General features: G+C 44.4%; 4 protein-coding genes and 2 non-coding genes across 11 annotated transcripts; 2 read left to right on the top strand and 4 right to left on the bottom strand.

The window, feature by feature from the left end:
- The first annotated feature begins 22231 nt into the window (after nt 1-22231).
- Nucleotides 22232-149452, top strand: RAB3C (RAB3C, member RAS oncogene family). Its single transcript, XM_056848643.1, has 4 exons — nt 22232-22459; nt 74954-75072; nt 141011-141135; nt 148878-149452. Exons 1-4 carry the CDS (start codon nt 22232-22234, stop codon nt 149063-149065), a joined length of 660 nt encoding a protein of 219 aa, XP_056704621.1. The 3' UTR covers nt 149066-149452.
- On the bottom strand, nt 79901-79972 carry TRNAP-GGG (transfer RNA proline (anticodon GGG)). The gene has a single exon. It is a non-coding gene; the product is annotated as a tRNA-Pro (tRNA).
- A 75575-nt stretch (nt 149453-225027) lies between the features above and the next one.
- Nucleotides 225028-912818, bottom strand: PDE4D (phosphodiesterase 4D). Of its 6 annotated transcripts, XM_056847943.1 has the most exons (16): nt 912737-912818; nt 822661-822896; nt 368485-368676; nt 362689-362725; nt 361370-361443; nt 360123-360172; nt 284917-285029; nt 243259-243352; nt 237804-237976; nt 237047-237145; nt 236793-236957; nt 236338-236437; nt 228011-228165; nt 227119-227241; nt 226404-226586; nt 225028-225706 (listed from the first exon to the last, which is right to left on the bottom strand). In XM_056847943.1, the coding sequence occupies exons 1-16, from the start codon at nt 912776-912778 to the stop codon at nt 225278-225280; spliced, it is 2265 nt and encodes a 754-aa protein (XP_056703921.1). In that variant the 5' UTR covers nt 912779-912818; the 3' UTR covers nt 225028-225277. The 6 variants fall into 6 exon arrangements, with proteins under 6 accessions (XP_056703921.1, XP_056703923.1, XP_056703926.1 ...); XM_056847945.1 differs by lacking the exons at nt 822661-822896; nt 912737-912818 and adding an exon at nt 684348-684633; XM_056847948.1 differs by lacking the exons at nt 822661-822896; nt 912737-912818 and adding an exon at nt 600482-600598.
- On the top strand, nt 759014-759085 carry TRNAP-GGG (transfer RNA proline (anticodon GGG)). Its single transcript has one exon. It is a non-coding gene; the product is annotated as a tRNA-Pro (tRNA).
- Nucleotides 912819-1056786: 143968 nt separating the features above from the next.
- On the bottom strand, nt 1056787-1095201 carry DEPDC1B (DEP domain containing 1B). Its single transcript, XM_056848484.1, has 12 exons — nt 1095154-1095201; nt 1085424-1085689; nt 1076336-1076471; nt 1075296-1075423; nt 1073205-1073335; nt 1072421-1072468; nt 1070287-1070427; nt 1063593-1063759; nt 1061880-1062056; nt 1060735-1060737; nt 1059332-1059517; nt 1056787-1056965 (listed from the first exon to the last, which is right to left on the bottom strand). The coding sequence occupies exons 1-12, from the start codon at nt 1095199-1095201 to the stop codon at nt 1056804-1056806; spliced, it is 1593 nt and encodes a 530-aa protein (XP_056704462.1). The 3' UTR covers nt 1056787-1056803.
- Nucleotides 1095202-1098063: 2862 nt separating this feature from the next.
- ELOVL7 (ELOVL fatty acid elongase 7) lies at nt 1098064-1152857 on the bottom strand. The gene is made up of 8 exons (XM_056848432.1): nt 1152834-1152857; nt 1119583-1119679; nt 1108328-1108518; nt 1106458-1106538; nt 1105920-1105976; nt 1103573-1103678; nt 1102019-1102155; nt 1098064-1098414 (listed from the first exon to the last, which is right to left on the bottom strand). The coding sequence occupies exons 2-8, from the start codon at nt 1119644-1119646 to the stop codon at nt 1098205-1098207; spliced, it is 846 nt and encodes a 281-aa protein (XP_056704410.1). The 5' UTR covers nt 1119647-1119679; nt 1152834-1152857; the 3' UTR covers nt 1098064-1098204.
- Between the last annotated feature and the right edge of the window lie 576 nt (nt 1152858-1153433).

The following is a 1153433-nucleotide window of genomic DNA, read 5'->3' as shown; positions in this document are numbered from 1 at the left end:
CTACCCTCCCATGACACACACCGAGAGAAACATATCCACAAAAATGCAATATGCACACTGTGGGAACTGCTGAGAGGAAGGGAAGAAGACCTGACACTGGATGTTTTTGGCCACTGCAGCTTTATTTTCCACCATCACACCACATTGATGGCATGTGCAGGATAACTGCTGCCTCAGACTTTACACAGCAGTTGTTTTTGTCAAGGCTGTATGGGTGCTAGGCAGTGTTTTCCAGAATACGCAGCCGGATCCAATGATGACTCGCAGACTAAGATGGATCCAGTGCATCCCTGTGGTTTAATACTGGCAGAAGGGAGAAAGATTTAGCAGAAGGCCCTTGGATCCAAACTATCAAATGTGAACTGATTTTTGTGCAAAGATCTTACCCACTTCTTCCGTCTCTGAAGTGGCTTACAGAATAAAACCGTGATAAAACAGCACCATTCAGGAAAAAGACAATCAAAGGCAAATACAATTTGTCTAGCAACACAAGAGAAAAACTATGTACCCAACTATCAGGTCTCTAGAGAAGTGACATACATAAATGTTCTAAATAAGTAAATAACAGAGAAACCAGACCTATCATTGAACAATGCACCAAATTTGCAGGTGGGCTCTAACAATAAAGTTCTGCAGCACACGCGATCAGCAAGGCTGCGGCTCAGTTTCCAAAGCCCTTCTGGAATAGGGTGGTCTTGCAGAGTTTTCTAAAATGCTTGCCAGAGAAGGTGCCCTAAGCAATCTCTCTTAGCAAGTTGTTCCAAAGGATGGGTGCCATTACTGGATCTTATGAAAACCAAAAGGAGCTCTATGCCCTATGAGGAGAGACTTAAGGAGCTGGGTTTGTTTAGTTTGGAGAAGAGAAGGTTAAGGGGTGACATGATAGCTGTGTTTAAATATTTGAAGGGATGCCACATTAATGAGGGAACTAGCTTGTTCTCGGTTGCTTCAGAGACTAGGACACAGAGTAATGGATTTAAACTAAGAGAAAAGCGATTCCACCTAAACATCACGGACGGTGAGGGCGGTTTGACGGTGGAATGCGCTGCCTCGTGTGGGGGGCGTCTTTGAAGGTCTTTAAGCAGAGTATTTAAAAAGTAAGTGACTATGGTAGCTTTTTATGTTGGGCTACAAGGAAGAAGATCCCCAGGTTAAAACCTAGTTCAAGAGCACAGAGCATGGACACTGTGTGTGTGTTAAGTACAGTCAAGTCACTTCCGACTCATGACAACCATATAAATCAATATCCTCCAAAATGTCCTATCTTTAACAGCCTTGCTCAGGTCTTCCAAATTGAGGGCTTTGGCTTCCTTTATTGAGTCAATCCATCTCTTGTTGGGTCTTCCTCTTTTCCTGCTGCCCTCAGCTTTCCCTAGCATGATTGTCTTTTCCATTGACTCTTGTCTTCTTGTAATGTGACCAAAGTACAATAACCTCAGTTTAGTCATTTTAGCTTCTATGGTCAGTTCAGGCTTGATTTGATCTATAACTCACTGATTTGTTTGTTTGCTTGTTTGTTTGTTTTTTTGGCAATCCATGGTATCCATAACACTCTCCTTCAGCACCACATTTCAAAGAAATCTACTTTCTTCCTATCAGTTTTCTTCATTGTCTAGCTTTCACACCCATACATAGAAACAGGGAATACGATGGCATGAATTAACTTGATCTTGGTTGCCAGTGACACATTTAAACATCTTTTCTAGCTCCTTCATGGATGCCCTTCCCAGTCTCAATCTTCTTCTGATTTCTTGGCTGCAGTCTCCCTTTTGGTTGGTGATGGAGCCAAGGAATAGAAAGTCTTAAACTATTTCAATTTCCTCATTGTCAACCTTAAAGTTGAGTAATTCTCCTGCAGTTGTTACTTTTGTCTTCTTGGAAAACTCAAGTGTTATTGGACTCTCATACTGCCTACCTATGAATATAGGTACAAATACTGGGTGGTATTCTACCTTTAGAAAAAGATTAGAACTGCAGTAGAATGGGCAGTACAGAAGGGCACCTTTATAATGGAATAAGATTGTAGTTCACTGCAATTATTATTGTAGGTATCACCTGCTTTTACCAAAGCGTTCTATACCTCATAACCACTTTCTGTGTTATTTAGAAGAAGAGTGGGTTTTTATACCCTGCTTTTCTCTACCAAAAAGAATCTCAAAGTAGCTTACAATCACTTTCCCTTCCTCTCCCCACAACAGGCACCTTGTGAGGGAGGTGGGGCTGAGAGAGTTCCAAGAGAACTATGCCTAGTCCAAGGTCACCCAACAGGCTTCACGTGTAGGAGTGGGGAAACCAACCCAGTTCACCAGATTTGAGTCTGCTGCTCTTAGCTACTATACCATGCTGGCTCTCTTATAGTATACCTGCCTTAGATAGTTTGTTGTTTACATTTTTCTCTAATTCTGCAGGCTTGGTCCAATTGCATCATTCATCTGTTGTCTCGTGCTCTCTGATTGCAGTCCTGTATCCTGTAATGTCTCATGAGCAAGAAAGACTATGAGTAAAATAAAAATTAAACATATAAATTCAACAATCCTCTTGCTTGCACAGTGCCACAGAAAAAAAGGCCAGACCCACAAGCCAAAGAACTTATTTTCTGCCTAATTTAAAATAAATTAGTTCAGTCGCACAAGAGTAGTTCAATTACTACTGATTAGAGATTCTATGTAGCTCTAAAATCTCAGAATCTTTGATGATTTTGAAAAGCCAAGGAGAGTTTACCTCTGAGTGACATGTGTGAGGAAATCAGCTTAAAAGATGTTGGCATCTGGTTGCTTTAAAAAGTGTGTTTTTACACTGGAATGCTGTGGTTTCAAAGTAGAAATGCATCCATCGATAGAATAAATTTGCCATTTCCCCCTTGGATTGCGAATATGAAAAAATGTCAGGAACATGCAAATCGATTGCTCGATTTGGGGGAGGGTGGATCTCACAATCTTTGCATTTGCTATAGGTGGTTGAAAGGGTTTCCGGTGCGGGCTGCCCACAAATTTCAAACTGCTCTGCTACAAAAGAGAAGAGTTGGTTTGTATACACTGACTCAAACCGGTTACAATCACTTTCCCTTCCCCACAACAGACCCCCACCCTGTGAGGTAGGTGGGGCTGAGAGAGTGTGACTAGCCCAAGGTCTTTCGGAGGAGCGGGGAAACCAATCCAGTTCCCCAGATCGGCCTCCGCCGCTCATGTGGAGGAGGGGGGAATCAAACCCGGTTCTCCGGATCAGGCTCTACCGCTCCACACCTCCGCTTTTAACCACTACAGCACGCAGGCTCTCACGATGAAAGGAACACGAAGCTAGTTCTTCCGTCCATTCGCGCTTGGTTTCGGCGATTGGACGGTGGCGTTTTATGTAACTTGTTTTGTATAAATAACCCTCCTGCGCCCCCCCCTCCTCCTCCACCTGCTGTTCCGAGGATGCCGAGTTAATTAATGCGAAAGGTGCCTAAAGGGAGGCTCGGGGGGGGGGGTGTTGCGCCAACGCTGGTGCCGCTGCTAGGAAACTCAGCCCTGGGCTGGGATTGCTAATGCTACTTTCTTCCACCTGCCAGGCTGGGTGAAGGGGGGGGGGGAGGAAGCCCGCCCGCCTGCCTGACTCAGCCCGATCGGGGTGTTGGTTCAGCCGGCACTTATTTGCAGAACTGTCTCGTTCTCGGGGCAAGTGGCGCGTCCTGCCTTTCGCCGGATCTAAATGGATACGCACGGGAAGGTAAGGCTTGCTTTCGCGGGTTTTCGGCGACTCTTTCCAAGCAGGCGATCGTGCCCTTTCCCGCTCAAGCCAACGCCTCCCGATCCGCGTTGGGCAACCCAGACTGGACGCTGAACCGAAGGCCATCTGCGAGGCCGCGAGAAACGGCCGCTCAAAAAAACCCCGAGCACATCCCGAGCGAAGATCCGTGCGGACCTCTCCGAAAATCCGATTCCGGACACTTGGGGCGAAAGCGCACGGGAGGTTTTGCCTTGGATTTGCCACTCTCCGCATGCACATTTTCCCCCAGCCGAATTCTCCAAACTCAACCATAAGCCCCCCTGCAGAGTTTTGAGAATTCAGATGGGGGGAATGGGCATCTAGAGAGTGGCAAGTCCTCCGGACGGTGTTTCCTGCACCTTTCCCTCTCCGAGCTGTGTGATCCCCACGACTAAGGAAAAAAACACGGAAACTTTAGCCCGCTTTCCGGGCGGGGAGGACTCCCCCGCCGCTGGAAAGCTAGCAGCCACCCTGCTTTCAGTTTCCATGGAGCAATTGCAGAGAGGGGGAGCGGAGGGGCGGGGTTTGGGGCGGCGCGGGCGCGGGCTTCTGGGAGTTGTAGTTTTGGCTGGGGCGGGCTTTTCTTCGATCCGGGCCGGAGAGCGGCGGCAGTCCGCACTACAAGTCCCACAGGTCGCTTGGTGGCTGGGGAAGAGGAGGCGGAGGGAGGGAGGCAGGGAGGCAGGGAGCGAGGGGAGGTGGACAGCTCCCGGTGCTGATCTCTCGCCAGCAGCTGCGCCGGGCGTGCAGCCTTGGGTTCGCCGCTGGTGTGATCCGAGGGGCCGGCGGAGCGGGCGAGGGAAGGACCCGCGGCTGACCATGAGGCACGAAGCCCCGGCGCAGGTGGGTTCAAGGCTGGGGCGGGAGGCGGAGGGGACCCTCTCGGAAAGTCTCCCGGGCGTTGCGCGGTGGTTGCGACTGCCCGTCTCGAGCCCGCGCCGGCCTCTCCGCTCAGGCTTTGCCCGAGCGGGGGCTGCTTGGTGCAAACACGGGGCGAAAACGCACCGGGGGGGGGGTTTTGCCTTGGGTTTGCCGCTCTCTGCAGGCACATTTTCCCCATCCGGATTCTCAAAACTGTGCAGGGGGGGGGGGGCTTATTGTTGAGTTTTGAGAATCCGGATGGGGAAAATGTGCCTGCAGAGAGCGGCAAACCCAAGGCAAAACCTCCCGTGCGTTTTCTCCGATCACCGTGTATTATCGGCCACTTGTGCCTGGGAGGTTTTGCCTTGGCTCTCTACATGCATATTTTCCCCATCCGGATTCTCAAAACTCTGCATGGGGGGGGGGGGGGTTGAGAATTCAGTTGGGGGGGGGATGTGCATCTAGAGAGCGGCACATCCAAGGCAAAACCTCCCGTGCGTAAATGGATCCTCTCCTTCCCCTCCCTCTCCGCATCTCCTTGTTTGTGTTCCTTTTCGCGTGCGAAAGGCGAGGCGTGAACTCCCCCCCCCCCCGACGAGCCCCGTTTCCTCTTTCTGCGGCGGACCGTTCGAGATCCAGGGCGACAGCAGGGCAGCTTTAATTAGGATTCGCCCCCGGGGGAGAGGAGGGGGGCGAGCTTCTGTTTTCGAGGCTGACGCCTGCCTCGGAAGCCCCTTTCCCGAGCGCCGAGGCGACTTGGTGCCGGATCTTGAGAATTTGCCAGAGGAATCGCGGGAGCCTGCGCTTCCTGAACGCTTTCGCGTGGGAATGAACGACCCTTTTAAGTTTTAAAAAAGTTTTCCTTAGGAAACGAGCCATTGATGCCAATCGCGTCGGTAGCGGTGTGTTTGTTAAAGGGAACGCTCGCATAGGGGAGGGGCCGTGGCCCAGTGGCAGAGCATCTGCTTGGCACGCAGAAGGTCCCAGGTTCAATCCCCGGCATCTCCAGTTAAAGGGACTAGGCGAGTAGGTGATGTGAAAGACCTCTGCCTGAGACCCTGGAGAGCTGCTGCAGGTCTGAGAAGATAATACTGACTTTGATGGGCCAAGGGTCTGATTCAGTAGAAGGCAGCTTCATGTGTTCAATCCCCAGCATCTATAGTTAAAGGGACTAGGTGAGTGGGTGATGTGAAAGACCCCTGCCTGAGACCCTGGAGAGCTGCTGCCGGTCTGAGTAGACAGTACTGACTTTGATGGACCAAGGGTCTGATTCAGCATGAGGCAGCTTCATGTGTTCATTTGGGAACCAAAAAAAAAAAAAAATGAAAAGTGAGTCATAACAAAATTAGAGGAGCTCTTAAAAATGTTTCTGCGGGGATGGAACTTCTGGTCGCCATGCAAGAGAATTCGGTAGAGGAATAGGAATCAGCCCAGATGTTTGTGATTTACAGGGCTTTGCTGTGTTTGTAGTCTAACAGTAAATGTTAACTGGTACACAGTTAATGGCCTGTTATGTGGTCTATGGCCTTTCTTATGGTTGGCATTTAAATAGAAGCTCTTCCATAATCACCTCTCCGTTATAAATTTGGCCAATAGATTTTTACCGCTGTATGGTGAACTGTAGACATTTTGCCACGCATCCGTTGGCAGGCGCATTTCCCTTTCTGCACTGCATTCAGTGATGTTGTTCTGAACAACTTCAAAGACAAATGAAATTCCAACTACAGGAGCATTAATTGTTATGTGCTGGTGCCTTATAATGTCAGAATAGTAAATGTTGGGATTTTTTAAACCTTGAAATGTTCCCCTAAGCCCAATCACTTCCCATATGCTAAAATATTTTACCATTGAAGGGATAACAAAGACATAAATCTGTTATAAATATTTCATCCCGCATCCCAATACATGAGCATGCCGATTGAATTGAAATGCATATGTGGTGAATTTTCATGTTGTCACTGAAGAATCTCATAACACACTTGAAATGCAGCACAAGAATTAAAATGAGAACCTGTATTTATCTGCATTACATTTGCTTCTTGGGGGAAAAAATTAATAGGACTTTGTCAGAATTAGTGGTGTAGGTTAGTTTGTTATTGGAATAGCTATGGTGGTTGAACTGTTGACATTAATAGTGCATTCCTAAGGAGAGTTACTCCAGTCTAAGCCCATTCATTTCAATGGGCTTAAACCGGAGTAACTCTCCTTAGGAATGCACTGTAACAGTCTGATCCTAAACAGAGTTACACCCTACTAAGCACACTGACTTCAGTGAACTTAGAAGGGTTTGACCTTGCTTAGGATTGCAGTGTAAGGCTGTGTTCCTATGAACCTTTACTTGAGAAAAAAGTGTCCCGGAACTCCAGTGGACTTACGTCTGAGTAAATATGTACAGGATTTGGGAGGCATAAGCTTGCAGAAGCAAACTAAATGGACTTTAAACAATACGAGAAAATGGTCAAAGGGTGCTTTATTTGGCAATGCCTTGACATATATGCTATTTGGCTATTCTACCTGGAGACTCCAGACTGCCCGTGCACTGAAGACTGCCTTAACCCCTTCTCCTTCTCAAGCAACGGAGGCAAAAGAGTTTGTTTCTACATAAAGTGGTAGCAGCAAAGCTGTCAAAAACAAAGTGATGGGAGAGGCACTGAGATAGACTAACAATGTATTTTTTTCCCCATGTTCCATCCATAATTATAATTACAGAGCATCCAGGATTCTCTGAAATATGAAAATGCAATCAGGCAGAGTACTTCAGATTAGCATTTAAACACCACCGTTTTTTTAAAAAAAAGCTTCCTCTCTTCTTCTCACTCGCCCTTCTCATTCTTGCTGAATATGTCTAGAATGATTCTTATTAAACCTCCAAGCAATTCCAGATTCCATTATGAGATTGTCTCGTGATTAATGCTGTTAGTTTGTTTTCGTTCTTGAGTTTCACATTTTTGGCAAAAGAGGTTCTGGACTGAGTGAGCCGGTTGCTTGACTGGACTCATTTCTATTTGTTAGCCAAGGAAAAATGCAAGTTTTCCCATTTTCTGTCCAAAAGCTTCCTGCTGGCTTTATAGAATGTTTTATTACTGAGCAGATACTTATTCTCCTTTCCTTAAATGCCTCTTGTCCAATTAAAAAAATTAATTGAGGAGCTGCTATTGAGTCTAAGACTGAAATTCATGTGTGCAGTTTTCCATCTTTCCCCCATTATTAGTATGCACATTTGCAAAAGAAATGGCAAAGCAGTTTTAAATGGACTTTTATCAGAATCAATTTATATTCATACAGGAAGGCTAATTTACAGTTGCATTTCACCTTCCCTGTGCTGTACAATGCATGTGCCATTTCAGTCTAGGTGAGGTTCCAGGCATCTGCATCCTCAGTGATAGTAATCAGCACAATTCACATCACTTTTTGTTGCCCAGAAAAGCATCACAATAGCTGCAATTTCTAGATGGGTAGCTGGGTTAGTCTGTAGAAGCAGAATAAAGCAGGAGTCCAGGGGCACCTTAAGAGCCCCGTGGCACAGAGTGGTAAGCTGCAGTACTGCAGTCCAAGCTCTGCTCACGACCTGAGTTTGATCCCGACCGAAGTTGGTTTCAGGTAGCCAGCTCAAGGTAGACTCAGCCTTCCATCCTTCCAAGGTTGGTCAAATGAGTACCCAGCTTGCTGGGGGTAAAGGGCAAATGACTGGGGAAAGCACTGGCAAACCACCCCGTAAACAAAGCCTGCCTAGTAAACATCGGGCTGTGACATCACCCATGGGTCAGGAATGACCCGGTGTTTGCACAGGGGACCTTTACCTTTACCTTTTACCAGGGGCACCTTAAGGAGTAACAACATCTATTCCAGCACGAGTCTATATGGATCAGAGCTCACTTTGTCAGATGCACACAGTAACTGGAGAAAGCCAATGGGATGGATTCAACCATCCTCCAAGGAGTCTTCCTCCAATGTAAGGAGACTTTGTCCAACTTAAGAGGCTCTCTTGGGAGCCAGCGTGGTGTAGTGGTTAAGAGCGGTGGACTCTAATCTGGAGAACCGGGTTTGGTTCCCCACTCCTCCATATGAGCGGCAGACTCTAATCTAGTGAACCAGGTTGGTTTCCCCACTCCTACACATGAAGCCTGCTTGGTGACCTTGGGCTAGTCACAGTTCTCTCCGAACTCTCTCAACCCCACCTATCTCATAAGGTGTCTGTTATGGGGAAGGTGATTGTAAGCCTCTTTGAGGCTCCTTAAAGGTAGAGAAAAAGCAGAGTATAAAAACCAATTCTTCCTCTTCTTACTCTTCCTCCCTTCCTCCTCCCCCTCTTCCTCCTTCTTCTTCAATGGAAAGTCCACTTAAGTTGGAGGAAGTCTGAAGTAAGGCATCAGACTTTTCTCAGTGTATTAGTAGGGTAGGGAGAGGATCCACAACATCTAGAAACACCTAATTCTAGGAACTCAGTGTGTTTCCTCTTGCAGTTTATGATTAGGGTTGCCAGGTCACTCTTCGCCACCGGTGGGAGGTTTTGGGGGCAGAGCCTGAGGAGGGGAGGGTTTGGGGAGGGGAGGGACTTCAATGCCATAGAGTCCAATTGCCAAAGTGGCCCTTTTCTCCAGGTGAACTGATCTCTATCGGCTGGAGGTCAGTTGTAATGGCAGGAGATCTCCAGCCGCCACCTGGAGGTAGGCAATCCTATTTATGATCTAGCCAGTGCAGATGAAGGCACTGCTCCTTGCCTGTCCATATATTTGTGGGCTGTGTAGAGGGATGTCACAGATATCTGCCAAGATATTCCAAGACAGTTAAAGAAGAAGAGCTGGTTTTTTATATCCCACTTTTCTCTACTGAAAGGAGTCTCAAAGTGGCTTACCATCACCTTCCCTTCCCCTCCCCACAAGAGACACCTTGTGAGGTAAATGGAGCTGAGAGAGTTCCACGATAACTGTGACTAGCCCAAAGTCACCCAGCAGGCTGCATGTGGAGGAGTGGGGAAACCAACCCGGTTCTCCAGATTAGAGTCTGCCTCTCACGTGGAAGAGCGGGAATCAAACCTGGTTCGCCAGATTAGAGGCCACCACTCCTAACCACTACATGGGCAAGCCATCACCAGTTTCGCTCATCCTCTGATCCTCCTTATCTCATTGTGATCCTCTAATATGTGGGAAAGGAGGAGGGTAAGCCGTCATTCAAAAATTAACCTGATCTGCTGAGAGTTGAAATGGGACTTCTGAAATCCTGGCAGCCTGTTCTTAAACAGGGTGAAGAAGACAGGCAGGGATTGGCAGATTTGTCCATGATGTCATAAAATTCTTCCCATTCAGTATGAAGCTCTCCCCACTAATTGCTCCCCAACAAAAAGCTCGATATGGGGAGAGGGTGTGGTTCAGTGGCAGAGAATCTGTGGCTTGGGAGGTCGGAGGCTGTGGCATCTCTAGTTCAAAGGACCAGATTGCAAGTCCTATGAGAGCTCTAAAAACCTAGAGAGCTCCTGCCAGTCTGAGTAGGCGATACTGACCTTGATGGACCAATGGACTGATTCAGTATATGGGAGCTTCAGGTGGTTCATCTTCTTTGCATGAAGAAGGTTCCAGGTTCAACCCCTGTCATCTCCTGTTAAAAGGATTGCGTAGACAGTGATGTGAAAGACCTTGATCTGAGACCCTGGAGAACCGCTGGCAGTCTGCATAGACAATACTGACTTTGGCTGCATCCACACATTGTTGAATGTTGTGGTATTGCTGCACTATCCATAATAATCCACAACTGGGTTTTCTTGGGCCGATAAGGCGATCCGTTGGCTTACAATTGCTGCACTGCCACAATAGCACAGTATCCAATGATGTGTGGGTGCAGCAGATAGGCCAGTGGTCTGATTCAGTATAAAAAGCAGTTTCATGTGTTCATACAGTGAACAGTTTGGGGGCTTTGTGGACATCCAGCATCAGATACGGACCCTATGCACATTACAGGTCAGTTTTGATCCATGTGAGTCATCATTAATGCTGTCATAACTACTATGCTCATCTAACAATATTTGGCCTCTTTGAAAACAATGCTACTAGAATACCTGCCTGACCTTTCCTGGTAGAAACCTTTTAGGATAGTCCTGTAGTTGACACAGCAACTCTGGGATGACAGGTTTACTGGATGTTGCTAGATATAGAATGGCTCTTCAGCACAAACTGTTCTGTGTACCATGGGAGGTAATGCACACCTGTAGTCTAGTAGGATGTTGTACGGAACAGCGTACAGAAAAGAGATCATCCCAGATCACTTGGTCTGTGGCCAAGTCAGAGCGCTGTACTGGTTAACCAAGTTGCACCAAAGCTTGTAGTGATGTCCGGATGACCTTGAGCTGCTCACTTTCTCTCAGCCAAACACCTCTGGGAATTATGGGGGGGAGGGAAGAATACTTAGTGTAATTTATTAATTAGTACATTTATATCCTTTCAAGGTATCTGCTTGCACTAAGCACTCCCAAGTGTTCAGTGCTGTCTTTCTGTAATCTGCACAACAACCCTGTAAAGTAGATCAGGGTAAACAATAGTAACTTGACTGAGGTGAAGTGGTGCGAGGCAAGGTTGGGGCTGCAAATGTCCTGTTTTGTAGGTCAGTCTCTTTGCTATCCCAGTCCACATGGATGTCTCTTTGCTATACCAGCCCAATAGCACTGCAGCAATTGCATGCCAACGGATTGCCTTAGCGACCCAAGAAAACCCAGTTGTGAATTATTATGGATAGTGCAACAATAGCACAACATTCAACAATGTGTGGATGCAGCCAAAGCCAGTTCTGTCTATACAGACTGCCAGCAGTTCTCCAGGGTCTGAGATCCTAACCTGAGTTCCTTGAGGAAGGGTGGAACACAAGTGGAATTAGTTAAATAGTAATATATTGTAATAGAAACCTCCGTCAAGTCTATGCATTCTTAACTATATATTCTCAAGATTTAAGTCTGGTTAAGGTTAATTTCTTCAGATGACTGTATGGATCTGCCCTAGAAAGGCAGAACTTACATTTTCTGCTGATTTAGGACATTCTTGTGAAATTCTCCAGAGATCCTCCTCGAGGCACTTTACAAGGTAAAAGATATAACACCATAAACATTAACAATGGATAAACTATTGAAAAGCTAGTATTAAAAATTCAGCATTAAAAATGCAATAAAAACATAAAAAGAGAATAAAAGGTCTTGCAACTTAATACAAGTCTCATAAAATAGAAGCAGAATATTAAGACTATTTTAAAAGATGAAACCCTTAATTAAAAGGCTTGGTGAAATGGAACATTTTGGCTGGCATGTAAAAGAGAGTAAGGTAAGCACCAGGTGAGCTTTGTGGGGAAGTGCATTCTACAGGCAAGTTTGTCACCTGCCCCACCTTTGAAGGCAGAGGTACAGAAAGCAGGGCTTGTGAGGAAGATATTAGTTGGCAGGCTGGAGTGTATTGGAGGAGACTGGATCAGTCCTTCAAGTACCCTGGCCACAAGCCATTTAGGGTCTTAAAGGGGAGTACCAACACTTTGTATTGTGTCTGTCCAGAAACAAAATGGGGATCCAGCAAAGATCTTTCAGCACTCTATTGCCTTCCACAATGTGAACATGGCAAGACTCTTCATTCACTGAGTAAGACAAACTGCCCTGGATTGGGGTCAGATGTCAGCTTCACCAGTGATTTATGGTCTGAGTTTGATCCCAACGGAAGTCGGTTTCAGGTAGCCGGCTCAAGGCTGACTCAGCCTTCCATCCTTCTGAGGTCGGTAAAATGAGTACCCAGCTTGCTGGGGGTAAAGGGAAGATGACTTGGGAAGGCACTGGCAAACTACCCCATAAAACAAAGTCTGCCTAGGAAACATTGGGATGTGACGTCACCCCATGGGTCAGGAATGACCCGGTGCTTGCACAGGGGACCTTTACCTTTTAAACTATAGATAGCCCTTTTCTACATAGGGACCACTTCTTCTCACGTCACTGTGAGTGCCTACAAGGATGTGAGCCATCAGTTGTGTGGTGCATCCTGACATGTGGTAAGATGAATCCCACCATATCCGCACCATTTCTGTCCAATTTCCTTTCCTTTATCCCTTAGAAGCTCCTTGATCCATTGATCTTGAGCAGCGTAAATCTAATGTTTGAGGGATAGAAGGACTGAAATAAATCTTGCCACTGACAATGTAGCCTTGGGATCCCTGTCACTTAATAAAAAAAGGCATTATGTCAGACACAGAGGCATTAGATTTATATGTTAAAAGGGGATCAGAGTTCCTCATAAAAGCGGCATTCCAAGAGGACATGAGTCTGTCCAATTTCAGGAACATGGTGAAATTTTCTTCATGACTTGGCTGGACTCTACAGAAAACTGCGGTTGCCTTGTGGTTTCTGTCACCTTGTGGGAATTTGCAAGCAACCACCAAATGGGCAATGGCTATCTACAGTCAGTGCAAGACATTGCATAAGAAGGAAGAGAAATCATTGCATAAGAAGGAAGAGAAATCAAGGGCGTACAATCACAACTCTTATTGCTAATTGCCAAAACCTGACTGCCATTAAAAGGTCTCTAAGCACACCTGGCTATTAATAATTGAGAAAAAGTAAAAAGGCGGCACAGCAAGCATTCAGATGTGAGTAGTTATAGTACATCAAAGAGATGAGTGGGAGTCTGTTGCTTTGTAGCAATAGTAGAAGAAATTCATGAATCAGACCCTGTAGTGAATCATATATATATTATATATGTATATATGAACACACACACACACACACACACACACATATATATATATATATATACACACACACATATATATATATATACACACACACACACACATACATATATATCCCATATATATATGGGAGGGGTTTGGGGAGGGGAGGGACTTCAATGCCATTGAGTCCAATTGCCAAAGTGGCCATTTTCTCCAAGGGAACTGATTTCTATTGTCTGGAGATCAGTTGTATTAGCAGGAGATCTCCAGCTAGTACCTGAGGGTTGGCAACGTTACATAGCCTAGAAAAGACAGAAAGAGAAGGTGCATTCAAGCAGGGATGCCTGATCTGGGTTGGGTAATACCTGGAGATTTGGGGGGTGGAGTCTGAGGAGGGTGGGATTTGGGGAGGGACGGGACTTCAATGGAGTACAATGTCATAGATTCTACCTTCCAATGTAGCCATTTTCTCCAGGGGAACTGATTTCTGTTGCCTGGAAATCAGTTGTAATGGGAGTAGTGGGAGATCTCTAGCCACCACCTGGAGGTTATCAAAACACAAAACCAGCACTGATAGCTAATTGGTGATATATTAAATATTCTCACAACAGGCAATGTCAAACAATATAAGACAAAATGTGTACAAATTCTAGAAAAGTCCCTAATGATTATTCACTGTAGTTTCCAGAGTTCTGAACCGTAGCAGAAAATGAAACTTTGAAGTATATTCAGATGCTCCGGGTGAGTGGCATCTACCTGAGCTGAAGGTTCTGGAAAAAACGCCTGGTCTCTCACAACTGGAGATTTGGATTAGACCACGGTGTCCTCGTGATCTGAGCTGTGATTTGGGACTTTTCTAGAATTTGTACACATTTTGTCTTATATTGTTTGACATTGCCTGTTGTGTGAATATTTAATATGTCACCAATTAGCTATCAGTGCTGGTTTTGTGTTTTGATCATTATATTTCAGCACGAGGTTTTCTAGTTTTTGATTCCTACCACCTGGAGGTTGGCAACCATATTGGGAAGCAGAATGGTGGCAGAATATGAGCCAAAGGTGGGGTAAATCCAGACGACAGCCACATCCAGAGATCGGCTCAGAATTTTCCTCCCCATCAGTTTAAGAGAGAGAATGTTTGTTTCTCCCTGGCCAATGTGTGTATGAGTTTCTGCAGCTCTCTGTTTCACAGTAGCTGATCAGGAGGAAGGTCAAATTAATGGTTTAAAAATAAGATCAAAAGTGAAGCTTGGGGGCATGATCCGTCGTCGGCATTGTTCCCTTTGAATGTCAGGGAACAATTTTCCCAACATGGCTTTCTTTCTTCATTAAATTTTTATGAGCATATTTCACAACAGTGAATCTCAAACAGTATAATAACGCTTGTAATTGTTAGCTATTTGAATCATCACTGTATTATTTATAAAGGATCAAACCACACTTCATGTATGATGTGAGTTGTTTGCAAAGACAGAACATCTCACTGAGTTCAGGGGGACTTACTTTCTGGTAGGTGTGCTTAGGATTGCAGCCTAATATTTTTTTTTTCCTGGGGTACGGACAGCTCAGTGAATTTTGTGTGAGTTACTGTAGGAGCATGTAGAAGTGGCTTTTAAACTGTGCTTCGGCAAACCTGGGGTTCCTTAAAGCACTACTGGTGGATAAACGCCAGAGGGGTAAGTGCAGCTAAAATGCCAAAGGGTTTTTAAAGACTTGCAAATGTATTGTGACATAAGCTTTCATGAGCTAGAGCCTACTTTATCCAGTGCATGAAATGTTACATTTAGTTGGCATATATAGACATACTCTCTCGCTCTCACACACACACACTCATAATAAGATTTCCTGGAGCTGGAGCTCCCTGCTATTACAACAGATCTCAAGCCCCTAGAGATTGGTTCACCTGGAGAAAATGGCCGCTTTGGTAATTGGACTTTATGGCATTGAAGTCCCTCCCCTCCTCAGGCTCCACCCCAAAAACCTCCTACCAGTGGCAAAGAGAGACCTGGCAACCCTAACTCAGAATCTCATTGTTCGCCTTGGCAGCCAGGAAAATACGTGCCAAAGCTTTATATGAAAGGCAAAATGTCTTAACAGGATAAGTACTTTTACATCTGGCTATTTTAATGATGGTTTGTATGATTTATGGTTTATCTTCTTGTGATTGATTGTAATGGCCTTTGGCTACATGTAATAAATGATATCACATACATATACACACGACACCATGCATCTGATGGACTCTAGGTCAAAAAAGCTTATGCTACAATAAATGTGGTTTCAGGATGACACAAGACACTTGCCTGTTGAGGTGTACAACACTCTCCCAGCAATGAGCCGCCTTTGGGAAATGTTGTGTGTATTCTGCTCACACAAGATGTTGGCAAAGCCCAACAAGTCTTCCATGAATGTGCACTCTAGAGCATTTCTCCACCCAGAATCCCCTGCAACGTGCAGGGGTTCTCAGTGTGTGCATGAAGCTTCCATTTACAGAAGAAGAAGAAGAAGAAGAAGAGTTGGTTTTTATATGCCGACTTTCTCTACCACATAAGGCAGAATCAAACCGGCTTACAGTCACCTTCCCCTCCCCTCCCCACAACAGACACCCTGTGAGGTAGGTGAGGCTGAGAGAGAATGACTTGCCCAAGGTCACCCAGCTGGCTCCATGTGTAAAAGTGGGGAAACAAATCCAGTTCACCAGATTAGCCTCTGCTGCTCATGTGGAGGAGTGGGGAATCAAATCCAGTTCTCCAGATCAGACTCCACCGCTCCAAACCACTGCTCTTACACCATGCTGGCTCTCCAGTCCAGCTGCTCTCCGGGTCTCAGGCAGGGATCTTTCACATCATAGGGCCTGATCCCTGTACTGTAGATGCCAAGGGTTGAGCCTGGGGCCTTCTGCATGCACATCAGACACCCTACCACCAAGACATGGTCCTTCTGCTAATATTTGTTTCGTGGCAAATATTCAGGGGCTCCTTAACAAAGAAGTCAATGAAGAAAGAAATTCCCTGAAAGCAGAAAATTTGAAATGTGTTGGTATATGTGATGTTCTACCCCTTTCCATGAAATGTTTGGACTCCTGGTCAGTATTTATGTAGCCTAGGCCTGCCCTTTGGAATGTTCTAGCACCAGAGAAAACAGTTACCAGATTTTCTCACTCCAACCAATGCAGACCCGGCAGTCTCCTTTGTTCTGTGCTCTCTCTGTTATTCACGAAGGATTAAGAGATGTTGTTTCCACCCCCACCTGGCTATAAATCCAATTCGCTTCAAAGCTATTAGGGAATTTTCCCTTCAAGGCACAATCCTTTTGTTTAAGGGTCTGTAGTATCATGATTCTGTGGTGTTATCTAGAAAAAGATCAGGATCTGTATGTTTCTATGGTTAGTGCTTTCTTTTCCCCCCTCCTCTTTCTGCATGTTCTTGATACAGCAGGTCATAGGGCTTTGTTCAAACCCCCCCCACCACCACCTTTCCTGCACTGACTGAGGACCGATTTAACAAGTCTTGGGTTCCTAACAACAGGTCAGGCCAGTGTTCCATCTAGTCCAGCATCCTGACTCACACACTGGCCAACCAGTTACTCTGGAGGGCCAACAATAAGGCACAGAGGCCAAGGCCTTCCCCTGATGTTGCCTCCTGGCGCTGGTATTCAGAGGTTCACTGCCTCTGATTGTGGAGGTTCCCTTTAGGCACCCTGGCTAGTAGCCACTGATGGACATGTCCTCCATGCATTTTTCTAATTCACCTGTAAAGCCATCTATGGTTCATAAGGTTGCCAGGTCCTTCTTCACCTCCGGTGGGAGGTTTTTGGGGCAGAGCCTGAGGAGGGCAGGGTTTTGGGAGGGAGGGACTTCAATGCTGTAGAGTCCAATTGCCAAAGCGGCCATTTTCTTCAGGCGAACTGATCTCTATCGGCTGGAGATCAGTTGTAATAGGAGATCTCCTGCTACTACCTGGAGGTTGAAGAACAAAAACCAGAACACAATTTCAATGCAATACAAAACAAATATATTAAACGTGTAAGGTGCACTGTGAATACTTATCTAAACATACAACAACAAAATATACAATATGTACAGTACAAATCCAAGATGTCATATGATGAATGCAAAGGGTTCTTCTATAAAGGTAAGTATTCTTAAATGTTCTTATAAATGTCTTAATTTACCTGGAGGTTGGCAACCCTTATGGTTCAAACAGGACCAGAATGTCTTGGGTAACTTCAGGCATGCCGCTGTTTTTCAGGCACATTCCCCACACTCCTTCCACTTGTACTAATAGTTTTAATAGTACATGGTTGCTATAAAGATTACTGAAGTAATGTATGCAATAGCAAAAGTACTATATGCTAATTATTATCTTCTGGTGAACTGCTTCATTTTGCTGCCTGCTTGCATGATGAATATGCATTCTTTTCTTTTTTTAAAAGATATGAAATAGGAAAACCTGGTTGAATAAATAGTTTTTTAAAAAAATAATATCAGATTTCCTTTTACTTCATCTCATGGACATCTTCACTGAACTATCCTTGCAACATTAATTCAGTAATGTATTAATATAGCATCGAGTCCTTTCTTTGGAGAAAGAAAATGGGATGCTAAAAGCAGGAGACCATGTCAGAAACTCAATTAGCATACTGCTCTCTGCACACAAGCCCCGTGGAGTTCAATGAGACGCGTTCTCAAGTAAGCGTGCATAAGACTACAACTGTGGGCAGCTTGGTTCTCCTGTTCACAGAAAACTCTGCATAGAACTGCAGTCTAAGACAGAAAGGCACAACTTAGTAATGGAAAGGATGCTGGCATAAAACATATGAGAAAGCACTGCGGCATATTGTATAATCTATCAGATCGAAAACTAGTGTGGTTTGGTAGACTGCACTCAAGTTGGGATGTGGAGACCCGAGTTCAGATTTCTGCCTTCCTTAGAGGCTTGTTGTTAGGATGAAACAGAAACCCATCCATTAGGGTTGCCAACCGCCAGGTACTAGCTGGAGATCTCCTGCTATTACAACAGATCTCCAGCCGATAGTGATCAGTTCACCTGGAGAAAATGGCCGCTTTGGCAATTGGACTCTCTGGCATTGAAGTCCCTCCCTGCCCCAACCCTGCCCTCCTCAGGCTCCACCCCAAAACCTTCCGCTGGTGGTGAAGAGGGATCTGGCAACCCTACCATCCATGCTGCTCTTTGCTCTATAATAAGGACTCACCATTACAAACAAACAAACCCACAGCCTTTTTGGCAATTGGACTTTGGCAATTGGACTCTATGGCACTGAAGTCCCTCCCTTCTCCAAACCCCGCACTCCTCAGGCTCCTCCCCAAAAACCTTCCACTGGTGGTGAAGAGGGGCCTGGCAACCCTACCATCCATGTTGCTCTTTGCTCCATAACAAGGACTCACCATTACAAACAAACAAACCCACAGCCTTTTTCCTTGACAGGGGGTCTTAGTTCACATAAATCCAAATAGCTTAAAAGTGAGGCCTTGACATAACCTATACAAAATTGCCACCTGCCTCTGCTCACCCGGTCCTTCCTTGTTATGGAGAGCAATTATCACCATGCAATCCTAACCAGTTACACCCTTCCAGGTCTACTGAAGCCAATGTGCTTAGATGGTTATGACACTAGCGTTGCCAACCTCCAGGTAGTGGCTGGAGATCTCCTGCTATTACAACTGATCTCCAGCCGATAGAGATCGGTTCACCTGGAGAAAATGGCCGCTTTGGCATTGGACTCTATGGCACTGAAGTTCCCTCCCTCCCCAAACCACGCCCTCCTAAGGCGCCACCTAGCTCAATGAAGATGTCAACCCAGTGTGTGGCTGCTGTAAAAAAGGCAAATTCTATGCTGGCCATAATTAGACGAGGAACAGAGACTAAAACTGCTGATATCATACTACCCTTGTACAAATCTATGGTGAGACCACACTTGGAATACTGTGTACAGTTCTGGTCACCACACCTAAAAAAGGATATTACAGAGCTTGAGAAGGTGCAGAAAAGAGCAACTAAAATGATTAGGGGACTAGAGCAACTGTCCTATGGGGAGCGGTTAGGACGCTTAGGGCTTTTTAGCTTGGAAAGAAGGCGGCTAAGGGGAGACATGATAGAGGTCTATAAAATTATGCATGGTTTGGAGAGAGTGGACAGGGAGATGTTTTTCTCCCTCTCCCATAATACTAGAACACGGGGTCATCTGCTAAAGCTGGAGGGTGAGAGATTCAAAACAGATAAAAGGAAGTATTTTTTTCACACAACGCATAGTTAAATTGTGGAACTCCCTGCCCCAGGATGTGGTGATGGCTGCCAGCTTGGAGGGCTTTAAGAGGGGAGTGGACATATTCATGGAAGAGAGGGGTATTCATGGCTATTAGTTAGAATGGATACTAGTCATGCTGCATACCTATTCTCTCTAGTATCAGAGGAGCATGCCTATTATTTTGGGTGTGGTGGAACACAGGCAGGATGGTGCTGCTGCAGTCATCTTGTTTGTGACTTCCTAGAGGCACCTGGCTGGCCACTGTGTGAACAGACTGCTGGACTTGATGGGCCTTGGTCTGATCCAGCAGGGCCTTTCTTATGTTCTTATGTTCCACCCCAAAAACCTCCCACCGGTGGCGAAGAGGGACCTGGCAACCCTATATGATACTGTAGGATTGCACGAGTCAGATATACCAATGAAGAGGTAATGAGAACATATCACTTTTTGCTCTCCATTCCTTGCTATGCCTCAGAATGACACCCAAATTACCCTCTTTGTTCATCCTCTCCTGCAGCAGTACAGAAAGGCCTGCGCTGCTTTTGACAGCAATTAATTTTGATTGCAGCAAGACCACTCGAGGAACTCTTGCTTAACACTTCTCTGGATGTAGTGATAGCTCACACTGTGCTGAGTAACCAGCCTTCACGTCCCTCTGGATTGGCTTGCAGCACTTCAGAAGGACTGACATTTCCTTATACCATATGCTTTAAAGCTGATATTCTAACGGAAATCGGAGTACAGGATAAGGGACCCATTTCGGACCTTGGTCAATTTATTCTCCAGGCTCAGGACCCTTGCATCTGTATTCATTTTATTTATTTATTTTAAAAAATCTGACTGTTCCAATAATAATACAATAATACAACCGCCACCATATGAAAAGACAAATACAACAGACAAGAAATACATTGGACATCAGAATGTAAACAAATTACTTCAAGGATGAATAGCTAGTTTGCCTCAGAAACACTCTGCCAAAGGCTCGCTGAGATAAAATGACCTTACAGCCCTTTTAAAGAACCAGAAGAGAGGATGCCCTGTACACTGCTTCTAGCAGCCCACTGCACAAACTTTGGGAAGGAGCTGTGGCTCACTCCATGTTTCACATACGGAAAGTCTCAAGCTCAATCCCAGGATCTCCAGGTGAAGGACTTCAGATGGCAAGGGTTTGAAAGAGCCTCTCCTCCAGCGATGGGGTTGCCAGGTTCCCCCTGACCACCGACAGGGGGTGGGGTTAGGGTTGCCAGCTCCAGGCTGGGGAACTCCTGGAGATTTGGGGGTAGAGTCAGAGGAGGGCAGGGACCTCAGTGGGGCACACTGCTATAGAGTCCACCCTCCAAAGCATCCATTTTCTCCAGAGGAACTGATCTTCATAGTCTGGAGATGAGCTGTAATTCTGGGGGATCCCCAGGTCCCACCTGGAGGCTGGCATCCCTACAACCACAGACAGCCAGTGCCAGTCATAGGAGGGCCAATAGTTTGACAGTATGCGGTATTTTCATTTGCTCAGCAGGGGAGGGGCTGTGGCTCAGTTTATAGCGCATCTGCTGGGCATGCAGGAGGTCCCAGGTTCAATCCCCGGCATCTCCAGTTAAAGGGACTAGGCAAGTAGGTGATGTGAAAGACCTCTGCCAGAGACCCTAGAGAGCCACTGCTGGTCTGAGTAGACAATACTGATTTTGATGGACCAAGGATCGGATTCAGTATAAAGCAGCTTCATGTGTTCAATGTACTCCATCCTGGCAGATCCTCCAATGGAAAAGCATTTCATTGGTAGAAAGTGGCAGTGGTTTCTGCTGATTTCACCGCCCACCACAGACCCCCAGTTTGCTCTCTCTGCTGCTCTCAAGGATCCACTGATTTCCAGGAACAAAATTTTAGGGGGCACAGTGAGCTGAAGCAGGAAGGAGGAAGGGGAAGAAGTCCTGCACTGCAAAGTCTGTGGATCCTTGCATGTGTGCCAGCGTTGGTTGTAGAGGGGCTGTGGCTCCGTGATAGAAAATCTACTTGGCATGCAGAAGGTCCCAGGTTCAGTCCCCTGGCATCTCCAGTTAAAGAATCTTGCAGTAGGTGATATAAAAGACCTCTGCCCGAGACCCTGGAGAGCTGCTGCCAATCTGAGTACACAATACTGACTTTAATAGAAGAAGAGCTGGTTTTTATATGCCAACTTTCTCTACCACTTAAGGGATAATCAAACCGGCTTACAATCGCCTTTCCTTCCCCTCCCCATAACAGACACCTTGTGAGGTAGGTGGGGCTGAGAGAGCTCTAAGTGAGAACTGTGACTAGCCCAAGTCACCCAGCAGGCTTCATGTGGAGGAGTGGGGAAACCAACCTGGTTCACCAGATTAGCGTCTGCTGCTCATGTGGAGGAGTGGGGAATCAAACCAAGTTCTCCAGATCAGAGTCCACCGCTCCAAACCACCGCTCTTAACCACTACACCACGCTCGCTCTCCAATGGTCTGATTCAGTGTGAGGCAGACTCATGTGACCAAGTAATAAGGGTATTCTGGGTCAAAACGTAAAGTAAAAGTGCTACTTATTTTTTGCCTTACAAGTTTTGGAAAGCTTAGTTGAATATATATTGGACACAGATATTACTAAAATAAAGGCTCCCTCCCTCCCCAAGAACAATTTTTTTTTTCTGTTCAAAATTTACAGATGGCATCTGCTCAAGACTCCAAGTTTGGTCAGAAGGACACATCAGATCAGAACTTTGATTACATGTTCAAACTGCTCATCATTGGCAACAGCAGTGTTGGGAAGACCTCCTTCTTGTTCCGTTACGCCGACGATTCTTTTACATCAGCTTTCGTAAGCACTGTCGGAATTGATTTCAAAGTAAAAACAGTTTTCAAAAATGAAAAAAGAATTAAGCTACAGATCTGGGTAAGCTGCATGTATAATTTTTTTTTTTTAAGTTTCTCATGTGGTGATTATTTGATGATGAATCCTCATATTTAGAATTGCCAACTAAACAGGATGATTAACTAGATTGTTTTTCTTTTTTTCTTTTACTTTCACTGCTTACAGGGCTCAGTATAGGAAGTGTATTCTAGACTAGAGAACTTCAGTTTGGATGGGGAAGGAAGTTGGTTGGTTTCTCTGCTGAAATTTTGGTGTTAGAATTATTGTTACTGCATTGTACAGTTCGCACTATGCACTTTCGCAAGGAAATGAAAATGGCTTTTATAAGAAGCATTGGCCTTATTTTCCTGTCATTCAGAAGCAGCAAGTATTTCATAGCTTTTTTGAACTGTTCAACAGCAGCGTTCTGGACTCCCTGTTCTTTCTGGAATAGCTAGTCTGTACCTGTCAGTCAAGGAGACCAGTTTAACGCTGTTCTTTTATTATGCTGGCTGGGTCAGATGATGCATTCACCAGTCACTCTCATATGAGGAACAAGGGCATTCATGCCCATCTTGTCTACCTGGCACACTTTCCCGGCTTCCACACGGTAATATTTGAATTGAGCTGGAATATACAATCCAAAGCACGTATACCCAGACTGCATGATTAATTTCCTAGCTAAAACCCAGAGACTGAACAACTAACCTGGGCCTACACACTAACAGCCCATCCCTGAGCTGACAGCATGGGGGAATGGCACCTCTTCCTAAGCCATTTCACCTACGCCGTTGAAGGGAAAAAAGCTGTTTCACTGCTTTTTTTCTTTTCAGTGGGGCTTTTTGCCCCATAGGGAACAGCGAGGCTGCGCCTGCTAAAAAGCAGGCGCAGCACTGCTGTTCCCGGCACCGGCGTACTGGTCCGAAACGGGTTAGGGAGCCACCTAGCTGGTGGCTCCTCCCCCCGTCCTGCCCCCAGAACACCCCCTGTGTTGGCGCGGCCTCTCTACGCCATGGCAAGGCGCAGCCCCGTGCCACCCGTCCGCGGGTGGCCCTGGCCTCCCCGCCGGCGTAAGTACGTGTAATCACGCAATTACAAGTACTTACGCCAGCAGCCAGGTCACATAATATTTCACACAAAAAGTAACATATGAGACTGACTTTACAACATAGTGCTTTCTCTTCTACTTAAAGCCCGGCTACTCCCTTAGAAATTGTAAAGGATAACATGCTGGTTCTTGTTGGTACTCCCTTGTATTACCACCTTGTAAAAAATGGTTCTTTCTAGCGAACAGCATCTAGAATGTACGTAATTGAGCAAGTCTCATCTTGCAAAGGGGAGCAAAAATAGATTTAGGGCATAATGCTATTTTATATTAACATTTTACAAGTTCATAGAATCATAGAATTGGAAAGGACCATACAGGCCATCTAGTCCAGCCCCCTGCTTATTGCAGGATCAGCCTAGAGCATCCCTGACAAGTGCTTGTCCATCCTCTGCTTAAAGACTGCCAGTTGAATTCTGGCATAGTTCCTTCTCCCCATCCACCCCCCCCCCTGTGGTCCAATGCCATAGAGTCCACCCTCCACTGCAGCCATTTTCTCCAGGGGGACTGATCTCTATTGTTGGGAGATCAGTTGTAAGAGCGGGAGATCTCCAGGCCCCACCTGGAGGCTGGCAACCCAACTAGACAACTAGACAATGACCTAGATTTCTTCAAGATTCTTCCACTCAGTACACACGCTTCTGCCATGTTTTCTCCTGGTTTGAAAAATGTTCTTTATGCAAATATCTATAATCCAGAAGCCCTGACCTGGATGGCCCAGGCTAGCTTGATCTTGTCAGATCTCAGAAGCTAAGCAGGGTCAGCCCTGGTTAGTATTTGGATGGGGGACCACCAAGGAATACCAGGGTTGCTATGCAGAGAAAGGCACTGGCAAACCACCTCTGTTAGTCTCTTGCCATGAAAACCCCAAAAAGGGGTCGCCATAAGTCGGCTGCGACTTGACGGCACTTCACACACACACATGAGCCAGAGCTCACACATTACTGTGGGATTTCATAATGTCTTCTCAGAATGAAGTTCATGGTGTTCAGTGATGGTTACTGCCAGATAATTGCACACAAGATTATAGAATTGCTCCCTAACATTGCAACCCTTTGAAGTCCACTGAATTAAGCAGGCTTAGAAAAGTCTGTGTTTATGCATAGTTACTCCAGTCTCTGCCCACCTATTACAATGGGCTTAGGGTGGCACAACCTCTATACAGGTCTGCCCTATTGCCTTTCAGTCTTTTCCCAATATCTCCTATTCTGGTTAAATCCTCTAGTATACGAGCCAGTTAGAGAGGGAAAGTGGAGTACACCGAAGATATACAGTAGTGGAAAGTGCCTGTCAAGTAGGGATGCCAGGTTCCCCCTCGCCACCAGTGGGAGGTTTTTGGGGTGAAGCCTGAGGAGTAGACCAGGTTTGAGGGGCAGAACTTGGGAATATACTGGGATCTGAATGAAGTATACTGCCATAGAGTGTACCCTTCAAAGCAGCCATTTTCTCTAGGAGAATTGATCTCTGTCTTCTTGAAATCAGCTGTAAGTACAGGAAATTTCTGGGCCCACTTGGAGGTTGACAACTGCAAGTGGGTTATAGCTTTTGACATTATTCTAAGGTGGTGTGGTTGTTAGACAGAGAACAGGGAGCCCTTAGTTCAAAACCCCATTCTTTGATGAAATCCCCTGTGTAAGCCATTTATTCTCTTTTACCCTAATCTATAGGGTTGCTAACCTCCAGGTGATGGCTGGAGATCTCCTGTTATTAAAACTGATCTCCAGCCTGGAGAAAATGGCCACTTTAGCAACTGGACTCTAGATTCTATGGCACTGAAATCCCTCCCTTCCCCAAACCCTGTCCTCCTCAGGCTCCGCCCCAAAAACCTCCCACCAGTGGTGAAGAGGGACCTGGCAACCCTACTAATCTACCTTGCAGGGTTGTTATAAAGATAAAATGGAGGAGGAGGAGGAACCATGTGTGCTACCCTGAGCTCCTTGGAGTAAGGGTTGGTTAAAAGCCTAGTAGATAACAGTAGCTCATTGTTTTAAGGCAATTAGTGGTAACCATAAGGAACAGGAAGGCAGAAAAAGTAGAATATCAACAATGCAATGTGTCAGTGGGTGGTGGGAAGAAATAACAGAGAGAGGGGGATGAGGTGGTTCATAGAGCAGCTCCATGCAGAGTTACCAACTTCAAGGTAGAGCTTGGAATTCACCTAGAATTACAACTGATGTCCAGACTACAGAGATCAGTACCCTTGGAGGAAGAGACTGCTTCAGAGGGTGGACTTTATGTAGGGTTGTCAACTGTGGTTTGAGGAATTCCTGGACATTTGGGGTGGAATCTGGGGAGGGTGTGGTTTAGAGTGGTCAGGGACCTCAGTAAGGTATAATGTTATAGAGTCTACCCTCCAAAGCTGTGATTTTCTTCAGGGGATCTGATCTCTATAATATGAACATCAGTTGTAATTCTGGGAAATCTCCAGGCTACACCTAGAGATTGGCAACCCTATCTCAGGACATCCCCACAGAGAGATCTACTTTCTCAGGCACTACCCCCAAATCTCTAGGCATTTCTCAAGCTGGAGGTGGTAACTAGGGTGGGAAGGAAGCAGGAAAAGGGGGGAGACGATGGGGGCTTTCAGGGAAGGAACAGAGGAAATAGTAGGGGAGGGATAAGCTGTCCCCTGCAAGTCCTTGTGGGTCCCCTACTTGCATATCCTAAAAAGCCTTGTCATTGCAAAATGAATTACAGGTCCGCCTGCTTAGTATTGTTGTCCTCTCATTTAGAGATGTAATGCTTTGCATTAAGCCATCTCTGTTGCACTTAAGCCACATAGAGTAAAATGGTATGACTGCCAGACCCCTGAGGCGATTAATGAAATAAGAGATGAATTTTGTGAAAGCTGTTCTGGTGAGCAGATTTTGGATAAACAGAACACGCTTCTCTCATCTCATAACCTGCAATGACAGCTGTATTATCCTAAGTGCACAGAAGCTATACCTGTAGGACCACACGGCACTCTGTTTTATTGCTTTCGTCTAGCTGCCTTTTGAAAGCAATGGTATTTCTATACCATTCATTTAATTTCTGCAATTATCTTTCAAGAACACACACAGCTCACAGTTGTAGGCATCAAGCTCTGAATACGTTTGTAACAAATTTAGCAGTCGTAAGCAGATCGACTCATAATCCTACTCAAGTCTACTCAAAGGGGCTAATTTCCAAGAAAATGTCCTCAGGGTTGCACTGATAGCATACTGTCCAAATGTAGTTATTTAAAGAAACATATCTGGTTTTTCCACTGATTGTAATGGTTACTGGTGTGTAGGTAACACTGTATTCTTTGGGTTGCCAGCTTTGAGGTGGGGGCTGGAATTCTCCCAGGATTACAACTGATCTCCAGGCCACAGAGATCAGTCCACTAGTCGAGGAAATGGCAGCTTTGGAGTGTGGACTCCATGGGGGTCACACCTCTGCTGCGGTCCCTCCCCAAGTTCCACCTTCTCCAGACCCTACTCCTAAATCTCCCGAGATTGCCGGCAACCCTCTTACTCTGCCTGCTTAAAACATCCGCTGTTACATTTATTGAAAGAGATCTAACTGGTCGGTTTACTTATATTGGATTGGATCTGATGAGTTCCTTCCTATTAGACAGTAAAAGGCTCTCAGTGGGAAGGAAAGGGGTCAGTGACTCTGCCTTGGTAGAAGGGAGTCTTTACCAGCCCAGTGACATTTGAAACTCTGAAGAGTGTATTGTTTGGAAGGTAGATGTGTAAGACTCTGAAATGCATGTGATATTTTTTAGTCTTCAACCATGTGTGCGTCTACCTGTTAATAAAAATAAATAATAAAAATGAATATTCTTGAATTAAAAGTCATTGCTGTAGAGTGTTGGACCAGAATCTGGGTCTAGACATTAAGGTGAATTTTCTAACCGTTAGATGGTTCCTCAGTGGAACAGGCTTCCTTAGGAGGTGGAAAAGCCGAATATAAGGATTCGGCTTTTTTGAATAATAATAAAAAAATGGGTTTATTAAACCCGAACCAAAAAAAACCCCACAAACACAATGGGGGTTACCGCACTTTGTATTCCCAGCGATGTATTAAGAGTTTGAAAATGTTGTAAAAAACATCGCTTTAAAGGGTTTTTTGGATACCACGGCTAATAAATGGTTGGAAGACGTCTTCACAGCTAAGGGGGCCAAACAAAGTGTGAACAGTATTTTTTATAACGTTTTCAAACTCTTAATACATCGGTGGGAATACATAGAAAGTGCAAACCGTATTTTTTATAACATTTTCAAACTCTTAATACATCGCTGGGAATACAAAGTGAGGTAACAGCCAATGCAGAGCTGAATGCTGGGTGTGGCGAAGCCCAGCCTTCAGTTCTGCGCCACCTGCCGCCTCGGAAGTCCATGTGGACTTCAGAGGTGGCGGCGGCAAGGACTTAGCTAGCAGGTAAGTAAGGGGGGAAGGAGGGGGGACAGAGAGATGGAGAAATGGTGGCGGGGCCGAAGCAGCTGTGAATAATGCCAAAAAAAATCGGCATTATTCTGGAACTGCTTTATCTGCTCCCTTTAGTTGGCACCCCGTAACCTTACAGGTATCTCTTAGAACCCCCAGAAGCTACTCTTCAGAGTTCTCCAAATTCAGGCCACAGGGTTGGTACAAAGCAGCAGCAACCTTGCTGGAGCTAATTAGGACTGGTCATGGCCATGGAGATGAGACATCCTGAAAACCCCACACCATGTGTGTGCTGCCCTGAAGAAAGAAAGACAGGACAGAAATGTGCTAAATGATTAGGCATGCAAGATTTTAAAAGGAAACATGCTGGGCACATAGATGGTAGTTTCCACAAACTGTTCCTTTGAACAGCTTTGATATCTATCTACTTCTTGTAGGGGATTTTTAAAAAGCACTTTGATGGTTTGGGAGGCACTTTCTGAAAGGCTAACTCTTGGGAGAGATGAACATGAGTCAGCAGTGTGATGCGGTAGCTGAAAAGGCAAATGTGATCTTGGACTGTATCATGTCCAGATCATGCAAAGTGATGGTATCGCTTTACTCTGCTCTGGTTAGACCTCACCTAGAGTGTTCAGTTTTGGGCACCACAATTTAAGAAGGATGTATAAAGGAAGCCACGGCCCTTTTTTTCAAGATCTGAGCAAGGCTGTAAAGAATAGGACACTTTGGAGGACATTGATTCATAGGGTCACCATGAGTCGGAGACGACTTGACTGCACTTAACACACACAGAGAGAGACAAGCTAGAACGTGTCCAGAGGAGGGCAACAAAGATGGTGAGGGGTCTGGAGACCAAGTCCTGTGAGGAAAGGTTGAAGGAGCTGGCTATGTTTAGCCTTAAGAGGAGAAGACTGAGAGGCGATATGATAAGCATCTTCAAGTACTTGAAGGGCTGCCATATAAAGGAGGGTGCCGAGTTGTTTTCTGTTGCCAAAATCCTCCCGTCGATGGCAAAGAGGGACCTGGCAACCATATCCACACTAGATAGTTTCTACACCACTTAACATATTGTGTTTAAACTCATGCTTTTTTCAGGTCTGTTCGAGATTTCTGCTTGTTTTCAGATGTCTGTGGTCCAAACCCCACTGTATTGTTCGTTGGATGTCCCATCCTGCTGATTGTACTTGCCTTATACCGTGTAATCTGCCTTGATTCTCAGTGAGGAAGGTAGTCTATAAATAACTAAATAATAACAACAACAACTTACAGTATTAAACCTCTGTACGTTGGGTGGAAAGCAAGAACTGGCTTACTTGGTAACAGTGCAGTCCTAAAATAAAAGTCCCTCATTTTAGGACTGTGCTGTAAGACTGAATTTGTGCTTAGTGCTTTCATAATTCCCTGGGCTCTTTGTAACTGCAATGTAAAAGGTTGGTTCAATTATTTTTGTCCCTTGATTTACATTTTTTTTCTGTAATCCCAGCATAAAACCCACCCACTGCTCAGGAGGGAGTTAACAGACATGATCAAAGGCTTCGCGGTGGGCCCTCTTTGATCCCGTCACTGAGTCATTATGGGATGGGTTAACCCAGGGCTGGAGCTGACATGAAGTTGCTGATTTGCGGGCATTGATTTGGAGATGTAGAACACACATTTGGGAGAACTCTTATGACTGCTGCCGAGGAACACATTATGGATGGAGACTCTCGGCTGTGATGCTCAATGGTAAATGTGTATTGCTATTTAACACAGCAGCGGCACTGCTGCATCGCTAGGGCCACTTGCCTGAAGAGGTCTCTTCAAATGCAATTGAAAATGAAGACAAAATGCGTTTGTCTCTTTGTCTAGGGCAGCCTTTCATTGTACCTTCAGACAAAGCAGGCCACTTTACTAGAAGCCCTTTTTTGACAAGAACTCCTATTTTCTGTGGTGGCAGGGGAGGGGGGAGAATTCCTTCAGATTACCTGACATAGAGGCCTTACCTGGATGGCCCAGGCTAGCCTGATCTCATCAGATCTCAGAAGCTAAGCAGGGTCAGCCCTGGTTAGTATTTGGATGGGAGACCACCAAGGATTGCTGTGCAGAGGAAGGCACTGGCAAACCCACCTCTGTTAGTCTCTTGCCATGAAAACCCCAAAAAGGGGTTGCCATATGTCAGCTGCTGCGACTTGACGGCACTTTACACACACACGCACACACACCTGACAGACTACTGGACATAGATGGATAGCCAGTCTGGTGTAGTAGGTAGGAGTCGGTCTTGGGCCAGGGAAACCAGTGTAATGGGTAGGTATAATGGTTTGTTGGGTAGGCCGCCTTGGGCTTAGTGGAAAGATGGGTGTGACGGGACAAAGGGAGACTTGGATTTTTTCAGGGAAATTAGATCTGTCAGAAATGTGATGGCACACAGAGGCTTGTGGGGAAAGTTCAAAACAACAGGAATTTATAACAGAAAGGCAGGGTGAGGGTTTAGACAGGTAAACTTGGATTTCAGAAAGATATTAGGATATTCCAAAAACAAACAGAGAGCAGGCACTTCACAATAATATATATTTACAAAAGAGCCCTGTGGCGCAGAGTGGTAAGCTGCAGTACTGCAGTCCAAGCTCTGCTCACGACCTGAGTTCGATCCCGACGGAAGTTGGTTTCAGGTAGCCGGCTCAAGGTTGACTCAGCCTTCCATCCTTCCGAGGTAGGTAAAATGAGTACCCAGCTTGCTGGGGGTAAAGGGAAGATGACTGGGGAAGGCACTGGCAAACCACCCCGTAAACAAAGTCTGCCTGGTAAACTTCGGGATGTGACATCACCCCATGAGTCAGGAATGACCCGGTGTTTGCACAGGGGACCTTTACCTTTACCTTTTACCAGGGGCACCTTAAGGAGTAACAACATCTATTCCAGCATGAGTCTATATGGATCAGAGCTCACTTTGTCAGATGCATACAGTAACTGGAGAAAGCCAATGGGATGGATTCAACCATCCTCCAAGGAGTCGTCCTCCAATGTAAGGAGACTTTGTCCAACTTAAGAGGCTCTCTTGGGAGCCAGAGTGGTGTAGTGGTTAAGAGTGGTGGACTCTAGTCTGGAGAACCGGGTTTGGTTCCCCACTCCTCCATATGAGCGGCAGACTCTAATCTAGTGAACCAGGTTGGTTTCCCCACTCCTACACATGAAGCCTGCTTGGTGACCTTGGGCTAGTCACAGCTCTCTCTGAACTCTCTCAGCCCCACCTATCTCACAAGGTGTCTGTTGTGGGGAAGAGAAGGTGATTGTAAGCCACTTGGAAGGATCACTCAGTACACCTGAGATGACTTGCCTCTCCCTGGTTTTTGAGAACTCTTTTTTTCCTCAAAGCTAACTCCCATTGTCAAAACCCAGACACACTCTATTCACTCAGGCCATTTTTGCATGGTAATTAGCAGCGTGTTCCAGGCTGAATTGCCCTGCATATTTCTTTGAGTTTTGCACGCTGAACCATCATTCCGGAAGTGACTGCGAAGCCGGCGCATACCTGCTTCGCATTACTAAAGAGCCCATTTAACGCAACCTTTGGTGTTTGCTGCGAAAAATCTCCCTCAAGGAACCATGCAAAACAACAGAGGCGCGTTAGCTATGCATCTGCTAATGGCTATGCAAGCAGGAACAAAGGAGCAGGCGTGTGGGGGGAGTGGAACTTCTCCTTTTGTGTCGGGGCCACAAAAAGGCATTTTAAAGTCGCATTTTAAAAAAAGAGCTTTGAGCGAGCATCAAAATTGACCATGCAAAAATGGCCTCAGAGTTACCATCCTTATGACCCAGTTGCTGACTCTGTCTGAATCAGCCAACTTAAAATCATGTTCCTTTATATTTCACTCCTGAGAACTAACCCTCACAGTTGCCACTAGCTTCTCAAAGCTCTGTCTGTCCTGAACTCTGGAGCTGATCTGCCCCTCTCACTGACTGAGAGCTGAATGTGACCCTTTCACTAGCCACTCCCAGGACTCCCTTTAGGTGTCAATCAACTTCCTCTAAGGCAAGAACAGCTTCCTGGTTTCTATTGCCTTCTTCACAACTAGATATTAATATTTTAAAGAAAGAAAGTAGCTTCCTTTGAAATGTGGTATTGAAGGAGAGTTTTACGGATACCGTGGACCACCAAATAGACAAATAAGTAGGTTCTAGATCAAATCAAGCCTCCTTAGATGTTAAAATGATCAAACTGAGGCTATCGTACTCTGGTCACATTATGAGAAGAGTCACTTGAAAAGCCAATATTGCTAGGAAAGGTTGAAGGCAGCAGGAGAAGAGGAAGACCCAACCTGAAATGGATTGACTCAACAAAGGAAGCCATTGCCCTCAGTTTGCAAGACATGAGCAAAGCTGTTAAGGATAGGACATTTTGGAGATTGTTAATCCATAGGGTCGCCATAAAGTTTGAAGTGACTTGACGGCATTTAACACACACACACAAATGATAGCCTGTCTGTTTCCAATGACAGAAGGGAAGTTCTATCATCAGAAGAGGAAAGAAGATTTCTGCTGATTTTCCCCTCCCACTGAAGACCCTCTCTTTCCCCCCTAAGATTACAAGAGTCACCTGACTCCCAGAACAGAATTGTAAGGGGTGGAGAAGAAGGCAGAAAGGTCTTCATTCTATTGGTATTGGTATCATTTACATCTAGGGTTGCCAGGTCCCTCTTCGCCACCAGTGGGAGGCTTTTGGGGCGGAGCCTGAGGAGGGTGGGGTTTTGGGGAGAGGAGGGACTTCAATGCCATAGAGTCCAATTGCCAAAGCGGCCATTTTCTCCAGGTGAACTGATCTCTATTGGCTGGAGATCAGTTGTAATAGCATCTTACATGTTAATTTACATTTTACATGTTAGTGGCATCCTGAGTTGATTCCTGGGTAGTGTAAACTGAGAAAAAAATTAACTGACAGCTGTTTCCTGCCTTTTGTTTTTCTCAACAAGGAGAACACGAACCTGATATAACTGCACCTAGAGAAAAGGGAATACAGCTAATTTCCCCCCAGTGGTACATTCTCCAGTTTGTTTTTCTGTCCAATTTGTTTTAATGTTTAAAGAACACTCTGCAATTCCTCCTGTCGATGGTTTTCTCTCTTAACTACCAGAAGCATCATTCAGTTGCCTGTTCCCTCTTCCGTAACTTTTACAAGGTTGTTTTTTTTTTTATAGTGGATAAAATGGCTGACCACAAATTTAGTATCTACATTTGCAGCTTAGAAATCTGCATGGACTCTTAGCTTCTCATGCTCAAAAGGGAAGTGATTGCTCCTTTGAGGGGCAGACGGAAGATGCAAAAGCAGAAACGGCACATTAGGTAGCTAGATACTTTGTGTATTTAATGTTGTGATGTTTCTACAGTAAGGAGTATAGCAAGTAAACTGTTTTATAAAGGACGATTAAGTCAGGGAGTGAACTGGTCTGTTAAAAAAATTAGCTATGTTATAATAACAGGCGTGACTCTGCTGCCTTATCCATCCAATTTTGCTTACTTATCTAACAGTTGTAAAGAGATTCAGTCAGTCAGTAAAAAAAAGGTAAAGGTCCCCTTTGCAAGCACCGGGTCATTCCTGACCCATGGGGTGACGTCACATCCTGTCGTTTCCTAGGCAGACTTTGTTTACGGGGTGGTTTGCCAGCACCTTCCCAAGTCATCTTCCCTTTACCCCCAGCTAGCTGGGTACTCATTTTACCGACCTCGGAAGGATGGGAGGCTGTCAACCTTGAGCCGGCTACCTGAAACCAACTTCTGTTGGGATCGAACTCAGGTCGTGAGCAGAGCTTGGACTGCAGTACTGCAGCTTACCACTCTGCACCACGGGGCTCCTTTCAGTCAGTGGTGATATACATATTTAAATTACTATATGACAGAAAGCAGCAATAATAGAAAGCAATAATATCAGACGCTCAAGGTGAAAATGTCTACCATGATTAATCAAAATTAGAACTTCGAATGAATCAATTCAAATGCTGGAGATCTCCAAGTCAAGTTTTAAAGGGACCTGTAGGGATCCCATGATTAATCAAAATTAGAACTTCAGATGAATCAATTCAAATGCTGGAGCTCTCCAAGTCAAGTTTTCACAGGGACCTGTAGGGATCCCTCACTGTAGGAACATAACCCAGTCTTAGGCAGGGTACTTGGAATTTACATGGTTAATTAGGAATAGGAGATTCTTCAAAAGGATAGAAAAGGACTGTGGATTCTGCTAGCATCTCCCATGCAACATGCCAGTTGCCAGCTGTCTTCTCCTCCCCAACCTGCCTTGGCTCCCTGCTCCGAGCCTGCCCTGGAAGCTTATATTGTTTTAAGTCGAATGGCAGCAGCTCTAAGCATAAGCCACCAGGGAGCCCGGTTTGTGCAGGCTTATTCAAGAAGGTTTTCCAATGTGTGTTTTGTCCCTGGCTGTCTGCAAGGGGAAATAAAGGGAAGACCGTCCCACTCCCAAGGGTTCTTTGTTGTGCTGGAAGCATTCCCCAATCACCTGGCTGAGCACCAATTACCTTCCCTACCAGCGGTAGCTTTGAGCTGGCTAATGAATGGCAGAGTTACAGAAGCTCCACTGCCATCTGCAAGGGATGAGATGAATCAATCAAGCCCTCTCCTGAGGGGGGTCTGCCCTCAAACCAGCTGCCCTCAAACCAGCTGTCTGTGAGTAGATCTGGGAAGCAGGAGCTGCTCTGGACAATCTCATCCCCAGTCTGCATTCTGTCATCGGCTTTGCTTTCAGATTGGTCTGAAGAGTGGGCATTGCTAGGGAGGGCTTTCTGCTTGCTCCACGGCTGATGCTGCACTGGTGGTACGATGCCCTCTGGACATCAGCTGTAGGGAAAGGGAATCTGTTTTGTTGTAGCATGAGAGGTCTATATGCAGATGTCTACCCTTGTTGACCTGGATGGCCCAGGCTAGCCTGATCTCGTCAGATCTCAGAAGCTAAGCAGGGTCAGCCCTGGTTAGTATTGGGATGGGAGACCACCTAGGAATACCAGGGTTGTTGTGCAGAGGAAGGCACTGGCAAACCACCTCTGTTAGTCTCTTGCCATGAAAACCCCAAAAGGGGTCGCCATAAGTCGGCTGCAACTTGAAGGCACTTTATACACCCACCCTTGTTGATAGGGTGGCCAAGTCCCTCTTCGCCACCGGTGGGAGGTTTTTGGGGCAGAGCCTGAGGAGGGCAGTGTTTGGGGAGGGGAGGGACTTCAATGCTATAGAGTACAATTGCCAACTTGGCCATTTTTCTCCAGGTGAACTGATCTCTATCAGCTGCAGATCAGTTGTAATAGCAGGAGATCTCCAGCTAGTTCTTGGAGGTTTAAATAACAACAGCACGAAGGCTCAGTTTGAAAATCAGTCATATAATTGTTTACTAACAACAATTTCTGCAGTGCTTAACACAAAATACAAATTGCAAAATACATCATAAAAAGAATCACATCAATATCTCAAAGGAGCAAGTCCATTGCAACCCATAGAAGAAGCTATGAGCCAAATCAAAGATAAGTAGAAACCATAACGAAGAAGTGGTGAGCTTCCTTTCAGTTCCACTATTCCAAAAACGCGGGGGTTGCCCCACCGGAGCGCTCCGCTTTTTCCAATGAGAAAAATATGCAAGCATGCAGAGTCCAATCAACGGTCAACAAGACGACACCTCTAGATCGGTGTACGTTTCGCAAAGAATTGCTTCCTCAGTTGGTCTCCAATATATTATTGCGAACTGCAACAAAATAACAAGCTTCTAAGGGTAAATATACCTCCGAAAGAAATAAGACATGCTTACTCATTTTGTACATACAGAAATTATTTTATTTATTTCATTAATTTATTTGGCAACCCAAACTGTAACTGAGAAGCGGAGCAGAGATCTCAAACACGCCAAGCCACAGGGATGCTTTGTGAGAAAGAAGGAGATAGGTAGAGATGTAATCTCATGCTTGCTGCTGGATTGATCCCTCCCCAAACTATGGGATTTGGCAAATCTATAGAGTAAGTAAAGGGGATATTTTCCAGTCAGAAGACTGACACACAGATCTTGCCACCAGAGAGGATTGTTAATAAGTCTGTCTTTCCGAAGTTCTGTTTACACCAGTCACATTGCTGGTACTTGGAGGCAGCTTTGATTTTATGGTTCTGTGTAAGCAGTTCTGTTTGCTTGCTGTTGGTACTTTCTGGAGCTGTGCCTGCTAGGCCTGGGGGCAAAAGTCTTGTTTGCATACACAGGCATACAAGCATACAGCATACAGACTGGTGATGGAGGCAAATGCTACCCTTGAGCCATCACTTGTGATGGGCAGTGGTGTTTCTGGAGTGGACAGACAAAGGCAAAGATTTGCTTGCATTCCTCTGTCCACAATAGGACTGCAAACTTATCTGTTAGGTCTAGGGTTGCCAACTTCCAGGTACTAGCTGGAGACCTCCTGCTATTACAACTGATCTCCAGCTGATAGAGAAAATGGCTGCTTTGGCAATTGGACTCTATGGCACTGAAGTCCCTCCCTTCCCCAAACCCCTCCCTCCTCAGGCTCCGCCCCCAAAACCTCCTGTTGGTGGCAAAGAGGGACCTGGCTACCCTAGTTATGTCAGGTGATCTCCTGCTGCCACCCCCCAGCCCTTGCCACTGATCAAATGAGGGGTGGGGAGAAAGACTTGGTTGACATGTTGATGTCACTTCTGGCTAAAATCCACGCTAGGATTTCACCAACCTAGATATCAGTCAAATCCTAGAATGTCAGTGACATCACTTCCTGGTTTTTCTCCCATGCTTCACTCCCCTCAAGTCTTGTGGAGGTTCCATGCATTCCCCTGGATACCCTAGACCACAAGCATTGCTGAAGCTGGTGGGGAGGAGACAGGAATAGAGGCAAATGTTCCCCTTGTTCCCCTCCCCAGCATGCCAGGAAGCATCTGCTGGGCCATATTCTGTCAACGTGCATGTATTGTTATTGGTGACAGTAATACAGGACAGAGACTTGGAGCCAAACCAGACAAGATGTACAAGGTCAGCAGTGAGGATATGAGAACTTTGGATATTTTCCCCGTCCTTTAAAAGCACTGTGAAATTGGGAAGTCGAGCCTTCCCCCACCATGTTATCCCTCAGTAAAATTTGCCCCCAAGGTGCCAGCAGTGTGTGTTAAACTGGGGCAAATAATAAAAGACTGGGAGATCTTGATAGGTTCCCATGGGTCCACCCATTTGCATGTGAAGAAAATAGGCAGTGAACTTAAAAAATAAAGGAAAAATGGGATAGGTGGGCAAGGAGAGCTGTACTCTGTGTCTTCCTATGGCTCACCTTTGCTGTACTGAGGTTAGGGTTGCCCGGTCCCTCTTCACTACCAGCAGGAGGTTTTGGGGGTGGAGCCTGAGGAAGGCAGGGTTTAGACAGGGGGGGACTTCAATGCCATAGAGTCCAATTTCCAAAGCGGCCATTTTCTCCAGGTGAACTGTTTTCTATTACAATTGGAGATCAGTTGTAATAGCAGGAGATCTCCAACTAGTACCTGGCAGTTGGCAACCCTACCCTGTGGTGCTTAAAGCATTTTTCTCCTATCCTCATTTTGAAACAGAAAGTGAGCTTGGCTGGGATAAAAATGCTGGATTTTTTTTTAGAAATGGCAACAATATAAGGTATGGGAGAGGGCAGAATTGAGCTCCACCCCATCAGCATTTTTGTTTTTAAAACAGATTTTCTCTGTTCTCTGATTTAAATGTGAATGGATAGGCAGGTGTAAACAAGGATCCCCTTATTTATTATTTGCATACAAGCTTTCTTGGGTTGCCAAAAATTCTCTCTGAGCCTGTTCTGCAAATGAGCTTCTTAATTACCTATTAAATGGAGATGTTTTGTCTGATAAAAAGGTTGACTTGCCTAAGGGGTCCTGTCTCTAAAATGTCATGACAATTGGATGAGGGGGTCAGAGTTATAGGCAAAAGGAGGGGGGGTCATGGAAACAAGGGGTAATGAAACAAGATTGGAAAACCTGACTAGATAAATGAGTCAAATGGAACAAAAATGAAAAGGGCATGAAATTGTGCACGCTCCTACTGTCCGCCACAAAGGAGGTCTTTGAGAGCACATTGACTTTTACCAGATTCTGCATTCAGAGTGAAATCTTTGGGGGTCTTTAAAAAAAAAGGTCACTATAATTTAATTGTTTCAAGTTAGGATTTGTATGTTAAAATTAGCAGATTAACAGCTGTTTAGATTAAGCCCGATAGTCTCCAGCCCTCATGTATTATGCTTAATTTTCCATGCTCTGATGTGCTTGCATCTATGGTGCCAAAGGGCATTTTGGAAGATCAACATTAACTGGATGGTTCTGGCAGATTTGTTGCTCTGGGGTGACACGTTTCATGAGCCATGGCTAATATTGGAAGTGCTGACTGCCACTGACTGTACCCTGACTGTCAGGACAGAAGCAATTTGACTCATTAAGATCTGAATCTATTAGGAAACTGCAAATGAGTCTCAAAGAGCTTTGCTTGTCTTTCACTAGAGCCTGTGACTCACAGGGGAACGGTGGAGTTTAGTTTCCATGAAAAAAGTGCCGTTTAGGCAAGAAAACATTCAGAGCCGAATTTCTGCCCGCTGATCACACGTAGATGACACTCCCGTTGACGTCAGTGGGGCAATGCCCATGTTTCCCAGGGAAGGAACAGACCAACACATTAGATCGTGTCAATTTTGTTCATACACGAGTTAGAAAGAGACAGTAGCAGATTTAGACTGCGTCCTTGCTGTTTTAAAATCAGGAGGAGCTTTGTCAGTGGTTTCTGTCAGAGCAGGATGACACCCTTAGACAGCAGACAGGCAAATCTTGGTTGAATCCAGTGATGCTACAAATCTACAGAACTATTCTCTGATTCTCTGTGTCTGTAAAGTGCCATCAAGTTTCAGCCGACTTATGGCGGCCCCAGCAAGGGGCTTTCAAGGCAAGTGAGAAGCAGAGGTGGTTGGCCATTGCCTACCTCTGTAGAGTCTTCCTTGCTGGTCTCCCTTCCAAGAACCAATCCTGCTTAGCTTCCAAGAACTGACAAGATCAGGCTATACTGTGCTGCCTGAGGTTGACAGAGAGTGACTGACCCAAGGTCACTCAGCAAGCTTCCATAGCAGAGTAGCGATTTGAACCTGGATCTTCCAGATCTTAGTCCAGCACTTTTAATTACTGCCTCAATTCTCCCACATAACATTTGCATTGTGGTGCCATCTTTGATTAAATTAAACTGTGGAACTCCCTGTTAAATTAAACTCCCTGTCCCAGGATGTGGTAGTGGCTGCCAACGTGGAAGGCTTTAAGAGGGGAGTGGACATGTTCATGGAGGAGAGGGCTATCCTTGACTACTAGTAAAAATGGATACTAGTCATGATGCATACCTATTCTCTCCAGGATCAGAGGAGCATGCTGAATACATTAGGTGCTGTGGAACTCAGGCAGGATGGAGCTGCCGCAGTCGTCTTGTTTGTGGGCTTCCTAGAGGCACCTGGTTGGCCATTGTGTTAACAGACTGCTGGACTTTATGGGCCTTGGTCTGATCCAGCATGGCTTTTCTTATGTTCTTATGTTCTCTTTGCCTTATCACTGGAGGAACTGGGATTAATGGAAAGGAGTTGTATGATCTATCAAAACATGGAGGAGTAGGAAAATAGGAAGTGATATCTGACTACTTTTTTTTTTTACACAGGAGAAGTGAACTGGATGGTTGTGTGTACAGTATCTCCCTTTCTTTCCTGACTTTGTACTAGATGCTGGTTCATTCTTCTCTCAAACTGCCCATTATAGCAAAGGTAAAGAATAAGGCAACACTTCTTAGGAGAAGCAGCTTGGATTGCGGTAGTAATTCAGCAACTGAGAGGCTAGTGAGATTTGGCTCTGAAACATAACTCTTAAGATTCTAGCTAAGTTCCATTATTATTATTATTATTATTTTATTTTATTTTTTAATTATTTTTTAATTATTATTGTTTTCCACCATTTAAAGATTTCATAGCTAGTTATACATCTAATGTTTTAGTGGATGAACCAATTAAAAATAATGTATTTATTTACTTCATTTAGGCCTTGCCTTTTTTCCCCAGTGGCAAAAAGCAAAGCAGCTTACATCATACTCCTCTTCTCCATTGTAACTTCACAGCAACCCTGTGAGGTAGGTTAGTTGAGCATGTGTGGCTAGGGTTGCCAGATCCCTCCTGGCAACTGGTGGGAGATGTTTGGAGGCAGGTACAAGGGGCGGCGATTGATGTCCATGCATGATGAGGTCACTTCTGGCGTGATGCAGAAGCGCGGTCATCACGTTGGGGGTGCTCTAGCACTTTCCCTAAAACTCTGTTTTCCCTGGAGTTTTGGTGAAAGTGATAGCGCATTCCCCCGTGCGATGCTGGCACTTCTGCATCATGCCAGAAGTGACATCATCACATATTGGCGCCGATCGTACGTCCCCCCCTTTTGGCCAGCCTGCTTCCACCTGCCAAACAGGTGAGTAGTAGCAGGCAGAAGCAGCAATCGCTGGGAGATTGCCCACCATTAACAAGCACCTGGGAACCCTATGTGTGACTAGCCCAAGGTCACCCAGCAAGCTTCCATAGTAGTGTGAGGATTCCTAGGCTGACACTATAACCATACCACTCTGGCTCTCAAAACTGGATATTACCCACACATCTATATAGGTATGTATAGATTAGAATTGCCGACAAGCTGGAGACAAAATGTATTACATCCACAGAAAATAGACCATATTATCATAATAAGTTTGAATTCTGGGCCTTGCTAACTTTGATCTCCAGACCCCCATAAAGTCTACCCATCTCAGGTTCTTGTTCCACTCGGCTCCGTGGGTCTTACTCCCTGAGTTTGTATACAGAAAAGTGCATCCTTAAAAAGAAAAATAAACGTACCTTCAATTTTAGCCCCACTGATTAACGCTTGTTCCCACTGATGAATCAATTAAAGCTTGAGTTGATTGATCTACCAATTAAACTGATTAAAGCTTGCAGTTCTAATTATTACGTGTGAGTCCTCCGATGTGGAAGTCTGCCTTTCTAGCACAGACTATGGAAGAAATCTCATCTTTCTCAAAATTAATTAGTGGATGGTAGATTCCCCCCCCCCTCCTGAGTCAACATCAGCTGGCAATAGCAATGACCTGGTTCTGAGGCAATTCTCTAAATTCACTTTTGATGTAAGGATATATGGCAATGAATCAATGCTCTTTTCCAGCAGTCATAAATCTTTCCCACAGCAAATGCATTTATCTTGGCCTGACAGCATGTAAAGGTTTCAGATTATCCACTTGCTAGTTACGTATGAAATATTTTGGAAGAAAAAGTAAAATCTACAGCTAAGTCACCATTGGCAGCATGGAAAGGTAGTTAAGACCTATTGCTGGTGCCTTGGCTTTTCAGGCGCTCAAAAGGATGGTTTAAAACAAGAGAAGTGGTGTCTTCGTGGTTTTGACTGCTTTTAATGAAAGAGAGTTAACCTTCTCACCCCATTATAAAGCTTTAGCACAACAAGTTATTCCTTTCAATAATTTCATAAATCTCTCCATATGTGACCCCCTCCCCAGCTTCTGTTTTCTAACCTAAAAGCCTTCCCATGGTTTTGATTTGTTTTCAAGGGTCAAGTACTCCAACCCCATGAGTAGTTTGAGTGACCTTTTTCTGTCTGCACCTTTTTTTAGCTCTTCCGATGTGGCAACCAGAAGTAGATGGTTTACACCATACATTAAAAAAAATAATTACCCCAAATATATATATATATGGTGGCAAGTGGCCAAATACAAAAGGTTGCCAAATATCTAAAATATGTCCATGAACAATTGTCTATATACCATACATTCAAATGTTGATAAGGTTGTAAGGTTGTTAATCCGTTGAGTTATTGGAAGTGGGCATTTATCTTTCCAGTGTTGTAATATAAGTCTTTTAGCAACAGTAAGGGCACGGACGGTCCATTTCTATTGACCATCAGTGAGTCTTCAAAAGTTAAACAAATAGTTTAAAAGTACATAAGCATCCTCAAAGATCAATGAATATTCAAATACAAAACTGATATGAGTAATTACTTCTTCCCAAAAAGACCAAATAACTGGACAGGCCCAAAGAATATGTTTAAGAGACACGTCTTGTAAGTTACACCACCAATTAGACATTTAGTCCTTTACTAAAAAGTCACCATGGTATCCAGTATACCCTAAACAACTGGTACCCAGTATACCTGAGGTGGGGCAGCTGCCGGGGCCAAGAGCTTCTGGGTGGGGCCCACAGCCACCGACCCACCACCTGTGTGCCTCTCTTGCTGTCCACCCTTTCGTTTCTGTTCTCAAACACTCTGCCGCCCATGCTGCCCAGCTAGGGTTCCCTGGTGCCTGCTAGTGGCAGGGGATTGCCTGCCGATTGCTACCCCTGCCCGCCAACACTAACCTGTTTGGTGGGTGGAAGCAGGCCGGCGAAAAAGGGGGGAGCAATCTGCATCCCCGTGCAATGACATCACTTCCGGTGTGACACAGAAGCTTTGCCATTGCACTGGGGGGGGGATTCTCCCCCAAATTCTGTGGAAACCACTGATGTCCCTGTCCTCGCCGGGCTCCACCCCTAAATATCTAGGAGTTTTCCCAACCTGGATCTGGCAACACCAGGGACCAGGAGGGACCTGGCTGTGTGGTGGATGGCGGCCTGAGAATCTTGGGGTGTGTTCCCATCCACATAAGTCCCACTGAACTCAGTTGGACTTGCTTCTGAGTAAACATGCTTAGGGTCAGGCTGCCAGGGGCTCTGCACATGTCTTTGAAAAGCAATCCTACCAAAGGCCAACCTGACACAGGCTGCCTCCCCACACAGTAGACGGGGGAGGCAGTTTTTATATTCCTGCACGTCATGTTTACTCTAACTATAGTTGACCTTTCTAGATGGCCCAGAAACCATCCAGTTCATTTTGAATGGAGCTGTCTAAACACTCAGTGTGTGTGACTGTCAAAGGTCAGCGTTGATGCAGCGTTGATGGCATAGCAACCGCAAAATGTAAACTACATCCAGAGGAGAACTGCAAGTTGTATCTACGGTGGCCTAGCACGGGATGTCGGCACCACAAACAGGACTGTGTTCTTTCACTCAGAGACCTCTCTGCCAGCAAATATTCCTACATTGATACCACATTTCAGCATCTTGAGAATCTCACATTTCACCTTGAAATTGTAAAGACAGGCTTGGAAATATAGATAGTTTTCTGCCCAGAATTGAAGTATGTGGGCACACTCATTTTTTCTATCCTTTTTTTTTTTCTTTTCTTTTTTTGCTGTATGATTGAACGGGTTTTGCAGTTCTTGAAAAACCCGGAAAGCCTGTTTGTCCAGAGCCAATAGTGGAACAAAAGAAACGAGTAAATAAGGAATAAGCTGTGATGTTTCTATTATTCCCTTTTCAACTCTTAAAAATATTGTCTGTTCCCAGATTATGTTGGGGAACAACTAGAAGGCTAAATGGGGGCGGGGGGAGGTTAAGAAGAAGAGTTGGTTTTTATATGCCGACTTCCTCTACCAATTAAGGAAGAATCAAGCCGGCTTACAAGTACCTTCCCTTCTCCTCCCCACAACAGACACCCTGTGAGGTAGGTGGGGCTGAGAGAGCTCTAAGAGAGCTGTGACTAGCCCAAGGTCACCAAGCTGGCTTCATGCATAGGGCTGGGGAAACAAATCCAGTTCACCAGATTACCCTCCGCCGCTCATGTGGAGGAGTGGGGAATCAAACCTGGTTCTTCAGATCAGAGTCCACCTCTCCAAACCACTGCTCTAAACCACTACACCGTGCTGGTCTCTCTTTCAGGGGCTGTATAATCCTGCCTAGCTCTAAGCTGCCCATACGGAATTATGCAAAACAAACAAATGTGTGTACATTTTCATAATAGGTGAATGTTGCAGTTTACATGGGTACAAATGTATCCGCAGTATTGTTGACCAGAACATATAAATTCCCAAACACAGGAATCGTAATGGAATATTGTGGAATATTCCCTCTCTGTTGTGGTGCATGGGGAACAATTTTTCCATCCTTGAATGGGGTCACCTGCCATTAATGGTAAGAGAATAGCACCCCTTCATACCACCAATTACCACTAATGTTTTTTTTTTACCATTAGTGATGTTTCCAGACTACATAATTACCTGGTTCAGTGTCTGAATTCATGCAGCTGCTATGCTCGGCTGTATTTCAAATGGAGCCTCATACCCACAAAACACTTTTTTTTTTCCAGCCCAGAGGGTGAAGAGGTTCTTTGCATTTGGGGGTCCCTGTTTAGCGGACTAGCACCCCCATGTCAGATGCTGTGGCGCATGCTCTGGTTCTTTACTCTCAATGACAATTTTGTTAATTGTCGTGAACTACGTGTGACCAAGTTACCGAAATAAGCAGATTAACTTTTAGATCATCAGAGACTGTTCACATAAACAGTAGGCGTTAATGCAAGCCCACACCTTGCCAGACTGAGCCACATTATACTGGTGTTCCCCTGATGTTAGGAAAGATCTGCACATTATGGCCCTAACAGTTATGTTGCCAAAACAGTATCCCTATGTCACATTCACTCCCTCCTCATAATGTATAGCAATACTTAACAACAACGACATGTCTTCCCCATCCTGTAAGAACATAAGAAATACCATGCTGGATCAGACCAAGGCCCATCAAGGCCAGCAGTCTGTTCACACAGTGGCCTACCAGGTGCCTCTACGAAGCCCACAAACAAGACTGCAGCAGCACCATCCTGCCTGTGTTCCACCGCACCTAATATAATAGGCATGCTCCTCTGATACTGGAGAGAATAGGTCTGCATCATGACTAGTATCCATTTTTACTAGTAGCCATGGATAGCCCTCTCCTCCATGAACATGTCCACTCCCCTCTTAAAGCCTTCCACGTTGGCAGCCACCACCACATTCTGGGACAGGGAGTTCCACAGTTTAATTTAATCCCCACCAATGGCAGTCAAAGATGGCACCACAGTGCAAATGTTATGTGGGAGAATTGAGGCAGTAGTTAAAAGTGCTGGACTAAGATCTGGAAGATCCAGGTTCAAATCGCCACTCTGCCATGGAAGCTTGCTGAGTGACCTTGGGTCAGTCACTCTCTGTCAAACTCTCCTACCTCACAAGGTTGCTGTGAGGCTAAACTGGAACACAGGAATGAATGCTGCCCTGAGCTGTTTGAAGGAAGGGTGGGATAAAAAATTACCAAGTAAATAGAATTGGTCATGAAGATGCCTTTTTTCAGTGGTACCTCCATTTCACCAAAAAGGTGTCATTTCACCCTAAGATTATGGAAAAGGTTTGTCTGACTGGCAAGATACAAATTTGCATTAAAACCTACAACGGAAGTTAAGGAGCAGTGTAAAATCATTCTGTAATTCCAAAGTGTCCTTCATTTTGAGTGGCCTTGGTAAAATCAGAAGCAAGATGCTTTGGTATGCAGATTGTTCTGCTGAGACGAAGGTATTCTCAGCGCTGCTTTCTTGTGAGAACAGAAATAAGTGTGTATTTCTCACTGGTAAATGTGACCATGTTGTGTGTGTAAAGTCGCAGCTGACTTACAGGGGCCCCAGCAAGGGGCTTTTAAGGCAAGTGAGAAGCAGAGGTAGTTTGCCATTGCCTGCCTCTGCAGAGTCTTCCTTGGCGGTCTCCCTTCCAAGTACTGACCCTGCTTAGCTTTTGAGATCTGAGAAGATCGGGTTATACCATGCTGCCTTCCCTCCCTAGGGTTGCCAGGTCCTTTTTCACCACTGGTGCCAGGTTTTTGGGGCAGAGCCTGAGGAGGGCGGGGTTTGGGGAGGGGAGGGACTTCAATGCCATAGAGTCCAATTGCCAAAGCTGCCATTTTCTCCAGGGGGACTGATCTCTATTGGTTGGAGATCAGTTGTAATAGCAGGAGATCTCCAACTAGAACCTGGAGGTTGGTAACCCTACCCATCCTGTGACCATGTTACAAGACAGTATTTTGTTGTATGAGGGGAAAAGGAAAGCAGAAGGGAAAAGGGGCCAGGAAGAAGGCCAAATTCACATAGTGTTGCCAGCTCTGGGTTGGGAAATACCTGGAGATTTTTGGGGCAGAGCTGAGGAGGGCTGGGTTTGGGGAGGAGAGGGACTTCAATGCCATAATGTCCAATGGCCAAAGCAGCCATTTTCTCCAGGTGAACTGATCACTATTGGCTGGAAATCAGTTGTAACAGCAGGATATCTCCAGCTAGTACCTGGAGGTTGGCAACTCTAGATTCACAGTTTCTCCCTCAGTTGGGAAACTAAGTTTTACAAAACAAGTTTGGGACTGCAGAAGCACCATTTGAAAGAGCTAGAAGAGGCAGTTTCCAAATTACACCATTTGAAAGGCAACACAACAAGGGAATGGGGCACTGTCCCCCAAGCAAAGACCAAAATAAGTATTAAAGAGGTGTGGAGTCTACTGAGTAGGCTCAAATGGACAAACCCCATCCTACTTTTTTGTTTGTTTGTTTTTTAAAGATAAGGGATAGTCAATATACACCCAGGTAACGACTATGCCAAGTCCAATCATTAGTCAGTCTGCTCTGAAATGGGAGCAGCTCTGCAGACTTTCAATCAGAAAAAGATCTTTCCTAGCACCTGAAATCCTTCAGGTGGAGATGTCGGGCATTGAACCTGGGACCTTCTGTATACACAGAAGCTGCTGTACCACTGAGCTGAAGACCCTCCCTGATGTTATAGGAAAAAACAGAAAGAAGCCCTTCTTCAGGCCTCTCCCAGCCTTTGCATGGACAACAAAAAGCTATTCCCGGCTATGTAGGAAGAAGTAAGGATGTGGTCAGTTGTTCTGCTTTTTAGAGTGTGGCAGACAGAGAACTACCTGCTGGCTTTGATTTGGTCCTGGGTTCTGCAGGACCTGCCAATGTGCTGCTGTGCAGCCCCAGTAGGGTTGCCAACCTCCAAGTGGCACTTGGAGATCTCCCACTATTACAATTGCTCTCCAGACAACCAAGATCGCTTACCCTGGAGAAAATGGCTGCTTTGGAAGATGGAGTCTATGGCATTATACCCTGCTGAGGTCCCTCCCCTCCGCTCCCACCCTGCCCTTCCCAGGCTCCACCCCCAAAATCTCTAGGTTTTTCCCAACTGAGAGCTGGCAACCCTAGCCCCCAGTGATGTTAACCTGGAATCTCATAGTCCCCTTTGATTCTGGTCTTTATTATGTTAATTGTGCCTATTTTTGTTCAACATGCTTTGCCTAGGAATAAAATAACACAAGAGTGCACCAGTTATTTCTATGTTTAAAAGGAAAATGCAACATTCACAGGAACAACCACATATTATATGAATAATCCATTTTATCTTTGGGTAATGCGTCAAGAGATCTTTTAACCCTCTTAAGTACAGCTTTATTGTGGTTTTGTAAAAGGGTAGATTTAGACTCTTAGTTAATATTTCTTCATGAATTGGTTTCCTACCTACTTGTTTAATATTTGCATAGATGATATACAGAGTCTCCTTTTTAATTTGGTAATGCTACATTTCGTACTTGTTTTTGATAAGTGCCGCGTGGGACTGTATTTTTTTTAAAAAAAGACCTTTAGAAGCATCCAGTCCATGGACTTTTCCACTTTTTTGGGAGGTCAATTCTGGCCCCATACTACTTCGGTTTATCTCTGGATTTCCATATACATTTTTGGGCCTCTGGTTTATAGTTCAGGTTTCCCTCCACCTCCTTTTTTCCCAGTTCTTTTGAGACCACTTTTACTCTGATGTTTTTCTGGAAGGCAATTCTGAATCACCTTTTTCCTTGTGCTTAATGTTTCTGTTGGTTTTCTTTGTCATGTCCACTCCCACCCACCTCAAACTCCTTTTTCAATTATTGGACTGTTATTACCAAGGGCCGGATTAGAGGGGGGGTCTGGCAGGGGCACTTACCCCAGCCTCAATGCGAGGGAGGGAGTCAGCATGGGCATGGGGAGCACAGGCATGGTGAGAAGGAACATCGCCACAGCATGGGTGCACGTGCGTGCCCTCATTTCCTGCCGAGAAAGTCAGGAGTAAGTTGAGCATGTGGGAAAGCCCCATGACTCTTATTTGCTAATTACTCTCACCTTTTCCCAGTGTAACAGAAAATGAAATCGCTGTGCTGACAGCTTAGAGAAAATAATATGCAAAGCTACTGATTTGCATGGGTATGCCTGGAAGCAAGTATTGTTGATTTCTTAAACTTAACAACATTGTGCCTTCCATTCATGGTATCAGAAGGGTTTGCAGACTGTTAATCTATGGATATTTATTTGGAAATAAGAGCCAAAACCTGACAAAGAGGGATCTGTGAAAAGATCTGACAAGAATATCTTAAAGTGCAATAGCATTCATGTAAAGCCCTGTTTACAATTGGTGCTGCAATATGGAAGGAGAGTGGGTAACATCTCCCCATTGTTAGATTTGAAGGTAGGAAAGGCTGTATTTTCTTTGCCTGTCTTTTTCCAATTCCAGGACTAATAGCAATCTGGGAGTTAGGGTTGCTGCCACTCCAGCTTGGAAAATTCCTTGAGATCTGGGGGTGGTGCCTAGGAGAGTGGAGTTTGGATAGGGGAGGGAGCTCAGTACACATGTGATGCTGTAGAGTCTCCTTCTGAAGTTGCCGGTTCCTTCACAGGAACTCTGTATGGAGATCAGTTGTAATTCTGGGAGAACTTTAGACCCCACCTGGAGGTTGTTATCCGTGCTAGGAGGATAGGGTTGCCAGGTTGCTGGAACTGGCGGGCAATTGCCCACCAATCCAGCAGGTTGCTCGGAGCGGCAGCCACATGCAACATGCTTACATCACTGCTGGGTTTACTCTCAGAAGCACTGCATCGCTACGGGATGCTTTACCACTCAAACCCAGCGGTGACATAAAACCTTTATGTATATATAAAGGTAAAGGTCCCCTGTGAAGCACCAGGTCATTCCTGACCCATGGGGTGACATCACATCCCGACATTTCCAAGGCAGACTTTGTTTACGGGGTGGTTTGCCAGCTGGGTGCTCATTTTACCGACCTTGGAAGGATGGAAGGCTGAGGCAACCTTGAGCCGGCTACCTGAAACCGACTTCCGTCGGGACTGAACTCAGGTCGGGAGCAGAGCTTGGATTGCAGTACTGCAGTTTACCACTCTGCACCATGGGACTCATGCACACACACACACACACACGGATTTTAAAAATACTTTTTGAAGATGAATTCTCACAGCCTTTTCCAAGTGAGCAAGAAATTAGTTAAATGGAAATTCAAGGGTTCAGTGCAAGTTTAAATTCTACTTAGTGCAAGTCAATCTATTTTATGGGTCTTGCTGGCATAAACAAGATCTGTGGTGGGGGGGGTTTATTCTTTGCTTTGTGGTATTGAACAGATAGATCATAAATGCTCTAGTACATAGTTCTAATGATTCCCGACCTCGGCTTCTGAATTTGTGGATGTGTAGTTACAGATAAATATTAATATCTGAAATGCTGTAGCCACTCTAATATGCTGTACAAACACTTTGGAACAATTTGGGGTCCATTAACAGTTGCTTTGGGAGATGAATAGGATCCTTTTTTTTTTTTTGGTATGATTTTTTTTTAAATAATCGTTAGTAGCTTTCATTCTTGACTTGACCAGGTCTTCCAATCCAAGATTCCCTTATCCCATAATTTTTGTTTAGATAAGTATCACCCCTGTGCATCAACATTATTTGAGAAACCCTCCTGTGACAGTGAGGAGAGTAATTAAAGGTGTAACTCAATGAACACTTTCCTTTAATAAGTAATAACTTCATCATAACTGGATAAAAGCTTATGAATTTGAAAACATTTCTTTTATTATATTATATTCCACTCTTCTTTCTTCATGAGGGTAATGGCCAAATAGATGGGGGACCTGCTGGGAATTCTGTCCAAGCACTGACCAGAGACACAGCTGCATAGTTCACTAGGCTCCTGCATTATGTAGGTATTTCTTTAGGAAACTTTATGCCACCTCTCCAGAGGCAGCTCACAACAATAAAACAAAACCAATCATTACAGTGCAATAAATCACATAAGAAATCATGTATCTTCCAAACATATCAAAAGGCAAGGTTATTTGGGTGTTTTGTTTTGTTTTTGCATTTTTGGTACTAACAATTCATGGATACTTATTACTTGGCCACGGGGTGGATAGAGGGATATAGATGCTTCCATCATTCATGACAAAGTCACTGAATGTTTCTCTGTTCATTTATTTGAAGTCCCATGTCCCCTGAAATGTGGCAGCCCTACCTAGCCAAGAAGGCTAGTTAGGGTTGCTAACTCCGGGCTAGAAAATTCCTGGAGATTTGAAGGAGGATCCTAGGGGCAGCAGGGTTTAGGGAGGTGGCATAGCTCAGCAGCGTATAACCCCATAGAGTCCACCCTCTAAAACATCAATTTTCTCCAAGGGTACTGATCTCTACATTCTGGAGATCAGGTGTAATTCTGGGAGACAGCCAGCACTGACCTGCAGATTGGCAACTCTACTAGCTCGCTACATCCCTACAATCAGAACTGAACTGCAGGACAAATATTTACATATAATTCTGAGATTCCCACATGCCAGACTCACCAGAACAGCTCAGTGCTAACCTAGTAACCTTCCTGTGGGCACATTTCCGATAGAAGACAATGACAGGATATGACTCAGCCTTTAGCTGGAAACCATCTTCTTGGGTATCAAAGGCATTTTCCAATATCCGTTTTTTTTCTGTTTGCTTTCCCCACTCGCTTAAATGGAATAATTAGTTTTATGCTCTTGACAGAGCAAAGCTGCTATTTTCTGCCAGCTCCTCATCCCCAAAAAGAGATTTATTCTGCTGAAGTGGCTAATGTCTCTCCATTTCAGGGAAGTAATAAAATCAGGGCCCTCTAATAATGATTGCTCCTTAAGACATAAGACACTGATTGTGGATACTTGATAACTACATACACAAATCACATTCTTTGATTCTGGAAGAGGAGAGAAAATTATACAGGGAGATATTTATTTAGAATATTTCTATGCCACTCTTTATACTGGTCGTGGACTGTAATAATAAAGAACAACTATGCCACTCTTCTACAAGAAAACGTGCTCAAGGCAGTTTCCAGAGAAAAATACAACACTTACTTATTAAAAATTATTTAGATTTGTTTTTCTGTCAGAAACAAGGCTCAAAGAGTTAAGGTTTCTCTAGGCTAAAGCTGCAGATTATATTGGTAATAGCAGCAATCATGACAGTAATCCAAGGTAGGTTAATCCAAGGTGAATACAGTGGTTCTGTAACTGTATCCTAAATTTCACAACAGTGCTGGGGCTACATACCAAAAAGCTTGCTTCTTTCTGTCAGTACAAAACACACATGGAAAGTGGATTTTTAGAATCAAGAGAATGCTGATAGAGCAAGAATTAGAAGCCTTTAAGAGGGGAGTGGACATGTTCATGGAGGAAAGGGGTATTCATGGCTACTTGTTAAAATGGACTCCAGTCATGATGCATACCTATTCTCTCCAGGATCAGAGGAGCATGCCGAATATATCAGGTGCGGTGGAGCACAGGCAGGATAATGCTGCTGCAGTTGTCTTGTTTGGGGGCTTCCTAGAGGCACCTGGTTGGTCACTGTGTGAACAGTCTGCTGGACTTGATGGACCTTGGTCTGATCCAGCATGGCCTTTCTTATGTTCTCCCTCAATAATTGTAATTATTAGTCTGTTGTGGCAAAATAAACGTTCAGGGGCACCTCAAAGACTAGCTGTATTTTCCGCAGTCTCTCAAATGGTATCAGCTGCATGCCCACTCACCATGTGGTGGTATAACCTCCTATAATTGAGACTGCAGTCTTTCTGGGTGATTGTGTGTGGGACAGCAGATGTCTAAACTGGCCTTTGATGGATTACGTGGAACTGGGATTCAGATGGATAAGCAGAATTAGACTCTTGTTTCCCTGCCCTAAACGGAAGAAAGGAAAAACAGCTGCAAACAGTGTTGCTTAGCCTCCAGCTTTCCAATCTGCAATGTTATTTACTCTGTTTAAATCAGCCCCTAGCTATAATAGCTTTTATCAGTAATACAGCTTGCAATTAGTTAGTGATAAGAAATCCCTGCTGTCATGATGGGGAGGATTTCACAAATCAAAGGAAGACAATACAAGTAAAACCAGAACAAGGTAAAACAGGAGTTACAAGAGAAAATGGTTTTTCAGTTTAGAAAATTGCTAAATTATTCAGTTCTCTTGTAGATCTCTCCAGGTGTGTGTGTTGTCTATTTGGGTAGCTCACTCTGGAGATGTCAACCTGTTACAGTCAGCCATGATTGACTTTGGTTGCTTTCAGGTTTGAATGTTTTCTGGCCAGATCCTTTGAAGCCTCTACTACTGAAATAATGGCTTACACTTGGGCAGCACAAAGCATCCTTAGTCTGGCTAAATACAAGGCAGCTGCTTATCAGTACAATTTAATTGACCTTCCTTATGCTAATGTCATTGGTAAGATACATTCTGGAAGTGTGTTGCAAAGGGTGGAAACCAGAAGTGTCTTCAGTTAGATTTGTCATCACTGCGTTATTAATTCATGGCTTGTGATCATTGTGAACAATTCGAAATGGAATGTCTCTGCCATTTTTAATTTTTTCAAGGGTCACAAAGATCTCAAGGGAGGGGGCCATGCCTCAGTGATAGGGCGCATACTTTGTAAGTGGAGGGTCCTCCCAGGTTGAGTTCTCTGTCTCTCTTTCTAAAGGGTGAGGTAGTAAACTGATATGAAGGCTCCTTCCCTGAGACATCTGAGAACTGCCTGAGCAGGCAGTATCAAAAATCGCAGCACCTACAGCCAAAATTAAAGAAGTATACTTTGAATAAGTTATATTGGTGTGTAATACTGAGCAGACAGTATGGCGTTGTATAGACCAAGTGTAAACCAGTATAAGACAACTTTGTATGTGTGTTCAAGCAGGCACAGTGCCAATCAGTACGTTGGCCTGGATTAAGTCTGCCCTTACACAGATGATGGGTGCATCATCTAAAGATTGTTTTAATTATATTGGCTGCTCTTGATGTTTTGTCTTGTTTGATGGGAATAGTGGGGTGCGCATGAAGTGGAATATGTTACCTGGAACACCATGTAACCAGAATGCGTAATTGGCCTAATCTCTGTTCTTACTCAAGAAAAAGTCTTTTTGATAGCAACAAAAGCTTTTCCTTGATGAAGAAATTAGGAACCAGGGTACTATGTGTATGTGTGTTAAGTGCCGTCAAGTTGCTTCCAATTTAGGGCAACCTTATTAATTAATGACCTCCAAAACATCCTATCATTAACAGCTTTGCTCAGGTCTGGCAAACTGAAGGCTGTGGCTTCCTTGATTGCGTCAATCCATCTCATGTTGGGTCTGCCTCTTTTCTTGCTGCCTTCAACTAATAATATTCAGTTTCATTAGAAGTAAAGCTGTAGCCTGATTATGCTTGAAAGCCCAGAAAGGGAAAGAGTTGCATTCATTTGCATTCATTTGCAATTTAAATATCAATTATTAACTCTTCCATATTTACCTAGGTTATTTCCTCCACATGTGATCCTGCATTATAAACTGTACGCATGGAAGAAACTCTACTCTTGATGAGTCAAGCTGCCTATGGATTTACCTTACACTTGTTCCTTCTCTACATTTGTTTTAGCTCTCCTTCCTCCCCACCCCCGACACCAACACACACACACACACACACTTCAAGAGGAGTTCAGTCTGACAAACTGCATCCATCCACAAATTGTCACCAACTCCTTATCATAAGCTGTTCATTTTAAATGTGAGGAAGCTTTAAAAGTGGGTTGCAATACGGGCAAAAAATGCAAGAATGAAGCACCGAGGTTTCTTGGAGGGATGTTTTTGCTGCACCATAAACAAAGAAGTCAAGAAAATAATTATAGGGGGGGTGGGCTTGGGAAAGAATGAAGTTTTTGGCTTTTGAGGCTGGGAAACTGCTCCTGGCTGCTTTCTCCATGGTTTCAGACTGTCTCCGGGCTTGTTCACTATCAAGTGCAGCCTTACCCTTTCAGGTATGTGTTTCTTAACTTTTTTGCAGTGATGCTTTGTGTCCAAGTAAAACATGCCCTACCCTGTAATCACATCAGGAGCAAAGTGATACTTTTCGTTCATGGGTTTTTTAAAATCTAACATCCAAAAGGATGTTAATTACATTTCTAGTTCAGGTGTTTCTAGTTAATATGCTGAATTGAAAGAAGCAACGTCTCAAGAAAACCCTTTTCGGGGGAGGCAGAATTAAGTGATGATAAAACCCACATTCTTATGTGTAAGTTCAGCATTATATTAGCCAACACATTGCCTTTAGCCAATTGGTGAGCATGGTAATTGTACCATAATTACAGACCTGATGTCTTGCGAAACCTATTGTGGGATTAGTAATAACTCTGAATTCCATCTCCAGTCCTAATTTTATGTACTCAAAGGACCATTTCACGGTGCAATTTCAATAGATAACCATCAGTACTTTGTTCAAAATCCACCCCCAACAATTTTCTGTTCCAATCTGAGTTGTGTTTCTTTCCCCCCTCATGCTAAATGGGGCCGAACCAATCATTTTGCAGGGTCCTAGATCTGGGAGTTCTTTAAATTAATATTGCCCTGACCTGGATGGCCTAGGCTAGCCTGATCTCATCAGATCTCAGAAGCTAAGCAGGGTCAGCTGTGGTTAGTATTTGTATGATAGACCACCAAGGAAGTCCAGGGTTGCTATGCAGAGGCAGGCAATGGCAAGCCAGTTCTGTCTATCCCTTGCCTTAAAACCCCTATGGGGTCACCATAAGTCGGCTGTGACTTGACAGCTAGGGTTGCCATCCTCCAGGTACTAGCTGGAGCCCTCCCTTCTATTACAACTGATCTTCAGCCGATAGAGATCAGTTCACCTGGAGAAAATGGCTGCTTTGGTAATTGGACTCTATGGCATTGAAGTCCCTCCCCTCCCCAAACTCCGCCCTCCTCAGACTCCACCCCAAAAAACCTCCTGCTGGTGACAAAGAGGGACCTGGCAACCCTAGGCATTTTATTTGCTTGACAATATGCAGTTGCAGAGGCCTGACAAGTATGTAAAGGAACACCATGCACAATAGTTTTAGTGTGCGGGCATAGATCTGTGCATGGTTCACGGCTGGATTACTGACAACTGTTCAACTCTATCAATTCCCTTCCTATAAAGTACCTCTAAGAAGTTCTCAGGTCCCATAAAACTCTATTGCCTGCTGTTCCCTTCACATGCTGGTTATTCTAACATCCCACCTCTCCCTCCACGGTTTTCAAAAAGAGCCATACTTGTTTCTGTACTGAGCCATGTTTGGCTCTGCAGCCATATGATGCACACCCCTGATTAGAGTTGCCAACCTCCAGGTGGTGGTTGGAGATCTCCTGCTATTACAGCCGATGGAGGTCAGTTCACCTGGAGAAAATGGCCGCTTTGGTAATTGGACTCTATGGCATTGAAGTCCCTCCCCAAACCCTGCCCTCCTCAGGCTCTGCCCCAAAAATCTCCAGGTATTTTCTAACCCGGGGCTGGCAACCCTACCCCTGATCCTCCTTGATGTAGAGTTCTGGAGAACCTGAAAGTGTGGACCCACTTTTCATATTATTTTGGTTGGTCTCAATAATAAGCGTTGCATGACTTTTGTTTTTAGTTTGGTGGGTGGTCTCTCACAAAGAAAGGGCTAATGATCATATGATCCTCGCTGTTAGTCTCATTCGATGTTGCAACATCTTTGTCTATTTTACAGTTCTACCCAGGGCATTTCAAAATTGGCTAGTACCCTGTGGCATAACTAATAATGTATACAAGAAGGAAAAGATCCTGAGACTCTATTTTTGGGGGTGAGGGGAGAGCTGAGGAAGCAGGTCCAGTTATAATGCTTCTGCTTCCTTTTTCTCTTCCTTCCTTTTTTTTTTTTAAAAAAAACCCTTAATTCTTATCCCATAATCCTCTGGTGCACCTGCTGGTTTAGACTGATAAGAAGAACCTTGGGTACTGCAAATGCAATGCTTTTGATAACAGTCTTAAGAAATGTTCCTACTTGCTGTCATCAAGGGCACGTTTGTAGTTAAGTGAGGAGGAAATATTATCAGCATATTTTAATAAACACATCCGTTTAGCGCCGTGTCGGTTTTGTGGGACTGCTTGCTGTCGGATTCATCACACCTGAATCCCTGAGAGAAATCTTGTCACCCTGCCAGTTACAGCTCCTTCTGACAGGATATATTTGGGAGTTCAGGCTGGTCTGCTCTGTTAATGAAATGGCCGTCCTTAGTTGCCAGCTCATTCATACAGAAGCACTGATGTCGAGAACTAAAGTAGCTAACCTCAAGGGGATGGATGTTATTGTGGCAAAAACAGATGAAGTTGCCTTCGGCAGAGTCTGATGACTATTCCATACAGCTCAGCACCATCTAGCCTTGACTGTCAGTAGCTCTTAAAGGAATGGGGTTTTCTCCCAACATTTCCTACTTGAGACTGGAGATGACAGGAGTGAAGATGGCAGGGACTGGAGCTGGGATCGCGTGCATACAAAGCCTGTGCTCTACCACTGAGACATATTCTAGATGCTCCTGTTTGAGAGAAAAGAGTCTGTTACGCTAGAGAAGAGAATCTATTATGCTGGACAGCCAGCGTGGTGTAGTGGTTAAGAGTGGTGGTTTGGAGTGGTGGAGTCTGATCTGGAGAACCGGGTTCGATTCCCCACTCCTCCACATGAGTGGCAGACGCTAACCTGGTGAACTGGATTTGTTTCCCCACTCCTACACAAGAAGCCAGCTGGGTGACCTTGGGCAAGTCATAGCTCTGTTAGAGCTCTCTCAGCTCCGCCTACCTCACAGGGTGTCTGTTGTGGGGAGGGGAAGGGAAGGTGATTGTAAGCCGGTTTGAGTCTCCCTTAAGCGGTTGAGAAAGTCGGGATATAAAAACCAACTCTCCTTCTTCTTCTTCTTTTTCTTCCTACGTGTACCAGAACTAGGGTTGCCAACCTCCGGGTAGTAGCTGGAGATCTTCTGCTATTATTACTGAGCTCCAGCTGATAGAGATCAGTTCACTGGGAGAAAATGGCAGCTTTGGCAATTGGACTCTATGGCATTGAAGTCCCTCCCCTCCCCAAACCCCACCCTCCTCAGGCTCCACCCCAGTCCAGAAACCTCCCGCCAATGACAAAGAGGGACCTGGCAACCCTAGCCAGAACCCACAGAGAGGGGTACCATTCAGGAAGGGCCTTCCTCTGCATAGCGACCCTGGGATTCCTTGGTGGTCTCCCAAGCAAATATTTACCAGGGACAACCCTGCTTCGCTTCCGATATCTGACAAGATCGGACTAGCCTGGGCCATCCAGGTCAGGGCATGCTGCGAATCTTACCTGCCAACTAAAAGAAACGAGTCTTGTGGAGCCTTACAGTCTAACAGATTTATTGAAGCATCACTGTTTATGGGCTAGAGTCTCCTCATCGGATGGACTCTTGTCCCATAAAAGGTTACGCAACAATTAATCTGTGGGTCCTTAAGGAGCCATGAAACTTCTTTTTGTGTTTGCTGCAACAGCCTAATAAGGCTGCTCCACTGAAATGGGTACTTGCCTGCCGAAACCTGAAACACAGAAGACCACAGACAGCAGTAGGGCAGAGATAGGATATTGGAGTTGCGTATAGTCTGGTAATATACACACATTTCTGGAGCTTTTCATTCAATCTTTATAGTCAAGGGCAACTAGAGCTATGTCAACTTGTACTCTATTCTATCCTCAATATCCCTAGCTAGTCACAGAGTGTGTGTTGGCATATTTTGGGTGTGCATGTGTGTTGCAAAGTCACAGGTAAAACAGTGCCATGTTTTAAGGATAAGAACATAAGAACCTAAGAGAAGCCATGCTGGATCAGACCAAGGCCCATCAAGTCCAGCAGTCTGTTCACACAGTGGCCAACCAGGTGCCTCTAGGAAGCCCACAGACAAGACGACTGCAACAGCACCATCCTGCCTGTGTTCCACAGCACCTCATAGATTCGGCATGCTCCTCTGATCATGGAGATAATAGGTATGCATCATGACTAGAGCCCTGTGGCGCAGAGTGGTAAGCTGCAGTACTGCAATCCAAGCTCCGCTCACGATCTGAGTTCGATCCCAACGGAAGTTGGTTTCAGGTAGCCAGCTCAAGGTTGACTCAGCCTTTCATCCTTCCAAGGTCGGTCAAATGAGTACCCAGCTTGCTGGGGGTAAAGGGAAGATGACTGGGGAAGGCACTGGCAAACTACCCCGTAAACAAAGTCTGCCTAGTAAACATTGGGATGTGACGTAACCCCATGGGTCAGGAATGACCCGGTGCTTGTACAGGGGACCTTTACCTTTTATCATGACTAGTATCCATTTTTACTAGCAGCCATCACCACTTCCTGGGGCAGGGAGTGCCACAATTTAACTATGCGTAACACATGTCTTGCTTTATCTTGATGGCCTCGTGGTAGTTTGCTTGAAGCTGGTAGATTACTGAAAGTTAAACATGTATGTAAACATGGATTTAACATGTATGTTCTGGGTGAATCTGAAGGAATGGTTTATCTCATTGTAATCTTCTGATCCTGTACTGTCGTTTCATCAGTAGTGAGGAGTTTGATGCTGCCTGAGCTTGATATTTGTAGCCAGCATACAAGCTGGTTTTCAAACCTTGCTCTCCCATTACAACATCCATACTGAATGACTCAGAGCTATGAATGAATGGTCTGCAGTTTATGATGGTCTATATTTATTGGCTTTTATTAATGTTATGTCTTTATAATTATGACGGACTATCAGAAAGTAGACAAAATAAAATTATAGGAAGCCACATGAGCAGCATGAATGTTACCAATAGAAAAAATTACAGCTACAGTTCAGTAACACAAACCAGGAGCGCCAGTAAACAAAAACTGTTGAGATAAATCTATGTCATAAATATTTTGGTCACCATTCTGAATATGAATTGGGAAAAGTAGTTCTATTATAAGGCTGCATTTTCTTGCCATGACTGATCAAAGGAAATATCTACTTCTTTTCAAAAGAAAACAATGCAGAATCTTTCCTAAGGAATTTCTCAGTATGAGTTTTATGCTTTTGTTGCAGGTAACGAAGCAATTAATAGGAACATTAGAACTGAGACAGCCATGTGATAAAAATATGAGCACATCCTTTCCTTACACTTTATCAAAGTTAAATGTCTTACAATAAGCGGGCAAAATGTAATTAAATCCTCTTTTTATTACTAAAGGATTATCTTTCATCTCCTGAAGATTTGAGTCTGTCCTTCAGCATTGCAAAAGAATCCCTTTAGTGCTCGCAAGTTGCCCAGATGGTAGGGGAGCGTTTGTTCCTTGGGGTGAGAAACTGGTCACATTAGAAACTTCCTCATTCTTTAACCAGAATACCAGGGTACGTATAAAAAGATACCCTTTGTTTCCACTGTGTAAAATGCTAAGCCTGTGAAAGTTCTGACATTGACTTCAAAGGCACGTTAATACTTACTTGTAAAGACTCGTTCTTTAACACCCTTTGCAGTGTACAGTGTTGACCTTATTAGGTATTTAAGGCTGCAATATCAAGAACTCTTTCCTGGGGGTAAATCCCATTGGATAAAATGGGACTTACTTCCAAGTAGACCTGCTAGGGATTACTCCTTAACCCTGTCTAGAAATCCATGATTAAAGCATCAGTGGATGATTTCAAAAAATTCTGCTGTTCTAAATAGAACAGCAGAATTTAACAGAAAAATAGAAACATATAGCTGGAAGGTACACCAAGGGTCATCTAGTCCACCCCCCTGCACAATGCAGGAAATTCACAGCTACTGCCCCCCACTCCCCCAGTGATCCCTGCTCTATACCCAGAGGAAAGCAAAAAACCTCCAGGATCCTTGGGCCAATCTGGCCTGGAGGAAAATTCCTTCCTGTCCCCCAAATCTGCTTAAATTCATAGTGAGTCATAGAATCAGCACTGCTGTCAGATGACCATCTATCCTCTGCTTAAAAACCTCCAAAGAAGGAGAATCCACTACCTCCCAAGAAAGCCTGTTCCATTTAGGAACTGCTCTAACTATCACAAAGTTGTTCCTGATGTTTAGCCGAAAACTCTTTGGATTTAATTTCAGCTCTTTGGTTCTGGTCCGACCTTCTGGGGAAACAGAAAACAACTCAGCACCATCCTCTATATGACAGCCCTTCAAACACTTGAAGATGGCTATCATATCACCTCTCAGTTGTCTCCTTTCCAGGCTAAACATACCCAGCTCCTTCAACCTTTCCTCATCAGATTTAGTCTCCAGACCTCCTCACCCTCTTTGTTGCCCTCCTCTGGACACGTTCCAGTTTGAGGGCAGTTTTGTGGCTCCAAAAGTTGACTGCAGCTTCCCAACAGTTGATTGCCTGAGGATGGAAATATATATGATGCCCAACAAGGATCTGGAACTGCAAAATGACAAAGCTGCATTGAGTTTCCCCTCCTCTGTTCATAATATTGTGTTTTAATTGGGATTTTAATGTTTTATTCTTATTGTTGGTGTAGTGATGTTTTTATATGATGTTACCCACTCTGAGCCAGCTTCAGCCGGGGAGGGCGGGTATATCACAAAATATATAAATAAATAAATACATAAATAAATGTGAAGTTATATAGATATGTGACATCATCATACTGTGTATTTTCCCACCTTTCCCAAAAACATCAGCCAGAAAACTGGAGCCAGAACAGGGAAGTGTATGATAGAGGGGCATCATATAAATAGAGAAAAGGACTTATTTGGGCTAATTGGTAAGACCTCAAGAACCAATAGCCTATCATGCATTCCATTCCATTCTGAAAATGGAATATATTCATGGTTGTACTAAAAACATAAAAAGGAGTTTATATTACTTGAGGAGGGCAATCGCCTGTCTTACATTTTGGCTCACAATATTGTTACAGGGTGATTCTGAAATGATATCATTGAATGATACCTGTCCTTTTTTCCGTATGTGGTATCTGAAGCAACTGCTAAAATTGCCTAGCAGAAGGAAAGGTGAGCCCATACACATTTACTTTGAAGGGAAGGTGAGAGATCAGGCGAGAAAACCAAAGGCATTCAATGCATCTGGGGAAGGAAAATAAAACCCCAGGCTTCCTATATAGCAAGATCACATCTATTTTGGGGTTATAAAGTGTTCTGCGGCGGAAGAGCCAATATTAGAAACACCATCAAATTGCAAGAACCTTTTGAGGTCACTGAGGCCAAACGTGGTTTCTTTCGCTGCTGGCCCATTTATACATAATAACCACGTATTTTCATGATAAAAGGAGAGCACAGATTCTGCTTAGGCTAAAACTAAAGGGAGGCTAGTGGGTGGTGAAGTGATAGAGCATGTGTTTTGCATAGAGAAGACTCCAGGTTCAAACCCTGCCATCTCTAAAGAGTTTCAGTAAATGAGGTTGGAAACATCTTTCTCTGCTTGAAGTTCCAGAGAACAACTGCCAGTAAGAGTAGAAAATAATAAATTAGATGGCTCAATGGTGTGACTGTGGGGCAGCTTTAGGTTTGCCAACCTCCAGGTGGGGCCTGGAAATCTCCCAGAGTTACAGCTAAAGTTGCCAGGTCCCTCTTAGCCACTGGTGGGAGGTTTTTGGGGCGGAGCCTGAGAAGGGTGGGGTTTGGAGAGGGGAGGGACGTCAGTGCCATAGAGTCAAATGGCCAAAGCGGCCATTTTCTCCAGGGGAACTGATCTCTTTAGGCGGGCGATCAGTTGTAATAGCAGGACATCTCCAGCTAGTACCTGGAGGTTGGCAACCCTACTTAAATAGCACCATTCAAATACTGACCAGGGCCAACCTGAATAGGATTTGAGTAGACATAGGCTTGCTGTTGGATGTTTAACTTTTACATTAGGGAGGGGCTGTGGCTCAGGGGTAGAGCATCTGCATGGCATGCAGATGGTCCCAGGTTCAATCCCTGGCATCTCCGGTTAAAGGGACTAGGCAAGTAGGTGATGTGAAAGACCTCTGCCTGAGACCCTGGAGAGCTGCTGCCAGTCTGAGTAGACAATACTGACTTTGATGGACCAAGGGTCTGATTCAGTATAAGGCAGCTTCATGAATTCATGTGTTCATTTGCCGGATCCTGACTCTTTATTCTAAAACTAAGAAATATTTTTCGAATGGAGTTCAGATATATTTATCAAGACTATTTGAGTTACAGCAGAATTAATATTTTAATGGTATTATATACTTGAAGCTGTTACTGGATCAGTTTTTTCTATTTTAATTTTGCATAATCAGTGAATTTACTGTTCTACTTAATAATTATTAAACGCCTATTTTATATTTTATTCTTTCATAAATGACAGAGCTCTTCATTTTCAAACATTAGCAAGTTACATTTTTATGTATATATGCTGAGATTTATTCCCTGCTTTTTTATTTCAAGAATACCCAAGGTGGCATTGCAGCAACCAAATAAACAATCATGCAGGCCAATAAAAAAGAATAATGTCTAAGATAATCAATTTAAAAACTGGCTTTAAAACAAAATGAGGTAAAACAGTAGTAGAAATAGAAGCTACAGGGTATGTGAGTTTTATGTTGATGGGGTGGGATAAAGGTACATTGAGGGGGATGCCATAACTCAGTTGGAAAATATAAATATGTGCCTAACATGCTTAAAGCTGTAGGCAGCTTAAAGCTGCAGTCCTAACCCCTAGGACCAATGCTATTATTATTATTATTATTTATTAGATTTATTAGATGTATTGCTGTGGGCTTCACAGTGCCAGCATAGCTACTTCTGCTCTCAACAGAAAAAAGGAGTGGAAAAGAAAAGCCAACTCCAAGGCCATGAGAGCATAGCAACTGCACTGGAGTTAGTTAGCAACTGACAACTGCGATCATTGTCTATGGCTCCCAACCTCAAGGTGGGGTCTGGAGATCTCCCAGAAATACAACTGATCTCCAGATGACAGAGGTCAGTTACCCTAATGAAAATGGCTGCGTTGGAGGATGGACTCTATGGCATTACACCCATCCTCTCCAGGCTCCATTTCCGAATCTCCAGGAATTTCCTAACTGAGAGTTGGCAACCCTATCATGGTTGGATGCTCTGGTTCGAGTGCCCCTACCATCTGAGGTTAGCCAGGTGACAACCTGCAAATGGGCCTTCTCAGTGGTGGCACCAAAATTATGTTATTTCCTCCCCAGGGAGATGTGTTTGTCCCTCCCTATCACTGTATTCTGCCAGTGGGTGAAGACTTTTCTGTTTTGTTTGATGGACCCTCATTGACCCTCCTTCCTGCTTATGTGTCTGTATCTATGCAGCACTAATAGCCCTGATTAGCCTAATTTGTCAGAGCTCAGAAGCTATCTAGGGTCCTACATTGATGGGAGACCATCAAGGAAGACTGGGACTGCTATGCAGAGGAAGGGGATGGCAAGCCACCTCTGCTCATCTTGTGCCTTGAAAACCCCATGAGTAGGGTTGCTAACCTCCAGGTGGTTGGAGCAACCCAAAACAGCACTATAACACTATAAAGCAAATAAGTGAATTTTATAAAGTGCAAAGTGAATAAATATATACAGCATATACAAAGGGAGTACAAACAGATACAAAATTTACAATAACAATCCAATAAGTATGACTTATCAAGAGGATGCCAAGGATCCTGATTCAACAGGTAAGTTCAAGTAATCAACCAATTAAGGTATCATTTGATATTAGAATTTTTTGAATCATTCAAATTCTTTTTAGGTTGCAGTTATTGGAACAAAGCCACAGGAAAAAGATGTCAGACGTGTTGTCTAGATCGGGACCACGTTTCGCATATGGCTTCTTCGGTGAAATCCAAAGCTAATTCATGGTTTTGTTAGTCCAGACTAACAAAGGCTACAGTCAACAATAGCCATGCAGATTAGCTTTGGATTTCACACATTAACAGATCACTTCAGGATACAATGGTTCCATATTAACATACCACACCCTCATTAGTACATTATCTTGATACTTACAGGACAATGATTAGCACATTACTTCTGCAGGACAGTACTCAGCTCAAACCCAACCCCTCTCTGACTCTTCCTACACACTTGACACTGAGAGACACTGCCCTTCAGTGTTACTCCTCTGAAGATGCCTGCCACAGCTGCTGGCGAAACGTCAGGAAAGAAAATTCCAAGCCCACGGTTACATAGCCCGGATAACCTACAAGAACCAATGAACTCTGACCGTGAAAGCCTTCGACAATATTTTAGCAGAGTGACTGATTATTGGTTTGTACTCTTAAAGTTGCAATCTTCTGCACTTTTACTTGGGAGGAATTGAATCAATTGAATTTGCTTCCAAGTAATTTTGGATAGGATTGTAAAGCCTGTAAAGTTGCATATACTGGGTGTTTCCTAAGTAGGGTTGCCAGCTCTGAGTTAGGAAATACCTGGAGAATTTGGAGGTGGAGCCTGAGGAGGGCAGGGTTTGAGGAGGGGTGGGACTTCAATGGTGCCTGGTGGTGGCGGGCAAACCCCTGGCAATTTGCCCCTTTGCCCGCCAACCAGCTGACGGTTGGCGAGCAAACATGCCCGCGCGTACATGCCGCTGCAGGTCACTTCCGGTTTAAGTCCCACCTCACGCGAGGCGGGACTTACGGTTGTAAACAGGAAGTGACATGCATGCGCGTTGGCGTGTCCACACATTGCCGTGCGATCCCGAGATGTGCCTTAAAAGTCTCCCGCCGGAGGAGAGGTAGGACCTGACAACCCTAGGTATAATGCTTCAGAACTGACAATCCAAAGCGGCCATTTTCTCCGCCTGAACTGATCTCTGCACCTGGAGTTCAGTTGTATTAGCGGGAGATCTCCAGCCACCACCTGAAGGTTGGGGGGGAGAAAAATGGCACCTCTGTACTCGTACCAAAAGGTTTAGAAAAACAGTACAGGAAACTGTATATACACAAAGTGCAAATATTTATAAGCTACTGAGGTGAAACATAGACCATATACGTGACATATACACAACACAATTATATACAATATGTACAGTTCACACAAAAAATGTAGAGAAATTTCCAAAGGTCTCAACTGAGTACCAAACATATATAGAGGAAGTTCCAAAGGTCTCAACTGAGTACCAAATGAATGCTAATATTGTAATCCTTGTGTAAAGTTCATATGCTGCACTATGTGATGTATTTTACTGACATCTGATTGTAATTGCTTATACTTACCCTGTGTGGGAAGGAATGATGAATATGTAACAGCACTTTTGTATTAAGGGCTGAAGAAAGATTTCCACTGCTGTGGATCTGAAACGGCCGTATCCATCGATGATTGTGGCTCTATATGAACTTTACACAAGGATTACAATATTAGCATTCATTTGGTACTCAGTTGAGACCTTTGGAACTTCCTCTATATATGTTTGGTACTCAGTTGAGACCTTTGGAAATTTCTCTACATTTTTTGTGTGAACTGTACATATTGTATATAATTGTGTTGTGTATATGTCACGTATATGGTCTATGTTTCACCTCAGTAGCTTATAAATATTTGCACTTTGTGTATATACAGTTTCCTGTACCACCTGAAGTTTGGCAACCCTACTCCTAAAACTAGTCCCATGTCTTCACTGGAGGGTATGTGTAAAATGTCCACCATAGCAAAATTATATTTGAATCCATTCCCCACATCTATAGCTATGACTATCCTACCTGAGTAATTACCTGGTATTAGAGCACCATCGAAAATTGTTGTATATTTTTCTCTGTTCATCCTGGAAGAAGATGAATTGCCATGGTAACACCATCACAGAAGAATAGGTCAATTTTTTATCAATATTCCTCAGGCTTATGCCGTTAGATTTTGCTTAGAAAGCACCATTGGACTAAAAAGGCAAACCTTTGCGTTTTCGAGTTAAAAGATATACTGATCAGTGGGTAAATTAGTACCAGTGAATAAGCAAGATTGAATCGATAAAAGTGCTGGTTTTACATAGATGCTCAAGTCAAGATTTAATGGGGGAAATCAGGATTGATGTACAGTAAAATGTAAATGAAATATGGAAATTAATTCTCCAGTGCTTTCTATTTGCATAAAAGCCAGGCATAATAAAAGCGACGAAGAGGCCTCGACATTCATTGTACAAAGAAATGGATCAGAGGAAATATTAACATATTTTTATAAGTAAATTTAGTTATTTTGTAATAAGTGTTAACACTTCAGTATTAATTCCAGTGTAGGGTAGGCCCAGGCCAAACAGAAGGAAGAGGCGTTCAGGTTGCATGGCAGTTACTGATGCATAAGCATGTCGATACTTTTCCCTAAATTACTTTAGGGCACGAGTCTCCATGCAGTTCTCCTGGGTAAGCATCATTTAAATGGATGTAACAGCACACCAATACTCTCGTTTATTTCCTATTCATTACTGTGTGAGTTTTAGGGTCATAACCATTTTCTTCATCCGCTAATACTAGGGTTGCCAACCTCCAGGTACTAGATGGTGATTTTCTGCTGTTACAACTGATCTGCAGCCGACAGAGATCAGTTCACCTGGAGAAAATGACCACTTTGGCAATTGGACTCAATGACATTGAAGCCCCTCCCTTCCCCAAACTATGCCCCCCTCAGGCTCCGCCCCTAAAACCTCCTGCTAGTGGCAAAGAGGGTCCTGGCAACCCTAGCTAATACTCATGTTGAATATGAAAGTATAAGTACAAAAGAGGGAGGGGTTATAGAAGATCTATTAGGACCATGCCTGCAAATGGATGTTCAGATATGATCCTCAGCACATAGCACTTTTTATTAAAGTGTGGCTTGTACGCCAGCTCTGACCATTCTTCAAAAAGTAAGATCTGGCCACAGTTATCCTTGTCCTGATCACGTCCAGCATAGAATATTGCAATGTGCTGTATGGCGGGGGGGGGGGGGGGGCTGCCTTTGAAGGCTTTTTGTAAATTTTAAGATTTACAAAATCTTAAAAATCTGAGACTGCTGGCCAGTACAGGCTAGAGCAGGGGTGTCAAACATAAGGCCCAGGGCCAGATGCAGCCCCTTGAGAGCTTTTATCCAGCCCACAAGCCAGCTGAAGCAGCCACCCCCGTCCAGATCTGGGGCTCTCCAGCTGGGGCAGCCACCCCCATGCTCCCAAGGTGTCAATTATCAATAGGGTTGCCAGTTCTGGGTTGGGAAATACCTGGAAATTTTGGGGGCTAGAGTCTGAGGTGGGGGGGCATCTGAGGAGTTGTACAGATATGCGGTGACAGCAGCCAGAACAGTATTAGCCATGAAATGGAAATCGGATGAAGGTCCCAATATAGAAGAATGGAAAAACAAATTGGCTGAATATGCCATTTAGTAAACAAAAGATCCAGAGAAAAATTTTCTCTAAAGGCTTTATTATGTTTATGTTAAAACATTATAAGTTACAAGGAGATGAATATGGATAATATTAAACTGTAATTTTAAAGGTATTCTTGTTTAGTTTAACAGAAATATAGTAATAGAAAATAAATATATCTCACTTTAGAATGTTAGAGATTAAAATAGGATAAAAGGCATATTCCCACCCAGTGCGTGTGTGTGTATTCTGTCCCTCTTTTGCTAAATAATTGAACAGTAGATACAATATTTTGAAGCACTATTGTAATACCCATCCCTTTATATTGTGTCTTTATTTTTTAAAAATAAAATAGTAGAACAGAAAACAGAAAACAGAACCTTTATTGGCATTTACAGTAACAAAACAAACAAGGTAAAGCAGCTAGATATGGATCTAAAAAATGAATGAATACACAGTTCATTAGTAAATTTTATAACAAACAATTAAATGAGGGTTCCCTCCCTCTTTCTCCCTCCTTTAGGACCTTGGCCAGGAACTCGGCTACCTGAGTGGTAACTTTGAAGCTTTTGTCATCCAATAAATGGGCTATGTTTCCAGTAGTCATTGCAATAGTAAATTGTGGAAGAGAACTAATTAAGCTGCATCGAAGCTGTGTGAAAAGTGGACAGTACAAGAGAATATGATGTATTGTGTCAGGTTTTTTGCATTGACGCCTACAACATCTTGCTTCACGTGGTATTCCCTTGATCTACCACTAACAACAGCTGAAGGGAATATATTAAATCTGGCCAACAAAAATGCTCTACGGTGAAAGGATATAGTTAAGTTAGAAAAATACTGGGCCAGAGAGTTTATTTGATAAGAAAGGCCTAAAAAACGAGGGGAGCAGATACCTTCAGCACTGGCTTTTATTATTTGGGAGTCACTGTCCCATATCCTTTTTTGGATTGTCCTAAAAATATATAATTCACTGGAATTGGACAAGGAATCAAGATCAATCCTGAGTGATCTGATCCTATTTAAGATAAGCCTAGACCATCTAGAAACAGCTGAGTCAGTATGTAAAGCTGCCAATAAACTACTTGGGGGGCATCGAAAATGAGAGCGTAACCAGTATTTGATAGTAGTGATCCAAGCACCAGATTATATCGTGTGCAGTCCCAGCTCAGCGCACAGAGAAAAATAGCAAACAGAGTTTGTGATGCCAAGGATGCGCCTCAAAAAAACTGCCCTGAGACGCTCCACTTCTTTATTAAAACCCTGGATCCAAATTGGGATTCTGTACAAAAGTTGCGGGATCACAGTGGCTTGGAAAATCTGTAAGGCGGCCGGAACAAAATGGTTACCCTTCTTATAGTAAAAACGAGTTATTGCAGCCATCTTATTTTTTGCCAAGGTAAGGGACTGATTACGGTGTGCAATCAATTTTAAATTATAATGAAAAGAGGCCCCCAAATATTTAAAAGTTTTCACTTGTTCGATTTCTCTTCCCTCAATTTTCCAAACGGATTGCTTCCAAGTCTTAGAAAAGATCAGAATCTTGGTCTTATCAAAATTAATAGATAGGGAATTCCGTTTACAGGATAGGATAAAAGAAGCTAACGAACGTTTAAGACCCATCTTTGAAAGGGATAGGACTGCTGCGTCATCCCCATATAACAGAATAGGGACTTTCTCAGAGCTTAGCTTGGGTGCATGACCATCAGTATTAGCAAAAAATGCAGGGAGATCTGAAATAAATAAATTAAATAAGGATGGTGCCAATACACAGCCTTGCTTTACGCCCTTTGTCACTGGGATTTTTTTGGTTAAGAGGCTCCCCTCATCAAATCTAACTTGACAGGTATTGGATGTATGGAGGTTACGTAATAAAAACAAAAGGCATTGGTCGAGGCCCATATGGCGTAGTTTCTCCCATAAAATCTGCCTGTCGACTGTGTCAAACGCTCTTTGAAGGTCTATAAAAGCAACATAACTTTCCTCTAGGGAACTTAAGATATTTTTCTGCCAAAAATGCAAGAACTGTACAATGATCAGTTGTAGAATGGTTAGGTAAAAATCCAATTTGCTCTTTCCTGGGAGATTATGAAGGGCCATCCATTCAGATAATTTCTTGAGGAGATGCTTGGCATAGAGCTCTCCTATAATAGACAAAAGGCTAATTGGTCTGTAATTTTCCGGTTTACTAGGATCACCTTTCTTAAACAATGGTATTATTATAGAATTCAGCCACGAATCTGGGAGGATACCAAATTTGTCTATCAGCGTGAAGAGATGTACGAGTGGCGGGGCCCACCAATCGGAATTACTCCTTAGGAGCTCTGCAAGAATACCATTGGGTCCCGGGGCTTTGCCCAATTTTAAGCTAATAATATGTTCTCTCATCTCATCACAGGTGACAGGAGGCCATTCTGGTACATCAGGGGCTATAAAATATTCTCTGATAGAAACCCCTGGGGACTTCACATTAAAAACATTAGAATAGTACAAAAACCATGCCTGAGCATGAATTAAACTTGCCAAGTTGCCGCCAACTGAATAATTAAGTCCTGAAATTAGTGACCAGAAAGCTTTGCTATTTTTACTATTAAATGCTTGGAATAACTGCAACCATTTCTCCATAGCAAAAGCATGTTGTTGTTTTTTTGACTAGCAAAATTTGGTACCCTTTTCTCTTTTCACAGTACGCTGAGGGGACCCAAGGTAACAGGCCTGAGTGCATCAGCTTAAACAGATGGCATAGCTCTTTCTTTGCCGCAAGGCATTCAACATCAAACCAGGTGCTATTTAGGCATTTAGAGGACCTACGACTAATTGGTTGAGCAAAGTCACCAAGTCTGTCAACAATATTGTTATATGTTGACAATGCCTACATTGGGGTTTCAGCATTTAATAGTTCATTAAATAACTGCTGCCCAGTATCACTATGTGTCCATTGCTGAATTTGGGACACAGTAGATGGAGACCATTTAATCCTTTTATACTCGCTGACAGTGTGATCCTGATCCTGGTTCAGCAAAAAAGGCTTGGCAGGTTCACAACTAGTCTTAAAAGTCAGGAGCAAGGGTAGATGGTCACTTTCTGATCGATTGCCAACTACATAATTGACAATGTGGTCGCTTAGGTCAGCTGAATGGATTGCAAAATCAACAACACTACAACCACGCGGGGAGATATAAGTGTACTGGCCGAAGGGATCATATTGTAAAGAACCATTCAGTAGACATAGATTAAAATTCACACACAGTTCCACCAAATGATGACCAGCCTGATTTATAACGGGGTCTTTTGACAACCTAGGGGCTAAAAATGTGAATGGTATAAAATCTTCAGCATCCCATTTCATAAAATTAATTAACTGCATATTATTATGGCCAAACCTGGCGTTAAAATCCCCAGCAAGTAAAAGGGCAGCTTCGGGTCGTGAATCTAAAAGTTTGTTCAGATAGGTATTTATTGTGTTCCAAACTGATGAGGATGCAGTACTGTCTATAAAAGGGGGAATATAAATATTAACTAATATAATTGACAGCTCCTTGGTGGGTAAGAGAAATGCCTGAGAGAAAGGGGGACAAGGGTCTAGTTGCCTAACTTTAAATTTACAGGAGTTATTAACCAAACAACACAGGCCCGCTTTAGGGCGGCCCTTGATATTAGTTTTATGAGCCAGGAGGGTATATGAAGTAAAGCCATAATATGAAATATTAGTAAGAGACCAGGTCTCCTGTAAAAATAATAATATCAAAACCCTTCAAAAAGTTTAGCAAGTCAGGATCCCTGCTTTTACTTCCCCAGCCAGCAATGTTCCGAGATATAAAGTGACAAATTTGACCCTGAATTCTACACCTTTTTTTTAATATTAAAATTTAGTCAGTCTAGTTCAGATATTGTATTTAGGGCCCTGTCATGTTCTGAGCAAACACAACCATTATTGGGGCATTGCAGATTATTTATCTCAACATCACTATTCAGTGATAGGGCTGGGTACATCTCTATCGTCCCCACATTATGGCCTCTTGAGGACTGCACTAATCCCGCTCTTGAAAGGGAGTCCCGTTCGTGTCCATTGTTTCTTGTGGCCGGGAGGTAAATGACCATTTTTCAGATCTTTGTTTTGCTAATTCCTCCTTCAGGCAGTCCAGTCTATCCATAATCCATTGTTGATCTTGATTAGATAGGTCAACAAAAGTCTCCTGAATACACTCTTCCATGTTATCAACTTCCAACAATAATTCAGGGGGGGGGGTAGATACTAATTGAAAGTTTTGTGAGGTTGTGCTGTCCTCGGCCTCCTTCTGAATTCCAGCATTGGGCATAGCCTTCAGTTTGGTAGTATTTTCAGCCATGTAATGCTGATTATGCATGGTCAGCCCGCTTTCCAAAATTTGCTGCGTATCCCAAGATATTAAATCATTTTGTGGGGTGTCGGTTCCCATCCTTTGAGGGGTGTCAGTTCCCATCCATTCCTCCCCCATGGAATCAAGAATGGTATTGGTCGGAGCCGGAAGCTTAAAAATCAGAGGGTTAGTAATTGTATTCAAAAAGACCCTCACTGGAAAAACTCCTCTGATCCTAAATCTTTTTTTCCATCTATGAATCAGGGAAGGTATTCTAGTTGAAGCAAAGGTGAGAATGTGAATGAGCTGTGGATCACAAAGTGCTGCTTAATTCTACTTTTCTCAGGGCTCAAGCATTTAAAATGATGACCGCTCATCTCTGTCCATGAAATGGAAGCATCTTTTTTTCACTTTAAAAGACTTAACAGCAGACCAAGAAGAGCCCATTTAGAAAAGCAAAAGTGAGGAGAAGAAGAAGAAGAAAAGTTGGTTTTTATATACTGACTTTCTCTACCACTTAAAAAAGAGTGAAGCCAGCTTATAATCTGCTTCTCTTCCCCTCCCCACAACAGACAGCCTGTGATGTAGGCGGGGCTGAGAAAGAGCTCTAAGAAAGCTGTGACTAGCTCAAGATCACCCAGCTGGCTTCATGTGTAGGACTGGAGAAACCAACCCGGTTCACCAGGTTAGCATCCTCCGCTCATGTGGAGGAGTGGGGAATCAAACCCAGTTCTCCAGATTATTCACTGCTCCAGACCACCACTCTTAACCACTACACCACGCTAGTGTAAAGGTGGAAAGGTCTACTCTTCTCCCCTGTTTTGTCCCATGGCTAACTGGAGCTAACTGAGGCTGGCAAGTCTGCAACTTGCATTTTATGAATGGGCTGAAATGTTCTTTGAGCCTTCAGTCATTAGTGATCCATGTTTCAAATTAGGCTATGGATCAGACAAACATACAGACCTTTGAGTTGTTAGACTGAACCCCCAGAAATAAAACCCGCACTAAAAACTGTTTTAGGCGCACCTCTCTGGTAGAAGCCGCACACCCCATGATTTGCAGAATAGAGTGATTTATTTATTTCAAAACTTCATATGAAAATAAATCTCCTGAAACTTGCTTGAGGTGGCTTACAATAAATAAAAACATATCCGTTAAAAATAAAGTCATTGCAATGGAAACATTTATAAAAACAAAAACAAAACAGGTCAATGCCATAAGAGCATAATTAATAAAAACCAGGCTACTCTAACTGGCAGATCTTGAAAAATCTGTATTTGCTTGCCTTTATAGGACAGTGGATTTTCCATTTGATGCTGGAGAACCACAATGGTGGATCAGATAAAGGAACTTGTGCAGCGGTGTTTCCAACAGTGGCCCAGGCAGATGTTTCTAGATAGCTTACAGAGAGGGTTCGAAGGCAAACATCCCTTCCTGGTTATTAATACTGGAGGCTGGATGCAAGGAAAAGCTTTGTTTAACTTTCATGACTCATTGCCAATGAGAGGCCTATGCATCTGCGAAACTGTTTGTCAAGTCCTCTAAATTAGCGAGTATTGTCGATGACTTGAACCTGTCTCAAAGATGAGTGATCCATGCCATTAATTCATTTCAACCCAGACATCATTTGTCTCCTGTCAGAAGTCGTGTAGCAGAAAGGGTTGAATGTTATAAACGTGATGTAGTCCTTAGCTCTTTCAGGAATTAACTTACCTTCTAGCGATATGGAGATGGATTTAGGTGACCCAGATTTTCCCAATGCGTGTTGACATTTGGAATCCGCATGAAACTGTGTCATCATCCTATGATGAACTTCTAGGCTGCTGTGGTTTTAATCAACAAGGATTCCTTGTAGGCTCTCCCTATATTTTGTTTAATTCATATTGCCCACAACATGACTGTGGGAATATAGATTTCCAATAAGGCACCACAGTTGCTCGAGGATAGGGAATACTGATTTACGAAGCATCCCTAGCATGCTGGCTCCTTAAACTGCAGCTTCATGAAGCCAAGCTCAGGTGGCCAGTTCTCCATTTCAAAGCACCCATGAGAAGGAGCTGTGCAGTTTCAAACAAGGAGGGAGAGTCATTAAGGTTGCCAACCTCCAGGTAGTAGCTGAAGATCTCCTGCTATTACAACTGAGATTACAATCTCTATTACAATAGAGATTAGTTCACCTGGAGAAAATGGCCGCTTTGGCAATTGGACTTTATGGCATTGAAGTCCCTCCCCTCCCCAAACCCCACCCTCCTCAGGCTCAGCCCCCAAAACCTCCCTCCAGTGGCGAAGAGGGACCTGGCAACCTTAGTCACGTATGGGGTGCCTCCCATCATGAGAACCTCTCCCATGTTTATAATCTACCAATCAGGCCCAGCTTCATACTCCATTGTACGCACTGGTAAAGTTGACTTCATGAGAAGCAGGGATTTTTCAGTAATCGTTTTGTCGCTAAGAGTTTATTGTTTTTCTGGGAAGAGAGGAAGTGGTACGCCGGAGGGAGGTGCTTGACCCTTTCCCTGCAGTCTGTTTTTCTCTCTCTTATCCTTTCCCTGCTGCTTCCTCCTCCCAAGAGTTCTGTATGCCAGTCTAATGGGCTAACAGGTGGAATGAGTGTTGGTAGAAGGAAAAGGGCAGGCAGGGAAATACTTAAGCATGGCCACTGCTTTCCTTCAGCACCTACCACCTCACTACCGAGGCGTATGACAGTGGTAAATACGAGATTGGGTGTCCCATATTTTCCACTTAATAGAGAGCCAGCGAGTTATAGTGGTTAAGAGCGGTGGTTAAGAGCGGTGGACTCTGATCTGGAGAACCGGGTTTGATTCCCCACTCCTCCACATGAGCGACGGACACTAATCTGGTGAACTGGACTTGTTTCCCCACTTCTGCACATAAAGCCAGCTGGGTGACTCTGGGCTAGTCACAGCTCTCTTAGAGCTTTTTCTGCCCCACCTACCTCACAGGGTGTCTGTTGTGAGGAGGGGAAGGGAAAGTGATTGTAAGCCGGTTTGATTATGCCTTAAGTGGTAGAGGAAGTCAGCATATAAAAACCAGCTCTTCTTCTACTTCTTCTACTTCTTCTTCTTCAGTATTTGACTCTTCCCTCTGTGTATCACATACAAAAAAACACCGTTATTTAAAGGAAAGCAGTGCTTTGAAATTCCACTCAGTTATAGCCTTGACCATATTAAAAGGAATTACTGGTTTTTAAACTAGAATTTGCCAGCTTGTGAATAGAACAGACGAACAACTGAGCACTTTTGACTCTGCTATTTTGTAAGCACAGAGAAGCTAACAACATAGAATTCTAGCCTCATTTGTTAATGCTTTATTGATCTTAGGACACAGCTGGTCAGGAGAGATATAGGACAATTACAACAGCCTACTATCGGGGCGCGATGGGCTTCATTTTAATGTATGACATCACCAACGAAGAATCCTTCAATGCTGTGCAAGACTGGTGAGTAAAACTTGGGAATAAAAAATACTGGGTGATCCGCAGACATATTACTGTTGTGGTTATGGAATCTCTCAGAGAGTAGCTTTCTAAGAATGGCTATTGTTTCATTTTTGGTAAAAAAAAAAATCTATCTTGAGAGCATGAGTTTGTTTTTGAGAATGTTTCGCTTTGGATCCCTTTTTCCTTCCTCATCAGTTCCACCTTGACAGCTGATGTTCCCCCTTGACAGCTCACTACACCTCACTGCAGACCTATTCAGAAAACCAACTCAAAGTTGTGGTTACGTGACGAAGCTGCCATTTTTTCATCTGAGCTTTTGAATGTTGACTCACGGTGTCAGCCTTATCACATAGCGGCTTTGAGCAGGTCATTTGTATCGGAGAGAAAATCATGCAGAAGGCCAGGGTTAAATGTCACCTTCCCTTTGGTGACAGTAGGTGGGATTTCACACCACTGCTCTTATGTGAAAACCGATATCCAGTTGCAGAGAGGGTTGCCAACTGTGGCTTGAGAAATTCCTGGACATTTGGGAATGGTGCCAAGGGCAGGCAGAGTTTAGGGAGGAAGCTCGGCAGGGATGTGATGCCATAGAGTCTGCCCTCCAAAGCTGGTACGTCCTCCATGGCAACTGATTTGTGTAGTATAACAATCAGTTGTAATTCCAGGAGAACTTCAGCATCCACCTTGAGGTTGATAACCCTAATTGCACATGTCCAGTGTAATGTGAAGTTTGTTCCCAATACTGGTTGTAAACCTTCTTCAGGCAAGCCATGATTGCTGGATAACCCAATAATTTAATAGAAGCTTCCTTTCCCACATTCCTGTATTCTGTTTGTCCCAAGAGGCATAATGCCTATTCTGGGAAAAGATCATGCTTTCAGCTCCACTACGTATCATTCATGGGGTACTCTGCATCTTGTTAATATTTTAAAGTTTGCACTTTTCCTTTCCATGGATAATTTATACGAGTAAATCAAATGCCCTACTAGCAGGGACAAGCTGCGAAGACCAGCAACACCAGGGCATGTTACTGTGTGAGTGTTCTGGAGAACACCACAACAGTAACTCTGGGAGGTGGTCTTCAAGCTTATTGTTCTGTTTTGTTTTTTTTTCTTGCACACACTTTCACTATTTCGTGTCCCGTCGCTGTTGATAATTGTGTGTTCTGGTCGCTTTTCAGGGTTTGGGAATTGGGCGGGCGAATAAATATTTTTACAGCAGTGCAATCTACTACAAGCAGAAATGGTAGTAAGGATTAAACAGAGGGGATTTATAAAGCAAGCTGAGCAAAGTGGGACAGCTGAAGTGAACAATAAGACTAGACTACCAGAGAGAGCCCTGACCTGGATGGCTCAAGCTAGCCTGATCTCATCAGATCTCAGAAGCTAAGCAGGGTCAGCCCTAGTTAGTACTTGGATGGGAGACCACCAAGGAATACCAGGGTCACTATGCAGATGAAGGCGATGGCAAACCACCTCTGTTAGTCTCTTGCCTTGAAAACCCTACAGGGTTGCCTTAAGTCAGCTGTGACTTGATGGCACTTTACACACACACCAGGGAGAGCAGGTTGTGCAAGTCAATAAAACTGTTCCTTAAATGAAGGTCCTGAAGACCACTGCATGATAGGTGGAAAGTGCCCTCGAGTCACAGACAACTTATGGTGACGTTGTAGGGTTATCAAGACAAGAGACAAACAGAGATGATTCGCTGTTGCTTGCCTCTGCATAGCAACCCTGGACTGCCTTGGTGGAAGTACTAACCAGGGCTGACCCTGATTCACTTCCAAGATCTGATGAGATTGGGATAGCCTGGACCATTCAGGTAAGGGCACTACTTTATATACTGCCATTTTAGGTACTCACATACATAAGGCATCTTAAATGCCCCCCTTAAAATATAAGAACATAAAGAACATAAGAAAGACAATGCTGGATCAGACCAAGGCCCATCAAGTCCAGCAGTCTGTTCACACAGTAGCCAACTAGGTGCTTCTAGGAAGCCCACAAACAAGACAACTTCAGCAGCATTGTCCTGCCTGTGTCCCAAAGCACCTAATATAATAGGCATGCTCATCTGATCCTGGAGAGAATAGGTAAGCATCATGACTAGTAGCCATTTTTACTAGTAGCCATGAATAGCCCTCTCCTCCATGAACATGTCCACTCCCCTCTTAAAGCCTTCCCAGTTGGCAGCCATCACCACATCCTGGGGCAGTTCTTTTAGGTCTTTTGTTAATTGTCGGTGTATCATACCAGAGGTTTATTGTTGGCTCTTTTTAAAGATTGTTTTACTAACTTACCTGTTTTATCATTGATTTTATTGTAAACTGTCCTGGGCCTGCATTGTAGGGGAAAAGCTGGACTATAAATAGTCAAATAAAATATCAAACTCCCCCCTTGCATGAAGTAAATAATCACAACAAGCATAGCTATTCTAAACCTGCCTTCCTTATGTGCTAAGATGCCACCATCCCCTCACCTCCTGCAGTGAGACGGTTAATAATGCTTTCCTCTTCATTTAACACTTCATTAATTTGCAGAGTGGCTCTAACAGGAATAAGGTCATTATTGAGAAGGCCCAAATGCTCGAACCTCAAGAAGCTTGTGAAACCTAGTTTGACGCACGTTTATAGAAGAGGAGCTTTCAAAAATAGGGCCCCCTAGGGTAGAGTTGCCAACTGCCAGGTACTAGCTGGAGATCTCCTGTTATTACAACTGATCTCCAGCCGATAGAGATCCAATGCAAAACAAGCCCAGATATCTTAGCTGTATCTACTAACCTGCCCACATGAAGGAGAAGCATTTAGATGTGAACACTTGTTCCAACATAAGGTATGTTTTTAAAATTATTTACAAAAATGTGGTCATGTGTACAGCTTTGAGCATAAACTTGAATCTTTCCCTCTCCTGCCCAGATCTGTGGTTTCCCTTTAACCAAGTCTCATCTTCACTCATGCAGAATCTTCATTTCGGAAAACGTATGTCTATTTTCTGGAGGCATTCCATAACAAGCAGTCACTTCTAGCCTTACTGTCCAGCTGAAAAAATGGTCAAAACAGAAAAGGTTTCTTAATAACAACAAAAAGATAGTGGAAAATAACTCTGAAGTCATGATCTTCTTCATAAGGGAACCACCAAATCCAAAGGTTATTGGGCATCGGTCAAAATTCAGCAGACATCCATCACAACCTTAAGCTGGGGGTTGCATCAGAACAGGACATTAGCCCATGTCTGGGGCAGCTGAGTTTTAGCCGCATGGAGCGAGCGCAATTAAGCAGTAATCAGTAGTCTTCACGAAAGTCTGGCTGGCACAGTGCCACATGTCAGGAGGAGGTAATTTCCACCACCACCATTGCCTGCTCCTGATCTCTGCTTTATTGCTTCCCTTTCGTAACCGGTAATTGTTTTCAAGAACAGAGACTGCGATATTAGTGGGAGCTATAAAACTGCTGCCGAGGCCTGTGAGAATCAGAAGAGTTTAAGAACCCGCAACGCTGCATTACAGAAGTGTGGAAAGAGCAAATAAATCTCAGAGACCTTTGTTGGAGTTCATTTAGACAAGGCACAAGAAGACTATTTTGACAATTCATCTCTGTATGTACGTAATGAGTCAAATCCTCCAGGTCCACCATATCTGTTCATTGGGCCTGTTCAGCTTGGTTCTGGAGGACAATCTGTGCCCAGTACGGATAAACTGGAACACTTTTATATCCCAGTGAAATATATGAGGAAGTTTAAACATAGGATTAGGGCCAAGCTATGAGTGATGGCATGCACAGATCCATCTTGTGGCCACCGATGCCATTTTAAAAGCATTTGTAGTTCTTTAAAAATTGCCACAAGGGTCCTTGTGTGGGGATAGGGAGCACGGTGGGCCCAGGAGCTCTTTCCCCCACCCCATGCCTTTTCAGGTACAGAAATGCCCCCCATGGCTGTTTCTACATTTGAAAGGGCATGGGGGGGGGGACGGACAAGAGCTCCTGGGGCCACTGGGCTGTTACACCAAATAGAAGGGTCTCCTTTTATTGAGGGAAATTAGATAGGAGAGTTGCTATTTATCCCACTAGGGGAAAGATGCAGGTCTCCAGTGGAAATGGTTGCCAACCTCCAGGAGGTGGCAGGAGATCTCCTGGTATTACAACTGATCTCCAGCCGATAGAGATCAGTTCACCTGAAGAAAATGGCCGCTTTGGCAATTGGACTCTATGGCTTTGAAATCTCTCCCCTCCCCAAACCCTGCCTTCCTCAGGCTCCGCAAAAAGGCACCTGGCAACCCTACCAATAGAGCATGTATCGGCTCTCTATGTCCATTTCAAGTCAGAAAAATGGTAACAGTGTGGGGGGGAGAGAGAGGCTTAATCCTTCTCTCATATATAACAGTCCCAATCTGAATTGGGGTCCTACATGGCCACTTTTTAAGAGAGAAAAAATGCTTGATAGTTCATTTAGGACACTGCCTGCTTCACATGTAGTTTGGCCCTCAGGTGGTTGGGATATTCTTGGAGATTTGGGGGTGGAACCTGGGAAAAGCAGAGTTTGAGGCGGGGAGCTCGGAAGGGATGTGATCCCATAGAGTCGACCCTCCAAAGCTATTTCCTCCAGGGGAATTGATCTCTGTGGCCTGCAGATCAGTGGTAATTCCAAGAGAGCTCCAGGCCCCACCTGGAGGTTGGCAACCCTTCACACATGAAACTCACACATGAAACTGCCTTATACTGAATCAGACCCTTGGTCCATCAAAGTCAGTATTGTCTACTCAGACCGGCAGCGGCTCTCCAGGGTCTCAGGCAGAGGTCTTCCACATCACCTACTTGCCTAGACCCTTTAAATGGAGATGCCAGGGATTGAACCTAGGACCTTCTGCATCCCAAGCAGAGGCTCTACCACTGAGCCACAGCCCCTCCCTCAGGGCAGTTGTGCAGAAGGTAGAACAGACCTCTGAATATATAATTAAGGGAATATAAATCCAAAGCTGCTCTCCTACAGAGGGTAGTTCAGCTCCAGGCTTGTCTTCCCCCTTTTAAAATGAAACCGGCCTCAAACGCCCTGTCTAAACAACAGTTCTGCAAAACACACACAAAAAAACAATTCCAAGAACCAATTTCAAGCCTTTTTTCACAGCTGATGTGACTTTCAAAACCTTGGTTATAAAAAAGATATGCCAGTAACACTCTCCAGTGCTGAAGCAATGTTTAGTGGTGCTTGCCTTGTCTACCCACAAAACCTCCTACGGTTTACAGAATTCAGACAGAATAGAAACTTGGCAATAAAATATTTATTCCCTCTGCTCTTTCCCCCCCAAATGGAATTAAGCAGAGCCAATCGAAGAACAGTCACAATAAAGTTTCTGTGGCATAAATCACTTTGGAGCTGCACAGCTTTGGGAGAGATTTCAGAGTATGATTAATGTAGGCAACCCAAAGGAAACAGGAGCCCAAGAACATCCATTAATCCATTCTTCACATTTATAATCCCACTCATCTTCCAAGCAGCCCACGCATAAGGGGATCCTGCTTTTTATTCCTCACAGCAACCCTTTGAGGTAGAGCGGACTAAGAGAGAACGACTAGCCCAGTGCCATCCGACGAGCTCTATGACTAGGGTTATTCCAGTAGTCCTTCAAATAAGCATAAAGGCTTGAACTACAGTAGTCCTTCAAATGAGCATAAAGAATTGAATATTAGTATTATGGGGTTGCCAGATCCCTCTTCACCACCGGTGGGAGGTTTTTGGGGTGCAGCCTGAGGAGGGCAGGGTTTGGGGAGGGGAGGGACTTCAATGCCATAGAGTCCAATGACCTAAGCGGCCATTTTCTCCAGGTGATCTGATCTCTGTCAGCTGGAGATCTGTTGTAATGGCAGGAATTCTCCTGCTAGTACCTGAAGGTTTCTTAAACGTAATTAAGAGTCCAAAACAACTTCATACGTGGACATTCATGGAGAAGACAGTAGAATTGATCAAAAACGGATTGAAACGCAGTCCGGATTAACTTAACGTTTTCACCGCCGTGTTGGCGGCTTCATCAGCACACCGTTCAATTATCGGGAGACCAAGCTCCTACATAAATATAATAAATACTATAAATACTCTTAAAGCATAGTTGCTGTTGTTAATTAACGACATACATAATACAATTAAAAACCATTACTGTTATGTCTGCCTGACATACCTTAATACAAAATTCTCAAGATCTCAACAATATTCAAGACAGTTCCAGGCGCTTGAAAAGCTGCTCTCAATGTCGGATACTGAGGTTACAGGTGATGTTAATTTATACAAGCTCTACTGTAGAAAATTTCTTAAAGGAAACACATTTCTGTTAAGGGAACGCTGCTTATAAAACGGATTACAAAAATAGAAATGCTTTAAAAATTACTTGTAAGAAATTGCTTATAAAAATTACTTATAAAAAACAGGATAAGTTCATTTCATTGTTGAGCCCAAACGGAATGATCTGAATAAATATATAAAGCGTATTTCTTGCTGTAATAAAATTTTTTGCACATTTTCCAAATCAAATGAGTTGCCTCTGTAAGTCCAAATTACAAAAAAACGAATGTCATCTTCGCTATGTTTGTTATTAATAAAGTGCATAGTGAGGGGGGCGTCCAAAATCTTTTGCCTAATTCTAGATTTATGCTCACCTATCCTGAGCTTCACCTGACGAACTGTGCTCCCAACGTACAATTTTCCACATTTGCACGAGATGCAGTAAACACATTTACTCGTGGAGCAGTTCGAGAATTGATTTAATTTAAAAGTGAAATTGGATGTTGCTGAAGTAAATGTTTTTAAGGGTAAGCTTAGGGGACAGAACAAGCAGGAGCCGCACGGAAAATGTCCATTGACTGAAGGACATAGCCTCTTGGGGCTAGATACATTTGCAACCCTTGCTCCTGTAGGTCGTCTTTTGCATAATGTTGTTAACCTACAAAGATTTTTTCAATTTCTTCTTGTTTGTTATAAGTTATTCCATTACTTTTTGCTCTTATAATCTTTTTCTTCATTTTTTGTTGTCAAAGTTGATTGGCTAGAAGTCTACCAGGTTTGTTAGCTTTCTCAAAAACTCTTTGCTTGACATACTTGATCTTCTCATGGACTTCTTCTGTCTCTATGGCATCTATCTTGTGTTTAATCAGTTTTATTTTCCGTAAAGTAATTTTGTTTGGTTTATTCTGGTAGTCTTTCTCTGGTTCTCTTAGTTGGTTTAGAAGGTCATTGTAAATCCTTTTTTTCTCTCCTAATTTTTGGCATTAAAGGCGATCATTCTGCCACGGATATAAGCTTTACTGGCATCCCAGATGGTGAAATTTGATACATCTGGAGTTTTGTTATACGTGAAGAATTCTGTGATATCACGTTTACATTGTTCATAGGTTTGTTTCTTATGTAATATTTGATTATTTAGTTTCCATCTTCTTAAGCCTGACCTTCCTTGTGTCAAAGCCAGGTCAAGCGGACTGTGATCAGATAGTGTTCTAGCGGCAATGTTCACAGATTCTATTTTCATCAACATTGACCTGGAAGTCCAGCACATGTCAATTCGGGAATGCAATCCGTGCCGATCTGAGTAAAATGTGTAGTCTCTTGTTTTAGGATTTTTTGTTCTCCAAGCATCAGTGAAATGAAGCTCCTTTATGTAATTAAAGACATTTCTCAGTAACTTTCCCCACGGACTGTTATGCAATTTGTCTATGGCTGGATTGATTACTGCATTAAAGTCTCCCAGCAGTATAATTTCTCCTTGATGATGGGCTATTAAATTTTTAAAGAGGGTTTCAAAGAAGTTTTCTTTTGCTACATTAGGTGCGTAAATGTTTGCCAGAGTAAAACAAACTCCATCCATGCCATGTACGATGAGAATTTGATATCGGCCGTCTGGGTCGGCGTGATGATTTTTAACAGTTAGTTTCTTTTCATTGATGTAAGTAACCAACCCTCTCTTTTTTTCTTTAGCTAATGCAAAATAAGGAGTCCCAAGATGTTTTGTTTGAAGAACCCTTTCATGTTCTTTTTTAATGTGGGTTTCCTGTAGACAAATGATATCTGAATTTATTCTGTAGCAATACCCCAATTCAGTGTCGTCTTCGCCAAAGTCGTAATGTTCATGGAGGAATGCTCTGATGTCAGATTCTAGGCCAGTCTTACCGAATTGTTTCAGAATACCACGAAATTTAATATTTTTGTCTCTGAGTTTTACTTCATGGGTATCTAATTTAACAGACAAATCTTGAATAGATTTAGAGTGATCCTGAAGTTCTAAAGTATGTTGATTCACTGTTGTGTCTGTAGTTTCTTGTTAAATTCTAGTTTTTCTTCAACTTTAGCAATAGTCTGAAGAACTCTCTGCTCAGACTGTTGTATTGAGTCTTGTATTTTTTTTTGTAAAGAAATTTTCATATCATTGATCAACTCTTGAGTGTGTGAGAAGAAGTCTTGATTCTCTTTTGCCATGACTGGATTCTCAGGTTGTGGCACTAGGATTTTAGGTTTAAATTTCCAAACATCTATCTCCTGTTGTTCTTCTTCAAAATCATCAAAATCTTCCAAAGTTGGTTTTTTACATTGCTTTTCTTTGATTCTTTGAGATTGTCGGTGTGCAAAGCTGGAAAATCTTTTCCTCATGCTAAATTGGGCACTTAAGGGTGATAACTAAATTGTTAGAGGTTTGTGAATCTTCTTTCCACCCCCACTCACAACACACTGTAGGGTAATCAACGGCTAGTAGATAAATGTCGAGCACAGATAATAACAATAGTCAAACAGTCTAATTATTAATCCAATAGATACCATAATATCAGTTAATTCAAATGTTCAATTAATATAGTTTGTTAGTCTCTCTGGAGTGCCTTAAGGTAGAAATTAATTGTATTCAGCAAAATTCATCAATTATAAAATCATTGGTCAGTACTATTCACCGTTTAAAAATTATTTAAATTCGAACAATGGCTATTACTTAGTATATAAAACACCTTAATGAAGTTAAAATTTAATTATAATCACTCAAATTCATCAATTATTAATTCCTTAAGTGGTAATAGTCAGCGTTTAAAAATTATTATTTTTGTTCAGGTTACTAGAGGGGGGGGGAAGAAAAAAGAAAAAGGGGAATTTTTTTTAAAAAAGAAAAAAGAACAAATATATTGTTGCTTCAGTTAATTTCTCGTTACTATGTGCTTGCACGACGCTTCGGTCTCAATGTGACAATGGGAGGGAAAAAGAAAAGTTTAAAAAAGGATCCAAAAGGCCACTAGATGGCAGCAAAGCGTCTTATTGCTTTTTTCAGACGGAAAGTGAAAGTGTTTTACCAGCAATCGGGCAGTTTCGATGTCACAGTTCTAATACGTTGAGCTTCTTATTCCGCTTAACTCCAAATATTAATAAAACAGACACGAAAGAGAAGGTACTATCGTTACAGTCACAGCCAGGTCAGAAAGCCCACAAGTTCAAACTGGATTCTTCTGGGAGTTGAAAGCCATTAGGGAAGGGAGGGGCGCGGAGCCAAAATCCAGTACGAATGCCAGGAGCCATCAAATGGGGGGGATGAAGCACGAAGCTCCTTTGAAGTTGGCCCTCCGTAGGGTTGCTCAGATCGAGCGCCCTTTTTCTCACTTGCTTCCCCGGTGCCACACACCGCCGCCGCCTCACCGTCGTCTCCTGCAAGCCACACCAAGCCTGGCGGTCCGTCCGCTCCCGGACATGCCACCTGGACGGGGGGGTCACTCGACGATCCCGGGGATAGGATTCTGTGTGGGATGCCACGGCACCTCAGTCTGACACCCGCCGCTGAAGCCGCAAGGGATCTCAGGGCCACCCTCCTTTTCTCTTTCCGTGGTTATTTTTCTTCCTTGCTCTTCGCTCACACGCTGCCCCTTATCTCTTCGGTTTAGTTTGATCAATCTATTCTTTAAAGGTAGGTTTTACTGATATGATCTGCTGTGGGATTAGTTGGACTGGGAGTTTTGTAAAGTTTTATAAAGTATTCAGCAGACGTAAGTGGGAGGGAGGAGAAGTTTGGACAGAGGGCCGCCATGATCTCAGCCGACTCACCCCCAGCTGCTTCCTTCATCACCAATTGCCCCGTGGCGTTTTTGCTGGCAGTCGGACCCCCGTATATGTGCGGGGGGGCTTTACGGAGCAAATCGTCCTCTTTAGCCTGCTTCCCCCAAGCCTGGGGGGGCTTCCACGGGAATAGTTGGGTTTCCGCAACAGAAGTCACGTCAGGCGGGCGAAATCCTTTGCCAGAAGTCGTTCTGTACTCCTGAGTCCTGTCTAGACCCCTTCTCTCTCACTCACACAAACACACACACACGTATGTTTTGTTTCCCAATTCTCTGTACATTATGACCTGAGTCTTAAAATTGCATGCATTTATATGATTTTTAACCCATTGACTGCCAGCACAATTGCAAGTATTTGTCGGTTTACATTCCCTTCATCTGATGGGTGTCAATATTTGTGAAGAGCATGAATGAAAAGCAGCTTGACGCAAGTTTTCTGACTGTGCCTCAGTATACATTGTAAGCTGCAAACGGCCGAATTCTGTAAACAGCATCTAAAAGATCCGTGTAATTGGGCTGCTGGATTTAATTCATTTTAACTAATTCCCTTTACCAAATTTGAACAAAGAATAAATGAATGCTAAGAGCCGTCTCATGCTGCTTTTGTTTACGTTATTAGATTAGTTTTGAAATAGATTTCAGTGACTGCTCATACCCTCCTATACGGCACGGCATGGCGCGTGCATTTGCATGCTGTTTGGACGGGCTCAAAAGAGATCGTAAACAATTGCTTTTACCAAAGAACGTGGCAATTTAGCATATGTGAACTACTGTTTCAGTGCGTGGGCCTGCTCACATAAACACTGAATATGTGTTAGCAAGGCAAAGGAAATGCTTGGGGGAGGGGGAGAATCTCCACCGCCTGTCAGAAGCAGTTGAATATTTTCACTGCCGTATACAGGGTCCCATTTTTGAGGCACCTCTGCATATTTTCCAAAAGATAATTTTATAGTGGCACAGCATAAGCAGAATCACGCAAACGAGAGGGGCTGAACTCTACCAATTTGTTGCTCAGTAGAAGCAGCAGAGACTAGCTACAGTTTCCAAGTGCCTTGATAGTCATGCAAGCCTATGACTTTTTTACTGAATTTGCTTATTAGACTTCATCCTGCCTTTTCTCCCAAGGAGCTAGTGTTGCCAGGCCCCTCTTGACCACCAGCAGGAGGTTTTTGGGGCAGAGCCTGAGGAGGGTGGGGTTTAAGGAGGGGAGGGACGTCAATGCCATAGAGTCCAATTGCCAAAGTGGCCATTTTCTCAGTTGTAATAGCAGGAGATCTCCAGCTAGTACCTGAAGTCTGGCAACCCTACAAGGAGCTCATGACACCCTTGCCCCCATTTTATCCTCAGAACAACCCTGTGAGGTGGGTTAGGCTGAGGGAGAGAGACTGGTTCAAGTGGGGACCTCATGGTTTAGTGGGGATCTGAACTTGAGTCTTCCTGGTCATAATCAGATACTCTTAATTGCTATGCCACACTCCTGGAGTAGCCTCAATAGATGACTATACTGCTTTCAGGAACTAAAGAGAAAGGAGCAGCAAGCAATATAAATTTAACCCCACAACGCATTGATGCTACCTGGAAGAGGAGACATCTTTATAACAACAGAATGTAGTACCAAATTTATACATAACCTCAAGACTGTCAGGTTATTCATATGCCTGGATATGCTGTAATCATTTACTTGCTTGCTTCTTCAACCTAACCCTTATCAGTATCCATAAATTGCTCAATTTATGGAAATCTTGGGGTCCAGTTGCTTCCATCATGCAACACAGATGCTCAGGTGATTCTGCGGTAGACGTTTCAAACAACCACGCTACATGAGAAGTGCAGTTATCAGTTTATAAATGTGGCTGTGCATTTTGACTCTGAGCCAAAGTAATCTGTATCTGTTAAAAAATTAAATGTTATGTACAAGAATAACAATACATGCTATGTTTTTATGGAATAGCATGTATTGTTATTCTTGGTACAGTGCTTGGAAGGTCTTGATATTTATGATCTCATATTAGGAAACATGTCACACCAATTGCATAGGGTAGCAGTGGCAATACTGAAGGTCATGCCTAGAAGAAAAATAGTCCTTGTACAATTGCACAGGCAGATAAACAAAATTTTAGACAAACCCATACATGGCAGAGATGGTCAACTTCTGCATTCTTAGTAGAGACACTAAGCTCCAGATGTTCAAATTCAGGGTCTGATCACCTTTGCTGACAAATGATGTTCTATATTAAAGTTGGTAGCACCTGGCAAACAGGTATGTACAAGAACAGCCACACAGATGGAGTACATGTGGGGTAAGGAACAAATGTTATTCTAGGAAGGTCCTCTCAAGAAGCAGAGTAGCGATTATCCATTGTACTTCTGGAATGTTTATGGGATTGCAACACAGAACTACAGATTTGTTGCTTTTTATTATTAGTGTGACCGCCATCCAGTTGCTGCTGTTGAATCTGACATCTGTCCAGGATAAACCATCCTTCATCTGTGTTGTGCAGTCAAAACTTAACTAATCAAGCTCTGACCTCAACCATGACCATTCTTTAATACTGTTAATGCATAATTATTTTCAGCCTTTGAGTAGCTGGAAATCTTCCACTCTGACAGTTGTTCGGGCACCTTGCTGTCACTTGACACAGTTGAAATACAGAAATAGAACTAAATGTCATTTGCTTATTGATGACAGCTCAGGACAACCTCCCAAAGTGATTTTATGTAAGTGTTGAATAGCATGGGAGACAGAACACAGCATTTGTCCCCCAACACCAACTGTAGAGATTGTCCACTGGGTATAATCAGAGCCATAAGAGCATGGTGCCCCCAATATACACCTCAGCTAACCAATCTAGAAGGATATTGCAATAGATAATATTGAAAGAGAATGAGAAATTCAGGGTTATACTCACTCCCATGTCTCTTCCAGCAAAGGGCATCAGCCAGGCTGACCAAGACATTTCTGCCACCAAGCCAGGCCTAAAACATGATTGAAACATGTTTAATCCAAGAAAGCCTGGAATTGGATAGAAGAAGAGTTGGTTTTTATATCCCAATTTTCTCTATCTTTTAAGGAGAATCAAACCATTTTACAATCTCCTTCCCTTCGTCTTCCCCACAACAGATACCTTGTGAGGTAGGTGAGGCTGAGAGAGCTCTAAGAACTGTGACGAGCCCAAGGTCACCCATCTGGCTTCATGTGTAGGAGTGGGGAAACCAACCTGGTTCTCCAGATTAGAGTCCACCACTCATGTGAAGGAGCGGGGAATCAAATCTGGTTCTCCAGATTAGAGTCCGCCACTCTTAATCACTGCCCCACTCTGGCTCTCACCACCACTCACTCAAGTACCTTGCCCAAAAAAGGAATATTTGCTACTGGCCAGTAATTATTCAAATTATTCAAGCAACTTTCTTGGCATTCTCTCATCCAAGTGCTAACCAGGGGCAACCCTGCTTAGCTTCTGAGATCTGACCAGACTGGGCTAGCCTGGGCCATCCAGGGCAGGGAGCAATTAAGTAAAGGTAAAGGTCCCCTGTGCAAGCACCAGGTTATTCCTGACCCATGGGGTGACGTCACAGCCCGACGTTTACTAGGCAGACTTTGTTTTACAGGGTGGTTTGCCAGTGCCTTCCCCAGTCATCTTCCCTTTACCCCCAGAACGCTGCGTACTCATTTGACCGACCTCGGAAGGATGGAAGGCTGAGTCGACCTTGAGCCGGCTACCTGAAACCACCATCCGTTGGGATCGAACTCAGGTTGTGAGCAGAGCTTGGACTGCAGCACTGCAGCTTACCACTCTGCGCCACGGGGCTCTTCATTTTCAAATGAAATTTGTGCCTCCAGGAAATTGAATGTGATTCTCCCATTGACTTGATTTATATTAATAACAGACAGTGACAATGGTAGAATTAGCCCCCATTAAAAAAAAAACATTTGAAATATGGATTATAGTCTCTGGATACCCCCTAATTTCTCACAGCTCAAGGCTTTGCTTGTGTAAAGAAAATAGCTGTCTGATAAACCAGGAAAGGTAACAGTAGAAGGTAATATGATAATCACCTGTTCAGCAAGGGTTCAAAATAAATGGATCCATTACGTTTTCTGGTCTGCTTTTTTCCTTCTGACATAGGTTGCAGATGATAGCCATCACATTCAAAAAGTGTTATTTTATCATCCAGTCAGAAAATTTGCTCTCAGTAGCAATAAGGCTACTGTGGCAGATATGACAGATTTTTATTGGCTGAGACAGTGGCTACTGGCCAAGGTAGTTTCTTCATCTTCTGCTGCCTTTCCGTGTGTTGGCCAAGTTACATTATCATTCAGTATTTCCAAATGAAATTTGTGCCTCCAGGAAATTGAATGTGACTCTCCCATTGACTTGATTTATATTAATAAACAGACAGAAACACATTTCAGTGGTGACAATGGTAGAATAAAGCCTTTTAGGTCATTTTAAGAGAAGAATCACCTTTAATCCTAGAACAGAATACTAAAAGAGAGGCATGCCCAAGCATCATTTCCCTGTGTGTAGCACACACTAGCAATGTGGGCCCCACCAATGTGCTCCCATCCCACAGAGACAGTAGGTTGCAGTGAATGCACATACAATCTGTGTACATTGTACACTTGAGTGTTCATTGTATATGCAATAATTATCATCTTACAGTAAATAAATGTACAGCTGAACATGTGATATAAACCCTATCCAGGTACTGGTCCCCAGTTTCAATTGTAAAGTAAACATACATTGGCTCTTTCTTACAAACAGATGTATGCATGTACAGGCAGGATGTACATGTGTTCAATGTAACCAGGGCTTTTATTTTGTGGTGGTACTCACTGTTACCAAGTACTGGCACTTTTCTGGGGAGCACTAGAACCTTTTTTTTTTTTTTACAAAAAAAACCCCCCAAAACCAAAAAAACCCAACAGCCACAGAATGTAATGTGATCAGGGCTAGAGACATGAGCCATGAAAGGGAAACAAATCTATTGTATCTCTGAAATATTATAAATGATCACATCATAGATTCCTTGGCCCTTGTACCGGGGCCCTAAAGAAAGGGCATAAGCACAAGGAACTTTGTACATATCACATCTACATAAGCAAAGTGTTTGAGAACATAAGCTGTACTCAATAGATATAATTTCATGGCTGTGAATGACTCAAGAACCTTTCTTGTCTAGAACAGGAATGCACGATTAATGTATTTCTTTTATCAGAGTTATCCTGGTATGTAGTATCAAATAACATAATATAGACTTATATATTTTGAAAAATGTTCCCTTCAAGCCAGCTAACAAATGGCTTAAAATTAAATTAAAAACAAAACACCAGAACAAATCACTGACAAATAGGAGCAGGCAATATTACAAGAAGCCAGTCAATGTTACGAATATAAAATAACTGTTTTCAAACTATCATTTTTTTATACTGCCCTTATGTTAGGGTTGTCAGGCATGGCCTGGCAACCAGTGGGAGATGGAAGGAGGTGAGTATTTACTGCAGGGTAGATAGGGTTGCAAACCTCCAGGTACTAGCTGGAGATCTCCTGCTGTTACAGCTGATCTCCAGCTGACAGAGATCAGTTCACCTGGAGAAAATGGCTGCTTTGGCAATTGGACTCTATGGCATTAAAGTCCCTAAACCCCGCCCTCCTCAGACTATGCCCAAAAAACCTCCTGCCGGGGGCGAAGAGGGACCTGGCAACCCTAAGGGTAGAAGGCTGCAATCTTCATTGTGGTGTGATGACGTCCCTTCCAGCACAACCCGGAAGTGCCAGCATTAAGAACATAAGAACATAAGAAAGGCCCTGCTGGATCAGACCCAGGCCCATCAAGTCCAGCAGTCTGTTCTCACAGTTGCCAACCAGGTTTCTCTAGGAAGCCACAAACAAAGACGACTGCAGCAGCACCATCCTGCCTGTGTTCCACCGCACCCAATATAATAGTCATGCTCCTCTGATACTAGAGAGAATAGGTATGCAGCATGACTAGTATCCATTCTAACTAATAGCCATGAATAAAACATACTAAACATTGTCATTAAAACTGAACGGTAGGGCTGTTGATTCGGTTCGGCCCGAATTGAAAATCAGCCGAATTTCCCCTGATTCGGTGGTTTTTAGTTCGGGAAGAACCGAACTCAAAACTGGCGGGCAACCGGGGGGGGGGCCGAATTCAGCGAGTTCGGGAGTTCGTGAATAAATTCGGCAAATTCGGCCGTCAGTAAGCAGCATAACCGTCAGTAAGCCGCATTCTCCTCCCCCGGCCAATCGGTGGCCAAGCTGGGTCTTCTTCTGGCCAATCAGTCAGGATTGAGTACTGGAGGAATCAGCTGATGTGCGGCCCAGCCAGGGAGAGAGAGAGAGAGAGCGAAATCCTCGTGTGTGTGTGGGGAGTGCTTGTGCACATTTGCTCCTTTCTGTGGCTGCAGGGGGCGTATTTTTTGGGGTACAGACACAAAACTTTCAGTGGAGCTTCAGATGAAGCTTCTTAAGATACCCCCCAAGTTTTGTAAACATTGGGTCAGGGGGTCCCGAGATATGGGCTCCCCCCCTTTTTCTTTCCATGGCTGCAGGGGGCGCATTTTTGGGGGTACAGACCCCAAACTTTTAGTGGAGCTTCAGATGAAGCTTCTTAAGATACCCCCCAAGTTTTGTAAACATTGGGTCAGGGGGTCTCGAGATATGGGCTCTCCCCCTTTTCTCTCCCCCCTTTTTCCATTTATGTGGCTGCAGGGGGCGCTTTTTTGGGGATATAGCCCCCAAACTTTCAGCATAGCTTTACACAATTATTCTTAAGATACCACCCAAGTTTTGTAAAGATGGGTTCAGTGGGGGCAGAAATATCTCCTCCCCCCTTTTCTCTTTCCGTGGCTGCAGGGGGCGCATTTTTGGGGGTGCAGATCCCAAACTTTGAGCGGAGTTTCAGACCAGTGTTCTTAAGAGACCACCCAAGTTTTGTGAACATTGGGTCAGGGGGTCCCGAGATATGGGCTTTCCCCTTTCCCCTTTTCCCTATTGGGATGAATGGATCAGCCGATCCTGTGTGCATCTCCATAGCAAAACGTCCCGTGCCTAATTGGAATCATCTTGGATTACAAGTCCTCCCCAGCCCCTCCTGATGGAACAGAAGACAGCCACAGTAAGACCCCTTTGGGGGCTTTAATCTAATTTTTCTCCTGTGTATGTGTGTGTATGGGGGGGGAAGCAGAGTCTGTGTGTGTGTGGGGAGGGAGCAGTTTCTGTGGGTGGGGGGGAAGCCAAAGGGGGCTTTCGTCGGTTCTGCCTGGGGTGTGTGTTCCCCCTCGAGTCTCTCGCTCCCTGGTTTGAGGGGGGAGGTTTCAGTTGTGTGTCTTCTGGTTTTTCCTGTTGCAAAGGTGTTGTTTTACAAGGTTGTGTTGCTTTGCAGTTGTTTTGCAAACTGTTGTCGGGGCTGGGAGCTTTGTGCATGGGCAGCAAGCTCTGCTGAGAGATGCACATTAAGGGTGGGGGGACCCCTTTCAGGGCCCATATCTCAGCCCCCCCTGACCCAATCTTTACAAAACTTGGGGAGTCTTTCAATAAACGTCCTTTGAAGCTCTGCTGAAAGTTTGGGACCTCTAACCCCAAAAATGCCCCCCCAGAGCCACGGAAAGGCACGGTTGTGTTTTTAATGGCTTTATTCGGCCGAATTTTTTCCCCGAACTTTGAATTCCCGCCGAATTGAACGGATCCGAAGTGGGGGAGTTCGGACTTCGGCATATCCCAAATCTAAACGGGCCGAATTCGGCCGAATCCGAACTATACCGAATTTTTTTAAATTCAACAGCCCTACTGAACGGTATAGATTCCACTGAGGTGATGCTCTAGCGTGGTTCCATAGAGTTTCTGGGCTAGTGTTAGTGCATCACCCCAGTGCAATGCCATGCTTCCTGGTTGCACCAGAAGTGATGTCATTGTGCCTGATGAAGATCGCCACCCCATCGTTTTGCCATCTTGCTTCTGCCTGCCACCCAGATGAGTGTTGGCAGGCATCAGAAAGAATTACCAGGAGTTTGCCTGCCATTAACTGGCACTGCACCTGAGAAGCCTACGTGAAGCAGCAAGTAACATACATCGTTCTCCCCTCCCTCATTTTCTTTTTACGACAACTCTGTGAGGTAGGTTAAACTGAGAGAGAGAGAGAGAGAGAGAGAGAGAGAGAGCCCAACTAGATGTCATAGTGGCCACAGGTCCAATCCTTGGTTGCCAATGCCCATTTTAGAGAAGAATTTGGCCATTTAAAAATGCTGCAAGGAACCCTGTCTTGATTGCTCCTGTGATGCAGAGAGACCAGGCATTCTCTCTTCCCCACCACCCACCCACCCCCCGGCTATGGTTGCCAGCTCTTGGCTGGGAAATACCTGGAGATTTTTGGGGTGGAGCCTGAGGAGGACAAGGTTTGGAGAGGGGAGGGGCTTCAATGCCATAGAGTCCAGTTGCTGAAGCGGCCATTTTCTCCAGGTGAACATACTGTGGACTGCCAAAAAAAAGGCAAATAAGTGGGTTCTAGATCAAATCAAGCCTTAACTGTCCCTAGAAGCTAAAACAACTAGAAGCTGTTGCACTTTGGTCATATTATGAGAAGACAAGACTCACTGAAAAAGACAACAATGCTAGGAACAGTTGAAGACAGCTGGAAAAGAGGAAGATCCAACATGAGATGGATTGACTCAATTAAAAAAAAAACACGGCCCTCAGTTTGCAAGAGTTAAGCAGAGCTGTTAATGATGGGGCATTTTGGAGGTCATTAATTCATAGGGTCACCATAAATTGGAAGTGACTTGACAGTACTTAGACACACAGAGATGTACACTCTCTGTATCTCATGAATGAAGCCTACCTCATGAAAGTCTTTAAGGTGCCACCGGACTAATGTGAAATTTGGCTGCAAAATAGAGCTACCTCTCTGGATTCCAAACATGAAACCTTGCTTGGGAAGGTGGCTTTGTTATTGCAATTCACAGCAGCCAAGGAGAGTTTCAGCAGAAAGAAGGGCTTAACATTAAAGACCTTTTAGGAATCATTTACATAAGCAGATGGTTTTGTAGCAGTTTCACAGCCATTAATGAGATTTGCACTGAGAGTAAAGGGATTTAATGGTAAAGACTTTTTGCTCATGTGCCTACAGAAACAGAGTCAGAAACAGATCTGCAGAGCTCAGATTATGCACAACATCTTATTTTACATTCCAAAGCAAAACGCAAACGGGGATTATGATGGACAAATTGGTATTCTGCACCAGGTAAATATGCATCAGGTAGGGACAAAGTAGTCTACTGAAGCCAAAATGACAAGAGCCTCCCCTTAAAAAATTAACAAATGTATTTTGCTGCAAGTTTTAACAAACCAAAGGTACGAAGTGTTAATATTCAATAGGCAGAAGGATATTATACTTAATGCTATGAACAGCAGAAGAACCGGGAGGGGAAGAGTTAAAAGAAACCAGGCAGTCCAATTTCTCCCATGTTGCAGTCCTAAAGGCACTTCTCTGGGATTAATCCCCATTGAATAACATGATACTTACTTCCAAGCAGACATGTTTAGGATTGCTACCACAGTGTGTTACGTTGAAAAACATAGATGGAAAAGGATCCATTGGAAAGAACAGGAATATACTCAGAGTGAGTGTGGACCGCACCAAACTGTTGATGAAATAGTAAAGTAGCATGAATCTAAATTACTTTTTGCACAGAGCCAACCACTCCAAGTCCCTATTGAGTCAAAATCTGGCTGTACAAGATCTGCATATGGATTCCATGTGAAGGCCCCCTGATCAATTCATGGACTATTTTGAAACATATTTCCTAGCTTCTGTTTTTAAATGTCACACTACAGTAATCCAAAGACTTTCTAAATTTCACTCCACACTATAGTGCAAAGAAATGCCCCTCTCCCTAAAATTTCAGCTAGCAAAATGGTAAAGTGCGGTAATAAAGTCTTGAAAAAAATTATCCTACATGGAAAGAAAATAATATTACCACAGATTAAATTTATTGGAATTATTTGGTGTTTCTATAATCAAACATATGAAAAATAGCTTAACTCAGTAGTAATCTGGGGAGATCTCATATTATAATAAATATTAACAAATAATAACTACAACATACACCTTCTTCTTTCTGAAAGAAGTGTACATTCGAAGACTGTCATTCATAGGAATTTCAAATGGCTCTCAGTCGCCATGGAGACCCTTTATGTAGGGCTGCTACTGCATTCAGTCTAAATATAAACAGACAAGATTGCGGACTCGGAGTATATTTAGGTTAAGCAGTATATTTAGAGGGGTTTTCCATATTTCCTCTCTCCTCCCTTCCGCTCCTGTTTAAAATGACAAATTAAAGTATGACTCCACGTGACCTTATAAAAATTACCGATTAAAATTTGTGGGTGTCCATCTAAAAATGCACGAGGGCTGGCTGATGGTCCAAAAATGCTTTTTTTTTTTCATTTGTCCTTTACACTTCGGGCTATGGGATATCAGAGTAGGGACTAAGTACATGGAAGGATAATTCTTCTTTCATTACATTTCTTCTCTAAAAGCCCAGGGTGGTATACTAACCCTTAAAGGCAGGATATAGCATGCCTATATGAATTCTGAAAAAGAAATCCTGCATAAGTCAAGCTGAGTGACTGGCCCAAGGACACCCAGCTTCTTGGCAGGCATTTGAACTCAGGTATCCCCAGTACTAGTTAGACACTAGTTAGACACTCTCTTAACTACTACACCACACTGGCTCTAGAGCCTATGGCTCTAGAGCCAGTGTGGTGTAGTAGTTAAGAGAGGTGGACTCTAACCTGGAGAACCAGGTTTGATTCCCCACTCCTCCACATGAAGCCTGCTGGGTGACCATGGGCTTGTCACAGTTTTCTCTGAATTCTCTCAGCCCCACCTACCTCACAGGGTGTCTGTTGTGGGGAGAGGAAGAGAAGGCAATTTTAAGCCGGTTTGAGACTCCTTAAAGGTAGAGAAAATTGGGGTATAAAAACCAACTCTTCTTCTAATAGCTTCCTCTGTCCCTTCCTCACCCATCACTCTTCCTCTGAGGAGCTCATGTGGTTCTCCCCTTCTTCATTTGATTCTCATAACAGTCTTGTGAGATAAGTCAAGCGCTAAGAGTGTCTGACTTAAGCAGATCATCGTAAACAGATGATGAGAGGGAGGGCATCTTGGCCATCTTCTGGGCATGGAGTAGGGATCACTGGGGGTGTGGAGGAGGAGGTAGTTGTGAATTTCCTGCATTGTGCAGGGGTTGGACTAGATGACCCCGGTGGTCCCTTCCAACTCTATGATTCTATGACTACTACTGGGGATACCTGAGTTCAAATGCCTACTCTGCCATGAAGCTGGGTGTCCTTGGGCCAGTCACTAGGGTTGCCAAACTCCAGGTACTAGCTGGAGATCTCCTGCTATTACAACTGATCTCCAGCTGATAGAGATGAGTTCCCCTGGAGAAAATGGCCGCTTTGGCAATTGGACTATAGCATTGAAGTCCCTCCCCTCCCCAAACCCTCCCCTCCTCAGGCTCCGCCCACAAAACCTCTCACCGGTAGCAAATAGGGACCTGGTAACCCTATTTATTTTCCAAAGCTGTACATTTTACACCAGTTAACTGCAGTTTTCCATTCCTAGAGGAACTAAAGAAATGAGTGGCATAACACATTAACATCATACAAACGCTCCTCCCATTAAAGAATGCTTTGAAAGATTTCAAGTGGTGAACGCGGTGAAACTCTTAGGGTCAGTTTTCGGACAGCAATGGTTGTTCTGGGAACAGAGTAAGAGAAATCTAAATGGGGCTTTTAAAGACTGATCATAAGTAGTCAGAGCGCACAGCTGAAATGGAGCAAATCATTATCTGTTAGCTAAACCTGATTGTAAAAAGAGCCCTGTGGAGCAGAGGGGTACGCTGCAGTACTGCAGTCAAAAGCTCTGTTCACAACCTGAGTTCGATCCCGACTGATGTTGGTTTCAAGGTTGACTCAGCCTTCCATCTTTCCGAGGTAGGTAAAATGAGTACCCAGCTTGCTGGGGGTAAAGGGAAGATGACTGGGGAAGGCACTGGCAAACCTGGGGAAGGCACTGGTAAACAAAGTCTGCCTAGTAAACGTCGGGATGTGGCATCACCCCATGGGTCAGGAATGACCCGGTGCTTGCACAGGGGACCTTTACCTTTTTAAACCTGATTGCATCTTGAAAGTAAAGCATGAAGGCCCTTTCAGAAGTTACCTTTCAGGAATGGAGACTAGTAACGAATACTTGGAGGATAGAGCTTCCAGCTGGCCAGAAAAACTGGGCTAGTTTCCCCTTGAGTCTTTAGCAGCAGTTTGAGCTGTCAGTACCAGCCAGTGAAGTTTTTCATGCTACTATCAGCCAGTAACATCTACAGATCAAGCTGCTCTTAAAAGTACAGGATTACAGAGATCTGTTTCCCTGCAGAAAATGGCTTTGGAGTGTTCACTCATCCCTGGTGAGCTCTATCCCCATCCCAAACTCCGCCCTTCCCAGGCTTTCCCCACACTCCAGGAATTTTCCTGCCCAGGGTTGGCAACCCAGCCTGAGAAGCTATGCTTACGGGGTCTTCCACTAAGTATACCTGAAACAAATATTAAATAAAGACACTGAACTGTCTTTACATAAGAACATAAGAAAGGCCCTGCTGGATCAGACCAAGGCCCATCAAGTCCAGCAGTCTGTTCACACAGTGGCCAACCAGGTGCTTCTAGGAAGCCACAAACAAGACGACTGCACACACTTTCACACTTGCCATGTATTTTCCCCTAGCACAGAATCAGAGGTTTGCTTGTTTGATTTTTAACACGCAAGCCTTAAAGCAGTTCTTGCATCATTAATTTTGTAATCTGCATGTTACATTTGCATTGCTCAGAATCCTGTTTTGTTGTGTTATTTTAATTTAAGAGTACAGGTTCTGATTTTGTGTCTGTTGCCACCACAATGCACAAATCAAGCATATATGAATGCTAATACGCACTGTGGACCTTGAGCGAGCCTGTGCTAAAGAATCGCTTTGGATGATTCTTATTTCCTCTTTGCTAAATATGGCGTGAGCACATGATATCCAGCAAGGACAAGTTTAGTAAATGGCTTCTAATTAAGCCACTGAAAGCTACTCTTGCTTGGAAGGAAGCCTCTTGAGCATTTAGCATTTTGCAATTAGTAGCATCCTTGATGAACGTTGCCTGTTTTACAGCAGCTTTCCAGTCCCATTTTTGAAAAGCAAAGAAAGGGTGGTGAAAGGCTTGGAAATAAAGCTCTATTGCAGTGTAATTCACAGTGGGTAGCCATGTTAGTCTGTCTGCAGTAGTAGAAAAGAGCAAGAGTCCAGTAGCACCTTAAAGACTAACAAAAATATTTTTGTTAGTCTTTAAGGTGCTACTGGACTCTTGCTATTTTCTACTATTGCAATGTAGAAAGACCATTTCTAAGATAGCTGAGGATGGCACAAAATATTTAACATTACCAAAAAGCAGCTGTGTGTCAGCATGGTGTACACGTGTTCCCACATGCGGAGGGTTGCCAGGTCTCTCTTCACCACCAGTGGGAGGTTTTTGGGGCGGAGCCTAAGGAGGGCAGGGTTTGGGGAGGGAAGGGACTTCAATGCCATAGAGTCCAATTGCCAAAGCAGCCATTTTCTCCAGGGGAACTATCTCTATTGGCTGGATATCAGTTGAAATAACAGGAGATCTCCAGCTAGTACCTGGAGGTTGGCAACCCTACACATGCGCAAATCCCAGACCCTTAACCCCAGGGATCTTAGGCATCTGAATACATAGACACAGCTTGGACGTAATGTTCTTCCAGAAGAAGAGTAGAGGGGGAGAAAGAAAAGCGCTTAAGCCATTTTATCTTTATTTATCTAACCAAAAGTACAGGACAGGAGTAGAAAATGAAGTGGCCTTCTCAGCTCCTGTGAGAGGGAGGACCAAAGGTGAAAAACAGTTGAAAAAGCCCTTTCCCTGGTTCCCAACTGAACCTCAGCTTAAGGCTTGTTCTCAGAGAAAAGCTCCCTGAACTGACCAAGTCTCGAGTTGCTTCATATGGTTGGAGGGGTTCCTTGCTTTAAAGCATAACGACCAAAAGAGAAATAACTGAGAGCAATAAAATCACCAGCCTATAAAATCACTTTACAATTCCAGAATTTTAATTTCATTAAAAGAATCCTCTTTAATGGTCTCTTGAAGGATCACAATAGTTTTGTAAGATGAAGCCAGGAGTTCCAAGTGCCAATGCCAACATTTTTTTTTACTTGTTTTATTTATACCTTGCCTTTCTCCCCAATAGAGACTCAAATTGTGGCTTACAATATTCTCCTCTCCTCTGTTTTATCCTCCCAACATTCCTTTGAGATAGGCTGATAGTATGTGACTGGCCCAAGATCCCCCAGTAAGCTTCCATGGCGGAGTGGGGATTCATACTCAGATCCTAGTCCAAAACTAACCACACTCCCAGCACAAAGAAGGCAATGGCCCTCTCTGACATCAGCAGCACCCACACTGGAGATTGAATTACTTTAAATCATGGGAGAATAGTGACCTACCTCACAGGGCTGTTGTGAGGATATCCACAATAACAGTATGATGTGCAAGATGGCTTTGTAAGCTGAAGCACTGGCATAATGCAATGGATGAAGGGTTGAGGAAGAAGGTCTTTTGCTGTGCTCTTGATTTATGCCATTTTTAATATCTGGACCATGAATTCGAGAATAATATTGGATTAAAGAAATGAGAACAATGAAATAAAGAACCGTACCCATCTTCATTTGTGGTGCCCGCTGCATTCATTTTGGGATTTAATTTGCATGATAGCATTGTAACTGAAAATTGTTTTATGACATTTAATAATCTCAGTGTGTCTCACAGAGAGGCCTGAGGAAATTCTCAGGAGCAGTATTTCAGGGAAATAACATTGGCAGTGGGAAAGAACCGTGTGTCACACCCTGATGGAGACCATTTTTGGCCTAATGAGTGGCATTTGTACACAGGGTTGCCATCCTCTAGGAAGGATATTTTCATATGAAATGGGCCATATAGGTGAGGGAATGTTTCCTCTATCCCTTTGCCTGTCACTCAAAGTGCTTCCCCTTACCCAACTTGACTTGCTTCTGGTATCAGTACTGGAAGAAAATGCTTCAAGCGATAGGGCTCAGTAGCCCTGCTCACATATTACAGTGAAAGCACATACATCCTACACCTACATGTGTGGGGCAGGAGATATTGAAAACACTAGCCATGTCCTTCTCAGGTGTGGTTATTATGAGGGTATTCTGCAGAAGTTGATCTCTTATTAATTTAATAGAGTTTAACTCGGAGGAAGAGGAAATGAAATTTCTTCTATGGGAGGTGGATTCTTTTGTCTTTCTCAGCCAAATTTTGCTCTGTGGCAATTAAGATCCATTTGGAAAAGATTAATAACATTAATAAAGATATTGGTTAATTTTAACGGGTAAATATTTATTTTAATTTTTTAAATCTTTTGATACTTCCTTTTACAAAGAGATTATTTTACTTCCTTACATGTTTGTAACTTGGATGATGTGTTCTGGCTGATGCTGTAAATATAAATTCATTCATTCATTCATTCATTCACCTACATGTATGTGAGTAAGGAAAAGCCAATGTGCATTTAATCTGCAAAAGAAACCAGGGGTGTGAGGGTCTCTGTGTATGTGTCTCTGCTTCCCATCACCTGCTATCAGTGAACTCGTAAAAGCAGTTCACACCTTCTGGTCTCTGGCGCCAGGCCTGATTGCCCCAAGTATCTTCCCCCCCGCTGTTCTTCCTGTCAGCACTCCCTCAGGCCGATGCGGCCTTGGAAGTGTGATAGCTTCACCAGACTTCCTGGGACTCGTCTGATGTTTTGTATTATGCCAAGCTTGTAACTTCCCATAACAATAAGTGTGAACCCCAGTGCCCCAGTGCCCTGGAGTCAATATATTCTGTAAACCTGATTAGCCCCTCACTTGCAACTTGCTACCTGTGCCTGTCTCATCTCCTGATGTCTTCAATAAATCCTTTGTTTCTTTATCAACGTCTGAACATTTGATTTGGAGAAGTAACTCAGAGAGAGGGGATCTCTCACATTAAGTTGCAAGTCTTTGCCTCTCGAACTGCTGCTGTACCTTCTGGGACAGAATGTCAGGCGATGAGGAAAACACCCCTACTACCCCTGACGCACCGGACGGACCGGTGGTACCGGAGAAACCGGATCCCAAGGAGGAGGGTACCAAGCCAAAGAAGCCTAGGGATCCCATCCCCGACCAAGGCCGGGACGGACGCCCCCGAGGACTTTTTAACAATTGGCTGGACTCCCCCAAGGGTTGGTCTCTCTCCCGAACCGCGGCGAAGGATCGCCGTTTGGCCTTCCCCAGCACGGGACTTGAGGGGGACCCGGCGCGCAAGGAGGCCCTGATGGAAGAGGAACGCAGGCAGTGGCTGGAGGATCGCCAAGCCATGCAGGAGCAGATGGAGTCCATGCGGCAGGTGATGGGTGAGATGGCCGCGGCCCTGGACGCGTTGAAAGTGCAACCGCCTGCCGGCAACCCCCCGGACGGAACACCGGCAGCCCCTCCCGCGCCTCCTAGCCTCCCGTCCCGTCGGGACCTGAAAGTCACCTATGACGGTTCAGGAGACCAGTTGACCTTTTTCATGGTCCAAGTGGACATTTTTATGCGAGAACAAGGCCAAACCTTCACTTCTGAGGAGTCCCGGGTGCAGTATGTGGCTTCCCTGCTGCAAGGGGAGGCGGCCGCCTGGATGGTGTTGCAGTATGAACTCCGCTCGCCGGTGCTGCGAACCCTGGATGAGTTTATGGTAGCACTCCGAAACCGCTTCGAGGACCCGACTCTGGGTGAGCGGGCTAAAGCCTCCCTGATGCAACTGCGCCAAGGTACCAAGTCGGTGGCGCAGTATGCAAGTGAGTTCCAATCACTGGCCAGCCGAATCCTGGACTGGAGTGAGGCCACCTTGGTACAGTGTTTCAGGGAGGGCCTCAACCCGGACCTCCAACATTGGGCTTTTATGCAAGGGAACCCCCCGGATGTGGAAGGTTGGGTTCGCCACGCTGCCGACATCGAGAATCGCAAACAACTCCTGACCTTGTCCAAACAACGCGTTGGACGAGACCCGAGACCCCGGAGTGACCGGGGCCGAGACTTCCGACCGGGAGGGAGCGGGGGTCCCTCGGCCGCTGAACGCCGCAAGCGTTTTGAGACCGGCGTCTGCCTGACCTGTGGAGGAAAGGGACACTTTGCGTCGCAATGCCCCTCTCGTGCGGGTCGCCCAAACCCCCCTCGCCAAGCCCCGACCGAACCGCAGAAGGCGGCCGCTGAGGACCAGCCCCGCCGCAGGAGCGGTCCACCGGGCCGGCGTTCCGGCGCACCCTCCGCTCTCCATGCGCGCCCCCAGGATGTGATCTCCACCTCTACAGGCCCAACGGGGTCCCGGATTACAAATACTACTTTTGATTCGGATGGATCCCCGAATGCCACCACTCCGTCCCCCTCTTCCAGCGAGGAGGAAGAGTGGGAACAGCCGGCAAAAAACGCCGTCGGTCTGCTGTAGAGGGGGCTCCGCAGCAGACCGCCCCTGTCGTTGTGCAAGGAGCTCCACCGATGGTAAGCGCCCAAGAGGACAATGTGTATGTGCGTGTTTACCTGTCACTACCCAAAGGGGGTCCCAGTTTAGAATTCCCCGCTTTGGTTGACTCGGGGTGTGCCCGCACTATGATTAGTGAGGAAGCTGCCAAGAAACTGGGAGTCCGGCGCAAGCGGCTTCCGGGACCCCTCCGCTTTTCCCAAATGGACGGGAGCGATTTTAAACGGGGCCCAGTGACCCACCGAACTGCAGCCGTGATTATGTCTGTAGGAGAACATTGGGAACGCTTGTATTTTACCATCGCCCCTATTGTAACCCCAGTGGTGTTAGGGATGAACTGGCTACGGGGACATAACCCCTCCATCGACTGGGTTAAACGGGTGCTCTCGTTTCCCGAAAGCCCCTGTGGGTTGCATGACAAGGAACGGGTACTCAGGACTCCGGCCGCCGCATTGGTAGGGTCCCCCAACCCGATCTCCATTCCTCCTCAACTTCCCACAGAATACTCGCAGTTTGCGGATGTCTTTGATGTTAAAGAATGTGACGAACTGCCTCCCCACAGAGAGACGGACTGTGCCATCGAAATCGTGGGGGAAGGCAAACTGTCAAAAGGGAAGGTCTACCCCATGAGCCCTAGTGAGAAGGCGGTGTTACGGGACTATTTGGACGCCAACTTGGCGAGGGGTTTCATACGCCCTTCCAAAGCTCCTTATTCGGCCCCGGCCTTCTTTGTGAAGAAAAAGACGGGAGATCTAAGACTGTGTATTGACTTTCGTAGGCTAAACGCGGTCACCCAGTCTAACGCTTACCCTCTCCCTCTTATTCCCGACCTTTTAGCACAATTGAAGGAGGGCCAAATCTTCACCAAACTGGACTTAGTGGAAGCATACCACCGCATTCGCATTAAAGAAGGAGACGAACCCAAAACGGCCTTTTCCAGCTGTTTTGGAATGTTTGAATACCTAGTCATGCCGTTCGGACTTTCGGGGGCCCCCAGTGTGTTTATGCAATTGATTAATGAGGTTTTACATGATTTGCTGTTTCGGGGGGTGGTGGTATTTCTCGATGACATACTTATTTACTCTGAAACCATGGCAGAACATGTGCGCCTAGTGCGAGAAGTGCTCCAGCGGCTGCGGGAGCACAAACTGTATGCTAAGGTATCCAAATGTGAGTTCCACCAACCTTCCATTACATTTCTTGGGTACGTGATTTCCCACCAAGGTTTAGAAATGGACCCCGCAAAGGTCCAGGCGGTGCGAGATTGGGAACCCCCCACTACCCGCCGCCAGCTTCAGCAATTTTTGGGTTTCGCTAACTTTTACCGAAACTTCATCCCCAACTTTGCCCAAGTTGCGCTTCCTCTCACCAATCTGTTGCGTACCAAGGACAAGGGGGCTAGCGCCGCGCTTCCCTCAGCCCGTTTGCAATGGTCCCCCCAGTGCCAGCAGGCTTTTGAGTGTTTAAAACTACTTTTTTCATCCGAACCCGTTTTGGCTCACCCGGATTGCACCAAGCCTTTCGTGGTACAGGTGGATGCCTCGGATGTGGCCATGGGTGGGGCCCTATTGCAGAGGGATGAAGGGGGGCGGTTGAGACCATGCGCCTACTTCTCCAAAAAGTTTTCCCAGTCCGAAATCAACTGGGCTATTTGGGAGCTAAAGGTGGGGGAGAAGGAGGCGGCAGCGGTCAAACATGGAACAAGCAGACAAACACCGGTCTCCGGGATGGGAGCTAAAGGTGGGGGAGCAAACGTCTGAACATTTGATTTGGAGAAGTAACTCAGAGAGAGGGGATCTCTCACATTGGGCCAGTATTTGTATAAATCTGATTGAGTACCAATGGCTGCCCCTTTCTGTTCTATCGAGATAGATTATGATGGGTAGCCACGTCTGTCTGTAGCAGTAGAAAAGAGCAAGAGTCCAGTAACACCTCAAAGACTAACAAAATTTCTGACAGGGTATGAGCTCCGCACACACACCCCGCACCCGCCCCCCCAGTCATTTAGTGTCTTTAGATAGCACTGACTGTTCTTTTAGGGTCAAACTATGGCTGTTACCGCACTAGGTATTCCCAGCAATGTATTAAGAGTTTGAAAATGTTATAAAAAATACTGTTCACACTTTCTATGTATTCCCACCGATGTATTAAGAGTTTGAAACTGTTATAAAAAATACTGTTCGCACTTTGTTTGGCCCCCTTTAGCTGTGAAGACGTCTTCCAACCATTTTTTAGCTGTGGCATCCAAAAACCCTTTTAAAGCGATGTTTTTTATAACATTTTCAAACCCTTAATACATCGCTGGGAATACCTGGTACGGTAACAGCCTATGTGTGATGTTAGAGTTCTGTAACTGGGTCTCTTGTCTTGTTTTTGACCCTAAAAAGCAGGTGCAGGACATGGGAAGAATGGGCAATGTGGACAGGAGCCAGAGCACCCAAAAAGGAGTTGTTTATTTTTTTGCCCTTGTGCCTGATTCAAAACCTCTCTGACTGCTTTTAGTCCCAGTTGGAAAAAACCAAGTGCCTGCATTGTGCATGTCTTTTTTCCTACTGGAGCTGCAAGCTGCTCAGAAGGCCATTTTCAACCAGGGAAATGGCACCTGGACAGGAATGGGTTACCCATCACTTTTCTAGCACACAGTCCCAGTCAGTATTGGTGGTGGGGGCTTGCCTTTTGGGGCCAAAGCATGTCAGGAAATCCACAGTGCCATAGGGTTGCCAGGTCCCCCCTCTCCTTCGGTGGGAGGTTTTTGGGGCAGAGGTAGAGAAAGATCGCATTGCAAAGGGGCCTTTACCACTCAAACTGAGAGTCTGAGTGGTAAAAGGCCCATTGTTATGCGGCACTTCCGGGTGTAAATGCATCGCAAGGGGCAGTTTACCACTCAAACTCCCAGTTGCAATGCAGAGCTTGCAATGCAGAGCATGCAATGCAGAGCTTCCGGTTGTAAACCAGAAGTGGCATGGGGGGTGGGCAGGCGTGCGTGCACACATTGCCCGCCGACCCTCGGCTGGTCGGTGAGCAGCCAGGTGGATTGGCGGGGGTTTGCCCGCCACTACCTGGCACTTGGCAACCCTACGGTGCCATCCTAAGCAGACTTATACCTTTCTAAGCCTCAATGGACTTAGAAGGGTATAACTCAGTTTAGGATTGCACTGTTAATCACGGGAAGTCCAGCATCATGTATATTTGATCCTAACATTTCCCTATTTTAAGTAATATATTGAGTACAGATACCTACAGAGAATCAGATGGTAATGGATTCTACAGTTTCTTCCTACAAATGTCTCATTTCAAAGCAATTTGAGTCATTAATTGATGCCATAGGGGAGCAAAATAAGTGGGGATGCCTTTCACACCAAGGTTTTCCCCCCTAAAGTGCCAACTTAAATCTTTGTAAAGCTGCAGTGGGGGGAGAAGGACAACAATCAGCATCTTGTTTGATAAAGAATCCCAGCCTGTTTCCAAGGTAACGAATTTCATCCTTTAGAAACCCCTGCCTTGGCTCCACTAAACTTAAATGCCTCTTTTTTCCCCTGGCCTCTCGGAAACATTTCACTTTTAACAGACACGTCCACACTTCTGACGTCGCTCGCCCTGTTCCAAGGTAAAGGTAAATAGGAAGTTGTTAATATTTAAACGGTTAGATGCAGTTGCCACAGAGCTGTGCTCTTGGAGGGGTCTTGTTGGTGCTGATGACTAGCACTTAAACAAATTGCTCTTGTAGGCAAGGTAGATTAATGTTGGGCCTGCTCCTGGGTGTCTGCTCTCTCGCTCGCAGGGGTTTTCTTTGTTCTGCTCTGATGCCGCTAGAGGAGAAAACAAGAGTGTGTTGGGAGGAACAATGAGGCCCTATCAATAAAGGATGAATAAAACACAATCAGTCAGGTTAAGGGTGTATTTTTAGAGCCCACTCCCATCTTCTTTGGCCACTATTTGCAGTTGAACACTAACAGTAAAACTTACAATCCCCACCCCCCAAATATGCCTTTACAGCCTGGTGAGCAACATAATGCCACAAGCCATATCCTGCCCATCAAAGATTTTCACTTACTCTCTCTTTGGAATAGTTGCTACACATAGGGTTGTCAACCTCCAGGTAGTAGCAGGAGATCTCCTGCTATTACAACTGATCTCCAGCCGATAGAGATCAGTTCACCTGGAGAAAATGGCTACTTTGGCAAGGGGACTCTATGGCATTGAAATCCCTCCCCTTCCCAAACCCCGCCCTCGTCAGGCTCCACCCCAAAAACCTCCTGCATGTAGTGTAGAGGGACCTGGCAACCCTAGTCATATAGAATTACAGAGGTGGGGGAAATGTGGTGACAAACAGATATGGGACTTTGGCTGTTATGCTGCTTGCCCCCTAGCTTTGAATTATTTCCAGAGACCTTTACCTAGAAATAATTTCTAGCTAAATAATTTCTAGACCTGGCAACCCTGCTGATGACTCAGAATGAATGGCAGATATGTCCTCAGTGAATGTAAGGAGATCATCCCCAGATCAGAGAAAGTTAAGGTTTGAGTCATGTTGGAATATAGGCTTCATGAGAGGAAGGGATTTGAAAGTTTGGAAATGTGTGACTAAGAAAAACACTTTGTAATCAGCTTGGAATTTCTGTCCTCCCAAATAATGTGTTACCAACTGCAAAATTTGCTTGCTTGCTTTTTGACCTGACTCCAGATCAGTTCTGTAAAAAATGAATCACTAAATGTGTTTTTAAAAAGTGTAATAAAGGCATTTAAAAGCTGCAAAAAGACAGCCAAATTCAGATTTTGAGGGAGGTAAAAAGTTTAGGCAGGAAGAATATGGACTCCGAAACATAAGGAACCTCTAAAAGAATGAACAATATACAGCTTCATGCAGTTCCAGTTTTAATCACCACAACCCTGGCAATGTTTTGTTTGTTAGATGTGCCGAAGAACTCTGCCTGAAGCGCAATACAGGACAGATTTTGCATTGCTCGACATACTGCTGGTTCTGTCCAGTTCTGTGTCTCTGAGAGGCCCTATTAGATCTCAGGAGAAGCAAGAAAACCCAGGGCTTTGGAGCATGCTGAGCAGGTCATTAGTACATGCACATGATGTCACATCTATCAACCCTCCACCTAGAAGTGATGCCGCATCCTCCATGCTGCTCTAGGAATTCCCCCAATGTTTATGGTAAAGACCATTGAGATTGGGCACATTCCTAAAACATCATCAAGAAGTGACATCATGTCACCCCTGAAACTCTATCCTTCCTAGGCACCGCCCCCAAAATCTCCTGGCATTTGCTGGTGCTGGGCTGGTAGGCTAGTTGCAATTCTTTGGGCAGAAAGTATGATTTTTCTGTAGTTTCTTACATACTTTATCAGGTACTAGTAGGACTGTGAGCTGCAAGCTAGGGAAATCAGCTGGCATAATGTTTTTGCAACAGCTCTTTAGAGAGTTGGTTTAGGGATTATTCACTAATTAAGATTACACATGAGGAAATCAGGGGTACAGATCTGATGTTAGTGTGAGAAGAAACCATCATTCACACAATGAAGTGTCTGAATAGATTCCTGTTCTGCCCGTGAGCATTCCATTCGCCCATTCAAATATAGTTGAGACTGGCTGCTCTTAAGTCTCTGGTAGAATGAACAGTGAGGTTGAAATGTTCACTCACAAAACTTTTTTAGAATTTTCATTCTTTATGTCAAATTTATGTCCACAGTCTTTCCCCCCAAACAGAGCTCTACCTGTCCAATATGAGCTGCTGGTGGATATTTTTTGCAAGATATTGCTTGCTTACACAACATTAGTAGAATGGCACCTGTAACCATCCCAGATGTGGTGGCTGGTGGCACTAGGTCTTCTGCCCGTGATGCACAGTTGGTACCAGAATTCAGTTACATGATCTGGTGCCTTGATGTGATTCCACCCCCAATGTTCTTCTTGCCTGTTAGCTGCCACTTTTAAATTATGGCGCTGTCCCTACGATACCCTTGGTTGACCTCCCACTGCCTCCTTGAGAGGATCGTCATTCTCCAGAATGTGATTTAGCTCCCTTTTGATGTGCTGCAGTATTTTCAACTGAGATGCCTAGCGGATTATAAGAGGTCTCCTGTTGTTCGTTGGATGCTGTCATAGTTCTTAGGTATGAGTCTTGCTTTTGTAGTCTGATTACTTACAGTCTTAGGATGGTACCTTACATTTAGGAATAATTGTCTCAGGTGCTATATATGCAGCATCTCTGCCACTTTTGATCTCCAGCCGCTGGCTTTCATGGGCAGTCCTCCACCACAACATTATTTCAACATGTCCATGCAACAGCAAGAATGCAGTAAAGTTAGCTTCCCTGCACAGTCAGATTAGCAGATGGGGGAGGGGACTGCTGTTCAATGACATTCCAAGAAATCACCATATACTATTTGGTCACCTGCAAGCACCGTCAGTCAATGACAGCCAGTATGGTGTAGTGGTTGAACTAGCGTCTGGTACAGAACCAGGTTCAAATCCCCACTCTGCCATGGAGGTTTGCTGGGTGACCTTGAGCTAGTTATTCTCTTTCAGCTGATCTTACTCCACAGGGCTGTTATAAAAATACAATGGAGGAAGAGATAATAACATACCGTACACTGCCCTAAGGTGCTTGGAAGAATTATGAGATAGAAATGTAACTAAATAAAAGGTTAAAATAATTGTTTTTAAATAGTTTTTGTAGTATTCACTGCTGGCATCAGAAACTGCAGCACCTGAGGCTAGCCTGGTAAACTACCTGGGGGAGGGGAGCTGTCTGTACTTAGGCTCTGTTTGAGTACAGAAGTGAGAGAAGGATACCCCGATCTTGTCAGATCTCAGAAGCGAATCAGGGTCAGCACTGGTTAGTACTTGGATGGGAGACCACCAAGGAAGTATGGGATTGCTAGGCAGAGGAAAGCAATGACGAACCACCTCTGAATGCCTCTTGTCTTGAAACCCGTATGTGGTCTCCATATGTCAGCTGCAACTTGATGGCGCTTTCTACCACCACCACAAAGACTCTGGATTAGATAGCACAGTATAAATAGCTATTTCCTGCCTTCTGCTTTTGCCTGAAGTAGCAGTTTCTGTCTGATGCCTGACCTTCAAGCACTAGTCCCCACCAGAGTCCTCCAGGATCCTAAGCTAGAGAGCATGCTCTCAGGGTCTGGATTTGAATTTTCCTGGCCCTGATAAATACGTCAGTCAATGAGAAGACAGCCAGCCAACTCTAAATACTGTGGGTGACTTGCATCAATGTGTTGTGCCCAGTGACTGTAAATATTGAATGTTTTCCCCTCTACATTTTGCCATATGTCTTTTATCTACTTTGTGATCCATGACAGTATTGCCTCTCAGCTCACGGCTACTTAGCTTTTTCAATCCCTTTCCTGCAAGGACCTTGTCAAAAACTTGTTAAAAGTCTAAATGAATTATGTCACCCATGTGATTTATCAGTAATGGAAACTAGTCCGCCTTTACAGAAAGAAAGCTCCCTTTCAGAGAAGAATCCAAGAATCCTCCTGCCCTCCATGGGTTATTGCTGGTGGTAGAAGGAGGGGAGGCAACAGTCACACTGCAGTGAGGCTCTGAGCCAAACTCACCCAAAGATCTTGCAGGATCTGTTGTTTGGTTCCAGATCTTGTGAGAATTTGTGCAAGAGGCAGAAATGAGCTCTTATGGAGGGCCCTTCTCTGCCACAACAAGGCAATCATATATGGCAAAGAGATAATGCAACCAATCCATCTGGGCAGAAGATCTACCTGGGCTTTGGTTGTTCGTTCTTTGGAGCGCCCAGAAAGGAATTTTTTTATTAATTCTGATTGATTGTTTGGAAGGCTGTTTGTTTATTTTTTGCCTTCCAAGAGAAACAGCCTGACATTGTGTGATAATCATTCTGTTTCTAAATTTTCCCATTCTCAAAAATTGGGGAGGGGCTGTGGCTCAGTGGTAGAGCATCTGCTTGCCATGCAGAAGGTCCCAGGTCTCCAGCTAAAGGGACAAGGTGAGTCGGTGATGTGAAAGACCTCTGCCTGAGACCCTGGAGAGCCGCTGCCGGTCTGAGTAGACAATACTGACTTTGATGGACCAAGGGTCTGATTCAGTATAAGGCAGCTTCATGTATGCGTTCAATACGCTCTTTCCAAACCCTGTCTACTCAAGTCTTTTTGGAAAGATCACAGTCCAGGCACCTTAGCACACCGTCTGGAAGGAAGGGGTGTGTATTTGCTTGCCCTGCAAAGATCCCACCCACATCAGCGCCATTTTCTCCATCAACCCCTCAAGGACGCTCACACAAACTACAACCAACTCACTTTCCCCTCAGTGACACAGCAGCTGCGGAGGAAACCAATTCACTTTCCCCCAGTGAAACCAACTCACTTTTCCCTCAGTCACACAGCAGCTATAGGGGAAGGTATTTTAAGGAGCCCATGAGCCCAGCTGGGCTTGTGACAATGGGTAGGGGGAAGAGGGGCTCCTGCATTCTTTTCCCCACTGTTTTCCTGAGCCGAAACAGTTGGAGAGTAGGAGTAATTTGGCTGTCTTTGGAGCTCACATGCACAGAATACTTCACATTTTCACCTTGAGAAAATGGCAGGGAACTTGGACCCAACACATCAAAAAGTATAATGTTTGGCCCGTAGCTGAAGCAGCTCAAGAGTCGATGGCAGACAAGAGTTCCTGGTGATTCATATGGCAACCTTAAACCTGTATCTCCCTACAAGATAAAAGGGTTCAACGCATTAGATGTGCCCCAGGATGTGCTGATGGCTGCCAACCTGGAAGGGTTTAAGAGTGGACTGAGCATGTTCATGGAGGAGAGGGCTATACATGGCTACTAGTAAAAATGGATACTAGTCATGATGCATACCTATTCTCTCCAGGATCAGAGGAGCATGGCTATTATCTTAGGTGCTGTGGAACACAGGCAGGATGGTGCTGCTGCAGTCGTCTTGTTTGTGGGCTTCCTAGAGGCACCTGGTTGGCCACTGTGTGAACAGACTGCTGGGCTTGATGGGCCTTGGTCTGATCCAGCAGGGCCTTTCTTATGTTCTTATGTTAGCTGCAAGGCACCAGGGAGGCATGGTGGGTGACTTATCAATGCCAGGCTCCCTGGACAGCTCAGGAATAAGTGTCTAGGTCTTCCAAAGTGGTATAAGCAAGCGTGTTTATAACATGTTCCCTTAATAATGTTGTACCAGGTTTAACTCTATTTTTTCATATCTGCCTTTTTCTTCTTTCTCCACTACAACCCTGTGATTTGAGATCTGGGTGTAGCCCTGTTCTTGTAATTGTATGCAAAGGACACAATTTTTGTGTTTTGTGTCCCCAGGCCCAGCAGTGTTTTTAGCCTTTCTGTTTTGCTTCTTTAATTTCCTAACAAAAGGATGTTTATTACCTCAGGGTATGGGGGAAGGGGTTGTGTTTCAAGTGTGTCCTCTGTTCCTAAAGCAATCCTGGTCATTATTTCAAGAAAGGACATATAAATATTTATCTGTTGTAGAAGCCATCCATATCTAGATCTCTTTTGGGGTCATTAACACCCTAGGATCGGGGGAGAGAGGACAGCACAGAGGAGCTTGATCCTGTTGCCACCCAGAGAAAGAGGACAGAAGGCGGTGTGTGTGAGGGGGGTTAGGATTTGGTGGGGGGTTCTCCAAGCTCAGCTGCTGCACAACTGTGCCCAGGTCTTGGTGCTGCCCTTGGCTTTGGGGCTCAAGGTGGGATCGTAGGATCCTAAAAGCAGGTGTTTAACCCCCCCCCCCCCCGCTTTTTGAATGGAACTTTTCACCCAGTGTTCTTCAAAAAAACCTGTAACTTTTGAAGGAAGCATGTGGTTTGAGGTGTAAAAGTATGGGATTCTGTCACACTGAACAATGCCAGTGATCAATTACTTTTACCACTATTTGGCTCAGCTTGATTTTAGCGCTCAGGTAGTGGATGAAAGAGTAGGGGGCCTTTTATGAAATCCCACCAGTTTGACCCTCTACAGCTTTCTAAACACAACTGTAAAAGGGCTGTCACCAACGGTAAGGGGTGCCTAGGGTTGCCAACTTCCAGGTACTAGCTGGAGATCTCCTGTTATTACAACTGATCTCCAGCCAATCGAGATCAGGTCCCCTGGAGAAAATGGCTGCTTTGGCAACTGGACTCTATGGCATTAAAGTCCCTCCCCTCCCTGAACCCTGCCCTCCTCAGGCTCCACCCAAAAATCTCCTGCCAGTAGCAAAGAGGGACCTGGCAACCCTAGGGGTGCCCCATGCAATTTGAGCATATTTTAAGTATCCCTTGTTCAAAGATGCCATTAGCTATATATTCTCTTCTAGGTTCTTTCTGCCTCAGCCAGCGAGCTTGTAGCCGGCTCGCTAGCCCAGATCGGGACTGGGGGGGTGGCTGCCTCGGCTGGCTCGCGGGCCAGATAAGAGCTCTCAAGGGGCTGGATCCGGCCCACAGGCCATATGCTTGACACTGCTGATGTAAAGCCTTGTATCGGTGGTTTAAACGGTTTAGCATAACATAGGAACCCCCCTCACCCAGGTCTGGTGTTTTCACAAGGCTCCACTTCTATATTGGTAATTAGCTCTACTCAATGCCACATCTAATTATGGTGGCAGCTACTTGCACCCAAATATTGCAACCACCTTATCTCTCTGCTGTTGCCACTCAAGCCAGTTTGCAAACCAGAACACCACATAGCTTTCATATGTTTGTTTGCATAGCTAAGCCGCGTTTGTGATTTTTCATGGTTCCTTCACTAAATGCTTCAGTGCGGGGGCAGAGCAAATACAAAAGGTCGTGTTAAAGGGGCTCTTAAGAAATGTGAAGCAGGTATGCGCCGGCTTCGCAGTCACTTCCTGAATGACAGTTCAGCATGAAAAACTCAAAAAAAAATATGCGGGGCACTTCAGCCTGGAACTCTCTGCTAATTACCAAGCATAAATGGCCGTTGATGCTTGAAAGAGCGAGATTCGAGTCCAGCAGCACCTTGAAGACCAATAAAATTTCCAGGTTATCATCTTTCCAGAGTCAAATCTCTGGACTTTTGACTCTTGAAAGCTTATACCCTGGAAATCTTGTTGGTCTCTAAGGTGCTACTGGACTGGAATCTAGTTCTACTGCAGACCAATACAGCTATCCACCTAAAACCATATAGGGCTCAGATTCTGATTCATTAATCAACCCCCGCCTTGCTGACCTATCCTCCCCCTTTCCAGAGCTCATAGTGGAGCTGGGAGAGTCATATTCACTTAATGAAACTGTACAGGGTAGAAGGGTTATGCTTCTTCTCTCCCTCATCGTGACCCCAACGTAAACTGAACCCTCAATTAGCATCTCTTACCCTTTAGAAAATGCTGGGAAGATCACGGCTCTCCCAGCCCCTTGCCTGTTTTGGCCTTAAAATAATTGGAGTGCTTTAAGCAGGGCATGTTCAGTGCCTGAGCGATCCATTGGGAGTCCGCCACTGGCAGAGGGAGGCTCCTGGAAGGAGGGGGGCAGGCGTGACCGGTACCTGGTATCATCTCCCAGACTCATACTGCTGTTGCCCACTAAAAGCTGGACTGCAGAGCTCTTCTGCGGCTCCCCTGGAAGCAGGAAGGGTGCCACGGCTGGGGGAGAGGAGCCCCCTCTCTAGGGTTGCCAGGTCCCTCTTCACCACCGGCGGGAGGTTTTGGGGGCGGAGCCTGAGGAGGGCAGGGTTTGGAGAGGGGAGGGGAGGGGCCATAGAGTCCAATTGCCAAAGCGGCCATATTCTCCAGGTGATCTGATCTCTGTCAGCTGGAGATCAGTGGTAATAGCACAAACTCCCTTTCATCAACGATTATGCCCATGCAAAACAGAGAAAAGTGGAAACAATAGAACATGTTCTGCTGCAATGTCCCTTCTACAACGACAGAAGATCGCAGTACATTCTCCCCGTATTGTCATCCTTTCCTGGGAGATCGGAAGAAGCGAAAGTTTCTCTTCTCTTAGCAGACTCCTCTCTGGAGATAACCACTCAAGTAGCCAAATGTTGCTTCCGGTCTAGTGGGATTCGTAACCGGTTGATTGAAAACCTTTCCCCATAGATCTTTCCTCCTCTTCTTCAAATCATCCCTCCCAGAACCATCAACTTTTATTATTTTAACCTAATTTTGATTTTTATTCAGAGCTGATATTGTATCGAAATAAAATTTGATTGATTGAATAGCAGGAGATCTCCAGCTAGTACCTGGAGGGTGGCAACCCTACCCCTCTCTCATGCCACTGCTGCCATTATCTGTGGATCTGACCCTGCTATGGCAGTCCAGCTTTAAAACATAAGGATCACATCATGACGGAATACCCTGAGGTGCTTTTCAAAGGGAGCGGAGACTCATGTTAGGCTTCATTGGAGTTGCGGTGGTTTCGTTTTTATACTCAGTTATCGTTGCCCTTCCTAGTTGTTTATACACTGCTTTACTTTGAATGCTGGAATGTTTGCTGTTCATTGTTCTGACATGGTGTATCGTTTGGTAGTATTTTTTGTCTAAAATGGTGCTTCCATAAACTGCTTTTGGAAACCATACAGGGAGAAAGGCAGCAGATACATTTAAAAAAAATAAGGAGGAGGAGCCAGCAGAAGATTGGGGGAGTTGATGAACAGCTACATGTTGCTTTTCTCTCCTGACATTTTTTTTTTTTTACTGTTAAACCTCCTCTTGCGGAATCTTTCTGCATTATGCACAACCCTGTAACAAATTACCCTTCTTGTCAAGACCAGGGGAAGCCCTGCGCCCCTGAACTTTTGAAAGGCGATCCCACATCGATAGCATCATCTGCTTAACAAAATATTTGTTGGGATGCTTTCCCCCCCCCCTCCACCTCTCTCTGAGTCCATAACAAAGAAAAGCCGTATAAATAAAAAGATTAATGTTACATGGGAATTCCGTCCCCGTAGCAAAGGCATTGTTTATTCTCAGCGCCCGATCTGTCTAGGGTGGCCGGCTGGGAAGCTTTGAACTTCTCCAGTGTGCAAAAAGCAAGCTGTTCGTTTTTAATCTGCACACTTAATTCGCCCTGCTTTGCATGCAGCTCCACGCTGTCTTCTTCTTGCCATATAAGGATGCTATGGTATCTTCCTGCAGCACCCCTGCCTCTCCTGGAACAGCCAAAGCAGGCTTTTGTTGCATGTTTTCTGTCTGTGCGGTAGGCCCCACTCTCTTCTGGCTTGCAGCATGGAACAGCTGTTTCCTCCTGGTACATATCCTACAGGTAAGTTTTATTCAGGTCATTTTCACAAAGCTCTGGAGGATTCTCTCTATTTACTGTCCCTATTCTTGTTGGTGGGCTTTATTCTAACCCCCCTCCCCTGCTTGGACGAAGGAAAGGAAGTGAATCAGGGTCCAGAATTCTGCTTTGGTGAGAGATTTTGATAAAGGATAGATGCTTTTATTTCAAGAGCTCTCTTTTTTGGGTGAAAACATTGGCTGGATTTCTGTATCAATATCCGCTTTACATAATCCTTAGGTAAATTCTTAATGTGGTCTTGAGAATGATAATGGCAAGATTGTTTGTACATGTTAGCATGATGTGGTTTTTGTGGGATTGGCATATTTGGACTAAATGAGATCTGTACATTTTTTTATAGTTTTCTTTTTGCTGTATATGGGCTTGACAACATATTTGTGAATTTCCACACATGTTCACATATTGTATACAAATATGCAGCTTAATATGGAATTGTTTGGGAGTCTCAGTCTGCCTTAGTCAGTGTGTGGTTTTGGGTGTGTGTTTTTTCCCTCCTCCTTGGTTAAGGACTGAGCAGTTACTTAGGCTTCATTCCCTCCTCCTTGGTTAAGGACTGAGCAGTTACTTAGGCTTCATTCCCATGAACACACAGCACTAGGTATTGCAGTAGGGAATATTCAGGAAGGTGTGCAGTGCTCTGTACACAGATTTTAAGAACAGGGGTACATAATTTTGCTTTTTCCTCCCAGAGGGCTCATTCGCATATCACAAAGTCCTCATGGCCATCATAAGGACTTTGGATCACACTTGTGCTGGGAGTTCCATGTTTCTCAGGCATGCATGAGTCTGATTCAGTGCAGGAATAATTCTGCCCTACTCCATTTCCATGACCTGAAATTACCCAGGGATCTGCTGTTTGCTCCTCTGGGAAACTTTTAAATGTACCCATCATTACATGTAAGTTCCCCAAAGGAGCAAATACTGGCTCCCAGGCTGTTTTAGGTTAGGAAAAAGACACCGGGGTGGGGGGGCTGATGCTGTGCTCCTGATCCAAATTGAGCCAGTGCACACCTGGTAAGCATGGATCTCTTGGCTCATATGTGATCCAAAGTCCTTGTGGCAACTATAAGTCCTTTGTAACATGTGCATCAGCCTTTAGGGTACCTGAAGGACATTATCTACTTGACAGTATCAACTTGGAAGGCTTTAAGAGGAGAGTGGATATGTTCATGGAGGAGAGGGATATTCATGGCTACTAGTCAAAATGGATACTAGTCATGATGCATACCTATTCTCTCCAGGACCAGAGGAGCATGCCTATTATATTAGGTGCTTTGGAACACAGGCAGGATAATGCTGCTGCTGTTGTCTTGTTTGTGGGCTTTCTAGAGGCACCTGGTTGGCCACTGTGTGAACAGACTGCTGGACTTGATGGACCTTGGCCTGATCCAGCATGGCCTTTCTTATGTTCTTATTAGTGCCTGCACTTTATTTAAGATCATCTTCTAGTGTCCAGCTCTGCCTGTTCATAATGAAAGATCTGAAGTTAGCAAGTTAGTGTAGCAGGGCCTTTTCAGTGGTAGCACCTCAATGGTGGCATTCCCTTCCTCACAAACTTGCCCTGCTGCTTTACTTTTTACTTTCCAGCAGCTGGTCAAGACTACTTTTGTTTTAGAGGGCATATGATAGGTTTAGTTCCTAATATGTTGATGGTGTGGTTTTTATTGTCATTTGTTGTTGTCTGTTCATTGACTGCCACTGTGTTTATGGGTTGTTGTATTTTGCTATTGCTCACTTGCTGTCTTTTTTATTTCTTATTTTACACTCTTATTTGCTTTAATATTCTATTGTTGGAAGCTGGCTTTTCATATTTTCATAACAGATAAAATTATGCTTGACTTGGTTTCTATTTCTCAAGCATACCCTCTCAAACACAAATGTACATACAGAGAGATAATTGAGAATAGGTGAGCATGCTGGAAAATATGGGACTTGTAAACTTTTGGCTTAAACCGAAGGACTCAACCCACAATGGAAGAAGATTTGTTCAGTAGAGGCGATACAATGGATTCTTGACCTGGGTCATTCTACCCCCTGGTCCTTTACTCAAGCGATAAAGGAGTTGTCATCAACATTCTGCCCACACGGAACAAAAACACCACTCACAATCCATGTTGCTGATCTCTGCCAGCATTCTTCTGTCGGGCATGGCTTTGAAAGAAGCATTCGGGCAAACAAACCGAACAAATAATTAATAAGGGCTATTGCTCGTTTCAAAACTATGGCTTTCGCCTGTCTGAACACTGCAGGATGGCGTCTCGTCATTTGCTTGCTGTCATTTGTCATTCTCCAAGCTGTCCACCCCAAATGAAGGCTTTAGGGACTTAACGTGCTAACAACAATGAAAGCAAGGAATCCCCTGAACAAGCTCAACTTTGTGCATTTTTCTTAGAAGTTCCCTTCTACTAAAGTTGCCAGAAAATTCTGTGGAAACCCAGAATTTGATGGCACCTTTGGGGACCAGATTGAGCAGAGCCTGCCATGGAATTCATGAGAGGGACACTTACTCAGTTCCTGCATAGTTGGTTCTGCATCTGGAACGGGCCCCTCTTAGTTCTGGACTAGCCCAGGAGCCTATAGACCCTGGCACACCAGGGAAATTGCTTGCACACTCAAGCAGCCTCTGTGCTTACTGCAGCCTGCATGATATTGATTGATACTGATTGAGCCCAAGTCAGTGGTGTTGGCCCAGTTCACTGCAGTGGGAAACCACACCTGCCAGATAGGTTGCATCAGACTCAGGTTGCATCTGCCCAGAGTCACAGAGATCATGGAAACTACAAACTCCTATAAGGTATACAGAGCCTCCATGCATGCTGTGGTCGGCATAGTATGCAAGTAATCCTTCTCCCTCTGAAATAAGGAGGGGGATGGATCAGTTTGTAGAGCCTCTGCTTGGCACGCAGAAGGTCCCAGATTCAATCCCGGGCATCTCCAGTTAAAGGGACTAGGCAAGGAGGTGATGTGAAAGACCCCTGCCTGAGACCCTGGAGAGCCCTGCTGGTCTGAGTAGACAATACTGACTTCAGTGGGCCAAGGGTCTGATTCAGTATAAGGCAGCTTCATGCGTTCATGGGTTCGACTCTTTGAGTTGGCGATGGCAGTGGGGAGGGATTGCTCTTCTGGTTCCCTGCCTGCTCTTCAGACTGCTTCAGACGTCACATGGGCTGCTACCTAGGTGCAAGGCACGCTCCAGGGGGCAGTCAGTGCCACTGGATCACCTCCCAGCCAACAGAGGGGCAGATCTGGGAAGTGTGTCTTCTCCCAGATCTTCCCCTGATCACCACTCACGTGGCACTGCTGGCAGTTCTGCTGTGGCTTGTCCTCACTCTGGTTGGCAGGGGCAGGTCTGGAAGGTGTGTTGTCGCCCAGACCACACCCACTGCTGCCCTATTCAGGGCAGCAAAGTACACTGAATCAGCCCTGGCTCCTAACCCTCTCTAAACCATAGGAGTATCAGGGTCAAAGTGCAGGCTCTCATGCTCCCTCCTCCATGAGAGCCAGCGTGGTGTAGTGGTTAAGAGCGGTGGTTTGGAGCGGTGGACTCTGATCTGGAGAACCGGGTTTGATCCCCCACTCCTCCACATGAGCGGCAAAGGCTAATCTGGTGAACTGGATTTGTTTCCCCACTCCTACGCTTGAAGCCAGCTGGGTGACCTTGGGCGAGTCACAGCTGTCTCGGAACTCTCTCAGCCCCACCTACCTCACAGGGTGCCAGTTGTGGGGAGGGAAAGGCAAGGTGATTGTATGCCGGTTTGATTCTGGCTTAAGTGGTAGAGAAAGTCGGCATATAAAAACCAACTCTTCTTCTTCTTCTTCTTCCCACGCCCTTACATGCAAACTAGAAAACCATTGTTTGCCTGCAATCAGAATTGTAAAAGAGAATCAGATGGTAATTTTTCAGCTCTGGTGTCCAAAACTCACTCAGTTTGCAAGCTGTGGTTTGCCAGGAAGAGGCAAAGAATCTGAATGCGTCAGAGGGAAGCATGTGAGGGTCAGCCGCAACTACCCAGATGGCATTTCACATTATCCAGGCCATTGTGTATCTCTGGCTGCAGGCTCTGAGCCCTGCTTATCCCTTTTGTGAATTGCCCCAGACTGACTTGGCTTCTTGGCTCCTGTCTTTGGTTTGTTCGGATTAGCAGTGTGCAACCACCACATACTGCCATTTTATTACCGTGAATAGTTAATACAGGCTGCAGTTAAATCATCCCGAGGCTTGCATTTGGCCCGCATGAACAATTGATAGCAACAAAATACAGTGTAAGGTAGAATGCAACTCTCCACTCAGGTTCTGCTCCAGTATTGCAAGGATTATTAGGGTCCCCTCCCTGTCAACTTGCTTAAGAGACTTTTCAGTAAATTGCTTTCCTACGCAGCTGCATAACTTCAGGACCCAAGCTGTAGAATTATTTATTTATTTAACTTCATTTATACCCTGCTTTTCTCCCCAGTAGGAACTCAAAACAGCTTACACTGTTCCTACCTCTTCCATTTTATCCTCATAACAACAATTGGCCGAGGGTCACCTAATGAGCTTCCATGGCAGAGTACAGATTTGATCTTGGGTCTCCCAGATCCTAGTCCAGAACTCTAACCACTACATAGGGTTGCCAGGTCCCTCTTCGCTACTAGCGGGAGATTTTTGAGGTGGAGCCTGAGGAGGGCGGGGTTTCGAGAGGGGAGGGACTTCAATGCCATAGAATCCAATTGCCACAGCAGCCATTTTCTCCAGGTGAACTGGAGATAACTGTTATCGTCTGGAGATAACTTGTTATAGCAGGAGATCTCCAGCTAGTACCTGGAGGTTGGCAACCTTGCCACCACACCACACTGGCCGTAGGTTTTCTCCCTTGCAGGATTTGAATGGCTGATATGTTTGTTCATTCATTTACAGGATTTACATCCCTTCCATTTATTTATTTACTTATTTACTTCATTTATCGTCCACCTTTCTTTCTGAGACTTAGGTCTGATTACAACTCACTGTTCATGTGCAGTAAGAACAGTATAATACATAGAACCCAGAAAAGCAGCGAACATTTCATTAAAAACACAGTATAATGCAGACAGTAAAGCAAGAGTTACAAGATGGTAGCACAATGCAGTGAAGCATTATATTACATATGATCAACAATCAAATAAAGCTGAATTGCAGAATTGGAAAACAATGCAATGAAGACTGTTTTAAATTGTTCAGTGTGGCATTCCGGCTAAAACCATCTCAGTCCCAGCAAGGTGGAAAGCTGTAAGACACATGCACCCCCAGGAAGGAATACTGCTGGGGTGGGTGGGGGGCAATTTGGATCAGGAAAATGTGGAACAGGGAAAAACACAGAAGCTTTTCCTGCTCCTGTTCACTCTTTTTCCCAATTAAAGGGCTGTTGGGGCAATGGTGTAGTGGTTAAGACCAGTGGTTTGGAGCAGTGGAGTCTGATCTGGAGAACCGGGTTTGATTCCCCACTCCTCCACGTGAGCGGTGGAGGCTAATCTAGAGAACTGGATTGGTTTCCCCACTCCTACACATGAAGCCAGCTGGGTGACCTTGGACTAGTCACAGCTCTCTCAGTCCTACCTACCTCACAGGGTGTCTGTTGTGGGGAGGGGAAGGGAAGGTGATTGTAAGGTGGTTTGATCCTTCCTTAAGTGGTAGAGAAATTCTTCTACCTGTGTTCAATATCTAAGGTAAAGGTAAAGGGAGTCCCCTGTGCAAGCACCAGGTCATTCCTGACCCATGGGGTGACATCACATCCCAACGTTTACTAGACAGACTTTGTTTATGGGGTTGATTGCCATTGCCTTCCCCAGTCATCTTCCCTTTACCCCCAGCCAGCTGGGTCCTCATTTTACCGACCTCGGAAGGATGGAAGGCTGAGTGAACCTTGAGCCGGCTACCTGAAACCGACTTCTGTCGTAATCGAACTCAGGTCATGAGCAGAGCTTTCACTGCAGTATTGCAGCTTACCACTCTGTGCCATGGGGCCCCTAAATATCTAAACCTGCCCTAAAAGAAAAAGAACGATATACTTAGGGAAAACAGAAAGATTACAGTGAAGATCAATTAATTATTTGCATTATTGTTTCCTGAAGAAGATGTTGGAGAGATGACCCACACCTGAGTCACTGGGGTATGCATGTGGCAATCCTGGATTAATAGAGTATTTGTATGCATATAGAATATAACTCACAATCTGAGTACGATCCCGACAGACTTTGGTTTCAGGTAGCTGGCTCAAGGTTTACTCAGCCTTCCATTCTTCCAAGGTCGGTAAAATGAGGACCCAGCTGGCTGGGGATAAAGTGTAGATGACTGGGGAAGGCACTGGCAAACCACGCCGTAAACAAAGGCTGCCTAGTAAACGTCGGGATGGGACGTCACCCCATGGGTCAGGAATGACCCGGTGGTTGCACAGGGGACCTTTACCTTGTTAAACCTGATTGCATCTTGAAAGTAAAGCATGAAGGCCCTTTCAGAAGTTACCTTTCAGGAATGGAGACTAGTAACGAATACTTGGAGGATAGAGCTTCCAGCTGGCCAGAAAAACTGGGCTGGTTTCCCCTTTAGTCTTTAGGAACTACCTTTACCTTTAGACTATAATACTGAACTGAAAACTTCAGAAATAGACTAATCAAGTAACACAGCCACAAACTGTAGTATAGTTGCAAATGTTCCTTTATGAATGTTAATTCCCCCCAAAACACTTTCTTCTCCTTTTAAGTCCTAATCATTGATGGTGGGGTATTCTGTGCATTTGTAGCAGAAGCCTTGATGGCTTGAGTTTTAATGGCAGGTATCCCAACAGGGAGAACAGGGAAATGTACAGACTTTCCTTCTTACCACGCACCACTAAATCGCTTTTCACAGTCGGGACACTGCATTGTGCGTGACATAAAAACTCTCAATTTGCAGGCGTTGTTGTCATACCCCCACAGTGGGAAAATGTGCTCAATGCGTCACGTTGTTCATATGCAGCTTTCCTCTGGCCTTTATGTTTAGCAGGTTGCGTAACTTAAGAGGTGTAAACTAGCAATTAGTTCCGTGCCAGTGAGTTCCATTGACTTCAGCGGGATGGGCGTGTGTATGCTTTGCACAGCAAGGAAGATAATGTATAATGAATTAAAATGTTTCCCAAGTATTGCTTCAGAGAGAGACACAGAGCCTGCAGGGAGGACAGAAACTCTGGCAAGGACCTTTTAATAAGGATGCCAGCAGCCTCCAGGTGGGACCCGGAGATCCCCCGGAATTACAGCTCATGACCAGACTACAGAGATCAGTTTCTCTGAAGCAAATAGATGCTTTGGAGGGTGGACTCTATGGCATTGTACCCCTCTGAGGGGTCCTTGGCCATCCCAAGCTCCATCCCCAAATCTCCAGAAGATTCCCAAGCTGGATCTGACACCCCTGCCCCCCATAGGGCTTCCAGGTCCCTCTTTTCCACCAGCGGGCGGAGCCTGAGGAGTTAAGGGTTTGGGGAGGGAAGGGACTTCAATGCCATAGAGTCCAATTGCCAAAGCGGCCATTTTCTCCAGGCGAACTGATCTCTATCGGCTGGAGATCAGTTGTAATAGCAGCAGATCTCCAGCTACTACCTGGAGGTTACAAAGCAAAATAAGACTCACCCTGTGCTGTAATGAGAGAGACTCAATCCAAACAACAGCACACTGAGATTCAATCCAAACAACAGCACACTATTCTTGTCATTTCTACTTAATTACACTTTATATTTGTTTAAAACATTGAGTGTGCTGTTGTTTGGATTGACTACCTGGAGGTTGACAACCCTATCTTGCAACAGTATCCTTCAATACCAAAGCAAAAAATCAGGAGCCAATATTCAGGACAGCCCTGTGTGTTCACTGAATGTGTGAGGAGGGGGAGTGGGCATGAGTGCGCTGGCCCCATTCGCTCCTCTACACAATTGCCTAGTTGTCTGCAGGGTGCAACCACGTGGAGGAGGTGGCCATGTATATACACACACCCACACCCTATGATCAACGTTGTTGTTTTCCAAATGTTACTGATCGTGGAGAGGGAGAGTTGGCATTGCCACTTCTTCTACGCGATCGCCCCTGCAGACAACCAGCCAGTCCCATAGGGGACGCAGCCAGCTGTAGCATAAGAGGCATGCTCCTGTTTGCACTAGATAGGATCCACCCTGTAGCCTATTTATTAAATGTTTTAATAGCCAATTTATTAAGCATATAGGCCATATGGTGGAATGCGCTGCCTCGGAGGGTGGTGGAGTCCCCATCTTTGGAGGTCTTTAAGCAGAGGCTAGATGGCCATCTGTCAGGAGTGCTTTGATTGTGGGATCCTGCATGGTGGGGGGAGGGTTGGGGTCACTGGGGATGTGGGGGGGAGGTAGTTGTTAATTTCCTGCATTGGGCAGGGGGTTGGACTAGATGACCCTGGTGGTCCCTTCCAACTCTATGATTCTATGATATAGGTACTAGCTGGAGATCAGTTGTAATAGCAGGAGATCTCCAGCTCATACCTGGATGTTGGCAACCGTAGGAATAGCCCAGGCAAGACTAGGGATTTGTCATCACAGAGTGGCCATTTTTAGCCACTTCTAACAGCAGTGACATGATCACATCTACGCCACCCCGGGTCAGGATTGGCCTTAAGGAATTAGGAAGAGAAATGTGATGAGGACCATGTAGTTGGCCCTTTGCTCTTGGATTGTGCTGTACATTGGCAGGATAGCCAATCTAGTTGCCAACCGCTGGTTCCAGGAATAGGACAAAGCAGTAAGCGGTAAGATGCAGGGCAATGCACATTTTTCTCTGGACTTATCTACTGGCTGCTGACAAACAAGCACTTCATTAGCGTCACACCATTTCTGCCACCTCCATTTATCTTTCTCCGAAGGAAGCCAACTTTTGTGATGCCTCTAGTGGAAAGAGGTTGCGGGGAACAAGTGTGAGTCTATCAAAGAGCAGCATTAAAAGGCTGTTATTTAAAGCGAGCGAGACAACACCTTTTAATTGACCGACTCGATTCTTTAGGACACTAGGAACACATTTTTCATGATGCTGAGAGGTTCGGAGCAAAAATAAATCCAGGCATTGCATTTCCAAGCTGATTGAGTCTGGCACACCTTGGAACAAAGGACAAGGAAGGTTGGAATATGATCAACATGTTCAGGAAAAGCAAGTGGTGCAGATTTCTGAGAATTTCAGAATGCACATGGAAAATCACAACTTTGATTCATATATATTAAAAAAAAAACCACATACCCTCGGAAATCCAGCACCTTAAGCATAGCGTTCTTCCTGATGTGCTGTTTTCTATGCATAGGAGATTTGACTATTCAATATTCGGATATTAGAAACTTCCTCCCACCTGCTTTGTGAATTGGTACAATCTTAAGAGGACTTCACAACGTGCTCTAATAGGGCAGATCAGCCTTTTGCATGATTCATTCAAGGCGATTTAAATCATTGGTTAATCACCAAGGAAAAAACAGAGGCCTGGAAACCTGGAAGCTTGAGCTAAGTTTAGTTCATATATTTCTTTAACAAGTGTGTATATTAGCTGGCTACTATAAGAAGCCACTCCCTCCAGGTAGATAAGTATGTCTGATTACTGTTTCATGATGGAAACTCCATGAGTAGGGTTGCCAGCCTCCAGGTGGTAGCAGGAGATCGCCTGCTATTACAACTGATCTCCAGTCGATAGAGATCAGTTCACCTGGAGAAAATGGCCGGTTTGGCAATTGGCCTCTATGGCATTGAAGTCCCACCCCTCCCCAAACCCCGCCCTCCTCAGGCACCGCCCCAAAAACCTCCCGCCGGTGTCAAAGAGGGACCTGGCAACCCTATCCATGAGTGTTCTCTCTTCACCTGTTCACACTCTTGGCTAGGGTTGCCTGCTCTGGGCTGAGCATACCTAGAGATTTTGGGGGTAGAGCCCCTGAGGAGGTCAGGGTTTGGAGAGAGGAGGGACTTCAATGCCATAGAGTCCAATTGCCAAAGCGGCCATTTTCTCCAGGTGAACTGATCTCTGCCACCTAGAGATCATTTGTAATAGCAGAAGATCTCCAGCTACCACCTTTTACCACCTGGAGGCTGGCAACCCTATTCTTGGCTCAAATTTGTTTATATCTTCTAGCATCAGAGCTGAGGTGGCAAAAAAATGTGGAAAGTTCTGGAATACCCAAAGGCACAGGATGTAATGGGGTTTAGCTCCCCTTGCCTGCATAACTTCATTTTTGTTTTCATTTAAAATCCCTCTCTTTTCACATGATCAGACAGAGTTGCATAATTACATGAAGATCCCATAATTACTTATTGTTATATTTCATTTGTGCCCATGATCTGCTTTTTTTGTTTGCCAGCTATCTCACTTCACCAGCTCTACTATTTTAATTGCCTACAAAATGTGGACAATTTCACCCATGGGCCTGAAATTTAGCAGGAAGGATCCATTGGGTAAGCAGTACAGTCCCCGAGTATCTCATTCCGGTTGGACAGAGAAAATAATGTTCCAGTCAGGAATGAGTTTCTCACTGAAACCGGTGGAACAAAAACTTCAACTGAGTAACAAAAATGAATAGTTTTAATAATTAAATGGAAGTGTTTTTAAAAACCACTAACTGGAAACAAAGCAATTATTTCATACTCATCCCTATCATTTTTTTTTGGGGGGGGGAATGAGATTTGATCCATTTTATATGCTGCTTTTTCAAAACAAACCTGCTCAGAGAGGTTATAATTCCATTAAAATGTACCATCATAAAAATAAACATTTTAAAAAGGTGCAAATATAAAATGGTCTGTGAGGATTGTTTTTTTTTTTTTACAGCCAAACAGTATTTTCTTTCAAAACTGTGGCTCCTATTCTTTTTCAAAAATTAAAATCACCGAAGTTCTCCAGTTTTCCAGAAAAATGGGGTACATCAAACCTGCCAGTGGCTTTCACTGCCTTCATTGCCCATTATTTCATTCCTTCTGAACCATACCTGCCTTGCCCCTTTGAGCTAGGGTTGCCAGGTCCCTCTTTGCCACTGGCGGTAGTTTTTTTGGGCGGAGCCTGAGGAGGTTTGGGGAGGGGAGGGACTTCAATGCCATAGAGTCCAATTGCCAAAGCCACCATTTTCTCCAGGGGAACTGATCTCTATCGGCTGGAGATTAGTTGTGATAGCAGGAGATCTCCAGCTAGTATCTGGAGGTTGGCAATCCTACTTGGAGCAGAAATAAGCACATATTTCTTCCTTATAAACAGTACTTGGGTTTCTCCCCAGCACAAGGCTGCTTGATGATGGTGATGAATTTATCTACATAAAAAGGAATTGAAAGTCCCACACCTGTAGCTATGTAGTTCCTCCTACCACCCCTATCCTCACTTCATAGTTGACATGAAAAACAAATTGGTACCTCCCATGATTCAAGTAAGTGAAAAATATCAAGAAACCCTACCAAAGGCCTGACATTTTAGGGATGGAGAGGGTTGAATCTATTAGCAAGGAGCAGTGGTATAAAGGTAAATGTTTCTCTGGCTGGTTATAGTGTCCCAGTTAATTACATGCTCCTACCAAATCAGGATCAGTGTGTTCCCCGAAATTCTTGAAATAAAGAGTATGCGCAAAGCCCTGCAGGAATATAGTCTGTAGGGTACAGTCACCAGAGATATACAAAATCCAGGTGCCAAATGCATTAGGACATACTGACATTCTTGTCTCAGTCTAGATACGCACATGCACACATACACACACCCCAATGAATCTGTCCTCCATAATATGTACTTATTGGTCTTGTCAGGTCTGCTAAATGAGAAAGTATCATCTGGCAAGAGTTCTGTATGTGATCTAGTATAAACACAACTAATCTGAAACAGCAACGGCCCTGATTTAATTTCCCTGGAACATTGTTCTGAAAATGAGCACAGCAAGACAGAAATTAGCTGTTTCCAAAATATATATATATATTTGTAAGGGCCATGCCATGGACTGAAGTTCACTACAGCCTGAATGGTGATTATTCCTGATTTTAATTTGGATGTTCTCCTTCAATGAAATACAAGCATTAACCTGTTTGTGAATGACCTTGCTTCTTTTCTGTGCTCCTCGGATTGCCATAGCCCAAAACTGGGTTCGATACATATGCCATTACTTCTGTATGTGGTTGATGCGGTGGTGCTTTCACTCACACAAATAGGTCTGAGACATTACTGTCCCATGTTTTGGATTATTGTGATCTTAATAGACTTACACTGAATTTTGAAAAATCAAAAATTATAGCCTTTGCAAAATCTTGGAGCCTTTCTAAATGGAGTATAAGAGGCAATTCAATCGAACAGGTAAAATGGTTCAAATACTTAGGAATATATTTTCACTACAGAGCCAGCAGGGTGACACATAAAAAATTCGCGATAGACTGCTCAAAATAGTGCAGTGGTGATCACACATTTCTACTATACCAAAGGACATGAGTATGTTCCAGCAACTCTTAAGGTTTTTAATGCAAAGCTTAGTTCTCAACTTCTCTATGGAATCCCAATATGGATTTATGCCGTAAAGCAGGATGTTGAAAGAATACAATCTAAATTCTTACGTAAAATTCTTGGAACCCCAGAATGTGTACCTTACACAGCCTTGTGTCTAGAAACAAATCAAAGACTTTGAACACCAGAGCTTGGTTGGTAACGATTAAATTTTGGCTTCAGTGGCATTTCAAGGCTGAACTAAATAGTTTTATTTCTCATACGTTAACTGATTCTCAATCATCCATGTGGAATACACATATTGAGAAAAAAATCAGATCAATAGGGATTTTTTTAGATTCCTTGTAATTTCTTTAGATTTCCCATGGGTCCACACAGAACACATTTATGCAGGGCTGTCTCCTTCGCGGTCACCCCACCAGCTGCTTTTGGGCTTCCTTTTGATTGTGCATGCCTTTCCCGACCGTCAGAGGTCGCCTCGCACTCCCCGTGCGTTTCAGTGTCAACATTTTCCAGATTCTGACTAAAACAGCATCCAGGAAACACGGGCAAACGCACAAGGAGAGCAAGATGACCTCTGATGGTCGGGAAAGGCATGCATAATCAAAAGGAAGCCCCGAAGCAATCAGCAGGGTGACCGCAAGGAAAACAGCCCTGCATAAATGGCCAAAGTAAAGGGAGAAGTCAGAAAAAAGATGGAGCAAAGAGCTCAGAAAAACCCCAGGTGTGGAAGCCCCATGTCTGACACACATGCCTCTGAATTCACAACCAGGATGAAAGCAACACAGAGAATCCTTTCCATACAGAAGCAGCCTGTATGGGAAATATGCTATCCCTCTGCAAGCTTTGCTTTTTTATTTGAAATGGATGGGAGCCTACAGTTGTTCAGCTACAAGGAGAAAGCAACTCAAATAATAATAATAAATAATTTATTAATAATAATAATTTTGAAAATAATTTAACTATTAATTCTGCTTAGTACTTCTCATACAATTGATGTAGTGACTGATTTGGGGCTACATGTTTATTTCTAAGATGGACAGCCCATTCCTAAGAGGGGGGGAGAAACACAGCAGCCGGGAGCGGCACGGCTGCGCATCCTCCAAAGAAGCTTCTTGGCCGGAATAACGGCAAATAACTCCATTTAAAAATAACAAACTGAAAAATAGCCCCATTGCCTTTAGCAAGGCTATGCCAGCAAAATAGCTGGTGTAGGAACGCTGCAGTGTGACGGGGCATTCCCGGGGCGAAAGGGGTTAGGAAGCTGCCTAAAGGCAGATCCACCCCTAAGAACGCCCCGGGAATGCCTCCCAGGTTGCCAGCGTGGGGAAACTACCAACTGGACTTCTGAGGCTTCTGCACAAGTCTGTCAGTTTCCTGTGTTCTTCTACATTTTGTTGTAAAGGTAAAGGTAAAGGTCACCGGGTCACATCCCGATGTTTTCTAGGCAGACTTTGTTTACGGGGTAGTTTGCCAGTGCCTTCCCCAGTCATCTTCCCTTTACCCCCAGCAAGCCAGGTACTCATTTTACCGACCTCGGAAGGATGGAAGGCTGAGTCAACCTTGAGCCAGCTACCTGAAACCAACTTCCGTCGGGATCGAACTCAGGTCATGAGCAGAGCTTGGACTGCAGTACTGCAGCTTACCACTCTGCACCATTTTGTTAGCAAGGGAATAAATACTGAGAGATACCACAAAAGATTTGGGTGTCTGCTAGATGTAGGAAGGCTGACCCAATGCTTGCTAACAGGCCAAAGGTTTACTTTGAATCAGCTGCGATGCACAGCACTTGTTTATTGACAGTAGCCTTTAAATAAGAAGCTGGTGATGAGGGTGAATGGACCCAAAGGTTTCTGCTGGGAGACCGCTCACCAGTCACCAGCCAGGCCCCAAAATACTGTGCAGTAGCAATGAAGCTACGTCGCCTTAATGTACTGCCTTAATCTGCGGAAATGTAACATTGGATGAGTTCTAATTTTGTTGGCCTTGGTTGTAAGCATCTTCTCTGTATGGTCAGTTTCTGTTTTAACTGTTTTATCTGGCGTATTAACCGCAAATAAAATTTATTTATTTAGGAAGCTTGCCTTGAGTTATAAAGCGGCTTTTTTGGAACTCGTTCGTTCGAGCGCTATCTAAGCTAAACTGCCCACACCTAGTCAAAATTCAACACATTCTGATTGAAGTCTGTTTGAACGTGTTTTTCAAAGCCAGGGTCAAGCCAGCAGGAGGCCACACCAAGAGCCATACTGCCACCGCAGTTAGGGTTGCCAAGTGCCAGGTGGTGGCGGGCAAACCCCCACCAATCCACCTGTCTGCTCGCCCACCAACTGAGGGTCAGCGGGCAACGCATGCACGTGTGCCTGCCCGAGGCGACACAACACTTCCGGTTTACACTCTGAAGTGCCCCATCGCAAGGGGCTGTTTACCACTCAAGCTCCCAGTTTGAGTGGTAAAGGCCCCATTGCAATTCAGCACTTCCAGGTGTAAACCGGAAGTGCTGCGATCTTGGCCACACGCGTGCACGCAATGACTCACCTCCACCCAAAAAACCTCCCTCCAGACCAGAGGAGGGACCTGGTAAGCCTAGCCGCAGTCCATGGGGGCCAGCATAAGTTGCCCTACACCTAGGGTTGCCAGGTCCCTCTTCACTACCGGTGGGAGGTACCTGAGGAAGGCAGGGTTTGGGGAGAGGAGGGACTTCAATGCCATAGAGTCCAATTGCCAAAGCGGCCACTTTCTCCAGGTGAATTGATCTCTATCGGCTGGAAATAGCAGGAGATCTCCTGCTACTACCTAGAGGTAGTAAAAGCACTCTTCTTTTATTACATATATTTGAATAAATTACCTTAAGTTCACCTGTTGGTATATTCCTTCATTTTTACATAGGTTCTTTCCTTTATTCAAAAGCTCCCCATGGATAGTTCAAAAACCTATAACCAAAATAAATCCTTTTACATTATACAACCTACAGTATAATTAGGATAGTATATATTATTATTTAGTATTTTACTCACAAATTCTCTGCTCCTTCAGGCTAGTCAGGTTCCAGAGATTCCTCTATGGGATATCAGATAAGATGCTATCCTATTTGTTTGTTTTTTTAATCCTCAACATTAAATTGCCTACAGTTGTGATGTTATTCTTCCCAGTTTCTTAAAGCTACATATTCAATTTCCTATATAATAAGATAGATCGTTTTCCATATTCAAGCCCTAGGGGTAATAGCTTGAAACAGGTGGATATAATAAGCTTCTTTTTGTTTAAGAATTCTTTCCACGTCTACTCTATCATAGATTTTACTTTTTAAATGCCATACAACAAAATATCTGAGATCATTCTCTGAATGTTTGTAGTTCACAAAATGCTGCACTAGGGGGGCATCAAATATATGTAATAAAAGAAGAGTGCTTTTAATAGTCAGGTGGAAGTAAATGTTATTTATTGGCAAATAGGGTCTGAAGAGGAACTGAAGAAGAAAGAAACGGCTGTCTTCCTCTTCTACCTGGCATCTGAAACAAGAATTCATATATGATTAGTCCTTTATAGACAATATTGTTAACTAGAGTAAAAACAAAATATTTATTATACTTATCTGATGTCAGAAAGATCTTGTACCTTTTTGATACTTTGTATGTGTACACTAGTTGGTGGATTGTATAGTTCATAGGGGTGTGTTGACAATTTTTGTAACAAAGAATTTGCATCTATATTAAGTTGTGACTATTTTTTGGGTTGTAACTAACAATTGTACAGCAGTGTCTATTTTTTGCTAACTACCTGGAGGTTGGCAACCCTACCTACACCAGTGTCCATGCCAGTTTGCATGGCACAAGTGGCATGGATGCCGGCATAGAGGTCAGGCCGGCTCCTATGGGCATTCGCCCCCCCCCCTTTCAGGATTGCACGTTTATGATTCTTCTATCACAGAACTACGAATTAGGGATGCCAAAGAAATCCTCAGGGTTGTCATTTGGATTTCTCCAGCCTGCGGTATGGCTGGCTAGTCTGAGAAGGATAAGGAGCTTTGCATTGTTCTGTGCTCCGAGCTGTGGAAAGAATTACAGAGCAAATTTCTATTGACTCAGGGCAGGTCAGCCAGAGTTCTCTCTCATCAATTCAGTACAAACATCAGCTCTGCCTCTTCATACCTTTCATCTTCCTGAGGCTGACACTCCCTTAGCAAGGAAAAGGAACTCTGCTGCGTCTGGCTTGGGAAATTTCCATTATTCAACAACAAAGAAAATCATATACACAAAAAGATTTTTAAAGAAACCCTGGAGTGTTGACCTTCGATGCCTGGCGTAAAAAGCAATACAATCATAATATAACCAGCGTGTGATAGGAACATATGACCCAAAGGAAGTCCTATTCAGTTTCATTGGTGTAGTCTTAGGGGATCAGAGCAGAGGGCAAGATGTTTCTAGAAGGATTCACATCTCTTGCTGCATGATACTCGGAAATGGAATGAAGTTATGTACTAGCTTTGGCCTTTTATGCAGGGATGTTTCCCCGCACTGCTTCAGGGCTTCCTTTTTGATTATGCATGCCTTTTCCGCCCGTCAGAGGTTGCCTTGTTCTCCCCGAGCCTTTAGCCCGTGTTTTCCAGATGCTGTTTTAGCCAGAATCCCTGAAGCAGTTGGCGGGGGTGACTGCGGGGAAATGTCCCTGCATAAAAGGCCACTGTTCCAAAGCGGCCTTTTTAGACACAGAATTTAAGGAGCTCAGGATGGTATGTACGGATGAATCTCCCCTCCTCCATTTTATTCTCACACCAACTCTGTGGGATGCGGGAGGCTGAGAGAGCGTGACTGTGAGCGTGACGCCCAGCGAGTTTCATGGTGAATGAGCATCTGAGCCTGGGTCTCTCTGGTCCTCTCTCTTCACTCTAAGCAGGACGCCACACCGCTGTCAACCAGAATCAAAACTGAGCATGCAAAGGGCAGGATTGTGGCAACGAGTCCCACCCCCTCTTTGCACACATTCAGGGTACTATAAGAACAGGTGCTATGCACATATGTCCATATAGGGACTATTCTCAGAGCATACTGAATTTACATAGGTTGGAACTTGTCGTCATGATCCCATCCCCATAGGTACACACATCTTCCCAGTTCAACGTTGGAAAAGAGCTAAGTTGCACCAATCTAAAATGAGCACATTGGACTGTCTCCCCCCCCAAAAAAATAAAAATAAAGAGACTCACATACACATCACTTAAAAAGCAGCAACAACAGGGATGTGAGAATAAGTATAAGGGGAACAAAGGAGGTTGTGAGAACAGGAAAGGGATCTAACCACAAGCAACATGCCTCCTGGGACAGATGCAAAATTTGCGTCTTGCTACAAGCTCTATATTGTAGTGGTGAAATTTAATCCTCATGCAGAAGGAAATGATTTGTTTAAGCACGTGAACTAAATGACAGCATCAGTTTGTAGCTTTGGAATAGGCAGATGCTATAGTGAAGAAGCCCATAATGTATTGTGTGGGCATTATTGTACAGCAGGATATCAGCGCAGGCAAGCTCTGATGGATTAATTGTAAGAGGGTATTTGAATTGTGCAGCACAAACACCTTTTGCTACGCAAGGCAAGCAAGACTGAGCAGTGCAGTGCCAGATAACTCACCTAAAAGTCTCTTACAAATGAAGAGAAGAAAGAAGGAGCTGTTGTAAGGTATATGGGGCCAGCTGGAATAGCTCAGAGGATGCAACAGAAAATCCACCTTCAACACCACTGGAGCCAAAGAAGCCTATTGCGTAGCACAAGAGATGGGTAAGAAGCACCAGGCTTACACAAGGGGCTAATCCTCCACTGCGGAGGATCTGAAATCGGTTCCTACAAATTGCTGTGCTTGTACAGCGATTCAGAAGAACGGGTCCACTCAGCAGCAGTTTTATCAGAGTCTCTCGCAGTGCTTCACTGGTGCATTCTCAGGATGCTCTGAAAGATACAGGCTTCCTAATTCTGTTCATGCAGCAGAGCGCCATCTGTAAAGCAGATTTCCACTGGAGGTATCATGACTACTGATCTTAATAATTTTAAAAGTGCTTACTTTTCATTGTCTGTAATGGCTGCTTCCTAGGCTTGCCAACCTCCAGGTAATAGCTGGAGATCTCATAGAATCATAGAATTATAGAGTTGGAAGGGGCCACCAGGGTCATCTAGTCCAACCCCCTGCACAATGCAGGTCATTCAAAACTACCTCCCCCTCACACACCCAGTGACCAGAAGATGGCCAAGATGCCTTCCCTCTCATCATCTGCCTAAGGTCACAGAATCAGCCTTGCTGACAAATGGCTAACTAACCTCTTCTTAAAAACCTCCAGAGAAGGAGAGCTTACCACCTCCCGAGTGTTACCCAAACTGCTCTCAACTTGGGGAATTATAGAAGCAGTTGGAAATCACATAATGTTTATTTATATAGCGGAATCACACCCAATGTATACCAAAGTTGTTTTCAGTAACCCCTGAATAAAGACAGAGGCAAATGGCTTCCGGATTAAGAGAGTTTATATAAGCAAACGTTCAATGATGCATACACACGTACAGAAATTCCTAAGAAAGAAAAAGGTGGTATATACAGAGACGGTTCTAAGGTCGTTGGTGGGGTAATAAATTACCAAATCCAGAAGATGTCCGAGTTCCATGGCAGAGAGGAATAAAAAGGGGGCAGGGGGAGTCCCCTGTACGTTCCAGCATGGCTGCTCACTCTGGCAGAGTGACAGTCAGTATCAGAGAGAGAGGAAGAGAGAGAGCTAAGGACTTTTGGGGGATTCAATTATACCTTACTCTGGGGGCGGGGTGGTGAGGGGCTTCCCGGGGGGGGGGGGTAGGGGAAGAGATTACCCCAGATGGCTCCTTCTCAAAACAATGGGGATCAAAGACTTCTTGTGATGTGGCAATATTATATGCTATCCTGACACCAGTGATTTGTACATCCGTGGGACTGGCTGGAATCTGATTCTTATCTCTTGGAGATTTATGGCGATGTCTCATGAAGGTGCAAATCTTGGCTTTCCAGGATGTGGCAGCTGTGGGAATGGTCTCCAGCTGCTAATGTAGGTTGCAACAGATGTTTTGCTAATTGAACTGTTGGGAAAGGGGAATGCAGGAGAAGGCTACGTGGTACTCTCGCCTCGGCTCCATGGCTTCTCTTTGGATCAGGAGACAATCAGGATCATGGCTTCCCTCTGGCTTGTTTAGGGGCGACCCGGTCTCTTGTCCTGGACAGTCTGGCTTGCACGAAGCAAAGGAACGCTTGCCAAAGCGACGAGCATTGCCGCTTAGGCAGTATACTGAGTCTCTGGTGTGGTTGCCATGACCAGGGCGGGAGGTCAGGCTGCCCACCTAGTAACACGAGGAAGCCTGTTCCACTGAGGAACTGCTCTAACTGTTAGAAAATTCTTCCTAATGTCAAGACGGAAACTCTTTTGATTTAATTTCAACCCGTTGGTTTGGGTCCGACCTTCTTGGGCAACAGAAAACAACTTGGCACCATCCTCTCTATGACAGCCTTTCAAGTACTTGAAGATGGTTATCATATCCCCTATCAGTCTTCTCCTCTTCAGGCTAAACATACCCAGCTCCTTCAACCTTTCCTCATAGGACTTGGTCTCCAGACCCCTCACCATCCTTGTAGCCCTCCTCTGGACACGTTCCAGCCTTGTCTACATCTTAAATTGCGGTTTCCAAAACTGAACACAGTACTCTAGGTGAGATCTAACCAGAACAGAGTAAAGCGATACCATCACTTAACGTAATCTGGACACTATACTTCTGTTGATGCAGCCCAAGACCGCATTTGCCTTTTTAGCTACCGCATCACACTGCTGACTCATGTTCAGTGTTTGGTCTACTAAGACCCCAAGATCCTTTTCACACACACTACTGCTCAGACAAGTATCCCCCATCCTATAATTATGCATTTGATTTTTTTCCCTTCCTATCTCCTGCTATTACAATTGATCTCCAGCCGATAGAGATCAGTTCACCTGGAGAAAATGCCCACTTTGGCAATTGGACTCTATGGCATTGAAGTCCCTCCCCTCCCCAAACCCTGCTGTCCTCAGGCTCCACCCCGAATACCTCCTGCCAGTGGCAAAGAGGGACCTGGCAATCCTATGTTAGCCACCTTGGGCAGAAAGGTGGAGTATCAATTTTGTAAATACATAAATATGTGAGGAAATATAATCTATTCTATACAGTATCCCAGAGCCATTTCACACAGCTGTTTATACAAGAAACAAAGTGTTGTTTTATCTATTTAAATTAGGGTTGCCAGGTCCCTGCTTGCAACCAGCGGGAGGTTTAGGGAGGCGGGGCTGGGGGCGGAGATCAACGTCATCTACGTGATGACATAATGTCAGGTTTGTGGGGGGCAATAACTGGGGCAGCAGGGGAAAAACGCAGTCCCAGAGGACCACCTGAAGGAGGGAAGCAACTAAATCAAAACAGGCTGGGAAAACAACTCGGCACCATCCTCTCTGTGACAGCCTTTCAAGTACTTGAAGATGGTCATCATATCCCCTATCAGTCTTACTGCCTCACGCAAAACAGCTGATTGGGGAAAACAGCTGATCAGCCACCCCGAGGCTCTGGGAGAAGCAGGGAGGGGAGAAAATAAGGCCTTGTTTCCTCCCCTCCAGCTACCCTTCCCGCTTCTCCCAGAGCCGCACCACTGATCAGCTGTTTTCCCAATCAGCTGTTTCGCAGGAGGCAGGAAGAGGGGGCGCAGCTTTCCAGCCTGTTTTGCATTAGTTGCTTCCCTCCTTCAGGTGGTCCTATGGGGCTGTGTTTTTTTCCCAGTTGGGCTCCCGATAGCTCCCCCTTCCTTCCCCCACCTGCTTCCGCCCGCCCATAGCTGAGAGTGGGCAGGCAACAGGAGCCATGGGCAGCAGATTGCCCACCATCAGCGGGCAATTGGGAACCCTAATTCCAATATTTATTCCCCTGCCTTCCCTTGTGGGTTGAGGTAGCTTATAATTTTTAACTTAAATAAAACATAAAAAATACAAGAAAACCCCAATTAACCCCCTCCTTGGTTAGAGTCCTGGAGTGGTGGACTCTGATCTGGAGAACTGGGTTTGATTCCCCACTCCTCCACATGAGCGGCGGAGACTAATCCAGTGGTGAACTGGATTTGTTTCCCCACTCCTACACATGAAGCCAGCTGGGCGACCTTGGGCTAGTCAGAGTTCTCTTAGAGCTTTCTCAGCCCTACCTACCTCACAGGGTGTCTGTTGTGGGGAGGGAAAGGGAAGGTGATTGTAAGCCGGGTTGAGTCTCCCTTAAGTGGTAGAGAAAGTCAGCCTATAAAAAACCAACTCTTCTTCTACTACTACTACTCCTTTAGAAAATCTCTCCAGTTTGTACCCCATTAAAAACACTAGTGAATAAAATGGCTTTGCAGCACCTTCTAAAGATGGCACCCTCCCCCCACCTCTTCATGTAGCCTATTCCATAGTGTAGAAGAAACTATAGGAAAAGAACGGGCTCCGGTTTATACCAGGCAGGTTACCATGGGATGAGATTCTCGACATGTACTGAAATGATGTCATGAATGTGCCCTGTGTGCTCATGAAAAGCAGAGTGAAATAATAAGATTGATTAGGACACCTGATGCAATGAAAGCAAGGCGTGTACTTCTGGGTCTCCAAAATCCATGTACAGCTTTTGAAAGTAGTTCTTTTGCAATCTTACCCTTGCAGGTAAGTGGGTGAATGTACAGAAGAAGGATAATCATTCTTTATCCCTCCTAGGCTGAAACATCTTCCACTTGTTAGTGAAATATTGCTATGCCAGTAGGCCCTGAATCACAGCTGTTTTTGGTTTTTTTTTAATGAAATCTTCTGGAGACACTAATAAGGGGGTGCCGTTAGCAGTCCGGGTTACTGCAGTTTTCAGGGTTACCATGGTGACCAGTGCATCTTTGGTAAAAGCCACTTATTGTATCCTGATTAATCACAAATTCTTCACACACACAAAACTCAGCATGCTTTCCAAAAAATGTATTTCTATCAAAGCAGGCTTATGACCTCTGTCACATCAAAGCAATGGTGGAGTCTTAAAGAAAATATCCATGTGAGTGGAACTCTGACCGTTGGTGGCTTAGCTCTGAGGCCACACTTCGGGGGGTCCCTGCATGACATCCTCATTTGAGAACTTGCTTCTTTTAAAAACAGGTGCAGTGGTCCTCATGAAAGAAGACCAGGGGATGTGCTTTGGGTTGGTTTAAATTGTTCCTTATGCACTGGAATCAAAGGGTTGCTCTCAGAGACCAGACACCAGTTGTCCACCCCACAACTTATCCTGTGGGGTTCCTCAGAGCATAATCCTGTCTCCCATGCTATTATTTATTTTATTTATTTACAAAGTTTATACCCCTCTTTTCTGTCCTCATCAGGGCCATCAATTTGGCTAACAGATTAAAAACATCCATAATTAGCGGCTTATAAAACATCAAAGCCAAAAGCATATAATTAAAACAATGAAAACCCAGACCTAAAATGCACATACAAAAACATTGAAAACGTCATTCAAAATTTACATACAAAACATTTAGAAGCAGCATTTAAAACATAGGGAAGGAAGAATGAATCACTGAGGGAATGTTGGACAAAATAAAAATGTTGTGACCGGCTGGCTAAAGATGGTAATAGACAGGGACGGACAAGAGGGTTCCAGAGTTGCCATGAATGGGAATGCCCAGTCCCAGGTTGCCACCACCAAAGCAGGACCTCAGAAGATGACCATAGTGGTTGGATAGCTTTGTATGCCCATTACTGGCTGTCCATCAGTTATCGGGTTCAATTCAAGGTACTGGCTATCCAGGTACAATGCCCTTCAGGACCTTGGACCCTCATATCTACGGGACCACCTCTCATGCCAGGCTCCTCCAGGACAGCTTCACTCATAGGCGGGGCCTTCTGTAGGTTCCACCCTACAAACGAGCCTGATCAACAACCGCCTGTACATGTGTGTTTTCTGTTACGGCCCCCATAGGGTTGCCAACCTCCAGGTGATGTTAATAAATGCAAAGACTCGTGCTAGACCTGTTGAAGAATATACAATGACGTAGCACTAATGACTAAATGGAAACTGTTCAATCAATGCTTATAACAATAAATACAATAAATACACACAATTGTGGCTTTGTTATATATTTATTGCTATAAGCATTGATTGAACAGTTTCCATTTAGTCATTAGTGCTACTTCTTTTTATAACCTCCAGGTGATGGCTGGAGATCTCCCACTATTACAACTGATATCTGGGCAACAGTGCTCAGTTCTCCTGGAGAAAACGGCCACTTTGGCAATTGGACTCTATGGCCTGGAAGTCCTTCCCCTCTCCAAATCCCAATCTCCTCAGGCTCCACCCCCTAAATTTCCAGGTATTTCCCAACCTGGACCTGGCAACCCTAGGCCCCCACCTTGTGGAATAGCTTGCTTGACAAGGCCAGAAAGGCTCCCACACTTCTATCATTCTGCAAACTATGTAAAACAGTATTGTTCAGGGGGCATGTATATAAAGGTAGTTCTGTTATGTTGTAACAAAATGGTTCATGAAGGTGCATTTATAAAAGAAACATGACTATGAACTATAACATTGGGTGTAGTATGTATTATCTAATTGCTGCATGCATTATCCTACACTCAATGCTTTGTTTTTATACTTACGTGATACCATTTTTTGCATTGTTTATCATACCATGTCTAATATTTATGCTTTGTTTCAGACTGCTGTATTCCTAGTCCTACTGCATTGCTTATTAAATGTCTCATCCTATTGATTTAATTGACTTACACTCTGCAATCTGCCTTGAGTCTCAGTAAGAATGGCAGACTATAAATAAAGTATACAGACAGATAAATAAATGTCAGAGCCACTTGCTGTAGAGTCTGGACAGGGCATGGTTTGGAAAAGGGGAATAAGGTTTGCCAACCTCCAGGTGGTGGCAGGAGATCTCCCACTATTACAACAGCTCTCCAGCAGATAGAGATCAGTTCACTTGGAGAAAATGGCTGCTTTGGCAATTGGACTCTATGGCATTGAAGTCCCTCCCTCCCCAAATCCCACCCTCCTCAGGCTCCACCCCAAAAACCTCACACCGGTGGCGAAGGGAGACCTGGCAGCCCTAAATATAATGCCTCAGTGGGATATAATGCCATATAATCCACCCTTCAAAGCAGCCATTTGCTCCAAGAAAACTTATCCCTGTATTCTGGAGATCAGTTGTAATTTTTGGAAATCTCCAGCCCACACCTGGAGGTTGGGAAGCCAACCTATGACACACAACCAAACCTGGTCTCAGCAACAGGCTACCTAGGAGAGATGGCCAAAGACATTCTGGTTCCTGAGAGAAACTCCCAATGGTAAAATATAATTTAAAAAAAACCCTAAATCATCAAAATGTTGCTGCTCTTTAATGATATACCCAATTCTGCTTCCAGAGGTTGGCCACATCACCCTTGCCTAATGGTAGAGCCAGCCCTGTTTTCATGCTGTGCATCTGACTGGCTTTTCTCTCTCTTTGTCTTTCTCAAGGTCAACCCAAATAAAAACGTACTCTTGGGATAATGCCCAGGTTATTTTGGTCGGTAATAAAAGCGACATGGAAGAAGAACGGGTAATCTCCACTGACAGAGGGAAACATTTAGCGGAACAACTTGGTAAGTAGAGAGTTTGGGTTTTTTTAAGCAAAGATTGTTTACCATGTTCCAGCACTTTACTGTCATAGTATGAGAGTTCTGATAATTTAACTTGCCAGCTATTGTAAATAAATGTATGGCAACTAGGGTTGGCAGGTCCCTCTTTGCCACCGGCGGGAGATTTTTGGGGCGGAGCCTGAGGAGGGCGGGGTTTGGGGAGGGGAGGGACTTCAATGCCACAGAGTCCAATTGCCAAAGCAGCTATTTTCTCCAGGCGAATTGATCTCTATCGGCTGGAGATCAGTTGAATTAACAGGAGATCTCCTGCTACTACCTGGCAGTTGGCAGCCCTAATGGCAACAGCAGGTGATACTAATGGATTGCCTAGGTTTGGATAAGAGTTAGGGCAGAGAGCTAGTGTGGTGTAGTGGTTAAGAGCGGTGGTTTGGAGCGGTGGAAATGGTCAAAAGCACAGTGCAGGAAAAGACGCCTCTTGGCTGCACTGTGTTTTTCACTTTGCCTTTGGTGAACGTTGGTTTGTTTCATACAAAACTGTTTCTGTTCACTTTTACTTTGCAGAGATTAAGAGCATCTTATTGTTTAAATCAGTCTTCATACCATTCAGATTTTGGTGTAGGAATAGGGTGAACAGGCCAGTAGAGGGAGCCAGTAATATAAAATATGAATCCAGGCAGGGAACGCATATACACAACAGCAGCAGCAGCTGAGTTCAAGAAACACTAAAACAAACCTTACAAATATACTGACTCAGACTATTGCTCCATACAGCTAAGTGTTGCTTAACCTGAGCTGATGGTCTCAGGGACAGAAAGCTCTTTCCTAATTCCTTCTGTCTTTCTCAGTGGAAACACCAGGATTCAACCAGGGGCTTGCAGTCACAAATCATGTACTTGGGGCTGTGGCTCAGTGGTAGAGCATCTGCTTGGCATGAAGTAGGTCCCAGGTTCAGTCCCTGGCATCTCCAGTTAAAGGGACTAGGCGAGCAGGTGATGGGAAAGACCTCTGCCTGAGACCCTGGAGAGCCGCTGCCAGTCTGAGTAGACAATACTGACTTTGATGGACTGAGGGTCTGATTCAGTATAAGGCAGCTTTGTGTGTTCATGTGCTGCCCTTTCTCAGCTCACAAAGATTTTTTGCTGGTCTTTCAGCCAGCGTATACAGGGCCACACACACACATGGTGATAATTTGCAGCATAATGGCTCCCAAAACAGAAAAAAACCCATCCACAACCCACACTAGTTATCCAAACTGCAATATATTATACCATGAGCTTTCTAAGCCAAGAGCCCTCTTCATCAGACGCACAGTGAAGTGTGTCCTTGTATAGAAATGCTGCAACAAATTATTTCATTGGACTCCTGTGCATGTTGACTAAGAAGAAAGTCTCACTGGCTATTTGCCTGGTTGCTCAGAACACAGTAAAGTGTAGGGGCTGAGCCACATTGGGCGAAAACGCACGGTCGCTTTAGCCTCCTTTCTTCCCTGTTTCAGCCAGGATTCAGCCAGGATTCGATCCTGCTTGAATCCTAGCTGGAACAGGGAAGAAAGGAGGCTAAAGCGACCGTGCGTTTTCGCCCATTGAGTCTAAGGAGGTAAAGTAAACTCTCCCCCTCAACAAAAGTGGTCACTGACCTATGGCGTTTCGAAATAACTTTTATTTTTGAACCATGGTGCAATGGTAGCTTCAAGAAAAACAGAGCATGTGATAAAGACACAACCAATAAAATATGAATAAGGAAGAAGGCAAATTGCTGAGAGGGACCAGTGGCAGAGCATCGGCTTTGTGTACAGAAGGTCCAAGGTTCAACCCCTGGCATCTCCAGCTACAATGATCAGTAGGGTTGCCAACGTCCAGGTGGTGACTGGAGATCTCCCGCTATTACAGCTTATCTCCAGCTGATATAAATTAGTTCACCTGGAGAAAATGGCCGCTTTGGCAATGGAACTCTAGGGCACTGATATCTCTCGCCTCCCCAAACCCTTTTAAGGCAATCATGTTACTAGGTAACAGCAAAATTAAACAGGAGTCCAGCGCTGAATAATAGAATCATAGAGTTGGAAGGGACCACCAGGGGCATCAAGTCTGACCCCCTGCACAATGCAGGAAATTCACAACTACCTTCCCCCCACACACACACACCCTAGTGACCAGAAGATGGCCAAGATGCCCTCCCTCTCATCATCTGCCTAAGGATTGAGTTAGGATTCAACGAAACTCGAGTTTTATCCCCCCCAGGCCCAGTCTGAACAAGGATTTCGTATTTCTCGCTCATTGTAGGGACCTTCGCATGTGCTACCTCTTGCAGATATTAATTAGTTCTGCTAAATCTCTATACTGGATCTAATACTGTGCTTACTGGATCTAATACCGTGCCCGTCTATGAACAGTTAGGAGTAGTCTTTGCCCACTTTGAGTGTATGATTACTTTTTTCAGTGGATTTTTTTTTTCAACTGGCCTCACTTTGAAACATCTTCTGCCTCTAGCCTTTCTGTCATCTGCAGCTTTTATTATAAACATATCTGCCTAGTGGATTTACACTCCAATACATCTGAGGAAGGGAGCTCTGACTCATGAAAACGTACGATGGAATACATTTTATTAGCCTTTATGATGCCACTGGATTCTTCTTTAATTTTGTGTGGAAATCAGCTATGGAGGAGTTGAACTGGAAAAGAGGCCGGTAAGGGAGGGAATTGTTAAGTTCCCTTCCCCTCCATTGCTTCTCCCCTGCCCTTAACCCCCCCCCCCGCCCAAAGCTGTCTTTCCTTAGTAAAAGCAGCAGTTGGGATTTAACATACGTGCATAACATCTTGGCAAACCCTAAAAGAACACCACGTGCCTCTCTTTCTGAGTTATTTTTGGAAGCACAGGGAGGCAGACATGGCTAGTGAACACCCTTTTCTTCTCTGCTCTGACAGAAAGCCAGGGAAGCAAACAAGAGCCAAGGATTAAAGATGAGACAGCAGAATCTTTTTGTGCCCCCCAGTGAAATATTTGAATGCTGAGTAGCCAGGGAAAGGCTATGTGAAAATAACTTGTTAAGCTCGGGTAGGAAGCCATTTAATAAATTTGCACTTGTTTTGTCTTCTGGAAGTACTAGCAAAAGGAGTAGCAAGGAAGGTGTGGTTTAAAACTCCTTGTAATGTGTAGATGGACCCGGCCTGAGGTCTCTGTTGGTTCAATGAACTACCAGGTAGCATTTTTGTACTTATCCTAGCCCTAAGATGGAGCCTGTTTTCACACATGACACTTAGAATCACAGAGTTGGAGGGGACCACCAGGGTCATCTAGTCCAACTCCCTGCCCAATGCAGGAAATTCCCAACTACCCCCCCAACACCCCCCAGTGGCCTCTACTCCATGCCTAGAAGATGGTAAAAAAAAATCTTCCAAGATCCTTGGCCAATCTGGCCTGGAGGACAATTGCTTCCTGACTCCGAAAAGGCAATCAGCATTTCCCCGGGCATGTAAGAAAGGACCATGAGAGCCAAACACTGACACAACTCTTCCTGCCCTCCTTCTCATGATCTGCCTAAGTTCACAGAATCAGCATTGCTTAACTTACCGTAACACATCTTTGAGCCACCCGCATACATTTTGTGCCCCATGCACACATTGGACAACAGAAGGATAGTCAACAGAAGAGAGGAGGACAGAGGATTCATTCTGGCTAATCTACATTTTTCACTTGCACTATTTAAGCATCTGGTGTTAAAATGTCCTGAGTCTCCATAGGAGTCTGCAAACATCACAGCCCTGGCATCTTCTCCTCTATCTATACCTAGACAGCTTCAATTTTGCCATGTTTTCAGTGATGCAACTTGACAGACAGCTGCTGTTTACTCTGTTTCAGACAGAACCTTATGTAAGACCCTTGTGTGATTGGAAAATCCACGTTGGCAGTTTGTCATTTGCACCCAATTCCTGAGCGCCTCCCCCCCCCCCCCAGCGGAATATGCATTTGCAAAGCCCCTGTTATGAACTGAGAGTTTTAATTTTTGAATGGGTTTAAACTAATTCCCATTTCAGTGGCTATTTGGGAAAAACAGATGTACGCTGGCTTATCCAAGCCTCCTGTCTGAATTTTAAAGAGACCTGGTAACATGACTACAAAGAGAATCGGCTTAAAGGGCCAGAACTGTGGAGATTTTGTTCTTTTAAAAAAATCATTGTTCGTGCTGCAGTGTTAAAACTGGTGTTCCCGAGGCTGAAGAGAAATCACTGTCATTTGTTAAAGAATGTGTAACTTTGGTAAGCACATCCTCCTCATGAGGCGTTTCTCCATATCAAGGTATAGCTGTGCATATGTACCACATGACACCACATGGTACCATTATGGCAGTGCTGGGGGAAAATAGCCACCGTGCAGGTCTGTCTCCGTATGTTCAGTGTTCTTGCGTGTAGTTTGGCTGTGAGTGACAGGTAAACAACAACCTCTTTGCACATTATAGAGGATAGAGGTTGCGTCCAGGATCCCCGCTCTATATCTTATGTAACAAGCAGATGTGAGTTGTGGGTTCTCCTTGCACGTGTAGAGAGCCAGCATGGTGTAGTGGTTAAGAGCAGTGGAGAAACGGGTTTGATTCCCCATTCCTCCACATGAGCGGCGGACTCTAATCTGGTGAACTGGGTTGGTTTCCCTACTCCTGGGTGACCTTGGGCCAGTCTCAGTTCTCTTAGAGCTCTCTCAGCCCCACCTACCTCACAAGGTGTCTGCTTTGGGGAGAGGAAGAAGATTGTAAGCCGGTTTGATTCTCCTTAAAAGGTAGAGAAAATTGACCTAGGACTCAGGGAACAAACAAAGAACTAAAGGTGGATATCTGATCACAAGACAAAATAACTTTATAATATGTGAATGGGTCCTTCGCTCCTAGAGTCAGACAGGCTTTTTTCCACAGCAAAGAGGAGGGACAGACATATAGGATTCTTGATTATCTAGAGAGGAGCTCGATAATCTTTCTTGAAGTTGAAAGGGCATTTTGAATCAAGGCAGCAGGGAAATAGCTATTGATAAAGCAATACAGATGTTTACCCCATCTGGATTTTAAGACAGCTGTGCTGCTGAAAAATGCTGTCTGGGTCTCAGACAAGCTTCTACAAAGAAAGCAGCTAAAGAAATTTGCATATCTGTTATAAGAACAATTATGCCATGAAATATTCTTCTCTGAGACAAGCGTTTCGAAGTCTGCGAACCAAAGCATCTCTCAAAACGTTAGGGGTGCTTTTTTGGTAGCTGAGGCTTTTCTTTCAGCCTCAGTAAAACACAAGCAGGCAAGGTAGGCCATTAAAGTGACTCCTACTAGGTGGAGATAAAAGGGGATTAAACAGATATGTGGGCGATAGGTCTACCAGTGGCCATGGGGGCTAAAGGGAATCTTCACATTCAGAGACAGTAAACCTCTGAATAGCAGTGCCAGGAAGGCCTCCAGAGTAACTGGCTGGCCATTGGGTAAGACTGGATGTTGGATTAGATGGACCACTGGTCTGATCCAGTAGGGCTCTTCTTATCTTGAAAGAACAATGGAGAATTTAGTTTCCTCTTAACTAGTAGGCTATCTTTCTGTGTCTGTACTGTGTCTGTGTTTTTGTTTTCAGATCTTGACTTCTTCTATGTGTTTCATAATCACCTATGGACTGTGCTTCAGAGGACCTTAACAAGAGATGTTATTGCCGTTTCTGCGTCTTTTTTAAATTAAAAAACCAGAATTTATGGTCATGTAATGGAATGGGTTGGTAGAGATGCGAAAGCAACTACTTCTCAGACAATGCAGAATTAACAGGATAGAATTCAATATCAGAAACATATGGATGGCTTTTTAAGAACATCCCAGGTGCTGTCTTCACTTTTGAAGAAAGCAGAGTAGATTGATGAACCTTTGGTCTGATCCATCAAGACCCTTCTTAAAAGAAAACTCCTGTGGGGTGAATCTTCCTCTTGGCCCTGCAGACATGAATACAATGCAGTGCTTCTTATATCCTTGTGTATAAAGAGGAAAAGACTGAGGATTGAATTTACTGGGAATGTTCCTGATGGGACGCTGCCTTGGAGAGCTGCTGTCAGCCAGGAACAAGCAGAACCAAGCCCATGGAGATCCACTGGCGCTGCAGGAGGCATTTGGCTAAGGTCATGAAAACATAGAAACATAGAGCTGGAAGAGACCTCAAGGGTCATCTAGTCCAATCCCTGGCCTGCACAATGCAGGAGATTCACAACTACCCCCCCTACTCCCCCAGTGACCCCTGCTCTATGCCCAGAGGAAGGCAAAAAAAACCCTCCAAGTTCACAGTGTCAATCTGGCCTGGAGAAAAGTTCCTTTGTGACCCCAAAGTGGTGATCAGCATTACCCTAGGCATATAAATCACAATGGGTAGCCGTGTTAGTCTGTCACTAGCAGTAGAAAAGAGCAGGAGTCCAGTTGCACCTTAAAAACTCACAAAATTTCTGGCAGGGAATAAGCATTCGTGAGCCACAGCTCACTTCTTCAGATACCTAGGCATATAAGGGAGAGCCACGAGAGCCAAGCACTAGCTTATGCCTTTCTGCCCTCCCTCTCACAGTCTGCCTAAATTCACAGAATTAGCATTGCTGTCAAGTGGCCTCTGCTTAAAAACCTCCAAAGAAGGAGAGCCCAACACCTCTTGAGGTAGCCTGTTCCACTGAGGAACCGCTCTGTCAGGACGTTTTTCCTAATATTTAGCCAAAAACTCTTTTTATTTAATTTCAACCCATTGGTTCCGGTCTGACCTTCTGGGGCAACAGAAAACAACTCTGCTGCATCCTCTCTGAGACAGACCTTCAAATACTTGCCACTGTGGTACAAACCCTGGTGACATCTAAATTCGATTACTGCAATGCGTTCTACGTGGGGCTGCCCTTGAAGACTGTCCAGAAACTACAGTTGATACAGAATGCTACAGCCAGAGTGTTGACTGGGCTGGGTGGTACACTGGCTTCCGATTTGCTTCTGGGCTCAATTCAAGGCACTGGTATTGCCCTTTAGAGCTCTGTATGGCCTGGGACCAACAGACCCTAAGGACTACCTTCTCCCATATGAGCCTACTCACTCACTCTGGCCATCCTCAGAGGCCTTGCTTCGGTTGCCCCCAGGCCCCCCACCATCTGAGGCTAGACGGGTGGTGACCCAAGAAAGGGCCTTCTCCCTAGTGGCACCAAAATTTGGAACTCCCTCCCCGGGGAGATTCCTCAGTCTCCCTCTATTGGTGTCTTTCACCAGTAGGTGAAGAGGTTTTTAGTTTCATCTGGCAAAGCCCCGATAAAGGTTTTTGGCCTTCCTTCTAGTGTTGCTTGTTTATGTGTTTTATTGGAATTTTCTATTTTTTACTGAATTTTAATTGTTTAAAGGTTGAAATGTTTTATGTTCATCACTTTGTAAACCCTGATTGGGCACAAAGGCAGAATAACATGTTTTATTATTATTAATAACAAGAAAGAAGCATTATTAACAACAACATTATTAATAACAACAAATAATAACAATAAACAATGGTGTTATTATTATCATCATCATCAACAACAACAACAACAACAACAATTCTGCTTAGGATTGTTCTTTAAGCTCCAGCCCTAAATGTATTTGCCGAATGAAGCCTGTCGGTCTTTCGCTCAGTCCTCTCCTCTGCTCACACCCTGCCTGATTTCCAAAATGGAACGTCAAATTGCCGCTCAAAGAAGCTGAAATATCATTTACTGACCCCAGTGCATTCTGTCTCTCTTACTAGGTTTTGAATTCTTCGAAACAAGTGCCAAGGATAACGTCAACGTCAAGCAGACATTCGAGCGGCTTGTGGATATCATCTGCGACAAAATGTCAGAAAGTCTGGATACGGATCCTGCCATCGCTGCTGGTAAACAGAACACGAGACTAAAGGACACCCCTCCTCCACAGCAACCCAACTGCGGCTGTTAATAGAGTGGTCGTCGACAGAGGCAGCTCCAGTGTGTTCTTTTGCCAATAGAGTATTTACATATAGGGTCTATATGCCTTTATTTATGTCTTACTGGTTCGTTGGGAGGGATCTGTCTTATTTAGCGTCCACTGCTGGTACAGTATGTGCATAGAGCTGTTCTGTGGAAACTGATCGCAAATGTATCAGGAAAGGACTCTCCTCCGGGTTCTCCGCATTTGGCCTCTGCACGTAGATGGCTGTTAGTCTTTTCTCTCCACGTTTGCCTTTCCTCGATGTATATCTATTACTGTTATTCAGCTGGTTCTGTGACCTCGGGCCCCAGTTTTGTCAAGACGCTACTCTTCCTTCACCTGTTTCTGGTTACGGTGTTTTGCTCTTCTAGGGTGATGATCCAGCAGTTCAGGGGTAGAATTCACATTGTACCAGATCAATGTTAACGTATTGCAGGAAGCCAGGGATCTAATCACACAAGCACAGCTGTACCTTCCAAGTACGTTGCAAGAATCTACCTTCTCCAGAGGAGCTTCATGATGCAAGGTGACTTTAGAACAGTGGTCCCCACCATGGTGCTTGGGGGCACCACAGTGTCTGCCAAAGTGTATTCTGGTGCCCACTTGCTTCTTTCTTGAAGCACTTCTCCCCCAAAGCAACGAGCCAGTCTTGACTTTTCTCCACTTAACTGGAGTAGGAGGTGCTTCAGCCCAGGAGGCCTTGTGTCGGCAGGAAGCATCCGTTTTGGAAACAGCTGCCTTCATCACAAGAGGATGCTTGGCTTGGAACCACCCAACATTTTCTGATTGGGTCCAGCCCCCCGGCAGTCATTTTGTTGTGCTGCCCACTCTCTCTTCTCCAGATCCCAAAAGTGCCCACAGCTTGAATGAGGCTGAGGGGGCTCCTGCTTTGGAGAAACCACACGGTGTCTCTCTAAGCAAATGGAAGGAGGGAACTTCAGATTTTCTAGTTCCCACATCATGGTGAACAGCCACTCAAACAACCTTCATAGTGAGTGGCGACCTGGGTTCTGAGCCAAGATCTACATTTCTCTCATCTACAGTCTGATGGTTTAACCCACATGTTCCCCAGCCTTTGGATCTCTTTCTTCCCTGGAATACAGCTTGTTTTGAAGCATAATGTATCCACACGTTTGGCTATATTCACCAAAACCTTTGGTTATAAATATTCTCATAATGCTCTTAAGCATTTGTAATGTTCAGACTGTGAGATCTTTTAGAATGAGGAAAAAACAGGACTATGGGTGTCTTTTAAAGAAGAGTAAAACCTAATTCTTCACTTGTGTTTCTGATGAATATGCAGAAGTAGGATTCAATCTTCCCCTTCCCGGACTGCCCTGTCCACCACAGAGTTTTAAATACATACATAAGCAGCAGAAAGCAGAGCCAAAATGAAATTGTCTACAATAATAATCATTTTTCATGTAGCCACAGCTGTCACTTCTAAGGATACAGAGATAGGTATATATACTAATTAGGCCATTAGAAGACTTTAATCCTCACATGGCAATAAATGGGGAAAAGGTTTATAGAAGGACAGACAGACAGAACATGGAACAATAGGAAATAAACTAAGGGGCTTCGTTTAGGCACACTCCATTTTTTATCTGTGGAATCTCTGGTCCTAATAGTGCATTGCTCATGCTATCCTCATGTGATACCTGTGTGTGTGTAAAGTGCCGTCAAGTCGCAGCCGACTTATGGTGACCCCTTTTTGGGGTTTTCATGGCAAGAGACTAACAGAGGTGGTTTGCCAGTGCCTTCCTCTGCACAGCAACCCTGGTCTTCCTTGGTGGTCTCCCATCCAAACACTAACCAGGGCTGACCCTGCTTAGCTTCTGTCGATAACAAAATGAGTGAAAAAGATTTGGTTTGTTACATTGTTCGTGGCCAACCATTATTTGCACCATGCTCTGAATCACGTTTGCTGTGATCCTCTGTTGCACACACAGAGTTCCATTCCATCTCCACAGGAGTCACCCCAGTCCTCACATGGATTAGGATTCTCTAGATGCAAAGGGGAGGTTTCTCATGTGTGCCAGGTGTGCTTCAGGTAGAAGCAAATGGGACACTTCCTTTGTGCCTGGTGCTCCATCTAAGCTGTAGAAATTGGCAAAGGTTTGGCAGGTGAACTTGGGTTGGAAGTGTATCCCTGAAAGCCAGTTTACATGTGCACATCCACGTGTTACTCCCAATGTCCAATGGATGGTTTGCACATGTGAATGTGGCATCATGGATTAATCCCTACAGAGATTTCATATAACACAAAGTGAACTTAATACACAATACTTCCCATGGGGGAAGCAGTCCCCAAGTGACATCCGCGCATGCATGAATCAGTCGTATAGTTTCATGTAATGTATCGACCATATAGGTAGTAGATTACTCTTGTAGTCTCTGTTACGTAAGAATGTCACTTCTGATCATTAAAAAGACGGTCCAGTATTCATATTATATTATAGAATAACACCTCCCCTTCCCCCCCCCTTTATTTCCTGTAACAATTCATTTCTTCCCTCTGCTGCAGCTCTCATTAATATCGTCGGGAGTTGCCTGTGAAGACAGATCTGGGTTATTACTTCTGATTCTGAAAGGCAGCGTCCCCAGACTTTCCGCTCGATGGCTTTCTTATACCTTTTAATGAGAAAGTCAGGATTTGGAAGGGTTTCTGGGAGACTCGTGGGAAAATAAAGCCCAATCTTCCAACAATATCCAAAAATAGACTGTGTAAGTTAAAACACGGGATAGCGTTCAGGGTAATTTAAGTGTTATCCCCTGCCCCAGTTATTTTTTCTTATCATATTAATAAGTTCCCTTCTCTGTCCACTATTGGCAGTGTTTCCATCTCCACGGTTCTATCTGGGTCACAGGGAACTGCTTCATATCAGTGGCTCTATCAAAGAAGTGTTCCATGAGTCAAGTTCTTTTTAAATTATCTTTAATACCTGGCTGCCGTTGTTCAACAGGCACACCACGGAAAGAAAGAGAAGACTGAAGGAAGAAATTGATTTTCTCAGGTACTACTTAGAGTGCCTGACGGTAAGGAATTCATTTGGGTGCATTTCACTGTAGCCACCCCAGAATGAAGCTGAGGATGTAACCATGAACCATCACCAGGGGCTCGATTTCAGATTTTGTGGATAAAGAGGTGTTAGGTAAAGTCTGAACATCTGCTGTTAGATACATGCTGGCCATTTTTGAAGGGCTGTTTCCCTGCGGTCACCCCCTGACCATCAGAGGTTGCCTCACTCTCCCCGCACATTTCTGTGCGTTTTGCCCGGGTTTTCTAGATTCTTGCTAAAACAGCACCCAGAAAACACGGTCAAAATGTGTGGAAAGATGCAGAGAGAGCAAGGCAACCTCTGATGGTCGGAATAATCAAAATGAAGCGCCGGAGCAGTCAGCAGGGTGACCGTGAGAGAAACAGCCCTGCATAAACGGCCTCTGAGTTGAAGATAGCTCTCAAGCTACACATTTTGAGAACATTGGTTACTATTTTATTTTTATGCCTCGCAATAATTATCCTTGTATTGTCAATTTGCAGCTGACTTACGGCGACCCCGTAGGCTTTTCAGAGCAAAAGATGAGCAGAGGTGGTTGGCCATTGCCTGCCTCTCCGTAGCATGTCCATGGTGCTTTCCCATCCAAATACTTACCATGGCTGACCCTGCTTAGCTTCTGACGAGATCAGGTTAGCCTGGGCTATCTGGGTCAGGGCATGCTTGTGTTACCAACAAAATAAAGAGAGGACAATTCCTCGTGTGGAGATTAAAAAAAGATTTGTGCTTCTGGCATTCATATTTCTTCATACACAGGCCAATTTAGTTGTATATAGAACCAGTGAACTGGCCTGAGGAAATAATAATCCTGATGAACAATACAGTGGATGGGGCAGAAGTCCCACCTCCCTCCCCTGGTCACATCTATCCTAAGGCACTCTGAGAAACAGAGGAGGAATTTTTTTTCCCTTTTTGTGGATGGCATTAAGAGTTTGTCAACATGTTATGCACAAATGCGTATATTAAAACCTGAATGATTTTTTTTTAAGGGACAGGAAACCAGCCTATAAGGAGGTGATAAAGAACAGATAAGCAGCCAGAAGGGAAGGTGGTCTTGACCTGTTTCCTGCCCATTCTTTTCCTATTCAAAATCCCTTTTAGTGGTTTTTCTCCCCTACAGGGTTTAAAAAACTGTGTTTATTTGAGAGGTCAAGTAATATATAAGGGAGAAGGGTCTCAACCTTCCCTTCAGCCTAGAATGCTACATTTTCCTACATGCAGAGAGAGGGTTTTTTTCCCTTTACTTGAAACATTCAGTCCTTTCCCACTTTTGCTACGTGAAGTGGTTCTGGTTCAGCTCAAGACAAGCTTTACCATTTGATCTTTCTAGTTATATAAACTAGTCCAGAGTTCCTAGATCTTCCCTTCCTTTTTCATCATAATCTAGTCCTCAGTGAGGTGGTCAACCTTCGTCTGGGTCGCACCACTTCAGAACATTGGTGGTGGTGGGAGGGAGCTCAGATCATTGACTTCTCCAGAGCTTCTTAAACGGTGGGTCGTGACCCCATATGGGGTCGTGTAACTGAATGTGGGGGTCGTGAAAAATTTGGCTACAGTAAAAGGTTTCTTTATGATTCATTATCAGTAAATGTTTAATTTGTATACCTGTTTTATATACCTGGGGTCATGTAAAAATTTCTTGGGTGAAAAGGGGTCGTGAGTGGAAAACGTTTAAGAAGCCCTGGACTACTCCAATGCAAGGAAATTATTTGCGCATAGAAAATTAGATGTCTGGAAAATTTATTCTAGTTTAGCCTTTTCCACAGCATTCTAGTTTTCTGTGTGTGGGGAACATTTTCTGTGGAGGTGATTCATTATTATGGTTGTTGTTGTTAAAACATTTTATGCTGCTTTTCCACCCGATCAGGGTCCCCAAGGTGGCACACATAAAAACATTGTTTTTGTCGTCAAGTCACATCCACCTTATGGCAACCCTGTAGGGTTTTCAAGGCAAGAAACGTTCAGAGGTGGTTTGCCTTTGCCGGCCTCTGCGTAGCGACCCTGGCATTCCTTTGTGGTCTCTAAGGCTGCCAACCTCCAGGTGGTGGCTGGAGATCGCCTGCTATTACAACTGATCTCCAGGCAACCGAGATCACTTCACCTGGAGAAAATGGCCAATTTGGAAGATGGACTCTATGGCATTATATCCCACTGAAGTCCCTCCCCTTCCCCAACCCCACCTTCCTCAGGCTTCACCCCCCAAATCTCCAGGTGTTTCCAAAGCCAGAGTTGGCAACCGTAGGGTTCTCCCATTCAAATGCTGACCAGGGCTGACCCTACTTAGTTTCTGAGATCTGATAAGATCAGACTAGCTTAGGCTATCCAGGTCAAGGCATATATATTACAACAGTATTGCCAGCCTTCAAGCATTAGTTTCTGTCAGGAAAAGGCAGGGGAGGGGGAAAGACCCTTCCCAGGGCTTTTTTGGCCTTTGAGGGAAGACTCGCCAGGGCCAGGCCACCAGCAACCACCAAGCAACTTGCTCTCATGCCACTTGCATGACTCACCCAGGCCTGGCTGCTTGCTCCTCTTCAACAGGAGCTGCCCTGTGAAAGCCGGTGTGGTGTAGGATTGCTATGTCCCTCTTTGCTACCAGCGGGAGATTTTGGAGGGCAGAGTTTGGGGAGGGGAGGGACTTCAATGCCATAGAGTCCAATGGCCAAAGCAGCCTTTTTCTCCAGGTGAACTGATCTCTCTTGGCTGGAGATCAGTTGTAATAGCAGGAGCTCTCTAGCCAGTACCAGGAGGTTGGCAACCCTAGTAAGGTGCAGCAGTTGGAATTTCAGACTGGAACCTGGCAGACCCAGATTTGAATCACCACTGTGCTGTGGAAGGCCACTGGATTTCAGGCCCATCACGCACTCTCATCTTAACCTACCTCACAGGGTTGTTATGAGGATAAAATGGAGGAGAGGAGAATGATGTAACCTGTTTTGGGTCCCCATTGTGGAGAAATGCAGGATATAAATGAAGTAAATAAATAATAAATATAGCTGAAGATAATGTCTAGGTTGGTGGGAGGGAAGGAGAAAAGGAAGCATGGAAAGGTGAGGATATAGGGTCTGCCAGGAGGAAAGAAAGAGGAAATAGTGTGGGGAGGGGGTACAGGGGAAAGTGAGGCTCCTGCAAGTCCTTGCAGGTTCCCCATTGTGCAACTTGGCCAGAGTTTTTCCAGGGAAAGGCTGCCAGGGACAGGAATGGATGTAAATCTGAAGATCGGGGAGGGGGAATACATGAGTGGGAAGGAGAGTCAGAAGCAGGAAAGGGGGGGCTGCGGGGCTACCAGGGAAAGGGAAAAAAAGAAATAGGGGGGATGAGATGCCCCCCTCTTGTGATCTCTGTTTTTAAACTTCACTTTTTTATCCACTGACCCTTTTTGAGGTGTTTTTTTAAGGGAGAAGGGGGCATGTTTTATTTATTTGAAGTGGCAATGGGTACAACAAAATGCATCCAAAAATCTAATTTGCCTTTACTCAATTATAACAGGCTTCCTCAAGCAGGCTTCACAGTTCACCTCCACAGGAAAAATACTGGGAAAGTGAGGTTTGCTGAAACTAATTGAATGCTTTGATTTGTTTTTCTATTGCCACTGAATTAGTGTACCCTAGATCACATCCTCAATCTTTAATAAAGCTAAGAAAGTACAAACATTTCACAGGATGGGAAATATATATATGACAGAAGAGTAGTTATCAATTTTTCTAGTATAATTGACTACCCCCACCCCAGCAAGCAAGAAACAAGGGAGGGGGGACAAAAATAATATTTCATATTAACAGCAAATGAGATTTTTTTGAGGACACCTACCGAGTGTTCCCCAAAATCTTTTGATACAAAAAATACTAAATGACAAATATCGAAGAAATTCAGTTCTTCCTGAAATGTGTACATTCAATTGATTAAAATGTTCAGATTAAAGACCGTTATTGCATATATATTTTTCTGAGTAAATCTTGCTATTAGCATACTTTTCTTATTTACCATCCTTTAACGGACAAAGGTGGGCATGACCTAGACAAACCTCAAGACTAATTCTCACATTATAAGGTCTACATGGTGGCCAGATCAAGGACTTTGGATCAGACACGTAACTGAAGTTCCATATTGAAAAATCAATTCCCAGGTGGGTGGGGGCCTGATTCAGATCAGGACTGTGATGTGTGGGGAGAAGGCGCTTCAGTCTTCCCTTCCCTCATGCTATTTTCTCAACCCGAATTGCAGGGACTCACTATTTACCCATTGGGGAAGATTTCATGTACCGTAGGTTTCCACAATGGGGGGAATAGCAGCTCCCAGGGCCATTTGAGATTGGGACAGTTGTGCTGGGGAGAGAAGTTTAAACACCCTCTCCCTCCATACCTCTGTGCACCTGAGAACTGAGTTTCCAGCATGGAACTCCAGGTACACAACTATTGACAGTCCACATGTCCACCAGGTGAGCTTTGTAATATATGAATCAGCCCATGATAGTGCCAGCTGAATTATCGCCACATAGTGATACAGCAACAGCCATGCTACAGGTAGAATAATTCCTTGCACTGGTCAAACGCCTTGCTCAAGCTGTACCTTGCTTGATGCTTAAGCAAAACATTGTTCACGAGTTTCCACATATTACCAACCGGACCACAGAGGCATGATGAGAAAGTTACAATGTCCAGAAGCACATATGCCAATGGACCAGATCACAATGATCTCGTACATTTTACTGGTGAAAGTGGCAATTTTTTGTTTTGATTTATAGGCAATGGCTCACTCTCCAATTGTAACAAATGTGCCTGTCTCTCTCAGTGCCATTCATTCAGAATGGTGTTGCTGTTTTTAAATTTTTGCCTATTTTCTGATCTGGTTGTTTGGTATCTGAAATACAGATGAACTGGCCTAGCTTTCTGTTGAAACTGCTTTTTGTCTTTCTCTCTCTCTCTCAGCTGCAATGTATGTGACTGTTACAGGAACCATTTGTTCCTTTGTGCTTATACTCAGGGCCTTCCCAAGCTATCAGTTCATAATGAGCCAGAGGCACAATGGCACTTCGTATGTTGTGCATAGGGTTGCCAACTTTGGGCTGGGAAATTCCTGGAGATTTTGGAGGCCGAGCTTAGGAGGGTGGGGTTTGGGGAGGGGAATGACCTCAGTAAGGTCCTAGTGCCATACAGTCCACCCTCCAAAGCAGCCATTTTCTCCAGGGGAACTGATCTCTGTTGGCTTGAGGTAAGTTGTAATTCCTGGAGATCTCCAGGCCCCAACTGGAGATTGGCAACTCTAGGAGGATACAAACTTTGAATATGACATAGTCCCAACCCTCAAGTAGCAATAGAGGCATGGCTCACACAAAAGAACCAACCGTAGTTTATCAAGATGGCAGTAAGCCTTCAGGTCGTGCATTTCCCCCTTGACTTGGAAAGTAACCATTTCTGCTTCAGAGGCAAACTGTGGTCCAAACCATGACTTGGAGCCAATGGTTCCCTTCCTCTAAGCAAGGAATTTTAGCAGAAGGGAACCAGGATTGAATCTAGTTGGGGATTCAACTGGGGAATCAGTGTGGTGTAGTGGTTAAGAGCGGTGGTATGGAGCAGTGGACTCTGACCTGGAGAACCGGGTTTGATTCCCCACTCCTCCACATGAGTGGCGGACACTAATCTGGTGAACTGGGTTAGTTTCCCCGCTCCTCCACACGAAGCCAGCTGGGTGACCTTGGGCCAGTCACACTTTCTGAGCCTCACCTACCACACAGGGTGTCTGTTCTGGGGAGGGGAAGGTAAGGTGATTGTAAGCGCGTTTGAGTCTTCCTTTAGTGGGAGAGAAAGTCAGCATATAAAAACCAACTCTTCTTCTTCTCCTTCATTGTTTTCTTTCTTCCAAACCAGGATTCCAAATCTCAATTTAATCCCCATTCAGAGGGAAGAGGGGAGAATAATCATAATTGATTTTTCAGACAAGTTACTGTTTGCTGCAAAAACAAAAGAGATTAATTTATAAGATGTGTGCAAGGTAAGGAAGGTGGGTCAGGGAGAGATCCCCCAGGGCATGTTCCCATCATGACAAACCCTCATGTTTACCATTACACATATACCATGTAGGGTTGCCAGCTGTAGAGATTTTGGGAGGGGAGCCTGAGGTGGGTGGGGGATTTGGAGAGGGGAGGGCCTTCAATGCCATAGAGTCCAATTGCCAAAGCAGCCATTTTCTCCAGGTGAACTGATCTCTATCAGCCAGAGATTAGTTGTAATAGCAGAAGATCTACAGCCACCGCCTGGAGAAAATGGCCACTTTGGCAGTTGGCCTCTATGTCATTTAAGTCCCTCCCCAAACCCTGCCCTCCTCAGGTTCTGCCCCCCAAACCTCCCACCGATGGCCACGAGGGGCCTGGCAACGCTATCCGCATGCCAGAGAACACATCTTTCAGCTTTCTTTTTAAAACATAGAAAGGGAGGATAGAGTCACACAGACCCTGGTGTATCAATTGGGCTCCCTGTGAATTAGAAAAAGCCCTCTGTATCCTGCATGGAGAAACTACCAGAACAGCTAGATCTTCATGGCCTTTCCGAAGTATGAGACTGAAAGATTAGATTTCTTTCCCAATTGAGCTCAGTTCTGTTATACCCAGCTGTACACCTTGTTTGTTTTTAAGAATGAAGTGATATTTAATGGTGCACTACGTTTGCTGACTTGATCCTAACTTGCAGAATTGTCAGAATGCTTTGTTCCCTTGGAGACAAACAGTTCAAGATTTATGTCCGCTAATAACAGGTTCTGTCAGTTGCAGAAAATTATTAGTTTTTTAGGAGCATTATTTTGTGGTGGCGCTGTGTAAATGAGTGTCTTGTTGAACAGAGGTCCTCTTTCCATAGGCACCAATAAAACACCCCTCTTGTAAATGAATCAAACATTGCAACTGTTCCTACCATGGCGGGATTTGCATATCCCATTAAAGCCATCCTAGACAAACATAAAAATCTACAATAATTCTGGACTGCCCTAGAGTGATCTATGTTTATTGGGCAGTGGAAGTAATAAAAAGTACCGTTGACTTGATGGCCAGAAGCCAGTAGCATCTGTGCGCATCTCTTCAAACCTGTGCAATTATGGGATTTGAAGAATTTATGGAATGTGTTTCCCTCTGATGTGGGTTTATCTGTTTTTATGTTAAGACTTCTAAAAAGAGTTGGCTGTCAGGTAACTTTGAGGCAATTAAAATACAGGCTCTCCTTTTTAAGAGCTACCAGATAGCAGATGGTCTTCAACATAAAGTGTCCGGAAAGTGGGTCTATTTCCTTTGGCCTAACACCTTTGGGAATCAGTAGAGCTAAGGTACAGATGGGTTCACAGTATAGGCGCTCCATCATGCCTAGTTCCAACACCCCCAGCAGACCAATGCTGGTTTATTTCTTTCTCTCAGGCAACACAGAACATGGTTTTGCCAAAGTTTTTCACTTGACTTCAGTACAAAATACAATGTAAATGTTAACATTAAACATTTTTTTGCTGACAAGTCAGGTAAATGGATTTTTGCTCTGTCACTGTTATAACTGGTTTATTTTTATCAGCTTAATATTCCCTAGATCAAAAATCTATTCCACTTCCCATGTTGACACATTCCTTATACTTGATTAGCTGTGATAAAATTTGCCATTCTTCTCCCTCACCCTCGCCTTCTACTTTGTGAAACTTGCCAATATATTCACCTTGTCACTAACAAAGTGCCTGTAGTAATTTTTTTAAAATGTCAAGTTCATACTTAAAGTGGCAGCGGGAAAGATGGTGATCTGCTTGAATTTGGCCCACCTGGCATCATAGTGGAGAGAACACATCCTATCCATCCAGCAATTTTACATGCCTGCCTAAAACATGTGAAACAGAAGCTAGGACTTGCTCACACTTACTGTGATAAAGCAACATAAATGGGTAATCCTGACATGTACCTGCATACTAGTGTTAAATGGAAACTGTGCTGTAATGCCCGTTCAATATATTGTTGGTAACGTCAGCTGTGTCGTGATTCCAGTTGGACTGTCAGAATGTGTAAACTATTCAATAGTGTTTGTGAAACTGAAGTGTCTTAAATGTTGCATGAAAATGTTATAAAAATAGATTTGTTTTCTATTTTTGAACACCTCTAACCTGAGGGATCATGGGCCAATAAGTGCAATATTTAACGACTTACTCAGTGTATATAATCTTGTGTGAAAGGGAGAATTGTCGTGAATGCGTGAGATGTTGCTGTTGCTAGCTCAAGACTGCGTGGCTTATTTTAAAGGTTTCTAATTGCTGTTAAATGTCTGATAGTCACATTTATACCGTATAAACGCTTTTATCAGTGTAGTGCAAGAATAACCTCTTCCTGGTTCTGTTAAATTATTTCTCCTCTTATAAGATAATGATAAAATATGTCCATATGTTTGTTTGCAAGTGCATGTCAATTTTACTTCTGGAACCATATCTTTAGAAAACAAAACAAAAAAAGAAAACCAAAAGATTGCGCTATAAATAAAAAAAAGGTGAAGAAACTTATTTTCAGTCAAAATATCTTAGATGTTTCTTAGTCAATTTGTGCACATTTGAGAGGCGTGGTCTGTAAAAATATATTATCGAGACGGCCAGGAAATCTCATGTCCTCAGATGGCTTGTTAGTCATGTACCCTGCCAGTTTATAGAACAATAAAAAAAATCTCTGCTACTTGTTTCTGTGTTCTAGGATATAGCCAAGATGGCTCAGACTATAAGACTAAACCGAATTCACACAGTGAGGGATTTACTTGGCAACGTTCATTCGGTTTGAGATTGGGTTGCAGAAGAAACGGGGACCTTCAACTTACGATAGCTTAATGACACTGTTGTGGGCAAAATAACTCATTCTAGCAAAAGGAGCCCTATTCAGAGGTGTGTCTGTTTAACACTATATGGGGATGTGCACTGGAGAACCGTGATTGTTCTTGGCTTTCTGAAGCTTGTGCATGATACTAGATACACATCGCCACTGGAAGGATATCTGTCAAAGGTAACGCGAAGTAGTGCAGTAAAAGGCTTATGAACTTAAATGGCCTCATTGTTTATTTTAAGCAAATACAGGGATGCCTCTGAAGGCAACTGTCATTTGCCAGTAATTTGAAGGCTGGTTTAGATGTCACAGTTCAGAAAACATGGCTTGATTTGTATTATTATTGTTCATCATTTCTATGTGCGTCTAGTACACAAAGTACTCACCCTAATCATTCCCAGAAAGCATTAACATACCTATATTACAAAAGGGTAAACAGGGTGAGAGAGAACATTGTGACCAAGAGCACCCTGTGTATCTGTGGCACATGTGGAATTTGAAGGACAGCCCAAGTCTCATTAGCCATGCTAGCTACAGAGAAAAGCTTTATAGTGAAGCTAAAATCCTGTGGCCTATTTTTCTAGGGTAGCCAGGTCCCTCTTTGCCACCGGAATGAGGTTTTTAGGGTGGAGCCTGAGGAGGGCGGGGTTTGGGGAGGGGAGAGACTTCAATGCCATAGAGTCCAATTGCCAAAGCGGCTATTTTCTCCAGGTGAACTGATCACTATTGGCTGGAGATCAGTTGTAATAGCAGGAGATCTCCAGCTAGTAGCTGGAGGTTGGCAACCCTATATTATTCCATTACCTCAAAGAGTACTTTACAGAGGAAGTGCTAAATAGTTTGGTAGGGAAGGAGCAAAGACTTTTGAATTGATCAAATCAATTGAACTAGCCACATGTTTTACAATACACATTGCCGTCTGAAGCAATTTAACGTTTTCACACAGGCTGAATAATGCACTTTCAACGCACTTTGCAACTGGATTTTACTGTCTAAGCCAGCAAAATCCACTTGGAAACAATAGCTAAAGTGCATCGAAAGTGCATTATTCAGAGTGTGTGAAAGCAATTACGTCTTTCCTTTGCTGTAGCTGTAAAACCTTGATTAGGGCCTACCCAGAGTGACTTCAGCATCTAAAGCCTAGCACGGTTGCCAGATCCCTCTTTGTCACCAGCAGGAGGTTTTTGGGGTGGAGCCTGAGGAGGGGGGGTTGGGGAGGGGAGGGACTTCAATGCCATAGAGTCCAATTGCCAAAGTGGCCGTTTTCTCCAGGTGAACAGATGTCAGTCGGCTGGAGATCAGTTGTAATAGCAGGAGATCTCCAGCTTGTACCTGGAGGTTGGCAACCCTAAGCCTAGCACTGCAATCCTAAATTGACTTACACTCTTCTAAGTTACGCCAATGGGTGGTGAAGGGTATAATCTGGCCATGCTGAATACCTGTTCTCTCTAGTATCAGAGGAGCATGCATATTATTTTGGGTGCGGTAGAACACGGGCAGGATGGTGCTGCTGCAGTCCTCTTGTTAGTGGCTTCCTAGAGGCACCTGGTTGGCCACTGTGTGAACAGACTGCTGGACTTGATGGGCCTTGGTCTGATCCAGCAGGGCCTTTCTTATGTTCTTATGTTCTTAACTCTGCTTGGGGCTGCACTGTAGTTCTCCCAAACTCCAAAGGAGAATGTAAACAAGTTTCAGGACTGTTTCACTTCAGGCGGCATGACTGAATTCTCCTCAACACAAAAGGATAGTCTACATATAGAAAACTGGTTTTCCAGGAAGAAGACTATGCTAGAACATCTCTCTGTGGCTTCTGATGTTTTGTGTACAGCAGGGGTGTCAAACTCAATTGTTACAAGGTCCGGATATGACATAAATGTCACTTGGCCAGCCCATGCCTCGGCAGCCCAGACTGAGTGTGAGGGGATGGCTGCCTTGGGTGGCTGGCGGGCCAGATAAGAGCTCTCAAGGGGCCGGATCCAGCCCTTGGGCCTTATGTTTGACACCCCTGGTGTACAGGGATACACACACACTGTCAAGAATGTCCAATTCAGGGGGTTCTTGTTATGGGTCAGGCAGTATTCAAAATTTTCAAAACACCTGGGGTACAAATCCTTACACTTCAAGAGGGTAGCTGCCACCAGTCTCTTTCTCTAACCCAACCAGCCAGAAGCCAAGGGAAAGACTTCTTCCTGGGCTTAACAAAAGAAAGTCACCCCTGCAGGGTTGGCCACCTACAGTGTGAGTTTCACCAGTTAATTATCTGGTAGGTGTAGCTTTGACCTTTGGTCAAAGTACTGGAATTAGACTGAAGCCACCTGAAGACATAAAAACTCCACACAAATATAAGCAAGGAATTTATTAATATTGTGCAAGAATATTTATACAAGAACAAATCGAGGCATTTAAAATAACAAAACCTAGATCAAGTAGGCACTAGCTGAACAGTCAAACACTAATTCAAGAAGCAAGATACAAAGTTCAAGATTCAAGATGCTACCCATCAAAAGGTCCACTCTGTCCAGAGTCAGGGGCTGACATCATGTCCAGGTCCCATAGCAAGAATCACGAAGCCCAAAAGTGGATCATGGAACCATGTCATAGGATCTAAGAACAAAACTGAATTGGAAATGCAATTGTTTTATGCCAAAAAGATGCTGAGTTGGCCTGAGCTTGGCCAGAGCTCTTGACCAATAAGATCTTTGGTTGATGATTAGGGTTGCCAACCTCCAGGTGGTTGCTGGAGATCTCCCGCTATTACAACTGATCTCTAGCCAATAGAGATCAGTTCACCTGAAGAAAATGGCCGCTTTGGCAATTGGACTCTATGGCATTGAAGTCCCTCCCCTCACCAAACCCTGCCCTCCTCAGGCTCCGCCCCCAAATTCTCCAGGTATTTCCCAACAGAGAGCTGGCAGCCCTATTGATGATCTCAATTAATTGCATCAGCTTGTTGCTGACCAGGTGATTGAAAGAGTCATCATGAGTTAGAAGTGGGTTGTCTTCTCTGCAGCTAAACGCCTCCTATTCTCTTCCATGTGACAGACCTTAATTTCTCTGCTAATTGAATGGGATGTCAATCTCCCTCACCTGGATCTCTGTTGCTAATCGTTACAGCTCACTAAAGTCCACGCAAATTTTTCCCTCTTCATGAACCTTTTACCATGTAGACCCAGAAAAGCTTAATTCAGAGAACTAATGTTTGGGGGGGGGGGGGGTGGAATCAAAACAAGAAACTTAGGGGGCTCAGTTTCTTCACACACACACATGCATTCAATCATGTGCACCCCCAAATTCAGCCTGAAGGGTTATGGTTTAGAAGCAGGTCTACTGTCTCGTCTTGTCTGGAAGAGCAAGCTGCAGTTCATGATGAATGGAAGGAAAGTCAGTTTCTCTCACCGCCAGGGTGGGGGGACAAGCCTAAACGACAGAGGTCCCTTTTTGCCACTGGCAGGAGATTTTTGGGGTGGAGCCTGAGGAGGGTGGGGTTTGTGGAGGGGAGGGACTGCAGTGCCATAGAGTCCAATTGCCAAAGCAGCCATTTTTCTCTAGGTGAACTGATCTCTATCAGCTGGAGGTCAGTTGTAATAGCAGAAGATCTCCAGCTAGTACCTGGAGGTTGGCAATCCTAGGAATAGCCCTGTGACATCATATTGGGACCACCAGACTGAAAGAGAGAATAAGCCAAAAAATTTTAATAACAAAAGGATCCTAGGAAAACAACATGAGCAATGTGTGTGCACGTCGCTTTTACATTAATTGCACTAATACCTTTGACTAGCTGGCTAAACACAGATGCCCCCAATCAAACTAAAGTCTTGACAGCGGTTGCAATCCTATGCATGTTTACCTGGGGGCGGGGGGTAAGGCCTGTGGAACACACTAGTACTTCTCAGATGTAAACAGAGGAGGGCAACAAAGATGGTGTAGGGTCTGGAGACCAAGTCCTATGAGGAAAGGTTGAAGGAACTGGGTATGTATAGCCTGGAGAGGAGAAGACTGAGAGGGGATACGATAACCATCTTCAAGTATTTGAAGGGCTGTCATATAGAGGATGGTGCCGAGTTGTTTTCCGTTGCCCCAGAAGGTCGTACCAGAACCAACGGGTTGAAATTAGATCAAAAGAGTTTCTGTCTAGACTTTAGGAAGAATTTTCTCACAGAGCGGTTCCTCGGTGGAACAGGCTTCCTTGGGAGGTGGTAAGCTCTCCTTCCCTGGAGGTTTCTAAGCAGAGACTAGATGGCCATCTGTCAACAATGCTGATTCTATCAGGGAGGGCATCTTGGCCATCTTCTGGGCATGGAGTAGGGGTCACTGGGTGTATGTGTGGGGGAGGTAATTGTGAAATTCCTGCATTGTGCAGGGGGTTGGACTAGATGACCCTGGTGGTCCCTTCCAACTCTATGATTCTATGGTTCTATGAGTTAACATGGATAGGACTGCACTGTATGTCATAGTCTAACCAAATGAGCAAATCAGTCATAACAAACAAGGCTGTAGTCCTGTGCACATCTAATAACATCAGTAGAGTAGCACATAATGTTTAGGTCCACTGAACACATGTAACTTTTCCAGTTACCACTCACCAACTTACAAGCGGAACTATTTTCTAGAGACATGTCTGAAACCCAACTTCTCACCCTGTTGCAACTTACCACCTAGTGACTGTGCTTCTATAAATATTCATTTAAAATCCTGCTGGATGATCAATGTTGTGACTCCCCTTCATTAGTAGCCTTTGCTTGGGCATCAAGTACCAGTATTATTCATGCTCAGGTTTTTAATTCACTGCGGAAGTAAACACTACATGTAAACCGTCGGACATTCTAGCTTACGCAAGTTCTGTGTAACGAGTGAAACTCCTCCACTTTGTCTTATTTCATCGGATCTGTAAGAAACAAAAAAAACCCAATAAATATTTAAGAGGCTATATTCATGGATTCTTGATGTGTCGAGGTGATTTTTCTACTACCTCTTAAAGTGAATGGAAACTACATAACCAGCACACTTCAACAAAACCATCCATGAGGGCAAGAACAGCTAGACTCAATATACCTGACAAAGGGAGTTTTTACTCTCAAAAATTCATACACCCGAAACCTTGTTGGTCCCTAAGGCGCTACTGGACTCTTATCTAACTTTTCTAATGCAGACCAGCATGGCTACCCTCTGAAACTATCTATGAGGAAAAGAGTAAACATTCACCTTATGTATAGGGTTGCCAGGTTCCTCTTCATCAATGGCGGGAGATTTTGGGGGCGGAGCCTGAGGAGGGCAGGGTTTGGGGAGGGGAGAGACTTCAATGCCATAGAGTCCAATTGTCAAATCGGTCATTTTTTCCAGGTGAACGGATCTCTATCAGCTGGAGATCAGTTGTAATTATAGGAGATCGCCAGCTAGTACCTGGAGGATGGCAACCCTACTTATGTAGGAGAATGTGGGGCTGTTTCCAAGTACTGGAAGCTTCTGCCACATGCCCACCACTTAACATTGTCCAGTTCAGGATCACCTAACCCCATGACTCCATTACAATATCTGTTTTCCTCACTCTCCACCTAACAAATGCAGTAGGGATGCCTCCGTAGCATAGTCAAGATACATTTAAGCCATTGGAACAGTGTGGAATAATGGTTAAGAGTGGTGGTTTGGAGCAGTGGACTCTGATCTGGAGAACCGGGTTTGATTCCCCACTCCACACGAGTGGCGGAGGCTAATCTGATGAACTGGATTTGTTTCCCCACTCCCACACATGAAGCCAGCTGGATGAACTTGAGCGAGTCACACTCTCTCAGCCCCACCTACCTCACAGGGTATCAGTTGTGGGGAGGGGAAGGGAAGGTGATTGTAAGCTGGTTTGATTCTGCCTTAAGTGGTAGAGAAAGTTGACATATAAAAACCAACTCTGCTTCTTCTTCTCCTCCTATATATCTCCATGTGTCATGTTTTTCACATATTATTATTTTAAAAACATATTTCTGCAACAATATAAAAATAAAAAGTATAACACAGTCCTAAAAGTCTAGGCTCTTAATAACCAAGGGTGTCCACAGAAATAATTTTAGAGGGAGGCAAGGTCATTCAGAGATCACTCTTGCTCAGGGCTGCCAGATCCAGGTTGGGAAACTCTTGGAGATTTGGGAATGAAGCCTGGGGAGGTCAGGGAATTCAGTGGGGCACATTGCCATAGAGTCCACCTTCCAAAGCATCCATTTTCCCCAGGGAAACTGATCTCTACAGTCTGGAGATGAGCTTTAATTCTGGGGTCCCACCTGGAGGCTGACATCCCTACTCTTGCTGACTAGTTGGGAAGCATGTACGTGTGTCAATGTGTAAATTTACGAGGGGGAAGCTTTCTTTGAAAACACTGAACAACCTTCTCTAAACAGTGTGCTTGTTGTGTGCTGTCAAGTTGCTTTCAACTTACTGTGACCCTCTGAATTATTAACCTCCAACATGACCTATCATTTACACCCTTTCAAACTGACCATTACACCCTTGCAAACTGAAGGCCGTGGCTTCCTTTATTGAGCCAATCCATCCCATGCTTCTGACTTATGGCAACCCTATGAATCAATGACCTCCAAAACATCCTATCATTGACAGCCTAGCTCAGGTCTTGTAAACTGAAGGCTGTGGCTTCCTTTTTTTAGTCTAGGTATGAGGATATCATGAACACATGAACACACGAAGTTGCCTTATACTGAATCAGACCCTCAGTCCATCAAAATCAGTATTGTCTACTCAGACCAGCAGTGGCTCTCCAGGGTCTCAGGCAGGGGTCTTTCATATCACCTACCTGCCTAGTCTCTTTAACTGGAGATGCCAGGGATTGAACTTGGGACCTTCTCCATGCCAAGCAGATGCTCTACCACTGAGCCTCAACCTTTCCCACTTACTCAGCTTGTCTCCCTATGGTCCATCTTCCAAGGTGTTATTTCACTGATCTCAACGGGCAGCTCAAGCTTGCAAGGAACAACCATTGCAGGTCTTCCCCTCAAGAAACATCCCCTACCCACTTCAACATCCCACAAAAATATGGAAAGGAACTGTAAGGCACCGCAGGTAAAAGAGGCAAAGAAGGGGACAGAGAAGAAGAGGGAATAACATTTTAATTGGGGGGAAAAGGCCAAGAACAAGACTTTTATACAGGGATGTTTCCACGTACTCACCAGCGCTGACTGCTTCAGGGTTTCATTTTGATTATGGGTTATCTGCCCATCAGAGGTCACCTTGCTCTCCCCGCGCGCTTTGCCCATGCGCTTTGCCCACATTTTCTAGATTCTGGCTAAAGCAGCATCTGGAAAACACAGGCAGAATGCGCAGGGAGAGCGAGGCGACTTCTGACGGGCGGATAAGCTATGCATAATCAACAGGAAGCCTGAAGCAGCCAGCGGGGGTGACCGGGGGGAAACATCCCTGCATAAAAGGCCTATATGTCCTCAGAAGGCTCCATGGAAGATGTTAAGAGCAGCACCAGTCTCTTAGAGCTGCAAACCGTTTTCTGACGTTAGGTGCAAATGGTGCTAGTTTCTTAAGGACAGGTGTCTCTCATCAAACCAGTGTCAAGTCCTAGCTCAGATCAGCTCGGAATATGAAAGCATCTGTATGCTGAGCACAGAACAAAAAAAATTACAGATGTTATGCTTTGACATCCGTATCTAATCTGATCAAATATAAATAGACTGACTACAGTGACTGAGAATGGGAAGCTTCATCGTCATATTAAAATGGATTGAATCAGGTTTTGTGTGTATTTAGAAAGCATACTAAAAACATGTGTCTGTAACCAGGATTTATGGGTTATTATTTTAATTGTTGCCATATGCAGTGGCATCTGGCTAATGGAGAATTAGATACAGTACGGTGCTACAGAATTAAGCAATGATCTAATGCAGGGGTGTCAAACTCATTTGTTACGCGGGCCGGATATGACATAAATGTCACTTGATCGGGCTGGGCTATGCCTCGCCAGCCCAGATCGAGAGTGGGGGGGATGGCTGCCTCGGCTGGCTCATGGGCCGCATAAGAGCTCTCAAGGGGCCAGATCCAGCCTGCGGCCCATATGTTTGACATCCTTGATCTAATGTGTGTCTCATAGTGCAATCCTAAACAAAGTTGCAACATTCTAATTCTGTTAAAGTAAATGGACTGAAAAGGGTGCTACTCTGTCTAGGATTGCATCGTCAGCTGCAAAAACGAGATGTAGAGCATCCACATGATGGGTGTGTGTGTAAAGTGCCGTCAAGTCGCAGCCGACTTATGGCGACTTCTTTTGGGGTTTTCATGGCAAGAGACTATCAGAGGTGGTTTGCCAGTGACTTCCTCTGCACAGCAACCCTGATATTCCTTGATGGTCTCCCACCCAAAGACTAACCAGGGTTGACCCTGCTTAGCTTCTCTGATGAGATCAGGCTAGCCACCTCCACTTTATCCTCACAACAACCTTCAGCTAACATTTTCCCATCCACTAGAAGGCTTTTTAAAACAAAACATTGAGCATTGCTAGATCATTATAGTGTTATAATGGTCTATTATTCCAGATATGGGGTTTTGTTAAGGGATTACTGCCACAAAACTGGGGTAGATCTATAGAGAGAACTGGAAGAGAGATTTGAGGAACAATTTCTATGCTGCTTTGTTCTCTGGGGGGAGAGAGATTGTATCATCTCCATACCTCCCTGTTGGCTAGGCAGCAGAGTCTGAACAGGAACATCTATAGGAAGTTCTGTGAACTGATTTTGGGAACTTAATTTAATAATTGCAAATCTGTACTAACTAAGCTATCTAAGATCTATGCTTTCTCTGTAGAAAAACTTATAAACTAGCTCTGGCTCTATGACTTCCCTACATGCCGTTTTCCCTCCAAGTCCATTCCCTCCAAGTCCATCCCATCTCCGTTACTTGATTGTCAACTTGAAAGCGCCTCTGGTTTCTCATTTCTACTTAGGTAAAATAAGTAAAGGGGCTAAGGAGAAAAATTAAAACTCCAATTGAACATTTTGGAAAGCAGTCTTTTTCTCGCTCGTTACGCATAGATCGTGATAGTGGGCAATCTGCCGGGGCTTCCTTCGATTGCCTGCTAACACTCAGCTGGTTGGTGGGCAGAAACAGGCGGGCGACCCGTGTCCCGTTGTGATGATATCACTTCTGGTGCATTGTGGAAGTGCCAGCATCACACTGGGGAAGACGCTGTATCACTCTCCCCAAAATTCCTGTGCAATGACGGCGCTTCCACATCACGCTAGACGCGAATCGCCGCCCCCGTGTATTCACATTCCAAAAGCCCCCACCAGTTGCCAGGAGGGACCTGAGAACCCTAGTGATGAGGATTTGAACCTTAGTTTCCCAGATCCTACTCCAACTCTCAAATAGGGTTATCTTGGTCTGTTGGCAACCATACATTCTAACCACTATACCACACTGTCTTTCTACTAAATAGTCCCAGATTCAGCCCCTAGGCATTTCCAGTTAAAAGCTGTGTTGGGAGAAAACCTCTCTCTACAAAGGTTCTGGAGAAGATCCTACAGCCAGAGCAGTTAGATGAGCCCGTGGCCTGAATCACCAAAAGGCCGCTTCATATGGTGTTTTTTTCCTGGCACCTGGATGTACTGATTGGGATTCTGAATTTCTGCTTTCTGTGCAGCTGTTACCGGCACAAGAATCCTGCCAAATGAAGCTGGCAAGCCTCCAGAATATTCTGGCCAAAGAAAGCTTTTGTATTTTCTTGATTTTGATAGAATTGTTCTTTAGAGCTTGTTACTGTTATTGCTTTCTTTCCACATTACTTGGGAAGTTGGTATGTATGAGTTATGGTCATTGCTTTTATATTGCTGTACGCTTCCAGGAATGGCATCTTTTCAATGTCTGCTTACTCCTATAGCAAAAACCGGGTTCTCCAAGCCCTGTCCCACCGGCGACCATCCATGTTTTCCCATGAGCTAAGCAGAGGGAATCTTCAGTGGATTTCCTTTTTACCCAGGGAGTAGGAGGGACATTTCATGTTACTTTTATTATGGACAAGGCTCTGTGCATCATAAAAAAGATGAAGAGCCCTCTATTTCATCTCATTTCAACTGTCTCTTGTATCAGCATTGCACAGTCCTGCCCTCCCCCACCCCTGGCCCCGGTGCTGGGCCTTCAACTGCTTGGTGGCAGGCAAAGGTTTTGCAGTTTCTATTCGTACCACCTTGATGATACAGGAAGAGCTTTGGCTACTATATTTCTACCCGTCATGCACCTCTTGAAGGCAAACATGAATCCCTGTGTGTGCGTTTGTGTTGGAGGGGGGGCTTCCCTTTGCCTTCCCTCAACAATGCCCAGGAAAGGAGCCATAAGCCTCACATCCTTCCTGCCTCCTTCTCTTTTGCTTCGTGGCCCCAAGTAAAATGCCCCAAACACAGGTCAGAACAGGCCAGAGCATTATACATTGGTACTATTGGGATACTGTCTTCTTCCTGATGCTAAGCATGGTTGGGATTGCACTGCAGTTCTGAGTCTCAGTAATAAGGCAGTGATTAGTGACTAAAATAGCAAAATACAAATACGAACCTTGTTAACCAGTATTCAGTTAACCAGGAAACTCTGGCCTTTTGTGCATGGCTGTTTCCCTCGCGGTCACCCCACTGTCGACTTCAGGTCTCTGTTTTGATTGTGCATGCCGTTTCCAACCGTCAGAGGTCGCCTCGCTCTCCCCCTGTGTTTCCCCACGTTTTCCCCACGTTTTCAAATTTGAGATAAAACAGATCTCTGAAAACCCGGGCAAAACACGGGGAAACGCAGGGGGAGAGCGAGGTGACCTCTGACAGTCGGAAACGGCGCGCATAATCCAAACAAAGACCTGAAGTTGTCGGAGGGGTGGCTAGTGAAACAGCCATGCATAAAAGACCTCTGTTATAACAGGGGTGCCTGGGACCTATAGCCCACCTTGCCCAGCCCAGCAGCAGTGAGAATAGACAGAACTGCCAAGCAGGTGGCAGCCAGGAGCCACTGGCCAGCTGAATCAGTGGTGAGCAGGTCGTGGAGGAGTAAGTTGCTGATCCTGGGTGGCAGCACCAGGCAGGCAGTGGTGAGGTCCTGGAACCATAGCCTACTCTGCCACTCCCAAGTAAAAGTTTTATTAACCAGCACACTCAGTCCTTAAAAGTTTATTAACCAGCACATTCATGCCCATGGATTCTGGTTAGCAAAGTTTTCACTATAATGATTGAATTCCCCCTTCGTCATCAGCAGGAGGTTTTTAGGGCGAAGCCTGAGGAGGGCAGGGTTTGTGGAGAGAAGGGACTTCAATGCCATAGAGTCCAATTGCCAAAGCAGCCGTTTTCTCCAGGTGAACAGATCTCTATCTGATGGAGATCAGTTGTAATAGCCGGAGATCTCCACCTAGTACCTGGAGGATGGAAACCCTAGATTCTAAGTGGGGACAGTAATACTTCCATGCAATACCAATTTCTGCCACCTATGGCAATATGAGAGGATATATATTTGTGCCCTTACTAGAGCTGCCAGGTCTTCCCTGGCTGGTGAGGAATAGGGGGCAGGGTTGCCAGATCCAGGTTGGGAAAACTCCTGGAGATTTGGAGATGGAGCCTGGGGAAAACCGGGACCTCAGTGGGGTGCAATGCCACAGAATCCACCCTCCAAAGCATCCATTTTCTCCAGAGGAACGGATCTCTGTAGTCTGGAGACGAGCTGTAATTCCAGGGGGGATCCCCAGGTCCCACCTGGAGGCTGGCATCCACAGCCCATACACAACAGCTCTAAAACGGCATGAAGGCACAAAGAACTTGTTCCAGTTCTCCAGGGGATAACAGGCGGCTCCAAAATGCAGTCTGGACCCTACTAATAGATGGCTACACAAACATTGCATTTATTTATTTATTTTGTGCACACCTTAGTATGAGTCAGGTATCCTTCTGAATAAAGTTCTGTGTCCAGACTGAAGCTGCCAAATCAATGGATTTTTTTCATGCAATAGAAAAGAGCAAACGTCCAGTAGCACCTTAAACAAAAATTTCTGGCAGGGTATGAGCATTTTTCATACAAGACCTATTTTAATATTATTGCTTCGTTGACTGTGCTGCTGCATAGTGTTTAGTTCCCCAAATCTGTTCTAATCATCCTTTGCAAATACAGTAACTTTTTCTGATTTTCCTGAAAAACCTAATTTGCTGGTTTAGTTGAGGGAACAGCAATCCCCCCCTCCCAGTAGCAGAATAAGCAGGTTGTTTCCAGGCAGAGTGTTCTGCATTTGCATTAGATAGCCCCCTAATGTATGCGTGTGGTAAATGCAATTTCTTTCAACGTGGTGTAATATTTTGCAGCCGTACAAATGCCAGACCTTGCGCCTGTGTGTCCATATAATCCTGCGGGATTAAAAAAAAAAAGGAAAGCAAGGTGCAAAATTGAAAGTTTATTTAGCTCTTCTAGATCCCTACGCATTTCACAATTTGCTCCGTCAGGGGATCTCATGCAGAATTTTACAATCAATAAATACAATTTAAATATATAACGTATTAATAATTACATAGTATCCTTACACGGTGTGATATCCGCGTATGAAACAGAAACATCTTAGATATTGAAAAAGGACTCAAAAATTATTCTTGTGCATGGTTCCTAACATAACAGTATGGTTTCGGCTATTCGCCTTCTGCGGAGTCTCCATTTTGTGGCCCCTGGCTGGTTTCCAGGGCAGCAGGAGGGAGGGAGCAGGCATGTTGGCCAATAGGAAGGCTCACTGGAGCTTCCCATGTGGCCAGCTGGTGCAGTCTACCTGGATTGCAACAGAGAACAACCTAGAGAAGAGGAAGGAGGAGGGCCAGGAATTCTCAGTGGCCATAGGAACTCAGGTACAGAAAACAGTGTTCGTTCACAAATCACCGAAGGTGTCATTCGGCTGGAATTATTTTCAGACTTTTCTGTGCTTGGCTAAAGACTATAAAAGGAGGTCTGGTTCCCAGACCAGGCTGTTCGGGAGAGTTTGGTGGCATAGCTTGGCTTTAGCTCCTGCTGCCTGATTCTTCCTCTGCCATCCTGGTGCCTCATCCTGACCCTCTGAATTACAACCTGCTGCTTGGGTTGGATTCCTTCCTGCCTGCTGCCTGGAGGAGAAGACATTGAAGGGTTTGAGATATCATCGTTTTCCTTTTAAACAAGTTGTTGTATTTGGGGCTTGTTTTCTAAAGGTTCGTTGGTTGGTTGGGGGGGGTTGCTAGTTTCAGGGGGTGATTTGATTATTTTGGGTGGGAGGCCCTGCTTCCATTTCTCCACTGCTTGCTGTTTCAAAGTTGCATTGCTTGAATTTTGGGGTTTTCTCCACTTCAGATCTTGCTGGCTTTGACCTGAAAGGAGGGGTGATTGTTTTGGGGGGCACTGCTTTGTTGTTGTCATCACCGTTCTCATTGTTGAGAAGGTTTTTTTGGGCAGTTTGGTGTCTTCTTGTGTGAACTTTGCAAAATTTTCCTATGGGGAATGGGTCAACCCCTTCGGGTCCCCATAAAATTGGACCCCCTGACCCACTCTTCACCAAACTTTGGGGTTCATGCAAGGAGAGTTCCTTCAAGCTACCCTGAAAATTTGGAAACTCTACCTCCAAAAACGCTCCCACAGGAGCTTTGAATTTTTCCCCATAGACTATAATGGGCCTGGTTTTTTTTCGGTAAACCCAGAAATAAAATGAATACCAGTATTTTACGGCATGAGTGTTCGGCTTATTTCAGGCTTACCAGAAAAAATCGAGCCCAATAAACTCAAAGCCAAAATTTACTGATTTTTTTTTTTTTTTTTGCACAACCCTATTCCCATCTTTTCCTGGTAGGTAGGTTTCAGAAGATGATACTAGTGGGAGTCAGCATGGTGTAGTGGTTAAGAGTGGTGGTTTGGAGCAGTGGACTCTGATCTGGAGAACAGAGTTTGATTCCCCACTCCTCCACATGAGCAATGGACGCTAATCTTGGTGAACCGGGTTGGTTTCCTTACTCCTACACATGAAGCCAGCTGGGTGACCTTGGGCTAGTCACACTCTCTCAACTCCACCTACCAAACAGGGTGTCTGTTGTGGGGAAGGAAAGGGAAGGTGATTGTAAGCCGGTTTGATTCTTCCTTAAGTGGTAGAGAAGGTCGGCATATAAAAACCAACTCTTCTTCTTCTGTCTCCCAAGTCTATCGACTTGTAGAGTTCTATGGGTTCTATCTTGCTCTTCTTGCCCTTTTACTCTTCTAACAACTTTTTTAATCTAGAGATTTGGGCTTTGCAGATAACATCCAGCTCTCGGTTTAAGTTAATTCTCAGAAAGCAGAGGAAGTTCTGAACCAATATTATTTGGTGGAGTAGATAGAAACAAAGGAGGTGCAATTTAATCCTGAAAAAATATTGCGTTGGTTAGGAAAAGTATCCTTGATCTTGGGCACTGATCCAAAGGTACTGGTTAATGTTTCTTGGTTGCGCTCCTCTGTAAATTGGTGAGACATATTTTAATTAATACAGCGGTCTTGCGAAAGGTGCCTTTAATGAGCTCATTCCACTCGCTTCAATCCCTTCCTAGATTGGTGGGATCTGGCCACAACTGCTCGAGTCGTAGTGACAGTCAGAGTAGAATACTGTGGTTGCCTTTGAAAATAGGGTTGCCTAGTCCCTCTTTGCCACCAGCAGAAGGTTTTTGGGGCAGAGCCTGAGGAGGGCAGGGTTTGGGGAGGGGTGGGACTTCAATGCCATAGAGTCCAATGGCCAAAGTGGCCATTTTCTCCAGGTGAACTGATCTCTATCTGCTGGTGTTCAGTTGTAATAGCAGGAGATCTCCAGCTAGTACCTGGAGGTTGGCAACCCTGTTTGAAAAATATCTGAAAACTGCATGTGGTGCAGACTGTGACTGCTGAAATACCAATGATATATTCCTCCTATTTTATCTACACTGGTTGCCAATTCGAAATATAGTATTGGCCGTTAGTTCTAAATTTTCTGGAGCCACAGTATCTTAAAGGTCACATTCCCTGCTACCTGACATTCAGGTCACCCACTGTACAATAGGTGGACACTGGGAAGCGTGCCACGGAGGCCACTCTGAACTCCTTGGGGGAAAGGTAGGATATAGAAAAGTAGGGGCCTTCTTGGTAACAAGCCACTGTTATAGAACGAATTGGGGATTTGTGACTTGCAAGATCCCCTATTTGTTTATAGTTTTGGTGGCTGTTGAAAACTATCTTTTTGAACACAGCCTTTCAAATCTAGGAAATTGGATTGGGTTTTCTGATTTAGAGCTGCCGATTCTTCCTTTTTATTTTATTTTTATGGCACAGTTAATTTTATCTTGCTAGTGCTGCGATTGATAGTATATCTGCTCTTTGCGCAGGCTGTTGCTGTTTTCTACTTGATTGTATTATACTAGTTGTACTTTATTGTTCAGCGGTTTTTCGTAAGCTGTCCTAGGGGATCATACACAGGATGGATGGAGAGATAAATAAATGGTGATAACATTGTTTTTATTTGGCATTTTACAGAAGTGAAGATCATTACTGGGGTTACAAATACAGCAGTCACTCAAAGAGAATGAACAAGCCCCATTTACTGGGCCATCCCAAGGGACCTTTCATTTGGCATCTCTCTAGTCAGACCCATTATCCTGTGCCTAGAGGAAATGAAGGGTCTTCAATCCATTGCCCCTCCCTCTTCCATAGCAGTTAGGGGTGGGGTGGAGAGAGATGCTCAATTGTGGCACTAATTAGCCACGACTGAAATATGGAAAGAAAATATTTTCTGTTCTGCTACATACACTCTCTCTCTCTCTCTCTCTCTCTCTCTCTCTCTCTCTCTCTCTCTCTCTCTCTCTCTCTCTCTCTCTCTCTCTCTCTCTCTCGTGCTTGACCCAAAGGCACTTGGAGAGCATGACACAGAGTTGCCTAGCAACCATAACTTCTTTATTCCCTGGATCTGGTAAAATAGATGGTCTGGCCGTGGGCAAATCTTCTTCCCAGGAGTATGTGGTCAAGCTGGAGGCTGCTACTAAGAGGGGTGGTGAAAATGGCATTATTGCCTCTCTCTCTCTCTCTCTTTCCCCTCCCCAACCGTGCTGTACAGAAACTGACAGGTAATACTGACATCCCATTTCAGAGACAGAGAATATTTGAAACATCTCCCATCTTCCTTCTCAACGGAGTTAGACTAGAGAGCTGGAGCTGACGAGAGCTCTTGGGATACTCATCTCAAACTGATGTCAGAATTGGCATTCCTATCCCTTTCTGGTTTTCAATGTTAACATGTCAGAAAAGAGGACACCTTATCCTTTAGTAGCATGAAATTTTTAATCGTTCGGATGTCCAACATCCCTTTTCCATTGAATAATAATTTCATGATCATAATGACCTGTTAGGTAGTTGTGTGTTTTTTTCAAGTGACCACCAGAGGGAGCTTTTGAGTAATATTTCAGGGTCTGTCCTTAGAGGAGAGGAAAAGCCAAACTGGTACCATCATAATAATGATCATAATAAAGGCCTCTCATGCATTAGGTGTTGACTTACTTTCTTTCCTGTGCGTTGTTCTAAATCCCTGCTGCTGCCAAAATATTGAGGGGAGCAGTCAGCTGGAAGGGTGGGTGCCGTTTTATCTCTGGAAAGGTAAGCTTTCTCACAGATGAGCTAATTAATATATGGACAAGACAGATTGCATGTCTGAAGATTTAATCTTTATATTGAGGGAAATTGCTCTTGTAGAAAAAGGGACGATTTTTTTTTTTTAACGAATATGTGGGAAATAAAATATGACCTGTTAGGTAGTTGTGGTGTTTCTTTTTCAAGTGACCACCAGAGGGAGCTTTTGAGTAATATTTCAGGGTCTGTCCTTAATCAGAGGAGAGGAAAAGCCAAGCTGGATCAAATCAATATCTGTTAAACCAGACTTCTGTTTTCCCCAGGGACAAAGTAGATACCTGTGGGAAACTCCCAAGCAAGACCTGGAGGTCTTCCTCCCACCCACCCCCCAGCCCTTGAGTATCTGGCATTCAATCACGTTTTAACAGGGATATAAGATTTCTGGGGATTTTGATCTCCCCTGCCCAGCTATGCTTTTCTGGAAAAACTTTGGTAAACATTGACCTATGTGTAATGCTTACTTTCTTATCAGCCCTAAACTTATTTTATTGCTTTAGAACACAGTGCAATTTCATATGTGAAGCTACAAATGATGTATTCTGTTTGGGATATTTATGAAATTATAAATGCTTTAAATTTCTGCAAGCCAAATTTAAAATACACGAAATACTAGAGAGAGGGAACACACTGCAAACTGCTGCCTCCTATGCTGCCTTATCACATGTATCAATTCTTGTCTTTTGAGAAGTAGGGGGAGAGCTGAAAATAGAAAACACAAATTTTATCCTAAGCAAAAAAAAAATGTAGTATTTGGACAGAAACAATCTCAGAAACAAAAAAGGACCAACAGGTTATTTATGTACAAAGTTAAACCTTAATGAGATTTAACATCAGTGAATTCTTCTATATTGTATTACCATACCATAAATTATAGTTTAATTCTGCGTTAAACATTATTCAACTTTAAACAGTAAGCTTTAAACTTTAAACAGGCACCTTGTGAGGTAGGTCATCTTCTGGGCATGGAGCAGGGGTCACTGGGGGTGTGTGGGGGAGGTAGTTGTGAATTTCCTGCATTGTGACTAGATGACCCTGGTGGTCCCTTCCAACTCTATGATTCTGTGATTCTAGGTGGGTCTGAGAGAGTTCAGAGAGAACTGTGACTAGCCCAAGGGCACCCAGCAGGCTTCATGTGGAAGAGTGGTGAATCAAACCCTGTTCTCCAGATTAGAGTCCACCGCTCTTAGCCACTACATGATGGCTCTCTGCAGGACCCCCATTTGGATTGGGACAATAGTACAATAGGAAGGGATTTTAAACTTCTCCTTCTCCCCCACCCCATTTTCCCAACCTGAAATGTCCCCACAGACCTATTATTGCTTAGTTGAGTCAAACTCACAGGGCCTAATGATTTAAACAGTTTCCTGAGTTATCCATTATGACCTCGAGATTTCTTTTTTGGCCCCCCAGTTCAGATCCCATGAACACACATGAAGCTGCCTTATACTGAATCAGACCCCTGGTCCATCAAAGTCAGTATTGTCTTCTCAGACTGGCAGCAGCTCTCCAGGGTATCAGAGCAGAGGTCTTTCACATCACCTACTCGCCTAGTCCCTTTAATTTGAGATGCCGAGGATTTAATCTGGCACCTTCTGCATGCCAAACAGATGCTCTACCACTGAGCTACAGCCCCTCCCCTAAGTGTTTATGTGCTTAAGATTTTTTACTCCACTGCACATTGCTTTAAGCTCATCTACACTGAACTTTATTTGCCATGCTGTTGCTCTTACACACAGCTCAGAGAGATCCTTTTAGAACCCTTTACAGTGTGCTTTAGTATTCACATTCCCAAAGAATGGGTGTCATATGAAAACTTGGCATCCTCACTGCCCTTCCTCAATTCAGGTCATTTATGAACATCTCTAGCAGCACTGATCCCAATGTATATCTTGTGGGAACACAATACTCTGTTGTGTCAACAACAGTTGAATTCAAAGTGCTGGATTTGACCTTTAAAGCCCTATATAGGATGGGATTAGCATAATTGAAGGATCGCCTACTCCCATATGAACCTACCTGACCATTCCAGTCATTTTCAGAGGCCCTGCTTCAGATATCCCCACCATCTGAGACTAGATGGGAGAGAATCTGAGAAAGGGTCTTCTCGGTCGTAGCAGCAAAACCATGGAATTTCCTCCCCAGAGATTTTTTGACTGCCCCTTCAATCATTGTCTTCCACTGCAGTACTGCAGTCCAAGCTCTGCTCACGACCTGAGTTCAATCCCGACAGAAGTTGGTTTCAGGTAGCCGGCTCAAGGTTGACTCAGCCTTCCGTCCTTCTGAGGTCGGTCAAATGAGTACCCAGCTTGCTGGGGGTAAAGGGAAGATCACTAGGGAAGGCCCTGGCAAACCACCCCGTAAAACAAAGTCTGCCTAGGAAACATCGGGATGTGACGTCACCCCATGGGTCAGGAATGACCCAGTGCTTGCACAGGGGACCTTTACCTTTTAAAAATAAATGTTCCAAAATGTCCATGTATTTACCCTGTTGATGTGAGATTAGTTGAATCGCTAATTACTATTACACTGGCTTCCAGTTTTCCATCTCAAGTTCACCCTCCGAGTTATGGTCATGTCAATACGGGGTGGCAATAGTTTGCCTCCACTACTGTTATTTTTGGGTGCCTGAGATTTCACCCATAACAATTCTGGGCCTTAATACACCTAGTACAATTCCTCTTAAATGTTCTCGTTTATTGGATTGTGTGCCTTTGACGTACAGAGTAACACTGCCCCCAATATCTACTTCAGGCACGCAGACAAAGGTAAAAGGCTATTCAATCCAACAGTGAACTGATGAGTCCATCCATCATCTCTTGTCTTATATCTAGGAGAAGTCTGACACAAGCAAGACTTCTGCATGAAGTTGGTTTTCAGACAGTCCTAAGGAACAGCTGCATTTCCCTAGCTCTGCCAACAACCAGTGAAAGAGGTCAGCCACGGGACATGTTGGAAGCCTGATTGAGCTACATGCATTCCCTTAACTGTCCAGATAGTTTAGGTCTGAAAGCTCTAAACCAGAAAGGAAGACGCACATACTGGTTGAGTGCTTCCTATTCCAACTTTCTCAGCAGTGTTAGGAAAATAAAACCAACAAGTGAATTTGATAGCATTGCTACTCCTCTCCTCTGAAACACACAACAGAATATGTTTTGTGCTTCAGTGGGTTTGAGTCCACATGTTCATTATGTTGAGTGCAACAACAAAAGGTAACTTGTATGTGAGAATAAGACATACCGGTAGTCGATTAATTGCCCCAATAGGATTTTTCTTTCTGGTCCACTGGAGGTGGATGGAGCATAATTTGCTTGTTTTGCAACTTCTCTGCCCTTGGAGCAAACTCCAACTTCCTCTGCCCTGCTCAGTCAGTCAGTTGGCCTGTTGTCCAGTCTTCCCACAAAATGTTCCTCCCCATTTGTACTTGCTCAACCACTGAATATTTACTTTCAGACAGATGTTGAGTGGAGTGAGTGACTGATTGACATGGATAAGAGGAAGGAGGAAGAGGAGAAGGAGCAGAAGAAGAAGTGTTGGTTTTTATATGCCGACTTTCTCTACCTCTTAAGGAAGAATCAAACTGGCTTACAATCACCTTCCCTTCCCCTCTCCACAACAGACACCCTGTGAGGTAGGTGGGGCTGAGAGAGCTGTGACTGGCCCAAGGTCTCCCAGCTGGCTTCATGTGTAGGAGTGGGGGAAACAAACCCGGTTCACCAGATTAGCCTCCGCCACTCATGTGGAGGCGTGAGGAATCAACCCTGATTCTTCAGAATCCGCTCCAAACCACTGCTTTTAACCACTACACCATGCTAGCTCTCCAGCATGGGTTACAGCATTCAGTGGGTTTGTGATTCATTCAAGGCGGAGATTGCAATGTTGTGGGAGTATCCAATAAGGTGCCTGAACCTCATCATAATCTAAGGAATGGCTAGTTAAGGGTGTGGAATTGTAGATAGTATAGGCTCTACTGAGTATTCCAAGCCAAAAGGTATGGGCAGGCAGCTAAAGGTGGTGGGGCACTAATGATTCTTCCTTGAACTGAAGCAGTCACGGGAGTCTTTGGGTGGAATGTAGGTTGCCAGCTCTGGACTGGAAAATACCTGGAAATATTGGGGTTGGAGCCTGAGGAGGACAGGGTTGGGGGGGGGGACTTCAGTGGGGTATATTGCCATAGGGTCCATAATCCAAAGTGGCCATTTTCTCCACTGAACTGATCTCTATCGCCTGGAGATCAGTTGTAATCCCAGGAAATCTCCAGCCACCCCCTGGAGGCTGGCAACCCTAGTGGAATGGGGCAGTGGAAGCAGAGGTTTGAAAGCAATTAATTAACAAAAAAACCATATGAACGCAAGTTATGTGGCCTTTTGTATTGCACTTTTGTAAGCGTTATTGGAAGAATGTGTCTGGAGAATGTTGACATGATGTTCCATCTGTGATAATTCTCCCCTTTTGAAAAAGGTTTGTGGTTTGTTTTTGTTCCTCAGGAACTGACGGATGGATTGATAGATGGTTTTGATGCAGGTCAAGTGTTTTATCTCTAATTGTGTGGCCAGTTCTTCAGGTTTACTGCAGGATGCCAGATGGCGCCTGAGTGTTTTTTTGGCAGGTTGATGACGCAGGATGCAAATATTTTTTTGGCTTCTTTGGGTTTATTTTAACATCTTTGTTAATGAACATCTGTAGTGTAAAAATGTGGCTGGTGGCTTGTTTTCTGGGGAAGGCGCAAATTTAGCCTTCATGAATTAAACTGAGATTTGTCAAGAATAGATTTACCCTTTCTCTGAAGATGAGACATAATAGTTGGCTGATGCTGATGCTAATTAGGGAGGTTTCTGAAATTATTTTCCAGGTTTGTCCCTGGAATTTAAAGTTCTCATTTGCCTGGACTTGATGCTGTAATGGGACCATTGTGCTAGGAAGCCCCCCACTCTCATTTCTGTATTTTGTGCACAGTAGTGAACCTGCCGAGAGGGAAGGCAGCATGGTATAGCCCGATCTTGTTAGATCTTGGAAGCTAAGCAGGGTCAGCCCTGGTTAGTATTTGAATGGGAGACCACCAAGGAAGTCCAAGGTTGCTATGCAGACAATGGCAAATCACCTCTGAATGTCTCTTGCCTGGAAAACCCTATGGGGTCGCCATAAGTCGGCTGTGGCTTGATGACACTTTCCACCACATCGTTATGTGCTTTGGGTCCCCGTTGTGGAGGAGGAGGAGGAGGAGGAGGAAGAAGAAAAAGTTGTTTTTATATGCTGACTTTCTTAACCACTTAAGGAAGAATCAAACCGGCTTACAATCACCTTCCCTTCCCCTCCCCACAACGGACACCCTGGGAGGTAGATGGGGCTGAGAGAGCTCTAAGAGAGCTGTGACTAGCTCAAGGTCACCCAGCTGGCTTCACGTGGAAGAGTGGGGAAACCAACCCAGTTCACCAGATTAGTGTCCGCCGCTCATGTGGAGGAGCGGGGAATCAAACCCGGTTCTCCAGATTACAGTCCACTGCTCCAAACCACCGCTCTTAACCACTACGCTATCTTGGAAAGCAGGGTATAAATAAAAAATATGTCAGTGGCACCAAAGTACTGTTCCTTAATAAACCCTAAAAAAAATAGTTTTTAGTTTTATTCCCCAAAGCAGAACTCCTGTGAAAAGCAAGTTAGTGCTCCCGAGTTTCTCTTCATCACAGGAATCCTATTTTTGTAGATGACCTTGTACTATATCCGCAAGAGTACACAATGTGTCCATTAGAGCAAACCGTAGAGAGGCCCTGGGTCTGATCACAGCGGGACATGAATAACTGAGCCAGCAGCAGCAGCTAGAATAAATCTTTTCCTTGCTTCAGTATCGGAAGAATGTTTTCTGCAAGCCACAGCTCACGCCAATCATGCATCAGCGCAGGATGGGCTTATTTTATATCTTGCGGAGGACATTATCCTTTATAAACTGCACAGCTTATAAGTATATAAATATATCTGTTACAAATAACATTGTATCTGTAGATATAGAAATGCCGTGCTTTTGAAGTTTGGGGAAGAGAGTTACCACCAGATGTCTCTCTGAAAAACTAATCTGGAACATATCGTAGTTTTCCCTCTTGACGCAGGAGGGTGTGTGTTTTTTGGTCCCTTTTTGATCCCCCCACTCCCCTTCTGAAAGCCTAGAGGTATTTCTTGGATATGATACATATAGCTGAATGTTCACTGTGGCTTAAATTTGAGAATCTTATTTTGAAAGACACATACATTGCAAAATACTTGTGTTTATGCCGTTCCCTTTTTTCTAAGGTCAGTAGGAACAAAGTGTTACTTCCTCCCCTCTCCACCCACCCCCAAAAGGATTCTTAAAATTGCAATGAATTTATCTTCCGCGGCAGGTACTTATACTGTTCAGATTAGTCTCCTGAATTTCAAGATATACAAGTAACCAGCAATATTCTCCACGGAACCGGAGGGAGAGGCATGCTCACAAGCAGTACACTGTGTAGTTTCATACAATTATCACTCCATTGTTCTGTATCGTTTCTTTACACGTATTGTAGTAACTGGAGTCTTAAGTGTCGAATTGGGGAGACTTGAATTTAAATTCTCATGTGGCCATGAAGCTAAGATGAACAATATGCAGCCACTTTATCTCAGCCTAGGGACTTCAATGCCGTAGAGTCCAATTGCCAAAGAGGCCCTTTTCTCCAAGTGAACTGATCTCTATCAGCTGAAGATCAGTTGTAATAGCAGATCTCCAGCTAGTACCTGGAAGTTGGTAACCCTAAAAACCCCTCAGGCTCCACCCCCCCAAATCTCCAGGTATTTCCCAATGCAGAGCTAGCAGCCCTAAACATCTCCCAGCTCCTAGCCTAACACTCCAACCGCTGCATCACACTGGCTGTCAAATATTTTAGGCGGGGTTGCCATCCTCCATTTGGGACCTGGAGTTCACCTGGAATTACCACTGATGTCCAGGCTATAGAGATGAGTTCCCCTGGAGGAAATAGCAGCTTCAAAGGGTAGACACCTTGCAAACATATCCCCGCTGAGATTTCTCCCCTCCCCAAACACTGCCTTCCCCAGGCTCTATCTCTAAGTATTTTCCTGATTCCTACTCTAACTTAGCAGTTTTTTGTTTACATCAGGGTTTTTTTGGTCAAATCTCACTGTGTTTGTATATGTTTTGATTGATGGCTATTTGTAATATATTTCAAAAGTGCTTTTTGCAAACATAGCAGAGTTGAAAACTTAGGGAGAAATTGGAGGAGCTAAGAGTTCCGCTGGAGTTGGGATGTAACTGTGATCCAGGGGGATAGATCTAGGAGGATGAGGGAGCATCATTTTGAGATATTGTAGGGAAAATAAAATGACCGTGGTCCTAAAACTAGCACTTTTTATTCTGGATACAGACAATGTATCTGTAGGTCATAACAAATAGAAGATGAAGTATAATAATAGAAATCTATTTTTGAACGTTTTGTTGATAATCTAACAGGTACAAATTTAGAAAAAAACAGATATGAAAGTGAAAATACACACAGTGTGATCTATATTAGCTATCCTTAGCAAACATGTTAAAACTGTAATAACACATTTAAATGCATTAAGAGAAGACAAAAAAATAAACAAACTGATGTTCATAATTAAAACATCAGTTAGCGAAAAGTATGAATAAGAACATTAGGCATAATCAACGGTGATTAGAAAAGCCTTTAAAAACTTGATTACAGTAAAAAAGAAGAGGGAAACAGCTACTAAATTATTGGTACTCCCACTTAGAACAGCGTGGTGTATTATAAATGAATGAACACAGTGACAAGTGCTCAGGAAAGAAAAGTTTATGGTCTCCAAGAAAAAGGGAATAGAGGGGGGGAAACCTGCAGAGAGATCTAGAAAGAGTTAGTTTCTCTTTTCTCGGAATATCACTCCCCAGCAACAGGGGGAGACTCTGAAACAGAGTTGGATGCAGCCCAGGAGATTGCAGAAAGAAAGACTATCACCCCCACCACTAGGGTTGCCAACCTCCAGGTGGTGGCTGGAAATCTACTACAACTGGTCTCCAGGTGATTGAAATCTGTTCCCCTGGAGAAAATGGCCGGTTTGGCAATTAGTCTCTATGGCATTGAATTCCCTTCCCTCTCCAAACCCCACCTCCTCAGACTCCACCCCCAAAATCTCCTGGTATTTCCCAACTCGGAGCTGACAACCCTACCCACCACACACAAACCCCTCTTGTGCCATCTCTTCTGAGAACAGGGGGTGATTTCTGTCATTGTCCTTTTCCCCGTGGGGGAGGGTTGCCAGGTCCCTCTTCACCATCGGCGGGAGGTTTTTGGGGCAGAGCATGAGGAGGGTGGGGTTTGGGGAGGGGAGGGACTTCAATGCCATAGAGTCCAGTTGCCAAAGCGGCCATTTTCTCCAGGTGAACTGATCTCTATTGGCTGGAGGTCAGTTGTAATAGCAGGAGATCTCCAGCTAGTACCTGGGGGTTGGCAACCCTACCATGGGGGTGCTTCCCCACACAGATTGCATTCTTTCCTCAAGGGTTGCCTGACATTCACCATCAGCTCAAGGGGGTGCGGGAAGCTACAGGTGGGAAAGGCAGATCCATTCTATGAAGTTTTTCTGTTCACAGTTCATTGGATTCAGCACACTATTGGATTTTAATTATTAAATACCACATTGGAAATCTGGACACTGTGGCCTAATGGTTATAGCCCTTTATTATCCTTTCCTGGCAGGGCTCCATTCCGTTCCCCATTTTGCTCAGCTATGCGTCCCTTGGACAAAATGGCCAGAAGAAAAGCATTTTATGGCAGAACAAGAAAAATGCTTCAGCTATTCTGGGTTCTCACCCTTCATTCACTCACAGGAGGGGAGCAAGAGTTAATTCTTACTTGGAGCTTAATGCATTTTCTGCAGTGGAGGTTACGTTTTTGCACAGCTAAATACGTGGGCTGAGTTTCCTTAACAATAAACAGATGAGGGGAAAAGATTTTAAAAATAGAAAATATAAATAAATAATTAGTTTTCTAAGTCATTGTCCTTTCTTTCTTTCCTTCCTCCCCCCCCCCAAATTTGGCTAACAAAGACGTGACCTCATAAGGAGGTTGCTATACTTGCACCAAAGAATACCAGGGTTGCTATGCACAGGAAGGCAATGGCAAATCACCTCTGTAAGTCTCCTGCCTTGAAAACCCTACAGGGTCGCCATAAGTCGGCTGCGACATGACAGCACTTTATACACACACACGCTACTTATGCAGCAATCCTAAACAGGTTTTCTTGGAAATACCGGTAAGTTCCATTTTACTCAATGAGGGCTTACTCTAGGGTTGCCAGGTCCCTCTTCGCCACTGGCGGGAGATTTGGGGGCAGAGCCTGAGGAGGGAGGGGTTTGGGGAAGGGAGGGACGTCAATGCCATAGAGTCCAATTGCCAAAGCAGTCATTTTGTCCAGGAAAACTGATCTCTATCGGCTGGAGATCAGTTGTAATGGCAGGAGATCTCCAGCTACTACCTGGAGGTTGGCAACCCTATCAGTCCACCTGGAGAAAACGGCTGCTTTGGAGGGTGCATTGTATGGCACAAATCCTCAGGCATTATACCCTGCTGAGGTCCCTTCCCTCTCCAAATCCCACCCTTCCCAAGGTTCTGCCCAAAACCTCCAGGAATTTCCCATAATGGAGTTGACAATCCTACGGCACTGCCCATCTGTGAGTTGACCTAGCAGCTGGAAGGGAGCTGTGGGGAAGGGGAAACGGTTCCTTTAGCAACAGCCAGCTGCTTTCTCACCATAAAGGCAAATGGCCAGAGAGGAACAGGGAGGGGGAAGAGCAGACATATCTCCCTGAAAGTCGTTGGCGAAAGAAGGGTAAAGCAGTACAGGAAAAGCACGAGGGAGAAGGCAAGCTTCAAGCAAACATTGTGCAGAATGATTTATTCCTGTAAGCAAGGACGGTGAAATCATTTTAACCAATTGAACAGAGCCTTGTCCTCAGAAGGCCTGCGACTCAAGTCACCGAGAAGCCCTGCCGTAAGGGGCGGGAGGGGCACTTCTTTGAAAGGAAAAGGGCATATCCATAGATCTCCTTGCCAAGAGCCAGAAAGGATGACTGGGCAGGATAAAGCCACATTAACTCTTCTCATCTGTGCCAGAAGCAGATAAATCAACAGAGGCATGGAGCTTTCTTTTATCCCCCTTGTTGCATTCAAGCTGCTTACCTGGTTGATTACTCTTTTGAGAGGCCCTGTGGTACTGAATGGTCATGCTTTCCAGTGAGGCATCCATGCTTTAGCTGCCTGGACTGAATGCATGGAGTATTGAGCTCCTTTTAATGACGCTTCTTTTGGGAGGAAGGTAGGGTTGCCAGCTCGAGACTGGGAAATCTTGGGGGTGGAGCCTGAGGAGGGCAGGGTTTGGAGAGTGGAGGGACTTCAATGCCATAGAGTCCAATGGCCAACGCGGCCATTTTCTCCAGGGGACTGATCTTTTTCGTGTGGAGGTCAGTTGTAATAGCGGGAGATCTCCAGCCACTACCTGGAGGTTATGGAAATTGACACCTCTGGGTACACAGTAGCTAATGCAATACAATCACACACAGACCAGCAAAATGCAACAGTTCAAATGTATATTGAACACAAAATTACAAAAACTGGTCTGAGTATACAAAACAAAGAATCAATGCTCTAATAACTCATCAAAGAGTCAAAAAGTCCATGCAAATCCTCTATGGGTATAATGTTTCTTTCTTCCTTACAGGAGAGTATGCAGGTCGCCTTGGAAGACAATGTCTTTTCTTGAGAAATCCTTGTTTTGAATGTCCAATATTCTTCCTCAGTTCCTCATATGGAAACTCTCCAGTGTAATCTTTCACAAATCATGCAGTACTAGCAGTTTAGCAGTTTACAGACCTCTTGCCAAGTTCCACCGCGGGATACAAAATTGCAAAGGTGATTTTGTGTTCAATATACATTTGAACTGTTGCATTTTGCCAGTCTGTGTATGATTGTATTGCATTAACTACCTGGAGATTGGCAACCCTAGAGGAGGGGCACACTCCATGGGAGGCCTTGCCAGAAAAGCTCGGCCCAAATGCTCATACCAAACTCAGACTTTGGGAGAAGTACCCGAAGGACAAGTCAGCAGACAGTATTGGGAAAGGAGACGCATGTGAGAAGCAGAAACTGTCAGGTACAGAGGAGGATGTGAAAGTTTGCAGACACCAAGGTTGAAGTGTTAAAAAACAGAAAGAGATGGAACAGATAGTGTAAACTTTTTTCAGGGCCATTCACATTTATACTTCTTGGATCCTGGCCACGCTAGATACTATTTGACAAGATTATTGTACATACAGGCAGGCAGTAAAGCACCGATTGAGAAACTATGACTGAGAGGCTGGAGAACATTGTTCTCTTGGGACCATCAAGAGAGAGTCCTTGTTTCTTGTGTAGAGATATTGTTTCCGAAGTTGTGAGATGGTTTTTGGAAAATCAGCTTGTTACAATTTCAGATAGGGAGCCATGTTGGTCTGCATTAGGAGAGCTAGATTCAAGTTCAGTAGCATCTTAAAGACCAATAAGATTTCCAGCATATAAGCATTTGACAGTCAAAGCCCCCTTTATCCGACTTGTTATTTGATGAAACAGTTCTCGAAAGCTTATATCTAGCTACAGTATATCTTGTGAAACTCACCTCAGTAAAAGTGATGCTTCCTACACAGGTCATTTTGACAAGAACTGGCTATGCCTGAGGGTGATTTAACTAAGACCAAGTTTAGGGATTTGTTGCATCTAACTCTGAACTACTGCAGAGAATCTCTGCTGGGTCTTTAAAAAAAAAAACAGGCCAAGGAGAATAATGTCAACTAGGAGATTGTAGTGGCAGAATCAAAAGCCAACTCACGACTGGAGTGAACACTGCCTAAAATGAAGCTAGAGTTGGAAATATCATTTTGAGAGGAAGTGAAAGAATTCAGATAAGATTTGTGAAACGTCTTAGAAGATTTTGCATCTTTTTTGGCAAGAAGGCAATCTGGGATTTGGGAGAGACTGTTATTAGGTTGATAAGGCTAAAAGGAGCTAGAATGTGATAAAAAGGCTGGAATAAGATATGTCAAGAGCCAGAGAAACCTAAAGCTTAGGTTTTGAGTATCAGGGAATATTGTTCCAGATAGTAATACATGACTGGGCTCATTCAGAGGTCTCTTAATGTCACCCTGTCAAAGGAGCTGATATTAAGAATGCCTCGCTAGGCCTAAAGGAGACTTTGGCTGCAATCCTGGGAGTAAGCTAGGGTTGCCAACCTCCAGGTACTAGCTGGAGATCTCCTGCTATTACAACTGATCTCCAGGTGACAGAGATCTGTTCGCCTGGAGAAAATAGCCACTTTGGCAATTGGACTCTATGGCATTGACGTCCCTCCCTTCCCCAAACCCCTCCCTCCTCAGGCTCCACCCCCAAAATCTCCCGCCGGTGGCGAAGAGGGACCTGGCAACCCTAGCGTAAGCCCTCATTGAGTAAAATGGAACTTATTTCCAAGTAGACCTGTTTAGGATTGCTCTCTTGAAGTGCTCAGCCCATTTATTGCCCAGGTACTCATTTATTTATTTATTATTTACATTTCTAGCCCGCCCTCATTCCTGGTCAAGCCGGACTCAGGGCGGGTAACAAGAGAGGAGTAACAATAAAATAGTAAAACCACAATAGATATATGATTAAAGCCAATTGAAACTGCACAATAATTATTAACTAATATAACCGGATGGCATCTATTCAACTGTGATCGCCGCTGAGAGGCCTGATAGAGCAGTTGGTGCATCGACATATTTCATAAAAATAGAAGACGGGGCGGGGGTAGGGAGGATGATACAGCCCAGCCACAGCAGCTGAGGTCCCAGTTTGATTACTGGATCTGGGACCTGGAAAGCCTGATTCCAGTCCCTTACTATGTACCATCAGGACAGCTGCTCATGTGGAGGAGTGGGGAATCAAACCCGGTTCTCCAGATTAGAGTCTACCGCTCCAAACCACCGCTCTTAACCACTACGCCTCGCCAGCTCTCCAAAGTCTGCCTAGTAAACGTTGTGATGTGATGTCACCCCATGGGTCAATAATGAGCCGGTGCTTGTACTACCTTTTACTTTACCTAGGAGTCATATCTGAAATGGCCAGAGTGTGTAATCCATTCCTTGCCTCACCCACTGCAAAGAGCTTTCACCCTCTGCCTGCCTTCTGATGCCACTTCCAATATGCCACCCGACCCCCATGATCTCTCAGCTGCCTGACCTGATACTCTGCTATGTTGACCTCTCTAGGAAACGTATGGCTTGTGTGTGTGTGTCATTTTATCAAGAACATATAAGCTTTCCCAACTTTTTCAGTCTTGGAGGCATCACAGAGTCTAAAGGTCTTAAGAGTTAAATGTTCTGTTTAATCCTGCTCTCGAAACCATCTGTGAAAAAAACGCTCATGGAATGCCAACATGATAAGTACTGCTTTTATTTTTAATGATGCTGTTTTTGTCTTTGTTTTTTCAGTTCAATTTTTTTTTTAAAAGCAACGTAAAATATAATTATCTCCTAGAAAATCTTGGCCGGATAAGCAAAGAGCATTTAGAATTCAAAGGGAAGCTTTAAAAAGAGAGAAATGATAATATATATAAATAGAGGTGTGGAACAGAAGCTGCTGGGAGTTATTTAGTGCTATATGAGGAGCTGTTGAGCTCATTCAGGAAATAAGGGGCTCGATCCCAGTCTCATGAATCACTCAGTGCCCTAGCCATTATTCCAATGGTTTATTTTAATAGAAGACGAAGAGTTGGTTTTTATACCCCGATTTTCTCTACCAAAGGATACTAGTCATGATGCAACCTATTCTCTCCAGGATCAGAGCAGCATGCCTATTATCTTAGGTGCTGTGGAGCACAGGCAGGATGGTGCTGCTGCAGCCGTCGTGTTTGGGGGCTTCCTAGGGGCACCTGGTTGGCCACTGTGTGAACAGACTGCTGGACTTGATGGGCCTTGGTCTGATGCAGCAGGGCTTTTCTTATCTTCTTATGGGCTGAAAACAGTTTGTAACCAAAGGTTCCCAGTTGCAGGAATACAACTACAGTCCAAAAGTGCAATGGAAGCAAAACATTGTAACTTCTACCTTAATACCATAATAAAAGTTAACTTCTTTTATGTTTAACCCTTTGGGCTATGTGTCTCAGGGAAAGAAACACACACATACACACAAGTTAATATCTCAGTAATATGAATAAATGGTGGTACTATGTGCTTTTCGGCTGAGTTGGTTCACACACAAGTAGCTGTAAGTCATTGGAGTAATTAAGCGCCCTATAGTGCAAACATGTGGGAACCATCCCTATTATTCTGTAGTGTTTGGTCACATTACTCAAGCAGGGACTGTGTATGCATTTCTCAAGATCATTTTTAAAGAGTGACATCCTGAATCATTCATCCATCTTCTCATTGTGCAAACAAGATAATCACCCATGGGGCTGCTTCATTCTCCACACTTCCCCAAGCAATCGCAAGGTCTGAAGGCAGCGTTGCTGGGTTTGGTTTCCTTTGCATGAGAGCACTGGGGACTTAAGGCTGGTAGAGGCAAATGTGCCCCTGTACGTCCTCTGCATGGCAGAATATGGCGTGGCAACAGGAGTTGCTGTTACAATTTGATTAATTTCAGTTTTGCGAAATGCTGCAACAAACACAGAGAATGACATTGTTCTGACATGCAATACATGAACACATGAAGCTGCCTTATACTGAATCAGACCTTTGGTCCATCAAAGTCAGTATTGTCTACTCAGACCGGCAGTGGCTCTCCAGGGTCTCAGGCAGAGGTCTTTCACATCACTTACTTGCCTAGTCCCTTTAACTGGAGATGCCGGGGATTAAACCTGGGGCCTTCTGCATGCCAAGCAGATGCTCTGCCACTGAGCCACAGCCCCTCCCTCACAATTTTTAATGAATCTGTGGGATCCTTGAGCTTGCACATTCCATGATTTAATCCTGCTTTGGAACTCTCATTTGTAGAATGAATGCAAAGCATAGTTTCTGGTTCAGACCTATGGCTTGCTGTGAAAGCAGAAGTCTTTCACTAACTGGCCACATGCAAGAAGAACTGGCCACACAAACGTGGAGGAGAGACATTGAGGAAAAGGAGGGTGTGTGCGAGGTTCATGTGATTGGACGATAGCTGGATGTAACATCTGCAATATTCCCATGTGTGGACTCCTGAAAAATGGGTTGGATAGATCAAAAGTGTGAAAAATTAACCCAAGAGTGCGGCAGGGGTTAGCAGATTGACAGAGTGGTTTTAAACCTAAGACTGCAAACCTAGATTCTTTTACTTGGAAGCTAGTACTGTTGACGTCAATGAGAGTTATTTCCAAGTAAATATTCCTAAGTGCAGGGTGCCAGGGTGGAGTGAAACAGGATTGCACCTTATCATTTTTTAGTGTTCTGTTTTATGCTAGAACAAGTTGTGATGCAGGCCTTGGAACCGGGAGAGATACCAATTGTGCTGTGTGGCAGATTGATGCAAATTTGACAAATGATAACTGGGGGGGCGAAGAGTATTCTTGTGTTCCTAAGAGGCTGATTTGCCAAAGCAGAAAAAATATTGGCCCATAAAAGAGTGTTGATTCCAAAGAATGACAGAGGGGGAAAGAAGACAGAAACAACTGTTGTTGGAACAGGTTTTCAGTAGACGGGAGTGGTCAGGGCCCTCTCGTGAAAGAGAATAGTAAAACGGCGTAAATTGGATGTGGGGGACTGAGCAGGGAAAGAGGCTGCAGGTATGAAGAACGCTGGCATCAGCAGATTGTAGAGATGAAATCAGGAACTGTGGGGTTTACTTTGCTATATAGCAAACAAACAGTGGGAAAGAGAGCCCTGTAGAAGATGTCAAGTTTATGATTCCTTGCTAATACCTGTGGATGGAAAAGAAAGAAGCCACGAATGTTGCCAGCCCCCCTTTCATCTGCACACCCTCCCTCCCAGCCTGAGTGGATGCACTGCCAGAGTAACACTGTGAGCAAGTCCCACAAGGCACACAGCAGAACATGGGGAGCACTGCCATGTTTTGTGTCTCACAGGGAGCTGAGCAGTGGTGAACATACCAGAGCATCCTGGGATGACAGCCACAGCAGCTGCTTCCAAGGAAGCCTTGTTGGGAGAAATCAGGGCATGCCAGCAGCAATTCAGCCACACCAGGCAAGAGGACAAAGATGCCTCTTCCTGTATTGTCTTTTGCATGATATGCAATCACTGACCATAAACACAATTTGGCCATTAAGTGCCCTGTGACAGTCTGGAACCCTCCGATTCAAAGCTTCTCTGTCCCCAAAGCTCCTGCCCTATACATGACTCACCTGAATATCTCCAGCTTTTGTAATCCTGAATTAAAATTAAATCAAAAACTGCCCTTCCTGGTGCCGTTTAGTCAGTTCTATCATTTTCTCTTGATTGCTCTCAAGTATTTCTTTGTCCTCTGTCATAATCTTTTGTTCCCTGAAAAGAACCCATTTTATGCTATGGGCCAAAAACTGTATAACTAACCTGGCTTTTGAACCAGGAAAGAGAGTGGCCGTTTATGCTTGGTAATTAGCAGCACATTCCAGGCTGAAGTGCCTTGCATATTTTTTTGATTTCTTCACGCTGAACCGTCATTCCAGATGTCACTGTGAAGCTGGCGCATACCTGCTTCACATGTCTTAAGAGCCCCTTTAACACAACCTTTTGTATTTGCTCCGCCCCCACATCGAAGCATTCACTGAAGGAAGCATGCAGAATCCCAGCTGAAGCTTAGCTATGCAAACGACTATTGCTAATGGCTATGCAAACGAAGGAATGAAGGAGCCGGCCAGTGGGGGGTGGAATTTGTTTGACTTTTTCCTCTTGCATCGGGACTGTGAATAGTCATTTTAAAGGTTGGATTTAAAAAAGGAGCTCTGAGCGAGCATCAAAATCGACCCTGCATAAATGGCCATTCTCCGGTCCTAGATACCAGCTAACTGCAACAGACTCCCAACACACACTGGATCCTTCTCTTATCCATCTCATTTCTTGGCAGAATAGGACAGGTAATCTTTTCTTAAAACTTAAAGAAACAACAAAACGATACCATAAAATGTCTTGAAAATTTCCACAGAAATTACAACCCCAACAATATTCCTGTCGCAAAGATGTCCCCCTAAATAGACCCCGCTTGCACATTCTGCAGAATAACGGTAACGGGAAAGCCTTCCTGATCTCAAAAGGCAGGCCGTTTCCACCAGGAGAGGGCAGCAACAGAGAGTGCTCAGGAACAGGCAGCTGTTGGCCGGAGGCAGTGGCTCCTTCGAAAGGCCTTGCTTAGATGAATGAAAGAACTGTCCCAGGTTGACGTCTCTCTCTCTCTCCTCCCTCCCTCACTTCATAATATGTGGATAGTAATCCTGAGCCATGCAAGTAGTAGAAGAGTTGGTTTTTATATGTCGACTTTCTCTACCACTTAAGGGAGACTCAAACCGGCTTACAATCACCTTCCCTTCCCCTCCCCACAACAAGACACCCTGTCGGGCAGGTGGGGCTGAGAGAGCTCTAAGAGAGTTGCGACTTGCCCAAGGTCACTCAGCTGGCTTCGTGTGTAGGAGTGGGGAAAACAAACCTAGTTTACCAGATTAGCCCTCCGCCTCTCGTGTGGAGGAGTGGGGAATCAAACCCGGTTCTCCACTTTTGCAGGGTTTCTGGAGATAATGTATGTGAAATACTCTTTATGCTTTTTGTACCTTTGCCCTCTTTTATTTTCCCTGCAATGGACACCATGCAGCTAGGGTTGCCAACCTCCAGGTACTAGCTGGAGATCTCCTGCTATTACAACTGATCTCCAGCCGACAGAGATCAGTTCACTTGGAGAAAATGGCCTCTTTGGCAATTGGACTCTAAGTTCCTCCTCTCCCCAAACCCCACCCTCCTCAGGCTCTGCCCCAAAAATCTCCAGGTATTTCCCAACCCGGAGCTGGCAACCATACATGCAGCCCATGAAGGTGCTGAACCAGATTAGTGGACAGGGCTAGTCCATGTAGGTCTGAATTGAATTCATGGACAGCATCAGCTATGTGTTCAAACACACTATAAAAAGTCCAGTCCAGGCTGGTTCTACTTGGAGGCTGAGCAAAAGGCCCGCAGTGTGTGTCTGTCATTACCCAGCGGTGTCAAAATGCTTGGGTGTAACTTTTGCATTCAGCTTGGCTTTGGAGAGATATTGAAACTGATTACAACCGACTTTCTTTCTCACCTGTACTCTCAAAAAGTTCTATTTAAATACAGAGCTTTAGTAACAGTAGATGGTCACAGTCTAGCACCAAAGTTTAATGCATTTAGACCCTTTTAAAGTCATTGGTTTTAAACACTTTTTCCTAGCTCTGTGCTTGATTGTAGCCATTCTACATTTACCCAGCCCTGTTTTCAGCTGGAGATGCTAAAAAGAACATCAGAGAATGGCCACTCAGGATGCATTTATTCTTTCCAAATTCAGCTATTTTCAGCTACTACTTCTGGTGGAATTATTTGTAATGTGGGGGATGATGGACAGGTTAGGTCCCGCTTCTCCCTCAGAGTGAGCAAGGAGAGCTGGCTGAATGTTGGGGAGACAGCTGGGAAACAGCAGTTGAGAATAGCAGTTGGGAGAGGGCAGCTGGAAAATTGAGAAGGAAAGGGAAGATGTCTGACTGGCTGAAACTGTGGAGAAGAGCTCTTTATTGTGGGATCTAGGGGTGGTAGTGGATAGCTCGATGAAGATGTCAACCCAGTGTGCGGCTGCTGTAAAAAAAGGCAAATTCCATGCTGGCCATAATTAGACGAGGAATAGAGAATAAAACTGCTGATATCATACTGCCCTTGTACAAATCTATGGTGAGACCACACTTGGAATACTGTGTACAGTTCTGGTCACCACACCTAAAAAAGGATATTACAGAGCTTGAGAAGGTGCAGAAAAGAGCAACCAAAATGATAAGGGGACTAGAGCAACTGCCCTATGGGGAGCGGTTAAAACGCTTAGGGCTGTTTAGCTTGGAAAGAAGGCGGATGAGGGGAGACATGATAGAGGTCTATAAAATTATGCATGGTTTGGAGAGAGTGGACAGTGAGATGTTTTTCTCCCTCTCCCATAATACTAGAATGCGGGGTCATCTGCTGAAGCTGGAGGGTGAGGGATTCAAAACAGATAAAAGGAAGTATTTTTTCACACAACCCATAGTTAAATTGTGGAACTCCCTGCCCCAAAATGTGGTGATGGCTGCCAACTTGGAAGGCTTTAAGAGGGGAGTGGACATGTTCATGGAGGAAAGGGGTATTCATGGCCACTGGTTAAAATGGATACTAGTCATGATGCATACCTATTCTCTCCAGGATCAGAGCAGCATGCCTATTATCTTAGGTGCTGTGGAAAACAGGCAGGATGGTGCTGCTGCAGCTGTCTTGTTTGGGGGCTTCCTAGAGGCACCTGGTTGGCTACTGTGTGAACAGACTGCTGGACTTGATGGGCCTTGGTCTGATGCAGCAGGGCTTTTCTTATCTTCTTATGGGCTGAAAACAGTCAGTTTGTAACCAAAGGATCCCAGTTGCAGGAATACAACTACAGTCCAAAAGTGCAATGGAAGCAAAACATTGTAACTTCTACCTTAATACCATAAATAAAAGTTAACTTCTTGTTATGTTTAACCCTTTGGGCTGTGTGTCTCAGGGAAAGAAACACACACATACACACAAGTTATCTCAGTAATATGAATAAACGGTGGTACTATATGAACGGAACAGTGTTTGAGCCCCCGACCCCAATAACTCTGTGTGAGTGAAGGCTTGTTAGTAAAGGGGACTGGGTTACCCTGTCTGCTGATGTCTCTGTGAGTAAGAGAGAGGAGGACCTGAGAGATAAAATGGTCATGGCTCCCTATATATTTTAAAAGCGTCAAGATGGGTGGTGAGTGTGACATCCTGACCTACTTGTTACCAGGGACCTGAGAGAAAGAGGTTGTAGAGGGTGGTAGGCACTCTGTGTGAGTGGAAAGGGGTGTCACATATGTGTGTGGGTGTTAAGTGCTGTCAAGTCGCTTCCAACTCATGGTGACCCTATGAATCAATGTCCTCCAAAATGTCCTATCCTTAATAGCCTTGCTCAGATCTTGCAAATTGAGGGCCATGGCTTCCTTTATAGAGTCAGTCCATCTCTTGTTGGGTCTTCCTCTTTTCCTGCTACCCTCCACTTTTCCTAGCATGACTGTCTTTTCCAGTGACTCTTGTCTTCTCATAATGTGACCAAAGTACGACAGCCTCAGTTTAGTCATTTTAACTTCTAGGGTCAGTTCAGGCTTGAATTGATCTATAACCCACTGTTGTTGTGGGTTTTTTTTGTTTTTTTGTTTTTTGCAGTCCATGGTATTTGTAACACTCTCCTCCAATACCACATTTCAAAGGCATCTACTTTCCTCCTATCAGCTTTTTTCATTGTTCAGCTTTTACGGCCATACATAGTAAAAGGGAATACGATGGCATGAATTAACTTGATCTTGGTTGCCAGTGATAACATCCTTACACTTACGCATAGATACTGGTAATTCTCAGCACTTGATGGAGACTTTCAGCAGAAAACCAATATGAAGAGAAAGTATTAAGATGTGTTCCCCCATCACCCCCATATCAGTCTTCTGTTTCAAACTGCAGCCTTTATAGAATCACAGAGCAGCATTTAGTAGCAGTAGTAGTTAACTAACACTTAGTAAAAGGCAAAGACTGCACTAAGACTTGTGCCATGCTGAGATATGCTGACTTCCTCTGAAAGTCTGATTCAGAAAGTCTAAACTTATTGGAAACCTCCTTTCTCTTTGTGGTGTCAGACATAGATACATGAAGCTACCTTATACTGAGTCAGACCCTTGGTCTAGAAAAGTTGGTGTTGCCTGCTCTGATTGGCAGAGGCTCTCCAGGGTCGCAGGTAGAGATCTTTCACATCGCCGCCTACTTGAGCTTTTTAACTGTTATTGCTGGGCTGGGGAATGAATCAGGGATCTTCTGCGTGCAAAGCAGATGCTCTACCACGGAGACATGGCCCTGCCCACACTTTCCCTTCCCTGACAGATCAGGCTATTGCCTGTTCCAAGAAGGACACATTTTTGGGATTTTTGGGACATTTCTCGAAAAGCATTCATTCCGCCTGTCTGCTTCAAGTCTCTTGTTTTCATAAGTTCCGATCTTTCCATTCCTTCCCCCTTCCCTTTCTCTCACCTCCAGATTCACACTATCTCATTTGATGTGACACACTTGTTAAAACCTACATTTAAAACAGGCACTTATGATTCACCTGGTGCTCAGCAAAGCATTTTCTTCTGCATGTAAAACAAGGCCCCAGTAAAACCCCTTTGAATCATTTCCCCGCATTCTACCCTTTTTCAAGAACATTGGATTTGCTATGGAGTCTTAGAATCCCAATCTGAGTTGCCATCCTCCAGGTAAGCCCTGGAGATCTCCCAAAATTACAACTGACCTCCAGACTACAAAGATCTGTTTCCCTGGAGGAAATGGCAGCTTTAGAGGGTAGACGTTATGGCATCGTATTCCCACTGAGCTCACTCTCCTCACCTCACCCCTAAATCTCTGAAAATTTCCCAAGTCAGAACTGGCAAGCCTGTGTGTGTGTGTGTAAAGTGCCGTCAAGTCGCAGCCAACGTATGGCAACCCAGTAGGATTTTCAAGGCCAGAGACTAACAGAGGTGGTTTGCCATTGCCTGCCCTCTGCATAGTGACCCTGGTATTCCTTAGTGGTCTCCCATCCAAGAACTAACCAGGGCCAACCCTGCTTAGCTTCTGAGATCTGACGAGAGCAGTCTAGCCTGGACCATCCTGATCAGGGCGCTGGCAACCCTACTGAGACATAATCAAAATATTTTCACTCATGTGGTTCTGAGAGTGAAAATTCACACCAGCCCTTCACAAATGAGCAATGGTTGATATGAACGTGGCTTCTTTCTGCTTACAGGTTTTTCTTTGAACCTGAGTTTCTCTTATTGCTGGAGTTAAGGAAAAAGTCAGCTGGACAAAGGTCTAGGGTCCCCCCACCCCCCGAAGAGTGTTTTTCAGCTCTCCTTAAGATTTTTTGTATAATGCAGAGAGGTATTTAAATGCAGATGTTTTTATTTTAGCAGGTTAGGACCACAACAGTGATTAAGCAAACTGACTCGTATTTAAAAACAAAAGCCAGTCCCAATTAATCAAACATATACATAGAAACTGAAGAATGTTATTAAAGAGCCCTAGAAAGTCAAGATATGGTGGAGGGCATATAGCTTACAGTTCACAGTTCTTTGGAAGCATTGCATGGGCCAACAGTAGAAAAAAATCAGCTCAGTATGGTGAAGTGTTGAGTGTGTTGGATTAGTACCTCGGAGACCCAGGTTGAAATCCCCCCTGTGCCATGAAACTCACAAGGTGACCTTGCACCCCTCATTCTCAGCCTAACCTACCTCACAGGATTGTTGTTGGAGAGGAGAGAACCATTCAAGCCTTCCTCAGGTCCTTGGAGAAAGGGCAGGATGAAAATGTACTAAAGAAATAGATAATGTAGTGCAGCCATCACAGATGCTCTCTGATGCACATTGGGAGAGACGGTCTTTCCCTCTTCCAGTTCTTCCAGTTGGAGAAGAGGGAAGCCCAAGTGGAAAACTAGTAAGGCTTTGAAAGGTTTTGAGGCAGGATTGCCAGGCTGAGCCTGGCAACATGCGGGAGATTTGGGGGCAGGGACATGGGGGTGGGGGAGCATCGCCAGCATGCTGCTGTCACTTCTGGAAAAACCCCATAAGTGATGGCGGGTAGCTCTAGGGAACTCTGGATACTCTATGGTAAACCAGTGGCCACCACAGTGCCCATGGGTGCTGCATTGGGGATCACTGCTCTAACCAATATGTCACATGGTTTTCAGGTCAGACTACAAACATCAAGTGGTCGCCTTGGTACAGGGCAAAGAAGAGAGGAATGCCAATAATCTAATCTCACCGAAGCGGCAGTTTGGAAAAGAAAGTCAGTGTTATCCTTCTATATGCTTTAAAAAAGCATTTGTGCCTGCTGCATATATCATGTAATTTAAGAAGTACAAGCATGCCTATTTTTCATACCTGTGTAATGAAAGCCATTCCGGTATACTTTTTCCCAATGCCAAAGTGCTGGCTACTGATCTGCTTGCCCTTCCAAAAACCTGTTTCTGTTTGCCCTGCTGTGGATTGTGTGTATGGGCACACGCATATGCATCTGTGGGCAGTGTGTTGGGTGAAACTAAAGGGACCCAGCACCCAGCTGGCTCGGATCAATCTGGCCTTGCTCCAGCCGTGATTAATACGCCACTTAAGCGTTCCCAAGCCTTAGGCACCTGCCAATAGTACAGCCAGGAAAAGCAAAGCAGTTTGATGGAAATCACTTGCAGAATGGAGGAATTGTTTTGACTGGGCTGCTGGGGACAGCGATGAGGAAGTGGCATCTTTAGAACATAAGAACATAAGAAAGGCTATGCTGGGTCAGACCAAGGCCCATCAAGTCCAGCAGTCTGTTCACACAGTGGCCAACCAGGTGCCTCTAGGAAGCCCCCAAACAAGACGACTGCATTGTGTTCCACAGCACCTAATATAATAGGCATGCTCCTCTGATACTAGAGAGAATAGGTATGCAGCATGACTAGTATCCATTCTAACTAATAGCCATGAATACCCCTTTCCTCCATGAATCTTTGAAAGGAACTAACCTAGGAAATGCTTCTCCCAATACTGAGAGCCACATTGTCTTTTACCATTGGTAGAAGAGAGATTGTTTCAGGTGTCCTCGCTGAGGAAATGATCATTTTCAGGAGTGAGAGCAGGGGTTTTCCGAGTGTGTCCCTACACAGCTTCTTGCCCAAAGAAGCCTCTTACTAGAGTCATTTCAAAATCTAGTGAAAATCTTATTTTTTTTCAGGAAGTCATCTGATGAGTAGCTGCCTTTGCTTATTTAGTTCTGGGTATTAGGGATGTGTTCCAAGAAAATATTTGTTTTAATTTCGAATTCAGGCTTGTGTGGGGTACAACAATTGCTTATTTTCAGGTAGGGCATTACCAGTTTGTAGAGTTGCCAGATACCCTCTGGCAACCAGCAGGGGAGGGGGAGCATGCGGGGGTCTTACCAGGCTTAAAATGAGGCTTAGGCCTTGACATGGCTGGTGAGATGATGTCACTTCCTGAAGAGATGTCATCACATCAGCAATGTCGAGGGAGATACTCTGGTATTTGGGCAAAAATGTAGTTGAAGCTGTTTTTACCTAAATGCCAGAGCGTCTCCCTTGACATCTCTGAGTGTGATGACTTCACTTCCAGAAGTGACATCATCACACTGGCAACCTCAAGGCTTAAACCTTATTTTAAGCCCAGTAAGACTGGCCAGCTGGATGGCGTCAGGGGGAGGGGGTCCAATGCGGGGGACCCCCCGCCCCCAGCAGAGTCTGGCATCTATTGACCTATTGTAAGAAGTATTACATTGGCCATACTCCTATATTTATATGCAAAACTACTTGTGAGTTTAATACAAATGAAATAGTTTATTGTCAGAGTTTTATTTACAATATTATAATTTAATATATTTTGCACCAATATATCTAATCTGCAATATTATGCATACAAAGTGATATCATTTCTTATTTTGAGCCATAGTAGTTGCAATTTCTAAATAAGCTTTTCCCTTAAGCAACTCTGTTAATATTTTTGGCAACCCTATTAGGAGGGGGCTACACAGTAGATCTTGATGGTTTGTCAAGGATACCATCTGGAGGTCACGTGATGACATCATTCACAAATCGAGTTGGAATGTTAACAGTGTTGCTAACATTGAGCTGAAATAGTATTTACGAGGAAGTGTGTACAGGATGCCCAAAACCTGTTTAGTTTATCTTGCAGTAGTTATGCCTTATGTTCTGATGAACAGTTTTCTGACACCCTCACTTTACCTTTTGCAAAAGTTACTTCCTGAATGCATCTAGTATTCATTTCTTGATACATGTACATAATGTTCCAGGCATTGATTGGTCAGTCATTAGGAAACGGGATGGATTTCCAATTTGTTGCCAATCTTATTTTGGCAGTGAATTAATGCAATTACCACTAATTCAAAATTCCTGGTAATATATTATTGCATCTCTGAGTGTTGGTGGATGTGTGCTAGCGAGGGGGTGGGGGGGAATCAGATGTTGCCATGAAACCTCAGGCTTCTTTTTGGAGGTATGCAAGCTGCTAACAGTTTGGCTGGAAAAGCAGTGTGTAAATTTACCAAGCCATGATGGCTAAAGGAAACATCCATGTGCAGAGGCAATATACCTCCAAATAGGTGGACACCAAGAGCAAGGGAGGATTACTCCATCTGTGCCTTGCTTCTAGGTTTCCTTGGGCATACCTGGTTGGCCACTGTGAAGCTGGGATGCTAGCGGAATAAACCTTTGCTCTGATCCAGTGGGGCTATTCTTGTGCAAGTCTGTAGATGTGCTTGTGCGTGTGTGTGTGTGAGAGAGAGAGAGAGAGGTAGCAATTCCCAGATCCTCTCCCCAAAGGAGAAGCCAGATGGTTCTTTGCCACACTCAACCCCTGGCAGTGTAACCCTCTGTTTCTTTGCCAGGAGGTAATTGCTTCTGAGCTCAGAAACACTTCTCCTAAGCTTGGTGTATGTAATAGTTCGTGCTGTGAGCTTAAATGAAGGAAGGCTGGGTCCAACTCCTTCCTCACACTGGGAGACCTTTAGCCTCACAAGATGGATATATATGCATCAGTCTGGGTAGCCCTGGTGTCCATCTGGGCTGGGCTTCTTAGGTGTGACATAACCTGGAGCAGAGCAACCCACAGTTTATGCTTTGGGCAGTTTTCCCATTTCACACTTAATTGGTAATAAGTTATCTTATTTTCCAAGGCTTTGAGGGACACACAAAATGCTAGAGGCTAGGAGTGTTAGGAAAGAGAGCAGAAAGAGGTTGGCTGCAGCTGGAAGGAGGGGTGCTTCTGGCCTGCCAAAATTAGTGTTGCCAACCTCCAGGTAGGACCTGGAGATCTTTCAGAATTACAACTGATCCCCAGACTAGAGATCAGTTTTCCTGGAGAAGATGGCTGCTCTGGACTATATGGTATTATACCCCAATGAGGTCCCTCCCATCCCTAAACCCCACCCTCCCCAGGCTCCACCCCCAAATTGCCAAGAATTTTCCAGCTCAGACTTGGCAACCCTACCAAAAGCACATGATAGGTGTATGGCATGGCCCAGCCAACAGGGCAGCTCAGGCATCTTAGAATCCCCCACCCCACCCCCAGTCCTCACTATAAAATAAAACAATATCTTTTAAGCCCCAAATTTTAATGCATGTTTGGAAACCTGCCTTTCACCTTTACTACTGGATGCTGTTAGAGTTGTCAACCTCCAGGCACTAGCTGGAGATCTCCTGCTATTACAACAGATTTACAGCCAATAAAGAGCAGTTCACCTGGAGAAAATGGCCACTTTGGCAATTGGACTCTATGGCATTGAAGTCCCTCCCCTCCCCAAACCTCGCCCTCCTCAGGCTCTGCCCCAAAACCCTCCTGCCGGTTGCGAAGAGAAACCTGGCAACCCTAGATGCTCTATGCTTTTAGCTGTTCCAATTATCATCTGAGAGAACGCAGGGAGGGGGAGAAGTTTTTATTTCTTTGGTCTCCCCAAAGACCTAATCTCCCTTTTTAAAAAAACATTCTTTGCCTTCTTTTGTCACCAAGGACAATGCTAAAAGATCCTGCAATTTCCCCTGGTGGATTAATTATTAATGAAGCACAAAGTCCTATTCAGCTGGAAGGGAACGCAAAGGGTGGGCAAATGATTCACCGCCAGGCTTGGGCACCCAAGTCCAGCAGAGGCTGTTCATGCTTTCAAATTGATCGTCTGTATTTACAATGGCCCGCAATTTAAACCAAGGTATTTGTTTTTAGCAGGCACAAGGCAGTAGCCTCTGCTTAAAGGGATTTAAATATAACGATTGCATGTGGGAAGCCTAGCGAGAACTTGAAGGGCAATCATAAGAGGCCCATCTGGGCAGGGAACACACGGCAACGCGGTTTACCATATGGGCTCCCCTTCAGATTTGGATCAATTTCAGTTTTCCTTTTCTTCCTCCAGTCAGCTCAGTTGCTAACTTGCCTCCTACCAGAAGGCCAGCAACGGGTAACATACTAAAAGCAACCTATATTTTGAACAAAACACACAAGCAAAAGCAAAACACTCGAGATTGCTTTATTCTGCCACACTACAGGCTGTTGTGGCATCTTTTAATGGCGAAATTCAACTTTGAAATGGTCTCAGTTTCCACAGGTCAGATTGGTGCATTCCAAAATGTCTCGTTTGGCCCTAAGAGTGCTAGTAGATGAAACATGGGAGGTATGTGATGGGATCTCCCAATGTAATTTAAGGTGTAAAAGCAGCCATGGAGGTAAAGACATAACCTTGATGGTGGAATTCTCCCCCCCCCCCACCACCACCGGCAATCAGCACCTGGGAGATGTGTCAGCTTCTAGACCTGATTTTTTTGGGGGGGGGGCATGTATCTGTAATCCATCTGTGGGAAATTATTATTGGGCATCCTACCAGAAGTTGTCCCTCGGGGAAAGTGTGCAGTGACTCTGCTGCATGTGTGAAGCTGGCAGAGATCCCGTAGCAGAAGCGGAAAAATTGACTGAGTAGCACTATCTGGGTTTAAGGCCACTTGAGACAAGATACCAAAAGCCAGCAATTTAATAAAACCTGCTGCAAGCAGCAAAAAAGGCTGCTTTCTAATATCTGGGGAAATGTCGTAATCACTCCTGGCATTTGTGTACTGGCATGAGTGCCTGCTGTTGCTATCTTTTATCAAAATGACCCTTTTGAAATCAGGTTTGTAATACAGACTTTAATGTGGAGTGGCGGGAAGGAGGGATTTAAGCTTGGCCAAGTACTTATTCAAAGAATATAGTCAAATAAAGTGTATTGGCCAGTCATCTAGAAAAGGGGAAAGAAACAAGCCCTCTGAGTTCACATTGCCTATAACATGTTCTTGGCTCTGCCTTAACATGGCCACTAAGTATACAATATAAAAAGGGGAGTGGTACCTGGAACACACACATATATGCACAAAATGTACCACTGATGCGCTGGATATGAACATTTTATGTGGTTTCAAAAACGTGGTTTCCAACAAAAGATTCCAGTTATGCAACAAAACAATTTATACAAGTTGCATCGATCTATGCAAGTTTACAAGGTTTCGCGAATGTTATCCTTGTTTTGCTAATAGTATTAGCTTCATCAGAAGTCTGTTGCTGCTGTACAGGAAAATCTTGACTTTTTGATTTTGCTCCTGTTGCCAAGCAGATTAGTTATATTTATGAAGGCAGACCATGATGTTTTGTGCACAAGCCTCTTTTTCGCTGGCCACAGCACGTGCCATTTCTATGCTGAATGTCTTTCCATGCAACATCTACAGCACTGAAAATGCCCCCGTGCAGGATCATCTCAGTTGACGGCAGTGTTTGACTTGCCTGTGGGGCAAAGAGCTTATGGCTGTTCTGTGATCATGAAGCTCTTTAGGCACTGTTGGATACAAGAGGCTATTGGTTAACTCAAAATAACATGTGAACAGCCATGCTGGATCAGATCAAGTCCATTAGTCCAGCATCCTTTTCCAGCAGGAGCCAGCCTGAAGCGTCTAGGGAGGTATGAAACAGGCTATAAAGGTGGTAAACCTTCCTGATGTTTCTTCTAGGGAATAACTGCCTCTGACCATGGGGTTTCCATTCTTAACTAGTATGGCTAGTTGCATTTGATAGACTTATTCTGGAAATTGTCGATTTTTTGAATTTTCAAATGAGATTCTACATTTAGGACTTTTACATTCAAGTTCAGAATGGCTGGGTGAAAATATTTTATTCACAATGGATTTCAGTCATCTGTCTTATAGATGTCAGTGGTGACAAGAAATGTGTATTGTCATATTCCTCTGTTTGTCCGAGTGACCAGATTTCTGTGTGTTTTATAGCTACCTTCCATATGAATGCCATGCATTAGAATCTTCCTATACATTTATCTAGTACTTAAGAAGAGCGAATGCAATCATATGCAAAAAGGACTGTGATAACTATTGTTGCCTGCAGCCCAATTCCCACAAAGCAGTGAAAAGTTCCAAGGATCCCGGTACTGTTCAAACAGTGCCTTTCTCAGCTTGTATGAATAGGAAGCAAGACGGAGAGAAAATACTGCAAAGCATGAGTCATGCCAGAATGGTTCAGATCTGACAAGTGTTTCCAATCATGGGCTGCGTGTGTCCCAGATACAGACCGGAGGAATCGAAAACGATAGAATCTCTTCTCCCCCCCCCCTTCAGAACAATGCACTGCAAGTTACAGGGCTGGATCTCCCACAGTATGTTTTAACATTAAAAAGAAGCTGCAGTGGAGCTGAATTTGAATCAGATTGATGCATCAACCCTATTCAAGTACCTATTATTTTCCTTAATTTGTACTGGGGACTAATTTGTACAAGGAAAGTAACAGTGGAAGGAAAGAGCCAAAGTGTAATAGCCCTGATCCAAGACATTTCTCCCCAACAGCTGCTTTTTAATGTCAAAGACAGAGTTGTGAATGAGGATGTCCCACCGTAATGCACAGTCTGGCTCTGAGAGGTGTGTCCCTCAGAAAGCTGCAGAGATCATGATTCTCCGCTGTGCACAGATGGGCAGACCATCCAAGAGATGTGCTCCCCCACCACATCTGCCATATTGCATGCTGATGTGAGTGGGCCGGTCCTTCTTTGCCATTTCTCTCTGCGTATTATAAATACTCAAACAGGAAAATGTAACACCCTAGCTGTCTCTAAATCTGTAGCCTTTTCTGATTTTGCCAAAAGCCCAGGAAGGCTGGCACCTTCCTAAAAAGAGAGCATTGTCTGACATGCCTGTGAAATTTATCACATATCTGTAACCCTCCCCCCATAACTGGTGTCTATGAGGCTGTGCTTAGCCATTAAAAATCTAACAGGACATGTGCTGATAACAACAACTTTAGAATTCAATCTATACTATGCAAGGTATGGAAAAACTGGTTTCTCATTGGTGCAATATATACACATGCACTAAAATTGTTAACAGTGGGACTTAATGAAGCATATCACATCGAGGAGCATCAAAGCAGATGTCATCATTTTCAAATGCTTCATTAAATCCCACTGTTAACAATTTTAGTGCATGTGTATATATTGCACCAATGAGAAACCAGTTCTTCCATACCTTGCATATTGAATTCTAAAGACGTTGTTATCACCACATGTCCTGTTAGATTTTTAATGGCCAAGCACAGTTCTGGGTGCCGGCAGTTCTGTTCAGCTTTTATGGAGCAGGAATAGTTACCTTTAACTCTGCCAGTGGAGTAATTGCTCTGTGCAAATTCCTGCTGTTTGCGTAGCTTTTCTGCTATTATTAGATCTCTTTCAGTTTCATGTTTATGTATGAATCAAAAGACATTCACAAAAGCCCCGGCCCTTTCATTATCGGAATGTTTGGAAATAGGGGTTTAGCAGTAATTCACTGGTTCCTGTGCCGTTTCTGTCTGATCAGCACAGCCCCAGGGTCCAGTTCCTTCTTTTACTGTGCAGCGCTTCACAAAAAAAAAGAATGGCTTCGTCCACACCTCCCTCTTTTTAGGATGGTTCAAGCTGACAGCTCTAATCTGGCTTCCCGGACAAAGTGGTGTATGCCAATCAGGCAATGAGCATCCTACTCAATTCCCTAGAGATATGGAACCCAAGCACAGTTTCCTTTCATTCCTTTTTTCAGAGATGGGGACATTGGTGAATTTCTCTGAAATATGAGTGGGGAAGAAAGAAGCTGTTTCTCAGCTCCAGCTGCCTTTAAATGGAATGTGCATGCTTTACCAGGAAAATCAGAATTTTGGCTTATGCCAATAAAGGTACACTAAGTCGGTGAAATATATTTTTCTGAAGAAGGCTGGGCAAGCTGGGACCAGGCCATCTCAAAGTACATATGGGAGCTTGGTTGATAATGGCGGCGGTGGGGTGTGTTTGTGTGATGCACACAGATAGAGAGAGAGAGACTGACAGACAGAATGACTGACTCTTTTTTCCAGGTCAATCTAGCTCTGAGAGTGCCCCAGGCATTTTAATCACAATGTAGGGGGGGACCTCTCCCCCCACTTGTAGAAGTAGCTTGTAGAATATCTCCAAAAAGAAGAGTTTGTTTTTATATGCCTACTTTCTCTACCACTTAAGGGAAACTCAAACTGGCTTACAATCACCATCCCACCCCCTCCTCACAACAGACACCCTGTGAGGTCGGTGGGGCTGAGAGAGCTCTAAGAGGGCTGTGACTAGCCCAAGGTCACTCAGCTGGCTTCGTGTGTAGGAGTGGGGAAAACAAACCTAGTTCACCAGATTAGCCACCGCCGCTCACGTGGAGGAGTGGGGAATCAAACCCGCTTCTCCAGATCAGACTCCACTGCTCCAAACCACCGCTCTTAACCACTACACCATGCTGGCTCCCCCAAACCAGTGACAGTATCTGGCAGCCTGGAAAGGGAGGCTCAGTAGAAAGGATTCTTTTGGTGTCAGATGACCTCCTGGAAGCTGGATAGCGCTGTGGGAAGAGCCCTTTATGGGGCCGCGTCAGATGTATTGAAGCAGTAGGAAGGATCTGGGAGACCCAGGCTCGAATCCCTGCTCCCCATGGAAGTTTGCTGGGTAAACTTGGGGAAGGCATTTTCGCAGCCTAACCTGCTTCACAGGGTTCCCGTGGGGGTAAAATAAAGGAGGGGAGAACAATGTTGTAAACCTCTTTGGGTCTCCATTGGGAAAAGAAGGGGAGTGTAAGTATTTAAATTAATAATGCAAAAGTATTATTATATTATATTATATTATATTATATTATATTATATTATATTATATTATATTATATTATATTATATTATATTATATTATATTATATTGTGTGTGTGTTAAGTGCCGTCAAGTCGCTTCCGACTCATGGCGACCCTATGAATGAAAGTCCTCCAAAATGTCCTATCTTTGACAGCCTTGCTCAGATCTTGCAAATTGAAGGCTGTGGCTTCCCTTATTGAGTCAATCCATCTCCTGTTGGGTCTTCCTCTTTTCCTGCTGCCCTCAACTTTTCCTATCATGACGGTCTTTTCCACTGACTCTTGTCGTCTCATGACGTGACCAAAATATGACAGCCTCAGTTTAGTCATTTTAGCTTCTAGGGTCAGTTCAGGCTTGATTTGATCTATAACCCACTGATTTGTTTTTTGGGCAGTCCACGGAATCCGTAACACTCTCCTCCAACCCCACATTTCAAAGGAATCTATTTTCTTCCTATCAACTTTCTTCACTGTCCAGCTTTCACACCCATACATAGTAATAGGGAATATGATGGCATGAATTAATCTAGTCTTGGTGGCCAGAGTCACATCCTTACACTTCAAAATCTTTTCTAGCTCCTTCATGGCTGCCCTTCCCAGTCCCAATCTCCTTCTAATTTCTTGGCTGCAGTCTCCCTTTTGGTTGATGGTGGAGCCAAGGAATAGAAAGTCTTGAACAATTTCAATTTCCTCATTGTCAACCTTAAAGTTGTGTAATTCTCCTGTAGTCATTACTTTTGTTTTCTTGATGTTCAGCTGTAGTCCTGCTTTGGCACTTTCTCTTTTAACTTTCAGCAATAGTTGTTTCAAATCTTCACTATTTTCTGCCAATAATGTAGTGTCATCAGCATATCTCAAATTATTAATGTTCCTCCCTCCAATTTTCACTCCACCTTCATCTAAATCTAATCCAGCTTTCCTAATTATATGTTCTGCATATAGATTGAAGAGATAGGGAGATAAAATACATCCTTGTCTGACACCTTTGCCAATTGGAAACCATTCCGTTTCTCCATATTCTGTTCTAACTGTGGCCTCTTGTCCAGAGTATAGGTTGCGCATCAAAACGATCAGATGTAGTGGCACACTCTCCCATTTCCTTTAAAACCAGCCATAGCTTTTCATGATCCACACAGTCAAAAGCTTTGCTGTAATCTATGAAACACAAGCTGATTTTCTTCTGAAATTCTCTCGTACGCTCCAGTAACCAGCGTATATTTGCAATATGATCTCTAGTGCCTCTTCCTTTTCTGAAACCAGCTTGAACATCAGGCATTTCTCGTTCCATATATGGTAACAGCCTTTGCTGTAAGATTTTGAGCATCACTTTACTTGCATGAGAAATTAATGCAATGGTCCGATAGTTGTTGCAATCTTTGATGTCTCCTTTCTTGGGAATTGGAATGTAAATGGATTGTTTCCAGTCTGTGGGCCATTGTTTTGTTTTCCATATCTGTTGGCATATTCTTGTCAAGATTTTGATGGACTCCGTTTCTGTGGCTTGGAATAGCTCTATTGATATCCCATCTGCTCCTGGTGATTTGTTTCTCCCGATTGCTCTCAATGCAGCTTTCACTTCACTTTCTAAAACTAGGTTCTTCTTCAAAAGATTCTTCTTGGAAAGAATCTTTTATCCTTTCATCTCTTCTGTATAGTTCTTCAGTGTATTGTTCCCACTTTTTCTGTATTTTGTCCTGTTCAGTTAATGTATTTCCATGCTGATCTTTCAGCATGCCTAACCGTGCTTTAAATTTCCCTTTGATTTCTTGGATCTTGTGGAACAGATCTCTTGTTCTTCCTTTTTTGTTGTTCTCTTCTATTTCTTTACACTGGTTATTATAATAGGTCTCTTTGTCTCTACGTGCTAGTCGCTGGAACGTTGCACTTAGACTTTTGATTCTATTTCTGTCACCTTCTACTTTTGCTTCTCGTCTATCTCTGGCAATTTTAAGAGTTTCCTCAGACATCCATCGAGGTTTTTCTTTTCTTTTGGCTACAGGAATAGTCTTTGCACATTCTTCCTTAATAATATCTCTAGTTTCCACCCATAGTTCTTCAGGTTTACATTCACTTGAACTTAGTAATGCAAATCTGTTCCTTACATGGTCTTTAAACTCTTCCGGAATATTGCTTAAATTGTATTTTGGAGCTATGAATGTTTTGGTGTTTTTCTTAAGCTTTATCTTTATTTTCGATATTACCAATTCATGATCTGTACCGCAGTCAGCTCCTGGTCTTGTTTTGGCCGAGAGAATAGAGCTTCTCCATCTTCTGCTTCCAATTATATAATCTATTTGATTTCTATACTGGCCGTCTGGTGATGTTCATGTATACAATCGTCTATTTGGTTGCCTGAAACATGTGTTTGCAATGAACAGATTGTTGTCTTCACAGAATTCTACGAGGCGTTCTCCTGCTTCATTCCGTGCTCCTAGCCCAAATCTGCCAACAACATTTGATTCTGCTTTGTTTCCTACTTTTGCGTTCCAATCACCTATGATTATCAGCATATCTTGTTTAGGTGTGTGATCAATTTCTTCCTGAACACTGGCATAAAAACTTTCAATTTCTTCCTCATCAGCATCTGTAGTTGGGGCATAAACTTGAAGGATGCTTATGTTGATAGGCTTTCCCTGAAGTCTGATTGATATTATTCGGTCAGACTTTGCATTATAGCTCCTGACTGCCTTTGCTACATCTTGCCTCACTATTAAAGCAACTCCATTTCTTCTCTTTTTGTCATTCCCTGAATAAAACACTTTGTAATTTTCTGATTGAAAATGTCCTAATCCAGTCCACTTTAATTCACTTATTCCCAGGACTGAAATGTCCATACATTCCATTTCTTGTTTAGCAATTTCAAACTTACCCTGATTCATGCTTCTCACATTCCATGTTCCTATTTTATGCGTCGAACAGCTTCAGACTTTCCTTTTGCATCTATTCATGTCAACCACTGAACGTCCTTTCGGCTTTAGTCCAATCACATCATTAAGAACAGCGCTACTCGTACTTGTCCTCTGCTCTACCCCAGTAGCAGATTGAGTGCCATCCGACCTGGGGGTCCCATCTTCCAGCACTATATCTTTTTTCATTTTGGTTTGTCTCATCATAGGGTTTTCAAGGTAAAGGTTGGTCAGAAGTGGTTTACCAGTGCCTTCTTCTGCGCAGTACTAACCAGAGTTAGCCGTAGTGGCACTGCCGTTCCTGCACGCTGCGGCTTCAGGGAGGGCCGTGCTGCGCTGTGTTTCTCTGGCAGGGCCCTGGAGTTCCCGGGGGCCACCAAAAATGGCCTCGGGGGCCGTAAACAGCCCAGGGGGCGGATGTTCCCCATTCCTGCTTTAACTGGAGATGCCGGGAATTGAACCTGGGACCTTCTGCATGCCAAGCAGATGCTCTGCCACTGAGCCATGGGGTTAAACAGTGACGCAGCCAAGTTTGCATCGTTTGCAAACTCCGAAAGTTCTGTATTCTATTCATTCCAATGGGTGGAGGGGGCGGGCGGATCTGGTTTTCAAATTGCTACTTAAAGAATGTACTTGCCCGGTCCCGACTCCCGACTCTGCCACAGAGGGGCTGGTTTATGCAAATAGCCGGCTCCCAAGCATGCTGGGAGAAGTACCTTTCAGCGTTCTGGGCGGTGCTGCCCAGAGTGTGGCTTTGCAAACTTGACAGGTGAGAAAGTTTAAAGAGATAGTTCTTTCCTCAACCTACTGTGGAGCAGGATGTTTGGGGGAGATGAGACTGGGCAACCATATCATGCAAAGGGGTCCGCAAGCTCCTCACGACATCCTGATCCAGCCAACTGGTATGGGTCCGACGGGGCGGGACGACCATCTGAAACCTCGACAAACCAAGGGCGTTCGCGTCCAACCATTGGCGTCCCCTGGCAGATTCAACAAGGGCAAGAATGTCTGACTAGTTCAACCCATTGAGGTTTTCATGTTCCAAGACCGGTTATCTCAATTTTACCATGTTTGGTGTTCACTGTTTATTGACAAATGAGTGTTGAAGATAATAAAAGTTGGTTATTTCTTAGAATTCACATCATTGCCTCCGCATGTACCCCCTCCAACGACCTCCAACGTCGTTCCTCAAGTGTTGTGTGATGAGGTTTCCACCCTCATCCAGAAGGGTGCCATATCTCTGGTACCTGAGGCTGAGAGGGAGTGTGGTTACTACTCACGTTACTTCCTAGTAAGCAAAAAACGTGGTGGTAAAAGGCCGATTTTAGACCTAAGAGGCCTTAATAAGTTCCTTCGGGTGAAGAAGTTCAGAATGGTTTCCCTGGTTGACACCTTACGTCTCCTATGTGTTAACAACTGGTTTTGTATTGTCAATTAAAAGACACCTACTTTCACAAATCTATTCATGCAGATTGTAGGAAATACCTGCGTTTTGTATGTGGCCACCAATGTTACCAGTTCAATGTGCTCCCGTTCGGGCTTTCTACTGCCCCCCGGGTTTTCTCAAAGTGCCTGGTGGTGGTGGTGGAATACTTGGCTGTTCACAGCTGCATCGTCTACCCATAGCTAGATGACTGGTTGTTTGTGGGGGACTCCCCTGGTGTGCTGTCTGCACATGTCTCCTTTGCCCTTCACACCTTTAATGATTTAGGTCTGGTGGACAATTATACCAAATCCACCCTTCAGCCTGCCCAAAGGTTGGAATTTATTGGTGGGATACTGGATTCTGTTGCCAGGAGAGGATTCCTTCCCTAAAAGGATCTGGTCTATACGGCGCCTTGTGCACCTTTTTCAGTCTAACCGGTTTCAGTCTGCCCTACACATACAACAACTGTTGGGATTCATGTCATCTACGACTGCTGTAGTTTCTACAGCTAGGCTGCATATGAGGCCTCTCCAAAATTGGTTTTTAAGGAAGTTTAGGCCCCTTCTTGATCATCAATCCAAGAAATTCTCAGTCCCTAGACAGATGGTGAGGTCCCTGCTGTGGTGAAACTCTCCTTCTAACTTATTTGAAGGTGTTCCCTTTGGTATCTCCTCCCCTCAGGTGTACATCACTACTGATGCATCATTGTCCGGTTGGGGGGCTTCATGTGGTGACCGTACCGCAAGAGGCCTTTGGTCATTGCCTCAATCTCGCCTCCATATTAACCTGTTGGAGCTAAAAGCAATTCGCCATGCTCTGCTTTCTTTTCCAGATCTTGTCACCGGCAGGGTGGTGCAGATAGCCACCGACAACATGGTTGCAAAATTTTATATTGCAAAGCAGGGCCCTCTCTGCAGAAGCTTCCAGGATCTGGCATTGGGCCGTTCATTGTGGCACATACCTCACTGCAATACACATCGCAGGCACTGCGAACACCATTGCCGATGCCCTAAGCAGGCAGTCCCCCGACCCGCACGAATGGTCCCTGAACCCTGTCTACCGGTGGGACATATTTGCCCAGTGGGGCATGCCCACAATAGATCTTTTCGCCACAGCCAAAAATGCTGTGTGCCCTCAGTTTTGCTCCAGGGGAGCCGCAGGCCAGAAGTCCCTAGGGGACGCCTTTCAACTAACCTGGCAAGGGACACTGTTTTACCTCTTCCCGCCATTCCCCCTGTTGAGCAGGGTGGTCACCAAGTTGAGGGACGAGGGAACCGACTGCATATTGATCACCCCGTTTTGGGCACATCGACCTGGTTTCCCTTGGTGGCTTCACTGGCCACGGGGAATGTGTCTCTTCTACGACCCGCCCACGATCTCCTCCTTCAGGGCCCATGGGTTCACCCAGAGGTACAATCGATGCACCTGGCAGTGTGGAGAATCTGGCCTTAACGTTATGGCCGCAAAGGGTTTTAGATGTTTTCTTGTCTTCGAGGAAACCCTCTACTAGAAAATCATATGCTGCCAAATGGCAGAGGTTTTCTGTGTGGGCTACTGCTAGGGGTATTATGCCTACATTATGCCCTCTTCCTGATGTTTTTCAATTTTTACTGTCCCTAAAAGATTTGGGTTTATCTAACTCATCTATTAAAGTTTATTTGGTTGCCATCTCCCAAGTAAGAAAGAACCTTTAACCCCTTCCTGCCCATGACCCCCGGCAGCCACACCACAGAACCTGAGTACCGTGGTAGGGCACCACTGACTAACCCACCAGCTAAGGACAGCCATCCACAGTAACCTGAAGCATTGCAGGTTTACCATTTTGCTGCCATCTCGTGACACTTGCTTTGTTTGTCACATGCTACAGGGGTGGTAGCTGCCCTCCTTGCCCACCCCCCCCCAGTTACAGCCCTGCCTCCATCAGTGGGTCCTTAAAGGACTCTTCATGGGGCGTGTCCCATCATTCAGATGAGCTTGAAGGCCGTGTGGTGATGTTCTCTGGGAGTTTTCTTTTTCCCCCCCCCCGAGGATTTTTCAAAGCTTCTGTGGGGGCATTTTTGGAAGTAGAGTCACCAAATTTGCAGCGTGACTGCAAGGGACTGTCCTTAGACAGTCACTGAACTTTGGTGAATTTTGGGACAGGGGGTCCAATTTTATGGGCCAGTGAAGGGATTGCCCCCACCCTCCAGGCATTTGCGAGCCGAGCTGTCCATCGGTTTTCAGGTTCAGAAGTTCAGCGTTGCCGAGGACTGCCGGAAAGAGGCAACTGGCAGGCTGGCACCTCAAAGTCTGGAGCTCCCTTCATATCTGGGGCGCATAGCATGATATCCATGCTAATTAACTCCCAAACTGAGGGGAAAAGGCTTAAATGCAAGAAAAGGCACGGAAAAAAATTCTTTTAGTGGCAAATGACATTGTGTGAACAGTCCTTCATTATAGTCATCAAAAATCTGGTTTCAAGAGATGGTCACGGTGTGGAGAAATGAAGCCACTACTCGAGATGACCTTCTTTATGAAAGCAGGTTTTCAGGGGGTGGGTTGTGATATTTGAGTCAGCCGAAGTCTCGACCATGGGGACTGTTCTGAAGGAGACTGCTCATCTGCGTGGGTGAGGGAGTCTCCTTCGGAAGCCTGGTGTTGAAGCCGGCTTTTTTTAGTTGGGGGGTATATCCCTCCGGATGGGACTGGGTGAGCCCCGTCTTTTAAAAAAACCCTTATGCTTGATCCAGATTAACCCACTGAATGGATGGTCAGACCAAGCTGGCACTGATTACATGACCCCTACCTCAAAAAGGCCCCTGGGGCCCCTAGCAAAACCAGTAAAAAAAGAAGATAGAAAATAGGAGAAAGCACAGAGCTATGCATCTGAGCAAAGGCAAATAGCCGAACCCGAAATGTTTTTCGGGAATTGCCTATTCGGCTTCAGGCAGATTCCCAGGTTTTGGTATTCTGTCTACCCAAAACCCGAATATTGCCAAAATGGCTAATTTCAGGTTTATTTTCAGTTTGGGTATATCAATATGCAAAACCGTAGCGTTGCTGGTGATGGGAATCCTTCTGATTATTCATAACATTCACACTGCTCAGACAAAGAAATGCAGCCCGTGGCTGCATCTGAGGCCATCCTGCAGTTTCATTCAGAAAAATAACCATGAATGCAGAACCATTCTTTCATTAACCCGAGTGCTTGTTTTAATCCTTCATGAAACACAACTGAAGTCTTCCTTGCACACTGAGATGTACATCATTCACTTTTAATGTGCAGGCATGGGGGCTGGAAAGGAGGTAGGAAACAGGATTCCTGGACCCATTCAGTTTGAGCATCAGGTCATTCTGCTTTCAGAAACAGCTGAATGATGCTTCATTCATACAAAGCAAAGGCATGTGGATAAGGTACGCGCTCATCGGCTCTTATTTGAACAGAGGATGAAAATGGCTAATGTGATGCTGATGCAGAATGACACGGAGTTAGTGGCGCAGCACATCACAATGGAATGCTCAAATCTGCACTGATTTTTTGTGTTAAATGGCTTCTAAGTCCCTTGCGGGGGGAATAAACATGATCACATTACAAAAGACAGGCTGGCAGTAGCACGTGCCTGAAAAGGTGTAGTGCTAACCTGGCAAATGTCCTTTGCTTGATGCTAGCACGTGTGGAAGTAATAGGAAATGTGCTGCGTTTGAGCTGTGCCTTAAAATGATTCAGTTCATGAAAAATAAAGTCCTTTGAGCCCTCTCTTTAGAAAATGCATTGCTATTTCTCAAGTCAACCTCCTTTCCCTTGACTTTTTGAATGAGGATGAATGAAAATTAACCCTTAAACTGCATGGACCTCAGTGAACTATCAAAAGCATTAAATGTTTCTCTCAGCAATATAATCAGAATGAAACAGGGACAAATTATGGTGAGTTTCATCCACATGCAAAATGCCTTGGGGCTTAGCCACCCATTCAAAGCAAAGTAGGCACATCTTCTGCAAGGAAGTAGGAATTACCTCCAGGTGACCTGACAAATGATTTCCCCCAGTTCCCCCCCTTCTTTTCAGCTTTATCGTTCAGTACCTAACACAGGGCACACTGGCCATTTCCACACATGTTGTTTGCCTCAGGTTCTGTGCTATTGGGTTTCGCTATTGAAGTGGGTTTTCCCCCCTGCTTCCCCACAGCAATGTAGTGATGGGGGTTCCCTGGCTTTACTCCATTGTCCGTGGATGCAGAATAAGGACAGCTGACACCATAAGCTGGGATAATCAAAGAGCTAATTTTATTTTCATTGCTCCAGAGGGATCTGCAATGCACACAGGCTGAAACCCCAGAGCTAATTGTAATGCTAGCAATTGACGGAATGCAGAAGAGTCAAGCCTTCTGTTTTGTGCACCCCAATCTTACAGGTGAGGCCACCCTGGCTCCAAGCCCTGAGCCGTCATGTAGGTACGGCTCATGCCCCTCCTTGCCAAGTCTTCTTTAGTGATTGAGGTAGGTGCACCATGTCCGATCCCCCTAGCCATGAGGTCTGTGGGTCAAGGATAGTGGCACCCTTCAAGGGGTTCTTATCCCAGATCCATGAAGGCACTGAGGCCCCAGGCTTCTGGTCTGAGGGCTACTCCTTCATCTTCCAAACTGATGCCTCAGGGTGCTCACCTGCGTTGTTCCATGTACCATTGAAGCAACATTTTCCCACACTGCTCCTGCATGCCACCTGTAGCACTTTCAGAGTAGGCTAGGTGGGGGAAAAACACAGCTTACTGTCAATTGTGCCAGAGGGCCAAAAAATTCCTACCTGGTCACCAAATGGGCGACCAACTTCCGCCTGCTCTGAAACAGAGGGAGGGGGGCTTCTTCAGTTGCTGTGTGCAGAGGGAGGGCCAGCATGAAGCAGGTCCTGATATGCTTCTTCCTTGGGCTACCCCGATGTCCTGCGCCAGGCCCCTGGCATGAGTGTAGACTGGTTCCCCCTTCCCGCTAGCCAGCGGCCAAACCCACCCCCTCCTCCCCACTTCGTTTGATGAGAGGAATGGTGCAGCCATCTTTCTCAAACCTGCTTCACTGTGAAGTTGTGGAAACGATTGTAATAAAAGCTGGATAGTTCCAGTGTGGGTGGAAAAGTCCAGATTTTCCTATCCGCTGTTTTCCTGACTGTCCCTGTGGTCACCTCCCATCCACCGACACCATTTTTTTTAAATCAGCACTTGAATATTGTTATATCAATATGTGTATCAGGTTCTCTGATTTCTCAGAGATCATTTTTTAAAAGTCTATAACCCCTTTTGTTGTGAGATATAATTGGTTTCCTAGATCTCTGCAACTGAAAAGGCCAGAGACTTGAAAACCCCAAGACCTGCTGGGGGGGGGGCTAGATGCTGCCATGGATCAAAACAGGGAATCCTGCCATCTGAAAGCCCCATTACTGCTATGCTGTATCGGCAGCTGCAGCAGCAACAAGGAACCCACACAAGCCTGTTCCTTTGTGGAAAACACCCTGGTCTAGTGCAGAGGTTCCCAAACTGCACCGTGGAGCACTCGGTGCACCGTGAAACATCTCCTAGTGCTCCGTGAAGAGATTGGAAAGAAAAATGCTACTGTCATTCCGTTTAGTATATAGGTGCTAGATGAAAATTAGTGCTCTGTGACGAATTTCACTCCTGAAAAATGCTCCATGACTCAAAAAGTTTGGGAACCTCTGGTCTAGTGTACATATTTGTGGGTCAGTACTCACTTTAAGCTGGTTAACATGTAAGGTTTCTTCACAGTATATTCTTGACTGTTTGGTCTCAAGCTGTATGTGTGTGTGTGTGTTTTATATATATATATAAAATAGCTTTTATAAAATAGCACATAATAGCTTTTTACACATAACCACTGAACTCAATGTTTGTTTTCTTGCACAAACCTTAAAAACAAACCAAAAACCCTCATTACAGAGAAGCGACTGTAGTGTAAGATAAATTTATATATATATATATATAAAAAACATAATATTGTGAAACATGCACATTCAGCAATTTGTACCATGGGAAGGCAGTGGGGATGTGTCATAAAATGGATAATATAAACTATAATTCTACACCATCACCTGTGAGCCTGTAATATGTCATCCTATTAACAAATGTCTTATGTGACTAGCTTCTGTTCTTGGCTTTAGTGCAGCATTAAAGTCTACTATTTTGCCCATTCTGGGTAGCAAATGTTCAATTGTCCCTATCCTTGCTATAACAAGTTTTTTTTAATTGGACAAATTTTCTCCTTTAAGTACGCTCTGAAGGCATATGACATTAGGGAAATCACCCTTGAGTGGAAGCAACCCTAGTATGTGCCTAGGTCAGGGACTTCCTAGGAAACCTATGTACACCATCTTAAGCCCCATAAAAGAAGAAATATAGATGGAAATCATAAAATAAGGAAGAAGGCAGGCTACAACTTCCTGCTTCAATTGAGTTATCACATAATAGCTTTTTACACATAACCACTGAACTCAATGTTTGTTTTCTTGCACAAACCTTAAAAACAAACCAAAAACCCTCATTACAGAGAAGCGACTGTAGTGTAAGATAAATTTATTTGCAAAAAGATGGTCAAGTACAGTATCTAGGCAGAATCAACCCATGCTTTTCCATTGCATATAAAAATTTCATATGAAGGTATTGACGTACAGTACTATCCCATAGGCTGAAAGAGAGGCTAAGAAACTGTTGAATTATTTGCAATGTTCACACAATTTGCCACTCTGAAGACATACCCAAAGGAAACAAAACCAAACTGAAAACAACAACATAAAATATTGTTCAGTTGTTATAGTGTCCCTTTTATACTGTTTAAAACAAAAGCAATAATATTCCTTTGGGCCAGGGCTGCTATAATCTACAGTTTGTGTCAAACAAAGGAGGTTCTGGTTTTCCTTGAAAAAGAATCTCTCCTTTCACTGAATAGTCACATGGCTACAAGGGCTGGGCGGGAATGGAATGGTAGCGAGGTATCTGTCACTACAAAATTACGTGATCGAGAACAGCTGCAAGACACCATTTAGGACACTGCAAGAAGGAAATAAACAGTAGTGTTCCAAGATCTAAAGGATTACGGTCGTTCTCTACACCTATGCTACACACACACACACCCATAGTCACAATTGTACAGAAGCAAGCTTTTAGCTGCTTGAACCACTAATTAGTGTTGGAGAGGGAAAAGATCTGACGTCGATATCTCCCATAGAGAATAAGGGAACTATAACAGGGGCAATTGCGGTATTAAGGATAACGGACACCAAACATTTCCAGCATTGAAACGAATGTGAATGCTGGAGCACAAGACACACACCCCCTGAATTAATTATACTCACTTTTATGGGATTAAATGGTGATTGCGTTTAAGAAAGGATAGATAATGATCCCTCAAAAGACATTTTGAGATAGGAAAGTAAACCCCCCCCCCCCACAATCAAGCAGCGGGGTGCTGATGCCCAAGAATGTACACATTTGAACTTCCAAAGGGAAGCCCACGGGAACAGGGAGGAGGGGTGTCCTGGTTTGGGGCCAAACCCAACCAAGTCTCTCAAAAGAACCAAAAAAGGATGGTGGAGATATGCCCAGCCCGTGTTCCATAATGACCTCTCTTTCCAATGCAGCAAAACGGAAGAAAGTTATCATTTAAAGTTAAGGCACAGCCCTGGGACCAAAGACCTGCAGCTTTTAATTTATATATCTGTTTTTAATAGTTTTTTTTCTCAACTCTTCCATAAACAAGCTCTAAGGTGATACAGGATATATTACAGGGTGTGTGTGGGGTGGGGGGAGAATGTACAAGGGGATTAATATATACACAATATTAATTCTCTCACCAAGAGTTTCCAAATATAGCAACACCACCCCAGCGAGGATGATGTAATAATAAGAACTTATAATTTACAATTAACATTACAGTATATACATTACAATAAATACATGGTTGTAAACAGAGACAAACAAGACTTATTACAAGTAAGGTCATTTGGTGAGAAAAATATGCATGGCACAAATAAAATAAATAAATAAATGCATTTTAAAAGAAATGTCAAAAAAGCTTTCCGTAAAGTTCATTTCATTCAAGTTTTTTTTAAAAAAAACTTTTGAATGTGATTTGTTCTATCTATATTGTCTGATCACAATTTTTTTAAAATGACAAAACCAGAAATTAAAAGGAAACAAACACAGCATAACTGAGTACAGTAACTTGCAAGCTAAAGTGTACTGTTAGACGCAAACTCAGGTTCCACTCACTCCTCTTCCCCCACCCCAATACAGTACCCCACCCGTTGCATTTTTTTTCCTTATGGCAAAAACAAACAAACATAGAAAACATGTAAAGTCACTTTTCGACAGTTTTGTTGTTTTAAAGCAGTGTGCAATGCTAAAGCACACTTTGGCAAAATAAAAAACTAAAAGATTGTACAGTGCATTCGATCCCTGGCTCTAAAACTTATTGTGTTTTCTACCACTTGATTGTCCGTGTGTATGGGTGTATTTTACACAATATGGTTGTATTTTCTTTACATGTCCGTTTTTTTTTTGTTATGAATGTTTAACCTTATGAGGTGGTAAGCACACTGAATCAGATCCACCAGTCTTTAAAATTTAACCATACGCAAAATCCCATTACAGCAAGGAGATCCCCATGCTTAAAGTTAGCACATGGGGCCAGAGGTCTATATGCTCTTGTTGGCTCAAGCGAAAGTGCTCCCCACTTTATAGGATTAAGACTTTAGTGCAGATTAAATACCCTTGCAGATCCATATTGATTTTTTGGAATTGATATTGCTTTTTTTCATTAAGATTCCAGGCACTCTTGGGGACTGAACAATGTTAAAATAGCGAAGGGAGGACATGAGTCCATGTGGATAGCGACACAGTGAATTTCTCTCATTCACCTCCAGCTAGTCCCCCCACCCATAAAAGTCATTAAATGGTACAGCAGACACATTAAAATGCATGTTAAAAAAACCAAAACAAAATCCCAAATGATCAGTTGGTGCTTTCCTTAAAAAGCCGATAACTTAGCAAGACCATAACATTCCCTGAATCAGTAAAACTGAATTCCTGTTTCATTGTGTCCCCACAACGGTTCACACTATCAGCACTTGTATATGCAGAAGAGCTGTTCTGTATGTATGTAGGTCACTGATCTATGTCTGTGTACGTGGGGCAAGCAAATGCTCCACACTGATAGAGCTGCAGATCCAATGGGATGCATGTCGCATGGTCATGCGTATGGCGTTGCAAGCTGTACACTGCAGCCACGGTAAAGTTGGGGAAGGATACCCCATGTCTCTCAACACAGATATGGAGCTGCGTCGGAGTCCTGTACCAGTATGCAGCCCCACCTATAATAGTAGTTGCACAATAAAAGTGACAACCCAAAGCAGAGTTAAGTGCTGTCAAACTTAATGACATCAACGGCTTTACCTGCAGCTAACTCTGTGCTGGACTGGAGCTTATGCCTTATTTGGCATATATTTCTCTGGATTTGTCAATTGTGTTGGTCAATGCACTTCTCACGCTCAGCATATCGGCTTCTAGACACACAACAATGATTAATCCTATTTTTCCCCTTTCCAAAAATCACAGATTGGGTCCTTCCCACAACACTATGGTTGATATTAGTAAAATTTAAAAAACCTTGGGAAAATCATGGTCAAATGCTATGAAGCTGGACTTTAAAAAATCTCAACTGAATATCTTTCATATGATGTCGGCTGGCCAAAACACATTTAAGGGGCAAAATTGGGGTCAGGGACTGCTGGGAAATAGCCTGAGACAGACACATCAGTAACCCCACATATACCTGTCCTAACTGTTTGTATAAGTATAGCCTGCAATGAAGTGTTGTCACAGCACTCAGAACACCCCCCCATATAAGAATTTATTTGCTAGCACAGCAAGTCTTTGAAACAGACCGTTGATGATGTCTTATGCACAACTAGAAATGGCCTCGTGGGAACGGGAACAATTTAATTAGCAACAGATTTGCATTTATAGCAAGACACGCTCACATTCATACTGGCCACAGTCTTGCAAATCCTGACCCTAATTCATAGAGCTCCCCAACTTTTCATTATGAAGAGTTGCGAACCAAGTTTAGTCTTTGGAAGCTGCTTCAAGATCCCATCTACTGCCACTACTGTCATCATCACCTTCCAGAATGTGGGCTCTATTGCATTTACTGTTAAGGAACCGAGTGCTAAATCCCCAGAAAGCTCCAGCCACCCACCAAGAGGATGCAACCCAAATTTGGGGAAGCTGCCTTTGCAGTGGTCAGCTAGTTTTCAGAAAGCTTATTTTTGGTTGAGCAGAGAAAGCCCATAGCGTAAAGGCAGGGCCCTGCAGGTCTAAGCCACCTCTGGTGGAGAAAGAACTCGTTGCAGATTTTGTATTGCTGCTCTTGGAAAATTACAATTTTTAAAAAAGCCAGAAAAAAATGCCAACAAAGTGAAAGGAAGCGTCCACAATTTAGACGGGGGGGGGGGGGGGGAGAAAATGAAAATGAATGGTTTATGAATGTTGTCATTGGTCTAGACAGCAATGGGTTATTCTAGAAGAGGTGAAAGAACTGCTATGAAAGATCTAAGTGCAAACAAATATAAAACTTGATTAATCCAGTGTTGCACATATTTGTACTGAAAACTTGCAAGTTACTCTTTGGGAAGGGGGGAGAAAAAGAATCAGTGGCAGATGAAGTTCTGAGGGTGCTGCATTCTTTTTTTAAATATAATACCTCAATACATTTAATAATAAAAGTAAACTCTACAAAAAAGATTTCCGTTTTACATATTATACAAAATGCAGGCATCAGTGCAACCCACTGAGCTACACCTTTTTTTTTCAGTCATGTGTCAGGAAGACTTGAATTTAGAAAAGTATGCCATTTCCACAGCTTTATCTTCCTACTGGTAATAACAGATTTCATGTTGTGTCCCATTATTTGAGTGCATTTATTTTCCACTGAAAACCTTGATTCACTCGCTGGCTACTTTCTTTAAATTCTGGTGATGATTGCTACTAATTGCCTCTCTCATTAAATTAAAAGCAAACACAAAAAGAAAACCCAAAACGCTAGCTTTGGGCCAGCCTTTACTCTTCTTGAAAACAGCATGGAGTAGACACTCTAATTGTATCTGCCAAGTGGAACTCTTATTAAAAACTGTTCATTGCCGGTGTTCTCCTTTGCTTTCTGATGCCATGGAGATGAACAATTCTGGTTACAATATTCCTGAGTGCCAAACTGAGTAATCAAGGTCAGTTTTTGATCAACAAACATCTCTGGCAGATGACAGTGAGGCGTGACCAATGGTTGTGCCGTGTGACATGCACTTTGGAAACCATTTTCTATTTTTTTTAAAAAGAGAAGAGAGGAGGACAGGCAAGAGAGCTACAAAGCTGCCGCACTGTTACGTATCAGGAGAACGTTCTTCTTCTAGCGCACAAGGTTCTGTCTGACTCTCCTCCTCCTCCTCCTCCTCCTCTACCACTTCCTCTCCAACTTGTTCGTCCAGGGGAATTTCTGTGGATTCTGAGTCTTGGGTGCAAAGCGTTTTGGAGTCACTACAGCTGGTATCTTCTTCCACTTGACTGCCACTGTCTTTCTCTGTGTCTGATTCACCATCTTCCTCCAGTGTTAGTTCAAACTGGAATTTGTCTGTTTGGCCCTGCCTACCCTCCTCTTGGTCATCTGGGGCAGGAGAAGGACTCTGAGGGATTGTGCTCTGGTACCATTCACGATTGTCCTCCAAGGTGTCTAAGATGTCCTGGGCATCTGGATGTACAAGGTCCGCCCAGGTCTCCCAGAGAGGATGAACAATGTAGTCTATAAATCCCACCTGTTGAGATGCAAAACAAAGAGAAACTATTATCCCAAAGACTGAAAGAATTAATATTATCAGTTTGTCTAATGAAATTAACTGATGGGAAACAAACTTAACGGAGTCATCATATAACCATCCTCTCTACTAAACTCTATGCAACCGTATGTGCTTGCAATGGAAGAAGAAGAGTTGGTTTTTATATGCCGACTTTCTCTACCACAAGGGAGAATCAAACCGGCTTACAATCACCTTCCCCTCCCCTCCCCACAACAGACACCCTGTGAGGTAGGTGGGGCTGAGAGAGTGTAACTTGCCCAAAGTCACCCAGCTGGCTTTATGTGTAGGAGTGAGGAAACAAGTCCAGTTCACCAGATTAGCCTCCACTGCTCATGTGGAGGAGTGGGGAATCGAACCTGGTTCTCCAGATCACAGTCCACCACTCCAAACCACCTCTCTCGACCACTACCATCTTGGCTGGAAACAACCAATACCCACAAAAATTCTTATTTATTTACAGTTTAACAACAATATTTCTCAAATTCTTTTAAGTACCTTTCTTTCACACATTAGTTAAAAAACAACAACAACAGGAACATAACATGGAGCTACAATTTAATCTATGAGCCATGTTCCATGCCATTATTCTATACCTATGAACAAAGTAAATAAATAAATAAAATGATCTAATTCCTCTATATATTAAATAAATTACCTGTGATTTTTCTACTGATGCATTGTGCTTATCACACATGGGACTTATCTCCATGCCCCTTTCTCTTTCTCTATCTCCCTGACGAAAGAACTCCTCCATTATTCTATCTGTCCATTGGCGATATATCTGGAGTGGTTTCGTTGGATTGCTTAGATCTGCACAGTGTACCATATTTTGTAGCACCTAAAATAGACAATATATATATATATATATGTGTGTATATATTTCCTCTCTAGAGACCCCATTGGTGTTATTCCAGTGGAGACAAAGCCCCTTTTTTCCATTTGCACATTTGGCAGTTGTGAAAACAAAATCTCTAAAATACATGTAGCGCAAGGTTTATTCCGGACAGCAAAGGGGTGATGCGCGGTGTTGTTTTTCACACTGACATTAATAGCCTCCCCATTATCTCACATCTGTAGCTTCTGCCTTTATTAAAAGGCCAAAAATGTTGTAAGTGCAAGACTGATCAGCTTCAAAGAAATGTGGAAGTTAGGACACAGCAAAATTAATCAAGGTAGCACCAACTCAAGCTTAGGGAAATAATCTAGTGACTGGCAGAATGTTCTGCTTATGTAAGACACAGTGATTGTACATAAATGCTGTTCAGAAGAGATAGTTATCAATCGTCGGAAATGTGTATAGCCTAGACACACATGCTACTGGAAGATAGATGACAAGAAGTACAGAGGGATTCAGGTTTGTGGCGTCTTACCTGGATCCTGTCTGAATAGTTATCAAGAAGCAGAACTCCAGAGCTAGTTACTTTCTTCGTTTCAACCATCGTTTTCAGGTCAGCTAACAGGTTCATATGTTTAGACATATCTGTTGCCAGCACCTTAGAGGCAGAGAGAAAGCATTTGGGAGGGGATCACTCACTCTGTCAACATTCCCAGTTTGCCACAGTGTGGAGTTAGAATTTGGGGCAGACAGAAGCAGTAGACATGCTAAAATCTCTAGAACCTACAGAGATGCCCATTGTACAAAGTTTTGTGAGGTCACAACAGATTATCTCTAAGTGTGCCACACAACCTAAGAATGGAAACTTTAGTGTGTGTGTGTGTGTGTGTGTGTGTGTGTGTGTGTGTAAAGTGCCGTCAAGTTGCAGCCAACTTATGGCGACCCCTTTTGGGGTTTTCATGGCAAGAGACTAACAGAGGTGATTTGCCAGTGCCTTCCCTCTGCACAGCAACCCTGGTATTCCTTGGTGGTCTCCAATCCAAATACTAACCAGGGCTGACCCTGCTTAGCTTCTGAGATCTGATGAGATCAGGCTAGCCTGGGCCATCCAGGTCAGGGCATATACTTTATAACGGACAGTCCAAATTGTGCAGACTCCACCCCACTGCCAGCTCAGCGTGCAAAGGAAGCGCATGTCCTCCCAAATCACTCCGAGATTAACCTGCCAGGAATTTGCAGCTGCCTCATTAAAAGAGAGTAAAAGCACAATGCTTCTGAACTAGCCCCCTCTGTTTGTATTCTATTTTGGGGTTTTAAACACTATGCACCAAGCACTCTAAAAAGAAGGAATTACCTACAGTTCGCATTTGAAAAGTTGGACTGCATGGAGCTCAGAAATAAGAAAACAGGTTTAAATGGTAACTTACAATGTCGATAACCATTTTCCTCAAAGACTGCCTCTGCTTTTTCGTCAGATTCTGGAAAATGTCACAGTTCTCCTCTTGCAGTAACTTGAATCCCACGGCTAAATGATGGTTTTCCAAGACCGACGAATCATTGTACATCAAGGCGAGTTCAGAGTCTGCAAGATGGTTACAAGGCAGAACATTAAAGTAACCTGTGGTCCTTCCCCTGCAAATTATTTCCAAATCATCACATTTGTCAGATATCCAAAAAGCAAAATTTATAGTTCCAGTTTTTACGACAGCAGAGTGCAATAAGGGATAGAGTCTCCTGAAGCATGACAGCTGGCATGTGTCAAATGCCAAAAAACAAAACAGGATTGGGTTATGCTGCATGGAACAATTTACCAATAAACCTTCCTTCAACTGCCTGCTCCTCTCTCCAGAAAAAAAAAGGATCCCAAGAGCAAGAGGGAAAAATTAGCAAATTAAAGCTAATCAATGTCAAATGATTTGCAGTCAAGGCCGTCTCTGCATACCGCAAGTGAATCTGCAAACGTATTACAAAACCTTTCCCAAGCATAATAATGTATTCTTGTGACTACATCTTGTCAGATGGGAGCAAAGGTTCTTCTCCCTCCACTTCTGGTGTTGCCATAGTTAAGTGGCACAGCCAGGAACAGGCATGTTTTAGGGTCTAGCAACAGCACTATCATTCTTTGTTGAGTGCGGTTCTGGAGGCCTCACTTCAAAAAGGATGTGGACAGAATCGAGCGGGTGCAGAGGAGAGCGACGAGGATGATCAGGGGCCTGGAGACCAAGCCCTATGAGGAAAGGCTGAGGGAGTTGGGAATGTTTAGTCTGGAAAAGAGGAGGTTGAGGGGGGACATGATTGCTCTCCTTAAGTAATTGAAGGGCTGTCACTTAGAGGAGGGCAAGGGAGCTGTTCCTGTTGGCAGCAGTGGATAGGACTTGTAATAATGGGTTTAAACTGTGGGTGGAAAGGTACCGACTGACTATTAGGAAAAAATGTTTTACAGTAATAGTTGTTCGACAGTGGAATCAGCTACCTAGGGAGGTAGTGAGCTCCCCCTCACTGGCAATCTTTAAGCAGAGGCTGGACAAGCACTTGTTAGGGATGCTTTAGGCTGATGCTGCATTAAGTAGGGAGTTGGACTAGATGGCCTGTATGGCCTCTTCTAACTCTATGATTCTAATCTATGCTGGTAGTTCATTCCCTAGAGTTTCTCCCTTCCACTGGTTTGTGATCTGTTTTTTCATACAGTTCCTCCAACAGACTGTCCATTACAGACTGGGCATTTAAGACAACAGGGTGCTTGTGTACCCTCTTAAGCAGGTCTTTTCTTAGAGAGCTTGTCCCAACGTATGTACCTAGCTTACTACTGCTCATTAAGTGCTACAGAGAGAAGTTCTTTGCTACACACATGAAATCTCTACAAAGGGAAGCGCATGTTCCAATAAGCCTATGCATGACCATGAAGTCTGTACATCATCTTGGAATAACATTGGTAGGAAACATGACAGCTGCCTAATGGGGCCATCAGTTGCATGTAGGCAAAGACACTGCTAGATTTAATCTCTCCAAAACTTCCTGGATGCCTTTGGTTGTAAATGTCTTTTTAGAGAGAAACGAAACAGTTTACATGTAATGGCACTTGTCACTCGCTGACATTAATTTCTGTTTATTACAGTTCCCATATACGAGAGCTAGCTATTCTTCACTCTGTTCTACTGATTGCTCTTGTGCTGGATCTTTCTTTCTTTCTTTTTTTTTAGTTCACTCATAAAAATCCCTGTGGCTCAAAAAGGTCTGCATGCAGAAGACTTATTTTGTATTCTCCTGCAAGCTCACTCTCCTGTAACAAACAAGTGTGCCAAAAATTCCTCTCTCTCGCTCTTTCCCTCCCAAGGTGTATGGAAAACACAGCATAGGGAGGAGAAAGGCCATGTTTGCCAAATAACATCATAGTTGCATTGGATAGGTTTTGGGCATCCAACAAACGAACAGAATGTTATCTTTTTCTTTAGAAAAGAAGCCTTCCACAATGAATGACTGATTCACAAAAAGCTTTTTAGGCTTTTGTATTTTTAAGAATGATTGTAGATGACGGGAACATGATGAGAGATATTTATACTTCTAATCATTATCCAGTTGTTGTGATGTGGCAAACTGTCTATCACTTTTATGGAAGAATACGTAAGGTAATTTTTATACCAATTAAGTGAGCGGTACACTCTGCGTCACAAAAAGAGGCTTCCCAAGGCTGGTAATAACTTTTTTGCAAACACACACGCACAGTCCAGGTAGATTACTGGAAAACTGACTGTCTTCAAGGTGCTACTGTACTCCTGCGCTTTTCTACTGCTATTGGCAGACTAACAGGGCTACCCATCGTGATCTATCTCCATGGAAAAGTGAGTTAGCTAAAACTTCTCTGCTGGTTGTGAAACATTTTGAAATCACACACCCCCAGCATCCTCTGAAACACACTGTGCTTTCTATACCCCCACCCAACTGAGCCTCAGCCATCTGTTCTATGAGTGGATCCAAAGGAGATCACTGGCAGAAGCTGCATGCAAAGACCAACAGATTTGAATAAAGGAGGGTTTTTTTGGGGGGGGGGCTGCTTTTAGAATCATAGAGTTGGAAGGGACCACCAGGGTCATCTAGTCCAACCCCCTGCACAACGCAGGAAATTCACCACTACCTCCCCCCACACCCCCACTGACCCCTACTCCATGCCCAGAAGATGGCCAAGGTGCCCTCCCTTTCATGATCCGCCTAAGGTCATACAATCAGCATTGCTGACAGATGGCCATCTAGCCTCTTCTTAAAAACCTCCAGGGAAGGAGAGCTCACCACCTCCTGAGGAAGCCTGTTCCACTGAGGGACTGCTCTGTTAGAAAATTCTTCCTAATGTCTAGATAGAAACTCTTTTGATTTAGTTTTAACCCGTTGGTTCTGGTCCGACCTTCTGGGGCAACAGAAAACAACTCGGCACCATCCTCTATATGACAACCCTTCAAGTACTTGAAGATGGTTATCATATCCCCTCTGTCTTCTCCTTTTCAGGCTAAACACACCCAGCTCCTTCAACCTTTCCTCATAGGACTTTGTCTCCAAGAACTGCTTCCAATTCTCTGGCTGTATTCCCCACTTATCACCACTTGCAGCATGAAAGGGAGTCAAAGAAAAAAGCTGAACATTGAGGTCAAATGAAAAGTGAACTCTGCTCACAGTCACATAAAGTATTTCCTATCCCCCACCCCACCCCAGAAGGTGCCTTGGGACACACATTTTGAGAGTCTATTCTTTAGGACAACCAACTTCAAGATCTAGCTGTATACTGTAAAACAAGCTCCTGTTTTACAATGGAACACTGCAGGGAACTGCCTTGTACTGTCCAAATCTGAGGCTAACGTTTGTTCAAGTAAATGTTTCTAAAAACTAACCTGAGCAAGGCCCTCACCGCCACTAGTCCCTGCTCATTTGCATCTAGCTGTCACTGAACGCAAAGCTCAGCGCAACCCTTGCTGATATACCCATCATCCTAAGTAGAAGTTCCTGCAAGAATAATACCTCGTAACATTGCCATGGAAAGGCAGTTGTTCGAGTTCCTTATCCTAAGCATCTATCTGACATATCAGCAAGACTTAGGAGCTGTGCTGCAGGATGCACAACGCCCACTTTTACCACCACGACAACAGAGATGCAATTCTCACCCTTGTTTGTTCTCATTTCCGAGAGCCCAACTCTACCCAGTGTGCTTCAGCCGCAGCTGTACAAAGAGTGACCCTGAAGGCTGCCTTCGCTGACCCACGGTCAGCTTCTAGTGCAGCATGACCTGTTTGGTGCACGCCACCCTGACAAAATCCCCTTCAGGGGAAAGCACATGCTCACATTCCATTACCATGCAACCCTCAGCCTTCTAACAGCTGCTTAGGTTCAGATCTACCATTACGTTGGCAATCATGGGTTCCCAAACATGTCTGGGCCAAGGCAGCATGGGTATGGGGCTGAGTGGCATTTGCTGGGGATATTCACTGGAAGGGATTCTGTCTGCGCGTGTGTGAATTTATACCTCCCCTGGCACGGTTAGAACATAAGAACATGTTTGACTTTTGAAGTCCAGCAGTCTGTTCACACAGTGGCCAACCAGGTGCCTCCAGGAAGCCACAAATAAGACGAGTGCAGCAGCACCATCCTGCCTGTGTTCCACCGCACCCAAAATAATAGGCATGCTCCTCTGATACTAGAGAGAATAGGTATGCAGCATGACTAGTATCCATTCTAACTAATAGCCATGAATACCCCTCTCCTCCATGAATATGTCCACTCCCCTCTTAAAGCCCTCCAAGCTGGCAGCCATCACCACATCCTGGGGCAGGGAGTTCCACAATTTAACTATGTGTTGTGGGGGAAAATACTTCCTTTTTTCTGTTTTGAATCTCTCACCCTCCAGCTTTAGCAGATGACCCCGTGTTCTAGTATTATGGGAGAGGGGGGAAAACTTCTCCCTGTCCACTCTCTCCAAACCATGCATAATTTTATAGACCTCTATCATGTCTCCCCTCATCCGCCTTCTTTCCAAGCTAAACAGCCCTCACTGGGCTTATTTCATACTGAAGCATTAGGGGAGAGGGGTAGAAACAGGTAAAAACAACCTGCTGGGCAGAACCAGCAGATAGAGAAAGGCTTAAGTAACCCTCCACCTGCCAGGTCTCCTCTGCAAATCACTGTTGCCCTTAAATTATCATTACAAGGCAAACATACATTTAAGAGCTATATGTTTGCTTGTGTGGCTACAGAATGCTTTACAACTCCAGCAAGATGTGTTTTTGCATGGCAGCAAAACCACCAACATCTGCATTCAGGTTTACAACAAAATTTGAAGAACAGCTGCAGCCATCTGCTTTTCTCAGCCAGACAAGATTTAAACTAGTAACTGAAAATATCAAGGCTTTTTATATACCAGTTACTTTGAATTCATCAACACACAAGATGATTAAAAACAAACAATACCCCCGACGAGAACAAAAAAGGGGTTTCCAAGATTCATAAGTCCTAAGTTAACTAAATTGTCCTCGCATTTTGTACATTCTGTGCTATCACGCTTCTATCATAAAAGCAATGATACTGTGAAGTGTTACAAGGAAGAGGTTGGTTACATCACCCTCATTTTCAACAATTTACCATATTTCGTGACATTCTGTGTTCAGCTTTTGTCCCTATGGGGGTTGCAGAGGTGTACGTGGTATCACAACAGAGCTTGGAAAACTCTGACATTCCCACCCCTCCTCCTTCCCGATGAATCATCAAATTACATTTCACTAGAATAAGGTAGCCCAAGGGCTATTAAAGTACACAAAAATAGACTTCAGATAAGGTTCGGGCTGAGATGAATCAAACAGCTTGTGGGGGGGAAACAGCCTCAAATCTGGAATTTCCTCTTTAAACCAGGCTGTTGTGCTGAGCCCTGGCACTGTACGGCAGGAGCAAGGAGCGTTCACAGTCACCAGAAGTGGTGAATATACACAGCCTAGTCCTTACTGTGGTGGTAAGCTTGAAAACAGGGTTATATTATTCAGGTTGCAAGATGGTTATACTATTCAGGTTATACTACAGGGTTACACTATTCAGGTTGCTCCCATGACAGTGCTTGGCAGACATTAAAATACACATTGGGGGTTGAGTAGACTGTATTGCAGGTAAGCACTGTTCCCTTCCTATCACCCTTCTTCCCCTTCATCTCCTGTTCAGTTTTTCGCCAAATCAATTTCATTTCAAGAAAGCTGCCAACCTCCACAAACAGTGGAGTTATCTGACTCAAAATCTTACAGAGCTCTATACAAAATCCAGCCCATTTCTTTGAAATGGAAGCTGAGCTCATTTTATCACAGTATGCTACCCAGAGCAGCGTTTCTCCAACTGATGTCTGGGGACCTCTGGAGATCCATGCATCCTTTATAAGGACTATGGGTGAGTCCCACTCACATCTGTCTAGCTAATGCAAAAAAAAAAGAAAAAAAAAGAGTGCTTTGAGTTTTCTAGGAATGGGGGGCATGGATTCTCCATCTTGAATTCAGGGGCAAAAGAATTGGCTTCCCCGTCTTTTAAAGGTCATGAGCTTGTAGACCCAACATCACTAAGCTTCTGGGTCACCTCAGAGCACTAGCCAAAAAACATATTGATTAGATCAGTGGTTCCCAACCTTTTTTTGACCAGGGACCACTAGGATCTTTTTGTTCGGTTCAGGGACCCCAAGGTTCAAAATAAAAATTTGAAAATAAACTTTAATCATAACTGTTAGTTAAACATTAAACTTAGAATAATATTTGAATATATATATTTTATAATAGAGAACTTTTAATTGAAAATATTAATTTATTATGGGTTTATAACTTTGTTTCGCGGGCCTTAATTTAGTTCTCGCGGACCCCTGGGGGTCCAAGGACCCCTGGTTGGGAACCAGTGGATTAGATGCAAGGATCCAACAGCTCAGACTCAGAAATGCTAATTGGTTGGGTGGAACCAAGAAGGGATTGTTTTACCAGGTTGATACTAGCATGCACACTCTGTATGAGAGACTAATACAATCCAGAGTATAACAACTTACAGGTATTTCACCTAGAGGGCTTTCTAATTTGGAACCAAGAAGGGACAAGTCCTAAGACAGATCATGGTTACTTCAGGCATGAAGCTGAACTAGTTTTCACTATGTTTTCCAGTGAGAAGGATTTCACACAGAGACAGAGAAAGAAAATGGACAAGAGCTAATGGAGGTTTTCAGTTGAACACTGGAAGCTCAGGATGTGTGTAATGCTGGACAGCTTTTATTTCCACAAGCAGTTCTGGAGTAGATGTGGGCTAGTAAACTGAAGCTTACTCTTGTATAGACAAAAGGGCTACTGGTGGGCGGAAGGTCTGACCTGGGATTTAAGGTGTCTCCCATTCTGGATGGGGCTGCACTCCCGACGAAGGAACAGGTCCGTAGTCTGGGGGTGCTGCTGTATCCAGGCCGACTGCTGGATAAGTAGATGGCAGCTTTGACCAAGATTGACTTTTACCAGCTTTGACTGGTTAGCCAGCTGCGGCTTTTTCTGGACAGAAAAGATCTGACCACTGTGGTGCATGCCCTGGTTACATCGAGATTAGATTACTACAATGCACTCTATGTGGGGCCGCCATTGAAAAGTGTTCAGAAATTTCAATTAGTATAGAAGCTAGGATGTTGACTGGAATGGCTGTCAGAGACCATACCACTCCAGTCTTGGCTCACCTACACTGGCTTCCCATTTGTTTCTGGGCACATGAACACACAAGAACACATGAAGCTGCCTTATACTGAATCAGACCCTTGGTCCATCAAAGTCAGTATTGTCTACTCAGACCGGCAACAGCTCTCCAGGGTCTCAGGCAGAGGTCTTTCACATCACCTACTTGCCTAGTCCCTTTAACTGGAGATGCCGGGGACTGAACCTGGGACCTTCTGCATGCCAAGCAGATGCTCTGCTACTGGAGCCACGGACCCTCCCCAAATTCAAGGAGCTGGTCTTGACCTTCAAAGCCTGTATGGTTTAGAACCAACATACTTGAAGAACTGCCTAATCCCTTATGAACTTGCCCAACCATTACAGCCATCTTTGGAGGCCCTGCTTTGGGTGCCCCTGCCTTCTGAGGTGAGGCAGGTGGCAAACTGGGAGAGGGCCTTCTCGGTCATGGCACCAAAGCTCTGGAACTCTCTCCCCAGGGAGATTCATCTGTTCCCTTCTGTTGCCGTCTTCCACCAGTGGTGAAGACCTTTTTGTTTCATTTGGCATTCTCTCAATGATCCCTCCTTCCTAACCAATGTTTGATACATATTTTTATTTTATAAGTACTTTAACTCTGTTTTTCACTTTTTTAAAAGTTGGTATAATTAGGTATGTTTGGGAGGGGGTTATTTTACTGGTTTTATAATGTAATTTTATCATCTATATTTTAACTTGTTGGTTACCTTGGCAGTCCTTTTAAGGGCAGAGAGGCGGGATATAAATTTTATAAATAAATAATGAGATTATGAGTAAAGAGGAAGACAGGTTAATGAAACACAGCAAAGACTTCCCTGCAAGTTTGCTGTAACCACAGTGGCCTATAGCTCATGACGAGTTTAAAGAACTGGAGCAACTGGAGCTAAACAGGACACCCATTCCTTCCACTTTTTTGAGCCCCATTTTTCCAAGGGCATAGGGATGCAGAAATAAATATATGTTGGTTTTCTGCATGTATGGCTTCCAAAATGGCAAATTAGAAGGCTGTCAAGTGTTACCACAAAATAAATCACACTTACTTGTGTTGATAAGAAATTGGTTTGAAACCCCAGGATGATCGACATCGTGTATTGCACTGGCAAAAATGGCAGCCAGAATCTCTAGGTCTGTGAAAACCGCCTGGGGGAGGAAGGAAGAATGAATGACATTACTAAACAGAGAAAACATTTTCCAGTTAGAAGTGCACTTATCTTCCCCCTTTTGAGTTCCGATCTGAGGAAGCCCAAAATCACAATACAGAGTTGTCTATAGTTACCCATGTTTACAAGAACCAATCTGCATCCAACCCAGCCAGTATACTATAAAGAAAGATGCTAAGGGTAACAGGCCTACTATAACACATGCACAATATCACAGGAACATTTCAGAACAGTATAAAACAAGCATGAATATTTAAGTCTCTGGAAGTGCAAAATTTCATGCTTGACTGTTATAAGTCTGTGCCTCTGTTTCCCTTGCTGCACTGTGGATTTACCTCCAAAGCTGGTGTTGACAAGAGCACGTGTGTGGACTGTACAACATCTGCAGCATGTATGTTATTGTGATACGCCACATCTGCATGGTAATGATCCTCCAATGTCATCAAATATGTTATTAACATGTCTGGTTGAATTTTGAATGTTTTTAACAATTCCCGTTCCTGCAGTTAAGGAAAGAAAGCTGCTGTTACAATACATGGAAGGGCTGCAGGGACAAGCAAAATGGAAAGCTGCCTGTTGTTGAACTTACCTGAAAAATGGTGTACATGATGACTGTCAAAGGTCGGTTCCCACATAATTCGGCTACTTTGAACACCTGAAGGCCCCATTTGTTTACATCTTCTAGTTCCTAATAGGAATCAAAATCAGAAAATGGAATCTAGCACCCGATCTTCCATTGGCGATTGTGTGGAGACAGTAACACTGGATTGCTGCTACAAACCAAATGTTTAACTTCTCAGCAAACAATGTTCTACCAGTGGTTCCCAAACTTTTCGGGCCACCGCCTCCTTGGTTCCACAAACTCAACCCCAGTGCCCCCCACCCTATCCAACAACACAGTTGAAGGAGCCCACCTCTATTGCCCCCCTAGGTAATCCCCCCCAGGGGGTGGTACTGCCCACTTTGGGAACCACTGTTCTAGACTTTAAAACGGGAGGCAGTATCTTGCATCAGAGAATTGCTTAGTGTATTTTGTATGAATTGGATGAAGTGCTTTGCTATCATTACCATCAATAGTAATAGAGATAAACAAGAACCTTCAGAGATTATGCAGTCTTTTCACTATTTATGTATGCTCCCAGCAATGAGGGAAAATCAAAGAGGAAAAAACTAACCAAGCTTTCCTTTTGGTAAATGAGCATATATAATAATCACCTGTTGAAATCCAGCTGGTGTAGAAGGTCACCACATACAACCTGAGTGCATACCCTTTTTATTTTACTTCTCCACTAATGTGGCTCCATAATTTTAAGGGGCAGTCAGTTAGACATTAGCATTGCTCTTACCTTGGCTAGAATATCTTCTTGGTCAGTTTTAACTCCAAATTTGGGGATGCTGGAATTGGTTAAACTGGAGCTGTGCATGAGTTTTTTCACTCCACTGATCTGAGACATAGGCCGTTTTTTCTTTTCTTTCTCTTTCTGTGTCGGGGATGGCATTTCCACTTCATGCTGTTTGTCTTTAAAAGGAGAAAAAGACAAGCTGTTTGTATACCAGAGCTGTCTTGCAAAACAAAACAGTCCAGTACCAAATCCAACCACAGCCTTATCAGTTTCATAAAATGTCCCAATTTACTAAGTATAGATTTAAAGGGAGAAAAAAACAATAGCCTACCGAAAACCAGCATACTGGACAAAGTATGAAAATGTGAAGCTGGCTGGTATTAAAATCAGACCATTGGTTCAGCTAGGCTGATACTGCTCTATTTTGACTGGCAGCAGCTCACCAGTGTCTCAGGTATGGGTCTTTCCCAATATCTACTACCAGAGATCCTTTTAAATGGAGATGTTAGGGACCGACACCTGGCTCCATCTTTATGCAAAGTCCTATTGGGAAAACAGTGTTCCGATCCAAGCACAGCCAGGATTCACTATGGCCTTAAACAAATCCTTCTCATTCGCATGTAAAACAAGAAGAGAGCTCCCACCCAGGCTAGCAAGATGCGTTTTTCATGCTTCGAAGAGACAACTTGGATTAACCAGGGGTTTGCTTGGCTATGTCTCCTCTCACACGCTAAGAGATCAGACTAGCTTTTTCTGTACTCTTCCTCTCATCATCTGGGCAATCCTATGTTTATTTGAATAAAGGACCACTAGGATGCCATGATACAGAACTTGCATTTAGACGGAGTGAAAGAAACCAAAGGGCAGCTGAGAGGAAATACATGAAACTAAGGCCCACTCCTGGTGTTACCATACATAGAAGAGACAGGGCAAAGTAATGACTGAACAGGATCCTGGCAGATGAAGCTGCCTTAAGGATTTTTATACCATTGATTTGTGGCTGAAAATCTGGCACATTATATGAATTTTACTTGAACAAATGATGGGAAAAACAATTCACCTCACCCTTTAAAGTTTGTCACTGTGGATGCAGTGATGCATGTTCCTGTGTCCTTCAAAGATGCAAAAGCAAGTGATTTTAGGGGATTAAAAAAATATTCCCTGTGTTTCTCCTCACACAAAAAACCCAGGAATTATGGTGTGAGTCTAGAACATTTGAGAAGACTACGCATTTATTTGTTCCAGTTAATGGCCCTCTTTAGTGAAAAATAATGGAGACGTAACTATACCACAGCTATATTTTGCTTCTTCTATCTTCTGGCTTGTTTTAAGGGGGAGAAAGCATTTTAGAAGGAGCTAGTGCTTACTGGAAACTGCAGTGAATTCTGATCAGATCACTGCAAACAAGAGAAAATGTCACCAAGTTTTAGCCTTAGGCATCAGTGCCCCCTTTCCTAGCCCCTTCACTCTGTTCACCAATTAAATACAACTAGGAGAAATGGAAAGCAGTTGGGTGGCAGCAAACCAGTAGAAGCAGAAGGATGCAGACTCGTGTGCACGCCTTGATGTTTATGGCTTCAGTCATATGCACAAAGTTTAGAACCATCAAAGTGGAAGATGATAAACCAAGTTGTCAGATGAACTCAAGTGAAAGGATCTGTTCAGAAGCTTTCAGATAAGCCAGGGAATTCCATGGGATTCCCTAAGGTTTTGTTCCAAGTGAACAGCTAACATTACCAATGTTGAATGCATTAGTGCAAGCTGAACATTAACCCCCTCCCCTTAAACAAATATTATTGCTTTGGAGAAGCTCATACATCCATTTCCTAGAGCCTATCCTATGGTATCCCTTTCCTAGAGCAAACAGGCTATTCTACTGAAAATTGGGAAATGAACGAAATATGACATAGAACTGCTGGGCTTCCTTTGTGAGGAAATAACCAGCAACTCTTTAGAGATGTAGCACCCTAATTTTGAAATGTCCTTCCTATGACTATCCACTACTTCTGAGTCTGTTAGGTTTTTGCAGTCAGGGAAATACATATTTTTTTGTCACAGCCTTTTTGAATTTTATATATTGACACAATTTTGCTTGCTGACTCTGCAGTTGTTATTTGTTTCTCATCTCACATGCCTTTTTTACTGCAGTGCTAATAGGTTTTTAATATGTTGTTTCCCCTGTTGAATTATTAACCAGTCTATTTATTGTAGTACTGGTGTTTCAATTGCTTTTTCAAAAGATATTTGTTTTATGGATATATTGTTTATGGTGCTGTTGTTAGCTGCCTCAGTATTCAGTTAACTCAGTGCAGGAAACAAATATCTTTAAATAACGAAAGACATTTTTTATATATTACAATAAATTGTTCTTTTGCGGCATGGAAGCTGGTGGTAAGCTGCAGTACTGCAGTCGAAGCTTTGCACACGAACTGAGTTCGATCCCGACGGAAGTTGGTTTCAGGTAGCCGACTCAAGGTTGACTCAGCCTTCCATCCTTCTGAAATCAGTAAAATTAGTACCCAGCTTGCTGGGGGCAAAGTGTAGACAACTGGGGAAGGCAATGGCAAACCACTTCGTCAACACAGTCTGCCTAGTAAATGTCGTGAAGTGACATCACCCCATGGATCAGTAACGACCCGGTGCTTGCACAGGGGACTATCTTTACCTTTTACCTTACGAGGGGCTAGAATCTTGCATGATGATTTGGTTTAGATTTTCCCCCATTTATGAGCTTCTAAGCCCTATTAAAACCAATTGTTTCTACAACAGTGTTACTTTACACCTGCATGCAGCCTTTGTCATTCTGCTTGCAGAGGAAGACATATTATAGGAGAATGCAGATGTGTTTTCTTCTCTCCCCCCCACTCCAAATATGGAAACACTGATAGAGAAGTCTCAATTTTTTCAGTGAGTGGGAGCGACAAGATTCTTCTAAATATGTCATCTCCCCAGGCAATTCTATTCTAAATTTTTTCAAAGTTTCTGAAACTAGGGTGATAACTTTCCTGCCAGGGTTCAAAAAATTCAGCTTTCCAATGGATGAACAAGTAAACAGAGGGTTGGGATTTTGAGGGATTAATTTCAGGTGGGTATATAACTAAAAAAAAGAGATTTTGTTTTGCGACTTTAGCATCAATAGAGAAAGCTATGTTCTAGCAAGTTTTTATACAGAAAATTATGGTAGCCTGGCATCTCTCTGCTTTACAGTTAATAGCAAATTAATACTCTAAATTAGCTGACCAATCGCTAACAGTCTGATTCTGGGAGCAGCAGGTCATAACACTTGAACACTGTGTCCACACTGGCTCTAAAGTACAACTTGTACAACTGCTAAGGACTTTGCCCAGCACAAAATGGCCATGAAACCTGTTTGTTCTTGCCTAGTATAGTGATGTCACGATAGTGTCTGAGGCAGCTCCATTGGAAGCGAAGCACCCCATTCAATATTCAGGGTCCAAGCTATCAAGCCAGTCCTTGAGCAAATACTACGTGTGTGTGTGCGCGTGCGTGCATGAATGCATGCAAGTGTACATTTGTGTAATGCAAGCTGTGCTGAGTATGCTGGATGGCTGTTTTGCATTTGCCAAGTGCATAATGCTGAATTAACTACAGCAGCATCAATCATATTATTGCTTGAATGCAATATCTCTGCATAATGTACACTAGTCTACGCTCCTTTATCAAGCCACCTCCTCACACAATACTTCACAGGACGGTTCCAAGATTACATTTAGATTTGTTAACACCATGTCAGGTTTTTCTAAGTTAACAGCGGTGGTCAGGAGCGGTGGACTCTAATCTGGAGGACGAGGTTTAATTCCCCACTCTGCCACATGAGTGGCAGACTCTCATCTGGTGAACCGGGTTGGTTTCTCCACTCCTACACATGAAGTGAACTTGGGTGAACTTGGGCCAGTCACAGTTCTCTTAGAGCTCTCTCAGCCCCACCTACCTCACGGGGTGTCTGTTGTGGGGAGGGGAAGGGAAGGTGATTGTAAGCCGGTTTGATTCTTCCTTAAGTGGTAGAGAAAGTCGGCATATAAAAACCAACTGTTCTTCTTATTTTTTATCATATGTTCTTGGGCTGAAAGTATTTTCTAAATAGCAACCAATTCAATCTTTGGTTAGCACCAATGACAATGGGCCACCAATGGTGTGCCAGAAGACTTAGGCTGCAGTCCAAAGAATCTACATGTTGGCTCGGGGCAGAATTATGAACTCAGCCAAAGATCTGATTGAGGCTGTCACACTCCTCCATTGCAAGGGATGAGTCACTTTAAAAACTGAATAGCAGCTTGCCTGTTTGACAGAAGGAACTGCAGCAAAGTGTACATCACACAAAGCTACCAAGTTCCAGATACAGGTGTGCTTCTGCTGTTTGGATCTCACTTTGATATTCTTAGCAGCATACCTATATTAACCTAGGAACTATTAAGTGAGCAGCTCTATACTTCTTTCATTTTTTCAGAAAGCCTTCAACTTGCCTTTCTCCTGCTAAACACTCAAGGCAGGTTACACTGAACAGACTGGGCACCGAGAGCAATGATAAGCTATGGAAACAGGTTACAAATCACAAATGGTCAATTTCTTTAGAGCTACTGAGAAGTAAAATAACTTATATTCTTCTTGGGAATATTAAATATTTAGTTGCGTTACTTCAGGAAGCTCAGGGTGGCACACATGGTTGCCCCACACGTACTTCCAATATGGTACTCACTACAGTGACTAAAGGCAACCTCCACATTCAGAGGCAATAAACCTCTGAATACCAGTGCTAGGAGACAATGTCTGGGGAAAAACCTTGACTTCTATGCACTGTCTGTTGGCCCTCTGAGGCAATTCGGAGGCTGCTGTATGAAACAGGATGCTAGATGGACCACTGGTCTGATCCAGCAGGGCTCTTCATATGTTCTTCTATTATTCTCTATGGTTCCCCTCATGTCTCGGTGAAGTAGGTTAGGCTGCGTGTATAGCAGGCCCAAGGTTATTTGGGAAACTTCATGGCTGAGAAGGGTATCACTTCTAGTCCAACACTCTAACCACTACACCATGCTGACATGTATTGAAGGCTCATACACATTTGGCCCTCCAGTTCACAAGAAACAAATATCTACGTGAACCAGGATGGTGTGTTGATTGTGGAATTGCCCTTATACTTGTGTGTACCCACACAACATGCTCATGTTGCAAAATGCAGAGATAATTGGGGGTGGTCTGTCCAACAGAATATAAATCGGCCACATTAAATGTAAAGGAAAAATCGATGTTGTAAAACAAAAGGCAAGCAATGCATTTTAACCAATCATGATTTATATGAATATGCACAAGACATTATTATACAGCACAGAAAGATATGCACTGCTAGAACCTTTCCATCTGAGTGTTGATGGTGGGTGGTGGAAGAGAAAACACAGGGAAAAAGCACAAGCAGTACCAGTTTCCAAAGCCATCTGCTTACCCAAAAATGTGTTGGATATATATTCAGAGACCTGATTGCCCGATCGGCTCATTTCAGATAAGTGGGTTAGCTCCCGATTGAGCATTCTTTTAAACTGCAAAGGAAAAAAAGCAAAAATAGGGCGTGTCAATGACCAAGAAACATGTACCATGGGCATGAGAAAGTTCGAGATTCCTTTTATAGAGACTTCATTCTGAAAACTGTTTTGACTCAATAGAACAGTAAAAGATAGAATCCCATTTCCAAGGAAAATAATATCAAAAATAGGCATTGTCAAATATATTATTCTACACGACATGATATAAATAGATGTGGGAAACCAATTGCAGCCCTGAGTACAGATCAGTTTAACTACTTTGGTTCTTAAGATGCATATTTAAGGGGGAAATTGACTTCTATTCAATTTTCAGTACATATCCCACATCCCACTTTTGTTTTGTTTTCTCCCCCAAACGATGTATAATAAATACATTGCGGAACACTGTCATCAAGTCTGAAAATGTTCGGTTCTCTTGAACAATTTTCAACATCCTTGTAGGCAGGATTAAAGAAAGGTCAAAAGCACTTCCCTGCTCTTTGAAAGTACATTTGTCTCTCTAATTGGGGAGTACCCAATTTACAAAAAAATTGATCCAAATGTCATGGGAGCCTGAGTGCTATCATTTTGCTTATGGATATACCTTTCTTAACGCATCTCAAGAACAGCAACAACACATTATGAATAGGGCTGTGAAATCAGAGATGGAGTAGGCCTTTCAAATTATCAAGTGGGTTGGATCCAGGCCAAATTGGCCATTTTTGTCTATTCCCCCTTCCTACGGCAAATCCCCTAATGTCATTCCTCTCTGTCTTCTACCCTCCCCCCACCCCACCCCAGGAGCAGCATTTCTTCGAGATGAGTAGGCTCCATTGGAAGGAGGAAAGCAGGAAAGTTCCATTCTGCTACTGGATCCAACTCTGTGTTTCCAGTTAATACAGGTATGCTGTTGTGCCTACTTAACTTGTACTGAATATTTATCACCCTATGTGCTCCTTTTGTGGCAGAACACCAGATTTTTTGCACAGGCAAGAATTTTCATGAGAGCACGCATTTATTCGAAAATAATCATCTTTTGGGACCGAGATTTATACAGTGGCATATGTTGCAACCATGGCCCTTATTGTGGGTGACCTCTTCGCTACCACTCCTAGCTAATGCAAAAACAGCAATACAGCACTCGAGTTTAAAGCCACAGGCCACAAGAATCTCAATGTGGGATGTTGCAAGGGTCCAGTAGCCATCCCACCCAAGGACATCCCTTCTGTCGTCTCTTCTGGTCTGAAGCAGCAGAACCAATGGCTACTTCTGATTCTACATGGGGTGGGGGTGAGGACAATCCCCAGCGACTCAGCAAAGGAACAAGGGACTAGAGTCCAATGCTGCAGAACTGCAATGGGGCTGGGGAGAGGCTGTGGCTCAGTGGTAGAGCATCTGCGTGGCATGCAGAAGGTCCCAGGTTCAATCCCTGGCATCTCCAGTTAAAGGGACCAGGCAAGGAGGTGATGTGAAAGACCTCTGCCTGAGACCCTGGAGAGCCGCTGCCGGTAGACAATACTGATTTTGATGGACCAAGGGGGGGGGGTCCTGATTCAGTATAAAGCAGCTAAATGAGTTCATGTGTATCTGACATATAAAGGAGCCGCAGACCTCTGCCCTTGTGTGCAGCTTCAGGGGTAAAGAGATGCTTTGCTTCCCTACAAAGTGGTAATCATAGGAAAATATATTTATCTACTTGGCACATTTTTATCCTGCCCTTTCTGCCAGGAACTCATGGTGGCACAGATCATTCTCCTTGCTTCCACTTTTATCTTCACCACAACCCTGTGAGATAGGCTAGGCTAACCAAGAATGCCTGGCCCAAGGCCACCCAGTGAGCTTCATAGCAGAGTGAGGATTTGAATCTGGGTCTTCAAGATCCAAGACCAATAGTCTACCTGCTATACCACACTGGCTCATACTGCAAATTTCACAGGTTTCCCACATTTGCTTAACATATTGCTTAACACCCCCCCACATGCAACATATAATTTAAACTAATAAATTCTCTTTAACTTTACCCCCAAACCACAGAGGTAACTGTCTTATGGTGTCCTTATTTGGGGAAGCATTAATCCCTACACTGGGTCTTGACTTAGAAGACACTGGCTACACCATTGTTTGCTAATACGAGGGCCTAGGAGACAACTGCTGCTGCTGAGATTCTATTAGGTCAAATGCAAAGGAGAGACAGCTCTATGACCTCACGCCTGCTAACACGTTACCAAGACCTGCTGGTCTCAAGTCTATGAGATTACTCTTGGTGGCCTACTCAAAAGGCAGGGAAGAGACACAGAAGGGCGAGAATTAGGGTTGCCATCCTCTAGGTAGGGCCTGGAGAACTCCAGGAATTACAACTGATCTCTGGAGATCAGTTCCCCTGGAGAAAATGTCTGCTTTGGAAGGTGGTCTCTCTGGCATTATACCCTGCTGAGGTCCGTCCCCACCCCACCACAGGCTCCACCCCAAATCTCCAGGAATTTTCTAAGCCAGAACTGGCAATGCTAACCAGGATACCAACACTGCGGACAGGCACATCACTGCATTGAACGCATGCCCCTTTATTGGCAAGATCCGACTTGCTATCAATCTCTCAGTCTTCCTCTGTTACTACCACCCTAATTTAATCAGTACTTCCACAATCTGGAGAAAGAAAAACCAGGAGAAGGAGTATGTTGTCATAAGCTTGGCTTCAACTAACTACAATACGCAAAAGATGAGGAAACCTTCTGCCTCATCTAGAAAAAGGGTAGAAGCTGTAGCCTGGATTGACTTACTTATTGATCCAATACCTCCCACCTCTAGGCCTCAGTGAGGAAGGTCTATAAATACACAGGATATCAAGGAAGACACAAATGTTTATAGCTCCCGTTTACTTCAAGAAGGTTGGAACCTTCCTCTATATCAGGGGTGTTGAACTCATTTGTTAGGAGGGCTGGATATGACATAAATGTCACTTGGTCGGGCTGGGCCATGTGTACCAATTAAATAAATACCATAAAATGTAATGCCAGATTCTAGAGATACAAACTTTATAAAAGGCACAGGCAAAGCCAACTAATGATATTGTTTTTTACCTAAAACACAAGCTTACAACAATCACATTCTTACAGTATTTTCTTTTATTTAAGTCTTATGTTTGTATTTTAAGTAAATATAAATAAATATCATTAATTGACTTTGCATGTGTCTTCTATAGTTTGTTATCTCTAGTCCCTGACAATTAAAAAAAAAAATAAATGGGGGTGTGTGGCTGCCTTAGCTGGCGAGCCTACAGCCGACTCGCCAGCCCAGATCTGGACTAGAGGGGTGGCTGCCTTGGCTGGCGAGCCCACAGCAGACTCGCCAGCCCAGATCTGGACTGGGGGTGGTGGAGGTTGACTTGGCTGGCAAGCTCGCAGTGAGCTCACCAGCCCATATCTGGACTGGGGGGCTTGCCAGACCACATCTGGACTGGAGGGGCTCCCTTGGCTGGCAAGCTCGCAGAGGGCTCGCTAGCCCTGATCTGGACTGGGAGGGGTGGGTGCCTCGGCTGGCAAGCCCGGAGTGGCCCTGGGAAGTGCAGAAAGGGGTGGAAGGCTGCTGGCTGGGCTCCTGAGGCCACAGCAGCCCCAGGAAGCCCAGGGAGGGAGGGAGGAAGGTGGCTGGCTGGGCCCACGGGTCTGCTCTAGCCCTGGGAAGTCCAGAAAGGGGCGGGGGAGGGGGGTTGGCTGCTGGCTCCTTGGGCCAGAGAAAAGCCCTCCATGGGCCACATTCAGCCTGCGGGCCTCATGTTTGAAACCTCTGCTCTATATTGTTCTTACACTCATTACTTTTGGCATGCAGATTCTCCACAGCTGTGCTGTCTCTAGGACATTAGTTTACATATATATGTAGAGAAGGCACATGATGCCAGTAACAACAGGATACCGTAGAAGATGATCTGAGTTGATTTCCCTTGGAAAATGTACATTTGTTTTTAAAGAGGGGTATTTCTAGAACGGAGAATATTTATAGCTCTCTTAGACTGAGTCAGCCCGTCAGCTCATCTACCTCAGTACTGTCTACTCTGATTGGCAGAGGCTCTCCAAGGTCCCAGGCAAAGCAAGGTCTTTCCCATCAACTTGCTCCCTCGGATTCTTTAAACTGTAAATTCCCAGGGATTGAACCTGGAGCCTTCTGCATGCCAGGTATGGGCTTCTCCACAGCCACAGCTGCTCTTCAAAGGCTTCTAAAGCACTTTAAAAATAGTTTACACCCCCAGAAAACTAAACCAATCTGATCCGCAAACAGAATTTCAGCCTCGACGATATAAATGTCTGAGCTGCAAGTCTGGTGGAAAGGGCTTCATTCATTGCAAATTCAGACCGGAATTTTATCCCTTGAAGTGGGAATTTCTGGTGTGTGTGTGTGTGTGTGTATGTATGTATGTATTAAATATGCATTAACTAATCTATAAGGACAGCTGTAGTTGAGTCCAGTGCTACCTTAAGAGATCAACAAGATTTTCAGGGTATCAGTATTTTAGAGTCAAAGCTCCCTTAGTCAGATAGCTTTGACTCTCGAAAGTTTATACCCTGATGGTCTTGTTGGTCTCTAAGGTACTACAGGACTCAAATCCAATATTCCAAGGGAATATTGGTTGTTTTCTTCTAACAATGATTCAGAGAAGCATTTATGCAAATTCTTCAGTAGCCACACACTGTGCACAAAGGGTAATAAAGCAGAAATAATAACAGCTTCTAGAAATGATTCTGTAGTTCTTGGGAACACCCTTCCACTCCTGCACATTACTGAAGACCTCTGGTATTTCGTTGCCCTGATATGGATGGCCCAGTATAGCTCAGTCTCTTCAGATCTTGGAAGATGAGTAGGGTCAGCCCTGGTTAATACTTGGATTAGAGAGCACCAAGGAAATCCAGGGTTGCTACACAGAGGCAGGCAATGGCAAACTACCTCTGTTCATCTCTTGCCTTGAAAACCCTACGGGGTTGTCATAAGTTGGCTGCATCCTGACAGCACTTTCCACCACCACCACCAGTATCACATCTCTTCAGACCAGTCTTGATAACATTCAGTTAGCAACAACATAATCGCTCTTTAAGATCCTCATGTTCAGCAGCAAGTCTGCATGGTGGCTGCTCCATTAAAAAGACAGTTGGTAGTTGCCATCTTCTGGGCATGGAGTAGGGGTCACTGGGGGTGTGGGGGGGTAGTTGTGAATTTCTTGCATTGTGCAAGGGATCGGACTAGATGACCCTGGAGGTCCCTTCCAACTCTATGTTTCTATGATTCTACTCCAGTAATGTTGGATCACCTGTGGGATGAGGAGGGGGAAAGGGACGGCCTTTCCATTCAGTAACCATTCACCCACCAGCTTCTGCAAGATTTCATTTTTTTCATGAGTGGGTAGGGTGGTCAAGATAACATACAAGGGCAATCTTTTTTCAGTTGCTTGCTCAAGGCTACCCACTGAATACTGTTACTACCATTTGGCCAAGTACAGATGTAATATTCTGATTCAGAAGGAGTCATGACATTGGCATGTAAAAAAAAAGGGAGGGGGACTTCCACACATTAATTGCCCTTCCCTTTGTGGTTTCTGCATGTAACCACAGCAAACCAGGGATTCGAACCCAGGCTTTCCTAGTCCACTTCCAGCCACTATACTGCATAGTCTCCTCATTCATGTTTTTGATACTGTCCAAACACTCAGTGGTAGCCATCTTTTGGTATATCCAGAATACAAAAGGAGTGCATATTCCCCCATGCTAGTTAGAAGGAGTTCTCTCTATAGAGAATCCCTCTGCAGGCAAAAATCATATGCAGAAGGGCAATTAATGCATGGAAAACCATTTTTGCATGCAAATCTCCTGTGCTCAATCAGGATATTAGACTGTACTTGATCAAGTGATGACAGGTATCTGGAGGAAGCAGTTTGAATGAATGTGTGTCCCTCAAAACGTTAACCAAAAAAGCAGGCCCCATGATAAAAGAATATAAGCACCCCCCAGGCTCAGTTATTTATTTGTCAAATGATAAATGAAATCAAGCTAGCTGGCATATAAAAAATGTATAATGGAGGGAAATTCTTATGAAAATGCTGAAAGAGTCTGCTGTAGTAAAGAAGATTCTGATGACCTAAATAACATATGATTTCCAACCTTACCATCTAAAATAAACCCTGTTATCTATGTCGTGCCAATGTTCACAGAACAGTGACAATTTTAAATTTAAATCCATATACCAGAAGATAAAATAGGACTGTTCCGTTGGGAAGGAACAATAATGAACCAAGTACGTGATTTTGAATTGGCAAGGCAAGGCAACAGAGATGATTCAAATGAATTCTATGTAACTAAGAGACAAACAAGGAAAGGTTGCATGATTCTGCATCACTGATATATGCTAAGAGGCACCTGTATGCGATTAATTGGTGCACAGTTTTATATAGAAAAGATAAGCCAATCTGAGTTCCTATAATAGCAGCTCTATTATGAGGTTGATTCTTGGAAGCTTACACTGTAGGGCACACTTTGAGGGGAGAAGACCATTTTCAGCCAAAGTAGGCATTAATCAATACAAGCTGGGTGTTACACACAGAAAACCAGAAAATGTTATTAAAGCACATTCTTGGTAACTGAGGAGATTTTCATATGATCAGAAAGTAATACAAATTACCATGTTCAGCCATTATCCTTCTGCCTAGTTAGCCAAGCACACCGCAGAATGTGGTAAAAATATCCTAGCCTAGATTCGCCCCCAAAATCTGCTTCTCCCTGAAGGATACACTGGTGAACTTTGTGTAGAAATCTCCTTCATTAAAGACACATAGGACTGACTGAGCCCCAATCCAGAAGACTTCTTTTTCCTCTTAGCAGTTACGTATTACAAGCTATGTTAAAATAGCCTCTGTTCACAAAACAGCAGTTCAAACTAATATCCCTTGTCTCCATAATTATATTTGTCCAAAATGTATTCTTTCATACAAATAAACCACATTGGTTAAAAATATTTTAAAAAATCCTACCTTTATGTAGCCCCAAGACACTGAGAGTAGATAATTTGCTTCGGGCATTTTTGATTCTTTAAGTGTTTCCAATTTAAACAGAAATAAATGCTCAGTCCTCTGCAAGCTCTTGAGAAACAGAGGGGGGAAAATGCTGGATTTTCTTAATCAGTTTCTTCCCCCGCTCAGTTTAGTTCTGTTGATCTACAGATTCGCTGCAGCTGGCACACAACAGAACACTAAACTAGCATTCCAGTTGTGGGATCTTCTGGTTATATAAGAGCCATTTGCAAAATTCCAAAGTGCTATAAAATTCAAGGACCAGTTTGGAAAGACATATTGCAGAAGCTGAAGAGAAATCTGAAGAGCGGCAAGAGATCTGCATATTTCCTGAACACCAGGACTTAATGAATTATGTATGCCAAGATGCTCAGCTGCTGGAAAAGACTTGTTCTATCAACAGCCTACCAAATAAGGATCTGCGGGGAAGCTACGACCAGGGTAAAGTAATCCCTCCCATAAACCTCAGATAAAAGCCAATCACGTTCTAGCCAAAAATATATAAAAGCAGAAGATAAAGCCCTGACACTTGTGTGCTATTTTCTGATTGGTCGCTGTGGACGAATCTCCTGGGAATGGGGGGCAGTTCTTTCCTTTTGAGCTAAATGCCATTTAATAATGGCTTCCCTGCAGCACCACTGCTATGCAGACATGATTAATTAGCTTAACTTTTTGTGTCTGTCAATAGCATTTACTTGCTAAAATGCAGGGCAATAGTTGAACCCATTCAACGAGGCAGAAGTGGCTGTTTTACTCAGGCTAAATGTCATTGTCTATTTTTAAGGCGTATTTTCTAAAGCATATAATAAAAAAAAAAACACCCCATAATATTTTCAGCAAACCTTCAAATGCCGTTTCAACAACATCCAGGCAGCATCAGTACTAAAGTCATGTATAGATAATCTTTGGTCAACCTGATAGCTCAAAAAAAAAAAAAAAAAAAAAAAAAAACCAACCCCAGAATATAATCTGTCACAGCAACTTTGTAAGACTGGAGAGCACCTGTGGGTCAACTTATACTATGTCAGAACAGATGTATACATTTCAGGTAGTAATATGAACAAAGGAAATGAAAAGGTGCCTGTGCAGCTTTTCATCTTTAAATCAAAATGAACAGTAACAATCTACAAGGGGTAGTTGTTTTTCAAGTGCAATCCTAAACAGTCTCATGCCCTTTTAAGCCCAGTCTTTCAATGGAGATAAAAGGTCAAAACTTTGGTTAGGATTTTATTGCTAGTCTCTGACAACAAAATCAAAGAGCCCTGCAGACAAACAGCTTTATTGTGGCACAGGTTTTATGGAAATCAGAGCCCGCTTTTGACAGACACATGCGGCATTATCATCAACATCTTCAACTTGTGATATATTTGTTACAAACTTTCAGAAATAAAAAAGAAAAAGATAAAGGTGCAAGCACTGGGTCATTCCTGATCCATGGGGTGATGTCACATCCTGATGTTTACTAGGCAGACTTTGTTTACGGGATGGGTTGTCATTGCCTTCCCCAGTCGTCTATACCCCCAGCAAGCTGGGTACTCGTTTTACCGACCTCGGAAGGATGGAAGGCTGAGTCAACCTTGGCTACCGGGAACTGGAAAGCCAACTCACGAGGCATGAGTGGCCAAGCCAAGGAAAGAGACAGAAGGCACAGAAGAGTTTTTTGAGGAGGAGGAAGAAGAGTTGGTTTTTATACCCAGTTTTCTCTACCTTTAAGGAGTCTCAAAGCGGCTTACAATCGCCTTCCCTTTCCCTCCCCACAACAGACACCTTGTGAGGTAGGTAAGGCTGAGAGAGTTCTTAGAGAACTGTGACTAGCCCAATGTCACCCAACAGGCTGTATGTGGAGGAGTGGGGAAACCAATCCAGTTCACCAGATTAGAGTCCGCCGCTCATGTGGAGGAGTGGGGAATCAAACATGGTTCTCCAGATTAGAGTCCACCGCTCCTAACCACCACACCACGCTGGCTCTCTGAACCTTCCTGCACTAAAGAGGAATGCTGCCAACTGATCTTACCATAACATTCTGCTGTTCCTCTCAGCACAGAAAGGCAGGAGATATGGTGTCCTTGCTGGCTACACATGCGCACTAAGAGCAAGTCCTTCCAAAAATAAATATATGGCAACTGTGCTAAAGACCACTGCCATAGTGATGACAGTATTAGACTATGACCATGAAGCTAACCTGGGCCAGTTTCTCAGTCTTACCCATCTCATGGAGATGCTGTGAGGATAAAATTGAGGGAGGGGAAGGAATGCCAGGACCCTGTACATTGCGCCAAACTCCTTAGCTAAGAGGAAAGATATAAACTGAACAGATAATACATATCTCACTAGATAGTATTAAAAACAGCAAGGTCATCTGAAGGGTGGAAGAAATCATTGAATTACAGACCGCAATGACAAATATCACTTTCAACGTTGACCCGTAAAACAGGAAAGCTTTCTGTTAATATAATGGGGAAATGCCTCCAAGCCAAATGACTGGGCCATGCCACTCAACCTACTGCTTGCTGATTTGTTCTGAAATAATGGGAACAATTTGGGGGGAATGCTGTTTTTATCCCTCTGTTCTCCATTCATTTCTATGGGGCTTAAACAGTACGTAACACGAAGTGAGCCAAGTGCATGATGCATACCGGCAGTACCTAGGGATCTATACTGTACAAAATCCATGGTCCAGATGTCAGATCCCGATGTATGCATGGATGAACGAATGTTGCGAAATTAACTCAATGTGCTTATATTTACATCCTGTGTAAGCACAGTGACGACAAACTGAATGCATGTACACTGAACATGTGAAAAGGAATATTCCAGCTGTAATCCTAAACACAAGAGCCCCGTGGCGCAGAGTGGTAAGCTGCAGTACTGCAGTCTAAGCTCTGCTCACGACCTGAGTTCAATCCCAACGGAAGTCGGTTTCAGGTAGCTGGCTCAAGGTTGACTCAGCCTTCCATCCTTCCGAGGTCGGTAAAATGAGTACCCAGCTTGCTGGGGGTAAAGGGAAGATGACCGGGACAGGCACTGGCAAACTACCCCATAAACAAAGTCTTGCCTAGTAAACGTCGGGAAGTGATGTCACCCCATGGGTCAGGAATGACCCGGTGCTTGCACAGGGGACCTTTACCTTTTTAATCCTAAACACACCTACTAGGGAGTAAGCCATATAGAACTTAGTGGGATTTACTTCAGAGTATATACTCTTAGGATTCTGCTGCTGGTCATACAGATATCAGTGGGATTCCATCTATCCATCCATCTTTGTGTGTGTGTGAGTGAATGTAAAGTGCTGATAAGTCGCAGCAAACCTATGGCAACCTTGTAGGGGTTTCATGGCAAGACTCTAACAGAGGTGGGTTTGCCATTGCCTTCCTCTGCAGAGCAACCCTGGCATTCCTTGGTGGTCTCCCATCCAAATACTAGCCAGGGCTGACCCTGCTTAGCTTCCGAGATCTGATGAGATCAGGCTAGCCTGGGCCATCCAGGTCAGGCCCCACAGCTTTCTAATCATCCCCGTAAGCAAATAAAATTGGCCTCAACCCTCTTCTTTCAACCATATTGCAGGAACAAAAAAAGGTCAAGCAGCTGCAACTTTGTCCACCCTTCCCTCAACGTGCTGCATTGTCTCTCACCCAGTTGCGTGTACCAGAAAGCATCTCCATTCCTCCACAAAGGTCACATGCTTGAAATATACCAGTGACTTAGCCCTTTACTGGGATGGATCCAGCAGAGGACTTCTGTGTGTGGAAGGGAGGACAATTTTCTCCAATTCCCCCCCATTCCCTTTGCAGACCGCTGGCTCCCCTCTCAGGCTGGTTCCTGGGGTCTTTGTCTGGGAGCAGTTTGGGCCACAATAAGCGGATGGCAGGAAGAAAGTCACCCTCTGCTGATGGAAAGCCCTTCTATCAACAGAAACTGCTGCTGGATCGAAGCTACTGTTTCTCCCAAGGCGTACTAGCATAAACACATTGTTTTAAGATATATTGTACTCATCACTAGAACATTCCAGGACATATCATATACAAATCATGGACAACCGCCACTCTTGTGAAATGTGATTTCTGGAACAGCTCTCTTGGTTTGCAGCAAGTTCTAAAGCAAGCATGAACATGGCGAAAATGGAGGGTTCAGCACTAACTGAGCTTTCTATGTTACTGTCAGTACATTCCGTGCCAGAAGCCTCCTACAAAGTCTTTTTTTGCAAGGCACTCTGACATTTGTATCTTTTTCTTGCCTACTCACAACCCAGCGCATTAAAGGTCAAAGTAGACGAGATACTGAGAAATCTATGAATGGGCCTCCTGAACATTTTCATTGTTAAATATCACCATGCACACATACTCCAGATTCAGACTGAAGCTTAAGCCTTTACCCCAGAAATGTTTTTGACCTTAAACTGGTTCCTGGAGGTAGCATTTGCCCAGTGGAGAAATATGCTGTACTAAGGCTGACAGTATTGGGGGGGGGGGGAGAGAAGGAAGAGGAGAGTTGGTTTTTATATGCCGATTTTCTCTACCTTTTAAGGAGAACCAAACTGGCTTACAGTCACCTTCCCTTTCCCTTCCCACAACAGATACCTTATGAGTGGGGGCTGAGAGAGTTTTGAGAGAACTGTGACTAGCCCAGAGTCACCAAGCAGGCTTCTTGTGGAGTGGGGAATCAAACCCAGTTCTCCAGATCAGTCCACTGCTCCAAACCACCGCTCTTAACCACCACACCACGCTGGCTCTCTGAGACCCTGAGTGAGACCAGGGCTCAGGTTTTGGTGGCATTTGGGAAGAAATAAAGCGTTACAAGAAATATTCCCTTTTTAAAAAGAGTGAACATGCTTTTCAGAGTGTGGTATGGATTATTGGGGGAGGGTACAAAATGGGGGTTTGGACCATACCTAAGGTGAGAGATTCTAAAAGAGAAGCAAAACTGAGCAACCACTACAGTCAGCAACCACATGAGTCACCAAACTAGCAAAGCCACTACTGAGTACCCAGCTTGCTGGGGGTAAAGGGAAGATGACTGGGGAAGGCACTGGCAAACCACCCCGCAAACACAGTCTGCCTGGTAAACGTCGGGCTGTGACCTCACCCCATGGGTCAGGAATGACTCGGTGCTTGCACAGGGGACCTTTACCTTTTTTTATACCTGAGGCTGCGGACAATTCTTTCGGGTGAAAAGGGGTCGCAAGTCGAAAAAGTTTAAGAAGCCCTGAACTAAACTACAGAACTGTAGAAATATGACAGGAAAAAGTGGAATTGAGGGAAAAAAATGTTTAATTAAAATAAATGTTTTCATTTAACTATCAGTGACTAATCAAGGAGTACATTAACAGGCTGTCTGTAGGAACAACCGGTCTTTTTACTACCTCATAACTAAGGCTATCCTAAAGACTAAAGTAAAACGGTAGAGGTCCCCTGTGCAAGCACCGGGTCATTCCTGACCCATGGAGTGATGTCACATCCCGACATTTACTAGGCAGACTTTGTTTACGGGGTTTGCCAGTGCCTTCCCCAGTCATCTTCCCTTTACCCCCAGCAAGCTGGGTACTCATTTGACCGACCTCGGAAGGATAGAAGGCTGAGTCAACCTTGAGCCGGCTACCTGAAACCAACCTGACAACGTATCCCCAAGGGTAGAAAATTTCAGACCCACTGCTTGAGGCCACCTTGCACTTGTGTTCAAAAACACTGAATTATTGGGGTCTTTCAGTTAAGGGACTGAGACAAACATGATTCATCATCACAGTGATTAAAATGGTGCTAATTATTTTTACAGACAGAAATATGGAAAAAGTGTTGGTGTACACTCTATGTTCCCTTCCAAATCCATTTGCATTTACTGCCCTCTTGTGGGGATAATCGCAGTCGCTCAGAACCACCATTTAACAGAGCATGCCTTTCGCTACATCACTTACTGAAAACTTTTGACTGTCCTTTGAAGCCATCACATGCCCGTGTGTTACAGAGCTCACACAAGTAACTATCTGAAAGGCTCAGTAATTAAACTAATTCTTGGATGCAGCAGGTTTTATGTATATAGATTCAGATTTAGTTTAATATGGTCCAAGACCAACAATGGTTTTATGTATATATTTATTTTACATTCTTGGTAATCTGTACATACCCAAACTTTTCTTTGTAGTTCATTACGTTGGACTCCCTTCCCTACAGGGATTTAGTATATTTGCTCAAAGGTACTCCCAATACACTGGACAAAAGAACATTGTGAAGTGTGGCGAACAGTTTTCAAAATGACACTAGGATAAACAAATCCAAATGTCACCACAAGAGGGCCACACCTCACAACATTAGTTCCGCCTGCCTTCTGCTATTAGAATGAATTTGTACAGCATGTGGATGATTACTACGCCAGTTCTATACACCAAGGCTCTCAAATAATGAGGCATCTTTCAAATGGTAATGGTAGAAACGTTTAATGGTAGAACCTTTATTCTGTTACCTAGGGTACCCTATTCCCAAGGTACGTTTGCTGTCTATAAATTCTCCACTAACAAACTTTAGCTTAAATATGATCAGCTTCCAGCACAGAATTTGCTGGCTGTTCAGTTCATTCAGTCCAGAAGGAGCCCCGTGGTGCAGAGTGGTAAGCTGCAGTACTGCAGTCCAAGCTCTGCTCACGACCTGAGTTCGATCCCGACGGAAGTTGGTTTCAGGTAGCCGGCTCAAGGTTAACTCAGCCTTCCATCCTTCCGAGGTCGGTAAAATGAGTACCCAGCTTGCTGGGGGTAAAGGGAAGATGACTGACGAAGGCACTGGCAAACCACCCCATACACAGTCTGCCTAGACAACGTCGGGATGTGACATCACCCCATGGGTCAGGAATGACCCGGTGCTTGCACGGGGGACCTTTACCTTTTACCAGTTCATTCGGGTGCTATCAGTTGCAATAAAAAAACATCGTGTCTCTAGTGAGCTCAATATTCTTCTAAGAGCGTGGAAGAAATGCAAAGGCTTGGAAGGTTGACTGAATAAAAGTTTGTAACCTTAATAACACACATTTTCTACCTCTCTTATAAATTGTGTGGGTAGCACTAGCCCTCTGCAGTTTCAAAATGGTGTCGACATAATGTTGACTATAGCTCAATGGTTTGTTACTCAAAATGCATGGAGAATCTGAAACTTAAAATACTCTGCAAGAAATCTGAAGGTCCTCACATCACAGCCAGATCCAGAATCTAACAGATTACTCCATCCTGAGAAAGACAGAGACTCAAGACCTTGCTTACAATGTGTGAAGAAGCCAGATTATTTGGATAAACATCAATACAGTTTGAGGACCAAAAGGCCTATTCAAAACATTGAGGCTTTTTTTTTAAAAAGTATTATTTATTTACTTATCTGCAAACAACTTGGCTCTTTTCAGGTAGAAGATGTGTGGAGGGACAGCTTATATCTTGCAAATACACAAAGAATTTCACTGCATCACCTGTGGCAACTCTGCCAACGGGGACTAGGACATCTAACGCATAGTTAAATTATGGAACTCCCTGCCCAAGGATGTGGTGATGGCTGCCAACTTGGAAGGCTTTAAGAGAGGAGTGGACATGTTCATGGAGGAGAGAGCTATTCATAGCTACTAGTCAAAATGGATACAAGTCATGATGCATACCTATTCTCTCTTGTACCAGAGAAGTATGCCTCTTATATTAGGTGCCATGGAACACAGGCAGGATAATGCTGCTGCAGTTGCCTTGTTTGTGGGCTTCGTAGAGGCACCTGGTTGGCCATTGTATGAACAGACTGCTGGACTTGATGGGCCTTGGTCTGATCTAGCATGGCCTTTCTTATGTTATCGCACATTGGCGCTTCCCCCCTAATTGCAACAGCAGAGATAGGAAGCCACTCACTTATATCAGATAAAGTCATGATGGGTAGCCATGTTGGTCTGTCAACAGCAGTAGAAAAGAACAAGAGTCTAGTAGCATCTTAAAGACTTAACATTTCTGTCAGGGTAGGAGCTTTCATGAGCCACAGCTCTGAATAAATGGACTGTGGCTCACGAAAACTCATACCCTATCAGATAAAATAAATTCTTTAAATGGAACTGTTCTCTGGACTTCAAGCGTAAATGACAAGCTAGCCTGATCTTGTCAGATCTCAGAAGCTAAGCAGGGTCAGCCCTGGTTACCTAGTATTTGGATGGGAGACCACCAAGGAATACCAGGGTTGCTGTGCAGAGGAAGGCACTGGCAAACCACCTCTGTTACTCTTGCCATGGAAACCCCAAAAAGGGGTTGCCATAAGTCGGCTGCGACTTGACAGCACTTTACACACACATATGACAAATACGCTTCAACAACGCATTTTGCCAACTGTATTTAATATTAATCTGGTGTTGACATAGTTCTTGTTCTTAATAGAGGTAACTGTAATATTATCAGGGGGGAAATTGGTATAAAATGTTTTAGCACGTGTTCATGATAGGTTTATAAAAGAGAAAAAAAGATGCCGTATTTTTTAATGATGAGAAACCAAAGAGTGTATTCTAAACAGAACTAATTTATGAGATATGTCCATAGTGTATTGGAAAAGTTTGGACCCAGAAAATTAAATGCCTTTCCCCTTTCCCTTCCCTTTTTTATTTCTGTACCCCAAAAAACCTTTAATAAAATACTTTTAATAATAAATGGAACTGTTCTTCCTGCCTCTGATTGGAGTGCAGTTTTTGCTGAAAGACTCTGCTATGAGCTTGGGAGTCTTGCTGGATCCTGCTCTCCTGTTGGAGAAACAGGTTCCAAGACAGCAAAAAAAAAATAAAAAAAATAAAAAAAATTTGCTGGAGCTACACCTAGTTAGGAAGCTGACTCCCTATTTAGCGGCGCCAGGCCACGCTGATTCATGCTTCAGTAACCTTAAGGCTACATTATTGTAAAATGCTGTACCAGTGGCTGTCCTTAAAAGATGATCTGGAAGCCACAGCTGCTACAAAATGCAGCAGCTGGTCCGTTATCTGACCAGCCAGTGAGGAGTAGTGGTTAGAGTCAGACTAGGATGTGGGCGACTCAGGTTCGAACCCCTACTCTGCCTTAGAAGCTCTTGGATGACGTTGGGCCAGTCACACGATCTCAGCCTAACCTACCTCACAGGATGCTTTGAGGATAAAATGGAGGATATAGGAACAATGTAAGCTGCTTTAAGTCACCATTAGGGAAAAAGGCAGGGTAAATGATAAATAAAATTATCTGGGAACAGCTGATGGGACCACGTCATTCCTACTCTGAGGACCCTTCACTGGCTGCCAATTAGTTTCCAGGTCCAACTCAAGGTGTTGGTGCTCACGTTTAAAGCCCTATATGACCTGGGATACACACACTTGAAAGATAACCTGCATGAACACACATAAACCTGCCTTATACTTTGAAAGACCCCTTGGTCCATCAAAGTCAGTATTGTCTATTCAGACCGGCAGCGGCTCTCCAGGGTCTCAGGCAGGAGTCTTTTCAAATCACCTCCTTGCCTAGTCCCTTTAACCGGGGATGCTGGGGATTGAACCTGGGACCTTCTGCATGCCAAGCAGATGCTCTACCGCTGAGCCACAGCCCCTCCCCAGCCCCATGGCAGTTCTGATCTTCCCAGAAAGGTCCATTACCAATACGCCCATTGTCTAAGGCACCGTCTGGCCTCAGGCTTTTTCAGAGTTTGCCCCATGCCTCTGGAACAGCCTCTTGGTTTGGGGGTGGGGTGGAGGTGTCCTACCCTCCCAGCTTTCCAGCAAGAATGCAAAAAGGAGTTATTTGAGAGAACATTTGGAGCAGCTTCGGCAAAGGGGGAATTCCCTGCTAGCTGGGGCATCAGTTGCTTTTAGTCTTGCTTTTAATGTGTTGTTTTAATGTGTGCTGTTTTGTCAAATTGTTTTTGAATTGTTGTTACCAGCCTTGGGTCTTTGGGTGCCTGGGGGAATGGCAGGTATATAAACATTTTATATAAAATAAATAATAAATAAATGGATGCACTTGAGGGATAGAGGTTAAACTGGCTTTCTGCCCCAATTATCTCAGACATTGTCAATCTCTTCCATCCACAGAACTCTCCAGTGGATTCAAGCCATTATATATATAAAATAGAAAGAGATCTGCTATTTTCTCCCAAAAAGGAAAAACATTCAAATCCACTCTCTTTTAGAGCTGCTTGCTGTTGTTTTATATATGTTACTTTTATCAATGAATTGATGCGTCACTTCTTTTAGGGAAGGATACTGCTGGGCAAAACAAAGTCAAGATAGCAAGATAAACCCATGAAATCATACTTTTATCGGAGGAAGTTAAATGAACATAAGCAAAGTTGAAAGATAGGATAAGGTCAGCAAGTTGAAAACGCAGGAAACCAGAAATGCAAGGAGCAACTTCCTCCTGGTGAGTGCATCTAGGGTCAAGAGACTGACTAGCTGATGGCATCTGTCCTGAAGCTGTATGGAGAAACATGTGAACAGAAACAGATGACGAAGAAGCATAGGTGGAATTAGTGATACTAGACCTTGAAGGGAGAATACCAACAGCCTCAAAGGCAATTTATAAAATATGCAGACTGACAAACAATAACATTACTCCAAAGGTAAAGGCAGGGAGGAGTTGCAAAGTAAATACCAAAGTGCAGATCTTCAGCCAACATTTAAAAGGGGTAAAACACACTCTTCTAGACAGAAGAAACATGAACACCCCCATCTTCTAGACAGCAGTAGCAACTGGAAGTATTCTTTCTCCCCCCCCACCCCCCCACACCTTTTAGCAGCAAAAAAGTTACCCGATCCACAGAGAGAGCCAGCGTGGTATAGTGGTTAAGAGTGGACTCTGATCTGGAGAACCGGGTTTGATTCCCCACGCCTCCACATGAGCAGCTGAGGCTAATCTGGTGAACTGGATTTGTTTCCCAACTCTTACACATGGAAGCCAGCTGGGTGACCTTGGGCTAGTCACGCTCTCTCAGCCCCACCTACATCACAGGGTGTCTGTTGTGGGGAGGGGGGGAAGGTGATTGTAAACAGGTTTGATTCTTCCTTAAGTGGTAGAGAAAGCTGGCATATAAAAACCAACTCTTCTTCTTCTATTAATATTTCCAAGCATAATTCAAGTAACTGGTTCTTATCTGACTTGGGACAAAGATACTTGAAGGACCACCTCTACCTATATTGTCCAGTAAACCAGTTAAGATCCTCTTCGGAAACCCTGCTCAATATGCCCCCATCTTCAAAGCTGAGTAGAGACCAGATGTAGGGATTTTTCTATAGTAATGCCTTGCCTTTGCAATGCCCCCCCCATGAGGCTCCCCTGGTGCCCACCTTAGTTTCTTTTATGAGCAAAGCTAAACCATTACTTTTGACCCGGGCTTTTTAATAAGGGGTTTTTATCGTTTGAACATTTTATGGTCTGCTTCTGGCCCAAGGATTATTTCATTTACATCATTTCAGGCCACTCAGTCTGTATTTTAAGGCACTAGCCTGCTGTTTTTTTTTTTACGGCTGTCTTTTAATAGCTTTGTTTTTAATGGGTGTGTTTTAATGGTTCTGCATTATCTTAGCTCTAGGCCACCTTGAGCAGGTCTCTGGAGAGGCAGCATACGCATTTTAAAAATAAACAAACATTTAAAGCTCTATGGTATGGAACGCCCAGACCTGGATAGCCCAGGCTAGCCTGACCATGCTCGATCTTGGAAGCTAAGCAGGGTTGGCCCTGGCTAGTATTTGGATGGGAGATCACCAACAAAGTCCAGGCTTGCTACAGAGGCAGGCAATGGGAAACCATTCATGTCTTGACTTGAAAACCCAGAGAGTTGTCATAAGTTGGCTGTGATTACGTAGATTAATCTAGATGAAAGTTTTTTTCATAATATTAGAATGTGGGGTCCTCTGCTGAAGCTGGAGGGTGAGAGATTCAAACCAGATAAACTGTGGAACTCCCTGCATCAGGATGTGGTGATGGCTGCCAGTTTGGAAAGCTTTAAGAGGGGAGGGGATATGTTCATGGCGGATAGGGCTATCTATGGCTATTAATCAAAATGAATACGTCATGATGCATACGTATTTTCTCTGCAGTATCAGAGGAGCATGCCTATTATATTAGGTGTTGTGGAACACAGGCAGGATGCTGCTGCTGCAGTTGTCTTATTTGTGGGCTTCCTAGAGGCATCTGGTTGGCCACTATGTGAACAGACTGTTAGACTTGATGGGCCTTGGTCTGATCCAGCATGGCTTTTCTTATGTTCTTATGATAAGAAGATGCACAGGGTGTCTGTTGTTGGGAGGGGAAAGGAAGGTGATTGTAAGTCAGTTTGATTCTTCCTTAAGTGGTAGAGAAAGTCACCATATAAAAACCAACTCCTCTTCTTCTTCTACATCCTATGAAGCTCTTTCCAGAATAACCCACGTGCTGTCCCAACTCTGTGAACAATGACCATTGTGTCTAGGACTTGAAAATAATAATGCAAGAACAGAATATTTATTTATATTCCACCTTCTTCCCCAATTAGAATCCAAAGAGGCATACATCATTCTCCTCTCCTCCATTTAATTCTCACATCAACCCTGTGAGGTAGATTAGAGCAAAAGACCAGTCCAGGATCAACCAGCAAGCTTCCATAGCAGAGTGGGGATTTGAACCTGGGTCTCCCAGATTCTAGCCCAACACTCTACCCACTACACCATGCTGGCTGTTATCGTTTCAACTCAGCCATATTAAATACAGCTCTGCACAAAGATCAACTTGCTGTTCAGAATACTATTCGAGATGCAAGAGCAGAGGAAATACGCAAGTCTTCAGTTCAGGAGCCCCATAGAGCAGGGTGGTAAGCTGCAGTACTGCAGTCCAAGCTCTGCTCACGACCTGAGTTCGATCCCGACGGAAGTTGGTTTCAGGTAGCAGGCTCAAGGTTCACTCAGCCTTCCATCCTTCCGAAGTCGGTAAAATGAGTACCCAGCTTGCTGGAGGTAAAGGGAAGATGACTGGGGAAGGCACTGGCAAACCACCCCGTAAACAAAGTCTGCCTAGTAAACATCAGCATGTGACGTCACCCCATGGGTCAGGAATGACCTGGTGCTTGCACAGGGGACCTTTACTTTTCAGTTCTTTAGGAATCAACCTAGCCTGTGTTTGTTCCTTTGAGCTGTCGCAAACAGAAACTGTCCGGTGTAGCTGTCCAATGGCAACAATAGGAAGAAGCCTAATAACAAGTGCAAAATGACTGGATTTTGTGCGGACTAGGTTCTTATTTCCAGCCCATGTCCAAGAGTGTATATAGACGGTCCTCGTAAAAAACAACTCTACCCTTGATAAAATGAAATCTAGCCAAGAATTCTCTGAATGCCGGTTTTTTGTCGAATGATACTATTCCTGAAGTCACTTTAAAGATGGCGGAATTTTTAATGAAGCTGCCGATATTAGGACTAAAGTCTAAACCATATTTAAATCGAAAATGTATTGGATAGTGAATTCTGGGTACTGCTTATGTCATGTGTCTGAGTATATGCCAATAAAGGTCGATTGATTGGTGTATATGGAGTGTTGGAAATTGATAATTTCTAAATCATATGCCCTACTATCCCACCCTGCCTACCCCCATTGGGAAGATGGACAGGTATGCATTTCTTCTTCTCCCACCTGTTTTTAATATTTGACCATTTAAGAAAGAAGCAAGGTTTCAGGGGTGGGAAGAACAGAATCGACAAAAAGTCACGAAGCCTAAATTTCACCCCCTTGGGATCGGCATAGCAGCATCGTTGTACAAGCCTCATTGCAACAAATCATAGTGGTGTAAGAGATCCGGTGTAGCCTCCATTCATTTCAACAAGACCAGAGGACGCCTTACTGGGTTAGGTCCTTTATAACCAATTGGACACTAAAAAGACTACTTCGACACACACCGTAACTGTGCCATTTGCTGCGGTCGCCACCCCATCCCCTTCCGCTGATACTACAACAATTGAGCTGAGCCCCACTGTGGCCTGGCAATCCCACCCCCTTTCGCCTATCCAGTTTAACCATGGCGTAAAGCTACACCATGGCTCAGCTAGGAAAGTTGTTTTTAAATCCCTTTAAAGGTTGAAAGGTGGGGGAGGATGCCGAGCTGAACTCTGCCATTTGGAAGGCAGAACTTAGCTCTGCCCCCTCCCCATACTGTCTGTGGGCAGAGCATCTGCAGTTCCTTGTTTGGGCCGGCTCAAAGGATGCTTTCCTTTGATACAGCTCAAAGGGGAAGACCCCGAAGACCCACAAATCCTATGGAGCTCCCTTTAAAGGGCGATGTGCGTGCGACTCGCCATTGGTGGTGGTGGGGAAACTACATGAAGAAGCAGCCAAAATCAACAGCCTTTTGGCAGTAATTGTTAAAACGATACAAGAATGAATGCTAAAAAAAACAACTGGGGGTCATCTGAGTAGGAATGCGAACATGAGATCTGAAGAGGGCCGATGATTATAATGTGCCACAAATGAAACAGTGAAATACAAAACTGTAATTTTTTCTCTCCCACTCCCCAACACCAAACGTTTCTTTACGGAGGGGAATTTAAAACCAAGCTTGCAATTTGTCTGCAGGATTCCCATTCACCCACCCTGCTCACTCCTCTACTGTTAAAGGAGTATTCCAGCCGAATTCTTTGTATGTCACTTTTTTTTTTTAGCCACCACTTCACGGAGTGCTAGGTAACGCAGCTAACACCAAAACAAACAAACTGTGTAGGGCCCCAACACATACATGCCACAGCAAGAGCCTATAAATCACCCTGACTAGATATCAGGATTTCAAAGGCACATTGCAAGCTGTTTCACATAGACTTGTTGATTCAAGCTCCAGTTGCTATTAAAGCGTGACTATCATCTCTCTTTCTGAAAAGGGTAACTGGATGATATTACTGTTCCCTCAAAGAACAAATTCAATGTTCAGTTAGCCAGAAAAGATTCATTCTGTTTGCATGTTGAATATATACTTCATTTGCTCTTTTAAGCGCATCTGCTAATATATTTACTTAACATAAACTTTTCTAAGTCTTGCAGTATAGCTTTTTTAGTTTGGTGTGCCATCTATGAACGTACACAGAGTGACCCCGACGCAACCCATTTCTTTTTATATATATATATGGAACAGGAAAATAAAATAAAAGTTCCATTTCTACTTGCCCCCCGCAATAAATTTTCTCAGTTTATTAGTAAAACAAGGTTTTAAAAACTGAAGGCTCAAAAGAAAACTAAATTACAAGATTCTGGATACATTTCTTTTTTTTGTCACTAATACGTGGTTTGCGCAAGTCACCCCTCTGTACTAAATAATCCAGTCTTTGTGCCAGGAAGCTGGTGATGTTGGAAGGAATGGAACTCATAACCCTCAGTGCTTATATCCATACTGGGCACACCTGGACATATTGCCACAGCCCTCCCATGGGGACAAATACTTGGATGCTTACCTTGGATGCAGGGCTACTTTGAGAACTCACGTCCATGACTGATACAAGCAGCCAAAAGAATATATAACCGGTGACTGGAATGGCCCCTTTCAGGGACTGGGGGCAGGATTTGAAAGACATTTTAATAGTCACCCAAAGATTATATTTAACCTGTGGATCTCTACTTACACTGGCTAGAACTAGCATAGTGTAGTGGTTAGATTGCTGGAGTGGGATCTGGGAGGCCCAGGTTCAAGCCCCCACTCCGCCATGGAAGCTTACTGGGTGACCTTGGTCCAGTCACATACTCTCAGCCTCCCTGCCTCACAGGGTTGTTTTCTGAGGATAAAATGGTGAAAAAGAGCATGTTGAAAGCCACTTTGCGTCCTCACGAGGGACAAAAGTTGGGTATAAATGCATTAAATAAGTAAATACTTGTTAACCTCTTGCAAGGAATTATGACATTTTAATGTGTGTGATGCTGTACTCCATAAAGTACTCTTGGGATTTTAGGTGAAGACTAGCACCACTCATGAAAAATGGGGCGGGGGCGGGACTATATGGTAAATCAGAAAAAAAAACACCTAAAGCTTCACCAATTGAGAACCACCAGCACGTTTAGTGCTAATAACTAACAAATATGGTAAAAATTGTTATTTAGTCATTACACTTCACATTTGCAACTTTGTTCAAAATGTTTCACACATGAGGGGAGGGGCTAAAAGACATGCAAGCACTAAGGCCATCTATCAAGCATGGTATAATGCCTGAAGAGATAGTGACAGAATATTACCACAGTTCCTAGCTAAAAACACTCCGAATAATCATCACTGACCTATAGCACTGTGAAGCCGCTATTTGCCCCGCTGAGGGCTCTACATATACTGTTGGGTTACAAGCAGGTTTCCCTAATGGGGGAAATAGCACCCCAGGGCAGTTTCAGGACCTGATAACATCAGCCACACATCTGGGGTTCATCCTTCAAAGATCACTCTATACAAAAGGTTATAAATCCAATCTCTAAAATGGCAACATTAAAAATAAGCATGGAAACAGTTCAATTTCCCAGGGGGCAATGCTGCAGGCTTGCAAGGAGCCATTCTTCAATAACTACATAAACTTCAAAGGAAGACTCCAGGATGAAACTTCTGAACTAGAATTGATCAACAAAATTTATTGTATTCATTTAGGTCTTAACTAGGATCACTACAGATGGGAACTTAACATAGCAAAGCTTGAAAGTCTGTATCATCACTGCTGCGAACTGTCAGTGTACTTTTCTTATATATTTTACAGCTTTGTATAGAAGTATCACAGACGCACTATACCTTTCGTATTTCAAAACTGAGAATAATGCTTCATGAATCTGCCCAGTTTGAATCTAGTCCATAAAAGCATTGTTGCAGCTAATAATTTTTGAAGTGTCATAATAGTCTTTGTTGTTCTTAATTCTAAATGTGCTGTGCTCCAAGTAACTGAATCCAACACGAGTATGATTAAAACTGAGCTAGAAAAATGAACTTCAGCATCTTAAAAAATGTAGCTGTCCTATGTTCCTGTGTTGAAGAATGATTTAAGCAGAATATAAAACAGAAATTAATCTAAAGACACTGGAAGGACAGGCAGGACAACTAATTTATATATTCTTTTTTAAACTGTTGAAATTAGCAGCACTGAAATACCAAACATTATAAAGGGGCACAGCACCGAGGAAATACAATCCTGAACAGGCTTACTTAGGGCAAAAACACATGGTCGCTTTAGCCTCCTTTATTCCCTGTTTCAGCCAGGATCGAACACATGCGTTTCGCCGAACGTGCGTTCGATCCTGGCTGAATCCTGGCTGAAACAGGGAATAAAGGAGGCTAAAGCGACCATGCGTTTTCGCCCTTAGAAATCCCACCATTCAGTGAGTTCCATGCCTCCTAGTAAATGTGCAAAAAATCCAAAAGTTTTAATGAAAAAGATACTGCTTGTAAATGGTTCCGCATTTTCTAACGAAAAGTCTAGGAGCCTAGCTAATGTTAAACGTGGCTAACAGTGACAGCCAGGGGGTTTTGTGTTTTTTTTTATGCTGTTTTTGCTGCCTGTTTCTGCCACTTCCTTACTCCAAACATACTCTCCTCCCCCACCCCCCCAATGGCTTTCCCCACAATCTTGAATTTAGAACCTCATGATAAGAGGCAACTGCGGCTCTTTTCTCTTCTAAACTGCCCTCTTCTTCCCAAGCTGTTTATTTTTTAAAAAAAGGACTGTGGTTTAGTTACATGCACCTGGGTGTAAGCCAGTTAAGCCCTAAGACCATGAGCCAGAGGAAAATAAAACGGCCTCATTCTGTGAGGTAACCTCCTGGCTCAAAAACCTTGTCCCTGTTTTCTGCCAAATGTATGGAGGAATCATGAAGGACCTGTACTACTTCCACTTCCTCCTTTGGATCCTTCCTATGAAAAACCTCATAGTCTCCAACTGCTGTGACTCACAGCATTTGGTGTGTGTGTGTGGGGAGGGGTGAAATCGCCTCACATTTTTTGTCGAGCTCGCCATCGCTCACAGGGATACAGAAACCAGCTTGACAAAAACGTAAAGAGAGCAGACAAACACTCAATCCAAACCCATTTTAATGACTAAGAAAAGGGTCCTCATTGGCAAGAACCAAGACATAATTGAATCCAAACAATGAGTCATATTAAAATGAGTCAGAAGGGGGAATCAAACATAAGCAGAGGTTCAACTGGTTTCCTTCACTGGAAGGACTTTACATAATTCAAGATAAATGCATGGAACCGAAGATATATTTGATGAAGCAAATACAATACTGTTTAACAAACAGTAGACCTTTTTGTCTACAGCAAATTCCTGTAATACGTCGAAAGAAGAGCTCATACTGGATAATATCGACAACAGACTTACACATACATCATGGGCAAAAGATAAGAGCAGCCCTCTTTAATCCTACAGGTGTTAGCATCCTATGGATTCAACCTAAAATAAAATAGGCACCGGGCAATAAAATCTCAAACTTGAACTGGCTATAAACCACAAAAATGGGCAGGCATTTCACTCACAAAGTTTTCTTAGATTTATTGTTGACTGTTTGGGCCATTTCTTTGAAGGCCAGAGGGTTTCTTCCTTTTCCATCCCCTCTGCTGGAGCACTGTGGTAATAATGAGAAAGACAAACCTGATGCAGTTGTCTCCTCTGCATCTCCAATCCCAGGGATATAGTTTGGCCCTTTACTCCAAGCCAGCTTCCTTCTTCAACATGCATCTTTGGATGGGCAACCAAAGAAGGGACCCCCAGAAATCTCAGGGAAAGGAGGATTGCTTAAGATTTTTCCAAGGGCTATATGCAGCGGTATCTCAGTTTGGTCATCAGAGATGACATAAATTCAGAAGACTCAAACTGCTAACCCCCAATTACTTGTAAACTGCAAATCACATTATCACACATGCAACTATCATGGGTGTTTTCCTGTGTAGATGGCCCTTGTGATCACGGGAAGCTACTGGATGACAAAACGTCCACACACGTCCCTTCCTCATCACCTATCTGTGACATTTTGAATTCTCCACCAATTAACTATGTGCTTAAGCTGCCTAAGGGCTCGATCACACACCTCCTACATTTGATGAAATCTGCTCTGCTGTCTTGCAGCAAGGTTACCTCTGGCTGCAAGGTGAGATCTCATTTCCCGAGGATCTCACTGGATTAAGACAACATTAGCACTGTGTGCTAACAAATAGTAGCATCATTCCCACAAGAAAAGGATTTTCATCCAGAAAGGCCCTACAAGGGGCCAGAGCAATCCTGCCCTATTTCTTCTGGACTCAGGATTCCCTTTCCTCACGCATCTCTCCTCTGCAGCAATGGCTAAGCCCCAAAGTCAGTATAGGGCAGGAGTCCCAGTCTTAGAAACATCTCTCCCAATTTCTCTTCCAGATGGGAATTTCCATTCTTACTCAGTGTGCCGCCATCTAAAGCCACCTGCCTTGCTGTGGGCCATTCTGCTTTTGCAATACTTTTCTGAGCCCTTCGGGTTTGGTTCCAATTTAAATAAAAATGTCGGAGGCACAAAGTTGTTCTTGAAACTATCAGTGAAGTGGTACGATTCCTGGATCTACAAGAGAACATTCCATCAACTCCACACTAGCAAGGTGCAGCAAAGCCCCTGCCATTCAGAAGTGCTTAAACAGCAATGGCACAGTGAGGAATACAGCCAACTCTTAATCATAAATGTTACAACAAGCACATGACACACCCACAAATGCAAATGGTGGATTTATTCAGCCAACATTTTTTTTAAAATGGGGGAACTGCTGAAAAGCACTGTTCTGTTGAAATAGTGAAGAAACAAAAATACTTTCCCTCGAAAAGTTGACCAAAAAAAGAAAAGAAAAAGAAAAGAAATAAACAGAAACCTATGGGTAGGCAAAAGTAGGGGGAAAGGGTGCATATTTTATAAAATCCTTACTATTCTTTTTGAAAAGAAGCAACCCTTGTGGCAGAAATGAGAGTTAGTGACAAGGGTGAGCAGAAAGCAAAAGTCATTCATTGCGATTCTGGGGAGTGACAGTAGAGAACGGACTCTTGCCTATCCCACTGACGTATACTTCTCCGTGCATCCATTAAATGGTTCAGGACTTGACAATTCAATAAAATATTTCCCTCTCACTCACGGGTGTATACACACATACATTGCTTTACTCAATATTAGTATTGTAGCCACGTTTCTTTCCCCTTCTGTTAAAAAAAAAATCCTCTAGAAGTTCAAACAAAAAAGGGCTAGATACAGCTTTCTTGTACAGGTCTACCTAGCAGCCAACATACACATAGCAGTTTTATTATTATGCCATCTCTCTTATTAACTCTTTTTTTTTTTTGTAAGACTGGTAAATCGGAATAACTGGAAACAGCTGCAATTACGCAGACAAGGAAGGAGGAGGGAAAGAGGAAAATATTACGTAGTTTTCTTCATCATCTTGTCTCAAAATTACTCAGTTCTGGGGAACGTTCCCTGAACGTTCCCAATTCTCTGGACCTGGACCACTTTTCAATGCAGTAATTTCAGTGAAAAAATGAGATATTGTCAGCAAGGATTTGCTAAAGCCAGTCACACAAATTTTCAGCACTTGCAACTGACAGGATCATTTTACGGGCTGCAACAGCATCTTCATACCACCGAGCTTTCAAAGTACTCCGATAAGCAGCCATTTAAATCCTAGCCTCTGACACCACACCAAAAACTGCTGCAGGTATCCTCTTTCCCCAAGCTGTATTCACTCATTTAGCTGGCTGAAGGGTGGGGAAGAGACGAAAGAAAACAACAGGTCATTTATCAAAGATTAAATGAAATCTTACCTGGATCCAAAATTCAGGAGCACAAAACTTTGGCCATACTTCATAATGTAAGAAGCTCACAGTCATCTTACTCATAAAAATTTATATCCTCTCAGATTTAATGACTAAGCATCCAAAGAAATACACTCTGAGTAGTCAGGTGAATATTTCTTAGGAGTAAGCGCACTATCATTCTCCGACAAAACTTTCTCTTTGCACTTGCAAGGGTAAAGAAAATCAATTGCAATAAACCACTTCAATATCCCAAAAGTTCGTATTTAAAAAATGCTGTCCCTTGCAAACAGCGTCTCTCTCTCTCACACACACACAAAGCATCTGACGTGCAAACAGAAGAGAGCTTTTGAATCCTGACAGATACTTTCTGGCTTCTTGTAGAGAGCTATACTAGCCTGCATACGCTCCAAAATGGCAACCTCATCTCTCCTTGTTGCTATGGACACGCCATACGTCAGACTTGCACTTTTTTTCCCTCAGACCTGTTTGTTTATGACAGGCCTAGGTGCTTCCTATTATGGTGCCTGCATCAGCGCAGCATGCCATTTGCCAGTAATGAGAGCCCACGGCAGCCACTGAGGTGATCAGCATGCGGCAGAGGACAGAGATGCTGAGGAATCTGAGCATGCTCTCTGCCACGCTGCATAGAAGGGCAATTTCAAGAACGGTTAAGCAGCATACAAATCACCGAGCTGGATCTGGCCTGCCGTTTCCGATGGAGGAAAGTTTTACATGCAGGCAAATTGCAAAGAAAAATCAAATCCTGGAAGAGGCCTTTAAAAAAAACTGCAGCCACAAAAGCCAACCACTAGACACTGATGAAGAATTCGCTGCCGCCCAGCTCCTGGAAAGCTGTTGTAGAAGACTGCGCTGACGACAGAAAGGTCCCCAGGCCCTCAGGACGACTGTACGCTTCACAGTATCGTTGCTCATTCTCTAGTGGCTCTGCTTTTGAACTTTAGAAATATATTGCCTTTCCTCTGGCCACAGAAGCTAGCCTGTTTTGCTTGTCCTGTGGGGAGGGAGGCTGCCCTTAGGGACAAGGGAGGCAGAAGGAAGACATGACAGCTCTCGGACTCCCTTATCTGCCAACTCTGACAGTCCAACACACACAACATCCACTTAGTCAAGTCACCCTGCCAAATGACCTCACTTGCTCAGAGGAGACAAGGCTTCGCTCATGCTTGTACATCTGGGCCCATTCACTATAAATTTAGAGATAACACAAATAATGGCCTTTTCCAGTTTCCAGACAGCTCCAGCTATGTAAATCCTTAGCAGAGGCTATTGCATAACTGGCCATGTTGAAATCCATGAGAATGCCCAATGCTTGCAATTCTTGAACAACTACAGAATCAGCGGACATCTACACATCCGTCAGCGCCCTGATAAAAGAACCATTAGAGAAGCACAGTTCAAAATAAGAGGCCTTCTTTCTCACTTCGATTTTTTTTAAATTGTAAGAGTTTGATTTGTGATTCTAACTGAACACAAACCAATCTTCTAACTAAATAACAGAAAATTCATTATTATTTTAGTGTAAAGGTCCCCTGTGCAAGCACCGGGTCATTCCTGACCCGTGGGGTGACGTCACATCCCGACATATTCTAGGCAGACTTTGTTTACGGGGTGGTTTGCCAGTGCCTTCCCCAGTCATCTTCCCTTTACCCCCAGCAAGCTGGGTACTCATCTGACCAAACTCGGAAGGACAGAAGGCTGAGTCAACCTTGAGCCGGCTTTTAGAGTACTCTGCATTATTTTTTGAGGCTGATGCCGAGGATATTTTTTTGTGGCAAAGGACACATATTAAAGCAAATTAGAAGAAGGAGAAGAGTTGGTTTTTATATGCCGACTTTCTCTACCATTTAGGGCAGAATCAAACTGGCTTACAACCACCTTCCCTTCCCCTCCCCGCAACAGACACCCTGTGAGGTAGGCAGGACTGAGAGAGCGTGACTGACCCAAGGTCACCCAGCTGGCTTCATGCGTAGGCGTGGGGACACAAATCCAGTTCACCAGATTAGCCTCCGCTGCTCATGTGGAGGAGAGGGGAATCAAGCCCGGTTCTCCAGATCAGAGTCCACCACTCCAAACCACCGCTCTTAACCACTACACCACACTGGCTGTCTCAGGATTTCTATGTGCAATCCCTTAGTATACAGAAACAGAATCTCTTTATTTTTCTCGTATTACACAGGGAGAAAATATTTTAGCTCAGTAACCAGAATATCTGAACTTTCAGAATCTTGCTTTTAAAAAGTGATATGTGTGCACGTGCACACACACACACATGCACACACACACACACTCACTGCCCCACCCAGTATACTAAGTGCTTAAACTGACTGAAATCTATGACCTAGATACTGGTCTAGGTTAGGCTGTGGCTTCACTTCCTAGCATCTGTACATGAACACATGATTAAAGCAGAATGGTGTGTAACTGGTATATTCCGGAGATGCATACCTCTTAAACCATAACTGCTAGCTAACTAGAGAGATATACTTCCAGAAAAGAGTACACTGACTCTTTCCCATCCAAAAAAAACAGACTGTCTAAATGGGCAACCAAGAGGTCTCTTTCCTTTCACCAACTTACTTCTGCTTTGTAGAAGGGGTCTTCTTCTCTTCCTCCCTTCTATCCTCCCAAAAGCGAGTTGTCAGTAGGGATACCAGCCTCCAGGTGTGGTTTGGGGATCACCTGGAATTACAGCTCATCTCCAAACTACAGAGATTATTCCCCCTGGACAAAATGGATGCTTTGGAGAGTGGACTCTATGACATTGCACCCCACTGAGGTCTCTGCCCACCCCCCCAGGCTCCATCCCCAAATCCCCAGGAGTTTCCCAACCTGGATCTGGCAGCCCTACCCTCCCGGCCAATGGCCAGGGGGGACCTAGAAACCCTAGTTGTCAGCTCACTTTGTCCTTGATGTTTGCAGAAGAGGTTCCTGCTTCCAACATCAATGAAGACAACTGCTCCAAGGAAAGTTTTTCCTCATATAGCTCCACTGGGCAACAGCACATGATCCCTGGGGTGCTCTTGGGGCAACCATACAATATTCTGCAAAACCATCTAACCTAACCTAACTCCAACTGGCCTTTCTTGGTAATACCTCTCCCACCTTCAGACCAATGGATCTTCATGCTTACTAGTGCCTGATGAACTGATCTTTGACTCACGAAAGCTTCTACCCTGATAATGTTTGTTCGTCTCTAAGGTGCTATGGTGAAAAGCGCCACCAAGTTTCAGCTCACTTATGGCTCCCCCATAGGGTTTTTTAAGGCAGGAGACAACCAGGTGGCTTGCCATGGCCTGCCTCTGTGTAGCAACCCTGGACCTCCTTGGTGGTCTCCCATCCAAGTAGTAACAGAAGCCGAACCTGCTTAGCTTCCAAATGAGCCATTTAATAGCCACCCAAAGGTTATATTTAACCCATGGATTTCTACTTACATTGGCTAGAGCCAGCATGGTACAGTGGTTAACAGTATTGGACTAGGATCTGGGAAACCCAGGTTCAAATCCCCACTCTACCATGGAAGCTCACTAGGTGACCTTGGGCCAGTCACATACTCTCAATCTAACCCACCCACAGGGTTGTTATGAGAATAAAATGGAGGGCAGGAAAATGATGTAATCTGCCTTGGGTCCCCGTTGGGGAGAAAGGTAACGTATAAATTAAGTAAATAATATTATCAATAATAATAAAAAGGAAGACTTCCAGCCAGACTTGAGATTGCACATTTTGGAAAATAAACATGATTCTGGGGTGGGGTGAGGGGATGACCAGAGCAGAAACACTAGCAGTCAACTGCAGAGAGGTGATATGGCAAGAAGGAAAATCACCAAGGGAAGATTATCTCTAGTCAACATGAGAAGAATGACCAAACCGTGCAAATGTAGAGACTGAGTACGAAAGAGTGGATCCTGGTGGTGGGAAATATGAAGACAAACTGAACATGTTGTACTGAAATGAAGATGTTTGCCATTGATGGCCATTTCACACATTATACCAGGAAGCACACAACCTATTGGTAGCTCCATAGGGCTCATACGCTTACAACATATGTATTAAACTTAGCATACGTTTTGAAACGTTAAGCTATTTACAGGTACATGCTGAAAATGGAATGAGTCTGAGACATGGGAGATTAGAGTATTTCCAGCTACTGCAGAAGAGGAGGGTTTGTGTGGGAAGATTAGAAGGTCTGCCTTCCCAAGGGAAAATAATATTCTCCCCAGAAGGCCTGCATATAATTTGAAGCCTCACCAGCACGTCCCATTTGTCATTTAATTAGATGTCTGCTCCAACTCATTTCTTCCATCTTGCAGACATGGGACAACCAGCTAACCATAATAGTCTGGCTTAGCAATAAGATTACCAAGACTGGAGGTCCGAGAAGTCTTTTATACCTTTTAAAGTTGCAACAGAAGTGAAAACTTCTTCAGCTGCAGCTTCCCATTACTGGACGACAATGCTGGCAAAAGTCACATCTAGTGGAGTTTCTAACAAAAGCAAAGCTCATGCTTTAAAAAAAATTAAAATAGCAAACTACGGGTTGATATGGAAAATATATACAGAATTTCTGCATCCTGGTAGAACAGCTCTTTGTTCATATAACCAGACTTTTAAAATAAATCTCCAAAACCAGACAGTTTTACACTCAGAACTGGTCCACTGAGAATAGTAGCGTAGGTAACCTTGGAAACTCCATTATGACAATTAAAAAGTTAATTTGAATTGTCAGATTGTTAATCAAGTTCACACTAAACTGAGAGAAGAAAAACATTTCCATGGTTATCCAATGGGAACGTTATTATTACACAGAATAAGACTGTACAAATGAGTACTTGCTACTATGTCAGCTAAAGAACTCAAAAAGAATTCAGAGGTTTGGGACACAAATGGGATAAGGGAACGATGAGAGCAATTGAGTTCCGGCAGGAATAGGATAATGCCCCTCACCTTAAATGTAAGTCTTTAATTGTTTTACAGTATTTTTGAGATTGAAAGGGAATACCATCCTATTAAGCTCATGAGAGCACGGGGGTGGGGGTGGGGAATGAGGTGTAAACAATAAAGTGAGATAAACCTTCCGGTGGAAGACTACCAGTATTCTGTGTATGATCAGCTCCCAAATGCAGAAAGACTGAATTACAATATGCTAGGCCTACTTACAGCCAAGGAGCTGCGTGTGTGCTACTTGCCGAACTTCAGGTTTCAGGATGAAGAACAGAAAGACAACTGCTGGGAAATGTTGCCATTTTAGATTAGGTTAAATTGTGCTTAAATGTGCACAAGAAAATTCCTAATCCCTGTGAGTTTCTATGTGCTGTGTCACACATTATGGGTTTTTACTCATGGGACTACCTTCTTCAAGCAGCCCCCAAAGACAACACCATGGAACCATAAGGATGTACACATGTGTCTGTCAGTATACCAGGCATCCAGGGGTGGCTTAGGATGCATGTAACAGATCAACAGACACATGTGTAATACCTTCCCAGGTAACTATTTTACTTACAAGAGTGACTTGTTAGCGTAAGCTAACCTGCAATACGAAGACTTCCACTAACTTGCTGAGTCTCAATCCAAAGGGCACCAAGGCCTGCGGTGGTTCAGGGAGGCTCCTCCATCTGAACAGCTACAAACAAGTTTGCTTCTCCCAACCCCACTCGGTAAACCACTTCCTTGAAAACAGTCTGTCAGAAGTAGCCATTTTGCCTCCATTCGTCAGACTCTCTCGAGAAAGTGAAGCTCCGCTCTCAGCACCTCTGCTTCTGCTGTAAAATGTACGAATACAACTTAAATAGCAAGCAGGGATTTGCGCAAGTGACTTGCCTCGTGCCCTCTGCCCTTGCTTCTACAAGTCCTTTCTACAGAGGAGAACAATGTCTACCCATCCCACCCACATTCATTTCTATGGTTACCTGAGTGGAAGTCTGTTGTGCTCCAACACTACCTAGAGCAAGTATAGTTAAAACATGAGGCACTCCTCCTTCTCCGGTGTAGAACAAAGACTCAGGATTCTTGTATCTCATGCCAGCAGCATAAAAAGTAGGTGATGTGTAGGAGGAGAAAGGCATTACTTAATTAATATGTTAAGTATAATCCCCTGAACACATGTGAAGAAATATTTAGCTCCACTGCATTGTTTTATCCCTCCCCGCAAGCCATGGATATTTTGTTGTCCTAAAGGCTATATCCAGGTAATCACAGAACGAACCAAAACCTGACCATGTTCTGTTGTAATCATCCACATATCAGGTCCTGTGCACAACAGATTAACCCACACTGCCCAGTTCATATACCTTACCAAAAAAAGAGAACAAGCACAATGATATCTGAATCAGAACAATTAAAAAAAGAACTGGCTAGCCTGATCTCGTCAGATCTCAGAAGCTAAGCAGGGTCAGTCCTGGTTAGTATTTGGATGGGAGACCACCAAGGAATACCAAGGTTGCTGTGCAGAGGAAGACCCTGGCAAACCACCTCTGTTAGTCTCTTGCCATGAAAACCCCAAAAGGGGTTGCCATAAGTCGGCTGCGACTTGAAGGCACTTTACACACACACACAACTGTCTAACTGGCCAAGTGAAGGAGCTAAATCATACGCTACAGAAGGGGCCACAAATTTCTCCCAGATCATAGCAACCCAATCTTTTTGTTAAAAATTACCCTCCCTGCCCCAAACCTTGTAATCCAGATAGATTCAAATTATTAAACAGGAGCTATTCACCAAGACCCTTCCAGAGAACCGCTGGCCTTAAGATATTCATGCACCCGAATTTAAAAGTCAAATGAATCCTCTTACACCTTTACTCACTGGTTTTAAAGGCATCCCAAGGGGGAGATGCAGGAAATTGACACCTTCTCTGAGATCTACTGCCAGATTTACTGACTGAAGTCCAGCATAAGCCTCGAATACAATTACTACCTCAGACATCTCAGAAAAACAGGGAAGAAAACACTCCAAGATATTACACAGGGAAGAAGACCTTTCTAAAGTCTACTGGATACCCCTTTTGTTTCAGCTGAAAATCATTTACAAACCTATGCACTGTTTTCTGCTTTGTACTTGCACTCGGAATACCTTGTGTATGAATCTAGCAAGAACCATCCAACTAGTTCTTGGCAGATTCAAGGGGTAGAGCTACTTAACAAACTGTGGCTTGCAAATTCAGATGTCACAACCAAAAAAAATTATAAATTGTGGTTAACAAAACAACAACAAACTGTAGTTAAAATCCAAGTTTGGTGCCAACCAAGAAACTCCATGGAAATATCTGGGATCAGATCAAACTACAATTTGTAAATAACAGTTTATTGCCAATATCTGAACATAGCCCTTAGTTCTTATGTTATTTGGGTTCTCGGAGAGATTCCAGAACACACAACACAGGAGAGGAAGGAAAGGAGAAGAAGAGTTGGTTTCTATATGCCAACTTTCTCTACCACTTAAGGAAGAATCAAACTGGTTTACAATCACCTTCCCTTTCCCTGCCCACAACAGACACCCTGTGAGGTAGGTGAGGCTGAGAGAGCTCTAAGAGAGCTGTGACTAGCCCAAGGTCACCCAGCTGGCTTCATGAGCAAGAGTGGGGAAACCAACCCGGTTCACCAGATTAGCATCTGCCGCTCATGTGTAGGAGTGAGGAATCAAACCAGGTTCTCCAGATTAGAGTCCACCACTCCAAATCACCACTTTTAACCACTACACCAAGCTGGCTCTACTAAAAGTATTAGTTCAATGATTCATCAGGGAAACATTTTAATTGGCATATACTTCTGAAGGCAAAGCGCTTATTGTAAATTTGGCTTTTCCTAGAAAAACCAAGATCTAACTAAACCATATAATCAGTTAGCCAGAGTAATGCAATTGCCAAGCTTTTTTATAAAGTACTGTCACATAATGAGCTACAGAAGTTTTGGGACGCTTTATCCACTTCCTTGATGTTAAAATGATAAACAAAGCACCTGCCTGCTTTGTAACTGAATTGGCATTTACTGCATCACTAAATTCTTTTTTGCACTATTTTATTCTATGCCATTGTCAAAATGCAAAAGATTGGCGGATAAGTAAATCCTACTTAAATGTGATATGACAGCATTATCCTTCCTCTGTAATTGGAATTAGGTTGCTCTGATCTACAACTGTGACGGAAGTTTACAATAACGGTAAAAATGTCCCACAGTGCTGAAGCTTATACACATATCTCGTATGCACGTGACAGTTGCTAGAGCAGGGCTCGTGTTGCGCACAAGTAGCACTTCCAATACACCAAGTGGTTCATCAGATGGACAGTGGAGGGCATCTGCACCACATTCCTCCTAACAGCAGTTGATGGCAGCATGGAAGCACTTCTTGCCATGAGAGAGAAAACTGTCCTCAGATGTATCCATAAACTTATGACACAAGCAACTTTTACAGTACTGGGAAGAGGGACTCCTTCTGCCTCACCCAATACTCCAATAACTCCAGAGCTTGCGTCTCAGCACTGTAAATGTCCCTGGGTCAAAGCAGTTGGTTGGTATGGCTTATACGGCACTCATATTGGTAATTTCTTCCTGGCATCCTCCAATTTGCATACTTTTTTCTGATAGGAAGGGTGTGACTGGAGAAGACGGCATCTGGCCCTCCCTGATATGATTTGCATGCCTCAATTAAAACTCTGGCTGTGGTGCAGAAAGAGTGCCCGTAACTTGAAACCATACCCCTGTTCAGTATGTCTTTTGGGGAAGGGTTATGTTAGGTATCCCTTCTTTTCTCCCCCTTTTTAGCTAGGAGGTATGTTTGCCCTTTAGTCATTATAGCTTTTACATGCAAACAGCAACAACAAGAGCTAAAATCTGAAAGGGAACATCACAGATCAAGTCTCAGAGAACAGCCATATCCTCATATCTAGTCTTCCCTCTGGTTCCAGCCCTGGCTGTTGCTGGTGATAGCTGAGGAGAGAGATGCTGGGCTTCCCTTTTCCTTTCTTTATTTGCTTAGCAAACGTCACTTTGGGTCAAGCATCAACACCAGTTGCTGCATGCACCCCTCACCATCCCCTGCACCTGACCCTTGTCTCTTCTAGCACATATGCCAAGTTTCATCCCCTGAAGCCAATGGTGTGACTTAAATGTATGGTTAAACTCCTTGGTAATTATCCTAGGACTACAACCACATGGGGGCTGGGAACAGGAATGGATGTCACCATTAATATGGTACTACAAAACCCAGTATTTGAAAAGTGTCTTTGATAAAGACCACTAAAACTAAGGAGGAAAATAAACCAAGTCTAATGTGTATTTTATGCTGGACTGTACTTTTTTGTGAAAAGTTTAATTTGGAAGTAAGCCTATAAAAAGACTAATTTGCAAGAAATGTCCTTTCACTTCTGCATTAATTTCTTCTTCAGACTGTTTATCATATCTATCACTGTGTATGCTGTCAAAAATAGTATGTTCTTGTTGGATCTTGCTATTGTTCAAGTATATCAAATCAAGCATATCCAGGGTGGCTTGTTCAGGTTTACCAATTACTTGTGCCAAGGCACGAGAAACTTTCTACTCAGTCTTTCCAGCAATAAATACCATATCTTCATTCCAAACCACAGTGCCGTTTTCTAAATGTGCACGTACTGGTGTGCAATATGCGTGCATTCAGCTCACAAGCTCTGTGTTCGTTACTCTTTTGCCAATACCATTCCCTGTGATTATGAAATATGCCTGGGTATAACACATGCAAACTGTTAAAGAGGTGAGACTTCTCCCCGAGGACATTATTATGCAAACCATATGGAACAACTGAGCAGGGCAGCGGAAGGAAGGAAATTGGAGGAAGACCCTGAACCGGGCTGAATCCTACACACACTTTGAGATCGGCATAAACGGCTTGGCAAGTGGGGAGGAAACTAATATTTTTTATGAATTGGATATAAATGTGGATCATTGACCCCCCTCCAAACTGTGCAAACTTTCCTTTGCTAACCTTGGCAGTGGGGTTGGGGTAGCTTACGTCCCAGAAGCCACCAAGTACTCACACTTCGCTAACTGGTGCAACAGTGGCTAGCATCAAGAATTAGCCTGAAGTGTAGTTATGAACATGCTCCCTGAAAAGGTGGTGGTCTCAAAATACTCATTGATTCCAAAATCTAAACAAGTGGTTCCCAAAGTGGGCAGTCTTGGGGGCGGTGAGATTACCTAGGGGGGCACTAAGAGGCAAGAGGGCAGCAGGGGGTTGCTAGAGGTGGCCCCCTTCAACTGTGTTGTTCACTAATTTACAACAGATCAAGCTATGGCACCATGCTGGCAAATTTGGTGGAAACTATCAGAATTTTTTTCCAGAATTTGAAGAGCTGGAACCACTGGTTGAATAAATTTCAACTAAAAAGTTTTAATTTTATTTTGAATAGATGTGTAATTAATTGCTACTGCTTTGAAATTTTATTGTTATTATCTTCTTTAGTGAGTAATGCAAACCCCTATTTTGAAGAATGCTTTTTATAGGATAGAATAAGGGGCGCTGGGGTTGAGTTTGTGGAACCAAAGGGACGGTGGCCCGAAAAGTTTGGGAAGCGCTGGTCTAAACCATATTGACGTGGGTTCATTTACAAATCACATACACCCATGCATATTTGAAGCATGGAGATTAGGCTCGCACACATATCTGTCCATGAACTGAAGCCCACAGGGTAAATAAGCTTTGCACAGCCATTATCTCCTATCAAGACCGAAAACCCACTTCAGATTATTCTGAACAACAGGCTCCTTCACTCATTTGGAACACAGGCAGAATAATGCTGCTGCGGTCGTCTTGTTTGTGGGCCTGCTAGAGGCACCTGGTTGGGCCACTGTGTGAACAGACTGCTGGATTTGAGGGGCCTTGATCTGATCAGCATGGCCTTTCTTATGTTCTCCAAAGATACTGTACAAAGAGACCCTGTGCCAACACTTTTCTCCAACAGGGAAACCAAGTTTCCAATAGGTTACCTAGCTGGATGATCTATTAAAAGATTCCTTTCAATAAGCACCCAAGTCTTTTGTACAGAGTTGAAAAACTCCAGGTATCTGGTTGTCCAGGTGCTCAGAAATTAAACTGGTACAAGACTGAAATCTCCAAAATTTGAATCTTTGCAATGCCAAGCCCCAGAAGAGCGAGCCCTGACATTAGGGGCGTCTTGAACTAAAACTTAGTGTGGATCAGGAATTTGGTACATTGCATTTAATTATCAGCAAAGATGTTTAAACAATTATATTCCCATGTTATGGAAGAAATAAAGCCAATTGTGAGGCTGCAGTATAAATTTTCAGCGCTGATGTAAGGAATGGCAGCGTTCAGAATGACCTTCAGAGTGGCTATGGCAACTCGGCTCATTGTACATCTCATAACAGGAAACCTTGGCGGCATGATCCTGTTTCTGAAGCAATGTGAAGAGCAGCACGCAGGGTGAAAACACAGCTTTCCCTCTAGTATCACCAAAGACTCTTTAAACACGGAACATATCCATACTATTAAAAAAATGCAAATGTTTTATATAAAGTACTTCTCCAACTTATTCATTAGCAACAGAGTGTCCTGTCTAGGCAATGAGTACAAATCATTCTTTAAATTCAAGTAAATGAACAGTTAAAACAACATTTAAAATATTTAAAACATGCATTGAAGTATTTAACATGTAACAAAGTATCTTACTAAAAACCATGAAGATATTTTTAGGTGGGTAGCCATGTTGGTCTGCATTAGAAGAGCAAGATTAATCAAATCTGATGAAGGGAGCTTTGCCTCTCGAAAGCTTATACCTTGAAAATCCTATTGGTTTTTAAGGTGCTACTGGGCTCGGATCTTGCTCTTTCACTAAAAACCACAACAATCCTAAAAATGCCATGTTTGTAATATTATTACTACTTGCAACTAATTGTAGTTAATGGGGAAGTCAGAATACGAAAAAAAAGCTCATACGTTGATATTTAATCTAATAAGTAATTAATTAAATAAATGCATTAGGAAAAACTGGTCCACAACTTTGCAAATGAGGCTGCCTACAGCTGCAAATTAGAATGCACAGTCATCTTCTTGACTAAACTAAACTAACAGACTCTTTGCTCATTTTGTATTTTATTATTTGCATGTTAGATGTATTAAACTTAAAAAGGCAAAATGGTGTATACAAGAAATATCTGGTGTGAACACACACATCATACAGTACATGGGTCATGGAATCCTGACTGGACATAACTTCCTACCAAGCATACACTCAGTGGCAAAACAAAATTTACTACTGCATAGTGTGTGAAAGAGTCCTTTTGCGTGTACATAGTTTAACATACAGAGCAACAGAAACAGGTATGAGGAACAGTATAGTTTCTTACATTCACTTCCTCACACTAGAACCACCCGCACAAACAAATAATCCTAAACTTTCCAATCCTATGTCTCTTTACTCGGAAGCAAGTCTCCTTGAGTTCAACAGATTTACTCCTAGGTTCTCAGGGCAGCCTCAAGGAAGCACAGGGGGGAAACTCAGCAGTGCCTATGACTTGATTCTTGTGTGGGTTCACAGAAGGCTTGTAGCAGTCAGAGGTACTATCTCTCCCTTCTGCAGCTAACTAAAGGCGACCAAAAGGATAACAAAGGTAGGAAGAAGTTAATCCTATGCAGAAAAACACACTCAGATATATGAAATTTGACTAGAGTTTTTTTTTTTAAGTCTCAAAAGGATTGCTGTGTGAGGGTTTGTGCCAGTTTACTTAGCGGAAATATGATGAAACTTGTTGCTGAAACCTAGTCACATTTTCTCCAAAGTAAGCTTCAGTGACATCAATGAGATTTACTTCTAGGTCAATATGCTCCTTGTTGGTTCTGTTAAGTATGAAGTCTGCCCTGTCAGACCTTTGCCTATGAAGCACTTGTATGTAAGTGAGTTCCTCGATCTGCTTCTACAATACACAAGGCCTTTCTTGCTTTTCTCCAGTGCATACAACAGGCTGTAACCCCTACCGATAACTACCTTGAGCTGCTGACGCTTTCAGCAAAAACAAAACCCCATGTGGATACACTGCCTTATCTAAATGATGAAGGAAATGAGTTTTGCCCGTCCTGCAGCATTCTGATAAGCAATTACTCATAATGTTTAACACGGCCTCAGGATCCCCTACTCTGGCGACTCCTGGGATCTCCCTCCGAACAGATGCAGCTTCCTTTACCCTTTGGATTTATAATGGCAACCCCGCAATGGGCAAAAGTGATTGACCCGTCTTTCTCTTGAATCCAAATCTGATTCAACCACGGCAGGGACGTCCAAAAGATCTTTTATCGTTTAGACTACTGCGAAGTTTTGCGGCCCTCGTGTTCAATTCTCTGGGAGCAAAGTCTTAGTGATTTAAGCGGAACACTGTGGGGCGAACAAGCATGAGGTTCAGGCAGACACGGTTTACAGAGCCCAAGAACCTGATCCTATGCCTCCTTACTGGGAAGGCATACTCAACCTGATCTTATGCCTCCTTACTGGGAAGCAAGACCCAGGGAGTTCAGTCTCCCTGGAATCACAGGGCAGCGTTAAGGAGCTCAGCCATTCGTTGGGAAGCATCCAAACCAGAACAGCGGGAAGATGCACCCGACACCAGCCCCATCCATGCACACACACACACACGCGCGCGCATTTTAATCTGCCAATCAGCACAACTGCGAGCAAAACTTCAAGCTCCGCTCTGCCTGCATCGCAGCCTCGCACAGGAGCTAAGAAGCAGCCCGGCTGGGGAGGAGCAAACCAAGTCCGAGCAAGGCACGGCAGGGGGGCGTCGTGGGCGCCTACCTTGTTCGAGGCCATCTCGCTGACGGAGTGCCGGGTCTGCAAGGTCTCCAGCTGGTCCAGGCACCAGTCCAGCTCCTCCAGGGTCTCGCTGGCCAGCTTCTGGTAGGCCTCCTCTGCGAAGAGATAGGGAAAGGCGTACTCAGTCCGCGGGCGTTTCACGGGGCTAGCGGCGAGCGCCCGCGGGGCCATCCTGCCGTAGGCCGCCGTGGGGGGATGATGCCCGGTGCCCGCACATGAGTGCTGCTCCTTCATATTGCTACAGCCGGGCCGGGGGGGGAAGAAAGGCGGGCGCGGGTCTCCGGCGGGAAGAGCCGCCCCCGGCCTCGCCGCCTCCGGGCCGGGCAGGCGCGACTGGCGGAGGGGAGCAGGCGAGGGAGGCAGCCGGGCTCGGGAGCGCGTGCTTCGGCTCGGAGCGCGCCCAGGGCCGGCAGGAGGAGGAGGAGGGCGCGAGCCACCGCTCTCCGGCGCGCGAGAGGCTTTGAGCGACACGCGGCCAGGAGGAGGAGGAGGAGGAGGCAGCTCCTCCTCCTCCCCCCCCCGGCCTCTGGAGGAGCTCCGAGCCCAACGAATCAGCGCAGCGGCGGGCGCGTTTCCTGTTTGCTCCAGCTGTGCAGCAGAAGGCGCGCGAGCAAGCCGGGGAGGAGCAGCAGCAGCAGCAGTCCCTGGAGCGGCTGCTGCTGCTGCGAGGGGAAGCCTTCCTTGTCCCCCCGCCTTCCTTCCTCCCGTCCCCGCGGAGGAACCCGCGCTTTCCAGCCTGGCGCTCCTCTGTCGCCATTTGCGCCTGGGAGGTTTTGGCCTTGGGTTTGCCGCTCTCTGTATGTGCGTGTGTGCTCAGTGCCGTCAAGTCGCTTCCGACTCCTGGCGACCCTATGGATGAAAGTCCTCCAAAATGTCCTATCGTTGGGCGGAAGCGCACGGTCGCTTTTGGCCTCCTTTCTTCCTTGTTCCAGCCAGGATCGAACGCACGAATTTGCAAGACCTGAGCAAGGCTGTCAAAGGGCGAAAACGCACGGTCGCTTGAGCCTCCTTTCTTCCCTGTTCCAGCCAGGATCCAGCCAGGATCGAACGCACGGACGTTCGATCCTGGCTGGAACAGGGAAGAAAGGAGGCTCAAGCGACCGTGCGTTTTCGCCCTTTGACAGCCTTGCTCAGGTCTTGCAAGTTGAGGGCTGTGGCTTCTTTTATTGAGTGGAAGAAAAAAAAAGGAGGGGGATACCCAGCTTCTTTTATTGAGTCCATCCATCTCTTGTTGGGTCTTCCTCTTTTCCTGCTGCCCTCCACTTTTCCTAGCACGACTGTCTTTTCCAGTTACTCTTGTCTTCTCGTGACGTGGCTAAAATACGACAGCCTCAGTTTAGTCATTTTAGCTTCTAGGGTCAGTTCAGGCTTGATTTGATCTAGAACCCACAGATTTGGGTTTTTGGCCGTCCACGGAATCCGCAACGCTGAGTTTTGAGACTTCAGATGGGGGAAACGTGCATCTAGAGAGCGGCGAACCCAAGGCCCAAACCTCCCGTGCGTAAAAGGCCTCAGTGTTTTGTTTTCATTTGTTGTGTCGGCGTCAGAGTGTGTGTTTGTGGGTTGTTGTTTTTTAATAGATTTTTAGGGTACAGAATTTTTAAAGGGGGGGATGGGGGAAACACATTAGGTTCTTGTGTCCAAGTTTAGTCAATACAATCTTTGCCTTATAATAACATATTAACTCGTAGTGCAGCACCCACTCAGCCGTCTAGTCATTAAACTATATTAGTCTATCCATTAACCATTTCATAGGTCAATATAAACGTTGGTTCTATCAATATCAAATATTTCAGATTTTTTCCAGTTTAAAGGCTATTATTGCTATTCTGTTATTCAGCTAACAGTCTTAACTATCTGGTTAAAGACAATTAATTATATATCATCGTTGCGCATATTTGTCATAGAAGACTTGCAGTTGACGCCAAAAGTCATCTAGCGGCTGTTTCTTTATCAAACAGGTTAGTTTTGACATCAACCCCCTTCTGACTATATATTACTCTTCCTACATACTTGACACTGAGAGACACTGTCCTTCAGTTTTACTCCTCTGAAGATGCCTGCCACAGCTGCTGGCAAAGCGTCAGGAAAGAAAATACCAAGACCACGGTCACACAGCCCCGATAACCTACAAGAACCAATTTGACATCTGTTTTTTTTTACTTGGCGGGGGGGGGGAGGAGGGGGGTGCCTTGGATTTGCCACTCTCTAGATGCGCGTTTTCCCCAGCCGAATTCTCCAAACTCAACAATAAGCCCCCCGTGCAGGGTTTGGAGAATTCAGATGGGGGAAATGTGCATCTGGAGAGCGGCAAATCCAAGGCGACCCCTCCCGTGCGTTAAGCGGCCAGTGGGAGGGTCTTGTGTTTGGGAGCGGGGGGGGGGGAGAAAGCACGGAGCGGACAGCCCTTGCTTCTCCCTCCTCCCCCAAGAGGGCCGCGGCTTCTTCGCCTCGGACGTGGAGCCGCGCAGCGCCCTTCGCCCAAGCTGCGGCCACCTGCGCGCGTGACGTCGCCGAGAAATCCCCTTTCTCCGGGCCTTATATAACCGCCCGGCCTGCCCGAGCGGCGCTGCGGAGTGCCCGGGGGAGGAGAAAGGGCCGCAGGGTTAAGGCCTCTTCCCCTTGGCGGGTCTGAGCTCAACTCTCCAGCAAGAGGGGTGGGTTTTGCGCAACCGCTGCGCGCCAGACGGCCGCTGCTCTGCCTCAGCCAGGGCATATAGATGGCCACGCGGCCGGGGACGCATCAGCTTAGAAATCATAGTGGCGATTTGCACCAACGCCTGGGTGGGGTGACATCAGCTAGGGCTGCCAGGTCGCTCTTCGCCGCCGGCGGGAGGTTTTGGGGGCGGAGCCTAAGAAGGGCGGGGTTTGGGGAGGGGAGGGGCTTCAATGCCACAGAGTCCAATGGCCAAAGTGACCCTTTTCTCCTGGTGAACTGATCTCTATCGGCTGGAAAGCAGTTGTAATACCAGGAGATCTTCAGATAGTACCTGGACGTTGGCAGCCCTAGTTGACGACGGCTGACCCTCAGCCTGCAAAACAGCCAGTTGTGGGCATCTGCCACCATGCACAGATTTCATGTTTTGGCATGCTGCAGCAGTAGGGTTGCCAACCTCCAGTTAGTAGCAGGAGATCTGCTGTTGCAACTGATCTCCAGCCAATAGAGATCAGTTCACCTGGAGAAAATGGCCGCTTTGGCAATTGGACTCTATGGCATTGAAGTCCCTTCCCTACCCAAACCCCGCCCTCCTTAGTCTCCGCCCCCAAAACCTCCTGCCGATAGTGAAGAGGGACCTGGCAACCCTATGTGGCAAACTCATTGTCTAGCACTTGCAGTGGTAGAAGAAGAGTTGGTTTTTATATGCCAACTTTCTCTACCACTTAAGGGAGAATCAAACCGGCTTACAATCACCTTCCCTTCCCCTCCCCACAACAGACACCCTATGAGGTAGGTGGGGCTGAGAGAGCTGTGACTAGCCCAAGGTCACCCAGCTGGCTTCATGTGTAGGAGTGGGAAAACCAACCCGGTTCACCAGATTAGAGTCCGTTGCTCATGTGCAGGAGTGGGGAATCAAACCCAGTTCTCCAGATTAAAGTCCACCACTCCAAACCACCACTCTTAACCACTACACCATGCTTGTGTGCTAGATCCTGCACACAGTAGCAGATGCACATGCCTGTGTTGTCACCCACTGGGAATCCACTTTTTCTAGGACTTTTTCCCATGGCTACCACACACCAAGAGGCCATTTGAGTAGGCTCAAATAATTAGCCAGGGCATGCACCAAGGGCCATGTCATTTGCACTGAGGGAACTTCTTATTTCGCATTTTTAAAGGCTGAGAGGTATACTGTCCAGTTTATAAAATTTCAGAAACATCTGCTCAGCATGGCTCTGTCATGAGATATTTAAGGGTGTGTGTGGGGGTGTCCATAACAGCTAAGAATGTCTCAAAGCAACTGACCCCTTATTTGCTTATCCCTTTCACGAACCACAAACCGTGAAGCTTTTCTTCAATTATCAGATCTCAGTATATTGATTTCTTAAGCATCCTGTGCTCCAGTTACTAATAATGTAAATCACACCTTTAATATGCAAAATATTTTACAATCTTTGGGCACAATCCAGCTAATGTTAAGCGCTTTTAAAGCCTGTACTGACTTTAAAGCATGCCATTAAATCTCACCCTGAAATCAATACGACTGTCTTGTGCTTAACTTTGACTGGACCGTGCCTATAATCTCTTTTGGCCTCTGTGCAATCCTGGGAGGGAGGCTGTATTCTCACATTTCAGAGTTCCAGCTAAGGTCACCCAACAGTTGAGGTGAGGTTTAGGCCTAGGTTTCTCAGGACTGTATCACACTGTCCACCAGACCACACTCAATCTGTTTACAGCTCATTCCCTGTTTTCTTTAGGAAACTCTCATACATCCTAAGAATTACAGTTAATATTTGCACAAGTCAGTTTTAATGTGATGAATATATGTTAGTCTAGCAAAGATTCAGTAGGAAAGACATTTTCAAAATTTTCAGTATATTTACAAATCCCTGGTTGGAAGGTGTGTGCATTATATATGCATCCCACACAGATTGTTTTGGAAGAAGGAAAAGTTATCTTTCAGAGATTCACCTCAGTATCCCCACCCCACCCAGCTTCCAAAAAGAGTTTGTCCATTGGCAATTAAAGGAGAGAAACCTGGAGGATGGGAGTAAATCTCAGCTACGGTTCACAAAGGCTGAGCTTCTAAACGCATTTTGAATGTCAAGGCTCCGCCCTGGAAAATGATAATTAAAAATACCTCTGTATTTTCCCTCTCACCCTGACCTGGATGGCCCAGGCTAGCCTGATCTGGTCAGGTCTCGGAAGCTAAGAAGGGTCAGCATTTGGATGGGAGACCATCAAGGAAGTCCAGGGTTGCTGTGCAGAGGCAGGCAATGGAAACCACCTCTGTTCTCTCCTGCCTTGAAAGTCCTGTGGGGTCATCATAAGCCAGCTGAGACTGACGGCACTTTCTACCACTTTCCCTCTCACTATTAAATAACCAAAGTTTAAGCTGAGACATTGAGGGGTAGGAGCAGGGCTCCTCAGTCAGAGGGCAATGTAATCATCGCCTTAGGTCACTTTCATTTTTAGAACTCAACCATCGCTAGGGGAGAAATATGATAGCAAACAACACTCAAAACTTCACAGCAGTCTAAACTCCCTCCTCTTACAAAGGTCAAACCAGACAAAATGAAAGCCAATTAGAAAAAAAAATGATGAAAATTGATAACATTAACGTTTTTTCAAGGTGTTGACTACAGATTGCACACCTAAAGATATACTTTTACCTTTGGGACCCCAAAACAGTAAACGTTGACAGCAGTATAGTCCATAGATAAATAGTAGCAGTGGACGTTTTAGAACTGCACGCTTGAAATATTTGGAAATACGTGTATGTTTTGGTCTTTCCCACTTGGCACAGGGGAATGGTGGGCAGTTAAAGTAATGTAAGAAAATGAGAAGTCCTCAATACTTTAAACACCCTTTCTAAAAAATTTCTAGATTACATTTAATACAATTACCAAAACATTACGCCACTTTTAAGGAATGTTCTACACTGGCTAACCACTGCTGCATATTAATATACATTTTACTGGGTTTTATACATGCTTCAGCAACGCAATCCATACATAAATAACCAAGGGAATGCCTCAGTACATATGAACAATAAATGCTTGTCCACATTACAAAGGGACTGCCAAATGTTGCAGAATTTTTCGCCTCTTGAACAACTCCAAGCTTGGACAGAAATGCATTATCAGAATAACACAGTGTGAATTACCAGGCTCTGCCCGTTTCACTGTGTCTCCAGCATCATTTCATTGCAGCGTTAACAAAGCTCCAAGAAACTCAACTTTCCAGGATTAGAAAAGTACCCCTCAAATATACAGATGCTAGTTGAGGAACAGGCAAATTTTTCGTCTTGAGGGCCACATCTGGGTCTCTGCATGCGTTTCGGGGCTCTGGACATAAGGCCTTGTTTACAACACTTGATACCCATGGGCCGGATGTGCCCTCAAGCTGTTCGCCCACCTGTGCTCTAGCCAGTACCAAAAAAAAAGGCCCCTTGGCTTTTATGAAGGGGACTTTCCTAAGTTTTTTAATGAATCGAAAAGGAACCTGTGGTATTTGCAACTGAATGCATGTCACAGATCAGTAGTTGTCAATTTCACTCTGAATAATAAGTAAGAAGACTGTAGATGAAAAAGAGAACTGACTTATTTAGAAGCAAGTTCCACCAAACTGAAGGCCAATTCACAATGTATGGCATCTAGGGTTGCCAGCTGTGGGTAGAGAAATACCTGGAGGTTTTGTGGGTGGAGCTGGGGGTGGAGCTGGGGAAGGGACCTCAGCAGGGTATAATGCCATAGAGTCCACCCTCTGGAGATCAACTGTAATAGCGGGAGATCTCCAAGTGCCACTTGGAGGTTGGCAAGTCAAATGACATCCCTTGCTGCAGCAGCAAGGGGTGTCTTGCATGTGTGAATGAGCCATCCACAGATTAGACACTGAGTTTCATTATCATTCCACCTCATCTCAAACAAAACTGCACTGGAGTTGTAAAAGTGAAGGAAAGTATACTCTAGCCTCTGGCACCGGCCTGTGGACTAAGGGGTGCAGGATAGTAGCACCACCTTCATCTCATCAAGAACACCAGGGAGGGAAGGTCTGTCTGGCTCCAACTGAAATGCTGATTTTGTTCTGATGTTGTCAGACCCATGTCCTTCCTCTGTCTTTTCCCTCATTCCTCTTCCCTGGTGGATCTTCTTAGTTTATAAGCCTGAGGGGAAGGGGCTGTGGCTGCAATCCTAAGGACACTTTCCTGGGAGTAAGAAGAATAAGAATGGGCCATCGAGTTGCAATCAACTCATTGTGACTCCAACCATGGGGTGTTCTAGACGAGATGAGCAGAGGTGGTTTGCCATTGCCTTTCTCTGTGTAGCAACCCTGGTCTTCCTTGGTGGTCTCCCATCCTAGTACTGACCATGGCCAGCCCTGCTTAGCTCCCAAGCCCTGACAACCTCAGACCAAACTGGGCTATTCAGCCTGGGAGTAAGCCCCAGTGAATATATGAGACACTTCCTTGAAGACCTTTTTAGGATAGTTCCCTGCCTCTCTTGACTGATGAGAGCCACTTTGAGAGACAATTGTGTGAAAACCAGAAGATAAATATAATTATGTTATATGTTTAGCCCTTAAGCCTAATAATGTTTAGCCCTAAAGCTCTCAAGAAAATCGTTTTGAGATTGAAGTGTCCATGATATATATCCTTGGAGCAGAAAGTTTTCAAGATCCTACCAGCATGGTGTAGTGGTTAAGAGTGGTGGTTTGGAGTGGTGGACTTTAATCTGGAGAACTGGGTTTGATTCCCCACTCCTGCACATGAACGATGGACACTAATCTGGTGAACTGGACTTGTTCCCCCACTCCTACACATGAAGCCATCTGGGTGACTCTGGGCTAGTCACAGCTCTCTTAGAGCTCTCTCTGCCCCACCAACTTCACAGGGTGTCTGTTGTGGGGAGGGGAAGGGAAGGTGATTTTAAGCCGGTTTGATACTTCCTTAAGTGGTAGAAAAAGTCAGCATACAAAAAACAACTCTACTTCTTCCAGGAACAGGTATAGATTAAAGAATTGACCCTCATATTGGTATACATTTTTTAATAAATACAAACAAAAAGAAAAGACACAGTTGAAGCTGATATAGGCTGTTACCGCACTAGGTATTCCCAGCAATGTATTAAGAGTTTGAAAATGTTATAAAAAACATCGCTTTAAAGGGGTTTTTGGATGCCACGGCTAAAAAATGGTTGGAAGACGACTTCACAGCTAAAGGGGCCAAACAAAGTGCGAACAGTATTTTTTATAACAGTTTCAAACTCTTAATACATCGTTGGGAATACATAGAAACTGCGAACAGTATTTTTTATAACATTTTCAAACTCTTAATACATCTATAGGAATACCTAGTGCGGTAACAGCCAAAGTTACTCTGAATGTGGTGGTTTCAATACGGATAAAGCATATACTGAAGAAGTTCAGGGAAATCTGTACTAGATAGAGATCTATTGGGTTTCTTGATGGACTTAAGCCTGCCTTTCAACATTCCTCAAAGTTTAGATGTTGGGAAATTCAGACTTCTCTGTCACAAACGTCCATCCATTTTGGCCAGGTGAAATTTTTTGAGTTAGTACAATAAAATGAAAAGGTTAAATGTTCAGGACAGTCTGTGATAGTGTAGTGTATCTATTGAAAATCCACGTGAACACAGTAAGCTCCTTTCCACTACTTCTCAAGCAGACAGTGGTCCCACCCCCAGCACTTGAGATTCTTTTAACTAGAAATGTTGGGAACTCAACATGGGACTTTTCTGCATGCAAAGCAGGTGCCCCCATATCCCACTTCTTTAATGATATTAAAATACATTACTGAAACATGGGCAGCCCAATCCTAACGGGGGGGGGGAGAACCAGCTTAGGAGTCGGCATGACCCCAGCGCCAGCGTTAATGCTACTTGCACTGGCTAAACTAGCACTAGCACCAGCACGGGGCAGCTGACGCCCACTCCAGGGAGCAGCATGGCAGCGCAAGCCGCAGGCGCCGACAGTGTTTTCCCACATAACCCTCAAACAACCTCAAACAGGCTTGGCGGGGGTTATAGTTAAGGCAGAATTCTATCATGGAACATTATTCTTAATGGGATACTTGATGCAGTGGGTGAAGTGAAGTTTATCAAAGGGACTTACTTGCCCCAGGAAACATTATGTGCATGTGGCAGGCAAATGCAAATAGGGAATAGGTGAGGGAGAACAGAAGACATAACAACAAATCCATGGGCAAGAGAAGGCCTTAGCCTGCCCTTCTTGCCTGATGATTCTCACTTGCAAACGTTCAACCCCTCCTCTGCCACCAAACATGTATTTTTTTTCTGCCCTTTGACAGCAACCGGAAATCATTAAAATACCAGAACTTCAGTTACATGTTATCTGCTTTGGCATGACTTTTCATCTCATTGTAAAATAAAATCAAGGCCTTGCTGTACCTATTTTGTACCTATAAAACTAACTGCAGTTTGATTGTCCTGATGCGAATGCCTTGAGCAGCTGCTCATATTGAGCAGAACTGTTCCAGCGAGCCTCTGCATAAAATGAATAATTAGATGTCTCTGGAATTTAAGACAGTCTTCATTGTGTATGTTATGCTGTTTGTTAAAAAAATATTTTCTTTTAATTTTGTAATCCAATTTCATTTCTCTGTAGCATGCAATATACCGTTCAATCCTAAGGGGGGGAATTGGCACAGGGAGTGGACTGACCCTTATGCCGGCATATCTCGAAGATATGCCGGCGTAAGTGCAGGGCCCCAGCACCACTGCACAGCTCAAGTGCACTGGCGCAGGCTCCACGGCAGCTGCGCACTGGTGCAACGCAGGCACAGAATTTTGCGCCGGAGTGGTAGTGGGTGTTCTCAAGGCATGGACAGAAGGAGTCAGCTCTCTGAGCTCTTTCAGCCTGGGAACGCCCCCTGAGAGAAGCAAAGTTACACCTAGAAAAAATACACTGTAGCTCATAGGCGCCCATTAAAGCAAAAAATCATTTGTCCTCCACTGCTGCAGCCATGCCCAAAAGGCCCCAAGCAGCTCAGGATGCCGACTAAGGGTGCAACCAATCACCCCTCCCCTGCAGCACCCAGCTCCTACGCCAGCACCCAATTGCACACCCTAGCCCTATAAAATCCCCAGCCAGGACCCACTTTGCATTTCAGTGAGAAAGGTGGACTATAAATGGAGTTAAGTAAATTAATTAATAAAATGTGCAATACTTGCTTAACTCTCAAACAACCTAAAAAAATTGCACAAGTTGCCACTGGTGTTATATGTCTACCTCAAGACAAAAATCTATTGTATCGTGCTAGAAAAGATTCCACAGAAACACAAGTATTTGTGGTGGCAGAACTCACAGATTTTGACAATACCAAAACGTGCTGAGTCCAAAAACACACTTTCACATGAGACAGAATTTGTCTTTTGAGTATATATCTCTCTCCCCTTTGGCATATAAAATAACTCACTAGTTCTGCCATTTTATAAAGTTATAGATTTTATTTTAATTTTAAACAAACAAAAGATATGATTTGAACCTGAGATTTTAGAAAACTAGCACAAACTGTCCTAAATTCTAACAAAAGGATATAATATTAGTTATTAGTAATAACTGACGTTTGCATATGAGGTTATTTTTCTACCTTCAAAACACATCCATATTTTTCTGTGGTGAGTGCCAACCTACTGACAATCATGACTGTTCACTTCACTGCAAACATATTATGGTATGTTTTTCTTTTTTTAGACTAATACATTACATGGCTGGGGTTAAATTAATGCAACATCAAAATTATTAGATTTCTGGGGTTGTGTTTATACCAGTTGCTTTTTTGTTTACACAAATAAAAATTTGAGTGGTAAGTATTTGGATGAGAGACCACCAAGGAATACAAGGGTTGCTGTGCAGAGGAAGGCACTGGGCAAACCACCTCTGTTAGTCTCTAGCCATGAAAACCCCAAAAAGGGGTCGCCATAAGTCGGCTGCGACTTGACGGCACTTTACATACCCACAAGTTATAAGAACACGCTCTATACTACTTTACTGCAGATAATGTCCTAAGAGGAAAAGGTTCTAAAGCCACTTTTCTCTGCATTCGAGTTTCCGGGAATTGCAGCTGATCTCCAGACTACAGATAGCAGTTCCCCTGGAGAAAATGGCTGCTTTGGAGGGTAAACGTTATGGCATTATGCCCCACTAGGGTTGCCAACCTCCAGCTGGTGGCTGGAGATCTCCCATTATTACAACTGATCTCCAGCCAATAGAGATCAGTTCACCTGGAGAAAATGGCCGCTTTGGCAATTCTACTCTATGGCACTGAAGTCCCTCCCCTCTCCAAACCCGTCTCAGACTCCACCCCCAAATCTCCAGCTGGCACCCCTACTCTGCACCAAAACAAAACAAAAATTGGAGCACCATATCTACCCCTTAAGTTATTGGCATGTTAGTCAAATGGCTATTATCTGGCTAGGACGAGTCAAGTGGCAATTGTTTTCAAACGATTGAAACTGGTCGAAAGGAAGTGTGGGGTTTATCATGAGATAAACAGGTGAAAAGCCACCAAGTCTGTGTACTGAAAATATCTCCCAGTATGAACTACTTTATGTGGGATAGAGCTGGTATTGCAACTATAATGTTTAGATAGGCGGGCAAGCTGGAGATGTTTTGGAGTCTGCAAGAACACAACAGGAGAACAGCATTTGCACTTTGATCTGCAAAGACTCTGGAGAGGCAGCCAGTCATGCTGTTATTTGCGCTGACAAGTCACGTGGGTCAAGGATTCCATTCTGTAGGCAAGAGAAGTATACGCCAAGCGTTGCTCTCTTCCTTTCTAGCCATCTTAGGCCTGGCTCTCATTTCTATTGGCTGCAAAAGGTTTCTATATCATTTCACCAAGATGTAGGGAAGCAACAACAGTTATAGTCCTGAAAAGAAGAGGAAGAGCTTAAACTCTGTTCCTCGCTCCCTGTTTTTTGAGTGTACACTTTTTATACTGCACATAAAGACATGGTAATTCTTGAACTATCATGGCTTCCAACAAAGAACTATGGGAACTGTAGCTCCGTGAGTATACAGAAAAGTCTCTGTTAGAGATCCTAATCATATCCCCCCCCAAAAAAAAGAACAACAGAGGGAATGACTCTTAAGGTACTTTTACACATGCTTAATAATGCACTTTCAATCCACTTTCAATGCACCTGGCAGATGGATTTTACTGTGTGAAATGGCAAAATCCACTTATAAATGATCATTAAAGTGCATTCAAAGTGGGTTGAAAATGGATTATTCAGGATGTGTGAAAATGCCCCAATGCCAGGTTTATCTAATATAAATGAATCAGGGTTGCCAACCTCCAGGTACTAGCTGGAGATCTCCTGCTATTACAACTGATCTCCAGCCGATAGAGATCAGTTCACCTGGAGCAAATGACCGCTTTGGCAATTGGACTGTATGGCATTGAAGTCCCTCCCCTCTCCAACCCCCACCCTCCTCACCCTCCTCAAAAACTTCCCGCCGATTGCAAAAAGGGACCTGGCAACCCTTAGATGAATCCATGAGAATAAACATGACAGGGAGAAACTTCTCTATAGGGACACATCAGCAGTACTTAAGCTGTGTACCCTGGGTCCCAGAATGCCAAGGGACAAAAAAAGAAAAACTCCATGCTTTCCAGATAAGGAGGAGAGAGAGGGGATTTATAGGCAGGTGAGATAAACAAAAGCAACAGGTGTGGAAAAGAGGGGACTGTGTCTTTGCTGGGTCTTGATTTCAGATAACATGAAAGCCCAGCTTGGAATTCACACCTCTGACAACAGGGCACAGATTTCTGATGCCCGCCCTTTTCTGGACTTCTTTCAAACATCCTTTCTTTCATTCCATGCAAGCCCTTCTGAACCCAGACAGTGCTATCTTCTGTGGACCACAAACAGGCTGATTTGGGCATGGGATGACTGACTCGCTTGACACATCACCTTAAGTTCTGGCCTCAGCAGAGCATGTCAAAACAGCTTTCTCTTGTTCAGAAGAAAATGTAATCGCCTCGAGGGCAACAGGAGCGGCAGACAGCTCCATTATGCAACACTCACCACACTCCCTGGGCCTATTATTTTATACAGCCAAAGGCCATATTTTTACAAATGGATATGGGACAAAACATGGGTTTTGTGAGAAGCTATGGAGACAGACATATGAACTGCAAGGGCAAAGGAATTCCCCCTGTCTTCTTCCACCCCTCTGCCCCCTCTGACTACAATTATCTAGCGACGGTACTGGGAGAGCTTTGCCCTACATTTGGAGCAGGACTTCAATATCAGCGCTAATACTTCATGAAGTAGTCATGAGATATGCAGCAACTTTCATAGTGTGTGTGGGGAGGGGCAATGAAAACAAGGGTATGCTACCTTCAAAAGGACGGTTTGGAGCATCACATCGACCTGTCTGTTGCTCTATAATGTTGCATAGCACTTTGTCAGGAAGGGAAAGAGGAAATCAGGTATCTGCTCATCAGGGTTTCCTCTACAGAGCCTGATGGTTGAATGCTGTCATTGGTAGGGGAAATGCAGCATCAGCTATCAATAGGGTTGCCAGGTACTAGCTGGAGATCTCCTGCTATTACAATGGATCTCCAGCTGATAGAGATCTGTTCATCTGGAGAAAATGGCCGCTTTGGCAAGTGGACTCTATGGCATTGAAGTCCCTTCCCTCCTTTTCCCTCCTTAGGCTCTGCCCCAAAAACCTCCCGCTGGTGGCGAAGAGGCACATGGCAACCCTAGCTGTCAAGCTATTAACTGTATAGGCCTAATGTCACTTACAGGGCCATCCTAAGCGGAATTAAACCCTTTACAGTCAGTCCATTGAAGTCAATCAGCTTAAAAGGGTGCAACTGCTTAGGACAGCACTGTTACTTATTTACAAAATTTGCACCCCAACTTTCTACTATAAAATGTAGAAAGCTAACAAAATTTTAAAAGGTTTACAAAACTAAAACACATACACACAATAAATAAAAAACAACAATAATATAAAACATATTTAAAAGGCTACAGGATAACATAAATAAGAATAGCAATAAACACTCGCAGATAGGATATTAGTTATATGGATTTATGGTTCCTTCCTTTCCTAAGAGATAAATGGGCCACATAGTGGTAACATAGGTAAAGACAATTGTTTGTAATGTGACTGTTCTTGTGGTAATGCTGCCCCCCCCAAGACCAAAAGACTGCCATTTTATGCATTTTTAATTTTATTTAAGTTATACCCCGCCCTCTCCCAACACAAGTCAGGTTCAGGATGGCTTCCAACAATGAACACACACAATAATTCTATATCAGACATTATACATTCACAGTAAAAATATCAGAAGTGAATAAAACAGATTCCCATTAAAACCTACAGATCCATTTCGCTATCTTCTGGTGCCCCTAACAATTTTATTCTGATATGGTCAAAGAAGATGTAAAAATGGGGGACCCGGGGGGAGGAGAAGAAGAAAGGGGGAAACAAGGCCAGCTTAGGGTTGCCAGGTCCCACTTTGCTACTGGCAGGAGGTTTTTGGGGTGGAGCCTGAGGAGGGCGCAGTTTAGGGAGGGGAGGGTCTTCAATGCCATAGAGTAGAATTGCCAAAGTGGCCATTTTCTCCAGGTGAACTGATCTCTATCAGCGGGAGATCAGTTGTAGTAGCAGGAGATCTCCAGCTACTACCTGGAGGTTGGCAACCCTAGGCCAGCTAGATGTATAGAACATCGCTGCCCTCAACTGTCAGCCTGGTGGAACATTTCCAACTTGCAGGCCCTGCGGAAGTGAGCCAAGCTCGCAAGACCCGGGTGTCACTAGACAGAGAGTTCCACCAGACTGGGGCCAGAGCCAAAAAAGCCCTGGCTCTGGTCAAATCAACAGGATAACTCTGGGACCAGGGACCACCAGGAGATTGCTTCCCTGTGAAAGATGACAGGAGGAATCTGGTGCTTTAGGGCTCCACCAATTTATTAGTCAGGCATTTCATCTGTACTGACAGATTGCATCTTTCCGAGTCAACCTGTTGGTTTTAGTACATTCCCTTGTTGCTTTGCTTCAGGAAGCCATCCTTGATGCTAGGGAGTCTGAGAGATGGCACCACAAATTTCAGCTCACAACTACCCAGTAAACTGCTGAGGAAGGGCCGGTTGGGAACGGTTTGTTTAGCGTGACAGGTAGGCCTCTGACATGCATCGTAAAACAAAACCACAACAGAAATTAACCTGCTCTTTCATGAGTCAGGAATAAAACTTGAGCAATCCTGTCGTGGCCTCCCTGGAAGTCAAATTTTGATTCTTTCACAACAGCAGCCTGTAGCGGTAGTACAATACTTCTCTAAATAAGCATCCCCCCTTGCCAGAGTCCTTTTGTGTTTCTAAGAAAGAGACAGATAAGCATGTGTAAGATACGAAGCATTCTGAAGAAAGCCTTCTGCCGTCTTTTCACAGGCCCACGGGAGTCATAAATCAGTTATCCTCACTCAACCTTTGAATGTGCCTTGGATCAACCAGTGCTTTCAGCTAAATGTCACACAAGGGCATTGCTTTAGTCAAGAGTTCTAGTTTACTCACAACTACAATTGCCCACCATTCCCAGAAAAATCAAACTACAGGGTGGGGGGGGGGGGAAGCAAAAAATAAATAAAACTGACTACATTAAGGCTCCGCATGGGGATGTTATGGGAACTGAAGAAAACAAAATATAAAGGGAGCAACAATCGTGAGTTGCAGACATCTAAAAAGGGAGACAACCAGTACTCAATTTCCTAGATTTTTGAGAGTCAGGTGGTGTAGTGGTTGGAATGACTACAATCAGAGATATCTGGGTTCAAATCCCCACTATGACATGAAGCTTACTGTCAGCCCTTGGCCCACAGAACCAGAAATCACCACAAAGTCATATAGAGTCCAAACAGATGGCTTTTACTGGTCAAATAGGCATACAGTGCAAACGAATAAAATGACAGCTATGAGAGACTCACTAGCTGGGAGATAATATAAGGCTGGAAAGGCGGGAGATTACAAGCATAGGCTGAATACAGTTTCCCAGGAGCTGAGTTCCCAGGCCTAGGTATGTGACCTTGAGGGCCAGACAGTACAGCGCAGAGACAGAGGCAATAACGAAACCGAGATAGCAGCCTGACATTCTGCTCCCCTCAAGGCCCCCTCCCAGTTCGCAAGGGGGCTGGCTTATCCGGGTAAGCAATGTGAAAGGCGTTGACGAGGTCGGGGGCGGAGACGTCCCGTGCGCGCACCCATTCGTCATAGGCAGGGGGGAAATGTTTCCAACGGACTAGATACTGCAGGTTGCCATGGTGAACACGGGAGTCAAGGATCTTGGAGACTTCGAAGTGTTCCTCCCCCCCCACCATGATGGGTTGCGCAGGAGGTGGATCCGGATGCCACTGTGGAGAAGCAACATGGGGTTTGAGGAGGCTAATGTGGAAAACAGGATGCACACGCCTCAAGGATTTGGGGAGAGCCAGTTCCACCGTGACAGGGTTTATGACCCGGGTGATGGGGAAAGGGCCAATGAATTTAGCACTGAGCTTATGGCACGGACGGGTGGAACGGAGGTTTTTGGTGGAAAGGTAAACCAAAGCACCCACTTGCAGATCACCCCCGGGGGAGCGAAGTTTGTCAGCTTGCGCTTTGTATTTACGCTTGGCCCGGTCGAGGTTGCTAACGAGCCAGGGCCAAGTGGTACGGAGGGCGTGTGCCCAGGAGGCAATGTCGGGGTTCCCCTCCCCCTCTACATCATCTGCAGGAGCAACAGGACTGAAATCTTGTCCATACACAGCAAAAAATGGGCTAAAACCTGTGGATTGATGCATGGCATTATTGTAGGCATATTCTGCCAAAGGTAACAGTTCCACCCAGTCATCCTGGTGGTAGTTAACATAACAGCGTAAATAACATTCAAGTACAGCATTGACACGTTCGGTTTGACCATCAGTTTGAGGATGGTATGCACTAGACAACCCTTGTTCCACTCCCACCAACTTGAGGAAAGCTTTCCAAAACTTAGAAACGAAACCACTTCCGCGGTCACAAATTATCTTACGCGGAAACGAATGTAAACGAAAGATATGCGTCACGAAGAGGCGGGCCAGTTTCTGAGCAGAGGGGATCCCTGCGCATGGAATTAAATGTATTTGTTTAGAAAACAAATCAGTCACAACCCACAACACAGTTTTACCCCCACTGAGAGGGAGATCAGTCATAAAGTCCATAGCAATCACTTCCCAAGGTTTGCTGGGCGTTTCAAGAGGTTGTAGCAGTCCCGGGGGTTTGCCCTGCGATTGTTTCGCAGCGGCACAAACGGGACAGCTGCGGATGAAGGAGTCAATGTCGGAACGCATTCCCCCCCACCAGAACTGTCTGCGCAATAAGTGAAGGGTTTTCAGAAACCCAAAGTGCCCAGCTGTTTTGGCTCCATGAGCTAAATGTAAAACGTCCTTCCGGAGAGCTTTGGGTACATACAATTTCGAGTCCTTGTACCAGGACCCTCCCTGTTCCAAAACACCAGGGGGTAGGGTATGAGCGGAGCGTTCTAAAAGGCACTGGTCCCGAAGGACATTTAAAAAGGACTCGGAGATGGGGATTTTGGAGGGGGCCCCCCCGTCGGCCATGGAGATCTTAGAAACAGTTATGGGGCTAGTGCTTACGTGCGGCGGCGCGCAGACTGCAGGCGGCTGGGCGGCCGGAGGGGTAGGAAGGGCGGGAACGCTGGTCTGTTGCGGTGGCGGCTGGGTAGCCGGTTGGGCTGGCGGAGCTTGTACGTTGGGTAAGGCGTGCTGATGCTGGGATCGAGTTTGCACAGCCAGCATAGGTAGGGCCCCACGTTGCATAGGGGTGAACAGAGAGTTGGTGGGTCTCTCGAGTTTTACCGGATATTGTGGTAAACGGGAGAGGGCATCCGCGAGAACGTTTTGCTTCCCAGGGACGTGCTTCAGGGTGAAACGGAACTGAGCAAAGAACTCCGCCCACCGTTGTTGTTTCGCCGATAGCTTATGGGACCCCGTGAGGGCAGCTAGATTTTTGTGATCGGTCCAAACCTCAAAGGGGACTTTAGACCCTTCCAAGAATTGCCGCCATAGAGTCAGTGCATGATGAACTGCTGAGGCCTCTTTCTCCCAGATGGGCCAGTTTAATTGAGCGTGCGCAAATTTTTTTGAAAAGTAAGCGCAAGGGTGAAGAAGACCATCCGGTCCTTGCTGGAGGAGAGCCCCTCCCATGGCTACATCGGAGGCATCGACTTGCACAATGAACATTTGATTTGGGTCTGGGTGCCGTAGCACCGGCTCCGAAGTGAAGAGGCGTTTGAGGGCCAGAAAAGCGGCTTGGCATTGCTCAGTCCATAGGATTTTTGCGGAGGGCAAGGCAGCCGAGCTTACTTTTCCCTTAGTTTTCAGTAGGTCCGTAATGGGTAGAGCCACCTGGGCGAAGTTAGGGATGAATCCCCGATAGAAGTTTGCAAATCCTAGAAATTGTTGTACTTGCTTACGGTTGGTGGGGGGAGTCCAATCGAGGATGGCTTGGACTTTGGCGGGGTCCATGCGAAGACCTTGGTGGGAGATGATGTATCCCAAAAACGTGAGTTTGCTTTGATGAAATTCGCACTTAGCTAGTTTTGCGAAAAGTTGATGGTCACGCAGGCGTTGCAGAACTTCCCGGACCAGAGCCACATGCTCGTTCATAGTTTTCGAATAAATGAGAATGTCATCTAAATAGACCACCACCCCACGATATAGAAGGTCATGTAGGATTTCATTGATGAGTTGCATGAAGACCCCCGGGGCCCCTTTTAATCCGAACGGCATCACAAGGAATTCATACATTCCGAAACAGCTAGAGAAGGCAGTGAGGTGCTCATCCCCTTCGCGGATACGGACTCGGTAGTAAGCTTCCACCAAGTCTAATTTAGAGAACACACGGCCTTCCTGTAATTGTCCCAAAATATCCGATATTAATGGGATAGGATAGGCGTTGGTCTGGGTAACCGCATTGAGCTTTCTGAAGTCAATGCACAGGCGAAGGTCGCCTTCTTTTTTCCGGACGAAAAACGCGGGGGCCGAGTTTGGGGCATTCGAAGGGCGAATGAACCCTCTGGCGAGGTTTTTGTCCAAAAAGTCCCGGAGGACAGTGCGCTCGGAAGCGCTCATAGGGTAAATCTTACTCTTGGTTAATGTGCAGTCCTTTACCACTTCAATCGCACAGTCCGAGGCCCGGTGGGGGGGGTAAGGCATCACATTCCCTAAGGTCGAAGACATCTTCAAAGTCCCGGTATACAGCAGGTAGAACCGGTGGTGCTGGGGCAGTAGAGGTTAACGCTGGAACGGGCGGATATAGCAGAGCAAAGTTCTGCCGATGCTGGTCGCAGGTGGGACTAGCGAAGGAGATAGTGTTTGTTTCCCAATTAATACTGGGACTATGTCCTTTAATCCAGTTAATTCCCAAGACCACTTCAAATCGGATAGGGGCTATAGTGAAGTCTATTTGTTCCCAGTGGGAACCAATTCCCATTGCCACCCCTATGGTGCGGTGATCAACTGGACCCCCCTGGAAATGGCTTCCGTCCATTTGGGCAAATTGGACGGGGGCGGGTAAAGCCTCAGAGTCGGCTCTGAGTGCAGCAAAAGTGGCTTCGCTTATGAGAGTGCGACAGCAACCGGAGTCAATTAGTGCTTTGACGGGGAGTTGTGGGCCACCGTTAAGGTGTTGTAAGACTGCATCCACGTAGACGGTGGAGTCCACTTCTTTGATTTTGGTAGGAGCATTCGGTTTGATAGGAAGATCCTGAGAGGTCTGTGGAGACGCTCCATTCACCACAGACCGGAGCCGTTTTTTGACAAGTCGAGGGGAGATTCCAGGTTTAAGGCTGGAGAAATCCAAGGATTTTCCTCATCCGAAGAGGGAAAGTTGTCCCCCAGTGGGGCACTTGTAATCCGAGACCCGGCGGGGTCGTTGGTAGTAGGCAGGGAGGCTGGGTCCCCGGCATGGAGTGCAGAGGGTGTGGGTCTTCCCGGAGCTGCGCTGCGGGTGGCCGCGGTGCCTCTGCGTGGTGGACGACCTCGGGCGCGGGTTGTCGTGCTGGGACGAAATAATTCCTGGCGGCGCGGGCAAACGGCTGCAAAGTGGCCCATTTCTCCGCAAGTAAGACAGGCACCCCTCTGAAATCGGGCTTCACGTTCCTGGGGCGGACGTGGGGGATTTCGTGGGACGAGCAGTGGTGCCTTGGGTTGAGGCTTTTGGGTGCCTTTTTCCTTGTGCTTTTGACGGACGAGAGAAATAAAGCGTCGGCGGCTTTCCACTTCCTCGGCTAATAGGATCCAGTCTTCGAGGGTATCGGGATCGCCCCGCATGTAAGACCAGTTCAGAATGTCAGGATGCAAGGCTTCCCTGAAATGATGGATCAGGGTGGTCTCGGGCCAACCTACAATTTTACTTGCCAGTCGTTGAAATTCATCGGCGAATTCTCGAACTGTAGCAGAGCCTTGTTTTAATTGTAAGAGTTCCGTTTTGGCTCTTTCCCCCAGGAAGGGGTCCTCAAACCTCCTCCTCAGGGCAGTCATGAAGTTGTTGAGGGAACGAATAGCACGAGAGCGGGTGTCAAACTGGAGGACCATCCAGTCAGCCGCTTTACCTGTCAGAAGGGAAGCTACGTAACGCACCCGGCTATCTTCCGTGGGGAAAAGTTGTCCTTGTTCTCGCATATAACTGTCCACTTGATGCAAGAAACAAGGCAAAGTCTCGAGAGATCCGTCGTACGTAGTCCTCAATTTGAGTTGCTTCCAAGGGCCGGGCGCAGGTTGGCCCGGTTGCACGGGTGGTCCGGGCGGAGGAACAACAGGAGCTCCGGGAGGCAAGGGTGGAGCAGGCACATTAGCGGGTGGTTGGGGTGGCTGTACGGGTACCCCCTGACCCGGTATCGGAACGGGCTGTCTCTGAGCTATCAGGGTTTGTTGTAATTGCCTGTTCTCCTGAAGCATACGGTCCATTAGTTCCTGGAGTTGATCAACACGGTCGGAGAGCTCCCGATTCTGGGCTCGTAAGAGATGAACCTCCTCGCTTGGGCCACCAGTAATATGAGGTTTACTGGTCCGGAAGCTTGTGGCCCATTGAGAGCTATCTCCATATAGATCCTCGTCTTCAGACTCTCCTGAGTCTCGACGTCGGTCAGCCAAACGGCGTGCGCGTTGGGTCGCGCGCGACGGGACAAACGCCGGGGAAAAAGACAGACCTGATAGCCCTTGTACATTGTCCTTGGGGCGCGTGTCCACGTTCGCCCGATCCCTAATCCTTGCTGCAGCCGCCCTGGCTGCTTCCGCAGCTTCTCTGTCTCTTGCGACCTTAGCCGCTTCGGCGGCTTGCTGATCCGCAAGAACTTTGGCGTTCTCAAGTCTTAGGGCAGCCTCTGCCGTAATGCACGGCAAAAGTTCCGTTTCCAGGAGTGAGAGTATGGGGTCGGGTTCCCCGCCCAGCAGAGGTTGTACTCGAACCGCCAGTGCGGGTGCTTCGGCTCCAAAAGTCGAGGTCAAAACTTGAGCCAAGGTGGCTACCGGGGTGTCCTTTGTACATTCCACAAGGAGAAGAGCGGTGCTAATAGCGACTCGCTTGGCCTCAGCCTGACAGCTGGCTGCATCCAGGATCAGGGAAAAACCCTCCGGCGGGGCTCCCGCCATGGTAGAAAGAGTTTCTCGAGAAATAAGATTATCCAAAAGTCCAGTTAATATTTGTAAATCCTCAGTTGCCAACCGGGCATCGTCCAGTAATCGATCCAAGTCTTGAAGATCTAAACGAGTATCAGTATCCTCCAACGTCAACATCCAGAGAGTTCCTTGAAGAGATTGCCACTGTTTCTGTACCAGTCCCCTCAAGCGGCAAACCTCTCGGGTAGTCCGGAAAAGTTCAGCGATTAAGTCTTGTAATAGAGTAGGATCCTCAGAGAAGGGCTCCAGGGTAGTAGATCACCTGGAGAGCTGCACAGCTCCCATCCAAGTGGCAGGCGAACCCCCCTGGGCTCCAGCCTGGCTAGTAGAATGGTGAAGAGATAGCTGTCATAATGTCAGCCCTTGGCCCACAGAACCAGAAATCACCACAAAGTCATATAGAGTCCAAACAGATGGCTTTTACTGGTCAAATAGGCATACAGTGCAAACGAATAAAATGACAGCTATGAGAGACTCACTAGCTGGGAGATAATATAAGGCTGGAAAGGCGGGAGATTACAAGCATAGGCTGAATACAGTTTCCCAGGAGCTGAGTTCCCAGGCCTAGGTATGTGACCTTGAGGGCCAGACAGTACAGCGCAGAGACAGAGGCAATAACGAAACCGAGATAGCAGCCTGACACTTACTGGGACTAGTCATGGTCTCTCAAGCAGACCCAATCACACATTAAAAAGTTCTCATGTCCCCCGTGTGTCTGCCCCTGTCAACCAGATGTGTTCTGAGAGTTCTCAGGTGTGTACAAGCCCAATTCAGATTGGGATGATGGTGCACAGGGAAAACGGGCTAAAGTCTCCCTCCGTACCTTTTCTTAACCTGACATGGCCCTGAGGAGACACTCTTTGCTTCATTGGGCAGGGCATATTCAGGAAAGCAGCATGGGGGGAAATGCTTAAAGGCTGTTTCTCTAGGAGCCATGGTCCCAATCCAAATAAGGCCCTTTCCTGGGAATTATATGCCACTTCACATGTTGCAAAGCCCATGTATTCCCCCATGTGGACTTGCAACAGATATGGTCTGGGAGTTCCCCACCGGAAATTTAATTCTTGGATGTGCACAGGCCTGATTCAGAGCAGGACCACAGCACATGAGGAGAAGGGGCATAGAATACATAGAATCATAGAGTTGGAAGGAGACATGCAGGCCACTTAGTCGGCTTATGCATTCCTCTCTGCTCTATTTTTCTGACCTGAAAAGATCCTGGGCAGCTACTATTCACCCATTGGCAGTGGCTATACATAAATTTTCCTAACAGGGCAAATAGCGGCTCCCTGACATCATATCAGGAATATGGCACTATGGAGAGGGAGGCTTAAAAGCCCTTCTCTCTGTGTGCCACAGCCCCCCATGACACCTGGGAAGGACAGGAGAAAGAACAGCACAGGGGGGTAAGGGAGTTGCCCAATCTGTGGGACCCAAACCTGAGGGACAAGTGAGGCGGGCATGCTGATGGCCGGACGGGGATAGTTGACTTTTGTGGCTGTGGTCCGTGGCAAGGACATACTATTAGGACTAAGGAGAGGGTGGGGCAGAAGGCCAGGAGGACCAGACCCTAATCAACAGGGATGGCTCCAGTTGTTGGGCTACTTCCTTAAGGTGGTGGTATGGCCAAGCTGGAGGTGGCCAGAAGGAGAGGAGGAGCAACAAAGGCAGAGCAAACCTGGGGAGTGAAGTTCACTGCCCTGGGGGGAAGAATGGACCAGTCAAGTGTTACTGGCAGAGGAAGCAATAAAAAGTGGGTTCGCAACTACTGATGGAGAGTCATCTTTTGGGGGCTCATGAAACCCCATCCACTGCCTAGCCTCCTCCGGACATCAGCCTTGCAGGAACCACACCTGACCACACCTACCCAGCCCCAGTCAGATCCCATCTGAAGGTGTATGTCTGATCCAGAGTCCTTGAGGTACCTACGTGTCCGCCACATGAACTTTGTGTCATGTGAATTGGCTCAACGTTCTGAGCATGGAACACCCAGAGCATATCTGCCAGACAGGGCCAGGGCAGACACTTGGGTGGCATGAGGACTTTGCAAGGGGTGATGAAGCCCATGTGTCACCTAGAGAATTGCTGTGAGGATACAGAGAGGAAGAGAGAACTATGTATGCTGCCCTGAGCTCCTTGGAAGGAGAATAAAAACGAGGTAGAGAAATAAATATGATTGGGAGCTAGCGGAGGTTACACAGTAGTTAGAAAAAGTATTTTGGTAATGCTCAAAGACTTTTCTTAATGTTTCAGGAGGGTAGCCATTTTCACCTGCAGTAGAAAAGCTAGATTCATCAGATCTGACGAAGGGAGCTTTGACTCTCAAAAGCTTATACCCCCAATATCTTTTTGGTCTCTAAGGTGCTACTGGACTTGAATCTAGCTCTTAATATTATTACTCCTTTGTTCCATTGTGGAGACCAAAGATAGAAAACAGTTCGGGGGAGACAAGTACTGGTTCAAATTAAACCCTGGGGGAAATGGTCTTCTCTGAAAAAATGATTTACAAACAGGAAAAACTGATCCTCTCAATACTGAAAAGAAACAAATGGTAGGAGGTTAAAATGTAATCTGATTCCATATCTGCTTGGGAGTAATCTCCATTGCATTCTTTGTTTCCAAGTAAGCATACATCACTTGGCTGTGCAATTTTAAGGTTCAGAGAGGGAAATAGCAGAACAGAAGGTAACAACACAAGTTACGAATTATTATTAGAAGCGTAAGCCCGCAGAAACTCATGAACAGGATTTTTCTTACAGCTCACATCAGGTATAAAGTCTGGTCGGTGAGGACCAAAACTCTTGCTGGGCAACATTCTTTTGGATTCTGAAAAGCAGCATGAGAGGTAAGAAAGAACCGGATCAAGACTAACACTCATGTAGGACATGACCAATCTGTAACCCAACCAGATCTAGCCCTTGTAATGACCTTCTAAAGGAAACCAGGCAGACAAAACCAGATCACAAGCTATCCACAGCCTTTTATGCATGGGTTGTTCCCGTCATGGTCACCCCCTGAATACTTCATTTTAATTATGCTTCGTTTTAATTATGCATATATTTTCCAAACTTCAGAAGTCACCTCACTCTCTCCTTGTGTTTGTGTTTGTGTTTCAGGATGCTGTTTTACCCCGAGTTTAAAGTCTGCCTTGATCCCAAATTGAAAGCCAGTCCTGTGCATACTTGTCACTTTGGGTTTTTCTCCCCACACCTATTCTCGCTTGCCCCTCCCATGTATCTGTCCCCCTTATCCAACCCCTCCCCTCTAAGCCATTTTTTTTTTTTGAGATTTGTAATACTTCACGACTGCTGAGATTATTTAAACTTGGCACCTTCTGCATGCAAACCATGTGCTCTACCACTTAATGATGGTTTGGCCTCCCTAAATGAGCGATGTCTGTACAGCTTCCAGTAACCTTGGAAGACACCTCAACTAGTGAATTCTATTTTGACTGTATCAAGTGGCTTTTGGATCTTCTGGCAAAGAGCTCCACCAGGGTTGCTGTGCAGAGGAAGGCCCTGGCAAACCACCTCTGTTAGTCTCTTGCCATGAAAACCCCAAAAAGTGGTCGCCATAAGTCGGCTGCGACTTGACGGCACTTTACACACACACACACACACACACAATGTCAACACTGGCCAACAAGCCTGTCTTGTACTACAGCCAGTGTGGTGTAGTGGTTAAAAATGGTGGTTTGGAGTGGTGGATTCTGATCTGGAAAACCTGGTTTGATTCCCCTCTCCTCCACATGGGCGGCGGAGGCTAATCTGGTGAACTGGATTGGTTTCCCCACTCCTCCACATGAAGCCAGCTGGGTGACCTTGGGCTAGTCACACTCTCTCAGCTCCACCTACCTCACAGGGTGTCTGTTGTGGGGAGGGGGAGGGGAGGCGATTGTAAGCCGGTTTGATTCTTCCTTAAGTGGTAGAGAAAGTCGGCATATAAAAACCAAAAACCAAACCATTTGTTGTGACTGCCTGACCAGGGTTTGACCAGATAGTCAAAGGATATTGCCATTATGAAGTCAGGCTTCCTGGAGCAAGTGCGTCTAATAGTTCAATGGCTACACTTATTTAGAACAGCCACAAGAAACAAAGCAAGGTCACTGAAAGTTGATTTAAATGGACTCCTGTTTGACAGCAGTTAAATATATTGCTCTCTTTGATCAATTGTTAAATATAGGATCACACCCTCTTTCCAGTTTGAGATCATTTTCCCCCTATATAACACAGAATGAAAACTTAGTATATGATATCCTTTACCCTAATATATTGAGATATCATGAATTCATGGAAATGTTCTGTGCAACCCATATAAAAAATAATCCTAGACAATTTATTTCCTGTGTAATATTTTAACTATTGCGAAAGGTAAATACAATTGTTTGAGAGTCTGCTTAAGAGATTTTCTCTCTCTTTTTTGTGTGCCAAAATTAACCTACAGTAGTTTTATACATTATATGTAAGATCAGGAAATAATACATATTATGTAGGAATCTGTGATTATGTGATCTCAGTCACAGTGCTCTGAAGATATGGACTATTTGCAAGACTAAGAAAATAAAATTGAAATTAACTACTGCCTCCCATCTCCCGTGGCGCAGAGTGGTAAGTTGCAGTACTGCGGTCCAAGCACTGCTCACGATTTGAGTTCAATCCCAACGGAAGTTGGTTTCAGGTAGCCGGCTCAAGGTTGACTCAGCCTTCCATCCTTCCAAGGTCGGTAAAATGAATACCCAACTTGCTGGGGGTAAAGGGACTGGAAAACCACCCTGTAAACAAAGTCTGCCAAGTAAACGTCGGGATATGACGTCACCCCATGGGTCAGGAATGACCCGGTGCTTGCACAGGGGACTGCCTTTACCTTTTACCCCTCTCCAAATTTCTTGTGCAGTAGTTATAACAAGCGTGCATGTATAGCAGTCTTAGCAGAAGCCGTTGAGTGTATGGGCTAGATGTTCCCCCGGAGATTTCAGCCTGTTACCCTAAGAGTATATAAGAGTGTAAAGCTATGAAGCCACAAAGAGTATAAATATGTTAAATGGCACACCATCCGCTATTGGGGGGGAAAGCGATTTGCTTATGCTCACACCATGAGTCCTTTGTTGATCTGATTGGTATACCTATATTTGATAGATATCTTGAGCTGCATCTGTCTGTAAATCACTGCCTTCAAGCCAGAAATTCATTCCCTAATACCAGGAAATGTGTCGTTACTGTATAGTAAGAGAAAAGCATTCTGCACATGCCCAGAGTGTTTACAGTCTTGGCATTTATGAGGGATTATTTTTTGCTCAAATCTTCTCAAGGACCTTATTTTCCAGGAATGTGAGTTGGTAGAGCTTAAGACTGCCTAATTATGATTAGATATCACATAACTGCCGGGGAGGGGAGGTTAGGAGCTTGCCAGTGGTTATTCACTGGTAAGTAAAAGGATGTTCTGCACATGCTCAGAGCCAGATAGCTTCTCATTAATGCTTTAAAACAGGCTGGATGAAACAGAACATTAATTTTTCTGCATCTGTCCCTGCCTACACCATGTTTCCTCCACATCACATGTTTTCCCCACACTTGAACATTTCCTCTTATATCTCCATGATGGAATTCAGAGAGGGTGTGTGTGTTAAGTGCCATCAAGTCGCTACATATTTCTTTTTTATATAATTTTTAAATTATTTTTCTATACTGATTAGACAAAGTATTCAACAATCAATATAAGTGAACATAAGAGTATAAATTATAATTAATAATTGTTGAAAATACATACATATATAGATAGAAAATAAAATATAAAGACTTCCCCTACACCTCCCTCAATCTCGTCATTTATTTGTAATCTCCTTTGTTTAAGATTCTAATCCTAATATTGTTTATAACGTTTGCTATTTCATTTACCTATATTGAAATAAAGAAAAAGAAAAGAAAAATAAAAAATAAAAAAGAAAGAAGAACAGATATAAAAGCATTATTTTTATAATATAAAATGGATTAGATAATAAGTATCATTTTTAACTTCCTTTAAAAATGAATATTCTAATTCCTCCATTTCTCCCACATATCTAATAAGTACCAGTTATGTTAATTCCATTAATTATTCTATTTTTATCAAAGCCAAGCCATTTGATCAGTCCTTTTTGATTAAATCCCAAGAAAAACTAAACCCTTTGACCCAGTCTCTTTATCTTAAATTTCCAGCATCTTCCTCTTTTTCCCAGTAGCTTTAAACGTTGAAGGGCATCCATGGAAGTGCAATTCCCTCTGTTAAACTGATGGGAGATAGAGAATCTGCAACGTGTTTTCTTCCATCCCTAAGGTGGGAAGAAAAATCCCGGTATTTCCAGCTTTTTGCCCTTTTAAATTCTCCCAGTTGACTTTGAAAAGTTCATCAGGTAAATCATACAGCCAAAAATCAAAGTCTCTTACATTCATATCCATGGTTGTCAATTGGGTTGGTTCAATTTTTTCATGCAGATGTATATCCTTCGGTAGTCCTTCATAGCTCTCCATCTCCTTTGCAGAGTTTAATTCTTCTTTTAATGGTTTGTCATTTGGGGAGCTTCCTTCTCTCATCTCAAATCTCATTGTCATAATTTGGTCTTTTAAATCCTTGAGATCTCCCAAAATTACATCCAATTTCCGATTAGCAAGTTCGTAGATATTGTTTGTCAGAGAGACTAGTCGATCCATGAATTTAGTCTCACTTTCCATGGTTGCTACTTCTGGTAGTTTGTTGAAGTTTAATTTGTAAAATCCGGACAGGTATACGTTGTGAGTTGTAAAATGGTATTACGGGGGGCAGGATAAGACGTCGCACGTCTGCTATTCCTTCCTTTTGCCTAGGAACTTGGGAAGTATTTGCCAGTTACACAATGGTGCCACACATCCGGTCTCAAATCCCGTAGTATTCTTGTGTTGGCAAACGATAGCTGATACTTCTGAATAAGACATGGCTTAGGAATTTGTTTACTCAGAAAAGCCTCCTGCCGGAAGTGGGGGGGAATCTGCTCGTCCCTCCCCTATTACACTTCTGGATTTCTGATTGGTGGCTATAACGTCATTCAAAAAGTCCCAATTGTTATGTCTTTCCACCAATCAATTTGATTAAGTTCCTGCCAGTTTATCCAATGTTTTTAATGTCAAAGAGTCATCCAAACCTCAGATGGGGAGATACGGATTCTACAGATATTTTTTCCACTCCTTCGGAACTTCCAATTCCGGGTAAAATGAAAGAGTTCTTGTTACTTACTCAGATTTTAGAAGAGTAGGTATTCTTGCTTATGTATCGTTGCTTAGATGGTAATAGGTAGGGGAGAGCTGAGCCTAATTCCAAAGAGACGTTCACGGCAATGGTTTCCCCTCAGGCCAGACAGGACCTCATCCAGGATTCCAAGAGTCGCCAGATGGCTCTCTCGGCAAAACTGGGGGTCAAACCGCACTTCGTGGGCAGCAGGAGAGATCCTGTTTCCCAATCCACTATTTAGGATCGGGTAGGGGTGCAAGATTACACCCCAGATTCGAGACGAATCTTGGTTCCCTTGGGAGCCCCCAAGAGACGTGGTGATCAGCTCAGCGTCCCTAGCGGAAATCTTGTCGCTACATATTTCTATGGGGGCATTGCCCCATACACATGTTATAGCTATAGGCCTGACTACAGGATAAAAACACAGGGATGCTACAGGAAATGGTATCCCCAAAGCAGTTCCCCTTGCTTTAACATGTACTAAAATCTACTCACCCACAGTAGCCCAAAGGTGGAGCAAGGAGTGAGGAAACGCACTGTATGATGATGTCAGGACATGGGGTAAATCTACTACACTTTACAGAGAGTAGGGGTACCAGTTCTCCTGCTTTGGGCCTTTGGGCTCCTGATGCTGTTCTATGGAGCAACAGGAACAAAATGGGGGGATTGGCATCTTGTCAATGCCACGTCAACTTTGCCACAAACTCAGAAAAGATGCCACCACATCGGGCAGCACTCTAGCATTCACCAGAAACTGTATGCTAAAACTATTGTTTTGGGTGAATCCTAGAGCATCACCCTGACACAATGACCTCACTTCCAAGTTCGTGCTGGAAGTGATCTTGCAGCATTGGTGTGACGCCAAACGTCGCTCTGAAGCTTACAACAGGGGTATAAATGTTCTTGTTTCACCATCCACTTTTTTTTTTATTTTTGCCAGATATGTTTGCTCAATGCTAAACAGCTGATGCTCAAAGAAAAATGTGTCAGCGCCTTTTTACAAATGAGGGCCTAGTGTGTCACTGTGGTTCCCTTCAACAACCATCTGCTTTCTTGTTACCACTGGCAGCAGCTGATTAGCAATGATTCAACTTTGGTGAAATATCTTGTCTGATATCATTTCAAACCATTCTCTATCTAGTATTCCCATGTGGCGGTAGCCTTGGCTACGAACAGAAAAACATTTATTTTATCTCACTTTCCACCTTCCAGTAATATGGAAAAAAACCCTGTGTGTAGGATATTACCTAATACGACTCAAATGCTTATGTTTTCTTGTCTCGCCTTTTCTAAATATATATATAAAAAGTGGGCATGCCAAAAGAGAAAAGGTGGACAGGGTTTATATTATCAGCCTTCCATGGACTGATTTCTACAAGGACTGTTTACTCGAATGTTATGCAAAGCAGGGGCCCACCGCCTACTATTTTGGAAGCAACCAAGTAATATCTCTTGTGCTGATTTTGGATGGGGTCAGCATTTCTTTAACTGGGGTCCACGCCCTCTTGGGGTATATGTGAAGACTAGGGTTGCCAGGTCCCTCTTCTCCTCCGGCGGGAGGCTTTTTCATGTAAGCGTGTGTGTGTGTGCATGCGCTGACGCACACGTGTCACTTCAGATTTAGAACCCCTGGCAATTGACCTCTCTGCCAGCCGACCACCTAAGGGTCGGCGGGCAAAAGTGCACACGCACACGCATACCGCGCCCATCACTTCCGGTTTAGAATTGGAAGTTCCACCTCACGAGGGGCCTTATACCTCTTCGTTTGAGTGGTAAAGCAGCCCTTTACCACTCAAACTAAGAGGTAGAAGGCCCCTCGCAAGGTGGAACTTCCGGTTCTAAACCGGAAGTGACGGGCGCGGTATGCACACGCGCGTGCACGTTTGCCCGCCGACCCTCAGGTGGTCGGCGGGAAGAGGGGTCAATTGAGGGGGTTTGCCCGCCACCAGCGGGCACCTGGCAACCCTAGTGAAGACACTCCCGGAGGTCTGCAAGCCCTTTCTGAGGACAGAGGATTGACCTCTTCTCATTCCATCCAGCTAATCTTGTCAGAGCTCAGAAGGATGGGAGACCTGGTTGGATGGGAGACCTAGGATTGCACTGCTAATTCTGAGACACGTGCACATCCCTAATGAACAGGGTTGTTTACATCAAGAGTGAACTTCCTTTTGCGTAATATAAATAGTGGTTTCCTAGTAATATTCATTACTTAATCCCTAAACCCTTTCATTAATCCCAGTGTGTTGGTGGTAGTTTCTTTTGTTTCTTTCTCTCTCCCCCCCTCCCCCTGTTTAACAACAAAAAAGTAACAGAATTACTAGGCCATATCAATTAGGGGATCTGCACACGGTGGTGAATTGAGTTGTTTTAACTTCCTCCTCGTCTGAATAACTGCAAGTCGTGACTACTGGCCTCTCTAGCACAGTGTTCAGCATGCTTGATAAACATACACAAAGCAAACCAACAGGAAACTCAGTGTGCCACTGCGGGCTAGTAAAATGCTTTGAACTACAGGCAATGCGCACACCCAAATTACATACTGTGATGCTCACAATATTTGAGCTGTTCCACAATGCAGAAGCCAATTATTCTTGGCAAGAACGCCAGGCATGCTTTCCAGCTCGCCATCACTCACATGTGGAACTGTGCCACATCAAACGAACCAAGTCATAAATTCCATAAATCCCTTGCAGATGAAAGTCAAGTATGTGGGGGAGAAAGGGCTTGTGGTACACATAACATTTAGAACAAATAGACCGTCATTCATCTGCTCAGAGGTGTTATCGCTACAACAGGAAAGAGTGATGGCTAAACAACCAGACCCGGACTGGCTGCTGACCCTGACCAACAAAAACATGTTTAATATGGGTTCGAATAAGCAACAGGCCAGGACCATTGCAAAGAAATAATATGGCAATAGGTAGGAAATAAGAACATAAGAAAGGCCATGCTAGATCAGACCAAGGTCCATTAACTCCAGCAGTCTGTTCACACAGTGGCCAACCAGATGGCTCTAGGACAAACAAGACGGCTGCAGCAGCACCATCCTGCCTGTGTTCCACAGCACCTAATATAATAGGCATGCGCCTCTGATCTTGAAGAGAATAGGTATGCATCATGACTAGTATCCATTCTACTAGTAGCCTTGAATACCCCTCTCCTCCATGAACATGTCCACTCTCCTCTTAAAGCCTTCCAAGTTGGCAGCCATCACCACATCCTGGGGCAGGGAGTTCCACAATTTAACTATGCTGTTTATTTTAACAATTTAACTATACATCTTAATACAGAAAAAGAGACTATACGTCTAACTTTTTCACAGATTTCCAGGGCGTTTCAAGCATTGTTTTCGCCTGGGATTTTATTGTTTGAGGTTTACCACCAGAAATGCTGGCATCCAAAGAGGTAGTTGGGTCCCTGAAAAGAAACGTCCATCCTACAACCCATCCTAAGGAGCTAAGGAAGTGCAGGCATCAAAGTAAGGCTAAATGTCATGCAGAGGGCTGCCAACAAGCCTGGAGGACTATGTTCTGTCCCTTTAATAGAGACTGAATGTGTAGAAATGGGGAGCTAAAGCTTTTCAGGGCATGGAGGTAAATAGCATCACCTGGCAAATAACCAGGGCTGGATCTTGGGGGAGTCTGAGGGGGGCAAACGCCCCAGGTGCAAGGAGGGGAGGGCACAAGCATGGCGAAGAGGAGTGCCACCACCTTCACAAGGCAGGCGCAGCTGCCCACTTGCAGCCTGGCTGGCGTGCGCACCGCCACCCAGTATGTAGCCACCCACTCTTTCTCGTCACCCACACCATGCCTACTGCTTTCGTCCAGAAGGGAACCAAGTCCAGGGGGCAGGCTAGCATGTGGCATCATTGTGGCAACCACCCCTGGGACCACCAGCGCCTGGCTCCAGCGCACATGTGCGCACATGCATGTGGCACACCCCTCCCTTCCTCCCTGCCCCGGCCGCTCCTTCCCCAGCTCCGGCCCTGTAAATAACATCCCATTAAACCTCTGTTAAAGGGATGGGACATATTTTTTTTATCCAGGGAATTGGCAGGCCTAGTAATGACCTATATACAGTTGCTCTTGATGATTTTGGACAGCCATCAAGAGCTAGCGTGTATATGGGATATTACATTATCCCCATGAAGTGCTGCCAATAGAGGATAAAACTAGTTCTCCTGAAAGGGTTAGGCTTGGAGAGGGGGGGCACATTTTACTAGTACGCCTGCTTCTGCATTGGGATAGCTTCTGCACATGAGTCAGGGTGCCAGTTATAATCTAGTAGAGCGCTTTCCAGCTCAGAGGTTTACCCAGGAGCCTAGCTCCTCTTTCATATAACAATGCAATTACTTAGAGATTAATGATAATACTAAGCCTTAAAATGGGGGTATTTAGAGTGTTGAAAGCAGTTCGTATACTTTGCGTCAGTGATCTTTATAATGCAACATAATTTCCTTTGATTCACTTCCTGCCTTAGCCCTTCAATTGCCCATACAAACTTCCTGGTTCAGGGCAGACTCGGGCTCACAACGTGAATTCCATTGCACCAGAACACCCTGGACTTAATCTTGCTTGGCTCTGCTGCTGTTGCTTCCACTTTGTATCTGCCTGTGAATACTGCTCCGTTCCCTCACTCATTGCTTGCTCTTTTGATCTAAGGAATGCCCTGCCCCAGGCCCAATCCTCATTCAGAGCTATGAATGGGCCTAGAATCTAGAACAGGGCTTCCCATTTTTCATCTCCAAGGGCATACTATTGCTGTTCATCAAAAGGTTACTGTGCTTCTACAAAAGAACTCCAAGGGGAGAATCCAAGGCAGGAGTGCTGATCTAGGATTCATCAAAAGATTCAACATTTCCTCTCCCCTAGCCCTGAACAAGGACTTGGATTTTCTCACTCGCTATAAGTGCTGATAGCTCAGCATGACCACCCTTTACAGATGTTAATTAGTTCTGCTTATCATGTTTCATACTGTACCTTCCTTGATTATATTTATGTTAATCCTGCTCGAAACCAAGGAGAGGAAAGCTGGCATGGTATAGCCGGATCTTGTCAGATTTCAGAAGCTAAGCAGGGTCGGTACTCAAACGGGAGACCACCAAAGAAGGCTCTGCAGAGGGAGGCACTGGCAAACCACTTCTGCTTCTCACCCACCTTTGCTTCTCATGACTTTAAAACCTCTTGCTGGTGTCGCCATAAATTGGTTGTGACTTGACAGTGCTTCCATATGTACTCTGACCAACAACTGGGAGTGGTCCTCACCCACTCCGGATGACGTGATATCTCTTTGATTAGTTATTGTTTCAGAGTAGAGGCTAGATGGCCATCTGTCAGCAATGCTGGTTCTATGACCTTAGGAAGATCATGAGAGGGAGGGCAGCTCGGCCATCTTCTGGGCATGGAGTAGGGGTCACTGGGGGTGTGGGGGGGAGGTAGTTGTGAATTTCCTGCATTGTGCCGGGGATTGGACCCTTCCAACTCTATGATTCTATGAGTAGCCCCTCTTCGCAACATCTCCCCACTCCTGCTTTCTGTTGCTTGTCACTTTAACCTTTCCTTTCCCACATTTCTCAGACAATTGACCGATCTATTTGACAGCAGATAACGCAGTATTCACTTCTCAGAAAGCGTCTTCAGCTGTTTTATCCAGTGAGTGATATATTTATTCCATGCAACATTGTTTTGTGGATATTATTAAACAATGCGAGCTAGGAAATCTACTTGATCCGCACAAAATGGGCACTTGTAACTTTAAGCAACTGCTATGGATGCATAAGAACCCCTTGGCACAGAGGGGTAAGCTGCAGTACTGCAGTCAAAAGCTCTGCTCGCGACCTGAATTCGATCCTGACGGAAGTCGGTTTCAGGTAGCCTGCTCAAGGCTGATTCAGCCTTCCATCCTTCTGAGGTCGGTAAAATGAGTACCCAGCTTGGTGGGGGTAAAGTGTAGATGATTGGGGAAGGCAATGGCAAGCAAACCACCCCGTAAACATAGTCTGCCTAGTAAACGTCGGGATATGACATCACCCCATGGGTCAGTAATGACCTGTGCTTGCACAGGGGACTACCTTTACCTTCAGAAGCTGTGTAAATGGACATTATTTCTTTACACAGCCGGCTCAAGGTTGACTCAGCCTTCCATCTTTCCGAGGTTGGTAAAATGAGTACCCAGCTTGCTGGGGGTAAAGGGAAGATGCCTGGGGAAGGCAATGGCAAACCACCCTGTAAACGAAGTCTGCCTAGTATATGTTGGGATATGATGTCACCCCATGGGTCAGGAATGACCCGGTGCTTGCACAGGGGACTACCTTTACCTTTATGGATGCATACTTCATGCATCTGATGAAGTGAGCTCTGACTGACAAAAGCTTATATTGGAGTAATTTCTGTTAGTCTTTAAGGTGCCACTGCACTTCTGTTTAATTTTTCTGCAATAGACTAACCTAGCTTCTCCTCTGGAAGTGCTCCCTTTTTGCAAATGAGTCAGGCAGTAGGTGATCTGAAAGACCTCAGTCTGAGGCCCTGGAGAGCTGCTGTCAGCCTCGGTACAGAATGCTGACCTTGACAGGCCAATGGCTTGAGCCCGTATAAGGCAGCTTCATGTATTCAAAAGTACAAACAGAGATAAATAATTGCTGGATGCTTACAATTTAAATAGGAGGTGATGGAAGAAAAGACATGGAATCACTTGCTCTTAGGCCGAGTCCTAATGCCCTTGTTTACTAGCTACAGGGTCTTTGAATCAGCCACACTTTAAAAAAATTATAACACGGCAGTTGAAATCATTTTACTTCCGTTACTTTTAAAAATGATGACTGGCTAAACTGGCCTTTGCCAAAGTTGTAGAACTAGCCAGTTTGATCTTTCTCTGCAAAGTTAAATACCTAAAGATAATTTTTTTATCTAACATTCTACCCCACAAGTGATTAATAGGCTCCAAAGTAGCTAAAAGTATTTATATTTTGCCAGTAAAATGTGACTCGTGTTACTGAGAAAAGCAACACTAGAAAACTTTCTTGGGACTAATGTTCATTTCCTGTAATTCTGTGGGAGAATTCCACATAATATGTCTAACAAATACAGTGAAGCTTCACCGTTTCCTGATAATGATGTCTTCTGCATCAGCCCTCCTTAAGAAGCAAGTTAAAATGAATTCTACACAATGACTAATCTGCAGCATTTGTAGACAAGAGACATTAGACATGCAAGGCAAAAACTACTGGGATTTCTCTTGGCACAAGCACCAGAGAAATTAATGAGAGCTATTCAGAAGCATATCTATGCTCATCCATCTTGTTATGGAACTACTTTTAGACAATTCTCTCAATTTGCATTTTGGCCAGATAAGAGCACATCATGGTCATATAAATGGCATTACACTGCCCTACTTAAGCTCAAGAATCAAAAATTCAGATCTGAAAGTTTGTGCAGTAGAGTTAAGAGGTTGATGGTATACATTAGGGTCCCCACACTTTTTGAGCCTTTGAGCACTCTTGGAACAGGGTAGTGGGTGCAGCCACAAAAATGGCTGCCGCAGGAGGCAGAGCCAGCCACACACCCTGAACAAGTCTAAGCTCAGGGGAGAAGAGAGATCATTTAAAAAATACACTGGAAAAGATGAGCGAGAGAATAAAACCAACGCTGTGGTAGGAGCTGCTGCCAAAGAACATTATTTTAATCTGCACAGTGAAACAGATCTCCAATGGCCAATCAGAAGCCATCCTGGGCAAGAAGCCATGCTGGCCCCACACACATTCTGCAAACATCTGGTGGGCATCAGGTAAGGTGTCGGCGGGCCCATGGGCATCACACTGGAGACCCCTGGTATATATCTTTCCATGTAAGAAAGTGATTCTAGGTTAGGTATGGTCCACCCTGCCAAAGCAAATGTACTATATGCTCATGTTCTACAGTAATGTCCAACGTATCTGCAAGGGATTGAAATTTAAAATGGCAATGGAAGTCCTTGGAGGGGCATTATGGAATACTGCATAAAACTCTGGTTACTAAATCTCAAAGAGGATATTGAGAAGCTGGGAAATGTGCAGAAAAGGAAAGAAAAAGACAATCATAATTATCATAGGGTTACAGTGCTTTCCCTATGAGGCAACACTAAAGCATCTGAGGCTTTTTAGTTTATGAAAAGTTGACTTGTCAAAGGTGAAGTGTCAAAGGTCTACAAATTATGCACGGTGTAGAGAAAGTGAACAGAGAGAAACTTCTTCTCCATCTTCTACACAATACTAGAATATCTAGTCATCCTATGAAACTGATTGATAGTAGATTCAAGACAAACAGAAGAAGTACTACTTCCCACCTCGTGGTTAACTTGTGACATGTGGTGATGGCCACTGGCTTAAGAGAGCCATCACGGTGTATGGTTAAGAGCAGTAGTTTGGAGCGGTGGACTCTAATCTGGAGAACTGGGTTTGATTCCCCACTCCTTCACATGAGCGGAGGACTCTAATCTGGTGAACCGGGTTGGTTTCCCCACTCCTACACATGAAGCCTGCTGGGTGACCTTGGGCTAGTCACACTCTCTCAGCCCACCTACCTCACAGGGTATCTGTTGTAGGGAAGGGAAGGTGATTGTAAGCCGTTTTGATTCTTCCTTAAGTGGTAGAGAAAGTCAGCATATAAAAACCAACTCTTCTTCTTCTTCTTAGATGGATTAAAAGGGGGTTGACAAACGTGTGGAGCCATGATAGTTGAACAGGCCCTTTGAGTTCAGAGGTGGGTTGTCAGAGGCTGGGGAGTGGTCAGAGGGTGACTTGTAGTTAGTAGGTCCTGCTTGTGGCATCTAATTAGCCACCACTGGAAGAAGGACTGTGCATTAGATGGACTAGCCTGGCTGTTCTTATGTTCTCCCATATGTCTCATCTGCACCTATCTACCTTTTCTTTCTCAACAGCTCTGCAGATATAAGTGGCAGAAATAACATCAGCAAGCTGAAAGGGAAGGAAAGACAATGACCTGTGTTTGGGCAACTTAGACTCTTTCACCTTGAAGACATCCATTCCCCATATGCCCTTTTGGTCCACTTATATAAGGAAATACCATTGATTTAGAACAGCATCATCATCAATACCTTTGTGACATAAGCAGCCACTACACCAATCCCAGCCCTCACCACAGACCTATTTGCAAGCCAGCAACCAAGGAGCAAAGGCTGCTGTACTAAACAGGCTTAGAAGCAAAAAAAGTGAAAGAATATGGGCATACAGAGGTGAGTAACAACCAGTCCTACTCAGGTACAGCCCATCGTTATGGCTAAATGTCAATATAAATTTCCCTAAATCACCAGGTATTTCCCAAGTGAGAGTGGACAATCCTATTGGTGGGACCCTTCCCGTTCCTTCCAAGCCACAGAATGGTCCTACGTATAAGGCAGAGGAGATGGGCAGCTTCCCAAGAACCCAGCCAGCAGAGCCTGACAACTCAAGGCAGACTGAGGAGGAAGAGGGTCCCAAAGGTGATGAGGATGAGGTTCAGCTGGTACAGCGGTGGACAAAAGCCTAGCAATGGCAGGAAGGATCAAGCTGGTTGGCTGGAGAGTGGGGGGGAAACAGGGAGTGCGCGCACCCGAAGACACAGGGTTATGGTGGGTGGGGAGCAGGAGCTTGCCCTCTGTGTAATATTAGTTCACCAAACGTTCCAGATATTCAGCTGCTGGGTACCAAACCTTTTTCTGTACTTAAAAGATCCTGGTAGGGTTCCTCCCATGGATCTGGGGGCTTCGTTAACATTGTAAGTCTCGCTCATGCAAAGGCCTGCTGCGCCAACATGGCATGAAGATACGATTGCGTCTTGTCACCACAGGGCGCCCAGGCACACTTCTTGAAAACCAGAACACTGGGCTTTAGGGTAAATGCAATTTTTATGTATCATCAAGCAACCAATTTTATATGTCTCTTTTATAAAGGAAGCGCACTTTCTCATTGTAAAAGTGTAAGGAGAAACGAAACAAAAATTAATCCAGTTGAAACACAAAACCCATATTATGAACACTATCCAGGGTGCTAACGAATCTGACAAACAACTGTTTCCTCATCATATAATAATTGCTGTCGTATCTTTCCTTACTGAATCCCATAACAATTCCAGGCATATCCCATTTACTGTTACTGGAATGATGTTCTGAATGTACAAATTCTTCTGGGGTTTGTTTAAAACACATTATATGCTAGCTGGCGCCTTTTTTCATCGTTTAAAAGCTACACATTCCGGGTTTCGCTGAGATTTACAATGGGAATTCTTCCATGAAATGGTGCAATATCTCAATACTGCCTACCATTTTTTAAAGTGCATTAAAGATATAACTAGTTTTAGTCCCAGGACAGCTCAGTATATGTGGCGCCAAAGTATTCCTTGCACGTCAACTATAGAACAACAATGCCTAGGCAAACAGAGCAGGGATGGAGTGGAAGCTATTTTTCTTTCATATTTCTCTACATGTCAGAGCTGGCAGTTCTAAAATTTTGCTTTAACTATATATCTAATTACAAAGTCCTGGGGAAAACTCTGGTAGGCAGTAATATCTGACTTGGCTCCTGAGGTTTTGAAAGAGTTTGGGCGCCATTTTGGTTGCCACCGCAATCACTTCTCAGGTTCCAGTGTATCAAGAGACACCACAGGATCAGAGGAAATCTGAGGGAGGGGAAACTAGGATAGTTGTTGGGGGAGTAGTAAGCAGAAGGGGATGATAGGAAGGGATTGTGAAGTGTGAAGTATTTAACGGGAGTATGTATGGGGAGAGGAAAACGCTGGAAGGGAATGAAAGTTAAAGGAAAAGGGAGGAGAGGGAATGCGGTGGGGACATGAGGGGGAACAAGTAGGGTTGCCAACCTCCAGGTGGTGGCTGGAGATTTCCTGCTATTACAACTCATCTCCAGGCGACAGAGATCAGCTCCCCTGGAGAAAACAGTCGCTTTGGCAATTGGACTCTATGGCAACCCTAGGAACAAGACAGGTGGGGATTGGGAGAGGGAGTGAATCAGAAAACATGTGTGGAGGGATTGTCATAGGTGTTTGGGGAATCGGGGAATGGGTGGGATGCGGGGAGCACAGGGAGATGCATTGAGAATGATGAAGGGGACATATGGAAGGTGATGGCAAATTAAAGGAGGCGAAGACAAAGCAGCAGAGGCAGAAAGGTAAGGAAAGGAAACATTTAGGGAGGGTTCTGTGGGGGAGTGGAGATCTAAAGCATGTGGGAAAGGGCTTGTTAGTTCCATAATTCACACCCCCTACTGCAGTTTGCATAGGAGACTGATTTTTAAGGGGTAAATGAGGAGCAAGAAGAAAATAATCCACACTATTTTTCTGCAAGCCCACACCTATATTAACTGTGACATGCACGGAGATGTCTTAAAAACCATTATGGCCTCTAAAACGCCTAGCACTAGTTTTTCAGGACCTCTGCCATTCACAGCGGAACTGACAACTCTGTGAAATAAGAACTGCCTCCTCCACTGAACATGTGCAAACCTGTGTACACACAGAGAACCTCTGTAAAGAAAACATTCGACTTTCCCCTCCTCCTTTGCAGTAAGAGGGCACGCAATAAAAGAGCCAACAACTGTCCCATTGTTAAGATACAAAAGGAGCGTGTTTATGAGATGTCACTCGAAAATGAGTTAGGGCAGTGATGGCGAACCTTTTAGAGACCGAGTGCCCAAACTGCAACCAAAAACCCACTTATTTATCGCCGAGTGCCAATGCGGCAATTTAACCTGAATACCACCCCCAGAGGGGGCCCAGAGGGAGAGGCTAGGGTTGCCAAGTTCCTCTTCGCCATGAGTGGGAGGTTTTTGGGGTGGCGCCTGAGGAGGGCGGGGTTTGGGGAAGGACTTCAGTGCCATAGAGTCCAATTGCCAAAGTGGCAATTTTTTCCAGGGGAACTGATCTCTGTTGGTTGGAGATCACCTGTAATAGCAGATCTCCAGCTAGTACCTGGAGATAGGGCTGTCAAAAAAAAAAATTCGGTACAGTTCGGATTCGGCCGAATTTGACCCTTGTGGGTTCGGTACGTGCCGAAGTCCGAACTCCCCTGCTTCGGATCCCCGGTAATTCGGGGGGATCCGGAGTTCGGGGGAGAATTCGGCCCCAGCGCGCCTTCAGAGGGATTCCCTGAAGGAGCGCGGGGGCCCTTTAAACTGATCTGAGCCTCCCAGCTGGGAGGCGCAGATCAGTTTAAAGGGCAGCCCGCCCCCCTTCAGCGGGCTCCGCTGGAGAGGCTCGGGCTGCCCTTTAAACTGATGGGAGGCGCAGGTCAGTTTAAAGGGCAGCCCGCGCCTCTCCAGCGGAGCCCGCTGAAGGGGGGCGGGCTGCCCTTTAAACTGACCTGCGCCTCCCAGCTGGGAGGCTCAGATCAGTTTAAAGGGCAGCCCGCGCCTTTCAGCGGGCTCCCCTGAAGGGGGGCCAAATTTGCCGAATTTATTCGCGAACTCCCGAACTCGCTGAATTCGGCCCCCCCGGTTGCCCGCCAGTTTTGAGTTCGGATCCGTCCGAACAGAAAATCACCGAATCAGGGGAAATTTGGTTGATTTTCAGTTCGGACCGAACCGAATTGACAGCCCTACCTGGAGATTGGCAACTAGTTCCTTAGTGTTTTCTCTCTACATATCAAGACAAATGGAAAGGTGTTTGGAGGATGGCTTGTGGGCACTTCAAAGGTGGAATAGGACTGCACGCCCCTCCGCCCGCACAGACCCAGAGGGTGCCGGAGAAGCCGCTGGAGGGAAAGAAGGAAGGAAGGAAGGAAAGAAGGGAAGGGAGGGGGAAAGGGAAGGAAGGGAGGGAGAAAAAGAAAGAAAAAGAGAGAGAAAGGGAGAAAGAAATGGAGCAAGGGAGAGAAAGAAAAGGACAGAGGGAGACAGAAAAAGAAAGAGGCCATTTATGCATGGGAGGTTTTGCCTTGGATTTGCCACTCGGTGGAGCGCGGCGGCAGGCTTGTGAGAGGCGAGCAGGGTGGGGCAGAGGGCGCCTCCTTTGCACCCCCCGACCAGCCATGCCCCTCCACCCGCACAGGCCCAGAGGGCGCCGGAGAAGCCGCCGGCCATGCCGAGTGTGAGCGCTCGGCTTCTGTTCCCCGCTCTCCCACCCGCCTGGCTGGCCGCGCACGCTCCAGCGGCGGCAATGGCGGCAGCTTCTGTGGGAGAGTCCGGGGGCCACCGCCAATCATGTCGGAGGTTCCCCACCCCTGGGCTACAGCCTCCCCTATCCGGGGTGGGGCAGAGCCGGAAAGGCCAGCGGCTTGGAGGAACCGTGCGTGCCGGCAGAAAGGGCTACGCGTGCCGGAAGTGGCACCCGTGCCATAGGTTCGCCAACACGGAGTTAGGGTTTAGGAAGGATGACATCCAGCACGTACGACATGTTAGAAGGATTCTGGTTAATGGAGATACCAGGCGGTAAGGAAAAGGAAGCAATGCTGAGAAAAAGAAAAGTGGGTAGATGGGGCAGAGATGAGGGTATGAGATCAGGATGACAACGTCAGAAGAAACTAAACAGGAAGTGACACAGACAGAAGAGGAATGAGGTCATATGGCAACAACTTCGGGGAATCTGGACTTGAAACAACACAAATGGACTTGTAGACCTCATCTCAGTAAGGGAACCAGTGATGCCTTTGTCTACATTTTGGCAACGTGCTTTCATTCTGTCTCATCTATATATCACTCTTGTCTCACGGAGGTTTGGGTGCTAATACATTGAGTTATCCCATTTTAGCCTCATAATAAATATTTGTGAGAAAGGTTAGGCAGGGAAAGAAAGGAAGAAATATACTGGCTGAAAGCTTTCATGTCCAAGCCACTTCATGTCCAATAGGGTTGCCAACCTCGCGAGGGAGGGGTGGAGTTCTTCCAAAATTACAACGGATCTCCTGATGACAGAGATCAGTTCCCCTGGAGAAAATGGCTGCTCTGGAGAAAATAGCTTCTTGGGTGGGTGGACTCTATGGCATTATACCCCACTAAGGTCCCTCATTTCCCCACACCTCGCCTTCCCTAGGCTTAACCTCCAAATCTCCAAGAATTTCCCAGCTCATAGTTGGCATCCCTGGTGTCCAAGCAGCGATACTTCCCTTTGGGCTCCATCTTTTTCTTTTCTTTCTTACATTTATTTTCGTTTATACCCTCGCTTTCTCTCAAATCAGCTTACATAGTTCTCGTTTCCTTCATTTTCTCCTCACAATAACCCTTTGAGGTAGGTTTGGTTGATAGTGCAGCCCAAGGTCACCCAGCATGCCTCCATGGCAGAGTGGGGATTCAAACCTGGGTCTCCTGGATCCTAGTCCAACATTCTAATAACAATTACACCATACTGGCTTGCCCACTTTTCCTCCAAGCAGCTCAGGTGGCATACAGGTTCTCCTCCCTTTTATTCTCACATCAACCCTGTGAGGTAGATGAGAGGGAATGATTGGCTCAAGGCGAACCAGTGGGCTTCACAGCAGAGTGGGGAATTGACCTTGAGTTTCTGCAGTCCTAGGCCTGGTCTTAGGGTTGCCAACCTCCAAGTAATAGCTGGAGATCTCCTGCTATTACAACTGATCTCCAGCCGATAGAGATCAGTTCCCCTGGAGAAAATAGCCGCTTTGGCAACTGGCATTGAAGTCCCTCCCCTCCCCAGACCACGCCCTCCTCAGGCTCTGCCCCAAAAACCTCCCACTGGTGGCAAAGAGGGACCGGGCAACCCTACCTGGTCTAGATATGCAGCAGAATGAGGTGGTAATGAGGTATAAGACTGCTGAGGTGGTAGAATGGACTATTCCACTTCAAACAGCAGGTGAGCCATTTTACATATATGCAAGCGGAAAACTAGCACATGCAAAAGAATAGACTAGAGCCTTTCTCATATTTCTTTTATTATTATTTTTAATTTGCAGGGAATTTATACATTGGAGGGCATTGAAAATGTTACTCTCCGCATTTGCAGTACCCATTCTGCCACCTCAGATTTCTACCACCTCATTTTGAAGTATGTACACACCAGGCCCTAGTATGATGTTCTATCCACTGCACTTTACTGGCTCTCCAAACAAAGTGGATAAAATAAAGAGCTCTGAGAACACAAAACTTTGCACATTGTATTGTGTTTATTTTGGTTGGTCTTAAGAAAATGCATTGTGTGTGTGTGTGTAAGCTCTAACTTTGTGCATATTCATGCCAAGAAATTTGAGTCTAGAATTTGGAGTTGGGGGGGGGGATCCTCCACAGATCAGTGCTTGTAAAGATGTTAATCTGTTGTGTTTATAATCAAGGTAGCTAGAGAGCATAAAACAGACTTCCCTTCTGCTTTTCCAATTAACACTCCCATGAGGTGTGATTCTAGCACACATGTGCAATTGTGGTGCGGGAGTAGCATTATGTGCTATGCTAGCCTTGAAGTATCTTTGCCAGCCTTGGAAACTGCGGAGCGCCACCGCTTCTTCTGACATCATTTGCTTTACCCCCATTGACACAGAATGCTAACGACAATTATGAAGTACATCAGTACTCTGTGTTTGTATGTTAAGGGTGTTACATGATATCTGCATGGAGACTAGCCTGTTTGTGAATCTCATCTTCCACCATTCAGCTATGGAAAGGCCTTCAGTTATGTTAGTGATATCCCTACAGCCTGGTTATGCGTCACGTAACCGTGTATTCTGGTGGTCTGGGTGGCAGTGACCTGTGACTGTCCCTCAGCACATCCTTCAGGAAGCTGTGGAAAGTCACCACAATTGCTGTTTGTCATGGACTGCTGCTGCAGTTGTCTTGTTTGTGGGCTTCCTAGAGGCACCTGGTTGGGCCACTATGTGAACAGACTGCTGGACTTGATGGGCCTCGGTCTGATCTAGCATGGCCTTTCTTATGTTCTTATGACTGAGGCTACTAGAACTTGTAATCTCTTTTCTAACAGGGCATCGTGTGTCTTTCCACGCATTTGTGTTTGCCTATCTTGGTGTGTCTAATGGATAGGGTGGGTTGCCAGTGCCTTCCCCAGTCATCTTCCCTTTACCCCCAGCAAGCTGGGTACGCATTTTATGACCTCGGAAGGATGGAAGGCTGAGTCTACCTTGAGCTGGCTACCTTGAAACCAATTTGAACACATGAAGCTGCCTTATACTGAATCAGACCCTTGGCCCATCAAAGTCAGTATTGTCTACTCAGACCGGCATCACCTACTTGCCTAGTCCCTTTAACTGGAGATGCCGGGGATTGAACCTGGGACTTTCTGCATGCTAAGCAGATGCTCTACCGCTGAGCCACAGGCCCCTCCCCTCCGTCGGGATCGAACTCAGCCCTGAGCAGAGCTTTTGACTGCAGTACTGCAGCTTGCCCCTCTGCGCCACTGGGCCTGGGACCTGTCAGAAATCAGTCTGCCAGATAGGGACCAGACCAAATCTGTTTTTTAAAAAAACAATTTGTAACTTTTCGGGTAAACAGATAGCAATCTTAAAATGCTCAGATACAAAGCAACTCTCTGGGGTGGCAACTTGCCCACACCTTGGTTGTTTCCATGCCCTTTTATCCTGCTTAATTCGGCTAACAGCTAGCAGCAATTGGATGGTCACTAGCTAGTCCAGCTGCAGTCTCCTTATCCCCCTTCAGCCCCCCTGCAAATCTTTTCACTGTCAGACGGAGTAGAAAAGAGCAAGACTAACAAAATTTCTGGCAAGGGGTGAGCGTTCGTGAGCCACAGCTCACTTCTTCAGATACCTGGAGCAGATTTGCCTCAGCAAAGGAGGAGCCCTCACTCTGTGGCTCCCTTCCTCTCTGGGATCCCACAGGAGTATTTCAAGGGCACAGTAACCCATCAGCCTACAGCTGCTGCTACAGCACCCTGGGAGCTGATAGGCCGCTGGATGCCAATAGGTCCCAAATCCCAGACATTTTTTTTTATTTTATTTCACAGCAACCACAAACCAAAAAAAAAAAAAAAAAAAAAAAGCTGCTTGAAAAACACCCTCCAAATCTTCTGCAATTCTGCTTGGAGCCCTCGAAACACACGCAGTGGCCGTTTTTGGAAAGCTCTCAGTAAGAACAGGCTTGCTTTTAAGCTCTTCCTGATTCAAGCCAGGAAATTTTACAGGGTGGGGGGTACCCAAAACGAGTTTTGCGCAACAGCCAAAGGGCTCCGACCAACAAACAGCCCGCATGGGTGGCGGAGCTCGCTTCCCTAGAAAACAATACAGGCCATTTATGCATGGGGTGTTTTGCCTTGGATTTGCCGCTCTCTGGATGCACATTCCACACACACCCCAGCCCAAATTCTCAAAACTCGACAAGAAGCCCCCCCATGCAGAGTTTTGAGAATCTGGATGGGGAAATTGCGCATCTAGACTGAGTGGAAAATCCAGGGCGAAAACCTCCCAGGCATAAATGGCCACAGTCTCAGAAAAATGTGGGGATTTCCCCCCCTCCTCCTGGCTTGGGCGAATTTGAAGTCCCTTCATCGCTGAGGCTGCAGCTCTCAAACCCCCCCCCCCCGTTTACAGGAAATGCAGAAGCAGCCGGAGGGTTCAGCTGGAGCCGCCGCCGCCTCCTCCCCCTCCCGCCAGCAGCGGCTTTTAATTTTCGAGCGCGCTGCAGCGGCTCGCTGCGGTCTCGCGCGCGGGGTTGCCACCCCCCCCGCTGATGACTCTGCTGACGTCAATGGGCATTCTTATCATGCCTCGTGCGACATCAGAAACCAACCCTCAGAGGCTACTCTTGTTCACGGCGCGGCCGGCTTCTCGGAATCTCTGGCCTGGAGCGGCTGGCCGGCGGGACGGGATGGCCCCGCCGGAGCTCTCCTGCGCTAAGGAAGCGTGCGACTGGAAACGAAAAAGAACGCTTTTTGTAAAAAAAGGGTTACCGATTGCAGCTTTTTTTTCCTTTGTTTTTCTACGAAGTGTCGAAACGACTATAATTAGATGCTGTTTGTGCCCTGGCAAAAAACAAACAAACCACCGTGTGTGTGTGTGTGTGTGTGTGTGTGTGTGTGTGTGTGTGTGTGTGTGTATACATATACACACACACACACACACACACACACACACATACATATATATATACATACATATATACATATATATATATATATATAGTGTGAGTGTGTGTGTGTATACACACACACACACACACACATATATATATATATATATATATGAATGAAAATAATTTGGCGATTTACAATACGTGTTTTTCTTCTCTTTCCCCTTCTAACTCGCTATGTACGGATCCCACCCCAACACAGATTTGCATCGAAATCGGGACCTCGCTTGCCAAGTGTAGCTATGCCATATTTCCCCTTGGCTTTCTGGAAAACAGGATCTGGCCACTATGCTTAGGGTTGCCAGCCTCCAGGTACTAGCTGGAGATCTGCTATTACAACTGATCTCCAGTCGATAGAGATCAGTTCACCTGGAGAAAATGACCACCTTGGCGACTGGCCTCTATGGCATTGAAGTCGCCTCCCCTCCCCAAACCTCGCCCTCCTCAGGCTCCGCCCCAAAAACCTCCCGCCATTGGCGAAGAGCGACCTGGCAACCCTAACTATGCTGACGTGTCTTTTGAAGTTCTGAAATCTGTATGTTTCGGGGCTCTAACGCATCACATACTACCAGGAACACACTTGACAAAGGGACTGCATAATACGAGGTGCACTGAAATATGAATACACGCCCCCCAAATAAATTACTTGACCAATTCTTCCAGCAGACCCCATCAAAGTGGAGTGACCATAACAATGTCTGTCCATTTAACCCAGAGCACAACTAACAAAGCAATCCTATGCAGAGTTTAGGGTTGCTGGGTTCCTCTTCGCTACCATTGGGAAGTTTTTTGAGGAGGAGCCTGAGGAGGGCGGGGTTTGGGAAGGGACTTCAATGCCATAGAGTCCAATTGCCAAAGTGGCCATTTTCTCCAGGGGAGCCGATCTCTATCAGCTGGAGATCAGTTGTAATAGTAGGAGATCTCCAGCCACCACCTGGAGATTGGCAACCCTAGCAGAGTTACTCCATTCAAATCAGTGGGCTTAGACTGGGAAAGGACTGCCTTGCTAGTTCATCAAGTGTCGGCAGATATGGCCAGTGGTGGACTGGGTCTAAAAATATTGGTTGCCAGGAGACAAAGGGGGCCCACCCACAACTATAAGGCTATAATTTAATTTTTATTAGAAATAAATAAATTTTTCAAAAAATACATACGTGGAAAAAAGGTACGATTAATGTTTTAATTGCATACAGTAATAGTATTGGAACTTCTACTATATTTTCAAGCTACTAAAAGGTCGTTAACGTTTTAAACATATTGTCTAATGTTTAAGGGCCCCCACTTCATCAGAGACCCACTTGCCATCGGGCAAGCTGACACCATGGCCAGTCCGCCACTGGATACAGCATTTCTACCTTAAGGTCGGATGAAGCTTCCAGGGTGTTCCTGTTAGGGAGCTGGACATGTGCAAGAACATGCCTAAATGAAGATGTGATGTCGTCAGGGAATTACCTTCCCTCCGTTATGCAACAGCCTCTCCTTTGCATATGTGATTCCCCACCCCCACCCCCACACACAAATGCCCATCTCTCCCCTTGCCAGGGCTGGCTCCAGCTGCTTTTACAGCTTAGTCAAGGCAGTTTCCTTTCACGTGTCCCAAACGAATGAAACGGGGTTAATTCTCACATGGGGTATTATGGCCAGATTTTAAGACCCAGTCCCAGCGGTCAAGCTCTGATCTCTTCTCCCTCGTGTATGTTATATTATCTCTTCCTTGCTGCTTTTGTTTTTGAATATTAACAATCAATCACTGGGCAAACAGGAGATTTCCACTGGTTTGGGGTTTTACATGCGTATGTTCTGTTGGTCTTTTAAAGTATGAAGCATATTTTTAATAATACAGTTATCAAAAGAGGTAAGTTTAAAATCTTCGTTCATGGAGAATTTAGTCCTCTCTTGTATCCAATTTCCACCTAAGTCATATAATATCTTGAGCGATGGGATTACTTAATGACGTATACAAATGCATACTGTTTATACTACTATGTAGGAATCTTAATCAAGGATATTACACTGACAAGTACGGGGTCAGCTGTCAGGCTTGGCGGAGGTGGAAAAATGCTGTCTTAGCCATATTTGTGACCTGGGCCTCCAATGAAAGGGAGGCATCCAGTGTCACCACCAAAGCTGATATCAGCTGTACCCAGTCAAGAAGAAGAAGAAGAGTTGGTTTTTATATGCCGACTTTCTCTACCACTTAAGGGAGAATCAGACCGGCTTACAATCCCCTACCCTTCCCCTCTCCACAACAGACACCCTGTGAGGTGGGGCTGAGAGAGTGTGACTAGCCCAAGATCACCCAGCTGGCTTCGTGTAGAGTAGTAGGGAAACAAATCCAGTTCACCAGATTAGCCTCCGCCGCTCGTGTAGAGGAGTGGGGAATCAAACCCGGTTCCCCAGATCAGACGGCACCACTCCAAACCACTGCTTTTAACCACTACACCATGCTGGCTCAAGAGTGGGGAGCTCCCTTTTTATTTCCTTTTTTCATTCTCCACGCATCAAACATTTCCCATTGTTCTGGTTTCAATTTCAGGCGGCTCTTTCAACCATCCCACCACAGCCTCCAGACACCTGGCCAGATGTTCTGGGATGGTATCTGTCCACCAACAGACCTAGCTGGGTGTCATCTGCATATTGATGGCAACCCAGCCCAAAATCTCTGACTAGCTGAGCGAGGGGACACGTATAGATATTAAAGAGCATTGGGGAGAGGATTGCTCCCTGTGGGACTCCACACATCAAAAGGTGCCGTGTTGAGACCCTCTCCATAAACATCACCCTCTGTCCCCAACCCTGGAGAAATGAGGTCAGCCATTGGACTGTCCCACGTCGGCAAGGCGGTGAGTCAACAGATCATGGTCGACCATGTCAAACACGGCTGAAAGATCTAATAACAGCAGTGCAGTCCCGCCCCGCTCGAGCTATCTACAGAGATCGTCTGTGAGGGTGACCAGCACTGTCTCCATTCCATGGCCAGGTCAGAAGTCAGACTGGAAAGGGTGTAGGAAGGCCTGAAGCTGCTCCAGCACCGCCCGTTCAACGACCTTACCCAGGAACAACAGATTCTAAAATGGGGGGTAGTTGGCTCGATTCAAAGGATCTAGAGATGGTTTCTTTAACAGTGGCTTCACCATTAGCACGTGTGGCAAACTGTACCAATAATCCTCGGTCTCAGATAAAATAATTTTGCTCAGGTTGCACATTTTAAAACAGGGCAGATTGCCTTCACACAGATATGCACTGCTTTAGATTCAGCCCAGAGATTAGGACATGGTTCTAAAAGCCCGCCTTCTCATTGATTTTCAGCGGTGAGGAGGGAGACTGCTTTTTTGGAACTTCCTTGCGTAGCACTCAGGTTTTGTAAATACTACCTTAGCGCAGCTAATTGTTGTGGAAGGGAAAAACAGCAGTGCAAAAAGAAAGCACAGACATAAAGCAGCAGTGAGCGCGGTCAGGGCCATTTATATACAGTGCTGGAGATATGAAGTCAAACTGAAGCATCTGCCAGCACAGAAGACGAAGAATGAAAAACCTCTGAAGCGTCAGCTAGGAAGGGAACGTAACCAACAACGCGATCCCAACGCGATCCTAAACAGATTTATGCCCTTCTAAGCCTACTGACTGCAATGGCTTAGAAGGATATAACTCTAGGATTGCAAAGTGACAAGAATTCAGAAAAGCAGCCTGAAGGCTGAACAGATCTGGAAGGGTCAGTTTATCATTATATTTATGTGCAAAATGCATTCATTTTCGTTCGTCTTTCATTTCTCACAGACTCTTCGCTTCAAAAATATTATTGATTTTCCCTGCATGAATTTTAAAGCTTTCCTTTCCTGATGATTGTTTTAATTTTGTTATTTTTAGAATTATGTTTTTGTACTATAGTCATTTTGGCAAAGCAATAGACAGATACAAAGACAGAGACATACAGGGTACGATCCAACACAATGGCAGAAAGCGCCAGTCATTTCAATGGCATTTAAATGACCAAATTGTACTAATGTAGATTGTGTCCACTGTGTAAATGCATGCATACCCACATGCGAGTGCTATTTACCGGGCAACAACTGCAAAAGTGATCTGGAATTGTGAAAGAACCAACCAAAACAGAAAATATTTCTCTTGCTACCCATAGTATTTCTTTGAGTTGGACACACACGGGAACCTGCAGGTACACTAAGGGCACTTTCACACATGCCAAATAATGCACTTTCAATCCACTTTCAGTACACTTTAACGATCGTTTGCAAGTGGATTTTGCCAGTTCACACAGTAAAATCCAGCTTCAAAGTGCATTGAAAGTGGACTGCAAGGGCATTTTTCGGCTTGTGTGAAAGCGCCCTAAGGTTTCTGTTATTTGTGGTTGTCTTCAGATATTTGGACACCCAAACACAAGCAATTGATATTCTCTCCTCTTGTTTTCCACTAATATCTGTTTCCAATACAAGCCACTGTTTTTCCTCCTTGAGACTAACATAGCAAACGTGTCATTTATGAAGTTGCCATGTTGAGTCAGGGCTCAAAGAGAAAAGACCGTGCTGCTTTTCCTGGGCGCTCCAGGCTCCTACGGCTTCAGCTTGCCTCAGCCTTGCGGGGAAGATAGAGGAGGCTTATTATTCGTTCGACATCCACTTCATTTAATTATTTGAAGCCAGCTTTCCCACTCTGTCACACTTAAAAGGAAAAAAATGTCTGCCCTCAAAAGGAATCGTCACCTTTAAAAACCCTAATAACAAAGCAGTTTTCCAACAGCAAGGCAGAGCAGAGGCTGAAGGGTTAAACTGCTTCTTAGCTCCCACAGGCCCCGAGTCAAATTGAGGCTACACCCGCCTGCAATTTACAGATGAAACCTGTGATCTTTATCTCATCTGTTCAAGCCCATGGGTCCATGGACCGTCTACGTGGACAGCTAGCAAAGCAAGGGGTTGACCACTGAGCCACAGCCCCTCACTTCACTTACTTCAAATATATTTCCTTTCCCCATATGGTTTGTTTATAAAAAAATTACATAATAAGCCAGATAAGTCAGTAGTACTGTTTTGCTTTTTGTTGGAAATGGCTGGGGGAGCTGATTGAATACAGCTGCTGTGCTTTGATCCCATGTGTAACTTCTGATGGTTTAGTCCTATTGTGCTTTGAGGGTAACAAGAGAGTCAAAGAAAATAAAAGTGAGGGCCAGCTCACAAATTTTGGTCTGATGCGGAGAGGACATGGAAACTCACCATATGGAACTCTTCCTTTATTTTTTAATTTTTTTCCCCATGGTTGACTGGAATTGGCAATACTCTGGCGACTCTTTATAGCTGTTGCTCAACACATCAAACCGGTTGCGTGAACTGGCTGTTAGATTCAGGATCAAGCAACTTTCTGCTGTCACTCAGAGCACATTGCAAAGTTTTATAGCATTCCAGTACAGCAGAAAGTCAAAGTTGAATACTATTAGAAAAATGCACTATGAATTGAACACAATTAAATGCCCTTCCAGTGGCTGATATCGCATTTACGGTATCCACTAATACCTTGAGCATAATTAAGTTAATTTCCCTTCTTAAAAGTGAAGCTGCCCTAGTGCTAGGGTTGCCAACCTCCAGGTACTGGAGGAGAAAATAGACACCACTGTACTAGTATCAAAGGATAAGAAATTCAGTACAGGAGCGAAGACTGTTGAGCATATCTTGAGAGAAACTGCACCTTTTTATTGAACTTTTTCCATTCACCACCATCCTAGAGATGATTTTGTGTATGTGTGTTACAACTGTATGAATGGTTCTTTTTGTATATTTATGAAGTGCGTATTGTATTAGACACGGTAGCATATAAATATTTGTTTGCACTTATAAGTATTCTTCGCTCCTGTACTGAACCTCCAGGTACTAGCTGGAGATCTGCTATTACAACTGACCTCCAGCCGATAGAGATCAGTTCACCTGGAGAAAAATGGCCGCTCTGACAATTGGACTCTATGGCATTGAAGTCCCTCCCCAAACCCTGCCCTCCTCAGGCTCCACCCAAAAAGCCTCCCGCCAGTGGTGAAGAGGGACCTGGCAACCCTACTTAGTGCCATGTTATACTTCCCTCTCTGCTGTGGTGATACACAGTCCCTCCTCTGCTCAGAATACAGTTTGATCCTAAATGCAAGCAGCATACTCAAATAATAAATTTTGTTCATTTTTTAAACTAAGTTCCTGAAACTGTTCTAATTTGTGTTGCCCATGTGCACCCTCACACTGCTTTCTTACGGTTTTCCACCCAAACCACTTGTGACGGGAGAGGGGAGATGTACACAAGCTGTATTTTTGTTGGTTGCATCACTCCTGCTCCAGCGGTGGAGGGGACAGCTGTTTGCCTTGCCTCACTAATGTTCCAGACTAGACCGTTTTGCTTCCCTGACAACTAATGCTGAGCTATTAACTGAGTGCTCTAAACTAGACTGCAAACACTTATGGGGTTCTCGCAAGGCTGCCTGTAAACTGTGGTTCAATCCAGTCAATTCAGAGCACTCAGCAATAGGATGGACATGGCCGACTGCACGCGTACAAAAGCATCATATGTGCTTAAGCTATAGCTGGTTTTAAATGGTGCAAAATTGCTCGTGATGACCTGGGCGCACATTACCAAAGCCAGCCAGGAAATTGTGAGCGTGGGCCAATCGTGGCTTCTCAACCAGCCACCATGCTGGATGCTGCCAAGTGAGCAGATGCAAAACCACTCAAAATGCTGCTCATTTTCAGTCGAAGCCTTGCAAGCAGACAGATTTTTAAGCACAGGATCTGCAGAGATCCCAGCATCACTATGCCAGCGGGGAATGGAAATGATTTTCCACGATGGTTTTCCAAAGCATTGTGAACATGGGACTGAGAAAGGTGTTTTAGGAATGGCTGTTTTACTCACCGTCATCCCTCCAACAACTTCGGGTCATTGTTTTGATTATGCATACCCTTTCTGACGGTCAGAGGTCGCCTTGCTCTCCCCCTGCGCTTCCCGGCGTTTTGCCCATTTTTTCAAATTTGAGATAAAACAGGTCCCTGAAAATGCAGGGAAACGCAGGGGGAGAGCAAGGTGACCTCTGATGGTCGGAAACGGTATGCATAATCAGCACAAAGACCCGAAGTCGTCGGAGGGGTGATGGCAAGTGAAACAGCCGTGAATAAAGGCCAAAGTTTTTCCCCAAAAAAACCAAAATGGAAAACCTTGAGTTAAAAACAGATTGGTCAGTTCTTTCTATCATGTCTGCAGCAAATGGAACCAATGCGGTTCAATGTAGTAGAATGTTGGGCTTGAGGATTGGAAGTTTCAGATTCTTGTTTAGCCATAAAAAGTCCCTGAGTGACCTATCTCTCTGCCTAACTTTGTAAGGATAAAGTGGGATATGCCCTCGCATGCCACCCTGGGTTCCTTGGAAGAAGGACAGGAAATAAATGTAACAAATAGCATTCTGAACATCATGAAGTTAATGAGAACTTTATGATAACAAAGAGTCCGTTACAACTGAAATGGGATCCAGGTCACATTTGGTTCTTTTGCTCGGTACAGTTCATGTTGGACAGTTTTGATCAGAAAGCTGCATGATTCTTGGAGCAACATTCTGCTATTGCCCAATATCTGCAATTAGTCGGCGCCTTAATTCTAAAAGTTCATAAAACAGGGAAAAGAAGAAGAGCTAAACAAATTATAGCAGGCTGTCAGTATTTGCCTGAAAACACCACATGTTCGCAAAATGATGCTCCATCTGGAAAATCTTGGTTTTGCTGACTCACTATTGCAGACGGCTTATTATTCTATGAGACTGGACCAAAGGGGACCAAAGATGTTCAATGACAAGAACACCAGAAGCAGCTAGTTAAGCACAGGTCCACTACCTGAACTGAATTTTCATCTCTTTATTGTCCCTACCTTGCTCACTGCAGGGGGAAAAGCAAGGACAATATCCTTTTCATCAATTCCAGACAAGTAGTTACCTACTTCCTGGCCGTGAATCACTTCTCTCTGACTATGCAAGCATGACTGGGAGATATTGATATCAATCCAGGATGAGGGAGGTGTGGTTCAAAGCGTCACCATGTTTCAAAGAACAGAGATATGAATGATGCTACAAGAATGCTCGATAGATTACAGGCCCAGGCGCACACACAATAAACACTTGGAGATATTAGCATCACCAAGCTCCAGAAGCATGTATCCTGGAAAATGGATTCTAGGTCAGCTAAGGAGCCCTAAAGAGAAGCCATATTAGCCATTAAGGAGAATGACAGCGCAAGCCTTGGCAGAGTTGAATTTTGAACACATGAAGCTGCCTTATACTGAATCAGACCCTTGGTCCATCAAAGTCAGTATTGTCTGCTCAGACAGCAGCGGCTCTCCAGGGTCTCCAAGCAGATGCTCTACCATGGAGCCTTCTACGTTCCTTGAAGAAACGCGTACCCAGGCTTAGGATTGTACTGTGACTGTAGCAGTGTGGTGGAAAACATGCCCTTAGAAGAGGGGGACTGATTGAGACACTAACTCTGTACCTTTAAGATCCTCCAGAAGAAGGAATGCAGTAGAAGAAATGCCAGAGGAGGTATGCAGCTTTGCACAACCTTAGCCGCTAAGACAAGACGAGAACATAAGAAAAGCCCTGCTGGATCAGACCAAGGTCCATCAAGTCCAGCAGTCTGTTCACACAGTGGCCAACCAGGTGCCTCTAGGAAGCCCACAAACAAGATGACTACAGCAGCATTGTCCTGCCTGTGTTCCACGGCACCTGATATAATACGCATGCTCCTCTGATCCTTGGAGAGAATAGGTACGCATCCTAACTAGTATTCATTTTTACTAGTAGCCATGAATAGCCCTTTTTTTCATGAACGTCCATGAGCCCCTGTAACTCTGATGTTGAGACAATTACCCATATTTTACTGTATTGTGAATTTTATCAGGATGTCAGAAATAGGCTGGTTTTGCCCTTGCTGACCAGAGTTTTAAGACATTCAGATGATTTTATTATTAAATATTTATTTGAGGATAAAGATGCCAACATTTCCTACACAGTGGCAAAGTTTTGTTACGTTGCCGCGAGAGTGCAAAGAGCTCGGGTTAGCGTATCAGAATTGTAATCCTGGCTCTATATTGATCAATTTTAACAATGTTTATCTGCTGGTCAAATGACCGTAAATAAATAAACTGAACTGAACATGTCCACGAGCTCCATCAGTGCCACTGGGCTCAGCTTGCTTCCAGCCCCAGCCGCTAGCAGCACAGAAGGAGATGGCTTGTGAGCCGACCTATGTCTGTCATCATCACTAGCCTAGCCTGAACTGAACAGCCCCTGCAAACTACCACTGGCTTAGTTTGCTTCCTGTAGGCAGTGGGGCAGGAAGAGATGCTGCAATCACTGCCATCCCACCTCTGCCCTTAAGCCTAACCAGGGCCTCGCACTGAACACATGAAGCAGCCTTCTACTGAATCAGACCCTCGGTCCATCAAAGTCAGTATTGTCTGCTCAGACTGGCAGCGGCTCTCCAGGGTCTCAGGCAGAGGTTTTTCACATCACCTACTTGCTTAGTCCCTTTAACTGGAGATGCTGGGGATTGAACCTGGGACCTTCTGCATGCCAAGCAGATGCTGTACAAACTGAGCCACGCCACCTCCACAAATGGACTGCTCAGTGCTCTTGGTTTCCCATTCACCCCTGGACAGGTCATTACTCTCTGGGGAGTACCACTCGGAGACTGGGACCCAGGAACAAAATCGCTGCCCCCAGTTCTGAAAATGTAAATGCCCTGGAGTCTTTGGAATTCAGCAGGTGGATACGAGCCAACACTGGGACATTGCATCCATTTTTATGCATGCCAATAGGCTGGTGGGGTTGCTTCTGATTTAACAATTATACATACTGGAATCTGACACTGGCATCTGCTTTCATGTCTTCTGAAACATTCCATCGCAACCAATATTTAGCACTTAGTTGCAGAGTTGCTGATGGAAGCTAAACCCCAGAAAGACCCAGCTTGTGCTTAGAAGCAGAAAGAAGTTTAAAATGTTCACAGATGAAGTAAAATTATAAAAGCATTTTGGGGGGGGGGAAGACAAACAAAACAGATCCTGTATACATTATTTCTGGCTGGGATGGAGAATCTGCATGTGACAGACGGCAAGTGACTGTGTGCATTATCTTCTTTCCATTCAAGGACAATCCCGATATACAATGAGTTAGAAAGCAAAACAGTAGATTTCAATATAACACTACAGCTAAAGCAGCCAGCGTGGTGTAGTGGTTAAGAGCAGTGGTTTGGAGTGGTGGATTCTGATCTGGAGAACCGGGTTTGATTCCCCACTCCTCCACATGAGCGGTGGAGGTTAATCTGGTGAACTGGATTTGTTTCCCCACTCCTACACACAAAAACCAACTCTTCTTCTTCTATGCAACCCCCACTCTGAAGTCATATACAGTGGCCTACCATTTCTCGACAGTCAACTCCCTCTATTTTTTGTAGTCTTAAACAGGCTGTAAAAACAGGAAGTTTACCAAGCAGGCTGACATGGCTGGAGGCTGCATTCGGTCTACTGACTCACAGGTTGTCACACCTGAACCCAAACTCCTGATGCTGCTCTAATGACATGGCATCAATGCGTATGGGACAGCTCAGGTGACGGGTTAACCAGAGAGGCTCGTACTAGCTCAGTCCTGGTTGGCCACTGTGTGAACAGACTGCTGGACTTGACGGGCCTTGATCTGATCCAGCATGGCTTTTCTTATGTTCTTATGAGTCTACCCTTGCTCTGAGGTCCAGATGACCAGAAACCATAATCTGCACCCACTGAATGTTCATAACATGAAGCACAACAGCAGTATAGTTTCTCCAGGATCAGAGGAGCATGCCCATTATATTAGGTGCCGTGAAGCATAGGCAGGATGCTTCTGCAGTCATCTTGTTTGTGGGCTTCCTGGAGGCATCTGGTTGGCCACTGTGTGAACAGACTGCTGGACTTGATGGACCTTGGTCTGATCCAGCATGGCTTTTCTTATATTCTTATGTTCACTACAATTTGTAACCCTCCATGTCAGATGCATCTCGCCAGCTATGTACAGGGTGTTCCAGTAGGGACTCAATAAATCTCTTGTTTTGTTGCCTGCCCAGGACTGTCAAAAATTAGTCGTGGGAAGAGAGCTGTCAAACCACCAGGCAGGCCATACTATGTGACTGGTAGGCTGCGTTCGCCATGTTGGATCACAAGTCTGCAGAGCTGGGCTAACACAGCTGAATTCTCTCGTCACAAAGACTGGAGGATCCCCAGTGTACTCGACAAAAAGTCCTGAATAGGCAAATTCAGGGGTGGCAATAGATTCCAAGTGGTAAGGTCAAAAATAACAAGAAGTTCCTGTCAGATGTTCACCACCTCTAACATCTGGAGATTGGCAACCCTATTCCCTTGGGAGACAAAACCAACTGTTGACTCCTCCTATAACAAGGGTTGCCAACCTCCAGGTGAAGCCTGGAAATTTCCCAGAATTACAACTGATCTCCAGACAACAGAGATCAGTTTCCCTGAAGAAAATGGCTACTTTGGAGGGTGGCATTATACCCTGATAAGATCCTTCCCTTCCCCATACCCCACCCTCCTTAGGCTCCACCCCCAAAATCTCCAGGAATTTCCCAACCCGGAGTTGGCAACCTTACCTAGAACTGCACACTACCTGTGGTCAATTACCACTTGACCATCTTGGAACAGGGGCACATGGTTTCTACTGAACTACTGAAAAAAACAGTTTTGAACAGAAATGTTCTCAGCTCTGTGTTGAATTTGAACAGCTCAGGGTGCATTCAAGAGGTCACGTGACATATGTGTATCAGCAAAATAAAAGTATTGTGGCTGAACAGCCTTGAAGTGCTCCTTCTAGAGTGCGGCAGCCAGTCAGCTCTAGGCTGCAATCTCATTACATGTTCCAGTCTCCCCAAGGGTCGGGTCAGGTCAGGTCAGGACGTGGATAGCAGAGCTATGGCAAAGGCTGGAGATAATGCAAGAAAGCAGTCTCAAAGTTCTGGGAAAGGCCTGGTGGCGCACTACTGTAGCTAATCCGTCGAAGAGGGTTAATCGCTAGCCAGTGTTCTTTTCACTTTGATAAATATCTAGTTTGGATAAAGGAATCACTTTTCCCATGTGCCATGGGATAGTTTTGCGCTCCCAAACCCAAATGGATAGCAGAGCTATGGCAAAGGCTGGAGATAATGCAAGAAAGCAGTCTCAAAGTTCTGGGAAAGGCCTGGTGGCGCACTACTGTAGCTAATCCGTCGAAGAGGGTTAATCGCTAGCCAGTGTTCTTTTCACTTTGATAAATATCTAGTTTGGATAAAGGAATCACTTTTCCCATGTGCCATGGGATAGTTTTGCGCTCCCAAACCCCTGCAGAAAAAAAATCTCAGTGCTGTCTATTTTTTTAACACAGCCATTTAAGACACGTTTGAAGTAGCTTTCAGTTCAAAACTGCTCCAACAATAAAGCTCAGTTGATTACAACTGAGCCACTTGTGTTTTTCTGTAGCATCCATATTTCTTAAATCCAACAGGAAAAATCCTATATATTCTTTTAAAAAGCATTTGTTTTGCACATTTTGGTATACGGTTGCCAGCTCTAGGTTGGGAAATACCTGGAGGTTTTTGGGGCGGAGCCTGAAGAGGGCGGAGCTTAGGGAGGGGAGGGAGCGGCCATTTTCTCCAGGGGAACTGATTTCTGTCGCTTGAAGAGCTATCGTCTGTAATAGAGCCAGATCCCCAGCCACATCCTGGAGGTTGGCAACCCTGTTTTGGCATGCACACATATGGTAGACAAGAAAAGTGGCATACAGTCATTCCCACTCTTGGACCCTGGATGAGGCTGTTTCTCCACCGTAGCTCTCTGGAAGTTTTTATGTGGCCCTGAAGGCGTTCGCTCCATCTATTTGTTTCAGATAGGATGGTGACGAGACTGAAACTGTGATCAGCATGTATACTTGGTGAGCTTACCTGCAGCCACCGCTAAATGCCCGTTTAAGGTGAGAACTGCTATTGTATGACATATCAACATCTCACAGTCGGAACACATATTTCAGGTGCCAGGTAGGTTTGCATACATAAATTAGGAAGTGTGCCGTTTGCCGTGTTTGACCCCCCTGCTTCCCCCCAGGTTCCTGGGCAAAAAAGAAAAATCCTCACTACATGGGAAGCCCATTCCTGAGGAGAAGGGCTGAGCCAGTGGCTGGAGGCAGTGTGGCCACGCCGTCTCCAAAGGAGGATTCGCCCCACCCCCCACTGAAGACGGAAAGCTGCTCTTACCTTCAAGCCCTGTGGAATCGCTCCATAGCGTTCCACAGGGCTACGCCACCTAAAAAGGTGGTGTAACTCAAGGTAAGGGCAAAGGGAGCATTACCGTTAGGAAGGGGTGTTAGGAAGCTGCCTAAAGGCTGCTCCTCCCCCGGAACACCCCCTGGGATGCTGTTGCACAGAGGTGCACTGTCAGGATACCGGCTGGAGGCCGAGTCGGCATCCCAGGGCTGCGCTGCCATAGCAGCACAGGGAGGCCGACGGGAGCACCCCAACGCCAGCGTCCATGCCACTCTTGGCAGCGCAAGGGGCCTGGGCACGGGCCCTTGCGCGCCTCCTGAAGACTTTCGCCTCCTGAGGACGTTCGCCCTCCTAGCTCAGGAATGGGAAGTAAGAGACTAACTGTTTCCCAAATGGCAGTATACCCTCTTGGATAAGTAGGGTTGCCAGGTCCCTCTTTGCCACCGGTGGGAGATTTTGGGGGCGGAGCCTGAGGAGGGAGGGGTTTGGGGAGGGAAGAGACGTCAATGCCACAGAGTCCAATTGCCAAAGCGGCTATTTTCTCCAGGCGAACTGATCTCTGTCATCTGGAGATCAGTTGTAATAGCAGGAGATCTCCAGCTAGTACCTGGAGGCTGGCAACCCTATGGATAAGTCACCATTTATTAAATACCAATATTCTCTCTATAAGCATGCCTCAATCTTCTGCAGGATCCACACATAGTTAGATATTGAGACACTATTATAATTCACTTCTGGTATTTTCCTGTCCTGTGCTGAGCCTTCCTTGCTGAAACAAAGAACTGGATTGTCTATCAGGTCCATTCCTGGCTGTCGTGGCAAATCCCTTCTCCCCAAATGTTAATGTAAAACAAGAAATTAAACAGAGACAATTTCCCTTTCACACGCTTTAACAATCCTCAGATTGGGAAAGCAAGCAAACAGTGGCAACCAGGACCATCTTTGTACTCAACTCCTGTGTTTACAACTCCTATTTAGCAACAGGAGTGAGAAGTGAGGGAACTATTAACAAAGTTATTGATGATTATTTCTCGTATGCAAGCACAAATCTGAATCAATTGGGGCAGAGGAAAGAGCGCTCTGAAACACAGAAACATAAATGCTATTGCAGCCACTGAACATCATCATCTGGAATCTTTTACCCATCAAAGTGAAAGGCCGGAATATTACGCACAGTTCTACCATCAAAAGCCCTGCTTGGTAATTTGAGAGATAAATTCAGAGTCTGGCCAATGGGGGACAACCCACTCCGTTGTGTCCTCATACAACCTTCTCTCTGAATCTCCACCGTACACCAGCAGAAATGTCATGACATATTTCTTTCTCTCTGAGTCTCTCTGTCTCTCTCTCTCACACACACAAATTGTCCAGATTTCTCTTTTTTTTTCATTCCTCTTCACTGGGTGCAGCAATGTTTCTCTAAAAGTATTTCAACGGCTTCCCAGCTCTGCCACTGGATTCCTTCCCAGTTGGATCACTCTTCTCATGTGTCAGACCTTTCCACACCCCGTGAATAATGTTTGGTCAGGCTGGGCAACTTGGTTATGTCAAACTGTTCTCAAGAGATTTTCTCCCATCATTTATTTTGGCACACGTTACTTGCAGGGCTTCCCCCTCCCCTCTGCCTCTCATCTGTGTGGTCCTTCAGGTTGGGGGAAAAAATGTTCAGTAGCTCTTACTGTGAAGTTATCAGGTCACCAGTAAAGGATTTTCTAGGAAGGGAATTTTAACAGGCTTTCCTAATCCAGGAGTCACTAGCAAGACTAAATATGCTAAGTATGCTAATAAGTTCGTTCTTCACTCAGCAATAAAAACCACACTGATGTTATCTTGTAGTATTCATTCCTAATGTTAACGGGAACAGCCCTCCTTCTCATCCTCCTAGTTTTGAGCCGGAAAAGAAAACTTATTTCATATCTTTCAAAGCTTTCACATGCCTTTTATTTCTTAACAGACAAAACATCAAGGAAATGCCAATAGTTTGAAATATTAGGAATGTACCTATAGACTCTTTTAAATTTTCATGTCCTGAACCTTTTTGTTTCGGCCGTTTGTATGGGCATTCCAAATTTGCTGTTTCTTTTAAGCCATGTTTATGGCATTTTAACACCATTTACATGTTATATGCCATTTATATGTGGGGAAGAAGAACAGTTGGTTTTTATATGCTGACTTTCTCTGCCACTTAAGGGAGAATCAAACCGGCTTACAATCACCTTCCCTTCCCCTCCCCACAACAGACACCCTGTGAGGTAGGTGGGGCTGAGAGAGCTGTGATTAGCCCAAGGTCACCCAGCTGGCTTCATGTGGAGGAGCAGGGACACAGTTCACCAGATTAGCCTCCACTGCTCATGTGGAGGAGTGGGGAATCAAACCCGGTTCTCCAGATCAGGCTCTACCGTTCCAAACAACCGCTCTTAACCACTACACCACGCTGGCTCTCTTAAAAAATATCCTAAATTATATGGAAAGGGGCATTAATTTTTAGGGGGGATCTTGGACATAAGGAAACAGAGTCTGAGATGAAATAAAGATTCACAGGTTCAATTTGTATAAGGGAGAAACAAAACCAAAATGGGATTTTTTTCCCTAATCAAAATGGTAAGACCGTGAAATCCAGTAGCATTGCTGTGAAATACTACACTGAAAAGAATTGTGTATTCCTATTTATGCGTAGAGAAAGAGAGCTCGCTGGACAGACCACTCTGGTTTACTAAAAAAAGCACTCCGGAACATGATTCTGTAACGATGTGCAACCTGGTCACTAAGAATTTTAACTGCTGTAGCTATGATGGTATGGAAAAAGCTCACTAGTGCATGTGGTGTTGTCAGCATTCACTTGACTGGCTCGGGGCATGGTTAGACGGCATCATGCGCTAACTAAAAATTGTGACTGCTACACACAGAAAAGGCCATCTGCCCTCATTCCCTTCCCATACTTTCAAAGAATTTCAGCTGCTCCTCTGTGGAAACAAATTTTATAATGGCAGGCTCTCCCTCCAGGCCTGAGGATTTGCAGATGGCAGCCAGCCTTAGCCCACGTGAATACAGAGCGGGGAATGCTAGCTGTCGTATGAGTTGAAATCTGCATATGAGATCAAAATACTTTCAAAGGAGCGAAAACTTCCCTTTAAAAAAGTGATGCAAAAATGTCTCACAACAGTTATCATCTCAGAAGAGGTGTTTCCATTTCTTTCCCACGCAAGAAGGGAGGTGCTTGACATCTGCAGTTTTAATAAACGTTTATATTAGGGCTGTTGATTCGGTTCGGCCCGAACTGAAAAACAGCCGAATTTCCCCTGATTCGGTGGTTTTTAGTTCGGAACGAACCGAACTCAAAAATGGAGGGCAACCGGGGAGCTGAATTCAGCGAGTTCGGGAGTTCACAAATAAATCCGGCCAATTCAGGAAATTCCTTGAGTGTTGCACAAATGCTAGCTTCCCCCCTAATTTTGCTCCCACTGCCCCATCAAGCAGTAGCAGGAGCTGGAAGTGCAGTGTAGGGTTACCAGCTCTGGGTTGGGGAATTTCTGGAGATTTGGAGGCAAAGCCTGGGGAAGAGGTTTAGAAGGGATATGATGCTATAAAGTGCAGCCTCCAAAGCTGCTGTGTTCTCCAGGAGAACAGATCTTGGTCATCTGGCGATCAGTCATAATTTTGGGAGAGCTCCAAGGTCCACCTGTAAGTTGGAAACCCTACCATACCCTTTTCAGTATACTTCATGCATCTGATACAGAAGGCTAGGATCTACAGCCACTCATTGCAAGATAAACTGGGTTATTGCTCTTTAGCTATTTCAGCTAACGAGCAATAGTGGCCCATTTTTCCACCATCGGAGAACAGTCGCTTTTTCTGAAATGCTGGAAGGACATTACTGTCCCTCCTCCTATACAGCCTGCACACAACCTCCTCTTCTGTAGGGTTGCCATCCTCCAGGTGCTAGGTGGAGATCTCCTGCTATTACAACTGATCTCCTGCCGGTAGAGATCAGCTCACCTGGAGAAAATGGCCACTTTGGCAATTGGACTCTATAGCATTGAAGTCCTTCCCCTCCCCAAACCCCGCCCTCCTCAGTCTCCACTCCAAAAACCTCCCACCGGTGGCAAAGAGTACCCTGGCAACCCTACTCTTCCGTGATTTTTTTTGTAGTGTGCTATGAAAAGGGCTAAATGTTTGCCTAGTTAACTGCTAACAGTAATTATACTTTCTAGCTCTGCAAGGCACAATTTTCCCTCTCTATTCTTGAATTAAAACTGATTTAGTGGATGCAGGAAGTACTGCCCTCATGGCTCCTGTTTTGGCTTTGGCTGGTTGTCAAATGTATTGTTGTAAGGCTAAAACAGATTGAGGGGCCAACACTTCCTGCCTTTATTCTGTTTTAGCTTCATACGGCACCAGGTAATGAAAGAGATTTAGCCTGCCAAGCAATGATGTCTGAAGCCAGGTCAGGACAAGATCTGCCCTCATTCTGCCATTTTTGGTTAAAAGAATAAAGGGGTGGGGGGAATGGCACCTTGCAGTAGCAAGACAGCACAGTGGCTTCCACCAGCAAAAGGGATAAAAGGTTGTAGTAGAGAAGCAGGGAGGGCCCTGTGGAACAGAGTGGTAAGCTGCAGTACTGCAGTCCAAGCTCTGCTCACGACCTGAGTTCAATCCTGACAGAAGTTGGTTTCAGGTAGCCGGCTCAAGGTTGCCTCAGCCTTCCATCCTTCCGAGGTCGGTAAAATGACTAACTAGCTTGCTGGGGGTAAAGGGAAGATGACTAGGGAAGGCACTGGCAAACCACCCAGTAAAACAAAGTCTGCCTAGTAAATGTCGGGGTGTGACATCACCCCATGGGTCACGAATGACCCAGTGCTTGCACAGGGGACCTTTACCTTTAGAGAAGCAGGGAGAATTTTTGTGAAACCTTTTCATCCAGTCCCTATTTTGAGTCAAACGTGTCTGGCTCTAAACTTTCCATTCACCAGTAATAAAATGTCTCTAATGAATCAGAGACGCTTTCTTCATCTGAGAGTATTTTCCTGCCCTACCCGAGGAAGTAGAAAAGAGCAAGAGTCCAGTAGCACCTTAAAGACTAACAAAATTTTCTGGCAGGGTATGAGCTTTCATGAGCCACAGCTCACTTCTTCAGAAAGCTCATACCCTGCCAGAAATTTTGTTAGTCTTTAAGGTGCTACTGGACTCTTGCTCTTTTCTACTGCTAGTGACAGACTAACATGGCTACCCATCGTAATCTACCTGAGGCAGGATGAGATGAATGTAGAAATGAGGATCTATGACATCACGTGCGCTCAAAGGGTGTTCTGGGATCCCGGAATTCAACACCACTTCCCAAATGTGTCCAAGACTCCCCCTTCCTCCCATCACTGTCTCTAAAACTTAAAAACTGATTCTCAAAATCACAGGATTAGTTAAGACACAATGTCAAAGCGTACTTTGCTGCTATGTGAATGAGTCTCATAATTTCAGGCACACTCCTACCCTCTTTCCTTCCCATTCATGTGGATTTGCAGCAAAGTGTAGCTTGCCATTACATCTGAGCTGACAAACTATGGCTTGCATTGGCCTCTGCAAATCAGGACTGCAAACTGAAAGGGAAAACCACAGTTCACAATCCTGGTTTACAGGCTAAATGCAAATAATATTCTGGCGGTTTAAAATGAAATAGTAAACTAGTCCTTCCTGCGAATGTGGAAATCACTAATTAGCTAGTGAAATGTAAGGGGACAAGCAACTACATAAGCTAACCCGAGACTCCTTCAAGGCTTGCTCCAAATTACAGTTTGGCATTACATCTGAACCAAGTCACAGTTTTTACTGTTGGGGGGAATGGAGTGGAGACCATGGTTTTGTGAAACTGCCTTCCATTTTATCCAATTTATTTTGTTGCTCTCATTCAAAGTTGGATATTCTGCTTGCTCACAGCAAAGATATCTTGATTTTAAGTCAGAATAATGCAATAAAATGGAAAAACCAACAGATGGATACCATTTCAGAAGGTAGATCCAGGTATTTCCCAACCCGGAGCTGGCAGCAGAACTAGGGTTGCCAGCTCCAAGTGGGGAAATACATGGAGATTTTTGGGGCGGAGCATGAGGGCAGGTTTTGGGGAGGAGAGGGACTTCAATGCTGTAGAGTCCAATTGCCAAAGTGGCAATTTTCTCCTGGTGAACTGATCTCTACCAGCTGGAGATCAATTATAATAGCAGGTGATCGCCAGCTAGTACCTGGAGGTTGGCAACCCAAAGCAGAACAGCTATATTAGAGTCTATTAGAGACCGACAAATACAGGTATCTGATGAAGGGAGCTTTGACTCTCAAAAGCTTATACCCCAAAAGTCTTGATGGCCTCTAAGGCATTACTGGTCTCAAAAACAGGTGGAGATGTGTGAGATCATCTGTGTGAAGAGAAAAGGATGCTGAAGCTGCCCTTCTGTTCCTCCTTCCCTCCTTCCGAACACATGATCGATGTAGCTGCACCTCCTGGATCAGGTGTTTCCTGGAGAAGTGCATCAACACCCCCAGCTATTAGGGATTGCAAAATCTCCAGGCGAATAAATGTTTTCTTGTCTCCAATGAGAAAAAGAAAGCGTAGCAGCCAATATGTGCCTGAAAGCCACACGAACTCTCTTAAATCTCTGTTATTATTTGGTAACGCTTTTTGTTGCAGTTTATTTCCAAAATGAGGGAAGCTTGCAGGCATTTTCCAAAAGCTGTTTTCATCTTCTGTATTTGAGCACCAACACCAGTGACAGATATTACTTTGTTTCAGATTATCTGGGGCCGCTAAACCTCTATCAGCTTTAGGACTGAACTGAAAGAGATATAATGCCTACCAGAAAAGCATCATCTGTGCTTTACTGCCCCCTCATGTGTCTGAACGTGTACTTTAGGTGTTGTCTTTTTCAACCACCTATTCTATTATTACCCTGGTCTGGGTAGCCCCGGCTAGCCCGACCTCGTCAGAGCCCTGGTTAGTATTTGGATGGGGGACCACCAAGGAAGTCCAGGGTTGCGACGCAGAGGCAGGCAATGTCGAACTACCTCCGAACGTCTCTTGCCTTGAAAAATCCCACGGGGTTGCCATAAGTCAAGTGTGACTTGATGGGGGGGAGGGGGGAGTCCATTAGAGGTGCCAGCTGAACCTTCTGTGACTGGAGATATCTTTAGCTATTCATAATGTTCACCTTCAATACAAAAGACAACCATTATTGTCCCTCATAGCTCAGCACATTGTTTCCTACAGTCAAGATTAGTGGATTTCACTTTATATCTCTAACCAGCAGAGAGGTCAAAAACTCTTAACTAACTGTTACCTAAGTAGCAGAAAAATGCAAGAGTCCAGTAGAGCCTTCAAGACTAACAAAATTTCTGGCAGGGTAGGAGCTTTCGTAAGCCATAGCTCAGCTGTGGCTCAGGAAAGCTCCTACCCTGCCAGAAATGTTGTTATTCTTTAAAGCTTTACTGGACTCTTACACTTTTCTACTGCTATTGACAGACTAAGACGGCTACCCATCATGATCTGTTACCTAAGTATTAACTGTTATTATTTATGTAGCACCATCACTGTACATGGTACTTTATAAAGGAGGGGTGTATATAGTTTTAATTAATTTTAATTGTAGTCTATAGTCAGGAAGACCATTTTCATCCATACTATTTTCTTTTGCAAATTTCCCATGTTGTTTTGTTTTGTTTAATTTGTACAATATATGCCGATTATGCAAGTGATTCAAAACTAGGTTTGCCAGCTCTGGGATGGGAAATACCTGGAGATTTGGGGGGTGGAGCCTGGGGAAGGCAGGGTTTGGGGATGGAAGGGGCCTCAGCAGGGTATAATGCCATAGAATTAGGGCTGCCAGCTCCGGGTTGGGAATTACCTGGAGATTTTGCTGGTGCAGCCTGAGGAGGGTGGGATTTGGAGAGGGGAGGGACTTCAATGCCATAGAGTCCAAAGGCCAAAGCAGCCATTTTCTCCAGGGGAACGGATCTCTATCACCTGGAGATCACTTGTAACAGCAGAAGATCTCCAGCCACCACCTAGAGGTAGGCAACCCTATATACTCACCCTCCAAAGCAGTCATTTTCTCCAGGGGGACTGATCCTGGTCATCTGGAGAGCAACTGTAATAGTGGGAGATCTCCAGGTCCCACCTGGAGGTTGGCAACCCTATTCAAAACGGATGCCCATATACCTTTCAAGATGGCTTGGAGGCTTCAGCTAATACAAGCTGCAGGAGTATTACCCCTACTCTGCATCACCTTCCTATTGGCTTCCAGGCCCAGTTCAAAGTGCTCTCAATGACATCAAAAAGCCCTACCAGATCTTGGACCGACATACGGTAAAGAGCATTTCCTCTCCATTCCCTCGGACCTGTGGGTGAGGCCCTGCTTCATGATCCTGTATTTACAGAACAGAGTCCTATAAAGGAACAGAACGACTCCTTCTCTCTAATGGTGTCAACTCTGTGGAATACTTGATCAAAAGAAACGCATCTAACTACTTCTGTGGTGACCTTTCAGCACTTAAGTGAAAATATGCCTTTTTCAGAAAGTGCATTGTGCTGGCTAATGGCTGCTGGAGATGTTTTTTCTTCAGCTGTGACTAAAACTGTCATCTTGGGGCTGTGTTTTTAGTTAAGCTCCACATTGCTTTGACACTGGTTTAAAACTGTGGCTTGAGAACAATATATTTTTATTTTTTTATATTATGTTGCAGATTTATTTATGTTAATTATGTTGTCCTACCCAAATAGAATAGAATTTGACACAAATAAAAATAAAGAAGTTATTAGAAAGATTGTAGGATGAAGTAGATAGAATGACATACATTTGTCCCAATATGATAGGGTTGCCAACCTCAAGGTAATAGCAGAAGATCTTCTGCTATTACAACTGATCTCCAGCTGATAGGGATCAGTTCACCTGGAGAAAATGGCTGCTTTGGCAATTGGACTCTATGGCATTGAAGTCCCTCCCCACCCCTAACCCCACCCTCCTCAGGCTCCGCCCAAAAAACCTCCTGTCAATGGAGAAGAGGGACCTGGCAACCCTACAGTATGAAAACTGTTGAAGCCATTCTGTTGAATGATTATTGTGTTTTCAGATGGTATTAAGAAAAATACAAATGAAGCTTCACTTAAACTGTGCAAAGTCTTTGCCTTTTTGCTACAATGGTGCAATACCTGGCATGACCCAGACATTTTTAAGAACTCTGGAATCCCATTTGATTGATGGAAGTATTAAATCACTGCTTAAATCTCTCCCATGAAATCAATGAGACTTACAAGTGTTTAATATTAGCTGGATTGTGCCCAATGTTTATTATTTACCAAAGGCTTTATTTAATAAGCATGCTTCAGTGCACCCAGCTATGACTCACTGTAAGGGGAAATACCTTTCTGGCTGCAGAACAAAGAGAAAGTGGTAAGATTTCAAAGATACACAGTAAGCACGGTAAGCACAAGAGGTTTGTGGCTGCAGAGAAACATGCCATTCCTGCTCCCAACTAGTTTGATACTGTGCAGCAAGGGAAGAGAGGAGTGCAGGACAATGAATTTGCCGGATGTGGGTTCATACCATCAGACACTTTAAGTATATATTTGGGGGGCACTTGGAAGAACAGGGGAAGTAGATGTGAGAATTCCTTCCTACACTGGATTATGATTTTTGCTAGAGAAGTAGTTTTCAGTCTCAGTTCCCAGAAGACTTTAGATTATTTCAATAAGATCTACAGTGGCATCCCAAAAGGGCAGGTTACTAGGGTTGCCAAACCACGCCAGGATGGGGGATTCCCCACATTGGGCCCCTTCACCCAGCACCATCCAGCTGGCCGGTGGGGGTCTTACCAGGTTTAAAATGAGGCCTAGGCCTTAGGGTTGCCAGGCCCCTCTTCGCCACTGGCGGGAGGTTTTTGGGGCAGAGTCTGAGGAGGGTGGGGTTTGGGGAGGGGAGGGACTTCAATGTCAGATTCCAATTGCCAAAGCAGCCATTTTCTCCAGGGGAACAGATCTCTATCGACTGGAGATCAGTTGTAATAGTAGGAGATCCCCAGCTAGTACCTGGAGGTTGGCAACCCTACTAGGCATTGATGTCACCATCGTGATGTTGTCAGTTCCAGAAGTGATGTCACCACACAGGCAATGACAGGGAAGACATTCTGATATTTGGGCAAAACTCTATGGTAAAAACAGCTTCTACCATAGATTTTTTGCCCAAATGCCAGAGTGTCTCTCTTATTGACATTGATATGATGACATCACATCTGGAAGCAATGTCATCATGAAGGAGACGTCGAGGCCTAGGTAGGCCTCATTTTAAGCCTGGTAAGACCACCCCCCTTCCCCGCCGATGATCAAGGGGACCTGGAAACCCTACATGTTACTGATCATCCTACCTCATGTAAACTAAAAGTACACCCTAGGACTCACCCTGGCGCAGTGTTTTTGGTGGATTCAATCACAGGTCCCATCCAGTTTATCAGAAGACCCAGAATGCCTCCTGGCCTACCCGAGGGCCTGTCATCAGATTAGAAGGCCTGAGGTGGTACCTGGATAGGGTTGCCAACCTGCAGGTGACACCTGGGGTTCTCCCGGAATTACAACCTATCTTCAGACTAGAGAGATCATTTCCTCTGGAGAAAAAGACAGCTTCACAGGGTGGACTCTGTGGCATCATATCTGTGCTAAGCTCCCTCTCCTCAAAGTTTTGACTGGCCAGTCAGTCTTTCTGCATAATACATAAACTTGGGCCTGAACGACTGGCAACAGCAATTATGCCCAATGGTGGCATATACTATGAATAAATGAAGATACCTTATACTGAGTCAGACCATTGGTTTATCAAATTCAACATTGTCTTGCAGTAAAGAGGTCCTTTCATATCACCTACTACCTAAGCCTTTTTATACTGAGATATACTGTGGTGTTTGGGATTGTACCCAGGGATTGTACCCACAACCTTCTGCATGCAGAATTGATGATCTGCCACTGACCCTCCCAGTGGGGCTACAGGTAGTCAGCTTCTTGAATAGTGAGGGGAGAGGACTCCCACATCCTTATTGGCTGGCATCACTGAGCATTCGCAGAGTTTGGAGCAGTACTGTGCAGGCACACAGCTTCATCCGAATGTGCAGACGAAGACTCATAATGTCATCAGCTCATGCTCACCAGGTTCATGGCACTACAGAACCGTGTATGGTGCTGCTATAGCCACTCCTGCTGTCCCTATTGCTGAGTGATGCCCACCAGAAAAGGCATGGGTCCTTTTCTCCTTGGTCACTCTCCAACAGAGGCAGCCATATACTCTGCCCCAAAAGGTCCAGAAGACCTTAAACTCAAAATGTATGCAGGGGTTGCAAAAGACACAATGCCCAGAATCACTTGAAATGCACCTCCTCATCAGACAAATCACCATGGAAAGGATTCCATGAGGTCCGGATGCTTGAAAAATAATGGCCCAAGAGGACTAACGCCTCTACTTATGACAGTTAATAAGATGATTAAAAGCCTTACAGACTTACATTATCAAAGGACCTCAGTTTTTAAGAGTAATGAAGGAGAAGGGCTGCAGGTAAGGAAAGGTACATTTAGAGGCAGCTAATTTAGAAAGTAACTGAAGAACCAGGTTCATAAGAATACAAGAAAGGCCTTGCTGGATCAGACCAAGGTCCATCAAGTCCAGTAGTCTGTTCACACAGTGGCCAACCAGGTGCCTCTAAGAAGCCCACAAACAAGACAACTGCAGCAGCACCATCCTCCCTGTGTTCCACAGCACCAAATATAATAGGCATGTTCCTCTGATACTGGAGAGAATAGGTATGTATCATGACTAGTATTTATTTTTACTAGTAACCATGGATAGCCCTATCCTCCATGAACATGTCCACTCCCCTCTTAAAGCCTTCCAAGTTGGCAGCCATCACCACATCCTGGGGCAGGGAGTTCCACAATTTAACTATGCATTGTGTGAAGGAAAGGTTCCTTGGAATGCTTCACTAATCTCCACTGAGGGAGGGAACTGAAGCTTCTCCACCCACGGGTTTCTTCTGCGCTTGGCAGATGGTTCTCCTAATTCTCATTTGGATTCACATGAATGGAAATCCCACCCATATAGCGGTCTCAAAAGTGTGTACTGCAATAAACAAGGGACTTTCTAGAAGACATGAAGATAGCGCTTCAAACACTTCTGGCAAGAATCTCTGAGGTGGAAAACTGGAGCCAAATTTCTTAATTGGTGTAAAAAGGAATGGTGAAGAAGAAGCTTCTATTATTTTTTCTCCCCTGGCCTTATGCCCTTGTATAACGTGCATCACCACAATTACTAGGGTTTTACATGCCCTGGGGGAGAGATTTGTGCCACAAAGTCTGTTGCTCCGGTAACTGCTATAACATCAAATACAGCCTTATGACTAGGGATGGGCAGACCAGTTCAGGCAAAGTACCATCTAGTCAAACCTCTGGTGCTTCTAAAATCTTTCAGTTGGTTCAGTATTCTTCAGCTAATGGAGCCAAACCATTCAGGTGTCAAGCACAACCTTTCGTTTGAAGTCGAGGCCTCACAAAGTTGGCTGGGATTTCTAATGGAAGATAAGCAAAAAGTCCTGTAGGCTTCTTTTCCTACTTCTAGAGGAAGATTTCTGTTCTGCACAAACATTTGGGTACCAGGTACTGAAAATCTAATTCTGTTTCAATTAATAAATGCCATGACTTAAGCTAATGACAAATTTCTAAACTGGCTTAAGAAAGAGGGGTGAGGAAGAGGCCTGTTTTCCCTCTTGGCTTATTTCTATAATATGCATTGCCAAAATTAAAAGGGTTTGATATGCCTTTTATTTGATATGCCTTACAATGTCCCATTCCCCCAGAGTAGGGTTGCCAGGTCCCTCTTCACCACGGCAGGAGGTTTTTGGGGTGGAGCCTGAGGAGGGCAGGGTTTGGGGAGGGGAGGGACTTCAATGCCATAGAGTTCAATTGCCAAAATGGGGTGGGCTTTTCTGGTGGAGTGACCTTGAAGTGACATCATCATATGTTATCACTTAACCTTTTAGCTGGAATTTACATCACAGGACATCACAATATGACATCCTTGCTGAGCTCCATGTTCCCCAAACTCCACCCTCCCTAGGCACTTCCCCCAGAATCTCCAGGTATCCTGGAACCCTATTCTGTATATTCACTTATTTATACCAGCATTTATCTCACATTGACTAAAACAGTAACCAAAGAAAGGAATAAGGTATCCTTAAAGTCAATTGCATGATACACCTGAGCATTCCTGTCCTGAGGGCCCAAGACATTTGCAGCACCAATTTAGCTGCTGTAACACATTTGCGTTTTCAAGCCACTGAAGTTGTGTGTGTAAAGTGCTGTCAAGTCATAGCTGACTTATGGCAACCCAGTAGGGTTTTCAAGGCAAGAGACTAACAGAGGTGGTTTGCCATTGCCTTCCTCTGCGTAGCAGCCCTGGTATCCCTTGGGGGTCTCCCATAAAAATACTGACCATGGCTGACCCTACTTAGCTTCTGAGATCTGACAAGATCAGGCTAGCCTGGGCCCATCAAAGTTGCCAGCTACTTGTTTTGTTCCCAAATGGGAAAAGCCTGCCTCACTACATTGCCTCCATATTGCATTCAATCTGAAATGAAGCAAGGTTTATCTATGAAAATATGTGCATAAACTCAAAAAGCAAACATGAGAGTGAGAGGATGGTATAACCACACAAGTGGTCTAATCTAGCCATTCCTCCCAGTATACTAAAGAACTGCTACACACATGGGACTCCCTACAACACATAGGATTTTCTGTTTGGGGGAAGCTCTATCCATGCAAATCCTTGTTTTGATGGAACTGCCCCTTGTGCTGAATTGAATAAGGAAGCAGGCTTGTGCAGCAGTATGTTGGAGAAGCATGCATGGACCTCTTATTAAAGGTAATGCCTCTGAAAAATAGGTGCTGGAAAGGAGCAGAATCATTAAAATCATTTGCATATTATTATTTACAGATCTTGAGAACTCCCCCATACCATGCAGCTAAGCAAGCTGCTGTGCAGATGCCTCCCAGTCTGTGGTGCCCTGTTCAAAGTACAGCAGTTGTTTGGACCAGTTGCACGTTGCCAGTTAGGGAATGCAGTGCTGAGGAAAGTGCCCTCACAATCCTAGCATGCATTGCTGGAAAGAGAAAGGCAGCTGGGGCATGCATGGTTGTAACTGATGTTCATCACTGTAATCAGTGGTGCATGATGACAAGCTGGAACGTGTCCAGAAGAGGGCAACAAAGATGGTGAGGGGTCTGGAGACCAAGTCCTATGAGGAAAGGTTGAAGGAGCTGGGTATGTTTAGCCTGAAGAGGAGAAGACTGAGAGGGGATATGATAACCCTCTTCAAGTACTTGAAAGGCTGTCACATAGAGGAGGGTGCCGAGTTGTTTTCTGTTGCCCCAGAAGGTCGGACCAGAACCAACGGGTTGAAATTAAATCAAAAGAGTTTCCATCTAAACATTAGGAACGGAAGAACTTTCTAACGGTTAGAGCGGTTTCTCAGTGGAACAGGCTTCCTCGGGAGGTGGTAAACGCTCCTTCCCTGGAGGTTTTTTAGCAGAGGTTAGATGGCCATCTGTCAGCAATGCTGATTCTATGACCTTAGTCAGATCATGAGAGGGAGGGCATCTTTGCCATTTTCTGGGTCACTGGGGTGGGTGGTGGGGAGGTAGTTGTGTATTTCCTGAATTGTGCAGGGGGTTGGACTAGATGACCCTGGTGGTCCCTTCCAACTCTATGATTCTATGACACAGAGAAATTGTACATGAAGCCCAGTATCTATAAGGTATCCCACCAGTGGTTATGACCTAAAGATGAGGGATAAACCTGTGTAATGCACAACTGGAGCTTTTGCTGTAGTTTTCACTGACAAAGGTCCCACATCATGTAAGGTGCAATAATTTGAAGACCCAACCATGACTAATCAACTGAAAACAATTACGCTGCTTGTGTAAAACTCACTTGCGCCACAGCCACTGGTGGTCAAGGCATGATGTAGCACAGCTTGGGCATTATGGGAGTGGAAATGTAAGGCGCTGATAGAAAAATGTATGCAGCTTTTGAAGTGTGGAAATGTGCATAAAATAATTGGATAAATCAATAATATGTTGTTTAGAATTTGGTGGATTTTACTGCTTTGACCATGAACAAGAAAAATACTTAACAAAAATAATATCTCATCCAAGAGATATGGTTGGATTAATCTGTCTTACCTGTTATGGTTGCTTTGTTGATGGATGGTTGGTTACACATGGGTGACCGTCTGATAGAGAGAAAATGTAAGTCATTAGAATGAATCTATTTATAGTACTGCATTCCTAGAAACCATCTAATTGGGGAAAATATTAATTATCTGATGGGTAAACTGGAGAATTACTGTGCAATCCAAAGCAAAGTTGTACCCATCTAAGTCCATTGAAGTCAGTGGGCTGAGAAGGGTGTAACTCTGCTTAGGATGGTACTGTTAAGGAGAATGCCTTGGTACAAACAGAAAGAACATCTACATACAATAGCACTACAAGTAATATGTACCCAAATAAGTAGGTGTACTGACTAGGCCAGCGATGGCTCTAGAAGTTGGAAACCCAGGTTCACATCCTCACATAGCCACGAAGCTACTTAAGCAGACTTGGACAAGTCACAGTCTCTAAACTGTGCAGTAAAGCTATCAGTCATATGTTCAGTCATCTCTGTGAATGTTAGGGTTGCCAACCTCCAGGTACTTAGCACGGGTAAAAGGTACACAAATGCACAGAGCCAGTTAGCAAATTGCAAATATTAATAGGTGCTAGAAAAGAGAGACAAACAGTGTGAAGCAAATATTCCTAACAACTGTGACTAAACAATATACAATATATACAGAGAATATATTCTATGTATATATTGTATATATTGTATATTGTTTAGTCACAGTTGTTAGGAATATTTGCTTCACACTGTTTGTCTCTCTTTTCTAGCACCTATTAATATTTGCATTTTGCTAACTGGCTCTGTGCATTTGTGTACCTTTTACCCGTGCTAATTCCCAAACCGCCAAGGTATAGGCACGGAGGTGCCTTTGTTTTGTTTTTGCTAAACCTCCAGGTACTAGCTGGAGATCTCCTGCTATTACAATTGATCTCCAGCCGATAGAGATCCGTTCACCTGGAGAAAATGGCGGCTTTGGCAATTGGACTCTAGGGCATTGAAGTCCCTCCCCAAACCCTGCCCTTCTCAGGCTCCACCCCAAAAACCTCCCGCCAGTAGTGAAGAGGGACCTGGCAACCCTAGTAAATGTGGAAGCCTTTCTCAGAGGCTTCAAGTGTAGAAATGGCTACCTGCTGACCATTTGTAGAACCTGGTTCATGGTAATCTATCCCTGTTATGCTCTTTATCTGCATACACAATCACACGGAAGGATTATGGAGTGCGAAGGGGCATCGATTCAAAAGGTTCGAAAGGAGAAAAGCACCATACTCACTTGCTGGGTGCTCGATCCTGTAGGTTGGTTAATGCAGCAAAATTATTCCGTACAGTACGTAAGCTGGCCAGCACCTGTAGGGGACGAACATGAAGCTTCATTCTCGGTTTCTTCAGGTGTGCTCACAATTTCTCTCCATTGGACAGAAAGCAAAAGGCTTTCTAAACAAGCTAATAAACTTCCCAAGATTGTTTTGTTGTGTGATGCCTTTGAAGGTTGTTCCACAATGAAGCTTTTGTAACACAAGGCAATAGTTTTGTCGCTTTCTCTCTTACTAAAGAAACCATTATTTGTTTAAAAGCTGCCTTGCTCAAAGAGGAGGAAGATTTCCCACAGAACCCCCTTTGTCTGCCCAAAACCAGCGAGTTTGGAAAAGAATGGGCCATTGCCATCCAGGGCCATTTGCATTAGAATCGTTACAGCAGTGAAACTTCTGCACAATAAGAACCTTTCATGTTTGACGTCCGATCAACACAAAACCATCTGTGAACAAATTCATGTGGTCCTATTTTCTATGTATTTATTTAGATCATTTGTGCTCCATCTTTCCGTTCAAAGAGAGCCTAGACGGCTTACAACAAACTAGTTAAAATGTAATGAGCTTTTTTAAAAGCACGTTAAAAAACAAAGGAATATATTTAAAAAAGAAAAAAGAAAATATATAATACAAATAGTAAAAGCTTAAAAGCAGTGGATTAAAATATTTTATTATAATCACATTTAAAAGCAGAACAAAGTAAAGTAAATAGAACCACTGTTGTGTTTAGTAGCCATGTATCCTTAGCATAACATGAATGAACCTATGCATAAACCCTGGCAGCACACATTGAAGTAAATATGCTGAAATAGTCCTGTGGTTCAAATTCGAAGCAGCTACTCTCTTCTTAGGTCACTGAATTACATCCAACAGGGTCCTGCACAGACACCCCAACCAGACTAAATTGGCAAGGAAAACTTTGATTCACACGGGGATGGTCCTAGTCTCAGATCTCCACTAGAGAGATAATAAGCCATTCAAGCTGATAATGCTTCAAAAGCAGTTTGTGATACAGCATGACAGTAAAGGGGGGGGGGATTAAAAAGTTAAAAACGTATGTGTGATGGAGCGCTTTGGACCCCAGCCAATGATGCTGGGTGCTATATTTCACAGCATCTCTAAGCAATGGAGGTAGCAGTGGAGACTGTTCTGTTTTAGATTGTCTATTTTACTTGGAATATACACAAAATAATGGAAAGAACAGCAGTGTCCCTCTGAAACATGTAGTTTGGCACCCACTGAAACGCAGACTGAAACTTTCACATGGCTCCACTGCGCCTACCTGAGCAAATGGTGTCACAATCAAGTCATCTCCATGTCTGAAAAATAAAACGAACAAAAATATTTATTAGACGTGATGGGGGGCTTTTCCCACCGCTGACGCAATGATAACAGCAACCACAAATCCTAAAGCACAAAATTCATTCTCAAACGTGTAGCTCTCGAAATTATTTTAATGAACGGTGCCAATTGATTTCTTTCTTGCCCCGTATTCATTCCAGTTCTGCTAGATGAAGGCCAAGATATGCAACAGCATTGGCCTAGTCACCTGTAGATGGGCTAGGGAGCAAAAGATTTAGTTCCTCTTAGAGGACTCTGACCCTCAGGGTACTTATTTTGTTGCTTGTTTTTTGGAGGCTGAAGAAGAGGCAAAGGGAGGTGTTTTTAGAGATGGGTCTTATTTAAGTTTTATAGTTCAAGACCTCGGTCTAAGAACAGGGGGAAAGATGATCGAATAGCACAAGCAGAAATGGCAATCTTTTTATGATAAATATAGTAGTTAATAAACAAGTATTTCAGTTAGAATTTTTTATGAAATCTGTTTCTTTAATAGATTAAAGGGGAACATTAGAAATATTAATATTGATTTTAGAGAACTGATGTATGAATGAAACAGCAGTAATTATAGAAAAAAGAAAGATTAAGATAGAGATGATGAAGAAAGTCCGTATGCCGGTGAAATGGAAATGAAAATGAATGTAGTTCGATTACCTCTCTCCCTTTCCCCATTTTCCTGCACCTTGTAATAAAGTAATAAAAACTTTGTAAAAAAAAAAAAAGAAGAAGAACAGGGGGAAAGAAAAGAGAGATGGGCTAGGGCACAGTGGCTCTAGAGGGGCACACAGCTGTTCATAAGACAAATGAGCAAAAGATTCAGTCCTCGGGGTCATGCTTCCTCATCTTTTAAATTCAGGGGAATCCTGTAGTATTAGAATTAGCCAGGTATGCCCCAGAAATAGGCAGAACCTTGTTTTATTAGACAGGCCAGCCCACTTAAACACTGAAAGTCGGGTTCATTCAACATTGTTAACAGATAATCATTTATAAGAACGGGACAAGCTAGTAACTGTAGATGATGAGGAAGCATTTTAGAAGTTAATAAAAAAAACTCTGTAAAACTTTTCAACTGACTCAGATGTCCACGGTGTTACCAAGTGTGTGCTGTTGCTGGAGCGACCAAACCCACAACATCGCTCTTCGACATCAGAGTGAAAAGCCAGGGTGATGTGTCTTAATGACTGAGGGGAAAGAGCGAGGAGATCACCATTGCTACCACAAAGGGGGGGGGGACATCGTTGGCTGAGCCCAAAGTATTTCTCACTCCCACAGAAATAAAATTTCAAAGTCATGCAAAAGTTAACACATGTCGACCCAGGTGATATGTGATATTTTGCACAAAGTTACCAGGAACTACTGACTAATTTGAGGAAGGAAAGGACCGAAGAGGTGATGTCAGTCAGTCATCATGTTTAATTGAAATTTTCACAAGGAGTGAAAGCAAACAGCCAGCACAACCTTTCTAACATATTCCCACAAAATCTGTCCATCCATAATTGAAAACAAGATTGTGGTCCTGTGCTAAGTTGATCCCTTTGAAGTAACCGGGGTTAAGTGCACTAAAGTGGCTACAGGATTGCAGCCAGTATCTCCACCTTCGAGGGAGGAAACCTTGAGAGATAGACACAGTTTAAATTACTGGTTGTGTTAATGTGGAATAAAAGGCATGATTCTGCAGTACTTACTGAGATAATTCTGAGGTGAACATTAGGTTTGCAACTACAGCCATTCCAAGATAATGGGCTACCAAATGAAATTTTAAAAGAAAGAACTGGTGTCATCTACCACAAGGCCTGAGGTTGCCTTTATGTTCAGTTAAATGACTGTTGCCTTCATCTGCAGACACCCAGCGAAAGAAGCACCGACATGGGAGTGGCTAAGGGCAAGAACAAGGCAGACATTTATGTAGCTTGTTCCGTTTTAATGAGTTCCTGTCCATTTTGTTTTGTTCCTTCTCACAGCAAGCCCATTAAATGTGTTGACTTTCTCTCCATTTTACATACTGGGAACCTGACAGCCACATAATGGGTTTATGGTCAAGGGAAGTCAAATTGTGAGCACATGTCGTACAAATAAAATTCTCTTGTTGTCCACACTGGCTGATTTCTAAGTATGTGCTGAGGTAAGAAAGTGGATTTCTCAAGATTCAGCTACAAGCTGAGCTACAGGTAATGTTGGAATTCCCAAAAAAACCTGCAGGTCTAGGTAACAGTGTTTTGCCCGGCTCCTTTGTTTCCATTTATCATTGTGTGAGAGAAGTTTTGACAAAGTCGCTTCCAAAGTGATTGACCAGAATTCACAAGAAATGAGTCATCACCAAACACTGGGATGGTGTTGGGTACGACAGGACTCTCCATCACAGTAGTTTCCAACCTTTTTTTGGGCCACTGCCTCCTTGGTTTGATAAACTCATCCCCAGTGCCCCTATTGTACCCTATAAAAAGCATTACTCAGAATAGCGGTTTGCACAACCCACTAAGGAGCCCATAAAATTCAAAACAGTAACAATTAATTGCACATTTAGTCAAAATACAGTGAAAGCTTTTAAAATTTATTCAACAAAACCTCAAGCGCCCCTCCCGCCACCCCACTGACTCTTAGCTCCCCCTCCAGTAATCCCCCCCAGCGGTGGTACCATCCACTTTGGGAACCACTAGGGTTGCCAACCTCCAGGTACTAGCTGGAGATCTCCTGCTATTACAACTGATCTCCAGTCGATAGAGATCAGTTCACCTAGAGAAAGTGGCTGCTTTGGCAATTGGACTTTATGGCATTGAAGCCCCTTCCCTCCCCAAACCCCGCCATCCTCAGGCTCGACCCCAAAAACCTCTCACCAGTGGCGAAGAGAGACCTGGCAACCCTAGGAACCACTGCTCTAACAGAATGCGATCTAAGCAAACTAGGGTTGCCAACAGCCTGGAAAAATGTTCTATCCCTCCAATACAGGAAATAGGCAGCTGAAACATTTCCTGGCATAGAGGCAAATAACATGCCATTAAACCGCTGTTATACAGGAAAGGCATTTTTCCCTTCGGGCAGCTGGCAACCCTACAGCTATCACTACGTAATCCGATGAAACAATAAGGAGCAGGAATAGGTGAAATGGGCTTTTCTACCCAGTTAGACCCATCAAAATAAAATCAAAACCTTTGAATCAAGAACATAAATTGATGGGTGGACCTTCGCCCTCGTGCATTAAGCAAATACACATATGGAGATGAAGGGAGGTGTTTTTAGAGATGGGTCTTATTTAAATTTTACGGTTTTATTGTTCAAGACCTCAGTCTAAGAACAGGGGAGAAAGAAAGAAAGAAAGAAAGAAAGAAAGAAAGAAAGAAAGAAAGAAAGAAAGAAAGAAAGAAAGAAAGAAAGAAAGAAAGAAAGAAAGAAAGAAAGAAAGAAAGAAAGAAAGAAAGAAAGAAAGAAAGAAAGAAAGAAAGAAAGAAAGAGACAGACAAGATCTGGCCTAACATATAAATCCATTATAAATCTTGCTGAAGGAAGAAGTGCAACATTTAAAAATTGGTTACTAGGACCTGACAGATCAGCTCAGAGCACTTAGCACAGATCTGAATTGATTCTTGGATTTAAGAGCACCCCAGGAAGTGCTCAGGACTGCTTCAACACAGTGTGGGATTACCCCTTACAATGTGGGATTGCCTCTAACAAATGGTTCAAAATGCTGTGGCAAGTTTCCTAATGGGGACCCATGAAAGGAACGTACAACCCTATTACCAAGTGAGACCTTCTATCTGCCAATCATTTTCCAAAGAGACTATTGAAGCCCTAAATGGCTTAGGCTCTGGATAGATGAAGGGCTATCTCCTTTCACACATTCCTTCTTGTGCCTGTAGATCTTCTGCTGGCATTGTGCTTTGCACACTTGGGAGGGTGAGTATTTGGATCAAGAGAAAGGCTTTCTCAGAGACTGCACTCAGATGGCTCTCCTATGACGTCAGAACCTTTTGTTTCCATCTCTCTTCACCCTCAAGATGCTTCCATAAGAGCTTTGAGCTCTGCAGGGCCTGTAAGACTGAGATGTTCCGCCAGGCCTATGGAGGAGGGCAGCAACGGCTTTTCCATCAGAGTTGGCCTCCCTAGTTCTCTCCCCCTTCCCTCTTTTTTTTTCTATTGTTTTACCATCCAAATGGGAGACCCTGGCTGTTTTCCCCCAAGTTGGCCGAGCCCGTGTGCCAAATTTTAAGTGCTGTCTGTAGGGTTGCCAGCTCCAGGTTGAGAAATACCTGGAGATTTTGGGGGTGGAGCCTGAGGAGGGTGGGGTTTGGGGAGGGGAGGGGCTTCAATGCCATAGAGTTCAATTGCCAAAGCAGCCATTTTTCTCCAGGTGAACTGATCTCTATCGGCTGGCGATCAGTTGTAATAGCAGGAGATCTCCAGCTAGTACCTGGAGGTTGGCAATCCTAGCCATCAGTCCTGATTTTAAATTGTTTTTTAATTGAGAACTGTTGTTTAGTCAATATGGTACAGATTTAATGTATGTTACGATATGCTGTTGTTGTTACCCACCCTGAGCCCAGCGTTGGTGAGGAAAAAGGGCGGGATATAAATCTAAGAAATAAAATTTACAAAAATAACAATACTTTGAATGGAACACTAGATTAGAAATTCGCTAAAATAAAAACAAAATAATTTCATCTAGCTATTGTTGGTGTATCAGAAAACTTTCTGCTGCACTGTAGCTCAAAATCAAACAAACCCCCAAAAGGGAGACGTGTAACTCCTTAGGAGGTGCCTGTGCCCGCATCATCTGACTTGGTCATAGGGCTGCCAACCTCCAGGTACTAGCTGGAGATCTTCTGCTATTACAACTGATCTCCAGCCAATAGAGATCAGTTCACCTGGAGAAAATGACCGCTTTGACAACAAATAAGTATCCTATGTATATCTTTTTCAAGCAGTCACAGATGAAGCTTTTGGAATGCTGAACAAGAGAGCCAGCGTGGTTTAGTGCTTAAGAGCAGTGGTTTGGAGTGGTGGACTCTAATCTGAAGAACTGGGTTTGATTCCCCACTCCTACACATTAGCAGCGGACGCTAATCTGGTTAACCAGATTGGTTTCCCCACTCCTACACATTAGGCCAGTTGGGTGACCCTGGGCTAGTCACAGCTCTCTTAGAGGAGGAGGAGGAGGAGGAGGAGGAGGCGGCGGCGGAGAAGAGTTAGTTTTTATATGACGACTTTCTCTGCCACTTAAGGGAGAATCAAACCAGCTTACAATCACCTTTCCCTTTCCCTCCCCACAACAGGCAGAGTAATGGGATGAAAGGGATCAGAACAGGGGGGAATGGCAAGGGGGCAGGAAAGAGGGCAGGGAGAGATGATACTAATGCAAGCAGGCAGGTGGGAAGAGCGGGAAGAGTGGGAAGAGCAGGATGCCCTACTGTTGTCAGTCGCTCTGGCAGAGGAAGCAAGTAGCTGGCTAGCCAGCAAGCAGTTGGGCAAGACAGAGGGATGGCCTGGAGGGTGAGTGTTTTAAGATCACCATTTTAACCTTTTTAGAGTTTCCCTTAATTGAACCTTCCGCTCCTGATTTTAATAAATCTCCAGTTAAAGGGACTAGGCAAGTAGGTAATGTGAACAGACCTCTGACTGAGACCCTGGAGAGCCGCTGCTGGTCTGAGTAGACAATACTGACTTTGATGGACTGGGGGACAGCTTTACGTGTTAGTGGCCTGTGTTATCACATGAGACAACTTTGGATTCTGAATCAAATACTTACATATCACTGGCGATGGAGGAGTTCCTGGACATGGACTTTGGAGAGAGGTCATAATCGCTGTCTGACCGGTAGAGAAAGGATTCTCTACGTTGACTGTGAACAAAGTTAGCCTGGAGGATCAGCCCGGAGCCTGGGCTTGTCATGGGATCCAAGGGACTCCGTCCCGATGAGGTGCCATTGTCGACGTCAAAACTGTAAGAAAGAAGACAAGTTTAATGCTTCATGCCCAACAGATTTTGGAGCAGCGAATGGAGGTATTATAATCTTTTACCAGTAGTAAAGGGCAAGAGTCCAGTAGCACCTTAAAGACTAACAAAAATATTTTCTGGTAGGGTATGAGCTTTCGTGAGCCACAGCTCACTTCTTCAGATACAGCTAGAATGTGAATCCATCTGTCTGAATAAAAACCTTGCATTCATGGCTCATTACCAATGCTGGTTTCTCCACACCCATCTCTCCCCTGGACATCACAGACTCTTCTGCATACCACACCTAATCCCATCACGCCTGCTATTCACATTTACATACTGTTAACATTTACATACTAATGCTTGTCTGAATTCACTCTCCTCTACTTAAAGACAGATGGATTCACATTCTAGCTGTATCTGAAGAAGTGAGCTGCGGCTCACGAAAGCTCATCCCCTACCAGAAAATATTTTTGTTAGTCTTTAAGGTGCTACTGGACTCTTGCCCTTTTCTACTACTGCAGACAGACTAACATGGCTACCCACTGTGAATAATCTTTTACCAGTTCAGATTCATTTATTAATAAGGCAAATGCCATTAAAAACATTCATATCAGTTACAGAATTAAAATTGGAGAAGACACAGTAACTAAAACTATAGGATATATGATTCATAGACAGTTTATACAATTTAAACTGATGTCGAATTAATAAAACATTCTCCATTTTAAATTAAATTACCAAGCCCCAGCTTTGTCTGACGGATCTTATATATTGTGGCACAGAATTTCGCTACTTGCTTCACCCTCTGGTCTGATCCTTCCCATAAGAGACTCCTCAGTCTCCCTTCCTCGGAGCTATCCTTTTTTAGATTATGGAGAGGGGAAATTAACTTGTATCGGACTTCCTGATAGAAAGAGCACCTGAAAAAGACACGCGCAGTAGATTCAACTTCACCCGACTTGCAGGGACATCCCCATTCTGACCTTGGTAATCTCCTAAATCTGCCTTCTAGATCTTTTACCAGTTAAGATATGTTTATACTGGGGAAATCTACAGCTGGTGACCAAATTAATGGTGGGTGCCATTTAATATATATTAGAAAAGCTGACATTGATGCAAGAACAAGACAATGGAGGAGATGGGAGAAGCTGCGTTATGGGAACCATTTCCTTCTATTCCCATTCTTAAATGGAAAAGATGGTTTACATAAGATTGTTTACATGCCACAGGAAATTATCTGTAATCTGCTTGCAATGTTTATCTGCAATCACACTTCCTACAGACAAAGGTGCTCACAACAGCTTGGAAACTAAGGCCCATTTCTCGCAATCCGTTGGTGATGGGGTAAAGCCAATGTTTGGGTTATAGATCTTTAGAACTCAATTCCCCATGTGCATGTATATTTCTACACTCAGGAAATCAGGACACCAGGAAAAAAGCTAAGTTGAATCCTTCTATTTTCCTGTGCTCGGAATTATTTTATAAGTATTAAGAACCCCCTCATCAGCAATATGAAGAGATACTGTTCAGGCACAGGTTTACACCGCCCTCTGCTGTTTGTGAGGTCTAGAGCAAAACTAGATAAGATGCCGGAGATTTGTAATAAGATCACCCACCCACTTAGACAAATCTGGACTGTGGTGCTGGATAAAGGTAGGTTAACCGTTTTCCTTGTGCCCATTTCCTGATTTAAATCATGCATGCACAAATACTGAGAAATATTACTTGACTTCATAAGGAAATATAAACTTCCCCGTATATTGTCTATTTTGACCTGTAGAGAGTAGTTCAGATATAGAAAATTGTGCCCTTTAATAAATGCACGGAACTCCTGTATATATATGTTTCCCCAGATGTTTATTTGTTCATTAACTACTACTACTACTACTACTACTACTACTACTACTACTAATAATAATAATAATAATAATAATAATAAATGTTATTTATATCCCACCCTCCCCCGGCAAGAGCCGGGCTCAGGTCAGCAAACACCATAAGATATATAGATAGGCATATACAACAATACACAACACTGTTAAAATCACTAAATTAAAATAACGCTGAGTATAACAGTTAATCTAATCTATCTATTGGTTCCCTGTTAATTCCCATAAGGAGTAATGCTATTCCGGCAGCTGTCACACAGCCATCCTGTTAGGTGGAGGAAGGAGAAGGACTGGAAAATGGATAGGGGAAGATAGGAAGTGGAGGTGGAGGGGCAGGGGGAAGAGGGGGAATGGGGATGGAGGGTAAAGGCCAGCTTCTGATGGTAACCATTGCTGTCATCAACCATAAGCCTGGCAGAACATCTCTGCCTTACACATCTTGCGGAATTGACCCACACCCCGCAGTGCGTGGGTCTTGTTAGACAGGGAGTTTCACCAGGCTGGGGCCAAAGCTGAGAAGGCCCTGGCCCTGGTCAAGGGCAGCTGGATGTTCTTGGGGCCAGGGATCACCAGCAGATTATTCCCGGCAGATGGTAAAGCTCTCTGGGAAGTATATATGGAGAGGCGGTCCCGCAGATACAATGGTCCCAGACCGTTAAGGGCTTTGAAGGTTAGTACCAAAAACATAACAGCATGAAATAAAAACACTCTATTCATTGTCATTATAACAAAAACAAATAAGGAAAGTTCAATTACAATATTTAATTAATATTTGTTATTTTGGTGCCTGGCTGTTTGGTTTACAGAGTTCAAAACTCAGAGGGAGGGGAAATGAATCAGGAGAGAAACTTGACAGGAAACACTTCTAATCAGCGGAGTAAAATGCTTCTTGTGCCAGAGGAGATTTTACCCGATTTCCTTCCCCAGTGTTTCTAACCACTCATTGCTGGATTGGCAGCATCCCACCCAATCCCAATCCCTGGAAGTATCTCTTTGCCTGAGCTAGTGCTATTCTCTTTGTGACTGAGCATTCATATTCTTTCTGCCAGTCCCCATCCAAATACTAACCAGGGCTGACCCTGTTTAGCTTCCTGTGCTTTACAAATTGCATAGCTATGGCATGGATCACCTGTGTACAAAAAAGTGTGACTGCCTTACTATTTTTCCCGGTATGTGTGTGTGTTGCTGTTGAGCAGTTGTGAAGGTTTCCCCTCTTTCCTTTAATGCTAATTTTAGTCTGTTAATTCTGTATTCTCCCTATAAGCACATTAATACTTTGCATGCTACTGTGATGATTTGCAATGGACACAAACGCTTGATTCTTGCATGCTGCTTCTATTGAGAGAACCCATGTCAATAATCGGTTTTTGCTGACTCAGTGTAACTCAGCCATTGCAATGCACATACGTAAAGTGATTTCCACTACTATTATTACAATATCTGTTTTCTACCAAGCATTCACACCGACTGGGTCCAATCCACACTAATTATTCCATCAGCAGAATGGAAAATTTCACTTAACACACACACACATAACAGTAAACTGTCTAGCCACCATGTGGGTGAGGTAGGCTCTATAGTTATTCACTCAGATGTCCTGAGGTACACAGACATGAATGACTTTATCAACACCGCCCAGCCTAGATTGACAAGCACTACGTTACATGCACTGTGAATGGTGAGTGCAGTAGCATGGGGGAGGGGCAGTGTATAAGAGGTAGAGCATCTGCTTGGCATGCCGAAGGTCCCAGTGTCAATCCCCAGCATTTCCTATAAGGATCAGGTTGTAGGTGAGGTGAAAGACCTCAGCCTGAGATGTCAGAGAGCCACTGCCAGTGTGAGTAGGCAATACCGGCCTTGATAGATCGATGTTCTCATTCAGTATAAGGCAGCTTCATGTATATGCATGTTCGTGAGTGTCAGTTTAAGAGGAGAAAAGGGGGGTGGGAAGAGAACGTTTTACAGGTTGAGGTAGGGATTCCCAAACGATTTATTTCTGCCCTCCCCAAATTCTCAAGAGCCTATTATTATATCGAGAACTAGACAGGCAGGATCCTATGTTGATAAAGGCCACAACACTCGGCCACCCACTGTGCGTAGGGGTCACCAGCTGCTTGGTGTATTCAGGGAAAAAAATGACTTTGTTAAAACCAAAAGACAAAGAAATAAAACCTTAAAAACTTGGCCTGATTGGGGATCAATATCCTCCAGAAGAGATGAACTGTTAAGAGCAGATGTATGTCAGGTAAAAGGAAAGACAGGGAGGGGGGACAAGGAAAAGAGACCAGCCTGCTCAAGTTGGTGAGAGCTTTGTGCAGAGGTGGGGAACGTCAGGCCCGGGGGCTGTTTAAGGCACACAAAATCATTTGGTCTGGCCCTTCGTGGGTCCTGGCAGATCTCTAGCTCAGAAGGATCTAAGACTGGCAATCCGTCCCCTCCCATGGACAGGAATATCCTCTATTCAAGGCAGATGTGAGTTTGTTTTGCTGAGAAAAGGAACCTTTTCTCCCCCTTGCAGAAGAGTCCTTAGTTATGGAGCTGCTAGGACCGCCCAAGAAACTGTGTTAACCCTTTCCCACCCGGGCTGTGGAGAAACATATTCCCTCTGTACTACAAGAGGGCTGGGGGTGGAAGTGGTGGCAATGGAGGGGTTAAAGGGGGCGGTGCCAGAATGCACGGGTGGGGGTTCATAGCCCGTGTGTCCTCATTTCATCCCTGCAGGCGGAGGTAGCAGGAGCCGACTGTAAAATCTGGCCCCGACCATGCGGAGCAGGAGCAACCCGGCGTGTGGCTGGATGGCTATGCCCAGCTGGTGCAACAGACCATCCTGTGCCACCGGGTGGGCGAGTGCACCGCCGGTTGGATGCCTGCCTGCTTGCCCATGCTGGGGGGGGTCATCTGGGGCAACTGCCTGCTTGGGGCTTGGTTGGCTAATCTTTAAGTTGATAATTTTGTATGGCCCACGAATGATGTTATAAATATCCAAATGGCCCTTGGTGGAAAAAAGGTTCCCCATCCCTGGCTTAGAGGTTCAGGAAGAAGAGATTTAGGGAGGGGAGGTATGATTTCCCAGTTGTTCACCTGCTGTTGTTCTTCATGTGCCCCCAGCTTGTTATCATTATTTTTGTGAAGTGCAATTATGATGGATTATAACATAGCCATGTGATATATCATATGATCATGATATATGGCAAAAGTATAATTAGATAATAAAGTAGTTATTTGATTGATTTGCGGAGCAACGTTTTGAAGAACACTTCTTCAGCGTTTGAGAGTCAGATTTTTTTTAAAAAAAGAGACTGATATATTTTGAAAATCCCAAGAGACAAAATAAGGACTGAAAGATTCCTCACCCTTCATCAAAGTCCAAACTACTTTTGTTTTCTTTTAAATTAAGTATACAGTACTGAAAAGGGCTGGGCTGGGATTTTTTTTAGCAACACAGTCTTGAGAAAATCTGTAAATTTGTCACAAGTGTTTATATGTGTTTATTTCAATACAACAGTTTAACCACTAGAGGGGGGTCCAAAACTGAAAACAGGGAACTGGCAATTCACCAATTGAATTTAATATTGATGCAGAACCTAGATTCATATTTACATCATACAGCTATTTCATAAGGAAAATGATGGCTTGTATGGCATGCATACAAAACAGTGAAAAAGCTGAGTTTCCAGGAAGAAAGACGTTGAGAGCTGACCAGAGATTAATGATCATTTCTCTAGAAGTTTTCAGTCTCTTTGAATATGTTGTAAAAATTCTGATCTCATTTTCACAGATCAAGGATTAAAGGTGTTAAAATATTCATAATACATGAGACAGCTGTCGTTTACATGTGATAGCACAAACAACTGAGTATAAACTAAAAATAGGTATATCTTCAAAAGGCACCACTGCCATATAACTGACTTGGCTTGCAAAACTGCGCAAGTTTATAATTTTTTAAAAGAGCTGGAAGGAAGATGAAAGCTGAGCTCAGCTCCTCTTGCTAAACCACCCCTAATCAATCAGGGCTTTACAAATAGGTTTGCATTGTCACGACAGCTACCAGCAAGTAAGTAAGTAAGTAAGTAAGTAAGTAAGTAAGTAAGTGTGTGTGTGTGTGTGTGTGTGTGTGTGTGTGTGTGTGTGTGTGTGAGAGAGAGAGAGAGAGAGAGAGAGAGAGAGAGAGAGAGAGAGAGAGAGAGAGAGAGAGAGAGAGAGACCCCGACCCTGATTACTCATGTTATTGATAGGGTTCCCTACAATGGAAAAGCTGGGAGTCACTGCTACAGAATTTACCGACTGAAAAAAGGGAAACTATATGAAAGCAACTAACACAACCCTATAGTTTCTTTATAGCTACAGGAACAACATAAAACACAGCACCTGCCAACTTGTGATTGTGACAAGCCTGTTCTTGATTAAAATATGACGGCTTGGATCCAACCAACACATAAATGGAACAAGTTCGTGGAATGGATCCCTCCCCCAACAATCCATCTGCTCCCACCCAAAATCTGATCCTGAGGCAGGGTTGCCAACTTCGTGTTGGGAATTACCTGGATATTTTTGGGGCAGAGCCTGAGGAGGGCGGGGTTTGGGGAGGGGAGTGACTTCAATGCCATAGAATTGCCAAAGTGGCCATTTTCTCCAGGGGAACTGATCTCTATCGGCTGGAAGTCAGTTGTAATAGCAGGTCTCCAACTAGTACCTGGAGGTTGGCAACCCTATCTATAGGTAAGGTTGCCAGGTCCCTCTTTGCCACCGGTGGGAGGTTTTGGGGGTGGAGCCCGAGGAGGGTGGGATTTGGGGAGGGGAGGGACTTCAATGTCATAGAGTCCAATTCCCAAAGCGGCCATTTTCTCCAGGTGAACTGATCTATATCGGCTAGAGATCAGTTATAATAGCAGAAAAACTCCAGTTACTACTTGGAGGTTGGCAACCCTATCCTGAGGGTTGGGGTACTCCCACAAGCAGAGGGGGGGTACAGGGCCTGGGGCTGCCAGTTGCGGGGAAATTAACTTGTCCCTTCAATGTCCTGACCAAGCTCTTCCAGGAATGGAGCAAACTCTCAGGCGAGGGAAGAACGTCCATTGTGATTCCTCCTTCTAGCTCCAGCCCCCCTCCCCCCATGGTTCAAACCTCTCTATACATCAGGGGTGGGGAACGACAGGCCCGGGGGCCGTATAAGGCCTGTGAAATCATTTGGTCTGGCCCTTCATGGGTCCTGGCAGATCTCTAGCTCAGAAGGATGCTGCCCTGCCTGAATCTCTTGGGCCCAGCTGGGGACAGCAGAGCTCAAAAGTGAGTCACTCTATGTGGCAGACACTCGGAGCCGTCTCTGGTCGTGCCTTTTAGCTAAATGTTTGACCAAATATAGCAGGCTAATTTTTAAGTTGATAATTCTGTATGGCCCGCGAATTACGTTATAAATATCCAAATGGCCCTTGGCGGAAAAAAGATTCCCTACCCCTGCTATACATGAAGGTCTCCCAACCAACCGGAGCAGCTTTTCAAAGAATGCAGGAAGCTGCACCGGGAAAGGTAAGAGAACAGTGGCATGAACCTGTTCTGTTCACAGTTCATTGGATTCAACTCAATATGATTTTTAATTCTCAAAAACCACCAAGCAAGCTGGCGCATCTTCTCCTTGGCCCCCAATGGCAAGAGTTACACCTGTATTCTCTCACTGTTTAATTGGGGAAAGGAGGATTGTTAATCACTTCACAGTTATTTCTGATTAGCTGCAACAATTGATTTATTAGCGCCTGCATCTCCTTTAACAACCTAGATCACGGGACGATGATACACACCCTCTTGTGCTTATCTCCTGGCGTCTTCTAGAATGCACCGACGTTTTCTACCTAAATATAAATTAGACATCCTATTTATTGGAGCCTAGGAGGAAGGCTTCAAAAGTGCTTCATCCTAGATAGTGGAAATCCTGATTACAGCCTTATGAGTGAACAAAGAGTTGATAGGAGAGCTTGGAAGAATGCCATTGATGAAGGGCTTGCCCTTATACTCTGTGTGGGAGCTGCTAAAATTAGCAGATCAAGGCTTTGACATCAAACTAGTAAACATTTGGATTCAATTCTAGTTTAGGTTCACCAGTGTTCTTTAATTGTCCACATCAATTTCAGTTTTGTCACTTTTTAAAAAATAGTTCAGATGTTCTGAATCCATTTAAATACATTTTACATAGCTTAACATCACAAACTCTTGTAACAATCATTGCAGCTATCTATAACTTGAGAAATATTGTATATTTTAATATGCGACTTGCATGCACTAGTACAGGGGACTCCAACTAGGACTGTCAAGCCCCCAGTGGGGAGAGGAGATCTCCTGTCCCCACCCCCTGCTGCCTGTCACTGCTGTGAGCAGCAGTGGGAGAGAAAAAAACCTGGCAGTTCTGAAGGTGGCATTGTGCACCCCCCACCCATAACCCTACCCTCAACTAGGGTTGCTAGCTCCAGGTTGGGAATTACCTGGAGATTTTGGGGGTGGAGCCTGAGGAGGGCGGGGTTTGGAGAGAGGAGGGACTTCAAAGCCACAGAGTCCTATGGCCAAAGCAGCCATTTTCTCCCAGGGAACTGATCTCTATCACCTGGAGATCACCATTTTGTGTAAAAAGGACAATGCACATTAAAAGGACAATGCACATTTTGTAGCTCCAGTACATATAAAGGTGTACACTTGTGGCTGGAATATACACATATATACATCACTGCCCGTATCACACAACATGGTGATCACACATGCGAGAGGACTGCATGTAGCTCACTCACCCAGGACTCGGCATAGGAGGACCAGAGACATAGCGCCTGAAAATGGCTCATGGAATAAAAGACAGGGTCATCTAGTCCAATCCCCTGCCCAATGCAGAAAATTCACAACTACCTCCCACCCACCCCCCCAGTGACCCTTACTCCATGTCCAGATGATGGCCAAAAAAACTCCCTCCAGGATCCCTGACCATTCTGTCCTGGAGGAAAATTTCTTCCTAACCCCAAAGTGAAGCTTCAGACAGCCTTTAATTAGCAGGCATTTTATTTGTAACAGTTTTATGGATTTATTTTCTTCATAAACATGCTTGCAGTAAAATTGTATTGAGTTAGGGGTTCAAGAATGTCACAAACTTAAGAACAACTGGAAACACATTTTTAATGGTTTAAAACTAACATTAAACAATTACATTGTATGATGTTTTCCAAATAAACTCAATTTGCTATCCGGGCTATCCAGGCAGAAGATCTTTAGTATACTCCTACATAAAGCTCGGTGGCAACCATTCAGTTAAAAAATTTTAATTTGAAACTTGTTTCCATAACATTTATTTTTAAAAACCTTTTAATTAAAGGGCTACAGTTTGCCTGTGCAACTTATGTCATATTGCTAATAATGCTGTCAGCTACAAAGCATAAAATGCCAGAAACGTTAATAAATCACGAACAAAAGAAGACTCCTCGCCAAAGCAAATTAACTACAAGCATCCAATAACTTAATTTGCTGAACTACACTTTAGTAGCAAAGGCTGCAGTATTTCAAGAGCTAGTCCCCAATGAATTGAAGAAGATCAGATAAAACAGAGTTTAGTGCTGCAGTTCACTTGTCTTTGGTCTGTATCTTGCCAAAATAAATGGCAAATAAATGGCCATTGAGCACTTTAGATGTAGAATTATGATTTCATATTCCATTAAAAAAAACCTCCTGAGGGGATGTTGGCACAGTGCTTCCAAAAGCTATCTTTTAATGTAACCTGTAGTTTTGTAAGATGAAGAAGATAGTGCAGTTAATAGAACTCCATTTGGCCAAGATTTAAAAATATATCTGCAAAAGCAAAAAGTCCTGTTAAAAATGAGATTTTGAGCAGGATTCATTATGAAGCAGCTCATTTTATTAATGAATGTTTAGTAACGAAGACCAAGTGATCTGTATTTGCTGTTCACTTTCTGGGCCAGCAAAACAGACAGCAGTAAAAAATAATGGCACCCGGAAAACGAAATTCTAGTACAGTTGCTAGAATAATTTGATGTAACAAAAAGTCTTGAACTGCCATAAAAACATAATGAATTTAAAGTAGCAAAATCCTAGACCCACCTTTCCAGATGCAAGTGGACATTATTTCCTTACACACCTTCTGAAGGTAAAGGTAGTCCCCTGTGCAAGAACCTGGTCATTACTGACCCATGGGGTGATGTCACATCCCAATATTTACTAGGCAGACTATGTTTACGGGGTGGTTTGTCAGTCATCTTCCCTTTACCCCCAGCAAGCTGGGTACTCATTTGACCGACCTCGGAAGGATGGAAGGCTGAGTCAACCTTGAGCCGGCTACATGAAACAGACTTCCATCAGGATCGAACTCAGGTCGTGAGCAGAGCTTTTGACTGCAGTACTGTAGCTTACCACTCTATGCCATGGGACTCCTTACACACCTTCTACTGAATTTAATTTTACCTTGTTTGGTTGCTTTGCCTTTTATTCTATAATTTGCCTAGCCTGATTATTCCCTTCTGAATTTCATTTGAGAAGGTCCAGCTCTTTAAAGTTATTTTTTATGAGACAGACCATTCGGATGCCCTTTCCCCACATCCTTGGTTGAGTACACCACTGTTCAATGTGGAACCTCAAACCTTGGATACTGAGCTGAGGCCTTCCTCAATTATTTCCACAACACCTCAGTCCTTTACCACCACAATGGGAGATGCTATAAACTGAATTTACCATTTTGTGGCCACATCTGATTGGTGACTCAGATGTATGTTTGAACAAAGACCGCCAGGCCCCTTTCTACCTCTGCTTCTTCCTGCTGGCTTGTTCCAGATGAAGAGCACGGTGCTTTTCAATCTTCCCTCACAATTGGTACTACTGAAGTTAATTCTCTCACAGTAATGCATGAAATCATATAGGGTATGTAAGCTGTTTATTCTTGACAGAGCTTGTTGTCTGCCCCAGCCACTTAGACAGCTACTTGAGGAGAATTCTGACACAGGACAAGGGCTTGGCTCACTCCTGGCTGGCAGAAGACAGCGATGCGTGCCACCCACACCTGTTGTTAACCTCTCAGACCCAAGCTTCTGCTAGCTGGGTCTGAGCTAGTCCCTACAGTGTATCAGCACACTGCTTGGTGGTTTGGGATGGTTTATGGATCCTTCCTTAATGGCGGACACTGAGAATCTCTGTTACAATTAGTTGTTGAACAATTGCCCATTTCATAAATGTTATTAAAAACATTTACATTACAAACAAGATCGTTAATGAAGGCTCGATCAAAATGCCAACATTTTGAGAAAAGAATAGTTCATTGTATGGTATAGCTAAAATAACCAATCATGCAAATACGAGATTGTGGAACTCCCTGCCCCAGGATGTGGTGATGCCAGCCAACTTGGAAGGCTTTAAGAGGAAAGTGGACATGGAGGACAGGGCTATTCATGGCTACTAGTAAAAATGGATACTAGTCATGATGCATACCTGTTCTCTCCAGGATCAGAAGAGCATGCCTATTATATTAGGTGCTGTGGAACACAGGCAGGATTCTGCTGCAGTCACCTTGTTTGTGGGCTTCCTAGAGGCACCTGGTTGGCCATTGTGTCAACAGACTGCTGGACTCGATGGGCCTTGGTCTGATCCAGCATGGCTTGTCTTATGTTCTTATGTGATTTTTTTTTCCAGCCTCATTTTACATTGCTGGTCTTCATGCAAAAAGGAATGAATGGGACATTTCAAAGTAGTTTTAATGGCAAAAGGTGAGGAGGTGAAAAGGCTGTGGTGGCACAACACATTTCTATTATGTAATCAGAAGGAATGAATGTAGAGATTGCTCCGTTTTCATGCCGTTGCACAACTGGCAAAAAAGGTTGGAACGACTGCAGACGTGTACATTTTTTTTCCTGGGAAAGTTAATTAACATTCCTCCAGGCAGCACTTCAAACTGAAAAGGAGTATTCATTTATACTCCATTTTCCTAAATCTGTACATTCACTGAATGTAGATCAACAAATTAGATTAGGACTTTTTTTTTAAAACTTAAAATGCAATGCTCCAATATGACGTTTGTACATGTAAGGGGGGAAAACAGCACTGAATGTTCCTGTGCAGGATTCATTTTGGTTTGATCAAGAGGAAAGATAAAGAACATTGTGTTTAAAACATAATTAGGCTTTCTTCTGATCGAGAACTGCCCTCAAACAGATACAAACAACCCAACAGTTAAGCTAGCCAAGCGAAGTCCAGCAACACTGACAACTTCTAGCTTTGATCACCAAAGGTTTTTTTATGAGACCTGCCTTGACAAAAGATAACTTTAAGTGCACACTGAATATAAGTGAATTAAGAGTTGCTTGTGATAACTGGAGACAAATGAGAAAATCAGCTTTGAAGATTTTGAGGAAACAGAAGGACCTCAAAGCATCTCTATGACAAAGAGTCTTCCTGGACTCACTGCAGAACTCTGTGTGCCCTTTGAGTCGGTGAATGACTTAAGGGGAAGGCAAAGATGAAAAACCCTTCCTGCAACAAGGGATGCTGTGAATTTTCCAGTGGACGTCTTTCATAATCAAACATTACACTCAACTGTGACAATCAGTCATGAGCCGATTACCCGGTCCGATCTGTTTGGAACCAAGCTACCTGAACGTCTGCCAAACGGGTTTGAATTGGTTTTTTTCAGAACTGTACGTGAGAAAATGCTGCCAACCAAAAAAGATCGTTATTAAACAAGGACAGCACTAATGGCTAAACAATATAAATGAATACATTTATGAAACTCTATTGTACAATAAGGAGCCCAGTGGCGCAGAGTGGTAAGCTGCAGTACTGCAGTCCAAGCTCTGCTCACGACCTGAGTTCGATCCATACGGAAGTCGGTTTCAGGTAGCCAGCTCAAGGTTCCATCCTTCCGAGATTGGTGAAATGAGTACCCAACTTGCTGGGGGTAAACGGAAGATGACCGGGGAAGGCACTGGCAAACCACCCCGTAAACACAATCTGCCTAGTAAATGTCGGGATGTGATGTCACCCCATGGGTCAGGAATGACCTGGTGCTTACATAGGGGACCTTTACCTTTTTTACCTTTATTGTACAATAAGTAGTTATAGTTCACATATGAATAATTGTTCTACAATAAATAAATAAATATTCTACAACAAACCAACGTCTCCAAGAGTGGTTGACTGCCACCAAATTACATGAATCAGATTAATTAGTACGGCATATGCCAGTAAAACATGAACAATTCTCAAATTGACTTAGTTGAACCTTTAAGCAACATACATATTGCAAAGAACTGATATGTAATCATTCAATGTCCATATTCATATTAAAGAGACAAAACCGCAACATTGTGCAGCAACAGATGCAGAGAGACGGGTTTCCGGTAATAGACCCATTTCACCACTAGGGTTTCTTCAGTCATGAGAATCCAAAAAGATCAGCAGCCATTAATGCTGCTAAGGACTACTTTGATGAATACTGACTAGCATGGTTTAAAAAAACACACAGTATTTAGTTTATTACTAATTGTGTATTGTTTGCAACTCATTTAACTGTCCTTTTAAATAATTTCCTGCTAAGAGGAGCAGTGGTATAGCAAGGAAAGGACAAGTAAAACTCACCTGGGTTATGTGAGAACACACACGCACAAAAAGCCAATTGAGCAAAACTGCACTATTAGGAAGGAATACAGTGAAGCAAACTGCAAAATAGCCATGAAGTTTAAGGGAACTTTGTAGCAATTTATTTCTTCATAGTCTACATATCTTGTAACACTTCCAAGGCAGCCTACATGCAATAAATAGAAAGACTACATAATCTCTACAGAAAACTTAATATGCAACGGTAAATCGAAACACATTTTAATAAATACATGAGGCCATCACAAAAAACAAAACAAAACTAAAAACACAAGAATAATATAGCTTTTACCTGCCACCTAACGGATAATATAATAGGAGCTATTCGAGTATATTTGGAGAGGGTATTCCATAATCAGATTATATTGAGGATGCTAGAGAACAAAGATAACTTTTATGTTTGCCTCAATCACTATATGTTGCCAGTCATCCATGGTTAGAGGAGGGACTGTGGCTCAGTGGAAGAGCCTCTACTTTGCATGCAGAGGGTCCCAGGTTCAATCTCCAGCATCTCCAGTTAAAAAGACCAGGCAGTGTGTGATGTGAAAGACCTCTGCCTGAGACCCTGAAGAGCTGCTGCCAGTCTGAGTAGACAATACTGACACTGAAGGATTGATGGTCTGATTCAGTGTAAGGCAGTTTCATGTGTATTCATGTGTCTAACATTCTGAGAAAAACCACTGCAAGCCACATTCTCATGTTTTCAGCCCCCAGCGTTGCTAGATGAAGCCCTATCCACAGACACAACTCTAGTGCCAGCAGAGAGCTTTGACAATGAACTTAAGCAGCCAGATGATTGGGAGCCTTGAGCCAGCAAATAAGCTGATTATTTTGTATTCCCAGTCAATGTGAAGGCAGAGCAATGTCACACCCTGTGGGATTCTGAGTTGACGTAGGTTGACATTAATGATGCAGCACAATCAAAAAGGTACTACAAGGCAGAGCAACAGCTGAAAACGGCTAAGAGGAAACAGAAAAGGGCATGACAGGCAACCAATGAACCAATCCGCATCGTAATTAGGGTTCCCAGGTGCCTGCTAATGTTGGGCAATCCCACGCCAATTCCAGCCACTGCCTGCTGAGACTCAGCTGGTTGGCGGGTAGAAGCAGGCTGGTGGAAAGGGGGGGAGTGAGCTGCGCCGCCGCAAAATGTCATCACTTCCGGCACGATGCATAAGTGCTGGCATCGCACTGGGGGGAACGCTCTGTCTCTCTCCCATAGAGTTTTGGGACAAGTGCTAGAGGGTCTCCCCATGCAATGCTGGCACTTCCGCATCACATCGGAAGTGATGTCATTGCGCTGGGACGCAGATTGCTGCCCCCTGCACCCACCTCCTGAAAGCTCCTGCCAGTTGCCAGGAGGGATCTGGCAACCCTAATCTTCATGCCAGCATCCAACCTGGACAGTTGCTGAAGCCCACCAATGATAACTGCAGCCTACTGTTGAACCATAGAATCATAGAGTTGGAAGGGACCACCAGGGTCATCTAATCCAACCCCCTGCACAATGCAGGAAATTCACAACTACCTCCCCCACACACACCGCCAGTAACCCCTACTCCATGCCCAGAAGATGGCCAAGATGCCCTCCCTCTCATCATCTGCTTAAGGTCATAGAATCAGCATTGCTGACAGATGGCCATCTAACCTCTTCTTAAAAACCTCCAGGGAAGGGATGCTTACCACCTTCTGAGGAAGCCTGTTCCACTGACAAACCATTCCAACTGTTAGAAAATGCTTCCTAATGTCTAGACAGAAACTCTTTTGATCTAATTTCAACCCACTGGTTCATGTCCAGCCTTCTGGGGCAACAGAAAACAACTCGGCACCATCCTCTATATGAGAGCCCTTCAAGTACTTGAAGATAGTTCACCATTCTCTTCTGAGGATGGCAGCAGCTGTAGAGAAAGCAACTTGCTGAACCATCTATCAGACACTACATATACCCAGCACCCCATTATGGATGTAAGATTCATTTGGGGCCACAAAAAGCTGCAGCTGGGTCTGCAGACCACTCTCTACTACAAACCCAGCTTACAGACAACAGTGATTATCAAGCTCATATCTGACTGTGCTTCCACGGATCGCAAAATGCCATCCATATGTTTACCAGATCATCTCTCATCCAGACATTGATCAAAACCTTGCTTGGCTGCATGACATGCCTTCAGACTGTGATAATGGGATTTTAGCTGCCCCCTCCCTGTACACATATCCCATCAGATTTGCCCCATACGGGGTGCCAGTGTAGCTGTGTCACCTTGAGCCGCTGTGTGCGTTGGTGCAGCTACACAGTTAATCTTTAAGATTAAATATATTTAGGATTAAGGTGCCTGCCAGTCTAATCTGGGACTGTTATCTACTATGCCCAGATGCATGTTGTCTCTTGCAAACTGAGCCCGTGCTGTCCAGAGCAGCAAGACTTTTTGTCAGCTGTTGTATGTTGTCATGGTGATGTTTTTACAAGTAACTTCTTTGGGACGTTGTCTGTCGGGTAATAAATTTTAAGATAATCATTTTCTTCTTGTACTGAAGTCTGTGTATGCTTCGAGGATGACTGTATTTTCTTTTTTACCGCGTCTGCAAAAAAAACAATAACACTGACTGATTTAATGACTGCCGGGCTAGGCTAGCAGTCAAATCCCGGCTGAACAGTGACTTAATCGGGTGGTTTTGAAAAGTCACACTATCACAGCTTCAATCTTTGTAGCAAAAATTAAAAAAAGGGCTGTGAACAGGGCCGGTGCTACCATTAGGCGAACTAGGCGGTCACCTAGGGCGTAGACCTCAGAGGGGTGCAGAAATAGCAAGAGGGGCACAGTTTTAAAAAGATTAGTTTCCTGAAAAAAATGCAACTGACAATTTATATTTTTTATTTTAAGTACCACAACAGTGAAGAGCCCCGTGGCGCAGAGTAGTAAAGCTGCAGTACTGCAGTCCAAGCTCTGCTCACGACCTGAGTTCGATCCCGACGGGAGTCGGTTTCAGGTAGCCGGCTCAAGGTTGACTCAGCCTTCCATCCTTCTGAGGTCGGTAAAATTAGTACCCAGCTCGGTGGGGGTAATGGGAAGACGACTGGGGAAGGCACTGGAAAACCACCCCATAAACAAAGTCTGCCTAGAAAACGTCGGGATATGACGTGACCCCATGGGTCAGGAATGACCCAGTGCTTGCACAGGGGACCTTTACCTTTTTACCACAAAAGTGTTATGGAATATAATTAATTACAATGTCTTATAAAAAGTTTTGTGCTCCCCCCCCCCACAAGACATCTGTTTTTGAAAACTGATTAGCAATGGGGGCAGCCGAAGTAGCTGGCCTTGCCTGGGGCGCAAAAATGACTGGCACCAGCCCTGGCTGTGAAACACCTTACCATAGTGGTGGGAATACGAATGAGGAAACAAATTAACGTCACAATATGGTTAACATATTCAAAGTGCTACATAAACATTAGCGATGATTTACAAATTTACATTACTGATGATTTTACAAGAGTCGGTTTCCTTGACGGCAACAACGAAAGTGATGTGTGTTGCAGCTGCCATTGCAATGGAGTGGTAGCATCGCTCAGTGGTTGAGCACCTGCGCAGCAGATTGGGGTCATAGGGGGAGGGGAGGATAATCCCTCCCATCTCTGCCCAGTTTTCTCTATCGAAACTGAACTCCCCATGCTGTTATACACCTTCAAAATAAAATAAAATAAAATAAAATGGTGGGTTCCATCCTTCTTTTCACTTACAGGGTAAAAACAGTGGGTGGGGAAGGGGCTCAGTTTCGAAAAACTCTGCATGGTTTCAATTTACTTTTTAAAAGGCTGAGAAGATCTGGCCAATGTCTTATCTAATCAGACAGTGAAGGCACAGATGGGGTGGGAATGCCAGGTCACTGGAGTTCAGATCCTCTCCCGCAAACTTGAACTAGCATCGTAACGAGGGAGAGGGGGATTTGTAGAGGCTGCCAGAAATGAATCCATATTTGCAGAATACAAGCAGTGATTTCTCAAAATATAATCATAAACATAAGGCGGTGGCATGTTTCCATTGGTCACAGTGAACTTTCAATTTGTACTGCCGGTCCAGGATTGATCATCACTTGCATATAGAGGATGGTGCCGAATTGTTTTCTGTTGCCCCAGAAGGTCAGACCAGAACCAACGGGTTGAAATTAAATCAAAAGAGTTTCTTTCTTTTTTTAAAAGATATTTTATTAACATTTTCAAAAGCAAAAATAACAAACATATACAAACACTTCCATTCATACATTTTGTGCTTACTTCAGGTTATGAGTTTACATGAACATTGTACAGTTATTATATTTACTTAAACACTGATGAACTTAACTGTGTTTATACTAAAAAAAATTATCTTTATTTACAACTTATTCAAGATATATGACTATTAAATTTTTGTTCTACAGTTTCCAGTTAGCATATTCAAAATAACATTCCCATTTCTTCAATGAGTCTTCAATCATTCTTTCTTTCAAGATATTAGTTAGTCTGGCCATCACCGCATATTCTTCCATTTTTTGTTGCCACTTTTCTAAATCCGGAACAGACTCTTGTTTCCATGATGCTGCCAGTACTATCCTTGCTGCAGTCGTCAGATATCCAAAAGGTTCTCTATGATTGTTTTCCAGATTCTCTGGTGCCATCCCCAGTAACATAATTTCCAGATTAATTGGAAATTAGATTTTTCAGAATCTTTTGCATTTCTTGATGAATCTGTATCCAAAATTTCCTAACCTTTTTACAAGTCCACCACAGATGAAAATAATTTCCGTCTTTATCTTTGCATTTCCAGCAGCAGCAAACATGTTTTATCTATCTTTTAAATATCCATTGGTGTGATATACCATCTGAAAAATTGTTTGTACCAGTTTTCTCGCAGATTATTACTGGCAGTGAATTTAATTGACCTAGTCCATAGTCTTTCCCATTGCTGCATTGTTATCTCCTTCTTAAAATTCTCCATCCATTTGACCATGCATACTTTAACTTGCTTGTCGCGCCCCAGGCTAGGAAGCGCGGAGCCGAGGGCAGGGTCTTGCTTGTCTATTCGGAGTTGAGGAGTTTCCTCGGCCTCAGACCACTCAGCCGGGGAGTCTGAGCTCGCTTCCCTGTCTGAGTCTGCCAGGGTTGTGGGCTACAGACAACTAGCCCGTCCTGGCCAGCCATCCTCCTCGGCCTCCACCCCACAACTCCCTCTTAAGCCTTTCCCCCCTCTCTGGCTCCGCCCTCCTGAGCCTATATGGGCCGGGGGTTTTCTCTTCCTTCCGGGGCCCACCTGTGGGAGGAGCCCCCTGGAAATCCCGCCCTCGCCCGACTCTCGCCCTGCTGCGGTTCAGTGGGCCGCCAGGCGCGGCTCCCGACGCCCAACCCTCTGGCGATCCGTCGCGAGTCGGGGTCCTGCCCGCCTCCGGAGGGTGCGACTCCCCTGGACTCCCCCAGGGGCCTCCTGGTGTTTGGTGGCCTGCAGGGGAAAGAGGAGGGACTTGTGAGGAGCCGCCATGCCCAACCTGCTCCCGGGGCTTGGGGCCTCCAGCATTCTCCTGCCTGGCCTCTTTCCCGGGCATCTTCCCCTCCTGTCTCTCCCTCCGCCCGTCCCCGCTGGCCTTTCCCGGCTCCGGTGCGCTGTGGGAACCTCCTGGGCCCCAGGTGAGCGGCGGAGGGGGAGCCGAGCTTGCGCCGCCCGGGGACGGGCCGCCTCCCAGCCCTCCCGGCTCCGGGTGAGTAGTGGGGTGGGGGCCAAGCTTACGCCGCCCAGGGACAGGCCGCCTCCCGGCCCTTCCGGGCTCCGGGTGAGTAGTGGGGTGGGGGCCGAGCTTGCGCCGCCCGGGGACGGGCCGCCTCCCGGCCCTCCCGAGCTCCAGGTGAGCGGCGGGGTGGGGCCCGAGTCTGCGACGCCCGGGAACGGGCCGTTCGCAGGACATTGCTCTTGTTCCGTTTCAAATTTAAGCAATAATTTGTAAATTTCCCCCAAGATATGTTCTGTCTCTTTACTAATTAGATTTTCAAATTCTGTATTCTTTTTTAGTTTGGTCTGTTAATAACGTCGTATTTTCATGATCATTTGATTGTAGATTAGCCAGTCTATTTTTTTTGGTCCGCTTCATTTCATCCCAAGATTTTATTCCCTCTTGTTCATTTAACATGTCCTGATATCTTATCAAATCTGTGCGTTTTTTCTCTCCCTTACTTAAATATGTAACCGTAGGAGACATGATTAGAGATGGCAAGGGATTCAGTCTGTTTTTGTTCCTAATCCAGGTCTTCATCAAGCCATCTTTAATAATGTGTTTCTGTGCAAAGATCTCTGATTTCTTTGCTTTCCATAGATAATAGTGGAAACCACAATCCCATGTTCCCTTTTCTATCTTCAACATTTTTTTATTTGGGTCTTTCATCCAATCGACAATCCAAGATAATGCTGCCGGTTGATGATGTAACTTAATGTTCGGTAGTGCCAGTCCTCCTCTTTTCTTCTCATCTTGCATGACTTTAAAGTTGATCCTTGGTTTTTTACCAGCCCACACAAATTTGTTAATTTGTCTTTGCCATTCAGCCAGTACTTTTTCTTCTATTTGTATTGGGAGCATTTGAAAGAGAAAGGTCAATCCCGGTAACACATTCATCTTTATTACTGCTATTCTTCCCATGAATGAGAGATTCAATTTAGTCCATCTTTCTAGGTCATTCTGTATTGACAGCCAAGTTTTTTGATAGTTGTCCTTTAACAATGTTTGATTTTTTCCAGTCAGGTAGATTCCCAGATATCTTACCGGTTCTTTTGTTGTTTTGCATCCTGTTATTTGCTGAATATTTTGCTTCTCCAAGTTTTCTATGTTTTCTAAGATGATCTTCGTTTTATTTTTATTTATTTTGTATCCGGATAGCTGACCATATTTTTCAATTTCTTTCATAAGATGTACTATTGATTCTGCCGGATTTTCCAAATTTAAGACCACATCAGCAGCATAGCACTTTAATTTGTACTCCTCGCCAGAGGCTTTCAGGCCAGCAATTTTTTCATCTTGCCTTAATCTGGTTGTTAATACTTCCAGGACAATGTTGAACAAAAGTGGAGATAGTGGACAACCTTGTCTAGTGCCTTTATTAATTTCAAATTTTTCAGATAATTTCCCATTAATCACTAGTCTTGCTGATTGTCTTTGATATATACCCTGAATCCATTGTATATATTTATTGCCACAGTTCAAGTTTTGGATAGTCTTTAATAGAAAGTCCCATTGAATATTGTCAAATGCTTTTTCTGCATCTAGAAAAATGAAAGCCACTTTGCATTTCTTCTGTTTTACATGTTCTATGGCATTAATAATGAAACACACATTGTCCCGCATAAGTCTTTTCGGAATAAAGCCAGTTTGATGAAAGTGTATGATTTGGCCTATCTTCTTCTTTAGTCTTTCAGCCAGTATAGAAGCAAATATTTTATAATCCATGTTTAGTAAAGATATCAGTCTATATGAAGCAGGCAATAGTGGATCATTTCCTTCATTATGAATTAATGTGATATACGCTTCTTGCCATGTTTCTGGAATCTTTCCACTTTCTGGTATGTAATTCAATAGCTTTTGCAGATGTTAAGCTACTTCTTCTTCAAAGCATTTGTAATATCTGGCGGTCAAACCATCTGGGCCCGGTGCTTAAATCAAAAGAGTTTCCATCTAGACATTAGGAAGAATTTTCTAACAGAGCGGTTCCTCGGTGGAACAGGCTTCCTTGGGAGGTGGTAAGCTCTCCTTTTCTCAAGGTTTCTAAGCAGAGACTAGATGGCCATCTGTCAACAATGCTGATTCTATCAGGGAGGGCATCTTGGCCATCTTCTGGGCATGGAGTAATCCCTTATTACTCTATGATTCTATGGCTTCTGGCAGCAATTACTGAAGAGAAATGGAAGGTTGAGGTAGGTAGCCAGAATCCGCCTGCTCAGAGCTGTTGCCCACTCAACCTTGGCTGGTCAAACCTGTTAGTCATGTTATGTATAAGTACCATTTTATTGGTGTCTCTTTGTAACACTGGGCCGATGGAGCAAAGGGACCTGGTAAGCCTATGCATTGTGTAGGGGGTTGGACTAAATGACCCTCGTAATCCCTTACAACTCTATGATTCTATGGCTTCTGGCAGCAATGGCTGAAGAGAAATGGAAGGTTGAGGTAGGTAGCCAGAATCCACCTGCTCAGAGCTGTTGCCCACTCATCCCTGGCTGGTCAAACCTGTTAGTCATGTTATGTATAAGTACCATTTCATTGGTGTCTCTTTGTAACGCTGGACTTCTGGTGCAGTGCACTCTTCTTCACACACACAATAGAAGCCTATCAGCACAAGGATTTGGTAAAGAGTCTTGGTATACAGAGTGCATGGAGACAGGCCCATTTTCTCTCCCCCCTCTTGCTGGACACCCCTCCCCCAGGTTCTGAAGTGCCAGAGGGAAAAAAGGGTTGCTGCCTGAGGTTCTTAGCCCACCTTCTGGTGCAGATTCCATTCTCCCATCAAAGCAGATTTCCCACCAAATTTCCCCCAAAGCGTAATTCAAGCAAAATCTGGATGTTCATGCTCAGGTGATCATCCTCCAAAAATTCAATGGGAGTATGATGAGAAATTTTGAGGCACGTTAAGAGTTCAGGCTAATGAAATTTCTCAAAGGAGTTCACTCATATCCTTGAATTGAGAGCTTCCATAGTAGGGTTGCCAAATCAGGATTAGGAAATTCCTGGAGATTTGGGGTGGAGCCTGGGGAGGGCTGGGACCTCAGCACGGTATAATGGCCCAGAGTCCACCCTCTGAAGCTGCCATTTTCTCAGTATCCTGGACATCAGTTGCCATTCTGGAAGATCTCCAGGCCCCACCTGGAGGTTGGCAACCCTATCTCACATATTTCTGTGAGAGATGCAGTGGAGAAGCAATGAGAACAAGAAGGCAAAGCCTTCTGCAGGTTTTCCTGCGACACTGGAGCTGATCAGCATCAAATTTCTAAGTTTTATTGCCACCATCATGTAACCACCCTTGGCAGTGATGAGTGTAGAAAGAAAACAGAAGTCGTTTTATAAGAAGGCAAGAGTTCTTCTGGCTCAGCTCTACTTCACTCAGAACCCTTACAAATAATCCATCTCAAGACCCAAAAACCAGCCTGAATTTCATACTCCTCTGCACAGTACAGGAACAAGATATAGTGAGAGAACATCACTGTGATGCAGGCACTAGGTCATACCAGTATAAGCTTATATGCAATTGGAGGCACAGGGAAACAACCACATTTCTGGGCAACCACCAAGTCAGGCTCTGCTGCCCTAGGGACTGTCTCATCCTCCAGATTCAGGGTTGCCTTTGGTAGGGAACGTGCCTCAGGATAGAGCCCCAGGATAGAACAGGAGGAGGAGAAGAAGGAGGAGGAGAAAGAGAAGAAGGAGGAGGAGAAGCAGGAGGATGAGAAGAGTTGGTTTTTATATGCCGACTTTCTCTCCCACTTAAGGGAGACTCAAATCAGCTTACAACCACATTCTCTTCCCTTCCCTACAACAGATACCCTGTGAGGTAGGTGGGGCTGAGAGAGCTCTAAGAGAGCTGTGTCTAGCCCAAGGTCACCCAGCTGGCTTCATGTGTAGGAGTGGGGAAACAAATCCAGTTTACCAGATTAGTGTCCACCTCTCATGTGGAGGAGTGGGGAATCAAACCCAGTTCTCCAGATCAGAATCCATTGCTCCAAAGCACCGCTCTTAACCACTACACCATGCTGGCTCTCTCTGGGAAGAGGAGGGGGTTCCTCTTCCCCCAATTTCCCCACTTCGCTCAGCCATTTACCCATTCCCTGCTGCATTGGAATGGACCTGGTTCATCCTCCCTGGCTGCTTCTGAGCACACCCTTTAAATGCTTCCCCAAGAGGGGGCCAACCCTGGGCTCAGCCAGCCCTCCCTCCCCAATCCATCCCTGGGGAGTGACAAGCCCCTGGGCCAATGGGTACTTGGAGTGATGAGCTCACTGGCCGTTCCCTCTGGGCTGTTTGCCCCACCCAACCTCCTCTCAGAAGGTCAGTGCTGCTGAGAGCTGGCCGGGCTCCTTCAAGCTGGCAGACTCTTGAGTAGACTCTGCCAAGGCCAGGCCCTGCTGCAACCTGACAGGCGCCTTCCTCAGCTGTGGGTCTTGCTGGCACAGTGTGCCTTTGGTGGGGCCTGCAGCCTACTGGAGTAAGTGCAGGGGCAGAGGCGTCGCCCCCAGACATACCAGGAACCTTAAATCAATACTGCTGGCCATTTTAGGACATCTTTTGTCTTATAGGATCAGAACCCATAAAGCCCTAGTAGAAAGTATAGACAAAGTTCCGGTGTAACTACTCCCCACAAGCGATGGGTTAGCCCTGGCCTCATGATTATGCTATCTCCCCCCACCAGGTGAATCTTGGTATGGGAACTCCAAGGGCGAGGGGGAAATATAGAAAGTGGAAGAGCACCTGGGAGGTACCATTCTCTCTAATCTGTAGCTCAAACTATGTGCACGATGCCTGAACTCACATACTGATTGTTGCTACTGAAGAACATTTCTCATTCATGTCCTTGTTTCTCTTTTTAGTCTTTCTATGAAGTCCTCTGTAGAGAAATACTTTTTTCATTGGGGATACATCCCAATATTTCAAGGTTGGGGCTTGCAAAAACTCCACAACTAGTTTTAAAAGTTTTTCTTCCTGTCAGCAGAAGACAGGCAGGAAGAGGCAAGTCGACTGGTCCCAAATATCACCCATTCCTGTCAACTCAGCCCCATCTAAGCTTTATAAATGCAAATGGCTCTCCAAGAGAAATGAAATGGCCAGCTCACACCTAGATGGAATCTGACACTTAGAAGGTGACAAAGGTTTAGGATACCGGAGGCTAGATTGTATCTTGCCCTGACTTGGATAGCCCAGCTTAGCCTGATCTTCTCAGCTCTCAGAAGCTAAGGTTAGTATTTGGATGGGAGACCACCAAGGAAGTACAGGGTTGCAACACAAAAGCAGGCGGTTAACCGACTCTAAATGTCTCTTGCCTTGAAAACTCTATGAGGTCGCCATAGGTTAGCTGTGCCTTGATGGCACTTTGTGGTTGCCAACCTCCAGGTGGTACCTGGAGATTTCTTGCTATTATAATTGATCTATAGATGACCAAGATCCTCCCAGCCTTCAACATGACTAGGAGGACTCACGTATAGTTGGTTTTCCTGAATCGTGGATCTTTTGGCTCCTGCCTGGCCCTGTCTTTTTTTCTTTCATTCTGAAGAGTGGAAACCTTAGCTTCCACTTGCTGCCTCCCCCTCCAGTGGCATGGAAGCCCATCTATTTTAGAGATGATGCAAGCAAAGACTTTACTTCCTTCCCAAGGGAAGATGCTTGGCGTAAAGGAAACTGAACGAGGCTGAAACCTTTGCCTCCATTTTACTTTGCCTTGTTCTAGCAGGTACAAGAAAAGCATTTGCCAACCCTTATAATCAGGCGAACACCCGATATATGGAATGGCTGTATCAAAGAGCAGCACTGCTAGCATAGAATGGAAGTAGTCCCCAAGCCAGTGAGCCAGCAACACAACCGGGGAAACACTATGCAAAGAAATGCCCATCAAGGATGAAGCCGTGGAGCGCAAACATGAGCTAAGTGTTCTGGTTGGGTGGGTAGCCTGTCAGACACACAGATGGGATAAGCAAGTCTTAAATGCATAAATAAATCTGCTGAGTCACTTTTCCTCTTTGATGCCTCTCCACTACCCCTTACCACCCCCTAGGGTTGCCAACCTCCAGGTACTAGCTGGACATCTCCTGCTATTACAACTGATCGCCAGCCGATAGAGATCAGTTCATCTGGAGAAAATGCCTGCTTTGGCAATTGGACTCTATGGCATTGAAGTCCCTCCCCTCCCCAAACCCCGCCCTCCTCAGGCTCCGCCCCAAAAACCTCCACCAGTGGCGAAGAGGGACCTGGCAACCCTACCACCCCAGGCAATTGACACTTAAAAAGACAGAATGAGCAAATTGAAACTGAAAGAGGAGTACAGGTATCATCGTGAATGCCTGAAAAATGACCAGATCTGCCTTAGTCAGTTCAGATCCAAGACAGATGAAAGTTCATTCAGATTACTTATCCTTGCAAAGTTTTTTAAAAGGTTGCATTTTAACTGGGTTTTGCTTAGTTGTGTTCCGAATACATATCCTTGCTATTAAAAAAAAAAAAAAAAAGATCATTGTAGTACAAACTCCCTGCCAATAACCCTAAGCATAGTTATGGATCAACATGTCTTAGTACCACATCATCAGATACTAAGATGGATCCAGGAACATGACAGCACATAGCTATGATTAGAGCGGCTATGTAACAACCCAGTCGACACGATCTTGCCCTAAAATGGAAGGATCTACAATGCTGAAACTATGTCTTCACCAATGTTCTGGCAAGTCCTTTCCCCCATAAACATTTGTACAATATCACTGGAGAGAAATAAAGATGCCAAGAAGTGTCTGACCATATTCGAGACCTCAAAACATCAAAACCTTCATCAATAAGTAAGATACCGTAAATAAAAACATTATAAAAATAAACCAGCAACTTTCTTGGACAAAGATGTCCCAAACGTTCTGACTGTTCATGCTTGGCTTTAATTAGTGGATGGAGATATGAGACTGTAAAAAGTTAAGAGACTCCTGGCAAACTACAACAATCTGGCAACATAAGTCTCAAAAGTTCCGCTGACTTTAGGGAGGAGAAGAAGAAAGGGGAGAGCCACTATCACCATTTAACTGCTCAGCCTGGTTGAGGCCCAATACCAGCATTAGCTATCAGCATCCTGGAAGGGGTAGATATCATAGAATCATAGAGTTGGAAGGGTCATCTAGTCCAACCCCCTGCACAACGCAGGAATTTCACAACTACCTCCCCCCCACACCCCCAGTGACCCAATGAGGAATGAAAGCAGTTTGCAACATCATTCTCCCCTCTTCCAGATTCCTATGCAACAGACATACCTGGCCATTTCCTGCTCCCTCAAAGCCATGGGGTTCAGCATGATAAATCCAAGATCCCCAACCAAGCTTGTGGGACATTCTCTCTCACAGACACCTGGAATGGGAGATGGGAGCAGCCAGCGTAGTGTAGTGGTTAAGAGCAGCAGACTCTAATCTGGTGATCCAGGTTTGTTTCCCCGCTCCTCCACATGAAGCCTGCTAGGTGACCTTGGGCCAGTCACAGTTCTCTCAGAACTCTCAACCCCACCTACTTCACAAGTAGGGTTGCCAACCTCCAGGTAGTAGCTGGAGATCTCCCGCTATTACAACTGATCTCCAGCTGATAGAGATCAGTTCACCTGGAGAAAATGGCCACTTTGGGAATCAGACTCTATGGCATTGAAGTCCCTCCCCTCCCCAAATCCCACCCTCCTCAGGCTCCATCCCAGAAACCTCCCACTGGTGGCAAAGAGTGACCTGGCAACCATACTCACAAGGTGTCTGTTGTGGAAAGAGGAAGGTAAGGCAATTGTAAGCCTCTTTAAGACTCCTTACAGGAAAGAAAAGCAGTGTATAAAAACCAACTCTTCTTCTTCCCCCATAGCCCAGGGCCCTGTAGCTTTGCAGGCAATGTACCTAGAGGCTGGATCCTCCACCTTGTTATTGCAATGTATACATATGGGAAAGAAATAGATCATCTCTGAATGAAATTGTTTTAGATTAATAATTCAGCAGTCACATCGATTTTGTCTTTGGAGTAAGTATTCACGAGTGACTATAAATTTAGAAACCGCCAGCACGAACTTATTAAATGCTGTTCTGAATGGCTTTTCTCATTTCTAGGTTTCTCACACTGCCAGTTCAGTGAGCAGCGCTCTTTCGCATTCCCTGCAATGTATTTTTTTCAAAAATCTCACCGAATATGTCAGTAAAAGTGTGCCTGAGAATAATGTAGACAGGCAGGGAGGAGCCACTCAAGCACATGAGGCATTGATCCCTTAAGGGCCATATTTCCATTTATTGTTGGGAAAGAATGCATTTTCCCTCCTTGCCTCCACAAGAGTGGCCTTCTTGGGTCATATTTTATCCCGCTTCACTTTTGGAATTTCAAAAATGAACACAGGCCTCCCCTTCTCCAAAATGTACAGGGCAAGCTTTCCTTATTTTTTTTCTGAGCTAGAACAGAAATGTAAAACACATTTAGCACATTATTGGCTGCAAACAGAATGAATCAAGACTACGTAAAACTAACGTCTGAGAGGATTTTGACTTGATTTTGTTTGTCTCTGTTTCTGTACTCTGTCATTTTAGAGGACTGGGAAGTGTCAATCCTGCTATCCTGGTATAACATGCTTTAATTAAATAGTATCAATTAAAATACCTTCCCAACTATTAAAGTATGGAAACTATTTTTATCTTCTATATACATCATAATACTGAGGATTTATGACTGACGGCTGTAACAATTTAGATCATTAACTGTGCATTCCTGAAAGGGGGGGCGAGGCGACTTGGGAGACGATGTGACCCCGTGGCGGCGTAAGTGCCCGGTCATCCCAGGATAATGGCCATTTACGCCACCATGGAGTGCATCCCCCCTGACCCTGGGATGCCACGCTGCAGCGCGGGGCTCAAGCACTGGCAGGGCCTTCTGCCAGGGTTCTCCCATCGCAAATCGCTGCGCTGGCATCCCGGGAGGTGTTTCCAGGATGTTCCGGGGGGGGGGGGGCGAGGTGCCTTTAGGCAGTTTCCAAACCACTTTCACCCTGGGAATGGTTCCCAGGATGCCGGCGGTCCTGCGCCACCTTTTTAGGTGGCACAGTCCTGCTTTCCCCATGGGGGGGGGGAAAGGCCGTTTTTCCTCAGTGGCTTTCCCCCCCTCCGTGACGGCCAGGAATCCTCTGAGGAGGCTTCTCAGCTGCACTGTCCCAACTGCTGCGGCTTCCCCCCTCCCCCAGGAATGGGCTCTAAGTTGTGCCACCCCATCAAGTGTAAATGATATAGAGACAGACAGCCAGTTATTGAACTTTACTCGGCCTGATCCAGAACCAAAGTCAAACAGTTTCAGTTACAGCTAAACCAGCCCCTGACCTCCCAGCACCACTCGAATCAACAAACAAACAAAAAAATTGAATGCTCAGAGTCTCTGAATAAATAGATATTGGATTTCAGAACTACCCCATCTTTGAGCACCGGAGTAAATAGCTATTTTACACAGTTACTGCAGTTTTGACACTTTTGACTTTTTAATGTTCATATTTAATTCAGAAGGTCATTGTCTGTAAAATACCACTGCTCCTTCTCACAAATAATTCAGAAAGTGACAGACGTAGCAGTGTCGAGTTCAATAAAATCTATGGACACATGAGAGACAAGCGGCACACAGCTGAGAGTGAGAAGTGCTTTTCAAAACTACACAGGTACCTTTCCGGCCTTTATGGCCATCCATAGTTCATGGTCTGAGTCTATAAAAAACGGACTGTCCAACAAAAGGAGATAATAAAATTCTAATATTACTTAATTTTTTAAAAAATACAAAAGAAAAAGACAACTGACATCATGGGACCAAAGACGACAGCTACTTAGGGTGAGCACATTGACATAACTTCCGGGAGTGATGTCATCACGTTGCCGTCAGTGAGGGAAACACTCTGGTATCTGGGCAAAAACCCTATGGTTGAAGCTGTTTTTACCATAGAGTTTTTCTAGGGTTACCAGGTGCCCGCCAATCCTACCGGGCTGCCCGCCAACCAATCCCACCAATCCACCGGACTGCCCGCCAACCAGCTGGGGGCTGGCGGGCAATACATGCACACACGCCTGCGCGACGCGGAAGCTCTGGCAACCTCTGCCGAAACTCTATGGAAACCATAGAGTTTCAGCAGAGATTGATAGAGCATCTGTGTCGCTTCCAAGTAAACCCAGAAGTGATGTTGTGCGGCAGTCGCACGCGTCGCGCACTGCTGAGGAGCTCCCGCTGATGGAGCAAAGGGACCTGGTAAGCCTAAGTTTTTCCCAAGTACCAGAGTGTCTCCCACATCATTGGCAACATGATGATGTCACTTCCGGAAGTGATGTCAATGTGCCGATGACGTCAAGGCCTAGGCCTTAGTTTGGGCCTGGTAAGACTCTCGCCAGCTGGATGGATGGCACCAGGGAGAGAGGGCCCAAGTGGGAGATTCCCCACCCCCGGCAGGGGTCTGGCAACCCTACATCCACTTCAGATGACCAGTTCTTATTGGCAGAAAGGGTTCTGATCTATGGGGCACAATCTCCTGGCAAATTCTCTTGCAAGAGCCTTGCTGAAGTGTACAAGAGCACCATATTCCATTGAAGTGAGGGTTGTGCCCTCTACCAATCAGTCACAGGACTGAATGCTAGAAAATATAACACAGCCATGAAATTATTTTAATTTAATTTAGATATTTATACCCTGCTTCCCACCCCCCTCCAACGGGACCCCAAGGTGGCTTACAAGATCATTCTCCCATCCTCCATGTTATCTTCACATCAACCACTCTGTGATGTTGGTTAGGATGAGATCATGTGGCTGGCCCAAGTTCATCCAACAAGCTTCTGTGGCAGAGTAGGAATTTGAACCTGGCTCTTCCAGACCATACTCTGAAAATCTACTACACTACACCAGGGTTCCCAACAGGCCTGTCCCTTTAATACAGGTATAATGTATAGAAGTAGGCAGTTGAACCATTTCCTGGCATGTGTATGTTAAGTGACATCTAGTCGCTTCCAACTTATGGTGACCCAATGAATTAATGACCTCCAAAACATCCTGTCATAAACAGCCTTACTCAGGTCTTGCAAACTAAGGGCCGTGGCTTCCTTGTTTGAGTCAATCCATCTCATGTTGGGTCTTCCTCCTTTCCTGATGACTTCCACTTTTCCTAGCATTATTGTCTTTTCCAGTGACTCTTGTCTTCTCATAATGTGACCCAAGTATGACAGCCTCAGTTTAGTAATTTTAGCTCCTAGGAAGAGTTCAGGTTTATTTGATCTAGAACCCACTTATTTGTCTTTTTGGCAGTCCACGGTACCTGTAAAACTCTTCTCCGACACTACATTTCAAATTATCTGGCATAGAGGTTAATAACATAACCTGGTCCAGAACTTCCCATTAAGCCTCTGTTAAAGGGGCAATTTTTGTTCTCCAGACAGTTGGCAACCCTCACAAATTTTAAGAGCCTAAAATCACCTATGGAACATTCTGTAAATAGATGAATAGGGTAAATACTTATTTTCTCTGAAACCTTTCTGTAGTTAACACAGACACAGCTATAATCTTAACCACCTTTGCCAGGCAACACATTCGTACTTCCACTGTATGCACAGTATTTCTACAAGTTATACATTCTCAATAAAGTCTCAACCATATAATGAAACAGATGGTGAACTAGACATTTTTCAGACAAAAACAAATGACAGAGAGAAATGAAGTGAAATTATTATTAAGGAATAAACAAAAAAAATCTCATCATGAAGGACACACAACACAACCTTTGAACCCACAAAGTCTAAGAATAAAATTAAGGACCAAACTAGATGAGGCAGTAATTTTTAATGGTAAATAGTGTGTCTAGGGAACAACTTAGATCAGGACCATAGTACGGAAAAGGAAGTGATATTTTTCTGATCTATACAACTTCCTGAAACAGCTATTTGCCCTATTCATGGGTTGGGGTATGGTTGCCAGCTCCGGGTTGGGAAATACCTGGAGGTTTTGGGGGTGAAGCCTGAAGAAACCAGGGTTTGGAGAGGGGAGGGACTTCAATGGGATATAATGTCATAGAGTCCGCCTTCCAAGGCACCCATTTTCTCCAGAGGAACTGATCTCTGTCGCCTGGAGATCAGTTGTAATAGCGGTAGATCTCCAGCCACCACCTGGAGGTTGGCAACCCTAGGGTGGGGAAACTTCCACACTGCCAGTATGTCACTTGTATGATATAACCAATGGAGCAAGTTGTGTGTGTGTGTGTGTGGGGGAGGAAACATTTGAAACTGAGGAAATGGCACAGGGCAAAAGCGCTAAACCCTAACCTATACAATAGACCGAATCTGAATGTGGGAACTGTTTTTGTTTCTATTAAAATATTTGAGAGATCCAGTCACAGACCTGTCAGCGTCTTGTTAAGTTTGGTCCTTTGTTTCAGATTGTGAAGTGTGTGCGCCTGTGTGTGCTGAGGGGGTGTACACTGTCTACTTAGAATAGGGTTGCCAACCTCCAGGTGGTGGCTGGAGATCTCCCGCTATGACAACTGATCTCCAGCTGATAGAGATCAGTTCCCCTGGAGAAAAATGGCCACTTTGGCCATTGGACTCTATGGCATTGAAGTCCCTCCCCTCCCCAAACCCCGCCCTCCTCAGGCTCTGCCCCAAAAATCTCCAGGTATTTCCCAACCCAGAGCTGGCAACCCTAACTTAGAACCATTCATGCATAAACATTTGACACTATATTCTTTAAGAGTTCCAGCTTAATCTTCAATAAAATCACAGAATGCTAGGCTTGTGCGATCAGATTTCCATTTTGCAAACTGATCATAAAAACGCTCGATCTACTAAAGTATGGTAAGATCAAGCAAAGCAGGTTTTTTTAGCTGATTGCCTGGTGTTGGTGAATTTTATCACTCGCTTTTATCTATTTTTTAAAAAATGGCTTAAGGCATAGGGAATAAAGAAAGGGAATGCACAAGAAAATATTTTTAAATGGTTTTTTTTCCCTTCTGCAGATGCTTTTGTTTATATCCCCACCCCTCTAACATACTAATGTAAATTGAGATTTGGTAATATGTAAATTTGGATTTCCCTCAAATTCTCATGTGAGAGACATTCCAATATAATCTGCAAGAAGAGAAAGGGTTTTTGCCTATCAGTAATTTGAACACCGGGGGGGTGGTGGTAAGGACTAAAGCCCTGGTTCAGCAACTTGTTTTGCTAGACAACCATTTTAATAAGGTGGTATGAGGCTAATGCGTCAAAGCTCCACAGCCTACAGCCATACATAAAATGCCGTCAAGTTGCCACTGACTTATGGTGACCCTATGTGATGCAATGTCACCCTCATTCCACCTAGGGGTTAACTTGAATATTGGAAGGCCCAGGCAGGCTAAGCAGGCACACCTGGTTGGGAATCAAAGGTCCTTATCGCTTCCAAGGTTGGGCAGTGGATAGGGTTGCCAACCTCCAGGTGGTCTATCTAAAATAAACAGCAACTCTGGCCATATGTGTACGAAACTGACAATTACAGATTTAATACGCACCACTACAACGTGACGTGAGACTATCAAAATACAAAAATCTATCTATACCTAATTCTATCTATATCCATATATACAAAATATCAACACAACGTGACATGCAAAAGTAACAAATTGCTTGTACAATTGTTCAACAGTAGCAAGAGACTCATACAATTTCAATTGCCTGTATAGAGTTACAAAGTGTAGTATTCTGCAGCGATATTCCAAGTCTATTTAAAGCAACAGTCTGTGTTGCGTCCTCAAGGCTATAGGGGCATGCATTTCAAATCAATTACAATCATGAATAGCGAGATAGGTCATCCAGTAATTCCTATTTCAATATTATTTTTCTTCAGTCGCATAAACATTGCTGCTGCACTGTTACACATAACATTACAGATTACTCTCCTTATTGCTCCCAAGGTTGGGCAGTGGATAGAGTTGCCAACCTCCAGGTGGTGGCTGGAGATCTCCCGCTATTACAACTGATCTCCAGGTGACAGAGATCATTTCCCCTGGAGAAAATGGCTACTTTGGAAGGTGGACTCTATGACATTATACCCCACTGAAGTCCCTCCCCTCCCCAAACCTTGCCCTCCTCAGGCTCCATCCTCCCCACCAAAATATCCAGGTATTTCCCAACCTGCAGCTGGCAACTCTAGCAGTGGAACGTGTTAATTAAGAGTCCTTTAGGAAAGCAGGTCCAGCTGTGGTAAAAGGATGTGACGGGTAGTTGAGAGTGTTTTCTGGAATATTCCTAAGGGGGAAGGCTCTCATTGGTTGCAGTGTATCATCTCATGGTGAAGAGGAAAGCCTATAATTGGGTATAGGGGGGTTAAGGTTAGCATGTTGTATTGTGCCATAATCTGGATTATTCTTCTGCTCTGTATAATCAGATTTTTCACAGTAGAATTACCACCTTCACTGCAGGTATTTTATGCATTATACTTTTTCACCTACTAGAGAATCTACTGAAATTCTAACAATACATATTTGTATTATACCTGGTTTGGTTACTGTGTGAGCAGGAATCACCGTGGAACTCATGGGGCAAGTGACTTGGTGGCTTTGCCAGGTTTTGAGATGGTTACTCAGAGTTCCAGGTGTTCCCTGCTGGGTGGTTTCAGTCCTGACACCCCAGCAAGGGTTTTTCAAGGCAAGTGAGAAGCAGAAGAGGTTTGCCATTGCTTTCCTCTGCACAGCCTTCTTTAGTGGTCTCCCTTCCAAGTACCAACCCTGCTTAGCTTCTGAGATCTGACAAGATCGAGCTACACCATGCCGCCTTCCCTCCGACCCATAGCCATATGTGTTGCTAATCCACACCCTTTTCAGGAAGACCAGATGATATCACCAAGGAAGTCAGATTTGGCCCTGGAGTCACCAGCAAGAAAGACTGACCCCTAGCAAGAAAGATTGCTAGTACCATCTGAATCTGAGGAAGTGAGCTGTGGCTCACAAAAGCTCATAGCTTGGCTTAGGAGGAGAGGAGACAATGGGCAAATGTATGCCCATCATTGTCATTGCTGTGGTGGCTTGGGTTCCAAGTCTAGCGGTCCTAGGGTGTTGCCAACACCGCTTGGCCCACTTCGGTCGGCTTCGGCCAGCTTGCCCCCATAAATATTGTTCATTCTAATGAGACTCTAGACCCCATGGGATCTGTGGAAGTTCAGTACAAGCAGTGCTTGATGGGCTGTCATCCACATGAGGGTGAAATATGCATATCACATGTCTTCTCACGTGAGACTCAATGGTTTCTTAGTTAATGTACAGTTATAACATAGTGGTTTCGGGACAATTTACGGAGGGGGAAAACAACAAATTTACATTAGGGCTGTCTGCTGCCCTGCTCGGACTAGGCAGGAGGAAATCTGTGAGGAGATCTGGCCACACCACAGTGATGGAAACGTCACAGAGCAAGATGAGGAAAAAGGTTTTTCACAGAATAAGGGATGATCTGGGCAAAGTCCAATCAGCAAGCCCAGTGAAGAAGAAGAGTTGGTTTTTATAAGCTGACTTTCCCTACCACTTAAGGAAGAATCAAATCATCTTACAATCATCTTCCCTTCCCCTCCCCACAACAGACACCCTGTGAGGTAGGTGGGGCTGAGAGAACTCTAAGAGAGCTGTGACTAGCCCAAAGTCACCCAGCTGGCTTCATGTGGATGAGTGGGGAAACCAACCTGGTTCACCAGATTAGCATCCGCCACTCATGTGGAGGAGTGGGGAATCAAACCGGTTTCTCCAGATTAGCATCCACTGCTCCAAACCACCACTCTTAACTACTACACCGCACTGGGGAGTCAGCTAGAGATACCTGAGGAACGCTAGCTGTTACAATTGGATATGTGTGTGTATAGTGCTGTTAAGTCGCAGCCTAATTTTGGCAATGCAGTAGGGTTTTCAAGGCAAGAGTCTAAAAGAGGTGGTTTGCCATTGCCTTCCTCTGAATAGCGACCCTGGTTTTCCTTTCTTTTCTCCCATCCAAGTACTAGCCAGGACCGACCTTGCTTAGCTTCTGAGATCTGACGAGATCAGGCTAGCCTGGGCCATCCAGGTCAGTACTCAAGTAAATCTGATGTTACCAATGATTGGAGAAGAGCAAACATTTTGCCAACAATAAGAAAAAGAAAAAGAACACACAGCAAGCCAAACCAGGGCATTGCAAATCATTCCAAATCTTGAGCAAAGCATGAATAATATAAACTGGGAAGGACAGCAAATATTTCAGATATAGGCTAAAAGTTCAACAATGATCTCAAACTAAAAAAACTGCAGATAACCACATGAACTAAAATGAGAACTGTATGTCCAATGAAGAACTTCAAACGGTAACGCAAAGCATCACTAGCTGTGATGACGGAGAAGTGGCTGTTTCGACCCGTGGTGTTGTGGTATGAATGCTATTGTCGGCTCCACTAATAAGGCCATTTATTTCCAGGAGTCTGGAGGCAGAAGTTTCACCTAGGATTGTATATGTCACTTTGGATGTCATCCAAATCATTCAAAACCCTGCAGATTCGGTCTTGGATCTAAAGCTGCTCATGAAGCAGGTACCTGATGTGCACTTCAAAGCCAAAACGAGAGTTCAGCACAATTTTTGCTTTCAAGTAGAATGTGAAATGATGCCTCTTTTAAGCAGTTTTTTTTTTTAAAGTAAACTGGCTATGCTATGTACTACAAAGCAGAGAACGATGCGTGCAAATGAGTAAATTAATCCCATATTTACCGAAAGTCAACTGGCAAATTACATCTGTGTTTGTTGGATAGAGGAGATGGATCCCAGCAGCATCCTCTGGCATGAGTCTCTGGCAGCAATCCTGTTATGGTACAATTGAAGGTAGAAGGGAAGACCCATCCTTAACAGAAATGGTTTAGAGGCTACAGAAGGAGTGGAAGGAAGAGATATCTCAGTCTTTACGGTGAAAGCATGGGGTTGCTGCCTGAGCACTCTGCGAACATCAGCACACTATGCCCACATCTGGGGTGCTAACCAATTAGCAACCTCATTTCACAATGCTGACTGAGATGCTCTTTGGCTCTAATGTTGCCCTCCCAGCTGTTAATGCTAAGGGCTTTCTTCCCCATTGATTATCCAATGGTGATCACCAGCTGTTCCTGACAGTGAACCATCTACCTGGCTATCTCTTATGCGTCCTATGAGAATCAATAAGCCATTGAAGAGCATGGTGGTGAGGGGGCAGTGTGGATGAATAATTGAGGGAGAAGTTGCTGATAGAGGAAACAAGCCATGGAAAGGGAGAAAGAAAAAACTAGGAAGCAGAAATTTACCAGGAGCAATATGGACAGTTAACTAGTGTTCATCTAATTCTTGACTTCTTTTGGTTGAACTGCTGATGATTGTGTCTTGAACTCTGTCATGTAAAGGATTGACCAACTCACCAGTTTTTCTTTTGAGAAGCCCCCCCCCCCCGAGTTATTCCCTATCCCTGGGTGGCCTCCCCAAATCCTATACCTACATGCAAATCCTATACCTACAATAACAACAACTTTTATTTATATCTCGCCCTCCCCTGTGAAGCCGGGCATAGGGAGGCTAACATCATAATACACCCTTTACTTCCCCTCTTCATTAATTCCTGCATCTCCATCTGCTTGTCCAACAGCCTCAATGTATCCAAGATTGAACTCCTTGTCTTTCCTATCATGCCCTCCTCTCCTTGTACATATGTATGTGCTGTCAAATTGTAACTGACTTATGGTGACCCCAGCAAGGGGTTTCCAAGGCAAGTGAGAAGTAGAAGTGGTTTGCCATTGCCTTCCTTGGTGGTCTCCCATCCAAGTACCAACCCTGCTTAGCTTCCAAGATCTGACAAGATCGAACTCCACTGTGCCACCTTCCTTCCTCTTCTCCTTATACACTCTCCATATCCACCAATAATGATCCACCCTCTAAAACAGGAACAAAGTCTTCTCTTTGTCTTTGATTATTCTAATTGTTTTGCCCCCATATCAATCTGCTTCCATGTTCCATATCAATCTGCTTCCAGCAATAAATCCTGTTTCTTCTCCCATTACAGTATTGCGAAAATAGTGCTCTTTCTCTTCACTCCCTATGTAAAATCATCTGATTTACATTCTGATCACCTCTTTGCTTGTCTACACCTTATCTCTCACTTCCTTTTAAATCCTTCTTTAAACCCTTTCCCATGAAACCTTTGGGACAACTCCTTAGCTCCCCCTCCCTACTGAAATTAAACCTATGCACGTGGAACTGAAATTAACACACATTTCTTCCCCTCTTCAGAGTGTCGCTCCAGTCAAGGTGGAGTGTCGCTCCAGTCAAGGTGCTATCTGCTGTCAGATTGTAAACTCATAAGGATAAGGACCTGTCTTCTTGTATTCTCCAAAGGGCTGTGCACATTGATGGTGCCATATGATGATGATGATCAATCAAGCCAAGTAAGTTTGCAGTTCAAATAAAAAAGGTAAAGGTCCCCTGTGCAAGCACCGGGTCATTACTGACCCATGGGGTGACGTCACATCCCAACGTTTTCTAGGCAGTTTGCGGGGTGGCTTGCCAGTGCCTTCCCCAGTCATCTTCCCTTTACCCCCAGCAAGCTGGTTACTAATTTGACCGATCTCGGAAGGATGGAAGGCTGAGTCAACCTTGAGCCGGCTACCTGATAACCAACTTCCGTTGGGATCGAATTCAGGTCGTGAGCAGAGCTTGGACTGCAATGCTGCAGCTTACCACTCTGCGCCACGGGGCTCTTGAAGTTCAAATACCAGTTATTTATTTAGCTATTTATAGTCCGTCTTTCTCACAGGGACTCAAGGCAGATAACACAAAGTGAGTCAGTACAATCAACCAAATGGGATATTCAATAACTAATGCACTAGGACATTAGAAGTCTGGGACCACCAGAAAGAAACAGAAGCATAGGATAAGTTTTAACATGACACATTAAGTGGTATAGAAACTACATAATAGGAACCTACTTACAATGCCCTATATACAGCAGTAAAGACCACAAGTCCCAATCATCAATCCAAGTATGTTTGTGAAACCATTTTGTACTATCCAACCTAACTATTTGTGCAAAAAAGTCCTCTTGAATCGTTCAGTTTTGCATAGTTTGTGGAAGGCCAGGGGAGTGGGTGCTTTCCTGACCTCCTCAGACAGGCCATTCCACAAGGTGGGAGCCACAACGGAGAAAGCACGTGAACGGGCAGTTGCTGATTATAAATTTGACATTTATAATATGGTTCTCCAGTGTTTGCATATATTTTAATACATCTCATTTAGACTGTAATTTGGTTTCCATTCTTTATTGTACTTTATACCATTCTGTGCCTTGATCTGGAGGGCACAGGTTAGCCTGATCTTGTCACATCTCAGAAGCTAAGCCGGGTAGGCTCTGGTTAGTACCTGAATGGGAGGAATCCGGGGTTACTATGCAGAGACAGGCAATGGCAAGCCACATGTTTCACCTTTTGCCTTGAAACCCCTACAGGGCTGCAAAAGGTTGGCTGCAACTTGACAGCACTTTCTACCACATACCGTTCTGAAGGACACTATTGTTTTATTTATTTATTTAGATTTTATATCCCGCTTTTCTTTCCAGTGGGGAACCAAAGCAGCTTATAGCATCTTTCTCCCTTTCTACGCAATTGGCCCAAGGTCCCCAAGTGAACTTCCATGGCAGAGTGGGGACTCAAACCTGGGTCTCCCAGATCCTAGTCCAACGCTATAACCACTATACAACACTGGCTATTACTCCTCTTTGCAAGATGGAGAACAGAGACTGACAGACCTGCCCAAAGCCACACAAGGGTCCTTTGCACAGACAGGGCATGGACAGAAGTCTATCTGTTCCAAGTTCAACTGTTCATCACCCCTAACAAGTTGGGGGGGAGGAGAGAGAGAGAGAAGAGAGAGAGAGAGAGAGAGAGAGAGAGAGAGAGAGAGAGAGAGAGAGAGAGAGAGAGAGAGAGAGAGAGAGAGAGAGCGCAAGCGAGTGAACGAGAGAGAGAGAGTTATTTCCTTCTGCTCCTTTCCCAGGCACCTAGATATGGCGCGTATTATAAAATGTTAATAATAATGCGGGGGGGGGGGGGATCAGATGTCATTACAACCTATCTCCCAAAGGAACAACTGCACATTGACACCATGAAGTTATAACACAAAACACTGTTTTATTGTTCAAGACCTTGGTCTAAGAACAGGGGGAAAGAAAGAAAGAAAGAAAACACTGTTCCTCTGCTGGCAAGAAGCGAAGAAGCAGCGTCAATTTTATCATTGTAAGAGCCATCTTGGCAGATATATCAGTCATAGGTAATGCAAATTCCTTTTGAGTCAGCAAGGGCTTATTAAAACAATAATCCCCAAACATTTAGGACACGGTCCAGCTAATTCCACTGATTTCAATGGGAGACTTAAGTACGTACTTAAAATCTCTTCCATTAAAATCAATTGGATTTAAAGGTGTTGACTCTAGCTGTATCTTATCTGTCCGTTGGGACTTACTAGAATTACCCCCGGATGAAGACAAAGGCATCACAAATTATCTCTCAAACTATATCATCAGCTGATGGGATACCCTGATCACTGTAAGCACTGTGGTTTTTTAAATCACTCTACCGTTAGTCTACTGCCTCATGTACTTTCAAAGTGGCCACTTCTTTCAAGAACTGGGCGCTTTCAGATACAACAGGTCAGTGGGATGTAAAATCTGCTATACCAAGCCATCAGCGCTGCATGATGTATCTGAGCTAAACGTGGGTAATCCAATGCTTCAATTCTCTCTCTCCTTACCCCCAACAAGAAAACCCTGCATGCACAAAATTGGGTTGATTCAGAGAAGATTCTCATCTAACTTTCTTTCAGACTAGCATTTAATATGGAGGGAGCAATTTTCTTGTTAACATATGACAGTGTCCAAGCATGTGACTCCCATCTGCAATCTAAAGCATTGCGGTCCAGCAGACACATCATACTGTGTGGCTGATCATGTATTTTGCATCTCAGCACGTATTACCCAGGCATTACCCAAATGACTTTATTAATTACATTGATATCCAGCATTTCTTCCACCACATAAATCAAGGAGCCATAAACTAGGTTCCCAGGAGGTCTACCATCCAAGTTCTGACTAGACTCATACCTACTTAGCTTCAGCAAGGTGGCTGGTCACAAGTATTCTCACCACAGCCATAGATAGTCATATGCGGTTGGATTCAGCGAGCTTTTTTGCTTACTCTTCCAATTCCCCTCCTTATTACAGCCGTCCCATGTGGCTTTTGTCCATGCATGTCCCATGATCCCTGATATAGCCAGTTTGGGTGGCCAAAGGTAGAAAAGAGCCAACAGTATAGATTCCAAATTCTGCAGCAATAGATCACCAGGATGTACAACCCCAATTACGTGAACTGATAAATGGATGGAGAAAGGAAAGAAGGACAGGGCAGAAACTGGGCTGCCATTTTGGGAATTCCACACTGGCTATGTAAGAGAAGTGAGAGAAGTAAGAGAAGTGATTGTGGCATAGGGACATGTTGGACTTGGACTGAGGATACCCAAATTTGAATCCCCACCTCAGCCATGAAGGGGAGGGGCTGTGGCTCAATGGCAGAGCATCTGCATGGCATGCAGAAGGTCCCAGGTTCAATCCCGGGCTTCTCCAGTTAAAGAGACTAGGCAAGTAGGTGTTGTGAAAGACCTCGGCTGAGACCCTGGAGAGCTGTTGCTCCCTCCAAGCTCCTTGAAGAGTGAGACAAAAATATAACAAGTCTCAAAGACAACGTCAGTGATCACTCAATGAGCAATTTGCTGGAATATTATGAAAAAGATAACCTTGCCTACTTACTCACTACATTAAAATGTTATTACGGTCCACAACCAGCACAAAAACAGGTACAGGGAATAAACAAAAGTAATAAGATCAGTATACAACCAAACTCATGTAGCAACTGCCAACAAACACGTTATATACAAAACACAAACTTGCCTACTTATTGTCAGACAAAGAAAGAATGGAAATGCCTGCAGTGCATAACTTGCACCTTAAAAGAAAGAATGAGACTACAGGTCAGATAACAATTGCTTACCACAAATGACAACAGTTACGCTTACTACTATCTACTACTCAATGCCGGGGGGGGGGGGACAATGAACTAGACCCTCCTGAACCTGCACTTAAAATTGTCCCTAATACAAGCTGCAATTTTATCAGTTATTATTAAATTGTGTGAACTAGTGAAACAATGAACAGTGTAAGGCTGCTTATGAAAGAAGAGGCAGCTCGCAATCGTTGCCTTTTACAGAAGGCTAAATGAAAAAGAGGAAGGGAATGCAGGGTTTTTTCTCCCCCTTTTGTTTTTTGGAACAGGCAATAACTTGAAGATACAGAGCCTGGTCTGGTCTCCACAACTGAGGGAAAGTATCTTTGACGTCAGTCTGGGTTTTGCCTGAATAAGGTCTGACGACTGCAGCGTGCGGTCTGTGGTTCTCTGAGGGTAGCCCCTTTGTGTGCTTACACTGAAGAGCTGGCGACAGTTTACTACGAGATTACCAGCCGTGCCGAAGGGTGTGCCTGACGTAATTTGACTCCAAATCCAAACGCTTCTTTGCGATGTCATGCCAGAAGCATGACACTTGTATACAGAAAGGATCAGTGACTTACCTTGATCTCCTTAAAAAAAAACTTTTAGTGACGTTAGCCACTGTGACTACTTTATTGTCCCTCTGTGAGTTTAATAGGGAGACCCACGCTTAAAAAACTGACATTCTAAGATACAGATAGAGATTTTTTTTTTGCTTCCCCCCCCAATGACTACGCAAGTGGAGTGCATGCACGCACACGCAAAAGACCAGAAACATTTTGTGAATGAAATCATCTCACAATTATAGCAAAAAATAGAACAAATCATATAGCTTCATAAAATGCCACTGAAAGGTTTCTGTTGTGCCTCTGGAGCATGCATCTTACGAAGGATGCCATAACTAAATGTGACTGAAGGGCAGAGCATCTAGGAATAAATTAAGATGCACATAAGTAGCAGAGAAGTTGCCCTTCCTGACCAGAAGTCCTGAAAAGTCTCATTTTAAAAACAGAACCATAACATTAAAACTGAAAACTGTTCAGGAAAATTAAATAAGAATAACTTTCTTGGTGGTTCTAGTCCAGGCCTCTTTCATGAAAAAAGAATGAAAATACACTGATTTCCCCCCCACCCCACCCCCATTTAGAGTTTTAAAAGGAAAATTCATGAAACAGAATTTCTCTTTCTATCTACCGTGGCCTGATTTCTCTCCCATTTCATAATATCTGTCAACATTTGGTCTATTAAACGCAAGAAAAATAAGAGCAAGATTTTTAAAAAGCCATTGGACTACTACCACCTTACAAAATGCCAAACCTGAAAGTTTTTCATGTGGTATCATGTGTTAGCTCAAGAATGCTAAACAATAATCTGCCGCTCCCCCCACCCACCCACCCCCGGCAATAATAGGTACAGAAGGAGGAAAGGTGACCCTTCGGCTAACCCTTACAACTTAAAATCTTTGTGATCAGCATGCAAAATTTATTAACATGCAGTAAAAATCAAAGCATTTGGGGAACAGGCAGTTCTGGGCGGGAAGAAACACATTACCAAGTCGTGTCTGCAGTTCTTAAGGAGCTGGTAGATCGAGATCTTGGCTTCATAATAATACTCATCTTGCAAGTACAATCCCAAGTCTTTTTAGCAGGGAAACTTCAGCTGCCTTTACACAGCTCCCACACCACATACTCCATCTGGGGAAGAGGCTTCTTTTAAAAATCCAAGCTTTCTCTGCAGCATACTCAGTGCCCAACCCCGGCTCTGCCGGACAAATCCTAAGACCACTGGAGCTCTTTTGCTCACTCCTCGCTGCATTTACGCCAGTGCCGTTTGGGAGTGACAGTGTTGTTCTCTTCTGCCTCGCATTGCCCGAGGGGGGGGGGGGAGGAACCGTATTTTGAATCTATTCTTCATCTAGGTCACATGGGAACCAAGGCAGCTGAAAGAGCCTCTTGATCGTTTCTCTCTCTCTCTCTCTCTTGCAATCCTATAATAACAGGTTTAAAGGTCAGCTACCTTCTAAAACGGTTGATAGGGCAGTAAAAGGAAAATGTGAAGGTGAGTCAATGGAACACTAGTAAGTATCCAGGGAAGCTTCACGTTCAGACGCATGAAGGAATCGAGAGAGAAGAGAGCTTAGTTTGTGCCCCTCTGATTGAAGCAAACCTGAAAATGTAGCTCTGCATCCCCTTTCTAAATGCCACCCCCCGCCGCCTCATCACTGCCAAAGAAAGAACAAGAACAAAATTCGTGCAATACCTTTTATTAGGAACAACCAAATCGACAATAAAATTGTGCAAACTTTTGAGCTCACTAGAACTCTTCATCAGGCTGAACGTTACAAAAATTTTAAAGATAGAGGGGTGGGAAGCACTTTTTTCAGGCTACAATGCAGTTTTTTGGATTTTGCGTGGATCACTATGGTGTTTACAACTTTTTTTTTTACTTAAAGGAAGAACAGTCAGTCAATCGCATAAAGCCCAAAACACTGCTACAAGGCTAAGTGACCTCTGTCTTAAACCCTCTGACACCACAGGGAAGTTTCAGTATGGGAACATATGCAATTATTTCATTTTTTTAGTGCATTTTTATCCCACCTTTACTCCAAGGAACTCAGGGCAGAGTACTTTGTTCTCTGCTCCTCCAATTTTTATCCTCACAACTCTGTGAGGTAGGTTAAGCTGAGAGTGACTGACCCAAAGTTACACAATGAGCTTCATGGCAGAACAAGGACTTGAACATGGCTCTCAGATCATAGTCCAGCACTAACCACTACACCACATCGCTCTCTCATATATACACACACATGTTTACAACTTAGTGTCTCACATACAGAGACAGAGTTAACAGATCATGAAGTATGAATAAGTTTTGTATAGATCATATAGTGTGGATAAGTGTTGTATTGCCCGCTGCACAACTTGATTGCCAGGCAGCAGCTGCCCACCCCCGGGAGAAATTGGCTGTTGAGATCTGGTGTGTAGGGTTGCCAGGTCCCTCTTTGCCACCAGCAAAGGAGTGGAGGAGGAGGGGTGGAGGAGGGTGGGGTTTGGGGAGGGGAGAGATTTCAATGCCATAGAGTCCTATTGCCAAAGTGGCCGTTTTCTCCAGGGGAACTGATTATCGACTGGAGATCAGTTGTAACAGCAGGAGATCTCCAGATAGTACCTGGAGGTTGGCAACCCTACTGGGGCACCAGCATCCCTTCCACTAAAAACCAGAAGTGACGCATCAGATGTTCTAGAACTTACCAAAATTCCATGGTTTTACATAGAGTTTTTGTAAATTCTAGACAGCCTCCATGTCATTGCTGGTGATTTACCAGAAGTGACATCAGCGAGCCAGTGTGTACTCCATTCCCCCCATTTCTTCCATCACAGGGATGCCGGAAGGTCTCCCACTATAGCAGGAGGCCTGGTATCCCTATGTACAACTCTGTGTACATTTATTTGGACAGGGGACCTATTGAGTTCAGTTTAACTTACTCCCTATTAAGTGTGCTTAGGGCTGTAGTGAAATACTTGGGAGGAGCTGTACATACACTGCTGTATTCAAGAAGGCCAGAACCGGCATCCCTTTTGAACAGCCTGTCCAGCCAACCAATGATTTATCATTTTAAAAGAACTCCATACCTAATTTTAACCCTTTTGAAATTCAGCTGACATGTCCAGTCTGTAAAAAAAGTAAAATATAAATGTTTGTGGCTATATAAAGAGGAGAGGACACATCTATATAAGTGCAAGGGGCAGATTTTAAAATGCATTTATGTGAATCTGTTTTGGAGTTCCCTTGGAAAATTAAGACGACATTAACCAGTGATGCCATGCAGAAGATCCGTTCCTTAACACAAGGGCTCGAAACCAGCAGACTACGTAGGGCAAAGGATTGAGTAGCCATTTGGGAAACAACAGATTTGAGAATCAAATCCAATGGTATACCTTTTCCACAATATGTTAACATCTGAAACAAAATTTCAACAATGAGGCTTTCATCCCTACCTGGTTGTTAATCTCTGTGGGCTTCAACCAGAAGTTGCTTATTGTTACTTTAAGATCTTGAAAACACGCACTGTGGTCTGTACAAACTATTCTTTGACAGGAATGATCCTGTCTGCCCTGCGGGCTTATGACAATCATCTGTATGCAAATTGTTCCATAACAGCAGAAAGAATTTTAACAAGGCATCATGTAACTCATTCCCTTATTTGTGCTTTCAAGCCTCCAGTACCATTTAGTGGCAGACGCTTCAGGATTTTAAAAGGGATCCTACCTTCACAGTTAAAAGGGTCACCAATAAGGCAAGACCAATATTGGTCTATTAAACATGGCGTAGCCAACAGCCCCTGCTAATAGCAGGATCTAAGGCAGTGGTTCCCAAAGTGGGCAGTACCACCCCCTGGGGGGCGGTAGTATTACCTGGGGGGCACAAAGAGGCAAGTGGGCAGTAGGGGGCACTAGAGGTGGGCCTCTTCAACTGCGTTGTTCGCTAATTTACAATAGATCAAGGTATGGCACCATGTTGGCAAATTTGGTGGAGACTATCAGAATTTTTTTCCAGACTTTGAAGAGCTGGTACCACTGGATCAAGTTCATCAGCTTTGTTGAATACATTTCAACTAAGAAGTTTTAATTTGATTTTGAATAGATGTGCAATTAATTGTAACTGTTTTGCAATTTTATTGTTATTATCTTCTTTAGTGAGTCATGCAAACCCCTATTTTGAATAATGCTTTTTATAGGATACGGTAGGGGGCGCTGGAGTTGAGTTTGTGGGACTAAGGGGGCGGTGGCCTGAAAAGTTTGGGAAACACTGATCTAAGGAGATGACCCTTAAGAAATAGGTGGGCATCTGTTTTGACTGAAATGCAGCTTTGGGAGGATGCAAATTTGACTGGAGTAGCTTAATCATTTTTTAAAATGTTTACTTCATTCATGCCCCACTTTTTCCCCCAATGGGGCCCCAAAGCGGCATACATTATTTCCCCCTTCTCCATGTTATCCTCACATCAAACCTGTGAGGCCAAGAGTGTGTGACTGTCCAAAAGTCATCCAGCAAGCTTCTGTGGCACAATAGGGATTTGAACCTAGGTCTCCAACAGCCTAGTCCAGCACTCTAACCCCACAGGATGGGCTGCTAAAAAGGTTATTGAGTTGATTATGGTCTATTAGAAACCGGCTGGCCATACCAAGCTTGACAAAAACCTTACCAAAGCTGAATCCAACCTGAAAGGTTCATTTGTAGCTTTAATTGTCTTCTTTTTGGTGTGCGAGAAGTTTAATTTTTTTCTCCATAACCCAATTATTGTCTCCATAACCCAATTATTAGAGAGCCAGCATGGTGTAGTGGTTAACAGCAGTAGTTTGGAGCGGTGGAGTCTGATCTGGAGAACCGGGTTTGATTCCCCACTCTTTCACATGAGCGGCGGAGGCTAATCTGGTGAACTGGATTTGTTTCCCCACTCCTCCACACGAAGCCAGCTGGGGGACCTTGGGCGAGTCACGCTCTCTCAGCCTCACCTCCCTCACAGGGTGTCTGTTGTGGGGAGGGGAAGGGAAGGTGAATGTAAGCCGGTTTGAGTCTCCCTTAAGTGGTAGAGAAAGTCGGCATATAAAAACCAACTCTTCTTCTTCTTCTTCTTTTATTTTTTATTATATTTACAAGCATTTTACCCCAATTTGATGACAAAATTATAAATGGTCTGACCCAATTTTGAATGGAATTTGGATTAGAGGCAACCATGGAGGCCCCTCCCCTCCCCTCAAGAGGAATTACTCCTTGCTGTTTAAGGATGGTGGAGAGGGGTGAATGGATTCAAAGAAAATACTTCCCCTCCGCCCAGTTTTTTCTTCCTCAGCCCCACCACCTCTTAACATTTTATCTTCCAAACTTTCTTTAAATCGGATCTATGCTTATGGTACAAACACATGGTTCAAAATGGCCTCCATTCAATGAGCGCATAAAGATGACTAATGTACAGGCACCCGAGTGACTCTACAGTTGTAGGATCTCTGTGATAGTGATTGAAGAAACAAATATTTTGGTTTGTCATTTCTAAAAAAGTTGCATTCTATAAAGCACATTGAATATACTGTAACGTTGATTTATGATTTCCAATATTTATATTTGTATCCCACCCTTCCTCAGTACAATACACATAATTCCCCCCTCCATTTTTTCCCTCACAACAGTTGTGAGGCAGAGAGGGAGGGGTGATCTGAACCAGGGTTACCCAGACCCTAGTCACTCAAACTACTACACCACACTGTTTCTCACTAGTGAGGAGCACCTTGACTGCTGTGACACTTTGTGAGGACCATCCTAGAAGCATCTTTGTGCAATTCCTGTTAGTCCCAATTAATAACCATATGTATAAAAACAATGCTTAACATTTGTGTAGTGTTTTGGGGTGTTCCCAACCCTTCATGTTAATTATACCAAAAATCGTTATAACACCCCTACAAGTTGGGGTAATACTGTCTCCATGTAGAGCGGTTAAGGTTGAGAAACGAAAACAGAGAAAGTTTTTATTGGCCCCCTCTACTCTACCTCCATTCTCCACCCCCCAAAAAAAATCTCATCCACCCCCCTCATCATAGCTTTCTTCCTCTTTCCCAACTGCAGAGATGCCAGAGGGGCTTGGTCCTCCTGCACTCCTTTTAACCCAATCAGTGTTGGAGGGTCCAGACCTTCTAATAAAGTATCACTGCAACCACACAGAGGTCATTTGGAAGGCGGGCAGCAGAGCACAATTTTCTCACAGTTTGCTTCCTCCACTGCCTCCAGGCCCTCCTCCCATTTGGAAATTAGAGACTGACAATGTCTCAAGTTGGTGTGAGACCTCTACCAGGCTATGGGCATTGGCACGTGCCCAAACATGCTGCCCACTGGCTCTGGCCCCAGTGGCTTGCATAAGGCCACCACAGCAAAGACGAGACTTGAACCAGAGATTTTCTTAGTTCATAGGTCATGCCCTTGGGCACCCTGCTCCAATTGCTCTAGGTTTGCATTTCCAAAGATCCGTGTGGTTAGCACAGGATCAGGACCTCAATGACTAGGGTTGCCCGGTCCGCCACTGGCGGGAGGTTTTTGGGGCGGAGCCTAAGGAACGCAGGGTTTGGGAAGGGGAGGCACTAGGGTTGCCAGATCCCCCTTCACCAGTGGCGGGAGGTTTTTTGGGCAGAGTCTGAGGAGGGCGGGGTTTGGGGGAGGGGAGGGACTTCAATGCCACAGAGTCCAATTGCCAAAGCAGCCATTTCCTCCAGGTGAACTGATCTCTATCGGCTGGAGATCAGTTGAAATAGCAGGAGATCTCCAGCTACTCCCTGGAGGTTGGCAACCCTATCAACAACACCAGTGACAACTGCACATAAAGATGTGTGAGGTCTCAAAGAACGAAACATCTGAGTTCTTTCAAGGAGGGAGAATGGAGCGAGAAAAACCCTATCTGATCTAAAGTGCAATTTTGGAACACTTGTGTTTGTGTTGAAAAAAAAATTAAACAATTTATCCAAAGAATTTAGAAAGCTGCCATGTTCATTATGGATCATGAACGGCTCTCTGTTATTTACAGTGATGCCAGGGCTGACCTTTCACAGCACAGCCACAATTTTTCAAGGCCTGTTTTTTTCCACCCCTCCTCTTCTTCAGTGCTTTGCAGCATCTTCCACTGGAGCCCGTGAAAGCTATTTTTAAACATTTTTTTTTTAAAAAAAAAACAGTCTCAAAGATTAAGACAGTTCCTTGGACACTTACTTGAAAAACCTGGTTTGTTTCAGAAAACTTTCCAAAATCCTTAGTGTCTAAAATAAACACGGAACATGACAGAATAGTGGGCATTAAAAATAGGGCTTGCCGTAGAAGAAACAGATGAGTTTTCTTGCTGGTCTTATATCCCTGTGTTGACACTGTGCAATTGCTATAAGGAGGCCTGGAGACTTGAGAGGCACATCACTATTTCCAGCAAAGCCTCTGATTTTTTTCCCCCTACTCAAGGTCATGGAATGTGTTAGTAACGTTTTCTTCCATATGGTAAACGAGCATACACAATTTCATTTCAGCAGCTATTTGGAGAAGGGAAAAAACTCAGGTGGCTTTTTTTTTTTATTTTAGTTAAAGAGCGAGACTAGGGAAAAAAGCAAATTCTTAATTTTCAGACGATTTGCCAGAAGTCTAATGGCTCCTCCTTTAATAAATCATTGCTTAGAAAAACCCAGGGCACTGAACTTAGGATTTTGAATGCACGGACACCAGTTGAATCATATGGCTTTTCAGTGAATTGGTCTGACTAATCAATTAAAATATTGGATGGATTAAACAGTGTAACTAATGTTTGGTATGCAAGTGCTTGCAAAAATCTTAAATGGCAGGCACTATCTTAGCAGAAGAAGCATTTCCCTTTCTCATGCATAAGGGAATGCCTCTGCTGACCTTACTCCCTGCTGTGGAATGCGTTCATATCATCTAAAAAACAAAGAAAATCAGCTATTTTTTTCAGTGTTACTGTTTTAATTATATACAAATGTAATAATTAAAATACTTATGATAAATCAACCCTTTAAGAAAAACTGAATGAAAGCCACACATTTCCACATTTATCTAGTAAATAAAAGTTGAACGAACTGATTTTCATAGTCCTGAAATGCAGGGCTCCCCTGCCTTGACCCCATCCAAACATACATAGTCCTTTCCATAGAAGGAGTGATACAAAAATTGGTACATCACTACCCCTGCTACTGTTAGACCCATTAGCGGAGAGCCAGCATGATGTAGTGGTTAAGAGCGGTGGTTTGGAGCGGTGGACTTTGATCTGGAGAACTGGGTTTGATTCCCCATTCCTCCTCATGAGCGGCAGAGGCTAATCTGGTGAACTGGATGTGTTTCCCCACTCCTACACATGAAGCCATCTGGGTGACCTTGGGCTAGTCACAGCTCTGTTAGAGCTCTCTCAGCCCCACCTACCTCACAGGGTGTCTGTTGTGGGGAGGGGAAGGGAAGGTGAATGTAAGCCGGTTTGATTCTGCCTTAAATGGTAGAGAAAGTCGGCATATAAAAACCAACTCTTCTTCTAGTGTAGCCATGGCTATGATCCAGGATGTTCTGTTCTGCTACTAAACTTCAGTTCACACCTGGATGGGCTGACGATAAGATGCTTGTTGTCACTGAGGGCAGTGAAGCCTCAATACACCCAAGATCACACAAGGGTAGTTAATTCCCTTTGCAGGAACTAGCAAAAGCAATTTCAAATGTGCAGAAATACAGTGAGGGAAAAAAGTATTTGATCCCCTGCTGAATTTGCCCGTTTGCCCTCTGACGAAGAAATGACCAGTCCATAATTTTAATGGTAGGTTTATTGTAGCTGTGAGAGACAGAATAACAACAGGAAAAACCCCAGAAACCCAGAAGACAAAAGTCAGAGATTGATGTGCATTATAATGAGTGAAATAAGTATTTGATCCCTTTGCAAAAGAGGACTTAGTACTTGGTGGCAAAACCCTTGTTGGCAATTACAGAGGTCAGACGTTTCTTGTAGGTGGCCACCAAGTTTGCACACATCTCAGGAGGTATTTTGTCCCACTCCTCTTTACAGATCCTCTCCAAGTCAGTAAGATTTCGAGGCTGATGTGTAGCTACTTGAACCTTCAGCTCCCTCCACAGATTTTCGATGGGATTAAGGTCTGGAGACTGGCTAGGCCACTCCAGGACCTTAATGTGCTTCTTCTTGAGCCACTCCTTTGTTGCCTTGGCCGTGTGTTTTGGGTCATTGTCATGCTGGAATACCCATCCTCGACCCATTTTCAATGCCCTGGCTGAGGGAAGGAGGTGCTCACCCAAGATTTGACGATACATGATCATCACAACTCCACGAGATGAGATCTTGCATGGAGCCCCAGACCGAGGGAGGTTGACAGTTAGGGTTAGGGTTAGGGTTGTCACCTTCTCACCAAGCTGCTTGGCAATAGTCCTGTAGCCCAGTCCAGCCTTGGCAGGTCTACAATCTTGTCCCTGACATCCTTGGACAGCTCTTTGGTCTTGGTCAGGGTGGTTAGTTTGGAATCTGATGGATTGATTGCTTCTGTCGACAGCAGAACCCTAACCCTAATCTGGTTGGTTGATAGGGGATCAAATACTTATTTCACTCATTATAATGCACATCATTCAGCAGGGGATCAAATACTTTCCCCCCTCACTGTAGCTTCCTAAACATACAGCTTTGTATTGAAGCTGTGGAACTGTGTGTTCAAATGCTTCCCCATGTCTGGCTTTGAAAAAAAAAAATCTGTACAAAGACCATACTTTTCTTTCTGGCTCTGAATCACTTTTGACCTTGTTGTTTGGGAGCCACAACAACCAGCAAAGCAGATTAACTGTTTCGTACTATTATTCTGTCAACCATGAAGGACTTTTTAAAAATGAGTTCCTCTAATTAGACGAGTAATGTGAGTAAAGACACAGTTCTTTTGGATTTTTTTTTTAAATCCTCATTTTTAAAAGTTCCCATGCACAGAAAAGTGTACATACAACAATCCACTGGGAAGAGATTACACCATTTCATTTCCCGTGGAATGAACAAAGGTTGCATACTGTCCAATATGAGTATTGGCAGCGATGCACTCTGGGGGTTCTATTCTCAGGGCACAAGGCATTGGGGGACTGTAGCCCAGCCCCTTGACTTTGGTGCTGAGGTGTCCCATGGGTAGGTGGTGGCTGGAGATCTCCCACTATTACAATTGACCTCCAGGCGACAGAGATGAGTTCCCCTGGAGAAAATGGCTGCTTTGGAAGGTGGACTCTATGGCATTATACCTCACTGAACTCCCTCCCCTTCCTAAACCCCACCCTCCTCAGGCTCCACCCCCAAAATCTCCAGGTATTTCCTAACTCAGAACTGGCAACTCTACTCATGGGGTACCATCTCAGCTCCTAGTCTGATTAACATCTTCATGAAACTGCTGGGAAATGCTGTGTAAGAGCCAGCGTGGTGCAGTGGTTAACAGCGGTGGTTTGGAGCGGTGGATTCTGATCTGGAGAACCAGGTTTGATTCTCCACTCCTCCACATGAGTGGCGGAGGCTAATCTGATGAACTGGGTTAGTTTCCCCACTCCTACACACGAAGTCAGCTGGATGACCTTGGGCTAGTCATGCTCTCTCAGCCCCACCCACATCACAGGGTGTCTGTTGTCGGGAGGGGGAGGGAAGGTGATTGTAAGCCGGTTTGAGTGTTCCTTAAGTGTAGGGTTGCCAACCTCCAGATAGCAGCTGGAGATTTGCTATTACAGCTGATATCCAGCTGAAAGAGATCAGTTCACCTGGAGAAAATGGCTGCTTTGGACATTGAACTCTATGGCATTGAAGTCCCTCCCTTCACCAAACCCCTCCCTCCTCAGGCTCTGCATCCAAAAAACCTCTTGCCGGTAGTGAAGAGGGACCTGGCAACCCTACTTAAGTGGTAGAGGAAGTCGGCATATAAAAACCAACTCTTCTTCTGTAAAAATTTCAAGTATTCTCATTGTGCAGATGATACCCAACTCTATTTTCTACTGATTCAGTTGAGGTGATTGATATTGTGCCCGGAGTAGGACCAGCTCATGGGGTGGGGGAACAGAGAGAAGGACGACACAGACACACTATGCTGGGAGGAATCAGGCCACAGCTTTATTGACTGAAGGTTCCTCAGGTTCTGGCGCAGCATAGGCCGGGAATAATGGGTGGGGTTGACAGCCCATCTGCTGTCAGCAGCTTCCCCAACCCACCTGTTGACGTAACCAAGGGCAGAGGCCTGGTGTGAGGACTGGAAGTGGCAGAAACCACTATTCCTAGCCATCACCATCCTCCTGGGGACATGGTCAGCCCTGAGGTTGGCTTTCCCACCCCACACCCCCAGAGCCCCTTAAAGGGACTTCTCTTTGGTCATGCAGGGATCCCAGCCTGAACAACCTGCACCATTTTCTCTAGCCAGTGCCTCAATGCCAGCAGCCAGTTGTGACAGTTATGCTCTTGATGGTACAGTCAAGGACACGCAGAATGGCACACCAGCCTGAGTCAGCCCCTTTTCAACCGAAGCTGCGGCCCAGAGGAAACCTGGAGCTCCAGGTCCCCTTCCTCCCTAGGGTTGCCAACCTCCAGGTGGTGGCGGGAGATCTCCTGCTATAACAACTGATCTCCAGGCAACAGAGATAAGTTCACCTGGAGAAAATGTAAGGTGGATTGTATGGCATTATACCCCATTGAAGTTCCTCTCCTCCCCAAACCCTACCATCCTCAGGCTCTACCCCCTAAATCTCCAGGTATTTTCCAACCCAGAGCAGGCAACTCTACTCCCCCCCCCCCCATCAATGCTCTGGGCCGGCTCCTTGGAGGCAGGCTACAGGAAGCAGTTTGATAGCTACCTGGGTTACAGCAAAACCAGGCCCATCCCCCAGAGTTGTCCTTGCTTCCCCCCTTCCCCCCAGGCACAAATGGTCCCCCTAGCCAAATGGCTGGGAGCCTGGCTTTTAAACAGATTCTTGGTAGAAGAGGAGGGCTGAGTAACTGAAACAAAACCCAGACAAGACTGAACTGCCTTTATGTGACCAGACAGGGATTTTAGTGTTGTCTTTTCCTAGATGGGGTTATTCTCCCCATAAAAAGCAGGTTTGTTGTTGGGAAGGGGAGTTGTCAGACTGATGTCTGTAGATGAATGTTCAGGTTTCTTCTTTCCAAGGCTATCATGCCATTTCCCAGAAGGTAATGATAAGACAAAATACACTAAAGAATGAAAGGCCTTTTTCATCCATGGCTCATAGCATAGGGTTGCCAACCGCCAGGTACTAGCTGGAGATCTCCTGCTATTACAGCTGATCTCCAGCCAATAGAGATCAGTTCACCTGGAGAAAATGGCCGCTTTGGCAATTGGACTCTATGGCATTGAAGTCCCCTCCCCAAACCCCACCCTCCTCAGACTCTGCCCTAAAAACCTCCCACTGGTGGCGAAAAGGGACCTGGCAACCCTACACAAGAGGTATTTAAAAAAGGAGCACCAGTTGAAAGCTGAGAGGTCTTAACTGAAATATGTGTAAACCTCCACACACTTGCACAAGGGTGATTTCACTGACAGTCAATGTGATTAAGTGATTATAAAGCTGGAACTGCATCTGGGACACTGAGATACTAGTCACCACCAGCAGGCTGTTTATCAGTTCTCCATCTTTACAACACTAATAATACAGTGTCATTCTCAGAAGGTGATGATAAGAACAAACAGAATAAAGGCTGCGAACGGCTGTCAGTTAGAAGTGCTCTGTCATGGATAAGCAGTTGACATTTAGTAGGATCGTCACTTGATTATAGAAATTTTGGGCAATTAACTGTACTTGTTTGATTTAATTAACTGATTAAATCTGTGTACATTTGTATATGACCAAAATAACAGTTCTGGAAAAAAATATTCCTCTGTTCTTAGATCATGCTTGCATATGTCACATCAAAGGCTTCTTGCTGCATTCACAGCAAAATGCTAAACAACATTTAAAATTTGAAACACGAGATGTTCCCTCAACCTACACAAATAAAGGATAAGTATCTACTGGCTACTTAAATCTGCCAGGGTGGGGGGCTGGCTGAGTGGGTATGAGAGGTAGTCAACACCTCCTTGACAGAGGGGGTGGTCGCCCCAGGCTTGAAACAGGTTGTGATGCATCCACTTCTAAAGAAGCCTACCCTGGACCCAGGAGATCTCAATAACTATTGACCAATCTCAAATGTGCTATTCTTGAGCCAGGTGACTGAATGGCTGGACAACTTCAAGCTTTCCTGGATTAAGTGGATTGTCTGGATCCTTTCTATCTAATCTGGTTTTCAGGTCTGGTTATGGAACTGTGATTTTACTGTGGTTTGTTTGCCTTGGTGGCCCTTATGAGGGCAGAAATGTGGGTTATAAATTCTGTAAACAAACAAATAAATAAAATCATTTTATGAAGTAAAGAGGTAATCACAAGGCAGTGATTAGACATTTTTGTTTCACACGTGAGAACCAGTATGGTATTGTGATTTGGGTGCTGACTACAGCAGTCAAGATCTGTGTTCAAATCCCCACTTTGTAATGAAGTTCACTGGGTGACCCTCGGCCAGTTACTGGTGCTCAGCTTAAGCTACCTCAGAGGATGGTTTTGAGGATAAAATAAGGAAGGGAAAAAAAACTTTCAGGCCAGCCTCAGCTCCAGTGAGTACCAGTCAGCCTAATGTATTGTCTATTATGAATAAAAGCCAATACATTTTCTGCTAGGAAACAAATCCTGGTACCCTGATAATCTGCTTTCATTGTCTAGCATTCTTTTCATTCTTCCAAGCAAACTAGGAACTTTCATCCCTTGAATTGCCTGAGAGGCATCCAAAAATGACCAGACAATGCAAAGTGTAAAGTAAAAAAGAAAAAGAAAAAAGGGATTTATAGTTGATTACAAAAACAGAGGAGCAAATGAGAAACATATGATCTATTGCACAGACAGAAAATCAAGATATAATAATGAGGACCGTTATGCTTTATTTTCCATCTTCCCCATACAGCTGGAGGACACGCTGCATGTTATATGAAACCTGGGGCTACTGCCTAAAATGGCAGACTTGAGTTCTCTTCTTCTGTTCCATGTAATAGAACTTAACTCATATCCTTATGTTATGACATTGTGTACAGTGTACACTGTGACAGCCAAAGAGGTGGGGAGAGGCAAATAAACTCACAGTATAACAATATCAGGACATAAGACAAATTGTACACTCATCAGCACTAATAGGGGGCAGCCACTTTCAGCAGCTACCTCTTGTTTTATGTACAGTGTAGTTACAAAACCTCCTTTTATTTAAAGCTCAGGCTCTTCACCCAGTAAATCTTCACCACCCACAGCCAGTGTGGTGTAGTGGTTAAGAGCTGTGGTTTGGAGCGGTGGACTCTAATCTGAAGAACCGGGTTTAATTCCCCACTCCTCCACATGAGCGGTGGAAGCTAATCTAGTGAACCAGCATGGTTTCCCCACTCCCACACATGAAGCCAGCTGGGTGACCTTGGGCTAGTCCAGGGGTCTCAAAACTGCGGCTCCAGAGCCGCATGCGGCTCTTTGGCCTGTTGAGTGCGGCTCTCCGAACTTGGTTCAGAGCCCCTGCTCTTGTGCCCGCTCGCGCCGGCCGCCGGGTTGCGGAGCCGGCGCACCTGAGAGAGAGCGGGTGCACTGTCTTCCCCCCACCACCACCATGGAGAATGGCCGGGTCCCCCTTTCCCTTGCCCTCAATGGTTGGGAGGCTAAAGTCTCCCCTCTAGCCACGTGATTGCTGGGCAGGCAGCTCGGCGGTTCCTGCCCCCCCCCCACCTATCAGCTGTTGGGCTAGGTGGGCTTCCTTTGGTAGACCTGGCCTCCGGCTGAGTCCCATTGGGAGGCCATGTCTACCCACTGGCTTTCTTGGCAGTAGACCTGGACTCCGAGGAGGGGGAAAAGTCCCCCTTCAGAGGCCAGGTCTACCAATTGGCTTCTATAGGCCTCCGGAGGCCAGGTCTACTGCCAAGAAAGCCAATGGGTAGACCTGGCCTCCCAATGGGACTCAGCCGGAGGCCAGGTCTACCAATAGGCTTTTATGGCAGTAGGCCAGGCCTCCAGACGAGGACTCCAGACGGGGAGGGGGAAATGGCAGGGACTTACAATTTAATTTTTATCAATAAATAAGATCACTATTAAGTATGATATCAAGTTTTATTCAGTGTACCTATAGTTTAATTAAGACTTAAAACTTTAATTAAAGTTTATTAAGTTAATAAACAGTGTACCTATCTATATAGTTTAAGTTTAAGAAATTTGGCTCTCAAAAGAAATCTCAATCATTGTACTGTTGATATTTGGCTCTTTTGACTAATGAGTTTGCCGACCCCTGGGCTAGTCACAGCTCTCTTAGAGCTAAGGTTGCCAGGTCCCCCCGCTCCACTGGCAGGAGGTTTTTGGGGCGGAGCCTGAAAAGGGCGGGGTTTGGGGAGGGGAAGGACTTCCATGCCATACAGTCCAATTGCCAAAGTGGCCATTTTCTCCAGGTGAACTGATTTTCTATCGGCTGGAGATCAGTTGTAATAGCAGGAGATCTCCAGCTAGTACCTGGAGGTTGGCAACCCTACTTAGAGCTCTCTTAACCCCACCTACCTCACAGGCTGTCTGTTGCGGAGAGGGGAAGGGAAGGTGATTGTAAGCCGGTTTGATTCTTTCTTAAGTGGTTGAGAAAGTCAGCATATAAAAACCAACTCTTCTTCATCGGTCTTTGGCCGGTGGGTCAGGACCCATAAATAGGTTATCAGCTGACCTAAGGGGATTGAACCAGGGGTGTCACCACCATTTTTAAGGGGAAAGGATAATCTCTTTTTAAGGGAAAGAGATAATATAAAAAAGAGCGAGGGAGAAAGATGTTTCAGTACAAACTACGTCTAGGTTCCATGCTGCAAACCAGGATTAAAAATGGGTCTGGAACAGGTGAAGACAGCTGCCCTTTATAAACTTCTCCCCCCCCCTTTTTAAGTGAGTTCTTCCAGATTTCCTGGCACTCTTTTCAGCTTTCCTTCATGCTTTACTCTTTTTTTCTTTTTCTTTTTTTGGCAAAAGGAAGGCCAATTTTCATATCCTCTACACGATTTTAGCTTAAACAAAAATAAACCTCACTTTAAGAATTCTACAAATCAACCACACAAACTAACAGGAAAGCCAGCTATGCCCTTCACCAATTGCACTGGAAAGTTTCTTTCCTCGGTTATTTCTTTCCTCTGATAAAGATCTCCACCAATGTACAACCATTATTGTACTTTTTCTAGAATATGACCTAGATCCTAATGAGGATTCCAGGCCGCCTTGCAGCCAAAAGAGCACGTACACACATGTCCGTCACTAACTGAGAACTCATTACCCTTTTAGCTATTTTCCACTTACTTTTTTTATCTACTGCAATGAGAAACTGTTGCTAAAGGATTCATGAGAATTAAATTCACTTTCTAGTTTTAACAGGAAGGGCAAAAAATGACTTATTTAAAAGTTTAGTAATGTTATTTTAAAAAATCAAAGACAATGTGAATTCACTTTTAAGACGAGTACGATTTCCCTTATTGATTACTGCTCACACATAACTACATCAATACCAGGGTTGCCAACCTCCAGGTACTAGCTGGAGATCTCATGCTATTACAACTGATCTCCAGCCGAGACCTGGAGAAAATGGCCACTTTGGCAATTGGACTCTATGGAATTGAAGTCCCTCCCCTCTTCAAACCCCTCCCTCCTCAGGCTCTGCCCCAAAAACCTCCCGCTGATTGCAAAAAGGGACCTGGCAACCCTAATGAATACACATGAAGCTGTCTTATACTGAATCAGACCATCAGTCCATCACGGTCAGTATCGTCTACTCAGACTGGCAGCTGCTATCCAGGATCTCAGACAGAGGGTCTTTCATATCATCTACTGCCTGGTTTTTTTTTCAACTGGAGATGCCAGGGATTGAACCTGGGACCTTCTGCATGCCAAGCAGATGCTCTTCCACTGAGTCAAAGCCACCCTGAGCTCTGAAGAATATAGGAAGGATAAAAAATCAAATAAATAAATGTGGCAGACACTTTGAACTTAGGTGATTCATGGCTCTGTGGTGCCTGAATCATGAACTGAACGTGTCGCCTGCCAATAGGGTTGTCAGGTCTCTCTTCGCCACCGGCAGGAGGTTTTTGGGGTGCAGCCTGAGGAGGGCGGGGTTTGGGGAGGGGAGGGACTTCAATGCCATAGAGTCCAATTGCCAAAGCGGCCATTTTTCTCCAGGCGATCTGATCTCTATCGGCTGGAGATCAGTTATCATAGCAGGAGATCTCCAGCTAGTACCTGGAGGTTAATAACCAAAAAAATAAACACCTCTGTACTGTTACCATAGGTTAGGAAATTAATACAAGAATATGCTACAAATAAATGCAAAAACAGTTTGTATTGGAAAGACCAAACAAACAACAGCAAAGTGATATATACAAGGGCGAATGATCACTTCAGTGAAGTGCTATGTACATGAATTGCTGTCAGCATATACAACAATATAGGTTCATATTTTGTGTCCTAAATACAGGTAGATGTCCGATGGATATTCATCTTACTGAAGAACAAGGTGGAATGCTGGGATACGATCGTTTCGGAGTCTTCTTCAGTCCCACATATTTCACCATAAGTGTATGCATTCAATTCAATAAAAATTGACAAGCTCCTCATGTGGATACATGGTGTTGCCGCATTCAATTTTTATAAAAATCAGTAGTACAATAGTCTCAAGAGATTTAAAAGCAGATTAAATGCACAGCTTCTTACAATGGCTGTAACAAGTTCCTCGAGGGATTCAAAGTATTGCAGCCGTATGATGGATGTTATGGGATTTTGTGACAACTCAAGTTCATTTCCTTAAAGTTTCCCAAGACTTGTGATCATAGTAAAAAAACACAAACATTACCATTAAAATGTGTATCAACTGTGGGGGGAAACTGTGCAAAAATGGTGCATAATTTAAAATAAACAGGTGAAATTTTTGCAGGACAGTCATCCTTACCTTGCACAAAAATAGAAAGAAACAGGAAAAATACATATTGTACATTCTTATGTGCAACCTAGTAAAGGATAGTCTATATTCTGCTAGTCTGTATTTGGAAGGTAGGAGAAGAAAAGACAGGAGACAACTAATGCATGTGATTTCACTTCGTGCTGGTGGGGTTACCAACCTGAGTTATCCACCAAGAGAGCCCTGTGGATTCATAGATAGGATTTTATGCCTTTGTTTAAAATGCTGATATTTCACTGCCCAAACCACCGCTCTTAACCACTACACCACGCTGGCTCTCATGCCTTCCTGAATGCAGTGAGTGAAAGTTCCCTCCACACCCACTCTGGTAGCCATCCCAAGGGGCTGGATCCACTTCAACAGGTGTTCCCAACCTTTCTGGGCACCTTTGGAATTCTGGCACAGTGTGGTGGGTTCAGCCACAAAACGGGTGCCATAAATTGGCTGCCGCAGGAGGCAGAGCCAGCCACAAAAGGGCTACCACCGCTTACCTTCATTTACACAGTGAGGATCTTTGTGTTGCAGTGCCAGCTACTGCTGCCCAAAGCAACATTTTTAAAAAATCTCACAGCCAATCAAATCTCCACAGGTCACTCGGAGACCTTGCTGGGCAAAAGCCTCACCCATTTTCTGAAAATACTTGGGTTGGTGCCACCTGCGACCTAGCTTTTGCTGTAAGCCCCAAGATAGGGCACCGTTAGGAAAAGGCTGTTGGAAGAATGTAGCTGGCGCATGGGATAGAGTTGCCATGTCCTTCTTCGCCAGTGGCGGGAGATTTTTTGGGGCGGAGCCTGAGGAGGGCGGGGTTTGGGGAGAGGAGGGACTTCAATGCCATAGAGTCCAATTGCCAAAGCGGCCATTTTCTCCAGGTGAACTGATCTCTGTCGGCTGGAGATCAGTTGTAATAACAGGAGATCTCCAGCTGGTACCTGGCAGTTGGCAACCCTAGCATGGGAGTATACTGGGAGAGGTGGTTTGTAACTAGTGTGGAGTTTACGGTAGCATGGATCAGCATAGCTAGCTAATGAGAACCTAGATAAGGAGCCAGATGTACTTGAAAGAAGGCACCCCTACCCACAGCACTAACCTGTTTTGTCCACCAACCTGTTTTGTCCACCAATAAGGTCAGGCCCAGGAGAACCCCCAAGCTCTTAGCTTGATCCACTAGAGGGAGCTTAACCCCATCTAAGTCCGGTAGATCAACACCAGCCAAACGCACTGCCTTCCCACCACCATCACCCCCATCTTTTCTAGATTAAGCTTCAAGTTTCTTTACCCTCAGCCACTTAACCATAGCCTCAAGACACAGGCCCAAGACCTTTATAGCTGCTTCCTGATGCTTACATAATGATATATAAAGCTTAGTGCCTGCTTCGGCAAGCAGTCTCTTGCCCCCCCCGCCCCCGCCTCAGGGCAAACAGATACAGGAAGACCAGGGTCGCTTGACACCATAACATTGTTTTTGGCTGAAAAAAACAGAAGTGACACCACTGCATCATGCAACACTCTAGGAATCCTCTGATCACTATGGAAAAAAATCTATGGTTTGGGGGATTCCTGGAGTGCTGCACGATGTGATGACCTCACGTTTGGGTTTTTTGTTCAGAAATGACATCACAGCATTGCACAACACCATTCCCACCTATCTCTGCCCGTCTAAGCCTCCCTAATAAAGCTGGGTATCATACATTGATAACAACCTACTCTCAACCAATCATAGAGTTTGAAGAGCACTGAAGTCAGAACTGACCCATGGGGCACCCTCACGTAGGCATCAACCTAGCTGACCCTGCGTCTCCTGTAGTATTTATTGATTTGGGAGAATGAAAATGTTTTAAATAGACATCTCAAGATCTGAAGCCTTTCACCACAATTTCCATCTCTGGCTTCCAAGCAGGGGGCTTCCTACCTAAAAGACCTAAAGAAGAAGAAGAGTTGGTTTTTATACCCCACTTTTCTCTACCTTAAGGACTCTCAGGGCAAAAATGCATGGTCGCTTTAGCCTCCTTTATTCCGTTTCAGCCAGGATCGAACGCATGCGTGTCGCTGAATGTGCGTCTGATCCTGGCTGAATCCTGGCTGAAACAGGGAATAAAGGAGGCTAAAGCGACCATGCGTTTTCGCCCTCAAAGTGGCTTATAAACACCTTCCCTTTCCCTCCCCACAACAGATGCCTTGTGAGGTAGGTAGGGCGGAAAGTGTTCTGAGAGAGCTGTGACTAGCCCAAAGTCACCCAGCAGGCTTCATGTGGAGGAGTTGGGAATCAAACCCAGTTCTCCAGATTAGAGTCTGCTACGCTCTTAGCCACTGCACCACACCGGCTGGGTGAGGCCTCATGTCTGACGGCCACTCTGCAAAGCAGAGGCTTGACACACGCAAATGCTTTCTCTGCAGATAATGGGACTTTAAGGAGGAAAAATATATTCCAGACTTCTGTATCCATACCTCTTTCCTATTAACATAGGAATTCATTTAATGGGGAACATTCCCCCTTTTGAATGATATAAGTTTGCTAAATGATATGAATATGTAGCTAAAGATCATTCCCTGAAGGCCCTTGAAAAATCCATGTCAAAGATGGTAAATATATCAATGGTTAATAAATCACTGCACACTTATTAGCTGGAACAAGACTGTATTTTCTGGGTCTCTCATATACCTAGGAAAAAGAGTAAGTATAAATAATTCAAATGCAGATACAGCTCATCTGAAACTTCAAAGTCATACAGTCAAAGAAACACCAAGGTTTTGAAGGCCAAGAGGTACAATTCTGCAAAAATGAGTCATGATTAAATCTCATGAAAATCAATAGGAACAACACTTCTTTCTAATGAGCTGCAGTGAGTCCTAAATAGCCTTTAAAGTGCCACCAGTTTGCAAACAAGAGCTCCAGATTCTGGTTTCCTATTAAAAATGCATTTTATTAAAATCTAAGGGGTCATTTTAGCCCATGGGGGAATGGGGAAGCTAAGAATCAGGGTGCAAGTGATAAAATAAATAAATTGTAACGTGCAACTTCCATGTTGCTGAATCCTGTTCCCATCTACTCAGAATCTGGTCCCACTGACTGTGATCTAGCAAAATAACACGGTGGTACAGCAGTTAGAATATCCAAGTACCAGTAACCCATCTAAGTACTAACCAAGGTTGACCTGCTTAGCTTCCGAGATCTGATAAATAGGTGGTGGCTGGAGATCTCCTGTCATTACAACTGATCTCCAGCTGACAGAGATCAGTTCCCCTGGAGAAAATGGCCACTTTGGAAGGTGGACTCTATGGCATTGAAGTCCCTCCCCTCCCCAAACCCCACCCTCCTCAGGTTCCACCCCCAACATCTTCAGGTATTTCCCAACCCAGAGCTAGCAACCTTACTGATGAGATCAGGTGAGCCTGGGCCATCCAGACAAAGCAAAAGTACAATATTTTGATGTTATTCTATTGAAGCGTTTTTGTACAGTCAGTGAATGTAGAAACAATAATATTTGGGGTGACAGCTGTCTCCTATGCTTGTCCTTATTTAAACTTTTGTTTTGCTGTTTTCAAGTCGGATATCCTGGGTGAAATGCACAAAGCATTTTTGAGACACATTAATCTCACCTTAAGGCCTCTGTGTTTATAGAGAGGACTAAGACAGATGACCCAAAACAGGGCCTGGCCTGAGGTACCCCCTGACATGCTTGAGGAAACTGACAGTGTCGTTTCACTGTGAGATCAGAATTTATCATAGGGCTTTTCATGATGTGTAGGTCTTTTTTGTGACTGGCAGCTCTGTCTCCTCTCCTGGAACAACCATCCATCTTTTTCATTTTTGTATTTGCTTATCAATTGAAGGACCGCTGCAAAACATAGAACCATAAAGCTGGAAGGGACCACCAGAATCATCTAGTCCAACCTCCTGCCCAATGCAGGAAATTCACAACTACCTCCCCCACACACTCCCAGTGACCCCTACTCCATGCCCAGAAGATGGCCAAGATGCTCTCCCTCTCATGATCTGCCTAAGGTCATAGAATCAGCATTGCTGACAGATCGCCATCTAGCCTCTGCTTAAAAACCTCCAGGGAAGGAGAGCTTACCACCTCCTGAGGAAGTATTTTTTCACACAACACATAGTTAAATTGTGGAACTCCCTGCCCCAGGATGTGGTGATGGCTGCTAGTTTGGAGGGCTTTAGGAGGGGACATATTCATGGAGGAGAGGCGTATTCATGGCTGTTAGTTAGAATGGATACTAGTCATGCTGCATACCTATTCTCTCTAGTATCAGAAGAGCATGCCTATTATTTTGGGTGCGGTGGATCACAGGCAGGATGGTGCTGCTGCAGTTGTCTTGTTAGTGGCTTCCTAGAGGCACCTGGTTGGCCACTGTGTGAACAGACTGCTGGACTTGATGGGCCTTGGTCTGATCCAGCAGGGCCTTTCTTATGTTCTTAAGCCTGTTCCACTGAGGAACCGCTCTAACTGCTAGAAAATTCTTCCTAATGTCTTGACGGAAACTCTTTTGATTTAATTTCAACCCATTGGTTCTGGTCCGACATGTGGAGTCGTTCATTCTTAGATGATCCGAATAAAGGTACAATGTTTTTGTTCTAAAAGGAATAACGGGCCGACCTGTTTTGTTTTTGGCTAGAAGTGTCAAGATTTATTTTGAAAAGGCATTCTTTTTTTTCCCCCTTTGGTGAATTAAAAATAGACACAACAAAGGAAGAAAGGTATTTAACCGTGTATTAATGTGTAGCCCTAGGAAAAGAAAAGTCAGTGGAGGCTGCAGAGCAACATGGGTTGGGGGAAACGCATTCCATCTCTTCCATTTGGAGATGCCTTCTAAAGGATTATTGTGCCGTTAAAAAGTCATTTGCATAATTTACTGGAATCTGTGGGTTTTCAGTCCTCCCGCCTCTCAGGATGTTCACAGTTCAAAAGTAATGCAATTAATGTGATTTGACATACACCTTTTTCTGCAGCAGCCCGTCAGGTATGCCAGCCTTTGAGATGCCAGCACGCAGCCGAACTGCCAGTCTTAATTACGCCATAGCATTTAGTTCTAACTTCACTGAATTAGAACAGTCTATTTTTGCACGTTTGTATATACGTAAGACAGGCAAATTATAATGCCAAACCACTGACAATAACCCCCTGAGGGAGAGAGAGAAACATAAATGGTTGTAAATGATCCCTTGCTTTTGCAGGAATCTAGCAGAGCAATGAAAGCAATCTGCAAAAGACTGACAGATATTAATATGATCATAGATATGCAAATGGTGCTTCACACTAGAATGATGCAAGAGATCCTTGATCAGGCTTTCCAACTTTTAAAAAACAGTCAGGGAACTCCAGATCTGATCAGAGCATTTCACGAATCTAACACACACACCAATGCTATTAACCCCATGGGAAGAAAACAAAAATATCCCCACTCCCCTTGGGGATAGTGTGTAGTGAAATGGTTAAATCACCCTTCTTCTGTGAAAATTTGAATCCAGAGGACCAAATCCTTTGTAATGGGGAGATCTATAAGTGGATAGGTCCACAATCCTTCAAGTTGGAGTTGGGGTCTTTAAGGAGTCACTAGACTTGAAGATTGCTCTGTACACATGATCACTGCTCTGTACACATGATCACATCTTTCTTGTGAACAAAATTAGTCATATTTATATAATAAGCATATATGTGAAAGTACGTTGTATATGTCGACAGTATATACAAGAATTATCATTCTCTGATGTTGTAGACTGACTTACATCTTCATACTAATGTTGCCAGCTCTGGGTTGAAAAATACCTGGAGATTCTGGGAATGGAAATTGGGGAAGGCAGGGTTTGGGGAGGGGAGAGACCTCATCAGGGTACAATACCATCAAGTCCAACCTCCAAAGCAGCCATTTTCTCCAGGGGAACTGAGTTTTGCCATCTGGAGATCAGGGGTAATAAGAACATAAGAGGAGCCCTGCTGGATGTGACCAGTGGTCCATCTAGTCCAGCATCCTGTCTCACGTAGTGGCCAACCAGTTACTCTGCAGGTCCAACAACAGCGCACAGAGGCTGAGGCCTTCCCTTGATGTTGCTTCCTGGCACTGGGATTCAGAGATTGATTGCCTCTGATTGTGGAAGTTCCCTTTAGTCATCATGGCTAGAAATCACTGATAGACCTATCCTTGGCCTAGCAACTCTATTGAGATAGACAAAAGCTTGGACTCAGTATAAGTAGGTTTGCAGGGTGGATGCTTTTGGCGGGCAATTGCTCGCCAATCCACCCAGCCACTCCAGAGCAACAATTGTGCGCATGCGCAGCTGTGTGCACGCAATGCCATCACCGGTTTTATTTCCGGAAGTGCCACATCGCCACAGCTGCTTTAGCACTCAAATCCCCAAGGGTTAAATTGGCTGGGGCGATGGGGCACTTCCGGAAGTAAAACCAAAAGAGACGTCATCATGTGCACGCAGCTGCCCATGCATGTGGCTGCCCATGCCCTGCTCCTTAAAACCTCCCACCGATCAAGAGGGGGGACCTGGCAACCCTAAGTATAAGGCAACTCCACATGAAAACAAATATTGCCACTGCATTTCTTTTCCACTCTTGGGTGACGTCTTCACCTGTTCTGGAGTATCCCGGATGCAGAATTAACAGCTCCATGACAGAACAAATCTATCCTGGATGACATATACAACTTGGGGCAATCCTAGAACTGAGAATACCACTCCAAGTGCCATTTTAACATGGCCGATACGGCCCAGACAGCAATATACAATTGCTCCTGGGGTCATATACTTAGCAGTTCAGAACAAAGTGACTGTTAGGATCTGCCATTTAATAGGTTCTTGCAAAGTTGTGTCTCAAGCAACCAGAGTTCTATGAAAGGCAAGTGGCAGACTGGCCAGGGTGTCAACTTGTCCAATGGGAAGTGGGCCCTGTGCGGCCTTCATGAAGTGGGCACCCTTAAATATTAGACAACATGTTAAAAATGTTAATGACCTGTTGGTAGCTTGAAAATATAATAGAAGTTCCAATATTATCACCGTATGCAACTAAAATGTACGTTGTATTACTATTTTAATTTAAAAAGTTAATAAAGTCATTTTTCGAGGATACTTTCTATCAAACTATTTAAAAATATCCACCATTTATTTAAATTTTTTAAAAATTAAAAATTCAATTGTAACAATTTGTATTTACATTTAGTATCTACTGTATACTGCCAGTAATATGTACAATATATGTACACTGTAATTACTAAAATATATATATATTTATTTCGCAAAAATTTTAATTGTACCTTTTTTCCACATTTATTTTTAAAAATTTTTATTTATTTCTTATAAAAATTAAATGATAGCCTTATAGTTGTGGGTGGCCCCCCTTTGTCTCCTGGCGACCAATATTTTTAGTCCGCCACTGATGAAAGAAGAGTTGCCGCCATCATGGCTGACTGCCTAGAAGTAAGCAGATGGGCAAGAAAGGAAGCGAAGATGAGCAGACCAAGAGCAGATCAATCTGTGCCTGCAAGAGAAACTATTCAGAATGAAGAGGCAGGCCAAAGTCAGCAAGTTTGTAGGTCAGATTCTCCTGGCTTTGTGTATCAGGTGAATCCTGCTGAGCTGGTAGCTGCAATACCAACCTTTGACTACGTTAGCAGCGGCACTGCAGCCCAGCAGAGAACAGAACACTAGTGCTGTCTTCCAGCAACTTGATCACAATAATGCAGAAAGCAAAATTCCACTAGCTCCTGGTTAGACACTGTCTGACAGGTTGTGAACTAGGGAAGTTGCACGTGCCTTTAGAAGTGAGGAGGAACACTCATCACCCCATTTTCCCCATGACAGGGCAGACACGTAGATCTATCTCCTCACCTCGTCTAGTTTAGCACTCAATCCTCTACACTTGTTTCCAGTGCTAAGCCTTCAACAGGTGGTGCTGGTGTCTCTCATTCTGCCTAGATTGCCCGCTTCATCAGCAACCAACCTTTTCCAGTGAAACTTGAACCTTGTCTCTCTGGCGGTTCACACAGCACTAGGTGCCTGGCAGCCTTTATGGACGGATGTGTTTTGAAACCAAACTCCAATAATAGCATGCTCCATTTGGCTAATACAGCAGAGTAAGTAAATGCACCATCTGTGGCGTATTAAATAATGCACCAGCACACCAACAATTAGCAATATTTTTGCCTTAGTTTGTTTTGACATATGTATGTAACAAGCCCACTGAGCCCCGTTGCCCCCCCACAAATGTTTCGAATGATGCTGAATATGCTTTTTTCAAGAAAGGTCTGGTTCTCCCAGGCTATTAAGCTTTTGCTGTGATCTGCGATTGGAAGATGTTGGAGCCAAACTGGTCCTTTTACCCCCTCCTGTTGGTGAAGTCATGAATGAATGCACGAGCTAGGAACTTTCCTAGCAGTGAAGCACCCACAAGTCCACAAACTCATTAGGAGAGGGAAAAGCTGAAGTCCAGAGCCCAGACCTGATGGAAAAAATGTGAAGGGAAGAGAGAAAATCTAGCCCAGAGCAGCATAAGCTAAGCCAGACTCCAGGAGGAGAGCCTGTACAGCTAGCCTCACATTGAAATTCAACTATATTCAGCTCACATGTTCTTACTGCATCATATTTTACGATCTCTTAATCTAGTATATGGAAGAAGCAATTCCCTGAAATAAGCAATTAAATTCTTCTTCCAGTATAAGGTTATTTTGCTGCACATTTTAGTAAGCTAAAAGAGACTTGTACTGGAAGAAGAATCAGAAGTCAATCTTTCTTTACCTTGATCCAGTATTCAATTTCAGATGTGAGAACTCATGTTTACGTAGAGCTCCTGAATGAGTGGAGCTTCCCCACATGGAACAGCTTTGCTATGTGCATTTCTTTATGAGGATGGATTGTCTTCCTCCGTGGAACTTAACAAGGACTAAAACACATGCATGAGTTCTGGGTAGGCAATTCTGCATTCACATCCAATTTGTATGCCTCTCAGAAGATCTAAAAGCCAACCTTACAAAAACTTCTTTCCCTGGAAGTTTTTAAGCAGAGGCTAGATGGCCATCTGTCAGCAATGCTGAGTCTATGACCTTAGGCAGATGATGAGAGGAAGGGCAACTTGGCCATCTTCTGGGCATGAAGTAGGGGTCACTGGGGATGTAAGGGGGGGAGGTAGTTGTGAATTTCCTGCACTGTGCAAGGGGTTGGACTAGATGACCCTGGTGATCCCTTCCAACTTTATGATTCTATTATTCCTTCTTTGTGATGCCCATATTTCATATGGAGCATGGAAAGCATGACGTTTGTGCCTTATCAAAGGCCATCCTGGCTGAATTCACACATCATGTGATTCTATGATCAAGGGAATAGGTGCAGGGGCTTTGCTTATTGCAGCCCTCCCATTCATGCCTCCCTTCTCTGCCCTTCCTTTCATGCTGAGAATTGCGGCTAATCACTAACTCCAATCTCTCATGACATATGAATGCAGATGTTCAGGTTAATCATACTTCCCTCCACTAAGCAACATTCTAAGCCTGGTTTAATGTTCAACCATGATTCTTGGCATGAAGAAGGGGTAGAGAAGAGAGTTTGCAAGCCTGGCAGTAAGACAGTATCGTACACATTTCCCGTTAACTACAGCTACATTTCACAGCTGCATCCCACCAAGTTCCCAGATGATTTGACATTGACAACTGGAACTGCCTGCTCTTAATGACTACTCTACACCACTTCTGAGTCTTATAACTGTATAACAACGGGCAGCTCATTCCTAAGGGTGTGTGTGTTACGACAGCAGCTGGGAGCAGCGCTGCCATGGCGCCTCCTCAGAGGCTTCCCAGCCGCCAAAAAGAAATTTAACTTCTGCACTTTTTCCTTCCGGTTCATCGGGAGGAATTAAGTCTAGGTAGCACATTCATTTTTATTGTCGACATTCTACCCAGCCATGAAATATTAAATCTGGACCATCTGTTTAGATCCTTGTCTATTTCTTTCCATACTCTAAGATAGTTGGTTTGAAAAAGGGTATTATACTGAGACGTTATATAGATACCCAGGTATTTCATCGGATCTTTTGTAATTTGACATTTGGTAATCTCTGTCAGAGACATTTGTTTTTCTTCCGCCAAATTGAAAGTTAAAATTTTAGTTTTTGCCTTGTTGAGCTTGTATCCTGAATATTTCGAGAACCTCTCAATATGCGCTTTGATTGTGGGCGCCGATGCATGCAGTTCTTGATATATTAACACCACATCGTCTGCATAACTTTTGATCTTAAGTTCTTCTACTCTATGCTTCAAACCTTTAATGTCGGAATCTGCTCTGACATAATTTGCAAGAACTTCCATCGCAAGATGGAACAGAAGTGGAGAAAGTGGACATCCTTGTCTGGTGCCTTTCTTGATGTCGAAGTTTTCTGTAACTTCTGTAAAAAAATAAAAAATAAGAAAATGCTCCTATAGACTTCAATGGGGCTACGACACAAAAAAAAGGTGTGTAGCTACACCATTGCAGGAAGGGGCGTTCCTGGGGCAAAGGGGGTTAGGAAGCTGCCTAAAGGCAGCTCCGCCCCGGGAATGCCTCCCAGGATGCCAGCGCAGTGACTTGTGCTACTGGAACACTGCCAGGAGGCAGCGCCTCCCCCTGAGCTGCAGCATGGTGTCCTGCGCCAGCGTGGATGCCACCCATGATGGCATAAGTGCCCCTTATCATGGATTAAATGGGCACTTACGCCGGTGCGGGGTCATACCGGCTCCTAAGGAGCTTTGCCCCCTACTTCAGGATTACAGCCTAAGAGTCCTAATTTCACTTTTCATTTTGCGTATGGACATTAAGTTTATATGTTCATGCTCCACTTATCAACTGAGAATGGTGAATGCCTATTTAAGTAGAAAATTTCCTGGCTGAAATGCACAGGAACCTGGTCCTTTCTTTACAACCTATACCGAGAAAGGCAGCAAATTAAACATACATGCACCAGTCTTGTATTTTTTGAGTATGCATTCTCAAGTACAAACTGTAAAAGAAGAAATGTCCATTGAGATGTCTAACTAGGATTGCTCCAGCATATCTACTTTACATTACCTAATAAGTGACTGAAGAAATTCACAAGAAAAATTAAAGAAATGTACACGCTTTTGAGATAGATTTCTACTACAGTTGCAAATTACTAGCATTAAGTAAATGATTACTAGCATTAAGTAAATTACTAGGATTAAGTAAATAAAAACTAGGCATTAACCAAGCAAAAGAGCAACCGCCTTAGTATAAAAGTTGTACTGTACTGTAGAAATTGTTGCTTTTTTCTGGCGCAGTACATGCTGAACTCATGTCATCATGTTTACCTGATACACTGAGTGTCAGAAATGATGTTCATTCTATTTATAGAACTCTTAGGATTTCTTAAACGTCATTGCAATGCAGGTCGTATGTCTAAAAATAAAATCCTTGATGGTAGAAGGGGGGGATTAAAACTACAATCACATTCCTCTAAAGCAGAAAAAGGCTATCAGAAGGAAGGGAATCAGCAGCCAGGCACCCTAGAAACAGGATACTAGCCGGCAAACCCGTCACCGTTGTGATTCTGTGTTATATTATCAACACTTTTGTTTTTTGCTCATTATATGTATACTGTAAAACATGTCTTGCAATTTCCGAGTACCTTTGTTACTATTGTTTTGTATAATTTTGGAGTAGCTACAAGTACTGAAAGTTAAAAGAGAAAGTGCCAAAGCAGGACTACAACTGAACATCAAGAAAACAAAAATAATGACTACAGGAGAATTACACAACTTTAAGGTTGACAATGAGGAAATTGAAATTGTTCAAGACTTTCTATTCCTTGGCTCCACCATCAACCAAAAGGGAGACTGCAGCCGAGAAATCAGAAGAAGATGGAGACTGGGAAGGGCAGCCACGAAGGAGCTCGAAAATATTTTGAAGTGTAAGGATGTGTCACTGGCCACCAAGACTAGATTAATTCATGCCATCGTATTCCCTATTACTATGTATGGGTGTGAAAACTGGACAGTGAAGAAAGCTGATAGGAAGAAAATAGATTCCTTTGAAATGTGGTGTTGGAGGAGAGTGTTACGGATTCTGTGGACTGCCCAAAAAACAAATCAGTGGGTTCTAGATCAAATCAAGCCTGAACTGACCCTAGAAGCTAAAATGACTAAACTGAGGCTGTTGTATTTTGGTCACGTCATGAGACGACAAGAGTCACTGGAAAAGACAGTCATGATAGGAAAAGTTGAGGGCAGCAGGAAAAGAGGAAGACCCAACAAGAGATGGATTGACTCAATAAAGGAAGCCACAGCCTTCAATTTGCAAGATCTGAGCAAGGCTGTCATAGATAGGACATTTTGGAGGACTTTCATTCATAGGGTCGCCATGAGTAGGAAGCGACTTGACAGCACTTAACACACGCACACAAGTTGCTAGATAAACGCCTTGTAGCCTCTGTTGATTTGCACTTTTTTTTCTGTCACCCTATTCATTCTGTCTGTGTCCAGCTTCAGCTCAGAGCCCCCTTTATCCAAGATTCAACCATCAACCACGATGACAGCAGGGAAAGCAGCAGCCAGGAACTCTATAGTATCTATCAGTTCTGAAAGATACTACATGTCCTACAAGTAGGGTTGCCAGGTGCTCAGTGGTGGCGGGCAAACCCCTGGCAATTCACCCCTCTGCCCGCCGACAAGCTAAGGGTCAGCGGGCAAACGTGCACACGTGCGTGCACACCGTGGCACGTCACTTCCGGTTTACATGTGGAATTGCTGCCTCACGAGGGGCCTTATACCACTCAAACTCTTAATTTGAGTGGTAAAGGTCCGCTTGCAATGCTGTACTTCCAGGTGTAAACACATTGCAAGGGGCCTTCTACCACTCAAGTGGAGTGCCACACCGCAAGGCTTCTCGCAAGGCTTCTTGCAAGGCTTCTCATGAGGCAGCACTTCCAGTTGTAAACAGGAAGTGACGCGCACGAGAGCAATCACCCGAGCTCTGCCCCAAAAGTCTCCCACCAGAGGAGAGGGGGGACCTGGCAGCCCTACCTACAAGAGACTACTCTCATCATTATTTATTCATATTGCATATATGCTCCACCTTCCTTTATGGCTTTATGGCTATCAAGGTAGCTTATGTAGGACCCCCAGCAGATGTCCCATACAGGCACTCATCAGACCCAGATAGGGTTGCCAACCTCCAGGTGGTGGCTCCGGTGGTGGCTGGAGATCAGCTATTGCAACTGATCTTCAGCCAATAGAGATCAGTTCACCTGGAGAAAATGGCCGCTTTGGCAATTGGACTCCCTCCCCTCCCCAAACCCTGCTCTCCTCAGGCTCTGCCCCCAAAATCTCCAGGTATTTCCCAACCTGGAGCTGGCAACCCTAGACCCAGAGCTTCAACATGGGTGACATGTAGGCTTGCCAGGTCCCTCTTCGCCACCGGTGGGAGATTTTTGGGGTGGAGCCTGAGGAGGGCGGGGTTTGGGGAGGGGAGGGACTTCAATGCCATAGAGTTCAATTGCCAAAGCGGCCATTTTTCTCCAGGTGATCTGATCTCTATCGGCTGGAGATCAGTTGAATTAGCAGGAGATCTCCTGCTACTACCTGGCAGTTGGCAACCCTAGTGACATGTCATGTGCCCCCTAACCATAATCCTTCAAGGAGTAGACTCCAGTGAGAGATGTTTCATGGTTCCTGCCTGACATTCTTGATCCTCCAGCAATTAAAACCCAAAGTTGCAACTGCTGTTCCCCCCTTGAAGCAGCTTAACATTTCTGCTGCATTTTTCACCTTTTACCCACTGATAAGAACAGGAGGTACTGTCCATGAATTATCTCAGCCTTCTTAAGTGCCTGCTGAACTTTGCCCCCCTCCAATCTGATAACATGTATGACAATCAAGGCTTCCGAACCAATTAGCGGTTCTGAATGATTGGACACTGAATGATTGGACTCCATTTATTCCATTTTGACAAACCGACCAAGCATTTGCCTGAGGATGTCAGCTGTTGGCAGCTGTTTACAAGCACATGACGCACGGCCCCTTGGCCTGAAGAAAAACATTGCAGATGGAAACCAAAGAAGAGAAATAACACCAAGGAAGATACCAAGAAAGAAAGAAAGAAAGAAAGAAAGAAAGAAAGAAAGAAAGAAAGAAAGAAAGAAAGAAAGAAAGAAAGAAAGAAAGAAAGAAAGAAAGAAAGAAAGAAAGAAAGAAAGAAAGAAGAAGGAAGGAAGGAAGGAAGGAAGGAAGGAAGGAAGGAAGGAAGGAAGGAAGGAAGGAAGGAAGGAAGGAAGGAAAGAAAGAAAGAAAGAAAGAAAGAAAGAAAGAAAGAAAGAAAGAAAGAAAGAACTTAAATGGCTGCTTTCAGCTTAGGACAAAAGGAAAAGGAAGAGGAGAGGGCTCACTTTGTTCAATTTTTGTAAATAAACTGAAACATACCCCACCTGCCACTTGAGGCTCCCAGGAAAGGAGGGGAAAGCTCACTCACCCACAATGTACACCTTTACTGTACCTACACAGTCTGCAAGTGATACGTGTGGTTGTTTATTGAACAGGAATGCCTGAAATTTGCCTGTCTCCTGACATTTGGGAGAGAGGCGACCCCTTCGAAGAGGGGTGTAATCCCCAAGAATTTTATCCCTGTTGGGGATGGGGATCAGGATGTTACAGCCAGAAATGTACTTACCATTGAAATGACTTTCAGTTTTAATTCTGACGTTAAATCTGGCTGATATTTAAAAAAACAGCAAATGATCCAAATCCAACTCTGACTTATTTTTCCACACCCAAGAGAACAACTGCATGGGTCAAAAGCAGTTCCAAAGACAATCTCCTTAACTGATTATGGTTTTTTAAAGAAACGTGAAATCATATCTTTTGTAGAGGAAATAATGATAAAATAAGGTATTGCATCATGAAAGATGTCATAAATCTGCTCTATTCATCTAGAGATGAATACATGCCCACCAATTGTCTCGAAAAGCCAGCATGGTATAGTGGTTGGGAGTGGTGGACTCCAATATGGAGAACCGGAATTGATTCCCCACTCCTCCACATGAACAGCAGACTCTAATCTGGTGAACTGGGTTGGTTTCCCCACTCCTACTCATGAAGCCAGCAGGGTGATCTTGGGCTAGTCACAGTTCTCTCTGAACCTACCTCACAAGGTGTCTGTTGTGGGGAGAGGGAAGGAGATTGTAAGCCAATGTGATTCTCCTTAAAAGGTAGAGAACATTGGCATATAAAAACCAACTCCAACTCCTCTTCCTTCTTCTAAAACTGACCATTTTGTCAGTTTTCACACATCCCAATAAAGCTAGATAGCAATGCCATTATTTCACAATCTCAAATTTATTGACCTATTTGCATACAGTCAGCAAAGATGGGCAGTATCAGTGCTCCATTGTGGCATTTTTGCTGCTTTCAATAAACTGGCAGTCACGTCCCCACATTTCATAAAAATACAGCCTTTTATACAACCCAATAAAACAACGAATGGACTTTCCAGTATTGCAAGGCCTACAGTCTGTCTGGGCATCTGAATCACCCCATGAATTTCCCCAACCCATTTGTTGTTGTTTTTAAAAGCCATTGAAACTGACACCCCCACCATCCTAACTGGCCATTTGTTTTCACAATGAAAGGAAATAAACAGTGGGATCCCACAAGGATTTATACTGGAACCCATGGTATCCTATAAGTGTTAAGTGACAGTATTTCCTTTCAGATGCAGGACGGAGGAGATCACTGTAAGCACTGTGTCAAGCCCAGTCCACGGACAGGATATGTATTAAGCCGTTTGCAAGAAGCTGTTGTTTCTTTTCTAAGACAAATATTGTTGGACTTACACAGTAGCTTTTTTGGTGGAGACCTACCTTTGTATCTTTGTATATATTGCCTGTTTTTGTTCAGCACCGATTTTTGTGTTTGCACGCATTAGATAGTTAGGTTGTATTGCATTTTGGATGTTGTTTCCACACAATATACGTTGTGTTTGATTACTATATTGAGCCACGTGCTGTTATTTTGTTTGAGCTATTCTCATTATAGCATTTGGATGCTCTTTCTTATTTGGTTGCTTAAACTCCAGGTACAAGCTGGAGGTCTCCTGCTATTACAAATGATCTCCCGCCGATAGAGATCAGTTCACTTGGAGAAAATGGCCACTTTGGCAATTGGAGTCTATGGCATTGAAGTCCCTCCCCCAAACCCCGCCCTTCTCAGGCTCCGTCCCAAAAACCTCCTGCCGGTAGCGAAGAGGGAACTGGCAGCCCTAAACATCACACAAAACAAACAATGCCATGACTAAAAAAGTGACAATGTTCAGAAGGCCAAATCCTCCAGAAAACTAAATGAAGAAATAATATGCTACAGAGGTCCACCAAACCTAGTATCACTTGCCAGCAAGTTTCCATGTTTATGCTCTCCCAGTTACTTTTGCATCTACTTTCAGGTAACAGAATATCCTGGACCAAGCACCGGAAAGTAGAGCGGGTCCCAAAACCTGGAAGCTACTATTGTGCCGCAATCATTTTTAGAAGATTATGGACATGGACACTGCCATCAGATAGTTCAGTGACGTAGGGAAGGCAGTTTATTGACGAAGGCAATATTCTTAAGTTACAGTGAAACAAAGTCCAGCAACGTCTCATAGTAGCCTTCTCATGATAACCGAAAAGTGTGAATGAAATCAAAGTGCTGGATGCAGTACGCAACTTTAGACCCACGGTTCCTATTTCAACATCTCATTTGCGAATCTGAATGATGATTAAAGGTTAATAATAAGGTGATTTACCCCCAAGAAGCTACACTTCTAGTTTTTAAAAACGTATAACATAAAAGATGTAATACACTTGACAGAATTATCTAACGTTCAGGGATAAAATTGTTCTTACAATCTGAATGCAGAATATCCAGAAAGGAGAATGAATTGGATTAATGGCTCATAGGATACCTCCCCTCTCTTTCTATAATTTCTTAACATCAGACCTGTTAAAGATTGCATTAATATATATATACTCTGACCCTGATCCAGACAGCCTAGCATGCAGCAACAGGCATAGTCTTGCATATTATGGTCTCTCAGCATTACTGTAAGCAAAGCTTGCTTTGTGGAAAGTGAGGAAACAAGACTCTTTCCCCCATCCCTAGTACTGTCCCAAAATTTTTCAAGGGTACCAGAGTTGAAAACATCAATAATGTATTTATTGGCATGCAGGTACCTCCAATCTAGCAAGGGGCAATGCCTGATTTGGTTGTGTGTGTGTTTTAAATCACACACCGTTTTTGCAGGTATAGGCCCAGCCTGGAAGGGTATTTCTGTATAAAAGTAATTTCATGCTGCAGGTTGTTCTTGCTAGACTGGGGTACTTTTCTGCTTCAAAACACACCTCAAACTGGCATACAATCTGGACACAAATCATTTTCATGAAAGTGAAACACACACCCAACAATGACAAATACTGACCATCCTCAGTTTCAGGTACTGATTTGCATTACCTAGTGGTCTCTTGGGTATATTATCTATCATGCCCAAATGGAAGAAACGGATAGTTACATACACAGGTTTTAAATGGCACAAGGGTATAAAAGAACAGCAAAAGCTCAAAAAATGAATGAGATTTAGGAATAGCTCAGGGCATTATCATTGTCAGCAAGTTTCTCATTCATTACCATTCATTAAACATTTCATCTAAAATTCCCCAATGGGAGAAATGTCTGGAATGCAGTCTATTTTGTTTCCCTTGTAGGACACTGTTGTTGTTGTTTTAAGAGCTATTTTCTCATAACTTTTACCCTACTCCTAAGGATGTTTACAAAGTATAAACATTTATGCAGAGTTACTCCAGTCTAAACCCACTGATTTCAATGGATTCAGATTGTCTATACCATATTCTTCTTGCACTAAATTTCTAGATTCAGCCATTTGCTAAAGTTCTCTTTAAATGGGGGTAATTTCAGTTTCAAAACTTTAATTCGTTTTTGCTATTTTAAAATGCTGATTCACATTTGATGTTCTTAAACCAAACTAATCTGTTGAAGTTCATGTTAAGCTGCTTATTTAGAAGGCTACTATAAGAAAATAACGCTTAAGAAACCCCTGTATTCTTACTAGAGTAACTGTAGAATGAATGAGAAATCCCCTCCCCACACACACACACATAGTACAAGCCTCAGAAAGCAACTACAGACCAAATGGACTGTCAACGTCCACTCGCGGTAGGAACAGCTCAGGTACCTGTACGACTTCAAAAAGCGGAAACTCTTCTTGTTCCTTGGGGACAAACGAGAGGCGTCCCAAACAAAGGCCATTTACCAGGGCAGTGTCAAACCAGACTGGAAACAACTCTAGCTTCCGTGGAGAGGCACTGCGACGACGCAGCTGGAGGTGCCCCGCTCTACTCATAAAAAGCACTTGTAGCTCCCTTGAGGAATGTCCCTCAGACAACGCTCTTCATCTGCAAGTGCCGAGCCCGGCCAAAAGCACAAGATAGGAAGGATAACTAGGATTTCCTGCGGCATGACGCTTGCCCTAAGTAAGCGCAACTGGAAGCACTCAGGGTCTTATCTCATTATTCGAGGGAAACTGTTTATAAATATAGCACTGATTAAAAGCGAGCAACGCCATGGGCTGCTGGAAACTGCCCAGAGCGGAGGAGCCAGGTTCCAAAGTAGTTAACAGCCTGCTTAATCTTTGCTTTTCAAACACCTGCCTTAGGTAGGCATGTAGATGTATTTTCTTTTAATGACACAGATATAGGCTGAAATCAAACAAAAGGGAAGGAGACACCCCCCCCCATTAGTGTCCAGTTAGCACAGAGTGGTCACAGGAAAACATTAATACTTCAAAGATATATCTAAGAGCAGAGTGGACCAACGAACTATCAGACTTTGCTTTGATGGTCAAACTAACCTAATTGGTCAATATGAAACCAAAGGAAGAATTTGAGTTGAAATGGCAGCCTTTTAATGATTATTATTCAGATGATAAACAACTTAATCTATTAGAGAGTTATTTTGTAGAGAATTTACAGCAATTTATAAAAGGAAGCCAAGTTTAGGACATTTGATAGCGAGGATGAAGTGACTTCTAAGGTGTTTTTGGGTGTAGGATTAAGGATTGAATATTTGGCAACATTTTCTATTTCCTTTTAAGTATTAACTATGTCAAGGCTCGGAGGACAAAATATGCTTAACTTTATTTTCCCCTTTTCCCTTCTTTTTCTTTTCTGTACCCCTAATAGATATAGATATATCTAAGAGTTGGTTCGCATGCAGTCACCAGCCAGAAATCCTGTATATACAGGTGGCACCAATTGGCCACTAGAAACTTCCTTTCCCTGTGCATGATGTGATGCAGGAGGTCTGTGTGGTTCATGGTATTTCTCCACCAAAAAGGGATACAAAGGAATACAAATAGGACTCTCACAATCGGCGTCCTTGTTTTTTTCCAGGGAAGTGTAGAGAGAGACATATGCACATACAAGTGTGCTCACACCAGCTTCATGCACACTGTCTAATCAGTTCTTTATCCAACACTCACACGCGTATGTTCATTATGCTGTTATAACATGCATATAGTATATATGCTTATCGTTATAGCATAAGGCTCATAGTGTATGTATGATGGAGTCTGATATAGGCCTGATCCCCTAGTGTATGTAAAAGATTTCCTGCTGATGTTTTGTGTGAACTGGCTCCACATAGTTCATGCTTCTATCCACCTTAGTTCTGCTTCTCTCCTCCAGTGCTCGAGAGGCATGCATTTATATAACTAAGCAGCTCCCCCTCCCCCAACAAGGGCATAATCATTCAGGAGGCATCAGCCACTCCAAGAGAGACAGTATCAGACGGGTAGATTATTTTCAGACCTTTTGGCAGCTTTTCCTTCCAGAAGGCTTTGTGCCTTTCTCCTGTTACAGTGAATGACTTTGACAACTCAACTCGGCTTACTGCAAAACTAGACACAAGGAAGACTCTCAGTTTGCAGGTGGCTGGTCTCTGGTATGCTGAAACACTCCTTTTTAGAAGATCTACAGTATACTTTCAAAAGTTATCAAGAAGGGAAGTAGATGTGGAGCTGTATATAAAGCACTACTGTTTGAAGTATGGCACAATAGTGAGTAGGAAGACCACAAAGACAAGGAGTAAAATAAAGATCTGATATTATGGTTATCACTTTTTTATTTTAAAAGCATCCCTAAAGTACAAACGAGTAAAAAAAAATTAGAACCTTAAGTTTTGTTTCTGTTTTTTTGTTTAACTTATCGAAAATTAGCAAACACACTTGGCACTGTAATCTTGGCACTAATAAGCTTCCCATCTCCATATTGGATTATGATCTCAATTACCACTTGAAACATGCAAGGACACAGCAGTAATCCAGGCTAAGAACGATAGAGCCCTGCCTATAGCACAGTATGCCACAACTCTTCCAACTCCATCTTTGTGCAAGCCAGAAACCCTAGCATATTTTATACGCACAACTGCATGTAGAATGTTCTGGCAGGATATGGAGTCCATTCATACGAAGATTAACCTTTTAACATATCAGCCTGAATCCTGCCACGAGGGTTGCCAACCTCCAGGTACTAGTTGGAGATCTCCTGCTATTACAGCTGAGCCCCTGGCAAGCCCATTGCTATACACAGACATTACCTTTGTCTGGATAGTGAAAGACTTGCCTGAATCAGAAAAGCCCAGTCTATTTTCAAGAGATAACACAATAAGAAGTATACACTGACAACTGAGGTGCCATATAGCACAAGGGCTAACAGTCTAATCTTATATGGAGTAACTCCAGTCTACACCCATTGTTTTCAGTTGGCATAGACTGGATAGGGTTTCCAGCATCCAAGTAATAAAAGATCTCCTTCTATTTCAACAGATCTTCAGCCAATAGAGATCAGTTCACTTGGAAAAAATGGTCACTTTGGCCATTGGACTCAATGGCATTGAAGTCCCTCCCCTCGCTAAACCCCGCCCTCCTCAGGCTCCGCCCCAAAAGCCTCCCACCGGTTGCGAAGAGGGACCTGGCAACCCTAAGACTGGAGCGATTCTGCACAGGACTGTATTGCAAACAGACTGGACAATAAATCAAAATGTTTCTCCCCACTTAGGCAAGCTGTCATGGGATGGGAGCTTCCAATGAAAAGCCTTAGTGTATTCCCAGGGAACCAAGCAGCAGTGCCAAGAATAAATAGAACAATTGCACATGAGGAGTGCTGTAAGTGAGAGGGGAAATCCTCCGCAAGGTTTAAAGGCCTGTCGGAATTACATTTCAGACACACAAAAGAGCATTGAGAGCATTTTGGTCACTTTTCTAATATCCCTTGATAACTTCAGCAGTATAAAATCAACACAGCAAAGCAAAGGAATTCCCTTTTATTAAGCGAAAGGATTTGCACTTTCACGAAGCATGCGAAGTGCACAATCCCGTTTAATTATTCCTAACAATGGTCCCTCAATTAGTGAGTTGTCAAGCGATAACAGACATCCCTGAAGATGAATTGCATGCAGTCACAAAACATGGACATCCCTAAATACTTTTCTTGCCTCTCACTATGCGGTCCACTGCAAACTTCTGACATGTCAGGCCTGGATCTTGAAGACCCAGGATAAAATAGAAGCAGGGAGAATAAAGTATTCTACTTGAGCTTCTCACAGAAAGGGGTGGTGGTGGTAAAAATGCTCTAAACAAACAAATGTGGCTCGCAGAGGACTGGATGTGCCAGTCAATTGTGGTGCAGTGGTTAGTGTGTTGGACTACAAACATGGAGACCTGTGTTAAAATTTCTACCCTGCAGTGAAGTTCTCTGGGTGAGCCTGGGCCAGTCTTTCTCTCTCTCTCTCTGCCTAACCAACCTCCCAAGGATGTTGTGGGGAAGTAGTAGGCAAGGAGCACCCTCCAGAAAACATGAGAAATAGCATGCAACTGTTATCTCTGTATTCTTCGTTTCCCCAAGCCCTTCTCTTTCTTTCTGTTGCAGCTGAGGAGCATTAATGTATGCAGCTGCCTTATACTGGGCCAGCCCGGCAGCCCGCTTACTTTACTGCCATCTGCTCTGATTGGCAGTGGCTCTCCAGTGTCTTAGGCAGAGAAACGCCTTTCCCAACGATGCCTTTCCCATAGTTAAATTGTGGAACTCCCTGCTCCAGGATGTGGTGATGGCTGCCAGCTTGGAAGGCTTTAAGAGGGGAGTGGACATGTTCATGGAGGAGAGGGGGATTCATGGCTACTAGTCAAAATGGATACTAGTTATGATGTATACCTATTCTCTCCAGGATCAGAGGATCATGCCTAATATATTAGGTGCTGTGGAACACAGCCAGGATACTGCTGCAGTCGTCTTGTTTGGGGACTTCCTAGAGGCACCTGGTTGGCCACTGTTTGAACAGACTGCTGGACTTGATGGGCCTAGGTCTGATCCAGGATGGCTTTTTTAATGTTCTTATGTTCTTATTCACTTCATAAGACAATTTTAACTGGGGATATCAAGGATTGAAACGAGGACCTTTCCTGTACAAAGCGCTTGTTCTACCACTGAGCTACAGCCCCCACAATCATAAGCGTTGGAAGGGACATCCAGGGTCATCTTGTCCAATCCCCTGAACAATGCAGGAAGTTCACAACTATCTCCCCCCTCAATGACCCCTGTTCAATGCCCAGAAGATGGTAAAAGAAAACAAAAACTTAGAATTCAAATGCACTTTCATGTATTTCAGGCACATACACACTATCTTGCTGTAAACCTTTCAACTTCCTACGTAAAACAGGTGAATTAATTACTAGCCCAATATGGCACATGAGGGAAAGACTGACAGGGTGTGTATGAGAGAGAGAAAGACAGACAGAGAGAAGGGCTTGAGATGAGATTCAAACTGAGGTTTGATTCAAACGGAGATGAGATTCAAACCTGATTTGCAGAACTGTCTCTTAGGCATTATGCCGCACCAGCCCTTGATCTTGTTCCAAGGACAAGCAGCATCTCAGAAATCACAGAGAAAGCCTAATTTTAGATGAAACGAAAGAGTTTGTGCAGAGGATTAACAGACACCTTGGCAGGGGACAGGATCAGATTTTCAAAGCAGAATTTGATCCCAGAAGGAAAGTTATAGGGCAGCAAACATATTTTTCAGTTGCTTTTGGGGAGATTTGAAACACAAATTCTGCATTCTCCAGAAGAAGAAAAACCGCATACAAAGACTCAGAGACCAACAAGATTTTCGGAGTGTAAGCTTTCGAGAGTGAAAACTCCCTTTGTCAGATATCTGATAAAGGAAGCTTTGACTCTCAAAAGCTAATGCGTCAAAAATCTTGTTGGCCTCTAAGACGCTACTGAACTTGGACCTAGAGGTACCACTGCAGATCAAAAAGCTATCCTCTGAAACTGTATTCAAAGTATTACTTCTATTCTTTCTCAGGTGACAGAGTTCGCAAAAGCTTGGCCTGTAAGAAGTGCCCTTAAGTTTTCATTCCACAACATATACCAAGTATAAACTATGGGATACATACCCATAATTCTCAACCCAAGGGCTCTATACACACAGGAAACAAACCCCCCAACTTTGATCACTCTCAGGATTCTCGCCAGGCGCAAATGGGGCACAAGCGTTAGGGAAGGGCTGTGGCTCAGTGACAGAGCATCTGCTTGGCATGCAGAAGGTCCCAGGTTCGATCCCCGGCATCTCCAGTTAAAGGGACTAGGCAAGTAGGTGATGTGAAACACCTCTGCCTGAGACCCTGGAGAGCCACTGCCAGTCTGAGTAGACAATACTGACTTTGATAAACCAAGGGTCTGATTCAGTAGAAGGCAGTTTCATGTGTTCAAGCATTCACGCCTCCTGGGATCTCTGAGCTGCTATATCACAATCTTCCACTGAAATACTCTTCCGCTCTCTCCCACCACAGGACGTGGTAATGCAATCTATACTAGTACGAGGATACCTGGGTACCTTTGATGTGTTTCAGTCTGAAGCAATAAGGAAGGCTTTACAAATGAATGTTTCATCCTTGTACATCTCTTTCTGTCTCTCTGACTTTGTTTAGTCAGTATGCAAACAAAACAAAACAGAAAGAGAGAAAGAACAAAGATTATCTGTTGGAAGTTATCTCAAGCACTTCCACAACCTCATTTGGAAAGTTATGAAGTAAATTATAGCTAGATACAGTACCAAACAGATTATACCTACACTATTAATATAATATCAATATAACTATTCATTAAATCAAGATCCTTTGTTAGTGTTCAAGAAACCATACACATGATTTTTTTATTTTTATTTTTTGCTTTAACAGACTAATACAGCCTTAAGCTTCTTTCCTAGAATTCATTCAGAGAGAGAGACTGGCTCTCTCTTGACTGGAGTTTGTGCTACCCCGCCCTCTAGTGTTCAAAATGGAAAATCTCATTCCAGCGGGCGCTTGCTTCTGAACAAACAGTACAAGTCAATACATGCATTCTCTGAGAGCAGATCAGTTTCTAAGCTGCATTTATAAAAGATCCCCAGCGAGCAGTAAAGAGACACAGAGGCTAAGGCTGCAAACATATCCATGCTTGCTAGGGACTGAGTTGTTGTACTCAGTGGGGTCAAGTCTGAGAAAAGGTACACAGGATCGGAACAGGAAAACCTGAGCTACCTCTTGCCACAAAGCAAACAATCATCCTTATACTGTGTGTGTGTGTAAAGTGCCGTCAAGTTGCAGCCGACTTATGGCGACCCCTTTTGGGGTTTTCATGGCAAGAGACTAACAGAGGTGGTTTGCCAGTGCCTTCTTCTGCACAGCAACCCTGGTATTCCTTGGTGGTCTCCCATCCAAAAACTAACCAGGGTTGACCCTGCTTAACTTCTGAGATCTGACGAGATCAGGCTAGCCTGGGCCATCCAGGTCAGGGCCATCCTTAGGCTAGCCACTCTCTATTAGCTTCAGCCATCCTTCTTGCAATGTGCATATAATACCAGTGGCATACAATACAAGTTTCCTGTAAGGCTTACTGAGATCACGTGTATGAAGTTCTTTGAACCATTCTAAAGACCTAGTGAAACAATGAATATTATTTTTCCAACATAAAGCACCTTTCTGTTTAATGTCACGATATCATACCTGACATCATGACAAAATCCAACCCAGCTCATTTCTTTTTCCCCACCACCCTCATGAATAATAAAGGGTAGACAAGAACATGGAAACATAGAGTTGGAAGGGACCTCCAAGGTCATCTTTTCCAACTCCCTGCACAATGCAGGAAATTCACAACTACCTCCCCCCAAACTCCCAGTAACCCCTGCTCTGTGCCTAGAGGAAAGCAAAACACCTCCAGGATCACTGGCCAATGTAGCCTGAAGGAAAATTCCTTCCTGACCCCAAAGTGGTGACCGGCATTACCCTGGGCATGTAAGAAAGGGCCACGAAAGCTGAGTACTGATTCATCTTTTCCTGCCATCCCTCTCATGATCTTTGTAAGTTAACAGAATCAGCAGTGCTGTGAGATGGCCATCTAGCCTCTGCTTAAAAACCTCCAAAGAAGGAGAGCCCACCACCTCCAACGGAAGCCTGTTCCACTGAGGAACTGCTCTAATTGTCATGAAGTTCTTCCTAATGTCTAGCCAAAAACTCTTGATTTACCGTAATTTCAACTCATTGGTTCTGGTCTGACCTTCTGAGGCAACAGAAAACAACTCGGCACCATTCTCTGCCCTTCAAATACTTGAATATAGCTATCCTATCACCTCTCAGTCATTTCCTCTCCAGGGTAGACATACCCAGCTCCTTCAACCTTTTCTCATAGGACTTGGTCTCCAAACCCTTCACCATCTTTGTTACCCTCCTCTGGACATGTTCCAGCTTGTCAACATACTTCTTAAATTATGGTGCCCAAAACTGAGCACAATACTCCAAATGAGGTCTAACCAGAGCAGAGTTATACCATAATTTCGCGTGATCTGGACATTATACTTCTGTTGATGCCTCTCAAAATTGCATTTGATTTTTTAGCTACTGCATCATGCTGCTGACTCATGTTCAGTGCATGGTACTACAACTCCTAGGTCCTTTTTGCACATGCTACTGTCACGACAAGTCTCCCCCACCCCACTCCCACCATTTGATTTTTCCTGCCTAAATGCAGAGCTTTGCATTTATCTCTGTTGAATTTCATTTTATTACGGTAGTTTAATATCTGCATTCACTCAGATCATATTTTAAAAGACATACCACTAAATGTTAAAACATTAAAAGGTATCAAACTTTGAAACATCCTACTCTTCTCTGTAAATCCTATGTTAGGGCTCACTTTTTTAGCTTGTTAATAAAGTAGCTAATTAGAATATGTGTGTGTAAAGTGCCGTCAAGTCGCAGCCGACTTATGGCGACCCCTTATGGGGTTTTCAAGGCAAGATACTAACAGAGGTGGTTTTGCCAGTGCCTTCCTCTGTATAGCAATCCTGGACTTCCTTGGTGGTCTCCCATCCAAATACTAACCAGGGCTGACCCTGCTTAGCTTCTGAGATCGGACGAAATCAGGCTAGCCTGGCCCATCCAGGTCAGGGCAATAAGAATATACATTAGTAAAATAGGTTATCCGGGCTGTGTAACCGTGGTCTTGGAATTTTCTTTCCTGACGTTTCGCCAGCAACTGTGGCAGGCATCTTCAGAGGATTAACACTGAAGGACAGTGTCTCTCTCTTCAGTGTTAATCCTCTGAAGATGCCTGCCACAGTTGCTGGCGAAACGTCAGGAAAGAAAATTCCAAGACCACGGTTACACAGCCCGGATAACCTACAAGAACCAATGAACTCTGACTGTGAAAGCCTTCGACAATATATTAGTAAAATAGTTTGTTAAACCGCTTGAGCACTCAGTAGCTTAAATATAAAACCTTCCAAGTTCAGCGTGATGATCCTAGATTTAAAGAATGCAGCAGCTGAGAAATGTATCTCTACTAGCAAATGAGAGGCAAACTTCACAACTATCACCACACCTAGGAAAATGGTCTAACCTTCTCTTTATACCTTTAAAAAATAATGTATTGATTGTTCAAATATGTCAAATACATAACTCAGTTTTCCATATCCTGACAATCACATGCTAGGAATATTTCACTAGTAAGTGATGTGTTATATGCAGATAGACAAAATATCTTGCAAAACTTCTTTGATGTTATAGCTAATACTATATATCTAATGAGGGTTACTAACAGCCCTGAGTTCCATGATCATGTACAGGGGGGACTCGATCAATTATCCTCTTTCAATTCAAGTCTCTCTAAGCTATCTACAACCTGAGCTGAGCCCATGAGGGTGCCCCAACTTGTTTGCAAGCCAGAAGGGGGTCACCGTGACATGGCTGTGCCATCCACACATTCTATGGTAGGAACAACATACTAAACTATGTTGCACCTGCTTTTTCAAGGGAATTCTGGTGCACCTGTCAAATGCCAAGGTGAAATTGTACGATATTCCCAATCAAAGCATGCCCTTACCATTTATCTAATGAACTCAAAAGCAACCCTATCTTGGCTTCAGGTTACCTTTATCCACGCAGTAACAACGTGATGACAATCCACTTCCCCACTTGTCTCGCCCACTAGCTCATCATAAGCACACATGAAGAGCCCAGAACATAAAGATGGACATGAGAAGAGTCCTGCTGGGTGAGACCATTCATCAAGTCTGTAAACCTGTTTGTTTCCTACAGAATGCCTCAGAGGACTGCAACTGGAATTCAGAGGTATACTGCCTCTGAACATGAAAGTCCCACTTAGTCACTGACGAACCTATCCTTGAATTAGTCAAATCCCCTCTTAAAGCCATCATCATGTGAATGATGGCATGGATTCCACACTGGGAATGTTCTCCAAAGAAGATCTAGCGTACGTGATAAAATTATCAACATGACTAAGTTAACAGGATGGTACAGAGGGAAAGTGGAACATTGATGGAGGAAAAAACTGGGATCCCGTACCAAAGTTAATGCCAAAGTTAAGTGAACCGACTCAGTAACTGCTCCTTAATACTTGTTCAGTAACACACATTTATCATTGCATAATATATGAATAAATGCCAATATCTATTATATACTCAAGCGTTGCGGATTTAAAAAGCCAAGCAACAAATTGGGGGAAATACCATCCTACCTGTCGTGTTCAGAATGAAGTAAATGTTTTTCAACTTACCTAGAAAGAAAAAAGAAGAAGTGTGTTAAAATTTTTGGATGAATTCATTTATCAGCCAAAAAAAAAAAAAAGAGGTTCTTCCACAATGTAAAAATTAATCTAAATAAATAATAAATGTACAACAGTAAACTTTGATGATATGGTTTAGTCATCATATTATGAAACTAGAGCTGATTGGATAGAAGTGCAACGGTGTTTCAACCGGCAACCTCTCGCCCAGGTCTGAAATGCTGACAACAGCCCTTTCAGACTCCCAATGGGAAAGGTATGGTTCATTTAACAATAAGGCTGAGGGCTTTTCTTTGCCAAAGCTTTATCCCTCCGGCCTTCGGTTCTTCCCCGGGAAAGCTGCGCTCACAGCACACACAGCTCCTCCTCTCATTAGTTTTGTAAGGCAAAATTTATTTTTAAGAAAATAAAGAAAATGCTCTCAATTCAGAACAAGCAAATAAAACCATCCTACTCACTAGTGAAGGCAACAGAAGAGAAAAAAAATGCTGACTCCAGGACGAGGCTAATGCCTTAAAAAACCTCCCCCACCAATCAAGGTCGAACACTTAATCACTCTCCGCCAAGCAACATTCAGTCTTAAAGCCAGATACCTGTTACTTCCATACAAATGGGCAGCACAATCGTAAGGGGGGGCGGGGTTGCACTAAACTTAAGACATATGTTGACAGACCTGGGACAGCACAGCCATGGCACTGCTGCACCGCTTCCTGAATGGCTTGCTGCGCTATCATTTTTGCTGGCATAGGTTCTTGATGGCAAAAGGGGGCATTCCCAGGGCAAAAGGGCTCAGGGAGCTGACTAACGTCAGCCCCGCCTCCAGGAACGCCCCCTTTGGTGCTGTCACGAGCCCCTGCACTGGAGGTGCGCCGCCGCCACAGCTGCACCAGCGCCCATACATAGCGCTGCTGCGCCGCTCCTCAGCCCTGGAATAAGTGGCCTGGTGCCAGTGTGTGCCCATTTCAATGGCGCAAGTGGCATTGACGCTGATTTACGCCTCCTAAGCCCTTTCGCACCCCCCAGGTTTGCACTGTTAATCACTGTGCGCATCAAAATTAAATTTTCTCCAACTCATCAAATCAGCTGCAGCTAAAACCATGAAGAATTAATTCTTGTATGTCTTGCATGCCGAGACGAATGTATAACTACAGCCCAGTGCAACCTATTTAGCTATCTAGAAAAATTCATATACTTCTTTTCCATTAAAATTGCCAAGTTAGAAATGTTATGTTTCTTCCTGCACTATGTAATGGTACAACATATTAAGCAGAGTTATACTCTTCTAAGCTCATTCACTTCAACGGAATTAGAGAATGGGGTAACTGTTTTGGACTGCACTGCTCGATTCAAATCAACCTTCATTACCATGGAGAATAGAAACCTTATCCTACATTGGTAAAAAGCCCTATATCTTACAGTCCCCATTAGGGTTGTCAGGTCTGGGTTGGGAAATACCTGACAATTCTGGGGGTGGAGCCTGGGGAGGACAAGGTTCAGGGAGGGACCTCAGCAGGGTATAATGTCATAGTCCATTCTTAGGGTTGGCAACCTCCAGGTACTAAAATACAACAAATAATATACAAAGTGACACTTCCATGTGTATCAGTAAGTAGTACAAAATCATACACAGAAACCAATATGCGCAAGGAGTATAACAAAATGCAAAAATTTATTACATGCCAAAAAAGCAAGTATAAATCAACTATATACAAACACTGAGATGCAAAAAATATGATTATGAAAGTCTCATGTCTGACACTCTCTCAAATCTTCTTGTTTTACAGGTGCAGGTCAGAGACTTTTCTCAATCGTATATATTCTGGTGTGCTTCCCTTGTCAGGGAGGAAGAGGAAGACAGCTGTTTCACGTTCTAATTCTTCATCCGTCCCTCTTCATATCCATTTTGTATCTCATGTTACAAATTCCAATCCCTTCTTGGGCTAACTTGCAAAGGTTCCCAGCTGGAAACAATCAAGTTAGTAAAGGTTCCAAGATGGACACCTGTGAATCGTTTAGAAAATGGCTGAATAGAGATGTTGTGTCAGTATTGAGACAGGGCATCCATCTTGGAACCGGTGGGGAAGAAGGACCTGGCAACCCTATCCATCCCCCAAAGTAGCCATTTTCTCCAGGGGAACTGATCTTGGTTGTCTGGAGATCAACTGTAATAGCGGAAGATCTCCAGGTGGCTCCTGGAGGTTGGCAACACTAGTCCCCATGACTGCAACATATTGTCAGTTTATTTTATTGCATGTTAATCTCACCCTTCTTCTGAGGCATCAAAATGACAAGACTAGTCATTCCTCCTCACATTTTATGTTCTCAGAATCCCTGGGAGGGAGGGTTAGGTTGACAGAGAGAGCCTGGTGCAAAGTCACCCAGTAAGCTTCCTGGCAGATGAGGATTTGAACCCAGGTCTACCAGATCCTAGTCTGACACTCTAACCACTTTACTTCAGCAGCTGTCAGTCTCACCAGCTAAGCCTGCTTATTAGGCCCTAGATATGGTTTGTAAATAAACTGTCTCCTAGAACCTTGTAACTAATGCAAGTACAGGCCTTTCCTCATGAGCTAGAACGAATTTTAGAATATCTTCATTTTCTTCCACGTGTTACATTTTTAGATGCTTGACTTAGGGCAAGATCTGCTGGGCAAAACCCAACATGGCTTCTGTAAGGGTAGGTCCTGTCTCACTAACCTATTAGAGTTTTTTGAAAGCGTCAATAAGCATGTGGACAGGAATGAGCCTGTGGATATTGTGTATTTGGATTTCCAAAAAGCTTTTGACAAAGTCCCCCACCAAAGACTGATAAGCAAACTTCATAGTCACGGGATAAGAGGACAAGTCCTCTTATGGATTGAGAGCTGGCTGAAAAATAGGAAGCAGAGAGTAGGAATCAGTGGTCAGTTCTCACAATGGCGGGATGTGAGCAGTGGGGTGCCTCAGGGATCTGTGTTGGGACCGGTGCTTTTCAACCTGTTCATCAATGACCTGGAGTTGGGGTTAAACAGTAAAGTAGCCAAGTTTGCAGATGACACCAAATTATTTAGGGTGGTTAAAACAAAATCAGACTGTGAAGAGCGCCAGAAGGATCTCTGCATACTGGAAGAATGGGCATTAAATGGCAAATGAGATTCAATGTGAGTAAGTGTAAAGTGATGCATATTGGGACAAAAAATCCCAACTTCACATATATACTGATGGGATCTGTGCTGGCAGCGCCAGACCAAGAAAGGGATCTGGGGGTGGTAGTGGATAGCTCAATGAAGATGTCAACCCAGTGTGTGGCTGCTGTAAAAAAGGCAAATTCCATGCTGGCCATAATTAGACGAGGAATAGAGAATAAAACTGCTGATATCATACTGCCCTTGTACAAATCTATGGTGAGACCACACTTGGAATACTGTGTACAGTTCTGGTCACCACACCTAAAAAAGGATATTACAGAGATTGAGAGGCCAGAGACAGAAAAGCCTTCCCCCTTTTCCAAACACACACACGGCCCCCCGTCTCCTCCCCCCTCAGCAGAGAAGTGGGGGGCGCTCATGCAGAACCGCCCGCAGTGCACGGGGCGCCAGGAGACAGTTCCCTTCCCACGGAGGCTTGGCGTCCTGCCCCGCTGACAGCTGCCCCCTCCCAGCCTCTTTCTGTCTCCCTCCGTCCTTTTCTTTCCCTATTTTTCTTTCTTTTTCTCCCTCGCTCCATTTCTTTTTCTCTCTCGCTCTCTCCCTTCCTCCCCTCCTTCTTTCCCTCCCTCCGTCGGCTTCTCCGGCACCCTCAGGTGGAGGGGCGTGCAGTCCTATTCTACCTTTGAACTGCCCACAAGCCACCCTCCAAACACCTTTCCATTTGTCTTGATATGTAGAGAGAAAACAGTAAGGAACTAGGGTTGCCAATCTCCAGGTACTAGCTGGAGATCTCCTGCTATTATAAGTGATCTCCAGCCAACAGAGATCAGTTCCCCTGGAGAAAATGGCCACTTTGGCAATTGGACTCTATGGCACTGAAGTCCCTCCCCAAACCCCGCCCTCCTCAGGCGCCACCCAAAAAACCTCCCACTCATGGCGAAGAGGAACTTGGCAACCCTAGCCTCTCCCCCCCCACCCCGCAGGGAGATCTATGCCGGGTATGGCCCCCGAATGATGTTATAAATATGCAAATGGCCCTTGGCAGGAAAAAGGTTCCCCTTGCCCTAGAGGCACCTGGTTGGCCGCTGTGTGAACAGACTGCTGGACTTGATGGGCCTTGGTCTGGTCCAGCAGGGCCTTTCTTATGTTCTCATGTTCTTATGACTCAGGACTAAGTTATCCGAAAAGGGACTTGGATTCTCACTGGTTAAAAGAGAAATTAGGGACATGGGGGGGAATTGTTGGTATGGAGTTTAAAGGATTTGTTACCTCATGCTTGTATGGGCCATAGCCTGCAGCAACTTGAAACCTGGGTATCTGCCAGAAGATCCACCATACACTGGCATGACAAAGTTTTAAACTTATGACCTGAAAAATCTGCTTTTTTCCTCTTTTTCATTTTTGAACATCTGGCCAGATGAAGAGTTCTGGTGAGCCCGAAATTTTGTGCAGTGTTATGTGTCCTAATTTAAGGTATTTCATAGACTGTGTGGTTCTTGGCTTTCTGGCTTTTACTTTTGGACTGATATGGCTGAAATCAAGTTATCCACTAGATGTCTCAGTCTCTCTCTTGTGTATGTCTCAGTCCAAACCACGAATGAAGGCTCATTGTAACAAAGCAGGTCTCTATTTCTTCATTCTTTTAACAGACCTGTATAACTTGGGATCCACCTAGCAAAACCTAATCTGCCATCAGTAGGCCTTATACTACATTTCAAGGATATAAATGATTATGATTGCTTACTGGATTCTAAAATTTAACACTGTGCTAGAGCAAAGGATTCCACGAGCTATAAGCAGGTTTTAGTAACTATACAATAAAATATTCCAAATGAGATTAACAATTAAAACACAAAACACTTGGAGAAATTCAAGCAATGGGACAAATGTCGATACATAACAACCCTAATTTAGAAATTCAGCAGCAAAAAAACCCCAACATTTTTCAAAGCAGAAAGATCATTATAGGTATTCCGAAGACAAAAGGCAGCTGCTTAGAAATGCTTCCATAGGAAGGGTGTCCAAGGCATCACCCCTGAGAAAGCATCTTGCCTAACTAGATAGTTAGGCTTGCCAGGTCCCTCTTCGCCACCAGTGGGAGGCTTTTGGGGTGGAACCTGAGGAGGGCGGGGTTTGGGAAAGGGAGGGACTTCAATGCCATAGACTCCAATTGCCATAGCGGCCATTTTCTCCAGGTGAACTGATCTCTATTGGCTGGAGATCAGTTGTAATAGCAGGAGATCTCCTGCTACCACCTGGAGGATGGCACCCTACTAGATAGTGAGGGCACTAAATGCTGCACCAGATGTTCTCCTGCACACATTTTATGGAGGAATATTGTGCTTTCTACACTGGAATTGCCACCTGAAAACCCCTTTTCTGTTTTTCAGCTCTGTTCGTAGCTACAGCCACACTGGTGCTCCTGGGTGACAGCGGCAGCCTGCTATTGCTTTGTGCCATTTCCCCCCTCTGATGTCTCCTTCTTTGTACGATCCCAGCCAATAAAGGATCATGTAGCAGGTGTGATGACCTCACTCAGGGCAAACAAAGCGGAGTTACAGTGAAGTCAATACTTCCCAGACTGGCTGCATGAGTGATTCTTGCCCATCTGAAGCGCGCAGTTTTTCTTCCAAATGAGCAACAAAAGGCCTGCTTGCAGTTAAAAAAAAAAGATAGAAGAAATCTGCTATAGGAGCAGCCTCCTCACTCTCTCTTTACTTTTTAGCATTTGTCCTTGAATGTTATTCAACAGACATAGAGATGCAAAAGCACTATAGGAATAGCCCCCTCCCTGCTCACTAGCTATTCTCCCTCTTGGCTGCTTCTGTCTCAGCATTTTTTCCATTGTATATCAATAGAGTTGCCAGGTCCCCCCTCTCCTCCGGCAGGAGGCTTTGGGGGCAGAGCTCGGGGATCACCTGGGGGGGGCGATTTGGTGGCCCAGGCGGGGAGCAGGGCTGGGCTGGCCAGCTGAGCATCGGGCGGCCGGGAGCAGCAACGGGAGCATCTTGGGGCCCAAGGGCAGTGGGGAGGCCGCTGTGGCTCCTGTCCTTCCCCACGGCACCGCGTAATGGCACCCAACACGTGTGGGGGCTGGGGCAGGGCTCTGCTGCACCTGTGCCATCCTCCGCACTTCCTTGGCCCCGCCCACAATTCGGCTTCTGGTTGTGAAGCCGGCTGCTTGCAATGCAGTCCTGCAAGGCTCCTCACGGAAGTTCCATGCCACGGCACGTACGCATGTGTGCACCTTTGCCAGCCGACTCTCAGCTGGTCGGCGGGCAGAGGGGTGAATTGCCGGGGGTTTGCCCGCCACCACCGGGCACCTGGCAACCCTATATATCAACACCCCTCCTTCACAGTGAACACTGTGAGAAGGGGAAAGGGAGCACTTTTCACATATTTGAGAAATTTGTACACACATCCCGCTTCAGATCAGGCCTAGAAGGCATCCCTAACAGGGCTTTCCATAGGGTTGCCTGCCCCAGAATAGGAAATACCAGGAGATTTTGGGGATGGAGCCTGAGAAGGGGGAGGAGTATAATGCACAGAGTCTACCTTCCAAATCGGCCATTTTCACCAGGTAGGGTTGCCAGGTCCCTCTTCACCACCGGCAGGAGGTCTTTGGGGCAGAGCCTGAGGAGGGAGGAGTTTGGGAAGGGGAGCGACTTCAATGCCATAGAGTCCAATTGCCAAAGCGACCACTTTTCTCCAGGTGAACTGATCTCTAACGGCTGGAGATCAGTTGTAATAGCAGGAGATCTCCAGCCACCACTGGAGGTTGGCAATCCTACATATGAATACTGCCTGGGGTCCCTTCAGATACTTTGGATCTAGAGTATTAAGGGCTATGAAGGTCACGGCCAGCACTTCGATCTACTCCACTGCAGTTTTTCAAAGGATCCATTTATTTCATTGTCTTGGATGTTCAAATTAGAGGCTTAGCTGCTGAATTTTTCAAAAGCAGCCTCATATTGCTGTGATCTAACCAAATACAGCACTGCCATATTTACTGCTTTTATATTTATCCCACCCTCCCAGGAGGCTCATATGGTTCCCTTGTCCATTTTATCCTCACGACAACCCTGTTAGGTGAGGCTGAAAGAGGGTGGTGACTAGCTCGAGGATACCTAGTGAGTCCTGGCAGAGTAGGCATTTGAACCCAGGTAATGCCACTTGTAGACCAATACTCTAACCCAGTGGTGTTGAACTCATTTGTTACGAGGGCCGGATATGACATAAATAAATGTCACTTGGCTGGGCCTAGGGTTGCCAGCTCTGGGAAATTTTAGGGTTGGAGCCTGAGGGCGGGTGGGGTTTGGAGAAGGGGAGGGACTTCAATGCCATACAGTCCAATTGTCAAAGCGGCCGTTTTTTCAAGGGGAGCTGATCTCTGTCGCTTAGAGATGAGAAGAGAAGAAGAGTTGGTTTTGTATATGCCGACTTTCTCTACCTCTTAAGACAGAATCAGACCAGCTTACTATCACCTTCCCTTCCCCTCCCCACAACAGACACCCTGTGAGGTAAGTGGGGCCGACAGAGCTCTAAGGGAGCTGTGACTAGCCCAAGGTCACCCATCTGGCTTCATGTGTAGGAGTGGGGAAACAAATCCAGTTCACCAGATTGGCCTCCGCTGCTCATCTGGAGGAGTGGGGAATCAAACCCGGTTCTCCAGATCAGACTTCACCACTCCAAACCACTGCTCTTAACCACTTCACCATGCTGGCTCGCTGATCAGCTGTAATAGCAGGAGATCCCCAGCCACCACCTGGAGGCTGGCAACCCTAGTCGGGCCGAGCCATGCCTCGCCAGCCCAGATCAGGACTGGAAGGGATGGCTGCCTTGGCTGGCTCGCAGGCTGGATAAGAGCTCTCAAGGGGCTGCATCTGGCCCAAGGGCCTTATGTTTGACACCCCTGCTCTAACCGCTGTTCCACAGTGCTCGTGCAGTGCTGCCTTGCAGCATAACTGCAGCAATGGAGAATTTGAGGGGTTGGACCAGTCTGAAACACAAAGCTACTCCTAAATATTTTTTAAAGCCAGTCTTCTCTCTTGATATACATAAAACAAAATCAGTATAAAAAGAACATTATAATTTTGAAACGCAATGTGAGTTTTCCCCACGTTGGCTTGCATCTGAAATTGTTACATCACGCCTAACCACCATCACGCACTTACATATAACAGTCACATAGTTTGCATTACTGTGTTCTCAGCCCACAAATACATTAATGATTAACTCTTGAGAAAGCCACATCATGGAAAGGCATTGAGTGATATGCTGCGGTAGATGACTTTTATATTAAAAAGGTTTACACATCCATACAAATTGTGGTTGGCACATATTATTTAGGGAAAACAAGTTAAATCTCATCCATCAGGGCCATAGATAATGGCATGACAGATTCTTGCAACACTCGTGAGTTGTTTTAGCCATCTCAGTGGGTTCTTTTAACGATCAGCACTAGTCCATCTTTATTTACTTATATTACTTATTTAATTATACCCTGCTTTTCTCCCCAACGGGGACCTAATTTGCCTATATTGTTCCCCTCTCCTTTGTTTTATCCACACAATAGCAACTCTGTGAGGTAGGTTAGACTGAGGGAGAAACTGCCCAAAGTCACCCAGAAAGCTTCCGAGACAGAGTGGAGATTTGAACCTCCTAGTCCAGGGGTGGGGAACCTTTTTTCCGCCAAGGGCCATTTGGATATTTATAACATCATTCGCGGGCCATACAAAATTATCAGCTTAAAAATTAGCCGACCAAGCCCCAAGCAGGCACCTGCCCCAGATGACCCCCCCCAGGGCGGGCAAGCAGGCAGGCATCCAACCGGTGGCGCACTCGCCCACCTGGTGGCACAGGATGGTCTGTTGCACCAGCTGGGCGTAGCCGTCCAGCCACACGCCGGTGTTGCTCCTGCTCCGCATGGTAGGGGCTGGATTCTACAGCCGGCTCCTGCTACCTCTGCCTGCAGGGATGAAATGAGGACACACTGGCTAAGAATTGCCCCCCCCCTGGTGCATTCTGGCCCTGCCCCCTTTAACCCCGCCATTGTTGCCACTTCCACCCCCAGCCCTCTTGTATTACAGAGGGAATACATCTCTCCACAGCCCAGGTAGGAAAGGGTTAATACAGTTTCTTGGGCAGTCATAGCAGCTCCATAGCTAACAACTCTTCTACAAAGGGGGAAAAAGGTTCCTTTTCTCGGCAAAACAAACTCACATCCGCCTTGAATAGAGGCTATTCCTGTCCGCGGGAGGGAGCGGATCACCAGTCTTAGATCCTTCTGAGCTAGAGATCTGCCAGGGCCCACAAAGAGCCAAACCAAATGATTTTGTGGGCCTTAAACAGCCCCCGGGCCTGACATTCCCCACCCCTGTCCTAGTCTAATTACTATACCACATTGAACTGCATAATCTGATTGGCAGCAGCTTTCCAGGTTATCAAGCAAAGATCTTGATACCTCAGAACCTTTAAATGGTCGAGAACATTTAAATGTAATACCTGAAATTGGAACCTTATCCACAATGAATCCATATTACTGTACCATTGAGCCTCCTAACAAAGTATAGCCTTCTGTGGCCTGGTTCCTGGCCTTTAGGGTTGCCAACTTCCAGGTGGTGGCTGGAGATCTCCCACTATTACAATGGATCTCCAGATGACAGAGATCAGTTCACCTGGAAAAAATGGCCGCTTTGGAAGGTGGACTCTATGGCATTATACACCATTGAAGTCCATACCTGGAGATTTTTGGGGCTGAGCCTGGGGAGGATGGGGCTTGAGAAGGGGAGGGACTTCAATGCCTTAGCAGCCATTTTTCTCCAGGTACCTGGAGGCTGGAAATCCTAGTTGTGGCCAAGAGGGACAGCTGAATATGGTGGCCCTCACCCCAACCCATGGCAGGCCACTTGAAAGCATCTGATTTCACAAACACAGAATCAAAAATAGTCCAATGTAACAGACAAAAGCCAGACACTGAAAATCATGAACACCAGTGTTATGTGACACTTTTAAAGGATCGGGAAACTTTTTGCATACTAGCCTTATTTCCAGATTCTTCTGTGTTCCAAAGATTGGCTCATGGGGCAATTTTTACCCACTACTTTAGTATTTAACCAGGTTGAGGACACCTTTGGCCGTGCCGCCTTCTAGAAAGGCAGACCTATAATGCCCCATCCTGTGGAACAGGCTGATGGTGAGGCTCTCCTAAGTAGGCTTGCAATTTGTCTGCTGTGGGCGGGAGATTTCCTGCTCCCTCACGGGGGAGGGGCTTTCTTCTTTGTCAGCAACTTGTACACTCAAAAATGGCACTTTGTTTGCATAAGTGAATTACCATGACCCTCCCAGGACACACCGACGCCATTTTGCGTGACCAGGGAAACACATGCATTTCTTTTCATGGGCATTCAGCTTCAGCACGTGCAAACTGAAGTACCCTCAAAAACCCACTGTTTTGTTCATGCATATTGGGGCTGGAAAATACACCCGTTGCTCTATTCATACAAAATGGAAAGAATGCATATCAGAAGGATCGTGAGTCGCTTTAGACGTGGTTGGCGTGCCAAACTCAAAGGGCTTATTTAACCAGAACTCATTAAATAGAAACCGTACTTATTTGATCTTGTCTTTTAATGTTCGCTTATTAGTGTGATATTGTAATTATGTCTTCAATGCTTCTGAGAGCTTTTTACAAATTGTCTAATGAAGAATTACTGCCAAGCATTTTTTTAAAATGCCCTGTTGAAACATGGCTGCAAGCTCATGCATTGGCTTTCTGCACGGTCAATGAGCCTCCTGCTGTGCAGGGGATGGGACGTGGGAGCTCAGACAGAAGGGCGTGGGGGCTGGACGTACTTGGTGATATTAAAAACGGAGATCTCACACGTCTTCTTTTTGCTGATCTCCAGTGTAAAATTACTGTTTTCAAAATAGATTTATCGTGGCCGGTTAGTCTCTCTTCACTTTTGATCCCCTGCTTTGGGACTGAGTAATACTTACCTGGAATCAACACCTGAAAGAAGAAAAAAACCTTGAATTGGTATTTGTTGGACTTTTTGTCTGTCTTTAGGATAGTGATTTTGGAAACCTTGGAATATTGTGACTTTCAGCCCATTCCTGAGGTTTCAGGTTGAAACCTCTTAGGAAGCGGCCTGACCCCGCCGCCAGTGTAAGTGCGTGTAATCACGAGATTACACGCACTTACGCTGGTGGGGAGGGTGGGAAGGGTGGCTCCACTGGCACCCAAGTGCTGCGGAGCCACGCCCCTCTGCAGGCGTGGCCTCTCCGTGGCGTAGGCCACGGTGTACAGTGGCTGCGCAGGAGCAGTGGGGCGTTCCGGGGGCGTTCCGGGAGGAGGAGCCACCAGTTAGGCGGCTCCCTATCCCGGTTCGGCCCGGTACGCTGGCGCCGGGAACGGCGGTGCTGCGCCTGGTTTTTAGCAGGTGCAGCCTCGCTGTTCCCTATGGGGTGAAAGGCCCCAGTGAAACAAAACAAAAAAAAAAGCCGCGAAACGGTTTTTTGTTTAACAGTGTACGGGAATCGGCTTAGGAAGAGGCGTCGCCACGCCTCTTCCCTGCCGTCCCTGTACGCCGCCAGCTCAGGAATGGGCTGTTTGTGTCTTTATACTTAAGAAATAGGACTTTTTTAATGTGTTTGTCAATGTTCTTGTATAATACAGTCTGTTGTTTAGCTATACTTTGTATGGTTGAGCTGTGTTAGATTTGGAGTAACTACATTTATACACAGAAGTGTCTATTTTGGCTTACACCCTTCAGGTAACAGCTGGAGATCTCCTGCTATTACAACCGATCTCCAGCTGACAGAGATAAATTCACCTGGAGTAAATGGCTGCTTTGGCCATTGGACTCTATGGCATTGAAGTCCCTCCCCAAACCCCGCCCTCCTCAGGTTCCGCCCCAAAAATTTCCCACCGGTGGCAAAGCAGGACCTGGCAACCCTACTAGCAACTCTAGTTTGCCATGACAGAAAAATGAAAAAGGCAAGAATGTGTGGAAGAAATTTTGTCTTAGCCTGACTTTAGGCATGTTAAGCCTGCTGAAGTCTCCATGAGGGCTGAATGAAGAGGTCACGTAGACGAAAAAGGAATGTGCTGTGTAGAAGAGATAATACAGTGGTGAATACTCTAGAAAGAACTGGTTTGAAGCAGCCTGTAAGCCAGCTACTGAGAATTCAACAGCTTTGGAAATTATTTGCCTTTCCCCCCGACAAACTGATACAGCAGAAAACTCCTGCAAGGACTCCGATGCGTGAGGACATGTGGGTGTGAGGCCGGGGCATAAGGTACCGAATTTCTTGGGTCTATGTGGGACCAGTTCCAGAAGCTTGGAATGTCTGACCAGTTCCAAGGAAGAGGGATGTACCCAGTGATTTGCTATCAGGAGTCTAGCTATTTATCCTGCCCTGGTCAACAAAGCAGGGCATGCTGTACCTTGCTGTCCAGTTCAAGTCCTCAGATCCTTCCTCTAGCTCTAGCAAATGACTGCAGTCTATCAGGTTCTCTGTGTTCCCAGCTTGCTTTTTTCTTTTTTCTTTTTTAAAGAGCTCATTCCTGAGCCTGGGGGCCTAATGGGTTTAGGAGGTGACCAGCCCCTTACACCGGCATCGGTGCCATTTGCGCTGTACAAAGTGGCACGGACGCCGGCATAATGCCACTTGTAGTGGTGCCTTAGGACTGGCACAGCAGTGCGGCCCATGGATGCCGGTTCAGCCTCCCGCCAGCTCAGCCTTTCCTGGCACAGCCTTTCTGTTCTGTATGGTGGGAAATGCCCCATTTTTGAATTTGACCATTTAAAAAGGCTTTTTTTAGCCTTTCGGCGGCTGAGGAACTTTTTTGGAGGTGCCACGGCGGCACCTTGGTGACACCATCCCCGGCCGCCGCAAAGATCAGTTACGCGCTGCCCATCTCCAGCTCCTTTCATTGAGGAGATATAATGGAAAGGCATATCTCTGCAACAAACGCTTTTTAAAAAGACTTTTTTAAAAAATGAATGTTGTAAAGGAGCCCCGTGGCACAGAGTGTTAAGCTGCAGTACTGCAGTCAAAAGCTCTGCTCACGACCTGAGTTCGATCCCAACGGAAGTCGGTTTCAGGTAGCCGGCTCAAGGTTGACTCAGCCCTCCATCCTTCCGAGATCAGTAAAATGAGTACCCAGCTTGCTGGGGGTAAAGGGAAGATGACTGGGGAAGGCATTGGCAAACCACCCCGTAGTCTGCCTAGGAAACGTCAGGATGTGACATCACCCCATGGGTCAGGAATGACCGGGTGCTTGCACAGGGGACCTTTACCTTTTTAAATTCAGAGAACCTTACAGATAATATTATAATGCTATAATGATATTTCAGTTGGCAATAAAGAAATCCCTTCAGTGGCAGTATGGGGAAATGGCCATTGTGGGGAACTCCAGCACAAAAAATGGCAGCAATGTGGGTGGGACTGAGAAGATCTGGACTTTCCCAATCACACTGGTGCCACTCTGGCTTTGCTCTGATCTTTCCAAAAAGAATAACAGCAAAGAAGGTTTGGGAAAGATCTCAGGGAAGATGGGAAAAACCTAGGGAGTTCGCACAAGTACTATGATTCACTGGGGGGAGTGGGGAAAAACACACTTCCCCACAGCATCCAAGCTGGGGCAAACAAAATGTTTGCTTTCAAATAGAAGAAGAAGAGTTGGTTTTCATATGGCAATTTTTTCTACCTCTTAAGGGAGACTCAAACAGGCTTACAATCACCTTCCCTTCCCCTCCCCACAACAGACACCCTGTGAGGTAGGGTGGGGCTGAGAGAGCTCTAAGAGAGCTGTGACTTGCCCAAGGTCACCCAGCTGGCTTCGTGTGCAGGAGTGGGGAAACAAATCCAGTTCACCAGATTAGCCTCTGTCACTCATGAGGAGGAGTGGGGAATCAAACCCAGTTCTCCAGATCAGAGCCCACCACTCCAAACCACCGCTCTTAACCACTATACCACGCCGGCCACTTCTGACCACAGCATCAGCCAGAACACCAGATGGCTGGGGAGAGGCTTTACCAGTACCCCCCACCCCGGCATCTTTGCCAGCCAATTAGAAATGTGGTAGAACCACTTTGCATCTGCCCCCACCCCTAGAGACAGTTACATGAAGTGCTCCTTGGCAGTGTACTGGAGGTGTACTTCATCTGGGCTCCTACCTTTGCATTTTATAATTATTTGGATTTAAATGGTTGTAAACTACCTTGGAGATTATATGACGGGAAAGTAAATAAGTCACTGAAATGAATTAATAAAATAAATCCTAGCCTAGCTTTGACAGCCTCCCCCTCATTCATATCTAACAAAAATCCACCAAGCGGCTAGAATCTACCTGCAGTGAAGCATGATTCGAAGATTGATTTAAAGCCTTGCTGCATCTGCTCACAAGCACTTAAAAATACTAAATTAGCATGAATACGATAATCCCAGAATCTGGCATTCCACCAATATGGCAAAGACAATTGCCTATTGTTGCAGAAAGCTATTTCAGTGCAAATATTTAGACTGGGCTTGCTAGCGGTGAATATTAGGGTCCATGCAGAATGGCACTTCAAGTAAACGATACATATACATGCACACGGTTTTAAATAAGGAGCTAGATGTTGAACAGTTATTGTAGGTAAAGGTAGTCACCTGTGCAAGCACCGGGTCATTACTGACCCATGGTGGGGGGGACATCACATCATAACGTTTATTAGGCAGTCTGTTTTTTACAGGGTGGTTTGCCATTCCCTTTCCCAGTCATGCACACTTTACCCCCAGCCAGCTGGGTACTCATTTTACCGACCTCAGAAGGATGGAAGGCTGAGTCAACCTTGAGCAGGCTACCCGAAACCGTCTTCGGTCGGGATCGAACTCAGGTCATAAAATCATAGAGTTGGAAGGGACCACCAGGGTCATCTAGTCCAACCCCCTGCACAGTGCAGGAAATTCACAACTACTTTCCCCACACACACACACACAGTGACCCCTACTCCATGACCAGAAGCTGGTCAAGATGCCCTCCCTCTCATCATCTGCCTAAGGTCATAGAATCAGCATTGCTGACTGATGGCCATCTAATCTCTGCTTAAAAACCTCCAGGGAAGGAGACCTTACCACCTCTCGAGGAAGCCTGTTCCACCGAGGAACTGCTCTGTTAGAAAACTCTTCCTAATTCTTCTTAATGAGCAGAGCTTTGACTGCAATACTCTGAGCCACGGGGCTCTTACAATTATTGTAGCACACTCCTTAATAAATTTTATACTGATGACAGTGATAATAGTATCTATATAGCATTAGCCTGGTGCTTAACAAAATACAAGAAGATGGGTCCCTGCATAAAAATCTATAATTTGACACAAGGGAGGCAGCAAAGGAAAGAGAGGGGACTGGAAGTGGGGATAAACAGGAGAAGACAATGTCTTTACTTCAGTTATACAAACTTAGGTCTAGTTTCAGTAGGGATTGGTGCGTGGGGGGGTAGTGCCATCTTCACTTTATGGAGTTACTTGCCCAGGTACATGGTAAAGTTTTGTTGTCAGGACTATCACCAGATGCAGAGGCTAAAAGTTAGAAATGTTTTACATAAAAGGTTAGATGTGCCTAGGAGCCAAACTATACATGACGGCGGTCACAGGTCCACCCAGTGGCCGCCAACACCATTCTAGAAGCAGTTGTAGGGTTGTTGTTTTTTAAATGTCACGAGGCCCAATCTGGATTAGGCTCCCAGTGTGGCGGTCCCAGGAGCTCCTGTTCCCCTCCCCCACACCTTTTCAGGTGCAGAAACTTCATCAATTGAAAAGGAATGGGAGGGAAGGAGAGCTCCTGGGGTTGCCACGCCATGCACCAATTCAGATCGGGCCTTGCAGCAATTTTTTTAAAAACGACAGCTGCTTCTAAAATGGTGTCGACGGCCACGGGATGGACCCATTGCCAGTGTTGAGTTTAGTTTGGCTCTGGCAGAATAGGAGGAACCTGAAACTCAGTGCCTGGTCAAAATCTGGAAGAGAAGTTGTATGGAAACTGCAGGTTGGATCCTATCAATGGCAAGCTTTCTTGCCTTCCTCCAACAGCCCCTTCTCTGATCCCTGAGGCGCCTCTGGAAGGCAGTGTGGGAGATTTCGTCCTTTTTCCCATCCTCATGGCAGCTCTAGTTCCCAATGGCATTTTGTCTACTAATAAAGTTGCCAGGTTCCTCTTCGCCACCGGTGGGAGGTTTTTGGGGTGTACCTGAGGAAGGTGGGGTTTGGGGAGGGGAGGGACTCCAATGCCATAGAGTCCAATTGCCAAAGCGGCCATTTTCTCCAGGTGAACTGATCTTTATCGGCTGGAGATCAGTTGTAATAGCAGGATATCTCCAGCTATTACCTGGAGGTTGGCAACCCTCTCCACTAAGCTCCCCATGCTCTAACACAACTTTTTTTGTGAGGGGCCATGGTGTATAATCTACCTTAAGTCACCGGGAGAAAAGTAGATGATAAATGACATGAATGAATGAATGAATGAATAATAAATAAGAGCTGCTAGAGGGAATGGTGGGGGAAATTGTCATCTATGAGTGCCTTCTGCTCATAGGATCCAATCCCCTCCCACATATTACTTAGCATCTTTAATATATGGACACTAAGATGTTACATCCAGAGCAGCATTCCAGGTTTTTATTCAAATACAAATGATTATCCTTCATACGACAAATTAATTTTTTCCAGATTTCCATGCACAGTTCACTTTTATATTTAATCTGAGGACATGTCTGTTTCTTCCACAGCCTCCTGCAGGTGCACAAACAGAGTTACATTCATAATTCACCATTGCCAAGCAAAGAATATGCCCCAACAACATCATTCTCAGGCTTGAATTTCCTGGCTTATTGATTTGTCTCATAATTGTAATGTAGTTTAAATACTGGAGGTTTTGTATTTAATGGTGGCAATGTAAAAAGCACACAACTGCAATGCTTATCTCATGCCTATATCTGTTGCTCTGTGGCTGGTTCTTAATATTTACTTTTTGCAAGACATTTGTTGGTTAAGACTTAAGATCCAATAACCTTTGCTAATGGTTATTTGTCTTAGATTCGATTGAGAATTAATGAGATGTTAAGGAAATATACAATCCCATTCTGTGTTTATGATTCATGTATCTTATACTTAATCACTGCCCTGGTCGATTGCAGATAGTCAGGGGGTGAGGCTGGAGAAAAACTGTAGGTTTCTTTCTAGTAATACATTAACACTGTCTGCAATTCATACCTGAAGGCTAGGTGAATTTAGAGCGTTGTGAATATCTGGAGGCCAGGTTTGGGATTAGAAAACAAGTTAAAAACCTGCTACAAATAAGGAAAAATAGCCTTTTCCCCTTTCTTTGAATACCTAATTCACAGTGGGTAGCCATGTTAGTCTGCCTGCAGTAGTAGAAAAGGGCAAGAGTCCAGTAGCACCTTAAAGACTAACAAAAATATTTTCTGGTAGGGTATGAGCTTTCGTGAGCCACAGCTCACTTCTTCAGATACAGCTAGAATGTGAATCCATCTGTCTTTAAGTAGAGGAGAGTGAATTCAGACAAGCATTAGTATGTAAATGTTAACAGTATGTAAATGTGAATAGCAGGCGTGATGGGATTAGGTGTGGTATGCAGAAGAGTCTGTGATGTCCAGGGGAGAGATGGGTGTGGAGAAATCAGCATTGGTAATGAGCCATGAATGCAAGGTCTTTATTCAGACAGATGGATTCACATTCTAGCTGTATCTGAAGAAGTGAGCTCACGAAAGCTCATACCCTACCAGAAAATATTTTTGTTAGTCTTTAAGGTGCTACTGGACTCTTGCCCTTTTGAATACCTAACTCCAGGATTCTTAGATCCAACAATGCAACCCTTTTCATACTGAAGATGAGTTCTATATCTTTTCTAAAACATCTCTTTCATACAAACCACTGTGGTTTGGTTTCACACACAGAGAGCCCCACAAAAGCAACACAGTGAGCACAAACATTTCGGCTTAGACAAAGCTGCTATGATCAGTGCTTGCGAAATCAACAAAAAAATAGAAAACAGTAAAAAAAAGTGGAATCTGTTAAGAAACAAAGAAACTCAGTGTGTTTTGAGCAAAAATGAAGGGCCAGTAAAGGACTTCTTCAGGAAAGCAGCTAAAAGGACATCCTTAGATTCTTTTTTTAAAACAAACATCCCTTGATGGAGCTTAAGACCCTCCTATGGTTTATTTTGTTAGCAAATTCTGGTTTATTAATAATTTCTTTTCACCTTGAGCTGAATTAAGTTGTCGGTACAATTCATTCTCTTTTGAATGATAGAGAACATTCAGAAGGATAACAGTATGAAGCTTCAATTTACTAGTATAATTTACTTAGGAAGCTTTTGCACAATTGCCAGAAGCCTGCTTCCTACAGGCATCTTTTAGGATTTGTTCTTTTCCAATGACAACAGCATGGTAAGTCCATCTTTATACAATTAAGGAAGGAGGTAGCTTTGCTGTGAAGTAACAGGCATGCCACTGTTTGCCACCCAATACTGATGAGATGCACATTCCTCAAAACTGACATGAAATCGTCATAAAACTGAATGACTGGGTGTCTGTTATTTCTAGCACACAAACAATAGTCAATAGATGTCTGAGACAATGAAACATATCAAAATATCAATAATCATTGCAAACAATGCACTGAGGAAAGCATCACAATTAATTGTATTATAGTTCTTGAAATATATGATATTCCTACAACCAAGAGCTACTTTGAGGGAGGTATGGAAGCTATGCCCTGCAATCACAAGGTGCAAAAAACATATAAGGTCGAAAAGCACATCTCATATAAAAAAACCATGTCAATGCACTCAGGGGACAAATGTTCCTAGTGTGATTATGATGCTTGCATATGGAGGGATCCTCACAAGACTCAGCAGAGACCAGCTTCTCCTTCCTGTCCACCGCATTCAGTACATGTGCATAACCATAAGTAACTGGCATCACGCAGACATGGATGGCCACAGAGGGAAATACTCAGATGCTAACTTTTACCAAAATGTTGTGTTGTGAAGTTAATTATTGATTTAAATGAAGGTGGAGTGAAAATTGGTGGAAGGAACATTAACACTTTCAGATATGCAGATGACACGACATTACTGGCAGAAAATGATGAAGACTTGAAACAACTATTGATGAAGGTTAAAGCAGAAAGTGCCAAAGGAGGATTCCAGCTGAACATCAAGAAGACAAAAGTAATGACTACTGGGGAATTACACAACTCGATGATAAAGAAACTGAAATTGTTTTTTTTAAAAAATCTATTCCTTGGCTCCATCATCAACCAAATGGGAGATTGAAACCAAGAAATCAGAAGAAGACTGAGACTGGGAAGGACAGCCAGGAAGGAGCTAGAAAAGATCCTTAGGTGTAGGGATATGCCACTGGCAACCAAGATCAGGATAATTCATATCACAGTGTTCCCCATTACTAAGTACGGGTGTAGAAGTTGGACAGTGAAGAAAGCCGACAGGAAGAAAGTCGATACAGTTGAAATATGGTGTTGGGGGAGAGTGGACTGCCAAAAAGACAAGTAAGTGAGTTCTAGATAAAATCAAGCCTGAATTCTCCCCAGAAGCTAAAATGACTAAACCAAGCCTATCATACTTCGTTCATATTATGAGAAGTCAAGAGTCACTGGGAAAGACAAAAATTATAAATACACAAAACTGTACACAAAATTGTGTGAGAGAAGACTGCAATAACATCATTTAACTCCTTCCTCCAGGATTTCTTTTATGAGGTACTATATGCAGGTGTTCAAATATCTCTGTCTTTGATTCTAGGCCATTGGTCTCAGGGATGGAAAGCCTGAACCTTTGTGAGAAAGGTGGACTAGAAATGAAGTGATCGATACATAAATAAAACAATACAGCCAGTAACATTTGTGTGCTGATTTGAAGGGAATTTATTTGTGTCATCTTTAATGTCTGAATAGGTTAGGCTCTTGTTTGCTTAGAACTGCAAACAACGTCCTCATATAAATTTCCTTATATTGTGTAAAGAATAATTAAATACACAATCAGCAGCTAGATGAATTATCTGATAAGTAAACAAACTTTGCCTGAGTTTATTTTGATATTATTTATAACGGATGCACATGCTTCTACTCTGGTGTACTTTTTGTAGCGAAACCACAGGCAACTCCCCCCACACACACACATTCTGGAGACATAGGCTGTATTCAGATATCACAAGCAACTTTCTGGTCCCTTTATCTCAAAAAAGATATTGCAGCGCTGGAATAGTACCGAAGAAGGCAACCAATATGATCGAGGGTATTATGTATGCGTAGGTTACACATGAGGCCAGAGACAGAATTCCAATAGCAACCACTTGACTCAGCTAACAGGGAAGAGAGAACAAACTTAACTGAAAAACACCCCAACTTATATACAGTTCCCAACCACCCGGAGCCACCACCCCCAGTATGTTGTTGGACGGCCAAAGTCCACCCTCCAATAGGATAAACAGACAACGGAGCCTGGAGCAGAGCCTCAAGCTCAACATAGTTCAGTACAGCTGAGTTCAACATTTCAGCAGTTCAAGAGTTCAGCATAGTCCTTGCACCAACTAAATACATTACGAAGGGGTTGCAGCACCATTCCTATGAGGAAAGGCTGAAGAGTCTGAAACGTTTTAGTTTACAAAAAGATGGCTGAGGGGGGCGTTATAGAAGCTTATACAAATTTTCATGGGGCAGAGAAAGTAAATATAGGGAACCTTTTCTCCCTCTCCCATAATACTAGAACTCGGGGGCACCCAACAAAGTCGATGGGCAATAGATTTAGAACAGACAAAAGGAAATCCTTCTTTACTCGATGAATAATTATATGATGGCATTCATACCAGTGCCAGTAGTGGCAGCCACAAGACAGATGTCTTGAAAAGGAGGTTAGGCAGAGTCATGGAGAAGACCATCAATGGCTACTGCCCATAGTGAATAAAGGGAACCTCCATATTCAGAGGCAGTAAACCTCTGAAACCCAGTGCTAGGAGGTAGCATCAGGGAAGGCTTTGACCTCTATGCCCCATTTGTTGCTGCAGGGAAACTATTTGGTCGCTGTGTGAAACAGGATGCTGAAATAGATGGACCACTGGCCTGATCCAGTGGGGGTCTTCTTAACCTCTGTTGGTAGGTTTGCCAACCTCCAGGTACTGGAGAAGAAAAAGGCACCTCTATACTAATACCAATTAGGTTAGGAAAACAGTACAGGGGCAACAGTCATGTACAAAAAAGTGCAATTTATATAAGCTACTAAAGTGAAAACATGTACAATATTGTACTTAACAAGGTAATCACACAACAAACTAACAATCAATATGTACAATATATATAGCAAGGAGCCACAATTATTTTCCAAAAGTCTCAGCAGAGTAACAGTAGCAATCCAGTTTCTGTGTACAAAATTTCATAAGGAGCCACAATCTTCCATAGGATACGGCCGTAGTGATGTACTTTGCTGACATCTTTTTGTAACCTGATTTATGCTTACCCTACGTGGGATGGTATTAAGTTTGTGTATGACAGCACACTTTTTGGAAGCAATATTTGAAGGACTGAAGAAGGATTCCATATCATTGTGAATCTGAAACGGCCGTATCCTATGGAAGATTGTGGCTCCTTATGAAATTTTGTACACAGAAACTGGATTGCTACAATCTTCCATAGGATACGGCCGTAGTGATGTACTTTGCTGACATCTTTTTGTAACCTGATTTATGCTTACCCTACGTGGGATGGTATTAAGTTTGTGTATGACAGCACACTTTTTGGAAGCAATATTTGAAGGACTGAAGAAGGATTCCATATCATTGTGAATCTGAAACGGCCGTATCCTATGGAAGATTGTGGCTCCTTATGAAACATTCTACTGTACAGTAAATATATACCAGAAAAGCCCCAAAGTCCAGTTTTTCCAGAACAGTATATTTAAAGGGGCATTCTAAGGTGAATTCCACATCCTGGTCAAGTCAGAGGCAAAATGGGATTCTAAATATTATTATATAAGCTTTTATAAACCTTCATTCCCTTTGGACTGAACTAGTTAGAGCACTCTGCTTGTACGACTCAGGTCAAGGGCCAAACTACATGTTACACTGGAAATCTATGAAAGGATCCTCCAAGCATATAGTCTGGCCTTAAGAAGGAGCTGCAAAGGAGAGAATTGGGTCAGGACAGTGATTCTGAGGGAGTTACCTCTTCTTCCTTCCTGCACGAATTGTCAAACTGAAATTGCCTCTTAAGACTGCTATTAGCTCCAGTGGGGCACAAAATAAAAAGTACCCAGAAGGACGAGTGAGTTTTGACTGGGGAAAGTGAGAGGGGGAGAAGCTCCTCCTCCCTGAGCACCAAATAACATCCCCATATGGTTTTCAAAGCTAAAGTATATTGGGAATCCAATTAAAGATCTCTGATTGTCATGTAGTTTTGCCCCCTCCCCAGATCATCTTAACATTTTAAATGGTATCATCTCTTTAAAAAAAAAACACCAATGTTTTGATACTGTAGAAATGGGAACTGAAGGGTGATGTATTGATGTTCTTCTTACAAGGGATCTCAGAAAACTAAAGAGCTACATGCAGTAATAACTACACTTTTCTTGACAACACCATCATTTATACCTGAAGAGTTCCCAGGCCACATATTAAGTTGTTGAATGTGCAATAGAAACAACCCTCAATGCTATTTGCTCTTTAAACTAAAGGAAATAACCCCATTGTTCTTCTAAATGCTGGCAACTGAAGGAAAATGATTACTTTAAACACAAGGGTACAGTAAGGAATTATAGTATAAGAAATGCTAAACTGGCAGTAGATTTTTTCTGTCTAGGGAAACATAGGAACAGAGTACATAATTTCTGATAAGACTAGTTTCTATTGACAAAATGCATGCAAGAGGATTTTGTTCTGGCTGAAGCAACTGCCAATATCACAGATACCCTAATCTTAGGCTCACGGAGTATGCTGATGGCATTTAAGGCTGGAGCAAATAAGAACTCTCAAGAAGATGTGACTAGGGCAGGGTGCCCCAACATGGTGCCCATGGACTTCATGGCCCCCAAAGACACTTCCCCAGGCATCCACTAAATATTTGAGCACACACAAGAACATACATGAAGCTGCCTTATACGGAATCAGACCCTGGGTCCGTCAAAGTCAGTATTGTCTTCTCAGACCACCAGCAGCTCTCCAGGGTCTCAGGCAGGGGTCTTTCATATCACCTACTTGCCTAGTCCCTTTAACTGTAGGTGCTGGGGATTGAACCTGGGACTTTCTGCATGCCAAGCAGAAGCTCTACCACTGAGCCACGGCCCCTCCCCTAAAGAGAAAATAGGAGCTGTACCATTGGTACATCAAGGTCAGTATTGTCTACTCAGAATGGCAGCGGTTCTCCAGGGTCTTAGGGTGAGGTCTCTCCTATCACCTCTACGTAATCCTTAACTGGAGATGCCAGGAATTGAACCTGGGACCTTCTGCAAGCCAAACATATGCTCTACTATTGAGTAAGTGGAGCCATTTGGAAGGCAGAACCAGTGACTGGCTGCCTTCCTACAAATAAAGGGTCTTTTCACTTGGATCCTCCCTACCACTCACTGGAGAAAGATCCAAGATCCTGTAAACAGGGCCCATGGATCAGCTGTGAGGTGGAGACTGCTAGGGAGCACCAGAGCACTGGAGCACCCCTTTCCCCCATGATGGTCTTCTCTTTGTGTGTGTTTTATCTACCCTTTCCCCTGTTTGCCTTCTTCTGTGTGCATGCTCTCCCTCTTAAGCTTCTGGGTATGTGTGTTTGGGGCCCTGACCTGGATGGCCCATCCAGCCTGATCTTGTCAGATCTTGAAAGCTAAGCAGGGTTGGCCCTGGTTAGTATTTGGATGGGAGACCACTGAGGAAGTCCAGGGTTGTTATGCAGAGGCAGGCAATAGCAAACCACTTCTGAACGTCTCTTGCCTCGAAAATCCTACGGGGTAACTATAAGTCAGGTGTGACTTTACAGCACTTTCCACCACCATATGTATTTATGTTCTCCACCCTCCTTTCTCTTATGTGTGCTTGGCTCTGCCTCCTGTAGTAGCAAGCGCCACCTTGGCTCAAAATTCCAAAGGTGTCTGCAGGCTCAAAAAGGTTGGGACTCCCTGGACTATGGTATTTCATCTTAATGTTCCACACAAACAACAGCTACAAGAGAAGACATGGTCTGGGTTGCAAAGTTTGATTCATGCATTACCTGCAGCTGCTTATCTGCTGTCATTTCCACATTAGACAGGTTTCACCCACATGGTACCTAACCACATAACTTGCCCTAGCTGTGAAAGTTACCCTAGTCACACAAGAGCCATCCTTCTGTGAAACAGGTATCATTCACATGTTCCAGCCACATAGATAAAGCTGTATTGTGTTGGTTAGTCCAATGGAACTGGCCACTCAAAGTCCCAAGTGCGAAGGAAAGCAGAGGCATCTTAGCCAATGAGTGACAGGGGCAACTGCCCAAGGCCACACACTTTTTTTGGGAGGGGGGAGAATTGCCTACAGCCCTCCCCTCTGAAGGAGTGGGGGGAAAAGGAGACAAGCAGGCTCCTGCTACTGCTTACCCCTGCTTTGCCTGGGGCTCGGGCAGCTGAATTCCAGTGGCAGCGGTGGCTCCTGCCCACCTCGCATGGTGGGGGTGTGTGACAGTGGGATGGCAATGATTCTGGGGCCCCATGGACTTCTGCTCAGGACCACAGAATCACCAAGACTGCTCCTGTTGGAAGGGCTCACATGATTACCCCACCACCACCCATGTGGCTGGATCGCTCAGACATTACTTCCATTGCGTGGCATCTATTCATGGATATGTTTTTCCCATGTGGCCACGGGACATCCATGTGAGTGGAAGAGGTGCCTGTTGCTTGGGGCAGAGGTAGTGCTAATAGGGATTCCAGGTCCCTCTTCACCACCAGCGGGAGGTTTTTGGGGCGGAGCTGAGGAGGGTGGGGTTTGGGGAGGGGAGGGACTTCAATGCCATAGAGTCCAATTGCCAAAGCAGCCGTTTTCTCCAGGTAAACTCGGCTGGAGATCAGTTGTAATTGCAGCAGATCTCCAGCTACTATCTGAAGGTTGGCCACACTAAGTGCTAACCACACCAGGGCACAGCTCTCAGTGGCATGATAGAAAGATGGTGATAAAGACTCTTGCTTCTGTTACTTCTGAAATACAATGAATTACGCAGTGCAAGAAAAATAAAGGCATTATTATAAGGGGACATTTTCCATCAGAGTAACTAAAGCCATTTGGTTCCAGACGCAAGCCTTAAAACCGTCTTGAAATGCGTCAAGGGCAGGTGTGTCATCCAGGAACTCCTGAAGCTACTCCGCCACTACAAATGCTATCACTTTCTCCAGAAAAAGTAAACTGGAGGCTGTCCTATAATTGACCACTTCATCCTACCCAATGAAGGTTTTTAGCAAAGGTCTAACAGCCACCTTCTTCACAGGTCCAATAAGAGAGCCCCTTGGTCAACAAGGCATTAATGATTTTCACCAGTGGCTCCAATGCATTTCTCCTGGCATGATTTTAAAAGCCAGGACAGGCAAAGATGGTTCTCACATTCCCAAAGATCCTACCTCTATCCATAACAATAGAAGTTACTGGATTTACTGTCATCCTGGCGTCTAAGTTACTGGATTTACTGTAATCCTAGCGTCCTTAGTGATGTAACAAGAAGCAGAAAAAATTTCCTCAGTTTTTTAGTGAAACAGAAAGGGGCTGGGTAGCCAAAACTGGTTGTTTGTGCCCAAACAAGAGAGAACCACACGCCCTTCCACAATCAGTTTCCAATCAACTGTATGACGCCATTTAGAGTTTACATTTTTTTAAAAAAAAAAAAATTTCTCAGAACATGATGTACTCTTGCACCAAGCTCATCCTAGTGCAGGCCTGAAGGATACTGGTGCCCATTGATTATCTCCTATTTTTAGAAGCACTAAGGCACAGCTAATAACCACACCATGGTTTGTGTCCCAGCTCCCTCCGCTCGATTATTACTGTTAATTCATTTCCATAGATACCATCCTAAGAAGACAATGAGCAGACTGATGGTATAAAATAACTCTAACTGTAGCCAGGGCCTTTTCTCTGAAGGCCTGATGTCACATAGCAAATGCTTCCTAATTACAAACATTAAATGCTACAATTTTAAGGATTGCCTTGCTGCCTCTGGACACAAACATCATCCCAAGGACTCCACAGACCTGCCCACCCTTTGCATGGATGCACACATAACATCTCAACCGCACACCAGCTGTCTTTCAAGACTGATGCTTCTTGGTGTTTCAGCGATAATTAGGGTTGCCAGGTCCCTCTTTGCCACTGGCGGGAGGTTTTTGGGGCGGAGCCTTAGGAGGGTGGGGTTTGGGGAGTTTGGGGGGGGGTTGACTTCAATACCATAGAGTTCAGTTGCCAAAGCGGCCATTTTCTCCAGGGGAACTGATCTCTATCGGCTGGAGATCAGTTGTAGTAGCCGGAGATCTCCAGCTGGTACCTGGAGGTTGGCAACCCTAGTGATAATGGGAGGGAAATGGGGGTGCAGATGATGCTGGGAGTGTTTGTCATGTAGGTACTAGACTTTGGGAGTGCAATCTCATTTTCCCGGCATTAATTGTGTTGTCATTTGAAAGAACCATGCTGCTTTCAAGACTGAAAGTCTAGGATCACTCTACGTCCTAAAAACTCGAAATGATAGGATCTGGACACACTTTAAGCCACAACAGAAGTAAATTTTGGAATGAATTTGTTTCTTTTATTTACTTTGTTTATACCTTCCCTTTCACCCCAATGGAGACCCAAAGTAGCTTACTATCACTATTTTCTCTCCATTTTATCCTCAACAGTTTATGAGCTAGATTAGGCTGAGTATGACTGGCCCAAGGTCATCCAGGAAGGTCATCAAACCTAGGCTCTCCCAGATCCTAGTCCAATACTCTAACCACTGTACCACCCGGGGTCTCTAAAGATCTCCCTATGCAAAAAGCTGAAGCTTAATTCAATCCAGAGAGTTGCTTACTACTTTTCTCCCTAGAACCCCTAGAACTGCTTCCCTATCGGAAAGAAGTTCTGTATTATGACAATTCACAATGTGAACCAAAAAAAAAAAACCTATGAAAGCAAAAAGGAGTTCTTAGCAATGTGGTGAACTTAGTACCTAACAGAGTCCTTAACACCAAAGTGTTTTCACCTACACTTATCAGCACACTGTATTCTCAGATGTTAAGTATGTGAGGCAGGGGGTTGGTTGATGTTTCTTGATAGCCAGAAAGGTTGGTGCCCAGAAGAACACCAGAGGTGAACCAAGCCACAAGACAGCCACCAGATAAGCATGCTATCCTCCAAAGCTTCCAAGGATTGTTACATTGCCTCTGATTCAGCTCTCTCACTCTTGTCATTTCCCATACACTGTTGCTACCATTCTTTCCTGCTGCCTTCTTACAACCCAGCTGCCATTTTCTTAATGCCAACAAGAATGCATTTGGGCCCTTCCTATCTCCCATTGCCACGCCCTCCCTGCTATCTTAAGGGATTTTATTATTATTTTTTGTAAACATCTTTTCAAAACCTCTGATTATGCACACATCTGTTTTTCCCAAGCTACAGAAAAGGGACCTATTCATATTCTACTGCTGAGTGGTTCTGACCTAGCTGTGATTACCCAGGAAAGCGATCTTGAGGTCACAGCAGATTGTTCACTGAAAATGTCAACTCCCTGTGCCACAGGAATGAAAAGGTGCTTTCTGAAATTATTAGGAAACAGACTGAAAAAATGAAGTGGCCAGAATTACAAAAAGCCATTTATACAAACGGATGGTGCGGCTACATTTGCAATACTGTGTACTGTTCTGATTGCCTTATCTCAAGGCGGATCTCAGCAGTAGAACAGTGACAGAAAAGAAAAGAAAAGAAAAGAACAACCATTATGATCAAAGAGTTGCCTCATCTTCCCTATGAGCAAAGACGAAAGCATTCGGGGCTATTTAGTTTAGAAAAGGGCTGTCACATCTAAGGTTAGTGCATGAAAGTAATGTATTAAATTACTAATGGCATGAAGAAAATGAAGAGAGAGAGAGAGGTTCTTCTCCCTTTCATATAAATTCTAGAACTCGGGGTCTTGTACCCTACCACTCCCCTTAGTGAAGTATGAAGCTTTCATCCAGCCTAAGGAGACTTCCTCCATTCATAAGTGACTCACCCTCTGGTGGAAAGAGCCACTTTCGAAGTAAGAAGGCTAGAGGGAGGATTCACTCTTCATTGAGTGGCTGGCTACAGACACTGCAATAATGCATGGTTTAACTTTTACAAAATCGTATGAACAGAGCCACACTTCTTTGATGCCCACATTTTGGAATATTTTTTTCCAAGTGAAGTACAACTGGCTATATTTCTGCTGGTCTTTTATTTAATTAAGTTCTTCTGCAAGATTTATACCTGCCTTTATTTTACAAAATCTATACCCTCATAAGGGCTACCGAGCCGGCTAACAAACATACATAATAAAATCACATCTTAAAAACCACTAAAACCAACAAAAACACGTTATTAAAACAAATATAACCGGAGCTAAAATGCACATACAAAAACATAAAAACAACAAATGTAAAGAGGTTGCAACAACCCTTCAATGAAGAAGGGTTTGGTTTCCCTGATCTTAGTTTATATCATCAGGCATACATGTTAACTTGTACTAATTATTGGGATTGCTCCTTGCAGTTGGACGACCAGACTTGGGCTCTTTTGGAGGCCTCTTGTCTGGTGCCCCCTCGAAGTGGAATGCATTAGGGTCTACGTATGCTAGAATGGATCACGGTCCTCCTGCATAGGGTTACCAGGTCCCTCTTCTCCACTGGCGGGAGGTTTTTGGGGTGGACCTTAGGAGGGTGGGGTTTGGGGAGGGGAGGGACTTCAATGCCAAAGCGGCCATTTTCTCCAGGTGAACTGATCTCTATGGGCTGGAGATCAATTGTAACAGCAGGAGATCTCCAGCTAGTACCTGGAGGTTGGCAAGGCTACTTCTAGACAACTTCCAGCATACAATTCACTTAATTAGGAAATGAAACATGATGGATTGCAATGGAGGCGTGGTGACCCACGTACGGTTTTAGAAACTGTCTTTACCACACAAAGAAACCTGGTTTCACAAGCACTTGGGTCTTTTACCCAGTTAGGATATATCGTATTGTGCAATCTGAAACACAGGCTGTTTATTTTGAAAAGGAAAATGTAAAAGTTCATAAAGCTTTGGTGTCGCACTTTCAAAAGCACATTTTAAAGCTAATTCTACTTTTAAAAGCAATTGTCTCTTTTGCCAAAGATTAATTTTAGGATTGTATTACTACAAGTAAAGAGAAAGTAAACTTGAGATTTCAAACTCCTGAGAAGAATTGAAGAACATATCTTGAGCTACTGGGTCTCAGACCTTCAGATTTTATGAGGACATCTGTGTTATCTTGAGCTACTGGGTCTCAGACCTTCAGATTTTATGAGGACATCTGTGTTGGGGGGTGGGGAGAGGGGAAAAAATTATACAAGTGTAAAATGCATCTTTAGCACTGCAGAGCTCACAAAGCAAGCCCCTAAATGGGACATCACACCAACAGCACAAATGCCAAAGAGATGTTGTTATAAGAATCTCTGGCAGTTCTGTTACGGGGAAGGCAGCAAAACACCTAACATTCAGAACATTCTAAATAATGTTGACCACTGGACTTTCACCCTAGAACATAATGAGGTGTGGTCTGTAAACCTGTTCCTCATTATTATGTTTGGCAACATGACATATTACTAAATCAAGCTAATATAATTATATGCTAAAGTCCAAAGAACTGCTTGAGGGGTGTCCGATTGTTGGGCGTGCTCAGAAGGATATCTGCCTTTTCCCCTTTTTGAACACCAGACAAAAATCACCATTTGCTTTGGGAAAGTCAGTTTCAAAAAAACGGGTTAGACGAGAAGTACAAATCAGAAACTCCTTAGACAGGCTGAACTAATTGCAGAGTTCTTTGCATTCTAGCCATGGCGCTTTTACTTTTAAAACAACGGGTTAGTTTTGCTTCTCATCACCCCCAGGTACAGTTGGAGAGAACATTGTCCAGGCATTATTCTTGGCTTCACTCCTTCCCCTAGTTATAGATTCCTTAGCTATTGATGCATAAAGGCAGGGCTGCACCCCCTTACTCAAAAACAAAAACAAACAGAAAGGTGGGACGTAAATCTATTATACTGACAATGCCTTTTGTGCCCCTAGTTTGAACGGAATTACAATTATCATTTGCCGAAAGCGGAACATTCTGCAATTATATCACACATTTTATCCTCTTCAAAAAAAAAAAAAAAGGTGACGTTTCCAATCCAGCACAAAGCAGAAGTCGGATCCATAAACAAGGCAGGTGCAACCCCCCTTCCTTCCCATGGCATTAAAAGCCATAAAGCAGTCGACTGAGATGAGAGGAATGGGGAGGGAGGAAAAATCGCTTGCAGACCCCTTCCCAAAACAAAACGAAGAAAAAAAACACCCGAATTACCGTCTCCTCTGCGGCTTAATATCAATGGGCTTGTTAATAGCATAGGGCGATCCATGAATGAAGGCACTTCGAAATCTAGCCACCTTCTCCAGAGTCAGGCGCTCACAGCTGGATGGCAAGCTCATTTTATCCAGGTACAAGCTGTTTTTAAAAAAACTAACAGCAGAAGGGACACATTCCTAGGAAAGCTGGTAAAGAGCAGCTGGGGAAATTCTGCTCAAATGTTCAGTTCAGGTACAGGTTTTTGCTCCTCTGCCAAGAAGGTGAAAGGCTCTAGTCTCTTCAGCTGGTGGTACCTTCACCCTAACGGACTGGCAGCTGCTTACATCCATTCGAAGTCAGGCTTGCAATCAGAGAGAGATGGAGCCGGTAAAATGGAAAGTTGCCAGCCTCGCAGAAGCCGTTTCCCACTCCCTGACTCCGAGAGACATAAAGCACAGCTTGATCGGCTGCAAATTCACTCTCTAAAAACTAACTCCCTGCAATTACTGTGCAGCAATAGGTGGCCGAGAAGGACTATTTATACTCAGATGACGCTCTCCCCTGGTGAAAGAGGAATTACTTATTCAAACTCAATGGTGCCTTTCCTTGCAAACCCACCCCCCCAAATGTGTTTTGCAAACTCAGCATGGGCAACACATGTGAGAACATTTTGAGAAAAGATCCTTCCTATTAAATGCAAGGTCTGCTTTAAATATTTCTACAAAAGCAGTATGTATTTTTTAAAAATTGCATGCATCATCTTCTCATGTGTAATATGTGAGGGGCTAGATAACTTTTATTCATCACATCCTTGGATTAAAAAAAAATAGGTTAGGGAGGTAGGATCAATTATGTCACCAAAAACAGGTTTCTACATTGGCGAAAATAAAGTATGTAACTACCTCACAAGATACAGGGTAGAAGTGGTATAAAGGGTAGCCATGTTAGTTTGTAATAGAACAGCTAGATTCAAATCCAGTAGCACCTTAGCAGCAGCACAAGACTTTTGGGGTATAATCATTCAAGAGTCAAAGCTCCCTTCATCAGAGAGCTTATACCCCCAAAACCTTGTTGGTCTGTAAGGTGCTACTGGACTCAAATCAGGCAAGAAATGGGATGGATGGATAGGCAGACTTTCTCCTTATGTGCCTGCATGTGTATCTGTTTCTATTATAAGATGTGAAGCAGGCCTAAGAACCTTAGCATAAATGTTCTCATTCATAGTTACAAAAATGGCAAAACTTTGCAAGGTAATAGATCATTTGCCATCTATGCTAGAAAGTATGCTAAAGGTTTTTTTTTTTTTTTTTAGTTCTTGCAAGAACTTGTAAAGGAAGCAACCCGATTATCACACGAGGCCTTTGTTTACAGGCTCCTTGTGAGCCAGGGCAAAGCCAGATCTATAACCATTCTCAAAGCAAAGCAGTTTAAGGATTTTGCTTATATTCGGCAATGAGATCTAGATGACTGCACACATTCATAAAACCTGATGTTTCTAGATTTACTTTCAGTACGAGCAGGGAAAGGCTGGGGCAACTCGAAAGTCAGGAAGAGCAACTTAAAGTTCTCTCTTCTGAACTTTCAAAAGTTAGCCCCATGTTCAATAAAGTAGGTATGCGGATCCACTGCATTCCACCAGCTCATATTTACCATGAGGACCTTTGCGCTGATAAACTGAACCTTCTTCCTCCCAGATATAGTTCTGAAAATATTATCCGTGGATCTCTGTTTTTGAGAACAGGCCAACTGAAACAGTTAATATTCATATTTATAGGTAACAAATAAATGGAGAGATACGCTATGCTATATTTCTTCTGCTAATGAAAACATAGCCCCCAGCTCAGCTTCCTTCCCAGGTGGAACACCAGCTTAGCTTGCAGTTCATATCAACAATACAGTCAGCTTGCAAAGATGATTCAGTCCATGGCTATGGTTGGGGGCGGGATCACTGTTGAACCTTAAAGAGTAAGACCATCCCACCTTGGGAAGTCACCCCTGTGTTGTCGAGCGTCATGCGGAGATCTGGCCCCAAGCAATCAAGTTGCAGGGCCCTGTGGGAACTGTCCATCATTTTAAGGACCAAGTTACGCAGGGCAGTCTAGGTAGGCTAGGTTCAAGCTCCAGAAGCATCCAGGAGTGGTCTTAGGTCAATTGTGCATGGGAGTTTTACCTGAGGTTTGTTGCTCGCTGGACCCACACTTTCCTATTGGGAATCTATGCATAGGGTTGCCAGGTGCCCGGTGGTGGCGGGTAATATTTCCCGCCAATCCACTGGGTTGCCCGCTGGCCAGCTGAGGACAGGTGGGCACAGCGGGCACGCTCCGCGCGCATCACTTCCAGGTCTACCCGGAAGCGACGTGGACGCTCTGGCAGCCTCGGCTGAAGCTCTATGGAAACCATCGTTTTGGACGGGATCGCTAGAGCGTCTGCGTCGTGTGGGGTGCGTGCGCGCTGCACCAGGCATGCACGCACACATCCGCCATGGCCCTGCAAAGCTCCTGCCGGTGGAGCTGCAGGGCCTGGCAAGCCTATCTATGCACCAGCAGTCTCCAAGCTCAAATCAATTCCCTGCCCCTTTAAATGCTGCTTTGAGATTGGCTTACTTTGTAGAGCTTACTGTGAGAGAACCCCCCAAAAAAACCCAATTGCTGCATAAAAAAGCATTTTAAGTACCAAAAAAAAGGAGTAATCTGAAGGGGGGGGGAATCCAAGCCTCAGTTTTAAAAAGCCTTTCTTCTGCTCAGAAAGCGCTCCAACGAAGCAGGAAGCATTTGAATCCCCACCTTTTTACAAGCTGCTTTGTAATTGGCTGTGAGAGAAACCAAGTTTGTGTGTTCCATGCTTTGCCTTATGCACGGGGATTTCACCCAGGCTGTGTTCAGGGGAGAGGGAAGAATTGGGTTAACAGATGGACGGGAAGTCCCGGGATTTGTGAGGGCTGGCAGCAAGGTCATCTCTAAAGGATGGAAAACTCATACAATATCCAAGGAAGAACTAAGTCAGACCGGGGGCTTACATGAGTGAAAGTACCCATGCATAAATGACCTTAATCACAGGGCATCCAGGGCAGCTGCCCTAGGACCTGTTTGTGAATTCCAGGGAAGATGTTTTATTCATACACATTTCCTTTCTAGTGGATACAGTTGGAACCAAGGAAGCTATGCGAAACAACTGAATACCGAGGGTGATGTCTTCAGCTTGTGACTTTCATCTTCAATTCTATCTCCAATTTTCAATCAGGATCATTTCAACCAGTGTCTTTTCATGTTCACTGGACTTGAATTAGACTGATTAAATACATGAAGAATCCATGGAGTATTCTATGTGATGTTGAATGGCATCTGTAATGTTAACCTTAGTAGGATTTTTATAGAGCTGTGTGCTGATATTTTGGGATGGCATTATAAAGTGGTTATTTGGGATCTTCCATATATTTGGTGGCCTCGTGGTGCTGTTATTTCTTTACTAGGACCTGGGCTGGAAGGCACCCAACCCACCCACCTGTTGCTGCCCCGCTGCTGCTAGCCTCTGCTGTCCCAGGCGCTCAGCACCGCCGTCCACTGTCTAGAAGTCCCCCACCCCACCCCCAGCATTATCAGGGCAAACTGGGAGGCAAAAATGGCCCTGGAAAGGGCCTTGCTGCCTGGCCCATCAAGAGCCCCTCCCCTCAGTAGCAGACTTCCACAAGGCTCGAGCCCCTCGCTCGCAGGGGCTCACTTGCACCCTCCCATTCAGGGCTTGAGCCTCGTCTAAACTGAGCTCCAGCGATGGGTTTTGCTGTGATTCACTGGACAGAAGCACCGCCTGGGCCCACAAGAACAGGCGGGGCGGACAGGAAGGACAACTTGCAGTCATTTGAAAGGCTCAGCTGCTCAGAGTAGCGGGAGGCCACTTAGAGTAGCGTGGTGTAGTGGTTAAGAGTGGTGGTTTGGAGCGGTGGAGTCTGATCTGGAGAACCGGGCTTGATTCCCCACTCCTCCACATGAGCGACGGGCACTAATCTGGTGAACTGGGTTTGTTTCCCCACTCCTACACACGAAGCCAGCTGGGGGACCTTGGGCTAGTCACAGCTCTCTCCGCCCCGCCTACCTCACAGGGTGCCTGTTGTGGGGAGGGGAAGGGAAGGTGATTGTAAGCCGGTTTGATTCTTCCTTAAGTGGTAGAGAAAGTCGGCATATAAAAACCAACTCTTCTCCTTCTTAAGTCCTGCTCTTAGGTGGCACGGTGCAGGCCAAGGTGGACTGTGGTTAGACTGGTGGAAGGGGAGGGGATCTTATCCGTCCCTGTGTTAAGCCTGGAGTGTGGGGAGCCGCATTACTCTGCCGCAGGGCAAATGAAGCAGGAGTCTTGGGGGCTCTTGAAAGGGTAATGTGTTTGAATTCTGAACACTTTTATTCAGAGCTCTTAAGTATTATTATTGAGCAACAGAAAGGGCTCTAATCCATGAAAACTTAACAAAAATGTACTTCCATGTGCCTCAAAACTTTTTCTGTTACAGTTCTATGCATGCTTAATGGGGAGGAGTCCCATTGAATGCAATGGGGCTTGCTAATAAGGAAGTCTGCATAGGTAAAGGGAGGGGATCTGTTCTTCAGCAGTGTGGTGGGGAAGCTTGTTAGTCTCTACTTTGGGGTCTGTCTGTGGCTTTGCAGGTTTAGGTAGTGAGGGTGGGGTTCCTGCTTAATGTGAACCCTGATTTCTTTTTCTCTTGTTGATTTATAGTACTTTTTTAATCCAGTCCTTCAAGGCCTTCACATTGGCACCACAGCCTTGAGAATTCAGTTTAGGGTTGATGCTAATGATTGTGCCAAAGTAAACTTGGAAATATGAACCTGAGTCTCCACAGCTGAAGTCCAGTGCTATAGCCACTATGCATGCTTACCTTCTAGCATTTCACAATAGAAGCAGGTTTATAGCAACCCTATTTTCTGGCCAAATACCACTTCTGGAGCCCCTCCATGGGACACTGATCGAGGCTGTTCTCTGTCAAATGTATTCCTATATTATGTTGCCCCAGAAGGTCGGACCAGAACCAACAGATTGAAATTAAATCAAAAGAGTTTCCGTCTAGACATTAGGAAGAATTTTCTAACAGTTAGAGCGGTTCCTCAGTGGAACAGGCTTCCTCGGAAGGTGGTAAGGGCTCCTTCCCTGGAGGCTTTTAAGAAGAGGTTAGATGGCCCTCTGTCACTGACCTTAAGCCAGGCATGTCCAAAGTCCGGCCGGTTGAATCCGGCCCCCGGGGAGAAGGGCAAAGCTGCCGAGAGGCTCTGGGAGCCACGGACGACCCCCGGCCGCGGCAGCCCAGCGCAGAGCCGGCGCGCCCCGGGTGCCGGCTAGGAAGCCGCCAGCCAGCTGGGGGGCGGGAGGCCCCTCCCAGCAGCCGCCCAGCACAGCGGGAGCCGGGTGCGGAGCCGGCGTACCACGGGAGCCGGCTGGGATGCCGCCAGCCAGCTGGGGGGCGGGGGCCCTACCCCCCAGCCGCAGGAGCCGGGTGCGGAGCCGGCGCACCAGGGGAGCCGGCTTTAAAGCCGCCAGCCAGCTGGGGCTTTATGTTTGGCTCAACATATTTGTGTGAGAAGACATTCTCTGCTATGAACTTTAACAAGAACCGCATGAGGACAAGACTAAGTGACTCTCACCTGCGTGACATTTTGCGAATCAAAACCACTGCCTTTGAACCAGACCTAGCCTATGTGCTGCAGTCCAGATCTCAGTTTCACCCTTCACATTAGTGCAGGCAAGGTTTTTTTTTCAATTGAGATGAATACATTGTAAAATCTCAGTTAATGTCAGTGGTCTAAATCAGGTATAAATATATTTGGACACAACATGTATACCTGGTGTTATGTTCCTTGTCATATTTTTTTAACTTAAAAATTGACAGACAACCTTTATTACCAATAATATGTAATGTACTTACAATGTTCCTGACATATATTTCAGCTTCCTGGATTTTTTTTTCATCTGGCCTTCAGATATGAAAGGCAGAGTGATTTAACACCTGTTTAGATTTGTCATCCATGTGACGAAATGAAAAGTATGCCGTTTGCAATAAACTTTGCATAAAATAGTTAATTTGCATTTAATTTTAATGGTTCAAAGAATGTCAGGCAAAATGGTCGGCCCTCATGCATGTTCACTTCATCAAATCTGGCCCTCTTTGAAAAACGTTTGGACACCCCTGCCTTAAGCAGATGTTGAGAGGGAGGGCATCTTGGCCATCTTCTGGGCATGAAGTAGGGGTCACTGGGGGTGTGGGGGGGGGGGAGGTAGTTGTGAATTTCCTGCAGTGTGCAGTGGGTTGGAATAGATGACCCTGGTGGTCCCTTCCAACTCTATGATTCTAATAGACAGTACTGTTAAAACGAAGGAAGCACATGTTCTTTTGGTGAAAGATTTCACCAAAATTTGATCTCTTAGTGGTTACGAATGAACCTGACTGGTGTGAAAATGGTACGCTGTGTACTGCCTGAAGGCTGATGATAAATAAACGGGAGTCATGCGGCACCTTGAAAACTAGCAAGTGTTTAGTCTAGCACAGGCAGGATACCTGCAAGGACTTGGGGAAGATCTCATTTCCCCTCCTCCACTGGTTCCTCTTTCATTTCTTTGAAAGCCCCTATCATTGCTCCTAGGGCTGGCAACCGGTGGGAGACTCACCTGTGTGTGGGGGAGGGAGCTTGCCAGTGACATAATGATGTCGTCAGAGACATGATGGCATCACTTCTGCGCAACCCATATAGTAACCATAGAGTTACTGCCAGAAACCAATGGGCCAGGGAATAAAACTGGCTAGCCTTTAACTCAGAAAAGTTAATTACAGTGCCGAAATAAAATCATTCAGATTTGAAGCTAGTGCCAAAAGGAAATGAAAACCAGCCTCAATTTTATATTCAGGATAGGGGAAAACTTCAACAGCTTACTTTCATCCTTAGTATACTTTTTTCCTTGTTTGTAGTATGGCTGGGCTTTTCACATGTTCAAGTACTTGAAGGGCTGTCATATAGAGGAGGGTGCCGAGTTGTTTTCTGTTGCTCAAGAAGGTCGGACCAGAACCAATGGGTTGAAATTAAATCAAAAGAGTTTCCGTCTAGACATTAGGAAGAATTTTCTAACAGTTAGAGCGGTTCCTCAGTGGAACAGGCTTCCTCGGGAGGTGGTAAGCTCTCCTTCCCTGGAGGTTTTTAAGAAGAGGTTAGATGGCCATCTGCAGCAATGCTGATTCTGTGACCTTAGGCAGATGATGAGAGGGAGGGCATCTTGGCCGTCTTCTGGTCACTAGGGGTGTGGAGTGGGGAGGTAGTTGTGAATTTCCTGCATTGTGCAGGGGGTTGGACTTGATGGCCCTGGTGGTCCCTTCCAACTCCATGAGTCTATGATTATTCCCCAAAGGATATATAAATGGCAAATGCATCCTGTTTTTCCTCCCAGTACAGAATTTCAGGTTAGTTCAAAGGATGCTGCAAATGCTCCAAATCCCCTCCACCCAAAGGGGTCAAATTGAGATTTTGCTAATGCTTAGCAATGTCAATAAGGGATGGGCATCTGAGCAGGCTGGTGCACCGATGTTCCTATCTGGTTAGCAAGGAACTGTTAAGCCTAACAAGCAATAGGATATGGGGCTGTTTATAACGGAAAATCTGGACAGAGATTGTATACTCCGCATCTTCCTAACAGACTGTGGTGGGTTAAGCCTCGCAAGCACCCTTTTCTGCACCGTGGGAATGAGGAAGTTTACTCAGTCAACCCGGGGCTCTTGCCTCTAGACCTCAACAAGGCTCCTCTTCCTCTATTCCCCCTCTTCTCTAGTCTCAGGGTAATGCAACAACCAGAAACCCAATTAAATGAGGCTTGAATTAGTCCTGGGGTTTGGGCCTGGGGTCCCCTCTCTTTCCGGTCATTTGAAGACTGAACCACTGATTTAGAGTCTCTCTCTCTCTCTCCCTCCCTCCCTCCCTCTTAGGGTTGCCACATGCCCGCTTGCACTTCAGCAGCAGTTGGGAGGAAGAAAAATGTAAATTAAAAAAAATGTCAGTGACAGCATGACACTTCCTGGAAGTGATGTCAGTCCTCTCTAGGAATCGCCAGTAACTCTAAGGTTTTCCCTTTCTTCCCACAGCTGGGACCCAAGGTGGGTAACAAAGCTGAAACAGGCAATGTCAATTAAAATAAACAAACAACATTCTCCAGCATTTTAAAAGCCTCTAAAGCCCTCTTGGCACAGAGTGGTAAACTGCATAGCTGTAGTCAAAGCTCCGCTAACAACCTGGGTTTGATCCCAACAGAAATCAGTTTCAGATAGCCGGCTCAAGGCTGACCGAGGTTGGTAAAATGAGTACCCAGCTTGCTGAGTGTAAGACGACTGGGGAAGGGAATGGCAAACCACCCCGTAAACATAGTCTGCCTAGTAAACATCATAATGTGATGTCACCCCATGGGTCAGGAATGACCTGGTGCTTGCACAAGGGACTACCTTTACCTTTAAAAGCCCTCTTGAAGAGCTCAGGTTTATAGGGGGAAGGTCAACCTCGCCTCCTGAGGGAGGCTGTTCCATAAAACAAAGACACCAAGGAAGCCCACAAAAAGGCAGCAGCTGGTCACACCTGAGTGGGGGGAGGCACAGCCAGCAGGTGTTGCTGTAACAAATTAAGTCGCCACTTGCATATATATTGGGAGAGTCGGTCTTTTGGATATGTGGACCCCAGGATACATGGGCCCCAGGTTTTGGCCGCGGTGGAACACGGGCAGGGTGCTGCCGCTGCAGTCGTCTTGTTTGTGGCTTCCTAAAGGCACCTGGTTGGCCACTGTGTGAGCAGACTGCTGGACTTGATGGGCCTTGGTCTGATCCAGCAGGGCCTTTCTTATGTTCAGGTCATGAAGTAAGCATCAGCAACTTAAATTGGATGCAGAATCATAAGACTGGCATAGGGTTGCCAACTTCAGGTTGGAAAATTCCTGGAGATTGAGGGGGGGTAGAACTTGGGGAGGGCGATGTTTGGGGAAGGGAAGGGCCTCAGAAGCGTGTAATGCCATAGAGACCATCTTCCAAGTAGTCATTTTCTTCAGAGGAACTGATCTCTGTAGTCTGGAGATCAGTGGTGATTCTGGGAGATCTCCAAGGCCCACCTGGAGATTGGCAACCCTAATGGCCAGCAATGAAACACTCACAAAATGAAGGTGGATATGCTCCCAATGGGAAGCCCCTGATGGCACACGAGCAGCCAAATTCTGCCCCAATCAGTTTATGAGTATGTGTCGTGTGTCACAACTACCAGCCTTGTACAAGCTGGCTGCTTCAGACAAAACGTTAAAATCTATCAAGAAGTCCATGTTCAACCTAATGCTGCTATTTATGTATTAGGTTACCCATTAAAATGCATGTGTGGCCATATTGCTGCAGCTCCATAGCAGAACAATCATGTTTATTCATTTTCCTAGGTGAAGATCATGTGTGAATATCAACTGTTGTTGCTATGTTTAGAATGTCTGGACGATAGCACAAATGTTGCTCAATGAATAGGCAAAATAAAGACATTTTAGAAATGTTAGGTCAGCTCCCATTTTTAATGTGTATTAGGTTTTGCAGCACATGGTGTATCGAGTGATGAAAATTAAATTTGCATTCTGTGTTGAGACTGGCTATCTCATTTTTAAGTATACATGCTGTCCTTTTTATGCACTATCACCTTCCATGGATTTACTTCCTAAATTAGAAGAATATGGATATGGATTGAAACAAAATATGCATGCATGTATTTACACATTATTCACCTGGGCTGTGTTCAGAATTAACAATTTATGGATAGAAAGCCTTCTCTCCAGTTACTAATCCTCCCACCATGACCTTGTTACCAGGAAGATTAGGCGAGAAGAACCTCTATCTACGAACTGGTAATTTTGAATATAATCCAAGGGAGTAATATCAAACCTGTGAAAAGGGCCAAAGCAGGGCTACTCAGAAGTCAGTCCCATTTTATTCAGTGGGGCTTACTCCCAGAAAAGTATCGTTAACATTACAGGCTAAATCTGTGAAAAATATTTCAGCCTTTTAAAAATATTTTAATATACACAGACATTCAACTGGTCAGAGAGCAGAAACAGGCCAGCCAAATTGGGGGGGGGGGGGAGTGATAATCATCCCCCACACAACAACATCATTTCTGGCCCAACCCATTGTGTCAGGTTGACACTCTAGCACTTGCCCAGAATGTCGCCCTGGCACAGTGCCAGCGCTTCCCAGTTGCAGTGGAAGCAGGGTTGCCAGGTCCCTCTTTGCCACCAGCGGCAGGTTTTAGGGGCAGAGCCTGAGGAGGGCGGGGTTTGGGGGAGGGGAGGGACTTCAATGCCATAGAGTCCAATTGCCAAAGCAGCCATTTTCTCCAGGTGAGCTGATTTCTATTGGCTGGAGATCCATTGTAATAGAAGGAGATCTCCAGCTACTACTTGGTGGTTAGGGTTAGGGTTATAAATGCCCCATAGTTGATTTGATCTGCGAGTCCTACCAGCCCTGAGAGGCAGAGCTGAAATGGCAAGCCCTATGGGGCATTTATGAGCCAAATGTGCCAAAAAATGCTGATGAAGCCCCTAGTGGCGAAAACGCATATAACAATCCGGACAGCATTCCTATTTTCCTTTCTGGCTGCGAAGACTTCTTTTGAAACCACTTCAACTCAATCTCTAGCCCTTTTGGCAAATAGAAATATATTGTTTTAAAGTGAAATTTGTCCTTTGAACTTTACCATTTTGTGCAACAGAAGCACGAATTCTTGCCATTGTATATAACGTGATATTTTTGCTTGTGTTGTTGTCACTATTAATTTTGTACTGTCACTCTGGTGGTTTTTCACTATTGTCACTTTTGTCATAATTGTTATGTCAATACAATTTTTGCAATCGTTTTCTTGAGCCTTATGCTGTTGCTTTCCAATACTACCTGGTGGTTGGCAACCCTAACTGGAAGTGACATCATCCTACAGCACTTCCCCCACCCCCACAATAAGTACGGGCCTCTCCTCATCTCCCATCAGTTGCCAGGCCGTGACCTGCAACCCTACATATAACTATGGAACATAAACATGCATAAACCATGAAATGCAACAAGACAGCAAAATGATGTTATCTGGCTTCTTCATTATAAACTAAATGAATTAATGAACTCAGATCTCAAGGTCTAATGGTGCAGCCAGCAGGCCCACCTGCCTCCATCCCTTCTGAGGCTCCAAAAGGACAACATGGTTATGGCCCTCAGAGCCCAACAGCAACCAGTGAGGGAACACAGGGCAGCCCACCCTGACAGCCCCAGGGAAGCCACCAGGAGGCAGAGCAAGAGCCTTCAAGAGCAAGCTGGGCTCCAAACAAGAGAATGGGGGCTGTGGGATGCAGGATATTCTCACGAGACTCATCAATCTTGCAGGCCACGGATCCAGAGACAGCCAGCATGGTGCAGTGGTTAAGAGCAGCGGACTCTAACCTGGAGAACTGGGTTTGATTCCCAACTCCTCCACATGAAGCCAGCTGGGTGACCTTGGGCTAGTCACAGTTCTCTCAGAGCTCTCTCAGCCCCACCTACCTCGCAAGGCGCCTGCTGTGGGGAGGAGAAGGGAAGGTGATTGTAAGCCACTCTGAGACTCCTTAAAGGTAGAGAAAAGCGGGGTATTAAAAACAACTCTTCTTCTACTACTCAGGTCTATTTATAACACAGCAACCAGAGGACAAAGAGGATAGTGGAAGGCGGGCTTCTTTCTCCAGCATATGTGCAAGGGAGGGAGACAAGGAGCAATCCAGAGGGAGGAGGAGGACCAGGGTAAAGGCAAAACCACCTCTCTTCCCTGTCCGAGGCCTTAAGGGGGACCCTGGTGTTAGGGCACACTTGCAAATCCCCAGTGGAAATTACATTTATTTGCAATGCCGTCCTAAGCAAAATTATACCCTTCTAAGTCCATTGAGGTCAACGGGCTTAGAAGAGTGTAACTCTGCTTAGGATGGCAGTGTTGCAGGCATAATCGTATTGACAATTTTTCTTCATCTTTGTGATCATTTTGATCTTAGATTTTATCTCTAATTTCTATCTATATAGGACAGCATGCCATACCCATCAACAATATGCATTTGAATCATGATTATGCAATCACCTGGCTTCTGACAGCCCTATAATATCCAGGTTTTCGTTCTGTATTATGAATTTTCAGCGCCTCCATTTCATTACCAAGACATCTGTGATTAGTATAGAGGTGCTTCCTTCTAATTTTATCTGAAGTTCCAACATATGGACATGGCCGGCATCTTGTATCCTCCTCAGTTACTACATGCTCTGTTCCATCTGTGCCTGTGTCGTCAACTCACAACTGAATTACGGCGACCCCATAGGGTTTTCAAGGCAAGAGACGTTCAGAGGTGATTTGCCATTGCCTGCCTCTGCTTGGGCTGAGAAAGTTCGGTGAGAACTGTGACTGGCCCAAGGTCACCCAGCAGGCTCCATGTGGAGGAGTGGGGAATCGAACCCAGTTCTCCAGATTAGAGTCTGCCGCTCTTAACCACTACACCACACTCCATCTACCATAAAGAAATCATGAGAGGGAAAGCACCTTGGCCATCCTCTTGGCATGAAGTATGGGCCTCTGGGGGTGTGGGGAGGAGGTAGTTCAGAATTTCCTGCATTGTGCCAGGGGTTGGACTAGATGACCCTGGTGGTCCCTTTCAACTCTATGATTCTATGATTCTAAATGCTTTCTTAGCTCCATAAAATTTTATTTTATTTTATTAGATTTCTATCCCACCCCTCCCCAGCTTATTTTCATAAGATTTAAGTACACATTTGAATGTTGCAGAGATGACTGTATGTATAGAATCAACTGATGCATATCTATCAGTAACTTATTGTGCAGCGAAATAGGTGATAATGAGAGTGATTATTACCTAGCGCTTGCCTAATGTTATACAAACGTTTGTGTGTTATCTGGCCATACAAATATTTGAGAACGCAAGAAGAGTGATCAAAAGGGTCTTTTGTAATTCTAAGTACAGCCTGATCCATAGACCAAAAGATCTGGGATTTGCACTTACATTTTCCAACAGCGCTAGTTTACACAACAGTAAAAGTACTTCACTTGTGTCTGAGCGGCAGAAGATTCCTTCTACTGGTAGATGCCTTAATACTGAGTTAAGACCACTGGTTCATTCGCTGGTAGTCACTGTCCATGGCAGTAAACTATCTAAAATCCTCTGGAAACTGGAGATGCCAGTGACTAAACATTGGACTGTTTGCATGCACAGCCTGTGTTCTGTATTAAAATCCTGATTTAGCACAAAAAATATTTCAAAATTGTACACTATGATAAAGGAAAACGCAAAGTTTATTACATGAATACTAAAATAAAACAAATACCCCCATAAAGAAAACATGATAATAAAAGGACGCTATTGATTCAGACCTGTGCAGAGTTTAGGGTGAAACAGACTTCATTCAGATACATTGATACTTAAGCCTGTATGAGCGATGTGGGTAATGCTGCACAGTTGTAAATTGGGGAAGTGTGGAGGCAATGCTGGTGTTTAGGGTTGCCAGGTCCCTCTTCGCCACCGGCAGGAGGTTCCATAGTTGGGCCAGGAAAACCACAGCTAGTGGGAAAGACAGCAGGCCCAAAAACTGATGGTGGGGAAATTTTTAGCACCCCTCCCCCACTGCTCTGCAGCTTTAAATTGCTTCTCTATTTGACAGCTGTGTAGAAAACTCATATTCTAATACATCTAAAAGACAATAAATATTTTGGACTTTGGAGGGGGCAAGCGGCATAGAACTACGCCATGTATTTTTCGGGTTCAAGTTTAACAAACCTGAAAATTTTCCATTTTTTGGAAAAAGGCGAATCCCTCATATTCGGCTTTTTGGATTTTTTGAAAATTGCCAGGTTTATTGAACCCGAACCTAAAAAATACCGGGGGGGGGGGTGCTTAGCTCTACATTTGGGTTTAAACAACAACATCATGGTTTCCCTCTAGTCACCTAGTTCTGCCCCTAGTCTTCCAAGTATGCTGCTGGACTAAGAATGTTTTGTTTTTTTTTGCTGATTTTGGTCATGAGTTGCATTTCAATTTCTAATGAATCTTTTTGTTTCCTACAGAAGTGAGTTAAGATTAAGATCTGTATTACTTTTTTCCTTCATATAAATGAGCCAATTCTCTGCTACGTCACTAGCACATAATATGTACTTGTTTATGCATATCAGCAAATTGCAGCCAGATTAATTATTCTGTGAAACACATCTTTTTTAGAAAAATAGAGTGAATTTGCTTGAGATATAGTCCTTGTCACAACAGAATGCTATCTATGGAGGGAAAAAAGCATTACATTGCCCTCTGTTGGCTGATTCCATGCCTCACACACATTCCTTTCATTTCTCTGACAAAAACGCAATAATTTCAAGTCTTGATTTGTTGGAGGCAAAAATCTGAATTATAATCTTTGCTCTCAAATATTAATTTCCCTTCTCTTGAAACTATCCATCTTGTTTTAGCATTAAAGTGCCAATTGGTACAAAGTTCTCAGAAGACAAGATAAGCACATCCCCAAATTTTCACTAACCTCTGTATACAATACGCAATACAGGGAGAGAGTGGTGGCAGAGTACTCTGAGAGCCCCATTGGACTGATTCGTACAGCCTAAGGTATTGGATAAACAAGGTTGTGCCTATTCAGCCTTTTACCTATGACTTATAGGTAGGGAAATGTAAAACATAACAACATCACACAAATTTAATGGTGGTCCCTTTCAGAATATGTCATGTCTGGTGTATAAGAAAGAACGAAACTCCTGAAGCGGCCAGCATGTAGAAAGCTAATCAGATATGTGGATCTCTTACTTCTGCCAAGTGTCATTTCCTTGTGTGCCAAGGGACTCCACATCCAGTGTGAGATGGGTTCTCTAATTTGAAGATATCCATTGGATGTCCAAAATTAATGTGTTTTCAAAAAAGGGGAACAGTGAATTGGGGATGCCTCTATTCACTCCAGTACTCCCAATGATGTCAATGGCAGGGCCTAGAAAATTTCTTAGATCCACATCACCCCCAGTGAGGACAAGGTCTTTCCTGTCATGTGTCTGCTTTGGATTATTTACAGGACTTCAGTGAGCTCCTGGAGAGGACCAGGAATGATGCTGGGCCTATGGATGTCAGCATCACGGTAACTATACTTTCCAAGATGCTCATGCATCTTGAATGTGCAACATATGAATTATGGTATCTGAGACTTCCATAAACACTACACAATTCCTGGGATGGATGAGGCTATTGGTCAGCTGTATATTTCAGTAGGACAAGGCAGAGACATGACAAGGAGGGCAGGTTCCATCCTTTCCAGGAAAATTCTAGGCATATGGAGACCTTTAGGGCCTTATTATTAGGATCCCCGTGGCGCAGAGTGTTAAGCTGCAGTACTGCAGTCAAAAGCTCTGCTCATGACCTGAGTTCGATCCCGACGGATGTCGGTTTCAAGTAGCAGGCTCAAGATTGACTCAGCTTCCATCCTTCCAAGGTCGGTGAAACGAGTACCCAGCTTGCTGGGGGTAAAGGGAAGATGACTGGGGAAGGCACTGGCAAACCACCCCACAAACAAAGTCTGCCTTGGAAACGTCAGGATGTGATGTCACCCCATGGGTCAGGAATGACCCGGTGCTTGCACATGGGACCTTTACCTCTACCTTTTTAGGGCCTTATTTACTCCCTATTTTGGAGTCCACAGTCCTCACCCAAACTCTGAAATGGTACCAATCAAAACCTCTCCAACAGGATAGCCAACACAAGTTAGATTTTCCCTATCACTATATATTTTATAATATTATTATAATATTATGGGCAACAGACAAGAAACAGCAGTGTAAGGCCGCCATTTTTGGTGGGCTGCAGCCCTCCAAAACGTCCGGTCCCAGTCTCAGACTAAGATCAGACTTAACACAAAACCATGATTTAATGAAATTATGGTTGTTATAATTGTCTGAATGTGAGCAACTTAATTAATTATGGTTATTTAGGGTCAGCCAAACCAGGATTTAACGCCCCTGGTTTGAAGGTGGTTTATTCAGCTATAGTTTTGCATGACATGAATGCATCCTAGCTTAACTATGGCTTGTTCCTTAATAGAAAAATCCTTCAGTTCCCAGCTATGGAGATGCCTAGCCACAGTGAGAGGTAAGAAACCATCATTTCTTGAAACAAACAAGGGTTACAGAAACAAACTCCACAGTTATGCAAATAACTCCCCATGAGATCCATTTTGGCTTGGGAAAATGGCACAGAGGGGAGGCAGGAGCCCCTCCTCCCCCATGCCGGTCCCAAGCTGAATCAGGCTCCCATGGCCTTTAAAATTATCTTCCTTGCAGCTGTTATGTGGTTGCAGGGAAAGTGAGTTTGGTCCAGTGAAGCTGGACCTGAGTAATTAAAAAAACTATTGTATAGTTTGTCACTGAGAAATTCCCTGGGAGCTGAATCCTGGGTTTCACAAACTAACTGTAACAACAACAACAACAACAACAAGAATTGGTTTTTATACCCTGCTTTTCTCTACCTAAAGGAGTCTAAAGATGGCTTACAGTCACCTTCCCTTCCGCTCCCCACAACAGACACCTTGTGAGGTAGGTGGGGCTGAGAGATTTCAGAGAGAACTGTGACTAGCCCAAGGTCACCCAGCAGGCTTCATGTATAGGAGTGGGGAATCAAACCCAGTTCACCAGATTAGAGTCCACCGCTCATGTGGAGGAGTGGGGAATGAAGCCCGATTCTCCAGATTAGAGTCCGCCACTCTTAACCACTACACCACGCTGGCTCTTAAAATACAGTAAATGATGATTTTGTGTTGCATCTGAATGGGCCTTCAGCCTCTCTTTTGCTTGCCTGAAACTTTGTTCGGTGCAGGAATAGTGCCCCATCTTTAACATTCCCTTTCTTTTCCATCTTCAGAGCATTTGTTCACAGTTCTCATCATGAGCCTCATTTGCTCTGTTTTGATCAGCATCAAGCAGCTTCTTCAATTTTGCTCAGCAGGCGCCCAGTTCTTAGTCACATAACTTGCCAATCAAGTCTTATAATGAGCCAAGAAACAAAAGAGCCTTTGCCCATGAAACATACGGCGACAGACATCAATATTTGCTAGGTCTTTCATCTTAAGACTTTTGCGTTATATTAAGATGGAGTTTGAACTGGCTGTGACTACCCCAGGAGAAAGATCTTTGGACTGCTAGAGAACATCAGCATCGAGGCAGAGGAAAGGGCACATTCAATCCAATGAATTATTAGGAAAAAAATCATAGCCAATATATGAATACATATTAATATAGTAATGTATGAGCACACTTCTAATACTGTGTACAATTTTGCTTGCGTACCTCCAAAATGGATAACATAGAGTTGGAAAAAGTTATCAAAAATGGGCAACTAGAACGATCAAAGAGCTGGAGAATTTTCACTATAAGAAAACTTCAGGAACGTGATAGGAGGGCTTTTTGTTGTTGTAAAATATGAATGGCAGGATGAAAGCAGATAGAGAGAAGTCTACCTTATGATGATTCTAACATTTTCTAGAGGTCTCTAGGGTGTGTGTCCTCTTTGATCATTTAACAACCCGCTCATCTATCTAAAAGCCGGTTAGAACACTGGAATGGCTCAGTTGAGTCCTACCATTTGCCACAGGAGCCAGGAGGAGAAGGGCTCTGTGAAAGAGGAGCAACATTCACTAATGTCAAAGTATGTGATTGTGGTACAGACCATGAATTGTTAATATCGAAAGTTAGAATAAAGCTGAAGAAAAACACCAAAACATTCATAGCGCCAACATACAAACTAAGCAACATTCCCAAAGAGTTTAAAGACTGTGTAAAGAACAGATTTGCGTTACTAAGTTCAAGTGAATGTAAGCCAGAAGAACTATGGGTTGAAACTAGAGATATTATCAAGGAAGAATATGCAAAGACTACTGTTTAGCCAAAAGACACGAAAAGCCTGATGGATGACTGATGAAACTCTTAAAATTGCTAAAGTTAGACAAGAAGCAAAAGTAAAAGACAACAGAAACAGAATCAAGTCTAAATGCAGAATTCCAGCGACTCGCACACAGAGACAAAAAGAACTATTATAATAACCAGCGTAAAGAAATAGAAAAGAATAACAAAAAAGAAAGAACGAGATCTTCCATCAATCAGTTATGGTACCTTGCAAGCATTATTATGCTGCAAGCGTAAGATAATGGAGGTGAGTAAAGACACATCATCATTAGTGTATACCCATATCTGTTTTACAATGATATTTGTATCAGCGTGTACCTACCGACTTTTATAGCGATGCCTTAAGTGATACTTTCAATATTGTTCACTAATTTAAAAAGCATCCAAAAGATGGTGATTAGCAAACTGTGAAGTCTTGCATACAGATGTCTAACAAAGAATGATATGTGCCATTAATTTAGACATGAAACATGTTCTTTTTAAAGTGTAGAGAAAATGCACTGATGTAAAGCAGTGCTTTTAAACCAACTTCCAGGGAACCTCAGCAGCAGATCAGAGGTTCTTCACTGAGCTTAGAAACAGGCAAACTACCCTGAAAGATGCCTGTATTCATCACTACCAATCTTCCTGTACAATGTGCACGGAAAGAGAATCCTGTAGGTGCTAGAAGCCACACTCTCAGTTCACACAGGTCCACGTGTGCCCTATAGAAAAAAGTGCTCTATAGGGGGAAAGTACCCTATAGGAAAAAGTGCTCAACCTAAAACACTTCCCTGAAACGCCTGAAACACCCCAAACAATGTGGTTTCCCCACAGACAAGTTGGTGTGAAAAGACATATCCTGTTCATTGAGTGTTCAGAGACCTATAGACATAGAGCAAGAGAGTTAGGAATAAGATTTCCTTTCCTTTCCTTTATCCCTTAGAAGTTCCTTGATCCGTTGATCTTGATCAGCATAAATCTAATGTTTGAGGGATATAAGGACTGAAATAAATCTTGCCACTGACAATGTAGCCTTGGGATCCCTGTCACTTAATAAAAAGGCATTATGTCAGACACAGAGGCATTAGATTTATATGTTAAAAGGGAAGAGATATAACGTGATCGAAGTTCCTCATAAAAGCGGCATTCCAAGAGGGCATGAGCTAATGAATCAAGAGAGCCAGAAGAGAAAGGACAGGTCCTGTCTGGGTATGGTATATTCAAAATCCTGCCCTGCATAAGAATAAGATCACAGATCTTTCTTGCACCTCCAAGGCCAGTGGCTCCTTCACCATGCAATATGGTTTACTCGAAATCCATCTGTCTCCCTTCTTCCCTTTCAACAAAGAAAGAATCTGTGTTTCTGTAGCGACTTCCTAGGCTGGTCATTTTGCAGAGGAACTCAGAAATGCCTGAGAGCAGTCAACAGACACCCACTAATATTCCATACATAAAACCTGACAAAATAAGACCCACTTTCTGCTACAGGTCTTCAAAAACAAGTGAAGAGCATCTTGAAGACAGTTCAAACTCCTTACCCAAACAGCCAGAACCACCATCCTCTTCAAAGGTTTGCTTTTGTGCTCTTTGTTATGTTTCAGTCACAAAATACATTTTCTGTCAGCTTAAAGAAGAAGAATGGAGTACTTACCTATAAAAGGGGGGAAATATTAATAAGTGAAACACTAGGATTTAGCAGCCTCATTTACATTCCTTTAAAGTTCTTTAAAGCACATGTATTTATGCATCTGTCCCATTAATATTCTGCCTTTCTTCCAAGAAACTCGGAGTTACAAGATCAAAAACCAACTTACTTTCAAAACTGGATCTGTAATACATTCCAGTAAGGTAACCATAGTAGTTTGTTGCTGCAAAAACAACAAAGAATCTTGTACCACTTTAACAACCCAAAGATTTAATGTGGCATAAGCTTTCATGGAGCTTTGTCATGGAGCTTTACTCACTTTGTCAGATGAAAGAAACAATCCTCAGCTAGTAGGTTTATACACCCACCCACCCACACACACACACACACACACACACACACTGAACTGGATAGCTCCAGGCTAGCCTGATCTTGTCAGATCTCAGAAGCTAAGCAGGGTTGGCCCTGATAAGTATTTGGATGGGCTACCTCCAAGGAATACCAGGGTCATGACGCGGAGGCAGCCAATGGCACACCACCTCTGAACATCTAGCCTTGAAAACCATAAATTAGCTGTGACACGACGGCACTATATTGTCCTTACTTTATACCCCACTTACAAACCAGATTGGCTCACGAAGAGACTTACAGTTCAAACCCTTAATAATCATTTTTGACATTGAATCATACTGTAGAACTTTATCTGACTGATGGAACAGTAGAATCATATTGCAGAACTTTATCTGACCGATGAAGTAGTCGAGTTTTGCTACTGAGGTAGCTAAAGCTACAGGAAGGCAGAGACTCAGGAAACTGGTGTCACACAATGCCACTTCTGGTCAGGTAGAAGAAGAGGAGTTGATTTTTATATGCCGATTTTCTCTACCTATTAAGGAGAATCAAACTGGCTTTCAATCTTCTTCCCTTCCTCTCCCCACAACAGACACCTTGTGGGGTAGGTGAGGCTGAGAGAGCTCTAAGAGAACTGTGACTAGCCCAAGGTCACCCAGTAGGAGTGGGGAACCAACCTGGTTCACCAGATTAGAGTCCGCAGTTCATGTGGAGGAGTGGGGAATCAAACCGAGTCTCCAGATTAGAGTCCACTGCTCTTAACCACTACACCATGCTGGAAGTGATGTCACAGCACAGCATCACATGATGCTCTTGCAATTTCTCAAATTTCTATGGTTTTTACCATAGATATTTGGTAAATTCCTAGAGTGTTGTGCGATGTTGTAACATCACATGTTACAACATCACCGGGTACCTGACCAGAAGTAACATCATGATGTCATGCAACACCAGTTTTTCCTTCCATTTTCCTCCTCCTGCTTCATGAAACAGCAGCAGGAAACTCAAAAGCCAGCATGTTGTCCACCATAACGGGCAACCTGGCAAGGATAAACTGGGGAGAATAGAACCCTTGCTTGCACAAAGACAGCTCAATACAGCAATGGGAGAGAAAACCATGCTATGGTAATTTTAATACCTGTAGTGGGAGAGATCCATGCTTCTGATTAAGTCCTAATTGATTATAATTAAATTTGCTTATAAATTCTAGTTTGGCATTTTTACATTGGAGTCTATTTGTTGAAATAGGGTGATTTGTAGGTTAGCATGACTCTTATGCTTAAGCTAAGATCAACAGCAGACAGCACGACTTGCCTCATAAGGCCATCCATGCAGAGTATGACAACCTCTGCAGCTTCAGAAACATTTCTTTCATAATGAAAAAATGTATATATATTTTTCATAATGAAAAAATGTGTGTGTGTGTATATATATATATATTTTTCACCCCTCCTTTTTTCTTCTTCCAAAAGGCTGTTATTTTTTTCTCATCTTGAACAATGTTTGTGTATATGTCAGGATGTGTACTGTGAAATTGTGTATGTATGACCACTGAGTAGGGTTGCCAGGTCCCTCTTCGTCAACATCAGGAGGTTTTGGGGGCGGAGCCTGAGGAGGGCAGGGTTTGGGGAGGGGAGGGACTTCAATGCCATAGAGTCCAATTGCCAAAGTGGCCATTTACTCCAGGTGAACTGATCTCTATTGGCTGGAGACTAGTTGTAACAGCAGGAGATCTCCAGCTAGTACCTGGAGGTTGGCAACCCTACCACTGAGGAAGGCCTCTAAAAGGCCGAAACACGTCTGGGCAGATTTTGGTCATTATATGTATTAGCACCAGCTGCATATGTGTTTGTAATATTTGTAACCATTTATTCGTTGCGCTTTTTAGGAACCCTGCATTTTTGGCCCTGTGTTTTTAAATACAATTGTGCACACTATACAATAAAAGTACAATAATGTAAAAGTTACATTAGATAGTATTTAGCTCAACCCTTGGGTTTTACCTATAGAATATACTATTCTTTAGAAAATCTGGTTGAATTCTACAAAATAGTCAAGTACGAGGATAAGTTTTTCTGTCTGTGTACATGACACTGTGCTATCATTCATAAGAAGAGTGTGTTTATTCAAAACAAAGCAAATTTCCTCACAACACTGTAAGCATACGGGCCGCCTAAACTCCCGGACTGGACATGGCAACCCAATAGGCAGGCACACAACTACTGTTCCAGCTGCGCGCCCGCCCCAAACGCTACTAGGAGGGCCACAGCGCGCTCCGTTGAAACTGAAATGGCCGCTCCTGTGCGCTCCGTGCAGCCGGCAGCTAGGAAGCAGAGGCAAGGGCAACCTCCAGTGAACCTGAGAGACTCCATGTTTCTGTGGAGACTCTGATCCAGCCGCAGCCATGTCATGGAAAGCAGGCAGCCACGTAGTCAGTGCCAATACCCCCCTTTCCCATTGCAACATCAGCAGCTTAATGGGCAATCAGCAGCGATCCTGATATCAGCGATGAGTCGTTCCTCCAGCTATGCAGCAGCGATCCCCAGAAGTTAGCAGAGATCGCGCCTTTTGTTTGAGAACGTTAATCACTTCAGCAAAGAAACTGCCGCTGCCCAGCAGAAGGCGGGGTGGGGGGTGAAGAAACTGCCGCCGCCGCGCAGAAGGCACGATCGTGCAAAAGGCACGATGATCGCGACCGTGCAAACGGTGCAATCGGGTGGGGTGGGGGAGAAGGGGTGGGGGAGAAGGCGGGACAGCCCGCCCATCAGCTGGCCGGCGGGAGCGCGCTGGGAGAGGGCCCGGCAGGCGAATTACCGTATTGACCCGAGTATAAGCTGAGGTGAGTTCTTTAGGCCCAAAATCATGGCTAAAAAACTCGGCTTATACTCAAGTATATACGGTACCTTGTACAGACATCTTGCTAATTCTAAATTACAATTAGGTACATGAGACCTGTTACACATTCATCATTATATAAACACATGATCTGATGTTTTTATGATGAGCTTATTTATAATTAAAACAGATAATTCATAGCATTATGATGATATGTTCTACCTAGGCCATTTTAGAAAGCAGGGTAGGTTATGGTTAATTTCCCCACCCCCCATGGGTATTCATATAAAGCAAAAGCTCCAAGCCCTCTTTTCCCTCTAGCTCAGGAATTACTAACAATAAATCAATTACCAGTTCATGTTATTTTAAAATATCATATGTACAGAAAAATGTTCAACTGGTGCAGAGTGCAACGTAAGTAACACAAGAAGCTTTTAAGACATCTGTAAAGCCCATTCATATTCTGGCTTGAGTTAACATTATGTGCATCATCCTCTCAGCTGTGCTGTCCAAACAATAAAGATGGCGCAAGATTTGAAGGATGACCCCGGTATTTCAGCATAACTATGGGCTTGCCAGCTCCAGGCTGGGAAATGCCTGGAGATTTTGGGGGCGGAGCCTGAGGAGGGCAGGGTTTGGAGAGAGGAGTGTCCAGTTGCCAAAGCGGCCATTTTCTCGAGGGGAACTGATCTCTGTCAGCTGGAGATCAGTTGTAATAGCGGGAGATCTCCAGCCACCACCTGGAGGTTGGCAACCCTAATAACTAGGCAGTCTTTAAGTCACCCCATAACTCTTGCGCAAAGTAAGGCCTAGTAAGGAAAAGTAACATCACTACCACCAATTTGTCTACTTCTCATGCAGTAAACACCATGCATGACGTTGCCAAGTTTTATCCAGTCTCATAATAAGTTTTACCTTGAAGTCACATTGTTTTCCTGAGGCTCACAGACTAGCTCTTAAATTATTCTGGCTTTTCTCTGAACAGCTGTACAATTACCCAAAAGTGCCCAGATGCAAAGCACAGGAATACTTCAGCAAGAATGGTAAACTCTACCAGCCAGGCCCCAAAGACTTGTAGATTTCAGCCCCAGAAATCGATCCCCTAAAACTAAAGTATTCTCCTCTGAGCAAATAGTGTCTGTTTCTTGCGCCCATTTCTCTGCTACCAGTGTGGGTCCAGGTTATAAATCTTTCTTCAGCAAAGATAAAAACGTAATTCTCCCTTCTGTTAATCTCAGCACTGGTTCCCTTTTTGCTCTCTAGCAGCGCAATTCTAAATTCTGCATAGGATTACACTGCATATTGTGTAAATTCCAGTTCTCCAGAGCTGCTGCTTCTCCTGATTGATGGTGGCTGGAAACAGATAACTGTTTTTAAGAAAGCTGAAGGTGGTATGATTTGTGCCAGGGCATACAACTCTAATTCTTTTGTCCTACTATAATTCCTGATGGAACAGATTAGGTTTTGGACCAGAGATGACGGTATAAAAATGTGTGCACCAGCCAACAATGTCACCTTCAACATGATAAAAACAAAAAAAGCCAGCATGGTATAGTGGTTAAGGTGTTGGACTAGGATTTGAGAAACCCAGGTTCGAATCCCCACTCTGCCATGGAAACTTGCTGGGTGACCTTGGGCCAGTCACACGCTCTCAGCCTCAACCCTGGCAAGTCTTTGGATGGGAGACCTCCAAGGAATACCAGGGTTGTGATGCAGAAACAGGCAGTGGCAAACCACAAGCCCTATGTGGTTGCCATAAATCAGCTGTGACTTGACGGCAAAAAAAAAAGTTATTAATTACTGATAACATTCTAGAGATGTCCATGGATTCTTAATTGTCCAATCTTTATATAGTTTTTCAGATAGGTTATCAGAGTGTGTGTGTGTGTGTGTGTAAAGTGCCATCAAGTCGCAGCCAACTTATGGTGACCCCTTTTGGGGTTTTCATGGCAAGAGACTAACAGAGGTGGTTTGCCAGTGCCTTCCTCTGTACAGCAACCCTGGTATTCATTGGTGGTCTCCCACCCAAATGGGATGACCCTGCTTAGCTTCTGAGATCTGACGAGATCAGGCTAGCCTGGGCCATCCAGGTCAGGGCTATTAGAGAATACATGTCCCCAAAAATTGGTAATAAAAACTGTCTATGCTAATTTGAGCTGACAATGTACTTCATATTTCCCATATGCAAGTGGTTTTACTTAGGCTGCTTAAGGAACATGCTTCTCTCTGTCAACAGGCTGAGTTTAAAATAAATTATATGGATACTAAAAATATGTTTTTTCCTAAGCGATTTCACAGCATATTGACTCCAACAGACTTAGAATGGAATAACTTTGTTTAGGATTGCACTATAACAGTGCAACCCTGGGCAAGTTTACTCGGGATCCTACTCATGTCTATTCAGTGGGGGCTTATTTGCACAAAAGTGTTCTTAGCAAGGCACTTTAAGTCTCTTCACTGATATCTGAAGGGCCATGTGTTGGAACAAGCTAAATCTCGGAAGAATTTAGGTCTTCATTTTTCAGCTATGAGATATTTGAAAAATCAGTACCAAGAGATCCAGATGTCTGCAGCAAACATTGCCAGAGCAATTCTTAGATTCTAAGAGAGCAAATCAATTTTTCCCAACTTGAAAAGTTTTTGAAGTTAAAAGTGTGGCACTCATTTGTTATGGTGCACAAGTGCGGAGCCCTTTTCTAATGTCGTATGTGGGATCAATACAAAATCAGTTTTTGAAGGATGTTAACAGCACTACCTAGAAGATCTTTATGGAAACTGGCTTAACTTCAGTTAAATATAGAATAATTTTTTTTTTAATGATCTTCTGAGACAGAACCATTTTCTCGAGCATAATTTAGTTGAGGTATGTTTTAAGGCAGGGGTGTCGGACTCGTTTCTTATGAGGGCCAGATATGACATAAATGTCACTTGGTCGGGCCAGGCCTTAAAACAGATAGGGACGGGGTGTGTGGCTGCCTCATCTGCCTCCCAGGCTGGATAAGAGCTCTCAAGGAGCTGGATCCACCACCATACCGTGCTATATGTTTGACACCCATGTTTTCAGGAAATGGTATAAGAACCTCATATACAAGGACTTCTTAGAGTCATTTAGTTAAATGATAGGTCTTAGCCTATGGAACTATTTTCTGGTGGTTTGGCAAATCTAACCAGATAATTTTGGAGGTGGACAAAGAAACACGTAATTGCAGTTAATAATTTAAAAGTGACCAAATGGTCTGTGAATTTAATTGAGGCAAGGTAGAGGCCTAGGAGCCCCGTGGCGCAGAGTGGTAAACTGCAGTATTGAAGTCCAAAGCTTTGCTCGCGACCTGAGTTCGATCCCAACAGAAGTTGGTTTCAGGTAGCCGGCTCAAAGTTAACTCAGCCTTCCATCCTTCCGAGGTCGGAAAAATGAGTACCCAGCTTGCTGGGGGTAAAGGGAAGATGACTGGGGAAGGCACTGGCAAACCACCCCGTAAACAAAGTCTGCCTAGAAAATGTCAGGATGTGACATCACCCCATGGGTCAAGAATGACCCGGTGCTTGCACAAGGGACCTTTACCTAGAGGCCTAGGGTTACCAATTCCGAGTTGGGTAATTTCCAGAGATTTGGGGCTGGAGCCTTGGGAAGTTGGAGTTTGGGGAGGGAAGGGAGTTCAGCAGTGATGAGTGGGCCATACAGTCTGCCTGAATCTGCCATTTTCTCCAGGGGAACTTATCTGTGTAGTCTGGAGATGAGTTGTAATTCCAGGAGAACTCCAGCCCCCACCTGGGGGTTGGCAACCCTATGGAGGCCAAACGATCTGCTACCCATTTACTTCCTTGGGACCTCAAGCTGAAATTAAATAAAATTTGATACGAGGATTGTTTAAGTGTGTGCAATTGGGAGGAGGCAGAAGGTTCGGCTCATTTACCTGTTGTTTTTCACACTGCGTGAAACACAGAGGTGAATTTGCTATGAATGACTGCAGTAGTCTCAGGATACAGCCAATGGTTTATCACAGAACTTATCCATTAAAAGATAGATAGAACTCTTAATAGAGTAGTTACTCTAGTTGCATTTGCAGGCTACAAAGATATGCAAACCACAATTTTATTCTCTCTATAGGATCAATATATTTAATAATTATTTTTATGCGTACTTGATAATTGGCAGAGTTCGTTTTGTATGGATAAATTCTAGAACTCACAAGAGCCCTGATGACTAGTAAATAAAAACTTTTATTTATCCATTGTTTGTCTTAGGCCTTAATCTTCTTGCTCAGCTCCCCTCACTAAGACAGACAAGTTTTTATTGCGACATTGCCATTCTAAAAAGCTTAGTAAAACTATTTACAGATAGGTTTTACTATCTTTGTTCTTGACAAGCTCTTCTGCTCCCGGCTCCCTTTTAAAACTATAATTGGCAACTGTACTTACATGATAATAAAACGGGTTTGCAACCAGGGCATCGAGACAGCTCTCACAGCTGCCAGCTCTTCCGTCGCACCCATTAAATATTTAAGGCCAAATCTTCCTTTGCCTTGTTTATTTTTTTAATTTGCATTTTTAAATATGCCCCTTTCTTCACTGTTGCTGCAACATTTGTACAGATCTACACGTGCATGTTTCACAAGCTCTCATACAGTCGCAGGCTGGAGAGCAGTGGATTTTATCACAGCTACTTCCAAAAGCCTCCTCCATAAAACAGGCATCAAGAGACCATCAGTGGTTTACTGCCACCCGCTGTGAGACGGGAATGCCTGCTTGGGCTCAGTCCCGCAGCTCCGTTTGGAGGAAGGAGAGCTCACAGGTGCTTTCTAGTGCATTCCCCCCCTCCTCTAGGCGCTCTTGTAAGCCTACTGCCTGGATTGGCACACAGCTATCAGAGACACACCGCACAGAGGTAAAATTATTAAAGGGAATAACATGGGAAATTAAGATAAACAGGTTTGGTCTTAAAAAAAAAACAATGTAGGCATTTTAATAATAAGTTTCTAGTGTCTACATAACATTAATGTCATGCTCAGGCACTGAGAGTGTTCCAAGGCACAGCACCTGGAGCTGATAAAAAGCCCCAAGACAGGCACTGGGAACTCTGAACTGATAGTTTTAAAAAAGCAAGATGAGACATCCTAAAGTTCAGTAGTGCTTTTTCATTCTTATGTATGTATTTCATTTATACCCTACCTATCTTCCCAATGGGGACTCGAAGCGGCTTACATTGCTCTCTTCTCCTCCATTGTATCCTCACAACAACCCTTGGTAGGTTAGGTTGACAGTGTGTGACTGGCTCAAGGTTGCCCAGGAAGTTTCTACAAAAGAGTAGGGGTATGAACCTCGGTCTTCCAGATCCTGGTCTAACATTCTAATCGTAGTAATATGGGTGCTAATACAGCTGCCCTTAGTAAGCAATGCCAAAGATGATTTTGTCATCCACCTCTAGCTTCTTCCTAGTCTGGCATCTGGGCAAGACATCATGTAATAAGAGGAGCTGGTACTCTCACCCCTGCAGCCTTTAGTTTAATACAATAAGTATATTTCACATACTCCCCACTTCCCCAAGCAATTACCGGTGCCATCCTACACCAAGGTTAATTGAAGTTAATGGTTTCAGGAATGGCACTGTAAGAATTCCAGGGGCAGTGTCATCCAGCTTAGTTTCCTTTGGATGAGCGAGCACGGAGAGCATGGGAGACCAGAAGCATTTTTGCAATAATTGGCTTATTTATAAATAGACAGGGTGGCGCTTATTTAACTTATGGAATTAATTGCTACAACAGGATGTGTTGATGGGCGCTAGTACAGGTGGCTTTAAAAGGGGATCAGACACATTCTTGGAGGATAGGACCATCTCTGATTATTAGCCACAATGTCTAAATTAAGCCTTTGCCTCTGAATGCTAGTGGCAGTTTCTCCCAAAGAGTACCCAGTGGTCAGGACAGACCTTAGTTTGCAAAACTTTGTTTTAGCACAACAAAACAGATAACCTTTTTGTCTCACAGTCTAACAGTATACATCACGTATCTACAGCTGCACCCTAATGCACTCCCAGCTGATTTTTAAGAGCAGCCCTGCTAAAAATTCCATCTCTGAGGGAACGGGATAGAACAGCTGCAGGAAGGAGCAGTCCCTCTGCTCATGCCCCCCCCCCAAAGATATCCTTTTCAATAGTGATGATGAGCATGATGACATTGTACTGCACACTGTATAAAGTATTCTACCATTCTTATCCCCCGCCCCCAATCACTTCAGATTAGCTTTCTGTTTTAGGGGCAACCACATCATGTTATATAGAAGAAGAGTTCATAAAGTGAATTTAATAGAAAGGAGTCTTAAGTCAGAGATCCTGGGCAGGATGATAGAGGGACAACGACAGATACAATATGAGAATAAGAGAACAAGCCTGACAGCGCACTCCAAAAATTATGGGATTAATCCAAGACGCAACTGAAGGGAAATAAGGAAGAAAAAAAGAGCAAGAGGAGGACCCAGAGACAATTGTGTGTATAAAGTGCTGTCAAGTCACAGCTGTCAAGTCACAGCTGATTTATGGCAACCCAGTAGGGTTTTCAAGGCAAGAGACTAACAGAGGTGGTTTGCCATTATCTTCCCCTGCATAGCGACCCTAGTATTTCTTGGTGGTCTCCCATCCAAGTACTAATCAACCCTGACCCTGCTTAGCTTCTAAGATCAGAAGAAGAAGAAGAAGAGTTGGTTTTTATATGCCAACTTTCTCTACTACATAAGGAAGAACAAGAGGAAGAAGAAGAGTTGGTTTTTATATGCCGACTTTCTCTACCACTTAAGGAAGAAGAGGAGGAAGAAGAAGAGTTGATTTTTATATGCTGACTTTCTCTCGCACTTAAGGCAGAATCAAACCAGCTTACAATCGCCTTCCCTTCCCCTCCCCACAACAGACACCCTGTGAGGTGGGTGAGGCTGAGACAGCGTGACTTGCCCAAGGTCACCCAGCTGGCTTTGTGTGTAGGAGTGGGGAAACAAATCTAGTTCACCAGTCTAGCCTCTCCCACTCATGTGAAGGAGTGGGGAATCAAACCCGGTTCTCCAGATCAGACTCCACCGCTCCAAACCACTGCTCTTAACCACTACACCATGCTGGAAGAATCAAACCAGCTTACAATCACCTTCCCTTGCCCTCCCCACAACAGACACCCTGTGAGGTAGGTGAGGCTGAGAGCGTGAGGTCACCCAGCTGGCTTCGTGTGTAGGAGTGGGGAAACAAATCCAGGTCACCAGATTAGCCTCCGCTGCTCATGTGGAGGAGTGGGGAATCAAACCCGGTTCTCCAGATCAGAGTCCACCGCTCCAAACCACTGCTCTTAACCACTATACCATGGTAGCCTGTGCCCTCCAGGTCAGGGCCAAATACAGTTACACAGAGCAAATTAAAGAAGAGTTGGAGGTCTATGCGGACCTGAAAATGCACAAGAGAGAAGCAGTGGCAGATTGAGGAAGACCAAGGTAATGACTGCAACACAGAGAACGAGAGGAGGCTGAAGTTGGTTCCTTATTCCCAGTTCGTTCCCTATTCCCAGTTCCTTATTCACATTTCCTAGTTCCTGAATGATTTTGCGGACATTACAAAAGCTCTACACCCCAAGATATGGATTGGACCACCACATATGATACACCCCCACATTCAGGGGACCGTGCCCTTCGAGATGGCGCATGCTGGGTCCCGGTCCAAAGTTCGGTTCTTGTGCCAGCGGCTCCCAAGTGGGGTGCCCCCAGGACAGATGCCCATACAGGCACTGCACCCCAAAATAATCTTTGGACCACCCCAAATGACACATCCCCACACTCCAGAGACTGTCCCCTCCAAGAAGACATGCAGTGGTGCCCGGTCCAAACACTGGTTCTGGTGCCATTGGCTTGTTTTTGGGTTCCCCCCCCAGAAACCTGTATTGCAAAGAGGTTTTGCATAAGGAACTGGAGCTCTGCACCCCAAAATATGAATTGGACCACCACATATCATACACCCCCACATTCAGGGGACTGTGCCCTTCGAGATGACATATGCTGGGTTCTGGTCCAAAGTCCGGGTCTTGTGCCAGCGGCTCCCAAGTGAGGTGCCCCCAGGGCCAAGGCACATGCAGACCCTGCACCCCAAAATAATCTCTGGACCACCCCAAATGACACATCCCCACACTCCAGAGACTGTCCCCTCCAAGAAGACATACAGCGGTGCCCGGTCCAAACACTGGTTCTGGTGCCATTGGCTTGTTTTTGGGCCCCCCCCCAGAAACCTGTATTGCAAAGAGGTTTTGAATAAGGAACTGGAGCTCTGCACCCCAAAATATGGATTGGACCACCACATATCATACACCCCCACATTCAGGGGACCGTGCCCTTCGAGATGGCGCATGCTGGGTCCTGGTCCAAAGTTCGGTTCTTGTGCCAGCGGCTCCCAAGTGGGGTGCCCCCAGGACAGATGCCCATACAGGCACTGCACCCCAAAATAATCTTTGGACCACCCCAAATGACACATCCCCACACTCCAGAGACTGTCCCCTCCAAGAAGACATACAGAGGTGCCCGGTCCAAACACTGGTTCTGGTGCCATTGGCTTGTTTTTTGGCCCCCCCCCCAGAAACCTGTATTGCAAAGAGGTTTTGAATAAGGAACTGGAGCTCTGCACCCCAAAATATGGATTTGACCACCACATATCATACACCCCCACATTCAGGGGACCGTGCCCTTCGAGATGGCGCATGCTGGGTCCTGGTCCAAAGTTCGGTTCTTGTGCCAGCGGCTCCCAAGTGGGGTGCCCCCAGGACAGATGCCCATACAGGCACTGCACCCCAAAATAATCTTTGGACCACCCCAAATGACACATCCCCACACTCCAGAGACTGTCCCCTCCAAGAAGACATACAGCGGTGCCCGGTCCAAACACTGGTTCTGGTGCCATTGGCTTGTTTTTGGCCCCCCCCCCAGAAACCTGTATTGCAAAGAGGTTTTGAATAAGGAACTGGAGCTCTGCACCCCAAAATATGGATTGGACCACCACATATCATACACCCCCACATTCAGGGGACCGTGCCCTTCGAGATGGCGCATGCTGGGTCCTGGTCCAAAGTTCGGTTCTTGTGCCAGCGGCTCCCAAGTGGGGTGCCCCCAGGACAGATGCCCATACAGGCACTGCACCCCAAAATAATCTTTGGACCACCCCAAATGACACATCCCCACACTCCAGAGACTGTCCCCTCCAAGAAGACATACAGAGGTGCCCGGTCCAAACACTGGTTCTGGTGCCATTGGCTTCTTTTTGGGCCCCCCCCCAGAAACCTGTATTGCAAAGAGGTTTTGAATAAGGAACTGGAGCTCTGCACCCCAAAATATGGATTGGACCACCACATATCATACACCCCCACATTCAGGGGACCGTGCCCTTCGAGATGGCGCATGCTGGGTCCTGGTCCAAAGTCCGGGTCTTGTGCCAGCGGCTCCCAAGTGAGGTGCCCCCAGGGCCAAGGCACATGCAGACCCTGCACCCCAAAATAATCTCTGGACCACCCCAAATGACACATCCCCACACTCCAGAGACTGTCCCCTCCAAGAAGACATACAGCGGTGCCCGGTCCAAACACTGGTTCTGGTGCCATTGGCTTGTTTTTGGGCCCCCCCCCCAGAAACCTGTATTGCAAAGAGGTTTTGAATAAGGAACTGGAGCTCTGCACCCCAAAATATGGATTGGACCACCACATATCATACACCCCCACATTTAGGGGACCGTGCCCTTCGAGATGGCGCATGCTGGGTCCTGGTCCAAAGTTCGGTTCTTGTGCCAGCGGCTCCCAAGTGGGGTGCCCCCAGGACAGATGCCCATACAGGCACTGCACCCCAAAATAATCTTTGGACCACCCCAAATGACACATCCCCACACTCCAGAGACTGTCCCCTCCAAGAAGACATACAGAGGTGCCCGGTCCAAACACTGGTTCTGGTGCCATTGGCTTGTTTTTGGGTCCCCCCCCCCAGAAACCTGTATTGCAAAGAGGTTTTGAATAAGGAACTGGAGCTCTGCACCCCAAAATATGGATTGGACCACCACATATCATACACCCCCACATTCAGGGGACCGTGCCCTTCGAGATGGCGCATGCTGGGTCCTGGTCCAAAGTTCGGTTCTTGTGCCAGCGGCTCCCAAGTGGGGTGCCCCCAGGACAGATGCCCATACAGGCACTGCACCCCAAAATAATCTTTGGACCACCCCAAATGATACATCACCACACTCCAGAGACTGTCCCCTCCAAGAAGACATACAGCGGTGCCTGGTCCAAACACCGGTTCTGGTGCCATTGGCTTCTTTTTGGGTGCCCCCCCCCCCGAATCCTGTGTTGCAAAGAAGTTTTGTACAGGGAACTACTGTCCCCTGCAAAAGGACATACAGTGTTGCTTGGTCCACACACTGGTTCTGGTATCACCTGTTTCTATTTGTGGTGGCCCCTGAAAATCCTGTATTGTGAAGAAATGTTTGTGACATTTGTGAGCCTTCTGCACCCCAAAATTAAGTTTTGAGCACCACATATCATACACCACACATCATACATTCAGGGTACTGTGCTCTTCAAGGGGGTTTGTGCTGGGTCCTGGTTCAAAGGCCATTTGTTCTGCCATCTGCTCCTAAGTGTGGTGGCTCCAGGACAAATGAGTAGTTATCAGCTCCCTTAGCATTTGTGTTAAAGGCCCACTTGCAGGTCACTTTATAACTGACAGCCGTTACCTAAGTAATTAAAATTCTATTCAGGGATCTTGGAATCATTCCTTCTTCCTGGGAAAACTCTCCCCAAAACCATTTCACTCATCTGGAAATGTATAGCGAATACTTAACAGTACTTTTTCCGAATAATCTGGGTATTGTGCCTCTCTATTTCTATCACCTTTCCTTTCTAACTAAATGTTCAAAGGTAATATAAAAGCAATCAGTTCATTGTCCAAAGGTTGTGTTAGAACATTTACAAACAGGTGTATGTATGTGTGTGTGTGTGTGTATATATATATTGCTGATTCCCCCAAATTAAGAGGAGACCCATCTAACTGGTGTAACACTGTCATTGTCTGCGGTTTGTTAAAATGCCTTGGAAATCCAGACACAATGATCCTGCCTTTGAGGACAAAATCATAAATGCATTCTTGGAAGAGTATCCTTTGCTACAGAGACAAGGCTATCGAAAGAACACTTCCATCTGGGGAAGGATAGCAAGTAAGTTACATTCAAATACTATACAATTCAGGAAATGGCTGTATAATTTTTGGCATGAAGACAGAAGGGGACTAAGAACTAAAACCATTCTAAAGATTCAAGAGGCGGAAACATCTCGTTTTTTAAAGAAGCCTGAAGTTTCACACTCTTCTGTGCAGTGTGATAAATGCAAAGACTGGTTTCCTACAATTAACAGAAGCCATGAATCTATAGTTAATGTTGCACAGCAAAAACCATGGCTTTGTCCCATCTGTGAGGACACCAAAAACAGTATACTTAGCAATGATAACCTATCTGAAGATAATACTGTTGACCTTCATGATGATCAGCTATCTATTTCTGGAGACAATGAGATGAGTCTCAGCAATGGAGAGGTGGTGGTTAGAAATTCTACCTTGCAGCAGATGCTTTCTACAGAGCTACCTGTTTCCACTTCTGGGGAATTTAGAGCTTCATGCTTACCAACCTTTACAATCACTTTGTGTATAAGTGAATGGAGGAAGATATACTTCAACACATCACAATCTGGATTACAGGCTGGTTGGGCAACTGTGTTGGGGAGGAAAATTCAGGAGTACAATAAATTTTGTGTGTTCACTTTCACATACAACCGCATTAAAAGCAAGAATTCTAGGAAAATAAATGCTCCATTTTGGTATGGCAAAGCAAAATGTAAATTTAACGGGTGCATTATGCATTCTTAATACATGAGTATTAAGAATAGGCCTCAAAAGGAAGCAAATTCTGTTAGAATCAATATCAATGTGAAAGGAGAAATCTGTCACAAAATTGGCCACGAATACAAAAGACACACACGGCTTCCAGAAAGAATTAAACTAAGAAAAGAACTTAAAGGAGATACTCCAAGTCAGCTGAGGATTAGGCTCATCAATCGTTGTGATCCTAATGCATTAATTGCAGGCAACCACAATGAAATAAGGACTTCTTCAGTACTCCAAAAAATTTCTAGTGAAGGTAATCTTGATGGGCGGACAGACTGCAACATTTTCCAAGACTGCATTAACATACAAGGGAAACAGGATGCTGCTGAACATTTTGTTTATAAAACGGGTCATTCATATGTTCAGTACATTGCTGTATCACCTTTTGCATTACACATGTATATGGAAGTGCAACTTCACCTGCTGTCAGATCTTCAGAGAGTAGGTTTATGTGAGCTATACCTTGATGCCACAGGATCTGTTGTAAAGAGGCAACCTGCAATTAAACACCAAATTTTATACTATGCCTTGTGCACCAGAGTACCCTCAGACTCATCATGTATACTTCCAGTAGCGGAGATGCTTACCTCAGACCAGAGCACTCCTACTATTTCTCACTGGCTGGCATTACTTTCACGTGATGCATTTCGAATCACGGGACGCCATCTGAAGCCTCAGAAAATAGAATGTGACCATAGCTGGGCTTTAATACATGCTGTCACAGAGGTTTTCAATCATGTGACACCACTTCAGTACCTCTTCATGTGTTATGAAGTCTGTGTTAATGATAGAACAATCAATTTCACAGTAGTACATATCTGTGCAGCGCATATGATAAAACTTATAGTTGGACATGTTAGTAAGTTAAAGCTTTCAAGAGATGTGAGGAATGTTTTCCTATACTCATTTGCACTGCTTCAAAATGGAACAACCATACAAGAATGTGGTGAACTTATTAAATGCCTCGCCATTATTTTTGGTACTAAATACATTACAGAGGCTTGTAGGGTGGCAGTCAGCACTGTAAAAGAGGCTTTGAAAAACCAAACAATATCAGTAAGTGATCAAGACTCCCATTTGAAAGATGATATCATGGAGACACCGTTGGACTCTATATATCAGGCATCACCATTTGCCAAATTAATTCCACAAGATAACTTTGAAGATGAGGTGCTGAACAGTGCTTTACAGCCCAACGTCTACTACAATACTGAACTTAAGAAACTGCTCTCTAAATACACTCGGACACTGCCATTATGGAGTGGAATTATGCTGCAGGCTAAGCAGTGCCCCCAAACCAGAGACAGTAATTCTACTGCTGAAAATTGGTTCAGAATTGTTAAGAATCAAGTTCTGAATGCCAAGCTTCATCGAAGACCAGCAGAATTTGTTGAGATCATGAAAGATACTATCCAGGGAAAACTACGTGTGGCTGCAATAGGCATCTTCAAGGAAAGCAATCAAAAGAAGCAATTTTAAAAAGGAAGGCCCTCAAAGAACACAGAAAAAATCAAAGATATTCCACATCCATTGACTCTGGAAGAAACTTGGAGCAAACGCCCACAATCAACAGCCAAGAAAGTTCCAAAATACTACAGAGCTCCACCGGTGTCCCTGCACAAAGAAAAAAATGGAGATTCTGACTGTCCTCCTTGGAATGGAACAGCTCGATTACAGAGGAGAAAGATAGTCCTCACAAACACTTGCACCATTGACAATCTTCTGTACATCATTCATATGAGCATGGAACAATACCCACAACTGAAAAAAGAGATCCAGGCATTGCAGAACACTGTGGAAACAGCCAACATTCTTCTCAGAGTAAATGATGCCTTTCAGGAAAAGAAATGGAGTACAGGGAAAATTGAATGGCTGTTGCAATTCGAGAGGTTCAAGGGAAAGAGTTTATGGGACTGCTATGGAACTGAAGAAGAGATGGTGATCTCACAGCTTTCCTACTTCTTGCTTACCATTCAGTACTCCACCTGTGACAACAAAGATTGCTCAAAAAAGGAACATCATGTTACGTCTGCAGAGATGGTTGTGTGGTGAGTATGCATTGCTCGAACGTCAACCAATCTATGAAGTTATGTATGTGATGTCTTGTATCATCATTATTGGTCAGTAAAGTTCTTTTATTGGTTTTATTATTGTGAACATAGTTTGAATGATGCCAAGGAAGTCCAGGAGGCACTAAATTTATTTGATGAACCATCTTCTTTGCCATGTCCCATGCACTTTGTTGTGAAAAAAATGACCATCAATGAACAGAATGCTTGGCTCACATGTCCCCAAGGTAGCAGGTAAGTGTTATATTGTCTATGATGTATTTGTGATTTGACTAATTCAGTCAGATCTTACAGCACATGTGGAAGTCACACAAATATAGATGACAGCACATTGTTCAATCTTTCATCCCTATGGAGGGCAGGTTTTGCAATTTAAATTGGGTTGCAAACCAAACAGAAAAAATGGATTTTCTAGATGTTGGTATGTAACCAGGCCAATTATTTCATTTGTCTATGTAATGTTTTTTCTTGAGATGGGGGAGGGGGGGCTACGTGACAAGGCCAAGTAATCCCCATTTCCCAAACTTGAAATTAGGGTGTGTGTGTGTGCAGCAGTAGGTCTGATCAAGAGTTAAAATGTAGAAAGTGACTTTAAAAATGAAGGATTTATTTTGTCAACTTTATGTTATGAAACTGTGATAAGGACATCATCTGATGACTGAAATCATTCTGATATACTCAAAGCACCCTTTCAATGTCCATTTCAGAATCACTATAAAAAGCTGCGGAGGCACACGCCAATTGGGCTCTCGTTTATTTGCCAATGGACCACCATGTATGCTGCTTATTACTGTTGCAGTCAAAACTCCATACAGAAATACAGACCAATTTGACCCACGGAACCTCCCAGCTGAGATCTCAGTGCTTAGCATTATGTATGTCGCAAGCTCAATTTTCAACTTTAAACACATTATTATGCTTCATTGTAATTGAATATCTATGAAGTAAAAAACCTGATGTCTTCTTTAAATTGTAAGGTAGTCCCCTGTGCAAGCACCGGGTCATTACTAACCCATGGGGTGATGTCACATCCCAGCATTTACTAGGCAGACTTTGTAAATGGGGTGGTATGCCATAGCCTTCACCAGTCATGTACACTTCACCACCAGCAAACTGGGTACTCATTTTGCCCACCTCAGAAGGTTGTACTGCTGAGTCAAACTTGGGTCGGCTACCTGGACCCGACTTCTGTCAGGATCAAACTCAGGTAGTGAGCAGAGCTAGGACTGCAGTACTGCAGCTTACCACTCTGCACCACAGGGCTCCTGATGTGCTTTCTACTTGCTCATAAAGTCAACAGGAAAAAAATTAGACTGCATTCCTCCCATCTCCCCACCCCAACAGTGCAACACATTAACAACTGTATATAATAAACAATTATGTTTTCTCTTGTCCAGATACAAAGTTGTTGGCATAACTTATAACACAGGACAACATTTTGTTTGCTTCCATAAATTTGGAATGAAGGGCCACTGGCATCTATATGATGGACTGAAGGAACTACAGAGCTCAGGACATGGCAACATAGAGGCTACAGAAGCTGTCTTCAGCAATTTTCTCAAACGACATCCATTTCCCAACCACATTGTTGCTATACGTCAGTCGTGCACCTAATGTTCCTTGCCTCACCTGGAGAATAGACTCACATTTCCAGGGACAGTCAATAAAAAGCATCTGAAACAAGTATGCAGTTCCATTTTTGTATGATTTATAATTTCATGGTCCATATACACTAGGATCACAGTTAGCTGTATTGTCAACTTCCTTGGCATCAGGGCCATCAGTGGCCAAGGGCATGTAAATATATTTTCTTGTTCCTTAAACATAAGGGTGTAGCCTCCTTGGTGCATTCAAAGTTAGCTCCCAAGAAAAGTCCCTTACAGTTTCTTATTCAGATTTTCCATGGCTTTGGACAAGGACAAAGCATATGCCCTCTCGGATGCCAGAAGCGGTGTTTGGACCGGGCACCGCTGTATGTCTTCTTGGAGGGGACAGTCTCTGGAGTGTGGGGATGTGTCATTTGGGGTGGTCCAAAGATTATTTTGGGGTGCAGGGTCTGCATGTGCCTTGGTCCTGGGGGCACCTCACTTGGGAGCCGCTGGCACAAGAACCGGACTTTCGACCAGGACCCAGCATGTGCCATCTCGAAGGGCACAGTCCCCTGAATGTGGGGGTGTATGATATGGGGTGGTCCAATCCATATTCTGGGGTGCAGAGCTCCAGTTCCTTATTCAAAACCTCTTTGCAATACAGGTTTCTGGGGGGGGGACCCAAAAAGAAGCCAATGGCACCAGAACCAGTGTTTGGACCGGGCACCGCTGTATGTCTTCTTGGAGGGGACAGTCTCTGGAGTGTGGGGATATGTCATTTGGGGTGGTCCAAAGATTATTTTGGGGTGCAGGGTCTGTATGGGCATCTGTCCTGGGGGCACCCCACTTGGGAGTCGCTGGCACAAGAACCGAACTTTGGACCAGGACCCAGCATGCGCCATCTCGAAGGGCACAGTCCCCTGAATGTGGGGGTGTATGATATGTGGTGGTCCAATCCATATTTTGGGGTGCAGAGCCCCAGTTCCTTATTCAAAACCTCTTTGCAATACAGGTTTCTGGGGGGGGGACCCAAAAACAAGCCAATGGCACCAGAACCAGTGTTTGGACCGGGCACCGCTGTATGTCTTCTTGGAGGGGACAGTCTCTGGAGTGTGGGGATGTGTCATTTGGGGTGGTCCAAAGATTATTTTGGGGTGCAGTGCCTGTATGGGCATCTGTCCTGGGGGCACCCCACTTGGGAGCCGCTGGCACAAGAACCGAACTTTGGACCAGGACCCAGCATGCGCCATCTCGAAGGGCACAGTCCCCTGAATGTGGGGGTGTATGATATGTGGTGGTCCAATCCATATTTTGGGGTGCAGAGCTCCAGTTCCTTATTCAAAACCTCTTTGCAATACAGGTTTCTGGGGGGGGGGACCCAAAAAGAAGCCAATGGCACCAGAACCAGTGTTTGGACCGGGCACCTCTGTATGTCTTCTTGGAGGGGACAGTCTCTGGAGTGTGGGGATGTGTCATTTGGGGTGGTCCAAAGATTATTTTGGGGTGCAGTGCCTGTATGGGCATCTGTCCTGGGGGCACCCCACTTGGGAGCCGCTGGCACAAGAACCGAACTTTGGACCAGGACCCAGCATGCGCCATCTCGAAGGGCACGGTCCCCTGAATGTGGGGGTGTATGATATGTGGTGGTCCAATCCATATTTTGGGGTGCAGAGCTCCAGTTCCTTATTCAAAACCTCTTTGCAATACAGGTTTCTGGGGGGGGGACCCAAAAAGAAGCCAATGGCACCAGAACCAGTGTTTGGACCGGGCACCTCTGTATGTCTTCTTGGAGGGGACAGTCTCTGGAGTGTGGGGATGTGTCATTTGGGGTGGTCCAAAGATTATTTTGGGGTGCAGTGCCTGTATGGGCATCTGTCCTGGGGGCACCCCACTTGGGAGCCGCTGGCACAAGAACCGAACTTTGGACCAGGACCCAGCATGCGCCATCTCGAAGGGCACGGTCCCCTGAATGTGGGGGTGTATGATATGTGGTGGTCCAATCCATATTTTGGGGTGCAGAGCTCCAGTTCCTTATTCAAAACCTCTTTGCAATACAGGTTTCTGGGGGGGGGGCCAAAAACAAGCCAATGGCACCAGAACCAGTGTTTGGACCGGGCACCTCTGTATGTCTTCTTGGAGGGGACAGTCTCTGGAGTGTGGGGATGTGTCATTTGGGGTGGTCCAAAGATTATTTTGGGGTGCAGTGCCTGTATGGGCATCTGCCCTGGGGGCACCCCACTTGGGAGCCGCTGGCACAAGAACCGAACTTTGGACCAGGACCCAGCATGCGCCATCTCGAAGGGCACGGTCCCCTGAATGTGGGGGTGTATGATATGTGGTGGTCCAATCCATATTTTGGGGTGCAGAGCTCCAGTTCCTTATTCAAAACCTCTTTGCAATACAGGTTTCTGGGGGGGGGGACCCAAAAAGAAGCCAATGGCACCAGAACCAGTGTTTGGACCGGGCACCTCTGTATGTCTTCTTGGAGGGGACAGTCTCTGGAGTGTGGGGATGTGTCATTTGGGGTGGTCCAAAGATTATTTTGGGGTGCAGTGCCTGTATGGGCATCTGTCCTGGGGGCACCCCACTTGGGAGCCGCTGGCACAAGAACCGAACTTTGGACCAGGACCCAGCATGCGCCAACTCGAAGGGCACGGTCCCCTGAATGTGGTGGTGTATGATATGTGGTGGTCCAATCCATATTTTGGGGTGCAGAGCTCCAGTTCCTTATTCAAAACCTCTTTGCAATACAGGTTTCTGGGGGGGGGGCCCAAAAACAAGCCAATGGCACCAGAACCAGTGTTTGGACCGGGCACCGCTGTATGTCTTCTTGGAGGGGACAGTCTCTGGAGTGTGGGGATGTGTCATTTGGGGTGGTCCAGAGATTATTTTGGGGTGCAGGGTCTGCATGTGCCTTGGCCCTGGGGGCACCTCACTTGGGAGCCGCTGGCACAAGACCCGGACTTTGGACCAGAACCCAGCATATGTCATCTCGAAGGGCACAGTCCCCTGAATGTGGGGGTGTATGATATGTGGTGGTCCAATTCATATTTTGGGGTGCAGAGCTCCAGTTCCTTATTCAAAACCTCTTTGCAATACAGGTTTCTGGGGGGGGAACCCAAAAACAAGCCAATGGCACCAGAACCAGTGTTTGGACCGGGCACCACTGCATGTCTTCTTGGAGGGGACAGTCTCTGGAGTGTGGGGATGTGTCATTTGGGGTGGTCCAAAGATTATTTTGGGGTGCAGTGCCTGTATGGGCATCTGTCCTGGGGGCACCCCACTTGGGAGCCGCTGGCACAAGAACCGAACTTTGGACCAGGACCCAGCATGCGCCATCTCGAAGGGCACGGTCCCCTGAATGTGGGGGTGTATCATATGTGGTGGTCCAATCCATATCTTGGGGTGTAGAGCTTTTGTAATGTCCGCAAAATCATTCAGGAACTAGGAAATGTGAATAAGGAACTGGGAATAGGGAACGAACTGGGAATAAGGAACCAACTTCAGCCTCCTGAGAACGAGACAGACTTTTCTGAGAAAGTATTGCGGAAGAAAAATCATATGTTCCTTCGGAACTATTGTAAAATTACTTTATTTATATAACTGGCCATGCAGAATTAAACCGATAGTCTGTTTCTCTTTTGGTACAAATCAGTGTATTACGGCGACTCTGAAATCAACATCATTTCCTAATAAGCTCCAGTTTTGCACAAGGTATTAAGGAACCTCTTGAAGAAGAGATTAATTGTAGCCTAGGAAATTGCTTGTGGTCTGGAAAGTACTTGAAGCATTGGCTTTGTAAGGGTACTGTACAATACTCTTCTTTATCTTCCCTCTGCAGCACCGGAGGCTGAACTGGCACTGAAAATAGTCAGGCTACTTCTTTGTTAAAAAAACATACCTAAAAGGTGTTTTGTGAAAAATGATTTTTTTAAAAACTCTTTTGCTGACTCCCATTCCCCAGCCAAAATGGTAATGCTTAATAATCTGTTTCAAACACTGTCAGACTTTTCTATATAATCTAGACTAGAATTCTAAGGGCTTTCACAACCCATAGCACACGGGGGAACCCTGAGAGAGAACTTCAGGCAGGGATGTTGACCAAATTTCAGATCTTTTCAAGCCCAGGCAGATTCAAACACTACTAATCAAATCCTTCATTGAAAGACCTGGCATATCAAGGAAATTAGTAATTGTGACTAAGATAGTAATCACACACATGGTGGACAAAATAACACTCCACTAGCATTTGCCCCTACACCTATTCTCCCAACATCAAAGGCACTAAAGTGTGCAGAAATGCTAGTGTTGCTTTCAGGGCTTTGTCCAGAAATCCAGTGGGCTGCTAGAGCTGTCTACCAAAGCCGTCAGCTGCTCTTTGTCTAAGTCTCTTCCTGCTTAGCCATCTTGACCTAAGGAGCTAAAAAAGCCACATGTTGACAGATGTTCCACTAGAGATTTTCCAGGAGGAGTGGGGCCAGCGCCACCTTTCACAGAGCTGCTGCCCCCCCTTTCTGCATACCCATTAAGAACGTTTGTATCTGTCCCTGGAAACACTGGAAAGAAACTCTGGCTCTTTCCGGTTTTGGCTCAACACACACAGCTTAATAAGCATCCAAAAAGCAAAGCACTGTTAATTGAAACTGCACAGATACAATGGCCTAGCTTAGAAAGACATAATGGTAAACCATGCTTTGCCATTATGTGAATGAGCCTAGGGGGATTCTCGGCTCATGCGCTCGTCTTCTCAGGCTGCCAACTAGTTACTCATTTCTTCTTTTGCAACCATCGTACATTTCAAACCAGTGTGCGATGGTTTGTGCTTTTCTTGGAAACCAGGATTGCAAACCAAGATCAAACCACTGTTAAACAATCTTTAACACAGTGTGGGTTTGCCATGCACACAGACAAACAGGAAAAGGCAGTTCGATTCATGCTTCTGAATCGTGCGTGATGACCACTTTCTCTTCTGGAACAAGAAAATACTTTTGCTTTTCGTTGTAAGAAAATGTCCTTCCTGTCTAATTTAATTGTTCTTTCTTCCTTATTTATTTAAATGCCCTTACTATCTAATGGTCATCCCACAGATAGATTATTCAATTAAATATTGGGTTGGTTCCTGCTGCCCCAAGCAGAGTAAAGCTTATGGAAAGGATTTTTCTGCCTTCTTTTTTGTTCCATAGCATCTCCTGAAAAGACACTCCTCATGGTTGGGAGACTTATTTTAAAAAGTGTTTATTCTTATTTACTGCCACCCCTAGTTATCAAAAGTCATCTTTGAGCCTTTGACTGGCCCGGAAGAAATGGGTCCCCAATGCTTGCAATGTGACTAAGATCAGAGGCTAAAATATGGTGACAAATGTGGAATCTTACTCTTCCTCTGATAGAGGAAGACTTTCTCCATTGGCAGAAAACTTGGCAGAAAAAAGTTATAGCATCTCACAGTAAATGGAATCCCTAGAAACTAGACGTACTAAAGATACAATAGTGTATACCGGTACTGATGTTTTCTAATTGCCAGGATAAGTATAATATAAGAAAAGTATTTGAAGATTGACTGGATGATGACCGTCATATTGACAGTAAAATGTAAAGGAAGTAATGGTCAGAGTCAAAAGAAGAATGAAGCCAGGCAGAATTGATGCAGTACGGTCACACAGCCCGGATAACCTACAAGAACCAATAACAAGAACTCTTTTTGATCAGACCAGTGGTCCATCTAATTGGTTCACACAGCAACCAACCAGTTTCCCTGGAGGAGCAAGAAACAGGGAACAGAGGCCAAGACTGATGTTACCTCCTAGCATTGGTATTCAGAGTTTTGCTGCTTCTGAACATGGATGTTCCTCTACTCACCATGGAACTACTCATGATGGAACTATCCTCCATGAACCTAATCCCCTCTTAAAGCCAGCCATGCTTATGGCCATCACAAAATTCAATAGCTATGACTTCCAGAATTTAATATTCATTGAGCAATGTAGTATTTCCTTTTGTCTGTCCTGAACCTACTGACCATCAGCTTCTTTCTACTCTGAGGTAAAACTGTTGCTTCTGCCTGAACTCCACTCATGGGACAGAAGATGGGGGACAATTTCACTCAGCATCCCCAGTGTCAGCGCAGCCATTTTCATTCTCACCAGGCCTCCAACCCTTGGCATTACCCTTTTCAGTGGTCACAGGCGGCAGCTGAGGGAAGAGGGAGAGGGGGAAATCTGCTTCCACCAGCTTCTAATGCTGGCTCTGCATAGATTTCATCCCATTGTGTATGGGATGAAATCTGCTTGGGATGCAGAAGGGCCCCTGGTTCAGTCCCCGGCATCTCCAGTTAAAGGGACTAGGCAGGTAGGTGATGGGAAAGACCCCTGCCTGAAACCCTGGAGAGCCGCTGCCAGTCTGAGCAGACAATACTGACTTTGATGGACCGAGGGTCTGATTCAGTAGAAGGCAACTTCATGTGAATTACCATAAATTATTCAGGACTTATTGTTACTGTAAACAGACCCCATATGGTCTTGCCTCTGGCCTCAATCATTTCTGAAATATTTCATTTCTTAAATACAACTAGTATTTAACATATATTTAGTGACAGTTTGCTACCGCAAAAAAAAAAAATTGGATTTTGAATATCAGGATACATAAGTCATTTGAGTTTATGCGATGTGTTGCAATATTTTGGTGGAGGGAAAAATATAAACAACACCTCCCCAAGCAATCACAAGCATCTCAGGACTGGATTTGTAGGACTGGACTGGCACACAAGGGAAACACACAATTGTGTGTGTGTGTGTAAAGTGCCGTCAAGTTGCAGACGACTTATGGCAACCCCTTTTGGGGGTTTTCATGGCAAGAGACTAACAGAGGTGGTTTGCCAGTGCCTTCCTCTGCACAGCAACCCTGGTATTCCTTGGTGGTCTCTCATCCAAATACTAACCAGGGCTGACCCTGCTTAGCTTCTGAGATCTGATGAGATCAGGCTAGCCTGGGCCATCCAGGTCAGGGCAAGCACACAATTGGACACCTGGAAATGAAACCATCCCATGTACCCCTCAGATGCAAGGTATTAGTTGATGAGGGGGCGAAGGTGGAATGGTATAGCCTGATCTCATCACATCTTGGAAGCTAAGCAGGGCCAGTATTTGGAAGGGAGACCTCCAAGGAAAACTTGCAGAGGAAGGCAAGGACAAAACACCTCTGTTTCTCGCCTGCCTTGAAAGAAGAAGAAGAAGAAGAAGAAGAGTTGGTTTTTATATGCTGACTTTCTCTTCCACTTAAGGAAGAATCAAACCAGCTTACAATCACCTCCCCTTCCCCTCCCCACAACCCTGTGAGGTAGGTGGGGCTGAGAGAGTGTGACTTGCCCAAGGTCACCCAGCTGTGGAGGAGTGGGGAAACAAATCCAGTTCACCAGATTAGCCTCCGCCGCTCATGTGGAGGAGTGGGGAATCAAACCCGGTTCTCCAAATCAGAGTCCACCCCTCCAAACCACCACTCTTAACCACTACATCACGAAAGCCCCTTGGTAGGGTCACCAGAAGTCGGCTGTGCCTCGACATTAGCCACTGATGGCTACCTGCCCTTAAAGCCAGCATGATCCAAATGGCTGAACTTGTTATCTTAATGTTAATCAAGCACAGTTTCCTGGGGGGGAAAAAGGAAGAAAAAAAACCCACAGCATTTTCTCCTCATAAAGACCAGATCATCTCAAGGTTATTAATTGAATTCAACAACTCAGAAAAAGTCCCATAAATAAAACAGCGACAACTCTTCCATGTTGCGCTAACTCTGGGGCTTGCCCTGGCACTAACCAATTAAAAGCATAGATGCATTCATTGTCAGAAGAACAAGAGTGAAGAAGCCGGCTTCAGATCAGCCTCAGGCATTCCTAGAGCGCTGACGTCAATTTATATCAAACGTTGATAACGTGGGCTGTCAGCCGCTTGATTCTCTGGAGCTCTGGAAGGTTTCTTTCTTTTACGGCTCGCTCTAACCTAAATTCCACAAGAATACATTTGAAACCTTCCGACTTGCAGTATAAAATTCTTTCCCGTTAGCTTACTTTTGACCATCTCGCGTACGACTAGCAATGGGGAGAAAAAGGACACGTCAGTTGGGACTTTCTAAGGGTCAACGCAGGTCAGAAAACTTTATACTGAAATGGTCTCCTTCCATAATAATAATAATAATAACAACAACAACAACAACAACAACAACAACAACAACAACAACAACAACCACCTAAATTGGAAAGCATGAATTGGTTCTTGTAGGTTATCCGGGCTGTGTAATCGTGGTCTTGGTATTTTCTTTCCTGACGTTTCGCCAGCAGCTGTGGCAGGCATCTTCAGAGTAATAACACTGAAGGACCACGATCACACAGCCCGGATAACCTACAAGAACCAGTGAACTCTGACCGTGAAAGCCTTCGACAATATTTGGAAAGCATGAAGTTTGACAGACACCGAATAAACGTCGTTGCTTTTAATCATCGAAAGGAATTTTATGTAGCAATTTGCACACAGTTTGCAGAATTTGAATTTTGTTTTTAAAGGCATGGTTTATCTTTTAGTAACTAGCGGTGGGGCAGGCAAGTCCTATTAATGTTTAAGGTCATGTTTGATTATATTCACAGACATTTGTATATTTCTGTGTGGCATCTCTCTGTGTCAGCCAGTGTGTTACAGTGTTAATTTATTGGTTTTCAAAAACAAAAAAAAATTGTTTTGTTTTTTAAAGGAAGAGGGGAAACCATTCATAAAAAATACCACGTCACTTGGGGGAAGGGACACAGCAGTTGTGCACCCTTTGTGTGATTTGTTCCCCGTCAGAACACTGTTTTTGGTTTAACAAATGATGAGACAGATGCCACCTCCGACTGTCTCACAGCAACTGTTGCCAAGGAAACCATATTCTCCTGTTCTTTTCCTCAGCCCTCCTGATATTCTTTTCACTGTCTCAGCATCCATTTCCAGCTTGTGGGGGGGGGGGAGGAGGAGGAGGAATGTTTCCATAGCTGCTGACAGACAAGAAAAATTAATGCCTTCAAATGGTGTGCTAAATGCCACAGCATTCCAATAATATGGCAAATTATGACTTCTCGTCACTTTGAAGCTTGCCAACCAACATTTCCTTCTCCTTCCTCATTAAGGATGTATTCTGCCATCAATAAGGCCCATTGAAGCCTCAGTGAGTGAGAATGGGTTGCTGATAGGCACAGAGCGATTACTCATGTTTTCAGATCACTAGTGTTTTCAGCACACAGATTATTGGTTACATCTAAATACAATGGAAAAGTGGGCGGATGGGAATGAGATGCATTACAGCAAGGATAAGTGTAGAGTTTTAAATCTGGGTAATCAAAATGAGGAACATGCATATTGGATATACTTCTGGGGAGCAGTTTGGTTGAACAAGATCTTGGGTATGGGTGGACTGTAAGCTAAATATGAGCACTCGGTGCGATGCAGTGGCAAAAAAGGCTAATGCAGTCTTGGGGTGTATCAACAGAGGCATAACACCTGCATTGGTCAGGGCACACCAGGAGAACTGTGTACAGTTCCAGAGGCCTCACTTCGAAAAGGATGTGGGCAGAATGAAGGAGGTGCAGAAGAGAGCAAGGAGGACCATCCGGGGCCTGGAGACCAAAGGCTGAGGGGCTTGGGAATGTTCAGTCTGGAGAAGAAGGTTGAGGGGGAACATGATTGCTCTCTTTAAGTATTTGAAAGACTGTCAGTTAGAGGGCATGGAGCTGTTCCTGTTGGCAGCAGAGAATAGGATTTGCAATAATGGGTTTAAATTACCGGTGGGACGGTATAGGCTGGATATTACAGAACTTTTTTTGTTTACAGTAACAGTAGTTCAGCAGTGGAACTGGCTGCCTAGGGAGGTGGTGAGGCTCCCCCTCACTGGCAGTCTTCAAGCAGCAGCTGGACAAACACGTGCCAGGGATGTTTTTGGCTCATCTTGCACTGAGCAAGGGGTTGGACTAGATGGCCTGCATGGCCCCTTCCAACTCTATGGCTCTATGAAAACAAAGAGGCACTAAAAAAGAAAAAAAAGGGGGGAACATTTGTATAACAGTCATCAATTGCTTATAATTGGATGGGCTGGGAATACCGCCCTTCTTTAAGACGAGGATAGATGCTTGGATTTTCATACAGAACAAAAACATCTACCAGAAATACAACTTTACTGGGAAGCACTGTTTCTTTCGGTGGGCTTATATTTAAGTACACAAGTGCCTGAAAGACCATCTGCTGCCACATGAAACAGCACATCCCTTATGGTCATCTTACGAGGCCACACCTTTTGATGTTAGGTGGTGGTCCCTGACAACAGGGGCTTGTTCCCTGTCAATGCCTCGTTAATTGGGCACTCTCCAGAGACACGGGTGTTAACTCCAACTTGATTTACTTTTAAGTTAGGACTTCTTTATTCTCCTGTGCATTTGGTTAAGAACATAAGAAAAGCCATGCTGAATAAGACAAAGGCCCATCCAGCCCAGCAGTCTGTTAACACGGTGGCCAACCAGGGGCCTCTACAAAACCCACAAACAAGACGACTGCAGCAGCATCCTGGCTGTGTTCCACGGCACCTAATAGGCCTGCTCCTCTGGTACTGGAGAGAATAGGTATGCATCATGACTAGTATTCCTTTTGACTAGTAGCCATGGATAGCCCTATTCTCCATGAACATGTCCACTCCCCTCTTAAAGCCTTCCAAGTTGGCAGCCATCACCACATCCTGGGGCAGGGAGTTCCACTATTTAACTATGTGTTGCGTGAAGAAATATTTCCTTTTATATGTTTTGAATCTCTCACTCTCCAGACTTTAGTGCTTCTAGGCTGCAAACCTAAGGACACTTACTAGGGGAGTAAGTCCCATTGAACTCTCTGGGATTTACTTCTGGGTATGCATGCTTTGGATTGCACTGCTAGAGTTCTTTGTTTCTTTTCAAGTGCTCCTCTGCTTGTTTTACTAAATTTTTTTGTGCTATTTGTTCTGGATGTTGTTGGATTGTTCTTCTGTTAAGTGTTGCGAAGGGAGGATATAACTATCTCAAAAAACTAAATGAGAGGCGGAATGTATAATTTTGCAGAAAGCTGATCTGGCCGCTGTCACACTTGCCTAGATAACATTCAGATTATACTACTGCGACATGCTCTGTGTGGGGCATCCCTTGAAGATGGTTTGGAATATTCTATTGGTATATAAATTACAGCAAATCACATCCCAACCAGAACCTGCCAATATGATAAAACCCTCTTATTGTTCCGTTGGTGCTGGTTCCCAGTTTGTTTCCAGGGCCAATACAAGGTATCCTAAATGGTTTGGGTTCACAGTTCCTAATGGATTGCCTTCTGATATGTCATCGTGCCTGAGTTTTAAGAGCTAGGAATGAGGCATTTCAGAAGGAATCTGCCTTGTCTGAAGTAAGATTCATGAGGATATAAAGGAGAGACTTTTTGGCTGCCATCTCCAGGCTATGCAACTCTCTGCCTTAGGAGGTGAAGATTGAGGTCATCTTTACAGAGCGTTTGGAAAAAAACCTGAAATTATTTTTATCACCAGAAACCTTTGAATCTGAGTGGTCATTGGGATGTTTTCTCTTTTACTGTAGCCCACATTTGTAATTTTGTTTAATGTTAAGTAGTTTTATATTTATTTTTGAAACCACCTTGAGTGGTTCACCAGATTAGAGTCTGCCGCTCATGTGTAGGAGTGGGGAATCAAACCTGGTTCTCCGGATTAGAGTCCACCGCTCTTAACCACTACACCACACTGCCTTGTTGATATTCTCCAGTCACTCATACACTTCTCCAGTCAAATACAGAAACAGATGCTTTCAAAAGCACATGTCCTACTAATATAGTCATTTCTGTATTTGAAATGGATAAAGGTAAAGCTGTTATAGGTAAGGCTTCCTGCTGTTTCCCTTGTCAACAAGTCAAACGAAGAGCAATCTCATTTCTCAATTGCAGTGATGCACAGCAGGATACACGAGACCATTTCAGATAATCTCAATATACCCAAGCCTACAATTTGGCTGAAGATCCTAACTTAACTGCACACACAGCATAAAGATTATTTCAGCCGTGTCAATACCTAGGGAGAATAACTGCAGGCCAGTAATATCTGTCTTCATATAACTTATCCAAACTAAAATTTAAATTAGACATACAGCATTGGCCAATTATTTTCTCTTGTTTATCCCATCCCAGTAAGTTAATCTACAAACCTTCCATTTATTTCTTTATTTACTTGATTTATACCCCACCTTTCTCTCTAATGGCAACCCAAAGTGGCTCACATTGTCCTTCTCTCCTCCATTTCATCCTCACAACAACACTGCGAAGAAGGCCAGGCTGAGAGTGTGCAACCAGTCCAAGGTCACCCAGCAAGCTTCCATGACACACTGGGGATTCAAACCTAGGTCTCCCAGATCCTAGTCTGATACTCTAACCGCCACACCACACCGGCTCCCCAGTGGAACAAAGAATAAGAACATAAGAAGAGGCATGCTGGATCAGACCAAGGTCCAAGTCCAGCAGTCTGTTCACACAGTGGCCAACCAGGGGGCTCTAGGAAGCCCACAAACAAGATGACTGCAGCAGTATCCTGGCTGTGTTTCACAGAACCTAAGATAATAGGCATGCTCTTCTGATCCTGGAGAGAATAGGTATGCATCATGACTAGTATCCATTTTTACTAGTAGCCATGAATACCCCTCTCCTCCATGAACATGTCCACTCCCCTCTTAAAGCCTTCCAAGTTGGCAGCCATCACCCCATCCTGGGGCAGGGAGTTCCACAATTTAACCATGCGCTGTATGAAGAAATGCTTCCTTTTATCTGTTTTGAATCTCTCACCCTCCAGCTTCAGCAGATGACCCAGCATTCTAGTATTATGAGAGAGAAAGCACAAAGGACACTAAACTGAGATTGAGTTTTTACTGACTTAAACTGAGACAATGCCCTGCAAATATGACTAGGTTTTGTAAACGAATCCAAATTCATCACAAGCTGATGATCACCTTTAAGTCTTTAAAAAAGAAGAAAGAAAGCAGAATTTGAATCCAGAATTATAGAAGGATATGCCACATTGTGGCTTAATATCTCAACAAATAGATTGTAGGAGGATGAGTCAACTCCTGGAGGAATAGGGACAAACCACGGCTGGATGAAGAAGCATCTATTTCTAGACATAAGGATCAGCTTAGGAATTGCAGGCAGATGAAATATAGGATGTTTCAGCTGTTCGTAGCTGAAAATAGCTAGATAGGTATATTCAGAATTCTGAGAACAGGATATTTCATAGAAGATGTCTTGCAACAATATGGGAATAAGAATCCAAAGAGCAGGTCACGGAGCAGATCAGCCCCAGCCACCTAACACATGCTCAGTTTGATTTTAACCAAAGATTTGACCTAAGACACAAATATCCTTTGGGAGAATGACTGCTAGGCAATCTGCCTTTGCCTCCCATTCCAACGGGAGAAGACCAGGAGAGGCAGGGGGAAAAGGCAAAATGTAGCAGAAAATCAATAATGCATTCATTAGAACTACGCTCACCCATTTTGCAAGAGCTGAATTATTATCTATTCAGCCTTCACAAATAATCTACACAAGACTGCTGAGAGCCACAAGCCCCAGTCAAGATTACTTCTTCCCCTGCCCATAAGACCCAAACATCATTTGAAAGAAAATCACATGCCTTGCCTAGCCCTGAATCTACACAGAGATTTACAAGGCTAGAAGATTTAAATTTAAATTTCAGCCAGATAGGAGCTGAAAAACAGCTTTTTTGATACGGTTGGTTTGCTTTCCTTATGCATTTTGCTCATAGTTTTGTTCTTTAGTTAAAATATGTAGGGGTACACATTTGATCTGCAAGGGAAAGACCACAGACAATATGAATAAAACTCAGACCTCTGTCACTGCAAACATACCTTCTGCCATTTTTGCACTCTGTTACATTTCTAATAGTTGAGCTGGTTCCCCGCTGTCTGTAGCCTCAGCAAACAGCGCTTTGACAAAATCTGAACAGACGCTCGGTTTGACACAATGATAACTTGATAATGAAAAGCAATTGATGGGCGCACTCACCGCAAGCATTTAGAAATGGCAGTGTAGCATTTGCACATGTTAGCCTTTATTAATTTGAATCGCAAGGAAAAGATGCTGGCTCAGCATTCTGAAGCAGGAGTGAGACTCTCTTATCGTGCCTTCCTTTAGAGCAGGGGTGTCCAAACTTTTGGCTTCCCTGGGCTACATTGGAAGAAGAATTGTCTTGGGCCGCACATATAATACACTAACACTAACTTGGGCCACACATAAAATACACTAACGCTAATGATAGCTGGCTCATAATGTTTTAAGTAAGTTTATGATTCTGTGTTGGGCTGCATTCATAGCCGACCTGGGCCGCAGTTTGGACAAGCCTGCTTTAGAGGAACCTCTGCAAGAGAGACTTCTGAAGTTTCAGTAGCTGAAGAGTTATATCTTGGGTGCAGAACAGCACGATTCCCTGCAGCTCATTGTCATATCACAGAAGGGAAAAAGTAGTGCAGGTAGAGTATCCCTTATCCGGATATCTCATGTCCGGATTGATCCGAAAACCGGATCCTTCAAGCCGGCATGCAGGCAGATCTGTGCTGCCTGCTTGCAATGTTTCCTCTCACCTAAAAAAAAAAAAAACGGTCTACACTGCATCATAGGGGGAGACTTAAAGGCTGTTGTTGTTTGTTGTTGCTCTTGTTTAACAGCTGATACAGGTATTCTAGTGAGATAGTTACACCTTTGCTTTCTGATGGTCCAATGTCCACAAAATTATTAAAAACATTGTTTAAAATTACATTCCGGCTATGTGTATAAAGTGTATATAAAACATAAATGAATTCGGGTCCCATCCCAAAGATATCCCATTATTAGGGTTATCAACCTCCAGGTACTAGCAGGAGATATCCTGCTATTACAACTGATCTCCAGCCGATAGAGATCAGTTCACCAGGAGAAAAGGGTCACTTTGGCCACTGGACTCTGTGGCATTGAAGTCCCTCCCAACCCAAACCCCACACTTCTCAGGCTCCGCCCCAAAAACCTCCTGCCGGTGGTGAAGAGGAACCTGGCAACCCTACTCATTATGTATATGCAAAAATTCCAAAATATTCCAATATACGGAAAGATCCGAAATACAGACCACTTCTGGTCCCAAGCAGTCTGGATAAAGGACACCTACCTCCGCCCTCAAATTGTACTTCCATTGTGGGTGGGGCTTGCTTCTAAAAAGCAGCTTGTTGGTATACTTTACTTTAATGACACTGCTCATACAGCCAATTCGGCTCCGAACAGTGCCACGCTAAGATGTTATCGACTAAAAGACAAAACGAAATATATTTATCAGTTTGTTGGTATTAATTGTGGACATTCTCAAGCTACTCCAGTTTCTGGGTGCCTCAGGCCTTCTAGCGCTAATGATTAGATGATTAGAAAATATGCATTATTTGGCATCAGCTTGTCTCTAGAGGCCACTTGCCTGCTAAAAGGCAGGGAAATAGGATTTTTCTGACCTACTTAATTAAAATAAAAGAACATGGGATAAATAAAATAAAAGAACATGTTGGAATAGGGCAATGCAGGTTCATTCTAGGTGACCACGGGCCAGCCTAAACCTCATTGTTCTAAGAATAAGGTAAGGAAGCCATGTATGGAGGTAAGAAAACCATGTATGTTACTTTGGAAGGTTAGGATTATTATTATCTATTATTCATGATGATGATGTAACTCGACAAATACGAGTGTGGTATACATAGAAAAGAAAGCATCTAACCTATATACAGTGACACATTTCATCTGTACTATGAAATGCAAAATGGGGAAAGCAGACTGTAGTAAAAAGGGGGAAGGTGCAAAATGTAAAAAACAGCACATATCACAGGGTTGGACTACACATTATATTTTTGTTGAGTTGGGGCCAGGGTCCCTGGACTTGCTTTCCTTGCACAGCAGCTGCAGGGAAAAGCATTTTTTAAAGTCCTCAGGAGCACGACTGCTAAACTTGTTAAAAAAATGTAACACAGTTTGGCCCTCAGCTCAAGTTCAACACAGAACTTTAGTAGTCCATTTTTCTAGATGTGAAAGTGACGCAGACATTAAACACTGTAGCTGCAAAATATGTTGTATTGATTAACCAACAGAAGATGTAGGTTCTAATGTAATTATGTCTACCCTGCTTTAAAAAAAACCCGAGGAACACAAGTTATAGTTGGGAACTGAAGCTAGGCTCACTCGCTCGTCAGCAAATATTAACACAATATTCTCATGTTCCCAGACTGAACTTAGCACCAGAACCTTTTTGAAGACAGTGGATGAGACCCAGTTCTACACAGTGTTTTACAAACAAATTGGGGAAATTTCCATTGCAAGGGGATGGAGACTCCATGATCTCTAAGCACCTCTGGACCTGTATGCGACTACAAGAATCGGTGGCATCTTTGGCTCTCTGCATTCTTTACGAGAACAGGAACCAGGGCATGCCCAGGGTAACACCTACGATGTGCACTCAGGTTTCCCACCCCTCCCTCCATAAAAATGACAACCCACCGCAGCGAAGTCAAATGATTACATTTCAGTGATATGCCGCTCCTACCACACAACGCATAGCAGAAGAAGCATAATGTCATTTTTAGTTCACTCGGCTATTAATGCAAATAAATCCAATGGCAATTTACTGATATTATTACAAGCTAGGGTTCCAATCTCCAGGTCAGGCCTTGGGATCTCCTGGAGTTACAACTGATCTCCAGACTATGCCGAACAGTTCCCCTGGTGAAAATGGCTGCTTTGCAGGGTGGACTGTACACAATTATATCATAGAGTTGGAAGGGACCACCAGGGTCATCTAGTCCAACCCCCTGCACACTGCAGGAAATTCACAACTACCTCCCCCCACACACACCCAGTGACTCCTCCTTCATTCCCAGAAGATGCCCTCCCTCTCATCATCTGCCTACGGTCATAGAATCAGCATTACTGACAGATGGCCATCTAGCCTCTTCTTAAAAACCTCCAGGGAAGGAGAGCTTACCACCTCCTGAGGAAGCCTGTTCTACTGAGGAACCACTCTAACTGTTAGAAAATTCTTCCTAGTGTCTAGACGGAAACCCCCTCTGAGGTCCCTCTCCTCCCTCTGAGGTCCCTCTCCTCCCCAAACCCCGCCACCCCCAGGTTCCACCCCCAAATCTCCAGGAATTTCCCAACCCATATTTGGCAACCCTATTACAAGTCTTAACCTATAAAAACTCAAGAATGTTCCAGTGGTTTTAACTATTCCACATTTTGTCATCTGCTTGCTGTGGATCTCCATTATTATCTGTGTTTATCCATGTTCATCAATATCCCTAGAACGTTTTTACGCACCTCTAACTGGTGATAGATTGGCTAATATGGAGCATTCATTTGCAAGCCAACGTTTGCTAATGCTTATCATTAATCACAGTGGCATAGGTGGAACAAAGCAATTCAAGGGTAGCCTAATGACTTTCTTCCTATTGTTTTCATTTTCGCTGAGCACACTACATTTCAGGAATGTTGGCACTATCACACAGGCGGATTTCTTTGCAAATCTGTCAGATTTAAGAATGATTACACTTCAGCATCGCTATGCAGTAGCCAAATTCCGATCAGAGCAAATATTTCTCTGTCAACTCTTGGGGGGAGCAGTTCAACAGATTCCATCTCCTGATTTAAAATAGTATTTTTACTGTCAAATTTACTGATTTGTCATATGTTTATTGCAGACATACCCTGACCTGGATGGCCCTGGCTAGCCTGCTCTCGTCAAATCTCAACCTAAGCAGAGCAGAGCCCTAAATGAGTTGATGGCAAAGCTGCGTTTTAAACCAGGAATTTCTTGATTTGTAACTCGCACTGCAATCCTAAAAACACTCTCCTGGGAGTAAGCTTTATTGGAAAGATCTCAGCAGGATTCTGAGTAAACCTGCTTAGAATAAGACCGTCAGTCTCTTAGCCACTGTACTGCTCTATCATCTCTTTCTATTGCAGCTTGCAGTAGAATTTTGCCCTGATCTGGATGGTCTTTGGTATTTGGATGGGGGAACACCAAGGAAGTCCAGGGTTGCTATGCAGAGGCAGGCTCTGGCAAAACCCCTCTGCTCATCTCTTCCCTTGAAAACCTTATGTGGTCACCACAAGTGAGCTGTGATCTGACTAGGGTTGCCAGTAGAGTTGCCAGGTCACTCTTCCCCACCGGTGGGAGGTTTTTGGGGTGGAACCTGAGGAGGGCAGGGTTAGGGGAGGGGAGGGACTTCAATGCCATAGAGTCCAATTGCCAAAGAGTCCATTTTCTCCAGGTGAACTGATCTCTATCGGCTAGAGATTAATGGTAATAGCAGGAGATTGGCAACCTGGAGGTTGGCAACCCTAGTTGCCAGGTCCCTCTTCGCCACCAGCCAGAGGTTTTTGGGGTGGAGCCTGAGGAGAGCGGGGTTTGGGGAGGAGAGGGACTTCAATGCCATAGAGTCCAATTGTCAAAATGGCCATTTTCTCCAGGGGAACTGAATGCTATCAGCTGGAGTTGTAATAGCAGGAGATCTCCAGCTAGTACCTGGAGGTTCAGCAAACTAGAAACAGCACTTCACAAAGCTAGACACAATGATTATAAAGTAGTGATATTTAATAACATATTCACCACTGATAGTATGTAGACAAAAACATGTGTTGTTAATTATTGCCTTAAAAGTAACGCCGAAGAGAGGACTATGCCTTGTTACAAACAAATAACAGTATTATAGGTAAGTCCATGAAAGGGGGTGCCAACCTCCCTTTCTTCCACAGATAAGCTTCTTGAGAGTAGCAATTCAGTAGTGCATTGTTCTCAACAGAAGCCCGGTGATCCTTCTGTTTCAGCGATTAACGCTTTCTTCAGGGACCAACGCTGGCTGTTATTAAAAACGGCGTTACTTTTAAGGCAATAATTAACAACACATGTTTTTGCCTACATACTATCAGTGGTGGATATGTTATTAAATACCACTACTTTATAATCATTGTGTCTAGCTTTGTGAAGTGCTGTTTCTAGTTTGCTGAGTATCCTACAGCACGCTAACCTTTGTTTACCACAGTACCTGGAGGTTGGCAACCCTAGATCCGACAGCACTTGCAGACCTTGGCCAAGATCCAAAGAGCTACTGTAGACATGTCTACAGTGTATCTGCTCATGCCTACTGGGATTTTTGTAACTTCTCTTTTTCTCTTTAGGCCCTTATGACATACCACAAATTGCTGTTGAAACTCTCCTTAGGTGTGCCTTGTGGCTTCGACGGCTGCTGTTTAGTGCGTAACCCAAAGGCCTCTTGAGTAAGCAGGACAAATTGGATAGTGCTTTGAGCCCCAGCCATTATACCCACAGGAACAGGTAGAAAGCATGTACCAACTTCTGCCTTCCTGTCCTGGACACAAAACAACAGAATTTAATTCAAAACAAGTGCGGAACTGTTTTGAAAGGCTGTGTATTTGACGCAACCAAACAAAACTGCTGGTGGGGGGGGGACTTCAAACATATGCATCTTTCCCAAGTGTTTTGTTTTGGGAGTTTTTTGGGTTGCCCTGGGGGCTGCTGCTGCTTCTCAGCACTGTTCTTCTACGCCACACTGTGCTCCACATGTGCCCAAAGAGATATAAAAGGCCGCTGAAATGGCTCTGTGAACCAATGCTCAATCGCTGAGTAAAAATCACTGCTTGGCTGTAATATGGGGAATGAAAGAACGGTCCTCTCAGTGAAAAAGAATGGTTTCAACTAGCACGGCAATTGTATATGAAGTTACTCCAGGGTAAATCCATTGATTGCAGTGAGCTTAGACTGGAGTGACTCTGCCCAGGATTGCACTGTAGGTCTGAACTGAAGAAGAGTTGGTTTTTATATGCCAACTTTCTCTACCAGAACCAAACTGGCCTACCATCGCCTTCCCTTCCTCTCTCCACAACAGACACCCTGTGAGGTAGGTGGGGCTGAGAGAACTCTAAGAGAACTGTGACTAGCCCAAGGTCACCCAAGCTGGCTTCATGTGGAGGAGTGGGGAAACTAACCCAGTTCACCAGATTAGCACCTGCCGCTCATGTGGGGGAGTGCGGAATCAAACCCGGTTCTCCAGATTAGAGTCTACTGCTCCAAACAACTGCTCTTAACCACTACACTACGCTGGCTCTCCTTCAGTTTGTGTGTACAGAAAAGCTCTTTTTTATGATCTTCCATGATCATTGCGAACACATTCTAACTTGTTTTCCCTTTATGCTGGGTCTGTGTTGCCCCTGCTACCATTTAATCCGAGTGGCTACGGCAACCCTTGTGAGTTTGTTTATGTATCCATAACATCATTCAATCAGACAGTGTTGTGATGTCAATGGCAAAAATAAATATAGAATCATAGAATCACAGAGATGGAAGGGGCCATACAGGCCATCTAGTCCAACCCCCTGCTCAATGCTTAAAGACTGCCAGTGAGGGGGAGCTCACGGCCTCCCTAGGTAGCTGATTCCACTGTCGAATGACTCGTTCTGTAAAAAAAAAAAATTCCTAAAGAGATTAAAAATAACAGATTATATATGACATTGCATTCCAATGGAAGAACATTGATGGACTGAAAACATTTTGCCTCTGTTTTAAGGAATACACAGCCTGATTCCACAAAAGACTCAAAAACTGACCTTATCAACAAATTGGCAAAAATACTGGAAAGAAGGGGCAATGTGACAGCAATAAAAGCAGCTCTTCCTATACTGCAGCTGCGTACTTAATCCTACAAACCTTCATTTTAGTAATACCAGCAGTAAAATCCGTACTGCTTTGTGTTTTGTTTCTCTTTCCTATTTTGTGTCTTCTATACTGCTACGAAAGATGTTTCAAGGGAAAGAGGGCAGAGTTAGGGATTGCTCCTTTCCATACCAATTTGTCTTAGCCAATACGAATATAGAATCCACACAGTAGCTTACATAACCCGTGCAGTCATGAAGGGGGGGGGAGGAATCTCCTTAGGAGCCGGCGTGAACCCGTGCCGGTGTCCGTGCCACTTTACCACAGTGCAAAATGGCACCTACATCAGCACGGGGGCAAAAACATTGGCACCGGGGAGCAGTGGAGCTGCGCCAGCCTCCACCACCAGTGCAGCCACGCCGGCAGGGACTTCCCAGAAAGGAAAGCCCATGCCGGCATGGGGGAGGGGCATTCCCAATGTGTTCCCAGGGTTGGAGCTGACATTAGTCAGCTTCCAGACCCCTTTCAGCTCGGGGACACCCCTTACCACTACAGCGTTCTGACGCCACCATTTTTGGTGGCGCAGCCCCATTGTTTTCTACGGGGGGTTTGTTTGCATTTTCCATTCCCCCCCTTTTTATTTTTGTTTTGCGGCCAGGAAGCCTCTGAGGAGGCGGCATGGCGGTGCCACTCCTGGCCATCGCGTATCCCACCCCCCCGCCCGCAGGAATGGGCCACCCTTGTTCAAGCAGGCTGTCAAGGCCGAGCTGGGGTCATGGTAGGGTTGCCAACCTCCAGGTAGTAGCTGGAGATTTTCTGCTATTACAACTGATCTCCAGCTGATAGAGATCAGTTCACCTGGAGAAAATGGCCGCTTTGGCAATTGGACTCTATGGCATTGAAGTCCCTCCCCTTCCCAAGTCCCGCCCTTCTTAGGCTCCGCCCCAAAAACCTCCCGCAGGTTGCAAAGAGGGACCTGGCAACCCTAACTCTATGGCATTGGAGTCCCTCCCCTCCCCAAACCCCGCCCACCACAGGCTCCATCCCCAAATCTCCCACCGGTGACAAAGAGGGACCTGGCAACCCTTGGTCATGGGTTGTTTAAATGCAGGCCTGGAGCTCAGATTCCCTGAGGCCAGCGACTTGGAGTTGGATCCTGAAGCTTGAAGTGTATCAACTAGAAGATACCATTCTTCTGACCAGGAGAAAGCAGACTTCACCTACATATACAAGGTCTGGCCAATACAGAAACTTTATACTGCTCCGAGTGGACAGGGCGGATTCTCTTAGGCTTTTGGGGTGAAAGCCCACACTCTCCACGGTGGCTCACTTAGGCCATAATTTCATATGCACAAGAAGACTGAAATGTGATTGCCCATCAGCCTTCCTCATTGGCCACCAACTGGTTAAAAAACAAACCTGATAAAAGACCTGCTTTCCTGGGTTTCACAGGGGCTTAACAAACAGCAGCAGAAGAGCTGTGAAGTGCTTTGTGGCATTTGTGAATAGAAACTAAGATCGCAGCCCAGTTTCCTTAAAGTAGCAAATTAAGATGCACATGTGCACCTCTCCTATGTGTGGGTCATGCTAATTATTACCTCCAGATAACGTTGGCTATTTTCACTCGTCTTTGGATAATGCACTCTCATTGCACTGTACCAATCATGTGAAACAGGAAAATCTAGTTACAAATGATCGCTGTAAAGTGCACTGAGAGTGCATTATCCAATGTGTGTGAAAGCAATGTGGCTATTGAACTTTCTGGCTTTTTTAAAGCAACATATATTGGAAAACACTGACTGAAATGACTGTGAGGGGAATAGGGTTGCCAGGTCCCTCTTCGCCACTGATGGGAGGTTTTTGGGGCAGAGCCTGAGGAGGACAGGGTTTGGGGAGGGAAGGGACTTCAATGCTATAGAGTCCAATTGCCACAGCGGCCATTTTCTCCAGGGGGACTGATCTCTATTGGCTGGAGATCAGTTGTAATAGCAGGAGATCTCCAGCTAGTACCTGGAGGTTATGGAGAAAGGCAGCACGTGGCCACGTGCTGCCTTTCTCCATAGTTTCTACCATTTCCAGCATAGGTTTCTCTCTCTCCTAGTACCTGGAGGTTGGCAACCCTTGAGGGGAGAGGCATTCAGTTGTGAACTAATATGGTGCAGTCAAAGATCCAATATATCTGCATGCCTTTTGCAGACAAATATACATCTGTGTAAATTTCAGATAGTCTCAGCGAAAGTTCAGAGACAGAAAGTGTCTTATGCAGGACTGAATCATCCCCCCCTCTACAAAAGAAAGTATTTAAAAAGAGGACAGAACTTGTATCTTTCCACCAGGTAACATTATGCCAGGCAATAGGTAAGGCGATCAGAACAGAACAGACTTTATTTGCAGTCATAGACCATTAAATGTCCTAAAAAATTGAAATTAAATACATACATAAATAGTTACGGACCGATAATACAAAAGGTAAAAATGTAGTTGAAATTAAAAACTGGTATAAAGAGATAAAATCCTCCAAGATATGTATAAAACAGTAGAGATTCTAATCACAGATTGGTTATTCCAGAGCCTTAAGTGCATTTTGTCTTATTTTAGTTGCCAGCCAGGCAAATCTAGCCATACTAACAGATAAATTTGGTGTTGAATCTGACTAAAGGAGCTCTAGACGTTTTCTGAGAGGTCTGGGACAATCCACTAACAAGGGAATCAGAGGGCCTGGGCGTATATGATTGTATAACGTGCATTCAAAAAAGACATGTTCAGTGGCTTCTAATCCGTTCTGGTTGCATTTTCGTGCATCCATTTGCCTTTTGTTATACATCCCTTCAAGAAACTTAGAAGGAAGAGCATTATATTAAAGGAGCATAAAAGCCCTACGATATTCATGATTTGTGATAGCTGACAAATAAGGCATAGTGGTGCTCCTAATAAGCAGGTCCTTTATAAAGAGGGGATTCTGAATCTTATTCAGATCGTGCTGCCTCTCTACCTCAAAAACTCTGGTCTTAATAAGTTCTTTGGCCGATTCATGAGTCATTGATAAGAGGAGCTGACGAGAGAGCCCATGGTAGCCCAATTTTTAAACCAAGAGCTAATTGCCAGGGTGCTACAAAAGAGTCTGTTAATATCAGGGTTATCAGCCCCCTTTTTTTGTTGTTTAACAGCTTTAGCCAGAACATGAAGGTAAGGCGATCTAATGTTGTTAAATCATGACAATAGCCATTCCATTTATAATGTATGCATTTATGCATAAAACATTTTATGCACCATATTTTTACTTGTGGGTTGAAAGGCTTTTCTGCGGCATCGGAAGAGCAGCTGATGTGTCTGAATTTATAGTACAGGTCCTATCTGCAAAGCCCATCAAGCCTGCCCAGATTTGGTTTCCCTCTGTGCTTGGGGCAGAATGTACTTCGTTTTCTGTTTAAAAACCCAAATTTCATGTACACGATTCCCAATTTGCTACAGTAACCCCACAGTGTCGCTACAGCAATGTCCTAAAGTGAAAATAAAACTCGGGAGGGACACAAGGATTTTGTCAGCAAAGACTCGGTCTGAAAAGTTCGGCGGCTTTCATTTCCATTCCATCCCAGCCTTTGCCGATCGCAATGGCAGCAAAGTCTCATTCTAAAAAAAGGTTAATAAGAGAACGCACACACTCACACACACACACCAATGAACAGACGTCACCTTCCTGCGTCATCGCAAAGCCCACTGATTAGGCAGCAGGCCTTTTCAGCCTTTTGTTTACACACACTGACGGCAAAATATCCCAATACGATTGATGAAAGACAGACCACTAAGCTTCCAGATGAGATACTGGAGTGTCCTGATGTAAATGGGTTACATATGGTTGCTACAGGGAAACTTTTTTAAAAAAAAAAGTATAAGAAAAATAAACCCATAAATATCCTTCTAGCATCAGCACAAACCGCTTCCGACAGCGAGAGAGATGAACATCAGATTTAAATAGGGGCGTCATTTGTGTGTAGCACCAATGTTCGCTATCATTTCTAGACAGATTTCATTTGCCAACAAAACAACCCCCTTGGGGGGGGGGTGAAAACTGCAGTCAAATCTCAGCCAATTTATGGTGACCCCAGCAAGGGGCTTTCAAGGCAAGTAAGAAGCAGAGGTGGTTTGCTGTTGTCTTCCTCTACAAGGTCTTCCTTGGTGGTCTCCCTTCCAAATACTGACACTGCTTAGCTTCTGAGAGCTGACAAAATCAGGCTATACTATGCTGCCTTCCCTCCCCTCACTGCCTCCACTTTCCTGCCTCCCCATGGTCCCTGACCAGCAGAAGGAATTGCATCAAATGGAAAATGACACTGATTCTACATCTTGCTTGCGGAAAACATGGTACCTCACAGGACATGGAAAAGCCCCACTAATGCTTCCCAAATTTAGGCACCCATGCCAGATGTTACACTGTAGCATAAGGGTATTCCAGTTTTGTACCACCCATGCCAGATGTGCCGTTATGTGAGCAGCTCACTTAAACAGAGGATCACACAAAGCTTTCAGATTAAAACAGTGGTCGGTAAGCATATTTTATTAGACAAGGGTGGGCTGAAATTTAGGGGAAATCTATACTTGTTTTATTAATTGGGGGGGGGGGGTTATTCCATTAAGTAAAATTGCCCATTCAGAAAAGAATTTCAGTTTTTAAACATAAGAAACCATCTGGAAATAGCAGCTTCTTGAAAAGATTCAGTACAGCACCTACAGACTTATTTGTTAAGAGGGAGGAAAATCAAAGCAGAATCTGAACTAATATTTATAGCCTCATAAGTGTTACTGGTCACTTTCCAGAGCACAATAGACATATATAAACTTCCTAAGATCGCCAGTCCAACCCAACAAAGGAAATCTAAGTGTGGAAATGGGCTGCTGTATGTGCAATCTAATGCTCATCTGGATGCGTATCCACATCAGTGTTCACTCAATTCCTAATGTATGGGCTGCATGAAGTCTTACATTGTTAAGCCCATATCTATGAAGACGTTTTATCTTTTCTCTACTTTAAGGAGCTTCAAAATGACTTACAATAACATTCCCTTCCTCTCCCCACAACTGGCACCTTGTGAGGTAGGTGGGGCTGAGAGAGTTCTGAGAGAACTGTGACTAGCCCAAGGTCACCCAGAAGGCTTCATGTGGAGGAGCAGGGAATCAAACCCGGTTCTCCAGATTAGAGTTCGCCACTCTTAAGCACCACATCACATTGGCTCGAGTGCTACCAGGTGTTTTGTGCATCTAGAACTTGTCCAGTGCCAATGAGACATTACAGACTCAGCTTTGGGTTTCCAGCGTAAAGTCCTAGTGAGCTGGGGCCTCCATGTGACCAGCAGACCCCATGGATGTGCCAACCATGTGACTTACCCCCTTTAAAAAGAAAGGAGAGATCACATGGAAGTTGGCAGGCCTCAATTCACATGGGCGGAGATCTGCATGGGTGACAAAAGAGTGATCCATGCTACTCCTCCATGATCACATTATTTCATCACCATCTCCTGGTGAACTGCTCTGGGCTTACCCTGCAACTGTCAAGTTGTCATCCTCAAACAAAACAAAACAAAAGATATACAAAAGTAAACAAGGAATGTTTTATATAAAGTCATGGGGACAAAATAAATCACAGAAAATGCTCTCAAATTCTATCATCATAGTTTAAAATCCAATGTCAAACATGTGTTGGGTTATAACAGCAGAGGTGAATAAAACGGCTGCCAAACGATTGTCTAGGGAAAACATTTATTTATTTATTTTTAGGAAAGACAATTGGTTGGAAAATGGAGGGAAGGAAGCTGCTCCAGGCATGGAAGGGCACAGGAAAAAGACACAAACGCGAGGAAACAATAGAAAATATTTTTCCAAAGTGAGTGACATTTAAACTGAATGAGAACTTGAAGACAATTTTTTTCATGAATAGCTGTTGTAAGGCTGGTGAAATTACATTCCACTCAGTATGAAGCAAAAGATAAAATATAGCCAGCCGTACATTGAGCCTACGAAGTGCAAATTCAGTGGTGATCAGGGGGATCAGTTTCAATTCTGGGAGAACTCCAAGGCCCACCTGGAGCTTGGTAACCATTCTTCTTGGGTCCATCCCTTACTCCTGCCATTCTCCTCCCCTGAAATGACCCCAGAGAGCCAGTGTTTTGCCCACTGGGAAAATGTATGTTTAGTTCATCAAGACTAATATATCTCCCAATGCAGCAAATACGAGATACCCAGGGTCATTTAAGGTCAGGAAAATGGCACAGTGGGAAGCGTAAGCCCCCTTTCCATGTGCACCATGGTCCCGATCTGCGTTTCAACCAGCAACTCCCAGCACACGTCTTCTTGAAGGACCCAGGGCAGACCTGAGAAGGAACCTGGGAACTGTGCCGTGGTATAGTTAGGTCTCATATGAGAAAACTCCTTTACTTGTAAGAGCTGAACAGAAGGCAAGTCATAAAGTAGGACTTTGGCCACTATAGTTCAGTGGAGCTGCCACAGCAACTTGATGTGCCAACCCACTCTATTCTCGGCCTACGATGATACAGTTCCGAAAGAATATTTGTCGTTCCTTCCTGCCATGACCTCACAGCCTCAAAATTTGTTGGGTCATGAGCTAAATTATTGTAATGGCCCATCCTTTCCTTGAGTTCTCCTTTCTTCTACTCCATACTTCAACCATCCATGGATTTCCTCAAGGTCCTGCCACTCTTCCTTCCCAAGCCAACTTCACCCTCCTCTCCTTCAACCATTCCAACTAGTACCAAAAAAGAAGGGGGGAGGGAGTATGCCATATGCAGAAGCTTGAAGTGTTCCTTGAAACACCACACATTGTAGATCACAGCACAGGTACCAAACATCAGCCTACAGCACTCTGCAATTGCACATTATCTTAGCTACAGCTCAGCTTTCGCGTCTCTGTTTTACTCTTGGCTCCCTTCCAGCCCTCTCATAGTTTGGCAAAGGCTCGTAGAACGTTTAGATTAACCGAACGTCAAGGAAAACAAGGCTTGCAAAGCTGGAAGACGGCCTTTCCAGAATTCAAAAGTGACATTATAGTAAAAGTGGAAGGGGGGGTGTTAGAAAATGTCCACCTGCCTCACCTTGAATTTGGTTTGGTGACAACATTCTTCCTGGCATATGCTCAAAGAGCATTGTTAGCACTACTTGCTGAGAGAAGCACAGGAAATTGCTTTTCTTACGCCTACCCCTGCCTGACTAGCCGCTTTCAGCGTGCTTTATGTAGGCGTGCACAGGATACTAATAACGTCTGTAGCAGAAAAGCTATGAGGAGAATTTAGGAACTACAAATATTTCAACATCAACAGCGAGAAGGTTTTGAAAATAAAGAAAATGGGAGAGGTGATTTTCCAAAGTGTGGCTTCTTGATTACGATTTTCATCTGCATATGTTAAAATGACAGACTTTCAATCAAGAGAATGCAAGGCATGCAAAGATCTTGGTAAAAGGGCCCTCCTAAATGCTGCGTCACACGGTCCAGAATGAACACCGACGTACTAACGCTGTTGCAAACTGTGCTAATTTAAAATGCACACAGATGAATGTTGCTGTCAAAGCGCCCCCAGTCCCAAATCATCCTGCATGGAGAAATCTAATACTTAAGGGGAAAGTAATCCTACCCTCTCATCTTCTGTCTTGGCTTTGACATTCAGGTTTCTCAAGTGTGTGATCTTAAGCTTCTGCCTTTACTCCTTCGTCTTCCAACTTTCTTCCCTAGACTCTTCTAACCCACTGCAGTACAACAGTTCAGAGGGCCAGCGTGGTGTAGTGGTTAAGAGGGGTGGTTTGGAGCAGTGGATTCCCCACTCCTACACATGAGCGACGGAGACTAATCTGGTGAACCGGGTTGGTTTCCCCACTCCTACACACGAAGCCAGCTGGGTGACCTTGGGACCTTCCTGGAAGTTGGCAACCCTAGACCTCAACCAGGGGCACGGCTTTTTCTGACCTGGCCCCTGCCTGGTGGAATAGTCTCTCCAATGAGACCAGGGCCCTGTGGGACCTTATGGAGTTCCACAGGGCCTGTAAGACACAACTATTCCACCAGACTTATGGTTCAGGCCAGCTACGGTTTTCTTTATTAATGCTGGCCTCCCTACCTTACTCTACCCTGCCTGAAAGCGACCAGCCCATCTACACGCTCGGCACCTTATGTGAACCATCTGCAGGCCCTACTGTGGCCTTAAGTCCCAATTAGGGTTGCCAACCTCCAGGTACTAGCTGGTGATCTGCTATTACAACTGATCTCCAGCTGACAGAGATCAGTTCACCTGGAGAAAATGGCCGCTTTGGCAGTTGGACTCTATGGCATTGAAGTCCCTCCCCTCCCCAATCCCCTCCCTCCTCAGGCTCCGCCCCAAAAACCTCCCAACAGTGGCGAAGAGGGACCTGGCAACCCTAGTCACAATCCAAGCGCCATTGGAGACAGTTGATTTTATCATTTTATAGAGCTGTTTTAATTAATTGGTTTTATAAGTCTAGGATCTTTTATTGTATATTTACCATTGTGTGAGCTGCCCTGAGCCCGTCTTCTGTCAGGGCGGGCGGGCTATAAATCTAATAAAATAAAATAACAAATAACGAATAAAAACCATTAGTGGGGGTACGCCAGATGAAACAAAACAACAAAAAAATTCACCTACTTGTCAAAGACACTGATAGAGGGAGACGGATGAATCTCCCTGGGGAGGGAGTTCCAGGGTTTTGGTGCCAAGGTGGAGAAAGCCCTTTCTCAGGTCGCCACCCATCTAGCATCAGATGTCGAGGCCAACAGAAGCAGGGACTCCGAGGATGACAAGAGTGAGTGGGTGGGTACATATAGGAGAAGGTGAACCTCAAGGTATGTTGGTCCCAGGCCACACAGGGCTTTAAAGGTCAGTACCACCACCTTGAATTGAGTCCAGAAGAGAGGGGCTCCATGCTACAAGTGTGCAAAGAGCATTGGAGGACTAACTGGTACAGACAGTTGGGCCAGGGAGAACATAAGAAAAGCCCTGCTGGATCAGACCAAGGCCCATCAGGTCCAGCAGTCTGTTCACACAGTGGCCAACCAGGTGCCTCTAGGAAGCCGCAAACAAGACGACTGCAGCAGCACCATCCTGCCTGTGTTCCACAGCACCTAAGATAATAGGCCTGCTCCTGTGATCCTGGAGATAATAGGTATGCATCATGACTAGTATCCATTTTAACTAGTAGCCATGAATACCCCTCTCCTCCATGAACATGTCCACTCCCCTCTTAAAGCCTTCCAAGTTGGCAGCCATCACCACATTTTGGGGCAGGGAGTTCCACAATTTAACTATGCGACGTGTGAAAAAAATACTTCCTTTTATCTGTTTTGAATCTCTCACCCTCCAGCTTCAGCAGATGACCCCGCGTTCTAGTATTATGGGAGAAGGAGAAAAACCTCTCCCTGTCCCCTCTCTCTATACCATGCATAATTTTATAGACCTCTATCATGTCTCCCCTTAGCCGCCTTCTTTCCAAGCTAAATAGCCCTAAGTGTTTTAACCGCTCCTCATAGGGCAATTGCTCTAGTCCTCTAATCAGGGTGTGGTAGGCTGGGAGCAGAGAGAAAGCAAGGAGGGCTTTTTGCAGAGAGAAGGAGTCTCTGAACCTGCCTGTGCTAAAGAGGAATCCTTTCCCCGGCTCTGCTTCTTGTCTCACTGCTCTCCTCCGTTGTCTGTGCAGCATAGTTAAATTGTGGAACTCCCTGCCCCAGGATATGGTGATGGCTGCCAACTTGGAAGGCTGCCAACTTGGAGGGGAGAGGACATGTTCATGGAGGAGAGGGCTATTCAAGGCTACTAGTAAAAATGGCTACTAGTTATGGTGCATACCTATTCTCTCTAGTATCAGAGGAGCATTCCTATTGTATTAGGTGCTGTGGAACGCAGGCAGGATGGTGCTGCTGCAGTCGTCTTGTTTGTGGGCTTCCTAGAGGCACCTGGCTGGCCACTGTGTGAACAAACTGCTGGACTTGATGGACCTCAGTCTGATCCAGCATGGCCTTTCTTATGCTCCTAAGGCAAGGTTTTGGCACACTTGTTCTCTAAGCCTGTGAACTAGCAGCATGCCCTTCGAAAAAACAACAAAAATGCATCTCTGTAGCATCCTGCATCCCATTAGATGTGGATACACGAAAGTCACAATCTATGGGCTACAGGCCACCCTTCTAGAGCATTGAAAACCAGTTTCAGAGATCATTTTGGCTCTTAAATTTGCAAGGTTACCGATTACTTTACACATCTAACAGTAGGGGGAGCTATAAGACAAGCTGGCCTCATGGTGCTTTGGAGACCATGAGAAGCAGCTGACCTTCAATAAGGCCGCTGACAGACAAGGAAGGGCAAAGGGAGCAGAGAAAACAAATTGGAAACAACCGGGAAGTTTATTGGAAACAATAAAGAAGCTCAAAATGCAACCAAGGTGAGAGTGGAAAGTCTGACACCAGGTGAACGTGGACAATAATAATAGCCGAGATAATGAAAGTTGACCTAAAGCCTCAAAGAGCAAGAACCTGTGATGGCTTTGCCCAAGACAAAAATGCACAGAAGACACGACAGAGAAGCTTTTTGACATGAACTAGAAACAATGAGCCCCACAAAATCATTCTGAACTTCTCCTGCCCTCCCTTCCTGGGGGCTGCAGACTTCAGTTTCAAGTGCCTTTCCCCCAATTGCCACTGGTTGCAGGAAAGCAGGCAGAACTAGCTACCGGGTTTTGCATTGCTCACTGAGCCTTCAGGGAGGAAAGTTCAGGGGGACATTATTAGCAGCCGTGCTTCAAATAATGTTTTATGCCAGTTTCTTTGCTTGCCTCAGTGCGAACTTAGTTATGAGATCAACGGTTATAGTTTTTGGCACCACAGTAAAGCATATAAAGAATTCAGATGTTGACATATAGTACTGGCAGACAGTGCCTTTGTACTGTACATGCCATGATAGGCATGTGCAGTACATATAAACAAAAAGAAATGTAGCGGCTTTTTTAAAATTGGGGTGATCAGCGGATGAGGTTTTGCCCAAAACAGCGTTCTGAAAATGGTGGCTGTCCCACCCAAACCATGCTAGGTGGGAGGCAAGTTTCTTTCTTCTAGGCTCATGCTTTTCCCTGCTTGTGCCTTTAAGGCCAGCGTGGTGTAGTGGTTAAGAGGGGTGGTTTGGAGCAGTGGAGTCTGATCTGGAGAACAGGGTTCGATTCCCCCCTCCTCCACATGTGCGGTGGAGGCTAATCTGGTAAACCGGGTTGGTTTCCCCACTCCTACACACGAAGCCATCTGGGTGACCTTGGGCAAGTTACAGCTCTGTTAGAGCTCTCTCAGCCCCACCTACCTCCCAGGATGCCTGTTGTAGGCATATAAAAACCAACTCTTCTTCTTCGGAAAATGCAATAAAAGAATTAGCCCTCCAATTCTACAGTCTCCCGCTTCCCCCAGCAGTATTCCCTGTGCAGAAAAGGCTGCTAGAAATTGACACCACTGCAAACGTAATGCCCAGGCAGCAGAGATGCAAGCAGGCTTTTTAGCCAGCCAGTCTGGCTCTTTCTACTGCAGTCCCGAGGAGTGCTAGATCACCCACCAAGTCTGTAAAAGCGCTGCTGCCGTCTGCAAACATGTCAGCGCAATGTAACACACACTAATAAATCATCTTGTGTTTTTTTTTTGTGTTTTTTTACAAAAATATCTCCTAAAGGTCAAAAAGAACAGCAGAACTGACATAACAGTTCCTGCCTGCTTAACTTTCACATGCACACAGCCTATGATTGCCAGCTAAGAGTTGTGAAATACCTAGAAATTGGGAGTGGAGCCTGAGTAGGGTGGGGTTTGGAGGTAGGGTTGCCAACCTACAGGTAGTAGCTGGAGATCTCCTGCTATTACAACTGATCTCCAGCCGATCAAGATCAGTTCCCCTGGAGAAAATGGCCACTTTGGCAATTGGACTGTATGGCACTGAAGTCTCTCTCCTCCCCAAACCCCGCCCTCCTCAGGCTCTACCCCTAAAACCTCCCACCGGTGGCAAAGAGGGGCCTGGCAACCCTATTTGGAGGGGAGAGGGACTTCAATGCCACAGAGTCCAATTGCCAAAGCAGCCATTTTTTCCAGGGGAACTGATCTCTGTCACCTGGAGATCAGTTGTAATAGTGGGAGATCTCCAGCCACCACCTGGAGGTTGGTGGAGAGAAAATAACACCTATGCTATACTAAGGATAATAGTAAGAAACACTAGCACAAGGCTCAAAGATGATTGCAAAATCTTATATTACAAAACAATGGTGGGTACTAGTGCAAATTCACCAAGTGTAACAGTGCAAAACGACAATACAAACAGACAAATATACACCTGGAGTTTGGCAACCTTCATACAGCCTCAATCTAGGCACTCTCTTAGTCCTTAACCCCCTCTTCTTAAAAGGACGTGTCATAAAGGGGAGGTATTCTGTACTGAAGAGCAGACATTGCATCTGCTTAGGTAAAAGCTAGGAAAGCAGAGCACTGACCAATCTTAGGCCTCAAATAAATCCTAGAGGATCAGTGTCTGTTGCATAAGGTAGAAGCCTGTGTCTGGCAAAATACCCGTCCTCTGTTCCATTGTGGGCCGTACAAAAGCCCCCCCCCCTCAGGATGACCCACAATGATAGTGGAAAAATTGAAGCAGAAGACTGACGATGGCACAGCCAGCCAAAGGAGGAGTCACAAGCAAGAAGCTGCTCCTATATGGATGGTTGTTGGGGGCTAGGTATAATAGTAGGGTTGCCAACCTCCAGGTAGTGAGCACAGAGCACGGCTGAAGGAACTTACAACTGCTATATAGAATAAAGTGTATTAAAGTGCATAAAGTGACCATAAATAAATAATTACATATATACAATTAAACTAAACAGTCCAAAAGGTACAAGTATCAAAGTTCATAGCAAGTAAAGTCTGGAACAATGTCTTCATATATAATTGTTGTTGAAGGGGTATAAATGTTGTTGCAGGAGGACGGTTGTTTCATTTCTTCTTCAGCCCCGTTTCAATTAGAATCACTTCACATGCATGTTTCCTTATGCAGGATTTAAGGTATTTTCAATTCTCCCGTCGGGATGAAAAAAGCAACTTAAGTATATTGATAGGCTTCAGTTCCACATGGGATACATCAAATCACATACATAGTTGCACAGACGATTCTGACAGTTCCCAAAGGGATACAAATGCTATGAACTTTGATACTTGTACCTTTTGGACTGTTTAGTTTAATTGTATATATGTAATTATTTATTTATGGTCACTTTATGCACTTTATTCTATATAGCAGTTGTAAGTTCCTTCAGCCGTGCTCTGTGCTCATTTCCTAACCTTTGGTAACAGTACAGTGGTGTTTATTTTGGTTACTCAACCTCCAGGTAGTAGCTGGAGATCTCCTGCTATTACAACTAATTTCCAGGCGATAGAGATCAGTTCACCTGAAGAAAAGGGCCGTTTTGGCAATTGGGCTTATGGCAGTGAAGTCCCTCCCCTCCCCAAACTCCGCCCTCCTCAGGCTCTGACCCAAAAACCTCCTGCTGGTTGCAAAGAGGGACCTGGCAACCCTAAATATGTATGAAGCAAGAGAGGGATGGTGTTCCATGCATAGGAGGAAGCATGAAGATAGAAAAAGAGAAGAAAACTAAAGGAAACCAGTAGGGAAAATTCCCAACAGAGGCAAAGATGATGGCATCAAGACTCTTCAGGCACCATCCAATTCTGTTGGTAACTGCCCTAAGACAAGAATTAGAAACTGATTCCATGTCACCTTCTTCAAAAATACATGGCTGCTGTGCCATATGGGGCAGCCAGTCACCAAGAGCACGCATTTTCGCTGTTGTAAGATTAGATCTTACTGGAGAATCAGCACAGCTAAAGATGCAGCCAAAAATACAGAAATAACACTTCTGCTTATCCAGCTCCTGCCATCGACTTAAAGAACATCTACTCAGAGAACAATCTTTCATCTTATCCAGGGTTTTTCTCTTTAGTGACATTCCGTAAACAAGGAAGCACAATCTCATTTCAGAACGATTAAAAAAAAAAAAAGGCCAATATTAACTATTTAAGACTTCTCTATACATCACCAGTTTGCTTCTGTACATAGTGTAACGCTAAACTCTTTGAGAAGATCTCATACCATTTGAAAATCATGAATACTGACAGCTGGGATTGGGTGGTTATTTTCTCGCGCTAAGAATGGAATAACAAATGCTCCCAGTAGCAATCAGTCTTTAAAAGAAAGGGTGGCAACTTGCTTGAAGACATTTCTAATCAACTGGTTCCAATTAAAAAAAAAAAAAAACGCTCCTGATTTGAGGGCAGACTGGTCCTGCTAATTGCATTTTTTGTTGCAATCCTCCAGTCACTTACTTCCAAAACCGTCTCATTTACTTCAAATGGGCTGCTTCAAAGGAAGCAATTTCAGCATCTTTAGGATTGCAGCCTGGTATCTGAATCTTAAACTCTATGACAGGGTTATCTGCACGCAACCCACATTTTAATGCACTAAGGGATTTTGGGATGGTGTGAGGGAGACTTTGGTAGTGGCTGTTTCGAAGGGCAGGAGGAAAAGGGACCTGGGAAAGAAAGAAGGGTTAGGACATGGCAAGGCAAGAAGCTGGGGGAAATGTTGGTATTGGAACCTCGAGCATTTTAGAAGAAAGGGGCAGGAGAAGAAGTCCTAAAAGGAAAAGGAAACCTAAAAGTGGGTAAACAGGGATGAAGATGGCCCAGAACTTGCAGCACAGATGTATATGTCAAGCGCCGTCAAGTTGCAGCTGATTTATGGCAACCCAATAGGGTTTTCAATGCAAGAGACTAACAGAGGTGGTTTGCCATTGCCTTCCTCTGCATTGCGACCCTGCTATTCCTCAGTGGTCTCACATCCAAGTACTAACCAGGGCCGACCCTGCTTAGCTTCTGAGATGTGATGAGATCAGGCTAGCCTGGGCTATCCAGTTCAGGGTGCAGCATAGATAACCAGCCATAGATTGGGTTGTACACCCCTAGTATAAGCATAAGGTCCCTGTCAACTATCATCATGGCTTGTAACGCAGTTCTCATGTCTCAGTCAGTGTGCCCCTTTGCCGGTAGATCACATCTTAAAATTGGGTTGTGTATAATCAGTAAATACAAGGGATGCTCTGTGAAAATTCAACCATCGGATTCCTGAATACAACCCTGATTTTGATATACTGTGTTTCTAGGTCTCAAAGTTTGATGGAAAGGTTTTTTAAAAGAGTTTCAGAGTGTGTAGGTGGCATTTTTGGTTCCCAGAGGACAACTTAGGTCTTCCCGGGCTCCCAGTACACCCACAGATATTCCTAATCTACCGGTTTCAAGAAGGGGGAGTGCAAAAGGAACATGTTCCTGATACAGAGGGGAGATGGAAGAATATTAACTGGCCCATCTGTGCTAACGACATTTATGCTGCAATCCTCAATTCATTTCCTTCTGAAGCAAGTCCTTGCTTCTCAGTTCCTCTGTAATGCCTGCCAATAACCCACCAGTCCATTCCCTCGCTTCGGCTGGTCTACTGCTGAACTGGTTTAGGAAAAGAAAATAACACAAATAGGAAAACACACATCAGTAAAAGGAAGCAAGAAGTAAGAAATGGAGGCCGAAGGTCATTTTGATAAGCAAGCCAATGTGAAGTGAGTTCAGCCAAAATAAATGCATCTCTGGAATAATGTACAATTATTTAGACTATTATTGTCACCATTTATTAATATAATGGTGTCAATAAAGCGATTCACTTAGCATATACATAACCCTGCAGTGCAAAGTTCCTGACAGCCTTTATTTCAAGAAACTTCTGAACACCCTTGTGTGATGCAGATGATTATCAGTCATTTGACAGATGGGGGACTGACTCTAAGGGCTGCTCATACAGACAGTGATGCTGCCAACTTTCCTACATGCAAATGTCTTCGGGCTTGTGCTGGCCTGCATTCAAATGCAAACTGAAGTAGCCTGCGAACTGGAAGTAAACATGCACAGAGGGTGAAAAGAGAGAGAGAGGGAGAGAGACAGAGGAACCAAAAGAGAAAATTATGAATTGCATTCTGATTAACTTTATATTTTCAAAGGGAGAGCTGCCTCAGTTCTGACATCTCACAAAACCATGACATAATTAAACTGTGAGAGCAACTGTAAACAGGTCTACTCAGAATCCTACTCAGGTCTTTTTAATGTGGTTTACTCCTAGGATTGCACTGTTTAGTTATTGCAAATTTCTGAATGCTGGCCATTCCACTAAATGTTTTGAAGGCAGGGTATGTCAAACCCAGGATTAAAAACCATGGTTCAAGACTGGATTATTAACCCAGCTAACCATGTTTTTGTGTGGTGTATGAACAGAGACACCCTTGCTTAATTTTGGCTTGTTCCCCAGTGCTGCCCTTACTGCTATGTGGCTGGGATACCAACTGGGTCTCTGCATGGGGTGGAGCATGCCCTTAATTAAGTCCACATGACCCACCCTCTGACTCCACCCTGAAATACAGCTAGTGAATCTATTACTTCTCTCTCCCATAGCTTTCTAAAAACAGGCAGTGCTGTCACTCCAGTGTGAGAGCCAGCGTGGTGTAGTGGTTAAGAGCGGTGGTTTGGAGCGGTGGACTCTAATCTGGAGAACCAGGTTTGATTCCCCACTCCTCCACATGACTGGCGGACTCTAACCTGGTGAACCGGGTTGGTTTCCCACACACAAAGACAGCTGGGGGACCTTAGGCTAGTCACAGTTCACTCCGAACTCTCTCAGCCCTGCCTACCTCACATGGTGTCAGTTGTGGGGTGGGGAAGGGAAGGTGATTGTAAGCCGGTTTGATTCTCCCTTAAGTGGTAGAGAAAATTGGCACATAAAAACCAACTCTTCTTCTTCTTCAGTGGTAGAGCATTTACTTTGCAAGCAGAAGGTCCCGGGTTCAATCCCCAGGATCTCCAGTTAAAAGAGGAATGTGATGTGAAAGATCCACTCCACATCCCATCAGCCAGAGTAGACAACTAATACACCAATGTTCTGCATCAATACAAGGCAACCTCTTGTATTCAAGAAGACTACCACAAAAGATAAGGGGGCTGAACCCCTTGCCCCCCACCCCTGTAATTCCAGCACTGAGAATTGGCATGATCTTCTCAACTTCATAATGTTTGTTTGCATCTAGGTGTCTAGGTGCAAAAAACAAATAGAAAGGGATCCTTCCCTTCCTCGTCAAACAGAGGATCAGTTTCTATGCAACATATCTGGCACTATTACAAAATAAATGTTTAATGTTTAATAAGGAAACAGTGACTATTAATCCTAAATACATTTAACTTGGGGATAAGTCCTGGTGGAATCAATGGGACCTGCTTCCAAGTAAATGTGTTTAGGATGACAGCCAATATTTGTAACAATAAACTGAAGCATCACTTGTTTACTGTCAGTACCTTATCGAAAGCCTGCATCTCTTCTGTGATTTACTATGTCAGAATTGCCCGTTCTGTCCTCGGATGCGCTCTAGAAACTGTAGCGAATGTCAATAGAAGCTGCAAGCACTGTTATGACCCAAATAAAATGTAAGTGTATCACAAGGAGGAAGTCTTCTGTCTATTTAAATATAAAATTATAGAGACAGTCAAATTAGACAATTTGAATCAGGGATGCCGGGGCTGAACGGCAGAAAGTCTCAAATGTGTCCTTCAATCCAATTGTCCAGCTATGACCCCCCCCCTTTATTTTACATGATTCTCAGGCATTTAAATTTCTTCACATTTCCAAGGAAGAGGCCGCAATGGAATTCTGCCTGTGGTTACAACTAAGGTTGCCAGATCCCCAGCAACCCAAGGCCTGAAAGTCACAGGCGGAGCCTGCAGATGCCACAATGAACAGCAGTACTAACAGTACTTCCACATCTTATATTCTAATAGCAAAGTCGGCTGAATGTGACAATCGCATTATGTATTCCCACCGATGTATTAAGCGTTTGAAAATGTTATAAAAAATACTGTTCGCACTTTGTTTGGCCCCTTTAGCTGTGAAGACGTCTTCCAACCTTTTTTTTAGCCGTAGTATCCAAAAACCCTTTTAAAGCGATGTTTTTTAGAACATTTTCAAACTCGTAATACATCGGTAAGAATACACAATGCGGTAACCCCCAATACTTCAGTCCGGTGATTGGAGTTGTGAATGAACAAAACAGATCTTTCTCCAAACCTGAACAATCCCCCAGGTTTGCATTAAAATCTGAAAACTAAAACAAATACATTGGAGGGTTAAACAAAACCAAAATGATAAAAGGAGCATCTGTAGGTTTAATAACAGAGCCAGCATGGTGCAGTGGCAGACTACAGGGTTTGATTCCCCACTCCTTCACATGAAGCCAGCTGGGTGACCTTGGGCCAGTCACAGTTATCTCAGAACTCTCTCAGCCCAATCAGAGGCAGGCAATGGCCCACTACCTCCAAATGTCTCTTGCCTTGAAAACCCTATGGGGTCACCATCAGCCCACTGTGACTTGACGGCACACACAGGGAGAACTTTAATAAACAGGTTTCCTCAGTGGCCATTGCTAGGCAACCACATCATTCCAAGGTGGGGGGCGGGGGAGACAGGGTCTTTTCCAGGGCTGTTTTGGCCTTTAAGGGAAGAGTCATTGGAGCCAGGCCTGGGAGCAACCACTGGGTGACTGGATACCATCTGAACTGCATGACCCACCCTCCCAAGGCTCCACTTCTAAATCTCCAGGAGTTTACCAGCCTGGAGCTGGCAACCCTAATGGGCAACTGATCTCTGTAGTTGGGAGATCTGTTGTGATTCCAGGAGATCTTCAGGTCCCACCTGGAGGTTGGCAAATTTAGAAGGAGAGAGGAAGCAGGAAAAGGAGAGAGACTATGGGGGCTTTCAGGAAAGGGAAAGAGGAAACAGTGGGGGAGGGGGAATAAGATGCCTCCCACATCTTGCAGGTTCCCACTTATACCACTAATAATTGTACCATATAGTAAGTCTGAATGAGAATAATCATTACACAATTAAAATTAACAGTTTCCACAAGTAGGTATGTACAGAAGCCTTAAAGAAGCCATCCTGTGTATGGGCTAGGTGACGGCCATGAAATTTCAAATTGCCACCCTCAGGTCTTGAGAATGAGAACCAAAAGCTGAGTTTCAGAACCAAACTAATTAATTTGGTTCTCAGGGCCAAAGCTCGAGATCTAGCAAGCATAGTTATAACTTCCTTATAACTTCCCTTCTGTGGTAGCAGGAAGGGCTTAAAGTGTTGCCCAGACCCAAGCCCCACCTTGACAGCCTTGGTTATCCAGTTTGTAGAACCCTGGTCAGCTCTGTTATTAACGTTCAGAATCTAAAAGTAGGCATTTTAACCTGCTTTACATTACTGTAAAGTTTCAGTGACAATTACTTCTGCAGATTCGAGCAGTTGTGAAATTAATGAAGGGAGAAACCCCTTCAAACAACTAAGGACAGTGGCTGTTACCGCACTAGGTATTCCCACCGATGTATTAAGAGTTTGAAACTGTTTTAAAAAATACTGTTCGCACTTTGTTTGGCCCCTTTAGCTGTGAATACGTCTTCCGTGTTTATAATTTTTTTTAATGATTTTTCTATACTGATTAGACAAAGTATTCAACAATCAATATAAGTGAACATCAGAGTATAAATTCTAATTAATAATTGTTGAAAATACATACATATATAGATAGAAAATAAAATATAGAGACTTCCCCTACACCTCCCTCAATCTTATCATTTATTTGTAATCTCCTTTGTTTAAGATTTTAATCCTAATATTGTTACAAACATTTATAACGTTTGCTATTTCATTTACCTATTTTGAAATAAAGAAAAATAAAATAAAAAATAAAAAAGAACAGATATAAAAAGCATTATTTTTATAATGAAAAATGGATTAGATAATAAGTATCATTTTTAACTTCAAGAATGAATATTCTAATTCCTCCATTTCTCCCACATATCTAATAAGTATCAGTTATGTTAATGCCATTAATTATTCTATTTTTATCAAAGCCAAGCCATTTGATCAGTCTTTTTGATTAAATCCCGAAAAAAACTGAACCCTTTGACCCAGTCTCTCTATCTTAAATTTCCAGCATCTTCCTCTTTTTCCCAGTAGCTTTAAGTGACGAAGGGCATCCATGGAAGTTGTTAGTGCAATCCCCTCTGTGAAGATTGATGGGAGATAGTGAATCTGCAACATGTTTTCTTCCATCCCTAAGGTGAGAAGAAAAATCCAGGTATTTCCAGCTTTTTGCCCTTTTAAATTCTCCCAGTTGATTTTAAACAGTTCATCAGGTAAATCATACAGCCAAAAATCAAAGTCTCTTACATTCATATCCATGGTTGTCAATTGGGTTGGTTCAATTTCTTCTTGCAGATGTATATCCTTCAGTAGTCCTTCGTAACTCTCCATCTCCTTTGCAGAGTTTAATTCTTCTTTTAATGGTTTATCATTTGGGGAGCTTCCTTCTCTCATCTCAGATCTCATTGTCATAATGCAGCCTTTTATATCCTTGAGATCTCCCAAAATTACATCCAATTTCCGATTAACAAGTTCATAGATATTGTTTGTCAGAGAGACTAGTCGATCCGTGAATTTAGTCTCACTTTCCATGGTTGCTACTTCTGGTAGTTGTTTGGAGTTTAATTTGTAAAATCCGGACAGGTATACGTTGTGAGTTGTAAAATGGTATTACGGGGGGCAGGATAAGAAGTCGCATGTCTGCTGTTCCTTCCTTTTGCCTAGGAACTTGGGAAGTATTTGCCAGTTACACAGGGGTGCCACACATCCGGTCTCAAATCCTGTAGTATTCTCACATTGGCATACGATAGCTGATACTTTCGAATAAGACGTGGCTTAGGAATTTTTTACTCAGAAAAGACTCCTCCCGGAAGTGGGGGGGGGAATCTGCTCGTCTCTCCCCTTAACACTCCTGGATTTCTGATTGATGGCTATAACGTCATTCAAAAAGTCCCAATTGTTATGTCTATTTACCGATCAATTTGATTAAGATCCTGTCGACTTATCCAATGTTTTTAAATGTCAAAAAGTCATCCAAACCTCAAATGGGGAGATACGGATTCTACAGATATTTTTTCCACTCCTTCGGAACTTCCAATTCCAGGTAAAATGAAAGAGTTCTTGTTACTTACTCAGATTTTAGAAGAGTTGGTATTCTTGCTTATGTATTGTTGCTTAGATGGTAATAGGTAGGGGAGAGCTGAGCCTAATTCCAAAGAGACGTTCACGGCAATGGTTTCCCCTCAGGCCAGACGGGACCTCATCCAGGATTCCAAGAGTCGCCCGATGGCTCTCTCGGCAAAACTGGGGGTCAAACCGCACTTCGTGGGCAGCAGGAGAGATCCTGTTTCCCAATCCACTGTTTAGGATCGGGTAGGGGTGCAAGATTACACCCCAGATTCGAACGAATCTTGGTTCCCTTGGGAGCCCGCCAAGAGACGTGGTTGGTGCACAGCTCAGCGTCTCTAGAGGAAGTCAGCTGTGAATACGTCTTCCAACCATTTTTTAGCTGTGGCATCCAAAAACCCTTTTAAAGCGATGTTTTTTATAACATTTTCAAACTCTTAATACATCGCTGGGAATACCTAGTGTGGTAATTGTTAACATTTATTGTTAAAGTTCACGTTTCCTACTAGGCAAACCTCTGGTAGTTTTAGCTAACCTTAAACAATCCTATTTTGAACAAGTGTCTTAGTCACTGTGTAAACAGACTGCTGGACTTGATGGGCCTTGGTCTGATCCAGCAGGGCTTTTCTTATGTTCTTATATTTTACAGTGAAAAACAGTTTTGCTTTTGTTATTATATTAGTTACCCATTCTCAGTCTCACAGATTACCTTTGCAGACTTTTTCATTGGTTCGTCTAGTATACAATACTCAATAATTTTTCCTATGCAATTCAGTGTTTCTTTTGGGTCCTCCCTTATTTCCAGAACTCTAAAGGAGAAAATCACCTTTACTTTTTGAACAGCGTTCTCTGGCAAGCGGCAAGCATGTCCCTATACATTTATACTCATTAAGGTGTCAGATCCCATTAAGGAAACACATTTTCACTCTTTTGTTCTATGATCAGGGCTCTGTTTCCATTAGCATGATTCGGATGGCTGAATTACATGCTACACTGACAAATATATCCCAAACCAGAATTTGCTCACACAGCACACAGGGCCTTTGGATGTGAGAATTGGCAGGCAGGAGGAGTACGTCTGCTCACCCCTTTCCCAAATCTACAAATTCTCCCCTGCAAATGCCTCCCCTAGCCTTCCCCCCCCCTCGATTAATAGGGTTGCCAGGTCCCTCTTCACCACCAGCAGGAGGTTTGGGGGGCAGAGTGTGGGGAGGGCGGAGTTTGGGGAGGGGAGGGACTTCAATGCCATAGAGTCCAATTGCCAAGGTGGCCATTTTCTCCAGGTGAACTGATTGCTATTGGCTGGAGATCAGTTGTAATAACAGGAGATAGCTAGTACCTGGAGGTTGGCAACGCTAATGATTAGAATCATAGAGTTGGAAGGGACCACCAGGTCATCTAGTCCAACTCCCTGCACAATGCAGCAAATTAACAACTACCTCCCCCCCACATCCCCAGTGACCCCAACCCTCCCCCTGCCATGCAGGATCCCACAATCAAAGCACTCCCAACAGATGGCCATCTAGCCTCTGCTTAAAGACCTCCAAAGACGGGGAATCCACCACCCTCCGAGGCAGTGCATTCCATTCTTTTGGTTCTCTGGCTCCTAAAGGGAAGGAAAACGGATTTAAAATAGTCTGGGGACATTTGAAGAGTGGGCAGAGAAAGGGTTCAGTAACACACACACACGTCCTCCTATTCTTCCTGCAAATGCCTCCCCATGTTAGCTCTGCACGGCAGACACAGAACCCAGTCTTTGCCTGGAAATCTGTAGTTCAGCCCTCAAGCTAAAACACAGTGCAAACCAATAAACACCTGACTCTAGAACTATATACACCTATGTATCTCCTCGAGACATTAAATGACAGCCATTAATTTAAACTGTTCCCCCCCACCCAAAAAAGATTACCCCTCTCTCCATACTTTCAGCTTCCTCAAGCAATCAGCAAGCGATTGATATCTAGAGGTGAAGCAGTGTCTACGTTCTTTGGGTTTTACTAATGACTGAGAAGATAATGAAAGGGAAGCATAAAAAGTCAAAACGGATGACTTGGTTTTTCTAACCATTCATATTTTCATAACAATAGTTTAGAGAGGATTTTTCCAGCTAAGGACACTTCCAGAGGGAGGGTTTTTCAAGAGACAGGCACACCAGTTTAGCACACTTGCCAATTCCCAGTCGAACAGTCTTCCCAAACCTGGAGAACCAGGTTTGATTCCCCACTCCTCCACATGAGTAGTGGAGGCTAATCTGCTGAACTGAATTTGTTTCCCCTCTCCTACACACGAAGCCAGCTGGGTGACCTTGGGCTAGACACACTTTCTCAGCCCCACCTACCTCACATGGTGTCTGTTGTGGGGATGGGAAGGGAAGGTGATTGTAAGCTGGTTTGATTCTTCCTTAAATGGTAGAGAAAGTTTGCATATAAAAACCAACTCTTCTTTCTTCAATCAAACACAGTGGTGAGATTCAGGGGTCATCTGCTTGGAACCTTATCATTCCAGTGATGTGTCAATAACGCACTGGCGTGCATAGCAATGACATATCAGTCAATACAAGCGCTACGCAGGATGTTAGGCCCACTAATCTGGCCAGAGATACGGTGCTCCTGAGGGGGGGGATGTGGAATGGGGGGAGGTCAAACTCAGTCATGTGAATGTTTTTTCAGAAGGGTTGTTTTTTTCCCCCTTAGAGCAGCTGCAGGAAGCTGCTATCTAGAGGGAAAGTTGATTGGAGGGGGAGGAGGCTCATCTCTTTTCCTGTAAATTGTTTTTCTGATCAAAATCCTCTCTCCTGAACTGAATCTTGCACCATTGGGGGGGGGGGGGAGCAAATAGCTATATTTTCCCCTCAAAGTGTAAGAAAGCAGCTTGCAGGGCCAATTTTGCAATGAAACACATGCTAGGATAGGGGACAACCTAGGCTTACTATTTGCCCGCTTTGGGTGGCCATCTCCCAGTGGTCCATCCTTCCCACCCACCTGGGCCAGTTGGAGAACCATGGGTGGCAGAAACAACATTGCACAATGACATCGTGCTCATCAGGCGACGCTCTGGAATTTCCCCAAACTCTATGGTATTATGTGTCATGCGATGTCATGTCTGCCCCTAGCCCTGCCCCAAATCTCCTGGCAGTACCAGGACAGCTGCCTTTCCTAGATGACAACACTCTGCAGGTATAGGGTTGCCAAGCTCCAGGTGGTGGCTTGAGATCTCCTGGGATTACAACTGAACTCCAAGCAACAGAGATCAGTTCACCTGAAGAAAAGGGCTGCTTTGGAGGGTGGACTCTATGGCACTATACCAGGGGTAAACCAAACTAAAGAATACTCTTATGCTGATCCAATATCTAGACAAACTGTGTGTGTGTGTTAAGTGCCGTCAAGTCGCTTCCGACTCATGGCGACCCTATGAATCAATGTCCTCCAAAATGTCCTATCTTTGACAGCCTTGCTCTTGTCTTGCAAACTGAGGGCTGTGGCTTCCTTTATTGAGTCAATCCATCTCTTGTTGGGTCTTCCTCTTTTCCTGCTGCCCTCAACTTTTCCTAGCATGACTGTCTTCTCCAGTGACTCTTGTTTTCTCATAATGTGACCAGAATACAATAGCCTCAGTTTAGTCATTTTAGCTTCTAGGGTCAGTTCAGGCTTGATTTGATCTATAACCCACTGATTTGTTTTTTTGGCAGTCCATGGTATCCGTAACACTCTCCTCCAACACCACATCCTAGACTTTCTACTTTCATCTAGACAAACTGGCAGCATATAATGAAAGCAGTTCAAAAATCTATTAGGCCAAAATAATATATATACTACATGTAGAAATTCACATACACATACATATACACTAACGTACTCTATAAAACCTACTACAGCAATTCTTAAACTAATTTCTTTTTTCCTTATTCTTTTCAGTAAAGCGAATTTCACAACGATGAGGAAGGATGAAAGTCTTCACAGAAAATGGCTTCATACAGGAGCCTCAGGTGAGTTCAATATATAAATGCAGCAGTTTACAGTTCCTATAACCTTCTTATTTCTTTTTGCAGGTCTGGTTGATATGTCATAAGAGTTCTGCTGGATTTCCTGAGTGACCAGCTAAAGTCCTTTTTCCTGGTCAAGTGACCCCTAAGATTAGACAACAGGATTCTCTGGAAGAGCTTCAATAGCAGTCTGGTCTTTCCTTTAATCGCAATTTTAATGTTCATTTTCTCTGGATTGCATTCTCATCCCAGGAAGCAAATAGTTCTGGCCCATGCCAGAAATTCACTAGAATGAAGGGTAAGAGTTACAGGAAACCTGATTTCTAACTATCAGAATCCTCTGTTTATCTGGGGTGGATGATTCTGATTCAATTTCCGCATTTTTGGTTCTCTGTTCCTGATTAGTCTGCATTCTTCTGTGTAGCTCAACATGATTGTTCATCCTTTTGTTAGTTATACCATTGCCCACGTTATGGTACACAGTAAAAGGACTTGGGCAGTAGATTGTGGAGAGATAAATATTTCACATGACATTTCACTTGTGTTTTCAGTGAAATCTGCTGAAAGGCCATTTTCCACAGCACAAATAGGAGCTACAAGAGAGACGACCAAACAGCTTTACTGCTGGCACCGGCAAACACAAACCCCATTACCTATTGATCCTTTTAACATTATTATGCTATGCCTGTAAATGCCAAGATCCTGTTTTTCTGAAAAATTCTTTTCTTACTCAGCATTTTAAAAGATGTAAGCCACTTACTTAGATGATGGTACAATACATTATTCCCAACTCTAATGATCTTTTAACAAATTAGGCCAATAATTTTATCTATTTTGTAATGTACATGATGTTCGGGCATGTTATAATGGAATATTGAGAATAGCCTGATTTGGATGATACTCCCTTGCCTGCTCCCTACACAGAGGGAGACAATAAGACCACACCTTCCGATCATCAGGGAACACTCTCCCATGTTTGACACTCCTGGGTGTCCATAGACTAATAGTGCATGATAAATGGGGGTGGGGAGGAGTAGAAATTACTGTGCAATTTGGGCTTATGCATATTGAATTGTGGATGTCCAGGGATGATGAAGAAGAAAAGTTGACTTTTTATATGATGACTTTCTCTACCACTTAAGGAAGAATCAAACTAGCTAACAATCACCTTCCCTTCTCCTCCCCACAACAGACACCATGTGAGGTAGGCAGGGCTGAGAGAGTTCGGAGTGAACTGTGACTAGCCAAAGGTTCCCCAGCTGGCTTTGTGTGTGGGAGTGGGGAAACCAACCTGGTTCACCAGATTAGTGTCCGCCACTCATGTGGAGGAGTGGGGAATCAAACCCGGCTCTCCAGATCAGAGCCCACCATTCCAAACCACTGCTCTTAACCACTACACCATGCTGGATTCTGGAGATGAGAAAGGTTTGCCAAAAGGGTGGAGGGGGAAGGCACAATCTCCATTACCATAAATAGTAAGAAGGTGTGTGTTAAGTGCTGTCAAGTTGCTTCCGACTCATGGCGACCCTATGAATGAAAGTCCTCCAAAATGTCCTATCTTTGAAAGGCTTGCTCAGATCTTGCAAATTGAAGGCTGTGGCTTCCTTTAATGAGTCAATCCATCTCTTGTTGGGTCTTCCTCTTTTCCTGCTGCCCTCAACTTTTCCTAGCACGACTGTCTTTTCCAGTGACTCTTGTCGTCTCATGACGTCACCAAAATACGATAACCTCAGTTTAGTCATTTTAGCTTCTAGAGGAAGAAGGTAGTGGAGGGTATTGGCAGAGCCAATTTTATTACCTTTAAAAATAAATACAGGAGCAACGGTCTAAGGGCCAGTTCACACATTATCAAGTCATTGCAGCTATATGTTTGTATCAGAAGTGTACTGGGAGCTCTCCACTGGGAACTTAATTACCATATGCATAGGGAGGAGTCTAATTAAAAACAGGAATGCGGCATGCGGGAAGAGGCACTTACCCTTCCCCCCTCGCCCATGCTGTTTTCCTGAACTGAAATGGCCTTGATGAGCTGTTGTTTGCCCCACTGCTGTTTCCCTATTGGGTAAACTTGCATGTAGCAATCAGCACACACTAATTTTCCCCAACGGGGCACACAGCTGCTCCCTTGAGCCATTTCAGGTCAGAAAAACAGCATGGGGGAGGGGGACTTTAAGCCACTGCTCCCCGTACGCCATGTTCCTGATCCCAATTGAGCCCGTGTGTGCCTGGGAATTGAGTTCCCATTAGGGGATTCCAGGTTGCACGTCCGCTGGAAAGTCTTCGCAGAGGCACAGAAGACTGTATAACATGTGAATTGACCATAATGCTGATTATACGACTGTTTTGGTACCGTGGTGCCAAACAGCAATAATAACAGGCTAGAAGCATAACTGGTATGACAGACCATTGCTCACTAGCAAACTGTGTTTCTGAACATAGCTATCTGTACAGTATCTGCAAGCTTGAAAAGTCTCTCCATCCCCACCCCCCCAAAGTTAAGAATGAAGGAGATCTAATCAGAAACCATAAACCTGTTCTGATGATATTGTCGAAGGCTTTCACGGTCAGAGTTCATTGGTTCTCGTAGGTTATCCGGGCTGTGTAACCGTGGTCTTGGTATTTTCTTTCCTGACGTTTCTCCAGCAGCTGTGGCCAGCATCTTCAGAGGAGTAACACTGAAGGACAGTGTCTCTCAGTGTCAAGTGTGTAGGAAGAGTAATATATAGTCAGAAAGGGGTTGGGTTTGAGCTGAATCATTGTCCTGCAAAAAGTAACAAAGGTAATGTGCTAACCATTGTCCTGTAAGTATCAAGATAATGTGCTAATGAGGGTGTGGTATGTTAATATGGAACCATTGTATCCTGAAGTGATCTGTTAATGTGTGAAATCCAAAGCTAATCTGCATGGCTATTGTTGACTGTAGTCTTTGTTAGTCTGGAGGGTTTCAAGACAGGAAGCCAAGCCTTATTCATTCTTAAACTCTCTTCTTTTCTGTTAAAGTTGTGCTGATGTTTATGAATTTCAATGGCTTCTCTGTGCAATCTGACAAAATAGTTGGTGGAATTGTCCAGTCTTTCAGTCCATGGACTGACACAAACAGGACACATGGTCTTATTCCAAGATACTGAAAGACTGGACAATTCTACCAACTATTTTGTCAGATTGCACAGAGAAGCCATTGAAATTCATAAAGATCAGCACAACTTTAACAGAAAAGAAGAGAGTTTAAGAATGAATAAGGTTTGGCTTCCTGTCTTGAAACCCTCCAGACTAACAAAAACTACAGTCAACAATAGCCATGCAGATTAGCTTTGAATTTCACACATTAACAGATCACTTCAGGATACAATGGTTCCATATTAACATACCACACCCTCATTAGCACATTATCTTGATACTTACAGGACAATGGTTAGCACATTACCTTCGTTACTTTTTGCAGGACAATGATTCAGCTCAAACCCAACCCCTTTCTGACTATATATTACTCTTCCTACACACTTGACACTGAGAGACACTGTCCTTCAGTGTTACTCCTCTGAAGATGCCGGCCACAGCTGCTGGAGAAACGTCAGGAAAGAAAATACCAAGACCACGGTTACACAGCCCAGATAACCTACGAGAACCTGTTCTGATGAGTTTATAGCTTGTGGCCAAAAGAGTAGGGATATAGCCAGTTATTTTATCCAATTTGTAAGTGCATGTCCCATTAGACATCTTATTCGTATAGGGCTTATATACAAAAAAAAATAAGGGAAAGATTGCGATTCTGTGCTCATGTTTTGTATACAGAACTGCCACCTCCAGCTAAATTATCTCATGGAGAAATAACTTTCTCTGCTTGAGACACCCTGGAGAATTACAATCAAAGTGGACAATATTTGACTAGCTGGACCAATGGCTTGACTACCACAGATGCTTCATATGTTCATAAAAGTTCGTTAACATTCAAGATGAGTATGCTCAAAGTCACGTGGTCAATTTCCAGATTTTATATGAGATATTAATCACACGGTTTGGATTTTCCATATGTACTTGCTACACATGGAATGAGTCATCCATGTGTGAACAGCTGGTGGGCAAGTAGTTGGGACTGGCAAGCGTAAGCTTGTTCCCTTGTTACTGTAGCTGATAAGGTCATCAGAACTATGGGTAAAAAATGAAAATGGTTATATTTTTAGTATGCCGTTGAGAACAAACAAGCGCTTCCAGGATTAGGTAAGATCAACCCCTCTCCCTACTTATTTGAAATATTAACTTCAAAATATAATTGCCTACCATTTCAAAATATTTATTTTTCTTGGCATTTAAATTTCAGATTCTATTTTACTCACTTTTCAAGTCAATTAAAAAAAAAATGATCCCACAAATAGTTTCCAGAAAATGCAGATTGCTTTTTACAAGCACTCTCACGTTTTGTAGGCAATCCTGATTTGCCTACGTTGCATGTGAATTTGATTCTGAAACTGAAGTCATGCATAAAAAGAAACACTTTACTCCAGATAGCTTTTAAAATGAGAGCCAGCGGGTGTAGTGGTTAAGGTGTTGGACTAGGACCTGGGAAACCCAGGTTAAAATCCCCATTCATGCCACAGAAGCTCACTGGGTGACCTTGGGCCAGTCACACACTCTCAGCCCTGACCCTGGCTAGTATTTGGAGTCCTCCAAGGAATACAAGGGTCATGACACAGAGGTGGGCAATGGCAAACCACCTCTGGACATCTCTTGCCTTGAAAACCCTACAAGGTTGCCATAAGTCAGCTGTGACTTGACGAGGCGGTAGGGTTGCCAGGTCCCTCTTCGCCACCGGCAAGAGATTTTGGGGGCGGAGCCTGAGGAGGATGGGTTTTGGAGAGGAGAGGGACTTCAATGCCGTAGAGTCCAATTGCCAAAGCGTCCATTTTCTCCAGGTAAACTCTATCGGCTGGAGATCAGTTGTAATAGCAGGAGACCTCCACCTAGTACCTGCAGGTTGGTAACCCTGGGGGGTGGGGGGAAGCTTTTAAAAGCACATGGCTGCTAGTCAGTTTTTGTTAAATGTGAACATACTAACATCATGTAAACCCCAAAGGTTATACACGCCCAAGGAGAACAACTCTGTTGCTGTTACTAAATGCTCAACCCACAAATATCACTGAGGAGGCTGGGCTTACGCTAGTCACATCCACAAGTTCCCTTTCCAGTTCACTTCTGTGAAGAAGGATCACAGAAGAGCTAGCTGCCACTGGTGATTGCCCAATTTAGCTGGGGAGCTTCCAGAATGAATGAGTGAACTTCTTCTGAGGTCAACACCTGTAGGGTCTCTCGGTAAGGTGTTTTCATGAAGGAAGCTTGCAGCAGGACCTATTAATGCAGGCATTTGTGAACACAAAACAGGGGAAGTTTGAGATCAATATATCGAATCTCAATGCACACCCCTCGGCCTACCAGGAACTGCAGTTCTCTGCTTGTCTAATCCATAACAATCAGTCTGACTAGAAGTGATTTATGTTCTATCTTCCACCCGCTTTGCATAATGGCAATATAGAAATAAATCAGATCTCGAGTGAATCTCTGAATACGAGCAAGCTTCTAAGCTATTAATATTCAGTGGCACATTTTTAATTAATGCCAGATAAGGCGTTTGTCATCTTGTGATATGCCACACACTTGTCATATATTCAAGGTAATTAAGTAAATGAAATGAACTGGTTCCCAAAATCATGAGATTCAATCTAATATTGATACGGCAACCTTTGTCCTAGGCAAAATTCACCCATCAATCTCCGCTCTTCATCCGCCTTACATTACCTTAATAAACTTCCCTCCTTCCTTAGATAACATTAAAACCAGCAGTGACCTTCCCACTCTTCATCTAAATTTAGAAAACATCTGGGGGCAAACATTTTGTTCTGTAATGGCACAAAATAACTTTCTGTAGGTGGGGGAAACGAGAATCAATTAGATTGACTCCCTGCAGCCTCCATGGTCTCCCTGCTATATTCCGTACCTCTGTTTTAATGAATACGTTATTACAGACTCTGAGCTTGAAGTTGAACCAAAGCCCAAATACTGTCATAAGACCCTCAGGAGATCACATATTATCTTTAGATATGGATATTCCACTGTATCCTATGATAAAGATATCATATGAATATGCACAACATCAGGTGAGCTGCTGTTTGGTTAATTTCAGCACTTAACAGCTGTGTGTTTCAAATTTCCTACTCACATTGCATCCAACCTAGCCACATGGACAAAGACTGAGGCCAGAGCAAATAGTCTCTCTCACTCTCTCTCTCTCTCTCTCTCTCTCTCTCTCTCTCTCTCTCACACACACACACACACACACACACAGCCACTTTAGCCTAAACCCCAGGCCACTCAAGATCCCAGGCCACTTGAGATTGGTATAAAACTGATCCCAATCAGGACCCTTACCGCTCTTCAAGACTTTATGCGCAATAGTCACTACAGCACCAGGATTTAGAGGCCAAAGCTCTAGAGGGTTGCCAGCTCTGGAGTGGGAAATACCTGGAGGTTTTAAGGGTGGAGCCTGAGTAGGGTGGGATTTGCAGAGGGGAGGGACTTCAATGGGGTATAATGTCATAGCATCCACCTTCCAATGCGGCCATTTTCTCCAGGTGAACTGATCTCTGTTGCCTGAAGATCAGTTGTAATAGCAGGAGATTGCCAGCCCATACCTGGAGGTTGGCAACCCTATCTATGGCCATCTTCAGGCCAAGAAGGAGGCCTTCCAACTTTGTATTACTATTTATTAAAGAGAGAACAGATGGCAGGAGATTGCAGTAGATCACTGAGCCCTCGATGCTGCATGCCTGCTTTTGAATCCAGGAAGCTGAGAAGTATACAATTGATTGTTTATATTTATAGCCTACTTTTCAGACAATTTCCTCCCATCAATATACAGAGAAAGGCCTTGGCCTCGGGCTTACAAATTTAAAAGATGCATAAGCAACAAGGAAGGACAGCAAGGGTCTAAAATTTGCATACATTCTGAAGCCATGCGGGGGGGGGGAATTGAAATACTGGGGGAAATTCAAATACATGTAATATTTATTTTCCTACCACACTTAAACTTATTTCACTGATTTAGCAACTTTAATAGTGCTATACAGGGGAGAGGGAGTGTACAGGGAGTTGACCAGGCATTACACAGGCATCTCTCTGACATGCACTGGTGGAGTCCCCTGGCACTGCTACACTCTAGTTGGTGGTCTGGAGGTGCTTAAATCTGGAGACTGGGGCCATGGGCAGACATGCTTTACTAGGTTGATACCTGCACACATAGCATTTGAGAGACTTATACTAAACAGTATTACAACAAGAACCTATTATACCAAATGTTTGAGTAATTGGGAATAGAATTTACAACATATACCCATGCCTGGTTGGGTTTGAACTGTTTGTATTTGTATTTGTATTCATTAATGTATTTCTGTAAATGTGTGCAGGTTTAACAAAGGGTTTTAATTAACCACTGATGAAGGCCCCATAGGCTGAAACACGTTTGGTATGTGGTTATAGCAATCAACCTCAGGAAATGCCATTGTGCTATTTTAATACTTTTAAACAATTTTAACTTTTATATAGCGCTTCTAATAAATTATACTTTTCGTATTTATACATAGACATAAATATTTTCTTTTCACCCAACCTTGGGTACCCAGCTTTTGTTTTTAGGTTGGGTTTTATTCCCCTCCTTTTTTTCTTCCGCCATGGGCAGACAAACAGAAGTTTCTACAAACCTGAGAAAGACCCTAGTAGCAAAGAAATCTGAAATCTAAAAAGAAATCAACCCTTCCACCCACCCAAAATAATACAAGTATCACCTATAACTTCAAGAAATAAATGCCTTTGGTAGCCATTGCTGGGCAACCACAGCAGCCTTCCATCTTGGGTTTCTATCAGCAAAAGGCAGGGAGGGGACTGTGTCTTTCTAGGGCTGTTTTGCCATTTCAGGAAATAGTGGGGAAAAGAAAAAATACACTGTTGATGACAGTGTGACGCCACTTCCAGGAAAACCTGGAAGTGATGTCAACACTCTCTAGGATTCGCCAGAGACTCTACAGCAAAACTTCCAAGGGAAACCCGGAAGCGACATCAGTCATCTCTAGGAATGGGCAATCACTCTATGGTTTTACCACAGAGCTTCCAGCAATTCCTGGAGAGGCATGAAAGATTTTCCTGGAAGTTGTTGACTGTCCCCCCCATGCCTCCCTCCAGTCTCCCACTGATTGCCAGGCCGGGCCTGGAAAGCCTACTTTCCTCACAGGTACACTTGCCTGGGTGGAGGAGCAACTATCCCATAGCCTCTTCCTAGTGATGTCATCACAATGCACCAGGGGCTAGGAACCTGAGCTGAACGCAACCCAGTCAGTTAAGACTGATCTTCTCGACATCCGAAGGTAATATCATAAAGAAGAGGACACACAGAGGGTACCTAACCTACTGGTAACTACTGTAAGCGCCAAAGCTAAATCAACAGGAAACTATAAACTGAATGAACTACTAGAAACAATCAAAACTCAACTGGAACATGAAACCACTCTTGCTAAGGGGCTGAATTCCAGTGCTTCTTACAGTGGCAAGCACCTATACACTACTACAGAAAGCACATCAGTAAATTTTGATATTTGCCTCATAAAGATTTACAAACACTGAATATGCTATATCAGTTAGTTAAGCTTCAACAGAAACACTGCAATATGGTAGGTGAGCAAGCTGTAATAGTCAAACTAATGGTAGAAATGGTGTGAATATATCCTTGTACTGTAGAACTGAAAAAGTCAGAACTTGTAATGCCTTCCTTAATGCTATATTTATACCCACAAACCTACTTCATGATTAATCTGCAAAAAATATGACTCCAAAAGACCTGCTGAAGCAGCAGGGAAAACCATTATCTTCTACAGCCCTTCCCATAAACTATTATCTTTTCATAATAGTCATTTTTGCCAGATAGGAACTCTGTAACTGTCTTCCCTACCAGAAAAGTTAGAAAGCACACCATCATTTAAGAGACTGACGGATTACAATCCATTAAAAAATGGGCATTTATATGCACCTTTCTTCACATAACATTAACAAGCTCAGAACCAAATGTATCCAAAACTATTAAATAAAATATTAAGACCAGTATTAAAGCAACTGTAGCTCCTTCTGCAGTCCTAAAAATCATGGTTTGTATCCAGACACATTTGATAATTTCAAGATAAGTATTATTAGCAGCCATTCATTGTTTTGTTTTGTTTTGTTTTGTTTTTGGTGGAGAAGGGGTACATACGAACATAAGAAAAGCCATGCTGGAATAGACCAAGGAACATCAAGTCCAGCAGTCTGTTCACACAGTGGCCAACCAGGTGCCTCTAGGAAGCCCTCAAACAAGACGGCTGCAGCAGCACCATCCTGCCTCTGATCCTGGAGAGAATAGGTATGCATCATGACTAGTATCCATCTTAACTAGTAGCCATGAATACCCCTCTCCTCCATGAACATGTCCACTCCCCTCTTAAAGCCCTCCAAGTTGGCAGCCATCACCACATTTTGGGGCAGGGAGTTCCACAATTTAACTATGCGTGGTATGAAAAAATACTTTTTATCTGTTTTGAATCTCTCACCCTCCAGGTTCAGCCGATGACCCTGCATTCTGGTATTGTGGGAGTATTATGTCATAGTATTATGTCCACTCTCTCCAAACCATGCATACTTTTATAGACCTCTATCATGTCTCCCCTTAGCTGCCTTCTTTCCAAGCTAAACAGCTCTAAGCGTTTTAACTGCTCCTCATAGGGCAGTTGCTCTAGTCCCCTAATCATTTTGGTTGCTCTTTTCTGCACCCTCTCAATCTCTGTAATATCCTTTTTTAGGTGTGGTGACCAGAACTGTACACAGTATTCCAAGTGTGGTCTCACCATAGATTTGTATAAGGGCAGTATGATATGAGCAGTTTTATTCTCTATTCCTCGTCTAATTATGGCCAGCATGGAATTTGCCTTTTTTACAGCAGCTGCACACTGGGTTGACATCTTCATTGATCTATCCACTACCACCCCAAGATCCCTTTCTTGGTCTGTCGCTGCCAGCACAGATCCCATCAGTGTATATGTGAAGTTGGGATTTTTTGCCCCAATATGCATCACTTTACACTTGCTCACATTGAATCTCATTTGCCATTTTAATGCCCATTCTTCCAGTATGCAGAGATCCTTCTGGAGCTCTTCAAAGTCCGATTTTGTTTTAACCACCCTAAATAATCACAACCAGCGAGAGGTTTGGGGGGGAGCCTAAGGAGGGTGGAGTTTGGGGAGGGGAGGGACTTCAATGCCATAGAGTCCAATTGCCAAAGCAGCCATTTTCTCCAGATGAACTGATCTCTATTGGCTGGAGAGCAGTTGTAACAGCAGGAGATCTCCAGCTAGTACCTGGAGGTTGGCAACCCTATCAGAATGTGATGCTGACCCTAACAACAAAGGGCAACAACAACACAAGGAAAGAAAAACCACCTCTCAGATGGGACATGGGGGTGGGGTAAAGATTGCATTGACCCTCCACACTCTGGAAAAAGGCAAGGGCAAATTACCAGGAAGAACCGGTAATGTCTTATATGTGCTTGCATCATGCAAGATTAATTTACTGATACAGAATGTAATTGGAAAAGAAAGTGTTATCATTAGTATTTTGTATAAAAGCAAAAAAAAAAAAAAACCCGGTGAAATCCAATGAGGTTTCCCTAGAAAGGATACAACAGACAAAAGTGAGGCAGATCATAATAGCAGAATGAGGCAGACATGAAAATATACAAGACATGCTGGAGATAAAATGCCATAGTCCTCAATGTTCACTCTCCTTTCAATGACTTTTGGACCTAACAGAAAGAGGCATGTCCTCCATTACTCTTTCTAGGTAATAACCCAATTTATATATGCTGACGTCTTCTCTTTTGGAGCTCTACGTTTGGGTCCTAAGCCTTGTCTCTGTAGAGATACAGTTCTCCTATTTTCTGTGATGTTAAGAAACAGGAGCATTTCATTTTACCACAGCGTGTTTTTTTCCCCATTCAGCATTTGGGTCTAAGCAGCCAAGAGCAGCTTACAGATGATAAAATCTTACCAGCAGTGTTACTGCAGATAAGTTATGAGGTATGACTCATCAGTTAAAAGGGATGTTTTTCCTTTTCTGCTTGCAGACAAGGTTGAGCACTGCACGCATGGAATCAGAAACAAAACCTAAAACAGGTAGCAGCACCTATGGGAACCCTGCCCCAGGCCCACTTTCTCTTTGGTCTGTCTTTCTTCAGCTTTAGGCCTCCTGTTGTTTTTTAGTCCACGTTTTACTCTGCTTATTTTCTAAAGCTACCCTCACTGGGGGCCAGTCTTCCTGCCTTGCCAGAATTTTGCTCCTTCCAGCTACATATAACCTCTCCTCTCCTCAGGTGCTGCTTTTTTCAAAACCACCTTTCTCATTGGCCTCTCCTCCCTTCAGTCCCTGACAGTTCTGCCTTTCATTTTCTCAGGCCCATCTCTTGTTTCATACGTTCCCGTTTTTACTGCTGCTGGCTTACTTTGCACTTTTTCCTTGCTGCCTGCCTTTTTGGTTCCTTGATCACTGATACCTTTTTCTATTTAGTTTTCAGGAACTTGCACATGCACCTTATTCTAGTAAGAGGACTTCCTAACCAAAATGATGTTTCGCTTTTCTCAAAGCCTGTTTGTCACATCATATTGTTTACATATTTCCCAGTTGCAATGTTTGTGAATATTCCATAGGACCACATCAAATCAGCAAATGGTTTCCCCAAACACCTTACCACCAACACCACCAAATCCTTCTGCAGATTTAATATTCATCTACAGGAGGAAAGTGCAAAACATAATACAGTTAATTTGCCAAACTATACTCATTCATAAACCAAGCTGCCTTAAGGTTCAAGGAACCAAAATAGCAAAACTGCCTTGAACGGTGTTGTCTTGTACTTCTGAAACAGTAAGGTGTGCAAAACAGACCGATATTTTTCTTCTTTCTAGATACTCATTTTCACCTGCTTGCCCATGCACACACTCCTTTCTCTCCATCAAAAGATTAGCCAGACTTTCAAAAACTCAATCATCCAGTGGTTCAGCTCATGTCCAACTTGCCACTCACATTCAGGAAGCTGATTGTTTGCTGAGCTGTCTGGATGTATCTCCCATATCATTACACCACTTTCTCACAGCTGCTGACCCACCAACCTGTCTGCTGCTGCTCCACCCCCTCCAAAGGTTAAACGGTACATGGTTAAAAGAAAAAAGAGTGTATTTGACAAAATTTCAGTTGTGACTTACTGCTTAGATGTCTCTGTGTGCCTTAGGTGCCTACCCATGAAACTATCTGATCTTACAAAGACTTCACAAGTAGATATCATTGCCTACACTAGTGCAAAATGGAGGTAATGAATCCAATGTTGGCCATTTAAAGGATGCATCCAACTAGACAGGAGCAAGAAGGGTACGAAGTGTGATTCAATGCTTTACAAATAGGTCACTTTAATGCACCTCTTCAGAGGCGGTTTACCATTGCCTTAAGCTGCATAGCGACCCTGGTATTCCTTTCCTTGGTGGTCTTCCATCCAAGTATTTTAGTTTCTGAGATCTGACAAGATTGGGCTAGCCTGGACTATCCAGGCATCGTGGGCACTAGAGAAAAAGTATTCATGAAGAGTTCAAATTTGCCCAAATGTACCACTCAGATTTTGAATGAAATTTTAAAATCAATGCATTTGAGTGTTTGAGAGAGGATTTCAAAGCTTGACTACTCAGAATCCTACTCAGGTCTACTCAGGAGAGCTTACTTCCAGGAAGGTTTTCTTATAATTGCACTGCCAGACTTGGTTGTTTTAGCCAGCATCAAGACTCATAAACTGTCAGCTATCAAAAACTGAACACCATTGCTTTGCTATCGAATACTAAAAACCATCACAGGTTAACTATAACATACAGTCAAAAATAAACTAAGAAATACACATATTAAATATTACCACATACAGGAGCCCCGTGGCGCAAAGTGTTAAGCTGCAGTACTGCAGTCAAAAGCTCTGCTCACGACCTGAGTTCGATCCCAACGGAAGTTGGTTTCAGGTAGCCGGCTCAAGGTTGACTCAGCCTTCCATCCTTCCGAGGTCGGTGAAATGAGTACCCAGCTTGCTGGGGGTAAAGGGAAGATGACTGGGGAAGGCACTGGCAAACCACCCCGCAAACAAAGTCTGCCTTGGAAACGTCGGGATGTGACATCACCCCATGGGTCAGGAATGACCCGGTGCTTGCACAGGGGACCTTTACCTTTACCTTTTTTTTTTTTACCACATACTCAAAGCAGTTTTCCTCCAAGGCTGCTACTCTCAGGGAAAAAAATAAAATCTGAACTATGTCAAGGCCCTTAGATGAGTTAAAAATTCATACGTTTTGAGGAAGAATGGTTGTTCAAACTTCCCATAGGAACACATGATATAACCACAAAGTTTCTGGGCACAGCATGATACTGTCTTGTGTACTGTGGGCCACCAAGATTTCTAAAATGTGGGAAGACAAAAGCCGAGCAAAATATAAGATGAGCATTTTACGGTGTAAGCCTATACATGCTTACTGAGAAGTAAATCCTACTGAGTTCAATGAAATTTATTTCTTAGTAAGTGGGCTTAAGATTTCCCTGTAATAAAATGGAAGGTGCAGAATGTATATGGATAAAGGAACTCCAGCTAGCTGTCTGAAGACTCTCTCAGAAACTCATGACTTAAGGAGAGAGAGTGGAATTATTAATGCATGTGCCACAGATTTTACACAGAGAACTCTTGGCATGACTTGGCAAATCAGTTGTTATTGGAAAAATCTCCGCAAGAGTAGCGTGTTACTGCAATACCTTCTAATTAAATCAGAATCAAGAGCACTTGGCTAAAGTTGCACGTCTTGAAATATTCCCATCAAAAGTTTTTTAAGCTTATATAGTTAGGTAACGCAAAACACAGGCTACCAAGCACAATAATTAATTGTTACTATTTTTGTCTTAGCATTATTATTGTTGCCATTAAGTTATATACTACTGAGCATATGGGAAAGTGTCTTATCAATGTTTTAAATGCATCTGTATATACATATGTAAATCTTCCTCCCCGTGGCGCAGAGTGGTAAGCTGCAGTATTGCAGTCCAAACTCTGCTCACAACTTGAGTTCGATCCAGACGGGAGTCAGTTTCAGGTAGCCGACTCAGCCTTCCATCCTTCCAGGGTCGGTAAAATGAGTACCCACTTGCCGGGGGTAAAGGGAAGATGACTGGGGAAGGCACTGGCAAACCACCCCGTAAACAAAGTCTGCCTAGTAAACGTCAGGATGTGATGTCACCCCATGGGTCAGGAATGACCCAGTGCTTGCACAGGGGACCTTTACCTTAAATCTTCCACCAAGTACCAAAGTCACCACCTTCCATACTGTTGTTTCGCACAGAAATAAAGCAAACTCCAGCCAGTCTTGCATTTTTGGCTGTCAACTCACCCCATTATCTGTCTCTCCAAAATCAAACATGCTTTCAAACCATGACCTCTGGCTTAGAAGTCATCATCATTTCCCTCCTCCCCCAATAGTGGAAGGAAAGAGAAAAAGATACACTCAGCTGCTATGAAGCTAAGTGCTGGCAATATTTCTTAACAGGTGTGTCCCTTCTATAAGTCAGTCTGCTTCAATATTATTGACCCTTTGATTAGGGAAATGGGCTCTGGTGATGAGGGTGAATGGACCCAAAGGTTTCTGCTGCGAGACAGCTCACCAATCACCACCCAGGTCGCAAAATACTGTGCAGTAGCAATGAAGCTACGTCGCCTTGATGTACTTCCTTAATCTGTGGAAATGTAAAATTGGGTGATTCCTAATTTTGTTGGCCTTGGTTGTAAACATCTACTCTGCATGGTCAGTTTCTGTTTTACCTGGCATACTAGCCGCAAATAAAATTTATTTATTATTTCTTAACTGGTGGCAGGGTACTCTAAATTCAGTCGCTAGCCCAGCCAATGAGAAGTTCTCAGGTGAGGGAGTCACCTCTGCTCATGACATAAGAGCGCTATCGCCAGTCAGATTGGAAAGAACCGGGCTAGACAGACTCTTGTTCTGACTCAGGCCCCGTCTAGACTTGCAGAAGAATGAGGTGGTAAACCAGGTGAGAGTGCGGAGGTGACAGAATGGGCTCTTCCACTACAGAGAGGATATTACAGTTTCCAGTTTCCCTTGCATTAATAATTTCCCTGTTAAGTGGGAAACGTTTACATCATGGGAAGGGCTAGCCTGGGATCTTTCCCCCTTGATGTGCACAATTTTTATTTGTAGAGAATGATTGCATGGGAGAACATGAAGAATGTGAATTATTTTCCACCTTCAGCCTGAAATGGTATAGCCCATCTATTCCTTCCGAATGCTATCGCCTCATTCGGCTGAGTGCTTAGATCAGGCCTCATAAAAGCTCCTCAGATGCTTCCGAAGTAGGACATCCTTACGCTGCCTTTTGATTTAATGCCACAGTTTAGCTCTCACCGCCCTCACCTGCACAGTCTCCCATCTACGCATTAACAAGCCCTCCAGAGAAATGGTGTTTTGGTATTCTCAGCAACAGCTGCTCACATTTCCCCCCTCACAACAACCATCCCAAACAAACAGTTGTACTACAAAAATAGAGATGTGAAAACCCAATGATTATACCAAATAACCTCTGCAGTGGTACATTTGGGCCATTCAGAAACTATGCGAGCAAAGGAAATTTGGTCTTTTGGTAATAACAAAATTAATGTAATGCAGTAATTTAAGGGAGACTAATAGAAGCCATGTAGTCATATGTTCTCTGGAAAATGGCTCAACTGCTAATGAAGTTGGGCATTCCTTGAATGGCATTCTCAGTGTTTTCTAGTTCTTTAAAAGGCAAGAGCATAGGAGCCCCATTCTGATCACGCCAATCACAGGGGAGGAGGGGTTTAACCCCCCCCCCATGCAATTTTCCCAACCTGAAATGGCCCCAGTCAACTTCAGTTGCTTATTTGGCCCTCATATTATTTGTATAGCTTTTCTATATGCTTTGGAAAGGCTAAACTATATTTTCAGTGCAAGTTCATAAGAAATTTGAATTGCTGATAAACTTCAAGGAGAAAAGGCACAGGGTGGGGGGGAAGCAATCATGAGCTTTAATTGCCTTAAACCACTTTGACCCTTTCGTCTTGGCCTGGTATTAAAAGAGGAGTCTTTCTCATGCAGCAGAAAAAGGTCTTCTTGTCAGACTCTCTGTCAAAGCAGTGGGGGGGGAGGAGGGGAGAGAAATTAACGCAAGGCAAAAGCCATCTCTTACAGGCAACACAGAAAAAAATAAAATTCCTTAATTGTTCATTTACCCCATAGAAGCTTTTTGGAGTGAGGGCCAGGGTTTACCACATGATGTACGCAGGCTTATGGTCATGAAGATGCTTCCTTGCCACTTGGCTGATTTTCTTTAGGCTTTAACCAACCTTTGTTTGAGTTCCTTGGGTCCCTGGGTCTACCCCCTTGCTCATGAAAACAGTGTTAAGGGCCTAAACTCAAACCAGCCATCCCACTGTCAGAAAGAATCACTGCATCATCTCCTCTTTTGCACACCCATGAAGCTGACTGATACTGAATCAGACCATCAGTCTATCAAGGTCAGTACTGTCAACTAAGATTGGCAGTGGCTCTCCAGGGTCTCAGGCCTTTCACATCACCTACTGCCAGATTCTTTAACTGGAGATGCAGGGACTTTGTGATGCCTTTTCCAAATGTTCAACTTCCCAATGTATGTAGCAAAAGTTACTAAGGTAGAGGAGTACTGTTCTCCCCTTATTACAGCTTGAGGTTGAGAGAGAATGGGTTGTCTAAAAAGTCATTCACAATAAGTTGAGATGTGAATGAACAAACAATTTGTTTTCTAGACCACTGTGCTACACTCTCTTACGATCTTATGAAATGATGTAAAAAAGGATGCTAATGAACCTTCATCATTTGCCGAACAGATAAGTGGTGTGGGAGGATTTAGATATTGTCCTCTTGATCTTTTGAAGTACAATTCCCATCCATCCACTGGGTACTTTTTCAGAGGAAGAAACCACATCGCTGTCAGGACTCTGGCCTTGAATCATCATTCCTACCAGTATAGCATCCTCATGAACTACTCAGATAGCAATATGGCCCATGATGCTAAATGAAACTGACTTGATCAGCTCCTTATTTGTCTGTTTCAAATCCTGGTGCTTCAAAAACGTTTCTTAAGGTCTTTGTGACTCTTTCAGAAAGTTACATAAAATATGAAGGCATGAGCAGTAAAGTACAGTGATGTGGCAACAGGTATCTAACAGGTGCTAATTTGATGATCTCTGCAGGACTGGAAAGAGAAAAAAGAAACTCCATCACATGGAGACCTGGCAATGATCTCAAGAGCACACGCAGAAGAGAAATGCAGCTACCTCAAATCCCAGAGGAATTAGAATTGGCAGAAGCAAATTAAATAGATTAGGTTATTAATACAAAACAGCTTTATATTACAGATTATGTGTTAGAATCATAGAGTTGGAAGGGACCACCAGGGTCATCTAGTCCAACCCCCTGCACAATGCAGAAAATTCACAACTACCCCCCTCCCCGCAATGACTTCCTTCCACTAAGCAACAAAGGAAAATGCCTTCAGAAGAAGTGAGCTGTGGCTCACGAAAGCTCATACCCTGCCAGAAAATATTTTTGTTAGTCTTTAAGGTGCTACTGGACTCTTGCTCTTTTCTACAACTGCAGACAGACTAACACGGCTACCCACTGTGAAGTTGCTTAACAGACTGCCATATACTCTCCTGTCCAGGCTGCTGGTCAAGGTCCTCTTCCAAAGCCCTGCTCTCTCTACCCCTACCTGCAAAGGTAAGTCACTGGGTAACCTTGGGCCAGTTACACATTCTCAGCCTAGCCTACCTAACAGGATTGTTGTGACAATAAAATGGCGGAGAGGAGAATGTTGTAAGCTGCTTTGGGTCCCCATTGTGAAGAAAAGGGGTATAAATGAAGTGCATAAATAAAGCTGAAGATGGGCGGCAGATAAACGGTTGGTGGGTGGGTGGGAAGGAAAGAATATAGCAAGGAAAGCTGAAGATCTGGGAGCTGCCAGGAGTCAATAGTGTGGGGAGAGGGTACAGGAGAAAGTGAGGTACCCCCCACAAATCCTTGCAGGTTCTCCACCATGCAACTGGGCCCAGCCAAGCATCACACAACTCAACTAGAGCTCTCCTGTAGAGAGGCTGCCAGGGGAGGGAAGCAGGAAAAGCTGGAGATGGGAGGCCGATAAAGGTAAGTTGGCTGGTGGGTGGGAAGGGAGAAAGAAGCAGGGGAAAATGAGAATATGGGGGTCACCAGGAGGAGAGATAGAGGAGATGGTGTGGAGGTGGACATAGTAGAAAGTGAGGTCCCCCCTGCAATTCTATGCCATTTCTCCATCGCAAAATTGCCCTTGGTGGCTGCCACTGCACAACTGGGGCATTGCTTTCCTGGGTGCAAAGGGGTGAAAGCAGGTAAAAGTAGGCTGGCCGGTAGGTGGGAAGAAGAGAAGGAAGCAGGAAAAGGGGACAGGCTATTGAAGTGGCCAGGGAAAGGAAACAGGAAATAGTGTGGGATGGTTAAACGAGATGTCCCCTGCAAGTCATTGTCAATACCCTGCTTGTCTTACTCTGTTGCTTGGAATAAGCTTTGGAAATTGCATAGAAATCCATTACAAGACAAGTCACACAGTTTTGCTACTCAGGGGTATATTCGGAAAATGAAATATCACATACAGAATTTTCCATCTTGTTATCTTTGAAGTGGGAAGGACAATGATGCCCTCCTCCAATGACAGATGATGACTCAAATGTGTCATGGAATCGGGCCTAGTAACATAATCAAAGTCTCTTTTGGCACCAAGAGAGGCTCTCGAGCAATAAATATCAGTGTCAGTAATGCAAATTATAATGACAACAGCATTGCTGAGCTCAACATGCGAGCAACAGAAAAGACTGTGCACTCAAACCTTCTTGAATGATCAGTGTTCTCAGGGCACTTAGCCCTAAAGAAGAGCAATGCAGGCAAAGCAGAATCTCCCCCTCCCCCCTCCCATGGCCCCACACTCAGAAATCAAAGAGACTCCCCTCCACTGTCTCTTTAGTACTTTGATGAAGGACTCCATCACTGTTATGATAGATCTGCACCAGAGCTCCGCCACAACTTCTGATTGTTTCATGTTGTACCTTTACTCCTCTTTATATAAACCCTGTCCAAAAGCATTTCCTCCTCTTATTAAAGGTAAACTCCCTGTTATACTAGATAGGTATGTAAAATAGCTCCAAGAGCTTTTTCTTTTTTCTTTTCTTTTTTGAAAAGTGGACAATTTGCACCACAGAAGAGATGGGAGGGAATGCTTAACCTTTTGCCTGCAAGTCACTCCCCTCATAGCTCTCTAACCCCTCCCCTGGCATACTGCTTCCCCACCCCCCCCACACACACACACACTCCAGTGTTTTGGACACATGTTTACTCCACAAATAGAGGTATGGAGCCCTATAAGAGGGTAAAGGTATTTCCTTCCCTTCCATCTAATCTCCAACTTTACTTTGCAAAGGTGGAAGGGCAGTCAGGGCTTTATTACTGATGGTTAGTGTTGCCAGTTCCGGGTTGGGAAATACCTGGAGATTTTTGTGGCAGAGCCTGAGGAGGGAGGGGTTTGGGGGAGGGGAGGGACTTCATAGAGTCCAATTGCTGAAACATCCATTTTCTCCAGGGGAACTGATCTCTATCGGCTGGAGATCAGTTGTAATAGCAGGAGATCTCCAGCTAGTACCTGGAGGTTGGCAACCCTACTCATGGTTGCAATGTAAACTTTGCCCTTTGGTGAGCTATATGGGATAGCCAGGTGTGGTAGAGATTAGAGTGTCAGACTACCACAACCCAGGTTCAATTCCACAGTCAGCTATGAAGCTCAGTGGGAGATCTATGGCCAGCCACACTCTCTCAGCCTAACCTGCTTCACAGGTTTGTTGTGAAGGAACAAAATGGAGAAGATAAACTCCAGGCCAGTCCCTGCGATGAATATTGAATGGATATAAGTCTGATATCAGAAACCACAACATTCAGAAACCAGTGGGGAAAGGTGATTGTAAGCCGGTTTGATTCTTCCTTAAGTGGTAGAGAAAGTCGGCATATAAAAACCAACTCTTCTTCTTCAGTTTCGGGGTGGGGGGAGTGAAAGAATGGAGACAGAATGACATGGGGATAGGGAAATGCAGAAAGGAAGAGAGAAAAGGGGAGGAAGAGGAGGGAGTGGGAAGGGAAGGAGATAAAGGAAAAGGCCAAGAAGGGAAAGGAAAGGGAAAAAGGGGGTAAGGAAGCCAGCATTTTGGTTAAGCTGGCAGGCTTGAGCAGAGATGACAGAACAGCACAGATCCCATAATAATAAACTGATGCAGACCTAAACTTAACATGGGACTAGGAATTGCAACGCTGTGGCAGCACAAATGGGACCTGAAGTCTGCACATCTACTGGGATACTCTCCTTTTTCCCACAATAACTGTCTGAGGGTTAAGATATACATTTGTCATCAGAGAAAGGCAGGTGAGTCACACAACAATACAAGCCACCAATTTGTACTCTCCAAGGGCTTGCTGGAAGGGGTATAGATTGCACTGTTATAATTCACATTCGGTGACGCTGCTTTCCACTCTAAAGGAGAAATGCAACTTGCAAAACAAAAAATCAGCTTTTTCCTTTATGCACAGGTTTTTGGTTTGAAGGAGATTTAGTACACAGATCTATCTGTGAGACTCTATAGTGGTTTCCTAGTGCAGTTTATAATTTGGGTTTTTTTTTACCTTTAAGACTATGCAAGAAGACCTGTTGCTAATTACTCCCCGGAAACAGTCTGATATAAAAATGTACCTTAAATTTAGATTCTGCCTTCAGCAAGAGCATCAATAGAAAATGCCCTTTTGTATTCAGCCTCTGGCCCTGCAACCTACCAAAGGAAACGCCCGTAGACATATTGAGGGCAGACCTACCTCTGGAAAGTAAGTAAAGAACTCCCAAGCTCCTCTTAAATGTTTTCATATTTTCAAAAACCACATGTAAAAATTTTATGAGCAAACCCTTAAATAAAAACTGCAAGCCAACCAGAGCTGGTTGAAGCATTTCAGAAGCATGCCTCAGATTCAGGTTCGGCAATAAGACTGACCAACTCATTTCCCAAAAGAACCAATTCTAAAGTAAACTCTGCTGCAGCAGTTGGGTCTTGGATATCAGTGCAATCTTAAATACACTTTACTGGAAGTAAGCCTAATTGAATGAAACTGGACTAACTTTCAAGTAGTCCTGTTTAAGGTTGTTCCTTTAGCATTTTTCAATTTGGGAAAAAAAACTTTTGTAAAGCAATTTTAGACATTGAGAAATAAAAATGGCCAGAATTTAAACAGCCAAGGGCTGCAGCATGCTCAGTAAGATTTTTGACTGTTTTCCTTGTGAAAAGCAGTACCCTGCACCACATCACAAGCTGCTTTGGAAAATCCCCTTGCACATATCCCAAACCACCCTGGAAACGGTTGTAACAGAAACAGACCTACGCACTCAAACCTGAACAGACATCTTGCAAGCTCCACACAAAACCCAGGTACAATGTCCAATCGGATGCAAAAGCTTGAAAATAAATTGCTTTCTGGGGCATTCTTTTCCTTAGGTCCTCAAGAAGGGCAAGCTGGTACGAATGCCACCATTGTCATGTTACAGGAGGAAAACATACCAAACACAATACTAAAGGTAGTATTAACCACATGAACTATCTTGCAACAAGTATTCTTGCAAACACAAAGTTATGCTTCTATTTTCATTCTACGGATTTTATTTGAGTATCCTGAATTTGTTAACTCAAGGATCATTCCTTTTAAGCCACGGGTGTCAAACTAGATAATTTATTTACGGCCCTTAGCCAGATAAAACAAGATAAAACAGAAAACATTGGCATATACACTACCCCCAACCAAGTTGATCATTGGGACCTCTGTGTTCAGATAGTCAGGTTATCAGGAGGAACCAGTCACACATACCAATTCCTCCTACACATGGTTTTGCCAGTTTGAACAACAGCTCACCTAGTGAAATCAAATGGCTTTGTAAGAACGCTTACCAACCCGTTTGCCTGCACAACTTGGCCTGTCCATCTTAAATGGTCCCTTAACGCTCAGCCTGAAAGTAATGGTCATGTTCTCTCTCCCAATTGTATCTAGTCAAGTTATGGCCTGATGGCACAGCTTTGTTGACCTTCATGTTAAAAAGGAGTTACCAATATTGCATCCAACATAAATACAATAATCTCTCTCCTGTATAGTTTCCAAACCTTCTCACCCTTCAAGCCTTGTTATGAAACAAGATTTAGCCATCTGGCACAAGTCCAAACATGCCCAATCTCTGTTCCTTTGCCTCTGTACCTACAACTGCCCAACACACATACCTAGGATGGTCACAACACCATCCAAGTTAAAATGTGACTTCTGATATTATAAAGAAACAACAATTGGCCTGTGATAAACTACAAATTCAACAACTGTGACAGGTGAGATGACCAAGCGCAAGAAGCACAGGGTTTTTACACTGTTAAAGTTATGGAAGAGGAGGAATTTTGGCAAGTAATTGCTTTGTCATTCACCTTTGTCAAGCTAATCTAAGAAAAATCTATACCTCTGTCCATACAACTGCTAACCGTATAGGAGTCCTGTACTATGGTCACTGTTCACACAGGTGGCAGTCAAAGATTCTAGAAGGAGCTGACACTGATTTGTTCAGTAAAACACTTATACAACAAAGCAGATAAATAGAAGTATTGAACTCTGAGTCTTTTTCCTATTGTCTATGCGGTTCACTCAAACTTCCTTGCATTCTTCCTTTAAAATACAGTAATAATCTATGGCCAATGCCTTGCAACTCGAATGTCTTGGATAGTATATGTTTGTTTATTACAGGATTTCTTCCCTGGTCTGACGCATTGCTGACTCATGTTCTAATCAGTTTATCATCCATTGTAAATTACCCTCATGTCCTCCCCCCCCCCCAGTCTAGATAGATATAACACTCCATTTTGTATTTTTATTCATTTGCCTTCTCCAGCTATGTGTTGCAATTAGCATCGATCATTGCTGAGCTTTGTAATCCTTACAGATTTCATCTTCATGTCGTCAAGATCATCTGTAAATGGAAGTATGAGCTTTCTAGTCCTTGGTCCCAGTTGGGAAGGAACATGCAGGGCAGAACTAATTCTAGGATAGATTCCTGAGGCACTAAAAGGTCAGTCCCAACACCTGCTATCAGACATCTTCTAACTAGAGATGACAGCGACTTAGCCTGGGACCTTCTACATGCAAAGAGCAATCCAGTCTCATATCAGTTGAACATGGTTTGGCAAAACAGTGGTACCTCTATATTGTCTAGGTTTGGTTTCAATATCCATCTCACAGCTTGACTTCATCCCTCATCTGTCCCACTGTTGACTTCATTAGTCTGCACATTCTAACACTTAGTCAGAACCAGGCTTAAGACTGATGGAAGCTATACCCAAATCCAATCCTGGAGGGCATGTGTTCTCCCACCTAAGTCTCCAGCATTGGCTGCCAGAGCTAAGACTCCAGCAGACAGAAGAGATTCCTCAAGAAAAGAAGGGCTGGTTCTAGCATTCATACCACCCTTGGTCAATAGCATTCCCATTTGCCCAATTATGGCAGGCAATCACCCCTCAATTAACCGGGGCTGCATGCCAACCCTCAGCTGGTCATCGGACAAAAGTAGGCCAGCTGAAGGGGGGAGCGATCTGCACACGCAGCGCGATGACATCACTTCTGGGTTTACCCAAGAAGTGCCGGCATTACGACTGAGACACTCTAGCACTCCCCCCCAACTCTATGGTTTCCATAGAGTTTTTGGAGGACAGTGCTAGAGCGTGCTGGCACTTCTGGGGTAAACCCGGAAGTGATGTCACCATGCTGCATGCGTGGATCACCACCCCCACAAAACTTCCACCAATGGCCAGGGGAGGCCTGGCAATCCTACTGGTCAGTTCAGAGGCATCATACTGGCCACCAGCTGTACGACCTGTTTTCTGTCCCTATTCCCTTCAGAGCTTTGAGACCTCAGTCCCCACATATCCTAGGATACATCTCAGATCTCAGGCTATGAAGTTCCTGGTTCAGTCCCTAGAGCTCCTGACACAGTAGTTCAATGCTATATGTAGATGTTCCTTAATACATTGTTTTCCTTAAAAGATGCACGAGGCATGTGCAACATTTTCATTCATTCTTCTGTTTTAAGACCAACTGCACCAAGCACTTTCAGACTGCCTTCTGTGTTAAAAACTGGAGAAAGAGTTGTACTTGTTTGTCTAAAGGTAGAACATATAATTAAATGGCATGCTTATCTTTATTTGACTTGGCATTAAAAGTTAGCATGTGTAATGGAAAAGAAAATTGCATAATGAAACCCACTAGATAAGATTTTTTTTAAAAGATGTTGTTGGATATATAAAATAAACTAAATATTTTTTCACCCATTCGTATACATTCTACATTTAGGGATTTTATGACAGTGAAACCAGTTGCAACTAGATACTGTTACTGCTTGGCAAAGGGCGTCTGTATGGTCTCTTTACCAACCATCTCTTGTTCCTTCAGCTGAGTAGTTACTGAAACCATTCTGTTCTTTTGCACTTAAGTCTTAATTCATAAAATATCTTTGCTTTCTTCTTAGGGAATTTCACACATGATACTATTTTGCAGAAGGAGCTGTGGTTCACCTGCTTTGCACTCAGAAGGTCCCTGGCTCAATCCCTGGTTTCTTCAGTTTAAAGGTTCAGGTGAAAGACCTCTACCTGTGAACCTGGAGAGCTGCTGCCAGTCAGAGTAAACAATACTGATCTTGAGAGGCCAATAATCTGACTCAGTATAAGGCAGGGCCATGTGTGCTTTCGAACCTTTTATGAATCTATCTCGAGAAATATGGTGTCGCAGGGCAAAAAGCAGAAGGAACAGGTTTTTAAACTGTTCTAACCATTGTTTCAAATTTGACTAGCCCTAGAGTGTGTGTGGTCTGTATCCAGATAGCCTGCAATCCAGAGGTGGAACCTAGACGATACGTTCTAACATTTCACAAATGAAAAAAAGATTTTTGTGCGTTGGGCAGATCTATTTCATGCCTGCGTGCTGCACCTGCGTAGAGCTGCCTCTGCCTCTCCGTCCAAGCCTCAATAACTTACACGTCAATATATGTGACAAAAAACCCCAGTCACACACCTGGAACTCCACAGGAAGCAACTGAGGAAGATCTAGAAGGGGCCCATGGAGATGGAGAAACGGGTAAGCGCTGCTTCCCTACCACTCTGTTGCAAACTGCTTGCTTTTGTTGTTTCGCCTTACATCAACAATGTACAGTATTTGACTAGTTTCTTCTGCACGAATCCAGCAGATGTCAAACACCCTCCCTGACATTTTGCCTAGGATGGCTGTCGTCTGTCACGGTTTTGTTACCCATGTGGGTTGTGACGACTTCAATATTCAGTTGCCTCTGATAATTAGTTTCTGTCTCTGATACTTTAGTTCTAGAGACCTGGGCCGGGGTGGGGGGCTGGGGAGAGAACAATGAAACCTGATGAACCTTTGTATGTGTTTGAAACACTCAGATGCTGATAGGAGGGGAAAGGCCAAGTGGATTTCATCAAGTGTATATAAAATTTGGCACAAAATCATACTATATCGATATTAGAATTTGGTTTTAAAATCATCCCCAGCACACACACAAAGGGCACAGGGGGGGGGGGGGAAATGAAGGACAGTGTTTTATCCGAAACCAATATCCAAAAATACAGAAAAGATGCAAAGTTAGAGGTTTTGTTACAGTGCAGTAGGCAGGAGTTTGTGTCCTGCTGTTCAAACGCGGGCAGAAGGCCAGAATCTTCACATCCATGCCTTGCCTGGCTAATTCAGAGGCCTCAGACTGCCTGCTAGTCGGAAGGGTTGCTGCTGCACATTTCGGTGCCTGCATCCTGGTTCGCTCAGTAGGCCAAGTCCTCGGGGCTAATTCACACAACCAGTGTGTGTTGTGTGTGTGTGGGAGCTTTACTATCAGTCCATCCAAGTGAGGACTGAAAGCACATGCTGTGAACAATGCACACCATAGCCATTCTGGCGCACACAGTGAAGGATGAATAGGCCAAATACACCCAGCTCTGCCCTGGAATCATAGAGTTGGAAGGGACCACCAGGGTCATCAAGTCCAGCCCCCTGCACAATGCAGGAAATTCACAACTACCTTTCCCCACACACACCCCTAGTGAACAGATAATGGCCAAGATGCCCTCCCTCTCATCATCTGCCTAAGGTCATAGAATCAGCTCCTTTTTCTTTTTAAAGTGACACACAGGCCATTTATGCAGGGTCGATTCTGCTCCTTGCTCAATGATGATTTTTTAAATCTGACCTTTAAAATGACTATTCGCAGTCCTGATGAAAGAGGAGAAAGTCAAACAAATTCCACCCCCCCACACACACACATTGCCTGCTCCTTTGGTCTGTTTCTTCATTTGCACAGCCATTGGCAATAGTCGTTTGCATAGCTAAGCCATGGCTGGGATTCTGCATGCTTCCTTCGGTGAATGCTTCGATGCGGGGGCAGAGCAAATACAAAAGGTCGAGTTAAAGGGGCTCTTAAGAAATGTGAAGCAGGTATGCGCCGGCTTTGCAGTGCCGGGTTCAGCGTGAAGAAATAAAAAAAATATGCGGGGCACTTCAGCCTGGAATTTGCTACCAATTACCAAGCATAAATGGCCACAGAGATGGAAATAGGAAGAAGGAAAACCTTGGTCCTTCTGGACTCAGCTGCCTGAAGCAGTTGCTTTGTATTCTTTCATGGTCAGGCCAGCTGTGGTCCCTCAGCCTCCCTGCAGGAATGTTTGGGATCCATGCTCCTGTCAAGCCAGTGCAGCCTTTGTGGGGGTGGGGGTCTTTGCCCCAGGCTAGGCCAGTGGGGTGGGGAGAGGGAGGGGCCTTCTACAGGATGCATGAATGACTAACAAGAGAGCAACAATTGCAAACTTCACCCTGGAGCTTACAGTGAGCCCCATGCAAGCACACGCCCCATTTCAATGGCCCATTAATCACCAGACTTTATCATCACAAGTAGAAAGTTGGATAGCATATTGGCCAAGGGGCAAAAGGAAAAGGTAAATCTCATATAGGAGAAGGTAACTTGCAAATATGTTTATTTCAATGACTCAATCTCTCTTTTAGATGAAAACTAGACTCTTGTGAGAAAAATGGCATTAGGATGAAGATGGAAGTATTCAGAGAAGAAGAAAGGGGATTTGGGGGTTCTGGAATTATATATGAGGTTGCAACCCGACGCTGCTGCCCCCAAGTTGCCTTTAATGAGTTGCTTCAGAGCGCAGCAAGGCCAGAAGCATCAATTCATAAAGCTTTTAACCAAGCGCTACATTAATTGGGTCACATGGAAAACCTTCTCTTACTCCATTGTAATCTTAGTAATGGATGTGTTAAAGCAAGCCAGAGTCGTCTCTCTGCACCAATTTCAAAAGATTTAACATGGACTGTTGCCATCCATGACGGTGCATAGGTATGCCAAGATTCAATTACAGATTTTTTTTCTTCTTAAGAACGACTAGGATTTTCAGAGACTTGCCTTCAGAAAAGCATATTCTGACCAAGCCAATTTGCTCAGTTTTCTAGAGCGTACTGTTTTAACAACCATACAAAGAACAGCATTTTATTATATAACAATAGAAGACGGCTATATTAGTATTTATTGCCAGGATTGTGTAACGGAGCTCTCTCTCTTGGGGTATATATATAAGCAAATAATGTCTAATAATACATCGATGATATTTCAGTGGCAATGCAGACAAAAGAAAAGGAACTCTAGCTGTGCAGGTCTCAGAGAAAGAATCATTCTTATGCTGGTGCAGATCTCAGCAGAAGGGGGTGGGGCAGAAGGAAGGGGGAGGGGAGGAGGAGGGAGAGCCAGCTGTTTACTAGGGCCACCTATGCATGGAAGGTTTTGCCTTGGATTTGCCGCTCTCTAGATGCACATTTTCCCCATCTGAATTCTCAAAACTCTGCATGGGGGCTTATTATTGAGTTTTGAGAATTCAGATGGGAAAAATGTGCATCTAGAGAGTGGCAAATCCAAGGCAAAACCTCCCATGCATAAATGGCCTAGGAGAACCAGGAAAAGCACCTCTTCTGAACAAATACCCCAGAGTCAAAGTGGAAATAGGCTTGGCTAAAACACTGAGCTTCACAATAAACTTGAAAGAGTTTTTTTTTTTAATCAAGTTATATAGCCTCAAAAGTAGACCAAATTCAACAAGGCAACAGGGAGGGCAATGATATTTTCATGGTTGTTTTTTTTTTTTAGTGACGTAATAAAATATAATGTTTCCCTGTCAGATTCTTCTTTGGTGTCTGGTTGTAACACTTGCATGAGGACCCCAGTGTGGGATTTGTGTGTTACGCATGGCTTGGTTACAGGTTTTCACGCACACCATTATCACTTTGTGAGATCCAATCAGCCACCTCACAGTTGTCACCGTGCATTCATTGCGAACAAGCACGAGTACATCTTCCATCCCAAAGTGTACAAGAGTTACTCACCATATCCACGAATGCCTCCTGAATGGGAAATTATTCACGTGCATCATGTTCATGGTTCTTTCAAGCCTCAGTCTTTCCCTTGTCTGAAAGCTGAACCTGTTCCGGCATTCATAGATACATTCCGCCACAACTGCAGCATCAGAGAGCATCAGAGGGCTATTGCAAGAAAAGTATTGTATTCCACATCCGTGAGAATCTCCGGGCGCCGAGGACAAAATTTCCAGAAGGTTTTCTAGCTATGCGTCCAGCCATTCACCCAACTCGCTGGTCCGTTTTGTGTCCGATCCTCAAACTAATCAGCTACATTAAACAAGTTATCCTAAAATGAAGGCAACTGTTCCCCCCTTTGAGAAATCCCCCCCAGGTATAAATTAAAGCATCATCCTCTGCAGCATTTTAGAGAGTAAGGAAAGCTTAGTCAAAAGAGAGTTTCTGGTCAGCCGGGCTAGATCAGTTTTCAAGAGGAAATGCAAAACTTCCAATGGTTTTGCCATGCTGTCCGTTAGAAACAAGTATTGCTTTTTCTTCCTTCTCAGACACATATTCATCAGCGGCGGCTCTGATGCGGGTTCCTTCTCTCGAAAGGAGGGACCGAAGGGAGGTCAGTCCGTTACAAACAACGCAAACTTTTCGTCTGGAAATGCCTCCTCCTCCTGCTTCGCTCCCACCTGGAAGAGCCCCTCGAGGGAGGATGCTTTGTCCTGCCTCTGCCTCCAAGAGGACCCCCCCGTCGGGCCGGGCCCAGAGGTCCCCATGCTCCAATTCACCGCCGCTGTCCAGCCCCCAACACAAAGCAGCCCCTCTCCCTTAAGGAGACGATCTACGCCGCCAGCCGCGCGGGCTTCCTGGGGGAGGAAGTCCCATGCGAATCACGGGGGCTTACTCCGGAGTAAGCGCGCCGGGGACCGCGCGGGAAGCCGCCGCCGAGCAGCCCGGTTCGGCCCCAGCGGCCAGGCGCCCGCCCCGAAGAGAGCCGGCTTATTCCCCAGTCCTGCGCAATCGAAGGATCCCCCCCCCCCGACGCCCCCCCGGCTCTTCCTTTCGTCCCGACCCCCTACGGCCCGGCCAGGTCCCGGGGAAGTTTCCCCTGCCCGCCCGACGGCACTGCAGAGAGAGAGAGGGAGGGAGGGAGAGGGCGGCCGGCTCCTGGCTCGCCTCCTGCGAGGGCGGCGGTGGCCAGCAACCCCCTTGCAAGCCTGGCCCCCCCTGCCTCCCTCCCTCCCTCCCTCCCTCCTCCCCTCGCAGCCGGCTGGGGCCACTCGCTGCAGAGAGCGGCTCCGGGCTGCGGGAGAGGACGTGCTCGCGTCCAGGGGGCCCCTCTAGGTGGGTTCCCCCCCGCAGGCCCGGAGGCTCCTCGGGGGCTTCTCCCGCGGACGGCCAGGCGGAGGGGAGAGCGGCTCTCGGTTCAAGGGGGCGGGGACCGGGTGTGTGTGTGTGTGTGGGGGGGGGGTGAACCAGCCAATGCCCCGAAAGGCTCCGCTTGTCTGTCGGGAACGAGGGCAAAGCGCCTGGAGCCATTTACGCACGGGAGGTTTGGCCTTGGATCGGCCGCTCTCTAGACGCCCAGCCGAATACTCCCGGCTCAACAATAAGCCCCATGCAGAGGCCGGAGAATTTGGATGGGGGGAATGGTCATCTACAGAGCAGCAAATCCAAGGCAAAACTTCCCGTGCACAAATGGCCAGAGACATATATGCACCGGGCACCCACCAACCCCCCCCCCCACACACACATTTATAAGATGCAAAAATATCTCCGCGGCATTTATTGCGCGGCGGGTCGATAGGCGCTTTAACCACAATGGGCGAAAACGCATGGTCGCTTTAATCCCTGTTTCAGCCAGGATTCAGCCAGGATCGCATGCATGGGTTTCGTCTAATGTGCATTCGATCCTGGCTAAAAAAGGGATTAAAGGAGAATAAAGCGACCGTGCGTTTTCACCCAATGTCAACCTTCTGGGTTTTCACACAGAGGCCACTTATGCATGGGAGGTCTCGCCTTGGAATTGCCGCTCTCTAGATGCACAGTTTCCCCCATCCGAGTTCTCCAAACTGTGCATGGGGGGCTTATTGTTGAGTTTGGAGAATTTAGATGGGGGGAAACGTGCATCTAGAGAGCGGCAAATCCAAGGCCGAACCTCCTGTGCATCTATGGGCGAAAACGCATGGTCACTTTATCCTCCTTTAATCCCTGTTTCAGCCAGGATTCAGCCGGGATCGAATGCATGCGTTTCACTGAATGTGCGTACGATCCTGGCTAAAAGAGGGATTAAAGGAGGATAAAGCGACCACGCGTTTTCAACCAAAGGCACAGAGAGAAAGGAGCGCGGTTTTGCATTGCTGGAAGCGCCAGCCTGCCGGGGAATGCTCAAGACGTTCGGGGCAGGAAATCCTGGGCCGTGAAAGTCATCTCCAGGAATAACCCGCCCATAAACGGCCGGCTCGATCAGATTCTTGACTAAGGCGTGTCCCCAGATAAGAGATGCAATCGGCGAGGCCAGCCCGGCGAGGCTGCCTCGTCTCCTTTCAGGAGGGCTCTCCTGCCGCTCGGTCGAGGAGCTGCTCTCCGCAACCCCTCGAACGAGCCCCAGCAATGCTGTCAGTCTGGAACCGGGATCGGATAGTAAACTAGTTGGAGGCTAATCGGATATGGGGGGGATCAAACTCGCCTTTGTTGCGAGCTGGCGAACAAAGCGGCGGCTTCCTATTGGCCGGCAGACCCGCGTCTCCCCCCACCTTTCGCGCACGCCACCCCCCCTCCGGTCGATCCAGCGCTTTGTGCATCTCAAAGGTAGAAGGGGGTGTGGCAAGGTGTCGATTTCATGCAAGTCACACTGCTCAAAGTTCCCTTCTCCCCCTCCCCTTCCCTTCAGTACGTCACAGGGAAACCAGTAGGAACCATTGATAATTTATGAGCATCGGGAAACAGAATGAAGGATCCTTGTGGTTATTACAGGAGGCAGAGCAACGACCTTACTCGAGCACACTGCCTCAGGGCTTCTGCCCAAAACAGGAAAAAATACTTATAAGAAAAAAAAAGATGCCTGCAACAGGCCAGCAAAAGCCACCCCTGGGAAGGCAGCCCCAAAGGAAACAAACAAAACCTTGTAGAATTGAAAAGCCCTCAGTATAACCCTTCCTTTGCTGCCTGCAATATCTCCCCATTCTGTTCCTAAAGGCTATGACTCATCTTGCTGTAGAGTGTCTTGCACACCACGGATGCGACACAAATAATCTCTTTCTTTTTTGGGGTAATTTAAATGCTGAAATCGCCCCAAAGCAGCTGTGTGTCAGGAGCTGTACATAGAAGGAACCGTTTGCCCCTCGTGATAGCCGGATACAGAACAGGGCAAAAATCAAGGTGAAGACCAATGCAACCCTAAACATAGTGACACCCTTCTGAGACCATGAACTTTAAAGGAGGTAACTCTAGTTAGGATTGTTCTTGAACCAAGAGTCTTAGTTGCTGAGATCACTGAGCAACCCTGACCTGGAACCATTATAAAGATCTGAAAGTATCACCTGTCCCATTGGTCCAGGAAGCTCTCCAGTCTACTAAGGAGACTTCCTTGGCTGGCCATACTCTAATTCCCTCCTTAATTCCCTAAATCTACAACCAACAAGAGGAAGACACAACAAGAGATGAATTGACTCAATAAAGGAAGCCACAGCCCTCAATTTGCAAGATCTGAGCAAGGCTGTCAAATCGGTTCTTGTAGGTCATCCGGGCTGTGTGACCAAGGTCTTGGTTTTTTCTTTCCTGATGTTTTGCCAGCAGCTGTGGCAGGCCACGGCTGCTGGCGAAACATCAGGAAAGAAAAAACCAAGACCACGGTCACACAGCCCGGATAACCTACAAGAACCAATGAACTCTGACCGTGAAAGCCTTCGACAATAAGGCTGTCAAAGATAGGACATTTTGGAGGACATTGATTCCTAGGATCGCCATGAGTCGGATGCGACTTGATGGCACTTAACACACAACACACACACAACCAATATCCTTCAGGATACCAATTCAAGACCTCCTACAAACCCAAGGGCTAAGAAACTCTCAGGAACAGTGTGGGATGCAGCACAGAAATACAAGGTGAGCATCGGTAGGACCAGGACCATCTTCTGCTTTTCCAAGAGGCACTTGATCTGGACGGCCCAGGCTAGCCTTATCTCTCCAGATCTCAGAAGCTAAGCAAGGTCAGCCCTGATTAGTACTTGGATGGGAGACCACCAAGGAAGTCCAGGGCTGCTATGCAGAGACAGGCATTGGCAAACTACATATGTCCATCTCTTGCTTTGAAAACCTTATAGGGTCACCATAAGGTGGCTGTGACTTGATGCCGCTTTCCACCACCACTTTGGATCAGGTGTGTTAACTTCAAGCACTTGGGCCACAGTTTCCTGCTCGGCCTGCAGTCAACATCGTCCTTCGATCTCACCTTCTAGCTCTACCTTTCATTTTTTTGCAAAACGGATGTCTCCAGACATTCCCTTTAAGAGATCACCAAAACTTGCTTGTGTAAACTGCCAGTTCATAAAACTTTACTGGAAACTCTCCCACATAAGCAATATTTACAAAAAAAAAAAAAAATGCTCCAGCATGATCCGTTCGCCACACACAATTAATTGCAAAATGCATCTGAAGTGAAATGGAAAAGAATGATCATTTGTGGCAATCAATTCATCATCGTAGGAAAGGTAGGAAATAGCCTGAGATCATACAGTTCATACCACCTGAGGTCATGTCTGTTTTCCCTCAGAGATCAGATTCTTTCAGAGGTCAGACTCAGTTGTACTTCCTTCATGCACAGCTGTGGTGGCATGGGAATCACTGCCCCATGGTGTGGTCCCACACGACCGCAGCCTCTGTGTGAATAATATAACCATGTGGGAATCACTGCCCCATGGTGTGGTCCCACACGACCGCAGCCTCTGTGTGAATAATATAACCATGTGGCCAATCGTGTGGGAAGCCCTTGCAATGAGATCCACCCAAGGGGTTGCATAATTCACACACAACCATATGGAACCATGTGGTAAGACCGAGATGTTCCACCAGGCCTATGGTTGAGGGCAGCAACGGTTTTCCACCAGAGCTGGCTTCCCTACCTTCCCCTTCTCTATACTTCCCACCATTTAATTGGGGAGCCTGGCTGCTCCTCTCGAGTCGGCTGAGGCCCTGTATGTCAAACTTGTGCGCTATCTGATTTTTGATTTTGTTTTAATTGGATTATAACAGAATTGATGGTTTTAATTAATACAGTACAAATAGAATGTTTTATTGTTTTATGGTATGTATTGATGTGACCCACCCTGAGCCCGGTCATGGCTAGGATAGGGCAGGATATAAATCTAATTAACAACAACAACAACAACAACAACAACAACAATGGCAACTTCTATGATGCTGCAGCTATGAGCCAAGAAGGCAGTGCTATGGTTAACAGTCAGCATCTAATAGATCCATCTTTCCTACTTAAGCAGATGTTACATTCTTTCATCAGCTAAATAATGCAACTAAATATAATGCATTAAATGAAATACTCAGCTAAGGGAGCAATCCTAAACTGGTCTACTTTAAAGTAATTCCCATTTCACTCTGAGGAAAGCGTTTTTACTACTGCAGCATAAACAAACTACCGGTAAATACAGGCTGAGTATCCCTTATCCGGACTGCTTGGGACCAGAAGTGGTCCGTATTTTGGATCTTTCAGTATATTGGAATGTTTTGGAATTTTTGCATATACATAATGAGATATTTTGGGGATGGGACCCAAATTAATTTATATTTTACACACACTGTATACACATAGCCTGAATTTAATTGTAAACAGTATTTTTAATAATTTTGTGTACATTGAAACATCAGAAAGCACAGGTTTAACTATCTCACCAGAATACCTGTATCAGCTGTTAAACAAGAGCAACAACAAACAAACTGACAATGGCAGTCTTTCAGTCTCCACCTGTGATGCAGCGTACACTGTATTTCATTTTATTTTTAGGTAAGAGGAAACACTGAAAGAAGGCAGCACAGATTTGTCTGCATGCCAGCTTGAAGGGTCTGGTTTTCAGATCCATCCGCATATCAGATGTCTGGATACGGGATACTCTACCTGTAATCCTTGCTTCAGTCTAAGGAACAGTGGTGACAAAGCCTGAGTCTGTTTTTGTTTTTTTGCATCTGTTTGAGTTCAGGTACTTTCTACTGCACAATTTGTTTTTTAAAAAATGTGTGTCTACATGTGTGTGTGTGTGTATGTGTTAAGTGCCGTCAAGTCGCTTCTGACTCATGGCGACCCTATGAATCAAAGTCCTCCAAAATGTCCTATCTTTGACAGCCTTGCTCAGATCTTGCAAATTGAGGGCTGTGGCTTTTTTTATTGAGTCAATCCATCTCTTGTTGGGTCTTCCTCTTTTCCTGCTGTCCTCAACTTTTCCTAGCATTACTGTCTTTTCCAGTGACTCTTGTCTTCTCATAATGTGACCAAAATACGATAGCCTCAGTTTAGTCATTTTAGCTTCTAGGGTCAGTTCAGGCTTGATTTAATCTATAACCCACAGATTTGGTTTTTTGGCAGTCCACGGTGACAGTGCCGTCAAGTTGCAGCCGAGTTATGGCGACCCCTTTTGGGGTTTTCATGGCAAGAGACTAACAGACGTGGTTTGACAGTGCCTTCCTCTGCACATACAGATGCTAAATATTAAAATGGATACCATGTATTTTCCACATTATGCTTATCATGTAGGCAAATATGTAGAGAGGACAACGTCTCCGAACTAAATATGGCTCAGTTCAATCAGTTCTGTTACAAAAATGTAAAGCTGACACTGGTCAGAACATTCATTCAGGTAACAAGCATTCTACATTAGTGCAAATCAGTCATTCACATACATAGCAAAAGAGAAACTCAAAGGCAATTTTAGCCTCACATTACATCTGCAAACTTTCTCCATCCTTTAAGATTTCGGGCAAATTTTTGTGGTAGGAAACCAAGATGGAGTTGCAAACACAAAAGGTTTTGGTGGTTGTGATTTGAGATATGTTTCCCGAGCTGTACAAAAACATCATGTACTGATGTGAGGGCACACTGAAATCAAAGACAAAAAGCTTATCATTTGCCAAATTCATTTGCTTTTCATCTTCAAGCCAGGTATCTGCCTTGGCAGTATAACAGCAGTGTCTACCTCTTTTGTCACACACAAAAGAAATGTTGTACAGTCTCTGAAAGGAAGAGGGAAGCTGAAGTTGGTTCCCAGTTCCCAATTCTTTCCTAGCTCCCAGTTCCTTATTCACATTTCCTAGTTCCTGAATCCAACCAAACATATTGAGGACAATCTTGAGAGAGACAGCACCCTTGAGGCTTACTCACATTTTTGACATAGAGAACCTATTGTGTGGTCCTTTAGTAGCCATTTTCAGGGGTAAAAGTAAAGGTAAAGGTCCCCTGTGCAAGCACCGGTCATTCCTGACTCATGGGGTGATGTCACATCCCAATGTTTACTAGGCAGACTTTGTTTTCGGGGTGGTTTGCCAGTGCCTTCCCCAGTCATCTTCCCTTTGCCCCCAGCAAGCTGGGTACTCATTTTACCGACCTTGGAAGGCTGGAAGGCTAAGTCAACCTTGAGCCGGCTTCCTGAACCAACTTCTGTCGGGATCGAACTCAGGTCGTGAGCAGAGCTTGGACTGCAGTACTGCAGCTTACCATCTGCGCCATGGGGCTTCTTATTTTCAGGGGAGGGGGGTGAATATGAGTCTGGACTGGGAAGGATTGAGGAAACAAGCTCTGACCCAAACTGTGCATTTGCTAGAATGCTTTAAGAAAGCCTATCAAGATGGAGGGGGCGGGGAATGTTTCCAAACAACCATGAAAGTCTGTATGCACACAGGCTATGCACAGGCTTTCCAATGAACATACGGGTGTCAGTGGCAGAGCTTGTCGCTGGGATGTCCGATGGTCAATATCCCTGCCTTAGAAAATATAATAAAGTGCGAAATTGTGATGGGGGTCACAGTCAACATGTCTTCTAAAAGTCATCTGCACAAAAATATGCTGGGCTCATGGTTTGGAAACACTTTGAAATAACAGTCTGCTTGCATACGATAATTCACGGTGAAGGAGGGGGAGCTTGATTATCCCCACTGGTGTGCTTGCAGCACAGAGCAGGCATGCATATACATATATGCAGAATCGGGAACCTTGCATAGGTCGAAATTATTGACTGCAAATACTGTTCTGTTCCCCAGTTACGCTAAATGTGAGCAGGGGGTGAGGCTGGGGTCAGCGGACACCATCCTTCTCTTCCTCAAGCATTTACTCTTTCCCCTAATGTAATTCCTTAACAATACCCATGAGGAGAAGTAAAGTTCGGGTTAACTTCATCATGTCAACAATGATTTCAAACTGGTCTTATGAAGCAACCCTTCCCTGGATGCCACTAAATCCAGCTTGCTCTAGACATATAACACACAAAGAGAGCAGATGTTCTGGCAGGAATCAGATATTCTGCAGCCAAGACGAACTCTGTCCACTGTCTTCTGCTGCAGAGCAGTGTCAAGAAGATGCAAGTTACAGGGGAGAAACTGCTGGAAGGAGGGTGGAAGCCGGTTCCCCCAGCAACCTACCTCAGCTGCTCCCCCTGTGGGCAGATTTCTGCAAGTGGGCAGATTGCAAAGGGGGGGTGTCACAGAGTAGAAGTGGAGGAAGGATCCTTTTCTTTCCTGTGGCTCTAGTCTCAGTTTGATGGTGGTGGGACTGACTTTCATCAGGACAAAACAAAGGACCGACACCCTTTATACAACAAGCCTGAAACAACCTGGAGCACAGAACCTTGTAACATTGGAAATCAAATGTAGATCCCATTTTAACGTGACAGGACCACCTGGTTTTAAAGCACATCTTTATATATTATGGATAGCTTCAGGGGGTAGCTGGTCTGGTCTGTGGTAGAACAGTTAGATTTGAGTCCAGTAGCTCAGGTTGGCATTGCTGCTTCCCGCAATGAGAAGCGCATGCCTTTGTTATTCTTCCGTGCCACGGCAACACGTTGTTGACTTGTATTCACCTGATTCCTCACTGCAACTGGTGTAATCTCTCAGGGAGCTCCCAGATGGAGGATGTTTTTGGCTGACTCAAGTTCTCTTCACCACTACTAGCCCCAGGGAGATTGTGTGGATCCTGGCACTAACCCAACAGCAAGCCAAGGGATTAGCAGGGCCAGCACACAGGGCACGGCGCAAAAAAGCAAATGCGCTCATTGCGGTGTACGTCTTTTTTCACCCAGGTACTGTTTCCTGCAGGCATGATGCACTAGTAAACCAGAAGTACAGGAAAGGGTACAACTGTGCTATTTCCTCCCTGCTGCACTCCAAGCCTAAGGGGAGAGACGAGTTTTTTTAAAAATGACCGTCAGGTAGAGCAGCAGCTCAGCTGCAGAGAGGGCAGCCAGAAGAGATCAGTCACCGGGGAGCAAGAGAAAGACCTTCTCATGACCACCGATCTTCTCAGACACCAAGGGCTTGCCTGGGAAGCTGCAGCGAAAGGCAGAAGAGAAGTGGGGGAAGGTGAGGGAAAGGCCAGTTGGCAAGAGGACCAACCTGGCAAGAACCCTGGAAGGAGGGCGGCATGGCAGAGCTTGGAAGCCTGACATCCTCCAGGGGCAAGGGTTAAGGCTTCCCTGGCCTCATGGAAGAGAGAGCCATTGGCTGCAACACGGGGCGCATAGAGGGGAATTCCATTGGAGCCTAACCCCATGGAGGAGGAGGAAGAGGAGGAGGAGGAGAGTTGGTTTTTTCTACCCTGCTTTTTCTCTACTGTAAGGAGTTTCAATGTGGCTTACAATCACTTTCCTTCCTCTTCCATGGAGCGATGGACTCTGATCTGGAGAACTAGGTTTGATTCCCCACTCCTCCACATGAGCAGCGGAGGCTAATCTGGTGAACTGGGTTTGTTTCCCCACTCCTACACATGAAGCCAGCTGGGTGACCGTGGGCTAGTCACAGCTCTGACAGAGCTCTCTCAGCCCCACCTACCTTACAGGGTGTCTGTTGTGAGGAGGGGAAGGTGATTATGAGCCGGTCTGATTCTTCCTTAAGTGGTAGAGAAAGTCAGCATATAAAAACCAACTCTTCTTCTTCATCTCCCCACAACAGGCACCTTGTGAGGTAGGTGGGACTGAGAGTAGGAATGCCAGCCTCCAGGGAAGATCTGGGGATCCCCCAGAATTACAGCTCATCTCCAGACTACAGAGATCAGTTCCCATGGAGAAAACAGATGCTTTGGAGAGTGGATTCTATGGTATTGTACCCCACTTAGGTCCCTGTCCTCCCCAGGCTCCATCCCCAAATCTCCAGGAGTTTCCCAACCTGGATCCGGTAACCATACTCCCCACCCCAATCCCCAGCCGGTAGACAGGTAGGTCCTGGCAACCCTAGCTGATAGAGTTCTGAGAGAACCGTGACTGGCTCAAGGTGACCCAGCAGGCTTCATGTGGAGGAGTGGGGGATCGAAACTGGTTTTCCCACATTAGAGTTCGCCCCTCTTAACCATTACACCATACTGACAAAGGGGGCAACTGAGAGAATCTGGAAGAGACCCTCAGCCAGAGCTGAACTGGAGACCAGGCTTGTGTATAGGGGGAAACAGGAACAATCACTGCGAAAGCTATAAGCATTTTTTTTCCTCCAGTCAGGCTGTTGGGCTCTCTAACAAGTTCAGCTTCTTCCATTAAAGACGTACTGACATCAGCTGTGCCTGATTTATTGTGGCTGGGGCAGGAAGGGAATAGGACCCCCCAAAAATGAAGTGGCCCCTGATACTATTTTTTGCCCCCTATCCTTGTCCATGATTGTCCATGAACATGTTTCATTGTCGGATTTATTGCGGCTGTCCTGTATTTTGATTGTTCTGACTCACCTTGAGTGCTATGGCAGAAACATGTTGTAAAGAAACATCTTAAAACATCTCATAAAGAAATAAAATACGAAGGAAAGTTTAGTTACAAAGGAAATATAAAATAAGCAGAGCAGATCTGGGAGAAATAAAATGATAGCTAAACATAATGGTAAAAGCTAGAAACAAACTGTTCCAAGAAGTTTTTACTCCAGTATTTTGAATAAATGAAATCATATCAACGGCTGCATTCCAATCCACCCTCTTTTCTCTCTCAGTGGAAAATGTTCAAGCAGACACAGTTTACATTAAATCTAGCAGAAGGGACGTAAAATTCTTGCCTGCTTTGAGTGCGCAGAGGATAACTGGGACGTATCCAACCATGCAGTTCCTCCAATGGAACAGTATTTCCATTTGTGGAAGAGGGGGCAGTGATACATACTGCAGACCCCCCCACACCGACCTTTGCCACCTGAGATACTCAGGTGACCTCCAGGAATGAAATTCAGTAGGCCACAGCAAGAAAGGGAATTGGGAAAGCTCCACCACTGGAGTCTAGGAATGGTTGGCGGCACACCAGCATATTTCCGCCAACGTTTGGGCCACCGCTTGATACAGCAAAACAAAACTCATATAAAAACCACAAGGCTGCTGCAGAGGGGAAGTAGTTGGCCTACACACACACACGGTTAGTGAATGTTTCAGGAATTGGGAGGGCTGTGGCTCACTGGTAGAGCCTCTGCTTGGCCTACAGAAGGTCCCAGGTTCAATCCCCGGCATCTCCAGTTAAAGGGACTAGGCAAGTAGGTGATGTGAAACCTCCGCCTGAGACCCTAGAGAGCTGCTGCCGGTCTGAGTAGGCAGTACTGACTTTGATGGACCGAGGATCTGATAAGGCAGCTTCATGTGTGTTCATATGTGTGTCACGAAACCGCAATCTCAAAGAAAACATGATATACAAAATTATTTAATGCTTAGTCTCAAAGCAAAGGTTGTGTAACTTTAAAAGAAAAAGAAAAACATAGCCATCTACTAAACTGTGAGCCAGTGTGGTGCAGTGGTTAGAGTGCTGGACCAGGATCTGGGAAATCCAGGTTTGAATCTCCACTTTTCCAAGGAAGCTTGCTGGGTGGCCTTGAGCCAGTCACAGACTCTGCGCCTAACCTACCTCACAGGGTTGTTGTGAGGATAACATGGAAGAGAGAAGGACAATGTAGGCTGCTTTGGTTTCCCATTGGGGAGAAAGGTGGAGTATAAACAAAGTTAAACAAACAAATAAACTTTAAGACTGCCCACTTGCTCACTCGCTCTCTGTCTCTCTCCAAGATGGCCAAAACTCCAATGACTTCTAATTGAGCTCCGAAGTAGCAGTAGTAATAAAAATTTATTGCACATGGCCGAGGCCATTACATTCTTAAGTTAGATTAAAAGTACATAAAATGCAAGGGATAATGAAAGGGCAACAATAAAAACAGATTAAATGGAAATTAATAAGGAGCAAAATAATGTCCTGGCCCAAAGACACTGTTCAGGCTGCAACAGATTAGGCCCAAGCATGACTATAGCTCGAATTTTCATAGCAGCCAATATAAATAATGAAGCCATATGAGGAGGGGTGCCAACTCTGGCTGAAGCTAAGCAGATCTGAATCTGGTCAGTGTCTGAATAGGAAGCCTCCCAGGAATCCAGGGTACACCATCTTGAATTCCATGATGGAAGAAAGGCAAAATAACAAATAAAAGTAAACGGACTCCTTACTTTTCCTGCTGGGGTAGGAAATGTTGGCAAGAGACTCGTTGGCAATCAGCCTGCTTTCAAACGTATGGATATCGCCAAGACATCTGCTTTCGACTTAAGATCCAGAGAAATTTTTGCAGATCCTATTAATCAGAACAAGAATTTGTACACTGCTTTCTAAAACTTTAGGACTCTGGCCTTTTTGCTGAGCTTGCAAGCTAATACTCCAAGGAATGGAAGTCCAGGAGTGGAAATAAGGTTGCCATCAATGGGTTGGGAAATACCTGGAGATTTGGGGGGTGGAGCTTGGGAGGGCAAGGTTTGGGGAGGGGAGGGTCATCGGCAGGGTGCAATGCCACAGAGTCCACCCTCCAAAACAGACATTTTCTCTAGGGGATCTGATCTGTAATGTCTGGAGATCAGTCGTAACAGTGGGAGATCTCCCGGCCCCACTTGGAGGTTTGCATCCCTAACAGCCCATTCCTGAGGTTTTGAGTGGAAACCTCTTAGGAGGCGGCCTGACCCCGCCCACGGAGTAAATGCGTGTAATCATGCAATCACCCATGCTTACGCCGGCGGGGAGGCCAGGGCCGCCAGCGGAGCGCCGCGGGGCTGCGCCTTGCCCCTCTGCCGGCGCAGCCTCTCCGTGGTGCAGGCCATGGCGCAGAGAGGCTGCGCCGGCGCAGGGGGGTGTTCCGGCGCAGGGGGGTGTTCCAGGGGTGGCCTGGGGGGAGGAGCCGCCGGCTAGGCGGCTCCCTATCCCCTTTCAGCCCAGTACGCTGGTGCCTGGAACAGCGGTGCTGTGCCAGCTTTTGAGCAGGCGCAGCCTTGTGTTCCCCATGGGGCAAAAAGCCCCTCGCTGTTCCCTATGGGGCAAAAAGCAGCTGCGCCTCTTCCCCACCGTTCCCCTACGCCGTCAGCTCAGGAATGGGCTGAATGTGGAAATGGGATCTTTCCAATCTACATTCAGTCTCATAAGAACATAAGAGCCCTGCTGGACCAGACCAGTGGTCCATCTAGGGTTGCCAGCTCCAGGTTGGGAAATATCTGGAGATTTTTAGGGCAGAGCCTGAGGAGAATGGGGTTTGGGGAGGGGAGGGACTTCAATGCCATAGAGTCCAATTGCCAAAGTGGCCATTTTTCTCCAGATGAACGAATCTCTATCAGCTGGAGATCAGTTGCAATAGCAGGAGATCTCCAGCTAGTACCTGGAGGTTGGCTACTCTAGGTCCAGCTAGTCCAGCATCCTGTGTCACACAGTGGCCAACCAATTCCTCTGGAAATTCAACAACAGGGCATAGAGGCCGAGACCTTCCCCTGATGTGGCCAGTAGACTCCTGGCACTGGTATACAGAGGTTTACTGTCTCTCTGGCAAGCAGTATCTATGCAGGAACAGGATCGTTCCCATGCGCTCTTGAAAACCTTCAGTCGCCTTTTCATGATGTCCGAGGCCTTTATAAAATATATGTCTTTGAATCTCAAAATTTTTAATAGTTGCTCAGTAGAGGCTGCAATCCTATGCACACTAATGTGGGAGTAACTCCCATTGACCTCAGTAGAACATTTAGCATCAGGCTGCAATTTTGGGTTTTGGTGCAGAACAAAATATTTACAGTGTATAAAGTGTTTCACTACACCTATCAACTTACACTTTGTGTGGGTTTAGCGGACTGCCTTTTCTATGCTACTTCAACAAAAGAGATTGACTTCAGGAGCCATTCCAAGAGAGATTAATAGCCTCTCATGTCCTATTTTTCTTTGTTATTACTAGAAACACACTTCATATACGCAGTGATGTTTGACAGTAGTTGGTACAATGAACAGCTACTGAGACAGACACTACACCAGTTAGTGGGTACTCTGCCTGCTGTGTGTAAGAGGTTCTTGTATCGTAGGCTGGCTACTTTAAAAAAAAAATAACATGCTTGAAACTTTTGAGGGGTGTCAGGAGCAGAGATGGTTTTCTGGCTCAGCCACCCAACTCACTGTTTAGAGCAGCACAGTGAATTCGGTGCCAACGTACCAGAGGGGCACATCACCTCCTAGACTATGGTGCCACCAGTCCTGACCTAGCCGGTAGCTGTGCCAGAGAGGTCATGGATATAGCTTGTTTGGAGTGACAAAGATACCTCGAACCAGCCCTTATGAGTAGGATTGCCAACCTCCAGGTACTAGCAGGATATCTCCTGCTATATCTCCCGCCAATAGAGAGGAGAAAATGGCTGCTTGGGCAATTGGACTCTATGGCACTGAAGTCCCTCCCCTCCACAAACCCCGCCCTCCTCAGGCTCCGCCCCAAAATCTCCCGCCGGTGGCAAAGAGAGACTTGGCAACCCTAGGCACCATCTCCAGGACAGAGTGGGCATAAGATTGGGGAGGATTTACATCAAGATGACAATACTGAATATATGAAGAATAAATGCCAAAGCCGGTGCTGTGGTTGTGTGTTACAGATACTGGACCATTAATTTAAAAAAAAAATTTTTTCGTTAAACTCAGATATCAGAACATTGCAAAGAAATAATCACATATTATGTGAAACGCAGAAGTGGGCAACCTTCTTCCCTCAGCTTTGCTAAATGGCATCCTAACAGGGAGGTGGGACAACAGAGGGCAAGACAGCTTAATTACCAAGTCCAGCAAGAAATAATAATAAGAGTTGGTTTTTATACCCTGCTTTTCTCTACCTTTTAAGGAATCTCAAAGCGGCTTACAATCACCTTCCGTTCCCCTCCCCAGGGCTGAGAGAGTTCAGAGAGAACAGTGACGGGCCCAAGGTCACCCAGCAGGCTTCATGTGGAAGAGCGGGAAAACAAACCCATTTCTCCAGATTAGAAACCACCACTGTTAACCACTATACCACGCTGGTTCTCCAAACTGACTTTTCCTACACTGTAATTTAAGAGCCATGGCTATTGATTATTATTTAGTTAGCATAAATATCTAGAACTCAGTCAGACACATCTCCAGCAGATGGTCAAGACCCATACTTTGTATTTTCAAACACACAATCTGACTTTGGTAATTTTATGCCACTCTTTTCTTTTCTTTTTCATTTTGATTGAATTTCAAACCAAGTTAATATTTCATGCCATTCAATCCTGCATGATATATTTATACCTATAATAAAAGAATCACAGTCAAACCAATTTATTTCTGCACAGCAAGGTGTCAGCAAACACTTTAGCACAATATCCTTGCTGCAGATAGAAATTGAAATAAGCAAATCCTTTCCAAAAGCAATTAATTAAAACCATGATGCAGTCGTTCATGTGAAAGTAAAGCATTCCAGAGGAGCAAAGCACATGCAGAACCATTACGTATCAATGGGATTTCCAGATGCTGATTACATGCAGACAGAAAAAAACTGGAGCAGCGTTCACGCCAACAAAGCTGACTTGTATTACATTTGCTGCTATGAATTATTATAAAGCAAGCAACTTTCTTCCATGGGCCAGAGTTCAAAATTTTACATCAATGGACCCAAAGGGCTTGTATATTTATTTATTTATTTACAAAAAATAGGCCACTTCCCCATTAAAAATCGGCAACACTGCTTAGAATTAAATCATTTTAAAAGGTAAAAAGCACTCAGTGAAGCTGCAAAAAGCTAATAAAACAATCAAGGTAGCCCATAATCAAAATAAGAGCATCATATATTGGGCTGCTTCCACACAGCCAGGATTTCCACACTTTCTTTTATCAGAGCTGTGATTGCCAAGGACTGCACACCTGAGATTTCTGCACTTTCCTCCCATCAGCCCACTGCAGTTACTATTTTCCCTGCATTTTGGCAGCTGCAAGGGTCTGATGATAAGAAAATGGTGCTGATGTGGGCCGGGCTTTTGAAAATGCACACCTTCTCATCCAGATGGCATGACTATGCTCTTCCCAAAAAGGCTGGAACCAAGAAGGTTTGAAAAGAGCTTACTGAGGACAGGGAAAAGACAATCAGGTCATGATTAGGAGCATGGCAGTTTGTGGACACTGGGGAAAAAGGGGCTCCAATCTGGAAGTTAAATCAAATAAAAATTTCCATGTGGAATCAACCATGCAAAACACAGGCTTATCACCAGCTAGGCATCTGAGTGAGATTAATGTAAATACCTCATGAACCATTCTGAGTAAAGTGTTGTGTACTTGGGAGTCAAGGTAAAGGTCCCCTATGCAAGCACTGGGTCGTTACTGACCCATGGGGTGATGTCACATCCCGAAATTTTCTAGGCAGACTTTGTTTATGGGGTGGTTTGCCAATGCCTTCCCCAGTCATCTTCCCTTTACCCCCAGCAAGCTAGGTACTCATTTTACCGACCTCCGAGTCAACCTTGAGCCGGCTACCTGAAACCAACTTCCGTTGGGATCGAGTTCAGGTCGTGGGCAGAGCTTGGACTGCAGTACTGCAGCTTTCCACTCTGTGCCACGGGGAGTACCACTACTGAAAGTATCTTCTCCCCGGCGGTAACTACTCAACAGATCTCAAATGGAGAGGGGGCTTGAAGAGGAGCAGATCTCAAAGACCTGGCGTGTTTGTATGGGAGAAGTTTATATGCCCAGGGTTGTTTGGTTTTTTTCATTGAACAGTATCACATATATCACAACCGGCTTTGTTTTAAAGGTGGCTTGTCATTTATTCATTTATTCATTTGTTTGTTTATATCAGTGGTTCCCAAACATTTCGGGCCACAGCCCCCTTGGTTCCACAAACCCAACCCCAGAGCCCCCTACCCTATCCAACAACACAGTTGAAGGGGCCCACCTCTAGTGCCCAATGCTGCCCCCTTGCCTCTTAGTGCCCCTCCAGGTAATCCCACTGCCCCCCCTGGGGGTGGTAATGCCCACTTTGGGAACCACTGGTTTATATCCTGCATTTCCCCCCAATGAGGCCCTAAAGCAGCTTACATCATTCTCCTCTCCTTCATTTTATCTTCACAACAACCCTGTGAGGTAGGCTAGGCTGAGAGTCTGTGGCTGGCCCAAGGCCACCCTAGCTTCCATGGCAGAGTGGGGACTTGAACCGGGGTTTTCCAGTTCTTAGCCCAACACTCTAACCCACGGGTGTCAAACATAAGGTCCAAGGCCAGATCAGGCCCCTGGAGGGCTCTTTTCAGGCCCATGAGCCAGCCAAGGCAGCCACCACCACCCCATTCCCAATCGGGGCTGGCCAGCCTGCTTCAGGCTCCCCAGCTGAGGCGGGCACCTTCCCCGGTTCCAAGGTGTCAATTATCAAAGACTGTTAAATAAAAGAAAATACTGTAAGAGTGTTACTGTTTTAAGCATGTTCATATTTTAAGTAAAAAAATAAAGTAAAAAAAATAATATCATTAATGGTCTTTGCCGGAGTCTTCTATAAAGTTTGTATCTCCAGTACCTGGCATTAAATGTTATGGTACACATGGCCCGGCCAGACCAAGGGACATTTATGTCATAGCCAGCCCGCGTAACAAATGAGTTCGACAAACCACCACTACACCACGCAGGCTCCCAGCATCATGAAACAGAGGGTGACTTTTGGTCTAGAACTGTAAATCCAACACTAGTTGCATAATTCTTGAGCACCTGGCAACAGTGATTATAAGTCCAAAAATGAATTCATCTACCCACTTCCTTCCAACTATTCCTTCCCACCCAAATGAGAATGGCGGGGGAACAGGATGCCTGTATACCTCCCTCCCTCCTCAGTGTCTTGGATGCTGCAAACATCCATGCACTAAGGGCACTGGAAAGTGCATGGCACCTGAAAGCCACACTAAGTTGCCCTGCACAACAACATTTCCCAGGATCCCAGGTATCTGGAATGCTGCCACTGTAGCACTGAATGAACCATAAATAAATAAAATACATGGGGGAACAAATACTTCACAGAGAGGACTTTATGTAAGCAGGAAGGGAAGGGGGCAGGTGTAGGGATGATGACCTGTGACAGCATTTTTAGAACCCGGTCTCTAGTTATAATCAGCTCAGAAAGAACAAGCTTACCAGTTCATCATTACAAGCCCTCCACTCAACAAAACTCAGGGCTATCACCAACTCAAGCAAGTTTACTAAAGTAGCCTTGAAGAGAAATGCAATTCAGTAGTACACACAAAGCAGTTCTTGAACTAAACAGGAACTATTGCTTGGATTGCCTTTCTCAAAGAATAGTGCAATCGTTACAATTAACCATGGCTTGGTGCCATAACCCTGGTTAAAATTCCCCCAATATACACTAAAAGTGCAGCTTAGCTTGCCAGGCTGATCACTGTCCCTATTGGGTATAAATAAATAGATACCAATGAGACTTCTCTCTTTACATGAAGCGGGGCCAGAGAGTTGAGGATACTACTACCTTATAGAACAATCTTTAAAAAGTTTACTCAGAAGCAGCTCTTGCTGAGAGGAATGCAGCTTACTCCTTTGTAAAGATGTTTAGGATAGCAGCCTTTCCTTGGTTTATCTTTCATGTTTTATTCTACCTTTTCCCAAGGGTGGCATATGTAGCTGCCTCCTCCATTTTATCCAAGGGTAGTTGGTTAGACTGAGAGTCCACCCAGTGAACGTCATGGTTTAGTGAGGATTTGAATTTAGGTCCGCCCAATACTCTAACCACTACAATACATTGATCTCAGGGTAATCTTTAGCCATGATTAGCAAACGGACTTCAAGCCATGGTTTCACATCTTGGTTTACAGGCACTTCTTAATCATGGTTTAGGTCAGGAGTACACAACCCTTAGCATATTAGCATGGTTTCAGCAGGATACAATGGGAATTGCCTAAACCAGGGTTACGAATTTTGCTAATTTGTAATGGCAGCATTGCTGGGACCCAGTCTGCTCCCAGTTTGTCAAGCCAAATACAACCCTCACCTCTCTCCTTGTTCTTTTGTTGGCTGGCATACCAACATCCTCACAAGGTGGCTCTTGAGGGATGTTGGAACTTGATCCCAAAAGGCTGCCTACCCCTGAGTTAGGTAATCAGATACAACTCTTGACCATGGTTAAAGAAAACAAGTCATGGTGTTATGCCTGCGCGTGCCCCCTTTCATAATCGACATTGGACACTGGGATACTCGTGGTTCTGGTTGCAAAGAACGCAGTGAAACGGAAGATTTACAAGGGTCGTCCCATCCCTTGCCAATGAATTATTTTTTTTAGTACATTTACTCATGATTTATTCAGAATACTTTTAAATTCTCCGTTGGGGAGTTAACCCACAGCCTTATGCATGTTGTTAATATATAATCTAATAGATGGTAACAAACAGACCTTTAATATACTTGGAGTGATTCATGTGGAAGAGGGTATTTTATCTAGCTTATGAAACAACTTTTACAGGTTCTTTTCAACTGACCTGTAAAAATGCTAACAAAAGTCTGAAGGCAAACAGAGATTATCTGAAAATATTTCACCAAGCTTCATAGTCTGGGATCAGTTCTCAGATTCCAATCCTTGCCCTGTCCCAACCAATACCTTAAGTTCCTTCCCTGCCTGATGGAAAACCAACCTTTTGCATAAGTTATTAATACATAGTAAAACAGAATAATATGGAAAACCAACCTTTTGCATAAGTTATTAATACATAGTAAAACAGAATAATACATTTTAAAGGAAGAAGAGGTGGTTTTTAAACCGTGATTTTCTCTACCCTTAAGGAGTCTCAAACCAGTTTACAATCACCTTCCTTTCCCCTCCCCACAACAGGCACCTTGTGAAGTAGGTGGGGTTGAGAGCGTTTTAAGAGAACTGTGACTAGCCCAAGGTCACCCAGCAGGCTTCATGTGCAGGAGTGGGGAAACCAACTCAGTTCACCAGATTAAGAGTCCGCTGCTGATGTGGAAGAGTGGGGAATCAAACCTGGTACTCCAGATTAGAGCCCACAGCTCCTAATCGCTACACCCCACAGGTAGAAAATCACAACTTTCTGGTCTTAGAACTAGAAGTATGTTACATATTTGGATAAAGCGAAGATAACAAAGGGGCCGTACTAAGAGTAAAATTTTAGAACAGGACAAAGTAACAAAAAATTCTCAGGGATCAATTGTAGGGCCTATTATATTCACCCCTTTCACTCCTAGGCATTATTTGATGGGGTTATGGATACTACAAGTCAAGGATCAGGAAGTTACATAGAATGATCTGAATGATCTTATCAACTGATTCAAAAAAGAAATTAAATAGAACAATGTATAAGGATGAATCAGGAGAAATACAGCAATGTCTTGGGCAACAGCTAAGAATAAAGAAAGAAAAAGATCTGGGAACTGAGGTTAATCGCCAGATTATTTTGAGCCAACAATGGATACTAGTCATGATCTCCAGGATCAGAGGAGAATGCCAAATATATTAGGTGCTGTGAAACACAGGCAGGACAATGCTGCTGCAGTCGTTTTGTTTGTGGGCTTCCTAGAGGCCCCTGGTTGGCCACTGTGTGAACAGACCTCTGGACTTGATGGGCCTGGGTCTGATCCAGCATGGCTTTTCTTATGTTCTTCTTATGGTCTTAATGAAACATGATTGTAGAAAATGCTAATATGATTCTTCAAAAATGTTTGTTAAAGGGATCCTTGTACATAGAATTAAGAGCTTCATATGGAACTTTGTGTCCAGTTTTGGCCATCAACATTCAAGAGAGATGAATTCAAATGGGTACAAAGTAGAGCATGGATAGCTGCAACCATGGAAAACCAATTTTATAAGTGTGGGTTGAAAGAGAATGGCCCATTTTGCTTTATGAACGATCTACTGATTCTAATTTTGGTGCAACCTAGTCAAAGTGGAAACGCTGCTCAGGTTAAAGAAGGCTGAATGGACTAATGACTATCAATTGAGCCGTGATATTTAGTCTGGATTGTGTGAGGAGATCTCAGGAGACAGATATATAGATAGTTCTTGTAGCAATAGGCTAGGCCTGATGATATTTATGTTCCTTTTTGATCCTGTCAAATTTGTAATCTATATTACCCTTTCTCTTTTCTGCAGTTACGTGGTTTAGATAGGAGACGATGACGCAAGAGCAGGACTATAAAATGCATGAACATTAATGTTTAATAGAAACTGGCTGCCTAACTCCAATTTGCACTTACGCTTTAATTATTTATGTAGAAACCCACATGAAAGGTATCATTTTCCCTCCTACATTGCAAACCCATTGTCTTTGGCTACTACAGAACTGAAACATTTTTCTTAAAATTGTTGCCGGCTTGCTTGAGGTTAGACAAACTGTCAACAGCAAGGGCAGATTTTCTTTCCTTCTTTCTTTTTTCACAATAAAATTTAAGTACTTTATTCGTCTATAGGTGAAGGGCAGCAATCAAGCCCACTTTAGAGAAACCATACTTGCCAATTATTATGTGCTACAATATATGCTGCTTAGATTGACTAGTGGGGTTACTTAGGTGACTTTTTTTGCAATCCCAAAATGGTGCAAGATTGTCTACAATTATGGGCTGCAAATCTTGTGCATGATGCTCAGTATCCTATTTATCGAAGGGGTTGGATTAGGTAACCATATAACTCCAAAATGTATAAACAGAGAAAACAAAATAACAATAGCAATACCAAACTCAACAGTAAGCAACACAATAAAAACAGTTTCTCCAGTGCTAACTAGCCAGTAAACCACTGTATGCAATAAGTATATGAATCTAGCAACATGATGAGAAATTAGAGACAGGCTTTAACATATTAGATATCTAGACCAACAGCCCGTATTTCCTATCAGCATGCTGGAGCCCACAAATCAGATCCAGTAGCGATGGTGATTTTGTCTGGCACAAGAAGTCCATCCAGTTTTAAGGGGGCTAATTGGAAAGAAAAATAAGCGAAAGTGTTTAGCTTTTAAATGATGCAGGAAATAAGGGAGATGCAACAGGTGTTTCTTCTGTCACTTAGGGTGGCTCAGGACATACACTTTTCATTCCTATGATTTTTTTCTCTCTCTCCATGAATTTTACCTGTGAACTGCACCAATATGCATCTCTGTATAAATCAATAATTAAGTATGAACTGGCAAACACCTTCTTTCCAGACAATCTTGTTCTTCTTGCCTTGCTGCCAAACATGTGTTGTTGAAGGGAAATCGCAGATTACCCGCCATGATCTCTCTAGCCAGGGTTTCTGGTTATCAGTGATTCTACTCTCTAGCTAACATAACTTTTAGTCTGAAGCATGTACCATAGCCATGATGCACCTACTGTGATTTGCTCTTTTTGGATGGCATGTGAAACAGCGCAACAAATCCTTCCCTATCTATCATTGCCATTTTGAAACCCCTCCTTGCTCTTTCTTCCACTGGCTGGTTTCTGCTTTTTTGCGTTATTTATAGTCCGCCTTTCTCACTGGGACTCAAGGCGGATTACACAGAGTGAGTCAATGCAATCAACAACATGGGACATTCAATAAACAGTGAAACAGGATTTGGGTTGTGGACCCAACCAGAAATTTGAAAAATAGAACTGAAGCAAAGCATAACTGTTAACACGACACTTTAAATCAGGGGTGGGGAACGTCAGGCCCAGGGGCCGTTTAAGGTCCACAAAATCATTTGGTCTGACCCTTCGTGGGTCCTGGCAGATCTCTAGCTCAGAAGAATCTGAGACTGGTGATCTGCCCCCTCCCGCAGACAGGAGTAGCCTCTATTCAAGGCGAATGTAGGGTTGCCAGGTCCCTCTTTGCAACTGGCAGAAGATTTTGGGGGCGGAGCCTGAAGAGGGTGGGGTTTGGGGAGGGACTTCAATGCCATAGAGTTCAATTGCCAAAGCGGCCATTTTTCTCCAGGTGATCTGATCTCTATCGGCTGGAGATCAGTTGAATTACCAGGAGATCTGCTACTACCTGGCAGTTGGCAAACCTAGGCGGATGTGAGTTTGTTTTGCTGAGAAAAGGAACAACCTATTTTTCCCCTTGCAGAAGAGTCATTAGCTATGGAGCTGCTAGGACCGCCCAAGAAACTGTGTTAACCCTTTCCCACCTGGGCTGTGGAGAAACGTATTCCCTCTGTACTACAAGAGGGCTGGGGGCGGAAGTGGCGACAATGGAGGGGTTAAAGAAAGCGGGGCCAGAATGCGCGGGGGGGGGGTCGAGTTCTTAGCCCGTGTGTCCTCATTTCATCCCTGCAGGCGGAGGTAGTAGGAGCCGGCTGTAGAATCCGGCCCCAACCGTGTGGAGCAGGAGCAACTCTGGCGTGCAGCTAGATGGCTATGCCCGGCTGGTGAAACAGACCATCCTGTGCCACCAGGTGGGCGAGTGCGCCACCGGTTGGATGCCTGCCCGCGTGTGTGGGGGGGTGTTATCTGGGGCAGCTGCCTGCTTGGGGCTTGGTCAGTTAACTTTTAAATTGATAATTTTGTATGGCCTGCGAATGGTGTTATAAATATCCAAATGGCCCTTGGTGGAAAAAAGGTTTCCCACCCCTGCATTAAATGATGCAAAATTACACAATGGGATCCAACTCACAGCAAACTATACACCGTATCACATACCACAGACCACAAACCCCAATAATTTATCCAAATAACATTGTGTTTTGTACAGTACTAGACTATTGCCTGCATAGAAAAGGCCTCTTAAATAATGCAGTTTTGCATAGTTTGCGGAAAGCCAGAAGACCTCCTCAGGCAGGCATTCCACATGGTGGGCACCACAATGGAGATGGCATATGTATGGACAGTTGTTGATTTTGCCCATTTGCAGGTTGGCACTTGCAAAAGGCCTTGCTCAGGTGTGTGAAGCTGTCATGGCGGAGCCTAAGGAGAGAAACAGTCTTGCAGATATGAGGGCCCAAGGCCATAAAGGGCTTTGTATGTGATAGCCAATACCTTAAATTGAGCCTGGAAACTGATGGGCAGCCAGTGGAGTGACTGTAGAATGGGAGTCCTATGCTTTCTCTCTTCTGGTCAAGGTGGCGAAGGGAGTAGTCCCGTTATAATTACCTCCCCTTATCTTTCCTTTTGCTTGGGGAAACAACTGCCTTTTAAGATTTATTTTAGGCTGCTGGCGGCAGTAAATCTCGGCAGGCAGTCCCTGAATTTTGAGCTTGTTGACGGTCGGATATGGGGGCGGTGAAGAGAGGCAGAAAGAGAAGGAGAACTTCAAACTCTCCAGTGCCACCCCCCACCAAAGCTTCTAAATCTTCTAAGTTATCCAAAATTCCTAAAGACCCAAGACAACAACAAGTTGATTGCACTATGCATTCTCCATCTAGCTCCTGATAATGGCCGAGCTGCGGCAGTCTGCACCAACTAGCATTTCCAAATTGATTTTGAGTGGAGACCAATGTACAGTGCCTTACAGTAATCTAATCTCCATGTCACCATGGCATGGATCCAGGTAGCCAGATAAGCCATATCAAGGTACAGGGCCATTTTTAGAGCTAGGCTGAGTGGGAAGAAAGCCTTTTTTTTTTTTTTTTTGCAACTGCATTAACTTGCTTCTCCAGTAATAATGTTGGGGTCAGTATAACCCCAAGGTTCTTACTTGAGTCGGCAAGGGTCAGTTGAACCCCACTGAAAGTGGGAAGCTTAATGTCCTTCAAGACCGTTGCCTTCCCAACCAGCATTAGTGCTGTCTTTCCAGGTTTTAGTTTCAGACTGAAGAGCACGGGGGATAAGACTGCACCCTGTAGGACCCCACAGGATAGGTCCGACAATGATAACAACTGCTCCAGTCCATGAGGAATGATTTGAACCAGTCCAACGCATAGCCCATGATGCCTGCTTCTGCATCCAGGTGCCTTGACAAGACGGCATGGTCCACTGTGTCAAAGGCAGCAGATAAATCCACTGGGAGCAACACGGAGGTCTGACCTTTGTCTACATTTAGACAGAGGTCATCAACGAAAGCCAGCAGAGCCATCTCTATTTCATAGCCTGGTCTGAAACCAAACTGAAAAGGGTTTAGAAAGGGAGCCAGTGTGGTGTAGTGGTTAAGAGCGGTGGTTTGGAGCAGTAAACTCTGATCTGGAGAACTGGGTTTGATTCCCCACTCCTCCACATGAGCGGCGGAGGCTAATCTGGAGAACTGGATTTGTTTCCCCACTCCTACACACGAAGCCAGCTGGGTGACCTTGTGCAAGTCACACTCTCTCAGCCTCACCTACCTCACAGGGTGTCTGCTGTGGGGAGGGGAAAGGAAGGTGATTGTAAGCCAGATGGATTCTTCTTTAAGTGGTAAAGAAAGTAGGCGTATAAAAACCAACTCTTCTTCTTCTAGAGAGGGGGAGTTATCCAATATCTGGAGCTGGTCTGCTACTGCTCTCTCAATCACTTTGCCTTGGAAGGGCAGATTAGAGACAAGGCAGAAATTGACTAGATTGTTTTTTTTCTGTAGGGATGGGTTTTTTTTAGTAGTGGACAAATAACCACCTCTTTGAGTGGTGGAGGAAACATGCCCTGAGTTAGTGCTTGGTTTATAATAGATACCAAGAATTCGTTGATGTGGTCTTTACATGATTTTAGAAGCCAGGATGGGCAAGAGTCCAGGGCACAAGTAGTGGCCTTCATTGATCCCAGGAGTTTGTCCACATCGGTCATGGAAATTGGATCAAAGTGGTCCATAAATAGAACAGGTGGTGTATTGGGTAGTTTTTCTGGTGAACCTATGTTAAAGTCAGCATCTAAATCAGAGCATATTCTTGATATTTTATCAGCAAAAAACTCTGCAAAAGTATCACAACTAATTGTCTGGTCCTGATACAATGAAGGCTCAGTTTTAAGAGTCAGCAGATGCCATGTTACTTTAAACAACTGGGATGGTCATGAACTAGCTGATGCAATACTTACAGAGAAGTAACATTTCTTAACCGCCGTCACCACCGCTTCATAGGTCTTACAGTGAGCTCTATAACATGACCTGTCAGATTCAGTACAAGTTTTCTGCTAGCACCGTTCTAGATGTCTCCTACCCTTTTCAGATCACTCAGCTCTGTGGTAAACCGGGGGGCTGGGTTTCATCCCAAGAATGGGAGGGGTTGTCAAGGGGCGACTGTCGATAGCTTCAAATTCCATGCATCTACTGCAACCTCAACAGAGGACATGCTTGAAATCCTAAAATTCCCCTAGAGCATTCTGGAACCCAGTAGGATACAATTATGGGCTGCAAATCTTGAGGTTACTTGAGGTTCATTGCTCGCTGGACCCACACTTTCTTGTTGTGAGTCTATGCACTAGCAGTCTCCAAGCTCAAATCAAGTCCCGCCCCTTTAAATGCTGCTTTGTAATTGGCTTACTTTGTAGTGCTTACTGTGAGAGAAACTCTCTCCCCCGCAAAACCCAATTGCCAAATAAAAAAGCATTTTAAGAAGAAAAAACAAAAAACGGAGCAATCTGAAAGGGGGGGTGGAGAAAGCCAAACCTCATTTTTAAAAAGCATTTCTTCTGCTCAGAAAGCGCTCCAAGGAAGCAGGAAGCATTTGAATCCCCACCTCTTTACATGCTACTTTGTAATTGGCTGAATGCTTTCTGTGATAGAAACCAAGCTTGGGTGTCCCGCACTTTGCATTATGCATGGGGATGTCACCCAGGCTGAGCTCAGGGGAGAGGGAAGAATCGGGTTAACAGATGAACAGCAAAGTCTGGGATTTGTGAGGGCTGGCAGTGAGGTAATCTCTAATGGAAGGAAAACTCATGCATAACTCCAAGGAACAACCGAGACAGACCGGGGGCCACCATGAGTGAAAGTACCCATGCATAAACAACCATTGATTTATTTCCATAACACAGCTCTCATTTGGGGGAATGACTCATAGGTGCCACATCTTTATGGCAAGGGTATACATCTTTATTACTTGAATGGTGTGGAGGCATTGGTCTAAATTTAACTTCCAAGCTTTCTGACCAGGTTTTAGCAAGAGGAGTACACAGCTGAATCTACCCACAGGTCATAATGTCTCCAGGCAAGGACCATGTATCTTCTGTATTCCATGCAACATTTAGCAAAATGTAAAGACAGTGGGGGTTAGAAGCTTTGATTACTGAGCCTTTTTTCCCTTTTCTTTTTTTTTGCATTTTGACTGGAGGCGCCAATGTGCTGGGGGAATCATCATAGACTGCAGTGGCCCAACCATAAATCTGAAACTACTCTTACACGTGTGTAACTGAATATACAATATGAATTACGTTTGTGTGTGTAAAGTGCTTTCAAGTCGCAGCCGACTTATGGCGACCCCTTTTTTGGGGTTTTCATGGCAAGAGACTACAGAGGTGGTTTGCCAGTGCCTTCCTCTGCACAGCAACCCTGGACTTCCTTGGTGGTCTCCCATCCAAATACTAACCAGGGCTGACCCTGCTTAGCTTCTGAGATCTCACAAGATCAGTATAGCCTGGGCCATCCAGGTCAGGGCATGAATTACATTTACTGCTTTATATTAGGTAATTTAAAAACACCTGTTCAATCTATTGGCCTGAACAGGAAGCAAGAACATCATAGGCAGCTGACATTATACAACAATGAAAATAGTCAACTGATTAGTCAACTTAATTTACTTTTGTCATGTTAAATTTCATTATTTATGTTGTTGGGGAGAAGCCTTCGCACTTGTGTGTGGAAAGTGCCATCAAGTCAAGTCACCTGGTTGGCCGCTGTGTGAACAGATTGTTGGACTTGGTCTGTTCCAGCATGGCTTTTCTTATGTTCTTATTAGCCCGGGGAGAGGGGGGGGGAATGCAGATATTAGTGGGGGATCCATCTTTTGCCATGACGCTCACTGGGTGACCTTGGGCAAATTATATTCTCTCAGCCTAACCTATCTCACAGAGTTACTGTGAAGATATGCAAGGGAAAGCCCATCTATACTACCTTGAGCTTTATGGAAGAATGGTGGGAATTTTAAAAAATCAAAGAAAATGTAGGCAGAAGGGATCTCTATGTGAACATTAAGACAGAGAAACAGAGTACATGCACAGAAAACCACATGAGCAGTGTAGAAAAGATGCAAGCATGGAGCACAATGAGGGCAAGATCCCAGTCAAAGGGGGTTCAGGTTCCTGAGAAATTAAACAGAAGGAAGGAAGTGCAGCTGGTCATGTGGAGAAGCTGACTAATATGCTTTTTACCCACTCTTCACTGCAACTGAATAATGAGATGACTGTTAAATCCTTAATGAGATTTATTAAATAAATGTGAGTCAAATATTCCCAACCTACAAGCCATTATTGCTTTCCCTTTTAATCCCAGCTAGTCTAACCAGCACGTGACAATCACACTCAGAAACTTTAGCTAAAGGTCATGTTTGCAAGATAGATTTTTTTTTAAATAACAAGTATCTTATAGGCAAAAGCAGAACATTCTGCATTCAAACACACCATTGGAACGCTGAAGAAAACACCTGGTCAGGAATTGACTTCTTATAACACTCTCACCTTCACAAACCTTTCCATGTGAACATTTTCTTTCCGGCCAGGATACAAATAATCACATAGCTATTTCTTCTTGCCCAAGCCAACTTCAATTTTGTATTTCTCAGAATGGAAACTGACGGGGTTTCCCAAAAAACAGTTATATGCTGACTTTCATTCGGGGGGGGGGGCAGAAATGCACAAGGATCTGAGCGCTCCTCGAATTGTTCTTTGGTCCCCCCAGTCATTGTTTTGAACTGTTTCACCGCTGTGCCATTTTCAAACATCTCTCTGTAACCAAAAAGGCTAGAAGCTTAGTTTAGAAAAAAGAAACAAAAGGTGTTTTTCCCCCCAAAACTCCCAACAATGATTTAGAGATCATGTGGGTGAGAGAGACAGGGTGGTTTGGGCTGCATGTTGTGACCCTTTGTACCACCAGATCTTGGTGCAGTGGTGTGGGAGAAGCTCTATTCACAGTCCCATAATTAAAAGAGTCTTCTTGTTATTAATGCGGACTAAAGAGGGCCATTCCTGAATCCTGGCATTCCACTCAGCAAAGACTCAGGGTCTGGCGTTGAGATAGGCAGCCTTTGAGTATATGGATCCCAAGCCATGAAGGGTGTTCAAGGACCCAAAGTGTCTCCTGGCCAGTATCAGCCGATTCATACAGAAAATACTGGGAAATATTATCAGAGATAAAGCTTCTATCACTGCTCTTCACACCCAATTCACGAATGCATAAGAGTCAGCGTGGTGTAGTGGTTAAGAGCAGTAGTTTGGAGCGGTGGACTCTGATCTGGAGAACCAGGTTTGATTTCCCACTCCTCCAAATGAGTGGCGGAGGCTAATCTGGTGAACTGGATTTGTTTCCCCACTCCTACACATGAAGCCAGCTGGGTAATCTTGGGCTAGCTAGTCACACTCTCTCAGCCCCACCTACCTCACAGGGTGTCTGTTGTGGGAAGGGGAAGGGAAGGTGATTGTAAGCCAGTTTGATTCTCCCTTAAGTGGTAGAGAAAGTTGGTGTATAAAAACCAACTCTTCTTCATAAATTCAGTAGGAAAAGAAAGCCAGAAACCTCAAATGAGATCATGTCCATCTGAAAGCTGCTCATGATGCCTGGTTCTCACCTATAGCAATTAGCCAGTGCTCAATGCTATTAACATTCTCAAGAACAGAGGCCACAACAACGTCATGAAGTTGATGCTTGGCAGACTCCCAGGAATTAGCTGTCTTGGTGGATTTAGGGTTTACCTTTCAAGGCTAATCCTCTGAAGACCCAGGTCAGTCTATGGCTAGGCTTAAATGTGGCACCATAATTTCTTGAAACAATAGCTGACATTGTTGTTCATATTTTAAGGAATTTCCCTGGAATTTACACCTCTGTGGATAATGAGTTCCCAGTGTCCTAAAGAAATGGGGAAACTACCCAACCAGGCTGTTTGTCCCAGGCTAGATACCATAAATGAAAATCCAGGGTGCACTATACACGGATTGTATGTGGTTCAGTATGTGGTTCACTGTAACTTGTGAACAGCGCTTTGGTGCATGGTGTACACAAGACAATTTTTCTTGTAAGCATACTATGGCCTTTTATGCAGTGACGTTTCCCCGCGGTCACCCGAGCTGGCTGCTTCGGGGCTTCCTTTTGATTATGCATGCCTTTTCCGCCCATCAGAGGTCACCTCGCTCTCCCCGTGTGCTTTGCCTGCATTTTCCAAATTCTAGCTAAAACAGCATCTGGAAAACACGGGCAAAACATGCAGGAAGATTGAGCCTCTTATGGGCAGAAAAGGCATACATAATCAAAAGGAAGCCCCAAAGCAGTTGGCAGGGGTGACCGCGGGGAAACGTCTCTGCATAAAAGGCCTAAGTCAATACAATCAACAGGATGGAACATCTAATACGCAACAGGGTTTGGATTGCAGAAATCTGAAACCAAGCAGAAATCTGAAACCAAGCAGAAATCTGAAACCAAGCAGAAATCTGAAACCAAGCTGTAACAAAGCAGAAGTATCAACATGATTATTAACATGATAAATTAACATGTTAAATGATGCAGCAATAACACAGTAGGATAATGTATACATGTTAATACATGTTAATCATGTATTAACATGATTATTAACATGATAAATTAACATGTTAAATGATGCAGCAATAACACAGTAGGATAATGTATACAGCAACAGATAGTACGTACTATACACAATAGTATAGTCCACAATCCCTTTCCCTTCATTAAAGCGTCTTTTTGAACTGCTCCATTATAATATAGCCCTATTACCAGTGCAAAAATGCCCTCCTGAATAATCCATTTTTATACAGTTTGTGGAATACTGGGAGAGTGAGAGCGCCTTCCTGACCCTATCAGGCAGACCATTCTGTAAAGTGGGGGCCACACCAGACAATGTACATGTATGGACAGTTGATGATCTTGCCCATTTGCAGGTTGGCTCTTGCAGAAGGGCCTGCTCAGATGAGAGAAGCTATCATAATGGAGCACAGGAGGAGAGGTGGTCCTGCAGATATGGGGGGGGGGGGTCCAAGACCATGAAGGGCTTCGTATGTGAACGATGATATCTTGAATTGAACCCAGCAACTGATAAGCAGCCAATGAAGCGACTGCAGAATGGGAGTAATGTGCATGTTCTGCCTAGCTCCTAGTAATAACCAAGCTGCAGCCTTCTGTACCAACCGAAGCCTCTGAGTTGACTTCAAAAGGAGACCTAAGTACAGTGCATTACAGTAGTTTAGTTTTGATATTACCGTGGCATGGATGCAGGTAGCCAGATCGGCTGAGTCAAGGTAGGGTTCCATCTTCCAGGCTAAACTGAGTTGGAAGAAAGCATCGGAAGAAAGAGGGTTTTTTTGTAGCTTGGATTATGGTCCATCTTATACATTTTCTAGACATGGTTTGAAGCATTCTGAACAAGCTTAATGGCTATGCACGGGAGGGCAACCTGAGCACTTATCTGAACAGTGCTGATGTACAACAGTGGGTAGAGTATTGCGTTTGGGTGGGGGAGGCCCTGGATTAGCCGTAACGTTCACAGAGAAGCCTTGGAAAAGTCATTATCTTTCAAGCTCCCTCCCCCATTGATTCCTCTGGCCTAGTTATAAATGTATACTGGTCCGGAAGGTCTTTGTGTGGTTGTTACCTGGATGCTGGCCTGGCCTGTGTGGTTCAACCATCTGCACTTCCAGATTTCCCTGTCTACTCCCCAGTCTCTTCACCTGCATCCCTCCCTTTCCTACATGGGACTCCTTAAAGGTCTACTGCTGAGTTTCATTTGAGATCTCCTGGGATGCAGGCAGCACTGATAGCAGGGCTCTGGACCCTTCAGAATTCCGAGGGTCTGGGTTTTTTCCCCTCCAGTTACCTGTAGATAAATTACCTGTCTGTGCCACTTGGTCTTTTCAGAGGTCTGGAATTTAGATGCATCAGTGCATATCACGTAATAGAAACACTATAAATAGAGTTTATATATTATATGGATTCTTCTGTGACAAATAGTTCAGTCAGCTTTCAAAACTCTCCTCAAGGAGGAATTTTACTGCCATAATCATTTCAGATCATGTCGTTTTAAAATTTATTTTGCTCCTACCCTTGCTAGTACTCAGTGAGGGTGATCTATGGTCAGGTTGCTTGCTCAGTACAACCAGAAAACATGCTACACAGAAGAGGCTTTGGCCCCTATCCAGAGATTCTTGCATGCAAGAATGCATTGAAACATATGCTTGCTACTGGATACAAATATCTTTCTCCTTTCTCATAAATACTGAAAATAGTACTGGCGCTGTCCCCTTCAACAGTGCTGTTCGATAATTTGGGAGGACTGAATCCAGATACCCCCATCTTCCTTATGGGCACTCCGGGCTGTCAGAGAGAGTAATATTGGAGGAGTTGGGGTGAGATTTCACACCCATATACAAAGATCTCTGGGTCAGGGTGGTGGTGTTCGGTAACTTTCACCTTTCAATCTTCACCTAACACATGTCCATCAATGGGGGGGAGGTAGTTGTGAATTTCCTGCATTGTGCAGGGGGTTGGACTAGATGACCCTGGTTGTCCCTTCCAACTCTATGATTCTATTATTCTAATAAATGAAACTCCTGCTACTCTTTAATTTGACAAACACAAAAATGGCACTTAAGCATTATATAATTGCATAATCGAACAGACTATCAAAGGGAGATTTTGTTAATTCTAAGAAATTCAGGAAAATCCTTCCTTGTGCAGAGATTTGCAGTGTGTCGGAAAGGAAAGGAAACGTTAAGGATTACATATTTCTGCAGGTCATTAGTGTAACACTGGGGTTGAACAGAGTTCAAAGTACTTAGGTACCATGTACCAGTTCTCCGTTGAGCGTTAGCTATGTAATCTCATCTATGAGTTATTAAAAGCTGAAAGCCTAAGCATACCTGCGAGAAAACAAATTGATTTTTCCCACACACATCAATGCACGTCGGCTCCATATGTGGTGTGGCAGCAAGATCAAAGGTATCTGCTTTGCACCAGTCTACGTGCATTGGACATCACATGTAAGCGACTCCTTCTCATCTACAGTCCAATTCTTCTCTGCTCAATCATTTGTGATCTGAACCCTTCCCCCCTCCAGTGTAGGTGTCATCCTTTGACAAATGATCCGTCCACTTCCAAAGCCCTGTTCTGCCCCATTACAGGGATGACACCAAATGTCCAAAATGGCATTTTCTCAATAAACATTTCACACAAAGAGCTTTAGAGGACAGCCTTGGTAGCCAAGAGACACTGTAGACAGATATTCTGGGGCTTGAATCAAGGACTTCTGAGTCTGAACTAGGACTCTGTGAGTGTCCACAAGCTATGTGCTCAGGCCTCAGAGTCCTCGTAGAGTCAGTGTGGTGTAGTGGTTAAGAGCGGTGGACTCTTACTGGAGAACTAGGTTTGATTCCCCACTCCTCCACATGAGCAGCTGGTGCTAATCTGGCGAACTGGGTTGGTTTCCCCACTCCTACACATGAAGCCAGCTGAGTGACCTTGGGCTAGTCACAGTTCTCTCAGAACTCTCTCAGTCACACCCACCTCACAGGGTGTCTGTTGTGGGGAGGAGAAGGGAAAGGGATTGTAAGCAGGTTTGATTCTTCTTTAAAGGTAGAGAAAGTCAGCATATAAAAACCAACTCTTCTCCTCCTCCTCCTCCTTCCCTTATATTAGTTGTAAATGGTTTCAGTCTTTCCCGTATTTTCCTCACTTTGTAAAGATTTTCATCCATTGAGCATGTTCACCAGAAATGTGTAACTCAGAAACAGCCATATGAGTAATGAAGAACTAAGTTCTTTATCTGGAAAGGAGCGACTTCTCCAAAACTGATCACTACTGATTGGCCATTTCCATCACAAGTGGGGAATGCCAGCTCCCCATAAAGGTGATCCCTCCCCAATCCCAGGTGGGGGTATGTGTCAACTCCTTTAAAATCTTAGGACAAAAGACTTTCCCAGCACATTTCCTGTGTAGCATGCACACAGCACCAAGTACCATGAGTGTGATGGCAAGTACCAAGCCTGTGATAGAAGCGGAAATTCTGACCCAGTGGATTTTCAGGACCAACTGATCTAACAAGTGAAATGCTACAGAAAAATTCTAGCCAGCTTGTGGCATGGTTAATTTTTGTTCCTTTCGACTGTTTTGCTTTCCCATCTGTGTGTTCCTCCTCTCCCCCCCACCCCGTTCATTCCTCCTGTTTCCCTAGATTTCCTTTCGTCCCTATGAAATTTTGTCCCCCAGAGCTAAGACTCTGTAATGCCTTGCTTGCTCTTAGTATGTTTGCATAAATTAGTTCACCTCAATCTGCCATCTAGGGATTTTTGAGGCGGAAGGAAGCACTAGCAGACGGGCTCCCTATCTGCTCTCGGTCTGGGGAACTGAAGTAAGGATGGTGGCACGCTATCAGAGAGAGGTTTTTCCTTTTTCTTTCCTTTGCCTGCTTCCGCTGCAAGAGCAGCTGGAGGGGGGCCAGTGGGAAGGAGCCATTTTCTCTCTCTTTCCATACTTCCTCTAATTATAGCCCTGTTCAATTGCTCAAGGAAACATGAGTACATGACATTGATCGCTGAAACTGTCAGCCATGATCAAGCCCCCATATTGACCAGACCTGATAATATAAATACTAGCCCTTCCACCACTGCTTCATCAACAGGAAGAAGGGTTGGTTTTTATATGCCGGCTTTCTCTACCATTATAAGGAGACTCAAACCGGCTTACAATCACCTTCCCTTCCCCTCCCCACAACAGACACCCTGTGAGGTAGGTGGGGCTGAGAGAGTGTGACTAGCCCAAGGTCATCCAGCTGGCTTCATGTGCAGGAGTGGGGAAACAAATCCAATTTACCAGATTAGCCTCTGCCGCTCATATGGATCTGGTTCTCCAGATCAGAGTCCACCGCTCTAGACCACTGCTCTTAACCACTACACCACGCTGGCAGTACCTACTGCTTGCAAAGTGCCAGGATCCATTTTCTTGCTCAAGGCTCTGACCTAATTATCCAGGTCTAGACTTGGATACAACTACCCACAACCCTGGCCTAGCCCTGACAGACTGAAATAAGAAACAGCCATTACATGCTGTCTATCTGTAACTGTCCATAACTTTGTGCCACATTCAGCACTTCTTTCTACCCAGAATCCTCTCCTTATCAGTAGTGGGACACTAGTAATGGAATCCCTTGTCCAGAAAAGTCTGTTTGGCCAGTTGCAGTCTTTTTTCCTACTAGAACAGCTATTCCTGAACTTTGTAGGGTAGCTCATCACTGTTGTGTTGTTTTATACCATGCTATTCTGGTTTTATGGTTGTTTTATTGTTTTAGTGAAGGCTCAGCTTTACTGTAGGTTGCTTTGATTGGCAAAACAGGACACAAATGCAATAATTAAGAAAAAAAACATAAAGCCTTCCTCGTTTCCCTTTGTAGAGCGATTCTAAGCCTGTCAAGCATATAAAGCTCTCTCGAGAAACACATTTCACACAGGAACGTTTTCAAAGAGAACAGTCTCCATGTAAAAAGACAGTGGTACAGTCCCACGAGAAGACTCTACCCCTTTGAGACACTGACCATTTGGAACCTGCCTCTTAAGGGGGGGGGATGCAAAGCTCATTAACAGTTCATCCAATCATAGAAACTGTGCACTCAAAGAAAATCTGTAGAAACAGTTAATCAATGGACTAGTTAATCGCTGGGCTCGCTGGGAACAGAACCTGTTGCCTTTATTACTCAGTAGCTCTATTCCCAGCTACCATTTAACTTCTCGTGGAACTGCTACAATTTATGTTAATAAGAGGTTTCCTTTGTTTAACCTCACTCTTGGATATGCCTATTAGGCTAGCGAAGTAGGAAATGGAAATCTTGGGTGGCAGATTACCAGCTCTTGCCAGTTGCAATTGTTGGGAACATTAAAATGTTAGTGGCAGTTAATAACCTCAGCAGGATCAGCTATTATGGGGTGGACTGATGGATCTTCGAACCAAGAACCAGAAGTTGCAAGCCCAGTTTTTAAAGGTTGTGGCTTGAACTGCCTTTTGGCAGGCTCCATTTTAATCCAGTTAGTTTACATAGAGGGTTTACACAAATCGTGGGCATAAAATTTGGCAACCTAGGAATCTCAGTTTTTGTTTTTCTAAAAAGTGAAAAGCTTGAATGCATTTATGGAATAAACCTAGGACTGCCAGGTCCCTCTTTGCCACTGGCGGGAGGTTTTGGGGTGAAGGCTGAGGAGGGTGGGGTTTGGGGAGGGGAGGGACTTCAATGCCATAGAGTCCAATTGCTAAAGCAGCCATTTTCTCCAGGTGAGCTGATCTCTATCGGCCGGAGATCAGGAGATCTCCAGCTACTGCCTAGAGGTTGGCAACCCCACATAAACCAGAGCCTGTGTGGTGTAGCGTCAGTATCAGACAAGGATTGGGAAGCCCCAGATTAAAATCCCCACTTTGCCATGATGCTTGGGCCAGTACGGTAATTTTCTCTAATTTATGTCACAGGGTTGTGTTACAAGGATAAAATGGAGCAGCACACTGTCCTGTGCTACTTGGAGGAAGGATGGGATAAAAATGTGTTTTGACACAGAAAGAAAAGAGCAACCAAAATGATCAGGGGGCTAGAGCAACTGCCCTATGAGGAGCGGTAAAAAGGCTTAGGGCTGTTTAACTTAGAAAAAAGGCGGGTAAAGGGAGACATGATAGAGGTCTATAAAATTATGCATGGTATGAAGAGAGTAGACAGGGAGAAGCTCCATAAGGTTGTAGCAGGGATAAGGAGGTGCACAATGGTGGTGGCGTCATTACATCACTTTATAGAAAAAACCTGGTAGAATAGGGTTCTATCTCTCCAGGATCAGATGAGCATGCCTATTATATTAGGTGTTTTGGAACACAGACAGGACAATGCTCCTGCAGTTGTCTTGTTTGTGGGCTTCCTAGAAGCACCTAGTTGGCCACTGTGTGAACAGACTGCTGGATTTGATGGACCTTGGTCTGATCCAGCATGGCCTTTCTTATGTTCTTATGTAATAGGGTAGTTCTAGGAGTTGTCAGAAACTCTATGGTTTTATCATAGAGTTTCTGGTGACTCCTAGAGCTACCCTATGTCAGTTTTTTCCTGGAAGTGACATTGCAGATCCACCAGTGTCCCTGGTTTCTTTTTTAATATCCTACTGCTTAGAGTAGTGACGGGCCTAGAGGACATACCAACAGGAGGCCTCCCACTGTAGTGGCAAACCTGCCAGAAAGGAAAGAAGAGTAAGATGGCTGAATGTAGCTCCTCTTCCTTTCTCTCATTTGGTATCCTGGCCTCTGCCCCTCTTTCATAGAGGCACTGAGCAGTGCAAGCCACACAGAGTGGTCCGTAATCTTGTTCCTGACATGGATAATGCACATCCCCCACATGGCCTGGGACCCTTTGGCCTGGCACATGGCTGAGCACCAAGCATGGCAGAAGGAAGTATGCCTCAGTCCAACAGTGTTTAATTACAATGAAACGAAAACAGGCGCAAAAATAACAATTACCTCCCCCTCTTCCTCATGGGCCTTGATTTTCCTATCAGTGAGGATGTCGCACAAAGAGCCTCCACTGATTCACCGCGTTTAAAATTTTAATTCACAGCCATCCAGGCACAGCCACCTTTGCTGAAAAGCAAAGCAAGGTCCCCTAGATTTTCACTTTAATTTATTAATAGATAACAGGTTCCATCCACAGTAGAAACCGGCGTGACTTCAAGCGCACTCAAGCGTTGTACTGTGATGCTTCCCCTGGCTGACCCGTTCTGACAGCTTCTACCTAAGGCTGCCTGGGAAGAGTTTCATCATTGCTCTAATTTTATTTTACTCGATTTATTTACTTGCAGAGTGGTTCCGTTTCACCTTCCCCACATTAAAATCAAATTGCCTTATGAAAATGCAATCCCCCCACCCCAGAAAGCAAAGTTGGGTTCTCAGTGTTTTGAAATTCCTCCAACCCACAGATGCATTAAAAACACGGTCAGACCAGGTCACTAAATATTTGTTTAGTATGACCTTTTCCTGTTGCCAAGAAAACCACTCTTGTGTGTGTGTGTTTCTTTTTAAAACAATGGTGCCGCCACATTCATGGAGCACAGTTTCATCAGTAGCTACTAGCCATAGTGTCTAAACGGAAACTCCACATTCAGAGGCAGTAAACCTACGAACACCAGTGCCAGGAGGCTACATCAGGGGAAGGCCTCAGCCTTTATGCCCTGTTTGTTGGACCTCTAAGGCAACTGGCTGGTCACTGTGTGAAACAGGATGCTGAGGTAGGTGGGACCACTGGTCTGATTCAGCAGAGTTCTTTTTAGGTTCTTATGAGCTCCAGCAGATCTTCTCCAGCTGAGAGAAGTAGAGGAAATTCTCTCACACACATGCAAGTTCCCCATGTCATCCAATAATCTGGCCCTCATAGTACTTATCGTGCTTAGGTATGAGTGAATTGTGCACATGCCATGTGAAAAGCAAGAGAAACCTCAACAAAACCCATATGTATCCCCCATCCCTACTGCCAATTCTATTTCAAGTAACTACAATCTAGTCTAAATATTACACTGCTCCTTTTAAAAGGAACTGTGGCTATTTATATGTTTCCTGGTTATTACAATTCCTGGAGAGCCAGCGTGGTGTAGCGGTTAAGAGCAGTGGTTTGGAGCGGTGGACTCTAATCTGGAGAACCGGGTTTGATTCCCCACTCCTCCACATGAACGGCGGACACTCATCTGGAGAACCAGGTTGGTTTTCTTACTCCTACACACGAAGCCAGCTGGGTGACCTTGGGCTAGTCACAGCTCCCACCTGTCTCACAGGGTGACTGTTGTGGGGAGGGGAGGGGAAGGGAGGGTGATTGTAAGCCAGTTTGAGTCTTCCTTAAATGGCAAAGAAAGTCGGCATATAAAAAGCAACCCTTCTTCTTCTACAATTTCTTTACTTTCTTTGTGTCCTACCAACATTTCCTGCTGATGAACTGCTTTTCCATTGTGCTGATTGCTTTTTCCCACTTGAAAACTTCTACTTTTCCCCATCTTAGTTTAGTTTCTAGAAAGCCAGTGTGGTACAGTGGATTGAGCAGTTGGAGTAGTATCTGGCTTGAATCCCCACCCTGCCATGGAAGCTCGCTTGGTGGCCTTGGGCCAGTCATAGACTCTCCGCCCAACCTACCTCACAGGGCTGTTGTGAGGATAAAAAGGAGGAAAGGAGAATGACATAAGCTACTTTGGGTCCCTATTGGGGAGAAAGGTAAGGGCATAATGAACCAAAGAAATAATTAAAGCTTGCTCATAGAATTTCCCAACCCATCGCAGGAGCAACATTTTGAGGGGAGGAGGACGGAAGCAGGAGGTGGGAGGCAAGGAAGTCCCACTCCACTGCTTACTATGTATTGATGTACTATGATCGGCTACTTCGAGAGTTCAGTGAACTGCAAACACAAGAAAGTAGCATTTTACAGAATGAATAATTGACTTATGGAATGAATGGGAAGGTCACCCAGTACGTCTAGAAAGACAGAAGCTTCGGTTTTGGCCACAGAGGCTTCTGAGTGCTCAACCCTGGAAGGTACAAAGTATGCGTTTTTCATCACCACTGAAATGCCGTGCTTGCTGTATGTACAGCATACCACATTTATATATACATTGCTTTGGGGTTATGGGGGGGGGGGCATGCCTTCCAAATGAGAAAGCATATGAGTTCCGAGGAGCAACAAGATCTGTGGAAAACAACCACCAAAAATTCTTCTGGAGGTATATTTGATAATATGATTCCTAAAAAGCAAAAACAAAACATATCTATTATAACAAGGATCACAACTGGGTCATGGACAGCTCCATATCCCATTATATCTACAGCAAGGCTCCACTGTCCCCATTTCTCAAATACTTTGTGCAGATAAAGACCCTCCCTTTTTTTCTAGAGAGCCAGTGGGGTGTAGTGGTTAAGAGCGGTGGTTTGGAGCAGTGGACTCAAATCTGGAGAACCGGGTTTGATTCCCCACTCCTCCACATGAGTGGCGGACGCTAATCTGGTGAACCGAGATGGTTTCCCCACTCCTACACATGAAGCCAGCCTGAGTGACCTTGGGCTAGTCACAGCACTCTTGGAGCTCTCTCAGACCCACCTACCTCACAGGGTGTCTGTTGTGGGGAGACGAAGGGAAGGTGATTGTAAGCCGGTTTGATTCTTCCTTAAGTGGTAGAGAAAGTCGGCATTTAAAAACCAACTCTTCTTCATAGGGGAAGGGCTGTGGCTATAGGGGAGGGGCTGTGGCTCAGTGGTAGAGCATCTGCTTGGCATGTAGAAGGTCCCAGGTTCAATCCCCAGCATCTCCAGTTAAAGGGACTAGGCAAGTAGGTGATGTGAAAGACCCCTGCTAGAGACCCCGGAGAGCTGCTGCCCGTCTGAGTAGACAATATTGACTTCGATGGACCAAGGGTCTGATTCAGTAGAAGGCAGCTTCGTGTGTGGTTCTTCTTTGCCATTGTGTACATGCAAAGTGCCATCAAGTTACAACTGACTTATGGCGAATGTATAAGGTTTTCAAGGCAAGAGACATTCGGAGGTGGTTTGCTATTGCCTGCCTCTGCATAGCAAACCTAGGTTTCCTCGGTGGTCTCCCACTGAAGAACTAACCAGGACCAACCCTGCTTTGCTTGCGAGATCAGGCTAGTCTGGGGGCCATTCACGTCAGGGCTTCTTTGTCATTAGCCTCATCCAAAACAAAAGTCATTCTCCACAATCACTTCTCATTTGTAAACTGACAGATTACTAAGGCTACACAGTTTGCATTGGACTGATGAATGGCTTCATCTCCAAATGCTTCCAGTCTTTACAGTGATCCAGCAGGGCTTTTCCCATGTTTTTTGGGGTGTCTGGTTTGGTGAACAGAACATGCACAGAATCTCACAGTATTTGATTCATAGTACAGGCAAGTATTATGAGACTGAAATACTTGTATACCGAAGCAGTTAATTATGAGCTTTCGTAACATCACTAGTGTGGATGCAGATGTTTTAATAAGATAAAAGCAGGATGTGGATAAAAGCACCTGTGATTTAATAAAAACTTTAGTCAAGGCTCATAAGGAATGAAACCCAATGGCATGAAGACACTCGAGCTTACTATAAGAGCACCCAAGAACATTCCCATTAACTGAACACTTTTGCACAAAAGTAGGCATAATGGCTGCAGTGGGGTGTAGCGGATAGAGTAGAAAACTAGGACCTTGGGTGACCCGCATTCGAATCCCCACTTCTACCAAGGCAGCTTGCTGGATGACCTTGGGCTCCTCACAACTTCTCGGCCTGGCCTACGTCACAGGGTGTTGTTATGAGAAAATGGAGGAGGGGAGAATGGAGGAGGGGAGAACAATGTTCTAAGCTGCTTTGAGTCCCAGCTGGGGAGAAAAGAGGGATACAAATTCAAATGCAAGCATCTTGAATAGGAAAATCATTTTGAAATGCAGAAGGTTACACAGTTTAAATTTGTTCAGCATTTATCAAAATATCCTTATTTTTGAAAGAACAAAATTATAGCTTTGAATGGATTGCTAAATGGATGAATATGAATACAAGTATAAAAAAAAGATTACATACATGGCTTTATTGCAAAATGGATCCAAAAGTCTCCATTAGATAATACTCAATCTGTCCTTTGCTGTATGAACTCACGGTGGAGCTAGATTCCACATTATGCTGACACTGATTAAATAACTCCTTGAGACAGTTTCTGCCTGAAAAATGCTGTGCAAAGTTTACTTCTAACAGATATGGGTTCAATATCGTTTAATGAGTTTCACTTGTTGCTCCACAACAAGTTAAGTACAAGTTGTTGTTTGTAAAAGTCAACTCTTTTCAGCAATATTAAATCTTGTTTTTTGAATCTCATTTATTTCAGTCATTTTGTGTATAGCCTTGCTAAAGGTAAAAGGTAAAGGTCCCCTGTGCAAGCACCGGGTCATTCCTGACCCATGGGGTGATGTCACATCCAGACGTGGAGTGGTTTGCCAGTGCCTTCCCCAGTCATCTTCCCTTTACCCCCAGCAAGCTGAGTACTCATTTTACTGACCTCGGAAGGATGGAAGGCTGAGTCAACCTTGAGCCGGCTACCTGAAACCAACTTCCGTTGGGATCGAACTCAGATCATGAGCAGAGCTTGGACTGCAGTACTCCAGCTTACCACTCTGCGCCACGGGGCTCCTAGCGTTAATTAGTATTAGTATTTAGTAACTCATGGAAAACAAGAGGTTCACTAAAAGTGCAAAGAGCAACTTCAGCTTACACTACACAGACAGAATATTCCAATCAAGTACCGATTGTGCATGTGTATGTGTGTGCCATCAAGTCACAGCTGATTTTTGGCGACCGTGTAGGGTTTTCAATGCAAGAGATGTTCAAGAAGAAGAGTTGGTTTTTTTATGCCAGCTTTCTCTACCACTTAAGAAAGAATCAAACTGGCTTACAATCACCTTCCCTTCCCCTCCCCACAACAGACACCCTATGAGGCAGGTGAGGCTGAGAGAGCTGTGACTAGCCCAAGGTCACCCAGCTGGCTTCATGTGGAGGAGTGGGGAAACAAATCCAGTTCACCATATTAGCCTCCGCCGCTCATGTGGAGGAGCAGGAAATCAATCCTGGTTCTCCAGATCAGAGTCCACCACTCCAAACCACTGCTCTTAACCACTACACAACGCTGGATCTTCAGAGGTGGTTTGCCACTGCTTGCCTGACAGAATATTCTAATCAAGTACCGATAATGTTCAGAAAATATCATATGTTACTACCTTATGTCTCACAATGTGTAAGGATAACCTACATCCTAAAAATACTTTCCTGGGAGAAAGCTCCAACTGAATACACCTGAATAGGATTCTGAGCATACAGGTTTAGGATTGTACTGCTAAAGTATCACTACAGATCCTAAATTCACCATCTGGCCAGGAAACAAGAAATGCCCTGTTCCTTTAATAAAGGTTTAATAAGTGCAGATAGGCAGCTGAAGCTTTTCATTGCATGAAGTTAAATAACACCACGTGATAACGTCTTGCACATCTAAACTGATATTACAGGGACAGCTAAAGGGGCCAGTTTAAAAGTTGGCAACCCTAGATCTCTGTTCAGCTTTTCTTGAAAACTTCTGAAGAAGGAGCTTCCACAAAGTTCTGGCAGTTTCTTCCATTGATTGGAGTTATACAAAGTAAACCAAATAGCATCTTGTCTCCGTTGTGGCAGGTTGTCAGATTTAAGTTTGGTTGTTCCCAAATACCTCCTGACAATTGAAGTCACCCTTAACTTTCTTCCCAAGGTACAATGCCTTATCCCTAATCGGGAAGAAATTTAACCAGCAATAGGGCTGCAAAAAAAAAAAGCATTTTCTTTACAAACATCTGAAGAAGCTCTTTGCTACATCCTCCCAAAGCACTTTAGCGATGCGACAAGAAGTAAGGCCTTGTAGCATTCCTTCCCCTCCTCCCCCAAATCATACTGACATCCCACAGTGCTCAGTTTCCAATGGGTTCCAGAGATACAGCCTCTCTCAGGCCCCACTTTATGTAAACCTACAAAATATCAGAGCAAGATGAATCTTGGCGTTTTGTGGCTTCACGCAAAACTTCACGTCTGCTTCTAAGATCACGTGGCCAGTCTTTTCCGGATTGCAAGTCAATGTTTTAAATATTTATGGCTCTCTTTCCTGTGCTTTTGATCCTTTGTTGACTCTTAGCTGGAACTTCAACAGCTTCAGGATAGGAGAGAAGCACCAGCGGAAAATATACAACTCGTGTCCAACAAATGGTTTCCTTAAACTTCAGTTATGTGAAAACAGTGAGCACACTGACTGGGTCCCAATGGCACACTGTGGCTCAGTGGAAGAGCCTCTGCTTTGCATGTGGAATGTAGAAGGTCCCAGGTTCAATCCCTGGCATTCCCAGTTTAAAAAAAAAGGGGGGGGGTCTAGGAAGGTCAGTTGGTGCCAGTCTGAGTAGACAATACTGAACTTGATGGAGTGATAGTTTGATTCAGTTTAAGACAGCTTCTTGTGTGTTCATTTTTAAGCTTAAAAGTTTGTTATGAGTGTCATAACTAGAGCCTATAGCCTAACACACTGGCAAAGAAGCAAGCTGCTAGAATGCTAATATCACATGTTGGGGTGGTGCATAAATTAAGTTTCAGAACAGCATTCTTTGAAGACAAAATGATTAATTCCCATCGTTCCCCTATATATTCATATCTGTGTTTCCCTTGCTGGGTTGAAGCAAAATGTGCATAACAACAAACAGGAATTGAAACAAAAATCGTAACTTCCCTCTTCTCTCTTAAAGGTATTTGTAAGAGTATACGAGCATACAATTTAACTCTCATAATGCAAACCATGGAGGCAAATGCCTTGTAAGTGTCTTAGGACACACAACCCTCAGCAGTCAAGTCCCAGCCACTACTATGGATGCCAGCCTCCAGGTGGGACCTGGGGATCCCCTGGAATTACCGCTCATCTCCAGACTACAGAGATCAGTTCCCCTGGAGAAAATGGATGATTTGGAGGGTGGACTCCATGGCATTGTAGCCCACTGAGGTGCCTGTCCTCCCCAGGCTCCATCCTCAAATCTCCAGGATTATCCCAACCTGGACTGGGCAACCCTACCCCCCATCCCCTGCTGGTGGCCAGGGGGAACCTGGCAACCCTAGCCACTACCCATTTGGCACATCTGAGTATTACTCCAACTATTCATCCCTAGCACTCCTTGTGTGCATCATGTACTGCAGATACCAATTCAGCACCACTGTGTTCTTTCAGCCTTTGCTGCGGCCCATCCTACACTATGAATGTCCAAAAAGAGGACAAAGAAAGTGGTGTCAAAACAATAATTTCAAACCAAGAAGAGAGTAAAAGTAGCCACACTGGTCCAAAGCAAAATCCAGAATTAATGGTATTGGCTTTTAGATTTCAAAACAATAGTATATATTTTTTTCAGTTTTTAACCTTTTATGTCTTCTAAAAGAAGCATAATTAGGTGCTCATTTGCCGCACCTACATTGCAGGAAGCAAATTATTTATATAAATGTAACTGAACGGGAGATTATATTTCGTATGTTCTAATCGCTGTCATCTAAGCATTTCCCTTGGTCAATCAGTTCCTTGTAAGTCCCTCTTCTTGCACCTATAGCTTAAAATGCTTAAGTCCAACAGAACTATCAACACTTTTATGTAACAGCTTTTACTAAGGAGATGGCTATCAAATGACGGCTGTTTATGCAAACTAGGCCACAGAAATGGGCTATTGGTTAGCAGGTACATCAGGGTTAATTTATCAATGGAGAAGTGACACCCTATGAGGGGCTTCCTTTGAAGATAATTGGGCAACTTCAACTGGTACAAAATGCAGTGGACAGAATGTTAACAGGGGATGCCACAATGAGCATATAGAACCAGAGCTATAGCAACTTCACTGACTTCGTTTGTTTTCAGGTCCAATCAAAGTGCAGGTCTTGACTTTTGTGGTCCTTAATCACTTGGGCCCAAAGTACCTGAAGGAACATCTTCACCCACACAAATCTGTCCAGGCAATGAGGTCATCTCAGAAGGAGTCTCGCTGGCTGAGGGAAGGGGCACTTTCAGAGTGACGTGGATCAGAACTCAAGGGAAGGCCTTCTCTGCAGCTGTCTTTAAACTGGGGGACTCTTTCCTCCAGGAGGTACAACTGGCACCCTCAAGGCAAACCTTCCACCGCCTTTTGAGGACATTGTTTCTGAAGACCTTAAATGATATCAGCCTTATCTTGAAGGCCACAAAATGAATGGAATTGGGGCATTTAAAAGCCCACCTCCTTCCATAGTATTAGTCAAGGTCCTCTCTTTAAGCTTTTTGTGCATCCACAGGCATAGGGGAAGTGGGTGGAGACCACAGAAAGGGCCTTTCAGAGGTGGCTTCTTACCTTTTTAATTCTCTCCTCCTTGAGGCTCACCTGACACCTACTTTATTGTCCTTCTGGAGACAGACCAAAGCATTTCTTCTTGCCAAGAGTTTTATCTAAGGAGTTCCATCTTTTTTAAAGCTGTTTTTACAGTTTACTTTTTGCCTGAGGACTGTTTTATGGCTATTAGGCAGCTGAATGTTTTAATGGCTGGTTTTAATATCAATCATTCTTATGTTGTTTGCTTTTATGATTGTATTGTTTTACAAATCACAAAATCACACAAGGTTGGGAGAGACCACAAGGGCCATCCAGTCCAACCCCCTGCCATGCAGGATTCCATAATCAAAGCTCTCCCAACAGATGGCCATCCAACCTCTGCTTAAAGACCTCCAAAGACGGGTATTCCACCCCCTCCCCCAAGGCAGGGCATTCCACCGTCCAGTCGCCCTCACCGTCAGAAAGTTCTTCCTAATGTTTAGGTGGAATCGCTTTTCTCTTAGTTTAAATCCAATACTCTGTGTCCTAGTCTCTGGAGCAACAGAGAACAAGCTAGTTCCCTCATTAACATGGCATCCCTTCAAATATTTAAACATGGTTATCATGTCACCCCTTAACCTTCTCTTCTCTTCTTTACCCCTTAACCTTCTCTTCTCCAGACTAAACTTTGAAGCTCCACTGAGTAGAGGTCTCTGGATTGGCAGCATATAACATTTTGAGAATAAATAAATATCAGAAAAGCAGCCAGAAATTGGGCTCAGCAGAAAGGTATTCTAGAAATATACAAAACAAACAAATATATCACGGTACAATATATCTTTTTTAAAAGTGATCAGAAAATTGCCCCCCACAACCTAATCACTTGGATTTTGTTGCAATTATATCTTCCTCTTCCTCTAAGGAACTCAGAAATAGCACTTAAGCCTCACAATCACCCTCTGAGACAGGCTAAAATTGGGCAAATGTGTCTCCCCTAGACTATCTACTCAGTATTTTGGCTGAGGGGAGATCTGAACCTGAATTTGCTGCTAACAAGGATAGCATGACTCATGCACATCAGTTAAATTATAATAGCTACAGTTGCTGTTATTGTTTAAACACAATACGTTACAGTGGATCACGATGCAGAGAGGAAAGATGACCTCTAGTGATCAGACAGGAAACCACAGCAATGCCTTTATGGAGGTTTTCATCTGGAAAGCACTTCAGACTGGTTGATACACATCTCCACTGTGAAGGATGTAAGGACAATGTGATATGGGGCCAAGCCTTAGGCTTGTGTATCCTCCCCACACTATCTATGGGACCCTGGGGGAGGGGCCCTGGCTCAGTGGTAGTGCATCTGTTTGGCATGCAGAAGGTCCCAGGTTCAATCCCTGGCATCTCCACTTAAAGGAACTAGGCAAGTAGGTGTTTCTGAACAGACACAATGATGCCTTGTAGGATCTTCTGACGCTTCTCTCACTCCAGTGAGGTAGAGGAAAGCCAGTACTGGCCCTATGCTTTGGGGGTGAAATGCATTATTGAAGAAGGAAATGGGTACTAGGGTACTAGGAAATCAATCGGTAGGCACCACATTGGGAATCACTGCATTAGAAGATCATCAACATGTTGAAATGGTAAGGTCTTTCTTCCCACAAACGACATAAAAAAGTGAGGCAGCCTGCAAGAAGTCCAAGTGAATATTAAAACTGCTGTTTCTTTAAAAAAATTAATGAAGTTACTAAGTATAGCTTAATCTAATACATATAATTAGAGACCTACTTATCCAGTACTGCCAATTCCAGTCCTTTCTGATCTCTGGCTATTCAAAAGCATAATGTTACATCATTCAGATAAATAGCAATTGCGCAGATGGTTTTCAAAAAGTCTTGATTACACAAAAGGGGTTGAAGCACTTTCAATAACAGCACGTACAAAGGCACACACAAAAAAACGGCTTTTTAGTCCAACCTCCTGCAAGAAACAAAACTGTCTCAAAACGAACAGCACTGCCATTAAATCACTGCCATAAATATGTAATGCAGGAATCCTGAGACTCGAGCCTCATATTCACACACACTTTCTGTGGCAGAGGTTCTGAAATTACAGTGCATTTGGGAGTATTTCCACTTGTAACTGATAATGGGAAATCCCAGCATGTTTGAGGTTTTGGGTCAAATATCTGATGTTAGCACTTTCGGACAAGAATATTCATCAGATTGCAGGTTTGTATTAAACAAATGGGCTGCCTGCATCACTGGGACATGTTAGAGCTGCCAACCTCCAGGTGGTGGCTGTAGATCTCCCACTGCTACAGCCGATCTCCAGGTGACAGAGATCAGTTCCCCTGGACAAAATGACTGCTTTGGTAATTAGACTTTATGAAGTCCCTCCCTTTTCCAAACCCTGCCATCCTCAGGCTTCACACCCCAAATCTCTAGGTATTTCCCAACCCAGAGATGGCAACCCTAGGACACGTTTATTTGAACTCACCTGGACAACAGACAACACCATCAGCACAATTAAATATTGGCGATGGAAGGATTTTCCCTGCTCTTTCAGTAGAATGTTGTGCAGAAAGGGAGTTCTAATCCATGCAAAGGCCTAACTAGATCTGACAGTGACCCAACCTGTCTGTTAGAACACAGACTGCGCTCGACTGGTGCACAGCAGTGTATTAGAGGATGATTGGCGAGGGGCATTGGGCTGGAAGAGAGTGCTTCCTCTCCCTGCCTGTATTTCCCACCCTGGCCAAGAGTCACTTTTTTCATGGCAGAGTTGCTCTCAGCACGTGGTTGCTAGAAAAGAGCCTTGGGTAGGGCGTAGGGAGGAAGCAGGGGTGGGGGCAGCATTCAGCATCCTCTTCAGCCCACGTCCCCTCCGCACTCCCTATGAAATCAAATCTCTGCTTTACATCTCTTTGGCAGCAACTCATGGGGCAGCGTCAACTTTAAACATCTTGCACCATCACCCTTGCTATTTTTGCATTGGCTACATATGACGAACAGAAAAAGAAGATGCTCTCTTTGGCAGCAACTCGTGGGCCAGTTGCGTCAACTTTAAACATCTTGCACCATCACCCTTGCTATTTTAGCACTGGCTACATACGACGAACAGAAAAAGAAGATGCTCAGTAAGAGGGGTGGCCAAAGGGCCTAGGCCTGTGCCAACAAATCCCAAACCACCATAAGTCCAAGATCCAAAGTAATAATTCATGTATCTCCCTCTGCAGCCATCTTTTCCAGCAATTCACCACCTAAGACTTGGTTCACAAATGCAGAGAGCTAAGATAGCAGAGGCTTCAGGCAACAGAGTGGACTGCACCACTTCAGACTGGAGGTGGAGAATTGCATTTTTGGAATGTTCTCTTACGTTAAACATTTCCACGCAAATAGAAAACCAGCATATTAGCCAGGGAGATGGGGCTGAACATTTCTAATGGCTACATCAATTTTCTCTTTGCATGTAGCTTTTTATGCAAAGCAACATTCATGGCTGGAATCCACCTCCTGCAGCCAAGTGGTGAAGCCCATTCTGCCACTGCATTCCTGACTCCTTCTTCCCCATGTGTGAACCAGGCCTCGGACTTTTCTTCTTACCTTCAACAACATTCATCCAACAGCCACTACTCATTCCCCACAATCCCCAGGAATCCTGTCCCACTATCCCCAGGAAACTCTTACGTACTGGGGGTATCACTGCTACAACTCTCTTCTCCTCTTCCTATCTCTCTCTTCTTCTACTCCCAAGCAGCGTTTAAAGACAATTCACTAGCTAGCATTCTCCTATCACTCATGACATCTGGGTGGTTATTTCTTCTGAAGTGCAGTCATTAAGGACAGTCTTTGACCTGCTCATGTTCAGAAGCCACTGTTTAACCATCCTCTGCCCGATCACTTTTATTGCAGCTTTAAAATGTCAATGCATTAGAACTGTTGTCTGATAGCAAGATCTGTTCAACTCAAAACACTTACCCAAAGTTAAATGGTTCGTAATGGTACTTACCTGTAAAAGAAACAAACAAAAATATGTCAATAAAAATTTGCAGGTCAGGCTACTAAAACTATACATTGTGCTATTCAGAATCAGACAAGTGCTTGGATCCAGCAATACACAAGCGCAAACATAAACTGACTTACGGATCTACTCGAACAGGATCTAGTGCAACACCCTTTTTATTATTGGGGAAAAAATCCAATTTAGAAATATATATGAAAAATGAGAACTAATGATAAGGCGTGACTACATGTTATCTTGGCAAGCACATGTTTCCAGATGTATAAGTAAAATGCAAATTCAGGGGTGGAGGGCACTTGGAGGGGGAAAACTTTGGCCATTTTTGCATGGTAATTAGCAGCGTGTTCCAGGCTGAATTGCCCCACAGATTTTTTTGAATTTTGCATGCTGAACCGTCATTCCGGAAGTGACCGCGAAGCCGGCGCAGACCTGCTTCGCATTACAAAAGAGCCCACTTAACGTGACCTTTTGTGTTTGCTCCACCCTGCGAAGAATAACCAGCGGGAACCATGCAAAACAACAGCGGCGAGTTAGCTATGCACATGCTAATGGCTGTGCAAACGAACGAAGGAGCAGGCGAGTGGGGGTGGGTGGAATTTCTCCTTTTGCATCAGGACCGTGAATAGGCCTTTTAAAGTTGCATTTTAAAAAAGAGCTTTGAACGAGCATCAAAATTGACCATGCATAAATGGCCATAAAGTGCAGAAAGAAAATGTGCTTAATTGCTATTGCACCCCCAAATTCTTTCTTTCTTTAATTCACTGATTTAGACAATTAGAAGTGGGGGACCATGAGACTCATGGGGGGGGAGTCCCGTTTCCCCCCATCCCAACTCCAGGCCCCACCACAAACTTTGAAATCCAGCCGCAGCGGTGGCAGAGTCTGGGAGCTGCTCAGAGTCCAGAGTCATTTCTGGCATGGTTCGCTGCCACGGCTGGGCCTAGTGCGGCTCTTGATATCTTCTGCTGCCACAGTGAGGCCCAGAGAATTTCCCAGCTTCACCTGGTAGAATGAAGGTAAGTGTGTCATCTGCTCATGTGCAGATAACACTTTTTTAATTGGGGGGGGCATTTAAACTCCCCACTGTATTTTTTTTAAACATTTCAGATTTTTCTGCAAACTCGGGGGGTTACCCAAGTTTGCAGAAAAATCTGTAAAGCGTCAGCATGGCCTTGGTTCACAGATTTAGACATCCGCAGATGGGGGCCACATGTCACTATTAGATATTTAGATATGCCGCCTCCCTAGAGATCTGCTCGAGGTGGCTCACAAACTAAAACAATACAACAAAACCAAAGGGATACAAACAAGGCATTAAAAACAAGTCAGGGGCATGAAAACAGCATAAGACAACATTGATTGGCCTAAAACTGCATTCAGGCTAGAAGCAGACTACAAAAACAACTAACAGCTTTTCTGGAAATGAGCTCCTCCCTCAAAACCACATCTCCCCCAGGTAGCCTTAGCTCAGAACAATTTTTAAAGGTTATCCCCAGGAAAATCAGTCTGCAAGGGCAACACAACATCAGGCGACGTGTCAATATTGACATTAAAAACATGATCCACATATCTGAGTCAGAACAGAAGCAGCAGCAGCATAGCAATTCTCAGGATTGTAAGGGTTGCCAACCTTCAGGTGGAGCCTGGAGAGCTCCCAGAAGTACAACTGATCTCCAGGCAACAGATATCAGTTCCCCTGGAGGAAATGGCTGCTTTGGAGGGTGGGCTGTATGGCATTATATCCCACTGAGCCCACCCCAGGCCCTGCTCTCTCTAAGTCTCCAGGAATTTCCCAACCCAGAGTTAGCAACCATACAGGATTGCCCAGGCCATCCAATTTGATGAACATGGCCAATTGTTTCCTTTATTCACATCTAAGCACTTCAATACATAGTACAACAATTCTGGGGTTAATAAGGTCAGGGTCTGTTGTGCAAAATGTAGACGTCATAGATCTGATGAAGAGGTCTGGCGAAGCATTTACCAAGAAAAGAACTCCACCAGGCCTCACATGTTAACAGATCACTTCAGGATACAATGGTTCCATATTAACATACCACACCCTCATTAGCACATTATCTTGATACTTACAGGACAATGATTAGCACATTACCATTAATACTTTGCAGGACAATGACTCAGCTCAAACCCAGCCCCCTTCTGACTATATATTACTCTTCCTACACACTTGACACTGAGAGACACTGTCCTTCAGTGTTACTCCTCTGAAGATGCCTGCCACAGCTGCTGGTGAAACGTCAGAAAAGAAAATACCAAGACCACAGTTACACAGCCCGGATAACCTACAAGAACCAATGAACTCTGACCGTGAAAGCCTTCGACAATATTCACCCAGCAAGCTTCCATGGTTTCCAAGTGGGGATTCGAACCTGGATCTCCCAGATACTAGGCCACTTATGCATGGGAGGTTTTGCTTTGGATTTGCTGCTCTCTAGATGCACATTTCCCCCATCTGAATTCTCAAAACTCTGCATGGGGGCTTATTTTTGAGTTTTGAGAATTTGGATGGGGAAAATGTGCATCTAAAAAGTGGCAAATCCAAGGCAAAACCTCCCATGCATAAATGGCCTTAACCACTACACCACACTGACTCTCAATAAACTATGCAAATTTGTCTTATTTGATGGTCTATGACTGCAAATAAATTATTGATTGATTGATTGACTCTCAATAAGAAATAGTGATAGGAAATCCCCACTGTATGTGGTTTGGATGTAAGATCAGTTAATACAGTGGTTCTTAACCTTTAATCCACTATTGCCCACAAGTATGCAACATGACCACTGAATGAACCACAAACCAAACGTTAAAAAATTAGGACCTAAAAACAGCACTCTCAACAAGTCAACTTTTATTTATCTAAGGTACAAGTGGGAACCCACAAGAAACTTGCGGGGAGGGAACATTACCCCACCTTAGGTTCTTCCCTTCTCCTCCTACTTTTCTGCTTTCACTCTCCATCCTGCCACCCCCTCTCTTACTCTTCTCTCTCTTTGTGTGTGTGTAAAGTGCCATCAAGTCACATCCGACTTATGGCGACCCCTTTTGGGGTTTTCATGGCAAGAGACTAACAGAGGTGGTTTGCCAGTGCCTTCCTCTGCACAGCAACCCTAGTATTCCTCGGTGGTCTCCCATCCAAATACTAACCAGGGCTGACCCTGCTTAGCTTCTGAGATCTGACGAGATCAGGCTAGCCTGGGCCATCCAGGTCAGGGCCTTCTCTCTCTTTATGCTACCCTATAGTAGCTCTCTTTCTGCACTGTTTTACATAAGTGTGGCCCCAATCTGCAGATTTTGGTATCCACAGATGGAGGACACACTTGGGAATTAGACATATAGATTTTCATGATATATATATATACATTCAATGGCCATCATTCAGCTCCCTAATGTTAAATTTGATTCATAGAATCATAGAGTTGGAAGGGACCACCAGGGCTATCAAGTCCAACCCCCTGCACAATGCAGGAAATTCACAACTACCTCCCCACTCCACACCCCTAGTGACCAGAAGATGGCCAAGATGCCCTCCCTCTCATCATCTGCCTAAGGTCACAGAATCAGCATTGCTGACAGATGGCCATCTAACCTCTTCTTAGAAACCTCCAGGGAAGGAGAGCTTACCACCTCCCGAGGAAGCCTGTTCCACTGAGGAACCGTTCTGTTAGAAAATTCTTCCTAATGTCTAGACGGAAACTCTTTTGATTTAATTTCAACCCGTTGGTTATGGTCCGACCTTCTTGAGCAACAGAAAACAACTCGGCACCCTCCTCTATATGACAGCCCTTCAAGTACTTGAACATGGTTATCATATCCCCTCTCAGTCTTCTCCTCTTCAGGCTAAACATACACAGCTCCTTCAACCTTTCCTCATAGGACTTGGTCTCCAGACCCCTCACCATCTTTGTTGCCCTTCTCTGGACACGTTCCAGCTTGTCTACACCTTTTTTAAATTGTGGTGCCCAAAACTGAACACAGTACTCTAGTTGAGGTCTAACCAGAGCGGAGTAAAGCGATACCATCACTTCGCGTGATCTGGACACTATACTTCTGTTGATGCAGCCCAAGACTGCGTTTGCCTTTTTAGTTACAGCATCACACTGCTGACTCATGTTCAGTGTTTGGTCTACTAAGACCCCTTTTCACACACACTACTGCTCAAACAAGTCTCCCCCATCCTATAATTATGAATTTGATTTTTCCTACCTAAATGCAGAACTTTACATTTGTCTTTGTTGAAGTGCATTTTATTAGTTCTAGCCCATTTCTCCAGCCTGTCAAGATCATCCTGCATCTTGGCTCTGTCTTCTACTGTATTTGCTACCCCTCCCAATTTAGTATCATCTGCAAATTTAATAAGCATCCCCTCTATTCCTTCATCCAAATCATTTATAAAGAGGTTGAACAACACAGGGCCCAGCACAGATCCCTGAGGAACTCCACTATTCATATTTGCTGTGAGCCAGTTTTGGAATTGCCTCAGAGAAAAGTCTAGGGTATAGGGAAGACGATAAAATAGCTCTCCTCCACTGGCTACCAGAAGCCACTGGAAGTTGGGAGAAGTTGCCTAAAATCTTAAAATCCCAAGGCACCCCATTTCTCCCAAAAAGTTCTGAATGCCCTCCAAGATCTATAGACCACTCTGGGAAGGGGGTTATACGGCCCCGGTTAAGAACCTCTGAATATAATGTTCTCAACACTGCCACATATGAAACATCGGAGACTTATGTTTATTTTATTTACTTACTTCCTGTATAGCCTCCCTTTCTCCCCAGTAGGGACCCAAAGCCATTTACCTCAGTCTCCTTTCTTTCATTTGATCCTCACAACAATCCTGTGAGGAAGGTTAGGCTAAGAGTCTGTGACTGGCCCAAGCTTCCATGGCAGAGTGGAGATTTTAATGTGGCTGTCCCAGATCCTAGTAAAACACTCAAAACCACTACACTACCCTGGCTATCGAACTTCCATTTGAACATGAACAACTAGTCACACAGTCCTTAGGAACCTAGCCTACATGCTTCTACATGCTCAATGGTGGGTCTGAACTTGTATTCCTTTAACAATAACCTTCCTTGCTACATGGAAAGCTGTTTTGAAACTAAAGGGGATGTCAAAAGCCGTTTGTGAAATGATATGGAAGTCTGTGGTTCAAAGGGGTGGAAAGTCTACAATTCTACAAGAAATGTCCAAGTATGTCTAAATCAGTTCCTTGTATAAAGAGCAAAGACGATGATAGTTTTGGTGCATAGTTATATTTTTTCTCATTGTAACATACAGGAGTAACATGGCTTGTTATCTACGAATGATGCTGAACTTATAAATCAGAAAACAGAGGGAAAGTAAGCCAGCTTTAAACTTGGCCATGTGAAATTATCCTGTGAACTGATGCCCAAAAGCATCAAACTGAAAAAAAAAAGCCTTTGGATCACAAAAATTAATAATATGATAATCTAGGGCTTTTAAAAATATCTGCACTCAGCTGTCTCTTCCTCATTCCTTTTGCAAAAATACGATAGATCCAGAGCAGCAGAAAAATAATATACAACAACATCAATCATAGTATCCTTCCAGATCACCTTTCAGGACTGTGACTGGGAGGCACTGTTCTGTAGTGGTCCCAGTCCTACATCGAAGGTAAGTTTCAGTGTATGGTGCAGACGGAGGGCTGCTCTGCCTCTTGGCCTTAAGCCTATGGGGTTCCCCAATGTTCCATCTTGTCCCCCATGCTTTTCAACATCTTCGTAAAGCTGTCGGGAGATGTTATCTGGAGATTTGGGCTGAGTTGATACCCATATGCAGATGACACTCAGCTGAGAGAGCCAGCATGCTATAGTGGTTGAGAGCGGTGGTTTGGAGCAGTGGACTCTGATCTGGAGAACCAGGTTTGATTCCTCACTCCTACACATGAGCAGCAGCCGCTAATCTGGTGAACTGGGTTGGTTTCCCCACTCCTACACATGAAGCCAGCTGGGTGACCTTGGGCTAGTCACACTCTCTCAGCCCCACCTACCTCACAGGGTGTCTGTTGTGGGGAAGGGAAGGTGATTGTAAGATAACAAGCTGAAACTTAATCCTTATGAAACTGAGGTGCTACTGATGGGGGAAGGCCTGACCCAGCAAATGGGTTATACTGTTCTGGATGGGGTTGCACTCCCCCTAAAGGAGCAGGTTCACAGCTTGGGGGTGCTCCTGGACCTGGGCCTCCTACTGGATAAACAAGTAGCAGCAATAGCCAGGTGTACACTTTCAGCAGCTTCGGCTGGTGAGCCAGCTGCGGCCCTTCTTGGACAGAAAAGGCATTGCCACTGTGGTGCATACCCTGGTAACATCTAGATTAGATTACTGCGATGTGTTCTACATGGGGCTGCCCTTGAATATTGTCCAGAAGTTGGTACAGAATGCTGTGGCCAGAGTATTGACAGGACTGGGTTGTAGAGACCATATCACTCTAGTCTTGTTCCACCTACACTGGCTTCCAATTTGCTTCTGGATTCAATTCAAGGTGCTAGTATTGACCTTTAAAGCCCTGTATGGCCTGGGACCAACATACCTTAAGGACCACCTTCTCCTACATGAACCTACCAACTCACTACGGTCATCCTCTGAGGCCTTGCTTCAGTTGCCCCTGCCATCTGAGGCTACATTGGTGGTGATCCAAGAAAGGGCCTTCTCCATCATGGCACCAAAACTTTGGAATTCCCTTCCCAGGAAGATTCATCTGTCTCCCTCTATCAGTGTCTTTTGCCAGCAGGTGAAGACTTTTTTTGTTTTGTCTGGCATACCCAATCACGGTTATTGCCCCTTCCTTCTAGTGCTTTTTATTTATGTGTTTTAATTGAATTTTATTTTTTAACTGCATTTTAATTGTTTAATTGTTTTAATTTTTTTGTGTTTGCTGCTTTGTGGGGCATGATTGGGTAGAAAGGCAGCACTAATATGTTTTAAATGAATACAAGGTAGAAAGAATAAAGCATTTAGAAAGACACATTCACGTAGGCCATAATGGATAGCAGGGTTGCCCACCCCCTCTTGAGAAATACCTGGATATTTTAGGGTGGAACCTGGGGGGGGGGGGTTTGGGAAGGGAAGGGATATAATACCATACCATAGAGTCCACCCACTAACGCTGCCCATTTCTACAAGGGGTCTCATCTCTGCAGTCTGGAGATCTGTTTTAATTCCAGCATATTTCCAGCCCCCACCTGGAGGCAAGCATCCCTAGTGGATGATGCTCTATTTAGGAATAAGGCATTGCCTGTTGGCCATTCTATTTCTCCTTCCGCAGTCTTTAAGAGATTGAGCACGATGCTTGAGTGGTCACCAAAAAGCTATATGGGATTTTGCTCTATGGCCCATTATTTTCTGTTAGTAAGACCTCAGGGGACTAATCATTGTGCTTGCTAAAGTATGAATCTTCTGCAATGACTAGTGAATTGGGCATTTCTACACAGGCCACTGAAAGTCTGATTACCCAGATAACATTCCTGGGTATTGAAACAGATACTGTCTGCCAACCTTTGGGGACAAGCTCATAGCTTAGCAAAGCTGGGTTGTTAGAAACTGTCAGCTGCATGAAGTCACCTTGCATGAACTTTAGGACTTAATGAGGCACTTCAGTTCTGATGAGTCAGGGACAGTACAGACAACATTCCACAATGCATGTGTTTTTTTAATAAATTATTTCCATGGATAATCCCGTGGAATTGAACAGCAGGATTTTAAAGAATGTGCCCAAGCAGGCTGTAACAAAATGGAGTTGCAAATTAAAAAAAAAAAATTAGCTGGTAGATATAAGAAAGATGACTATCCCATTATTAGTAGTACCAAATTAGTGTCGGGGCAAGTCCAAGCTGGGGTGGGGGTGATAACTGAATCTAGGCGGACAGGATCTTCCAGCTCAGGAACCTGGAGGCCAGTTTTGGAGCTCGGATCTGGCAAAGCTAAAATCTGAAGCATTGGCCCCAGGATTTGGGGGGTCTTGGGCAACAACACCTCCAGGGCCCCCACTATAGACCCTGCTCCCTTGTGCATGCACACACACACATCCTGGAACAAGGAAGGGAGAATGACTCTGTCATGCTGTTCAAAGCCCTGCTGGGGTTCAAAGCTAAAGGGAGCATGAAAGAATTGTGTTCAGCTCCCTGCATGTATCTTTCCCACCTTGAACTGCGAAATTGTCTCAGAGGGGCGCTCAGGTGATGCTCTATTGATGGTGGAAGAGGGTGAGCCAAGCATCTCTGATTGATGGTGGATCCTCTACTAGACTGTGGGCCTCAGCAGATACCTTAACATGACGAGCCTTGATGGTATCCTGCTGAAGCCCAAGTAGGCAGAGAATATTTAATGCTGACCACACAAGAGCAGAAGATCAGATTTCTGGCTAATTCGGAGGCTTTAATGTATCTGTCAATCAGGGCCTGAGGCTGCACAGGAATTTTCTTCCATTCCCGAGGAAGGCTTCCTGGTTCATACACAAACATTCCCATAGCTGGGACACTGGGCTGGGTCCTAAAGCTCAGCCTTTGGCTGTGAACCAGAGTGCACCAGAGTTCCTGACAATTAGTATTCATCATTTGATCAAAGTGAAATGAAGGCCTCGTCTTCTCTCAGAGAGTTTTAGTCAGGTATATAATTGCAAAGGGAGCTGCATGTAATTCATTTATTTTCCTTGAAGAATGTAGATTATCACAAAGCATTCCTCTAAAGAATTAAAGGTGTCCCTACCCTATTCATTTAAGTTTACTGTCATTCCTTTACCCCAGAAGTACATAAGGATGACAAATACAGAGTTCTCAGTTCTATCAAGATTGTTGGTAACTAAACTGGTATAAAACTGATAGACGTTTGTACTGTAGATAACCTGTTAGGGAGGCCTCATGACTTTTGGCATTCTGCAAAAAGCACCCGTGATTTCCCAAGCCACAGTTCCTCTTGGGACAAAAATTTCCCAGTGAAATGTGAAAGTGCAACTTGCCACTGAGATAAACAACAGCAAACATATATGAGAGAGAGAGAGAGAGAAAGAAATTTAGAAATGAATTTGACGCTAGCCAAATGTACAGCAAGGTGCATTAAAATACAATATTAATCTTTCTTTATCAGCTGGAGTTACAGAATGATGACAGTAAAATCTTACTTGGAAAAGCACAAGAGCAATGACAGAGTCAGCCTGGGTATGAGTGAATCTATACTGCAAACAGAGGCTGTTATTTGATGCAACTGATTTACCTGGCATCTGACTTTGATGTAACTTTTTCAGAGAAATCACTTGCCAAAAGGCATATGTAGAACGGTAGCCTAGCAAGGAAAATGTTTTCACTGGCCAGAGTACTCAAACCTTTTCCAATTTGAAACGCCAACACATGCTTAACATATTTTCTAACCCATTTTATTATTTCTACTGGTCATAACATTTCCCCGAAAATATTTCTACAGTTCATCTCTTTAGAACTGATTGCTAAAGGAACTTAAATAAATATATGCTTCTATCTCTTTGGCTTAGTTCAGACACTGCACAGAACTATTGCTTAACAAAACTAACTGTGGCTAGCATGAGTGCCCAAAAGCAGGGCACTCCACTAACTATTAGTTTGGTTCCATTGAACATGCAGGAGAGCCAGTGTAGAGTAGTGGTTAAGGTATTGGACTAGGACCTGGGAAACCCAAGTTCAAATCCCCACTCATGCCATGGAAGCTTGCTGGGTGACCTTGGGCCAGTCATACACTCTTAGCCATGATTCTGGCTAGTATTTGAATGACAGAGGCCGTGGCTCAGTGGTAGAGCCTCTGCTTGGCATGCAGAAGGTCCCAGGTTCGATCCCCAGCATCTCCAGTTAAAGGGACTAGGCAAGTAGATGATGTGAAAGACCTCTGCCTGAGGCCCTGGAGAGCCGCTGCCGGTCTGAGAAGACATTACTGACTTTGATGGACGAAGGGTCTGATTCAGTATAAGGCAGCTTCGTGTGTTCATGTGAGATATCTCCAAGGAATACCAGTCATGACACAGAGGCAGGCAATGGCAAGCCACCTCCAAACAGCTCTTGCCTTGAACACCCTACGGGTCACCATAACTCAGCTATGACTTGACAGCAAAAAAAGAAAAGAAAAGAATATACACCAGAAGTTGGTTTATTAACCACAGATTTAACTTTGTGTGATGTGCATAAACAAACAGCCTGGCTTAAAACGGGTTTATTCCTGGCTTGTTTCTCAGTTATGCCTTCTCAGAGAGAAAGCAGAGAAACCAGACTTTGTTGAAGCAAACCAGGATTTGGAATAATTACAGGTAAATCAAACCCTGGACTCACAAATTAACCATAGTTTAAAATAAAGGATGGTTTTGCAAGAGGTCTTAACTCAGTTTTTGTGTTACACAGACTCTCAGCCCATTCCTGGAGGGGGGGCAGTTAGACAGGGCTGGGAGAGGTGCAGCCACGCCACCTCCACATAGGCTTCCCGGGTGCCAAAAATAAAATAAAAGGCTGTTTGAACAGTAAAATGGGAAAATGCCCCCCACTGAAAAAGGTGGCGTAGCCACGCCACTGTTCAAGGGGTTGTTCCTGAGGCAAAAGGGGTTTGGAAGCTAACATCAGCTCCACCCCTTTGAACGCTCCCACGCTAGCATGGGCTTTCCCTTCTGAGAATTCCCTGCTGGCGTGGTTGCACTGGTGGGGGGGGGGGGAGGCGCAGCTCCGTGGCTCCCAGAAGCTGGTGTGTTTGCCCCCTCGCCGGTGTAGGTGCCACATTCCATGATAAGGTGGCACCTATGCCAGCGTGGGGCCATGACGGCTCCTAAGGAGATTCGCCCCCCCTTCCAGAATGCACAGTCTCACAAGAAATGATTTTGCACTGAGTGTATATGAGGAGAGATGGAAAATACAGGAAGCTCCATAACTAAGATGACAGCACCAGCATTCTGAAAGGATCCCACCTAAGCAGGGCCTGAGAAAACTGAGGAAAGTTTCCTCCCCTGCAAACCTCAGAGCGACATTTAGCCAGGGGATATTTTTCATCAGTTAATCTTGCTCCTTTAATTGCTAACCATATTCTTAAAATAATGATAACACTTCCAATTTAGATAACATTTTCATAGTCCAGGAAAGTAAAAATTACTGTAGCATTCTTTCTTTTTTTAATGAAGCGGAAGCAGATGGAACCAGAAAACCAGACTTCCAAAATAACTAATCTTGATTTTTTTTCAGTCTAATTCCACCTTTGGCTTTAAACTTGAAATGAACAGGGTGCTTATTTTAATTTGTAGCAGAAAGGATCTTAACCTCTGAAGATTGAAATAAAACTGTCTAAACCTCCGGATGCCACTGTCCCTGTCTGGAGACATGTTTGAAAGCTGCAGTCAAATGGATGAGGAAGAACAAGCTGAAATTGAATCTAGACAAGACGGAGGGTCTGCTAGCTAGGAAGGCAGCTCCATTTGAGGAGTAAGGCGGGATGGGGTCAATTTGTCTTTGTCAGAGGAAGAAAAATGCTTGTCACTATGTACGAATTATGCCCATAAGTTATTAGGATGTAACATTATCAGAATAAAGCTTAATGGTGGTCTCCCTTGGTACTGTACTGACTTTAAAACAACGGGGGTTACAGCACTTTATATTCCCAGCGATGTATTAAGAGTTTGAAAATGTTGTAAAACACATCGCTTAAAAGGGTTTTTGGATACCACGGCTTATAAATGGTTGGAAGACGTCTTCACAGCTAAAGGGGCCAAGCAAAGTGTGAACAGTATTTTTTATAACGTTTTCAAACTCTTACTACATTGCTGGGAATACATAGAAAGTGCGAACAGTATTTTTTATAACATTTTCAAACTCTTACTACATCGCTGGGAATACAAGTGATGTTGCAGACAGAGATGCTGAAACAAATATTAAATTTGAAATTGATTTATATTTATGCACCATTCCAATCCTGAACAACAGAGCAAAGTAATGATTTTTTAAAGGATTTTATATATAAGAACCAACAAAAAAATACATTCCTGTCAAAGAATCCACAGCAGCAGAATAAAAGGTTCTTTGAGTCTACTGAGGAAGAAGAAGAGTTGGTTTTTATATGCCGACTTTCTCTACCACTTAAGGAAGAATCAAACCGGCTTACAATTACCTTCCCTTCCCCTCCCCACAACAGACACCCTGTGAGGTAGGTGGGGCTGAGAGAGTGTGACTAGCCCAAGGTCACCCAGCTGGCTTCATGTGTAGGAGTGGGGAAACCAACCCGGTTCACCAGATTAGCATCTGCGGCTCATGTGGAGGAGTGGGGAATCAAACCTGGTTCTCCAGATCAGAGTCCACCGCTCTTAAACACTACACCACGCTGACTTTTTGACATGATTTTAATCAAAGATTCTTTGACTCTGCAAACTAACCCTAAATTCTAAAAGCCAGCCCAAACACAGAGGTGTTGCAATAAGAGAAGCCTGCCATACCATCCCTGACATGAAGCCAGCCTTATCTTTAAGCAGGATGAGGTGGAAGATTCTGAGGTCGACTGGTTAATCAATTTGTTTATTGTAACATTTTTAACATTGTGGATTTTTTGCTTCAGACATCAAGATGACTGCATGACAGTGTTGTGCTGAGAGGGGTAAAGGATTGGACATGTATCCAAGCTGGGGAGGGACCATTCACCAGTCCAGTGAGGAAATACCCTTCCTCTCCTTAAGCCTGCTGCTATCGTCAACGCAAGCTAAATATTGCTGCCTCCCACGTGCTCTTACGTTGTAACCACAGGTGGAAGGAGTAAGTACACACAAGAGGCTTTTATCCAACAAGAACGTATATCAAATAACTTCAAATTGTTCTCACTGAATTGCTGACATTAAGCCAGGCGTTGTACTGCCAAAATGGGTTGTGGCTGTGTAAAGGTGTCAAAAGTTCTTTGTTATGGGTGATAATGTATTTCTCATTCAGTGCTTGCACTGCTGGCTTAAGCTCACCCATTTTACCCAATTTCTTCTTACTTTTCAATGGACAGCAGTGCTTCTAAGGTCTTCTTCTATTGGACCCTTTCATTTGTATTGTGCTTTCTCTCTTAAGTCTCACATAGAATCCATGTTGTCTTTTCTTAGATGAAGGCCTTTGAATCTCCCCACTGTCCACCTGAGAAGTATCTTGCAAATAATACAAGTTGTTTTCTACACTTATAAACTGAGTTGTTTTCCAGGACAGGATGAAATGCATTAATTATGCATTATTATTGGGTACTAAAATGCAAGCTGGATAGCCCAAGACAGCCTGATCTCGTCTTATGTCAGAAGATAAGCAGGGCTGGCACTGGTTAGTATTTAGATAGGGGACCACCAAGGAATATCAGGGTCGCTACACAGAGGCAGGCAATAGCAAACCACCTCTGAATGACTCTTCCCTTTAAAACCCTATGGGGTTGCTATAACTCGGTTGGCAACTAGGGGTGTTCACCCCCCCCCCCAAAGAAATCAGTATTTTTTCAGATTTGGGTATAATAGACCCGAAAAGTTTTTGGTAAAGCCCAAAAAAGCTGAATCCCCATACTAGTGTGGATTTTTTCAGTTTTACCTTAAATGTTTGGCTCCATTATAGTCTAAGGTGAATCTCTGCAGAGCTCCAAGTGGGTTTTTTTTTTTTTTTTTTTAAGGTAGAGGCACCAAATTTGCAGCAGAGCTGCTGGTTACGCTTCTTACTCAACCCTCTGTGTTTGGTAAAGATTGAGTCAGGTGTCCAGTTTTATTGGAGGGAAAATGTGGGCCAATAAAATTGGACCCCCTGACCCAATCTTAACCAAACTCGGGGGGGGGGGGCATTGTGTAAGGAGAGTAACCAGCTGATCTGCTGCAAATTTGGTGCCTCTACCTTAAAAAAACTGCCACCCTCCAGCGCCCCACAAAGATTCCCCAAAGGCATCAATGGAACCACACGCTTTAAATTGTAAAGTTCTGCCGAAACCATCGCCCAGTCCGAATTGGGCAGTGGGGGGTTCAGCAACTCTTTAAAATTTAAAGACCTTTAACAGCAGTCAGAAAAATTGGCCTTTTCGAATAAGGCTTTTTCGGCTCCAATTAAACGGCACCTTTTTTGGTTCGGCATATTTGAATGCTCACCCCTAGTTGCGAATCGAGAGCAAAAAAAAAGTTATTTCAATTTATTTTGTCAGACAGCTATTTTGCGGAAATCCACATGAATGTTGCAGGATGGTTACTGAAATATGTACCAGTATATGCAGTACAATATGGTTTGCTGAAATTTTGTGAACTATTTTACATTTATCCTTCAAATACTTTAACCCTTCACTATAGTGAATTAATGTTTTGGGACTAGTGGATGTAATTCTATTAAAAGTACATTTTTATTCCTATTTATCTATAAAGTGAATTAGATCCAAATTGTGGGATTAGAACCACAGGCACCGCCTCACTCATAGATGAACATCTATTCAAGGAAAATGAAACGAGTCTTCCACTCATGGAAGGATTCCTTCTATGAAAGGAAGGAAACTATTAAAAACTCATTTTAATTCTTATTTATATATGAAGTGAGTTAAATCCAAACTGCGGGATTAAATACCACTTCACTCACAGAAGAACACCTTCCATTCAAGGAAAATGACCTTCCTTTCATGAAAAGAACGGCACTGCTCGGTCCAGCCGCAGGGCTTGAATCCAACAGTCTCTTTACTTGATGGGTTTATTATAATCAAAGCTTCACTTTTTGCATTTCCTCCATACTTGAGCACTGTTCTCAGAATAGGTGGTGTCCAAATGGGACTAAGGCATGCCTTGCTTTCTTTTGCTTGTGCGCCCAATAGATTTTACAGAGCAGGTGGCTTTTCTCTAGCCTGTCGCTATATAAAATTAATAGCAGGATTTCCATATTTTATCTAGTATTGACTATATTTATTCTGTCTGACAATACGACAATTTCTCACCTTTTTTGGTGGCACAGCCACGCCGCAGTTCAAAGAAGCATTCCCGGGGCGAAAGGGGTTAGGACACTAACATCAACTTCGCCCCTTGGAATGCCCTGGCAACGCCCCCCCTTGATGCCGGCATGGTCTGCCGCTTCTGGGATTTAGGTCCTGGCGTGGCGGTGGAGGAGGTGGAAGCCCGCACTGCTCCGTGGTGCCCAGGCGCCAGCGTGTGTGCCACCCTGGACAGCGTAAGCGCCTGTTGTCCCAGGTTAAATGGGCACTTACGCCAGTGTGGGGTCATGCCGGATCCTATGGAGCTGTAAGAAAGACTATGAACAAGCCCTTACATATCAGCCAATGAACTTGCCAAAGTTCATAATTACCTGTTTTTGAATACAAATTTGTTCAGCTCCATAACGCTAGAATAGAGCTATAAAAACCAGCCTTCAAGTATGTCCAAGCAAGCATTACTGACCCATGGAGTGACGTCACATCCCGACATTTACTAGGCAGACTGTGTGTACGGGGTGGTTTGCCATTGCCTTCCCCAGTCATCTACGCTTTACCTGGGTACACATTTTACCGACCTCAGAAGGATGGAAGGCCGAGTCAACCTTGAGCCAGCTACCTGAAACCGACTTCCATCAGGATCGAACTCAGGTTGGGAGCAGAGCTTAGACTGCAGCACTGCAGCTTACCACTCTGCCCTACGGGGCTCTTTCAAGGATGTCCAGGACAACTGAAAACAGTGCTAGTATGTCAACATTATGAGCTGAGTGAAATTTCTCTGAAAAAGATGAACACTTGTCTAGAAAGTTGATTCTATTCAGAATCGAGATTAAGGAAGTGTACTCGTTCCTAATATCAGCTAGTATATGAAATATTAGATTGTAAATTAGATTAAATATGGAAAGACTATTAATTCTATGCTGAGTATAACCAGCAAGGCACCCTTTGTGCTTCTTTATGAATGTATTCCTATGAACTTTAGCCATGTTCAGACCGTTGTGAGATCAGCTGCTTGTCACAATTCAAGACTTCGCCTGCAAGCATTTTTCCATTTTAGCAGCCAAAAAAACAATACGGTTGTTCATAGCAACAGCAAGACTAAGACACTGTTTTCACATGTGCTTCAGTAGCAGCTGTCCAGAGTAGGCCTAAAATTATCTGTTCTCAATACAAAATGCTTTCTGAAGAAGCAGAGAGGTGGGGGGAGTAGAGATTTCACATTATCTATACAGCTTAGTGAACTACTATTGTATGGAATGAGCTCCAAACCAAAGCCTCTACTCCAACAATTTTAAAATGACATATATATTTAAGGACAATAGGAAAAAGCAAAGAGGATACAAGTGTGTGTGTGTGGTCTTCTCTTGCCTCTTGTGAAAAATCTAAATATTCATATGCATCAAGAGAAGAGGTTGAACAACATATTATAGTCATGTAGGTGGCTGATGGGTATTACAGTAACTTGTTTTTGTTATATGTTCCAAATCCAGCAAGTTGTGGGATGCTGTTATGTTTTACCTCTCTGCAGGCCTTCCCAGATGAATGACCATTTTCTCAGTGCAGCCACGGACACAACTGTGCTACCTTTAACAGCTACATGCAGGTATTCCATGCAGCAAAAAGCTCATAAAAATGAAACTCTCTTTGATAATACATTTTTACACAATTATCGAGGCAAAAATTGCTAAAAGAAAAATATCAAACTCTTTAGCTCTGGGGTTAGCTCGCCTTATATAATATCTAATTACATACTCACCATTGACTTTGGTAGCCCTGAAGTACTTTACTTTTATTATTGTGACAGTCTTTGACCAGTAAAGCCCTGAAGTACTTAGCAACTGCCGTGCGTCACTCAGGTTGCTCCTGACTAACCACACGTTTTAACAACATGAAAGTCAACGGAATATGAGAGAGAGGAGAAAATGTATGTATTTCTGAACACTCTCTCTAGCTCTCTCCCCATAAATGAAGAAATAAAGAATTCTGGAATGGCTGATCGAGCTCAGCTTGAACTTTCTTTTTTCGGCCATTTCCTTTCCAATTAATGACAAAAAAAGAAATATGACATTTTCCATGGGCATATTTGATTTCCAGATTTAATTATACATTCTAACCTGTCACCCCTGCCAGGCGCACTTACGTAAACTGCTGCTTTCCCTTTCCGATTTGCTTACACAGCCCAGACCACGTTAGGATTCCAATTAACACTTTTCCTCTCAAAGAGCCTATTTAACACATGAATAGGTGACTCTAATGAAAAGTCTGCCCTACGCTGATGAAAATTTAAATTATTCTAGATATAGTAGCTTAAAAGAAGCACACTTAAACTACTTCATCAGCCTTTAAAATTTAGCTGGGTATGTATCCAGAGCTTAATTTTGGCTGGAGCAAAATTACACCATGTTCCGGCATTTTACTACAGACAAAACCTTCTTTTCAAGAGATTAAAAAGGCCACAGTAATGCAAAAATTAAACAAGTAAAAAAAGGGGGGGAGGAAAGATCATTACTCCTGTATTGCAGTGATGGTAGGAAAGAACTAATTACATTTATCTAGCTATTAAAAGTAAAATAGTTACAGTTTAAATGTCAGCAGAGTTTGCTCTATGGGTAAAAAGTTTAACAATGACTGAAATCGTTATTGCACCTAGTGGGTGCCAACCAGTGGGTCAAACTACACATGGTAATTTTTAACATGTTATAGTTGAACGCCCCTGAGCTGACTGACGACAGCCACATATCAACTGTGAGGAAACTTGTTTCTCTAGCTGAGGGGCCTGCTTAACCCCATGGGTTTATACCCACGCACCCACCCACACACTCACAAGTTACCATTTTGTATATGGTCACCTAAGCTGAAAATGCTTGCCATGTATATATTTTCTCTTTGACGTGTGTATTTTCCTATTGCCATGAATATTTTTCTCTTCACCACCTGTAATTCACATTTTTTACTAGAAACGATAGAAGGTATAAATCTCAAACAATAACCACGTTAACATCCATCTTAGCATGGGACTCATGAGTCACTCTACTCCACATGCTAAATAATTTGGCATTACACTCATCAAAAACCCTATTCATGAGAAGTCAATTATTCTTTGACTGCTTCAGAAAAAAATCACTATTTTTTTAAAAGAACATTCATTAAACTTTCAAGAGAAGGATGTTGAGCTATTAATGAGCTCTTCTGTAACAAAACTCTGTACCAACCAAGATATTTAAAACTTGCACAAACAAGATTATGTTCCACTTCTCTGTGTTGGAGCATTTATTATATATATTTTTGCATGTGCACAACAAATTGCAGGAGGAAAACTCTGCTTGTTGGTTCCCTCAGAACTCCAAATTTGCTTTTGTTCTTCAAACACAGCAAAGGAGGGTCCTCATTGGGAAGTGGACAGAGGGAGCAACCCTATGCAGGTCAACTCAGAAGTAAGCCTGGGACCTTCTGCATGCAAAGCAGAACGCTCTGTCTCTGATCGACAGGAAAGTCACATACTGGATGGAGTATCAAACATGGGCAGAGGAAACCAAGGATCAAATCCACAGTCATTACCAGAGTAGATGGTAACTGTAAAGCCATGTCTAAGGTCCAATGTCTGTGTGACATTTGTGATCAGATTCCCTATTTTAGCTGAAACACAGCCAAAGGAGGCTGATGGAAGTCTTTGGTCCTATATGCTGACTTTCTCTACCACTTAAGGCAGAATCAGACCAGCTTACAATCACCTTCACTTCCCCTCCCCACAACAGACACCCTGTGAGGTAGGTGGGGCTAAGAGAGCTCTAAGGGAGCTGTGACTAGCCCAAGGTCACCCAGCTGGCTTCATGTGTAGGAGTGGGGAAACCAACCCAGTTCACCAGATTAGCCTCCACCGCTAATGTGAAGGAGTAGGGAATCAAACCCGGTACTCCAGTAAGAGTCCACCGCTCCAAACTACTGCTCTTAACTACTGCACCAGACAGAACATGGGTACCTGTCTCCCCCCCCCCAATGTGGCTCAAGCAGCCCAGGGGGGCATTTTCTGTTGGACAAATAGTGTGCATGGGAGAAAGGAAATAAGGCATACAACGCCCTGTTTCCCCTTGTCCTGATACAGATCGACCTCATGGGGCTGCTTTTTGCAGATCAATTAAATATTGGAGGACCTATGAATTGTCTCCCAAGCATCACATGTTGAGGGGGTTCATATAAAGCACAGCATAAGCAATTGCGAGTGGGACCTGAATTATCCCAATGCCCACAGTTTCCTCCCCCAAAACTGCTTCACATCGGCTCTTGCTAGTCTGGTCCTCAGTCATGGTTTGCCAATGCACCTTAGGCAAGTCACTGCCCTATAGCCTATTCTTCATCATGGGATAAACTCATATATGTTATCCCGAATGACCTTTAGGAGAAGGAGGCACAAAAATGTGATAAGTAATGGTAATTTGGCTGATTTGTATGGTCATCTCTCGTATACAGAGCAGTTCTACCTGGCAGGAGTCTTGGTCATCATTCTAACTCTTTTCATATTCTTCTTGGGATTTTGCTAAGAATTCACACTGGGGGATGTTCTGGTAGGGTTGCCACCTGTTAATCTGTTATAGTTGCAAAAATCATAAACAGACCGATTTATTGTACTTTTTGTTTTGTCGGACATATGCTGGGTACGGTAAGTTGTGTGCTTCTCTATATCAGTAAGCTGCAAGATCTAAGTCAAGATGAGAATCTTTATTGTAATCTGGCCCAAAGACAGTTACAGAGCTTTCATCAAGGGAGAAGGAAATAGTTGAAACGTGTAAAGGCCAAATACATGCTGTGGATCTTCAATCCTCCAGCACAATCTCTGGCCACCATGCTGTGACACCTTCCAAATGACAATATATGGGCTGTGCTCTCTTCCAGCTAATCACTTAAATAATAACTGGCAGCACATGCTGCTTTATTTCTGTAATTCTTTCAGTTTGCAATGAAACCTTGAATACATACTGTTACTGTTAGCCTAGACAACCACTCCACGTGTTAATTATATATGCAAAGAAACCCTGCTACAGAAGGCCCACTGCAGCAGACAGAGGTGACAGGCCTTGCTACCCAATTCTATACATATATGAAGCTGCTTTATACTGAGTCATACTATGGAGAATGGCTAGGGTTGCCAACCTCCAGGTATAACTGGAGACCACCCGCTATGACAACTGACCTCCAGCTGATAGAGATCAGTGCACCTGGAGAAAATGGCTGCTTTGGCAATTGGACGCTATGACATTGAAGTACCTCCCTTCCTCAAACCCCGCCCTCCTCAGGCTGCGCCCCAAAAATCTCCAGGTATTTCCCAACCCGGAGCTGGCCCTTCACCCACAGCTTTCTTTCATAGTTCACTGCACTGCACCTACGTTGCCAGGTTGTCATAAGAAAACAATGTTTGTCTCTCAGGGCTAATAAGTCTCTACGAACAATCTAGCAGGCTGTAGGACAAGAAGATGGCCCCTTACCTTGATGTGGCTGATCTAGATCCATGCCACAGTAACATTGTCACTAGACTACAGTAATACACACTATATGTCTCCCCTTGAAGTCATCTCGAAGACTCTAGTTATGCAGAACACCGCAGTATGGCAATTATTGGCAGCTAGACAGAGCATAGATATTATTCCCATTGTGCAGTCACTCCATTGGCTGCCCATCAGTTACAGGGCTTAATTTAAGGAATCGACTATCACTTACAAAGCCCTTCACAGTCTTGATCCCTCTCATACCAGGAGGATCACCTCTCTCCCTATGCCTCGCTGTCACAGCTTCACTCAGAGCAGGGCCTTTTGCAGATGCCACCCTGTAAATGGGCAAAGTTAACAACTACCTGTAAATGTGCCTTTTCTGTTGTGGCCCCCACTCTTATGGGATGGCCTCCCTGATGAGGTCAGGAAGGCTACCACCCTTGAACTATTCAAGTGGGCTTTTTTTTAACCTAGGCAATAGGGCCGAACTGTAATGAAACTGTTCAGAAAGATGCTTGGTTAAAGGGTTTGGGACTGCCGAGTATACCATTGTGTATAGTTCATACTGTCTGTTGCTGTAAATAGGATCCTATTATGTATTTTTTGCATAATTTAATGCATCATGTTAATGCTTATGCTTTGTTTCAGCTCTAATTCAGATTTCTGGTTGGTTCCAGATTTTTGCAATCCCAGTCTTATTGCACATCTCATTCTGTTGACTGTGTTGATTTATTCTGTGTAATCCACCTTGACTCCCAGTAAGAAAAGTGGACTATAAATAATGTAAATAAACAAAAATAAATATATTAAAAATAAGTTGACATCCAGATACCCAGATAAGGGCAGTCAATCACACAGACATGCAAATGGAACCTGCCAGTGCAAGATCAAAGGAGGGAGAAATCCCATTTGAATCAGATATGTGTGTGTGTGTGTGTGTGTTAAGTGCCGTCAAGTCACTTCCGACTCATGGCGACCCTATGAATGAAAGTCCTCCAAAATGTCCTATCTTTGACAGCCTTGCTCAGATCTTGCAAATTGAAGGCTGAGGCTTCCTTTATTGAGTCAATCCATCTCTTGTTGGGTCTTCCTCTTTTCAGATATGGGGAGGGGGAAATCAAAGAAGAGTAAGGTGACCTCCTCCTGTTGAACAGGAAGAAAAGAAAGTTCTTCCCAGCTAATGGGGGTTGCAGGTTATAAATTCTCTGGACACCAATGGGAATCTCTCTCTTCCCATGCTTGCTTACATTGTTCTCATCTTTGGAATCATGCTGGCTGACATGAAGGACTCCCTGGGACTCCATTTTGACCATGTGTAGTCACACAATGGGAAGAAGCACATACCTCAAACTTAAGGTAATGGAACTTATTTGAGGGACTATACCTTCCAGGTATAGTGCCTGTTCCTTTAAATACATCTATTTAGGTACAGAGGTAGACAATGGCAAACCACCTCCAAACGTCTCATGTCTTAAAAACCTTATGAAGTCATCATAAGTCAGCTGTGACTGGATGGCACTTTAGACACACACACAGATATTAGGGACAAGTCCAGTCAGGGCAAAACAGACTGTAGTTTGCCATTTTCTTTTCCATCTTTTGCTCAGTCCAGTTGCCTTAGTTTAAGTAATCTGGACTGCATGTATTATACTTTTATTAGACCTTTATAACTTGAACAGTGGAAGTCTGGTTCCACGGGGGAGGGGCCATGGCTCAGTGGTAGAGCATCTGCTTGGCATGCAGAAGGTCCCAGGTTCATTCCCTAGCATCTCCAGTTAAAGGGACCAGGCAAGTAGGTGATATGAAAGACCTCTAACTGAGGCCCTGGAGAGCTGCTGCGGGTCTGAGTAGACAATACTGACTTCGATGGACCAAAGGTCTGATTCAGTATAAGGCAATTTCATGTGTTCATGTGGCTTCTGTATCCCACCAATACCACGTCCTACTCTCAAACAGGTTACCAAAGGCAAAGTAAGAAAAGGAGGCATGTTGACTCCTTCATCCTTGAGTGAGTGAAAGGGTATCTGCTCATTCCCACTGGAGCTTGGGAAAACAAGGCGGTGAATGGAGTAAGGAGGCAGAGCCAGTGTGAGGCTCTAAGAGCTTAGAGGGTTGGGATCCCACTCCCACAGCCAGTTATACTCTACATATTGAGTGGGTGGAAGCCAAAGAAAGGGTCAATCTGGGACTAGAGGGAAGTACAGTAGGTGAGTCACCAAGCAGTGACTTGGAGCAGTCTCGAAATGTCCAAATTCCCAACAAGGAAGGAGCCTGGTGCCTAGAGAGGGCCAGGCGATCCCTCCACACATACCATTAATTCATCTAATTCAGCATTGTCTACTCTGATTAGCACCAATTTTCCAGGGCCTTGGGCATAGAAAGGCTTTTCTCAACTCCAGTTCTTCTAACTGTAAATGACAGAGATTGAATGAGAGACATTTGGCCTTCAAAACATGTGGCCTGAATGCTGGCCACTTCCAAATAATACCTAATTTTCTTGTTCCATACAAGGTAGAGAATGGGAAAACTACTTATCTGCACATCAAAGGATAAAGGAGACTCATAAGTGGAAGCATCTTTTGCATCCGAAAGGTTATTCGCTTTATTCCTGGCAACGAAGACTTTGTACACAATGGCAAGACTGCATTTGTGAAAATGAATACCTACATAAAGAAATTCCAGCAGCAGGGTGAGATAAACCTTTTAGCACATGCTCCTCTGATCAAACTCCTCCTTTTCCTTCAGTTTTTCAACTGACCATCCACATCATCATGTTTTTGTTAGTAATACCTCTAGCACAGGTAACAAGATACTTCAGTGTAACCAGGGCTTATGAAGATGTCTATTGTCCATGACATATGTAAGAATCTGAATGAAAAAATATTTGCTCAGCTGCGAAAATGAGAATTTACCTAGTACAAATAAACCAATGACATTATCAAGGCAGGGACTATTTACATAGAACCTGCTAGAATGGCGCTCCAATCCACTGGGGACTCCTAAGTAATATAATTGCATAAATGATCAAGCATAGCAGCAATAATTTATTTGCATTCTGCTACAGGCATAGCAAGATATGCAAGAAAGATGGGTGCTGACCAAGATACTTGCAGTCCAGGAACATACTGGGAAGCTAAAATGGCCCATGCTAGGAAAAGTTGAGGGCAGCAGGAAAAGAGGAAGACCCAACAAGAGATGGACTGACTCAATAAAGGAAGCCACAGCCTTCAATTTGAAAGATCCGAGCAAGGCTGTCAAAGATAGGACATTTTGGAGGACTTTCATTCATAGGATCGCCATGAGTTGGAAGCAACTTGACAGCACTTAACACACACACAAAATGGCCCAGGAAAAATTAAGGAGAGCAGCCTCTGGGGTGGTACCATTCTGCATAGACGGCATCCCTCAGCTCAGACCAGTGCAACAGCACCAACAATGTATAGGGTTGCCAGCTCCAGGTTGGGAAATACCTGGAGATTCGGGAGCGGAGCCTGAGGAGGGTGGGGTTTGGGGAGGGGAGGGACTTTTGCCAAAGCGTCCAAAGAGTCCAATTGCCAAAGCGGCCATTTTCTCCAGGTGAACTGTTCTTTATTGGCTGGATATCAATTGTAATGGCAGGAGATCTCCAGTTAGTACCTGGAGGTTGGCAACCCTAGTGACAGAGGCCGTCCAAGACAGCAGTCCATGGGAACCTTCCCAGCAAGTTAAATGGCCAGTCTGCCTCAGTTACAGGCTGAGGCGGGTGGGACTAAATACACTGAGTTCGAGAATGGCTTTAAAAAAATGGCTTTCTTTCCCAAAAATAATCGCCGGAGCTTGTTTTTCAAGAGGGATTACTGCATGAGGAATCGAGAGAAGGCTCTTTCATCTTTTTCCTCACCACCATTTTCTTGCTGAAAAAATGCCCCCCAAGCTGCTTTTAGTCCACTGGGGGGGGGGGAGTATTGATACCTGCTTCTACCCTGCTGAGAAAAATATGAGACATGTCTTTCTTTTCACAGTAGGGTTAAAAGCCACTCAACAGTAACGTTTTCCAGTCAAAAACGACAGCTGAGGAAAGAGTGAAAGAACCTTTCCTCTCCCTTATCCTTGCGCTACTGTTCTCTTAAAAAAAAAAATCAACCGTAGCATCTGCATTTGGAAAAGAAACAACACAAAACAATCACAGGCCTAAACATAATATGTAGTTCTGTCCTAAAAATACACCAAAATACCAAGTTAGTAAATGTGCCCATTGGCTGGGGTGGCAGCTAGCCTTTTATTTGCGAACAAGTAATATATGGCACTTATTATACTCTTCATGGTGATCATTCCAGAGAGTAGCAGTGTTGTTCTGCAGTTGAAGAGCTAGATTCAATCCTGGTAGCACCTTCAGAGATCAACAAGATCTTCAGGTATAAACCTTCGAGTCACAGCTCCCTTTGTCATATCTGACAGCTTATGGGTCTCTAACACCTGGAGGCTGGCAACCCTAACTGAAGGGAAGCCTAGCCATTTTGGGAAGCAGATTCCATAGAAATCCATCTTGTTTGACCACAAGCAGTGACATCTCCCTTTTTAAAGTGATCACTTACCAATGAGGTCTGTGCATAAAGCTTATCAAGAAATAACTAAAACCCTTTAGGCTGTAGCTCACTTTCTCAGTGGCATTAAGTTGGTGCTCACTGAACAGCCCACCCTGCCAGCGGGACTTTCTTCCTCATGCACTTACCACCTTGGCATCTTAGTGTTAAAGTAAATGAAACAATATTAGCAAAGGGGAGGGATGTGGGATGGTACCACAATGCCAACTGAAATGGCACATCTGGTTCAATGCCCCTTTCTGTGTATTGAACTGATATTTATAATAGAAAAGCCAAGCAGTAAAATATCTTTGTCTTTATACATGTGTGTGTGTGTGTGTGTGTGTGTGTGTGTGTGTGTGTGTGTGAGAGAGAGAGAGAGAGAGAGAGAGAGAGAGAGAGAGAGAGAGAGAGAAACAGGCACACAAGAGGCAGACACACACTGTAAACATGGGTGCCCACATACACCTCCAAGTGGTTAAGAGCGGTGGTTTGGAGCAGTGGAGTCTGATCTGGAGAACCGGGTTTGATTCCCCACTCCTCCACATGAGCAGCAAATGCTAATCTTCTGAACTGGATTTGTTTCCCCACTCCTACACATCTGCGGCGGTCGCTAATCTGGTGAACCGGGTAGGCTTCCCCACTCCTACATATGAAGCCATCTGGGTGACCTTGGGCTAGTCACAGCTCCCTTAGAGCTCTCTCAGCCCCACCTACCTCACAGGGTGTCTGTTGTGGGGAGGGGAAGGTGATAATACCGTAAGTCGGTTTGATTGTTCCTTAAGTGGTAGGAAAAGTCGGCATATAAAAACCAACTCTTCTCCTCCTTCTCCTTTCATGATTGTTTTTCAAGTCATAAAAGAATTTAGACATTTCCACTACATTTTACTTATAAAAAGGTAACATCGGTCATGTGTCCCTAAGTCAGAAATTCAGAATTGGACAAATTAGTACATTGCAAGGACATTTGTGCAATGTGTCTCTGGGCACCTAGGTCACAAAAATACATTGCAGAAGTGAGGAAAGGGGGATCACTCAGTGTTGGAGGTGCAAGTTTTGCACTCACTAGAAAAAAATGTTTTGCTCAGTTTCAAGCAGAAAGTACATAAGGGCAGCCTATGAATCAGAAAGGGGTCCCTTGAGGGTCTGGAGAAATGAAAGGCAAAAAGGTAGCTTTTGAGAACTGTACATGAATGATGCACTCACTGGTTGGCCAAGATCAGGGAGGGAACACCAGATCGTAACTAAAGAGGAACCAGAAGCCAAGAAGCATGGAGAAAGAGCTGGAAAAAGGATACCCCAGCAGCATAAAAGAGATCTGATTTGCTGGACAACTTGGCAGCCGCAAAAGGGCAAAGAAACAAGTTGAGCTAAAATAAATTGTTTTGTCTTACAAATCTGCCAGAATAGGAAACAGACTAGCTAGGTTTAGCTGGCCATGTTTTCCCTTGCTATTTTCTTACATAGAATGTTCTTATAATTTTCATGTATGCTGCTAAAAAAAAAAACCAACAACTTTTTTTTAGTGTATGTTAATGTGCTTTTTGGAAGGCACCATGGTATAGCCCAAACTCCTCAGATCTCAGCTAAGCAAGGTTGGTATTTGGATGGGAGACTACCAAGGAAGGCTATGCAGAGGAAGGGAATGGCAAACCACCTCTGCTTCCCACTTGTCTTGAAAGCCCCTTAAGTCAATTGCCCCAATCAGGCTCATACCCCGAAAATCTTGTTGCTCTCTAAGGTACTACTGGATGCCAATTTAGCCTCAGTGGGATAGACCTGAATAAGATTTGAGTATACCTGCTTAGGACTGCTCCTTATGTCTGACACTTGTTTCCCACTCTATGAATAATATGATCTAATAGTTGAGTCTTATAAGAAACCTACCTATAAGAAGACGTTGCTGAACAGAGGCAGCTGAGAGAAAAAATTGACTTCCACCTAGTGACAGCAATAAATGCCATTGGAAGGGGAGAGCTGAAAGAAGCCTCAGCATCCTGTCTACGAGAGTACAGTACAGAACACTTAACGAAGTCTACTGGTCGCTATTGTTATGAAGATTCAGTGGGGACTTGTACCCCTGAGACAGAGAGGGAGGAACAGGATAGGAAACAGAGCCATATGAAAAGTGCAGGCCTTTGGGGAGGTAGAAGGCAGTTCACTCCGATTCTTGTGCCCCGGTGCATGAGGAAACCCTTTTGAGCAGGAAGCCTACACAGGAGTAAGGCCTGCAGGGGAACAGACCTACTCATGATCCAGGAACAGAAAGAAAGTAGTGGGAGTAGCTGGGGAACTGCAGATAAAAGGCAGAGGAAGGTGAGCTTGAGGAGGAAATACTTTGCCTCACCTCCTTCCTCACAATAGTGAAAATAAAATCTTGGGTGTTAATTTTTTATTTTGAGCTTCCAGAGATATCTAGCTTATCTATGTTGTAGTAGAAAACAGCAAGAGTCCAGCAGCACCTTAAAGACTAACTAAGGTGCTACTGGACTCTTGCTCTTTTCTACTACTGCAGACAGACTAACACGGCTACCCACTGTGAATTATCGATGTTTGTAACAGATAATCCTGCTAAGAGCCAGTGTGGTGAAGTGGTTAGAGTGTTGGACTAGTACCTGGAAGACCCAGACACTCATTAGATGACCATGGGCCAGTCACACACTCTCAGCTAACCTACCTCAAATGGTAGTGGCAGTTCATATATCCAGGCTGATAGATCATGGCAGCAGTCAATGAAATTTGGGACAACGGTTTAGTTCAGGATATGAATTTCTCCCGTTCACAATGCTTGGCCACATTCCAAATGGAGTACTACACCCCAACCCAAGTTGTCCTTCAGCTTGGATAATGATTTGAGCCAGAGAAGGACTCCCCATTTCCAGCCAAACTGCTTCCTTCCTCCTTCACCTACTGGACTTAGCAACAGTTGTAGAAACAGAGGCTGGGGCAGCTGAGAGAGAGGGCTGAAAGGTCAATGTTCTGCCCAACTCACTATAAGTGGAACATTAGCATCCCTGACAGCCAAGAATGCTAGGAGATGTAGTTTTCCTATTGCATCTGAACCTATTCATTTCAACGGAGGCAGCAGTTCCTCCTGGCCAGGATGATTAAGTCACAAAAAGGCTCAAGGAGCATTAAGAGAGTAGACAATAAAAGGCCTCATGACATTTATTACCAGTAAATGAAAATTGATGGCAGTGAATTCATTATTACTACTACTACTGAAAGAAGACCTTGGAAGTGATTGTTGACAGCTCCCTACAAACATTGAGCTTAATCGTCTTCAGTTTTCAGAAAGAGTTATTAGAGAAGGGATAGAAATCAATATGCATAATATTATATAATGCACCTACATAAATCAACGAGGAGCTGATATTTTAAGTATTGAGTGCAGTCCTGGCTGCCCTGACTCAAACAGAATATTCAGAAGCTGGGAATAGTTCTGTAATTAAGGACAAAGTTGACCTGTAAGAACTGTCTGCTGTCAAGACAGTGATGGTCAACCACATAAATGATCTCGGCAGAACCAAACAGCAGTATAAGGGGTCATTTGGTAGGATGTCCAAATACATTTTTAGGACATACAACTGAAATTGCCAGAGGGCAGGAAGTGGTCTGACAGGCCTCGTGTATTCTATTAGATGCATTTCCTGTTATAAACTTCTTCAACTATTCATGATTGGCTCTAGAACGAACAGGATTTTATCCAATAGGGAAGTTCTTCAGATATAAACTAAACAATGTGACAACTTGAAGCGGTATGACACAGGACAAATAACTTGGTTGAGATAAATACCTTGGTTCATCACAAAGTCCATATGTGCTTACACAAATAAGATGGTCAACTTAATATTATAAACTCAGTGCTCACTTACATGTCTATGGGGTGTGTTGTAGTTGTGGGGAAGAGTCCTTGAAATCTTGCACATGGAGGCTCATGTTGAACATATTCTCCATACAGGGAGCCACGTGCTAGATTTTATATATATATATACCCGTATTTTCCGGCGTACAAGACGACTGGGCGTATAAGACGACCCCCCATTTTTACAATTTAAAATTTAGAGATTGGGATTGTCCCGAGTCCGCGGCCTAGGGTCGGCCCTCAGGACTGTGCCCCAACCCCGCGGCCGCCCCCAGACCTCCTGGAGTGGCCCAACCCGAGTCCGCGGCCTGGGGCCAGCCCTCGGGACTGCGCCCCAACCCCGCGGCCACCACCAGTCCTCCTGGGGCGGCTCAACCCCCGGGGACATGGACAGAGCGGAGACGGCTCCCCAGGGAGATTCTCCAGTCCGGCTTGGAATTCAGCATCCAGCGTATAAGACGACACCCGGCGTATAAGACGACCCCCGACTTTTGAGAAGATTTTCCTGGGTTAAAAAGTAGTCTTATACGCCAGAAAATACAGTATATAAAATATATAAAATATATATGGAAACCTCCCTCGAAAAAAGAACCACCTCAAAAACTTTGGTTGTAGAACAGTTTCTAAAATATTTAACATAAATTAGATCACGCTTATTAATATAAACTGAATCTTATATATTATGGTAGACAACCAACTCACCATAGACTGGGAACAGCTACCTGCAAACCTTTCCCACAGTCACCCAGATGGTTGTGTGAACTGCAGTTACAACTGAGCAGCACCAACTATTTATTTGTATACTTCATTTATAACTGGCCTTTCTCACTGACACTCAAGGTGGATTACAAAATATTTTTTAAAAACTTCAATCAGACAGCATAAGACAGCATCTAGTGAATTAAAGGGGTTGCAGCACCTTTGAGGAAAGCCTGAAGAGTCTGGGGGTTTTCAGTTCAGAAGAAAGATGACTAAGGGCAAACACAATAGAGTTATATAAAATTATACATGAAGAGGAGACAGCGACAGAAATTTTCTCCCTATGTCATAATACTAGAATGTAGTAGTATGCAAGAGAGCCAGCATGGTGTAGTTGTTTGGAGTGGTGGACTCTGATCTGGAGAACTGGGTTTGATTCCCCTCCTCCACATGAGTGGCAGAGGCTAATCTGGTGAACTGGAATTATTTTCCCCACTCCTACACATGAAGCCAGCTGGGTGACCTTGGGCTAGTCACAGCTCTTAGTGCTCTCTCAGTCCCATCTACCTCACAGGCTAATCTGGTGAACCAGGTTGGTTTCCCCACTCCTACACATGAAGCCAGCTGGGTGACCTTGGGCTAGTCACACTCTCTCAGCCCCACCTACCTTACAGGGTGTCTGTTTTGGGGAGGGGAAGGGAAGGTGATTGTAAGCCGGTTTGATTCTTCCTTAAGTGGTAGAGAAAGTCAGCATATAAAAACTAACTACTACTACTCTTCTTCTTCTAGGTTCAGAACAGCCAAAAGGAAGTACTTCTTCAGTAATTGAGCAGTAAAATTCTAGGATTAACTGCCAGTGGACAGTAGGGCTAAAAACACGGATAGCTTTAAAATGGGAATTAGAGAGGTTGATGGAGGATAGGTTCATTAGCAGCTACTAGCCATGGTGACCAAAGCAAAGCTCCACAGGTAACACATTTCTGCATCGTAGTGCTAAGAGCCAACTAAGGGGAAAGCCTTACCCTCTTTTCCCTCCAAGAGCAACCTGGGTGGTCACTGTGCAAAACAGGAAGGTGGGCTAGATGGACCACTGGTCTGATCCAACTAAGCTGTTCTTATGTCCTCACAACTCTAGTAGAATTCTCATTTATTGCTTGTGCCAGCAGTACGATTTGACGCAGATGGCCCCAAAGTATCATCTTTATTCAACACACAAAGATGCAACAAAGAACTGCCATACATAGTCTGAGCTTCATCAGCAATGTATTCAATGTTTTATGGAATTGGCGTCAATTCATTCAGCAGTAAAAGTGCCACAGAAACAGGATGTTACTGTTTATAAAGAAGCAATCCCACTTATCCCCCTAAATAGTCTCTGGATAGAGTCCTTATTTTTGCACACCACGTACAAGTAATTGTTGTGTTGAGTTGTACAGCTGTCTTTCAATGTTATTTGGAACAAGAAAAGATAGACTAATCATGGAAGACAATCCCAGAAGAAGTCAAAACACATGCATTGCAAATGTGAGAGACATAGCATGAAGGAACTCTGGTCAGAACATATCATTTAGCCACCAGAAATCGATTAATACATTTGCAGTAATTAGGAGTTCTCAAGGGAGAGGAACAAATTTCTGAATCTTATTTCATCTATTTCAACATGGGCATATATTGAAAGACATTTGTTCCAGGGCAATGATTCTCCTGTGCAAAGACAGCAGCATCCCTTTTCCTAATACTGAATGGATGAGTCCATGCCTGATAGGAAAGCAACAGGGCCACCAACAGACAGGTGTTTCTTTATCCTGTGGGGATTCCTCATTTTACAAGGAAGACTCCTCCCTACCATGATGAAGGCTGAGATACTTGAAGTATGTAATAAGGACGATAGTGGACTGACAGTTAAGGAAGGAAAACAGAGAAACTGGTCAACAGTCAGCATTTCATGTTCCAGTGGTCATGCCAAGGGTGTAAGGTAGCTTCAGGTGTTCATGTATGTGTCCACTACGGGCAGAGCCTGCATGAACAGGTGCTCTGCTCACATACAGGAGAATGTGGATAAGTGGAAGTGGGGCTGTGAACAGGGGCACTGCCAGCATGCCCTCTTCTGCTCACATTCCTGGCATTTTGATATGTCCTTGGGTGTGTTGTGTACATGTCCCAGGTACCACATAATGTATATATCACACACATACAAATTCCATCTGTTGACAAGAGTACAGGTGGTTCTTTGAATTCTACCACTTTCTTTAGGAGCCAGGAAGATATGCCCTCCCTAACTTAATATATGTTATTTAAAGTTTTACATCCCACCTTTATATCAAATGATTCTCAAGGTGGGGTATCAGAAAAAATAGGTTAGATATTTATTAAAATATCAATATAGATTTCCCTTGTGGCTTATGGTTGCTTACAATGCCACATTTAAAAACATACAAAGTACAATAAAACCCCAGGTAACGCCCCCCTCTACCAAATTGCCTTTAGCTCATACCCCATGAAAAAACCTTAGCAAATAAAATGGCCTTAGGGCCTCCTAAACACTTGTAAAGATGGTGCCCTCTCATCTACTCAGGGAGCCTGTTTGAAAGGGTAGGAACTACTACAGAGAAAAGTATGGGCTCTGGTAAATGCCAGGTGGGCTACCTTAAGCCAGGGAACAGCCAATACATGGCAACCCAAAGACTTATAGTTGGCACACCGGAAAGTATGTGGAGAGGTGTTCCTTTTAGATATGCCAAAAATCCCATTGCTCAGCATCCCTTGGATGGATGGCCGGTGGCAGAAGCCAATGTCTTTCTCTTTATCTGCAGTCCCTAGGCAACTAGCATTCCACTAGAGCCTGCTAAAACCCATTAACGCTAATGAACACAAAAAAGAACGTACATTGTTTTGAGAGCTGTTTTAGCTCAAAAGCAAGTAATAAATATATAAAATAAATACACATTCAGTGATACACACATACACAAACCAGGATATGTCTACCCTTCTTCAGCAAACTGAAACAAATGAAATCAACATGAATGCAAGACCTGCTCTCTGACCAAAGCATATGATTCCTCTCCCCTTTCCATTACACCACCATTCTCAGTACCACGTTGCTATTTTTCCCCAAGAGAAAATGTTTGAATAAAAGCCAGCCAAATTTTTAAAACAGCAGAGCACATCAAACAGATGTCAAAACCATCAAAACAAAAGCCAGTGGACTATTCCCAGAGAAATACCTAAGCAACTGATTTTACTGGGAAAGAAAGAAATATACTAACATGACTGGCTGCTGTATACATATATGTATACATATGTATACATATAATACAGCCCCATATATATAAAAGCTGTTCCCTGGCTTAGGGTAGCCCACATATATATATATACACACACACATATAATAAGACTGTATTAACACAGACATAACCAAGTTATTCCCTTTCCTGTAGCCATTATTTGAATACATGGACCCGGAGGTTCATCACTGTCAGCTTGCCATCTCTGCTTCTATTTACCTTTCATATAGAAATATATCTCAGAATTTAACAACCTGAGTCAATGCTCTCCTACAAACACTCAGTACAGGGGGGTGAGCCCCCCCCCCAACATCATTCTAACTTTAGCAGTCAATCCAATAAATATGTTATTTTCATGCTCCTCCTATAAAACTGGCAGGAAAGAAGAAGAAAACAACCTTTAAAATATATCAGAAAGTAAAAGCAGTTTTGGCAAACACACCTGACTTCCCTTTTTTGTTATCTGGCACAGAGTTTATTTTGATCCACTTAAATAAGAGAAACGGCTTGAGAGGAACTGGATCCTTTCATAAATTTTTACCTCTTCTCTTGTCCTTACCGGCTGGAAGTTTTGTTTAATTCTTTGGAATCTGGCATTACAATTACTTTAAAAAAAAAAACCGCCAGGCCAAGCTAAAAAAGGGTATGTGTGGGGTGGAGAAGGATGCCAGTCTTACCAGGTGTGTGCCACGGTGAAGCGCCGCTGTTTCTGTATGTTGCTGCTCAAAAGCATCCTGCGCAAAAGCCGCGGAGAATTTCTCGGAGAAATGACCGGCGACAGTTTAGGGGAAACGGAAGAAGACTTCCTGGGCGTCCTGAGCTTGTCATTCTGCAACAGGTTCTCCCTCAGCGTCTTCACAAGATCCTCGTTGAGCCACGGGTTCTGACAATGCGGATTATCCACTTCAGGTACAGTCAAGGTGTCCGGGCTTGCTGTTTGCTGAGCCATCTTCCCAAAGCAACTGATATTAGGGAAGTCTCAATAAAGCAGTGTGATAATTTGCTTTTGCAGCTTTAATATATATATAGGGAGATAGTTCATTTGCTTGTCAGTCCTGAGCAACTGAGCAGAGCTTCGACTCCGATTCAGCCTGTCCGGCTTTCCGCATGGTTTTCCCTCCCCTCAGACTGTACAGATAACGAACAGTAATGGGGGGGGGGGGGAGAACACAAGCGATCTCCTCCACTGAGCCTGTCAGGCATTGCCACTCCTCTTCCAGCCAAAGACCATTCGCGGGCAGCCTCTACTTGCAAGTGAGCGCAGAGGGAAGGAACGGTGTGCTGCGAAAGAGCTTCTGTGCCCGAGCAACCAGGCTGCCTGTCAAAGTATTGGAACTAATGCACTGCAGCTGCCAGAGTGACTCCCGATTATGTAACACACACACACACACACACACACACAAAGTGCCGGAGGGAAGAGGTTTCAAACCCTCACGGCCTGTTCATTTTGTTCGGCTATTCTTCCCCCCTCTGATTATTTCTGCGTCTGAAGGGCGGGGATGGAAATGTTGGACATGTACTTCCTTTTTTTTTTTTTTTTTGGTGCCTGTTTGTTTGTTTCTCCGTTTCCCTCCAACCTCTGCCCCCTCGTGCATTATTTCGTCAGCAAGTCAGAGCCCGTCGGAGAAACGTCAAACCAAAACACTGGCCCGGCAACATTTTTCTCGCTGACAGGAAGAAACCTTATTTTCTCCTCCAGTTTGCTCAGAAGCCCGAAATGGTCTTGGTATAAGGCACTGGTTCCCAACCAGGGGTCCGTGGACCCCCAGGGGTCCGCGAGAACTAAATTAAGGTCCGCAAAACAAAGTTATAAACTTATAATAAATTAATATTTTCAATTAAAAGTTCTCTATTATAATAATATATATTCAAATATTATTCTAAGTTTAATGTTTAACTAACAGTTATGATTAAAGTTTATTTTCAAATTCTCTGAATGTTTATTTTGAACCTTGGGGTCCCTGCACCGAACAAAAAAGTCCTAGTGGTCCCTGGTCAAAAAAAGGTTGGGAACCACTGGTATAAGGCAAACAGACACCTAGTAGCTGAAGCTTGTGGGCGGGGGGGGGGGGCAGACAAACCTTGCTCAAATGCAATCCCTACCAAAATTAAGGAGCCGGGGGGGGGGGGGCGCTACACAAAGGCAGGACAGACTTTCTACTTCAGGCACCAAAACATCTTGGGCTGGTCCCATGAGCAATACCAAACAAATCAGTGTATCTAATTGCTCCTGCACACAAACCAACCTAAAAAAACCATGTTGCTGAGTACAGCCAACTAATTAGATCATGCTAATTCCCAAGCCGGTAGCTTCCTGTAAGCATTAACTATTTCTTAAATGTTACAGTTATAGTTTTCAAATGGCTCAGAGTAATTAAGTTAATGTAAGCACCATGACTCCGGCTCTTTCCGATTATTAGATCTCATTCTGAACAAGGGATTCATGACTGCTCCAAACAATTACATACAGCTCCATTTTTTCTTGCAGACTAATTTATTGTCTTTTAAATAGCCCAAATGAATTTTGTTTTTGTTTTTCAGAACGACACCCAATGCTGCTTAGCTACAAAGAAAAGGAAAAAAGCTTTTATAAGCATCCTTAATTTTCTCAGGGTTGGCACTATGGGCCGAAAGTAAGGTTGGCAACCTCCAGGTGGTGGCTGGAGCTCTCCCGCTATTACAACTGATCTCCAGCCAACAGAGATCAGTTCACTGGAGAAAATGGCCGCTTTGGCAATTGGACTCTATGGCATTGAAGGCCCTCCCCTCTCCAAACCCCACCTTCCTCAGGCTTCACCCCAAAATCTCCAAGTATTTTCCAACCTGGAGCTGGCATCCCTAGCAGAAAGGCAAATTCTGTCCTGAGCTCACAACTCTTTACTACGTAACCTTCAGCATATGAATTTCGTATTTCAACCAATGAAGACTCCTATTTACTATTATTATTCATTATTATTAACAGCAACAGCAGCAGTGGCATTTACTTTCTGTTCAGTGGTCAATACAAGCTTATTATTGCTGGCCAAAATTGATCAAAAGATAAATATTTTTATATTCAACTGATTTTAGCTCAAAACAGCTAGATTCAAGTCTAATAGCACCTTAGAGATCAACAAGATTTTTGGGGTATACACTTTTGAGAGTTAAAGCTCCATACCTTGAAAATCTTGTGGGTCTCTAAGGTGCTACTGGATCCAGCTCTTCTATTGCAGACCAACATGGCTAACCAGCTGAAAAGAGTCATGCTTAGGGTTGCCAGGTCCCTCTTTACCAGCAGTGGGAGTTTTGGGGGGCAGAGCCTGAGGAGGGTGGGGTTTGGGGAGGGGAGGGACTTCAATGCCATAGAGTCCAATTGCCAAAGCAACCATTTTCTCCAGGTGAACTGATCTCTATCGGCTGGATAGCTCCAGGTTGGGAAATACCTGGATACTTCTAGGGCGGAGCCTGAGGAGGGCGGGGTTTGGGGAGGAGAGGGACTTCCCCTGGAGAAAATGGCAGCTTTGGAAGGCAGACTCTATGGCTGTGTTGGCGAACCTATGGCACGCCGAGCCCTCTCTGTGGGCACGCGCGGAGCCGTCGCGTCTGCCCCCTCCTCCGCCCCTCCTCGTGGCCTCGACGCATGTTTCCGCTGTGCCGCAGCCAACTTTGTCGCGGGGCGGCGGCCGAGGAGCTGCTGGCCTGGGCCAGCCGCGATGGCAGCTTCCTGGTGTGCAAGAGCGTGGCCGGCGCCTTCGCCCTCTGCCTGCTGTGAGTGGCCCTGGCCCCTTGGAGGCCGGGGGAAGAGGGGTTTCTCTCCCCCCCCCCGGTAGGCTGCGCTGTGATCGGTGGCGGCAAGTTGGGAATCACTCCCCCCTTTCCCTCCCCTCCCCTCGGAGCCCCCCTGAGTCAGGAGCTGCTACCAAGTGCGCCTCTCCGCTCGGCACCAGTCCCGCTCTGCACGCCGCAAAGGGGAGAGCAGCAGCGGCAGCAGCCGGCTTCTCCCCCAGGCCGATGGATACCGTATGCAGGAGGGCGATGGCGAAGCTCCGGAGCTGATTTCCACCTCCTCGCCCCCTGGCGCCGGCTTGGAAGGATGCGCGGCTTGGTTATGTTTTTTTGCAAAGCGCGTCTCGCCCAGGGTTTGCATTTCGCTGCAGGCAGCGGAGGGGAGCCGGACCGGAGGAACGGGGTGGGACAGCCCCCCCCCAACCCACTTTTGCAAACTTGCCACCCTTTGCACCCGCACGGCTTTTGCTGCCGGCGTGGGAAGCGCGCGAGCTTGCCCCCCTTACCCGGGGCGCGATGCAAAGGCGCCTCTTCCACTGCAACGCGGGAGGCTTTTTTGTGTGTGTTTGTGTCTTTGCATCGTTGGGGGGCGAGTTGCAAAAGTTCGCCTTGCGGGTTTTCATGCAAGCCTGCGGACGACTCGACCTTTCCTCGGGGGGGGGTGTCTCTCTCTCTCTTCCCCCCCCCATACACCCCGTTGCTGGGGCCCCTCACGCATTTTCCCCATCCAGATTCTGAAAACTCTGCATGGGGGGTTATTGGCCATTTATGAATGGGAGGTTTTGCCTTGGATTTGCCATTCAGAATTCCTTAAAAATGTGGAATTCTCTGCCAAATAATTTTAAGTCAATGAAAGCACTTGGGATTGCTTTCCTCACTTTGTTTGGATCATCTTATGCTTGTGAGCAGCTGTTTTCAGCTTTGAATTATATCAAATCTGACACCAGAAACAGACTAACAGATGACTTGAGTGCTGCATGTGTTGCTCTCAAACTTACAAAGTATGAGCCAAGGGTAGACAAATTATCAGCATGCACACAACAGCAAAAATCACATTAATTGTTCAAAAGCATGCCTTTCGATAAAAAGTTGTTTGTATCATTGAAAGCTCTGTTATTGTGTTTTTCTTTTAAGGCAAAAGATGTTAACGTATGAGTTGTTTTTTTCTAAACTAAAAACTCAGTATTCAGGTTAAATTGCCGCATTGGCACTCGACGATAAATAAGTGGGTTTTGGGTTGCAGTTTGGGCACTCGGTCTCTAAAAGGTTCGCCATCACTGCTCTATGGCATCAAATCCCTTCTGAGATCCCTTCTCAAACTCCGCCCTGCCCAGGCTCCACCCCCAAATCTCCAGGAACTTCCTAACCCTGAATTGGCAACCCTACTTGAAGGCCTTTTGCTACTGTTTCCCCTTCAGCAACCATTATTCAGTAGCACACTGCCATTAAACATGAAGCTTCCTTATCTTGCTTGGTATGGCTAATGTCTGTAGAGGTATGCTCCAAGAATTTGTCTAATTATCTTGAACGTCATCTAAATTAGTGGCCTTTACCACCACTGGGATCAAAGCCATTATCCTAAGATACTATCTATTCTATACTGCACATAGAGAGGGCAAGAGCTGCATGCTCAGGTAGGGCTTTTCTCTTTGTGTGCGTGCGTGCGTGTGCCGTGCTATAGAAAGAGCCAAAATTGCAAACAAACAAACAAAAAGCTAGCCCACAACTTCCACACATGTGAATATACTGCTTATTGCTTGAAGCCTCTCTACATTCAGTCCAGTGCTTTAATACCACCAGGCACATATGAAATTGTGAAGCTGTTTGACTTGGTGGACATAGTGGCTGGCATAATCAGCCATTACGTCACTAAAGAACATGCATTTAAGGTGCCGCCCACTATCAAATTACGCATGATGTCAGCACAAAGCAGCCTTGTACTAAGGTAGACCATTGGTTTATCTAGTTCGGTGTTGTATACATGACTAGCAGAAGTTCTCCAGAGATTCAGGCAAAGAAAGGCCTTTCCCAAAAGGTCCAAACTTTAACAGCGGATTGAAATTGGGAGCTTCTGTGTGCAAACCATGTACGAAGCATGCGCAAAGCAGGCTGTTCCCCAAACTAGCAACCAGCAACTTTTATATAATTTACTTTTATATAATTTATGGGGGCGTAAGGGCATATTTAAAGAGATGCCTGCATAAAAAATAAGGTATTTGTATAACTGGAAGTTTGCTTCAAGTTTTGCAAAACAAATTATCATCATTATTCGCTAGGAAGTTCCTGTATACATTGAAACATATTTCCACATCTGTTAGAAACATTCTGAATATTGGAAGATGTATTCTGGCCAACATTATGTCCACATTTCTTCATCAACCCTTAATCTAGTTGTCATTAAAAAGCAAAGTTGAAGAAGAAAGAATAAGCAAACTCTTTGTATTTATTAAAACGATCCTCAGTGACTTTTGTTTAAAAATCTGACAATGATTCAGCACAGTCATTTAAAGTGCTTGTATTTCATTATTTACCTTTGCAGCTTCTGCTATATTTGGAGGGTTGTATACTTGAGCATTTCAGAGTCTAGCACCCTTCATCCCTATTAGCCTAGCATCTGAAATCGGAGGAACTGAAGATTACCATTACAAAAGCTCACCTGCACTTATTTGTGCCTATGCTGAACGTTTTCCTAACACACAATAAAAACTCTCAAATTAAATTCACTTGGACGGTCATGAAACAAACAGGTTTGTGCCTGACAAATGGTTTACCCTGTGTCCGCCCTAAGAGGAAGTGAAGGTTTAGCTTGAATTTCAAGTAGTTCTACCATTGCACAATGAGCACACAGCAATTTAAACAAAGAATGTTTACCTTAGGCTCTGAAAAAAATCCTTGCAATGTGATTTGCGTAGGCAACTTTCTTATCCTGCTGCTGTATACCCTTTACTAGCCAAACATGCCAGGCAATGAAAATATTATTCATTCATTGTTTTGCGTAGTTTTTCTTCTTCTTCTACAAGCATAAAGAGCAAGGTGTAAATTACTGCTGTCTTCCTATAAGACCGAGGAGGACTCAGGAAGTCATCAGAAGCAGCTTTTTTTGGTTGCCACGAAACGAGCACTTTCCTGATATCACAGCATGTGGTTTTCCACTATCCACTTCAAATCTAGGAGCTCTGTTCACAGTTCACAAGAGCGTTGTCAGCTCCGGTTTCTCTGTCTGAACTGCTTGTGAATGAGCACGTGCAGAAAGTTCCACAGTGGCCAACCGGAGGAACTGGTTGGCCACTGTGCGAGAGAGGATTCTGGACTAGATGGACCACAGGTATGATCCAGCAGGGCTCCACTTATGTTCTCATATTCTTAAAGTTCTGCATGAAATGCAACTGCACAGGATACAAACTGGCAACACTCTTTGTGATTATGGAATATGGCATTGATTAGAAAAAGTGCTGCACAATTATCCATGCATTGTCAGTTTGCAGGGTACTTTCAGTACATCTATCTTCCTGAGGGTGACGTGCATGGTTCTCCTGCCCTCTCTCTTAGCGTCACAACAACCTTGTGAGGTAAGTTAGGATAAGCCCTAGTTCACCCAATGATCGTCATGGGTGAGGGAGCATTTGGGCCCAGAACCCTCCATTACACCACACTGGCCACACTGGCACGTGCCTGAAAACTATCATGATTTTGGCATCCCAAGAGCTACTCTTTAAAGTCCATTTAGGATCCTTTATATTTTGATCAAACACCAAGGAAGTAGATAAATGTTACTATACAAGAAGACAGCCATTGTGGTGTAGTGGATAGATTATTGGACTGGGGATTGCAAGACCTGGATTCAAATCTCCACTCAGCGATGAAATTCACCAGGTGACCTCAGGCAGTCGCTTCCTCTCAGCCCAACCTACGTTGAAGGACCCGGTAGCTGTGGAGCCAAATACCTCAGGAGTGGAGCCCAGGGACTGCATGCCTTCCTCCTAACCTCACTGAAAACCTGTCCACCAGGGGTGGAACTGCTCTCCCTCATGCCACAGATTCCATACAGGAGTTTCCACTCTTTATCTTATATACAAGACTCTTCGGCCATTTATGCATGGCTGTTTCCTCGTAGTCACCCTGCCGACAACTTCGGGGCTTTCCTTTGACTATACTTGCATTTTCCGACCATCAGCTGTTACCTCGCTCTCCCCGTACGTTTCCCCCCATTTCCCCCACGTTTTCTGGATGCTGGCTAAACACGTGGAAATGCACAGGGAAAGTGAGGCAACCTCTGACGGTCGGAAAATGCAAGCATAATCAAAGCAAATCCCCAAAGCAGTTGGCAGGGTGACCGCGGGGAAACAGCCATGCATAAATGGCCTTGTAGTCTTATATCCCTCTCTACTCTCTGACCACACCCAAAGCCTTAGATGCACCTGTAAATTAGCTGACCACTTGGCAGAGACATCTAATGCTCCTGCAGGTTAGCTGCACCCTTGGCCACATCACAATATAACTTTAACACATCATAAGAATGGAGGAGATTGATGCTTCATAAATTTGGTTATATTTCAGTTCCGCGCAACTTTAATCTGCAGGTTCTTCCTGTAGATCCTTTGCAAGGTGCAGTTGCTATACCTTTCTAAGGTTAGGGCTGCCAACCTCCAAGTGGTGGCTGGAGATCTCCGGCTATTACAACTGATCTCCAGGTGACAGAGATCAGTTGCCCTGGAGAAAATGGCCGCTTTTGGCAATTGGACTCTATGGCACTGAAGTCCCTCCCATCTCCAAACCCTGCGCTCATCAGGCTCCACCCCAAAATCTCCAGGTACTTGCCAACCTGGAGCTGGCAACCCTATCTGAGGGCAATAAAAAGAAAATAACTGTTTCTAAATGCAATTTATTTCACCAGCATGTATCATACTAAAAGGTTCCAAGTACTGGTGTCAGTTGTAGAGAAACCACTATCTATTAGACACGTTTCAGCACTAGCAAATCTCGCCAATCAGAGAAACCTAGCCTTCTCCCATTTATTGCAGATACAGAAAGGTTTTCATAGGGCCAGGCGCATTCAGACATGCAACCCCCATAGTCCTCTGGCTGATTAATCAGACCACAAGCATTCCCCTCCAGCCACGAACATTCAGATTGGAATTTAAGCTAGCGTGCCAGAGGTGCCCTGTTCCTTTCAGCTCAGTACACACTTGACAAAGTTTTATCCAGCTTTTGATAATGCAGCCCAGAACTGAAAGCATTCTTGGTGACATTACTGAAAGATTAGAGATAAGAAACAGTAAGCGATGCTTCTACTTCATCATGCCCATCATACAAAATATTATAAGCTCAAGCTTTCCTACAATCAGGACAATGGCATAAATATAAACTTCTTTCTGGTTTTATCTGGCTGAGGGCCGTAAATAAACAATCTGAATATAACCTTTAAAAAAAAAGAAAACCAACCAACAAGATATACAAAGTTATGAGCAGCGTAATGCTTAGGCTGGAAAAATAATTTCAGTACCATGAGTATGAAAAGCAGCACAAACCTTCAACAAAGCATAAATAAAATGAAAATGTAGCTTTTCAGGTCCAAGTGCTCATCAACGCTTTATTATTTATTTGTTTTTAAAAATACTTTGCAGCCTTTTACATTTGCCTAACTATTTAGGATAGGACCCCACAACCCAAACCTGCCAGCATGATACTGCAGGGGCATTCAGTCTCTTGTAGGGTTGCCAGCTCCAAGTTGGGAAAAACCTGGATATTTTGGGGATGATCATTGAAGTCCCTCCCTTCACTGAAGTCCCTCCCCTCCCAAAACCTCGCATGAGGAGGGTGGGGTTTGGGGAGGGGAGGGACTTCAGTGGCATATAATTCCATAGTGTCCACCTTCCAAAGGGGCCATTTTCTCCAGGTGAACTGATCTCTGTTGCTTGGAGATCCATTGTAATAGGGGGAGATCTCCAGCTACCACCAGGAGGCTGGCAACCCTAGTCGCTTGCTATATTGCTGCCTTTCATATCTGTGTAATCTGGTGAGCTAGACTGGCTTCCCAGAATTTGGATAGGCCATCAATAAATAAAGAAGGCAGATGAGCTACTGCAAATGTCTAGAAGGCCAGTCAATGGATCTGTTAGACTTAACATACTTTACTGATTACCAAAGCTGTAAACAGTACCATGAACACCAGTAACGTGGTTTTTTTTGGGGGGGGGGGGTTTGCATATGAAGAGGTCATTAAGCCAAATCAAATATAATAAGGCTAGGCATTTATGTAGCTATTTCAAGCGTTACAGTCACCTTCACTTACATTGCTGCAGTAAGGTGCAACTCACAAAAGCTCCTATTGAAATAAATGTTGTTAGTCTTTAAGATGCCACTGAACTTTTGTCATCCTTACAACAGCCTTGTAAAGTAGGACAGTATCACCAATCTCCATATTGCCAGGGGGACACTCAGCCTGAGTCAAGAGTTTATCTAGGGACAGAACTAGGGACAGTTCCGTGATTGGCAACCCCTCCACCCTCTCTTTTTAGTACAAAGCAGCTGTGGTTGGCTTCAGGAAGGAAGGGAATGAATGGGTCATGTAACTCTTTCCTTGATCATTTAAAGTAGATCCCTTTGCAGCTTTCCCACTTGCAGAGATTTCCCACACTCACATCTCATGTTAAATCTATTCTGGACAGCCCAATATTTATTTGTTTGTTTATTTGTTTAAAGCGGCATGTGTGTTGTGCAAGTTACTTTTTTTTTTTCTTCATTAGCCAGAACATTTAAGGGAAGGGAAAAACTCCATTTTAGGGTCATCCACACACTGGCTAAGAATGCTGGGAGCAATTTTTACTACTTGATAAGACGCAGCTCGGCTTTCCCAGGTATATTGGCAACTATAAGGGCTGCAGACTAACTTTTTAAATGTCTCAAATGAGTCTTGAGTAGCATATGTAGAATCTGGGCTAACTTGACTACTTGGGCCACGTGGCACAGGGAAATTACACCCACAGGGAAAGAATACACCATATACTGTGTTGAAACCACCCACAGTTGCTTCCCATTAGAAAAGAAAACCCTCAGGAAAAACCATCATGGAAACTGCATTAACATGAAGTTCCACTCTACAGCCTCCTGTTACACTCATGGCAGAGTCAAAATTGAAACCGGGGTGCTCCTGATTTGCAGCTGTCTGCTAGCAAATTCATTACACCAGCTTCCTAAGCCAACACAGTCTTAAATCAGATGTTTATCTGTCATTTTAACAGGTAATTATTGTTTTAATTTAACATTGCTAAACTGTTTTTTTCAAAGGAATTAGCATGACAGTCCGCTTTTGCTTAGGCACAAATTTAATTATTCATTTGCTTCAGTGTGGTGTAGTGGTTAAGAGCAGTGGACTCTAATCTGGAGAACCAGGTTTGATTCCCCACTCTTCCACAGGAGCAGCGGACGCTAATCTAGTGAACTGCTAGTGAACTGGATTTGTTTCCCCACTCCTACACATGAAGCCTGCTGGGTGACTTTGGGCTAGTCACAGTTGTCTCCGAACTCTCTCAGCCCCACCTACCTCATTAGGTGTCTGTTGTGGAGTGAGGAAGGGAAGGCGATTGTAAGCCGGTTTGAGACTCCTTAAAAGTAGAGAAAATCGGGGTATAAAAACCAGCTCTTCTTTTTCTTCTTCTCCTTCATTTATACCTCCTGTATCTTCCCAGTGAGGACACAAAGTGGCTTACATTGTTCTCCTCACCTTCATTTATCTTCACAACAGCCCTGTAAGGTAGGCTAGGCAAAGAGTGTAAGACTGGTCCAAGGTCATCCAGCAAGCTGCCATGGCTGAGTGGGGAGTCAAACCTGGGTCTCACAGACCCGTGTCTGGCACTCTAACCACTACACCACACATGTACAGCACCCCCCTTCCCCATCTCTTTTGATAAAAAGACCCCAGAGTGTTACTAGCACTGAATGGTCCTAAATATACATCATCTAGATTCGCCAAAGAACTCTGACAGATGTTATTTCCAACACAAGTACAACTTGCATTCAAAATTAAAAATTAACAACAAAAAAAACATTGTTAAGTTGGCTTCAACAATAAAATCTAATCCATCATTAATAATCATAGCGTTGCTAACATTTTAAAAGTATGCTGCACCAGAAAAGGAAGGAGATTTGTAAAGTATACCAGAGTAGTCCAAAGGCCAGCTCACGAGGGGCAGGAATAATGTAGTTATCCAAGCAGCACTGTTTTACTGTTCTGATTAGTTTCTAAAATCCCCTTATTACAACTCCCTTGAGAATTTAGAACCATGCTGCTTACCCTGCCTGTCCGTGACATAAAAGCAGTTCAACCAATCATTGCTAGAGACTTCATATGTAGGGTTGCCAACCTCCAGGTACTAGCTGGAGATCTCCTGCTATTATAACTAATCTCCAGCCGTTAGAGATCAGTTCACCTGGAGAAAATGGCCGCTTTGGCAATTGGACTCTATGGCATTGAAGTCCCTCCCCTCCCCAAACCCTGCCCTCCTCAGGCTCTGCCCCAAAAACCTCCTGCCGGTGGCAAAGAGGAACCTGGCAACCCTGTTCATATGCATCAAAGCAGCCCAAAGTGCATTAGTAGAATTCACTGATCGCATTCATTATAAGTCATGCATTTTTTTCCATTCCATAGGAACAATCATAACATTCTGGATGCCCCACACTGCCCAACTCAACTACACCCAAAGTCTTAGGAGTACAAACAATGCAGCTCCACAACATCTGCGGTTGCAACTGTGTTCCAAGAAATAGAAAGGTCTAATTGTCAAATGTGAAAGTATTTTTTCCACCCATCGGAACATCTTCATGTGAAAGCACATCAAATGTGAAAGCATTTCCCCCCCATCCATCGGAACTTCATAACATTGTGGATGTCCACACTGCAGAACTCTACAACACCCAAACTCTCAGGAGTACAAACAATACAGCCCCACAACATCTGCGGATGCAACTGGGTTCTGAGAAATGTAAACATCTAATTATAATAAATGTTATTTGCGGCTAGTATGCCAGTTAAAACAGGTAAAACAGAAACTGACCATACAGAGTAGATGTTTACAACCAAGGCCAACAAAATTAGGAATCACCCAATTTTACATTTCCATAGATTAAGGAAGTACATTAAGGCGACGTAGCTTCACTGCTACTGCACAGTATTTTGCGACCTGGGTGGTGATTGGTGAGCTGTCTCCCAGCAGAAACCTTTTGGTCCATTCACCCTCATCACCACAGCCCATTTTCCTAATCAAAGGGTTAATAATATCGAAGTGGGCTGACTTGTAGAGGGGACATCTAAAAAATACATGCTCAGTGGTTTCCAGCACCCCTGTGTTACATGGGCAAAGTCTCTCCACCCTGGGGATCTTCTTAAATCTCCCTTCTAATATGGCAGATGGTAGGGCTGCACATCTGGCCAGTGTATAGGCCCTCCTATGTGTGTTCCTTTCTAGGGAGTATAAATATGCAGCTGGTGCTAGAATATACCTGGAATATTGAGGTGCTATAAATGCAGGGGATCTCAAGAGATCCGTTTGACACTCAATATCTTTGACTCTTTCATTTATAGTTAGTCAAGCTTGGTCCATACCCAAACATCTAATTGTCAAATGTGAAAGTGTAATACTGACACATTCTGCTTGACCCTTAAGGTTTGATTCTTATATGGAGAGAACTATGAAACTGCTTTATGCAAGCATTCTACTTAGGGGCACGTTGTCAAACAACAAAAGAACTCAGATATTGAAAGCAAACAACACAAAGAGATCTAGTGACTGGGCTTTGTCAATGAACCACAAAGAAGTGAAAGAACAGATTTCAATGGACAACACAAGTACAAAATCTCAGCTTCCTACAATCGAGACTGGGATCACCCAGCGACCTGACTCGTGTTAAGCAACGTCATTCTATTTTGGGAGAGGAGGAGGGAGTGAAAAAATGTTGCTGACAGGAATTTCTCACAAGCCAAATAAAACAAAAGAACCATCTCCTCATTCCCAAACTCAGTGTGATTCACCATGTAACTTTGAACAGACTAACACAGAAGCGATCATGGAAATAAAGCATTTCTTCATACAGCGGAAAAGAAGTCAGCAGCTGCCCAGCTTTCTGAAGATGGCTTTGTGCCATGAAAATGGACAACTCCACACATGGGTCTATGGAAAGCTTGGTTTCCAGATGGAAAGAAAGCCTTGACCAGTGGTCAAATAAAAGTTATGGCTATTGTTGGAGGTTCAATTTGTGCACCTCTGAGGCTTTTTGAAGGGAAGACAGAAAAGACTGTAAAGAATAATAGAAAAGGCCCATGAAACTGGAGGTGGTGAACTGGACAGCGACTGGACAGGACACGATTCCTTGAAACACATGATTCCTTGAAACACAGAATGAGATCCTGGTCCTGGAAACCCACTTTGTATCATTCAGTGTTAAAGCAAGCTGCCGGTCCTGGTGTCTGTGAAAATATGGCTTTAACAAGTGAAGGTAATGCAGTGATAAAATTTAGAGACATTCCCCTATATTTTATAGCGTTAAGGGATTGGTAATTTGTGGATTCGCCCTAAGATCACATGGCCTTAGTTTGTTAGCAAGGCTCTGAGCAAGATTGCTGTACAAGACGTTTTAGCTGCTATTTATATTTAAAGTTGTTTTTCAGCCGTTCCTCATTCTGTTAGTCTTGATCTGTGAATCCAGAAATGTTACAGGCGATGCCTGCCGAAATCTCAGAAACTAGGGGAGTTGCCGAATAAGATTTTCGGTAGGTGGGAGTAAGGCTTTTATTTCATAACTCCTTGCACATTCCCATAAGTAGCAAAACCAGAATAAAGTACGTAAAAGGAGTTTAAAATAATTGCAAGGGAGCACTTAGGAGGTTGTCAAGACTGGCCTCATCATACCATCCTGTGCTTGGAGAGTAACTAATCACTTCTTGGCAAGTGGAGAATGGCCAGATGCCAAGTCAGAAATGTAAATGCAGCGACGTTTCAGCTTTAGGTTGTCAGCACCCCAGTTTGGGTTCCCAGCAGCCAGGAATCTCTGGCTCCGTACCTCCTGCACCACTGACTTTGTGTTTCTGCCACAAGATTTGAGCTGTGTTTGCCAAGGCTCCAATACAAGCCTGACGCAACATTCAGTCTGCTGACCCTCAAGGACTGATCCTGTCTCTACTGGGCAAGACCTGAGGCTAGGGACTGCCCACTTGAGCAACTGGCCTTGCTGTAAAAGGAACCTGCTAGGCATACCACGAGGCTGGCAGCTTGACCTTATGCTACCCACTTCTGGCTCTTCAGGTTTCTCCTTCTGGAACTTGACCCGACCCTGGAATCTAACTTCTATGGGCCACGAGCATACTGTGGATGAACAAGGAAACCTGATCAGTTGCAGGCTAACCCTCTAAAGCATCTCAGCACTGGCATTTATTTGACATTCACCCATCTCATATCTTATCCTTCCTGCATCACATCAATTCTCCTCAGTTCCATCCCACAGACCCTGAGAAACAAAAAGGCATGAGCCATTGATTGTGTGTCCTTAATTACAACAGCATCTAGGCCAGTGGTTCCCAAAGTGGGCAGTACCACCCCCTGGGGGGTGGGATTTCCTAGGGGGGCACTAAGAGGCAAGGGGGCAGCAGGGGGTGATAGAGGTGGATGGATAGGGTAGGGGGTGCTGGGGCTGAGTTTGTGGAACCATTAATTGTCTTATTGGGACTGTATACCATTCATTGGATTATTCTGAGAACTTGTCATTTTCAAAAAAGGATACACACCAAGAAGACTTCACTACTTTCTTGCATAGAGACTGCATCATACTTGTTTTGTACATTTTGTATATAAAGTTCATGTTTATGTATTTCATTGTGGTTCTGTCACTCATGTCTAAGCACATAATATGATTTTTGCTACTCTTGTAAATTCGTGCTGTTTTCCTAATCTCCAGGTACTAGCTGGTACTAGCTGGAGATCTCCTGCTATTACAACTTATCTCCAGCCGATAGAGATCAGTTCCCCTGGAGAAAATGGCCGCTTTGGCAATTGGACTCTATGGCATTGAAGTCCCTCCCCTCCTCAAACCCCGCCCTCCTCAGGCTCCACCCCAAAAACCTCCCGACAGTGGTGAAGAGGGACCTGGCAACCTTATGGATAACAGAATAAAAAGAATGTACTTAGAAAGCATAAGACAGCCAATAATCAATGCTATCATACAGAATTAGAAGACAACAAACTAAGGCAAACTGTAGTATAAACAATATAGTAAGTAGAATTACAAGGGCAGGATAATACCTAACTACATTTTAGTAGACTACAATCTTGTTCCATTACAAAGGCGCCCTCCTGGCCCGTTCCATTCTGCTACAGTTCTAATCCCTTCCTAAAATTCCTCTCCCAGGCATTACAGTTTTGCATATTCCGTGGAATGACAGAACAACAAATGCCAGTCTAGAAATTTCATGCCCAGACAGAGGAACTGGAAATGCAAAACTGTCCCCAACCCACATGTGACGGAGCCAGCTGCAGCCAGGCACAAAAATCCAGCAACTGGCAAATGACGAAGTTATAAGGATTTGAGGAAATGCAAGTGAGAGTACTCCCTCTCGTGGTCAACCAGGCAAGCGGGGATTTTTAATCCAGTCCGTTTGTGCTCCATTCAAGCAGCCTATGAAGAGGAATTGTTTTGGAGATGAAACTGTTGCTCATAGCCAACTGCACAAGTTGACTGCACAAACACTGTGTTGTATTCAGACAGCAAATGTGAAACCAATGTAAAGACACCAAATGATCTGGCAGTGGAAATGAAATGCGAGAAGAGGGGCTGCCCTGAGTCTCTGAAGGATCTCCCTAGGAACTCCTCAGGAACTCAAGCTGTATACAATGACCAGTGTCCAAAGAACCATCTGGCTATTTGGGAGCCAGTGTGGTGTAGTGGTTAAGAGCAGTGGTTTGGAGTGGTGGACTCTAATCTGGAGAACCGGGTTTGATTCCCCACTACTCCACATGAGTGGCGGAGGCTAATCTGGTGAACCGGATTTGTTTCCCCGCTCCTACTCATGAAGCCCACTGGGTGACCTTGGACTAGTCACACACTCTCAGCCCCACCTACCTCACTGGGTGTCTGTTGTGGGGAGGGGAAGGTAAGGTGATTGTAAGCCGGTTTGATTCTTCCTTAAGTGGTAGAGAAAGTCAGCATATAAAAACCTACTCTTCTTCTTCTACTACTTCTGGGGCACTTAGAGGATTTGTGTTCCTTGAACCACCCCTGTGCACCCACACCCATTCCCCATGCAATGGGGCAAAAGCAGTTTGTGATATGCTCAGATGTCTGATGGTCAACATTAAAATGTAAAAACAGTTTAATCAATTAATAAGTAAGATTAATCCACTGCAATGCATTTATTCATACTGCATTTTTGTCCTACCTTTCCTTTACGGAGTTCTGCATATATTGTTCTCCCTTCCTCTATTTTATCCTCAAAATTACCCTGGGAAGTAAATTGGGCTGAGAGAGGTCTCGAGAAGAGGAGGTTGAGGGGGGGATGATAGCTCTCTTTAAGTATTTGAAGGACTGTCAGAGAAGGGCATGGAGATGTTCCTGTTGGCAGCAGAGGATGGAACTCACAACAATAGGTATAAATTATGGACAAAAGGTACCGGCTGTACATTAGAGAAAAAATTATTTACAGTGAGAGTAGTTCAGCAGTGGAATCAGCTCCCCAGGGAGGTGGTGAGTTCCCTGTCACTGGCAGTCTTCAAGCAGTGGTTGGACAAACACTTATCAAGGATGCTTTAGGCTGATCCTGCACTGAGCAGACGGTTGGACTACATGGCCTATATGGCCCTTTCCAACTCTATGATTCTAGAATGACTGGTCAGAAGTCACCCAGGAAGTTTCACAGATGAATGGGCCCAGAACATGGGGCTTCCCAATCCTAAGGACCATTGCCTCTCTCCACTCGGATGGCCAAATCTAGTTTTTGTGTTTTAATTTTGAACATCAAATAAGATAGCATTTCTCATATCATGAGATAGCATTTCCCAGGGTGCAGGGAGTTCTGCTCAACTAAAAAAAAAGATGTTACTACAAAAACCGTCATTGTTAATTCATTTGCAAACTGCAGGTAGCAAGTGCCATCTTAAAAGAGGCATTCTGTCCTGAGAGATAAGAAGGGAGAATGCCTCTTCTGAGATGAAGTCTACTGCAAAATACATATGTATCATTTCTTTAAAAGAAAAAAAATCTAGTTTTCTTTTTCTTAAAAACTATTCATTTTCACATTTCTTGGCATAAGCCCACATCTTTGGTTGTGAGACTCAAATCTGCACCTTTGAATGAATCATGTTTGGAGCATCAGGACACCCCCTGGGGACTGCAGGTGCCCTTTTGATTGCTTTTATTTCTTGCTTGTTATTTAAGTTTAATTTAAGATGTTACACTCATTAAAAGGACAGAAAAAACGTCACCAGGCAAGCAGCCACACAGCTGCAGAAAGAACAGGGATGGATGAGGCAGGGGGCTAATATTTATAACTGTGTTTGATGGAGGAGGTGCCATCCAAGCCGACGCCTGCACAACAATCCTCTATTTGAAACCCAAACGGCCTTCTTTCCCAGGCTTACATGAAATGGCACTGAAAAGGTCAGACTGAAAAGGTCTGAAAACTTTGTCAGGGGCAAACTGTAACTTTCTGTACCTCAGGGCAGGGAGTATTCAGCGGGATGTGAAAATTATCATTTTTCTTTCCCAGGAATTGCTCTAAGCTGGTTCACTTTGGTAGCAGCCTGACATTTAGTCAAGTATCACCCTGTGTTCTGGGTGTTTCTGAAGTGGAGCTCAACAGGATGAGAGCAAGAAATGGAAGTGCCTCAAAGATCTTGTCCTCTTGAACGTTTGTGGGCCAAATAAGCATGGTGTAGTGGTTAAGAGTGGTGGTTTGGAGCGGTGGAGTCTGATCTGAAGAACTGGGTTTGATTCCCCCACTCCACCACTTGAGCGGTGGAGGCTAATCTGGTGAACTGGATTTGTTTCCTCACTCCTACACATGAAGCCTGCTGGGTGACCTTGGGCTAGTCACACACTCTCAGCCTCACCTTCCTCACAGGGTGTCTGTTGTGGGGAGGGGAAGGGAAGGTGAGTGTAAGCTGGTTTGATTCTTTCTTAAGTGGTAGACAAAGTTGGCTTATAAAAACCAACTCTTCTTCTTCTGAGTCTCAACAATGTGGAAAACAAGTCCTCTGAGGCAAGGTGAGACAACTGAGGAGAGATATGATTGTCCTCTTCAAACATCTAAAGGGCTTTCACATGGAAGAGGGCAAACATCTTCTCTGCTGGGCTTAGAAGGCAGAATTTAGGTTGCTTCCACACATCAAGGATTGTCCACATTACTTTCATCACCACTACGAACACAGAGGCTTGCCTATTGGCAATGGCCCATTGGTACATTTTCTGCATACTATCCTCTTTTTTCAGACTTCTTCCCTTCCGCACATTCTCTACAGCAACTGGATCTTCTGATGTCCTCTGGGGCAACATAGCAACCAAGTGGCTGTCAAAAAAGTTCCTGCAAACAGGCAGTCATATTCTAGTAGAGGTTGGGACCACTGGAAGACATTGCTGTGTCGAGTGGAACTGCCACACGGACCCATTATGGAAGAGATGGTCCCTCTGGTATGCGGGCCCCCAGGTCATGGGCTTTAGTGGTAAGTACCAGCACTGTGGACCAAATGGGCAGCCAATGTAATGAGTGAAAAATAGGTGTGATGTGATCCCTGTGGCCAGCTCCTAACAAGAGGGCTGCTGCACAGCTTCCAAATCCTCAAGGGCAGCCTTGCATGAAGCACATTCAAATGGGTGAAATTTGCATTGGACCCCAAAATGATGTTGTTAGGAATTTTACCATCCAGCATTCCAAAATCTCTGGAAGAACTAGCGAGATACATAACAGCAGCAAGAGTTGTCATAGCAGCAAAGTGGAAATCAGAAGAAAGCCCAGACATCGAAGATTGGAAAGATAAATTAGCAGAGTATGCAGTTATGGCTAAGCTGACCAATCAAGTAACTTAAAAACCTAAGGAAGAATTAAAAAAAATGTGAATTGTATTTCTTATATGTTTAGAAAGCTGTGTAAAAATTGTATAGTTATATGATGAGAAATAAAATGTAGTTATAAGATACAGACATTCTAGTAATTATTAGTTGAAGGACCAAATATACTAGGAAAAAGATATAGTGGATAACGGTTATACACAGCTAATGTAGGGTATTGAATCAAGGCAGGGGTAAAATATTTAGGTCATGAAAGCTAGTATAAAGGGAAGTCTATGTTATTATTTATAGATTTTCTATTATAAGATAAAATATATAAGGAACTTAAATACCAAATGATATTGGAGAGGGGCTGTGGCTCAGTGGTAGAGCATCTGCTTTGCATGCAGAAGGTACCAGGTTCAGTCCCCGGCATCTCCAGTTAAAGGCACTAGGCAAGTAGGTGATGGGAAAGACCTCTGCCTGAGACAATGGAGATCCGCTGCCAGTCTGAGTAGACAATACTGACTTTGATGGACCAAGGGTCTGCAGCTTCATGTGTTATGTTTTCCCAGACAAAATAGGTCTCGGTATATTGTAGTATTAAGCCATTGTTTTTTGTTTTGTTTTTTTTAATCTTGTTTTTTTTGTGTAAAGTCTTGTGATGTTTTGTAGGTGTTGTAATGTGATGTATTTTATGTCTTCTTTTGTATCTTATTAAAATAAACCTAAAGAACAAATAGAATGCCAGTTAGGCAGAACTTCAGAACTAAATAAGTTGCAAATGTTAAAAATGTTTCTTTTTATCAAGGTGGGAGAATGGACTTCTGTTCTGAAATTTAGCGGGTCATATTCAACAAGGCAATGGGAGATCCACGAATCGTTCTCCCATGTTGTTGTTGTTATAGCAAGCAGCAGTCACGACATGATTTGCTTAAACATTTCCCTGAAATAGAGCCAACAGCAGCTCCAAGGACTAAGGTTAGGAACATGGAGGGGGGGGGAGAGGGTTAATCCCTTCACTTTACACCATGGTCCTGATCGGAATACAACTTCCTCTGTGGCTGCTATTTACCATGGGAGAGCCCTTCATGGATTTCCAAATGTTTCATCTAGTCCAGTCCTTAATCTCTCCCCCTTCCTATCACCCCATTTGGCGAGAATTTCTTCTTTTATACCAAGGGAGAAGCCTGCTCAGAGGAGTTTTTCTCCTACCCCACAGACAAACTGAATAATTTCCAGGATTAACAGAAGTAGTAAAACAAAATATCCCCAACAGAAAATGTAATCCTTATCCAAATACCGACCTTTTAAAACTCCACACTTCACTTATATTGTCTTTAAGCCTCTGGCAAATGGATTATATTTTAAAATGCAAACTGATAAATCTCATCCTATTAAACGAATACAAAAGGTTTAAGTATATTTACTGTATATTATGTTACCCCCCCACACCCCAACTGCTTTAAAAAAAAAACAACACCAGGATTTACTCACAGTAACAACAGATGTTACGATACGTTACAACTAGTGTTCAAAATGGGATTTCCCTCCATAGTTGGAAATCAGCCATCACTGTGTATATGTTTTAGGGTAATTAAACAAAACAGCTGTGAAGCACATGAATGTGTTACTTGGCTTTCTTCCAGTCAAACAGCCTAAAGCCTGCTCTTCTGAAATACTGTGTGTGTGTGTAAAGTGCCGTCAAGTTGCAGCCGACTTATGGCGACCCCTTTTTGGGGTTTTCATAGCAAGAGACTAGCAGAGGTGGTTTGCCAGTGCCTTCCTCTGCACAGCAACCCTGGTATTCCTTGGTGGTCTCCCATCCAAATACTAACCAGGGCTGACCCTGCTTAGCTTCTGAGATCTGACGAGATCAGGCTAGCCTGGGCCATCCAGGTCAGGGCCCTTATAGTGCTGAAATACTATGGGATAGGAAATAAGGGATTCTGAGGGAAAGCACAGAAAACTCTGTCCAATGCCATGATCTGAGGTATTGGGAAGCTGCCGCACTGAGAGCTAAGGACCTTAAGGATCAACTTCTCCCAGAGGAACAGGCCTAAACCCTTGGGGGCCCTGCTGAGTGTGCCACTGTTTACAGAAGTTAGGTGGGTAGCCAGGAGGGACAGGAAGAGTCAGTGTGGTGTAGTGGTTAGAGTATCAGACTAGGGCCTGGGGTGACCGGGTTCAAGCCCCTACTCAGCCATGGAGGCTGGCCAGGTGACCGTAGGCCAGTCACAATCTCTCAGTCCAGCCTACCTCACAGGGTTGTTGTTGTGAGGCTAGAGTGGAGAAGGAGGGAAGAATGATGGGCTAAGCTGCTTTGGGTTCCCATCAGAAAAGTGGGATACAAATAAAAATAAACAAAAAAGGGACTTTCCTGTGGTGGCCCCCTGTCTATGGAATGTCCTCTCTCCTACTACACTTAATTGAACTTTCTTTGATAAATGTCAGGTGCTGGGAGGGGAGGTGTTCTTATTCACCATGCCTCTTAGTGGTTACTTTATCGGGTTATTGGTAATGATTCTCTTCAACAGTTCGATCAATTGCTGCTATTCTTATTTGTATGCTTATAATGGCTATTGGGTCTATTTTTTTGTATTGTTTTAAGAGCTGGTGTTATTGTGGCTAAATCATATTATTGCTGTGTATTTTTAAAAACGTTTTATAAACTAAAAAAATTGCTTCTGTTTACTTTTTTGTTACCGTTTTCTGATGATTTTTTATGGATTTTTAATTGTTTGTAAATATTTATTTTACTTGCTTTATTGCTTTTCTTGTCCCCCACCTCAAGAACCTCATTAGTGTTTGGATGGAAGACCACCAAGGAATACCGGGGATACTATGCAGAGGAAGGCATGGGCAAACAACCTCTGTTAATCTCTTGCTTTGAAAACCCCATAAGGGGTCGCCGTAAGTTGGCTGTGACCTGATGGCACTTTACACTCACACACACATTTAAAAGGGGTTTCAACCAAGTCTAGGTGTTGCAGTCTCACCTGGTGGGCCTGTCTGACATTTCGGATGTCCTTATTATGCACTGTTGTGATTTTAATAGGTGTCAATTGGTTCTGTGCAACTGTATGGTTTTATGGTGTTTATCTGTATGCCTGCTCAGAATATGCTTTCCCTAAGCCACCCTGAGCCCTTTATGAAGGGGAAGGAAGGTTATAAACAATTATGATAAACAAACAATGGAAAGAAAGAGAAAGAACCTCAGAAAGAACAAGGCTGATGACCATACACCAGATGAACAATAGCTCTAAAGCTGGACTCTTTTGACATTTTGTTGTATGCTCTTAGAAGAGATAGTATTGAATGTAAGTGTTGAAAAAAGACATAGGACAGAATTGGTCCATGCATCACACAGGAGGCTACGGTAGCATATATCACTGTACTCACAGATGCTAGATGGCTTAGAGAAGTGCCATCACCATATGGTGATGGGAGGCTGGTCAGCAATGCATTGGGTTGACAACAGAAGGTGCAATCCAGACAAAGTTGTGCTCTCTCACATCCCACTGTTTTCAGTGCTACATTGTTCAATTGTGTCCCAAATTCTGGAAAATATATTTGATTGACTCAAAACACTGAGTTTCCTAAGTAACTCAGAGCTGATGTACAGATGACAGAGTGTGAGCAAGGTACTTATCCATGTACAATTATTTGCAGCCCAGGATCTTATTTAAAATGCATTTAATTGTGTCATAAAGTAGCATGAAGGGCTGTCATAGAGAGGATGGTATGGTTTTCTGTTGCCCCAGAAGGTCGGACCAGGTTGAAATTAAATCAAAATAGTTTTGACTAAACATTAGGAAGAACGTTCTGACAGTTACAGCGGTTCCTCGGTGGAATGGGGAGGTGATGGGCTCGCCTTCTTTGGAGGTTTTTAAGCAGAGGCTAGATGGCCATCTGTCAGCAAGACTGATTCTGTGAACTTAGGCAGATTATGAGAGGGAGGGCAGGAAGGGTTGTGCCAGTGTTTGGTTCTCGTGGCCTTTTCTTACATGCCCAGGGTAATGCCGATTGCTACTTTGGGATCAGGAAGCAGTTTTCCTCCAGAACAGATTGGCCAGGGATCCTGGAGGGTTTTGTTGTTGTTGTTTTTCCATCTTTGGGGCATGGAGAATGATCAATGAATGAACATAGTCGTAGAGGAGACGACTGAACATAGTCATAGAGGAAACGATATGATAACCATCTTCAAGTACTCGAAGGGCTGTCATAGAGAGGATGGTGTGAAGTTGTTATCTGTTACCCCAGAAGGTCATACCAGAGCCAACCGGTTGAAATTAAACCAAAAGAGTTTTTGGCTAAACATTAGGAAGAACAGGCTTCCTTGGGAGGTCACTGGGGTGTGTGGTGGGGAGGTAGTTATGAATTTCCTGCATTGTGCAGGGGTTGGACTAGATGACCCTGGTGCCCCAAATCTATGACTCTATGATTCATTTCCAGTTTATTTTAAGCTTATTTTTCTTATATCTACTTCTCTTTAAGAAACCGTGTACCTACTTTGTCTCAATGTACCTGATGGCACAAAAGTGTAGTTCCTGAGACCACACTACAGTGTTTGTTTGTGCAGCTGCAAAAAAACTTGCATCCAGCTGCCTGTTAGAATAAAACTTGCCCTGAAGCCCATCCTCTGTTCATGGCCAAACTAGGCTTTAGATATCCTGGGGACATAAACTCATTTGGGACTATGGGACAAACAAGACATGATGGGGCAGACACACTAGTTCACCCGTGTGTCAGTTCTCTTCATGCCCATAGTAGGGGAGGGGGCGCATGGTCTTCTTACAGCACAGTTGTTTGTATGTTCCATTCTGCCCTGACCTAGTTGGCTCAGGCTGGCCCAATCTTGTCAGATCTCGGAAGCTAAGCAGTTGGCCCTGGTTAGTACTTAGATGAGAGATCACCAAAGAAGTCCAAGGTCACTATTCAGAGGTAGGAAATGGCAAACCACCTTTGTTTATCTCTTGCCTTGAAAACCCCACAGGGTCGCCATAAATTGGCTGTGACTTGATGGCACTTGCTACCACCATGATGCATTGCGATATTTTTGCCTCATGAGTACTGTATTAGGGAGGGACTGTGGCTCAATGGTAGAGCATCTGCTTGCCATGCAGAAGGTCCCAGGTTCAATCCCCAGAATCTCCAGTTAAAAGGACTAAGCAGGTAGGTGATGTGAAAGACCCCTGCCTGAGACCCTGGAGAGCAGCTGCTGGTCTGAGTAGACAATACTGATTTGGTGGACCAAGTGTCTGATTCAGTATAAGGCAGCTTAATGTGTTCATGTGTTCACTTATTTAGGGGAGGGGCTGTGGCTCACTGGTAGAGAAACTACTTGGCATGCAGAAGGTCCCAGGTTCAATCCCTGGCATCTCCAGTCAAAGGGACTAGGTAAGTAGGTGATGTAAAAGACCTCTGCCTGAGACCCTGGAGAGCTGCTGGTGGTCTGAGTAGACAACACTGACTTTGAGGGACCAAGGGTCTGATTCAGTATAGGGCAGATTCATGTGTACTCCCTCCTCTAATTTCCGGCAGTCATGGACGATTCCGCTTCTTCTTAGTTGGAAAATTTTAATGGCCCCAAAGACTGTTAGTTCCTGCTGAGATTTTACTGACGGAAGGGTAGGGACATTTGCAGTTGCCCAGTTCAGCGGCTACCTTTTCCTGTTCTGCCACTTTTCTATTCACCAATCGTAACAGAGAGGGCTACTCTAGCAAGATAATCTATTTGCAGAACATTTTGTCTAGAGATCAAAATCCCACGATCAAACAGAAATCTCACTAGGAAAAAGGAAAGGAAAGGAGAAAAAGAGCACAGAGAATGTGAATCCGGTGACTGTTATATATACCATCCCAGAGGAAATACCACAAGTGACAGGCAACACACACACACGTATTAGATATGAAGAGAGGAACAAATGTGGCTGCCTTGTCACATGTAGTTAGACTGTGTGTTCTCCAGGTTAGTATCTGGGTCACTACTCAAGGTCTTCTCTGAGTAAGTATCGGGGTCCTTGGTTGAGGCCAGGTCAAGAAGAAAAAGGCCTTTGTTCTCTACCACGTGGATTTGTAGGCAAATGTTTCCTTGTGTTACAACTGTGAGATTATTTAACATGTATGAAGAGGTTACTCTATAGAATAACACATCGTTCTGTTTCTGTCAAAAGATCAGCAACCGGATAGAAGCAACAAAAAGGGACAGAGGTCAGGAAGCTGGCAGTGTGCTCTTTCACAACTGAGGAAAATGCCTAAGGCCAGACATGACTCACCCTGCAAAGGCAGTAGCATGATTCTAATTTTTGTTAGAGGCCAAATCAAGAATGTGACAAGGAGGAAAAAAGACATTTGAAGGATACTGGGACATTCCTTCATAGTAATAATTCAAGAGAGAGAAGGGGAGGGAACTAGACACCCCATCCCTGAGTCCACCACAGGGATGCTGTGCAATTTTTAGAGCCTTTTTACTTTTCCAAATACCATGGAGTCTCAGTCCTGCTGGGATCATGGCATGGGGGGTGGGGTAGGACGAGGGGTTCCTGTCTCCCCCCGCCATACCATTTCAGCTCTTGAAAATGGCGAGGGGGGGGGGAGAGAGACAGGATCTCCTGATCCCTCTGTGCTGAGGTTCCCCAGGAGAACTGGGCCTCCGTGACATTTTGAAAAGAAAAAAAAAATCAAGCACCATGACTCCATGGCAGACTTGGAGACGTGGTGTCATCTAGTCTGGCCCCAACAGTAAATGCTGAATGGGATTTTTATGCCAGTTAAGACTGAGAAGGAATTAATCAATATGTTGTCCAAAATAAACTGATATAGGGAAAATGCAGTTGTGAAAACTCCAATTCCTCTTGAAGTGCCATGTTGTCTTATAGAGTCCAATGAAGACAACTAGGAGGAGGTTAAAAAGAGCAACAGTTCTTTATTTAGCTAAACACAGACCTGGGGGTGAACTAACCCACAAATAAGATGCAGAGTTACTCACCAGAGAAACAAAGGAAAGTCAGTATCATTTATGCATTCGCATGGGGCAGGCCCATGGCTGCTGACAATCAGATTGATACACAAAAGCACCAATGCACATTAAGTGTCTACTTCACTCTAATTAGCATAACCTATAGATATTGGCCGAAGGCTGTCTTTAAGGAAGTTCTAGGTCTTGTGATCTTAGTAACTAGAAACCACATACCTAAAGATGAAGGTAATTCAGAGCTCTCTACTGGTGAAAGGCCGTACCAAGCACAGAGAGCATGATTTGTTGGTTCATGGCTCACGGATGCCAACTTCCCAAAGCTTCCATGTGTGTGCGTATGAATACATAGTGTTCTAAACCAGCCCTTATATCTGGGCATTACACTTTAGGTTGACAATACTTTTCAAAAATAAACACAAATAGCTGGTATTTATGACCAAAGAAACATAGACAATTATTATGACCAAATAAATATAGAAAAATGGAGCGTGCGCTTAGAAAAACCTCCATAGAGGGTTTTTTTGGGGGGGGGGAAGAGGGAGAACAAGAAATCCCTGAAAGCTTTTCAGTGATCGTTCTGTATTATTTTTTTAAGAACATCATTTGAAACTAAAATGTTTTGAAAGGTTTCTCCATTAATTGCAATATGATAACAGTACATGGCAGGAGGAAAGGAATTTGCCCTTGGGAAAGCATTTATAAGACCATGGTGAAGGTATTGAAACAGCATTTAAAAGCCTTCTGAAAGCATCCCCTGCACTGCTCAATTGCACCTTTGTTTTGTTTCTCACCAGCCAATGAAATAGCAGTATGGAAGGCCCAGGTACTTATTACTAAGAAAGCAGCTCTCAGTGAATCCCAGGGAGTGCTGAAAAGCCTTGCTGAATGCTATTAGGTGAGAAGTCTTAGGTGGAGTAGAGGTGGAATTGAAAGTGCAATCCTAAACAGAGTTGCAGCCTTCTACATCCATTGGACCTAGAAAGATGTATCTTTAACTAGGATTGAGGTGAGTCAGCACAGGCAGCTTCCAATACTACAAACTCCCACAACAATACTAAAGTAAAACCATCAACATATAAAGTAAATCCATACTATAGAAGCAATAAAAGAGTGTGAAGCTTCCAAGACCAGATGGATTTTGGCAAGTGTGAACTTGGAAGCATCAAGTTCTTGTAAGTGGTGCCTAAATAATTACACTCCAAAGCTACTACTCATAAATAAATCTTAACTTCCATCTCCTGATTCTCTACATTTCTCCCTGAACTACAGCTTTATCCAGTGGTTGTGGAAAGTGTTGTCAAGTCACAGCTGACTTATGGTGACCCTGTAGGGTTTTTAAGGCAAGAGACTAACAGAGGTGGTTTGCCATTACTTGCCTCTGTGTAGCAACCCAGGACTTCCTTGGTGATCTCACATCTAAACACCATGTTTAGCTTCTGTGATCTGATGAGGTTGGGCTAACCTGAGACATTTAGGTCAGGGCTTTTAGTATCTACACCTTTATCCAGTATCTACAATATTCAGTATAGTACCCAGCATCTACATCTTTAGGGGAGAGAAGGAGGTGCGGTATTGGCCAATTTTGTCAGATCTTGGAAGCTAAGCAGGGCTGGGGTGAAACCACCAAGGAAGACTCTGCAGAGGAAGGTAATGGCCAAACACCTCTGCTTATTACTTGCCTTGAAAACCCTTTGCTGAGGTCGCCATAAGTCAGCTGCAACTTGATGACACTTTTCACATATAGGATTGCCAGGTCCCTCTTCACCACCGGCGGGAAGTTTTTGGGGTGGAGCCTGAGGAGGGCAGAGTTTGGGAAGGGGAGGGACTTCAATGCCATAGAGTCCAATTACCAAAGCAGCCATTTTCTCCAGGTGAACTGATTTCTATAGGCTGGAGATCAGTTGTAATAGCAGGAGATCATGATAAGGAGAACATGAGCAGCAGACACTAATCTGGTGAACTGGATTTGTTTCCCCACTCCTACACACGGAGCCAGCTGGGTGACCTTGGGCTAGTCACACTCTCTCAATCCCACCTATCTCACAGGGTGTCTGTTGTGGGGAGGGGAAGGGAAGGTGACTGTAAGCCGGTTTGATTCTTCCTTAAGTGGTAGAGAAAGTCGACATATAAAAACCTACTTTTCTTCATCCCCCAGTGTGTGTGTGTGATGGTTTGTCATTACATCCACATGATGCCAATGACTCTGCAAGAAGTAGGGGGCAATTGATACAAGAGCGATGTAGCCTGAATTCTTCTTCGAAGCTAAAATGGCCAAACTGAGGCTATCATACTTTGGTCACATCATGAGAAGACAAGACTCACTGGAAATGACAGTAATGTTAGCAAAAGTTGAAAAGAGGAAGATCTAACATGATCCTGCTCTTCCTCCAAGGAGCTCAGGGTGGTATAAACAGTACTCCTCTCCTCCAGGTTCTATACACAACAGCCCTGAGACAAAGCGACTGGCCCAAAATTATTTAGAGAGCTTCATGGCAGAGTGTGGATCTGAACCCAGGCCCCACAGTCATAATCCAACATGCAAAATCCCATCGTTCTTAGCCTTCAACCTACTACTGACCCCTCACTATACAACACTATCATCAAATCCCCCCCCAATCTATTTATGTAGTAAAATATTTATGTCACCTTTCCCACTGACCATGGGAGCTCTTGGCAGCATACAAAAAAGAAGAAGAACCTGACCCATGGCTAACAGATAATTATCATTTTTAAGAGACAAGACAATCACAGCTCAAAATACAGGTTGAGTATCCCTTATCCAGACTGCTTGGGACGAGAAGTGGTCCGTATTTCGGGTCTTTCCGTATATTGGAATTTTTTGGAATTTTGACATATACATAATGAGATATTGTCGAAGGCTTTCACGGTCAGAGCTCATTGGTTCTTGTAGGTTATCCGGGCTGTGTGACCGTGGTCTTGGTATTTTCTTTCCTGACGTTTCACCAGCAGCTGTGGCAGGCATCTTCAGAGGAGTCCTCTGAAGATGCCTGCCACAGCTGCTGGCGAAACGTCAGGAAAGAAAATACCAAGACCACGGTCACACAGCCCGGATAACCTACAAGAACCAATAATGAGATATCTTGGGGATGGGACTCAAATTCATTTGTTTTATATACATTTTATACACAGAACCTGAATGTAATTTTAAACAATATTTTAAATAATTTTGTGTACATTGAACTATCAAAAAGCAAAGGTGTAACTATCTCACCAGAATATCTGTATCAGCTGTTAAAGAAGAACAACAACAAACAAACAGACAATGGCAGGCTTTCAGTCTCCACCTGCAATGCAGTGTACACTGTATTTTATTTTTTTAGGTGAGAGAAAACACTGAAAGCAGGCAGCACAGATCTGCCTGCATGCCGGCTCAAGGGTCCAGTTTTCGGATCAGTCCGATATGGGATGTCCAGATAAGAGATACTCTACCTGTAACACACTCCTTATGAAATTAACTGGAAAGCGCCCGCCTAAAAAGAGTGGCCCTACACTTCTTCAGAAAGGCAGGCAGCACCGGGGTCTCTGCACCTCCATGTCGAGGGCGTTTCATAATGCTGTAGCCATCCCCCAAAAAAGAACGAGTCGATGCTGAGGCTCAACAGACAGCTTGAAGGGAGGATGAACCAGGACGAGGCCTTGGGAGGATCCAAAGTGGCAACAAACTCACCACCAGTAAACAAGTAGAAATGTTAGGAAATAAAACAACACTCTAGACTGGAGAACCTTATATAGTGTCAGAGGACAGCCATGTTGGTCTGCAGTAGAATGGTTAGATTCGAGTCCACTAGCACCTCAGAAACCAACAAGATTTTCAGAGTATAAGCTTTTGAGAGTCAAAGCTCCAGGGGAAACTCCCAAAAATCTTGTTGGTCTCTAAGGCGCTACTGGACTCGAATCTAACTGTTTACATAGTGTGTTTATGATCTGTATGTATATGATATACAGATGACAGGCATATATTCCAAGAGGTCCTGGTGCCTAGTGGCCAACAGCCAATTCTTAGGCTGAAGCTAGGCTTGATTCTTATTAGCTCTATGTCACTTTTTTAAGGGGGGGGGGAATCTAGGGTCTCGGATTTCATCCACTGGTTGGGGTGAGCACTATAAACCAGCTCTCTTCTGATGGCTGTCAGAAGGCATTGTAGTGGTCAAAAAGGGCAAGAGTCCAGTAGCACCTTAAAGACTAACAAAAATATTTTCTGGTAGGGTATGAGCTTTGTAAATAAGGAGAATAAAAAAGGTAAAGGTCCCCTGTGCAAGCACCGGGTCATTACTGACCCATGGGATGACATCACATCCCGACATTTACTAGGCAGACTTTGTTTTAAGGGGTGGTTTGCCAGTGCCTTCCCCAGTCATCTTCCCTTTACCCCCAGCAAGCTGGGTACTCATTTTACCGACCTCGGGAGGATGGAAGGCTGAGTCAACCTTGAGCTGGCTACCTGAAACCAACTTCTGTTGGGATCGAACTCAACTCGTGAGCAGAGCTTGGACTGCAGTACTGCAGCTTACCGCTCTGTGCCACGGGGTTCCTAGTAAAGAGAATAGGCGGCCAAAAATGCCAAATGCCCATTTGTCCCTAGAAATGCCCCCTCATATTTGTAAATGGCCCTTGTTAAGAATTATTCATCGAAGGAAATGAACTTTTTCACTATATAAAGAATGCACCTTGATTATATGCAATGTGGCTACATATACGTAGACGCACATATACAGATTTTATTTTTGTTGCTTTTGTTATTAATGTTATTACCAGTATTATTATTAACCTAATAACTGCTAAGATGATAACAACACACTACTAGCAAACTCCGTTGCAATTACATGTTTTCTATTACCCAAGGATTTAAAGAGTGAAAAAGAGTATTTTGTGATATTACAGACATTACTCCTAACTAACAGTAGAGGGGGCTCGCTTCTTTAAAATCATGCAAAAACAAACCTACTGATTTGATTCTTTGGTAAGAGTTCTACACACAGTACAAAGCCTAGTACTCAAGAAAAATCTTGTTGGGTAGATCAGACCTACACTCCATTAAAATGTGTTTATGTATATGGATGTCACCTGCACGCATTTGCCACCACTCCAATTGATTAGACAGATTGAAAATTTAATGCTGCCAACTTGAATCACAACCCTAATTTTTAGATTACGATGACCACATAGCAGAGTAGCTACAAAACACCCACAGACCCCTAGACAAAATTCTCTCTGTGAGCCTCCCTCATATGAACAAAAACACACACAAGATCCTTGATTGGAACACAGATAGTACTAGTACTGTACCCCCAGCAGTACATTACTTAGCTCCTGGGGGCTCCCAGTAACTACCCCCTGGAATTTTGTACCTCTGGCCCTTACTTCCCTTCAGTAGTCCTACTCATAGCAAGGCATACAAGGTAAATCATCATCTGATGCTGCAAATCACTTTCAGTCCCAAATGGCATCAGTTCCCACTTCAGACACTTTCCACCCATGCTTTTGACATATAACAAGATTACACGCAATCAGCACATGTCAATACACGCAATCAGCACATGTCAATGATGGACAAATAGTATTCAAATATGCTCTCAAATATGCTCTCAAATTCAGATATGCTCTCAAATTATTTCTGCTGCTGCCACTTCTGCTGCCCATCTGCTCTTTTCCACGCTGTTTAAGTATGTCAACCATCTATATTTCACCCAGTGAACTGAAGATGAAATGGATCAAGGTTTTCAGTGGCTAAGTGCTACTAGCAGTCCTCCAAGCTAAGAACCTGAAGATGACACTGGCCGAGGCCACTTTAGCCACTGAAAGCCTTAGTCAATTTCATCTTCCATACACTGGCGAGCATTCCTAGCTTATTGCTTTTTTAGGAGCATAGAAAGGTATGCACCTTTGGGATACACAGAACTGTGCAGACCCAAAAGCAGGACATACAGCCTGACTTAGCTACTTTTAAGGGAGTGATGGCCATTAACACAGTAATCAAGCATGCACAATCAGCAGTAACTCAGCCGTCGTGCCAACTCAGCCATCGTGCCGAACACTCCCACTCTGCTTGCAATACTGCTTTCAAACAAATCTTTGAGGTGATTAAAAGAAGTCCGACTAAACCAAAAACATACGTTTCGGTCAAGGTAAACATGAATGCCCACAGCAATTTTTGCAAAGTTCTCAGCATCCCTGCTTGTGATGCAATTGGGTCAACCCACACAGGGTGTTAATGGACCAGACTGTGACACCAGTATGAAGCCATGTAATGTGACATTCCGTCCACAGAGCAGGTCCTGCCTCTGATCTAATCCTTACATATGAGCTGACAGTGTGCCCTTGGAAGTAGCTATTCTGGATTATAGCCTTTTCCATTTTCCGTCTTCATCTTCTGGGAGCAAAAGGAGGGCAGCAGGACAAGCAAGGACCTGAGCAGGTGTGAACAAGTGTCTCTAGATTCAGCCTATGGTAACAACAGTGCCTAAATGATGGACAGGATGCTAAGAAAAGATGGACAGTATGCATACTTTGGTCTCTTTCGTCTCATGGACATTTCCACAGCCTGAGAAATTTTTTGTCTGTATCTTAATGAACAAGGCATATTATAGAGAGTATTTATATTACATTAAGAAACTTACTTTATAAAATACAAGAGAACTGTTTGTATAATATTGAGCTTGTGTGCTGTTTATTTCCTAACTACTGTATTACAGCATTTTGGTGTATTTACTTGGTTGTACCTGGAGGTTGGCAACCCTATATACCATGCTGCCTTCCCTCTCATGGCAAGGAGCTTAGAGGTAGGGAATATGCTTTGCATGCAGAAGGTCCCAGATTCAAACTCTGGTATCTCTTGCCAGGGAAAAAAAATTGTCTCTGGTAGATGGCATGGGAATTGTTATGGCTTGAGAGCTTGGAAAGCTGGTACTATTCAAATTAGTAGCCAGTTCTAGGCCCCAAACCCTGGCCAGCATAAGGTGCATCTGTGAAAAAGACGTCTGTTGCTTTTAAAAAGAGAAGGAGAGAGAGCGTTCATGCCACAGTAATTGTCTGGTTCTTCATAGCACAGTGGTCTTTTTGACAAAAGTTATACTCCTTGATGTGGTTTTAATGACTTGTATATGACTGTGTATTTAAAAAAATGAGGTATGTCTACTACATCGCAGCATCAGATCTGCCCTGTTAAGCACTGAGAGATAATTAAGGGAAATCTTTCTCTGGAAAGGTCACATCAGTTTTCAGAACGCACGACATTTTTCTCCCTAAGAGCCATATAGTTAGCAAAGCGACTGGCAGGGTAGCTAAATCTTCTACCAACCCCTTGGTCGCATTGTTGGTTCTTGTCCTCATTTGAAAAGTCCGTAGTTAGCATCTTATGAAAAGCTGCCTAATATTGATTCAGAGGCTGGTCTTTCAAGATGGGTAGCCATGTTAGTCTGTCAGTAGCAGTAGAAAAAGAGCAAGAGTCCAGCAGCACCTTAAAGACTAACAAAATGTCTGGAAGGGGATGAGCTTTAGTGAGCCACAGCTCACTTGCTCACCCTGCCAGAAATTTTGTTAGCCTTTAAGGTGCTACTGGACTCTTGCTCTTTTCTACTGTCTATCAAGGTCAGCAATGTCAATTGGCAGCAGCTATCTGGGGTCCCAGGCAGAGGTCTTTCACATCACCCTCTGCATGATCCTTCTGCTGGAGACGCCAAGGATCATACCTGGTACCTTTCTGCATGCAAAGCAGATGCCACAGTGATGTTGTACCTTGGGAACTTTGTCTTTAAAACAAGAATAGTATTCTTTACACGCCTTCCTTGTAAAAGAAAACGGCTTCTCAGGCAGTGCAATTGTGGTTGCAGGATAGTTCGAGAATGGCAATTCAAACCGAATTGAAAAGAAAAATAAATCCTTAGTGTGTACATCTAAGGGATTGTAAGTCTGCATGGGGAGGAAGGGGATAAATAAGAACAATAGCCTAGCTTGGAAGGGAGGAAAGGAATGAATGGGTTTGTCAGTGAACGGAGCCTTGACACAGCAGGTACAAGAATATACAGAGGGCAGAGCAAGCATGTCATTTCACATTTGAGGACTGGGGGGAATTGCAACGGAAGGCAAGATTCACAGCAGATGTCAAAGCTCTGCTACTGATATGCTGTAAATTGCAAAGAAGAAAACAAACAAACAAACACTGCTATAAACCATTCATTACAATGCATGATATTCATTCTTTCCCCCATTTTATTCTCTTTGCAATACACTCCAATGTAGCAGATTGCTTTCAATGTAGCTATTTTCTTTTTTCTTTTTTTGGGGGGGGGGTTTAGATTTTGCTGGGTTTTAAATTAATATATCATTTTGCTGTAATAACACTAACCCAACACAGTACGCATGCTTTGGAGAACTCTTTACCAGACTGTAGGTTTCAGAGGTTTCCTGGATTTTGGTTCTCTGAAATTAGCCCCACTTCTGAGGTTGTTCTAGCTTCTACCCCCTGCTCAGAGCCATAGCCAGGGGACGGAGGGGGCACAGACTCACCTGGAACATTGGGTTGCTCTACTGCAAATGTGGACGCCCCACATAAGAAGTCTGCCCGGGTCACCCAGACAAATTATTTACTTCAAGAAAATGACAGTAGGAGTGTGACCTTGCTCATTCTTCTTGATCTCTCAGTGATATCATCAGCTCTGGTGTCTTTCTGGAATGCCTCTCTGAATTAAGTATTGATTCTGCCCCATGTGGGGAGAAGGTTCCAGAAGATAGTGCTGGGTAATTATTGCTTGGCTTAATGAAAATTGACCTAAGGGGTCCTGAAGGATTCCATTCTGCCACCCATGCTTTTCAACGCCTGCATGAAATTGCTGGGTGAAGAAATCAGGAACTATGGCCACCAAGGCCATTTCCACCCCAAACCAAGACCTGAATTGGGGATGGAAATGGTTCTAGACAATCCATTTCCTCAAGTACTGCCTGAAGCTGCATAGCCACCACCTGGTCAATCACCTTGTGCCCAAAAATGGAATGTTAGTTTCCAGTCAGTAGTGGTTTAGGTCGGTGGGGGTCCAGAGACGCCTTCCTCAGAAGCGGCTGCGTGACTGCCTTTTTCAATGTGGTAGGAACAGCACTCTCCCACAGAGTGGCATTTATTACCTCCAAAAACCCTCTTGACCAACTCATCCTCACTTGACACCAACAGTGAAGGACAAGGTTCGAGCCTAGACATGGTGAGGCACACACTTCCAAGCAGCTTGTCCACTTCATCAGGCCTCACCAACTGAAAGTCATCCACACAACTAAGGCCCGACTGCACTCCAACGGGCATCCTGAGATTGAACTGCACCTACTGTGTAGTTTAAGTCACAGTGGATGCAAGCGGTTTTATCTGCAAAACGAATTGCAAAAGCATCACAGTGGGCCTGTATGTTTTCCAGGTCTATATTTTCAAAAGCCTGGGATAACAGCCCTTCCACAACCCGGAAAAGCTTCACTGGGCAGCGCTGGATACAATGGTGGCAGAGACGTGAGCTTGCTTCACTGCCATCACTTCCACAGAGAGCACAATAACGTGCTCTCTCCCGTCTTTGGTCACATTCACCTCAAGCTTTCTCCCTCCACTTGTGTTCCAACTATCCACCGAGCCGCTTCATTGCTCCAAATGCCTCAGTACATCAAGGAGCATTCCAGGTTCTGCAGGAGGGAAGAGGGTGCTCTGGTGCGACTGTGGCCACATATCAACCAGAGGTACAACAGAAGCACCAACCTTGCCGACCAAAAAAATACCCAAGAGATGTCAGGAAATCATCTGGATCCTTCAAGCTCCAAGGACGGACCATTCTAACTGGCTTCCCACTGTTGCAGAGGTTCCATGAGTGTAAACCTCATCGGTAATGACTGGCCCATGACAAGGACTATGTGAAAAATCCCCCCATTACCAAGCCATGCATTTTGTCCCCAAAGAAAACCAAATCAAGCACATGTTCTGCTATACGCACAAGCGCTAGAATGTTCTGGACAGCACTATGGTCGTCATGGTGGCCATGAAGTTCTGAACTGTTCCTGTCAGGGGATCACACTCTCAAAGGATCAGGTTCTCAGTTTGGGAGTGCTCATGGATTCCCAGGTAGTGGCTGTAGGCCAGGGTAACTTTTTCCAGCTTTGTCTGATTCACTAGCTGCACCCTGTAAGTGGAAGAAAAGGACCTCACAACTTGGTGACCTCTAGATTGTGTGTGTAAAGTGCTGTCAAGTCGCAGCTGACTTACGGCGACCCAGTAGGGTTTTCAAGGCAAGAAACAGACAGAGGTGGTTTGCCATTGCTTTCCTTTGCATAACGACCCTGGTATTCCTTGGTGGTCTCCCACTCAAGTACTAACCAGGGCTGACCCTTTTTAGCTTCTGAGATCTGATGAGATCAGGCTAGCCTGGGCCATTCAGGTCAGGGCAACCTCTATATTAGACATTTGTAATCCAATCTGTGTGCATCTGCCTTTAAATATGACTCAGAATATGACTGCTAGTATGGAATGCTGCTGCCATGCTTTTGTTTGATGTGAGCAGGCAGGAATACACTGATACTGAAGCAATTGCGATGGCTTCCCATTTTTTTTCCAGTTTGAGTTTAAGGTGCTGGCTTTGGCTTTTAAAGCCCTAAAACGGCCTGGGCCCAGTCTACACCAAAGAGCTTCTTCGCCCATACACAATCCTACCATGTATTGAGATCATCTGGGGAGGCCCTGTTTAAGGTTCCATTTCAAACAGACACCAGGTTGGTCTCTCTGAGAAGAAGGGCTTTCTCCATAGTTGCCCTGGAAGTCCCTTCCTCGAGAAATTCACTGAGATCCTTGGAGAAAGGGTATGATAAAAATCTGAGCTGTGGTAATAGGGAAAGGGATGCAGTCACCCCCACAATCCCAATGTGGATCAATGAGGATTCTCTGTAAATGGAAGCTTGTCTGTGATACCCCCTTTGAAAAGCTGCCTTGCTGTGAAATTGTCGGAACGGTACAAATTTTAGCCATACCGCTAGTACAATGCAACATTCTGTTCTAAGCATTTCGAGAGGAAGCTGTCATTCACATTGCCTTTACAGATGACTGTAAATCCTCTTGATGTGAAGGAACACTACACGACCTGAAATTCATCAAGGTAACTGAATAAACTCAGTATTAACTGCAAAAGGGTTACATTAAACACATGAACACATGAAGCTGCCTTATACTGAATCAGACCCTTGGTCCATCAAAGTCAGTATTGTTTACTCAGGCCAGCGGTGGCTCTCAAGGGTCTCAGGCAGGGGTCTTTCACAGGGAGGGGCCGTGTCTGGGGAGGGGCCATGGCTCAGTGGTACAGCATCTGCTTGGAATGCAGAAGGTCCTAGGTTCAATCCCCAGCATCTCCAGTTAGTGGGACTAGGCAAGCAGGTGATGTGAAAGACCTCTGCCTGAGACCCTGGAGAGCCGCTGCTGGTCTGAGTAGACTGAGACAGCAGGGGAAAGTCTGCTGCAGTACAAGACTGTGTGTTGAGTCAGTGGGGAAAAAGTCATGGTGAATGATAAAGGGAACTGGATGGAACAGCTGTGCTCCTGTGCTCCTGACTATGTGAAACTACCAGATAAGCACCAAATGTTGATGTGTCACGTCTTAGCATGGAACTAGGATAAAAGTTCATTACCCAGTACAATCGGGGCTCAGTCTTTATGCTTGTTAAGGCAGCTGAGCTGCAGCTGCAATAAAACTGTTTTCTCAACTCTCGGGTCTCTCTCCTCCACAAACCCCTGTTTTGCTGCAACAAGACAATACTGACCTTGATGGACCAAGGGTCTGATTCAGTATAAGGCAGCTTCATGTGTTCATGTGTATCACCTACTTGCCTAATCCCTTTAACTGGAGATGCCAAGGACTGAACCTGGGACCTTCTGCACGCCAAGCAGATGCTCTACCACTGAGCCACGGCCCCTCCCCATTAGCTTAAGAACATAAGAAAAGCCATGCTGGATCAGACCAAGGCCCATCAAGTCCAGCAGTCTGTTCACACAGTGGTCGACCAGGTGCCTCTAGGAAGCCCACAAACAAGACAATTGCAGCAGCATTATCCTGCCTGTGTTCCACAGCACCTAACATAATAGGCCTGCTCCTCTGATCCTGGAGAGAATAGGAATGCATCATGACTAGTATTCATTTTGTCTAGTAGCCATGGATAGCCAAATCCTCCATCAACATGCCCACTACCCTCTTAAAGCCTTCCAAGTTGGCAGCCATCACCACATCCTGGGGCAGGGAGTTCCACAGATGCTTTTGTCAGCACCTGCAATCCCATTGTTGTTGCTTCACTCCAAACTTTAGAAGAAGGCTCAGACTCAGACTTCCAAAGTGAGAGAGTAACCAACATTGAGCTGGCTACTTAAAAAGCGTATCTGGCAAATGTACTTGGAGGGGGGCAAGTTTCCCACCCATATGTTACTCTGAAAGCAAGCTGTACAAGATGCAATAAAGCCTGGCAGCTGGAATTTTGAAATAAGACCCATACAAGCAGGTTTCAGACACAGGACGCAAGATGCTCCCTAACATGGCAGGAAAGGTTCCCTCTCCCCCTCTCCCCCACTCCTGATTTGCCTGGAAGAAAATGCAAGTAGTTAGATGTGGATATCAAAAGAACCCAGGGTGAACCCTGGCAGTAGCTGCCTTGTAGAATGGCTGCACCCAGGAACCAGATGACAGAAACAGCAAGACAGATTTTGGAGCAAGGAGGTCCCTGCTTCAATTACAGGCCATGCACAGATGTCGCCCTAACAAATCTGCACACGATGGGGAACACAGCTTATTTGCAGTGCTTGCGTGCCTTCCCTTCTCTGTCCCCCTTTGTGCACGCAGCATGGTTTGGGAAGCCTTCAATCAAAAGTCCTCACAGGCAGTTTGCAGAAAAAGAAAATCTATTCCAAAACACCACGAAATAGAACTGATTAAAAGGAGAAAACTCCATTTTAAAAAACCCCATCAAATTCAAGGTGGAAGGAGCAAAGCAGCAAAAGGATAAAAATTATCAAAAAATTTGAAATACCATTTGTCTTAGACTCTATGCAAGCACAAATATATTTCTATTGAACTGCAACTATTCCTTAGGTGCTTAATAAATGTTGTTATATAACTATATATAATGTTATATCCCTTCCCCACTCCCCTTCCTTTGTTCTCCTTTCCTATTTTGCTTCCTAGTTATATTATCAATTATGCTTACCCTAACCTTGACCACCCCTTGCTGGGACTGTTCCATCCCTGCTCAGTTGGCACCCGCCACTGGGATTATTAAGGGCGCCGTTAGAAATTTTAAGATGTTGAAATTGTAACCAGAAATGTCTGTTTTAATGTCTGTAATATGTTCTGAGCCGTCCCGAGTGTTGCTGGGGAGAGGCGGTGTATAAATCAACTAACTAGCTAATTAAATAACTAGGGTTGCGGAGAGAACTTCACTGATAGTGTAATCCACATTTCAATTTAACCTGCAAGGCTAGGGTTGCCAGGTGCCCGCTGGTGGTGGGCAAACCCCCGGCAATTTACCCCTCTGCCCGCCGACCACCTGCGGGTCGGCGGGCAAACGCGCACGCACGTGTGCATACCGCGTGTGTCACTTCTGGTTTAGAACCGGAAGTTCTGCCTCGCGAGGGGCCTTATTCCTCTTAGTTTGAGTGGTAAAGGGCCGCTTTACCACTCAAATGAAGAGGTAAAGGCCCTTTGCGAGGCGGAACTTCCGGCTCTAAACCGAAAGTGACGCGCTTTCAGAACAAAGCCTCCCGCCGGAGGAGAGGAGGGACCTGGCAACCCTATGCAAGGCCCATCTTGTGTTGAGTCTCACCACTCGTATGACTGCCTTCCTCACAATGCAAAATCAAATGCATTTTGAATTGTTTGCACAATGGTGGCATCGAGCAGGGAGACCGTGCACAGTTTACTGATCTGCTGGGGTCATGTATGTCCCAGAGTTGTCACTATCTACAATCTATCTATGCTAGAGTATTACGTGCTGCCGTCGGTGGGCAGTCGGTGGCATTCGCCGTTCGGTGGCATTCATCATGTCGGTGCGTGCTCAGAACTGACTGGACTGAACTACAGTTTCTAGGCAGCAATGCAAGAATGCATGTGAATCCAATTAAATAAAAACAGACACCAACAAGCTCAGAGTCAGGCAGCGAGGCAAATTATGGTAATTGCTGGGACGTTAGACAGACAACACCCCCCCCCCCCCCGCACACACACACACACCTCATTTAAAATTTGAGCTTTTTTCCTGTTGGGTACGTTGAACGAATAGGTAGGGGTGGAGATAGCCGTGGCAAAACTGTTTGCAGTCCGGACCTCATGGATCCAGACAGAAGGGGCAAGGTTAGACATGAGCACACGGCTCCCATTCTTCCAGGCAAACTTGAAATACCCGTTTTTAACATTTATTTTAATTTTCTAAACTTAAGAGTTAATGGGGGAACGAGGAAAGCACCATGAGAAAGAGCATGTTCCTCAGATTTTCTATCCAATAGTTTAAAATGTGTTTTTTTAATTTAAAATTCAAGATTTGTGAGAGTTCTGTTCATAAGACGCAATTTAATCACTGTCTGAACAGAGGGGATGACCAAACACCCCAAACCAAAGCTTGTCACAAGCAGCGGCCCCAGACTTACCTGAGGCTATGTTTGTGACCCAGGGCCAGGGAGCATGGAGGGTAGGGTTGCCAACCTCCAGGTGGTGGCTGGAGATCTCCCGCTATTACAACTGATTGACAGCCAATAGAGATCAGTTCCCCTGGAGAAAATGGCCGCTTTAGCAATTGGACACTATGGCACTGAATTCCCTAACCTCTCCAAACCCTGCCCTCCTCAGGCTCTGCCCCCAAAATATCCAGGTATTTCCCAATCTGGAGCTGGCAACCATAGTGGAGGGGGAGGCCATTGGGCCGGCTCTGCATTGGTGGCATGGCTCCTTGCTCTTCTGGGGGCTGGTGGGGGGGAGTGTCAGGTGGGCACAACAAGAAGGGTCATCATCTTGGTCCTTCCTGCCCACCCCCTACTTAGCCTTGCAGCCGCATGGGTCTTACACTCTTTGGGTGCAAGCTCTTCCACCCACCCTTTGTATTTAGGTAATTACAGGTGGCGTTTCAGATTATCCTTTGTTACTCTTAGGAAGATCAGGAGAGGGAGGGCAGGAAGGATTGAGTCAGTGCTCAGCTCTCGTGGCCCTGTTTTACATGCCCAGAGTATGCCGATCATCATTTTGGGATCAGCAAGAAATTTTCCTCCAGGCTAAATTGGCCAGGAAACCTGCAGGGTTTTTTTTTTAATTTTATTTTATAAAAGGAGGGATACAAAAGGAAAGGAGGAAAAGGGGGAAAATAAGGCTTTCCACGATGCAATTAAAAGAACAAAGATACGAAAACAAATCAAACAGATTGCATTGCCATGCTTTTCAACACCATTATACAGTCTAATAATTACCCAAATTGTAAAAAAAAAAATTCAGACATTGCTAATGATACAATATGATAAAAAATGATCGCCTTGTCAAGTCTATCAAGCATATTTGATATCTCTACAATCAAAATAGTTATTTGATATGAAATTGGATTAACTTTCACCACAGTTGGCTAGCATCTACTCACTTTTGTTTTTGTTAACATTAAACCTCAACATATTTATAAAATAATTTCCACTTTTCATGAAACTGTTCGTAGTTTGTGTCATTGCTTATATTTATCACGTTAGTTATTTTTGCCATAGTGGCATATTCCATTAATTTTTCTTTCCATTCTTCGATGTCCGGAAGAAGTGACTGTTTCCATTTCCTCGCTAAAACTATTTTAGCAGCCGTTGTGTTTTTTGCCTGCCTCTGGGCACAGAGCTGGGGCTACTGGGAGAGTGGGAGGCAGGTAGTTGTGAATTTTCTGTGTTGTGCTGGGGGCGGAACTAGATGACCCTTGAGGTCCCTTTTCGGTCTATGTTTCTATGTTTTTATGCTCTTCATTTTATGCTCGTTTTGGGGACTCCCTTGAAGGGTCTTAGGGGTGGAGCTATTCAGCAGCATGCCCAGCTCCAGGGCTGCCTGTTAATGCTCACCACCAGGTGGCAAAAGGGAACCACGCAGTAGGTGGGCTGGGGGGTGGGGATGGGGTTATATTGGGCTGCAGGTGGGTCGACCGATGTGGGATCCATCCCCATGCAGCACCAATGCTCCTGCGGTTGTATTCATTAAAACTGTGGCCTATTTTCCCCCATTTTGGTGTGTGTGTGGGGGAGGCTTCCCCTTAAACTCACCCCCCTCAATGCCCCTGGGCCCACAAACAAAGGGTCTCACAATAAGTTAAACTGCAAAGAACACAAAACTTCAGATGAAATGAACTGAGATATCAGCTAAAGGGAACAGTACTGAAAATTATACTAAGCATTTCTGGTGTCTTCCTGCATTTTCCAGCAGTCAGTAGTCAGCTGCTGTTTCATATCAAGGACTCAGCAGTGAACTAGACCACAAGGCAAAGTTGGAAATTGATTTTTTTTAAATGTATTTGTTCTTTCTAAGAATGAATCTCGGTTCTTCCATATATTTTTTTAGATAAACCATTTCTAGCAAAAGCATATAAAAGTCTATTTGTCTTACACCACAATAGTACACTCAGCTTTGATCTGAGGGGGAATACCATTCTGGCACCATATATAATACTAAGCTAGACCCTAAGCAGGAACAAAATGCACTCCTCAATCCTGGCCAAAATTGCATAAAACACTAACAAGTGTGTAACTCTGTTTCAGATTGCACGGTTGTGTCAGATGTGCCAGAATTCCCCTGAGAGATATTCTGTGTTACTTTGAAAGATTACATAGGGGAAACAGAAGATAGATACCAGAAATTCCAGGGGCAAGGGAAACACAGTTGAAGTGAAAAACATAATCAAATAAAAATAACCCTAGGAGGAAGTTGAAGACAGTTTTGATAACTACTTGCAGTTTAATTTGCAGGCAGTAGTACATCAGTTCCTGAGGTTTTAACTAGCCACTACCTAGCCGAATAACTCTTGCTGAGAACTTTCCTATTTATAAAAAAACAAATTTGTTTTGCCTGAAAGGGGGAAAGATTCACAGTGAAGATAAGATGATCCTTTGATCATCTGAGACGCTTCAAGCTTTTCGGAGACTGACATCATTTTGAGCCAAGTGCGTTGTGGAGTGTGAAGCAAAAAGAGCTCCGAGGGGCCAGGAGTGCAGATGGTCTGGGTTCCTTAGAAGTTTGTTTTGCATGCAACATCAAAGCCAAAAAAATAAGCACAGAGAATCACACATTTCTCAAAGATCTGTAAAACAGAGTTTTTTGAGGGAAGGGGGCAGAATAAGGGAATAAAAATTGTACCTTATTAAGAAAAATGTTCAGATGGTACCTTTTTTTACAAAAAAAAATAAGAGTGCCAAATAATTGACCCAAAATTAATTATACGCTTAAGAAGTCCAACTGCTGCAGCTTGCAGAAGATCATGACCAATTACTTCCAGGCTTATCTGGAAATTCAGCGCAATTTTTTTTTTTTTTACCCCAATCCCAGATGAAAGAGCTGAAATAAGACAGCCTGTTCACTTGAAGGAATCTCTTGGGCTGCATTCAGATGTCGTGACAAGCTGCAATTAAACTCCAATCAGGCACAAACACAGATTGATGCGGCGTTCGCGTGCGCCCCTCACTCCTGCCAGCTTCCTCCTCCCTTTTGTGAGGGAAGGCTGCCGCAAAACTCTCTGTTTCATCAAACCCCCAATTCATCATGACATCTGAATGAAGGCACTTCCACGAATTGAAGTCTGTTTACTCCGCACAGACTGGAATTCGAAACCACACTTTAAAAGAAAAGACAGAACACACACACACACCGTTTGCACGGAGTAAATACACTCCGGTTCCCTGAGATGCCTGTACTGAGACGTCTTGGTGAACTGGAGCTTGATCCAACTGGAAGGTTTTGCCATCAAGCTCCACTCACGTCTCCCTGGCCACCCAAGGAGCCTTCCTCTGATGAAAGAGGCTTGTTTGCATAAGATCCATGGCACAAGTCGTCTCAGCTGCCTGGGAATGCTTGGAAGAAAACGGCAGTCTATAAAAACACGTGCCTGAGGAAGGCCAGCGCTGCTCACATCATCTGGTAGTCATGTCTTTCCCTTCATTTTCTGTGATTCAAACCAATTATTCAGCTCTTGGCTATCATTACAAAGAGCATCACAGAACCCGTAGTCAGCCTGAGCGTTATGCGTTTTAAAAAAAGCCTCTCTTAAGGAATCTAGCTCAATAGGCCTACAGTGAATATTAGGTCTCTTAATCTTTCAAAGAGTAGATTTTGAAAGAGTCTCATTTGCATGCCAAGAATCAACAGTGGCCCTTGTTAATTAAAGAGAACGAATCCTTGGCAATCAAAATATGCTCACTCCACAGTCAGCCCGACTAATTTATTCCAAATAATGATCTCCCTCTTTTCCCTTCACAAAGTAGGAATTTGGGGGCGGGGGGAGTATGAATGACAAGCTGAGAGTCTGAAATATGCACAGAATGAGGCCCACTGACAACCCCGGTAGCCCCACATCCCCGATGGCTTTCTTCACTGCTTCCTGTGCCTGGTAAGCAATGAGAGGAGCAAAAAACAGAATTGCTTGTTTACTCTCCCTCTGGACGGTTTTATGGATTGGGCCCTGAAGGAGAGCCAGCAACTGAGAGGGCAGCAACCGAGCAGTGTGCCCACTCTGGGAAAATGGGCATGGAGGGTATCTCGCCAGCAATAAAAATAAAGAGAGACATTGGTCTGGTGCCAAACTGGTGCATGCTTCATTTGGGTTAACAGAGAAACTCCACAGAAAAAGGTATTCTTGTAATTCAGTCTTTAGGTGTATTGATGCACTCAGCAGAGTTAAAGGTTAATATTTTTGCCTGGAATATACCATAGCATCACAGAATAGAATCATAGAATCATTTGAGTTGGAAGAGACCACCAAGGTCATCTAGTCCAACCCCCTGCACAATGCAGGAAATTCACACCTACCTTCCCCCCACATCCCCAGTGACCCCTACTCCATGCCCAGAAGATGGGGGGGGGGAAATCCCTCCATAATCCCTGGGAAATCTGGCCTGGAGAAAGGGCCACAAGAGCCAACTGTTGACACAACCCTTCCTGCTGTCCCTCTCATGATCTGCCTAACTTCACAGAATCAGAATAGCCTTTGTTTAAAAACCTCCAAAGGTTTGCTCATAGGCTGTATTTCCAAGTGCATCCCCATAAAGAAACTACCTTGTACAGAAAAAAAAACCTAAGGTTCAGCCGACCCTTATTTACACATTTAGTATATTTTTATTCTACCCTTCTCCTCAATGTGGTGTACATGGTTCTTCCCTCCCTCCTTTGTTTTATTTTCACGACCCTGTGAGCTAGTTTGGCTGACCCAAGGTCAACCCACAAGTTTAATGGCAGAAAGGGAATCTGAATTTAGGTCTCCCAGATCTTAGTCTGCAGATTTGATTAGACTAGGGCTCCCCAACCTTTTTGAGTCTGTAGGCACCTCTGGACTTTGGAGAAGCGGTGATGAGCTTCATTCCAAAGTGGCTACTGCAGGAGATGGAGCCAAATGCAATACTTCCCTCCTTGCACCTCAAAAGAATCGCAGAAGGGAAATGAAAAGAACGGAAGGAAAGCTGGAGGGAGGAGGATTAAAAAGAAATTGGGGATTAAACAGAAACAAAGAAAATCCCAAAGGTGGGTTGAAAGCACACACTAAGAAAAGCCTGGATGCTTACTAGTTCTTCTGACCCTCCAGTTGTTGTGGCTGCTATCGCAGCTTTGGAAAACCTTTTCATTTGAATGAGGGCAGCCAACAACAAGCCCTGCCTTACAATGGCCACACCTACTTTCTCAAAAGCTTGGTGGGCACCAGGGGATGATACTTTAAATGGAAACTGGGTTGGAAGAAACCCCAACTTGTATTTAATGTATCCTCTAATCAGACCCTTACTCTCTAACCACTATATCACACTGGCTCTTCTCTCTCAGATGTTATTTTCCTTTTCCTGATATGCTATTTTTCTATAGGCAGGAAGGGTCCCCCCCACAGAAAGCAAAACTGAAGCATGCAACTCCAACCTACAACCTGAAGCTGGACAGTCTAGAAAAAAGCCTTACTTCTTGAATTTGCAAAACGGATAATCTGCTCTTTAGAGTCAATAAAGCTAGTGTTTGTTGGTTAACATCTTTTGGGGCAAAAGGCTTGGGTAAATGCTTGGGTAAAGTATTCAGCCAGTTGGTGACATTCCTCATGTCAGGGTGGTGATTTGTCTGTTCAGCAGAAGGGTAGAAAACATGGACTGAACATATCTATTATAAGAACTGCACTGCCTCAAACTGCCCCTTTTGTCTGCCTAAGTGCTGTAAATTGTGCCACTCTGTTCAAGCATCACCTCTTTTCTGGACCCTTCTTTTGCAAAGTGTGCATTGGGTGGGGGGAGACACACTAACCCTCTGAACTAATTCTTCCTCAGAACCTGGATGTCAGAAATCAGCCCATCAGAGCCTGTCCACAATCATAGGACAACCCAGCTGCAACATGGCAGATTACACGACTGGTTGGGAGAAAACAATTAAGGCTGAATGCAGAAGAATGCAGGGGAAGAAAGGTAAGCTGCTTCCATTATCCCGCTCATTCTTTTCTTTGGTTATTTCTGGGAAGAATGACCACAGATCAGGTCCATGGAACTAGGTCACTAGGGTATAGCCAGAACAGGCTGTTCGTCGAGAAGAAAGCAGAACAACAATTTGTTTTTTTTCCTTTTCGTAAAGGTATTTTTGGTACCCTTTCCTGGTACCTGAATTTGAACCAGAATGTTGCATTCCCCCCCACACTAGAAAATATGCTCATAGAAAATATGTTGAGATTACTAGTAGAGAACAAAATTAATTCATGCATGGTAGCACATGTATGTTCTGCAACACGAGCTGCACAACACAGATGACTATTCTGATATGTCACTAGTGGTGAGCTAAATCAGGGGTAAGGAGCCCGGTGGTGCAGCGGGGTAAGCTGCAGTACTGCAGTCAAAAGCTCTGCTCACGACCTGAGTTCAATCCCAAAGGAAGTCGGTTTCAGGTAGCAGGCTCAAGGTTGGTTCAGCCTTCCATCCTTCCGAGGTTGGTAAAATGAGAACCCAGCTTGCTGGGGATAAAGTGTAGACGACTGGGGAAGGCAATAACAAATCACTCCATAAACACAGTCAGCCTAGTAAACATCGGGATGTGATACCCCCCATGGGTCAGGAATGACCTGGTGCTTGTACAGGGGACTACCTTTACCTTTAAATCAGGGGTGCAGTTTGTAGATATTTTTAATCTCCCTCAAACATGCTATTTGTTTGGCAGGTTTCCCCCCCACTGCTTTGTAAAAGGGTGAGACTGTATGTGAGGCAATGGATGGGGAGGGTGGGAAGGAACACATCCCTGTTGCTGAAACAACTAGCCCTACACTCCCTTGGCTTGTGCATGTGCATCCCATTGAAAGCAATGTAGGGCAATGGCAACATGGGCATTTTTTTCTGGATCTGAATGCAGATGCCATTCCTCTGTCCTGCACTAATTTCAATGAAATTTATATCCATCATCACGTCTTATAGACTGCCTTTCCTTCAAAAAGCAGTGTACTTATCCTTATGACAACCCTGTGAAGTAGGCTAGGCTGAGAATGTGTGACCAGAGCCATCCAATGAGTCTCATAGCTGAATGGGGATTTCTACCTAGATCTTCATAATGCAAGTCCATGTACTGACCACCACATTGTAACCCTGGCACATTTCGATATGCATTTGAAAGCAGGAGAGAGTGTTGACCTGGTAGCTTTGACAATAAGGACAAATACTCTCTCTCCCCACCCTGAATCAACAACATATTGAGGGAACAGTGGTTGTAAACAAGAAAATGTGCAGAACAGTGGAAGGATTTTTTTTTAATCATGTCTGAGATGCTAAAATTCAATCATCTATTTTCAAAAATAGAAACATACATTGAGATTATAGCACATTCTGGTGACACGTACAATGCTGCATTACTCATCTTGAAACTACAAGATGACTAACATACAACTGCTCCCCCCTACTTTAGTGTAGAAGTCTGGCTTTAAAAGTAGAACTACATCAATCTGACTATATCATAAAGTAAAAGAGGAAGAGAAGACCAAAAGAGACCAGATCTCCAAGCTGTAGAAAACACAAGGGACTATAAGTATTATGAGACTATATCAGGAAGTCATTGAGCAGATGTTGGAAGCAGATGAAGATACATGTCTCCCAATATCAGTAGCTAGAATACCTGAGCCTGGTGAAGAGCCATAAAACGTTGGATGATTTTACACCAACCAAAACTACCAAAACTACTCCCATTACTTTGTAAGAAGCAAATCTTCAACACACTTAAAAAAAAGTAAAACCAGTAGATGTCGATATAAGATGGAAGTCAGCAATCAATTTTCAATAGATGTTACGAATGCTTACACCTCTGCTTGCCTGTGCATCTGGGTATGTCTATAGACAGTGAGACCTTCAATAATGTCTGAAATGCAGTGGATGGCAACACAGAAAACAGGGTGTTTTGAGTGGCTGGTGACTAGGGTTGCCAACCTCCAGGTACTACCTGGAGATCTCCTGCTATTACAACTGATCTCCAGCCAATAGAGATCAGTTCACCTGGAGAAAATGGCCACTTTGGCAACTGGACTCTATGGCATTGAAGCCCCTGCCCTTCCCAAACCCCACCCTCCTCAGGTTCCACCCCAAAAACCTCCCGCCGGTGATGAAGAGGGACCTGGCAACCCTACTGGTGACCAAGGCTTTCAAGGATGGTATTCAGAAACCTTGGAGCTGTCTTTGTATGGGAACTTACCTGCCTTCTGACTGGTAGTTGCCTTGGGCAGGGAAAAAAGCCACTGAAACAATGGAGGTTTTTAAAATGGCACCTCCTTAGTCGAATCAGGGCTGTGGGGAAGGTGGGGGAGCTTCAACGCTACACAGGAAGAAGAGCCCAACCTCTTGTGAGGAAAGGGTTGGCTGAGGAGGACATTTGACAGGCAGCTGTGGGCAGCCTTATGGAATGGGAACGGGATTTGGATGCTATAAACCATCTCTTCCATCATTCTGAGGCCACTGGCAAGCCAGGATGGAACCTGGGCATTCACCTAGGCCTTGAAGGACTAGGCTTGTTGGCCTTGGGCTAGGGTTGCCTGATCGCTCTTCGCCACCGGTGGGAGGTTTTTGGGGCGGAGCCTGAGGAAGGTGGGGTTTGTGGAGGGGAGGGATTTCAATGCCATAGAGTCCAATTGCCAAAGCAACCATTTTCTCCAGGTGAACTGAGCTCTATCGGCTGGAGATCAGTTGCAATAGCAGGAGATCTCCAGCTAGTACCTGGAGGTTGGCAACCCTACTATGGGCCTACCCTCCACTCACACATCTTGCTAATACCTTTGTTGGGTTCAATAGTCTTGGTGAAACAAGATTGTGGCTGAACAGAATAGGATACTCAGGTGTTGCTGTGTGGATTATGGCATTTGCTGACTTGGCTGGGGTTTTAGGGATCATTTTGAATTTTGACTTAAATTTTGAATGTTGACTTTGATCATTTGACTTGAAAATCCATGTCCCCATTTTACTTCTCGCTTCAATTCTTTATTCTATTCTCCCTACAGTTCTTTATTTTAGTGCCATTTCCTGTTTCTTCACACACCATTATTCAGTGGTGCTTTCTCCCAGACAAGTGTTTTTAGGATGGTAGCCAGAGAACCTTTCCTGTAAAGTATATGGATTGTTCAACATCATTTGTGCCTCAATAAATCAGTGGTATAATTATATGTCTACTACAGACATCAATGATGTACATGTGTATATCAATACCATACAAATGGCACAGAAAAACCGTATAACCCTCACACACTATATAAACAAATCTACAAAACCAATAGCAGCAAACACAGATTCAAAAGAGTTGCTAGTTTCATTTTTTATAATTTCAAGATAAATATATATATTTTTAATTGTATGTTTTAATGCCTTAACTGGACTCACGTGGTCAAGGCAGTTGGGTATAAAAGTTTTGATGAAATAAATAAGCGCTTCTACCCTTCTTTGCACGTTATCACTCTACAAAGCATTCAATCATATAAAATGTATTAATGTTACCGTATCTCAAAGGAAAAAGGACTTTTATTAGCATTCATGGTTAAATTTTAAAAGGAAAAAATGAAAGAATCCAAAGCACTGTTTAAAGTGTAGCTGTGCTCAGTGGGGCTGTGCTGAATTCCCACCACCACATTACCTTTGAATAGCAGAGTGGAGGAATATCCTCCACCCTAGAATTCACCTAGCAATTCTCTGCTCATAAGTGGGAACCTGCTGCAAACTCGTAGCTGGCAGAATAGAGGAGGCTGGGGAATGAGGCATCAAGCCCCAAGCATGGAGCACTTTAGTGATTACAGATGCTAATGGAAGTGCAAATCCATCCAGCAGGAGATACTTTCAGATATGCTGGTGGCAGCGATTAATACCCACTTTGATTTTGGTACGCACACATCCCAGAGAAAGGGAAAGGGGGTGGTGACACAGAGCAGAGAAATGCTGTTGGTTTTCCAGCCTCGTGGGCCCGTAGGGAACGAGGCTTTTTGATTGACTAATAGGGTTGCCAACCTCCAGGTACTGGAAGGATAAACAGGCACCACTGTACCAGTATCACAAAGATTAGAAAATCAGTACAAGAGCGAAAATTGTTAACAAAGTGCAGCCCGTAGAATCATTGAAAACCTTCTTGAATCTAGAGTAGATGTCCATCCCCCATCCCAATTTTTATTGAGTCCCATTGATATTGTATTCAAACATAATTTTTTTAGATTCGACAACCAATTATATCTACAAGTTAGTGGCATTGCTATGGGTTTGGCTGTGGCTCCCACCATAGCTAACATCTTCATGGTGGATTTCAAATGCAGATTTATTTACAACAATCACCCATTTAAAGATCAAATATTGGGGTACAGACGTTATATTGATGGTTCTTGTAGGTTATCCGGGCTGTGTGACCGTGGTCTTGGTATTTTCTTTCTTGACGTTTCGCCAGCAGCTGTGGCAGGCATCTTCAGAGGAGTAACACTGTGTTACTCCTCTGAAGATGCCTGCCACAGCTGCTGGCGAAACATCAGGAAAGAAAATACCAAGACCACGGTCACACAGCCCGGATAACCTACAAGAACCAATGAACTCTGACAGTGAAAGCCTTCGACAATATTTTGTTATATTGATGATTTGATCTTTTTATTTTCGGCAGACATTGATTTTGAAGGTTTTTTGACATGGATTAACACCTGTTCCAACATTAAATTTACAGGTTAAGCTAATGCCCAACAGATTCCTTTTTTAGACACAATGGTGTATCATGATCTGAACAACAAATTGGCAGTTACCATCTATAAAAAATCTACTGACCGTAATGCACTTTTGCATTTCAATTCTTTTCACCCCAGACACCTCAGACATAATCTACCTTTTGGTCAATTCATCAGAATGAAATGCAATACCACTATTGAGCCTGAATACAATAAAGCGACATCTTCCCTCACCTCTGCCTTGCGTGATAGAGGATATCCACATAGGGTTATTAATACAGCTAGGGAACGAGCACGGGCTATAGATCGCCACGAATTGCTGTATAGGGGAGCCACCAATAGACAGACTGAACAATCACTCTATTTTGCCTTCCAGTACACACATCTATCAGGGCAGATCACTCAGATCATTAAAAAAACACTGGCATTTATTGTCAGATATTCCTGGATGTGGCAATCCACCCAAAATTGGATACAGAAGGACATCATCTATTAGGAATAGGCTTGTCAGTTCCGATATTATGATGAGTCAGAACATCAGAAGCACTGTCGGACATTTTAAATGTCATAAGTGTTTGGCATGTAATTTTTGCTTTAAAAGGACCGATTCCAATTTCACTTTTCAATTACAAAATTTCACCAATTGTGATAGTAAATTTTGTGTTTATTGTTTACTGTGCCCTTGAGGAAAAATTTATGTCGGATCTAGTATTAGACCGATTAAAAATTGGATTTTAGAACACAGATCCAGAATACGTGCGCACCTCATCAGCGCGCCAGTTGTGGACCAATTTCTCCAGTTGCACCATAACGAAAATGACTTGCGCTATTTTGTTATTTAGCGCTTGAATGGCAAAAGATTTGACAGACGAGATAATGAAACGATATTAAGACAGAAAGAGGCATACTTCATTCACCTGCTTAATACTATCACACCCCATGGCTTAAATCTAGAAAATGATTTATCCTGCTTTCTGTAAGGCACTTGCTAGATTGAAATTGTGACATATCCCTTTAAGCATAGCGATCTCAGCAGCGGCTGCAACGTAACAGCCACTAATCCCCCCTCTCACACACACCTGGGAGCTATATAGCAGTTAGTAACATTAGAATACCATACTGCTTCACTTTGCTACGCCTTTCTTTACCCTACGTGGGAATTGTTGACTATTTTGGAATTTGTTCCGTGAAGACTTATGTAGACAAATAATAAATATCTGTAAGTATGTTTTTAATCATATAACTGTATTATTATGTGTATATGAAACATGATGACTGTAGATATTATGTTTATATATTTTTACACTTAAGGAAGGACTGATGAAGAATTTTCAACCAAGAATTTGAAACGGCCGTATCCTCCTTGGGAAATTTGGCATCATTTTGTGCAAGTTGTGAACTACATTGTCTACAATGGTGAAAGTACTCTTACAGAAACTTTTGAGATATCCATACAACCTAGGTTGACAGGCTGGCTGCACCTTGTTGTTCTTTAATGGAGTGTGGACCTTTATATGTTGTACATATTGTTGTTGTTGTGTCAATGTTGTAGCTTTCAAGATAAATTTTGTTGCACTTTGTTAACAATTTTCACTCTTGTACTAACCTCCAAGTACTAGCTGGAGATATCCTGCTATTACAACTGATCTCCAGCCGATAGAGATCAGTTCACCTGGAGAAAATGGCCACTTTGGCAATTGGACTCTATGAAGAATACAAAAGGAAGATTGAGGAACTTCTGGACCCTGCCACATACAAAAAACTAAAACGAGATCCAACTTGCAAAATTACCAGGAAAACTAGCATACTGATCAAGAATTCCACTCTTCATCTGGACACACACAGAAAACTATGCAAGACAGAAGCACAACCACCACGATTATATGGACTACCTAAAATTCATAAGGATGCCGTCCCACTCTGACCCATCGTGAGCGCCATTGGTTCCCCAACATATGAATTAGCTAGATATTTGACCACCCTCCTACAAGACCACATTGGAAAAACCACTTCTTACATCAAAGACTCAACTCACTTCATCAACAAAATCAGTCCGTTGAGACTCAGTCCACAGGATATATTAGACAGTTGTATCCCTCTTTACCAAGGTTCCAGTAAAAGACACAATCTCATTGATTAACCAGATTTTTCCAGAAGATATAACAGCCTTATTTCACCATTGTCTGACAACAAGTTATTTCCTATGGGATAAAGAATTTTATGAACAGATTGATGGAGTAGCTATGGGAAGTCCACTCAGTCCAGTAATAGCAAACTTTTACATGGAATATTTTGAAAAGACATCATTAGAATCGGCACCTTACAAACCTACAGTCTGGTTCAGGTTCGTAGATGACACATTTATTATTTGGAGCCATGGTGAAGAAAAATTAATGGACTTTCTAAACCATCTTAATAATATCCATTCAAACATTCAGTTTACCATGGAAAAGGAAATTGAGGGTAAACTCCCATTTCTTGATACCCTTGTCATCCGTAAAACAAACTTTCAGTTAGGTCACAAGGTCTACCGGAAACCAACTCACACAGATCGCTACTTACACAAAAACTCCAACCACCACCCCCGACAGAAAAGAGGAATAATCAAAACATTAATGGACTGTGCAAGACGGATCTGTGAACCACAGTTTCTCAAGGAAGAAACTAATCATCTAAATCACACACTGCTAGCAAACGGCTATTCCAAGAATGAAATCAGAAGGGCCATTAAACCAAACAAAAATCAGAAAACTCAGGAAAAACAGTCTCCCATAGGAAAGGTATTCTTGCCATTTATTAAAGGAGTCACTGATAGGATGGAGAAACTTTTGAAAAAACATAACCTACAAACAGTGTTTAAACCCACCAAGAAAATACAACAAATGATACGATCAGCAAAAGACAAAAGAGACCCCCTCACCTCTGCAGGAGTATATCGTATACCTTGCAGCTGTGGACAAGTTTACATCAGGACAACAAAACGCAGCATACAAACAAGGATAAAAGAACATGAAAGATACTGCAGACTGGGCCAACCTGAGAAATCAGCAGTGGCTGAACATGGACTGACACAAACAGGACACAGGGTCTTATTCCAAGACACTGAAAGACTGGACAATTCTACCAACTATTTTGTCAGATTGCACAGAGAAGCCATTGAAATTCATAAACATCAGCACAACTTTAACAGAAGAGAGTTTAAGAATGAATAAGGCTTGGCTTCCTGTCCTGAAAACCTCCAGACTAACAAAGACTACAGTCAACAATAGCCATGCAGATTAGCTTTGGATTTCACACATTAACAGATCACTTCAGGATACAATGGTTCCACATTAACATACCACACCCTCATTAGCACATTATCTTGATACTTACAGGACAATGGTTAGCACATTACCTTTGTTACTTTTTGCAGGACAATGATTCAGCTCAAACCCAACCCCTTTCCGACTATATATTACTCTTCCTACACACTTGACACTGAGAGACACTGTCCTTCAGTGTTACTCCTCTGAAGATGCTGGCCTCAGATGCTGGCGAAAAGTCAGAAAAAAAATACTAAGACCACGGTTACACAGCCCGGATAACCTACGAGAACCAATAGGCACAGACTTTCTTCCCATTGACAGGATTCTGATTTGCCCCAAACTGTAGTGATGGTTGCTGGCTGAGATAGTGTTCAAAACCTATTAAATGAATTTGTGGGGAAAGTGTTAATCAATGGCTATTAGCCATTGATAACTCTGGATACCATTTGCTGGGGGTGAAAGTGCAAAGGAGAGCTATCAACTTGTGCGCTTCCTGAAAGCACATGGTTTGCCATTAGAAGACAAAACGTTGGATGAAACATAATTGGCAGGACTCATTTCACATTCTAGGGTGTTTTTTTCAACGGAAGAGAAGAGCTTATGGTGGTACCCTAATTTCACAGTAAGCTTTGCCTGTTTGCTTTGTTCTCTGACCTCATAGTCACTTATTCAAAAGCATACTTTTCAGCTTATTCATACTACTGAATATCCGTACGGTGAGATGAGGCTAGGTTTGGCATATTGATTTCAACCTAACAGCCACAATTTTGGCTGCAGCTCTCTAGTATTCTTTTTTACACTGAAATGACTTTATTATTTAGGAAACAAACAACCTGCCGTTCAGAACTATTGGTTTTATACACCAGGTATGAGGTAATTGCTTTTTATTAACAATGAACTCCAGCAGAATTTTAAAGCTTGTAAATTGTTTTTGTTCATCTTGTAACATAAAGGGAAGGGGGGGGGATACAAGCCTGTTTTTGTTTTGAATCCCCTGCAGTCTCCATGATCTTTTAAAACATCCAGTTCGCTGATGCATTCTGATATTAAAACTTTTACTGCTAGTCAAGCAGTAAAGTAGAGTCAAGAAGAAGTAATAAAGAGAAGAAGAAGAGTTGGTTTTTATATGCCGACTTTATCGTTTAAGGAAGAATCAAACTGGCTTACAATCTCCTTCTTTCCTCTCCCCACAACAGACACCCTGTGAGGTAGGTGGGGCTGAGAGAGTTCTAAGAGAACTGTGACTAGTCCAAGGTCACCCAGCTGGCTTCATGTGTAGGAGTGGGGAAACCAAACAGGTTCACGAGTTTAGCATCTGCTGCTCATGTGGAGGAGTGGAGAATCAAACCCGGTTCTCCAGAGCCACTTCTTCAAACCACAGCTCTTAACCACTACACCACACTGGCTCTCATGGATATTTTAATGAAATAACAAAAGAGTAGATTTCTCACAATGTGGTGAAATGCATCAATGTGGGGAGACCTCCTAACCAATATGCACAGGAAGGGTTGCCTTGATTTCCACGGGAAGTCAGTACTCAGCACTAAGTCTGTTCATAATTGAATGATTCCATCTGCTCAGAACATGGGGAGCTACCTGAAGCCAACGTGTTTCAATCCTTAATTTCCATAAGGATGGCAAAAATAAACCCTGTTGCTTTTCTGGTGAAGAAGGGTGACCAGCCAAGAGCAAAATTAGAGGAGTTGGTTTTTTATATGCCAACTTTCTCTACCACTTAAGGAAGAATCAAACCGGCTTACAATCACCTTCCCTTCCCCTCCCCACAACAGACACCCTGTGAGGTAGGTGGGAATGAGAGAGTGTGACTAGCCCAAGGTCACCCAGCTGGCTTCATGTGTAGGAGCGGGGAAACAAATCCAGTTCACCAGATTAGCTTCTGCCACTCATGTGGAGGAGAGAGGAATCAAACCTGGTTCTCCAGATCAGAGTCCACCGCTCCAAACCACCACTCTTAACCACTACACCACACTGGCTCTCATGACCTATAGTGAATGTGGTAATGAAGGATTCTGCATTTTTGTTAAAATCCAAATAAATGGTTGAATATACAGTGAGTTGAAAGCAGGGTACTGACAGATGTTGTCTGGGGCTTGGCCCATCATATGTGGTTCTTCTGCTGTGAAAGTTAATGATTATTCTCAGTAATAAACAGGGGGGCTCAGCTCTTTCGGATTAATTGATGGGCCTTTTCTGCCTGAACAACCTTAAAGCCATTAGCTTAAAGCATCGGGATAGAGTCAGTGAGAAGATAAACAGGGACCAGGTAGGAGCATCATTTAAGAAATAGGGATAAGAGAACTCAAATGAACGCCCCCCCCCACCAATTTTTTTAAAAATAATTCTACCAGCAGATTTTGAGAATGAATATTCTTGTAATATTTTCTGGCTACGCAATCATTCAACAAATAACTGATTATCCAGCCTCAGTGTTTGGCATTTGCAGCAGCAGTCAGTATCTGGCATGTGGCAGAGGTCAGTCAGGATACTATATGATATGCAGCATTTGATAGTATCTGACAGTTGAAGCAATAGCTGCATGCAGTGGGAAGGGTAAATTGATGAATGGGCCTGCTGAGAAAACCACCAGCGGCCACTGGCATTCATTCAAATGAACACGAGGGGAGGTGTAGCTTGAGAAGAAGCAGGGGACAGGCAAATGGAAAGCCCATTCTAGGGGCCAAAAGAAAGTAGCAAGTTGAAATGAGCACAGGCATTGGAGCTAGTCATTCTCACTGCTAGCACCAGCACAGACTGGGGGATATTTAGAATAAAATATATTCATCATTGACTTGGGGGAGAGGAAAAATGATTAGGTTTTATTCAGACATGAGCAAACGTTCCTTATTTCATTTCTTTTTCTTTCTTTTTTTTGACAATAGTTTCATTTTTCACCTTTTGCTGTTGGCTTGATAGATCTGTATAGTGAACACATGTTGTATATTTTTATATACAAGAAAAGGAGGAGGAGGAGGAGTTCATTTTTATGTACCGAATTTCTCTACCACTTAAGGGAGAATCAAACCGGCTTACAGTCACCTTCCCTTCCCCTCCCCACAACAAACATCCTATGAGATACTGTAGGTGGGGCTGAAAGAGTGTGACTAGCCCAAGGTCACCCAGCTGGCTTCATGTGTAGGAGTGGGGAATCAAACCCATTTCTCCAGATCAGAGTCCACCACTCCAAACCACCACTCTTATCCACGACATCATGTATATGGTATAATACCACTCTTAACCATGTATATCATGTATATGGTATAATGCATGGAAAATATATTAATGTTTTTTAGTGATAAACAAATAATGCTGAAAACGCATACCTTTTATGAGGGAAACTCCCCATGAGAATTATAAAATGGCTTCTAAAGGTTTGGCTCATGTCAAAACACTTGTGAATGGTAGGCTGGGTGGTGAGACAGAACCTTATTGCCTAAGCATATGTGTTTGTGTACATATATGCGCAATTCTTCCATAAGAATTATTAGATTAGATTGCTGGACTACAGACCAAGCTTGGTCTCCATTCTATAAATTACATCACTGTTCCAAAGCCTCAAGTCAATTTCAACTATCAGGAAGAATGGGACAACTTCTCATCAAGTCTGAAACGAAGGGGTTAATCAAATTCTGAGCATGTGCCTACAGCAGCTACCTAGTCATATGAAAGTTGACTGCACAAGTGTAAAAGAGAGACATCAGTTCAAAATATGCCTATTATTATTAATCACAAATAGAGCCAGAGTTGCTGGGTTGTTTCCCCACTCCTACACATGAAACTAGTTGGGTGACCTTGGGCTAGTTACACCTCTCTTAGAGCTCTCTCAACACCATCTACCTCACAGGGTTTCTGTTGTGGGGAGAGGAAGAGAAGGTGGTTGTAATCCAGTTTGATTCTTCCTTAAGTGGTAGAGAAAGTAGGCATATAAAAACCAATTCTTCTTATTCTTATTCTTCTTTGTAAAGTTGTCCAATTCATAATAAAAATGAGTATTACAAGCTGTGAAAATTCATATTCAAGTCCATTATTTGCAAACTCCCGTCAACCTCACTAGAGAAAACACACAGATAACATATGCACAGCTCTGATTCATATTTTATTTTGGCTAGGTCACTTCAATTTGAAATGATCGCATGCCATGAGGAACATGCTTAAGGCCTACAATAATAAACAGTTTTCAAATCTCCTTTTTCTGGAATATTTTTAAAATACATGTTCCTTAAAATATACCTTTGTTGGTGTTCTCTTAAAAAAATTAGAAACCAGGCTTGTACTTAATGCTCCACTCTTATGAAATCTGTCTACATCAGTACCCAGTGTGATAAGACTGCAGGCTAAGAATTATAATTGGTAAAAAGGGAATTGTACTGATAGCAGTTGCCGGGTCTGTAGACCATGCATGACAGTGCGGACTTAGACGCCCTGCTCGCTTTCTCACTGCTGCTAACAGTGCAGTCCTATGCACAGTTATACCCTTTTAAGCCTGTTGACTTAAATGGACTTAGAGGGGAGTAACTCTGCTTAGGATTGCACTGCAAGTGTCTTGGAAATCCCAGTTACTTCTAAACGATTGAGTGAGCCCCTGCTCTCGGGCTGGCGCACCTGAGAAAGAGAGAGAGAGAGAGAGAGAGAGCAGGCGCGCTGTCTCCCCGCCCCCGCCGTGGAGAATGGCAGGTCCCCCTTTCCCTTGCCCTCAATGGTTGGGAGGCTAAAGCCTCCCCTCCCCTCTAGCCCCGCAATTGCTGGGCGGGCGGCTCAGCGGTTCCTGCCCCCCCGCCCGCCTATCAGCTGTTGGGCGGGGTGGGCTTCCTTTGGTAGACCTGGCCTCCGGCTGAGTCCCATTGGGAGGCCATGTCTACCCACTGGCTTTCTTGGCGGTAGACCTGGACTCCGAGGAGGGGGAAAAGTCCCCCTTCAGAGGCCAGGCCTACCAATTGGCTTCTATGGGCCTCCGGAGGCCAGGTCTACTGCCAAGAAAGCCAGTGGGTAGACCTGGCCTCCCAATGGGACTCAGCCAGAGGCCAGGTCTACCAATAGGCTTTTATGGCGGTAGACCAGGCCTTCAGACGAGGACTCCAGACGGAGAGGGGGAAATGGCAGGGACTTACAATTTAATTTTTATCAATAAATAAGATCACTATTAAGTATGATATCAAGTTTTATTCAGTGTACCTATAGTTTAATTAAAACTTTAATTAAAGTTTATTAAGTTAATAAACAGTGTACTTACCTATATAGTTTACGTTTAAGAAATTTGGCTCTCAAAATAAATCTCAATCATTGTACTGTTGATATTTGGCTCTTTTGACTAATAAGTTTGCCGACCCCTGAGATAAAATATAGGTTCCCCATTGTGTTAAGGGAATCAACAGAAAGTACACTATAGACCAGTTAATAAATGGTGTATGGAGTGTATGACTGTTGCTTTGATGGATACAATTGATGACTCACACAGTACAACAGCTTTGGGATACCTCCTGTGACTTGTCTATAAAGATTACAACTACAAACTTTAATTGTCACGTAAACTGTAATTCTGTGAACTATTCTTTGACAGCGAATCAATAATTTCAATGCAAAATCCTCCAGGATTTTGAACGTGGGTGGAGTTGCTTGCTTTGGGTATATTCATGATCTTATTAAAAGAATGGCTCCCTAACGGCTTGTTGCAGCACATGACTGTTCTCCCAGGAGAGACTGAAGTACGCCTTGACAAATTAAGCCATATTCACTGCTTCTGTCACTCAATGTTCCTTGCTGTGTGATCTATGCCACGCTGATCTCCATGTCTCTGCCAATAAATGGACATTGACATTATTCTGACAGAGGGAATAATGACGCACAACTATTCCCTGATATAGTCTGCCCTATAGCCGATAGGTGTAGGGGAATCCCAGATTCATCACAGTTGCCCACTAAGCGCAGTCCCATCCCTGATTCCTAACTGACTGGACAAAGAGGTACCAAGGATCAAAAAGCATCATTCGCAGGCTGCCTTTCAGTTGATGCGTGGCACATGAACACATGAAGCTGCCTCCTACTGAATCAGATCCTTGGCCCACCAAAGTCAGTATTGTCTACTCAGACCAGCAGTGGTTCTCCAGGGTCTCAGGCAGAGGTCTTTCACATCACCTACCTGCCTAGTCCCTTTAACTGGAGATGCCGAGGATCAAACCTGGGGCCTTCTGCATGCCAAACAGATGCTCTACCACTGAGCCTCAGCCCCTCCTAATAATTGCTCTGGAAGATGGTTGAGAAAGCAGACATGTATCTTTGAGTGTAAGGTTGTATCCTGGTATCAAAAACAGAGTTTGTTTCTGATGAGCTTAGTTTTTTCTCCTTCCCTTGCAAACACAGCTGTGATTGAGGACTTGCTTGATTAGGAAATCTGCAGTCTAACACTGTTGTGTTATAATGGACAAACATGGACTCGTCAACAAACTGGGCTTTGCCTTTTTTCAGTAACTAACCGTGCAGAGTTACCCCCTTCACAGAAGTCAATGGATTTAGAAGGGTGTGACTCTGTTTAGAATAATGCTGTAAGTAACTCAGTAGCAAGGGGTTTCTGAAGAGGCAGCATGAAAGTTCTCTAAATAAATTATGAACTGTAGAAAAGATTAATGTTGATATGTTGGACAGCTCCACAAGATCTGAGTTGAGTTTCTATTTCCCCTCCTGTTACAGGTTTTTAAGATTGGGCATGGCTAGACTGGGCAAGCCTTTGAGCAGGAGCCAAAGAGCAAGAGCTGAAGGATCCTGGCCTATGGCTGACAGCCTGTGGCCCTAATAAGCCAGCACAGCAGATCCCAGACCAGACCAGGAGCTGCACTGTGTATCTTTTTCTGGATTTTTTTGCCTATGTTATACTTGTGTCTCTTTGTAAGCTGCTCTGAGACCCCAGTGGGGAGAAAAGCATAACAGAAATGTTTTAAAAATTGTTTAATACAGGTTGTGTGTATGTTTTGTCATTAAGTCACAACTGACTTATGGCAACCCCGTAGGGTTTTCAAGGCAAGAGACTGTTCAGAGGTGGTTTGCCATTGCCTGCCTCTGCGTAGTGACCCTGGTATTCCTTGGAGGTCTCCCATCCAAATACTTGCCAGGGTCAAGGCTGAGAGTGTGTGACTGGCCCAAGGTCACCCAGCAAGTTTCCATGGCAGAGTGGGGATTCGAACAACTACACTGGGTCTCAACAGAATGCAGGCTACCAGAAGAGAAACAAACTCTGGTTTTTAAGTGTCCACATTTGGATATTATAAGGCTTTGGAGTTAACCTGAAGACTTCCTAGATCGTGGGATCCACTGCCAGTGATGGCCATGAGGATGGATTGCTTTAAAAAGCAATTAGTGAGATTCATAGAGAACAGGTCCATCTTTGGTTACTAGCCATGGTGACAAAAGGGACCCTCCACATACAGAAACAGTAAACTGCTGAATATCAGGGGAAGCCCTTGGCCTCTGTGCCCTGCTTGCTGGCCCCTCAGAGCAACTTGCTGGCCATGTGTGAAACAGGATGCTGGACTAGATGGACCATTGCTCTGATCCAGCAGAGCATCTTAAATGTTCTAATGTTCAAAGCCAGAAATGCACAAGCTCAAGAATAAAACAGCTCTGCGCTCACCATGAACAAAATCTGGTTTGTTTGTTGCATCTCAACGCACATTTTAGTGCCTCTAATTTTAATCCGGAAAAAAAACCAGTTTGCCAAACACTACACTGAAGTCTCAATTCTTAATGATCGCACACTGCAGTGAATATTCCATCATCCCCCCCCCCCATAGGGCATATACTGGACTGATTGACTGATGACAGTGACGCGAGAGCTGGCGGATTGTGCCAACGTCCAGGAATGACCACCAGAACCACTAGAGCTTATAGAAATGCAGTTGTTTATTTACAGTGCTATATACACACTCTCTCCACCTTAACTCCCGACACAGACTCACAGTCTTACACTTATATACAATGCCACCTCCAGGCATCAATTAGCAGTATATGCTTAGTCACTTTCCAGGTGCAACACCACACCTCAGCCTCTGGCCTCAACTGGATCTGGCCAGTATAATCAGGCCTCATAGGGGCTTTCCAGGCCATTGCATCAGCCTATGGTTGACAGTTAGATCCCTTCCATCTAAGTCTGCCTGTCACAGCTAATATGACATCCTTGCATATTCCAACAGACAGTCAACAGCAATGGACCCCTCTTTTACTATGTTTTTATGGTAGCTTTTATTATTGTGCTTTTTTAAATATTTTAAGTTGTGGGCTGACTTGGGAGCTAAAAAGTAAACTCAATAATATGTGAACTAAATCATAGGAACAACAATAATAACATAACCTTAAATAACACAGTAATAGTTCTCTAAAGGATTCCCCAGGAATTGTACTTCCCTTATTTTCATAACAGCGAGTTGCTTTTCTATTCAGCGTGCATTAGCAAATTATTACCCTGGCCTAAGCGATCTCCACAACTCAGCAAAAAACATTTGCTTTTCCTTTTTGTTTACTGCACTGAGGTATCCTTTTCAGATCCAACAACAACAACAAAATAACCAGGCTTGCCGAATAATAATAAAGGCAATAACTAGGCCATTATTTCCAACAGATTTTTAATGTGAAAATGCATGTTCCTATCTTGAATAAGATATCTTTTAAACAACAAATCCTTTTTCTAATTAAGTGGAAGAAAAGGCAGACATCCTGTCCTATCTCATAATAGCTTAAGTAATGAAAAGGATAATATCTTGCTGGATGGGCTGTGTCTGGATTGTTTCATACACATTCTTCAGAAATTCACACCATTACTGTTCCTCGGTAATCTTGCTAAGAGAAAGAACACAAAGTAGTCAAAGGAAACTCTGTCTGGGTATTCCAAAATATGAATGTCATTACAAGCAAAGGTCAACATTATGCGGACGGAAGCTAGAGCGTGTTTTCCACTTTGACCATTCCTGCGTATGGGCACAATTAATTGGGTTGGTTTCCTGGGTAAGAACACTGAAATGAATGGGATGTGATCAACAGTCATCCTGCACACCTTCCATCCATTTAAATGGTACTTGCGTGGGAGTGAATTGTATCCAGGGTCTTACAGAAGTGCACAGAGGTATGAAATTCAGCCATCTCTGTTTTTCTGTGTTAACTTAGAATTTCGTATTTATGCTGTCAGTTGAAATAAACAGCTTTCCTACTTGTTATTTTTCAAAGCCTGATATAAAGCTTTGTACGAAAAACAGAACACCAGAGTAGCATTTATATTAAATGAATTTCCACAACAGTTACCAGAATTCATTGGTACACTAGTGCAAGGTAGTAGCCTCCCAGACAACGTAAGGAAATGAGATTCGACAAAAAAAGGGAAAAGAAAATGTATATAGGCAAATCCTGAAGACAACCCAGTGAGCTTCTGAAATCTCAACATGTGTCTGGACACACAGAGCAATCCTAAGCGAGTGACCCCCTTCTTGTCCGTGAAAGTCAATGGGTTTAGTGGGGGGAACTCTGCTTAGGATCCTACTGTTACTTACTTAGAAGCAAGTCTTACTGATTGCAACGACTTGCAGTATCTGACAAAGGGAGCTGTGACTCTCAAACGTTTATACCCTGGTAATCTTGTTGGTCTTTAAGGTGCTACTAAACTTAAATCTCACTCAATGACTTGCAGATAAGAAGCAGAGGGATACAGCCTTGCATTATTCCTCAAGGAAAATTATCTGTGAAAAGAACAAGCAACCCTTCCCCCAATATCCCCAATACTTAAAAATATGATCATCTATCTAGTTAAGAATGCATAGGAAAACTCTTACAATCCACCACTCTTTTTCTATGTGATAAAAGATCTGCTTGTAGGAGATACCTACTCTGTTGCTACTCATAAGCCAAAAGAGCTGATCTAAAGATCTCCCTTGAGCTATGTAGATTGGCACTGAATGCTGTGGGATGCAGAAGAATTGAAAAGCATGAATCACTATGGAGACAGATGAAAGGGCTGCTCCTTTATGGAGATCAGAACCCCAAAACTTTCAATGACATCCATAGAAGCCCAGACTCAGAACCGGCCACACAAGATGGTCTAATCCTTCATCATAAAACAGGGCTCAAATGGCCTTGAATGAGATTAAATGCAATACTCAGTTTTAAAGATTTTTCAGGGAACAAAGCACATAGCCAAAAGATGAAAATTTTATGTGTTTCTGCAAAATGGCAAACACTGAAATCTCCTTTCAACATACTTTTCATTTATTCCAGTTTTCCAATGTACTAGCATGTGTGATGGAAATCTCATTAAAGAAACTAGAAGTAGATTTATGGTTTTCACTTGTGATTCACTTAGTGCATTTACATCAAAGTCATCATTTAGTGGAAATGATGAATGATGCTCAACCCTTGGCCAGCATCATAAGCAACAAAAAAAACAGTTTGCACTACAAAATTCACCAAGTGAATTATTTACACTGGAGCAATGGACAAGAGGTGTCGCAACACAGATAGCAATTATGTCAAATAATACATTATTGGATGAACCAACATGCCACTTGAGATACTGATTACAGAGGAAATTAAGTCTGTTTTACTCCTTCTGAAATCAATATACAGTATAGAATATCAGGAAGGTCAATAGGAGACTTCTTTACACAATGAGTGATTGAAATATGGAATTTGCTGTCAGATAATACAGTGATGGTCATAGGCATAGATGGGTTTAAAATGGGATTAGACAGTTTTGAGGAGGATAGGTCTATCAGTGGCTACTAGCCATGGTGACTAAAAGGAACCTCCATGTTTAGAGGCAGTAAACGTCCAAATACCAGTGCCAGGAGGAAATATCAGGGCCTCTATGCCTTGTTTTTGGACCTCCAGAGGAACTGGTTGGCCAGTGTATGAGACAGGATGATGGATTAGATAGACCACTGGACTGATTCAGCAGGATTCTTTAAACGTTTTTATCTTCTTAATTTAAGCATCCATCCCTTTGGGCTGATACAAGAATTATTGGTGAACTCTTCTTCACATTAAAACTTTATCAGAGTGCGGCTGCAATCCTAAAGGCACAGTCCTGAGAGTAAGTACCATTGAATAACTTGAGATTTACTTTTGAGTATACACAGTTAAACACGCTCCCTGTTTCTGCATACTGACGTGTTCCCAAATGAGAAAATAAAGTCACTGTTTTTGAGAAATGCTAGCTCTTCATATACTACTGCACACTTCATCGTGATTTCCATTCGCACTATTCCACATATTGGCAGTGAGCAGATATGAAGACTGCACTCGACTCAAAGGTCACAAAGCAGCCATGCTGCAACAGCCCATAAGTAATCTCTTTGATATTATCCCTTTCCATTTTTCCATAGGAGGGCTGGTTTCCACAAACTTCTCAAACTTCCCCACAACATACACCTTGTGAGGGCTCAGAGAGTTCTGAGAGAACTGTGACTGGCCCAGCAGGTCACCCAGCAGGCTTCATGTGGAGAAGTGGGGAATCAAACATGGTTCTCCAGATCAGAGTCCGCCACCCTTAGTCATTACGCCAAGCTGGCAAATCACCTCATCTCTTGTCTTAAAAATCTCTTGAGGGGTTGCCATAAGTCACTTGCTGCTTGATGGCAGTTAATTATTATATTATTAAAATCCTAATCTCCAATAAAGCAATTGGTTTGCCTACATACTCTGAGATTTGTACAAATGGGATAACAGTGCAAACCCACACAAGATGCTGCCAGGCATGGACAAATGGACAGGCCCAAAGATCTATCTTCTATATCAATAGGACAGCATTCCATACTGCTATGAACTGTTAAGCCTCCATAATGAACAACTGCATGCTGGTATGCAAATTCACATGCGTACCTGAAAGATCAATATAGTTATTATCTCAGCTCATACGAATATGAATGCATATTCCCAGCCTTTGATACAAATGCGCATATATTTCCACATATGTTGCAGGTACCACTACCAGATATTTTCCCATGCTCAGAAATAACTTATGATATTCCTCCTGATCTATGAGTCTCTCTGGGTTGGGATACTGTGGGAGGACTTAGTCACATTGAAAGATAATGCATAAATTGATCTTATGTGCAGATTCATATGCTATCTATACAGAAATCCTACCACACATTTCTGCACCAACTTCTTAAGATTCCCTGAGATTAAAATCTTCACTAAACAAAACAACTTTTTCAGGTAGAGAAGAACTGGCAAGTCTTCCTCCTGCAGGAAATGAACTACTTATTGATCTCTCCTTAGGGAAGGATCATAACATTAGGACAATCCAGTCCACAGAGCCTACAAAGAAAATCCTTCCTCCAAAACCCTTCCAGTGTACCATATTCCAATTCATCCATAGTCTCATGGGACCCACATCAGCTGATGCCCTCTAAGAAAGTCCCTCAAAGGATGTTTCAGAGTCTATGTAGCCAGACATTAAGTTCTTTTGGAGAAGTTTTGGTTTACTGGTACATTTGGTATCTTTAACTGCCTCTCTTTATATCTATAATATTTATAGCTCATTATCTAAACTTATAAGATACACTGTATACTTTAAACACCATATCATTTATAAGTCTCTGCAATGAAGCGGGATAGTTTCTTAAACCAAATGGAAACACAATGGGTTGGATCCAGCCAGGTTTTCATTCGATCTCGCCCACTTCCCCTCCTTACTACAGACTTTCTCCCTGGTAGTTTTTGTACATGCAGGTCCCATGTTCTCCAGCATAGCTTTTTTTTGGTAGTGAAAGGGAATCCATCAATTTTTGACCAGCAGAAAAGATGGCTGGATCCAACTAATTATATTCACATAATTTATCTGGAGTTAGCAAATAGCTTTGGCATTATACTCTAAGCCATTTGAGAAAGCCCTTTACACAGATCTAAAGTGGAAATAACATTTGCTAGTCCTAATCAATCCAATAATATCCATTCTGGGCATTGGATACACGTCTGGTGCTGTGATAGCACTTATAGTGTTTAATTTTCTATAATCCATGAAAACTTTTAATGTGCTAGCTGGTTTGGAACCATAACGACCAGTGATGATTGTGTACTTTAAGACTAATGATACTCATCTTTTATTTATACATACATACAAAAAGAGCTTTTTATTTAGCAATCTAACACATCTACTATTTCCTTTCCAATATTTCCATTACTTTCCTAATTATACAATAAGACAGTGAACAAATCTGAAAATAAGAACTTGCTTTCAATATCATATTTGAGAGAGCCAGTGTGGAGTAGTGGTTAAGAACAGTGGACTCTAATCTGGACAACCGGGTTCGATTCCCCACTTCTCCTGGGTGACCTTGGGCTAGTCTCAGTTCTGTCAGAATTCTTTCAGCCCCCACCTACTTCACAAGGTGCCTGTTGTCGGGGGGAAGGGAAGGCGATTGTAAGCCACTTTGAGACTCCTTACAGTAGAGAAAAAGTGGGGTATAAAAACCAACTCTTTTTCTTCTTCTAAGTATATCTGTCCAGCCAGGTATATTTACCCCTCCCAAAAAAAACACTATTAGAACTTCCTCAAAAGCTTTAATATCTTGTCTTAGTCTGACCAAGTTCACTATGACTCCAAATAACATGGTACTAATATGTCTATGAATTCATCATCATCTTCTGAGTTACTTCATTCAGCCCTAATATTGTACTGTCTCTATCATAAACATAACACAGTATTATGTACACATGTATATGAAGCTGCTGTATACTGAATCAGACTATTGGTTTATCATGGTCAATACTGCTTACTTTGACTGTCAGCAGCTCTCCAGAGTCCCAACAGAGATCTTTCACATCACATACAAATTGTTCCTTTTAAATGGGATGCTGGGGATTGAACCTGGGATCTTCTGCATAAAGCAGGTGCTCCACCACTGAGCCACAGCCTCAAGCCCAACACGTACCACTTTATATGTTTTTCCCCCCTTATCGTCTCATTAAGTGCATGACGTCATCCAATCTTTCTAACACAACATGAAATCCATCCTACACTGCTCTGAGTTTGCTTTTACAGACTGAAACAGCATCACTCTTGGCTTAAACTCCCATAACACAAGTTGTTCTGTCATACCAAACGCTATTTGTTTTGAGCTCTCATCATGTTTTCCTTAACAGTGTTAATAATGTTTTAATCCTAAAATTTAAGACATATTCCCTTATATCAGGGGGTTTATTTTCCCATCTTTCTTCTATCAGATCTAACAGTCCTCTCCTCTGCCTGGAAAAAATAAATTCAAATGGTGAAACTCCATGAGCTTCTGAGGTACTTCGCTACATGCAAATAATAGATGTGGTAACTTCAGATCTTAATCATTGGAGTGTGTATGGCATTCTTTTAAAGTGCCATTTAATCTCTCCACCAATCCATTGCTCAGGGAATAGTAAGGCATGATTATGCTTTATCCATAATACTTTCACAGATACTCTATAATCTCTGCCAATAAATGTTGACCCCATATGAAAAGTAGGGCCCTGACCTGGATGGCCCAGGCTAGCCTGATCTCGTCAGATCTCAGAAGCTAAGCAGGGTTCACCCTGGTTAGTACTTGGATGGGAGTCCACCAAGGAATACCAGGGTCGCTATGCACAGGAAGGCAATGGCAAACCAACGCTGTTAGTCTCCTGCCTTGAAAACCCTATGAGGTTGCCATAAGTCAGCTATGACTTGACGACACTTTACACATACACCCATGAAAAGCAGGAAATCCACATATTAAAGGAGATTGTGCTTATTCCAAGCATGGCTGATTCTATTCCCTGAATGTGTGCAACAATCATCAGAACCACATGGAGTAATAGCTTGTGCAGGTTGGTGGGCTACAGTGACGAGGGGAAGGAGGTGAAATGGTCTTTCCTGCATCTTTCATTTAAATAGCTCACTAATGAAAGAGGAAGAAGTGAGAAATTTCTGCCCCTTTCCCTCCTTACTGCAGCCCAGAGGCCTGTGCAGCTGTGGATCTTGTTACATGAGATGTGAAATGCATGCCAGGTTGGGGGTTTCCCTTAAGACATGAAATGCATGTCAAGTTGGGGGTTTCCCATGAGATGTGAAATGCATGTCGGGTTGGGGCATTTCACATCTGACTGGGACTAACCTTCACCAAAGGGGAAATCAGCTATAGGGCCAGGAGGGGCTTCAGCATTCCCTCTCTTTATCTGCCACTTTTGACAGCAAAAATGGCAGGAAGGAGGCTATTTATCTTGCTCCAGACATGTGGAATTGGCAGTGGGACACAGAGCCCCCCACGCTGATTATTTGCTGTCAAATGTGGTGCGGGATGGAAGGTTGAAGCCCCTTCTGCCACCATGCCATGCTCCACCACTGATTTCCCACCCCACAACTATTTTGAAAGTGAGTCCAGATCACACATGCAATGCGAGCTGGGTCAGCGACTCACATTTCATGTGTCATGTAATGGGTCAGCGACTCACATTTCATGTGTCATGTAATGCGACCCTATTACTCCACAAGAGTTCCATGGCTCCGGGAATGAAGTTTCCTTGAGTCAACAGTAGCTGCGAAAGAGAAAGGAAAAGAGGAAAATCTGCACTCCTAGCACAAAGATCCCCAGTCCTTGTTCCAGCCAGTGGTCTGCCTTAGTATGAGACAGCTTTATTTATTTATATGACTAACCCCAGTTGGTTTCTTCTGGTTAAAAGCTGATGGAATTTCTAGTGGAATGTCCACCTTCATCTTGGGCAGATCCATTCACCATTAGTAGACCAAGAATATCAAAGGAACAGTGTAAAACTGAAAATGCTATAGATGTCTCATCCCTGCCAGTTCAACTCAAAAATTCAAATGCCAATTTTGTTTCTCTCTTGTTCAAGCTGAATCCACGAATATTTTCATGCTGTTTGCTGTTCCCTTGTGCCAACTTTTCCCCATTAAAATTAATGTATTTTAAAATGCTATTTTACGCAACTGGTGTAAAAGGAACAAAACAGGAGAACCAGAAGCAAAACTGGATAGAACAAAAAGGCAAAAAGAAAAAATGGGGGGGGGGATGAAAAGAGGCACATTTGTTCATCCTTATGTCAAATATCTTGAATTCATTATGAGAAATTTGCATTCCTGGAGTACTTCTACAAGTCAAGTCTTGTTCCTCAAAGTGAGAAGATGTTGTGTATTCTTCTTGTATTTGTTCAGTGTTTTGAATAATAAAATTCACAGTTTGGGCAGCTGCAACTTTAATTCATTTTCATATTTACTTCTGAGCAAAACATGGATATGCTCATAAGCTCTCTAATTCTTATCATAATGATCACTGACTTGCAAAGGTAAAAAAACATTTCTCATATAATGATTTTTATTAAGGGCACTCTGGAAGCCCTTTCATAACTGAAAATTGCAACACGGACCATATATTATTAAATCTTACTTCATAAAAAGATACCTCTGTTAATATTCCATGTAACATACATTGGATGGAGATAAGGTTGTACTGTTTGTTCCATAAAAATACATTAGATACTCAAATGAAAACCTCTCATCCAAAATGAATGTAATTGTTGTGCTAACATTTAGACCAAGTAATAATATGGTTTTTATTTCTACTTTCTCCCCAGTGGAGACTCAGAGCAGCTTCCATTGTTCTCCTCTCCTACTTTATCCTCACAACAACCCTGTCAGTAGGGTTGCCAACCTCTAGGTACTAGCAGGAGATGTCCTGCTATTACAACTGATCTCCTGCCAATAGAGATCAATTCCCCTGGAGAAAATGGCCGCTTTGGCAATTGGGCTCTATGGCATTGAGGTTCCTCCTCAAACCCCGCCCTCCTCAGGCTCCACCCCCAAAACCTCCCGCCGGTTGCAAAGAGGGACCTGGCAACCCTACCTGTGAGGAAGGTTACACTGAGAGTGTGATTGGCCCAAGGTTACCCAGCAAGCTTCCATGGCAGAGTGGAGAGTGACACTTGGGTCTCCCACATCCTAGTCCAACACTCTAACCACTACACATGCTGCTCTCAGTGATCAATAGTGTTGTAGAGATGCTTATATCACTGACCTTAGATTCCTATTGTAAGTTCTTGCTTTTGTTTTTAAAGTTTGTTTCTGGTTTAAGTTAAGAAACCCTTATTTATTCATTTGTAATCAATCTTAAATGTTACAAAATAAAGATCTTGTTAAAAAAATAAATGAATCACTTCTGAGTTTTATTGATGCAAGGCCAAACTAGACAAGACATGGGAGGTCTGCAATTGGATTGCCTGTCCCTTTACATTTCTATACATTAGCAGCAGTGGCATTATTTTATTTGAACCAGCTGGGGGATTTAACCCTTTCCTCCATACCCTTTCCTAATGCGAATCCTCCCCTTGCAAAACAGCAGCCAAACTGCAAGGGGGAAGGGTAAAAAAAAAAACCCGTCCCCCAGAACTGCCATCCTAATCCACACTAGAGGCTTTGCTCTATTATTATTATTATTATTATTATTATTATTATTATTATTATTATAGTTGGTTTTTATATGCCGACTTTCTCTACCACTTAAGGAAGAATCAAATCGGCTTACAATCACCTTCCCTTCCCCTCTCCACAACAGACACCCTGTGAGGTAGGTGAGGCTGAAAGAGCGTGACTAGCCCAAGATCACCTAGCTGGCTTCATGTGAAGGAGTGGGGAAACAAATCCAGTTCACCAGATTAGCCTCTGCCACTCATATGGAGGAGTGGGGAATCAAACCCGGTTCTCCAGATCAGAGTCCACTGCTCCAAACCACTGCTCTTAACTACTACACCACACTCTCAAGGGACAGGGCCTCTACAGGTTTCTGTTGTTTTCATTCAATTTGGTCCTTCAATGCAAGGTTTTAAGTACAAGCTTAACATTCTCACATTGGAAAAATGGGTCCTCAAATGCTCAGAAAGCAATTGTGGAATATGGAATAAGGGCTGTTCTGCATGTGCACGCTGGAATGCTTCCTTCTATACCTTGAACATAACACACTGCCTATTGAAAATCAGGGGGGCCCTCCAGCAACGCAATGCAACACAAGACGCTGAAGCTCCTTGGAAGCTCCAGTACAAGTACTGTAGACCTGCACTGGCGAGCACACAGGGTCTGGCCAGGGGCTCATGTTTCTTAAGCGATGATGGGAGGCCTCTAAAGCAGACGTTCAGCTGAAGTTTGGCATCTCCCAAAGTCACACGTGCCCTTTTCTCCTGATGACCAGAGAGCCTGCGGGCAGAAGCAGTGGCAGCCTTACCTGATAGTGCCCCATGGAGCAGCTGCCGGCTCCACTGCAAAACTTTAATATGAAGCCACGTAAGTCATTTTTGCAAACAGACCTAATAAGCTGGTCCACGGTGGGAGGGGGCAGTTAAAGAGGAGAAAACAGTGCAGAGGGTAAAGCTGCTACCAACTCTGGCCATGCACCTTGATCAGGAGGAGCAAAGGGCACTGTTGAGTCTGGGGGGCACAAAACTCCCATTGAACATTTGCTTCAATGAGTTGCTGCTCAACAAACATAGGGATTTCACATGAACACATGAAGCTGCCTTATACTGAATCAGACCCTTGCCCCATCAAAGTCAGTATTGTCTACTCAGAGTGGCAGTGGCTCTCCAGGGTCTCAGGCAGGGGTCTTTTACATCACCTACTTGCCTAGTCCCTTTAACTGGAGATGCAGAGGATTGACCCTGGGACCTTCTGCATGCCAAGCAGATGCTCTACCACTGTGCCACGGCCCTGCCCTTTATGTTCTATTTCATAGAACATAAAGAGGTACCTGGCCAGTCCTCGAGCACAACTGGGATATTTTATTGCCATTGAAAAATGTGCATTGCAGATTCTTTCCTCCAATAGCTTTTTCGTGGGCCACTGAACAATTCATGAACTCTTAAGCCAATGGCTATACCGAAAAAAAGGAAATAAGAGAGCAATTAAACAGAGCAACAACATGATCGTTAAAGTAATGTACTTAACATTAAATGTCTTCCTTCTATTAACAACATTAATTTTCATAAGCTTGTAGCTAAATGATGCGTAACATTTATAGAGAATGTTAAAAGCAACTGAAATATTTCAACACGGAAGCAGTCGGTTGAAGCGAAATTTAAATTAAAAGTAAGAGAATGTAAGTGTTCTGAAACAGTCGCATGGGTTGTTTTGAATTTTTATAGACTTACTATGGACAATTGGGTTCATATAATTTAGCCCAACAAACTGGTGAACGTCAAAAGGCATTTTACAGGCTACTTTTCTGGAATATGCCACTCACTCCAATATATGAATGGCCACAATATTTAAACAATAACACAGCTGCCAGACAAATAATTAGATTTCGTACCAGTGCTTATCCAACATAATTGTTCTAAAGTCTTAAGGCTACTTAAGTTTTCTTAAGGGAAAGTGATTTCTGTTGATCCCCCACTCCCACTGCCGAACCCCACTTTGGCCCTTTAGGCTGTTCTTGAGGTCCCACTAATCCCCCCCCCCAAAAAAAAACTTTTTTTGCCACAAGGCAAGGGGAGAGACTGGTGAAAACCACCATTCCCAGCAATGGAAACTTAAGTGTTCTTAAGTCTTTGGATACTTGGATGCAAGCCAATATAATTATTTTGGGAGCCATTTCATCCATGGAGTGGCCTCATCACAAAAATGGTATTTTAGACTGATGACTTCATGTGAAGACATACACATGGCAGCAGTGAGTTATGCAACCGTCACCACCCACAAGAGGGGCAACAATCACAAACATTTGAGTAATCATATGCATAGTCCCCTTGTGAAGGTATCAATTCTTATGAACTGAGCCTCTATACAAGTGTGGTGTTAAAAGTCTATCAACACAACCATGGCCTGTATGCTTCTGGAAGAAACACATTAAGTTGCTTTATGTTGGGGTGAGGGACTGTGGCTCAGTGGTAGAGCATCTGCTTGGGATGCAGAAGGTCCCAGGTTCAATCCCCGGCATCTCCAGTTAAAGGGACTAGGCAAGTAGGTGATGTGAAAGGCCTCTGCTTGAGACCCTGGAGAGCCACTGCTGGTCTGAATAGACAATAGCGACCTTGATTGACCAAGGGTCTGATTCAATATAAGGCAGCTTCATGTGTTCATGTGAGTCAGGCTACTGGTCCGCCAAGTGCAGTATTATCTCAGGACAAGGTTGTCACCAAAGCCAGCTGAGGATGAATTCAGAGGAAGTCTTGCCCTTACTGCAAAGACCTGTCCTGCCAAATTATGGCTAGAGAGAAGAAAGGGCCCCTTTCTTTACATACGTAAGTGCTGTGAAGTTGCAGCCAACTCATGGTGACCCCAGCAAGAGGCTTTCCAGACAAGTGAGAAGGAGAGGCGGTTGACCTTTGCCTTCCTCTGCAGATTCCTCCTTGGTGGTTTCCCATCCAGGTACCAACTCCTGCTAAGCTTCCGAGATCTGACTATGCTGCATTCCCTCCTGCCCCCATTTTACAGGCCAATAAGTTTCCATTGTAGAGTGGACACACAGAGGTATGGCAATGCGTTTTTGCCTGTCCTTTCCACAGCAGAGATCCTGATATGTGCCTATTTTAAACCTGAGTGTATGCCTGCTTTAGACCCTGATGTATACCTATTTTGAACAGAAACAGTAAAAGCACTAACTGTGCACATATGAAACTTATATATATATATATAAGTGTGTGTTATATCTTGTGTGTGTGTTAAATGCCGTCAAGTCACTTCCAATTCATGGTGACCTTATGAATCAGTGTCCTCCAAAACATCCTATTTTTAACAGCCTTGCTCAGATCTTGCAAATTGAGACGTGTGGCTTCCTTTATACAGCCAATTCATCTCTTGTTGGGTCTTCCTCTTTTCCTGCTGCCCTCAACTTTTCCCAGCATGATTGTCTTTTCCAGTGACTCTTGTCTTTGCATAATGTGGCTCGTCTTCTCATAATGTGACAAAGTACAATAATGTGACCAAAGTATATAGCTATCTATCTATCTTATCTTATTTTATCTTATCTTATCTATCTACAAGCGTACACACATTCGGCCTGCTTTACCATGTGAACAAGCAGACTTCTGTGTGACCAGACACCAACAAAGGAAGTGCTTTGCATGTAAATGCCAATCCGGGACAACACCACCCTGTAGGCATTTCCTCTGGAAGGACTGCAGGGTGGGCCTGTCAGATACATCTCTTCTAACTCACTCTCCCCTTTCCTCCTCTTCCCACTGTACACTGCTTTGCCCTGCCTCAGCTGAAGAGAAGCAGTATCCATGAATGGGGAATTAAAACATTAAGGATTTTGCAGAGTTACCCAAATGCTTACAAATGTCAGAGGTAAATTCATTCAGATCGATTATCCATCTCAGATTACCAAATGGCACATTTGGATTGGATTTTGATGAGTTGTGTTCTGAATTGCTAGTGGGGGGCAGAGCACTGTACGTGTGAAGCAACCCATAGCAGTATTTGTAACTATCCATTTCTCAGAATGTTCATCGGATGGTGATGGGGTTACAGCTTGTGCCCTCATGATCTAACTGGGAAGGGGACAAACACCCACCTGCAAGCCCAGGCTGAAGAACTAGCACCCCAGAGGAAACACGTGAGCAGGGTGTGGCCAGGGGCTAACACCATAGGGAGAGTTTGGTTGTCCATAACTGCTGCCACTGGTGGAAATGCCATTCCCCATGGGCATCAGATGCCATGGGGAAAACCAGGGAGCGGGTAGAACCTGGCCAATGGGGCAGATCCAGATATTGGGCAGAACCCTAAAGACGGTGGTCCAGACGTGGCTGGGGTAGTCAGAAGGAGGAGGGAGATGCAAGCAGCCAACATGCATGGAGGGCAAAGTGATGTAACTCCCTGGGAACCACATCTGGCAAATGCTGTACTTGTAACCAGATGTTAAATAAAGGGTGGCTGACCACCACCTGCTGTTCACAAAGTTTGTGGGAGCTGTCATGGACCAGAGACCTTCCACTAACCTGCTGCACACCCTCCTCCTACACATGGCACTCATCCACAGCTACCATTCAAATTAATTAGTAAAACAGGGAACTACTATAACTGGGGGGGGGGGGTTGCCTTGAATATTAGATTACAACTCAGGTGGTTCCTATTGACTGTAAGAAGAGTTGCAAAAAACAAACAATACATCTAAGATTTGATGCTTTCCTATAATCGTTTTACCAAACTAATATGATCTGTCAAGAGTTTGGCCTCTTCCCCCAAGCCCTTGAGCTGTATTAATTGAAACTGAGGCTTCCCCCTGAGGATGCATCAAATCAGATTTAAAGCAAGTAGTTGCAATGGAATCAGGTCCATAGAGGAGAAAATGCAGCACTCCTAGATGGTAGTTAAGCTGAAGGGGTGAGGTCAAAAGCTAATCAATGCTGGGTAAACACTCTGAGGGAGCAGGGCGAGGTAAGGCTGAAAAGCAAGCTAGGTAGGTAGACACTTGAGTAAATAATGGACTAATTGTCTATCAGCAAAGATGCTAAAGAGATGTATTGCTCAAACTAAAGTGCACAGTAGGCTCTGGTGATTTATAATGCAAAGTGCTGCATCGTGGTTCCCATGGGTCACATGACAGGTAGCTAATATTTGTGGGGACTGTCAGTGAGGGAGCTTTCACAACCGCAGCATAATGCACTTTCAATACACTTTCAATCCACTTTGCAGCTGGATTTTACTGTGTGACACGGCACAATTCAGTTGCAAACGATCGTTAAAGTGGATTGAAAGTGCATTATTCAGCATGTGCGAAAGCACCCTAAATCAATGCTGATGAAGAACTGGACAAGGCACTTTCTGACTGGTGGGAAGAGTCCTACATTTCCCCCTTCCAAATAGCTGCTTTGGTTGCACCACAGCTGAGTTGATATAACTGCAGTTCCTTCTTCCGACCCACAATCTTGGCCCAGGGAGCATGAGGATAGACTCTGTCTGTCGCGACTGCTGCTCTGAGATATATGTATTTACACTATGATATATGTGACTATACAACATGTTGTTAGTAACAATAGATTTTGTGTAGCAAACACGAGGCAATAAAGATACAATTGGGATATTTATGACTAGCTTCTCCCCTGAGACTATGAACACCAAAAAGGCAATAGACGCTGGAGACACAGTCTGGAAATCTGTCTGGAGTTTTCAGAAGTGATTCAGCTTTCTTGTATGAATCTACCAGAAAATTAGACACAGGCTGCACTCTTAACCTGGGATTAATGTCATTGAACCCGCTGGGATTTACTTCCAAATAAACATGCACAGCGTTGGGATGCACGGCCACCTAGTCCACAGAGTCAAACGGATTCTCAGTTGGCATAGTAGACTATTGCACAGTCCTCCACACTGCTACCGGCAACGAATATGTATGAGCAAAGAGATGGATGCTGACTGGATCTGTGTAAGTCTCACCTTCATGCCCCCAGAATTTTAGCAAGAGGTAAAAACGGAAGTTATCAGCATTCTGACTGTTTACTTTAACACCAAAGAAAACTGTTCTGTACCTTGGTCAAAGTGGCACAGTTTGCTTCTGGTAAACAAACATAAGTTGGTGGACCTTTTACAGAAGAGGAAATGGGTCATAAAAGATAGGTAAGCCAACCCAATATAACTGGCTGGCGGGGAGGGGGGGGGGAAACGTGCATCTACCAGATGTGTTTTTGGTACTTTCGGTCTCCCTGCTATATATGCTGCTCTTTGCCTGTTTCTAGCTTCTGGGGTCCCATTCTTCTCTTAAGGGGTTACCACACTTGTATTCCCAGCGATGTATTAAGAGTTTGAAAATGTTATAAAAAATACTGTTCGCACTTTCTATGGAATTCCCACCGATGTATAAAGAGTTTGAAAACGTTATAAAAAATCCTGTTCGCACTTTGTTTGGCCCCTTTAGCTGTGAAGACGTCTTCCAACCATTTATGCCGTGGTATCCAAAAACCCTTTTAAAGTGGTGTTTTTATAACATTTTCAAACTCTTAATACATCGCTGGGAATACGAAGTGCAGTAACCCCCCTTAGTCTCACCTCTCTGCTCTTCCTATCCAGCCATGAGCATTTGAAGCCCTACAGTAGGCAAAGAGAGAATTGCAACCATGGGGAGAGGAGAATTTTAGAATAACAGAGCAGCCTTGATAAAGTCACCTGGGCTACATGTATACTAATCTGATTGGGTAAGGGTTAAACATGGCAGTTCTTTACTTGAGGTACACATAGAAAAATGGGGGGATGAGAGACTGGACAGAGGAACATTGTTTGCAGGGTAGAATTGAGCGGCACTATGTTTGTAACACCCAACTGCTCTTGCTTAAATAAACTGTGAATTTAAACATCAAAGGGGACTGTGCTATTTCACACATTCCACATTGTGACAAATTCCTAAATCTTCCAGGACTGAAAACCCGAGCCTTTCATTTTTATATATCCCAACAAATAGTAAAGGCATAGCTTTAGCCCTTTAACAGTACATTCCTAAAGAGAGTCACACCCTTCTAAGTCCATTTAAGTCAACAGACTGAGAAGGTTGTAACTCTGCTTAGGACTGTACTGCCATCCTCTGTAAATAAAGTTTGACATATTGCAATAGATATAATTTCACAACATAGTCTGCATATAGGCAAAGCCCTCTTCATTGCCAGTTCTACCCAAGAATAATTTTGCAAACAGCTGTGTTGTATTGTACTGTAAAGCACAGATGAAAGCAAGAGCCATTCAGAGTAGGTGCAGACCCCTCCCAACTCCCAACGAACTAGCAAAGCACGACACATGGTGCATGAAGCTTCTTTTCGTAACTGGTGTAAAAAAGTTTGATCTACTAATGTAAAATAGAGCCAAGAAAAGGTTTATGGTCTACGGCCATTTCCCTCCCCACCCCCAGTCAGCTCTCACCAACTGAATACACTTCAACTGTTGGTATTCCACTGTGCTTGCTTTCATAATGACCTTTCAAATGCCAAGAATCATTTTGCAGCTAAGAGATCCTGCAGTTTCCTGACTTAGTGGCAAGCCTGACGCACCCACTAAAAGTAAGTCACTCATTTAAAAAATGAATAAGGGCCATTCTCTGAGAAACTGTCTGAAAATATCTTACTAAATATAAACTATTCTATGAAACAATAGGAAATATAACAAAAAAAGTAAGCATATCTGGCAAGTAAGATTTTTAAGTGCTCGTTTAAATGTGAACGAGAACTCAAATGTCCAGCCCCTGACCCATTTAAGAAAAACTGTTTAAAAGAAAAGTTGTGCATTGTTTTTAAAATGTCTTGACCACAGTTAGAAAAGTCACTTTTCAATCATTCGCTCCCTAAATATCAGTGTAAAGTATCTTGCAATATAACATTCAATCCCTGTTAATGGAGAGGAAGAAGATATATACCCTGCTTCACAGGTAGTTTTATTTCATAGGGTCTGTTAATGGACAGGAAGAAGATATACACCCTGCTTCACAGGTAGTCTTATTTGGTAGGGTCTGCAATCCTATCAGGAAAAGAAACTGATTACTGAAACTCCAGCATGAGATGTAAAATAGAACAACTATAGTACATTTTAAAACCTATCTTTTTCATTAATTAGACAATTAACCCATGCTGAGAACACAGCATGTAAAGAGTCCATATGTTTTATTCTTTAAAGCAATGTGTCTAAGTTTTATAGAGCATCTTTCTTTGTCCCCAAAAGATGCTCAACTCCATATAAAGTATTGCAATCCAAATGCTTCATTCTGCCTGATTCTGTACATTTACTTGGAGGCCAGCATGACTTACTCCAAAGCAAATGTGATGTTTCTAAGCCTCACGCTGTAGCTCTCTTTTTGCAACCACTGTTCTTAAGACTCACAGTGTAGCTCCAGACAAGCATATGACTACACTAGGACAAAGAACGACTGGTTGTTTTTTTTTGGGGGGGGGATGGAAGCAGTATAAGATGATGATGGTTGTAACTAATACCCATTTACGAGGCGAGGCCAGGATTACTTCTTTTTCATCTCCAAAATGGTTTACGAGGCCATGTTAAAAAACACGCACACAAGCAGTACAAGCTTGCTTCTGTGCTATGCTGCACTCTTTACCAGAGGGGCACAATGACACAATCACGGACAAGGTCAGGCACTGTAGCCTCAGCACACGGTTTTAACTTTGGAGTCTGGCGTTTGTTCGCAATGCACAGAACGCTCCACAACCGTGTCAAGGCAAAGCATAAATAAATCCCTGCCACTAGGAAATGAAAAATGAATAGACCCAAACACACACATTCCACTATTTCTGAATGCAGCCCAGTCCCGCTCGCTGCAAACAAAATCAGAACCATAAGCAGAGCTATTAGGGCCTTTCACTGGCAACTCCCTGATGACTGAAAGAGGAAGTTCTCCCTCCAGAGTGATGTCACCCTGTGATCCAGCAGCCGCTCTGTGGCAGGCAGGCTGCAACCAAAACCAATCGCTCATTTAATAGAGGACAACAGAACCATCAGCAGTGCTTCCCTTCTTCCAGCTTAAATGCCCGCTTTCCCCACTAATCAGCTAATTGCATCTGTGCTCCAGCCAGCTAATGCCCCCAATTTAACCAGCATTAATTTGCCGCCGCATCGGGATAGCAGCAGAGTTTTGGCCCCTTGAGCTTTTAATGTAATTCAATGTAATTGGGGTGCGGGGGGGGGAGAAGCAGATTAATGCTGAAATGTTCTAGGAAGGGTGTAGGTGAGGCAGGGGGAGAGGCGAGAGAGGAGGGGAGATGGAGAATGAGAGAAGGATCCCTTGTGGCTAGACTGGAGGTGGTGTGCTGACCCATTGGGAACACTCGCAGCTGAGGATTACTACAGAATTTCACTCTCAAACTCTCGCCATCAGCCATGTGCTGGGGTTTTAAAAAACACACTCTTTCCACTTGCGCAGCAAAGAGAAAAGAATTTGTCCCCCTCCGTCTCCCTTTAAACTGGGGCCTGTGATCCCCCCCCCCCAAAAAAGGACCAAGGACCGGTTGGCAATTTAGAAGCAATGCCCAGATCTATGTGACCCCTGCCCTTGTTTCCATCTAGCCCAGCGCCTGATCTCTGCCTTGCAAAGACTGCTGGTGCTGAGGACCTCCACTTTCCTCCTCCAACCCTACTCCCCCCTCCTAGCCTGGGGAGGGACTGTGGCTCAGTTTGTAGAGGATGCGGAAGGTCCCAGGTTCAATCCCCGGCATCTCCAGTTAAAGGGACTAGGCAGATGTGCCTGAGACCCCGGAGAGCCGCTGCCGGGCTGAGCAGACAACGCTGACTTTGATGGCCCTCGATGGTCTGGCTCCGCAGAAAGCAGCTTCGTGCGTTCCTCCTTCTAGCCAGTCGCCCCCCCCCCTCCACGCGCGCCCTCCCCACGTCCTCCGTCGGCTCGCGGCCTCCCCCCCAGCAGCCCCCCCCAGGCCCTCCCCTCACCTGCGGGAGGGGAGAGGGCGGGAGGAGGGGGGCGGGAAGGACCCTCGTACCGTCTGTAGCCTTGGAAGGAGGAGGGCCACGACATGCGCGACTTCTTCAGGCCGGGCCGGGGGCCGGTCTCCAGGGCGAAGGAGGCGCGGTCCAGGGCGCGCGAGGCCAGGTAGCGCTCCGTGTCCGAGTAGCCGCGGTGCCGCACCCGCCCGGCCGCGCGGCCCCGGCCGCCCGGGGAGAGGGGGGGCGGCGGCGGGGGGGGCGGCGGGGGCGGCAGGGGCGGGGGCGGGGGGCCCCCGGGCAGCGCCTGCGGCTGGTGCACGAGGAAGTGGCGCTGCTGGCGGAGCTGGGAGCGGCAGCGGTGCTCGTGGCGCCAGAGGTGCTGGGGCGCCGCCGCGCTGCCCGGGGCCGCGCCGGGGCCGCTCTCCTCGGCCTCCATGGCGAGGGGGGCCAAGGCGCTCCCCCACGGACCGACGGACGGACGCACAGCCGGACGGCCTCCCTCCTGCCTCTCGGCCGGCGCGCTGCTGAAAAGTTGGACAGCTCCCCGGCTGCTGCTGCTGCTGCTGCTGCTGCTGCTCTGCTCTGCCCCCTGGCGGCGGAGCCCCCCGCCCGGCAGAGCAGGCGGCCGAGCCTCAGCGGAGCTGGCCGCCGCCTGGCCGCTCGCCTCGGCCGCCGCCGCCTCCCCGCCGATGGGCCAGCGCTCCGCCGGCTCCGCGCGCCTCCACGCCAGTGGCGCGCCGCGGCGGGCTGGCCGGGGCTTTGAAGCGCATCCGCCCGCCCGCCCCCCTCTCTCCCTCCCTCCCTCCCTCCCTCCACCCCCCGAAGGGCCGGCGGCGGGAAGCGTCCGCGGGCTGCAAAGTTGCGCGAAGTCGGTTGCGCGCCGGGGGGGGAGGGAGGGAGGGAGGAGGGGCGCCGCGCAGCCGGCTGGCGGCTCCGCCTCTCCCGATCGGATCCCCGCCTCCTCCTCCTGGCTCACCCCCTGCCAGAAAATATTCTTGTTAGTCTTTAAGGCGCTGCTGGACTCTTGGCTCTTTTCTACTAACTCCTGCAGACCGACGAACACGGCCACCCGCTGCGAATTCTCCTCCTCCTCCGGTTGTTGTTTCCCTGCCACGGTTTTGGCGTTTGCCGCTGAGAGAGGCGGCGAAGGTTCGCCACCAAGAGGCCATGGACGCCTGGGATGGTCGGGCCTTGGATCTGCCGCTCTCCAGATGCCCAGGCTCCCCATCCAGGTTCTCAAAACTCAGCAGTAACCTCCCCCCCACCCCACCCTGCAGAGTTTGGAGAATTCGGATGGGGAACCTGGGCATCTCTGTGTGTGTGTGTGTGTGTGTTAAGTGCCGCCAAGTCGCTTCCGACTCCTGGCGACCCTATGAATGAAAGTCCTCCCAAATGTCGATCTTTGACAGCCTTGCTCAGATCTTGCAAACTGAAGCCTGTGGCTTCCTTGATTGAGCATCTAGAGAGCGGCAAATCCAAGGCCAAACCTTCCATGAGTCAATGGCTCAGGGACTCAAAGCGCCGGGCTCCCGCTTCGAAACCTGCCTGGCGATGATTAAGGGCTTCTCCCTCTCTCTCCTTCCTGCTCTCTCTCCCCCCCTTCCTCACCCAGTAATCCTGGCTGTGAATCAACATCCAGGTTTAATTATAGCGATTCTGCCCCTGCTGTTAAGAATGAAGGTTTGGGGCAAGCTTTTCTCTCATTATAATGCACTGCTCTCTGTCTTTGCGAATGCTTGAAGGAAATAACTGGGAGCGGATTTTAAAAGGTTTCAGCACTAAAAATATTTTTAAAAAACAAGAAGAGTTGGTTTTTATATGACAACTTTCTCTACCACTTAAGGAAGAATCAAACCGGTTTACAATCGCCTTCCCTTCCCCTCCCCACAACAGACACCCTGTGAGGTAGGTGGGGCTGAGAGAGCTCTAAGAGAGCTGTGACTAGCCCAAGGTCACCCAGCTGGCTTCATGTGGAGAAGTGGGGAAACCAACCCGGCTCACCAGATTAGCCTCTGCCGCTCATGTGGCAGAGTGGGGAATCAAACCCGGTTTTCCAGATCATAGTCCACCGCTCCAAACCACCGCTCTCAACCACTACACCACCCTGGCTCACCAACCAAACGGACTGAATTCAAACAAAAAAAAATTGTTGCTGCCCTTAAATAGAACTGATTTATAAAGTTAATTAGGATTGTCATGGGGAGGGGAAAGACTTGCTTCCTCTGCTGTGTTTCAAGCACTTCTGCAATTGAGACAAACACACTTAAAATGCGCTGGGGCGGTGGTAGCAAGTTAAGCTTCAATATATCCAAGACTTTTTTGGTCTCTTCCTCTGAATCTTACCTCTTTGCCCTTCCACCCGAGTCCTCATCTGGTGCCCCTGCTTCGAAACTGTTCAGGCCCACTACAGAACAGAACATTCACACAATGCCTTCAAGGAGATGACTCAAGGCAAAGAGCCACTGGGGGAGCTGTTTAAGATGGAACGCCATGCTTCTGCGCTTTTCTGCCCATGCCAATCTAGCAGGGGTGAGCCATGCATGGAAGCTGGCTTCAGGACACAGATCATTACAGTGGGGGGGGGTGTCTCCATACCAATCAAAAGTTACAACCCCCAACATCTGGCAGATGGGTTTTCATACACGATGACCAACGCAGGATCATGTTTATGTGGACCGCCATGAAACAAGTGGCCATTGCTGTCAGCTTTGACAGAACTGAATTGGGGCTGGAGCAGAAAAACCGGAGTCTGCTTTCTCAAACAGGCCTTCGGTGCTGCTTCTTGTTGAGCAGGGAAAGGAATGAGATGTGCATTTTCCTGCATGAGAAGGTTACCATTATTTCTGCTAAACTGTTACAGCCTGGGAGTCAGTCTGGGATAACTACTCTTCCTTGACCCATTTGAGAAAAGCTGAAGAGCTGTGCTTGGATTACACATCGTTTTGCAACATTAATTTCCATTCAAAATTTGAAAAATAAACTCTCATCACCCTATAGGTGGAGATCTGAGTTGAAATCCTAGAATGGGCACAGGCTCCTTTTCGATAAGGTCCTCACTGACTCACAATCTGAAAAACAACAACAACAAACTAGAAGAGCCCATGTGTTACCCAGGGGTTGTATTTAGGATTAAGGCCATACATATTGTAAATCTCCCAGAACAGAAGATGTGTACTATAAATAATAGATAATTCATAAATGGTTTGAACAGGAAATGCACTGAGTAATTTAATCTTGGGGATAATGCCTACTATCCCATAGGTCAAAGGAGATCATGTTATCATTGCTTCATACTGTTCCCATCACATCCAAGCTAAATGAACCATTTAAGTCATTCCAAGGACCCCTGCAAACTCCTGAGAGAGACTTTTGTCTTCCTTCCTTCCCTTCCTGGAACAACAAAGCCTTTCCCCCAAATTGCTTTTGAAACTTCTGCAAGTGTGGGGGAGAGATTTAATATTGGCAGAGATTACAAAGCCCTGCTGGGAGAATAGCACTACCCGTACCATTCTCTGGATTGCAGCCTTTAGCCAAGTTCATACACTAACAGGGTGCCTGTTCCCAGACTACTCAAATCACATAGGGGTGGTGGGAAAAGAAGAGTTGGTTTCTATATGCCGACGTTCTCTACCACTTAACGAAGAATCAAACCAGCTTATAGTCACCTTCCCTTCCCCTCCCCACAACAAACACCCTGTGAGGTAGGTGGGGCTGAGAGAGTGTGACTAGCCGAAGGTCACCCAGCTGGCTTCATATGCAGGAGTGGGGAATCAAACCCGGTTCTCCAGATCAAAGTCCACCGCTCTTAGCCACTACACCACACTGGCTCTCCACGCTGGCTGGTGGTGGGGAAACCACATGGGAAAGGCAAGATATTAGGGAAGAACATATCAGTGCTGTCCCCTCCCTTAGTTGACACAGTAAGACTGTTACCGCAGAAGAGTTACTAAACTAGCAAGCCTGATGCTAAATCGCACAACAGCATAAGAAGAGCCATGCTGGATCACACCAGTAGTCCGTCTAGTTCAGTATCCTATTTCACACAGTGACCAAGCACTTGTCACAAAGGGCCAACAGAGTACAGAGGTCACGGTCTTCCCCTGATGATGCCTCCTAGCACTGGGTTTCAGAGGTTTACGGTCTCACCATGCCTAATAGCCATTGATGGACGTCTTCTCCATGAATCTGTCTACCCCACCTCCCCCAGCCATTCACTGGACTTTTAAAATTAAATTAAATATGCCTGGTGCCTGGTTCCCCATGTGATCCTGTTCCTCCCAAATGGCTTGTCCCATTCTTTTGAGGAAGGAGTGGGAATAGAGTGGGAAGCAGTCCCAGGAAAGGGGCAGCTGTATTGCTCTCTGTAATATGAACTTGGCCTACGGTTCGGATTCTTTATACAGCAGGAATTCTCTGAAGTCCACTGAATATTCATGCAGAACTTCAGGCATGCTAGCTTTGACTCTGTGGAACTAACCATTCAGATTTCAAGCCACATCTGACCCTCAGCAGTGGCAACTTCCAGCTGCTAATGGAAAAATGAATTCAGTAGACAATCGCTACCTAAATCCATTGAAAACATGAATAAGTAAACAGAGTAGAGGCTTTAAATCACTTGAAGGCTGATTGAAAATAAAGGATGTAGACACACACTGAAAACATGTCATAATGGCAAGAGAGAACAGTCTTACTGACATTCACCAATACTGCCAAATAAATTTAACTAACAGCCCATTCCTAAGGTGGGGGGCTGAAAGTGGTCTGGAGGTGGCGTGACCCTGACGCCAGCTTCAGTGGCCTCTTATCCCAGAATAAGAGGCACGCTGGCAGCCAGGGCAGTTCTGTTGGCACCTGAGAGACACAGAGCTGCACGATGCTCCTCCGACGCCGCAGTCTCTCCGGGACCTAAATTCCGGATGATAAATGCGGTTTCTGGCTGTCAGAGGCTGCCTGGCACTCCCCCTGCATTTCCACGCATTTTGCCTGTGTTTTCAAAGTTGAGATAAAAGAGGTCTCTGAAAACGTGGGCAAAATGCAGGGAATGCAGAGGGAGAGCGAGACGGGCCTCTGACGGTCGGAAACCGCATGCATAATCAACACAAAGACCTGAAGTCGTTGGAGGGGGGATGGCGAGTGAGACAGCCATGCATAAAAGCCCAACATTTCGGGCATAAACTCTGTTTAACAGGATGCCTCTTAAAATTCAGTGTTTAAAAAAAATACTTTCTTGCACACACACAAAATAAGTATGCATATTGAGATAGCTATGAAACCCTCATCTGGCAGGATCTGTCTTCATTTTGCAGGCATATAACACATTTATGCAAAAAGGAAAAAGGGAGAAATGCTTTTTCTCCTGGCTATCTCTTTTGCATGAGCCCAGCCATTTTTAACCTGCACTTATAACAATGACAAGCTGGTGTTGAAGGGCTGGTGACAGCCCTTTGCACGTGTGTATAAGCAAGAAAGAGATTCTGGCCAGATTCTGACAGGATCATAAATTATTTTTGAAAAGTTGGCAAAATTATAAAAAAAATTATAAAATATACATTAAAACTTGGAAGATCTGTTGACTTCAATAGAAGTTCTAGTTAGGTGTATTAAGGATTTCAGCTGCACTGCCCCATCGTGTATAGTCAGAATCAAGTCCCACTGTGTTTTTAGAATATCACTCTGCTATTTGTGCAGGTAATGGGCCCCGTGGTGCACAGTGGTAAGCTGCAGTACTGCAGTCCAAGCTCTGCTCACGAGCTGAGTTCGAGCCCAACGGAAGTTGGCTTCAGGTAGCCGGCTCAAGGTTGACTCAGCCTTCCATCCTCCCGAGGTCAGTAAAGTGAGTACCCAGCTTGCTGGGGGTAAAGGGAAGATGACTGGGGAAGGCACTGGCAAACCACCCCATAAAACAAAGTCTGCCTCGTAAATGTCGGAATGAGACGTCACCCCATGGGTCAGTAATGACTCGGTGCTTGCACAGGGGACCTTTATTGTTACCTCATAATGTACTTTACATAATATACTGCCTACACTAGACCATAGACATGAAAAACTCAAAAAGACCAACCTACTTTCGAAAAACATTTGGCAGGCACCAGGAAAGGTACCGGTGGGTGCCATGCCACAACAGGGATCCCTGGATTAGATTAACATCAATTTGTCCATTTCAACATGTTTTCTGCATTCCGATAGTAAACACTTTCACGCTGAACAGTAGTTGGGTGTTTTTGAGTAATTCACAGACCAATTTCACCCACGTGTATTTGGAAGTAAGGGTCATTTTAGACATAATGGCAGTTTTCCCCTCCTAATGGTAAATACCCAGAGATGCTGCGATTTTCAGAAAAGGGCAATTGATACTTGAACTTACCTTGCTTGCAATGCCCATTTTATATTGAATCAAACACGTCATTTGATCGCCTTCACGATTTGCTCAAAAACAGCATTTTGAGTAGCTGTGCATCTGTACAGTAGTGGCATTCAGCACCACACCGGCAGCCATTGTGAGGCGCATTAACATCTGCTGCTGACTTGCTCGGATTTCAGGCACATCCTGAGCAGGTCTCTGCACCATTAAAATCAGCTACACTAGAGTGTCTGTGCAGCATTTGTACCTGCATATTTAGCGGCATTCATCAGTTGACTGTGTCTATCACGTATGCTCAAACCAGACTAGACTGAACAACAGCTCCCAGGTGGCTGGCAATCCAAGGAATACAGATGAACATGAATATGCTCAACTTTTGGAGTAAGGCAGGGAGAGAAAATGAGCAAAACTGAACTGCTACAGACAAGCCATGAAAGATTAAGGGGAGGGGCCGTGGCTCAGTGGTAGAGCATCTGCTTGGCATGCAGAAGGTCCCAGGTTCAATCCCCGGCATCGCCAGTTAAAGGGACTAGGCAAGGAGGTGATGTGAAAGACCTTCTGCCTGAGACCCTGGAGAGCCGCTGCGGGTCTGAGTGGACAAGACTGACTTTGATGGATCTTGATGGTCTGATTCAGTAGAAGGCAGCTTCATGTGTGTTCATGTGATTACCCCACCTCTACATCCGCAGGATTGAGACAAGAAAGGAAACCAGAACTTCTGTAAAATGAGGGTTTTCCCCCCTACTGGGTGCATCTGGTAAATGGGGGGAGAGGAATGCCTACGTATTAGCAGTCCAGCCCTGATGAGCATGGAGTTAGCCAAGCAAAATGGGCAAGAGAGATAAACCGTAGAGCTTCCTGTCCCAGCAGAATTTTCAATTAATTTTCAACTGATGGGCAAAATGAACACCTTCTCAGCTGTGTGTTGCTCTGTGCAATTGGTTTTGCAACAAAGGGACGACTGAGTACCCCTGTAAAAAAGCAGCATTAAAAATAGGGTCTTTAATGGTAAATAGCAGCTGGGTATTTTATTTATTTATTTATTTGAAACTTTTTTTAGTCATGTTTCTTCCTTATGGAGCTCAAGGCGACTTATAAATGTAGATAAACCATAATTTAAAATCACGACTTGGGACTGCTACTAAACTTAATCAAATGTAATCCTAAATAAAACTGTCTTCAACTGCTTCCTGAAGACTGAAAGTGAGATGTACCTCCCTAGGGAGGTTGTTCCATAATTGTGGGGCTGCCACTAAGCCTCCCCCACCCCGCAATTCAGATTGATGCCATTGCAAGGAGGGAGTTTTTTACACTGGTCTCTATGCCATTTTCCTGACCTCAATCACTCTCCCATCAAGCTATTTGTCACACATAGGGCAGCTTTCAGGGAAACTGAAATCAGGAAAATGACATCGGGGGACAGGGATATGTTCTCCTCCCCATGATGTAGCTCCATTTCAAATTGGGGGCCTTCACAGCTGCTTTATTCACTAAAAACCATGCAAAAGATCCATTCATATCTAGCTTGTTTCTAAATCCCACTAAGTTCTTGTTGAGTACTTAGTGTATGATGCACAGGATTCCAGCCTCATTTACTTTATTTCAAGTCACCTACTCCATTTTATTTCCACTCAACCACTCTATATATTCCTGTCTATAAGCCAAAATCAGGCTTATAGACAGGAATATACAGAAGAACCCTAGTGGGACTTTAACTTCTTCTTTTTAAATCTCGAACAGTACATTACAAATTGCTTCTGAAAGCCCTCTCAAGTGGTCTGCCGTGCAGTTGGAGAAACACATGACCAAAGCACTCTTCGGTGTACAGAACTAGCTCTGCAATTCTCAGAGTCCCAGTCATACTGGCGTTTTAGGGGGAATTTAATCAGACAGGCTGATATTTTGCAATTGTTTTCTGTATTCAGACAGAAGTGAGAACTTCTGTTGCAAATGACATTACACACAAAGAAGACCTATTATTCAGACTGTGAGGAGATGATCAGCAATCCAGCTGCTTCCAGCAGAAACCTATGAGATAGCACTGGTATTATGCGCTAATGGTTCTGTGTATTAGCATTGCCACTACTCCACAATCACGTGCAGTAGTCACATAACACACACAGTCAAACATACATACATTCCTTACGGACAAAGAAATTGCAGTTCAGGAACACAGCAGGGTTTCACTCTCAGGCACAATACATCCGACACACTTCATGGTAAAGAAATAATCATTTTTGGACTCTGGCAGACTTCAGGAGGAGAGAAAGTCCAGAGCACCAGAGAAACAATTACCAAGAAGGTCCATTTATGTGTCATTGGGAAGACTGCGGCTGCAATCAAACAGCCCAGTATGTAAGACTGTGCTTAAGAACATAAGAAAGGCCATGCTGGATCAGACCAAGGCCCATCAAGTCCAGCAGCCTGTTCACACAATGGCCAACCAAGTGTCTCTAGGAAGCCCACAAACAAGACGACTGCAGCAGCATCCTGCTTCTTTGCCAAACGTGGATTCACTGTCCCTCGCACAAACAACTGCAGAACTGCAAAAGGCACCCTTCGCTGCATGAAATCTATTGCTGAACAGATTATTTGAGATGCAATTTGACTTTATTCAAACATGGTTTCTTCACAAGCCACTGGCGTACATAAATAAGTAATTGGCCAACATGTGACAACAGGCTCCCTGGGTCATGAATTGTGACAATTGTAGTGCAATATATATGAGGAGGCAGTGTTGTGCCCAGAAGATGGCCTGGAGGCACAAGACTAAGGGATGTTTCTTTCAACAATTGTTGGTACTTACATATCAGATTGCCCAAGGGCACATTTTCTGCATAATTAAGGTACAGCTTCTAATTATCCTATGCATTTAGCGGGACACAGGCAAATTTCCAGTCCTGATGGAGTCTGGTTGCACTCTGAAATCGCTCCTGTTCTTTAGTTTTATCAATAAGAGTCCAGCTGAGAATGCCCACCTTCAAGCAGTCAACCACAATAATGTGTTAGACCAAACTTAATGGAATCAACCTGAACTATTTTTAAAACTCTCCACAGAAACTAACTGAAAGGAAAAGAAATACATGATACCTTAAAATCGACTCAAGTCAGTCCCACCTACATCTTGTAATATGATTTTCAAACTGTTTTGTTAGAAAAAGACTGGTGGACTAATGCTGCAATCCTAAACAGAGTTACATCCTTTTAAGGTCATTTAAATCAAGGGGATTAGAAGGCTGTAACCGTGCTCAGGAGTGAAGTATAATTCTGCCGGTAAGGGAAATAAATCAATTTTAACAAATTCAATTCCTTCCCAGGACCTATATTAAGGCAATAAAATCCTCACATTAATATCTGCACCATTATTGCATATTTTAACTGAAATGTTTCTTCTGACTAGTTTCAGCCTGAGAATGCCCATATTAAAACTCATACATCCCTTCCAAGTGAAGTATTTTCTAAGCTGATCTAAAAGTGTCTTGAAATTAGAAGGTAACAGGCATGTCATAAAGACAATTTCTGACATCTTCAGATATGGGGAAAGAATCCAAGGACAGGAATGCAATGCATTGGATGTCTTCTGCTTGTTTTTATAATGTGACCCTTCTGCCATTCCACACAACTTATGATCCACTAAACTGAACACAGCCAAGACCAACTATGCCTCGGTAAGCTTTCTATTTACTTTCCTATCTCAGGAACCCAGACCCAACTCATTAAAAACAATAACATATAGTTTGGTCCCCACTCTAAGCATTTACAGTGCCCAGGAAATAGAAAGCAGACGCACGATAGGTGAGCAGAACAGAAGAACCACTGCAATTCACGCAGGGTAGAACTAACTACAGCTGAACATCAAGAAGACAAAAGTAATGACTACAGGAGAATTACACAACTTTAAGGTTGACATTGAGGAAATTGAAATTGTTGAAGACTTTCTATTCCTTGGCTCCATCATCAACCAAAAGGGAGACTGCAGCCAAGAAATCAGAAGGAGACTGAGACTGGGAAGGGCAGCCATGAAGGAGCTAGAAAAGATTCTGAAGTGTAAGGATGTGTCACTGGCCTCCAAGATTAGGTTAATTCATGCCATCGTATTCCCTATTACTATGTATGGGTGTGAAAGCTGGTCATTGAAGAAAGCTGACAGGAGGAAAGTAGACTCCTTTGGAATGTGGTGTTGGAGGAGACTGTGGACTGCCAAAAAAAACAAATCAGTGGGTTATAGATCAAATCAAGCCTGAACTGACCCTAGAAGCTAAAATGACTAAACTGAGGCTATCGTATTTTGGTCACATTATGAGAAGGCAAGAGTCACTGAAAAAGACAGTCATGCTAGGAAAAGTTGAGGACAGCAGGAAAAGAGGAAGACCCAACAAGAGATGGATTGACTCAATAAAGGAAGCCACAGCCCTCAATTGGCCAGATGTGAGCAAGGCTGTCAAAGATAGGACATTTTGGAGGACATTGATTCATAGGGTCGCCATGAGTTGGAAACTACTTGACGGCTCTTACACAGGCACACAGAACCAAAGGGGGGGCTTTCAGTGGAGCTTTGAAATTCAGTAGCGTCTCTAAAAAAAACGATAAGCCTAATTTTGAAATGTATCCCATACTTGGGAAGGGGCCGTGGCTCAGCAGCAGAGCAACTGCTTTGCATGAAGAAAGACCTGGGTTCAAACCTTGGCATCTCCAGTTCAAAGGATTAGGTAGTGGGTGGCCTTTTATGCACAGGTTGTTCCCATCATGATCATACACACCGACTACTTCGGGACTTTGTTTTCATTATGCATGTCTTTTCCGACCTTTAGAAGTCACTTTCCTCTCTCCCCGCGTTTCCCCCGCGTTTTCTGGATGCTGTTTCTGGCAGCCTTCAGAAAACGCGGAGAGAGAGCGGAGTGACTTCTAAAGGTCAGAAAAGACGTGCATAATGATAACGAAGCCCCCAAGTAGTCTGGGGTGATTGTCACAGGAACAACCCGTGCATAAAAGGCCGGTGAAAGATGTCTGCCTGAGCTGTTGCCGGTCAGAGTAGACAAGACTGACCTTGACGGTCTTCATGTGTGATACCCATGCAATGTCAGTAATATGTTCTGAACATAAATTATCCTTTGAAATACTGGCATGAAGCAAATACCAAGATGTAATAGCCGTACATGTGCATACAAAACAATAGCTAACTTCTATATATGCTGCAAATTGTTTCCCAAAAAGGAAAGGGAGAGAAAGGGCAGGCATGTGTTTGTGCAAGCAAAATGAAGGTCAAACAGCTGTGAAAAACTGGTCACCGTAAAAAACAAGCAACTAGCTGTTGTCAGAAAACACACAGGAGATTTGCTTCTCCCAAAATGTTTCTGAACTTCACACTCTTTTATGGGTCATAAAAATAGCTGAGGGGAAGGGGTGTCTAAGTTTCCTTGATGAATAATTGGAGTCCCAGATGGCTGTCCTTCTCAATTGTAGTCAGGATGTAAAATTGTCTTGGATTAATTTACACTTTCAAAGCTGTCTTTGCAAGGCAATAGACAAAAAAATCATGAAAGCTGAGATCCTGTTGACATTTCTAAATTTAGTAGAGCTATCTATTACACACAGACCCCAAATTTCCATACGCTATACCTGATGCTTTAAGAGAAAGCCTAATCCTGTATATGGGTATAACCCTGGTTTGCTTGGAGGAGTTGTGCAATTCTGTATACAATACAACTGCGTATTTTGCCAGGTTTTTGTAGCATCAGATTTCCCTGGGGTGACTCTGGGGTAAAACGTGGATGCTGAATAAAGAATGAACAACTGTTCAGCTCTCAACTGGTTTTAATAGTATATGAGATTAGGCTTTCCAGAGATCTAAGATACAGCACTTCCATTATCAGCACAGTTCCCTGCCCATTATAACAAAGTCCAGTCATTAGCAAGAGCTTTCAAATCTTGCCCAAACTCCTATTAAGCTAGAGTATTCAGAACAACAACCCAATCCCGTGCCTGTGTGTACTCTCTAGTAAATTGAACAGGATTTCTTCATAGTGATTGTGATTAGCACGATAGTGTATGGGCTACTTGTCACATAGAGGCTGCATGGTCTGGTCTCTCCCAAGGTTTCGTTTCAGATTAAAAAGCAGCAGCAGAGGGGGGGGCAAATTAGACTGGGGCCTTGGTATTAGGGGAGAGGGCATGAACCTTTTCCCCCTATGCAATTTCACTTGTGGAAATCGCTGTCCCACCAAAGCTCCTATTTCCCCACCATGGCTAACAGCAGATTTGGGACGAGAGTAAGATTTCTAGCGCCACATTCCCAGTCCTTTCCTCTCTCTTCCCTTTAGTGTGAAAAAAGGCAAGCGATCCAATTATGGATCTCAAGCACAATATGAAAGTCTGGCCTTAAATCAAAGTACTTTAATTTGCATAGCTTTCATCCTTTACTTTGAGGTTAGAGGGGAGAGGTTTTGTGGGATCTGGAGGGTCTCAAGAGGAGACTGTTTTAAATCTAGAAAAAATATATCGTCGTAGTGTCAAACAAATCCATTTTCTTGCGAGGAATATTACAATATAGACAATATAATCTTAGTATATGTGTGTGTGCTGCTGTAATGTAGTATATACAGACATAAGTTTTGCAATTTGTATATACCGTATATACTCGGGTATAAGCCGACCCGAGTATAAGCCAACCCCCCCAAATTTGAGGCCAGAAAAGGGAATTTCTTATTGACCCGCGTATAAGCCGAGGGTCAATAAGAAATTCCCTTTACCGGCAATGCTGTGCTCTAAAATGGTGGCCGCCATTTTAGAGCGCAGGGATGGTCTCGCCCCTGCCCCAGGTCACCCTCCCCCCGGCCTCCCGGGCCCTCCCGACCCACCCCAAACCACCCCGACCCCAGTGCCATCCAAGGGGGGGAGGGGGAAGATCCCCTGAACCCCCTACTCACTGGGAGACGCGGCGAATCGTCGTCGTCTTGCCGGCCCAGGAAGGCTGCTGCCGGCTGCTGGGAGCGGCCTGGGCGCAGCAGCGGCGGAGGCGCGGCCTGGAGGGGCCTGGAGGGGCCTCTTGCCAGCCCAAGAAGGCTGCTGTCGGCCGGGGAAAGGTGTGCGGGCCCGGCGGCAATGGCGGCGGTGACGGTGGTAAGTTCCCCCCTCCCCCCTCCCCCGTATTGACCCGCGTATAAGCCGAGGCCGGCTTTTTCAGCCCTTTTTTTGGGCTGAAAAACTCGGCTTATACGCGAGTATATACGGTACAGGTTTTTTTTAATTGACAGGGCAGTGATTTGAATAATGGGTATTGAGAAATAAACAGGAAACTTGAGGCAGCTTAAGAACAGAGCATCAGAAGCTGATGTCTACAGAAGCTTTCCTTACCATTTCTGTGATACATTTGTTCCTCTCTCTACTCAGAATCACATTACAGCCAAAAGTTTTAGACAGCCCTAAATGCATTTGCTCTGGATTTAAAATGGGGACCTCATAATTACTGCTCTTTCTTCTAACAGAACGCCTGCGCTAATGCCTTACACATTTACTCAAAATACTCATTAAAAGTTATTACAGTATTATGCACTAATGGTCTAGTGCCGTTCCAAGACAATCCTGCCGCTTCCTTGCATTTTACGCGCACGGTACTCCTCAATGTTTGCACGGACCCTGCGGTATCTTCCCTGGAAATGTTCTTTAAAAGGCTCGCATGCTCTCCCATTTGAAAAGCAATTTGCAGATAAAAATATATCGTCATTAAAGAAAGTAAAAAGGACCTTAAAATATTTGTCATCATTTATAGCACACAACGGAAGCCTAATCAAGGCTTCTACCAACAGCACTTCACATCAGTTAAATGGCTGCCTTTTATCTTTTTCTGCACAGACGTCCTCATGGCTTGAATTGATCAGCTGTCCACTCGTTGCATTCAGGTGCAGATGGTCATGAGCAGCTTGGCAAATAAATTAAATCAAAACCTACTGGGGACGTAAAGAATCTGAAACTCTGGCTCGTTTACCAAGAATAAGCCTTGAAGTTTACCACAGGAAGCAATCGTGTCCGCCACCAATATATGACACATAGAACGTGTGGTGTGTTTTCCAGTAGTCTTCTTAGAGTAAGGAGCAGGTAAAGATGGTAGGGAAACACTTGTGGAAAGTCTGCTGATGAACTAGGTATGGCCTATTCATTCTAAAAAGTAGATCCTGCCGAACAGCCAAAAGACTGCTTGCGGGACATCTACTGATGCATCACTGCAAGCCGACACTGGAATGAAAAGGCAAGTTATATTTCAATCGTTCCTCCAGGGAACTCTTGGGTGTAGAGAGCCAGCATGGTGTAGTGGTTAAGAGTAGTGGTTTGGAGCGGTGGACTCTGATCTGGAGCACTGGGTTTGATTCCCCACTCCTCCACGTGAGAGGCGGACGCTAATCTGGTGAACCAGGTTGGTTTCTCCACTCCTCCATATGAAGCCAGCTGGGTGACCTTGGGCTAGTCACAGCTTTCTCAGCCCCACCTACCCCACAGGGTGTCTGTTGGGGGGAGAGGAAGGGAAGGTGATTGTAAGCTGGTGTCATTCTTCCTTAAGTGGTAGTAGAAGAAGAAGAGTTGATTTTTATATGCCGACTTTCTCTACCACTTAAGGGAGAATCAAACCGGCTTACAACCACCTTCCCTTCCCCTCCCCACAACAGACACCCTGTGAGGTAGGTGAGGCTGAAAGAGCTGTGACTAGCCCAAGGTCACCCAGCTGGCTTTGTGTGGAGGAGTGGGGAAACCAACCCTGTTCACCAGATTAGCCTCTGCTGCTCATGTAGAGGAGTGGGGAATTAAACCTGGTTCTCCAGATCAGACGGCACCACTCCAAACTACCACTCTTAACCCCTACACCACGCTGGTAGAGAACGTTGACATATAAAAACCAACTCCTCCAACTCCTCCTCTTGTACTTCTACTACCAGAATATTTCCTCTTTACTGAAAGATCTACACTGTCTGCCTGTTTGTTCTTACCTTTAAATCCTAAATGGCCAGGGCATCTGAAAGACCACCCTCTCCCATTCTGTCTAGCTCTTTCTCGCCCTGGTCTGTGTCTGAAGATATGAGGGTGGGTGGCATCCAAAGACATGGCTTTTTCCATGGTGGCGCCTTGTCTTTGGAATGCTGCCCCCCCCCTTGAGCTACCTGCCACTGACTTTCCTGTCCTTTGGGTGTTGTGCCAAAACATTTCTCTTTAACCAGCATTTTAACTGAAGTGTTCTATCTTTTCACTTGTTGTTATGGTTTGCTTCTAACCTGAGGTTTGTTATCATTTTATATATCATTTTGGGCTGTTTAACATTATTTTTATGGCTTGTTTTAATAGTGGCGGTTTTGTGATGTAGTGCCTAAGAGCGGTGGTTTGGAGCGGTGGACTCTGATCTGGAGAAGCGGGTTTGATTCCCCACTCCTCCACAGGAACGGCGGAGGCTAACCTGGTGAACTGGATTTGTTTCCCCACTCCTCCACATGAAGCCAGCTGGGTGACCTTGGGCTGGTCACACTCTCTCAGCCCCACCTACCTCACAGGGTGTCTGTTGTGGGGAGGGGGAGGGAAGGTGATCGTAAGCCAGTTTAATTCTTCCTTAAGTGGTAGAGAAAGTCGGCATATAGAAACCAACTCTTCTTTTTCTTCTTCTTCACAGTGGTAATTTTTATGGTTTGTGTTGGGTTGTTTGTTGCTGTTTTTTACTTTGCGTGTTCCCTCAAGCAGGTCTCTGGAGAGGTAGCATACACATTTTCTGAATAAATAAAACAAGTAACCCTTCTAGACTTAATGTTTAGAAGTGACATCAATACTTGGGCAACGGCACAGCTCCCCACGGTGGAAAGTTAGCCCGCAGGCTAGGGATAGCGGTGACCTTTGTTCTAGGACAAGGTTCTGTTCTGAGTCCCCACCTTCCTCCTGCTGTTACAAGAAACTTCCAACAGTGGCACATGGCGTATCTGCCAAAATTAAAACCAGGCAGGGACGGACATCACGAAGCAATTGCTCACTCCTACTGAAAACCCAAAAATCTTGCAGCCTGCCTCCATTCCATGAAGGAACAAAAGGCACCACTGAGCCATCTGTAGGTGTCTCCGCTAAACAGAATGATTAGCCTTATTAAGTCACAGTCACTGCCCTTAAGTGCGGTACAGTCTCTGCTCTTTCACATATTCAATCCAAGCACAGCCAAATTAAGTTAATGTATCTGTAGCCAACAGATTATATTTGGCCACACTCTGTCATAAACTGCAATGGGTTCTTGACATTTCTTATCTCTCCATTTTGCAACCATCCAAGTGCTTATCTACAGTTTTCGGTTTTCACGCTTCACTAGGGTTTCTTTCTCACCCAATAATCCCATGTCCTTTGCTTCTGTGAACAGAAGGTCAGGGTCTTTTTGCAGGAAATGTCAACACTTATATTTTCAACCCTTCCCACCCTCTAGAAAGAGGATTTCTAATGACAGGTGGACTTCCCAGCATTTGATTTGGAATCAGTCAGTTAAAAATGAATTAATTAAGAGGACATCCACTACAGCCACGCTTTTTAATTGATCAATTCTGAATCAGTGAGGTTTCTTGGACCTGGCAGGCTTCCAATAAAACCGCTGGGAGCATGCCAAGGAAAATAAGGGCAAAGGAAGAGGGGGAGCCTTTGGCTTTTGGAGTAGGAACCTCCTTGGAGTTTGGACAGACAAGCTTGCATACTGCACTGTTTCTTGTGCCCAAAGCTGTGGAACCTTAAACATGAGCTCCTTGGGGGATGTCTGTTTACTTCTCATGGAGCTATGCTTTGTAAATCCAAGCTGGATTTTGAATGAGAGTTAAGAATTACACTCTGTTCCTTCCCTCTTGATGTCCCTCCCAGCCAGAAATGGACCATTGACTCAGAATAAGAGGGATGACCAGAGGAAAACGACAACGTTTGTGTTCCTTCAAGCTCTTCCCATCATTGGGAGGAGTCAGCACTGGAGTCTGGAGATCAGGGTTGAACAGCGGACACATGAAGGACTGGGAAAACCCAACAATTCAAAAACCCCACGCCACTTTTCACTTTTTCCACTGGAAAAACTGGAGATTTTGTAAAGTATCAGGGGAAACCTCCAATGAAATATTTTCTCTTTTAGAATGAGTGAAATGCTTTTAAAGACAAGGTGGGCATGCTGTAGACATGTACGCCTTTTAAATCCAAAATGTATTTCTGCACTTAGAAGGATACCTAATCTTCATGAAGAGACTATGCAGAGCTCTCATTGCTTCTCGACTGTTGCATGCCTTCTGTTGTCTTTTTGACCTGACATGGTTGACCTTGTCACCTCTCCCTCCAACCGCTATGACATATTTATCCACAGACTGGGTAACAAATAGCTTATTGCCCTGCCTTTCTGGATTGGGGGAAAAAGATCAGAAGGAAGTGGGGCAGAAACTGCACCAAAGCCTCAGAAGAAAACTCTGAAAGCTTAATAGAGAACTGAGCTCTCTCTAAGTTGCCACAGAAGGAAGCAGACAGCATCTAGCTGTAACTAAGGTAGGTGTGCTAAAGTAGTATTGGAAGCATCAGCGTGCAATTTTCTCTCAAGTGCTGGGTATATTTGCAATTTTGCTTGCAAAAAACTAGGACATTTATCACTTTTAAATTCCACGAATATATCACATATTGCAGTTTTATACACTAAGTAAGTTAGAAATTATGTGTTTTATGTTGTTAAAGCAGCAGCATCAGTTTCAGTTTGATAGGACAGCAAGTATTGCATATATTTTAATTTCCCCCAAATTTTCAATTTTAAAAAACCCTGGGAATAATAATTTTTGTTTGTTTCTGTGGTGTCAAAATTTCTGGAAATTTTACATCTCCGTTAGACAGCAGGCCCTCCTGGGGCCCCATCGTTCTTGCAACTGCCCATTGCCCAACCATGGTCTACCCCTGACACCAGCCTGAAAACAGTCTACAGATCTGGCAGGAGCTTAGTAGATTTCTTCCAAGACTCCTGTCCCCACTTCTCTTCACCTCCATTTATTCTTCTTTCCACAGACTCTCATCCCTCACCTTATTAAACTTGACTTCCCCACCTGTTACTATTTACTATCACCATGGGGTGACATCACATCCCGACGTTTACTAGGCAGACTTAGTTTTTATGGGGTGGTTTGCCAGTGCCTTCCCCAGTCATCTTCCCTTTACCCCCAGCAAGCAGGGTTTGCCAGTGTCTTCCCCAGTCATCTTCCCTTTACCCCCAGCAAGCTGGGTCCACATTTGACCAACCTCGGAAGGCTGGAAGGCTGAGTCAACCTTGAGCCAGCTACCTGAAACCAACTTTTCTTGGGCTCAAACTCAAGTCGTGAGCAGAGCTTGGACTGCAGTACTGCAGTTTACCACTCTGCGCCACGGGGCTCCTTCAAGGCAGCTTACAAATCATAATTAAAAGCACCACAATTCAAAACCAACAAAATAAAATCCCGAATTATACCCCTCACTGTGTGTGTGTGTTCAGCGCCGTCAAGTCGCTTTCGACTCATGGCGACCCTAGGAATCAATGTCCTCCAAAATGTCCTATCTTTGGCAGCCTTGCTCAAGTCTTGCAAACCCCTCACTACCCCCCATACCCCTGCAGTATATACCCACTAAAAGCCCAAGCAAATAAAATGGCCTTGCAGCACCCCCTAAAAATTCCTAAAGACAGCACCTCCCTTACCTCCTCAGACAGCCTATTCTACAAATTGGGATCTGCAGCAGGGGAGGCACAGGTTCTGGTTAATGCCAGGTGGGCATCTTACGGGTGTGTACAGGGGGGAACAGCCAGGAGGTGGCAGCCTGAGAAGCATGTTTGGAGCACAGGGATACATACTAGCCAGTCTTTATCACAATGGATGAGAAGCCTTGATTCTACAACAACTTGTGTAGTAGAGCTCTTAAACAGCCTGGGAAGTTTATCTCCCTGCTTAACCTTTCTTGTCCTTTGTTGAAAACATGCTTAGCGTCCTAATGTGTATTTACCATCAGCCCACTGAAAGTGTATCATCGCATTGAAATGAACACTGAAACCTGCCTGGTAGTTACATGCAAGTCAAACACTCTCACTTCCAACATTGCTAGGGTTGCCAACCTCCAGGTGGTGGCTGGAAATCTCCTGGGATTACCAAGTGATCTCCAGGCAACAGAAATCAGTTCATCTGGAGAAAATGGCTGCTTTAGAAGTTTCACACTATGGCACTATACCCCACTGAAGTCCCTCCCCTCCCCAAACACCACCCTCCTCAGGCTCCACCCCCAAAATCTCCAGGTATTTCCCATCCCTGAGCTGGCAACTCTAAACATTGCAATGATTAGCAGTGCCAAAGTAGACTGACACCCTTCTAAGCCCACTGAAGTCAAGGGGCATAGAAGGGTGTAACTCTGTTTAGGGCGGCACTATCGGTGACCCAACCAAAGCTCCACTCGGTCTGTGTCCCCCCATAAATTTCATTTCTAAAGTTCTGTTATGAGCTTTTATTATTACTGTTGTCACCGGTCCTTCTCTTTATCTTCCGCCATGTATCTCAGGCCATTTGTAAAATATTCACCGCCAACCAACCTCTCGCATGTACAGCTGTTCCATTATTTTCCTGCACACCTAAACTGGCTATAGTCAAGAGAGAACTAATAAATCAAGGTGAAAAACAAAGTCCCAGCTAGTAGCGGGAGAGCAACTGAAGGTAAGGGAAATGGTTTGTGTTGCCACAGCAGTCATGGACTTAGGCTCCGCAGGAACTTCTTGTACTGCAAGAGTGTCTGCAGGGAACAGATGGAGCACAGAATTAATTTTGAAATTCAGGCAAAAGGAGCCAACAATGGAAACAATGACATTTTTTTTTAAAAAGCCAGCTATTTGGGAGTTAGCTGTGCCCCACAATCTGCAGAAACTGAGACAGTAACGTCTAGGCTTGCCAGGCCCCGCAGCTCCACCCGCGGGAGCTTTGCAGGGCCGTGGCGTTAGCGTGCGGTGCGCCCGTGCGCCCACGACACTTCCGGTTTAACCCGGAAGTGATGGGGACGCTCTAGCGATCCCAGCCAAAACTCTATGGTTTCCACAGAGTTTTAGCCGAGGGTGCTAGAGCGTCTGCGTCACTTTCGGGTTTACCCAAAAGTGATGCGTGCGCCTTGTCTGCGTGCGCCCGCAGTGCCCGCCGGCCCGGTGGATGGGCGGTAGTTTATCCACCACCACCGGGCAATTGGCAACCCTAGTGACGTCCTTTTCTTGAGTTCTCACTCTAATTCTTCTTATTCATACAATACCACCACTGTATATGTTTCTTTATGAAGTACCCCAATGAGCGTACAATTTACATGTTGCCATTGGAAAATACTGCAAAGGGGAGGGAGGAGAAGGTTAAAATGGGAAACAGAGGACGGTTGGGATTGTTAGCTGATCTGAAATCTCTTCGTTATTTTACAGTAATTTGTGCTTGAGGTGGCATAATGAATCATCTGATATTTTGCTATTTTTTATCGCACTTTCTAAAGGTTTATAAGATTCCAAACTGCCTTGGCATTTATGGAAAGGTGGGAAATAAATATTTTAAGATAAACAAAATAGATGCAAACAAATGCAATCATGAGGACTTCAAATTTGGTTTCAGAAAGGGATGAAGAAAACAAAGGGAATAAGAAAGTGACTAAAGGATTAAACAATAAGGTTTAGGATATGAAAGGCTTAATCCCATCGCAGGAGGCGCTGAGCAGCCCACACACATACATACACCTTGATTGTTCAGGTCTTTCTGCACAAGGACAGAGATGTATGAGTAATCCAGAGCTATTTTCTCTACGGACACCTCTCTGCAGTGCACCTTCTCTGCTGGCTCGCCACGGTTTGTATTACTTGGATTGGTTTGGGGGAGAGGGCAAAGCAATTAGCTGGTGGACAAATCTGCCTCTAGCCAGAAGAATGGAGATGACCCTCGGTCCCATTAAGTGCTATTATTCTCAGAGAAACACCAGAAAGAAATGCAAATCCATTACAATTCTGCTGAAACCATCAAAGTAAATCTGAACAATTATAACCTGATTATGATGTTATTTTTGGCAATGATCTTCTGATCCAAAAAGCCACATAATTATCTCTGCACAGCCAGTAGGAATCTGGAATCGCATTTCTTGAACAGCAGACGTCCAACACAGCAAGACAAACCACATTTGAAATGTACAATAGTTTTGGAAACAGTTTGTAGTCTGAAAAGGAGGAGGTTACCACATTATGTATTCCCAGCGATATATTAAGAGTTTGAAAATATTATAAAAAATACTGTTCGCGCTTTCTATGTATTCTCACCGATTTATTAAGAGTTTGAAACTGTTATAAAAAATACTGTTTGCACTTTGTTTGGCCCCTTTAGCTGTGAAGACGTCTTCCAACCATTTTTTAGCCGTGGCATCCAAAAACCCTTTTAAAGCGATGTTTTTTATAACATTTTCAAACTCTTAATACATCACTGGGAATACATAATGCGGTAACCCCCGGAGTCAGCTATTCTGGGGAAAAGTCAAACATCTAACATCTACTTTGATACAAAGAAGCATCTGGGTGTGCCTATGCCTAAAGCAGGCTTCTCGCCAAGGTGATACGTATTCTTCCATAATGCAGAACAATTCATAGTGTGGTATATGATCAGACACAGCTGACAAACAAATATTCAGTTGCATTATTGCTAAAGATGAGTGGTTTAAATCAAAAGAGGGGTATGTGAAGGGAACCTGCTCCTGTAGGAACGGCCATCAATAGTCATTATTATTGGAGGCCTTCCTCTAAATTCCCCCCTGCCTTCAGAAATTAGGTTACCAAAGAAAAGTTCTTTCCTGTGGTTCTCCCAAGGGATACATGAGCACATGAAGCTTCCTGCTACTATCTAATCTGGCTCGTACACTCTCCAGTTCTCGGGTAGAGGTCACTAGCATCTAGGTTTGCCCGGTGACTGTTAATGGTAGACAACTGCCTGCCAATTAGCAGGCCTGCCTGCTGCTCCTCAGCTGGCCAGCTAATTGTCAGGGGAAGCAGGCCAGCTGAAAGGGGGGTAATCTGCCCAAGGACGCAATAGTGCACAGCGAAATAATGCCCTTTCTGGCTTTACCCTGGAAGCGACAGGGACACTCTAGCACATTCCTCCCAAAACTCTATGGTTTCCATACAGTTGTTGCTGTTGTTGTTTTCTTTTTTCTTTTTTCTTTTAGGAACATGCTAGAGCATCCCTGTAGCTTCTGGGGTAAACCTGGAAGGGACCTTTTTGCATGTGTGAATTGCCCCCACACACACACCTGTCCCCTGCTGGTGACAAGGGGGGGACCTGGCAACATTACTCCCATCTCCTGATAAATAAAGTAAATAAAAAATAAATATAGCTGAATATGGGAGGGAGGGAGGGACCGAGGAAAGGTACGTTGCTTGGTGTGTGGGAGACAAAGAAGCATGGAAAGGTGAGGAAAAGGGGGCTGCCAGGAGGAGGAAAGATGAAATGGTGTGGGGAGGGGGAAGTAAGGTGCTCCCCGCACGTCCTTGGAGGTTCCTCACTGAGCAACTGGGCCTGGCCCAACCCAGCAGTCAGCTCTGCACAGAGTTTTCTCAAGGAGAGATTGCTAGGGGGAGGGAAGGAGGAGGAAAAGCTAAAGATGAGGGGGATGGATACAAGTAAATTGGCTGGTGGGTGGGAAGGAAAGAAGGAAGAAGGAAATGGGGGAGGTGTGGGGTCTTTCAGGGAAGGAAAAGAGGAAATAGGGGGGGGGGAAGGAGCAATGAGATGCTCCCCGCAATTCCTTGTGGACTCACCTCCACACAACTGGGCCAGGATCAGCTGGGAAAGTGCAACTTGGGTATAGTTTTCCAAAAGAGAGGCTGCTGGGGGAGGGAAGGCAGGAAAGCTGAAGACAGGGGGGCATATAAAGGTAGGTTGGCTGGTAAGTGGGAAGGAGAGAAGGAAACAGGATAAGGGGAGCAGACATGAGGGTTTACAGGGAACAGGAAATGGTGGAGGAGGGGGAAATGAGATGTCCTTGTGGGCTTTCCAGTTGTCCTGTCTAATATCTCTCATTCTCCCAAGCTTGTGCACAGGTCAGCCCAATTTGGTCTCATAAGTAGTGAATAACAGATGACAATGGTAGGGGAAAAGCCCCTGCAAATAGCGCAGCTCATGTGGTTAGGATTTTTATACATGTTCTCTTGTGATATGAGAATGGTCCACTAAGAAGCAGCTCCTTCATGCTGTTGGGTATGTGTATCAGAAAAGGACCATGGAAGATGAGGCATGCTCTTCTTACTGTACGACTTGACCACACAGCCATGAAGTTGCAAATGTAAAGCTGCTTAAAGTTACACCTTAAGCGAGTTAACTCAGAAATAGGTCCTACTGATTGCTGCAGTAATTATACATACCAGGAAGTAACTGTTCCTAAATTAACTAAGATGAATTACACCCTTCTAAGCGCATTGATTGCACTGTAAGGCTGCAATCCTAAACATTTGCACCATGAATAGGATTGCCAGGTCCCTCTTCGCAACCGGCAGGAGGTTTTTGGGGCAGAGCCTGAGAAGGGTGGCATTTGGGGAGGGGAGGGACTTCAATGCCATAGAGTCCAATTGCCCAAGCGGCCATTTTCTCCAGGGGAACTGATCTCTATCGCCTGGATATCAGTTGTAATAGAAGATCTCCAGCTAGTACCTGGAGGTTGGCAACCCTAATCATGAATTATGCTTTGGATTGCAGCATTGGCTTAGGAATTGTCACCCAAGGATCAGGTACATCAGTAGGGTTGCCAACCTCCAGGTACTGGGCTACGATATAGTATGAAACACGATTCAAAAATCATAAGTGAAAGTGTATAACACGGTGATCTACTTATTACATATTACATAACAACAACCAACACAGAAAGTGTACAGTGAAAATCACAAATCTGTGTTGGTTGTTGTTATGTAATATGTAATAAGTAAATCACCGTGTTACTTTACTTATACACTTTCACTTATAATTTCTGAATCGTGTTTCATACTGTATCAGAGCCTAGTACTGTTACTTTTGCTAACTTACGAGAAAAATGGCCACTTTGGCAATTGAACTCTATGGCATTGAAGTCCCTCCCCTCCCCAAACCCCGCCCTTCTCAGGCTCCACCCAAAAAAATCTCCCACCCGTGGCAAAGAGGGACCTGGCAACCCTAAGGTACTAGCTGGAGATCTCCCACTATTACAACTGATCTCCAGCCTATAGAGATCAGTTCACCTGGAAAAATTGGACTCTATGACATTGAAGTCCCTCCCCTCCCCAAACCCTGCCCTCCTCAGGCTCCGCTCCAAAAATCTCCAGGTATTTCCCAACCTGGAGCTGGCAACCCTATACATCAGGCCATTATCTGTAAGGTAATTTGCAGCACAGAAGCAGTTGGAGGGGAGAAAAGGAGTGCTTAATACCTCTCCCACAGGATTCCAAATACAAAAACTACAATTGCTGTGCAGAGGTCAGTTGCAGTGGGAAAGCAGTGGGGAAGGGTTAAGCGACTCCTCTTTATAGCACTTTCCACTGCAGATCAGCACAGAGCTGCTTTGCCTATGAGTCATACCACATAAGTGGAGAGGGTTTTTTTTTGCAGCGGCCACCACAGGGGCATGGACAAAAAGAAGGATTTTACATTTTCGGTGCAGTTTCCTTGGATGTTGACAGTCAGACAAAAATTCTTCCCCACCGCCAGGTCATGCAAATATTTGAAGAGCAACCCGATCACGGATATGCACGACTTGAGGAGAGGCGTCAACGCGGTCTCTTAGCCAGAAGAAGGGAATGACTCAGCCGGCAATTTTCAGCCAGGTGCAAGAAGGCCTACTGAGGCTAAGCACTAGCACGGCTATTATTATTATTATTATTATTTTAATAAGCAACAGAATATAAGATAAGAGCCAATTTATTTTGATGAATTATTTCAGCTTTGTATATTGGAGAAGTCACTAAAATAACTGCAGTGCAACCAGAATGAAGGCTGGGGGAAAATGAAACAAAAACACTGTCATACAATGCAGATCAGTATTCATAAGAAGCTTGGCCAAGGCAAAGAACCCTGAAGCAACTGGGGAAGGGCTGCACTTGAGTCGGCAATGAAAGGGACATCTGCCGCCTTTTAGAACTTTATTTCTATTTGACTCCTAATATGCTTTCTCAGATGACTACCCCTGGAAAAAAAGGTGCCTGTTGGAAATGCCAAGATACTGATGGTTCTTATTTTCATGTCTGGTGGACATGCTCAAAGATACAAACATATTGGAAAAGAATTCATCAAGAAATTCAGTTAATGTTAAATATTAAGCTAACTTTTGACCCCAAATTCTATCTACTCAGTATAGTACCACTGAATTTACCTGCGAAATTTCAGGACGTTCTTAAATATGCTACTACTGCAGCTAGAACGGTTCTTGCAAGAACCTGGAAACAAACCCACATACCCGAAATAGAAGACTGGAAAGAAAAACTTTTGGAATATGCTAGCATGGCTAAGATGACTTTCGAGATTAATTCAAAATCTACTGAATCTACAGAGCAATTTCATGATAAGTGGATGTCATTCTACACCTATATGAATTCTAGTTAATTGAATGTAACATGACGGTTATGTAATATTCAATTTGTTATACACAATAGTAATGTAATCTTAGACTCTTATACAATAGAATACTAATATAAGTAATAACAGAATGACACTATGTAACAGTTTTTTTAGTATAGAGAATGTCTCTTAATATACAATCGAGCTTATTTTTTATTGTTGTATTGTTTTTATACTTATAATATTCAATCCCTTCCTTTTTTTCCCCTGTACCCCTTCAATTATATAAATAAAATTATACAAAAAAAAAAAAGAACTTTATTTCTGCCCCATTCCTGTGAAGTGTAAAACGCTATTTGGTAGGGTTGCCAGCTCCGGGTTGGGAAATACCTGGGGATTTTGGGGGTGGAGTATGCGAAGGGTGATGTTTGGGGAGGGACCTCAATGCTAGTCCAATTGCCAAAGTGGCCATTTTCTCCAGCGGAAATGATTTCTATCACCTGGAGATCAGTTGCAATAGCAGATCTCCAGCTAAGGTTGCCAGCTCCAGGTTGGGAAATACCTGGGGATTTGGGGGGGGTGGAGTCTGAGGAGGGTGGGGTTTGGAGAGTGGAGGGACCTCAGTGCCAGTCCAGTTGCCCAAGCAGCCATTTTCTCCAGGGGAACTGATCTCTATAGCCTGGAGATCAGTTGTAATAGCGGGAGTTCTCCTTGCCCTGATAATCTCTAAGAGGGAAGAAAAAAACATCCCCACACAGCAGGGATTCTGAAAAAGACTCTGAGATTGGACGTGCTACGAAGGAAGGGAAATTTTCTTCCTGTCTAGCAAAGCGGAGAAAGACACATAAAGTATGACTCAAGAAAAATTGAACACCAGATGAAGGAAACATTATCATTTTGTTTTATTTGATTGGCATAGTCTTTATGTACTTTAAAAAATATTTCTGTTGCAGCAAAATACACCAACATAAGAGCTCTGGAGAAAGGGGGGAAAGCAGATATACACATGGCATTTGTTCAGTCTGATGAAAGATCGTATCATTTAACTGCTAAAACAAAACAGAAAAAGGTACAAAGCTGTCAATTAGGAGAACATAATTAGTAGATGGAAATAAATGAGAATCGTGTTGGTTTCTGTTGAGAATGTGATTCATCCGCCATCCAACTTCCTATCAATCACATTTTTATCCTCTAAGGAGCTCAGGGTGGTGTACATTTCCCCCCTCTGTTTTATTCTTACAGCACAATTGTGAATAGGGGTTCAGCTGAGGGGCTGCTACTGGCCCATTTCTTGCTGTTTTTCAACACATTGCTAGTTGGGATCTCGGCATGATTAGAAGTACAGATGTACTTAAAAAAAAGAAGAATGCAAATGGATGACCCTCAGCTGGTCGGCGGAAGGAAGACAGCCAGCGGAAGGGGGGGGAACGATCATCACTTCCAGATAAACCCGGAAGTGATCCAGATGCTCTAGCAATCACCTCCGAAAACTCTATGGTTTCCATAGGATTTTCAGAGGAGAGTGCTAGAGCATTCGTGCCACTTTAGGGTTGCACTGCCCCAGCTCCAAAAAGCTCTCACAGGTTGCCAGGGGGAATGTGGCAACCCTAGCTCCAGGCCTTTGACTCAGCAGCCATATTATGTAAGGCTGGTGATGTGGTTTAGAAGAACAGCCTTAGGACCAGAAGTTGGGTTGCCTGGTCCCTCTTCGCCACTGGTGGGAGGTTTTAGGGGCAGAGCCTGAAAAGAGCAGGGTTTGGGGAGGGACTTCAATGCCATCGAGTGCAATTGCCAAAGCGGCCATTTTCTCCAGGTGAACTGATCCCTATTGGCTGGAAATCAGTTGCAATAGCAGGAGATCTCCAGCTAGTACTTGGAGGTTGCCAACCCTAACCAGAAGTAAAAGCCCAACAGAACAGGTGACAAAGGTAGGCAAAATATGAATTAATCCTGAAAACAGAACCACTATTTTGAAACCTGCAATTAGACTCAATGGAGGCAGACTTTTAGTGGCTTTAAAACAACAGACTATTCAGTGGCTTCTGTTTCTTCTGTTAGAGACAAAAAGACTTGGGTCCAAACTAGACGAATTGGGACCATGGCAAGGAACGGGAGGAGGAGGGGCTCCCGCCTTTCCCCTGCACCAGTTTACTGACCTGAAATTACCCCAGGGGCATTATTTATCCTGTTGGAGGGATTGCACATGCACCGGATGCCTCTATGGTGCTCCTGAATTGAGTTCCCATGTGGGAACTTACAGCAGTCATGTGACTACAAGTCCAGTAGATGTAACATGTAGTTTGGCCCTTGGACTAGGTGGTTTAGTCACCTCTTGGTGTACAATTCTGTATTTTTATCAGGAGCTTGTCAAAGAGATCCTGAACATATTTGCTTGAATTAACTGTAAATCAGGTCATCAGTACAAGCAAGCCTGTATTGGAAACTTCTGTCTCTGATTAATGGAAAGGGTGGGTGGTGGAGACAAGCTGTGAATCAGTTTCCCTTTGTGCTCCTGTGAAAGTGGCAAATAAGGTGCTCAAAAGCCCAAGTTTCCTTTGCTTGTAATCTCCATTATTCTGTCAAGTTGATTTCCCATATTGCCCAATTACTGATACGTTCACAATTTAAAATGTTTCAAGTTTATGCAGCTTTTGAATCTGTTCAGTCAGCACCTTTTATTACCCTGCTATGAAACCAGCTGGTAGCCACAGTGCAGAAGATATTGGATTATTGGCAAAGTCAGATATGCCTCAAGGTGAGGGTAGGAATGAGATCAAATTTTGCAAGCTTGCAGGTCTCCACTGCAATTTAATTTCTCCTTTGTGATAAATGAATGTATGAAATTTTATTTTAGGACCACTGTGTCTCCTCGCACCAAACTGTCCCTGTAAAAATGTGCATATTTTCAATAAGAGTTGTCCATCATTTGTACAGAAACAGTTTGGACATATAAATCGCATATCTATGGCATGGGGCAGAAGAAATGGGGCAGAAGAAACAAAAGATTCAACAAGAATACAATATCGTAGCCCCAAACTGACGACAACAACATGTGAAACCAGTAAGAAACAGCCGCATCAACTCATCCCTCATGAGGAGTGCTGCATGTATCATGTAAATGTCCTCTGAGAGCATGCCTGAAGAAAAACGATAACATGGATAAGAACACTGATAATAACAATGATAAGAACATGATAAATATCAGCACATGTACCAGCCCTTGGGCAAAGTATCATGACACACAAGGCACACAGACCACTGCACAGATCCTTAAGCTTTCCCCTTCGCACAAACCACAGTTACCAAGAAGCAGTGTGAGAATTCACATGCACAAAATATTTGTGATTTTGAGGCAATGGGGGGTTTCTTAGTATTTGAGAATGCCTCTAGCAATGTGCAATAAAATGAGGATGCCATTGCAATTTCCCCAGCACTCTTCCAGCTGCTTAGTGAGAACCCCAGCCTTCCAATCAAGGCGTAAGTTGGTCTAAATATCATAGATCTCATTACCAGAATTGGTTTCCAGTGTCAGGGAAGAATCCAGGAACATATGAAAGAAAAGTGCTCATAACCATGCACTCCGAGCCTCTCCATCACAGCTGAGTGACCAAAGCTTGTAACCTTAGGTCTCAGGAGATAAACTTGCAGGGCAATTTGAATGCTTTCTTTGCAGGGTTTCTAAAAGCACTATTTCCCATTAGGTTTCTCTCACCAGTAGATTCTCCAGGTGTTAGCACCTATCTTTCAGCACAAATCATTTCAGAATCCCAGCAGAGTGTTTGGATACTGACAAAAGTTAAGTTGGAGGGTGCTGAGCCAGGGAGGCATTGCTAAAGTGGTATGAGTCCACACAAGAGAGCCATTGTGGTGTAGTGGCTAGAGTGTCAGACTGGGATTTGAGAGACCCAGGTGTGATGGACAGCTAACTGCTGGTGTGCTGTCCCGGTCTGGGAACATTGGGCGAAAACGCATGGTTGCTTTATCCTCCTTTAATCCCTGTTTTAGCCAGGATCGAACGCACATTAGGCATAACGCATACGTTCGATCCTGGCTGAATCCTGGCTGAAACAGGGATTAAAGGAGGATAAAGCGACCATGCGTTTTCGCCCATTGATTGACAGGGGGTATTCTACTGTTGACAGTTGAGAGTGGCAGTTGAGAGTGACAAGCAGAGTGAAACAAGTAGTCCTTCCCTGAGGGAAACAGCTCCAAAGAAAAAGGGGTTGATCCCTATCAAGTTTTAAAGAAAGAAAACTGGAACCTGTGTGTATTCACAAATGTTAGAAATTCTCGGCGAAAACACATGGTCGCTTTATCATCCTTTAATCCTGGTTTCAGCCAGGATTCAGCCAGGATTGAACGCATGCATTTCGCCTAATGTGTGTTCGATCTTGGCTAAAACAGGGACTAAAGGAGGATACAGCGACCATGCGTTTTCGCCCTCTGTTTCAAATCAGCATATGACTGTTCATCGAAGTCAGTGGTTCCTAACCTGGGGTACACCTACCCCCAGTGGTACAAACCAGGATATTTAGGGGTACGGGGGAAAATACTGACTAATGGCGGGAAAGGGCATTTGAAATAGCAGCAACTATATTAATTACAAACATTGGTAATATGAGGGATACAATTTATGGAAATGGGCTGCTAAGGGGTACACAAGTGAAAAAGGGTTGTCAACCACTGGTCTAAGTAGTAACTGCCAAGTGATCTCTCTCTCAGCGATTACAAACATCTGTCTGTAGAATATGCATCAGCTACATTCTTATAACAAACAGTTATTCAAAGTTTCCCTCATTCCTGCTGCCTTTTCACCTACCAAGTTTAAACCTGAAGCCTCCATGACATTCCGATTTGACCTTTTACCTCCAAAGAGAAAAATAAACCAGTGTTGTAAGAATTCACATCAACCTCTCGTGTGCCATATTCAAATTTATACTAATAAAGGGTTTCTCAGTTCCTTATCTTCTTAAGTTTGGGCCAGAATACAACAAGATTCGTTTCATTTCGTCTGGGTGAAGGCGGTGGAGTTGCCACACCAGGTTTTGAGCCCCTGCTCTGCCATGGCAGCTTGCCGGTTGCATACTCCCAGCCTAACTCTCCTCACAAAGGTGCTGTTAAGACAAAATGCAAGAGAGAGGAATGACTGAAGCCGCTTTGGGTTCCCACTGGGCAGAAAGGCAAGGGATAAATGAAGTATGTAAATAAATAATATAAATTGGCCCATACACACAGCAGATTAAGATGGAAATGAGGTAGTAGAAGGCTAAGGTGGAGGGAAGGGATGTAGCACTTCAGACTATAGGTGCAGAGTCATGGAAGTTCACATTTGGAATTGCTCGCCTATGTTAAAAACTCCCAGCAAACAGAAAACTAGCACTAGAAAAGAATAACTGCCAGGCCAGTTTTCCTAAGTGCACAGAGGATTTCTGTATTATGTGAAGGAACTGAAGTTATGATGTTCCTCTTCCTGCTCCCTAAAATCTGGTGCCTTGGGGGATTCAATACATTATTACTTTAGTACTGAAAATGAAATCCACAAGATAAAGCATCCAGTTATCATGAAGGTCCAGTATCTTGTATGCATGTTAGGAAAATGCATATTACAAAGATATAAAGTCTTTCTACCTGCATGCTGCATGAATATTAATTGGTTCAAACACAATTTAGAGTGGTTTTGAATAATGGTGACTGAACTTCAGAAGTAATCTTAGATGCTTAGGAACTTGTTCCCCAATAAAAACCCCATAAGATAAAAAAAATGTAAGCCTCTCTCTCTCTCTCTCTCTCTCTCTCTCTCTCTCTCTCTCTCTCTCTCTCCCCCTCTCTCTGTGCGGCAGTTTCAGAGGACACTGTCACTCATAGCCTTGTTTATACATAGAAATGGCAATAATATGAATGATTTAAATCCAAACTGAGAAAAAAAGAGAACACAGAGATATTACTCTCCATTCTGGAGAAGATAATTGGAATAGGGATTTTCTAACAAGCAAAAGAGATTTGTACGAAAGAGACCACCGAGAAAGAAACCACCGATCTGTAATCTTACGGCTGGAAGTTCCAATTTCTTTTAGTGTCATTAAATGTATAGCAACATTTACACAGAGTCAAAAGCCTGTCAAGAGCAGCTGTGCTAGAGCCAGACAGTACTCTGGACACTGGCCAACTGGATGCACCCAGAAGGCCTAAGAGCAAAGACACAAAACCTGCCCCTGTTGGTACCACCCAGAACTAGTATTTAGAGGTTACTGCCTCTGTACATGCAGGTCCCATTTAATTATCATGACAAGTAGCTAGGGTTGCCAGCTTCGGGTTGGGAAATACCTGGAGATCCTGAGGAGGGTGGGATTTGAGGAGGGACTTCAATTGCCAAAGCAACCATTTTCTCCAGGTGAACTGATCTCTATCGGCTGGAGATCAGTTGTAATAGTGGGAGATCTCCAGCTACTATCTAGAGGTTGGCAACCCTACAAGTAGCTATTGATCATCCTGACCTCTAGGAATCTGTCCATCTGTCTAACTCCATTCTGAAGCCTTCAGCTAAAGTACTGATCACCACAATATCCCACAACAGTGAATTTAACAAGTGTGTTGCTCTTTGAGTGAAGGAATGCATCCTTTCGTGTGTCCTGAATTTACTGCCGTGAAACTAATTGGGTTCTAGTATTTTGTGAGGGAGAAAAGATTCTTTCTAATCCTTGCCATGAATAATTTTATAAACAACTTTCATGTTCCCCTCCCTTAGAGGTTTTTTTCTCTAAACTAAAAAAAAAAAAAAATTAGCCTTTCCTCACAGGGAAGGCACTCCAAACCCATAATGTTTGTCCTTTCCTGCACCTTTCGCAGCATCGAATTACTCTCTTTGAGTTACGGTGACAAGAACTGTACATTGTAGCCATGTTACAGAGCTATACAAGACTATAACAACAGTGGTTCTTTTGTTTTCAATCATCTCTACCATAAAATTACACTGAGTCAACATGTTCATCGAACTACCTCACCACAACACTTTCCTGGTCATAAGAACATAAGAAAGGCCCTGCTGGATCAGACCAAGGCCCATCAAGTCCAGCAGTCTGTTCACACAGTGGCCAACCAGGTGCCCCTAGGAAGCCCACAAACAAGACGACTGCAGCAGCACCATCCTGCTGTGTTCCACCGCACCCAAAATAATAGGCATGCTCCTCTGATACTAGAGAGAATAGGTATGCAGCATGACTAGTATCCATTCTAACAGCCATGAATACCCCTCTCCTCCATGAATATGTCCACTCCCCTCTTAAAGCCCTCCAAGCTGGCAGCCATCAACACATTCCGGGGGAGGGAGTTCCACAATTTAACTATGCGTTGTGTGAAAAAATACTTCCTTTTATCTGTTTTGAATCTCTCACCCTCCAGCTCTTTAGCAGATGACCCCGTGTTCTAGTATTATGGGAGAGGGAGAAAAATGTCTCCCTGTCCACTCTCTCCAAACCATGCATAATTTTATAGACCTTTATCATGTCTCCCCTCAGTCGCCTTCTTTCCAAGCTAAACAGCCCTAAGCGTCTTAACCGCTCCCCATAGGACAGTTGCTCTAGTCCCCTAATCATTTTGGTTGCTCTTTTCTGCACCTTCTCAAGCTCTGTAATATCCTTTTTTAGGTGTGGTGACTGTCAGGTCAAACTAGGTTTGCCAGGTCCTACCTCTCCTCCAGCGGGAGACTTTTAAGGCATAGCTCAGGATCGCGCGGCAAGCGTGGATGCGCCGACGCGCTTGCACGTTTGCCCGCCGACTGTCAGCTGGTCGACGGGCAAAGGGGCAAATTGCTGGGGGTTTGCTCGCCTTCGGGCACCTGGCAACCCTAGCTCAAACCCTATCAGTTTATATTTGAAATTAGGCCTGGCATCCAGATTAGATGCTTTTGTGGGCGGCCCTGGACCCCCAGGGACAGGATTTCAGGGACATTTTGAGCTGCAGCAGTGGGCGGAGGCAGGAAAATCGTGCTCTGTGAGTGATCATCATTGTAATCACTGTAACACCACCAACAAAGGGGAAACAAACTTAACTGTAAAAACAACAGAATTAAGTACCCAAAGATCAAGAAAAAAAAATCAACATTCAAGGCCAGAAGTTATACAATACAAAAGGTTATGTCAATGCAAAATATGTATATATTTATTACAGGCTAAAATCAATAATATATATAAGGCCCTGCAATAGCCTACCAACCCAACATGCTCAAGCTCTCTCCAAACTTTCTCAGCCCCACCTACCTCACAAGGTGTCTGTTGTGGGGAGAGGAAGAGAAGGAGATGGTAAGCCGGTTTGATTCTCCTTAAAAGGTAGAGAAAATTAGCATATTAAAAACCAACTCTTCTTCTTCCCATTCAGTACTAGCCAGCAATAATCAGAATAGGAACAGTGATAAAATTATTTATGGTCATAAGAATGGGCAATAAGATTTTGTGTGTGTAAAGTGCCTTCAAGTCGCAGCCGACTTATGGCTTTTGGGGTTTTCATGGCAAGAGACTAACAGAGGTGGTTTGCCAGTGCCTTCCTCTGCACATCAACCCTGGTATTCCTTGGTGGTCTCCCATCCAAATACTAACCAGGGCTGACCCTGCTTAGCTTCTGAGATCTGACGAGATAAGATTTTAGGGGAGCATTTTCAGGAACAGTACTCTGCAAGGTATCATCCCTTCACATCAAGGCTCTAAATATATTCACACCAGACTAAAATCAGATGTAGAACTTGTACAGAACATTCTACCTACTGTTTGCTGCTCAAGGCTAGCAACTGACGTGAATGTCAAATTATGTTACAAAGAAAGCTTTTTAAAATGTTACATTTGCAAAAGAGGTATCTGTTTGGTGTGTGCACCTTTCTTCCAATAGTCTTAATTGCAGAGAAAAATGTCACCTCCTGGGATAACAAGGACTACGTAAAATATATAATTCACAACTGTGAAATAGAAGGAAAGCCTGTAATGAAAGCTCCTTAAAATTCTTGTCCAATAATCTTGTCAATAGTCAGTCTTGTTTTCTAGCCTCGTGGAGATGAGCAAACCTCTAAAAAGAGACATTAAACTGATCAAGGGCTTGGTCTATCTATGTTGCTTACCACCAGTGATGTTGCAGGCACTAGCCAATAGGCACCTGCAACAACTTTACACAGGGCAAGCTCAAGCTTTTTCAACAACTGAGGTGAAAAGATCATCTGCTATCACTTCTCCTTTTATCGAGCTTAGCATGGGGTAAAAAGGTACCCAGTCAAAGTGATTTTGTTTTGCAAAAGGCATGTAATAAAGGAGCAAGCTGTATCACTTCCCCACTTTCTTGGAGCCCCATGACAGTGATTCTGATCTTTTTGCTTGGTGTTGGGAGGAAAAGCACATTCTTCTCCTTTCTTAGGCATTCGCTCTTGGGCATAGTTTGTGCCAAGTACAAAAATCACTTTTGTGAGTTGCTTTCTTCACCTTATCTGCTGCAAGGGAGGGGGGGCTGGGTGATGGGAGCAGGCAATCAAATCAAAGGAAGATTTTGTTTTAAAGACCTCTCCAGGGTAGGTGATGTGAAAGACCTCAGCCTGAGACTCTGGAGAGCCGCTGCCAGTCTGAGTAGACAGTACTGACTTTGATGGACCAAGGGTCTGATTCAGTATAAGGCAGCCTCATGTGTTTATGTGTTCAGGGTCTCTTGCCTCTCACCAGAAAGAAAGAATAACTGGATCTTCTATGCGTTCCTGTGAGGATCAGGCCCAATCTCATTGTGCCTAGACAGGATTCCAGTGAAAAGTGACAGAATGGGTTTACCTTTCAAGAGAACAGATTGCCGGATCAGCTTCTGCTTTCCTTCCCAGGAGGGAAATGCTGGCTTGAAAGGGGTTGAAAGATGCTTCCTAATTTACCACCACCACCCAATCTGTTGCCTGGGGTGGGGTCATTAGCTGATTCCTGGAAAGGCCATATTTCGGTGGAATCAGCTTTTCTTACAGTTCGGGGAGGGAGCAATGGGTTTTCTCAGGTTTTGCTCCAAGCAAATTGCAAAATGAGCCTTAGCAAGGCAAACAAACAAACAAACAACTATATATTGAGGGTAGAGGTGGTTTCTACCCCCCTGAAAATGTTACATTCATACACCACCTTATTTATATCCCATCTTTCCTCCAAGTCACTGAAGGAAGGGTGGGTCCTTTTACCCTTTCAGCAATGCCATGAGGTAGATTAGGCTAAATGACAGCGATGTTCCACGAGGAATTTTTCCACTAATGGAAGGGGGGGGCTGATTATCAGGAGCCCCCCCCCTCCAATACTGTTCATAGACGTTCCTTGAAACACTGCTTTGTAATTGGCTGTTAAAAAATGTCACACATACACCCCATCTTCCCCATCCCCTGCTTTGGCTTATGCATGGAGAGAAAGATGATTTGACCCGGACTGATCTCAGGAGAGATCGAAGAATTGGGATTTAACAGCATCGGGAAGACCAGGGATTTGAGAGGGCTGGGTGCAAGGTCACCTCTGAGGGATGGAAAACTCATGCATAGCTCCAAGGAACAATTGAGTCAGCCCGGGGATGAATGTGAGTCTAAGTACCCATGCATAAAGGACCTTAGAATCACTTGGAAAGCATGAGAAGAGAAGAGAATCTCTGGAATTTCTTTCTGTCCTTGCTATTTAGCCTTTGGCCAATTTACTGGTGATTACATCCCCCCTGCTTCTCCTCCCCCTCCCCCACTCCAAAATGAAGGCAATCACTTGTCTCATTTTAGCTTATGGGATGATGAAGATGTGGGAATTAGCTCATGTGTCCCTGACACAGTCATTATGAACAAGAAACGGCATCCAAACATCCTAGGTCATCGCCATATTGCTCTGTTCTTTCTTCCTTACTGTTAGGTGAGTCACTGTGTACAGCTGCTGCCAAAATAAAATAGCCCAAATCCACACGAAGCCGCTAGAGACAGATGAGGCTTGCAGTTCCAGGAAAGGCCCTTGGAGTGTGAAAATAAATCAAAAGGCAACTCTTCCTGAGCCTTAACTTTCAACACTACATTTTTCTTGGTTCCCACTTATTTTCAATGCAGACACTGCCCTGCTGAGTTGCAAAGAGACCAGCTTGCTCGCTCTCCAAATTCATTTTCAGCACATGCCGCTCTGGGCTGAAACATATTCTGAATATCTGCATTTCTGTTGCTGCTAGAAATGCTCGTGTACGCACAACAAAGCAGCAACACCCGCTCCATGACAGGCAAAAGTACATGGTGGGACAGAAGAAATTTTTTATAACAGGACCTTTGTTTGCTGTATTTTAAACTTTGCTGTAAAAAAGCATACATCGCTATGACTGTTGGTTTAGACCAGAAGTTTCTTCACCTAGCATTCTAATAGCCGCCTACCAATTGCCTTTAGGAAACACAGGAGCACACCATGAAGATGGCAGCCCTCAATTATTGTTTGCTCTCACCACACAGTATTCAAGGATAGACTAACTTGGGATATGGAAGCACCATCCCGTTACTAGAGTTATTGCTACACTGAACCTCTATTTATTTGCCAAAAGCCAGGGGTCCCCAACATGACGTCAGTGGGCATCATGGCACCTGCCAAAACCTTTCCTAGTGCCTGCCAAGTGTTTTTAGAAAGTAGCCAGGGCCAGGTGGGGCTTTCTCCAAGCAAGGCTTCTGATTGGCCATTGGAGATTTGATTGAGAGATTTGAGCTGGCTCCACCCCCTGAAGCAGCCATTTTTGGCTGCACCCACCACAGTGTGCCAGAATTCCAAAAGTGTCCACAGGCTGGAAAAGGTTGGGAAGCCCTGGTCTTCGCAAAAGCTATCAAAAGCCTCATCTAGTAGAAATGTAGCAGAATGAGGTAGTAATTAGGTGGCAGAATGCTGAGGCAATAGAATGGACTTTGCAGACTGCGGGTGGAATATCACGATTATTTATTTGTTTATTTGTTTATTAAAATATTTACCCTACATTTCCTCTTGGCTCCAGGTGGCTTTTTCCAAAGCTCCTCTGTATTAATAATTCCTTGCAAATGACAAACTGGCATGGCATGTGAAAGGCTTAGACTAGAACCTTGCTTCCTGATGTGCTTTTAAAAATGACGTCTAGGGAGGAGCATTAAAAACATGACATCTGCACCTGCATTCTGAAGTGGTACAGCCCATTCAGCCACCTCACTCTATGGCGCATCGCCACACCTTGTGGCGGTGAATCCCATAGGCTACTTATGCTGGTGTGAAACAGTGCCCTCGTCAGTTTTGAACCTGCTGCTGATCAACTTCATTGGGAGACCCTGAGTTCTGCTATTATACATGACAGGCAGATCTGCTAATCAGTTTCACTTGGTAAGCTTAACGTTTGTGGGGGCTAAGATCTTTTTGTAGTAGAAAAGGGCAAGAGTCCAGTAGCACCTTAAAGACTAACAAAAATATTTTCTGGTAGGGTATGAGCTTTCGTGAGCCACAGCTCACTTCTTCAGATACAGCTAGAATGATCTTTTTGGACGGTGTTGTAGCATGGGTGTGCAACCTATGGATCTAGAGCCAAATATGGTTCTTTAGGGGGGGAGAAAGAAATCTATTCTTTAAATTAAGGTATATTTGAGGAGCAGGTAGGATAAAAGAATAACCAGTAAGTAAAGGGAATGGTAGGCAGAGGATTTTAGGGGACTAGAGGGTTTCTGGGAGATGGAGGAATGATAATCCAAGTGGAAACCATGTGCAGATTTATGCCAGTGCATTTAAACAAGTATTCAGAACGCATTTTGTGTATATTTATTACTTACTATCAGACCCTGTGTATGCCTCTTCTTAATAAAGGGCTCACAACAACAGTGTTGGGGCTGTAGAAATTTCATGGATCATTGACCAACATGTCAATCATCAGTCATGTTATACTGTATATCTGTTATGCAAATGGTTTTTCTTGTCCCTGGTGATTTGTTGATCTCCTGCTCTGAATTTTGACATAGTTCGGCTTTAACTGTAAAAGGCTGGAGACCCCCGCAGAGACTCAATCCCAGCCCCGCCATGATTCCACTGCACACCTTTTTTATCCTTCTCCAAATGAATAATGCAAATTTCCAATACTCCCTCCCCGACTCTTAAAGATATGCTCATTTGGTTTTCCTTATTTCAAACAAACCATTTGCCATGCAGTTTATTTGTACCTGATGAGTAATGTCTGAACGACACAACGCTAGAATTAGCAACAGGAAATTACAAAAGCAAGCACAGAAGAGAAAGAGAAAGTTGTGCAGCAGTTTAAAAAATTAACCTTACTAAATTTGTTATTTGCTTACATTTTACCAAAATGTCCATTTCCTACATTTGCTGTAATGGGAACCGTATGAAATTTTGTAGTTAACGCTTACCCTGATTTTTACAGATGATTTAAAACATCCAGAATTATAATTTACTTGTTTAATTTGGAATTTATTTCCGAACGGGTTTCCAGCTGTTTTATGATTGGCCTCAGTCTCCAATGCATGTTCTTGGTTCCGGAGGTCAGCCTCTGAGAGATTTGGGAGGGCTTCTTACAATTATGACCACGTTGTGTTATAGTTCTTAACACTTATTCCTCTCTCATCCATCTCTAGAAGAGTGAGAGATACAAAATGCCAATGCACTGTTTTCTTTCCAGGCCCCCCATAACCATTTATCCCAATAGCATATATGACTCTGTAATAAGAACAGTTAGATGTATTACAGGATGCTTAGCTCAAAACCTGCTTGCCATTTGCAAGCCTGGAGCTGACCCATCAGTGGGCTCTTCTGCTGCCTATTCCTTGGGCCCCTAATTTATTGCAGCATAGAGTTGCCAACCTCCAGGTACTATCTGGAGAGCTCCTGCTATTACAACTGATCTCCAGCTGATAGAGATCGGTTCACCTGGAGAAAATGGCCGCTTTGGCAACTGGACTCTATGGCATTGAAGTCCCTCCCCTTCCCAAACCCCACCCTCCTCAGGCTCCACCCTAAAAATCTCTCACTGGTAGCAAAGAGGGAACTGGCAACCCTACCTTGGGTGGGTTTTGACCCTTGGTGTGAAAATAGGGTAGTTATAAGTGTAATGCCTGTAATCATTATTATTATTTGAATGTATGCTTTTGTGTTCAGTCTGCATAATTGCTGTTATGAAAATGCTAGGCCTAGAGTATAAAAGCTGGTTTGGAACACTATGTATTCATGTGCATACAAATGAGGGCTTTGGGAAGGTGGCACCCGGGAGTCATGAGTCAGTAAATCAGGCTCTCTGTGTCTGGTACAGCCTTCCACCAATACACGGCCCAGAATTACCTACTGCTTAAGGAATGTTAAGTTTTGGTTCCCCGCCCCAGATCATGTAGCCACCTAAATCCCCGCCTCAACCCCCATTGATAGGCCTATGCTAATCCAAAGGTGTCCATCATTGGGTCTTTGTGTATCTATGCTCTATATTACGTATATTGTAACACCCCTGACCAGAGGTTATAAATGTAGTGGCAATCCTTTGTTCTGGTGTGTGAATTGTCCCGCTTGCTTTGGGGCAATCACACCTGACTGCATTATTTTGGCCACAATAAACAGATAGTTAATCTTCCAACCTCCGACTGTATTATTTATCATTGGCTACTAAATGATACAGGAGCACTTCATAAGCACACAAGAATGTCCCCATCTGTGAAATGTTACCGGTTAGGTTATTATTAGGGATGATCCTTGTTTCCTTTAAAAAAATTATTATATTTTAATAGTCAAGGGCTGCCCCCCATGTAGATCATGGCATCTGTACTATAGGGCAAGCCACAGCTACCATTCTAAGCAATCACAGTGCATAACCAATCATCTGCCTTGACTTTTGGAACTGGGCCTCAGAGGCAGAGACAGTTAGGACTAGGAGACAGAGGAAAACACAGCAATGATGACATTGCTGGGGTAGCGATGGAGAAAACATTGGTTTTTATACCCCACTTTTCTTTACCTTAAGGCTTACAATCACAATCTCTTCATCTCCTCACAACAGCCACCTTGTGAGGTAGGTGGGGGTGAGAGAGTTCTGAGAGAACTGTGACTGGACCAAGATCACCCAGCAGGCATCATGTGGAAAAGTGGAGAATCGAATCCCGTTCTCCAGATTAGAGTCTACTTCTGTTAACCACTACACCACGCTTGAGATGAGGAGAGGGAAACAAGGATGAAAATTAGATTTCTCTCCCTTGCAAGCCCTCTTGTTTATTTACAGTTTTGCTAGTGGTTTTTGTCTTCTGCTTTTCACTGTTGGCTTTATAGATCTATGTGCATTGTCTCTATATAAACAGCTTCTGTCTATAAAGTGTGTGTTATTTATACATATAAATGTGTCACACTGACACATTTATATGCAGGATGTAACTGGAGTAAGGAAGCATAAAATGGCAGGAAAATAATGAATCATGAATTTCATTAACACAAGTTAGAATCAAAAGGAAAAAGGGGAACTCTGAGGTTGGAACAGTAGGGATGAGAAATGGCAGGACTCTTTCTGTGCATTTCAGCAGCTAGAGACAGATAAGGAAACCTTGGCCTTTACTCCTTCTTCTCCCCTAATTAGGCAGGATGCAAGCAAACAGGAGCAGACAGCTAAGGTGCAGAAGGGGCTAGTGGTCATAAAGGTGCCTGTTTTGAAGAGCCCTTTGTTGATGTCTTGGGGGGAAGCAGAATGAATCAGTGGACAGAAAGCCCGTGTCCAAATTCAAAACATTCCACCCATGGTCAATTCAAAATACACTCCCTGTAAAAAAAAAAAAAAAAAAATAGCTGCCAGCCAGGTAACTTACTCATGACTCACCACATAAGAACATAAGAAAAGCCATGCAGGATCAGACCAAGGCCCATCAAGTCCAGCAGTTCACACAGTGGCCAACCAGGTGCCTCTAGGAAGCCCCCAAAACAAGACAACTGCAGCAGCCCCATCCTGCCTGTGTTCCACAGCACCTAATATATTTGGCATGCTCCTCTGATCCTGGAGAGAATTGGTATGCATCGTGACCAGTATCCATTTTTACTAGTAGCCATGAATAGCCCTCTCCTCCACAAACATGTCCACTCCCCTCTTAAAGCCTTCCAAGTTGGCAGCCATCACCACATCCTGGGGCAGAATGCATCATGAGAGACATGCCTATTTTAAAACATAAAATAATACTGCATCCCTCCTCCTGCTCTCCAAGTAGCCGATAGTTTGAGGCAGCCTTTGAAGAGGCAATTATTTGCCAGGAGTGGCACCTGGAGATCTCCCGCTATTACAATTGATCTCTAATTGACAGAGATCAGTTCCCCTGGAGAAAATGGCTGTTTAGGAAGGTGGACTCTGTAAAGTCCGCGTGGGGAGGACACACGAGGTCGAGACGGAGTTCCAACAGCAACGCGTTTATTGTGAACAGAACCGAACCAGAGAATACAGTGAACCGGCCCTGCTTATATGCCCCCCTGGCCGCCCGCAGGCACTCCCCCCCGATCCGTGATGGGGGGGAACAACCCCCGGGTCGCCAAGGGTGCGTGCCAGCTTAGGGCCAATGGCGCGTGCCGGCTTAGAGCCAATGGCGTGTGCAGGTTTAGGAGCCTTCCTCGGGGACTCAAGCTCCTAGGTTTTCCCCTGCTTACCGGCCTAACTATATACATACATAACAGACTCTATGGCATTATACTCAGCTGAGGTCCTTCCCCTCCCCAAACCCCGCCCTCCCCTGGCTCAACCCCTCAAATCTCCAGGTATTTCACGACCCAGGGCTGGCAACTCTAGCCCTGGAGGCTTCTGTCTTTGGAATCATCTGCTTAGTTACAAAACCTAACATTAGGAAGAAATGGCATGAGCACAGGAAGGAGCACAGGTGCTCCCAAAACCCAATCATGTCAGCTCCCAGAAAGTCAAACTGCTGTTCCAGTCTATTTGAACCACTAAGACCCACACCAGTCTGACGTTTTCAATCATACCTGCCCTGTCATTGCAAAAGGCAGCGTTCCAGATAACGGGCAATCAAACTGATTGAGGGGATTCTGCTCCAGTAAAATTGCCTAGTTAATCACCCACACCGCTGCCTCTCATTTAGAAGGTAGGCCACAGGTTCGGGAACAAATTCCCAAGACGGTTCTCCCCTGGTCTTAACAGGAGCTTAACATAGTTGTTTTGCAACTTCCACATGAGCCGTTACAGTTTTCTAAATTGAACTCTTAGCAAGCTATTTGATTTTAATGTTTAAAAACTCTCACAAAATCAGGTTTTAGATGTTAAGTTTTTGGGGGGGAATCTGTGTGACATGGTGGGTAATTTGTTCAAATCCAAAATCTTTCCCAGAAATGCCACAATTTAGCAGCAGGTTAGTTATCTGGCATATTCTGACACACTATAACATACTCAGAAATCTTGGATGAACTGAAAACACTCATAAATAATTGAGAGTATTTTTACTTTCGGAACTTAATCCTATTCGTGTATCTTTCTGCTGTTTTTCCAAGGTACATTCTGTCTTTGAGAAATTATTCTCTGCAGAATTCTATAATCTTACACATTTCTGCATGCAAGTTTACTTTTACTTCCTGAAATCACCAATGGAAGAGATGCTAAGTGGGAAGGATCAAGAAGAAGAGTTGGTTTTTATACCCAGATTTTCTATACCTTAAAGGAGTCTCAGACCAACTTGCAATCACCTTCCCTTCCCCACAACAGAAATCTTGTGAGATAGGTGGGGCTGAGAGAGTCCTGAGAGAACTGTGACTACCCCAAAGTTACATGGCTTCATGTGGAAGAGTGGGGAATAAAACCCGGTTCTCAAGATTAGAGTCTGCGTAACCACTACACCACGCTGGCTCTCAAGCCACTTCTCAGCCCAAAATGCAGCCTCTTCAAAATCACAGAGGGCGGAATCACTGCTTTCTTCTACATTAGAGAGCCACCACCGTAGGGTTGCCAGGTACTAGCTGGAGATCTCCTGCTATTTCAACTGATCTCCAGCTGATAAAGATCAGTTCACCTGGAGAAAATGGTCACTTTGGCAATTGGACTCTATGGCATTGAAGTCCTTCCCCTCCCCAAACCCTGCCCTCCTCAGGCTCCGCCCCAAAAACCTCCCACCAGTGGCGAAGAGGGACCTGGCAACCCTACACCACTGTTCCCCTTGTAACATCAGCCACTTTACACCCCACTCACCACCCCAGACCTATGTGCATGCCTAGCAATCATAGAAAAGGAGCAAAGTCTCCATACTGAATACATGTGGAACCAAGAAAACAGAAACGGTAGGAGTGAAAAAAAAATAGAAGAAAACTCATTGAGTTAACATGTAGAACAGAGTTAATGAGAATATCTGTCTTGCAAGACCAAAGCTTTAAATTAGAATCAAAACAAGGGAAGGTATAATAACTATTGGACAGACAACTATTAATGGTCCTTGTTTCAGCTCTGGGTGAGAAACCACCAGACCTAATCCTCTCTATTTTTAATGGATCATGCAGTTAGTAAAATCCATAAAAGGTTTAGCAACAAATCACATTATCCTCTAAACCAGTGGGGTTCAAGCTGTATTTCAGGAAGCTCTGTAATTTCTTGAAACCCTACCAAGATTTTTTTCAATTGGAAGATCAATAATGTCAGAAAGGCTTCCTTGACAATGGCTGCTTGCCTAACACTACAGTTCTTCAACTACAATCTGGAGTGTTAGTGGAGTACTAACACATCGACTTCTCTGCTTTCATAATGGGCCCCAACACAACTTCTTTGCCTTGCTGGTGTGCTCTGCCCCTCCTCCTCTTGTGTAGAGTATGTTATTTGAAAGCATCCAGATTTAGAAAACCTGCAAATTTCAATTTGCTGAGACATCCACATGCAGGCACCTGGGCAAACAGGAGATTGTTTCCTCCTAAAGTGTGTCTGTGGTTCCTGCCAGGGGCAGATTGAGAGGCCAAAATAGCCCTAGAAGAAAGCCATATCTAGGGTTGCCAGCACTGGGTTGGGAAATACCGGGATAATTTTGGGGTGGAGCCTGAGGAGGGCGGAGTTTGGGGAAGGGAGGGACTTCAATGCTATAGACATGACCTTCCAAAGAGGCCATTTTCTCCAGATGAACTGATCTCTGTCGCCTGGAGATCAGTCGTAATAGCAGGAGATCACCAGACACCACCTGGAGGTTGGCAACTCTAGCCATACCCCCTCTATACCATTCTCCCCTCACCTGATGGAGGGCCACACAGCCTGCTGAAATGTAAGGAGGTGCTACTGTGCTCCTTCTCGCTGGCCACTCCCCAACCAGGCTTGCAGGGCAAACTTGTGAGCTGCCACCATGCCCCTGCACCTCCTTGTACGGCAAAGCCAGACACCATTATGCCCATGACCTTCATTGCTGGCCATATCAGGTACAGGCTGGCACAAGGTGAAGTCAGACCCTGCCAAGCATGTGCTTCTCCTTACGGGGTGAAGCAGGGCTTTGCCATTCCCAGGCTCTGCTCAACGTCAATGGTTGAGCTAGGACTCACTCTTCCTCACTAGCTCCATCAAGCACAGGCTGGCACAGGGTGAAGCCAGGCCCAGCCATGCCTGTGCTCCTTATTGCACCATGCTGCTCCTTGCTTTCCACACCATGCTCAGGCTGGCCAGGCAAAGAAAGGCTTCGTCATTCTCCTCCTTCCTGGCCCCACCATGAAGGTGTGCAAGAGTAGAAGGCAGACCACTCGATTTTTCCTACTGAAGTACATGGCCAATCTGCCCTTGACTCCTGCAGTCCAATGTTGCAGCAAATTAGAGCTTGACTGCAGGTTCCCCAGACCAGGAAGCTTTCAGTTATGGTCCATACATAAGGGGAAGTGCATGCGTGCAAATCAGCCATAGATGTGCCTGTCCACCATCTTGTTTTGGCAGGAAATAATAGAATAATAATAATAGAAATAAAAGAAAAAATAGATCAGAGGTGAAATTTAGCAAACCAGGGGAGAAAAAAGGTATATCTGAGAGGTAGAGGACTATAGGAATAGAAGTAGTAAGAAATAATGGGTAAGTTTCATAAGAGAAGGCATAAGACAGCAGAGAGCTGCACAGAAGCTGCTCTCCCTTTGCAAGGCAAGAAATTAACTGAGGAAGGGGTGATTCCAGCTCAGGAGACAGGAAGTTGAAATTTGATCCTGCCTCCCTGAGCAACCAGTGGAAATCATCCAATGTTGCAAGATGCCCTCCTCCTCAGAGTGAGAAATATTGCCTGTGATGTGGCTCTCAGTTGATGCTGGGTGACAGTGAGACCCATGTTCCATAGCCTTTTGCATAGGGTTGCCAGACTCCAGGTGGTGGCTGGAGGTCTCCCACTATTACAACTGATCTCCAGGCCACAGAGATCAGTTCCCCTGGAGAAAATGGCAGCTTTGGCAGTTGGACTCTATTGCATTGAAGTCCCTCCCCTCTCCAAACCATTTCCTCCTCAGGCTCCGCCCCCCAAAATCTCCAGGTATTTCTCAACCCGGAGCTGGCAACCCTACCTTTGCATCGTCAGGGATTCCATCACAGATGTGGAGGGATTCCTCAGCCAAAATCAGTGAGGAAAGGGTACCCTGGGGGTAGACATTCTGACAAATATGCTCTATAGGAAATGTGAATTGATGTCATGCACTTTCCACTGCAGTACTGTGCAAGTAAGAATGAGATTGCTTCATCCACTGCATGCTCTAGTCCAGTTCTTAATTCACAGGGATATTATACTGCACAGCTGCAAAGGCTTTTGAGAGGTATTCAACAGTGATTCATAAATATATCCATAAACACTGAAAAAGCAGGACTCAAAATGTGGGATGAGTCTATAATATGGTGAGATCACCAGGCACGCACATTAAACATAAATGCCAGCATGCCTTCAAGGGCAAATGAAACCATCTCTAGATCCACACACAAAAAATTGGGGTGATTCAGTGAAGCTTTTCAACATATGCTTAATTTTAAGTACCTGACATTTTTCTACTTTCAACGAGATTATGTATATTTCAAATCAAACAAATACTGAAATGCAGGAGGGCACTAATCTAATCATTATTCCAGACATGTAAGTAATGGCTCAAGACCTAGTTTAAATATGAAGCAGGCTACATGGAACACAGCACAGGTAATAGCATGACTTTTAAAAAGCTAAAAGTCCCCTGTGCAAGCACCGGGTCATTCCTGACCCATGGGGTGACGATGTCACATCCTGACGTTTCCTAGGCAGACTTTGTTTACGGGGTGGTTTGCCAGTGCCTTCCCCAGTCATCTTCCCTTTACCCCCAGCAAGCTGGGTACTCATTTGACCGACCTCGGAAGGATGGAAGGCTGAGTCAACCTTGAGTCAGCTACCTGAAACCAACTTCCGTTGGGATGGAACTCAGGTCATGAGCAGAGCTTGGACTGCAGTACTGCAGCTTACCACTCTGCGCCATGGGGCTCTTCAGCAGGTCTAAACAACACTGGAAAACAGAATCATGGGATGGGGTCCTATTATTGTCACACATGACTTGGGAATTAACTGTTTTTTTGTGTGTTGTGTGGGACTCCCGAGAGGAATTGCTTAGAAGCTGCATCGAGAAAATAAAATCCAACCGTCTAGCTATTGGCAAGGTAATGAATGTATCGTACCAAAATGTTAGAGAGACTTCATCCCTTGGCAGTTAGTTCCCAAACACAATTGAAAGGTATTGTGTTTGATGTTTTAAAGTCCCCAGATGCTTAGATCCAGTGTATTTAGAGCAGTAAAATCAATGCAAACAACTTTTAACATCTATAGATAACAGATAAAGTGAAAAAAAGGAGTTCAAGTCCAACTAAAGGAGACATGAAAATCCAGGATCATACAATTTTCTTACTGAAAGATATCACAAGAGCAGAACTTACCCAGATATCTGACATTTAATTTTCTACAGTACATATGGCAGTCTTATACTGAATCAGACCATCAGTCCGTCAAGGTCAGGGGAGGGGCCGTGGCTCAGTTTGTAGATCATCTGCTTGGCATGCAGAAGGTCCCAGGTTCAATCCCCAGCATCGCCAGTTAAAGGAAATAGGAAAGTAGGTGATGTGAAAGACCTCTGCCAGAGACCCTGGAGAGCTGCTGCCGGTCTGAGCAGAGAATACTGACTTTGATGGACCAAGGGTCTGATTCAGTATAAGGCAGCTTCATGTGTACAATCTACTCAAACTGGCAATGGCTCTCTAGGATCTCATCATCTGCTACCCAAACATCACCTGCTACCCAAACCTTTTTTAGCTGGAAGCCAAGCAGGTGTTCCTTCACTGAGCCATGGCCCACTCTCCATAAAGTAAAGACATAATGATTTCCAAAGAAACAGTCATGGGAGTAATTGATCATGCCGGTCTGTGCATTTTAAAAACAGGATGGCATCATTACCCAATAGCTTACATTCAGGATTTGTTTTTTTCATCTGTAACATTTACTCCCCAGTTAATTAAAACCAAATTAAATGATCGTGATGACTGAGCTCGTCTTGTTAATGTCTGGGAAAGAAATGTGAGGATGCCTCTCATGTATCAGCTCCCCACCAAATAACAACGGCGCGCACCAGCATATCTACCAACACAACATGCCCTTTTCCAGCTACTTGAAGCAACATTTTAATTTTCAGCTCGCTTGTACATTTCCTCCTCTGCATGTAATGCAAGCACTGTTAACATTTGCCAGTGATCCTTCCCCTTTCGGATATATGACAGTGCCCAAATTGATTGGTTCCATGATGCAACTGTTTCATAGGCAATCCTTGACATGAATCTTCGGGTATTATGGATATGTTTACTATGCTATGCTACCTTCCCCCCAAATACCTACGCAAGCAAGTTAAGATCCTCTTCTCAAGCCTTGCCCTCTGGCCCTGCCTGCACAGGTGTAGTGGTTGGTAAGCAGACACAGGGCTTTTTCGGTGGTGGGACCTTCCTCCCCCCCTTGAGGTTCTCCGAGTACCTAGCTGTTCTCTCTGAGGCACGAAAGCAAAACATTTCTTTTTTACCCAGGCTTCTTGCTGAGGGGTTCTGTCTTTTTATGGTCTGCCTCTAGCTTGAGGACTGTTAATGGCTATAATTTTAAGCTGATGAACATTGTTTTGTGTTATTTTTATAACCTGGCTTATTTTTATGCCTTGGTTTTATGATTTTATTGTACGTGTTTTACTTTGTAAACTCCCTCGAGCAGGAGGTATACAATTTTTCTAAACAGATACATTATCAGACTACAGGGGGATCTGGAAGCCTGGATACTACACGTTTCTATAGATCTGCAAAAAAGCCAGCTGAATAGCTGTGATTCATCCGAGTTCCTAGCCAAGTTTATATCCAAGAGTTTTAAGAGTGGGCTGCCATGGATGTGCAATTCACAGCTAATTCCAACCAAACGCATCAGCATCTCCTCAGCTATACATCATTCCGCTTCCCAGTTATATCCTAGGTTCCCTGGGGTTTGACTACCTGAACTAATGCTGGTATGAGGTTGGCTCCCTCCAGCCTACTGTGGACCTCATTCTGAATCATTTCCTTTCTTGAGGTGATGCTAGACAATCAAAGATCACGTAAGTATCATGAGACTGGCCGTATAGGGTTGCCAACTTCCAGGTAGTAGCTGGAGATGTCATGCTATTACAACTGATCTTCAGCCAATAGAGAGCAGTTCACCTGGAGAAAATGGCCGCTTTGGCAATTGGACTCTATGGTGTTGGTCCCTCTCCAGGTGAACTGATCTCTATCAGCTGGAGATCAGTTGTAATAGCAGGAGATCTCCAGCCACCATATGGAGGTTGGCAACCCTATTTTAAGTGCCAAAGCTGATGTATCTGACAAAGGAAGTGTTGACTCTTAGAAGTTTATATTCCCAAAACCTTGTTGATCTCTAAGGTGCTTCTAGACTCAAATCTAGCTCTTCTACATATTTAATGTTTTTCAGATGCAAGTCCTATGCATTCATCTTAAAACATTGAGATAAAATATTATGAATCTGAGTGCTAGAGAGGCTATCTGCATGCAGAAACCTGTTTCCATGTACTGGCTTTTCTGAGGACAGAAAGGCTCTTGCCTCTGGGCTCAACCTAAGGTTGCCAACCTACAGGTGGTGGCTGGAGATCTCCCGCTATTACAACTGATCTCCAGGCGACAGAGATCAGTTCCCCTGGAGAAAATGGCCACTTTGGAAAATGGACTCTATGGCATTATACCCCATTGAAGTCCCTGCCCTCCCCAAACCCCACCCTCCTCAGGCTCTGCCCCAAAAACCTCCCACCGGTAGCGAAGAGGGACCTGGCAACCCTATGGTCGTATGACATTGCTGTAGAGCCAGCTAAGTTTGGCAACAGTATCAAGAGTCAAGCTTCCTGCCAAGAAGTGGCTGAGAAAGACCTGAAGATACAAACGTGGAGCAGTGTGACAAATGAACCACTTCCTCTCCTCCTAGCACTGGTCCAATGGCGTGAAATTATTTTTTACCCATGGGGGAGCTTCTAATTAAAAAAGAAGAAGAAGAAGAAGAAAATTTAAGCAAGCTTCAGGAGTTATTAAAAGTTTGTCTATCATCGTTTGACCGAATTTGATTGCCTGCTTTGGGAAGAGGAGTTGACTTTAGTTTGTGCAGCTTTTGCTAAGGAGTTCTTTGAACTGCATGAGCAAGATGTAATAAGAAAGCACAAGGTCCCCTTCACGAGTTATGCAGTCACCCTGAACTTCTTGAAATTTTCATTCTACTATATACTACTGCTTTGAGACTATATATTACTGTGTCTTCCCTCAAAACAATCTCTCTTTTGGCAGTTACTATATATTACTGTGTCTTCCCTCAAAACAATCTCTCTTTTGGCAGCTACGAAAGTATACACTATTCTTAGCTTTATTAACTGAGCATCCTTTTACAGCTGTCTTTTTAAAAAAAAAAATTGTTTATGAATGTTTACAGTGCTACCACCAGGAAAAAACGTTAGCTCCATGCTCCATACAGTGCTCCCTCCCCCTCCCCCTCATAAGCATCCAGGAGTCTTCCTGCCCAAATGGTCACGTGATGAGGGGGGAGGAGGGAGCACTCTCCCTCCAGGTCTCCTAAGCCGCCGTGGAACTACTGCAGAGAACATTGACTAGGACAGCAGTCCACCGCGGGGAAAGCGGGAGGGATGTGTGCCTGCACAGAAGACCACTCGACGAACAACAGTTACAGGTAAGTGCAACACTGTTTTTCATCGTCGTGGCTTCTGTGCAGTCCCACATGGGAGAGTAGCAAGCTCACCTGCATAGGTGGTGGGGGTGTGACTGCTCATCTGAACAGTGACTTAAGGACCACTCTCCCCACAGCAGTGTCGTTCCTGGAGTCCACATCCATGGCATAATGCTTGATGAAAGTTGACGGCGTGGACCAGGTAGCCGCTCTACAGATGTCACGCAGTTCTACATGGGATGCGAAAGCAGCTGACGATGCCTGAGCCCTGGTGGAGTGGGCTTTGATTTGCAAAGGACAAGTCTGTTGTGCCTTATCATATGCAATCCTAATGGCAGAGGTGACCCATCTAGAAAGTGTCTGTGAGGTTACCCGTTCCCCATATTGGGTCCACTGAAAAAAATAAACAAGCTGTTTTATTTTCTAAAAGCGCTGGTATGTTGTAAATAGAACAACAATGCCCTACGCACATCTAGAGAATGCAGTGTCCTATCTGCTGCAGACCGCGGGTCTGGAAAAAAGATTGGTAGCACGATGTCCTGTGAAGTGTGGAATCTCGATACAACTTTTGGGAGAAAGTCTAGACTAGGTCTAAGAACAACCATGTCAGCATGAAACTTTAGGAAGGGTGGATCAAAATGCAAAGCTCTTAAGTCTCCCACCCTTCATGCAGAGGTAATTGCGACCAAAAAGGCCGACTTGTATGAAAGATGTTTCAGGTCACAGCTTGCAAGTGGTTCAAACGGTGGGTACATTAGCTGTGAAAGCACTAGTGAGAGGCTCCATTGCGGGGTTGGAGGCCGGACTGGAGGATACAAGTTGTTTAGACCTTTCAAAAATCTCTTTGAGTGAAGGTTAGAAAACAGCGACAATGAGTCAACACTTACATGAAACGCTGAAATGGCAGCCAGATGGACTTTAATTGAAGAGTTAGACAGTCCGAAATCCTTCAAAGATAACAAGTATTCAAAAACATCAGACAACATGCAAGTCTCTGGTTTCATCCCTTTAGAAGAGGCCCATAGTGTGAAACACCTCCATTTATAATTGTAGGACTTTCTAGTAGATCGTTTACGCGATGATTGTTTCAAACTCTGTTAAGTCTCTCGTAACTCCAGTTTTTGAACTGTCTTATTTAAAATAAGATTTCAATTGAAGATATGTCAACCAATTGATGTTCTTATATTCTTTGTGAAGAGCTTGAAAGCTTTTAATCTCCACTTCAGAATTCATCAATTCTTGATTGATAAATCAAATAACAGTGTAGAGAGCGGACATCCTTGCCTGGTGCCCTTTTATATTTTGAATTCTGATGAGAGGGTTCCATTTTGTGTAGAGTATATGGCATTGTATATTGCTATGAGGGTGTCCCCAAAGCCGATTTGTTTTAAAATGTTCACTATAAAATCCCAAGAAACATTGTCAAAAGCCTTCTCAGCATCAATAAAAATCATTGCCACCTTTGTGGACTTCAATTTTATATGTTGTATGGCACTGAGGACTAACCTGACGTTATCTCTCATAAGTCTCTTAGGGATAAATCCTGTTTGGTCCGGGTGTACTAGTTTGGTTATGACCCTTTGAAGTATTTTGGTTAGAATAGAGACAAATAGTTTGTAGTCCACATTTAACAGAGAAATTGGTCTGTAGGCCTGCGGAAGGTATGGATCGGCCCCTTCTTTAGGTATCAAAGATATATGAGCTTCTTGCCATGATGTAGGAATTTTCCCTTTTACTTTTATCTTATTGAAAAGTGATAGCAAAACGGGTGTAAGTTGCGACTCATATGTCTTGTAGAATTGAGGTGTGATTCCATCGGGGCCAGGTGCTTTGTCACTTTTTAGATGGCTCATCGCATCCACAATTTCTTGAGTAGGCATCTTTTGAGAAAGCCTATCCTGATCTTCATCTGATAGCATCACACAGTCAATGAGAAGTGGGAGCAGCCGGCTCCAAACAATCCTTTGACTCTGATGGACCAGCATGGAGTGGCTCAGCTGACGACATCAAGGAATGCCTATGTCTCCTTAGAGGCAAAGGCACGTATCTTCCCCAAGCACGGGGGTGATTAAAGCTGCAATTGCAGCTGAGGGGGGCCCTTTGCAGAGTAATAGTGATGACTGCGTGAAGCAGACCGGTCATTATAGGGCGCCGCAGCGGGGGTCTCGACTACATTGCCCACAGACAACGGCGAGGTCCGCTCCCTCAGAGAGGGTGACGGCATCCTTGGCTTCTTAGAGGTCCCCGCAGGAGGGCTTCGGCTCCATGATGATGACAGGCTCTGGCGTCGGCAGCTTGTGGAGTCATAACGATGGCGACAGTACTCGCTCCAATACGACAGACATGATGAGTCCATAGTCATAGGCGAGAACTCCCTCTGCTGGCCACATGAAGGTGGCGTACAGCGCTGAGGGTTTCATCCCCTTGACAACGGCCGACGCCGAGGGGAAGGCGACGGGGATTGGCGGCGAAGCGGAGTGCCATTTGGCGACTTGGAGGCAGAGGTCTTCTTCGCCTTTTTTCCTTTTCCCTTATCCTCAGCCGATTTTGGCTGCTTTTTTTCTTTTTTAGCCAGAGGCTCAGACGTAGCTCTGTGAGTAGTCAAAGGCGGAACTGCCTTGGAAGCTGAAGGCACTACCAGCACAGATAAAACTGAGGGAGTGCAGGAAGCACTAGGTATGTCACCTCGATCAGGACCTAGGCGTTTCTCCCATAGCGCGACTTTCAAGCGTGCGGCTCTTTCTTGTCTTGCCTTAGGCGTTAAAAGATCACACGCCCGGCATGACGAGGGAATATGTCCCTCACCCAAACACATAAGGCAGTCTTTATGGGTATCATTATGTGCCATCTTGGTGCCACAGGTCTGGCACTTCTTAAAAACTGGGTCTTTCTTCTTCTTTTCCATTTTTAAAACTGTGAAGAATTTACTTCAGAATGTTAACAGAAGCAAAACACGTCCTCCTTCCACGGCGGCAGAAAGAGAACTGGAGGGAGAGTGCTCCCTCCTCCCCCCTCATCACATGACCATTTGGGCGGGAAGACTCCTGGACGCTGATGAGGGGGAGGGAGCACTTTATGGAGCTAATCTACAGAAGCTTACAAATCTTTTCCGCGGCTGGCTCTGCACAAGCACAGTCCCATGTGGGACTGCACAGAAGCCACGACAATGAAAGATAAGAGACCCGGTATCTTTGTCAGTCACAGAATGGCATCTGCTTTACAGCAATTTATGTTCAGGGACACTTCCCTGTTGATGAGCATGTATGTGGGTGTCTCTCTTCTCTGCATAATTTTGTTTCCTGCAATGCACATTGTTTTGTTGTAGAATGCCAGGAATTCTTTTTATTTGATAAGGATGTGGGGGCACATCCCATGTTTCTTAAAGATAGTCACGCTATATCTAAATTAAAGAATATCGGGAGTTACTCGACAACATTTTTTGTAGAAACGATGGCACTTCGCCGCAGCTAACAGCTTAGAGGAACTTTATCTAAAATGTCGCAAAAGGTTTTCACGCCATCCCTGGCCCTTGCAAACGATGTCCTACAATCGTGAAACTAGTATGCCGGGGAGAAAGGCTCTAGTCCTAGCCTTCTTTCAGATTTGATAGCCATTGGCACTATCATCATGGCACTGCAATCATTTGTTACTGGATTCCCTTATTCTACCAAGCTTTTGCTATTATTAAGCATTCAAATTTTAATAATATACAGCATTCATTATATTTGATATTAATTAGCTATGTACCTCTGCATACTTTCCCATTTTTAAGCATTTAAATTTAAATTGTATTTTGTACTTGTTTTACTCTATATTATTCAGTTATGTAAATTCAATTTGTTTGATGGTCTATGACTGCAAATGAAATGATGATGATGATACATACTGGATTCCCTGGGTGGACAAGACAACCAGTTGTGATTGATTGCTTCATTTATTTAAAACATTTTTATGCCACCTTTCCACCCAATCAGGGTCTGCAAGGCAGCGAACATAAAAAACAATTAAGCATTTAAACAATCAAATTCAGTGAAAATGATAAAATTCAATTAATACACGTAAACAAACAACACTAGAAGGAGGGCCAATAACCGTTACTGAGGGTATGCCAGATGAATCAAAAAAGTCTTCGCTTCCGGGCGAAAGACACCAACAGAGGGAGACAGACGAATTTCCTTGGAGAGGGAGTTCCAAAGTGTTGGTGCCAAGAAAGAGAAGGCCCTCACTCAGGTTGCCACCCATCTAGCCTCAGATGGCGGGGAAACCGAAGGCCTCCGAGGATGACAGCAGTGAGCGCATAGGTTCATATGGGAGAAGGCAGTTCTTAAGGTATGTTGGTCGCAGGCCGTACAGATCTTAGTGTTATGAGAACACAGCATCCACTGATGTGTGCATAGAACTGGATGAACATTCACTTCTGTGATCTCCAACTGCGTTCTAAAGAGTTGATATCTCAGGAAGACATTACTGTGAGATTTTACCCCTCAGTATTTTAATTGTTGCCCAGAAACTCTATGCTAGGGGTGTCAAACATAAGGCCCATGGGCCAGTTCCAGACCCTTGAGAGCTCTTATCTGGCCAGCGAGCCAGCCGAGGCAGCCACCCCCTCACACACATCTCGATCTGAGCTGGTGAGACATGGCCCAGCCTGACCAAGTGGCATTTATGTCATATCCGGCCCTCGTAACAATTGAGTTCGATACCCCTGCTCTACATTACGCAGCACAATCCAGAAGCCAATGGTACAGCATTTAGTTTTGTCACATCTTCCTTTTTTTTCAGCAGGTAAGTAGGAAACTACTTCAGCTAATGGATAAACTGTCCATTGTACATCCTTTAAAAAACAACAACAACTTTGCCTCTCTTACTTAAGCGGTCTGCCAGTGCCTATCAAAATTACTTAAAAACAACCACCATTTATTTTAAAGATGTTCTTATGCTTCCTGTTAGAATTGCCTTAATTTACACCACAAATAACAGTCAAACTTTTTCATCACAAACATCCAGACCAGGACATTAGCTACAAGAATTCATCATGTCACTCAGCTGTCAGACAGATGCAAGAGTAAGGTTCCCAATCAACGCGTACCTGACAGATTCTGCAGCCGTGATAGCAATTAGAGGAAGAGTCCGCAGCGGAAGACTGGTGGGCCGTCCCATGGCCTCTGCATCACCCTTTCGATCCCAATCTGCTTGCTCCAGCTGCCTGAATGCCAAAGGGGGAAGCTGGAGAGTACGGCAGGAAAGTCTCCTGACACGGTACTGCTCCAGTCCTTGGAGAGCCCCTTCCTCTTCATTATGGGGGAACAGAGTTTCTTCAGATACCTACAGTAACAAAGAAATACGCAGTTTCTGTCATGGGCTGCATCCATCGTTCTTCACACGTGTTTTAGGTTTTGTTAGCAAAGTATTGAAGTAGTCAATCACTGTACTTCTGTGGCTAAGTTTTTAGATTTTGTGATTCACTTAAAACCAGATTGCCTTATATAACCAGCCACTTGCAAGTGATGACACAACGTATTTTGAATTGAAAAACAATTCCTTTTTATTGTAAATACTTCAGAAAATAGTAAAATGAAAAGATATATGCACAATATAATACAAGTTACAACAAACAAAAGAATATAGATCTGAATAGAATACGGTTACACATCAGTTACCACCCCAGTAACCAACTTATCAATGATCATGCCGGGGAGAGTTTCCCATACAGACAGCACGCAAGCTGGGGAAGAATGTCCCAATTTCTGGGGGGAAATGTCCCAATTTCTCTCAATTTTCAAGCCCCTTTTATACAATTTTGGAGGCTGGTGTTCTAAGAACCAATGAGATCTTGTTATGGGAATGTTATATTTTCCCCAGATTTCAATGAGACTTATGATGCATGAAATGAGATTAAATGTCTGTTCTCAAGCATATACTTTAACCTTGATGTCATAAATTGATGGATGGCATCAGGAAATGTCATAACATTTTCAAGTTTCACACATATATCTGCTCATTGTCTGGCTAAATAAGTAAAAACATCCTCTAACCTTAAAGTTATATATAATTGAATCTTGATTTCACTTAAAAGCGAAGGAATATCTTAAAAATCCATCTAGTCATCTAAAGCAGAAAAGCCGAATGCAAAAAGCCTCTTGTATCATCATTTTTTTTACTGTTCTTTCAAGTAACACAAACAATGCTGATATCTGTAACTTGGCATTCGTCCTAGACTATCAGCTGTTCACTGAGCTAACTTGGTTTCACTTCCCACAGTCCACTTTGTTACATAGTCAAAACATATTTGAAGATAATAAATGCATTTAAAGCAGTAATATGTCAATATCTTAAACTAATATATTGAAACCTACAACAGTAGCTAAAAGCCCAGTTCTATTCACACACTTCCGTAACACAGACTGAAATGGGATTCTGTTCTATGCCAGTGTGATTTAAAAACCTGCCTAGACAATAACAGTCAAAGAAGAAGCAAGGGGCTTGATGCCTTTTGGTCCCTATCACGGCTTTGAAAGAGCCCTTTGTAAAGCACCTCTGACCACAGGTAGGGCTGCCTGGTCCCTCTTCACCACCAGTGGGAGGATTTGGGGGCGGAGCCTGAGGAGGGTGGGGTTTGGGGAGGGGAGGGACTTCAATGCCATAGAGTCCAATTGCCAAAGCGGCCCTTTTCTCCAGGTGAACTGCTCTCTATCAGCTGGAGATCAGTTGTAATAGCGGGAGATCTCCAGCTAGTACCTGGAGGTTGGCAACCCTAGCCAAAGGAAACACATGGAGCAGCAACCACAGCAGGAACAACTGCAATAATTCTGTTCCCTTAATTCATTCACCCCCTTTGGTTAATTATTTAAGTTAACGGCCATCCTAAAAATCTCTGGCCGTCAAAGACAGTACTAAGCTGCAAAGCTGCTTCATATATTCAAGATGGGTCGGTCTTTGGCTTGTGGAATATTGAACCACCAATATTCCTTCAGGTATGCAATGCTGGCATGTGTGTGGATTCCTGGAAACTCAGGTTGCACTGACATCCAGGCACACCTGCAGCAACTCTTCTGTGGAGCTCTGTGACCATTATAGCCTGTATTTAGACCTGCAAACCCATCTGTTATGCCTTCACAAATTCTAGGCTAATGTATTATTCTACTAGCTGTAAATGGCCCTGCCTTCAATAAATGGAAAGAAGCTTCCGCTGGAGCAGAATTCAATGGCTCATCATTCCAACAGAGAAAATAATAGTCCACAGACTTTCTTGGAGGAAACATTACCCATGCTATGAGAATTTTAGCTTATGACATTCCAGGATAAAACCGAGAGGCAGCCACGGTCCTGATGGGAAACGTTAATGGTCACCATGCCACTGGACTTCCAGAGAAGCAGAACAATTTTCAACAGGCTCGTCATTTTCCTGTTCAGCTTAACTTAATTAAAAAAAAAACAGTTTAAAAGCAAAACTTATTAAAAAAACAACAACACGATAAGCACTTTATCGTTGTTCAGTCAAAGTCTAGCCAAGGGCAGGCTTGGAATGACATTAGGTTTGCTGTTCATATAATCTAAATCTAGGGCATTGGAACGATTTAAAAGATTGTCTGGTTCTCATCTTCCTCATTTTTTTCATGCTAAAAGGAGAGAAAAATCTCTTGTCACTGCAAGTGGGAACATTTCCTTTGCTAAATAAATCCCTCCTCTTATCAACAAGCTTGCACCTTTTGAAAAAAACATGGAACCTGCAGTGAGACAAACAGCTCACCCCCATGACCCTTTTCTGCGAGTGAAAGTGTGCAGCGTAGAAGGAGGGAAATAATGAAGCCCCCCCTGCTGCCGTGCCATGCTTGGGACATGATTCCCCCACATACACACCAAGCCACCAACTTAGCTTTAAAATAGGAGTGGATAAATTCATGGATGATTGGGCTGTCAACATCTACTAATTATGATGGATATCTACTCCCTCTAGTACCAGAGGTAGTATGCCTCCTTAAAACAGTTGCTGGGGAGCAGGGGCAGGATGATGCTGTTGCACTCTTCCTATTTCCGGGTTTCCTAGAGGCAAGCTGTTTGGCCACTGTGTGAACAGATTGCTGGACTAGATGGACCTTTGGTCTGATCCAGCAAGTCTCTTCTTATGTTCTTATTTTTAAGTTGAGTCCCGAGTCACACGTTAAACACAAGTCCCAACCCAACGCACATTTAACATATTGTCTAACCACATCCTAAATTTTTGCCGCTGTTGTCCACAGTGTGGTGATAAAACCCTCAGAAGAGTTTAAGGAAATAAATAAATCTGACCAACTCAACTATGAGCTGCCTTTGGAATAAAATTTGCTACATAGAGGATTTTTCTTTTAAATCAGATAAGAGCTTTAGCCAAGGTTTACCTTGGTTCTGGGATGGGAATTCTTGGACCCTTAAATTCCAGACTTCACAGTAATAAGACCTGCTTCCTAATAAGTATGTTATATATGTGTGTGTGTAAAATATAAGCCTCTGCAACTGAGTTAAACACCTCAAGCTCTTTAAAAAAATCGCAGAACATCCAAACTCTATATTCATGACAAATACATAGTCTAGCCTTAAGGAAATACGAAAATAATACAAATTGTAATTATGCTGGGTGACCTGGACAGTAAGTGGGAGATACGAACTGCAGTAAAAATGCCATGGAAAATCCTATTTATAGGCCATTCAAAGAGAGGTCCACAGCCTCCTGCTGTATTTTTAGTACACTGCACCAAAGATAATATAGATAGCATTTTTTGTACCCCAAAAGAAATGGGGAACACAAAGCCTAAAACATTGCTTTAATGGGGGGAAGGGAGTTATTGAACCGCAACCAAACAACAGAATGTGCTAGGGAAATACCTTTTTACAATTACCAACTAATCTCCCCAGATGTTCTTTAATAATTAACAGAAGTTACATGTAACGAGCCATTCACAGCACTCCACATAGGGTGGCCAACCTCCAGGTAGTAGCTGGAGATCTCCTGCTACTACAATTGATCTCCAGCCGACAGAGATCAGTTCACATGGAGAAAATGGCCGCTTTGGCTATTGGAATCTATGACATTGAAGTCCCTCCCCTCTCCAAATCCCGCGCTCCTCAGGCTCAGCCTCAAAAACCTCCCACCAGTGGTGAAGAGGGACCTGGCAACCCTAAGCACACAACAGCTCCAGAGATTAGTTTGGCCTCAATCATCAGAGCTCCACTACTGTCCAGAGATAGCTCCGGACTGAGGGCTACCTCCCCTACTCATGCTGTCAAAGCCTTATTGGGCTTGTCCTTTCCTGTGCCCTGGAGGGGGGGCAGAGGTCAAAATAGCTGAGAGCAGCCTCACCCAACAAGGCCAGCAGCAAGAGCAGAATTGGTGGGGCAGGCTCGGTCCAGCAGGGGTAGGGATGATGTCACCAGGACATGCTCCAGTGGGGGGCAGTCCAGCCACAAGGCTAAGCTTGCTGGAAGCAAAGGGAGGGTGGGTTACCTGTAGGGTTGCCAACCTCCAGGTACTAGCTGGAGATCTGCTATTACAACTGCTCTCCAGCTGACAGAGATCAGTTCACCTGGAGAAAAGGGCGGCTTTGGCAATTGGACTCTATGGCATGAAAGTCCCTTTCCTCCCCAAACTCTGCCCTCCTCAGTCTCTGCTCCCAAAATCTCCAAGTATTTCCCAACCCAGAGCTGGCAACGATAGTTAGTTGTGAGGTAGGGTTGCCAGATCCCTCTTCACCACCGGCGGGACGTTTGAGGGGAGGCAGGAAGGAGCCTCTGGGTATCCTGTCTGGATTTGTCTTTTTCACGGTGGCAGCAGGGCAGGCTGTGTGGGTGGGTTGGAAACCTTGTGAGAGAGATTAATATGCCATTTCCGCATCACTCAGCCTGCTTCCAACAAAGCAACACAAATCGACATCCCACACCTAGTTCTACACGCTGTAGCCCTCCCATGACTCTGACCCTGTGCTGGGCCCAATCAATCTTGCTGGCAGCCCCAGTGAGCATAACAGAACACAGCGCATTCCTGCTCTAAGTCCTTGGGATTCATGCGAGAAAAGTGATGGATTTAAATCACCATAGTTTGGAGGGCATCAAAATCACACTTCATGGGTTTGAATGACACAGCTGGTGTTGTCTGCAAACCAATTCACAGAAGTTAACAGGCGAGAAGTGGTGTTTGCTTACACAAACTTCCCACTGTGTGTTCCTTTCTTCTTCTCACACTACTGTCATGTTCCATGAAAGTTAATCTTACCCAAGCATCAAAAAGGGGGACATGATGGCAATTCATTAACTATAAAGGGGATAATTTCCCAGGACAAATCATTCCTTCCAGTTAACCAGAAAAATGGACACCTGCTTGTTTGAACTGTATTACACAAATATGCAATTTTCACCTTCATTTGCACTCCCTTGACCTCAGTTCAGGTGTGCATAGGCACCAGCCAAGACACATGGGGAAGGAAGGAGCCGTGGTTGAGCCTATGCTTTGCCTGCATACAGTTGTGGGTTCAGGCCCTATAATATCCATTAAAAGGACCTCAAGAAATGCCTGGAAAGACTTTTCTCTACCTGAGATCCTGGAGAGCCACTATTAGTCAGAACAGGCAATACAGACCTAGATAAACCAATGGTCTGACTCGGTACAAGGCTCGGTACATGTCTTCATAGAGAAGCAACAATTGAATGAAAAGTGACATTTGTATCTTCCAAACAATGGGTTACAAGGTGTCCCAAGGTGTCCTGCAGGCACTTGGGGAATTTTAAGAGCAGTTAGTAGACGCCATCACCAAATGACTGACACAGAGGGTGCAGCCAACCCCAAAATGGCTGCCACGAGGGCTAGGGCCAATCACAAAATGTTGTATGAGGGAGACAACTGTTTTTTAATGGGTGCTCTCTAAAGATGCAAATATGGTGCCTGCTGGGGTCCAGCTCCAATGAGGTGAAGGAAGACAGGACTGGCTCTACTTAGTGGAAGAAGTAAATTGGAACACAACACTGAGTACCAGGGTCTTGGGGCCTACAGGGGCCCTGTTGGAGATCACTGTGCAATGTTGTGGCCGACAAATAAAAAGGGCAGCTAGAACAATAAACAAACAAGACCATGGAGGAATCTGTCCATGCTCTTCCCTGCCTGAAAGGACAGCCTGGAAAAATGGGAAGGAATCTAGTGTCCGATCAGCTCCCTTCACTCGAGGAGGAGGTTTTGCTACTGAAATGGCTGCTCTAGTTCCCTGTCCCTCACCTCCAATATACTGCAGAAACTTCAATCTTAGGAGATGAGAAGAACCCCTCCAAAAAGTATTTTTTTCTGATCGACTCTATGTCTTGCTTTTGAAGTGGAGGCGCCATAATAGTAATGTTTAGTGCAAGGACTAGAGTTCCTAACAACCCCAGCCTGCAGACAGAGACCAGGAAAACAAACATAGCTGTTCTGCATGAAGGAGAGAAAAGGGAGGAGAACAGCAGGGCAAAGGTAGGAAACACACAGAGAGGCTGAGAAATAGCTGCAGTTTAGGAGCAGGCTGGCAAGGCACCTGTGGGACATGGAGAGCTGGAAGATCTCTATTAGCAGCTAGAAACCGAAAAGGTAACTGTGAGACTGTTATGCAAACTGATAAAGTTAGAAAGAAAAGGCCCAATAGACTACAGAACCTGTGCAACTCTACTGTTTAACTGGTAGAAACCCCTCTGCGCCGGGTGTCTTCACTGTTTGGTTTTAGGAAGCCACACTCTGATTCTCTCAGGCTTTCAATGATTCGGTTTTTTTTACTACGTGTATGATCAGCTCTGCTTCTCAGTTTTATTGATTCTGTGTCTTTGCTTTACTGCTTCAGCTTTATATTTGCTAAATTTAAATTTCTGCTTAGTTTTTTTTGGGGGGGTTGCTTTCAATCTGATAATTGCTGATGTTTTGATGTTGTTTATTCCTGGTTTCATTTATTGTTATCCTTTTTTCCCCTCTACACCACTTTGACAGCCTTATTATTCCAAGGTGGTTCATGAATGAATTAATAGTTTTTCCCAACCTGTGGCTCCTGAAACTGGTTTGTAAAACCTGTGAAAGTGGGCCCCCGGCTTTTGTAGTTGTATTGATTTGTGTGTGTCCTGTCCTTTTTATTTTTTAAGTGTTTCACCATACAAAGTAAATTTGGACTTGTGGGTACCCTTGCCAAAAATATTGGGAACCACTGAATGAAAACACACAAACTGCAGAATCCTGGTCAAGTACTTCAATTTTTACATTTTAGACTCATTTATGGCCTGTCATTCTTTAAACAGCTGCAGGCTTCCCTGTTTTATCTGCTTCTATACTAGATCATCACCCTGACTTGGAAGGCCTGGGCTAACCTGATCTCATCAGATCTTGGAAGTTAAGCAGGGTTGGCCCTGGTTAGTCCTTGGATGGGAGACCACCAAGGAAGTCCAGGGGTGCTACATAGAGAGAGGCAATGGTAAACCACCTCTGTCCATCTCCTGCCTTGAAAATCCTAAGGGTTTTCAATTGACAGCACTTTCATTTGACTTGACAGTACTCTCTAACACTATACTTTCTGATCCCTGTGATTGCTTGAACTCACCAAGGTTGGCACAGAGATTACTAGTACCACCTTCCACCCCTGCCTCCCACCCAGGTTGTGCAAGCAGGATCATAATGAGCTTCTCATTATAGCAGTGCACTGCTGTCAGATTTTAAAAGCATTTACTACCAGGGTTTGCAAAAAAGGTGTTACCAGGCTTTTCCACTCTTGGTGTATGTCCCAGTCTTCAGACAGTGACTTCTTTCGAAGTCTGTGGGTCAGCCTGAGCGTCTCATGAGTCCCCATGCCTACCCAAAGCCCTGCCTGACACAAAGCTATCTGAGGTCCATCCTGTAGAAGATGCTGCTGAGGTTAAGAGCTCCTATTCCTCCTGGGAGGAATCTTAATCTAGGCTCTGCTACTCAGCTGCTTCACTCTCGTGTAAGCCTACAGAGGAACACCTGGAGGGAAGCCAACCAATGCTGTCAGCGTATATGTCTTCAAACCAAGGATTTTCCACTCAGTGTTCTTGCTACCTGTTAGCTAAAGAGCTGAGCTTTACTGCTCAGCAGGTTTGCTTCACTATTTGGAAGCTCAGTTGGGTTCTGACCATTTAATTATAGAAGCAAAGGTGGGCTTGTCTTGGAGCTGTTCTTATTATGCAGAACTCACCTTTGTGCATCTATTGGTATCACTACCTACTGCTGAATGACTCCAGATTAGTTCTACTGAAGCCCTCTGGCTACACCAACTGCTTTCAATGGGTCATCAGTGAAAACGATGTAGTGTTTCTCCCATAATTTGGGGCCGAAATGCACCAAGAATCTAAGCAATGCAGCATCTGATCAAAAGCCAATACATTATTGCCTCCCAAGTCTATTAAGGCTTTTTCTCTTGGTTTTTGTAATAAAAACGGAGTGGCAATATTCCCAAGAAAGAAAGAAAAAACAGTAAATGAAATACACAACTTAGTCAAGGGCCAATTCACACATTACAAACTTCATGTCATGAACATGCAGACTTTGGATAAGACATGCAGCTGTAGTTCCCTGCTGGGAACTTAATTCCCATCTGCAAGGGGCCCAATTCAGATTGGAAGCAGAGCACAGGAGGAGAAAACCGTTTTCCCAAACTGACACTGCCTTGGGGATCTGTTTTTTGTCCTGTTGGGGCAACTTAACAGTAGCCAGCATCAGTCATGTAACTTTCTACAGCAAGCAAACAACAGCTTTCTGGAGCCATTTCAGAGTGGGAAAATGGCACAGAGAGAGGCATAAACCCAGTCTCCTTAAGTGCCACTGTGCCAATCTAAACTAGGTCCATGCACACCTGTGAGTTATAGAAGAAGAGTTGGTTTTTATATGTCTACTCTCTCTACCACTTAAGGAAGAATCAAACCAGCTTACAATCTCCTTCCCTTCCCCTCCCCACAACAGACACCCTGTGAGGTTAAGTGGGGCTGAAAGAGCTCTAAGAGAGCTGTGACTGGCCCAAGGTCACCCAGCTAGCTTCATGTAGAGGAGTGGGGAAACAAACCAGGTTCTCCAGATTAGAGTCCACCACTCCAAACCACTGCTCTTAACCACTACACCACACTAACTCTCCCAGCAACAAATCTAGAAAAGCTCCATGTGGAATACTGGATTTTGTAATGTGTGAATCAGCCCCAAAGTGTTGTTTTATTTAAAAATAATGAATAGCGACTGTGATAGGATGACAGCTATACAAGATTGTAGCAGTGTAAAGGGTCAGAAACCCTATATTTATTTATTTATTTATTTATTTGGCCAATGCAGAGTTAGAAGCAGAGTTATCTGAAAAACACCCAAGGTATTTATATCCAGAAAACACAATGCCCAATTTAAATGCTGATATCTGAAAGGGCAGACAAAATAGGAAGAGATAACCAAACTAAGAAGCACACATGCACACTCAAAAGAAGAAACCAAACTTGAATGCAGATGCATTCATCCCTCAACCACAGTCCAATAAATACCATTTCTCCAGGTAAGATGTGAACACCAACTACTAAAAAATAACCCAAGGCTCAGCAGACATACTGATAAATAGCAGCTGATAAATAAAACAACGCAACCCTGAAATGCAAAGCACAGTCTGCTGCCCAAAGTGTAACTTAAAGAATACTGATTTTTTTGTCTAACCGTATGTATTTTTCTGGAAAGGCCGTAATAAAGTTGTTTGTTTGTTTACTGTACTTTTAGAAAACACAGCAGAGGAAATTAGCAGGATGGAGCATCACAAGGGCCCATAAATGTGGCAATGGACAACATCCCCAGAATTTCCAGTAAGTGCTGCTCAGATCAAGAATGCCGCTTTTTTGCTGCAACGTTTGTCTTGTCTTTCTAGCAGAAAAGATGCATCACCTCTAGTTCATTTTTAAATGCCTCAGTGGGTTGGAGACTACTGTGATTTCCCTTTTCTCATGGAGTTTCTCATTTGCAGTATTTTATGCACCAGAACAAATGACAATATGACAGTCCTCCGTAGTAATGAATGGCTCATTGGCACACGCAACTCGTCAAGGGATGCTGATGTCAATGGACAATGAATGCACATTAGTGAATCAGCACATGAGTTTGCTGCTTGGAACATGGCCATGTAGGTGCAGCTGTGAGTAGCATGCCATTTACACAAAGCAAATCCCAAAGCACTTAACTGTGATTACATCCACGGCTCTGTCCCCCTCCGAGTCCACCATGAAACAAAAACCTCACTTGAATTGCGCTGGCGTGGTTGAAGTTGCTGCGGCTATCTAAGGGCTCTTTCACACAAATGGCTTGCCACATGGAGCCGTACTCACAGGGTTGCATGGAGTTGATGGTACGTATTAATCAGACCCCCCAAATTGCTTCTTAAAAGCACCTGAAGCACTGTATTTTATTCAGGGTCATTTCCTTAAATCACACAGTACATTAACCAGCTAAGAAGTCATGCATTCTCAGCTGCAATGAAGAGTAAACAACACTACTTCCCCAAGCTTAGTACGGTTTCTTAAACAAGAAAGTGTGTAGAAACAGTTCTAGATACTTCAAGTATTACCAATACATAAGATAACTTCATTGTTCAGATCACTGGGTGCAGCAACATAAAAACATACATTTTGAATAATGATTTTAAAAAAACAGATATTGCCAATAAGATACAAAATGGACAAAATTGAGTCAAGCCTTAGGGGGGAAATGGACCAGGAGAAACAGATTTGGGCCAGTATGGTTTTGGTCCATTGATCTCTCAAGATCTTCCAAATAGGAATAACACTTTTGATATTCAAAGGTCATTGCAAATTGATTAACTTTGAGCATTTTAAAGCAAACTCATGTTTTGGTCTCCTTTGAAATCAAGTAAGAAATAAATTGCAACATCCCGATGGACCAGCGAAATAGATCAGGAAGAACCTGAAAGCTAAACAAGCCTTAGTTCTGAAGTGAACCCTGCCTGGAATGAACCAGTCCTGAGATATTAAGACCATTTCCACAGAGATGAGTTATTTCCAAATATAGGGTTCCTCAGAAGCTCACCAGCAAGTCCTTATTGAGAAGGCCATCAATGGCAGGCAAACTTACTCGAAAGACAGCTTACTTGTCCACTGCAACAACGTGCAGATGAAGGAGAACATTAAGCACTGATGTACTGGACAGGACCAACAGGTCTGGCCAGCAGTACCCATGAACCAAATGCAAACACTACAAAACGCCTCAGGGTTTTTTGCAACCCACCAGGGTTATCTAGCAATCATATAGGGCTTTAGTGACAGATGAGTTTACTGGAAAAGTTGCATGATTGTAGAAACCTTGGAGGCTGACGATGTAGACCATTGTTTAGTCCACTGTGCTCCAAATGACAGATCACAGAAAATCTGTTTGGTACTCATAGAGGCTTGGATTTAAATATGTGGTTATTCCAGCGGAAAGGCACTTATGCTAGAGGAATGGCGCTTGCATTGGCAAAGGAAGGAAGTTATTACCTTACTGATTTCCCCTCCCGCTACAGATTCATCCTTATGCTTTTTATGATTCCCTGGAGCAAAATTTTAGGGGTTCAACGAGATGCAGCAGAAAGGGGCGGGGGGCAAGTCCATTCAACCAGCATTGCCCTAATTTCAGTAATCTGGACCCAGTCTGGGGAACTTTAATGTGTAAACTTTACTGAATTTTCTCTGACTGCTACTTTTATCAATGTTCCACTGCTGAAATAACTCAATCAAGGCCTTTTATCAACTCGTCTTTGCACAAGCACTTCATAAACGGTGCATTTCTTCCTTAAAGTACAAACACACAATATTTATTCTTCTCACTGCCATCCTATATAGCTGCAGGCCTCTGCCAGGACGGTAACCATTGTCAGCAAGCTTTCTATGTGACGTGAACTTTATACTCGAACAATTTGTGCTGCTGATATTCTGAAATTATAGATTGAAATCCATCACCTGCATTGCTTTTTACCCAGGCAGTGGCATATCAAATCCATCTTCAGTTACTAGAAACTGAGGCCTATAAAAGATGTCATTTCTAAAGGTACTCCTGTTGAGTTTGCTCTTGGACACTGGTTTTGCTTTTATCCATTGTATAGACCAGGGGTGTCAAAGATATGGCCTGTGGCCCTTATCTGGCCTCTTGAGAGCTCTTATCCAGCCCACGAGCCAGTTAAGGCTGCCACCCCCCAGTCCTGATCTGGGCTGACGAGCCCACTGAGGGCTCATCAGCCAAGGCAGCCACCCCACCAGTCCTGATCTGGGCTGGTAAGCCTGCTGAGGGCTACCAAGCTGAGGCAGCCACCTCCCCCAGTCCCAATGTGGGCTGGCGAGGCATGGCCTGGCCTGGCCCGACCAAGTGACATTTATGCCATATGCAGCCCTTGTAACAAATGTGTTCGATACTCCTGGTGTAGATGTTTAGGACTTGCTTTGGTTTTGCTAATTCTGGTCTTTGGCCAGTTGCTGTAACTTAAGTCCAGTTGACACCCCCCCCCAAAAAAAACTGAGTTAAACTACGTCTATTCCAGTGACTCTTGTCTTCTCATAATGTGACCAAAGTACAATAGCCTTAGTTTACTCATTCTAATTTCTAGGGAGAGCTGAGGCTTGATTTGATCTAGAACCCACTTATTTGTCTTTTTGGCCGTCCACGGTATCCGTAATACTCTCCTCCAAGACCACATTTCAAATGAATCAACTTTCTTCCTGTCTGCTTTCTTCATTGAGCAACTTACACACCCATTGTATCTTTCACACCCATACATAATAATGGGAAGACTAGTTTGTTTACATACCAGTTAGTTTTCAGGCCCAATTAAAGATGCTAGTTTTGACCTTTAAAGCCACCAAAGGGTCTGAGTGCCCACCTCAAGGACTACATGAATCTAAACATATAATCCTGCTTGGTGTTGTGCTTAGTGTGTAAGATTAGGATCTGGGAGAGCAGGTTCAAATTCCCGCTCTGCTATGGAAGCTTGCTGGGGGACCATCAAGGAACATTAAAACCAAGATCCTATTTAGGGGAAGGTCAAACAAGACAGAACCAAAAGAGATGAAGTGTGAGTCCTCGCACCTAGGTGCCCGCTAATGGTGGGCAATCTTCTGGCATTTCCTGCCTCTGTCCACCGACACTCAGCTGTTCGATGGGCAGAAGCAGGCTGGCCAAAAGGGGGGCAATCTGCATTCTTTGCACGATGACATCACTTCCAGCGTGACGTGGAAGTGCTGACATCACACCGGAGGACGCTTCATCACTCTCCCTGAAACTCTGTGGAAACCATAGAGTTTTGGAGCAAGTGCTAGAACGTCCCCCCTGGTGCGCTGCTGGTGCCGCTGCATTGTATAGGGAGTGACATCATCACAAAGGGACCTGGCAACCCAACTCACACCCCCATGTATCACTGCCACTAGCCCCTACTCCGCTAGCCACAGTCCAAGGGACAAAGCCTCTAGTCCTACTGAAATTAAGATGAACAGGTCACCCTTACAAAGTAGGATGCTTACAAGGTGAGTTAATCTGGTAGCTGTGGTCGATAAGGGCTAAAGTACTGGATTCAGATTGAAGCCTCCTGAATTCAAGTACATCATAAAATATATGTATTTTTTCATAAAATTGTGCAGGAATATTCAATAAAAGAACAGTGAACAACGAGGATAAAAATAATAAAGTTATAAGTCTAAGATAAGCACATTTACAAGAATTGGTTCAGACTCCAGATGTCCACCAACAAGACTGAGTCCAACAGGGCTTTGAAATCCAAAGTCCACGACAAGATTCCCAGTCAGTATGACCCACACAGAATCAAGAAGTGTCCCAAAGTCAGATGTAATCCATACACATACCAAAACTAGAACGGATGATCTTTCCTATATGCTCAATGACCCATCTTGGCCTGATTCTAGTAAACCGGTCAAATGTATAGCAAATTGTGTAACTTGACCAATCAGGTATATTGCTAACCAAATGATTCAGCCAATCAGATGAGTTTGCCAATTACACCAAATTCCCTGCACCTGCATCCAGTCCAATTAAACAAAGACTATCTCTCACCCATGCTCTCAGGTGAGAAAGAGATGGAATGTACCCTCCTAGATTCTTGTGGCCTTGTGAGGCCTTGAAACTGCCAGACTTAATGGTATGACTGGCACCTGGGTTACCTCCCATCTCCCTTATCCAAATCTTTGAAGCCATAAACAGCTTGACCTAAGTTTTCAAAGAGAAAATTCCATACCTTCTAGGCCTCCAGCTGAACCATTATTTGAATTTAACAAGAAACTGCTTAAAGGGACCAGTTTCTTGACAAGGACCTTGGGCCAGTCATACACTCTCACCCTAACCTACTTTACAGGGTTGTTGTGAGGATAAAATGGAGGAGAGAGGAATGTTGTAAGCCACTTTGGGTCCCAACTGGTAGGGTTTCCAGGTCCCTCTTCGCCACTGGCGGGAGGTTTTTGGGGCAGAGCCTGAGGAAGGCTGAGTTTGGGGAGGGGAGGGACTTCAATGCCATAGAGTCCAATTGCCAAAGTGACCATTTTTCTCTAGGTGAACTGATCTCTATCAGCTGGAGATCAGTTGCAATAGCAGGAGATCTCTAGCTAGTACCTAGAGAGTGGCAGCCCTATCTACAGGGGACACAAGTGGAGTATAAATGAAATAAATCTGGAGATGTCCCGTTCTATGTTCTCCCAACATTGAAGGAAGTTACATAGGAGAAGACCTTCTTAGTGACAGCACAAAACCTATGGAATTCTGTTGACACGAGGTTCACTTTAGCTTCATTCTTTTTTAGGGTTGCCAACCTCTAGGTGGTAGATGGAGATCTTCTGATATTACAACTGATCTCCAGGTGACAGAGATTAGTTCACCTGGAGAAAATGGCTGCTTTGGAAGGTGGACTCTATGACATTATACCCTATTGAAGTCCCTCCCCTCCCCAAACCCTGCCCTCCTCAGGCTCCACCCCCAAAATCTGCAGGTATTTCCCAACCCAGAGCTGGCAACCCTATCCCTTTAAGTTGTTAGAATCTGGTTAAATCAATTCTTTATTTGCAAGGCTTTTGGTTTAATATGCAGATTACTACGCTTTAATATCACCAAATTGCTTTGGTTGTATTTCTGGGTAGAGTTTTATATTAGTTTACTGGTTTCCCTTTGTCAGTTGATCTTTTAATTTTTATGTATTTTATGTGTTCTAAAAAAAATGTAAGCTGGTTTGTGGGTCTACTTGACCACACAGCTTTCATAAAAGTCATTTCGCCAATCAAATAATAAACTTAAGAAGCTTGAATGAATTAACTCTAAAACGCAAAGTTAAATCTAGGTCATAGCCGAAATTGTGCATTCCATAAGGTAAATTTTCTTATAACTAATAATTCAAGGCCAATCTGGCTAGCCAACATCTTCTAGATAAAAAATAAATCTTGCCTCCAATGAAAAATACTCACATGACTGATAATGCAATTAAGTTTTTCATTAAAACAATCCTTCAAATCTCAAATAAATATTCTACACACAAATCAAGGAGAACAGCATAATTGGCTCAACATGACCTTTAAATTTGTCAGTCCAGACAAATTCATGAAATAAATTGAAACCAAGGGAACAATCCATCACCCTCAGCACATGGTAAAATAACTTTGCAAATGGAAGAAGATTCCCCCGAGGGACCCACAGAACCCTGTACATCTTCCTCCTGCACTGGCCATGCACTATGCAAGTCACAATGCAGCACCCCCCATGATTTTTTTTCCCAACGGGATTGTCGACTCCAGCCTGGGAAATTCTTTAAGATTTGGGGGCAATGATGGAGGAGGGAATTTGGAGAGGGGTTTTACCTAGAATCTGTGGTATATACCATAGAGTCCACCCTCCAAAGATGCCATTTTCGCTAGGGGAACTAATCTCTGTATAGTGGAAATCAGTTGCAATTCCAGGAGAACCCAAGGCCACCACCTAGAGGTTGGTGAATCTAAAAGGGAGATATCTCTCATACATATATCCAATAGCCTCACTCTTTTTCAAGGCTGTATATGCAAGGATCCTCGAGCTCTACGCTATTCCTGTTCCACTGATGGACAGAAATTCTGGTAACCAACCATAACTGTGTTTCAGTTGCCATTGTTTTTGGTCTTGCAAATCGTTTAGCTCTGCAGTTCGCTGCAGTTAATACAAGAAGCCATGTGACTGGCTAATACCCTCATTGAACAGAATATAGTTTGGGGAGGCAGGAGTTACACACCAACATTTTTTTTAATGGCTCCAGAGATTGCATTCCAAACTCTAAATATAAAAGGGCAGCTAGGTAAATAATGGGAAAGAACCTCCACCATCTATCAATTCAAAGATACTTCATGCAATTCTTAACTGATTTAACAGTACTGGATTTTGGCATTGATTGAAATCTCCAAAATATACAGCACTCAAAGGTGAATGCCAGACACGGCAGATAAGTAAGGCTCAAACTGATGAAGAGTTTTAAAATAGTTAATCCAGGTGGGGGGAAAATGATTGAATTGCTGCCACATTTGGAGAACAGGAACTAGTAAGAAGGCTGTGCATTTTCGTTATATCTAGATACAATTTTACATTCAATAACATTCTAGGTTCAGAAGCCAAATTATGTGCTGGGCTTCCTTCACATTCATTTTGAGTTTACCCCAATCTTCCTTAGTATTCTCTTTAAACAAATTAAAAGCTCTAGCTATTAGACTGCCTTGAGATCATGCTCTGTTTTATGTACTTTGATATATCGGTTTAATTAGTCTTGTTAACAAGATGAACCATGCTGACTCTTCTATGACTACTGTCATGTCTCTGAAGTGCCTTGCAACAAACTTCCTCTGATCCTTTAATAGGTTTTATTACAAGATGCAATGAGCATTCATTCAAAAGTATTCCAGATGACTGCAGATCACAAATATACTCGCATAACAGAGTCCACAACTGGTTTAGTCAAATCAAGGCGCAAAGACCGTGTATGTGGGGTGTTTTTTTAAAAACAGCTTGTGCTGAATTAACTTGGTCATTGTTTTATTCGTCGAAACAACTCTGATATTTCAATTACGGTATAGCAGTATTTTCGTTTTCCAGTTGCATTATTTTGGCAGCTTGCAACCATTTGCTTCCAGGACCCATGCCAAATAAATTACAACAAAAACCTTTTAAAAAGCTGCCTACCCAACATCTTTTGTGTAGCTGTCAAGGTCTGGCGAATGGAATTCAATACACCTCTTTTACTATTGTTCCCAGAAGGAGTTTTGTATGATATGCCAGTCAAAGAGGATGAAAAAAATTCTGCAACAATTAAATAAGATAGGGAAGAAAAACAGACATGCACGATGATCCCTACTATAAGCCAGCACAGGAGTCCCCAACCTTTCTGAGCCTGTGGACACATTTGGAATTCTGACAAAGGGGGGTGGGCACACCCACAAAATGGCTGCCACAGGCAGCACCACACACAGAAGAAACCTGAGTGCAGGGGAGAATATATTTAAAAATACACTGAGAAAGAAAGGAGATAAAGAATAAAATAAACACTGTGGTGGCTGCTGACACTGAAACTATTTTAATCTGCCTAGCCAATCAGATTTTCAGTGGCAAACCAGAAGGCCTATTGGGCAGAAGACCTACTTGGCCCCACCCACTTTCTGAAAACTCTTAGTGGGCACTGAGAAGGTGTTGGTGGGTGCCATGGTGCCCAAAGACACCACTAGGCTTGCCAGCTTCCAGGTACTAGCTGGAGATTACCTGCTATTACAACTGATCTCCAGCCAATAGAGATCAGTTCACCTGGAGAAAATGGCCATGTTGGCAATTGGACTCTATGGCATTGAAGTCCCTCCCCTCCCCAAATCCTCCTCAGGCTCTGTCCTCAAAATCTCCCGCAGGTGGCAAAGAGGGGCCTGGCAACCCTAGGCACCACGTTGGGGACCATTGAGCTAGAAGGGATATTTCACACATACTTTTAACAATATACATAATTTGAAGAATAATTCAGATGGTCCATTGTCTAGAAAGTAGCCGACATGCATATTACACCTATTTTGTAGTTCGTCCATTGGTTACCAACTAGCTTCTGGAATCAATGCCAGGTGCTGGTTATTACCTATAAAGTTCTTCACTGCTTAGAACCCCCATATTTGTATGAACTGTTGTGACAGCTTCATTTATCTGAGCAAAGGTCAGATCAACATTGGCTCCTATCTGAGTATTCTCCATTGTGGCTCCTACCTGGTAAAGAAGGCAGGCTTCCATACTTTTATAATTTCCCAGAGTCGGAGGTCACTTGACAGCACTTAACAAACACAACTTTCGCAAATGAATATGTCTTTGATGCATGACTATTTTAATCAGTCCAAGCTATCCTGAAGATGTCAGACTTGATATTTTAATTCATATTTTAATTCAAATTCATATTTTAATATCAGCAGCACATTGCTATACTTCCTATTCTTCCTTTTGCATTGTAAAGCCTATACAATGTATGGGGTAATCTTATGCCATAAATACTTTGAGCCATCACCTCAAATGAGTTAAACAACAATTATTTTGAGTGTTTCCGTAAGGGAGTCGTTGTGATGGCAGCAAGTATACAGAAATTTACAGAACGCTCGAAAAGTAAGCTGCGTGGGCTTCAATAATAACACCAACATTAGCTAGATTACAGTACCTTTGTAAAACTGTGCCAGCCTACTGGCTGAACACAAATGTATAAATTCCCATTGTGTTAGCGAAGGAAATCACACGAAACAACAGCATGTCTGCTAAAATGGTATTATGGTAGTGTTTCTCAAATGGGGACACATGCTATATCAGATATATCTGAATACAATCAACTGTAGGTCAAACATGTTCAGCAGCTGCCATGAGAGGTGAACCAAGAACCTGGAAATGCGAACAGAAATGTGCAACAGGACCACCTGTGATTTGGCTCATAATATCCTTTCTATGGCCCTAAACTAAAGACATACAAACAAAAGAAAAAGCAACACATACTAATAAGAAAAAAGAAAAAAGAGAAAACAGCAAAAACAGGAGTCTTGGGTGGGTGAGCAGGTATAACAACAGCCAGACAGTCAGTCAACTGATGGTTAAAATGGATTCCTGTGTTTTCTTACAGGTGTTTGAAAGCTTGTCTTCTTTTGTAGTGGTTGTTAATGTTAGGATTAGGTGAACTTTGCATTTCCAAGCTTCACAGCATCTGAATTTAAGAATCCTTTCATTTATCTTTAGCTTAGCAAATGTTTTATTGTGAAAAGCAAATAGTGAACAAAAAAGGCAGATGTTCGCGAACCCTGCCACAAAAAGATGAATGTTTAGAAAATTCCATAGGCAAAACTGAGAATTCCCCAAATCCAAGCAAAATGAAGTGTAAAAAAATACAAACTAAACCAAAGGATACATTTTTAAACATTGCCGTTTACACATTACTTTCAATAGATCCTGTGCTTTATTTATTAAACATTTTCACCTGCCTTTCCACCCAGTCAGGGCCCCCAAGGGTCCCCAAGGCAGCGCACATACAAACATTAAAACACTCGAACAATTTAAAACATTTAAAATGATAGAACAATTCAACAAAAACAAACAACGCCAAAACTAGGGAGGAGTGCCAATAACAGTTACTGAGGGTATGCCAAACAAAACAAAAAATGTCTTCACCCATTAGCGGAAGACACCGATAGAGGGAGACAGATGACTCTCCCTGGAGAAGGAGTTCTGAATTTTGGTAACATAACCAAGAAAGTCCTTTCTCGGCTTGTCATCTGTCTAGCCTCAAACAGCAGCAGCAACCAAAGCATGGCCTCCAAGGACAACTGGAGTGAGTGACTAGTAGGGTTGCCAGGTCCCTCTTCACCACTGGCAGGAGGTTTTTGGGGCAGAGCCTGAGGAGGGCAGGGTTTGGGGAGTGGAGGGGCTTCAATGCCATAGAGTTCAATTGCAAAAGCAGCCATTTTTCTCCAGGTGATCTGATCTCTATCGGCTGGAGATCTGTTGAATTAGCAGGAGATCTCCTGCTACTACCTGGCACTTGGCAACCCTAGTGACTAGGTTCATATGGGAGAAGGTGCTCCCTGGTCCCGATCTATACAGAGCTCTAAAGGTCAATACCAGCACCTCAAATTGAGCCCAGAAGCAAACTGGAAGTCAGCAAAGATGGGAAAAGACTGGAATGACACGGTTCCTTTATGGCCATGTCCTTGCAGCTATTTATTTATTTAAAACATTTATTAGCTGCCTTTCTACCTTGCGGAACTGAAGGCAGCTTACGATGTAAATAAAACAACAATTATAAAAAACACATAAAACAATGCACTTTAAAATCTCAATCAGGACCGACAATCATAAAGACGAATTTAGTAAAATGCAGTCCTAAATAAAACTGTCTTCAACTGTGTCCTGAAGAGTGAAAGTGAAGGGGAATAACACTACAAGTAAAATGAGGGTGACAGTGATTTGCTCAGGGAGACAGTGTGGTGTAGTGGTTAAGGTGTTGGACTAGGACCTGGGAAACCCGTGTTCATATCCCCACTCAGAAGAAGAAGAGTTAGTTTTTATATGCCAATTTTCTCAACCTTTTAAGGAGAATCAAATTGTCTTACAATCTCCTCTTCCCCTCCCCACAACAGACACCTTGTGAGGTAGGTGAGGCTGAGAGAGCTCTAAGAGAACTGCGACTAGCTCAAGGTCACCCAGCTGGCTTCATGTGTAGCAGTGGGGCAAGCAACCTGGTCCGCCACTCATACGGAGGAGTGGGGAATCAAACCCAGTTCTCCAGAATAGAGTCCACTGCTCCTCACCACTATACCACACTGGCTCTGACTCCATAGAAGCTTGTTGGGTGAGCTTGGGCCAGTCACAGAGCTTGGGCCAGTCACACACTCTCAGCCCTGACCCTGGCAAAACTTGCAGTATGGAAGCTGGGGACTAGTTTCCACTTTGAAGCTAAAAAATGTATATCTATTTAAAAATATTTGCCTAGTCCTCAAAGGGACATAAGAAAGGCCCTGCTGGATCAGACCAAGGCCCATCAAGTCCAGCGGTCTGTTCACACAGTGGCCAACCAGGTGCCTCTAGGAAGCTCACAAACAAGACAACTGCAGCAGCATTATCCTGCCTGTGTTCCACAGCACCTAACATAATAGGCCTGCTCCTCTGATCCTGGAGAGAATAGGTATGCATCATGACTAGTATCCATTTTTACTAGTAGCCATGAATACCCCTCTCCCCCATGCCTCCTTTTCTTTCTCACTGTTTCTCCAAAAGATGTTTCTGACTTCACTGATATAGCAACTCTGTGCTTCACAACCCAAAAGCTTAAAACCAGTTTATCCACTACATTTTTTCATTGAAGGAGCTCAATATTTTCCTTGAGCAGATATTTTCCCCAAGAGATAGATTAGGCAGAAGGAGAAGGACTAGCCCAAGGTGAGCTTTATGGCACAGTGGGGATCTGAACCCAGGCCTCAGCAGTCACAGTCTAGATATCATACTGTCTCAGAACTACACTGCCTCTCACCTAGTTAAAAATATGAAAAAAGGGGGGGTTGGATTAAATAAATAAAATTCAGCATAGGTAAGCCGAAAAAAGACCTCAACCCCCATCTCAGTTTTTAATAAAAACAATAATATTGAACGAGCACAAAGTCAGAGGAATGAGTGCATGGCAATGCAAAGTGCCACATCCGAGGCATGTAATATACTGAAGTGAAGCGGTCTAGATAATTTCCATTTGAGAATACTGAAGCACACATTAAAAACTGCAAGCCCAGAAGGATTGTAATGACTTTGAGAATAGTACCTTGTGACTAGAGAATAGCTGATAATCCTCCTACATATGAGAAAGATATAAAAGTTACCTGGGAAACTACAGACCCCCATTCATCTTGCCCAGAACAGAATGCATGGTCTCATAGCAAATTTTGAAAAGAAGAATAACTTAAAACTTAGAAGCAAATGGGAAATGGGATGAAAGGTGGTATTAACTTCCCAAACACATATTATTCCATGCTGTTTTCATACTTTGACATTTGATGAACTGTGGGGGTGTTGGGTTTTTTTATAGACGCAGAAGGGGAAAACATTTCTGGTTTAATGAATTTCAGTAAAACAGTAAATTCTGCCGTCCCAACCCAGCTTTGTGAAGGAAAAAGCAACGTGACTTAGCAATAGATTGACTATTTTTGACAAAAGAGAGAGGAATTCAAGGATAGAGCCAACTCTTCGTACAGGCTGTATGGAGACATTATTCATGAATATTGAGAGTAGATAAGGAGAAGAGGGGATGAGAAGATGAGAAATTCAGTTTTAGACATACTGAATTTGAAATGGTGATCAGACATCATAGCAGAAATGTCAAATAGAAAAACTAGAGATGTGTAACTGCATAGACGGAGAATTCATAGAAAATTCATAGAAAAATAGAGATGGATGTCATCAGTATGTACATGGCACTGAAGTTCACAACATAGAGACAGAATCGGAAAGGGCCAAAGATAGTTCCTTGAGGAGCCCCAAGCGAAACAGGAAAAGCAAAGCAAGCTCTTCCCTCTGGGAAAATGATAAATTAATAACAGCAGAAAGAGAACCAGCTGACAACAGTCGGGGAATCCTAGATGTGAAGGGAATCAAGCAAGAGAGAATAATTGACTGTATCAAAGGAAATAGAGAGATCAAAGATGATGAGGACAGAAAAGAGACTTTGGGATCTGGCAGTTATCTGATGCGGGGAGTTTCAGAGAGGACTGAAACCAGACTACAGGGGTCAAAAGTGGTGTTGGAGACAGCAAAATGGAACTCTAGAAATGCGGGATGAAAAGGGCGGCAGGCAAACTGGATGGTACCTGAAGAGGGAGGCTTTTTGGGGTCAAAGAATGGCTTTTTGAGACTGAAAGGAGAAGTAGCATATTTGAACACAATGAGGAAGGAGACATCGGAGAAATGAAAGGCTGATTGCAGTGGACAGTATAGAGAATAGTGGGGAAATTAGCAACCAGAAGTCAAGAGGGAACAGGACCAAGAGGTACATGGTTGGGTTAGTCAACAGAGCAGTCATCAAGTGGAAATTGATATATTATTTTAAATCCCCTGATAAAGCAGCATGCAAAACCAATAGGGATCTCTGAGTGAAACATAATAAGAATCTTTTCCCCGACTGAGCCATGTTTTTGATTCTCCGCTTTGAACTCTGTATTTGTGTCGTCCCACCTCCTTTTGGCACAAGGACCTGGAGCACACATCAACCACAGGAAGATTTAAATCACTCACCTCATACGATATAGCACAAAACGAGAATTCTGGGATGTTTTCATATAATACTCACCAAGATTCTCCAGGGAATGGGGAGGGGGAATGTACTATAAACCATGAAGGGTTGGATCTAGGCTAAATTTTCCTGTGACACAATTGTACTTCCCTGACTCCCTCCTTCCACTGCAGCCCACTGATTTCTATCAAATGTTGCTCCTGGGGTAAAGGGGACCCTGAGGAATGTCATGTGGGGGATCTGCAGCAAGAAGGCAGAATCGGCAGAGATTGCCGATTTAGTCGGGATCCAACCCAAAGAATGTATTCTTAGTACAAAAGTAAAGCATGTCCTCCTGAGTATTCCAGTGGGACAACCCAAAACTGTTTGTCTTTATTCGTACAAATGTAAACCTAATCTTCTGTTGGCAACGTGAAAGTCAAGTGGATTTTTCAGCAAATAGTTCCTACTAGTTCCTACATCAGAGGATAATTCCACATAGTAGACTACACTCTAAAAATACTCAGTGTGTTCACATGCCTGCGATTACTGATACTTTAAACTTGATTATCAAGTTAGTGGTATTTCAATATTTTGAATCTGTTTATTAACTGAAAATAAAATTATTTTTCTATAATTGTCTCCAGTTTTCTCTGCCTACCCCTCCTCTGATTGAAGCAGTCAAAGGGATTTGTTTTCATTACATATTGTCTAATTGTCACTGGTTTATTTATAATTCTAGTATACCTTTAACATAGGCCTAAACATGTTCACTACTAAGGCCTGTTTGAGACCATGAGCTAAGATTAAATTAGAAAAACAAAATCTAATATTTGAATAGGGACTGAGAAACATATTGCGCATACAACTCTTACCCCTCCCACAGCTCTAAGAAACACTTTATTATCGGAAAAGGGCAAGTGTTCTATGTACTGAGTATATTTTAGCTGATCTGCTCTAAATATGGAAATATGTTGGGCCATGTGAAAAGGCACATAGGGGTACTGGGCATAAACTGTGAGGTTAGCGGTCCCTGTGGTGGTAGACACTGGCCTAAAAAGGGCAAACTAAAGGGAAAACATAGGATATAATTCTCACTCCAAGGTGTATAAAGGTGCAAGTGGAGAAATCTATTGTTATAACATCTGCTTCTTTAGAAAAAACCAAGGTCATCTTTTATGTACTGGCAATAGCTCTTGAAAGCCAGTTTTCAGACAAAGACCTGTGTGCTCAATTAACTAGCACAGATTCCCCCCTACTTTCACAGTGTATACCATTTTGCCATTATGTAAAGTGCTGTGAATAAATGATCACATCACCTAACGTAGAGGCTGGCATTTTGTAAGGAACACATTAGATGAATAGTTGATACTGGATTTCATTAATCAATCAAAACAACACTCTTTCAGCTTGAAACAAAACCATAGCATCAATTGTACTAAAAGCCCATCCTACGCACATGCACGATTAAATTAGATCAGGCCTGCAAGCTTGTGACTCTCTGTGGGGAACAAAACTCACCAACCAAGCTCAACGGTGGATAAATGACAATGCAGTACTAAGCACAGTTTCACCCTTCTAAGCTCACTGACTTCAATGGACTTAGAAGGGTGAGAGTCTGTTTAGCATTGCACTGTAAATATCCAGTTGCAGCCACCTGCCTGAGACGACAGTATCGGGATGCATTTAGTACCTGGCCAGTCAATATATATGTCTAGTGGACTGGGATTCGCTTGGGGCCATCACAGAGAGAACATCAGCAGGTTCTTGTGACAAAGTATGAAGCAGTGTTGGAGGAGAGTGTTACAGATACCGTGGACTGCCAAAAAACAACAAATCAGTGGGTTAGAGATCAAATCAAGCCTGAACTGACCCAAGAAGCTAAAATGACTAAACTGAGGCTATTTCGGTCACATTATGAGAAGACAAGAGTCACTGGAAAAGACAGTCATGCTAGGAAAAGCTGAGGGCAGCAAGAAAAGAGGAGGACCCAACAAGAGATGGATTGACTCAATAAAGGAAGCCACAGCCCTCAACTTGCAAGATCTGAGCAAGGCTGTCAAAGATAGGACATTTTGGAGGACATTGATTCATAGGGTCACCATGAGTCAGAAGTGACTTGATGGCACTTAACACACACACATCATGAAGCTGGGGGGTCCCTGGCGCACTCCCCCACTAGTTCCACGTCGAGCATGTGTCCCCAGGGACAATGAGAAATATTCCCAGGTAGCTCATGTCAGAAATAACATGAGGTAAACTGCTGCTGTTTTGCTCTTTAAATAGGGCTCATTGTCCAGCACAAAGTCACACTAAGCCTACTGAAAGAACTGTCTTGCAATAGCACAGCATGGTTGAAATACTATAAGAGCACACGGGGAGAACAAGGCAACTTCATATTCCGTTTCTTTTCAGGTTTTATATTGATTGTCATGCACCAGCTGGTTGTAAATGATGTACATGTGAATCTTTAAAAGGAAATTTCAAGCTGTTTAGAGTTAAAAAAAAAGAGATTTAACGAGACCAGAAATGTGCTAGATGATGTTGAAACACTCAGACACTAATGACTCAGGCAATTTTTAGGTTTCCATGGAAAAATATGGAATTGGTACAGACAGAAGAATTATAGTGATGTTTCTGAGCTAATGGCCATGAAGCATCTCAAGAGCCAAGGTAGGTAATACAAGTAATCCCATGCCAACAATTCTCTTCAGCTGTTTACATGGGTCATCAATATATAACTAATTCTCAGCATGGCTCCCTCTTTGGATTGGGGTCATGCAGTCAGAAAACATACATTTCAACACATTTGGGGGACCTCTCCCAGGTTTCTTTGAAAATCTGTAAAGTTTACAAAAAAGGAGTCCCATGGAAGGCACTTGCAGAAGAGGTGAAGAAGAGCCACTGCTGCCTCAGCCAGATAGGTGGAGGCAGCAATGCTGTAGGTGGGTAAGGGTAGGATGGTAGCGGCGGCAGTGGCAATGTAGGTCAGGGAGAAATGGGAGCTGCTCCTGCCCCCCCTGCCACCGAAGCACCCAATGACAGTCCTGCCACTCCCCATAGTGTTATGCTATGTAGGAGGACAGAGTCACAGAGGAAAGGGGAAAGAGGATGGGTGGAGAGAGTGGTAGGGGAGCAGGCAGGAAGCTAGGCACAACAACAAGGATGGGGGAGGGTATGGGAGGCCAGAGTGGCAGTGGGGCAGCATGAGATGGGATGGGATGGGAAGAGAAGAAGAAGAAGAGTTGGTTTTTAGATGCCGACTTTCTCTACCACTTAAGGAAGAATCAAACCAGCTTACAATCACTTCCCCTTCCCCTCCCCACAACAGACACCCGGTGAGGTGGGAGGGGCTGAGAGAGGTCTAAAGAGCTGTGACTAGCCCAAGGTCACCCAGCTCGCTTCACATGTAGGAGTGGGGTAACCAACTTGGTTCACCAGATTAGCCTCCGCTGCTCATGTGGAGGAGTGGGGAATCAAACTCCAGATTAGAGTCCACCATTCCAAACCACCGCTCTTAACCACTACAGTACCACTCTTAACCACTACCCAGAAAACTGGGTAGGCAGATGAGCAAACAGAGGACAGGCAGGGGGAGTGGAAGAGTGGTAAGCAGGTAGGTGGAAGGGCAGAGCAGCATGGATGGGACAGGAAATCAGAGCAGGGGAGCAGTGTGTAAGATTCCCCCTCCCTCACAAGTTTCTCACAGGTCCCTCTGGGGTCAGGAGTGGGACCCCAAAGGTGAGTGAGCTAAAGGGATGAGAGGATGGTGAGTCTTACAGATCCCCATTTGCTTAGATCAATTCCTGCACAAAAGAATCAATGACCATAAAGCTGATATAAAAAAATAACAACATTCAGAAAGCAATGACGTGAAAGTGACCATTACTTCAAAACAAATTCAGAGAAATTGCTGGATGTAGCTGAAAACGCAATAACGGTTTCCTTTCAGACAACAGGTAGAAGATTAGCTCAGCAAGTCTAGGAAGATTATGTTACTACCTGTTTTTGCTGCTGAAAATGGTCAGTGAGATTATCTTTCACACATTTGACCTTTCCACAGAAATATCACACACGGTTGCTCCTGTATTTCATTGCCTTTTGACCCCACTATTTACAGTGTTTTCACTAGGTCTATTTATACGTACTTGAATGAGGGCATACTCCATACATTTAAAGAACCCTTGGGCCATATTAAATCTGTTAGTTTTCTGTTTGTTTATTTTATCTACACATTCAATCATCCTTTTCTGGGGTTCAGTCAGCATTCAAATCTTCTCTTGGGGAGAAGAAAATGTGATTACTTCTCTCTCATTGGTCCCAGGCTGAGAACTATTATCCCTCTTCCAGACCTGATGAGAGAATTCCCCCCATATTTAGGGTTGCAAGGTCCCTCTTTGCCACCGGCAGGAAATTTTGGGGGCGGAGCCTGAGGAGGGCGGGGTTTGGCAAGGGAAGGCACTTCAATGCCATAGAGTCCAATTGCCAAAGCAGCCATTTTCTCCAGGTGATCCGATTTCTATCGGCTGGAGATCAGTTGTAACAGCAGGAGATCTCCAGCTAGTACATGGAGGCTGGCAACCATACCCATATTGCTGACGGTTCCTCTAGAAGCCTACCTAGTCTTGTTTCTTTCCCAATAACTCTTTCCAGCATTCTACTTCCAGAAAGTAGCCTTAAAAAAAAAAAACAATGGGGTGTTCATGACTATGCTTCTATATTTTTCTAAGGGACTGTTTTCATTGCTATTCGTTGCAGCTTAAAATTGCATGGCTCTAGTTTCTGTGGGTTGCACTGACATTAAATCAAGTATAATATGCAAAACCAATGTTTACACTACAATATGCTGTGAACACATGAACACATGAAGCTGCCTTATACTGAATCAGACCCTTGGTCTACCAAAGTCAGTATTGTCTACTCAAACTGGCAGAGGCTCCCCAGGGTCTTAGGCAGAAGGTCTTTCACATCACCTACTTGCCTAGTCCCTTTAACTGGAGATGCTGGGGATTGAACCTTGGACCTTCTGCATGCCAAGCAGATGCTCTACCACTGAGCCATAGCCCCTCTCCACTACATCTCTGGCATCTATGTTTATGTGCATGCAGCCAACGTATGGTGACCCTGTAAGGTTTTCAAGGCACGAGACTAATAGAAGTGGTTTGCCGTTGCCTGCCTCTGAGTAGCAATCCTGAACATCCTTGGTGGTCTCCCATCCAAGTATTAACCAGGGCTGACCCTGTTTAGCTTCCGAGATCTGAAGAGATCAGGCCAGCCTGGGTTATCTAGGTCAGAGATTGCAATATACTACCCAGTGCCAACAAAATGTATTACTATTGAAATTGCATGTATTATTGATTTGCAGGTACTACTGATTTGCATGTAGTCTTGTTACATGGGGCTCAAGTGATCAAAGCCATGGGCAAATGACCCCTTCAACCTCTCATTATTGTTCCTAATCCATGCCTTCATCACCCCCTCACTCCTACCATTGCCTGGTCACACTACTTTAAGGTGAGAAGAGTCTAACAATCTCTAAAGCTTGACCACACTGAACTGGTATTTTGGCCAAAATCTAAAAAACTGTGACACTTTTTTGTGAGGATGGGAAAGGTCTGAATTTTTTGTTCTTGTACGGCAGCTCTCAGCCATCTAGAATACAGCTTTTGAAACTGAGGGGAATATCAAGAACAGTTTAAGATACGGTGTGGGAATCACCTGATTAAAGTAAAAAATTCTGTCTCTTCCATAAGTCTATGGAAGTCTTTGGTTCCCAGCTTCTATAAATTTAACATTACTTCCAGTTACAGGGTAAACCTACTTTGGGAATTATTAACAGAGGAAGCAAAATCTAATACCTAACATGCTCTCCATTTTAGTACTTCTGATATTTCTTACAATAGGATAAGATAATAGGATAGGACAATGTATTACAGTATAATACCTCTGCAGGAGATGGCTACCTTATCTATTATCTTCTGTGTTTGGACTGCAGTCTCAAAGAATGAGACAGATGTATAGAAGTATCTTATCTTAGCAAGACAAGACTGCCCATGGATTTTTAAAATAAAAATCAGATATGCTGTGATTTGACAAAACAACCAAGGACTCTATTTATATTCCTATCTGCTTCAATTGTTTTTATCTTTCTTCGGAAACTTCAGATCTCAAACTGGATTCCATTCACCTTTAAAGCCTAGAATACAAACTCAAAAGGTATAGAAACTTAAAAGAAACCAATAAGAACCTCCTGTAATACCAGTAATATTGCCTGATCAATGTTAAATAACCATTTTCCATAGTTACAACTGTGAAGAAAATGAACCTGCTACCTTTTGTGTAACCCAAAAGAATCAAATTCAGATAAGAGCATAAAACAAAAAGATGTCTTGTTCCAAAACCAGGGAGGCCATGATTCCACTGTGTGCTTTTTTCAGTGCGTATCCTCCAACATTTCAGTGATGAGAAGATGGACACGCTGGTATCACTGCCGAAGAAATCCCCATCATTACCATTTGATCATGTCTGTGTACCAGCCAAAGACCAATGGCTTGCTAAAGAGACACCGTTCTAACTTAAATCACATGTTGAGGGCCTACATCAGTGAGCATCCAGGAGACTGGATCCAGTACCTTCTTTTTGCTTATAGAGAAGTCCCTCAAGAAAGTACAGGCTTTTGATCTTGATTTTAACATACTGCATCTGAAAGGACATGAAAATGGTTATCCAGACCTTGATAAATCCAGGGATCTTTTTTTTTTTTTAATAAAGAAAGGGAAAATGCGCCGGACTGTACCAACTGAACTGTAGTTATCTATGTCAAGGGAAATGGGAGGAGGAGGAGGAAGAAGAAGAAGAAGAAGAGTTGGTTTTTATATGCCAACTCTCTCTACCACTTAAGGGAGACTCAAACTGGCTTACAATCACCTTCCCTTCCCCTTCCCACAACAGACACCTTGTGAGGTAGGTGAAGCTTAGAGAATGTGACTTGCCCAAGGTCACCCAGCTGGCTTCGTGTGTAGGAGTGGGGAAACAAATCCAGTTCACCAGATTAGACTCCGCCACTCATGTGGAGGAGTGGGGAATCAAACCCGGTTCTCCAGATCAGACTCCACAGCTCCAAACCACTGCTCTTAACCACTACACCATGCTGGCTACTCAGAATAATAGAATAATATAAATGTTATCATAATATAAATATATTATATATATGCCCTGACCTGGAAGGCCCAGGCTAGCCTGATCTCGTCAGATCTCAGAAGCTAAGCAGGGTCAGCCCTGGTTAGTATTTGGATGGGAGACCACCAAGGAATACCAGGGTTGCTGTGCAGAGGAAGGCACTGACAAACCACCTCTGTTAGTCTCTTGCCATGAAAACCCCAAAAGGGGTCACCATAAGTCGGCTGCAACTTGACGGCACTTTACACACACATAATATATCTAATATATTAATAATATAATATAATATAGATAATATAAATAATATAAATATAAATAACAGAATAATATAAATGTTTTACTATATAGTGGGTGGTAAGTAATTGTAAAATAAACTTGTAAAATTGTAATTGTAAAATAAACTCATAATGCGTTGTTTGTTTTAGCATTACTCAGGTGAGACCTGCATAAACCTCAGGTGAGACCTGAATAAACCTGGTTGGCCACTGAATGAACAGACTGATGGACTTGATGGGCCTTGGTCTGATCCAACAGGGCTTTTCTTACATTCTTATGTAAACCTCACTCAAGCAACATCCTAGAAAGGGTGGCCATGTGACAGATGGTTTCAGGTCGTGATTTCCAGGAGCCTCAGCCAATCAAATGGTGGACTGGATCGTTGAAAAGAGAAAAAAAAGGGAATTTGGCAGTTTTAACTGCTGGCCAGTGGAAAGAATTGAGGGTTGTTTGATTTTGGTGGCAGCAGAGTTAGGAGGTCTGCTGATTAGGCAGGAAGTCCATTAGAGACTTTCGGTAGTTTGAAGATAGGTAGGATTTGGGTTAAAAAGCTAAAAGCCTTCCTGTCCCATGTTATAAGTCTGAATCAGTCAAACAGGAAACCTGCTTTGTAACAGGTACACATTCTCAGGCCCCAGCTGTCCAGAAACCTTGTTACTGTAAAGACAAACAGGGATGGAGAAAAGGAAAACAAAGAAACAACCAAGCAGCACACACCATTGAACTGAACTTGTTTCTAAATTGCTTTCATCAAGCCTACTGTGTGATTCCTTCAAGTTTATAATCCTCTCATAATAGGCAAAGTGAATTCTTGGTGACACCCTGAGTCCAAGCATTGCCCTCAAGGGGACTAGAAGACTAAGCTGTCCAAAAAGCCTCAATTATAGAAATAAAACTGTAGAAGGGGGGGAGTTTGTAGGGTGTGAAACTTAAGTATCTTATCTCCTAGGTCTGGGTATGGGGTGTCATCACAGGTAACACATCCATAAATCTCTCCATTCCCCTTTAAAATCCCTCCTAAGCCAGTGGCCATCACTACATCCTATGGCAGAGCATTCTGCAAGCCAATTGTACTCATTGTGTACACTAGTAGTTACTTCTTTCTTGACTGAACTGTCAGTTTCACAGAGTGACCCGTAGCATTATGGGAGAGAAAGAAAAGTTTCTCCCTATCCATTTCTCTACACCATGCATCATGTTAGAGATCTCTGCCATGCTCTCAGTCCCCTTTTTTAAATTAAAAAGCCCCAGAGGCCTCACTTCATAGGGCCAGGACTCCAACCCCATGACCTTTCTGCACTTTTTGTCCAGTTGCTCAATATCTGTTGCAGACTTAGTGTCTATCTGGTGGGTGCCCCTTGGCTGGCTACCAAACCCCCACAAATTCTGTCCTGTTACCCTTAATGAATTCAGTCCCCACACAGAACAACAAGGCATTGGCATGGCATAGGGATGTGATCCATGGCATCAACTAGCCCACTTACAGGCCAATGTGTTTCAGCTCCCAGCCCATCTGCTGGGACTGAACCAAGATGGCAGCAACTGGGACTTACGTGGATGGAACCCAACTGTGGGGTTCCCTTGCCACTTGGTGGGAGGCCCTTCTGACAGCCCTTGAGCACTACAGCCAATTACAAAGCGGGCGTTTCAAGGGGCGGGTCCTCAAATGCTTCCTGATTTGAGCTTGACTTTGCTGGTGCAGAGCAGTTTTTGGACTGACAACAGGAAAGTGTGGGTCGTGCGACCTTCAAACCCTAGGTAAAATTCCCATACATAAACGACCTTACTCTTCCCTACTAGGCTAAACCATCTTGCTCATGGGGGGTTTCACTAGCACCTTGAATCTGGAAACTGGTAGTACCAGTCTGGTACTGACCTCTTTGCCTGCCTGTTACCCTAGTTCTGCTCATGTGCAGATCTGCTGAGGCTACATGTTCGAAAACTAATAAACAGAACTAGAATGATGTGATTTACACATCATTACACATTAGGGTATAACAGAGTGATTATTGCAACAAAGATGATGGAGTACACACAAGTAAGGGTCTGAACATATAGGTTGGTTTTTGCCCTGTGATGTAATCTCAGAGGGTGGGTCTGGTTTTTGACAAGTGTTTTAAGCAAAAGAGTAACTATCTCTGCAAGTGCTAGCACATGTAACTAAAGAAGATGGAGGGTTTTTCCCACTGAGGCAACTTAACAGAGGCTGACTGAATACTTCCATGTACCAGTAGCCTGTCTGAAAAAGGACGGACTGAAGAAGGTACGAGTCTCATTTCCCTGACTGAAACGGCCCTGGGAAGCCACTACATGGGGAAACCTGTGTGTCCCCTGGCTACACATTGCAGCGAACAGTGGTTCCACGAGGCATTTCAGTTGGACAGACAGCATAATATGAAGGCTTAAAGCACCCGCTCCTTGCAGGCATTGGTTCCAATCCCAAGCAGCAGTTCCAAGAAGGGAGCTTCCAGACAACGCGTGTTCACCAGCCACCTGGATTTTGTCACGCGAGAATCAGCCTGTTATACTTTGCTGCCTTCCCCAAACAGGTAAACTGTACGAATGAGAGACGAGACATACACATCCTCCGTAACATAAATATGCAATTGTTTTAGATGAGCATCATCTATGCACATTTACCCCACGAGAGCTACAATGAGAGAGATTCCAGAAGAGTGTTGGGGCATCTAGACCAAAGCTTCTTAAACTGTGGGTCGCAACCCCATATGGGGTCACGTAACTGATTGCGGGGGTCGCAAAAAATCTGGCAACAGTAAAAGCTTTCTGAACCTATACCAAAGAATTGTTTTAAAATAAATTTCTTTATGATTTATTATCAGTAAATGTTTGATTTGTATACCTATTATACCTATATACCCAGGGTTGTGTAAAAATTTCTCGGGCGAAAAGGGGTCATGAGTGGAAAAAGCTTAAGAAGCCAGGTTCTATTTACAGTTATCACGGTTTGCCTTCAGGAAGATAAAGGCTGCCCTGCAATCCTATATTTGAAATTAAGTCCCATTGAAATCCAACAGATTTCTCTCCAAATATTCATAGATTGTTTAGGCTGCTATTATGTATCCTGAAATCAATCAACTCGGGAATGTGTAGCCCTAATTAATTGCAGAGGGATGATATAACTCTCCAGTGGACTGCTAGCAGGTGAGAGCCAGAGTGGTATAGTGATTAGGAGTGATGGATTCTAATCTGGATATGTTCCATTTATTAGTTACATTTATTTCTTATATCCCCAAACCTCTAATTGCATCCTTGGGGTTCCAAGATTAGACTAGAACCACAGTAGGTATACCCCAAATCTTTCTATCCAGCAACATGATGGCAATGCTACTCAGTTCACAGTGCTGCCCTTCATAACGTATTTCATTTTAATATTAATTCAGAGAGAAAATGTCTGAATTTTTGCTTATTAACTGCTTTGAATTCGCTGACTCTGCAGACAAATAGATTTTTTTTTTTTACTCTGCAGAACGCCCTTGAAAGGAATGCTTTTGGAAGAACAGCGTACTGCACGCATCAGCAATATCACAAGATTAATGGCAAAGGGTGATGAGAAAGGCAAGCTTTCTATCATTTGCATTATTCTAATAATGAATAAAATAATATTGTTCAAACAAATATCAAAAGTAATCTAGAGAAATGCTGAATGAGAGAGAGGAAAAACACTTCATTATTTGATTACACGTGATTGGAAATTAGTGGCGGGGAGACACCTCAATGCTTGATCCAGAACCACTCATATTTTTGCAAGCAACTCTGCAGAACACTCGGAAGCATTTTTCTGCCCAAGTATTGGCAGGGGTGGTTTTATACTCATCCCTTTCAGAGAAGTTGAGGCACCAGACACTGGGGGAGGGGAGGAACAGCTGGCTCGTGTAGTACAGCCAATGAGAGGGACTGAGAATGGGAGGGCAGTTGAAGCTGTATCCTCCATATTGCCCTGACCTGGATAGCCTAGACTATCCCAATCTTATCAGAAGCTAAACAGGGTAAGCCATGGTTAGTACCTGGATGGGAGACCACCAAGGAAGTCCAGGGCTGCTATGAAGACAGGGATTGGCATACTACTGAATGTCCCTTGCCTTGAGAACCCTACGGGTTTGCCATAAGTCTGCTGTGACTTGACAGCAAAAAAAAAAAATCCTCTATATTTGCTGCTGATGTCCCCACCCTTCTTTCCCTGGCACAGCAATGTGGGATTAGTCAGTTGCTTCAGGGCCAAGCAAGAATTTTTTGGATCCCTATTTGTTTGGGTGGCATCTGGGATTGGCTTATCGATTTTGTTCCATGTCCCCTCACTGACCCTCTTTCCTTTTTCTGTTTTAGCTGTGTAATTGTTTCTTTTTTAATTGTTTTAATACTATGTATTTTACAAGCATGTTTTAATGTTGTTGATTCTTTGCCACCTTGGGGACACTAAGCAGGCTGGAAAGGAGGCACAGAAATGTTTTAAATAAATAAATGGAACTTTCCTGCCTGCTTCACATCCGTTGTTGTGGGGTTTGGCTATACGAATTGGCCTGATCCTGATGGGTTGGGGAGGTCTTAATTGGGGTTGGCAGGATTTGTGCTTATTGTTTAATTAGACTGATAAGCACTCTGTGGCATCCAAGGACGGGGGGGAGGCACACAAACCAGCCACTGACAGCGCCTCGGTCACAGAGGGCTGGGAGAGATTATTCTCTCAGTGCATGGTGCAGTGGTTAAGAGCAGCGGTTTGGAGTGGTGGACTCTGACCTGGAGAACTGGGTTTGATTCCCCACTCCTCCACGTGAGCGGTGGACACTAATCTGGTGAACTGGGTTGGTTTCCCCACTCCTACACACCAAGCCAGCTGGATGACCTTGGGCTAGTCACAGCTCTCTCAGCCCCGCCTACCTCACAGGGTGTTTGTTGTGGGAAGGGGAAGGGAAGGTGATTGTAAGCCAGTTTGATTCATCCTTAAGTGGTAGAGAAAGTCGGCATTTAAAAACCAACTCTTCTCCTCCTCCTCCTTCTCCGTATCAACAGTTGGAAGTTTTGCACAGCGTGGTGTGAGTGTGTGTGGGGGGGATGGAACTGATAAGCAACACCTCTCTGCACAAGTTTGGTGCAGTGGAGGAAAAGCAAAGATATGGACTGTGGTCCAGTTGGGTTACCCAAATGTTGGCAAACCCAATGGGGCAGATAGGCAACCTGCATAATTAGGGGGGGGGGGAGAGATGAGTTTAATTATTTGGGCCTTTCATGTTGTAATGAATAAATCCTAGCTTAACTGACACATTTTGTCTGGTGTCTTCAGTCTGAGGTATGTGGGCAAACATTCTTAAAGGCATTTGGGAACACTCAGTGGGATGCTAACAAATCGTGCCCATTCGCACACAAACACGACCTACTTGTTTAGAACAGCCAAACGTGAGTCTGTGCATCTCTTCCAGAAGGGAAGCATACACTCCAGAGGCAATGAGCAGTGCCCATAGGCAGACTCAAGTCAGCATCTGACATGTCTAAACAAATATGGGAGGAATAACTCAGGGGCTGTCCAGCCAAACCATTCATCACATGGTGGAACTGCTCCTGGAGTATTCCACCTGAATCTGTAAATGGGGAAATGCACAATTTCCCCCACATACAAAAACATTCTTGCACACAGACACCCACTGTGTCTCTGGCATCTATGTTTATGTGCATGCACATTAAAAAAAAAATACAGGGAAGCATTCTAATATCCAGCTCCTCCCCCAACATATACACACAGCTACGTTCTAAAACGTGTAATGGAATCCACTGTTTTACACATTTTGAGCTGTTCATCTAGAACTGTTCATCTAGAAGCCTTCCTCACCCCAACGTTACTAGGTGGGCAGCCTGACCTCCAGCCCTGGTCATGGCAACCACACCAGAGACTCACTATACTGCCTAAGTGGCAATGCCCGTCGCTTTGGCAAGCATTCCTTTGCTTCGTGCAAGCCAGACTGTCCAGGACAGGAGACCGGGTCGCCCCTAAACAAGCCAGAGGGAAGCCATGATCCTGATTGTCTCCTGATCCAAAGAGAAGCCATGGAGCCAAGGCGAGAGCACGACGTAGCTTCTCCTGCATTCCCCCCCCCCAAAAAAAAGTTCAATCAGCAAGACATCCGTTGCAATCTACATTAGCAGCTGGAGATGATTCCCACAGCTGCCACATCCTGGAAAGCCGAAATTCGCACCTTCATGAGACATCGCCATAAATCTCCAAGAGATAAGAATCAGATTCCAGCCAGTCCCGCGGATGTACAAATCACTGGTGTCAGGATAGCATATAATATTGCCACATCACAAGAAGTCTTTGATCCCCATTGTTTTGAGAAGGAGCCATCTGGGGTAATCTACCTCCCCCCCCCCGGAAGCCCCTCACCACCCCGCCCCCAGAGTAAGGTATAATTGAATTCCCCAAAAGTCCTTAGCTCTCTCTCTTCCTCTCTCTCTGATACTGACTGTCACGCTGCCAGAGTGAGCAGCCATGCTGGAACATACAGGGGACTCCCCCTGCCCCCTTTTTATTCCTCTTTGCCATGGAACTCGGACATCTTCTGGATTTGGTAATGTATTACCCCACCAACGACCTTAGAACCGTCTCTGTATATACCACCTTTTTCTTTCTTAGGAATTTCTGTATGTTTGTATGCATCATTGAATGTTTGCTTAAATAAACTCTCTTAATCCGGAAGCCATTTGCCTCTGTCTTTATTCAGGGGTTACTGAAAACAACTCTGGTATACATTGGGTGTGTTTCCGCTATATAAATAAATACCGTACTCTGTGATTTCCAACTGCTGCTATAATTCCCCAAGTTGAAAGCAGTTTGGGTAACACCATCCCTTAATTTAAAATGTTGGAAATCATTTGATGCTTAATCAACATGACTGATACCTACCGTATTTTTCCGTGTATAAGACGATCTTTTTTTTCTAAAAACATTTAGAAAAAAACATTTAGAAAAAAATTGGGGGTCATCTTATACACGGAAGGTCCCGCTCTTTTCCCCACCCGTCAGCTGATGAGCGGGGAAGAGAGCAGGCGGGGAAGAGCCTGGTCGCCCTGGCCGGCCGGCGACTGGCCTTCCCATGGTCCCCATTCTCTTCCCCGCCCATCAGCTGATGAGTGGGAAAGAGAGCGAGTGGGGAAGAGTCCAGTCGCCCTGGCCATCCAGTGTCCGGCCTTCCCATGGTCCCCACTGTTTTTCCCGCCTGTATTTTTTCTGTACACACCCCCATGTATAAGACGACCCCTGATTTCTTAATTTTGGGTTAAAAAAATAGGGGGCGTCTTATACACGGGAAAATACGGTAATGGTGTCTCAGCTCCAGCAGTTCCTACTGAATGCATAAGCCTCCTCTCAGACTTCATGATAGTGCCTCATGTGTGTTTGGGTACGCATGCCAGATCCTTGGGACAGAATCCAAAGGCAGAAGTTAGATCTATCTGGCAGATCAGGGCAGCCAAGGAGGCTGCTGAAGCAAATGATGTGTGCACTCCAAAACAACACTTCCACCCTCTCCCGGTAGACAGAATCTCAAGTTAATAAGTAAAAACCCATCCAGCAGATCATAATGTTAGCTTCTCAAGTGGCAAATTCCAGTGAGAAGTCTTATCTGTATTCTTGGCATCACACATTTTTTAGTGCCAAGGATAATCTCACATCCATCACTTAACTGCAGCCTTTACAGCTCTAGCAATCAGTTATAGTCTAACAGTTCTTCATGCCTACGATTAAAAATGTTGCCATATTTCCTTCTATTATGTTTGGTTAATTCCTCTAAAGACCTGCTTTGTTTGATGTTTGCTGCCACCTGCACTCCGTCTTTTTATACACCCGTGTTCATCGCTTAAATACAACATGGGGTAAAGCAGCTGCCCCAGAAAGAATGCTACAGAGAGAAGTGTTGAAACACCGGCTGAAAGCCATGATTTTCAATGCAGTGAGTTGACAAAATTCAACTGCCAGTAGATAGAAAGTGTACAGGACTCAAATGACATCCATCAAGACATTAGGAAGAATTTTCTAACAATTAGAGTGGTTCCTCAGTGGAACAGGCTTCCTCGGGAGGTGGTAAGCTCGCCTTCCCTGGAGGTTTTTAAGAAGAGACTAGATGGCCATCTGTCAGCAATGCTGATTCTATGACCTTAGGCAGTTCATGAGAGGGAGGGCATCTTGGCCATCTTCTGGGCATGGAGTAGGGGTCACTGGGGGTGTGTGGGGGAGGTAGTTGTGAATTTCCTGCATTGTGCAGGGGGTTGGACTAGATGACCCTGGTGGTCCCTTCCAACTCTATGATTCTATGATTCTACCAGGGGTCCCTACATGGTGCCTGTGAGTGCCATGACATGTGCTGACACCTTTCCTGGTGTCAGGGTTGCCAAGTCCCTCTTCACTACTGGTGGGAGGTTTCTTGGGGTGGAGCCTGAGGAGGGCGGGGTTTGGGGAGGGGAGGGACTTCAATGCCATAAAGTCCAATTGCCAAAATGGCAATTCTGCAGGTGCCAACCTGCAAACAAGCAAACTCAACAACTGCCAGTGCATGTGCCTTCTCTGTTGTGGCCAGCACCTTGTGGAATGGCCTGCCTGAGGAGGTCAGGAAGGCTCCCACTCTCACAGTTTTTTGCAAAGTATGCAAAACTGAATTATTCATAGGGTTGCCAGGTCCTACTTTGCCATCGGCGGGAGCTTTTAAGGGTGGAGCCTGAGGAGGGCGGGGTTTGGGGAGGGGAGGACTTCAATGCCATCTAATCCAATTACCAAAGTGGCCATTTTCTTCAGGTGAACTGGTCTCTATTGGCTGGAGATCAGCTGTAATAGCAGGAGATTTCCAGCTAGTACCTCGAGGTGGGCAACCCTAATTATTCAAGAAGGCTCTTCTACACAGGCAATAGACTTGCACTGCACTACATGCTTCACAAAGTCACTTAGAAAAATTATTAGGGGCTGTGGTCTAGACTACTCTGTATAGCTTGTTGAAACTGTGTTCCTACTATGGAATTTTGCATAATTTAATGTGTCATGTTAATACTTATACTTTGCTTCAGTTCTGTTTTTAGCCTTCTGGTTGGTTCTACAACCCTAATCGCATTTAATTGCTTATTGAATGTCTCATCCGTCACTCTGTGGAATCTGCCTTGAGTCAAGTGAAAAAGATGGACTATAAATAACCTAAATAGAAAATAAAATAACATATATGCACGTAGCTAGCCAATCTTTCTGCCAACTCCCAAGAGCAAAGAACTGCTCTCATGAGCAGCCTACCCACATGAGCAATACAATGCCAGGACAAGATCCTGTTGGAAACCACAGGAAAACTTTTTACAAGTTCTGAGAGCCAAATCCCCAGCATTACCATGCAAGTATGCCATTTGCAGAAGGAATTATTTGTGAAGGCGAATCAACTGAAAGGCAAGATTACATGAGTTGGTTCTAATTCTCAACTGATAAGTGGACTTCTGTTTTGCTATTTCCCTGACATTTTCAAATAAAAATAATATCGTAATGGGGGGGGAGACATAATTCTGAAAACAAGGCATAATTTGAGAAAATATTTATCCATTTTCCCCATAACTGCTGGATGCCCTCCCCCTCACATAGTCTTTTAAGAAACTGTTTTAGAATGACAAAAACAACATGTGGACAGATTGTTCCACAACCAGATCTAAAAAGGCCATGTAGTATCTTTTATTAAAATCAATCCAAATAACACGATGTGAGCTTTTTAAGTTCTCCAGAACTCTTCAAAACGCTGGGTATTAAAAAGCAGGAGTGGAGGAGGGAAAACTTTATAATGGCGTAGTCAGAAGGCCCGTCTGCATCTTGTGTACGATGCTTTGTTGAATTTAGTGAGCGCAGGGTGTGGCCAGCTGGTATCAAACTGTGCCCTCAGTATGCAGAGGCAAAAATAATTTCAGTGAGGCTTGCAAAGGAAAAATATGTACAAATTTATATGAAAGTTGGATGCCTGCATATTTACTTCACCTTTTTTTCCACCGCAGGTAAGTTCTGCAAGGCTTTCCCCACCACTAAATATTTTTTACAATTCTGTTATAGTGCTTTAGTTTTGTTACCTGTGTTCTAGTTGGAAATGGTGCTACTAAACCATTTTTGTTCTGAGAACTTCCCTCCAAAGCTCTTAAGCCTGGCATCCATCTCCTCTGCCTCTTTATTGCTACAGCATTAAAATCTATATTCTTTTTCATTTCTGGCAATATCACAAAGTTATAGTCTGACCTAAACTTCTGTAAGCAAGAGAGACATTCTTCACCAGGACAAACATTCCTGCAAGGAACTCATTTCTGTAAAGGGAACTATGTGTGAACCCTACCTTTGGTGCAAAATGTGAAAAATTCAACACACACATTATGTACATCAAATTCATTAAATTTCACACGTGTATCCCATTTGTTTCAATGGAGTTCAGAGTTCTTGTTTCATTGCTTCAGGCAGAAAGCATCTGCTGCTGGCAATTTACTTTGGCCTTTTCCAGAGCACCGGTCAATGCTCCAGCTGTGCGTTCACCTTTACCTAATACTTCCATTAGTCTTTTTCAAAGGTAATAATGCAACATTCATTGGTACATTGACAGCCAGTGTGGTGTAGTGGTTAAGAGCGGTGGTTTGGAGCAGTGGACTCTGATCTGGAGAATCGGATTCGATTCTCCACTCCTCCACATGAGCGGGAGACGCTAATCTGGTGAGCTGGGTTGGTTTCCACACTCCAACACACGAAGCCAGCTGTGGGATCCTGGGCAAGTTACAGCTCTGTTAGAGCTCTCTCAGCCCCACCTACCTCACAGGGTGTCTGTTGGGGGGAGAGGAAGGGAAGGTGATTGTAAGCCGGTTTGAGTCTCCCTTAACTGGTAGAGAAAGTCGGCATATAAAAACCAACTCTTCTTCTTCTTCTTCTACTGAACAGAGGGTAGATTGCCTTCTTGTGAAGGCAAGAAAGAGACAGCTTACCATACCTTTTCTTTTAGAAACTAGCTAGATAAGTAGTCTATCAGAGGGGAAGAGAGAAGTACAGATCCATCATATGATTTGTTTAACAGTTCAACAAAACTTTCACAGAATGGATTGCTGGAGAGGGTGCAGGAAAAAAGAGCTACAGCCCTCCAACTGTTCAGTACCTTAAAATAAAATAAACATATATAAATATATGGCTAGATGATGGAGCTGTACAGGTTAGGAATGTAAAGCATCAAAAGTCTTACTTTCAAAACAATTGCAGGCAGACTGGCAATACCCCCATCTGCTGCTGCAACTCCTGCAAGAAGAGACTCACGTCACACCCAGTCACCACCCCAAAAATATGTCAGTTCGACATTCTACTTCATCTGTGTCTCCCACAAAACCTTGTACTTCACCAAATGATTGCACATTTTTGCAGTGTGGGTCTGGCATTGCCTCGACCCTTTTCCTGGGCTCTTTCTATTCCATCTCTTTCCCTAGGAGAGCACATTTCCTTTCCATTTTTTTGATCACACATTTTGGATGGATTTGATCTAAACCATCGCATTCATGCAATCAGTTTCTTGGATGCATGGCTAATTTCATTGAGCAGCCGACACTAAAAACACAGCCATCCCAGACCTTGGGCTATTGTCCAGGGTGAGATCATTAGTCCACATAGCCTGGTAAGGTACAGTCTACTCTAACTGGTGGCAGCTCCCTTGTGCCTCAGGCAAGCAGAACTACCTGAAATCTTTATAAGAGGAGATGTGAGAGGCTGCTGCAGAAGACTGAGAGGGGATATGATAACCATCTTCAAGTACTCGAAGGCTGTCATATAGAAGATGGTGCCGAGTTGTTTTCTATTGCCCCAGAAGGTCGGACCAGAACCAACGGGTTAAAATTAAATCAGAAGAGTTTCCATCTAGACATTAGGAAGAATTTTCTAACAGTTAGAGTGGTTCCTCAATGGAACAGGCTTCCTCGGGAGGTGGTAAGCTCTCCATCCCTGGAGGTTTTAAAGCAGAGGCTAGATGGCCATCTGTCAGCAATGATGATTCTATGACCTTAGGCAGATCATGAGAGGGAGGGCATCTTGGCCATCTTCTGAGCATGGAGTAAGGGTCACTGGGGGTGTGGGGGGATGTAGTTGTGAATTTCCGGCGTTGTGCAGGGGGTTGGACTAGATGACCCTGGTGGTACCTTCCAACCCTATGATTCTATCCTTCTGAGCTATGCCACAGTCATCCCTCCCACTTTCTCCTCTTCTTTGGTACACTGCATCAGCTGTGGGAAGGGGGGAGTGCAATTGCATAAATTGAGTGTTTACTCATAATAATGATTGCATTTCAGAGGATGAAGCTTATGCATACAGGAGATGTTCTAAATGACAAAAGATAATTTACCTTCCTTGGTGCCATAGCCACATATCACATGAACACATGAAGCTGCCTTATACTGAATCAGACCCTTGGTCCATCAAAGCCAGTATTGTCTACTCAGACTGGCATCAGCTCTCCAGGGTCTCAGGCAGAGGGTCTTTCACATCACCTACTCGCCTAGTCCCTTTAACTGGAGATGCCGGGGACTGAACCTGGGACCTTCTGCATGACAAGCAGATGCTCTACCACTGAGCCGTGGCCCCTATCCACATTAAAGCCCCCCACGACTACCGCTGGTGGAAAGTGCCATCAAGTCGCAGCTGTCTTACGGCAACCCTGGGGTTTTCTTTTCCTTTAACTTTTTATTTTTAATTAATATATGCACAAACATACATACACATATAACAGAATAAACACAGAGTATACATACCCAATACATCACATACATAAACAACACAATACATACACAAGATCTAAAATATACTTTCACTGTATGGACATATAAAATTTATGTTTCCCTCTAGCTGTCTTCCCTGTAAATACTGTCATAGCTTTATAACATTAAATCTATTACTTTAATCTAATGCCGCTTCCAGAGAGCTTTTAGCCCCCCCACCTGAGGAATGCACTGATAATATACCTTCCAATTTTTTTTGAAAATTCGTTTGTGGGGTTTTCAAGGCAAGAGACATTCAGAGGTGATTTGCCATTGCCTGCCTCTGTGTGACGACTCTAGTGTACCTTGGAGGTCACCCATCCAAATATTAACCAGGGCTGGCTGACCCTGCTTAGCTTCCAAAATCTGACGAGATCGGACTAGCCTGGCCCATCTGGGTCAGAGCAACTACTACTTAAAGCCAAATAATGCATCTGACATTCAGGGTTTTAAAAAAAAAAAAAAAAAAAACTCTATAGTATCATGCCTAATTTATTTCTTAGATCAAGAGATAAAACTAGGCTTATAAATAACAGCAAGACAACCCAAGGAACAAAAAACTATATATTATTTTCACCAGCACTTTGATTCAGACATACAGAAACAGTAACTGCAGGGGACAGAGAATCCATCATGAGGAGTAAAATAAATCTCTAATAGTTGGAGCTGGTTTATTATAGAAAAATAACAGTTGCGGCACCAACACATGTGAAGTGAAGCATTTAAATCTCACAGACAGCCCAATTGCTGAAGGAAAGCAACGAACAGACTCACAGTCAGCAGCACAAACCCTGGTAGAAATGGACATTATTATACACAAATGATCCTAGAAGTACTTTCTTAATGTTCACGGTTCACTGCTTTTTTAAAAAAATAATAATACAAATAAGCAGCTTATTAATCTTTCAGACACAGCCTTCCTCATGACTGGTAAAGCTGAGCAATGCAATTGATGTGCTTGTCAGAACCGCATCATGAAAATGTACAATCCAACAGCTATTGTGGTATTTACCGAGGGGATTTTTTTCCCTCCATTTGCAAATTAAAGTCCAAGCTACCAACATTTGCATAACGCGTGTTAAAAATAACTCAGCATTACTGCAGGCAGAGAAAGCCAAAGAATGAAGACCACACAGCTGCAGACCTCTGTATTTTAATGTGCCAACCCCTGAACAAAGCACAAACGTTGTATTTAAAAAGTTACAGCTTTGGGAGTTCCTGCAAAAAGACTTCCTGGGACTATCAGTAGAATATTCAATATCAACGTTTGCAAAGAAGAAATTGTAGAACCACATTCATGTCATCTCTAGCAAGTGCTTTCCCTCCTCCCGCTATATATTGTCTTCTGCAATTGCCCACTGGCAGAACACATGAACACATGAAGCTGCCTTATACTGAATCAGACTCTTGGTCCATCAAAGTCAGTATTGTGGTCTCAAGCAGAGGCCTTTCACATCACCTACTTGCCTGGTCTCTTTAACTGGAGACGCCGGGGATTGAACCTGGGACCTCCTGCATGCCAAGCAGATGCTCTATTACTGAGCCACGGCCCCTGCCAGTTCTGCTTACCCAAAAGGTTCAACAACCATACTCATTTATTCACCTCGAGACCAAATATTGTTTCAGCACTCTTTTCTTGCACTCATTAGGTCCTCCTTCCCATATTTTCCGTTCTTGTGCATATAAAAAAAAGACACCCCCTCCTAGAGGTGACATGATACCTCACACCACAGGCAATTTGCATAAAATCTATAGCTGTCATGACCCCCCCCCCCCCCCCACACACACACACAGGCCAGACTCAGGGCCAGATTCTTCAGACGATAATCAGGAGGAGTCAGAGGTCTCTTTAACGGAAGACCAGGAGGCTCAGGGGATACCCTACTCCACTCAATCCCCTCCAGACCCAGAGCCTCTTCCAGACCGAGTCCCTGGATCCCAAGGCCTCAGTCAAACTCCAGGCGATGCGGCCAACATGCTGGAATCCAGGAAAGCCAGTCCCCTGCCTGGTAGGGCCAGATCCTGAACTACCAGTCCCCCAAGTTCTCCCCCCATACCTGGCAAGAGCAACAGAGATGGTGGGCCTGTGTGGAGGCAGTTCAGTGACGAAGAAACATCAGGCTGCCCCAGCCCATGTTCCATCTACTGAGCCAGGTCACTGCCTAAGGGATCCATGCTTTGCAGGATCAGGGTTCAATCAAGCCCTGGCCAGATGAAGTCCAGGAACAGGTGGAGTCTCTTGCCTTCCACGTTACTTAAACCCTGGGCTAAGCAGACAGCCTTGCTGGGTTCAACCAGTTCATATGGTTAGCCTGCTTCCATGCTACCTATGAAGCTGGATTCAGCACCCAGCTACTGAATCTAGCTTCAAGCCCTGTCAGAGCTAGAGCAATACTAATGCTAAATTGGCACTCTGCTAATGCTAAGAGATCAGCCTAAAACAACCTTCCTGGTTGTAGGGTGGCCAGGTCCCTCTTTGCCACCAGTGGGAGGTTTTTGGGGCGGAGCGTCAGGAGGGTGGGGTTTGGGGAGGGACTTCAATGCCACAGAGTGCAATTGCCAAAGCAGCCATTTTCTCCAGGTGAACTGATCTCTATCAGCTGGATATGAGTTGTCATAGCAGGAGATCTCCAGCTACTACCCAGAGGTTGGCAACCCTAATCACTTGGTATTAGGGTTACCAGCTCCGGGTTGGGAAATACCTGGAAATTTTTGGGGCGGAGCCTGAGGAGGGTGGGGTTTGAGGAGGGGTAGGGAGCGGTAGGGACTTCAGTGCCTAGAGTCCAATTGCCAGAACGACCATTTTCTCCAGAGATTAATTGTAATAGCGGGAGATCTTCAGCTACTACCTGGAGGTTGGCAACCCTACTTGGTATGTTGGTGGCAGGTAGCCAACAGAACAGGGCTCCCCAACCTAGTTGAGCCTGCAGGCACTTCTGGAACGCTGAGAACAGTTACAGTACTTTTGTGATTAGAGAGACATTTCAAGATAGCATCTTTAGAGATTCTGGGAGGGGGTAGAAATAGAGAAAAACAGTTGTCATTTGGGGGTTCTTCCCTAGCCATGTGACCTAATAGAACAAAATAACATTGGCTTCAAACATGAGATTGGGGAAGAACCAGCATGAACACTGAAATCTGCTAAGCTTATTTTGCTTCTCTTGTTTAAATCAAGTTTTAAAAAAGAGATAAGATCTAAATTTGACACACACACCCCACATCCCTAGCAGTTCTGTACTGGAAAATTGGGAAATGTTCTCTTGTTCAGTTGCATATATACACAGCCTGGTGGTGAGCAAGAATAACCTCTGGAACAAGGCCACGGAATTTTTACTCTTGATGCATTACAAGAGGTAGAAGAAAGCAAGAAAAAACATTAATTCCCCCAGTAACCTTCTGGGCTTCAGGTATTCATGCTGCTGTTTTAAAGTAGTGCTGAGGAAAATCCTGGAGATTTTAGGCTTGGACAAGCATGAAGAAACTGTTGCATTACAAATTCAGTTATTTTAGACTACTGACTTGGCAGATTAAGAAGAATCCAGAAATATTTTTATCTTACTACATATCTATGTTCAAGACTTTCTATTCCTTGGCTCCACCATCAACCAAAAGGGAGACTGCAGCCAAGAAATCAGAAGGTGATTGAGACTGGGAAGGGCAGCCATGAAGGAGCTAGAAAAGATTTTGAAGCGTAAGGATGTGACACTGGCCACCAAGACTAGATTAATTCATGCCATCGTATTCCCTATTACTATGTATGGGTGTGAAAGCTGGACAGTGAAGAAAGCTGATAGGAAGAAAATAGATTCCTTTGAAATGTGGTGTTGGAGGAGAGTGTTATGGATTCGGTGGACTGCCAAAAAAACAAATCAGTGGGTTATAGATCAAATCAAGCCTGAACTAACCCTAGAAGCTAAAATGACTAAACTGAGGCTATCGTATTTTGGTCACGTCATGAGACAACAAGAGTCACTGGAAAAGACAGTCATGCTAGGAAAAGTTGAGGGCAGCAGGAAAAGAGGAAGACCCAACAAGAGATGGATTGACTCAATAAAGGAAGCCACAGCCTTCAATTTGCAAGATCTGAACAAGGCTGTCAAAGATAGGACATTCTGGAGGACTTTCATTCATAGGGTCGCCATGAGTCGGAAGCGACTTGACGGCACTTAACACACACACATAGACAACCAATGACAGGAACTTCATGCACATTTATGTTTGTGTCATACAAGAAAATATTCTGATGCAACATGATACACAAGCTTTGGGTTAAAATGATACATACGCTGTAAATTCCCCAATTTACAGCCCCATTTTACACAGCTTTTCCCATTCAGCATGCCCTATAATCTAAACATAGCCTTTTCGTGGTTGGAGAGAATCCTTTCCTCCCTTTTTCACCAGTATGGAAAAAAGGTCGAATCTATCCCATTGTATTTCAACTAAGAATGGCTGAGTAACACTACAATAAAATCATTTCTGCAAGTACTAGATGTCACAATGAAATTTCTAGGTACCATGACAACCAGGTACCTGGGATTTGTCAAGCCCTGGCATAGCATAAGTTCCAATCACACTTCAGTCATAGACAATATAACTTATTAATTCTTTCCCAAGGAATGTTGAGCAGGGCTGTTCTATATTAGTGATGAAATTGATCTAAATGTCATATTTGTTTTGCAGTGGGAAAATGACTCTAAGGTCTGTGCTGACATCACTAGAGCTACCTTCCCTGTCACTTAAAACATGCAGTTGCTCATCTCAAGAGAGCAACTATTCATTATTTCTCACTGAAATTCCAATAGTTTAACAGTATTCTAGAAGTTAACCTTGAAGCTTTTTTTAAAAAGATCGCCAGTTTAATATTTTCCCCAAGCAATTCAAAAGATGAATGATTGTTAAAGTCTCTGCAAATCAAACAGATGCTTTATTTAAGCCAAGCAAAGAAAAAAACATCAGTGGTTTATAAAACCATGGTCGCTTGTGTCATTTTGTCTAATGTATCACCAAAGCTATAGACCAAGATGACAAATGAAGCCCCCAAAAGGTATAGTCACTGAATGAGAAAACCGTGTTGCAATTACCTGTAACTGTTGTTCATCAAGTTGTCCTCCAAGCCAGCGTGGTGTAGTGGTTAAGAGCGTGGTGTAGTGGTTAAGAATGGTGGTTTGGAGAGGTGGTTTCTGATCTGGAGAACCGGGCTTGATTCCCCACTCCTCCACATGAGTGGCAGAGGCTAATCTGGTGAACTAGATTTGTTTCCCCACTCCTCCACCTGAAGCCAGCTGGGTGACCTTGGGCAAGTCACAGCTCTGTTAGAGCTCTCTCAGCCCCACCTACCTCACAGGGAGTCTGTTGTGGGGAGGGGAAGGGAAGGTGATTGTAAGCCAGTTTGAGTCTCCCTTAAGTGGTAGAGAAAGTCAGCATATAAAAACCAACTCTTCTTCTTCGCACACATATGGGACTGCATAGGCCAGCCAGGAGAGAACTTTCTAGCTTCCTAGAACTAAAAGGGGTGCTCATCCCCCTTGGCACACATGGTGGTATTTTCCCACCTAAACCAATGTGCATTGTGAGGGAGGAGCGCCACTTTCCCTTGGTTCTTCCGAACAGCAGGGCACGAGGGAGGGAATGTGCGCCTGCACAGAGGATAACTCAACGAACAACAGACACAGGTAAGTGCAACACTGTTTTCATCTTTGGTCTTCTGTGTAGACCCATATTTGGGATATCACAAGCTACTCACCAGAGGTGGGGTGAGCTGGTAGACCAGATGGAGAACTGCTCAATAGAACAGTGAATGTAAGTCAGATTTCCTCACTGCTGATTCCTGACTAGTGTCTATGTCAACAGCATGGTGCCAAATGAAGGAGTCAGCCAAGGACTACATCACCACTCTGCAGATATCGTCAGTGCAAACACCATGAAGATAGGCTGCCAATGAAGGGAAGGCCCTAGTGCCATGTTGGCGAACCTATGGCACACGTGCCGCAGCTGGCACGCCGAGCCCTCTCTGCGGGCACGCCGCGTCTGCCTAGGGCTGTGCCGTGTTGCCGTGGTGAGGGCGCTGAGGGTGGTGCTCCTTCTCCCCAAGCCCATGCTCCCCAAGCCTGTGCTGGCGCCCTCCCTCTCCTTGCACCCGGGGCAAGCCCCTCCCAGCTGTTTGTCGGGGGCCCGGCCCGTCTTCAGTTTGGACGGGGGAGGCTGTGGCCGAGCACCTTGCCACACACCCCCTTAGCTAAGCTGCGGGGCAGCTCAGCTGTTTGTCGGGGGCCCCGCCCATCTTCAGTTTGTCTGGGGCACCGCCCGTCTAAAAAAGCATTTAGAAAATTCTACAACATTTGCAGACAATCCTACAAGCCATCAGGAAATCTACAAGGGATTTTCTAGCATTGTAGCAGCTGCAAAGGTGAATTTTAGTAACAGATGGAATCAAGGGGGGCTTGTCAGAATGCTTTGGAAGCAAAGAGGTAGATGACTTATCGGAGTGCTTCATTTTAGTCTTTGCCTTTTTAGGAGGTGGTCCCGAAGTGCTCCCATGCAGAACCGAGTCAGGGGATCGAAACCTCCTGTGCAGATCCAGCCTATGTTAGAACTGACCAAATGTAGGGTGTTGAATCCATCCTGAAACCAAGCTCACACATGGCAGGTTAGTTTGATACCAGCTGATCAGAGCTGGAAAGCAGGGCCAGATCTTGGGGGGGGGATGTCTGTCGGGGGCATTTGCTCTGGGTGTAAAGAGAGGGAGGGCATCAGTGTGGGCATGGGGAGCACAAGCATGGGGAGAAGGAGAGCTGCTGCACCGTGGCACGGGCTGCCCACCCACGGCTCGTACCGGCTGCTACTCTCCCTCTCTTTCTTTCTGCGGGGGCGGCCACTGCGCACACCGCCCAGTATGTTTCTCTCCACCCCTAGGGCCACCAACACCTGGCACGAACGCATGTAGCACACCCCTTCCCTCCTGCCCCGGGCGCTTCTTCCCCCAGCTCCGTGACTGCTGTAAAGGGCCTGTTCCCACAACACTGCTTTGAGACAGGAGGCCCTATCACTCCTTGCTTTTGGAGTGAATTGCTGACAATGATGGCCTGAATTAACATTATGTGATTCCTCCAGGCAGATGAGGCAGAGGACATGCTCATCAGTTTGTGGCATTTTTGCGCCACACTGGGTACACTTCTTGAATAAAGCCTTCTGAGACATGGCTCGAGCCCCTGAACAATTAATACAGTTTATTTATTTGTTTATTTATTTAACAGAGTAGCAAGAAACATGAAGAATTACAAACCGGACAAGGTCAAGAAAAAAGGAGCAATGAAGGCTTGACGAAAACCAAGTGAAGCCATGACATATCTTTGGTTCTTGTAGGTTATCCAGGCTGTGTAACCGTGGTCTTGGAATTTTCTTTCCTGACGTTTCGCCAGCAACTGTGGCTGGCATCTTCAGAGTAGTAACACTGAAGGACAGTGTCTCTCAGTGTCAAGTGTGTAGGAAGATATAGTCAGAAAGGGGTTGGGTTTGAGCTGAGTCATTGTCCCGCAAAAGTAATGTGCTGGTTGGCCAGTACCTGAGAAATCAGCAGTGGCTGAACATGGACTGACACAAACAGGACACAGGGTCTTATTCCAAGACACTGAAAGACTGGACAATTCTACCAACTATTTTGTCAGATTGCACAGAGAAGCCATTGAAATTCATAAACATCAGCACAACTTTAACAGAAAAGAAGAGAGTTTAAGAATGAATAAGGCTTGGCTTCCTGTCCTAAAAACCTCCAGACGAACAAAGACTATAGTCAACAATAGCCATGGAGGTTAGCTTTGGACTTCACACATTAACAGATCACTTCAGGATACAATGGTTCCATATTAACATACCACACCGTCATTAGCACATTATCTTGATACTTACAGGACAATGATTAGCACATTACTTTTGCAGGACAATGACTCAGCTCAAACCCAACCCCTTTCTGACTATATATTACTCTTCCTACACCCTTGACACTGAGAGACACTGTCCTTCAGTGTTACTACTCTGAAGATGCCTGCCACAGTTGCTGGCGAAACGTCAGGAAAGAAAATTCCAAGACCACGGTTACACAGCCCGGATAACCTACAAGAACCAAGGAACTCTGACCGTGAAAGCCTTCGTCAATACTATGACATATCCTCTCTAACTGGAGGCAATAACAGAACTGAGGGGAGGTGGTGCTCTTCCCTCACGGCATGCGTCAGTTTGGTCAAGAAAATGCTGCCACCATGCACACCAAGGGGGAGGAGCGCCCTTTTCTGTTCTAGGAAGCTGCAAAGTTCTTTCTTGACCGGCCTGCGCAGTCCCAAAACGTGAGACTGCACGAAGGACCATAGATCAAGCTTACCTGGATGAGCCACTTTTGAAACCGCAATGCCTAATTTGATGCTACAGTTCCCCTAAAAAAACCTGCATGCAGCATGCACACTGGGAATGCTCTTGTGCTGTGTTGGCTCAGATGGATTCATTAAAAGAAGATACTGTCAGAGCAGAACTGGCACTTTGCGATGTGACTGTTAGAAATGTCACCATGGGGCTCCACTTTTATTGTCTTTTAATTATTTGAAATGATTTAAAACAATATCTGATTAGTTTATGCCCTCCCCCCAACACACAAGTATACATACTGCACCCTAGAGTGTACATAACAAGTCTGGGATTTACTATGCAAGGCATCAGTTTTGCCATTAACTGAGAAGCTGCAAGATGCAGTGAGTTTGCTCACTATAAGCAAAGTCCTTGCTATTTACTCTCCCATAGTATTCTTTCCTGTTCAGAGTCAGCAACCAGAGAAAGATGCCTAGACTTCACTGTCTAATTGCCACGAAGAACATAATGAGCCGGAGGCATCCATGACGCTAGGTGTAAAGTTTTATCAGCTGGTGATGAGCTAATTGTCTCTCCCACTTACTTCCCTGTTGTGTGCTTCTGTGAATGGAAGACTATGAGCGGAAGCTAGTTTTGTGGAATGGAAAAACTCCCCTCAGAATCTGAAAGTCAAACGTTTTGAATTCGTCAGCGCTTTTTGATTTTGATTCCTCAGGAGTCAGCAATGAAATGACACGGGACATCAACTGTCAACTACGATGTAAGATGTTGTCGGAGGCTTTCACGGTCAGAGTTCATTGGTTCTTGTAGGTTATCCGGGCTGTGTAACCGTGGTCTTGGTATTTTCTTTCCTGACATTTCGCCAGCAGCTGTGGCCGGCATCTTCAGTGGAGTAACACTGAAGGAGACACTGTCCTTCAGTGTTACTCCTCTGAAGATGCCGGCCACAGCTGCTGGCGAAACGTCAGGAAAGAAAATACCAAGACCACGGTTACACAGCCCGGATAACCTACGAGAACCAACGATGTAAGATGCCTTGTGTTCACATTGAGGAGAAAAGCAGGGTATAAATGAAGCAAACAAAACAAAATACCATTGCACGCCTGCTGTTTAACCCAGTGAAATATTAATTATACCACATCAGCTGTCATACCATAAATAACTTTCAAAAATCAAATGTCAACAATTGAAATCAGTGGGTGCATGTTAGGTGCCATCATGTTGCTTCCAACCTATGGTGACCCTATGAATTAATGACCTCCAAAATGTCCTATCATTAACAGCCTTGCTCGGGTCTTGCAAACTGAGGGCCATGGCTGCCTTTATTGAGTCAATCCACCTCATGTTGTGTTTTCCTCTTTTTCGACTGCCTTGAACTTTCCCGAGCATTATTGTCTTTCCCAGAGAATCTTGTCTTCTTATAATGTGACCAAAGTGTGATAGCCTCAGTTTAGTCATTTTACAATAATGTAATGAAATTAGGGGAGGGTGGTATAGCTGTCTGGAGAAGACAACACCAAGCCTCCTTCTTCTCAGACTCCCCCCAGTCAAGCCCAGCATCCACCAGGCCAAGTGGGGTTACAGATGCACCTTGTAAAGGTCCTCATTCCAGCCAACTGATCAATGGTGGCTGGCCTTTTAAGAGTCAGGCAGCCACTGACAGTTGGCCCTTTGACAGCCAGGTGTCTGACTATCAGCTACTGGAAAGCTCCACCCTAGGGGTGAGATATGGGAGTAACCATGCAGAAATTGTTTGGAAGTAGGGTTGCCGGCCTTCAGGTGGTGGCTGGAGATCTCCCACTTTTACAACTGATCTCCAGGCAACAGAGATCAGTTCCCCTGGAGGAAATGACCGCTTTGGCAATTGGACTCTATGGCATTGAAGTCCCTCCCCTCTCCAAACCCCACCCTCCTCAGGCTCCACCTTCAAAATCTCCACGTATTTCCCAACCCGTAGCTGGCAACCCTATTCAGAAGGCACTATTGGTCCCTCACATGCTTGGCCACGCTTCCATAATGTTTCTGGGTAAAGAGAGGACACTAGGCATGCCCCAGGCCTGGCTAGGGCCTTCAGAAGGCTCGAGGGAGGAGGTCAGTGACGACCCAGTTCAGTAAAGCGCGAGGACAGAAAGTGGGATAAGGTGGTACCCAGCCCCCACCGCTCTCTGTCTGAGGACAAGGGAGGCACCTCAGCCAAATTGGGCCCTGGTGCATGGCAGCAGGGGCTTCGGCTCCTATAACAGCCCTGGTGCTGTCTTTTCTGGCAAAAGGTGGCTGTCCATTTCTTACATAAAGGTCCTTCTCTGCCACAGCAGCTTGAAATCCAAGTGAAGTTGCCACGAGGGACTTAAGCAGGGACCTTCAGCATATAAACTATGCTCTCTACAACTGAACGATGAATGGGCCCTCCCATTCCACTAGGAAGTAAGATTCCAAAGATTCATTTGACAACAAAGCAAAAACGATGTTTATATCCTTTGTGAAGTTATTGTCTTTCACTAGTACTAAACTGAAATCTATTGCACAATGATCGTTGTCTGAAATTCATCCTATTATGGTCAATACTGGGAAGAGGTTTAAAGAATTTCAGTACTGTTTGGTTTATAGGGTAGAAAGACACACAGTGAATAATAATAGCTACAGGCAAAAGCTAAATGAGGATTTTCAGTAACTATTATCAAATGATAAGCAGAAGTAAGACTTTTATTAAAATTAAAAAGAAATCTCCTGTGAAGACATTAATAGGCAGCTTCTTTCCCTCAATGAGTTCTCCCGTTTAACCCCTCCCCCTTTATCCTATAGATGTCTCTGGCAGTTATTTTTTACTACCCTTTTGCAGATAGTAATATTGAAGATATAGCTGGTGCCAGACAGTCTTGGCAAATCTATTGCCATATAATTGTTCAGAATAACCAGCTAAATAGGAATCCTGCATGATTGCCAGACATGAAAACTGAGAAGGATGTAAATCAGTAGAACACTAAAAAAGCTGGTCATCTTCATGGGATTTAAAATGCTCCTTTATTTTATCAGAGCTTTACTCCACCCCAGCAGTCAAGTTAAATACTTTAAGATTCTAGATATAATGGCGTTATGTGCCATGGTCTTTAGATGCAAGGCTGCTGAAAGCTTAGACAAAGATTTCCTCTGCCCCACTCCCATTTAGATCCAATCCTATACCATCTAACATTTCACAGATTAAAAAATGCAATGCCCTTCCCTTTAGCCAGTATTACTGCCTACATTCCCCCCACCTTCTTCCAAACTATTATACATTACTGAAGATATTCTAAATGAGTAACATAGTCGAACTCAGTAATTCAACTCAGTCTGTAGTGAATAAAAATTAAATCATGGTATAGTTTTTAACTATCAGTTTTCTGAGAAGTTATAGCAGGCTGAGTAGCAGTCTTATGCATACTTACTCTGATTCAACTCATTGGGGCTCACTTAATAACCTATTGGGCAGTTTGTAACCAAAGTAGCAGTTTAATATTCATTAAAAGAATGCAAGTATATTCTCGTGTGATCACATGGGACATGTAGCTTATTTCTTGGACTACTGCATGTGCAGCTCCCAAACGGGTAAGTAACTCCCCTGACTTATTTGGCTTGGTGAAACAGTGGGGGGGAGGGGGCAGAAGCCTCTCCTCTCCCCCACACCACAGTCTCAAACTGAAGTGGGCCTCTATGGGGCATGAAAAAGCAGTTTCCAACAGCTGCCATGTGAATGTGAGGAAAATGAGTCAGGTCTAGGGAACCCAGACCCGACTTGTTCAAAAAGTACTGTGTAGTTTGGCCTTGAGCCAATCTGGCAAGGAGACTCAACTCATATGGAAGGCAAAGTTCTCAATCAAGATTAAGTCTGGCTAGTGAACAGATTCATGTTGAATTTCTCAGCATCTGCTCCCGTGTCCCTTCCCAGTGTGGTCCTGATCTGAATGTGAGTTACACAATGTTTGCAATCTGCATTTTACAAGTGAAGGGCAATCAGCAGTCTTTGTCATTCTGTTTTTGCCCTTACTTGGAAATAAGGCCTACTAAAGTCAGTGAGAAGGGAAAAAAACTGTGAGGATATTTTACTCTGTTACAGTAGTCTTGTGCTGCTCCCATTCATTTCAAAAGGCCTAGCACAGGACCATTCCTTGAACATCATGCACAGCATAGATGACTTCAGGTAATATATAATTTCAGCAAAAGTTACAGGTAAGACCTATATTTTTACTTTTTATAAATTGTCGTAAACATCCTTCTCTTTTCCTCCTCTTTCCTTTCTACTAAGTTACTATGTGTTGTGTATGTGTATAGTGGGGGAATAAGCAAGGGAGATTTAGGAGCTTGAGTTCTGCACGAAGGATCCTAAACCCTGCTCACCCTATTGGTCAAGCAAACGGACCCCATTGGCTCTAAGCCAATATGTACCATTGGTCACCAGGAGGTTATGTCCCACTATCACGGATCAAGGGGGAGTGGCCGCAGGCGGCCAAGGGGGCATATAAACAGGGGTTGCTCATTGTGTTAACCAGTTCTGTTCCTGTAATCAATAAACGCGGTGGTTGTTTGAACTCCGTCTCCGACCTCGTGAATCCTTCCCACGTGGACTTAACAGTGGCGATGAAGACTGGAGAGCGACCCGGCTGACCTGCTGAATTACTCCCGCTCCTCCGTTTCACAGTGACCGGTAGGCAGCCCGGTTCGCATTGCTGAATCACACGCCGGCTGTCCCACAGCTACCGCCTCGCTCCGCGACCTCGCTGTGTCCGGTAGGCAGCCCAGCCCGATTGCTGATTCACTTGGATTCTCGGGAGAGAAGAAAACACCGCACTCATGGTTACCACCGGTTCGTTGGAGGCATTCGACATCTCCAACCCCGGCGACTGGGAGAGCTATGCTTCCCGCGTCGCTTTCTTCATGGTGGCGAACAAATTCACGGATGCTGTGCAGAAGCGGGCAGTTTTCCTCAGCGTCTACGGGCCCCGGACGTTCCAGCTGGCCCAGACCCTCATGGCCCCTGCGAAGCTCAAGGATACCGGTTCCACCTCCACGACCAACAGCCTGGGGAGACCGCCGCCGAGTACCTCGCCGCTCTCCACCAGATCGCAAGGTCCTGCGCATTCTCCGCCCTCGATGAGATGCTCCAAGACCGGTTTGTGTTTGGCCTCCGAGACACGAAGGTGCACCGCTGCATGAAAGGGAAAAAAGAGGCAACGCTGGCGATGGCAGTCGAGGAGGCGACCGCGGCCGAGTCTGAGGACCTTGACGAGCGTATTGGGGACTGCGGCGCTGCCTCCTCCGCCAGGGGTCCGAGAGAGACTGCCCCCGCCCATTTTGGGTACGCCAGCTATGGCGACTCTGGCGACGAGGCCCCCAAAATGTCCACCAGGGCACCCAAGCCATGGGGCCCGGCATCAAGGGCCTGTGCCAGCTGGGCCACCCCATGACCGCCGCACGTGCCAATTCCGCGATGCCCGTTGCAAGGCGTGCGGTCGATCCAGCTACATCGCCAAGGTCTGCCTCTCGTCGAGGAAGCCATCTTGCCCGGAAAAGAAAGATGGCGCCACCCGACCGGTCCACACTCTCTCCGACAACGACGACTCCGAGTCCCCGTGCCGTGACCGCCGCCGCGTCCACACCCTCAGCCTGCCAAGGTACATGGCGTCGACAAGCTCTCCACCACCGTTTTCATTGAAGGGACACCCTGCGAAATGGAAGTGGATTCTGGGTCCGCCCTCTTCATCATTTCTGCGGACACCTTCCGGGACCTGGCCAAGCGCACCCCGATGCCCAAGCTGGAGCCCTCCAGCCTGATCATCACGGACTTCCAACGCCGCTGTGTTCTGGTCAAGGGTGTCGCTCACATGAACGTGTGCTATGGGTCCCTCACCAGCCACCTGTGCCTCGTCGTCGTAGAGGGGCCCTACGCCAGCCTTCTGGGGTTTGAGTGGTTCCAGGCCCTCGGACTTAAAATCACGAGCCTCCATCGCATCAGCCTCACCTCCCTCGACTCCGTCTGGTCCGAGTTCAAGGATGTTTGGCGAGGACCATTGGGTTGCTATAAGGGGCCGCCTGTCCGCCTCCTCATCGACCCCGCTGCCACCCCCATCCGCCTGAAGCCCCGCCACGTCCCCTTCGCACTCAAGGACCGGATCGACACGGAGCTTGATCGACTCATTGCCCAGGGCGTCCTGGTTCCTGTGCCCAACGCAAAGTGGGAGACTCCGATTGTGATGCCCTTGAAGCCGAACGGGGACGTCCGCATCTGCGCTGACTACAAGTGCACTCTGAACCGGGCCCTTCAGAGTCATGCGTACCCCGTGCCGGTCGTCAGCCACCTTCTGGCATCCCTCGCCGGGGGCCGGGTCTTCGACAAACTGGATCTGGCCCAGGCGTATCAACAGCTGCCGGTGGACGTGGAGTCGGCAGAGGCGCAAACCATCGTCACGCACCGGGGCGCGTTCAGGGTGACCCACCTGCAGTTCGGGGTCAGCACAGCCCCGGGTATCTTCCAAAACATCATGGAGGACCTCCTGAAGGGCCTGCCTGGCGTTCCATACTTCGACGACGTCCTAATCGCCGCTGCCTCCGAGGGGGAACTCCTGGACCGCGTCCGCCAGGTGCTCGGCCGTTTCAGATCTGCAGGTCTCCCCGTCAAGCACGAGAAATGCCAGCTGGGCCTGCCGCAGATGGAGTTCCTGGGCTACCTCATCGATGCTGCTGGTATCCACCCGACCCCATTGAAAGTCAAGGCGATCCACAGTGCCCCTCCGCCCAAGTGCAAACAGGAGCTCCAGGCGTTCTTGGGACTTTTGAATTTCTATCACGCCTTCCTGCCCAACAAGGCGTCGGTCGCCGAGCCCCTCCACCACCTCCTGGACAAGTCTACTCCATGGTCGTGGAACAAGCCGCAACAGCGAGCCTTCGAGGCCGCAAAGGGCCTCCTCTCCTCGTCCAGCCTGCTCGTCCACTTCGACGAGAAGTTGCCGGTGGGGCTGACCTGCGACACCTCCCCGTACGGTGTCAGCACAGTCCTGCAGCGTGGTGGTTCCGGCGAAGCTGCGCACAAGTTCCTGGAGGCTCTACACGTCTGCCACCCGGGAATTGAGCACATGAAAGCCCTGGCTAGGAGCTGCGTGTGGTGGCCAGGCATCGATGCTGCTGTCGAGGAGTGGGTGAGCCGTTGCTGACCCTGCCAGGAGTCGCGACCAGAGATGCCACGCGCCCGACCCAGCACTGGGAGTCCACACACACACCCTGGTCCCGCATCCACATAGACTTCGCAGGGCCCTTCCAGGGTAAGACTTTTTTGATTATCGTGGACTCCTACTATAAATGGCTGGAGGTGGTCGATGTCGGATCCATGACCTCGTGCAAGGTCATTCGAGAGCTGCGCAAGGTCTTCGCAACCCATGGCTTGCCGGACACCGTGGTCTCCGACAACGGGGCCCAATTTACGTCCTCTGAGTTCAAGGAGTTCCTGGCCAAGAACTTGATCCGCCATGCAACCTCGGCTCCATTCCACCCCGCCACCAATGGACAGGCGGAACGGATCGTCCGGACGACCAAGGATGCGTTGCGGCGCATCGACCACTGTGACTGGGACAGGGGACTGGTGGATTTCCTCCTAGCACAGCACACCACGCCCAACTCCGTGACTGGGAAGAGCCCCGCAGAACTCCTCATGGGTCGCCGGCCAAAAACTCTGCTCAACCGGTTGCACCCCGACCTGGCACCTGAGTACCCTGGCCGCAAGGACTCGACCGCCACACCAAGGGTCGTTGAGCACGACGACCCCATGTTCGCCCGAAAATACGGAGCGGGCCCCACCTGGATTCCAGCCACGGTCCAGGACACCACCGGCCTGGTATCCTATTGGGTCACCACCCCGGAGGGGCACGTTCTGTGGCGCCACATCGATCAGCTACGCCGCCGCCCCGCTGACTTGCCAGAAGCAGCCACAGTTCCAGCACCACTGCCGATTCCTGTCACCAGGGAGCTGGAACAACCAGAGCGACCGGAGCAAACGTTGCCACTGCCAGCGACGGACTCCTCCAGCAGCCCGGCAGACAACAACTCAGCCAGCTAGGGTGAGACTGATCCGGCAACAACGGATCGGCCGACGTCCCCATCCCAGCGTTGCGCCGTTCCCGGCGGGATCAATCGCGGCCGAGCTACCTCCAGGACTTTGTGTGCTCCCTGTGCACAGTGAGGGTCGCTCGGGCTTAGGGGGAAGGGTGTTGTGTATGTGTATAGTGGGGGAATAAGCAGGGGAGACTTAGGAGCTTGAGTTCTGCACGAAGGATCCTAAACCCTGCTCACCCTATTGGTCAAGCAAACGGACCCCATTGGCTCTAAGCCAATATGTACCATTGGTCACCAGGAGGTTATGTCCCCCTATCACGGATCAAGGGGGAGTGGCCACAGGCGGCCAAGGGGGCATATAAACAGGGGTTGCTCATTGTGTTAACCAGTTCTGTTCCTGTAATCAATAAACGCGGTTGTTGTTTGAACTCCGTCTCCGACCTCGTGAATCCTTCCCACGCGGACTTAACACTATGTGTATACAATATTTACAATTTAAAAAAACTGGAACTGCACAAAATCCCTCTAAAAGTAATCGTTCCTTCTTCTGATTCATATGTCAGGTACCAAGAAACCCTTTCTAACACTGACATTTTGTATAGTTTCTTGGCCTCAGACCTGCTGACAAAGAAAATGGCTCTTCAGCCAACTACGCTGCAAGTGAACATCCATTCCCATAACTAAGTCTGATTTGTAATCAAGATGATGCTTGAAATGCTTTTCCACGTTGTCTCACAGTTGCCTTCTTGAATTCAGTAGCACTATCCCAGGAATTTATATTAATATTTAATAAATAGTACATCATTGAAAATACTACATTTGGTGGTTAAACTTATAGAATCATAGAATCATAGAGCTGGAAGGGACCACCAGGGTCATCTAGTCCAACCCCCTGCACAATGCAGGAAATTAACAACTACCTCCCTCCACATCCCCAGTGACCCCAACCCTCCCCCCGCCATGCAGGATCCCACAATCAAAGCACTCCCAACAGATGGCCATCTAGCCTCTGCTTAAAGACCTCCAAAGACGGGGACTCCACCACCTCCCGAGGCAGCACATTCCACCGTCGAACAGCCCTCACCGTCAGAAAGTTCTTCCTAATGTTTAGGTGGAATCGCTTTTCTCTTAGTTTAAATCCATTACTCCGTGTCCTAGAGCAACAGAGAACAAGCTAGTTCCCTCTGGAGCAACAGAGAACAAGCTAGTTCCCTCATCAACGTGACATCCCTTCAAATATTTAAACATGGCTATCATGTCTCCCCTCAACCTTCTCTTGTCCAAACTAAACAAACCCAACTCCCTAAGTCTCTCCTCATAGGGCATGGATTCCAGACCTTTGACCATTCTGGTCACTCTCCTCCGGACACACTCCAACTTGTCAACATCCTTCTTAAATTGTGGAGCCCAAAACTGGACACAGTATTCCAAGTGAGGTCTGACCAATGCAGAATACAATGGTAGTATTACTTCCCTTGATCTAGACACAATACTCCTATTGATAGTACTGGTCCCAGGACAGACCCCTGTGGCACCCCACTGGTCACTCTTCTCTAGGATGAAGTTGTGCCATTAATGAGCACCCTTTGGGTTCGGTTGGTCAACCAATTACCAATCCACCTAACAGTAGCAGTGTCCAGCCCACATTTTACTAGCTTTGTTTCAAGAAGATCATGGGGGACTTTATCAAAGGCTTTACTGAAATCATGGGGACCACATTTGCCCTCCTCCAGTCTGCTGGAACTTCTCCTGTTCTCCATGAATTCTCAAAGATTATTGCCAGTGGTTCTGAAATCACTTCAGCCAGTTCTTTTAACACCCTTGGATATAGTTCGTCTGGCCCCGGAGACTTGAATTCATTAAGAGTAGCCAGGCATTCCTGCACTATCTCAGTGTCTACACTATGCTGTAATTCCCCTATTGCATCCTCTGCTCCATTATTCCCAGGTTGAGCACTATTTCCCTTTTGGGAGAAGACTGATACAAAAAAAGGAGTTAAGTAATTCTGCCTTTTCTGCCTCCCCTGTTAATAACTCACCATCCTCTCCACGCAATGACCCAATGGTTACCTTGATCTTCCTTTTGTTATGGACATAACCAAAAACCCTTTTCTGTTGTTTTTAACTTCCCTGGCTAGCCGGAGCTCATTCTGCACTTTAGCCTTCCTGACTTTCTCCCTACATGTGCTGGCTACTTGTTTGAATTCCTCTTTGTTGATTTCTCCCTTTTTCCATTTCTTGTACATGCCCTTCTTAAATCCTATCTCAACCAAAAGTTCTTTAGTCATCTACCCTGGTTTCTTCAAACCTCTACCTTTTTTTCTCCTTGAGGGAATTGATTGAAATTGCGCCTTCAATATCTCCCTGTTAAGAATTTCCCATCCTTCATGTACTCCCTTCTCATTCAATATTCTCACCCACGGGATCACACCCAGTAGTTCCCTAAATTTATTGAAATCTGCTTTATTAAAGTCTAGAGTACATGTTTGACTATTTCTTGCTTCTCCTTTCTGCTGTATAAAACTCCAGGAGAACATGGTCACTCCCACCTAAAGATCCCACTCCTTCTACCCCATAAACCAAGTAATCATAAGTAATCATAATTGGTTAAGATCAGGTCCAAAATGGCTGTTCCCCTTGTCGCTTCTTCCACCTTGTGGACTATGAAGTTGTCTGCAAGGAAAGTGAGGAATTTGTCGGACCTAGTTGTTTTGGCAGAGTTTACTTGCCCACTTAAAAGCTCTCCATCCTTCACAAATCTCTCCCCTGCCAATAACAGATGATCAGCAGGGAAGAGCCGAGCATAGGGTTGCCAACCTCCAGGTGGTGGCTGTAGATCTCCTGCTATTACAACTGATATCCAGCTGATAGAGCTCAGTTCACCTGGAGAAAATGGCCAATTTGCCAATTGGACTCTACGGCACTGAAGTCCCTCCCCTCCCCAAACCCGACCCTCCTCAATCTCCACCCCAAAAACCTCCCGCCGGTGGCAAAGAGGGACCTGGCAACCCTAGCACAGCACGTCTAAGAATGTCAGGGCCAAACTAGATGTGACAGCATCCTTTTTAAAATTAGTGCTACGAGGGCTTGATCCTGATCAGAGCATTGTGGGCTGAGGAACTCTTGTTGTTGTGTGTGTCGTCCCCCCCCCCTGGCTCTTTATCATGTGCCAAAACAGCCATACCCACCCACCCCGGGCTCTTTCTGCATTTGAAAAGATATGGGAGGGAAAACACAAGCGCCACATTGTGGACCGATTCTGGATCAGGCCTTTGAAGCAGTTTTGAAATTGCAGCAGCATCCTTGTGACTGCCGTGAGAACGCCGTCACGTCTAGTTTGGCTCTCAGACTAGGGCCAGAGAGATCCAGGTTAAGATCCCTATTCTGCTATGAAGCTCATTAAATGAACTAGGGCCAGTGACTCTTTCGCAGCTTAAGCTTACCTCATGAGGTTGTTGTGAGAATAAAACAGAGGAGAGAACCATGTATGCCACCATGAGCAACTAGATTGTTGGACAGAATAGAAATGTAATAGATCTGTATTGAGAAGTGGAACAGATGTAAGAAAGTGGCTTCACAGCTCACTGTAGGACAGAATTACCCATAGTGATGGGCACAGAAGTAAAAGGCATGAAGAGGATTCCTTTGACCCCCACCCCACCAGACCCATTTGCAATGAAATTTAAATTTCATTGCAATATGGGTAAGACTCCGTTCTTTTTCTTTTTCTATAATAGCCTCTTTGAGCACCCTTATGATGATGATTTTTTACATCAGAACTTTCCAATTGTTATGCTTTAGGGCTGCGATATCCCGTTGAACTCTCGTGAGAACAAATCTCTTATTAGGAATTATTGGGTAAGTTTGTTTTTGAACACAGGACAGCCGATACTGTGCTTTTGTCTTATTGGTTAAACATGTATAACTTGCTGTTGGTACACTGCGTGGTCTACATATTTGTTATTGTCATGGTCCCTTTAAATCAGGGGTGGGGAACCTCAGGCCCGGGGGCCGTATGCGGCCCCCGAGGAAATTTTTTGTGGCCCTCGGGAGCTCCAGGAACCCTGCCGCGGAGGCGGGGCGCAGGGTGGCCCTCCCCGAGGGTGTTCCTGAGGCCACGGCTTACAGCGCCCTTGTAGCGCCCTTTGGACCTCCTCTCACTGACTGTTGGTTATTGGTCGGCAAGAGGGGAGGGGGAGGGACTCTTCCCCCAAGGCTGCCCCCTACAGCTGCGGTGTGCAGGAACGCTGCTGCACATTGTAAGCCCCTCTCGCTGCCTGTCGACTGTTGAGCAGCGGGGGGGGGAGAGGCTGGCGGCTCCCGGTGGCAGAGCATGCATGCAGAACCAATTGGGCTTGGGGAGGGCTTTTATGGACTCTGAGGGGGGAGTGCACGAAGACTGGGGCCCGGTTGCTTGGTGCTCCATGCGCCACCAGGGGTGTGTGTGTGTGGGCGGGGGAGGTGGGGTGGCGGGGGCCCGGTCGCGCAGGCCGGCATGCGCGGGTGTGTGTGTGGGGGGGAGAGGCTTTTCTCTCTTCCTCTTTTTCTGTCACTCTTTCTCCTTTCTCTCCCTCTCTTCCTCCCTCTTTTTCTGTGTCTTTCTTTGTCTCCCTCCATCCTTTTTTTCTTTCCCTCTGTTCTTTTCTTTCTTTCTCACCCCCCTCTCCATTTCTTTCTCCCTTTCTCTCTCTTTCTCTCTCCCTCCCTTTTCCTCTTTCTATGTTTTCCTTCCTCCCTTGCCAATCGACTGTGGGCTGTGCCCCCCTGGTGCCTCGTTTTCTGGGGCCCACCGCTGGCTGCCCTCCCACCTGGGAGGGGGGAGTGGGGGCGCCCTGCAGGCCTTCTCTGGGTGGCCTCCCCTGGGGTTGCCAACCTCCAGGTGGTGGCTGGAGACCTGGCAACCCTAGCCTCTCCCCCCCCCACCGGGAGATCTACACCTGGTATGGCCCCCGAAAGATGTTATAAATGTGCGAATGGCCCTTGGCAGGAAAAAGGTTCCCCACCCCTGCTTTAAATTCTACAGGGTCGGTAAGCTGAAGAAGATTTCGAAACGTGTCCTTGCAACAGACCCTACTGTGGACCTCCTTTGTTCGTTGGTCTCGCTACTCTTTGTGATTGCTTTCTTATATCATATGTATATAAAGTTATGAGCCTTTGGCCTTGTTAATACTCTTGATATTTTCAATTGATTTGTTGTTATTATTTTGAGCCAGATTGGCTATGTTTTGGTTGAGCCGGATTGGCTACATTTAGTTTCGTTATTGTAAGCAGAATTAGCCTTAAGCCCTGCGAGGCTACCGTGAATATTTTTGGTTTTGTATTTGTATTTTATGCACATATTTAATATATATGTTCACAACTTCCATTGGTGTTGAATTCAATATATTTTTATTTTTGAGCCACGTGCTGCCTTCCCACACAACCTCCAGGTAGCAGCAGGAGCTCTCCTGCTATTACAGCTGATCTCCAGCCGATAGAGATCAGTTCCCTTGGAGAAAATGGCCACTTTGGCAATTGGACTCTATGGCATTCAAGTCCCTCCTGTCCCTAAACCCCGACCTCCTCAGGCTCTGCCCTAAAAACCGAGGGACCAGGCAACCCCACCCATGGCACAATTCTAAGCCTTTTTTTAAAAAAGAAAGTGTTCCCTGCAGCTGCTGTGTGGCTGTGGAGAACACAGGAAAACAAGTGGGGAAAGGTAATGTACAGTTTGGCTCTCTATTTAAACATTTATTCTTACCCAGGCTTTTAGCTATGAGTATTTTGTCCTTTTCACTGTTTTATGATCATCTTCTAGACTTAGTTATATTTTATGGGGTTTTCTTAGTATGCTCAGTGATGCTTTTATGCCCTGACTTTTTAAAATATTGACCATTCGTGATGTTTTTAGGACATTGTTTTTACTTATGCCTCAAGCAGGGCTCTGGAAGGGTGGCATATCAAAATCCTAAATAAGTAGGGTTCCCAGACCCCCACTGGGTGAGGGATCCCCTGCTCCCACTGGATGTTCCCCACCACTGCTCAGCTAGCTGGGGGGGTGGGGGATGGCAAAAAGGAGGGCAGCATCAGCAGCATCCTGGTGCACTACTCTCCGTGTGCCCAGAAGTAACATCAGTACGTCTCTGGGGGATAATGGGGACGATCTGGAGTTTGGTCAAAACTCTACAGTTAAACCACAGACCTTGCCCAAATGCTAGAGTGCACCCAGCATTGTGCTGACACCACTTCCAGTGCATGCAGGAAGTGACATCAGCACATCACCAGCAGCACCTCTGCATCACAAGGGCCCCCACCATTTAGGAAGGTGGGACATGGCAAGGCTATAAATAAGCAAGAGATTTCTTTTATACAACTTTAAGTAGGGTTGCCAGGTCTCTCTTTGCCACTGGAGGGAAGTTTTTGGGGCGGAGTCTGAGGGGGCAGGGTTTGGGGAGGGACTTCAATGCCATAACGTCCTATTGCCAAAGTGGCCATTTTCTCCAGGTGAACTGATCTCTATTGGCTGGAGATCAGTTGTAATAGCAGGAGATCTCCCGCTAGTACCTGGAGGTTGGTAACCCTAACTTTAAGTCTTGTATCATGAAAGGATGACTTAGTAAATAAGTGAACTTCAAAGATTACTAGCTTAAGCCAAAATAAAAATTACAGGGGAGAATTGAAAAAAGCTACCATAATAGGTTAAGAAAAACAGTAGGGGAAAGCCTCACTTCACCTTACTCTGAGGACAGGGAGCCATCATTACAATGCCAAAGTCCCTGGAATGGTCAGGGGAAAGAGGGAGCTCTGAAACAGTTTCCAAAAAACAGACTAGCTCCCCAGTTCTGGCCTGAGCAAACAAGCTAATTACGGGAAGAGAAGATCTGCAGATGGAAGGCAAGACATATTACACTGCAGAAAAATCATGAGAAGATGCCAAATACATCAAGTAGAAGGCAGTCTTATTAACAAGATGGAGATTTTGGAAACCAACTTGTTAATAAAACTTTTTTTTACATCTAATGGATTATCTTTTCGTCACTTTTATGGTTAAAAGAGAAAACAATTTCAGAATGTTGTTACCCCCTCTCAGATCTCAAATTGGGGGAACTGAGTGAGATCAAGAGATGAGCCTACTCTTGTAAACTGTTCTCCACGCCCCCTTTTGCCTAGCTTTCACAAAATGCAAATTAACCTAGAAAAATATGACTATATCTGAAGGAAACTGTAACAAGACATGGCTGCCAAAACAGGTCCAGCTCTGTATTCTATGAAGTTACATTGATATGACAGAGAAAACATTCGTATTTATTTGTCCCCTCCATCTAAATCGATGCACTATGGTTGGGATCCAAAGTTCCACATTCAGAGCAGCTATACCCCGCACAAGCCATGGGGTGTCAACAAGCCATTCATTAAATTTGAGGCATCTGTACTAATGCCCTTCAATGTAGTACAAGGAACTGTGACGGGAGCAATAAACTGAGAGGAGTTCTGGGACAAGCACCAAAAGAGCTCCAAGTAGGGTTGTCAGGTCCCTCTTCGCTACCGGCAGGAGGTTTGGGGGGCAGACCTGAGGAGGGCGGGGTTTGGGGAGGGCAGGGTCTTCAATACCATAGAGTCCAATTGCCAAAGCGGCCATTTTCTCCAGGGGAACTGATCTCTATCAGCTGGAGATCAGTTATAATAGCAGATCTCCAGCTAGTACCCGGAGGTTGGCAACGCTAGCTCCAAGGTGTGTATACAGTTGGGTTCTTTGGATCCAGACCTGCCTACACACACACACACATATACACACACATTTCACTTTCTGCCATTTATTGATGAGAGTATAAAAGGAAATAACACATTGATTAATATGTGTGGTTCACCAATCAATGCATAAGCTGCAGTTCTGATGCCATAATAGTTATGAGAACTGCACTTGCTTAATGGGAGCGCCTTACTGCCTAATTGAAAGAGAGATTTCATTTTACTCTTTTTTTGTTATTTGTGCACATACCTGAGATGCTAATCCAAAGGACAGGAAAGAAACATTAGCATTAGCTCTTGGGGGAGACTAATTTGTTTCTAAGTCATGTTTGTATATGAAATAGTAAATCCAATCATGCACTTATATCTCACTCTGGAAACTGAATGTGTTCTCTTTTTAAAAGATAAGTTCGTAAAATAAAAAAATGATCATCAGACTACTTTTCAACTGCAGGATACAGACTGTCTACGTTGCAATCTGAGTTATCAATAATTTTCAGAAATGTCTGACATTTGCCACTGGTTTCCGGGAAATTCATTCCTAAATGCTGTAGGATGCTGTGAGAAACTTCCAAAACCCAAAAGCCTCACTATAAGAAACATGCCCACAAAGCAGGTTCTGAATGTGTAAATGAGGACACACAAGCTGGCACCTTCTCCCATCAGCTCATGCGCCTTCCCGCTCCCCACACGCCTTTTCCCCAATGCTACTGAGCAGCGCACAGCTGGGAGCGCACTGCGGCTGTCTACCACTCACACCCAATCCCAACTATGCTGCCAAGCGTATGCAGCTGGGAGTATGCATGGGGAAGTCTTCACAAGTGACCAGTTAGGGAAGGGTGCCCAGGTAGGCAGCCAGGACTGGGTACAAGGGTCAGCAGCAGTGGGCCCTACCAGAAGCCCTGGGACCCGGCAGCTGCCCTGCCTCAGGGTATGCTGACGCCGGCCCTGATCTATTCTACCACTTCAACATTTTACCACCTCATTCTCTTGCATGTGTTGTCCAGGTTCAGAGCATGGAGAATAACAATAACATCTTCAATGGAAAAAACACTGAAGACTTTTTAATCACAACTCATGTCATCACTGTGTGTGTGTGTGTGTGCATGCCATCAAGTCACAGCTGACTTATGGCGATCCCTAGGATTGCCAGGTTCCTCTTCACAACCGGCAAAAGGTTTTGGGGGTGGAGGGTGGGGTTTCGAGAGGGGAGGGACTTCAATGCCATAGAGTCCAATTGCCAAAGCAGCCATTTTCTCCAGGTGACCTGATCTCTTCCTTATTTTATTGAGAGAGAAATGCAACAAATAGAGGAAGTACAGGTATGCAGAAGAACAGAAGCAGAGCCCTGTTGGATCAGACCTACAATCCATCGTCTTGTTTCCCACAAATAGGGTTGCCAACCTCCAGGTAATAGCTGGCGATCTCCTGCTATTACAACGGATCTCCAGCCGATAGAGATCAGTTCACCTGGAGAAAATGGTTGTTTTGGCAATTAGAGTCCAATTAGAGAAAATGGCGGTTTTGGCATTCAAGTCCCTCCCTTCCCCAAACCCCACCCTCCTCAGGCTCTGCCCCAAAAACCTCCCGCCAGTGGCGAAGAGGGACCTGGCAACCCTACCCACAAAGGACAACCCAACACACCAGAAGGCCCACAAGAAAAGCATAGAGGCCCCTGTGTCCCCTTGTTAATACCCTCAAACAACTAGTATTAAGTGTTACCAGGCCTCTCTGAACATAGAAGGTTCCATTTAACAGCTATGGTGAACCTATGGACCTACTCACCATACTTTCATCTAAATCCATGTAAGCTACCTGCCACAGTCACATCCTATGGCAGTGAGTTACATAAGTTAATGATGTGCTGTGTAATTTACTCCTTCCCTTTGACTTGGGCCGCGCTTCAGTGGGGAAAGAGGACGGAGAGGCAAAGCTTAAAGCGGTTCAAAAGATCAGTCGGTTGCTTCTGCTGGTCTGTTTAAAATCTTGCATGCTTACAGCAACAGAGTTTGTTCCAATTAAAGATCTCAATATCCCCTCCTGCTTTGATTTCTTAAGGGACTGACTTGGCAGCTACACTCAGCAATCCCCCTGCCCCGGAGAAAAACCTCTTCCCTTCAGTTAGACAGTGGTTACTTTTTCCCTTTCCTTCCTAGCAAGGATGTTTTGGTGGGCGAGTCGGAAGACAAATACATTAAAGACTTGGGCTTGTTGTAGCTGGGAAATCCTCCTCCTCCTCCATCTCCCAGATATAAACACTTCGTTATTTTCGCCCACCTTGCTACAGACAGCTTTCCCTATGCAACGTCTGGATCTCAGCATGCTTTGTGTAATGTTGGAATAGCCACCTGCTGGCAGATCAATTATATGAAACATTCTGCCCTAGAACAAGAAGAGTTGGGCATTAAATAATAATATTTGCAAAGCTCACGCCGTGAAGAAAAATCAGGTCAGCATTTTGTAGCTTGTGTTGACTTTTTTAAATGCTTACGGAGAAAGCTCAAAAGTGCCGTTGCCGTGCCTATAATATGCTTTGCTTTAAAATGTATCTTTGTTTCTGTAATTACTCTCCAACAATTGCAAGTATGTTTGCAGATCTGGAACAGCCTTTCAACAAATAAAATAAACGGGCCTGTGTCCTCACTGCTATACATACGTTGTTATACCAACTGAAATATTTCATCATCTCAGACAGTAGAACTCTAAAATGATCCACATATTTACATTGGATCCTGTGGAACCGTTCCACTTTCAGAAGTGTTTTCCCTGGGGTAAGGAGCTTTCCCCCAGTGTGAGAGACTTACCTCCTGCATTGGGGGAAGGCACTGCCATTAGAGGAAATGCACCAAAATACTGGCTTCAAAATTCTTGCACTCTAAGGGAAAATTGATTGGTTTCTATTAAGACTATGAAGTAATGAAAGCGATTTTAGCTGAATGACAACTTGCTTTTTCACCGAGAATCTATGAAATAATTGGTTACATTAAAATACAGTTGTGTGTGTGTTGTGCCATCAAGTCGCTTCCGACTCATGGCGACCCTATGAATCAAAGTCCTCCAAAATGTCCTATCTTTAACAGCCTTGCTCAGGTCTTGCCAATTGAGGGCTGTGGCTTCCTTTATTAGTGAGTCAATCCATCTCTTGTTGGGTGTTCCTCTTTTCCTGCTGCCCTCAACTTTTCCTAGCACGACTGTCTTTTCCAGTGACTCTTGCCTTCTCATAATGTGACCAAAAGACGATAGCCTCAGTTTAAGTCATTTCAGCTTCTAGGGTCAGTTCAGGCTTGATTTGATCTAGAACCCACTGATTTGTTGTTGTTGTTGGTTTTGGCAATCCACGGTATCCATAACATTCTCCTCCAGCACCATATACACCAAATACAGTTGCATGTTAACAAATCCTCAAAATGGTGTTCCAATGCAGCTCTCATACATTAAAGATACGGTTATGAGGACTTTGTAATTTCTTTGTATACCAAAATTCCTCACGAGGATGCAAGCACTGTGTTCTAGAAAATATCACAGCAGAGATAAATCTATGCCCCCCACACACTTTATTAGAGGTAGAAGATTATTGTCTTGTTAAAGAATCATTTTTAAGTTTAGGAAATAACTCTATTTATGGATTAAGAGCTCTTTTGCCACAAATGACAAACCTAGGTATACCTTTTTATGTCTTGGGTTGAAGACAGTATCATATTAACAATGCAGTGATACAAAGAGTTGCACTGTTCTAAACACATTGAACTGATTTTAATGTTTAGAGGAATATCTCAAATTGATAATTTTATTTTTTTAAACAGCTTAATATGATCCTTTGCTATCTGCAATACTCACTATGTGCTTAATAAAAGATGTAAGTTAGTGCTCGTAGGGAAAGTTAGCAGGTCTCTTCAGGTATGAATAATGGGATATAAAAGTAAGGTGAAGAACAGAATACAGGAAGAAAGCCCCCATTACTAAATTGTTTCTCAAAATATAAACACTTGGAAAATTATTTTAAATTTTTGTAATAGAAGAAGTACATTTCCTTAGAATTTTAATGGGTTTGGATCTGTTACATGTTCAATGTGAATCCTACTGGATATACTCATTAGAAACAGTGACACCTAAAGGTTTCTAAATGAAAAACTGTTTACTCAGTGTGTGTGTTTTATTTTGGATTTTGTTTTATACCACATCCATGAAATTTTTTATATGAGATTTCAAGTTTGATCAAGCTGATTTGACTTGAGAAAATGAATGTTTTAACAAGATCAGATCTTTTGGAGGAGATGGGGTTTTTCTCACTGGCGGTGGAAAACGTCATCAAGTCACAGCTGACTTGACCACATAGGGTTTTCAAGGCAAGAGACGTTCGGAGGTGGTTTGCCATTGCCTGCCTGCCTGCTTCCGAATGGACTAAGAGAGTTCTGAGAGAACTGTGACTGGCCCAAGGTCACCCATCAGGCTTCATGTGGAGGAGTGGGGAATCGAACCCTGTTATCCAGATTAGAGTCCGCCACTCTTAACCACTACACCACGCTGGCTCTCTTTCTTACTACATAGTAGTAGTTATTTTGCTCAATTATGTGTCAGACATTACATCTTCAGGTGAGGGGAACCCCGATCAGACGTGAATTCTGACGTGAATTCTACGCCAGTGTGGTGTAGTGGTTAAGAGCGGTGGTTTGGAACGGTGGACTCTGATCTGGAGAACCGGGTTTGATTCCCCACTCCTCCGCATGAGCAGCGGAGGCTAATCTGGTGAACTGGATTTGTTTCCCCACTCCTACACACAAAGCCAGCTGGGTGACCTTGGGCTAGTCACAGCTCCCTCAGCCCCACCTACCTCACAGGGTGTCTGTTGTGGAGAGGGTGAGGGAAGGTGATTGTAGGCCGGTTTGGTTCTGCCTTAAGTGGTAGAGAAAGTTGGTATATAAAAACCAACTCTTCTTCTTCTCCACAGATACTTCCCCACATCTGCTGTCTAACTGCCATAGGTACTCAATTAAGATTAGGATGGCATTATGGGGAGAGGGACTTCAGCTCCCCCCCCCCATGCTGTTTTCCTTACCTGAAACGAGCCCCAGGGGGGTTCTTTGCCTTGGATGGGGGAGCATGTCCAATATTAAGTTTGCACAGCTTTAGACCATATGTAAGAGAAAAAAGGACACTTATATTTTTATTAACGTTATTTATAGTCCGCCTTTCTCAATGGGACTCAATGCTGATGACACAGAGTGAGTCAATACAATCAAATAGGATGGGTCACTCAATAAACAAGGAGCTAGGATTTGGGTTGCTGTTTTCCCTGATGAGGGTGACTCAAGGAGGAAGGAGCAGATTTGGTGAGTTTGAAAGAGTTGGGTTAGGTGGCATTAGAGTTAGACAATATCATTGTTCAATCTCTCCAATGTCATTTCAGTTGAGATTCAACTTTTGAAGTCGAAGTCTGAAATCCAAGCTCTGCTTTTAGAAGTGGGAGTTAAAGTTCAACCTTACCTATCTGATTTTGAAGTTTGTAATTCCGTTTTTCTGTGTTATCTTACAAATGGTGAAGGTTTTTTTTTTTGTATCTAGCAAGAGCTCTCTCTTTAAAAATGGATTGGATTTTATCCATATTTTTGTACATTGCTTTGCGTTTACACGGACAAGCACCAACCTTTTTGTACTACGTCAGTGGGTGGGTTCCAGCATCAGCATACCCTTAGGTAGGGCTTCCGGCGGAGCCCGCTGTTGCGGACCCCGCACCTCCCCTGCTGTCCACCCACCCTTCCCTCACCCGCTGGCTTGCAAGTAGGATTGCCAGGTCCCTCTTTGCCACTGGCAGGAGGTTTTGGGGGGTCACAGCCTGAGGAGGGTGGGGTTTGGGGAAGGGAGGGACATGAATGCCATAGAGTCCAATGGCCAAAGCAGCCATTTTCTCCAGGGGAACTGATCTCTATCGGCTGGCGATCAGCTGTAATAGCAGAAGATCTCCAGCTAGTACCTGGAGGTTGGCAACCCTACTTGCAAGCACGCTGCCACCCATGCTCCCAGCTGTACAGACTGTGCAGCACCGTCAGGAAATGGGCATGTGGGTGGTGCAGGCAGCTGTACAGACTGTGCAGCACCATCAGGAAATGGGCATGAGGGTGGTGCAGGCATATGAGTACAGGTGGGGAGAGCTTGTGAGGGGGTGGGGAAAGTTTACACAGGCATCTGGGTCAGCAGGTGGGAAGGGAGCCATTAGAAGGGGGCCTGGTGTTAGGCAGAGGAGAGGAGGAGACCCTGAATACTCTGTGTTCGGGGGGGGGAAATCTGCAGCTGGCCCACAATGATCCATAATGATCAAGGACTTCTCCTGCTTTCTCCTCCCCCAGCAGTCCCTTATGACCTTGGGAAAGATGATTCCCAGTGTCACAGGATCCACATGCAGTAATAGCCATGTGGGTCACTGGGCTGGAGTGAGGGAAGACAAGGGACAAAGCTGCCTCCACATCCCTTTTCCATCGGTGCAGGAATGCTGACGGAAGAGGCAAGAAAGAAGATCCCCCTCCCGCTTCCTTTTCCTGGCTACAGCCCACTGACCCACATGGCTATTTCTTGTGGGGCCCTGACACTGGGAATCAACATTCCTGGCATCAGAAGGGGGAGGAGAAAGTGGGGAAAGACTGACAAGCACCTTCTGCTGATGGCTTATTGGATCTAACCCAGGGTATTTTAACTGTCCCCTCTCCACATAACACGACCACAAGAACCAAATATCAGTAATTTTTAAAAAAATGTGGATCGTCACAACTAACCAGATTACATCATCACTGTTGTAATGATTTGCATGAGCACCATTTAATTTAGTAAGTGGATGTCTTTTGTAAGAGGAAAAATCTCTTGAGCATTAGCTATCTCTTCTGAAACAGGAGCTCTGCTGTTCTGTAATGCAAGAGTTGCAGGATTTTGAAAAACGACTCTGTCCGACTATACAAATGACTGCTGTTCTTCAAGATTTTGTTAAAAAGCAGACCTTGCTTCTGCATTCATGGATTTCTACTCTTTTATACGCAGAAGCAAGAAGGTGCCGATTTCCATTTCTCCCTAATACCAAAGGGCCAGGAGAAGGGACAGTTCAGGCATTTTGTTGCCTCAAGCAAGGCAACATTCACTGCCTCCTGCCATGTCACTTCTGGCTGGGTCCAGGAGGCAATGTGCACATGCTCCTGCAGCACTAGGGTTGCCAAGTCCCTCTTTGCCACCGGTGGGAGGTTTTTTTGGGCGGAGCCTGAGGAGGGTGGGGTTTGGGGAGGGGAGGGACTTCAATGCCATGGAGTCCAATTGCCAAAGCGGCAAATCGCACTGGGGAGTAGGGTGGTCTGGATATAACCTGGGCCAGGATATTCCAATTCCTTTCATTTTTGGCCCTGGAACCCCGCACAATCATTCTGAAGCTAGCAGCCAATGTCGAGAACCCTAGCCTTGTTTTCTGATGAGTGTTGCCTCCTACAAAAGGACAGATGGATGGCCACGCCAATTATTTCACTACTACAGATTTACAGTAAGAGCAAGCAGCAACAGTCATGGGGGGCCCAGGTGGAAACTTTGTCTGGGGCCCATGGTGGCTCTTGGCAGCCCTGACCCCAAGCAGTTGCTTTACGGGCTTGGCTAGGCAACCTGGCAATGAACAGGGAAGGGAAGCATACTACCCTATCAAGTACCACTTATGGCACTGAAAGGAAGTACAAAGGGAGAGAACCACCCACAGGTGCATGCACACAGTCAGAGAAGATTTCTGGCCAGTCCTAGCTACAGTAGGGTTGCCAGCCTCCAGGTACTAGCTGGAGATCTCCTGCTATTACAACTGACCTCCAGCCGATAGAGTTCACCTGGAGAAAATGGCTGCTTTGGCAATTGGACTCTATGGCATTGAAGTCCCTCCCCTTTCCAAACCCCGCCCTCCTCAGGCTCCGCCCCAGAAATCTCCCACCGGTGGCGAAGAGGGACCTGGCAACCCTAAGCTACAGCCATCCCTCTACTTTTTCAAACCACAAACGTTTGTTAACTACACACTAGCCCCACCCCCGAGGAAAACGGACATTTAGTATTCATACCTCCTATCTGCAAAGATTAGTTACAGTTGTGCATGAAAATTTAAAAAAAATGAAACTCTGCATGCATTCTGCCTCGCCTCTTGCTATTACAGCTCACTTGATATGCATGATCACACTATGTTCTGACCATCCCCCGCCCCCCAGTAAAGGAATGTGGCATACAGGATGTTTGACATAAGAACCAGAGAATGGGCTAGATTCGAAGATCAAAAAGAATGAGAGTTCTGTTTTTATCAGTTCCGCAAAGCTCTTTTATTGCTTCCAGTGTTCCAAAATAACAGTGAATCAGCCTAGAAAATTATTTTCCATTTTTCCTTTTCTCAGTAAGCATACTGAATCCATCTACATGTTCAATTCCAATACCACCATATTTTCACAAGATGATTCTGAACGGAGTTAGCAATCCACTGAAATGAATCGGCTTAGGTGTGCCAACTCTGCATATGAGTGAGTGAGATGTAAATACTACTCTCATTGCAACCTACTTTTACTTTATTTTGCAGTGCAAATACAAACTGTATGTGTCAATCCATCAAATATACTGTCCAAAACTAAACTATGCACCAGTCTACCTGATTTATTTTATCTGTTACATGATGTTTGCATTTATTGATTAAGCAATTCAATAGTTTGGAGCTCTCAGAGAACCAAACAGCTGTCAGTGTATCCTGAATAGGTAACGTCACAAGCCACAGAAGGATTCTGATTGGTTCTCTGGTTGAAAACCCAGAATGCCTGAATCCAAGTCCATGCTGCAAGCATCTGCAGAACTATGATTTTGATGACACATATACACAAAAATATATGAGTGGATTGTAGATTCCAATACGTATTCATCATTCTCACCCATTTGGACTTGCTAGTCTGTACCAGGCCAATTTCTAGTGAAAAAAGGTATTATAGTCGTTGTCATGTTCCGCTCACGACTTTATCAAAGCATGTGATCGGGGCAACCGAAAGAGTCACATCGCCCCTGGCATCGCCTTCATAGGTTTCCAACTAGATACTTTAATTAGGAGCTGGAAGACAGAGAGGTGGTTGGGGATGACATGAATGCCAGTGACAGATGACCCATGCTAAATCTGAGCAGACACAAGACCCTTCTGCCATTTGCAGGCCTTTGGGGTCGCAGAGAAGAATGATTTCTTTCCTGTCATCATTCTGCCAGCCAAGCTGTGTCCAAAAGAGGTCTTCTGGGTAGTTTGTGGGCTCTTATGCCCAAGGATGATCCACCAGAAGGGGAAACACACTCCGCCTTCTGTCAGAGTTTTGCATGAGATTTTGGTGATTAATATAAGAGTTCAACCAGAAAACAATTCAGAAGCTTCAGCTGGTGAAAAAGGCTACAGATTGTTTCCCAATGGATGAAGAAGGCATGAGCATACGCAACGAGCTCCAAGAAATGCACTAGCTTTCTGTTTGCTGCAAGCCCAGTTCTTTCCTTTATCTCTTAGAAGCTCCTTTATCCATTGAACTTGAGCAGCGTAATTTTAAATGTAATGTTTGAGGGATATAAGGACTGAAATAAATCTTGCCACTGACAATGTAGCTTTGGGATCCCTGTCACTTAATAAAAAAGGCATTTTATCGGACAAAGAGGCATTAGATTTATATATTAAAAGGGGAACGATATAACATGATCTAAGTTCCTCATAAAAGCGGCATTCCAAAAGGGCATGAGCTAGTGTATCAATAGAGCCAGAAGGACAAGGACAGGTCCTTTCTGGATATGGTATATTCAAAATTCTGCCCTGCATAACCATAGAGGGGTTAGCATTCAGTCTAGCTAAACAGAAGGCTCTAGAAAAATGAGGGGTTGTCAAATAATAAGTGGGCAAACCGTGCAAGCCCAGTTCTGGGTATGAAATCCTCAATGCTTAGGGACCATGTCTGTCTACTTTTAATAGACTAGGCTACCCTCTTTAATTATTTTATTTTATTTATTTAAAATGTTTATTAGCCACCTTTCTTCCCTACGGAGCTCAAGGTGGCTTACAATATAGATAAAATACTTACAATAAAATACATTTTTTTAAAAAACCAATCGCTATTCAAGATTGCTAGTACACTTAATCAAATGAGGTAAATAAACCATCTTCAACTGCCTCCTATGGATCGAAAGTGAGGGGGCCAGGTGGACCTCCCTGGGGGAGTTGTTCCATAATTATGGGGCTGCCAGTGATAAGGCCCTCTCTTGTGCACCTGTGAGCTCTTGACCCATCGAACCAGAAATCACCACAGAGACAATCAGATTCCAAGCAGATGGCTTTACTGGTCAAATAGGCAATACAGTGCATTGAAGGCAAGATGACAGCTATGGTTTGTCTTGCCCGTTATTTGGAAATATAAGGCAGAGAAACGGCGGGAGATTACAAAGCATAAACAGAGCATTATTTCCCAGGAGTAGCGTTCCCAGGCTTTGGTATGTGCAGCCGTCCTTGAAGTCTGGACGGTTCAGCAGAGAAACGAAAGGAAACATCTAAACCGAGATAACAGCCTGACAGCACCCACCAAACAAGCTTCTCTGATAAATGGGATAATCAGGAGGGCCTTTTCCTGTGATCTCAGGCAGGAACATAATGGAGAAGACAGACCTCAGAACTACATGCAGTTATAATATCTACTGGTCCATGCCTGCTCTTTAAAAGGTTCATCAAGATGGAAACACTATGGGTCATGTTTTGCCCCACTAGTCAGAATCAAAATTAACATTCTACATGGACTTCCATAGTTGTTTCCCCTGCAAACACTGGGCTTTTCTGGATTCTCATTTTCTTTGCTTGTAAGTTTCTGTTTCTTCTGGGTTGGGGGGGGGGGAGGTTTGTTCTGCATGTGTTTTGTTCCCTCTAGTGGTCAATTTGATATTACACCAGTTTATGTCCGGCATATCTCACTGCAAATTTCAACTGCAGGTTTCTATGCCAGACATAAACCACTGCAATATAAAATCAACCACTAGAGGGACCAAAACATGTGTGGAACAGAAACACACACACACCGGGAAGGAAGAGGAACATATAATTGAGGGAAATGAAAATGTGGAAAAGCCCTCTGTATTTAAAATATTTCTCTCTCACCCATCTCCCAAAAAATGGTCTCAAGGCAGTTTTCAGTCATAAACACAAAAACAATAATAAGATTACAAAAACACAACAACCTCAAAGAAATAACCTGCCCAATAACATCAAGCAAGGGAAAACCTCCGCTGAAAGCCCTCAAAAACAACACAGACGTCTCTTCCTAAACCCAACTCTGGCAGCCCATTCCAAAAGATCAGCACAACAAAAAAAGGTGCGAGCTCTGGGAGGGGAAAAAGGTACAGTCCTGAGTGAAAGAATGGTGAGGAGAAGCTGAGCTGACAAGCACAACCAGTGCACGGGTCCCTATGTCCTTCAAATATGAAGGTCCCAGATTTTGAAGGGTTTTTTAAGGTAAGAACCAGCACCTTAAACTGAGTTCAGGAAAAAAGGCAGCCAATGTTTTTGTTTTAGAAGAAATGTGGCATCTTCCTGATGACTAGCCCTTGACAACAGGCGGGCTGACTCATTTTGTACCAAATGCATTTCCAAATTGTCTTTAAGGGCAGATTTATATAAAGCATGGTAACCCAACTGCAAGATTACACAGACATGGATCAACGTGACCAGATGGGCTGAGTTTAACGGGGGGAAAGTTGATGAACCAGATATAATTGCTAGAAGGTGCTTCTAGCAGACGTGCCATCCTGTTTCTGAAATAACAGAAGTAGCAACATGACAACAGACTAACATGGTTACTCCTCGGGAATTTTGTTTGTCATTACGAAAAGCACCTAATGTAGTTTTATGACATGGAAATCCATCAACTCGCCCAGATACAGAATATTCCTATTCATTTAGGTAACAACTTCATGCATCTAATAAAGTGGGGTCTAAACAAACTAATAAGAGCCCCGTGGCGCAGAGTGGTAAGCTGCAGTACTGCAGTCAAAAGCTCTGCTCACGACCTGAGTTCGATCCCGATGGAAGTTGGGTTCAGGTAGCCGGCTCGAGGTCGATTCAGCCTTCCATCTTTCCGAGGTCGGTAAAATGAGTACCCAGCTTGCTGTGGGTAAAGTGTAGATGACTGGGGAAGGCAACAGCAAACAACCCCATAAACAAAGTCTGCCTAGTAAACGTCGGTATGTGACATCACCCCACGGGTCAGGAATGACCCGGTGCTTGCACAGCACCTTTTAAACGAACAAAAGCTCATGCTATATGCAGGGGGTGTTTTAGCCTTCGAGGTCTTACAAGTTTCTCTGTTGTTTTTGCTGCAGACAGACAGAACACAGCAACCCCTCTGGAATTAATCAGAGTGCATGATTCCACTCCATTTCTTTCTTTTTTTTCATACCAACATGAGCACGCAGGGCAGAAACTAGCCTCTTGATTCCTCCCTGACATTTGCTGCTACTGTTGCCATCTGCTCCACAGTGCCGAGACTGACTGTTCTGAGGATATTTCTGAGGAAGAACTCCTTTTCTTGTACGCCCTCATCTTTTCACACCAGTTGGTTCCTCCTGAATAGTTTCCTGTAGGAATATGCTCACTAGCATCCAGAGCACATGACCCCAGATATACCCAGTGGCTGACAACTTTCTGCAGCGCTTAGTCACAAGTCCAATAGTCTGATCCTTCCTTCCTTTTGCATATAGATGTCAAGTTCTCACAGGTTTTCCTAAACCTACTACCACAATCCCATTTGTATTATAAAGTGCAGGAAGACAGAAATGTGATTGTATGTCCCATATTTAAAGAAAAATGGTATCAAATCAGAGCAGTGGACAACAGTGACTTGTCTTGAAAAAGGAAAGCACTGGCAGAGTGTCTTTTGGAAACATTTGAGGGCCCCTTAAAACCCCTAATTCGTTCAAAAAATATTCACCCTAACCATTCAGTTCGGCCTGCAGTGTATTTGCGTCTGCCTTTGGTAACTTGGCCATCTTTCAGGTAACTTGGCCATCTTTGTACTAATTTGCACAGACAGTTTCCTTACACATAAATAGCTGTAGCTCACTTGCAGCCACGTGCATGCCCACGATCTCTGGGGAAACATTTGTGTCAACTGGGTACTCAGTCAGCATTCGCTGACAGCTGATACCCACTGGGGCTGGCTGGGCAGAGGTCAGGGTAGCCAATAGTAGCAGAGCCAACAGTAGTTAGAGCCAACTAATGCTGGTTTTGTCCTTATCCACCTCCCTGGCAGCAATACTAGAAAACATATAAGCACTGACAGATCCCTGTACAGCTACCAACCGAATACAACATCTCCTTTTGCCACGGTATTTACAACAGGAGGAATGCCCAATACAGGGAAGAAAACCTGCCACATGCACCCCACCCCTCCCCGAAAAACCACCACTGAACAAACGAAACAGTACAGGAAGGTTTATGAGACAAAGAAGGCTATGAACACTGCAGGCCTCAGTTCGATCCAGAACTCACCAAAACTCTCAAAAACTCATTTTTCATGTTGCTAAGTAACACAAAGCAAGAAGAACTTAGAAGTCCCTCACCACTGGATAATGACCTATAGAGAGGTTGCCAGGTCCCTCTTCCCCACCGGCGGGAGGTTTCAGGGGCGGAGCCTGAGGAAGGCGGGGTTTGGGGAGGAGAGGGACTTCAATGCCATAGAGTCCAATTGCCAAAGCGGCCATTTTCTCCAGGGGAACTGATCTCTATCAGCTGGAGATCAGTTGTAATAGCAGAAGATCTAGTACCTGGAGGTTAGCAACCCTACCTATAGACGACCAGCCCAAACCTGATTGAGGGTTGCCTGTTTCCAAAAAGAGACTTTCACAAGCTGCAGATATTCACTTTTGTGCTGCAATATTTTCAAAAGTTCTGGATACAAAATGATTGATAGCATGTGCAGAGTACTTTTAATTTTCCAGTACCAGTGTAACCCTAGACATGTTCAATCAGAAGCGAGCCTTTCTACATTCAACACAATTTACTCTCAAGCAAGAGTGTACAGGACTGCAGACTGAAGCAGGTTTTGTTTTGTTGGGACAAGGAAGTTTAGATGGGGGGGAGTCCAGCTTTTCTGTTCGATAACTGGTTTACTGAAGGAATTACCTTTCATCACCTTTCCCAGCAAGGGAAAAGGCTGAAGAACAATATCTACCCCTGCCCCAATACTAAGTGCAAAAATGTGATTGTCATACCTTTGAATCTCCTGCCCTGTCTTTCTCCTCTTACTAACAGGAAATGGATGTCTGAGTTTGAAAGGGTGTGGCTAAATTCCCTGAGTAAAACATCCGGTTAATTGTATGGACCTGGGTCTGAATAGAGGAGAAAATGTCTCTTAAAGAGACATTACTAGTTAATTTGGACCATGGAAGACATCGAAGTTCTCTGTCTGACAGATGTTGAATACTTTTCTGATTCCTGTATGAAATAAAATCATGCCATGTTTCGTAGAAATCTGATATTCTAGCTTTACCTTTGACTACTCTAAGTTGATGTGTCAATTTTTCTGTCATAGCTATTTGCCACAGTTCGGAATACCAAGAATATAATGTTTAAAAGCTCTGCAGTTTTCCAACATTTCTATTACCCTATGGACAGCCACCAACATCAACACTATTAATCTGTGACACTACAGGCCATGACCACCATATATGGATGTATTCACCTTGCTTGTTGCAATTCATCCAGTGTTTTGTATTATTCTTGCAAGACGCACCAGAGTAATATACCATCTAAACCCTTCCTCAGATTATGGAAAAGGAGTCAAGTACAAATATATAAAGAATTATTATTTTTTAAATCCCCAGCACCATTAGTGAATTCCTCTTATCCGTAATTGTAAGATAAATTGAAAAATGTATTAAATACTAAACCGTGTGTCAATAATCTGATTCAACTTTATGGTTTTTGTTGTTGTTATATTGTTTCTATGTATTTTTAAAGGGGTTTTTGTTATTGTTGTTTGTTTGGGTAGTGTTTTCTGTTTGAAAAATTAATTTAATGTTTTTTTTTAAAGTTCTCTATCTGAGTCAGTCATTCGGCCTACTTTTTCTTCCCTAATTTCATCTCTGAAAGAAGGAAGAAGGATCTCTTGGGCTCAAAGGGAGCCATAAGGATAGCTACCTGGTTGTGAACTAGTGGACTAGTAAGGATGGGCCTGGTTTAAAGGGGAAGAAAAACCCTCTGCCAGGGAGAACTTCTTCACCTGTAGAGCTGAGCTAAAGACAAGCCAGAGATTGATGGTCTACATAGCTGACAGCCTGCTACCCTTTGCACTGTCTGCTGAAGACCGTAAGGAGGCCAGCAGATGTGGGCTGGAGGCAACTATTCGTAAATGCTAAATACTATTACTAAAGGTAGCTTCCAAAGTCAACATTTCAAAGCAAGGCAGTAGAACAGGGAGTAGGGTTGCCACCCTCCAGGTGGTGGCTAGAGATCTCCTGGGATTACAACTGATCTCAAGATGACAGAGATTAGTTCCCTGCAGAAAATGGCTGCTTTGGAGGGTGGACTCTATGGCATTATACCCTATTGAAGTCCCTCCCCTCCCCCCAAACCTTGCCCTCCTCAGTCTCCACTGCCAAAAATCTCCATGTATTTCACAACCCGGAGCTGGCAACCCTAACACATGAAGCTGCCTTATACTGAATCAGACCCTTGGTCCATCAAAGTCAGAATTGTCTACTCAGACTGGCAGCAGCTCTCCAGGGTCTCAGGCAGAGGTCTTTCACATCACCAACTTGCCTAGTCCCTGACTGGAGAGGCCGGGGATTGAACCTGGGACCTTCTGCATGCCACGCAGAGGCTCTACCTCTGAGCCACAGCCCCTCCCCAGGGAGGCTAGCAAGTGAACTGTTGCCTCACTGCCAGTCTGGCCACAACTGAGGCTATATGTCACAGTGCAGATAGAGGCCTGCTCCTAGCCTTACCACACTTGTCCTCAGGTTATAAAAAGTCACAGCATGGGTAGCCAATTGTACAGTGTCTTTACAGTGTTTCTCCTTAAATCCAGTAACTTTGAGGGGAAAAGGCACCACTCTCTTTTGGGAGATGGAATTCCTGTGTTAATAGACTAGAAGAAGCCAGATTCTGCATCTCCAATACTAGACTAATCCAAACCATCACGTGTGGAAGGAAAGGATATTGCAGGAAGAATCTAGCCTAAATCTAAACATTGTCTCAACAATAAGAATTCACTGAATTAGGAAGCCTTTGCATCTCAGAATACCCTAGGGTTGCCAGGTCCCTCTTCGCCACCAGTTTTTGGGGCGGAGCCTGAGGAGGGCGGGGTTTGAGGAGGGGAGGGACTTCAATGCCATAGAGTCCAATTGCCAAAGCGACCATTTTCTCCAGGTGAACTGATCTCTATCGGCTGGTGATCAGTTGTAATAGCAGAAGATCTCCAGCTAGTACCTGGAGGTTGGTAACCCTAGAATACCCTGACCACCCATGGGCGGAGATTGACAATGGGTCACCAAATACCTACAGGAGGCATTGAATGACTGGAGAATGAAAATAATAAAAAGCTTGGAAATGTTAGAGTCGTCAGATGGAATGGGGCAAACTGTGGAACTCCAAATACATAAATCCAGACACCCAGACAATGAGTGGGAGGGGAATACTGATTCTGAGAGGGAGAGGAAGCTCAAGAAGAGAGAATTCACATGCTTCCTGGGTCTGTTTGATACTTTTTGAAAATTCTGTGCACATCTCTTTTACTGCTCTGTTTCCACTTGGAAGCATTTTTCCATTCCTGATTCGTCCATTTCTTACTTTGTCATTAATTGCTTGGCTGTTGACAAAACCAGCCTGGGACTTTCTGGCTCAGCAGCAGCTTTTCCTTCAATTGCTATGTTTGTGGTATAACGACATTTAGTGTTTATCACATTCTTTTCCATGGTTTTCTTTTCCATGGCTTTCTTTTCTTCCTTTCCTGTAATTGTTTAGTCAGTTCCAATATGCCAGAAGTCTTAGAACTGATTCACATAAGTGAGCTAGAGTTTTATTTTCGCCACACGATTCTGTAACCAACAAAACAAACAGACAGCTCGGGTGTAGTAATGATCAACATGAAGACCCCCTTGCTTCTTTGCCCCGGTGGCATGAGAGCCATTACCATGTAGGTCTTTCCACACCACTAAGGTAATGTAACAAAAGCTCAGGCCATATGGCAGGAATGCTCATGGGGCTCCTCTGCCTCCTAGGAGAACCCTTGTTGTAGGAAAAGTGCCCCTGACATGGAGAAAGCACATTGCAGCTTCCATGCCGTAGACCAGGGGTGTCAAACATAAGGCCCGCAGGCCGGATCCGGCCCTGTGAGAGTTCTTATCCAGCCCGCAAGTCAGCCGAGGAAGCCACCCCCTCCACTCTCAATCTGGGCTGGCGAGGCATGGCTCGGCTTTACTCTGCTCTGGTTAGACCTCACCTAGAGTACTGTGTTCAGTTTTGGGCACCGCAATTTAAGAAAGATGTAGACAAGCTGGAACATGTCCAGAGGAGGGCAACAAAGATGGTGAGGGTCTGGAGACCAAATCATATGAGGAAAGGTGGAAGGAGCTGGGTATGTTTAGCCTGAAGAGGAGAAGACTGAGAGGGGATATGATAACCATCTTCAAGTACTTGAAAGGCTGTCACATAGAGGAGGGTGCCGAGTTGTTTTCTGTTGCCCCAGAAGGTCGGACCAGAACCATTGGGTTGAAATTAAATCAAAAGAGTTTCCCTCTAGACATTAGGAAGGATTTTCTAACAGTTAGAGCGGTTCCTCAGTGGAACAAGCTTCCTCGGGAGGTGGTAAGCTCTCCTTCCCTGGAGGTTTTTAAGAAGAGGTTAGATGGCCATCTGTCAGCAATGCTGATTTTATAACCTTAAGCACATGATGAGAGGGAACGGATCTTGGTCATCTTCTGGGCATGTAGTGGGGGTCACTGGGGATGTGGGGAGAGAGTAGTTGTAAATTTCCTGCATTGTGCAGGGGGTTGGACTAGATGACCCTGGTGGTCCCTTCCAACTCTATGATTCTATGATTCTAAGTGACATTTATGTCATATCCGGCCCTTGTAACAAATGAGTTTGACACCCCAGTTAGACCTTAGAAGATGGCATCATCACAGAGGGCTTCTTTCATTCCACTGTAAGGCAGGAAGTAGAGGTGGCTTTGAATTTCTCATCTATGTTGTTTCAACATAAAAATTGCCATTTTGATTTTTTTGCTTCTCCCCTTGCATGTTGAACCTGTGATTCTTCATTTTCACAGGATTTTCAGTTTCCTCACCACCAAATGAATGCCTTTTTCAATATCATGTGTACATCAATAAATTACGGTTTATTTTAATATCTTTATCTTAAAACGATATTAGAGCTTACAGAAATATATAGTAATATCTACAATAAATAATATTCCAAATTGTATTGTAAATACCCACTTGCTTAGGTAGGTCACATTGTGTTATTATGTTCAGTATAAACTAATTTGGATAATAATTGAGTTTGTGTATTAAGAAGAGAAGAAACGAACACATGAAGAGAACAAAAAAAGATTGGAGAAGAAACATTGAAAATATCACATACTATTTTTAATAGGTAGTTTTTATTGTATTAGTGAGTCTACTATAGTATATTTTGGGTGCCATGGAAGAGAAAGAAAAGAATGCATTGTACATTATTTCTCAAATTTTCCCCTCCCCCTTTCTTTCTCTTTCCTATCTGTAATATTTTTAAAAAATTAATTAGGGTTGCCAGCTCTGGGTTGGGAAATACCTGGAGATTTTGGGGGTGAAGCCTGAGGAAGGCAAGGTTTGGGGAAGAGAGAGAGACTTCAATGGGGTATCAGGCCATAGAATCCACCTTCCAAAGCAGCCATTTTCTCCAGGTGAACTGATTTCTGTCATTTGGAGATCAGTTGTAATAGCAGGAGAGCTCCAGCCACCACCTGGAGGTTGGCAATCCTGTGGGGAGGTAGCAACATGAGGCCATGGGAGGGAGAGGAGGCAGCAGCCAAGCACCTCCTCATTGTGTCTGAATCCAGCTCTTGTCAAACACTCTACCCACTCCACCTACCAATGTGTGTTGCTGAGAGAGGCCGAGGCTCAGTGGTAGAGCATCTGCTTGGTATGCAGAAGGTCCCAGGTTCAATCACCAGCATCTCCAGTTAAAGGGACTAGGCAAGTAGGTGATGTGAAAGACTTCTGCCTGAGACCCTGGAGAGCCGCTGCCAGTTTGAGTAGACAATACTGACTTTGATGGACCAAAGGTCTGCTTCAGTAGAAGGCAGCTTCATGTGTCCATATGAGAGCCAGCATGGTGGTTAGAAGGTCAGACTAGGATGTGGGAGACTCAAGTTCAAATCCCCACCCTGCCATGGAAGGTGTAGCCCAGTCATAGAGGCTAACCTATCACACAGGGTTGATGTGAGGATAACATGGAGGAGAGAAGACCAATGGGGTACTTGGGTGCCCATTGGGGAGAAAGGGAGAATACAGAGGAAGTAAGTAAATCAGATAACGGGCCCTGTGATTGTTTTAAATTGGTATTTGTATTGATTTTATCTGCTTTGTGTATCACTTTTTTTGCTGAAAGAGAGAATAAAACCTCAGTTTATCAAATAAAGGAGGATATTCCACGCAGCAAGCTGTTTACGACCATCGTTTGTCCAATTATTTTCACCATAAACCACCCTAGCTGTGTGGGGATTTGAACTCACATGTGCAGGGTACATTTGCAGACACTCACTTTCCTCACCATCTTTTCTGCATATTTCAGTAGCATTAAAGAACAGAAGCAATGCTCTGAAGAGCCTTTCAAGGCTGCCTTCGGGTGAAAGACTCAAACAAAGCAACAATAAAGACAGAACTGATAAGCACAGGTTGCCTTTCATGCGAATCACCCTCACTACTTGACAGGGACAGAACATGCACCTGTGGAGATCTCTTGTGTAGGGAATAATGCATGTGCTGTGACATTGTGTGAGGCCCATGAAATCAGAGAAGGGCTGCAGATGAAGCTGAAATCCTAGAATCACTGTAGTAAAGATCATGAATATGAAAAGTACAAAAATTAATAATGTTCTCCTCTCACCAAGGAAATAATCCCCACCTTAATCTCCTTTAATTAACTTGAAGCATTAATTTGCTTTGCATTTACAGGTCCCGTTCCCACAATAAAATAATTGTTATTATCGTGACAGCTGAAATCAGATGTTAACCCACTGCAAACAGATTAAGAGTTTAGGATTTTCTGTAGGCTGCATCTAAAAAAGAAAAGGATAATCTCTTAGGCAATGCCCAAGAGGTGTAATTCAATATTTTGCCAAATGCTAGCCTGATGAAACAATTCTTTTCTCCATTGGCAATATTTAAGTAATTCAAGTGAACAATACGCTGCTAAATGAGCTTTGCATCACTTTGCTTTTCAAAGATGTAGATTTTACCAGTAATTAAGCCACCAGCTAGGGCAAATTCAGAAACAAAAATCATTGAGGTTTGGTAGAGGATACAGAGCATACTTAATACTAATTTATTTTCTATCTCACACGGACACACACACACACACACACACAGTGTGTAACCTGATCAATGCTTATAGAATATAGAGTTGGAAGGGACCATTAGGGTCATCTAGTCCAACCCCCTACACAATGCAGAAAATTCACAACTACCTCCCCCCACCCACAGCCCCAGTGACCCATACGCCACGCCCATAAGATGGCCAAGATGCCCTCCCTCTCATGATCTGCTTAAGGTCATAGAATCAGCATTGCTAACAGATGGCCATCTAACCTCTTCTTAAAAACCTCCAGGGAAGGAGTGCTTACCACCTCCCGAGGAAGCCTGTTCCACTGAGGAACAGCTCTAACTGTTAGAAAATCCTTCCTAATGTCTAGAGGGAAACTCTTTTGACTTAATTTCAACCCAATGGTTCTGGTCCGACCTTCTGGGGCAACAGAAAACAACTCAGCGCCATGATTTATTGCTACTATTGTGATCTTACTCATTTTCTTTGCTTTTTGGCATGCATACGCATAGAGGTATTGCATTTTGAGAGACGTTAATAAGTGGAAGATCTGATCCTGGACTTAAAGTGTCACCGGTATTGGAAGGGGTTGCCCTCCCCCTGAAGGAATAGGCTCATAGTCTGGGGTTCCTCTTGGACCCAGGCCTACTGCTGGATAAACTGGTGGCAGCTGCAGTCTTTCCTGGGCAGAAAAGATCTGGCCATTTGTGGTGCATGCCCAGGTTACATCTAGATTAGATTACTGCAATGCACTCTACATGGGGCTGCCCTTGAAAAGTATTTGGAAACTTCAATTGGTGCAGAATGCTGCAGCCAGGATGTTGACTGGAGCGGGTCACAGGCTCATATCACTCTAATCTTGGCCACTGACACTGGTTTCCAATTATGGTTGCCAGCTCTGAGTTGGGAAACACATGGAGATTTGGGGGTGGAGCCTGGGGAGGGCAGAGTTTGGGGAGAGGAGGGACCTCAGCAGGGTGCAATGCCATGGAGCCCGCCCTCCCAAGCGGCCATTTTCTCCAGGGGAAATGATCTTGGATGTCTGGAGGTCAACTGTAATAGCGGGAGATCTCCAGGTACCACCTGGAGGTTGGCAACCCAGCCCATCTCCGAGCCCAATTTAAGGTGCTGGTATTGACCTTTGAAGCCCTATATGGCTTGGAACCAGCATACCTGAAGGACCACCTACTCCTTTGTGAACCTACTCGACCCCTACAGTCACCTTCCAAGGCCCTGCTTCAGGTGCCCCTTGGGTGACAACCCAAGAGAGGGCCTTCGTGATTGTTGCACGAAAACTCTGGCACTTTCTCCCCAAAGGGGCTCTTTTTCTGACCCCTTTTGTTGCCATATTCCGCCAGTGGGTGAAGACTTTTTTCTTTCATCTGTTGTTGCCTCAGTGACCTCTCCTTTCCGCTCTTTGTTTTAATTGTTGTTTTTATGTATGTGTATTTTATTGTACTGTAGTTGTATTTTAGCTTGGCTTTCAGTGTTTTAATGATATGTTTCTGTTTGATTTTTAATGATTCTTAAGATTTTTGATATGCATATTTTCAATCTGTTAGCCGCCTTGTTGTCCCCAATCGGGGTAGAAGGGCAAGGTATAAATTTTGTAAATAATCAATCAATTAAAACCTCTTATAGGATTCAGTATAGACAAACAACTGCTCATGAATTCAGCTCCTTAAATGACTCATTTTTATCTAGAGATTATCACAAAATAAAATATAGAAAAACCTGCATGAGAGAGAGTACACAAGAGAAAGATTGTTAACTCACCAACATTCTGACTAAATTCAGATATGAAATGACACATGACTTTCACAAGTATTTCTATTTTGATCAAAACGACAATACCAGTGGAAACATATAAAACAAGCAAGGAAAGTCTGCTTATTCCTTTACAATCATGCAGCAAAAAATAATAAACCGGTTACTTACACTTTTGCTCCTCGCATATAAGCTATTCATGTTCTTGTTCATGATGCTGAGGTTGATGGTTTTATACTGGTTTTAAATGTAGGTGTTACTGCTCCTGCCCATTCAAATGCCTGCTGACCAATGGAAACAAAATACTCTGCTGTTATTTCACACAACTGAATACGGCCCTGAGCTAGTTTGACAATCAAGACAGTTTGCAGATTCATAATCCACAGAGCTTTAAATTAAGTAGCAAGGGATGGCTGCAATCCCTAAGACACTTTCCTGGGAGAAAGTACATGTGCATGTGGATATATGGGAGGAGGCAGTCTTAGAGATATGTGGATCCTACCCCATGAAAGGCTTTAAAGGTCATAACCAGCCCCTTGAATTGGGCTCAGAAACAAATTAGCTGCCAACGTAGCTGTTTTAAGCTGTTTGATGGGCAAGATATATTCCCATCAGCTAACCTCCCAAACAATATTTGGGCTGCTGCATTCTAAACCAGCTGCAGTTTATGGGTCATCTTCTAGGGTTGCCAGCTCTGGGTTTGGAAATACCTGGAGATTTTGGGGGTGCAGCCTGAGGAAGGCAAGATTGGGGGAGAGAACGGACCTCAGCGGGGTATAATGCCATACAGCCCATCCTTCAAACCAGCCATGTTTTCCATGGGAACTGATCTTGTTCATCTGGAGATCAATTGGGATAGCGGGAGATCTCTAGGTGCTATCTGGAGGTTTGCAACCCTACAGTCTTCAAGGGTAGCCCAATGCAGAGCACATTACAGTAGTATAACCACAATGCTACAAAAGCATGGCTCAGCTTTTCAAAGTTACACAGCAATCAAGACAGAAAGATTATTTTATGCCTTGCTGAATTATTCACTTAGAAATATTGTCGAAGGCTTTCACGGTCAGAGTTCATTGGTTCTTGTAGGTTATCCGGGCTGTGTAACCGTGGTCTTGGAATTTTCTTTCCTGACGTTTCGCCAGCAACTGTGGCAGGCATCTTCAGAGTAGTAACACTGAAGGACAGTGGAGACACTGTCTTTCAGTGTTACTACTCTGAAGATGCCTGCCACAGTTGCTGGCGAAACGTCAGGAAAGAAAATTCCAAGACCACGGTTATTCACTTAGACTTTACACCTCCCATATCAGGTTACAGACAAGATGTCATTTCCAAATGGTAATCTTAAACTACAGACCTTCTGGAACTGGCAGAGAGAGAACTATTTGATTCAGATTGCTCAACACGCTTTGCCTGAATCATCCATTGACCAACACAGGATTTGGCAGGATCAAATATTTGCTTTCTTTAATCCCAGTTGGAGATGCTGCTTACAGACTTTTCATTCTTACAGCACATCAGAAATGAGCTAAGAAAAGAAAAGGAGGAGGAGAATCCCCAGCACTCCACAATGATAAAAATCATCAGGGTGAAACTGTTGGTCGTACAGCAGCATACAGAGCTAACGAAGCTAGGCATAGATCTGCCTGATGCCATTGTGGACTCCAGCCCATCCCTAGGGCGAAAACCTGCTGTTACGATTTTCACAGTTGCTTAACAGCTGATGCTTGGAACTGACCCCTGGACTGATTCCGCAACTGAGTTACGATAAGTAAAACTTGAGTTGGGGCCACAACCAAACTGGCACCACTGGTGAAACCTAATTAACTGGAAGTTACCCAAGTACACTGCATGTCAATTTGGATCCTTTTGAAGAAGAATATATATATCCACAGCCTCATCAAGAGGCAGACAAAGTATCATAATCATAGATGGCAACCCTTTTATGACAGATACGTGTGACGAAATATTTGTGTAAAATATGCTTATAAGTCAGAATGAAGTTATAGACTTGATGTTATATGAGATCGAACTGATCATGTTAATATGATATTGTTTGGGGGTGACAGAAAATAGAAAACAAAGGAACTATAAGAGGGTAATAGTTTTTTAGTATAAACTAGTTAAAACTAAGATAAGAAGAATTAGAGGTGAAGATAAGATAGAGATAAGTAAGGCAGATAAATAAGAATTATGAAGATAAGAATTAAGGGTATAATGTTATTACAAAGTTTAGAGGTCTTAATTGGGGTCAATATAAGGGGTGTGGGTTATCCTGGGCACGGATAATGATTTGTCGATACTGTTTTATCTTTCTTTTTCTTTTCCCCTTCCCCTTCTTTTTTATGTATCCCAAAAAAATTAATAAAAACTTAATAATAAAAAAGAGGCAGACAAAGTCTAGTAGGTATGTTTGCACCTACGGTTAGAATACTCTCTGTATTAAAGGTCTCCCAGCGTCAGGACAAAACAGGGTAGACAAGGATGTGGCTGTGGCCTTTTATGCTTGGCTGTTTCCCTCGCAGTCTCCCCTCCGACCACTTCAGACCTTTGTTTGGATTATGCACACCGTTTCTGACCATCAGAAGTCGCCTCGCTCTCCCTCTGCATTCTCCCGTGTTTTGAAATTCGAGATCAAACAGGTCTCTGAAAACGCAGGCAAAATGTGGGGAAACGCAATGGGGGGAGCGGGGCAGCCTCTGACGGCAGGAAACGGCATGCATAATCCAAAGAAAGATGACAGTAATGTATAGAAACTAAAGTATTCATACAATATTTTATAAGCAATTGTACAGAACCCAACCTTCCAACAGAGGTAAAGGCAAACTCGAGAGTTCAACAGGTAAGTCAACAAAGTTCAACAAGTCTGTGTCTTTTTTTTTTATTTACCTGTTGAACCCATTATTGCAAGTCCTATCCTCTGCTGCCAACAGGAACAGCTCCCTGCCCTGCTCTAAGTGACAGCCTTTGAAATACTTAAAGAAAGCAATCATGCCCCCCCCCCTCAACCTCCTCTTCTCCAGACTAAGCATTCCCAAATCCCTCAGCCTTTCCTTGTAGGGTTTGGCCTCCAGGCCCCTGATCATCCTCGTTGCTCTCCTCTGCACCCGCTCCATTCTGTCCAAATTCTTTTGGAAATGAGCCCAATGTCAGGTGGACGTTCCCTTTAACTCCAGGGGCTTCCTGCTCTCCACATAGGGTAACTCTCCCCATGTGAAACCAGTCTTAACCTGGGAGCAAGCTTGGGGAGGCCACATTCCCTCCCCTTTCCAAACTCCTATACAAATGCTCAGGCACATGTTTTTGTTGTTGCTGTGGGGGATGGACAAGACAATGCAGCTGCAGGCCAGCTGAGCTGTGCCATATATTGGTATTTAGGAAATAGAAAGTGCAGCAACAGCGGCTGCCCAGGACTTTAATCCTTCATTCTGGGCAGCAGGCAGCTCCTGCCTGCCTGGAGCCCTCAGCCTCAGCTAACTGGGAGTGCTTCTCTTCCACCTATGGCAGCACCACCACGAGTGCGTAGTTCCTTCTACCAAGAGTGCCTCCGAGAAAGAGTAAAAGACCCAGCAAGCAGCAGAGCTGACGGTGCCCGCCGTGGTGTCCTGCAGTCCTCTGCTGGAGCTGCCCCCTGCCAATTAATGCCTTAGCTTGAAAGAAGGCGCTCAAGGGGAGACATGATAGAGGTCTATAAAATTATGCATGGTATGGAGAGAGTGCACAGGGATAAAAGCTTCTCTCCCTTTCTCATAATACTAGAACGCGGGGTCATCTGCTGGAGAGTGAGAGATTCAAAACTGATAAAAGAAATTATTTCTTCACACAATACATAAATTGTGGAACTCCCTGCCCCAGGATGTGGTGATGGCTGTCCACTTGGAAGGCTTTAAGAGGAGAGTGGGCATGTTCATGGAGGAGAGGGCTATTCATGGCTACTAGTAGAAAATAAATACCAGTCGTGAGGCATACCTATTCTCTCCAGGATCAGAGGAGCATGCCTATTTATTAGGTGCTTTGGAACATAGGCAGGACAATGCTGTTGCAGTTGTCTTGTTTATGAGCTTCCTAGACGCATCTGGTTGGCTACTGCGTGAACAGACTGCTGGTCTTGGTGAGCCTTGGTCTGATTCTGCATGGCTTTTCTTATGTTCTTATGCCTATGTCGCTTGTCTCTCCCCCAGCCAAAGCCTAGCCATGGCCATGTTCCCTGTAGAAATAATCATGACCATCTTTTATATTTTTAATTTGCACAGAGCCCTCTGGCCTGTATTGCCTGTTAGCTTTCTGCTTTCCTGTTCCATTGCAATATGCTTAAGTATGGATGGATGCAGTTACTTGGATGCAAACTGCTGAGAACAGAACGGAGTTTGCGGTGGGCATCTCAGCTGATCCTGCTTGCTGTTGCACGCCCCTGAAAAGCCGTTCCTAGAGCTGGAACCCACGAGAAAGGCATGAGATGTGGCTTGGGGGAGGGAGGCTGCTATGGGAAAGGAAATCACCAGGAATTGATTATACTATCTTGTGTGAGCTGTTGCTTGCTTCAAGCAAGAATGGGGCCCTTCCTGCTGATGATTCCTTTCTCTGCAGACCACTGTCCTGCCTCTTATTCCCATGGTGGTGGTGGAGGAGGAAGAGGAAGAAGAAGAAGAGTTGTTTTTTATATGCTGACTTTCTCTACCACTTAAGGGAGACTCAAACCAGCTTACAATCACCTTCCCTTCCCCTCCCCACAACAGACACCCTGTGAGGTAGGTGGGGCTGAAAGAGCTCTAACAGCTGTAACTTGCCCAAGGTCACCCAGATGGCTTCATGTGTAAGAGTGGGGAAACAAATCCAGTTCACCTGATTAGCCTCCGCTGCTCATGTAGAGGAGTGGGGAATCAAACCCGGTTCTCCAGATCAGACTCCACAGCTCCAAACCACCGCTCTTAACCACTACACCACACTGGGTCCCTGGTACCCTGACTTTCAGGAAAAGCTTTGCAAAAGGTCTACAGGAACTGCAAGGGGAAGGGGGAACTGGCAATGATCCCGTCTACAAACTCTGCTCCATTTACAATTGCTTCAACCCAAGCCAATAAGGACAGGTTTTATGTGCCTGTATACATGTAGAAATCTTTCAGGTATACTAGCCTTCTTTTGAATCGTCAATACAATTACACTTGATTTGCAAGCACACGCATATGAGAAATGCTCTTGTTACTTTGGAAATGACTTATAGGCATACAATTAAATTATGACTTAAAATCTTCATGTAGGCAACTGGCATTCTCTGTGGTGGTTCCCACATTATGGGATGGTCTTCCTAAGGCTATTAGGAAGGACCCCACATCTTTTGGAAAACTGTACAAAACTGAATTGTTCAGGAGGGCATTCTTGTACAGTAGAGATGTGATTTAATAGATCAGCTCAGGATATGACCTATATTAGGGATAATGCGTTTTTTCTTCCTGTTCTTCAATGCCAACCCCATTACATTATGTTGTTTTACAGGAATCTGTCCTGTTAGATTCAAATATTGTTATCATTCAAATGATATTTTGTAATCAGCTTATTGAGCGACAGAATAGTTCTATTGTACTTGTAATTCACCTTGAATTCCAGAGGGAAAGGCGGGCTATAAATAGGGTTGTCAACCTCCAGGTACCAGCTGGAGATTTCCTGCTATTACAGCTGATCTCCAGCCGATAGAGATCAGTTCACCTGCAGTTCACCTCCCGTCCCCAAACCCTGCCCTCCTCAGGCTCCAGCCCAAAAACCTCCCACCAGTGGCAAAGAGAGACCTGGCAACCCTCGCTATAAATGAAAATAAATAAAATCAAAAGCTTCAAATCAGTCTGTTAGAAGGAATGTTGGATGGTATTATAAATATCATATTTTTCTTTAATCAGGCTAGGTACCAAACAGATCCTATGCTGCTGAGAATGCTTCGCAGCCTCTTGTAAACCTGAGATCTCCACAACCTCTCTTTCTGGATGCAAAACCTAACCCAGATGCTATTCGAGTGTGTGCCCTATTCCCTAACTGACAGCCCAGCTGGCACAATGCATAATGCTGAATAAATGACAGCCCCAAACTATCAATGGGTAAGTCATAAGCCATTCTGATGCAACCCTCCCCTAAATCCTGACACCTCCCATTTCAGACTCTCACATAATTGTTAAGGACCTGTGCACTAGTAAGCGTCAGGATCTTACCTGAGCTGTCCCGCCTTGAACAAGCCAACAATTCCAAATGGTAACAGGGCTGTAGCACCAAAAAAGTCTAGCCTCAAATACTGAACTACACAGATCTCAGTATTAGTCAGAAACGTATGCACAATTTCTAGGGTTGCCAACCTCCAGGTACTAGCTGGAGATCTCCTGCTATTACAACTGATCTCCAGCCTATAGAGATCAGTTCACCTGGAGAAAATGGCCACCCAGCGAGCTTCCATGGCTAGGGTGGCCAGCTCTGGGTTCGGAAATATCTGGAGATTTGGGGGGTGGCGCCTGAGGAGGGCGAGGCTTGGAGATGGGAAGGATTTGAGTGCCATAGAGACCAATGGCAAAAGCGGCCATTTTCTCCAGGGGAACTGATCTGCGTCGCCTGGAGATCAGTTGTAATAGCAGGAGTTCTCCAGCCACCACCTGGAGGTCGGCAACCCTATCCATGGCAGATTGAGGATTTGAACCTGGGTTTCCCAGATCTTAGTCTGACACTAACTATTACACCCCACTTGCCCTCCTGAAACGCATATTAAATCTGAATTGCATCTCCTGTACAATCAAAGTGCATAATTGAGCTAGTTATGTGGCTCTTTGCTTCTGGAAGCCCTTCAGCAGTTCTTATACACAGAGATCAGACCCTATTTTCCACCCTTTTGGGATCATTTAGTTGTCAAATAGAGTTTACTCTAACAGAAAAGGATAAAAGCTTTGCCTCCTTTCCTTGCCTAAACCGTCTTCTGCCGGGTCTCTCGTCATAAAAGGCAACCAATTTCATGCTTAGTTTCTGAAGCATGCAAACAGCTGGTTCCCTTCATGACCATTTTCAATTGTTACAAGTGATTTTTTTAAAAGACCATGAACTTCTATTTCCTATTGAGAGGCATAATTTAAATGCATAATGTAAACTATTTATTTCCTTAAAAAAAAAAAAAGCACCACCTCTTTGGCATAGAAATGTTGTTGCCTTGATAGTCTTGGAGCTAGGATTAACAATTTGACCTTGACTATCATCAGACTGTGACAAGAATACAAAGCAGGAAATTTCTCTGGAGCAAACACTTTAAACAACATGCCTGGAATGGAATATTTTCTAGCTATGTGCTTTGTTATGGGGGTGGGCTATCCCTTGCCAAACAAGGTTGGGCTATTTTCTTTTCCCTTGGATTGGCTTTTAGATTTCAGAAGGCAAAATTGTACCAAAACATGACAATCAAAATTATACTGCTTAGCGGGCCTTTCTTCTGCTTAGTAAAAAAAAAAAGTGCTTGCTTGGTTGATTTGCATAATTTTATTTTACTAAAATGCATAGGACCACAGCACAAATCTATAGCACTTGGTTAATTTCTTTTCCCCGTCAAAGGGCTTAGTAACCTGTTCCATTGTCTTCAAAACAGGGCGTTCACTGTGACTCTCTCATCTGGAAGCTCTGCTCAGAAGTGGAGGCTTCCAGCTAGCCACATGGGATAAAATCCTCACATGGATGCATGAGGATGCCTACTACTAATATGGTAGAGAGAGTTGCCAGGTCCCTCTTCACCAGCGGCAGGAGGTTTTTGGGGTGGAGCCTGAGGAGGTTGGGGTTTGAGGAGGGGAAGGACTTCAATGCCATAGAGTCCAATTGCCACGGCGGCCATTTTCTCCAGGTGAACTGATCTCCGTCTAGTATCTGGAGGTTGGCAACCCTAATTGTATATAGTCTACAGTTTTGTCAACAGAAGCAACAGTGATGGCTGGATGAATGTTGATAATTCAGTTGTCCCTTAAAGTCTTTGCTTTTTAGGTTGCACAGCCGGACTGCCGACCAGCCTTCGTCGCCACTGTTAAGTCCGCGTGAGGTCGGAGACGGAGTTCCAACAACAACCGCTTTATTGAGAACGAGAACAGAACTGAACTACAGTGGACTGACCCCCCGCTTATATGCCCCTCTGGCCGCCTGTGGCCACTCCTCCCAGTCTGTGATTGGGGGTGGGGGAACGATCCCTAGTGACCAATGGCGCATACAGTTTTAGGAGCCTCGGAGAACCCCAAGCTCCTGTCCAAATACATACATAACACCCCCAGGCACTGAAAAGAACTTTAAGAGAATGGGAATGCTCTGCTGAGTGTAACATATTGGGTAGAACCTTTGCACGTAAAAGAGCAAAGCAGGAACAAAAATATGAAATCAGAAGTTTAAAAAAAAGTTAAAACTACATGACAAGTATCACCGCTGTTAGTGTTCAAATTATGAATGTTTAGACTCTTGCCAGAAATAGCAAAGTATCCAAATTATTAATATCAGTTCTAAGTCACAAAAGAGTAGAAGCTTTTCACTTCTATAGAGCTTTTCCTCAAGCTAAACAAGGAACAAACAAATGGATGTGGAAGAGCATACAGAAATGTTGCTGGTTCAGAGCATGGTGGAAAGCTTCCATCATGACCTCTTGAATCAGGTTTATAATGCTTGACCACAAAACTCCATATCATGTCACCGCAATGTTTTCCCTATCTTCTCTCTGCCCCATCCCCCTCTTCTAACATCCAGTCCTGGAAGAGTTCTGCAAAATTCAAAAGCTCACTCTTTTTTGCCTTTCAACTGGTTTCAATAAATTAGGTATTGTGCTATCTTTCTCTAGGTTACCACTGACAGGCAGCAGGTAGCCCTGAGAGTTTCATGGTTCAACAGGAATACAAGCTTTGGTCCTAACCCTTTTGTTTGCATTGGCCGAACATGACAGACTATGCTGACTGTTAGGAGTGATATAACTTCTGGGCTTCTTAAGAGACAGATAAGAGTGAGGTTACTCAAGCTGTACAACAGCTAGGAGAAACAAAGGAAAAACTCTGAAGAACTGAGCACCACCACTAAGATTAAATTCTGATTCTTCTGTTTAACTAAGTGCAGGCTACTGGTGACTGTTCTAAAAATATTAATGGAATCCCAGAAGAGAGGGACATGGTGTGGGGCTTTGTCCCCATACTTCATGGGACAAGAATCACCACCCAGAAAGAAGAATTGCCCACCCAACATAGCAGTGGACATGAAAACAGCTGAACACAATGGAACAGGCTACATAGCCCTTTGTTCAGCTGTTGCAGTGGTTAAGAGGGGGGGGGGTTGGAGGGGTGGACTCTGATCTGGAGAACCGGGTTCGATTCCCCACTCCTCCACATGAAACCAGCTGGGTGACCTTGGGCTAGTCACAGGCCTATTAAGAGCTCTCTCAGCCACACATACCTCACAGGGTGTCTATTGTGGGGAGGGGAACGGAAGGTGATTGTAAGCCGGTTTGATTCTGCCTTAACTGGTAGAGCAAGTTGGCATATAAAAACCAACTACTACTACTACTACTCTTCTTCTTCTTCATTTTTAATTACTTTTATTTTATGTTTGTGTTATGTGCAAGCCCCACTTTGCTCATTCTGCCATAGGCTACGGCACTACGTCGGGAGATCCAGTGTTCTAAGCCAAGGGTTTAGGAACTATCACAAGCCTCTGAATCTACTGAGTTTCCAGTACTCCTAACCAGGTACCCTAATTCCTCTTGAGTGAGCAGCCCAATCCCCAGGCCTGGTGTATCAGAGTGTCTGGATTTCATGTAAGCCCATTTAAGTCGACCGAAATCTTGTAAAATATTTTTTTTTGTCAGAAGGCTTGCCCTATGCACACCTTTGCCTTTAAGCTGCATCTTCCCTGCTTGCTTTTATCCTCATCAGGGGGAAAAAAAATGCTTATCAGCTACCACCTTAGAGATTTAACATTAGAAAGAAAAACACCAGTATTTGTGGTACAATTTACAGCTAATGCTAACATTGTGCTACATCAGTGACCAACTTAGCAAGATAAACCCCTTTACAAATCAATAAAAACCAGGCACAAAGGATGTTGCTCTGCTAATGAGACGGGCAGCCGTTTTCACGTTTTTGATTTTTGCCTCACTGACATACCAAAGTCTTCATTTACAGTAGCAGAAAGTCTGCTTCAGAAGATACCAATGCTTATGGTTCCAGGCTCCAAGGAATAGCTCCATAATAAAACAAATAAAATGAGACAACCACATTCCGTAAAGAAGGCACTCGGTGTTATGACATAAGCTTCGGTCAGACATCACTGCCTGATGCAGTTAGTGTTTGCAACAAAGATGTTCCAGTCAAATTAGAGTAGGTTTTGCAAGCATCATTCTAGAGGACATTGCCTCCCTTAAGAAATATGTTGCTCTTATTTTACACTGCTTTTCTTGGAGAGACTCAAAGCAGCTTGCAATAAATAAAGCTTCATTCCTAAATTGAACATGCAGAAAGAATGCAGGAAAGCTGCGTCGGTCAATTTTGTCTGTTCTGAGACTGTTCCAAGTAATTCTACTATTAGGGAAGCTGAATGTCCTCAGGCAGTGGATTTGGGGTACCATTTAAGACAGCAGAGTAAGAGACAGATAGTTCTGGATTCCACCCGCACAAGCCCCATGGAACCATTCAGGAGTAAGGGCTCTTGGTAGTGGAAAGTACAGTCAAGTCATAGCCGACTTATGGCGAACCCGTAGGGTTTTCAAGGAAGACACATTCAGAGGTGGGTTGCCATTGCCTGCCTCTGCGTCATGACCCTGGACTTCCTTGGTGGTCTCCCATTCAAATACTAACCAGGGCTAACCCTGCTTAGCTTCTAAGATCTGACAAGGTCAGGCTAGCTTTTCAGTCATTACATTTTACCACATCTATGGGGAGAACCTGCTAAATGTGATAATTTTTAACCCTATGTGTGGAAAAGCCCATAGTGAAAGCACTCATTGGACACTGTCAGCTGTAAATATATTTGGACAAAGTAGTACATTGCCAAAGTTGGTATCGTTAGTAACTTTAACGTACCTGTGATGAATAGAGGGATAATATTATACAGTTAAACCTGTTCTGCTGGGAAAAGAAAGTTCAAGAATAACTTTGCACTCTGTACATTCACATGCATACTAAAAAAATGTGTTCAGTTCTCCACAAATCTAGAACTCAGGAATCCTAGAGAAACCATAATAAATAATTAACATAGTTGCACAAAATATAAAAGGAGTCTAATATCTATGCCATAATTACCCACAGGTGAGCGTGAATATTTATACCACGATTAAGAATGACACCATCACAAAATTTATTTTAAGAAATGCAAATCTATGTCACAGGTTTAATCGTTTTATCATTTTAATAATATGGTTTAAGATGCTGCATTTAGATGAAATATCAGAGGTTAATAGGAAGCTGATTGCTGGTTGCTGCTAAAATCCTAATTGCAAAAATACAAAATTAAAAATGAAAGAGCAATAAAAAATACCCACAACAGGAGAATGGCTTAGTATAATAAGATGTGAAATTAATGGGTAAACTAAGAGCTATAATTAGGTTTGGGATGGGGATTGGTACTGCTATATATTATTTCATAGACCTTTGGGGGAAATCTGTACAATAAGAACATAAGAAAGGCCCTGCTGGATCAGACCAAGGCCCATCAAGTCCAGCAGTCTGTTCACACAGTGGCCAACCAGGTGCCTCTAGGAAGCCACAAACAAGACAACTGCAGCAGCACCATCCTGCCTGTGTTCCACCGCACCCAAAATAATAGGCATGCTCCTCTGATACTAGAGAAAATAGGTATGCAGCATGACTAGTTTCCATTCTAACTAATAGCCATGAATACACCTTTCCTCCATGAATATGTCCACTCCCCTCTTAAAGCCCTCCAAGCTGGCAGCCATCACCACATCCTGGGGCAGGGAGTTCCACAATTTAACTATGCGTTGTGTGAAAAAATACTTCCTTTTCTCTGTTTTGAATCTCTCACCCTCCAGCTTCAACAGATGATCCCGCATTCTAGTATTATGGGAGAGGGAGAAAAACTTCTCCCTGTCCACTCTCTCCAAACCATGCCTAATTTTATAGACCTCTATCATGTCTCCCCTTAGCCGCCTTCTTTCCAAGCTAAACAGCCCTAAGCATCTTAACCGCTCCCCATAGGACAGTTGCTCTAGTCCCCTAATCATTTTGGTTGCTTTTTTTAAGCAATCATTTTTGAAAAGGGAAAGTTATAGCCACTGATTCCTCTTATTCTCTTTCAAAAGAGAAACTTCTCTTAAATTTCTCTTTGCAGTTTTCAGTGACACCTCTAAGCGCCCTTCAGTAAATTCAGGCCTTGCAGCATTTTCGTGATTTACAGAAACAAGGGTGGTGTTCTAGCAGGAGGACAGGAAGTTTTGGGAAGATGTTGCCCACCTCTGAGCATCTGTGTGAATGAAATTCTGAAATTGTGCAGAATTCCCCTTCCTGCCCTTCCTCTGTTTGGATTGCTTTTTTAAAAATCAAAATAGAATTGATTTGAAAGACTCCAAATTTCCTAAAAATTAGTAAAAAGAGGAAAATAAATGGATTGTTGGATTTAAGGGGAAAACTGGATGAAGAAGAATTAAGAGAATTTCTCCTAACAGCACTGTATCCAACCTCATGAGAAAAGGAGGGACACAGCTCTCTAAGAAGTGTTTGGGAATTTAACAAGTTGAGGCATGTGTATCACCAGTCCTGCTTCCATTACAGATTTTTAAGGAACCATTAAGTTTGGGGGGATAAAAATAAACTCTCTGAAGCCTGTTGCTTCTGAAAGGCAAGGGGACAGCCATCATGGTGTAGTGGTTAAAAGCGGCAGACTCTAATGTATAGAACCGGGTTTGATTCCCCACTCCTCCACATGAAGCCTGCTGGGTGACCTTGGGCCAGTCAGTTCTCTTGGAACTCTCTCAGCCCCACCTACCTCACAAGGTGCCTGTTGTGGGGAGAGGAAGGGAACGTGGTTGCAAGCTGCACTGAGAATCCTTGAGGTAGAGAAAAGCGGGGTCTCAAAACCTACTCATCTTTTTCTTCATCATCATCCTCTCACACAACGAAGTCACCCAAGACAAGGAAAAAGATTCCCCCCAATCCAATATATTTCCTTTACTTTCTCCCATACAAATGAACGCAAGTTACTTACACCTATGGGTAAAAGTAAGGCACAGGGGGACCATTGAGGGTAAAACGTTTTTCCATTATCATCAACTGCTGGCCTCCCCACCCCCACCCCCAAACTTGGTTTGGGGGTCCACAGCTGACTAGAATTGAAATGCCATCTTTTATTGTAATCATGAATATAGTTCCCCTTAGGGTTGCCAACCTCCAGGTTCTAGCTGGAGATCTCCTGTTATTACAACTGATCGCCAGTCAATAGAGATCACCTCACCTGAAGAAAATGGCCATTTTGGCAATTGGACTCTATGGCATTGAAGTCCCTCCCCTCCCCAAACTCCACCCTCCTCAGGTTCCTCCCCAAAAATCTCCCACCAGTGGCGAAGAGGGACCTGGCAACTCTAATCATGAAATATGATTTTAAAGTATATTTTAAAATATATTTTAACTGATGTTTTTATAATTATGTTGTGAGCTGCCCTGAGCCTGGCTTGCCAGGAATGAGGGCGGGATATAAATGCAAATAATAAATAAAAATAAATATATAAAAACACGACCACTATATCTTTGATTCCATACTCAGGCACCTGCTGGCACTGTAAGGATGATTCTGAATCACACACATACACACATACCTTGTTTCCATGCAATGGCTATTTTGCTATGTGCTTTCCCCAGAGAGTCCCTGAAGAACGTACAGTCCAGCTTTCTTACAATAACATGCCAACATTGGAATACGCGGAACAATTGCTGCTGAACAGCTAGATCTTCGATCTTTTTAAAAAAAATTCTACTTTTTATTTTTATGGTATAGGATACCGAAAAAAGAAAGGGGAGGGGGGGAAGACAAAAAAGGAAATCAAGAAATATCCAAAACGTATCAATATCCGAGCTTTTAAATAATTTGCATTCTCATCATTTCATCAATTAGTCTAAGCAACAAAAACATTAAAACGGTTCTTTAAATGTCTCTAAATGTTTGCTAATTTAACTATCTTATTAATTATTTTCTGGATAGTATTTTAGGCAAGTGAGTAATAATCATATAAAAGTTGCCATTTTGCCTTAAACTCTTCCATTGAGTTCATTCTTATCAACTGTGTTAGTCTAGCCATCAATGTGAAATCAAAAAATTTATTAATCCACTCTGTGAGATCCGGAAGCACGATCTTTGATCTTTCTTAAAGCATGTTAACAGTGATTTACAACCGCAGCAAAACCCAGCACCAGCCATGCCAAACATCATCATGGGGGGGGGGGGTATATTTTTGCACAGACACATTCAAATTTTCCAAGTGTTGAACAATGTTTAGCGTGATTCAACCAAAGTTAAATACTTTTATAAAAGTGTAGAAAGCATATGTTTTGGGTGGCAAAGTTAGATGTGCTTTGGGAGATCCCATCTGGGTACCTGTATCGTCTACCACGCCTTCCTCACGTTAGCAAACTGTACTGCTTAAAAGAACAAAATATACACTTCAATGAAGGTCGGGGGGAGGAAATATACCGCCAGGCATGCTGCTTGTACTAAAGACCAATTCCACATTTACATAATTTTTATTACAGATTACTGCTATTCTGCGCTAGCGGTTGGGTAAAATTAGCAAGAAATTTAATTTCATGCTGTTTTACTGCATATGTTATTGGAATCTAGGGAGACAGTAATGAGAAGCATCTTCTCTTTGAAGCTCTTGGCATGAGCATCAAGGTAATGATGTTTCAAAATGGGGGTGGGGAGAAAGAGATCAAAATTGCTCTCCTGAAAAATAATTTGTGACTTATCTCTCTCTCTTTTTCCTGGATCTTACTCCCTCCAGAAAACAACGTCTATTTCCCTTATTTAGAGTACGGAAAATATATCTCTTGGCCCCAAAGCTAAACACACTTGAGTAAATGTGACAGACAGCTAGACATATAATTGCCTTTCCACTGAAACTAGTATTCAAGGCAACGTAGAACAACAACAAGAAGAAAAGAAATATGAGTAGGCACTACAGATGTCAAACATACTGCAAGCAAAAGTTAAACCCTTCCACATTCCACTGGCATTGATTAGTCAGAATTAGTCCCAAACTAAATGTGATCCTGGAGATCTGGGATTAGGATCTTGGGGGGGGGGGGTTAAAACAGCTAAAAGAAGCTGTGGGGGGGCGGGGAGCATGCAGACTGGCACTGTAACACTAGTGAAGGTTGCATTACTCTTTCCTTGTGATGCAACTCACCCAGTACTGAGCTGCTATGTGAGTGTGGAGGGATGCCCTCCACAATAGGATTCATCACAACTCAGCCATTGGGACTATACTGTGGTCATGAATTGGGGCTCAGCAGTAGGGTTGCCACGTCCCTCTTCAATACCAGTGGGAGGTTTGGGGGGCGGAGCCTGAGGAGGATAAGGTTTGGGGAGGGGAGGGGCTTCAATGCCATAGATTCCCATTGCTAACGTGGCCATTTTCTCCAGGTGAACTGATCTCTATCGGCTGGAGATCAGTTGTAATAGGAGATCTCCAGCTAGTACCTGGAGGTTATTTAAAAAAAAAAAACATCCCTATGGCCCAAAAGCAAACTTATCAAAATGTAATCTATTCCTACTAACAATACTATTACAAAATATTTCCATTCACATGGATTTTCAACATTCCTCTGAAAATACTTTCTAAAGTCCAGTCACTAATATTAGTCCACAAGAATTACAAAAGTCCAATCCACTGCGGGCAAGTCCAATCCACTGCGAGAAAAGGATGCCGGTATTTCCTTTTTTCTGAGTTCTTTCTTTCATCAGCAGCCCTTGAGATAATCAGACCCACTCCTGGAGAAGCTGGACTTGAGCACGAAGCTCTTCAACTTCTTATTCAGCAGTTCCTTTCATATTACACACTCTGACATTCCCAACATCATACCGAAGATGCTCTTTGGCTGATCTTTCGAATCTGGCTGCCTTGATTCTTCCAGATTTGGAAGATCAGCCAAAGAGCATCTCCTCAGAGGCTTCCCAGCTGCCGCGGGGGGGGGGGGGCTTTTTTCCAAAATAAAAATAGGTGGAAAGGCTTTTTTCCCCATAGAGGAAAGCGGGCCTGCACCACCACCAGGTGGTGCAGGACTGCTGGCATCCCAGGAGGTGTTCCCAGGGCAAAAGGGGTTTGGAAGCTTCCTAAAGCCAGCTCCGCCCCTTGGGATGCCTTTCGGGATGCCAGTTTGGGGACTTGCACTGGGAGAACGGCGGCAGGAGGCCATACCGGCGTCCGAGGGTCATGCTGCCACCATGCTCCAAGGGGGAGCGACGTAAGTGGCCCCTGGGCCAGTTTGAACGGCACAAGTGGCATGGATGCCGGCATAGGGGTCATGCCTCCTCCTAAGGCAATTCAGCCCCCAACCTCAGGAATGGGCTGTTTGTCTTTACCTAAGTACTCCATCTTGCCCACATGGCAGGGGACAATGGGAAGAAGTCCCAGCTCTGAGAACTATTGCAATGATGGGCTTTTAAATGCTGCAACTCAAGTTTTACTAGCCTACCCTAGCAATAACATCACTAGAATAAATATAGAGTACAGAGTGAGAGGAATGCATTCTGTTGTGTATGGACATAGTTGGCAGACAGGCAGGGGAACGGAGGAGCTTGAGTCTTGGACGAAGGATCCTAAACCCTGCACACGCGATTGGCCCCCTGCCGGCAAGCGCCATTGGTCCTAAGGCGGCACGCGCCATTGGCACCCCGGGGTTGTTACCCCCTATCACGGATCGGGGGGAATGGCCGCAGGAGGCCAGGGTAGCATATAAGCGGGGCCATTTCCACTGTATGCCCAGTTCAGTTCTTCACTACAATAAAGTGTTGTTGTTGGAACTCCGTCTCGACCTCGTGTATCCTCCCCACGCTGACTTAACACATTCCTTCACCTTTTTTTGTATCCTTGCTTGGCCTGATGTGTACTCTTTTTATTTTTGTTTCTTAAACTTTCTTATATTTTGAATGCTCAAGGCTTGATCTCAAAACACCATACCTATTCAGTCTTGCTGTCTAAAGAGTGGGAAAGGGGAGGATCAGCAGCTTGACATTTCTTGAATGCAATAGCTCAAAATTGTGAAAAGTGTGTTACATTGTCCCCATACTGGCTTGTAGGAGCAAAGAGGGATACTCGGTCATTTGGTGGAGCCTGTAAACAGCAACCCAGGCACAGAGTGCTAGATGTGCAAATCTTTCCAGCAGGAAATACTCTCTGATTTGCTGGTGGCAGCCATTGCTACCCAGTTTGGTCTTGGTACACCTGGGAGTAAAGGCATCACCAAACAGAGACTTGGGATGACCACATAGATTTCTGACCTCCTAAGAACACAAAGGAACAGCGCTTGTGAGACCATTCCTTCACAGACTCATTGTCGAAAAAAGTTACTTTGATCCTTCAAAACCTGCCTAACTCTTTGATTGAAACCAGTGGGATTTAAATGTGTTCAGTTTTTGGTTGAATTGTGCCACTCGTTTTAAAGTTTTGATCAGAGGTCAAATGATAAATTTTGCTGTCATTATAATCCTGTGAGTGAGGTTTAAAAGATTTTGTGGGTCCAGTTATGACAGCCTCCCATTTTTATGTCATCAAGTGCTGGCCATAGTGGGAGTGCAAAAATGTTGTCGTCCCCTCCCCCCCCCCTGGCAGAAGCAAGCAGCATGGCAGCGAGTAGGAACAGTGTCTATGGCCGTTTATGCATGGGAGTTTTACCTAAGGTTTGTTGCACACTGGACCCACACTTTCCTGTTGGGAATCTATGCACCGGCAGTCTCCAAGCTCAGATCAAGTCCCCGCCCCGTTAAATGCTGCTTTGTAATTGGCTTACTTTGTAGAGCTTACTGTGAGAGAAAATTACACCCCCCCCAAACCCATTGGCAGCATAAAACAAGCATTTTAAGAACAAATAACAAAAAAACGGAGCCTTTCTTCTGCTCAGAAAGAGCTCCAAAGAAGCAGGAAGTATTTGAATCCCTGCCTCTTTACATTATGCTTTGTAATTGGCTGTGAGAGAAACCAAGCTTCGGTATCCTGCACTTTGCCTTATGCATGGGAATTCCACCCTGGCTGAGCTCAGGGGAGATGAACGAATCGGGTTAACAGAGAAATAAGAAGTCCCGGGATTTGTGAGGGCTGGCAGCGAGGTCAGCTCTAATGGAGGGAAAACTCATGCATAACTCCAAGGAACAACCTAGTCAGACGGGGGGCAAACATGAGTGAAAATACCCATGCATAAACAACCTGTAACTGCACTGCTCTGCTCCCTGGTATCACCATTACCCCCCCCCCATCCTACTCTGCCTTCATTGCATTGGCACCAAGTACCAGTGCAACAACAATTATGCTTGCCCTCCCCACGGACCAGCAACCCCCTTTCCCCTCCCCAGCTGAGCCCAGTGTGAAGCTACATTGAAGCTCATCTGGGAAAAGGGGGAGAAAGCCCTTGAAAAGGCTAAAAAGGAGAGGATGTGCAGCTTATTTCCACCCCCTCTCCCCCATATTGGCGGTGGGCAGAGTATTTACATGGACACTCTGCCCATAGCCATCCCCTTGACCTGGATCAAAAAGGGGTTTCCTTTGATCCAAGTCAAAGAGGAAAGTTCTGGGAGACTCATGAGCTGTGTTCGCAGTGAAAATGGCATTGTGTGGAAACTCGCTTTAGATTCAAAGGTGTGCTGCTCTCCATTCGGGGGGGGGGGGGAACCCATGTCGAAGCAGCCCAATTTTCCCAAATGGGAACAAAGACACTTGTGAGGAGATACAGATTACTGCAGTAAATGCTGTTATCGCAATTTGCATTTCTCTTTTCTTCACAGACTGGTGGCTCAGATTCAACTTCTCCCCCTGCGTCTTAGGATGAAACTAGATGAGACAGGGAGCTATGAGACCGGATACTCCTTGCATTTTAAAATGATAACAGAAGATGCTCAAGATCTGCTCATCATTTTTTCCCCTCCCTTTGCAGGCTAACAACACCACCGGAGGTCAGTTCAGTCAGTGAAACCACCCAGGGGGTGCAGTTAAATCCCCCCCCTCAAGTCTTCTAAGACCAATATGAGTTGACCCCCACATGGCTTTTATTAGCCATTTTTATAACATTGGGAGGATCCAAACATGGACCTCCCAGTGTCCCATGTGTTTTAATTCTATTCCTGGATTAAGTAAGAAAGCCATTTGAAATGTAAAACATTACGCCGCGTACCCTCCCCCGTGCCAGAAATGGCTTCTCAGGCCCTGCCATTCCTCAATGCAACCGTGGCTGTTTCAGAATTGTTGACAACATTACCAGCTGAAAAGTAGGATCCCATTGATCCAACCTGATATTTTAAACCACTGGTTTGCAAGGGTTCCCTTCCATATTAAGTGGGAAACAACTGACAAAAAAATAATTTCCTTATTTAAAAAATAAATCTGCAATACAATTAAGAGGAAGAAGGTGTTCCGCAACAATATGTCAGGCTCAGATGTAGAATATCTAGGTTCAGGTGGCAGCATTTCAAAGCAAACCTCATCATTGTCCTTGTAAACCTCCATTAGCAAGACAGCAATCACCAAGGCATATGCGGCAAATTGGTTCATCATAGATCTATTATCTGTCCAGAGCTGATAAGAGATAGCAACATATTTCCACATATGAAACAGTGGGACATGTTGAAAGGCTGCTACTCAGTTACATTTAGGGTTGCAAGCCTGGACTGGTATATGGTTGTCTGCTACAACAACCTACAACAACAAAGCCTTTATTGGCATAAGATAAAATGTACAAAAGCAAATATATAGAATCCATACATTACAAGGATCTCCATAGTTTTTACAGTAAAATCAATTTATGTGCATTAGGTTATTTAACAGTACTAGGGCAGCCTTATTTGGTACACAAGCACTCACGTTCTTGAATTGCAAACTGTAGGAATCTTGCGACGGATTCAATTTTTATGGGGTCCTGGGTGGTCATAAGGAGAGACACCTTAATTTTGGCGGGTAACCATCCCCTGTCCACAAATAATGGGTCAATAAATTGAGAGCGGCCCCTAGAGTAAAATGGACAGTTAAGGAGGACATGAGGAACTGATTCTATTACGCCCTCCCCTATCCGAATATGAGACCTTATTGAATCTTCCATAGAGCAAGGGCATTAAATCTAGCGAGCATGTAGGCCCTTCTCTGTTGGGGGTCAGTTAAACATGAGAGGTAGTATGCTAAGGACTGATTGTATGTCCAGGGCTTCCAGTGTAAAGGGGAGCATCTACTGCAGGTTGTCTGCATATGTTGAGATATCTGTAAATACTTGTGTATGCATTATATGAGTTTAATTTGACCACTGATGAAGGCCGGCTGCCTGAAACGCCATGTTTTATCATTTTTAATGTTTTTAATCCTTATATAGTGCCTTAAAATAAAATATATTTCTCTATTTTATCTTTTCCACCCAACCCTGGGTACCCAGCTTTTGGTTTTTTAAGGTTGGGTTCCTCCCCCTTTCCCCTCCTGTTTTTTAAACTTGCAATAGAGTCAACAAATAATGGGGGGAAATACATGCGGAAATGCAGAAAATTGTAAAAATCACATTCCCAATGGACCCAAAGAATGTGCTGCTGGGAATCGTACTGACAGGCATCTCAAAGACTTCAGGAGAACTGTTTAAATATATGGTAACGGCAGCTAGAGTTACATTGGCAACAAAATGGAAGTCAGAAGAGTGTCCAGAATGGAAGAATAAATTAGCAGAAAATGCTGTAATGGCATAATTGACAAATTATGTGAACAGAAGGCCAAGCAAAGAATTTCATGATAAATGGAAAGCATATTATGCATACTGCTCTTAGAAAGTGGCTTATAGGGGGAGGAGTGGGACCAGAGAGAAACATAGTGTTCTGATATGAAAGTCATGAATTATTGATAACATTTCTAGTGTTTATTGTTCGGTTATCTCAAACATGATGTAGTTAATTTAAGCTGAATTACTGCAAAGTAATAATAGACTTTTGTATTCATAATAGATATATAATTTATTACTAGATCATACTCAGCTACATATAGGGATGACGTCTGATATAATTGCTTATCTTATCACATATTGTTTATTCTAGTATTTACTACTGAACTTTTAAATGCTTTTCAAGTAATGAGATGTTTCATATTATATGTTTACTATGTTATCTCCAACAGAGTCCTTGGCATTAATTCTTCTATTTCATTTGTGGAAATCTCAGTTCTATCTCTCTTTTATCCTTTGTCTTTATTAATATTATATAATAAAAAAAACAGTGGATAGGAGTCTGGTTTTAATTTAATTAATAAAACTACATGGAAGGAATTCCCCCTACTTTCCCCATGTAGCACCAAACTGAATCAGGTCCCAACACAACTGTTAACTGGTCTTGAACATTCTAGTTTGCCTGATAAGCTACATGTTTACCATTTCATTAGTTATACACATAGAAACACACAAGCCCTTCAGCACTATAGTGCCGTCTTAAGCAGACTTATCCTCATGTAAGCCCACTGACTTCAATGGATTTAGAGAGGTGTAACTCTGCTCCATACAGCACTTGTTTTCTGCCTTTTGCAAGCATTGTTCAGTTCCTGCTTGGAAGGGTAAAGAAAACAAAATGCAGACTTCTTTATGAACATGAGGCAATGTATGCCAGTTGAAGTGGAATCAATTAGCTGTGACTTGACATGCAATTATAAAGCCATTCAAAGTCATGTTGCTCTCCAGAAGTTGTCTACAAATGCCAAAATGAAGTAGGGTAGTTATTTATACATGATTACCATGGAGGCTGTGGCTTTAATGTGAGGAACTCTGTTGCATATAATCAACTGTAATCACAAATTACCTGTTCTGTGACACCATTATGTGCACAGGTTAATTTTGGAAACACTCTTTAAGGAATGCTTTTAAGGCCCAGTGATATGGTCACAAAATCACAGGTGATCTTTTGAAATTGAGGCAGCTGCACATACCGCCACAAGAACCCTTGAAGCATAAAAAAGTTGTACCATCTTCATTCTTAAGCTTCATGTGCTGCTCAGTGCCAGGTTTTTTTTTAAATCTAAAAGAGTAATTGAGTTTACAATGGAGAAAAATAATAAGCAGCCTCCAAAAGAGTATCAGCATAATGACAAAAAAAAAAAAAGAGCTGGAATTTTAAAATAAAATAAATAATAGTGAACTTTTCTGGCAATCGGACCATTGCATTAATTTCTCATGTGAATAAAGTGATGCTCAAAATCTTACACCAAATACTGCTACCATATAGGGAATGAGAAATACCAGATGTTCAAGCTGGATTCAGAAAAGGAAGAGGCACTAAAGATCATATCGCAAATATATGTTGATTACTGGGGCTTACAAGAGAATTTCAAAAGAAATTCAGCTTGTGTTTCATAGATTACAGCAAAGCTTTTGGCTGTGTAGATCATGAAAAGTTATGGTTGGTTTTAAAAGAAATCGGTGTGCCACAACATATTATTGTTTTGATGCACAACGCATACTCTGGGCAAGAGCCTACTATTAGGGCAGGATATGAAGAAACAGAATGGTTTCCAATTGGCAAAGGTGTCAGAAAAGGATGTATTTCATCTCCGTATCTGTTCAATCTATATGCAGAACATATCATAAGGAAAGCTGGGATAGAGTTAGATGAAGGTGGAATGAAAATTGTGGAAGGAACATTAACAATCTGAAATATGCAGAAGACACCACTTGAAACAACTACTGAAAAGGTTAAAAAAGAAAGTGCCAATGCAGGATTACAGCTGACAATCAAGAGGACCAAAGTAATGACTACACAACTTTAAGGATGACAATGAAGAAGCTGAAATTGTTAAAGATCTCTATTCCTTGGCTCCATCATCAACCAAAAGGGAGAGTGCAATCAAGAAGTCAGAAGGAGAGTGAGACTGGGAAGGGCAGCCATGAAGGAACTAGAAAAGATTCTTCCCTTGCCATGTACAACCTAACATCTTCTGCACTATCTCAGTCTTCTTCTTTTTTAGGGCTCATGCTTGGAGACCTGGCATTCTAAATGCCTTTAAAAATTCCAATTTAGAAGTGGAAATTGAAACGACAACATTATAGCTTGCTACCATAAAGTAAAAGCGTGTAGGCCCAGCAAAACAAGCATGGCTGAACTGTTAGTACTGCCATAATATTTTAATGTACAAAAAACCTAAATGAGTCATCCTTTATTATACTCTGTAGACTTTCTGCCATAATTGCCATACTGTCCCTCTTCTCACTAGAGGGCTGCAACTTTCAATTATCTGTGTTCAGAATCCTGCCTGCACTATGCAGAAAATGTAAATGCATTTTCTCATCAGTCAAATGAGTTGTGGCATGTACTTTAGATTACAAAATGGATTGCATGTCATGTAAAATGCCAATGCCACATAATCTACAACCTTCAGGCAAAATCCGATGTTACACTGGTAAACCCATGTTGCCCAAGATATAATTACCCTGCAGTTAGCAAGGGGAAGATAAGTCGTACCCTGTCTCTAATCAGAAGGACCAAAGACCTATGAAGAGTTGTACAACTACACTCCCTGGAAGTATACCCACAAGAGGAGATCAATATGAACCAACTCAATGTAAATGCCTGTTAACAGCTCACCTCTTTGTTCCAATATGGCCAAAATGGTCCTCCTCCTCTACACCTTTTCCCTCCATGTTTGTGTCTCTTCACTTTTAAGCTTGTAAACCTGAAGATGAAGCTTATCATTTATTCTAATTTATGTACAGCTTCATATTCCAGCATGATATAATGAGTTTTTAATTGCTACAAGCCATTTAGGGAGACAACGTTTGTCTGGAAATGAGACTAAAATATAATTATATATCTGATAGCGATGGGTCTGCACTGTGCCATAAAGCTTGGACCAGTCCCTGTCTCTGACCCCCAACCTTTCTCACAGGGTTGTTACAAACATATAAGAGAAAGCTACGTAGACCATCCTAGACTCCTGTAAAAAAGGATGGAATAAAAAAATCTAATAAATAAAGATATATAAAGGTGGAAGAATCCCTTAACAAAAAGTAAAAGGCCTTTGTCAGAACATGTGTGTGTTTTTAGTGCTTTCCCCCATTCTTTCCCTAAAAAAAAGGCAGAAAGGGAAGAAAGGAAAGAAGATTCTCTATCTGCACATAACTGACCTGAATGTTTTAATTAAGCTGAACACTCTACAGTTTGAAATCAATATGCAATCCCTAATTATCCATCTGTTGGGAGAGATGAGTGGTGCTCATAAGCAGTCACTTCAGATTACCAGAAAACGGAGATAGAGAACCGACTCAAGCCCAGGCTTAAATTCACTTCCAAGTCAACACCCCAAAGACAGAAAATTGTGCTCAAGCATGAAACAGGCCTAGTTAACAAAGGTGCAGTGTCACTTTTTTAATACTCCAGATGAGTCATCAAAACGTTGTTTTATCCTCCTCTGTGCATGCAGTTTTATTACACCAATATCGAGATACGGGAAGACCAAGCTAGATTCGAGTCCAGTAGCACCGTAGAGACCAACAAGGTTTTCAAGAGTCAAAGCCCCCTTCATCAGACACAAGGACTAAGGACACTGATATTAAATGGATGCTGCAACAGGGGAACATACGTGCAAGTGATCAGCAGAATAGCTAATTTGCAGACATTGAACTTAATGGTCCAAACCAGAGTTTTAATTCTGTCTGACACCTTTTTAGGTGTACATCTAGAGCAGGGGCAGATTAGGAGGCAAAAATGGCACCAGAAAAGGGCCCTGTTCGCTACCTCTGTCCCTGGTCCATCCCTCCTGACAGAGGGGAGAGAGGAAGAGCAGGCTGCCTGCCTGGCACAGAGTGACAGCTATCAACTTGTGGCAGGATTGGCAGGCTCACCATGCCATTGGTCTACTCTACACAGTGGTAGGGTTGCCAGGTCCCTCTTTGCCACCGGCAGGAGATTTTGGGGGCGGAGCCTGAGGAGGGCAGGGTTTGGAGAGGGAAGGGACTTCAATGCCATAGAATCCAATTGCCATTTTCCAAGTGGCCATTTTCTCCAGGTGAACTGAACTCTTTCGGCTGGAGATCAGTTGTGATAGCAGGAGATCTCCAGCTAGTACCTGGAGGTTGGCAACCCTACCCAGTGGCCTTAATGGCCAATCCACCCCTGATCTAGAATGTATGCCTAAATTATAGTGTTGCCGATTCTAGGTTGGGAAATTCCTGGAGGTTTAGGGTTAGAGGGATGCATAAATTTTGAGATGTTTGGGGAGGGCAGAATGTTTGGGGAGGGCAGAATTTGGGGGAGAGAGAGAGCTCAGCAGGGATATGATGCCAAAGAGTGCACCCTCCTAAACTACCATTTGCCCCTGGGCAATTTTGGGAGATCTCCAGGCCCCACCTGGAGGTTGGCAATCTAAGTAAAATATAAAGCATGAATGAGACAAATATATGTTTGCAAACACAGGCATTGTATTTGTGAAGATGCTAAGAATGACAACAGCTTCCTGTTGAGCATATATTCAGTAATGAGTCTAGACTCACTTCTGTATAGCCTGTGAAATGGCTGTTAAATTCCAAGCAATCAGCTTCAGATCCTGCTTTTGTATTCACTAGGCAGGCAACCCAAAGACATGTTTTTAAAGTTTGGTGCTGAATAAGTGCTCTTTTTTTTTTAATTGCACACTTCTGGAAGGAAAAAAAATCAATAGCCCTTGCTTTGCTGCCATTCAAGTACCTTTCAGTGAAAGAGGATATTTTCTAGACTTCAAAACACAAAGACCCTCAATCATTTTAAATAGCTGGAAGTAGCAGGGTGCTAAGTTTTACAAAGATGGAGGGGAAACAAACTCAAACAGCCTACATGTCCCTGTTGCAATTACATGCTATGAAATGTTCCAGCCACCGCACATCCTTCCCTTTGATGTGTGTCAGATTTCTTAGGTGAGGCACGTACATCTCAAAATGTCTGCATCCTCCCTGACCCCCATGCAAAGTTCTTTTCCATTCTATGCCTTGCCTCTGTTCCTTGTACTTCTCATCCTTCCTGTTTCAACCAAAAAATTCCCCATTCCTTTTATCTGTGCAAAATGAATTTGTGATTTCTTATTTTCTGTCTCCTCCTGCCAAATGTTTCACTGTTAAATGTGCAACATTATTTGCAATTCAGTAAATCAATAATAAAATTATGCATACATGATATGCATCAACAAAACCCACTGGACATTCTGGATAGAATCATAGAGTTGGAAGGAACCACCAGGGTCATCTAGTCCAACCCCCTGCACAATGCAGGAAATTCACAACTATCTCCCCCACACGCCCCCAGTGACCCCTACTCCATGCCCAAAAGATGGCCAAGATGCCCTCTCATGATCTGCCTAAGGTCACAGAATCATCATTGCTGACAGATGGCCATCTAGCCTCTTCTTAAAAACCTCCAGGGAAGGAGAGCTTACCACCTCCCGAGGAAGCCTGTTCCACTGAGGAACTGCTCTGTTAGAAAATTCTTCCTAATGTCTAGACGGAAACACTTTTGATTTAATTTCAACCAGTTGGTTCTCGTCCAAACTTCTGGGGCAACAGAAAACAACTCGGCACAGTCCTCTATTTGACAGCCCTTCAAGTACTTGAAGATGGTTATCATATCCCCTCTCAGTCTTCTCCAGCGTGAGAGCCAGCATGGTGTAGTGGTTAAGAGCGGTGGTTTGGAGAGGTGGACTCTAATTTGGAGAACCGGTTTGATTCCCCACTCCTCCACATGAGAGGCGGAGACTAATCTGGTGAACTGGATTAGTTTCCCCACTCCTCCACATGAAGCCAGCTGGGTGACCTTGGGCTAGTCACAGCTCTCTTAGAGCTCTCTCAGCCTCACCTACCTCACAGGGTGTCTGTTGTGAGGAGGGGAAGGGGAGGTGATTGTAAGCCAGTTTGATTCTTCCTTAAGTGGTAAGAGAAAGTCAGCATATAAAAACCAACTCTTCTTCTTCTTCCTCTTCAGGCTAAACATACCCAGCTCCTTCAACCTTTCCTCATAGGACTTGGTCTCCAGACCCCTCACCATCTTTGTTGCCCTCCTCTGTACAACATGCATCAACAATACAAATTAATCTATAGAACCATTCACGGGGGAGGGGACCTACGAACCAAAACCTTGATAAAAAAATCAATACGTAATACATAAAAAGAAATTAAATAGGACACATTTGTTCAGATATGTTTCTCATACCAAACTGCACCTTGCTTTGTACAGCCTTCTGCAACATCTCTTCTCTGCTCCCTCACCATCACAGACCAATGCAAATTTAATGCTTACTCACCAACTCACCACTGTTGTGTAGTGGTTAGAGTACTGGGCTGGGCTAGGCTCTGGGAGACCCAAGTGCAAATCCTTACTCTGTCATGGAAGTTTGTTGGGTGACCTGGGGCCAGTTGTTCTCTCCCAGGCTAACCTACTTTACAGGGATGTTGTCAATGTGAAGAGGGGAGAACAGTGCTGTAATCCACTTTGGCACTCATTGGGAGAAAAGTGGGGTATAAATAGGATTGCCATCCTCTGGGTACTAGCTGGAGATCTCCTGCTATTACAACCGATCTCCAATCGATAGAGATCAGTTCACCTGGAGAAAATGGCCGCTTTGGCAACTGGACTCTATGGCACTGAGAGCCAGTGTGGTGTAGTGGTTAAGAGCGGTGGTTTGGAGCGGTGGAGTCTGATCTGGAGAACCGGGTTTGATTCCCCACTCCTGCACATGAGCGGCGGAGGCTAATCTGGTGAACTGGATTGTTTTCCCCACTCCTACACACAAAGCCAGCTGGGTGTACCTTGGGCTAGTCACAGCTCTCTCAGCCCCACCTACCTCACAGGGTGTCTGTTGTGAGAAAGAGAAGGTGATTGTAAGCCGGTTTGATTCTTACTTAAGTGGTAGAGAAAGTCGGCATATAAAAACCAACTCTTCTTCTTCTTCCCCAAACCCCACCCTCCTCAAGCTCTGCCCCAAATATCTTCAGGTATTTCCCAACCCGGAGCTGGCAACCCTAGGTATAAATATACATTGCAGTTTTACAAAAGCTCAAAAGAACAATATTCATTACTGTCCCAACCATTTTCAGATCACCCACCTCTGTGGTAAACCAGGGGGCTAGGTTTCAGCCCATGGGCAGGAGAGGTAGACAAGGGGCAACCTTGTCAACAGCTTCAACGAGCTTCACGTTCCATTGATTGAAATAAAAGGCCCAAGAAATAGGAACAATTGTTTTGTCTTATTTATTATGAAATTTATATTCCGCTCCTCCCTGAACAACGTCGGGCTCAGGGTGGCTCATGTCAATATAATCACAATCGTATACAAATCAAAATATTGTCAAAAGCTTTCATGGTCTGAGTTCATTGGTTCTTGTAGGTTATCCGGGCTGTGTGACCGTGGTCTTGGTATTTTCTTTCCTGACATTTCGCCAGCAGCTGTGGCAGGCATCTTCAGAGGAGTAACACTGAAGTGCAGTGTCTCTCAGTGTCAAGTGTGTAGGAAGAGTAATATATAGTCAGAAGGGGGTTGGGTTTGAGCTGAATCATTGTCCTGCAAAAAGTATCAAAGTTAATGCGCTAATTATTGTCCTGTAAGTATCAAGATAATGTGCTAATGAGGGTGTGGTATGTTAATATGGAACCATTGTATCCTGAAGTGATCTGTTAATGTGTGAAATCCAAAGCTAATCCGCATGGCTATTGTGGACTGTAGTCTTTGTTAGTCTGGAGGTTTTCAGGAAGCCAAGTTGGTAGAATTGTCCAGTCTTTCAGTGTCTTGGAATAAGACCCTGTGTCCTGTTTGTGTCAGTCCATGTTCAGCCACTGCTGATTTCTCAGGTTGGCCTATTTGTCAGATTGTACAGAGAAGCCATTGAAATTCATAAACATCAGCACAACTTTAACAGAAAAGAAGAGAGTTTAAGAATGAATAAGGCTTGGCTTCCTGTCCTGAAAACCTCCAGACTAACAAAGACTACAGTCCACAATAGCCATGAAGATTAGCTTTGGATTCCACATGTTAACAGATCAGGATACAATGGTTCCATATTAACATACTACACCCTCATTAGCACATTATCTTGATACTTACAGGACAATGATTAGCACATTACCTTTGATACTTTTTGCAGGACAATGATTCAGTTCAAACCCAACCCCCTTCTGACTATATATTACTCTTCTTACACACTTGACACTGAGAGACACTGTCCTTCAGTGTTACTCCTCTGAAGATGCCTGCCACAGCTGCTGGGAAAATATCAGGAAAGAAAATACCAAGACCACGGTCATACAGCCTGGATAACCTACAAGAACCAATATACAAATCAGTTTAAAAACACAATAATACCCATGAGTTTCTTTTAAAATCCAATAGAAATCCACAATTGATATGTTATCAATCCAAGGCGTCAATTAGGTTTGTAAACAGTTGCAAGCTTCTTTATCGTTCCTCTGTTATCTGCCAAATTCGATTCCAGTGTCTACTGTGAGTTATGGAGTTTGGAACTAGCATATTGATAGCAATAACGAAATGAAGCATTTCCATTGCACTCCCATAAGCAATTTTTTTCCGCACTGACTGGCTAGGGTACTGGCTTCCCTCAATTTTTTTTTATAATTGAAATGATCTAGCCAGAATATAATGGAAAGCATAAGCCTTGGGGAGTATTTTCATCTATAAAGTTGAGTGTTAACTATGTAGAAAATTCAGAGTAACTCCCATAGTGAAGTGCAGGTCTTTGATGGAGCATTAAAGCCTCTACCTCTAGTGTTCGGCAAGGAAATTCGGGAGGATTTGTCTTCCCCTGAACAGTAGAGATTCCACCTATGCTTATTCAACCAACAACCAGAAAACAGAGCACTACTTGTATAATGACTATCATCATGTAGAGTTGCCAGATCTCCAACTGGAGAGGACTGTTTGAAAATTCCATGGTACCTTAAAATATGCAACAATTACTCCTCCTGCTTTCCCCCTCTCTTTGTCCTACTGTCTCTCCCACAAACTGCAGTAAGCAGCTTTCTTGTTTTGCCTCCAGTCCCAATCCCAACAAACAGGAAATGATGTGTGGGGTGGTGGGGCTGGTAGGACAGGAAGTACACTGTAGATTGTTTTCTCTCTCGGTCCCACAGAGCTTTCAAAGATACAATGCCCCAACAACCCTAGTTGTCAACCAAACCTCAAAGATTTGCAAAGGCTGCAATCCTAAAAACACTTTCCTGGGAGTAAACCCAATTTAATAAAATGGGGCTACGCAGACACCACTGGCATATACTTTATAAATTAGTAAAATCATAGCCTTCACCAGTAGTGATCATGGAAGAAGGATTTTGGACAGGGCTTAACAGCACTGAGAAGTTGTTGACCACCACAGAGAGATATTACAGTCATAGGAAAGCAAAGCACCTTGCAAATGTTCTTTGCCTACACTGAAGATTTATGCCGGGAGGCAGATGTGGTGAAAATCCTGCTAGCAGACATGCCCTTCCACTGAGGGAAGACAAGGTTTGGATCCAATTGAAAGGTTTGCCAATTTGAATATCACAGCAAAACATAGTTGGGTGAAGCTCCTTCTAAGGTTGCCAACACCGGGTTGGGAAAGTCCAGGAGATTTGCGGCTGGAGCCTAAGGGGGCAGGGTTTGGGGAGGGAACTCAGCAGGGATGTGATGCCATAAAGTCTGTCCTCTGACGCTGCCATTTCTTCCAGGGAAACTAGGGTTGCCAACCTCTAGGTACTAGCCGGAGATCTCTTGCTATTACAACTGATCTCCAGCAGATAGAGATCAGTTCACCTGGAGAAAATGGCCGCTTTGGCAATTGGACTCTATGGCATTGAAGTCTCTCCCCTCCCCAAACCCCGCCCTCCTCAGGCTCCACCCCAAAAACCTCCCGCCGGTGGCAAAGAGGGACCTGGCAACCCTAAGAGGAACTGATCTCTGTAGTCCAGAGATCAGTAGCAATTCTGGGAGATGTCCAGGCCCCTCCTAGACTTTGGAGACCCCTTGTTCCTTCCTTAGTGTAATTTATTTGTATTCAATCTATTTAGTACATTTTTATCCCACCTTTCTATTAATGTATACCTCCAGCGGGGCTTTACAACCGCTGAAACGAAATAAATTAATGCAATATCAATGTGTCAATTTAAAAATAAATAAATAAAGCAACAGCACACAAAACTGTGATGGCTGGATTGAGTTAATGAGACGATGCTTCTAAAATGTTCTAAAATGTTTGAAATTACTTTAAGAAGAATGTTGTTAAAACAATTCAGTGAGATTACGGTGGCGGCAGTGGGAAGATACAAAATGGAAGAGTGTGTACAACTCAGTTTAAATATATTTTAAAATGTTGGTGTTGCATGTGGGGAGGATTTTATTCAAAGTCACAACAATAATTTTTTTTAAAAAATTATAAGAGACTTTATTAAGAGAAAATGAGAATATAACAATAAAAGAAAATGGAAATATAAGATTACTAAAATACTCATTTTTAAAAAAGAATTTTTAAAATGCACAAGCTATTTACCTAACAGCCTTATCGCAGAAAGACATTTTGCTTTGGTTCAAACAGCACACAGCTGACATAGGAACATCATCTGTCAGAAAAATGTTAGAGATTCCTTCATCGGCACAGTGCTACATCCACCAAAGGTCTGAGTCATGCATTCTGTTGTCTTGGAATTCAGTGCTGTGAGTAATCCGTGTTTTTCCCCTCCTCTTTTTTAAAAAAGGAGACCCAGGTAACATACGCCAGTTAAAACCTACCATTTCCCTATACGAACATGCCATATTGCTATGCTTTCCCAAATCCTCCTTTGTGGACAGACTCCATGTCTGTACATCAGGATGCAAGTTTTATCATATTGTTTTTTTTTCCTTTCAGATGCAAGCACCTGCTCCCTCAGGACCTTCAACGTCAGCCGAGAAAATGTATTCAGCTACATCATGAGGGTTGCCAGATCCCCCTCTCCATCGGCGGGAGGTTTTTTGGGGCGGGGCTGGGGCGATCGCGCAATGTGATGATGTCACTTTTGGGTTTACTCCTGGAAGCATTGCGTCACTGCAGCCACTTTAGCGCTCAACCCCCCCCCCCAACACTCCAATTTTTGTTGTTATTGCTGTTGGTTTAAATTTCAGGTCTTTCTGCACGCCTGGGCCTTTTTCTAGGCTTGTAGAAAGATCTGTCTTGACTCTCCGTGGCGTCAGTCTCCAGATTTAAGTATCCCCAGATTTGGCCACGGTGAGAATTTGACATATTGATTAATATACATTACATGTAATAGTTACATAACAGTTACTTCATCTGAAGAAGTGAGCTGTGGCTCACGGAAGCTCATACCCTGCCAGAAATTTTGTTAAGTCTTTAAAGATGCTACTGGACTCTTGCTGTTTTCAACGTGCAGAGTTACTGAAGACTATGGATGGAAACATTGGAAAATATCCTGAAGTATCATTTAGAAGCTGAAGGGGATTCTTCTTTTGCCCAGTCTTTCTGGTCAATTTAAATCAGGGAAACAGGCATAGGACCCTCTTTGGGCTCTCAACAACACCCACCTAACTCTCATCAAAACAGGTGATGATGATTGACTCATGCCTCCCTCAAACCTCCCTTGAAGGTAAGGGCTGTGAGGACCCATGCACTCTATGCATGACCTGCTCATGGGCTCAGAGATAGTAGCCCTCTACACATGACCACTCCATGCCTTGACTGAACTTATGGCGAGGGAGAGAGGGCATGACAGCACTGGCCCCGATCCCACTGCCATGACATTGGTGGCTCAGGAGCACAGCACCTACGCACAAAGGCAGGGTCCATGTGTACACTCTCTCCCCATGATTAGGGATGCTGCTTTCCAAATGTCACCAATCATGGGGGTTACATGTGGGTGCTGCATCTGCACATTGGTAGCATACTCACGAGCCAGCAACCAAGCGGAGGCAGTGCCAGCACACCCGTGCCCATTTACCCTCTCTCTGTGTTCAATATTTTTAAAGTATATATACAGATTGAAAATGCATGCTTTTTTTTTAAAGCACAGATTACAGATTTAAAAGCTCACACAGAATTAAAAAGAACACAGACACATCTGCTGAGTTAACCCTCCACCAAATGCTCTCTGGAATAAAAGTGTCTTACACGCCTTCCTAAGTGTAGTCAGTGAAGGTGCCCTCTTAGTTCCAGGTTATCCATTGCTTGGCCTTTAATCAGCTGATAAACTGTTGGTGTTAATTCAGTTGAATAACTTAGTCCAGTCTCTTCAACTCAGAGTCTATATGTGATGCTGTTTCTCTCTGGCCATTTATGCACGGGAGGTTTTGCTTTGGATTTGCCACTGTCTAGATGCACGTTTCCCCCATCTGAATTCCCAAAACTCTGCATGGGGGCTTATTTTTTGAGTTTTGAGAATTTGGATGGGGAAAATGTGCATCTAGACAAAGGCAAATCCAAAGCAAAACCTCGCCTGCATAAACGGTGTCTCTGTCTTTTGAACTGTACGCTCAGAATCTCAATGGCAGAATTTTCCTCTGCTTTCCCTTCCTTGGTGCATGTTACATAGAATAGGAATGAAATAACTACTCCCACTTAACCCAGGAGCATCTTGAGACATGATTTGAGATGGAACAGATGTTTATGGCAATCCCAAACCTTTCCTTTCAAATGTAGCCGAGTGTGTAAAATCTTTAACATATGGAAATCTTCATGTATTGATATATATTTTGTAACAATGAATGTACACATTCAATTATTTAAACACAGCCCTTCATCCAAGAGGAGAAATTGTTTGTTTGTTTGTTTGTTTTGTTGTTTCCTGAACAAGGTCATAGATTAAATTATTTGTAGCTGTGGATTGAGATCAAGACATTCTACCCTCAAATTCATTTTAAACTGGATTACAACAGCACATGTAATTATAAAACAGGAAGGAATGCAATAAAATAAAATATTTTTCCCCCGTTTCCACAACAACCATCTGGCCTAGGAATACAGCCACAAGGTTTTTCTGAAGAACTCTACAAGGTCTAAAGATTCAATGGTAGTCTCTGTACTCATCTGTTTTCTTTTTTCCTTGGGGGTGTATTTTTCTACCATGGTTTAGCCCACTGTTGTCAACACCAGAAAACTGATTGCTACAGCATATGAAGACACAAACCATGCACACACAGCATCACAGGATATTTTTTTAAAGAAATACAGCCTAATGTACTCATGGAAAGTTGACACAGGAAGTGACAAGGGTAGCTCTAAGAATCTCTGGAAACTGAACGGTAAGATCATAGATTCTGGTGATTCCTAGAGGTAACCCAGACGTTAGTTGTAAGCATGCCCATTAGGTACAGTCATCTTGTTTGTGGGCTTCCTAGAGGCACCTGGTTGGCCACTGTGAACACACTGCTGGACTTGATGGGCCTTGGTCTGATCCAGCATGGCTTTTCTTATGTTCAAAATTCTGACAAATGAGGAGTCTTGCTCCAGAGCAAGACTCCTTCCCTGGGATAAGACTACACTTAGCAGAAGAGATTTATAGCATCCAACCAACTGACCTGGATAGTCCCAGGATAGCCTGATCTCATCAGATCCCAGAAGCTAAGCAGGGTCAGCCCTGGTTAGTATTTGGATGGGAGACCTCCATTGAATACCAGGGGCATGACGATGAGGCAGGCAATGGCAAACCATCTCTGAATGTGACTTGCCAGCAAAACAGTTTAAAAAAAACCAACTGTGTGCATGGTTGCCAACCTCCAGGTACTAGCTGCAGATCTCCTGCTATTATAACCAATCTCCAGACGACAGAGATCAGTTCACCTGGAGAAAAATGGCCACTTTGGCAATTGGACTCTATGGCATTGAAGTCCCTCCCCCTCCCCAAACCCAGCCCTCCTCAGGCTCTGCCCCAAAGATCTCCCGCCGGTGGCAAAGAGGGACCTGGCAACGCTGTGTGTGATGTGTTTTGAGCAGTGAAAGCACAGTATAAATTATTACACATGAAATGTTCACTTCAAAAGCTACCACAAGTAACAAGGCCTAACTGCGTCATTTCAGACACACTTCTGCTGCCCTCCCACCCATACCAAGAATGGCACCTGTTATCATATGCAAACCAAATGAAAGTCAGCATATGGAGCAGGACATTTGCATACCTCCCAGAATAATTATTTGGCGGAAGGGAGAAAAATGAGGATTTTGTTAGTGAGAAGTAGAAAGGAAAGCTCAATATTCACAGATATTTTTTTACAATGTTGCTCCAGTCTACAAAGGCAGAAATGTTTAGAAACAGAGGGGGAAACACTTATAATGGGAATTTTATCTCAGGTCACAGATGCTGCACTGTTATAATGTATTCTCCTTTCAGCCATGACGAGGAACAATTTGAGGTTGCAGAATTTGGAGTCTATTCATTTTTTTCTACCTCTCAGGGAAAAAAATATTTCATGATTAAAAAGATTACTGTATATAGTTCTTTATTGACATTTTTCTCCATTCATGGAAGTATTAAGAAGTTTGGCCAAGTCACTTCACAGTATTAAGAAAAGAGACACATGTAAAGGTCGTGCAAGAAACTGGATTAAAACCAGGCTGTTCAAAATGTCATATAGTTCAGGTGATTAACTATATAAATCCAAGCTCTTGCCTAAATCCACTGAAATCAAAGAGTTTAGAAGAGTGTAACTCAGTTTAGGATACTGTAATTCTGGGAACCATTTGCCCTATTTGACAACTAAAAGGATACAATGGGACATTGTAATCCCTGTACAGCAACTTTCCCTTATAGTGCTATCCCTGATATTATGCTGGTAGCTTGTTAGCTAGACATACAGGGAGGAGGAGGAGAGGAAGCCTCAAATGTTCCTAATGGGTCAATAAAATGCTAAAATCAACGAGGCAAAAATACAACAGGCTTCTGGCCGAGCCAATGTCACATCTAATTGCCTTGCTAGAGGAAAAGTTTGTTGGCCCTTTAAAACACACATGCACTGACAGAGGTAATGGTTTATTCTAGTGCTAGATAAGGAGCCCCTTGGCGCAGAGTGGTAAGCTGCAGTACTGCAGTCCAAGCTCTGCTCACGACCTGAGTTCGATCCCGACAAAAGTTGGTTTCAGGTAGCCGGCTCAAGGTTGACTCAGCCTTCCATCCTTCCGAGGTCGGTAAAATGAGTACCCAGCTTGCTGGGGGTAAAGGGAAGATGACTGGGGAAGGCACTGGCAAACCACCCCGCAAAACAAAAGTCTGTCTAGAAAATGTCAGGATGTGACATCACCCCATGGGTGAGGAATGACCTGGTGTTTCACAGGGGACCTTTACCTTTTTTTAGATAGGGAAAACGCACATAGACCAAAAGGGGGGGAAGTTCATTTCAAAAAAGAAATGATTCTTGAAGGAACAGAAATTGCAGCCAGAAAATGAGTAGACTTCCACATTAAGGATGAAATACGCGTGTATTAGATGGAGGAGAGACCAACTACGCACATTTGGCTCTGGTTGTGTTTCTTGGGGTAAAATATTGTCGAAGGCTTTCACGGTCAGAGTTCATTGGTTCTTGTAGGTTATCCGGGCTGTGTAACCGTGGTCTTGGAATTCCAAGACCACAGTTACACAGCCCGGATAACCTACAAGAACCAATTTCTTGGGGTAGTTTCAACTTTTTCAGGATATAGCTTGACACACTGGAAATCTGGTTTGACCATCAATTATGGCAAGACAGAGAAATGAACATGTGTACTGTAGACAATGAAGGTTCTACCAATAAAAATACAGTCATTGTTAGCCTGTTAGATGCATCCACACATCACTGTCATTGAGCTATAGCAATCATTGCAACTAGATTGGCCTGTCCAGGATAATCCAGTTGTGAATGGTCATTATGGCACAATAGCAAATGATGTGTAGATGTAGCCCAGGACTGGACTTTTTCTAAGCATGACATAATCTGGAAAGCCCATTCCTACAATTGTGGAGCCTCCTGTGTCCCACCAATGAGCTGGGAAAGGGAACACTTGGGCTAAGCTCAATTCCCGTCACTTAAGAGGTGACTTGAGCTGGCGGCACTGAGAGAGGTCATAGGTTATTTATGCAGGGTAAATTTTCATTTGGTTTGCTGCACAGTTTTCTGCTCCGAATTCTCAAACATCATATGCATGAGGGATTCTCCTCCCTCCCTCCCCCCGATTCCAGGAGTACCTTGTGATTAATTTTGCATCCCCAGTGAATCAAGGAGCTTCTGAATCCCTCCCCATGAAAACGCAGCCTTGTTGCACTTTACTTGGAGGGGATGGGTCAGCTCTTAAAGGGACTGTGTGTGCTTTTGCTGGGTATTCCTCCCTGCCCTTCTTCAACAGCTCACTACCGGGAGCTGCCTTCCAATCTTTGCAGCCTTCTTCAGTGTCTTCCTGCAGATTTCATGAAGGTTTAACTCCCTCTTTTGTGCTTTGCTTTGAGGGAAGGGGTTGGATGGGAGGGACAGACATGTGGGAGGGAGAAGCCAAAATGGGCGTGGGGAAAGAAACCCGAAGTTAAGAGCTATGCATGGAAATAGGGGGAATTTTCATTGCTCTTGCCTTGAAGCAGTATTTAAATTCGCCCAAAACAGGCTCCTAGAACTGCAGGGGAAGAACGAGGCCAGCGCGAAGACACGTCTGAAGGTCAGTAAAATCATGAATAGAGCAAAAGAAGCCTCGAAGCAGTCCAGCAGGGACTGCGAAGTAAATACCCCTGCATAAATGGCTATAGAGTGTGTTCTTGAAATGCAGCAGCAGAGGGCCAGATGCAAGTCTTCCCTTTTCTGCTAGCAGTAGGGGAGATCCATTTGTTTCTGTCTACCACCAGTCTTGCCAGACCGGAGAGACCCACAGTCAGTCCTAACTCAGAAGACTTCTGCTGTTTAACTATTCAAGTCTGTTGCTTTCAGGACTTTCATATTTACACCACTGTCAATTACTGGGAAAACGTTTTGGCACACAAACCCAGTTGCTGTCGCATGAAGCGTTTGCGTCAAGATTTAATCTCCATGCTCCCTCCTCTTTTTTTTTTTTAATGGCCTTGTGCAAGTCACAGAGTCATTTGTCAGCTACTGTGACAACTCCTTTGAAATATCACGAGCCATCTGGTGAGTGCTTTTTCGCTCCATTCGTCCAGGGGAAAAAGCCAGATTAAGCCATAGAAAAAAGGGAAGCCAAAGGAAGAGACCTATTGACTGCCCCTGCTGCTGGGCTCCAGGGAGCCAAGCTGTCCTGTAATCCAATTAACTACCTGTTGCAGTAAAGCAAGTAGCAGCTGTAGTCAGGTGGGACCAAGGGGAGAAAACTAAAAAGGCTTCTACTGAAGCCAGACATCAAACGCACATGATTTCCCATCTCCCTGGAATGGAAAGTCTGCCTGACTTTAATTGTTAGGGTGAAAAATAGTTGCCAGTTGATTGCTATTTTGAAACATCTGCATGTTAAAATAAACATGACTGTTACCAGTTGATCCCTTCCATATATTCTTCTCTTGAGAAAAGATTTGTGGTGACCCAAGTGGGAGGGGCCATAGCAGTGGGAGAGCATCTGCTTTGCATGCAGAAGGTCCCGAATTTAAAAGAACAGTATTACACATGTGTGTAGCATAAATAGTGCATGGCAGTACCTTTGCACTGCCAAGTTTACAGCATTCCTCACTATATCAAGCCCCTTTTTCGCTGCTTGGAGCAGGTGAAGATTGATGAATTTCCTAAATCAAACTGGAAACCAAAGCATGCATCTATTCTATTTCCATGCTTGCTCCCACATACTGCATCCAAAACCCACCCTGACCCCGATGCTGGCTTTCATTGGTAATAGCCGTCACATTCCCCGCACTGGGTCTGTGTGTGCCCACATGTGTGTTGCATGTTTCCTGCATGGAAAAGTGTGTCCCTGCAAGCAAAAGCATGTTTCTCTTCCTACCAGCACCCCAAGATATAAAAACCAGCCTCTCAGTGAACCAGTGCCTTGGAGAACCCTAGTGAGGCGGCCTCTGAGCAAGTACAAAGGGCAGAGCTCTCAATTACCTTAGCTCCCCCCTTGGATGCATGTCCTTTAACATGTAAGAGTGGTCTTAGCATGTGAGTAAGATTTCAGGCACCGTCTGCTTTCTTAAACATAAAGAAGCTTTATTACAAAATATTAAACTAGTACACATATATGGAAAATAGCCATAAGAGATACAGATCTAAGGAAATAAAAAGGGATAAAAACATATATCTAAGAAGAGTTGGTTTTTATATGCCAACTTTCTCTACCACTTAAGAGAGACTCAAACCGGCTTACATTCACCTTCCCCTCCCCTCCCCACAACAGACACCCTGTGAGGTAGGTGGGGCTGAGAGAGCTCTAAGAGAGCGGTTAACTTGCCCAAGGTCACCCAGCTGGCTCTGTGTGTAGGAGTAGGGGAAACAAATCCAGTTCACCAGATTAGCCTCTGCCGCTCATGTGGAGGAGCGGGAAATCAAACCCGGTTCTCCAGATCAGAGTCCACCGCTCCAAACCACTAGTCTTAACCACTACACCATGCTGGCTCTTAGTTGCATCATGCTAGTTACCTTCAGATGGTGCAAACACATCCCGCCCCCCATCCCAGGACTTCAGGGATGGGTTTCCACATGTCGGAGCTGAACTCCCCTTCTCATTTCTCCTCTCCTCTCATCCCTCACTTCCCTTGCTTCTCATTACTGAACAACTACTCCCCCCTCTGCATATCACACCTAATCCAATCGCGCCTGCTAATGTCATTTACTTGCTTTTGACGTTTACATTGCCATTGTGTGTCTATCAGCCCATTCCTGAGAATGGGGCTGAAAGTAGTTAGGAGGTGGCATGACCTCGCCGCTGGCGTAAATCGCCAGAGGCAAGACCAGTCCCGGCAGCTGCCGAGCACCACTGCAGCGGCCTCTCCATGGCACCGGCAACGGCGTGGAGAGGCCACGCCAGCGCAGGGGGACATTCCGGGGGCAGGGCGGGGGAGGAGCTGCCGCTCGGTCAGCTTCCTCACCACTTTCGGCCACTTGTGCCGGCGGGTGGAACAGCGTTGCTGTGCCTGCTATTTAGCAGGCGCAGCCTCGCTGTTTTCAATGGGGCGAAAAGCGCCAGTTAAACAAAAAAAGCCGCGAAACGGCTTTTTTTGTTTGTTTAACGGCGTCAGGGAAACGGCTTAGGAAGAGGCGGTGCTGCGCCTCTTCCCCGCAGTCCCCGTACGCCTCAGCTCAGGAATGGGCTGTAATTCACTCGTCTCTACTTAAGGATAGATGGACTCACATTCTAGCTGTATCTGAAGAAGTGAGCTGTGGCTCACAAAAGCTCATATCCTCCCAGAAATTTTGTTAGTCTTTTAAGGTGCTACTGGACTCTTACTTTGTTTATACTGCTACAAACAGACTAACATGGCTACCCATCGTGATCTACAGAACAAAGGAAGGAATCACCTTTTAACCCTTCTTCCTGTTGAGGTAAAAACTTCCCTCTGCCAATCAAGAGTCAAACATCTTGCTCCCCTCCCCTGCGCCATGCCAAATGGGCCCCCTCAGTACGTAGCTCTGAGTTTTATGATGCACATCCATCAGGTCCTCTTTGGCAGCTATGCCTAATGGTGAGTTTCAGGCTGAACCCAGTTGCTGTTTCTCATGACTTCTCCCTCTTGGGGGAATAAATAGTTTGCCATGGATTCAGGAACCCCCGGTCATAACATTAGTCAAATCAGGAAATGCGGACACTAGCATCATTTCCTGCTGAGAAACGACATAACCTGTGCTAATCTATGCTGGTGATGGCCACAAACTTAGACCGCTTCAAAAAGGGATTAGACAGATTCATGGAGGAAAGGTCTATCAGTGGCTGCTACTCATGGTGACTAAAACGAACCTCCACATTCAGAGACAGTAAGCCTCTGAATATCAGTGCCAGGAGGGAACATCAGGGGAAGGCCTCAGCCTCTATGCGCTGTTGTTCACCTTCCATAGTATCTGGTTGGCCATTGTTTGAGACAGGACTATAGACTAAATGGGCCACTGTTCTGATCCAGCAGGGCTCTTGTGTTCATAACTAGCATGGTTGTCCTCTAGGCAGGCCCATCCATCTCATTCAGTTCAGCTAACGAGTGGACTTGGAAGAGTTAAATACTAGCATACCTATTATTCTTCTGAATATGGTGCGAAAACACTTTTAGTGAGAATTTTTTCATTCACAGTGGTTTACATCATCCGAGGGGGTAGGGTTGCCAGGCATTCTTTGCCACTGGCAGGAGGTTTTTGGGGCGGAACCTGAGGAGGATGGAGTTTGGGGAAGGGAGGGACTTCAACGTCATAGAGTTCAATGGCCAAAGCGGCCATTTTCTCCAGGGGAACTGATCTCTGTCGGCTGGAGATCAGTTGTAACAGCAGGAGATCTCCAGCTAGTACCTATTACTGCAATCCGAGTTTCACTTGTAAATAGTACCTGGAGGTTGGCAACCCTGGGGGGCTGTCAAGAAAGGGCACAGTGCCACAAAATAATAGGTTTCTCTCCCATGATTTCCAAAGGTGATCCAAAATAGGTTTCTCTCCCATGATTTCCAAAGGTGATCCAAAGAGAATTCGATAACTCTGCAAATGTACTTTTCTTACCCATGGTCCACAGCTCTTTTAAACAAGTCGTCCTTGGCTGTGACATATCTTATTCATAAACAACCCTTCCTTTAGATACGGCAAAGCATCCATTTCCACCAGAGGAATAAAGTGCAAGGTCACATCAACTGGCCAGCAGACATCACTCAGCAACAATAGGCAATGCCTAGAAAAATCAAAAGGAACACTTGACATTGTACATTTCCCATCAAAAGAGAGACTATTAAAAATCTGTATGCACCATGCTCTCTGCAAAGCCTTGACTGTCAGTCAAAAATAAAGGCTGCAATTTCAAGAATTTCTTTGGCATTGCCCCCGAGAGCTGTAATGCACCAAAATCAAGCAACCATGATTTGGTGCATATATTTAAAAGGGGGGGGGGGAACTGCTCACCTAGTTCAGCTCAGAAAATGAAATTTTGCCTATATTCATTACACTCATTTGTTTTAATTGCTCTATTAATTTCAGAAAAGAGAATTCGATCATTCTGAAATTCTTTACATAGGTGACTCAGCTCTAATCAAAGTGCCGCATGCCACTTTCATGAATTTTCTACATCTTTTTATGAAGGATTGACAATTGTTACATTTCTTTGTTGATCGAGAGATAATTTGAGCATTCTAAATTATTTGGAACAAGAGGAAAAAGAGGAGATAAATGGACTTCCTTCTCCAGGCGGACCTGGCGGAATATTGTCAGCAAGGGAAATTAACAGATTTATTTTTGCAATCCAGCATTACCTGTTTCTCTGAAAGTGTTTAGATTCAGTAGATAATAATCACCAGCATGAAAACATAACACCTCCACCGGTGCAAATGAAATTTCTGATATCTTAAGGTTGCTTTAAGCTTCCCACTCTATTGGCTTCTGTTGCTTTTCTTCACTTATCTTGGTTAAGTGTTTATGGCAAACAGTGAATGAGGATTTTCAACATACTTGGAAGGTCAATTCAGGCAACAGAGAAGTGATCGGCCAAACAACTTCAGAGTAATTCCCCTTATCTGAACTTCTTGTATTATTCAATGACCAGAGACACATTTTACCAGCAGAGTTTTCTGGGCACTGGCCAAAAATCAATAAGAACATGTCCTTCATTCAATTTAGAAAACAGTTGACACGGTCCATCTCACAAACAAGTGCAACAAAGTTGTATATTACCATCAGGACAGATCTGCATCAAGTATCTTTTGAGATGTGCCCTTTTCACACATTAAGGTCACATGTACAGGGAGCTTGCCATCTGCACATCTCGATACACAGGGTCATAGGGTTGCCAGGTCCCTCTTCGCCACCAGCGGGAGGTTTTTGGGGCAGAGCCTGAGTAGGGAGGGGTTTGAGTAGGGCCAAAGGGGGCATTTTCTCCAGGTGAACTGAGCTCTATCGGCTGGAGATCAATTGTAATAGCGGGAGATCTCCAGCTAGTACCTGGAGGTTGGCAACCCTACACGGTCACCATGTTGTGTGAAAGGGGCAATGGGTGGGTTTTGCCTCTCTACAAGCTACACGAAACCCTGATATATCAGGGTTTTGGTTCAAATGTACTGAACTTTTCTCAAAAGCAGCTTCCACGTGGACATGATTATGAGCACAGAGTAGCCAATTCTTCAGCAACTTAAGTCTTACTATTGTTGTAACCAACTCGTCTTTCATCACTCATTCATCTTATATGCTGATTCATTTTATTTACTTATTTATGCTTTTTCCCCCAGTGGGGACCCAACGCAGCTTACATCGCTCTCCTCTCCTCCACTTTTTCTCAAGGAAGAAGAAGAAGAGTTGGTTTTTATACGCTGACTTTCTCTACCACTTAAGGAAGAATCAAACCGGCTTTCAATCACCTTCCCCTCCCCTCCCCACAACAGACACTATGTGAGGTAGGCAGAGCTGAAAGAGTTTGGAGTGAACTGTGACTAGCCCAAGGTCACCCAGTTGGCTTCATGTGTAGGAGTGGGGAAACAAATCTAGTTCACCAGATTAGCCTCCGCTGCTCCTGTGGAGGAGTGGGGAATCAAACCCGCTTCTCCAGATCAGATTCCACTGCTCCAAACCACCGCTCTTAACCACTACACCACAATGGCTCCTGGCCCTGTTGACGAAGGTTAGGCTGAAAGTCTGTGACTGGGCCAAGGTCACCCAGCAACCCTCCCATGGGGGTTCACAGGTGAGCCTCCCTGACCCTTGTTCGCCACTCTAACCATCACACCACACTGACATGACTGGACACATTATCAAACTTTCAGCCATCTGGCACTAACAGACAATTCTTTCAAGACTCAGAAGCTTTGCCTGTTGCATTTCCTGTGAAACAAGCGTCTGAACCGCCAGTTTCATTATGTACATTTAAAATCAGACAGACTCAGGCGAGCATGTCACATAGGTGAACGCACTTCTCTTCGACAAGCCCTCTTTTCAAGGGAAAAAAATACCTAAATTGCTTTTAATGCATAAACAGAATATATGAATGCATAATAGGTTTCCCTTGTAGGTACTTCTTAAACATTCTCATTAAAAAGCAAGCAGAAACTCATTATGGACAAATAGTTAAGTAGTAATTCATCATGGTCACACTCTAAAAACATGTTATTGATTCCTTGCATATGTATTGGATGTTTGAGAGCTCTTCTCTTTTCCTCAGCCAACACCATGTTAAACTAAATAAACAAGAAGAGAATCAAAGGATTTCAGAGCTACAATTTCAAACATCTATGCCTTAATCCAGTTGTACAACCTATGCACAATATAAATCCCAGTCCCAATGGGGCAACGACTTGGAAGAGAAGAAAGTGTAAGAATTTGGGGCAGAGTGAGAATTTTCATACTTTTTCTTTATTTACAAAATTTGTAACCCACCTTTCAGGGCTACCAAGGTGGCTAACCATTAAAACAAGCATTTTAAAAACACATCATAAAAATGATTACAACCAAAACTAAAATATGTATTTTAAAACACAGAAAAACAGTAAACAAAACATAGTACAGGAAGAAGGGATTACTGCGTGAACACCAGATGAAAGAAAAAAAAATCTTAACTCACAATCAAGTTTTACAGGCAGATGGGATTACTACTTTGGTTGGACAAAGTCCTTATGAGGGACATATCTGCTAAATTCTCTCTCTCCCCATACTGCCCCTTCCTATTGCCTAAGGAAATGTAACTAGACAACTAGGCACCAGAATAACTCAGATTGACTGCTTCCAAATGTCAGAAACAATTCTGTTCAGATCCAGCACATTTATAATATCTACAAACGGAAATTGTTTGGGTCAGATATGCATTAATAAATTTGTGACTGCACATCTCCATGGCCAGAGGGAGAGGTTCAGTGTTTCAGACCACAGTATTCTCCATGAATACTTTTACCCCATGTTCTTAAAAGAAGAAGAGTGGGTTTTTATACCCCGCTTTTCTATACCTTTTAAGGAGTCTCAAAGCAGCTTACAATAGCCTTCCCTTCCTCTCACTACAACAGGAATCCTGTGAGGTAGGTGGGGCTGAGAGAGTCCTGAGAGAACTGTGACTGGCCCAAGGTCACCCAAAAGTCTGCATGAGGAGGAGTGGGGAAACCAAACCAGTTCACCAGATTAGAGTCCCTCAATCTTAAACACAACACCACACATATGAAATGTCACTATAACTCTTGAGAGCCAGTGTGGTTGGTGTAGTGGTTAAGAGCAGTGGTTTGGAGTGGTGGACTCTGATCTGGTGAACTGGATTTGTTTCCCCACTCCTACACATGAAGCCAGCTGGGTGACCTTGGGCTAGTCACAGCTCTCTCAGCCCCACCTACCTCACAGGGTGTCTGTTGTGGGGAGACGAAGGGAAGGTGATCGTGAGCCGATTTGATTCTTCCTTACGTGGTAGAGAACGTCGGCATATAAAAACCAACTCTTCCACTTCTTGCTCATTTTTGTGGACTACTGCTTTGTAATCTGTATCTTGAATATATTCAAAGTAGGCTTATGAACCTTTTTGAGACACCCCATTCCCCCATACTCAACTGAAATCTCTCTCTCTCTCTCTCTCTCTCTCTCTCTCTCACACACACACACACACACACACACACTCCCTTAATCACAGATGTCCTGATCTGGATGGCCCAGAGTATCCTGATCTCATTAGATCTCAGAAGCCAAGTAGGGTCAACCCTGGTCAGTATTTGGATGGGAGACCACCAAGGAAGTCCAGGGTTGCTATGCAGAGACAAGCAATGGCAAACCACTTCTGAACGTCTCTTGCCTTGAAAACTCTACGTGGTCGTCATAAGTCAGCTGGAACTTGATGGCACTTTCCGCCGCCACCAAATCACAGAATGGCGCCTCGAGTAAATACATTCATAATGAATATACTACGTCCCTTGGTATGTTGTATCTTTTCGACATTTCTCTTTTAGTCTCTTCCATCACTTTGGGAGATGGATGTACTAGCTGTCAGTCTTCAGAAGAAAACCTGTTATCAGAACCAGCAGGCGAATGCAAGGGGAGGGACAGCAATTTCTATCACAGCTTATGAAAGAAATTGTGACTGAATTTAACAGGGGATTGCGAAAGGTAAGAAATCAAGGCAAGGTTCCCCTACAACAGGAAAGAGGCTGTCTTATCCATAAAATTTGAATTATGGAAGGAAGGAATTAAGGAAGGCGTAGTGTCTAATAAGCTAGAGAACATAAAAAGGGCAGACTCGTCCACAGAATCCTTATGGGTGACGATTCCGGGCCCCAAAGGAGATTGGGGACGTTCTGGGGACGTACTGGGGACGTTTGACCGGCCCCCTTGACCAAATGGCTCAGGGTGATCTTGAGTTGAAGAATGAAATTAGGGAAGCATGTAAAGGTAATGAAGTAGTAATAATGGGAGACTTCAACTTCCCTCATATTGATTGGATAAATGTATGCTCCAGACAAGCCAAAGAGATAAAAATTTTAGACATCCTAAATGACTGTGCCCTCGAACAGTTGGTCATAGACCCAACCTGAGGGGAAGCAATCCTGGATTTAATACTCTGTGGTGCTGCGGGATGTGGATGTAGTTGAGCCAGTTGGCAATAGTGATCACAATGGCATCAAATTTAATTTAGATGTAAGTGGGAAAGTGACTGGGAAATCTCATACAATTACCTTTGACTTTAAAAGAGGAAACTTCTCTAAAATGGGAAAACTGGTAAAGAGGAAGTTGAAAGGAACAGTTAAGAGGGTTAAATCTCTTGAAAATGCTCGGGGCTTACTCAAGTCCACATTACTAGAGGCTCAGCTAGCTTGTATACCGCAGGTCAGGAAAGGTAGTAATAAGTCCAAGAGGTCACCACCATGGCTAACGGGTAAGGTGAAGGAAGCAATTAGAGAAAAAAAGTCTTCCTTCAGAGACTGGAAGGTTTGCCCAAACGAGGCGAACAGAAGCAAACACAAACTTCCACAAAGGAAATGCAAGCAGATAATTAGAGATGCAAAATAAGATTTTGGGGGCTTATTGTTAAACACATCAAAACAAACAATAAGACATTCTTTAAGTATATTAGGAGTAGGAAACCAGCTAGGGAAGCGGTTGGACCATTGGATGACAATGGGAGTAAAGGAACTTCAAGAGAGGATAAGGCGATTGCTGAAAAACTAAATGAATTCTTCTCATCTGTTGAAGATACAGGGCAGATTCCTTCTCCTGAACAGATATTTTGGAGAGGGGAAAATGAGGAACTGAGGCAAATAGTGGTAACAAGGCAGGAAGTCCTAGAACGTCTAGACAAACTGCAAACTAACAAGTCACAGGGACCAGAACTCAGATGGGAAATTGCTGAACTTCTAACAAATATATGTAATATGTCCCTTCGATCAGCCTCTGTACCAGAGGACTGGAGAATGGCCAATGTAACACCCATTTATAAAAAAGGTTCCAGGGGAGACCCAGGAAATTACAGGCCAGTTAGCTTAACATCTGTTTCGGGTAAATTAGTGGAAATCATTATTAAAGATAGAATTGTCAAGCATATAGAAGGGCAAGGTCTGCTGGGCAAAACCCAACATGGCTTCTGTAAGGGTAGGTCCTGTCTCGCTAACCTATTAGAGTTTTTTGATAGCGTCAGTAAGCATGTGGACAGGAATGAGCCTGTGGATATTGTGTATTTGGATTTCCAAAAAGCTTTTGACAAAGTCCCCCACCAAAGACTGCTAAGCAAACTTCATAGTCATGGGATAAGAGGACAAGTCTTCTTATGGATTGAGAGCTGGCTGAAAAATAGGAAGCAGAGAGTTCTCACAATGGTCAGTTCTCACAATGGCGGGATGTGAGCAGTGGGGTGCCTCAGGGATCTGTGTTGGGACCGGTGCTTTTCAACCTGTTCATCAATAACCTGGAGTTGGGGTTAAACAGTGTAGTAGCCAAGTTTGCAGATGACGCCAAATTATTTAGGGTGGTTAAAACAAAATCGGACTGTGAAGCGCTCCAGAAGGATCTCTGCGTACTGGAAGAATGGGCATTAAAATGGCAAATGAGATTCAATGTGAGCAAGTGTAAAGTGATGCATAGTGGGGCAAAAAAATCCCAACTTCACATATACACTGATGGGATCTGTGCTGGCAGCGACAGACCAAGAAAGGGATCTTGGGGTGGTAGTGGATAGCTCAATGAAGATGTCAACCCAGTGTGCGGCTGCTGTAAAAAAAGGCAAATTCCATGCTGGCCAAAATTAGACGAGGGATAGAGAATAAAACTGCTGATATCATACTGCCCTTGTACAAATCTATGGTGAGACCACACTTGGAATACTGTGTACAGTTCTGGTCTCCACACCTAAAAAAGGATATTACAGAGCTTGAGAAGGTGCAGAAAAGAGCAACCAAAATGATTAAGGGACTAGAGCAACTGTCCTATGGGGAGCGGTTAGGACGCTTAGGGCTGTTCAGCTTGGAAAGAAGGCGGCTAAGGGGAGACATGATAGAGGTCTATAAAATTAGGCATGGTTTGGAGAGAGTGGACAGGCAGAAGTTTTTCTCCCTCTCCCATAATACTAGAACACGGGGTCATCTGCTAAAGCTGGAGAGCGAGAGATTCAAAACAAATAAAATGAAGTATTTTTTCACACAACACATAGTTAAATTGTGGAACTCCCTGCCCCAGGATGTGGTGATGGCTGCCAGTTTGGAGGGCTTTAAGAGGGGAGTGGATATATTCATGGAGGAGAGGGGTATTCATGGTTATTAGTTAGAATGGATACTGGTCATGCTGCATACCTATTCTCTCTAGTATCAGAGGAGCATGCCTATTATTTTGGGTGGGGTGGAACACAGTCAGGATGGTGCTGCTGCAGTCATCTTGTTTGTGGCTTCCTAAAGGCACCTGGTTGGCCACTGTGTGAACAGACTGCTGGACTTGATGGGCCTTGGTCTGATCCAGCAGGGCCGTTCTTATGTTAATTGCCATCAACTGGACCCAGAGGCTGTGAAGAAACATGACACATCAACTTTGTAATCACCGTGATTTCCACTAAGGCAATATAATGAATTTGGCATACAAGTAAGTATATTTCAAATTGAAACACTTAATACACACTGTATAAATTTTGGGAGGGTGGGAAAATGGCATAAATTTAGAGTGTGTGGACAGAACACACCAAGAAGTGCTAATTCTGGCTTCATATAAAGGGATAACTGCATAAAAGGGGAAAAAATGACTTCAAATGAATACGTTGTTGTCTGTAGACAACTGAATGCGCTTCCTGGCAAACAGAACCAAAACTAAACATGCATATGGATTGTCATGTGTGAATCCAACAGAATGGCTGTGGCTCAGAGACAGAGCACATGCTTGGCATACAAGAGATCGCCAGTTCAATCCCTGGAACCTCATGTTAAAAGTAGTGGGAAGAGAGCCCGGAGAATCGCTGCCAATCAAGAGTGGACAATATTGAGCTGGAGGAACTAATGGACTGACTCAGAACAAGTCAGGTTCATGTGTTTTTAAAGCCCTAAATGTGGAAAGTAGAGAAGGAAGGAGGGAGACTGCCAGCCCCTCCCCCCCAATTAGTCATATAAATCACACATAACAGCCAACACAATACAGAAGATTCACTTTCGGAGGAGCCAGCTATTGGGATAAAGATACAGGGCTGTTTCTATTTAGCACTCCCCTTCTATTATAAAAACCAGTTTTCTCTCTTTGTTGTATGGCTGCCACTGAATTAACAGGAGCATCGCCAGATTTCTCTTCCAACACCACCTAATCAGCTTCCCAGCCCAGCGTTAATGAAATGCCTTGGAAGATATGAAGTGTGCTTTTGCTCATTTCCTCATAATCTACAGTACTAGAAGCTACCTAGAAATAATAGCTGGAGCATGAAGAGGCCACCCAAAGCTCAAAAGCTTTAACACAGAAAACGAAATAACAAAGCTCAATTTGGAAGCTCACTGTGATGCAGAGAACTGAACGGCTTGCCGCTTCCTTCCCCCCCCCTTCCCCGCAGAATGGGCAGCACAATGAACCAAACGCAAAACACAGCGGGACCTTACCTTGTTCCACTGTGACCAACACAGCCTGTGCCACTCAAGAGCATTCGCTCTGGAACGAAGGAACCATGTTCAGTGGCAGTGTGCCTAGTAACGTTTGTTAAGGCGCTTGGAAGAGAACTGCACAGCCACAGTACTGCGCAATGAATTTATTTTACCTTGCGTGAATATTTGGGCTACTTTTGAAGCAGGAAATGAGGCAGAGGTGGGGAAAGGATTAGACAGGGCACCAGTTAGAACTGATTTTTGAGGTGGTGACAGGAAAATGTACGTGCTTCTCCATCACCACTGTATCCTTTCGCTGTCACCCGATGGAGCCATTCCAAGTGGAAAACTGGCCTGCTTTACTCAGGGCCCCCATCCAATGAGGCAGATGGCTCACTAACCCACTGGGGCATGTTTGTTAGACACACAACAAGCCAAATTCCTCAACAGAGCAACTTGACAGAAGACATTTGGTTTCAGTTTACCTCTCCACACACCCAGCTCTTGTGCCCTCCCCCCCCATGCCACGCTGAGGGTCCCATGAAGCTGCCTTGTGCTGTCTATAAACTCAGTATTGTCTACTTTGACTGGCAGCCAATCTCTGGGGTCTCAGCTGGAGTTTTTCATATCAGCTACTCCCTGATCCTTGTAACTGGAGATGCTGGTAGTTGAACCTGGAACCTTCTGTATGTCAAGTAGATGTTCTACCATTGAGCCATGGTTCTTCTCATGGGGATTCTTCAGAGCAGAATGCCATGTAGCACAGGGGGGTGCAGTGAGGAGGGAGACTCAGTAGAAGATTCCCTCCTTTCTTCTTCTTCTGCAAACAGCATGATCTTGTGTGAACAGAGTTAACATTATAGGACACAAGAAGAGCCCTGCTAGATCAGACCAGTGGTCCATCTACTCCACCATCCTGTCTCACACAATGGCCAACCAGTTACTCTGGAGGGCCAACAACAGGGCAGAGAGGCCAAGGCCTTCCCCTAATATTGCCTACTGGCCCTGGGATTCAGAGGTTGACTGCCTCTGAATGTAGAGGCTCGCATTGTACAGAAAAGAGAGGAGATTTCTGCCAAGTCCATCTCCTCACTGTAGCCCTCACCCCACCCCACCGCCTGCTATTCCTGTTCTATTCCTCTGGTCCTTAGCAGTGGAATGGGGGGGGGGGACAAAGAAAGCAGTTGGGGATGGGGGAATGCCAACGAAACTTTGTTCCTGTCAATTTGTTCTGTTGATGTAACTTTGAATCCAGCTCAGCACCTGTTCCTGAGATGCCATCACTCTTGTTTGGCTAAATTGTACTTCTTTCTGTCCACAGAGGAGGACATTTTTTGTGTGGTCCAAAGAACCTCCCATGCCCAACAGCCTTATCTTTTCTTAATGAAACGAATTGAATGGGAGATAATTTGCCAAGCATGTAAGCTAACTGTCAATTCCTTCTCAAGGAAAGTAATAAAGACCACCATAGAAAGGCCTCTCTTATGGAAGTCCTCTTTGGATACAGGAAATGACTAGTTAGTATCAAATATACCTTTCTGTGACAAGACGATAGAAAATGTTGCAGTAGGATAGCTTTTGGACAAAACTGATTTTATGGTCTCATTTCATTTTGGTTTCAGGTCTGGTTTTGGAACAAAAAAAATCTTCTGTGGTCTATAACAGGCAGTAGCACTCAAAAAAATCCTAGTACATTTTAACCTCTTGATCACCAATGTATTACAAACACTGAATTTGTTGAAAAATTCTTTAATCCTTATATACCTCTGGTATCATTTATATATAATTGTTCTTAAGCTGTCATTGATTCAAGTTAGACTGGAGCCAATGTTATTAGATTCATCAACATTACCTGTAATGCTCAATGCCTTCCTTATGATTCTCTTAAAATTTCATTACCAGACATGTGTTGGTTCCAATATTTTCAATTATGTGATTTTATATCTTGTAACTTTTGAACATGTCAATTGAGAGTCTTTTTACATCTTTTGAGAAATTAATATTTTATAAGATTAACACTAAAAGCTTATTGTCCGGTATATATCCAAGCATCTTAAAGACAGAATAATTACAGAATCAGCCTTTTATTACTAAACTGAATAAAACTTCAGTTCAGTTGGTGAACAGCATGCTTCAGAGGGGGTTGTGCTCCGGAGCACATCTGTAGCTCTGGAGTTGGTTTCTCGCCTGGAATCTTAATGGTGGCATTCTACATAATAGGCTGCATTTGGGAAATTCAGTGGATCCAAAATGCAGAGATAATGTTAAGTTGTGCTGCCAGGAATTATACTGCACAGTGGTCAGTTATCTATTTCCAGGCCCAGTGGAAAGTACCGTATAGGGTTTTGATCTTTGAGGAATGCATGGCTTAGATCCCGAGGCAGTGCCTCCTACCGAAGATTCCATGTGCTGATATTAGATGGCTGCAGTCCAGTGGCACCTTAAAGAAGTCCAGTGGCACCTTAAAGACTAACAGTATTTATTCCAGCATGAGCTTTGGTGAGTCAGAGCTTCCTTCCTCAGTTCATTGCATCAGGGGAAGTGAGCTCTGACTCAGGAAAGTTCCAGCTGCAATAAATGCTGTGAGTCTTTAAGGTGCCACTGGACTTCCATTTCACTACAACAGACTAACACAGCTTACCGCCCTGGGATTGCCTTGTAACTGCCACCATCCTCTGAAACACAAATCTAGAGCCCTGTCAGTCACAGCACTCCCGCTACTTGGCACTTCCTACTAGCCTTCAGTCAATATGGAAAACTTCCCCCTCCCTTTAATTTCCAAGAGTTATTAGTTTGATAGGGTTTTTAGCTGAATTCTGTCTCGTATTCCTCATTTTTTTCAGCTTGCACATTAAGGTATGAGAAACTGCTTGGAGAATCTTGCTGCATGGTGGCATGTGTGTGTGTGTGTTAAATGCCGTCAAGTTGCTTCCGACTCATGGCGACCCTATGAATGAAAGTCCTCCAACATTTCCTATCTTTGACAGCCTTGCTCAGATCTTGCAAATTGAAGGCTGTGGCTTCCTTTATTGAGTCAATCCATCTCTTGTTGGGTCTTCCTCTTTTCCTGCTGCCCTCAACTTTTCCTAGCATGACTGTCTTTTCCAGTGACTCTTGTCGTCTCATGACGTGACCAAAATACGATAGCCTCAGTTTAGTCATTTTAGCTTCTAGGGTCAGTTCAGGCTTGATTTGATCTATAACCCACTGATTTGTTTTTTTGGCAGTCCACGGAATCCGTAACACTCTCCTCCAACACCGCATTTCAAAGGAATCTATTTTCTTCCTATCAGTTTTCTTCACTGTCCAGCTTTCACACCCATACATAGTACTAGGGAATACGATGGCATGAATTAATCTAGTTTTGGTGGCCAGTGGCACATCCTTACACTTCAAAATATTTTCTAGCTCCTTCATGGCTGCCCTTCCCAGTCTCAATGGTGGCATATCATTTAATAAATCAATAGAGCTTTTCATTGACTTGAAGATATCGAGGGGGGGGGATCACATCCCCATGTAAAGAAAATCCCTCCTGTATATTCTAAAAAGCCTGTTGAGAAGGTGGGTTCTAGCCCATTTTTCTCCACTGTGTGTTTTTTTTATGTATGTGCAGGGAGGTGTTTCTTTCATGAGAGATCATTCAAATGTGTTCCTCACCTGAGATGCTTTCTGTGTCAAAGGATCGAATGTTGTTGACAGTCCACCTGGTGTGTAAAAACCCATGCTTTTTCTATAGTAGCCTCTACTCTACGGAATAGGCTCCTTAAGGAGATGAGTGGGACACCATCTTGAAAAGTCTTTAGGAGGTGCTGCCAGGCCATTTTATTTGCTGGGGCTTTTAATTAAAGTGTAATCTGGGAGCATTTTCTTAGGGAAGGGCGTATACATTGGGATTTTATTGCTCTTTGTTTTAAAATTTGGAATTGCAAGCTGCCTTGGTAACACAAAGGAGAGGCAGAGTAAAAACTTCTGAATTCTATCAGCTGCATCTGTGTGTACATCTCTCTCCTTTCTTAAATTTAGCTGATAACGGCCTCACTGAAACACGCTTCTGTAATCTTATGGCTGGATTACTGTAATACAGTCTCTATTGGACTGCCCTTGAAGACAAAACTGGTAACCTGCAGCTGATCCAGAATGCTTCAGCCTGGTCATTGTCACAGGCTATCCAATAGGAACAAATCTTGTTGATTTTGGAAAAAGCTACATGGATTGCCAGTTTATTTCTGAGTTCAGTTGAAGGTGCTGGTTATGACCTTTAAGGCCCTTCATCGCCTGGGCCCCACATACCTTAAGATCCATCTCCTGTGTGCCAACTACAGTCTTCAGGCTGTCACCTGTTGGCTGTTCCCCCACTCAGGGTGGCCCATTTGGCATCGGTCAGAGCTTGGGCCTTTTCCATCACAGCCCCCACTCTGTGGTGTGGGATCCTTGAAGAGGTAAAGGTAGGCCCTTGATGTTCAATATTTATCTTTTAAGAGAAATGCTCACTAGTTGTTGGCAATGGCTTGGATCCTAAGCAGTCTTTCCCCTTTGCTTTTCCTTGTCTATTGCAAAGGTAGCCCTCCACTGCATTTCTCTCGCACTAGACACTTTTTCAAGGAAAAAGACAAACAGAGGTGGTTAGCCATTGCCCCTCTCTGTTTAGCCACCCTGAACTTCCTCGGTGGTCTCCCATCCAAGTACTAACTAGGGACAACCCTTCTTAGCTTCAGAGACTGAGGAAATCAGACTAGCCTGGGCCATCCAGGTCAGGACTGGGGAGATTTAACCCATTGTTTTAGCCTCAAAACAACCCTGCAAGGAAGTTAAGCTAAGAAGTAGAGAAGGGAGCAAGATCATCCAGGGAGATTCACAGTTTATCAGAAATTTGAACTCCCGGGCCACACAAGCATATGAAGCTACCAGGTGCCCATCAGTCCATTGGGCTCAGTATCATCTAGGGCTAGCCTGTCGAGCAACTGCTCTCCAGGGTCTCAGACAGAGGGAAATCGCTATGCGAAAATGCCCAAAACTGAAAATGGGACTTTGGCTTGCAAAGCACGCACTGCGACACTGAGCTACAATGCTTCAATGTCTGACACCCCATGCAGTAGAAATTGGTCTGCAATGCTTTTTAAGAACCGAGAAGTGATATAGAGTCTCCATCACATGCACTGTCTGAAGAAGGTGTGAATGAAATGAATTTCAAATCAACTCCCCAGAATACATTAAACCAGCTTCCATTATGTATCAGCACAGTATGTTTCCATTACTTCCACTCATTTTATGACCTTTCACTTCAGGCGTTAAGCATGAACTTCTGAAGACGCCATGGGGAGCTAATATTGCTTCCAACAATTCTGAGCTACATTCTCAACTTTCCCAAGTGTTGTGCTGAAAGCTCTGAAGAACTGCTTAGTTCTTCAGTTACAGGTGCCCCATTCGCCCACCCCACAGTTTCTCGGCACTACACCTTTGAGTTTAATAATCTCCTGCATTGTAGGTATTCAAATGTTACCATGAAATGTTCGAGGATTTGCATTATGAAAAGGATGCATTTTTTGCTTTTCAGTCTACGACCTGTAGAAAGTCTTACCCACTCACTCTCACCCATTCAGCCAGCTAATACATCCCTGGCTCTCTGTGTTTTAAAATGCACCGGAAAAGCTTTATACATCTATAAGCGGAGCCATGAAAACTCTCGTCTCTGCAGTCCTGTATTCTGTAATTAATAAAGTGCTCCAGGTATAAATCTATACCTTAATACCAGCCTTGCCAGAATGAGATTTAAAGGATTTACCAAAAATTATTCTAAGCTCTTATGAAATTGCATACTTTGGCTGAAAACTAAGGATTTGGGTGCATCTGTCCACAGCCTACAAAATGCTAAAAGCTCCCCCTTGAGGGCAAACAGGGCTTGCAGCTACAGCTCCAGTTTACTACAGAGAGCACACATGAATTCTCAGCGAGCCCACTCCAAGCAAACCTGGACAGTTTCACACACACAGGGCCAAAATCAGAGCAGACAGCCAAAACCCCATCTTTAGGAGGGACAGGATGGAGGAGATGGAAGCTGTCTCCCAGCTTGAATTAGTGAGACCAAACCCTGGCCGGGGGGGGCGGGGAGTCCTCAAAGCAACTCTTGGCCGCCCTACACAGACCTTCCCTAGGCACCCAGCCCACATATGGCAGAGGCTAGATGGCCATCTGTCAGCAATGCTGATTCCATGAGCTTCAGCAGATCATTAGAAGGAGGGCATCTTGGCCATCTTCCAGGCATGGAGTAGGCGTCACTGGGAGTGTGGGGAGGAGGTAGTTGTGAATTTCTTGCGTTGTGCAGGGGGTTGGACTAGATGACCCTGGTGGTACCTTCCAATTCTATAGTTCTATATGTGACAAGATGGAGCAGGAAGAAGACACAGGACAGGCAGAGATGGCCTCAGAAGTCAAAAGGAGATGGGGTTCATGAAAGCCTGCCAATGAATACAGGCTCCAATATTTCAGCAAAAGAGAGGTGTTATCTTGCTAGTCATCTGACTGCCTACACTATTCAAAGGCTACCCACTCCCCGAAAAGAGTTTGGAGGTACACAGAAAGGGGGCATTCCCTTACAAATCCTTAGGATGTGTTCCAGGCAGCTTTGCACTGTCTCTGATGCATAACCCTGAGAAAAGGTTGAGCAGTCCCAAACAACTTTTATGGGACTCATAGAGCCTTGCTGGACCCCCCCCCCAACTGTGGAAATCTCCCCCCCAGGAGCTGAGAACAGCTGCTTCTTTGAACGCAGGGGCAGACTCACCCCAGCCCCTCCAAGGAGGGAGGACCAGCCCATCTGCCCGGCCAGCCAGCACTGCACTAAGTTGGACACCACCTTCCCCTTACCATGAATGGAACTCTGGTGGGCTGGCCATTTGCCCGCCAGGAAAAGTCCTGGTGGCCATAACAATCCACACCAGCCTAAATGCCAGTGTGGTATAGTGATTAAGAGTGGTGGTTTGGAGCGGTGGACTCTGATCTGGAGAACCAGGTTTGATTCTCCACTCCTCCACATGAGCGGCAGAGGCTAATCTGGTGAACCAGGTGTGTTTCCCCACTCCTACACACAAAGCCAGCTGGGTGACCTTGGGCTAGTCACAGTTCTATTAAGAGCTCTCTCAGCTCCACCTATCTCACAGAATGTCTGTTGTGGGAAGGGAAGGGAAGATGATTGTAAGCTGGTTTGATTCTGCCTTAAGTGGTAGAGAAAGTTGGCATATAAAAACCAACTCTTATTTTGGAAGGATCTGAAGACCTGCCTTTTCCAAAGGGATTTCATGGTCCTTCAGGAGGGAATGGAAATTAACAACTGGATCTCTCATTAGCAGATGTCTTTGGAATTATTAGATCAGATTGCATTGATTTTATTATGCTATGCTATTATGTTGTGTTATTATGCTATAAGTTGACTTGGCAACTTTCAAAACTCTGAAAGGCCATTTATAAAGTACCCAACTAATTACGTTTTCTGGTCTTTCCCATCAAGAGGCACGTGTCATGATTTCAGATGGGTATCAACCTGCAGTGAACGAACCCTTCTTTTCAAACTGCAGTTTGATCATAACTTGCAAGCAACCCAACTTGCAGTTGATTTAAATTGAACCACAAATGTTTTGCATGTGTGTGATCTCTCACTGCTTTCCTGTAGCAGTAACCCTCCTCAGTCTGCCCAACCCACCTAAAAGAAAGAAAAAACTTCCAGAAAAGGTGCTTCCACATGAGTGGCAGACTCTGTTCTGGAGAACAGGGTTTGATTCCTCACTCCTACACATGAAGCCTGCTGGGAGACCTTTGGCTAGTCACAGTTCTCTCTGAACTCTCTAAGTCCCACCTACCTCATAAGGTGTCTGTTGTGGGGAGGGGAAGGCTAGGTGATTGTAAGCTGCTTTGAGCCTCCTTAAAGGTAGAGAAAAGTGGGGTATAAAAACCAACTCTTCTACTACTACTACTACTATCTGACTCCCAAAGTTGAGCATGTTTGTGTTCAAGTGTTCTAAATTGGATTGCAAAAGCTTTGAGTGGGATCTACAGTTTGATCCCGTAAATTCTGAGCAGGTGCCTACATACCGCCAGCCGTGATGGTGCATACGCACTACATGGTCTTACAATGAAGTTGATTTTAAAGTAACGCATGACATGCCCACGATGACCCTGGAGTGTCCAAAACCCCAGCAAGCCAGCAAATTGTAAGCATGTGCCAGCTGGTGCTATGCAGCCAAATGTTATGGAAATGCATAACCATTGGAAATACTGCTTGCTTTAAATTGGGAAAGCACCATCAAGGCGAGCAATATGGGGCACTTAGCTTGAGAGGAAATGGCCATTTTCCATTTGTAATGCGTTCATTTCAGTAACAGAATCACTGCTAGTTCAGTCGGACAGTTTTCAGCATTTGTTTACATCGCAAAGTTTGGGATTGGTTACACAACAGCTCTACCATGTGGCTAAAAGACATAATAGCAGGCAGACGCAGTTTTGTTGAAACAGCCAGCCCTGGAAACTGTCTCTCTTGGATCAATAGCCCAAATACTTATTTATTTATTAGGGGATTCATATACCACCTCTCCAGAGACCTGCTTGAGTTCCTTCAGAGCAGGCTGTGCTTCGGGACAGCATACTTCAAGCCACAGATACAAACAGCTATTAATAGGCAGAAGTACTCCTACAGCCTTCCCTGACAGCAGCAACCACAGATCTCTCTGGGGAGAAAGAGCAAAAGATCACAGCTTTGTTACCTTGCTTAAACTATAAATTCCCCAAGGAAAGAAGAGAGGACGTGACGGCTGTCCTTAACAAAGGCTTCGGTCCAGTTCGACTAGGCATGCAATTTGACACTTGACAGCTATACCATCAAGCAACCACAGCAGACATACCAAACTTTATCATTGCCCCAAACAATATGCTGCTTGACAGAGGCCATTCAGACATGCAGGTGCAAGTCACTACTCCCTGATCACTGGCACTCCATGAACACTCTGGTACTTCAACGCCGGCACTCTGATCAGTTCACACAATAATTGTTGTTGTTGTTTACAGCGTGTATGTTCATAATTTACACAATCAAGGATTACAGGGCATAATGGCGTTAGCTGTTATAGCAGAATGGCTTTACTAGCCCATAAATGTGAGGGCGCTTTCTTCTCAGACTTCCCCTGCTGCTGCCTACACTTGGGAGTATCCTACGGGAACTGGTGAACTGGCTTGATGATGATATATAGAATCTAATTAAGCTTGGATACTTGATTGGAAATGGGGCTGAAGAAATTTTGAAAAGGCCGCCCCCCACCCATCATGCTTAATGAAGACTCTGTGATCATTTATACATGTACCTGATGGACTTTTAAAATACTTTTCTATATACTAAGAAGATTCTACTATTTATAGACTGTACTATTCATAGACTGCATCAAACACGTTTTGTATATTTTGTATATATTGTTTATTGTCACTTGTTGTAGTCCATCATACTTGTTGAAATGTTTTGAAACACAATATACACATTTTGTATTATTGTACTGATTTCTTCCCGTGCCAGTTTCCAAACCTGACGGTAATAGCATGGAGGTGCTCTTTTCTTGTTTTGCTAACCTCCGGGTAGTAGCTGGAGATTTTCCGCAACTGATCTCCAGGAGATAAAAATCAGTTCCCCTGGAGAAAATGGCCACTTTGCCAATTGGACCCTATGGCATTGAAGTCCCTCCCCTACCTTCTCAGGCCCCGCCCCCCAAAACTCCAGGTATTTCCCAACCCGGAGCTGGCAACCCTAATGGTAACTGCAGATCTAGGTACAGCTAAGCAAAATAAAAGAAAGGAAAAGAAAGATTACGGGCTAGCTCACTTACAATCCTTGAACATCTGCTCCTGCCTCAGAGGGCGGCTGGCTGTTGGTTGCACTGTGCATCCCCCCAGGGCTCCATCTGCAAGCAGATGGAGAGCCAGCGTGGTGCAGTGGTTAAAAGCAGTGGTTAAGAGTAGTGGACTGTAATCTGGAGAACAGGGTTTGATTCCTCACTCCTCCACGTGAGCGGCAGACACTAATCTGGTAAGCCGGGTTGGTTTCCCCACTCCTACACATGAAGCCTGCTGGGTGACCTTGTGCAAGTTACAGCTCTCTTCAAGTGCTCTCAGCCCCACCCACCTCACAGGGTGCCTGTTGTGGAGAGGGGAAGGGAAGGTGATTGTAACCTGATTTCATTCTTCCTTAAGTGGTAGAGAAAGTCGGCATATAAAAACCTTCTTCACTGCTCACATCAAACCCTCCTTCTCTTCTCTCTCTCACACATACATGTTCCTGTTTCCCCAAAAGAACAGTTCCTCTCCCAAGTGGGCTCCTAGGCCTTAGCCAATCTAGCTGCCAAATCCCTGGTCTTAAGCCTGGCAGAATATGGTCCCTCCAATCAAGAAGTGTAACACATCAAAGAACTAGTGAGTTTCCCATTTAGATTGTAAAGGACCCTCTCTATCTGGTGAAATGTATCTTTCCCATACCCTGGGTGGGGGGAAGGGGGGAAGGGGGGGAGAAACCCAACCTAAAAACCCAAAGACTGGGTACCCAAGCTTGGATGGAAAAGATAAAATTGTATAATAGAAAAATATTTATTTTAATATTTTATTTTAAAATATTTATTTTATATCTTGGTTAAAAATATTAAAAATTATACAGCAAGGCACAATGGCAACTCATAAGGTTGATAGACCTGAACCACACAGACCATATGTGTTTGGGCCTACAGGCCTTCCTCAGTGGTCAAATAAAAACTCATATAATGCACACACAAGTATTAAACATAAGAACATAAGAAAGGCCCTGCTGGATCAGACCGAGGCCCATCAAGTCCAGCAGTCTGTTCACACAGTGGCCAACCAGGTGCCTCTAGGAAGCCACTAACAAGACGAGTGCAGCAGCACCATCCTGCCTGTGTTCCACCGCACCCAAAATAATAGGCATGCTCCTCTGATACTAGAGAGAATAGGTATGCAGCATGACTAGTATCCATTCTAACTAATAGCCATGAATACCCCTTTCCTCCATGAATATGTCCACTCCCCTCTTAAAGCCCTCCAAGCTGGCAGCCATCACCACATCCTGGGGCAGGGAAATTTAACTATGCGTTGTGTGAAAAAAATACTTCCTTTTATCGGTTTTGAATCTCTCACCCTCCAGCTTCAGCAGATGACCCCGTGTTCTAGTATTATGGGAGAGGGAGAATAATATCTCCCTGTCCACTCTCTCCAAACCATGCATAATTTTATAGACCTCTATCATGTCTCCCCTTAGCCACCTTCTCTCCAAGCCAAACAGCCCCAAGCGTCTTAACCCCTCCCCATTTTGGTTGCTCTTTTCTGCACAAACAAATGCACAACCCTATATAGACAGAATACTTTATACCATCCCAGGCATGTGTGTAGGATGTATACATAATTCCGAATTAGAGATCCCTCTATGTAGAATACCTATAAGTTGTTCTACCCTGGGCTGTATTGATCTCTCATACAGAGTGTGCATGCAAAGTATCAACCTTCTAAGGATCTCTAGTTAACCAAGATATAAGCGCCTTAAAATAAAAATATTTTTCTATTTTACAATTTTATCTTTTCCACCCAACCTTGGGTACCCAGCTTTCCCATATCCTGTCAGTCTCTGGGATGCCCTCTCTGCCTTCCATCTCCATAACTGTCACAGCATATCTTGCCCATCTGCCCCTCACCCACAACAGCCATTCTTGCTCATTCTCCAGCATTACATACACAGTCATCTGTAGTAATGTTCTTCTGCTATCTACATAGGATAAACACAAAAAAATAAATGGGTATAAACCCAATATTAAAAAATGACAATGGGAGAACATTTAGTTTGCCAGTGCAATCCTAGGAGGAGTTACACTCTTCTAAGTCCACTGAAGTAAAGGGTAGTGTTGCCACTTCCCTCTGGCCGCCAGCGGGAGATGGGGGGTACAGGGTTGCCAGATCCAGGTTGGGAAACTTCTGGGGATTTGGGGATGGAGCCTGGGGAGGGCAGCGACATCCATGGGTACAATGCCATAGAGTCCACCCTCCAAAGCATCCATTTTCTCCAGGGGATCTCTGTAGTCTGGAGATGAGCTATAATTGCAGGGGATCCCCAGGTCCCACCGGGAGGCCAGTATCCCTAGTAACCAACCTGCACATGGAGTCGAGATACAGTTGCCAAGTCCCTCTTTGCCACCAACGGGAGGTTTTTGGGACAGAGCCTGAGGTGCGCAGGGTTTGGGGAGAGGAGGGACTTCAATGCCATAGAGTCCAATTGCCAAAGCAGCCATTTTCTCCAGGTGAACTGATCTCTATCAGCTGGAGTAATAGCAGGAGATCGCCAGCTAGTACTGGAGGTTGGCAACCCTAGTCAAGAGTTCTCCCATTATTACAACCGAGCTTCATACTACAGAGATCAGTTTCCCTGGAGGAAATGGCAGCTTTGGAGGACAGATTCTGCAGTATATCAAAAAGATCACATCCCCACTGAGTTTTCTGTCCTTTCTCCAGACTCCGCCCTCCCCAGGCACGGCCCTCAAATCTCCAGGAATTTCATAAACCCGAGTTGGTGACCCTAATCTACAGAGGGAGGGAGAATTGGCAAAAATTCACAAACACCACACATATATCTTTCACTGACAACAAAACAGCTTGGATAAAACCCAGGACAATTCAATAAATTTTACTTTTATGGTACTATTTCTGCTGTTTTGTTTTATCTGATCCCTAGTCCTTGAAGGCATGAAATATTACAAGCTTAAAGATTATATGAACAGGCTTTGTCAGTAAGCACTGCATCATTCCCCCCAGAAAGATAAAGCAGTATCTATTTCCTAGCCAAAACCTGTGACACGTTTAAAAGCAGGCAGTCCTTCTGACCCATTGATGTTATAAAAAGCTGGCCCAGAAACAGACGCTTATGTAAAGGCATGAAATACACAACGCTTACTCTGCCTTCTCTCATGCTTACCCATTGCTTGGAAACTCTCCCTTTCAAAATGTAAAAGCACTTTCACAGCTTTACAAACACAGAGTAAAGTGTCAACATAATACTGATACAAGAACAGCACAGCGCGTAAGTGGGCAGGTATCCCAACCCCCAACGCTAAATCACAACTTATCTTTGGATTAGAGTCATGTAAACAGTATCCAGTTTGAAGGGATTCATAAGAAAGCCAGAGCTTGTTTGCAGTTAGCGATGGGAGAGCATCACAGAGCCCAAAGATTTGAGTCTTGCAGAGGCCTTAACACAAAATAAAATAACTGACCTTATAAAAAAAAAGTAGCATTCAAATGCTTATTGTATCACTGTCGCCTCACTCCTGAACACCCTGCTCTTAACACCAATGGCAAATTAAGATCTTTAACTGCAGGATGAAGTCATCCCAGGGTAGGGTTGCCAACTGCCAGGTACTAGCTGGTGATCTCCAGCCGATAGAGATCAGTTCACCTGGAGAAAATGGCCGCTTTGGCAATTGGACTCTATAGCAGTGAAGTCCCTCCCCAAGCCCCGCCCTCTTCAGGCTCCGCCTTAAAAACTCCCACCAGTGGCTAAAAGGGACCTGGCAACCCTACCACAGGGAGAATGTCCCCTCCATAATATTCCTTCAGAATGGCGGTGAGCCTTTCATCTGGTTACTCCAGTGCTAAGATCACTTTGGGACTATAAACCACAATACAGAATATTGTCGAAGGCTTTCACGGTCACATTGGTTCTTGTAGGTTATCCGGGCTGTGTGACCATGGTCTTGGTATTTTCTTTCCTGACGTTTCGCCAGCAGCTGTGGCAGGCATCTTCAGAGGAGTAACACTCAGAGGTGTCCTTCAGTGTTACTCCTCTGAAGATGCCTGCCACAGCTGCTGGCGAAACGTCAGGTAAGAAAATACCAAGACCACGGTCACACAGACCGGATAACCTACAAGAACACAATATAGAAACGTGGCTAAAATAAGGCAAGGAAGTCTATGCTGGCCAAATGTGAAAAAAAAGAGACAGCCAATGCTGACGATGCTAGAGGTCACTGTCTTGATTTTTGTGTGAAGGAAAAAAATTTTTTTTTAATTCCCTTCAAGCTTGAAACATTATCAGGAACGTTTATTGGGGGAAACCAAAGATTTTTCCAAATGAGCCTTGTCATCAGTCACCTTTGCATGTGGTTCTGTTTTTCACCGTGTTTGTTCGGGCCACTCATTTGTTAATCAAAGCCACTGCCATTAGGACTTTAAGCAGGAACAGAAGCCATGGTAAGGCTCCCTAGTTACGATCACAACCAGCAAGTGTTACCAGCGTTGCAAAGAAGTCTGCATAATGCAACACCCTGCGTGCTAAACAAATGACCCATCTCAGAGCTCCAGCAAAAATTTGAATGCATAGAAAGTCTGAAGGTGCATTAGTAGGGTTGCCTGGTCCCTCTTTGCAAGCGGCAAGATGTTTTTGGGGGTGGAGCCTAAGGAGGGCGGGGATTGAGGAGGGGAGGGACTTCAATGCCAAGGCAGCTATTTTCTCCAGGTGAACTGATCTCTACCGGCAGGAGATCAGTTGTTAATAGCAGGAGATCGCCAGCTAGTACCTGGAGGTTGGCAACCCTACCAATACAACTGAGCAGTGCAGTGTGTTAACATGGACCCCAGAGATCTGCTAAAAGCAGCACTTCCCCTTGGTGCAAAGACTGTCTTCTGCTAATGCAAAAGACTCTTTCACTAAATCAAAGAAGACTCCTTGTGCCAGGGAACATACATAAGGGAGCATGTCACTATTTGCAGCACAGGATCCAATCCACTGTTACTCTGTCTTGGTCCAGAAGGCACATTTCATGAACGCTCAGCTGAAGGAACGTTCTTTTTATGCAGATAAAGAGAATGTGGTCTTGCTTGTGGACATGGGCAGGAAGCACAGTTGAGGACATGGACAGGAAGCACAGTTGACCACCCCTTCCTTTGGAAAAAGCCACATAAAAAGTCTGAGGGTACAGTTGGAGTGCCCAAAGTCAGAAAGATTGCAGAAAGCGAAGCTGGTCTGGATCTGGTCAGTGCTTGGATGGGAGGCCTTCTGGAAATCCCATAGAAGGCACCTTGAGTCCTAGGAAGGAAGACCGATAAGATGTAGACACAATTAATTCAAAGATGGAAGTGTAGGATTAGGGTTGCCAGGTCCGGGCTGGGAAATACCTGGAGATTTGGGGGGTGTGGCCTGAGGAGGGAGGGGTTTGGGGAGGGACTTTAATGCAGTATAATGCCATAAAGTCCACCTTCCAAGGTGGCCATTTCCTCCAGGTGAACTGATCTCTGTCACCTGGAGATCAGCTGTAATAGTGGGAGATCTCCAGCTAACGCCTGGAGGTTGGCAACCCTATGTAGGATGCATATTATGCAGCTTCTCTCGCAGATTCATTCTCTGGTCCTTTCATCTACCCATGTAGAATCATGTTGTAATGAGCAGGACTCCAACGGTGCTGCATGTAAGAAACAGATGGAAAAATCAGAAAGGTTCCTAGAAGCTGAGGCTGCCTTGTATCCTGCTTCAATGGGTGTTTTTTAAAAAAGCATAATGTGATCCTCCAGGTTCCAAACTGGAAGCTGTAATAGTACATTTCCACAAACATACAAATTGTTTTCCAACATGCACACTGCGAACAAGGCAACAGGAATTCTATGATTATCAGAGATGTGGAAAGTGATATCTCCAGGCTATTATAACGTAGCAGAATATGAAACCTGTGTTTGTTTGAGAAACAAAAGGGTGCCAGATCACAGACGTATGGCAAAACAAAGAAGCATGAACACTAAACACTGCAAATCTCTCCACAGGACCCATCTGAGTTGAATATGAAACTACAATATCGCATCTCTGAAATGTATCTGGACTTTGAAAAATCAGGTCATAGGCTTAGCATGTATGCCACATTCCTTTCCTGGGGAGGTGAACAAATGTTGGTTCTCCACAATGAAAAGACACACAACATTGACAGGGGAGCTGGCTATGTACATAATTCAGCTAAAAAGTAACTACTTTAATTGTATTTCCTGTTTCTCCTGAACTTTAATCCTCAGTCCTATTTGCGTTACTGGTTTTGCAAACATATGACAAGACCATTATGATTAGATCTCTGGAACCATTAGATTGAACCACTGGAAAAAGTGAAAACGTCTAAGCCAGGGCAGACAGCAATTTTCCATGGGCCCTTGGGCTCACGGCTATTCCATGGCATGCCATACTCTCCCCTTCCCCATGACTGCAGCCCTCTCCCCACTCCCTGGAGCTTTACTTCATAGGTGCCAACTAATCCTTAAGGAGAGAAAGAATTGATGTAATTGCAGGGGCCTCTACATTATTCCTTCCCTACTTTCAGGCACTTCTGCCACTTGGAAGAGATACTGACTTTATACCTTCAGTCAAAGACAGGCCCTTCTGAACTGTGGGCCTTGGTTATGCTTGTCAACTGCCTGGTGGGGGTGGGCAAAACCTGCCAAATCCACTGGGCTGCCCGCTGCCCCTCAGCTGGTCGGCGGGCAAAAGAGGGCCAATGGAGGGGGGAGCATTGGCACAGGCGTGACCCACGTAACCTGCTGACATCACTTCTGGGTTTACCTGTAAGCGACGCGGATGCTCTATGGAAACCATGGCCACCAGCCACACCCCCACAAAGCTCTCGCCGGTGGTAAAGAGCAACCTGGCAACCCTAGCCTTGGTAGGTTCCCAACTATACCAACTCCTGAAACCGGCCCTGGGCAAAGCGAGCCTAGGAATACCAACTTCATTATTACTACTACTGTTCAGAGTCCTCCTTTTACTGACTCTCAGAGCCATATGAAGATAGTCTCATGGATGCGTAATCCTACATGGAGAGAAATGAAATCCTTCCAGACTAAGCAAAAGACTACAAAACACATAACACACAAAGCTGCCTTATATTGAATCAGCAGCTCGTTGGTCTATCTAACTCAGTATTGTCTGCTGTAACTGGTATAGTTGCTCCAGGGTCTCAGGCAGAAATTTCCCCACACCCTGCTACCTGATCCTTTTAACTGGCGACACCAGAGGTTGAATGTGGGACCTTCTGCATGCAAAGCAGATGCTCTACCACTGAACCACCACCCCTCCTCCAAGCTGACATGACCTTTTGAATTGTGGTATGTACAAAGCCTCCTTCAATGCAAGCTCATCCCACTTGATGACCTCTATTTTTATGAGGCATTCCGGTGCTCAGCCAATGTGTTGATACGACGAGCTGTACTTAGAATCAAGAGATACTTGTGGTGAATCGGCTGTGCAAACTGAAAAGGAAGCCGGTCAAATTAAGTCCACGTTAGAAATAAGTGGACCATCATGCCCCTTATTTGCTTCCTAGTATCACTCTTTAATAGTCCTGCAAGAAATTAATAGTTCCATGTGTTAAAACAGTGCACTAGTACTAATAAATCTACACCACAAATTAAACTTGCACCTGGATCTCCTGTGAATGTACAGAATAGTGTTGTTATTCTTTTGGTATCTTCTGACCGCTTACAGTTCCACGGAAGGGCATATGCCTTGTGATCACAGCAACGACGAAACAATATTTGCAAACCACTCTCAGCTGGGTAGAGGGGAGAAGGTGCTTAATAATTGCAGGATGTTTACTTTGATTTAATGATATCAGCAATACATCTGCAACAGGCCAGGCATACTGGCTATTTGGCTACAGGTACAACCTTGCTGATTTGAGTTTTCTATATTTCCTTAGTTTACTTCTGCCTTTTCCATTGTCCGGCAGGTTGCTTTATTTTCTTGTGCTCCACTAATTAGCAGCTCAGGATCAGAAAAGGCTCCAGGGATCACTTCTTCACTGCTGGGGCAAATCTTACCAGCCAACATCCCACGTGATCCATCCCAATGCTGCCCATACTCAGTTCTGCAGTCTTTAGTGGTGATTACCTGGATGCAGAAGAATAGGACCCAAGTTTTTCAAAACTACCTAAAGCAGCTTCCTGTGTTTTCTGAGACAGCTTTGATAAGATGGCATAGAGGACAACCTTGTTGCTCTAATAAATGCAAGATCTATAACATACCTGCAGACAAGCAAGTCTACAATAGAATGGCTCGCAAACTTAATTTTAATGTATGCACAAGCCCAATTGGGATTAGGACCACAGCAAGTAGGGAGAGGGGCTTATGCCTTCCCATTCATGCCATCTTCCCGACCTGAAATGCTTCCTCTTGTTGTGGGCTTCTTAGAGGCACCTGGCTGGCCACTGTATGAACAGACTGCTGGACTTGATGGACCTTGGTCTGATCCAGCATGGCCTTTCTTGTGTTCCTATGTTCTTAAATGGCCCTTTTTCGGCCTGATGGGGAAATGTACATGCACATAGGTTTCCTCTGTGGGGCAAATAGTAACTGCCCGAAGCCATTCCAGTTCAGGAAAATGGCACAAGAAGTCCCTTCTCCCAGCATGCTGCAGATGGGGACCCATGAACACCTGGGAAATAAGTTCTGAGCATGAAACTCCCTGTGTATGTCTGACTGAAAGGATCCCGGTGGACAACGTGTCTTTAATAACATGTGAATCAGCCTCCAGACACTACTGACAATCAGAAGTAACATGTATTCCTGGTGGATTCTAGAAACTCAGCTTCTCACATTTGTAATTCAAATCTCCTTTGATCAAATGTTTGACATTTCAGTTTTGGTTGTTTTGTGACTTGATCGTAGGGTTGCCAACTCTGAATTGGGAAATTCCTGGAGATCTGAGAGTGGAGCCTGGGGAGGGCTGGGTTTGAGGAAGGGAGGGACATCAGTGAGTTATAATGCCATAGAGGCCATCAACCAAAGCAGCCACTTATCTCCAGGGGAACTGATCGCTGTAGTCTGGAGGTCAGTTGTAATTCCAGGAGATCTCCAGGTCTCACCTGGAGGTTGGCAGCCCTACTTCATCAATTTGCTATGATGCTAAAATACAAACATCACGTTTTTCGGAATGTTCAAAAATATTCTGCAACCAGTCTTTGAAAGTCAGTATGACGACAGCAACCCAGCTAAATATATGCATCGAAATCACTAGGACTTGAACAGAACTCAGATCAAGCTAATCCTCTGAAGAGAAATAAGGTAATAGCAATGAATTAAGTAAGTCCGCTGTGTTCCAGTTTAAAAGCACACAATGATCTTCTTACAAAATGTAGCTTCAATTCTACTCAACATGAAAGTCTCCCTTCACTGAACGAATAGCTGAAACAATCCACTATGACACCATAAGACTGCATCCAACAGAAGGGCACATCCTTGACTGGTTCAGTGTTGTCGCCTTCAAGGTAACAAATCCTTTTCAAAGGATCAACATGAGTGGAATGAAATTTGGCACAGATGAACAGAACAATGAACAGGGTCACAATGTTAAGCTCTGTTCCAGACCGACACACATTTATTGAAACGTTCATATAGAACATAAGCATGCAGAGTTGCCTGTGGGGAGGGACCCAACTTTGCACAGTCTCTCTGCATACGTTTCAATTAATAACTGTAAGGTGGAGGCAGAGCCTGCTTCTATGATCGCATACCCATTCATTCAACTCACATATGGCTAGGGTTGCCAGCTCCCAGTTGGAAAATACCTGGAGGTTTTTAAGGCGGAGCCTGAGGAGGGGAGGGTTTGGGGAGGGGAGGGACTTCAATGCCATAGAGTCCAATTGCCAAAGCAGCCATTTTCTCCAGGGGAACTGATCTCTATTGGCTGGAGATCAGTTGTAATAGCAGGAGATCTCCAGCTAATACCTAGAGGTTGGCAACCCTACATATTGCTACTGTCTAGTAATCACACTAGGAACTCAAAAAGATAGACACATATATAGTTGGATTCCATATGTGAGCATTTCTAACTATTTATTGAGTAAACGCGTGGAGGGCCAGGTGTGGTGCAGTGCTTAGAATGTTGAACTCAGATGTGGGAGACCCAGGTTCAAACCCGCACTCTGCCATGAAAGTTTCCTGGGTGACCTTGGGCCAGCCACACACTCTTATCCTAACTTACCTCAGAGGGTTGTTGTGAGGCTCAAATGGAGGAGAGCTGAAAGATGTAGACTACTCTGGGTCTCCACTAGGGAGAAAGACAGAACATAGATGATGTAAATTAAATAATGACAAATAAAATTTATATTCCTCTTTTTTTCTACAGCTCAAAGCTAGTAGTTACTGTATAATAGTCAATTAAACCCTATCAGCAACATAAAAAACAAAAAGTCCAATTCATTTAGTTATCTTTTAAAATCTGTGTGTGTGTTAAGTGCCATCAAGTCGCTTCCAACTCATGGCGACCCTATGAATCAATGTCTTCCACAATGTCCTATCCTTGACAGCCTTGCTCAGATCTTGCAAATTGAGGGCTGTGGCTTCCTTTATTGAGTCAATCCATCTCTTGTTGGGTCTTCCTCTTTTCCTGCTGCCCTCAACTTTTCCTAGCACTACTGTCTTTTCCAGTGACTCTTGTCATCTCATAATGTGACCAAAATACGATAGCCTCAGTTTAGTCATTTTAGCTTCTAGGGTCAGTTCAGGCTTGATTTGATCTATAACCCACTGATTTGTTTTTTTGGCCGTCCAGGGTATCCGTTACACTCTCCTCCAACACCACATTTCAAAGGAATCTACTTTCTTCCTATCAGTTTTCTTCAATGTCCAACTTTCACACCCAAACATAGTAATAGGGAATATGATGGCATGAATTAACTTGATCTTGGTGGCCAGTGACACATTCTTACACTTAAGAATCTTTTCTAGCTCCTTCAAGACTGCCCTTCCCAGTCTCCATTTTTATCCTATCATTCCTTCAATGAGCTCAGAGTAGTGTACACCGATCTCCCATCCTCCATTTTATTCTCACAGCAACCCTATGTAGTCGGCTTGGTTCAGAGAGTGACTGAACTCAAGTCGTCCAGCGAGCTTTTACAGAATACCGAGTATACAAACCCTCGCCTCCCACGTCATAGCCCAACAGTCTAACCACTGTACGACGCTGCCTTTCTGCACACGGCATACATAACATTATGTGCCCCTCAGCAAACAGCCTTTTCCCATTGTTAACAAAATAAAGCTTGAAGTTGGAAAGTACATCCCAGTTTTAATTACTAGAAGCCCACACATTATTTGAAAAAGAAGAACATCCTGTGCAGCGTCTGAAAGGAAGTAAAATCTTTCCTGTCTTTTATCAGACTTGAAAACCAAACTTTGGCGTCTGCACTGTTGTTTCCAGACTGTCTAAACCTTGAATAGGTTTGACTCGAGATAAATGGGAGCACCACAGAAATAAATCCAGGACATAATCTAAGAACAATCTGGCAATATTTCTCTCACATTATGAACAGACACTTCAGTCCCATACTCCTTAAAGGAGAAGGGCCTAACTTCCTTGCAACCTTACAGAAGATTTCTTCATCAGTGTGTGAGATAAAGCAGAGCTTGGTTTCATCTCAGACCCCTTGGCAACACAGGGAAGAAAGGAGCTAAAGCTTCAATTAGAGATAAAGATCTCTCTTCCTCCCTTTTCTTCTGAATGGAAAAATGAAGAAGAGTCAACTCACGGTATCCATATTTCTTGTTGACAGAGCATGACCGAGGATCTATGTGGTCTTTAGGACAGACCCACTGCCAATATTTTGGGGCACCCTGATTAATTGGAAGCTAGTTGGTAACCCTCACTGTACTCTTAAGGTCATCGGATGGCCCTCTGTTCCAAGTAGGGTTGCCAGGTCTCTCTTCGCCATCAGCAGGAGATTCTGGGGGCAGAGCCTGAGGAGGGCAGGGCTTGGAGTGGGGAGGGACTTCAATGCCATAGAGTCCAATTGCCAAAGCAGCCATTTTTTCCAGATGAACTGATCTTTATCGCCTGGAGATCAGTTGTAATAGCAGGAGATCTCCAGCTAGTACCTGGAGGTTGGCAACCCTCGTTCCAAGATCCGGCACCCTCTGATATTAGGACTCGGCAGAAATAATCCAGTCAGATTTGTTAACGTTTCTCCCCCATTCGTGGAGCTTGCTCAGTTCTCATGCAAGTATGAGTGAAGAAGTCCTTTTTGTCAGTTCCCCATCTGGAAGCTAAGCTAGAAAATGTTAAGGAAGAAACTCCTCCATAGAATCACTGTGGTTGGAGATGCAGGTTCTAAGGGTTACTTAAAAGTGAGGGTATACTATTGCTCCCCTCATCAAAACCAGAGGCAGATTTCAAGATGGAGGTGACCAAAGGGGAGAATGTTATGAGTGATTTCAACTGCCCTCACATTGATTAGGCAAACATCTGCTCAAATTATGCCACCAAAACAAGCTGGCATCGTAAATCATTGCGCATTGGAAGCAGTTGCTCACAGAGCCCACAAGAGGTACAGCCGCCAGGTCCCTCTTCGCCACCGGTGGGAGGTTTTTGGGGTGGAGCCTGAGGAGAGTGGGGTTTTGGGAGGGGAGGGACTTCAATGCCATACAGTCCAATTGCCAAAGCGGCCATTTTCTCCAGGTGAAATGATCTATGTTGGATGGAGATCCGTTGTAATAGCAGGAGATCTCCAGCTAATACCTGGAGATTGGCAACCCTAACAGCGACTCTGGGCTTGGTTTTGAGCGGGACTCAAGACCTGGTGCAAGATGTAAACATTGCTGCACCAACTGGGAACAGTGATCAAAAAGCTAATTTCAGCATTCTGGTCAACAGAAAGATGCTCCAAAGTTCAATACAATCACTTTTTATTTCAAAAGGGGGAACTTCACTAAAATGAGGGGACTAGTCAGAAGGAAGCTAAGAAAGAGAACTAAGAGAGCCAATTCCTTCCAAGATGCCTGGAAACTATTTAAAACTACAGTAATTAAGGCTGTGATAGAATGCATACCTCAAATCAGGAAAGGTACCACTAAAAGGTTTCGTGAATGGTTACCAACCCAAGTCAAGGAATCCATAAAAGGCAAAAGGGTTTATTTTAAAAAGTGAAAGTTTCTGGCAAAACAAACGCAAGTTGACAATAAAGTAAGCAAAAAGAGAATTTGAGGAATGGGTGGCCAAAAACATTAAGATAAACAATATGAATTTCTTAAAAATATATCCGGAAACCAGCTAGGGAGGCATTCAGGCCTAGGGATGACAAAGGAGTAAAATGATTGCTTAAAGAAGATAAAGAGATGGCACAAAAGCTGAATAAATTATTTCTCTCTGTTTTCACTGTGGACAATGTAGGGCGCATATGCATGCTGGAGCCCGTTTGGATGAAGAGTGTATAAGGTGATAAGTCAAACTGAGGGACAAGAGATGTTCTAGGACTACAAGGCAAGCTGAAAACTAATAAGTTTGCAAGTCCAGATAAGCATACACCCAAGAATTCTTAAATAACTCAAATGTGAGATGGTTGTTCTACTAACAAGTATACATATAACTTGTGACTAACATCTCCGTGCTGGATTTCATGGCTGGCCAGCCGCTGTGTGGTAACCTAACCTAGCTTACCTGGGTTTGACACCAGTAAACTCACACAGTAAAAAGCTAAAAAGAGCTTTATCAGAGAAAATTAGAAAAATATATTAAAACAAGGCATACATTTCAGTGACGAGAGCATGCACAGAAAAATAACAAAGCTAACTTGCTGTCTACTTACTGATGTCTTAACTCAGCATAGTTGGTTCATGAAGCATAACGTTTCCAGAACTTAATACAAGTGTCTTTCTAGCAGCAAGGAGGGGGAAGGGGAAAAGGGATGAGAAACTATTCTTCTTACTAGCTACACTTAGCTGGAGAAAGCAGGCCCTAACCTCCTGGCCTCCCCAACCAATCATAGGGCTGTCTTCACGGAACCTTCCGGGGAATGAGCGAACTGCCCCGTCTCAAGCGAGATGCTCAGCTGAGATGCATGATCCCAATTAAGCCTGCCTGGGAACCTGTCCTTTAGAGGCAGACTGATATGAAGGAGTGCCCTCTGCCCCTGAAAAAGGCAGAAAACTAGTCCAGGCTGGAAAATTCCTTCAAGAGGGATACTCTCTTGACACTGGATGTCCGGAAAGCAGCAAATGTCACCCAATATATTTTTTTTAATGAGATCCAGAGGGGATCCAGGAAATTACAGGCCAATTAACCTAGCTTCTGCTCCAGGTAACTTAGCAAAAACTGTTATGAAAGAGATAATTATTTATTTACTTATTTTATTTAAAATATTTCTATGATAACCTTCCACCCAATTCAGGCTCTCCAGGGTGGTAAACATTAAAACGCATAAAATGTCTCAAGTGTTTTAAAAACATATATAAAATATTTACAACAAATATTTAAACACATAAAAATATGAACGGGGAGGCGGGTTAATAAGAGTTAGTGATGGAGACCCAAAGAAAACAAAAAAGTCTTCATCCATTGATGGAAGACAATGATGGGAGACAGATTAATCTTCCTGGGGAGGGAGCTCCAATATTTCGGTGCCACAACAAAGAAGGCCATATCTTAGATTACCACCCATCTATTATCCTCAGATGGCGACAGCATCTAAAGCTGGACCTCCAAATATGACTGGAGTGGTTGGGTAGATTCATATGGAAGTAGGCAGTTCTCAAGAGAGCCAGCATGGTGTAGTGGTTAAGAGCAGTGGTTTGGAGCGGTGGACTCTGATCTGGAGAACTGGGTTTGATTCTCCACTCCTCCACATGAGCCGTGGACACTAATCTGGTGAACTGAGTTGGTTTCCCCACTCCTCCACATGAAGCCAGCTGGGTGACCTTGGGCTAGTCACAGTTCTCTTAGAGCTCTCTCAGCCCCACCTACCTCACAGAGTGTCTGTTATGGGGAAGAGACAGGAAGGTGATTGTAAGCTGGTTTGATTCTTCCTTAAGTGGTAGAGAAAGTCAGCATATAAAAACCAACTCTTCTTCAATCCATATACAACTTGAAAGGTCAGCACCAGCACCTTGAATTGTGCATGGAAGCAAACTGGGAGCCAAGGTAGCTGAAACAAGCCTTGGGTGAGACGGTCCCTACAACCCACTCCAGTCAGCATTCAGGGGCCAGGGCGCAGCATTCTTTACCTACTGTAGCTTCCAGATAGTTCCAGAGAGCTGTGACTAGCCCAAGGTCACCCAGATGGCTTAATGTGGAGGAGTGGGGAAACAAACCCAGTCCTCCAGATTAGAGTCCACTGCTCTAAACCACCACTCTTAACCACTACATCACGCTGGGAGACATGCTAGTGGTTTATAAAATTATGCAGGATAGAGGGAGCTTTTTCTCCCTCTCCCAGAATACTAGAACTCAAGGGCTGATGGGTAGTAGGTTCAGCATGGACAAAGAGAAATACTCCTTCACACAACAAGTGATTAAAATGAGGTATTCAATGCCAGAGGATATAGTGATGGCCACAGAATAGACACCTTTAAAAAGGGATTAAACAGACACATGGACGATCGGTCTAGCAATGGCTACTAGCCATGGTGACTACAGGTAGCCTATAGAGGCATCATACTGCTGAATACCAGTGCTGGGAGTAGGGCTGTCAACCTCCAGGTAGGGCCGGGAGATCTTCCAGAATTACATCTCATCTCCATGCTACAGGGATCACTTCCCTGGAGAAAACAGCTCTTTTGGGGAATGGACTCAATGGCATTATACCCTGCTGAGGCACCTCTCTTGCCCAAATCCACCCTCCCCAGGCTCCACTCCCAAATCTCCAGTAATTTCCCAAACTGGAGATGGCAAATGTAACTGGAAAGCAGCAGTAGCGGAGGGCTTCAGCCTCCATGCCTGGTTTGTTTGACCCTCTAGGGCAACTGGTTGGCTGTTGTGTGAAACAGGATGCTGAACTAGATGGACCACCGGTCTGATCCAACAGGCTCTACTTATGTTCTTATGGATGCATCTGGTCTCCCCAGTGCTTTAGTGTGTACTGTTCTGGGTGGTCTTCTGATCTCCAGTAGTACTTTTTCAAGAGGTGCAAGGAGCTGAAGCAAAACGTTCTGCAAAGGCATGTCATTTGTGGAACTGTGCAATCCAACCCTATGATCCTAACTTGGAGCAGATGTTTATGCTGTTTTCCTTGCCTGTACCATCTACTAAAAAGGACATGGTGATGTTGTTTATATCATCAAATATGATATATGTTATTTAAGTTTCATTTGGCATGCTTTCCATTGAGGAGCACATAAATTAAAAATTTTATTTTTAAAACAAGTCAGATATGCCAGCATTCAGCAGAAGCTAAACAAATGCACACACACACACACACACACACCTATTAAACTTTATCTGCATTGTAAACTTTGAAGCTGGAAAAAGCTGGTTCACCAACAGGCAAATATAAACTACTCAAATACACAAAAAGCAATGGAAGGAAGAATTGAAAGCCTATGTTTGCTACGAGCAGCTGCCTGCTCAAAGGAGGTAAAGGAGGGTAACAGTGCCATCCCAAGCAGAGTTACATGATCCTTCTAAGCCCATTTGACTTCATTGTGCTTAGAAGGGTGTAACTTTTGTTAGGATTGGAATGCAAATCTAGGGACAAAGTCAGCATCCCCTTCAGAACGGAGTATCAGTGGTTGTGGTTAAGAGCCGGCCTAAGCATTATCAAAGGGTAACATAAATGAGCTTATATTCATGCCCAGGCTGCCAAAAGAGCTGTGTTACTATTCCATTGTATGCCAAACAAAGTGGAAACTAAGCAGCCCCAACAATTGTTCCTCTGTCTCTACAGAAGTGAGCCTCTGGAAGGATACCATGGTATCAACACAGCAAGAGGATCACAAGTTATTTGTCAAAGAGTTTACATTTCTAGGAAGATCTGTTCTTCTGCTCCAACAAACCAAACATTAAAACGACGGCATAAATTCATATCTCATCATCTCCCTTTCAGCCTCTTCCCTACTTAAAGGGCATGCCATTGTGCAAACACACACATATCACTATACTGATCTTTTAAGAACTGTCTACTTTGGAAAAAAAATTGCATATATTAAGAATAGAAAGATAATAGAAAACTTTCATTTAAAAAAACCACCAGTCTGTTCCGGCTTTCTGTCACCTGCTGTTTAGGCTGCAGGTTGGACCATCCACTGTCAAGTAACTAGTTCTATAGTAACAATCACTTTAGCTGCAGCTGCCACAATAGCACAAGGACCTACACTGTGTTACTGAAGTTAACCTGTGGCAATCATTCTGTGGCTGGCTCCACCTCCTGAGGCAGCCATTTTGTTGCTCTTGCCACCATGTCATGTCACAATTCCAAATGTGCCTGCAGGCTCAAAAAGGTTGGGGACCCCTGATATAATAGGCGAAGAAAAGGAGAAGCCTGTTCTGATGTAGTGTACATACATAGGGAAGAAAGAGAAGTGGGAAGAGCCAATCCATCCAGGAGGGCCAGCACCATGTCAGTCACCATCTAGAGACGGAAGACTGAAGCCACTGTTACCATTGTACAGTGGTGTGTCCCCCCAAGGCTACAGGCGGAGTTGCTAGATACCAGGTAATGGCGGGCGATTGCCCACCAGTTAAGGGGACTGCCCATTGCCCCTCAGCTGGCCGGCGGGAGAAGCTGGCCAGCTGAAGGGGGGGATAAACATCACTTCTGAGTTTATCCTGGAAGTGAAGGGGACAGGCGCTCTAGCACATTCCTCTAAGAACTCTATGGAAACCCCGGAAGTGATGCCATTGTGCTGATCACCCCCCCCCCAGCCCCACCACAATGAAGCTCTTGCCAGTGGCGAGGGGGACCTGGAAACCCTAGCCACAGGGCCTCAGGAAGTGCCCAGCAGTGCCTACCCCATCCTTCCTATTGAAGGCCTTTCTGGACAAACAGCCAAAATATGCCTCAGCTAGATCTCTCCAGGTACCTCTTCAATGCTTCAACAGTTTAGCATCTCACCTATGTGTGTGTGTGTGTTAAGTGCCGTCAAGTCGCTTCCGACTCATGGCGACCCCACCTATAGATCTCACCTATAGATAAATGATATGACAGGTAGTCTTGCTGAGAGAGGGAGGGGGAACAGAGATGCATACCAACCCAGGAGAGAGAAAGTGCAATTTCTGCAGATAAAGTAAAATTTCACAGTAGGATTGTGCTCCAAGGGTGAAGCGAAGAGGTAGCCATGACAGTAGATTGTTTCAGAAGAAAAGTCAACCTAGGTGCATGTACTAGATACATGAAGCACTCTAGAGAGAGATCACTCACCATAAATTGTTAATTTAAAAAATACTCTCAGAACACTACAGCCATGGGTGCAGATTTATGATTAATGATATGGCAGATTTATTACCTGCCGGGTTTGCAGGGGGCATCTCATTTTCTCCTCCCGAACTATTTCCTCTTTCCCTTCTCTGAAAGCCCCCCATAGCTTCTCCTCTTTTTCTCCTATCCACCAGCCAATCTACCTTTATCTGCCATTCTGCCTTTAACTTTCCTTCCTTCTCTCCCTCTGGCACCCTCTACTTGGGAAAACTATGGCCCAGTTCAGGTTGCTTGCCACAGGTTCAGGCCCAGTTGTGCATGGGGAACCCACAAGAACTGGTAGGAGGCACTTCATTTCCTCCTGTATCCCCTTCCCCACACTGTTTACTCTTTCCTTCCTCCTGGCAATCCCCACATCCTCCCCTTTCCCTGCTTCCTTCTCTCCTTCCTGCCCACCAACGAACTTACCTTTTATTCAGCTACATTTGTTTTTTACTTGCTTCATTTATACTCTACTTTTCTCCACAATAGGGACCCAAAGCAACTTCATTCTCTCCTCCATTTTATCCACACAATCACCCTGTGAGGTAAGTTAAGCTGTGGATGTGTGACTGGCCTAATGTCCCCCAGTGAGCTTCCACAGCTGCATGGTGATTGAAATTTGGGTCTCCAAGATCCTAATCTGAAACTCTGGCCTCTACACCACACTGGTTTTCAAGGGGTGGCTGCTGTTGAACAGCAGCAAGCAGTCAGGCCTGGGTGAACCATGCAAGTTGTTCATGGTTGTTGGTGGGCCTGGCCCTTATGAGTCCGCTCTCAAAGGCCGAACAGCCCTGGTAAGTGCCCTTCTCCCCCACCCCACTCTGCCTTTTAACTGACAGAAACCAAGGCTGGAAGGCTTGGCAATACTGTTGTAGTTGCCTGACAATAGCCATTGAGGGCATTCGTTCGTTACAGCTACATGCGCTGCTTCTATTATTTGAGGGGTTAACCCCAAGGGTGTTTTTCTTCCTAGATTTCAGATTTTTTTGCAAACCTGAGGCAATTTTCAGGTTTGTAAAAAGATCCATCTTGTCTGTTCATAACTCCAATCTCTGGATTTATGTATCCATAAAATTGGCCATGTTGAGAATGAAATCTATATTGACTACGTTAAAGACTTGCTAAAAACTACAGTAATCACATTCCCCCCCCCTTTCCCTTCACGCAAGGCACAATTATGGTTTCACCACTAGAGAATGTTGACATTTCTGCAAATATGTGTACCATATATACTCGCGTATAAGCCGAGTTTTTCAGCCCAAAAAAAGGGCTGAAAAAGCCGGCCTCGGCTTATACGCGGGTCAATACGGTAGGGGAGGGGGGAGGGAGGGAGAGAGGAGGGAGGAGGGAGGGGGGAACTTACCGCCGCCGCCATCGCCGCCTCCGCCGCCATTGCTGCCGTGCCCGCGTGGCTTCCCCCAGCCAGGAGCGCCCTGGAAGGGCCTCCAGAGGCCTCTGGAGGCCCCGTCGCCGCCCCTGCCGGGTGCAGCGAGGCTGCTGCCGGCCGGCGCCAGCCTGGAAGGGCCTCCAGAGGCCTCTGGAGGCCCCGTCGCCGCTGCTGCCGGCCGGCGCCGGCCTGGAAGGGCCTCCAGAGGCCTCTGGAGGACCCGTTGCCGCCCCTGCCGGGCGCAGCGAGGACCCTGCCGGCCGGCGCCGGCCTGGAAGGGCCTCCAGAGGCCTCTGGAGGCCCCGTCGCCGCCCCTGCCGGGCGGAGCGAGGACCCTGCCGGCCGGCGCCAGCCTGGAAGGGCCTCCAGAGGCCTCTGGAGGACCCGTCGCCGCCCCTGCCGGGCGCAGCGAGGACCCTGCCGGCCGGCGCCGGCCTGGAAGGGCCTCCAGAGGCCTCTGGAGGCCCCGTCGCCGCCCCTGCCGGGCGGAGCGAGGCTGCTGCCAGCCGGCGCCGGCCTGGAAGGGCCTCCAGAGGCCTCTGGAGGCCCCGTCGCCGCCCCTGCCGGGCGCAGCGAGGCTGCTGCCGGCCGGCGCCGGCCTGGAAGGGCCTCCAGAGGCCTCTGGAGGACCCGTCGCCGCCCCTGCCGGGCGCAGCGAGGCTGCTGCCGGCCGGCGCCGGCCTGGAAGGGCCTCCAGAGGCCTCTGGAGGCCCCGTCGCCGCCCCTGCCGGGCGCAGCGAGGACCCTGCCGGCCGGCGCCGGCCTGGAAGGGCCTCCAGAGGCCTCTGGAGGCCCCGTCGCCGCCCCTGCCGGGCGCAGCGAGGACCCTGCCGGCCGGCGCCGGCCTGGAAGGGCCTCCAGAGGCCTCTGGAGGCCCCGTCGCCGCCCCTGCCGGGCGGAGCGAGGCTGCTGCCGGCCGGCGCCGGCCTGGAAGGGCCTCCAGAGGCCTCTGGAGGACCCGTCGCCGCCCCTGCCGGGCGCAGCGAGGACCCTGCCGGCCGGCGCTGGCCTGGAAGGGCCTCCAGAGGCCTCTGGAGGCCCCGTCGCCGCCCCTGCCGGGCGGAGCGAGGCTGCTGCCGGCCGGCACCGGCCTGGAAGGGCCTCCAGAGGCCTCTGGAGGCCCCGTCGCCGCCCCTGCCGGGCGCAGCGAGGACCCTGCCTGCCGGCGCCGGCCTGGAAGGGCGGCCAGAGGCCTCTGGAGGCCCCGTCGCCGCCCCTGCCGGGCGGAGCGAGGCTGCTGCCGGCCGGCACCGGCCTGGAAGGGCCTCCAGAGGCCTCTGGAGGACCCGTCGCCGCCCCTGCCGGGCGCAGCGAGGACCCTGCCGGCCGGCGCCGGCCTGGAAGGGCCTCCAGAGGCCTCTGGAGGCCCCGTCGCCGCCCCTGCCGGGCGGAGCGAGGCTGCTGCCGGCCGGCACCGGCCTGGAAGGGCCTCCAGAGGCCTCTGGAGGACCCGTCGCCGGCCTGGAAGGGCCTCCAGAGGCCTCTGGAGGCCCCGTCGCCGCCCCTGCCGGGCGGAGCGAGGACCCTGCCGGCCGGCGCCGGCCTGGAAGGGCCTCCAGAGGCCTCTGGAGGCCCCGTCGCCGCCCCTGCCGGGCGGAGCGAGGCTGCTGCCGGCCGGCGCCGGCCTGGAAGGGCCTCCAGAGGCCTCTGGAGGACCCGTCGCCGCCCCTGCCGGGCGCAGCGAGGCTGCTGCCGGCCGGCGCCGGCCTGGAAGGGCCTCCAGAGGCCTCTGGAGGACCCGTCGCCGCCCCTGCCGGGCGCAGCAAGGGTGCTGCCGGCCGGCGCCAGCCTGGAAGGGCCTCCAGAGGCCTCTGGAGGCCCCGTCGCCGCCCCTGCCGGGCGCAGCGAGGACCCTGCCGGCCGGCGCCGGCCTGGAAGGGCCTCCAGAGGCCTCTGGAGGCCCCGTCGCCGCCCCTGCCGGGCGGAGCGAGGCTGCTGCCGGCCGGCGCCGGCCTGGAAGGGCCTCCAGAGGCCTCTGGAGGACCCGTCGCCGCCCCTGCCGGGCGCAGCGAGGACCCTGCCGGCCGGCGCTGGCCTGGAAGGGCCTCCAGAGGCCTCTGGAGGCCCCGTCGCCGCCCCTGCCGGGCGGAGCGAGGCTGCTGCCGGCCGGCACCGGCCTGGAAGGCCGGCCAGAGGCCTCTGGAGGCCCCGTCGCCGCCCCTGCCGGGCGGAGCGAGGCTGCTGCCGGCCGGCACCGGCCTGGAAGGGCCTCCAGAGGCCTCTGGAGGACCCGTCGCCGCCCCTGCCGGGCGCAGCGAGGACCCTGCCGGCCGGCGCCGGCCTGGAAGGGCCTCCAGAGGCCTCTGGAGGCCCCGTCGCCGCCCCTGCCGGGCGGAGCGAGGCTGCTGCCGGCCGGCGCCGGCCTGGAAGGGCCTCCAGAGGCCTCTGGAGGACCCGTCGCCGCCCCTGCCGGGCGCAGCGAGGACCCTGCCGGCCGGCGCTGGCCTGGAAGGGCCTCCAGAGGCCTCTGGAGGACCCGTCGCCGCCCCTGCCGGGCGCAGCGAGGACCCTGCCGGCCGGCGCCGGCCTGGAAGGGCCTCCAGAGGCCTCTGGAGGCCCCGTCGCCGCCCCTGCCGGGCGGAGCGAGGCTGCTGCCGGCCGGCACCGGCCTGGAAGGGCCTCCAGAGGCCTCTGGAGGACCCGTCGCCGGCCTGGAAGGGCCTCCAGAGGCCTCTGGAGGCCCCGTCGCCGCCCCTGCCGGGCGGAGCGAGGCTGCTGCCGGCCGGCACCGGCCTGGAAGGGCCTCCAGAGGCCTCTGGAGGCCCCGTCGCCGCCCCTGCCGGGCGGAGCGAGGCTGCTGCCGGCCGGCACCGGCCTGGAAGGGCCTCCAGAGGCCTCTGGAGGCCCCGTCGCTGCCCCTGCCGGGCGCAGCGAGGACCCTGCCGGCCGGCGCCGGCCTGGAAGGGCCTCCAGAGGCCTCTGGAGGCCCCGTCGCCGCCCCTGCCGGGCACAGCGAGGACCCTGCCGGCCGGCGCCGGCCTGCGCACCTGGATTGAGGTAAACTTGCGGGGGGGAGGGGTTATAAGCCGACCCTCGGCTTATACGCGGGTGCCTAATTTTTCCCCATTTTGGGGGAGAAATTAGGCACCTCGGCTTATACGCGGGTCGGCTTATACACGGGTATATACGGTATCCCAAAATCAAGATGTCACACCTCTGGATTAGTTTCAACAAACAGAACCAAGTGCAACTCTTGTGAAACAATGTGAGCATATAGAAAGGCCCTAAAGGCCACTGACAATCAAAAGTGGAACGCACAAATACATCCTGGTTCTCCTTGTTGGCGGAAGAATAGATCCTGTTACATTCTTTTGAGTAAACATTTACATATATTCAGTTGGGGGCCCCAACCAAGAGAGAACGATTCTTACAGACAGAAATTTACACTTGGAGGATACAAATGAACACTGAAGTGGTATTTTCATATTTTGAGAACACAAAACGGACTTCTAAAACAGCAGTACAAAACAGATTGCTGAGTTATTTGATCATTCTTCCTTTTGATAATACTGAAAGTATTACACAATATAATAATCCAAGTCTTTGTATAGTCCTTCTGTGAGGTGTTCAAAACACTTCATACTCATTAACTTGGCACACCTTATGACAGTCCTTGTAGTTCTGTGCTTCCTTCAGTGTAAACCCAGCCAGATCATAATCTGACCATGACAATGGAGGTCGCAGAGACGTCTTCCTCACCCAGATCATCATTATCCTAATATGCTCAGCATACCAAACTCAGGGTATGACATACTATATGATGTGATGAAGGAACACACCCTCTACAATTAAGAAAGGGCCAACATTGTGTGAGGATCTCAGCTGACCAAAAGACCCATTCTTTTGAAACGGGGAGGTCACACAAACATCTAGGATTTGACAAGCGGGTGGCTGCCAAAGGAGCATATCTGATATCTCTCTAGGAGAAGACAGTGGAGAACTTCCCCCCGTCTGATGCCTATGAGGCACCATGCCCAGATACTTCTGCACCCTACTCATAGATGCACACAAAACCCAAAGAGTGCCGGCTGCAACAAACTATATGATCCTGGGGAAACATTTCAAGGGCCAAGACTCTTTATGGAGGAATATTTGCATAAGCCTCCTACTTCCCGATGGTCAAAAATAAACCCCCTTGTCCTATGACATACGGGCTGGCATTAAAGGGGCCCATTGCAGTCAGCTGACTTTGTCCGATTTCAACTGGGGGGGATGCTCATCCCCCTTCTGCAAGGGAGGTGTAACTACTAGAGTAACCTAATAACTTTAGCTAATTCCAAACACCTCTATTTTCTTTTGGTTCTATGCTCTGCGTTTCCCCTTTCTAGCTTCCCTGAAATGTCTGTGTGTGCTTAAAATGAAACTTTTAAAATTGGATCCACACACTGCTCAGGACACTCTACTGAGAATGGAGAGGTGGCAGTTATTTTCTAGACCAGACACAAGGAACAGACTGGACTCCCATCTAGAATAAGGAAAGAATTTTCTGTATCATATGCATGCAAACACATTCAGGCAGCAGAGTTCCTTTCCAGGCCTGGAGCAGTTTATCTGTCACACATCATTAATCCTTTCTAGGTGGTGGCAGTTCTACCAAAACTTAGCTGGATCCAAGAGGACTAGCTAATGCACTTAAAGCCCCTTCAAGCATAGGCATCCACAACAGATCCTGCAAACCTTTGTATATATGTTGGTCAGCTGAGACAGACCCAGGTTGTCACGGCAGACATGAAATTCAGAGGCCCAAGACAGCAACATTTCATTAAAAGACTGGTTTACATGATTATTAAACACTTCCCTCTCTTCCAGTGCAGGTGGCTAGCCTGGGGCAACCTCACCACAGCTCCAAACTCAAGCAGCATTACTGCATGCCTTGTTTATCCAAGCCTGCACAAGAACCTGAGCAGAGAGGGGCCAAGCCTCATGTCCATCCTCATCACACCATATAGCAAAGTAAAGATTCAGCTGATACTTCTCACTACGAAGGAATCTCCACCTTAAAACCCCTTGCCTACCACACAGACAATGAGCAGCTGACTTGGGAAAACCTCCCTTCATCCTTAAGAAAAGAAGATTCCTGCTGAATCAAACCAGTAGTTCGTCACTCTAGCCCATGCTGCCATTTCACCTACCAGCCATCCAGTTAGAGGCCAAGAGCTTCCCCAGTGTTGCCCTCTAGCACTAGTATACCCAGATTTGCTGCCTCTGGATTGGAGATTCCCTTTAGCTATGATGGCTAGTAGCCACTGACGGACCTATTATTAGGGTTACCAGCTCTGTGTTGGGAAATAACTGGAGATTTTGGGGTGCAGCCTGAGGAGGGCAGGGTTTGGGGAGGGGGGACATAAATAGGGTATAATGCCATAGAGTCCACCTTCCAAGGCAGCCATTTTCTTCAGGAGGACTGATACTCCATCATCTGGAGATCAGTTGTAATACTGGGAGATCTCCAGCCACCACCTGGAGGTTGGCAACCCTACCTATTATCAATGAATCCATCTAATCCTCTTTTAAAGCCATCGATGTTAGTGGGGGTCTGAGCAAAAAGGCAGATGCCTCAGGGTGTTTGCCAAGTAGCTCTGCCAGTGTGCAAGCAAACTGTACGCTGCCATCCCTTATTAGGAGTTAACTAACCTCAGAAGACAAGGCTTAATTTTTTAGTGTCCAACCTTACCAAACAAGTTAGAGGATATATATATATATTTTTAAGGAAGGCCTCTTTTGAGTTGATTTAAAGGAAACAAAAACCCTTCTGCGCAGTCACAGTGATGGCTTATTTTTTGGCCATTACCCATGATACAACGGGCAGCTACCACAACAAAGAGCCTGCGGCCAGGAGGCGGAGCAAGCTTAAAACAGCCATTCATCATTTCCTTTTAATTGGGTGGCCCCAATGAGGCCTTTGGACCTGCCTTCTTCACAGAGCCCTTCTTCCCGGCACATGGGCAAAAAAGTTCTACCGTTCTCATTCCACGGTTAAGACAAACTCTCCAAAGACCTGAGTCTGCTGTCGACAATACTATTTAAAAAATATTTTTTTCATTCATTCACCTTTAATAGGCATAGTTCAAAAGACATCTCGTACAAATTCTCACGATCAAAAACAAATCACACCAACCCAAGATGAACAAATCACGGCCCCTATCAGGCTCAGGAATATACAGAATATATAAAATACAAATAAATATAAAATATATAGAATATACCACATTATTGAAATTAAGCAAAAGGTTAAAATAATCTGCCCATCCAGCCAGACTGTGATATAATACAATAAACAATAATAGTCATAATCATTGACTATTCAATAGATAAACTGCACTCACAACAGCAACTTAAAATATTAGATGGGCTTCATGGATCCCCGTCTCAATGTGTGTGTTGTTAAGTGCTGTCAAGTCGCTTCCGACTCATGGCGACCCTATGAATGAAAGTCCTCCAAAATGTCCTATCTTTGACAGCCTTGCTCAGATCTTGCAAATTGAAGGCTGTGGCTTCCTTTATTGAGTCAATCCATCTCTTGTTGGGTCTTCCTCGTTTCCTGCTGCCCTCAACTTTTCCTATCATGACAGTCTTTTCCAGTGACTCTTGTCGTCTCATGACGTGACCAAAATACGACAGCCTCAGTTTAGTCATTTTAGCTTCTAGGGTCAGTTCAGGCTTGATTTGATCTATAACCCACTGATTTGTTTTTTTGGCAGTCCACGGAATCCTTAACATTCTCCTCCAACACCACATTTCAAAGGAATCTATTTTCTTCCTATCAGCTTTCTTCACTGTCCAGCTTTCACACCCATACATAGTAATAGGGAATATAATGGCATGAATTAATCTAGTCTTGGTGGCCAGAGTCACATCCTTACACTTCAAAATCTTTTCTAGCTCCTTCATGGCTGCCCTTCCCAGTCTCAATCTCCTTCTAATATCTTGGCTGCAGTCTCCCTTTTGGTTGATGGTGGAGCCAAGGAATAGAAAGTCTTGAACAATTTCAATTTCCTCATTTCCCCGTCTCAATAACGTTACCAAAATTTTTGCAACCGAAGCAGTTGTTTCAGGCTTAGTATCAGACAATAGAGCAAATAACATTCGACTTTTATTATTGACTATTTCGGTATATATTTTATTCATTTTTAACATGAAATAACATAACACAAACATACATTCCATTCACACACTGATTGGGCTTCTTCCAGGGGTATTGTTTAACAATTCTTGTAGCCCCAAAGCATGGAACTCCTAATAGTTATACAGCTATATAGTTCCTCTGTTCTATTTGTACTTTGATATTGTATAATATTCTTAGTTATATATTTGAAGTTACAATATCTATCTGAGATTTCTGCTATATTTATATTAACTTAACACAATTTCCCTCAGCTTTTACTATTCCCCCCCCCGAGAATCATTTACTCTATGTACATCAACATATATTATTACTGTTGCCTTAATTATAACTTTGAATTTGCATATTCAGCATAGCACATCCAACTCTTTTGAAATTCATTGATCGTTCTTTCTCTGAGCATATTGGTTAGTTTGGCCATCACTGCATATTCTGACATTTTCTGTTGCTGTTTCTCTATTTCTGGGATCTCCTCTTGCTTCCACATCGCGGACAATACTATTTTTATGACAGCTAAGTTTCTCAGAGAGGTTTGCACAACCTCAAGTCTCCTATGAAGTTTCCAAAACTTCACGTAAACGAGCCTACAGAAACATATCATGCACCACGTTTGCTCTTTTTCAAGACAGTGTGGTCCCCATGCACAGCTGAAGCAATCCTAAGAGGGTCTTACGTCACAAGAGCTGTTTTCTTAATTCCTACTTGCAGCTTTTGTATAATGACTGTTTATTAGTCAACATACAGTTAGAACTCCAGGAGGTAAATCTGAGTGATTCAAAATTTCAAATTCGCCAGCCTTCCATGAGTAAACCCATGCTAACATGAAGTGTATAAACAGTAATGACTGCTTATCTAAAATCTTGTTATTGGAACGTCTGAATGCTTACAACTACTGGGTTTGGTCAGCAAGGGCACTGCTTTTAGCTGTAGATTCAGAAGTTTTACAACACACCCATACACATACTGTCTGCATCTGTCTAGATGAACAGAACTTGCCCTGCCTTTTCCAGAGAAATATGACAGTACAAGAACTCAAACAGAGTGCTGTGTATTGAGCAAACATTTAAGGAGGCAAAAAATTAAATTCATCTACAGCATAGATTGGAGATATCGGATGTTTGCCTACTGTGGAGCAATGGATGTTAAGTGTTTTGTAGCAATAGTTTTCTTAAGATGACTGCGAGCTGCTGAGTTGGAGAGATGGAAAAATGCAGAAAACACTCATTTGTTAACAGACAGCATATATTGCTGCTGATGGAAATGACCTTTCAGAGACTGCACTCCATCAATATACTTAATTAAAAGAAACTATATCTAATGGGTGAAGGATTCTCATTTCTTGTTTGCTCTACACTTTCCTGGCTCAGAACAAGATTTTTCTTTCGAGCTCATTTGCAGGGCTCCATTGTTTATTTTATATACACCATTCTGTCCGCATACTTTGGAGCTTGTGATGGATCTGCGAACACAGTAACATTCAAGATTTGGCCAGCATTTTCAATAACCTGCACAATGCCCTCGTCTGTTCTTCCAGAGAGAATCCTTTCCTCCCAAATCAACGGCGAGTACGTTTTCAGGGGAGAGTCAACGCAAGTGTTTTACCAACAAGGAGGGGTCATGTATTGTACAAACAGCACCAGAGGGTAATGGCGTGCTACTCAGATCTTAAATGAAAGCCTGTATTTAGCACAGCATCCCACACTATCAACATGGGTCAGTGAGCTAGTTCAGACAGTGACAAGCAACCCCACAGGGCAGACCAGCTATGCCTGGAATCACAACCACATGGATGTATTAACATCTGACCCTGCAGGCCTTTGGACACACAGCCACTGTTCTCCAGCAGGGACTTACCTGATAAAGCTAATTGGAAAAGGACTGCAACGGAGGTGGGCAGAAGATCCCTCAGGAGTGATCAGTCACTCTCCAAACAATTGAGAGTTGCTCTCCATCCCTCTTTCAGTACTGCTGTAATCACTTTAAAGCTACCAGAGCAGCTTCTCTCCAGTTTCATGTGAAGGAGAAGGAAGCACACAAATGCAGGCATCTTTGCGCTGGATGGGAAAACGCTAGCAACCTTTCCCATCTACCTCTGCACACACGTACCATTGCTCAGGACGGGAAAGGAGCAGGCTTGTTGGCTCTTTCGTCCTGCATCAAAGCTGCTACGTGCCTCTTCCCCCACAGATTTCTGAATGTTGCCAGTTTCCATGATAAATTTGTCTCCGTTCATAATTATACATAGAGGCACAGCTGTGTGTCCTGTATAAACTGAAGAAGGGTATTGTTGACAAATGATTGCATAAATCTTATCAGAAGAATCAGACTTATAACTGATAAGTCAGTGAAGAAATGAATGATTACAGTCAAAGATCAGCACAATATATCTGATACTGTTGCTTGCAGAGCTTCCAAGCCCCTGCTGGGGGTGGGATCCTCCACACCCAGCTCCTGTTTTCTGCTACCACTCTGAGCAGCCACAGGAGGAAAAGAATACTTTTTAAATGGCCATTGGGCTGATTGCATGACATCACTTCCAGGGGAAACCTGGAAGTGATGCCAGTGTTCTTTAGGCTTGCCAGTCCTCTTTAGGCTTTACCACAGAGTTTCCAGCAATTCCTAGAGTGGCACGACATCCCTTCCAGGTTTTCCCTGGAAGTAACATCACCCAGTCACTGACAGTGCCCCCCCATGTTGCTGCCCCCCTGGTCTCCTGCTGGTTGCCAAGCCATGCCTAGCAACCCTAGTTGGTTGAGAGGATATGAGAACAGAAGTCACATCTGGGCTTGTTGCAGGAATGGGCTGGGAGTAGGGTTGCCACTTTGCCCCTGGCAGGAGGTTTTTGGGGCAGAGCCTGAGGAGTGCGGGGTTTGGGGAGGGACTTCAATGCCATAGAGTCCAATTGCCAAAGCAACCATTTTCTCCAGGCGAACCGAGCTCTATCAGCTGGAGATCAGTTGTAATAGCAGGAGATCTCCAGCTAGTACCAGGAGGTTGGGAACCCTATCTGGAAGGCCAAAGCAGCTCTGGAAAAGGGCCATGCCCCGCTCACCTGATGCGGAGCTGCAGATCCATCTATGCTCCTCCTCACAAGCGGCATCATGCCCAAGCCAGGTGCTACTGTGCCTGCGCTCTCCTTGCAACCCAAGCTGGGATGCACCATACCCCTGCTCCTCGTTGCAGGGTGAAACTAGAGGCTCCGGATCAGGCACATGTCAGCAGCCCACTAGGATTTTTCCTGATAAAGAAAAGGCCACTCTGCTTCTGGCATGTTGCAGGGTCAGGTCTCCTGCCTAATGTCTCTGTTAAGACCACCACTGGTCCCAGCGAGTAACTGTTCCCGATTAGGACGCTGTCTGTTTATAAGTACTGTGAGAAACAGAGCTGAAGCCCAAGAGAGGAGTGCCCTGAATCAGCCAATAGAAACTGTATATTGGGAAATAACGTTAAGATTTGGCCTTTGGCTTTTGACAACTGGAAGAGTGACAAGGAGTGGAGAGTTTGCCAAAGAGTTCGTTTTAGCAACAGAATAGGTTGAGGACAGCTTAGGGGTGACAGTCCTGGAACGGAGAGGATTGCTAAATCATAGCCGGATGCTGTGGATTTATTGCAATGTTTTGACCAGGGTGTACCCCTTACAACAATATGGTTATTTGCATTCAACCTATAATGGAAGAAAGATTAATCATCCAATTTCTGCTTGAAGATTAAAAAAAACCTGCTATTTCTTATGAAGTAGCTAAATTTTGCTGGAAGGCCATTATTAAAAGGAATGATCAAAACAAAAAGGGTTATACTATTAGTGACATATCAGATGACGAGTGAAGGGTGAAGCCATGCACAATATATAATGTACAATGTTTATCTGGTGCTCTATCATGTTGATAATGTATTTAATCAGTTTATGTTTGGTTATTTTACTGTATTTTTATTTTCCCTTTTTATTGTTATTTTTACTAGTGTTATATAGGTACTTGCACTGCTCTGTTGTTTTGTGCTGGCCAATAGCCGTAACAATTAATGTAATCCATGACCAGGGTGTAACAGTATAAAAAGCCCGTCTGAGAGCAGGATTTCCACACACACCGTTTAAAGTTGTTGATTTTCTATTTAATAAACTTCAGTGTTGTTTAAAAGTAAAGCATCTTGTCAGTCATCCCTCTGTTATTGATAGGGTTGCCGACCTCCAGGTGGGGCCTGGAGATCTCCCCGTATTCCAAGGGATCTCCAGATGATGGAGATAAGTTTCCCTGGGGGAAATGGCTGCCTTGGCATTATACCCTCCTGAGCTCCCTTCCCCTCCCCAAACCCTGTGCTCCCCAGGCTCCCCCCCACCCAAATCTCCAAGTATTTCCCAACCCCAATTTGGCAACCCTGTCCAGGCTTGGGTGAGATTGAACCCGAGCCCTGATTCTATCCCTTTTTTATATTCTTGTTGGGAACCCCAGTGCAGTAAAGTAGGCAGGAAATTGATGGAAAATCCTTCGGGGTGGTGTCTAGCCGAAAGAAACAAGCATGTAAATGGAGACTGTCCTTTAATAAGGAGTTGCTCAATTCAAGAATACTCCAGTCCAATCCATAAAGCTTTCTCTTTAGCGTGCTGCACCCCATGGACATTTGGGCTGCTTTTCATAAAACCACCTGTACATATTTAAAACCCTGTGCACATTTGTGTAGGGACAAGTCCCATTAACCAAGATCATTTTTATTGTATTACTTTTATTTGGCAAGGGGGGATAATTTGGAAAGCATGAGATATCTTTCATTAAAATATAATTATTTACCTCTAGAAGCTAGTTAAAAGACTAAGAAGCAAAAAGCACAGATCGGGCTACCAATTGCTGGTGCAGGTGTTCCTGGAAACAGGAGAAACACTGGGGCTTGCTGAAAATGTAATCACAGACATAACTTCCCCCATTGGAAGAGTTGCCAACCTCTAGGTACTAGCTGAAGATCTCCTGCTATTACAGTTGATCTTCAGCCGATAGAGATCAGTTAACCTGGAGAAAATGACCCGCTTTGGCAATTGGATTCTATGGCATTGAAGTCCCTCCCCTCCCCAAACCCTGCCCTCCTCAGGCTCTGCCCCCAAAACCTCCAGGTATTTCCCAACCTGCAGCTGGCAGCCCTACTCATTGGCTAGAGCAAAGGGAAAGTAGAAAGGGCACCTTCCACTGAGTAAAGGAAGTGGAAAACTGTCTTCACATTTTCTCTTCTATCTTCTAAAAGGCCCAGACATTGGCTTTTTAAAATGAAAGCTGCGATGCTTGGTCAGCTATTGGGCCAAATGGCCATCTAGTGGCATGACCAGATTCTGGGTAAAATCCAGTCACCAAGGCAATGTGGCAAAGACTACCATACCCCAAAGTCAAGAAGTAGGCCACTATGCTGGATCTTGGCAAATGCTTTTTTAAGATCAGGAACATTGGAATTCATTTTAGCTGTACTTGTCTGATCACAGCCGTCAAGAAATCCAAGAACCTGACAGTCATCTGCTTCACTGGCAGATAGGGTTGTCAAACTCCAGGTGGAGGCTGGAGTTCTCTCAGAATTACAACTGATCTGCAGTCTATGGAGATCTGCAGTCTATGGAGATCAGTTCACCAGGAGGAAATAGAAGCTTTGGAGGGTGGACTCTAATGCATCACGTCTCCGCTGAGCTCCCTCGCCTCTGTACACTCTGCCACTCTTCAGCCTTTGCCCCCAAATCTCCAACAACTTCCAAACTCTTAGCTGGCATCCCTGTTGGTAGCATATGAACAGCATCACACACAGTGGAGTCTCTGGCTGTTTCTCAACAGATAATTTTGCCAGAAACATGCCCAGCCTCCAACAACACCACAGATTGCATCCTTTATGTAACATATTGCTCGTAATACTTTAAAATTCTCCTGATATTGATCTGAGACCCTAATGCTGCAAGCCTGAATTCAGAACTACCCATTGCTTTGTACAGTCTGTGTAAATCCTTTTAAAATGCGCCTTCTAATCCAGGTTTAAAGAGGCCAAAATTCATTTGTTCTTCTAAAGATCTGTGTGTGTGTGCATGAGTGCGCTGTCGAGTCACAGCTGACATGTGGTGACCCCATAGGGTTTTCAAGGCAAGAGATGTTCAGAGGTGGTTTGCCATGGCCTGCCTCCGCATGGGCTGAGAGAGTTCTGAGAGAACTGTGACTGGCCCAAGGTCACCCAGCAGGCTTCATGTGGAGGAGTGGGGAACTGAACCCAGTTCTCCAGGCTGAGAACTCTAGTGGGAGTGAAAACATATTTTCAGAAACCTTTCAAGGAAAGGCCTCTTTTCCCACCTCATTAAAAACAGCACTGCCTTACGGATGAACTCCTGACCCGGTTCAGTTTTATTACACACATACACGCACACATTCACAATATAAAATGCAATGTATTGCTGTCTTTGCAAATCAAGTTACTCCTGGAAATTCAGTGGATGAAATATTAATAAAGAAAAGGTCGACCCGTGATTCTGCATACTAGCTGCTAATACGATTCATCAGATTCCAACAAGAACGTTTATTTCATATACCAGCTTAATTGCTAACCTCGGAACCCAAATCAGTTTATTTCTTGCTGTGTTATGATGGTCATATAACAGCAGAAAACACATCTGACTGCCCAGAAGCATCCTTTTACCTGACACAACTGCTTTTCAGCTTTGGTCCTGACCCTCCACCTGGACTTTTAACAACAGCTGGGCAAAAAGAAATAAAGAAGGGGGCACTTATTCTTACATGCTTGCTTAATTTCTGGCAGGCAGCCGACAGTTAAATGCACAACAGTAGGACTAGCAAAAAATGCACAACAGTGGCAACACCCCCTCTCCCTCTTAGAACAGAGAGGCATCAGAGATTCCGATGGCAGGGGGTTTGTGTTAGACCCTTCAGGAATCATTCTCTGAGCTTTTAATGCATCTCTTTCATTATTAACAGGGCATTCCTGACAGGAATGCCTGCGCCGGTCTTTGGAGGCAACGCGGCTGCGCTGCCTCCCAGCAGCGTAAAATATCCACGCAACCCTTCATACAGTTGCAAGGGAGATACACCACCTAAAAAGGTGGCGTATCTTGCAAAAATAAAAAGGAGTGTTCCCGGCCCAAAAGGGCTTAAGAAGACGCCTAACGGCGACTCCTCCCCCAGCCCGACGCCAGAACGCCCCGGGAACACCTTACAAGATGCCTGCGCGGGCTTTGATGGTGTTCGGACGCTGGTGGAAGGCCCCGTCAGCATCCTGGGGCGGGGAGGCCAAGCCAGCAACCAGTGTCTGGGCCTTCCCGCTGGCATTCGGGCCACTAATGCCGGAGTAAGTTGCCCGGACACCAGCGTGGGGGGGCCTGATGGCATCGCAGCACCTTCCTGGCCTCCTAAGGGCTTTCGCCCTTAGAGCTCAGAAATGCGTTGTATGGATTGCAGAGAGAGTGAGGCAAAGAAGAGAATCTTGTAACAAAGTTCCTTGTTTCTTCAAATCAATTTCTTTTTTTTTAATCTAATCTTGGGAATTCTGGAATGAACAAATATTCCCACAAACAACTCTATTGCACAGCATTTAAAAACCAGGAGGTTTTCATTTCCTGCTACATTCTATTGTTCTTAATGCCTTTAGGAAGTCAAGTCATTATTCCTAAGGTTTCAGCTGTCTCATAGGACTGTTTTGTTCTGTACAGAAGTCTGTGCCCTAAATGTTACTCAACAGACAATTTAGAAGCATTTTCCCTGACTGTAAACCCTATCAAAGGCCATCAACCACAATTACAGTCTGCTGGACATAATCTCCTGCCTGTTTGAATGGTGCTAACAATTAGCCATTATTGTAATACATTGCCCAGACTATCATTAAGTACCAACCTTATTATCATTACGCCAAGCGTAAGCAATGAATTACAGCCTTTTGCCCTAATTAGACCCCAGGAAGATGCAGCCATATGACAGCTTCCGTTAGAAGAAGAGTTGGTTTTTATATGCCGACTTTCTCTACCACTTAAGAATCAAACCAGTTTACAATCACCTTCCCTTCCCTTCCCCACAACAGACACCCTGTGAGGCAGGTGGGGCTGAGAGAGTTCTGAGAGAGCTGTGACTAGCCCAAGGTCACCCAGCTGGCTTTGTGTGGAGGAGTGGGGAAGCAAATCCAGTTCACCAGATTAGCCTCCGCCGCTCATGTGGAGGAGTGGGGAATCAAACCCGGTTCTCCAGGTAAGAATCCACCGCTCCAAACCACCACACCGGCTCTCTCATCACACATCTTCAGTCACAGGACAGGCCATGGCTACAGATTTCAAACAGCAACTGGCTGAAGCTAGACCAGGTTTCCATTTGATTTACTTATTTCAACTGTTTAGGGTCAGGCTAACATTTGTGCCCCAGTATTAACAACCCTCTTGTGCTCTGGTCAGGGAGATCAGAGGCTGAGCCATCTGTTAAAATGTCACACAGATGTTCAAGGCTCAGTCCATGCTGAGTTTACAGTTTTTTTGAGAGTGGAAAAAGATGAAAGGATTAAATTTCTCAAGCATTCCTGTTTATTTGTTTAGAAAGGATTCATAAATAAAACTTGGGCTTCATTTCTCTTCAGTGGGTGAAGTTCTTGCCTATTGCATTAATTGAGGTATGCAGAATAGGGCTTGCAGTCTCAAACGCTGCATGACAGGATACAGAACCATTTCCTTTGCAAGTACATTTCTTCCAATGAACTTGCTCATGCCATGGCCATGAACCCGGGGGATGATGATGACTAGAGATCAGATTACATTCATTTCCATCCCCAAATCTCCAGGAATTTCCTAACCTGCATCTGGCAACCCTACCACTTGCTCTCTTTCCAGCTGTTTATTTCTGTCTTCAAGGGAGAGTTGGTTATTCATGGGTGAAGGGTAAGAAAGAGAAGATTCTCCCTCAGGGCTAAACTAGATGTGACCGCACCTCCAAAGACTCACAGCAGGCTGGGAACAAAACTCAGCCTTTGAATAAATAAACCTATGCCTGGGTAATCTTAACACAAGCTCATATCCAGCTCATTTGTCCAAGAGCTACAAAATTTGAAAGCCCTGGGCTTCTTCCCTTTGGTGGGGTAAAAAGGCCCTTTCACCAGTAAGAGGCAGAATAGCAGAGGAGCCAACATCTAGTATACAAACAAGGGGCTGAACTAGGATTGCCAACCCCCAGGTGGTGGCTGGGGGATCTCCCACTATTACAACTGATCTCCAGCCGATAGAGATCAGTTCCCCTGGAGAAAATGTCCGCTTTGGCCATTGGACTCTGTGGCATTGAAGTCCCCCCTCCACAAACCCCACCCTCCTCAGGCTCCGCCCCAAAAATCTCCAGCTATTTCCCAACCCTGAGCTGGCAACCCTAATTAGGACTGGGCCCTTGTGGCATGTCTAAATCACGGGCCTGGGTTCACAGCCACGTCTAGTCTGGCCCTCAGTTTAGACAATATGCCAAACTTTGCCTTATTTAACCTATGACTGGTTTATGAGACCAGAATTCAGCTTACAGATTATTGTTCAAATGCTGGTTTTCTTAGACCACTGCTAGTTTATCTGAGCACATTCCTTCCCTCATCCCACCACCCAAGACACAGCTGGTATCCTAGCCTGCCCTGGGGCAAAATAATGAAGTGCTATGGAATAGAGCACAATGTTCATACCCTACATAATACAATATCTTAGTTATGAGTAACAATGGTTAATAAACCAATTTCAAACCATGGTTTCAGATCCCGTTAGCATCCTAACTACCCATGTGTTGTTGGAGCAGCCTTCTTCCAGGCCGTCACACCAAACATAGTTAGCTCAATTCCAATATAGTTTGCATAGCATCTGAATCCAACCCACGTTTCTTATTTTTGTAGAAAATGAGGCTGCACCAGTGGGCAGGAAAAGCCAAAGGAGAGCAAGGTGCAAGGAAGAGAGTTTATTTAGCTCTTTCAGATCCCTATGCATTTTGCAATTTGCTTCGTCAGAGGACCTTCTATAGTAATCTAGAAGAGCTAAATAAACCTTGCTCGCCTTTGTCATTTCCTTATTTTTGAATGCATCTTAGTCAATGTGATATGTATAGCTACGTCTGCACCCTATAGGAAGATTGTGGTTGCATCCTTTAAAAAAAATTGAACAGCTTTCAGTCAAGACAGCTAAGCTCGAAATGTCAACTTTCAAAACCCTGCTGCTATTCCCCCAACCCAGAATATATTTTGAAACTGTTTATCCATGCTTTTCTATCAGAGACATCTGTCAGTAACTGTAGCAACTTGGCTAATTTTCATAACATTCCAAATGAACCACTTTTGTTCCTGGGCTTTTGATCATGTCATGCAAGGCATTTTTTTAATAAATTCATTGTTAAGGCTGAACCTTCCAAGTAGATAAAGGGGTCATAAAGCTACGTTGCATAAGCAAGGAATAAAGTTTGTTGCTGTATGACCTCATGGTAGAGGATAGGATTGATGTGACTTGCTTGACATACACCTGATAGGAATAGAAAAGAGAAAGAGTCTAGTAGCACCTTAAAGACTAACAAAATTTCTGGCAGGGTATAAGCTTTCATGAGTCACAGGGAGTTGAGACTCACGAAAGCTCATACCCTGCCAGAAATTTTGTTCGTCTTTAAGGTACTTTGGTCACATTATGAGAAGACAAGAGTCACTGGAAAAGACAATCATGCTAGGAAAAGTTGAGGGCAGAAAGAAAAGAGGAAGACCCAACAAGAGAAGCCACAACCCTCCATTTGCAAGACCTGAGCAAGGCTGTTAAAGATAGGACATTTTGGAGGACATTGATTCATAGGGTCACCATGAGTCGGAAGCAACTTGATGGCACTTAACGCACACAAGATGCTACTAGACTCTTGCTCTTTTCTACTGCTACAGACAGACTAACACTGCTACTCATCATGATCTATCACCTGGTAGGAAGATAGTGATGATGTTGCGTCGTCACAATTTATCCCACTGTAGATGGTTTGGCCGAAATACAAATGCTAGATGACCTGTGTGTGCCTATAAAGCACACTTTCCACATCATTCAGTAGTCATACCATTCCCACACACCTACTAAAGGAGCCGGCATAGCAAAGCAGTTAGAGTGCTGTACTAGGACTTGGGAGACCCAAGTTCAAATCCCGCCCTGCCATGGAAACTCACTGGGCAACCTTGGGCCCAGGCACACTCTCTCAGCCTAACCTACTGTGTAGGGTTGGTGTCAGGATAAAATGAAGGAGGGGAGAACAGTGTGATAAGCCAGTTTGGGCCCCACTGAATAGATCAGTTGAAAGGGCTTTTTTTAAAAAAAATTATTACCGCCAACATGAAAGATTCAGAGCTGTACTTCTTATGCTAGCAAAAGAGGACTTCAAATAAGCACAAAAGGAACTTCGCCAGCACTATATCATAAAACATGACCAAATGTTTTCTTTGTACAATAAATTGTTTATGTCAAACCAGGGGAAATACAGCAAGCTATACTCCTTGCAGAGCTGCAGATGCCCAAAGATACTTCTGTGCAGAAAGAGAATAAGCGCTAAAAAAAAAAAACTAACCTGCTTGATAACTTTGAAAAACAAAGCAACTCCTTTGGATAAATAATGTAGAAGGACAAAAGTAGATTTAAGTAAAACATTTTTAGTCTAGGTTACTTTTTAGGATGATGAAGCTCTACAGATTTTAAAAGGAGCTCAAATGTAAATTCATACTCTTTAAAAAACATACATAAACCTTGATTATATTTTAACTGTTTGTCTGAAATGCTTTTGTGTGCGTCTTTCCTCACATGGTACAACTGTAACAATCATTTGAAGAGCACAGTGAAGGACATACAGATATTACGCAGCCCAGGATATGCTGATAAAACTGAAGCACCTCTGACCTTTCAATATCGGCAGCTTAATCCTACAGTAGCATAGCGGTTTTACAGTTCTGTCGAGAGATCCACCAGATAACAATCCCTGACAATTTTAGACAGAAGATAAAATACATTGTTACTTTACTATATTTTTAGATGTTTGGGATAGGAGAGGATGTACTTGTTCATTTTAATCTGTGGTGTTTATGGTTCTGTTGATTTTGCTTTATTTTTTATAATTTATTTCTTGGGTCTCTACTAGGGTTGCCAGCCTCCAGGTGAAGCATTTGTGCAGTGAATCAAAGGCTGACAAGAAACACTGCTTGCAGGGATGCCATCTCTCTTTGTGAAAACTACTCACAAGAAGTTGCCTTATAATGAATCAGGTCATTGGTCTAACAAAGGCCTTTTAAGCATGGCTGTTTCCCTCGCGGTCACCCCTCCGACAACTTCAGGTCTTTGTTTTGATTATGCATGCCGTTTCTGAGCGTCAGAGGTTGCCTCGCTCTCCCCCTGCATTTCTTCTCGTTTTCCCCCATTTTCAAATTCGAGATCAAACAGGTCCCTGAAAACTTGGACAAAATGCACGGAAACGCAGGGGGAGAGTGAGGCGACCTCTGGGACTTACTTGGGATTGCCAACTCTCTTATTCCGGCAAGAGCTCCATGTCTCTGCAAGCTGTACTGACAAGACTATAGGCCGAATTGTCCATATCAAGGGCAGGCCAATGAAAGAGAAACTGTGCTGGTGGTACAATTGTTTGTTAAGTAATGTAAGCCAGACACAAAATGCTCTCTGGATATCTGCACTGATGGGGTTTCTGATTATCTGAACATCAGGTACATTTAAAGTTGCCAGCCCAGCTCCATGCAGCAAAACAACCTTCTGCAATGCTACCACACAACATTTGGATGGAACCTGGAACTGACCTCATTGTGATTCTCTAAGATTTCCCCCGATCTCTACGGTAAATACTATAGAAACTTGGGTAATTCTTAAAGCACCATGAACGCTGTTCCTCCCACTTTTGTTCCCACTGATGTATGGGGCAATAGTGGGGCCAGAGTTTGGGAGCTGGAGGTTGCCTATCATGGCAGGCAAGCTGGTACCCTAGATGCATTGTAAACAGACCAGCCCCCTTTAAATGTTTGGGTAGTGGCTAGGGTTGCCAGCTCCGGACTGGGAAATAACTGGAGATTTTTAGGGCGGAACCTGAGGAGGGTGGGGTTTGGGGAGGGGAGGGGACTTCAATGCCATAGATAGGGTTGCCAACCTCCAGGTACTAGCTGGAGATCTCCTGCTATTAACACTGATCTCCAGCCGATAGAGATAAGTTCCCCTGGAGAAAATGCCACTTTGGCAATTGGACTCTATGGCACTGAAGTCCCTCCCCTCCCCAAACCCCGCCCTCCTCAGGCTCCACCCTAAAAACCTCCCGCCAGTTGCGAAGAGGGACCTGACAACCCTAGCCATAGAGTCCAATTGCCATAGAGGCCGTACCGTAAGCCCACTGACGTAGGAGCGGGGTTACATTTTAGATCGCATCACCCGTTACATCTGCGGCGTAATTTACCTTTCAGCCAACTTTTGAGGTTAAAAAGAAATGCCACTTTTTCATCTGATTTTTTTCCAGCGGCACGTGACTTATGCCATAGATTGAAGCAAAGGGGATATGAAGATTCTACTTTATCCATGGCATTAACGAAGGTAGTAAATAAAGATAGAAAGGATCTGTTGTTACCATCCCAGGACTTGAAGGGCAGATCATCAGGCGTTTTTGCGTCTTTACAGTTTACGCATTTAACCCATGAAATACAACGCATCATTCGCCATCATTGGCATGTTATTGACACCATCCCTGGCTGCTCTGAGCCCCCCACATTCGGCCTTAGAAAGACAAAATCTCTTCGTGATTTTCTGGTTCACACTGATACTCATGGATAAACCCAGAATAGACATCCGGGGACATCACAAATGCGGCTCATGCGTGATGTGCCCGTTTAGCCTTCCCATTAAAGAAGTTAGTTCTTCTAGTTCCAATTTCAAGTATACTCTCCAACAATTCACTAATTGTCAGTCTAAAAATGTTATTTACGTGGTCCTCTGTCCATGTTTTAAATTTTATATTGGCTCAACATTACGCCAATTAAAAATCCGTATCAGTGAGCATAAAGCTAGGATCCGCTCTAAGACTCTTGAGGCACCACTCACTGAACATTATCTCAAACTGGGACATTCTGAGAATGACATTTTATTTTTTGCTTTATGGCAATACAGACCTCGCTCTTACCAACAGGAGGACATCACTAAGATTCTACACCAGCAAGAATTAAAATACATATATTTATTCAAATCGCTCTCCCCCGCTGGTTTGAACAGCGAGTTTGACTTGTCAAATTTTCTTTAAGGCTTCCTCTGACTCTTGATTTCTTGCAGCTGTGCAGGTAGACCTAGGTGTTTTTTAATTGAGGTTTAGAATGAAGATTTTTTACCAGCTATCAGAGATAAATAGAAGCCCTATGGGTCGCTGGTCGAATATTGGTAAGTTGTGTGATAATTTCTGAATAATTGTATGGTTTGTTTATACTGATACTATGTCTTTGATCATCGGGCTGTTAAATATGTTTTCTTAGAGGTCAATGTACCCTAATAACAACTGACGAAGCAACTGCGAAACGAACCCGGAACCTTCGTTTTGGATTTTGGATTTTTCCTGGATTTTACTTTACTTGCAATTCATCTGCCTTTGGAACTTGAACTTACCTGATGAAGCAACCCTTTGGCAATTACATTTGGAAAATTCTCTTTGAGAACTGTATGGTGAAGTAACCTTCAGACTTTTGTATTTTGTATTTTCTATTCGGAACTTACCTTTATAGTTGAATGGTGAAGCAACCTTTGTTATAATTTTTAGTGCCATAACTGGAGATTTTGTTTGTAGTACCTTTTTGCCTTTGTAAATATATTTTCATGTCTACACTTTCGGATTATGCATATTTTGATATTTTGTGAAAATCCTACAAGCTTTTGCTAACACTTAAAAATAATAATATCGAGCTTTGGTGCTGTTTGGTCACTTAACTAACTTAATTACCTGGAGGTTGGCAACCCTACTAGTGGCTAATAGGAATTCTACAGGGGATGATAGACATCTTAGACTGGATCAACCCACAGAGATTCACAGATTCTACTGGATCTACCACTTTCTGGAGCAATTTGTCCATTACCAATGAAACTGAAAGTAATTTTGTGTATAACCCAGTTGACCTTCAGACGTTTTACCATGGCTGTTGACCTTTGAGAGACCTCTTCTGTACTTCAGCCCAAACCTGATCTTCAGTACAGCACAAAGCTCTGGTTTGTGAGGGTACAGCCCAATAAGCATGCATTTCAAGCCAACCTGATCTAATACAGCATGCAATTCATAAAACACATGGTCATTCAGCAAAGCAGATCATGCCATGCTAATTATTTGTCTAAAACACTGTAGCTTATTTATACCCTTTAGTGCCGGTATCACTGGATTCCTCATTATAGTACAGAACAGAGAAAGCGAATATGCCCTGAGAGGAAGACGGAAGCTGCTGTCTCCCTCTATCTGTTCTAGGAAACGCAGCACACAAAATAACAAAACAAAATAACAAAAACTCTCTTGTTTGGAAAGTGAGAAAGGATGTCAGACTGACTTGTTTTGCTAATCCCCAGGAAGGTGTGTTCCATGTGGGGTGAAAACTTTGAACTATTAACAGGAAAAATCCAATCACTGATGAAAATGGATTGCATGTTTTGCAAAAACGTGTTGCAGTATTTTGTCAGCATCCACCATGTTTTTATTATTATTTATCATGTGGTAAGCATGTTAACTTGCTTAGGAAATGCGTATGCTGCCTCATTTGAAAAGTGGTGCTGGAGAAAAGTTTTGTGAATACCACAGACTGCCCGAAAGACAACTCAGTGAGTCCTAGATCAGAGCAAATCAAGCCTGGACTTTCCCTGGAAGCTAAAATGACTAAACGGAAAACTTTACGCTCTACAGCGCTGCATCTTATTACAGAGGCTAGAATTGTACTTGTAAGACGCTGGAAATAAGAAACAGCCCCATCGATTCAAGAACGGGCTCAAGAATGTTTAGAGACCTATCAATTGATAAAATTAACTGATCTGAGGAATGGGAAAGTCTCTAAGCAGACTGAGTTGATTTGGAAACCTGTGTTACAGAAGCTTTGTCATATTTAGTAATATTTCGCTGTTGTTTTTTGTTTTGGTTATATTGTTACTGTTTTCTTAGCACTCTTCTCTGTAAATAAATAAACTTAAATAATAAAAAAATAAAATGACTAAACTGAGGCTACCTTACTTTGGTAACATTATGAGAAGATAAAAGTCACTGAAAAAGACAGTAATGCTAGGAAAAGTGGAAGGCAGCAGGAAAAGAGAAAGATCCCACCTGAGATGGATTGACTCAACCAAGGAAGCCACCTCAGTTTGCAGGACCTGAGCAAAGCTGTTAACGATAGGACATTTCAGAGATTATTAATTCATAGGGTCGCCATAAATCAGAAGCAACTTGACACCACATCACACATATAGATATGCTGCCTCTCAAGAGTCCTGCTTGTGTGCGTGTGTTAAGTGCTGTCAAGTCGCTTCCGACTCATGGTGACCCTATGAATCAAAGTCCTCCAAAATGTCCTACCTTTGACAGCCTTGCTCAGATCTTGCAAATTGAGGGCCGTGGTTTCCTTTATTGAGTCAACCCATCTCTTGTCGGGTCTTCCTCTTTTCCCGCTGCCCTCAACTTTTCTTAGCATGCCTGCTTGTAGTGGCTTACAAGTAAAAACAATACCATAAAATCATCATACATTATCAATATGAAAACAAAATAACACCAGATAATTTTTTAAAGCATAAAACAACCACTGAACACACTAAACATATCCATAAAACAGACCAGAAGCAGACCACAAAACAGGTTTTTAAAAAAGGTTTTTTTTGGGGGGGGGGTTATTTATTGCTTAGGGACAGGTGTCACAGAATAAATCTTCGTATGAAAAGGTTGGGGTATCATTTTTTAAAAATGCATTTTGCTGCTCCCTGCTCACACAGAGCAATGCCCCAGGAACACAAGGGGTGGGGAGCCGGAGCCACAACTACAACCAGAGAATTCCCAGCAGCCACACAAGTAAAGAGGTTGCACTGAGCTGTGGCTTGAACAGCACAGGAGCTGCTTTCTGCTCCCCGCAACAAGCTAACAGTAGCTGCCCATGAAAAGGTTCAATGTGGATAAGTAGGGCACAGCTGTGGCAGGGTAACATGCCAAAAATGGATTGCAGTTATCTGTGGCCAGGATCGTTTGCTATAGCAGCTTTCCCAAACAGCCCTCTCTATCTTGATATACATTTTCCAGCCAGAAAGAGCACACTGTAATTAATAAATCGCATAACCAATTTATCTGCACTGGGCCCCTTGCCCTAAACATTTGGTCTTATCTGTTTCTTTCCATCTAACTGTTAGCAAGAGGCACTTGAACACATGAAGCTGACCATCAAGGTCCATCAAAGTCAGTATTGTCTTCTCAGACTGGCAGCGGCTCTCCAGGGCCTCAGGCAGAGGTCTTTCACATCACCTACTTGCCTAGTCCCTTTAACTGGAGATGCTGTGGATTGAACCTGGGACCTCCTGCATGCCAAGCAGATGCTCTACCACTGAGCCACAGCCCCTTAAATTTAAAAGAAACATGGTGTCTCATTTACCCAATGAATAATAGGACACTATTATCAGGGGATTTTTCTTTTGAATAACAGAGTACTGGAGACAAATGGCATTTGTAATATTCTGTCTATTCACAGAACCATATAATGGAACAGGTCCTATGGAAGTGCAGAAGAAGAGTGTGAAGACAGTACAACGTATGGACACACATGACCTTGCACTCTGTATGTTGAGACACCCCTGCGTTTGGTATACTCCTACCTGATGTCAGGTGTTGAAAGGGTGGGTGAGAGATTAGTGGTCTGAGCTACTCAAGCAAAGACAGATTCATGGAGGATGGGTCTATCAGTGGCTTCTAGCCATGGTGACTAAAGGGAACCTCCACGTTCAGAGGCAGTAAACCCAGTCCCTTATGTGGGGCAATATCCCAGCACTCACTTGTTGCGGGATATACCACCTGCATAAAGCAGCAGAAGTTCAAAACAGCCAAAAGCTATGTAGAGGAACATTAACAGCACATGTATTAAATTAAAGAAAATTGTATTTAATAAAAGTGTATAAAGTTCTGTAAAACAATCAACATTTTTCTTAAGAAGTTTGTACTACTTTTCTCATATTAACTGAAACATTGTTTCTTTTTCATCGAGTGTGAGGGAGAGAGTGAACACAGAGTAATACTTAGGCCATTTATTCATGGAAGGTTTTGTATTGGATTTGTCACTCTATAGATGCACATTTTCCCCATCTGAATTCTCAAAACTCTGCATGGCGGCTTATTGTTGAGTTTTGAGAATAAGGATGGGGGGAAAGTGCATCTAAAGAGTGGCAAATCCAATGCAAAACCTTCCATGAATAAATGGCCTTTTAGAGTGAGACAGACTTCTGACTGAGACTGAGTGCTGAGTGAATGACAGTTGGCAGTGTCGGTTATAAGTAACTGCCACCAGAAGGGAGGGGCCGACTCCACAGGAGCACAGAGCCCCCTGCCAATCAAACTAGGCTCCAGCGTTAATCCAACAGAGGCAACATCAGGGGAAGGCCTCAGCCTCTATGCCCTGTTGCAGGACCTCCAGAGGAACTGGTTGGCCACTGTGTGAGGAAGGATGCTGGACTAGATGGACCATTGGTCGGATCCAGTACGGCTCTTCTTATGTAAAGGCAACGAAGGCAACTTTTAATAAAAGGCAACCAAGTACATTATGTCCTTTATTGTGAGGAACGTTTGAAAACTGCTCATATTCACAAACAATATTCAAACACAGAAGCACCCAACCAGCCAGTTGCAAACCATTAAACATAAAGTGGCAGGACTATATGTTTGCCTCTGTCCTCTCTATTTGTCCTCAGTCTTTCTTCTTACAGCATCAGTTAAGAACACTACAGTGCCAAGCATAATACCCCTCTTTGTTTAAAAGAAAATCCTCCTGAAAGTTGAAAAAGAAAATATTTTTTAAAAGAACTACCAGGAATCTCCCATGCATGCTTCTGATCCTCTTGAAGGAAACCTGTGGTCTCCCCCTAGCTAGTAAGGCTACTGCCATCTGGAGGGCCACCTGGAATACAATTGTTTGAGCGTTGTGTGCATTGGATGGCCAGGGCCTGTGACTTTTCAGATAGTGAGTAATCCAGCTGGACCCTGTCATGTCATGAGCTGGACACTACCAGTCAACTTTCATGGAAGGGCTGAGTTGAAATAACCCTCTTGCCTTTTCTGAAGAAAAATCTAGAGATTTTGGCTGGGTCCCTTCAAACTTTGCCTTGAGAATCTCACGTTACATGTTACAGAGCGCACAGACTGGGTCTGGGATCCCAACCCTGTGTCTTGGGTAACAATCAGTCGTGAGCTGCAGACTCTCCTTAATTTCTGTGTGCATAGCGCCCAGTTTGAATCACGATTCTGGTGTGTATGGACTTCAGCCTCCCCCCATATGATTTTCTTGATCTGAAAAGGTTCTAGGGTAATAATTGGGCCATTAAGGAAACCCACAAGTGTTATCATTTCAGGTTGGGAAAACAGTACAGTGGGGAAAGGTGAAGCTCCTTCTCCACACAGAAGAGAGTTGTAACTTGAGTTGTGCACCATGCACATGAGATCAAGGACACATCCAACTGCTACACAGGACATGGAGTGGGGACCCCAAACCAACCCCGTGTGCTCTGAAATGTGTAATGGTACGCTGACAAGGAGCATCTTATTTATTTAGATATTGATACCTCGCTTTTCCTCCAAAACAGCTTACAGCAGTATCCTCCCTTTTTCCATTTTATTTTCACAACAGCCACTCTGTGAGGTAAATTGGGCTGAAAGTGAGGGTAACTGGCCCAAGTTCACCCAGAGAACCTCCATAGCAGACGGGGGATTTGAACCTGAGTCTCCCAGGTCCTAGTCTGAAACTCTAACCACTACACCATGCAGCCTCCCCTGTAGACAGTGGCCTGGTCCAGACCCTTGCCCAGATGACAACGATCTTTGCATAGAAAAAGAAATGGGTAACAGACTCTCTCTTCTGCATATGAATGCAAAGGTTGAAACACTCTTCTGCCCCATTTTTCTTTTTAGAGAGAAAGGTCATGTGATGTGTGCCATGTGATGGCCTTTGAAAGTGGCCACCCAAGTCACATGGCGCATTATGGGTTGCCAGCCTTATGGTGGGGCCTGAAGATCTCCCAGAATTAGGGAGGGATCCCGAGACCACAGAGATTAGCTTCCCTGGAGAAAATGGCTGCTTTGGAGGGTGGACTCTATGGCATTATACCCAGCTGCAGTCCCTCCTCTCCTTCTGAAACCCTGCCCTCCTCAGACTCCACCCCCAAATCTCCAGGAATTTCCTATTCCATAGTTGCCGACCCTACAGATGCCAGAAGAGAGGGGGTCATGCTTTCTCCTCCCCCACAAAAAGGCATGTTATTCCAAAAAGGGTTTGAAGCATGGCCTCTGATTTACGTCTTGTCAGTTTCAGTTCCTGTGCAAGTCCTGGGACCAATCCCTACTCATGGTCTGTACTGCATCCAGCGTTTGATAAGGAATAAAAAGACCTGTGGGGTGGGTGAAAAGATAGGAGCACAGGTGCCTCCATCCATTATGAATGGCCTGGTTATTTTGCACCATAAAAGGAGAGTTGTAATACTCTCCCAAAAAGCTAAAATGCAGCAGTGACTCATTTTGAACCCATGGTCCAGATAAGCCCCAAAAGAAACTTTTCAACAATCTCTGTGTGGTTCATAGAGTTGGAAAGGACCTGCCAGGGTAATCTAATCCAACCCCCTGTACAATGCAGGAAACTCACAACTACCTCCCCGCACACGCCCCCAAGTGACCCCTGCTCCATGCCCAGAAGATGGACAAAAATAACCCTCCAGGATCCTTGACCAATCTGGCCTGGAGGAAAATTACTTCCTGACCCCAAAGTGGCAATTGGCATTTCCCTGGGCATGTAAGAAAAGGCCACAAGAACCAAACACTGACACAACTCTTCCTGCCCTCCCTCTCATGATCTGCCAAAACTCAAAATCAGTACTGCTGTCAGATGGCCATGTAGCTTCTGCTTAAAAACCTCCAAAAAAGTAGAGCCCACCACCTCCCAAGGAAGCCTGTTCTACTGACGAACCCTGTTCTGACGAACCGATCTGTCAGAAAGTTCTCCCTAATGTTTAGCCAAAAACTCTTTTGATCCAATTTCAACCTGTTGGTTCTAGTCCGACCTTCTGGGGCAACAGAAAACAACTCCGCACCATTCACTGCCGTTTTAATGGCATACTTTGATAGCATCTATGTGCAGTTTGCAACAGCAGTGAAGCATACAATCTAATGGCAGCAGTGTAAGCAAAGCATTATAAATTGCCACATTCGTTATCTGGTAGGAATGCAGAATATTTTGTATGCGCTGTAACTTGTCGAATAAAAAATTAGATTCTGCGTGTGCCTCTCTCCCCCTCCCTTTTGCTGAGGCTCCTAGGTCAGCTTTCAGTACAAACGCCTCTTTAGAAGTACAGAAGTGAATGTAACGTCTTGAGAAGGAAGAACTGTACCCAGCAAACAGTACGTTCCTTCTTTATCATACAAGAGAACTCAAAAAGTATCCCCAATGCTCAACACAAGCCTTACTGGGTAAAGGTAAGAGAAAACAAAAACATTTTTTTAAGATGTTCCCATTTGTCATGGCAAAAAAAACCTTAAGCTGTACTTTCCTAGGTACAGTTGATTCATTGGGTACCCTGGGGACACAGGTGATTCAAAGCTATATTTTCTGTCTGACAGATGCACAATAGGGGAAAGCCTAAGAAAGTAACGGGACAACACTGAACTAACTGTGTTAAAAGAGGGGTACTTGCAGTACAGAAGTTTTTTTAAAAAAAGTTACTAGAAAGCATTACCAATAGCTTTCACTGCTGGAACATAAATCTGTGAGTACTCAATGCATTGCCCTCTGTGTGAAAGTTAAGAGGATTCCACTATATTTACCACAAGGACAGCAAAACACACAAAAGTTGCTGCTTTGGATTCTAGCACTTTGAGCAGGATGCCAGTTGCAGCATGTTAGACCTCAGCTGTGCCGGAAACGGGCAACCTTCGAATCATCGATTCCCTTGGACAATTTCCTCTCATTCAGCTGCAAATCCACAGGCTTCGGTCTATTATTTATTACTTCCACCGAGCTCTACAACAGTTAAGGATAAAGCCCCAGCCACAGGCTTACAATCTGATAGCGGGTTCCTTTTTGCTGCTTTCACCCGAAAGCTTTACAGCCAGATCTTTGCACGTTTACTCCAAAGCAAGCCCCTCTCTGCTCAGTAAGACTTAATCCCAAAGGAAGCTCACCTAGGATTCCAGCTGAGATTCTGCAGCGCTGTGGGCATTCCACTTACTGAACTGGTACAGATCTCAAGTATAGAATCATAGAGTTGGATGGGACCACCAGGGTCATCTAGTCCAACCCCCTTCACTATGCAGGAAATTCACAACTACCTCCTCCCCCCACACACCCCAGTGACCCCTACTCAATGCCCAGAAGATGGCATGGTACGATGGCATAAAGTAGCATTTATGTGGAACAGAAGTCAAGTTTAAAAGGAAGGGATTTTTTTTTTAAGGGAATCTTTTGGAAAGGTATGCATCCCCCCCCCCAAAAATACACAAGCACAACCCCATGCAGCTTTGCTCCTCGAATGGCAACCGCTCCTCCTGACACAAACGCATCATGCGCCTTTGAACGGAGGTTCTCATCCGCGCGACTGACCCGGCCAACCCAGCAGCCTCGGACCTCCCCTCGCCAGCCGCCCGGCACAAGCAGCAGGACCGAGCGCAGCCCGTGGCTGAAACGAGCCCGATCCGAGCGTCAGTTCCACGCGCGGACCCCCTCCCTCTGGGGCCGCCAGGGGCCAAGTGCACGCGGAGGCGGCGCGCGCGCCCCCGGAGGCGTCCCTCCCGGGGCGCGAACTCGGCATTCCCGGCAGGCGCTCCCGCTCGGCAGCGGCGCGGAGTTGGGAAAAGTCGGGAGAAGCACTCACGCGGAGCCAGCCCTCCCCGCAGAGGAAACGGCCCCGGCTGGCTAGGGCAGGAAATTCCGGCGCGGCACCATGCGCCCAAGTCAGGTCCGGGCAAGCCCCCCTGCCTGCTGGGATCCCGGCGGCCCAGGGCTCGCGCGCCTGCGGGGGGGGGGGCTCTCCTTTATGGAAGGGCGCGGGGCGAAGCAGCCAATCAGCAACCGGCTCCAGAACGAGGCGGACGGGCTGGCGAGAGCGCCGCGGCGGGACAATGGTCAGGAGGGGCAAGGAGCCCCCCTCCCGCGCCAAGGCGCTTCTGGCGGGAACTGTCATGATCCCCTTTTAAGGCCCACGGCAAAGAGTACTCACTTTCGGGTCCATCCAGCAGCTTTTTTTTGTGGTATCACATCAACTCCGGACAGGCCCCAGCTATGGCTCGCAGCAACATCAACTGAACTCGAAACCGGTAACAAGAATTCCGCCCTCTGGGACCTAACTAACTCCAATAGATAATGGGGGAGGAGCAGACGATGCCATTATATACATATATCACCGTAAATAATACCACAGAAGGGAGTTTTTTTTTGGGGGGGGGAGGGGGAGACTTCAGTCACAGACTTCCAGCGTGTTGGGTGTTTTTTTTTTTAATGGAGTGAACAGGTGACCGCCGGTGTTGACGTCACCAAACAACTGAAGCCGGAGCTCCGCCTTTAATTAGTTTGAACCATGTGCGTGACGCGACTGTCGGGCGGGGTTGCGCCCCTCGCCCGCGAATAGGCCGTTCTCCCCGTTCCCGCACATTTTTTGGCTGGCTTTGAAATGACAGGCCACGCGTTAACAGGGTTGCCAACCTCCAGGCACTGTGTCTAAATAATTACCCACAAACAATTACACATACATATTGACAAAAATCTTATACATCAACTATACATCCCATCTCATGGACGGTAGTAGACAAGGAATATATCTATACAAGAGTGCAATGTCTCTCACTGTGCGTGATTATTTAGACACAGTAGCTCATAAAAATATTCTTTGCACCTCAAAATACTTGTTCGCCCCTGTACTAATTTCCTCATCGTTTGATAACAGTACAGTGGTGTCTACTTTCTCCCCCAACCTCCAGGCACTAGCTGGAAATCTGCTGTTACAACTCATCTCCAGCCAATAGAGATCGGTTCGGGAGAAAATGGCCGCTTTGGCCATTGGACTCTATGGCATTGAAGCCCCTCCCCAAACCCCGCCATCCTCAGGCTCTGCCCCAAAACCTCCCGCCGGTGGGAAGGAGGGATGTGGCAACCCTACATCGTAGCTGCGGGACCGCCTCTCCTGGTGTGTCCCCCAAAGAGCCTTACGCTCTACTAATAGTAATTTGCTGGTGGTCCCCGGCCCGAAGAATGTGTGGCTGTTCTCGATAAAGGCCAGGGCTTTTTCGGCCCTGGTCCCGACCTGGTGGAATAGCCTTCCTGGTGACATCAGGGCCCTGCGGGGTCTTAAGGAGTATCCGCAGGGCCTGTAAAACGGAGCTATTCTGCCAGGCCTATAATTGAGGACAGCCGCGAGAGGACCCATCATTGCTGGTCTCTCCATGCCTCCCCGCCTCCACTCTTAACATCTGTGGGGGGTTGATATGATGATATTTTGTTACACAGTGGCATCTAAGTAAATTTAAGGACACCTGTTTATGGGTGTATTACTAGGTTTTATTGATGTTTTATTGAGTTGTTGATGTTTTAATGATACAATGATTTTATGTATTTTAATTATTTTTACCTGCCCTGAGCCTGGCTCGCTGGGGATGAGGGTGGCTATAAATTTGAATAAACAAACAAATAAATAATAGTAAGCCTGTGGGGTAAGTTAGTAGGGTTGCCAGCCTCCAGGTGGTAATTGTAACAAGCACACAAGCCACAAAAGTCTGTGATTCAAAGCTGAGTATGTTCAAGGTAATGATGCTAAAGCAACATATGTAACTTAAACATGCATAATTGCATCAATATGTATGCACCAAACAGTACATCAAACAGTATTGATGTAATTATGCATGTTTAAGTTACATATGTTGCTTTAGCATCATTACCTTGAATATACTCAGCTTTGAATCACAGACTTTTGTGGCTTGTGTGCTTGTCACAATTACTCTTCCTTGCTCAGCCCAGTAACAGCACACATCTTTACCTAACCTCCAGGTGGTGGCTGGAGATCTCCTGTTATTACAGCTGCTCTCCAAGCGATAGAATTCAGTTCCCCTGGAGAAAATGGCCGCTTTGGCCATTTGATTTTATGGCATTGAAGTCCCTCCCCTCTCCAAACCCTGCCCTCCTCAGGCTCCACCCCCATAATCTCCAGGTATTTCCCAACCCGGAGCTGGCAACCCTATAAGTTAGGCTAAGTGGTTAAGGGCCTCTTATGCATGGTTGTTTCCTTCATGGTCACCCCTCTGATGACTTCGGGTTTTTGTCTGGATTATGCATGGCACTTCTGACCAGCAGAGGTCACCTCCCTCTCCCCCTGCATTTCCCCACATTTTGCCTGCGTTTTCAAATTCGAGATAAAACAGGTCCCTGAAAACGTGGGGAAACGTAGGAGGAGAGCAAGGCGGCCTCTGACAGTTGGAAACAGCATGCATAATCCAAACAAAGACTCGAAGTTGTCGGAGGGGTGACGGTGAGGGAAACAGCCATGCATAAAAGGCCCTTAACCACTTAGCCTAACTTATAGGGTTGCCAGCTCCGGGTTGGGAAATACCTGGAGTTTATGGGGGTGGAGCCTGAGGAGGGCAGGGTTTGGAGAGGGGAGGGGCTTCAATGCCATAGAGTCCAGGCTAAATAGGGATTTGAACCCACATCTCCCCCATTACTAAAAACAATACTGCAGCGGCTCTCTTTCCCCCCAGCAATTCTTTCAAAAAGAAGTTAGCCAAGGTGAAACTATAAGAATGTTGGATCCCTCCAAAAGATTCAAACCGGTTCATGCAATACATTAATATCCCTATTAGCGCAGTGTTCCACAATGGGAGTGTTAATGTTGGCACAAATAGCTTAGAGTCATCCTAACCTTTCAAGGAAGTGCCGGTGGACAACAGCCTTGTTTGCTCCCTGTGAAACCTACGGGAGAGCCAGTTGGACTACCTTGCTAAGCTCCTGTTATTTGGTTTTGAAAATACATTTTGGTCTTTGCAAACAAAGGTTTATCAAATCAACTAATCTCTCCCCCCACCCCCCACCCCCCACCCCCACCCCCCACCCCAGTCCTCTCCTGCCTGATCAGCTACCTGTAAGGGAGGAAGCGTTTTCTCTGGAATGCTTCTGGAAGTCTTTTCACTTTTGTGTCATAAGTGCCAGTGGGGCTTTATGGGTTAAGAACTTGAGAACCAGGGCATGGATGGAAGACAGATAAAGTTAAGCAGCTGTTAATCCAGTCAGAGCCTGGGTGGCAAACCCTGTGTCCGCAGTCTTGAGTTCCATGAAGGAAGAGAAGTAGAGTGCAAATGCAATGAATAAATAGTTTTGCCTGCCTTACAAGGACTTTTACACTGTATACCTTGGTTTTATCTTTTCACTGCTTGAGGTATATGATTAGAGGCAGATCAGTTGCATAATGTTTATTTAAATGGTTGGATTTAGGCTCACATTTCTACAGGTGCAAAGACTTCTTGCTTGATTTTTCTGCCTCTCCACTCGCACAGCAGCCCACAATGTCCCCCCAAATCCTGTTCCTTGTGGGAGAGGAAACATTAATCTGGGCCCAAGCTGAAATATCTTTTAGCCCCCTTTTCTCCAAACAAGTGGGACTCAAGGTGGTTAACCAAATAAAACTATTTAACATCAAGAAAGATTGAAATATGTTTTTAATTAGAAAATTAAGAACATTATGAAAAACTAACAACAGCCAGCAGGCATAACACATAAATAGTGCTCACTTTAAAACCTCTGTTCATCTCAACTGTAATGTGAGACATTATCCCCACAAAGTGTCTCTTTAGAAGTTCTGTTTTGCAATCCTCCCAAAAGCATAACATTTGTGGGGTCTGACTTAATTCAGCTGGGAGACTGTTCCATAGAGCTGGAGCGGCCTCCAAAATGCCTGCAATTGGGCACCAACAGAACAAGCCTGCACAGGAGGTGGAATAACCGACAAATGCTGTTGTGCGCAGTGCAGTTGCTCCACAGGCTCATATTGGGAAAGACACTCTTGAGTATATGGGGCTCAGGTATTGAAGGGCTTTAAAAATAAGGACCAGCATATTAAATTGAATCTAGAAACATAAAGGCAACCAATGATGGGAGCAATATGTTCACTGTGGCTAGCCCCTGATAATAAATAAGCCACTGCATTCTGCGTGAAGTGTAGTTTCTGTTTATTTGGACTAATACCTCACACAAAAGACTCTGGTGCATTGAAGAGGTTTGAACAACAGGCTCCAAATCTACATATCCCAACGATTTCTTATCTACTCAATGTGTGTGTGTGTTTGTGTGTGAACCTCTGCCTTGTCTGGATTAAGTTTTACCTCAGTGTACTTCAGATGCTTGACCATGACATCTAGGCACTGACCAAGAGCAGAGACTGCTGCTTCTAGTGGCTTAACACAGAGCTCTCCCTGAGCTCACTTAACATATTCCTGACACATTAAAAAGCACTTGCAAAAGATGAAATCTCTATGCAACATCACAGGATACATCTGATATCATTGATTTAGAATCATCAACAATGCCTTTCCAGAGAGAAATTATTTAAACCTGTTTAATAGCCTCTAAACAACATACAATTGTCTACTGTGTTAAATGCAGTAAAAATAAATCACATAGGATAAGAAGTGTCACATTTTCCCAATCAATCTATGAACACAGATCATCTACCAGAGCAACTAATAGAGTTGCCATCCCAAAACTGGGCCTGAAGTAAAAAGTGGAATGGATCAAAGGCAAATGTTGAATGATTGCTTCCTTCAAAGGCTTTGGCACATTTCCTCTAAGAGAATAATGTTCAACAAAGGAACTTTATTTTATCCCGGTAGACCTTAACTAAGTGGGGTAGGGTGGTTGGCTTCATAGCCAACAGGATCCTGTCACCATCAATCAGGGAAACCAGTCCAAAACTATTTATACAAAAATTCACCAGGCAGTGCATTAGACACTTCTATAAGAGTTGAATCTAAATTGGTGACCATGTCACAGTAGTCCTGGGAGCCTAGATCATCAAATAAGTTGTGACAGTTTTGCACAATTACTCCCATTTTGGGAATCTGTCCTAGGGCTCATCAAATTCCAAATTATCCTGAATAACTGTTGGATCAAACTCAACCAACATAACAGTACAGGAAAAGAAAGCCTTCTTTGCCACTATCACCAGCACCTCACAAGCTATCAAATGAAATCTATGGAGTGCTCCATCACATTCAGTAGGATATGTTTGCCACTGATGTTCCCCAGAGTCTATTAGAGATTGTCAGTGAGCAGTCCTATCAATTGCCTTAGACAGCCTACTTTGCAAGCTCCTTACAAAGGCATCGGAAGAGTCACGGTTGCAGTTCTTCAAATTCTCAAGAACATGTGGAAACCAACTGGATCCACGAGTCTCCAGGGCTGGACCTTCCTCATTGGTCCCCTGACCAAGCCTCCTTATGAGATTACTAGCTATTTGCTTGCTGCAAAAAAAAACCCCACAAAAAACGTAAATCATGAGTTGAGCCCCTAACAACATAAGGCATAGCCATAGAGACATGAAATCCTAAGGCTGACCTGACGAGGCAGCCACAGCATTGATAATTAAATCTGCAAGTTCAGTCAACCTAGGGGTCTTCAACATCAAGCCAGAGATCACCCACACATGCTTAATCAGGCCACACTCTGATGAGCCAAGCAGACGGTACACCAACAGGAAATGCACAATGTCTCTGGTACTCAACAGAAGTTATATACAGTGAGGACTGGCATCTACATGCACCATTAAAGCTCCTGGTTTGCATATTTTACTGTTGCCAGGTGGCATAACAACCCATGTAGTTATTGCAGGGTCTTCTACAGGTGCCTGCAATATGGGCAAATGGGCACCTGCAAATGGGCAAAATCAAAAACTGCCCATACACGTGCCTTCTCTGTTGTGGCCCCCACCTTATGGAATGGCCTGCCTGAAGAGGTCAAGAAGGCTCCCACTCTCCTGGCTTTCTGAAAATTGTGCAAAACTAAATTATTCAAGAGGGCTTTTCTATGCAGGCAATTGGCTGCAGTGTACAAAATTTGTTACTTTGATAAATGATTAGGGACCACTGAGCTTTGTGTAAGTAGGATCGTACTATGTCATTTTGCATCATTTAATGTGTCATGTTAATATTTATGCTTTGCTTCAGTTCTGTTTCTAGATTTCTGGTTGGTTCTACAATGCTCATCCTATTGCATTGTTTATTGAATATTTCATCCTGTTGATTGTATCGAGGCACTCTGTGTAATCCACCTTGAGTCCCAGCGAGAAAGGCATACTGGCAACCACTGGGAGGCTGGGGGACATGGGGGCATTGGTAGCAATAGTGTGACATCACTTCCATAAGACCATCAAGTTTCTGGTGATGCCTAGAGAAGAAATGACATCACTTCTGGGGTTTCCTGGAAGTGCCATCACACCATTGGCCCAATGACCTTTTTTTGTATTCTTTCCTACTACTGCCTGAATGGTGGTGAGAAACAGAAGCTGGAGGCAGGGGGTCTCCTGCCCCCATTGAGGCTTGTCAGCTCTTAGTGCACTGGATTTCTTTACCCAATCTCTGCTTGTATATAAAACCTTATGACAGCATCTGGTCACATGGTCTGATTTTGCTACTGTAGAATATATACTTTGCATGCACATTTAAGCCCAGGCATCTTACATTACAAATGTTTTGAATAGTGGTACTAGGCCGTGGAGGGGTACATGCCAAGTTTGAGGTGGGCACAACTGAGCTAGCTGCACTGGCAGCAAAACTAGCTCAGTAAAAGGCAGTTTCATACGTTTAATGCAGCAGCATGCCAAACACTACTTGATTGTGGCTTTTGTGGGTAACAACTGATTCCATCAGATATTAATCTTACATCTCTGTTTGTTTTGTTGTGGGAGACCTCAAAAGAACAGAAAAGGAGAATATTCTTTTGGCTTGATACGGCAGACAACTAAGAAGTTCACACAAGTCACTCAAAAGTAAATTGCAAGCAACTAGCCTGTAATTGGGAAGGCAGATATTGATCACACAGGGAACATCTAAATCCAGTTCCATAAGTGAATCTGTAAGATCCACTGATTTTTCTCCCCATTGTCTTGGGTACTGGACATAATCTGATATATTACAAACTTGGAAACATTTCCCAAATGACCAGTTCTCTAGTAGCATCTCTAGAAGCTAAAGCTCCACATCAAAGGACGAAGCGGGAAAATACCGCCTTTAAATGACAGTAAAAGAGGCTTAATCGTTTCAGCTCGCTGTTTCTCCGGATGCCTTGAGCCCCACTTTTATTTATACATCAGTGATTCCAACACAGAGGACACAGAAGATCATTACATTATTGCAGGAGCTCCTCCCTCTTCGCAAAAGCATAATCACAAAAAGTCTGCAAGCAATGGAACATGTGATCTATGTATGTGGGAGTCACATTGAACACCGAACTTTGGCTGCATTTCTGCCGCATATATTAAAGAGAACAATGGAGATCCATAGTAGAAATAGAGATTGCTAACATGGGTAGACAGACAGCTTCAGTCAGACAAGTTCATGGTCCATGTGACTATCAGCTCAGTGCAGAATCTAGTGCTGTTAACAGCTGGGATTTCAGACCTGGATTACACCTCAATACCAAGAAAAGCACGGGGGTTGCACTCACAGTTTGTAATTATCTTCGAGAGAGTCTGATAGAGCTTTGTTTGCTCTTGGTTCAGCGCTAAGGCTTGTCTACATATGCAAAATGCACTGATAACAAGGTGTTCTGAGATCTGACCCTCAACATGATGTCTGGGGGTGCCATGGTACTAGGGTTGCCAGGTCCCTCTTTGCTATTGGCAGGAGATTTTTGGGGCAGAGCCTGAGGAGGGAGGGGTTTGGGAGGGGAGGGACTTAAATGCCATAGAGTTCAATTGCCAAAGCAGCCATTTTCTCCAGGTGAGCTGATCTCTATCAGCTGGAGATCAGTTGTAATAGCAGGAGATCTTCTGCTATTACCTGGAGGTTGGCAATCCTACATGGTACCTACCAGTGTGTTTCCTGGCATCCACTTGCTTCTTGGCTCTTTGGGATAATTAAAAAAAAAAAATATTGGCTGCCTTTCTACCTTGTGGAACTGAAGGCAGCTAACTATATTATGATGTAAAGAGCGCATTAAAAACAATATAAATAAAACAGCAATTATAAAATCACATAAAAGGTCACAATTTAGATTTAGAATCCAAATGATCTTCAATGGAAAAACAAAACAGGGTGCTTGAGGTCACTCCCTACTAAGTGGTTGACTAGCTGAGCTCAGAACCCATCACCAGCTGGTGTTATCTTTTTTTCCCTTAGTTTAGCATATTTTTAGCCAACTTTTCCTCCTGATGGGGACCCAGAGTGACTTATTAAAAATACGCTTTTAAACAATTTAAAATACAACATAATATCTAAACCCTGCTATAAGTGCCAGTTTCTCTTACATTGTGTTAAAACAATCTCCATCAGAGATATTTAATCTTGGTACAGGAAGGAGGGAATCAGGTTTAAGAGGATGGGTACCCTTTGGAGGGCAGCCCCCCCCCCCCCCGGATCTTTCCTTTGAAGGATCCCTTTAGCAATAAGATGGAGAAGATGTGGGCTGGATGGATGTCATTGTATTTTAAGCCACATTTTGCCTTTTGCAAATGCAGTCTCCAGGACTGCTTTAACAAAGAGCAGATCTGCATGGCGAAAGAGGGAAACTTTAACCCTTTCTACCATTGCTGGTTTGTCATTGGAAAAGCCTCACCACCCCTATCGGTTTTTACTCTTGCAGGAGAAAAGTTACAGATACCCATGCTTTCCCCATAAGGGGTGTCCACACCTGGGTATCCCACTTTGTTACACTGGTTTTAGCCATAAAGCTCTCCATACATTAGCAGAAGTAGAGCCTTCATCAAATATCAGTTTCTAACAAAAGAAGAACATGCTGTTGAGTTGCAACCAACTCATGATGACCCCATCCATGGCTTGTTCCAGGCAAGAGAGAAACAGAGGTGGTTTGACATTGCCTTCTTCTGCATAGCAACCCCAGTCTTCCTTGGTGGTCTCCCACCCAAGTACTAATGATTGCCAACCGTGATTAGCAGCCAAGTTCTGACAAGCTCAGGCTAAGCTGGGCCTTTCAGGGTGTCCAGCAGAAGATGCATAAATACATCTGATAAAGAACAGAGAGGGGCCGTATAATCATTGTAAAATAATATATAATATATTTATGTTATAAATGATAATTATATAGTACAATAATTCTGCTGGTCGTGAAAAGTGGCCCTGAGATGCAGTACCAATCAGCACAATAATTGATTTTAAAAATAAAATAAAATATCAAGCATTGCCATTTTATGGCTTCAATAATATGCATACTAACCTGGGAGCAGGTCTTAATTCTGAATATGCTTCTTGTGAAATATCAAGCTGCCTTATACCAAGCCACACCTATAGTTCATCTCAAGATTGCTTGGAAGTGCCTTTCCCGGGTCTCAGACCTCAAGCTGAAGATGGCAAGGACTGAACCTGGGGCCTCATGAATGCAAAGCGTGTGCTCTACCACTGACCCACAGCTAAATATTGGGCTACAAAAGTGGCCAGATCCTACCACAAAGATGTGAATTTTAAAATAAAGAGTTTCTAAACATGTGTAGAGTTCTTCTTTTTAAAAAATCAAGCACAAGGCTTTTGTTCTTTCCAATATAGTTGTAAATCCTCATTAAGTAGAAGATAGTCAAGCTCAGGAATCTGCTGGAGATATTCTCCCTTCTTGGTTCAAATGGATTCCACTTATTCCCAGCCAGGCTGGGCAGACTGCCTTCCAAAAACCTCCAGAACTGCCTTGACCTTCTGATTCCGCCTACAGGGAACCCACTGAATAGGTCTCTGCTTTTGCAACATTTCCTGACCTAAGGCAACTATCCACCGATTTGCTTCCCATAGTCCAACACTTGGAAACACGCAAGGTGTGTTTACACAAAGCATGCAGCCGCATAATGCTGATGTTACTAGTCCTGCCTGTCATTTTGTGAAGTTTTTTTCCCCCTAACAATCTGCACTCCTCTTGAAGTACTGAGCCAGCTCCATGTGCTAGGGAATATCAATAAAATTCCTCCTGGCCCCCCTGTTAGTTCCCAGCCTTATCTGTAGGCAAGACAGCCAACAAATGGGTGATGGTTGCTGTCTACCAATCCGAGAGATGGACAGGTGAGGAGCCAGACACTGGCAGACAGGAGCAGCAGCTCCTGCCAGAGCCCACCCTGAATGAGAGGGTGAGTTGGACTCTGGCAACAAAGGGGCAGGAAAGCTACTCAAGCAGACACCCTTCCAAAGCCAAAGGACAGACTCAGGTAGAGCCAGCTGATGTCAGCCATAGCACTCTTCTTGGTCCCAGTTGATACTGGTCCCAGCTCCCAGCTGCCCCAGAGTTACACCCCATTTGGAAGGATGAGTGATCTGATACCCACCTTCTCCCTGTTGACGGGGGCAGTTTGGGAGAGCCCCAAACCTTGCCCCCCAGGGCAGAGGTGGCTATTCCTAGAGCCAGCCAGAAGCAATTTGTTAAAGGTCAATTATTCACGCTCTTGGGGAAAGCTGTCAAGAGCGCAACCTCTCAGGGGCAGGCAGCCCTTGGGAATCACCTGAGGATGCCAATCCCAGAAGCCACTCTTACTGAACTACACAGGGGAAATTGTGCGGTTTGTTGTTATTGGACCAGAGAGCTCCACTCAAGGCTCAGACAAGAAGTTGGGGAGGAGCTGTGGCTCAGTGGTAGAGCATCTGCTCGGCATGAAGAAAGTGCCATGTTCAATCCCCGGCATCTCTAGTTAAAGGGACTAGACAAGTAGGTGATGTGAAAAACCTCTGCCTGAGACCCTGGAGAGCCACTGCTGGCCAGAGTAGACAATACTGACTTTGATGGCCCAAGGGTTTGATTCAGAATAAGGCAGCTTCATGTGTTCATGTGTTCAATTTTATCGGGTGGGGGGTTGTGAAGGGGGAAATGTATTCATAGACCGCTGAGTTCCTTGGAGGTAAGGCAAGATATGCTCCCCCCGCCCCCAATTATATATAGACATAACATTGTGATATTAGTAGCTGAATGGAGCCTCTGTGAGCGTCTTGAAGGAAACAAAATCCTCTGTGTCTCTTTGCCTTGAAAGGCCTTTATTTGTCTTCTCAGTGTCATGTTGATCCAAACTGTATTAATTTATTAGGTACTTCTCATGTTGACAGTGTCACTCTGAAAACAGTCAAGCTTGAAGTGGATACAAGAAAGGACATTCACTGACGCAGAAACATCTAGGCAAACCAGTTGTGTTGATTCCAGCCAGTGTGATTTGCCAAATACAACAACCTTCACCAACAGATGTTATTTTGGAAGTGGGCATTTGAGATGACACTTCAGGGAAAGGGGAAGGCAGGCAAACAGTCAAGGAGCAGAATTATTTATCTTTTCAATGCCCCTGCCCTAACCCACCCTAAGAACAAAGTCATTCTCTGAACCCCACAATATACCCTACATTATTGATCCGGAGTTGTATTTTTGCAGTTCTTTCCCCCATGAAAGAAGAGAGACTGGCAAACTGACAACCATGCTACATAGGGTTGTGGCAACTTATGCTGAAACTTTGACAGACAAAAAGCTTTTGAAGCTAAACATTAGCTAAGATACGATGAGATCACAGAGATTTTTATTGGTAAAAAACAGTTTCAGAGGCCTCCGTATCACAAGAGAGGGAGAGGGGTGTAGTGGTTAAGAGCGGTGGTTTGGAGTGGTGGATTCTGATCTGGAGAACCGGATTTGATTCCCCACTCCTCCACATGAGTGGCAGATGCTAATCTGGTGAACTGAATTTGTTTCTCCACAGGAAGCCAGCTGGGTGACCTTGGGCTAGTCACACTCTCTCAGGGTGTCTGTCTGTTGTGGGGAGGGGAAGCCGGTTTGAGTCTCCCTTAAGTGGTAGAGAAAGTCGGCATATAAAAACCAACTCTTCTTCTTAACTCTTCCCCCTGCACTATTTCTGTGACCTCAAATCCCCCAGACTACTATTTAGGGATACCAGACTCCAGGTGGGACCTGGGGATCCCCAGAATTACAGCTCCTCTCCAGACCACAGAGATCAGTTCCCCTGGAGAAAATGGATGCTTTGGAGGGTGGACTTTATTGTACCCTGCTGAGGTCCCTGTCCTCCCCAGGCTCCATCCCCAAATCTCTAGGAGTTTCCCAGCCTGGATCTGGCAACCCTACCCCTCCATCCCCTGCCAGTGGCTGGGGGGAACCTGGCAATTCTACTACTGTTTGTCCCATTGGAGTAAGCCTGCAGTACATTTCTCTCAGTGGGGCAATTAGACGTTTCAGGGGAACTACCTAAGGGCAAAAAAATGGGGAAAGAGGACTAACTTCTCATTCCCGGTGTGGTGGTACAGATCTGAATCAATAGCTGTGTGTTCTATCTTTGACTTTCCAAGGTGGGGATGCCTATTGGCTTTGGCAAACCCCGGGAGCAAAAATTAGAGGGAGGGACTAAAAGACTGGTTCCGCGAGCGGCACGTCAGCACGACCACCGTGAAAGCGGACATCCAGCATTTCCAGACCCCATTGCTGTCGTGGTACAGGCGAGGAGCGAGGGCTGTAAGCGTAGTCTGGGGAACAGTCCAAGGTCATTCACAGTGAAGGCAGAGTCCGAGATATCAATACAGGCAAGGGAAGTCCAAAGCGTTAGTCAGAGCCAGTCCAAGAAGTCAGGATACCAGGAATCCAAAGGATAGCAGGGAAACATGGCAGGTAAACAAGGCAGGTACTCAAGGAGGTTGGTGACAAGTTGCTTGCACAACAGCCAAGCCTAACTGATGGCTTAAATCCCTTCCCCTGCTGCTGTAGCAGCCAGCTGATTCTGATGAGGCTGAGTTCACAGGTGGTGCTTCAGCCCTGCTCTTCCTCATCACTGCTACTGGGGAGGTTCCTCTGTAAAGCCTTCAGCCTAGCACTTTGCCGTCTCTGCTGCATTGCCAGACGGACCTGTTTTCTTCTCTGCTCCAGTGGCCCTGGCGAGGCCTCTGGAGACACTGCATGTTGCAAGGTGTCAGGTCTAACTGGAGTCCTTGAGCTGGCTGGCTGCAGACATGGTGAGTCATCTCCTGACCTTGGCTGATCCTCCACTCCGGCAGGCTGTAGGCCCTGTGGTTGTTCCTGTGGGACTTCTGCCTGAGGATGTCCCTCTTCGTCAGAGGAGGTCTCTGACAATTGCAAGTGGAGGCGGAGCCATCCAGTCTTTTTCCGAGGCGGGGTGTGCAAGCACTGGAGCCGGTCAGGTTTTGGACCGCTCACCTGCTGATGGATGGAGCACTTCACCCCAATGCCAAGAAATTCTGGACCACCCATTTTAAGATTGCAGGGATCCCCCTTCCCCCTAAAAACAAATATGCCCTTGGAAAGCCAACTCTCCCTTTCAATCTAAAAACCTGTTGCTGCTTCTTTAACTGGAAACACCTCCACTTGACACCTGTCAGAACGCCACAAACTGTCAGGTACCCATCATGCTTCTCTGCCTAAAATTTGCATATGCCAAACCCTCTGGAGCAGACCGAGACAGCTCTAAACTGGCATGTCTTCCCTCTTCCCCCTCCCCTTTCTATGGACTGTACCAAGTGAAAATATATTGAATGTTTTCCTTTTCTTTCTTAATCTGTCTTTTACCAGTATAGGGGAGGTCTCCTCCCGAGGAGGTGATTCCAGCCTGACCATATGGAATCACCCCATTAGGAAGAGATCTCAAGGTACTGGTCATTAGCGAGCCCGCGGGCAAGCCAATGCAAAACCAGAGCAACACCAGTGCAAGTCAAGGAGCCCACCCGGACTCCATGAGGAGGTGCGCTTTCACTGGTGGTTGTGCGGACGCGCCACCGGGATAATTAGCTTAAAGCTAATGAAATGCGCCCCAAACCAACTTAGTCTTGCAACTCTACCTCCCTTTAAGCAATGGTTCCCATCTATGTCTTTCTCTAAATATTTTTCCTGGGTGTGTTTTAACCCGTAAAGAAAGATGGCCGTACAAGCGCCAAGGTTAACGATTTAAGTTTAAGGATTTTTATTTTTAAAATGTAAATGTTTTGCAACCATAATGCTTAGCGCATTATGTAAATATCCTCCCACCTCCCTCGGACTAGCTTAACCCTTGCTAGCCCCCGTTGGAAGCCAGCAAAGCAGAAGACCTCAAAAACGAAAGTAATTAGCACCTTCTCTGTGACGGAAAGACCCGAGAACAGCCGGCAGATACCGAATACTGCTCACTGGTCTCTCTATCTGAGTTCTATTCTTTAACTTTCAAAGGTGGGGCTACCATTTCAGCTTGCCCGTGGGACAAAAATTAGCAGGAACTTGGTGGCATTTTCAGCCCTGAAGAGGCTGGTTCAAGTGAGCAATCTGGCCCATTTTGCAGAGACGTGTGAGGGCTCTCTGCACTGATGCCACACCGGTTTCGGACTGACAGCCGAAATAAGACTGTAGTTTGTTTCAGGGAAAGCAAAGCACCGACATTCTTAAAGGGCCAGGACTCCTTCCTCTGCCTTGACAGAGGAACTTTTTAATATGAATTTGTTATTGGTCATACTTTGTAACCCTTCCCCAACTTTTTAAAACTTTTTGGGGAAGTGAACTTTTAAAACCATTACGCGTTTTTATTTGTGCCTTCCCCCTTATACTAGGGTGGGTGGGTGATGTTTTTCTAGTTTCTGAATATGCATGTGAACCAGGGGTCTATCTCACAGTTTTCTTTATGCTATAACTTTTTAAAGGTTCAAAGTTTTTTTTTCCTTCTAACATCTGGCAGTCTCTGCCTAAGGTTTTTCTTTGTATCCTATGTTTGCCTTATGAATCAATGTATATATATTTATCTGATTACAGTTTATAGTTTAGCAATGTAGTTTGAGTTAAGAAATTGGTGTTTTTATTTATGTATTGAAAGTTGAACCTGATGCATTGACCCATTCAATGTAACTGTTTTGAAAACTATTTGTAATTTCAACAATGCACATCTCTCGTGGGAGTGTCCAAGTTCCATAGACAGTCACCATTTTTAATCTGAGGTTTTTAGTTTAGTTTTAATGGTTCCCAAAAACCCTTCGGCTTATGCATCCCTGGCATTGGCGTCTTCAATCAAGACTTCAAGCAACAAGTGTAAAGCTTGTGTCGCCATTTCAGACGGTGTCTTCAAGGCGACAAGTGGGGGATTGAAAGCATACGGGCCATCTAAACTCCCGGACTGGACCTGGCAGCCCGATATGCCCGATATGCAGGCACACGCTACTGGACAGCCGCTGCGCACTCCGTTGAAACTGACACGGCCGCTCCTGCGAGCTCCGTGCAGCTGGCAGCTAGGCAACAGAAGCAAGGGCAACCTCCAGTGAACCTGAGAGACTCCATGTTCCTGTGCAAACTCTGTTCCAGCCGCAGCCATGTCATGGTAAGCAGACAGTCACGTAGTCAGTGCCAACACCCCCCTTTCCCATTGCAACACCAGCAGCTTAATGGGCAATCAGCAGCGATCCTGATATCAGCGATGAGTCGTTCCTCCAGCTATGCAGCAGCGATCCCCCGACATTTGCAGAGATCGCACCTATTGTTCCAGAACGTTAATCACTTCAGCAGAAATCTCCCGGTTCCTCCCGGGTTGCAAAAGCTATCGGAATCAGAATAGATTTCCAAATTCTCACTACCCCACCCCGGCAGCCACAGATTAATCCTTTTGTCACCTTTTGTCACCTGGGAACCTTGGAGGGGTAAATCCCCTCACCCCGCCCCCAGAAAAACAGTATATCTGGGATGCCCCCAGCCCATAATGTTACCTTAGGTCTTTCCTGGCATCTTTGCCGTTACTCTGTTGGTTTGGTTTTGTGCAGCCTGACCACGCTCCCTCCCGCCTTGCTGGCCAAGTCTACGGGAACCCCTTGCCCCCGCAATTTCTTCTATCTTAGTCTACGTGAACTTGGACAACTCCTCTTCAATAACGGTAAATATCACCCCATCAACGATCCCTGCCACATTGGCATCTGTGCTTATACTACTCTCTTTGCATTTCTTAGATTTCTCTGTATGTGTGTATGCATCACTGATTTGAAAGAAATCAACATAAACTCTCTTAATTCGGAATCCTTTGCTTCTGTCTTTATTTAAAGATCACAGTCACCGGCTCTGGTATACAAAGGTTGCTCTCGCTATATAAATATTGTAGTTTGCCATCTTGCTTGCTAATTCCCCAAGTTAAAGAGCAATTTGGCTAACAAAGTGCCAGGTCAAAACCTTTCAACAAGATGAGGCAGTAATTTTTGAAAAATGAATCTCTGGTTCTGTTTAAGTTCAGCATGGCGTTTGATTGATAGTATTCATAGTATGCCATATTTTATGACTATTAACCAGTTATCTTTGCATAACCATCATATTAGTAAGGCAAACTACGCATGGAAGAATAGACGTCTGACAAGATAATTGCTTATCTGGTGTTCCTCCTCCCCTCTAGAATATTTGCTTCAGGGTTAGAATATGATTACGGTATGAAAGCTTTTGGCTGCTTTTGAGATCTGACAAGATAAGGCTAGCCTAGGACATCCAGGTCAGGGCCAAGGGTGGGAGAGGGAACCTCAAAACCCAAGGCTGAGTTGTGCCTTGGGTTTATGATTGCTGATTCTTAAGTTGCCAATCTCCGGTCAGGATGAAGATCTACTGGAGTTACTACTGATCTCCAGACTACCTAGATCAGTTCCCTTGTAGATAATGGCTGCTTTGGATGGTGAACTCTATGAACTTATTCCCTGCCCTCCTCAGGCTCCACACCCAAACTTCCAGGAATTTCCCAACCTGAAGCCGGCAACCCTAGGTGATTTTGTAGTTGCATTGTAGTTTCTCACTTGCAGGGGATGCTGGATGTTTTTGTGGTCAGCATTCTTCAATATTAAAATATGTGAAGCTTTATAATTAGGGAAAGCAGGTGGTAGCTGGGTAGCAAAGTGGCGATGGTTCCTCCAGGGTTATTCTTGAGAGCTGCCAGTTCTGGCCTGAGAAATACCTGGAGAATTTGGGGGTGTAGCCCAGGAGGGTGGGGTTTGGGGAGGGGAGGGACCTCAGTGGGGTAAAATGCCATAAAGTCCACCTTCCAAAGCAACCATTTTCTCCAGGGGAACTGAACTCTATAACCCGGAGACCAGTTGTAAACTTGGGAGATCTCCGGACACTACCTGGAGACTGGCAACCCTACATAGTGTTCCTGCATCAGCTGCATGTAGAAGTACAACAGGCAGACCGTTATGCTGGTGTATACTGTGCCAATTAAATAATTCATCTCCTGGAAGTTCTCCATATATGGGATGGCTCTGTCCTGACTGTGACTTTGCAGTCTGGCAGTGTTCCTCAATATCATTTGGAGGAGTATGCCTTCATGAGCTATTAATTTTTCCAGTGCAAGCCAACCTATCTCTATTCTCCCATCCCCACACTAGTGAGGATCCACTAGTCCTACACCCAATTCCAATGGCACAATTTGTGTATCACCCCCCGCCCTTGAGGCTGCTCCAAATTTTCAGCTAACTCTAGCTTAGGCAGTCCAAGCTCTTGTGCTCTCTCTCTCTGTCTCTCTCTCTCAAATTGAAATATTCACCTTGGAAACCTCAGGAAAGCATTCACCCTTGCTAGATGCCAAGCTCTTTCCTCGGCGGTTTTGGAAGGGAGATATAGAAAGGTTCCCTTGGAGGATAGGGTATGTCCCTGTGCTTTAAATAAAATTGAAACAACGGAGCACATTCTACTGTGCTGTCCACTATACCAAGAGGTTCGTTCTAAGTTTATCTCCCCCTGGCTTAGTTGGCATCCCAGCCACTCAGGTCCAGAGTATACTAAAATGTTGCTTATAGATGAAAATCCACAGGTTACAGTAGGAACGGCAAAGTTTTGTGCAGCGGCCTGTAGAATCCGTCAGACGCTGCTGAGAACATCGGTATGCCAATAATTTTAGTGGGTAGTATATATAGTTCACAAATTGTGCAAATAACTTTTTTTACTATTTGTCCAAAGCTGTGGGTAGAGTGTAATACTAAGGGTTTCAGTGGTAAATTGTGAAGAGCTGTGCTGGCCTATGACTGTTTTTAATAAAGATTGATTGACCTTGGAAACCATGTATTGAGAAACTGTGCTAATTCTGATTAAAAAAAAATGGGAGAGTGCAACATTGCTGCAAGAATGCAAGACCGGAAGTCGCAGTGAACAGGAAGGATCAACTGGAATAAAAGTGCAAAGGCCATCTATCTCACATACTGTCCTTCTTTCCCACAACAACAGAAAACAATAACCAAATAATGGCTCCTAAAAAACTCAGGACTGCAATGGAAAGAACGGGAGACCCAGGGCTTGTTAATGCTGTCTTCTGGCTGCCCCTTGGTAACTGCAAGTACGATTGCTGTTAATTGCACTACACTTGACTACTGTATCACCTCTCCTCCTCTGTTGTAGCAACAGCAAAACAGAATCTTGGGCACCTTAAAGACTAACAGATTTATTGAAGCTTGTGTTTGAGGCGAAATAAGACTGTAGTTTGTTTCAGGGAAAGCAAAGCACCGACATTCTTAAAGGGCCAGGACTCCTTCCTCTGCCTTGACAGAGGAACCTTTTAATATGCATTTGTTATTGGTCATACTTTAGATAAGACAACAAGTTGCAAGGTAAACTCCTGGGGGCGCACAAGAACTTCTGCTCATACCACTCCATGCATAGACCCTCTTGGCACATCCTCTTTGACTAGGGATGCCAACCTCCAGGTGATGGCTGGAGATCTTCCATTATTACAACTGACCTCCAGGCAACAGAGATCAGTTCCCCTGGAGAAAATGGCCACTTTTGCAATTGTACTCTACGGCATTGTACTCCATTGTACAATTGTACTCCCCTCTCCAAACCCCACCCTCTTCAGACTCCACCTCCAAAGAGCTGGCAACTCTATCTTTGACTAAGAGCCATTTTAGAAAACTGGGGACATTCTCTTGCTACAGCTTAAAGGAGAATCGCAGCAACTTTGGTATGTTCACAGAAATGCTTGGGTTAGGGTTGCCAACCTCCAGGTAATATACAAAGTGACACGTGTGTATCAGTACGTAGTACAAAATAATACACAGAAACCAATATGCGCAAGGAGTATAAAAAAATGCAAAAATGTATTACATGCCAAAAAAGCAAGTATAAATCAACTATATACAAACACTGAGATGCAATAAATATGATTATAAAAGTCCCATTTCTGACACTCTCTCTCAAATCTTGTTTTACAGGTGCGGGTCAGAGACTTTTCGCTATTGGACATATTCCGGTGTGCTCCCCTTGTCAGGGAGGAAGAGGAAGACAGCTGTTTCACGTTCTAATTCTTCATCCGTCCCTCTTCATATCCATTTTGTATCTCATGTTACAAATTCCAATTCCTTTCTGGGCTTACTTGCAAAGGTTCCCAGCTGGAAACAATCAAGTTAGTAAAGGTTCCAAGATGGATACCTTGAAGTCCCTCCCATCCACAAACCCCGCTTTCCTCAGGCTCTGCCCCTAAAACCTCCTGCCGGTGGCAAAGAGGGACCTGGCCACCCTAGCTTGGGTAAGCCCTTCAGTCTCTCTGGATGCCAGCCAGGTACTGCATCCATTGTCAATATTGCAGGTGGACAGAATATCCATTTTTCTTTTAAAATGTTCTGTGATTGGGGAGGGGGAGAGAGTTTCTAACCAGCGGAACCTTTGACTGTTTTTGTCTAATTATAATAACCCTACACCAGGAACAAGATTATCCCTTGCATAATGTTTTGTTTCCATAACATATATGATTGAGCTTAGTGGCTCTCTCTGTTTTAAAAATATGCAGAATAAAACGAGCGCATTGTCCATGGAACTATTCTGAGATGGAAACCACAATTTTCCAGTTATGGCTGTTGCTTTCCCATATGCCAAGCCAAGGAGATACAGATAAAAAAGAAGGGTTCTTCTCCCTAATTTAGAAAATGTTGTGCTTGTATTCAATGAAAACCTGTAGGGGTGAAGGGTGACTGCCTCCAAACTGCTGCTTTTCTGGAGCAGAGATCATAGCACCATACATGTAGGACTCGCTGCAGTTATTATTCCTGAAGGGTAACTGTGTTAGTCTGATGCAGCCAAAAAAACAGGTCTTGTGGCATGTTAATAGGGTTGCCAACCTCCAGGTTGTGGATGGAGATTTCCCACTATTACAACTGATCTCCAGATGATATAAATCAGCTTCCCTGGAGAAAATGGCCGCTTTGGCTATTGGACTTTATGGCATTGAAGTCCCTCCCCTCTCCAAACCCTCCCCTCCTCAGACTCCACCCCCCAAATCTCCAGGTATTCCCCAATCTGGAGCTGGCAACCCTACATGTTAAAGACTAACACACTTCTTGTGGTATAAGTTCTTACTCACAAAAGGTGCAGATGCACAGAAGTATATCTCATTCAGCTGACAGAGAGAATTATGGCCAAAGCCACAAATAGCAGAACGATAAGTTTCCCTCAGTGTGGGTATGTTCCATTACATTACATACTATAGATTGAAACAAAATCCAGTCAAAAGTACAAATAACCAACCCAAGAGCATATATTTGTGTGTGTGTAACTATTTATTTAAAACATTTATTAGCTACTTTTCTTCCTCATGGAGCTCAAGGTGTCTTACAACATAGGTAAAACACATAAAATAAAATGCATTGAAAACATAAAACCCAAAATTTAATATCACAACTCAGTACTGCTACTAAACTTAATGAGATGCATAGGGTTGCGAGGTCCCTCTTCACTACTGACGGGAGGTTTTTGGGACAGAGCCTGAGGAGGGTGTGGTTTGGGAAGGGGAGGGACTTCAATGCCATAGAGTCCAGTTGCCAAAGCGGCCATTTTTTCCAGGTGAACCGATCTCTATCGGCTGGAGATCAGTTGTAATAGCAGGAGCTCTCCAGATAGTACCTGGAGGTTGGCAACCGTACAAATGCAGTCCTAAATAAAACTCTTCAACGGCCTCCTACAGATTGAAAGGGGAGTCCAGGAACACCTCCCTGGGCAGGTTATTCCATAATCATAGAGCTGTTTAGTGTACCCACTTTTTAGTGTACCCACCGCTGTTTAGTGTACCCACTAAACAAACTGCTTTGATTGATGGGACAGTCAAGAGGGCCTCTCCCTGTGATCCCTTACAGAGGTTGTTCAAAGTAGTATGAGCCTAAATAGTGTACATAAACCTGAAAGGAGGGAGAGTTGTAGGGCTGCCAACTGCTGGGAGGGGGGGGAGTCCTTTTAATAGAGGCTTAATGGGATGTCATTTACCAGGTGATATTATTTACCTCCATGTCATGGAAAGCTTCAGCTGACCATTTCCACATATTAAGTCCAAGTCTGACAATTAGAGTTGCCAACCTCCAGGTACTAGCTGGAGATCTCCTGCTATTACAACTGTTCTTCCACCAATAGAGATCAGTTCACCTGGAGAAAATGGCCACTTTGGCAATTGGACTCTATGACATTGAGATCCCTCCCCAAACCCCGCCCTCTTCAGGCTCCACCCCAAAAACCTCCTGCCCTACTGACAATATCAAATCTGTATGAATTTGAACTCATCGGCTTTTTGCTGCAGTTTCCCTGTGAAAGCCTCTGCCGAAGCCCTGAGATCTTTAAATCTGTTATTAAATGTTCAGGGAAATTGAAAAGCTTCTCAACACTGGTTTCTGAGGATTTCTTTGTTTAGTGTCTGGTTTAGTAGAGGGGCATTGTTTGCACATGATATGATATACCAGAGGACAGGCTTGGTGAGTGAATGAGCCCTTAATGACATGGTTAATTTATTTGGGTCCTGTGATCAGGTCACTTGAGTAGAAAGGGAGAGAGTGGGCTCTGCAATTAGGCACTGCAAGGCTAGTACCTGATGGATTGTCCATTGATATAAATACAGCGATTGTTTTCTGTTACTATGGTGCAGAAGCACAATCTGTGAACTTCCAAATTGACTGTCAGATATTCTCGGTAGTTGCCCCTCCCATGCACATTGAGATCCCATCTAAATCTAAGGCTGAGCATTTTCCAGAAGTTATGTAAAGCTACCTTGCTTGGAAGAGCCCCGTGGCGCAGAGTGTTAAGTTGCAGTACTGCAGTCAAAAGCTCTGCTCACAACCTGAGTTCGATCCTGACAGAAGTCGGGTTCAGGTAGCCGGCTCAAGGTTGACTCAGCCTTCCATCCTTCTGAGGTTGGTAAAATGAATAACCAACTTGCTGGGGGTAAAGTATAGATGACTGGGGAAGGCTATGGCAAACCACCCCTTAAACTTAGTCTGCCTAGTAAACGTCGGGATGTGACATTAACCCATGGGTCAGAAATGACCTGGTGCTTGCACAGGGGACTACCTTTACCTTTTCTTTTCTTTTCTTTACCTTGCTTGGGCTACTTTTGGCAGAGGGGGTAATATGAATTTAACACTGGCAATGTGATGGTTACAGTCCAGCTGGTTTGCTGAGATCCTTTTGGCATTTGCTTGGAGGTAAAATCTGTTTAATAACGTTTCTTCTGCATTACTATGCACAGGACTGGGCTATTAATATCATTGACAGCACAGATTGTAATCCTATTGATTTATTGGTTTTCATGGGAGAAAGGCTTGACTCTAGCTAGATCATGGCCTTCATATTACAGTAATAATATTTTCATTATTGTTTAAGTGCCCTGAGTCCCCAGATTATGATAGTCAGTAATCAGATGAGTGAACAAACTATAAAACATCTTAGCAGTAACGCTTGCCTAGATCTTGTTATATTCCTGTTACAGAATCATCCCAAAATCGTTACCACCTCGCTGGGGGTTCGCACTTATCTCAGCCAGCCTGTAATCCAAAATGCAATCACTAATGAATAAATGACATTGGATACAGTTGTGGGTGACTGTGCCCCTCAGTCATTTCCATGAGTCCCAATGATAACTGTGGCCATCAATCGTATTAGTCAGTCATGTTTATTGTGCATGGCCACAGGCCTTTACAATCAAGACAATATTACAACAACTTAAAATATATATAAAACCATTAAAAGTTGTAAGATTAAAATACACCAGTTTGGCTCCTTTCCTCATTCGATGGCTTTCTTTGCCCTGATTTTCCTGGCTGCAAGGCCATAAAGTGCCATTTTCCGGGTTAATATCAGAAAGCAAGAAAATTAGTTTATCGGCCTCAGATAATAAGTGGAAAGAGGAAAGAATATTTGCCAGGAACTTATTCTGAGGCTCAATGTAGAGAGGGCAGGTCAGGATGTAATGGAGTAAAGTATACAGATACTCTGAGCCCAGGGGTTTTTCGAAAAATGACTGGCAAGAAGCTCCGTGGGCATAGTTTGAAATCGCAGTGGAGAGCTGCTCTAAGACTCTAAGCTGTTATATCTACCAGATAAGAGCTGAGATGATCTTTTTTTTTTTTTTCCATTTTATACCACGGGGCTGATTTTGTTTGGGAAATTAGATGGCTATCAATTAGAGCATCTTCCTTGTAAATCCATTCTCGTAGGTCTAAATTATTCCCTATGGGCCGGAGCATATCATCTGGGATGGTAAAGCAGGAAGTAATAGTTTCAAGGAAATTTGAACGCTCTGTAACCTTGTTTTGCAATAACTGAAAACTACGTTTACTGAGTGAATCGATGTTATCCGTCAATCTTATTAAAAACAGGAAGCAATTTAGGCATTCAGGCTTTTTTAGAAAGCAAAGCACAAACTCACCTAGCCCCAAATACACAATCTAATAAGGGTTCCATAGGAAGGGACTGCCCTGATTTGAATGGCCCAGGCTAGCCCAATCTTGCCAGCTCATAGTACTTGGATGGGGGAACACCAAGGAAGTCCCGGGTTGCTATGGAGAGGCAGGCAATGGCAAACCACCTCTGAATGTCTCTTGCCTTGAAAACCCTAAAGCAGGGGTGTCAAGCATAAGGCCCGAGGGCCGGATCTGGCCCCTTGATATCTTATCTGGCCAGCGAGCCAGCTAAGGCAGCCACCACCACCCCATTCTCAATCTGGGCTGGTGAGGCATGGCCTGGCCCGACCAAGTGACATTTATGTCATATCCGGCCCTTGTAACAATTGACTTTGACACTCCTGCCCTAAAGGATCACCATAAGTCGGCTGCAAGTTGGTGACATTTCCACCACCACCAGGGAGGGACTGTGGCTTGGTGGTAGAGAATCTGCTTGGTCTGCTGAAGCTTCTTTGTCCAATCTCTGGCAGTTAAAAGGATCATGTAGTAGGTGATGTGATAAACTTCCACTCAAGCCCTTGACAAGTCGCAAGAGGAGACAATACTGACCTTGGTAGACCAGTAGTCTGAGTCAGTATAAGGCAGCTTCACGTGTTGCCTTGCAACTGGAAGCAGATGCATCTACAGCAGGGGTCCCCAATGTGGTGTCCAGGGCACCGTGGCACCCGCCAACAGCTTTCCTGGTGCCTGCCAAGTATTTTTTAGAAAGTGGGTAGGGCTTTTCCCCATTGGAGATTTACAGCCCATACCTGAGGGGGTGAGTAGATCCATGGCAGATGGGAGCAGCACAGCCACACACCCTCCTCAGAGGCTTCCCACCCGCCGCAGAGGGGGGGAAAGCTTTTTAAAAAATTAACAAAAGAAAAAAAGGGGAAATGTCCCATTGCATACAGCAAGGCTGCACCACTCAAAAAGGTGGCTCAGCCACACTGCAGCTCAAGGGGAGTATTCCCAGGGTGATAGGGGAATGCCCCAGGAATGCCCCCCTGATGTTGGCACGGCCTGCCACTTCTGGGATTTAGTTCCCGGTGTGGCAGCTGTGGCAGTGTAGGCCCGCACTGCTCTGGGTCGCCCAGACACTGGTGTCTGGGTTAAACAGGCACTTACGCTGGTGTGGTGTCTCGCTGGCTCCCATGGAGCTTCCCTCTCCCCCAGGAATGCACTCTTAGTTGTCTGTGCAGATTTTTAAAAACTTTGTCTTGGCAGCTGCCACCACTGCATGAGGATCTTCACTGTGTGAATGAAGGTAAGATGCAGCAGCCATATTGTGTTCGGCTATGCCTCCTGCAGCCATTTTGTTGCTGTGCCCACCACACTGTGTCAGAATCCCAAAGGCGCCCGCCAGCTCAGAAATGTGGGGGGACCTCTAATCTACAGCTTCTTTGCTCTCTGGACCTCTTTGCTGTGAAAATGAACAAGAATCCTGCTTTGCTCCCGCAGGGCAGCAGCAGCAGCAGCTGCACTCCGCCCCTCCTGGCTATGGGTCTGTTAAAAAGACAGGAGGGTCTTCTGGTTTGCAACATGGCAACCCTGAACATTAATCATCAGCTGTCAGGCTCACTGTACATCTCAGATGTGGCCCTTCAGACTTGAACTTGCCTCTTGCTGTATTCATCTGCGCCAGCTTCTGCTCAAAAACAATGTGGAGAGAGGTAATTCTGTACACAGAAACCTACTAGAAGTCTCTGGTCCTCGAGGTTGTTATCAGTAATGATGTTGATGAAAGTGCTTATTAAAAAAGCTTCTTATCTTAATGAGTCCAATAGAGTGAGGAAGGAATCTTAAGGTCAAGGCTGCAGCCACTAATAAGGCAAGCAAAAGAAATATTTGTGCAGTCAGCATTAGTACAAAATCTAACACTATTCACCTTTGCTGGCAACGAATGTTCATGTCAAGACAGCCTCCCTAGAAGTGATTAAGCTACTGCTTCAGCCAGGAACAAAGCAACTTTTGTTCTAAGCATTTTCTACCGAGACAAAAGATAATGGGAAAACACCTTTCTTTTTTAACAGAGACAATGTTGGAAAAATCCTGTGCCTAAGTATGTATTAATATGTAATGCTGTACTTGGGAGGGAAACCCACTGAAGTCATGGGGGCTTATTTCTGAGCTAACATGCAGAGGACTAAGCTGTACTTTATACAAAAAGGCAGGGAATTTTTTTTTTATATAACATTTTAAATGCCTAATAGCTTGAGTTGGTGATATTTCCATTTGTTATCATTACAATTGTGAAACCCAACCAATTCTACAAGCAGCCGTTCCATTACCATACAAAGCAACAGTTGAATAGTTGTCTGTTCAATTTCCCTAATGAAAAGGCACATTAATGGGGAGGGGGTGTGGCTCAGTGGTAGAGCATCTGCTTGGCATGCAGGCCCCAGGTTCAATCCCCAGCATCTCCAGTTAAAAGGAATACGCAAGTAGGTGATGTGAAAGACCTCAGCCTGAGACCCTGGAGAGCCACTGCTGGTCTGAGCAGACAATACTGCCTTTGATAGACCAGGGGTCTGATTCAGTATAAGGCAGCTTCATGTGTTCATCATCATCATCATCTATATATCTAATTCCCACACGTGCCTGCTGCTTGCGGATACATAAATCTGAAGATAAGGAGCATACTCACCCCAAACAGATTTTTCATCAAATTTGGGGGATGTTTGCAGAAAAATCTGAAATTAGCAATAAAATATATGTGTTGTCTGTGCACTCGCAGGCAATGCACTTACCCAAATGGAATGGAGCCACTGAGGACCCGGCCATGGCAGTGGAGGACGCCAGCGGTCATTCCTTCAAGCCAGCTACAGCGGCGGTGAATGCCGGCAACCTCCCCAGGCTCAGCAGCAATGGCAGTCTCCAGCAGCTGCTCCGGCTGGCTGTGGTGGTGGTTGATGCTTGAAGCCACCCCAGGCTCGGTGGAGGTGGAGTAGGATGTTAGCAGCTGCTCCAGGCCAGCGGCAGCAGATGCTGGCAGCCGCCCTGGGTTCAGCTGTGGTGGAGGAGGATGTCAGCAGCTGTTCTGGGTTGGTTGCGGTGGCAGCAGACACCAGCTGCCGCCCTGTGCTCAGCAGCAGTGGTGGAGGTGCCTGGAGCCGTGCCGGGATTGGCAATGGGGGAGGGGGGGTGGGATTCTCTCTGAAAGTCTCCTGCCCTCCCACTGAGCCCTAAGTAGGAAATCAAGTGTGGGGAATCAGCTGTGATGAGGAAGGGATTCCCTCCCATCATTATCTCAGGACCCCACTTGTCCATACACTAATTGCCAAGTCGGCCAAATCTGAGGATACTTAAATCCAGAGACTGGAGCGGTGAACGGGCAAGACAGATATTTCTACAAACCTGAAAAGGGCCCTAGGTTTGCAGAAAAATGGGAAATCCAAAAATAAAAGATTGAGGAGTTTAACCAAACCCCCAAATGATAAATGGAGAGCCTGTAGCTTGAAGAAACGGATTCCCTCAGTGGCTGTTGCTAGGCAACCAGATTCTAGGCTTGGTTCTGTCCCTAAAAGGCAGGAGGAGACAGCAGTGTCCTTTGCAGAACTATTTTTGTCCTTTGAGGGAGGACTCACTGCAGCCAGGCCTGGCTAGGATTGCCAGCTCCAGGTTTGAAAATTCCTGGAGATTTTGTGGTGGAATCTGAGGAGGGTAGGGTTAGGGGAGGGGAGAGGCCTCAGCCGGATATAATGCCTCAGAGTCCATCCTCCGAAGCAGTCATTTTCTTCAGGGGGATGGATCTCTGTAGAGGTTAGAGCTTCAGAGTAGAGTCTGGGAGACCCAGGTTCAAATTCCCATCTTGATGTGGAAGCTCACTGAGTGATTTTGGACTAATCACATAGTTTCATCCTAACGTACCTTACAGGATTGTTGTGAGGATAAAAAGGAGAAGAGAATAATGCAAGTTGTTTTGGTCCCCACTGTGGGGTAAAAATGAAGTAAATAAATAATAAATGTAGCTGAAGATGGAAGGCAGGTAAAAGGTAGGTTGGTGAATGGCTGAGAAGGACAGCATGAGGCATGGAAAGGGGAGAGGATATGGGGTTTCCAGGGGAGGGAAAGAGGAAATAGTATGGGGAGGAGGATCCAGGGGAAAGTGAGGTGCCCCCCCAGAGGTCCTTGAGGCTCAATAGATAGCACAACTGGGCTATGGTTTTCCTAGGTAGGGAAAGCTGAAGACAGAAGGGCAAAAATGTAGGTTGGCTGTTGGATGGGAAAGAGAGAAGGAAACAGGAAAAGGGGAGAGGCTATGGGGACTTTCATGAAAGGAAAAGAGTAAATAGGGAGGGAGGAGGAAATGAAATATCTCCTGGATGTCCTTGTTGGTTCCCACTCGATACATATATTTTATCGGTATCCTTAGTGTAGAAAAGCACTGTTCTAGCAACACAATATTAAATACAGCATTTAAAACAAACCTGATACAGGTGAATCAATATTGAAATGGCAAATATGTCTATATTCAAGTTTAATTTTTAAATGCGAAGCACACAAGCCTCTGAAGGCGGTAAAAGCTAAGCACTACGACTGTGCAGCTTCTATGCCATTCCCTGCAGATAGTGCGGTTTCTTCTTGGTCCTATTAACCATCCCAAGGCTGACCTCTGCTGGCAACTCTTTTTGTTGCTTCATGATTTGCCTTGCCTCAGAACCCTGCAAGCTAAAGCAAAAGCCATACAGATCTGAACTCACCAAAGAAGATTGAGATGTAAAAGCAGGCTTTCTAGACACACCATGCAGCTCCACGATCAGTGGCTATTCTGGAACAGGAAAGCTGATATTACATGCTAAGTGATCAAAGAAGGGACTTGCTTGCGGGCAACTATTCCAGATTTTAATTAATGTGTTGAACCATGTGATAGCTCCTCCTCACAGTGTTTTCATGATGCATCAGCACTGTAACTAACCAACCAATGGAACTTTGCAATAGATCATGATGACATTTAGCACCAGGTCTCCAGAGATGCTAGGGCAGCACTAAGCACACCTGGAGATAAAGAGGGTGGTGGCGCTAAAAAGGAAAGGCACTTTTCACACCATATAAGGTGCTTCTAGAACAGGAATAGGAGCCCCGTGGCGCAGTGTTAAGCTGCAGAACTGCAATCAAAAGCTCTGCTCACAACCTGAGTTCAATCCCGACGGAAATCGGTTTCAGGTAGCTGGCTCAAGGTTGACTCAGCCTTCCATCCTTCTGAGGTCGGTGAAATGAGTACCCAGCTTGCTGGGGGTAAAGGGAAGATGACTGGGGAAGGCACTGGCAAACCACCCCAAAAACAAAGTCTGCCTTGGAAACGTCGGGATGTGACATCACCCCATGGGTCAGCAATGACCCGGAGCTTGCACAGGGAACCTTTACCTTTTTAGAACAGGAATGATTTCAAATTTCTCTTCCCAGGTCTTTTCACCCCAAAATCCTGTTTCCGTTTCACTGTCCCCTGTACCATTTTCTATTTCTACACATTGAATTGTTTCTGTAAAACAAATCAAGTTTGCAATGTTATTTGTGCATCAATAAGTCTGCATTTTGGGAGGGAAGGTATAGCCCGATCTTGTCATATCATGGAAGCTAAGCAGGGCCGGTGCTTGAGAGATCACCAAGGAAGGCTCTGCAGAGGAAGTGTTTCAAGAACAGGGATCTATTTCTTTTTTTTAAAAAATGAGATGAAAACAATATGTATAATCTCAGCCAGAGGTTTTACATATTATTTTAATCTCGTTTTAAAAAATAACTAGACCCCTGTTCTTGAAGAGTAAAATCCTAATGAGGCCATGCTCCCAACTGATGTCTTTCCTGGACTTATTGTCATGAATAGTGCCCTTTTGCAACAGGAAGTTTCAATTGTATTACCTTAATTGCAAATTTCTAATTTCCTTTTTTTTGCCGACCTGGATGGCCCAGGCTAGCCTGATCTCGTCAGATCTCAGAAGCTAAGAAGGGTCGACCCTGCTTAATATTTGGATGGGAGACTACCAAGGAATACCAAGGTACTATGCAGAGGAAGGCAATGGCAAACCCCGTTAGTCTCTTGCCTTGAAAGCCCTACTGGGTTGCCGTAATTCGGCTGCGACTTGACAGCACTTTACACACACACACAATTTCATTTTTTAAATTCTAGTACATAACTGTAACAGCAGTTGTGGAAGGGAATTTCTCAGCCTTTCTTCTCCTACTACAGATAGCCAGTGCAGTGTAGTGGTTAAGTATGGTGGACTCTAATCTGGAGAGACAGGTTTGATTCCCTGCTCCTCTGCATAAGCGGCAGACTCTAATCTGGTGAACCGGGTTGGTTTCCCCACTCCTACGCATGAAGCCAGCTGGGTGACCTTGGGCTAGTCACAGCTCTCTTTGAACTCTCTCAGCCCCACCCACCTCACAAGATGTCTGTTGTGGGGGGAGGAAGGGAAGGAGATTGTAAAACTGTTTGATTCTCCTTAAAAGGTAGAGAAAATCGGCATATAAAGACCAACACCTCCTCTTCTTCTACAGCCTCCCGCACATCGTGAATTCCCAGGAACAGCAGGGATGGCAAAATAGGATCTATATAGGGAGAAGGTAATCAACAAATATCACTTCTTTTCTGGGGACTAAAATTTGTTCCATCTGCAAAAAAACAGAACTAGGATCTGAAATTATTTCAAAGGCACTAAACCAACTGGGAGGAGGGGAAAATTAGGAACCATGTATACCAAAATCCATGGCAGAGACTGAATAACCCTTTATTCCATGTAGTAAGTAATGTCTACATAAAACACCTTGTTGCAGCTTTCTAGAACTGTTCGTCGTGGACCTGATGATTCCAACAGTGAATCAGTTTGGGATTAAACCCGCAACAGCTTGATACCATGAAAGAAGCTTGGAAGTACAAACCACTGGAAATGGCTGAACAAATTGCTTTTAGAAACTGTCAGGTGACCAACTGGTTTCCTATTAAACATTTACACAAAAATCACTGCGCAATAAGAAACAAAAGGACTACTTGTCTGCCCTGTCCCCCTCTCCATTGGAAATTAGTTGCACTGAGTTCAATAGGACTTATTTCCGACCTAAGGTGTACACCCTAAGTGCAATATAGAGCAACTGCTGTTAACACCACATTCATGCTTTTAATTCACAGGCCAATTACAAACACATCAAAGGACATTCAACTGAATGGCCTTCCTTGCTGCAGAAGTGTTATTCATTGCTCACATGCTGATTAAAATAAAAAAAACCATTCTGAAACGAAGGCCTTAAAACCACAAACGATTTATTGCTTGAAATGTTCTACAAGAGAAGACCTTGCTACATTCAGAACATACACATACAGTACAATCCCTTATGTACAGTAATCACATTACATGAAACTGTTGTGCCTTGTTTCTTACATCAAGATTCTTACATCCTAAATTCAGTTCCGGGATGGGGGTGGGGTTGACAACCTCCAGGTATTAGCTGGTGATCTCCTGCTATTGCAACTGATCTCCATCCGATAGAGATCAGTCCACCTGGAGAAAATGGACGCTTTGGCAATTGGACTCTATGGCATTGAAGTCCTTCCTCTCCCCAAACCCCACCCTCTTCAGGCTCTGCCCAAAAAATCTCACGCCGTGTGCGAAGAGGCACCTGGCAACCCTAGGTGGGGGACAGAACTATGACCTATGGTCTAAAAACACCTACAGTGTAGATGTGTTTAGTGGCAAGTCTGGAACTGTATAGGGGGCCAAATCCATTCCTCTTTTCAACACTGACCTTGAAATTTGCCATTATTCTAGTTAGTTGGGCCTCTTCCTGCTTTTCAACCAGTCCCGACTACAGGTAGGTCAAATGGATGGAATGTGTGAATAAGTTAGTCTGAGGTCCTAATTGCTTTTGCCTGGAACCGAGTCTCACTAAAACAGATGAATACTTCTGAAGTAGAATACTTATTCTACTTCAGAATAAACCTGTTTAGGATAGAGGAGGCTGACCATCTATAGGTAAGGGCTTCAACCTTTATACTATGCAAATGCTAGCCTTAAAATCTGGAATGGTAACAGGTCATACTTAACAGAAGGCAGCTTTGTTCTGACATGCTGCAACGGGAAAGGCCATTTGCCACTTGACAAAGCCGTTATGCCAATGAGACTGTTTAGCAGTAGGGAGACCAACTGCCTACAGAACATTTGCAATGGAAAAAATCTTTTGTTTGGTGGGGCATGCTCCAAAGTGTGTGTGTGTGTGTGTGTGTGTGTAGGAGAGAACTTACCAGTGTCTCTCTTTTAATCAGTAATGTCAACTAATTACTACATTTACAAACACCTAACTCCATAGCAATGGGAGTGGGGTAGGAGAGATGCACATTGAATAAGCACCAGCACAGTCTAGTTTGATTGTTAGGTTCTCTGCAGCCGAGGCATAAACTGTAAGGAAGACAGGCAATAGATTAAGGACAGACAAAAGGAAATATTTCTTTACTCAACGTGTGATTAAATTGTGGAATTCACTGCCAGTGGAAGTACTGATGGCCATGAGCATAAAAAGGTAAAGGTAGACCCCTGTGCAAGCACCGGGTCATTACTGACCCATGGGGTGACGTCACTTCCTGATGTTTACTAGGCAGACTTTGTTTACGGGGTGGTTTGCAAGTGCCTTCCCCAGTCATCTACACTTTACCCCCAGCAAGCTGGGTACTTATTTTACCAACCTTGGAAGGATGGAAGGCTGAGTCAACCTTGAGTCGGCTACCTGAAACTGACTTCCCTCGGGATTGAACTCAGGTCATGAGCAGAGCTTTTGACTGCAGTATTGCAGCCTACCACTCTGTGCTATGGGTCTCTGGCCATGAGCACAGAGGGCTTTAAAAGTGGATTAGGCAGATTCATGGAGGAAATGCCCATCAATGGTTACTAACTAGGGTGAGTTAGGGGAACCTCCATATTCAGAGGCACAGGACTTCTGAAACTCAGTGCTAGGAGGCAATATCAGGGAGTGCTTTTGGCCTCTACACTGTTTGTTGGCAGCTGTGTGAAACAGGATGCTGCACTAGAGGGACCACTGGTCTGATCCACCAGGTCTTGAGAGACAGTGTGGTGTAGTGGTTAAGAGCGGTGGACTCTAATCTGGAGAACAGGGTTTGATTCCCCACTCCTCCATATGAGCGGTGGACTCTAAGCTGGTGAACCTGGTTGGTTTCCCCACTCCTCCACCTGAAGCCTGCTAGGTGACCTTGAGCCAGTCACAGTTCTCTCGGAATTCTCTGCCCCACCGGTCTCACAAGGTGTTTGCTGTAAGGAAGGGAAGATGACTGTAAGCCATTTTGTGACTCCTCAAAGATAGAGAAAACCAGGGTACAAAACCCAACTCTACTTTTTCAGGGCTCTTCATCTGTTCCCAAGATCAGCCATAGTGACTTCAACATAATCATTTCAAGAGTGCAAGCCATTTCCTCATTCACTCAAAACTGGTATTGGTACAAGTCTTACAATATGAGAAGCAATGCACATCTTCTCAAGAGACAAAAAAAAACTTTACAAAAGCATTGTAGGAAATAGTACAGACTTTTGACAAAACAGTCCATATATACATATAACACAAACCATGAGCTGCCTGCATTAAGGAACTAGTAAGTAAGGGCAGCAAAAATATTGCTGCTCATCATGCCACTTCCTGCCAACCAACATGGAACGGGGAGGGGGGGTTTCAACATACCACCTCAACTTTCACAGTAGCCCACATGCCATAATACTTTTCCACAGTTGACACAGCGACACCTGAACAGATCTCATGTTGCATGTCTCAAGGCTTGTGCTTGAACTCCATTTCTAAAAACTGAGCGTTCCATCTTAGCCATGCAACCAAGAACACGGGCCTTTTTGCCCATTACTGAAATCAGTAGTAAAGATTTGGCCACCCACTCTACAGCGAGCCATGCAGAACACAATCCAGTGTTTCAGGTTCATTCAAGTACATATAATATTTTACAGTATTTTTCAACAATGCCTAGTAGTTTCCCTTTTAAGACTAACAGTTTTTCAAATCCTAACATTACAACCAACACAGTAATCGCTGATAGGTAACTTTTACTTCTTTTCTAGAAAGACATAAACAGCAACAACAACAAAAATACTGATAATGGCTCAGCACAGCAGTTTCCTGCCCCAGTGTTTTTCCCTTTCAACCAAGTTTTCAGTAGTTAAAAGTATTTCCAGCTGTTCCAGATGCATAAAACCGATCTATTACTGAGATGCAACCCACATCCTACATCCGAAAGCTTCTTGTTCTTTGAAATGGCTGGAAAGGTTTTTTAAACGCCCACATCAGCAACATCGGTTTCCGTTTACTTTTTTCAGGAAACAGAACTGCCTCACTTTCTGGAGTAGGAAATCTCTCCTTGTATACATCAGGGTAGGATTTCTGAAACTACAAAGGAATATAGTGGTATTAGTAAGTGGAGCTTTTTCGTTAAAAGCAGCAAGGCTTTAGCCTTGGATGACAAGAAATGTGTTTATAATTCCAGTTATGTTGCCAAATTACTTCTACAAAGCAGCTTAATTCACAGCAATTATATTTTTGAAGTTCTTAATTTCTGTATCTCCAACAGTACAAAATATTCATATTTGCCATGCCAGGCTATGTTTTTAAAAACACACAAACATGCACACCAACCAGAATGTGATAAACCTACTGCACCATTCCAAGGAATCTTATGTATTTACTCAGGGTCGCTAAGGTGCAATCCATTAAAATGCATCTCAATCTCACCCATTAAAAACCTACGTTGAGCCAAGTTTTAAAAACGTATTTACTAAGTCTTGCAATAGTTTACAACAAAAAGATCTAACATTTGTGACTCTCCACACTTTAAGTTAGGGCTTCATAACATTTTTATAACTGACGGGGGCCCTGCAAGAATCGTTATATAAATGCTGAATAAATATTTCTATAGCCAGAAATCCAGTAAACATTTATCAAGGAACAATACAACAATTGTGGGAGGGTTAACATCGGCCATCAGGAGCTTCTGTACCACAACTGCTACCGCCACTACCAGCACCCTGGTTTATTTCCAAGATGAGAGGGAAAGGTACCATTGAGAAATCTGCTTCAGGACCTCCAGGGTCTCAGGTCGAGGTCCTTCACATACCACCTGAACCTCTGAACCTCTTAACTGGAGACTGGAGGTGCTGGGGATTGAACCTGGGACCTTGTGCATGCCAAGCAGATGCTCCACCACTGAGCCACAGCCCCTCCCCAAGCAAACTTATGCACTTTTTCTGGCACTGTCAACAGGGGAGCTATTTACATATGGAGCAAGTTTATTCTCCCATTCATGGCTTAGAACATACCAAGGCTACAAATGTCTGCAAATCCATTAGTCCTGTCCTAATCTTGGATGAATCTATAGATCAGTGGTTCCCAACCTTTTTCGAGTCGCGACCCCCTTTTACAATTGCCAGGTAACCTGCGACACCCGCCACATTTGCAAGCCATAAAATGACATTTTCAGTAGGATAAAGAAAACACATTAAAAACTTTACCTGGGTGATTATGCTACTAAAAGCTAAAATGATTAAACTGCGGCTATCACAGGAAGACAAGACTCACTGGAAAAGACAATAACGCTAGGAAAAGTTGAAGGCAGCAGGAAAAGAGGAAAACCCAACATGAGATGGATCGACTCAATCAAGGAAGCCACGGCCTTCAGTTTGCAAGACACGAGCAAGGCTGGTCATGATAGGACATTTTGGAGATCCCTAATTCTGAACTCAGAGGCTACTTGATGGCACATTGTGCACATGGACAGGCCCTCTGCTCTTGTGGTCCCCCACCCCACAAGGCGTAAAAATCAGGCTCTTTGGGGAAGGCCAAGGCTGTCAGATGAAGGAAAGAAAGGAAGGAAGGAAGGAAGGAGAGAAAGAGAGAAAGAAAGAGAGAGAAAGAAAGAAAGGAAGATTGGACAGAGGTAGTCTGGAGGCCGATCGCTGCCTGCCCGTGTGCCTAGGGCTGCCCCCCCTTCCCGGCCCTCTCCATTGCCAATCACGCCACTTTCACCGCCTCGGCTGCGGCGCGGGGGCTACTTGCAGATTGCAGCCGGCGAAGGGCGCCTCCTCGCCTTTGGGCAGGACCCCGAGGAGGGGCGGCTGGGGGCCTGGCCCTTCAAGGCCGGAGGAAGGGAGGCAGGGCCGGCCGGCGGCAGGCCGGCGAAGGGAAGCCGCCTCCGCCCGACTCGACTCACCTCCTGCCCGGAAATGGCCTCCCACCCGCCTGGAAATGGCCTTTGGGCCCCCTCTTTTCCAGACAAGCCCTTCCTCGCATTGCCGGGAAGCGGAACTTTGGCCCTCCGGCCGCCACCATCACTCCCCCCCCATATCATTTCATATCTGCCTCGGCGAACTATTTATTGATGGCTCTATACTATAGATAATAACGTGGCGACGACCCCCCAGAAAACACTTCGTGACCCCCAAGGGGGACCCACAGGTATAGATCAATAGCTGCAAATATATGAAAAAGTAGATTTGAAGAAGCAAGAGGACATAGAAAAGAAACCAGAAGCTTATTGTCCAGCTGGGTTACCTTTCTGGCATAGAAGAATGCACTCCAAAGGCAAAAGGGAACCAATACTGACCTATCTACTGTACAGGGCTGTTATAACAATTGCAAGGCGATAATACACAAAGCTCTTTGAACAGTTAAAATGCCATATAAAAGCTAAGTTCCATTCCTTTAGAAATTGTATAGATGAAAGAGAACATTTTAAAAGGAAGTTTGAGGATTTCTTTTACCCGCTTCAATTTTTTCTTCTTCTCCTTGATGGACATTTCTGCATCCTTTGCAATTTCTTCCAGCAAGCTTGCCAGTGGCTCTTGACAGCCGTTTGTTCTTTGGTATTCAAATTCATCAGTGCTGATCTGATGACAAAATGTCGGAGCAGGCACAGCGGCATCAGAATCTGCTCCCGGATATTTTATCTAGGTGGAAAGACAAGCAACTCAGATTTTGCATTCCAGCATTAAAAGTTTTATACGTTTATTTCCCTGTGGGGGGAAATTGGTGGAAGGAAGATTAACCATTTGAGATAGGCAGATGACACCGCATTATGGCCAGAAAACAGTGAAGACTTGAAACGACTATGGGCGAAGATTGAAGCAGAAAGTGCCAAAGTAGGACTACAGATGAACATCAAGAAGACAAAAGTAACGACTACTGAGGACTCACACAGTGTTAAGGTTTATGATGAAGAAACTGTTAATGATTTTCTATTCCTTAGCTCAATCATCTACCAAAAGGGAGACTGCAACCAAGAAAGCAGAAGGAGATTGAGACTGTGAAGGGCAGCCATGAAGGAGTTAGAAAAGATCCTTAAGTGTACAGATGTGTTGGTGGCAGCCAAGAGCAAGATAATTCTTAGTATAGTATTCCCCATTACTATGTATGGGTGTGAAAGTTGAACAGTGAAGAAAACAGACAGGAACAACAACAACAATGGAGGAGAGTGAATACTGTGGACTGCCAAAAGACAAATAAGCGGGTTCTAAATCAAAATCCTGAACTCTCCCTAAAAGCTGAAATGACTGAACTGAGGTTATCATACTTTGGTCACATTATGAGAAGACAAGAGTCATTGGAAAGGACAATAATGCTAGGAAAAAGTGAAGGCCGCAGGAAAGAGATGGATTGGCCCAACATGAGATGGATTGACCCTATAAAGGAAGCCGTGGTCCTGTTTGCAAGATGTGAGCAAGGCTGTTAATGATAGGACGTTTTGGACAAAATTGATTCATAGGGTTGCCTTGAGTTGGAAGTGACTTGATAGCCCTTAACATAACACACAATAAATATTCTGTATTGCAAACAGGAGACAAAGGCCCTTCTTCTTTAGGTACTACCACTATCCTAAGTGAAGCAGTCCCATCAACAGAAATAGGACATTTTTGTGGTACCTTCCAACAGCTGCAGGATTTTTGAGTTGAGTTGCTGGAAGCGGAACTTGTTTTAGATATTGCTTCTTGTTTTGCAATATGTGTGTGTGTGTGTTAAGTGCTGTCAAGTGGCTTCTGACTCATGGCGACCCTATGAATCAATGTCCTCCAAAATGTCCTATCTTTGACAGCCTTGCTCAGGTCTTGCAAATTGAGGGCTGTGGCTTCCTTTATAGAGTCAATCTACCTCTTGTTGGGTCTTTTACCTGCTGGTAAATATGGCATTTTTAAGGTTTATTGTTGTAAACCACCTTGGAGATATTACCAATAGTGGGATGGATATACATTTAGAAACAGTAAATAAGATACTGCAGACTTGGCCAACCTGAGAAATCAGCAGTGGCTGAACATGGACTGACCAAAACAGGACACAGAGTCTTATTCCAAGACACTAAAAGACTGGACAATTCTACCAACTATTTTGTCAGATTGCACAGAGAAGCCATTGAAATTCATAAACATCAGCACAACTTTAACAGAAAAGAAGAGAGTTTAAGAATGAATAAGGCTTGGCTTCCTGTCCTGAAAAGATTACAGTCTACAATAGCCATGCAGATTAGCTTTGGATTCCACATGTGAACAGATCACTTCAGGACACAATGGTTCCACATTAACATACCACACCCTCATTAGCACATTATCTTGATACTTACAGGACAATGATTAGCACATTACCTTTAATACTTTGCAGGACAATGACTCAGCTCAAACCCAACCCCCTTCTGACTATATATTATTCTTCCTACACACTTGACACTGAGAGACACTGTCCTTCAGTGTTACTCCTCTGAAGATGCCTGCCACAGCTGCTGGCGAAACGTCAGGAAAGAAAACACCAAAACCATGGTCACACAGCCCAGATAACCTACAAGAACCGATGAACTCTGACCGTGAAAGCCTTCGACAGTAAATAAGATAAATTACAAGAGAAAGGTACTGCAGTGGAATTTACCCTCATCCTGATTCCCAAGTCCATGAAAAATCTCTTTTCATGTTTTTTTTTAATTCATGAGAATGAGTTGGAGGGAGTGTTTTCGTAACTAAAAACTGTAGCAAGGGATCAACAACTGTTTCCTGCCCTTACAATTTTCAGAAGAATCTTTTGTGAAGTCTGGTTGATCCAAAGAAGCTTTCTCAAAAGGAGAAATGACCGTCGAGAGACTCAGTCTTGAGATAATAACAGTTAAAACGCAGCAACAAAAGGTGTTTGGTAAATTTCAGCAAAAGGTTTGGCAATTAAATATGGGTAACACTAAGCTATTTGACTTTTTATTTCTTGGGCAAGAAAAATGTGTTCAATTGTAATAGTGTGGTAAATGAATGTTCTTGGGAAGAAAATGTGTAGCTCTACCTGGACCCTTCGAAGATGTGCTACGTGTCCCTCTATTGCAGCTTTCAGGGCACAAGGGATATTTAAGATTTCCTGATAGTTGTCCATCAAGAATGACACTAGTTTAGCAGCCAGCAGTTCATCCAAATCCACTTCATCTTTGGAGCAAAGAATAGAATGAGAAAAGGTTTGAACCATCTGAAACAGAAAAAGGGGGGAATTAGCTCCCAAAGTGGTTCCCAGGGACCAAAACACTCTTAGGTCGTTTATGCATGAGTACTTTCACTCATGTTCACCCCCCCCCCCGCGCCCACCCCAGTCTGTCTCGGTTGTTCCTTGGAGTTATGCATGAGTTTTCCCTCCATTAGAGATGACCTCGCTGCCAACCCTCGCAAACCCCAGGACTTCCCGTCCCTCTGTTAACCCGATTCTTCCCTCTCCCCTGAGCTCAGCCTGGGTAAAATATCTGTGCATAAGGCAAAGTACAGGATATGCAAGCTTAGTTTCTCTCACAGCCAATTACAAAGCATGTCCAGAGGCGGGGAATCAAATACTTCCTGCTTACTGGGAGCTCTTTCTGAGCAGAAGAAAGGCTTTTTAAATCCTTTCTCCCCCCCTTCTTTTCAGATTGCTCCGTTTTTTGTTCTTAAAATGCTTTTTTATGCTGCAATTTGGTTTGGGGGGGAGGGAACTTTTCTCTCACTACATCCAATTACGAAGCAGCATTTCAAGGGGCGGGGAATCAAATACTTCTTGATTTGAGCTTGGAGACTACTGGTACATAGACTCCCAAAAGGAAAGTGTGGGTCCAGCGAGCAATGAACCTCAGGTGAAACTCCCAGGCATAAACAACCTTAGTCCCTTTACATAGGATTGTACTGTATGTGTGATAATTCAGAAAAAGAAGAACATTCTCAGCCAGCTGCTTCTTGCCTCTCTCTGATGCCCCATCAGAAGCAATTGGAAGCCCAAGTGAGAAGGCTCTCAAATGTAGCTTGACCCAGGCATGTAACAGAGGACTGTCTGGCTTTTTCCTGAACTTCCTCTGGTCACTATACTCCCTTGTTTGTGTGCTAGTGCTGTTCATATGGGTAGCTTTGTAATGCAGCATACAAGATTATTCATGTATTTATTTATATTTTGTGCTGCCTGAGTTTAACAAAACACACACAACAAACACCAGCAAGCAACTCAATAGCTCAAAATATTTCCCAGAATTTCTTCTTTGTATGGGCTTAATTCTATTTGCAGATTAAATACCTATGTACGTACATACACATGTGCTGCCAAGTCGCAACTGATTTGCTAAAGGAAGAGGGGGAGGAGGCAGAAAAGCTCAGTGAATTTTTTGCTTCTATGCTCACTGTGGAAAATGTGGGGCACAGACCCATGCCACAGCCAATCTTTGCAGGAAGGGACTTTGAAGAGGCGATGAGAGATGAAGTTCTAGCCCTGTTGGGGAAACTAAAAACCGATAAGTCTCCAGGTCCTGACGGCATGCACCAGAGAGTTCGTGGGAAACTCAAATGTGAGATAGTTGATCTACTAACCCGTGTATGCAACCTGTCTCTAAATTCAGGCACTATATAAGAAGACTGGAGAGTAGTAGATGTTACACTGGGAGGGCAGCAAATATTCTGACTGTTTTTGAATGAAGTAAAACCTTCACCAAAGCAATTCCAAATTGTGTTCACAAGGCCTGGCTAGGTCTTTCCATTCCAGACAGGCACATACCAGTGCTCTTGTCCCAACTGTATCACAGAGAGGTGGCAGATCCTTATTTGTACTGATCCTGGCCATCATAGTCATCAGCAGCTGCACTTTACGACGATTTTCTGGCGGCAGAAGTAGACAGCAAACCTGCAGTGCTTCAATGGCCAATGTCTCTTTCTGGAGGAGTCCTGAGTCAAGATATAGTTTCACAATGATATTTCACTGTTAGGCACATCTCTGTATAGAGAGAAGCATTTAGTTTCACCCTCTTTGTGGTTAATAGTTAAATTAGTAACAATTTGAACTCAAAACATGTAATTGAATGGAAACATCTGTTACCAAAGGGGTAACATTATGCATTATGAGGGGTTCTGTCTCACTGCCGAATGCTTTTTTGTTCCTAACTGAGCGCCATGTACTGTTTAAATGTTTAGGTAAGATTGCTCTTTGTTTTAATGATATTGGATGCTGTTGTAATGTATGTGGATTATGTTTATATTTATAATTTTATTGTTGTTACCCGTCCTGAGCCCGGCTTCAGCCAGGGAGAGAGTGATAGAAATTTGAATAATAAATAAACAACCCCTCCACATGTATCAGACACACTAGATGTGGGTCATAAAGAGTCTACCAAGAAGAATCCTTGTGCTGAACTTCAGGCAACTTCACACACATTGGGGTGGATCCAGCTATCCTCCAAGTAGCCTTCTTACAACTTAAAGTTGTAAGTTAGGGGAATCATTCTTAGATGACAACTTAAAGTTCTTAAGTTAGAGGAATCTTTCTTAGATTGGAGGAAGGCTACACATTTGAGCCAAAAGGAAAGGTTTAATTTAATCAGTAAATACATAAATAAACTTTGCTCAATGAGTGATAGGATCCAACCCAGATGTAGCAAACAGTTTAGGAGGAGCAGGAGTGATCTCAAGACATAGTTAAAAAAAAAGTCAGGAGCAAGCTGTGTGGTCACATATTCCACTTCCCGCCCTTTCCTTGGAAGTCTTATTTAACTTATTTACAATACTTATATACTGCCTTTTGGCATAACAGGCCACACATAAATGGCTAATAGTAAAAAAATTAATCGAGGTTTCCAAAGGGACACGATTAAAACATAAAAACAATGAATGCAACAGAATTCAAGCAATACCTGCAGAATAAGCAAACCCAAACCAAAAGAAGAGGCAAAGGAAAAGAACTATCAGCTGTTATCCCATGTTTACCAATAATGTGCACCTGTGTTGCCTACGATATTCAAGCCAACTCAAAACGGTGTAAATCATATTAGGAACATAACAAATATTAATTTAGGTCAGAACTAGCCCACACATAATATTTAATAATTATTAAGACAGGAAGACAGTTTGTGCCTGAGAACAGAGCACTTGAGTGGGCAGCCTACTCCCAGTCTTTTAAATGCAGCTAAAATATCAGCATGATTATATCAGTTCGAGGCCAGAGTCTTGGTATACTAGCAGACTATGCAAGCTTGATATTTACTGCAGGATTATTCCAGCAAAGTAAAAAACAGTGTGTCAAGTCATTCTTAAGCATCAAAGTCTTTTTTGTTGCATCCATAGGACACAGCAGAGGTCTTTTTTGGTTATCAAAAATAAATTTCAGGATGTAGTGTAAGTACATGTGATGTTCCATTCTACAAATATCATTTAGCTTTATAGTCAGGCTGGTTTCTAGCAGGATTTCAGTATAATACTCAATAAACCTAATTCAACTAGCTCAAGGGAAAAAATAATTTCAGCCCTAATGAGCTGTCAGCAGCCCAGTGAATTAGCCATAAAAGCAATTGCTGTATCTAATGCATGCATCTTTTAAAATTATATGTTAGTTTTACACCACATTCTTCATAATAATTGCTTTTTAAGGCGTCCTATAAAAGTTCTAATAGATGGAAAGTGAAAGCTAAACTATAATTAAATTGTACATGAAATAAAATGCAACATTATTAGGTGCCAACATAATAGTGTTAGAAAGGATATATGTTCTGTTATTGCATTAAAAATAGACTGAGGCTTTTCTCTAATAGCCTAGTAGTTAAGAATCATAGAATCATCGAGTTGGAAGGGATCAACAGGGTCATCTAGTCCAACCCCCTGCACAGTGCAGGAAATTCACAACTACCTTCCCCTCTCCGCACACTCCCAGTGACCCCCTGCTCCATGCCCAGATGCCCTCCCTCTCATGATCTGCCTAAGGTAATAGAATCAGCATTGCTGACAGATGGTCATGTAGCCTCTGCTTAAAGCCTCTGCTTAAAAACCTCCAGGGAAGGAGAGCTTACCTCCTCCCGAGGAAGCCTGTTCCACTAAGGAACCGCTCGAACTGTTAGAAAATTCTTCCTAATGTCTAGATGGAAACTATTCTGATTTAATTTCAACCCGTTGGTTCTGGTCCGACCTTCTGGGGCAACAGAAAACAACTCGGCACCATCCTCTATATGACAGCCCTTCAAGTACTTGAAGATGGTACCTGAAGAAAACAAGAGCCTTGCTGGATGAGTTCAAAGGCCCTTCTAATGAACCATCCCATTTCCTACAGCTGCCAGTCAGATACACCTGGAAAGCCAACAGGGAAGGCGATGAGGCAATAGCCGATGCTCATGCCGACCTCACTCAGTAAGTTGTATTTCGAGGTCTATTGCCTCTGAACATGGAGATTCCATTCAAACATCAGAGCTAACAGTCGTTTAGACCTGTCCTCCAAAAATGAGCCTAGTCTACTTTTAAACAACATCAAAAGGGAAACACAGACTGTACAAACAGAAAGGGGAAAAATACTAAAAAGCACCACACTGTATAGCTGTAATGGACAGGACTTGTCAGCCAATGAAGAAAATACTTAAGACAGTATTGGAAAATGAGAAAAAAATATTATTGGGTGGGGTTGGGGGGAGGCTAGCACAGATGGACACCCGTAGCTACCCTCAGTTATAGGTGGAATAGCTCCGTTTTGCAGGCCCTTCATGAGAGAATCTTTTTGAAACTGTATTAAGTACGCGTAAGTTTAATTCTGTCTAGGGATGCCAGGACCCTCTTTGCCACCAGCAGGAGGTTTTTGAGGCAGAACCTGCAGAGGGCGGGGTTTGGGGAGGGACTTCAATGCCATAGAGTCCAATTGCCAAAGCGGGCCATTTTCTCCAGGTGAACTGATCTCTATCGGCTGGAGATCAGTTGTAAAAGCAGGAGATCTCCAGCTAGTATCTGGAGGCTGGGAACCCTAATTTTGTCCCAATGATAATTTTTCTCATTTCGCAACGTGGTCTTAAGGATTTGCTGCGCTGGCTGACGTGTCCTGACCATTGTAGTCTACTTTCAAAGGCATTTAAGCTAGTGGAAATTCCTGTACCTTCAGCAGTAGATTGCACATGTTCATTATGCACCATGTGAAGAACTTCCTGAACCTACTGCCCATCAGCTTCACCGAATGACCTCACGTTCGAGAATTATAGCAGAGGGTGAAAACTTCCCTCTATCTACTTTTGTCACCCCATGACTAACTGTATAGATCTGTACTATGTCTCTCCTAAACTGCCATTTCTTCTAAGCCCAAAATGTCTTCCTTCTCAAGGTAGGTGTTTCAACATTATTTTGGTTGTCCTTTTCTGCATCTTTCCTGGCTTTACAATATCCCTTTTGAGATGGGGTGCCTAGAACTGCACACAGTATTCCAAATAAACCATACCACAGATTTACATAAGGGTATTGCAATACTAGCTACTATTCACTAATACTAGTGAACACTAATACTGGTCACTGAACTGGAGGTGAGCAGAGACTGCAAAGATGAAAGCTTAAAACAAATACAGCACACACACACACACACACCAGTAGATACCAGATACATGAAAAAGGATTTGTCAGAAAAGATTCAGGCAGTTAAAGCTACGGAGTGTGGATCTAGATCTACATCCTTTCTCTTTGCTTCTTTTATCCTTATTATACTTGATGATACAAGGCTGCCTTTTGACTAGGGTTGCCAACCTTCAGGTGGTGTCTGGAGATCTCCTGCTATTAGAACTGATCTCCAGCCAATAGAGGTCAGTTCACCTGGAGAAAACGGCTGCTTTGGCAACTGGACTCTAAGGCACTGAAATCCCTCTCCTCTCCAAACCCCACCCTCCTCAGGCTCCGCCCCAAAAATCTCCAGATATTTCCCTACCCGGAGCTGGCAATCCTACTTCTGACTTCAGTGTGATCTAAAGCCAGACGTTTCTGGTTTTGTTTGCTGAAACGCTTTACACGAGACTGGAAGTTTCTGTCAAGCACACAGGGTCTATTGTCTATTATAATCAAGGTTTACTTTCAGTTAGAGACACAAACAATTGATAAAAAGAGATTATCCTGTTGCTTCTAGGAATTATCCTGTCTACAAGCAGTGAAACTGTCAGTTGAGAAACTGAGACTATTCCTGGAAAGCCACTAAATTTAGAAGTCGCTACTGAGAGGATGAATAAGGACCATTGGAAAAGAGACCGCTCAGCTTGTGAATTGCAATTTAATCTAAAGATACCTTGGTTAAGAGAAAACTTTACATTCCTTTGCTCAGGGGGTGTGCTGACTAATCAAGATGACTTGCTAATCACTGTTCTCAGAGTTTACTGTCTACGTCCTGCAAGTTCACAAATGTAATTTTAATCTGTACCAGAACATTCACCCAAGAATTCCACATCAGGATATTAACTGGCATCAGAAACTTGTATATTTATTAATTTATTAACTTTTAATATTTCTATGCTGCCTGTTCAAAGTCTTGCTCGAGGCGGCTTACAATTAAAAAACACAAGCCATTTGATATAAGGACAGGATGTTCTGATAGATAAATTAGAGCACTGCAGATTAGACTCTGGGATCGTTGGGTGGATAGGGAACTGGTTGGAGAACACACCCAAAGAGTAGTTGTCAATGGCATTTTATCTGATCGCAGGGGGGTGTCCAGTGGGGTGCCACATGGCTTGTCTATGGCCCCGGTACTTTTCAATATTTTTTTAATAAATGATTAAGATGAGGGGGTGGAGGGACTACTCATTAAATTTGCAGATGACACCAAATAAGGAGGAGTAGTGAGCACCTCTGAAGATAAAGACAGAATCCAACGAGATCTGAACACACTGAGCAGATGTGAACAAGATGTTCTACATCTGGATAACAAAAATGAGAAGCACACATACGGGATGGGGGATACACATCTGGGTAACACTGTGTGTGGACAAGATCTAGATGTATGGGTGGACCGTAAGCTGAATATGAGCAGTTAGTGTGATGCAGTGGCAAAAAAGGCTACTGCAGTCTTGGGGTGTAATCATAGAATCATAGAATTGGAAGGGGCCATACAGGACATCTAGTCTAAAGTTTCTTAAACTGTGGGTTGCGACCCCATATGGGGTCACATAGCTGAATGTGGGGGGGGGGGGTCGTGAAAATTTTGGCAACAGTAAAAGGTTTCTTTATGATTTATTATCAGTAAATGTTTGATTTGTATACCTATTTTTGATGTGACCCCTCATTTACATAGAATCCAATGGAGTAAATGAAGACCAGGAGGTTGGGTTGAGCTTCACGGCTTTCTTTATTGACCAAGGAAGAAATGAACCGGGTGATCTCAGACGCAGACATGATGAGCTCTGCTATCTGGTCACACCCAAGGGGGGGCAATGCAAGAGGTTATATAGACAACTGACATTCCATTCGACATCCGATATAGCTTGTCACTGGTACGTCATAGTTTCTACCCCGCCTGTGTGACCATTGCTACATTTGAATATAGCTCTATTGTTCTCTAGCGAGTAGAAACGAAACCTAAAGGAAGAGGGGGGGGGGGGTTGAAGGCTATCAGAGCCTTCCGTTAGCAGACAATGGAATCTGTGTGCCTGCTTGGTGCTAGAGAGAAGGGGGTCACTGGGCAGTGGCCTCTGTGAGTTCTGTTTGTAAGCAGTTTCTACGTGTAGCTTGAGTGTATGTCTGAATGTGGTTACTCAATCACAACATTTTATATACCTATATACCTGGGGTAGCGTAAAAATGTCTCGGGCGAAAAGGGGTCGTGAGTGGAAAAAGTTTAAGAAGCCCTGATCTAGTCCAACCCCCTGCTCAATGCAGGATCACCCTAGCATCCCTGACAAGAGTTTGTCCAGCCTCTTGATTAAAGACTGCCAGTGAAGGGGAGTTCACCACCTCCCTAAGTAGCTGATTCCACTGTCGAATAACTTTTACTGTAATTCCCCCCCCCCTAATATCCAGCCAGTACCTCTCCGCCTGCAATTTAAACCCATTATTGCAAGTCCTATCCTCTGCTGCCAACAGGATCAGCTCCCTACCCTCCGCTAAGTGACAGCCCTTCAAATATTTAAAAAGAGCAATCATATCCCCTCTCAACCTCCTCTTCTCCAGACTAAACATTCCCAACTCCCTCAGCCTTTTCTCATAGGGCTTGGTCTCCAGGCCCCTGATCATCCTCGTCCCTCTCCTCTGCACCCGTTCCATTCTGTCCACATTCTTTTTGAAGCAAGGACTCCAGAACTGCACACAGTACTCCAGGTGTGGCCTGACCAATGCTGTGTATAGTAGAACTATGACATCTTGTGACCTAAATTTAGGTTCTCTTGTAATGATTAACTCTTTTTAAAAAAATACAGATGATGCATTCCACAGTGGATTAGAATGTACTACATTGGCCCATATCCCACAAAATGATAGCTTACCTAACACACTGACAAAGACATCAAAAAACTGGAAAGTAAGAAGAGGCTCTTTCATGTGAACATAGTAATCAGCTATAGTCCTGAAGACATCTCTTTCAAATCCCAAGTAAGTAGGTTGTTTCAGATCTGGATACCTGGGCCCTAATGAAAGCAAGAATATTCTTATTCAGCTTGTACTAGTTGTAGAAATATCTATTCAATAGCAGAGCCAATTTCAGGAAAAGATTTACGACACTCTATACAAAAAAAAACCCCATAAAAATATTCCACAAATTGGGAAGCATGAGAAATTATGAATATATGCTATCCTAAAGATTACATTTTTTTACCTGTACCACCCAATCCCTATTTTGCCATTCCATTAATTGCAGGACAATTTAGGATTTCCTGGGCTAAGAAACAATTCAAACGCACAGGAGCCCTACGAGATAGTTTTCTCCCTCAACTTGAGCTGTCTCAAAATGTGCCCCTATAGCATAATCTCTGCCCATGTTAGCCTCTGTCTGCAACAAGTTTCTCTCAAAGGTAAGCTTGAAAAGTAAATGGGTCAGCCGCTCAGCTTCCACAAACCAACAAGTTGAGCTGCTAAGGTGCCACTTTCTCCACGTATTTTTCCTTTTGACCGGCAATGGGAGAGTGGGCAATAAATTTATTTCTTTTAAACATTTATAAGCCAATGTTTCTCTCAGGCAACAGGGGCCCAAGGTTGCTATCTAATGAAAAACCATTTAAATCATAGAAACTATTAAACTATTAAAACACCCAGCAGACACGCTTATAAATGTAAATGTAGTCCCCTGTGCAAGCACTGGGTCATTACTGATGTCACATCATGACGTTTACAAGGCAGACTTTGTTTACGGGGTGGTTTGCCATTGCCTTCCCCAGTCATCTACACTTTACCCCCAGCTAGCTGGGTACTCATTTTACTGACCTCGGAAGGATGAAAGGCTGAGTGAACCTTGAGCCGGCCACCTGAAACTGACTTCCGTCGGGATTGAACTCAGGTCGTGAGCAGAGCATTTGATGCAGTACTGCAGCTTACCACTCTACACCACGGGGCTCCTACCCTTATAAATAGCAGCCCCTAAAAACCAACAGACTATAGAGTCCATCAAGAGACTTGGAAGGCTCACTTGGAAAATTCTTTCATGCAACCCTTACAACATTGGAAAAGAGATGGAGCCTTATTAATTTCTTCTGGAAGGCTATTCCACAGGACCAGAAAAGGTACAGAGAAAGCCAGTGTGTGAGTGGCAACAGTACATACCCTCACAGGGTTTGGGATGACCGATAGGTGTTGCTGTGCTGAATGAAATTGCTGCATGTGGTCGTATTGGGAGACACAGTCAGTTGCTGCTTTTAACAAAAGTTTCACTATAGAGGATGGATTAACACAGATGTTTCCCCACAGACCTGATTTCTGTGCAAATTCTGAGTCAGTGTGCTTGTGCAAGTGAATAACTGAAACATGTGAATCAACTCTGGGAGGCTGAAGAGTAATCCAAAACAGAAGACCCACCGAAGGAGAGCCAGCGTGGAGTGGTGGTTAAGAGCAGTGGACTCTAATCTGGAGAACTGGGTTTGATTCTCCCACTCCTCCACATGAGCAGCGGACTCTAATCTGGTGAACCGGGTTGGTTTCCCCACTCCTGCACATGAATCCAGCTGGGTGACCTTGGGCTAGTCACAGTTCTCTTCGAGCTCTCTCTGCCTCACCTACCTCACAAGGTGTCTGTTGTGGGGAGAGGAAGGGAAGGAGATTGTAAACTAGTTTGATTCTCCTTAAAAGGTAGAGAAAATCGGCATATAAAAACTAATTCTTCTTCTTTTTCTTCTTAATAAACAGAAGAGCCACTTAATCTGGAGAAAGGCTTTAAACTTGAGCCAAAAGGAAAGGTGGGGCATAAATATGTTAATAAATGAGTAACTAAACTTTCCTCAGGGGAGTGGTAGGATGAGGTAGGATCCACCGCACAGAACCGAGTGGGAAAGAATGACACTGCAGCAGCTCTACAAATGCAATGCCAAAAGAAGCCTCACATTGGATGACACACTTGATCTATTCTTCTATAGATTTTTATAGAAAAGGAAAAATCATTCCTCACCTCAGGGCAATGAAACCGATACTTACAATTTGCCAGACACTTCATTGCTGACAGCACCCAGTGAGGTAGCTCCTCTGCATTCAAAAAGGATTCAGAAAATTTAAATTGTTAAAACGTACCAACACAGACTACACAAAGCACAGAAAGAAAGCTACAGACACAGGGAATGCTTAACGCCATGGCAGCCTGCTTCCATCCCTCAGACAACGCGCACAAGATCAGAGCACCAGGGCCTGAAGAATCTCCTTTCCACCCTTCTATCTTTTAAAGTTTTGTGACATCCAGTTTGATGCTGAGTTCTGGCGCGCTTGAAAGCTTGTGCAATTTTGGGGTCAATATGGTTAGTGCTAATTTAAAAAGTACTACACAGATTTCATTCTTGTTTTTGAATTCTGTAGGGGCCAATATGGCTGTACAACTTTTTTCATATTTAACGTGCCCTTTCAAAGGAGTAACGTTTTCAGCTTGTAACTGCTTCTATCAGAAACAAGTCACCGGGACTTGGTTTAACCTCAATAGGCAAAACATGGATTTGCAATTCATTCCTGAACTTCAGGCTTGCATGCTCGTTTCATCTTCAGGCACTCCCTGACTTCCTCTTTCACAGCTAACCATGGCGGTCCAGGGTATTGCTCTGTGAACTGTCATGCACATTAGTGGCTCTATTTAAATATTCTGTTTCCAAAATGTCTCTTGACGGTGAACAATCTTTTACTCCTTTTCTAATATTTTAGATGGTTTCTTTTCTGAATTATCACAAAAGTCAGCACAACAACTGGAAAAGCAACAAGAACAGATGGCTCCTCTTACTTGATTTATCTTCTAAAATGACAACTCCCTGCTTGTTGATATGATACACATTCTGGATTATATGCTTTGGGTTCACGAGTTTGGTGTCCAGCACATCTTCTAGGGAATCCAAGCCTAAAATTTTTTGCAAGCTGTGTTAAAGAAGAAGAAGAAGGAAAAAAAAAACAGACTAAAGATGAAATTATTTGCAGTCAGCCCACATACTACAACTAACTACAGGCACACCTCATTTAATTGTGCTTCGTTTAAATAGGCCTTGCAGATATTGCATTTGTTTTTACACATTGAAGGTTTGTGGCAACCCTGCTTCGAGCAAGTCTGAGGTACGCCTGTATTTTACATTCCCATTGCCACAGAGACTTAAAACTGATCACAACGTTTTGATCGGCAGCATGAAGCCACATTGAGACATTACTCATCAAAACAACAATGGGTTGGACAGAGATAATTTTCTCCATCTTCTGCTTCCTTCATCAGGTCCCTAAGATGCCAAAAAGCCAATGCTGGATCCAAAAGATCCTCATCAACAACGTGCCATTGCGCATGGGGAACCGCTATAAAGAGGTCTTGGGGCAAAACTGTCACCAGCTCCTCCTGCTACTAACAAGGAAAACGCAGCAGAGCAAGCTTTCCATTGGCACAAGAGGGAAGAAGAAGAATTTTACCCAATTCATCCTCCTCACTACAGACCTCCAAGTCTTGTGGAATTTTGTGGATGTAACTTCCTGAATTCCCCAGAATCAGCTTTTCTGGGGCCTTGGGAAAGGTTACCACTATGAGTGCCTTCCACTCACAATTCACAGGATCCAATCCAGTAACACATCTTTAAAACAAAACAAACAAAACCTTGCTGCGTACAATTAAACAAGACGCAATACTAATTTTTGTAAAGCTTTGCTTTTAGGTTAGGGTTCGCTTTGTTTTCTGTAATATCATAAGAACATAAAAAAGGCCCTGCTGGATCAGACCAAGGCCCATCAAATCCAGCAGTCTGCTCACACAGTGGCCAGCCAGGTACCTCTAGGAAGCAACAAGACGACTGCAGCAGCATTATCCTGCCTGTGTTCCAAAGCACCTAATGTAATAGGCATGCTCCTCTGATTCTAGAGAGAATAGGTATGCAGCATGACTAGTATCCATTTTAACTAATAGCCATGAATACCCCTTTCCTCCATGAATATGTCCACTCCCCTCTTAAAGCCTTCCAAGTTGGCAGCCATCACCACATCCTGGGGCAGGGAGTTCCACAATTTAACTATGCGTTAAAGTTAACTATATCTAAAGATTGAGAGCCAGCATGGTGTAGTGGTTAAGATGTTGGACTAGGATTTGGGAAACCCAGGTTCGAATCCCCATTCTGCCATGGAAACTTGCTGGGTAACCTTGGGCCAGTCACACACTCTCAGCCTTGACCCTGACAAGTATTTGGATGGGAGACCTCCAAGGAATACCAGGGTTGTGAAGCGGGGACAGGCAATGCCAAATCACCTCTGAAAGTCTCTTGCCTTGAAAACCCTACAAGGTCATCATAAGTCGTCTGTGACATGATGGCATTTTAGGTAAAGGTAAAGGTAAAGGTCCCCTGTGCAAGCACCGGGTCATTCCTGACCCATGGGGAGACGTCACATCCCGACGTTTTCTAGGCAGACTTTGTTTGCGGGGTGGTTTGCCAGTGCCTTCCCCAGTCATCTTCCCTTTACCCCCAGCAAGCTGGGTACTCATTTGACCGACCTCGGAAGGATGGAAGGCTGAGTCGACCTTGAGCCGGCTACCTGAAACCGACTTCCGTCGGGATCGAACTCAGGTCGTGAGCAGAGCTTCCATGTTCTCGTTACATTCTCAGAACACATAAACTGGAGAACAGCAACCATTCCCAAACAGTGGAATAACAATTTCCTTTAGAGGGGATCAGCAACGGAGGTTGTTATAGATGTCACAGCATTTTAAAAAGACTCGGATTGCAAATCAAGGAGTGAAATCAATAAGCAATTCCATTTACAGATTCTGCATTTACTCAGCATGAAACCACTATTTTTTGGTAAAGCACGGCCTAATGCTTATTGTACCACCTTAGGTTTAAAAGAAACTTACTGCGATAGTGTCATGGATTTCCATATCTCTTCTATATTTGCCTCTGTTAATTGTCGACGGTGTACAAGTCTACATGTTGGTACTTCTCCAATTGCTATACTGTGACGTTTGAACCACATTTCAGAGTTCTATAGCAGAAGAAAGAGGTTTCTTAGTTTGCGATACTTTCATAAGAACATAAGAAAAGCCATGTTGGATCAGACCAAGGCCCATCAAGTCCAGCAGTCTGTTCATACAGTGGCCAACTAGGTGCCTCTAGGAAACCCACAAACAAGACGACTGCAGCAGCATCCTGCCTGTGCTCCACACCACCTAATATAATGGGCATGCTCTTCTGATCCTGGAGAGAATAGGTATGCATCATGACTAGTATTAATTTTGACTAGCAGCCATGGATAACCCTATTCTCCATGAACATGTCCACTCCCCTCCTAAAGCCTTCCAAGTTGGCAGCCATCACCACATCCTGGGGCGGGAAGTTTCACACTTTAACTATGCATTGTGTGAAGAACATTTAATGAAGACACTATTTCTACAGCAATAACAACCTGCTCATAGTTCAAACAAACCTAGTCACAATTATGTTTCATTTAAATCACTGGTTCCCAACCAGGGGTCCGCGAGAACTAAATTAAGGTCCGCGAAACAAAGTTATAAACCCATAATAAATTAATATTTTCAATTAAAAGTTCTCTATTATAAAAATATATATATTCAAATATTATTCTAAGCTTAATGTTTAACTAACAGTTATGATTAAAGTTTATTTTCAAATTGTTGGAATTTTTATTTTGAACCTTGGGGTCCCTGCACCGAACAAAAAAGTCCTAGTGGTCCCTGGTCAAAAAAAGGTTGGGAACCACTGATTTAAATCAATGGTACAGGTTCTCTATAATCAGGAAATTGTTGATTCTACCACTACACATCACAGTTTTAAACAACACTGCACTGAAAATAATGTTCTTGGATTATTATAGTGTATTTCTTAAGAGTTAGTTGTCATTCCACCAGTACAAAGATTGATTTGTTGTAAATCTTACCAGCATGATTGGCTTCATTGGTATGTCTTCTTGGAAAGTATCTTTTTCAATACCATCCCAGTTAGGAAATTTAATAATTTCCTTTCGGAATTGGGATTGTTTCGGGTATGGTTTCAGTGGCGAGAAAGGAGGAAATCTACAATAAAAGGGCATTGTCAAATTATCACGAAATCCAGTCTGTAAAAACAATGGGGGAAACCCTCTCATCTACACTTGGTTATTATAACCCAGCTTGTTTGATAAATACATCACACCCACATCATTGGCCATGCTACTGATTTGTTAATGTGGATTCGTATGCAATGGGTCAACCAATACAGGTATATTTGAGTGATAAATGAGCAAAGATCCATACAGAGAAATGGAAGAAGTGAAAAGCCAGAAACTAATATGTTCTTCAAGGGATAAGTCCTTATTTATCTTCTCAGTTAACTCAAGTTGCTTACACATTCACAAATCTGCTTAGTCAGCATACTTTCAACAGAATTTTATTCTCTGATCAAATGTGAGTACAACCCCAACGAATGGTCTCTGACTGTCAATACTTTTTGTTCTTTGTTTCTCAAGTTGAGAAAGTATGAATTATCAACCCATGCAATTATTTTGAAAATAAATGAAAAATCTATTAGACTTCATGCATCACTAACTGGTATGTAAATAAACTTCCAAAATGTACCAGAGAAATTATTATTATACGTATTATAAATATATTTGAGGAAATGTCTAAAAGGACCCTTTTTATAAAAAGATCAAAAAGAAACTTTGTTTGCACAATAATGCAACAGTCCAGCAGGGGGAGCTCCACATATAGTCACTATTTTAAAATAAAATGTGGAAGAGAATTCAGACCACAATTTGACTTTGCTTTTGTCACCAGAAAGTACACTAACAAGAAATTCATTCAATGTGACAACCACCCAAAGAATTAAAAAATCTTGTAAAAGCTGTCTAGCTGAAAAAGGTAAAGGTAAAGGTCCCCTGTGCGAGCACCGGGTCATTCCTGTCCCATAGGGTGACGTCACATCCCTACGTTTCCAAGGCAGACTTTGTTTATGGGGTGGTTTGCCAGTGCCTTCCCCAGTCATCTTCCCTTTACCCCCAGCAAGCTGAAACCAATCTGTTAAACAGCTGATAGCAAACAGGGTTATCGGTGCTGAACACTAAGCATTTTTTGTTTTTTAATTGAGGGGGGAAACTGAGATAGAGTTTGACTTAAGCTGAAATCATAAAAATGTTACTTAAAGGCACATATTGAAGAAAGCTATATACTTTAAGTATCAAAAGTGTACTTAGAAAGTAGAGAGCTTTGCTATCAGAAAGGCTTTTGAGGGCCAAAACTGTGAAGTGGGTATCACTCCAGATGCCAGCCCTTGTCTCTGCTGACTTTCTCACTTCCCTTCACTTAACCTCATCACTGTAAATATAAAAGCTTATTACATATAAAGACTGCAGACAGGAGGAGGAGAAGGAGAAGACGAGGAGGAGATTTTTATATGCCAACTTTCTCTGCCACTTAAGGAAGACTCAAACCGGCTTACAATCACCTTCCCTTCCCCTCCCTGCAACAGACACCCTGTGAGGTAGGTGAGGCTGAGAGAGTGTGACTAGCCCAAGGTCACCCATCTGGCTTCATGTGGAGGAGTGGGGAAACCAACCCAGTTCAACAGATTAGCCTCCACCGCTCATGTGGAGGAGAGGGGAAACAAATCCGGTTCTCCAGATTACAGTCCACAGCTCCAAACCACCGTTCTTAACCACTACTCCACACTGGCTCTCAAAAGATAATTCAGTGACTTATGGTTCACATGTGTGTCCTAGGGAGATTTAGATATATTTGATAGGGCTCAGTTTCCCCTAAACATTCTAATACACGGTCTTGGGATCTACTACAACTATGCCATTAATTCCAGTCACCAGTCTGTTTCACTCACTGTACCTATTAACAGGCTGTGAACCTCTTTTTCATATTCTGAGCCGATAGCACACCTTTACAACCATCGTCAAGCTTGAACTGCTGCAGCACTCTTTGATTAGGCTTGCTACTGAATTACTCAGAAGTGGCATGTCAAAGGCTGATCGTGTTTTGGAAAGACTATATAAAACCTGTGTGTGCATTATCTATATACTAACAGTGAAGGCAACCAAATCTGAGGATACTTAAATCAGGTGACTGGAGCTGGAAACAGGAAAGGCAGGTTTTTCTACAAACCTGAAAAGGGCCCTAGGTTTGCAGAAAAAATTGAAAACTAAATAATAATAATAATAATAATAATAACAACAACAACAACAGGGCTTTTTTAAAAACCTGAAAATGATGTTATGCCTGTAGCTTTAAGCAATGGATTCTTTCAGCGGCTGTTGCTAGGCAACCACAGTTATCCAGGCTGGGTTTCTGTAACTAAAAAGGCAGGGGGAGAAGGCAATGTGCTTTCCAGGCCTATTTATAGCCTTTGAAGGACAGGCTTGGCTAGGGCTGCCAGCTCGTTTGGGAAATGCCTGGAGATTTAGGTGAGGAGCCTGGGGTGACAGGATTTGGGGCGGGGAGAGGCCTCAGCCGGATATGATGCCATAGAGTCCATCCTCCATTTTCTCCAGGGGGACAGATCTCTGTCATCTGGAGCTCAGTAGTAATTCCAGGAGATCTCCAGGTCCCACGTTGGCAAACCTAGGCCTGGCATCAACCACTGGGTGACTTGATACTACCTAACTTGCATGACTCAACTAGCCCTGGCTGATACTGTTCAACAGCAGCCACCCTATGAAAGCCAGTGTGGTGTAGCAGTTAGAGTGGGGTCTGGGAGATCCAGGTTCAAATCTCTATCTGGCTGTGGAAGCTCATTGGGTGGTTTTGGGGCAGTCACATACTTTCAGCCTACCCTACCTCACAGGGTTGTTGTGTGGATAAAAAAGAGGAGAGGAGAATAATGTAAGCTTCTTTGGTCCCTACTTTGAAGAAAGGTGGGATGTAAATGAAGTTAATAAATAATAAATCTAGCTGAAGATGGAAGGCAGATAAAAGGTTGGTGAATGGTTGAGAAGGGGAGAATGAGGCAAGGAAAGGGGGTTTGCTAGGAGGAAAAGGGGGGAAAGTGTGGAGAAAGGGATACAGGGGGGATTGAGGTGCCCCACACAAGTCCTTGAGGCTTCCCTACCATGCAAGTGGGCCTGGCCCAGTGGCCACCATCACAAAACTGGGCTATTGTTTTCCTAGGCAGAGGCTACTGGGAGGAGAGGGAAAGCAGTAGACAGGGGCAGATACATGTAGGTAGGTTGTTGAGTGGTTATGGGGCCTTTCAGGATAGGCTATGGGGGAGAGGCTATGGGGACTTTCAGGATAGGAAAAGATGAACTGATGGGGGAGGGGGAAATGAGATGCCTCCTGCAAGTCCTTGTGGGTTCCCACTTGTAACAGCGGCCAGTCAAATCTGAGGATAATTAAATCTGGTGACTGGAGCTCTGAACAGGCAAGACAGATTTTTTTGTACAAACCTGAAAAGGGCCCAGGTTTGCAGAAAAACGTGGCCAAAAAATAAATGGGGATATTTAAAAAAAAAAAAAACTGAAAATGATAAATGGAGTGCCTATAGAGTAAATAGTGCTTGTAGCAAGGAGAACTGAATAAAGCAGACAAAGGTCCCAATCTGAACAACACTTCTGGGTGTACAGTCCCATTGATGCTGATTAAGTTATTTCACAGAACTACATCGCAAACAAACAAGGAATCATCTCAACTGAGTGGGTTCCATTATTTCACAAGCAGGGAACGATCATAAGATTATCCGTCACGTTGATTTGTTGTTCAAAATAACCTGAATTTTTGAACAAGATGATCAGGTGATACAAGATGGTAAACACTAGCAATTACGTTAAATGTGGTTCCGTGCAAGGAAAAGCTGGAACTCCATGCTGCATGAGACTTCTTTTATTGTCCACCTTAAGATGAGTCAGACAGCAGTAGTAAGATACGCCTTGGCAGATTACTGCTGAAATGTAGACCTCCCCCCTCCTAACTATGTTAGTTTTGGCTAACTATCTCAAGATTCATGCTGTCTGAGAAAACAACTGAGCAGCCAGCCCCAGATATCATGTTTCATGCCCAGCTAGGTCTGTGGTCTGGGCTCTCTCTTTGCCCCATTAGTGAAACCCAGATTCATATTCTGAGCCAATGACCAACTTTTGATCCATCATCAAAAGCAAGGGTTACCGCAGCGCTCTTTGCAGAGGCTTGTTTTAAATAAGTAATTTTTGAACAGTCTTGTTTTGAACAAGACTGAGCATGTTTTGGAAAGGTTGCAAAAACCTGTGTTTTATTTAACAATCAGAGCTTAACCTTCAGAGCTGCCACCAGTGTCTGCAAAGCAAGGGGGACCAAGTTCCCTCCTGAGAGGCTCCTAACCGCCCATCAAGTCAGCTGTTTGTGGAAAGAACTGTGTGGCAGGAACAACTCTGCCCACTGTCTCAGACACTGTTTTCTATTCTGCGCCCAGGCAAGAGCTGGGAGTGGATGCCTCTGGGAAGAGCTTGCCCTCTGCCCTATTGCCAAGCTGATGCTAAAAGGTGTTGACTCAGGTGTAGTCTGATAACGTCACTCGGTTTTCTTCTGAGGTGGTGTAATATCTACATATGAAAGCCCACCCAGCCCCGAGACTGCAACCGATTTTGTACAAACCTGTTTCTAATCCATCTGGAAAATCTATAAAACACAAACGGAGCAATATAAATAAACAGCGCAAATTAAACCTGGAAGGCTTTCCTGCCTGCCAATGTCAATAACTTGGGCAGATTTTTGTTACTGTTTTAAAATATATATTTTAATAATAGCTGACACGTTTCAATTTTTTTTCTTTGCTTGCATTATTATGTGCAGGAACGCAATCATGTCTCGCCAGTCTGACTACAGACACATTTAGTATTTTTTTTTAAAATTAATGTGCATAAAAACCTCTCTTCAGTTATTTTATATCTTCTGGAACAGCAAACCTAGTTCCACTGCCAAGGTGCAAGAACTGGTGCTGGCTTGGGGAAACTTTAGGGTATGATACTGGTGGTACATTCAACAGGAGCCATAAATGCTGTCATTTTAAATTAATTCTCCATTCAGGTATTCAGGGTGGTTTACACCCTGTGTAAGTTTGAACTGGCAACCTACATGTCTGTGTGAGAGAGCCTCATCAGATGCCTAATATTCCCAGCACTCTGTGTATGTGTATATTTACAGTCTTGTAAATACGGGGGTCCCTGACTGTTTAGGGCATTGAAGATAAGCACCAGCACCTTGAACTTGATCTGGTATTCAATCTGGAGCCAGTGCAGCTGACAGAGCACTGGTCGTACGTGTGCTCTCCGTACGGTTCCAGTAAGGACCTGTGCATTCTGTTAGCAAAGTCAGACAAATCTGAGGACACTTAAATCTGCAGATAGGGACCATGAAGGACCAAGAAAGATCTTTGGTCAAACCTGAAAATCACCCCAGGTTTGCACAAAGGTCAGATTTTTTTTTTTAAAATGCATAGGGGGTTATAAAACCCCAAAATTATAAAAGGAGTGCCTGTAGCTTTAAAAAGAGATGCCCTCAGTGGCCCTTGATAGACAACCACAACAGTCATGATTCACCCAGGCCTGGCTGCTTGCTACTGTTCAACAGCAGCCACCCCACGAAAACCAGTGCAGTGTAGTGGTTTCAGACTGGGTATTCAAATCCCTATTCTGCTGTAGAAACTCACTGGGTGACTTTGGGCCAGTTACACATTCTCAGCCTCACTGGTTTGCAGTGAGGATAAACTGGAGGGGAAGAGAACACTGAGAGCTGCACTGGGTTCCAATTGTGGAGAAAGGCAGGATATAAATGAAGTAAATAAACAAGATGGGGGCAGGTAAAAGGTAGATTAGAGGGTGGGTGTGAAGGTGAGAAGGAATCAGGGAAAGGTGAGGATATGGTAGTTGCTAGGATGAGGGAAAGAGGGAAAAGTGTGGGGAGGGGATGCAGGACAAAATGAAGTGCCCCCCACAAGTCCTTACAGGTTTCCTCCAATGCAAATGTGTCCAGCTCAGCTGACACCATGCAACTGGGCCATAGTTTTCCTGGGAGGAGATTGCCATGGGGAGGGAAGGAAGGAAAGCTGAAGACAGAGGGGCAGATAAAGGTAGGTTTGCTAGTGAAGAGAGAAGGAAGCAAGAAAAGGGGAGAGGAAAATGTGATGCACCCTGCAAGTCTTTGTGAATACCCCACTTGCATATTCTAATAGCCAAGTCAGCCAAATCTGAGGATACTTAAATTCCAGAGACTGGTGTGGTGAATGGACAAGGTGTGTCTTTTGCAAACCTGAAAAACACTCCAGATTTTCAGAAAAACCTGAAATATTAAAAAAATACATTAGGTGATTTAAAAAATCCCAAAATTATAAAAATTGTGCCCGTAGCTTTAATAAACAGAGGCTCTCAGGGGCTGTTGCTAGCCAACCACAACCATTTGGCTAGCATTCCAGGCTCTGGAATCTGCTTGGATTCTGCCAGTATAAGGCAGGAAGAAGGCCTCTTTTGGCCAATGTCTGCCAGGAAAAAGACGGGAAGGGGCTGTTTTGGCCAAAGTCTGCAAAGGAAGGGAGACCAAGTTCCCTCCTGAGAGGCTCCTAACCGCCCATCAAGTCAGCTGTTTGTGGAAAGAACTGTGTGGCAGGAACAACTCTGCCCACTGTCTCAGACACTGTTTTCTATTCTGCGCCCAGGCAAGAGCTGGGAGTGGATGCCTCTGGGAAGAACTTGCTCTCCGCCCTACTGCCAAGCTGATGCTAAAAGGTGTTGACTCAGGTGTAGTCTGATAACGTCACTCGGATTTCTTCTGAGGTGGTGTAATATCTACATATGAAAGCCCACCCAGCCCCGAGACTGCAACCGATTTTGTACAAACCTGTTTCTAATCCATCTGGAAAATCTATAAGAAACACACTGGGCAATGTAAATAAACGGCGCAAATTAAACCTGGAAGGCTTTCCCGCCTGTCAATGTCAATAACTTAATCAGATTTGTGTTACTGGCTGCAGGCTAGGCCTGACAGCAGCCTCCAAACCACCTGATACCACTCAAATTGCTTGACTCATCCAGACCTGGCTGCTTGCTATTGTGCAACAACCCCACGAAAGCCAGTGTGATTTAGTGATTAGTTTTAGACTGAGACCTCAAATCTGGGCAAACTCACTGGGTGACCTCGAGCCGGCGATACATTCTCAGCCTACCTTACCTTACAGGGTTGTTGTGAAGATAAAATGGAGGAGAGGAGAATGGTGTAAGCTGCACTGGGTCCCCGTTGTGGAGAAAGGCAGGGTATAAATTACATAAAGAAATGATTGGGTGTGGGGGGGGGGGAGAAAAAAGGTGTGTTGGCTGGTGGGTGTGAAGGAGAGAAGTAGGGAAAGGTAAGGCTATAGGAGTTGCTAGGATGAGGGGAAGAGGAAATAGTCTGTGGAGGGGGATGCAGGAAAGTGAAGTGCCCCCACAAGTCCTTGCTCGTCGTTGTCCCCCAGTGCAAAGGGACCCCGTTCAGACGGCAACATGCAAAGGGCCACAGTTTTCCTAGGGAGAGGCGGGAAGGGAAGATGGAGAGGGCAGATAAAGGTAAGTTGGCTGGTGGGCGGACAGGAGAGAAGGAAGCAGGAAAAGGGGAGAGGCTATGTAGGTTTTCAGGAAGAGAAAAGAGGGGAGGGGAAAATGAGATGCCCCCACAAGTTCTTGTAAGTCCTGCTTGCGTGTGTGTATTACACACACACACACCCTACCCTTCCTCCAAGAAAGTCAGGTCTTTTCTACCACCTGTTACCCAAGTTCGTTTAACTGGAGAAGATGCCAGGACTGAAACTAGATCTTTCACGCGCTCCACCATTGAGCCACAGCCCCTAATTAGTCAGAATCCAGGAGAGGGCTTGATAAAATTGCCCCGGCTAATTCTTCCCCTGCCAATTTGTCATGTTCACACTTTATACAAGTGAGCTGGCCTCGAGTAATTAAAGCTTAGGCTAATCCCTGTAGCCTGAACTTATAATAATAAAACATTGAAACAACAGAACCTTTGGGAAAGAACTTTTTCTCTTATAGATAGGGTTGCCAACCTCCAGGTAGCAGCTGGAGATCTCCCACTATTACAACTGATCTCTAGCAGATAGAGGTCAGTTCACCTGGAGAAAATGGCCACTTTGGCAATTGGATTCTATGGCATTGAAGTCTCTCCCCTTACCAAACCCTGCCCTCCTCAGGCTCTGCCCCCCAAATCTCCTGGTGTTTCCCAACCGGCGGAGTTGGCAACCCTACTTATAGTGCAATAAATAAGATTAAGATACAAGACATATTTAAGTGGTGCACCCTCACAAGAAGAAAAGAATTGTGGGAGAACTCAGTAAAGACAGTATTTGTTAACTTTGATTTCCTTCATATTTGTTATTTCCAGTCAGTTTCAGTGGTCAGAGGTTACATTTTCCATAGATATCCTGAGTAACCAACAGGCCATGCTATGCCCTCTGTCCAGGCATGCATAAGGTTTTCTGTGAAGTTAATGTAGAACCAAAACAGATGTCTAGTGCCTTTAAGCTGAAGCCTTCTGGGAGTATGACTGAAATTTAAAAAAGCAGTCTGGAACAGAGGACTACTGAAGTGGAATTAAAAGGTTAAAAACCACTGCCTCCACAAAGGCTGAAATGAACAAAGATCCTTAACAATGCTGTCCCCTAAGTAGTGCATTAAGAAAATAATTAAAACACACTGAGAAGACCCAGTGAAGATGGAAGTTTCCTGGCACTGGGTTGGATCCAAAAGTTCCAGCCTGCTAGCATTGGAACCGTCCTCCACTGCCTTGAGAAATGGAAGAGATGCGCTCCATCAGAGGAAGGTTCAATTTGACTAGATATTTGGATCTAATCCATAGAATTCACAATAACAATACCTTTGAGTTATATTTCTGCTTATCAGAATATCAGCGTACATCTATAATAGTTACAGGAACACATGAACAGTGATTAGTGAACAGTAGTTTAGGAAACCTAATATAGCTAGCTCCTTATTTACATTTCTATCCAGACAATACTGCTGGCCAGTTATTTACCGGTACAAATGACTGTTGTCTTCAAAGTCCTCTTTGCCCCATCTTCCTTTGATATCTTCAATGACATGATTCTTCAGGAACTTTTTAAGGAGCTGGACCGTTTGAGTACGAGTTACTTCTGGGCTAAAATTCTGGTTGTGCCTCAGCAGTCTGTGCAACCAGTCTACTGCCTCTGATGCTGTGAAGCAACGCTCGTAGCTTTTGAAATGACAGCGATGCTTTCGTAACGGCATGCCACCTCGAAAGAGTTCAATAGTCTCATTCCACTGAAAGGAGAAGAGATAATCACAAAAGCCTTAGAAAACTTATATTAAAAGTATATTACAATTTCAAATATGACAAACACTTAATACCTGGAAGTTGGCAACCCTACTTCTCCACCAGGGGCTCTTAGCTGTGGATGTTCTTTCCCATTATTATTTGGCACCAAGACTGTGAAGGCCAGCTGAAGACACCTACCCTAACTCAGACCTTCTGCTTATTTGGGGAGAAGGGGAGAAACTTATTATCCCAGTTTCTTTTACTGATTTTAATATTGTTCTGTATTTTATTGTTGGTCATTCAAATTTTTTTTACTGCTGCTATTTTACTATTTTTATGTCATTTTAAATTGTTTCTACTTTTTCGCCTTTTATTGTTTAGCGTTGGGAGCTTTAATTGGTTCTTAATTGCTAAGAATGTGGGAGAGAAATGCCTTCAATAAATAAACAAACATAAACAAATAATCTCCTTTCCTGATCATCTAAGAAGAAGAGTTGGTTTTTATATGCTGACTTTCTCTACCACTTAAGGGAGACTAAAACCGGCTTGCCTCCCCTCCCCACAACAGACACCCTGTGAGGTAGGTGGGGCTGAGAGAGTGTGACTTGCCAAAGGTCACCCAGCTGGCTTTGTGCATAGGAGTGGGGAAACCAATCCAGTCCACCAGATTAGCCTCCACCGCTCATGTGGAGGAGTGGGGAATCAAACCCAGTTCTCCAATTAGAGTCCACCGCTCTAAGGCAAGCACAGCTGGAACTCTAGAAAAGCCCAGCCCATGGGGGAGAAATCTATGTATCCTTTCTTCCCCAATGTAACAATTAGAGGTTTTATCTATATACTGTGTGTGTTATGTGCCGTCAAGTCGCTTCTGACCCATGGCAACCCTATGTATATACTACACCGATAAAATTTTAAAAAGTTATTCATATAGGAAACTAGAACTTGAGAATGTTTAGCCTGGAGAAGAAGAGGTTGAGCAAGGACAAGATCACTCTCTTTGAGTATTTGAAGGGCAGTCACATTGAGGAGGGCAGGGAGCTGCTCCTGTTGGCAGCAGAGGTTAGGACTTGCAATAATGGGTTTAAATTACGGGTGGAAAGGTACCAGCTGGACATTAGGAAAAACATTTTTACAGTAAGTCATTCAACAGTGGAATCGGCTGCCTAGGGAAGGTGGTGAGCTCCCCCTCTCTGGCAGTCTTCAAGCAGCGGCTGGATAAACACTGGTTGGGGATGCTCTAGGCTGATCCTACATTGAGCAGAGGGTTGGACTAGATAGCCTGTATGGCCCATTCCCACTCTATGATTCAGATATGACTCTCGAAAACAAAAAATGAAATCTTTAATTTAAGGTACATTGGAGGGCTTAGAGGGATAACCTACATGCTAAAATAACAAGTATGTGAAGGGAATTACAGGAAAAGATTTCTCAGGGACTAAGGGCTTTGTACAGATGCTTTACAGAAAGGGAAATGATAGAGGTGAATAGTTGCCAATAATGCAAGTGTGAACCATGCACAGATTCATGCTGGTGCACTCAAACAATTACACAGGGTGTTCCTGTGTATACTTAGAACTTATTGTGAGACTCCAATGTCAATTCCTAGTAAAGGGCTCCTCACATTCAATATTTGGGCTGCAGAAACTTTATGAACTATTATTCAACATGTCAATTATCAATAATGCAAAAAAGCATATTGTAAGTTACACAAATGGGCATTCTTATACTGGATCTTTGTTGGTCTCTCACTCTGAAATTTTTACGTAGTTTGGCTCTTTAACCATAAAAAGTTACAGACCCCAGACTTCAGCCAAGCAAACAGTGTACCTATGCTCCCAAAAGCTTAAATGGCCAAGGAGAATAAGGCTCACACATCAACCAACTTTAACATATTGCTTGTTTATTGTCTCTAGCTTCAATTAATGAAAAGATTTTGTGTGTGTGTGTGTATGCCATCAAGTCACAGCTGACGTATGGTAACCTCATAGGGTTTTCAAGGCAAAAGATATTCAGAGGCGGTTTGCCATTGCCCGCATCCGGATGAGAGAGTTCGGAGAGTACTGTGACTGGCACAAGGTCACCCAGCAGGCTTCCTGTGGAGGAGTGGGGAATTGAACCCAGTTCTCCAGATTAGAGTCCACCTCTGTTAACCAATACACCATGCTGGCTCCTGAAAACTTTACTGACTGTGAACATGGAGGTTCCCATTTTTAGCTATTGTGGCTAATAGCCACTGGAGCTCCTATTATCTATGATTTGTCTGATCATTTTTGAAAGCTGTCTACAGCCAGTTCATACTATATGCACTGTCACCTAGATACCGCTTTTAATGTAGAAAATGTGACTTTTAAAATGTCTGAAATAAAGATTACAGGTAACAATAAACTGTCATAGATCAAGCTCATATTCTAGTAATTGACAGGGAACCACTTTTCTTGGACAGCCTGTGGAAACCAGAGCGGCCTTTACCATGTTTTTAACCAGATCAGGAACTGCTCAACACCCTGATGCTTCTGGAGGAACCTGCCAAAATTCATTCCTAATTTTCCTGCTGGGCAAACAGATCAATGAGGTGGGGTGGATAGATAACACAATCCACACAAACACAGATTACAGATTGCCAGACTAATGGAAGTTTATTTATTTTGACCCAAGCCAACATAGCAGATGAATCCACTGGACAGAGGGTTGCCAACCCTCTGTCCAGTAGTCCCTCTAGCTGTACCTTTCATATTAGTTTGATCTGCAACCAATTATCAGTTGATGTTATTTACCTTTGTGCCATGAAAAGTTTCAACTATGGATGGGATATTTTTCCCCAGGCTTGGTGGCATCCATAACTGGTCAAGCAAAGGTAAGGGCTCAGGTGCTATTCATTGTGCCTTCAAAAATGGTGGACTGGTCTAATATGCTATGATTACAACTCTGATCCAACATACTGAGTAATAGATATCTTTCCACACCAACAACCATTAGCCAATAAGTTCTAGAAGAAAGAGTTCATCAACTTTAGGGGAGGGGCTGTGGCTCAGTGATAGAGCGTCTGCTTGGCATGCAGAAGGTCCCAGGTTCAATTCCCAGCATCTCCAGTTAAAGGGACTAGGCAAGTAGGTGATGTGAAAGACCTCTGCCTGAGACCCTGCCAGTCTGAGTAGACAATACTGACTTTGATGGACCAAGGGTCTGATTCAGTATAAGGCAGCTTCATGTGTTCAGCTTTGTCCCTTTTGGTACAGGTTAGCAATTTTGGAAGCTTCTGGAAGCAGCCCCCTTGTCACCACTGCCTTTTGTCTCTGTTGGCTAACTGGAGCCCTTCTGCTATTCCAAACATACTTACGTTATTTTAGGCAATTTCATGTAAAATCTGGAGAATACTGCCCCAACATAAGAAAAATGAATTTCTTTCATAAGATAGCTATTTTTACAGACACCTAGAACTAGTCTAAAAGTCTTGCCAGAAGACTAGTAATGGGGTAACAGAAGAGACTTTCATTTTAATTTGTGGGTGTCTCATTTGATTGACTATCCTGGAGATCGGAGTAGTGGGTCATCTGAACTTAATTATAGTTTTCATGCTCTGAAAGCTTCCTTCCAGCGTCCATTTCCCTAACACTCTACAACAATTTTGATTGTTTAAAGGGAGATCTAATTTTGGAATATAGTGCATTTTCCCCAAAAAAGAAATCTAAGTCTGAACACCCTCTTGCTCTCTACAATTCAAATGTTGTGCACCAAGCGAACAGATAGCATTCTCAGTTCAACTAATGAAATCGTAACCTAGCACTGAACTGGAAGTTGGCTAATGAGTGCTTGATGTCCTTCATATCTGCAAACACCTTTCTTATATTAAAAAAATCAGAATTCAGAGTACAGACATTTCCTTCTTTAAACTGTTAACCTGAAGGAGGAGATATTTAAGGCTATTATTATAATGGCTGAGTCTCATTCCATCTGCTTAGCTGAGGGAACCTCCAGTTGACCCACAGCTGGGTATATAAAGTAATACCTGCTATGTCCAGGAAGGCTCTACCTTCACGTTTCTATATTTGTGACAGCTGCAGAGAACCTTCCTTACTGCCTGAACCTATTCTCAACAGCTCACTCTGTCGTCTGGTCAACACCATATTCAAGTGGAATATTCAGAAACCAGTATTTATCAAATTTGATTCAGTAATGCCAGAACTGCCACAAAATTCCACAGAAGTGTGATGTGTACTCTAAACTCACTATCTACTGGCCTTGAAATTCAGATTGTTTATTTTCAAACGTTAAAATAAAACTTGTCTATAGCAGAGACAGGGGAGCAAGTAAAGAGATCTCAGCTCTAGATTTATTTATGCCTTTATTTTGTACATGTATACCCAAAGAGGCATTCAAGGCAGATTACAACATAGTGACAAAAACAATATAAAATGACACACAAACAGTAAAATTAAACAGCAATAACAAAAGCTCCCAATTATATAAAATCCAGAGCCCAATTTCCTGCAGGCTGCTCCAGCAGTTAATAAGTACTTTGGAAACAGTCGCTCAGTTATAGGTAAAGACATATCTTATTGGCGGCGGGGAGAACCTTAACAAGGTTTCAGGGGAGAACTGAATAAGGAATAAGAAGGCATGGATAAAAACAGCAAATGACCACTAGAAAAATCTCACTATACTTGCAACGACCTTAACAAAACCTGTGACTCCCCACACACTACAGTGTTAACTAGCTTAACACAGTTTAGTGAGAACTGTATATATTTCTTCCTGATTAATTTGACTCTTACATAATTATGTTTCCCTTTGTAGTTACTCTTTCATGATCCCTCAACTGTGCTGTTTCTGCCTATCTCCCCCTTCCACCATAAAACAAATGCAAAGTAAAGATACACTAGTAAACCCCATGCCAGTGCTTGGCTCTTGTGGCCCTTTCTTACATGCCCAGGGAAATTGTGATCACCTCTTGAGGGTCAGGAAGCAATTTTCCTTCAGGCCATATTGGCAAGGGATTCTGGAGGGTTTTTTGTTGTTGTTGCCATCTTCTGGGCATGGAGTAGTGGTCACTGGGGGTAAGGGGGGAGGTAGTTGTGACTTTCCTGCATTGTGCAGGGGTTGGACTAGGTGACCCTGGAGGTCCCTTCCAACTCTATGTTTCTATGATTTTATGGGGGAAAGTACAGTCAGATTCATGAAAGCTTGTGCTGGAATCAGATCAAAGGGGTCACAAGGCTCCCAGTTTTATTGCCACACTGCTAATCTTCAGGAACGATCAAATGCAACCGTTCGTCTGCAGGTTAGAAGAGATACTGGGCAGGGCAGCTGAACTCCAGCTAGTGGAAACTTTCTCTGGGTTCTGCAATTTTCTGCCTCTTTCCTTTGAACTCTGGAACACAGTCAGCAATATTAAGAAGAACATGCCCCTGAGCATGTGAAGAGCAGCGGGGAACTGGAAAGCCAAAATGGCCCTGCCCCTCCTGCCACCATGCCCTCTTCACCTGATGAAGGGACATAGAATCATAGAGTTGGATGGGACCACCAGGGTCATCTAGTCCAACCCCCTGCACAATGCAGGAAATTCACAATTAACCCCTACACCCCCAGTGACCCCTACTCCATGCCCAGACGATGGCCAAGATGCCCTCCCTCTCATGATCTGCCTAAGGCCATAGAATCAGCATTGCTGACAGATGGCCATCTAACCTGTGCTTAAAAATCTCCAGGGATGGAGAGCTCACCTGTTCCACTGAAGAACCACTCAAACTGTTAGAAATTTTTTCCTAAACTCTTTTGATTTAATTTCAACCCATTGGTTCTAGTCCGACCTTCTGTGGCAACAGAAAACAACTCGGCACCATCCTCTATAAGACAGCCCTTCAAGTACTTGAAGATGGTTATCATATCACAGAGCCTGCTGGAGAGAAAGAAGGCACAACTGCATCCCCCCCTTGCTGGCTGCGATTCGCAGGATCCAGTAGGCAAAGGTGGCCATTCTAGGAGCCAGCAGGGCAAAAGCAGACACTGCCGTGCGTCTCCACTTCGAACATACCATGCTTCAATCAGCACAGGGCGAAGCTAGGCACTGCTGTGCTTGGTCTTCTTCTCCAGCCTGGGCATGGCTTGGCACAGAGGAGTACAGGCAATGCCATGGTCCTCTCCGGTGACTGCTCCTCGCTGTGCCCCTCTTCACCAGCTGTACCATGCCTGGGTCAGCACAGGGCAAAGCTGGGTGCAGCTGTACCCATGCTCCTCCTTGCTGGTCTGGGCCAGTGAAGAGTCTAAGCACTACTGATAAATGGCAAAATCAGGAGCAGCAGGGACCATTCTTCTTATAGGTTGAAGCCAGGCACCACTGTGCCCAAGCTCCTGGTTAGCCAGCACAGGGCAAAGCCGAGCACCACTGCGCCCATGCCCCTTCGTATTTTTAAAAACCATTTCTATGCTGCCTTTCCATCCAAATACGGCCTTTTTGCAGGCTGATGCCACTCAACACTGTGCCCAAGCTCCTGGTCACTAGGTACGCCGCACCTGCATCAGCACAGGGCAAAGCCAGGCACCCTTTTGAACACATGAAGCTGCCTTATACTGAATCAGACCCTTGGTCCATCAAAGCCAGTACTATCCACTCTGACCGGCAGTGGCTCTCCAGGGTCTCAGGCAGAGGTCTTTCATATCACCTCCTTGCCTAGTCCCTTTAACTGGAGATGCCAGGGATTGAACCTGGGACCTTCTTCATGCCAAGCAGATGCTCTACCACTGAGCCACAGTCCTCCCCACCCTGTTCCCACTTCGCAGGGTTAGGCATAGTGGGAACCGCAAAGAGTACGGTTGCTGCTAGCATAGGGCAAAGCCAGGCTGCATTGTGCCCATGCCCCTTTATATGTATTTAAAACACTTCTATGCTGCCTTTCCATCCAAATAGGGCCTTTTTTGCAGGCTGATACCACACAGCACTGTGCCCAAACTCCTGGTCACCAAGTAAACTTCACCTAGGGTTCCCAACTGCCCACCAATCAACCGGGCTGCCCACTGACAAGCGAGCAGAAACAGAAAGGGGAGAGCAAGCCCCCCACAGACGCACGTGCTCCCTGAACTCTCCAGCCTCCCTTTCCAAGCTTGCATCTTGGAGGAGACGAGAGCCTTCCTCCTAGCCCTGCTGCACATGTGTTCTGACTCCACAGAGCACACAGTCAGCAGGCCATTGAACACTCCTGCCTCCCTTTCCAAGCTGCATGCCAGATCGGTCCCGATCCAGCTTGGAGGAGGCCAGAGCCTTCCTCCTAGCCCTGCTGCGTGCGCACTTTGACTCCACAGAGCGCACAGTCAGTAGGGCTTTTAATGCTCCTGCCTCTTTTTCCAAGCTGCATGTAAGAACGATCCCAATCGAGCTTGCAACTTAAAGAAGCGAGAGCCTTCCTCCTAGCCCTGCTGTGCACCCGTTGACTCCACAGAGCGCGCACACAGCGGGGCTAGGAAATGGGAAATAGTATCGGGAGAGCGCACAAATCCCTCCACCCAGCCCTGCCCAAAAGAAGCTCCCGCCAAAGGTAAGTGGGGACCTGGCAATCCTAACCGCACCTGCATCAGCACAGGGCAAAGCTGGGCACCAACGTTCCCACTTTGCAGGGCTGGGCATAGTGCGTGTGTTAAGTGCCGTCAAGTTGCTTCCGACTCATGGCGACCCTATGAATCAAAATCCTCCAAAATGTCCTATCTTTGACAGCCTTGCTCAGATCTTGCAAACTGAGGGCTGTGGCTTCCTTTATTGAGCCAATCCATCTCTTGTTGGGTCTTCTTCTTTTCCTGCTGCCCTCAACTTTTCCTAGCATGACTGTCTTTTCCAGTGACTCTTGTCTTCTCATAATATGACCAAAATACGATAGTCTCAGTTTAGTAATTTTAGCTTCTAGGGTCAGTTCAGGCTTGATTTGATCTATAACCCACTGATTTGTTGTTGTTTTTTGGCCGTCCATGGTATCCGTTGCACTCTCCTCCAACACCATGTTTCAAAGGAGTCTACTTTCTTCCTATCAGCTTTCTTCAATGTCCAGCTTTGACGCCTATACATCGTAATAGGGACTACGATGGCATAAATTGACTTAATCTTGGTGGCCAGTGACAACATAGTGGGAACCGCAAAAAGCACAGTTGCTGTTAGCATTGGGCAAAGCCAAGCACTGCTGTGCCCATGCTCTTTCTCGTAGGCTGAAGCCATGCACCGCTGTGCCTATGCTCTTGGCGGCTAGTCTGGGCCAGAAGCGGCACAAGGACTTCAAGCTTCATCTTATATACCACGCAGACCACCAACTCTTATTCAATAATGCTTTATGAAAACTGACATATGTATTTTTTCTATTACTACTACTAATAAACTATGAAGCTAAACTACTCTTATACAAGTTGATCGAATCAATATGCATAAAGCAAAAGAGCAAACGCTGCTCTACTAGGTTGATACCTGCACACATAGTATATGAGAGACATATATGAACCAGTATTACAACTAGAACCAATCTGACCAGATGTTTGAGTAACTGGTAATAAATTTTACAACCTATACACATGCCTGGTTGGGTTTGAACTGTTTGTATATGTATTTATTTATTTCTGTAAATATGTGCAGGCTTAACATGTGTTTTAATTAACCACTGATGAAGGCCCAATGGGCCGAAACGCGTTTGGTATGTGGTTACAGAGATCAACCCTAGGAAATGCCATTGTGCTATTTTAAAGTTTTAAAATATTTTTTAACCTTTACTTAGCACTTCTAATAATACACACACACACACATATATATATACATATATATATATATATATATATATATATATATATATATATATATATATATATATATATATATATATATATACACACTCACAAAGCAAAAGAGCAAACGCTGCTCTACCAGGTTGATACCTGCACACATAGTGTATGAGAGACATATACGAATCAGTATTACAACTAGAAATATATATATGTGTATATATATATAAAATCAATCACACCATATTTATTTCCTTCGTTCCTTCCTTCCCTCCCTCCCTCCCTTGGGTACCCAGCCTCTCCAAACGATGCCAGGGAAAGCCGTACGGGGCCTGCTTCCCAAAGTCACTGAGTAGGCAACAGGCAATGGGCAGCAAGCCCCGTACGGCTTTCCCTGGCACTGTTTGCAGCGGCATCAGCCTCTCTCCTTGTGGTTTGCTTTTGTGCTTTCTGCATGTTTTTTCTCCTTTTGCTAATCTATACCAGCACGCGTTATTTGGCTTGTCGTCTCACACTCCGGCGGCACCCGCACCCCACCCCGCAGGCTCCGTTTTGGTGGCGGGGGGAGCTTTAGGGCGACTCGGAGAAGTAAATGGTCAGTCTGCCCCCCGCGCCCACCCCCTTCCCCGGAAGTAAGGGCCCCTGGGCTCTAAAGAAGCGAGCCCCGGGTGAAACGGAGCCCCCGGCGCCTCTCCTTTGCAAAGGCCCTTCTGCCACTCACCAGCCGCGTCGCTCGGAAGGGCCCAGGCCCCACCAGCCGAGCCTCCATCGGCCTCCGCGGCGGACGGGGATCCCTCAGCGGCCCGTTTCCACGGAGACCAGCCCGGCACAAGCCACACCTCCCCCGGGCAAAAAAAAAAAAAAATTTGAATCAGGGGCCGCCTTCTTCTGATTGGACTGAGTCACAGTCACGGGGAGACTAGGACGCTTTTGATTGGAGGCGGCTCTTTAAGAGACGTGTTCTGACCCCGCCCATTTCGTTTCCTTTGTACGGGGCGCTTGAACTAAGCGCCGCCCCCAAGCAAACCGTCTGCCCGGAGTTGATGGCTGATGCTCAATTGATCCCAGAGGTTGCCAGCTCCAGGTTGGGAAAGACAGGGGGCGGGGCCTGAGGAGAGCGGGGTTTGGGGAGGGGAGGGGCTTCAATGCCATAGAGTCCAATTGCCAAAGCAGTAATTTTCACCAGGTGAACTGATCTCTAGTAGCTGGAGATCAGTTGTAATAGCTGGAGATCTCCAGCCACCACCTGGAGGTTGGCAACCCTATTGACCCATTGAACCACCCAAAGACTTTGCTTCAGGTAATAGCCTATACTGACTGTGGGGAATGATCACAGAATGGCCCCTACTGTCTCCACAGATGGTAGGGAATGATCCACAGGCGGATTTCTGCGAAATTAGGGTGGCATGCTTGCTTTGGGAAATAGCAAAACCAGGAGCTGTAGCGACCACCACACCCAGCGTTTCTTTGTACTGAGTAGCTAAAACGACTCACTTTCCAAGGCACACACACACACACAAACACACACACCAAGTGTTGGGGGGGGCACAATCTCACCCTGTTTAAAATGCCACTTTAATTCGCAGGCACAGCAGGTGGGGAAGTTTCTTCTCGAGGGTTCGCAGCAGAGAGAGAGTGCCCTCTTCTGTACAAGCGTGTCCTCAACAAGCAGCACCGGTTTGTTAAACTGGGTTTAATTCTACTTAACGGTACAAAGGATTAGTTAGTTCTGAGATGGGGCAGCTGACTGCAAAGCTGTCGTAAAAAAGGAGGCAAGTTTTCTAGCACCTTGACAAAATTTGATTCCAGCATGAACTTTCATGGCCTATAGCTACGCTATGAAAGGAGGAGGTGCAAGAGAAGGCAATGAATTAGTCATCACATCTCTGCTCTCTTTAACGCTGCAAGACTTTAATATGGTATCTGTGTTTTGATGACAGGAAGAAGAGTTGGTTTTTATATGCCGACTTTCTCTACCACTTACAATCACCTTCCCCTCCCCACAACAGACACCCTGTGAGGTAGATGGGACTGAGAAAGTGTGACTAGCCCAAGGTCATCCAGCTGGCTTCATGTGTAGGAGTGGGGAAACCAACCCGGTTCACCAGATTAGCGTCTGCCGCTCATGTGGAGGAGTGGGTGAATCAAACCAGGTTCTCCAGATCACAGTCCACCTCTCCAAACCACCGCACCCCACTGGCTTCCAATGTATTAACAATGACAAAATAGTATGATGTGGGGGTCCAACTATTTTGAGCCTGCGGGCACATTTGGGATTCTGCCATGGCATGGTAGGTGCTGCCACAGGAGGCAGAGCCAGCCACAAATAGATTGCCACTGCTTAATTTCAGAAACACAGTGGAGATCCTTGTGCTGTGATAGCAGCTGCTGCCAAAGCAACCTTTAAAAAAAATCAGCAGACTCAATCAAATCTGCAATAGTCAATCAGACACCTTGCTGGACAAAAGCCCTACCTGGCCCCGGCTACTTCCTTAAAACACAGGCACCACATTGGGGACCCCTGGTCTTATGGGGCAGTAATCTGTTGCTTTCCCATTCACAGCACAGAAACACCCCCCCACACACTATTTAAACTATTTAGTATATTAACTGCTATTTAAATCCCACTCCAAATACAGTTTACTAGGCAACCAAGCTTCCAGAGGTAATTCAGAGGCTACTCTTTCCCTAAAGTTTCTAGTTAAAGAGGTATGTTGCTAGCCATTCACCTTTGAAAACTACCTCCTCCCCCCGCACTCCCATACTATAAGACATCTTCCTACTAGACAAGAATTTAGCAGACTTAAGAATCATGGACTTTAATATGGTACAGTTTGTACAAAATACATTAGTGTTTACAGGCAATGTATTAACAATGACATTTATGGTCCATCAAACATTCATTAAATTTTATTCCATTTCAAATTAAAAACAGCCTATAGCCTTAGCAACATGAGGTGCCAGTTAAAACCGATGTATGTTGTCAGTGCTCAAAATACTGCCATATACTCATCAGACACACTTCATTTCTATAAAGAATACATATGCATGTCTTTCCAATAAATGGCCATGAAGTACTCATTTGATACAAAGGAAATATTTCTCGTATGTGCAAAGTTGCTAAAAATGGCAGGCCAGTGTTTTCAGATCAGTAGGCTTTTCCCTCCCTCCCACATCAACATTAACAGCGCAATCCTAAAGGGGGGGGGTAGTCGCAGGGCGCCCAGGGACATTTCAGCCATGGCACAGCCGCACCGCCTCTTGAGCAGTTTGCTGCATTGCAGCCAGCAAACCGAACAGGAAAATTCCCCTAGAGCCCGTGAAATTGCTGTATGCTGCGCCACCATTTTTGCTGGCGTTAAGTTTGTGCTGGCAAAGGGGTGTTCCTGGCACGAAAGGGCTCAAGGAGCTGACTAATGTCGGCCCCGCCCTCAGGAATGCCCCCTTTGGCACCAGTGTGAGCCCCTGCGCCAGAGATGCGCTACCGCTGCGCTGGTGCCCACGCGTGATGTCGCTGCGCCATTCCCCAGTGCCGGAGTAAGTGGCCATTTCGGCAGTGCAAGTGGCATTTACGCCAACGCCATGCCACCTCCGATGCCTTTTCAGCCCCCTTAGGATTGCACTGTAAATCCCAAATAATTTATAGTAAAAATACAAGGCTTTTTCTTTTCGGAAAAACATGTACAAAACATACAGGGTGCTGAGCACCTAAGCATCTTGATTGTCAAGTAGTACAAGTCGGGAAAACTCAGGTTTGTTGTGGCAGAGTGCTTCATTCAGCTTTGTTTTTGTTGATACCATTTTTAATAGACTTCGGAGGTCTCTTCCCTTTAGTGTAGGCATGGTACCAGAAGTGTAGAAACAGGATTAAAAACACCAGTCCGTATAGCCCAATGATGAACATAAAGATGGGATACTGATATGGGCAGTTACCCATGACGTAGATTTGTCCTATATGGCATGTAACCATAATGAACTGGATCTAGAACAGAAGAGTGCAAAATCATTAACTTACACATTTGTTTTAGTTAGACATAAGGCACAGGGGAAAAAAGAACACACGTAGTAAGAGTTTCCCCACAGAACAGCAGATTCCAGGATAACTCTACAAAACACAAACTTTTCTTGCAATATTGAGCAATTAGACAAATCATTTCACTTCACATTGTATTCCCAGCATGCTATGATTCCTCTTTTCTTGTTATGCCAAGAAGTTTTGTTTGTGATTCCTTTTGGAGCTTGTTGAAACCATTAAAAAAAAAAAAAAGCTAACAAAAAACTTGTAAAGACACAATTAGGAACAAATCATTGTAAAAAGTGAAACATATCGGAAGTATTTTAAAGAACACATCAGATTAAAGTGTGAAACCCCCCCCCTTCAATATTTATTAGTCTTCCATCATGGTTATTGAACTCGAGTTGAAAGTAAGGCCAGCTTCATACACTATACCAGTGGTTCCCAAAGTGGGCAGTACCACCTCCTGGGGGGCGGTGGGATTACCTAAGGGGGCACTAAGAGGCAAGGGGCAGCAGGGGGGTGCTAGAGGTGGGCCCCTTCAACTGTGTTGTTTGACTGGGTAGGGGGCGCTGGGGTTGAGTTTGTGGAACCAAGGGGGCGGTGGCCCGAAAAGTTTGGGAACCACTGCACTATACCAAGCACTTGCACAGAAAACACTTGTATGTAGGAGCTGGGGAGAATTCCTGCACCTGCGTTTCTTGTGTGTCCAAGTACTGAGGAGGAAGGAGCAACAAGGTGCAATTTCCCTGCACCTGCATGCTAGGTGTACACTCCACCTGCTATTATCCATTTATGTATTTTGTGTTAACTCCTGTATCGCCTTCAAGCAAGTGAAATGTAAAAGATCACACATCTAATTAGAAAAGTAAAGGTAGTCCCCTGGGCAAGCACTGGGTCATTCCTGACCCATGGGGTGACGTCACATCCCGACGTTTACTAGGCAGACTGTGTTTACGGGGTGGTTTGCCAGTGCTTTCCCTGGTCGTCTACACTTTACCCCCAGCAAGATAGGTACTCATTTGACTGACCTCGGAAGGATGGAGGGCTGAGTCAACTTTGAGCTGGCTATCTGAAACCAACTTCCGTTGGGATCGAACTCAGGTGGTGAGCAGAGCTTTTGACTGCAGTACTGCAGCTTACCACTCTGCCCCATGGGGCTCTTCTAATTAGAAAACCCTAACGCAAACTCTACCCCTTATTTGCCTTGCACTGAGCCACACCATTAGGCCATGAAGGCTTGCGTGGTATAGTGGTCAGAGAACCAGACAAGGATTGCAGAGTCCCAGGTCTGAATCTCCAATGCGCTGTGAAGGTCACTGGATGACCTTAGGCTAGTTGCTCATTCTCAGCCTAACCTGCCTCACAGGGTAGTGGTTGTGAAGCTAAAAATGAGGATGGAAGAATGGTCTTGGAAGGCGCCTTGGGTCCCCCGCTGGGGAGAAAGCAGGATATAAACACTCTAATATAGTATTGTCTGTCAACAGGGCAATGGCCCTTCACAGAAAAGTTTTTTCCATCCCTGCTACGTGAGAGCCTCCTCAGCAAATAATTCCTGGGTTTGAATCTGGAACCCTGCCCATGGACAATATATTCTCTACTAATATGACCAATCCCTTTGAGTCAATGTCAGAATTTTTCATTCCTCTCTAACAAGCAAACTGGGCATAATCACCACAGACTCTGCAAAAAGCCTGTAGGACATTCAGGAACAGAAGCCTCCCACCAGAAAACCCCTCAAGGATACACCACAAGACAAATACAGATTGGCAAGCGTCCATCATTCACAGCACATGCCTTCCATATATAAGGTTCCATCATAAGTCTCTAGCTAAAGGATCCTTGGTTGGTCTGTTTAGCTGTCATGGATAGTAGCCATTGATAAAACTTAAAAATAACAAAGCTGCGCTCACCTGGAGCCACTGCTGTACAAAACAACAGATCAGGCTGCCTTATACTGACTGGGTTAAGACCACTGGCCCAGTATTGTTTAATAGGACAAGCGGATCTCTCCAAACTTTGAGGCAAATACTTTTCCTTTTCCTGCCATTTTAACTTGGAAATACCAGGCATTAAACCTGAGACCATCTGCATTCAGACTATGGCCAGCTGGTGATTTACAGCTTCTCCCTCCAACTACATACTGTACCATTTCAAACAGATTTCAACACTGAACTTCACCTTTGGAGCTATTTTCTAGCTTTAGGTTAAAATCTCAAGAGCCAAGTTGGTGAACAGTTTGCCATTTGAGCCAATTTTTATCAATTAAAATTGTGTGTTTTCTTAATGAGAACTTCAGTACACGCTTATCTTAAGCAGGCCACTATCCCTAACCTTCTGCACTTGCCTAGATAAATTTGTTACAATGCACACTGTACACAGGGCTGCCGCTTATCACAGGTCAGAAATTTCAGTTGGCATAAACTGCTATCAAACCTTTCCATGCTATTCATTCAGTGTGTGAAAACCTTGCCTTAAAAAGCATTTTACTATTTTTTAACAGAAAATTATCTTACAGGAATTTCTTTTCATTGTTCCCCCAAGTTTTCCAGTTTTTTCCATTGGAAAAACTGAAAGAAGCGCCTCAGATTTAAAAATTTCAATATTTTCCCTAGGCCCTCACATAGACAAGATAAATATTTCCCCCATTGTTGAAAAAGCTACACTGACTTCCTGAATGTTTCTGGGCCAAATTTAAAGTGTTGGCTTTTAAACCTTAGAAGTCTTGGAAGTGTGCTATGTGGGACAGCATCTACTCCCATGTGACCCCCCCCCCATTTTGAGATCAATTGGTAAGGCCTACACGTGCCACAGTGCCTTTCATCTTGGAGGGATTTCCGTTGCCCCACTTGTCTAGTCATTTCAAAAGAATTTAGAAACATTTAAATTCAGATTCATATTTTTAGGTCCTGATTTTCAAATGCTACCAAATATTTTAAAAGTGGTTTGTTTTTTGTTGTTGCTTATGCTCCTTTTTATTGTTCCTAATTTGTAAACCACTTTCAAATTGTCAAAAAAGTACACTACAGATTTTGGGAAGTTTCTTAAATTGCTGTATGCATGATACTGGGATACCACTGCCCTGGTGTTACAGGATTGTAAACAGGATTTGGAAAGAGTCCTATATAATTTAGGTTTTGTTTTTACATTCATGACCTATACTTTAAAGAGATGTGATCTTTCGTTCTGGAAGAGCCAGGTTAAATTGTAAAAGCCAAGGGCCATACAATGTATTCAGCAATCTTCTTAAGGTCTTGTATAGCATGCAAACAAGGTATACAAAACACCGACAGAGAGGGATCCAACAGTGATTTCTGTCAGCCGAACATGGGTTTCTTGGCTCCCCATCCCACTGCAGCCCAAAATGTTGCTCCAGGGTGTGGGGGGGGGGGGGGACAAGGGATCCTAAGGAACAGCACAAAGACATGTTGCAGGGGTGTGCAGTACAAAGGGGGAAATCCGCAAATGATGCACCCCCTTCCAATAGCAGAAGCCTACCGCTGGATCCAAGTCACAGATAGACAATACTTGGGGAAAAATACAATCTGTACATGATTTGAAAGATACTTACAAGTTGTATAGATGTCATATGCTTTTTCCACCACAAGTACTTATAAAACGATGGTCCCAGTGAACTGAGGGCGTAGTAGGTGTACATAATGACATGCACAATGGCATTTATCATACCATGGAATGTTCCTAAGCCACCTGTGAGTAGAAAAGATAAAGAGTCAGTTATCAGTTGTGTACCTACCAGGTATACAAACACATCATCATGCAGACAGTTAGCTAGGAAATGACGCATTCACCTCTGGGAGCCTGAAGATCACTCAGTATGATATAAGAGTAGTGCAGTTGCTGTCAGAGGCACCTGCTTGTGAAGAGGAAGCTCCATAACACAAACATGGAGTTCACCATGTAGATCAACACTGTTGCTTTTAAAGTTGTCGTGCCGGTTCAGCTGGAACATAGACTTTTCACATGGATAGCTACCATCCATTTGGCAAGTCTTCTAGGCATATTACAATGCCGGATTCAGCATCAACAGTAACAGGTCCTGGGTGGGGCTCTTTCTCACACGTTTATTTCCCATCCAGTAACACTGCTGGCGGCATGTTTTCAGGCTTTTCTCAGTATGAAAGCCTTTTCCCCACCTCCCGTTTGGTGCACTAACACAATTAATCAAACTCAGAAGGATTGTAGGTGTGACTTACCTGGAAATGGTCATGTATATATATAGATTTATGTGAAAGCAGAGAAGTAGTAACTAGATGCAAACTGAAAGATTTCTAGGGAAGTGTGAAATACCTAGTGGTTTTAGTGAACGTGTGAAATACCAAAATAGTTTGTATACTTATTTCAGGGTTTTGGTATGTTTTTATATATACCAACCATGAATATCCTATTGCACAGTTATGGGTTTATCTTAAGGGACTACAGCCTCAGCCTCTCTGGGCTAAGTAATTGATCCAGATCATCTCACTAGAGAATTTCCTAATGAGCTTATTATCTACCTTGCCCTGTCAAAATAATTTCCCATGCTAGCAAGTGGGAATTTTGTGCGTCTTACATGTCAACCCCTTCTGGATCTGAAACCCTAGTCATGGCAATGGCTACAACCCAAAGGAAAGCATAATGCAGAAAAAAGTGAAACTTTTATGACCTTATACATTGGAAGCAGAGATTTGAAGGGGGGCAGTAAGAGTTAACAGTTTGTGACACACACACACACCGACTTCTTAATCTGGGGAAACACTGTGGGGGAACTCCCCACTGAAACAGGATGGCATTTTTTTAATGAGTGAAATGCTTTTCAATATAAGGTTTTTCTCACTCAAAATGCCAAGTATTGTGAAGATTTTTATGCAAGACAATCTACAGCATGAGATAACTATCATTCCTGTATATTGTAGCCATACATTTTCAGGGATAGGTTCACTTACAAAAAAGGCTAATAATTAACATGGCATCTGCTGTATCATTTGGTTATCCAGTTGCTGTCAGGAAGGTGGTCCATATATTAAAGTTGCTTTTTAAAAAAGAAGGTGAGAAATCCCCTTAAACACACTGTATTGTTTATAAAGTACACTTTACAATTAAGCCTATTATTTGAACTCTCAACTACCTGGAGCAAATTTGACTCCAAACCACCAGGTCCAAGGCATGATTGAGTGATGGAAGACATGCAGGAATGTAACTTGGCCGTTTTTCTTTCGCAGGACAAAGAAGACCTGAAATAATTTAAATAGATCTTAGTGCAACTTGCATTTAAAGTTAAGCGCACATAGACTGTATGACTGGATGCACTGAAAGGTCATTCTCGACTTTCATTTCACCAATGAAGATGCAGACATACAAGAGTGATTTATGAACTACTGAGGATGTATAAAAGCCCATACGAGCTACCATCTGACCAGACATCAGCTCTATTCAGTGTGACAAGAAGTGAACTAACTCATTTGATCTCTTGGGTTAGATGCAATAATCTTTTCTGCTGGTGAAGATGAAGGAGGGAGAATTCCCTTTCACCACCAACAATGGCTAGGCTGGGAATCATGGGATCTGCATGTACAAAAGCAATCTGAGACAAGTGCTGTAGTAAGGAGGTGAAGTGGATGAGACAAAGTGAAAAAGCTGGCTGGATCCAATCCCTTATATCCTCCATTTTCTTTAGACAATCTGGAGAATCTTTGGGGGACGACGATTAATCAAGACCAGAGTTGCCTTCGCAATGTTAGTGAAGCAGATGCTTCTAGGCTATTCGCCAGGTTCAGACATGTCCTAAACATCATGTCAGGTCTCAATTGTCTCCAACTCAGACAATATGGGGGGAGGAGAAAAGCCAGCCTTACAACACTTTATTAATTTTTCTAGACTTTCAGTAGTGCCTTTTATACAAGCTTTAAACCTGTGATTTCTTCAACACAGATAAAATTCCAGAGCACCCGTAGGAGTGCCAATAGCTTAAACACTTTTCACATAAATTGCTACAGGAACACAGAGAAAGAAAATGCACTTCATAAGGCAACATGTGATATGGTGGTACCTTTTTGCTCTACCTCATCCCCCCACCACACACACACATTATTAAAAAGGTACACGATTTTGCACAAGAGGTCTGGGAAGTGTTCTTGAACCACTTCTCTTCCTGGCCACTAATCTCTATTACTAGCAAATTCTTCTGGAGAGGTGGGAGGATTGGTTTGTAACCTCACACTTATGTACCAATCCCTACCTCCTAACTTACTAATTTCTTAGAAACTACCGTATATACTCGGGTATAAGCCGACCCGAGTATAAGCCGACCCCCCCAAACTTGAGGCCAGAAAAGGGAATTTCTTATTGACCCGCGTATAAGCCGAGGGTCAATAAGAAATTCCCTTTTCTGGTAAAGCTGCGCTCTAAAATGGCGGCCGCCATTTTAGAGCGCAGGGAAGATCTTGCCCCTGCCCCAGGTCACCCTCCCACCGGCCTCCCGGGACCTCCCAACCCAACCCACCCCGACCCACCCCGACCCCAGTGCCATTCAAGGGGGGGAGGGGGAAGAGCCCCTGAACCCCCTACTCACCAGGAGAGTCGGCGGCGGCAGCAGCAGCGCAGCCTTCCTGGCCCTGCAGGAGGCCGCTGCCAGCCGGAAGAACCCTCGCGGGGCCGGCGGCAGGGCGGCCTTGCCGACCCTGCAGAGGCCCCTGCCGGCCGGAGGAACTCTCGCGGGGCTGGCGGCGGGGGCAGGGTGGCCTTGCCGGCCCTGCAGAAGGCCGCTGCCGGCCGGAGGAACCCTCGCGGGGCCGGCGGCGGGGGCGGGGCGGCCTTGCCGGCCCTGCAGAAGGCCCCTGCCGGCCGCTGCCGGCCGGAGGAACCCTCGCGGGGCCGGCGGCAGCAGGGGGCGGCCTTGCCGGCCCTGCAGAAGGCCCCTGCCGGCCAGAGGAACCCTCGCGGGGCCAGCGGCGGCCTTGCCGGCCCTGCAGAAGGCCCCTGCCGGCCGTGGCCGGCCAGAGGATCCCTCGTGGGCCCAGCGGGGGCGGCGGCGGCGAGAATGGTAAGTTCCCCCCTCCCTCCTCTCCCTCCTCCCCTACCCTACCGTATTGACCCGCGTATAAGCCGAGTTCGGCTTTTTCAGCCCTTTTTTTGGGCTGAAAAACTCAGCTTATACGCGAATATATACGGTACTCAGCAAAGTCTCAAAGAAGCCTGAAAACCAGGCAAATATGGGGCTAAGTAATCAGGGCAACCATACCAATGGATAATTAGTAGGTACAAAAATTTTAACTGCTGTAATGGATGAGGGACAGGAAGTCAGGAAAGCACAGGATTTTCCAGTCCTTATCGACCAAACTAATTACACCATGTTACATGTTTATATTTACCCAGTGATCTTTACACACTAATTTTTTTCTTTATATTGAATATACACACAGAGCAGAATCTCAGAACAGCACTATATTTATTAAATTCGGAAGCCACAAACTTACCGTGTCTAGCAATTCGATGAATTTAGAGAAGTAATACAGCCAGCAGACTCGAACCATCTGCAGAGAACAGAAATAATTCCAGTCTAAACGCAGCACTTTTAAAACCAGGAACATTTTTGTTACTGTTTGAAAACCTTCTTTAAAAAGGCCAAATTTAAGTAAAGAATTTAGTAATTTCTGCTCCATTACAGTACCCACCATTTTGCAGACAGGAGAAAAGACAGGCCAACGAATCAATAAGGAAATCTGCATGCCTACTGAGGCTTTTTGTTGGTTGTACCTATGCCACAAACCACTTGTAAAGCTTCGACGAGTTTAAAAGAACATATGATATAGGACAGATCGATATAAAAGAGAATAAAGGTCTTTCTGTATATTTGCAAAGGTGCTGACCGCACTGGAGCTCATGGTCAGTCTTTTTTATTATTATTACAGGCACATATCCACTCATTTGCAGCTCCTTGCTGTTTTGGTGGTAAACCAGTAAAAAATATTCTGGGATCCTAATGGAGCACAGCAATTCTGTTACAATACTTACCCTTAAAGCCATAGGTGACGAAGAGTAATCAACGATGTCACAACGAAATGAATAGCCTGTGGCCCAGCCAGACATGAGAAACTGCACGAAGAGGAAGATATTTCGGTTTGCATTATGTTAGAATGAGCATTGTACAGTAGTATGATGCACTGTGCAGATTGGCACATGTTGTGTCTCCCCATAACAGGTAATCCAGTAGTAGTAGTAGTAGTAGTAAGTGAGGTTCAAGGCAAGTAAGGTGAGAACACTTGAGGTACAGGGTGAAAAATCCCAAAGGGGGGGGATGTTGAAGAAAATGAGTTTTTCTAGATGGAGTTTTATTCACATTTCTGCAGAGACAGGCTGGCAAAAAGCAATCCCACAAGTGACAAGCAAAGATTGTCACTGTTCAATTAGGCAGGGAATCTCATATACACTAGAAGTGGAAATGGTCTTACTTCCTACAGGCTGTCTATAGCACAAAATTATTAACACAGGTATGTTCAGGGAGGCAACCAATTAAACGTTTTGTGGGCTATTAAAGCTTGTAGACATATTCACATAGCGACTTATAAACCAGAAGACATATACTTCAACAAGGCCAACAATATAACATTACAGAAGTGACATATGTAGGTCTTTGTGATGTGCCCCCACTTCGAGCGCGCGCGCACCATCCAACAGAAATCAAGCCTTTGAAAAATACTGCTAAAACTCTTATCAAATCTATCTTATAAAAAATGCAAGTGGAAACCATCCCATTCACCTCTGAGCATTTTCACAGGCCAATTAAGACATAAATAAGCCCAGCAGCACTAGCTTAATTACAAAATTTGCACTCTAGCTCATAGAGGTTTCAGGTGAACTCCTTTAGTAGATATGCTGCCAATTTGGCAGAACTATGTAAAGCTCCAATGAAAGGCAGAAACAGACTTTTATTGGCTCACTATTACTTCTGAATGGATGATTAGCATTAAGAACATTTTACAAGCAAAAACTTTCAGCCGTGCTGAGCAGTCGTTCAATTTTGTTCTGATATGGGGCATCGTCCAAACTAGCTGTGGGACTCTCATGTGCCAACTCCACAGGTAAACACCTCTATGTATCAGAAGTAGACACAGTGGTGGTGATACTTCACAGCCCAGGATTTCTCCCAGGAGAGGTTCGCAGGAGGGTCTAGGGTGCTCACACCCCGCTCCTAACAACATAGGGTGAAGTGAACATATCGGCCTGCAGGATTCAACCCCAGTTAGTCATACTGGGTTGGATCCAGGCCCAGTTTCCAGCAAAAGAACAGGACACCCCTGCCTCTCCCCTTCCTGCTGCAGCCCACTGATTTCCCCAAAATGGGCATGAGGGTCGCACGGGGTCTACAGCAGGAAGAGGGAATTGGCAGAAATCACACCTACTTTTCCATTAGCAGAAAATGTACTCTGGATCAAACCCATAGTGTGTGTGGGGGGGGAGTGGCAGCAGGAAGCACCACCAGTAAAATTAAAGCCTCTGTTTATACAGACTATTTCTCACAGGGCTGCAAAGGAAACCTTTTTTTTTTTTTGTTTAAATGAAAAGGGCTGGTTATTTTATTGTTAAAAAAACACTGCAGTCCCAGTAAGACATTTGCTGTCACAGCATGAGCATGAAGGAGCTGGAAGGTAAAGTTTTTGTCCTTTTAGCTGCTTTCCCAAGCATGGAATGGGCTCCTTTCTCCTTAAGTGGCTCAGCCAGGTGGAAAGGGTGCACTATCATTCCCATCTCTGAAGCTGAGCTATGAGGTCCTGCGATTCAGCACGCAGACACACACACCCCAATTCCAACCTCTGCAAGAAAGGTCAGTTCTGCCAGTCAGGTGAACTAAATAATCACCCATCTACTCCCATACAGTACTTACTTCATATGTCAGATAAATCGAAAGAGCCACTACACCAAAGTTGTAGGCAACCATGAGTTGTCTCAGTTCAAAAGGCTTCCTGTTCTCCATGAACTTCGGTCCCAAATTAGTGACAAAATATATATAGGCTACAATAATAATTGTCTGTGGAAAAGGTGAAGCCATGAGTGGGTAGCCTTCAACTCGCGGATCTAGAAGAGAGAGAGGGAAAGCTCATCTTAGTGTTTACCAGTTCTCAACTCTCAAATGTATTTTCCCCTAAAACGGGCTGCATGTTTTAATAAGTACTTTCACTAAAAGCACAGGTGCATTCACTTATAGAATTTATAGTCAACTTTTCAGCACTAATTAAATCTAATATCTAATAAAGGACACCCGGCCATAACCAATAAAAACAGTCAAAATAAACTAAGAGCAATAATAAGTAATCTGAAATATCTGTAATCTCAACGCAATGTAAACTATTGATGGTCTGTAACAAATAGACATGTTTTCTAGGCTATCTTAATATCACCCAGATCACAGGATTCACAAATTGTTTTCCGGTTCTGTAATGCTAGCCCTACTGCATTGTTTACTGGAGCCCCCCCTTGCTTTTCACTGAATTATGTTCCTCATTTTGTAAACCACCTGGAGTCTCAGTGAGAAAGGTGAGCTATAAATAAAGACAATAATAATAACGATAACAGTACCAAAAACAAGATGGTGAAAAAAACAAAGAGCAAGAGAGGAACCAAATGAATATATGAAGGCAGAGATTTCCACACAAACCTTTCAAAACTAAAGGTGAGAAAAACAAAGTTATTCATCAGTTGCAGGTGGAAACAAATTGAGAGAACTCCTTAAACAGGGTTTTCTAGCCCACCTTAATACTTAATATTGCCACCCTTTTCACCCACTCTTCAACTTGTTGTCCAAGACTTCCGGCGTTCTTGAATCACAGTTTGTGTCCTTTGTACACATAAATGGGTTAATCCATCAAAGTGGGATTTGGCTAGTGTTTGTACTGTATCATCCTCAGCCTTCTCCCTAGACCACACCCTTTTAATCACGCCACACCCTATTAAATCCAGTGAAAATTGCAGGGTTGCCCAATTCACAGAACAGCAGCAGAACTTGCTTTGTGCGTCACGCTGCAAATGGCATTTGTATGAATACTCTGAATGCAAAGTTTATTACATCACTCTTGGGGGAGGAAAGCTAAATGCGTTTTGCTTCTAATTTTTCCCCCCTACCACAATCACCTTCTAGGCAGTTTACAAACACAGTTCAACACAATTTAAAGTCAGTTAAAAATAACTATGGTAACCTGAAGATACCTAGAAACAAGTAAATCAAAACATCTGCAGTTAAAACCATATCAGTGTTAGTGATCATTAAATGATTGAGCTTCAGAGGGATTTAGCTTGTCATCCAAAATACATGCACACACACAAGCATGCTTAGCAAGTGTACCCAAGTATGAGGCAACCAGAAAAATCTCTGTCAGCAATAGCCACCTACATAGCTGGCTTAGGAGAGGGGCCAGTGGGAAAACAGCCTTGGATAAAAATTCAAGCTCAGTTCTGAGGGACAGAACTAAGCTTGAAAACTAAGAACTAAAGCAGGGATGGGGAACCTCAGGCCCGGGGGCCGTATGCGGCCCCCGAGGACATTTTTTGTGGCCCTCGGGAGCTCTGGGGCCCTGCCGCGGAGGGGGGGGAGCAGGTCGGCCCTCCCCGAGGGTGTTCCTGGGGGCGCAGCTTACAGGGGTGCTGTGGCGCCCTTTGGACCTCCTCTCGCTGACTGTCGGCTGTTGGTTGGCGAGAGAAGAGGGGAGGGGGAGGGACGCTTCCAAGTCTGCCCCCTACAGCCGCAGCATGCAGGAACGCCGCGGCACATTGTGAGCCCATCTCGCTGCCTGTCGGCTGTTGAGCAGCGAGGGGGGGGGAAGAGGCCAGTGGCCCCCGGTGGCAGAGCATGCATGCAGGAGCCGATCGGGCTTTGGGGGGTGGGCTTTTGTGGACTCTGGGGGGGAGGGTATGGAGACTGGGGCCCGGTCGCATGGGGCCAGCGTGTGCGGGTGTGGGGGGGGAAGGCTTTTCTCTCTTTTCTTCCTCTTTTTCTGCCACTCTTTCTCCTTTCTCTCCCTCTCTTTCTGTCTCTTTCTTTGTCTCCCTCCATCCTTTTCTTTCTTTCCCGCCATCCTTTTCTTCCTTTCTCCCCCTCTTTCCATTTCTTTCTCACTTTCTCCCCCCTCCCTTTTCCTCTTTCTCTGTTTTCCTTCCTCCGTTCCTCCCTTGCCAATCGACTGTGGGCTGCGCCCCCGGTGCCTCGTTTGCTCAGGCCCACCTCTGGCTGCCCTCCCACCTGGGAGGGGGGAGCGGGGGCGCCTTGCAGGCCTTCTCTGTGTGGCCTCCCCTGGGATTTCCAACCTCCAGGTGGTGGCTGGAGACCTGGCAACCCTAGCCTCTCCCCCCCACTGGGAGATCTACACCTGGTGTGGCCCCTGAATGATGTCATGAATGTGCAAATGGCCCTTGGCAGGAAAAAGGTTCCCCACCCCTGAACTAAAGAAACCTAACTTGGGAAACATCTAAGTTGAAGACAACTTGAGTAACCTCTAAACTAAGCTCTCTCTCTCTGAAAGACCCTTGTGTACATATATGTGTGTTGTGGGGTTTTCCCTCCAATTCTGCCTTTTCATCAAAAATACATCTTGTAAATACTGTTCAATAAATTTCCCAGGTTCTTATGGGAGGTTGCCTGTGTTTGTTTACACGGATCCTTGTACAGATTCCTCAATCAGAAAGCATTGTGCTTCTAACACCACAAGGCAAGTCAGTGGTAAAGGCTTTGCTTGTAACACCTGACCTGAAAGGGCCAAGTTACACTTCCAATTCACTATGCACTGTTGAAGTTAGAGTGATAAACACCAATGTGTGGATTCCCCAATGACATAGAGAAAGTGCTATCATGGAATATACTATGATACAGTTGCACATTTTTTTAAACTGTTTTATCTGTAATCATAGTAACTGTTCAAACTAGGTTTCACAACTTCCCAATAGGAGCAAAAACCCAAGCCTTTCACTTTTGGACCAAACAAGGATGGTCGCTCCAATCATTTCTCTCTCCATCAAAATTCTTCCTATTACCCCTACCTGGAGCACCATTAGATCAATGTGAAAACGTGCCTCTTTCTGAGCTGGTACTGTTTAACATGCTACACCGATTCCTAGTGGAAGTAACACAAACAACTAGGGATGCCAGCCTCCACATGGGACCTGGGGATCCCCTGGAATTACAGCTCATCCCCAGATTACAGAGATCAGTTCCCCTGGAGAAAATGGCTGCTTCGGAGGGTGGCCACCACCTCCTAAGGAAGCCTGTTCCACTGAGGAACCACTCTGTCAGAAAGTTCTTCCTAACATTTAGCCAAAAACTCCTTTGATTTAATTTCAACCAGTTGGTTCTGGAGCAACAGAAAACCTTCTGGGGCAACAGAAAACAACTCCGCACCATCCTCTATATGACAGCCCTTCAAGTACTTGAAGATGGTTATCATATCACCCCTCAGTCTTCTCTCCAGGCTAAACATACCAAGTTCCTTCAATCTTTCCTCATAGGACTTGATCTCCAGACCCCTCACCATCTTTGTTGCCCTCCTCTGGACACGTTCCAGCTTGTCTATATCCTTCTTGAATTGTGGTTCCCAAAACTGAACACAGTACTCTAGGTGAGGACTAACCAGAGCAGAATAAAGCGATACCATCATGTTGCATGATCTGGACACTATGCTTCTATTGGTACAGCCCAAAATTGCATCCTTTTTGCACGCACTACTGCGAGAACGAGTCTCCTCCAGCCTATAATTATGCATTTGATTTTTCCTACCTAAATGCAGAACTTTACATTTATCTCCATTGAAATTCATTTTATTAGTTTTAGCCCAGTTCTCCAGCCTGTCAAGATCATCCTATATCCTGGCTCTGTCTTCTACCATATTTGCTACCCGTCCCAATTTAGTAATCTGCAAATTTAATAAGCACCCCCTCTATTCCTTCATCCAAATAGTTTATAAAGATGTTGAACAACACAGGGCCCAGGACAGATCCTTGAGGCACTCGACTAGGCACTCCTCTCCAAGAGGATGAGGAACCATTAGCAAGCATTCTTTGAGTGCAATCTGTCAACCACCTAACAGTAATAGGATCTAAACCACAATTTACCAACTTGTCAACAAGAATATTATGTGGAACCTTATCAAAAGCCTTATTGAAATCAAGATAAACTATGTTCACAGCATTCCCCTGATCCATCAAGGTAGTAATTTTCTCAAAAAAGGAAACAAGATTAGTCTGACATGACTTATTCTTGAGAAACCCGTGGTGGCTCTTAGTAATCACAGCCATCCTTTCTAAATGCTCAAGGACTGACTGATGATTTGTTCTATTTGTCCAGATATAGATGTCAAGCGGATGGGTCGGTAGTTGCCCAGATCCTCCTTTTTCCCTTTCTTGAAGATGAGGACGTTTGCCCACCTCCAATCTTCTGGCACCTCACCTGTTCTCAAGAATTCTCAAAAATAATGGACAGAGGCTCAGAAATTACATGTGCAACTTCTGCAATTCATTTGGCCCTGAGGACTTAGTTTCATTTAAAGAAACTAGGAGTTTGTGTACTGCAAACTCCCTTCCCTCATCATCTGTTCTGTTTTTACCATGTTGAGCACCATTTCCCTTGCATGAGAAGACTGAGAAAAAGTAGGAATTCAGAAGGAATTCAGTAGGAAAAGTAGGGATTCAGAAGGAATTTTGCCCTCCCTTCATCATCTGTTACAGTTTCACTTTCCTGTCCCTGCAATGGGCCTACCATGTCCTTTTTCTTACTCTGAACATAGCAAAAGAACCATTTTTTGTTGTTTCGCATTTCTCGCTAGCCTAAGCTCATACTGAGCATTAAATTTTTAATACTCTTCCTACAATCATTGGTTATTTGTTTATATTCATCCATGGTAATAAGGCCCTCCTAGCACTTCATAAATGAGTCTTTTTTATTTCTCAAATCTTTAGAAAACTGTTTATGGAGCTACCCTGGCTTCTTTAGGCTCCTCCCATTTCTCCTTCACATAGGAACTGTTTGTGATTGTGCCTTCAATATTTTGCTTTTAAGAAACTCCCATGCCTCTTGAGCTCCATTCTCCTTAAGCATTTCTGACCATGGGATTCTACCCAGAATAACTTTAATTTTGTTAAAATTTGCTTTCCTAAAGATCAACCTTTATGTCTGACTACGACCAGCTTTTCCCTTCCTCAAGATTGTAAATTTCAAAATTACATAGTCACTACTACCCAGGGTGGACTCTACATTCACCTCATCAACCAGTTCTTCTCTGTTGGTGAGAATCAAGTCCAAGATAGCAGACCGCTTTGTTTCCCTCTCCACTTTCTCCTCTCCCACTCCCATTATGACTTGACCGTTTGCCAAGCTATTTCCCATAGCTGAAAAAACTCCCCTTTTCAAATTGATGAAGCCATTTCCTTCAACATTCATTTTTGTGCAAACAGATTTTGCCAGCCTTAGAGATGATCTACGTATGCAAAAAAAAAAAAAAAAGCCATACAACCTAGCTCTACCTCTTACAAATACAGATGATGAATACTACTTGATCAGATGCTTCTCCTGTGTAAAAAGTTCCCTGCATGAAGAAAACCAGGATGTCAGCAAGAAGGCTAGGGCAGAACCTTCTCCTTGAATGCTAGAGAAGTCCATTGTCACGATTCTTTTGAAGAGCAGGAGCATTAAGTCAATGGTCATTCCACCCCTGTATAATGGAAGGGTTGAAAATCATGAGTACCGTAATATGTGCTCTCATCAGCCTCTGTCTCATCTCTACACTGTATCAAGAGCAGGACAACATCACTTCACAAGTGTTGGAGGAGAAAGTGATTGGGTATGCATGCAAACAGCCATTTTGGTAAGCAAAGTACACCATCAATTTTTCAAGCTTTGGCTTTTAACAAATGATAATTCTTGAATAAGCAAGGTTTGTGGTTTCACCTAGTGAGCAGTGTAAAGCCCTTACAAAATCTCGTCTAGAAAGAACACCCAAGTATTCCCTATGATAAGTCAAAGTTCCATGATTCCTCTACACAGCTAGATCATTGCATAAAGGAACCCGAAACCTTCAACTCTGTAGCATTTTAAAGCGTAAGAATAGTGTGCCCTACACACACTCTTTTCTTCAAGCCTTTAACATGGACACTTTCAAATTTACAATGAACAGGAAGCAATTTATCAGCTTTGAATAAATGCTTTGGAAGAATGTAGTGTCACCCCAGAGGCATTTTGTTCATGTCTTTGGCTGAGGTCCCTCCCATTTAGCCTCTACAATTTCATCCACCTTAGACTGAGCCCTACAATCTAGTCCAATTACCACTTCTTGCGTAACACCAACACTCTATTGCCCAACGGCACTGATCAGCAGGAGATTCACAACAAGGAAAAGAAGATTTTTTTTTCATATAATGTCTAAGTAATATATGGAATTCATTGTAAGTATGGCCTCTTTAGCTTAGAAAAAAAGGTTACACAGCATTCATGTCTGATGGTTAAACTGACCTATGTTCAAAGGCAGTGTATATATGAAAACTTATCGCTAGCTGGTAATGGTGAAGGAAGGCCTTGATTCTTTGGGCAGCCTGCTGTTGGAAAGAGGATGATAGATGAACCGGTCTGATCTAACTTAGCTCTTCTTAACACTGTACAAACATCATTTTTGAGGCAGCCACAATTCTCAAATTGTAGCCATGTTAACATAGTTCTTTCAAAAGGCAGTTAACTTTTTCGTTTGAGGAAATGGTATTTATAGATGTATCAGACTAGTTTTTTAAATTTTATTCACTACCAAATTTTCTAAAAACTGTGTTTCTCTTTAAAATTTACACTTAATATTTTTTCATTATAGAATATTCAAGTCAATGAATATTCAAGTCAATGAATATTCAAGTCAATGAAAATGATGGCTCAAAATTGACTTTAAGTTTCTGCTAAACTGCCAAGGTGGCATCTACACTAAATCATGTTTTTCTTTTACACTTGTCTTCCAAGTTCTTGTCCTATGAAGGATTCCATTGTATTTAAGCCATTCCCAAGAGAATATGAATCCCTTTATGGTTCTAACCTAGTAGCCCAATAGTAAATCTTAATTTTGTGAACAACCACCATCCAGCCATTTCCTTTTATAAAGCTATTTAATTTATCAGCAATGCTGAAGAATTTGTTCTTCTAAATAACAGCTCATTCCTGAGCTTTGCGGCAGCCAGGGACAGTGTAGCCGAGGCACCTCCAAATAGGTTCTACGGCCACCGAAAAGCTAAAAAAAAAGCCTTTTTAAATGTAAAAATTCAAAAATGGGGCATTTCCCCCCATAGAGAACAGCAATGCTGTGCCAGGAAAAACCCGGCGCAGCAACGCTGTTTCAGAGGGGGGGTGTTCCCAGGCTGGAAGGGGTTAGGAGGCAGCCTACCAGCAGCCCCGCCCCCTGGAATGCCCTGGGAACCCCTCCCAGGACACCGGCGCAAGCACTTGCGCCAGCAGGATGCCGGCGGGAGGCCGAGCCAGCGTCCATGGGCACTACACCAGTGTAGGGGGCTGGTCGCCTCCTAAGCCCATTCGGATCCTAGGGGTCAGGAATAAGCTCACCGTTTCATTAATCATTGTTTGAATTTTATAATATTACAGGTCTACATGGGAATATAAATAAAAGGAGAATTTGGGATAAACTGTTACAGTAGACACTTATCAAGCAACACAAGAAACCTATGCCAAGGCCTGAAATTTGCTTCTACCTCCCAATTGAGCTAGATCTAGCAAGAGCCATGCATAAATGGTTGATAGAACCATTTCCTCAAGGAATACCACTGTGTAATAATGAACTAGTTCATCATTCAAAAAGATAGTCTTAAAATTCTGCACTGAGTCCATCTAGGCCTGAAGCTGTATTGCTTTTTTCTAATACCACGCTCAATTTATTTTGAAGTAAAGCAATCTTTATTGAAACAATTTTTTAAAAAAAATCTTATAACTTGAGGAATACCTATCTTTGATAGAAATTCAATAATGGGTTGTTCTGATCTGTATAATTTTCGCTAAAATATATTAAATTGGCATATGACAGGTACTAAAAAATTACCCAAGAATTACCTATAGAAAAGACCAAAATAAAATTATTCTTCCGTTGTATAGACGTCTTATTATCAAATTCAAAATGTTTTGTAAAATTTGAAATACTCCAGTTTATGTACTCTTTGAATATCTATTTATACTTCTAAATTCCCTGGTCTTTCACAGATTTAGGGAGAACATAAATGATTTGACTCCTGTTTTTGCTGAAATGCTTTTTTTAACCTTATTTCTTGACAAACATACCTGTTAGAAATGCTTTTACAGTATCACAAATAGTGGGAGAACATTAAAGTAACATTAAATTGAAAATGGTAATCAAGGCCAGTTCCAACTGCATCCTGAACCTCATCTCTTGGTAGTAACCAATATTCTAGCCCTTATTATCCAGCTGGGGTCTGGGGATGTACCTGAAGTTCCTGGGAAACCGGTTCTATTTTAGAATCTCAAATAAATCCTTAATGCTTGATACTTGATTTTTTTTTAGACAACTATAAGTTATTTAACATTTAAGAGTGTATTTCAAATATCCATAGATGATCTAGCTGTTTTGGCATATGTAAAACTCTTACAAGTCCCAAACGTACTACAAAACAGTTTGTATTTGGTAAGACCCATAAATATGAACAGCCATAACAGTTATTGGACGCCTTGACTTTTACTATTTATGTTCCCTGATAATCTTTATAACCTTCCTGGGTAGTAATATTATAATGCTAGCAACACCCAGCTACACCCGAGAGGGCACAGATGTTACCCAATTTCATTTGCCCACATACTTCCCTATATTTCATATGAGTTTCGGTAAGAATTTCATTTTACATTATTTATTTTCAGACACATTGTTACTGGTGCATCATGTGAATATCTCGCACAATCTGTTGTTCATCTGATGTCATAACCGCCCTCTATTATCACCTGACTGTTGGTTCTTCTCATGAAATGTTAGTGCCTCCTTAAATGAAAAAACTAACCATTTAAGACTGTTCCCACATCTCTGTCTGATCAGACTGAATGAATCTAAGGCCCCTTTCAGAGTTCTGTTCTAAACCGGATGTCATCTGTTGTTGGCCTGTTTCTGTGTAAAGCGATACAGAGATGGGCGTTCATACAGCTGATGTCAATAAGAACCGTATCTAAAGAGCTCTGGCCAGTTCAAACAGCGACGCTATAGTTTTCCCGCCTTTTTTGGTAGCGCATTCTTTTCTGGCTTAAAAAAAACACATCTGTTCTAAGATGAGCACTATAGCACCATAGCAATCCAATACATCCAAATGGTGGCGATATAGCAATTTAGTGCTATATCACCAGCATTGGGATGCATTGAATTGCTATGGTGCTATAGTGCTCATCTTAGAACGTTTTTTTAAAAAAAGCCAGAAAAGAATGTGCCACCAAAAAAAAAGGCACGAAAGTAACAGGAGTCCAGACAGTTCAAACAGCATACTTCTGCGATTCAGAAGTGCAAGGAAGAAAGTGAAGACGAGAGAAAGCAGTTTTCTTAAAAAGCGGCAGAGCCCTGCAATGCTGACGGTATGCAAGCAGCTTTGGCTGAACAGGTAAAAAAAATCCACTAGAACTAGGAGCATAAATGGTTGTCTGAATTGACACAAAAAATCCATTAGCAACCCACTGTTCAACCAGATAATAAGGATAGTTTGAAAGGGGCCTAAGTCACACCATACAAATAACGAATGTGGTGTACAAGTTAGAGTGCTAGTAAAGGTCTGGAGAGTCAAATCCCTACTTGCCATGAAATGTACTGGATGACTTTTAACCTACCTCACAGGATTATTGTCATCTGATGGATACATTGATCATATCAGCCATGTACTGAAAGGTTTTTTGGACCCTGTTCATAGTACTTATTCTTACATTACCTAAATGTACATTACCAGTAAAGTTACAGTTTTAAAGTCCTGCTTCTAGCCTGCGGGCTGTTCTAGGGATACTATTTTAGGCTGCCGAATATTGCTTTTATATTGCTAGCAGGCTTGCTTTGCCGGTTTATTGCTGGTTTCAGTATTGATGATTTTATGTTTACTTTTATTGTTGTATTGTTTTATTGTTGTATTGCTTGTAATTTTGGTTTGTCATGAGCAGTTCTGGGGAGAAGCAGAACATACTTTGTCTGAATAAATAACATTACACCACTCATATCATAAGTTTAGATCTCTGGGTCCAGTGTAAAGCAAGTGTGCTTGTTCTCCCGTTGTTTGTTCTCTGAAGAGTGTCTGGCTGTCCAGGGCCTTTTTGGCCCTGGCTCCAGCCTGGCGGAACTCCCTTTCCACTGAAACAGGGCCCTGCGGGATCTCAAACAATTGCGCAGGGCCCACAAGATGGAATTATTTCACCAGGCCTATGGTTGAGGAAAGCTACGGTTTTGTCATCTAAGTTGGTCTCCCTACCTATCCCCCCCTCCTTTTGTGTACTGAATCTATGGGGCCCTGGTTGCTGCAGGCTCCGCAGCGATACCTATGCTCCTATGAGCACCATCTAGGGTTGTCATGTCCCTCTTCACTACCGGCGGGTGGTTTTTGGGGCAGAGCCTGAGGAGTGAGAGGTTTGGGATGGGGAGGGGCTTCAATGCCATAGAGCTCAATTGCCAAAGCGACCATTTTCTCCAGGGGAACTGATCTCTAACGGCTGGAGATCAGTTGTAATAGCAGATCTCCAGCTACTACCTGGAGGTTGGCAACCCTAGCACCATCTGATGTTTTAATTGTTTAGTTTACTTATTATTAGGTAGTTGTTGAAATTTTATTGTATTTTATACTGTTTTATTGCATTATTATATGCTGTGAGCCACCCTGAGCCGGGCCTCAGCCAGGGAGTGAGGGCAGGACATAAAAATAAATAAGTAAAACAAATAGACAGAAGACCAGAGAACCTGTAAGTTGCCTTCAACTAAAGAAAGGAGTGATCAACATATACTAAAATAAATGAGTACATTGTTTCTTTCAATTTTACATAGTCGTCATGAATATCATATTCTGTAAGCCGCTCTGAGCCTGGCTTTGGCCGGGAAGAGCAGGGTAACAAATGGAAATAATACATAAATAAATAATAATATCAGGATCAAAACTCACCCGCATTTTTAATCCATTCATCGTAAAGTGACACAGCCTTCGACGTAAGATTGCCTAAAGCCATTTTCACGGAGGTAAGGTGGGTTCACGATTTCTCCTGGTGAAAAAAGAATGGGATAAATATTTAGTATCTGTGCAGGAAAAGGTCGTGTTATTTTTAGGGAGATGATGAGAAAGATGCGAGAGTGGGAAGCTACCATTAGCACCCTAATCGCGCGATGTAGCCACATTACACCACTTTTATTTCCGCATACACCTTAATTGTAACTTCTTGTTACCGCAAAGCGAGCCCTGTTGACTGCAGCAGAAGCTGCTTCTCAGAGAGTGTTTTCAGGATCACACCTTCTCATTAAGTGGTAACCAATCTTATAACCTAACAGCATTTACACCACACAAATTCCACAGTATTATGGACACAGGAAACTCCTCCGTTGTTTGAGCACATGCATTCCGTTTCTATCTCCTGAAGCTATAAACAACAAGACAGGTTTCAGACTTAATCGGTTTCTCAGCAGTTTACAGTGTATATACTCTTCTAACAATGCACACATAATAAATGCATTTCATAAACAGGAAGCTGGTTCAATAAAGCATCGAGACAAAGTATAACACATGCATTTCATAAGCAGGAAGTCAGTTAAAAGCATCGAAATGAAGTATAAGCTCGCACTCAATGTCTTATTCATTCTCTAAATGTTCATCCCAGTTCTCAGTTCTCATTACTTCTGGCCACAAGCCATGGTGCAAGAGTAAGCCATATGCAAGCTCAACTGTGCATTTGTTCCTATAGCGCACAGTGCATCTATCCCTAATTACTGTCCCTAATTACTGCACAGATTCCTAGAAAGGTTAGTCAGCCCACTCAATTAATACTTCATTAATTGTACTTCCCAGGAATTTGCCACACCACCAGGATAATATATAGGGTTGCCAGCTCCGGGTTGGGAAATACCTGTCGGGATCAGGTGTCCATCCCTAGCATCCCTTAAGCAAACTCATCCAGGCAGGTAGCTCTGAAGCAGTAATACTTTATTAGGAGCAAAAAGACAGCTTAAAGGACTGACTGCCTACAGGCAGGTGAGGCTGGTAATGGCGAAACATAGGCAGGTTACATGTTTAAAAGCACTACAGGCTGTGAAGGTAAACATGGCAAAGCATCCCCGAGATAAGCGATTCCCAGGAAGGAAGACTAAACATTAGAGCGCAGCTGTGGAAAACAGGACGAGCGAAACTGTACACAGAGTTTACAGGCATGAGAACCAAGAACTTGACGTGTAGCCAGAAACTGGCCTACTCATGTCAAGAGCCTTTACTCCTGCTACCAGCAAAGGCCTGACAATACCTGGAGATTTTTGGGGTGGGGCCTGAAGAGGGTGGGGTTTGTGGAGGGGAGGGACTTCAACGCCATAGAGTCCAATAGCCAAAGTGGCCATTTTCTCCAGGGAAACGGATCTCTATCAGCTGGAGATGTGTTGTAATAGAAGATCTCCAGCTAGTACCTGAAGGTTGGCCACCTTGATAATGTACGAATCTATCTTTCAGTGTCAAGAGTGGGGCTTGAGTACACCTGGGTTGAGCTGCCCTAGCCATGTTGGTCAAGCAAGAAACTCAACTGTTAATGCAAGCAAAACTCATGGCATTGATCCTCTCCCCCTCTCCCCAGTCCTCTCACTACACCAGGCGGTGTTTATGTGAACACCAAGCTCTCTTTCTCCTTCATTTCTGAACAATGGCCAACTCGATGCATGCAGTGAGCACATACTTGGATCATGTGATGAGCATACATCACTCCTAGAATGAACATAGAACACTGATTGTTTAAAAACACCCGTGACAACACCTCCCTACATTTGGAAAGTTACCTACTGGGTGGAATTCAAGTGCAGGTTCAGGGAAAACTCTTCAAGTCACTGACCCAGCAGCCTGGCACCACAGCCAGCCTTTTCCTCCAGTGAGTTTGGCAGGACTGGTCCCATTGAAATGCAGATGTAACAGCATTGTGAAAGATCCTCTTAGCCAAACCCATATTGCAAAAGCTGCCAATGAGTTTCCAAGCAAGTTTTTACTAGCATCTCTTTCTACATGCAAGCCCTCAAGTCATGCTGCTTCTTTGGAACAATAAATATACGCGCAAGCCAGCCAACTTCCCTTACATACTGAGAATCAGGCCAAGCATTTGGGTAAAAATATAACATGCTCAGCTCCCTTGGCAGAGGGGCACAGCAGATATCTCCTCAGCCTTGAGTGACAGGAAAACAAATTGAAGTATACGTGATGAACAATTTTGCTATTTAATGAAGTCATCACATAAGACCTAAATTCACTTGTAAATCAGACTAGTTAGGATAAGAGACTGTTCTCATCACCAGTTTCTGTGTATGTGAGATTTGAACAAATAATAGTACTACTTAAGGATAAAAGAAGCCACTGAAGAGCACACAACTGTTGTGTACAAGTTTGCATTCATTCAATAGTTTTTCCATTCAACCATCTTTTTGTAAAGCATAGAATATGTGCAAATCCACAGTTCTTAACTTTGCACTTGTTTTCGAGCTGAGTTATTGCAACGGATCTGTTAGAGAACACACATGAAGCTGCCTTACACCGAATCAGACCCTTGGTCCATCAAAGTCAGTATTGTCTACTCAGACCGGTAGTGGCTCTCCAGGGTCTCAGGCAGAGGTCTTTCACGTCACCTACTTGCCTGGTCCCTTTAACTAGAGATGCCAGGGATTGAACCTGAGACCTCCTGCATGCCAAGCAGATGCTCTACCACTGAGCCACAGTGAGCAAACATCAGCTCAAGTATCTTATTTTGTAAATTAACACTCATTTAAAAGAGCTCTATGGGTTGTCACCATATGAGAGGTTGTCACCACAGCAATGGAGCCCCTTTAGCAAATTAGTAAGCAAAGTAGTTCCAGGCTCAAGTTGTTCATGGCTATGTTCTACCAAAAAAAATACAGATCATCACTACTGCTGACTGGCTTCAATTCCCTTTGCTGGTGTCCATGAAAACTGCTGTTATGCATTCATAAGCATCAGGTACATTACTGGGAGGGGCTGCGGCTCAGTGGTAGAGCATCTGCTTGGCATGCAGAAGGTCCCAGGTTCAATCCCCGGCATCTCCAGTTAAAAGGACTAGGCAGGTAGGTGATGTCAAAGACCTCTGTCTGAGACCCTGGAGAGCAGCTGCTGGTCTGAGTAGATGATACTGACTTTGATGGACCAAGGGTCTGATTCAGTATAAGGCAGCTTCGTGTGTTCATGTGATGTTTTCTAGGCCTGAATGGCTTTTCAAACCTTATGGGAGGGACACATTTCTATGAAGTTGTCTTGGTAACCGGACAGTTTATCAGTGCCCAATAGTTCTACATATTCAGAAACAGAGGAGTGGCAGGTGCTGGGGACACCCAGTAGGGGAGGGTTGTTTGTGATCAGCATGCAAGATTCTCAGAAGCATCTGGTTGGCCACTGTTGGAAGCTGAACGCTGGACTAAATGGACCTCTATGTCTCACACAGCAGAGCGCTTAGATTCATTGAAGAAGGTATACACAAATATCAGCTATATGCACAAGTGTGCAATAGTTTCTGAATAGCTTTGCATCTTAGAAGAGCAGGGGGTCTACAAGATTGCTAGAAATCATACGGTGTAAACATCTGAATAAGCTACAAGCGTTAATACATGTAATATTAAGACACGGTAAGAAAGCTGCACTAAAAACATACACACTAAGAACACACATTATCATCCCTCCACTTACAACTCTTAATCCTCACAAGCATCCAGTGAAACAGATTAAGTTTGTAGAGAAAACATAAGATTAGTCCAACAAAATTGGCCCTGTGCTGTGGTGGTAACAGCAATAAAGAAGAACTGCTTAGTGCAACCATGACCTCTCTGCAGTGCCATCCAGCACAGCACTTGAGCAGTTAAGAGTTCTGCTTCATATGGAGTACCATAAGAACAGACTGCTGGATCAAACCAGTAGTCTATCTAATCCAATATCCTGTTTCTCACAGTGGCCAATTAGCTGTCTTGGAGAGTCAACAAAAAGGGCCTATTGGTCAAGGCCTCCCCTTGACACTGCTTCCTAACACTGGTATTCAAAGGTTAACTGCCTCTGGAGGTGGATGCTCCCATTTAGACATTATGGCTAGTAGCCACTGATGCAACTTTTCAGCCATTTCATTTGCCCAAATTATTGGCTGTCTTCCCAGAGAAGAAATTGGCACTGTTACCACAGGCCTTCCAGGCTAAACAAACCCCAGCAAGAGGCTGATTTATCATCAGACCATTTAGCAAATAAAGGTCACCCACATTAATCTGACTTAGTTGCCACCTTGAACACAGTACAATTACCCAATATTTCTACAGGCCCTTCTTGCTACTAATGCTAAGGTAAGTCCCAGATATTGAAATCTGTCAGGGTGTTTCAAAAGATGCAGTCAGCCATTTGTGCTATCTTTACTCATCTGTGTATTCATTTAGATTTATAGGCCACTTTTCCACTCAATGGGCTTGGAAACAGCCAACAGATTAAAATACACAACTAAATAAAAAAAAACTTCTTAAGATATTAAAATAGGCTCAAGATAAAATCAGTAAGTGCCACTTCCTACTACTATCCAGTTGGAAGACTAGAAAAGAATAACCCTTCATTTAGGCTGAAAAGGCCTTTAGAGACAATCCTAGAGATTCATATCTTGGAAGAGAACCACCAATGTTGACTAACAACAACAATAATAATGCTGAAGAGGAGTGAAAACCTCATTGACAGAAAGGAGAAGTCCAAGGAGCTTTGTTGCTTACACTGTTGGTGAACCAGCTCCAGACACTGCTGGGTGAAATGGATTATCTAAAACTAATCTGGCTTCTGACCTATTGCTGCTAAATCCACCTTGGTCACTTTACACCAAAATAAAAGACGGAATGTGTGTGACTGTTCATTCTCCTGGACTTCTCAGCAGATTTCAATACTATCATGGTATCTTCTGGTACCATTCTCTGGGGGTTCCAGTCCTGCCCGGTGGGAAAATTCTAGAAGGTGATATTAAGAACTTTTGCTAAGCTCCAGGGCTTTTGTGGTACCAAAGTACTACAGATATCCATTCTGATCCATGGCATTGGATGCGCTAACCCTATATTTGGCTGAATGAAGCTTAATAAGCTCTATCCAGTAACATAGGTGTTAATTAAAGGTGGTTTTGTTTATCATGAAAATTGTACTCCGCATGGTCAACTGGATCATCAACTGAAACCTTAAACAATTTTTCTGAATGCCACTAGACCTGGCCTTGTTTACCGATGCCCAAGTGGAACAGAGCATCTTCAATGAGCTTCCTGGTATTTTCAGTTATCCGTACCATGAACATAACAATAGTGAGAGCCCTGCTGCATCCGACCAGTAGTCCAGCTAGCTCAACATCCTGTTTCAAACAGCAGCCACCCTGGGGGGCCAAATGAACAGTACAGAGGCCTTCCCCTGATGTTGCCTCCTAGCTCTGGTACTCATGGCAACACCCAGGTGTGATTGCTATAGAGTGTTATATCTGGTGCTGCCCTTTAAAAGCATTCACAAGTGTCCCTGGTTCAGAATATGTTGACTAGATTGTTAACTGGGCCCTGGCAAACAGAAATATTTTGCTAGCACTTGAAGCTTTTCACCGCCTTTTAGTCCATCTCTGGACACAATTCCAAGCGGTGTTCTTGACTTATAAAGCCCTCAAGGCCCCAGGATTGCCTTTGCCATGTTGTCGTTTGAAGTCTTGCTCTGAGTATTCCTGAGTCTGGAAACTAGATGAGTAGCCATCAACAGGGGACGCACTAGTTGTTGAACACCCTCCCCAGTGACACTTTCCCCCCTTTAGGTATTGGATAAAACTTACAAGGAACTTACTCTCTGCAAAAGTCCAAGTCCGAGAACTTTTTGCAAGGTCTACCTGATAAGACTGACCTTGGGATATCATTGTCAAGCTGGGATCAAGTATGGGAGAGTTATTACTTTTTACAAAAATCTACCTTGAATCTCTGAGAAAATATTCTTGACTAGCCGAATTGTACAAAAGAGGACTGGAAGCCTACTCAGGATAGTTATGAAAGCTCTTTCACCCTTGTCAACTTTATTGTTCAACAGCAATCAACTGGATATCCAATGGCAACAGAAACAACTTTACTAAGGTGTACAAGGGAAGCTGGTGAAAGTCAAGAAAGCTTCCAGTACTTAATATTTTCCTCTGAGTTTTTACAAGCAACCTCAGCTACCTTACTAAGGGGCAAGAACAAAACACAGACATACTATGGTCAACTGAAGGAAAGCCCCACTTTTAAAACTACCAGTTAAGAACAGGCAGCTTCTCTCACCTGCACTCAGCTCATTCCACTGGTTCAACACAGTTAACAGCAAAGGCGATCAGTGCCTGATTAAAAAGACAAACAGTTGTCCAGTACTTGAAGAACTGAATACTTTCCTAGGAGGATAAAGACCAGGAATGTTTCAAACAGGAGATCAGCCCACCATTGTATTAAAGGGCCCTTAAATTGTAGATTACCACATATCTGTTGCCTTTTAATGTCTGAAAACCCATAATGTCTCTAACTGTGTAGTTGTAGGTCTCATCTCTGCAGTGTTTTTCTTCAAACGGTCCACAAGCACAGATGTACTATGTGTGGGAGGAAGGCAGCCTACGTTTGTACCGACTGAAGTGGGCCAAACCCTCCCCTGGTGCCACACAGACTCCCTCGGCAGAACAACGGGGGCAGATGGGTGTGCTCAGAAGTTTTAGAATACAGATCAATTTTCATCCACACCCTTACTTTTCCTGACGGAGCACTACCTCTTTTGAACATGCATTATCATATGCTTAAAAATGAAACGCTATTGTAACAGTCCGAAGGCATGAAGCAGCAACCACCACTTGATATCTCAGATACATCTAAAGTGATTAACTATGGCAAGAACATGTGTGGGTAACAGTCAGAAAAGATTCAGAGGGTAGACATGTTAGCTTGCAGTAAAACAGCCAGATTGGAGTCCAGCAGCACCTTAGAGACCAACGAGATTTTTGGGGGTATAAGCCTTTGTGAGTCAAAGTTCCCTTTGTCAGATAAGAGTCAGAAACTAAAGAAATACAAAGCACTGGACTCAAACAAGAGGAAAGATTCCTGCTTACAGTTGCCTTATTAACACTGGCCAAATTATTTCATCATAATAGTTTCACATCTCTAAGTATCCCCTTTGAAATCCTATAACACACTCTTCTGCAAAATAGCTGCTGGGGAAGGCTGGGTGTGAAAAGGATCTAGGGGACTTAGTAGACCAAACATTGAACATGAGTCAGCAGTGTGATGCGGTAGCTAAAAAGACAAATGCAATCTTGGGCTGCAGCAACAGAAGTATAGTGTCCAGATCACGCGAAGTGATAATATCACTTTACTCTGCTCTGGTTAGACCTCACCTAGAGTATTGTGTTCAGTTTGGGGCACCGCAATTTCAGAAAGATGTAGACAAGCTGGAACGTGTCCAAAGGAGGGCAACAAAGACGGTGAGGGGTCTGGAGACCAAGTCCTAGGAGGAAAGGTTGAAGGAGATGGGTATGTTTAGCCTGAAGAGGAGAAGACTGAGAGGGGATATGATAACCACCTTCAAGTACTTGAAGGGCTGTCATATAGAGGAGGGGCCTTAGTTGTTTTCTGTTGCCCCAGAAGGTCGGACCAGAACCAATGGGTTGAAATTAAATCAAAAGAGTTTCCATCTAGACATTAGGAAGAATTTTCTAACAGAGCGGTTCCTCGGTGGAACTGACTTCCTCGGGAGGTGGTAAGCGCTCCTTCCCTGGAGGTTTTTAAGCAGAGGCTAGATGACCATCTGTCAGCAATGCTGATTCTATGACCTTAAGCAGATGATGAGAGGGAGGGCATCTTGGGCATCTTCTGGGCATGGAGTAGGAGTCACTGGGGGTGTGGGGGGGGAGGTAGTTGTGAAATTCCTGCATTGTGCAGGGGGTTGGACTAGATGACCCCAGTGGTCCCTTCCAACTCTATGATTCTAAGGTTGATTAGAAGATGTCTCATGGAATTATAAGGTGGTAAATCTTGATGAGTCTGTGGAGCCTTTTGGAATGTTGAGTGCACAGGCTTTGATGAAAGGAATGACCAATCACAAAATGGCTGCCATTGGATGCTGGGGCCAAGCACAAATATTGCAAGGCTGTAAGGCAAGCATCTTCCCACGATGGAGGCAGTTGTTTTCAAATGGATGTTCCCCTGAATGGATGTCCTTCTGCTCCAATGAAGGAGAAGGAGAAGAGTTGGTTTTTATACGCCGACTTTCTCTACTACTTAAGGGAGAATCAAACCGGCTTACAATCACCTTCCCTTCCCATCCCCACAACAGACACCCTGTGAGGTAGGTGGGGCTGAGAGAGCTCTAACAGAGCTGTGACTAGCCCCAAGGTCCCCCAGCTGGCTTAATGTGGAGGCATGGGGAAACAAACCTGGTTCACCAGATTAGCATCTACCACTCATGTGGAGGAGTGGGGAATCAGATCCTGTTCTCCAGATTAGAGTCCACTGCTCCAAACCACTGCTCTTAACCACTACACTATGCTGGCTCTCACTATGAGGAGGAAGAGTCAGGACAGGCTTTTTGCTTTGGGAAATATTTTCTGTTGAAGAATCAAGTGGGCACTCGGAAACCCATTGGTGTATCCAGCAGTACCATGTTGGAGATCAATGGCACAGTGTAACAAAATAGTCATGGGTAATTCTAGGAAGTGGCTTTTTACAACTGGTGAACGCTTAAAGTTCCTGTTCAGAGATGCCTGTGGTTACAGCAGATGGCTAGTAGGAGATTTCTTATTCTGCTAGATTTGCCCCCAGCTGCTGCCAAGCCAAGGAGCAAAAAGCCTTTGTTCCTGTATGTACTGATAAATGAGCCATAACAAAATTAAAAGGTAAACGACTATGTACACAATGGAGTATCTGAATGGTCAATTTACTAGTGTGCCAACCTTACATAAGTGTGCCGACCTTACACAAGTATTCCTAGAACTCCTTCCCAAGAAACTGGCTGGCATGTCATGGGATGTTCACCAACTCTAAACTGCTTCGGGTAAATAATAGAGCAAAGGAATAATCAGGCAAAGAGTGCAAATCCTGAAAGAGGAAAAGTCAGTTTGGCCTGCTCCTGGCAGGGAGGATGACTGAGGATTAAGAACTTAAGTAGAGAGAAGAATGTGGGAAAGGAGATAAGACATAGGAAAAAGGAGGACAGTTGAGGGAGTAGCAGCAGTCTTCAGGAGACCAAAAGGCAGAGGGCTTCAGGCACAGAAAGATGAAGATAAAGAGGCCCAGTGGTGATGGGGAGCCCTATATAGGGCCTCTTAATGTTGGTGTTTGCTTTTTAGAATTTAAAATAGGGTGTCACACATAAACATTTTTAAAAGGGGATCCAATTTAGAAAGAAATTTTGGGGAAATGTCTACGGCAAGGGGCACTGCATTTGTCCCAGTGGAAGAATAGAGCTGCCATGTTAGTACCTGCTTAACAAGACACTTGCTATGGTGCTAAAACTTACCATTGCAAATGGGAAGAGATGTAGATTTCTCAAAACATTCCAGGCATTTTCAGGTAAAAAACAAAGTCAGCTGGTACAAACATAACATCTCACATAATACTCCCAATTGGAAGGTCTCTTCATGAAGTAAAAAATAAATTCCCATACTGAGGAATTCCCAGCTACCAGACCTACAGTATCCGTACAGTTTAGAAAGGAACTATAACACATGGTAGATAAGCTTAACAGTGTTACAGAATACTTGGGCACCAAAGATATGTACCAAATTCTTGTTGGAAGGTGCACTTTGGGTCTGAGGTTGACTGAAATTATCGTGAGAGCTGTGCAGATATAACTTCCTGAAACATCTGAATCTAAATAATGCTAGACTATATTAATTTTATGCAGAGGTCTGATCCAACCCAACTCCTACATACCACTTAAGAAACTTTAGATTGTTTGCAGTCCTCAAGGTAAACATAAACATACACCTCAAGATGTTCCAACTCAACTCCTACATACCATTTAAGAAACTTCAGGTTGCAGTCCTAAAGGCAAATTATAAACACACCTCAAGATGTTCAATTCCTAATTAATATACATCTCTTGGCATTTACTTTGAAATGGAGAAAGCAAGAAAAGACACGGTAGAGAAGTACTTGGAGGAAAAGTTGATGTGTAGACATGACAAGAGCACAGAACACCACACAGGAAAAGGACATTATTCAAACCAACTAACATCTGGCCTGTGTATCAAAAGGAAACTTCATGACAATTCAGAGGGAAGGTGCATAAGTATTTCACTCTGTATAAAAGACCGTGATTGTTCAAGACAAGTAAAAAAAAGTAACATTCTCGAGTGGCCCACACGAGAGATATTTGCCATTCTTTATCCTACTTTTACATCCCTTACATAATAGACACAATATATAAAGGTTTGATGTATGCGCACAAGCTAGGAAAGAATTTGGAGTATCAGTTCTGGGTGGGGGGAGTGACCATTTAGAATATGCCAAGTTAGCCTGGGAAACATGCTTTTGTCTATATAAGATTTTTTTTAGAGGAATACTAGCTCTCCAGCCGTGCTAATTTTCAAATTCAATTTTGGTTCTATAAACGCATTCTGAACTAGAGCGAGATCAAACAGCGATGTGCCCAACTGAGATTAGTCACAGAGATGCACTTAGCTATCCCATTCATTTTTTTTTAATCATGCACATTTTTATCCCACCCCTTCCTCAAAGGAGCTCAAGGCAGCAACAGTCGTTCTCCCGTCCCCATTTTATCCTCAAAACCTCCCTGGCAAGTAGGTTAAGTGGAGATTGGTTGGTTGGCCTAAGATTCAGCCAGTGAGCTTCACGATCAAGTGGGGATTTGAAACTGGGTCTTATCATATTCATTTACCTCAGTGTGATGAAGTACTAGTCAAGATTATAATAAAAATTGGTCCACTGCCATCTTAAAAGTCTTAAAACAGATATCCCAGCATAAGCTTTAATGAGTCAGAGCTCAATTCACATGAACACATGAATGCCACCCTAATGAAAAATGGCACCCAAAATGGGTGGACTCTGCCAGGTTCCTGCCGCCTCTATTCCATCCCTGGGCCCAGCGCCTTCAGGGCTAGGAGAACCCACCAACAGTGAGGAGGGTTCACTGTGGGGACGATGCTCCGTGGAGGAACAGCCATCTGGCTTCCTGGAATGAGTGGTTCACCACTGCTTTTTAAAAAATTGCCAGCGTGGTGTAGTGGTTACGAACAGTGGTTTGGAGCAGTGGACTCTGATCTGGAGAACTGGGTTTGATTCCCTACTCCTTCACATGAATGGCAGAGGCTAATCTGGTGAACTGGATTTGTTTCCCCACTCCTATACTTGAAGCCAGCTGGGTGACCTTGGGCTAGTCACACTCTCTCAACCCCACCTACCTCACAGGATGTCTGCTGTGGAGAGGGGAAAGTAAGGTGATTGTAAACTGGTTTGATTCTTCCTTAAGTGGTAGAGAAAGTCGGCATATAAAAACCAACTCTTCTTCTTCACTGATCTTGGGAATTTCTAGGTCTGAAGTCACTGAGACCCTGTCCCCTATTCAGGAAAACCAAAATAACGTGCAAAAACAGAACACTCTTGCGGGCGCCTTGGAAAGCTCCTCTCACTGCCCCCAGGCCATCCGGGCACCCTGTCTGAAGGTGACATCTGGCTGCCCAGCACCACCCCCTTGGAGGAGTAAGGGCCATATCTCCCACCTCCTCTTCCAGCACCCCTCTCCCCAGTTTATATGGGCAGCTGCTGCCAGGCTGTGTAAATGCCACTCTGATGGTTCTGGAATGGGATTGTGTGTCCCTTTCCAATGGAGTTACATCATTAGAGCAGAGCTTTTTCATCTTGCCCTGATCTGGCAAGAGACATCCCCATGCTTACGCAGCTTTTCATGATTACTCAACCCTTATTAATGGGATGGCTGGAAGACTTGATGCAGATGGGATGTACATCCACTTGTATGACCCTAATTATTACACATGCAACTAGTGGAAAATTGGTGCTTCTATTAGCCTAGATATTTGTCCCAATTACAGTATGTACTTTGTACCCTGACAGGATAAGAGTTACAGAAATACTTTATTACTCAAAATATTAAGGGGGTCACACCAAGTTATACGATGTTTATATAAATTTTATTTATACACATAATATGTAATTTTTAGGCTTAGATTATTTGTAGTAGCAGTAGTTGTGGTTTTCATATTATCTATTGTGGCTGTTGTTGTTTGCTTGTTTGTTTTTGCTGGTCAGTGGCCGTATTATTTAATTATATAAAAAATTAAATAATTACAGTATGTACTTTACTAATGTAGTAAAACTGTGAGTGCGCCATCAAGTCACAGCTCACTTATGGCAACCCCGTAGGGTTTTCAAGGCAAGAGACGTTCAGAGGTGGTTTGCCACTGCCTGTCTCCACATCACAACCCTGGTATTCCTTGGAGGTCGCCTACCCAAATACTAACCAGGGCCAACCTTGCTTAGCTTATGAGATCTGATGAGATCAGTCTAACCTGGGGCTATCCAGGTCAGGGCACAGTGCTTTTAATACCAGGTTAGTTTTCTACATTCCAATAATGAATAGGTACTTCGTAAGAGCCGGCCATCCATTTTGTTGCTCAATATCCTCACCACCGGGTGCCTTCAGGGCTAGGAGAAACCAACAACCCACTTTTACTCTTCCAGCGTCAACACCCTCAGCTATCTTAAGGGCTCCTAAGTTGCTGAAGCCAATTTCTTCTTGCTCCCTTCTTGCTCAGAACCATCTCACTGAACACTTAACACAGTACCCCGTTCCCTCAAACTTTTCTTCAAAAACCCACCTCTTCTGCGAAGGCTTGCCCTTAACCACCTTATTCTTCTCTTATTCCCAACTATATGCAACTTCATTGGCTTATTTATTTATTAATAACCCCCCCCCCCCAACAAGGCCAGGTTCAGGGCAGCTTCACAACATAACAATATACAACACAATTGACATTATAATATTAAAACATGTAATTTAAAATCATACCTCTATTTCTGATAATTACTAGACAGTATACAATACTTTGTAACCTCTTCCTGTAGGTTGAGCCATCCTTAATAGATAAAGTAGGTCCAGAATGACAAAAGGGAGACCCAGCAGCAGCCAAGAGGTCACAGATCCCAGAAACCAGGGACAGGAAGGGAACAAGGAAGGAACAAAAAGGAAAAGGGGGGAAAGGAAAGGAAGGGAAGAGGGGAAAGGAAGGGGCAGGGGAAGGGGAAAGGGAGAGGAAAATGGGGAACAGGAGGGCAGATTATATACATGACTATCGCTGGTCATATGCCTGGTGGAACATCTCTGCCTTACAAGCCCTGCAGAAATGGGCTAAGTCCCACAGGCACATGTCTCACTAGACCAAGCTATTCCACCAGGCCTACAGTTGAGGGCAGCCATGAGTATCACCTTTGCTGGACTCCCTACCCCCCTCCTTTCTATCTTATTTTTTTGTTAACCAAGGGAACAACCTGCCGCTTATCTCGGGCAACATGAGTGAATCTAGGCACCATCTGGAGTTTCTGAGGTTTTAATCGGGGTTTTATTGTTTCAAATTTACAATTTATGGTTAATTTTACTATGGACTATTCATGATGTATTTTACATGATGTTACCCTCTCTGAGCCTAGCTACTGTGGAGAGGGTGGGCTACAAATCGAAAAACAAAAAACAAAAAGAGTATGATTGACACTGTCACTTTCATCTCCAAGCCAGATCAGCCGACTGCTAGAGGAGGCTTAGAGCACAAAGCAAGCAGGACGGGCTATCCCCCTCCAAGCCTAACCCTCCATCATGAGAAAGCTGATGGGGATGGGAAGGAAATTTTACCAGACATACACTGTGATCTAAGTTCAGACCTGTTTCCATCAAGAGCCCAGCAGTGCCTATTAGAGGGAGGCAGGGAGGAGAAAGCCAGTTCCTGCAGGCTTCCCACTCCAAGTCTCCCCCACTTCTCCACACTGCTGGCCCACTCCTCCTCCTATTCCTACCCCCATGAGCTCTTAACACCTCCCCCTTCCACCATCCTGCCTTCATTTCTGCCGCTCACGTCATCTCCCTTTTTCCATCTCCTGTCACCCTTTTCTTCCTCTCGGCCATCTTTTTTTCACTGCCCAGTTGTAATGCTGGCAGTGATTTCAGTTGAGCTTTTTTGTTTGAATTATGATGTCTGCTCTTGCACAAGCCTCACGTCTTCAGTATGGGTTTCGTTAAAAAAAAAGTTTTAAAAAGTTTTTTGAATTTTTCTGCAAATCTCAGAGTGCCCCTGTATTTGTAGAACCATCCCTCCCCACTGTGTGGATTTTTTAAACTCACACTCTGATGCCAAGTTCAGAATGAGATAGGTCTACTACAGTATGGGGGTGGAAAGTGCCATCAAGTCATAGTTGACTTATGGTGGGCCCATAGGGTTTTCATGGCAAGAGACAGACAGGGGTGGTTCGCCATTGCCTGACTCTGTGTAGCAACCATGGACTTCCTTGGTAATCTCACCATAGGCAGGATTATTTAATGCTACAGATTGTTATGCACCACACCAAGGGACTAAAAATCTTGCCTTGGAAAGCATTTCATTTATTTCTAAAGAAAAGACAATTCATAGGAGTTCATGAACATGATCTATTTTTACATTGGAAAGAAATTAAAGATGTTCCTGGGGCAGAGGGACCCTTTCTCCCCAAAAATTTCTGTTTTTTGCCATTTTACTACTGAGTTCCATATTACCTCTTAGCAGCGGCTACTTCCTATGTCTCAGGCAAAAAAAGGTCTTCTCTAACACCTGTTGTAGGATGTTCTTTCATTCATGATGCCAGGGAATGACCAAAGCACTACCACTAAGTTACAGGCTCTCTCCATTTTGGATCAGATTAATTTTATGACCTATTTCAAACAGGCTTTAGGCCTAATTTGGGGGAAGAAATTGCTTTGATGACACTGGTGGAAGTCACTGAGAGAAAAACAGCAATTAAGTAGCAAAGGTGCTGCAGCTGCAGAAACGGCAACCTGACGATGAACCATACATTAGTCATCTTTAATTGTTTTCCTCTAAAGGCAACAGAGAACTAATTCTGGACTTCATTATTTATATCGTGAGCTGCTTATGCTTGAAACCATGAAGGAAAGTTACTGTAAGACTCAATGCCATTGACTGGGGGAATTAGCCACCAGGTGGCATTGTGGAGCACTGCCAATGCCACCAGGATTCACCCATCTACAATGGAATACTATATATCCGTTATATATCTAGTTATTCCCTGCTTTCCTCCTTGATGGGGACCCAAGACAGCTTACAACCTCCTCTTCCTTTACTTTATCCTCCCAACCACCGCCCTGGGAAGTGAACTAAGCCAAGTGCCATGGACATGAAACTGAGTACTTCATGGTCACCCAGCAAGCTTTCATAAAGGAGTGGGGATTCTAATCTGGGCCTGCCTCATTCGCACCTGACCTTCTGACCACTATACCATGCTGTACATGAATGAGTCTACCTTTAAAGAGTGTTTAGACACTTCAGTTAGGGAGGGGCTGTGGCTCAGTGGTAGAGCACCAATTGTACGCAGAAGGTCACAGATTCAACCCGTTATTTCCAGCGAAAAGATCAGGTAGCAGTTGATTTCAAAGACCACAGGCAGCCAAGAGCACACAACACTGAACATTAACAGACCCAGCTTTCTGTGTTCCAAGTGTGAAACTGATAAGAAGTTTAATAAACAGTTTTAATTGGTGCAGACTGCTGAGACCACATAACACATGCCTTAAAAGATCCACATTGTTCACTTGTTTCTGGGTTCAGTTCCAAGTGCTACTTTTGACCTTTAAAGCCCCTTTGCATCTTAGGTCTGAAGAAAGCCTAGCATACTGAGATCTAGGAAGGCTCTCATATGAGCCCTCCCACAATTTGTAGTATGGCAGGTGGCCATAACATCTAGAGCCCTTGTGGTATTTCTAGAGACCTGCCGAACATTTAAGTAAAGTTTTGAGGGGGGGGGGGTTCCGAATTGCAGAATGATTATTCTGTAATACAGGTATCCCTAAACTTTGAGTCTGTGGGCACCTCTGGGATTCTGACACAGTGTGGTGGGCACAGCCACAAAAATAGCTGCCTACGGTGGCAGAGCCAGTCACAAAATGGCCACTTCAGTTTACACTCAGTCACACAGTGATGGTCCCTGTGATGTGGTGGCAACTGCCACCAAAAGCGATGATTTTTTGGATCGTAGAATCATAGAGTTGGTAGGGGCCATACAGGCCACCTAGTCCAACCCTGTGCTCAATGCAGGATCAGTCTAGAGCATCTTTGACAAGTGTTTGTCCAGCCTCTCCTTGAAGACTGCCAGTGAGGGGGAGCTCACCACCTCCCTAGGTAGCTGATACCACTGTTGAACAACTCTTACTGTAAAAAAAAAAAAAGTTTCCTAATACCTTTCCTCCAGCAATTTAAACCCATTATTGCGAGTCCTATCCTCTGCTGCCAACAGGAACAGCCCTGCCCTCTTCTAAGTGATGGCCCTTCAAATACTTAAAGAGAGCAATCATGTCCCCCCTCAACCTCCTCCTCTCTAGACTCAAGATTCCCAACTCCCTCAGCCTTTCTCCTAGGGCTTGGTCTTAAGGCCCCTGATCATCCTTGTTGCTCTCCTCCGCACCCACTCGATTCTCTCCACATCCTTTTTGAAGTGAGGACTCCAGAACTGCACACAATCTGCCCAGCCAATGAGAACTCCAAGGGCTAAACAAAAGCCTGCAGGCAAGAAGACCACCCACTTTCTAAAAACACTACCCAGGCGCTAGGAAAGGTGTCAGCGGGCACCACATTGGGGACCCCTGCTGTAGTATGTCCCGGGAGGGGCCCCCAAACCCCCTTCCCGGGCCGAGGGGCAGCCCCCACACTCACCAGGCGTCCCCGGAGGGCGTCATCACCAAGGCTCCCTCTCCCCTCAGCAGCCCTCCAAACCGGCAGGAGGAGAGAGAGCCCGTCGGAAGCCGCCTCAGGAGCAGCCAGCCGCCGGCCCGCCCTGCCGCAGGAGCCGCAGGCCGCTGCTGCGCCAGCCCCGATGACGCCGAGAGAGCCGGGACCCGACAAGGCGCCAGCCCAGGCACCACAGCCGGAGGCGCCGCAAGCCGTCCCTGCCTCGGCGGGGCCTGGGCTGCTGAGGGCCGCCAGCCTACAGGGCCGGCGGCGGGAGGAGGAGAGCCCAGGAGCGGCCTGGGGAGGGCAGCGGCAGTAGCCGGCCTCCCCGCGGCCCAGCTGTCCGGCGGTCGAGCACGGACAGAAGCCACCAGGTATCGCACACGGAGGACTTAAATTCTCGACTTGTGGCTACAAGGGGCCATTTTAGAGTTCTATCCAGTTTTTCAACAGGTCAGTCAGTAAGTTTAGTTGAAGGAGAAACTTTTGTAGTTACTTAATTCTGTCTTGCCAACAAATGCTGTAATCAATTGTGTCACCTAGCAACATGCAACAAGCCATAAAATCGCCTCATTAAAGCAAAGCATTTGTTCTTACCTCTTAATACTACAGCAGCAGCTTGGGGTTGGGATTTAGATAATATTTTAATGATAAGGACTGCTATACATTACACGCTACCCATCATGTTTATTCATTCTTATTTTTTAAAGAGATGTTTCAACAAGCCTGCAGTGTTTCCACATTAATCTACGCTGCAAACCCCAACACAAATACGTCCTACAACCAACTCAAGATGAAGAGATGGTAAAACAGCTTTTAAGAATTCATGGAGTATTCTACACTTGATTTTAGCAAAAAGGCCAAGAATCTCAAAATCCCAAGATCGGGTGGACAAAATAAAGTATATCTGTTTAATGATAAAGCTTATAACCCTTCAGAATGGCCAAAATGTTGCCGATTTGAGGACCGTTTGTTTGCTATTAATCATATTCAGGCAAAATCTGTTTTTGTTGTAATTGTTGGTTTGAGATTTATTGTTCTTGTGATTTTGATGTTTTTGTATTTAAAATAAAGAGAATTTATGGAACATTCTATGTGCCAAGTTATTTCTCAGAGATATCAATTTAAAACCTCCCTTATCATATGCCTATCTACACCTATCTAGGAAACAGTGGAAGAGGAGAAGTTCACTATGCACTCAGTTTGAGTAGACCTCAGTGCTGGATTGCAACCATGATTACAGCAAAAAGGCTTTTTGGCTTTCTTGTCCAAGACAGGTGCTGTAGTCACAGGCAGAGATGTCAACCTTTTCACAGTCTTTTCCACGTATGAATCCTTCTGATAGCAGCCCGACTGGGAGCTCCTAACTTAATTTAAGAATTGCATGATTAAGCCCTTGTGGTAAGTTATAACATTTATTAAATATTGTAGTTTGTTATAGAGGTTTTTATACATTGTTGTATCTTTATGCATATATTTTTGTATCAGGCTGGCTGATGAAGCTACCTTGTGTAGCGAAAGCGCTGGAATACTTCCGGAGCCGCGTTACCACCATATTCTCCGTTGTCTGAAGAACTAGAACCACCTTATTCTCCATTGTCTGAAGAACTTGTAATTGAACATATACGAATAGAATGCAACTATATGCCTCATATGAACTTTTGCATATTTATCAGCTTTCGCTTTTTTGCTTTGTAACCTCGGTTGCTTAGCTTTGTTTGCTTATATCATTGCACCTTGTAATATAGTAATAGCCTTGCTGCTGTTGCCTTTTGCTATACTTGTCCATTGTTTCTTTTCTTTTTTTGCCTACTACTGTTTATTTGAGCAATCTCCAGGTGGGGGCTGGAGATCTCCCGGAATTACAACTATCTCCAAACTACATAAATCACTTATTTGTTATTTAAAATAAGTATTCCAGTTCTCCTGGAAAAAATGGCTGCTTTAGAAGGTGGACTGTATGGCATTATACCCTTCCAATGTCCCCTTCCTAAAACCCACTCTGCAGGTCTAGTGGTTAAGAGCAGCGGACTCTAATCTGGAGAACCAGGTTTGATTCCCCACTCCTCCATATGAAGCCTGCTGGGTGATCTTGGGTTAGTCACAGTTCTTTCAGAACTCTCTCAGCCCCACCTACCTCACAAGGTGTCTGTTGTGAAGGGGAGGGAAGGTGATTGTAAGCCACTTTGAAACTCCTTAAAAGGAAAAAAAACCAACTCTTCTTCAAATCTCCAGGTTATTTCCCAAACCAGAGTTGGCAACCCTATGTACCAGCATCTTTCCCCCAGGATGGGTATGTATGAAAGCAGTTTAGAGAAGATTCTCAAAGGAAAATAGCATGAGAGGAAAAATTGAAGACACCGTTCAACTACCACCAAGAAGTCTTCTGCTACAAAATGACGCGTACCCAAAAAAGTAGTTTGGAAAAATCCACAGTATCAGCCTCATCAGCATAGCTAAAACATTCACACTATGTGGAAGCCTCTTCTACATCATATTCCCTATTACTATGTATGGGTGTGAAAGCTGGACAGTGAAGAAAGCTGACAGGAAGAAAATAGATTCCTTTGAAATGTGGTGTTGGAGGAGAGTGTTACGGATACCGTGGACTGCCAAAAAAACAAATCAGTGGGTTATAGATCAAATCAAGCCTAGAAGCTAAAATGACTAAACTGAGGCTGTCGTATTTTGGCCACGTCATGAGACGACAAGAGTCACTGGAAAAGACAGTCATGCTAAGAAAAGCTGAGGGCAGCAGGAAAAGAGGAAGACCCAACAAGAGATGGATTGACTCAATAAAGGAAGCCACAGCCTTCAATTTGCAAGATCTGAGCAAGGCTGTCAAAGATAGGACATTTTGGAGGACTTTCATTCATAGGGTCACCATGAGTCGAAAGCGACTTGACGGCACTTAACACACACACACTTCTACATCTGAGTGTGCACACATATATAATACGGGGAACATAGTGGTAATCTGATTAATAGCAACATTTAGTAAGCAGAGTTTAAGCATCTTCTCTGCAGAAAATCAATCTTTAGAAGCCTTCTCAAAAATCAGTTTTTGATTAGAAGTCCCTGAGCTACACTTTCAGTCATCTTTTCTTGTTTTCAATGACCCCACATACTCTTTAGCCATTATCCCAATGTTATGGGTGGAAAGCCATTCATGCTCTGCTTAACAGGTGGTCGTCCAACAGAACCCCCTTTTCAGCTTTCCCAATTACTGAAATGTACATATTTGCTAACGAAAAAAGACATTGTGAATTCTACCTATTCTTGGTAGTTTCTATTTACCAACCATCAAGCAGCAGAATGTACAGTGAAGCTATTGTCTCAGTTAAACTAACACACATAGCAACACAGACAACAACTTTGTGAGAAGCTTATCTAGTTTCAACAGGCTCGGAAGATCCCTTCTAATTCAGGGAAGATTCTACAACATACTGGTATAGACAGTATAAAGCCATTACGGTAACGTAGAAGAGTAGATCCAGATTATAATCCTTTCATCACGTATGTACCGGTATTTTTCCATGTATAAGATGACCCCATGTATAAGACAACCCCTACTGTTGGGCGGGGTGGGCGGCAACCGGCTTGAACGCCGGACGCTGGTCGGCCAGGGCAATATCTTCAGGCCGGGCTTCCGTGTATAAGACGACCCCCAATTTTGGACCAATTTTTTTTAAAGAAAAAAACATCATCTTATACATGGAAAAACATGGTATATCTTATTGTATATCATACATCCACATGATAGGATGTGTACATTCCTTGTTCAAGGAGAACTTGCCAGTTTCAACCACGTAATACTGCCACAATTTGGCTTACACTGACTTCACTATTAAGTCTCTAGTGTGGTTTTAAAAAACTGCTAGCCCAATTTCATCAGATCTTGGAAGCTAAGCAGGGATGCCCCTGTGTAGTACTGGGATGGGAGACCACCAAGGAAGTCCAGAATTACTAAACAGAAGCAGACAATGTCAAATGGGGAATATCACCATAAATTGGCCATGACTTGACGGCACCTCCCACCACCATAGTAAAAATAAGTGACTATTACAGTTTTCCTTTTCTCTCTCACCATTTTGGGCACCTGACCACCCCTCAGGTTCCCTCCTCACTTTTGTCAGTCCAACTTTCTGGAATTCATAGCCACGTTACAGGTGAAATTCAAGTAGTAAATTCTGTTCTCCCTACAGCTCCTTGTATTATTCATTTACTTAGAAAAAGTTGAGACCACCAGTCCAGACATCTGCTGAAGTGGCTAATGAAATAAAAGCAACTCAGCAATAAAATCTAAAAGGATACTAACTCACTAATAAGGAGCCCCATGGCACAGAGTGGTAAGCTGCAGTACTGCAGTCCAAGCTCTGCTCATGACCTGAGTTCAATCCCGACGGAAGATGGTTTCAGGTAGCTGGCTCAAGGTTGACTCAGCCTTCCATCCTTCCGAGGTCGGTCAAATGAGTACCCAGCTTGCTGGGGGTAAAGGGAAGATGACTGGGGAAGGCACTGGCAAACCACCCCGTAAACAAAGCCTGCCTAGTAAACGTCAGGATGTGACGTCACCCCATGGGTCAGGAATGACCCAGTGCTCTCACCTTTACCTTTTTAACTCACCAATATTAAAACCGACAATAAAAACTAAATTACCAGGGGCATGAAAACAGAGTAAACATGGGTGGAGGAGGGGGAACCCATCTTAGAGATGTGATATTTCCAGGTGCTTCGAAGCCATGAAAAAAAGAGGGGAGAAATTTGGGGGATATCGAAAGAATTACAACACTTTTCTCACCAATTCTAAGCTTGCTTTACCACATTAAGTAAAAAAAAAAGGGGGAAAGATTTCCTGTTTTGCATTATTTGGCTTTAAATATTTTCCTCCTGTAGCCAGCATTTTTCAGAAACAATACAAAAGCTTGCAACACTCATTCACTGAAGATGACAGTGAGGCTAGTGCACACAATGACTCTTTCAAATCTCTTCCAATTCTTTGAAAGACAAATATCTGCCTCTAGCAGACCTCAGTATAAAGGAGTCTCAATGAGTCTGATATACAGTCACTTGAATTTCACCTGTAACGTGGATATACAGTCAAACTTAATGTAACCTGACTACAAGGCAAAATTGACCACATTTCAACAAAATGGTGCATGTGAGGTACTATGAATACCTGAAAAACTATGCAGATTATTAAAGATGTTCTTTACAACCCCAAGTTTTTTTCCTAATCAGAATCAGTTTCTGAAATTTTAACTGCTTCTGATTCTAAGATTTCAAAGAACTGAAGATTTTAATGGGTTGAAACGAGCTTCAACGTTACTTTGTTCCTTGATTCGACATGCACATGGCCACACATAAGCCAGTCTCTTTTGCATTTAGTAGAAGATGGAAGCATTGGAAGGCGGAAAGGAAAATTTTCAGTTCTACATATACACAGTATGGGGCAAGTGTAATTCAGATTGGGTTACAGATTGGAAATTGTTTAGATGGAATAAAGGGCATCTGAAACTGTATTTTAAAACTTTGCTTATAAAGCATTTTACTTCTTTTCAAAGATGAAAGTCATAGGAGACAGTCTATTTCTAAGTTGCCAAAAAATTTTGCTTTGGAAAAATTAAAAGTATCCTTCAGAGAGGAAAAAGGAGGTAAGTCCCCCCCACCTGTTTCCCATCAGACCTCCCCGCCACACCAATTATTCCAATGAAAATACTGGAAGCTTTAAGAGCACAGGGAATACACCAATGAAATATATTCTGTTTTGGAATAAGTAAAATGCTATTTATGACATTTTTTTTACTCACTGAAAACATAGCATGTTAAAAAGGTTTATGTCAGACAGTCCACAGCATTAGAGAATAATAATTCCTGTGTACACAAGCCTGAGCAGCTAAGGATATTGTTTAAAGTGAATAGGTTTGTCCACAATCAATATACTGTAATTCCTATGATAATCTACTGTTAAAGAGTTCAGTGTTTCCAGTGTCAAAGTTTAACTAGATCTCCAAATGCGCTACTAGTCAGTCATATTGGGGTAGAAGCCGTGACCTACACACAAAAGGACTACAGATCTTGCCCATGTTCCCCTCCCCACAGAGGTCCTTTTTAACCCTTACAAAACTTATTACTGGGAGGTTTGGGGACCCACTGGTCTAATAGCCACGACGGGGGGATATGAAGATATGAACACCCTCTTTTATCACAGAAAAAATAAGGAAAGGTGTTCATCCCTTTCTTCCTTTCCATTTCAGCTTCCGAAACCCCCATGGCTATTAACCATGTGGGTCCTCCAACCCTGGGAATAAACTTTCACAGTGTCAGAAAGGACCTCTGGGAGAGGGGAATATGGGAAAGATCCATAACCATCAGCCCATTCAACTACAAATAGATCATAGCATCCAACCTGCTGTGACTATATTAGGTTGTTTCAGCCCTAATAACTCTTTTGTTTACTCAAAAAGTTGTGTTTTCTATTGCTAACTTCCCCCATACCTCTCACATGGCAAAAAAAAAACCAAACACGTGTGCTAAGATAGCACAGGATGAAGCAGCTTAGATTTTGCTTTCTATAGTATTGCGTATATTCAACATTTTGCTTATTAAAATATTAAGGCACTTGTACTTCTATGCTGTAAACTGCAAATACCTGTATGCCGAATATTCAGCTTTGAGCATATGACAAAAAGAGGCGGGTGCATATGTGTATTCTCCACCTATAAATTCTTGGATTTTTCTCCCCATGGCTTCAAAATTTCTAAAAATGCCACATCTCTAATCCCCAAACAGCTTGGGGACAGGATACCTGAAGGACTGTCTCCTCCCATATTATCCAACCCATTAAGGACTGCCTCTCAAGCCCTATTTTCTGTAACCCCCACCTTCAGAGGTGAGTCAGGTGGCAACTAGAGACAGGGCATTTTCTGTGTTGGCACCTCCCCTTTGGATCACCCTCCCACGAGGCTTGTCTGTTGCCTACTTTACTTACGTTTAGGTGCCAGGCCAAAACCCATCTTCTAACCCAGGCTTTTAATGAAAGGTATCAGCTTTTGTTTTATAACAAGGTTTTTACACTGCTTATGTTGAATGTTCTGTGTTTTAATATTGTGTTTTTTAATTGAAAGCCATGAGGAGGGTCTGTGGCTCAGTGGTAGAGTATCAGCTTGGCATGGAGAAGGTCCCAGGTTCAATCCCCAGCATCTCCAGTTAAAAGGACCAGGCAAGTAGGTGATGTGAAAGACCTCTGCTTGAGACTCTGGAGAGCCGCTGCCGGCCTGAGTAGACAATACTGACTTTGATGGACCGACAGTCTAATTCAGTATAAGGCAGCTTCATGTGTTCACCTGAAGCAGAACCCTGAAGAGGCATATAGAAATACTTTTTTAAAAAAGTAAATGCCACACTGTAAACTTTCAATCTGGAGTTCTTAAAAATCATCCATTCCAATTTGTATGTTTGTGTATACAACATGCATTGCAGACCCTAGCAAAGTCGTTCTTGTAAAAACTATTGTATCCACAACATTTCCATGTATGCCACTGGACTGAATCCCAAGTCAGGATGGTCTGATTGCTTCCCCTAGCAGCTTGATTTTAGAACTCAGTACTTTTAATTTAAAAAGAGTGCAAGTAATCTTGGGTCCATTGGCAAAGCCAGATTTGTACAAGTTGCAGCATAACAGCTTTGTTCTGGTTAGCATCTAACTAAAATCTCCTGGCATCTTGTAAGAACTCCGCAGAACAGCACTGAACATTTCCCATTCCACAGTGTCATCCTTCTAAAGATGTGGTTAGAAATCAGATTCTTGTCTTTCTGCTAAGTGCCTTGACTGGACCACTGACTAGACGTATTTGGCTCCATTTCAGAGCATCACTTCAAGAGCAACGTAATGCAAGCAAGTGCCTGGAAAAAAAATCATGCCAAGTACAAGCACCACATTTCAAAGGACAGGCTGCATTCATTTCCACTCTCAATGTAAGAGAGTGCAATAAAAGAATACATTAAGAAATGCATCAAGGTAAGCATCAGCAAAGAGACAGCACCTAGCATAGAAGTGATGGGAAAGAGAAATTTCCTCAGGCAGCACATTCAATGGCCCAGCAAAGCAGTGGTGAATGGCGCTTTAAAGAACATTCTAATCCATCTTTGAGAATGGATTGCATACAGGGTCTTCATAAAAACTGAACTGAATCTCTGCTCCAAAGCTGGATCCCTGAACTGGACCTAGAAGGAGACAATGTAGGTTCCTAATTCTGACAAATCCATTTAGAACAAGTTATAGTTGCCATACAAAGTTCTTTTAAAGGCATTTATGATCACCAGGAAAACAGTAGATAATGCCATCCAGGAGTGACTTTATGAAAATCTGCAATTATTCTACAATAACCAATTCCAAAGAAACTCAGACTATTAAAACCTCAAGCTGCATGCCTAGAACCACAAACCAAGGCTGCATTCCATACACACTTATTTTGCTGAGATTACTTCTTGCTTTCAAGTAAACATGCTCAGGACCATACTACAAGTCAAAGGAAATGGTATACACTCTGAAAAACCTATGTAGGTTTAGAGGTAGTTGAGAAAATTCTGGAGTGATCTGTGTACCACACACCAGTGACAAATATACACCAGTGACAGAGAGCTGACTTCTGGAATATGAACTGAGTATTATTCAATCACTGAATTTAACAGTATCTGGACAAACGTGTCTGCTGCATTTGTCCATACCATCAAAGAAAAACAAAAAAGGTCATGCCTGCATGACTGAGCATCTTCACAGTTACAGCTTTAACAATACCAAGTTTCTGAGTGGGGTTGGGTTTTCCATATTTTTTGAAAATTTTCAGGTTTAATAAACCCAAAAAACACAATAATAATAATAATTGGTGTACACCCCTAAATTCCAATCTCGTCTATTGCATGTTACCTGTAAGGCATTTCAGATGTTAAAGAACTACAGCAATATACGCAGCAGGAATTAGTTCTGTTCCCATGTGCATGCACATTATTGACATTGGAAGTGGGGACTTGCATGCACCCAACAAGGAGAGAATATGTTGCCCCCACCAACTGGGGGGAAGTGCAAGCTCTTGCTGCAGATGTGCAATAAGGACTATAGAAGCACATGCACATACAAGTGTACAGCAGAAGCCTATGGCTCACTCTGGAAATTGCACACTACAATTATACTCCACATACACATGGTTGAAATCTGTAGTCAATTTCACCTTCCTGCCATATGCATATAGGGCAAATACAGGTGAGCACAGTCTTAAGGCAACAGTATATGAAGATTGGACATGGAAGAAAGCTGATAGGAAGAAAGTAGATTCCTTTGAAATGTGGTGTTGGAGGAGAGTGTTACGTATACCGTGGACTGCAAAAAAAACTAATTAGTGGGTTATAGATCAAATCAAGCCTGAACTGACCCTAGAAACTAAAATGACTAAACTAAGGCTATCGTATTTTGGCCACATTATGGGAAGACAAGAGTCACTAGAAAAGACAGTCATGCTAGGAAAAGTGGAGGGCAGCAGGAAAAGAGGAAGACCCAACAAGAGATGGATTGGCTGTATAAAGGAAGCCACAGCCCTCAATTTGCAAGAGCTGAGCAAGGTTGTTAAAGATAGGATGTTTTGGAGGACTTTCATTCGTGGGGTCACCATGAGTCGGAAGCGACTTGACAGCACTTAACACACACACACATATGAAGATAAGATGATTTTACTGTATCCTTGTAGCAAACGTGTGTCCCTGAAGCATGTTTTTATAAAATAAATAATTTAATAGTAATAAGAACACATGCCTGAGAATTAAATTATCAAAGCATGGCTCTGTCGCGTTATGGTAACTACAAGAGAGTTACACCAGTGAAACCCCACATCATATGGTAGGAGCCCACCACACCACTCCTCTCCACACCATGGAGGTTAATGCTGCCATGAGGACTAGCTGAAATGTTGGCTTCTGAGTAGTCCACAGTTTCTCACTTTATCTTTCAGTGCTGGCACGCTGATCCAACACTGCCAAAGGAACATGAGTAGCAAATTTAAGCATGTGAGAGGAGAACTAAGCATACGACTCAACACCATGAATGGAGACAATTTACATCCTTAAGTACATGATTAATCAATACACATATTTAAAGCTACGCATAATTAAATAAGGTCAAATGATAAATGGATTGGATGTTACCAGCTATGACTACAAGCGCACATCTTTGCCATATTCTGCTGTACCAGCAATCCCTTCTGACCTCTGGGAAGTAGATTCCCAGGGCTGCAGGACCCATGAGGATTATTAGCTACACGGGTAATGGGGCTGCAACTGGAAGGTGGAAAGAAGCAGGAAGGGAAGGTTTTCACCACCTTTTCTCATCACTAGTGCAGCAGCCCAACATGGGCTGGGTGACTCCAGGAATCTACTTCCCAGGGGTCAGGTACACAGAGGAACATGGCAAAGATCCTTCTGTTGGTGTTAAGTTCAGATCCAACCCAATGTAACTTGATTGATCTTTTTAAGGCTGGAAAGGACTAGAAAGCTCGTGGCCAGCCACGCCTCTTTCACTCTTCTTTCCAAGGCAATATATTCAACTCCTCCTTTACATATGAAGCGGCCCTCTATTGACCCATCAAGACCACAGATCCACTAAATCCAGCACTGTCCACTGAGACTGGCAGTCCAAGGTCTCAGGCATCTGTCTAACCAGCACCGCTTTCCACAATCATTGTAAATAACATTGCAAGCAGAAGTCCCTGGCAGTCTTCCACTCACTGAGACAATGGACTTTCCTTGAGCATTTGCCCTCAACAGATTTCAACTGGAAGCTTCTGGGTATCTTATCTTCCTTGAGAGTGGCAAACTGGCAATTTGCAGATAGCCTCCCATACAGGTACAAGCTAGGCTCAGACCTGCTTAATTACATTTCCTGACCTACATAACAAAAGCCATATATTTTCATGGGTCCTAAAGGCATTTCTCAGCTTCTGGTTTTTGGATTTTGCGATGAGCCAACCAGCACATCTAACTCCTTTCTTTTGCTCAATTGAGGTACATCCACTCAGAAGTAAGCTCCAATATGCCCTCAACTGAGGTTATTTCCAGTTGCATGCATACAATTACAGACAGGAAGATGCAACAATATTGGGCCATTTTAAACATTTTCCGAGGCTAGAGGATATGCTGAAACACTCACTTACAAAACCTCCAACTGCTTTCGCATGCAGTACTAAAAAGCATGTTTAAGCATCTCTGACACTATTTATATTGCAAGTGAATGCTTCCAATGCACATTATAATTTCACACCACAGAACCAATCACAGGCCTTTTATGAATGACTGTTTCCCTCGCAGTCACCTCTCCGACAACTTCAGATCTTTGTTCTGATTATGCATGCCGTTCCCGGCCGTCAGAGGTAGCCTCGCTCTTCCCATGCACGTTTCCAAATTTGAAATAAAACAGGTCCCTGAAAACGTGGGCAAAACGAGGGGAAAACACAGGGGGAGAGAGAGGCAACCCCTGATGGTCGGAAATGGCATACATAATCAAAACAAAGACCCAAAGTTGTTGGAGGGGTGACAGCGAGTGAAACAGCCATGCATAAAAGGCCCAAGACCACTCACAGCAATGACAAAATGACGGGGTCAAGCCCTTTACTATTGTGACTGGCCACCATAGCAGGGCCATAACACCCCCATTAACTCTAATTCTGTACTACTTCAGTTACTCAGTCCAGATCCTCTTCTGTTATGACCCCAAATCAGAACTTCTCTGCAGTTGCCTCAGAGTTTGCGATATACAAAGGCCTATTAACTGCTTCTAAAGTTGCTTTTTGTCTGGGCGGCAGCAGAATCCAGAGGAATTCTGGCCCCAAGGTAAGCATCACCCATTCTTTATGGATGAAAAGGGTAGAATCCAACCCAAGTGGACATCAAACCACACAAAGGAAGAATTCATTCTATTTGTGCCAAAGGCCCAGAACCTCTGCCACATAAGAAACCACGAGGACTGGCTGGGTCTCTGCTTTGTGAAAATCCAGAATGGGCAATGAAAGCAGCGAGTGCTTTCCTAAAAAACCCCTCTGACTGGAAATAAGGGGATGGCAGGAAGATAGCCTTAAGCCCAGAACTAGACAAGGCCCGCAAATGTTTACTCAACCACAGTGTGGAGAGGAAACAGATTGGCACAGAGGTTTCACTGGCCAAAGAGAGTTTTGACTAGCAAAAAAGGAATCGTTCACTGCTGTGCTGTGACATCCATCTGGCATCTCAGTTGACAGCCTTTTCATGAGACTGCTGGATAGGCCCAGAATCAGAGAGTTTCCCCTTCTGGGTGCCAGAAGCGCTGTTCTCACTAAAGGGAAGGTTTTCACTGAAGATCCTTGGTTTTGCTTGTTGGCAACAGGAACAGAAAAAAGTACTGTTCATCAGAGCACATTCTTTCAAAAAGGCTGTTGCTATACTTCATAGTCTGAACTGAAGAGGGGATAAGAGTCCTGAGTATTTTTCTGATTGTTCTGCAGAACCCCTCATAAACCTGGCTCTCAACAATCTTGGAATATGAATACTTTGTACATCACCAGTAGCAACACAGCTGTGAGTGTGGTATTGGGTGATCAGTGGGATGGCCTAGAATTGGATGAATTCAGAGAACAGGGTTTGAAAGGATTCATTCGAATTCCCCTACCTTTACCACACATAAATCAAGCAGCTAATTTCACAGTCCAGAGAAGTTACTTAACTGGGATTGGTATTATTTACAAAGTAGGTGAAACCTATTTCACTATGACTTGAAAAGCAAGTCATGTGTCAGGAAACCATTTACCAGGAGCTAAAGGAAGATGACAGAAAAGGAATGCGTAAAGAGTTGAGCATGGGTAGTTTTTGCCAAGGGCTAATGTATCTCAGAGCTGTATCCCATTCCGAGCCTTTTCATAGTTTACTCAAGATTATTCAGCATAAGTATTCCATAAGGGCTACACTACTTGGAATACAAAGGCATAAAAAGAAAGCCCTGTGAACATTGTACAATCCTGTTCTAAAAGGGATTTACTCCCGTAAGAAATTTTGGATTTTTAAAAAAGAAAATTAAAGACTCATATACACACTCCTTGTACCTGAGGACTGTAAACAAGTTTAGGGGAAAAGAAAAGCCATTCTTCCTTGATATAGGGCTGCCTATATTGCCAGAAAATAGCAGAGACTGTCTTTGAGAGAAGAAGGGCTGATAGACATTTAACAGGCGCCTTGCCAAACTTGGCACTTTTAAGGCTGGGGAGTAGCTGATCCACATAGACTTGGAAACAAGGTAAGATGCTATTTACATGAGCATAAAGAAACCCATTATTCTTAGCACTAATGACACTCTAGGTTTTGTCTCTACTGCTTTTCTTCCTTCACCTGCAACATTTCAGTGTCAGAAGAGACCAGGTGCCTTTCTAGCCCAGCCCTCTTCCTAAGCAACAGGTTAGCCCACCTTGTCCCTATCAACCATTCCAATGCAAACCAAAGCAATAATTGCAGAAGAGGCCTATAAAGCAAGTCAAACAACATGCTACAGCCCTAGGTAACCCCACCCTACCCCACCCTTTCCCTCCAGCCTCCAACAGTTGTCAAATCCATTTGTCCTGAGGGGGAAAAGGCCTTCTCAATTCCAAATACCACAGTCTGTCAATACCAAGAAGACAGAAGAACATGCAACCAACTCACAACAACCCCATCCATGGGACATTCCAGGCAAGAGATCAGAGGCATTGCAGTTTGCCATTGCCTTCTTCCAGTCTTCCTCGGTGGTCTACCATACAAGAACTAACTGTGGCCAACCCTGCTCAACTTCCACGTTCTGATACGCGCAGGCTGAGCTGACCTATTCAGGCTCCTAAGTACCTGCAACATCCTTTTTACTGGACATCCCCACATTATGAAGAGGAGCCCTAGTTCTGGTTAAATTTCATGTTTAGGTGTGAACGCTCTGAAGTGTGAATGGAGCAAGCAGATGAAAAGACATGGGCCGGTACACTCAGAGAGCCTTATCATCTCTCACTCCCATGGTCTGTGCAAACCAGGGTCACTATGGCATAATGTGTGAAACACTTCTTCAACTACTGGCTGGCGCAACCAAGTTTTGATATGTCCTAACAGCACCTCCGTGGGAGAGACAGCTGCTATTCCTACTTTTACAAGGTAACAATCATTTCACAGCTAGCCAGATCTGAAAGCAGGTTTTACAGGTCCAATATCTCTCATTTCTCTAAACCACTCTGGATGCTGAAGTCTTCAGGAATAAATATATTGGATCACCTAAAATTAGAATTTAAACCAAAAACAAAAAACCCCAAACGGGTCATTTCTTTATAAAAGAGGACAGGAAATCCCAGTGGGGAGGAGGGTAGGCTCAGAATTAGTTATTATGTACTGTCTTTTACTACAAGAGAGATGAACAGAAGCCGTGAAAAAAACAGAAAGGAAAAAGGTGGAAAGACGTATAGCAGCTGGCCAGACAGTATTCTGAAGAGCACTGTGTTATTCCAGTTGTTATAGTTAAGCAATTCTAGGCAATCGACTGGGCCTTGAGTTGGTCAATTTATAGTCAACAATGCTTGACAAATGTTAGCAAAATGTTTCACAGCTCCCTTCATTAATGAATGTTCTCTCTCCGACTATTTGACTAACCAAAACATATCAGATAATACTAAATACCAAGATACAGCCAGGCTTACAACTTAGTTTGTACCCTCCCCTTTTTCCCCCGTTCTAAACACAAACGTCTAGCAGGTTGTGAATGAGCGGTATTCAACCCTTCTCCTGCCTCACACCTGCCAACGGGGCACTGGAGTTGTACCCAAGGCCTAAGTCAAACCATTCGGCCAGGTGAATCTCTCCCAGCAGTCCACCTTGAGCAGGCCAAAGACCCTTCCATACACGCTCAGGGGTGCGAAGGAATGCAGGCGAGCCACCCATTTCCCAGCAAGATAGCATCTCTCCGCACCTTGCACAAGGATCAGGCAAGATGTTCGGCACAGCATGCGCCCATCTTCCCCACCTGCTTGTTTCTACAGGCACAAACTGAACTGGGTGCACATATCAGATCAGAACAGAGAGGTTCCCGCGCCTTCCCAGCTACCTGCCAAGAGCGCAGAACCTTAATTTCGGGATGGCGAGGGCTGCGGCTCTCATGGGACTGCCCTTGCCTCGGGGTTCAAGAGCAAGGAGGAGAAAGGAAGGAAGGAAGAAAAGAACGGAAGGAAAGAAAAGGAAGAAGGATAGAAAGGAAAGAAGGGAAAAAGGAAAGGAAAGAAAGGGAAGGAAGGGAAGGAAGTAAAGAAGGATAGAAAGGAAAGAAAGAGAAAAGGAAAAGAAGGGAAGAAGGATAGAAAGGAAAGAAAGAAGGGAAGGAAGGAGAGAAAAGGAAGGAAGAAGAATAGAAAGGAAAGAAAGAAAAAAGGAAAGAAAGAAAAAAGGAAGAAGGAAAGGAAAGAGAAGGGAGGAAAGAAAGGAAGGACCAGGGCAGGCGCTAAGGGAGGCTCGCAGCGCGGGAGCATTCCGCCAGCCCGCCCGCCCGCCTTCGGCTCCCCGGCCGGGGCCAGGCCAGCGGGCCAGCGGGCATCAGGGAGCGCAGGCGAGGCGCGCAGGAGGCGGGCAGCTTCCGTTTTGTAGGTCAGGCTGGGGACACCTTGGCGTCCCTTCCCTTGGGCCTCGACCCGCAGCCGGGCTAATCCGATCACTCCCCGGCGTCCGAGCAGCCGCGCCCGCGCCGACAGCGCCCCCGGCCTGCTCAGGGCGCGAGCCGGCCGGGACCCGGGCAGGCGGGGGGGCAGCGCTCGGCTCCGAAGACCCCCACCCCACCCCACCCGGGAGGAGCGCGCCGCGGGCCAGGCGAGGCGAGGCGAGCCGCGCGCCTCCCCCAACGCCCCGCGTTTGCAGACCGCCGCAGCCGGCCGGGCAGCGGGCGAGATCCCTCCCTCCGCCGACGGCCTCCGCCGGCCGAACGAGACCCTGGCGGGCCCCCTCTCCATCCCTCCCCTCTCCATCCCCTCGGCCCGCCGCCCGCCCAGCGGAGCAGCTTCCCCCGCTCCTTCCCAGCGCGGAAAGTTCCCGGGAAGTTGGCGCGCCTTCGCCTTTTGCGCTCCGCCGGGCGCTCTCCCCGGAGGGACGGGGGCCGCCAGCCGGGGAGAAGGCACGAAGGCCGGCCGAGACGAGCCCCCTCCCACCCTCACTCACCTACCTACCTCCAGCCAGCCGGGGCCCCCCTCCAGCCCTCCGCACGCGCCGGCAGCCAGCGAGCGAGTGCGCGCGGGAGGAGGAAGCGTCTCCGGGTCTCTCTCTCGCCCCGCGTGGCGCAGCCCAGCCAGCCAGCCGCGGCAGGAATCCGCCCCTGGGATTGGCCGCAGCCGGCCGTGAGTCACTTCTCTCTCCCCCCCCCTGCCCTCCCCTGCCCTCCCCTCCCCGCGTGCCCACGTGACGCCACGGGCTCCGGCTCCGGCAGCAGAACAGGTGGCGGGAGCGGGGCCTCGCGGGCTCAGCCGGCGGAAAGTTCACCTGAGGGGTTGTCGGTAGCGCGTCGCCGCCCAGGCAGCATCTGCAGCAGCAGCAGGAGGCCGCCTGGGTGGGTCGTGCGCCCTTGGGGCGTTTCGCTGTGGGGTTCAACATCAGCCGCCCCTTCGTTCGCCGTTTTGCAGGTGGGGCTCCCTGGCTGAGTGTTGGCCTTCGTTGCGCGTGCTTCCCACTCACGGCGACCCTCTGAACCAAAGGCCTCCAAAATGGCCTGTCTTTGGCAGCCTTGCTCAGGTCCTGCGGAAATCTTGCAGCCTTCCTCAGGTCCTGC

Source organism: Euleptes europaea, chromosome 4 (assembly GCF_029931775.1).
Source record: "Euleptes europaea isolate rEulEur1 chromosome 4, rEulEur1.hap1, whole genome shotgun sequence".
In the NCBI taxonomy this organism is placed as follows: domain Eukaryota; kingdom Metazoa; phylum Chordata; class Lepidosauria; order Squamata; family Sphaerodactylidae; genus Euleptes; species Euleptes europaea.
Note: the sequence above shows the minus strand (reverse complement) of the source record. Positions and strands in the feature narration are given on the sequence as shown.

Excerpts from the sequence above, each read along its gene's own strand:
- PDE4D (XM_056847943.1), bottom strand. The coding sequence starts at position 912,778 with ATGAACAAGAACATGAATAGCTTATATGCGAGGAGCAAAAGT. Across the intron at positions 285,030-360,122 it reads CAACAAAGCAACCATAACAG|AGGAGGCCTACCAGAAGCTG; the intron begins GTAAGACAGATT and ends ATCTCTTCGCAG. Across the intron at positions 228,166-236,337 it reads CCAATTTCTTATCAACACAA|ACTCTGAACTCGCCTTGATG; the intron begins GTAAGTGTGATT and ends ACCATCTTGCAG.
- DEPDC1B (XM_056848484.1), bottom strand. The coding sequence starts at position 1,095,201 with ATGGAGGCTCGGCTGGTGGGGCCTGGGCCCTTCCGAGCGACGCGGCTG. Across the intron at positions 1,076,472-1,085,423 it reads GACAACAGTCATTTGTACCG|ATTTCCTCCTTTCTCGCCAC; the intron begins GTAAATAACTGG and ends CTTTTATTGTAG. Across the intron at positions 1,056,966-1,059,331 it reads AGAAGAAAAAATTGAAGCGG|TTTCAGAAATCCTACCCTGA; the intron begins GTAAAAGAAATC and ends ATTCCTTTGTAG.
- RAB3C (XM_056848643.1), top strand. The coding sequence starts at position 22,232 with ATGGCATCTGCTCAAGACTCCAAGTTTGGTCAGAAGGACACATCAGAT. Across the intron at positions 22,460-74,953 it reads GAATTAAGCTACAGATCTGG|GACACAGCTGGTCAGGAGAG; the intron begins GTAAGCTGCATG and ends TATTGATCTTAG. Across the intron at positions 141,136-148,877 it reads ACATTTAGCGGAACAACTTG|GTTTTGAATTCTTCGAAACA; the intron begins GTAAGTAGAGAG and ends CTCTCTTACTAG.
- ELOVL7 (XM_056848432.1), bottom strand. The coding sequence starts at position 1,119,646 with ATGGCTTTAGGCAATCTTACGTCGAAGGCTGTGTCACTTTACGATGAA. Across the intron at positions 1,108,519-1,119,582 it reads TGAATGGATTAAAAATGCGG|ATCCGCGAGTTGAAGGCTAC; the intron begins GTGAGTTTTGAT and ends TCTCTCTTCTAG. Across the intron at positions 1,103,679-1,105,919 it reads TCATCGAATTGCTAGACACG|GTCTTCTTTGTCCTGCGAAA; the intron begins GTAAGTTTGTGG and ends AAATTATTTCAG.